General features: G+C 45.4%; 2 protein-coding genes and 1 pseudogene across 6 annotated transcripts in view; 1 reads left to right on the top strand and 2 right to left on the bottom strand.

Annotated features, from left to right (window-relative positions):
* CEP112 (centrosomal protein 112) overlaps positions 1-169,484 on the bottom strand; it is a 2,313,552-nt gene extending 2,144,068 nt beyond the window's left edge. For all 3 annotated transcript variants that reach the window (XM_078654309.1, XM_078654310.1, XM_078654308.1), the window contains exons 1-4: positions 169,331-169,484; positions 94,041-94,164; positions 91,329-91,519; positions 47,004-47,176 (exon numbers count right to left, since the gene is read on the bottom strand). In XM_078654309.1, coding sequence (XP_078510435.1) covers positions 47,004-47,176; positions 91,329-91,519; positions 94,041-94,143 — 467 coding nt within the window. In that variant the 5' untranslated portion in view covers positions 94,144-94,164; positions 169,331-169,484. The remainder of the gene's footprint in view (positions 1-47,003; positions 47,177-91,328; positions 91,520-94,040; positions 94,165-169,330) is intronic.
* Positions 106,000-106,539, top strand: LOC144769426 (putative RNA-binding protein 18 pseudogene; annotated as a pseudogene).
* Positions 169,485-396,444: 226,960 nt separating the features above from the next.
* On the bottom strand, positions 396,445-967,137 carry APOH (apolipoprotein H). Of its 3 annotated transcripts, XM_078654312.1 has the most exons (9): positions 966,747-967,129; positions 887,768-887,944; positions 809,721-809,817; positions 755,982-756,058; positions 675,701-675,889; positions 642,145-642,324; positions 611,289-611,486; positions 420,087-420,162; positions 396,445-397,060 (listed from the first exon to the last, which is right to left on the bottom strand). In XM_078654312.1, the coding sequence occupies exons 1-8, from the start codon at positions 966,799-966,801 to the stop codon at positions 420,098-420,100; spliced, it is 1,038 nt and encodes a 345-aa protein (XP_078510438.1). In that variant the 5' UTR covers positions 966,802-967,129; the 3' UTR covers positions 396,445-397,060; positions 420,087-420,097. The 3 variants fall into 3 exon arrangements, with proteins under 3 accessions (XP_078510438.1, XP_078510437.1, XP_078510439.1); XM_078654311.1 differs by lacking the exon at positions 396,445-397,060 and having other exon boundaries at positions 420,004-420,162; positions 966,747-967,128; XM_078654313.1 differs by lacking the exons at positions 396,445-397,060; positions 642,145-642,324 and having other exon boundaries at positions 420,004-420,162; positions 966,747-967,137.
* Positions 967,138-1,086,397: the final 119,260 nt, after the last annotated feature.

Raw genomic sequence — 1,086,397 nt, forward strand, 5'->3', positions numbered from 1 at the left:
CCTCCAGACATATGGTCCAGGTGGCATCTGCATACATTGGACGTTTTGAAATTGTGCAGTTCTATCACCTGAACTAATGACCCTGTAGAGACAAACAGCAGAGAAATATAATAGATCGATACTCGGGGTACATCACTAGATAACCTTATGACTGCCACTTGGTTGTCATGATTCTGGAGGAAAGAATGAAACCACAAGGTTTCCAGTGCGATTATAAGGTTTTCGCTGATGCGGGCCTCTGATGTTTTAGTCCATTTTCCAGTTCTGAATGCTGACTCATGGCTGTGGAACAAGTTCTGAGCTTGCAACGTTATGCTGAACGGTTCCTATTGGAGCAGGGTCAAGACTGATTTGATTATGATTATTTGCAAGGTGGGCAAAAGAATGATGGGTTAGAATGCTACCTGAGCGACTGCCAGTGGTTAGATTAATTGCAAGCATCCTCCCATTACCTTTTGTGTGCTTGATGTAGCGTCCTAATGGTATGCCCAGACGTTGGTCCCTTGCTCACTGATCAACTGGAACCAAGCTACACCCGACTGAAGAGCCCCAATCAGTGTGAAACTGGCCTTGGGTTACTTGTCTCCCGGTTCAACGAGGACCTGGCCTGGCAGTTTGGGCTGGAGTATTCCCACTGGAGCTTGACCACGACTGATAATCATATGGTTGGGACTATTCTGAGGTGGCATGGTGGGCAAAAGAATGATGAGTTGGAACACTACCCAAGCGATTGCCATTGGTTAAACGTATTGCATGCATCCTCCCATCACCTATTGTGTATTTTGTGGAACAACTTCTTCATGATTTGGATATCAGAAAAGGTCTGTTATCATCTGGACAGTTACAGAGTATGTTTTTGAACAACACTGAAATGTAGATGTTCATAAGATTGAAGTGAGATTCTCCGAGACTAGACCTCTGGCTTGACCACTGTACATTTTAAACCCGATGAAAAAGGGAGGTTTCTAGCATCAACAATAATTAACCAACAACTTTAACTGCCATTATATTATAAAGGTTATTGATGAAATTAAATCTGACGGTATTTGATACGGATACTAATATTGTACAAATGAGGCCGGCTGATGTTATACCAAGGATAGCTGAGGAAGCCCCCGTACTTGGAATAGAAACTTGCTGTAGTTGGTACAACCTAGTTAGTTGGAACATCGCTGGCTGGAACAGCAAATTGTTCTCCCTGGGATGGAGAGACTTTGTTAACAAGTATGATATATTATGTCTTCAAGAGACTTGGTGCGTGGAAGATATTAATTATGAGGTATTTGTTTCCTTTAATCTACCAGCACAGGGTTCAACTATGGGTAGAGCCAAGGGTGGTCTCCTTATTTTACTCTCTGTTAACTTCCCAGTGCAAGTTATTATGCATGAAAAGGTTGGCTGTCACTCCCAAGTGATATGGCTATGCCATAGGAATGGTCGTAATGTATTGTTGATTAACCATTATAATAACTTGTTTGACTCTTCGCGTTCATATGTAGTAAACGAATTAGAGAAGGCCCTTGACAAGATCTGCAAAGATAGTTGTGTTAACTTCACATTCATCTGGGGCGGAGACTTCAATATTTCAATGTGTCCCTTATCATTGACCAAGGTATGTGGGGTCAATGATGATAGAGGTGAGGGTCGCATTCATTTTATTCACAGTACCTACGGAAAGTCACTGAATTCTGTCTTGGCAAAGTACGATTTAACTGTATTACAGCCTGCCAAAGACAGAGAGGGAAATTCTGTCCCAACCTTTACCGGGAGGAACTCGGCCACCATTATCGACCATTTGTTGATTTCGGATGATATTAGTATAAATTGTGATATTCCGGTCGTACTGGATCTTGCGATCAGCGACCATAATTGTATCACGTTAACATTATTCATCTGGGGGTAATAAGCTACCGGTAGTTAAAACTTTTGTTAATGAAATTGTCCCATGTAGACCAAATGGCCACAGGATAAAATGGAGAGGAGACAATTCAGAAAAACTCCTGGTCAAAATCGTGGCGGCTTGTCTGCCCGATCTGCAAGACAGTTTGGATGGCAATACAGACCCCCTAGGCATTCTATCTAGTTTTAATAGGATTAACATTTTAATTGATAACATCCTGACTACCATTAAGCATAGTAATAAGAAACCAATGATAGGATGGTTTGACCCTGCTTGTACAGAGTCCTTGCAGAAGTTAAAGGCGGCTTTATCCAGTAGGCCCAGGGATAGGCCGATCAACATAAATCTCAGGGCTGCTTATAAAGAGCAGCTGAAGTGAAGGAAGCGTGAATTACAGGAGGAAGCATGGGATAATTTGACTAGGGCCGTAGAATCCTCAAACAGCAAACTTTTTTGGGATACAGTTAATTGCCCTTTCCTTAAGAGTGATGACACCCCTGTCCTTACCACCCAAGTTAGTGAGGAATGCTGGGTCTCACATTTTAAGAGTATTTTTGACCCGGAAGGTGTGGTTGATTCATCCCCCGGTGACTGTGAGTCATGGACAGCTATCCCCTTAGATATTACAGTATTGGAGGTAGAACAAGCGATCAGGTGCAGTAAGGGAGGGAAGGCCCCCGGCCCTGATGGGGTGCCAATTGACTTGTATAACGCAGATAGGATATTGTGGGGCCCAGTCTTGACCAAAGTTTTTTAATGCGGCAGTTATGGAAAGCACCCCGCATACATGGGGGGAATCTGTAATTATACCGATATATAAAAAGGGAGATAGGTCTGATGCGAAAAATTATCGACCTATTTCCCTTTTAGATTTATCCCTCAAGACAATGAGCCGGGTGTTGCTGGCCAGGTTAGAGGAATGGGCTGAGGATAGCGGAATACTTGCTCGTTCTCAATTTGGGTTCCGAAAGGGTCTAGGAACCATTGAACAATGCATAAACCTAGAGCTCATTATAGGGAAGTATATACGCGCTAAGCAAGGCTCGCTTTATCTCTGCTTTGCAGACTTAAGCAGCGCGTTTGATTTAGTCGACCATGCTTTGTTATGGTCGACCCTATTAGAACAAGGTGCCCCTACTGGGATCATTTATTTCCTGGCGAGACTATAGTCCAAATTATCTGCCCGCATAAGGTATGGCCAAGGTGGAGAATGCACGGATAGTATTAGAGTTAATCTAGTCATAAGACAAGGCTGTGTCCTTGCACCCCTTCTTTTCTCTCCCTTCATTAATGTAGTCGACGCAGAGCTTAAGTTGGTTAACTCTGACGCCCCACAAGTAGATGGTCAGGCTACTCCTGTTCTGCTTTATGCAGATGACTCCGTACTTTTATCGAGAACCCCATGCGGCCTGCAGAGATTAATGGACAGGTTTGCGGGATTTATTAAAGGAAAAAAGTTAAAGAATTATAATACCAAAACTTTTATTATGACATGCGGGAACAATATGAGGAAGTTGAGGTCCTTTTATATTGAGGGTCAAAAAATAGGAATTGTAAAAAAAAAATTGCTACTTGGGGATAACTTTTAGCTGTAATGGCATGTTGTCACAGGAAATAACTAATGGTAAAGCCAAGATATCTAAAAGTGCCTATGGAGTTTTTAAATTTGCGACTATGTTAGGGGATCGCTGTATACATGATATGTTGCAAATATATCGTCATAGAGGTGTTTCAATCGCACTTTACGGATCTGGTGTCTGGGGGTATAGTTGTCATGAGGTTTTGCAAGTTGAAGAAAATTGCTTCATGAAAAAATTGTTATGTCTACCCAAGTCAGCTTCCACCGAGATAACGCAGCAGGAAGTAGGGTTAGAATATTTGTCAGATCTAATTAGTTTAAGACCATTGATGGTATGGAGAGGAATATGGCAAAAGGAGGAAACTAGTTTTACTAGAAGTATTATTAGTGATTGCCTTCGTTTAGCTAAGAGATTATCGATCTCATGGATCAACTATGGTGTGTCAACTGTCAGGGATCTATTTCATATAAATATTTTGGCTGATCCCGACAGCCTATCTGATATCCCCAAGAATGAGCTTAAGTCTATTTACCTGAAGAAGAAGGCCCAAGCACGTAGAGATGCCAACATGTTGTTAACAATCCCTCAGTAATATTACTCCAACATGGTTACGACTGGCTTTCAGAACTATTTAAAGGTAGTCACCAGACCATCCCATCGGTTTGTCCTTACTAGATTAAGACTTGGAATCGTACATCATTTGGTGGCGTTTCCTCTGATAAAAAACTACCCTTCTATACCATGTCCCGACTCCCTGTGATGGGGTTACGAAACAGATTACTGTCCACTTTCTATTTATTTGTGATCTTTATCTGCACTCTCGCGTCGCCTATCTAAAACCCTTATTTTAAAAAAAGGCAGTAACGACGATAAAATCAGCCATGAGGTTGCTCTTTTCTTTAGACGAACCAGATATCTGTTTTTTCACAGCAACATACATTATTCTGAAATCTATAGCTGCTAGGAAAAGCATGTTTTTTTAATCCAATTTATTTTGTTGTTCCCCTGTCATATGGATTTGCACTGTGTCTGCTTTTTAACTTGTCCCATTTAGTGATAACTGTATCAGAGTTTATGGATGTATATTGTAAATATTATTGTGTGCTTTTATGATTGTTTTTTAAATAATCGAATAAAGCTTTTGAACGAACGAACGATACTGAGGATGAAAATCGCCTTTTATTTCTATAGTAACCTAAACACTGACACATCCCCACAGTTGTATAACACCAGGCATACAAATTACACAAGGTAGGTCTTCAGCAGTTTTTTTGCGGGCACTGCCAAGCTGCCAAAGTCTTGCAACTGTCCAGCATCTCGCCCGAAATTGCAAACAAAAGACTGACATTAGGCTCCATTTTACATTTGGCACTTTTGAAGAGTTACACCCATTTGCTTGATATTCGGCTACCTCTAGGAATCAAATCAATAACGTTGAAATGGAGTCAAGCAAACAGGGTATCCAGATAAAACAGGTGGGCCTGAGTGTGTCCTACCAGACCAGATTAAGAGTAAGAGTCCAACCACTGCACTTCACCTTGCACTTTATTGTTCTGGGTCTGAAGGCCAGTGTGACGTATGCGGGCACGATTTTTGAAATTTAATAAACAAAATAAAGAGGAGACATTAATCTTTTTATTTAAGGAGCATATAATAATTTAGCTTTTTTATTGTGACCTATTTTTAATGCATTGTTCAAAATGCTACTGACAAATACCTGACATCCATTTGCTATGCATTTGCTGTGAGCACTTTAATCTGTCACTTTATTTGACCCCATACACATGCCCGATCTACAACATTTCTGACATCTGTTTCGGGTAAGATGACTTTGATGAGTCTGTGGTGTGTTTATTCATAGGAGTTTACAATGATATTGTTGATCGATAGTGTCTTATTCCAGATTGGTTTGAAAATTATATTCTGACATGTTGGAATAGCGTTTCTTATATCAGTTCTGTAAAAATTAACTTAGGAAAGATTGTATTTATAACTGTAACGTTTGTAAGGAACTTACAATACAGAGCTACATTAAAACGTGACGATTGGTCAGTCAGCTACCTCAGAACTGTTGTCATTTCCTTATGTTGCAAAAAAACAAAACACCTAATGATGCTTGTTCCTGGAGGTAAAATATTTTCTTCCGTGGCTCTTAATTGCTTTTTACCCAAAACCCAAACAGGGTTAAGTTGGTGAACTAATAAATTCATAATTATTGGACATGTAATGTGTAATTATTTGTATGTGACACTTAATTTTTTTTTAATTTAAATTGTATTGCTGATCCAAACTGGAGATTAGCGTTATTGAAATTCCTACATTACACATGAAGTAGGATTTAGAGCACGTTTACCGCTAGCACACTGTTTGCTCTAATAATTGCAGGTACAATATTCAACAACAAAGACGATAGATGCTTTTAAGTGCCAATACTTAATGTCTTCACAAAGTGAATGAAGGTAACTATTTCCAAAATTACAAAAATGGAAGAAACGAGCCATAACTACTTAAGAAGTTTTTCGCTTTTTTCATGATGATTAAAAAAAGCATTAATTTCTATAAAAGGCATTTACGGGTGAAAAACTATATAGAAAATAAAGAACGTTTTGCAGCTCTACGTACAGTTCACATAGTCTTCCTAGAAAACCTTGAAAGGCGAGGTTGGTTTTCATCTTGTACAGAGGTGCAACACTACCACCTGGTGGCCCTTTTAGAGACATTCGCGTTCGGATAATTCCAGATCTGTATGTAAAATACAAAACGCTTGTCGCATATTTCTAGCAAACATATGCTCAAACATCTGCCAGCCATCCATTATGAAGGAGCTATTCATCTGTTGTCATCAAGAGTTTCTGAACCATTTAGCTAATTTCATTAAAGGATGTGAATTATAAGACTAGGTCCCTATGGTGTACATGTTGTGTAGGATTTGTTGCTTAAGGGAGTACACGAACAAGATGTGATCGAGGTCTAGCTAAAACGTTCTTCACGTACTGCGTTAACGCACGTACCCCAGGACCTTAGCTTTTGCAGCCACTGGGCAACAAGTACAGGGTAGAGAGAAGGCACTGGTCCAGTTCAATAGCCAATATATATATATAATAATATAAACGTCACTGCCAACTTTCGGCTTAAGGCCACATACATTATGATATGGAGCTGAGCTTCTTTGGGCGACCATTTGCTGCTGACAACTACCTCTTGCAAGTGTGCATCCCAACCTTCCAGGAAGGCATCCACTGTCATAACAAAGTGTGTGATCTCCTTGAGAAGAGACAATCCAATGGTATTTTTGTGCTGTGTCCACCAAGGTATGCGTTGTTTTATTCAACTCGCCACCTTTATGAGGTTGTCGAGTGGGGCTTCCGTTTGTAGCTACTACTTGTTGAGTTCTTACTGAAATGGTCTCATGTGTAAGCCCTCGCTGCCTTTTTAGAGCTCTCCCTAGTGAGAGACACTAGGGCTGCGAGTGATTTTACTGGTGTACTACTTCTGGCAATTTTATTGATGAATTTGGATGAGAAAACGGCAAAATAGCGTTTTTATGAGATTTTACATTGGGGGGCTCTAAATAATAATTTTAGTTGGGGAATTGATGTAGGCACACTGACACCTTCTTTCACGCTTTAATTCCTTTGTTCTGCCTCGCCCCAGCCGTTTTTTGGAACTTGCTGTTTGCGGCGGTGGGCGCCATCTTAGGTAGGGCTGGGGCTGCGCTCTAGTCGCGCTGCCCTCCCACCCTCCTCACACACTATAAAATGTGTATACCGGCCAGACGGCGCAGCGGGCTGGCGCAGCGGGCGCGCCGGATGCGCGCCGAAGCCGCGCCTAAGCCAAGCCCGTCTGCGCCCGTCCGCGGCCGGCCGGGACCAGGGGCCATGACCCCTGCCCAAATTATCAGTGTGGTCCCAGACACAAGTGGAAATATTACCTATACAAGCCGCGAACTGCTGGATGTAATTGGTAAGACGACCACAAACTCTCTTGAATGTGCTCACATGGGTCCGATGGATACTTATGGCCCATTTAGTTGTTACAACTGCAGATGGGAATGCACCCCAACACTGAACCCTGTGCCATTACATCTACATACATTCCCTCTTAAATGCATTTATATGAACGTAAGATCACTACCCAAACCTTCTTAACGAACACCAACCTGATTTAGTGTGTTTATCTGAAACATGGCTCGATGAGCATAATATCCCAGATATAGTTATAGCCCTTCCCCCAAACTATAAGATATTGAATGTTAACAGAGTTAAGAAAAAGGGTGGCGGTGTAGCTCTACTGTTCAGAGACCATCTTTCATGCAGACAAGAGAGTATTGCACCTGTTGGAAACTATGATGTTCTGGCATTTACGGTGTCCATAAACACCAGTGTGCTATTTGGAGGCATTTTAATCTATAATCCTCCGGGCTGCACATTAAATTTTAGTTCACAGTTACTCACACAGATTATGCCTGTCTGTTTGAAGAACAAGAACATCCTCCTCCTTGGGGATTTTAATATACATCTGGACAATAGTAGCAGCTCCTTGACGAATCTATTGGTGGAAGATATGGCTATCCTGCAGCTATCTCAGAGAGTCCATCAACCAACACACATTGCAGGACATACATTAGATTTGATATTTTCCAACATCGAATCTATTGACATTGACCCTCTAATTCCATTGGTATGGACCGATCATTATATGATCACCTTCCGTATTAATCTCCCCATCCCCCAGACCAAAAAACATAGTGCATTCATAGCAAATATGAGAAACTGGAAATCCTTTACATTGGAGAAATTCAGTAATCATTTCTCACACCCATCTTGTATAAGCACTAATATCCATGAGGAAATAGACCTGCTTCAGAACAATATTAAAAATGCACTGGAACATTGTTCGACCACCCAATCCCGTCACAAACCAGGCAATAAAAAATCAGAGAGATGGTACGGACCTGAGCTCAAACTTTTAAAAAGAAATTGTACCTCTCTTGAGCATAAATGGAGAGTATCCAAGACAGATGAAACTAAAGATAGTTTTAGAAAAGCTCAAGCACTCTATCATAGAGCAATTAGAAAGGCAAAAAAGGACTATTTCACACGCAGAGTATCTGAGAATAAAAATTCATCAAAAGAACTCTTTAAAATTGTTAGAGAATTATGCAGCCCTACTAATCTCTCCGTACATCTTACTCCCTCACAGGAGAACTGTAATAAACTTAATGATTTTTTCTGCGAAAAAGTTGATACCATCTATGCCTCCTTTTCAAAATCAGGGATGGAAAAAAACGAACAATATGCACCAAATGTTGCACATACCATCTGTCATACTTTTGGTCCTTTTTCAGAAGAAGAAGTAGAAAAAGTCATGCTTGAGGTCAAGTCTGGTTCACCACTCGACCCATGTCCACATCACATTTTCTCCCAGCTCACCCCTGTAATATGTCCAGTAGTCACCAGAGTATTTAATCTTTCCCTTAGCTCTGCCGAATTCCCAAAATCATGGAAACAGGCTCTAGTTACTCCTTTAGTAAAGAAGGCTGGGACAGATGTTAACAATCCAGCCAACTATAGACCAATATCCCAGTTACCTTACCTATCAAAGGTTCTGGAAAAGCTGGTCAATAGACAACTTTCCACATTTTTGGAAGTTAATGGTTTGCTGGATGCCTCACAGACGGGGTTTCGGGCAAATAACAGCACAGAAACTACACTCTTAGCGGTAACAGACAGTATTAGGACCAAGGTAGATCAAGGTAGTACAGTTGCTCTGATACTCCTTGATTTATCAGCGGCTTTTGATACCGTACCCCACCATCAATTATTGAATACTCTGGCAGAGAAAGGAATTCAAGATAAAGCACTTGGATGGTTAACATCGTTCCTAGCGGATCGAACCCAATCAGTTCGCCTGGGTGACTATACATCTCCTCCGCGACCTATAAAATACGGAGTTCCTCAGGGGGCGTCGTTGAGCCCAACTCTGTTCAACGTGTTCGTCTCCTCATTGGCAACCATCGGCAAAAAATGGGGTGTCGAAATGTGTTCCTATGCGGATGACACCCAGCTGATGGTCACCATTGATGAAAATGATGACTCTAAAACTAGACTGACAAACTGCCTGACCGAACTGGCAACATGGATGCAGGACCATTGTCTTAGACTTAATGCTGACAAATCCGAAATTCTATTGTTTGGCAGATGCACACAGGTCTGGGACAACAGTTGGTGGCCGAGCGATTTGGGCTTGCCTCCTAACCCGACTACAAAAGCTAAAAACTTAGGAATAACACTGGATAAGGACTTATCCATGAAATCCCATGTCTCCATAGTTTGCGGCAGAGGCTTTGGCCTTTTGAAGATGCTCAGACGATTATTTCCCTGGGTTCCGACAGATTGCAGGAGAACACTAGTCCAATCACTATTGCTGAGTAGGTTGGACTATGGTAATTCACTGTTTGTGGGAATGGCAGATTACCTATTTTCCAAATTGCAGTTGGTTCAGAATGCCGCTGCCAAAGCCATCTGTAATAAAAGAAAATATGACTCAGCCAAAAAATGTATGCGTGAGCTCCACTGGCTCCCAATGCGACAACGAGCCATTTTTAAACTGTTGTGTATTTCACACAAAGTACTCCACGATACAGGCCCCATCATCCTACATGATATGATCAGATTTCATAAACCCTCTAGAAACCTACGATCTATGACGTCCGGAAGAGCATCCATCACCCGAGCTCGGACTGTCAGGATGGGAGAGAGGGCTTTCTCTCACATTGCCGCAACAAAATGGAACGAGTTACCCCACAAACTCAGAACAACTGACTGCTTCCTTTCTTTTAGGAAACAACTAAAAACATTCCTTTTCCCCAGCCCAGATCAATAATTTCTAAAGTGTTGCCGTTAAATCACTTGTAATTCTTCTTTAGCGCCGTGATGTCCTTTTAGGATGAATGTTAGCGCTTTACAAATAAAATAAATACAAATACAAGGCGGCAATGAAGATTCAAAAGGATGCAGGAGGACATCTTCCCTAAAAGAACTACAAGAGTTGTAGGATGAATGACATTTCTTTCTCTGTTTGGCCAACATAGTTAGATGTGTTTGCTATTCTGTCCTTGGATGGAAAGGCCTCGTTTACATCCCTGTCTAGTATTGCTCCAAAAAACTGGATTTTTATGTGAGGTACTAAAGATGATTTGCCTTTGTTTAAATAAAGTCCTCACTTGTTGAAGAGCTATAGACAGTCTTTGATGGATGCTATTGTGGCCTTTGTAGAATTTCCTTTGACCAGTCAATTGTCTTAGTATGGAAACATTTGATGACCTTATTCTCTCAGATTTGCCGCAACTGGGGCCATTAATATTTTGAGAGCTGATTTCTCACATTCTGAATACCTGCAAGCACCAGACTGGATGAGCGTATTTGTCTAAGCAATTCAGTCTTGCACCAGTAGGTGTCATCGTGTGGCTCCACATCAGGTCTGTCGGGTCCCAAAAGTGATGTCAAAGCCACAATATAAATGCCATTTCCGCGGGTCAACGTGACTTTCCTTCTATTTGCCCGCCCTGCTGGACGCAGAAACTTCAATAATCAGATTGTGCTAGTGTGGAAATCTGTAGTTGGAATCTTTTTAATACAGGTCAAGGAAGTCCATGCCACAGAACGGGGAGGAAGGTGGGTCATGAGGCATCAGAAATAGCATTACAGAGGGTAGGTAACTTGTTATTCTGATGGATACTTCTAACTGCAGAGTCCTCACCTTGTGAATGGATACCAAAGCAGTACCTCCCCAAGTACTGGGTCTGTGAACTGAATCAGACCTGAAAATCCTTCAGCTTCAAATGGCCCAAATGCCCCTCATGCCAGATCAGACTGTGTGTAAACATGCAAACTGACACTCACATAGCAGCCAGGCAAATTTCCAAGATGGCACTCAACACAGCAACACAGTAGTAACAGCCTTGGCCCTGGGGGAAGGAGCCTACACAGCTTTTAGCGGCTGTTTTCGTAGCCAATCCATACCCGATCTTAATACAAAGAAAACCCCAGCTTGAGACGTTTTTTTCTGCAGTACCTTTCCCTTCTTTGTTCAAAAGAACTCAATGAAGAGCTTTTTGTCCGCACGATGGTCCCTGGTGAGATCGATGTAGAAGCTTAGAATTCTATTAGGGTCTAAGAGAATGAGTCTTTCTTCCTCTTTGGATAGATAAGGAAGGCCGAAGAACACTAGCAGGGTGATAGATTTTCTGATATGGAAGGGCACGACAACTTCAGGGACGAACTAAGTCCATACAACTAGATTGTTCTGAAAGAAGATAGGGTACAGTTGTTGGACAGAGAGTGCTTGTAGCTCACTCACACGATGAGTTGACATGATCACTGAGAGACACTGTCTTCCCAGCCAGTAGCTTGAGAGGACAACTGTTCATTGGTTCAAATGGGGTGCACATTAGAAATGTGAGAACCAAATCCAGATCCCATTGGAGGAACGCAAAACGTTTTGGCAGAAACATTTGGGTCAGCCTTTTTAAGAAATACATCACAACCGGTGATTTAAACAGAGATAGCTGATCAAGTAACCGGAGAAAGACCGATAAGGCTGACAAATTAACGTTAACTGTCTCAATAGCAAGACCTTGCAGAGCTAAGGAATGGTCGAAGAGATGGACGTCAGAAAACTGAGGTTGCAAGGGTTAGATGTGCCTTGAAAAAACATTCCACTGCATGCTTCTGAAGCCGGCGGGGCACGCGAGGAGAAAAGCCCCTCCTCCAATTCTCACGAATGACAGTGTGGAGTACGAAGTACGGAAGATACTAGACTCACAATTTCGCTGGGGGCGTTTATGGTTTCTGGTGTCATGGAAGGGGTATTCGGAGGAAGAGGATTCCTGGGAGCCCAGTAGTGGTGTGCATGCCCCGCTTGCGATTCAGTCCTTCTACAAAAGGTTTCCAGAGAAGCCGGGTTCTAGGAGGCGCATTGGAGGGGGGCCTACTGTCAGGAACGAAGCAGACAGCGCCTGCCGAGGTTTTAGGACTACAAGTCCCAGAAGGCTCAGCGGTGGGAGGCGCGGTTAAAAGGAACAAACGCACACTTCCGCACGTGCGTAATTCATTGTAATTCCGGGAATCACCTGCGGGACCTAGAAGCAGCAGGAGAAGACGTCGAGAGCTGGCGTGTTGCAGTTTCCTTCGTTTGGGCGAGGATGCACCCAAAGCGAAGCCTTCGATTCCGGATTCAAAAGACTAAGGTAGGGAGGGAAGAGTCGGGTCTCGGCTCTGTCTCTCGGGTCAATCGCCCTTATAGGAAAGTTCACGGAGCACTTCGGGGGAACTACCGTGCTGCTAACGGCTCCTCATCTTGCTCCGCTACTTACAAAGGCACCATTTTCTGCTGCGGTGATCACTCCGGATGGAGGGAAGCCGTGATTGCACGAAGTCCGTTTATTTTTGGGAAAACATAAGTGCTTGGACAGCGTGTTGATCCCCCCGTGAGGAGGAGCGCTGAGAGAGTAAACTATAGTAATAGGGCGGCGGTTTTTTAGACACTGTGGAAGCCATGCCTGTTACTATTCATAGACTTCATAAGTTTGGAAATTTTCGGGTAGAGTATTAACTACGAGACTTCCTTTGCACATGATTACTGGTATCAGTTACTCTCGCATGCCTGGTCTTTGTTGTTTGGTTTTGAGTCTGGATTCTGCAGTATAAAGAGACTGCGAGGTTACCGCCGGATGGCGAGAAGTTTTGGTTTCAAATGATTATTGGCACAAGGGTCTGCATTCAAGGTAACCAGGGTTTAGTGAGACTTAATGAGAGTAGACACTTTTCTTGTCTGTGGTATGTTCATGGTGCTTTGTATTACAGATCCTTTGTCCTTGCAGTCCCTACCCGTCCTTTTCCCCCTGTCTGATCTGACTTGAACTCAGTGTTGTTTATTCTGAGTTCGGAACGATCTGGAAGTGGAACCCTTATAACATCTTCCTGATCCTGAGGAGCGTCACAACCCTGACATAAACAGGTTGTGAAAATGATATATATAAAACTTAACCCCTCCAGCTGTTTGTCCACTATGAGTTGTGTGGGCCCAGGTAGTGACGTATCTGTTGTTGGTGAACCGCTGGATTCGTGGCACAACCCCACATTGTATGCAGAAGTCTTATCTTCCTCGCGGCCACATCACGGGCACACAGGGGAATCTATCAGCCCCGCCCTCCAAAGTCAGTATCTGGTAAAGTAGGAATGATGCAGATACTTAAATTGGATAAGACTGAGACGGGATGCAATGTGGTTTTATGATCACCTAATTCCTCCATAAATAGTCTGCATATCTTTAAAGTGAGATAATCAGAAGAAACGACTGTACATGAGCACGAGTTATATTACAGGTAATTCCGTGCAACTTACTGGTGTCCATTCCAAAAATGCAGTTTATAGTCCCGGGGATCCGTGTGTAAACTGCAGGTGCACATAGTCAGTTTGGGTAAAATAACTCATAACTGTGTGCACTGTAGGCATCTGTACGTCTAGAGAGGTCCGAGCAAAAAACCTCGCAAGCCTTGTCTTCATTACTTGTTCTTCTGTGATTAAGAAGATGCGTGCATTTCAATGGTGTATTAATTACATATTAAGTTTTAAAAGTGTGGACGGTTACCTGCCAGCTGTTGGTTTTATGACATACATTGATTGACTTGCATACCTTGAATATACACAGAGAGCTGAATAATGTAAACTCAGCTCTATCTCGGCTGTCTCAGTCAGCAGTTAAATGTAAAGCAGCGGCCATGTCATTATTTCTCCTTGATGCACCACTCCTCAGTGTGCAGAGAGGCCGGGCAGTGTCTGGCTTTGTTGCCAGTGACTCCATGCCTGCCCGGCCAGGACCATGCTATGATAAAAGGATTACTCAATGTTTTAGGGATTCGGGTGTTTGAGGGGAAGAGAGGGGGTGAGGAAGGAAGTGGCAGGATCCTGGAAGTGTTGCTAGAACCTAAGGCAAGGAAAGAGAAAGACAGTAAGAGAATGACATGTGTCACGACTTTCAACACTCCTAGCACAGAAATAAAGAAAACTATCAATAGCCACTGGCATTTGGTGGCAGAGGAAACTGGACTACCAGATCCACCAATGCACGCCTTCCGGAAGGGTAGGAGTGTAAGAGATTATGTGGTACATTCTTTGCTACATAAGAAAAATATTGATAACCAAACATCTCTGTGGAATCTTCCCCCCTTGTTAGGTCACTACAAATGTGGGGCCTGTAAGGCATGCTCTATGGCTGTGGAGACCAAACAGTGTACATATAATAATTACACTCATACTCTGCGACATCATACCAATTGTAATACCATGGGGGTGATTTATGCTAGGCCAAAACACGTATCCTGCAGCATTGCAGCAGAGTACGTTGTAAGGTACAGGGGGCACCACTGGTGGACCATTTTACGCGGTTCAACCATCACCCAGAAAGCCTGAAGTGGTGGATAATTGAGAAAGTGACGCAGAATTCACGGGAAGGTAATTTTACTAACATCATAAGCACCCGAGAATGTAGATGGATGCATTTTTCTGATACTGTCAATAGGGGACTGAATGAGCATGAAGAAGTTACTAGACAAATGGCATCCATCTATAATGGTTAATTTTACCATCTCTGAATATTGTATATACTGACTGGACGATTGATGTTAACATTGGATACCTCCCTTTTTCATTAGCATATAAATGTTAAAGGTTTTTGAAATAAGTTGATTGAACTATCCTGATGTGTAACATATCAATCACATTATTCTGTTTAATGACTTTGTGTATATTTGCACAACATCGTGTTTATTGACTTTGTGTGTCATTGTATATATATATGTATGTCTCTGAATAGTATTTATATGTAATGTTGTTTATGTTGCCTTTATCATTATAAAATATTCCCTATACAAAACACTTACTTTTTGAATAGATTTCTATTTCCATCATCATTATACTTTATTCGATATAAATATCATTAAAGTACAGACATACATTCATTGTGACAAAAGGAATATCATTTTGAAAAAGGGACGATTTGTAGCTATTTCATGCAATAAAAAAAACATTTAAAAAACAATAAAAAATACATATATACAAGTTAAAAACAAAGTATTTAGGCAATCTCTCAATTGTTAGCAGTAATACATATACTAAGATTCAGTTCCTGCAGGCTCTACACATTTTTATAATTTAGCGACTTGGAGCGGATATACCAAGCACTTGATAAATATTTAGCGACTCCACAAACAACAACTAGGGAACTTGTATCGGTTAAGAGGATGCGAAGAGCAATTCTAAAGTCTCTGACCCCTAACATCAAGCATACCGGTTTCAACCATTTTACTCTCGCGTTCTTGTATGCTTTACATCCGAACAAGAAATGCGGTAAAGATTCAATTTTACATGGGCAGCATGGACAGGAGCCATCTATGGCCCGCCTTCCTTTCCAGCCCTCCACAAATTTGTTGAGTGGAAGTGACCTGTATCTCATTTTTTTTTTAAAATGGCTCTATCATTAGGTTTTTGGATGAAATCTAAGAGAGGTTCAAACCTCATGATTGGCTTATGCTCTAAAAATTGAGCAGTTAGGGCTCCCCACTTTGTGTTCCTGAGTTCCTCAGTCTGGCACCACTCCCAGTAAATTTTCTTAATTACTTGTTTTGGGGGAGTGGACTGTGTAGTCCAAAATTCCGCCAATCCCAGCTTTGTGACCATCTGTTTGAGTTTGGTTAGCCACTGAATCTTGTTCGCACCATTTAGTGCGATAAGTTCGTCCATTGCCAAAGCGTAGTTTGCTAGTTCTGGGGTCCTCCGCAGGCGCACTCAGAACAGCAAAGGAAGGAGACGAACTATATCTGATATCGAGCATTTGCCCATATCGTGAAGAGGCTTCAAGGGGGTGGAAATGGGAAGAGAGACTAGGTTCCTTAAAAACGTATTTTCCGCTCTAGTCAGATCTATTATATTTTCACTGCCCCAAAGTTCGGATCCATAAACTGCAGAAGCCAGTGCTTTTCCTTCGTAAACTGCAAGCGCAGGGGCTATGGGCCTACTTGCGGACATGCGCTGGCTCCTCAGAATAGCACCAGACACTCTTCAGATTTATCAACATCTTGGAAATGTGGGAATCCCACTTCATTTTGTTGTTTAACCTAATTCCCAGGTAGTCAAAATTCTCCACCACGTCCAGGGGTATCCCATCAAGAGTAATATTAATTTTGTTTGCCTTCTTTGAAGGGGGCAGGACCATTAGCTTGGTTTTAGATGTATTGATGGTCAGCCCATGTTCCACACAGAACAAACTGAATCTGTTCAGCAGTTTCTGGAGTCCGGAAGGAGTTTTGGAAAGCAAGAGCGTATCGTCTGCGAAGAGGAGTGTGGGTGTTTTTTCTCCCGCCAGGACCGGGGCGTCGGCATTGTCCTCCCTCAAATGGTCTACCACCCCATTAACAAAGAGGGAGAACAATGTCTGGGCCATCACACAGCCCTGGCGTACTCCTCGATTCACAGGAACTTTCTCTGTTAGCTGACCCTGCCTACCCCATCTAATCTTGGCATAATTATCTTGATGGAGTTTAGCTGTAAACTCTAGTAGGTACCGCGGGAACCCCATGTCCAGAAGCACCCTCCAGAGTTTATCACGGGGCACCAGATCGAAAGCACTCTTTAAATCAATAAAGGCCAGGTATAGGTTCCCCTTCTTGATGGTTACAGTTTTCCAATATGTTGCCCAGAACCTAAATACATGGTCCATTGTGCCCACGTTCTTTCGAAACCCCGCCTGGAAGTGGGACAAGATATTCCCCCCTCTAACCACGTATTTACTCTATTTATAATGACCCTGCCAACTATTTTTGGACAGCATCAATTAAGCTGATTGGCCTATAATTTGCAGGGTCCTCCCTGTCGCCTTTTTTGTAGATTGTCACAACTTCAGCCCCCTTCCATGAATCTGGGACAGGGTAGCCATGGAGAATTAGATTCATTAGCGGGGCAATGTAGTTGGACCACAGTTTGGGATCATGCAAATAAAGGTCACCTGGTAGACCATCCGGGCCGGCGGCTTTAGAGGGGGCGATAGTCCTGATTGCCTCAGAAACTTCCTGTGCTATAAAGGGCTCTGTTAATGATAGCTCCTCAGTAGAGAGGGCATCCAATGGTTCTCTCCAAATTTGGCATTTCTCCTCTTCTACACAGTATAGACTAGAGAAGTGGCAGTGCCATTGGTGCTCAGTTATGTGGTTGGGGAGTGACTCTACACCTCTCCTATCATACTTGTTTATCAAAGACCAGAACTGGGTAGAATTCTCCTTAAGCTGCTGCCAATAATCTTCCTCCCATTCCTTCTTTGCGTTAGTGATGCAGACTTTATAATCCCTTTTGGCCATCCGCACGGCAGTGGGGTCATTACTCCTGATTGCATTTGCTATAGCCTGCCTCTTTATTCTGCATCTTGCAGTATAACAAGGAGTGCCTGCTTTTAACGTATTCTTCTTGTTGCCTACTTTGGTGTTTTCCATAACTAAGAATGAGCCAATTTTCTCTGTTAAGTCCTTATAGGCATCCATGAAGTTGGCACTCTTTCCATTGGTATGCAGCGGGTTACAGGATGCGAGTTCCATGGTTCCTGTTTCTACTAGCTCTTTGATGCAAATTAGGTTCTCTTCTTGATATGCCACCTTATTCCATTTTAATTTACACTTGCAATTAGACAGAGTCACCTCTTTTGTGGTCATTAGTGAACCTATTATCCCAGCCCTTTCATTACCCCAACTAAATTCCATACAGAGCGGGTTGTGGTCACTATCGTGTGTCTGCCTTACTTCCATGTCGATTAGTTTACTCCATGAACCTATGTCGAATAGAATATAGTCAATGCGGGATGGACAGCTGAGTTTGTTATATGTCATTGCACCGTTGGGATCTGATATTGTTCTACCATTAAGGGCACGTAAGTTATGTTCTTGTGTCAAAGCATTTAGTTGGGTTACTCTAGGTGTCCATTTTTTGATAGGCGGTAATGATAGGGACGGGATAGACTGATTAGAGTCCTCTTCATTAAATCCTGTCAAATCTTCCTCGCTAAGGGGTTCGTATGTACAATTAAAATCTCCCCCTACAATTACTCCAGATTTCGGGGCAATAGTCGCTAATTCCACATCCAATATCCCCAAAACAGGTGAGGTCTGGCCTCCCGGAGACCCTCTAGCATACACACCAAATAGCTCCATTGAGCTACCACATTGGGGGGCCTTAACAGTAATGTGAAGTATGTCCTGAGAAGATAAAGTGTGCACAGTCACTGTCCAGTTCAGGGCTACATTAATCCATACCAGCAAACCTCCTGATGGGCGGCCCCTTCCTGTGCTAGAGGCAGGAATGAAGTGAGTGGAGTAACCACACTTATACAAGGGAGATGTGCTCCAAGTTTCCTGGAACATGCAGATGTCGAAGCTATCTACAAAAGCATTCCAATCAGGGTTAATCATATTTTTTTGGAGCCCCGCTATGTTCCAGGAAAATAATTTGATGGTATTTGTATTTATATTAACGACCCTCTCAGTGTTGACCACTTCAGATGTTATTCTTTCTTCTGCTATTGAGTAATGATTCGGGGCTTTAGCCACTCCCTTGTTCTTCTCTTCCCCAAATGATGCAACCTCATCATTGGGCTCATCGTTAGGTTCCCTAGCCATCATGTCAGAGGGTCTTGTGGTGAGCTTGAACTGATGCTTATGTTTGTCCAGGGTATGTGTATGAGAAAAGTTATCCCAATTAATATCCTCTGGCAGTCAATCTATATTGTTGAGTCCTGACGCTTCATCGGGACTAGATCTAATCCATAAAGGATTGTGTCTAAACTGAATTTTAGAATACCTAGGGGGGCATGTCCTGAACTCCAGGGCTGTTGTTTTCTGCTATTTCATAGTTAGCAAAATTTAGTTCGATGCAGTCAGTTACTGAGTTAGGAGAAGAAAGTCTTTTGACATTAATTAGGTCCTCTCTAATCACTGATCTGCACCCTCTTACATTACGAAGCCAATGAATAGCCTTATTGCATATAGACTCACTATTTTCATACGAGTTGTTACCTCCAAGTTTGGGGACCCCGGTCATATAAACAGTAGCACTCGAGGGTCTATGTGGTGTGACTGTGGAGTTGGAACTCCACTTTGTTCTCCTAGTTATTTCATTTACCCCATGTGTATCCCTATGCTGTTGGATTGGTCTATTCCCTTTTGTCACATCAGCATATGAACTCTGCCTAACAGGTATTTCAGCTACAGTATGGTTAGCCAAGGTTTTAAGTCTTGACTCCCCTGAAGCTTTGAAGACGCCTAAGGTGGCCGATTGTATATTGTGTTTAATTATGGCCTCTCCTCCTAGGTGTTTAGGTGCAACTGTTCGCACAGACATAGGTGGGGTTTTTATGGGTGCTAATTGTGCTTGTGATGGGCTTTTTTTATGCAGTTCCTCCCGAAATAGGAGATCCACTGTAGCTTTCTTTATAAAAGCTATATCCCTTTCCAAGCTTTCTAGCTTTTTCATAAGTAAAACATTAAAATACGAACATCTACAAAAATCGCCCGTACTACTCTTCCCAATCTCTACAACCTCCCCCAGGCCTTGTGATAGGACCTCAGCTAATTCTCTTGTTTCCCCTTCCAATACAGAAAAGCGATTAGAGCAGATAATGCCAGTCTTGCATGCTGTCACATTAGAAGGCCCATCAGTATCCCCCATTGTTGTTGTCGACGAATAAACACTGGCATTTGTGTTTGCCCCCCTTTTGGCCTCTATGACATTAACTTCAATCGGAATTAAAGGGGTGGTGGAATCACGAAGGGTTTCATCCACTATAGGCTTTGATTTCCCTTTCTTAGCAAAAATTGCTGGAATCACTTTATCCCTGATCTTCTGACCATCTTCCCATGTGGAAAAGGGAATCAACATGTCACTTGGCGTTGGGGCCGACAATAAGATATGTTCACACTCGTTAACAATGTTTTCAATATTTGTCATTGTACAGTTAGTGGCGGCATGTAATGCCTTTTTCGACTTCCTCCTCTTTTTAGTAGTGATGGAGAGGGCTCCCCCGCCCTCCATTGCCTTCCTCTTACCCATATTCTGCTCGGGGTTTCCTGGTAAATGTATTGGGTCTGGCAGACCTGGGGAGTTCCGTATAATAGTCAAACCATGGGGTCTAAACTTAAGGGGATGCACAGTACCTTTGTAGTCGATGGTCAGTGTAGTCTCACGTTAGGGGGGTGGCCCAGCCCAGCCTTGTCCAGCCTTGTCCAGCCACGGACGGCCACAGATGGCCCGCCCTCTGCCCGGGCTCAGCCCAGCCCAGCGCCGCCCGCGCGCGTCCCGCGACGCGGAAGGAGCGTCCGGTGTTTGAGCGCCTCCGGGCGCGCAAAATGCGTGGCTGTGGGCGGGGCAGTCGCTGTGCTGCCTGGGAGCTGTGGTCTCCCCCTCTGCGGCCGCGGGATGTTGCTGGCGGCGGCAGGGAGACCAACAGCGTCAGGGACCCAGGGACGACTGGAGCGGCGTTGCGGGTAGGTCTTGTGGTCCCGCTAGAGTCTGGTTATCCTCTCCGATTTTCTATTTCCGAATGGGTGACGTCTTATGCACCACGTGATTTCACGTTGTGTGCAGACGTGCCCGATGTTCCTGGGAAGACGTTGTTTCTCCCGTGGCCGGTCGATTCAATTGCGGTCCCGTTAATCCATATTAGGATTGTCACATCATCTCATAAGGTAATTATATAAACGGAGTCAGTTAGATTAATCTATTGGGCGTATTCTGCCTACGGATTTTTAAAGGCACACGCATTTCTCATGAGGGCTCCATTCTTTCATGACAGGACGTTGGGGCTTATAACACAGCACTGCCTCATTTTGACTCCGCTCCGGTTTTGGATAATAGCTTGGGTAAGAGTTTTTGAACTTCGGCAATACTTTGCACTTACTCGCTGCTTTTTGCTGTTTTTTGAGATAACGTGTATTTAGTCCCTGCTTACTTTGCACTTACTCGCTGCTTTTTGAGATAACGTGTACTTAGTCCTCTTCCCCCTTCTTTTTATGTTTAGAGTAATATTGGAATTAGTTTCCCCTTTTAAATGGAATACTCATCCTGACCAAATTATTGGATGAACACTGGGCACACCATTGACGGGTGAGTGCTCATTTAGTGACCTGTCTAGAGGATGGACAGGGAATGTATCATTGTGCCATGTGGAGATGGGCACTTAGCCAGACAGACCCGTAGCAGAGGCGTTAAACTTCCCCTTATTGCGCCAGGGTCGAAACGTCGACTGTTGTATCCCGATGTTTTGAGGCCTACACCTTAATATCTATGTTCCCTCCCCCTTCCCTGTATAACCCATCAATGTGTATAAAATTTGTGTGGGTAGGCCTCTGTGTTTTGTTCAACTAGAAGAATTGTAATTGTAGTTCTGCATAAAATTTGGACTTTGCTCTTTGAACTTCCTTTTCCTCTTTTCAATTCACCTGAGCACCCCTTTCATTCTCACTGCAATGTGCAGTTTCTTCTTTTTCATTATCAATTTGTTTTTACGAATGTTGAAAATAAGTTTGAGATACATTGACTGACCAAGAAGATTGGTAGTTTTTTGGATTAACAGATGTTGGGTACGACACATTGATATGTAATTCTGGCTTTGAAAATAATTGTATCTCCTGTTTTTTGTTGTGGGTTAATGTCCTTAATATATGAATAATGAGTGATACATTCATTGATGCTTGAAGATATGTCTAGGACCACTGTTGTTTTATACTAATTGATACCCAGGTCCCTTGACTTATTTGGGTAACCCCATTGAATTATTGGCTGCAAATGCACAGGGCACATTTGAGGTGGTAGTATGCGTAGTGTGCCGGTTTCCACAGTGTCCCGGTGTCGCTGGGGTGGGTTCAGTCCTCCAGTGTCAGCTGAACAAATCGGACACGTTTCATTGAATAGATTATCTTTACTTAGATAAGCAATGTGCTTTCAATAGGCTTGTTTGTTTAAAGCAATGTCTCACGCAGCAGATTTAGGCAGAATTGCTTGTTAAAATATTTACTGCATCATACATTTTAATTGTTGTTCAGGTACAAATATGTAGATAAACTTGTTTGGCACCGGATGCGCTAAAGGACGCACGGCAAGATGGTGGTACGCTAGTGCTGCTCTGCCTGGCCGAGCCACAATCCGATGATACCCTGCCTCAAATCGTTTAATCAGCACCCCTACCTGGACTGGGCAGTGCTGTGTTGCCCTCCAGCAGGTGCTGGCGGTGATTAGTGAAGCTTTTGGCCGCTGCAGCGCTCCAGATCTGGCCTGCCGGGTGTATTGGCGTGCGCTCACAAAATGGCAACTGCCCAGCGCTCCGGAGACGCTGCACACTTGCTGGAGCCTTACCGAGTGAGCTGAATATCGCAGCAGTGCCCTGAACGACTGGGCTGTCTCTGAGGCGGCGGTACAGGTTCGAGGCGGAGGCGGGCGTGCCCTGACCAGAGCCAGCTGTGAGATTCCTGAGTGAGGAGCGGTGAACGGAGGGAATCGGCCACCCGACTATATCTCCTGCGCCCTGGGCTGGGCAGTGAGCGACTGGCTGCCGATCGGGAGGCTCCCGGAGCCGGCAGTGGTGAGTGGGGCGCGTGCGGCGCCTTCACGGCCCGTAGCTGCGGTGGCGGCTGGGGGACCTAGGTCGGTGCCTCACTCTGCGAGCTGCTGCGGGGACTGGTGGGAAAGTGCGCTCTGCAAGGTTGCTGGCCCTGTGTACTGCGTGGGTCTGAGCTGCCACGTTCCCAAATGCTGCCAAGCTGTTAGGAGCGTCGCTGGGACTTATATCTATGCTGGAGTGATGGATCCCCTTCGGGCCTGCTGTGTTCAGGAGCAGCCGTTCTAGATCACTGCCTGGCTGGCCATTGCCTTATTGTACATGCACCTGGCTGTCATTGTTGGGGGAGCTACACAACAAGCTCGATCTTCTCAGGCTGCCTGGCGGAGTGTTTGTGTCACTGTACTGACTGTGAAGATTGGCACTAGATTGCCTAATGTGCCTGGTACTCTATGCTGTTCCCCCGAGTGGCAGGATTATCTGGTGTCCCCCCTTCCACGTGTTGCTAGTAGTGTGCTGTGTGGTTCCTGGGACTGGGCATCTAAGTGCCTCTGGTCAGCGCTGAGCCTTCTCCTTCTGGCGCTTGTCGGTGTGTCCTCCCTGATCTCGGTGTGCTTGAAGCTCCTTCTGGGGACCCCCTGCCACACTAGCCTACGATAGGTTTTTAGACTGCTCAGTGTGCACTTCCTTATGTTTGTGCTTCGCCTCACCGAGATAGGAGGTGCACCTAATTGTGTCAGCAATGGGGAGAACTGACAAAACCCAGCTTCGCCTCACGTTTGAAGCTCGGAAACCTGCTAAATCATCACAAAAGGCAACCTCGGAGGCGGACAACCATGGTGAAGCCCTCCTCCCCCCCACACTGGAAACCACTCTATTGGCAATGCAGCGCATCCTTCAATCCATAGAGGGCATGATAGAGGCTGTGAACCATCGTCTAGATCACGTGTACTCATAGTACGGCCCGCGGGCGGCCCGGCAAGCCTTCCCTGGCGGCCCGCGGACCGTGCAGACATCGTACCTGTGTTTGTTTGTTTTTTTAAAGAATTTCAGCAAACACCCCTGCTGCAGCGCGATGCAGAGACTCTCTGTGAGGGCCGGGCGATTTCCGTCAGAGTGGGGCTGCAGGGGCCTAAGAGGTGAACAAAGCCTCATTAGCATGCGAATGGTCTTTTAAAGACCTGTTAAGTGCTCGGGTGCGGCTGGCTGGCTTGCTGAGTGTGTGTGTGCCCAGAATCTGTCTCACACAGGCAGGGTGAGATGAAGAGGGAGAGGAAGGGAAAGGGAAGGAGACAGAGATAGACAGACAGAGGGAGAGCGAGGGAGACAGAGGGAGAGCGAGGGAGGGAGACAGAGGCAGAGGCAGACGGAGGGAGAGTGATGGAGGCAGCGCGAGGGAGAGCGAGGGAGACTGAGGCAGACAGGGAGAGCGAGGGAGAGGGAGGGAGACAGGCAGACAGAGGGAGAGCAAGGGAGGGAGTCAGGCAGACAGAGGGAGAGCGAGGGAGGGAGACCGGCAGACAGGGAGAGTGAGGGAGGCAGAGCGAGGGAGATCGAGGGAGACAGGCAGACAGAGGGAGAGCGAGGGAGGGAGACAGGCAGACAGAGGGAGAGCAAGGGAGGGAGACAGGCAGACAGAGGGAGAGCGAGGGAGGGAGACAGGCAGACAGAGGGAGAGCGAAGGAGGGAGACAGGCAGACAGAGGGAGAGCGAGGGAGGCAAAGCGAGGGAGAGTGAGGGAGGGAGACAGGCAGACAGAGGGAGAGCGAGGGAGGGAGACAGGCAGACAGGGAGAGCGAGAGAGGGAGAGCGAGGGAGGCAGAGCGAGGGAGAGCGAGGGAGAGCGAGGGAGAGCGAGGGAGGGAGACAGGCAGACAGAGGGAGAGCAAGGGAGGGATACAGGCAGACAGAGGGAGAGCGAGGGAGACAGGCAGACGGAGGGAGAGCGAGGGAGGGAGACAGAGGCAGACGGAGGGAGAGTGAGGGAGACAGAGGCAGACTGACGGAGGGAGAGGGAGGGAGACAGCAGACAGAGGGAGAGTGAGGGAGGGAGACAGGCAGACAGAGGGAGAGCGAGGGAAAGACAGAGCGAGGGTGGGGAGACAGAGGGAGGGAGACCTCGGAGTGAGGGAGGGGGAAGGAGAGAGAGGGAGACAGAGGAAAGGAGGGAGGGAGAGGGAGGGAGAGGGAAGGAGGGAGAGGGAAGGAGAGAGAGGGAGACAGAGGGAAGGAGGGAGAAGGAAGGAGAGAGGGAGAGAGAAATAGAGGAAGGTAGAGGGAAACAGAGAGAGGGAGAGGGAAACAGAGATAGAGGGAGACAAAGAGAGAGTGATACAGTCAGAGTGAGTGAGACCGAGGGAGAGAGGGAGTGAGACAGTCAGAGTGAGTGAGACAGGGAGAGAGGGAGTGAGAGGGAGTGAGACAGTCAGAGTGAGTGAGACAGAGGGAGACAGAGAGAGGGAGGGAGAGAGGGAGGGAGGGAGAAAGAACGAGAGAGAGAGAGCGACAGAGAATGAACGAGAGAGAGAGAGCGAGAGAAATGTGTGTATGCCGGGTCTGGTGGCTCAGTGGACGAAGGCGTCCGCTGCAGGGACCTGTGATCAACCTCATGGTCAGTATTTTTTTCTAGCCCCACTCCTCACCCACTGACCCCGCCCCCACCGGTGCGGCCCTCGGACACAAACCACACTGTAAATTTGGCCCCCGAGAGAAAGTTTGTGAGTACCCATGGTCTAGATCACGTGTACTCATAGTACGGCCCGCGGGCCAGGGGCGGCCCGGCAAGCCTTCCCTGGCGGCCCGCGGACCGTGCAGACATCGTACCTGTGTTTGTTTGTTTTTTTAAAGAATTTCAGCAAACACCCCTGCTGCAGCGCGATGCAGAGACTCTCTGTGAGGGCCGGGCGATTTCCGTCAGAGTGGGGCTGCAGGGGCCTAAGAGGTGAACAAAGCCTCATTAGCATGCGAATGGTCTTTTAAAGACCTGTTAAGTGCTCGGGTGCGGCTGGCTGGCTTGCTGAGTGTGTGTGTGCCCAGAATCTGTCTCACACAGGCAGGGTGAGATGAAGAGGGAGAGGAAGGGAAAGGGAAGGAGACAGAGATAGACAGACAGAGGGAGAGCGAGGGAGACAGAGGGAGAGCGAGGGAGGGAGACAGAGGCAGAGGCAGACGGAGGGAGAGTGATGGAGGCAGCGCGAGGGAGAGCGAGGGAGACTGAGGCAGACAGGGAGAGCGAGGGAGAGGGAGGGAGACAGGCAGACAGAGGGAGAGCAAGGGAGGGAGTCAGGCAGACAGAGGGAGAACGAGGGAGGGAGACCGGCAGACAGGGAGAGTGAGGGAGGCAGAGCGAGGGAGATCGAGGGAGACAGGCAGACAGAGGGAGAGCGAGGGAGGGAGACAGGCAGACAGAGGGAGAGCAAGGGAGGGAGACAGGCAGACAGAGGGAGAGCGAGGGAGGGAGACAGGCAGACAGAGGGAGAGCGAGGGAGGGAGACAGGCAGACAGAGGGAGAGCGAAGGAGGGAGACAGGCAGACAGAGGGAGAGCGAGGGAGGCAAAGCGAGGGAGAGTGAGGGAGGGAGACAGGCAGACAGAGGGAGAGCGAGGGAGGGAGACAGGCAGACAGGGAGAGCGAGAGAGGGAGAGCGAGGGAGGCAGAGCGAGGGAGAGCGAGGGAGAGCGAGGGAGAGCGAGGGAGGGAGACAGGCAGACAGAGGGAGAGCAAGGGAGGGATACAGGCAGACAGAGGGAGAGCGAGGGAGGGAGACAGCAGACAGAGGGAGAGTGAGGGAGGGAGACAGGCAGACAGAGGGAGAGCGAGGGAAAGACAGAGCGAGGGTGGGGAGACAGAGGGAGGGAGACCTCGGAGTGAGGGAGGGGGAAGGAGAGAGAGGGAGACAGAGGAAAGGAGGGAGGGAGAGGGAGGGAGAGGGAGGGAGAGGGAAGGAGGGAGAGGGAAGGAGAGAGAGGGAGACAGAGGGAAGGAGGGAGAAGGAAGGAGAGAGGGAGAGAGAAATAGAGGAAGGTAGAGGGAAACAGAGAGAGGGAGAGGGAAACAGAGATAGAGGGAGACAAAGAGAGAGTGATACAGTCAGAGTGAGTGAGACCGAGGGAGAGAGGGAGTGAGACAGTCAGAGTGAGTGAGACAGGGAGAGAGGGAGTGAGAGGGAGTGAGACAGTCAGAGTGAGTGAGACAGAGGGAGACAGAGAGAGGGAGGGAGAGAGGGAGGGAGGGAGAAAGAACGAGAGAGAGAGAGCGACAGAGAATGAACGAGAGAGAGAGAGCGAGAGAAATGTGTGTATGCCGGGTCTGGTGGCTCAGTGGACGAAGGCGTCCGCTGCAGGGACCTGTGATCAACCTCATGGTCAGTATTTTTTTCTAGCCCCACTCCTCACCCACTGACCCCGCCCCCACCGGTGCGGCCCTCGGACACAAACCACACTGTAAATTTGGCCCCCGAGAGAAAGTTTGTGAGTACCCATGGTCTAGATCATCTGTCTGTGCAGTTGGAGAAGCAGAATGCCAGTATGGGGGAAGTTGAATAACTAGTCTCAGCGACGGAAGATGGGTTGAGTGAAGTTGCTGGAAAGGCGATCAACATGGAGAAGGTGTTGTCCCTCATTCAAGCCAAGAATGAGGATTTGGAAGCGCGGTTCCGGTGCAATAACATCAGGCTCACAGGGCTGCCGGAGTCGATGAATATGGGGAAAATGGAGACTTTCATTGAGAACCTCATTAAAGACTTCTGAGCACCTATCCAACATGTTTATCGTCGAGGGGGCTCATCGCTTTCTTGCGGCGAGAGCTGTCCCAGGTGCCCTTCCTCGTCCCATAATAGCAAGACTTTTAAAATTACAATGACCGTGAAACTATTTTGCAATTAGCCAGAGACAAGGAGACTAGTGAGCACCAGGGTAACACCTTGGCCTTCTTATATGTTATATCCTGCTCGTCTACGCATAGGTCCAGATGGTGACTCTCAAATCTTCTTCAACCCTAAAGCTGCTCTCGAGCATGCTAAACAATTGAAACGCAGGTGACGTGAGTCCATCAGAGGACTAATAGGGAGACGTGTTGATTATTACCTACCTTATAGCTTCACTCTTTAATTCATGGTTGTATTATGCACACAATTTTTCAAGTCATGTTAGTGTATGTTTACAGGTGGGGCAACCCACACTTCTGGTGACAGTGTGCTCAAATTACAGTGTGCGCTGTGGTCGATGAGGTTTGACCCTTTGGCACAATTACCAGACCTGCTCGGCCACCTCCTACTGGTTGGGAGGCTAGTAGCACTCTGCGCCCTCCAAATGGGTGTAAGCCAAATGCAAATTTCTCATGTTTGGTTTTCATGGGCGTAGGTTTTATTGAATTGGGATGGCTTTGGTGAGTTTGGTACGCTGAAGTGGGTGGGGGGTGTGCGATTGGGAAATGGCAGTCCGACTTTGCATTTATATTATGAATTTACTGTAAAGTCACATTACGGTACTTCGGACATACATGGTGTGCCATATAGTGCTGGTATCAATTTAATTATGGATGGACAGTATGAGTGGTAGGGTTAAGTTCCTCACCTGGAACGTGCGTGGACTCAACACCCCTAAAAAAATATGATCTGTTTCTGAAGTACTTGGGTAGAATGGAGGTGCAAGTAGCCTTACTCCAAGAGACGAACCTCACTAAAGAATCAGCATAAAGAGTGGGGTGGGAGGCCGTCTAAGCCACTCCTTGGCGCAGACACTAGCAGCGCCGCGTAGTCAGGAGTGTGTTAAGGAACTCTTCGATGAAGATTGTGTTGCACACTACTCGACTCCCGAAATTTGTGATATAGTCTTACAATTTTACACTAAACTTTATGCGGCTAGGGGTGTCCCACCAATTGAGGAGATAGATTCCTATCTTGAAGACGTTGCACTGGGGTGGCTCTCCAATGCACAACGGGACTATCTAATGCAGCCCTTGATATTGAGGACGTTAAATTAGCCATAATGTCAATACCTACCTGTAAGGCCACAGGGATGGACGAGCTCCCCAGCGAGTTTTATAAGGCCTATGTGGCTGATCTAGCCCCCTGAGTTCTATAATATTCAAGCCATAGCTAACAATGAGGATCTCACTATTCAACCAGCTGACAAAGGGGGTGCCATTGTTCTTATGGACACCTTCTTTTACAATCACAAAGTAAATGAACATGTGATGGACACAAATACATACTTACAACTGGATATAGAACCAACAGTTCAACTACAATGAATGAATTGTTGCAGAATGCCACTGATCAAACCTGGATAGATGATAACACCAAAGCATATTTAACAACAGCTCATCCCAGATGTCCCAAGTTGTATATGATCCCGAAGGTTCATAAAGATTTGAATAATCCTCCATTTAGACCTATCGTATCGGGGTGTGGGTCAATTTTTGACCTCCTCGGACGATTTCTTGATTACTTTCTCCAGAAGTTTGTACAAGGGTGGACTTCATATATAAAGGACACTACTGATTTTCTCACGAACCTAACAATCACCCAGGAGGATTTTCAGCCGAACTGGATTATGTGCACCATGGATGTGGTGGCCCTATACACGTCAATTCCACATTCAGCTGGATTAGAGTCAGTGGAGTGGCACTGTTGCAAATGGACTTATCCACTAACAAGATTCTACTATTGCAATTACTCAAATTCTGCCTCCAGAACAGTTATTTCACTTGGAATGACAATTATTACGCCCAATTAACCTGAACATCCATGGGTTTTTCGGGGGCACCCGCCTATGCTAACATTTTTATGGCCCAGTTTGAGGCAGATCATCTGATGAAAACACATTGGTGGACTAAAGTGAAAATGTATTGTCGTTTCATCGATGACATTTTTCTCATTTGGCAGGATTCAACAAGTAACTTAGAACAAATGATTGGGGAGTTAAACAAGGTGAACCCAAGAATACAATTCATGTACAAAATCTATGCAAAATCCATTGACTTTTTGGACGTAAGGATACTGAAAACACCAACAGGTTTACAAACTGAACTGTACTCAAAACCCACAGACCGAAACAATGCATTGGCCTATACAAGTTTTCACCCAAGAAGTCTTATCAAGAATTTGCCATTTTCTCAATTGATCCGAATTAAACGCATCTGTTCAGAATCTCAAACCTGTCTAAAAAAAATGGAACATTTGCAAAAGTACAAAGCTAGAGGATATCCTCAGGAAGAACTACAAGCGAGTTTAAACAAAGTTAATAATCTCGATCGACAAGATCTGTTGCAAATAAAACCCAGGGAGACTGACGCCAAATTGGTGTTTGTTTCTAAATACACCACTCAGTCCAAAGCAATCAAACAAATAATAAATAGGAGATGGGAACTTCTATCAACGGAACCAGACTTCAACAATTTATTTAAAGATCTGCCTGTACATGCCTACACCAGAGGGAAGAACCTCAGGCAACTTTTGAAACGAACCAACGTCAAACCCAAAATAATTACACATTGGGGAACCATGTGATGCCAGAATTGTATACATTGTAATAACGTCATGCCAGGTGATGCATTTGCCCATCCAACTACAGGAAAACAGATCAAACTACAACACACGAGCGATTGCAACACACAGAATGCTGTTTATGGAATAAAATGTCCTTGTGGCCAGATGTATGTGGGCAAAACGGAACGCAAGATTAAAATAAGAATTTCTGAACATAAGAGCAGGATTCGAAATCAAGCAATGTCATCACCTCTAGCTACTCATTGGAATGAAATTAAACACACTATTTCACAGTTACGATTTTTCATCATTGAAAAAGTTAACATTCAATCAGGGATTGATAATCATCAAAAATTGTTACAACGTGAAACATACTGGATAAAAATGTTAAATACCATGGTTCCCATAGGTCTCAACGATAGGTTTGATTTATCGTGTTATCTGTAGGCAGACACATTAGTCTCCGATTAGGTTGCAGGAATAAGAGTTTCAATTATCATTTCATAAACCATCAGGTCTATAATGTATAGTTTTGCATTATGAACATTAATATGTCAACACATAAATTGGTATGATGCTGGGAATATAATGAACCTTGTTCATGATGCTGATTGCTGATGCACATTAATCAGAAATATCATTTAAGTTGTATCACACCTGTTACACATGATTGACATGTAGGTATAAACATTACATGTTGCATTACCCTGTACATCACATATATGCCAGCAGTTCATTACTGGGACCTCCATAGCGCGTTTTTGCACTATCGTCATTCCCTCTTGTTGAGGGCTCCGTAGTAGTCGCATCAGGGGTAGAGTGGCATGTCCACTTTCCAGGATATGGAAAATTTATATTGGCAATTCCCGAGATGCTATCACCTTTTTACGGTAGTGTAACATGACCGAGTCATCGCAGTAGATGTAGCGGCACCTGGAGCATTTTTTTTACATGGTTCTCATTTTATCACACAATTGAGGTACATCATGTTAATCATAATAGTAATGTATCTTCATTGTCATTTGTATCTTTCTTGCCATTCAGCTCGTAATTCTTAACATATTTCAAGATGGTGGACATAGTATGAACGGAAGTTAAAGAGTCTTTTTTTGTTTAGTCCGTTGTCTATTGTTTACGTAAGTCACGTAGATCACGTTCTGGCTAATGGCGGCTTGTTTCGGCTTCGTTTATGTGAACGCTGTGAATTATTTGTGGAATATTTACTTCTCAAAACAGGTATGATAGGGTCCTTAGTACCGGGCCATTTTGGATTTTTATATCGCGAACCTTCAAGCAAGCAATTTACATATTTGTTTTTTGGGGTTTTGTGCATTTTAGGTTATCCACGAACATAGACCTCGTAAGGTATGTGGCTTATCTGGCAATTTGTTACTTTTAGCGAGCTTGTTGACGAACACACTGTATAGTAATTTTGGCATTTGTTTCCACACAGAGTGACAGTTTCGCGTACATTTGAACAGGTATGTCGTGATTCTTCAGTGAGATATCTCACTTCCATCTGTTTGGTTTGAGTAAGATTTCGGTATTGATTAAGGTATGCATTTAATTTTTTACAGCTTTATAGCTGCTTACACTGCGGATATTTTGGTAAGCCGGCAGCAATATATATCACTATATATATATATATGATCATGATAATTGAGATTTCTTCGTGCTTTCATACGTGGTATTTCATTTTAGCAATCTCTTGATTCCTTGTTTCCTTAGATTTCAGAGTGACATATCACTTCACACAGGTATGTCTATTGGAAATAGCTGGCACTAACAACTGATACATTCATTATAAACACAATAACACAGACAACCATGTGCACCTTAAAACATATCTCATTTGTATATTATTTTTTTCAGATTGGCCACTGAAGAAGGTACCAGACTGGTACCGAAATGCATTGGGCATGAACTGTAAATGTGATGAATTGATGTGGATTCCCATAACTGTCATAAAATATACAAAATGTACAATGATCATCATATTATGCAATGATTTGTGATTGATCAGCAAGGAAAAACTCAAATGTATTTTTTTTGATTGTCTTGATACACAGATAATGACGAACTAAAGATTACAAATTGAAAATTTGTGGTGAATTTTTTTGAATAAATTGGTTTAGGTGTTTATCACCGTGCGAACAGTGCGCGACTGCACAAGTATCATACTTGTTCTAACTGCAATTAAGTCTTTAAGGATTGACAACCCTGTTCAGCCGCTGCACCAATGTTTTAAACATTTTATAATTGGCATAAGAAATAAAAGAGGAGTGCTCCCCAAAAACTCATTACCCTGATCTTGCCCCCAGGCTTCTTGCTGGCTATGCAGAGGTCTATGAGGAGGGGAGACTTCTAACTACCCTCAAAGAAGCCTTGCTGGTGACCTTGTTGAAACCAGATAAGTCTGCCAAACGGTGCGAATCCTGTAGACCTCTCTCAATCATTAATATAGAAGCCAAGACCCTGGCAAAGATGATAGCCAACAGGTTTCACTCGCTGGTCCCTCTCCTGGTCTTACCAGACCAGTCGGGATTTCTTTCTGCACGCTCTACGACACATAACCTGCGCACCGTGTTCGCCACAATGCATTATTTTGATCCAGATTTTCCAGCAGTGGTGGTGCTGCGTGATGCCGCAAAAGCTTTGGAAAAGCTTTCGATTCCCTCCAATGGGATTTCATGTTCACGGTTTTAACTAGAATGGGCCTTCCCCCGTTTATTCTTTAATGGATTCAAAGTGCTATACACGGAACCGGTTGCTCGTGTACGGGTCAATGGATTGGTGTCTTTGGCGTTTCCCATAGAGAGAGGCATGCGGCTGGGATGTCCCCTGTCGCCGATGCTTTTTTCGCTGGTGCCTCTGGCCTGTAAACTTCGACAGAGGCATGCAGCAGCCGCACTACGCTTTCGGCAGAGACCACTTGTGGTCTCCTTGTATGCCGACGACATGCTATTATACGTTTGTGATCCTGCCACTTTCTTGCCACAATTGCTCCAGGAGTATGTTAAATTGGAGCGGTATTCGGGCCTCGGGTTTAACTGGGCAAAGTCAGTGGTGTTCCTGCTGACGGTTGATATGAGGGAGGTGGAGCTGGATTTTCCACTAATGTGGACTCATGATCCTGTGGGATATCTGGGGTATGGCTGCACAGAGATCCGGATAGCAGTTTAAAAAAATGTCATTCCTACCTAAGCTGCTCTATTTTTTTGTTAATATCCCAATCAAGTTGAATATCGCGCTCCACTCAGCAATACTCACATTTGTGTGGGGCGGAAAGAAGCCCAGATGCAGTTGGGATGTCCTGGTGCAGCCATTTGACCGGGGTGGGTTTGAGGCTCCTGGCCTCCGACTATACTATTTGTGCGCGCAGGTGCAGTTTGCGCACTACTGGCACTTTCTGCAACGGTTTCAACCTCATATTGCTATTGAATCAGACGCTGTCCTTCCAATGCCCCTGCAGGCAGCGAATCTTTCCTGGGGGTTCTGGAGGCCCTAGGGCTGAAATTAACCCAGTGCAATGCACTGCATGGGCTCGGAAAACGCTGGCTAAAAGGGCGCAGCTCCCGTATAAGCAGGGTTGGTTCAGGTCATTGCAAGATGTATAGGGGGGTAAAAATCGTGGATTCATGTTGAGTTTTACGTATGTCAGAGTCCGGCAAGCTGTTAGAACCATTTACCCGAACTATCCAGATGAACCTACGACTCTGCTGGCACTGCAGGAAATGCTGGCAGGGGAGGAGCGCAAAAGGCCTAATTACCAAACTATATAACGCCTCCCTGCGAGAGCGGGAATTGGGGGAACACCCCTCGTATCTTGGATGGCAAGCTGCGCTGGGGTCCGTCTCCACACCGGATCTTTGGAAGGAGTACTACGAGTTAACAGGTCGCCTCACGGTGAATTGTAATCTTCGCATTCTCCAATTTAAATACCTACACCAGCTATAATATACCCCTCTACAACTCTGTAGGTATAGTTTGCGCAAGTCTGCTAGCTGTGTGAGGTGAAGGCAGGCTGACACTGACTTCCTGCATGTGGCATGGATGTGTGCAGGTATATTTGCATTTTGGTCCAAGATGGTGAGTGTGCTCACTGATATCGTGCTGGAACCGGTGCATTGCACTCTGGAAATTTGCCTCCTTGGATATGTGAAAATCCTTAAGCCCTGCAATAGACGCATTGTTACAGTTTCCACTATGTTTGCCAAAAGGACTGTCGCGCAGTGTTGGGGAGCAAAATCCACTCCAACTGTGAAAAAATGGATCCATGATTTACTTTACTGTAGAGATCAGCTGAGGGTCTATGCGGAAGAATTACCCGAAGCTTCACGCCCCAAGGATTTCTGGGTCCCTCTTACTATTTACTTGCTGACCCACCCAGATTTGATATTACCTGTATTATATATACCTCTTTAATGTCTGTGTGATAGTTGCTTTACTACGAGAGTCCTACCATTGACTATGTTTATGCTACTCCACTCATGTTTGCCCATGATGTACAAGATTTCTCAAAATGTACAATGTATTGTCATCTGCTCTGCTGGTTGGTGAGAGGGGGGGTTTGTTCATTACTGGATATTGCTATTTGACTCACATTTATCTGTTTGTCACCATGCTTGTTGAAACTAATTTAAAAAAAATATATTAACTTGTTTGACGCAACAAAGCTAGAAAGTGTTTCCTATTTTTATCGGAGGCATACTTTAGACTCTGGAGTAAAAGTTGCTGCAATTACTTGTATACTTTTCTGAATTTAGAGCCGCTGTTTCAACTGCACCACCACCCCTTGGGTTCCTCACACCACTGGCGTGCCTTTTAACAGTGCTCAAACACCTCTTGCTCACAGCTGCCGCCCGCTCGTCTCCTCGAGTGCGTACTAGTAATTAGTCAGCCGCCATGCGCGAGGGGTGTGCACCAAATAAGACTCTCCAAAGCAGACCCCTCCCACCTCCCCGACATGCAAGTCATATGCCAGCACACTAGGTTGCTCCTCTATGCGAGACATACTGGGGGCAGGGGCGGATTGGCAAGGCGGGCATTCGGGCATGGGCCGAAGGGCCGGTCCCTCAGTGCCCTCTGTGGGCCGTTTTTTTCTCCCCTGTCCCAGTCCACAGAGAGTGGATTAGGAAAAGGGGAGAAAAAAAACGGCCCACAGAGTGCACGGAGACAGACAGAAAATGAAAGCAGCCTCGCTGTGCGGCCGGACAGCGATTGTCAGCTGTGTGGCCTCTCCTTCACCCCTGCAATGCCAAGCAATCAAGCTGAGGCTGGGCTGGGGAGGGGTGATTGTTTGCAAGAATCGGCCTCCCTGGGGGCCAGGTGTTTCTCAGGCCTTTGAGCCATTTTCACCTCGCCCCCCCTGGGGCCCATGCAGCCCAGAAGCGGTGTTAGTCTTAACACCTCGCTCACATCCCATCTCATTCAGGGCATAGTGGGCGAGGAAGAATGGGTCTTGCTGTGGGGGCCAGGTGATGTTTGGAATTTTTATTTTTTATTTATTTATTTATGCGATTTTATATAGCGCAGACTTTACCCAAAGGTGTCAGAGCGCTTCACACTAGGAACAGCAATAATACATGAGGAGAAAAATTACAAGTGGACAAATTACAAAAGCAAACGTTAAGTTACATGAATCAAAAGTGACAATAGTGAGCAACCAAAATACATGAGGTAGCAATCGGTACATTACAGGAGGAAAAAGTGATATGTGTGCAGGTTACAAAAGCGTACAAAGTACAAGTAGAGGTATAATACTGCAATAAATGGCAGACACTCCAGCACAAGAACAAACGTTACGTAGGCAATGGTGGCACTTGTGCAAGTATCTAAAGCAAACAAAAGTGAGAGGTAGCATACAGTGTGATACCAGAGAAAAGTGACTTGTGCAAGTTACAAAAGGGTACCATACACAGGTACAAGGGTAATACTACAGTAAATGTTAAACACTCAAACTGCCAGAACACACTGGGAAGGCACTTCCCATGCTCCAGCTTCACCTCAGCCTTCCCCCTGGCTACCTTGGATGACCCAGAAAGCTGTGTTTTGTGCTCCCCTGCCAGGACATTTTCCCGAGGCCTGGAGGGCTGATTAATTTACTAATTGCAGGGGCCTTACCTCTGTTCATGTGCTCCTGAGCTGAAGGTCTGGGGAGGGCTAAGTAGGTTAGTAATAGCAGGGGCTTTGCTGCTTTTCAGGTGCTCCTGTGCTGGAGGGCTGGAATAATTCTGTGACAGAAAGGGGCCTTGCTATTTTTTTTAGTTGCTCAGCATGTAGGCCATTGTCACCTTGGCCCTGTGTCCTGTGCAAGAACACTATCCTCCCACTTTCATTCCTTGTCTGTGCAAATGGTGTTTCATGAAAGGGCACGCCCCTTGAATGTGGGCCACGCCCCTTAAATATGGGCCACGCCTCTTGAATGTGGACCACTTTTTTCATCAGTGCCCGGGCCGAATTGTGATCCCAATCCGACCCTGACTGGGGGTGTAGAGAGGCACCTGAGGAAATGAGCCAGCGGCAGCTGTGTGCAAGCGCTGCTCAGGTGTTTTTAGAAGGCACATTATAGGTGTGATGTTTTCCAGTTAAAATGAATGAAATCTGGTATGCACGTAGGTTAAAAAGTGTGACGCCCTACGCCCGCACATGGACACTTAAAGCACTCGTGTGGAACACATTGTGCCCTACGAGTGCAGTCACAGGGGGAGGAGGAGGCATCCGAGGGAATCAGCATGTGGCAGCTGTGTGCAAGCGCTACTCAATCAGTGTCCTAAAACAAAATAGTGCTCAGTTACTAGATAAAGCAGACCGTGTAGCAAGCCACGTAAAAGATCCAATCCTTATGGGCGGCAACAAATGGAAACAAGGCGGGACTAACTACCCTATTTGCCAATCAGAAGCCAGTATTTAAGAAGAGTAATGACACAAAGCCAATGACAAATATGGGCAGAGAGTGGATGAGGCTTCCACAGCATACCTTACTACAGCATGCCATGTTATCCGTTCTTCATCTCACCATTTACAAACATTAAGATGGGCTTCATCTCACCATTTACAAACTCTACGGTATTTACAAATACTGATTAGGTATTAAAAAAAGGTTACACAGAAATATTGTGAAATCAATATTTTCCTGATTCCGTAAGTATTAACTTACATTACATGCAAAAGAGAGCAATATGTATTGAAGTGGATGAAGGGGAAATTACAAACAGAAGTGGACATTATATGCTGAAGGAGATACTACACTGACATTTGTATAGAATTGTGTAACTGGGCAAATCACGCCAGCTTTCTAAAACTGCAAAATATACGTCAAGTCAAAAAAAGCTTTATTCGGCTATACAGCCATAAAAGCACATACGAATATAGCAATACATTATTATACACCTTATAGTACACGAAAATTTGCACAGTTAAAAATAATTCAAAAGATCATTAAAATAGGGGTGCTATAATGCAAATTTACACATTATTTTCTGCCTCAACTACTACTCATCATCCTGTTGCATAACAGCCTTAGATTTTACTCACTAGCTGGTAGTCTATGGGCACATTTATTTTTAAAAAGACATTAAAAAGGAATTACAATAAATACATAGTAAAAACAAAATTAAATACTCATGAAGAATAAGTTTCAGGGATTTTTCCTTGTTTGGGAGAATGTGCAAACTTAGCTTAGCAGTATAATAAATGGGGACACAATGTGCAGAATTAGCTTAAAATCATTATTAGTGGGGGAGCACAGTTAGGTTGTTACCAAACTCGGTTTTCTTTATAATGCTCCTGCGTATACACCACATCGTCGATAAGAACCTAGAGGTAGCAAACACATATAAGGGGTCCGTTTCATATTTTAGTAACCTAAAGGCCTCAGTGTGGTGTCTAATTCCCACTTTTCTGCAAAGCTGGAGGACCCACTTGGACCTTGGCCTACTATAGGCAGGACAGAAGAGAAGAATGTGAAGTTCTGTTTCTTCGGTCGAGGTACACCAGGGGCAGTCTAGTTTAGTGGCTCCCTGCCATTTATTAGTAAGTCCTCGAAGCAGGAGCACCCCATGCCTAAATTGAAAATACAATTTCTTTGCAGTGAGAGGCTGGATACTATCCAGGACCAGCTCTAGGTTGTACTGCTGTTTGACTTCCAGAAACCTGGAGGTCAGACTGTATGAGTTAATACACTGTGATAGTTGGGTAAATTTATATTCTTTATAGGCAGAGAATAGGGACTTTTGGGGAATGTAGGGACAGGTCTCTTCTGGTGGCAGCCACATGTTCGTCCTCCCCATTGCTTGCCATGTGTTCCTAATGTGGGACAACCAAGGTATGTTCCCTGCTCCCAAGATGGTCATAACGTCCTTTAATTCCTCCCTATAATTTACCAACTCAGGCGTGCTCCAGAGACGGCGCCAAAACAGAAGTGGACGGGAGGCAATTAAGTCAGCAATGGAGCCAATACCCAAGTCCATCCTTAGTGGTGTCATAGGAGTACTCTTGGGAAGACACAACAGCTGCCTGAGGCAGGTGTTCTCAGTTAAGGATAGGAAATTAATTGGGCAGTGTCCCCAGAGCTCCGCTCCATATAATGACGCAGCCCTTGCCTGTACTTTGTATATTTCTGCCGGTCCCACTTCTGTGTGTAGCTTTTGTATACTTTTAAGATTCCCCTATGGACTGTGTTAATTGTAAATTAGCTTTCATACTTGGTTCCCTCAGTCCATCTTATCGTTAAGTGTAAGACCCAAATAGTCGAAGATGGACACCCTCTCTAGGGTCATACCTTCCATTTGGGAGTGGGGGCAGTTGATAGTGTTTGCACGGAAGACCATATATTTTGTTTTTGGGAGATTTATCTCCAGATCCCTCTTCCTGCAAAATGAGCAGAACTCTTCCAGAACCCGCTGCATACCTATAGGGGACTTGGACAGATGCAGCGTATCGTCCGCAAACATTAAAGCTGGTATCTTGCGGTTTGCTAACCTCGGTAAATCTATGTCTTTTACAGCCAGTAGAGTTTCAATAAGACCATTTAAAAAGAGGGAAAACAGGGTCAGGGCTAGAACACATCCCTGTCTCTCACCCCTTTCTCTACAGGGAAGGGAACTGTCAATTCCCCTTTCTTACCGTATCTTATTCTCGCATACGTATCATGGTTTAAGCGCTTAAACTGATGCCATAAGTGGGCTGGTACTCCCATTTCATGGAGTAGGCCCCATAGTTGATCCCGCTGCACCATGTCGAATGGGGTTTTGAGATCCAAGAAGGTTAGGTAGAGACTGCCACCATCCAAGATTACGGTTTTCCAATAGATCAATTGCAATTTGAAAATCTGATCAAAGGTTGAGGTTTTAATCCTAAAGCCACCTCGTAAAGGCGTTAGTACATTCTTTTCCTCCATGCATGATTGCAATCGACCAAGGAGAACCCGGGCAAATATCTTTTGAGTAACGTCAATGAGACTTATTGGACGATAATTTGCCGGGTTAAGCGGGGAGTCTTTTTTGTAAATAGGAATGATTTCTGCCCCTGCCCAAGTCGGGGGCATTGCCATACCTTGAAGGACGGCATTAAACAGCATCCATAGATAGGGTGTCCACACTGCTTGTTTGTTTCTGAAAAGGTCGCCAGGAATTCTGTACAGCCCCGGTGCCTTGGCTGGAAGCAATTTACCCAGTGCCGCAGTGACCCCTTTTTTGTTGTACAGGGTGGGGCAGTGCTATTTGGGAGGGTTTCATGTATTACTATTTCACTGGGAACGACAGCACCATCTACGGTCCTTGTGTATAGAGTTTTAAAGTGGGATCTCCAAACTTCTTCCCTCAAGTTTGGCTCGATTGCAGAGTTGCCTTCGGATTTTCCAGTTTTCACTAGATTCCAAAAGCCTCTCATGTCCCGATTATCTAGGGCTTTTCTAATTGCTTCCCATTTATCTATCTCCCAAGTTGCTTTCGCTTCAGCTAGGGTTTTTTTGTGGTGTGAAACAGCGTAATGCCCACTGCACACAACACAAAGAATAAAGCAAATTGGTGTCCCGGTGGACACTTCAGCATTCAGATAATAGCTGTCAGACAAGAACCAAAATAACTTTAGAAGTATAAAGCCTTCATTTAATTCTCTTGGAGAGCCAGCCGACACGTGTTTCGTCGCAAAGGAATGTCAATACCGCGACTCCTCAGGGCTGGAAAAGATACAAGGAAATGGCAATGGAATATACAACAAAGGGAAAAATGCAAAAGGTTACATGTTCGCAGTGCGACATCGTTTCAATGGTGCCAACAACACCATGCACACCGTGAACGTGTACTAGGGCCATGGAGTGTGGAAACAAAAAGGTGGACCTGATCATTTAAGAGAAAACAGAAGGTGGTAGGGAAAACACTGTGCTAAGGTGCTTGAGATAATCACGCCTGCAAAGAAGAGGGATACTGTGCAAATGACGAGGAAATCATCAGAAAGAGTGTTTCATAGAAGAGATTCTAAGAGGGCCTATAGATGGAGGCAGGTCTACTTAGTGAAGAAGAATTTTTCTACTTAAAAGTTTTTAGACCTGCATACCCATGGTTGTACACACTGCCTAAGGTGCATTAACATCTGCCCTTTCCCCCGGGTAGGCCGATCATATCAGGCATGGGTGGACCCACGGAGAGACTTGCAGAATACGTGGATCTCTTCCTGGGCCCCCTGGTTCGTAACCTTCCGTCATACATTCAAGATACGAAGCACATACTTAGCACACTTTCTGACCTACAATGGCAAACAGGGACCATTCTAGCCACATTGGATGTTGTAGCACTATATACCAGCATCAATCCCGAACTAGGCATGCGTCTGATCACCAAAATCCTACATAATAGACCGGCCACCATGTGGCATCACACGAATATGCTGCTAGCAATGATGGAAGTTATCCTGAACAGTAACTATTTCATGTTTGACAACACATGGTATAAGCAGACAAAGGGAGTCGCCATGGGTTCAAAATTCTCACCATCATTCGCGAATCTTTTTATGGGCGCATTGGAAGCTGATTTGATTTGGGGACCCAAGGGTGCTCTCTTTGTGGACTCTATAATTTTTTGGGGCAGGTATATTGACGATTGCATTCTCCTCTGGTCTGGCACCCAGGAACTTTTGCAGGATTTTTTCAACCACCTTAATACCAACACATGGGAAATGAAATTCACCAAGGAGGCTAGTACCACTAGGATAGAATTTATAGACTTCGAAATCTACGTAAAAGATGGGACTTTACAAACCACCTTAATACCAACACATGGGAAAGAAATTCACCATGGAGGCTAGTACCACTAGGATAGAATTTATAGACTTCGAAATCTACGTAAAAGATGGGACTTTACAAAGTAGACTTTTCAGGAAAAACACAGCTTGCAATGCAGTCTTACACGCCTCCAGCTCACACCCTCCACATCAGATAGAGCCCATACCATATGGCGAATTTCTGTGAGTAAGAAGAAATTGTAGCGAAGAGTCAGAATTTACTAGAGGCTTGCAAGAGATGAAGGACAGATTCTCAAGGAGAGGCTACTTGGATAACACACTACAAAAGGCTACCCGTAGACTTAAAAAAGTCAGGAGGTCAGACACACTCAAATCACATGTCAAAATACAACAGGAAGACAAAACAGTGCGGATGATTACTGACTTTAACAGTCTACATCATTCCATCCGTAAGAGCTTCATTAGACATTGGGGCATCTTACGAGCAGACAAGAGCATTCAAGAATACATTACAGAACACCCACAGATCACGTACGGGAGGGGGAGAACCTTGAGAAATAGACTCAGCCCCACCATTCCACACGGTGCCACGACCACTACCTGGCTTACACCAGGTAGGGGTCGTGGCACACAACTTGGGTTTCTACAAATGTGGTTTCTGCTCTATGTGCAGATGGGCTAAACATAGCACCAAACAATTCTATAGTGCCAAGGGGGACCTATACGTGATTAGAACTGACATTAACTGCACAACACGATTTGTAGTCTACATTATAGAATGCATTTGTGGCAAGTTCTACGTGGGTAGCACAATCCGGTTAATCAAGGATAGGATAGCGGAACACATGGGGGCCATCCATAAACAAGACCCCAAACATCCTGTTGCTTTGCATGCGGCTTCATGCCACGAACAGAATATGGATAAAAGGTTCGTTTTCTTTGGAATTGACACCGCACCACCTAATGTACGGGGTGGCAACAGGGAACTTAGGCTTAGACGTCTAGAAGCCATGTGGATAATGCGTCTCCGTACGGTGGAACAGGGTCTCAATTTTGATCAGGACCTTCAGTATTTTTTGGGAGATTAGACCCAGTATTAACTATGCACGGATCTCCCTCTCCTGTGTTTTCCAACAACCAGTGTCCACGTCAGAGATAATTCAGGCATTAGGGATGTGCGCTTACACAAACGCATATCACTTGCATGAGTGTGTTATCAGTTAAGACATTATTTTTCCTGAGATATAGGTAATGTCCAGTGTTTAATGCTTGTTTTCTGTATTACAATTTCTATGAACTTCACGAATTGTATCATTTCCCTACAATATACTTGGTGTTTAGAGCCTGAACAGTCGTTTGTATTGGGCTTCACAATTACTGATAGATTTGTTTAATGCATATCCTCGATATTACATGCTGGTTCCGCAAAAGGATCAATAGACACTTCCCTTTTATGCTCAACTTATGATTTTACTATCAATATGAGGATGTCCCCTATTCAGTTACCATGCTTTCTGGCCACATGGCAGTTGTTTCAAAGTTTGCTCAACGTTATGATCACTAACTACTGTTACGAGGATGCCTATTATTCTAGTCATCGTATCTCCTGGCGACATAACTATTGACTGCATAATTGTTTGTTGTACTCATGGTTATCCAAAGAATGTACCGCAAGTTTATGTTATATGTCTTAACATGCTACTATGAATCATAATATGGGTTTGCGACATTCACTGTTCTATACAATCTTATGAACGTTATTTCTTCACATCTTTTCATGCTTCTGTCCTCAATTCTGCATTTAATTCCTTTTCAAACACGCGTACGAGAGAAAGGTTCAGGTTAGTTTTACGTCCTCCATGATCGAGGACGTGTTCCACTAGCTGTATACACAGGCCGCGGAGTTTACCGTAACTTCACGCTGACATTGAGCATAGGCGCTCTAGTCTTTTCTTCCCCTTGCTCTTTCACATACTGGCAGCACTACTTAAGCGCTTCCGGGTCATGAGTCACGTGTCCACACTCGGAACACGGCTACCCGCAGGACGAACAAGACCACACACTCTTCAGACCTAGTAAGTTTCACCTACCACCACGATGCACTAGATGTAATTTTCATACGATCGAAATTGACACGGTCCTCTCTCTGATTTTATCGTAGGGATTTCGAGGATTGAGAGTTTACTCACTCTCCCCACATTTCGGTTCCAACCTGCGGGACTTCCTCTACCACAAGCTTACTGACTGGTAATTTCCTCAATTTTAATCACCTCTGTCACTCTCTCTAACGAGTGGGGGGCTGCATATCTGGTTCAATTTTCCTAAGAACCATGGCTTTGTCCTTTTTTAACTCCACAGCGTTGTATTTATACTGAAGGGCTACCTGGACCCCTGCGCTGATTCTGTCTACACAGATTGAGACTACCAGAAACTCTTACCCAGGTTTCTCCTTTTGGTGAGATTTCACTCACCCATTTACCTCCCTTTGCCCTCCCTGTTACACTTTTTTGTTTTCATTTCACTTACTAATCCCCCTCATCATCTACCACCCCTCCCACTTTTTGTCGATTTTGGATTCTTTTGAAACAGACGGGAGTGTCCCAACCACAGTCCACGGACACCCACCTTGGTCCCGAGCCCAGCAGGGTCGGAAGTATCACGGGCTAAGCGGTGAGCGCCTTTTTCCTTCCCTCCTTTCCTCGTTCTGGCTCGATACTTTTTATCCTTTTACCTTCTCTTTCTGATCCTTGTCCCGTTTTCCTCTCTATTTCCCTTTTCAATTTTTAGACCTCATTATCTTGTTTTTTAAACCATACAGGTATGACGTGTATTTTTCTTTTTCCACTCTGACAAATACCTGGAATATGTAGCACTAGCATGTTTTTGAATTTCAGTTCACGCCACACAGTGCATGGATTATGGACTGTTACATGTTGTCTGCACGAGACCATGGTTACCATCATGTTTAATCTCTTCTATGAAACACGCTTTCTGACGATTTCCTAGTCATTTGCACAGTATCCCTCTTCTTTGCAGGCGTGATTATCACAAGCACCTTAGCACAGTGTTTTCCCTACCACCTTCTGTTTGCTCTTAAATGATCAGGTCCACCTTTTTGTTTCCACACTCCATGGCCCTAGTACACGTACACGGTGTGCATGGTGTTGTTGGCACCATTGAAACGATGTCGCACTGCGAACATGTAACCTTTTGCATTTTTACCTTTGTAGTATATTGCATTGCCATTTCCTTGTATCTTTTACAGCCCTGAGGAGTCGCGGAATTGACATTCCTTTGCGACGTAACACGTGTCGGCTGGCTCTCCAAGAGAATAATTCTAAAGTCATTGTGGTTCTTGTCTGACAGCTATTATCTGAATGCTGAAGTGTCCACCGGGACACTAATTTGCTTTATTCTTTGTGTTGTGTGCAGTGGGCATTACGCGGTTTCATTTCCTCGTGTGTTGTTTATACGACATACAGTTTTTTGGGGGGTTATAGGGCTTATCCCCTCGCCCAGTTGCACCACTATCCAACAACTGTTCACCAATACTTTTGCGCTAAATATAGAGCAGAGCGCCCAGTTTCCCCTTGAATCTAAAAACCCTGACACAAGTAATTTTTTTTTGTGGTGTGCCCTGTTTACTTTAATACATTGGTTGTCATTTATTTTGATCCCCAGTAGTAGAGCGCCTTTGGCATCTCTACACATTTTATTATACCAGGGGTGTTTGGGTTTAGAGTCAGAACTATTGCTATATTCATTATTGTAAAAGTGTTCAGCACATTTTAAAAACATTTCCTGGTGATTCTTACTAAGTAGCGGCAGGAAATCTAAACCTTGACTATTTTCATATGCTCGAAATGCAGTTTCTAAAAAAAGGGGTGATTTGTTTGTACAGGGTAGCCACTTTTTCCGGCGACTGTACAAATGTTCCCGCGCGCACTCTTCTACCGCCTCCTATTACAGTTAGATTTGGCACTGATTGTGGAGATATGCCCTGTTGAGCCTTAAACTGGGGGGAAATCAATTCAAGCACCAACGGATTATGGTCACTTTCACACCTAGATTTGACCGAAAAGTCTGTAGTTTTGTGCCATAATTCTACATCTACCAAGATATAGTCAATTATAGAGACCTGCCCTATCTTGTTAAAAGTAGGATTGCCCGGACTATCAAAATATATGTGAAATATAATACAATTGCAAATTTTGAAATTTATTTGTATAATTCAAATGTGTAAAATCCCCACTCCATGCATATGGTAAACATCTCCTAACTACCGCCCCTTTACCTACTTTGCTTCCTAGCTAGGTTAGTGCAATATGAATATCAATACATCCTGACGGGGACATTACGAGCTGAATCTCACTTTACAAGCTCAACAGACAGTGCGTACTAAGAAGAACATCATGCGCTGATAGAGAGATTACAGGCTGGATTGGGCGTTATCTAATGAAAGGGGACATTACATGATGTGTGGGACCTTGCATACTGAAAAAGATATTGTACGCTCAAGGGGAAATGTTGCAATGAAGGGGATCCATTTTCTGAGCTAATGAGTTAAGTAGCTGATATATGTACCAGTGAATCAATTTACGTAAGACCCTGATTGAAAAATTCACACTTAAATATATTTATAGAGGAGGAATCACCACAAAGTTCCTCTTGAGAAGGTTTGACTATGTTAATTAGCTTGCCTGGTGAGTAAGAAAAGCACACAGATACACTGCTGGCAGACATTTTTTATCAGCTGTCTTTCTGTTCTACAGCACACGATTCCAAACACAACAACAACAACATAATACAATATATGCAAGACATGGGTTACTTGTTGTTAATATTAGAAATAAAGTTCATAAGTAGTTGTACACACCTCAATTTGCACCCCCCACCCATCTGACCCACGATTTGCCCTATCTAAAGCTACTTTAGGAGGGCATGTTACAAGAAAGAAAAATAAACACAAAAGTGCAGCTATTTTTATTTATTACAGTTAACAATGCTAAAATGATAAAAATACTAATTGTACATAATATGCAATTGAAGTGCTTTAATGGGCAAATCGTACATTTTACCAGTACCCCGCTGGATTGCAAATGTCAAAGGGCATGATGAAAGTATGTTGTTAAATTCCTACCTCCGTGATCGAATGGGTGAAGAAGCAAAGGCAGGGTCATCTTTGAGAGTTCGCCTCCAGGACTCGTCTGCTTTCTGTACTTGGGATCCCAATTCACTCATTACCCAATCTGGTACTTCTTCCTGGCTACTACTCCGTGCTCTCACTGAATTTGGTTCATCAAAATAGATGGACTATGGTAAAAAAAAAATACAATATATAGTCAATTACCAGGGCACGAGCATGTCAAATATTCTTAAAGTATGATTACCCAAACATATAAGACAAGTGAAATGAATGCTAGGCAAGACTGGCAAAAATAAGAAAATAATCTTATATTTAATGCCTATTTTATCTAGAGGCTTAAAAACAAAATTTGTGAATCAGGCCATTTAAGACTAAGGATTAAGGTTAGAACTGAGGTCCCAATAGAAAATGGGAACTATAAATTGACTACCTATTTTAGCAAAATTATTTGGAAACCATGGGCCCGATACACAAATGGACATACATGTAGTAAAGTTAAGGGTGTGCAGGCTCTACACTTGTGGTAGAGTTTCTGTACTTGTGGCGGGATGTTCATGCTCGGAGCTAAAATCCCCTTATGTGAAACTGGAGAGATTGTGCCGTACTGAAACTCCACACTCGTAATGTGACTACATGTATGTGTCTTTATGAATTGGGACCCATATCTTTAGTGTATTAAACATAACTGTGCCTTTTTCTGACAATTTTGCAGACATCATGTTCTGTAGCTGGATCGAACTAATTGGTAATAGGAAAAACATCTATTACCCCAAATAGCATACTCCCGTCTGCCCAAAGGAGCTAGGTTCTCCACCAACGCCCTTGAAAATTACCCAAAACTTAGGAGTCAAGATCAACGATAAACTGACCCCGATTCCATAGTTAAATGCAGTATTCCTTTCAGGGTTCCATCAGCTCCACAGTAAAAAAACATTTGCTTAATTTATTCTCTTTTTTACAAAAGGTCACAGTTATAAATGCCTTTGTGTTCTCTCAAGTGACTACTACAAAGTAGGTTGCTTAGAACTGCAATTGGTGTAAAATATGGCTACTAGGATATAATTAATCAGAGCTTTAAAAAAAAAAAAAATACATATTTTATTGAGTGAGAACAACACAGTACATTATTAAGCATTACACCATACATTTCCATATCTAGGCGACACACGCCCCAGCCCGTAAGTAGAAAACAACCAGGATATATCTGCCAGTAACAGCCACTGGGACATCCTGTGATGCAGGTGAAACATTGTTCATTCGAATAGTACTGTGTCCTTGGTCTTTGAAGCCATCATTTTTCAGGGCACAGAGAATAAAAAAAACATATACAAAACCAAGAACCTCCCAGCCCCCCCCCCCCCCCCTCGGCTCAGTAACCCAGACAGTATATAGCATTGTGCATCTTTGACCTCAGCATAACCTCTCTGGTGTCAACTACATAACTATATTTCACCCTCGGTCGAAACCACAGCCACCCAGCGCTGCCTGTCATATATGCTCTTATTAAAACAGACTTCCATCGCATAGGACTCCTGTAAGGAAGCACTTCATAGGTGCAGGGCTCTGCATTCCAGAGACCACTGCCGCAGCCCTATAACTAGCACAGATGGGCGCATAGCCGGTATAGATATATTCTAGGCCACCAGGGAGCTGAATCTATTGAGCCACTCACAAATAGTAACCCCCTCTCCCCTCCCCCCCTCCCCCAACGTGCGCAACATTCCACTGGGTTCAAGTCACAGAATAACTTAGGGTCATAAGGCAAGAATAGCAAACCAGCACATAGATAGATCCACAGAACTGCATTCACCCCGAGACCCCACCTACCCCCGGCCACCCCCTCCCGCCTGTTCCAAACCCCTGCATGTAGGTCCCTTCGGTCAACCCCCAGGGAGACCAGTAGGCGCAGCCGGAGCATCCAACCACAATCCCCTATAATCAGCCCACCTCTTCCATATTTTATAATGTTTACGTGGGCATCCACGGGCCAGGAAAATGGGTTGCTCCAGCATCATATTAAAGCTGAGGCCATTTTTCCAGGCCGATAGTGGTGGAGCCTGGGCGTCCCTCCATCTCCTCGCAATATCGCGCTACGCCAAGGTAAGCCCTAGGAGCAACAAATGGCACTTGTAGGCATTGCCCCCGACCCCCTCCATAACATGTAAGAGAGCAAGCTGGGGCGTACGCGGGAACGCCCACCTCAGGACCTCCGCCAGGCAAGAGAACACCCCCCGCCAGAATCGGTCTAACACAGAGCAGGACCACACCGTATGTAAGAACATGCCTTACTCCCGACCACACCGAAGGCATTCCGGGGAGGCCACCATACCTGCCCGCCACAGCCGGACCCTCGTAAAATAGACCCGATGTAAGTATTTAAACTGAATAAGTGAGAGACGCATGGCTATTGCAGCCCCCCGCGGAGCAGCCAGAGCCTCTCTCCAGTCTTCCTCTTCTAAAGTGCCTACGTTCTCCTCCTACGTCTTTCTCAACCCGTCCAAGGTCGGCGCACTGTGAGTGACAAGTGATTGATAGATCTTTGAGATCTTCTTGGTCTCCAGATCTCCCATGAAGACCTTGGCCTCCAGGGGGCTAAACTCCGGAAGTGTGGTAGTACCCTCCAGACAGGGGGACAACGCATGACGGAGCTGTAGGTAGCAGAATCAATCAATCAATCAATCAAAGACATTTATAGAGTGCACTACTCACCCGTAGGGTCTCAAGGCGCTAGGGGGGGGGGGCCGCTACTGCTCGAACAGCCAGGTCTTGAGCTTCTTCCTGAAGGAGAGGTGGTCTTGGGTCAGGCGCAGGTCGGTCGGGAGGGAGTTCCAGGTCTTGGCGGCCAGGTAGGAGAAGGACCTTCCTCCTGTTGTCGCTCTTCGGATGCGGGGGACGGCGGCGAGGGCGTGGCTGGTTGATCGGAGGTGGCGCTTGGGAGCGTAGAAGTTGATTCGGTTGTTGAGGTAGCTCGGGCCTTGATCGCGTAGGGCTTTGTGTGCGTGGGTGAGGAGACGGAAGGTTATTCTTTTGTTGACGGGGAGCCAGTGCAGGTCTCTCAGATGTCCGGAGATGTGGCTGTTTCGTGGGATGTCGAGGATGAGTCTGGCTGAGGCTAAGAACTGAGTCCTAGGCATGCCTAACTCCCTCTGGAGCTCCATGAAGGACTTAAGAGTCCCATGACTGACCACATCACCCAGGGTCGAGACCCCTATGGCATCCCATCCCTTAAAGCCCTGCAGGGCCGCCAGCCCTGGCAGGCGCCCATTGTGCCACAGCGGGGTCTCCCTCGTAAGGGTATTCCACCACCCCATACGCTTCAACGATTGTCTCCAAATGCGGAAGATCAGCCGTGTAGCCGGCGGTAACTCTTTTAGCAGAGGCGCCGAGTAGAGCGTGGTATGTAGGGTATGCGGATCCATCAGGTGGCGCTCCAGCGAGTACGCCGGGTCCCCTCTGTCCCCATACCACCAGTCATTCAGCACAAGGAGGTGGGAAGCATGGTAGTAGGACAGGATATCGGAAGTCGCCAGCCCTCCGCAATAAGTGGAGAGAAAGCATTTGCGTATTGCCACACATACCACTCCACCCCCCCAAAGGACCCGCCCCAGCGCAGAATTCACCTGCTGAAACCATTTAGGCACAATCGGATATGGGTGGTTCTGTAGCTGATACAGCATCCGGGGAAGTGTGACCATCTTAAAAATCGCCGATCGGCCATAGATGGTAAGGGGCATGCGCGACCAGAGCTTCATATCAGCCTGAGCTCGTTCCCACACCGGCGCCAGATTCCTCTCCCATGCAACCTTCGGCTTGTCCGAGAGGAACACCCCCAGATACTTAAGACCTCCATCGGCCAGCTGCAGCGCAGAGGCCCAGGACCCCACCATCCCGGGGTCTCCCAGTATCCATAGAGTGGACTTCCGGGGGTTCATATACAGTCCGGAGGATTCCCCGAAGATGCGCATAATCTCCAGGATCCTCGGACCCGACTTGTCCAGCTCAGTTAAAAAGAAGAGGACATCATCGGCGTATAGCGCGATCCTGTCGGAAATACCAGGTGCCCAATCCAGCCCCTTCAGTTGCGCATCCATTCGCACCCAGGCCGCCAGCGGCTCCATCGATAAAGCAAATAAATATAACGACAGAGAGCAGCCCTGTCTGGTTCCGCGCCTCACCGAGAAGCTAGGTGATGTAGCCCCGGCCACTCTGTCCGATGCCGTCAGATCGGTATATAAAAGCAGGATATACGACAGGAACCGGGGGCCAATATTGAGTCTGCGCGGTAGGGCGAACAGGTAGACCCAGCTGAGGGAGTCGAACGCCCGGTCCATGTCCGCGAGTAGGAAACCTGCAGGGACTCCAAACCTCCTGACCGTCGCCAGTGCCACATGCGCCCTCCGAATATTATGCCGTGTCGCCCGTTGGGGCATGAAGCCCGCCTGATCCGGGTGCACTAACTCTGATATATGCGGCAAGAGGCGATTTGCCAAGGCCTTAGCCAGCACTTTGGCCTACACATTTAACAGGGAAATAGGGCGATATGAGGCGTGCTGCTCGGGTGGCCTGCCCGGCTTTTGAAACACGACCACCTCCGCATGCCGCCAGTCCGGGGGAAGCCTGCCCACCTCCCTGGACTCCTCCACCACAGCCCGATAGTGTGGAGCTAGCTGGAGTAAGTACCTCCTAAAGAATTCGCTGGGGAACCTGTTCAGACCAGGCGTTTTCCCCGCATTAAGCTCCCCCAGAGCCCCGCCAAGCTCCTCATCCGACAGGGGAAGTTCCAATTGCTGTTGTGTCTCGTCAGAAACAGCCTTGGGTGGAAGGTCTGCGATAAATCTATCCACCCATTCCTCAGCTATGCACTCCTGGGGGGCATATAGGGCAGCATAATAACCGGCAAAACTGTCTGCTATGGCCTGGGGGCCCACTAGTGGCGCTCCGCTGTCATCAAGTACTCCCGGAAGGGCCTGGGGACTAAAGGTGCCTTGACAGAGCCTATGCAACATTTTGCCGGATTTGTCTCCCCACTGGCAAATTTTTCTACGCGTCGCCAGTCATACTTACCTCGCCTCCTCCAGGAGGAGGGCGGCGTAGGACTGCTGCGCCTGAAGCAGGCGTCTCACCCTTCTACCCCCGTCCGCCTCCTCACTCTGACGTTCCAGCTGTTCAATCTCCGCTTCTGCCCAGACCAGTTCCTCCCGGCGCTGCCGGCGAGCCGCCGCACACCAGGCTATATCCACACCCCGGAGGGTAGGCTTCATTGCTTCCCAGACCGTTGCCGCTCCAGACACCGAGCCCACGTTCGTGGCCAGGAAGTCCGCAATCGTCTCCCTCATGTGATTGTCATATCCTTCGTTCAGTAGATGCCACACCGAGAGGCGCCACCGGAAAGGCCACCGCCGCCCGTCCATTTGCAGCACCACATAAATTGAGGAGTGGTCGGACAACCCCCGCGGGTGAATACCAGCGGACACCACCCTCGAGGCCACCCCTCTAGAGACAAAGAGGTAATCCAACCTGGAAAAGGACGCTTGCACCGATGAAAGGTAAGTGAACCCTCTCTCATTGCCATGATGGAGCCGCCACGTGTCCACCCAAGCAAGGCTGGAGGCCAGTGCATGTAACTTCGTGGGTTGAGTGCCCCCCCGGCACTCACCTGTCCTACGTCTGTCTCAGGAGAGGTCCATGACATCATTCCAGTCCCCCCCTATGGCTGAAATCCCCTCAGACATGTCGGACCATAATGTCAGCAACCTCTCTACCAAATGCCACTGCAGAGGAGGTGTGGCGTAAACACAACCCAGTACTATCGGAACCTCCCCAATGGTTCCCCGGATAAAAAAAGACCGCCCCTACCCATTCACCCACTGTTGTACATGTACATAAGGGACCCTACGGTGTATAAGAATGGCAACTCCCCTGGACCCTTGCGTAAAGCCTGCATGAAAGATCTGTTGGTAGCCATAGCGCTGCAGACATAAAACCTTAGAGCCCATCAGGTGAGTCTCTTGCAAGAGGACAACGTCAGCCCCAACCCTCTTGGCCTGGCGCAACACCGCTCCCCGTTTAATTTTAACGAGAAGCCTTCGGACATTCCAACTGACAATGCAGAGTGTACCCACGGATCCCGGGACAGTCAGCAACACACTAGCCATCTAAGAGCATGCAATCCTTCGGCCCTATCCTGCAGACCAAATGAAGAGTGGACCTTCCAAATGAAACCCATCACGGAAGCGCAAATCAACCCCACAACCAAACCGCCCCAACCCCCCCACCCCATACCTCAAGAAACTCTGAAGTACCTGTCGCGGTAAGACAGGGACCAAGCCCCCAACGGGGGGCCCCAGGCACATCCCACCAATGGATCCCTAACTTACCACCCATGACAGTCCAACCTGCTGCCTACAGGTGTTGAGTCAGTCGGGTACGAGCCCACATTGGAGTCCCTCAAAAGATCTGGAAAAGGTGCTACACAAGGTCCAGCCATGAGGACTCTTCCGCAAGGTGACTGCCTGCCGGGGCGGATGCGCCAGTTTCTTTTAACTGTGACTCCGCGTCTCCCACCAGCACCGGACTACAGGACAGCGACCGCCTCTGGGAACGAGATCGTCTGTTGCCGTGCCTACGAGGTCTCTGTGAGCCTTTCCGCACCCCCTCGCTCAATGAAGAGTCTGAGTGCAGGCCAGGCGGCGTGTGGGCCCTCACTCGCACAGTTTGATCCGTCCACTTGAACACTTCCTCCGGGGAGTCGAAAACATGGTGCAGGACTGAAATACCACGCGAAGGCACACCGGGAAAAGCAGGGCATAGGGCAGTTTGAGCTCTCGCAGCCGGGCCTTGGCCGCTAGGAGGGATTGGCGCTGCTGTTATACAAGGCGCGTATAATCTGGGAATACCATGATGCGATTGTTTTCATAGAGCAGGGGTTCCTTGGCTCGAGCCTGTTTCAGGATTGTGTCCCGGTCCAAGCAGTTCAGAAGCCGCGCTAGGACCGGGCGTGGCCGGGCTCCCACTGGCGGCTTCTGAGCTAGCGCCTTGCGCGCCAGCTCGATCACAAAGCAGCGGGATGGGGCATCCGGAGGGAGCCAGCATTCCAACCACTGCGCAAGGAACCTCTCCATGTTACCAGATTCACATCCCTCCGGAAAACCCACGAAGCGCAGGTTATTACGCCGGGCCCTCCCTTCTGCATCCTCAATCTGCAGCGCCAGGCCCATCTGTGTACTTTCCAGCTTCGCCACCTTCTGCTTGAGGATGGTGACATCGTCCTCCACACCCGACACTCGCGCCTCCGCCTCCGTTATGCGGGACACTGCGTTGCGCAAATCCTGTCGCAGCAGCATCACATCTGACCCAACTGCGCCAATCTTCGCGTCCAGCATGTCTCACGATTGGGTGATTGCTGCCAGCAATGCTGCATTGTCCGGCGGGGCCACCTGCGTAGGGCCGGCCGCACCGCCCGGCGTACCCGGGCCAGTGAACTTGTCGTGGGTCCATGCGTGGCTGGGCCACTGCCTCCTTTGCCCCTCGTCATTGCAAGCGCCCGCTGGCAACCCGCCGGGGTCCTCCGGGGCGGATCGGCCACCAACTCGCTTGACCACTACAATCCGGGGCCACCGCCGGTCACAGCACCCCCACGTGCCAGCGGCCAGCTCCTCCAGTACCTGGTGCAGGGGCTTATCGTGGTCAGGGCCGCCTCCAGAGAGCAGGCGTCATCGTCCAGCAGGAGAGATGGGGAATCCACGCCACCAATGCCTCTTCCGCGGCCTCTTCTCAGCAGAGTCACCAGCAACCGATGGACGGCGTCCCCTCCAAGGCCTGCTTACCACCGCTCCGCCGCGTGGGTCCCACCGGATCAGATATCCCCAGCAGCTCCCCTCGTGTCGCCACCAGTAACTCCAAGGGGGGCCCGGCCCCTCGCGCCTAGGCCCCAGCGCAATTTCCAGGCTGCACCTCAAGGATTTAGGCCTCGCCGTCGCCCCCCACCGCCCCTCAGCGCACCAGCGCGGCCCGATCTAGCCTCCGAACACCAGACCAGCCACGGAGAAAGGATGGCTGAGGGGGAGGGAGCCCCCACTCTCCACTGCGCAGCCACCACCACCGCAGAAATTAAAATGGAGGCCGTGGCCCTCCGAGCCCCTGCATCCGCCGGCACTCCGTCAGGGCCAGTCCTGGCCCAAGGCGCTGGACGGGGCGCTCCCTCGTCGGCTCCACATCAGGGGGGCGCCAGCCAATGGCCGGCCGCCGTCACTCGTCCGCCGGCCGCTGCTTGCCGCGCCCTCCCGGGTCTCCAGTGCGGCACCTCCCGGCTTCACACGCGGCTACTAGGCCGCGACCCTCGGGAGCAGCCGCACCGGCTCACAGACTCGCCGACCGCCCAGAACGGGCATCAAGGTGTCGCCGCCGGTGTTGGCAGTCAAAGCACTCCCTCCAGGACCAAAATCACGTCCGAGGGAGCCAGGATAGCAGAAGGATCACTGAAGGGCTGGACGGAGCTCTTTAGCACACGTCCGCCATGTCGGCCCGGTAAGCCACGCCCCCTTAATCAGAGCTTCTAACATCACATCTCTCCATCGTTTGCATCTCTACCTATCTCACAATCATTTGCATCTGTACCCTGTCTTACAGTGGCAGAGCACATTAAATTCAGAATGCTAGTTTAGGTTATAGAAATAGACCATCTGCTATGTCTTGGCACCTTCAATGCATTTAGCCTACGCATGTCGATTATGGTCTAGCTTGAATGTCTATTCAACAAATAGAACCAATTAAGAAAGCACAATTCGGTTGTCGAGCAATCTTGGGGACAGCAGCTAAGATATGAGACACCCATTGCGAAGAAGTGGCTAATTAGTTGGGATGGATTGTAGTCCACCGCAAGTAACAAGGTCACTATTAGGCCCAGTAAGGATTTCATTAATTTAACCTTGAGATCATCCACTTGTAGTTGATGCACAGAGCAGATAGACTTCACTTAATAAAATATGTAAAGCATTTAGAAGTACCAAAACAGTTCAAAAGTGGAAACGATAACACAATTTAAATCCCGGAGATACGGATTTGTAAAGTTTTAAATAAAAAAGCAATTAAAAGTGTTAAGAGCCAACTGTGGTCATCTGTTTGCACCTGACGGGTACCTAGGTGCGAGTCAAGGTCTGCCACGATGGATTGCCAGTCAGGTACAGAGACCAGGTTTGCCCTAGTCAGATGCTTTACCTTCTAACTTAGTTTCTGAAATGGAAGCCAATAATCCTCGACGGGGCAAGGCAGTAGGCTGCAGCCAAAATGGGTGCTATGAGGCCAGATATCCATGAGGTGAAGTTCCATTCTTGGCGGGAAAGCTCAGAGCTAGAGATATGATACATTTGCAACCCAGCCGTCTGAAGCTCAACTCGGACAAGACGGAGGTCCTCATCCTAGGACAATCCCCATCTGCCTGGGACAACTCCTGGTGGTCCACGACGCTGGGCACCGCACCGACACCCACGGACCACGCACGCAACCTGGGATTCATCCTGGACTCCTCCCTCACGATGACCAAGCAAGTCAACGCAGTCTCGTCCTCATGCTTCAACACCCTGCGCATGCTCCGAAAGATCTTCCGGTGGATCCCCACTGAAACCAGAAAGACGGTCACCCAGGCCCTCGTCACCAGCCGACTGGACTACGGGAACGCCCTATACGCAGGAACCACAGCCAAATTTCAGAAACTGCTTCAGCGCATACAGAACGCCTCCGCATGACTCATCCTCGACATCCCTCGCCACAAACACATATCGGCCCACCTGAGAAACCTGCACTGGCTCCCCGTCAGCAAGAGGATCACGTCCAGGCAGCTCACCCACGCACACAAAGCACTCTACAACATGGGTCCCGAATACCTCAACACCCGCCTCTCGTTCAACACCCCCACCCGCCAGCTCCGCTCCGCCAGCCTCGCCCTCATCCCACGGATTCGCAGAGCCACAGCCGGAGGGAGATCGTTCTCCTACCTGGCAGCCAAGACATGGCACTCCCTCCCTGCACACCTACGACTGACCCAGGACCATCTCACCTTCAGGAGACACCTCAAGACCTGGTTATTCGAGCAGTAGCGGCACCCCCCCCCCCCCCCCCTCCCTTCAGCGCCTTGATACTCTCACGGGTGAGTAGCGCGCTCTACAAATGTATTGATTGATTGATTGATTGATCTGTCGGCCGGACACTTTGTCAGCTGTGCTCTTCCAGGAAAATGGACTTCTTGCAGCTTTTTAATCCCTGTAGCTCAACAGGCCAGCCAACTGATCCCTGAAGTCAACTTCCTAGTGCTGAGTACAAATGGGAAACATGTCCAGTCCTTAGAGTTCTACTCACAGGTCTCAACAACAAGTGCAAGCGTTCTTCTATCTTCCACAGGTTCAGTATAGTGCTCTGAAGAAGGTATCCAAGGGAGCCACATTTATACCTGGCACTAGACTATTGATAGGGGTTGTGGTAAAGACTCCATTTTGAGCTTGTTAAGTTAGCCTGTCTACCTTTGACCCCAATGATGCATGTTATTATCTTTTATGGAACTCATAAAAGTATCAAATCATCCAAGCAGTGACCTGGATAAACAACCTAAGGTCACATAAGGCTGATACCAATTCCCTGATGTCCACGTTTCAAAGTCAGAGAGTGAATGCACAAAGTAGACATGTAGCATGAATTGGCACATCATACTGGTTATGTCTTGTACTGTCATACTGGTTTATACCGGTTATGAAATGAACCTGGTGGAAAGTGCACAATGTAGAGTAAAGGTCAGTGGTCAATCCTACAAAAATCCCATGGAGTCACCAACAATTTGGAGAGGCCTTCACCCAAGGTTATCTTAAGAGGTCCTGCCAGACTGCCATACTGCAGTAGCATCCATTCTTAAGCTGAGAGCTGATACCAAGCCAATACCGAAAGGAGAGGAGAGGACAACTCTCTCCCAGCCAAAGTCTGATAACCACAGCTTCTCCGCTCTGAACAGGTATGCAGTGTGTTCAAGCCCAAGAAACTTTAGAAGCAAGTTAGCTACGCCAACTTCTCATTGTGTAGTACATATAAGTAGTCCATGTTATAAATGTTCATATTATTCTCACTGTTAGTGCATTTGTGCTGTTTTAATGATATTCTGTGTGGTTATTACTCATGCACTAAGCAACAGGATAAAACTATTGAAAGAAACACTTTTAAATATATAGTGTTGTTTCTTAGTGCCGCACTTGTGTGTGATATTCTAAAGAATGAAATTGGCTTTCAATTACCACTGCACCCCTGACTCCTTTATTGGACTGTTAGCAACCCAGAAATCATGTACATCACACCAACAAGTATGTCAAGTGGGGATGTGTGGGGCAAAAACAACCTGGACTTTTATGCTCAATCATTGGTGTACTGACCTAAGTTCAGGCACCTGTGAGAGGGAAAGCCAAACCTTGTAGAACTGGACCAGAGCCCTAGTTTACGCTACACTGTGACTCCTGGCCCCTTCCCAACCAATAATGAAAAAGTTCCCTAACCACTTTTGTAGCAGTTCCTGTGTGCTCTACTGCAGAAAATCGCAGATTGCCGCTTTCTACCTAAATCCAACATGGCAGAAACTTTCTTGCCCTGTGCAGAACTCCTGTGCCCATCTCAGAAGAGTGGCAAGGAAATGGGTAACCACTCCTATGTGGTCACTCAAAACCGGTTTTGGGGCAGCCCTTGTCCCACTGGGATCGATTAGTTAGACAAAAGGTAGGCAGGCCCAGGTGTGAGTTACATCTGCCAGTGATAGCATAGGCATTATTTGAAGATATGAAAGGGGCTAGGCACAACCCCAGGTCATCCTATTGAGGAAGGGCAACGTCTCCTCACCCCCAATACTTTTCTCTCAGCACTGGGAGCCGATTTACATCTAGTCAAGGAGCTACACAGCTTCTGGGTAACAGTTGAAAGCTCAGGCAGATTGGCTTCTAAAAAGTCTAGGCAGGCAAAAGTTAACTTAAAAAAAAAATACCTTTTGTAAAACATTTGTTACAAATACGACTTTACCAATGAATTGCATTCATAACACATATTTTATAAAAGTCCAAGCATTAACTCTTCGTCTGGTTCCCAGGCAAATATAACTTAATTAACTTTATTAAAGTCTCCCTGTGTTTTTCTATGGAACTGCTACCCTGCTACAGAGAAACAGCATTTAGGGCATTGTCACTGTAAGGAAACACATTAAGCCTCTACAAGTCTTACTTTTAAATACCATGCACCCTGCCTTATGGGCATCTAAGACATACCTATGTGTGACTTGTATTTAAAAGGAGGATTTAGGCCTGTCAAAAGGGGTTATTTTGAAAGGTTGAATTTGCAGTTTAAACCTGTTACTTGTGGCGTGCCTGCAGTCATTTTAATAATGGCACAATAAGTGCTGCAGTCTACCAACGCTGCAGTTCACTAGTGACTACCATATACTAAGGATGTATAGGTAAGTTCAATATGAAATGCAGGAGTACAGCTTTTTAGGGCTTTTAGAGGTCCGAGCACGGAGCACTGTACAACAGTGTCCTAGTGTGTACAGCTTAAAAAGAGCAACAAAATCTAGCATACAGTGTGGGTTCCCACACAAAAAAGGGACATTTTCCTACACCCATCTACTGGAGATTTGTTAGGAAGGCATAGAAATCCTGGTACATCCCTATTAGTGTCCTCTATTTAGAGCGATGGAAAGATTCTTGAGAGCTATGGAGCACTGGTGTGAAGCTGCACTTCAGAAAATAATAAAACACAAATGTTGTGCAAGTGAAATATTTTAAAAACAATAAAAACATTCAATTCACCATCTATCACCAGTGGGACCCACCATCGCATAAACCCACAACTTCAGACTTACGAAAAGACAAATCGCTATTTTCCCCACTATTAGTGGGCACTACATCACTGCTGCTAATGGATAGATTTTGTTTTCCCAACCCAGTTCAGAAATCCTGGACCAATTTAAATCTTTCATCTCTATTCAGCCCCAGTGTCAACTCGCAGACCAAAAAAGCAGAATACTACATGCAAAAAAACTTATGGGGACAATTAAACCACTTTGTGTTTATTAAACATTTCAGTTCACTACAAACCACCTATCAGGCAGGAACACATGTTTAGGTCGACAGCATTTACGCATCCCAAAGTGGTACAGAAAAATTACTTGCTCATTTAGGCACTCCAGCAATCCCTAAACTCACTCCTCTAGCAATGGTCATATGAGACAAAAGCTTCTTTTTGGTTCTTCAAATGCCTTTTCTTGTTCTTGCCGCCCCAAAAAATGCTGTTCCCTTTTTAATCAAATACCTCAAGTGCTCCATCTTTTCTGCAAAATGTTCAATGAATTTACTATAGTACTCACAGAAGCCAGCAAATGACAACTATTCTTTTGCATCTTGAGTGGGGACCTTTTGAATAGCTTCCAAAAGGGAGTGTTTTGGTTCAATCACACTGGCTGAAATAGTGTACCCTAAATAATCAACCTCACTGCAGAATAAATCACATTCCTCACTTTTCAAAGTCAGTCCATTCTGTTGCAAACTTTCACAAACTAGGAGAAGATGTAACTTTTATTCTACATTGTCCTTAGAATGTCATCCTGGAGACATTGGAATGAAGATAAATTGCACTCCAGATTTTTTCAAACAAAGGACAATTACTCAGTCCTGGGTGGACGTGCCACCATAATGTGCTGCCCAGTAGCACGCTAGTAGATCTGGAAACCTTTAACACAATTTATCATGTTTTAAATATAGAAATCATGGCTCTCTGAAATACAACAGCCTGTGTGTGTAATGTCTAGATGAGGGTTATTCTGCTGATGCTTCCATGTTTTTCATGGAATGCAGCAGCAGAATTTGGAATGTGATGGTCTGACCTAGTGCAAGTGTAGACTCTATAGACTCTGTTGGATCTGGGGAGGCTGTTGTGTTGAACTTTGTTCTGACATTTTCTATTGCACTTGACTATATCAGCCTCAAGATACTTTTGGGAAACTTGGAAGTTGGTGCTCAATGTGCTGAACTTACCTCCTGTTCCATCCATTTAAAGGAAGTTGATGGAGCGAGGTGGAGAAACAAAATTTTATATACCCCTCGTGAAATCATTTCCTCATAACTGTAACTTTTATTAATTGTGTGGTGTGGAAAATATTAATCAACATAGTATAGGATGCACACACAAATACACATGGGAATACTAATCTGCTTGTATGGCGAAAATATAACTAACTAAACAATGTTGTTGTCGTGATGTGAAATAATGCAAAAGCTTTGAAATAATCAAAAGCGGCATAAATGTGCTTTTTGTGGATGTATTTGTGGCAGGAATCGAAGGATAAGTGAGTATAAATCGCATATGTGTTGCTTGTTTGCTAGGTAATAACTAACAGGGAAACCTTAGTATGGGGGGAGGTAAACAGAAGGGCTATATTTCAATAATTAAAATGTAGTTGTGTTTGTTTCTATGATAGTTCCTGTTCTGGTCTAGCTACAAAATGGCTGCTGTGCCAAACCACGAATGAAAGACAGATTGTGCATGAGCACTTTGAACAGAACTGAATGCGAGCTGACTGTGCCTGCATGGGAGACAGTTCAAAGACGGACTGTCCTGAAACCCTGTTGACTGCCAAAAAGCTATGGACTTCTCCATTGTTGAACGTGAGAAAGAACATGAATATAACAAATTAAGGACATAACTGAGGAAACTTATACAATGACAAAGGACCATTTAATTTAGCTGACATGACGGAAGTGTAGGAATGAAATGAAGAGGTGATGCTCATCCACCCTCGAATTTGTCCAATCAGAATCTGAGTTCATATTGACAGTTACTTTTTAGATAGATAAAGTTAGTGAAATAGTGTATAAAACCCCCCGACTTTACTTAAGAAAAAACTCTCTTCCGATTTCCTCCTGAGATGCTGACGGTATGCTGTTTTCCTGAGATGTAAGAATGTTTGAATAAATGTTTTATTTCTTTGAGTGCGGACTGAGCTTTAGATGAGGTTATTAGTTAGGGAAGTTAGGAGAAAATGAGTCTTAGGAACTATCTGTCTTTTGCTAGTATTTGTGTTCTGAAATCTAAATAATAATGTCTATTTCTGAATCTCTGAAATAAATGAATATAACTATTTGAAATAAAACTTTTCTTCTTTATAATTAATTTTGAATAAAGAATTAAAATAAAGCGAATAAAGTCTGTTAGACATGCTAAACTATGCTTTTAATAAAAATTAGATAAATGGAGAATTAGGCTGGTCTTGTATTTTCCTACGCCTAATTTTTTACTAGCAGATCCGTTGACCAAAATGGTGGGGTGTCTAAATAAAATGTTTTGTTGATAAAAACCATGGTAAAACTTCTTAAAACTGCAGGTGTAATTAATATAAATATTTAGTTTAAATTTAGATACTCCGCTATGATACACCAGCACTCCTGTGAAAATTACCGATCTATGAAATAGGATAGAAGTGTTTTGAGTGTAACTCACAGTGTTATGGGCCCCACTGATGAGTATATGTATGATTTGGTATTTCAGGGAAAGGTGACATGGGTTTTAGAAAATATTTCCGAAGCAGCGCTGCATCAGTTATTAAGCTTGGTAGCAGAGCATTGGTTGCTATAGAATTAGCTAGGATTATGTATAGTGTTATATAAGGGTTTTTGATGTACAGAATTATGACTAACATCTGTTGAGTTCGTATAACGTTATATTTAGTCTTGAAAAGGCTTCAGAGGATTGCGTGAAGCTAGTCACTCTGTCTGCAGGCAGAGGAAGTGTGGCAAGTGAAGTCGCGCATCACATAGTCTGTTTCAAAAGTAGTATCGTCGTATACTACAGTGGTATTTGCGCATATCATAAGTTTAGGGACCTTTACGTGGGAAAGGATAAATGCATAGCGAGGGCAGTCTATAAAATCTTAGCCTTCAAGTACAGGGATCCTTGCGTATCCTGATTTAAAACTTACTTCTGGGAGAGTAATAGAGCTTAACCCGAGCTTGAGAGAAGGGACTAAAGTAGAGGAAGTGGTGCTACTTTATCGGCGAGTATAAAAATTCTGTGGTAGAGAAGAAGCAAGCGCTGTCTACTGGAAATACAGAATACTTGTGTGATTGAGAAAATTCTATCACTCTGTTTAGCGAAACAGACGAATGGAGTTGTTTTGTGTAAGTTACTAACCGATTCAGTTGTATATCTTGTAAATACGGCTTCTCGAAAAACCCTTGTAAAGGAGGGGTCAGTCGGTGCTGCAGAAGCTGGAGCGCTGGTGACGTCAAAAGTGTCGCACAGGGATTGGTCCTCGTGACCAAAACAGAGTAAGGGCTGATTAGTGCATCACGAAAAGCAGCTAAACTATTGGTTAAACACTAAAGAGACGTATCTTGTTCTAATTGGTACAATAATATACACCACGCTGTGATAGGTTGGTGTTACGGAACAGCAACAGAAAAGTACGCGATCTTTTGAAAAACAGGGAATTTACAGAAAAATGGATTACTATTACGAAGAGGAAAAGAAGAAACCTTCATGGTTTAAGAAATTGAAAAATGTGTTTGTAAAAGACAAGGCGATAGTAAAAAGAGAGGGAAAATTACTTCCTCTGCCGAAAACGCCTGCTTCCTATATGTTGTCAAAATATGGTTACCATACATGTGTTTGGTTAGAGTATTGGGCAAGGTATACCAAAAATGATGGTGCGTTAGCTTTTCCAGAGGTCGGATCTTTTAATCTGGCAGTTTTACGAATTTTGACAGAAAGGATGATGAAGCTTGAGCCAAGAACTAGACATACTCAGTTTGAAGCTTTAGTGGAATGGGAAGATGAGATGCACGAAATGGAACGAGAAAGGTCGGAAAAACATATCGGACCAAGAGGTAGATTGCGTGGTTTATGGGGAGAGACACATGAGAGTAGAATGCACAGATGGAGAAATGCTGACATGTGTGATGGCATGTATCCACTCAGATTAATGGATGAATATGATGGGCGGAAATGTACAGAAAAGAGGAGAAAAGAGGAAAAATGAGGAAACAGGGAAAGAAGGTTATGGTGATAGTGAATCAGAGGATGCTGTACTGGAATAAATATTAAATAGGAGACCGCCACCATATCAACCAGGTTCTTTATGGACTACACCACCTAATGCTCCACCAGTAGAAGATAGAATTAATGAAACCCCAAAACAATTTTCTAATTTTAGAGATATACCAGAGAGAGTAGAAATGAGATATAATCCAAACGCCTCAATGACAGAAACAAGATTTACCGGTACTCCCAAGCAGAATAACGAAAGAGGAAGTGTAAATACAGTAGAAAAACGAGTTGAGGAACAAACTAACACAGACTCCTGTAGGACCATCGGAACAAGAATTAAGTGATTGGCTTAAAACTTTGAAATTAAAAGAACATGAACCCAAAGTATTAGATGTAGATATGGAAGAAATAATTATTGGAACAATTGAACAGATAGATTAAAAACATACCAAGATGATGAACTTATGTTCATGTGCAAAAGAAAATGGCGAGCGAAGTCTGTACATGATCAATTAGAAGGATTAGCAAATTAATTTGAAGTAGAATTTGCAAAGAATAAAACATTGCAGAAATCCTACAGAGTAGGCTTTTCAGAAAAAGACATTGAAAATATGAATACTGCCGGAAGGTTAACCCAAATAAAAGAATTGATTGTGCTGTTACGGAGATGGGGGGATGTGAATAAGTGGAGAGTGAAATGGGCAAAGAAGAAAGAAGAGGATAGTGATAAATCTATATTAGCGTTCCCTGTGAGAGCAAAGGAAACAGTTGCATATGAATTTCCTATGAGAGAAATACAGGGAGGAGGATATGTGCATGTTCCTTGTAGTAGACAGGATATACTATCATTTACGAATGATTTCCCCAGAATGAGAGAAAAACCAGTAGAATGGTATCGACCGGTAGATCGATTTGTCAAAGTTTCAAAAGTACTATGGGTTGATCTGGATGGATTATTTGACATAGTCGTGCCAGCAGACTTGTGGACTGAGTGTAAAATATCTGTAAATTGGCCGAGAGAAGAATATCCCCGTGATAAAGTAACAGGTGCTCCGTCACCTGAAGTAATGCGCAAATACGAACAAGTGATAGTGTTTTTAAAGAATAAAATTCCGCCAAAATAGACAGATCGGGTCAAAATAGACAGAACTACACAGGAACCAAAAGGACCTGTACATGCATTCTATGAAAGATTGTTGTTGGTGTTTAAACAATACAGTGGATATGAAGAGTTGAGCGAAAAAGACACGAGTCATTTTGTATATCGATTTGTGTAGGGGTAAAAAACAGAAATTGAATATATGATTAGGCATAGTATGATAGGATGGCAATCGAGCACTGTAGATGATGTTTTAAGAAAAGCCAAAGATTGTAGTGAAGAAATTGATGCCAAATAAAAGAAGTTAAAAGAAAAGGCTATGTGGGCACAAGTGAAGGTAGCAGAACACCAAGTGGCACAATTGGAAAATAAAAACACTGATGCAAGTCAGGGAAAATTGAAAGGAAATTTCAACAAAACAAAATTGATAGGGAATATAGAAGAGCTCAAGAAAAAGTTCCCTTGTCATAATTCCGGCAGAATAGGGCATTGGAGAAAAGAGTGTAAGTATCCGCCAAGAGTTAATCCAGAAAATACATCATTGAATCCACAGGTGCAGCATGAGGTAATTCAACAGCAACCGCAACAGCAGCATGTATTTACTCAGCAAAGTCAGGTGCCACAACCACCACTTCCACACAGTGTAAACCTACAGAGATACAGTGCAGAGACAGGATTCAGCGGAGGAGAGCAGGTAAACAGATCGCCCAGAGTGAATGAGAGTCCCCAGTATTGGTTACAAGAGGAAGGCGGGAGTGAGTCGGATGAAAGTTTCTGACGGTGCCTCAGAGAGGGAGAAGAGTGTGTGCTTGGAGCCACTCTTGAGGTAGATCAGTCTGGTCCATTTGTGAACAGAAAGGTGAATGATGTAGAAATAACTTTCCTAGTGGACACTGGTGTTACCCGTTCTACTGTTAGATCAGTGGAAGTCCAAAATCTTCCTCTCTCGGGAGAGAGCATCCAAGTTGTAGGTGTAGCCAATAGACAGATTAAAACCTCCTTAACACAACCAGTTGAAATTGAATTTGGAAATTTCAAAGACATGCATCGATTTGTGGTGTGGTGTCGACTGCTGTGATAGTAGCCCCGTAATTCTGTTAGGACGAGACATTTTGTGTAAAAAGAACTGTGCCATATACTGTTCACCAGATGGCATAGAACTACAAACCCCAGATGAAGATAGCCTGTATAAAATGACCGTGCTCATGATTGAGGCAGAACAAAATAAGTTGTTTCCTGAGTTTGATCGAGAAAAGATACTTGATGAATTGAAAAAGGTAGTGAAAGAGAAGGTGGGGGATTTCACAGGTGAAGATATTGGATTAATGAAAGACGTAGATCCTGTAAAAGTCACTATAAAAGAAGGTGTTAGTTACCCAAACGTTCCCCAATACAAAATGACAGCAGAGATAATTGAAGGAATAACTCCAGTAAATAACAAAATGATTGATCAAGGTATTTTGAGAGAGATAGAAAGTAGTCCTTGTAATTCACCGATAATGGGATTGAAAAAGCCAAATGGAACATTTAGTATTGTGCAGGACCTTAGAAAGGTTAATAAGATTGCTGTCCCATGTTGTCCAATTGTACAAAATCCTGCAGTGATTTTATATCGAATTCCCCATGATGCAGAATGGTACACTGTGATCGATCTGCGTAATGCGTTCTTTACAGTTCCAATGCACCCAGAAAGCCAGCCAATATTTGCGATCCGGTTTGGAGATCATATTATGGCATGGTGCCGAATTCCTCAAGGGTATACTGAAAGTCCGTCTATCTTTAATCAGTTGCTAAAGAAATCACTAGAAAGTTTGAGCATGCCTGGAGAGTCTGCATTGGTTCAGAACATTGATGATCTCCTAGTGGCATCGAAGACAAAAGATGCATGTGTCACAGATACCGTTGCATTGCTGAATCATTTGGCAGAAGAGGGACATAAAGTGTCTTTATCAAAATTACAATTTTGTCAGAAAGAAGTGCAATACTTAGGTCATAAGATTGCCAAAGGAGTCAGACAAGTCACTGCAGAAAGAATCAAATTAATACAAGGAATGCAGCCACCAAAAACGCAAAGACAAGTAGGAATGTTCCTGGGAATGGTAGGTTACTGTAGACAGTGGATTAGCAGATTTTTAATGATAGCAAAACTATTACAGAGATTAACCAGAGCAGATATCCGAGACCCTATAGTATTGACCAAAACTGAGATGGAAGCATTTGAACTGCTAAAAGCGAGCTTATGTGAAGCTCCAGCTTTAGGGATGCCTGATTATGAAAAAGAGTTCGAACTGTACCTCAGTGAACGAGAAGGATGTGTATTGTCAGTACTAATTCAGAGACATGGAAAACTGAGAAAGCCAATTGCATACTTCTCAGCTGTTTTAGACCCAGTTGCAAAGGCATTGCCAGGTTGTTTGAAAGCAGTAGCAGCTACAAGCGTAAGTCTAGAACAAAGTGAAGGAATAGTGATGGGATTTCCTGTGAGGGTGTATGTACTTCATTCTGTGGAGATTCTAATCACTAGGACAAAAACGCAATATCTGACCAACAATAGGGTGACAAAGTATGAAAAGGTCATTCTGGGAGCAGAAAATGTGACAATCTCTAGATGCGTAAATGTAAACCCTTCTACACTATTGCCTGATACCATAATAATAATAATAATAATAAAACCACTTATAGAGCGCTTGGTTACACTAAAAACAGTGTGTCCCCACGCTAAGAAATGCTACAGCTCCCTGAAGAGGCTGAGGACCGGGGATAGTTTGGGTCCCAGGCTACAGAAACAGTTATTCCCTTGGAAAGAGGTAGGTTTTTAGTTTTAATCTGAATATTGTTTCTGAAGGCTCCATGCACAGGTCAAGGGGGAGATTGTTCCAGTGCTTGCTCACAAGAAAGCGAAAGGAGCTGCCTCCCATCCTGCTCCTGCGTACACGAGGGATTTGAAACAGCATTGCTCCAGCAGATCTAAGGTCCCGGGTAGGGCGATGTATGGTCAGAATGTTGCGCAGGTACCTTGGCCCTTTGCCCTGGGCAATGCGGTGAGCGAAACAGAGAGCTTTAAACTTAATGCACTCCTCGATGGGGAGCCAGTGAAGTTTTCGTAGTGCTGTTTTGCCTGATGCCCTGCGCGGGAGATTAAGTACCATGCGGGCGGCAGCATTTTGGACGCATTGTAATTGGTGTAAGCCTTTCCTGCTTAGTCCTAAGAGGAGGGCGTTGCCGTAGTCCAAATGTGGAGTCACTAGGGCATGAATAAGAGTCTTCCTAGCACTGATGGGAAGCAGATCAAGAACTTTACGGAGTGTTTTTAATATTCCAAAACATTTGCCCGTAATTTTGCTGATCTGCTGATTGAAGGACAGATCCGCATCCAACCATATTCCTAGGTTCTTAACAGAAAGTGCTGGGCGGGGAACTGCTCCGAGTTCTGATGCCCACCAGGCCTGCGACCAGGCAGAGGAGGACTTGCCCACCGTCAATAGTTCAGTTTTATCGCTATTGAGGCGGAGCCAGTTGTTATTCATCCAATCTGCTACCGATCGCATACAGTTGGAAAAATTGATGGCATCCTCAGTCTGATTGTGGGAGAGTTTGATTATTAGTTGGGTATCGTCGGCCTATGTGACGATATCCACACCAAAAGTTTCCACCAATTGGGTTAGGGGCTCCATATATAGATTAAATAGCGTAGGGCTCAGACTTGAGCCCTGTGGAACCCCGTGTCTCAGTTTGCGAAGAGACGATTTGTGAGGAGGGCAGTGCACCTGAAAACTCCTGTTTTCAAGAAAGGATCCTATCCACTCCAGGGCCGGTCCTACAACTCCCAGATCAGAGAGGCGAGACAGCAGCGTTGAGTGCAGCACGGTGTCAAATGCTGCACTAAGGTCTAATAGAACCAACGCTGCTGTCTGCCCCCCATCTGCAAGTTGTCTCAAACATTCTGTCGAGAAAAGAACCACCGACTCGGTAGAGTGTCCTGCTCTGAACCCTGACTGAGTGGAGTGGAGAAGAGAGTTTTCCTCGACGAATTTCATAAGTTGGCTATTCACTTTCTTCTCCACAACTTTCCCACAGAAGGGAAGGAGGGAGATAGTGCGGAGATTTTGTAGCTGGGAAATATGTATGTTCGCTTTTTTTTTTCAGGGTTATTACTTGTGCCATCTTCCATATGTCAGGCATGGAAACTGAAGTGAGAAATTAGGTTGATCACAAATGCCTAGATGTCCCTGAATACTGTACCAAACCAAGACCAGACATCAGAGAAGAGCCACTGCCTGAATCAGATTACGTAATGTTTGTTGATGGTTCGTGTCTGAGAACAAATGAAAGTGTGCCGAGTGCAGCATATGCAGTTTGTACAGTGGCAGATGTACTGGAAGCATCTTGTCTGAAGGAATTCGTTCTGCTCAAATAGCAGAATTGATTGCTTTGATTCGAGCATGCGAACTGGGAAAGGAAATTAAGGTTACCATAGTGACGGACAGTCAGTATGGATTTGGAGTTGTCCATGATTACGGACAGCTGTGGTCCCAAAGAGGTTATTTGACTTCTGCAGGATCACCAATACGTAATGCCGAATTTGTGAGAATGTTGATTGACGCAATTCAATTGCCTGACAAGATTGCTGTGGTAAAATGTGCAGCTCACAAGAAGGGGGATGATTATATCACCCGAGGTAACAGGTACGTAGACTCAATTGCAAAATATTGTGCCAAAAATTTCGCATCCATCAATCGGGATAGAGAAAAAGAGCATGTTTCAAGTTCTTTAATGATAACCACAGTAGTTGAAACTTGGCAGGAAGTGAGGCAAATGCAGGAAGAAGCTGATGAGGAAGAGAAAAATGTCTGGTTAAAAGCAGGATGCAGACAAAGAGAGGAAGATGAAATTTGGGTTAACAAAGTTGAAAGACCAGTAATGCTTGATAGCATGATTTCAAACATGGTCACAATGCATCATGGTCAAGCTCATGTTGGAAGAGATGCCATGCTTCGTCTATTCAGACAGACGTGGTACAATCCAGAGTTCAGGATGATCGCTGAAAGTCTGTGCCAGAGATGTCTGGTATGTTATCAATTTAATCCAAACAGAAAAACAATTGTGAGTTTGGGAACCATAGGACGGGAGGGAGGTCCATTCACACGAATGCAGTTGGATTTTATTGAACTTCCACCTTGTAACCGACTCAGATATGTTTTAGTGATCATTTGTTTGTTCTCTCGATGGGTAGAGGCCTTCCCCACGAGGAGAAATGATGGGTTAACTATTGCAAAATTGCTTTTATGTGAGATAATCCCGAGGTTCGGATTTCCAGTAACGATCGAAACTGTTCGAGACACGCACATTCAAAATGAACTCATACAGATGATATGTGAAGCACTGGACATTCGTCAGAAACTGCATTGTGCTTACAGACCTGAGGCTTCAGGAGTAGTTGAACATGTAAATGGAACCATTAAAAACAGGATTACAAAAATGTGTTTGGCAACAGGACTGAAGTGGCCAGATGCCTTGCCACTTGTTTTGATGACCTTAAGGAGTATCCCTGATAGAAAAACAGGATTGAGTCCACATGAGATTTTAATGGGCAGGGTAATGAGACAAGCAGTTGTGCCAGTTGATAAACTGCTAACTATTAATGATGACATCATACTGCACTACTGCAAAAACCTGTCTGACGTGGTGACTTCTGTGTTCCATCAGGTGGGAAGTGAATCAAACACGAAAGAGAAAAATCCAGCTCATGATCTAGTTCCTGGAGACTACCCCAACTCCACTGCTATCTCTAACACCCGATCCCCCCCTGCACCCCCTTCCACCTGCACAGAATCGCCCACTCCCACACCCAACACTACCGTCCCCGACCAGCCTCAATTAGCCTCCCTGGCCTCCGTCTCTACCTCTATCTTTTGTGCTGACTCTCAGCTCCCCCTCACCCCTTACTCCCCACTTGACTGTACCCTCCTCTCCCCCAATCCTGAGGACTATTGCCTATCACTACTCACATCCCTCGCGCCTAACGGTTTTATCTGTTACGAAACCAGTGTGTCCCAAGCCCCAAATGTTACTGCACCCCTCACATCCCCTGCACCCATCGACTTGCCCACCCCCTCTCGACTATTCTAAACTACCTAATGTCCCTGTCCCGATCACCCCTCATTCCATTAGCCCACTCTCCTCTATTCCCCTTTTGCCCTCTAACTCCCATTTCACCTCACTCTCTGATGCACTTTCTCCCCTCCCACCTCTCCAAATGTCCCACCCCTCCCCCTCATTATCACCCACACCTCCCCCTCTGACTACTCCTTGCACTGATGCTGTTACCAACACCAACACGTCTCCTTGCAATACCACCTACACCAGCACTTCACCTTGCCCTACCCTCCCTCGTAACCTCAATACCTCATCCATACCCACTGAACTCACCAAAATCACCCATGCCTTCAGTGCCAACACTGCCCCCTCTAACCTCCCAAACACTATTGATCCTCTTCACTCCTCACTTCTCACACAATCACTCCTTAATGTTGAACTACTCCTGATGTCCCTTGTCGTTGATCTCGCCTCTCTCAGAACTGATGTCTCACTCCTCACTAAAGCCCACCCCTCTGCCCAGGCTCACACATTGGTCCCTTCGCTAATCTCTATCCCCTTATCATCACACACCAACTCCTCTACTCTTAATCCCCCCCAAGAACTGCCCTCCTTGCACTGATGCTGTTACCAACAACAACACGTCTCCTTGCGATACCACCTACACCAGCACTCCACCTAGCCCTACCCTCCCTCGTAACCTCAATACATCATCCATACCCACTGAACTCCCCAAAATCGCCCATGCCTTCAGTGCCAACACTCCCGCCCCCTCTACCACATGACACATGCCCTCCATCTGTGGAAATCAACTCCCTTACTAGCTCTTTTGCATCTCCCCAGAATCCTACCCTTGTACTCCTCCTAGCCTTCAGTCCACTATCCCAGTTCTCCTGGGTACAAGCAGACTACCCCTTCTTCCGACATCACCTAGACTCCCACAACAACTAAAACCCGTACCCCCTGTCCCCCATCCCAATTACCCAACCCCACCCCCCTGTCGTGCATCCTGATTAACTGCTGATCCGCCTCCTGCCACGCAACTGAGATTGCGGAAACTATTCTCAGTGAAAACCGAGACATAGCATTCCTTACTGAAACCTGGCTTAACCCCCATTCCACTCCTTATCTAGACTTGCTGATCCCCCCTGGATATCTCATCATTAAAAAAGATAGAAGTGAACAAATAGGAGGGGGCCTTGCCATTATCTTCAAAGATAATCTTAATCTCTTGCTTGTCCAACTACAAGACCCATCCACATTTGAGTACCTCTGCGCAGATATCAATACCCCAGGCTTCTCCACCATTAGGCTTCACTCTATCTACCACCCCCCTGGAAACTCTATCTCCTTTACTGAAGAGATGTCCGATCCTATTACTCTAGCGCCACTCTCCCAATCTAAAAACATCTTTCTAGGGGACTACAACATTCACTGGAATAAAAATGACTACCCTGCTGTCTCCCGATTTAACGATATCATGGACATTACCGACCTGACCCAACTCTGCCAATCCCCAGCTCACACCAAAGGTGCCACCCTTGATGCCATCCTGACTAGCAAGGATGTCGCCTCCCTCTAAAAGATCCTTACAGTAGACTGGTCCGACCATCACCTTATCCTCTTCAACTTAATTGGCTCCATTATACACCCGACCCCCATAGGCAGTTTACATTTGAAACCTACTCGTAAACTTCACCTTATTCCGCCGGGCGAATTGGAATCCACTATTAAATCTCGCTTACTTCTCCCCCCTCTCTCCCATAGCACCAACGACCTTACCGAACATGACAACAATTCTATTCTTGAATCCCTTGATCAAATTGCCCCTATCAAATACAAGCAAGAAAAAAACATCCCACCAAAATCCTGGTTCAACTCGGACCTTTACAAGCAAAGACGGGCACTCAGGCAATCAGAACGTACCTGGAGGAATCATCCCACCACTGACAATTTGGTGCTTCTGAGAAATGCTAGGGCCCAATACAAAAAACACATCTTCAATGAAAAAGCCTCCTATCTTCGAACGCAGCTAGATCATGTCAGAAACCGCCCCACAGAACTCTTTAACATTGTTAAAAAACAAACCTCCTCTGGCCCTCCCAAAATACTAGCCACTATTGAAAGATGTGAAGAAATAGCCAGCTTCTTCTCCAAAAAAGTCAACTCAATCGAACTTTCCTTTGCCTCCACCCCCTCTCACCTCAACCTCCCCTCAAACATCACCCCCTCCCTAACATTCGTAGCACTAGCTCGTCCTCCTCACCCCCATTTCAAGACAACTCGCAACCACTCTTAGTCCCCCCCCTCCCAGTCTCCACTCTCATACACCACCAAACTAAAAATAATGCCTCCTGGAGCGAATTCTCCCCTGTCTCTGAAACAGCTATCATCATCAACATCATCTAGAAACTCAAACCATCCTCTCACACTAAAGACCCTCTTCCCTCTCACCTGGTCTCAAGCACATCATTGCCCCGCTTTGGACCAATATCATCAACTCCTCTCTTTCCACGGGCTGTGTTCTCGCCTCCCTTCAGATAGGTCAAATCTCCCCCATCCTCAAAAACTCCTCGGCCGACCCCAATGACCTCAACAACCTACGCTCCATCTCTAACCTTCCCTTCCTCTCAAAAGCTCTGGAAAAGTGTGTCCTTTCCCAAATAGATAACCATATTATCTCTTTCAATCTCCTTGACATGTTCCAATCGAGCTTCAGAAAAGGATGCAGTACTGAAACGGCCATGCTCAATATTACAGACGACATTCACCGCTCTCTAGACAGAGGTGAATCCTCTGTACTAATCCTCCTTGACCTTTCGGCGGCATTCAATACTGTCCACCATCCCACCCTTCTTAACACCCTTAAAGTTCGCATTGGTTTTGAGGGCACCATACTCAAATGGTTCTCCTCATTCCTTCAAAACAGATCCCAACAAATTAAGCTCAGTCAATGCCTCTCCAAACCCCAACCGGTCTCACTGGCATTCCCCAAGGCTCTATCCTCTCCCCCACCCTATTCAATCTATTCATGGAACCACTCACCCTCATTCTCAAACAAGCCAAAATATGCTACCACCTCTATGCCGACGACACCCAACTTTACTACAAGATCAAATCCCACAATGACATCCTTCACCTCAACGACACATTGAATAAAGTTCAAGCCTGGTTCCGCCTCAATCATCTCATCAACTGAAATCATCATATTTAGTCCCAAGAGCAACTCTCTCCCTATTCAACTCTGGGTCAACGATATCACAGCTCTCAACTGCCCCCTCTCCACCTCGAACTCTGTCAAATCCCTAGGCATAAGCATTGATCTAAACCTGAGTCTCATCCCACACATTAAAAATGCTGCCAAAAGTGCCCTTTTCACCCTTCATCACCTCAAAGAACTGAAAGCTTTTATTCCAGCCGATGACTTTAGAATCGTTGTCCAATCACTTGTCCTGTCTAAAATTGATTATGGAAACGCAACACTCGCTGGCACCCCTAAAATCCACCTGGCACCGATTAAATGTGTTCTCAACCTCGCCGCCAGACTTATCACCGATTGTAAAAAATTCGACCACATCTCTCCTGTCCTTAAAAACCTCAACTGGCTCCCAATCGAAGGAAGATCCACATACAAGATTGCATGTATCGCGTACAAAGCCCTCCACCTAAATACCCCCTCTTATCTTGCTGACAAATTACAAAAAGCTGGGTGCTCTAGGTCCCTTAGGAGCACTAACTCCCTTGTTCTAATCCTGCCCAAACTCAAATGCAAAAAAGCCCAATCCCGTGCATTCTCTGGTAATGCCCCTACGATTTGGAACTCTCTCCTCAAAGATCTTCGTTGCAACCCCTCCTACCCTCTCTTCAAAAAAAGGCTCAAATCACTTCTTCTCAACAAATATTGGGGCACCTAATGTCACTGATTCGAGTACTGTCCACTCCTGCTCCCCTGCTATCCCCTCACCCCACACCCTTTCCCACCTCTCTTACCTCCTCTCTTCCTGTTTTACACCCCCTATTTCTCTGATTCTCTACACTTTCCATCCTCTTTTTGATCTCCTTGTCTCTCCTCCCCACTCACTCATCTTAAAGCTATGTTTTTTTATCCTCCATGATTATTTGCACGTGGCTTATGTCGTCTTATACGGCTACCTCTTTTCCATGTGAATGTAATGTTTTGTATCTTTCATGATTAATGCACACGGTGAACTATTTCTTGTATGTATACCGACCTTGTAAAGCGCTCTGATACCCTCGGGTCCAGTAGCGCTATATAAAACTCTCTAAATGAAATAAATAAATAAAGGTATATCACAGAAGAAACTGTTTGGTGCCTCGCTGGCAGAGACCAAGACAGGTCATATTGGTCAGCACCACTGCAGTTAAATGTGCCGGAGTAAAGAGATGGGTACATGCAAGCCACACTATCCGTGTGCCTGAACCTAAGAATCCAAACGAGGAAGGTGAAAGCACAACTGATTCCGACTCTGAAAGTGAACCAGAGAGTAGTCCAGATAGTGAAGCTCGACAAGAACGTCGACATCTGGAAGTATCAGATGCTAGCTCTGCGTCTGAAGGTTTGGGAGGGTGGCAGACCGGGCAGAGTTCTAGCTAACCGATTACGGGAACGAGCAACCGCCCCTCCGATAGAGCACATAGTGGATGACTTGGGAGAGGACCATTTTACCCCCGATGACATTTTGGGCCAATTTCACAACTTGTATGAGCAATTGTACACATCTAGCAGGGATGTGCCGGAGCCTGAACCCCATGAGTACTTGAAGGACATAGCGTGCGCTTGGTTATCCGATGGGCACAGGAAATTCCTCAGCCTCCCTATTGAATAGTCAGATATAAAGGAGGCCATCCTCTCACTGCTCAACAAGAAAGCTCCAGGGCCGGATGGCCTGACGGCCGAATTTTACAAGAGGTACGCGGATCTTCTGACTCCACACATCCTTGCAATGTACGCGGAGGCGCACGAGGTGGGCCATCTCCCTCCGTCTTTACGACAAGCTCTCATCATCACCCTGCTGAAGAAGGACAAATCCCCCACTAGGTGTGACTCCTATCGACCCTTATCCCTGATAAATATTTTAGCCAAAATCTTAGCCAAAATTCTTGCTGCCAAACTCCACCCTCTGATGCCACTGTTGGTCCTGCCAGACCAATCTGGCTATATCCCTGATCGCTCCACATCCTGGAACCTACGGACGATATTTGCCATGTTCCACGTCCTCAATCCGGAATTACCAGCAGTGGCTGTGTTATTAGACGCAGCCAAAGCCTTCGATTCAATTGAATGGCAATATATGTTCTTCATCCTGCATAGGATGGGATTTCCACCTGTATTCATCCGCTGGGTTGAGATTCTGTACGCTGATGTATCGGCAAGGGTGAGAGTGGGAGGTTTCACCTTGGAGCCACTGTCCATCCAATGCGGCACTAGGCAAGGATTCCTATTTGCTATTATCTTGGAGCCCTTAGCGTGCAGGATACGACAGGCGCATAGAGTGGCTGCCCTAAACTTCAATAATAGGCCGGTGGGCATATCTGCGTATGCAAATGACATGGTTGTATATGTTCGCGAGCCACACACATACCTGTCGAGGGTCATCCGTGAATATGTTCGCTTCTGACTTTTCTCTGGGCTGACCATCAACTGGGAGAAATCCGTTGTTGTTCCCCTCACACCGGCGACGGTGGCGCCCACGATGGAATATCCCCTGGAGTGGACGTAAGACCCAGTAATATATCTGGGGGTTTGGATCCACCGGGACCTGGGTATTGTCATCCGCGAAAACTACGGACGAGCATACACTTCACTGGTACAGCAAGTCGACCGGTGGATGGGACTTCCTCTTTCACTGGCTGACAGCATAGAAGTGATTAAAATGGTAGTACTCCCCAAATTCCTGTATTTATTCTGTAATATCCCTATTCGTTTGAATAGACAGTTCTTCGCGACGATGCAGACACAACTGCTACGGTTAGTGTGGGGCTCGGGACCTCCCCGAATCAACTGGGCTACGCTAACGTTACCATTTGCTAAGGGTGGCTTCCGTGCACCGGACTTCCATTTATATTACCTATGCGGGCAGGCTCAATATGCTTTCTTTTGGTTCCGGCCGCATGGCTTTATTCTGCATGTGGCTGTAGAGGAGGGAGATGCGGGAGACACCCCTTTACATGGCATTATTTCGCACAACCGCAGACCCACACCTAGGTCTGAGATAAACACGATTGACGCTACAGTCACTGCCTGGCATGAGATCGGCAAGCGGACGGACAAACTCCCACTGTATGCATCACATCTGCCTATAGAAGGACACAGTGCCCTCTCGGTTGCACATGAGCGCGGTCCGATGCGGGCACTCAAAGAAGCCAGTATTTCTGTGCTGGGAGACCTATACAGGGATGGGACGTACGTGTCTGGGGAGGATCTGAGTTATATCTCGAACTCCTCACCGCTGTTTACACACACATGCTATCGACTACGCAGAGCTATGCGAGATCATTACACCAGTTTCCCACAGGAACCGGCCATATCTAAGTCCCTGCAACTGGTGATCACAGCGGCCACCAAAAAACATTTACTCACCAGACTGTATAAAATGGTCATGTCAGAGTCGGTACTCCCGGAAGATCGTAGTATGGGTCGCTGGAGTAGGGCCTTGGATACACACATTACAGAGGACATGTGGGAGCAAATATGCTAGGTTAGAGGGAAGCTATCCTCGAACAGCAACCTGCGAATTATACATTTGAAATTTGTACATCAGACATGCCACACCCCAGTAAAGCTTCACAGAATAGGCTTCAGGGACACAGATTGTTACAGGCGGTGTGGGCAGGAAGGAGCAGACTTCATACATCTAGTATGGAACTGTCCTGCTGTATTTTCCTATTGGGGGAATGTGCTACACATGCTCGTTGCTATGTCGGGTCACACTCTAGAGTGCACACCATTAGTATGTCTACTGGGGTACGTACCAGAGATTAAAGGAGTACTAAGTCGTTTTATCAGAGTTTCTCTGTTACTGGCTAAACGGAGGGTACTGTTCACATGGGATGGGAAGAAATTTCCTAAGGCTACCAAATGGCTATCTGATATGGTGTACTGTCAAGAACAATTGCTTTTGTATGCGGAGGAACTCCCGAAGAGCTCGAGGCCTAAAGATATATGGGCCCCACTACGAGAATATTTGCTTGCGCGTAGTGAACAGGAAGAGGATGATGGGGGTACTTTACATGACTACCTGTGCCTTTACTTTTTCTTTGACGCAATAACTCGTTCATCACTGGACACTTGTACTAGGTGCGTGCTGCCAACGTGTAGGATCCCAAGATCTGACATGGCCAACAAGTTGTTGATAATACAGTATGTGACTGTCTGAAGAGGGGGGTACCGGGGAGAGGGTATTCTGTTTGATGTTTGATCATTTCTGAAAATGTCACTGTATCATGTGCTGACTTTGTGCAACAGACTTTACTAATAAATAAAGTTTAAAAAAAAAAATAGCTCTGTGACTGAAGGAGAAGGAGAAATTGTCGAAATACCGAATTCTAAAGATCAATCTAAAGATCGAGATTTGGTAGAGCCCGACACCAGTAAGGACACTGAGCAATGTGGAAACAAGACTAGTGATCAAGAAAATACTGAAGAACAGTCTGAAAGCTCTGAAAGCAGGGACGAAAATCCTGACACTGGAAAAGAGGAAATAACTCACAATAAGGATGAGATTCCAAGTACCAGCTATGAAGATGTTCCTAACAGAGTGAAAGAACTGTCAAAAGAGAAAACTGATCTTGAAAAAGGAAAAGACAATATAAAGTTTGTCATAAATAAAACTGTCGAAGAGACTGAAAAGTGAAACTGTCGACAGTGCAGATGAAACTCCATTAAGAAAGAGTTCAAGAAAAAGGGCTTGGAGAGTGGAGCATTACACCACGGAGCCTAAGACAAAAAGAGTTTGTAAAGGAGATAATTGGCCAAAAGAGACTGATGGACAGATTTAAACTGGTTAACAAAGTGAGAAAACTAGAAGATCAAGTAAATGGAAAAAACAGTCAAAAGGAGTCGTTGGGAAAAACAATAGAAGTTGTTCAAAGGCCAAAAAGAGTGAGAAGACCAAATCAAAAATACAAATCACCTGAGTGGTCCTATATCGTTCTACCTCCTATTGAAGAAGTAAACAGTAGCCAAGAGAACTAATACTGCCCAAAGCAAAATGAGAAAAAAGTGAGTAATGGACTGGATCACAGAGAAAAGTGACAATTGGTCAAAGGTATAAGGTGAAAGACAAAAACCTGAAATCCTGATAAGAAGAACATTATAAGTTAAAGGTGAAAGACCTATAGATGATAAATGGTCTAAAAGAATTGTAAAAGCAGAAGTGAAAAAAAAAATGTCTAGCAATGATCACACAACGAAATGTTCTATCTTTAGAAAATGGTGTAAATCAGGTTTGATATGTAAAGGATTACTAATATTGATATGGATAATCTTAGCTATTGTCATTCCTTTTCAGGATAACTTAGTGAAGTTGAAACATAATGTGAGTTCAAGTGAACAAAATGTGGAATCAAAGTCTAACAAGCAGCATGTATATAGACCAGAAATGCATCAGGATAATTCCATTAGTGATTACACTAAGAACACGTTTTCAAGAATGTTATCTGAATATGTTAGGACAATGGATGCTAGTGACTGTTACGTTTGTGTAAAATTACCTGCATCTGTTTCAGAAGGGGTGACGTATCACCATCTTCCACTTACGTATGGTGTCACGTGTAGTGTGATTGCAAGCCTGTTTTACCAAACAGGAAAACTGGAATATTACTATTCAAATTCAGATGACGTTTTCGCAAAGTTAAAAATTGTTAATGCCAAGAATAAAATAAAGCCTGCTAGAGTAATGGGAGAATTCTTTTTGGAGATAGATGAATTGAGCCATGAGTATGCCTTCAAAAATAATTTGACATGTAAAATGAGAGCTGAGGAGAAAGCATTTTTAGATATAGTTGAAGAGAGAAGAATTGCTTCTGAGACCACTCTCCTCATGGTTACCGAGGAAGCTAGAAAAATCTTGGATCAGGGAGGATCAGTGGCAGTGATCCTCCTTGATCTAAGTGCGGCGTTTGACACGGTCAGCCATGACACCCTAATTGACCGTCTGTCCTGTGCTGGGATTAAGGATAAAGCCTGGGCATGGTTCAAATCTTTTTTGGAGAACAGATCCTTTAGGGTTTTTGATGGCGAGGCAGTGTCCTCTAGCAGACCTCTAAAGTGTGGAGTTCCTCAGGGCTCCTCTCTAAGCCCGGCTCTCTTCAATCTGTATATGAGACCGCTGGCTGATGTCGTCCGCCCATTTGGAGTTAAGATCATCTCCTATGCGGACGACACGCAGCTGGTGGTCTCACTGGCGCAGGAGGCAGACCGACCTCCGCCAGGCGGGCTTAGAGAATGCCTGGAGGAAGTGAAGACTTGGATGTCTTCATCATCCCTTAAGTTGAACGGGGCAAAACAGAGCTGATGCTCCTTGGCCTTTCAGATCGCGGCCTTCCTCCCACCCTGTGGCCCCCCTGTCTAGGCCCCCCACCACCCCCTAAAAATAACATCAAGAGCCTTGGAGTGTGGCTGGACAGATCTCTGTCCTTCAATGCTCAAGCCACAAAGCTTTCAGCCACCTGCTTCGGCATCATGAGGATGCTAAATAAAATATTCCCCCTCCTTCCCATGGAAGCAAAACAGTTGGCTATACAAGGTCTTATACACTCACGACTTGATTTCAATAAACGTACTCTACCTCGGCGCCCCAGAGTACACCCTACGTAGGCTGCAGATTGTGCAGAACTGCGCAGCGCGCCTACTGCTCAAAATTCCCCGTAGACACTCAGTGAGGGCCGGACTGACTAGCCTTCACTGGCTACCGGTTCGGCAGAGAGTTCGGTTTAAAGCACTATGCATAGCCCATCAAGCCTTCTGGGACACAGGCCCCAGCATCACCCGCGACCTGGTCACTCATTACACCCCTAACCGCAGTCTCCGTTCCGGCCAGACCTTCTTAGCAGTAGTACCAAGAATAAAAAGATCCAGATCTGGCGGAAGGACGTTTGCATACAACGCCTCCAAGATCTGGAATACTCTGCCATTCCATCTCAGAGCCAACCCGAACCTCAATGTGTTTCGTAAACAATTAAAGACCTTTTTGTTTACATCCCCCCACTAACTGCCGTTTTTCCACCCTCTGCTCATCAGTAGGTTCTGGTTATCCCAGCGCTTGGACGCCTCCGGGCAACAATCTGCGCTATATAAATCTGCACGTTTACAAGTTTACAAGTTTATAAACGTAGTGAAAAAGTAAAGCATGAGAAATCCAAATATTGGACATTTGAAGATGAAAACATTGATGATAGAAATGTGAACGTGGCTATATAGATACTCCACTGTTAGGCAAATTCTGTATAAGAAGAGACAACACTGTATATGACAATTATTTTGTGGGAGCGAGCCAATGTAAAGACACCTATAGAATCATAGGGGGTTGGGGATTTAAAGGTGGAAAAGATCCAGTTTTCCCAGGTATATACTTTATATGTGGAAACAGAGCTTATTATAGGTTACCTGACCACTGGTACGGGACATGTAACGTGGGCTTGGTCTTTCCGAAAATCTTTCATGTAGATAGGGGTACAAATGGAATACATGAGATAGGTAAACCTTTAAGTCGTAGAAAAAGAGAGAGTGTAATAGAAATAATAGGTGATATTTTAAGAGAACTGATATCAGCAGTGGAAATATCTTTTAATGCAAATCGAATCCGAAGATTGTCAACGATAGTAGATCGTTTGTCAACAGACACAGCCGGTGGACTTTTAATGGTAAACACCAAAATGGTTGCTATGAGAGCTATGGTAATGCAAAATCGTCTTGCTCTTGATATAATACTGGCAAAAGAAGGAGGAGTTTGTGGAATTTTGAAGGTACAGCACTGTTGTACCTACATTCCAGATAAAAGTCAAAATATTGAGAAGTACATTACAAACATTACAGAGTTGCATAAGGAAATTGAACCACTGGAGGTTGATGGTGTTCTTGAACGACTTGGTAAAAGTTTTTCAGCAGTTAAACAGTGGTTTCGGGAAATAGGTAGTTCTATTATAGGTAAGATACTAATTCCAGTAACAGTAATAGCATTAGTGTTTGTGATGTTAAGATTATGTTGCATATATAGAAAAAGAAGGAATGTAAGAATGTCGATAAAGAAAGCAATTCAAGAAAAACGAGAAAGAGAAAACTGCGATATAGAAATGGAGTAATTTCGAGAAAAGGTCTTTAAAGAAACTAGAGAAGAAGATACTAGAGTATAAACCGTACTAATCTGAAGAACTCGAAACATGTTTTGATAAAAATTTGCAACATTTTGGGAGATATTTGGTGATAAGACCCCAAAGGAGGGAGTTGATGGAGCGAGGTGGAGAAACAAAATTTTGTATACCTCTTGTGAAATCATTTCCTCATAACTGTAACTTTTATTAATTGTGTGGTGTGGAAAATATTGATCAACATAGTATAGAATGCACACACAAATACACGTGGGAATACTAATCTGCTTGCATAGGGAAAATATAACTAACTAATTAATGTTGTTGTCGTGATGTGAAATAATGAAAAAGCTTTGAAATAATTAAAAGCGGCATAAATGTGCTTATTGTGCATGTATTTGTGGCAGGAACCGAAGGCTGAGTGAGTATAAATCGCATATGTGTGGCTTGTTTGCTAGGTAATAACCAACAGGGAAACCTTAGTATGGGGGAGGTAAACAGAAGGGCTATATTTCAATAAAGAACATTTATTTTTGTTTGTTTCTATGATAGTTCCCGTTCTGGCCTGTGAGGTCTAGCTACAAAATGGCTGCTGTGCCAAACCACGAATGAAAGACAGAGTGCGCATGAGCACTTTGAACAGAACTGAATGCGAGCTGACTGTGCCTGTATGGGAGACAGTTCAAGGACGGACTGTCCTGAAACCCTGTTGACTGCCAAAAAGCTATGGACTTCTCCATTGTTGAACGTGAGAAAGAACGTGAATATAACAAATTAAGGACATAATTGAGGAAACTTATACAATGACGAAGGACCATTTAATTTCGCTGACATGATGGAAGTTTAGGAATGAAATGATGAGGTGATGCCCATCCACCCTCGAATTTGTCCAATCAGAATCTGAGTTCATATTGGCAGTTACTTTTTAGTTAGTGAAATAGTTTTTTCTTAAGTAAAGTCGTTTTTTTTTTACACTATCTTCCGATTTCCTCCTGAGATGCTGACGGTATGCTGTTTTCCTGAGATGTAAGAATTCTTTAATAAATGTTTCATTTCTTTGAGTGCGGACTGAGCTTTAGGTGAGGTTATTAGTTAGGGAAGTTAGGAGAAAATTAATTTTGGGAACTGTCTGTCTTTTGCTAATATTTGTGTTCTGAAATCTAAATAATAATGTCTATTTCTGAATCTCTGAACTAAATGAATATAACTATTTGAGATAAAACTTTTTTTATTTAAAGTTAATTTTGAATAAAGAATTCAAATAAAGTGAATAAAGTCTGTTAGACATGCTAAACTATGCTTTTAATAAAAATTAGATAAATGGAGAATTAAGCTGGTCTTCTATTTTCCTACGACTAATTTTTTACTAGCAGATCCGTTGACCAAAATGGTGGTGTGTCTAAATAAAAATTTTTGTTGATAAAAACCATGGTAAAACTTCTTAATACTGCAGGTGTAATTAGTACAAATATTTAGTCTAAATTTAGAAACTCCGCTATGATACAGCAGCTCTTCTTTGAAAATCACCGATCTATGAAATAGGATAGAAGTGTTTTGTGTGTAACTCACAGTGTTATGGGCCCCACTGATGAGTAGATGTATGATTTGGTATTTCAGGGAAAGGTGACATGGTTTTAGGAAATATTTCTGGAGTAGCACTGCATCAAAGGCGCCAAGGGTTCAAACACAGTGAGTGTTGGAACTGAAGTGCTGACTGGTGTAAGTCTTGAATTGCTGTTGCTGCATTTCATGTCCTCTACGGACTGGTTGGTACAGAGTGAGATTTCCTAGCAGTTCAAAAGTGGTGCATGACATGGAGATAAGGCACTTCAGGCAAGACAGGCTTACTTGTCGTCACCAAATCAGCACCTGCAGGACGCCAGGTCAGGCAATCAAAACCTACCTGTCTTCATCACGTCAGCATGCTAAACAGTAGTAAGCGCCAAGAGTAACAAGCCTGTCTACTGTCACTGTCTACTGTCACTGTGCCAGCAAGCGGAGTGGAAGTAAGCGTGTGTCGTCTGCGCATGCCCAAATCTTAGTTTCAGGTAACAACAAACCACATTTTGACAGTGTCTCATATAATACTGCTGTAGAGGTCGACAGCAGTGGTGCATCTGTGGTCGACTGACCAGCACGTGTGATGTGGAGAAGAAAAAAAACTTCTAGCTACTACATTAAGGTAGACCTCATAGTGTACATTAAATGCAAACTCATATGCTAGTTACAATATATTATTCAAACGTTTCTAATAGATTACTTGTCTACAATATCTTTTACTGTGATCAGTAGTGAGAACAGATTATGTCAATAAGTGATGCCTGTTTGGGTAAAATGCGCATGCTCAAAAAAGTGTTCCATTGGCTCCCTTTAAGATCAAGGAGCGCTCTCACTCAAGCTCTTATAATAGGCTGCCTTGACTACGGGATGCCTTGTTAACAGCTGCCAACGAGTCACTTCTCTCTAAGTGGTTCAAAGTTCTGCTGCACGTCTGGTCTGTACGCTTTCCTCTGGTTCTCCCTCGGTGCCCAAAATGAAAGTGCTTCACTGGCTTCCAGAGAGGAAACAATTCCTGTTTCAGCTTCTCTTTTTTTGTTATTGTTGCTGTTTTATAGAACAAACTCGACTTGGTGACGGAGCTCTTTACATGAGTACCAGTTACATTACACGAGGACACATTAATTTTTGGTAGGCACAGGGGGATAAAATAAATTGCCCAGAATCACAAGTTACTGAGCAGATAGATGCCTAGACGCGAACCTGGTTCCTCACTTCCAAAGTCAGCAGCTCTGGCCTTTACGCTATATTCTCTCCCCTGATTTTGTTCATAAATCTTTGACAGGCAAGGTTCCATTCTACCTTCAAGAGAAACTTTCTCCTTACTTAACTAGTAGCAATCACAGGATCAACTGTTGTACCGTCCCCGTTGTATCCCTACTGCGAGGTGCGGAGGAAGGTCGTTCTCCTACCTTGCTCCTCATCACTGGAACAAACTTCCCTTGCACATCTGTTCCTGCTCGGACTTCAATAGCTTTAAAAAACTATTAAAGACCTGGCTATTTTTAATGTATTTCTTGCATAGAACCGCAAAGAGCGCCGAGAAAAAGGAAATGATAAAAATTCAGAACACCCCAGTGTGAAATATCAAACAAATAAAAGTCATAAAACGTTAATAATCAAGAGCTGGGGGGCGCTAGGTTAAATAGTTTTTGAGTGTCTTTGGGGAATTTCACACGGCGGGCCGATAATTGCGGGCACTCACCAATGAGACATGCCATTATGGCCTTTTATTGCATTGTGTTATGCCAAGCTTACGAAAGATAGGTTTCAACCAGAAGGATCTAACATTTTTTCAAAATTGGGAAGACACATATTATGTGGGCAAGACTTTCCTTCTTAAAATTATATAAATGGCAATGCTGCCGGAGGAGAAATAAACTAAACCAAAAACAATGCTGTTGCGACAAATGGGGCCCTTGTTTTCAAGTGGCCAACACTTCGTATTGTCCTGCATGTTTTAAGTCCTGTACCAAATGTAGGAAGATTGGTCACTTAGAGGCTGTTGAAATAAAATTCAAGTTAACGGTTTAAAGGCAGGTTGAATCAGAACCGGATCAAATGTAAATTGGTTCTGGTTGTTCAAGTGCAGTGTGATGAAAAGATGAGGACAAGAATGATTCAGCTCCAGTTGCGATTATTTCTGAGAAGTAATACTTCTGAAAGTGGCCTGATATGGTCTTCAATCTCTCTGGTGTTATTCCCCCAGCATTTAGTGGAAGTTGATTGCAAGGTTGGGTTATTTTTGGGAGAAAGTTATGTTTAAGAATAGGAAAATCTTTAACAAGTTGTATGTAGGCAAACAATCGGTATAATATTCATGACTGGAGGGATCAAGGAACTTTTGCCATTGTTTTGAGGTTATTGTGCTGCAGCAACAGATGATGGACGGAATGGCGAATTATACAAACATTCACCCCTAGTCAAGATTTCTGGGTAAAATCCATTGTTCTTATGCTCACTACGCCACCCCAGTTTGGACCTCGCTAAATGCAAATCAGTCTTGGGAACATGTCAGGGAGGACCCGGCTTGGCAGTTTGGGTTGGACTGTTCCCTCATGGGAACAGTCCAACCCAAACTGCCAAGCCGGGTCCTCCCTGGACCAGAAACAAGCATCTTATAATCAGTTTCGGGGTAACACCCCTCATCAGCCAGGCTAGCTTGAATCCATTGGCACAGCGAGCAAGGGACCCACGTCTGGGCATACCCATCCCACTTAGGGCAATGAGTGCTGCAGCAACAAATGATGGACGGAGTGCTGATTTAATCAAACAAGTTATGTTATGTTATGTAATATGATCTTCTATAGCGCACGGCTGCCCCAGCAAAGGGGCGTCCCGGCGCTTTCACAGGAGGTAAAAGAGACGGCCACAGCAGATGGAGAAGCGGTAAACATATAACGTAGCAGTTTAACAGAAAAGATGGGTTTTAATGGCCTTTCTAAATGACAGAAAGTCATTTAGTCCACGAATCTGGAGAGGAGGGGCATTCCAGAGCTTTGATGCAAGATACCGGAAGGAGCGTCCTCCCATCGGCACTAGCTTGATACGTGGAACCATTGCCAAATTCTGGCCTTCCGAACGGAGTGTTCGTCGGGGCGTGTACACTGTCGAGAGGGGACATAACATGGGTGGTGAGGCAGTTTTCAAAATTTTGAATGTGAGGCACAAAGATTTGAATTGGATCCTCTTCTCTACCGGGAGCCAGTGGAGTTTGGTGAGAGTGCTGGCAACCGAGTGGCGGCGGGGGAGATCTGTCAAGGCTCTGGCCGCTGCATTCTGTACTCGTTGCAGCCTTATTCTCTCTGCCTGATTGAGCCCGAGAAGTAGAGAGCTCGCATAGTCCAGCCGCGAAAGAATGGCGAACTGTACCACGAGCTGACGCGTATGGGCATCAAAGAACTTTAGGATCGCTTGAGGTAAACCCCCAGTCAAGAGATCTGGGTTAAAACCATTGTTCTTTTGCTCACTACGCCACCTCAGCTTGGACCCAGCCATATGCAAATCAGTCTTGACCCTGTTCCTCATGGGTACAGACCAGCCCGAATGGGGGTCAAGACTGATTTGCATATGGCTGGGTCTAAACTGGGGTGGTATGGTGAGCAAAAGAACAATGTATTTAACCCAGTTCTCTTGACTGGGGGTGAATGTATGATTTATTCAGCAATCCGTCCATCATTTGTTTTCATTGCACTTTTCGCCCTAAGTGGGATGGGTATGCCCAAACGTGAGTCCCTTGCTCATTGTGCCACTGGATTCAAGCTAGCTTGGCTGATGAGGGGTAGTACTCCGAAACAAGTCCCAGGATGCTTGTTTCTGATCCAGGGAGGACCTTGCATTGGCAGATCGGACTGTTCCCATGAGGGTTGAGACTGATTTGCATATAGCTGGGTCTAAACTGGGGGTAGCATGGTGAGCAAATGAAAAAAGGATTTAATCCAGATCTTTTGACTGTGGGTGAATGTATGATTTATTCAGCATTCCGTCCATCATTTGTTTAAATTGCACTTTTCACCTTAAGTGGGATGGGTATGCCCAGACGTGGGTCCCTTGCTCACTGTGCAACTGGATTCACGCCAGCCTAGCTGATGAGGGGTGATACCTAGAAACCGTTCCCAGGATGCTCGTTTCCAGTCAAGGGAGGACCTGGCTTGGCAGTTTGGGCTTGACTGTTCCCATGAGGAACCGGATCAAGACTGGTTTTCATATAGCTGGGTCTAAACTGGGGTGGCATGGTGAACACCAACAACCTTTGGCAACTGCAACCAACGTGGAAAGCGAAGAAGGTGCAATGTCGGGACAAGCAAGTTCCAGGGGATTCACCACAAGCAGGGCCGAGCAGTCAGGGGAGCCCACAGAATTCAAAGATGACCCTCAAGAGGACCCCCAAGCCGGAGGCAAGGGATTTGCGAGAGGACCTCAAGCAGCTCACCAAAGATGCAGGCATAAAATGCAAGTGATGCAGTGAGGACGAAGATCTTGGTCACTGGAGGTGCTGGAGGTTGGGGCTACTTGGAGCCCAAAGATCTTGGTGGAAGAAGACAACAAGCCTTTGCCACTGCAAGTCAATGAGGTGCACAGGGGTTCGCTTCCTGCAGCTCCGAAGAGGGATACGGGCCTCCAACTTGGTAAGAGGACTGGGCAGGCCTCGAGGGATGAGAAGAACCACCACTTGTGTTGCAGAGCCTTTCGGAGTCTGTGGGAGCTCCAGATCAGCAGGCCAGTCAGCTTTGTTGCGGTGCCTGCAGGGAAGTGACTTATTCACTTCAAGGGAGATTCCTTCAGGTGTCTTGGATGCCCACAGGCCTTGGAAGGTCCTAGGATGGTGCACAGGCACGAACGTTGCAGCAGACGAGCAGGGCAAGGAGATCAGGAGCAGCAGGAGTCTTCCCAGTTGCAGCCTTGATGCCCAGAGCGAAGTCCGTAGTGCCCAGATGGTTGAAGAAGTGGTATCTTCAAATTAATCTTGTCCCACGACAAATCTAGGGATCCACCTTCAGGTAAGTCCTTAAGTACCCTAAGGAAAGGGTTGGGACGATTCAGGGTTCCCTCCCAGGGGAGGAGTCGGACAGTGGGGAGGATATTCCTATGTCCTTTGTCCAGTTTCGCTCCAGAGCGGGAGCCAACGGCTCCCTGAGCTGGTTTGATCTGGACTATGCAAGGAGGGCACCAAATGTGTCCTTCAAGCAGACTGAGTGGCGATAGCAATCGCTCCCACCCGGCCCCAATACACTAAACCCTGTCTGGGAGGTGGTCACACCTCCCTATGACAGGATACCATTTGTTCTGCCTTCCCCTGCTTGAGGTTGGCTCACCAGCAGAACGGCAGAATCGTGTCTTTGGTTGGCAGCAGCATGTTGTGCTGTCCGGGTCTAGAAGACTGGTACCAGGAGCACTGAGGGCTTCTCAGGGGTGCTACAGTGCGTGGAATCATACCTCCCACTCCGTTTACGGTTTGGGAAGTTTGATACCAAACATGACTGGATTTGTTACAGCCAGTTTAGAGATGGTCATTGTCTAATGACGTGGTGCCCTTCTATATGTTATATGGCTGTCTCACTTACAAGCCGGAGAAAGGACTCTGTAGGTTGTAGGGGTGTCCTGCTCATGCTGGGGCACCCTCACACTTAAAAATGAGGAGCCTGCCTTCAGGATTGAAATACCTGCTCTAGGGGTGACTTATACGTTTAAGTGTAGTGACCTTAGATATAGGAAAATCTATATATTTCGTAAGTGGTGCTAGCACCAGCTTACACAGGCTGCAAGGACAGGCCTGTAGTTACAAACTGAATGGTCTCCCCTGGTTGGCATAATACATGCTTCATCCTATGGTGGACCCCTGGTGTACCTTTGCCCAGGGTACCTTAGTACCATATACTAGGGAATGATAAAAATGCACCAATACGGGATGTATCGAAGTACTTACCATACCAATGTAAGGGAGAAAGCACAGAGACTGGGGTCTTGATTAGCAGGATCCCAGGCAGACTAGTCAGAAACCGCATTATATCAAACAAAGAGTGGGGATAACGATAAAAGCAGATCCTACTTTCCGACACCGACCTTTCTTAGCTCCCACAAACCCCACAAAGAGTTGGTCATCCACCCAAAATGCTCTTTTTGGGTCCAGACAGTGGAGACGCTCCTCTTTTTTAGAGGGTTGCGGAGAAGCAAATACAGTGGGCAGAGCAATAGATTGATCCAGATGGAATGGGATCACCACTTTTGGAAGGAAAGAAGCACAGGCGTGAAGCACCACTTTATCTGCAAAAGTCATCATGTACGGGGGCTTACGTGATAGTGCCTGTAACTCACTGACACTCTTGGCAGACGTTATCGCCACCAGAAAGGCTGTCTTGATGGTAAGCAGCCGGAGGGGACAGTTGTGCAAAGGCTCAAAGGGAGCACACAAGATAAGTGAGGACCAAATTAAGGTCCCACTGTGCATGACGAAGGGTGTGGGTGGAAAAAAGTGACCCAGCCCTTTCAAGAACCTATTTACAATTTGAGACTTAAAGAAAGAGGGTTGGTCTGGCAGCCGCAAAAAAGCAAATAGAGCAGAAAGATAACTCTTTAGAGTACCCTGAGTGCAATGGTTAGAATAAAAAGAAGCACAGTAGAAAGAGAAGCAGAAAGAGGGTCAATAGACCTTTCTGTACCAATATGATACAAACTTTTGCCAACTTCAAGCGTATACGGTCTTATTGGAGGGCCACCAGGCCGCCAAAATAACATTGTATAGTTAACAGGTTAAGAAGAAGAACCCTCACCTGCTGCAGCGCCAGAAGAGCCTCCCGAAGTGGCAGCCCGATCTGAGGATCAATGCTCATTTTCAGAAGCTCTGGATATTAGACTCTCCTTGCCCAGTCCGGAGCCACAAGAATGACTTGGGCCCAGTAATTTGTGATCTTTTTCAGAACTCTGAGTAAAAGTGGCATTGGAGGTAAGGCGTACAACAGGCCTGAGCTCCACTCGTGACTAAAAGTGTTGCAGAGCGTTTGACACCTTGGAAATTCCAACGCGCAAGACTTAACTTGTTTAAAAAACAATGAAGAACCCTTAATAGAAGAGCAATTGCATGATAGCTGGCTACCCTAAAGGCTAGAGTGCATATCAGCAATAAATGTTTTGCAACAGTTTTAAACAATATTGACCATTTTAAAACAAATAAAGCCAAAACTCACCATGTATGAAGGAAGTGTTTTAAGCACTCCTTCTTCTGGCCTATGAGTGAACGGACCTTCCAACAATCCACGTTTCAGCATGTGCAATAGTAACTTTGCATACATATTTCGTTTTTTTCTGCCCGTGAACCCTGAGCCTGCTCCAGAAGGTTCACAAAGCTTTTTAATCCAAATTGCACATCTCTGTCTTTCTATAACAAAATGTAATGAAAAAAGATTAATGCAATATTTACTACTTTGTGAATGATCAGATGAAACAAAGTCATCATTGTCAGACCCCGCCCCACAATTTAAAAAGGATGTACTAGAGTTTAATTCCAAGATTTGAAGCAAGTGTGATAATTATAGATTTACTAGTGTGACATCAAATAAACAGAAATATTCACATCTTATATAAATGAGAAAGAGGTACCACAACCACCAAAAGTACATATATATATATAAATATATACAAAGCCCTGCTTTGCAAAGAGTACAATAATAATTGTGAATAAAGGCTTAGTGTTTCAAATCTGACTGGTCTTCGCTACGTGACTTTTTTGGATTGAAAAGAGTTTTCCTACAAGAACATTGATTGGAGTAGAGTGCAGATTGCACAAAGGATAAAAGTTACCCATATGTGATGTGCTCTGTTCTTTTGATAAGGCAATGAAACATGTTGGCAACTACATAAAAGGATCTGCAACATGCAGTCATTTTAAAATTTTGAGTAAGCTCACAAATTGGAATAAAATTGAGCCTGGGTGGATGTGAGTCTTAAAATTTTTAATTGTTGAAATACTTTCACTTCACGAGGTATTTTCTTGGGCATACATAAGATCACCATTTACACCTTCTTTATTTCTTTCTACTGGACACAATTTTCTTTTCGAGGAGAAAGTCGCAGATGAGAAGACGTAGGCACACTGGTGAGAACCTACCAGAAGCCCCAATGGGGACGCGCAAGTGAGGTAATTTCTCCCATTCACTCCCATTTTTTTGCACATAACTTTTGCTTGTTTTCATACACCTTCTCAGTAGGGGGGTATATGTAGATGAAAATGACTGATAAACCTATTTTATTTTAATAGAAAGATTTGGGCATGTACGACTAGATAAGACTGGTAAAGGTTAAAAACCAGCAGTTGGGCTGAGGTAGTGGCCCCCCGGCTCTGGTCCTAGAAAGTAACTCACTGGAAGCCCCCTTTTCAGTCAGGTCTCTGTTGTTTATTCCACACAAACCTTACCTGCTGTTCATGGTGGGCCAAGATCACTTTCAGTTTGTTGTACTCTCCCTTAGCCTTACCAGTACCCCGTGGGTGTTCACCAAGGTGATGACAGTGGCTGCAGCACAGATGCAGAGGTCAGGGGTTCTAGTCTTTCCCTACCTCGACTATTGGTTTTTGAAGGCATGCTCGACACAGGTAGTCCTCAACCACTTACAGACTGCGGTGAACCTGCTTCACACGGTGGGGTTCACTATCAACATGGCAAAGTCACACCTCCCTTTTTAAAAGATGTGCATGTAGGCATTTTGCATGCTTACATGAGCCAGGACTGCCCCTTGGTCTTATGCCGACTATGTAACCCTAAGCATATATAAGGCCTCTGTTTTCTGTACTCTTCAGACTGCCTCATTCAGTTGCTAAGGCTTCTGTGTGACGTAGTCTCCCTCATCTGAGGTGAATAAATGTATTCTTTTTATATTTCAGCTTCTGTGCCAATTTCTTCTTTGTTGGTTTAAAAGGACCAGGTATCAGTGAGACCCCATGAGAAGGTTTCTATGTTCTTCACCAGTTCCCAAGATATATGCTCGCCCCCTCCCACTCTCCACCTCCCTAAAAAAGGTTTGACTATGTTTTTACAAATAGGTGAAGCAGCCACAGTTACATCCCATTACAAGGCAGAGGAAGACAGCCTTCTCACTCCCCTTTTTGAAAGATGTGCTTCTGTACACCAATCAAGAGACTAGTTTTGTGCAGCTCGGATAATTTCTAAAAAAAAGCATTTCAAAGCCTTTCTCTTGGTTTGAGCAACAATGAGCCCCTGGGTTTCAGGGAACATAAGCCAACATCCATAGCTGTTGGGTGATCACACTACTATGCTTTCTGTTACACAGCTGGGCATTCAACCTAGTTATACCCAGCAGGATCCTTACAGAGCTAATGAACTCTGCTCAGACCCGGCTGGTAGGATGTACCACAACTTGAGCTGGTTTCCACCTTCCGAACACTATCGAAACGTATCCAGCCCTTTGATTAAAAGGGTAAGAGACTAGTGAGGGGAGGGGCCAAGATGTGTGCTAGTTAGTATTCAACTAAGAACTCTTGCAGCTGCTTCTAGAAGGAATCGGATGGTTTCCCAATTCACAACTAAATGTGATACATTTCTTTTTTCTCAGGTGGAGTCTCCATATAGCTAACCTTTATCAGGCTACATCAAACTGTGGAGGTAGCAGCCAAACATCTGAAGCACATAGTAATTTGATAATACCCAAAATGGTGAAATGAGCAGATTAATACACTCGAGTATTTTAACCTTTAATTCATTTTTCCAGTGATAATCCATAGGCGTGAAGAGCGTCACTGGCCTTCGTCCCCAGCTGCTACCCCCATCAGCATAAAATATGACAGTGTTTTAAGAAACTTTTTTTTTAATGCGCATACTGTGTAAAGGCTAAGACTGTACAAACAATGTATGAGAGGTTTTTTGAGTCGAAAACAATTATTTTACCTGATTTATGTTGCAGTTTCAAAACAAATGGCTTCATGTCTACCAGATAGTGATCAAATTCTGCATCCAACTTTTCCCAGGTCTCTTCCTCTTGACTGTTCATATTGGCCTTTTAAATAAGCACCTGTAAAATAATTAAAACATGGATTCTAAAGTAAAACAATATCTTGATTGAGCATTTTTCTACAGTTGAAACCATCAGTTTTCAGGCACTGTCGAATTATGGGAAGAGTAAAGGAACAAAAAAGCATGAACATCGGAAAGATTGGTATCAAATGTATTGAGAAGAAGGAATGCACAGCGAGTTTGATGTAAGAAACAACAGAGTCGCAAACCACTAAGTAGGGTGTGTTTGATCTATGAGTCGCTAATGGCATATTTCTTAAAATTGGTGTATCACTAATTACCAAATAGTGAATCAATGTTTTCAATATGCAAAATATTCACAAATAGGAAATTTGTTAAAACACACCATTTTGCATATGCAAAATACCATCAATTGGAAGCAAGTGGTAACCAGGTGCAAGACCCGCCGTGACCACCCACTGGGGCACCTTAGGGTCGAAACGACGACGGTTGCCTTAGGTCCAGCATCACCAGGATTCCATCAAGAAAAATAGGGATCCTCGGCTATAAATCAGTAGCTGGCCGCTAACATGTGTATATATTTGTATATATGTAATTGAACCGACTGCATATATCTTGCACTTTTTGAGCACTACATACAAATGTCACTAAATTGCACTATAACACAAATTCAGACAGTCTTCTCATGTATTGTATAAAATCATTGAATGACTTAATTCAGATAAAGAAAAACAATACAACTACTTGACCGTATGACGGATTTGTTAAAGCATTGTTTTCTGTTAGTTGTGTATTCCAGAGAGCCTTCACCCTAGAGTGCATTAATAGCAAAGTCACAGCAATTTTGTCTTACCCAACAGAACCACCTTTTTATTTAACCATATATGGCACCTGGTTTGATCCTGTCAGGAGAAAGGTGATGTATATAATGGTCTAGGCACAGAAGGGTAGAGGGCATTGGATCATCGATTCGAGACATCCCCACCACCTCCTGTGCCTACTGCGTGGAATGCATAACAGAAGAAATAAAAAGACTGAAGAATCACTTTAAGGATGACTCGTGCATAGAATTGGAGAGGCATAGGTTCTTCATCCACAGTCAGCAAAAGCATGAGTCGATCAACAGAATTTAAAAACAAGCATTGGAAATGCAATAGGTCTCGGATTTATTTGAGTTAGAGCTAATGGCATTGTAAATGGCAATGTCTTTTAGCCATGTTATGGAGTGTATGCATGTGGTGTGTAGTGGAAATATGTGAGTTGGATTGGAATTGTTAGTTGTGGAATTGTGTGGTGTGAAATTGTGTGGTGTGGAGTGTATTTGTGTAGTGAAATGATGTGGCATGGTAGAATGTTGAAATGAAATGAAATGAAAATTATATTTATGTAGCGCATAAACTACCCTGAGGCCTCGCAGCGCTGGTGGCTAGAATCAGAGAAGCAACAGAGCAAGTGCTAGCAGATGGTTCCAAACAGATGAGTTTTTAAAAGCCTTCTAAATGCCAACAGATTACTATTCTTTCTGAGGGTGAGGGGAAGGGAATTCCAGATTTTTGCAGCATTGAAAGAGAACAAGCGGCCAACCCACGGGCCTTGTTTATCTTATTGGAGGTGGCCAAGTGTAATGAGCTGGAACGCAAGGCTCTGTGGGGAAGATAGGGAGTAACTAGAGGGTGCATTATAACTGGGCCAGTCCTCCATATAGCTTTCTGGGTCAAACACATAGCTTTAAACTGTATCCTGGCTGCAATAGGGAGCTAATGCAGTTTCTTCAGAGCAGGTTTGGCGGACCGCCGGCGTGGTATTTGGTAAAGCAATCGGGCTGCACAATTATGGGTAACCTGAAGCTTGTGAATTGCAGCCCGGGGGCTCCCAGATAGAGAGCATTACCATAGTCCAGGCGAGAGAGTATCAAGGCCTGAACCATGATTCTCCTCGCCTGAAACGGAAGTAAAGGGAGAATCTTCCGTAGCATTCTCATCAGACCATAACAGGTGGATGAAGTTCTGGTGACCTGAAAAGTAAAGTCAAGGGAACTGTCCAACCAAATTCCCAGGCTCTTTATCTGTGTCTTGGGGGAGGGGAGGGGTCCCAGACAAGTTGGCTATAAGGGGGCGAGAATGTTGGGCGATGGATTGCCTAGCAACATGATTTCTGTTTTTTCCCCATTTAGTCTGAGGCAGGAGAGCTCCATCCATCTGGCTACTGCCTCTAGACAGGGACCCAGAGTGCTAGACGACTCCTCAGCTTGGTTTAGTGAAACCACAAGCTGGGTGTCGTCTGCATAGGTGACACTTCTAATGACAAATGGATGGACTAACTCCACCAAAGGCCTCATATAAACATTGAAAAGTGTGGGGCTCAGGGCAGAGCCCTGAGGAACCCCACAGCTGAGTGGCTGCTTGGTGGAAACAGCCTCTCCCTCAAAGACCTGAAAGAAGCGCTCGTCAAGGAAGGAGACAAGCCATGTCAGCGCTGCGCCCGACACTCCCATGCCACTAAGTCGGTGTACTAAAATGGCATGATTAACCGTGTCGAACGCAGCACTGAGATCTAACAGAATAATGGCTGCCTTCCCTCCCCGGTCTAGCAAACTCCTTGTTTCCTCTGTCACTGCCAACAGGGCTGTCTCAGTCCCATGTTGGGGACCGAAACCCGTCTGAGAAGCACACAGCAGGTTATTAGACTCTAAATACTCAACTAAGATGTTATTGATGTGCTTCTCAGCCAATTTGCTCATCCAAGGTAAAAGGGAGATAGGGCGATAGGTGGATAAATTGCATTGATCCAAATTGGGTTTCTTTAAAAGGGCCCTGACCATTGCACATTTCCATGATGTAGGGACTACGCCCGAGGCAATCGAGGTGTTGAGGACATCAAGGATAGCTGGACGAATCGAGTCAATGACTGAAATGAGATACTGTGGAGGTGCTGGGTCCATAGGGGAGCCTGAAGTGACTTTGGGGATTATTTTGTCCAAAGAAACGGTATCTAAGGGGGTAAATTGTTCCAGCGTGCCGGTGGCCGGGAAACTAGGACTAGCTATTGCAGCTGCCACTAGCTCAGAATTATCGAGGGCAAACGAGGCATAAATAGTTTGAATCTTCTGGTAGAAGAAGGTTGCTAAGTTATTGCAGTGTGCAAGTGCTCCTTCTTATGGTACTGCTTCTTGGGGGGGGGGTGATCAGCAATTTAGCTATCTGAAAGTTTTCCTTTGGTGAGTTGGCGGCTGTATTAATTTTTGTTTCGTAGAAGAGAGCTTGTGCGGCCTTGATTTCGGTTTTGTATAGCCTAATTCTGCCTTCTTGCACTGGGAACGATCTTGTCTCCAGTTCCTCTCTAGCCTGCGACAAGATTGTTTTAAGTCCCTCAGTTTGGGTGTGAACCATGGGGCTACTTTTTGCCTCTTTATGCAATGCATGGGTTCCTTAGGAAGGACTAAATCAAGGGAATTTTGGATCCAGTTGTTAAAATTACCACTGGCCGTGTTGGGATTAGAAACCTTTAGGGGTTTAAGGTCAGAAAGAACAGATTCCCATTGAGTGGAGGAGAGTTTGGGCCACTTTCTACCCCACTGTTTTTTTAGGTTCTTGGACCGAAAAAGATCTCCCAGTTACCCAGGTCAAAGGTAGTAGGTAATGGTCTGTCCAGGGAAGGGGCAAGGGCGTTTCAGTGGTCAGGGTTTCGATGTTACTAAACACATGATCTAGGAGATGACCTTTATTGTGTTGGAGAAAACCCTTTTTGTACCAAGTCAATCGCTTGGAGGCTCAACCAAAGATTATTGGCTGAGAGATCAAGAGAGTTATCTAAGTGTAGATTTAGGTCGCCCAGCACAGTGAAGTTGCCGAAGTAAGCGCTAAATTAGCAGCTAGGTCAACAAGGTTCGAAATAAACTGACCTAAAGCTCCTGGCGGTCGGTAGATTAAAAGACCTGAAAGGGTGTTTATCGGGGAGAATTCTAGCGAAAAGGACATACTTTCACTGTCTAAGAGTGTGGTAGAGATAATACGACACTTATATAGATCTTTATAAATAATGGCTAGACCGCATCCTCTACCGGTAGTACGGTCGGCTCACTTTATTGTGTAGCCTTGGGGGACTGCCCACACAATAGCCGGGTCAGCTTCCAGTTGGAGCCAAGTCATGTTGTGTGTAGTAAATATGTGGTATTGAGTTTACTGAAATTGTGTGGAGTGGGATTGTGTGTTATTGAGTGTAATTATGTGTAATGGTATTTTGTGGAGCATGGTGGAGTTTAATTATGTGGTAGGCTGTAGAATGTATATGCATTTTTACCCCAATATTTCTTTGCGGCAATATGAGTAATTTTGGATGACACCTTTATCCTGTGCATGCAGCCTTCGTGCACAATAAAGATTGAAATCAACCTACCTGTTTATTGCCTCTTCCATAAGAGGGATCTCTTTAGTTTTGGATATATATATATACTGTTCGTCACATCGACTGCTGTGAAATTTAAAACATATACATATATATATATATATATATATATATATATATATATATATATCCAAAAATTACAGGAACACCATTTCGAGAAGACTCCAGGAAGTGTGTAACCACGCTTTATTTTCACTCGGCACCTTGCAGGCAGCCCCTTAACTCAGGAAACACATCAAAGTCTTTGAATGCGCAGGGACGCGTTTCGGGATAAGAATCCCTTCATCAGCAGCAGCATTCGTTGCAGAAAAGGCAGCGCCGTGAAAACACACTCTTTTACCCGCCCGCTGTGGGCGTGGCCGATATCTCTGGCATCATGGTAACTGTAGTGCTTCAAATAATCCCAAGTGGGTGCGCTCACCATCTTCTGCCTCAATGTTAAAATAAAGCCCAAGTGGGTTGGTGTGAGCCCAAGCATGGGACTGCCCATGCTTTGTAGATGTCGAGTTCGTGAAACCCTAGCACTTCCTGCAAAGCGCTAGCGATCTTCCTCCCAAGGTTACGACACTGTGTAGTGTCGGCACGGGATCCGTGTAACGGTGGGTCTTGACTCGCGACCTGGAGAGCCGCTACAAATCAATCCAAAAATTACAGGAACACCAATTCGAGAAGACTCCAGGAAGTGTGTAACCACGCTTTATTTTCACTCGGCACCTTGCAGGTAGCCCCTTAACTCAGGAAACACATCAAAGTCTTTGAATGCGCGGGGACGCGTTTCGGGATAAGAATCCCTTCATCAGCAGCAGCATTCGTTGCAGAAAAGGCAGCGCCGTGAAAACACACTCTTTTACCCGCCCGCTGTGGGCGTGGCCGATATCTCTGGCATCATGGTAACTGTAGTGCTTCAAATAATCCCAAGTGGGTGCGCTCACCATCTTCTGCCTCAATGTTAAAATAAAGCCCAAGTGGGTTGGTGTGAGCCCAAGCATGGGACTGCCCATGCTTTGTAGATGTCGAGTTCGTGAAACCCTAGCACTTCCTGCAAAGCGCTAGCGATCTTCCTCCCAAGGTTACGACACTGTGTAGTGTCGGCACGGGATCCGTGTAACGGTGGGTCTTGACTCGCGACCTGGAGAGCCGCTACAAATCCAAAAATTACAGGCACACCAATTCGAGAAGACTCCAGGAAGTGTGTAACCACGCTTTATTTTCACTCGGCACCTTGCAGGCAGCCCCTTAACTCAGGAAACACATCAAAGTCTTTGAATGCGCGGGGACGCGTTTCGGGATAAGAATCCCTTCATCAGCAGCAGCATTCGTTGCAGAAAAGGCAGCGCCGTGAAAACACACTCTTTTACCCGCCCGCTGTGGGCGTGGCCGATATCTCTGGCATCATGGTAACTGTAGTGCTTCAAATAATCCCAAGTGGGTGCGCTCACCATCTTCTGCCTCAATGTTAAAATAAAGCCCAAGTGGGTTGGTGTGAGCCCAAGCATGGGACTGCCCATGCTTTGTAGATGTCGAGTTCGTGAAACCCTAGCACTTCCTGCAAAGCGCTAGCGATCTTCCTCCCAAGGTTACGACACTGTGTAGTGTCGGCACGGGATCCGTGTAACGGTGGGTCTTGACTCGCGACCTGGAGAGCCGCTACAAATCAATCCAAAAATTACAGGAACACCAATTCGAAAAGACTCCAGGAAGTGTGTAACCACGCTTTATTTTCACTCGGCACCTTGCAGGCAGCCCCTTAACTCAGGAAACACATCAAAGTCTTTGAATGCGCGGGGACGCGTTTCGGGATAAGAATCCCTTCATCAGCAGCAGCATTCGTTGCAGAAAAGGCAGCGCCGTGAAAACACACTCTTTTACCCGCCCGCTGTGGGCGTGGCCGATATCTCTGGCATCATGGTAACTGTAGTGCTTCAAATAATCCCAAGTTGGTGCGCTCACCATCTTCTGCCTCAATGTTAAAATAAAGCCCAAGTGGGTTGGTGTGAGCCCAAGCATGGGACTGCCCATGCTTTGTAGATGTCGAGTTCGTGAAACCCTAGCACTTCCTGCAAAGCGCTAGCGATCTTCCTCCCAAGGTTACGACACTGTGTAGTGTCGGCACGGGATCCGTGTAACGGTGGGTCTTGACTCGCGACCTGGAAAGCCGCTACAAATCCAAAAATTACAGGAACACCAATTCGAAAAGACTCCAGGAAGTGTGTAACCACGCTTTATTTTCACTCTGCACCTTGCAGGCAGCCCCTTAACTCAGGAAACACATCAAAGTCTTTGAATGCGCGGGGACGCGTTTCGGGATAAGAATCCCTTCATCAGCAGCAGCATTCGTTGCAGAAAAGGCAGCGCCGTGAAAACACACTCTTTTACCCGCCCGCTGTGGGCGTGGCCGATATCTCTGGCATCATGGTAACTGTAGTGCTTCAAATAATCCCAAGTGGGTGCGCTCACCATCTTCTGCCTCAATGTTAAAATAAAGCCCAAGTGGGTTGGTGTGAGCCCAAGCATGGGACTGCCCATGCTTTGTAGATGTCGAGTTCGTGAAACCCTAGCACTTCCTGCAAAGCGCTAGCGATCCTCCTCCCAAGGTTACGACACTGTGTAGTGTCGGCACGGGATCCGGGTAACGGTGGGTCTTGACTCGCGACCTGGAGAGCCGCTACAAATCCAAAAATTACAGGAACACCAATTCGAGAAGACTCCAGGAAGTGTGTAACCATGCTTTATTTTCACTCGGCACCTTGCAGGCAGCCCCTTAACTCAGGAAACACATCAAAGTCTTTGAATGCGCGGGGACGCGTTTCGGGATAAGAATCCCTTCATCAGCAGCAGCATTCGTTGCAGAAAAGGCAGCGCCGTGAAAACACACTCTTTTACCCGCCCGCTGTGGGCGTGGCCGATATCTCTGGCATCATGGTAACTGTAGTGCTTCAAATAATCCCAAGTGGGTGCGCTCACCATCTTCTGCCTCAATGTTAAAATAAAGCCCAAGTGGGTTGGTGTGAGCCCAAGCATGGGACTGCCCATGCTTTGTAGATGTCGAGTTCGTGAAACCCTAGCACTTCCTGCAAAGCGCTAGCGATCTTCCTCCCAAGGTTACGACACTGTGTAGTGTCGGCACAGGATCCGTGTAACGGTGGGTCTTGACTCGCGACCTGGAGAGCCGCTACAAATCCAAAAATTACAGGAACACCAATTCGAGAAGACTCCAGGAAGTGTGTAACCACGCTTTATTTTCACTCGGCACCTTGCAGGCAGCCCCTTAACTCAGGAAACACATCAAAGTCTTTGAATGCGCGGGGACGCGTTTCGGGATAAGAATCCCTTCATCAGCAGCAGCATTCGTTGCAGAAAAGGCAGCGCCGTGAAACACACTCTTTTACCCGCCCGCTGTGGGCGTGGCCGATATCTCTGGCATCATGGTAACTGTAGTGCTTCAAATAATCCCAAGTGGGTGCGCTCACCATCTTCTGCCTCAATGTTAAAATAAAGCCCAAGTGGGTTGGTGTGAGCCCAAGCATGGGACTGCCCATGCTTTGTAGATGTCGAGTTCGTGAAACCCTAGCACTTCCTGCAAAGCGCTAGCGATCTTCCTCCCAAGGTTACGACACTGTGTAGTGTCGGCACGGGATCCGTGTAACGGTGGGTCTTGACTCGCGACCTGGAGAGCCGCTACAAATCCAAAAATTACAGGAACACCAATTCGAGAAGACTCCAGGAAGTGTGTAACCACGCTTTATTTTCACTCGGCACCTTGCAGGCAGCCCCTTAACTCAGGAAACACATCAAAGTCTTTGAATGCGCGGGGACGCGTTTCGGGATAAGAATCCCTTCATCAGCAGCAGCATTCGTTGCAGAAAAGGCAGCGCCGTGAAAACACACTCTTTTACCCGCCCGCTGTGGGCGTGGCCGATATCTCTGGCATCATGGTAACTGTAGTGCTTCAAATAATCCCAAGTGGGTGCGCTCACCATCTTCTGCCTCAATGTTAAAATAAAGCCCAAGTGGGTTGGTGTGAGCCCAAGCATGGGACTGCCCATGCTTTGTAGATGTCGAGTTCGTGAAACCCTAGCACTTCCTGCAAAGCGCTAGCGATCTTCCTCCCAAAAGACTTTGATGTGTTTCCTGAGTTAAGGGGCTGCCTGCAAGGTGCCGAGTGAAAATAAAGCGTGGTTACACACTTCCTGGAGTCTTCTCGAATTGGTGTTCCTGTAATTTTTGGATTTGTAGCGGCTCTCCAGGTCGCGAGTCAAGACCCACCGTTACACGGATCCCGTGCCGACACTACACAGTGTCGTAACCTTGGGAGGAAGACCGCTAGCGCTTTGCAGGAAGTGCTAGGGTTTCACGAACTCGACATCTACAAAGCATGGGCAGTCCCATGCTTGGGCTCACACCAACCCACTTGGGCTTTATTTTAACATTGAGGCAGAAGATAGTGAGCACACCCACTTGGGATTATTTGAAGCACTACAGTTACCATGATGCCAGAGATATCGGCCATGCCCACAGCGGGCGGGTAAAAGAGTGTGTTTTCACGGCGCTGCCTTTTCTGCAACGAATGCTGCTGCTGATGAAGGAATTCTTATCCCGAAACGCGTCCCCGCGCATTCAAAGACTTTGATGTGTTTCCTGAGTTAAGGGGCTGCCTGCAAGGTGCCGAGTGAAAATAAAGCGTGGTTACACACTTCCTGGAGTCTTCTCGAATTGGTGTTCCTGTAATTTTTGGATTTGTAGCGGCTCTCCAGGTTGCGAGTCAAGACCCACCGTTACACGGATCCAGTGCCGACACTACACAGTGTCGTAACCTTGGGAGGAAGATCGCTAGCGCTTTGCAGGAAGTGCTAGGGTTTCACGAACTCAACATCTACAAAGCATGGGCAGTCCCATGCTTGGGCTCACACCAACCCACTTGGGCTTTATTTTAACATTGAGGCAGAAGATGGTGAGCGCACCCACTTGGGATTATTTGAAGCACTACAGTTACCATGATGCCAGAGATATCGGCCACGCCCACAGCGGGCGGGTAAAAGAGTGTGTTTTCACGGCGCTGCCTTTTCTGCAACGAATGCTGCTGCTGATGAAGGGATTCTTATCCCGAAACGCGTCCCCGCGCATTCAAAGACTTTGATGTGTTTCCTGAGTTAAGGGGCTGCCTGCAAGGTGCCGAGTGAAAATAAAGCGTGGTTACACACTTCCTGGAGTCTTCTCGAATTGATGTTCCTGTAATTTTTGGATTTGTAGCGGCTCTCCAGGTCGCGAGTCAAGACCCACCGTTACACGGATCCTGTGCCGACACTACACAGTGTCGTAACCTTGGGAGGAAGATCGCTAGCGCTTTGCAGGAAGTGCTAGGGTTTCACGAACTCGACATCTACAAAGCATGGGCAGTCCCATGCTTGGGCTCACACCAACCCACTTGGGCTTTATTTTAACATTGAGGCAGAAGATGGTGAGCGCACCCACTTGGGATTATTTGAAGCACTACAGTTACCATGATGCCAGAGATATCGGCCACGCCCACAGCGGGCGGGTAAAAGAGTGTGTTTTCACGGCGCTGCCTTTTCTGCAACGAATGCTGCTGCTGATGAAGGGATTCTTATCCCGGAACGCGTCCCCGCGCATTCAAAGACTTTGATGTGTTTCCTGAGTTAAGGGGCTGCCTGCAAGGTGCCGAGTGAAAATAAAGCGTGGTTACACACTTTCTGGAGTCTTCTCGAATTGGTGTTCCTGTAATTTTTGGATATATATATATATATATATATATATATATATATATATATATATATATATATATATATATATATATATATATATATATATATATATATATATATATATATATATATATATATATATAGGACTTGGTTGTTTAGTTAAAAAAACTCAAAACTGGGGAGCAGTGTACCCCTTAAACTCCTTTGCACCGGTGTCCTTACAAGTGCTGCAAAATTGAGAACTACAATCCCGGTCTGCATCACGCCCTCCCACTATTACGGAGCTGGGAGCTGCCCGCGGAAGGTAAGCGCTCTCTGGGGTCGGCAGGGAAGAACGGGGCTGGGCGCTGCAGAATTATTCTAAGTGCAACGAAGAGAGCAGAGACTTTACACGGGAGAGGGTTGGGGATGAAAGTATTTACAACGGAAAAGAAATGGGTAGAGCATTGCCTGTGTGATCTGGTGGGTGAAATGCTTATTTTTGAACCCAGTGGCGCTAGTTCTAATACCGGGTGTTACACAGACGTGTGATCCTGGACACATCGCCTTCTCTCCATGTGCTTTAGTCCTCCTAAACTATGTATTGGGCACAGTGACAGCGATGTGCATTGCTGCACCCACTTCTGCCGAAAAGTTTAAGGACAGATGCGATCAAACTCTCCCACTGCCTCACGCGTTGTTCTCAAAGATGATCGATCACAAGAGCTCCGACTGTTGCTCTAACTCTTGTATATGACGTTGCACACATTTTTGCCACGAACCCCTCACACTGTCGGTGGGTTTGTTGTTTATCCAGAGCGTTCACGCCACGCCAGCTGTCGGGGACGCGTCCTAAAGAGGTCTTCATTTTAATTAGTATAGATTTAATTGCGTGCCGACCCTACGCACTCAGTTTCCGAGTGCCTCGACTTCCTGCTTTGCTGTGCTCCCATCAGATAGAACTGCCCCTGCAGAGAGGCGCGTGCCCGGCCCAGATGAAATTAGTTGCAGGCCCTTAATTACCATATTAAATTGGAGCACCATTAAATACAGAGCAAAGAGCACTTGCCAGGCATTATATGGTGACAGCAGCAATTAACCAAACCTGCTCCCGGGGGACAGTGGCACACTTACAGAGAGTGCATTGAGAGAGTGTTTAAAGCACAGTCAGCCCTCGTCACTTTAAAGGTTTTCACCTAAAAAGTACGGTATACTCCCCCCCAAAAAATAGAAAGTAAAGCACCATTTGTAAAAAATAATGCGTGTAATTAGGATTACTAGTTTCATGAAACTTGTTGCCAGTTTTACCTTAGCTGTACTGAAGCTGCACAAGTAAAGGTGCAAACACCTTTGGTCCCTCCTGGGTGCTCAAATGTAGCGCTGCACAGACAGCGGCAGATCAAAGCTCTTTAACATGGTATCCTACTCCACCAGGATTAGACGTCACATAACCGGTACAGCATCGATCAGCTCTCCCCATCCTACCCCTGCCTTCCCCATGCTCTGCTGCTACCCTTTACAGTACTTTTTACATACTGGTGATAAATGAAGCAAACCTGAGATGTTTATGGTCGTTTTTTCACTGTGAGCAAAAGAAAATCATTGATTTTAAATGTGCCCTGCCTTATCACTTTTGTCACTGGTGCATTATGGAATTGAGGGCAAGCTGGCCATATGTAAGACAAGCATTGGAAAGGGCATTAGATCTGCTCTCCTCAAAAAAATAAAAAAATAAAGCAGCAGGACAACCAACGGCAGGCTGAATTCATGGACGGTCCATAACTCGATGGAGGAAGAGACTAAAGCTTTGCCATTGGAGAACGCAACAATTCTTTCAGAAGGTTCTTTACAAGAGGGCCATCGATTATGAATTGGCAATTTGGATCCCAAAATAACTGAATACCTACCACCTTCTGAAACTCCTTCAAAAGTTTGGCAATGTAAAACAGTTTGACTTTCTGTTCCACAAGTCTGAACCATTAGAGGGGCAACCTCGAGGATACTGTTTTGTAAACTTTGAAACAAAGCAGGAAGCTGAACAAGCAATACACTGTTTGAATGGAAAGCTGACACTCTCCAAAAAGTTGGTAGTGCGATGGGCACATGCACAAATTAAGAGATACGATAACCACAAGAGTGAGAAGATTCGTCCAATCAGCCTTGAGCCCTCATCCAGTACTGAACCAACGCAGTCTAATTTAAGTGTCAGTGCAAAAATTAAAGCCATCGAGACAAAGCTGAAAATGATGGCAGAAAACCCGGACGTGGAGCAGCCAGTACCGCCTGTGATGATGTACACGTTCTAGTAGTTGGGATGGGAGGAGTCCAGGGGTTGGGGGAAGAGGAGGAGCAGTGACAGGAAGGGGCAGTTAGAGTAGGGACAGGGTCAGAGTAAGATGAGAGAAATAAAGCTCCCACAAACCTGAAGATTTGTCAGTCATTATTGCTGCTACGACATGACAACTGGCGACGAGGGTGGGATATAAGTGACCTGCTAGTCCTGCTGGAGAGCGAGAGGAAGAACTGACCTGTCCCGGTCACCAGCCAGACGCGATCGCCGTTTGCGACGTCTGCGCCCTGAGGATGCCGCCGCCTACAGCCTGAGGCCAGCGGTGGAGGAGTTGCCCCACGACCAGGAGATCGTGTGAGGCCACCCCCGAGCAGTGAGAAGTGAAGCACTGACCCTCTGGTGTCCGGCGCGATTTTCGTGCCAAAATCGGGAGTGTGTCCCGAAGACTGCATCAAGAAGGAAGGGACTGGGAGCCCACCCCAGCCTTCCTGAGGCGTCCTGCTCAAGTGAGGAGCGCAGTGAGAGGCAAGTGAAGCCTGCGGAGGCGCCAGAACGAAAGCGCCGATCTCGCCAACATCGGGTCTCACCCCCGATGCGTGAGAAACGGCACGCGGCGAGCGGAAGACGCTAGAGCCTGCCCCGGCCTACCGGAATGGTGGAAAGTGGCCCAGAAGTGGATGTGGAGCTGCCAAATCCCTGCTGCTGGAAGAAGGGACCCTCGGTGAGTGCAGAAAGAGCCCGAGTGTGACTGAGGCTGAAGAGGAGCTCAAACCTCGTGGATGACGGGGGCGGCCATTTTGAAATCAGGCAACAGTAAAGGACATCCCTATGAAGTGAATGGGCGGCCATTTTGAAGTCAGGCAGCATTGGAAACTGCAAAACAAGCACTGACAATTGTAAAAACAAGCATTGGTACATGCAAGATTGAAGTAGTGACAATAGCCAAACAAACATTGATAACTGCAAAACAAACAAACACGAGTGAAGGCAGAAAGGATACGAGAGAACGAGCCCAAACAAATGCAAGAGGCACGATATGGGAACGAGCATTGGTAAATGCAAGTGAATGGAAGGAACAAGCGTTGACATATGTAAAGGAACAATCAATGACAAGTGTAACGGCGCAAGCACTGTCAAATGTAAACAAACAAACCGTGGCAAACGTGACCGAACAAGGAGTGGCATTGGTGAAAACAATTAAACAAGCACAAGCAAAGGCAAGTGGGGTAAGAAAACAAGCACTGGCAAGTGCGAGAGGTACAAGAGACTACGCGAAAGTAAATGCAAGCGACAAGGAAAGACAACATTGGGCACAAACTGAAGAGGGCAGTCCTGCAGAAGACCCCGGAGGGGGCAGTCCTGTAGGAGACCCCAAAGAGGGCGGAATCACGGAAGGCCCAGACAAGAATATCATTCAGCACTACATGAAGACAGACAAGTAAAAGTAACAGAAGCGAAGAAAACAAACAATCCAGAAGTAGGAGTAAGAAAACATCAAAGAAGCCTTCCCTCATTGACCAAGTGCTGGGCAACCTGCACTAGTCTGGAACAACGCGCAAGATGAGGATGTCAATGGTGCCACATATCGTTGCGACAGCCCCACCGACCACTGCCGTTAGCACGCAGCACCAAAGAAAGCGGGAATTCGCAGAGAAACGAGTCGCGCATGGTGCAGCTGAATGGTGGCCATTTGACCTCAGGAGATTCCAAGCTTAACTCACTGAAGCATACCGAGACAGTCGTGCCAGGGGCGGACGACATACAATAGTCACCCGGGAGCGGCGAATCTTATCAAAATCAAAGGAAGCGACCAAACGAAGACTATCGGCCGAGGAGGGTCGGCAGAAAAAGACAGGAAGCAAAGGGAACAGTCCTGTGACATTGTCATGCCACCGCATTCCACCATCCTGGTGGGGAGAGAAGAAACACATACATCTAACCCCTGCATTGGAGTGCCACCCCCAGTGACACGGACCGACAACCAAAGTTTGGGTCCCAAATGGAACCGGTGGTTAGAATTACTGGATGCATTCCTTGATGTAACCGGCGATCGAAGAGATAGCAAACGTCTACTATTCCTACTTCAACTGGTGGGTCACGAAGGCCGACGCCTACTCAGAACCTTTCCAGCAAAGGACACAGGGATATATAGAAAACTCAAAAGAACGATACGTGCTCATTTCACCACAAAGGAAGATGTCGATCATGAACGCATCGTTTTCAATGCAGCACGGCGGGAACCAAGGGAATCGCTGTCAAACTTCATAACGAGGTTACAAAAGTTAGTACAATACTGTCAATTCAATACATTCACAAATGAGGAAGCGATCCGTCTCCGGGCGATTGAGAGCTGTTTAAAACCAGACGCACAGTGCAAGATACTTCGAAGGCAATTCTCGTTAAAGGAAATCATCAGGAGGGCTAAAGCTGGAGAGCGAGCCGAAACAAGAGAGCTGTCAAGAGAATTGCATGTCAATGCAAGAAAGGAAGACAAGCGAAAGGAGACATCCCTCGTGTCAGAGCATCAAATCCAAGAGGCAACCGAAACCAGAAAGAGGGAGGACGAAGGTAGACCAGCGACAAGACAGCGGGAAAGACAAAGTGACATGAAATACTCTGAGCCAACAACGCGAAGACAAAAGACTGAGATGATCCAGGATTATGACAGCCCCACCGACATATCCTCAGGGAGTTATTCAACTTCAAGGAGTCACTCAACAAATAGTACAAACTATTCTGAAGAAAAGTCAAGTGGGACGGATCACATGGACAGAACCGATGTCAGCCTGCTCACCAAGTATGAAGGAAAGACAAGCCACAGAACACCGGACCAGTCATGTCAACTCTGGGAGCCGGTACACAAGCACGGCCGAGCAACTTGCGGGTCACCAATCTTCACAGACAAGTTAGAAGAACCATGTAGCCGAAGAAAACACCACCCCCAGGACACAGACACCAGGGCCCCCAACAAGCGAGAAGAAGAAAGAGACCTCACAAAACTGGGTGATTCACTCCGACACCAGAAAGTAATAGGCAAGCACACTCATGATACCCGTGAAAATGAAGAAACTGAGAAGAGACAAATAACATCATACGAGAGGGGCAGTGACAAAAGGCCTTGGGATCGAACAAAAGAAATAAACGCTTGATTGTCAGACAATCTCTCCACGGAAACAGCGTGGAAGACATGTCGAGAGACATATCCCAAGAAATGTCCCAAAGACAGTTCTGACTCTAAAAGCAGTTTGTCACAGTCTACCGGTTCAAGAAGTGTATCAGTCAAAACACACTTGAAAGAAGGGTCCCGAAGGAAATCAGCAAGAGACTTCCCTGAGTCAAAAGACATGTCAGTACGATCACTCGGATCACCGGGATCAAGCTCACTACAGCCCCCATGGCATCGATCACCTGAGCGGACATTGGACTCAGAGACTGTTCCACCCATCCAAAGCAACACATCTCACGCCGATGGCTCGGAACAATCGATCACCTCGTCAAGCAACTTGTCCTGTCCGTTGCAGTCTTATCCGGACCTGAGGAGGGTACCGTCACCCCTGACGGGGTTTGCGAGGTTGACTCCAAGGGTTTTCAGAAGAAAGACAATCATATGGGACACTATACACTGGCGTGGGAAAAGACCATCTCCTCACTCCGTCAAGAAGACAAGGTATGTTGGCAAAGATGGATCCGCATCACGAAGACAAGAGGGGACGCGAACGGTACTCGCTCATGCCCCCATACTCAAAGAGTCTAACATTCACAAACACGAGTGGGAGCAGATAGGACAAATAGAGCCCGCCAACGAGTCTCAAAGCCGAACCAGGACACTCAGTTCAGACAAAGTCTTATCAGGCAATGCCCTATCGTCCAAAACGCAGGGCCGGGAACACGAGAGCATTGATGCCCCTGACCGAATGGGTAACAGAAGTGAAACCACAAGCGGATGCCTAGAAAAACAAGTGTCACAATGGAGAACAGATTGCCACTACCGCGCTGAGACATCAGTAGTCCCACAGCAAAAAGAAACCATGACAACTGTGGAATCTGAGAACAAGCAGTTCATGCACGACGTCTCACATTTTCAAGAATGCGCTCCTGTGGTCAAAGATGTTTGTGTTGAGATCACAGAAAGATCGACCAAAGACAGGTCCATCACAGATTCGACATTACTGATGCTTGAAGACCGGATTAAATCTGAGCTCATGCATGGAGACACTTTCCTGTGGCCCAAACAGGCTGTCTGCCGACTCATGGGGCTGAGTGGAAAAATACGAACTTTGTAGAAGTCAATCTACCCGGAAAATGAAAAGAGACATTTGATAGAGAGACAGCACAACGGGATATTGACGGACTGAGTCAACCGAATCCAACCCGAGACTCGACAGGCCAAAGGAAGATGCGCCTGCGAATGCTAGAACGCGTCTCCGACCACGAAGAGACATACTCAAGCCAAAGAGACTGATTGAAGAGATGGATTAGGAATGGTTAAAGTTATTTTGTTAACAAAGGGGGAGATGTGAAGATGTACACGTTCTAGTAGTTGGGATGGGAGGAGTCCAGGGGTTGGGGAAGAGGAGGAGCAGTGACAGGAAGGGGCAGTTAGAGTAGGGACAGGGTCAGAGTAAGATGAGAGAAATAAAGCTCCTATAAACCTGAAGATTTGTCAGCCGTTATTGCTGCTACGACATGACACCGCCTACCAATTCCTACTTCAAGCCTCCGGAGAAGAGGAGGAGGGGGGGGGGGGGGGATGGACGGCCGAGCGCCTGCAAGTCCCGGAGATGAGCACGAAGGCACCAACAACATAGTAATAACAAGCATTTACAATGCAACGGTTTCGCCTTTGCAAAAGTTAGAGCTATTGGCATTGTAAATGACAACATTTTTATTTATGTGTTGGTTTTGAAAACAGATAAATAAATGACATTGCCATTTACATTGCCAATAGCTTAATCTCTCTGGGAAAGTGATATCTTTCTCCAATTCACCTCTGTCTATTGCCTTATCAGAAACCCTCCATCTACCTCTTACTCTTCCTCCCTTTACACAGTGTCGTGCTAAGGATTGTGACCCAGGGCAAGAGGTACTTTAGCTATTTAAGTATGATTCCATTTCTGAAAGTATGATTCAGTAATGTTTGGCATAATGTGGGCTTGAATTAACATAAAATGTGTAGCAAAATTCAAAGAATGTTCTGAACAGTGGCCCCTAAAATAAATCTTTCCCTGGGCCACAAAATGTTTTAAGATAACACTGCTACCAGCGCTTGAAAGGTCGAGAAACATTGCACCAGGGAAGAGCGACTACTTTCACTTCTCCAACTCAAAGGAATAAATAATACACGAGAACTCTACTGGCCAGCCAAAGTGAGAACTCAGAGCACACACGCTTCCTGGGAACTCATTGCTCAACGCATACGGACCCGACCGTCACCCTTCACCGAGGCAGAGGGGCTGCCACTTACAATCCCTACCGGTGAACAGACCCGTCACGACAGCCTTCCCAGCTCCGGGCCTACCCACGAGCACCCCAGAGAGGCTGACAGGCGGACCCCTCACACCCTGGAAAGTACCCGAGCAAAGCTCACAGAGAGCCCAGCTCCAGGACCTGGCCGAGTGCTCCCCCTGCCGCAGCGGTTTATTTATTTTATTTTATTTATTTAAAAGGTTTTATATAGCGCTACTGGACCCAGGAGTATCAGAGCGCTTTACAGACAGATAATAAAAGTACATATCTAGAACAAATAATAGACAAAAGAACAAATAAGCATCTAAAACAAAATAGAACATCGTTACAAAGTGAATAAAAATTAGCATGGGATAAAGCATTTCAGTTAGAGGAGGAGATTGAGGAAAGGGAGTAATTTAGGGGTAGGTAGGGGGGATGAGGATGGGTTGAGAGATAGGAGAGAAAAGGGTACAAGGAGAAGGAGGGGAGGCAGTGGGAAAAGGAGAGACGGGGTGGGTTGAGGAGAATGAGATGAGGACTGAATCATTATAGGGACTTAGGTGCCCCAATATTTGTTTAAAAGAAGCACCTTGAGTCTTTTTTTGAAGAGAGGGTAGGAGGGGTTGCAGCGAAGATCTTTGGGGAGTGAGTTCCAAATCGTAGGGGCATTACCAGAGAATGCACGTGATTGTGTCTTTGTACAGTTGAGTTTCGGGGGGATGAGGACAAGGGCATTGGTGCTTCTCAAGGGCCTGGAGCACCCAGCTTTTTGTAGTTTGTTAGAGAGGTAAGAGGGGGTGTTCTGGTGAAGGGCTTTGTGAGTTATCCATGCCAACTTGAAGGTGGATCTACCTTCAATTGGGAGCCAGTTAAGGTTTTTGAGGATAGGAGAAATATGATCGAATCGTTTACAATCAGAGGTGAGTCTAGCAGCCAGGTTGAGGACAGATTTGATCGGGGTAAGGTGGACTTTAGGGGTGCCCGCAAGGGTGGCGTTACCATAATCAAGTCTGGAAAGTACAAGAGATTGGACAACAATTTTGAAGTCATCCGCTGGAATGAAAGGTTTTATTTTGTTAAGGTGGAGGAGGGAGAAGAGAGCACCTTTTGCAGCATTTTTATTGTGGGGGATGAGAGTAAGATTCTTATCAATGCTGATGCCCAAGGATTTAACAGAGTTAGAAGTGGAGAGGGAGCAGTTAGGTGCATTGATGTCATTGATCCAGAGTTGGATAGGCAGAGAGCAGTTTTTAGGGGTGAAAAGAATGACTTCAGTTTTTTGGGGATTTAGTTTGAGATGATTCAGATGGAACCAGGCTTGGACTTTATTCAAGGTATCATTGAGGAGAAGGATGTCATGGCGGGATTTGATCTTGTAGTAAAGTTGTGTGTCGTCCGCATAGAGGTGGTAGCTAATATTAGCTTGTTTAAGGATGAGGGTGAGTGGTTCCATGAATAGATTAAATAGGGTAGGAGAAAGGATAGAACCTTGAGGGACCCCAAGTGAAACAGGTTGAGGTTTGGAGAGGCAGTGACCGAGTTTAATTTGTTGGGATCTGTTTTGGAGATAGGAGGAGAACCATTGGTGAACAATGCCCTCAAACCCAAAGCGGTCTTTAAGAGTATTAAGAAGGGTGGGATGGTGGACAGTGTCGAAAGCCGCAGAGAGGTCGAGGAGGATAAGGAGGGAGGATTCACCTTTGTCAAGAGAGCGATGAATGTCATCAGTGATACTGAGCATGGCAGTTTCTGTGCTGCAACCTTTTCTAAAACCAGACTGAAAAAAGTTAAGGAGATTGAAGGAAGTGATATGTTTGTCTAATTGGGAAAGTACACATTTTTCAAGGGCTTTGGAGAGAAAGGGAAGATTAGAGATAGGGCGTAGGTTATTCAGGTCATTAGGATCAGCGGTGGGGTTTTTAAGGATGGGAGAGATTTGACCAAGTTGAAGGGATGGTGGGACACAACCCGTGGCAAGGGAGGAATTGATGATATTGGTCCAGATGGGGGCAATGATGTGTTTGAGTTCCTGGACCAATTGGGCGGGCAGAGGTCGTAGGTGTGTGAAGATGGTTTGAGTTTAGAGATGATATTGAGGACAGTAGATTCAGAAACTGGCCGAAAATCCTTCCAGGAGGCATTGTTTTTGGTAAAGGTGTCGTTAGAGATAGAATCAGGGTGGAGGTAGAGATGAGGGGGGTATAGAGAGGTCGTGGCTCGGAGGAGCATATGGGCATGGTGAAGTAGGAATGTTAGTGGGGTGTTGTTGGCTGATGGTGGATTGGGATGGGAGAGGTGGAGAAGAGAAGGATAATTCAATAGAGTTGACTTTGTTCGAAAAGAAGCTGGCGATTTCTTCACATCTTTCAATAGTGGCTGTTATTTTAGGGGGGCCAAAGGAGGTTTGTTTTTTAATAATGCTAAAGAGTTCTCTGGGACGGTTTTTAGCCTGGTCAAGTTGTGTGCGGAAGAAAGAGGCTTTTTCAGCGAAGATGTGCTTCTTGTATTTGGCTCTGGCATGTCTAAGGAGTGTCAGGTTATCGGGGGAGGGATGATTCCTCCAAGAGCGTTCCGACTGCCTGAGGGCCCGTCTTTCTTTACTAAGGTCAGAATTAAACCAGGATTTGGGAGGAATTTTTTTTGTTGTTTAATTTTGATTGGGGCAATAAGGTCAAGCACTTGAAGGACAGAATTATTGTAGTGTTCAGTTAGGGCATTGGTGCTGTGAGAGGGGGGGGGGCGGAGAAAACGGGATTTGATAGAGGATTCCAACTCGCCGGGGGGAATAAGGTGAAGATTACGAGTATGTTTCAAGGGTAGAGTGTCAGTAGGAGTGGGGAGAGGAATAGAGCAGTTCATGGTGAAGAGAATAAGATGGTGATCAGACCAGTCGACTGGAAGAATCGTTGAGAGAGAAGCTAGATCCTTGCTTGTCATAATGGCATCAAGGGTGGCGCCTTTAGAGTGAGTCGGGGATTGACAGAGTTGTGTCAGGTCAGTAATGTCCATGATATCTTTAAGGAGAATGACAGACGGATCATCATTATTATTCCAATGAATATTAAAGTCGCCAAGAAAGAGATTCTTGGAGTGAGTGAGCAAGGAGTGAGTGATAAGATCAGACAGCTCGTCGGTGAAGGGGATGGGATTACCGGGGGGTGATGGATAGTATGTAGACGAATGGTGGGGGAGTCCGTAGCCATAAGATCAACACAAAGGTATTCAAAGGAAGAAGGGTCCTGGAGATGAACTAGCGTGAGATTAAGTTCCTTTTTATGAATTAGTGCAAGGCCTCCTCCTATTTGCTTTAATCTGTCTTTCCTAATGATGGAATAACCAGGAGGAATGAGCAAGTCAAGGATAGGAGTCGAATGGGGGTTGAGCCAGGTTTCGGTAAGGAATGCAATATAAATGTTTTCGTTAAGAAGGGTTTCGGCAATATCAGTCGCATGGCAGGATGCGGATCGGCAGTTAATCAACATGCAGTAGAGGGGTGGGGTGTCGGGGGGTTGACTACGGGGATCAGGGAGGATAGAAGTTAGTTGTTGAGGGGGTCTAGGAGATGTCGGGTGAAGGGGAAGACGACTGGTTCCTAGGAGGACAGGGATAGTAGACTGAGGGAACGGGGGACTGGAGGGCGGGGACGGAAGGGGGGAGACGAGGGGGTTCGGGGATAAGTTAACCTCCAAGGATATTGGGTCTGTAACATGTTTAGGAGAGGAAATCAAGGCAGCCGTATAGGGATGGGGTGCATTGGCGGGTTCAATGGGTTTGGGTGAAGTCAGGGAGTTCGAAGGGAGGAGGGCGTCAAGAGAAGGGTGTTCGATGATGCCAATAATAGGGGAGCTGTTGCTGAGGGAAGTAGAAGTGGAGCTGATGAGTGATGATGCGCTGTTAAATGAAGGGACAGATGTGCGTGCGTGATCAGAAGAGTGGGCTTTAGTAAGGAGTGAGACTTCAGATCTGAGGGAGGAGAAATCTAAAACAAGGGACGAAAGGAGAAGTTCAATATTAAGGAGTGATAGTGTAAGGAGAGAGGAGTGGAGTGGATCAACCGTTTTTGGAAGGCGTGAAGTGTAGGTGTTGGGATTAGGGAGAGGAAGGGAGGGGTAACCAGGGGGGGAGGAGAAGGGGGTTATGTTGTGTGGGAGGTTTCATGGTGGGGAAGGGCGGGATCAAGGAGATAGGATTGGTTGAGGAATTGGGTTTAATAACATCATTAGTTAAAGGAGGGGGAGGGATAGAACAGGATGTGGGAGTAGGTGTATTGAGGGTAGCAGGAGAGATCAAGGGCGTGTGAGAGGGAGTGGTCGGCGGGGGAGATGTAAGAGTTGCTGTGGGAGTATGGGGGGCAATTATAAGAGGGGGGAAGGGATATAGAGCATCCAAGGGGTGGGAGATACTGGAGTCAGAGGTATAGCGGTGGTATTGGGGGATTGAGGGGTGGGGGAACGGGGAAGTATTGTCGGTAGTCAGGGATGAAAGAGGGATTGAGGGGTGAGGGGAAGTAGGGTTGAGGCTCAAGGATGGAAGAGGGAGGGGAGGGGACAGAGGGGGGTCGGGGGAGAGAGAACTAGTTGTGAAGGTGGGTGAGAGAGAGGCAGAGAAGTTGGGTGATTGCGAGATAAGGGGGTTGGTACAGTTTATACAGATTGGTGTAAGTAGTGGTTGAGAGAGAACCTCATGGATCGTGGAGGAGGTGGGGGAGACGGTAAGGAGAGATAAGGGGGAGATTGGGCGTAGGGAGTCAGAGTTGGTGATAGCGCAGTCATCTATGGGGGACAGTTGCGGTTGGGTGAGGGCGACAGGGCTGGATGGAAGGTTGGGTGAACCAGAGAGGAGGGAGCGTGAGGCTAGGGGGAGAAGGGTGGGGGAGACCGTAAGGAGAGATGTGGGGGAAGGGAGTCAGAGCTGGTGATAACGCAGTTAACTATGGGGGACAGTTGCGGTAGAGTGATGGCAACAGGGCTGGATGGACGATTGGGTGAACCAGAGAGGAGGGAACGTGATAGTGGGGGGAGTAGGGTGTCAGTGCTGGTACCAGTATTGGGAGTTCGAGTAGATAAGGTAGGTTGGGAGTAGACGTCACTGTTGAGAGAGGTTGTAGGAAGATCGGAGAGAAGAGTTAGGGAGGTAGGAGGCAAAGGGGGAGATAATGAGACTAGGGGGTGCGTGGGTGGGAGGTGGGGGTTCAAGGATTGATCAAGGGATTGGGATAAGATGTTAAAGTGTAGTTCGAAGATGAAGAGGTGATTTTCAGACGCTTGGATGAGAATCTTACCCGATTTGAAGATGGAATTGTCGATGTTTCCAGAAAAGGAAGAGGGGGGGAGGTGGAGAGTATAACACCATACGGAATATTACGAGAGTTAGTGTTCGGGAGGTGTTGAAGAAATAAGCTTTTCCATTTAGAGGGGCGTTTGGAGAAGAAAATGTAGTTGGTGATTAAGGAGGAGTTGAGTGTATTGTGGAAATCGGCAAATAAGGTTTCAGGGTGACGACAGAGGAGCTTGTGTTTAAAGTTTTTCTTGCCATGTTTTGTGAGGTGGGAAGCGTAGAGGATAGACCAGGAATTGGGACCAATTTTCGAGATAGGAGATAATGAGGAAGAAGGAGAAAGAGAGAGGGGAGGCATGATTGGGAGAGAATGTAGAGGGCGAGGAAGCACACAGATTAAACCAAAAAATTAATCACAACAGGAAAAGGAAAGGCGGAACAAGGAAGAGAAAAATTAAGCCTACGCAAGAATTACAGGGAAATGGAGGAGAGCACAATAATAGAACAACTAATGGGGGAACAGCATGGTCAGATCAAAACAACAATAAAAGAAAAATATAGTAATAAAAAGTATAACAAAATATACGTCAATAATAAAACACATCAGGAGAAAAGTGCAATCAAGGATAAATAATAGGACTGAGGAATATCTGCAATAGGCTAAAGATGGGAAGTATGTAAGTCAGCTAAAGAGGCTAGACAACCATGCAAATACAATAAAAGCTGCGCAAATATCGCCCAGAGGAAACGTTAATATGTAAGTCAGTGGTCATCCGCTACTGTGTTTAGCAGTGTGTCGTCCGCTACTGTGTTTAATACTGAACATGCAAAAGAAGTGGATCATCTGAGAGTCAGATGCAAAGAGGTGAATACCAGCGAAATACAGTCTAGGTTGTATAGATCTTGCAATAATGATACACTATTATAAGTTGACGGGAACCCCACCTTTGTGTTCAGACCCAGCACATGTAACCTGTGCGCATCCTGCTTACAAACCTTTGGTTGTATAGTGACGTCCCAGCAAAGCCCTCGACCCTAGGTCATAAGTTAATTCCAGACGTGATTCATCAGTCGTAGTTAAGAATATGATAAGAGAAGCCCATAGGGCGAGGTTGTAATTGTGCCCTAAATGTATACTAAGTTGAGAATCCTACTATGTACTATAGTCCCTAGACCTTGACCTCATAAGGAGTGCAGAGGGGCTTCACTATTAGAGTAAGTAAATAGATAAATAAATATATATGCAAATAAGATATAGGACTTGTGTGGTGTCTATTCATTTAGTAATTAAATGGAGTTTCGGGTCGGAGACTGTCAAAAGATGGCCGCCACCAAGACAGGCCTGGTTAAGGGAGCTGCAATGGACCCTTGTTTATTTTTATAGTACAGTCCTATTTCAATTACCATTGCCCGTTACCGCCATTTTCCTGGGGAGTATGTGAGGGGCAGGAAGGTATAGTCCTACTTCAGTTACCATTGCCAGTTGCTGCCATTTTCATGAGGAATATGCAAGAGGCAGAGTGGGGGGCAACTCAATCAAAATGGGTGGGGACAATAAACCAAAATAAATAAACTAAAAACTGTAAAAAAGTGTAAGGCCCCCAACAACCAGCTATATTTTAAAGTCAGGTAATCCGAGGTTAGACCACTGCTGGAGCATAAACGTCGAGGGGATCACTCTAATCCTCATTCACGATGAGGCACTGAAATAAAGCGCTGGAGAAAGGCAGCGTCACCCGAGGCCGACCTCAATCAAGTGGGAGGGGGCCACCAAATCAGTCATGACTCAGGTCGAGCTCCGTGCCAGAGAGACTCGTGGTGACTTCAACGTTGTTAAATGGTGCTGGAGAATTGTCAGAGATCGTCGCTCCAGATTCGTGAAAGGAGGCGGGGCGCTCAGGCCAGCCCCGTAAAAACCAGGGGTCCACTCCGTACGGGTCAAGAAAATGGAGAATCAGCTACCGGGCGAGCAGCTGCAGAATCACCCTCGAGAGGCTTACATAGATTTTGCGGCGTATGATAAAATCCTGTTATCAGAGCCTCACATCAAAAACAAAAGAAAAAGGAAACAGAAGAAAGCGAAGACGACTCTGTTACCATCAATCGGTGCAGCCTGCAGTCTCTCAGCACATGTCGCGGAGGATCGCTTTCCCCGGCGCCAGCAAGGGCTCATCACTCGATGTATCTCCGATGTCTGGAGGGAGAGGCAGGGGGGTCACCATTCGTCATCTAGGCAATGATAGGATCACATTCCAGATTGCCGGTCGGGACGCCTCTGCTCGTTAGAGCTTACTCCCCTTTGTGACCGAACGGGGGGGGGGGCGGGAGGGGGTGGTCTGCGTAGACCATGGGGGAAAATGCTCTCAATCAATCAATCAATCATGCATTTATATAGCGCACTACTCACCCAGAGGGTCTCAAGGCGCTTGGGGAGGGGGGGTCCGCTACTGCTCGAACAGCCAGGTCTTGAGCTGCTTCCTGAAGGCGAGGTCAGGCGGAGGCGGGTCGGGAGGGAGTTCCAGGTCTTGGCGGCCAGGTAGGAGAAGGACCTTCCTCCTGTGGTGGCTCTTCGGATGCGGGGGACGAGGGCGTGGCTGGTCGATCGAAGTTTGCGTGTGGGAGTGTAGAAGTTGAGGCGGCTGTTGAGGTATCTTGGGCCTCGGTAGTGTAGGGCTTTGTGTGCGTGGGTGAGGAGACGGAAGGTGATTCTCTTGTTGATCGGGAGCCAGTGCAGGTCTCTCAGGTGTCCGGAGATGTGGCTGTGTCGGGGGATGTCGAGGATGAGTCTTGCTGAGGCGTTCTGGATCCGCTGGAGACTCTTCTGGAGTTTGGCGGTGGTTCCGGTGTAGAGGGAGTTGCCGTAGTCCAGTCGGCTGGTGACGAGGGCCTGGGTGACCGTCTTCCTGGTCTCGGTGGGGATCCACCGGAAGATCTTACGTAGCATGCGCAGGATGTTGAAGCACGACGAGGAGACGGCGTTGACTTGTCTGGTCATGGAGAGGGAGGAGTCCAGGATGAAGCCCAGGTTGCGTGCGTGGTCTGTGGGTTTGGGTGCGCTGCCCAGGGCCGGGGGCCACCAGGAGTCGTCCCAGGCGGAGGGTGACGATCCCAGGATGAGGACTTCCGTCTTATCTGAGTTCAGTTTCAGGCGACTGTTCATCATCCACTCGGCTACGTCTTTCATCCCTTCGTGTAGGTTGGTTCTGGCGGTGGCGGGGTTGTTGGTGAGGGAGACGATCAGCTGGGTGTCGTCGGCGTAAGAGATGATGTTGAGGTTGTGTTGGCGTGCGATGGCCGCGAGGGGGCTCATGTAGACGTTGAAGAGGGTGGGGCTGAGTGATGATCCTTGTGGTACTCCGCAGATGACTTCGGTGGCCTCGGATCTGAACGGGGGGAGGCGGACTCTCTGTGTCCGACCGGCGAGGAAGGAGATGATCCATTCTAGTGCCTTCTCTTGGATTCCGACGTTGCTCTCAGTTGCTGAAGAAACCGCAGTGAATCTCAGCGGTGGGAGCCCTGTGGTCTCTTGATGGGAACCGGAGATCTAGCGTCTCATTCCGGTGCGTCCGACCCGACACCTCAGTCCGGCAAGTCTCCGGTGTACGACTCGTGGGGCCGGGCTGCGCAGACCCCGGGTGTTCCGGGCGCCCAATGTTAGCGCAGGCAGAGGTTCCAGTGGTTCCATGCACCACGTCCTGTGTTGACCTCGGGTAAGCCAAACTCGAGTAGCGGCCGGAGAATCGCTGGGGGCACGGTCCAGGGAAGGGTGATGTTGAGTGCCCAGCAGCAACTCGGCTGATCCAACGAGCGTCGCAGAACTCTGGTGTGGAGGGTCTGGGGAGCCGAAGTCGTGTTGAGTAGTAACGACTATCGTTGAAGTAAGTAGATTTCAGTTGTTTTGATTTTCTTGAATTCTCCGCTGGTAGTCTGGTGGAAGGAATGTACGGTTAAGCAGGGATTTAAACCGTAAGGTTATCCCGAACCAGGAGCTCTTTCATCGAGCTCCCTACTCGGCAGCCATCTTGGTCCCGGCCCCCACACTCACCTCGGTACCCTCAGCGGACCTTAGGATCCTTGCCAAGATTATTCAGCTCAGAGCAGAATGACTGATCGGAAAACTGCTTAGTAGGCGTGCAACGGGAGTGCGCACAGGGAGATGCAGCTAAAAAAGTAAAGCACATAGAGAGCAGTGCACTTTAATAAAGTATTAACATAATTTCCTGCATGTATTACATACTCTAGAGAAACCTAAATACCAGTAACGTGCTCAAATAAAAGTATAAAATCAAGTGTGTATTTTTATGCGAGTAGACAAATTGCTCGGTGGTCAACACAATTTGCTGTCAATGTAATCTATTTAGTACAAAAAACTTAGAACGTTTTAAAACATGGCATTAGCTAACAGCAAACAAGAAACGTTTGCTGCTTTTTTAAGTTTACACTTTTTTTCTTCAGTTTTCATATAGCAGGAATTCCAACGCAATTGGAGCGCTTTACAAAAGCACCAGTTACACTACACAAGGGCACATTAATTTTTGGTATGCACTGGGAGATTAAAGGATTTGCCCAGAATCACAGGATGACGAGCCGACGCCTAGACTCAAACCTGGGGCCTCATTTACGAGGCCCCTTGCGCCATTGGAACGTCACTTTTTCTGACGTTCCATGGCGCAGAAGCCTGCGTGATATTTATCAGGCAGCACTAAGCCACTTTTTTTGGCTTAATGCTGCCTGATAAATATCAGTCCCTTTAATGCAGTGTTCTGCGTTAAAGGGGCGTGCAATGGGTGTTGCGGGGGCGTTCCCAGCAACATCCATGGCCTTTTGACACTGCCCCAGATTTACAAGAAATCGTAAATCTGAGGCAGTGCCAAAAGCTTACGCCTCCTCAGGGGAGGCGTAAGGGAGGCGCAACGGGGAGAAATGTCGTTTTTCCTTTTTCTATGTGTACTGCATTCTGCAGCACACATAGAAAGAGGAAAAGCCTCTTGTGATTATTTTTGTACAGAAAGGTTTCCCTTCCTGTAAAAAAATAATCATCCCCATACAAGGCCGGCATCCTTGCACCATTACAGCCCATTGTGCGCCGGCGCAGGGGGAAAGGACAAGAATGCGCCGTATCTTATAGATACGGCGCATTCCTGCCCTTTTCTTTTGCCGTAGGGAAGCGCAGCAGGAAGGCCTGCTGCGCTTCCCTACGTCAAAATCTCATAAATGAGGCCCCTGGTTTCCCGGCTCCAAAGTCGTCAGCTCTGGCCGTTACGCCACCGGCCGGTGCCCCCTCTAGTGTTAGGATACCCGGCAGTGTGGGACAACAAGACAACAAACAACGGCGACTTCGTGTGTGTGTGAGGGTTGCAGGGGACTACCAAAACCTGCACAACTCTTGGCTTTTTTGTTAGCCCAAGGCCCAATTCCATGCTCGCGAAAAAATGTTAGTCAAATCTAGCGTAAAAACACCGTAGAAAGTGCTTGGAAAGGGGGTGGGGCTATAGTATACTACCAGTGAACAAAGTATGATCTGAAACAGGAAGACTGTAACTTTAGCACACACATGATCAAGCTTTAAAAGGGAACAACTGTCAGTCCTACAGCTAGTAATAGTCCAAAGCAGACGCATTTGAGCAGGCCTCGAGGTGCATTCCATGAAAGTTTTACGAAAGTTATGAGGACGTAGTAACGGACTGTCTTATTATAAATAAAAAGTGAGATAAGTAAATCCGTACTTTAGAGAGGTGTACAGAAATAAAGGCATACACTTGTTCATTAAATGCATTTTCAAGATTAGGCCAAAGGATGGCTAAACATAAAACAAGAAAATGTTTTACAATTTGGAATCGGATGTAAAGAAGTGCAGCTTAATTGCGAGATCAAACAGAAGTCATTCCTTTCAGGCAATGCCACAACTTCACACCAACAATTAGGATTACACTTTAAAGGTCATGATACTTCTTACTTTACATCATCTCGAAGAAAAATAAATCATATTTGTTATTTTACCAGCGCCATCATACAAACTACTAGACACACAAACGGATTATGCATGTGTGGAGGCTGCACCTTCACACTTCGAGCAAAAACATGTATATGAAACCGCATAATAGGTTTAATATCAATCTACTGAGTGATTAAAAAAAATCATTTGTGTGTGTACTAACGACGCGTCAGTGAAATGCGCCCAAAACCGATTGCCACTGTTAATCTGTATGTAACAGAAATGGCACATAGGGCCAGATGTAGGTAGGCAAATACCGGTCGGTAACGGCCGAAATTCGGTAATTTCGGCCGTTACCGACCAGTATTTGGAAAATGAGATGTAGGGGCCACCTAAATTACAGATTCTGTAATTTTACCGATTCGGTAAAATACCGACTCTGTAAAATTACCGAATCTGTATTTTGACATGTAGGTAGCACTTAAATCAGTGCTACAGGGGTTTAAGAATTCTTAATTTACCACCAATTAGAAGTTGGTGGTAAATTATGAAAACCCTTTAAAAAGCATTTTTTTTGCTTTCAAAACAGTGCCATGTTGCAGGCATGTATGTATGCAACATGTGCGCCCATGCACAATTGAGGGGTGCAACAGGGTGTCAAAGTGACACCCTGCCACCCTTCTATGTTTCCCCCAATTACCGAATCGGTATTTACCGATTCGGTAATTGACATTCATTCCTATGGGCCTCAAGGCCCATAGGAATCAATAGCAATTACAGAATCGGTAAATACCGATTCATTAATTACCGAATCATACCGATTCGGTAATTAAATCGGTAAAATTACCTACATCCTGATTGCCATTTCTTAAATACCGAATCGGTATGATTCGGTATTTAAGAATCGGTAATCTGGGATTACCTACATCAGGCCCCAAATGTATAATGCACACCCTGGGGCATGTGCTCCTCCTTCCATCCACTCCAAATTGTGTGTCTCCTAACATATCATGATGTGGGCCACATCAGACTCGTGCTCTGCCTGCATCAAGAGGCTCTGCACAGCTTGGAACAAAAGGATACATACAGCCTACAGGCCCCAAGGAGCATATTTCACTGGGGTTTCATAGGGCGATATGGCCAACTGACACAGCAGGCAACAGTTATATCTTAATTAATGAGCACTCTTTTCAAAACGGTCCCAATAATAGGTGTGTATGTGTAAGGAAGGCGCCCAGCCCCTCGCTGCTGCACAACATATACTTGAGCTCCAATTAATAAACAAAACATTTCCATAAACACAGGATCACGGCTGCTTACTATGCATCTGTTTAAGATAGCATCAGATGTCATAATCCTATTTATGACCAGACAATAGGTTGCTGTGGTAATCGCCGTGAATGTACATGGGAGGGGTTAGAGCTCCGAGGGAAGGTAAAATGCAGGCTTAGAAGAAAGCAACACAGCCGGCATGTTTGTGGACAACGAAGGGGTAATGTGCACGTTTACATTTAAAACGTATCAGAACAACCCCTTTATACTCTCTGTGGCAAATGCTTAACTTTGTACTCCAGTCTATCACACACAAGACTTATAAAAATATTTCTGTCACCAAGTGAGGCAAGCCTGGTAGTTGCAGCCTCTTGCAGACAGCACCACTGCTGATTAACTCTGTAGACGGACCAGTTAAGAAAGGAAATATTTTCAGGTTGACTGCCATCGTTTCTAAATAAAGACACAAAGAAAGTCTTCCCTCAACAAACTAGCATTGGCAGATTTTGCTAACTAAAAAGGTAGTTTGTTTATTCAAATGATAACATGCATGATTGCAGTAATTACCCCGTACACATGGTGAAAGGGTAGTTGAAAGACACGGTACAATGGATTCACGTTATGGTGAACCCGTTTATCTTTTTGCAGAGAAAACTTATCGGTTGTCTTTTGTCCCTAAAAATCAACTTGGACTACATAATTAGTTGAGACACTGGCAAAAGGGCACAGCTGCTCGGAGAACCCTAAAGCCCTGGAATGAAAGAAACACAAATGGCGTCATGAGCCGGTCAGTGCTCTCGGGTTGGTCTTCTTTTCCAGCCAACAGGTCGAACGCAGCCAAGAGGTACGGTTTATAGTGTCATGGGGGCAGGAAGAGGAACAAGAAACGGGACAGCGCTGATGGGAAGAGGCCAGGAAGAGATGCGAGAAGTCGACGGGCCCCGGCGCCATCTTCGGAGGAATGACCTAAAAAAACCTTTGAAGAAAAAAAATAAACAACCGCCCACCGCCGCATGACGTTCTAAAAGGGGCGGAATGAGAAAAAATCTACGGAACGCCCACTAATCTGGTCAGAGAATTATGGACAGATCTCTCTTCCAATGGCTAGCCTCCATTTATGGAGCTAGCCAATGGAAGAGACAGGCGGGACAAAGCCCCGTACTGCTAAACAAAAGATTTCGCCTGCGCGAACACTGATGCGCAGTGGACGCCAGGCGAAACCTAAAAACAGACTCATTGGACCTGCACCGGCAGCCCTGCTGCCGCCTTTGCACATTAGATGTGAAAGATTGGGCTAGGTTTCAAACAAAAAGTGTTTGTTCTAGTTTGTTTTATTTCAACAGAAAGCATGCTCAGATGGTTCCTCTGTACTTTTTTCCCACCAGTGTTTGCTGCTTTTAGTCCATTGCCCGTCACAGGTAAAACTTAAAGAATAGGAAATGGTTATACCCCTGTTCCCTTTTCGCACCAGCGCAGTTTACTGTTACTTTGGCCTCTGGACAGTTAACCCGACTGAAGCGTCTCTGCGTGCACTCTGCTCTCTGTGGCACGAGGGCTAATAATGAAAGGGATACCTCGTGGTACCAAACCTGCAGGACCTCTTTGTGGCAGAGCTTGCCTGACTGCCATTTTTATTATTATGTGTAATTGAAATAAACTCGGTTTTCTTTTCCAGCTAAATTGGAAAATGTATGCAGGCTTTTTCTTCGCAAGATTACCTTTTGCAAACTATAAGTGGGCAATTGAAAATCTATACCAAATTTTCGCTTGAGATTTAACTAGTGAGAAATAAAGTCTTTCAAATGTCTCGACTTACAGGCAAATGTCTCAATCGGAAGGCTTTGCGAATTTGAAACTTTCTCGAAGTTTCAAACCTTTCCAAAGAACTTCTTCGCCAATATCAGAAAAAAGTCCTTATCTACTAGAAAGGTGACAGGGTCTCACATAACAGGCAAGCACATGCAACCTTTGCGCAAGGTTCCTGTGTGTCTGCCTGGTGTTTAACACAGGCTCCTGCAGCCCAAGTGCTGCAGAGTTGGCCCTCAACACTCTGAGGACGACCTCTCAGGGGGTCCCCATTTGAGACCAAGGCCTATGAATATTTGTGAGAGCCAAGGGCTCTTCATCCCATTGTGCAGGGCGGTATTATCATTTTGCATTCCGCTGCTGGTGTGTGAGCCAGGCCTGGTGACTTAGTAGACTGTAGGGACCTGTGTGTGATCTCATGGTCACAGGTTAAAATCTCGGGGTCCAATCAGCCTTTCATCCTGCTGAGGTCGATAAAATTAGTACCGGTGGGTAACAATAAACATCTGTTTTTCATTGCCAAGAATCCCTTCTGGGTGAACGAACGTTTTACAAATCCGCATCATGAGGTAACAAACATTTACTACCCCGCTACATGAGCGACCTCTTCTGTGTATCGCTGACATTTGCAAACTTTTTTCCATTTTCAGTTGTTTGCTTTCATTGTGCAGTGATAGGCTGGCACATGAGTGGTATCAGTCCTTGCCCCCTCTCCATCCTTGCTGGGAGCGCCCCAGGATTTTTGCCCTGTTTAATACAAATCTGCTTGCAAGTCAGGTAAAAAGGTTTACAGACAGAGCAGGGTGTAGCGCCTGAGCGCCAGTTTATTAATGGTGGGGGCTTCCTCTTCCCTTATTGCGTTGCAGCTGACCTTTGATCCATACGAGAGCGCTCTTCATTACGGCTATCGACAGGCACTGCGCATTCTGTGCTGAGGTAGCGTGGCGGGCAGGCTCGGGACAGCCAGAATGCTGTCAATGAGGTGCATTGGGGAGGGGATGACGCGAGCTTGCTGGAGACTTGAAAAGTTAACCCCCTCCCCGCCCTCCAGACTAAACTGGACCCTGACAGTCCGTCAGGCGTGTTGCCTCTCCTGGAATGCCGCTCACTGCGAGCAAAAACCAACCAGCAGCTAATCTGTAACTTCGGCCGAGGGAGGGGCGGAAACCTGCTCGTCCAGGTGGTAAACCGAGCCCTTACACAGCACTAATTACGATCCCGCAGCCACGGTACAACAGCCTACTGCGCACAGAGAAATATCCATTATCTGACCCTAACGAGCTATCTTCGTGCTGATGAGGTGTGTACTGCTGCTTGCTGCTTTCGCCTGTATGCTGCTTTTTATCACACTGAGCACCGGAGCAGCCTACAGCAGCAGACAAAGGCGGCAGCGAGCGGAACAGACATGTCATGCTGGCAGTGGCGCGCGCGCCCTCCGTCCCTATGTCTTCAATTATCGGGGCCGCGTCTGGCCGCGATAATTTAAGACATTTGGCCTTTGGTGCGCGTAACAGACACCAATAGGCCATTGGAGGAGCTAAGCGATCGCCCATGGCCTATTGCGTGTTCTGTTTGAAAAGTACACGCACGCAAAGGCCAATGAAAATGGACCTAGGAAATAACACGCACCAGCTGCGTGGAATTCCTAGGTCCATTTTCAAAACCCCGAGAAAAGAACTCTGGCTGCGCGACACTGCTGCGCAGTGTACGCTAGGCCCGAGACCTAACAATTGAGGATTCTAGCATACACATGTGAATTTGAAACCACGCTGGAAACTGGTTAGTAATCAATTGTTATGACAGCAAAATACAAAAGGGACTGTTGAATTGTAGGAATGTGATGCTCAGATTAACATTAGAAATAGCCAGGGGATCAAGAGGTCTATGTTTGCATCAAAGTAACTAGCAAAAAACAAGTTTAATGGGAAATCAGAGTCTGTAGGTGCAGTCTCCGTCAAGGTTAAGAACACAGTCCACACCCCAAGTGACAGTAGGAGATGGGGAAAATTGGGAGGGCAACAACATTGGAACATGTTGCAGGTGTGGGCCAGTCAACCATGAGGCCAAGTCAAACTTCTGTCTAGAAGTGGGAAAGGCATGCATGAAGTGCAAAAAATATGCCACTTTGCAATAATGTATTGCAATGTGCAAAAAGAGGTTTTGGTTAAAGTACAACAAAGTAATAAGGCAGATGACAAGGATGAGTTGGATATAAGAAGGCACAAGGTGGCACTGTGGATCAAGATGGGGAGAAATCACAGTAGCAACAAAAGAAAAAGTGTTCCCGTTTGGGACATAAAAATTGGTGATGTAGATCCGCGAGTGACCGTTGTCTCTAGTTCCCCTATAGCTAATGTGGCGGGCAAACTGAATGAAGAGAAATTGGCTACATAACGAGTTATTACCACCAGACATTCAGAGCATAGCATTTAGAGACAAATATGATGGGTTATTTCGCTAAAAAGTTGCATAATAGGACAGGGAATTAATTATTAAATTATACATGGCCAATAAATGTTACAATATCTTGGAATTACATAATCAAGGAACTTCAGGTATGTTCATAAAGCCTGGCAGAGAACATTCTATTTCCTTGGTAGAAATGGGTGAAATGTAATTTAATTTTGCTGACGGACTTTTGGAAGCATCAACGCAATATCGGAGGGCAGATTAGGACTAGTAAAAGAATTTGAACAAAGAATTTTGCTTAACCCGGATCCTATCTCTATTGTGCACAAGATGCATGACGTCCCACTCAGGTTTAGAGGTCAGTTGCCGGAGTACTTGAAGAAACTTTATGTGGAAGGGATAATGGAGCAATTAAACTCATTGAAATGGGTATCTGAGTTTGCTGCGGCAAAAACAAACATACAGGTGGCCTAGGACTGTATGTGTGGGAATCTCAAATCTCTAAATAAAAACATTTCGGTATATTGTTTTCTACAGCTGAAAATTCAGAAAATGCTGACTCAGTTAGAGGAAGCACAAATATGTTCAACTTTAGTCCAAAGAGCAACCTTTAATGAGGCTGAACACACTGAATACTCCAGGTCACTTACTACCTTCAACACTTCCCTTGCGGCATTTAGATTCCTCAGAAAACCATTTGCCATAGAACAGGCATCACCTGTATTTCAAAGGATGGTGGGCCAACTGCAGTAATCCAAGGGGTCCTGGCTCATCAGGAGTTAGGAACAGAGAGCATTTGATAGGATGAATGACAGCTGCACTTCAGCCTTTCAGGGAGGAGGTCAAGTGCAAGGTCACATTTAATGCTTCTGTAATAGGAATAGCAGAGGCGTTGAGTCAAGACATACGTGGCAAGGAGACTACAGTGGCGTTTGCTTTCAGATGTTTGTCAGGAGCAGAGTGTAATTAAAGGGCAGCGGAAATGGAGGCACTACCTTGCATTCGGGAAGTTAATCAGTTTATGACTTATTTATGAGGAAGAATGTATATGTGTCACAGATCACAAACTACTTCTAAAGTGAAAAAGATGTAGGTAAAGCTAGCCTAAGACTTGTCAGGATACTGTCCAAAATGCAGAATGTTGGAAGCTGGCTGTTGATATAGTGGACCAAAACGAGGCACATCGTGTATAGAATCCAGGCCACCATTCTTGTTTTCAGAGTCAACAAGCATTTACAATGCAATGGTCTCGGCATTATTAAAGGTAGAGCTATTGGCATTGCTCATGAATTTTTTTTTTTTAATCATAAATAAATAGCATTGTCATTTACATTGCCAATAGCTTAATCGTTAAATAAATGGCATCGTCATTTACAATGCCAATAGCTTAATCGCTCGCATATGCATGACCTATTGCATTTACACCCACACAGAGCCACACACACATAGAGCCACACACATAGAGCCACCCACACAGAGTCATTCACACAGAGCCACCCACCCACACAGAGCCACCCACCCACACAGACGCAACCTACACAGAGCCACCCTCACACAGACAGAGCCACCTACACAGAGCCACCCTCACACAGACAGAGCCACCCACACAGAGCCACCTACAAATAAAGTTAACCACACAGAGCCCCACACACACAGAGCCCCCCCACACACACACAGAGCCCCCCCCACACACACACAGCCCCCCCACACACACAGAGCCCCCCACACACACACACAGAGCCCCCCCCACACACACAGAGCCCCCCCACACACACAGAGCCACACACACACACACAGAGCCACACACACAGAGCCACACACACAGAGCCACACACACACAGAGACAGAGCCACACACACAGAGACAGAGCCACACACAGACAGAGCCACACACACACAGAGCCACACACACACAGAGCCACACGCACACAGACAGAGCCGCGCACACACAGACAGAGCCGCGCACACACAGACAGAGCCGCGCACACACAGACAGAGCCGCGCACACACAGACAGAGCCGCGCACACACACACAGAGCCCCCCCACACACACACAGAGCCCCCACACACACACACAGAGCCCCCCACACACACACACAGAGCCCCCCACACACACAGAGCCACACACACAGAGCCACACACACAGAGCCCCCCCCACACACAGAGCCCCCCCACACACACACAGAGCCACACACACACACACAGAGCCACACACACAGAGCCACACACACAGAGCCACACACACAGAGCCACACACACACAGAGCCACACACACAGAGACAGAGCCACACACACAGAGACAGAGCCACACACAGACAGAGCCACACGCACACAGACAGAGCCACACGCACACAGACAGAGCCGCGCACACACAGACAGAACCGCGCACACACAGACAGAGCCGCGCACACACACAGACAGAGCCGCGCACACACAGACAGAGCCGCGCACACACACAGACAGAGCCGCGCACACACACACACAGCCAGAGCCAGGCACACACACACAGAGCCACGCACACACACACACAGACAGAGCCACTCACACACACAGACAGAGCCACACACACAGCCACGCACACACACAGCCACGCACACACACAGCCACGCACACACACAGCCACGCACACACAGCCACACACACAGAGCCCCCCCACACACACAGACACATACAGAGTCCCACACACACACACACACACACACACACACACACACACACGCACACACACACACACACAGAGTCCCACACACACACAGAGCACCTGCTTCCCATGACCATAAAACAAGCAGGTGTTCCACACCGCACCTTTTGTTTTTATTAAAATAAAAATCCGTTATTTGTGTAGCGCTTTCACAAAAGTGCTTTACGTCGAATGCGGAAAGGAACATGAGTGGTGCCAAGGCACTCACAACCATGGAACATATGCAACAGGGAGGCTAAGTCTAAGGGGGCGTGAAATGCAAGTTTGAGAGCAGCGTGATCTGCGTTACATAAATTACTCTCTTACAAGGGGGCTAGATAAACCCACAAGATAATCCTCTCCACGTGCTTAGTGAATTTGTTTTGAAAACACGGACATCTGTAGCCTATAATTACATAAAACATCCGAGGTTAAAAACCCGGACTGCCCCGGCTAATCGCAGACGCCTGGGCACCCTGCAGTGATAAAATTAACACAGCCCACCAGACTTTTAAAGCAGATTTGGGAAACCTTTTGTCTGCAGGACGACGCACACATCGTTGTCTCTTTGAGAGATTTAAGGAGGTAATAAAGTCGAAACTAACAGCAATTAACTTCAATTACCGAACTCTTTCTATAGAGTTTTGCTTTTTGGCAGTGCAGGATGTGAGATTCCCCAGGGGCAGAGGAAAATTGAGCTGAATTTTTTTGTGTTTCTGTCTTTTTTTGCCAAGCCCACTGCAGATGCCAACATGTGGCGAACGTTTGAATATGATGCAATGTGTTTTTACAGTAACAAAAAAACTCCACCCTCCCCAGTGCCCCCTCAAAAAGGCGCAAAGATCGGCGACAGCATCTGCTCAGTTTGAATTTTGTTCCAGATAAACAATGTTAAACTCTGAGTGCACGTGACGGGTTTCTGTAAAGAGGTGGGGGCGGGGTTGTTTTAAGTACAGCAGGTGTGCGCGCATGGAAAAGAACTTAGGGAAATTTGGAAAACTGCCATTTGTAAGCATAACGACGCCAAGTCATTAAAACCACAAATCAAAAATAGCTCTCGTGTGCCAAAGCTCCCTGGGCTGGGCTGACTCGAGGCCGGGCCTGTCTCGCTCTGTTTACCTTTCTGCTCGGTGAGTGTTTGGAGCCACATACAGTGCGCTGTGTGCTCCTCTGGTGACCTCATCACTGCGGGCCACCGAATGATGTCATGAGTGATGCAAATCACTCGCCCAGGCCACTTACTCGCCGTGTGTGAGGGTCAAATGTGGAAGGCGGCGATTCGGGTGAGGTTAGTGGAGGCCGCAAAAGGGATGATTGTGAACCCACTAAAAGTTGTACAGGCTCAAGAACTGTGGACGGTTCAGACTTCACATAAAAACATACAGGGTACAGTTTTATTTCCCTATTCTCTCAGAAAAATAAGCCATCAGAACAAATTAGTCATAACAGCACAAATTACAAAAACAACAAGGTGAACTTGCACATAGACTGCCCTAGAGGTATTCCCCCTTGCAGGTGAAAAAACATCGACTAGACGGATTTGAAACTGACACGTGTCACTATGGCCGAGCAACCCAGCGCCATGCCCCATCTACACCAATAGCGGAAGATTATACATGAAGGAATCTGCCTCGCATTATTAAGGTTTCTATGTTTTCAACCCTCTCGAGCGATCAGGCTTGGGCAGTGGACTCGACATCACTCAATAGTTCCGATTTAGGATTGCGAGGTCTCCAAATCTCACCGACGTGGCGGTCAGCTATATGTAGCCTTATTACACGATTTGGACGTTGCAGGCTATAGTGTTCGCACACGCTCACTGGGATACTTTATTAAATGGATTAGAATTAAACGAGCATGGTCAGCAAGTTAAGGCTGTGTGCTACCAGCCAAGAATCGCCACCAGACCGTACAAATGCATTACAAGCCTGGAACATTTCGCCTCCACTTCCTCCACTTTCCCCAGTCAAGGGCCCTACCCTTGATGAATCATGCGCCCCACACTTAGCTCTGCCTTACGGACTCACCTTGTGGGTAACTTTCGGTTCCTTCTTCTTCTCTTCGGACTCGGAGAAGCCGGAGAGAAAGAAAATAATGGACCTCACGACAAGCGCAGCAGCGACAAGCAGCTTCATGTTATTTGCCAAGGCCGGCCGCATCAACCAGGACTCACGGGTGCTGCCGGGAATAAAACGGACTGGTCATTCTTGGCCCCGCTGATGTAAGAGCGGGCGCGAGACCTACCAGACCGCTTCCTGGCGCTGTGCTAACCTGACGCGCGATTTGGCAGCGTGTTTTAAATACCTGTTCTGATATTTGCTTTCTTGTTTATTTTTGGTATCCCCTGTTTTTAATTCTTAGCGCCCTCACTTGCACCATAATTGTGTGACTCACCGCGTTTTGCGGGTCCCGGTCTCCTGTGGGCTGGCTGTAGGAGCCCAGTGCTTCGGTGGTGGCCATATTGGGTGAGGGGCGCGGGCGGTGCGGTCTAGTGGCGCAGGCGACGGACTGCTTATTAGGGAGTCATGCTTACGCGCAGCGGTCACGCGCAGCGGATGCGCCGGATTACCACCGGAGTCACGCCAGAGTCCAGCCCGTCTGCGCCCGTCAGCGTCCCGGAGGCGGGCGGGGCGGCGGGCTGGGCTCCACCATCGTCCGTTTCCGTTGTAGGGCCTTCCTGGCTCCGTTATACACCATGTGAGCTGCGCTCACTCCGCCCTTCCCCACCTCCTTTGGGGGATTGCCGTACCGTTTTCCCCGGTCGGTTTAGGGGTAAGTGTTGCTGCCCTGGATGCGGTTGGCGTCCGAGTTGTACCGTGTTCCTTTCCCCTAACAAACTGATTGAGCATGTTGGCCATCTCTGCATGCTGCTCAACACCAGATCTCTGGCGAGGCATGCGCAGGATATCCATGACCTCATAGATCTGGAAAAGCCCCTCTGTCTCATGTTAACTGAGACCTGGTTGGGGGAATTCTCCAACCCTGATGTGGCAGCGGCTATTCCTCCTGGCTACAATATCTATAGGCAGGACAGACTCAAGGGCAGGGGCGGAGGAGTGGCTTTGGTGGTGCAGGAAAGTGTGGCTTGTTCCATTCTGCCGGTTGACGACATCCGTAGCTCTGAGTCCCTTGCCTTTTCCATCACCCTGGCACCTCACCAATCCTTCAAGGGTCTGTTGGTTTACAGACCACCTGGCCCTTTGGGCACCTTTTTTGAAGATTTTGAGTCCGTCCTATCCGGGCTGGTTCTGAAAGCGGATCAGTGTATTGTCGCTGGAGACTTCAACTTCCACATGGATGACCCATCAGACTCAGATACCATCAAATTCTTGGAGGCCACCGCCCCCTTGGGCCTGACTCCGTTTCTTTTGGGACCCACCCATGTGAAGGGGCATACCCTGGACCAGGTTTTTTCGACCACTCCTCTTGAGGTTAAGGAGATAATTTCGGTGCTCTGGTCGGACCATAGGCTGGCCAAATTTTTGGTCAAAGGCACTATGAGACCTGTCAACACTGGGTCTCTGCAACAGCGTCGCGCCCACCGGGCTTATCATTCTGTAACTCCGGCAATGCTCGCGCAGGCGGCGCTAGATCATCCGTGCCCCCTTACAGGGGATCTTGAGAAGGACTTGGAAGCGCTGCAGGGCTGGTTACTGGACAGACTTAACGATCTTGCCCCAGTGATGGCCCCCCGTTCAACATCGAAACGGGCTTCGGCCCCGTGGTTCACGGCGACACTGGCGATCGCCCGACAGTCTTGCAGGGTGGCGGAAAGAGTTTGGCGTGCCCAATATGATCCTGAGGCAAAACTGCTTTACAAGACTGCGGTTAAGGCATATCAGCGGGACATTCGTCTTGGGAAAAGGGTTTACCTTGCTGGGAGAATAGAGGCTGCCTCTAACTCCTGCAAGGAAACCTTTTCCATTGTGAGAGAATTTACAGCTCCTCGCTCGAATGTTTCCCATGATATGCCCCTAAAGTCCTGGGCCGCGGATCTTGCTAAGTTTTTTACTGGCAAGATAAAGCTTATCCAGGACTCTTTCCATCTGGCGGTGCCTGCTGGTGTAACCTGTATAGAGGAGAACCCGCACCTGGCAGCTTCACCAGGCCCGTCGCTGGCAGTCTTCCCCCTTCTTTCAGCCGCTGCGTCGTTAGGACTCATGGGCGCGCTTAAATCCGGTTCGCCCCTGGACCCCTGCCAGGCGAAGTTTTTATCTAGAATGGCGGAAGTCTTAAATCCTCTGGTCAACCCTCTTTTAAATCTATCACTGAGCCAGGGTCTGGTCCCACCAGCGTGGAAACAGGCTATGGTGATCCCCCTGCTGAAGAAGCCTGGCCTCGATCCCGAGGCGTTGGTCAATTATAGACCAATTTCTCTCTTGCCTGCCCTGATGAAAATTTTGGAGAAGCACATTCATATGGTGCTCTCCAACTTCTTGGAATCGCATGAGCTTTTGCATGCCTCCCAATCGGGCTTCCGCCCCAATCTCAGCACTGAGACAGCACTCCTGGAGGTGTCGGAAGACATCAAAGGAGTTCTGGACTCGGGAGGCAAGGCCATGCTGGTCATGTTGGACCTGTCGGCGGCTTTTGACACCGTCCCCCATGATGGCCTTCTCTCGAGACTTCACGAGATAGGCCTCAGGGGGACGGTGCTCAGCTGGTTTTCATCATTTCTAGCCGACCGCCGACAAACGGTCTGGACCCCCCCGGACTCTGCTGTGATGCCGCCACTGGGTGTTGGGGTCCCTCAGGGCTCTATTCTGAGCCCGACCCTTTTTAACATCTTTATGACCCCTTTGGCGGCACTGGCGGAGTCTTTTGGGGCCCGGATCGTGTCCTATGCCGACGACACACAGCTCCTCTTCTCCTGTGAGAGGGGAGGAGACTGTCAAAAACAGCAATAATTAGGATTTAGCGGGCCCTGAGGCCCCTTAGCTCCCAAGGTCACTGCACCTACTGCACCAACGGAGGCTACCTCTCTACGCATTATAACAAGCGTGGGCGCCTCGTGCTGAAAGGAGGCATCAGGGGGAGGGGAGAGAGGAGGGGCCTGCGCTTCCCTTGCGGGAGCAAGAAAACATATGTTGCCAGCGGGAGCTAGCAAACATATGTTGCCAAAGCTCGCTCCCGCAAGGGAATCGCCAACGTACACGCGTTGCCATTGAAGGCAATGGAACACGTGCACGTTTTTGGCTGAAAAGCTGTGCCGATGACTAAAGGTCTTTTGCCTATGCAGCGCTGCGTAGGCGAGACCTAAAAAGTGCCTGGAACTTCTGAAGTACTGCTTCTCCTGTGAAGGCAACTGTTCTTGAGGACCTTGCTGGTCCTCCTGACTGACTCCCTGCTGGAGTTGGTCACCTCAAATACTTCTAATTGACTGCATTGACGCTTACCTATGTTTTAAAAAAAAACTTTCACACTTACGATTCTTTGACTTTGACAAGGCTTGTTCACTGTTGAGGAAATTGTTTTGATTTACTATTTCTTGTAAAATCTATATCTCCCGGAACCTTCCAGTAGATCTTTTTCATTCTAGTGTCAAAATGTTATAAGAATACAGTCTATTTTTATAAATTGGTGCTGAATGTCTTGAGTGTCGTGTTGATTTCTTCTTCAATTTTTTTGGTGCTATTTAAATGCTTACACTTATTCCTCCGTATAAGTCTTGCTGCTCACGGCCATAGCTACCCAGGGTTGAGCGGAGGGTTTTATAGATGAAACCTACAGATACCAAACGGGTTGGTAAGTGTTTTACACGGTGAGGTTTCACAACCACACCAAATACTACACCCCATTTCATCACAATTACTACAACAGTGAGAAGGCTTGCTATAGCTGTCACAGCCAACGGTGAATGCGAAATTCTGAATCCAGTTATTCACTGCTATTTGAGCTAAGCAGGGGAATAGTGGCTGGCAGTACGCCCAACTTTTCCCAGCTCAGATAGAGGAGTTTTATAGCTGTGCTGACACAGCTCTCAGTCAACAAGGCAACTGTTTTGCTCTCTGGGATAGAGCAGAGTGACTTCGAGGATGGTGGGGGTGAGTGGCAGGTCAGGTATATATATTTTTTAAATATTTGGCAGGGGAAAGGAATCAAGAGAGGGTAATGTGGGTGAAAGAGCAGGATGTCAGTTTCTTTCATTTTTTATTAGGTTTCGCCTGGCGATCCGCTGCGCAGCAGCGTTCGCGCAGGTCGAAATCTTATGATCCTACAGTGTGGGGCTTTGTCCCGCCTTCTCTTCCATTGGCTAGCTCCATAAATGGAGGCTAGCCATTGGAAGAGATTGGCTGTCAATCACTCTTTCCCCGTCGGAACGCGATTCGGGGGGTTTCCGTGTCTTTTTTTAAGTCCCGCCCTCTCCTCTTCCCATTGGCTGGAATTTTACCTTCCAGCTAATGGGAAGGGGAGAGCACGAAAAACACCCCCACAACCCCCGTCCCTCCCTCCCCCCATCGTCTTGTTTAGCGGCCATGCTGCCTCGACTCAACACACACAATGGAGGCACGCAGCGAGTTACTTGTCTTTCCCACGGCGCTCTGCCCCAGCACCACCAGGCTCACGGTGCGAGCAGCGAGCTGGGGCCAGGCTGACGGAGCGCCGCAGCGGCCGGGCAGAGGGAAGGGCGAGCTCATGGTGCCCGGGCTCAGTCAGCTGCTCCGTCCTCGGTGCCCCAACGTCTCCGCTGCTCCCTGGACCCGCTCCCTCGTCACTCCTCAGACTCCGATGCGCGAGCACGCTGGCTCTGGCGCAGCTCCATATCCCCAGTCTCGGCGCCTGCATCCTTCTTCTGCCAATGTCTCTACTCTTGGTGTGCAAGTGGGCATCTTGGCGGGGCTGTGGGACCAGAGACCACTTGTGCCCTCCTGCCCCGATCTGGTGCCGGGCCCACCTATGCCGCCGGCCATCGAGGTGAACACCGGAGAGCTGCGGAGACTCGAGATGGCAGGTCGGGCCTGTATGTGTGTGTGATGAGTGCCTGCGGCATGCAGCGGTGTCTGTCCTTGAGTGTGTGGCTCTGTGTGTGAGATAAGCGTGTGCGGCCGGCAGCGGTGTCTGCCCCCGATGTGTGTGTGTGATGAGTGCGTGCGGCCTGCAGCGGTGTCTGCCCCCGATGTTGAACTGCAAATTTAAGGATTGTAATCTGCTGTTCCCTGCAGACTGCCAAAATATTGCCAGAAATTAGCTACGGAATCCGTCATTAAAGCGCCAAGAGGCCTTTAAGCGTGCCCTGCGCTACCTGCCCACATCCACATGCGTCACATACAGGACAGAAAGGTTGGAAGGACGGACTCAGCCTCGGGTATACTGTAGAAAGGGCTGCCGGGCATCTCCCCTTGAGAGCTGGGTGCGTTCAGTATTATTTAAAATAATAATGCCTGAGTGTTTACAGAGAGTAACCAAAAGATATATAAAACAAGATCTGTGATTCTTAAGTTAGGAGTTTTCTCCAGAGCCTACGTGGTCCAGGTGCGCACTTTAGATTGTACGAATGGTCACTACTGTATTGTTTTTGACGTTATGAGGACGTTTCTACCACCCCTTATTAAGACAGCACTATATATCGCCTGTCTGTGTGTGGTTAAAGTGCACTTGGTGACCCTCTGGTCAGCGAGGCCGTTCCTCGAGTTCAGGAATGACGGACCACAGGTGTGCATTCAGTGTCCAGAGCAAGGGTCGGCTCATTCCGGTTCCTCCGGTCACACAGGACTGCAGGCTGGTTAACAGAACGCCGAGGGCCGCCGCACGGGGCGGGGAGGGTCCGTGGGAAGGACGAGGCGACAATGGGCGTTCCTGGGTGGGGCCACTACCTTGGGGTGGGTAACAATGGCATCTCGATGCGGGTGCCATCCGTCTGATTGAAAGCCATCCACCCAGAAACGCCCAGCCATTAGCAGCCCCTGTGGGTAGAGGAGCCCGCCCGGCACCCGGGGGTGCCCACTTAACTCCTGTTGATGAGTTTAACATTTAAAAGACGCAGCACTTTCAGAAGAACAGCCTCCCCTCTTTCCACAGGGACAAGATGTTATCCTTCTGTTTGCAGAGATAATTGTATTTAGCATTGGAATGAGCCCCCGACCCTCGCGCTGGGTTACCCCTTGAGATGTAAATTACCTCTGTGGAGGGGTTATTCAGTCCGTTTTGGAGAGCGCACCTTCGTAGCTTGTTACACTGCACGCCTTACGCTGTTTTTACACTACTCTTTTACTGCCCTGGTGTTTCAGTTGATTTATCACCGTTATCCTGTCTGCTGGCGCGTTTACCTTAGTCTGTAAAGCGAGAAAGGAAAGAACTGATGCTCCAGTTGTGTTGAGTCATGGAAGTGACGTTTCGTTAGCTTCGTTCATGTCCCACTGACTGAGCGCTGTGACGTGCGTAGCAGCACTCTAAAGCTACGACCGCAGGTGGAATATAAACCTATGGTAGGACTTCGGCGATGAAGACCGTTAGGTGGCCTTGGGATGTTTTTTAGTCAATATTTCAGTGGTTGTTCCCTGCCGACATCTGCTTTTGGGGGTTGGTCGGACAACAGGGATGACGCTCGTCATATCTACAGTCTTTGGACTGTCTCGGCCGGGGCAGGGGGTGCTGTTTAACAGAAAAGAGCGAACGGGGCACATCAGCGTGACCGGGGCCGGGGTGTTCATCCAAACGCACACTCTGTGGTTGCATCTGCGCAGGGCGCTCACTGAGGGGTCGCCACGCACAAGAGTGGTATTCACCACGTGGGTCAGTAGGGGGCAAAGCGGGGCCCTCACCCACCCCAAGCAAACAAAGGCGGCTTTCAGAGGCTGGCGAGGGCACAGGGACAGCCAGGAATATGGCTGGATGTGTCCGAGCGCATCAAGCGCCACTTTCAGAAAACACCCTCTATGCAGAACTTTAAACGGTGCCAGATTGATGTTCTGAAATTAGAAATTATATAGATTTTTAAAATATATATATATATATATATATATATACAGAGACGCAAGTCCCCACGAACTTTATCGAAGCACCAAAGCTCAGAAAAAGTAAGCCAACGTAAAGAGTATATTAAAGCCAATCCAGAAACGTTTAGGGTCAAGGCTTGAGGCCTTCTCTAGATGATTCTTTGCTGCCGCTGACCTTCTTCCTACAATTTGCACCTCTAAAGCAATCAATCGAAGGTGATGCTCAATATGTACTCTTCGAAGTGCCCGATTAAAGATACTGGCGCATGGTGCACCTCAACAGCATCGGATAAAAAGATATGGCCGCGCTGCATACCTCGAAAGCATCTGACCAAAGATAATGGTGTGTTGTGGCTTTTGCCCGCATTTGGTGGAAAGTCATGGCACAACGCACAACTTGACAGCATTTTATCAATGTTAATGGCATGGTGTCAGAGATTGTGAAGATGGTGTGCCCCACCACCACATCAACCACCACATCCACAACCACCACATCCACCACCACATCCACAACCACCACATCCACAACCACCACATCCACCACCACTACATCCACCACCACCACATCCACCAGCACCACATACACCACCACATCCAACACCACATCCAACACCATCACCACATCCAACACCACCACATCCAACACCACCACATCCAACACCACCACATCTATCAGATCCAACACCACCACATCTATGTGTGGGTGTGTGGGTGTAAATGTAATAGGTCTCGCATTTACGAGAGATTAAGCTATTGGCATTGTAAATGACAATGCCATTTATTTATCCGTTTTCAAAACCAACACATAAATAAAAAATGTGTCATTTACAATGCCAATAGCTCTAACTTTTGCAAAGGCGAGACGTTGCATTGTAAATGCTTGTTTGAGCTTTGGAGGGTAATATAGTGCATCATATAATCTGGCACTCCTAAAGAAAAATAAGGCTGCAATCAAATCATGTGAATAACCAGATCAATTTGTTTCTTGACAGACAAGTAATTGGAATCAGATCTTAAGAAAAGCAGGATAAAATTCTGGAGTTTTGAGGAATTTTAGTAGAAAGGCCATCTTTCTAATGTTTTTTTATTCTAGGAATAGTGATGAAAAATTCAAATGCTGATCATTGCATCTTAGTGTGAGAGTCAAAATTCCCTGCTAGAGTTAACTGTCACCACCCTGACCATTTTTTGTGCAGCCCACCTCCATCTGCTAATCTTCTATAGTGTCTTTCTGCAAATGATTACAGAAAGCCTCCCAAAGGTGTTCTTTGCCTCATAACCCCCAAAAGAATGCCTTTGGAAAGTAATGGAGTCCACGGATTTGGGTTCTATCTTTGTTGCTAGGGTACAGCGTTTGTACCAGGGCCTCAAAGCTAGGGTACATAGCACAGGATTTTTCTCCGATTCCATCTTTATTCTTTGTGGTACACGGTAGGACCGCCCGCTATCCCTCCAATTGTTTGCACTCTATATAGAGCTGTTCATTCAATCCCTCAAACAAAATAAGGGTACATTATCTTTGAGGTTAAATCAAATTGAGGTGAAAATGCTCGATTATGCAGATATCGCGATCTTGACATCCAATCCAATTGGGGAATTTAGGGCAGTGGTAGCTGCACCCAAATCATTTGGAGAGGTTTCTGGCTGTAAGCTGAACTCTGATAAGACTTATACAATGTGGCCTCGCCAGCTCTGGATCAGAGGTGGGTTGAAAATCTTTTATACCTTGTGGTCACTGTGGCGATTAGTATGCTGAATATTTTGGAGTATGACTATGGAAAGTTGCTTCAGTATTCTCTGGAGGTCTTTCTTATGTGGAATGAATTGCAATTGGCGGATTATCAGCCGATTTAAATCTTATAAAGATGATTATCCTCCCACGCGATCTTTAACTCTTTTGCTGCATTCCGCTTTTTCTTCAAGTGGCCTTCTTTAACCAAATTGGAGACATTATGGCAGAAGCTTATCTGGGCTTACCATAAACCTCGATGTAAGATTCAGTTTTTACAGCAGTCCAAGGAAGATGGGGGGTTTCACTTCCTATCCTTAGATTTTATTTTCTGGCATCTATTTTACAGTACTTCGGTTGGAACTGGGATAGTCGCCTTGGTCATTCATTGGCTGGCATGTTGTCAGAGTGTCTTCCGTTGGGTAAATCGATTGTCCCTCGGTCAGGTGTTATTGATACAATGTATTCCAAGCATATTTGCTTTAAGACCTTAAAAGGCTTTCATGTGGTTTGAAGTTCTTTTAGGAGATTGTTCCCGGACATTACTATGTTTAATCAGCTTATGTATTTGGGCTATAACCCTAATTTTCCTCTTGGCATTCATGAATGGTTTCGAGAGACAAGGGTCATGGTCGATCTACTGACCTTATGACACTTTTTTGAGGAGGATGTTTTTGTTTCATTCAGCAGTTGGCTGCCCTGACGTCCAAGTATTTGTTTACATATTTACATTATTATTTTGTGCCACAAGGAAGATAACTTGAATTGTACCGAAGATGTAGGGCTGGATCTTATTAGGCAAACTCCTTCTAGAAGAAATATTGGGCCGTTTATAAGGTTATCTAGACGGCTTCTCATTCTCTAGTTGAGGATGGGTTTCAACAGCGGGCTAATAAGTGGTGCTCTTGGCTTAGAACAGAAGTCAGCGGGGCGGATCTTCGGAGTAGGAATATAATGACCCATTAAGTATTGAACATCTCTCGAATTAAGGTTCATCATCTTAAATGTGTAAGAATTGGTATTTTACTCTGCATTGTATTTTTATTATTAAACTACAGCCAGATAATCAGCACTTTCAGTGTGGGACAATGGGGGCCAATGCAGTCCATGTTTTCGCACCTACCCTGCGCTTCGCCTTTTTTAGCAATTAATTTTTGGTAAATTGAGAAGTATTTCCAATAGGGCAGGGTCTATGGATTTTAAACTCATTATGTTAGGGTATTCTCCTAATATCCCCTTCTCCTCCCTTTTTCTGGGGTGTATTTGATTTTTTTCCATTACACTGGCAAGGCTTATTTTGGCTTGCCAGGGTTCCACCCGATCCTTGGAACTGGTGGCGGGAATTCTTATATACAAGTAGACTGGAGATGGTTCTAATTGATAATGATCCTCTGAGGAAAGGGTTAGGTCGGATCTGGGATCCTCTTCGGAGTTGGCAGACAGAGATTGCTGCATTCCAGGGCCGGTGTGCCCAGATTTGAGCCAGGGTTTATCCTGCTGTCCACTGGGTTTTTCTTCGCCTTGGTATTATCTCCATTCATGTTTGTTATCTTTTGCTTGTAATATTTGGATATTTATGTTCCTCCTGTGCTCAGACGCAAGTTGTCCTTAGTCGTTTAATAATAAACTTCGAAAAGGGAAACAAATTGATAAATATATTTATTAAAAAAAATAAAAATTCAAATGCCGATTGTCGGAGGGACGCTAGGGAGTAACACAAGACCATATGCTATGGGGCCCTTTTCAAATACCCATTACAGGCTCACAGTACTTGCGAAGACAGCACACTCCTGCACTGTGAACAATTAACCTTGGCCGAGATTAATTCAAGATTTTCTTCAATTACTTTTTAGTATACTTTAGGGAAAGAGCAATAAAGACACTAAAGATGGCCAATCTCTGAATTTAAGAAGGTGATGGAGTGTAATGATTCACCTGTGGTTGAAGATGCGTTTGCTCAGCACAATTGTGGCAAGGATATCGAATCTATGAATTCTGGCCAGGACGTGGTGTCACGTGATCTATGCGTGAGAAATCATGGGGAAAGCATTGGTAAGAATATTTTGCCAAGATGCTCTAGTTTAAAAACTTGCACTAGAAAGGCGAATTTAAAGACTTGTGCATTGAATATTTTTTAATTTTTGTTAAGAGGTAAATGTGTTGTAACGTTTTTTAAATGTGCAAATATCATGTTAAAATTATAGTTGATAATTAGTGTTTTTTATGATGGCTAGAGTCGTAACTAATGAGCTAATAATGTTGCACTTAGAATGAGTTTCCAGTGTCAATTAGAAATGAGACGAATGCTATGAATAGTTATTTTTAGGTCTCGCCTAGACGAAAGCAAAGCGAAGCTTTGCTGTCTAGGGCGAGACAACTAATGTTGTTACTTTTGGGGGAATGTGGACAGCAAAGTGCCACGCGCTTTTTCAGGCCGAGATTTGACCTCGTGAGCGCGCACGCCCAGCCGGCGCCGTGCACATCCCCTGCCTGGTGCGCGCTCTTCAATGAATGAAAGTGAAACTGGCTGCAGTGCCTCGCATCCATGCCGCGTTAGTGTCTTTCCCGTTTATTTCCCTCCGCTTCCCTCGTGTCCCCTTCCCTCCGCCTCTCTCGTGTCCCCTTCCCTCAGCGTCTCTCTCGCCTGCATCCTTCCCTCGGCGTCTCTCGCCTCCCCTTCTGTAGTTTACTGTCCTCCCTCTGCCTAAGGCTCTCTCCAGGTCCTTTCCCTACCTGCCTCTCCATGCTCCGCTCTCTGTCTCGTGGGCCGCGGTGCTCCTCTATCTCTTCGGTGTCGTTTCCCGTCCTAGCTGCTAACTTTCCTCTGCAGGAAGTCGCCGCTGCCCCGTCCTCGGCTCCAGCAGTGCCCCACCCTCTTAACTTCACGTCCCTCCCTTAGCTCCTCCCTGCGGTCTCCTCCCCTCTCCCTATCTCTCCCACCCCCTGGCGTCCCGGCTCCCAGGCTCTCCCAGCAGTGTCTCCACGGCTCTGCGACGTGGGGCAGTAGCTGCTGGTTGAAGCAGATCCCGGAGAGCCCCCCTGCTTCCTGGTGCCATGACCCCCCGACCCTCCCCGAGGCTCCCAGCCGGCGAAGGACGGCTGCTGCTGGGCTTCCTGGCGCTATCTCTGGCCCTGCACCTCGTCACCCTCGGGGGCTACCTCCAGCTGCGGGCAGAGCTGCGACGGGAGCTGAGCAGCGGGGCCCGCACACAGCAGCCCCCCAGCAGCGGGACCCCGGTGACAGCGAGCGGCGCCGCCGTCAGGTGAGTCCTCTGAAGTCCTGCCCGGAGCAGTGCAGGGCTGGTTGTTATTGTGAAATGCAGTTACATTTCGGGCATGTATGTTCAAAAACAATGTTGTTCGTTTTAGTGTAGGCATTAACACCCAAAAAGCCTGTCTGGTACCCTCCTGCAACTCACATACTACAGAAAATGCGGTAGTGCGAGGTCAGCTGAAGGACAACCTTGCGTTGGTCTTTTGGATATATTGATGTGTATTACAGGATCGTAAGTCCGTGCTGCTTCATAATAATAATTGGCATCTGTAAAGCGCGAACATATCAGCTCTCAAGGCGCTAGGGCCCGCCAGGGAGATTAAGTGAGCTATTGCCCACAGTCACATGTTGCCGAGCTGGGGGTCGAACCGGGAGCCCGGCGTTCCGGGATCAGCCGCTCTGGTTGCTGCGCCACACGCTGCCATAGAACGTGATCGGTGTAAGATGTTATCAGGTCACTAGGTGATGCTCCAGCAGGTAACAAAGAGTTAATAGCGACTTAAGGTTGCATGGCAGCATACGACGTTAGGGGAATGCTTTTCAATACGTTTGGAGGGGACAGGAGGCTGCTCAGGTCGCTGCGCCATACACGCTGCCTTAGAATTGTCCGGTGTAAGAAGTTGTCAGGTTACTAGGTGAAGCTCCAGTTGGTAAGAAATAGGGAATAGCCACTCGAGGTTGCACTGCAGCACATGAAGTTAGGGGAATGCTTTTCAATACGTTTGGCGGGTACCGGAGGCGGGGGGGGGCAGCCTGCAATTGTTATAGCTTTGATTACTTCAATTATTTTCTTTGGCTGCAACTATTCCAAAGAACAGATTTTAGGCTGTGTGGTCGAAGTGGCACAGTAGGGTGACGATGACAAGAGAATGACTTCATTGCCTTCGTTCTAGAGACTGCCTAAGTCCAAATTAATAGCTTTTCTGCTGAAATGTTCTGGGAAGGAGTTGTGGTGTTTCCAAAGCAGGTTGGTGCATTTCGAGACAATTTTGAGAGTTCTTTTGATGTTCTGCGTTTAAGATGTGGTGAGAATTGAGATCTTTTAGCTGCCCTGATGACTACTTTGTAAATTGTATACTGTTCTAAAGTCTATTTTCTCACTGATTTGGGGATTCCCCCCCCCCCCAATCTCTGTTGAGGTAAGTAGCTTCTGTTTTTCTTAGCCATACATCCATTTTGAAGCAGTCGGTCTTTAGTTGATAGCATCTTTCTTAAGAGGCTTTGAGGAGAGCCATTATGCTGAATGAAATAAATATGCAAATGAATGAAGGGAAAGAGAAGTAAAGTTAAAATTCTGGTTTATTCACCTTAAAGACAATCCATACACCATAAAGAAAACCAGGAGTGAGGAAGGAGTCAATTTTTCTGTGAGAGATTCCTTATTGTATTTCAGGAGGCTTCTTCGAGCCATCAATAGTTCCTGCCACTTTCAGTAACAAGCATTTTCAATGCAATAGAACTCGCAGTTGTGAGTTTGAGCTAATGGCATTGTAAATGGCAATGCCTTCTATTCACGTGTTGCTTTTTAAAACATAAATAAAAGGCATTGTCATTTACAATGCCAATAGCTTAAACTCTCGCAAATGCGAGACCTTTTGCATTGCAAATGCTTGTTTTTAATGGATGCCGTTTCTGGTGTTCTATTCAACTTGCTCCTTCCCCTCTTAATCAGTGTCCCGCTGCAAAGCCATCTGTCTCATTGTTTCCGCGGTGTATCAAGAGAATGACGTAAATGTAGTAGCAATATATAACATTTGTTAGAAAACGTGCATTGTGAATAAAGATTCCATCATGTATTCAAGTGATCATTTTCAAGGACTTAGGGAAGTTGGGCAATTCTATGAGCCATTGTTGAGAAATGTTTCATTTGTGTTGTACATCTAGGGAGTGCAGTTGCTGAGAAAGCAAGCAGATTTCATTAACGTTAAGAAATGGGTAAGTACTATAAACGTAGAAAATGATGTTGTTTCTGAATTGCCAATGCTAACCTAACCTTGATCGTACCATGCTGAATTTGCAGAATCTATCAATAGTTTGTGGGATGTGTCTATAAAACCTTTGAGTATCTGTCTTTAATGGGATTATTCTACTATTTTTCTCGTAGGCAACTTGCCATACTCTTCTACTGCGGTCAGTGCTTTTTATTAGTTTGACACTTAGAATTTTTGTTTACATTCTGCCTAACTAAGGATTATATAGTTTTATGATTTTAGAATTTATCTGTACTTCTGTAATTGGGCCTGCATGGCAATTCATGCATTTTTCTCTATACCGCATTTTGACTATTCTGTAATAAGTTTTCGCTCTATTATTGATCTAGAACTCAGTTCTTTATGTTTCCGATATTCTATTCTGTTTAACTCTGTTAAATTATGTTTCCCTGATAAGGAATGAAGTCTCTAACCTCTAGTTCAACTGGTGACACTAGAGCCAAATTACTTTGATAAATATTGGGGTGACCAAATATTGGGGTTTATGTGATTATTGTGGTTAGACTCCCACATGCAGTATGCTGGTGAGCCTGCCTTCAGACGCTCTTTGCATTTAATGTCAACGTATATTGTCTAAAATGTTATAATGTGTTATAGCAGTCACTATTTGAAATCTGGTAATGGTAGAATGTTTTTTTTGTTGGTTCTGCCGGGCTCGTACTGTTTCCCTGAAGCGAGCGCTTCTGTTGGTCATTTTCTAAGCGCGACGCTAAGGGAGTGCGCTCCTAGGACCCGGATCCCCCAGCATAGTCCCCGTCCCCCTCAGTGGTCATTGGGCGGTCGGATCGCCGGGAGGCCCCCGGCCACCCAAGTGCTTCCGGGTGAGGCTCTGACGCACTTCCGGTGGGGCGGAGACCGGGGCATATTTAGGGGCTGGTTGCTGTGGCCCCGGTCTCTTTGTCCCCCCTTCTTCACCGGACCGGCTGTGCTCGCTCTTAGCACGTCCCCCCCTTCCCATAGTATATTTACTCAAACTCTTTGTCCCGTGACTTTGGTCCCGTGCTTCGGAGAGTTCGAGAGGGAGTCCGGGTGGTCTGCGTGGGTCGAGCCAGCCGAGTCCGAGGAGCGTGGCGACAAGAAGAGCGGCGTCGTATCAAGGTCCGTCCAGCTCGCCAGGTAAGGGGGTGCGTGTGCCTGGGGGGGGGACCTGTGTGCAGCCGAAGGGAGCGGGAGGGGTGGTGCGGCACGGGCGCCTGTGCCGGGGTTGTCCTGATCCTCTGCGGCTGCGGGTGGGTGCCTCCGGGTGTACGGTTCTCCTTCCGGGTGACGTGGAGGGGCCGGGAAGGACCGAGGGCGGGTAGCTCTCGCAGCGCGAGATCGGGGAGTTGGGGGCAGGATTGGGGAGCAGCAGGCGGCACCTTTGTTGAACCAGGGGGGCCGGGTATATATGCTCCACACAGCCCGCATACTGTGATTAGCCTTGCAAATGCGCATGCGCTTTGGAGTTGTCGAGTAAGGGGGGGGGGGGGCACAATAGCGAGCCCCTGAACAGCCAGAACAGCGGAAGATATAGTTCGAAGGGAGGGCACTGTACGTCGGATGATTCGACTCTAGAGGTTCCTTACACCTCAACCAGCTGGCGCGTAGTCCTTGATACTGATTGAGCAGAATTACCTCGTGCTTCCTTTAACGCGGGGGGCAATATAGTACGACAGATTGGAGGCGCGATAAGCGGGGCCAGTGACATCGCCAGGAGAGCTAGGAGAGCAGTAGAGCATGCCGGCTAGGAAGATGAGCCACAAATGCAAGGATAAGGATCCTGAGATAGCCCAGCTCCTTAAATTAGTACTAGCGAAGCTGGGCAATAATAATGAGGAGAGTATCGATGAAGAGACATCAGCCCAGGATGAACCAGCGCCGGGGGGCATGGGGGATCGCCCACACAGAGAGGGAGTACCGCCCAAAACAGCCTTCCCCCCCGTTGGTGAAGAAGCCTAGGGTGCAAGGCAAGGCGAGGGGGGGGGGCAACCGCAAGAAAGACAGAGCTCAGGCTACGAGAGATCCAGCAGGCGAGAGAGCCAGCAGGAGTGGGCAAGAGACCAGTAGGTCCCGCCCTCCCTCCACCCCTAGAAGTAGCGCCCTCCCCTCCCCCTACACCACGGGCAGAACCGACAAATAGGGTGGAGAGCGCACCGGTCGATCCGGTGGGGTCCGTCCTAGCTTAGATTAGGGAAGCACCAAGGGCATTAGCGCCAGCGCAGACCCCGGTAGATCAACCAATAACGGGGGTTCCCCCCCCCCCCCCGGGCCTCAACAACAATCCGAGGTTCAGGCAGCAACCATTTTGGCATCAGTGGCCACCCTAGTGGGTCAGCTGGCGGCGCCAACCATTAGCCCCAAGCCCATTAGTGTAGCAGCGGCCCCTTGGGTTCCCCCGAGGTCAGCGGAGCAGGGTGCGCTAAGCGAGATCCAAAAACAGTTAGCCCTCTTGGTGGAAACCCGTGGCACTGCCACTTTGGCATCAGGACTGAATTCCCCCACGCCAGCGGTGGCTGCAGCACCTACGGGAGGTAAGACAGGTGAGGGTGCAACCGGGGGCCCTGAAGGAGGTACTATGGTAGAGGGAGTTCATGGTAATGTGTTGTCTCAGCCAGGGATGTTAGCTACACATGTGCCCATTGAGATGAAAGAAAAATTCTGGAAGGGGGAATATGTAGACATATTTGCGCTATTCAGACCCAAGAGGAGGGATGTTGAGTACAAAGAGAAGGAAGGGAAGGAGGGGTCCTTCAGGGATAGAAAGCCAAGGGTGGAGGAGTCCATAACAAATTGGTTATTTGGTTTTCATGTATTTACAACAGTGATGTTGGAAAAGAAGCCTGAGTTGGCGATCTCATTAGTGTTTTATACAAATAAAATCCAGAAAGCACATGCCACACATGGCGGGACCGCATGGTTGGACTATGATAGGGATTTCCGGTGGGCAAAGGTCGCAAACCCAAGCATAGGGTGGGATCAAGTTGAAATCAATGTATGTTTGGAGAGTGTCAACAGCAGGGAACATCACACCAAGCAGCCCTTTCGGACCTCACAGGGGGGCCCAGGGGAAAAGAAAGGAACATGCTGGGCATTCAATAAAAAGGTGTGCACCTGGCCCACGGGGCAGTGCAGATTTAGACACGCCTGTTCTTTCTGTGGCCACTCCTCCCATCCAGAGTTTAAATGCATCAAGAAATCCAAGGAGCTGGAGGCAGGGAGAACAAGCCCCCACAGCCTTAAGCTGCCCACACCTGTGGACATTGGGAAACTGATCTTTTGGCTCAATCAGTATCCGGACAGGGCAGCAGCCAAGGTACTCTATCAAGGTTTTTCAGAGGGGTTTCGCATCCCGGCCCAGGGCGTGTCTCCAGTTAATCAATGTAATAATCTGCTTTCAGCGCTCAGGCACCCCGCGGTATTGGCACAAAAAGTGGAGAAGGAGCGGGCTTTGAGCCGGGTGGCAGGCCCTTTCCCTGGCCCCCTATTGGAGGGATATGTATGTTCTCCTCTGGGGGTGGTACCTAAGAAAGAACCAGGACAGTTTAGGATGATCCACAATCTCTCAGCACCCAGGGGGGCGTCAGTAAATGATGCTATTGATCCCTCTGCGTGTTCAGTGACTTACTCTTCCTTTGATGCTGCTCTACAGAAGTTAAGGGACTTAGGACCTAGGGCTATCATGGCTAAGACAGATATTGAATCAGCTTTTCGCCTGTTACCAGTACACCCTGGGGATTACCATCTGTTGGGTTTTCAGCTGAACCACCAATTCTACTATGACATGTGTATGCCAATGGGGTGTGCAGTTTCTTGCAAGTACTTTGAGACTTTCAGTTCCATGCTGCAGTGGATGTATACACACAGGACTGGTTATAAGGAGGTGGTGCACTATCTGGATGACTTCATGGTTATGGGTCCGGCCGCCTCAGAGGCTTGCACACGGGCCTTCGGGAATTTAGTGGCCATGTCTCAAGAGTTTAGGGTGCCCCTGGCACCGGGCAAGACAGTGGGCCCAGATACATGCATGTCCTTTTTAGGCATTGAGATTGACACTGTGGCAGAGGAGTGTAGACTGCCACTCGACAAGGTTCAAGCTTTCTACCGGGCTATTGATGCAGCGCTGGGAGGACCTAAAGTTACTCTGCATCAGCTACAGGTACTAGTGGGGCAGCTCAACTTTGCTCTTAGGATCATTCCCGTGGGGCACCCATTTTCAAGGTCGATTACCAGGGCGATGGTCGGGCTGACTCAGAAGCATCACCACGTGCGCCTTAGGGCCGAGGTCAGGGAGGACCTCATGGTGTGGCGCAGGTTCTTGAGTGACTTCAATGGGAAAGTAGTGTGGCCTGCACCCCAAGCGTCTAGCGCAGATCTGGGCTTGTTTACGGACTCGGCCGGCAGCATCAGCTTTGGGGCCATTCTGGGACCAGCCCGGTGCGGGGCAAAGTGGCCAGCAGAGTGGCATGAGGTTGGCCTGACTAAGAATATAGCTAATTGGAACTCTTCCCAATTGTAGTAGCAGTATCGGTATGGGCGGACCGCTTCAGGAATAGGTCAGTGGTGTTCTGGTCTGACAACATGGCAGAAGTGGAGGCCATCAACAGGCAAGGGGCTACGTGCAGACATGTTTTGATATTGTTGAAGCACTTGGTGTTGGAATGCTTGAGGCTGAATTTAACGTACAAGGCTGCACACATACCTGGGGTTGACAATCACGCTGCTGATGCTCTGTCTCGTTCCAAAAGCGGTACAAAAGGGGGTGGTGATGGACAGAGCACCTGAACCGGTATCTGAACCAGTGTCTCCGGAAGTCCTGTCTCGTTCCAAGTTACAGGACTTCCGGAGATACCACCCACAAGCAGAGGAGCAGATGACAGAGTTCCCTTCATCACTGTGGACGATTGGAGCCCCGGTCTAGCTTTGGAGCTGGGCATCCTAATGTGTAAAGGCTGCAATGTGGGCTGCTACGTTATTTCTTCAATAAACGTGCATTTGATCCTGGACACTGGATTTGCATGTGCCATCTTTTGTCTTAGAACTAAAAGCACACCTTAATTTTAAGGTTAGTCCAGCACAGCACATGCGCTGTACTTGTGAAATCTACTGTTTTTAATATATCTTAAAAGGGACTTACATCCCACCATCACTTCTTATTGGTCTGTGTGCTTGCCAGTTTGATTTCCTCAGTTTCTATTGGTTGTAGTCTGTTCTCCCTTCTGTGTCTCTCTTATCAGTTTTCCGTGGCTTAATACTCATTCCCATCTGCGTTTGTGGTTCAAACTTTATTTTCTTTTGGTTAAGTTACATACCGTCGGCTGCATCAGAGTCCAAGGCAACGCCATAGCAGTGCCAGGACCACAAGTGGAGGGGTCGCATCTAAGCCCTGACGTTTTCAGAGCCCCCTGGTCTTACTATAACCCACCCACTCTATTATACCCTCTCTGGCACGGATACAGTAATATGGCATATTTGAGCAGCTGGTTGATGCGTCTTCTTTCTCTTGTTTTGGAAGGCACTTGTGTTCCGCGCCTCTATGGTTTGCACATCAAGCCTCGCACCCAGTGCCGCCATGTGTCTGCAGCCATTGACATAGTGACAATTACCAGCAGTGTGCAATTACACCCCAGTGTCCCCATAACGGAGGGTTTCTGAGGTTCCGTAGAGCACAGCGCTAGCTGTAAGAAGCCAGGCTGACACAATGAGGTTATTTGCAGGGAGCGTTAGCTCTTTGACTGGATTTCTTTCTCCCAGTATGGTAATGGCACACTTAACTGTGAATCTGCTGCCTTGCTCAGTCACCAGATTTCATATTTTATTAGAACAAGAATTCCACACACAGAGGTTGATAGGCTAGGGAGGAATTACAGAATGACAATGCAGAAGTATCAAGTAAACACACTCACGCCAAATGCTGATGTCATTGTTAGTACTCAAGGCTGTGCAAAAGTGCTCCCATGGCTCGCATCTAATTGATGTTATGAAGCAGGATGCACCACTCAGGCCAGTAATTAGGTGCTGCAAGCGCGAATCTTTGGTTTAACAGGAAGGGCGTACGAGGACCATCTCTTCTGCATGCAAATCACATACAGCAAGTGTTGGCCAATTATCAGTGATCAAGCAGCGGTAAACAGATTTTGTAACCATTCCGAAACTTGTTCCAATATCCTCACGTCCACCTGCCCACATAGAACAAAGCTGCTCACTTCTGTTCTCCCATCTACTTTTAAGATTAGTGCTTCGAAGATTCCATGCTATGATCTAGATTTAATAGAGGCATTGTGAGTCCCCGGGTGACTCCCTACAATTTTTAACTGCTCATGCTGGCCTTTTTAATGGTAAGTAAATCGAAGCAAAACATTACATCAATTTGTGCCAAGCAAGTACCTCCACAAATAACCCTTTATAAGGTAATGGAGTTGAGCTCTTACAGATTCATTTTTTTTCTTTAACACCAACATCACCCCTGTCTTTGCCGTCTACAAGAGGGCTCAGCCCTAACCTCCCAACCCCCCCACTCCTACTTCTCATCTACAATCAGCGTCACTGGAATTATGCGATTGTGCAGCTGCGGTGATTTTCACATAATAATAGATTTGCTGTGTTTAACACATAATCCATCATCTGCCACATAATCTGCAGATTCTTTTTTGTAATTGTTTCTAGTTCAAATGGTTCAAAAGTTACTAAAAATCCAGTGATGCGTGTTGCCGCTCAGTGGAAGGCCCTTTGCAAAGCGGGACTGGTCACCTCTCTGTTGCTTATTACTATATTTGGGTGTTAAACCGGTACTAATTAAGTGCAACCAATGCCCAGGCAGTTTCAACAAGTGTAAAAATGACAAAATAAGGGCGTACTACTATTACAAACTGTGCCGCACTATGTAGCTGGATTTGCCTTTCCTTTCCGCATAATTTACTCAGCCCTGCAGCATTATTTGGCTCTCTAATGACGCATAATTCCAGTGGCAGTCTATAATGAAGCTATGCCTTTCACTCCCTCCAACTTCCTATCTATAGCGATGCTGTGCTCCCCTGAACACTTAATATTGCTATATTTTACTACTATATAGGGAGTCACTATTGCAGTTACCATGCAGTTAAAAGGAGTTGGAGCAGCATGTGCCGTGACACTAGGGCCAAATGCTCTAGGAACCCCACAAAACACAGAATATTGCTAACTTTCACTACTAAACAGGGAGTCAAAATGCATTTATTTAGCAATTACTATGATCATGATGTCAATGGTGCTGCAAGTGCAGTGGCCCTGGGGACAAGAGTTGTCAGAACTCCTCTAAATGCCAAATATTGCTTATATATAGCTACTAAACAGGCAGAAACTAGGGTCAGGATTTTAATGGTGCACAGTGCCCTTACACAGGAGCCCAAAGCTCTAGGAACCCTCTTAACACCAAATATTGCAGTACTTTACTACTAGATAGTCACAAGTGCAGTTACCTTAGAGGTAATGGGTTCATGATTTGAATGGTGCAGCAGGTGCAGTTGCGATAGCTCCTCTAAACACCAAATATTACTATGTTTTACTACTAAACAGGCAGTGACAAATGAAATAATCTTGCAAGCACAAGGGATATATTTTGAATGGTGCAGAAGGTGCAGTGGACAGGGCCTAAACGTGGTCAGAACTCTTCTAAACACATAATATTGCATTTACATCAATTCTATTATTTCCTCCTTTTCCTTCTTTGCTTTTTCTTACCAGCACTATACCAATAGTAACATCATAATATATTGACTTTTGTATATAAACAAGTCATATTACTTATTCAGACTTTCTGTAACTTATATTGTACAACAACTCATCAAGATACAATTAAAAAAACAGCTAATTATTAATAATATACGCGAAACCTAACGCATTTACCAATTCTGTTTAAATACTTATCATAAGAAATCAATAAGGTACCAAGCAATAGTCAGTTTTATTACAGTACGTTTCAAAAACTGCCACAAGAGGGCAGTTCATGACCAATTTTCTTTTCCCATGTTCATTTACGTTGTCTTTCAAAATTCCTTTATATACGCATGCAAATGTAACAACAACGGGTGGATTTACATAATTTTACTTGCATAAAAAGGACAGGAATGGCGCTGTGCGTCTAGCTGATCTGACAGGGAATACTATAAAAATCAGGCTAATAGTATTCAGTCACAAAATGTAATTGGTTGCCAGTAACTGGGAACAGAAGGAATGCAACGTTACTTTAACAGGGTATGCTCCAGGAACAGTGGCGTCACTAGGGTTGGTGTCACCCGGTGCGGGTAACTCATGGTGTCACCCCCTCACGACTTACCGCATGGGGTAAGTGGGCATGTGGGCACTTGAAAGGCACAGCATGAATGCTCTATTTTCTAACTAGTAACCCCATAACGCCGATTTTACCTCCAACAGACCAGAAACCCAAAAGAGAAATGGCACAGCCAGTGTGTACCCAGAGAAGCAGGGCCCCTAACCGAGGGAATCACCAAAATAACAAATCACAAGTCAGCAGAAACACAAATCCACAGCCAAAAGCACAGGGACATAAAAGCTGCCACTGCCTGGATGGACAATAAGGCAGCAGGATGAAGACCGGCCAGCAAAGAAGGCATATTTCAGCCAAAGCAGTTCACTTCATAGTATACGTATGAAGTGAACTAACTGTGAAGTGAACCACCTGCAAGTGAAGTGACGAGTTCAAGGAAAGGCATGGCCTGCTACGTGCCTTGAGCAATGAATCATGCAGCCGGCCGTGAGCAACTCCAAGCACAATGCACCGCCTGGGTCAGGACTAGCTTAGGAGGCTGGAAGGGCGGGGCCGGACAGGGTCTTCCGGTCTTCTATTTATTTATGCGTTTTTATTTAGCGCAGACTTTACCCAAAGGCGTCAGAGTGCTTCACAATAGGAACATGTAACCAGGGCCAGCTGTCATGCCCCAAAAAGGGGTCCACTGTAATGATGTCCGACCCCCCCCTCTTCTCTCCACAGCCACAACAACCCCCCGGAGGGTCGGGACCCGAGATCTACTCCTGTGACGAGGAAGACGACGGCGACTGGGGGCCCTTTAAATGGACGAGCAGTCTGATGGAGGAGGAGGAGTCATGTAACCTGTATAAGGGAGGAACCGACGGTCACACGGGGTGTTACTACACCGGAGGAGCGGACAGTTTGGCAGAGAGCGGAGAGGCGGGAAGCAGCGAGGAGGACTGGAGGAGAGGAGTGAGGCGGAGAAGCGAAGAGAGCATAGCGGAAGTCGAGAGGACCAAGAGCAGAGGACGGAGACCGTCGGAGGTGTTTCAAGATCCAGCGGGACCCGAGACGAACCCAGGAAATCCGGAGAGCCGAGCTGCACGACCAGCTGAGCCCGGAGGCCAACCCCACGATCCGCCCAGCCGTACGCCAGGAGGGGTACGGCTAGCCGAGGTACGTGATCGCTTCCTGGGGTGGTGGAAGAAGAAAGGTAGAAGCCCCCAGCAACCCCCTTGAGTTTCTAAGTAGACTGGGTCCCCCCCCCCCTCACTTATAGAACCACGATTGTTGTTCCGGGCACTCCTTTGGTTGATACAGCGCACCCGTTGTCTCCCTCACATTCCTCTCACAAGCCCCCCCCCTCGATAGATAAGCCAAGCCTGTGTAAATCGTGAAAACACTTACGTGTCCTCTCTTTTCTGCTTGTTCCCTGGTTATCGGCGAGAGCGGTCAGATGGGAGCCTCCGGAGCAAAGCAGAAGGCGGAGTCCCGTCCGTAGAAGGGAGGAGGAAGTCCTACGAAAGACCCGAAGGGAGAGAAGCCGATCTCCACGTAGCGGAGTAACAAGGAAAACATGTACTGACAGTTTGTTTGCTAAAATAAAACTAGCTACAACCAAAACCCGCATATTGCCTCTGCCTGTCCCCGCTGTTACAGAACAGTAATGAAACATGAGGAGAAAATTACAAGTGAACAAATTACAAAAGCAAACGTTAAGTTACAAGAGGCAAAAGTGACAATTGTGAGCAAACAAAATACATGATGTTGCATTACAGGAGGAAAAAGTGACATGTGTGCAGGTTACAAGTGCTTAAAAGTCTGCTCGAGATAACAATTAGAAGAGGTATAATACTGCAATATATGGTAGACCGTAGTGACACTCAAGCACAAGAACAAACGTTACGTAGGCAATGGTGGCACACTTGTGCAAGTATGTAAAGCAAACAAAATGTAGGAGGTAGCAAACAGAGTGTTATAACAAGAGAAAAGTGACGAGTGCATGTTACAAAGGAGTACCAGACACAGGTAGAAGGAAGGATAATACTGCAATGGCAGACACACACTCAAACACAAGAACAAACGTTACGTTCGTAGGCAATGGTGGCACTTGTGCAATGATCATGTGCAAGTATTAGAGTGACCAGATGTCCCGGTTTTCCCCGGACGGTCCGGGGTTTTGGAGAAGTGTCCCGGTGTCCCGACACTTTTCTTCAACTTGGGGAAATGTCCGGGTTTTTGGGTAGTGCCTGGGTTATTAAAAGAAATGTCCCGGTTTTTAAGCAAGGGTCGGGTGAACCTGCAAGTTAATTATGTTATGCAGGCTCACATTTCGACCCGCCCTCCAGGAAACGGCCGCAGAAGTTCAGTTCTCTACCTCCCCTGCTGTGCTGCTTTGCCTCACTTGAGCAGCACAGCAGGATTTAATGAGGTGTGAATCAGGGCTGCAGAGGCCACAGGGCAAGGCCAGGCTCAGCAGTAGCTGGACAAGGGGAGGTAATGTGAAAATACATTTCTTTAAAAGAGCACAACTATATATGTTTGTGTTCATATATATATATATATATATATATATATATATATATATATATATATATATATATATATATATATATATATATATATATATATATATATATATATATATATATATATATATATATATATATATATATATATATATATATATATATATATATCTCCCCGGACTACTTGACATGTAGGCACTGTCTCTTAACACCACTACCAGACTCCTGACGTCTCCCCGGGGAGGGTGTGACTCGGTGTGACACCTTGACATGTAGACACTGTCTCTTAACACCATTGCCAGACTCCAGACATCTCCCCGGGGAGGGTGTGACACCTTGAGACAGACTCTCTGCTAGTCGCACAGTCTCTTTTCACTGCTGACTCTCTCTGCCAGTCACAGTGCTCTTTCCTTTTGACTCCAATGGAGTTTCACATGTCAATTTTCTTTTCGTTTTTCCCCAAACATTTCTCTTTTCATCATATCATATCATTTCTCTTTTCATCATATCTGTCAAATCTCTCCGTCTCACTTGACACAAAAGCCTCTGGCATGCACCTGAAGGCAGCCCCCACACTCTCAAACAACCCCTGTCTCTCTCCCACACCATCCGTGGTGTTTATTTACATAAGTGCAGTCAACGCTTGGAGCAGATGGCGGCCAGACTTTTTGATGGGCATACCCCGACCCCACACACACACAGGCACACATACACACATGCACTCCACCCCCTCCCACCTGAGAGGTTTGGTGACCTTGTCACACATGTACATGGAAAAGGGGCTAGCAGAGTAGTCGGGTGACCATTCCTTTAAGGGTGGGGGGAGACATGAATGCAGTCATTGACGCTGCCTCTGACAGAACGGAGATGCAAGGGACTGACCCCTGCCACAGTTTGCGGCAGCAATGGGACTCACAGACTATGGAGGGAACTTAACCCTCAACAGCGCCAATATACATATTTCTCTGCTCCACATGGCAGTTTCTCTAGGATAGACTTTATTTTGGTATTCCGGGCCCAGGTTCCCGGGTTGTGGGCAGCGACGCACCCTTGCAACGGGTATATCCCACCATTCCCTGGTGGGCATCCAACTTCTGGGACCAGCGCCAGACTTCCAGATGCCCCAGCGATTGAACATTTGGTATCTAAGGGACAGGGAAACGCGAAACAAAGTTCAAAGAAAATCAGCGGTCGATGGAGTCTGCCTGTGGGAGGCATTTAAGACTGTGTTCAGAGGAGGGTCTCAGGCATTGATTGAGTGAAAGAAGAAGGAAAAACAACTGAAGTGTACAGTCATCTATAAAGGACCTAGGCCTAGATGTATCAAGCCTTTTGCGATTCGTTAAGGCCGAAATTCGCAGAATTTCGGCCTTAACGAATCGCAAACGGACATTTTGCATCTCTTGGAATGTATGTGAAATTAGCAAAATAAGGAATCGCAAAAAATTGCGATTCCTTATTTTGCTTAAGCATTTAAGGAATCGCAATGTTGCGATTCCTTAAATGCCATGTATGAAGCTTTTTTAAATTGCAAATTCAGGTTAAGGAATCGCAAATTAACACCAACTTGAGGTTCGTGTTAATTTGCGAAATCCTTTCAAAAACCAAAATTTGGCAATTTTGAGGGTGGCATGTGACACACATACATGCCCATAGGGCATGTATGTGCGCCATATGCACACACATGTAAGTTTCAGGAGTGCAGCAGGGTGTCCATGAGACACCCCTGCACCCTGAAATAATTCTCAAATTGCGATTAGCAAATTGCGACTTCGCAATTTGAGAATTACTTCACAATCATTTCTATGGGCCTCCTGGCCCATAGGAATGCATGGGAAATTATTCCTTATTTGTGAATCCGCAAAATGCGAATTCGCAAATAAAGAATAATAAGGAATCGCTAAAAACAAGCGATTTTTTACATACATTCCATTATGCGAATTCTAAATAGCGATTTGCTAAAAATCGCTATTTAAGATTCGCAAAATGGAATCTTGATACATCTAGGCCTCAGAGAGTTGGGCATTGGAGGTGGGGGAGCACTGCCACCAATTACAACTTCCCAAACAAGACCTAAGATCCTTGGCAGAGGATCAGGCACAAAAACACGCACTGGTGATGAAGCGTCGCCTATAAGATGTAGGCGATAAGGCCAGCAAACTTTTTGCGCGGCTTGGCAAGCAAATTAGGGAGAGATCATGGGTACTCGAGGTACGAGATGAGCACTGAGACATGCGTACAGCAAATGAAGAGATAGGAGGGGGAGCTGGCAAAGGCATTGTGCAAGCTCAAATCAGGAAAGGCACCGGGCCCTAACAGCCTACCAGTTGAGCTGTTCAAGCGGCTTGCAGATGTCGGAACTAAGCTAATGTTCCTAGAGGTGAACAAGGAGGGTTTGCCTACCTGAGGACCAGAGAAAAGCGACCATAGTGGTAATTCACTAAGAGGGCAAGCTACCAGAGAATTGCGGGTCATATAGACGGATGTATGACATTACAACGCATGCTTTTACATCGCATGCTTTTACAACGCGGTTTTAACATCGCATACCATTACAACACATAGCGCTTTGGGGTGCTGGATAGTGAATAGTTTAATTTACTATTCCAACTCCACTCCCCGTGGACACTAGGGAAGGTGTTGGATAGTAAATTAAATCTATTCCCTATCCTAGAGCGCCCCCCAGCGCAATGCGTTGTAATGGTTTGCGTTGTAAAAGTTGCGTCGTAAAGGCACTGCGTGGTAAAAGTTGCGTTGTAAAGGATGTTTCCCCATATAGACTGATATCCCTGCTGAACATGGAAGCCAAAGTACTAGCTAAGGCCTTAGCGACTAGGCTGATAAATTAGCTATCTATTTCAAAGACAAAATAAATATAATCCATGAATCATTTCCCACAGAAACCGGCACAACTAGTGAAGTAGGCCATGCAGACCTCCCTACCATAAACCCCATAAAGCAAAACCTAGCTGACTTTGGAACAATCACTGAGGATGAGGTAACTGACATACTAAAAAAGGCTAAATCAGGATCTCCCAAAGACCCAGCGTCCGCCCAGATTTTAGCAAAACTAGCACCCGCCCTGGCTCCCACACTGACATCTATTTTTAAAGCGTCCCGAACACGTGCCACCTTCCCTACTCCCTGGAAAGAAGCCATTGTGAGGTCAATCCTGAAGAAAAATAACGCAGACCCTAAGCAACCGATGAATTACCGCCCTATATCTCTATTACCACTTTTTGGTAAATCAATGGAATCCATTATCAACGCGAAACTGGTCAAATACCTTGAAAGACACACGCTATTGGATTCCTCGCAGTCAGGATTCAGAGCTTCCCAGACTACACTGATAGAGGTGGTTGATAACATTCGGCTGGCACTGGACTCCAAACAATCGGCTATCCTCATCTTGCTAGACCTTTCGGCGGCCTTCGACACCATATCCCACAGAGTCCTATTAAAGCGACTAGCGGGGATAGGTGTCGAAGGCCAAGCCCTAGGTTGGATCCAGAGCTATCTTGCAGGGCGCAGCTCTAGGGTCAAATCAGGACCTTTTTCATCAGAGGCGATAGACAACGACAAGGGAGTGCCCCAGGGCTCAATTCTAAGCCCAACCTTATTCAACGTCTACGTATCACCTCTGGCCAAAATAATTAGGGACTTCGGCTTCGACACATTATTGTACGCCGACGATACTCAAATTCTCATAACCCTTGGCTCTGAGCCATCAGAGACAAAAGTGAGATTCAGGAATTGCATGTTAGAGATAAAGGCCTGGATGACTAATAATTTCCTGATGCTTAATGCAGGCAAATCCGAAATAATGCTTTTCGGCGCGGCGAAATCCATCTGGTCTCAAGAGTGGTGGCCACTGGAACTTGGACCCTGCCCATCTCCAAAAAGTACTGTTCGGAATTTGGGCTTCACCCTAGACGATAAGCTGACCATGGCCCCCCACATAGACAAAGTAGTACACACCTGCATAGGTCTCATGAGGAGCCTAAGGAAAATATTCAAATGGCTACCCCTGCTTTACCGTAAACCACTGATACAAGGCCTAATCACCAGCCGCCTTGATTATGGTAACGCACTTCTGGCTGATGCGAATGAAGGCACACTAACTAAACTGCAGACACTCCAAAATGCAGCAGCCAGACTGACTCTCGACCTGCCCCCACGCTCTCCATCTGCCCCGTGCCTGAAGAAACTGCACTGGCTTCCAGTCAGAAAGCGCATAAGGTTCAAGATCTGTTGCCTAGTGCATAAAGCATTAAACGGACAAGGCCCCAAATATCTAAAAAAACAAACTTCAGGGATACTGCCCGGAAAGAACACTGCGCTCTTCAAACAAAAATCTCCTAAAAATACCAAGAGTTCGTACTGTCAGAAATGGAGATAGGAGCTTCTCGAAGGTTGGCCCTATGGCATGGAACTCCCTGCCTACGGCTTTAAGATCAAACCAGAATCATAAAATCTTCCGGAGAGAACTCAAAACTTTACTATCCAAGGCAACGGCATAAGAACCCTTCTTTTTCGCATCCCCCATACCCTCTGTCAGCGCTATGAGACCTAATGGTGAAATGTGCGCTTTATAAAAATAAATACATACATACATAACAGGGATCCTCCCCTCGAACATTCACCCTGATCATTTGGCCTCATATCCAACAGAAACACACGACTTAATCTATGATGCCTGTACGGAGTGCTTTACCTGACCGAGTCGCAAACGGATGAACAGTTGGTCTCAATGGCCCTAGATGCCAGGATGGTATTTGACTCAATTGAGTGAAACTATGTTTGTGGCGCTGGAGAGGTTGCGCTCCGGGCCGAAGTTCTGTGCATGGATCAGGTTATTTTACAGAGCCCCGAAGGCCAGGGTGCGAGTAAATGCTGCCTGCTATACCCCTTGATGTTTGCCCTGGCGCTCAAGCCCCTAGCGGCGTGGATCCATCAGGACCCCTTGATATGGAATATCGATGCGCCAAGTGGATGGGAGGAACGGATTTACCTCTATGCAGACGACATCCTCCTATAGGTCCGCAGGTTACTGTGGTAAGGGGGAACCCCTAGAATATCACTGATCAAGTTATAGACAGGAGGTAATTGACTGGGGCTCACGATTCCCGATATCCTGAAATTCTACTGAGCCACACAATTCCTGCTCATTAACTAGTGGGTTTTTACGGACCACCGGGATTTGGCATATGAAGTAGATAGGGCGTTCATGGGCTGAGGAGGATATGAGAGACTCCTCTACGGAGAGGGTGGCGACAGGGACAAGCCGCAGCACACTAAGACAATAATTTGAGTCTGGAGAGAGGCCAAATGGTTTCTGGGATGGAGGGGGAGACTTACCGGGCTAATGCCACTCTGGCACAGCAGTCAGCTGCTGGAAGGATTCTCTAAATGGGAGCTCAGAGGCACAGAACACCTGGGAGATGTCTGAAGAAATCAAGACTTTATAAAATTCGAGGACCTCAGTAGGGAATACAACCTTGTAAAATCCAAGCGTTTTAGATACCTACACCTAGGGCACGCCCTTTATTGCCATCTGCGGGAGGGCGAGCAGATACCAGAGTCCTCCCCTCTAGAGGACCAGATATTGACGGAAGGGGGAGTGTTGATGATATATATGAAATTAGCACATAATTCCCCAGACCCACTGGGCCCCTTGAGGTAGTCATGGGTGGGAGTTCTAGGAGAGTTTGAGGACGAGGACTGGGAAGCGGCCCTCCAGAGCCCGCAGGAGATCGCTATCAAAGTAAGATTCAGACTGGTCCAATTTAAAATACTGCATAGTACTTACTACTCACAGACATTGCTTAACAAGATTGGCAGAGTAGTCTCTGCTGAATATCCCTCTTCACTCCGCATACCATTATCCCGCATGCTGTCACTAACCGGTCGTGACAACGACCGCGTTGTGACAATGCATACCATTATGGGTGGGCGCTGGATGTTGGAATAGTAAAATGTATAATTCCACCTCCAGTCTGTGCGGACTTTAGGGACCTTCTCCCCCCCCCCCCCCCCTCCGCAAGTCGTGACGACTTGCGGAGTAATGCTGTGCGCTGTCACAACGCGGTCGTTATAACGACCGCGCTGGGACAGCATGCGGGGTCACGGATGCGGGGTGAAGGTGCTTTACCGTCTCTGCTATGTGGGAGGAGATGTGGGAGCAAGGGAATGTTTTTCCACATCCTTTCGGAGTGCCCACTTGTGCAGAGCTACTGGGCCAGGGTGACGACTAAGATGGCCAGTCTTCAGGCGATGGAGCTACCTCTTGATACAAAGTGGCTCCACCTAGGGATTAAACGGGAAGAGAACTGGCCAAGGTTCACAGAGAACTGGCTAAGGATGGCAGATGGAGTTCCCAAACGTAACACTGCGAGATCATGGGGCTGCAGTCCTGCAGAGTTGGGGACCGACTTGGATTGGTGCCAGAGGGCAGAACAGGTGATATACAGGGCGAGAGGCTGTCCAAAACAAATGGGAGAAAGTATGAAGGACATGGTGTAAGTATAGGGGGTTAGGGGAATTGGATGCTGGGGACAAACTCCAGAGAGAGGGGGTCAATTGGGCCGATGGGTACATGTTGTAATTGTATTGGCCGTAACAGTGCAATTTTTGCAAGGTTGAGAAATACTGACTAGTCATATGATGCGCTATTGTTAGGTGTATGTGTAATGACTGTTAATCCTCTAGTCACCATGTGATGTACAAAGATGATGTTTTTCAATAAAAAGAACTAAAAAAAAGAATATATTTAACCACTTTTGCCACTCACTGTGGTTTATACCGCTATAAAAGACTCTGTTTTGGTGTCTCATCATCTTTGAAGAAGAGATAGGAAAATTCATGAATGGTATTCAAATTTGATTCAACTACATTCATAGGCCGGGAAAGAATCCCTATCTGTAGTGTGGGCCTGTGAGCACTTTCATCTTTTCCTGTATGGAAAATCCTTCACAGTTGTGACGGACCACCAATCTTTGTTTCAATATTTATCAACCCAAAGGCCATAATGCTGCCATGCATTGAGACATGGGGTTTACATTTGCAAAACTACCGATTTCAAATAATTCACAGACCTCACAAAGAAAATACTGCAGAGTTTATAGCATGTTTTCATATAGAAAGTTAAGCAACTGCTCCATCCTTAGCTGAGGATTAACTGACATAGGTCACTGTAAGCCCTGAAACTTAAAAAATACACGTATCCAAACAAGACCCCACTAAGTGTGTGGTAAAGCCTCTGATCGAGTCTCAAGGACATAATTAACTAAAGAATATTCATAAGTCCTACCCCCCAAAGTAAAATGAACATTATAAAATGTAAGGGGACTGCTAGCGTACCTTCAGAAAGGACTGCTCCTGGTGGGCACACGAATGGTCATTCTCGAGTCACTGCAAAGTCATATCATAGACCTTGTACATGAAGCACATTAAATAGGGGTGGTCACAAAACAACTCCTAAGGCAAAAGGAGTGGCTTCCGATCTAGATTGATGAATTGAGCAGAACTTCAACACATGTCATATCTTCCAAGCATCGAGAAAAGAAAGAGGTCTATAACCTGGACAGATGTCCAAGATCACCACACAATAGAAGAAAAACGTTTGAGCCCCTACCAAGCAGTCAACGTTTATTAGTGCAACACAAAAATAACTGTCTGAACTGGGGTGGCGTGGTGAGCAAAATAACGATGGATTAAAACCAGATCTGTGACTGGGGGTGAATCTTTCACAATGTTCAACATTCAGTCCATCATCTTTTTGTGTTGCAACATTTATTAGTGGTCATCAATGAATGTTCAAGGTTTCCTGAAGTAATGGCTGTACCCTGCACTTTGTACAATGTCACCATTCCTGCGTTAACAAAGTATTTTCATAATTTTGGCATTCCTGCTGTTTTGAAGTCTGATAACGGCTCCTCCTTTTCAAGAAAAGAATTCAAAGATTTTGCAAGAAAGTTAGGCTTTAAGTAACGAACTAGAGAGACATTCAGTACGACAGCTGTGTCTCCTGCTGAACTGATGTTTGGTTGGAAAATCCACACAACCCTTCCGCATCACAGGGAGGACCATAAATCCCAAGTACCACAAGAAATGTGACATTGAGATGCTTTTGCCAAAAATAAAACTAAGCAATATGTATATGGTTACCAGGCGTCCCCGTTTTGCCAGGACGGTCCCTGTTTTTAACCAGCTGTCCCAGCAAATTTCAAGAAATTTAGCTCATGTCTACGTTTTTGGAGAGGGTCGACTGAAAACGGTGGGGGGTGTTTTTTATGTTTTACAAAGCAGGGATAGTTAGCTGTTGTTTCAAGAAAGCAATTTAATTAACAGGCAAGCTACTGGGCTTAAAAATTGCAATTTATGTATGTTCTTACTGCCTGTTCTGTAATTCTCTGCTGAGGAGCGCTCTCTTCACTTGAAGTAAAATTGTAGTCCTTCTTCTATTTTTGTGAAATGTCCCTGTTTTTGGCTTTAAAATTCTGGTCACCCTAAATATGTAGACAAATGATGAGCGTCCCAGGTCTCCCACTTACAGCAAGGTGATCTAGTAATTGCAAAGTTACAGTCATCAAAAGGAAGATTAGAACTTTCACTTATGTGATTATTGACATAAAGGGTTCCATGATCACCATCTGGAGGCATGGGCACACTGTCTTTCAAAACTCTTTGTATTTCAAAACCGTGTAGGCATAAAGTGTGGCGAAGTTATGACTGATGAGGATCAGGAAGACGGTTATGACTCAATTTGTAAAAATGATTGGTGCAAAAGTTCTGGCAGTGACTTCCGGCCACCTGATGGATGGTTCAATAACAACTACTCTTGTTCCCCCAATAGGTCTTCTCAGATTTCGCTGCTTATGTATTGCAACAGTCTTTCAGTCATGATGCTTCTGTGGCAACACATGTGACCACTTCACAATGGTTGCGAGCAAGCACATAAAGGCAATACAGTACACTGGCAGGCCTCAACATTTTGAATGGGTGCAGCACTGAAACTGGAATTGCTCAGAGCCAGATACAAGCGTGTTCAACACCTTTTCAGATAGTTTGACAGCTGAGTGACAGAAGCAGTAGGAGTTTCAGGGTGGCAATGTATCTCAGTGAGTTGAGCACCCTCTTCAGAATTCTGTCTGTAACCTACATGTAACTCATGCCTTAGCTGTTCATGTTCTGTGAACGATGAAATCTGAACATCTCTACCCGATCTGTTCTGCAGGAAATTGAAGTTTGCACGTAATACCTTCATTGAGAGGGAATCTCACTTTGCTTCTACAATGCTGTCCCGATTTTGCCTGATTTGTATCTGCCCTGTGATGGGGAAAGATTCTGCTGGTGCTACCATAGCTGCATCTCTGAAGGAGGGAAGCTTGCACCGTTTCTCTCCATGGAGTAGTTGTTCTACGAAGAGAGGCATTTCAACTGGTATAGTACCATCTTACAAAAAAAAATACACCTTCCTAACATGCCCACAATGGTTTCGTCCTCAACAGACTAGTCGCCCCCAAAACATTTCATCACTGTTATGTATCGAAATAAATTTATAAGCACCTTGCCTCAAAATCCCAGCTTACAAGAAAAACAACTTGGGTGGTATATCTTTCTCTGTTCAAGCAGCCAAGCTATGGAATTCATTACCCCCAAACATAAGATCCACGGACTGCTATCTTACCTTCAGAAGACTACACAAGAGTTGGCTCTTTCCTACATTGCCACCATACTCAAAACACAAATGTACAGCATATACCTCTGTATGTTAAACATTTATAGTTTGATTATATGTATGTGTTTAGATATGCCCCTTTCTTAGTACAAAATATATACTATAGTTTAAAAATATATAGATATTCTTGTAGGACTACTTCACAAATGTATATATTGCTTATGGCTAGAATATATATATTATTAATGTATGGTTAACATGTGTATACATTACCGCATAATTTACATATAAGTTATTTGATTAAATGCTTATGGGTCTCTGTTTTATTATATTATCACAATGTGTAAATATGATCATAACAATTGTATCTATAAGTGCCTCACTATTGAAATATTGGGGAAAATATAAAATAATAAACAAATTTAAATAAATAAAAATGTTTTTAAAAAACTATTCATACAAATACACAACAAAATTAATTTATGTATAGCAACACTTGAAATTCTGAGTTTATATTTATCCATACATGCACATATGGAATTTTATACAATTCAACTGTCTGTCTTTTTATTATTTTCCATATACATGTATACCTTTCTATGCAGTTAAGTATCTGTATTAAATTGCTCCTACTGTAGGGAAAAAAAAGAAACTTCTAATCTGTCCAGTGCACTATTCTAGGTCTCATCTAAATGCTCAATATATCCTCTTCCTCCACTCTCTGACTCATCCCAAACATCATCGTACTACTATCTCCCAATAACCTTTTCCAGACTCTTACCTCCTCTATCCCACCTTTGACTCACCCCAAACATCACTTTACTGCTATGATCTCCTAAATAACACTTTCTAGACTCTTCCCTCCTCTATCGCTCCGCTGATGCTTCCCAAACCTCACTTTACTATGACATCTCTAATAACTCTTCTGGACTCTTCCCTTCCTTGACTCATCCCACCCCTCATTTTACTACTATGGTAAACCCAAGTAACACTTCCTATACTCTTCCCCTCCTTTATCCCATTAAATATTTCAGACTCACATGTCCATTGCTTGAATTAACAACTTATATTTCCCTATACTAATTCACCACTAATCCACTTTGGGTCCCAGAACTTAAAGGAAAATAAACTGGACAGGGAAACCAGAACACACGTGAACCTGGAAAACTTGGCAGCTATGATGAGGTGATTACAGGTCATTATAGATGGGCTGGCAAGCAAGCAGAAGATAAATGTCCTGAGTCAAGAAACTTTATAAAACCTAGAACGAGTTTTATGAACCCGTCACTCATAGGTTACTCTCAAATGGAGGCCCTTGTGGCTAAAAGTCTGACACTTGTTCCGAACGCTCCTTGAAAAACACAGCGATTAGGAGATGGATCGTTTGTGTGAAGACATTGATGAGTGTTTTACAATAAACATAGAAATTGCATACATCACTAATCCATTGCTTTAGTATTCAATGATTGAGTTTGAATGATCTGGCCACTTCTTTATCATTTGAATCATATTCGCCAGTAACTATTTTGGTGCTTTATATACACTTATGCAGTGGTTTGAAAAACGTGTACATGACAAGCATCCTAAATCATACGGGAGGCAACAGGGCGTGGATCTTACCTCCCGTTTTCGAACAGAAGAGCTTAAACACACGAATTACAGTACTTCGCTTCCGAATCTAAGCAACCAACTTCAACATGGGGAGGCAAGGAAAAGTAATCAGTGAAGCCGATTTTGAACTGATTGACAAGTTTAGGGGCGATATGTTCTACGATTGGTTAAGAAAAAAATGGCCCGCCCCAAAAAGGACGACCTATCCATCCCCAAAGAAACCGCCACTTCTTTTACACCGGAAGAGATTGCTATGCTGCTCCGGAAGACGTTGGCCTGCCCCCTGTGAGCCGGTCTTGTAAACTAAGCTCCCTGAACCGGTGCTGTTGTGCAGGCAGATAGCATGGCCCTGTGAGAAATAAGTTCTAGTATGGGCGAAGGAGCTTTGCCACCTAGATAAAGAGTGCTGCGTGACAGGGGCTCTGCGTGGCAACATGAGCGGGGAACGGGATATTTGATGAGGTTATTTAGGGCCGACAGTAACCGCTGAGCTGACAGGAGATGGCAGTGTTGTCGAGAAAAAGTGAGATTTAGTGGAGGAGACAATCGGAGCACTTTGACGGTGTCTTAAAAACGTCACGATCATGATGAGTTTGTGGGTGCGGAGGACTCCAACAGCACCCTAGGAGTTACATGAATACGCCTTTGCTAAGATTATAATTGTACTTTATATAGCGCTTACTACCCCTGACGAGGCGTCGAAATAGCGCTATGGGCTTAGAAGAAAGTGGCGCCCTTGCTGATGATAGTGAATGAAATGATGAAGCAGGGTGTCCCTTTTGTGTTCGCTGGTCAGTACCTGGATGAGCAGGGTCTGGTCCCTGAAACCAGTGGCCGAAGGGGAGGGGGGCATGGGCGTCCGCAGGGGGGTGCAAGGAGGGGCGCTTGCCCCTCCGCCCGAGCGCCCCTCCATGTCCCCCCTGCAGACGGCCTTGGATGAAGCCAGGCTAATGGCCCACGCTAGATAAAGGATCGCCCCCTGGGAGGGTACAGCTCACCACAATACCTCCTGTCCACTTACCCAAAGTCTTATTGTATGTCCAGACAGCGTCGTAAAAAAAGTGAAATTTGGAGGTTTCCTCGGGGACTTTTGCAACACTAGGGCTTTTTGTTTCTCTCGTTGTGGTTTTCCTTCTGTTTGTGCACTCTCTCTTACTTCGTACCTAAAAAAAAACCTTTTTGTCGCCGTCAGTCAGAGATTTCAGTTCCTTCCTCAAAAAATGTAGTTTATCTCAAACTGAAAGACACGTAATAGCGAGCTAGAGTGCTCTTTAGTTCGCTTGCAGTGCTACAATTTTACGGAGCCTTTTGTCTGTAATTCTGGGCCCTGCAGGGAGCTGAGCTGTTCTCTGCCAGAGGCCTCAACTCCCTGATGGGGCGCCTCGCGCTTCTCCTCGCAGCCCCTCCCGCCCATTGTCATTCTGTCTGTGGCTGATTGTCACATACAGAATGACAATGGCCAGTGTGAGCTGCTAAAGCATACATCCCACCCTGAACCTCTAAAGCGCCTTAGATCAAAATCACTGAGGAGCCCAGGGAATGGTTAAGTTCAAAGTTGAAGGTTAAATATGATACATGTAGGAGAAGCAGAAGAGCACTGCTGGTTAAAACATGTCTCCTCTTGCAGTTGGGGCGCACAGTAAAGGCAGTGGAGGTACCCGACGCTTTATCTCGGTATGAAACTGTTAAAGAAATGTACATCAATCTGTTGTTTTAATTGTCTGTAATGAAAGAGATAGAGAAATGTTTGTGCATGTCTGTATACAAGAATAAACACAAAAAAGCTCCAATAAAAGTACAAGGGCCATTTAGAAAAGTACCAGACTGACTGCAGGCAGCAGTAGAAAAGATTCTATTGTGCCAGTAAAGGTAAGCAGTAGGGGATGTGAATGAACGGTAGTGTGCACATGTGTGCACTGTCGTGAGGGTTCCCCTCCCCCCCCCCTTCACACCACCAATTATGAAAGATAGATCAGTAAAAGGATGGATTGATGAGTGAAAGGGTGGATGATGGGCGAGTGAATGGGTGGATGGATGAGAGTAATGATGGATCGATGAATCAATAAGTGAAAGGGTGAATGAATGGATGGATGACTGGATGGATGGATGAGTGGAAGAATGGATGGATGAGTGAAAGGGTGGCTTGGGTAAAAAGGTAAATGGTTGGATGGATGAGTGAATGGAATTCATGAGTGGAAGAGTGGGTGGATGAGTGAGAGGATGGATTGGGTGAAAGGGTGGGGGGATGATGGATGAGTGAAAGGATGGATTGGGTGAAAGGGTGGATGATTGATGGATAAGTCAGGGTGGCTGGATGGATGGGTGAAACGGTAAGTGGTTGGATGGAGGAGTGGATAGATGGGTGAAAGACTGGATGGGTGAGTGAAAGGATGCCTTGGGAAAGGGTAAATGGTTAGGTGGACGGATTGGTGGAAGAGTGGATGGATGAGTAAAAGGATGGATTCGGTGAAAGGGTGGATGGATGTATGGATTGGGTGAAAGGGTGGATAGAGGGATGGATGAGTGAGTGAAATGATGGATGAAGAATAGGCGTTGGATAGGTTTGCAAATGGTTGAAACGGTTTGGATATGGATGGGAACACAGATGGAAGGACAGAATCAATGGTGGATGAAAACATTAATAGATAACAGGAAGTACATTTGAAATGTTGGATGTCAGGGGTTTGATAGAGGGATGAATGGCTAGATCCTTGGACAAGAGAGCTCTTCTGGGAAGGGTTGTGATAACTTACTTTGCTTTCTTGGTGCCATAAGACCTTTAGTTCAAAGTGGGAGGTATTTCAATTTTCTTGCTACTCCCTTGCCTATGTATTACTATTCTGTATTTGCTGTGTGCTTATGTGTGGGATTCAGACATCATGCATACAACATTTTGAGTGACACCCAACTGCTACTTGAATGTTACACTAGTAATTGTAAATGTTTGCATGCTTTGTTTTAGGTGTAAGGTTTTAGGGAGAGCCTCATAGTGCCATAAGCTGTGCTTGAGAGGTATATTGTGTTTGTAACCAATAGGCAAGGTGTCAAAAATAAACAATGTAATGCTGTATTGGCTGTGCATTCTTTAATAAAGCTGCAGGGAAAAGCACCTTTGTGACTTTCGTCAGCTAGTGCCACTCTCTGCGAAGCCCCCCTAAGCAAAGTCAGATTCCATATTTTAAGTTCCACTTGCTGAAACACCCATAATGCGTTCCCTATAGTGGGTTCATCACAGCAATCCTCCCTTTAGTTCACCTATGCTTGCCGCGTTACATCTCACAATGGCACTCAGATATGAGATGCTAGTAACAAAGTCTATCTGAGCAGATCTTCCTGAACACTTCTCTCACCATACATATCTGCTCACGATCATGAGTTGTAAACAAAATATCAGACTGGACAACCCAGTGCAGTAACCATAGAAATAGATTATTATCATATGAAATACCTCAAAAAGACCTGCACAGTTGCTCAAAGCTGTGCACATACCGAAAAACAATGAAGTGCGCAATTGTCTCAACCTAATATAAATATATTTTGATTTGTACTTAAGTGGATGTCTATTTACTTACTTTTATACTATCGCGGAACTTCCTCTGATGTGTCTGTAAAACGTACCTTGTTCCGAAGATTTGTCCTGAATTTTGACCTTCTGTCCTGAATTTTCGTCCTGAATTTTGACTCTTTGTCCTGAATTTTTACACTTACCATCCTGAATTTGCAACCATGCCAGTTGGTCACCCTGCATTAACTGGTGAGTTCACTTCAGGGTGCTGCGTTCACACATGAAGTCACCAAAAGTACAGAGTTCACCCGAACAGGTCTGCAAAGCATTCACCAACACATCCATGGTACTTACAATGTGTAACACTCGGATGCAGGAACCATGAGCCTCCTCCTCAGCCACAAACGTCCTGCTCAGCCCCCATTCCAGAACAGGGATTTCTCAAGAAATCTTCTGCATGTGGGGGGCCCTTTAGATGCCGAGCTTCATCTCACATTGAAGTGACCCCTCAGCCAGGGTCACAGAGGACGTTGCAAGGGGTCCTTATCGGGATCTAACGCCATGCCCTTTATTCTGACATAACCATTGATCGATTTCTAAATAAAGAATGTAAAAAGGCAATCCATGTCAGCGTTTTAGTTCCTGTTTGTGTTTGACGTTTTACTTAATATTTCATTCCCTTAGAGTGTTAATGATTTCCCGGATGTTTTGTTCCTGTATTTTTTCTGTGTAGCATATTTCGCTTGTAAAGTGCCTACTTTGATCTGAGCCACCACTAGGTGCTAAGAACGAGCCATGGTTGAATGCTAAGCATCCTAGAATGTGATTTTTATGACTCATTCTGAGAGGCCCAGAACCAGCCCGAGCCAGCCCGCCTCTGAACGGTTTCAGCGACCCTCCCTGCCCCCACCCTTTGTTTTCTTTTAGACTGGTGCCACCGAGGTGATATCCTTGCCTGAAGGCAGGGATTTCACCTAAGCACTTGATGTGTTGTGAATGTGAGCATGGGGTGGAAGATGTGCACAGCAGGGGGAAAGGGATGGCCAGTGCAGGTGACGCTTTTCTTTTGTATAGGAATTTCTGCTGGCATCATAGCCCAGGGTTTGCTGTATGTGCACTTGTACAGATGTGTATACCATACAAGTGCACAGACAGCAAAGCCTGGGCTATGACGCTAGCAGGAATTACTTAACAAAGGAAAAGCGTCACCTGCATTGCCATCCCTTTCCCCCTGCTGTCTGTGTACTTGTATGGAATACACATCCATGGCGCTGCTCACCAGATGAATGGTGAACAGGGCCATGGATCTGTCTCTTTATGCATCCAAGGGCACCGACAAAGAAGTAGAGGAGGCCCAGGCAAGGAGAAACCAGGAGACATTTGACCCACATCTATCTACACAGTGAGACCTTCAGGAGGGACTGGATGCCAGGACGACAGTGCTGCTGATCAGCCTGACTCCACTGAATAGTATCAGAAGAGCAGACAGCAGTTTTTAAGTAAGTTCCAGTAACTTTAATGCATTCTACAGCATCACCAGCATTACCTACTGGCTGCATATCTTGGTTACTCTAAGTGAACGGTGTTCTAGACTTACATGCATGGAAACGTCAAGGAGGACAGTCCCCTCCGAATATGCAAATGTAGTGTAAGCTTGGAGTGTTCAGCTTTTGGGGTGCCAGAGGGTAACTTTAGGGTTCAGGTTGGGTGTGGGTATTAGGGTGCAGGGAATAATTTTAGGGTTCAGGGTGGGTTCGGGATTGGAGTGCCAGGGGGTAATTTTAGGGTTCCGGGTGGGTATAGGTTTTAGGGTGCCAGGGGGTAATTTTAGGGTTCAGGGTGGGTATGGGTTTTGGGGTGCCAGGGGATAATTTTAGGGTTCATGGTGGTTATGGGTTTTGGGGTACCAGGGGGTAATTTTAGAGTTCCGGGTGGGAATGGGTTTTGGGGTAGCGGGGGTAATTTTAGTGTTCCAGGTGGGTATGGGTGTTGGTGTGCCCGGGGTAATTTTAGGGTTCAGTGTGGGTATGGGTTTTGAAGTACCAAGGGGGTAACTTTAGGGTTCAGGGCGGGGATGGGTTTTAAGGGGCCAGGGGGTCATTTTAGGGTTCAGGGCAGGTATGACTTTTTGGGGGGCAGGGGTAATTTTAGGGCTCATGCTGGGTATGGGTTTTGGGGTGCCAGGGAGATCATTTTAGAGTTCATGGTGGGTATGGGTTTTGGGGTACCAGGGGGTAATTTTAGGGTTCAGGGTGGGTATGGGTTTGGGGTGCAAGGGGGGGACATTTTAGGGTTCAGGGCGGGTATGGGTTTTGGGGTGCCAGGGGGAGAATTTATGGGGTCAAGGTGGGTATGGGTTATGGCTTTTGGGGTGACGGGGCTAATTTTAGGGATCAGGGAATGTATGAGTTTCAAGGGGGGTAATTTTAGGGTTCATGTGTGCTCTAATTGTTTCCAGTTTCAAATGCAGAATTCACCACTTTTCAGCTTGGCCTGAGCATTACCCGTTCCTGATTGTCTGCCATTTTAGCCCCGCCCCTATTGATTAACATTAGCCACGCCCCTTCTTTTGCCAGGTTAGCCCCCCCCCCTGGAAAAATTTCTGCGGATGCCCATGGAGGGGGAGGGGAGGTTGTAGGGGAACTGTGGGCGGAGAATCAGAGGGCGGGAATAACCTGAGGATCGGGTCAGTGGTGGGGGTTAGAGGTGTGGCCAGAAAGATCAAATCATTCTAATTTTTAGTATTTGTTTGGCAGTTCAATTCATTGACAAAGTGGAAATCGTTTCCAATCACAGAATGTCCCAAATACGCTTAAAAGTGGAAGCACAAGCCATTTGTCTTCGAGCCATGGAGTTCCTGTCATCAGCACTTCTCCCTTTTTTCCACAAGAGCAGTTCAAACATGAATTGCAAAATATCCTAGTTTACAAATGTTTTCTATATAATTGTGGCTCCGCAACATTGGCCACATAATGCGCCATCTGCGACATAATTTGACGATTTTAACTAATAAATTACTTTTAGCTCAAATGGATCAACAGTTACTAAAAAATGTGACTTGCCTTTCCCGGAAGTGGACAGCCCTTTGCAAAGGTTGACTGATCACCTTTCTCACTGCAGCATTTGTATGTTTCACTGGTAATAATAGGCCAAAATCTTTCCAGAGACTGTTAGCATGTGTAAAAATGTCAAAATAATAAAGTATCAGAAAATGTACAGCATTACCCTGCAGCCTTTTTATGCCGCATAATTTAGTCAACACTGCTGCATAAGTTTGTCCTCCGTTGCTGCATCATTCCATTGACCCCAAAACAGGTAGCACATGTTACACATGCTTGTGCCTGAAGCAGAGAGACAGTGAAGTTTGTGAACTTAGTTTGCTGTGCCTGCAAATCCTGCATTGCCAATCCCTGGTGAGTTGCAGCTACTACTGCTGAAACAAGGCCAATGGAGGTACCATTGGGTGAGGCTGACTTGCCTCAATGGCAGGCCGGCTTTAGCGCTGTTGGAGCTCTGTGCAACAATGTTGTTGGTGCCACCCTCAATTACTCCTCCTGCCACGGATTCCCTCACTACCACCCTTTAGCTGTGCCCCTCAAGTCTCCATTACCACACTCGCACTCACATGCATTTAATTAGATTTACAGCACCACTGATACCAGTGAAGGGTGTGAGGGCACTTTACAACACACACATTACACAGAGAATCAATAATACATGTGTAAATCACTCATAGGAAATGTTACATAAGGCAAAGGACTACTAGATGTAGGAGTCACATGACAACCATACTGGTAGGCCGTATAGTTTAATAGTGATTGGTCTGGAGAAACACAAACCCTGAGTTTAGAATGTAATGCCATGGTTGGTGGTTCTCTTTAACTAGAATTGATTTCTATCCAAATGAACCCCATTTGCAACATTAAGATAATCAAATCTTGGGGGAAAAAACATAACGCTCTAATTTATACCTTACAGTTTGCCTGAAGCTCTCAATAGCTTAATAGCAGTTAATAGCTCACTGTTCTGTGTTAGGATTTTGACTTATAAACTGCAAGTAACAAAAAGATCTCTCTGACAAAAGCAGTAACCCACAGACCTATGTATATTATGTGCACTTTGTGATCTGCTTGGTACATGTTCTTTGTTGCAGGCACATTAACCCTCTGCACTACCTTTCCACAATCCAAAACTTTCACTTGACAAAACTCCATCTCTCTCTAGGAAGAACATTAATTACTGCAGTTATTGTGACATTTTTGTTGTTGCCGAAAATTACTGGAGGCCGAAATGGAAGCATCAAGTGCCTCTTAAGACCGTAATATAGAGGAGTTGGCCAAACGGCTAGGGCGCTCGACCTCGGATCTGGGTTCGAGTCCCGGTAACGATGCCAAAACCTCCTGTGATTCTGGGCAAATCACTTAATCTCCCCGTGCCTAAAATGAATGTGTGTCCTCATGTAACGTAACTGGTGATATGTAAAGCGCTCTGATACCTGATTCGGTTCGGGTCTAGTTCGCGCTATATAAAACTCTGCAAAAAAAATAAATATAAATATATATAACGAGCAAAACGCCAGGCGCTTCGGGAGGGCTGCCCACGGCACATCTGACTATCCAGTCTTCTTTTGCCCCACTCGTCCTCACAAACTTCCTCCACAGAATTTAAAAAGAGGTCCGACGCGTTTTAATCAAGATGACTAATAAAAGACATTGATGCACAGCCTACTGAAGGAATACTTTTACACTCACCATAATGACTACAACTACCAGTATCCCTGGCAGCATAGCGTGAAGAGCCACGCCCACTTAGGGCGGCCCTGATTTAAATAAACGGCATTTAAATCGCAATGTCGAGTGTCTTGTGCTCTTTGGAAATGTCCATGAAGAAGGGGCGTGTTTGCCCCGAAACGCGTCGGACCTCTTTTTAAATTCTGTGGAGGAAGTTTGTGAGGACGAGTGGGGCAAAAGAAGACTGGATAGTCAGATGTGCCGTGGGCAGCCCTCCCGAAGCGCCTGGCGTTTTGTGTGTGTGTGTATATATATATATATATATATATATATATATATATATACACATACATACATACACTTGAACCCCCCCCCCCCGCCACTCAAAGTCAGCACCAGTGCAATCGCACTGGTCGAATCACCCTAGAGCCGCCCTGCTCAAGGGTCCTGTGACCTCAGTGACAGAGTCAATGTCGCTCTAGGGAAGGGATACTCAAAGTATGGCCCATGGCTGAATGCGGCCCTCTTGACCTTTACAAGCGGCCCCCTGGGCAGCAGCAGCCCTGGTCTGCTGTTTACCTCACTCAGCACTAACATGAAAAAATATATGAAAGGCTAATTGCAGTTAGGGAAAGAGAGTACCTAGGCCCTTAACTTTAGGAACAACTTTATTTTTTAAGACAGCTACAAGATGTACATGCTTAGCTTCCCCTACTCCCACTTTACACCCCCGCTGGCATTAGTGCGGCCCTTGGTTATACCACAGACCAAACTTTGCTGCCCCCGGGAAATTGTTTGTGAGTACCCATGCTCTAGGGTGTGCTGCTTCATAGGCCTGCCCGCAAGACTGGAGGGTAGCTTCAGCATGGATTGTGGTGGTTAGGCCTTTAAGGTTATGCCACACTTTCCACTGCTAGGGTCCACCTGCTGGTGCTAATACACCAGGGCTTCTAAGGTCTTGCGGGCTTTCTAAGGTCTAGCACGGAATGTGCTCCCTCAGGAGAGTGGTCTGGTCATGAAGGCGGAACCTGGTTCCACAGTTCCAAATTCTGCAGTTCTGACCATAGTGCCACATCCTCTCCCCTACTGAACACCATACTGTCCCACTCAATCAATCAATGAGGGATTTTTGAAGTGCACTACTCACCCGTGAGGGTCTCAAGGCGCGGGGGGAGGTGTTTGTTCAGCTCCGTCTCCCCACTGAGACAAAACTCGCACTGCCTTCAGCTTCAACCCAATTGTTACCTGCTATAAACACCTCGATGTGAATGCACTAGACAAGAGCAATATGCCGCCAAAAAACCCCAACAACATCCTGGAAAAAGCAAACGCTCAAGGAAACGCAAGATTAAAGTAAAGCATGTGAAATGTAAGCAGGAACAACATGGTTACCTTAATGCTTTTGCACTTAATATTCAGAAAGCAGTGAGTGTTTTTCCGTAAAAGTTAAGGACATGACTACAGGGCCCGGAAGGGACCCGTTTCAATGTCCATTGCTTATATCCTTACAAACCTTAAGCAGTATGGTTTAAAAAGACCACATCCCTGCAAATAGACCCGCTGTACACAATTTGTTTTCCAATCCACCATCAAGCATGTATTGCAAAGTACCTCCAGGATTGGTGCATTTCCCCACCCAGAGAAAACAATGTTGTTTAAAGAAAGACGATAAAACTAAAGTAGTGCTTCACTGACAAACTTTGTGACGCGGCGCTAATGTGTTTGTGTGTGAATAAAATAAATCAGGCCACTTGCAACCACTTGGTCTTGCTTTATTTAGGTATTTTTCACATTTTTAACCTTTAATCTCTCTCTGTTCCAAGGCTGCACTTTGGAATAGAAAGATATCTGAAAAAGACTTCCCGAAAAAGTGTTTTTCGTTTCTGGATCCATTTCATGAAAGAACAAATAAACTAAAGGAGTCACGGTTTTCAGTAAGTGTGTAAGAGCTAGACAGAAAGCGAGGGAATAAGAGGAAGGAAGGGGGGGCAGCTGCCATCGCAGAGCAAGAGAATTCAACACTGTCCTTGTCTTATCTTGGCAAGAAGGAAAAGACACTCCTTTTCCTTCTCTGCCCTCCCCGCCCATCCCCGAGTCGCCACGAATGCCAGGCCATTATCTATGCACCTTAGCAAGTTCCGCCGTACTGGGACGTGTTAAAAATAAAGTAGGGGAACGGAATCTATTAAATTTAAGAAGTTGGGGCACGCCATGCCCTGCCGATCCCGTCCACTTCGACCACTGCTTGAAACAAACATCCCGGGACCTCTACCAGCTCACCTAATTCACCGATAGTTTAGCTGCCTCATGCAGATGATGGTTTTGTTGATGTGTGCCAGCAGGGATCTGAAGGTTAAGAGCGGGCAAGGAAGACGGCTAAAGGGGTGTTAAAAACAGTGCCCGCCCTATGATAAGGAACGACTAAAACCACGTTCTTTTTTTATTTCAAATAATTTTTTATTGAGTTTCAAGAAATAAACAAATAACTAATAAAATACGATACAGTAATGGAAACATAAGAGCAAAATGAGAAGTATTAATACATCGTAATGATAATAGTAATAATGATTATAACAATAGGTACAAATCATGAGAAGTACAAATAAATAAATAAAATGGAAAGCTATAAGTTACTCAAGTGCCTAGCCATGGTAGTCAGAGTGAGCCCACAGTGACGTACAGGTGGGCAAACAAGACTGGTTCACCTACCAGAGTTCAAAAGCAGATATGATACAATACAAAGTACAGGTGTGTCAATCAGGTATATTTTTCACAGTTGTGGAGGCATGAAATACAATGCAGTGCAGAAGTATCCCTGCAAATGTAGCACACAATACTCATTACATTCTGGGGACTTAGGTCGACTTTCATGGGGGATCATATGTGAAGGATGAGGCATCCAGGGAATTCCCCAATTTCCTGTGTGACTTTCGCCATGGAACGGAGTGAAGTGCAACATTATCTGCTCCTCTAAGGAAAGATAGCCATTCCTTCCACATTCTAAAAGAGACTTCTTTGGAGTTTTTCCATTTACACAGAATAACTTTACAGGCGAAAGTGGACATGAGATCTATCAAGTATCGATCATTCACATCTTCGATCTTAGGGTCCAACACATCTAGTATAATGTAGGAAAATTCCTTTTGAGGGGCTACGTTAAAAGTATTGCTTATACATTTGTAAACCTTATCCCAGTATGTTTGTAACAGCATGTGGGCGAGGTTGCCGATGTGAGATTTACAGTTCCAGCATGTCGGGTTCTTGCTGAGATTATGTTTAAAGATTCTCTCGGGTGTCCAGTATGTCCTGTTTTTTAGCATAAATTTAGTTAGCGACAATGTTGGAGATATCTTATTCAAGATTGGGGTGATATGTATTTTTTCCCAATCAAATGGGATATTGCAGGAGTTGGGTTCAGATTCCCATTTCACTTCACATTTCATGTGAGATTTGCAAGGCTTAGAAGAAAGAAGCTTATATATTTTAGAGCCGGTATGTCCTGACTTTAGTAGCTGTGACATCTTTGAGACTATCGACGGGTCGCAGGGTTTAAAGGAGCGTATCGAGAGGAGAGATTTTAGTCCGTTCCGAGCTTGGAGGACGGAAAAAGGTAATGGTAGGTTCCCTATAAAAAGGTTTTTGACTAGATTTATGCCATATTTAGACCAGTGTTCCCTATGAAGCGTCCCTCCATCAATCTTCAGGCTCGAGTTGCGCCAGAGAGAGGACAATTTGGACTTATTGATTTTTAGTGTGGATAAGTCTTCTAGACGCAGTAGAGCTCTCTTAGTATTAAGCAAAATGTATTTAGAGTGGGGGAGATAGGTTACATCCATGGTGAGGAGAGCAGGTAGAGGCATATCTTTGATGAATGAAATGAAAAATGAAATGAAAAATGAAATGAAAAAATTATATTTATATAGCGCGAAAACTACCCGGAGGCCTCGCAGCGCTTTGACTGATTACTGTGGCGAGGGCCGGGAAACGTTAACACGCTTTTGCAAACAGGTGTGTTTTCAGAGCTTTCCTGAATGCCATCCGGTTGTTATTCTCTCTAAGATTCAGCGGGAGGGAGTTCCACATTCTCGCAGCGATGTGCGAGAATGAACGGCCGCCCCAGCGGGCTTTATTGATTTTGGTTGTGGTGGCTAGATGCAGTGCAATGGAACGAAGGGTTCTGGAAGGAGTGTAGGGTACAACCAGGGGGAGCAGGATGGCAGGACCCGTGCGATGAAAGGATTTATGCACAATGCACATGGCCTTAAAATGTACCCTGGCAGCCACTGGGAGCCAGTGTAGTTCTTTTAGGGCCTTCTTGGCTGACTGCCAACGAGGAATGTTGAATAATAATCGGGCAGCGCAGTTTTGAGTGATTTGGAGTCTGTTGATCATTGCCGCCGGGGCTCCTAGGTATAAAGCATTTCCATAATCCAGGCGGGAGTGTATCAGGGCCTGAACCATGATTCTCCTCGCCTGGAATGGAAGCAAAGGGAGCACTTTCCGGAGCATTCTCATTAGCCCGATACAGGTAGATGCCGTTCTGGTGACCTGAACAGAGAAGTCTAATGCTTTATCGAGCCAAACTCCAAGACTCTTTATCTGGGGTTTAGGGGGAGGAGGAGAGCCAAGACAGGTGGGCCAGATGGAAGCCAGAGTGGTCGGTGCGGGGTTGCCCAGTAGCATAATCTCCGTCTTCTCCCCATTGAGTCTGAGACAAGAAGATTGCATCCACTCGGCTACAGCCTCTAGACAGAGACCCAGGGTGTTGGACGACCCCTCAGTGTGGTCCAAGGAGACCACTAGTTGGGTGTCGTCCGCGTAGGTGACAATACGCTCACCGAAGGGATGGACTATCCCTGCTAGAGGTCGCATGTAGACATTAAAAAGTGTGGGGCTTACGGCAGAGCCCTGGGGAACCCCACAGCTGAGTGGTTGCTTGGAGGAGACTGCCTCACCCTCGAACACCTGGAAGAAGCGCTCATCCAGGAAGGAAGTCAGCCATTCCAGGGCCGCGCCCGACACGCCCATGCCCTTGAGACGATTTAGTAGTATGGCATGGTTAACCGCGTCGAACGCAGCGCTGAGGTCTAATAATATGATGGCTGCTTTCCCTCCCCGGTCCAGCACAGATCTTGTTTCTTCCGTTTCTGCTAATAGAGCAGTTTCGGTCCCGTGTTGGGGGCGGAATCCCGTCTGAGAGGCACATAGCAGATTGTTCGATTCTAAATAATCTACTAAGATGTTATTAATGTGCCTCTCAAGCAGCTTGCTCATCCAAGGGAGCAAGGAGATTGGGCGAAAGTTGGCCAAGTTGTTCTGATCTAAGGTGGGCTTTTTCAAAAGGGCCTTAACCATCGCACATTTCCATGGGATTGGAACAGAACTGGAGGTGATGGAGGAATTAAGTACATCTAAAATGAATGACCTTTCTATATCTTTCCAGACTGGGGTGTAGTCAGTCTGAGGGATTAGCCAGTTAGATCCTTGTTTGCAAAGATACGCTGTTTGATAGTTCCTGAAGTTCGGAAGGCCCAGACCACCTTTCTCTTTCGGTAATTGGAGTTTTTTCATTGATATTCTGGGTTTCTTGTCTTGTCAAAGGAACGTGTTGAAAAGTTTTAGATTCTGTTCAGGAAGTCATTTGAAAATGTCATTGGTAGCATACTAGCTAGATAATTAACAAGTGGAGCAATCATAATTTTTAAAGCATCAGCTCTTCCCCACCAGGATAAAAATTTAGTTGACCAATCATCTAGCAATGAAGAGATTTTCTTGTGAAGGGCATTCTGATTAGTTTGGAGGATGGTAATCAAATCTCCTGTGAAGTCCAGGCCCATATATTTGAAGCACTTAGATTGCCACAGGAGACCCTTTCCCACCAAGGTAATTCAAGAGTTTTACCTCAGTTTTGTCTTTCTTTAATTTATACCTGGATACTGCAGCAAAATATTCTATTGAGGGCATGAGAGCAGGGATTGCAGCTTCCACATTCTCGGAGACAACTAATACATCATCGGCATAGGCAGTTATTTTGACCGTACCATTACTGAAGCATATCCCTGAGATCTGGTTATTATTCCTAAGTCATTGGGCTTACAGATTCTTTACAGACTCCGGAACACACTTATATCTGCAGAGGTGTATTTAGTAGAGTTGGGCTACGAGAAAATAATGTACTGAAATGTCCCATCCCTACGAATGTCTCTCGAGTGAGATTAAGGTACTGTTATATTTTATTGTTTGGGCTCATGAGAATATGAGAAGGTCTTGTAGCGTACTTTTTGGGCACTCTCCCCTCTATCGATCAATTCAAATTGACCCCGCATGCAAGTACCTGCATGTGACCGTGTTCGCCTCCTCATGTGAGCTGCAAGCCGTCATCTCTGCTTCCCGTACACTTCATGTTACAGAGTCATCACGTTCTGCGACGCAGGAAAAACAAAGCCAACTACAGCAGAAACGGACATCAAACCACGCACCAGCAGCCATTTTGTCCAGTTGGGATGCTTAGAGTGCTTTCCTATGTAACGCCTGTATTAGCCAGGTCTGACTTCACGGTGATTGGCACACCTTCGTGAAAAATGCCTATCTCTTCACACCACGGTACTTGCACAGTATATGATGAGTTTATGACTGGCAGCCCCACACTAACAGTCCCATTTATTCAATTTTGTTAAAAGAAAAAAACATTTTGACCGTCATTACATCTCTTCCTTCAGCATGACGTACACAGGTGTGTAGAGTCTTCGGCTCATTCTGCTTATAAATTTTTTGAGTGGCACAGTAAGTGAAGGAATTAGACAAACCTGTCGGAAGTGGTTACGGTTTTAGCTTCAGGGTGATAGGCACACATTATTAAAATGTGCTTATCACCACGTTGCAGCACCTATAATCTGCAAAGTGTTCTCCTGCGCTTTCTGCATGACTACGATTCTCCAAGTGCCTGATTAACGCTGTTTGGTGTTGGGCGCACTGTGTATTATAATTGATGCCGTATGATTTGATTGAATATACTCACATATAGTAATTTTATTATTGTGAATTTTAGGGTGTTAATTATTATACTAGAAGCTGTATGTGGAGTATGCATTTTTCTTTACAGTGTTTAGTGTCTGTTGACAATATGCAAAATATTATACCACCTCCTTTCTTTTTAACTTCCCCTGGAGAGCCCACTAATTGGTGGTCAGAAAAAGGTGTTTTTTCATTATGTCTGTGTTTGTGGCACCTTAAGTGCTGAAAGGAACACTGCTTTTCTGTTACGCTGTTTAGGCCCATAGGGTCAACAGGTGCTTGAACACCTGCAAGACATTGAGGTAAGCGAGCGGAAAAGTGAAGCGAGTTGGATATTTGTACAAAAAATTTGACAGGCATTACCTTCCAAAGGTGAGCGCTATTTTGGAGAGGTATAATTTCTTAAAGCGAATACAAAGATCTCAGGAGCCGGTAGAAGGATATGTCATAAGTTTACGTAAACTGGATGCCAATTGCAAGTTTGTGAGGAATGTGGAAGAGCGCAATCGTGATCAATTTATGCTTGGTTGCAATATAGAGAAAGAAAGGGATGAGTTATGGCAGAAAGAAGATGACCCTAAACTAGACGAAGTACTTTTGATTGCAAAGAAAATCGAACATTCACTGGCTAGTGGCATGTCATAAGGAAAGAGCTTAACCCACGTTAGAAACAGTTCAAGTTGTTCATAAGTCTGTGTTTAAATAGGATGATTCTGTTCCGGCAACTAAACCTGTTGGAGGAAAGTTTATTTGGTGCGCAACCTTTGGTCATTTGGCCAATGATAAAAACGGGCCTGCCGTTATACCTTCCGTTTATAGGCAGCACTTTAATGGGAAATTATTCAGATGTGGTGCGTCCAGTCATTTAACCAATAACAAGAGTTGTCCGGCACATTTGGTTAAGGGTCACTTATGTACCAAGGTTGAACACTTTGCTAAATGCTGCAGGTCACAAAACAAGAGCAAGATTAAGAAGGTAAAACAAGTCATGGGCTATGATTAAGATGAAAATGAGGAAGTTGAATAGGATGAGGTACACTGTGGGGTAGTGGTTTTACAAGTTGGACTACGGGCACAAAGGGTCCTGTTGATATGATAAAAGTGAATTGTAAATGTGTTGACGTGCTATTTGATTCTGGTGCAATGATTAGTGCCAAAAGACTTTTACACACGAGAGCTATCTAACAAGGTCAAACCTTTTGAACCGGACATACATCATTTAGCTTATTGTGGGTAACCCAGTAACTTAATATGTTATTTTCAGGAAGTTTTGGACAATAAAGGGTGTCTCACTGCTGGAAAAGTTTGTGTCATGCAGAGGAGACAGCATTATTAGTTGGTTACACCAGAAAGACATAGGAATCATGCCAGATCCCAGTAGTGAACAGAGTATAATCTAGAAACAAGTGCAGGAGTCAAAGAGAATGAGAATGGAGTACCTCCCAAGTTGTGTCAAGAATTTTGTGAGGTCTTCCAAGAAAAGGTGGGACGTTTACCTGGGTACACTCATAGAATTGTTCTGAAGAAGGGTGTTTCACCTGTGGCATGCAAAACACGTAGTGTAACTCTAGCATTGAAACAGAACATGCAGGAGGAACTTGGGGAGTTGGAAGAAGAGGGGATACTTGTCAGGACTGAGGCCACAAAATTTGTTTCCCCTGTAGTTCTGGCGCGCAAGGCCTCGGGGGACGTGCTTTTTTGTGTAGACCTAAGAGCCCTCAAAAGAGCTGTGGTGGTAGAAAAGTACCCCTTCCAAATATATATCAAAGATGCTTACATATTTGGAGGGAGCTAGTGTTTTTTCAACATTAGACCTTAAGGCAGCATATCACCAGGTTAGGCTAGATGATGATTCCATGGACTCGACTACATTTATCATACCATATGGGTTGTACAAATTCACTAGGCTACCCTTTGGGCTCAATTCTGCGGCTGCAGTTTTTCAGTGAATCATGGAAGACGTATTAGTTGGGGTTCCTGGAGTAAAACTATATCAGGACAATGTGTTCATTTATGGTTTGGACCAAGAAGAACATGATTGCAGGCTGCAATTAGTCCTAGGAAGTTATAGAACGAGAGGTTTGACTATAAGAGAGAATAAATGTAAGTTTAATAAAAATTAAATGAATTACTTGAGTCATAGGTTGACCAAAGACTGGGTGAAACCCAAAGAGCAATTGGTTAAGACCAGAGACAACTTGCATGTTCTCGAGGACAAAGAAGAACTATTGACTTTACTTAGTTTGACTGAATAGTATATCAGATTTGTCCCTTCCTTCTTTGCTAGCCGCACACAAAATCAGAGGTATTTTAAAAAAAAGGGAGTCAAGTTTGTTTGGTCTTCTCTATGTGGTCAAGAATTTAAAGATGTAAAATTGGCACTTAGTAATGCTTCATCTTTACGAAGTTTTGATATCAGGGATACCACAGTATTGATCACTGATGGCAGCTCTAAGGGGTTGGGTGCAGTATTGAAACAAACCAAAGCGGAAATAGAGAGAACTATTATATTCATTTCAAGCAGCTTGGTGGGGCCAAAGGAAAAGTATTCAGTCATCGAGCAGGAGGCCCTTTGTATTTATTGGGCCATAAAAAGAATTTTCTGGGTAATGGAGTTTGAAGTGAGAACAGACCACAAACCGCTCAAAGAGATATTTTATAAGATTAACTAAGGTGCTGTTTCAGGTTGTATCTGTAAATGGATGGTGGCTTTGCAAGACTTCAACTTTAAGGTGGTGTATATCCCTGGAGGGGAAAACAAGGTTGCAGATTGTTTGTCGCAATTGAGTCCTCAACGAGAAGAAATTGATCTGTGTATTGAAAATGAATCATGGGATTTCAATGGTCTTACCGTGTGTGAAGTCACTGATGGGGTGGTAAGTGAATACAAGTGGAGGTGTTTGGATGAAGATGAAGTCTTAAAAGAAGTATGAGATTGTGGTTGAGAAAGGATGGTACTCAAAAAAGGGTGTTAGTGCAAACATTTTGAAATCTGGATTGTAAAGAATGAGTTATTCGAGAATTATTGGGTGCTTTGGAGAGGTACTAAGTTGATACCCCCAAGCAAAGTCAGAGAGAAACTTATACAGTTGCATCACTAGGGGTTTTTAGGAATTTCGAAGACCAAGGAAAGGATAGGATTACATTTCTGATGGTCAGGGATAGGCACGCAAGTTGAGAGGCATGTTAGGGAATGCCTGGAGTGTTGATCTAGAGATGAAGGTTGTAAAACTAAGGGTACAACTAATTGTATTGTAATTGCATTATATAGCACTTACAACCCCTGACGAGGCATCAAAGCAATTTTTCGGGGAGAAGCACGCTACTTCAGAACCCATAAGCGATTAGTGGTGAATTAGTATAGTGAAAATATTACGAGTAATTTGAGTGGTGGATATTTTAGTCAGATTATTTGGATTTATAAGGATCATGGAGGGATAGATAAGGGAAAAAAGGTTTGCATTTATATAGCGTTTGATACTCCTGATGGGGGGGGTTGAAGTGTTTTTTTCTTTTGTCGGCGGTCTGGAACCCATACAGTGTTAGTGGTGTACTACTAATGGTTTCTTTTACTACAAAGTATATTACGACAACTCCTAGATTTGTGTTATATTATCATCTGAAAAACATCCCCTACTGCATCTTGTTTAGTTGCATTATCTACATCTCGTCTTATTATTCAATCCTCTTTGATCTTTACATACACTAAAACTTGGTACTCTATAAGACAACTGTTTTGGAAAATAAACGTGAATCCCATGTCAATCAGCAGAATCTCCCGGGACACTTGCCATTCAAATTATGAGAGCCTAATTAGTAATCTAATGAAACTCTGTCTAGAAAACCACAGTGATAACTGCACAACCTTATTATACACCGAATGTTGTCATTCAGTTTTACAGAAACCAACAACCACCTCCAACCAGTCTTTATTTCATAAACTGTAATCTGTATTTCCTGAGTGTGACACATAGAACATGTTAATCTCAAAGCAAAGGATTATCTTGCCAGGTAAGTAACAGTAGCATAGCTATAAAACAAGTTTCAAAGACAGCGGAGCCGTTGTGCCGCCCATGTGCATACTGGAACCGCTGTTCCCTTAAAAATACATTTCATGCCCATGGCCTGCAGTAGTGTTGTAAGAAAGGACCTCTTAAGAACAGAGAAGAAGTACTTGTATGATATTTGGAAAGCCATGGCGCCGGGGCAACAGTAATACTTTTAGAAATAAGCGGCATCGAAGCAGATGCTTTATAAATGTCAATCATAGCACATATACTAGAAACGGCTGTCAGCTAATAAGGTGGGCTCAGCAGGTAGGGCAAGATAGCATCACTTATTTATTTTTTCTCTGAGTTTTATATAGCGCGACCTTGACCTGAATCGGGTATCAGAGCAGTTTACATAGCACCAGTTGCATTACATGAGGAAACATTCACTGTAAACAACAGGGCAAAACCCATATGGACAGCGACGCTGTCAGATGGGAATAGGGGCTAACGCTCTTCACTCCTCTCCTGGATTTGATTTCGCACAGGGACAGACAGATCCTCTTACCGTAGGTCTCCGACATGATCTCTCTGAGTCGGTTCAACACAACGGATTCTCTCTTCACCCATGTCAATTCGGCCGCAGGGAGTGGAGGCAATCTAACTTGGCGGTCCCGGCCTTCCCACTGTAAGAGTATGGCAGGATGTAGCTCTGGACATACTGGTCCCAGTTACATGTAAAGCGGGTCGGTATTATGTGCTACTACTTATGGACATGTTCTCTCGATGGCCCGAAGTGTGCATCATGCAGAGTGTGTAGACTGGCAAGGTAATTGAATTCCTTAAGGGTATCTTCAGTAAAGAAGGATTCCCAGAGTGTGTATTTTGACGGATAATGGCATTCAGGTAGTCTAAGGACATGGAAGAATTTCTATCCTTGAGGGGAATAAGGCATAAAAAGTGTTCCCTCTATCATCCCAAGACAAATGGTATAATAGAGTAATTCAACAGGGTTTTGAAGGAGTCTATCCAGAGCTGCAAGGCACAAAATAAGGATTGGAAAGGTGATTTGTTATAATGGGTTGAAGTATATAGTTTCAGTCTGCACTCTGTTATGGGTTGAGTACTTTTTGAGTTGCTTCGCGAAGGAGAGTCAATACTGTGGTTAGCCTTGCGTAGATGAAGGATGACTAATTTAAGGGGGTGGAAGTTAAGTTTGGTGATTAGGGGAATGGCAAAGATGGTAATTGGCGAGAATTTCAACATGAAAAGGTGTGAAAGAGAAAACAGAAATTTGATGTGCTTAAGGCTGTACACTCTACTGTGGTGGCAGTTGGAGATGTGGTGAGAGTGAGACTTCCACAGAAGAATGAAATCTCAAAATTCGCAACACCTTTCCGGGTAGTGGACATAATTATTCCCAAATTTAAATGTAGTGACAACCGCATTTGGTAGAATTGTGGTGGTATGAAACAACTTGAAAAAACCCATAATCTGACTAAGAGTGTTGGAGCCAGCAGTGGTTTGAGACGCAGTGTGCACTGTCTCGTGCCTCCCAAGTTTTTGAAGGATTATGTTTGAACGTACATTTAAGTATTCAAAACGTAAATTTGAATATTGTGTTCTTGGGAAATAGGGGAAATGTATATAGGTTGAGGAAATATGTATCTAGATTAAAATGTATGTGTGTGTTGTTGGTATTCTATTTTAAAAGTTTGTTTAGATTTTGCAAAAGGGGGGAGGGAAATGTGTAGTAATCTATTGTATTGCATAAACCAGTGCTTGGTGAATAGAACCTGTTGGGGACTGTTAGAACACGGAACCGTGGTGTGGGGAAAATGTTAAAGGGTCTGTTTACCTCCTGCGTCTGAGGTGCCTGGGACGTTTCTCTTAATCTCACATTTAATTAAACGTTCCTTGGTTCAACTACGTTGTAGCAGTATTTAATTACTACAGATATTTTGAATACACTGAACTAACATACCCTGACCTGTCAGATGCCTTTATTGATCCTAGGGCGCAAAACTAGTTGCAGGACCATGACCCAGAAACCATAGTTTCAGTCACATCTCTAATAAAGTTGTCATCAGGGCAGAAGGCAACAAAATGCGACATCCACCCAGAATCTTAATTGCACAATAGTTAATAAGGACATTTGGTTTCAGTACCATAATCACATTTTTAACTAACAGTATGATCCTAGGCAATTAATTTTCATCTTTGTGCCTCTTTTTCCATCTCTCTTGGGTATGGCTTAATCAACCATATTGTTGCTTCCTCTATAAAAAAAAAAGGCTTATTTAGGAAAATCAAAACAACTGTCTTGCCTCTTGAGTAATTAGTAAATTTGTCACAGGAGAAAGAGTGTGGCTAACTAATTTTAATAAAGGCCGCTCCGTGCAGTATTATAATCTAAGGTGTTAAAGTGAAACAATACAAAATACAGTTTTTAATGTTAAGGTTTGGACCTCAGCTATAAAGTGATTCAAGCAGTAGGGCAGGAGGTCCAGTCTGAGCTAAGAACTGTTCTCAGTGTCCGTAGTCCAACACAGATGGGGCCATGGAGAATTATGGGATACGCACACCACTGCCTTACTTCTCCTGCCCAGTTGGCAGTGGTGGCAAGGCAGGAGATTTGGTATTGTGCGCATAGTTTGCCACCTCAAGGTCTTTGCACCAATTATTTCGACACCCAGCAACTGAGAGTGTGTCTTGCCCTGTGTCATAGTGAAGGCTATGAATACTGTGAAGCACTATGACTCGATATGTGAAACATGCTGGACGTGTTGACAGCCTCTCAAATAGCACATTACAAGGCCTCTTCAAGGAGTGGGGCCTAAGGAAATTTGCCCCATCGCACTCCTCCTTCTGAGGTTAGTTGATGAGCTAGGAAGCAGGTATTTTTCATAATATTTACTGTGACATACCTATATGATTGGGGGAAAATGCCTGAGCCCATGTGGCAATATATAAGCTAAGAAACCTATTGATGGAAAAGAGAAGCCTGGTCCTTTGCTCGGCCTTCCTATTTTAATATTGTGGTATGGAGACACCAGTAAATATAATTTTTAGCTTACCCACATACAATTTTAATATAGGTTTGACTCTTGAATAAAGGGACAACATAAACTTTGACATAAATCACAAGACTTCATCCAAACTAGGGAACCAAAAACAGGAGATTGTACAACCAATTAAGACTATTACTCTTGAATGATCCCCAGTGCTAGGTGTGGAACCCACTTATGAAGCATACAACCCTAGGTAAGTGCTCGTACATTATCCAATATGAGAACATGAATGTATGGTGATTCCATAAGATGTTTGGCTGTTTCTTCTAGTAGGTAAGTTAGCGTACATCATCCTATATGAGAACATGAATGTATGGTCATTCCATAAGATGTTTGGCTAGTTCTTCCAGTAGTGTTGTACTTCTTGGATGGATGTTTTTGTAAATCGTAGAACATCTCTTGCTTCCTTTTTAATGTGTTATCTATCTCTTTTGTACCTGTCTTGTATATGTCTTTGCCAACAAAATACACTTCGAGGAATATGCGAACTGAGCTCATGATGCAAACCCTAAACAAAAAGCCAATATGAATCCGCTAACACCTTATTTCTTAGGTTCTTCAACTCCACTATACTTCCTATAAATCTCCATGCACTGCTCTCAAGAGAAATTCTGACAAAGTCCCTGGTTCTGAATTACTAGCAATCCCCTCTGCCGCCTTTTCGATTTGTGTACCCTTCTTTAAGGTAGTACGTTTTTCCCCACTTTGTCTCTGGACCTCAAGTCTAATCTTCAGTTTGTTTTCTCACCTAAATCCTTAATGTGAGCTCATAAAATCACTAAACCTAATTATTTTATTCCCGCTTTTCTCAAATTCATCTTATAATTTCCTTGTAAAGTCCTCATTCTGCAAATAGCAACCTCTTATCCTTTAGCTAGTTCTTCAAGTTTGTCATGGAATTTAATTTGCACACCTTGCTGCTTTATCCTTTTCAGATCAACTGTTCCCTGCAAAAATTCTCCAAATTCAATCTTTAAAAGTCAAGTATTAATCTCCCTCTCTTCAGGAAGCTCAGCGAGAACAGAAACAGACATGTTATTAGAAACTCTTATTGGGACAGCAATAGTATTACCACTAATACATGACAAAGCAATTAATTTATTCTAAGGTGAGGCATGCGTACTCATGCCTACTAATGCAGCTATTGACACTCCCTGTGTCTAAACACTTGTGCCCTCTCCCGCTGCCCCCATATCGGGTACTGCATTGCACAGTCCCGTGCCTGTCTTCCTATGCCATCTGTTGGGATGGAAAAGTCCTCTGCATGGTAAAGACATGCACCCCTGCCCTGAGTCCCCAACTGTACTGTTGTCTGGATCCCCAATGCATATATTATTGGTCATAGGTGAACATGGATCATGTGTGTGCGCTATGACATAGGCCTGTCTCACAGATTGCAGTCTTGTTGTGCCAGGACGGGTGCCCAAAGCACTACCATCAAAGTGATGGAAGGCTACTTCCGTCGCCAGGAGGGAAGCAGCACTTATAACTGTGGCTGACATTCATGTGTGAACTCTGGTACCTCCCATGAATTGTGTTGTGATACAATCCACTTCGGAGTCTTTCCTGCTGTGACAGAAAGTTTTCATGAAGAAAGAAGAGAAGGTGAAGTGACCCCTTCAAAAGAAGCAGAACCCCAACTTAAAATCCCAAATACTCAGACCCTAAATCATATTTGGTGTCTGGAAAAGGACTAAAGGAAGGGGAGGCCAAGTCCCCAAAACTTTATGTGAGAAGGGGAAGTACTGCAAGACTACTGCCTGTGACCAGAACTGGGGGCCAAGGCCTGCTAGTCAGCCTGCTGGGTGGGAGAGGTGTGGAGCAGCTGACTACGGAGAACGGGGATCACAGTTCGATCCCCGTCCGGCTGCTCAGCTCAGCATCATGTGACTCTGGACAATTGCTCACTTAATCTCCCCCATGCCCCCCAGCGCCTTGAAACCCATAAGGGGGTGATATGTTTGCGCTTTACAAAAAATAGAAGGAGACATAATCTAGGGAAACCAAGCCCACCTGCCCTAGAGCATCAGCGCCTGCCTGCGTGCCAAGACCAGTGTGCCCTGTGAGGAAGAAGAGAGTATTGGAGGGAGCAAGGTCCAGTGGTAAGCACTACAGTGAGGACTCTGTGCTAGGTGTGATGATTCAGCTGTGCACCGATTGGGCTGTGGCCCGTGTGCAGAACCCACACATGCCAGGAAAGGGCTGCCGTAGGCTGTGCTGAGTATTGAGTGCTGTGCAGTCCATACTGCCTCGTTGCGGTGACCTTGAATGCCAGTGGGGGCTACTGGTGAGGAAGTTGTGTGGCTAGCATGGCAGGACTTCTGAACGCCTGAGCAGCGACCCCATATAAGAGGAGGGGCTGCCATGGTGTGGGCGATTGCATCTGAGGCCTCTGCATTGTGTTGTGTCTGGAAGGTACTGAGGCAACTTTGTGAGCCAGGAGGGGCTGCTGGGACCAAGTCACCAGACTTCGGCCCATCACTTGGGACGGGAGTGAGGCTGCGACAAGTGGGTCTTGCCGCACCAAGAGATCTGCCCTGACTGACTCCAGAGGGCCAGGAGGACACAGAGAAGGAAGACACGCCTTTGAGTGACTCCAGTTGCAATCCGAAGGACTGAATTGCCCCCCCTCTGGGGAGAACTTGACTTACCTCATCACTGTGAGCTGGAAGCTGCTCCAATCGCTGGGGAGAGCTGCTGTTCCACTCCGGAAAGTGAGGCTGCGCTCGCCTGGGACTAGTGCGTGTACTGTGAGCAGCCCATCTTCTCTGAGCAGGATCTGAACCCCCTAGTGCTTGCACTGAGGGCATCCGCTGTAAAGCTGATCGCTTCCGTGCTGCAGGAGCGAGTAAGACTAGGGCTTGTGTGTGCCCCAGGGAATTCACTACTGAAGGTGCGGCACCATCAAAGACGCTTTTGACTAAAATCCTGAGTATGGCCTAATAGTGTGTGGACGTGGCCACCATTGAATGGGGAATAACCCCAAACACTTTGCACGAAGGAGGGTAGACCAAGGTTTGCCTGACAACTTCTAGAGCCCAGCCCTCAAGGGGAAATATGTTGTTGCATTTGAATGTTGCTCTATGTGTAGAGTTCGAAATAAAATATTACCTTTTCTTATTAAAGCAAGTATTTGGCTAAACATTGATTTATTATTCGTACTGTGTGCATTTGGAGAAATTAGTCGTGTTCACTGACCTGTATGTATCCCCCCTCCCCCCCACCCAGGGCTCTGTGAATGTTCAACCACAGCTACCCATGAGAGTCAAGTGTAGAAGAGGTACTTGGCCCAGTTGAGCAGGATCCATAGTAGATTGGGACCTGGGACATCAGGAGTAAAGGGCTTTAACCAGCAAGGCTGAGCCCATTAACCCCCTTTGGGCCCAGTAACACCTGGGTTCCGACACTATTGGTGTATAGGGTGGGTCTGGAATTCACAGGGTCCTTTAAAAAGATATCCTCCTCTCAATCCTGTTCCTGTTTCTCTCTGTCACTTTCATCACCATTTTTTTCTTTTCATAAACTGTTGTTTCCTGAATAACTGGTCTAGTCAGACCATGTGTTTTTTCCTTTTAGGCTACATGTGGCTTTTAGTAGAGCCAATAAGAAGCATAAAGCTAATGACGGAAAAGGAGTTTGAAACTGGAGCAAAATACAAGATGCAAGTTACAGAGAACTCCTGTTTGATTCCCTCCCTGCGTTGACTGGGAAGTTTGAAGATAACTTGGAGAGCGTTAATCAAAGGCTCACTGCTGCTGTAGATAAGCATTGCTGAGATCCGGGGTCGCAAACATCAGGGCTTATCAGCCCCTTGGTTCTCACCAACTAGCTAGAGAGAAATCAGCTTGAAAGAAAATGAAAAACTCATTATCTGCTGGAGGATAAAGTTAATTAATAGTTAGTTCAGGAATAATCCCAATAGATTAAAAAGTGCAAGAATGATCCCGCTATTTAGATGATTAATTTTGGTAAACTTCCAGAATAGAGACCACAGGACCTGATCTAGACCTAATCCCCATCAACCTCCTGCGACCGAAGGTGGGGGTTCATGATTGGATAAGGAGGGATAAGACTCCAGGCTGTCCCCATGACTCTAATGGTCAATGGATGAATTAATGGGAGGTCCTGCTGTTGGATCGGAGTGGCATAAACATCAAAGCCTGACCGCCAAAGATCGTCCAGTGATTTCAGGACTTCTTCTGCCACTAACCTGGAGTAGAAGTAAACCTATATATGTGGCCAGGCCACAGATGACACATTAGTATTCTGCTGGACGACCAACAAAATATCTTTAGAGAAGATTTTCACCAGTTGTGGCATTGATTGAAAAAGAAATAATATATGTGATCTATTTAGCATTCGGCCCGTCTCTGAAAAAAGGGCCACAAATTGAAGAACCCAAACGGTGTCATCATGGGAATTGGTAGTGGGTTTTAGCCCCACCATGTGTCCTCCTCCAATCTAGCATGCCACACTCCTGCTTCCACTGATGGGGGCCCCCCTCTACCTGGGGAGCCAAGAGAACCACATGATCGGCCTGCTCAGGTCTAAGAACCACCCTTATATCCGACCCAGCGGGCTTCGATAGGATTGCTGCCACATCAGGAGAAGCCGGACCAATTGAAAGAAAAGCAGAATCAGTAATATAAGGGTACAGCACTGTAGGCTTCTTGGGTGTCATAGCCCCAGCCAGAAATGTAACCTTTTTTGGTCTTCTCTTGGTTATTCGTCTCACTTTCCTTTTTAACTTTTGTGTGGGTTTTATTAGTTTATTGTGAGTTATTCCTCATTCCCAGCTGATTGCTTGGCTCTTGGATAATGACTGCCGGCTTAATCCTGTTGACTTTGTTAAAGCTAGAAAAGACTTCACCTGATGCGCCTGGGTGGGGCCATGGGGGACTAGTCTGTTATTTGTAGCCTCCATGGCTGACATTCCTTTCTCCATAAAGAGGACTTCGAGATCACTTAGAGCCAAGGTTATTCACATCTTTTTTCCTCACCATACGAAATAACCCTAAGGACCCCCGTCTACTTGCAAAACTCTTTATATTGGGCCTATTCTCTTTGCTGTTTAAGTTGATAGGCAACTCTGTCAGTATAACTGATAGAATGTCTAAAATATGATCTGAGCTGTCAGTATACTTTTCCAAAATGGGCAAAATGGATGTCAAAATAACGTTCCAAACTCTACAATGATATGGAGAAGCATACATAATCTTCTGAGCTATTCCCTGGCTGGTTTAACATTAAGTACGATGTAGCAGAAAGACTGCCCTGACCCACGATCATAAGACTAGGTGAACTCGAGAACAGGTCCATAGAGTGTTTTTACCTTGGTTTTTCAGGTGGTAGCTCACCCATCCTGTCCAAGACCAGGGACACAGGTTTAAATGGTGAGATCTCAGGTAATGTATAGTCCAGACTTGGTGAGGGCTGAGAGGACAGGAGAACGGGCGATACCTCAATATCGTTTCCCCCTGACAATGAAGATAATTAGGTTGACTCCCGTAGAGAACGACGAACAGTACTGGCCAAAAGTGATGTTTGAGTGTGGGAAGATAGAAGCATCCAACAGATCTACCACCTGTACCACCTCTACCTTCGGGGGGTGGTGACCTCCCATTTCACACCCCTAATGGAGTTGACTGTGCAGCTTCTATCACAGTGAATTTATCATCTAGTAGTTTTTGAAAGAAAGCTGGTATTTTACCACCACCTTATACCTAAATGGGGAGCTCTATTCCTCAGCGGGTTTGTTTTAGTCTTTTGGCACAGTCTGGTGGTCACTTTACAACCCTATCTCAATTTTATAGCGGTCATCTTTTTCTTTTTGTTTGGCTCCAGATGATAAGGTCTGGTTGTTTGGGCTCCAAAAGATAAAGTCAGGGTTGAGTCGGCAGAGCAAGCCACTTAGGGAGAGCTTAAGCCTCCTCTTCCATGAGTAGGTAACCCTGGTAAATAACAGGACTAACCATGGCTGCCCCAACCGCAAGGAGACAACATTGGAAGGTCACGTTCAGCCCTATGCTTGGAGTTGGCTGGAGCAGAGGCTCCCTAGATATAACCTCTAAACACTCTCCCACCTTATGAGGTCTCCAAAGACTCTCCCAACTTGTAAGTCCTATTACCGTAGTATCACTGATAAAGCCCCGCTCTCCTGAGCGACTATGTCCCCACTTCGTCACCTCCAGATGTACTGGTGCCTGACTCACTCCCAAGTGGGGGCCAACTCCCTGCTCACAAGCTGCACCCAGGCCGCCAGTCATGGCGGAACCCAGCCCCCTCCCGCAGTGGTGAGCTGCCACAGCTGAGCCAGTTCAGCGCAGCTGACAGTACTCTTTTTGCCCCCACCCCCTCCACAATGACACCCCCAACTCAACTTGTCTACATGACGAGAGAGGAGAGTGCCCCCAGCGAACCATGTGGGAGGGGAGGAACGCAGTTTATGGTTGCACCTACTGCTGAAGGCAAGAGGCGACGACGCTGCGCTAATTGCGACGCACACCTGGGCCGCTTCTGTGCGATCAGCACATCGACGCCACTGGGCCCGCTGCGGCCTCCTACGGTTTGGCACCTGCTCCTTCCAGCTTCTGATAGCAGGGGCATGTGGCTGTAGGGCATGGGTCTTCGTGAATGCACAGTCTACCAGCCTTCTGAGACTTCAAAAAGCTGCCACCTTCTGCAGCTTTGCATTTCGTGGCTCACACACATGCTAGGCCCTCCTATCCTTACTTAACATGCTGCCCTGCGTACATGCGAATCACACCTTTATCTATCTTGCTTTCTAGCCACTATCTGAACAAACCCATAACCTGTTTCTTCAGTCTCTTTTTTCTGTGGCCATTTGATCCCATTGATTTAGTGCCTCAAACTGTGTCGGACTGGGTAGTGGTTTATTCTCATTCATTGTTTGTCTCAGGAATCCTAACTTTCTAATGTTAAAGGAACCATCTAAAGGACATTTCAAATCCTTTTTACAAGAAGTATATTCATGTCAATCATGCATCCAGGTACATATATAAAGCCCAAAATTGACATCATTTAGTACTTGGACAAGCCCTCAGAAGAAATCTTCTGTCTCTCCTAAGTGGGTACACTAGAAGTTTTGACCTTTTTCAACACACCACCCATTGTTTCTACTCAAAATAATCTAGAAACTGCATAAAAACAGCAAATGGTCAACCATCAATCCCAGCCCGGCTATGCCAAAGGTCACCCAAGGGCAACTTCGACAGCAGACACCCAATGACATCTCAATTTTGTGGTGCCATTTCACCAATCCCTGTGTAGGATAAACAGGAGGGAACCCATAGACCAAGTTGGGATGGGTGTAGACTGTAAGCATAGACAATTCCCAACAGGTATCAATAGGAAGACAATTCAATGGGTGTATGCAATATGCATTACAAAAGAAAGAACAAAGGAGTCACTGTAAATTTGAGAAAAAACGGGTATTATTCACCATTTAGAAAGCAAGGCAGGTCTTATGCAACATCATACAGTTAAACAGCACTGTATACAGTAAATGGGGTGACAACCCGGTGGCACTTGGTGCAAGTGATATATACATAAATATATACAGTGAATAGTGGTGGAGGTGCAAGTGCAGGGGTGAAGACAGCGTGGTCGGCGCGAAGTGACAATGGAAATAACAGAGTAATGGCTCCAGAGATTTAAGTAATAATCACTTAAAAACAAGATTCAATTTCAGGAGTACAAAACACGTAGGGCGCCATAAAATTAGGCTGTGTGGTCGACGGCGTTTCGATCCTCATCAAATCGGGATCATCATCAGGACGGGGGTTGTCGGGGAAACAGTGATATCCGCAACTGTCAAAATCGTGCGGTCGGAAGGGCTGGATACGTGGGTCCAGAGCTGAATCTTGCGGACGGGATGTTTAAGTCTGCGGGGGTGATCTACGTCTGAATAAATCAGCGGTATTAGTCTGGGATTAGTCCGTGATGAAGCTGCAACCCCCGTCCTGATGATGATCCCGATTTGATGAGGATCGAAACGCCGTCGACCACACAGCCTAATTTTATGGCGCCCTACGTGTTTTGTACTCCTGAAATTGAATCTTGTTTTTAAGTGATTATTACTTAAATCTCTGGAGCCATTACTCTGTTATTTCCATTGTCACTTCGCGCCGACCACGCTGTCTTCACCCCTGCACTTGCACCTCCACCACTATTCACTGTATATATTTATGTATATATCACTTGCACCAAGTGCCACCGGGTTGTCACCCCATTTACTGTATACAGTGCTGTTTAACTGTATGATGTTGCATAAGACCTGCCTTGCTTTCTAAATGGTGAATAATACCCGTTTTTTCTCAAATTTACAGTGACTCCTTTGTTCTTTCTTTTGTAATGCATATTGCATACACCCATTGAATTGTCTTCCTATTGATACCTGTTGGGAATTGTCTATGCTTACATTTCACCAATCCCAGCGCAACTCCCCGGGTCAGTCAACTATTCGCAGCACTGCTTTTTCCATTAATAGAAAAACAATGCACATCTTTTTTTGTGTTCAATAAATTTTATTGCCATTTAAATGACCAAGGTGCATAAGCCTTGTGTCAAACAGGATGTATATCATAGTACAACATAATTCATTGAATTGCAGTACCTAGAATAAACTATGCATATTAGTATATCATCTTACCAAAAGACAACACAATGCAGAAAACATGTAAGACAGATATAAGTGGCACAGAAAAATATATAAAGAATTCCCGTGAAGCAATAAGGTATAGGATTGTGTGCCTTTAATAATTCCTTATAATAGAGCTAATTGAAGTAAGACAAGAAAAAATCTGAGAATATGTCCAAGGATGGCAAGAATGTAGCAAGGTGTAGCATCCGCCCATTTAATGTCAAGAGAAGACTGTTGGGATGGGGGAGTTCGAGAGTGTCCTCTATATTTTAGAAGTGATGGGACCAGACCTAAGCCAACATAATAGGCAACCTGGTATGGAAGGAGGGTTTGGTTTGCTAAGTTTGGATAGTTGACTTTTAACTTTAAAAAACTGTAGAAGTCTAGTGCCGAAAGATTGTAAGTATGAGCGAAACTAGAGAAAGGTAAGGGAGAATTATTATCATCAAAAATATCTTTACATTGTAATATGCCCTTGGGTGCCCATGTTTCTGGAGAAAAATTAGGTGTATCAATCCTAGTTTTGTGATTATACCACAGTGCTGTAAGCATTGAGTTCTGTAATGGTATCTGCATCTACTTATCTAATCTTTGAAGAGCTCCTATAGTGTAAGAAAATATCATCTGTGATTGAGGAGGTTTAAATGTATGCATTGTAATTATGGCTGGTAGAGTAAATGGAGCACACAGGGCTGTCTCTATTTCTACCCATCGTGGATGGTCTAGCGAATGAGATGTGAACTAGAGAGCGCCTTGAGTAGCTGAAAAGATGACTGGTATAAACTCCAATTGGGAAGTTTGCAGCCACTAAAGAGATATTCTTCCGAATTACTTTGTATGAAATCCCAGCTCTCTTATCTCTCCAGAGAAATTTAGAGGTTAATCTATCAATGTTGTGGAAGAATGAGGGTGGCATATTAAAGGTGAGCATGCTTGAAACAGAGTATAGGTGTGACCATCATCTTGAGGGTGTGGATTCTCCCCCTCCACAAGATTAATTTAGGAGACCATGTAGTTATCAAATTCTTGATTTTGGAGATGGTCTTTGTTTCATTCAATGCAAGGGTGTTTGCTAAGTCTCTACCAAACCAGATTCCCAGATATTCAAGAGGATTGGTTGCCATTTAAGGCCGGAGTCACCTAAATAATAAAGAAGAAAAGTGGATTAAATGGGAAGACTTCAGTCTTGTTCTTGTTTAAGGAGTAACCTGAGACTCAAACGAACTATTGAATGATGCCAGAGATGCTAGGAATTGCCCTTTCAATATTGTCACTGATAATTAAAATATTGTCTGCATATGCTGCTGTTTTTTACAATTTGGACCCAAATTTTATCCCCTTTATCTCTTGGGATGAAAATGGCAAGAAGAAAGAAATAAGGAGAAAGAGGACAGCCCTGTTTCATGCCCTGATAGAGATTAAAAAATGAGGAGGTGACACCATTGATCCTAATATTAGCTTTGGGTTGGCGTATAGCGCCATAATCATAGTGATGAATAAACTACCAAGATGATGTGATTAGGGTACTGGATGAAGGAAAGGCCAGGATACTTTGTCAAAAGCCTTTTTGGCATCGAGTGCAATGGCAGCAGAAAGGGTAGCGGAGAAACAGGCTTTTTCAATTACATGGCAAAAGGTTTGTATATTATTCCTAGCAAGTCACCCCTTAACAAACCCCGTGATTCATGTATTAGGGATGGTATAATAGTCTCCAATCTCTTGGTAAGAATTTTTGTGAGGATGTTTGCCTCCATGTTCAGAAAATATTTTGGATGAGAGTGATCCTTACACTCCTTCCGGATGTCCACTATTGTAGGTTCAATTGGCATACCCAAGACTTCCCCAGTGATAGCAAAGTGATCCAGTACATTTTTAAAACGTACCACTAAAGGGTGCTGGAAGGTCTTATAAAAATCAAAAGAGAACCCGTCAGGACCCGGAGTTTGCCTGAATGAGTTAATTTGAATGCTCTAGTAATCTCATCTAAAGAGAAAGGATCATTCATGCGTTCTCTCTCCAGCTCAGAGACTGAACGCATAGGAATAGATTTAAGAAAGTCTAGACAGGCAGATTTATCCAAGGGATTTAGAGGCATATACAGAGTCTCATAACATTTCCTAAATATCTCTAAAATTTCAGTAGTCCTAAATTTGGGTGATCCATCAGTATCTTTAATTTAAGAGATCTGATTGCTACAAGATTTAAATTTAGTGTAGTAGCTAGTGTTCTCCCATCTCAGTTTCTGAAGAGGAGATTTCTAGATTTTTGTGCCTGAACCTGCTTATAAGACCTTTTGCTAACAATCGTATTAAACCTATATTTAAGTTGCTTAATTTCATCTAGTAAGGTTTTGTCTTTACAGTGTTTGCAATTGTTTTCTTTTGGACCCCAGGACAAGTAATTGATCCTTTTTATAAAGAGAGATCCAGAAATTCGGGGCATCTATATTAGAGGCATATATATTCATTACATATAGATCTTTCCCATTATTATTTAGCCTGAATAGAAACCAAAGCCCAATAGAATTGTGCTCCACTGTGACAATTGAGAGACCCAACTTTCTGGAAATAAGAGTGAGGATACCATTCTTCTTCCCTGTGCTTCCTAACATACAACATCAGAAACCCATCCCTTTCTCATAAGAAGGGCTTCTTAAAGCCAATGTTCATTTCCTGCAACAGTACAATGTCCCCACTGAGACGTTTACCATAATACAAAATGTTGGTTCTTTTCACTGGATGATTTAAACCCTTAGTATTAAGGGATATTATACTGTGAGAAGCCATTAGGAAGAGGCCTGAGAGACTGGTACCGTCCCAGATATTTCAGTCACGAGGAAACCGAGAAAGCCAAAGAGGAGTAGCACTATTGTTACTATGCACAGATCAAATAGGAGGGTAAAACAGTACAGCGCCGAGATGCCTGCGGGCAATTGTTCGCGCTTAATGAATGCTAAAAATAAATAAATAAATAAATATGCATAATAGTGCTGAGCAGCGGTGGAAGAGAGGGCCAAGGGAAGGAATATGGAAGAAGCAAAAAAACAAATTAAGATCTCGAGCGTCCCAAGAAAAACTGAGTGCCCCTTAAGACCGCTACCTCCCCGGAAAGTCTGTAGGAGACAGCAGGCATATGGGAAATCATGTATGAATACAGAGCAGACTGTGCAGGGGCCAGTAAGACCCACAGTGTAAAGATAAAAAATATGACCTAATATGTGCAGCCGGTCAAAATCAACCGGGTTATACCCAAATCACTCTTAGACCTAGGTATGAGACGTATTTTATACAATAGAAAATGGTATAAAAAGAAAAAATACAGCACAATTTATGAGTAGAGCACATTTAATTACCCTCTCCACAATTCTTATTATTTTGGGAAATATATCAAAACATTTTCATAACACACATACGCAGAGGCACCTGATCAATGAAGCAAGCTAAAAAATGACATATCACAACATTCCGTACAAAGACAGAAGCAAAAAAATATATATATATATTTATATACACAACATAACACAATAAACCTACAAAAATCGTTCTCACTAGTGTCCCCCTTACAGTTCAGGGTAAAACACTTGGAGGTAGTCAGGGTGACACACCTAAGGCAAATGGATTAGTAGACCTAGTTCTAGTGCGACACCCTACAATTATACAGATTATTCTAATTACAGCAACTCCTCCTTAGAAGTGTCAACGTGACCACGTTTCAGCCTTTTCTTCTTAGGCCTGCTCAGGACAGGGGTTATACATTACTAAACAAAACAGAGAGACAATATTACTCCAACCTACTAAGATGTGGCGAGCAAGCTGGTTAATAGTCATGACTGCCCATATCAACACCACGTGACCAGACACCAGTGCTACCGAAATGACGCACCCACACCTGATACCACACCGTGGTTTTTGTCTGAAAAATAATAGCAATGCCAAATATATGAATGAAAAGTAATAAGGACACGAAACACATCAATCAAATGCCAGAACCCTTGTGTCGCAATCCAATACACAGTGTGCAGGGGCAGGCCTAGGCATGCTAAAGGCCAGTTAATTACATGTAACAAGTGGTCAAAGGACAGGGGTACGGGGTTTAGAACACCATATAGGTGTCACAGTGCTCAGGATACAACAACCTAGGGGGAAACAATGTGATGGCAACAAGTGCCCTATCCTTCACAAACAACTAAAGGAAAAACTAAAAACTGACAGAACCCAATAGTCTTCGCAGGAGCAAATAGCCGCTGTTCCCTATGCCCGCCCACCGGTGCCGTCGCGCTTCTGACAGAGCAACGTCACCAATAGGGGGGAAAAGGGGAATGAGAAGAGAAGAGACACTCCTTAATCTGCTGTCATTCTCAGTGTGCTTCTGGGAATTCTTCTATGTTGAGGTTCCTTAGAGCCTTGGGGGTGCCTAATACACAGAGGGAGAGAAACTTAAATACCACAACAATTCTCTACTTTTATCACTCGTTAATTAACATTAGATCAGGTTACTCCCTACCAGAAATTATTGGAGTATAAGCCCCTCTTCTGTATTATTGAGTTAGATTCTGTAGCTGTACATGAGTAGTGTAGACTATCTGTAATAGAGAGAGTAGATTTAAATATTTGAATTCAGTTGGCTATCTCTCACATAGTAATTACTGTTCCAGAACTATACCTTCTAACTCTAATGAAATTCGTTGGTTTTATATTCCATCCTATGCTATAGAGACAGGTATAAATATGTACAAGTCTCTACAGATAATATCCTTGAAATATTTGCAGTCTTTTGCCAGTGCGATATGTCCTTTAACTGGAGCGTGCAATAAGGGACAAGGAAGGCAAGAAAGGGAGGAAAAGGTAAGGGAAAGCGAAAGAGGAAGGACAGAGCCAAAATGGATTGAAAGTAGTTGGCTAACTGACAGGGCGCTGCATTGCTTCCGTGGAATTGTCTTACTTGAAAAGTAGCTTCGATGAATTGGGTTATACCTCACCCGGAATTCTTACTCGACAAGAGGACACCGTCTCTGCTTCCAAGAGTGATACCTTCTCAACAACTTGAAGCAAAGAAGACTTTGGTAAAGTGGAAAAGTAAATTTTGCCATGTTCTGTGTCCCTACGTGTCCTCCATCTTATGTTATGTGTGCATGATTAAATATGCATATGTATCCCCCATGTTTGATTAAAGACGCAATTACAGTTGTGTCCATCTCTAGTATGCCAGTTTCCAGTTCTCGTGAAAGCTACGAGTATCAGGCCTATGTAAAGTTACGTTGCCACGTTTCTCAGTGTGCACGTTATTTCATTGTAAAGTCCCCGTTTCTAGGCCTCAAAAGGGCCCGGACACCAGATTCAGCTCCTGTCTTCTGAGTCCTCGCTGAGGAGCGATACAGCCCCCACCTGTATCCTCGACCCTTCACTTACTTCCTGCCTCACAGTGCCCGGCTCAGCCTGGCTCTGCCTACGAGTCTGCCAAGAGTATGTTATGATTCTAGTTATCAGTCCAGCCCTCCTTCTCTGCATTCCTAAGCTACTGAATCGCATCAATAGTTTCCGTCATTGTCTAGCCTTTACGTCTCCATGTAAGAGAAATACTGCATTTAATGGTCGTTAAATATTCTTCATCACGCACTACATGTGGAATAATGCATGCTCCAGTCTTAGAGTCCGTTAGCCTTTACCCCGATAACTTTTGGATTCTATCAACATGTTCTCTAAACATCAGATACTAGATATTGTTTAGGTACATGTCACCCTGACTCTCCAGACTTCAGTCTCTGCTCCTAGCACAGAGTTCATAGCCCCCAGCTTCTCCTAGTAACACGTTATTGTCAGTTTGCGCGCACCATTAGGTTAGAGGTCCCGGCTCCTTAGGTAGCCCCCTCCATGTTTCCGCCCCATTTATGACATATTCTGTTACGTTTACATCACATGTCTATGTATACGCCCTGTTACACCCATTTTCACCCTTATCTTTCGCGACTGCTATTGACCACACCCACTGCTCCGCCTACTGTAATTCATTGTAATGTAACTGTTTTAGTATATATATTTGTGCAATGTTATTAAAGGTTATGCCGATTCTGATCCTGCCCCCGGCAGCGCTGCCATCCTGTTCCCGTGCAGGTTGTCCTGTTCCTGTCCTTTATGCTGTATTAAACCTGCAAACTCCTACTACCTCGAATCTTGACTCTTATTTATTGAGCTATCTGTTATTGCTATGTCCAGTAAAACCTAGATCCGGTATTATTTATTTATATACCACAGAATGGCGCCCGAATAGGGACTTGCCCTTTCCCCACGCGCCGGTGAAGCCACGCCGGCCCCCTGACCCTCTGCAGCCGTGACGGAACCATACCGTGCACGTGCAGATATTTCTGCTCCAAGTATCCCTCAGGCCCACGGAGGAGACGGAGGTGGCGGTCCAGCATCCAGACGAGGCGGTGGAGGAACGCGACGAGTCCCGACCAGAGCCCAAGCCGAGAGTCCAAGGTCCGAGGTATCCGGAGGCCCACCCGTAACAGAAGTCCGAAGTTCGTCCGTCCGGCGTCGAAGCAGTCCAGTCCAGTCCGAGGCCTTCCGTTCTTGCTGCCCGGTGAGTACCATTGCTGGGGTAGTATCTAGACAGGGTCAATCTAATTGACTCTGGTCCGTGGGTTGGTGGTACACAGACCCAAAAACGAAGTGTCCACTTCGGTGGATGCGGGTCCTGACGTGTCTCTTTATGAGACCGGTAAGTTTCGTACTGTTTCAGCAGTGCATCTAGTTTCTGTTCTAGTCAGTTCTGTTCTCGAGAAAATTCATGTATTCTGTTTTCAGTATTCCAGGTAGTATTCTGTTCGAACTGTTATTTTAAATATTCTTCATGTATTTTAATGTCGTGGTATGAATGTGAAGTAATTATCGTGTTCATTGTGTATTGTATTGTGTCTAGATTACAGTTCAGTCATGCCCTTATTCTCGAAATTACGTCAGTTAATAACTAGAAAAGGTCTGCTAGAAGCAGCAGTTCCTGTCCCGCCTAGGGACAGTCCAGGTCATTTTATGTATCAGAAGCATGGCATAAGTGCCATATTATATCTAGATTTATGGGTAGAGTATACCAAAGAGTTAGAGGAAAAGTATAGATGGCCCGTATCAGGTACGTGGGATGCCGAGTGCATTATGAGAGTAGAAAAAGCATTATGGAAAAAGAAAGCCAGACAGTCACAGAAAGACGCCATCGAGTTATGGCGCAAAGAATCTCATAAAAGAACCGAAAAAGAAATCAGAAAGTCAGAACTAAGTAGAGAATCCTTGGAACGAGCCCAGGAAAGGGAACTAATTGAGATAGGTGAACGAGTTAAAACAGAACAGTCAGACAGACAGAGGCATGCCCTTATTAAGGGTATGTATCCTCTTCTTGCCGAGGGCTTGCCAAAAGCGACCCCGGAGGCATCCAGTAATTTTCCGCCACCATTAGTTCCGACCAAGCTACGTCACAAACCGACCGCAGCTGATATTTTCATCTCGTCCTATTTGGACGACACAGTCCCGGAATATGCTAATCCTGTTCCGCCAGTCCCTGTAAATCAGGCAATTCCTGCTCCCCCAGACACCGGGGCACCTCTTGCAGTACCTGCTACGGTACCCCCGGTCCAGCCTACATTACAATTTCCCGCCGCGCTGGTACGAAGAGTATCAGTCGACGATTCCAGTTTAGGGGCCGCAGGAGGAGGTCCTCCTGGTACCCCGCCACCGCACCAACGGAGAACGTTGGCCGAGTTACATGAATGTGCGTTACAGCGTACGCCCAAATTTAAGTCCGTTGCAGAAATCCGACGAGCTCTTACTGAATGCCGCTATGATCCAGTTGCAGGTGATGATAGTACAGTAATATATTCCATCCGTGTAAGACGGGTGACCGGGTATTTAGACACCCTACCAGATATGAAAGGAGATCTAGACAGAATATATCGTTTCATCCGTACAGGGGATGATCCAGAAAGTATTGGCGAAGCCATGTCTCAAAGGAAAGCTGAGATCCAGCTCATGATATTAAAGTTTCTGATTAATTGTCTAATAAGAGAACAAGATTACCCGACTAAAGATCCGGCCGAAATGAAAATCCTGACAAGGTGGAGTGATAATATAGCCGAGGGTAAACACAAGACTATCAGTAGTATAGAGAGTATGTACAAGAAAATTCGTAAGGAAATACTAAAGTTACACGAACAACGTAAAGCAGCACAAGTAAGCGAGAAAGAAAATGACTCTACTGAAGAGGTAGAGGACGAGAATCCCACTAGAATAGCGTATGTAGGAAAATCTAGATTTCCAGATCGCCATTTGCGCCTAGAACACAAGTCAGTTTTACATCATCCAGCACCAGAACAAGGTTCTCTGGAACAAGTATTTCAAGCTACCGATCACATTCTGAAATCACGAATCGGTTACAGTGAGTTAAGTACTATGCATGAACAAGAACTAGCCCGATCAGCAGTCCGATGGATTACTGATTCTACCACTTTTCCAGACGAAATAGTGGCACAAATGTTCCTGAAATTGCCCCCAGCCGAGCAGCGACTGGTGGGTATGTATATGATCCAACACCTCATTACATTGTATGAGGGTCAACATTCTGATCCAGGTCCGTTACACGATGTCCTGAACGAGTTACTCCAGTATAGATGGAAAGGTTTAGGTACCGATTTAATTAGTGTCATTCTAGAACAGCGCCACAAATATAGTATGTTTTTGAACCCGCATTTTGTTCATGTCTCACCTCCAGAAAGTAAACCGTTTTACATAGACAGACAGAATCCGTTACGAGAAGTACACCCAGTTAGGACAACAGATGGTGAAATGCAACGAGTGTTTGTTTACACTCCGATTACAAAGATGGAACTCTTAGAGATGAAAAAGTTAATTCCCTGTCATGATAAAGATCCAGCAGGGTTCCACCGAGAATTAAAAGACATGCTCCGTATGGGAGAATACACGTATCCAGATATTATTAAAATGTTAAAGGTCCTGTTGCCCGCAGGGGTATATGAGAAACTCAAGGAAAAAGAATGGGAGGTGGGAGAGAAAAAGATCGATTGGGCAGTTCTCGAAGCTGAAGATAAGATACGAGTACCAGGTACCGGTCTAGGAGAGAAATGTAAAGAATTACCAGAACTGTTAATACAAGTTTTGCCAAGATTATTAGCCACTAAAAAGGAAGACTGGGATGCACTCTCAGCCTGTAAACAGAAACAAGACGAAGACACTAGTGATTTTTATTCTAGATTCGAGAAATGTTTTAGTATAAACAGTGGCCTCAAGACAAGTAGCGAGTCATACCCTCATCTTTTTGTTACTAAATTAGTCGAGAATAAGGCGTCCACAAGTTAAGAATCGAGTTTTGAAAGTCGAAAGTACCTGGCAAGCTAATACCCCGTCCCAGATGTTACAGATGCTTCAATACCACCAGAATAGAATCAGAGAAGAACAAGATCATGAAAGGAAACGTATGAAAGACATGAAAATGAAAGTGCTGGTTGCACAATCTATTCCACAAGACAGTCAGAAGAGGGGTACGAATCAAGCCAGTCATCCTGCAGTTCCCGTTAAAGGGACATGCAATTATTGTAAACAGCCAGGTCATTTTATAAACGAGTGTGCAGTTCTGAAACATAATATAGCTACCGGTAAGACTAAAGAAAGACCACGTCCGCCTAGACAAGAACAAGTTTCACAGACTTCTCAGCCACAGAATGCACAACAGACAGTTCCAGTACCGCAGCCTATTGCTGCAACACAGCATGTTACACAACAGATGTACCAGTATGCACAGTCCGAGTATCCAGAGTATCAGCCATATTCATGAAACAGCCTAGAGAGGGAGGTAGGCTTGCCTCTCATCGAGATACCTGTAGATCAAGAGGGTCCCTATGTTCATAGTCAAGTATTAGGGAAAGACAGAAAGTTTTTGATTGATACAGGGGCAAGTAGGACCACCATTAGTCACGCCGAAGTTCCAGGGGCTCCGCTCTCAGGCTCTAGAAATGTTTCCCTTGGATTTTCAGGAAAGCCTATTGTAAACGAGATATCTAAGCCAGTTACTCTAGAAGTAGGTCCATTGTCCCGCACTACTGATCTGTTACTTACGAAGTCATGTCCAGAAAATCTGTTAGGCATTAAGACACTGAAAGAATTAGGTGCAGTCATATGCTGTTCCCCAGAGGGAATACGACTGTTCCTACGTGACTTCAAGGGTCACTATGTATTACGAGATTTTGATCCGAGATTGTCTAATGTTCCGCAGCATCTATGGGCACAAGGTCCAACTGATGTTGGCTATATGCAAATCACACCCCATCGTGTGACTCTCAAGCCAGGTGTAGTGTTACCACGAATCAGACAGTACAGACTGCCACCTGAGGCTGTAGCAGCCTTATCCAAAATTACTGACGAGCTCATCGCTCAAGGAGTAGTTGTAGAAACTGACTCCAATGTATGTAATTCTCCGATCATTCCAGTCATGAAACGTACTGATCCAAATGCACCCCCAGTATATCGATTAGTGATTGACCTTCGGGAACTCAACAAATGTATTATTCCCCAGTACCCAGTTGTCCCAGATATCTCTTCCCTATTGACAGCCATTGATTCTGAAGCCACATTTTTCACAGTCATAGACCTCAAGAACGCATTTTTTAGTGTCCCCATTCATCCAGACAGCCAGTTCCTTTTCGGTTTTTGTTTAAATGGAAGGGGCTATATGTTCACACGCGCTCCTCAAGGTTTCACAGAAAGTCCAAGTATTTACAGTCAAGCACTTAAGAGACAACTAGACAATATTCACATGCCAACTGACACTGCCCTGCTCCAGTATGTCGATGATCTACTGATCACAGCCCGTTCTGAACGTGCTTGCGAGCGAGCATCCCTTACAGTCTTGTATTTCCTTGCCGAGATGGGGCACAAGGTGTCCCCTTCTAAGCTTCAATTCTGTGTCCAGCAAGTGATCTATTTAGGCCACTTACTGTCCAAGAGGGGTAGGCAGTTGACACCAGACCGTATCCAGTTAATAGCGAGTCTTCCTCAGCCCAAGACCCAGAAGGAGGTACGTGCTTTTATCGGCCTCACTTCTTACTGCAGACAATGGATTCCTCAGTATGCATTTCTAGCTAAACCACTGATACAGTTAACGACACAGGAGGCAGCCGTATCGACTGTCCTCCCTTGGACATCTGAACATACACTTAGTTTTAATGAATTAAAGAAAGCTCTATGCCAAGCTCCAGTTCTAGCAACACCGAACTACAGTAAGCCTTTTACACTTTTTGTCACTGAACGCGAAGGTACAGCATTATCTGTTCTCACACAAGATCAAGCAGGACAATACAAGCCCTGTGCTTATTTTTCGAGCACATTAGATCCTGTAGCCCAGGCTCTGCCTGCGTGCCTCAAGTCAGTTGCAGCCACAGCACTAGCTATCAGACAAAGTGATTCCATAGTATTAGGACATTCCTTGACAGTACAAGTCCCACACTCCGTGGAAGTTCTTTTAAACCGAACACAGACTCAGCACTTGACAATTGCACGTTTAACAGGTTATGAATTGACACTGTTCCAGCCACACATAGAAATCAGACGCTGCAACGTTTTAAATCCTGCTACACTGTTACCGTCAGTTACTTCAAATCCTGCCACACATGACTGTGTGGAAGTAGTTAACATTATGACTAAGCCAAGACAAGACTTGTCAGATATTCCATTACCAGATCCCGACCTGACACTTTATGTGGATGGTTCATGTATGAGAACAAGTACAGGAGAACTAGTAGCCGCGTATGCAGTGACTACTGACACTGAAGTTATTGAAACACATCGTATTGACACCCTGTCTGCTCAAGCAGCAGAGCTAGTTGCTCTGACTCAAGCCTGCATACACGCCAAGAACCTGAAAGTTAATGTTTACACAGATTCACGTTACGCATTTGGAGTCGTACACGACTTCGGAGTGCTCTGGCAGGAGAGAGGTTTCATGACTTCTCATGGAACCAAGATTCAGCATGGTCTCCTTATTCAAGCTCTGTTAGATGCCATACACTTACCGACATCCATTGCTATCATGAAATGCAAAGCACATACGAAAGTTACTGACACTATTTCTCAAGGTAATGATCTAGCAGATCGCACAGCCAAGCTTACAGCACAGACACCAGACGTTCCAGTAAATAAGACACCGACATACACTCCAGATCCAACTACCTGTATGACAGTTAAGGACCCTACTCAAGATGTCATAGATATCCAGTTACATGCTACTCCCGAGGAAATCAAGAAATGGTCCGAACAAGGAGGGGTCCAGACAGGTCAGGGATGGGTAACGAAGGGTAAAGCCACATGGTTTCTCCCCGATTCTATGGTTCAAGTCATTATCAATACCGCACATAGTCCAGCACATTTAGGAGAAAAAGCTATGTTAGATAGTATCCAGAACATTTGGTTCAACAAGCATTTACGAGCTGCAGCCAAGCAGAAGGTCCGTACTTGTATGATATGTTGCCAGTTTAATCCAGGTAAAAGTGTCCCGGTGGAACAAGGTGGATTCCAGCCCCCTGACCACCCTTTTGAAGTCCTCCAGATGGATTATATTCAGATGGAGCGATGTCGAGGTTTCAAGTATGTCCTCGTAGTTGTATGCGCTTTGTCCAGGTGGACAGAAGCATATCCAGTCCCAGATTACACAGCCGCGACCACTGCCAAGCAGTTGGTTCGTGAATTCTTCCCCCGCTACGGACTCCCTAGAGTCGTATATTCTGATAACGGCCAGCCATTCTCATCTGAGCTCATGAAACATATTTCCCTGTTGTTAGGGTACCAGTGGAAGTTCCATTGTGTACGCCATCCAGAAGCAGCCGGTCTCGTAGAGAGACATAATCAGACCCTGAAAATCCGAATTGCAAAAGTATGTAAAGAGAAAGGTGTGGACTGGCTAGTAGCTCTGCCAGTTGCCTTATTTTATATGCGCATGGTCGCACATTCCAGATCAGGTCTGTCCCCTTATGAGGTCGTATTCGGCCGCCCCCCTAACATGTGGGGTACACCTAGACCTCGAAGTATTACCGATGTTTCAAGTAATATGCTGACAGATTACCTAGCTTCCTTGATGTCTGCCCTCAACTCTTGTCGTTCACAGGTTGCTGCCGCATTTCCAGACAATACCGAGGTGGCACCGCATGAAATCGTTCCCGGATCCATGGTTCTGGTCAGGAACTTTGATCGTTCAAGTCCGCTGGAGCCTCGCTGGAAGGAACCCCGACAGGTCCTCCTGGCCACCCGTACTGCCGTCAAGCTGGAAGGCAGGAAGGGCTGGGTCCATTTGTCACATGTGAAAAGATTTTTTGGATTGAAACCTGTTTCAAAGAACATTTCCGAGGATCTTAAAGACTGCCAAAGTACTATTCTTAAGGACTGTCCCGCAAAAGACATTGCTACGAACCCTTCCCTGTTAGAGAAAACTCCGCAACAGGAGTATAAGCTTAAACTAAGGTCTAGTAAAATAAGTCAGCCAGTTTGATTGTCTAAGTCCTCCCCTAGGTGAAACGGTTAGACCGGTTTCTGACATGTATATAATAGACCCCCACAGAGAGAGAGTTAGTGAGAACTCTAGAAGTTGCACTATTATTTTATGTTTTCTGCTATATTTCAGCATTATAATTTCCTGCACCAGTTATGCATTTTATTTGTATTTTTCAGTTTCTCATGTAAATAAGTCTGCTAATGTTACAGTAGAGCACACGTTTAGTGATCTGCCTCCTCATGAACTCTCATATCGTCTTGCTATGCGTAATAACTCCTTTATCCGCATGTTACATTATTCACACCAGACCAGCAATGCCACAAATTGTTGGGTGTGTGGTCGACTCCCCCCTTTCCAGACACCGAAGGGAGTTCTGCCACTCTTTCCTTATCCATTTTCACATAATGGTTCGTGTGGAGCATGGTCCACGTTACGGTCATCCTCAACAGATATGTCTTTTCTGAACAGTACATGTTTCCCAGACAAGCAAGGTCTTCCCCACAGAACAGGGTTAGATCTAGAGAATGAAGTTTATAATCTAGGTAATTATTCTTCGAATTTCATGGTCCTGAATGTTCAGTCTGATTCTACTCCAGACTTACCTGCTATTTCAGTACTACCAGTCAAAGGTGAATTATGTGTCCGAAATAATGGTTCCGTACATGTAGGCCATAGTGATTGTACTACTATTGTCAAGTATAGTGACAGTGGGAAATCTATTTTCAAAGCTTCACGTCATTCTTATTTTGTTTGTGGTCAGACCGCATATGTTCGTCTGCCCCTCGATTGGGAGGGAACATGTTACATTGCCTTCCTACTGCCACCAGTTTTCCTAGCCCCACCTGACTATCATAGGAATTCCCTCCTAGTACATACTAGACACAAGAGAAATTTCCCGATTGTCGATTATACTGAAACTGCTCTAGAACAATACATAGATATCAATAAAGGTGTCTTCCCCTACTTAGGTACTGTCGTGAATAGTAAACTGATACGTAGATTAACCAGAACACTTGAAGCAGTAGTGATTGAGACTACTTCTGCTCTAGGTAACTTAACCGAAGAACAATCCTTTATGAGAATTGTCGTGCTCCAGAATCGTCTCGTCCTTGACGTCATACTGGCCGATAGGGGCGGGGCATGTACAGTCATCGGATCTAGTTGCTGCATTTTTATTCCTAATAACGCACCGTCTGTTTATTCAGCTATTACCAGACTCCATAAAATTGCCCATATGTTACACCAAGATCCAGGCACCTGGACATGGTCCGGTTGGTTCTGGAATATAATTTCCGCCTGGGGATGGAAAGTATTGTCATTTCTGGGTATTGCAGTAGCGATCATATTCAGTTGCTGCCTCTGTTTACAATGTGGCCCTGCGATTTGCGGCATTTGTGCTACATCATGTGTTCCTAGTCCCAAGTCTCGTCCTAAATCCCGTTCCAAGAAAACTCGAGACGAGCAAATGATACTGTATGAAATGATAGATGGTATCATGAATATTGATGTTTCCTGATGGAAACGTAGTGACAAGGAGGGAATGTGGAAAAGTACATTTTGCCATGTTCTGTGTCCCTACGTGTCCTCCATCTTATGTTATGTGTGCATGATTAAATATGCATATGTATCCCCCATGTTTGATTAAAGACGCAATTACAGTTGTGTCCATCTCTAGTATGCCAGTTTCCAGTTCTCGTGAAAGCTACGAGTATCAGGCCTATGTAAAGTTACGTTGCCACGTTTCTCAGTGTGCACGTTATTTCATTGTAAAGTCCCGTTTCTAGGCCTCAAAAGGGCCCGGACACCAGATTCAGCTCCTGTCTTCTGAGTCCTCGCTGAGGAGCGATACAGCCCCCACCTGTATCCTCGACCCTTCACTTACTTCCTGCCTCACAGTGCCCGGCTCAGCCTGGCTCTGCCTACGAGTCTGCCAAGAGTATGTTATGATTCTAGTTATCAGTCCAGCCCTCCTTCTCTGCATTCCTAAGCTACTGAATCGCATCAATAGTTTCCGTCATTGTCTAGCCTTTACGTCTCCATGTAAGAGAAATACTGCATTTAATGGTCGTTAAATATTCTTCATCACGCACTACATGTGGAATAATGCATGCTCCAGTCTTAGAGTCCGTTAGCCTTTACCCCGATAACTTTTGGATTCTATCAACATGTTCTCTAAACATCAGATACTAGATATTGTTTAGGTACATGTCACCCTGACTCTCCAGACTTCAGTCTCTGCTCCTAGCACAGAGTTCATAGCCCCCAGCTTCTCCTAGTAACACGTTATTGTCAGTTTGCGCGCACCATTAGGTTAGAGGTCCCGGCTCCTTAGGTAGCCCCCTCCATGTTTCCGCCCCATTTATGACATATTCTGTTACGTTTACATCACATGTCTATGTATACGCCCTGTTACACCCATTTTCACCCTTATCTTTCGCGACTGCTATTGACCACACCCACTGCTCCGCCTACTGTAATTCATTGTAATGTAACTGTTTTAGTATATATATTTGTGCAATGTTATTAAAGGTTATGCCGATTCTGATCCTGCCCCCGGCAGCGCTGCCATCCTGTTCCCGTGCAGGTTGTCCTGTTCCTGTCCTTTATGCTGTATTAAACCTGCAAACTCCTACTACCTCGAATCTTGACTCTTATTTATTGAGCTATCTGTTATTGCTATGTCCAGTAAAACCTAGATCCGGTATTATTTATTTATATACCACAGCCCTCTCTGCAATTGTCGAACTTTCCAGAAATCTTCAGTCAAATTCTCTAACGGAAAATTGACTCTTTGAGGCTGAAATGATGCTTGGGTCTCTAAAGCTGTGAGGAAACCCTCACCACAGAAAGCGGAATCTCTCCTTACCGCTAACGTGAATCTCTAAGGAAAACCTAAGGATATAACAACACCTCGCCCCGCTGCCATGATCCTGGATTTGGGTCTGGTCTGAAGGTCGATCTGCCCCTGCGATGCTGTCTCTCGCCACCGCACGTTGGAGCTGAGTGCCCGAGCCTCATGAGTCGCGGTCGGAGGCGTCTATTGGCAGTGGTGACTCCCTGAGGGCGCTACGGTCCTGGCTCGAGGGCTTGAACCGCCCCTTTTCTGACTTCCTGACACTGCGCTAGGGTGCTGATTGCCAGAGTACACATACCGCCTGAGGTAACACGGAGGAGCTCACTGTCCTGGCGGCGAAATCCAAACTCCGCAGGAGGGCCTGAAGGAGCGGCGATAGTGAAGAGGTAAGCGGAGGTCCCCTTCCATGAGACACAATCACAGGGACCCGGCGAAGGGGGAGCTTTGGAGCAGGTCGGGGGTCACAAGAGGCACCAGGTGGACGGAGGGGGAGGATCGATTCCCACCAGGCCTCACCCCAAAATGGCTGCAAATCATGGCAGAGTTGCACAATGGTGGGCCGGGCAAGGGCTGTGCCTGTCCCTAAAACGGCGCGCCCGGAAGCGCGATTTCGTTGCTCACATCAGGATCTCCACAGCGCAAAAGAATAGCAATGGGACTGTTTTTTACACTTAGTCCTACGACAGCCTCACTCACACTGAGACAATTGCATGGGGCATCAGCTGAGTGACCTACAACACTGGTCCTACTCATTCTATATGCCTGACCTTAAGATGGCTGTCCTGACCTGTCCCCTGGAAGCATTGCTATTGAGCATATCAACCCTACAGTAAGTCTTTGGTCCTAATAACTCTGGGATGGGTGCTGCCAATTGATGTATGACGACGCCCCTCGGACTGAAACCTTGAACATTGTACTCACCTCGGAGCCGGATCAACATGGTCCATGCCCGGTGGAACTTTGATAGAACTTTGGATGTACCTTTGCCACCTGGGCGGATACTAAAACTGTTTGTACTTACCTCGGTGCACGAGCAACCTTGGCTGATGCCCGGTGGAGCTGTCATATTCAGCTATAGAGGAGTCTGGCCCTGGTTTCCCCCCCTCGGCTGTCACCTACCCAGCCGGTCATCTGACATTGTTTTCCTTGTTTCCCCGTTGTGTTTCCTCCCCTCTCTCTCCTCCTCCCTTCATGATTCATTAATTTAATTGATGTAACTATGTAACCTGTAACTCTGGGCGGATACCAATACTGTTTGTACTTACCTCGGTGCACAAGCAACCTTGGGCGATGCACGATGGAGCGGTCACATGCAGCTATAGAGGAGTCTGGCCCTGGTTTCACCCCCTCTGCCATCACCTACCCAGCCGGTCAACTGACATTGTTTTTCCTCGTTTCCCTGTTGTGTTTCCTTCCATCCCCCTCCTCCTCCCTCCGTGATTCTTTGACTTAATTGATGTAACTATGTAACCTGTAACTCATGTAAAGCGCTCTGATACCTCCGGGTCTAGCCAGCGCTATATAAAACTTTTCAAATAAAACTAAATTGAAGTGCACAGCTGAAGCCGCGCGCCTCGGCCTTGTACTGTTCAGGTGTTACAAAATGATGCAGAGTAACCTTGCCAAAGCGGCGGCCATTTTGTAATGGTAAATTTGTAATTCAATGTTATACCAGCAATTGACCATATTTGGTTTGACTATGACTCTGGTTCTTCTTTTTGGGGCACAATGTGAAGGCTTATTCCAAATTGTGGCAACGGAGAGTTTTCTAACAAAAACAAACAACACCAAACAAAACGGGGGACTCAAAATGATCTTGCGCTTACCTCCCACTCAGTGTGGTAGAGCACCCTCCAACGTGAGCTCATGGAAGAAATCACCATCCGCGTCAATATCGTCTTATCGAAATCAATCAGCCTACACAAGGGGAGTACGTAAAACTGCGAATATTCAAACCTAAAGTGGTGTGGCTATCGCGTTCCCCACGCATGCAACCCCCTCAACTGGCTGGGAATCCGGGAACTTATTTTTACTGTGAATGCGGGTAATGAAATCTCCTAAATCCACCTCTATTCTCCTCTATAAGCCACGGCCGCCAGAAATGCCTCCACATACAGAGGAACCGCGCCGAGTAATATCAGCAAACTCGCTGCACCGTACGTGGCGAAGTCACGCATGTTTGCCCATGAACATAGAAATGAGACTCAAACAATGATCCCTGAGCTCAAGAAACCACTGTCTTAGTCGTAATGTCGGCCATATTAAAGCTATCTGTAGTCATAACTTGTCGGTACTTCCCACTCATATACATGCCCAGGGGAGCCCAGCACACAGGTTCGCGATTATATGGAGAGTGTAACTATACAGCAAGTATAGGGGTATACCGAGAGAGTCCTCCCCATTATTACAGGCTACAACCCATAATCCACTCGTAACGATACACTAGTGAAAAACTGCCAAAGTCCACTAATCTACACATACACTCACTATGCTGATAGGGAACAATATATAATAGAGAATATGTAGGCTTGACCGAACCCCCCCCCCCCCGGCCCCCCCCCATTCCTATTACTACAGGAGACACATCAAAGTTACTATGATGCCTGAACGGCTTTACACACAAGAATAGGCAGTCAGATATAGGCAGTCAGAGTATAGAAGAATCTCCCACCAGCTTACTCAAACCACATATAGGGTTGACACATTAATTAAAACCCATCACCAATAAACATTATATTATATACAATATATACAACTGTACACATCATGGCAACATATTATACATGGTGACTGAAGCATTATCAGTAAGGATAATCAAAATCGATACAAAACACCTTATCGCAGGTTACATCCCCCGCTTCCTACTTTTCTTCATTCTAATAGCAATACTCCTGCAAATGTCCTGTCGTGAAATCGCAAGGAACCCTCAAAATATTAGATTAATGCCCAAATCTCATCTCGGTCATTGAGTCCTTGAGTTGACGTATGATATCTTGCTATCATGTGTGCCTCCAAACGATTCAGATTGCTTTGCAATGCTATTTTGTTGGACACTTTCACCCCCAACAAGACAGGCCATTCCAATTCATTTTCATCATGGCCCTTTTCAATATAATGTTGGACCATAGGGGCTCCTGCAGTCTTGCAGTGTATGCACGACTTATGCTGTAATATCCGCATCTTAACAGCTTGTGTCGTCTGCCCAATGTATGATTTACCAGATGGGCATGTTACTGAATACACTACATTTTTAGTGTTACAATTTGAAAAACACAATTCTTTATGTTGCTTATTATTTATCTCTACAAATTTAGAGTCTTTTGTCTGTGGACATACAGCGCAACTGTTACATCTATAGTGCCCGATTAATGCTGGTAAACCCAATAGACCTCTCAGGTCTGCTGGTGAAGATTGCTGGTGTGTTGCTTTAACCATGTGGTTTCTCAAATTCCTCCCCCGTCGAAATGCGAACAAGGGCTTAAGAATCTTCAGATGTTCTATTAGCCTCATATTCCTCAGAATGATTTGTTTCACTTTATTCGCCTTGGGGTTGAAGGTGAGTATGCATGTCAGTTCTGAGTCTTGTTTGATTTTCGGGATAAGTAGATTTTCCCGTGGAGTATACCACGCTCGTTTTAATGCTCCCCTGACCAATTTCTTAGGGTACACTCTTGTGGTAAGTTTCTCTTGCAAAGTATTTGCATTTTTAAAGTAATCATTTTTATCAGTGCAATTGCGACGCACTCTCAAAAACTGCCCTTAGGGCAAATTGTCCTTGAGATTACGTGGATGTCCAGACGTATACTCCAACAAAGTATTGTGGTCGGTGGACTTAGTATATAAGTCCACCTCCAGTCTACCATCTTTATCAATAATCCACACATCTAAGAAATAAATTTGTGTGTTACTGGATGTATTAGTGAATTTAAGGTCAGTTGTCCGGGGATTAAGCCACAGATGAAATTGTTCCAGTTGTTCTTTTGTACCCTTGCATAGGATGAACACATCATCAATGAAGCAAACCCATTCCAGATTGTGCTCTTTGAAGGAGGTTGCTTCATGGAAGATGTATCTCATTTCGAAATGGTCTATTACTAGGTTTGCTATTTCGGGAGCGAAACAGGAACTCATCCCTACATCTTTGACCTTCAAGAACAATTCCTTTTTAAAAGCAGACAAGTTATTTTTCAAACAAATACGTGCAAAAGAAAGCAAAAACTCAGACGGAACCTGATGCGGTCTTGGTCACCTGTCAAGCGCCATGGTCATGACTATCAAGGCTTCATCCTCAGGAATGTTCGTATATAGACTATCGATATCGAAAGAAACCAACAACTGTTGGCTTCCATCAAACATCGAGAGTTCTATCTTAGAAATAAGATCCATTGTGTCTCTAACATAGACCTTTGTCTCAGCTACAAATAGCTTCAGAAATACATCAATATATTTAGCCAATGGCTCCAGAATAGAATCACAGGCTGCAATAATTGGCCTGCCAGGGGGTTGGAATATATCTTTATGAACTTTAGGCAGGACATATATGTTGGGTACCTTCTGTTCAGTAAAATTCAAGTATTCATATTCTTTTTTACACAGGTATCCTAACTCCAAGGCCTCTGTAGTAAGATGTAATATCTGATCTCTCAATCTGGCTGTGGGGTTATCAGTAATAGGGCGGTAATGTTCCCTATTACTCAGTTTGCGCATAATCTCCTCGTCATACTTTTCATTGTCCCATAGGACTATACCCCCTCCCTTATCTGCTGGCTTAATAACCATAAGGGGATTAGAAGCCAGTTCTTTTAAAGCCAATTGTTCTTGTTTAGATTGGATGTAAATGAGATTTGTTTAGTGTTAATCTGGTCTATTTCACGTAAAATCTGGTCTTATAAAAACAGGACTTCGTCAGGCATTGCCATGCGGTGAGGACAACAAGAAGATTTTTTCTTTAAACCACTGTTGTTTATTTCTTTACACTCACTGTATTCAGAGAAAAAACCTTCAACCTGATTTTTCGTAAGAATTGTAGGACTTCAGTTTTAGTATCAACAGGATCTTGCACCACCATGGGCACAAAAGATAAGCCTTTTTGAAGTATTTTTATCTCCAGATCGGGTAAGGTGTGTTTAGATAGATTATACACCCGCATCAAATCCGTATTGGTCATTCTGCTCTAATGTCTGTACACTTTGTGTCTTGTTCTGCTCTAACGTCTGTACACTTTGTGTCTCGTTCTGAAATACCCCTGTTCCTGAGGATGTCGTACGGGTGCTCGCCATCCTCCTCTGAAGCCCCGTCCCCTGTTCTCACCTCTGTCCAAAAAAGGGGGGGATGGGCCCTTCGATATTGATAGTAGGGTTAGTATGTCGGGTATGGTTGAAAAAATGGTCCCTCTCCCTGATCTGAATCTGAAGAGGAGTCCGAAAAGGTCAAGAATTTGGTGCAGGGTCTCCCTCTTTATTGTAGATTTAAACTACTCGGAGTATTATTTTTGAAGAAATCCTCCTTCAAATACGGGTATACCCAATCCAATTTAAAGTTCTTAATATCTTTCAAAACTTTAGATGTCTTCAAGTTCTCTGTATGTGTCTTAACATCTACCAGTGTTTTCTCTATAGTCTCCAACAGAGATTTAGCATCTGCTATCGCGGTTTTGCCCCCATTTTCTTCCTCTAGTTTCTTAATTTCTTTAAGTTCCTCTTCACTCATTCTTAAAGCAGTTTGGATAGATAAAACAATCCAGCCGCGGGAACACTTTGTTCCGACACCTCTAAAATCAACCAAGTATGCTTTATCATTTATAAAGATCACTGGAATATTTTTAACCTGCAGGTATTGTGTTTGATTTAAGATATTCCAATAATACTTGGGCGTACAGCTGGGTTCTTGTATTCTTTTTTCTGAGTTGTATTAATCGTTCTCCCTTATCTGAGTTAAGATGACTCGCCCCTGGTGTATTCCCACCTAATAATTATGGAACTTGTTTCAATCTATTTATATCTTCTTCAGTGTAACTCACCATATAAGGTTCTGACATTCTCTATAACCAAATCTGTGTACATAAGACAAACATCAATAACTTTTCACACATAATATCCTTCAATGGCCAGGTGCCAAGGCCTGTGAAAAATAGTACAATACTTTCTGTAAATTATCAAGCAATGTACAATTTTATAGAAAAAACCGAGAAAGCCAAAGAGGAGTAGCACTATTGTTACTATGCATAATAGTGCTGAGCAGCAGTGGAAGAGAGGGCCAAGGGAAGGAATATGAAAGAAGCAAAAAAAAAATTAAGATCTAGAGAGTCCCAAGAAAAACTGAGTGCCCCTTAAGACCGCTACCTCCCCGGAAAGTCTGTAGGAGACAGCAGGCATATGGGAAATCATGTATGAATACAGAGCAGACTGTGCAGGGGCCAGTAAGACCCACAGTGTAAAGATAAAAAATATGACCTAATATGTGCAGCCGGTCAAAATCAACCTGGTTATACCCAAATCACTCTCTTACACCTAGGTATGAGACGTAGTTTATACAATAGAAAATGGTATAAAAAGAAAAAATACAGCACAATTTATGAGTAGAGCACATTTAATTACCCTCTCCACAATTCTTATTATTTTGGGAAATATATCAAAATATTTTCATAACACACATGCGCAGAAGCACCTAATCAATGAAGCGAACTCAAAAATGACAGATATCACAACATTACGTACAAAGACAGAAGCAAAAAATATATATATTTAATTTTTTGTGTCTTCCAACTTGGCAGCAATAAATCTTACCTGGAAAAGCCTCAATGCATGTGTCGGACCCTTCTTTTAGGAAGAGGCGGGGACTGGTGGTATATATATATATATATATATATATATATATATATCATAACACAATAACCCTACAAAAATAATTCTCACTAGTGTCCTCCTTACAGTTCAGGGTAAGCCACTTAGAGGTAGTCAGGGTGACTGCCACGAAAGAGAAACAATATGATACAATATATGACATATAAATCTTTGTAAAACAGAGACCAACTCCCAGTAACACAACCCCAACAAGAGCCTAATGTGACTCAGTGGTTAGGGTTGAAGGAGTCTCTTATTTTTGACAAAAAAGACTCATTCAAGAAGACCCTATGGGATAGTAAGATCCCAATTGGAATCTTATATATTTGTAATAGATTTTCAACTCTACTAGAGGGTTTGAATGGGAGGTATTCTGCGCCTATTGGTTCTTCATTGAAAAGAAAGACATATTAAGGAAGCAACCTAGAAGAAACGCCAAACGTGCCTAAAATTGATCCAACAGATTTAGAAACAAATTCGGTAGATCTAAGAGACAGCACCCATGAACACAAAGTATGTGCAACATCGAAGACATTCGAAACACACACTATAAACAGTTACATTGTTGCCCCATTAGATCACAAAATAACAATTCAACCATATAACAGTCGAATCTTAGTGTCGAGTAAAGAGAGAACATCAAACCTATACCCTGTTGTAAGGGCGAAGAAAGGTGTATCAGCAAAAATGAGTATAGAACAATATTGTGAATAAAACAAATTCAAATTCTATAATAAAGATGAATCAGAGGTACCAAGAGGATTAAGTAGAGGGCATACGTCCTCAGCATCTGGAACCTGGAAAAAACGGTATTTCATCCAAACAAATAAAGGTAAGAAACAACTTCCAAAAGTTCGCCTGCTTTACAAGCGGCCAGCAAACAGCTGACATATAATGTATAAATTCCGTATGCTAAACAGTAGGTGGAGGGCCGGAATCCATTAGAGTTTCCAAAAGAGTGGAAGGATCAGAAGGCTCTGAGAAGACATGCTGTTGACCCTTTAAGGTGATTCTGAATTTGGAGGGACCTGGAAAAGAAAAAGGATTCTGCATCTCTGTAAGTCTTTGCCGAAGTGCCAGAAAACCTTTACGATAAATTACAGTATCTCTTGCAAAGTCCTGTGAGATTGAAATTCTATGACCCCATCACATTATGAATCTGATCTTCCCCATTCGTGCCAGTATTTGTTCAGAATGTTGGTGGTGTAGATGTTTGAAAAGTAGAGGATAAGGAACGATAACGTTCTTGTTTCTGAAAGTTGGTATCCTATGAGCTCTCTCGATCTCAACATTTTTAACAAAAGTTATTTGAAGAACTTCTGGGATCCAGGATATTAGAAAGTCAGTGACCAAACTACTTTTCAGTGTCCTCAGGCAGAACAAAAATGTGTAGATTGCGTCATCTGTTGCGATCCTCCTGGTCATTGAGCTCTCTTCTTAACACGTTCTAGGTAGTGTATTCTCTTATCATGAGTGTTAGTTAAGTCCTCCACAGTACGAATCCTCATTGCGTATCCCGCCACTTCTACTTGAAGCATGTCCGGGTTCGTTTTGGCACTTTGCGCAATATCATGTACAGAATTTAGTTTCAGTAGTATTGCCTCTAAGGTGGAGTCTGGACTACCTTTTCTGGGGGGTTCCGGGATGGGAGGAGACTGTTTAGCCTGCTTCAAATTGACTTTAGTGTATTTTTCTTTTTTCAATAATTTCCTTGGTATCAGCCATTTTGAACCTTGCCGCGTCAAAAAACTATTTTGTTATCCAGGAACTTCAGACTCGGTGAAACTGCTTGCACCGAGCTACTGAAGATCTAATGAGGCCAGCTAGTATCTGAATACTGAGCAGTCATCAACAGCAGCTGAAAAAATACCATACAATAAGGGGGGTCCTAGAAAAAAGACACGAAAAGTCACACCTTCTTCTTCTGCCCCTCACACTCCCAAAGCAGCATAGGGGTATTTAAGCAAAGTGACTTAGATGTATATGAGATGTGCGCACCGCTTAGTTACCAGAAACAAGGGAGATACATTCCCTGGTCAGATGCTTCATCCAAAAGCTTCATTAGATGCGAAGACAATAAGGGCACCCAAAGCAGCCGCTTATATAAACAGTACCTCCTCTGCCACTCCATGATTTCACAACCACCAATCGAATTTAATCAGCACCTCCATACCTTCTAAGGCTCTGTCCGAAGATCTGGAACTCTCTTCCACCGTAAGTCAGTCGGACCTCTTCCACAGCGTATTTCAAAAAGGAAGTAAAAACAATTCTAATGAACAAGTTCTTGCCTTAATTGGCCATGACTTCACTCCTCACTCACTGACCCCAGATTGTTTATTAGTTGGTGTTCACCTTTTAATCCCAGCCTCGCCTGGTATGCACTTTTAAGTGATGTATGTTTTTCTCCCAGTACGGTATATGTCTTACTCTTAATTTGATGTACTCTGATACCCTCTTGGAACCTGCTTGTGTTTGTATTTCTAAGTAACGTTGGTTCTTTCCAACTAATATTTCCTACCCATCCAAATTCTGAAGTGCTCTGATACCCACCTGGGTCTTGTTCGCGATATACAAAACTTTATAAATAAATAAAACACCAGTAAGACCTCTTACAATGCAATGACCACATGTTATATTTCCAGCAATCAGTTTAATATACAGTAGAATCCTAGCAAAGAAGGGACACCCCGAAGGTGGTTATTATTATTAAAGCCAAGCCACTGGCTGAGGAGACAAAAGATGGCGACATTTTGAGGCCACTGAAGCACCAAATTGAGCAGGAAAACTGTGTAGAGGCATGCAAAGCGACAAACTTCTATATGCTTACCCAACATTTGGGAGACTGGATTAGTTCTCAGTGTCTGTCATCAACAACAGAACACTTAATGAGAGAACTCCACTTCCCGTACGGATCCTCTAAGGAGCGCAGACTTCGGGCGGTGCTATGTTGCAGTTTTACCACGTCAGGGAGTGAGGAAGACCAACTCGCTGCAGTGGCAGGTGAAAAGCCGCAACGAGCATTCTTCAGGCGCCTGCCATCATCCCCTCAGCTTCAGAGTTGCAGGAACCACCAACACTCAAGTACAAAGACTTACAGGCCGTGAAGACACCGCCGGGCCAAACGAAGCTCAACAAAAAGCTGCCGTCCTGCTCCTGCTCAAAGACACGCCCCTCCTAAACAATGCACAGCTTTGACAGAAAAAAGGCTGCACGACTATTAACAATTAACATCTTGTCTGCTCAACCTAACCATGAGAAAACCAGCAGGTTAAACAAAAAGAATCTCACTATCCATAGATATAATACCAGCATCTCTGCAAATACAATTCACACTAACGCAGACTCCCGTCCAGCTGCAATCTACCTCTGGCTAGTGTCCTTAGTCCTGTGCACCAAAGAATAAATAATATCAACTAGAATTAAAGACGCAAAAGCTGAAAAGAAAACTCAATAGAAACAAATTCCTATCTATGTGAAAGCCGTGCCTCAAAAAAGCACACTATCTTTTTGCAGACAAGTTCAACAATAATATCTCTCTCTTGAATTTTGACTAATCCGATCACGAAACCAACCAAAAGTTAACCAAAACCTTTCAGTGCAAATCACAAATAAGAAAAATATAATAAAAGCACAGTGATCAAACCACTAATTGGATCAAGAATAAGCATTATATGACCAAAAATGTAAAATGGGGCATAACTATCACTCAACAGAAACCACAATCTATTCAATGCTCAATAACACATCGGAACACTAAATCACAAGAATAATTTGGCTCTATTTATACTTACAATCATCTTTGCTTAGGAACATCAACACACATCAGGAGCTCAGTTTATAAGCCAGTAGGAAAATCCACACAGTAAAATCCACCTTATCAAGCAAAAGGGAATCTTTAAAAGAGATAGGAGGTACTCTTTTCTTGCAACCATCCTCTGCTACCAAAATATTATGGCCGCATGGAACCCCTAATTTCTTGCACCACAAAGGACACCTCAGTAAACACACCCACGGGTGAATATGAGGGAACGATATGAATCCTCAATTTAATGAGAAAATATGTCCCGAGATAAGGCATAAAACATGTTATCAAACATTCAGTTAATTAATAAGGACATATTCATTAAGTGAGTTGTAGGGCCATATTAGAAAATTTTGAAAAATGCTTGATTACAAAAATTCTAAAGATTACAATACATAAATTGTAAAGTCATTGCCATGAAGGCTGTCTTTAATAGGACAATACAGAATAATAAGCAAAATCAGAAAAGTCCCAAATGAGCACCAAAGTCATCAAGAAATTTCTTCAGATATTTCCGATGCTACTAGAGATGCTGTCCGATTTCTGAGTCCAAGCCCAAAATCAAGGGTTTAAATAGAGAATCTTCTCATTGAACATAACTAGCACACCAAAAGTATCATGGTGGTATTTCAGCAAATCAGAGCACAACCTAATTAAATGTCATGTTGCCTTCCCATTTAAGCATTATCCTACTATACAAATTTTGATTCAACCCTTCCATGCTAATGTCAGACAGAAATGGCAGGTCAAACTAGTTACAAAACAATACTGTACTATTGTGAATGAATGCAGTGCATTGAGCTAGTGGAAGGGACCTTGAAGGATACCAACATTACTGAGAACATGTTGAAAAGTTTTCTGCGAGAACAGCAAGAACAATATCAATGGAAATGAACAAACAAGGCTGCGCTTGACTGTGTGCTGCAAAAATATTTAACAGTGAATGTGCAGGGTGAGACATCTGTTTTGATCAAGATGGTATTGATGCCTAACTGAGGCCTAGTTAACATAAGCCACAAAAAGATATTTTTACTCGTCATAGTGAATTTGTTTCAAAAGAAATATACCCAAATTAGTGTACACATGTAAATGCGAGCGTAGCTCTACATTCTGCACATTGGTAATAATGCTCATTTTATAAATGCACAAAATCTCTCACAGTGGTCAACTCAAAAAAGAGATTGTTATGCCCTCTGATGGGTTAGTTGTGCCTGGCAGGCCCTGTGAGAGGGATTGCAAAGCATCACTGGAAAATATTTTAATATCCCATGATTGCACTGAGCTTGTTAACAACCTTCTGTAGACAATCTGAGGAGGGAGGGGAAGATTACCAAACACAGCAACATTTTGAAAAACATATTGCAGCAAACAATTTAATATGCAGCACATTTTATTACATGTTTTGGCTACAAAGCTGTAGTTTTTACAGCCTGTGCTGAAGAAAAACATTTGAAATAGTATCAGTCATGACAGGTTTGTCTGTCTCCACTACTTAAAGCATCATACCTCAGCCACTTTCCACAATTCCCTTGTAAGTAAAACTTAGTGCCTGGTCATTTTGTGCAATATTTCATATGTAAAGCACTGTATCAAGACTAGTTGCCACTTAATTTGCCACAATCTTCAAAGTGTAAAATAGTGAGCCAGTACCACAATGTCCTTGTGTATGTAAAGCACTATAGCCAAGTCAGTATTTCCCCAGTATGTAAAGCACAGTATTCAGTGTAGACAATTATAAAACTTCATCCCCATGCCAGCATCCAAGATGTCCCAATATGGAAAGAACCATAGCACTGCAAAATTCCACTGCACCTCATTGTGTAAAGAGCCATCGCCAAGCTTTTAATGGCTTCCGTTACCTCCTGAAAAGTAACCTCTGTTTCAAGTCATTAAAATTTATCAGGAAGCAGAGGTGGATTAGGGAGGCCCGAAAAATAGGTGTGTAAATTTTGAGCAGAGGGATTCGTATCATCAGTATATAATGATTGATAATAATCATGGAATGCAGTAGCAATATCTTCATCAGAGGATGCCAAATTATTAGTAGACTCATTTAGAATAGGACCTATACTTTTACGATCAGCTTTAATTTTGACGTAATTGGCCAACATCTTGCCAGCTTTATTTTGACCCCTCTGATACTCAGACTTAATTTTAAGAAGAACATTAAATGCATCAATTGTGGCAAGCTTGTGAAGAGCAGATTTGGCCTTAATCAATTCATGAAGAACAGAGGAAGATCTAGAAGTAAAGTAATTATGTTCCATGAGTTTAAGTTGTTGTAGTAAAGTTGCATACTTGGCTTTAGCAGTTTTCTTCTTTTTTGCTGAGCAAAGACAGTGGTACGAGTAAATAAGTAATGCTAAGCCTCAGAAATAAGTAAATGAGCAACAGTAATCCATAGTAATATAATGAAGAGAGAGCCCAAACCTTTGAGGCGGGTAATCTCAGGAACCACAGCACCAATCACAACACCCAATACAGCATTGGAAAGGACAGTTGCAGCAGATGGACATAGGCTATACAGCTGGCCACCATATACAATATAAGGGGGAAAGCACGTTAGGGGAAAAGTAGTCCGTTGTGGGTGTGGGCGTTCTGCTGTAAAGCCATGGGCGTGTGCATAGAGCGATGGGCGCGGCCTGCTGGTACTGCCGTCCCGATACGAGGGGGCGTTGCATTTACCATTTGGGCATGTGCATGGGCGTGTGCATAGAGCGATGGGTGCGGCCTGCTGGGACTACGAGGGGGTGTTGCATTTACCATTGTTGTGGGCGTTGGCCGTTGACGCGATGTGGGGCGTGTAATTGCCGTTGGATGGAGCAGAGCCGTCCCAATACGAGTTTGCGTCGTCCCAATACAAGTGGGTGTTGCATTTACCATTGTCGTGGGTATTGCATGTTGGCGCGATGTGGGGCGTCTAATTGCCGTCGGCTGGAGCAGAGCGTCAGGTGGAGCGCACAAACACGTTCGCGTCTGCAGCTGACACAAACGTTCCCATATTGCATTGAGGACACGGCTTCACAGTGGACGCATTCTTCTGCGGGGGCTGAGCCGGGTGATGAGGCGATTCTGAGTCGCAGGGCCTGAGTGGGGTGATGGGGCGATGCAGAGTAAGTTTTTTTTAAACGTGGGGCCTGAGCCGGGTGATAGGGCAATTCAGAGTAAGTTTTAAAAATAAATTGCATTGCAAATTGAAAGCATTGCAGACATTCTATTTCATCCCCGGACAACGTCGGGACGGGCTGCTAGTAGGAGATAAAGAGTGAAGAGAAAAAATTTGAGGAAATAAAAAAAATAGTCTAAAGCAAGAATGAGCAAGAAAAAGAAGGTAAATGTAATTATAGGAGCACCAACAACCAATTAACTAGTAAAAATAAGAGAATATTAAAACATTAGTTTTCCATATTTCGTGGAGAGATATTATTGAGAAAGAGTTTCAATTTAGCAGGATCACCAAAAGAACGTGACCTTCCTTCATGAGTACCTTTTGCAGAGACACAGGTAAAGAATACCTTATTGAATGTTCAAGTGTCTCATCTAGGGACGGAGAGCCAAAAATTCCTTACGGCGTGCATTTGTTGCATTTGAAACATCTTGTGAGATAAACATATTATGACCTCACCATGTGAGGCATTATTTGGATTTAACCGCTTTCAAGACATGCATCAATTCAGTAAATTCTAAGAAAAGCATGATGATACCACATTGTATGTTAGAGTTAGGTTGAAGACGACCCAAACGATGCGCCCCTTGTATGTTAAGAGGTGATGAAATTTGAAGATCTAAGAGGTCAGGCAGGAACTTTTTCGGAAAGGATAACATATCTGGACCTTCAATATTTTCCGGCAGGCCATAAAGGTGAAGATTGTTCCTTCGATTGCTATTTTCCAAGTCTTCGGTGTGAAGCTAAGTTTATGAATTTCTTGTTCGTACAAAGGAATTTTATTAGAGATATCTTGGAGATCCCCAACACGTTGTTCAAGTTCCATAACCTTGCCCTCCATGATTATCCTGCGGTCTTCAACTTGTTTTAACTTTAAATATATCCACTCGAAAATTGGGTTAATTCAAAGACTAGCAATGAGACCAATAGTTTGTACTTTAAAATCCCTAATTAAAATTACTGGGGTATTTTTGGACTATTTAGTTTAGTAACCGGTTCTATTACTTTGAAACAAATGATCACAACAAAATTAGTTGTCTAGGTTTTGCCATTCCAATGGGCTGTTTATGTGTTCAACTATTTGTAGAGCATCCTGCACCATTACATCCATTTCCCCTTCTTTTCTTCCTCTCCTTGTTTGCATTTCGATAAATTGGAACTGTTGTAATACAAAGTCCATTAGTCGAGGGTGTATATTCTGTAGATTGTTTATTTAAGCTTAGTTATAAGGTAAGTTTAGCATTCTATCACATCACCATGTATTCAGTATTCCATTCATCACCAAACACTCCAGCACTTATCCTGGCTGAGCAGTAGGGAAGATGTAGCTAAGGGAAAGGAATGGCAACAGTTAAGTCACAACAGGAACTATACCATAACTGGTCTTTAACTACCACAGTTTCTGTGGAGCTCAACTACTGCAGAAAATATTGGGGTTGGAGAGACCACCCTCAGCATAGTTGTTCCTCATACCTGTCTTCTGACTGTTTACACTCATTGGCATTTAGGGAGTATGTGTATGTGTTCTGAAACAGATCAGGGCCATGTTAAAATTGCTAAAAACTAAGCAGGCAGGGGGGCGTGGCCAAGATGGTGGACTAGACAGACGTGTCTCCGTGAGGCTCCCCGAGCCGTACTCCTTCACCTAGCCAAAATCCAGCTTAAGTGTCCCCACCGCTGCAGATTTTTTGGCCCCTGAAGGTGCGGAAACAGAGAGCTACATAGCGGTGAAACTGCAGAGGCACTGCGAGCCGGATCTCAACTGATCTCGACTGGGGTGCTCCTGGTGCCGGGAGCCGCTCTTGATGCCTGCTCAGTGGTGGCGGAAGATCAGACAGCTGGCGGCATGGAGGAGGCCCCCGGAGGTCAGGAGGGATCCCCCATCGGCTGAACTCCACGAGTAAGCAGGGATCGAAGCAAGGGGCGCGCGGCCGGCCCCACTAGTGCCCGACAGGAGGGCGGGGAGGATCGCCTGCTGCCAGTGCCGGACACCACGAAAATCGAGGCCGGGGCTGTGAGGCCGTGGCACGTGCATCTGGGGGCTAGCCTGCTGGGTCCCTGATGGGGGCTAACCCCGCCACTACTCGACTGACATGGTGAAGGTGAGGAGTGGGCGCGAGGCGTGACTTGGGCAGACGTCAACGCAGCAGCGGGGTGGCGCCGGCTCCTCAGCTGTCGGACGATGAGACCAGGGGAGCCAACCGCTGCCCAGGACAGGGCACGTGAAAATTGAGGCCGAGGCTGCAGGACCTAGCCTCAGGTGTTTGGCAGTAGTCCCCGGGGAGCTTAGACGGGGGCCCCGCTGCCAGTACACGAAGTGCGGCACAAGTGGATATACGGACAGCAGCAAGCACAAGCAGGGACCCCAGCTAGCTACTATGAGGGTGCAGCGCCGCTGACCAGGACAATCCGCCCCGCAAAATGGCGCCGAGGACGGGCACATGGGGTGGTGGCTAAGACCAGGTGTAAGATTACCCCAAACGGTCAGACTCAGCAAGAGCAGCGTTTTTCAGGAGGGAGAAGCGCAGACCACGATAGAGAGCCCGGTCTCCCGCCACCGGAGGGGATATTGAGGCCGGGGCTGCAGGCCGGGTGGAACAGGAGGAGCCGCTCCTGGGCCCTGTGATTTGTTCCATTGTTCCCACCCGGCAGTACCTCTGGCGCCACAGCAACTAATACTAGCCAGAGGGTGAACAACGTGAGGAGAAGCACCGAAGGTGGGCTCATTGTCCAGTGAGCTGCAGCCCGGATCGGCGGGCTCGAGGCCAGGCCCTGGCGGCAATGTCCAGGCGAGCTGCTGGGGGCCGAGTGTCCTCCGAACTGAACGGACTTTAAAGATTCATTGCTGGAGCAGGGGGGCTTCATTCTTGCTTAGGAAGAACCCTGGACATAGGGTCCCGGGGCAAGCGTGGCGCGAGGAGCTACCAGGAACCGCGGCCCCATGCACCAGCCGTTACTCCTGTTAGTACACCAGCACCTGGGGGGGCTCTCGGAGATCAGCGGTCCCCCCCAGTAAGGCTTCTCTCACAACTGTTAGCTGTCAGCAGCCAAGGAGGAGAGGGGGGGCCTAGTCACACACTTGTATACCTCGAGCAGATCAGTGCTCCCCCAATTGGAAACTGAGACTTCATCTGGAACTCCGGCCAGACATCAGGGGACCACGCACAAGATCAAATTGAGGACCGAAGATTGTAGGCAAAAATCATCGCATCCACCAGGGGCTTCCACAGCTGTACACCAGGGACTATGGTGTGGGCAGGACCAGGTAGACGGTCCACCATGGCATCCACACGCAAGAAAGGGGAGCGCACCCTCACATACATGCTCCTAAAAGGATCAAGTAGAGGGGACAGAGGCCCTTCTTCCCCTTCCCAATCCAAACAGTCGACGGACAACGCGGAGGGTGAGGTGCCTATCACTAAGGCGTCTCTAGAGTCGCTTTTCAACTCTCTCAGAGAGGATTCCACAAACTCAAACAAGAGGTGCAGGAGATACGTCATGACGTGGATGGCCTTGGGGAGCGCGTGGCCGTCATTGAGGACAATGACCACACCAGGAGCGAGGAAATAGACCGCCTCCAGCAAGAGTTCATTTGCCTCAAAGGGCAACAGGTGGACCTCCAAGCACATGCCGAAGATCTAGAAAATAGGTTGTGAAGAAACAACATGCGAGTCTAGGGGCTTCACCGTCCGCAGAGGGAGCGGATGTCGCGCAATACCTACAGGGACTCTTCAGGGACATCCTTGGTGTGGGTCCGGAGCAGGACATTCGGATTGACAGGGCGCACAGAATGGGCCCCCGCGGCGGGTCTCCGCCCCCCTCCCGACATCCTCGCTTTCCTTCCAGATTATCCTCTTAAGGAGAAGAAGCCCGACTGAAACAACCTTTACAGTATCAAGGACATTCTGTGGCACTCTTCCAAGACTTCTCCTCCATAACGCTCCAGAAACGAAAGGCATTCCAGGTGGTCACATCCTTCTTACGAGACAAGGGGGTGACATACTCCTGGGGCCACCCCTTTAGAGTGATCTTCAAGTGGAATGGAACGCTGCACCAAACGCGGTCCCTTTGGGATACTTGTGACCTCATGGGCCTCGCCCAGGCGGAAGTTGAAGACTCGCCACCTCGGTCCCAGCAACCTCGCAATGGCGGGTGGCAAAAAGTGCGCAGACGACGAACCTCAGCTGCGGTTAATCTGAAGCCAGACCAGACAATCCTGTTACAGGAACGGGCGGCGGCTTTGGAAGCAGTATCCAGGGATACCTCACCTGTAGCCTAACTAGTATTTCATCATATCGCTGGCTGGGGGGAGGCCAGGGGGGAGGAGGGCCAAACGGCGTCATGGCTGCACGCTCCTTCAGGTACCCTCACCAAATGCCTCACCAAATGCCTGTGCCATGGACAGACAGGCATTGGACTTTGACTGATCTCTGGGGATGTCTAGTTGGGGTTAGGGTGGGGGTAGGGGGTTTGTTTTGTTGGGGGATGGGGGAAGGGGAGGAGGGCTGTAGGGGGGGTTGGAGAGGGGGGACCAGGTTGGTGGGGTAGAGAGGGAGGATGGGGAGGGCACCGGTGTGTCGCACAATCGTGGGGACTCAGCGCGCTGCCAGGGAAAGGGTTCTTCGCACTGTCCAACCCAGTGGGAATCATGTCTGACACCATCCTTAGAGTCATCACCCTGAATGTAAAAGGACTCAATAACCCTATCAAGCGGCGTGCAGTGCTATCATACCTGGAGAACTCGGGCGCTTCGATTTGCTTGTTACAGGAAACACACCTTCTCTCTAAGGACTAGCCCAGAATGCACTCCAGAACTTTCCCCCGCCAACTATACTCTTCCACTAATGAGAAGAAAGCGGGGGTCGCCATTCTGTTCGCTAGTCACTTTAAAGGCCAGGTGGGGGATAAGGTAGCTGAAATTAAGGGCAGGCTCCTAGCTTACACTATGCGGATAGGGGGCTTGTCCATGGTCATCGGTTCAGTATATGTCCCCAATTCAGGGCTAGAGTCCTTCCTCAAAGGGACCCTGGCAGACACCCTTGCACACCCGACACGATACACACTTGTGGGTGGGGATCTTAACCTTGTAATGGACCAGTACAAAGATCGATCAGGTCGCCAATACGGCACCAGGGGGGCGAGATCCTTAGAGGGTAAGAGGTGGTTGGCTAGCAGAGGCCTTTCTGACCGTTGGTGGGAGGCACACCCCCAAGACACTCAGTACACTTTCTATTAACATGTGCACCGCACGTACACTAGGCTGGACCACTTTGTGGGGTCCTCTGATCTTATCGTGTCGTTCTCGGACATAGACATTGTCCCGGCTGCACTCTCCAACCATGATGCAGTCACACTCAAGATGACCGTCCCACACACGCAGGCACAGAGAGGCCATTGGCGCCTGAGGGAGTCCCTTCTACAGTGACAGGGGGTTACACAACAATTGCACAAACGCATCTCTGAATACCTTATGCTTAACGACACACCTGACAGCGGTATGGGGATCACTTAAGGCGGTGGTGCGTGGGGATCTCATAGCGATTTCAGAGGCTGAGGCCCAGGACCGTAGGGACAAAAGGGAGGCGTTTTCGGCGCAAGTGGCGGAGCTAGAGAGAGTACATAGCCGCACCGGGGCCCCCAGGATATGGCGACAGCTTAAAGCGTCCAGGGCGCAGCTCGCGGTTTGGATTTGGATTGTGCGGAGTTTGCAGCCTTACGGCTGAGACACTCCTACTACGTGGGAGGTGATAAAACTGGGCGTCTGTTATCGAGTAAGCTCAGGGCTCGGGTACAAAAATTTAAAGTTACCACTAATCAGGGCGATTACGGGCAAGTGCTCCAGGAAGACGATAAGATAGCGGAAGCCTTTCCGCCCTTCTATGCCTCACTTTACAATGCGGATCCTGTTCTAGATACTAAGGGGGAAGCTTACCTCAACGGGGCGGCGGTCACTGCACTTAACGCGGGGGTGCAGCTTCCCTGGATGCACCTATCCGAACGGAGGAGGTGATTTCCGCAATAGCCCACCTAAAGCCTCTGAAGGCACCAGGGCTTCTCCATCGGTTTTTATAAGACGTTTTGCCCCGATAGCGCCCACTCCTGACCAAGCTGTTTAATTCCTTTCACGGGCCAGGCTCAGTTCCTCCCGACATGCTCGCGGCCGACATCATAGTTTTACCTAAGCCGGGCAAGGATGCTACGCAGTGCGCCGCCTATAGGCCCATATCCTTGCTCAATCTTGACCTTAAGCCTTTTACAGGGATCCTGGCGGCAAGACTGGGACCGTGCTTACCGGGCATCATAGAGCCAGACCAGTCGGGTTTTATCCCCAACAGGCAGTGCAGCGACAATACTAAGCGACTCCTTCATATAATAGACAAAGCTCATTTTAATAACACTGACACTGTGCTGCTATCTGTCGACGCTAAGAAAGCGCTTGACAGGGTGGACTGGGGCTTTCTGGACAAGACGCTGGTGCGATTTGGGATAGGAGATCGCTTCAGGGCCTGGGTCGCCAGCCGCTATGATACACCCTGGGCAACGATCCGCGCCTACGGCATTGGCTCGCAATCCTTTGACATCCAACGGGGCACCTGACAGGGGTGCCCACTCTCGCCTTTACTCTTTGCGCTATACATAGAACTGCTCACACAAAGAATCAGGGATAATCGTGATATCACTGGTATCACTTTCGGTGGCGAGCCGCATGCCGTTAGCCTCTACGCGATGATATCTTGGCGGCTTTGGTTAACCCCAAGCAGTGCTAGCTTTTCTAAAGGAAATAGAGGGGATGTATTTATTTATTTATTTAAACTTGTAAGGCGCGCAGCTACCCGCAATGGGTTTCCCGGCGCTAAGGGAAAGACTGAAGAAGAAAAAACTACAAGACTTAAAAAAGGTACTGCTGTTCGGAGAATCAATGTTTCTGAGAAAAACTATTGCTGAAAAAGCCAAGTTTTTAATCCCTTGCGGAACTTAACAAAATCAGTTTCCAACTTCAGCCTCACAGGCAAGGCATTCCACATTTTGGTGGCCAGATGCGAAAAAGAGCGGCCGCCCATCTTCACCAGCCTAAATCTAGGAACGACAAAGTCTCCCTTACCTGCAGATCTAAGGGTAAGCTAGGAGTATAGGCATGAATAAGACTTTGAAGGTATTTGGGGGCAGAGCCCTGTTTAATCTTAAAAATATAACATAAAGCCTTAAACTTGATTCTATTTTTAATTTCTAGCCAATGCAAATCGCGAAGGGCTGGAAGTGCGGATGCTTTCCGGGGAACATTGCGCAGCAGCCGTGCGGCCGCGTTTTGAGCCACCTGAAGTTTTCTCAACGTAGTCAAATCAGCGCCAAGGTACAGGACATTCCTGTAGTCCAGGCGGGATGTTATCAAAGCCTGGACCACAGTCCTTTGGGTGGTGGTCGGAAGCATCCACAGGATTTTTTGGAGCCATTTGAGGGTGGTAAAACAAATGGCAGCCACTTTGACAGCCTGTTGTCGCATCGTAAGTTTCTCATCGATTAAAAATCCGAGATTGCGAGCCTGGGCCACCGGCTTGGGGGTAGGACCCATACTCTCGGGCCAATGTTGTGGGCCCCAGAGATCTTTGTCTTTACCCAGGATTACAATCTCGGTCTTATCACCGTTCAGTCTCAGGAAGTTTGCCTTCATCCAGTCAGCCACCTGAGACAGCCCTAATTTAAGAGCCGAGACATTGCTGCCATCCCCTCCAGATAGTGTAAAAATAATTTGTGTGTCATCGGCGTACGAGAATAACGTTAAGCCAGCTTCTTCCACAATAGTGGCCAGGGGTCTAATATAGATGTTAAAAAGTAATGGACTAAGGATAGACCGCTGGGGCACGCCGTACGCCGATGCACAAATTTTAGATGATGCTTTGGCCGAAAAGACCTGGAAGGTGTGCCCTCTTAGAAAAGAGGCTATCCAAGTAAGGGCCGAACCCCCTGCTCCCAAGGATTGGAGGGATGAGAGAAGAATGGAATGAGACACAGTGTCGAAAGCAGCGCTTAAATCCAACAGGATAGGCGCCGATGTCTCCCCGCGATCGACAAGTCCCAAGTCTCAAGTTCTCGGTAACCCCCAAGAGAGCTGTTTCGGTGGAGTAGTGGGCCCTGAAACCGGATTGTGATGGATGCAGGTAGCCCAAGCTCTCCACTAAATGGGATAGTTGGGAGTTAATGTGCCTCTCTAAAATTTTAGAGAAAATAGGCAGCAGTGAAATAGGCCTATAGTTGGATAGGTTTGAAGTATCCACGCCTGCTTTTTTCAGCAGGGGAACTACCATTGCGTGTTTCCACTTCTGTGGAACACATGATTCTATCAATGAGGTGTTCAGGAGTTTCATCAATACCCGGCGAGAGTTTAAATCAAGTTGTTTAAAAATTTTTGCCGGGAGGGGGTCACAGGGCGATCCAGATTTAATGCTCTTAAGACAATTGGCAAAAGAGGCATCATCAAAAGGCAGCCACTCAGAGAGTTTAATTGTCATGGGTAGTTGACAGTCTGGGGCAAGTCCAGGGGGCACCAGAGGAGAATGTATATCTGTGTTCAAAGGGCAAATACCCAGCGAGTCATAGATCCGTTCTACCTTGGTGATGAAATAGTCAGCTACTGAGTTGCACTGTTCCTCATTCAGAGCTGGAGGGGCAGGATTGGCCTCAGCTCCTGTCAGATTTTTTACCACTGAGAATAAGGTGCGAGGACAATTCTGGGCGTGTGAGATGGTATTAGTAATATGAGTAGCTCTTGCGATCTTACATTGTTTATGGTAGTCTCTAAGAGCTACCTTATATGCCATCTTACGAGAGGGCGAATAGGAACGCCTCCATTGTCTCTCAAGTACATTACATTTAAACTTAGTGGTTTTCAAACTATCTGAAAACCAAGCTGCAGGGTGACGATGTGGCAGGGCATGCAAGGGCGTAAGGGGAACAAGTTTATTCACAGCAGAAGTCAGCCAGTCAACGACTGCTGCCTCTGATGCCAGGAAACATGGATTGTCGGTTGGTAAGGTATTACATAGATGCTTATTAAATTCAGTAATATTAAGTTTACCCCAACAACGTGATTTATCACCAGGGTCAACATCAGATGTGATCTTCCTAAGACAAGGAAGTGAGAATTTAACAGCCATATGATCCGACCATTCCAAAGGACGGGCAGCCGGTTCGCAGTCAAACATAAGATTGGATAAGACAGGATCCAATAAATGCCCTGCCTGATGAGTAGGTCCAGAATTACGAAGCAGGATGTTGAGCGCTTCTAGGTCAGCCAAAAAAGTTTTACTAGTTGAACATAGGGGATCTTCCAGATGTAAATTCAGGTCTCCTAAAATAGTAAAGTTGGCGGCTTTCAAGATCAGTGGGGCAATTGTTTCTGAAAAGGTCGTTACCCAGGAGGTGGAATTCCCGGGAGGGTGATATATCAGTAAACCAGATAAAGTCATCTGGGCATTAATAGCTAATTTAAATAAAGCAGCCTCACATCCCTGAAGCGGGAAAGCCTCAAATTTACAGTTGTAAGTTGATTTAAATATTATGGCAATGCCGCCACCCCTGCCTATATCTCTATCTCTATGTACCATGACATAGCCAGAGGGAATAGCAAAGGCAATATCCGGTCCTGAGCTTGCCTGGAGCCATGTTTCCGTTAGGAAAATGGCATCGGGTTTCTCATCGACCAGGAAATCATAAATATGATTTTGATGCTTGGGAAGAGAGCGACAATTAATGCTCCAGAAATGCAATTTAGGTGGAGTGGAAGGGGTTTTAGTGGCAGCCGTTGAGCCCTGTGAAAGAGGGCCATTCCTCCTTTTACATCTGCGCATCCTTCCCAAGGAGAAACAACAGTTGTTACAGCGAAACCCCCGATGGGGAGGAGAACATATAGAACAATGCATATTCAACGCCTGTCTATGGGACAGCAGGTCCTCGGACGTGTAGGATATGAATGTACCTGGTAGGGCTGAGGTGAGGGCACCGGCAACAGAGGTAGTGGCCACGTGGCCCGGTCTGGCGCAGACGGGCGCAGACGGGCAGCACTTAGGCTTGACTTCGGCGCGACAGAGGCACGCCCGCTGATCGCGTTCGCTGCGCGGAGAACCGTCCATCTTGCTTTGTAGTCCCGAGTGCAGCGCGCAGGCGCTGGGACTTGTAGTTTTTGATCAGCAAAATCCTATTGCCGTGCAGAATGTCAAGCAAATGGCATCACAGCCACAGATCCCGATTCGGGTAAGTCAACACGGGAGGGAGGGGTAGTGCGGCCAGTGAGAGAACAGGTCAATGATTTAAAACATTCAAAACAGGCGCAAACAATTTCCTAAATAAAAATAATTTTATAAAATTACAAGCTATCTACCACCCGGCTTTCCGCCTCAGGTGGGCTCAATGCACTAGGTCCTAGTTAAAAACGAAGCTATTCCAGGGAGCAGCACACGTATTCTGAGTGCCCCCAAAACCAGGAGTTCTCGCGAGCGAACGCTCACCCTCGCTTTGTAGTCCCGAGTGCAGCGCGCAGGCGCTGGGACTTGTAGTTTTTGATCAGCAAAATCCTATTGCCGTGCAGAATGTCAAGCAAATGGCATCACAGCCACAGATCCCGATTCGGGTAAGTCAACATGGGAGGGAGGGGTAGTGCGGCCAGTGAGAGAATAGGTCAATGATTTAAAACATTCAAAACAGGCGCACACAATTTCCTAAATAAAAATAATTTTATAAAATTACAAGCTATCTACCACCCGGCTTTCCGCCTCAGGTGGGCTCAATGCACTAGGACCTAGTTAAAAACGAAGCTATTCCAGGGAGCAGCACACGTATTCTGAGTGCCCCCAAAGCCAGGAGTTCTCGCGAGCGAACGCTCACCCTCGCTTTGTAGTCCTGAGTGCAGCGCGCAGGCGCTGGGACTTGTAGTTTTTGATCAGCAAAATCCTATTGCCGTGCAGAATGTCAAGCACATGGCATCACAGCCACAGATCCCGATTCGGGTAAGTCAACACGGGAGGGAGGGGTAGTGCTGCCAGTGAGAGAATAGGTCAATGATTTAAAACATTCAAAACAGGCGCAAACAATTTCCTAAATAAAAATAATTTTATAAAATTACAAGCTATCTACCACCCGGCTTTCCGCCTCAGGTGGGCTCAATGCACTAGGTCCTAGTTAAAAACGAAGCTATTCCAGGGAGCAGTACACGTATTCTTAGTGCCCCCAAAGCCAGGAGTTCGTTACAATGCATACTTTTACAAGGCCTACCTTTACAACGCGGTTTTTACATCGCATACCATTACAACGCATAGTGCTTTTAGGCGCTGGATAGTGATTTATTTAATTTACTATTCCAACTCCAGTCCCCGTGGATAGTAGGGAAGGTGTTGGATAGTATATTAAATACATTCCCTATCTTAGAGCGCCCCCCAGCGCTATGCGTTGTAATGGTTTGCGTTGTAAAAGTTGCGTCGTAATGGTAGTGCGTTGTAAAAGTTTCGTTGTAAAGGATGTTTCCCAAATAGAGGCCTTTGGGAAAGTTTCGGAGTTTAAAATGAACACGGGGAAGTCAATGATCCTCCCGCTAGGCCGCAACACTCGCAAGTCTGCTGGCGGACCAATGACATATGGGGGACTATCCTCACGCACCACGATCCCATACTTGGGAATCAACCTGACACGGAGTTTGGCACAGACTGTCGATCGGAACTACTCAGATCTCTACACCCAAATTCAGGGAGACCTGAGGAGATGGCAACAACTGCCGTTATCCCACCTCTCTGCAGGCCAGAAAAGGTGGGAATCCGAGCTGGGGAGAAGCTTCACAGATAAAGAATGGCGGGATATATATCATAGAGCTCCTCCACACGGCCAGTAGAGAAGCGTCAGTTAAGATCGCGTCCTATTGGTACCTGACTCCAGCTAGACTCAACAAAGGTAACCCCCTTCATAGCCCAACTTGTTAGAGGGGCTGTAATGAGACCGGGACACTAACTCACCTGCTGTGGGACTGCTTAGAGGTGAGGGACTACTGGACGGCAGTTCTGGACGATATAGACGCTTACTTTGATACAGACATTCCTCGATTCCCAGCCTATACATTATTAGGGCTCCCAAATACACTCACATTCCCACTAAAATCGATTAGGGGAAAACAAATGGGGTTAGCAATGGGGGCTGCAGTTCAGCACATCCTTTCGCTTTGGGGCACTACGAGGATGGAAAGGATTCAGGAAACTCTCACACAATCCACAGCGTCTTTTGCTGAAGTCTGGCAGCCCTTTCAGACCCTGCTAGCCAAGGAATTCAATGCAATCACATGCCCTAAATACTTAAGGTTGCTACGGCTAACCGACATATTCCCTGTGCGGGACAACCCCGAATGACTGGAAAAGCGCAGATACCCAGTTTTGGCGCTCCTGCGAGGCATAGAAGTGACACACCGGGTGGAGGGGCAGGAGGGGGTTGGGGGGTTGGGGGTTAGGGGTAATGGGGGGCGTTATCAATTCATAGGGTGGTTGGGTACGCCGACTGTCGATGCTAGCCCTAAACATGATCTCATGGACACGGTACTTTCACATCTCTCCCTAGCCTATACAGGGAAGAGGTGTGGCGATGCGGCTAGGGCGACTGACTCCGGAATCTGGGGATCACGGTTTGATCCCTGGCACCGGCGGCAAATTAGCCCAACACCATGTGACTCTGGGCAATAGCTTGCTTAATCTTCCCGACAGCCCCCAGCGCCTAGAGACCCTTACGGGTGATTGTGCGCTTTACAAATGTGTATTATTATTATTTTTATACACCTTTTGTCGCGGGAGGGTGGGAGGGGGGTAAGGTATTTGAAGCCCGGGGACTAAAACAGGGCATGTGTTTATTGTAATGTTTCATACCTAATGCACTTGAAAATTAATAAAAACAAAGTTAAACAAAAAACTAAACAGGCATACCCTATCCCAACATACCTTAATGACACTCAACTCCTATTCTTATCAAATAATTGTCTTTCCAGCTCAGGGTTAAATCCTATAATTTTCAGGACTGGGTTAATTTAGTAGGTAAATCCTAAAGGAAGAAAAGCCATGGAGTTATTTTAGGACACCATGAAACCCTTTCAAGAATCCCTCCCACACTCACTGCCCTGACCTGATTTCAACTCAGGATGACTGTATCAGAATGAAATCATTTCAGAAGTTATATTCATTCTTAAAGTACTGTTGTAAATCATATCTTCAGAATTCAAAGAAAAAATTCAAAAATTGATTGATCGATTGAAAAACACAGATTCAATGAACAAAAAATTTGAGAACAGATAGTTTTAGTTGTCATGCAAAAAATAATAAAATTGTTTCTCAAAGTTTATTTAATAGTAGTTAGGTCGCTTTGTCAAAATTGTCAAAGGATTAGCTTATCTGTTATCTTATTCAGGAATTACAGGACCAAAAATAAAGAGGGTCAAGGGTTGCCATGATGGGAAGAAAACCCATTTAATATGTAGCACACGCCTGAATTACTGTGGTATGTTTGCAGTCGTCTGTTGGTAAGTTGTTCTTGTTACTTTTTTCCTTACAGGTTCCTTAGGAAGCAAGATGCAGCAAGACAGTTTCATGGATTGAGAGATCCTCACTGAAGGCAGGCATGAGGAGAAATATGCGGGCTGCGAGGAAGAAGCAAGAGGAACCTCCTCTAGACAAGATCAGGTGAGGACCATCAGGCAACTGTTTTTTTTGAGTGAAGAGAATTCTTGAAAATCAAGTTAGCAGGGAGGTTGAAATAACAGGAAACTTTTTCCAAACAGACGCAACTCTTGTATAGCTGTGTCTCAAAAGATGGTTGCTGTGTCTCTCAAGAGCTGAAGCTTGGCATCGTGACGCATTGGACACAGTCCGGCAAGAACACCTGGACCTACCTCCAATACATCAGGATCTGTTATGCCTGGCTGGTGTATAAGTGCACTGCGGTGTGGCAGCCATGACAATACAACCCTCCCAAAGCATTCCCCACAGGTTTAGGTTTGATTTGATGTTATGAATTACATTTTATTTTTCAGTAATTGTGGGGTGTGTAAATTACCCTATAGGTTCCCAAGATATACTTTCAGGTCCATACACATTCCAGTGAATGCGATTTTTTTAAAAGACGTCCCCTTATTCTTTTTGAATCTGAGAGAGCCTTGAATTCATATTCAGCACAATTTCCTATTTGGATAGGGGATGGTAAGTTAGTTTCTTCACTCACTAGTTTAAGTAATGAAATATGAAACACCTGTTGTACTGGTAGAGTAGCGGGTAATTTTAGTTTAATGGCTACTGAGCTGACTATCTTGTTAACCTTAAGCAGTCCAAAAAACTTGGGTTGAAATTTGCTACGACCTTTAAGACATAAATATTTTGTGGACAACCACACTTGTTCCCCAATGCTATATGTCTTTATTGTGATGTTCTATATGTGCTGACATCTGTCTTTTACCTAAGTTTAGAATGTGCTAAATTGTTTTGCGCTGTCTTCTGTCTGGTCATGAGATGTGCTGTGGGAACTAATTCAGGTGTATGGATTTCCCTGTTCATCACTGTAGGGTGAAGACCATATGTGCAATAAAAATTCCATAAAAATATTTCTCTGATTTGCCTCCTCTTGTATGGTCTGACAATGCAGGTATTGCTCAGATATTAATTTATTCTTTTTGACTGTCCATTAGTTTAAGAATGATGACTAGATGATAATCTAACTCCCAGTCTCATAAGGTTAATGTAGAGTTAATTGAAGTTAAATAATACTAAGTTACATTTCATATTGACTAGCATGTGAGCTGGAATGTCCAGACAGAATCTAGAGTGCCCTGCTCCATGTATTCTATATAGAGTCATTACTGTTTGACAGCGCTGAGGGCTGGACTGCTGTGCTGAAGATATCTACTTATCCAGAATAAACAACTTTAAATTATCTTTCTGGATGTGAAATTACTACAGTTACAGTAAGCCTTCCAGAAATGAGAGAACAACTGTGAGAAATGAGTACTTTGACCAGTGCCTAAACAAAAATGTCTGGAAATCCCTTTCGAAGTTTGAAATTTGCCATCTTGATTAGATGATCCACTCTTACTAAGATTGTGTTGCATCCTTCTGAAGTACGGGGCAATCCTATTTGTTACATCCTGTTAAGGAATTCCAGAAGACTTGGATAGGTTACAGATGATAAGTTTATTCTTCTTAGATGGTTAGATAGGTTTTCCAGTATATAAGTGATCAATGCCCCACCAGGAGCATCCTCTCTGCTGCTCAGCCCAGGATCCAACTGACAGTCCACTCACAGCATACCAAACATTCCAATGACATCACATTCACACTAACATTCCACTCACACTGGCTGAACAGCAGAGGCAGAGAAACAGGGAAGATGTAAGGTAAAAACTTTAGATATAACACACCTTCCCTCTTTATAAAATGAACAAAGAGAAAGCAAATGTAAATAGCAACATTGCAATAACATCACAGTATAATCAATAAAAATTACAGTAGAGTAGAAAGATTGCAAATGCACATAAGTATGAAAAACATACTGAAAATAAGCGAGGTGAAATGTGACGTAAAAATAAGCAATGAAGGAAAACATGTAATAAAGTACAAAGTGAGAACAATATGAGAAATAATACAGCATGAAAGTAATACAAAAATAGAACAGACGGAAAGCAAACTGAGAAAATTACATAAGAACTAACAAGAAGTAGTACACAAGTGTGACCACCACAACTACACCAACTGGCCAGGCTAGTGAGAAGTAAGGAACCACTGAACACATCAACAGGAAGAAGGAAAGAAAGAAAGAAATGAAAGTAATGAAAACAGGTGACGTACACCTAACACATCAACCAAAAAAAAGGAAGACATGTAGAAAAGGTCTGCGATCTGCGTAAACTGTACCACACCGAAGATAAGAGTACAGTCACACCTAAAATTAGACCACAAGTGAAAATTGCAGGAAAAGTGCGATCTGGGAAACTGAACTAGACAGCAAAGAAAATTCAGTAACACCTCAATTAGACCACATAAGTAAACCTGCGTATAATTTGCCAATAAACAATAAATATCAAGTACTCATGTAAGGAATCAGAGGACCAAAAATGCTCCAGGAAAATGTGATCTGGGTAAACTGAACTACACATCAAAGAAGTTCAGTCACGCCTCAAGTTAGACCACATATGAAACTGCAGGAAAATACGATCTGGGTAAACTGAACTACACTGCAAAGAAATTCAGTCACGCCTCAAGTTAGACCATGTATCAAAACCTGCGCACTAAATGGAAAATGCACTGTAAGTATCATCATGAAAACATCAGAGGTACAAGAAAAATATTGCTCCAGGAAAAGTGCGATCTGCGTGAACTGAACTACACAGCAAAGAAAAATCCAGTCACATCTCAAGTTAGACCGCATACAGAACCTGCGCACAATATAATAAAGGCACTGTAAGTGAAAATCATGTACAGAACCAAGGAAAAAGAAGAAATGCACCACATCAAAATACAGAGTAGAAAATGTAGAAGCCCTGCATGCCAAGCAAAATACATTAACAAATGCTTCAGAATAAAATTGGCAGTACTACAGTAAAATAAGAAGTGCATAAACACATTGTATAATTGTAATAGTGTAAAAACTTAACCTTAAGCAGTCCAAAAAACTTGGGTTGAAATTTGTTACGACCTTTAAGACATAAATATTTTGTGGACAACCACACTTGTTCCCCAATGCTATATGTCTTTTTTGTGATGTTCTATATGGGTTGACATCTGTCTTTTACCTAAGTTTAGAATGTGCTAAATTGTTTTGCGTTGTCTTCTGTCTGGTCATGAGATGTGCTGTGGGAACTAATTCAGGTGTATGGATTTCCCTGTTCATCACTGTAGGGTGAAGACCATATGTGCAATAAAAATTCCATAAAAATATTTATCTGATTTGCCTCCTCTTGTATGGTCTGACAATGCAGGTATTGCTCAGATATTAATTTATTCTTTTTGACTGTCCATTAGTTTAAGAATGATGACTAGATGATAATCTAACTCCCAGTCTCATAAGGTTAATGTAGAGTTAATTGAAGTTAAATAATACTAAGTTACATTTCATATTGACTAGCATGTGAGCTGGAATGTCCAGACAGAATCTAGAGTGCCCTGCTCCATGTATTCTATATAGAGTCATTACTGTTTGACAGCGCTGAGGGCTGGACTGCTGTGCTGAAGATATCTACTTATCCAGAATAAACAACTTTGAATTATCTTTCTGGATGTGAAATTACTACAGTTACAGTAAGCCTTCCAGAAATGAGAGAACAACTGTGAGAAATGAGTACTTTGACCAGTGCCTAAACAAAAATGTCTGGAAATCCCTTTCGAAGTTTGAAATGTGCCATCTTGATTAGATGATCCACTCTTACTAAGATTGTGTTGCATCCTTCTGAAGTACGGGGCAATCCTATTTGTTACATCCTGTTAAGGAATTCCAGAAGACTTGGATAGGTTACAGATGATAAGTTTATTCTTCTTAGATGGTTAGATAGGTTTTCCAGTACATAAGTAATCAATGCCCCACCAGGAGCATCCTCTCTGCTGCTCAGCCCAGGATCCAACTGACAGTCCACTCACAGCATACCAAACATTCCAATGACATCACATTCACACTAACATTCCACTCACACTGGCTGAACAGCAGAGGCAGAGAAACAGGGAAGATGTAAGGTAAAAACTTTAGATATAACACACCTTCCCTCTTTATAAAATGAACAAAGAGAAAGCAAATGTAAATAGCAACATTGCAATAACATCACAGTATAATCAATAAAAATTACAGTAGAGTAGAAAGATTGCAAATGCACATAAGTATGAAAAACATACTGAAAATAAGCGAGGTGAAATGTGACGTAAAAATAAGCAATGAAGGAAAACATGTAATAAAGTACAAAGTGAGAACAATATGAGAAATAATACAGCATGAAAGTAATACAAAAATAGAACAGACGGAAAGCAAACTGAGAAAATTACATAAGAACTAACAAGAAGTAGTACACAAGTGTGACCACCACAACTAAACCAACTGGCCAGGCAAGTGAGAAGTAAGGAACCACTGAACACATCAACAGGAAGAAGGAAAGAAAGAAAGAAATGAAAGTAATGAAAACAGGTGACGTACACCTAACACATCAACCAAAAAAAAGGAAGACATGTAGAAAAGGTCTGCGATCTGCGTAAACTGTACCACACCGAAGATAAGAGTACAGTCACACCTAAAATTAGACCACAAGTAAAAATTGCAGGGAAAGTGCGATCTGGGAAACTGAACTAGACAGCAAAGAAAATTCAGTAACACCTCAATTAGACCACATAAGTAAACCTGCGTATAATTTGACAATAAACAATAAATATCAAGTACTCATGTAAGGAATCAGAGGACCAAAAATGCTCCAGGAAAATGTGATCTGGGTAAACTGAACTACACATCAAAGAAGTTCAGTCACGCCTCAAGTTAGACCACATATGAAACTGCAGGAAAATACAATCTGGGTAAACAGAACTGCACTGCAAAGAAATTCAGTCACGCCTCAAGTTAGACCATGTATCAAAACCTGCGCACTAAATGGAAAATGCACTGTATGTATCATCATGAAAACATCAGAGGTACAAGAAAAATATTGCTCCAGGAAAAGTGCGATCTGCGTGAACTGAACTACACAGCAAAGAAAAATCCAGTCACATCTCAAGTTAGACCACATACAGAACCTGCGCACAATATAATAAAGGCACTGTAAGTGAAAATCATGTACAGAACCAAGGAAAAAGAAGAAATGCACCACATCAAAATACAGAGTAGAAAATGTAGAAACCCTGCATGCCAAGCAAAATACATTAACAAATGCTTCAGAATAAAAATGGCAGTACTACAGTAAAATAAGAAGTGCATAAACACATTGTATAATTGTAATAGTGTAAAAACATAACCTTAAGCAGTCCAAAAAACTTGGGTTGAAATTTGTTACGACCTTTAAGACATAAATATTTTGTGGACAACCACACTTGTTCCCCAATGCTATATGTCTTTTTTGTGATGTTCTATATGTGCTGACATCTGTCTTTTACCTAAGTTTAGAATGTGCTAAATTGTTTTGCGCTGTCTTCTGTCTGGTCATGAGATGTGCTGTGGGAACTAATTCAGGTGTATGGATTTCCCTGTTCATCACTGTAGGGTGAAGACCATATGTGCAATAAAAATTCCATAAAAATATTTCTCTGATTTGCCTCCTCTTGTATGGTCTGACAATGCAGGTATTGCTCAGATATAAATTTATTCTTTTTGACTGTCCATTAGTTTAAGAATGATGACTAGATGATAATCTAACTCCCAGTCTCATAAGGTTAATGTAGAGTTAATTGAAGTTAAATAATACTAAGTTACATTTCATATTGACTAGCATGTGAGCTTAAATGTCCAGACAGAATCTAGAGTGCCCTGCTCCATGTATTCTTTATAGAGTCATTACTGTTTGGCAGCGCTGAGGGCTGGACTGCTGTGCTGAAGATATCTACTTATCCAGAATAAACAACTTTAAATTATCTTTCTGGATGTGAAATTACTACAGTTACAGTAAGCCTTCCAGAAATGAGAGAACAACTGTGAGAAATGAGTACTTTGACCAGTGCCTAAACAAAAATGTCTGGAAATCCCTTTCGAAGTTTGAAATGTGCCATCTTGATTAGATGATCCACTCTTACTAAGATTGTGTTGCATCCTTCTGCAGTACGGGGCAATCCTATTTGTTACATCCTGTTAAGGAATTCCAGAAGACTTGGATAGGTTACAGATGATAAGTTTATTCTTCTTAGATGGTTAGATAGGTTTTCCAGTATATAAGTAATCAATGCCCCACCAGGAGCATCCTCTCTGCTGCTCAGCCCAGGATCCAACTGACAGTCCACTCACAGCATACCAAACATTCCAATGACATCACATTCACACTAACATTCCACTCACACTGGCTGAACAGCAGAGGCAGAGAAACAGGGAAGATGTAAGGTAAAAACCTTAGATATAACACACCTTCCCTCTTTATAAAATGAACAAAGAGAAAGCAAATGTAAATAGCAACATTGCAATAACATCACAGTATAATCAATAAAAATTACAGTAGAGTAGAAAGATTGCAAATGCACATAAGTATGAAAAACATACTGAAAATAAGCAAGGTGAAATGTGACGTAAAAATAAGCAATGAAGGAAAACATGTAATAAAGTACAAAGTGAGAACAATATGAGAAATAATACAGCATGAAAGTAATACAAAAATAGAACACACGGAAAGCAAACTGAGAAAATTACATAAGAACTAACAAGAAGTAGTACACAAGTGTGACCACCACAACTACACCAACTGGCCAGGCTAGTGAGAAGTAAGGAACCACTGAACACATCAACAGGAAGAAGGAAAGAAAGAAAGAAATGAAAGTAATGAAAACAGGTGACGTACACCTAACACATCAACCAAAAAAAAGGAAGACATGTAGAAAAGGTCTGCGATCTGCGTAAACTGTACCACACCGAAGATAAGAGTACAGTCACACCTAAAATTAGACCACAAGTGAAAATTGCAGGGAAAGTGCGATCTGGGAAACTGAACTAGACAGCAAAGAAAATTCAGTAACACCTCAATTAGACCACATAAGTAAACCTGCGTATAATTTGACAATAAACAATAAATATCAAGTACTCATGTAAGGAATCAGAGGACCAAAAATGCTCCAGGAAAATGTGCTCTGGGTAAACTGAACTACACATCAAAGAAGTTCAGTCACGCCTCAAGTTAGACCACATATGAAACTGCAGGAAAATACGATCTGGGTAAACTGAACTACACTGCAAAGAAATTCAGTCACGCCTCAAGTTAGACCATGTATCAAAACCTGCGCACTAAATGGAAAATGCACTGTAAGTATCATCATGAAAACATCAGAGGTACAAGAAAAATATTGCTCCAGGAAAAGTGCGATCTGCGTGAACTGAACTACACAGCAAAGAAAAATCCAGTCACATCTCAAGTTAGACCACTTACAGAACCTGCGCACAATATAATAAAGGCACTGTAAGTGAAAATCATGTACAGAACCAAGGAAAAAGAAGAAATGCACCACATCAAAATACAGAGTAGAAAATGTAGAAACCCTGCATGCCAAGCAAAATACATTAACAAATGCTTCAGAATAAAAATGGCAGTACTACAGTAAAATAAGAAGTGCATAAACACATTGTATAATTGTAATAGTGTAAAAACATAACAGAAAACGTAGTAAATATGGGAGCCAAAAAATAAAATTAATTTGGAATAGGCAAAATGGCAGTACAATAAGGAATTGTAGTAAGGTATCATTTCAGAAATAAAATTGCAAAGTTGGTATAAGCATCATATTAAAGTTGGAGTAAAGTTTAAAACAATGAATTAAAATTAATAAAGTAGTCACCGTGGTCCATCAGGAAAATATGCTGAGCTTGGAGAACTTGTAGCTATAAGAAAACAGTACCTTGAATTGAAGGTTACCCTATTCAGAACACAGGTAGTAAACGCTGTAAGGTAAAATGAAGAAGAGTGACACAACGCCTTGAAGTATGTCATGTCTAAGTAAATCCAATTGATCCGGCACATAGAATGTAAGGCAAAGTGACAGCTCCAAAAAGATGTTGGACGCCTTGAAATTCAGTTTCTCCGACGAGAAAAACGGAACTGAAGTGCACCACGGAAGTGCACAGGAGAGCAAAGCTGGGAAACTGTCAGCAAAGTTCAGGTGCTGCTTGACATCAACGCTAGAAAAACATAGTTGGGATGAAGCTGAAGTAAGTTGAATCCTGCGAGACACTTCAAATGCTGAAAAACAACTTAATGAGTCCAAACGCAAGATGGCGGCACGCCGATGACACCGCGCTGGAAGGCTCACGGCACGTTGCAGCTGGCCAGCGTCTCAAAGCCGATTGAGAACTGCTTAGCAGCAATGACAAAGGGAAGAAGGCTCCACGCGATCTGAAACTGAAGATACGGTCGCGTGTGGAGGACTTGAATATGGATTCCGTTAGAAAAGATTGCACGAGCTCCAAACTGCCCAAACTCCCAGCCGGTCCCAAATCAGAATTAAAGCAGTATACATGTGAGTAAAAACGAAATATAATCACAGCAAACACCGCATTAAATGTCAAAAAGGACAACTGCTTAAGTACACGATGTAAACGATGCCCACTTGTAAATATGGGTATGTTGCAAGACCCAACAGTTAATATACACCGCATTATAATACTCGCGTGAAGAAGCAGTAGATCTCTGTAATTCAGTTCAATTGATTTCCCGGAAAGAGGGTTAAACATAGTCTTAAACATAGTGGCAAAATGTATAAATGCTGCCAGGTCCACACATCAAAAACAGTAGGGTGTCAGGGCAGCAAGAACATGGCAGCAGGTAACAAAGTCCTGTCAGAAACAGGCAGCAGGAAACAGACTGTAGAGATGAAGCAGAAAATAGCAGGTAGCAGGAAGCATATGCCTAGTTTGAAGCAGGCAATAGGACTTAGGCAGGAAGAAGCAGGTAAAAGGAAATCTACGCCTTGTCCATGGGCTGTCCGGTGAAATATGGACACTGGTGGGGCGGGAGGGCGTAAAATCCTTAAGTAGTTTCTTTTGAGTAAAATCATGAACAAAAGTACCTTTAAGAAGCTTGAAGAATGTCCTCATGCGTAGTTTTGATTCCACCTCGTCGCCAAATTTATGTTACATCCTGTTAAGGAATTCCAGAAGACTTGGATAGGTTACAGATGATAAGTTTATTCTTCTTAGATGGTTAGATAGGTTTTCCAGTATATAAGTAATCAATGCCCCACCAGGAGCATCCTCTCTGCTGCTCAGCCTAGGATCCAACTGGCAGTCCACTCACAGCATACCGAACATTCCAATGACATCACATTCCACTCACACTGGCTGAACAGCACAGGCAGAGAAACAGGGAAGATGTAAGGTAAAAACTTTAGATATAACACTATTATAAAATCGAGAGAGACTGTATGCCATAGTTGTGGTGGAACTGGGATATGTTAAGGCAAAGCCGTTTTTACTAAATGGGATGCTTTCCCATGGGCCTAAACACCTCAACTATCCAACCCTCTTTGCATCATTAACTGTAACGGGCCACCAAAAATTACGCTTTAACAAGTCTACTGTTTTTCTTTCACCTGAATGCCCTGTATATTGACTTGAATGACTCCAGTATAATGCTTGGCCTTACAATGCACTTGTAGGAAGATATAAAGCCTCCGTTACATAGTATGAATCATTATTCTTATTCCTGCATGTTGATTTATTACTTTTTTACTTTCATCTGTGCTGACTGAGAAAGTCATGAATTCAGAGACAGATGTTGCTACCGCCAGATGATCTATAGGTGTTATTAGTGTGTTCTGTTAATAACCAAAATCTTGAAATATTTCTCACTGATGTTCTATGACATATTTTTCCCTTCTTCTTGTTCTAATCCTAGACAGCCCCTTTAACTGGATCAACTGTTGATAGTAAGAGGTTTTTTACCCGTAGCGCTAAATTGCACCAACAATACTAATGTAATACCTTCCTTATATTCCTGTATAATTGCTGACTACAACGCTGTACAGTGCTCTGATACCCCCTTGGGTCTTTTTCGCGCTCTATAAAACTTTCAAAATAAATAAATAAAAGGATCAGCGGGATCAGAGAAAGTTCTGATGATGTACAACCGTAACGAGACAAGACATCTGCCTTACCATTCTTTTTTCCTGGCTAGATGATCACAAAGTCCTAATCACTGAGGAATTGTGCCCAAAGTAATTGTTTGGCAGAAAGGGCACATCCTGATTTTAAGAATTGTCGGTTACAGTGGTCTGTCAAAACAGTTACAGTGTATTGGGCCCCCAGAAGATAGTGACACCACTCTTCAATTGCCACTTTAATGACTAACATCTATGTCAGCAACTGTGTCATTCATTTCTGCTTACCATAACTTATGTGAATACAGTTGCCTTGTAGTTTGGTTGTGTTGTGACTGGACTCCTTTGGTGTTTTAGTGATGTCCCTTCAACAATAAAAGGTCAAGTAGGATCTAGGTGACAAAGGACACTAGCAGTAATGAATCTTCACTCTAAGGTTTGAAACTTATTTTCGGGTTTGTTATCCAACTGAGGTTTTACCCCCTTTTTGAGTAGCCATGTGACAGGGGAAACTATTGCAGAAAATTGGTCTATAAAACACCTATGGAAATAAGCAAACCTATAAAGGTTTGCACTTCTTTTACTGATTGTGGGGTTTTTCAGCTTTCAATGACTTTTTATCTATTTGGATGCCTGTGGGTGAAATCACCTTAAGAATTCAACACTGATATTATGAACTATACACTTCTCTAGGTTTGCAAAGAGCTGATTGTCTCACAACTTTTGTGAGAAGGTCCTGACATGGCCTATGTGTTCTGTAATTGAATTTGAACAGTTCAGAATGTCATCAATTAATTCATGCAACACTTCATGATTGAAGTATTGAAAAATGGCTGAGGCATGAAACAATCCAAATGGAAGGACGAGGTATTAATATCAACGAAATTTGAACCTTAAGGTGGTCTACCACTCGTCACCAGCAGGAAGCGTATCAGGTGAAATGCCCTGCTTAAATCCACTTTACTATAGATGGTTGCCTTTTTAACATGATCCAGTAAAAAGGGGATTAAGAGTAAAGGGTTTCTGTTTTTTACTGTAACTCAATTAACGGCTCCATAATCAATACAAACATGAGCTTCCCTCTCTTTTTGGGAACAAAGAACAACAGAGATGAGACAGGGAATCAAGATCGATGAATAAAGACTATTTCCAAAAGTTTGTCTAGGTACTCTCCAACATTAGGTTTTCACGCTTGGTAGGTGGATAGATCCTCCTACAGGAGAATTGAGCTCCAGTTTGCAAGTCTATTCTGCAAATAAATGGACAATGCAGTGGCGGAAAAGTATCGATTCCTCTGTGCAAAGCCTCAGAAAAATGTTGAAAGACTTCTAGTAATAAAACTAAATTCCCTTCACCTAAGGTGCAAGTTCCTGTTGAAAACTAACTTCCTGTAAACAGTGCTTTTATCAATAGGTTTAGATTACTAGATATATGCAGCGTATACTAGGGTTATGTTGATATAAGCAAGGGATTCCGTGTATAGCTTGGAATTGAGGTGCAAGGATCAAATCAAATTCGGTCTGTTCTAATTGATCTTTAAAAATTGTCAGGACTGGGCTAAATCAGTAGACACGTGCTAAAGGAAGGAAGGCAGTGAAATTACTTTAGAATACTATTGAACACTTTCAAGAATCCCTCCCAAACTCATTGCTCTTTTGATTACTGACTTCAACGACTGTGTCAATGCATAAATTCTTCAGGAATTATGTTCATTCGTAAAAATCTGTTGCAAATCATATCTTCAAAAAACAAATATTCAATGAAAAAATAATGTGTATACAGATAGTTCTCATAGCCAGGGCAATAAAATTGTTTTTCAAAGTTCGTGAACATTGATCAGCAGTTCTTCTTAATAGTAGTTAAGCCTTTTTGTCAAAGGGATAACTAATCTGGTATCTTTTTCAGGTATCACAAGTCCAAAAATGGAGATGAGGGTCAAGGACACATTACCTAGATATATTTTCAACCATCTTTTGGTAGGTTGTACTTGTTATTTTCTTCTTAGGAATCAAGATGTCATTGCTGCAGCAATGCAGGTTTGTAGATTGAGAGATTGACTGGCAGGCAGGCATTGAGAAAAAACTCTGGGCGGCTATGACAAGGCAAGAAGAACCTCCTTGAGACATGATCAGATGAGGAAAATCATGTGGCTTTTGTTTTTGAGTGAAGAAATTCCTTGGAAATCAAGGTAGCATGTAAGTTGAAGTAAAAGGCATTGTTTTTTCAAATGGACACATCTTTTGTACATAGCTGCATTCCAAAAGATGGACACTATTTCTCGCAAGAGCTGAGAGTCACAAGCTCAGCGACATGACACATCAACCACGGCCTGGTGGGAATGGTTGTATCTCCCTCCAAGAAGCGCTATGCATTGTCAGCGCAGTCTATGCCCTGTGATGTGACATCTGTAACAAGGTCTGGAATTAGGACAGTTAAGAATTACCTATTCAGTGCTGTCCATTGGGTGGAAGTCTTTCTTACCCCAAGCCAGAAAGCTCCGGACTTAAGACAGTTAGTCAGTTATTTAGCAGGATATTTACCCATCACTTTTCCTGATAGCTGGCAACAGTGTGAGTAATCAATAGTTCTTCATAACATTTGAGTTGAGATTATGCTTCTGTGGGCATAATAACCCCTATGTTCCAAGGAAAGGGCACCTTTACGAGATGCATCAGAGATAGTGAGGATTTTGCAGATGTGCGTTCCTGTGGCTGGGGCTAAAAAAGGTAGGAACCCAAGCATGAATCATCTGGAGTCAGTCAAGTACAGACCTCCTTCATAGACATTGATGGTGAAGTACCAGTTTCCAGGAAGCTGCTTTTTACTGGGCCAGGCACCTGAAAAATTGGGTGACCCCCTAATTGAAGGTCATTATGCACACTGTCTAGAGTTTTGAACTCTAATTGTAGACACAATCGCAATGGACCGCACACCACTAGCCACTCCTCCGGATCGCCCCTAGGGACTCTGGTACATGGAGTTCTTGAGTGGTTCACCCCAGTGGGTGCAAGTAGGTACTTGTTGAACTGATGATCTCTAGACCCGATACATGTCCCGGGTTTTTGGATATCGCCCGAGACATGGCTCGGGTTTCGGGATAACTTCCCTCATCAGTAGAGAAAATAGTTTGGGGTGGAAGAGAAGGCCGCCAAGCAACCCTCAAAGGCCTCGATGCCCGAACCGACACGCAGGTGCGTCGTCCAGGAGCCCGTCGGCTCAAAGCTCAAGGGAGCCAATTTGTAGACACAATCACAATGGGCCGCACACCGCTAGCCCCTCCTCCGGATCGCCCCTAGGGACTCTGGTACATGGAGTTCTTGAGTGGTTCACCCCAGTGGGTGCAAGTAGGTACTTGTTGAACTGATGATCTCTAGACCCGATACATGTCCCGGGTTTTTGGATATCGCCCGAGACATGGCTCGGGTTTCGGGATAACTTCCCTCATCAGTAGAGAAAATAGTTTGGGGTGGAAGAGAAGGCCGCCAAGCAACCGTCAAAGGTCTCGATGCCCGAACCGGCATGCAGGTGCGTCGTCCAGGAGCCCGTCGGCTCAAAGCTCAAGGGAGCCAATTTGTAGACACAATCGCAATGGACCGCACACCGCTAGCCCCTCCTCCGGATCGCCCCTAGGGACTCTGGTACATGGAGTTCTTGAGTGGTTCACCCCAGTGCGTGCAAGTAGGTACTTGTTGAACTGATGATCTCTAGACCCGATACATGTCCCGGGTTTTTGGATATTGCCCGAGACATGGCTCGGGTTTCGGGATAACTTCCCTCATCAGTAGAGAAAATAGTTTGGGGTGGAAGAGAAGGCTGCCAAGCAACCGTCAAAGGCCTCGATGCCCGAACCGGCACGCAGGTGCGTCGTCCAGGAGCCCGTCGGCTCAAAGCTCAAGGGAGCCAAATTGTAGACACAATCGCAATGGACCGCACACCGCTAGCCCCTCCTCCGGATCGCCCCTAGGGACTCTGGTACATGGAGTTCTTGAGTGGTTCACCCCAGTGGGTGCAAGTAGGTACTTGTTGAACTGATGATCTCTAGACCCGATACATGTCCCGGGTTTTTGGATATCGCCCGAGACATGGCTCGGGTTTCGGGATAACTTCCCTCATCAGTAGAGAAAATAGTTTGGGGTGGAAGAGAAGGCCGCCAAGCAACCGTCAAAGGCCTCGATGCCTGAACCGGCACGCAGGTGCGTCGTCCAGGAGCCCGTCGGCTCAAAGCTCAAGGGAGCCAATATGTAGACACAATCGCAATGGACCGCACACCGCTAGCCCCTCCTCCGGATCGCCCCTAGGGACTCTGGTACATGGAGTTCTTGAGTGGTTCACCCCAGTGGGTGCAAGTAGGTACTTATTGAACTGATGATCTCTAGACCCGATACATGTCCCGGGTTTTTGGATATCGCCCGAGACATGGCTCGGGTTTCGGGATAACTTCCCTCATCAGTAGAGAAAATAGTTTGGGGTGGAAGAGAAGGCCGCCAAGCAACCGTCAAAGGCCTCGATGCCCGAACCGGCACGCAGGTGCGTCGTCCAGGAGCCCGTCGGCTCAAAGCTCAATGGAGCCAGTTTTTAGACACAATCGCAATGGACCGCACACCGCTAGCCCCTCCTCCGGATCGCCCCTAGGGACTCTGGGACATGGAGTTCTTGAGTGATTCACCCCAGTGGGTGCAAGTAGGTACTTGTTGAACTGATGATCTCTAGACCCGATACATGTCCCGGGTTTTTGGATATCGCCCGAGACATGGCTCGGGTTTCGGGATAACTTCCCTCATCAGTAGAGAAAATAGTTTGGGGTGGAAGAGAAGGCCGCCAAGCAACCGTCAAAGGCCTCGATGCCCGAACCGGCACGCAGGTGCGTCGTCCAGGAGCCCGTCGGCTCAAAGCTCAAGGGAGCCAATTTGTAGACACAATCGCAATGGACCGCACACCGCTAGCCCCTCCTCCGGATCGCCCCTAGGGACTCTGGTACATGGAGTTCTTGAGTGGTTCACCCCAGTGGGTGCAAGTAGGTAGTTGTTGAACTGATGATCTCTAGACCCGATACATGTTCCAGGTTTTTGGATATAGCCTGAGACATGGCTCGGGTTTCGGGATAACTTCCCTCATCAGTAGAGAAAATAGTTTTGTCAGACGAGGTCTTCCTCAGGATCTGTCGAGTTGATATAAGGGCCGACCTCTCGATACCTCCAATTCTGATTGTAATAAATACACAGAATATTGAAGTGATCAAGCGGGGGGAAAAGAGTGTTGGGAAGGGAACAGCAGGGAGGGAGATCTGAAAAGGAAAAGTTAATGCTGCAAGTTTTTCCTAATATTCTCGAAACTCTGCAACAACTTAAAGAACTAAAATTACTTCTCAAATAAAGGCTTTTGACTTTAAACTCAGCCTAAACTCCAAGTCAGAACATGTGACAAAGTTTTGAATTGTGCATTAAAAAACACATTTGAATCTCAGGATCAACACAGACTTAATGACACCTTCCTTGTAAATAACCTCTTTACAATGATAGCCATAAACGTCTCTTTGCCTTGTAAATATCTGCTTTACATGGATAACCTCTAATGTCTCTTTACTTGGTAAATATTCAGTTTACATCAATAATTTTCAAGTTCAAAACCTTCACATGAATATTTTTTCTTTTAGCAAAATAAATCTTTTTGTTGTAAATTGCAAAATGTATTACGACTGTTAAGAATTGCGACCAAAAACCATTTAAAGAAGAACCCAACAAGATAGAGTCTAAACTCTCAGAGAATTATTCCACAAGAAACAAAGAACGTTTTATTTGCGCAGAGAAACAGACTAAAAGCACATTTGCAATGATTGCGCCAAATGTTGGTCTTATAATTAACTTAAATGGTCCTACCTGTAGAGTACGACCTACTCTACTGAAAGAAGGGCGTGGCTGCAGAAACCAAAGCCTCAGAGAAATAACTTACAGGTTAAGCCAAGGTCTCCAAAGCACTCTTACATCAGGATTCGCCTTCTCCAAGGACCTTCAGCTGGATACCAATTACTTGCTGCAACAAGAAGTCAGAAAATGCTTCCCAAACTCTGATTCCCACTCAGAGCATCAGGAGGAAGCTGCCACACCTTCAAAACCCCAGGAATAGCGAGCAAAGGGGTTTGGGCGTGGTCGCACACGTTTACGTGGCTACGCCCGGTCTTTTTAGCGACCGCTTGCCGTTTCTAACGCATCTCGCGGACGCGTTAAAGCCGCTTGCCAAAACTTACGCATCTCGCGTGAGGCTACCAAACCTCACGCATCTCGCGGACGCGTTTAGGGTGCCAAATCTAACGCATTAGGCGGACAAGGGGGTACAATGAGCATATTTCAAGATATAAAAAGTACATTTCAGCGACTGATCTAGGTGGTGGCAGCACTCTGAGACCTCGCTGGGGAAAGACGGGCAGACTGCGAGGGTTCCTCTTCTGCCTACTCACTCTCCGCAGCACTGATTTACTAGCGCATTTTTTAAACAATTAATTTTAATCTACACTCAATTGAAAACGAATTGTGTTGTATGTTTTTTAAACTGTATTGTGTCTAAAAACCTTCTGTGCTGTTTCCCGGTTCCCCTGGGCCCCGGTCCACCGCGGCTTACCTGTGCCGTTTGTTGTGGAGGGCCAGGTCGGGCGGCGCCATCTTTGGTGAGTCCCGGTACCCGGCTGGTCGGAAGTTAGCGGTCCAGCTCGGGGAGGGGCTTGGGCGATAAATAGATCCTGAATGCTCTGATTCCTCGCGACTGATCTAGGTGGTGGCAGCACTCTGAGACCTCGCTGGGGAAAGACGGGCAGACTGCGAGGGTTCCTCTTCTGCCTACTCACTCTCCGCAGCACTGATTTACTAGCGCATTTTTTAAACAATTAATTTTAATCTACACTCAATTGAAAACGAATTGTGTTGTATGTTTTTTAAACTGTATTGTGTCTAAAAACCTTCTGTGCTGTTTCCCGGTTCCCCTGGGCCCCGGTCCACCGCGGCTTACCTGTGCCATTTGTTGTGGAGGGCCAGGTCGGGCGGCGCCAACTCTACTCCAGTCCTTGAAATCTGGCTCTCCTGCCGATCCGTGTCCAGCCCGGGTGCTCTCGGAGGTAGCAGAACTGGTCTGCATGGAGATCACGGAGATAGTGAACCTCTCCCTGGCTACGGGCGAGGTTCCTCTTGTTTGGAAGCAGGCCAAGCTTCTGCCGCTTCTGAAGAAGCCAGGACTGGACCCGACGGCACCTGGGAATTATCGACCAATTTCCCTCCTACCGGCACTCACGAAAATCTGTGAGAAGGTGGCATTTCAACAATTAGAGAGCTTTGTTGAAACCTCCAACGCCCTCCACCCTGCTCAATCGGGCTTTAGGGCTGCATATAGCACCGAGACGGCCCTGGTGGAGATGAGTGAGGCCATTCGGGACTGCTTGGACGGAGGCGGCAGAGCGGTCTTAATTTTATTGGACCTCTCTGCCGCGTTCGATACCGTCCCACATGAGCTTCTCCTTGGCCGGCTGGTTGACATAGGCATTGGGGGGGTTGTGCTAGACTGGCTGTCTTCCTTTCTTTCTGACAGGACTCAGCAGGTCTGGCTGCCTCCCCATGCCTCCGAGCCTAAACCTCTGCTTACAGGTGTCCCGCAGGGATCTACTCTCAGCCCCTTACTGTTCAATGTTTACATCACCCCCCTGGTTTATCTAGCGGAACAGTTCGGGGCTAAGACTATAGGGTATGCAGATGATACCCAACTGCTGTTCACTTGGCCAGATGATAACCTGGACACTTCTATAGTCCATCTGTGTTTGTCCTCTGTATTTCGCTGGCTAGCGAAGGCCCAGTTGAAGTGCAATGAGGACAAATCTGAAGTGCTTTTTTATGGTTCCTTTCCCCCCTCGTTCATGAGTACTCTTTGGCCTCCTGACATTCCCAGCCCGAAAGAGATGGGGAGACCTGCGAAAAATCTTGGCATCTGGTTCGCGGAGGACTTAAGATTCGAACACCATATTAAAAAACTCACTGCCTCCTGTTTTGCCACTTTAAAAATGCTCCGCAAATTCTTTCCCCTGCTCCCAAGAGATGCTAGGGAGTCTGTTGCTCGGGCGCTCATACTGGCCAGGCTGGACTATGCAAATGCATTGTTCAGTGGTATCCCTTCTTATCTAGTAAAACGCCTGCAAATTATCCAGAACGCGGCTGTCCGTCTACTATTTAATATTCCCAGATGGAAGAGCGTCCGTGCTGAGATGCGCACACTCCACTGGCTCCCCGTTGCACAGCGCATCCTGTTTAAATCTCTGGTACTGGCGTTTCGTGCTACCCATAATCAGGGTCCCCAGTATCTGAGAAAAAGATTTACCAGCTATGCCCCTGCACGTACCCTGAGATCTTCCACCTTGTTTAAACTGTCTCTTCCCCGCTTTAAACGTGCCAGACTTGGCGGCCAGTCAATCTCGGTGGTTGTGGCTTGCGCTTGGAACGTTCTCCCTCTCCATCTGCGCTCCACACCTACAGTAGCTGCTTTTAAAAAACATTTGAAAACACATTTGTTTAAAAGTGTAATCTAAGATTTTTTTCCTGTGTTCTGCTGTCTGCTTCTCTCTTTCTCCCGCGCCAGGATACTCTCCAGTAACGGAGCGCGCTACAAAATGGTTTATACTTATACTTATACTTATTTCACCACAATACATCATACACATCTTAGGGCTGCGCAAGTGAACCACCAACGCCCCTTGGAGGGAAAACAATGCACCTTTCCACACAAATGCCTAAGGCATGGTACATGACGTGGGGCGGGCCCTAGACCGCAAGCCACCCTAGTCCTGACAGTACTCCCCCCTCCCAAGAGCGGTCTAGGGCCCGGCTTAGTAGGATGGAGAAGGTGGAAGCTGTGTAGCAAACGAGGGGCATGTATGTTCTCAGCTGGTTCCCAAGAATCATTTTCAGATCCATAACCTTTCCAGGATACCAGATACCATAGCTTTGTACCCCTGCGCTTAGAGTCTAGTATTTTTCGTACTTCATACTCCCAATTGCCATGAACTAGGATCGGTGCTGGTTTGGGTGTTATATTTTGTCTAGCTGGTTTTAGCAAAGACGTATGAAATACAGGATGGATCCGTAAGGTCTTAGGAAGTTGTAGCTTATATGTTACTGGATTGACCTGACGAATCACTGGATATGGACCGATGAACTTGGGATGAAACACGTTTTTCTTCTTGAAATGTAAGTTCTTTGTGGATAACCACACTTTGTCTCCCGATTCATATGTTGGTCCTAATCGATGATGTTTATCATATTGTCTCTTGTACTCTTCTTTACTTTGCAACAATCTTTTGTGAATTTTCTGGTGCACTGCCTGCATAACTTGTACTGTGTCTTGTACTGCTGGAGCATTACTCTCCTCTTTAGGCATTGTTAATGGGATTGTCTTCGGTAAATATCCATAAAGAGCCTCAAAAGGGGATGATCCAGTGGATGAGTGAGGTGAAGAATTATAAGCTATTTCTGCAATCCACAACATTTCTAACCAAGATCGTTTGGAATCTGTTACATAGCATCTCAAATATTGTTTCAATGATTGATTCAAACGCTCGGTTTGACCATCCGTTTGTGGATGATAACTGGTAGACATATTTGAAGTAATCTGTAAACATTCACACCATTGTTGCCAAAATTTGGAAGAGAACTGTGAACCTCGATCTGATAACATCACTGTTGGCAAACCATGTAATCGTACCACATTTTCCAGAAAGATTTGCGCTAATTGTCCTGCGGTAGGCAGTCGTTTACAAGCTATGAAATGTGCATACTTAGTCAAACTGTCTACCACAACCAAGATAACTGAATGCTGATTGACTTGGGGGAGATTTGTAATAAAGTCTAGAGAAATGTGTTCCCAAGGCTTGGTTGGTGTAGGTAAGACTTGTAATAGTCCTTTGGGTTTACTGTGATCCGTTTTAAACCTTGCACAAGTCTCACAATTCTGAGCCAATTGAACTACATCCTTTTGAAGAGTTGGCCACCAGAATATCTTTTGTATATTTTCTATAGTTTTTTTAGGACCAGGATGCCCTGCCATTGGATGAGAATGTAACCAATTAAATACAGTTTTTTGTAGTTCTTTGGTAGGGAGATACACTTGTTTTCCATGGAATGGTATTCCTTCTTTGATTGTGTGATTCTCCCCTTTCTTTTCCCATGTTTTCCATTGAGAAAGAGGAAAGTTTTCATAAATATTTTCTAGGAATTAGTCTGCGGACAACACACAAAGTACTTTATCTGGATCTATGATCGCCTGTGGAGCTCCTTCTAATTTTTGCAAAGAAGAGTCTTTTCTGGAAAGAGCATCTGCCTTCTTATTATCTTGTCCTGGACGATAAGTTACAATAAAATCATATTCTGCAAAAAACATCATCCATCTTAACTGTCTTGGTGTTAACATTCTGGCTGAACTCATGAATTGCAGATTTCTGTGATCTGTATATACTGTTACGGTGAATTTTGCTCCCATTATATAGTGTCTCCATTCTTTGAATGCTTCTAAAATAGCAAGCAATTCTTTTTCTGCGATGACATAGTTTTGCTCTGCTGAGTTCAATTTCCGGGACATGTATGCTACTGGATGCATTTGCCCAGTTTTGGGATGTCTTTGAGAAAGAATGTCTGCTATAGCTATATCTGAGGCATCAGCTTCAATAATGAAAGGTTCATTTACATCTGGATGCATCAAGATTGGAGCTGCCGTGAAAGCCTTCTTTAAATTCTGGAATGCATCATTAGCTTCTGGAGTCCATTCAAATTTCACCTTTCTCCTCAGTAGACGAGTGATAGGAGCAACCACTGCTGAAAAGTGATCAATAAAACGGCGATAGAAATTTGCAAATCCCAAAAAACATTGTACATCTCGAACAGACTTTGGAATGGGCCATTCAGCTACTGCTTGAATTTTTCTATTAGTCATTTTCATACCAGTTGGTGTAAGGAGTACTCCTAAGAACTCTACTTCAAAAACATGAAAGTCACATTTAGTTAATTTACAATACAGATTATGTGCTTGCAGAGTTTTCAAAACTTGCTTAACATGACCTTCATGTTTTTCCACTGAGTCCGAATAGATTAAAATATCGTCTATATAAACGATTACAAACAGGTCCAAAAATTCTCTTAGAACATCATTGAGGAAAAACTGAAAGGCCGCTGGAGCGTTGCAAAGGCCAAATGGCATTACTAGATATTCAAATAAGCCATAACGAGTTTTAAAAGCGGTCTTCCACTCATCTCCTTGTCTTATTCGTACCAAATGATAGGCCCCTCTAAGATCTAATTTGGTGTAAATCACTGCTATCTTAACTTGATCAAGAAGGACAGGAATCAAAGGCAAGGGATATTTATTCTTAATCGTTATCTTGTTCAAGGCCCTATAGTCAATGCAAGTTCTTAATTCCCCATTGGCTTTTGGGATAAAAAACAAAGGAGAGGCTGCTGGAGATTTTGAGGGGCGGATAAAACCATTCTCCAAATATTGATCTAAGTAGTCTCTCGGATGTTGATTTTCCTTTTCTGATAAAGCATAGATTCTACAATTTGGTACACAAGATCCTGGTGTGAGGTCAATCTGGCAATCATAACTGCGATGTGGTGGGAGTTTTGCAGCCTTTTCTTCACTGAATACCTCTTGAAATTCCTTGTAGACTATGGGTAATATTGTCTCTTTTTCTTCCGCTGTTGCTATTTGACTCACAGTTGGTTCCAAAAATTTTAAACAAGATGACTGACAAAAATCAGAAAGAAATACAAGTTCTCTTTTTTGCCAATCAATCAACGGGTTATGTAAACAAAGCCAGGGTATTCCTAAAATAAATCCATATTGAGGAGCTTGTATTACATCAAATTGTACTTCTTCTCTATGTCTCTGTTTCTTTGAATCTTCACAAACCATTATGACCCTGGAAGTTTGCATCGTGACTGGCCCTCCAGACAGAATTTTTCCATCCACTGCTTGCACAATTTCTGGTGTTTCTTTTTTCTCACAGATGATACTAAGCCGTTGAGCAGTCTCCAGATCGACAAAATTTCCAGTGGCTCCAGAATCAATTAAAACTTCCATTTGCCAGATTTTTAGAGTTATTTGAATTTGAACTGCTAATCTAAAATGAGCTTTGTAGTTCGTTACACAAGAGTTTATGGAAGGGTAAGCGAAGGTACCCAAGAGATCCCCTTCTAAACATCTTGGGTAAGTTAGTTTTCCGTCGTTTGATCGGTTCTTTCAATGACTGCTGCTTTATTGTTATTAGGAGATTTATTCTTGGGTTTCATCATACAGTCTTTCACAAAATGCCCTTTTCGACCACAGTAAAGACACTGGCCATTTTTTCGTCTGTTATCTTTTTCTTCCTTTGATAAAGGTTGTCGAAGAGTTCCAATTTCCATTGGTTCTGAACTTGGTTCGGAATGAGCAAATGGGGTTCGAGATCTTGGTTCATTCTTCCAACTCGGTTTTTCACTTCTTTTTTTATCTGGTCTTCTCTCAGAGAGTCGATGGTCTAGACGTAAGGTTAGATTTATTAAATCTGAACAAGCTGTTGGTTGTGGGTCAATTTGGGCCAGGACATCCTTTAACTCGTCTTTCAGACCTTGATAAAAGAGAGCAGCCCTTTTTTCTTCAGGCCAAGAAGTTTCGGCTACTAGTCTATTAAAATGAGACAGATATGAAATGAGGTCTCTGCTTCCTTGTTTTAACTGCAGTAGTTCTCGATCAGCAGATAAAGTGACAGTTCGCCTATCAAAAACCTTTTCAAATTCCTCAACAAAGCGTCTCAAATTGTACAATAAGGCGCTATCTTGCCTAACTAATGGAACCACCCAATTAGCAGCATCTCCAGATAGATAAGAAATTAGAAACGCAATCCTAGATTGAGGGGTAGGAAAGGCGGCTGGTCTACAAGAATAATGTAACTCAATTTGTGTTAGAAATGTTTGCACTTTTGAAGGATCCCCCGAGAAACGTTCAGGAGAAGCTAAGGGAATTTGCGGTGGAACAGTGACTGAAATGTTAGTAGCAGCTCTAGGACCAGTATCCTAAATCTCATCAGGAAGTGGAGTACTCTGCAGTTGTATATTTTCCACCTTTTCGGCCAATAACGTGGTTGCATGCATGGTTTCATTTAAATCAGTCTGCATCTTTACAATAGCTGCCATTAAATCATCGATGGTGGCCATTATGGCAACTCAGACAGATCGGGAGGAAAAGAATTCGTGTGCTCACTATTCTGTCAGACGAGGTCTTCCTCAGGATCTGTCGAGTTGATATAAGGGCCCACCTCTCGATACCTCCAATTCTGATTGTAATAAATACACAGAATATTGAAGTGATCAAGCGGGGGGAAAAGGGTGTTGGGAAGGGAACAGCAGGGAGGGAGATCAGAAAAGGAAAAGTTAATGCTGCAAGTTTTTCCTAATATTCTCGAAACTCTGCAACAACTTAAAGAACTAAAATTACTTCTCAAATAAAGGCTTTTGACTTTAAACTCAGCCTAAACTCCAAGTCAGAACATGTGACAAAGTTTTGAATTGTGCATTAAAAAACACATTTGAATCTCAGGATCAACACAGACTTAATGACACCTTCCTTGTAAATAACCTCTTTACAATGATAGCCATAAACGTCTCTTTGCCTTGTAAATATCTGCTTTACATGGATAGCCTCTAATGTCTCTTTACTTGGTAAATATTCAGTTTACATCAATAATTTTCAAGTTCAAAACCTTCACATGAATATTTTTTCTTTTAGCAAAATAAATCTTTTTGTTGTAAATTGCAAAATGTATTACGACTGTTAAGAATTGCGACCAAAAACCATTTAAAGAAGAACCCAACAAGATAGAGTCTAAACTCTCAGAGAATTATTCCACAAGAAACAAACTCCCTTGAGCTGGTGGGGCTGACAAGCCCGGGTTACGTACCTGCGTGCCACGAGCGGTACCGGACCTGAGAATATTTTTTTGGCAGCCTACGCAGCACCCCTACATATATGCCTATTCCCTGCTGACGAGAGGTAACAACCTCGAAACACGTGTCCAGGGATGGCCAACGCGACAATGATTTTTTGCTCAAGACTTTGGCAGAGGCGCACCCACTGATGCTTACTTCATGGACCACAATGCTTTGGGCAACACGCTGGTAGGACAAGCAGTGTGCGACCAATTGGACTTTCTTTTATATTCAAGCTCCCTTGAGCTGGTGCGGCTGACGAGCCCGGGTTACGCACCTGCGTGCCACGAGCGGTACCGGACCTGAGAATATTTTTTTGGCAGCCTACGCAGCACCCCTACATATATGCCTATTCCCTGCTGACGAGAGGTAAAAACCTCGAAACACGTGTCCAGGGATGGCCAACGCGACAGTGATTTTTTGCTCAAGACTTTGGCAGAGGCGCACCCGCTGAAGCTTACTTCATGGACCACAATGCTTTGGGGCAACACGCTGGTAGGACAAGCAGTGTGCGACCAATTGGACTTTCTCTTATATTCAAGCTTCCTTGAGCTGGTGGGGCTGACGAGCCCGGGTTACGCACCTGCGTGCCACGAGCGGTACCGGACCTGAGAATATTTTTTGGGCAGCCTACGCAGCACCCCTACATATATGCCTATTCCCTGTTGACGAGAGGTAACAACCTCGAAACACGTGTCCAGGGATGGCCAACGCGACAGTGATTTTTTGCTCAAGACTTTGGCAGAGGCGCACCCGCTGATACTTACTTCATGGACCACAATGCTTTGGGGCAACACGCTGGTAGGACAAGCAGTGTGCGACCAATTGGACTTTCTTTTATATTCAAGCTCCCTTGAGCTGGTGGGGCTGACGAGCCTGGGTTACGCACCTGCGTGCCACGAGCGGTACCGGACCTGAGAATATTTTTTTGGCAGCCTAGGCAGCACCCCTACATATATGCCTATTCCCTGCTGACGAGAGGTAACAACCTCGAAACACGTGTCCAGAGATGGCCAACGCGACAGTGATTTTTTGCTCAAGACTTTGGCAGAGGCGCACCCGCTGATGCTTACTTCATGGACCACAATGCTTTGGGGCAACACGCTGGTAGGACAAGCAGTGTGCGACCAATTGGACTTTCTTTTATATTCAAGCTCCCTTGAGCTGGTGGGGCTGACGAGCCTGGGTTACGCACCTGCATGCCACGAGCGGTACCGGACCTGAGAATATTTTTTTGGCAGCCTAGGCAGCACCCCTACATATATGCCTATTCCCTGCTGACGAGAGGTAACAACCTCGAAACACGTGTCCAGGGATGGCCAACGCGACAGTGATTTTTTGCTCAAGACTTTGGCAGAGGCGCACCCGCTGATGCTTACTTCATGGACCACAATGCTTTGGGGCAACACGCTGGTAGGACAAGCAGTGTGCGACCAATTGAACTTTCTTTTATATTCAAGCTCCCTTGAGCTGGTGGGGCTGACGAGCCCGGGTTACGCACCTGCGTGCCACGAGCGGTACCGGACCTGAGAATATGTTTTTGGCAGCCTACGCAGCACCCCTACATATATGCCTATTCCCTGCTGACGAGAGGTAACAACCTCGAAACACGTGTCCAGGGATGGCCAACGCGACAGTGATTTTTTGCTCAAGACTTTGGCAGAGGCGCACCCGCTGATGCTTACTTCATGGACCACAATGCTTTGGGGCAACACGCTGGTAGGACAAACAGTGTGCGACCAATTGGACTTTGAACTCTAATTGGTTGACTGGCAGCAAAACAAGAGAATAGCACTCAAAATGCATTTGATTTTTCACATAAAATCCAGTGACTGTAAAAACAATTCCATAATGACCAGGAGCAAGGTTGTCACTCTACTAAAAAATCTGTTTCTAGTGAGACTTGATCTTCATCTGGAGATTCCTTTATTTTAAACTGTAGGTTTTCCACAAAACACCAGGGTGCCCAAGAATTCTTAGTTGTGTTTTGCACCTAAGATTATGTAAGGTCTGCAGTTTGATATTTATCCTCACAATGTTATCATCTGCACAATCTCTGAAGTAAACATCATCCTTCAGGGCCTTCACTACGAAGATCTGCCTTTTGTCAAACTTCACTTTCCCCTTGCCTGTCAACGCCACCTCTTCACCCACCCATATAAGCCTCTCACTAAAAAGCAACTTCACCTCCACAGCTTTACGTACTTTTTCTATAGCACTAGTGTAGGAAAGCTGCTTTTTTGTGTGATCACCCCAAATGTTTTGCCTTTTGCTGGGCCCTATATGTTTGTTGGTTTCAGATCCCCGTGCAATTCACCCCTTCTAACCACCAGCAAAGTGCCTGTGCTCCCCTGTAAACATGGTTGAATTGGTATATTCCTAATTGGCACATTTAACATGCCTATAAGTTCTTAGTTTATGGTACAAAGTGGACCCAGGTCCTGGAGGTTATATGCCACTAGGGGACTACAGCACCCATTATGCCATCCACTACAGTGGCAATGCAAACATAGCTTCAGGGCTACCACTGTATCCTGACACTGACAATACAAACCATGCACTGCAACCCGTCAAGATAAACCTTTTTTATATTAACAAGTGATCTCTACATCGGCCTTGTAGCCACAAAGTGGTACATGGTAGTTCATCATCATCAAAATCTTTATTTCGGTTAAAACAAACCATAAAAGAGTCATACGAATAAAAACTATACAATCTCTTAAAAACAACCACCAAGGTCAAACAATATCAATTTCCAGATAAAGATAGACCATAATAAAGCCATGGACATCAATACAATATCTTCCCTAAAAACAGAGAGTGGTACCAGACATTTTCAGTTACAAGCGCACTATTACAGTCGGTCCATCTTGGTTTATACAGTGCAAGCAAAAATGCAATATTAAAAGAATTTGGAACAATAAATAGTAATAAATAATAATAATAATAATAAATACCAGGTGCTATTATTAATTAATATTGCTAGCATTATAAAACCAATAAAATCATGTACAATTTAGAGGGTATTACATCCATTGCATATAACAAGCTAGAATATATAAATAATTCTTCGATATTGTGCCCGCCACTCAACACATAGCCTCTTTTCATCAGTATTATTTTAGTGACTAATATCGTGTCCTTACTGGACAGGCTATTACAATTACAATTTTAGACCTCGTCTTCTTCGTGCTATTGCCACAGCAAGGAGAAATTGACTTAAACTGAATACGATGGTCTGTGTTGTATCACCTTTAAACACTCTTTCTGCTTCCTTGATATGTCTGAAGCCTAAAAGTAGTCAAATAGGCCTTAGCCACTTTTTCCTGATATGATGATATGCCGGGCATAAGAATAGAACATGAGCCTCATCCTCCCTTGTGCCAATATCACACAATTCACAAGTTTCTAACAGGACATTCCCTGTGGAACCCTTATTACATGCCCATTTTGATATGTTGGCTTTGATTTGGAGAATGCCATAACGAAACTTTAAATACAATGATTTTGCTATGGTTGGTAAAATTTCCTCCATGAAACATTCAAATTTACTTTCTGCTTTCACATCAAAGAACTTAAGGGTAGGTGCTCCAATTTTTGGGTTGTGTATTGTGGAATTTAGGACAGATTCCCAGAACCTTTCCCGCAATAGTTTTTTACAAGATGGGGTCAGAGAACTGGGGTCTGTCCAGTAATGGTATAATCCCAACTTAAGGAACCAATTTTCAATATGGGCCAACCATACCAACCGAGTCGTGTTCCTTATTTCCATAATTTCTTTTAATGCTTCTCTATAGTCCACTAATTCGTCCGTTGACCACAGACGAATCCAATATAACAGTGGACGTAGAATAGCATGGTCATCGGAACGATGTATGTTCAAGTCCAGAAAGAAAGGGGTTAAGGGGGTGCAACGTGGTACTGCTAGTAATTGTCTAAAAAAACTATTTTATTTTCATGTACTGAAAAAGCATGTTTGGCAACATGGCCCCACAATTCCGCCCCATAAAGTGTGGCGGATTGAGCTTTATACTTGAACAGCTCAATTGCGGGCGATACGGCTCTGGTATAGCTATTCCTGTGCCTTCTGGCTATAGGTGCTAGGTTTTGTGTTAAAATTAATTTGGATTTTTCAATTTGTGGCTTCCAGTCCATTTTTGTATCAAGTGTAATACCCAGATATTTAAAACTATGCACATGCTCGATCATTTCATTGTTGACAGTAATTAATTTATTAAAACTCTTGTGGGGACTAATTGTCATATACTTTGTTTTAGACAAATTGATCTCCAGCTTCTTGTCCACACAATAGGATGGAAAATTGTTAAGCAGGTTCTGTAATCCTCTTGGGGTCTGGGAGATTAAAATAGTGTTGTCTGCAAATAGCCACCCAACTTGAGAGAGTCATGCTCGCAGCCCAAGAGGGAGTCCGGTATGTCATTTACATACAAAGAAAAAAGAGTCGGCGCCAACACACATCCTTGCCTGACGCCTCTCTTTATATCTATACACTCCGATAGTTCTCCGTTAGGACCCCACCTCACCCTTGCGTAATTATCCTCATGCAGCCTAATGATTTGTTCGAGAATTTCCCCGGGGACACCCTGATTCCTTAGTCTTATCCACAACTTTCCCCTGGGGACAAGATCGAAGGCCGCTCTGAGGTCCACAAAAGCCAAGTAAAGGAGAGAATTCCTGATATTGATATATTTCCATGTTAAGCATAAAAATCTAAAAACTTGATCGACAGTGCTAATTTTCCCTCTAAAACCAGCCTGGTATTTAGTTAAAATAGAATTTTCTACAATCCAAGCATTTAACTTGCTTAGCACTTGGCGAGCAAAGACCTTTTGAAGAACATCTATCAGACTGATAGGTCTGTAATGTGCTGGGTTGAGTCTGTCTCCCTTTTTAAAAATAGTCACAATTTCGGCGCCCCTCCAGGTCTCGGGAATTGGGGCACCTCTTGCAATTTCATTACTGAGAAGATTAATATACGGGGCCCACAACATGTTCTCATGCTTCCAAAGGTCCCCAGGTATTTTATCCGGACCTGGTGCTTTCCCCGATTTAATTGCATTGATGGCTGTTACAGTATCTGCCAAACTAAATGATAAAGGTGTCGTACTTAAATTTGGTCCTATATCTTCTTCAATACACCTTTGCTCATTTCCACCATATGAATATAATGTGGAGAAATGTTTGACCCAAACGTTTGCCTCTAGGAACAAGTCCCTGGACGGTGTCCCTTCTATCTTTCCTCTGGCTAAAAGACCCCAGAACGTGGACTGATCTTTTAGTTTGCATGCTTCCAATAGTTCTGACCAAACCTTTTCATCCCAACCCTTTTTTGCCATTACTATTGTTCTATTGTATTGCTTCCTTTTTTCTCTTACAGTTAGTATGTCTTTCCCTTTTACAGCTGTTATTAATTCCGCTTTAGCATGGCGGCATGCTTTATCATACCATATTCCATCCTTTGGGGGGATACTTTGCCCGGAGCATGCCCGTTTAATTGCTTTAGTAAGTATTTCACTGAGCCCCGGTATCAATTTTCCATGCACCTCTATTAAAGGAGTGCTATTAGTATTACCATCGACTAGAGGAGACATAAGCTTTACATAAAGCTCATAGATTTTCTTGGTAATACAGCCATTTCCCATGACTACGGGCCATTTCAATGCCCTACGGTTGTTAGACTCTAAAGGGTCAATACTCGTACTATGGGTGTGTGGTATCACCTCTGTAGGTAGCATAAATAGTGTTCTTGAAAGGGTCAAAGAGAGCGGATAGTGATCGCTCTCTATGCGATCTTCCACCACCAAATCTAGTGTCATTGGCCACAGGCTTATTGAGACCATTATATAGTCCAGGTGACTAGCACAACAACCCCGTCTGAAAGTAGGTTTACTCGGGCAGTCTGACGGCAATCGGCCATTACAAGGACGCAGGCCATGTCCCACTGTCAACCTTAGTAGTTGCAAAGCCCCTCTTGAACAGGATACTGTTGGGCTAGCCTCGACTCCTGGGATGTTATTGGCATTATCTTCCAGCTCGAAGGCATTTTCTAGGCCCATTATGTGTTCAAACTTCCAGTTGAAGTCGCCTCCTATAATCATCATGGTTTTCTAATAAAAACTAGAAATATTATTATCTAGTTTAACTATGGTCTCTGATTCCTTGTTTGATGATAAGGGTCTGTTATAAATGTTAAAAATACAGACTTCTCTACCCTTAGTGTCATTAAACTTTATGGCCATGATGTCAGGACTGTTACAGTCAATTTGCTTGTAGTCAGTTCCCAATGTGATCTTTGTCCAAATTATCAGACCACCAGAGGGTCTTCCTTTGTTTGGATTAATTGCCGAAATATGGAAGGATCTATAGCCTATTTTAAAATAGTTATCCATTCCCACTTTTCTTGGAACAAAATGATGTCCCCATTATCAATATAATCGTGCCATGCGGGGTCACTCAGATTTTTCCTTATACCTGCAATATTCCAAGACATTAATTTGACCTCAGCTTGGGGCCTACTGCCCAATATATTATATTTCGTATTTATAACACCTTCGGTCATCACTATTTTAGGGTCAACTGTGGAAAAAGGGCAAGCAGGTCAGATCGAATTACCCCTTTTCAAGGTTTGCCCGGCGATAGCCGCCTCTCACCCAACTCAAGGTTACCAAATGAAGAGGCAGGCGCTGGAGACTGGAAGGCAAGAAACAGGAGTTTATTCCGACGGAGCAGAACACGTCAAATCAGACAACAGGGTATCTTCTCGAGGTGCTCTAACCGCATCTCTGAGGCCTGGCCTCTTATACACAAGTTTATGGCTTTATTACATTTATGACATCCGTGGTATTGCTTTGAAGTACGAAAAAGGCATCTTTGGAATCCCTGGTTCAGGCCCGTTCTCACACATATCTACAGTAGGGGTCCCCACCCAAATCTCAGCATGATGGCTATCGCGCAGCTGGACATTCCGCTGGGAACAGGAATGCGGGCGATCGGTCGGATCTAGGGGTGTGAAGGCATTGATTAATCCCCGCTCCTTTGATGTGAGGCGAGGTCCTACTGTAGGGGGCAATAAACTGCATCTGTTGGGCTAGGTGATGGCCTGGGATCAGGCCGGACAATCGGGCAGGGAGGAAGAGGTTCTCAAAAGGGCCTGTTCTATGAATGAGATGAAAGAGTGAGGGGGTTCAGCACGGGATGTGGCTCGGAGGCAGGGTCGCGCTGGAGGTGCGTTTATGGCCCAGGCAGGAGAGACCGGGGGCTGTCGGGGCGCGGGGGATGCTTGCGAGGCCGGGGAGTGAGGGGGAGAGACGCGCTGGCTATTGGCAGTGGGCAGAGAGACCATGGTTTTCAAAAAATGGCCGCTGCTGCAACTGTGCGTGAGTCTGAAAGGGGACAAGATGGCGCCGATAATGTTGACATCGCAAACCAGATTTTAACAGTCCTCCCTTTTCAACATATCTAGCCATTTTGTCTAGTCGATATCGATCTTCATTAAATCCTTAACCTCGACATCGTACAATGCTCTCATGCGTTCCTTTTCAAAGTCCAGAGTCTTTGGGCAGATACAGTTTGCACATAGTGAGCACAAAGGCGGCAGGCATTGAATTCCTAGGCAGAACCCACATAACACAACAATGGGTATCAGTATAATTGTAAACAACCTCCACCCCCAGTTCTTTACAGTACTCCAGAACCATCCGCCAAGCGACCATTCTTCTTGTTCCTGGTGGACTTCTGAGGAAAGTCTGTGGAGATGTTCAATGGCTTTGTACACTGAGGGTGAATTTTCCGGTATATAGGTGCAGCAGCTGGACCCAATGATGCGGCATGCCCCTCCACGATCTGCTAGAACCACATCTAGAACAAGGCGGTTCTGAAGAGCCACCAAGCGGACCGCTTGAAGCTCGGCCGTGTTATTTGTGAGGATGCCAGCTGTAATGTTCATGGTTGTTTCAACTGCCTGGGTCAAATGTCGGATGGCACGGCTGTTTGCCATTGGACCCCAGAGTGGAACAAGTCCCTTCATTGCGTCCAGGAACTGTGCTCCGGCAGAGTCGGCTTGTTCAATGTCTCTCTCTCTCGTTTTTGTCGGTGGTGGTTTGCAGATGCCACATAGGTCGGAGGAAGGATGAAGGCAATGTAGCAGGTACCTCCCCAGCCTTTTGGGAGCCAGGTGTAGGCTTTCGTACCACAGACAAAGTACATGTTTGGAGAAGTGACAAAAGAGGGTGGGTCAGTTGTGTCCAAGGTTCTGGTGATGTTGCAGGCACTGTGACCTACAAATTGTGTCCCGAGGCCTTCGATGCATACAAGGCCCGAGACATTGACAACAGATAGGGCCACAGTCAGGGTGGCTGCTGTTCGTATCCGGAGGTAGGAGAAGGTAGGTCTGGCCGGGTTGTTGAACACCTGCATTTCGACACGCTCTTTGGCTGGGATGTCCAAGTGAACAGAGGTGTTGGTCAGTGGGCAAAAGGGTGCAGCCGCTTTTTTTGTTTAGTTCAGCCAGACCCCTTGATAAAAGTGTGACATGGTTTCGCTGGAGATTGTCTTATCTCTGTAGCTCTCTTGCAGGAGAACCAACCAGGCGAGGCAGGAGCCATGAACAGAGAATGGTGAGGGGATGAAAGGGATGGAATGTCCAGTGGCATGCGGAAGCAACCCGCAGATCCAGCAGTTGGTGGCATTGGCGGCAAGGTTGTGCTGGTGCAAAAGTTGCACGAAGGAGTTATTCCAGAACTCCTTACGTCTTTCTCGGAGTTGAGGTGAGAGAGAGATCAGGTGGTGTTCCTTCACGGTGACAGGTGTACAGTGGCTAGAAGTGTCTCATGTGCTGGTGAGATTTCTTCCAAGATCCAGAGGGTGGTCATGAGGAGGAGGCAGAAGAGAAGGGTAACAAAGAAGGCAATAGTCTTTGAACTGTGCATTTTGTCAGTCTTTGGGTTTCTGTAGTGGGTCTTTGGATATCCGATCGCTTACACCATCTTCAAGTCGGGTGCTTCCATCATCTTCGTATCGGGTGCTTCCATCATCGTCAAGGGGGCTCGGTAGTGGGCAGAACCACAAACTTCGTTTGGCTTCTCTCCTGGCGACCTTAGTAGCGTTAGGTCACCGCTCTGAGAATATAAACTTAGTCAGTGGTCTATTTAGCCGAAGCTCCCTCCTTTCGTCGCAGGTTGTACCCTTCTCTGGATGGCACAGTGGGGTCGGGATATGTTGCCAGTTCAAGCACGTCTGTTTCCGGGTAGCAGCTCAGGGATGGTCGATCTTTGTTCAGGAGCTCTTCTTGCGTGGTCACGCCTTCGGTTGTTGTCAGATTCGACGAGATCTTCTTGCAGTGGTGTGCGTGCAGCCAATTGCGCTTTCCCTCCACTCGAAGAGCTGTTCGGGTGGTGATCAAAACTTGCCAGGGGCCCGTCCAGCGGGGTTCCAGACTCTTCTCCCGCTGGAAGTTCCGAATTAGGACGAAATCTCCAGGCTGGATGGTATGCCCGGGGCCCCTGGAAGCATCGGGGATGGCCTGCAGCACCTGATGATGAATAACAGACAGCGTTTTAGTTAGGTTATACAGATAGTCAGACATTAGGACGTCCGGGACGTCGTGAATAGATGTCGGTTTGGGTGCAGACCAGATACTCATGGGTCGGCCAAAAATGACCTCGTAAGGGGTCAAGTGGTGTTTGGTGGGGGTAGAACGCATTGACACCAATGCCAGTTGAAAGAGCGTCTGGCCATTTTAGTCCTGTGGTAGCCACTATTTTTGCCAGTTTTAGTTTCAATGTGGCGTTGTGTCGCTCGACCAGTCCAGCAGATTGGGGGTGAAAAACTGCGTGGAATTTCTGTCGTACCCCCAGCCCCTTCAGGATAAGCTGGATAACCTCGGCTACGAAGTGGGGGCCATTGTCACTCCATAAAATACGACAAAGGCCGTAGCGAGGGAAGAACTCTTTCAGTAGTACTTTTGCAGTGGCAATGGCAGTGTTGTCACGCGTCGGGTAGGCTTCCACCCATTTACTAAAAGCGCATACAACAACAAGTACATACTTCAGTCCTTGACATCTCTCTAACTGGATATAGTCCATCTGTAGGACTTCAAATGGATGGTTGGGGACCCCAAACCCTCCCCGGGGTACGACAGTTCCTTTCCCAGGGTTGTGTTGCAGGCAGACTAGACATTGCTGGACTAATCGTTTGGCTGAGTCTGCAATTCTATCATTATGCCAAACTCGGGAGACAAGTTCGGTCATAGGGGCAGATCCTATGTGTGCAGGGGAATGAGCCATAGTCAGTATGGGGATCAGATACGAGTTGGGTAGCAACCATTTGTTCGTGTCTTTTGTCCGCCAGCAGCCTTCATCGTCTTTTAATCCCACCCGTGCCCATTCAGTCAATTTGTGTGGTGAGCTGGCCATTTGGATGGCCCTAATAGTTTCCCTAGCGTCCGTCCATTTTTCTGCTTGTGACCTAGTCACGTAGATGTGAGTCGTTGTCCTATTCTCAGCTGTGGTTCGGGCAGTGATGTCGGCCAGTGCATTTCCCTGTCCAATGATGTCTGTCACCTTTTTGTGTGCTTGGCATTTGATTACAGCAAGTCGTTTGGGGAGGAGAACCGCTTCAGTCAGAGCGGAGACTAGATCTCCGTGCAGGATGGGTGTGCCATGAGATGCCAGAAATCCCCTCTCCTTCCATAAGAGCCCAAAATGATGAACCACCCCGAAGGCATACTGGTTGTCCGTGTAAATGTTTGCTGTCGTCCCCTTTGCTAGGATACATGCTCGTGTGAGGGCAATCAGTTCTGCCGCCTGTGCGGATCGTTGCGTGATGCGGGCGGTTTCAACTACAGTTCGGGCTGTGGTAACTGCATAGGCGGCTGAGGTGGTGCCGTCGGGGAGTTTAATGCAAGAGCCGTCTACCCATAGCTCTCCGTCAGGGTTTGGGAAGGCAGTGTCTCAGAGGTCAACTCTACTCCTAGTCTGTTCGTCCGTGAGGGTCACACAGTCATGTATAGGGGGGACATTTGGGTCATTTTCAGGCAGAGGCAACAAGGTGGCTGGGTTCAGCGTGGTGCATCTTTTCAGCGTGATGTGGGGTGCAAGCAGAGTCAGTTCGTATCCAGTCAGTCGTGCGCTAGTCAGGTGTTGTGTCTTAGTCTGGTTCAGGAGGGTGTCAACAGCATGGGGCACTAATACCGTGAGGGAATTCGAGAGTACGATCCCCTCACTTTGTCGGATAGAGACAGCAGCGGCAGCTACGGCTCGAAGGCAGGCAGGCAAGGCTCTCGCTACGGGGTCAAGAGTGGCAGAAAAATAGGCACATGGTCGTTGCTTGGGGCCGATGGTTTGAGTCAGGACAGACAAAGCGCATCCCTCCCTTTCGTGAGTGTACAGAGAGAAGGGTTTGGTATAATCGGGGGTTCCTAGGACTGGTGCAGAACAAAGGGCGTCTCGAAGTTCTTTGAAGGAGGATTGGCATTCGGGGGTCCAAGGGAGCGGGAAGGGGACATCTTTAGCTAGTAGAGAAAGCAGTGGCTTTACAATGAGGCTGAAGTTTGGCAACCACTGCCGGCAGAAGGAGGTGAGGCCTACCAGAGAGCGGACTTGTTTCTGGGTCTTTGGGACAGGGGTTTCTAGAATGGCCTGAATTCGATCGGGTGTAAGCTTTCTCCCGTCTTTGGACAAGAGGTGGCCTAGGTAGGTGACCTGGGGTTGGCAGAATTGCAACTTCTTCTTGGAGACCTTGTGGCCATTTTCCACAAGGAAGTGCAGGAGTTGGACAGTGGTAGTGACTGCAAGTGGAGTGGTGTCGGCCGCCAAAAGGATATCATCGACGTATTGTATCAACACCACTCCATCCGGCAGCTGAACGGCGTCCAGCTGTCTCTTGAGGGCCTGGCTATAGATGCTGGGACTTTCTGTGTAACCTTGGGGAGCTCTACAAAATCTATATGAGCGGGATTTTAACGTGAAGCCGAAAAGGTAGCGGCTGTCTGGGTGGATGCGGATGGAGAAGAATGCATTCTTGAGATCGATTACAGTGAAGGTGGTGGCTGTGGAAGGAATCAGGGTCAGAATGGTGGTGATATCCGAGACTACGGGGTACTGAGGTACAACCACTTTGTTGACCTCTCGAAGGTCGATGATGAAGCGGTACGCTTTCTCATCTCCCTCACCCTGCTTCTTTACAATGGGTAGGATAGGGCTGTTGCAAATATTGCTGACTACTTCCTCTACCACTCCTGCCTCTACCAAGGACTGAATTATCTTTACCAATGCCTTCTCACCTTCGGGCGATATCCGATACTGTGGGAGTTTTGGGAGTATCGCATCTTGGCGAACAGTTATGTGCACAGGGTCAATCATCATGCGTCCTACGTCAGCGTCAGTTTTGGCCCACAGATACAGAGGTAGAGAGTCGAGTAAGGATGAGTCAGCGTCAGAGATGGAGAACATGTGTCGTAAGGGATAAGGTCTGAGCAGAGTCGGGTTATCGTACAGAATGACTCGAACTCCGTCCTGTGAACACCTAATAGTAGCTCGGAAATGCTTCAGTAAGTCAAGTCCCATAATGGCATCGGGGGTGTTGGAGGAAAGCAGAAACGTCGTGTCAGTGGGGTTACTGTCCAAGTCGAAGGAGATCGGCGCGGACAAGGGATTAGTGGAGGGCGTTCCATCAAAACCTATTGATGTTATGTGTGAGCCAGACAAGGGTGCCCTTGGAATCAGTCGTTTAGATAACGCACTACGTGTCGCGCCAGTGTCTACCAGAAATGGAGACTTCGTACCTAGGACCTTAGCGGTGACATAAGGACCTTGCTGGTCAACATAGAGCTCGACTGGATCCCTCCCTTGCCCTTGGCAGTCCTATGCGAAGTCGCGGGCATCGTCACAGTCAGCCTGCTGGCATTGGTTCTGTCGGGGGCGGTCAAAAGTGTTCGGTCTGCCTGGTCTGTCATTGCTAGCGTCGTTTGTGTACCCTCGTCCCTGTCCTCTATTTTTCAGCCCATCCGCTACGTCTTTTGTGTCTCTATTTTTGTACATTTCTAACAGGACCGGACACTGGGACTTCCAATGCCCAAATCCCTTGCAGAACGCACACTGGTTGTCGTCAAGGTCTGTCCGTCCAGCATAGGGCGCGGGGGTACGGTCTTTAGGGGGTGGATTTCTAGGGGCAGTTGACTGGTAGTGTCCTTTGTACGGTTCCCTACCTATCGTCGCTCCTTGCAATTGAGCGATCATTACTCGTTCTTTCAAGTCCTTTTTCTTTCTCTCAGTCGCTTTGTCGTTCTCATTCTTTTGTCGTTCGTAGTATTGAGCCATCTGAAGGATAGCCACGGGTTTGGAGGCAGCCCAACTACTTTCACTAGTCTGCAGTTTCTGCGAGACTTCTGGAGTCAGGCCCTTTACGTAATTCTGGACGAATAAGTGATGTCCGGTTGCAGAGGTCATGTCCTGGGCGCTGTAATCGGAGAACACCGTTTCGAACCTGGAAAAGTATTCTGATACGTCTTCCTGGGGTTTCTGGCAGCAGGCCGTTACTATCGACCAGTCCACTTTCTTTTCTGGGACTATGGTTTTGAGTTTTTGTACGATTTTGTCTGGCAGGTCTAGAATTGATTTCAAAGGTTTCTGTCCGGGCTCTCGTTGCTTGTCTATGCCATCGAGTTGTAACCAGGTATGCCCGAACAGCTCAAGGTGGTCGACTTTCCGGATTAGCTTCCACACATCAGCTGGTAGACATAGCCCGAAAAACAAGTCGATGTCCGCTAGGGTCATAATCGTCGACCCCAAGGCGGTACCTAATTCTGTGTAGAAGGCAGTGGGGTTCTTTCGTAGATCAGGCAAGGATTTTCGAAAAGTCAGGATGTCTTGCCGATCCCAGGGTTGGTAGACCCAGTTGTACATTACCCTCCCCCTCGCATCTTGGTGGTTAATATCGTCGTGTGTTCCCTGTCCTCGTGAGGGGACCCAATAAGGAGCTGCTTCTCTTATCGGCATCATGGTGTCAGTTCCCTCGGTTTGAGGTACAGTCGCTACAGGGGTCGTGGTGCTAGCTTCTAATCTTTGTTCAGTGAGGTGGCGGGAGACTTTAAGCGTGCGCATGAAGAGGTCCGTCACATCACACTCACCTTCGTCTCCAATGTCGACTTTTCTATACAGGGTCGTTAGGCTTTCAGGACCTTTGGCTTGGTACCGATCTTCATAAGCATTAAGGGTGTGGTAACAGAAACGTGTAACAAAGTGTCGTTTGTGGTTATTGGCATACGAATTGCATATATCTGTTACGTAATCTTCGCTTTCTTTCCGTTCCACTAGCGTCTTTACGATTTTATCAATCCCTGCTCGTTCATTCTAACTCAATCGATTTAATCTAGCGGAGTCTTTCTTCTCAGTGTCGGGGTCATCTACTGTTGCTGCTTGCGCTGCGCTGAGTACAAGGGGCTCGGCCGGCGCGGAGGCCGCGAGGACCGAGGCTCTGGTACCGCTCTCATCTGTGCTTGGGGGTTGCGTGCGTTGTACTAGGGGTTGGGAAGGGGCGTATGGAGGGGGCATGTAGATAATCGGGGGACCTAGCAGTAGATCATCGTTCGCTCGCTGCTTCGAAGGTAGCTCAGGGTAAAGCGTGGCGGGCGTTCTAACGGGACATTGGCTTGATGTTTCAGATTCTTGTTTTAGTTTAGCTTCCTCTCTTTCTTTTATTTCTTCTTTCAACTTGTTCGCGGCTAAATGAGCTGCTTTTCGTAATTCTTTTTCTAGTCTGACTTCATTTCTTTTCTTCCGTTGTTCTGTTTCTTTGCGCCACATGCCAAAACTATCAAGCATAGTGGGCGTTGTTTTATGGTTACGAAGGGCTGTTTCCAGCACGCTTATTTTAGTATCATCGAAGGATCCTATCAGTGGCCACTGACTTTCCTGATCCTTTTTAGTATATTTATGCCATAACTTACTATAAGCTACGGCGACTAGTCCATACTTTAAAAACATATCCTTATTAGGGGTGCCTTCCAGAGGAGCCGGATGATCCACCTCTAATAAGCGGTCCGGGCTGAACCAACTACTGAACAATGGGGAGAAGATAGGCATGACGGGTTACAATGGGGACAAAAGTCTGCACTACCTATCCTTCCCTACTTTGCGAAGACTAGGCAGAATATTTCTATTCTACAGTATTCGCAAATAGGGAATACCCAAAGAGAGAACGAATTCCAAACAGTCAATGTTCGGACAAACAATCAATCAATCAAATGAGGAATAAAATAGGCGCGACGGGTTACAACGGGGGCAAAAGCCTGCGCTACCTACCCTTCACTATCTGCAAAGAGAGAGGGAAATTCCTGTTCCTCCCCGTTTGTAGGCAGAGAAGATCCTTTCAGAGAACCAATTTCGAACAGTTAATGCTCGAACAAACAATCAATCAATGGAGAGGGAAGTAGGCGCGACGGGTTACAACGGGGGCAAAAGCCTGCGCTACCTACCCTTCACTATCTGCAAAGGGAGAATACTCCTATCCTTCCCTGTTTGTAGACAGAGAATCTCTCAGAACCAAACAATTAAATGCGTAATACTAGTATTTTCCAAGACAATCAAACAATAAATTCGCAATTCGTCGTGTTACACGACCTTACCCGGACCGCATGGACAGTTTCTCGTCTTCCGCTTCCAGCGCCTGATCGTCCTCTATTCTCCGTAATTGCTGTGGCACTCCTGATGGTTCCCAGTCAGGACCGTAGATCACTCGAGAGAGGTCTGTTCGGAACCGGTGAAGTTCGGATGATCGGCTGCCAGACGAGGGTCTATCGGGCAGGAGCTCTTTCCCGATCGTTGCAGTCGTTCACACTGTCGTTGGGACCTCTCCCACTGGATCCACGTGTCGCTGATGGGCCCCACGTTTGGGACGCCAATTGTGGAAAAAGGGCAAGCAGGTCAGATCGAATTACCCCTTTTCAAGGTTTGCCCGGCGATAGCCGCCTCTCACCCAACTCAAGGTTACCAAATGAAGAGGCAGGCGCTGGAGACTGGAAGGCAAGACACAGGAGTTTATTCTGACGGAGCAGAACACGTCAAATCAGACAACAGGGTATCTTCTCGAGGTGCTCTAACCGCATCTCTGAGGCCTGGCCTCCTATACACAAGTTTATGGCTTTATTACATTTATGACATCCGTGGTATTGCTTTGAAGTACGAAAAAGGCATCTTTGGAATCCCTGGTTCAGGCCCGTTCTCACACATATCTACAGTAGGGGTCCCCACCCAAATCTCAGCATGATGGCTATCGCACAGCTGGACATTCCGCTGGGAACAGGAATGCGGGCGATCGGTCGGATCTAGGGGTGTGAAGGCATTGATTAATCCCCGCTCCTTTGATGTGAGGCGAGGTCCTACTGTAGGGGGCAATAAACTGCATCTGTTGGGCTAGGTGATGGCCTGGGATCAGGCCGGACAATCGGGCAGGGAGGAAGAGGTTATCAAAAGGGCCTGTTCTATGAATGAGATGAAAGAGTGAGGGGGTTCAGCACGGGATGTGGCTCGGAGGCAGGGTCGCGCTGGAGGTGCGTTTATGGCCCAGGCAGGAGAGACCGGGGGCTGTCGGGGTGCGGGGGATGCTTGCGAGGCCGGGGAGTGAGGGGGAGAGACGCACTGGCTATTGGCAGTGGGCAGAGAGACCATGGTTTTCAAAGAAATGGCCGCTGCTGCAAATGTGCGTGAGTCTGAAAGGGGACAAGATGGCGCCGATAATGTTGACATCGCAAACCAGATTTTAACACAACGTTTCTTGGTTGTTCGTGATCAATCAAGCTGGGGTCTTCAGGAGTACTTCCCTTATTTTCCCCTTCGCACTGAAAGTTATTAAGCTTATCCCCCATCCCCTTTGAGGCAGCAACCCTTGTATCAGCTATGGTCCTTCCTTCTTTTTTTCCTGTCAGTCAACGCCCTCTAGCCCATATGGCCCAGCAAAGCGGTTTTTAGTGGCTAGTAAAAAGTTAGTATTTAAACCGCCCATCATCCCTTCCTGCGCCATGGAACGGTGGGCCAATGGTGGCATAGCCGCTAGATTGTAGAAGTAGGTAAGATCTTGTGTGCCAATTCCACTCCTATCCATATAGTGTTGTTCATTAAAAATGAACCTCACTACATGCCTATCCCTGATGTTTACAATAATTGCATCCCCAGGTATATCCTTAGGTCTTCTGCCTACCCAGTTGGCCCTTCTGACAAGCAGGACTATCTCTAGGAGGCGGCCTATTCCTGTTTAGCCAGAATGTCACTTTATTTTTTAATTCTTGGTGGGATTCGAGTTTTCCACTCTTCAGTTCGGGAACGCCAGTAAGTACTACTACATATGGTAATGACTCTGGCGGTAAGTCGACAGTAGCCAATGGGGATTTCGAGCTGCTATCATTACTATCTTTTGCTTTGGCTACACTTTTAGGGCTAGCTCCCTTCCCCATCTCACGTATGCTTGTGCTACTAGTGGGGCCTTGTGCACTTTTACCGAGAACTATATTTGCCTGTTTATTAGTTTTAGGACCATTTTGTGTCACGGTCTCTAATGATTGCACAGCGACTTCCCTAGTTACCGCCCCTGGTACCGCTACAGATTCCCTTGAAGGGACCATACCATTTTTCAATCTTTCTTTGGCCTCAGATTTTATCAAGTTTTTTAGAGAGAAGAAATTATCTAATGTTATTTTTTCGAATCTCTCCAGCCTTTTATTTACCACTTTTATCCTTTCAAGAAGGGGGAGAATCAAAGATCTTACAACTTTCTCTATGTGAGCAATTGGTCCTCCGGCTTCCTGAGAGGTAGAGATAGAATTTATTTAATTGATTGCCCCACTGTCATTTGGAATTGCTCGACTATCAGACAGTGGATCAACACCTGGCAGTGATGAGGTCCTGCTTACAGATGGTCCTTGCTTCAAATTTGTAGAGTCAGTGGTTTTCAGCGTTTTAGGATTTCTCCCCTTATGTGGGGGTCTTCAATCTTTTCCTTTTTATGTTACCTCCATTATTAGCCCTTGTCTGTGGGTAAGATGTTGCAGTTTTGCGTGGATCATTATTTGAAGGGACCCGCTTTGCTAAAGCAATTCCATCAGAGCTTAATTGGCTATCTTCCTCATTGATTGATAGGATGGAAGGCCTTTCTACCACGTTGGGGGAGGTAGCTTGCATTAGGGATGAACGTCTAATGTACATTGGGTCTAGTGAGAGACGCCGTTCAGTGACGGCAATTTCATGCTCGAGGACTGACGCTGCCCGGGTAATAAACTGATCCAGCGTACCACTCACTGACCCTCACACCCCTGTTTTCTTCCCCTTTGGCATTATGGCTAGACCCCCAGTAAAATCAGCAGTGCTCGCAACCCACAACAACAATTAGCAGTCAAAGAAAAATCAAAATAATATGCCTTACAGTTCTCTGAATGTTCGGGGGGTTGCCCAGCCCAGCCTTGTCCTGCCTTGGACGGCCTTAGACGGCCCGCCCTTTGCCCAGGCTTCTCCTGGCGCGTCCCGCGCGCGATCCCGCGATGCGGGGGCTAAGCGCTATTTGAAGTGCCTCCGGGCGCGTGAATGACGGGGGCGGCTTCCGCCGCTGAGGAGCCTGGGAAATGGAGTCCTCCTCTCGGTGGCCGCAGGAGTTGGCAAATGCGGCGGCGGGAGGACAGGCAGGACGACCAGCGTCAGGGATGTGGAGCCAGCAGGTAGGTAACAAATGCCCCCAAACAGTTAGCAGCAGACCCCGCTCCACCAGGGCTGAGCGCTATTTGAAGCGCCTCCGGGCAGATGAATGACGGGGGTGGCTTCTGCCGCTGAGGAGCCTGGGAAATGGAGTCCTCTTCTCGGCGGCCGCAGGAGTTGGCAAATGCGGCGGCAGCAGGACAGGCAGGATGACCAGCGTCAGGGATGTGGAGCCAGCAGGTAGGTAACAAATGCCCCCAAACATTTAGCAGCAGACCGGTAGTTAAAAGTAAGACATGTAGAAATGTTATGTTAACATGTCCTTACAGTGACTAGCACCCAAATGCTAATCTCACAGTGGCAGGTCTAGCTGTCAATTGTAGAAAACCAGAGTACAGATTAAAACACTTATACTGTATCTAATTAAAGGGACAGCTAGAAGAATTATTCAACAACAACTTTCAACCTTTATTAAAAATCCAATTCAATTGGGAAGTTTGATTTTTAATAAACATTAAGGGAAAGTACATTTTTGAAATGTACATTTTCCCTGCCTGAGGTCCTTTAGGCTAATTTGCATTGGCTCAAGGGCTTCTTACAGTCAGTAAATAGCCCTGAGTCGGGGTGAAAGGTCTCCATGGAGCTAAGAAAATAGGCTGACTTAAATAGGCATAGATGACTCCTGAACACCACCAAATATGTAGGGTGAGGTTGGTGGGCATCCTTTTTGCACTACAGGGTCAAATCTTGATTGTGTGTTAAATTCTGCTTGACAGGTCTGCGTGGTTCACATATAACACTTGGGATACACCTGAAAAAGGGAAAGCAAAACAAATAGATGTGACTCTCTTGCAAAGGATAATCTACAACTACACTCATACTGGTATACCTCACAATTTCATAGCAAAAATTACACCTAGACACAAGGAGTGGCAATATTGCTGAGGCAAACATTAATGTTTGAACTAGAGTCAAAATGTAAAGATTAGGTTCTAGATGTGTTGGAATCAGTAGCACTCTAGACCACATTGCAGCTACTATCTTCTTACAATATGCACCCAATGAGGAGAAGGAAATATTTGTAATGGACTTTTTCCTTAAGAGGGCAAACTTTTACTAAAGGCAGCTTAATCATAGGGGGAGACTTTAACATGGTACTAAATCCCGCGAAGGACAGGACTCCAATGATGGTCTCCTGCCCAAAGGTTCCTGCATCATTGTCACGGAGCATAATAAACATAACCCTCACATTCGGGTATAGCAGCATGTAGGGAAAACAATTTGACATTCTTCTCCAATGTACATATATTATATACAAGAATAGGCTTCTTCCTCATTTCAAGAGATTTGATGCCCCAAATATTAACCATCTAAATTAAAGATTAAAGATGTATCTGATCAGGCATAAATCCAGATAACCTTAGGCTCAATATCACCACAAGCACCTCCATGCTGGCGTTGGTGGGTCAACGAAATAGCCTTGCGTACCCTAACACTAAGAGACAAGACAAGGAAGGTAATAGAACACTGTTTTGAAGGAAGTGATAATGGAGAGATGAGTTGAAATATTCTTTGGGAACGCAGCAAAACTACAATAAGGGGAAACAGATCTCTCACACAGCAACCTTTAAACGAATAGTGAGACAAAAGAAGTTTGAAGCAATTAGAATCACAACATAAATTGGGCAATTCTTTGTGAGCAAACGGAGTTTAGAAAGGTTGGGGGAAAATGGAACAACTTATGGGATTAATGATACTGTTAAACTGCTAATTGCAAAGTTAATATTATGAGAAGGGAGACATGGTGGATAGACCATTGGATTACAAATTTAAACAATTGCAAACTAGAAATGATAAAGAGATAAAAGATGAAGCAGGAATGCCACTTACCAAAACTCTGAACATCCTCAAATCTTTCCCCACTTTCTATGCATCCATATTTGTAGTTCAAAACTAGGACCATTACATGCCTATGACTTACTTACCTAGAGGACTTTAAACCTCCAACAGGGCAGATCTAATGGGACTCCCTCAAGGCAGAATTTCAGAATTTTCTACAGAGGAGGTTCAGTGGCTTCCAGATATCGTTTTACAAATCTTTTCCTAGCCGAACCACTGACTAATGTCCTTAACCACATTTTTCTTACAACAGTCTTAGTGACAGACACCATGTTAGAACTGCACCTTTCTTTACTGTAATAGCCAGAGAAGGATCTACATCTGTCCCTCTAGAGACATAGCTCTCCTTAATTGTGAAAAAAATCCTTACAGCAATACTGGTTGCACAATAACTGGTCTCACGTGGTTTCCCTCTAAAAATCAGGGTGCATAAAAGATCTCCATGCCCATGATATTTTTCAAGAAAGCAGCAGAGAGGAATAAATAACCTATGGTCTTTTTCTTGCTTCATGTGGAGAAGGCCTTTGAAAGTGTTGACTGACAACATATTAAAAAAGCATTGGACAGGATGCCCAGGAGCCCCTTAATTAACTATCCTTTTTACAAATTGCATTTTTTAAAACTTGTTTTGCCTCTTGCTTTAAAACCTGAGCTTATTTCACTGTACCTGATTGCATTAGGCACTTGCTTCAGGCTCGTTTGCTCCGACCCCGGTCCACCACAGCTGACGCTGCTTGAGTGGAGGGTGGACACACACGACCTGAAACTCCCCCTGGCACAGGCGGAGTAGTACATAACCAGCATGAAACGAATGCGCAGCGGTGCGCCGAAGGTGCGCCAAAGGTAAGTCCGTCTGCGCCCGTCCGCGCCAGAACGGGCCCTGGGCCAGGAACCTCTGCCCCTACTCCCTTGGTGCCCTTATACTACTCTTGGGAAGCTCTTCTCCAATTCAGACAGGCCCCTCAACCTCAATGCGCTCAGTCAATCACCGTTGGGAAACAACAAAGCTACTGCCCCCATTGCTCTTACAAATTCTCACTATCAGATCCTTGTCTCCCAACACGTAATCAAATCGGGATGGCCCTGCTGAATTGCAGGTCCCTGCCTAAACATGCTGTGGAGATTTCCATGCTCCTACAGGACTCCCGCCTTGAGGTTCTCTTATTAACAGAAACCTGGCTCTCCCCAGATGCCGACTCAGATCATCTGACCTGCCGTATTCTTGATAGCCCCACCTCAGATTGTGAAAATGTTCTCTTCACTATTCAATTCTCCCCCCTGAAGTCACTATCTGGGCTCCTTATATACTGCCCCCCGGGAGCACTAGGGCAATTCTGTACAACACTCATGGAGTCCGCCCTCTCCCTGGCCAGCATCTTACCCAACGTCACAATCTTAGGAGACCTGAACCTCCACTTTGATAACCCCGGAGACAAAGTGGCGAGTGAACTAGCACTCGACCTCGCAATCTACCATCTTCATCTTATGAATTGCCAACCCACACATACGAAAGGACACCTCCTAGATCCGATCATTTCGACTCTCTCTGAACTAATAGTGTCAGAGCCGGTACCCGTGCCCTGGTCAGATCCCTTGTTAGTCCCATCCCCTCCACTCCTCTCCCCAGACCTGCTCCCAGCACCTTCGAACGACCTTGGTCGAAACTTGCGTTGGAAGAATGGAGACTACAACTGGAACTCGCCCCTCCTTCACCCGAACCCGATCCTTCAGTAAAAGACATGAAGTTCTCCGCTTGGATTGAGGACTCACTGGACATAGTTCTCCCAAGAAAAGCTGCCCCAAAACAAGTTAGAAAGACCAAACCCCCCTGGTTCACCCATGAACTTTGCCTCCTAAAAAAACAATGTAAAATCTCAGAAAGAACATGGAGAAAAGAATATGCTACCTCAAAAAAATAGAATACCGACAATCTATATTAGCCTATAAAACGGCCCTTAAAACAAGTCAGGCTGCCTTCTTTGAAGAAAACATTAGATCCTCCACCAGCTCTTCCATGGAAACTTTCCGTATCGTAAAAAAACTCTTGAAAATTCCTGACCCTCCCAGTCCTCTTGATCCCTCCAGTCATCGCTGCAATGAACTGGCTGAATTCTTCGCTAACAAAATTCAAAATATCCTCAAATTCCTCCCGTCCAGCAATTCCCATCCACCTCCAGAACCCTGTTCCTCTGCTCCTCAGCATAAATACCCTAGCCTAGAATCATTCTCTCCAATCTTGGAGGAATCTCTTCTTCCCATTCTTCAATCAATTAAAAGCGGCTCCCCGCTTGATCCAGCTCCGCTAAATATATTAAAATTAGTCTCACCCACCATCAACTCCTCTAGGATCAACCTTATTAACACCTCCTTAGCACAGGGCACTGTTCCCCTTAACTGGAAGAGGGCCATAATAAAAGCACTTCTAAAAAAGCCCCACCTGGATCCAACAGATCTAAGTAATTACCATCCCATCTCCCTACTGCCTGGGATCAGTAAGGTGGCAGAAACATTTGTCAACCGCCAGCTATCCGCCTTTCTTGAATCCAGTGACTCACTCCACTCCTCACAGACAGGCTTCCGCCCCAGCCAAAGCACAGAAACTGTGTTGCTTGCAGTCGTGGAAGAGGCAAGAAAGATCCTCGACTCAGAAGGATCCGTAGCTGTGATCCTCCTGGATCTGAGCGCAGCCTTTGACACAGTAAACCACAACACCTTGGTTCACCGGCTCAGGGGAGTGGGAGTCGCCGGTAGTGCCCTGTCCTGGCTGAAATCCTTCCTTCAGCACAAAACCTTCCAAGTTCTTGAGGGCAACATTAAATCCCAACCTACTCCGCTGCACTGTGGAGTTCCCCAGGGCTCCTCCCTGAGCCCTACACTTTTCAATGTTACATGTCCCCCCTGGAGAAAATAGTTACCCCCTACGGGATCAAACTAGTCACCTCCTCAGACGATGCCCAGCTGATCGTATCTCTGAATCATCTGGATCGTTCCCCTGAAAACCTATGTTCCTGTCTTAAAGACATCACCGTTTGGATGACCAATTCCCACCTCATACTGAACAGTGGAAAAACAGAGATTATGGTATTAGGCTACCAATCTAACTTCTCACCCGAAACCATGTGGCCACCCTGCATGGGACCAGCACCTATTCTTAGAGGAGACATAAAAAGTCTGGGAATATGGCTCGACCACGACCTCACGTTTAAGACCCAAGCTAGGAAAACGGAGGGTGTCTGTTTTGGTCTCCTCCGAACAACAAGCAAAATCCTCCCCTCCTACCTCCTGACTCCAGGAAACTTCTCATCCAGGGGCTTATCCTTTCCAGACTGGATTATGGCAATGCCTTATATTTGGGTGCTCCCAAAACAGTCATTGCCAAACTCCAGGTCATTCACAACTCGGCAGCCAGGCTTCTCACAGGCACAAAACACCGGTGCTCAGCTAAACCCGCCTTAAAATCACTCCACTGGCTACCTATACAGGAGAGAGTCTACTTTAAATTCTTGTGCACCTCTCACAAGATCCTTCACGGTAAGGGCCCCCTATTCTTAAAGACATGTTAAGACCATACAAAGCCAATAGAAACCTCCGGTCTGACCTCTTACATTTAGCCTTCACGACCAGAATTAAGAAGGCACGCACAGGGGGCCATCTCTTTTATTACATCGCTCCTAAGCTTTGGAACGCCCTGCCTCTTGCCATCCGCAGCAAAGCCAACCTTCTTTCCTTCCTAAAACTTTTGAAAACTTGGCTGTTCCCTTAAACCCCATCGTTCCCGCTAGCACATTCTCCAGCGCTGGGACGCCCCCAAGTGTAAGAAGCCAGTGACTAAGATAATGATGAGTACTCTAAAGCATGAGGGAAATTATGCAAGGTTGCCTCCTGTCACCTTTAATATTTGCCATCTGTGGATCGATTTATTCATAGAGTTCAAAATAATCCTAACATAAACGGTATAGCCAAGTAATCAGGTACATAATCTGGCAATATATACAGAAGATCCTGTGCTTCCTCATTAACCAAGAGGTATTATGGGGGCGTGGCTTAAAATGGCCGGCTAGTCGCATTTCTTGATTGTAATACTTTATTCGATGAACATACATCATAAAAGTACAAACGTACAAACATATAAAACAAATGATCCATCTTACTGCAATTACATCTCATGAAACAGGAAAAAACAGAAATTATTTTAAGAAATTAACTTCCCCTTTCCCGAAATTTACACATTGTTCACCAATCTAGAGCGTAATATCCACGCACCCCCCAAATATTTGGCCACCCCACAAACAATGTACAAAGAAACCGTGTTGGTTGTGATAATACGTAGGGCTGACATACAATCTTTAACCCCCAACTCCCTACATACAGGTTTCAGCCATTTAGTTCTAACAACTTTATACGTTTGGCAAGCAAATAGGAAATGGGGAAGGGTTTCCTCAGGACATTGGCACCCTGGACATTTTAATTCAGTTCCCCCCTTAGAATTCCATTTTCCCACAAAACCATTAAGGGGCAGGGTGCCATACCTTAATTTCAAATATAATGTTCTATGGCTGGCTATTTGGATGAAATCTAAGAACGGTTCTAGCTTCATGTGTGGTTTATGAGCAAGAAAGTTCGTTGTTAGCGTTCCCAAGTTTGAACTGTTATTAATTTTGGACTCAACCCAATCCCAGTACAATTTTTTTACACTTTCTTTTGGGGGTGGATCCTGTGACGCCCAAAACTCCCCCAGTCCTACTGACACTACTAGTTTTTTGAGGTTGTTAAGCCATTTTATTTGTTTGGAAACATTGAGAGTAATTAGCTCATCCAACACTCGAGCGTACCCCCTTAATTCCTCGGTTCTTCTAAGGCGGACCCAGAATAACAAAGGCCGAAGCCGAACTTTGTCCGCAATTGACTTTTTACCCATGTCAAAAAATAGGGGTAACAAGGGTGAGGAAATCGGAAGTGACACTAAATCTCTGATAAACTTATTTTCAGCAATTACCAGTGGCCTAGTGTTTTCTGCCCCCCAAAGTTCGGCGCCATAAACTGCCGAAGATAAAGCCTTCCCTTCGTAGACTATTAGGGCCGGGGCTACCGGACGGCTTATGGAAAGTCGCTGATTTTTTGTTATTGCACCGGACACCCTTTTTAAATTCAGTACCATCTTAGAAATATGGGAGTCCCAAGACATACGGTTAGACAGTCTCACCCCCAGGTAGTCAAACTCACTCACAACCTCCAAGGGTGAACCACACAGGGTAACATGTACCTTTCTCAACTTACTATTGGGGGTTAAGACCATTAGTTTAGTCTTCAAAGTGTTGACAGTTAACCCACGGTCCTCACAAAATAAAGAGAAACGGTCAAGAAGCGTTTGTAAACCTTTGGGGGTTTTAGACATCAAGAGGGTGTCGTCAGCAAAGAGGAGGGTCGGGGTTTTCTCCCCGGCAAGAATGGGGGCATCTGCCGGAACCTCCCTCAAATGGTCCACCACCCCATTTATAAAGAGGGAGAATAGTGTTGGCGCCATCACACATCCCTGCCGTACCCCCCTGCTGACTGGAACCCTCTCTGTCAGTTGGCCCTGCCTTCCCCAACGTATTCTTGCATAGGTGTTCTCATGCATTTTAATAACTAATTGGAGTAGAGGGCATGGAAACCCCATAGCTTCAAGAATTTCCCATAACTTAGCCCGAGGGATAACATCGAATGCCGTTTTTAGATCAATGAAAGCCAAGTACAGGCAACCCTTGGTGATTGATACTGACTTCCAGTATACGGCACAAAACCGGAAGACTTGGTCCATAGCACCAACATTCCGCCTAAAACCAGCCTGAAAATGCGTAAGGATGTCATTATCCATTAACCAGGTCTCTACTCGGTTTATGATGACCCTACCAACTACCTTCTGGATAGTGTCAATCAGACTAATGGGTCTGTAGTTAGCCGGGTCCTCTCTATCTCCTTTTTTAAAGATTGTAATCACCTCCGCACCTTTCCATGATGCAGGGATTGGGTGGCCTAGCTGAATAAGAGCCAATAAAGTAGCTATATAGTTAGCCCAGAGTGGGGGGTCATGTAGTATAAGATCTCCCGGCAGGCCGTCTGGGCCAGCTGCTTTCCCTGGATACATCTTTAAAATCGCCGCTTTAACTTCTAACTCGGAAAAAGGTAATCCATTAGTCAACATTTCCGAACCAGATGCAATTTTATTAAACTCCAACAAAGACGGGATGGGTGCCTGGACAACAGGATTACAGTATAATTTTAAAAAATGGGCATACCATTGCTGATCAGTAATATGATTTACAATTGGACTACCAGCCCTCCTGTCTAACTTGTTAATCAATTTCCAAAATATAATGGAATTTTTACCGCTGGCAGCAGTTTTAAGCTTCTGCCAGTGCTCTTCCTCCCAATTTTTTTTTGCCAAGGCAATGGCACCACGGTATTCTTTCCTTGCTAATCTAACTAACAGTGGGTCCTTTAATTTTATTGCTGTGCCAATAGCTTTCCTCTTGGCTTTGCATTCTGCAGTAAACCACGGATTCTCTTTAGACAATCCATTGGTCACTGCGGGTTTCCTTTGGGGTGTTTTAACAAAATTTGCTCCTACTTTGTCAATGAAAGTTTGGTATTGGTCCAAAAGTTTTTGGCCCATGGGGGGAGTATTACTTCTTACCACTTCAACAAGGTTGGAAGTTTCTATTCGGACCAGTTCCCTAATTTTATCGATTTTCCCCTCTTCAAGCTTAACCACCTCCCACCTCAGTTTCCGATTGCAATTGGATGGTTGAACATCCTTTGTGATCATCTCGGGGCCACCTTTGTTGTTAATCCCAATGCCCCAGTCAATTTCCATACAAAGTGGGTTGTGGTCACTGTCAGAGGACTGTTTGACTTCCATATCTTTTAGACTAGCCCAAGAAGGTACATCTAGGAAGATATAATCAATACGTGAAGGGCAGTTAATTCTGTTGAAGGTCATTGCAGAAGGGCAGTTAATTCTGTTGAAGGTCATCGCATTTCTGCACTGCTCTTGCCCTACTGACCAAAATCCTACAATATCCTGGTGGTAGATGTGACTCCATAACTAAAGCGGAGTAGCAGTGGACCCCTCTGACCCCAGCCTGCAGAGAAAAAAAACAGCCCCTGGCGAGGGGAATCAACTCACGGTCTCCGGAGCTCCTGGACTGCTGTGGCATAAGATGGTGACCATTGCCTGTCCTGAAGGGTAGAGATCGCCATGAGATGGCCGATCTGCGTGTGTGTTTAGTCCTGCAGGCGGCTATCGATGAAACCACCCCCCCCCGACTGCTGCGGTGCGGTCTGGGGACAGCTAGACAAGCGGAGGAGCTGATTGTGGGCCAACTGGCTGCGGTGCCGTGAGAGGAGAGTGAGTCACGCAGCCCGGTGATTAGGTCCTGCGGTGCTCGGCCCGGCCCGCTTCTTTGCCGGTCACGCCCCCCCGCTGTTGGCGGAAAAGACTCAAGGGGAGTGTGAGGGATCGTGCAGGTGGAGGTCTCCTCTGTCCTTGCGGACCCTTGAATAGGACCTCCAGAGCCCCATAAGACTGCTGTGCCCCTGAACTTGGGGATCACCGATTGCGCCCCCCGCTTCTCCGTGCGTTGCAAGCTTGGTGGTGGCGACCCCCCCTGCCATGTTTGAGACGGGGAAAACCGGAGGGGGTGCTGCGAGAGAGAGTGGAGCGCCTGTCGGTGGTGACTCTGGCACTGGCGTTGGTCACGTGAGCCCGGTGCTTGGGGCCTATGAAGATCGGAGGGCCCGGGTTGGCAGCTGTGGTGGTTGTGGAGCTGGCAAGGCCCTGGGGCCTGAAACAGGACAGTGCGGTTCCCCCTTTGGGGCAAACAAGTTAATAGTGCTGGGGGCTTTGGATTGCACAGCCTGGGGGCCTGAATTAATCTGGAACTGGGGCCACGGGTGCGCGCAAGAAGCCTAAGGGGGCAAGAAGCGAACCCCGACCATCTATTGGGGAAGCGAGGCGATCACTATGCAGGAAGCCCAGCGGGTATCCTTGCCTTCAGGTGGCACGGCAGGCCCTTCTTTGCGCCACTGGACCTTCAAAGGGCCAGCTGGGAGTTGCCCTGAGACGTGGGGGCCAGGCATGGGGAGAGATAGACCACTGAGGAATGCCCAATCTAACAAAATAATGCAGTACACGGTGCCAGGCCATACAGCTGCAGACCGCCTAAGGAAGGACCAGGAGCAGGGCACCCACCAGCATTCGGCGGCTAAAGACAAATCTGACATACTGGAAGCCATACGTGAATCACGGGTGGCGTTGGAATCCAAGATTGATGGTATGGCCATGGATATCAATCACCTGCGTTTGGGTCTAAGAAAGGTGGCGGACCGGGTCACTAGGACCAAAGGAGACCTGCACGTGTTGCAGACGGAGGTCCGACAGCTCCGGGAGACGGTATCGGCCCTACAGTAACACACAACCTGACTAGAGGATAGGGCGGAAGATGCGGAGGGGCGGTCCAGGAGGAACAACCTCCGCTTTTTGGGATTTCTGGAGAAAGCGGAGGGGCCGGCGGCGACCTCTTCCTGGAGGATTGGATCGGCTCTGCATTCCCTGCCCTCCGGCTCTCCAAAATGTTCGCCATGGAACGGGCCCACCGTTCCCTCAGCCCGCCGCCGAAACCGGGGGCCCCACCTAGAGCTTTGATTGCTAGAATGTTTAATTTTCGGGACCGGGACACTATCCTTCAGTATATCCGCACCGATGCTCCACCTAGGTTTAAGAACCACGATATTCACATTTACCCGGACTATACCAGAAAAGTACAGGACCTTCGCAATGACTTCTTGGGGGTCAAGTGCTGCCTGCGGAACCTCAGTGTCAAATACAGTTTAATGTTCCCGGCCAGACTTCGCGTGCAATATGGCGACAAGATCCACATCTTTGGTAATCCTGCGGAGGTAACCGATTGGATGGACGCAATGGGACTGGATGGCCGAGACCAGAACCAGGGCTGGCAGGAGCAGAGGAGGAGGAGTGGTTGTCAGCGTAATCCTCAGCGCCGTACAGAAGAGCAGAGACCTGGGGCACGAGATATGCTGGAAGGCGGTCGCATCAGGGTGGGCCCGGATGGCATCCTTTTCGCTGAATTGGATGCATTCCCGACGCAGAACCAGTTCTCGCCCCTATGTTTGGTACAGGAAACGCAGTGTGACCTGGGGGACACCGCCGGCCCGGTGGCGGGGTGTTCCTGAAATACACTTGTGAGACGGACACCGGCTTAAGACCCTGGGCTTCTGAGACATGGTAACTGTAAGTACAGGCTGGGCCCGATTGACAATTATTTTCACTACGGGGCTACCATATGGAGGCCCTGGGCCCAGAGGTACTGGGGGGAGGAGGGGTCGAAGTGCTCTGAATGGGGGGTCACTTTTCCGCCATTAAACCATTTTGATGTGCAGCTGTGGTGTGCTGTGGCGGCCCGGCTAGACTTTGGTTGGGCGGGGCCGCGTGCCGCCAGGCAGTTAGGCTGACTATCGGAGATCGGAAGGGTGACTGGATCTGAGAACGTTGTATATCTTATAGTGGTTACTTCAAGTTGGGGAGGGTAGTTTGGGGGAGGGCGGAACGCTGGGGCGGGGTTCTGAGTGCTCAGACCAGGGTTGGGTTATGGGGCTAAAGTACTACTGCCTGGGGGAGTGGTCTGAATTGTTGGGGTTTTCTTTGGTTTACTGCCGGGTCTGGTCTATGCTGTACTACTAGAGGTCAGGTGGGATTGTCACGCACTGGGACTCCATACCACTGGGGTGGAGCCCCTGCAGGCAGAAGTTGGGGGCTGCTGAGTCAACGGAGAATTATCTGTGACAGGTGACACGCAGAAATATAAATTTGTAACGTGGAAAGTCCGGGGGCTTAATAATGTGGTCAAAAGAATACGGGTGGCAACTTACCTCAGACGGTATGGGATCAGTATCGCCCTACTTCAGGAGACTGATTTGTGGGGAGACTGTCTTCAGTATGTCCAGCGCCGTTGGAGGGGCCAGTTTTTCGCGACCTCCTATTCGGGGTTTGCGAGGGAAGCACTTATTTGGGTGGCCCCGGGAGTGCCCTTCAAAGCTATACATGTTAGATTAGATCCAGAGGGGAGATACGTGATTGTTGTGGGGACATTGGATGGCCGCTGCATATTTGTGGTGAATGTATATGCCCCAAATAGTCATGATGGGGAGTTTTTGAGTCAGGTCCTGGGACAGTTGGATCTGGACCCAGACACAGAATTGATAGTGGCAGGGGATTTTAACTGTGATCTTGATGGGGAGATAGACAGATACCCCCCTAAACCGGATGCCAAACCTAGAGTGAGAGAGGCTATGGGTCGAATGCTTCAAAATTATCACCTACTAGATGGTAGTCTTGCATGTCTACAGAGGTGGGAGTGAACAAAACACTCAAGTGTGATCTACGGCAACAGGAAGAGCGGTTGACGGTGCTGGAAAGAGAGCTCCCCACGGATAGGGAAGGGCCGGCTAAGTGGGCAGAATTACGTCGCAAGATAGGGGACATCTGGGACTCGTTGGGCAAATTCAACAGAATGGCAAGCAGACGCTGCTGGTATACTGAGGGGGGTAGAGCCGGGCGTCTACTGGTGCGCTTGATTAGGCTGGAGACTCACCACACCCTACTTTAACCATCCAATCCGAACTGGGCCATATGGTTTACATGCAACATGAGATTAACGAGGTGTTTGTGACCCATCTGCGCAAAATATATTCTGAGCCCCAGCTCCCTGTTGCCCTATTGGTTATATCGGCCTTTCTGGCGGGAGTGGAACTGCCCTGCAGAGACCATGGGAGTCAGGAGTCCTAGGGAGCCCCGCTGAGGGGGGAAGAAGTACGGGCCGTGATTGCCCATCTGCGGACTGCTAAATCCCCGGGGATGGATGGCATAGCCGCCCAACTTTATAAAGAGTATGGGGGGGGTCCTTGTCCCCAAATTGCTGGAAATCTTGGAAGAGGCCGGTGAGAGCGGTATCCTCCCAGACTCCATGCGCGAGGCACTAATAGTGATGATTCCCAAGCCAGGGAAAGACCCCCTGCTCCCCGGCTCTTATAGGCCAATTTCAATGCTATATGTGGATCTTAAAATCATTAGCCAGGTGTTGGCGAGCAGGCTCTCCCATAGCTCCATCGACTGGTGCATGATGATCAGTCTGGTTTTATACCGGGCAGGAATGCACTACGGAATATCCGCCACCTCGCGCATGTTATGCAGGTCTTGGAGGGTAGTGCCCAGTAATGCACACTAGCTTTTCTCGATATTGAACAAGCATTCGACTCGTTCCGGTGGGACTATTTGTGGCAAGTGCTCCTCAAATTGGGTCTGGGGAGGGATTTGTTAACTGGGTTAAACTACTATATGCGCGGCCGGTGCGAGGGTTCGCACGGGGCGGTATGTATCAGACCTATTGCCTATCAAGAGAGGGACGAGATGGGGGTGTCCGCTTTCCCCCCTGCTCTTCGCCCTAGCGATGGATCCCCTGGCATGTTGCCTTCGGCAGACGCTCCAGGGTCAGGGAATCCGGGTGGGTGGTATAGAACACATCGTGTTTCTGTATGCTCATGATGCCCTGATATACCTGCGGCGGCCGGCTCGGTTGATACCATCGCTAATGGAGACGCTGACTCAATTTGCTGAAGCTTCTGGGCTATATATTAATAGGACAAAGTCACAATTGTACGCGATTGGGTCTGTGAAAGACTGGGACGGCGCCCAGCTCCCGGACTTGGGACTTCCGTGGGTGATGGATACGCTGCGTTACCTGGTGATATGGATAGGTAGGGATAAACCCACCTTTTACCACCACGATACGGGGCGAATACTGCGGGGTCTCCGGGGCAGTGTTGCCTTCTGGAACACACTCAAACTTTCTTTAATGGGGAAGATCGCCCTGATAAAGATGGTGGTCCTGCCGCGATGTCTATTCACGATGCAGGGTTCCTTCTTTGAGCTGCCACGTCGAGTGTTTAAGGAGTTGGATGCACTAATTACTCTATTGCCGGGGAACGGCAAGCAAAGTTGGGTTAGCCTGGAGGTAATGAAACGTAGATGGGGTATGGCAGGCTTGGAAATCCCAGATATGGAGCTCTACTACTTTGCCTCACAACTACAACACGCCATCGCCTAGCTTGATACGGACCCCTCCTGGGAGCGGTCCTTGATGGCGGACTCCTGTGGGGATCAGAAGCTGGGAACTCTTCTTTGGCGGGCGGGGGGGGAGACGGGAGAGCAGTCCCCCATTGGTGCGGCTATTGGCCAGGATATAGAATAGAGTAGTTCGCAGACTTATCCGGACCAAGCCGTTTGCACCTGAGGTTGATTTTTGGCTTATGCCGGCCTTCGCTCAAATCGAGAGGGTTATGTCCATCGATAAATGGAAGGAGGAGGTTTGTCTTCTGTTATCGGACCTCTATCCGGATAACAAACTCATTACCTATCAGGAGGCGGTGGCCACCTATGAGTTGGGATCAGGGCAATTCCTGCAGTATGCAAAAATAGCGGCAACAGCGCAGCAGTTGTGGCCTTCATTCCCAGAAGCACTGGAGCACACAAATACGCTGGTCACCATGATCACCATGGCTGGACGGCGGAAGTTTGTCACCCACCTCTTTAGGGCGTTAAGGGAGGATAAAAGGAATGGGCCCCTATAGGTAGAAGGGAAATGTCAGCAGGTGTGTCCGCAGGAGATCACGGAGCGGGACTGGGAAAAAATACATGAGTGAGCGGAAGGTGTCGGTATTTAATCGATTCAAACAAATCCAGTATAACATGGTACACATGACCTATCTCTCACCTAAGCGGCTCCATGTCATTGACAGCTCCAGGGATCCGCAATGCCCTAGATGACGCCACGCCCCGGCGGACTTCCCGCATATGGTGTGGACCTGTTCGATCATTCAGACGTACTGGGGGGAGGTCCTAGAACACCTGATTAGGATTACAGGGTGGCGGATTGACATGGACCCTCGCCCCTGTCTTTTGGGCTTGATCCCTCAAGATCCTAAACGTAAGACTAGTAGGAGGTTATTGGTCCTGGGGCTGGTTATCGCTAGACGGTGCATCGCGATCCACTGGTTAACACAACAGGGGCCCTCACTGGCGAAATAGAAAACTGATTTAAGGGAGTGGGCTATGGCCGAAGAGGAACATTTGCGGGACACTAGAAGGGATGATAAATTGCCGGAGGTATTGCTGGCGTGGGGGGTGATGATCCAGGAATTAGCAGGTCGGCCTCGCAATCCACACAGGGATCACAAGAGGGGGCAATTGCCAGTGGGGGACTAGGCCCAGCGGCGTGGAAAGGACTGTGGACACCCCGACCAAACATTGAGCTACATGGACCTCAATTTAGCCAGACCCGGTGAGTGGGGGGGTTCGTTTTTAAGGGAAAGTTTGGGGAGAGTTGGGGGGGGGGTTGAGGGTCAGGTTGTTTTGAGCTAAGAAAAGGTGAAACGATGCCAAGCAATAAAGTTGTTAGTGAAGGTTTGAACAACGCCCATAAAAAAAAAACAAGAGGTATTCCTTCCAGCATTTAGAGAAGAATTTACCCTCTTTGTCAAACTTTCTGGATCTAAAATATATGGAATCATATGGAAAGGGCATTTCGGATTTACAGCATGAGTGTAGCGAAACGTTTATAAACAACAACTTCAATTGGTCAAAAGCTGGCTAAGAGTGAAATTAAGTTGGAAAAGGGTGTAGTAGGAAGGTTGAAATCCAAGTCAAGTTTTTTTAAACGTGTGTGCTGCAAAGTGTGTAAATAATGCTGAAAATATCACCAAGTTGATGAGGAATGGCAGAAGAGTTGTAGAAATCTATTATCACTTAACCTGCAAAAGTCAGTATGTGATTTATGTGCTCATTTACCCATGTTCAAAAACGTTTATAGGCAGTACCACATTACCGGCCCACAAAAAATACTGCAACACTTGCGAGCAATAGAAAGATGTAAGTTTTCCAGTTGCCAGGCATTTTCATCAATAAAGGTGACTGAAGCAAATTAAAATACAATATTATTGACCAGGTCCCCAGTAGACTGAGGGGCAGTGACAGGGAAAGAGAACTAAGAAGATTATAGTTTCAATACATTCTCGCACTTAACACATGAGAGCTGGCGGGACTAAATATTCCTTTCTATGAAATGGGATGTGGAAAGTAATATTCAGTGATATTGCTTTTAATTAGTTTTTGTTTCCTTTTTTGATGAGCTGATGTTGTATGTATGTATGTATGTGTCTTGTAAAGCGCACTGCTGCCCTCAGGCGTCGTGGCGCTGTAGACCGCTGGGGAACCCGTCCTGGCTATCCCTGTGAGATGGTCCCTACTGGGTATCTCCAAGGTGAAACCAGGCATCCCCGGCGAATGTGGGGGGCCGTTGTAGAGATGAGGCAAGCTAATGCCCAGAGTTGCCGAGTGTGATCCCTGGTTAGAGTAGACACTGAGGCGAGAATTATCGAGCCCGCTGACCCTGGTCCACGACCCTGTTCACCATACATATTGAGTGGTTCTGGCAAGTTAGCCTACCGGGGCATAATAATAAAAGAGACAGAGTCCATGATTAGATTGCATATGATTACAATTGAGGTGGTTCACACATACAATGTTACTCTAGTCAAACGTCATGTATTTGTACATAATTGATTGCACAAGATGTTGGTCAAATAATCCAGACAAAGCCCACAGGGGCGATATGTTGAGAGCATAAAACAATATAGAGAATTATGCTATGTATTTGAATTAATGGTTTGACATTATTCAGGAATATTTAATAATGTTATCAGTTATATGAATGAGTTGATTCAATTAGAGCATTGTGGGACCACTGTTTTGTAAGTCTTCTTTAGCATAAAATCTTAAAACAGGAAGTCTGTTTTTTAATGTTTTCCAAGTTTTCAGAGCACGCACAATGTTTTGTTTGCATAATAACACATAATCAAATATGGCTTCCTCAAACATCAATAAGGCTGTCCACAGCTGTAACACGTTGTTTGTTTGGACCAAGACCGTAAAAATTATTGCATAAGCACGGCTCCCGGAGTGCCGGCATCTCTTTCGGGAATGAGCGTAGAAAGTTTTGGTATTTACAGGCGGTGACAGCGGCCAAACCCTTTTTTGAGCACCACAGGCAATCGGGCAACCACCAAGCACTATATATAACTATAACGTCCTTATAACCTTTGGCATTTTCAGTGAAAATTATTCATATATATATTCACTGAAAAAAACAAAGTTTATAAGGACGTTATAGTTAGGTTTTGAATTTAGATGCGAAAAACCATAGAAATTCAGCTGTTATAGTTAGAATTATTTCAAGTAACGATAACTTGTGCCCTAAGGTAACTATAACTTGCCCCCGCCATGCCATGCTACGCTATAGATTTGTAGAAAAGCGCATGGCTGCCCGACGTGCCTCCCAGCGCAGAAAGTCAAACCCGTCACATAATGGCTGGGCCAAAAGAAGGTCATTCAAAGAGGTGTGTTTTAAGTAATGTTCTGCATTTGTACTCTTTTTTTTGATCAGTCTCAGTGAATTCCAAAGCTTTGAAGCTTTTTGGTCTGTAGGGGGTAAGTATCCGCTGTATTAAAAAGGAACTTTTGCTTTGTATCACCTGATGGGCCAGACATAGAGTTTTAAATGCGATTCTTTTAAGGACTGGCAGCCAATGCAGCCCCCCTAAGGATGCAGAGACTGACTGAGACCTGAGAATCTTTAGGATAGTGAGAGGTACAGCATTATAGATGATATGTAAGTGCTTGATTACATACAAAGGGCTCCCCAGGTAAAATGAGTTTCCATAATCAAGCCGGGAGAGTATTAAGCCCTGGACTACTCTTCTTTGAGTGGCCTGAGGCAACCAACTCAGGACCTTCCTTAGTGTCTTAAGAAGGTCAAAGTAGGTAGCTGCTAGTTTCTTGACTTGCACTCCATGGTAAGGTGGCAATCGATCCAGAAGCCCAGACGTTTTAGTTCAGTTTTAGGGAGAGGTCTGTCACCTAGGTAGATGGGCCATTGTAGTTCGGCCTGTAAAGTGGAGTCGTTTACAACCATCAGGACCCTGGTTTTGTGCCATTGAGTTTCAGGCTGTTACTGGACATCCAGTCAGTGACATCTCTGTGGCAGGCACTAAGCTTGGTGGAGAGAGCTGCTGTGTCTTGTGTTACGGAGATGGTTATTTGTGTATCATCGGCATATCATACCAGTGAAAATCCATGCCCCAATATGAAGCCTGCCAGAGGCTGCACGTAAATGTTAAATAGGGTAGGACTTAGTGATGAGCCCTGTGGCACCCCGTGCTCTAAGGCCAATGTGGTTGAATAGAAGGATTCCTCCCAAACCTGAAAGCTGTTTAAAAAAAATGAAATTAGAACCTGATCCTCCAGAAATGTGAGTAGTTTTTGTTACCAAATTTGTCTGTGATTTTGCTAATAACTGGCAAAATAGTAATTGGTTTGTACCTTTCGGGGATAGAGTTATCCAGTTAGGATTTTTTTAGAAGTGGTTTCAGCATGGCATGTTTCCATGCCTAAGGTACTTCACCACTTTCTAGCGACTGAAAAATTATATTTGCTTGGACTGGACAGATGGCTTTTCCACCTTTCTGGAGAATATTTGGGGGTGCCAGATTCAGTGGGGATCCTGACTTGATAGATTTGAGAAGGTCTTCTACGTCTTACGAATTGATCTTGGAAAAGGAGGTCAGGTGCTCTTTAGCTTCCCCTTCCTGTAGTGTCAGATTGTCATTAGTGTTTAGAGGTACTACTCTAAGCTTGGTTACGCCGATTTTTTAGACTTCTTCCAGGACATAATTAGCAAACATCTAGCTTCAGAAGCTATGGGGACTGCTTGTGAAGCCGGTAGCTTCATGATTAAATTTACATTTTTAAAAATCTCCTTTGCTGGGTTCAAAGAGTTTTAAATCTGTGTACAAAAACAGCTGTTTTTCCTAATGGCGTAATGGTATTTTTTCACAATATCCTAATATACCTTTTTTCTGGGTGTGTCATAGTGTTTTCTCAACCAAGCACAGTTTTCTCATCAATAATTTTATTGTAAATGTTGCAGTGATAATATCAATGATTCCATAGAAGATGTCATCAATGATGTAAAATGTAGGGTAATTAGCCGTGCATGGCAAGGGCACACATTATAGTTACCTTAGGGCATTAGTCATTGTTACTTGAAATAACTCTGAGTATAACAGCTGAATTTCTATTATTTTGTGCATGTAAATTCAGAACTAAGTATACAGTCCCTGTAACCTTTGTTTTTTTCAGTGAATTTCTAAGGTTTTTTAAATGCTAATTCCTAACTGTAACGTCCCTTTAACCTTTATTTTTGTGTTTGAATTTCTATGGTTTTTGCAACGCAGCAGAGGTTTGTTCTGCGGCCAGGCCCTGCACCCAACTCCCTTGTGCTACCAACCACACTCTGCGCACGGGAGAGGTTTGACTGTGGTGCCTGGCCTGCTTGGCTGGTTTAGTAAGTATGTCTATTTTTTTCTTTCATTGGGCTCTGTATCTGTGGATGTGTTGAAAATGTACCCTTAGGTTGTGCTGAGCCCGCAATGGATCTGCGGATCGCACCCCCCCCCCCTAAAAAAAATTGAGGGCACGTTTTTACCCAATAGCGGTCCCTCAGGGAACCCTCTATCTGTCCTGTGGGTCTTGGATACCACTATCCTGACCCCTAATCTCACGGTTCACTTTTAGTTTCCCCCCCCCACCCCGAGCTGATAAACAAAATTGCAGCCGCTACTTTTCTCTCAGGTTGCAGCCAACCAATCTGGGCCTTTTCTTTGGCTTGTGTATTTGCAAATCCACTGCGGTGGATCCGCGTCCCTTGATATCTATATTTGTTTTTACTTTAATAACTCTAAAACTACTGAACAGATTTACACCAAATCACAAAAAGGCTTGTTCTGGATCAAGAACCAGCTTTTGAACAAATTTGGTGTAACTCCGTCCAACAGTTCGGACTGTAGTCGTGTTTAAAATCCCTATGAGAAATTGCATGGAAAAAACACATTTTGGGACCCCTCCTTTTTCTCGCCCCCCCGCTTGATAGATCACCCCGAAACTTTAAACACAGCAGGAGGACTGACTGTCATACTAGTTTTGAAAAATTTGTGAAGATTCATCAAAGATTGCAAAAGTTGTTGGCAAAACAAAAAACTCTTTCCCTAAGGAAACTAGCAGCCAGATTCATGAAGCCAAAATCGGCTCGCAAAGGGCCAGATTCTGCGAATCTGGCCCTTTGCGAGCGCTTTTTTTGCACTTGGGATTCATCATCCCAAATGCAAAAATCGCAATTTTCAGAATCGCTAAATTGTGAAGAATTGCATTTAAGGAATATCAATTAGAGATTCCTTAAATGCAATTCATGAACCATTTTAGAATTGCGAATTCGCAATCAGGGGCCGCTATTTACCGCGAAGTCTGACTTCGTGGTAAATAGCGAAAACTTAGAAAAATGCACTTTAGTGCATTTTTCTAAGTTGGATGTTACACACACACATGTCCTTTGGACATGTGTGGCGCAACACCGCTGTAAATCACAATTTCAGGGGTGCTACAGGGTGTCCTTTGGACACCCTGGCACCCTTGAAATCGCCTTTTATTTGCGATTTGCTAATTGCTAATCGCAAATAAGGAATGACTCCCCATTCAAAGGCCCATAGGAATGAATGGGGAGTCATTCCTTATTTGCGATTTGCAATTCACGAATCGCAAATAAGGAAGCAGTAGAAATCGCAATAAATTGTGCGATTTCTACATGCATCCCGTTTTGCGAGTCTTTAATAGCGATTCCTTAATAATCACTATTAAGGACTCGGAAAAGAGGAGCATGATGAATCTGGGGGTAGGTCCTAACTATAGGTGTTGTTTAAGGCACACATGAAAAGATTTTCGGCTGTGGCAGGGTCCTGATGATGACGTCTGAACTTTTGCTCAATTTTCTGTTATGTGTGTACTCATTTTGCAACAGTTCGGAGGAATACAGACATTATTGAGAGGCCTGACAACAAAGACTCACTAGTTGTACAATAAACAGTGGTTTATGACAAATCTAAGAGTTACTCTTTTGCAAATCTACTTTAACACGGAACACTTGATTTGTAATTATGATTTTGACTGTCATGCTTGTCTCCCTGTCGCTATGAAAGAAAATTAGAATAAAGTTGTTAACAAAAACACAACAAAATCTGCATGTTGTTCCCCAAAAACTCTGAATAGGTGCTGTCTATCTTCTTGATAAATTACAAACCCTGGCCATCAGATTTTATCTGGTGCAATAAATACCACCTACTCCTCCAAACATCTTAAGAAAATCAGAATGTAGAGAGGCTCAGGCCCCTTCTCCTGTAATAGCCACACTGTTTGACAAGGCCGGCGCTAGGCATGGCCAGTGTGGGCAGCTGCCCAGGGCCCCTTTGTTAGCCCTCCAACTTGGGGCCCTGCACCAATGCGACAGTCAGACCAGGTATGAATCAATCAATCAATCAAGAAATTGGTTTAGCGCGCTACTCACCCGTAGGGTCTCAAGGCGCTTGGGGTGGCGGGGGGGGGTCCGCTACTGCTCGAACAGCCAGGTCTTCAGTTGCTTCTTGAAGGAGAGGTGGTCTTGGGTCAGGCGGAGGTGTATGGGGAGGGAGTTCCAAGTCTTGGCTGCTAGGTAGGAGAAGGATCTTCCTCCCGTGGTGGCTCTTCGGATGCGTGGAACTGCGGCGAGGGCGTGGCTGGTTGACCGTAGCTGGCGGGTGGGAGTGTTGAAGGTCAGGTGGTTGTTGAGGTACCTGGGTCCCAGGTTGTGGAGGGCCTTGTGTGTGTGGGTGAGGAGTCGGAACGTGATTCGCTTGCTGACGGGGAGCCAGTGCAGGTGCGTTGGAGTCTTTTCTGTAGTTTGGCTGTGGTTCCGGGGTAGAGGGTGTTTCCGTAGTCCAGTCGGCTGGTGACGAGTGCCTGGGTGACCGTCTTCCTGGTTTCGGTGGGGATCCATCGGAAGATCTTTCGGAGCATGCGTAGGATGTTGAAACATGACGATGAGACAGCGTTGACTTGTGACACCTTGCAAGTGCGCCACCTTAGGAGGCCCTCCTCCCCTGGCCTCACTGCTATGGTGTAGCAAGGTGAACCAGAGGAGAGGGGGCCCCCATTCCCAATTGCAAGAAGACACATTACTCAGGTTTATCTGGCAATTAGGCCTCCACCCTCCACTCACACAGAGGGATGGCTATTGCCTCTCTGGAGATAAGCGACCCTCACAACTTCATCCCTTTGTGGGCTGTTACGAGGTGGCTAAGAGGGAGGGGCTGCAGCTTCAGGAGCAGGGGCATCTATTCAGATGCATATAGCCCTGAATGTGTCACGTCTAAGCATTATAGAGGGGTCTCGCACATCCCCTTTCTGGCCTGGGCTCCAGAAATCCTAGAACCGGCCCTGCTGTATGATCTAGTCTGCAGTTTGCATATGAAGGTTAAAATGGGAATTTGGACCCCTCACAGACATCCACCAGAGCAGTGTTGGTGTACAGCTGTCAGTAGCAGCCGGTATAGATCGGGAGTGGTTGGGCGGGCGGGGGGAGGAGGCTGGAGGGAGAATCGAGGAATATAATTTAAAAAAATTAAAACGTACCTGTTCCTCGCTCTCCCGCATCTCAGTCTCTTCAGGCCGGAACAGGAAGCAGCCAGGCTCTCTCACCTAAGCCAATCAAAACACTGCAATGCAGCGTTGTGATTGGTCTGAGCGCTGTGGATCAGTGCTCAGCTAGGGAATGGGGGCCTGGGCATGTTCTCCACACAGGCTTTAATGCATCCTGTGCGGAGAACATGCAAAGTGGACATGACTGTTTTGGACGGCCCCCGAGGGCTGGCCAAACAGTCATTGCGCACTTAGAGTGGGCAAACCACTCCTCCCATGCTCTGACAGCAGAGCAGCCCCGTCCGCCCCACAAAGCTGCGCAGCAGGAACAACTACAAGGATAATAACCTCGAAGTATTATCATTGTATTTGTTCTTTCTTTCACTGCTCTGCAGCAGTGGGGTGACACTCCTCCACCTTAGCAGAGGAGGCGCCACTGACAGCTGTTGTAAGTGTAAGTAGCAGCTGCTGCACATATCTGCACTTATTCCAAAATCTTCCTGCCTGCGTTTACTAAGACTAGTGCATTTCCTGAGAATGGGCTATGCATCATGTGTTCTGATGCCTCCTGCTTCAGCCTGCTCATCTGTTTCACGCTGGGGAAGTAGGCTGATGCTGCAGATATGAGCCCAAGGTGAAGGGATGGACTTAAATGTACCTTTTTCCATTTGACGGGGGAGAAAAAAACACCATGATCTAAGGCACTGCTCACAGTCCAGGGATGAGCTGAATTTCATGTGAACTGCCAAGGTACGACATTCCGAGCTGGTGTATGTGAATTGTTGATGCAGTAAGCACACAGTAACATCACATGCCTTAATAAGGAAGGGTGGACATCAATCCTTTTTTAGTGCACCAACGAATGTACGTATTTGGGCATTGGCTTACAGGCATCTCCTGATGCAATTAAATAAATCTGGTAAATCAAACAGTCTTGGACAGAATAGAGTGAGATATTTACCACATGTCGTGAATAACATTACCTCAGGGTGGGCTTTTTACCATGTGTGGTAGACAGCTCCTATTCTGAGTTTTTATTTTTAAAATGAGGCCTGACATGCAAAATCAGAGGCAAATGTGAGGATGTGATAGATGTAGAGAGCCACCCGGGCTCATCAATACTTTGTATCGTTTCCCAACAAGCATCCCCACACCCCCGGGGCGGGCTCGCTTCGGGGTATAAATAAAGAAGCGGAAGACCGCTCTGGGTCTTTCCGGCACTACCTAACACTGCGTACCTGTGTCTTTGTTTGCAGCCTATTGCCCACGTGCCAGGCCCAGTCCCGGCACTCCACATTGGCGACGAGGCTGGTGCGAATGCCCGCGTGCCTGCTGTCCTCCTGCCCTTTGAGCGGTGGTGTGCTGTAGGTGCATGGGAGCGGAAGTCGCGGAGCCCACCCGCATCGCTCCGGCGCCTGGCTGCACTGAGCTTTCTCCTCGCGCGCTCTGGCTAGAGGCCCGCCCACGCGTCTACTCCCTGGGAGCGCTTTCGGCTGGCGGGACTCGCCGAGCGCGGAACCGAGGGTGTGACATCCTCCTGCTGCCCCCCCGCCTGCGCATCACCCCGCGGCCTGCCCGACCCAGTGTGCGCCTCCTGTGGCGTGCCGGACTTTCACCGCGTGCGGCTCACACCCAGGGCCCTGAGGGGGATGGGCACAGTTAAGCAACGTGCAGGGCAGCCCCGCGGGGGCAGAAGAGAGGCACACTACACGCTCCGGCAAGCGCGAGGAGCAGCGAAGCACTGATTGAGAGGAGAAAGGCCCGATCACCCCTCACAAGGTCACCAAGCATTGGCAAATTCAAGAGGCTTATAAGGGACACCAGGCTAAAAGCACCCCCCTGTCAGTCGTGACAACTTTACTGGGGCGAGTGAAAGCACCACACAGCAGCTGCTACCCTGCCCGCCCGACAGACAAGCGCTGCTGCCCACGCACACCGCGGACCGGTGTGGAAGAGTGGCCAGAGCTGCCCCGCCGCAAGCGTAGCCGTTGAGAAACGCGCGCCCTCGACCACGCGGAAGGCCTAGAGACCGCACATAGCACGCGCTGCGCTCGAGGGGATCTTAGAGAAGGAACCAGGAAGGCAGAGACATGTCCAACCCCGCGACGGGGTCAGGCCAGGTGGGCGATGGCCAGAACCAGGGCGCAGCAGCCGCGCCACTGCCGACAGGCCCAGCCGGGGGTGCCCAGAACCAAGCAGCAGCGCCAGCCCCCCAACTGCCCAGCCACGCGCACACAGGCGTAGCGCCCCTCCCACCATTCAGCGAATCGGCTGACCCCGCGACGGCAGCGCCGAGATGGAAGGCATGGCTCGGGAGGCTGAACCTCTACTTTAAAGGTACACGAGAGACCGATGGGACGGTCAAGAGGTCCCTCCTCATCCTGTATGGAGGTCCCGAAATCTACGACCTCTTCGAAACGCTCCCCAACACTGGGACGGACGACGACTACGACGCAGCTGTCACCGCACTTAACACCCATTTCGACCCCCAACTCAACAATGACTTCGAGAAGTTCAAGTTTAAGAGGGCGTGGCAAACTGAGTCCGAATCGGTGGACATGTACTATGCAAGGCTGCGCTGGCTGGCCAGCACCTGCCCTTTCCTCAACCTAAGAGAGGAGATCAGAGATCAGATCATAGTGGGGTGTCGATCCAAACTACTAAGAAAGCTCATCCTCCGACAACCTGGAATATCGCTAGACGAGATTCTTATTCTGGCCGCTTGCACGAGCTGTCCGACGCACGAGCGGAAAAAATGGAGGTTGCCCTGCGCTCGCCAATGGCCTTGCCCGCAGCGGCCAAGACAGCGCCGATCAAGGAAGAAAGGATTGACGCAATCCAAAGGAGGCCCCAGTCCGGTCGACAGCGTCATGTGCCTCATCGAGGTACACAGTGCGCATACTGCGGAGAGGATCACCAGGCGAAAACGTGCCTGAAATGTGGCCGGCTGAATCACTTCGCAGCTGTGTGTCAAGGCGAAAGGTGCAGACCAAACACCTCAAGGCCCCGCGCAGCGTATGGACCCAGACAATTGTCACAGCGCGTCCGACAGTTTTCGCTAGAACAGGAGCTGCAGCCCCCCGACAGCCAAGCTCAGGAGCGGCGGCCTCGGTACGAAGACGACGATGATGAAGAGGTGTACGTCATCTCATACGTCAGCAGAGTATCCACGAAGAGGAGACCGCCGCCCATGTGCTCCGTCTCCATTGAAGGCACGGAAGTGAGAGCCCTCATAGACACCGGGGCATCCGTCAACGTGAAGGACTCAGAACAATATGAACAAATGTCACCCAAGCCTGCTCTTGCACCTTCCAGATCATGTATATATACTTATGGGGGCACGGACCCATTGCCACTGCGTGGAGTGATCAGCACCACCATCGTGAATGGAGAATACTCGACAGAAGCTCGTTTCCACATCACGGAAGGAAAGAAGGGCACTCTCCTCAGCTGCCACACAGCGGAGGATCTAGGGCTCGTATTCTTTGCGAATCAAGTACACCAGTCACATGCCGACAGCCTGCTGCAGGAGTTTCCCGCACTATTCAAAGGCCTGGGTAAACTAAAAGGAAAGAAATTTCGTCTACACGTAGACACCTCAGTGCGCCCCTTAGCTCTCAGGCACCGGAGAGTGCCGTTCAACCTCCGACCACAAGTAGAGGAGGAACTTAAAAAGCTAGAAGATCTGGGAGTCATAGAAAAGGTGTCAGGTCCGACACCCTGGGTGTCCCCACTGGTTGTGGCGCCCAAACCAAAACAATCAGGGGCGATCAGGCTGTACGCCGACATGAGACTCCCCAATGCAGCCGTGAAGAGAGAACGGCACATTACCCCTACCATGGATGACATCGTGGCCGACCTAAACGGGGCAAAGTAGTTTTCGAAGCTGGACCTCAACTTGGGGTACCACCAACTCGAACTAGAGCCAGAAAGCCGCTATATAACCACTTTCTCGACCCACTTAGGACTACGAAGATACCGGCGGTTGAGCTTCGGCGTGTCTTCAGCGGCGGAGGTGTTCCAGAACGCCATTCGTGAGGTATTGTCAGGACTGAGCGGGGTGATCAACCTCAGTGACGATATCCCCGTCTACTCTAACACACTTGAGGAGCATCATGCCCATTTGAGAGCGACGCTACAGAGGCTGGTGGAGAATGGGTTGACCCTGCATCGATCCAAATGTTCTTTTTACCAGGAATCCATTGACTTTTTCTGGTATACATTCACTCGCGATGGGCTGAAGGTTGACCCCAAGAAAGCGGAAGCAATCCGGACAGCGAGCACTACGCGGACTCCCACTGAAGTCCGGAGCTTCGCTTCATCCCCAACCTGGCGGCTCTGGCGGAACCCCTGAGAGCCCTCACCCGGCAAGATCATAAATGGGAGTGGACGGCAGCAACCAACAAGGCATTCCAAGACATTAAAGCAAGCCTTCTTGATAAAACAGTGATGGCCTACTTCCAACCACGCCAGAAAACAGAATTGATCGTGGATGCCAGCCCGGTGGGTCTCGGGCCGGTACTCTTACAGGAATACGGCATGGATGAGTGGAAGCGCATCAACTTACCTGAGAGACGCCACTATACTCCACAGCTTGCCAGGAGTCTCAGCCCACGCCGCCACCGCCGAGAGTCACCTTACCTGCAGTTTGTTCGCGCCGCCGCTCCGGGACTACGAATCCCGGCAGCCTACGCGGCGGCGCGCGTCAGTGACACCGCGAGGGCGCCAGGGGAGGCGCACATAAGCGCCGCAGGACCGGCGGAGCTCTGGGACACGCATCAACTTACCTGAGAGACGCCACTATACTCCACAGCTTGCCAGGAGTCTCAGCCCACGCCGCCACCGCCGAGAGTCACCTTACCTGCAGTTTGTTCGCGCCGCCGCTCCGGGACTACGAATCCCGGCAGCCTACGCGGCGGCGCGCGTCAGTGACACCGCGAGGGCGCCAGGGGAGGCGCACATAAGCGCCGCAGGACCGGCGGAGCTCTGGGACACGCATCAACTTACCTGAGAGACGCCACTATACTCCACAGCTTGCCAGGAGTCTCAGCCCACGCCGCCACCGCCGAGAGTCACCTTACCTGCAGTTTGTTCGCGCCGCCGCTCCGGGACTACGAATCCCGGCAGCCTACGCGGCGGCGCGCGTCAGTGACACCGCGAGGGCGCCAGGGGAGGCGCACATAAGCGCCGCAGGACCGGCGGAGCTCTGGGACACGCATCAACTTACCTGAGAGACGCCACTATACTCCACAGCTTGCCAGGAGTCTCAGCCCACGCCGCCACCGCCGAGAGTCACCTTACCTGCAGTTTGTTCGCGCCGCCGCTCCGGGACTACGAATCCCGGCAGCCTACGCGGCGGCGCGCGTCAGTGACACCGCGAGGGCGCCAGGGGAGGCGCACATAAGCGCCGCAGGACCAGCTTCGCGGGACGCCCGGGGCGAAGCCCGGGCAAAGGGCGGGCCGTCTGAGGCCGTCCGAGGTCGGACAAGGTTGGGTTGGGCCACGAATCCTTCCCAATTATCTACAGACGTTCATAGAGTTGCACATCCATCATCTGCCAGGTAAAACTTTGCTTTTCATTTTAAGCTTTACGCCTTGTTACTACCAAGCCATCTGCATACATGCCTGGGAAAAAGCTAACACCTGTAACTAACACCATGGAGAACTATTTAGTCCAGGTAGTGGCGAAAATAAACAGTGATAGAAGGTCCTCATTGGGTTTGGACTCACCCACACAATCTCCATTAGTTGACATAGAACCAGAGGACCCTTTTGACCTGACAAACACTAGCTTTTCTGGAGTGGCTCAAGCTTCTTCACAAGATACTGTCACTATTCAACCCAGTGGCATAGTGGCCAGCACTGAAGATATCGATGACATTGACGTAGTGCCTCTGAGTCCTATGATCTGTGAGCTTATCACCCCGCCCATTGTTCCAATCCCAGCACCAAGGGTTACAGGGGTCAAAAGAAAAGCTATACAAAAACGACCGGGGTTAAGGTCAGCTAAAAATAAAATTGCAACACCGCCAAGGAAAATCTCTTGTGTGGAGGAGGATGATCCCCCGGAGGAAACACATGTAACCTTCTCTAACATTCAATTTCAGAAATTTTGCAGTCTGATGGATATAAAAATCAAAGGAATAGTTAAACCTCTGATAAGCAAAATTGACAAGCTATCTGCTGAAGTGACTAAATTGGAAGGTCTCCTTGGTAAAACGCTGGGAGAAGTGGGGAAACTCCCAGAAGTCATCACATCCAATGTACAACCTCTGGTTAATGACATTCTAGCAATTAAATTGCCACTCACTGTTACTTCCAACCCCCCAGTGGCCCCTCTGATAAACCTATCGGAAACTAGCTCTGGGGTTGCACCCCCCACCCATTCTATTGGGGAACCTATTACCTCGAAAGGGTCATGTGAGCTGGTGGTGGAAGCCTCGCCATTAGTTCTTGTTTTAGCAAATGTGCCCCCTCTGGTTTCTGGTGAAGCTGAATCAACAGCATCGCTTTTAAATAAATCTTTATCTTGGCTAACCAACAACATGGCCATATCTCCGTGGGGGAAACAGCAACTGGCCGAGGAACTGGTAAATGCAAGAAGAGTGGAGTGGATTGGTAACAGCGAAAAAAGGTTTAAGGGCGATTGCGTTGTGCTTAACCTTTCTCACCCTGATGCATTACCAAATATTCTGCCTAACATTTTTCCACCGCAGAGACGCTCCGCTTCTATCGTACCATTGACCCTTGACTTCTTTTACCCCCGAAAAGGCAGAGGCCCCAATCCAAGCACCTTAAGAACAAAATGGAACGTCGTAACCAAAAGGGGTTGCAAGAATTTTTGTTCCGCTGAGTGGGGTTTGGGTTTAGAAAATAGATTCTCTGCTCTTTCCAATCTAGATGCTTGTGATTGACAAATAACTAATTGTACGCCTCAGCTGCTAACACCTTCATCCTTGTGTGCAACAGGGGGGCTTAATCAAGTTATGGGCTCTCCAAATGAGTTATGTACGCCAGATGCTTCAGTGGGATTAACAAATTTAACAGTAGAAGGCAATGTTAATGTGGATGTAAATACGAATAGGCCTGATCCCAGCCCTGAAATATGCAGGGAGCATGACTTTGGGAACCTTCTATCTTGGAATATAGCAGGACTATGTTCCAAGATGGACTGTGGAGAGTGGTTTGAATTCGTTAGCAAGTATGACGTCTGCATTTTCCAAGAAACATGGGCCTGCGATCCTGTTTATGCTTTGGGGTATTTGAATTATTATGTACCGGCAATCAAAGGTCCCAAAGGGAGACCAATGGGAGGTCTCACTATATGGGTCCGACAGTCCCTGAAGATCTTAGTAAAAAATCTAGAGCTAAATCACAAAGACATCCAGCTCATTAGACTTGAGAGGGACTTCTTTACTCCCATTGACATTTATAACTTATATGTTAGAGGGGGAAATGCTGGTAAATCAGTGGTTTTATCGTCTCTGTACAGTTACCTAGACACTTATTCTTCTGGGAATAACATCATACTGGCAGGAGACCTAAACCGTACTTTCGAACCCCTTGATACTGGTGAGGCTTTTTTAGGTGCGGAGGAAGACAATATGTGGGAAATCCCTGCACTTGATTTAACTCCAATAACTCGCTGGACCGAGGATATTCTAAGCCTGAATGCTATGTGCCTTGAATATGGTTTAAGGGCTTTGAATGGTCGTACTAAGTCAGACAGAGTATCAGCCATGACCTTCGATAATGGAAGATCTAAGAGTCGTATTGACTATGTTATATGCTGTATGGCCCTATGGTCATCCATAGTTGATATGGAGGTTAAGGAGAGGCCTGAGAGTGACCACAATCCTCTTTGCGTTCTCCACAAATGGTGGCTGTCTGATGTGATTGCTCCCAGTGCTTCTATTGGTCCCTTACCCCCGTTGATTGTTCCTACAAACGATTTACGCAGGCTTAGGTGGACTAATGTTAAATCAGATCTGCTGGCCATGGAAAAAATAAGCATGGCAACTGACAAGGCTATCACGGCCCTTGAGGGTGAAACTGGGTCTCTTCCTAGTAAAATTAATGCCATTAAGGTCCATGAAGCTCTTTTTGATGAAATTAGTGGCCATTTCCTGAAACCGGCAAATAAAAAGATGCATGCCAATAGACCAGCACGTTGGTATAATCACGAATGTAGGCTGGCAAGAACCTCCTTGGGTGATGCTATTAAAAACAAGAATCTAGAAGTAATTAGATCTGCCAGGAAGCATTACAAACAGTGTATAGTAACAGCGAAAAAAGATTGGGATGAGGCACATTGGAATAACCTAAAAAATGCAAGCGACCGTAAGGACACCAGGTTATTTTGGCATATAGTTAAATGGGGACACGATAGGATAGAAGAAGCAAGCGCTAATAATGTCCCCCAGGATGCTTGGGTTAAGTTTTTTAGCGAGCAGTATGCTTCTAGAGATCAGGCAGCGGATAGAAGGTGCACGCATGGTTCACCAACTGGGGATGATACCTTCTCTAAGAGCGAAATACTTGCGGCCCTAAAAACTGTCCGAAGTGGGCGGGCTCCTGGCATTGACGGGGTGCCGGCTGATGTTTTCCTGAATGATACTGATAGATGGTGCAGATACATCTATCTGTTGATAAATTTGATCACCAGGGGGGCTGATATCCCAGTGTCCTGGAGGGGCGCTGTAATTATCCCAATATACAAAAAAGGAGACCGGGCTCAGCCCGGTAACTATCGCCCCATTAGTTTAATAGATACCATTCAGAAAATAGTGGGACGAGTAGTTGTCAATAGGTTGCTCGATTGGGCTGAGGAACAAAACATATTATCCCCCTTTCAGGCTGGATTTCGCAGGGCAACCAGCACCATGGATCAAGTCTTCCGTTTCCAACTAATACAGTGGAAGACCGTGGTGCTAGGCGGAGGCAGCCTGTATGCAGCATTTGTTGATTTGCGGGCTGCCTTCGACCTGGTACCGAGGGCGAAACTGTGGGAAGTGCTTGAGACACTAGGTGTCCCAGGGGATCTGTTGATTTTAATTATGCGACTGCATGAGGGCAACTATGCCAAAATAAGATGGGGAGGATATGGGAACAACACTGCCGAATTTCCTGTTGAGCGCGGGGTTCGGCAGGGTTGTTCAATGGCTCCTACTTTGTTTACCCTCTTTGTCAATGGTGTCGTTTCCCGCATGCAATCCCGGGCTGTTGATGCCCCTTCTCTTGCTGGGGAGAAAGTCCCCATTTTAATGTTCGCCGATGACACTTTAATTTTATCAAAAACACCCAGTGGCTTACAAAAAGCTTTGGCAATATTTGACGGGTTCTGCACTGACCATGGACTTGAGGTGAACGCGACCAAGACAAAACTCATGGCTTTTAACCCGCATAGAAATTTTAAATCGAACATTACCATGAGTGGCCGCATTCTCGAAGTTGTAAAATCCTTCACCTATTTGGGGATTCTGATCTCCAATGACAATAAGTGGCAGCAACACCTTAATATTGCCACATTAAGGCACAAGCAGCTATATGGCACTATAATTAAGGAGTATAGGAAGTCAAAGACTAAACCTATTAAACCACCTCTGATAATATACGAGGCAAAAGTAATTGGGTCTGTCATGTATGGTGCAGAGTTATGGGGGTATGAAAACCTCCATGAACTCCAACTATCTGAAAATAAATTTCTGAGGTTGTTGACGGGTACCCCACAGAGTAGCCCACTATTGCCCCTGCGTTACGAATTAGGTAGAAGAGAACTTACGGAAAAGGCCAAACTGCGCCCGATTTTATTCTGGCGCAGACTTTGGACTACACCAGAACTCTCTCATTACGCGGAAGGGTTTTCTGATGTCATCAAAGCTGATCACTATAATAAAATCAGGTGGTTTAAAACACTAAAGACTGTACTGTTTAATCTAGGACTTCATGCCTTATGGACAGATCCTGCCGGGGCTTTATTTCCCTCCAAGACTGTTCTAAAAAACATATTCTGGGAACGCGTAGCTAATAGTAGCTTACTCAACACCAACAGTGGGACTATGACCACTGGCTACCTAGAAGCTAAAACGTTCCCCATTTATGAAAAGTATTGGGATTATATAATGAAACCCCTAGACAGGAAACTGTTATTTCAAATGAGAGTAGGTTCGCTCCCCCTCTGTAATTTAACAGCTAAATGGAAATCTGGGGGGGTAGCATTATGTCCAGCCTGTGGGGTGGGAAATGAAACCCTAGGCCATTTTCTGTTTTGTTGCCCAGTATATTCTGCCCCAAGGCAAGCCTGGTTGGCTCCTATGTGTAGGAATTTAGGTACAAAAAGTAGTATGGTGGCACTGCGTATAATAAAATCTACTACTGAAGAATGGATCAATATTGCAATTGCAAAGTACCTGGGATGGGCGTGGGTTTTAAGGATGAGACTGCTGGCAAACTAATTATTGCCATTAAGTCGTCCAGAGACTGCTAGACATCTGTCTATTCTCTGTAATTGCCTTGTGAATAGGCAGAGACTGCTAAACTAATGTTTATTCTCTGTAAAAAATTTTAACTGTTAAGAGACTGCTAGACATTTGTCTATTCTCTGTTTATGTAATGTGTCATTGGCTTGAACATGATTTTTACCGTAATGAAATCTTTTTTAATGTATGATCTCCTGGGGATATTTACATTGCTATTATGAATTTCACCCCTCTGGTCTCTACTTGTCGACGGTAATGATATTTGCACTTGTATATATGATGTGTCATCGTATTTTTATATTCTTAAAATATGTATGTGCTTGTTTGATTGACTATGTAAATTTAATTGATTTTTTAATTGTATGTTTGTTTGTCTTGCTTTTATGAGTAATACTCGAATAAAGCACTTTTTGAATTTGAATTTGAGTGGAAGCCAGTCGCCTACGCGAGCAAAGCCCTGTCCGACACCGAGACCCGATACGCCCAGATCGAACGCGAGGCACTGGCGATAAAATGGGCGTGTCAACATTTCCACCTATACTTGTGTGGTCAAGAATTCAGCGTGGTGACGGACCACAAAGCCCTGCTGCCTCTATTTACAGGTTCTTCCAGACTAGCGCCCCCACGGATAGAACGCTGGGCTGTCCAGCTACAAGGGTACAACTTCAAGATCCTGTTCAGACCAGGGGCACACAATCCCGCCGATTACCTCTCTCGACACCCGGATGTGACGAAGCCAGCCCGCCCCCTGGACGACGGACCAGGAGTGGAGGAGTTTGTTCACATGATCTCGCATGCCGCGTGTCCTGACACGATGACACTGAAGGAGATAGGAGAGGCCACCGCCAAGGACTAAACACTTTCCCGTGTCAGGCATGCCCTGGAGGGGAATCTCTGGGCTCATTTTCTGTATGGGGCTCAGAGCCTTCGATCGGAAGTTAGCCATGCGCGGCAGCAGCTGTGGCAAGTCAGGAGCGAACTGAGCGTGGGTGACGAAGGGGTCATCCTCAGAGGACATTTGATCGTGGTACCCGAGAATCTTCAGCGTCAGATGCTGGAGATAGCCCATACTGGTCATCAAGGGATGGCCAAAACCAAGGCCCGTCTAAGAAGCAAGGTCTGGTTCCCAGCCATGGACAGCATGGTAGATGAGATGGTATGCTCCTGTCACACCTGCACCATCACTGGTGGAGACCCTGCACCGGCACCGGTGATAACGGAAGAGGCCCCTCTGACACCATGGACACACCTGAGTATCGACTTTGGGAGCTTCCCGGATGGCCGACACATGCTCGTCCTCATTGATTCATTCTCCAAGTTCCCGGTGGTGGAAGTGATACCCTCAACTGCGTTCCCCCATGTCAAGAAAGCCTTAAACCGCATCTTCGCCACAATGGGACTTCCAGAGGAGATTAAGTCGGACAATGGGCCACCCTTCCAAGGGAGAGAATTTCAAAGCTACCTTCAAAATCTCTGGATCACACACTGTAAGATCACTCCACTCTGGCCCTAGGCGAATGGGGAGGTTGAAAGACTAATGAGGACACTCAACAGAGCTCTAAGAATCGCCGTGGACGGCGGGGAGGACCCTGAAGCTGCCCTGGACCAGTTCCTGGGTGCATATCGTCAGACTCCACACAGCACCACCAAGTGTGCACCCGCGCATGTGCTGTTCAAGAGAGCACCTCGGGATAACATTCCGACTGACCGCACCTGGACCCCGGAGGCAAGAGATGGAGAGGCTATTCAAGCTCGGAGACGAACCACCAACCAGAAAGCGAGTGTAGCGCGGCATGCCCAACAGCCGTCGCTACGAGAAGGGGACACGGTGGTAGTCCGAGACCGACACCCAGGATGGAAATTTCGAACACCCTTCGAGCCGGAGGTGTGGACAGTAGACAAAGTTCAAGGGACCCAGGTCACTGTCCGGCGAGGCAGTCAGGTGGTGACCCGAAACGTGTCATGTTTCAAGAAAACGGGAGGGCCGGCCGGACCCCCAGCAAGAGTCAACAATCAGGAGTGTGAGGAGGATTACGCTCAGGACTTCGGAGGGTCGTTCTCGAACTCACCCCCGCCTGGACAAGTCGGAGGAGGCTCACCCGGAGCAGCAAGGCAAGACACCGTACATGGCACCAACCAACTGTGGCCTGCGTCAAATGTCGAGGGTGAGGAGTGGAGTGGAGTGGAGTGGTGTGGCTCACTGGTTAGAGGCGGCAGACCCGGGAGCAGAAGTCGGCCTGGGACCAGGGTTCAATTCCCGGCGCGGCAGGGTCGTGGACTAGGGTCAGCGGACTCGACAATTCTCACCTCGGTGCCTACTCTAACCTGGGGTCCCACTCGGCAACTCTGGGCATTAGCTTGCCTAATCTCCACAACGGCCCCACCAACGCCGGGGATGCCTGGCTCCACCTTGGGGATTCCCAGTAGGGACCATCCCACAGGGAAAGCCAGGACGGGTTCCCCAGCGGTATACAGCGCCGGGACGCCCCTTTGCTGGGGCAGCTGTGCGCTTTACAAGTATACAACATTTAACCGCAGCCGGGGTTGCGATGTCCCCAGCTGTCCGGAGTAGGCGATACAACCTGCGACCCAATCCGGGTCCGAGCCAGAGACTGAGTGACTACGCATGGACCTCACCCTGATGGCACCCCGCCACAAGGAGCGGACTAAATTGAAGGAGGGATGTAGAGAGCCACCCGGGCTCATCAATACTTTGTATCGTTTCCCCACACCCCCAGGGCGGGCTCGCTCCGGGGTATAAATAAAGAAGCGGAAGACCGCTCGGGGTCTTTCCGGCACTACCTAACACTGCGTACCTGTGTCTTTGTTTGCAGCCTATTGCCCACGTGCCAGGCCCAGTCCCGGCACTCCACAATAAGTAACTCGTAATTGTGATCCTCGGCATGATTACAAGTGACGCGTATTAGATATGATTATCGCATTTTATAGAATCCAATACCAAGGTGTTTGGAATTTGTTAGACGAGAAATTATCTATCACCTGATTTTTTGGGGGGAATAGCATGCAGATGTTTAGTGCATACCACAACAACGTCCTTATGTCCCGATAAATAACAGGCCTTTTCCTCTTGTTAAACTCCATCAGGGTTGACCTGCTGAACTATAAAGAAGGGTGTGATAAACATTGTGTCTAGTAATTGTTGTGTGTGATAAATATCACAGCACTAAATGTGATGCCTACGCAAATACGTTTTTGCAGGGATCGCAATTTAACGGGTCAGTTTTACTCTCAGCCCCTAGAAGTTATGTATTAACACAAACCATGCATTGGTATGCAGAGAAATGGGTTGTACTCTCGCACAGCAATGCTTTAAAGAAATCTACCGTTAGTCTTCCATTACTCTCATTGAAGGCACGTGGAATAACCTATGGAAAGCTTTACGAGGTTTTGAATTTTGAAATCGCCAGGGATTTGAATCTAAGGCTCAGAGAAAATATTCAATTTTGATGGGTGAGCAGTTTTGTCATCTTCTTTTCCAAATTGAAGCCATTTTAGATAAGAAATAAGTCCCTGTGTCAGTGGAAAAACTACCAAATGGTGCTAAATTAAAACAAAAGGGTCTAAAGTTTCCAACTTCCTTTTTCCGAGTTAAATCGTGTGCATACACATATGCATGTTGCTCTTTCATGTAAAGCATTAACTCTGCCCTTAAAGGACATTAGTTAACTTCATAAAGTTTGCCGAGTTGGTAACACATTTTGACACATAAAAAAATAAAATGTATCGCAATATCTTGCAATCGTTAGGCATATTCCCTCAAGGAAACACATGGAAAAGGCCCAAAGGCCCATGGATCATTAATGAGGTCACGCATATTTAATCTGCATCTGGACGCAAAAAGCCTAAACAGATGAGTCCTCATAGCTCTTTGCAAACTGAAGCAAACCGATAATCAATCTGAGTGAAAAACTGGCAACCAGTTGCAGTGATAAGGCGCTAAATTGGAAAATGGCCTCCAAAGGATTTTCCGCATCTTAGAATTTGGTATGAAAAATACATTCAAATTAATTCCTAGCATTAATGTATTACATTCCATCTGTGCTATATGTCATGCCAAATGTTGGCTAATGATGGTGTATGTTACGTGCTGGATGAAATGTAATTTTGTATGTGTCTGCCTAGTTATACAATAACAAGGCCTTTAGACTTGCCATTCTTTGTGATGTTTAAAATTACAGATTTCCAATAATTGTTGATTTCCCAAAGTACAAATCTTATCCTATTTCGTCACTCCGAGCTGCTGAGATCCAATTTCTGTCACTTCTTCTACTTTGTTCCAGTTCCTTTAACATGTTGATTTGTGGTTCTAACCTACAAATAGTTTTCAGCTGTCTGTTGTCGAAGATTGTGAATAATACCAATGGAATAATACCAATGGTCACAGTGTATTTTGAGTCAGCCCACTGCTTCTCGAGATTGGCTTTCTTGTCGTTCTCATTTGCTTGCTTTTTATTAGATCGCTTTCCTTCCTCTTCTTGTGTTTCTGCCTCCTCTGGAGCATAGCTTTTCGACTTATATTTTTCTTTTGCTTTTCTTTTGCTTTCATCACACCATGGGAGTGCATGTTATCTTGCTCTCTTACGTGTGTGTCCTGATTTCCCACTCATATCCCTGCCCCAGCCCACACTTTCCATGTTGCTCCCCCAGCTCATCTGTTGCTCCACCACTGCTCCATGTCCAGCTCATCTATGTTTTTTTTTGCGTTCTGTGGCCCATCCCTCTGTCCCATCGCATGTTACTTCCTTCGCCCACCTCCCACCCACTGTGCTGTTGATCCACCTGTTTCATTGCATTTCACTTTATATTTTTTTATTTTCTTAAAGTACTCTTAGCTGGTGGTCTGTACTCTTCAGCTGGAGTGCAAGGCCTTCTTATGGTTGTTTTTAAGATTGCATATTGTGGGATGAAAATTGCTAAAAGAAAGGCTCAGACACATATTGGTTTTATTATTTTTTCATTTTTTTTAAAACAATATGTGTCTGACTATTTATTTTGGCATTTTTAACACATAAAATGTTATTATTAAAACTGTAAATAGAGTCACAAACATATTTTTTATTAAAATTGTATACATTTATTTTAATAATCAATATTAATAAGCATTGCATTGTGTAAATTATTAAAATATACATTGGATTTAAAAAGGTGATTTTGGAGAAAGTTGATAGATCTGCTTTATAAATATTGATATCCTCACCCTTTGATAAAGCTTTTTACTTTTTGGTGTTATGACTCTTTGTCAATGTCAGTAAGTGTGCCTGAGTAGGGGAGGTCTTGTGAGGCCAGCTAAACGCTAAGCATGCCAGATGCCCGTGCATGGCATAGGGTTAGGTGCTAGCTGGCCAGCCCTGTGGCCAACCTCACGCTGTGCAACACGGATTGGCTACGTGCAGGGGGTTGGCTGAACTCCGTGCATGATGGTGGTTGGCTGCCTGTTTTAGTTACTTTAGGGCATGAGTTATAGTTGCTAGAGATAACTTTAATGGGTGACTGTCAGTGTTTTTTGGGGTTTAAAACATTACTTTGGACTGGAATTTCCACCTAATTTTAATGTCACTTGATGCAGTAAAAAAACAAAAACACACACACACATATATATATATATATATATATATATATATATATATATATATATATATATATATATATATATATATATATATATATGTGTGAATATATATATATGTGAATATATATATATATGTGTGTGTATATACACTTGCGTTGGAAAGGCACAAAAATGTCATTGCCTGGTAAATGCCTGAGCGGTAAAGATATTGCGTGGAAAAGTTATAAAAGCTTCATTATGAAGGATGTTTCCCCTGGGTTCTTGGTCTCTGGCGACGTCCAGTCCTTCCTGATGGATAAGCCGTTCAATGAGACTCGCTTGTTTGGGGACAAGGCTGACTTTGAGCTTGAAAGTTTCAAGGAGAGTAAGACTACCTCTCGCTCTCTGGGCCTTTCTCCCCAGTATCGCCAGGAGCAATTTCAGCTCTCCTTTTTTGGCTTTGGATGAGGCACGCTTTACCACCAGCCTGTCTTACCCAGCAGAGAACTCCGGAGTTTTGTGGAAGAATTTGCGGTGTGCATGGTCCCCATGTCCAAGGTCAGCGTGCCGCTCAAACCCCTTTAGTGTACCCTTACAGGGTCACAACCACCCAGTGGGAGGCAGAATCCACCTATTCTATCCGGGTTGGCAAGCGATCACATCAGACTGGTGGTATTCCACATTGTTTGCAAGGACTATGCCTTACCTTTCCTTTCGTCCGTGCTTCACCTTCCACTGTCCACTCAATGACTGATGGAGGACCAGCTCTCAATTTTGCCTCAGGAAGTGGCCAAAGGGGCTATTGAGAGGGTGCCGGTGCCAGAAGTATGGTGTGGTTCTTATTACTGCTACTTTTTTGTGCCCAAGAAGGACAGAGGTATTTGGCCTGTTCTAGATCTGCACCCTATCAATCTCTTGTTCCAGAAGGAGAAATTCAAAATGCTTAACCTGCCCAGGTATTGTTTGCTCTCAACCCCGGAGACGGAATTTTGGTGTTGGAACTGCAGGACTCATTTTCATATTCCCTCCCGGCACATCAGAGCTACCTGCGGTTCATGGTGTACAAGAAGCATTTTCAAGTTCGCTTTTCTCCCCTTTGGTCTCACTAGCACCCCTCAAGTGTTCACAAAAGTGATGGTGTTGGTGGACCTTTGCAGATCAGGAGTGCCAGTCTTCCTCTGCCTCGATGACTGACAGTTGAAGGTGGACTCACCCAAAGCGATTGTCAACCACTTCCAGACTACTTCAAACCTCCTGTCAAATTTAGGGTTCACTTTAAACATGCCGAAGTCACACCTGACTCCTTCCCAGATAATTCCCTTCATCATGGCCCTTCCAGACACAGTTCTGTTTCATGCCTTTTCCCTGAGCAAAATAGTCCATGATTAACTCTATGATCCTGATCTTTCCGCCTTGTCCTTGATTTCAGTGAAGTAGATGCTGAGGCTGCTGGGCCTCCTGCATCCATATGGTGGAGCACACCGGGTGGCATATGCAGGCTCTGCAGTGGGGTCTGAATTCCCAGTGGTCCCAACATCAAGAGAACCTTTCCAACCACGTCCAGATTTTGGAAGTGACTGCAAAGGATATACAGCTGTGGCTACTGGACTGTGATTTAATCAGCGGCAGACCACTCTTCCTTCCCCACCCAGAGCTGACAGTGGTTATCAATGCACCACTTCTGGGCTTGGATATCAGTGGCATCTGGTCTCCCGCAGACTCCCAACTCCATATCAACCTTCTGGAGCTGAGGGCTATCCACTTGATGCTGAAAGCCTTACTGCCATGCATCAAGAGCAGGTTGGTACAGGTGCTCATGGACAACACCACCACCATATGGTACTGCTACAAACATGACGGGGTGGGGTCCCTGACCCAGGACCAGGGAGCCCCGCTCCTCTGGAGCTGACTGGACCAACAGGGAATCTTTCTGGTGGTGAACCGTCTGACAGGCTCACTGAACACCAGACCAGAAGAACTCCGCCATCGGCACCTAGCAGTTCACAAGTGTTGGTTACAAATGGAGGTAGTGCAAGGTCTCTTCTACAAATTGGTAGCACCTTGGGTAGAGAGACAGATTCAGAAAAGCTACAAAGTTGCTTTTGGGGCTTGGCATCTGGGGGTGCAAGCAGTCTCAAAAGCAACTGATGTCATTGTAAGGGCTGGAGCGGAACGGCATCAGGGTAGAGCTGCTAGGTGCACCTTCTGGTTCACTGAAGCATTGCTTAAACGTTTCCAGATCCAGTCTGAGGCCTGGGGGGAATATTCAAAATGAAGAATCTGCAACTAGATAGTGTCTCTACCAGAAAGAGCACTACCAAAGGTAAGTATTTGTTCATGGTGGTAGCCAGGAGTCCTTCCACAAAATCTGTGTATGCTGGACTCTGAGACAAGTTTGTGTGGTGCCCATCATTTGGAATAACACAATAAAACCTTGGGTCTAAATATTAGCACATAACGATATAAGAGGGAAGTGCAATGGATGTCTGTACTCTCTCAAAATTATAAGTGGATACAACCAAAAAGGGGGAATTATCCCTTTAGGACTAGAACCCTCACTCACCCAAGGGTGACATGCTTCATCATATGGGTTCCTCCTACCAGTAGGAAATCCTAGTCCTACTGGGAGCTACAACTTCCTCACTGTGAGGAAGGAGCTCAGAGATGTTTTCATGGATGTTCAATCATGGACCTAGGATGCTAAAATCCCATATGTGAAAATTATGGTGTAGTGAGAGTGCAGCGCAAAAAAGGAAAGGAAACCTAATAGTGACTTAAAACTGCTTAGGAAGATGCAAAAGACTATTTTTATTAGATTGCTCCCACTGGCAGGGTTGAAAAGCAGTGCAGAGAGTAGTATAGATTTAAAACTACTCTAAAATCTGGTCGACATGTTTCAGCCTATTGATCAGTATTCTGTATTGGTGGCTTTCTTCAGGACCAAAAAGAATATTACTATTGCTGCTGCTAATACAATGTGTAGTGGTAATAAAAAAGGAACAATACAACACCAGTAGTGGGAATATCTGTGAACATGAGAGAGAAAAACAGAAAAACATATCCCTATCGCATTGAATGATCAAAATTAGACAACCTGAGTGTAATCCTTTCTCTATCGGGGTTGTCACAGCATTATTGAATTTGGACACACTAGAGCAGAGGTCTTCAAACTTTTGGAAGTTGAGCCCCCCCAGCTGAATTTTTTTAGATATTGGGCCCCCTCAACACCTGACACAAATTTCTGGAATCTGGTACACTACATAATCGACCGCCACACGCATATCCCGGGCTATATCCGGCAAATAATGTTCAACCTTTTTAAACCTCTGCGCTGTGTGGGTGGCAGAAGGGCCCATGTGAGTGCATGGTGAGCCATGCAACAGTTTGAGAGTAGGGTAAGAGTACTGACTGCAGGGTGCGTGTGGTGACCATATGAATTTGGGTGCGGATGTAAGTGCAGAGTGGGACGAATTAATGGAAGGTTGGTGATGGTCTTATTTGAGTGAGACTGCAGATTAAGCAGTGAGGGGGACAGTTGAGTGAAGTACCACATGAGTGCAGGTTGAGTAGTGTGCTTGTATGACTGCAGGGTGAGGTACAGGGTGAACAGCGCAAGTGCATTGTGAGTGCAGAGTGATCACTGTGAGTGCAGGGTGAGCGGGTGAATGGTGTGAGTGCATGGGGATCAGTGTGAGTGCAATGTGATCACTGTGAGTGCAGGGTGAGCGTGAAAGTGAAGGGCAAGAATGAGGAGCGAGTTGTCTGAATGCAAGGTGCATTACCAGACACTTGAAGTAACTTAGCATGTTATTGATGGCAGCGTAGGGTTTCAGTACCTTCAGTGCATGAAATTAGAGAGTGCATTGTTGTTATTTCACTTTTACATAGCGGTTGCTACCTCACGTTTTGTCATTTCATGCTGCATGGGAAAACAGACCCATCTCTCGGTTTAATTCTGTCCTTCATTTGATCTCTATCACACTCTGCCTTGTAGTCCGTTCCTCTCTTTTCTGTTCTATCCCACTTAGTTGCTCTTTCCCTTTCTCTCTCATGCTGGCCTTCATCAGCGATCCTCACACTTGACACCTGATTTACGCTACTAATTTATACATGAATAAGCACTGGTGTGGGTTAAAAACATATGAGGATAGAAACCTACACCAGGTGCTTATGACCACCCCCCAAAAGTACAAGAAAGAAGAGTTTCTGTTCTGCTGGGAAGTGACATACTCTTCGTTTCATATATTGCTGCTGTCAGTGCTGTGCCACTAAAAGTAGTTATGTTTTGAAGTATCTGTTCCCACGTAGAGTAATGTACTTCTGCTGAACAGTGCCTGATATATTAAAAATCATTTAATTAAAAGTATTGCTTGCTTTTGAACAGGGCAGGCGCTTTGCACTTAAATATATAAGGTTTTATAGCGACTTACCAGTTCTGTCCCATTTAAAGTATTGCAGTCTTTATTTCAAGCCAGTGTTTGCCGGTAGGGCCCACCAACACTTATTTTAGGTACTAGCACTTATTTTTTCTGAACATAATTTGATCCCAAGTAAGAGAGAAAATACAACAAGCATTGGCATAGCCAATAGGTCTCGCTTTTGGGACCTTATAAGTATTTAGTTATGCAGCACAATATCCTTGTTGCAACAACATCAACTGCTGCATGGCTAAACACTTATAAGGTCCCAAAGGCAAGACCTACTGGCTATTCCAATGCTTGTTTTTTCTTTCCTCCCCGTCTTCTACTGTGTTTCAACATAGCTGCCAAGGTTTCAGATTGCTATATGTGACATTTTCATAATTTCAGTGTTATTATGAGTGACATTTCAATGACTATGAGTGACACTTTTTCGCGAACAAAATCAAGCAATGAAGACGATTGAAACATATAAATATTAGAAGTTAAACCCATGATAAGAACAAGAAACTCTAAAAAAAATCTTTAAACTGCTGCTATACACCCGAAATGGAAGTACACTAACCAATATGATACAGAGATCCCTGCCCCCAAACAGGCCACTTGTTTCTGCTAGGAAGTCACAGCTTCAATGCTCGCAACAATACCAGAGTGCACATTAGTGTTATTAAAAATGTTAACTGAAAGTACAGAGAAACGCCAATAAGAACAGGCCATTCTGCAGCCAGCCAGCACTTGACTGTAGCGCCTGTAACACTACACAACATTCGGAATGACATAATATTGCAGATGTAAAACAAAATAGATAACAGAAGATAATGCTAATTTTCTTTTAACTCTTCTATGTAGTATGATAGATGTGATGAAAACATTTCATAATGGAAGTTCGTAATGTAACAAAATATTCCTACTGATTATTTAAGTTTTACTTGTCTTTCATTTTAAAGTGTGTGCGCTATTATTTTATATGTAGTTTAAAGTGAACTGTGCCCATACCTTACACTTGGGCACTGGGAACACCGATGCTGACCAGACATGACAGCCAGAATCGGTTGACACAGGCGATAGCTGTAATCATTTCATTTAAAAAATCTTTATTTCGATCACTGATCATAAAAGATACATAACAATATATACAATTAAAAACTTATTAAACCAATGTGATCAAGTAGTTAAGATATATGAATTTAAATACATGTACAACAATAAATACAAATCGATTTGGTGGGGACCATTAAACCAGTCTTTTCATAGCTCGACTGCGGCAGAACCACAATGACGTTAAACATTTTGAAATTGCAAAAACCACAGTGGGAGAAAGGTCTGATTTTAAAACTCTATAGGCAGTTTGGTAAGATCTAAATCCCAAGTTCCTAAGTAGCGGGACTAGCCAGTATTTCCTGCTCCGCTCGTAGCCCTTGCAAAAGAAGACCGCGTGCACGTCATCCTCCTTCGGGTGTGCACACATTGGGCAAGATGATACGGTGGAGCAGGATTTCCAGGACGCTGTAAATGAAGCTAGTGGAAGGCAACCATATCGCCACTGTAAAAACAATTTCCTCGTTAATGGAGGAGCGATCTCGTCTAAAGTTTTTTCAAGGGAATAGGAGTCTTTCACTTGCAGAAATAGGTTTGTCAAGGACCCTTCTCGAGTGTCATTAATTGCTCTTGTGAGCATCAGGGCATAGTAAGCACTCACAATTACCTTTTTTGGAATCCTAATACATGAGTTCAAAGGGTCCGTCCATAATTCCGGGTAGCCCAATTCCTCAAACCTCCCCTTTACATACGTTAACCACGGAATCTTCTTTATGTTCCTTTGTTCCAGGAATTCCTGTAATTCCTCTCTATAATTTACGAGATCTGGGCTGCTCCACAAACGCCTCCAGAATGTTAAAGGTTTAAGTCCTAGCTCCTCTGTTATGGGTTTAATTCCTAGATCTAATCTAAGGGGTAGTAATGGAGTGCTCTGGGGGAGGGCAGCTACCTGTCTCAAAAACTTGTTTTCAGTGGACTGTAGCTTTGGATGTTGGATGTGGCCCCACAACTCACCCCCGTAAGTAACCCCCGCCCGGGCTTGTGTTTTGTATATATGAATAATTGGGGTAAATGGTCGATGGCGTGATTTGTTTGCCAGGCGCAAAGTGCCACCCGCCAACTGAGCCAGTTTGATGGTCACTTTGGCCTGGTGCGACGTCCAGGTGAACTGTTCGTTTATGGTGATCCCCAGATATTCGATGTTATGTACTCGTTCTAATTGGGCGGTGCCTAACATAGGAGGGGTTCGATTTCGAGATTTGGGATTTAAAATCATAAATTTTGTTTTTTGTGGGTTTATTTCCAATCCCCGATCAGAGCAGAAATCTAAAAAGCCATCCAAGATGCGTTGGATCCCCATCGGGGATTTAGACAGCAGCAGGGTGTCATCTGCAAACATAATTGCAGGCACCCTGTTGCCAGTCAGCTTTGGGGCGTCGGAGTTGGCAATCCTGTTTAGGTGGGCAACAACACCGTTCACAAAGATGCAAAACAGGGTGGGTGCGAGCACGCACCCCTGTCTCACACCTCTGTGAACGGGGAACCTTTCGGTTAGTTTGCCACCTTTGCCACACCTTACGCGGGCATAGTTGTTGTAATCATTTTCAAACTGGGGCCATACTGCGGGATCACAGGGGTGCAGACTGGGGAAGGTCTGCTCTTAGGCTTGGACGGACGGACAGTGTTCAGACACATGGCTTTGCCCAGGAGCACGACCACTTACAGGCCCCAAAGACCACAAAGCATAGGGTTTCTCTGTCACTGTGTCAGCTTCTCTGGGTGTGGAATTGACAGTCACGTCACACAGCAGAACATGTCCACAGGTTAAGGTTCAGTTACTTCACTTTAGTTTGCTCAGTATCAGACGTGCTAAAAATATTTGGAGATGAGCTTGTGACACAGAGACTTACTTGTACTCTGTAGCAGGCAGCGCCATCAGCGGAACGGGCCAGCCCGCTGCAACGAGTCGGATACATATAAACGCAGACATTTAACAGTACCAATGAATTCTTTATCTAAAAACAATATATGTCTCAATGAATTTCAATAATCCAATTAATTGTCCACAAGTGAGAATGGAAAATTCTCCATAAATGCATTATCTCACAAATTAGCACCGGCACTTTTTTATTTATTCTACAAATTAAGCACTGTCATAATTCGTAGAGCTGAAATGATTGAGCTGCAGTGGGAGGCAAGGAGTCTCCTCTGAAACAGAATGCAAAGAACAGGACTGTGTTCGTTTGCTTTCAGTTTTAGCAGAGGAGAGAGACTCCTTGCCTCCCACTGCAGCTGAAGCATTTCAGCTACTAATTAACCCCCTCCTGGGACGGTTAATGTGTCTGCTCTTTAACATAACAACAGCATGGGCACATAGTGCCTCGTCAATTTACCCTCCCTCCCTCCCTCCTCCAACCCTCTGTTACCGGAGCAGACTTGCAAAGCGTGACAGTGAGACGAACAAAGGTCAGGTTTTAGGATGGAGTGCGCGCCCCCCCTGAGATGGTGTTGATCAGGTGTTTCCTTTCCTGAGCTGTCTGCACGGTCGAGGTGAGGCACTTTATCCTACTATTGAGGGTAAGTTTGACAACATCAATTTTGATATGTATGGCTATTGACAATATGATGAACAGGAATATGTCAACAGCATAGCACTTCAACTGATTGTGTGCGATCTTTTTCTGTTTTTCTCTCTCATGTTCACAGATATTCACAGTAATACCAGAACTCGCTACGCAGGACTACTGGTGTTGTATCGTTCCTTTTTTATAACCACTACACATTGTATTAGCAGCAGCAATAGTAATATTCTTTTTTTCTCCTGAAGAAAGCCACCAATACAGAATACTGATCAATAGGCTGAAACATGTCGACCCGATTTTAGAGTAGTTTTAAATCTATACTACTCTCTGCACTGCTTTTTAACCCCAACAGTGAGAGCAATCCAATAAAAAATAGGCTTTTGCATCTTTCTAGGCAGTTTTAAGTCACTATTAGGTTTCCTTTCCTTTTTAGCACCACACTCTCACTACACCATACTTTTCACATATGGGATTTTAGCATCCTAGGTCCATGATTGAACATCCATGGAAACATCTCTGAGCTCCTTCCTCACAGTGAGGAAGTTGTAGCTCCGAGTAGGACTAGGATTTCCTACTGGTAGGAGGAACCCATATGATGAAGCATGTCACCCTTGGGTGAGTGAGGGTTCTAGTCCTAAAGGGATAATTCCCCCTTTTTGGTTTTATCCACTTATAATTTTGAGAGAGTCCAGACATCCATTGCACTTCCCTCTTAGGATATGGTTTATGTGCTAATATTTAGACCCGGGGTGTTATTGTGTTACTGATTATGTTTAGGGGAAGTACTCCTCGCTGGTCTTTAAATCAGATTCCCTGGGACCCCACCCCACCGATTTTGTTGTTACAGCCCATCATGTGGAGTCATTACTGGCAAACTGTTGGATATGTTGTGGTTTGCATGGTTTTAGCCCTGCAAAGTCTTGTTCTGGGCACAGGTAAAGGTTACTCGTCAGTACCTACAGCCTTTTTATGTTTGCCCTACCAATTATCTTTATTCAATTCATCTGGTTGTGATGCATTTTTGAAAAGGTTTATAACATGTTTCCATTTAGGCCAGTCATGATGCAACAGTGTGAGTTATGTTTGATCCTCATGTTTCTAATGTGTCCCGTTTAACTGATGCATAGTTGTCCTTTGTGCATACTCACACTCATAACAGTCTTCCTGGTTGCGATAACAACTGCACTGCGTGTGACTGAACTGCAGGCCTTTTTTTTTTGTCAGAGCGTCACTTTACCAGCATTTTCGCAAACAAACTGATGTTAAGGTTTGATCTGTGTTCCCTAACAAAGGTAGCAATGCTCTTTCGTGTTAGACACCCTGTGAGAAAGTGCCACCTTTCTTGCCTTGGTATGCCCCCACTTTTTTCTGAACTGCTGATGTACTTTGACTGCGTGTGCCCTGGGTCCCTGCCAATCAGGTACCCAGGGCCTGTGTTCCTTCCCTACAAAGAAAAGCTATGCTGAATCAAAATACCCAATTGGCATCTCTTGCCCCTGTAAGCCCCTAGTAAATGGTACCCTAGGTACCCAGGGAATGGTGACCAGAGAAGACCCCTGAGGGCTGCAGCACTTATTATGGCACTATCAGGGGCCCTGTACCCTGGCTCCCACACACTGCATTTGCAGGCTGAGGGCCTAAGTACAGAACTAAAGCAAGAGTCGACATGGCACACATCCCTGTGTGCCATGCCCACAGAACCCACTGCCCTGGCATACTTCAGTCACCCCTCTAGCTGGGTGCCCTATGCCAGAGGTGAGGGCCCAGGTGCATGAGCCATGTGCCCCTACAGTACCCAGGGCCATTCCTGGGCACTGTAAGTGCAGTGTTGCCATTTAAGAGTATATGGTGCTGGGAGGTTGTCATTCATGAACTCCACAGCACCATAATGGCTTCACTGAAGACTGACAAGTTTAGTACTAAACTTCTCAGCACCTTAAAACCGCACTGATGCCAGTGTGGGATTTAATGTAACATGCACGAGAGGGCATCTTAGAGATGCCCTCCAAAAACCCGAACCTACAATCCACGTCTGGGCTGAGTGGCTGCAGAGGCTGCCACCCGGCAGACATGTTGCTGGACCCCTGGATGGAGAGCCCCCGCTCTCCTGGGTCTGCAACAAAGCCCATCCTGGGCGAGGTGCTATGTCTCCTCCCCAGGATGGACATGGGGAAGCTTCAAAGGCATACCGCCTCTGAGAGCTTCCCCAGACCATTTGCTGTACCCAGTAACCAGCCCCCCACCAGTCCTACCCCCACTCTGGCGGGAAGACTGGCGGGAAAAACTATGTCAGGAAGGGGGGGTGCCAACCTGTGTCAACTCCACCCCTCAGGTGGAGGAGGCAAGGTGAAGCACGACCCCGGGCTCTGGCCATCCTGTAGATGGGGAGTCTTGCCCAATCCCAGCTAGGCTCCTGCCCCCCTCCCACAGGAGAGGAGCAGGCTAGGGGGTGTACTCACCCCAGGACAGGGCCCCATTGGTCCCTGCCCTTGCCCTTGCCCTACCTGTAACGCCCCTAAATGTAGTATTTAGGGGCTTCCTGAACTTTCCTTCCACAGATCCCGATATCAAAAAGAAGAAAGAAGATCAAGAAGAAGAAGACCCGCCGTGCAGCTGCTAACAACGGGATGACAACAACTGACTTGGCCCCAGCCCTACCGGCCTGTTGATCCTGGAACCTGCTCCTGCCTAAACCCGGCGACCTCCACGGACAGCAACCTTGGGATACCCAGAGGACCTGCCTGCCTTGACCCTCTCATCGATTGGGACTCCCATCAGCAGAGGCTCTGCTGCAACAACCCACCTGGTGCCCACCAGGAAGCTCTGGACCAGCCCACTCTGCACCAGCCGAACCCGGGCCAGGCCAACCCGAACCAAGACCACGAGGACGTCCCCCTGGCGACTGGGACCCGAAGTCCAGTGCCCAAAGACCCTCCTCGATGAACCAGCCGATGCCTGCAGACTCAGAACCAGGGGCCACCCCAACCACGACCAGCCGAGGGTAAGCTTTTCCGACACCCAAAGACACCCCTGCACCCGGCGCCCTAAGCCCCCTGTGCCTCCCTTTGGGGTACCTACCTGTGCTCCAACATCCCAACTTACCTCTCGAAGGGCTGGTCGCCCCTGGAGAGTCACCGTCAATCTCTCAATGGTTGGCAGTAGGGATGCATACAGCTTGGTGTTAGTGGCAGCCTATTAAACTTTTAATCCATGCATCTGATTGTTTAGTACCCAAATGTATAGCTATTTCTCTTTTGTCAAGGAGTATGGCAATGGCAACACAGCGATGTAGTGCTTTAGGTACGTTGTGTACGTATCCCAGTAGAGTGAATAAGGGAGAGGGCTCCATAGTGATCCAAGTCAAGTGTGTAAGCGTGGCAAACATTTCCACCCAGTAAGATGGTATATTCCCACAGGTCCATGTCATGTGAGCTAAATCCACAATCGATGCACTACATTTTGGGCACCCTGGGAATCTAGTTGGATCAATGTGAGATAGTTTAACCGGTGTGATATATGCTAGTTGCGGGAATTTCTAGGGTAGCAACTTGTTTTAATGATTACATGATACTAAAAATGTCTGTGTACAACAAGCATGCCACATTCCCTCAGTTAAAGGGTCTTCCGTGCGCTTCGAAGTTTAGAATCGTGAGTAGGTAGTAGGCCCAAGCTCTCACAATACAATTTTGAGAGTAGCCGGTGTCCATCAGTATCTATAATGACCAATGTCAGCGGCAGGAAATCATTACGCTCCATGGGAGATAGGATGGAACCTGGGATCTGAGTCCCCCTTGGAGAAACTGTAGTACAAAGTGGTCCATATATGGAGTTTACCAAAAAAGGTGACCCTCAGGGAAGATATTTCCAAATATATGTAACAAATACTTCAGGAGGGTGCATTGGAATAGCTTCTCTTGTGTAATGGGTGGCCAGGAATTGTCTGCAAGGGGGAGTGCTGGGGAGTATAGAAGCTGCCCACCCATAATCCGAATCAGTCTTTTCCAGGCCCAGCTAGTTGTAGATAGTGTTTGTATGTATAATGGATCCTGCGGTAGTCACGTTTGTAGGATGCTCTCACTAAGATCGGGTGACTAGATCCTTCTTTAGTCTGGCATACGATATTTGTGCGCCTGCATGGTACCAATGCCTGGCATAACTGCACTGTTCCACTAGATAGTATAGGTGGATATGGGAAACTCCAAAGCCCCAGCGGCTGTAGGTGATTGTGAAAGTGTTCCACCCAATTCAGGGTTGTTTACCTCCCCAAATAAGATGCATCAGAGTACAATGCAGAGTTGCAAAAAATGCATTTGCTAATGGATAAGAAATATTTTGAAAAAAATATAAAAATTAAGGCAGTACTACCATTTTAATGATGGCAATGTGGCCAGCCAGTGAGAGAGGGAGGCGGTTCCAATGCTCAAACTGGGCGGTCAATTTGTCCATTGTTTGGCCATAATTAAGGCGTACAACCTGTTCTTTATCCCTATGACTATGGATGGATGTAGTATGACGTTACAACGCATACTTTTACCACGCATGCTGTTCCAACGCAAGTATTACAACGCAAACCTTTACAACGCATAGCGCTTTGGGGTGCTGGATAGTGAATAGTTTAATTTACTATTCCAACTCCAGTCCCCGTGGACACTAGGGAAGGTGTTGGATAGTAAATTAAATCTATTCCCTATCCTAGAGCGCCCCCCAGCGCAGTGCGCTGTAATGGTTTTCGTTGTAAAATCTGCGTTGTAAAAGCACTGCGTTGTAAAAGTTTCGTTGTAAAGGATGTTTCCCCTATGGATCCCTAAATAGCGAGTGGAGGTGTGACACCACTCCAATGGAAACTCACAACTTATTGGTTTTGTAGCGACAGTCAGTGGAAATATCTCAGATTTATGCCAGTTTATATGTAGGCCTGATAAAGTTCTGTAGCGGATTATGTCTCGAAGTTTGGGCGCCCAATTTTCAGCTGGATAACGTTCATATAGTATAATATCGTCAGTTTAAAGTGTAACTATATGAGGGCTCTGCCCTGTCTCCAGTATTATTCCGCCATAATAATTTCCCCCACCCTGCTGACATATTTGACTCTTACAAAACTGGTTACCATATATATGCAGATGTTATATTGTTTCATCTCAAGCTTGATGATGTGTCTGGAAACCTTCACAACTTATCTCTCTGCCTTTCACATGTTCATTTTATGTTGCAGAATGATTGCCACTACCTAAATGTTGAAAAGCTGTAATCTTGTTTCTTGGCCCTGTCCATCCTACAGTTACCTTGGCCTGGGGAATAGCCTCTTCCCCAGTCTGTGCAGATAAAGCACACAACTTGTGATAGCTTTTCATAGTGAACTATCATTTACCTTCCCTAATTAAATGTCACCAACAACAGCTATCCCATAATATTGCTTTCACCTTGGGTAAATTAGTGTTTTAAATCATATTGTGACGTGATTGATGAGATGGGCCCTTTAAAGACTTTCCTCTTCTGTCTGGTATTTGGCTAACCCAGTCCTCCTTAAGACGTTCCTGTGTTGGTCTCCTGGTGCTGGCTAATCAGACACCTAAGAGCGGCATGTGTCCCTTAACCCTTTTGGTGCTTGCGTCGGCCAGTGACCGACGCAAGCACTACCTCCCTGGTGCGGCGCACATCCATTGGCCGTCACCAGGGAGAGCCCCATGTAATCCTCCGATGCAAAGCACCAGAGGATGCTTTTTAAAAAATTTCTCCAGGGGGAGTCCCGGAAGGCATTGTGATAGGCAATTTTGATGTCTTCTCAATACGTTTTTGGCCCTTGCCTGTCGTGGGTACTTGGGCCTCCCACATGAGTGAGGTACTATTTTTATCGGGAGACCTGGGGAAATGCTGGGTGGTAGGAAATTTGTGTCAGCCCAGTGATTCCACAACTTTCCCACACAAAAATGTGTGTAAAAAGTGATTTTTTCAGCTAAATTAGAGGTTTGCAGGGGATTCTGGGTAGGAAAAAGTTGGGGGATCCACGCAAGCCATACCTCCCTCGAATTCCCCAGGTGTATAGTTTTCAGAAATGTGTGGGTTTGGTAGGTTTTCCTAACTGGCCGCCAAGCACGGGCCAAATACCCAGGTGACCCTCCTTGCAAAACCAGGTTTTTTGTGATAGTCAATTTTGATGTCTCCTCAATACGTTTTGAGACCTTGCCTGTTGCGGGTACTTAGGCCTCCCACACCTGTGAGGAACCATTTTTATTGAGAGACCTGGGGGAATGCTGTGTGGTAGGAAATTTGTGTCAGTCCGATGATCCCACATCTTTCCCATACAAAAATGTGTGGAAAAGTGATTTTTTCCAGCTTAATATGAGGTTTGCAGGGGATTCTGGGTAAGAAAATGTTGGGGGATCCACACAAGCCATACCCCTCTGGAATCCTCTGGGTGTCTAGTTTTCAGAAATGTGTGGGTTTGGTAGGTTACTATAGATGGCCGCCGAGCACGGGGCCAAACACCCCGGTGATCCCCTTGCAAAACCAGGTTTTATTGGGACAGCCAATTTTGATGTCTCCTCAATATGTTTTGGGCCCTTGCCTGTCAGGGGTACTTGGACCTCCCACACATGGGAGGCACCATTTTTATTGGTAGACCTGGGGAACGCTGGGTGATAGGAAATTTGTGTCAGCCCGGTGATCCCACAACTTTCCTACACAAAAATGCGTGGAAAAAGGGATTTTTTCCAGCTAAATTTGAGGTTTGCAGGGGATTCTGGGTAAGAAACCTTTGGGGGATCCATGCAAGCTATACCTCCCTGGAATCCCCCGGGTGTCTAGTTTTTAGTAATGTGTGGGTTTGGTAGGTTTCCCTAGATGGCCACCAAGCACGGGGCCAAAAACTCAGGTGACCCCCTTGCAAAACCAGGTCGTTTTGTGATAGGAAATTTTGATGTCTCCTCAATACATTTTGGGCCCTTGCCTGTTGCGGGTACTTGACCCACTCACACAAGTGAGGTAGCATTTTTCTCAGAAGACTTTGGGGAATGCGGGGTGGGTAGGATTTTGTGGATCCACGCAGATTCCAGAACTTTCCACCACAGAAATGTGAGGAAAATGTGTTTTTTCCCCAGATTTTGAGGTTTGCAAGGGATTCTGGGTAATATAACCTGGTGAGAGCCAGTCAAGTCACCCCATCCAGGATTTCAATGGGTGTCTAGTTTTCAAAAATGTATAGGTTTGCTAGGTTTCCCTACGTGCCGGCAGAGCTAGGGTTCAAAATCTACAGCTAGGCACTTTGCAAAAAAAGGGTCAGTATTCACTGGGAAAATGAGGTGCCTCCACATTGTGTTTTGGGCCAGTACCTGTCGTGGGCACTAGGCCTACCCACACAAGTGAGGTACCATTGTTCTCGGAAGACTTTGGGGAATGCGGGGTGGGTGGAATTGTGTGGATCCACACAGATTCCAGTACTTTCCACCACATAAATATGAGGAATATGTAGTTATTTTGATAAGTTGTTAGGTTTGCAAGGGATTCTGGGTACCAGAACCTGGTGAGAGCCAATCAAGTCACCCCATCCTGGAGTCCCCCGGCGTTCTAGGTTTAAAAAATTTAAAGGTTTGCTAGGTTTCCATAGGTGCTGGCAGAGCTAGAGTTCAAAATCTACAGCTAGGCACTTTGCAAAAAAGGGTCCGTTTTCACTGTAAACATAAAGTGTGTCCACGTTGCTTTTTGATTCATTTCCTGTCGCAGGCACTAGGCCAACCCACACAAGTGAGGTACCATTTTTATTGGGAGACTTAGGGTAACACAGAATTGTAGAGCAACTGTTATTACCTAATGACTTATGATGCATTTCTGACTTCCAAATGAAAGATAATTTGTAAAAAAGAACTCCTTTTGAAAAATGACCTATAATTCTCAAACTTTTATGGGTACTCACAATTTCGGAAATGTGCAAATATATACTGTTTCTCAACTCTATATTTTTTTCCAATTTCAGAAATATATAGGTGTCTTTCATACCGATTTTTCCATGTATATATTTTCCCAAATTAATTGCTATATACCCGGTACATAATGAAAAACCTTTGCAAGACGCTGCTCAGTTATTGGCTCTGGGCTCGTCGAGTTCTTGGTGAACCTACAAGCCCAATATATACCCACAACCAGAAAGGTCCTGCAGATGTAACGGGACATGCTTTTAAACAGCTGTCACAATTAGAAGTTACAGGTGAAAGCGTTGGCACAAATGGCTGTTTTTTCAACTAATTTAAAATTTGTCCAATATTCAACTGTTAGTTTATTTAAAGAAACATTGAAGGATCTACACACATTACCCCTTGCTGAAGTCAGAATTTTGTCTACTTTTCTAAAATGTATAGCTTTCCAGGATCCATTATTGCTTTCATACCCATTTCTACCATTAACTGGAAGAAGGTTAAAAGCACAAAAAATAGCAAAATTAGGCTATATCTCAGTAAAATGCCAAAACTGTCTAAAACATTTTGGTTTTCTGACAAAAGTTTGTCAGTCCCTAAAATCTGGGAAAATTGTGATTTTATCTCCACAAACCCTTTGTTGATGTCATTTGCAGGGAAAAAAGAGACACTTTCATTTGCAGCACTTTTGTCCCATTTTTAACATAAAATAAATAATTTAGTTGTATTTTGGCTAATTTCTTGGTCCCCTCCAGGGGAATCCACAAACCCTCGGGTACCTTTAGAATCCTCATGATGTTGGATACAAATTTGGCATGGATACCTTATGTGGTCAAAAAGTTACAGAGGCCTAAGCGCAAACTGCCCCAAATAGCCAAAAAAGGGCTCAGCACCTGGGAGGGAATGGCCCAGCAGTTAAGGAGTTAACCTTTTTTTTAGGACTCTTGCTCTTCCACTAGTCTTTGTCATTCTTTGGCGACTTATTTGACTGCAACTGTCCTTGGCACACCGCATCAATGTTGCATGGTAAACCCTTTTACACCATCTGGTTTTTGCAAAGTACTATCTTGAATCCCACCAATTTATGTACCAATTCCAAAAGTAGTTGTAAACTCATGTGCCCAGTTGAAATACAATTCCAGATTACTTTCATGAATCTTCAGGTGTGATGTGGACAGTGACTCTGCTGCTCCTGACAATGTAGCCAATTTTATGCAATCAATTGGCTTTGTTGAGAGGAGTTTGGATTTTGCTATACCCACTGTACCACTTATTTTACAGTGGCTTGTGATAGAACCAGAATTGGATTACTGGTCTGTTCTGACGAGCCCTTATATTTTTCCCCTGATTAGACCCACTAGAGAATAACCACATGGGTTGAAACATCTACAGGTTTATCCCACATGACTCCGCCTACTATAAGAACGCATGGTAAAGCCTTTAACATATAAAAATCCTGTCTTTTTTACTTGCAAAATGTTTCAGCTTGGCCAATTCCTAAACAGATGCTATTCTTTGTCTATTCATTCACATACCTCCTATTTGTGAACATCGCTGTCAGCGCTTTGATTCCACTCATGAAATGGTTTAAGTAATATTGATTTCATACAAGGTACATCCTACAATACTAATGCAATCTGTTTATATAACAATACAATAATTGTTTCCCTTGAAAGGTTACACAGTAGTAAGGCACCTACTTTTGTTGTGTTTTTATATTTGATTATATTGTAACATTGAGGAGGTCTCCAAAGGTCTGTCTACTGCCAAATCTGGTTCGCCCCAAGATCTTTGTCCGCCAAAGACAATGACTCTCCTAGCCACTAGTTGTGCTCCTGCAATCCGAGATATCTATAACTATTCAATGCAATCAGGTACTATCCCAATGACATGGAAGGAAGCGTTGATACGCCCAATATATTGAAAAAACCAACAGCTGACCCTCTAACACTCAACAACTACGGCCCTATTTCCTTACTACCACTACTGGGCAAGCTGCTGGAAAGCATAATAAACAGACAGCTAAGATTATACCGGTTTTATCAGAATATATACCCTCTATAATTTCGGACTGAGTAGCTGCAGTTATTTTCATTTTATTAATAAAAAAGTCTCTCAGCTGGCGGTATCTATAATGCATATCGTTCGTTACGCCATTTAGTGTTTTCAAGGTTTCAAAGTCTAACATACCATTATTTCCAAATATATCGCCTAATGTGTTAATCCCACAGTTAATCCAGCGAGACCCAGTCCCATCCGAGAAAGTACCCGGAAGGCCCGGATTATCCCATAACCTAAGTTCAGTGTTGTAAAATGAAGTCTGACTGATGTACATGGTTTTCTTCCAAATATTTATGGCATGTTTAGCAGTCTTAAATTTAACCCGCTTGTAATAGTTTGGGTCCTGTGTGCGAAGCAGAAATTGGTTTGAGTCCGTACCCAACAAGTATTGATAAAAAAATAGGCAAGATTCTTTCTTTAATAAGCTCTGTATTCGAAAAAAAAAGGTTGCCAAAAAATATAGTTTAAAGTCCGGAAAAGCAAGTCCCCCCTTTGAAATTGGTAATGTCAAAAATGTTATGGCCCTGCGTGCCTTTTTATATCCCCAAATAAAACTGCTACAAACAGCGTCTAGTTTTTTAAAGAAACGTTGGTTCGGTTGAAGTGGTATAGCTCTAAACAGATAGAGTAGCTTGGGAAGTATTTTCATTTTGATCAAATTTAATCGGCCTAATAGACTAAGCGGGATTTTGTGCCATTTTTTAAGAGTTATGGTGGTTTCGTTTAGAAAAGTATCATAATTAGTTTCCAAGATTTTCCCTACTTTAGCCATTAGTTTAATACCTAAGTAGGTAGCTTCTCTGCAAGTGTCATAGATAAGAGTTTCCGGAGTATAGTTAGCTATAATTTGAGTTTTACTCACGTTCAATTTGTAACCGAGACTAAGCCATATTTCTGTGCTTCGTTGATAATTTCTGGCATAGCTTTATTAATATCACTTGTATAAATGGCTATGTCGTCAGCAAAAGCCGTTAATTTCAGAGCAGTACCTCCATGAATCACTGGAATAATGTGGGCTTGATCGTTTAGTGCATTTAAAAAAGGTTCTAAAGAAAGAGCAAAAAGTAAAGGGGAGAGGGGACAACCTTGTCTTGTGCCTCTTGATATTTTAAAATGCGCTGATTCTTTATCTCCATAGCTAATCAACGCCAAAGGATCATCATAAAGGGACATAACCCAATCCAAATAAGAACCGGAAAGCCCCAATTTCTTTAATACTTCCCACAGATATTCCCACCCCACTCGGTCGAAAGCCTTTTCTGCGTCTAACATAATCATACCGAGCGGGGTGTGTGTAACTTCGGCTACATCAAAGGCAATTATTGAAGTATTAACGTGTGTAGTAGTATCCCTTCCCATAACAAAACCATGCTGTTGTAAGTTAACAATAGAGGGCATACTAGGGGCAAGCCGATTTGCAAGTATCTTAGAAAAGATTTTAACATCTGTGTTAAGTAAAGAAATCGGTCGATAAGACCCACATTCTTTTTCCGGTTTCCCTTTTTTCAAAAAAAATATGATTTTCGCTATTTTCCATGAAGGAGGTGCTTGTTTGGAGACACTAATTGAATTTATCACTTTCTGTAATAGGGGTAATAATTCTAAAGCACAAAGTTTATAAAGTTCTCCTGGTAGACAGTCTTCTCCAACCGCTTTCCCTAGAGGTAAACTATCTATGGCCCGTTTTATTTCGTCTAATGTTATTACCGAATTGAGTTGCTGAACTGTTTCACAATTTAGTTTTTGAGATGCGGTTAAGTATTTATCTAGATATTGCGTTATATTTAATTTTACGGGTACTGTCTCTGGTGTGTACAATTGTTGATAAAATTTAGCAAACTGGCTTAGTATTTGATCAGTTCTGTCATATGTATTAGAATCATTCCCTACTATTTCTTTGATTTTTGTTTTAGCTTTCCTATCCGCGGTTTTAAAGGCCAGTAGTTTCCCAATGCGATCACCACCTTCATATTGTTCAAATTTATACTTTTGTAGTTGTAAAGTATATCTTTCTCTCAATGTTTTTATTAAGCCGGCTTGTAATTTCGCCAATTTTAGCCTAATAGCTTCAATGTTATTCTTTGCATATCTTGTTGCCTCTGCCAGGCATATTTCCATATTTCGTATCTCGTCAATTATTTGTTTCTTCCTATGGCGATTCTCAGTGTTTTGCCTAAATATATATTGCTGGGTGAAGCCTCTAATACTACACTTACATGAATCCCATACCATGTTTATATTGGCCGTGTTAATATTAAAAGAGATGAACTCTTGAATATGATGCTTAAGTAGGGAAGAAAATCTTGTATCAGTTAATAAATGTCTCGGGAAGGTGAATTTTCGTGTTTCATTAGTTTGATCTTTAAGCATAACTTCAAGTAATAAGGGATTGTGGTCGGAAGTAACTTTAGGGCAAATGTCAATCACACAATTATCTAATATTTGTTCAGAAGCCCAAATCATATCTATTCTTGAACAGGATCTGTGTGGTACAGAATAGTAAGTATAGCCTGCCTGAAGAGGATATTTTGTTCTCCATATGTCGCTGAAATTATTCAATCTGGCTAATTCTAGGATTGCTGTTCTAACTTTACACATTCTTTTGAGTTTACTTTGCCCGGTGGAGTCTATTTTATAGTCTATAGTGCAATTAAAATCACCTGCTATTACCAATTCTCCTTCCCATTCCAATAATTCTAAACTCAATTCTTCAAAAACTCTTGGGTCATCGATATTTGGTCCATATATTACACATAGTACTATTTTAAAATTATCCCATTGCATCTGCGCAATTGCCCACCTCCCCCGAACATCTGAGGCAGTTTTAGTTGTTTCAAATCGAGCTCCTCGTTGTTTTAGAATAGCTACCCCTCTTATAGTCTCATCTAAAGTAGAGCATACCACCAAATCATAGTTCAATTGTAAAAGCAGCTTGCGATCCTGATATTTAACATGTGTCTCTGATAACAAAACTATATTCGGATTATATATCTTAATCTCCTCCTTGACTAGATTTCTTTTGTTTTTACTGTTTAAGCCGTCCACGTTCCAACTTAGTATTCTTAGTTTAGACATTGTAATATCGTGATAGTAATCAGGTACAAATTTCTCCCAACTATCTCTGCCCTTTTCGTGTAAATAAAGTTTTCTTTACTGAATTTACAAAAACAATCGAATCCTGCAACCCATTTTTTACCCACGTTTTTTTCCCACCCCTGGCCTACAAGGTCAGACCCTCCCCCGCAAGGGCCCCAGCCTGGCCCTCGCCCCCACCCGTCCCTTAGGGGGGAGCACCCCACTATCTAGTGCTGCCGCTGAAGAGGCAGCAGAGTGAAAAAAGCTAACATGATAAACTGCTCATGCCACAATTTAAATTACTCCTTATTGACTCATAGTCTGTAGCAATCTTAGCCTATATAAAGCTATTTATTCTATTTAGTTATCATTCTGTTTTTCCCTAGAAAATTTTTCCAGGGCTTGTTCCGCATCTTCTAAATCTGTGAAAAAAACCACATGGCCGTTATGTATGACCTTTAGGCGAGCAGGCTCTTGGAGATAGGCCATGCAACCCAAATTTTTGAAAGGATCTATCAACTTCCTAAGCTCCCAGCGTTTGTCCATGGTACCCTTACTAAGATCCGACTTCACAAAGAACGTTAAATTGTCAACAGTTACAGGATTATTCGGCCTAGCTTTCAATGATACCGCTTGCCGCAAGAGAAAGTTACCAAAATAGATCAGGAGCGGTCGAGGAAATTTAGTGTTAGTATTTTTTTGTATTAAGGGCAGTCTATGGACTCTCTGCAGCTGTGAGTCCCAGTCCCAATCCGTGAGATCAGAAAAAGATCTCTGAAACAATTTCACCACAAATGTCCTAGGATCCGACCCCTCCATTCCTTCTGGTATACCAAACAATCTGAGATTTTGCCTTCGCGCACGGTTTTCCAGGTCCTCCACTTTGGCTTCTAGCTTAGAGACTCTTGATGTATTCTGTTTTAGAGTTGCAGAGGTCTTGTTAGCATCACATTCCACTTCTACAATACGTTGTTTGATATCTTCGATCTCTTTAGTCGCTCCTCCTAGGCCTTGGCAGATGATACTCATCGTTTCTTGCATCTTAGTATTGTCCTCTCTAAGTTGCAGATATTGTTGTTGGATCTCCGCTCTTTGCTCTAGGAGAGTCTGCATGATTGATTCCATGAACGTCGTTGTTGGATCTGGAACCATAAAAGTATTAGGAGGATTGGAAGGTTTAGTGGACTTAGTGGAGTTAGGGAATGCCTGTGGGACCATTGGGTGAAAACTTGTCGGTCCTGTTGGTGTGTCTTGGATATTGTTAACAGAGTCATCTGATCTCAGCTCTATTTCGTTATCTTCAAGGCTAATGCCTATATTTTCATTAAAGGTTTCTATGATCGGGGTCTGTGTTTTTTCCAGTCTTGACAATATAGACTCCTTCTTTTCTTTCGGTTGTTCAGGAGCAGGGATAACATCATCAGAATCTTGGTCTCCCAACTCATTCGTCTCATTATTGTGTACGGTAGGAATAGCAACAGCGTTGTCGATTTGAGTAGACGAGGGGAGTATTGAGGGTACCCCAGATGCAGGCTCTGTATCGGTCATAGCTGAGGCCAAATGTGGCGGAGTCGCTTGGTTAATAGAGGCACCATCTCGGATATGCTTGCCAGTAATGTCTATAGAATTATTTTTACAAGCCCCCTGGGTATTTTGCCCCTCTTCAGGGCTAGCACCGGACAATCTTAGAGCCGTGGTCTTGACCCCTCCCTTCGCTTCGATCCATCTTCTCAGAGGGCTGTCGTCAATTAGACGGCTTTTCTTATTACCAAGGACTTCCTTATTGACTGTCTTAAGTAGGGCATTTTTTGACTTGGTTCTAACTTTCATCTTGATTTTCTTGACGGTAGTTTTCCTACTTGCTAGAGTTTTGAGTGCTTCATCGATACCCTCGTCTTCTGTCAACTCTTCATACTCTAAGTTTGAGTCTTCATCGGCAGCAGCCAGGTTTACCTGCGTTAAGCCCTCGCCGTTTCCCTTCTCCATTATTTCAATTAGATCAGTATTGACACAACTGGTACCAGAAATAGACTCCTCCACCCTTTTTTTTTGATTTTCATGGAGTTGACCCGTAGTTTTTGTCCCCTCTGAATCTTCTAACGCTTCTGCACTTTGCATGGTCGAGACTCCACCATTAAGTATAATCACTCTGCTCGCTACCTGGGTCTCCAATGCAGTACTTAGCAGGTCGGAACATGAGATAGTAATTACAGAGGGCTCTTTGTCTGTATCTGTGCCTGGAGTTCCCGCCTCGGTTCTAACTAAAGACAAATGCGAAAATACTACTAAAATTGCAACTAAGTGGTCTCGCCGTTTAAACCGGGACATAAATTCAGAGCAGATTAGAAAAGCTTTAACGCACCTAAGTGATGTTGTGCACTCCTCCAGCTTAAGATTGCAATCGTATAGGACTACCACAGAACTATACTACACACCGCAGAGAATCTCTGCTTGGGCCCAAGGGAACCAAGTATCTGATAAAACGAAATGTGTGAAGTGTAACACCTATGCTGCTGATATAGAACATATGCTCTACTCCTGTCCTGCATATTCTAGTTACTGGATTGGAATAACAAAACATCTTCAGGACAGCCAGATTAAGTTACCGGATTTATCCCCTCAGTTGGTCTTACTTGATATCTATGAGACTAATTGTTCCAACCAAGATCTTATAACAATCCTGTTAGCTTGTGCAAGACTAATAATAGCAAGAGCTTGGATCTCTAAGAACACCCCAACTGTAGCCGAGTGGGTAGCATTGGTTATGGAAACCAGAACTATGGAACTTACACTCGCTAAATGTAGAGGACCAAAAACTTTAGCTAGAAAGGAAAAGATTTGGAAACAATTTTTTGTAGTATAAAAAATGGGTTCTGTTGAAGATGTATGTGGGCGTTAAAAAAATCACTACTACTTGCTTTTGTGAAAAAGCTCCCTTTTCTTATATGCAATTACCGCCCACATTTCTGCTCTTTACTATTATGGTCGCCTAGAGGTTGTATACATATTTTTTTCTTCTCGCTTTTTTTTGTATTTTTTTTTTCTCCCTCTTTTTCTTTTCTTTGCTCTCCTTTATTCTCTCCCTTTAATCACAATCAATGTAATTTTATGCTTTCTAAAGAGACTGGAAATTGTATCTTTGTATTATGTTTGGCTTCGTTCCGTTTCCTGCAACAATAAAAAAATTCAAAAAAAAAAAAAAAAAAAGATTGTACCGGGAATCAAACCAAATTTTGGATCCATCGCAATCTGGTTTCTGACCTGGCTTCAGTACTGAGACCGCCATCCTGGCTGTAACTGACTCCCTTAGGCAGACAATGGACGAGGGAGGATCACCCCCTCGGCCTGCAACCACTCTTGGGGGCCGACCACACTGGCAACAGCTCCAACACCCACCGACCACGCACGCAACCTAGGGGTCATCCTCGACTCCACCCTTTCCATGACTAAACAGGTCAACGCCGTCTCTTCCTCATGCTTCAACACCCTCCGCATGCTCCGCAAGATCTACAAGTGGATCCCCATCGAGACGAGGAGAACGGTCACTCAGGCCCTCGTCAGCAGTAGGTTGGACTACGGAAATGCCCCCTAAGCAGGAGCTTCGGCCAAACTCCTGACCCGTCTCCAATGCATTCAGAACACCTCTGCATGCCTGATCCTCGACATCCCTCGCCGGAGCCACATCCCACCCCACCTGAGAGACCTGCACTGGCTTCCCCTCAACAAGAGGATAACCTTCAAGCTCCTCACCCACGCACACAAGGCACTCCACAACACCGGACCAGCGTACCTCAACAGACCACTCAGCTTCTACACCCCCACCTGCCAGCTCCGCTCTGCCGACCTCGCCCTCGTCACAGTCCCCGCATCCGAAGAACGACCTCCGGCGGAAGATCGTTCTCCCACCTCGCCGCCAAGACCTGGTACATCCTCCCCACCCACATACGGCAGACCTAAGACCTGCTAACCTTCAGAAGACTCCTCAAAACCTGGCTCTTCGAGCAGTGGCAGCATTCCCCACCCCCCAGCCCCCAGCGCCTTGAGACCCTCACAGGTAAGTAGTGCGCTTTATAAATGCTATGATTGATTGATCGAAGTGGGTGAGACCCTGCTTGTTAAATTACAAGTGATACAGAACACTGCAGCCAGAATGATTCTAAATTGCCCTGCTGCACTAGTTACCGGTAAGGAAGAGATGATTTTTTAAAATCTGTTGTCTCATCTATAATGCCTTGAAAGGTAGTGGCCCTCATTATCTGCAAAAGAAACTCTTAAAATACTCACCGTGCAGAAATCTCAGATCCAGTACATTAGGCCTTCTTCGGGTACCCCGTATATGCTTGATTCGTACTTTGCTCTAAGATACTGGAATAAACTTACCTATGGCCCTGTGTAAAATCACCATTTACAGCACTTTCAGTAAACAACTATAAGGTTTTCTGTTCTAATCTTGCTTTTGATCAATTTTTCACCTTCAGGTACTATTTCTAGGCAGTGCCGGGATGCCCCAGAGTGAGTCTTACGCTATAGAAAATAAAGATAACAATACCAATAACAACATATGTGCATAACATACATGCAATGTTTACCTATAAATATAGACAGTTAGGTGAGATAACACTTCTATCCTTATACAACTGGCAAATATAGTGTATGCACTGTATCATATATCATTTGGCTCAATATTAATTAAATGGGGAACAGTCGGAATACTGCGATCTTAACCACGGGTCTTCCGAATACCCAAGCGCATCCACGCTTGCCTTAACCGCACGTACACGTGGTTAAGGTTGTGCGCGGTCTAGCTGTTGGCTACATGGAAGGCTTAGCTGCTGGCTAGATGGAAAGCGCTGAAGACAGAAGCAGGAAGATGCCGCTGTGAGGTGAGTGCGTGTGGGGGGGACGGGGTAGGTGTCGGGGCAGTGAAAGGGGTTGGGGTAGTTTAAGGGACAGCGTGCAGGTGGGGGGTCAGGGTAGTGCAAGTAAAGGGGCAGGGTTTTTGGCTTTAGGGCAGTGGGAGGGAAATTGGTATTCGGGTAGTTTTTAGGGCTGGGGGTCGGGGTAGGTTTCAGCGCAGTAGAAGAAGTTGGGGTAGTTTAAGGGGCAGCGTGGGAGGTGGGGGTAGTGTAAGTAAAGGGGCAGCGTTTTAGGCTTTAGGGCAGTGGGAGCAAAATGGGTAGTTGGGTAGTTTTTAGAGCTGGGGGTTGGGTAGGTGTCAGGGCAGTAGACGAGGTTGGGGTAGTGTAAGGGACAGTGCGGGTGGTGGGGGTAGTGTAAGTAAAGAGGCAGGGTTTTAGGCTATAGGGTAGTGGGAGGGGAATGGGTAGTGGTTTAGTTTTTAGGCTGGGGTCAGGTAGGTTCCAGGGAAGTGGAAGTGGTTTTGGTAGTTTAAGGGACAGCACTGGGAGGTGGGAGGGTGGTGTAAGTAAAGGGGCAAGGTTTTAGGCCTCAGGGCAGTGAAGGGGAATGGGTAGTCTAGATAGTTTTTAGGGCTGTGGGTGTTGCTGTAGGTTTCAGGGTTTCAGGGCCGTTTTTGCAGTTTAGCTGCAAAATCGGCCCTGTAACAAAATCGGCCGAAAACCGGCCCGGCAAAGAGCTCCGCGGCACCCACAACCCCGTGGGGGGCAGAGCACTTTGCCAGGGCCGGTTTTGGTTCCCATTCCGGCCCTGCTCAGACACTGTTGTTCATTTTCTCCTCCAGTGAGCCAACCGCTCGCTGGTGTGTTTAGATTATCCTGTCGTGGTGTAGCAGGCTGCACAAGCCTTCTTGTGCTCAGATTTGCTGTTGTCGAGCGTAGGTGGTTTTATGAACAGGGTAATCCGCATCTCACTAAGGAAATGAGTGAGGACAAATCTGGGCAAAAGACAATGTACAAAAATGAAAGAATTTCATGTTCCGCTTTGGGTAATTCATCCAGTTTTCTTTCTTTTGTTAGCTGGCAATTGGTGTGTTCACTTTTCTCATCATAAATACAGATCTGCATACACAACAAAGAAAAGAGAACAAGCATTATCAGAGTTTGACAACGGAGTCACTTTCCCAGGGTTTGAGCAGTAGCCCAGCAAGAGTGTAGCCTGCCCTGTCTCCCTCACCGTAACGCCAGCCATGAGCCTCACTCCTCAAATAGTGCATTTCCTGGGTTGCTACCTCTTCATATAGCACAAGTTTTCTACAGATGGAAGCTTAAGAGTTCTCCATTGTAGGACTCAAAATACTGGAGTTTCAAAGCGCAGATCTCTACCTCCAGCTGGGTCAGTTACTCCCATAATGTATTCAACACCCGGCCTGCTTGGTAATATAAACCCTGCAGATTACCACCTTAAAGGCCTCCCACAAGGTGGATGGGGAGGTGACAGATTGCAATTTATGTTCAAAATATTCTTTAATTGCTGTCCGCACCTCTTTCTGGAATGCCTAGGGCGAGTCGCCAAGAAAATGCGCACAAAATAGTTTCAGGAGGGATGAGCTCCAGAAGAACTGGGGTGAGGTCGGACAGAGTGCGTGGGAGATGCTGAATGCCAGGGGTTCAAAAGCAACATCTCTGAGGGCCAGTCAGAAGTCGATCCTGGACAAGGTGTTGTGTGAAGAGGTTATTTAAGTTCCCTCTGAGTTGTGTATGTGGTGGACACACCAAATATCTATAAGGCTATTGTCTTTTATGAGGGTGCACAGTTGTGCCACAGCCTGCGGATGTGGCTGGCGTGACTCACTTAATCGATCCACACTGGCGTCCAGTCTCATATTAAAGTCTCTACCTCAGAGCACCGCCCCCGGGCCCATCGTCTCTACCAGATGCCAGACCTACGCAAAAAAGAGTAGGTCATCAGTGTTGGAACCATACACCAATACCAATATCAATGGGCATCCCCATTAATTACTGGGCAGAATAACATTGCGCCCCTGATGATCGCAAAGTGCCCGGCGCATGCTCCAATGGAACCTTCAGTGGAGCAAAACAGCAAAACACCCCCATGCAATATTCGAATAGCAGGCTACATGACTCTATACAATCCAATTTGCCCATTAGCTTGTCTGTGTCACTTCCGTCAGTGCATCGTTGTAAGTACGCGAATGCATGTCACGCTTTACATCTGTCATTCATACACTTAACGTTCCAAGTGAGACATTTAACTGACACCATTTTAGACGCAGGGGTTAAAGAAGAGGTACGAATAGTCGATCAGGTGTTCAATTTAAGGGGTAAAGGACCCCAATGCTGAATGGCTATACTAGATGGAAAACAAACAAAAGTCACAAATCAAGAACATTGCCCCAACCAGCAACTCACCACCCCCTTTGGCTCCCTATTCGGACCAAACATTATCATCCCACCCACCAATTAGAACCCTGTAAGGGATCAAAAGAAAGCAAAAGGGAGTCCCAGGGGGCGGCCAAGAAGCCCAATACACTCCCAGCAGATGGGCGCTAGGTCACCAGAAAGGAAAGTCAAGGTGGCAGGGACAAGACCCAAATCAGCAGTCGGAGAAGGCCAGCGAGTCATCTCCATCAGGTAGTAAGCCGCTGAAGGTCCACTGGCCCAGAGTTCGGCAGGGAGTCATAGGATCGTCTACCACTCACAACAGTGCAGCAAGTCGTCATCACATATGTGTCAATTAGGAGACTGTCCTGTGGAACAAAGACGTTTACTAGGGAGCTCCAGGTGTGGCCTATTCTTTTGTATGCTCCCAGGCTAGGGAGGACGCTACAAATGGCTATGAGTAGGGGATATGTGCCCCAAAGAAACAAGACTGCTCTCCCTGAGAATTTGCAATGATACAGCAAACTGCTTGTGCGTGTAACATTGCGCCCAAGTCGATGAGAAGCAATTCGACATTGGCGTGTGTGGACTTGAAGCTCCACTCTGGCCCAAATACTGCCCTTAAAGAAGTTAGAGGCCAGGCAGTGGAGCCTACACGAAAGCCTGCCAGAAACCCACTGGTAAGGCTAAAGAAAGAGATATTGCACCACATCATAACACAGAGCTGTCATTGATACAAAGTGAAACGCTAAAAGGCAGCAACAACTGTTGCATTGCCATCTTTTAAGTTGCATAGAATTGGAACCCTGCTTGTTAGAATGGTGGGGAAATGATATGATTCAGACAAGGGAGTTGCTGCTGGTCATGGAGGCTGGAGGATACTCTTTAGATACATGAATAAAGAAGCTTCCAATTACCTTCATGTGTCTTGGAATTAATATTTGCAACAATTTGCTTATCCTCCAACACTCCTGTGGATCACGTGGAACAACTGGAAACTTCTTAACATGTCAAGGGGTGGGGAGCGCACCAGACACGCCCCAACGAAATTACCTCTTAGCATGATGGTACATGAAGTTCATTCTTTCTCGCTCAATTCAAAGTGTTCGTAGCCAGTGCTGTGTTATCAGTTTCAGTTTGTATCCCTAGACACGTGTTTCGTGATTCTTCACTCATCAGTAGGGAAAAAGCAAAGTTCATAGGTTGTAGTGCGTGCTGCCTTGTCTCTCAGGACCAGTTCCACTCACAGCATGAAGGTGCAGGCTCCCGAGCTCGTCAGCTCACAAAATTTAAACAGTTCAAGGGGTGGGGAGCGCACCAGACATGCCCCAACGAAATTACCTCTTAGCATGATGGTACATGAAGTTCATTCTTTCTCGCTCAATTCAAAGTGTTCGTAGCCAGTGCTGTGTTATCAGTTTCAGTTCGTATCCCTAGACACGTGTTTCGTGATTCTTCACTCATCAGTAGGGAAAAAGCAAAGTTCATAGGTTGTAGTGCGTGCTGCCTTGTCTCTCAGGACCAGTTCCACTCACAGCATGAAGGTGCAGGCTCCCGAGCTCGTCAGCTCACAAAATTTAAACAGTTCAAGGGGTGGGGAGCGCACCAGACACGCCCCAACGAAATTACCTCTTAGCATGATGGTACATGAAGTTCATTCTTTCTCGCTCAATTCAAAGTGTTCGTAGCCAGTGCTGTGTTATCAGTTTCAGTTCGTATCCCTAGACACGTGTTTCGTGATTCTTCACTCATCAGTAGGGAAAAAGCAAAGTTCATAGGTTGTAGTGCGTGCTGCCTTGTCTCTCAGGACCAGTTCCACTCACAGCATGAAGGTGCAGGCTCCCGAGCTCGTCAGCTCACAAAATTTAAACAGTTCAAGGGGTGGGGAGCGCACCAGACACGCCCCAACGAAATTACCTCTTAGCATGATGGTACATGAAGTTCATTCTCTCTCGCTCAATTCAAAGTGTTCGTAGCCAGTGCTGTGTTATCAGTTTCAGTTCGTATCCCTAGACACGTGTTTTGTGATTCTTCACTCATCAGTAGGGAAAAAGCAAAGTTCATAGGTTGTAGTGCGTGCTGCCTTGTCTCTCAGGACCAGTTCCACTCACAGCATGAAGGTGCAGGCTCCCGAGCTCGTCAGCTCACAAAATTTAAACAGTTCAAGGGGTGGGGAGCGCACCAGACACGCCCCAACGAAATTACCTCTTAGCATGATGGTACATGAAGTTCATTCTTTCTAGCTCAATTCAAAGTGTTCGTAGCCAGTGCTGTGTTATCAGTTTCAGTTCGTATCCCAAGACACGTGTTTCGTGATTCTTCACTCATCAGTAGGGAAAAAGCAAAGTTCATAGGTTGTAGTGCGTGCTGCCTTGTCTCTCAGGACCAGTTCCACTCACAGCATGAAGGTGCAGGCTCCCGAGCTCGTCAGCTCACAAAATTTAAACAGTTCAAGGGGTGGGGAGCGCACCAGACACGCCCCAACGAAATTACCTCTTAGCATGATGGTACATGAAGTTCATTCTTTCTCGCTCAATTCAAAGTGTTCGTAGCCAGTGCTGTGTTATCAGTTTCAGTTCGTATCCCTAGACACGTGTTTCGTGATTCTTCACTCATCAGTAGGGAAAAAGCAAAGTTCATAGGTTGTAGTGCATGCTGCCTTGTCTCTCAGGACCAGTTCCACTCACAGCATGAAGGTGCAGGCTCCCGAGCTCGTCAGCTCACAAAATGTAAACAGTTCAAGGGGTGGGGAGTGCACCAGACACGCCCCAACGAAATTACCTCTTAGCATGATGGTACATGAAGTTCATTCTTTCTCGCTCAATTCAAAGTGTTCGTAGCCAGTGCTGTGTTATCAGTTTCAGTTCGTATCCCTAGACACGTGTTTCGTGATTCTTCACTCATCAGTAGGGAAAAAGCAAAGTTCATAGGTTGTAGTGCGTGCTGCCTTGTCTCTCAGGACCAGTTCCACTCACAGCATGAAGGTGCAGGCTCCCGAGCTCGTCAGCTCACAAAATGTAAACAGTTCAAGGGGTGGGGAGCGCACCAGACACGCCCCAACAAAATTACCTCTTAGCATGATGGTACATGAAGTTTATTCTTTCTCGCTCAATTCAAAGTGTTCGTAGCCAGTGCTGTGTTATCAGTTTCAGTTTGTATCCCTAGACACGTGTTTCGTGATTCTTCACTCATCAGTAGGGAAAAAGCAAAGTTCATAGGTTGTAGTGCGTGCTGCCTTGTCTCTCAGGACCAGTTCCACTCACAGCATGAAGGTGCAGGCTCCCGAGCTCGTCAGCTCACAAAATTTAAACAGTTCAAGGGGTGGGGAGCGCACCAGACACGCCCCAACGAAATTACCTCTTAGCATGATGGTACATGAAGTTCATTCTTTCTCGCTCAATTCAAAGTGTTCGTAGCCAGTGCTGTGTTATCAGTTTCAGTTCGTATCCCTAGACACGTGTTTCGTGATTCTTCACTCATCACTAGGGAAAAAGCAAAGTTCATAGGTTGTAGTGCGTGCTGCCTTGTCTCTCAGGACCAGTTCCACTCACAGCATGAAGGTGCAGGCTCCCGAGCTCGTCAGCTCACAAAATTTAAACAGTTCAAGGGGTAGGGAGCGCACCAGACACGCCCCAACGAAATTACCTCTTAGCATGATGGTACATGAAGTTCATTCTTTCTCGCTCAATTCAAAGTGTTCGTAGCCAGTGCTGTGTTATCAGTTTCAGTTCATATCCCTAGACACGTGTTTCGTGATTCTTCACTCATCAGTAGGGAAAAAGCAAAGTTCATAGGTTGTAGTGCATGCTGCCTTGTCTCTCAGGACCAGTTCCACTCACAGCATGAAGGTGCAGGCTCCCGAGCTCGTCAGCTCACAAAATTTAAACAGTTCAAGGGGTGGGGAGCGCACCAGACACGCCCCAACGAAATTACCTCTTAGCATGATGGTACATGAAGTTCATTCTTTCTCGCTCAATTCAAAGGGTTTGTAGCCAGTGCTGTGTTATCAGTTTCAGTTCGTATCCCTAGACACGTGTTTCGTGATTCTTCACTCATCAGTAGGGAAAAAGCAAAGTTCATAGGTTGTAGTGCGTGCTGCCTTGTCTCTCAGGGCCAGTTCCACTCACAGCATGAAGGTACAGGCTCCCGAGCTCGTCAGCTCACAAAAGTTAAACAGTTCAAGGGGTGGGGAGCGCACCAGACACGCCCCAACGAAATTACCTCTTAGCATGATGGTACATGAAGTTCATTCGTTCTCGGTCAATTCAAAGTGTTCGTAGCCAGTGCTGTGTTATCAGTTTCAGTTCGTGTCCCTAGACACGTGTTTCGTGATTCTTCACTCATCAGTAGGGAAAAAGCAAAGTTCATAGGTTGTAGTGCGTGCTGCCTTGTCTCTCAGGACCAGTTCCACTCACAGCATGAAGGTGCAGGCTCCTGAGCTCGTCAGCTCACAAAATTTAAACAGTTCAAGGGGTGGGGAGCGCACCAGACACGCCCCAACGAAATGACCTCTTAGCATGATGGTACATGAAGTTCATTCTTTCTCGCTCAATTCAAAGTGTTCGTAGCCAGTGCTGTGTTATCAGTTTCAGTTCGTATCCCTAGACACGTGTTTCGTGATTCTTCACTCATCAGTAGGGAAAAAGCAAAGTTCATAGGTTGTAGTGCGTGCTGCCTTGTCTCTCAGGACCAGTTCCACTCACAGCATGAAGGTGCAGGCTCCCGAGCTCGTCAGCTCACAAAATGTAAACAGTTCAAGGGGTGGGGAGCGCACCAGACACGCCCCAACGAAATTACCTCTTAGCATGATGGTACATGAAGTTCATTCTTTCTCGCTCAATTCAAAGTGTTCGTAGCCAGTGCTGTGTTATCAGTTTCAGTTCGTATCCCTAGACACGTGTTTCGTGATTCTTCACTCATCAGTAGGGAAAAAGCAAAGTTCATAGGTTGTAGTGCGTGCTGCCTTGTCTCTCAGGACCAGTTCCACTCACAGCATGAAGGTGCAGGCTCCCGAGCTCGTCAGCTCACAAAATTTAAACAGTTCATGGGGTGGGGAGCGCACCAGACACGCCCCAACGAAATTACCTCTTAGCATGATGGTACATGAAGTTCATTCTTTCTCGCTCAATTCAAAGTGTTCGTAGCCAGTGCTGTGTTATCAGTTTCAGTTCGTATCCCTAGACACGTGTTTCGTGATTCTTCACTCATCAGTAGGGAAAAAGCAAAGTTCATAGGTTGTAGTGCGTGCTGCCTTGTCTCTCAGGACCAGTTCCACTCACAGCATGAAGGTGCAGGCTCCCGAGCTCGTCAGCTCACAATATTTAAACAGTTCAAGGGGTGGGGAGCGCACCAGACACGCCCCAACGAAATTACCTCTTAGCATGATGGTACATGAAGTTCATTCTTTCTCGCTCAATTCAAAGTGTTCGTAGCCAGTGCTGTGTTATCAGTTTCAGTTCGTATCCCTAGACACGTGTTTCGTGATTCTTCACTCATCAGTAGGGAAAAAGCAAAGTTCATAGGTTGTAGTGCGTGCTGCCTTGTCTCTCAGGACCAGTTCCACTCACAGCATGAAGGTGCAGGCTCCCGAGCTCGTCAGCTCACAAAATTTAAACAGTTCAAGGGGTGGGGAGCGCACCAGACACGCCCCAACGAAATTACCCCTTAGCATGATGTTACATGAAGTTCATTCTTTCTCGCTCAATTCAAAGTGTTCGTAGCCAGTGCTGTGTTATCAGTTTCAGTTCGTATCCCTAGACACGTGTTTCGTGATTCTTCACTCATCAGTAGGCAAAAAGCAAAGTTCATAGGTTGTAGTGCGTGCTGCCTTGTCTCTCAGGACCAGGTCCACTCACAGCATGAAGGTGCAGGCTCCCGAGCTCGTCAGCTCACAAAATTTAAACAGTTCAAGGGGTGGGGAGCGCACCAGACACGCCCCAATGAAATTACCTCTTAGCATGATGGTACATGAAGTTCATTCTTTCTCGCTCAATTCAAAGTGTTCGTAGCCAGTGCTGTGTTATCATTTTCAGTTCGTATCCCTAGACATGTGTTTCGTGATTCTTCACTCATCAGTAGGGAAAAAGCAAAGTTCATAGGTTGTAGTGCGTGCTGCCTTGTCTCTCAGGACCAGTTCCACTCACAGCATGAAGGTGCAGGCTCCCGAGCTCGTCAGCTCACAAAATTTAAACAGTTCAAGGGGTGGGGAGCGCACCAGACACGCCCCAACGAAATTACCTCTTAGCATGATGGTACATGAAGTTCATTCTTTCTCGCTCAATTCAAAGTGTTCATAGCCAGTGCTGTGTTATCAGTTTCAGTTCGTATCCCTAGACACGTGTTTCGTGATTCTTCACTCATCAGTAGGGAAAAAGCAAAGTTCATAGGTTGTAGTTTCGTGCTGCCTTGTCTCTCAGGACCAGTTCCACTCACAGCATGAAGGTGCAGGCTCCCGAGCTCGTCAGCTCACAAAATTTAAACAGATCAAGGGGTGGGGAGCGCACCAGACACGCCCCAACGAAATTACCTCTTAGCATGATGGTACATGAAGTTCATTCTTTCTCGCTCAATTCAAAGTGTTCGTAGCCAGTGCTGTGTTATCAGTTTCAGTTCGTATCCCTAGATACGTGTTTAGTGATTCTTCACTCATCAGTAGGGAAAAAGCAAAGTTCATAGGTTGTAGTGCGTGCTGCCTTGTCTCTCAGGACCAGTTCCACTCACAGCATGAAGGTGCAGGCTCCCGAGCTCGTCAGCTCACAAAATTTAAACAGTTCAAGGGGTGGGGAGTACACCAGACACGCCCCAACAAAATTACCTCTTAGCATGATGGTACATGAAGTTCATTCTTTCTCGCTCAATTCAAAGTGTTCGTAGCCAGTGCTGTGTTATCAGTTTCAGTTCGTATCCCTAGACACGTGTTTCGTGATTCTTCACTCATCAGTAGGGAAAAAGCAAAGTTCATAGGTTGTAGTGCGTGCTGCCTTGTCTCTCAGGACCAGTTCCACTCACAGCATGAAGGTGCAGGCTCCCGAGCTCGTCAGCTCACAAAATGTAAACAGTTCAACGGGTGGGGAGCGCAACAGACACGCCCCAACGAAATTACCTCTTTGCATGATGGTACATGAAGTTCATTCTTTCTCGCTCAATTCAAAGTGTTCGTAGCCAGTGCTGTGTTATCAGTTTCAGTTCGTATCCCTATACACGTGTTTCGTGATTCTTCACTCATTAGTAGGGAAAAAGCAAAGTTCATAGGTTGTAGTGCGTGCTGCCTTGTCTCTCAGGAGCAGTTCCACTCACAGCATGAAGGTGCAGGCTCCCGAGCTCGTCATCTCACAAAATGTAAACAGTTCAAGGGGTGGGGAGCGCACCAGACACGCCCCAACGAAATTACCTCTTAGCATGATGGTACATGAAGTTCATTCTTTCTCGCTCAATTCAAAGTGTTCGTAGCCAGTGCTGTGTTATCAGTTTCAGTTCGTATCCCTAGACACGTGTTTCGTGATTCTTCACTCATCAGTAGGGAAAAAGCAAAGTTCATAGGTTGTAGTGCGTGCTGCCTTGTCTCTCAGGACCAGTTCCACTCACAGCATGAAGGTGCAGGCTCCCGAGCTCGTCAGCTCACAAAATTTAAACAGTTCAAGGGGTGGGGAGCGCACCAGACACGCCCCAACGAAATTACCTCTTAGCATGATGGTATATGAAGTTCATTCTTTCTCGCTCAATTCAAAGTGTTCGTAGCCAGTGCTGTGTTATCAGTTTCAGTTCGTATCCCATGACACGTGTTTCGTGATTCTTCACTCATCAGTAGGGAAAAAGCAAAGTTCATAGGTTGTAGTGCGTGCTGCCTTGTCTCTCAGGACCAGTTCCACTCACAGCATGAAGATCCAGGATCCCGAGCTCGTCAGCTCACAAAATTTAAACAGTTCAAGGGGTGGGGAGCGCACCAGACACGCCCCAACGAAATTACCTCTTAGCATGATGGTACATGAAGTTCATTCTTTCTCGCTCAATTCAAAGTGTTCGTAGCCAGTGCTGTGTTATCAGTTTCAGTTCGTATCCCTAGACACGTGTTTCGTGATTCTTCACTCATCAGTAGGGAAAAAGCAAAGTTCATAGGTTGTAGTGCGTGCTGCCTTGTCTTTCAGGACCAGTTCCACTCACAGCATGAAGGTGCAGGCTCCCGAGCTTGTCAGCTCACAAAATGTAAACAGTTCAAGGGGTGGGGAGCGCACCAGACACGCCCCAACGAAATTACATCTTAGCATGATGGTACATGAAGTTCATTCTTTCTCGCTCAATTCAAAGTGTTCGTAGCCAGTGCTGTGTTATCAGTTTCAGTTCGTATCCCATGACACGTGTTTTGTGATTCTTCACTCATCAGTATGGAAAAAGCAAAGTTCATAGGTTGTAGTGCGTGCTGCCTTGTCTCTCAGGACCAGTTCCACTCACAGCATGAAGGTGCAGGCTCCCGAGCTCGTCAGCTCACAAAATTTAAACAGTTCAAGGGGTGGGGAGCGCACCAGACACGCCCCAACGAAATTACCTCTTAGCATGATGGTACATGAAGTTCATTCTTTCTCGCTCAATTCAAAGTGTTCGTAGCCAGTGCTGTGTTATCAGTTTCAGTTCGTATCCCTAGACACGTGTTTCGTGATTCTTCACTCATCAGTAGGGAAAAAGCAAAGTTCATAGGTTGTAGTGCGTGCTGCCTTGTCTCTCAGCACGTGTCTAGGGATACGAACTGAAACTGATAATACAGCACTGGCTACGAACACTTTGAATTGAGCGAGAAAGAATGAACTTCATATACCATCATGCTAAGAGGTAATTTCGTTTGGGCGTGTCTGGTGCGCTCCCCACCCCTTGAACTGTTTAAATTTTGTGAGCTGACGAGCTCGGGAGCCTGCACCTTCATGCTGTGAGTGGAACTGGTCCTGAGAGACAAGGCAGCACGCACTACAACCTATGAACTTTGCTTTTTCCCTACTGATGAGTGAAGAATCACGAAACACGTGTCTAGGGATACGAACTGAAACTGATAACACAGCACTGGCTACGAACACTTTGAATTGAGCGAGAAAGAATGAACTTCATGTACCATCATGCTAAGAGGTAATTTCATTTGGGCGTGTCTGGTGCGCTCCCCACCCCTTGAACTGTTTAAATTTTGTGAGCTGACGAGCTCGGGAGCCTGCACATTCATGCTGGGAGTGGAACTGGTCCTGAGGGACAAGGCAACACACTACAACCTATGAACTTTGCTTTTTCCCTACTGATGAGTGAAGAATCACGACACACGTGTCTAGGGATACGAACTGAAACTGATAACACAGCACTGGCTACGAACACTTTGAATTGAGCGAGAAAGAATGAACTTCATGTACCATCATGCTAAGAGGTAATTTCGTTTGGGCGTGTCTGGTGCGCTCCCCACCCCTTGAACTGTTTAAATTTTGTGAGCTGACGAGCTCGGGAGCCTGCACCTTCATGCTGTGAGTGGAACTGGTCCTGAGAGACAAGGCAGCACGCACTACAACCTATGAACTTTGCTTTTTCCCTACTGATGAGTGAAGAATCACGAAACACGTGTCTAGGGATACGAACTGAAACTGATAACACAGCACTGGCTACGAATACTTTGAATTGAGCGAGAAAGAATGAACTTCATGTACCATCATGCTAAGAGGTAATTTCGTTTGGGCGTGTCTGGTGCGCTCCCCACCCCTTGAACTGTTTAAATTTTGTGAGCTGACGAGCTCAGGAGCCTGCACCTTCATGCTGTGAGTGGATCTGGTCCTGAGAGACAAGGCAGCACGCACTACAACCTATGAACTTTGCTTTTTCCCTACTGATGAGTGAAGAATCACGAAACACGTGTCTAGGGATACGAACTGAAACTGATAACACAGCACTGGCTACGAACACTTTGAATTGAGCGAGAAAGAATGATCTTCATGTACCATCATGCTAAGAGGTAATTTTGTTTGGGCGTGTCTGGTGCGCTCCCCACCCCTTGAACTGTTTAAATTTTGTGAGCTGACGAGCTCGGGAGCCTTCACCTTCATGCTGTGAGTGGAACTGGTCCTGAGAGACAAGGTAGCACGCACTACAACCTATGAACTTTGCTTTTTCCCTACTGATGAGTGAAGAATCACGAAACGCGTGTCTAGGGATACGAACTGAAAGTGATAACACAGCACTGGCTACGAACACTTTGAATTGAGCGAGAAAGAATGAACTTCATGTACCATCATGCTAAGAGTTAATTTCGTTTGGGCGTGTCTGGTGCGCTCCCCACCCCTTGAACTGTTTAAATTTTGTGAGCTGACGAGCTCGGGAGCCTGCACCTTCATGCTGTGAGTGGAACTGGTCCTGAGAGACAAGGCAGCACGCACTACAACCTATGAACTTTGCTTTTTCCCTACTGATGAGTGAAGAATCACGAAACACGTGTCTAGGGATACGAACTGAAACTGATAACACAGCACTGGCTACGAACACTTTGAAGTGAGCGAGAAAGAATGAACTTCATGTACCATCATGCTAAGAGGTAATTTCGTTTGGGCGTGTCTGGTGCGCTCCCCACCCCTTGAACTGTTTAAACTTCTTAACATGCACTGTGTTTGCACCCGGCGCTCGATTCAGTTAATTGATCTTGTTGTAGCGTGACGTGGTTGAGCTGCCGATCATCGTGAGTTTCACCTGATCATTTCTTTGCGGCACCATACTTTTAAATTATTATTGTCTGTTGAAGACGGAAAGCATAGCAGGAGCCCATCACGAGCATCAGCACTGATTTGAAAGGAGCCGGTGGGGCGTGATTACGGCATCATGACGTTGCCTGATTTCAAAATGGCGGTGTAATGACGCTGATTACAAACGCAACACGGTATACAGATCAGATACCTGTTGCCAGCTGATCTGTTTTTGGAAACTCGTGGGACTTACGTGAAAAGATTATAAGGGATCAATTGGTAAATAAAACTGTTAATTTGAAAATTCAAGAAAAGCTACTTAACATGAAGGAACCGTCATTGGAAAAAGCTATTTTAGCAGTGAAAAGAGTAGTGAATACCACCATGTATGTAAAAGAATTGAAAGAACAATATGTTGACAAATGTGGTATGTTGAAAACAATAAATGTTGTGCTAAAATTACAAAAATTGAACATAAAACCTACTAGTGCACATGACGAGGAGATGTCACACAAACAGGGTTTCAAAAATAGCAAGAAATCTGCTACTAAATGTTATCTCTGTGGTAGTGAAAAACATGTTGCGTCCGTTACCAACTGTCCAGGGATTACTGTCAGATGTTATAAATGTGGACGCATAGGTCATTTTGCTTGTGCATGTAAGGACCAATAGTGGAAGGGTAGACAAAGCAGAAGTCTTGTTCACAAAGCCGAAGAAACGGAATCTGAGGATGATGAGGTGTTAGTCTTTGAGGAAGCATCTGTGAATGCTGTGGGTGATTTTTATCATCCACCTAAATGCAATGTGCTGATATGTGGGAGAGTTGTAGGTGTGTGGGCAGATTAATACTCCCCGCACACGATCATTGATCTTGCAACATACAAAAGCTTAGGACATTCTGGTTTAGCAGTTACAGAAGTTAACCCGGTGGGTTATTGTGGAAAAAGATCACCTATGTTGGGATGTTTTTCTACAGATATCTTTTTTTAAAGAGAAAACTGCACAATCTATTGTGTATGTTGTCACAGAAGGGAAGAATCTTTTGGGGTGGTCGGACCAACGGTTGCTGGGTGTCATTCTAGACCCAAATCACCCAGAACACGTTTTGTTCATTGATAGTGTTGAACACACGAGTAACTGTAAGTAGAAAGATGATTTTCCAAATGTTCTTTTTAAAAAACTGATTTGTTTAAAGGGGTTTTGCCATAACATTGTACTAAAGGAAGATGCCAAGCCAATTATCCACAAGGTAATAAGTGTACCTATTGCTATGAGGTCCTCTCTGAAGAATGAATTGAATCGGTTGCAAATGGAAGGTATTATAGATCAAATAGAATCTGCTGATTGGGTAAGTCTGATTGTGTTAGTTAAGAAATCGGATGGGGGGTCCGCATGTGTGTGGATCTTTGCGACATGAATAAATCCATTTGGGTAGATCAGTACCCCCTTCCTAATATTAATGAATTGTTAACGACCGTAGGCCATGCTAAAGTATTTTCTACTTTTGATTTATCACAGGCGTACCATCAAATCAAATTGCATCAATCCTCTAAGCACTTAACTGCTTTTATTACCCCAGAAGGCTTATTTATATTTGTACATATGCCATTTGGTTTAGCTTCTGCTTCGGCAGTTTTCCAAAGAGTTATGCAAAAATTATTTGGTGATGAAAGTAATATAAAAAAAAATTCAAGACTACATCTTGGTGTAGGGCAAGGATGAACAAGAACATGATGTTGTATTACGTAAAGTGTTAACAATATTATGCTCTGCCGGTTTGACTGTAAGTTTAAACAAATGTAAATTTGCAGAAACACAGGTGGAGTATTTGGGCCATTCTATTTCAGAGAATGATGTTAGCCCGAAAATAAAGTTAGTTGATGCTATAAAGAATACCACAGGACCGGTCAATAAGGATCAACTCAGATCGTTTTTGGGAACTTCAGAATATTACGCTAAATTCATTGATCATTTTTCTGACGTTGCCAAAGACTTGAGAGATTTGTTAAAAAAAGAATGCTAAACTTAATTGGTCATCTGCTTGTAAACATGCTTTTAAGAAAATTAAGAACAGTATTGTTGGAACATACTTTTCTCCCCCTAACCTCCCAGCCTCCTTCCCCTTCACTTATAACCATAACCCTTTTCAACAAAGGACACCATCTCTCTATCCTATCATCAGAACACCCAGCACTCAGGAAAGACTTCAATACCCTCCCAGCACTTACTATCCCCACCGTGTTTGGCCCAAGAACTCGGAGCAGACAACCACCATGGTCTCTCAACCTCTGTGCACCTCCCCCCCTCCCGACCCATCCCGCCTCCACCGACCTCCCTGGTCACAATACCTCATTCCCTCCTATCCCCCCAACTACATGCCCTCCTGCCCCCATTCAACCATCCCAGTGATCATTGGTACTAACAGAACCCCTGCCTGTCCAGTCTCACCCAGACCACCTTCAGAACTTACAATTATAAATTCTTGCCCTCCCCCCAGATGTAGCCCTAAACCCCTCGCATGCATGCTGGTTAACTGCCGATCTGCTGCAAGTCATGCAACTGAAATAGCCGAAACCATCCTGAGTGATGCCATCGACATCACCTTCTAAACTGAAACTTGGCTCAATGCCCACTCCTCCTCTACTCTGGACCTGCTCTCCCCTCCTGGCTACTCCATACTCAGGAAAGACAGGACGGACAGAATTGGAGGGGGGGCTAGCCATTATTTATAAAACTGATCTCCAACTCTCACTTATCAAGAACTCTGATCACTCTGCTTTCGAATACATTGGTGCTGAAATTAAAGTCCCAGGATCGCCTCCAATCCGCTTACACAATATTTACCACCCTCCAGGTGACCCTCTCCCGTTTGTAGAGGAACTGTCCATTCTCATTATTCATTCCTCGATTTCCAACACTAGAAACCTCTTCCCAGGAGACTTTAACCTCCAATGGAACAAAAAAGGTGACCCCTCTGTTAACCTCCTCTCTGATCTACTCGAGATTAACGACTTGACGCAACTTTGCCATTCTCTGACCCACCCCAAATGAGCCACCCTAGACGCTATCATTACTTGCAAAGACCTGGCCTCCCTTGCAAACATCGTCCCTATCGACTGGTCTGATCATCACCTCATCCTCTTCTCGATCACGAACGCAATGCCTCCCCCCACCACCAAAACCATTAAACAAAAGAAACTCACTAGAAACCTTTACCTTATCCCCCCCTGCTGAATTTGAGTCCAAAGTCAAAGAGAAACTGCAGCTCATCCCCTTCACCCAAAATGCTAATGACCTCACGGAGCATTTTAACAAATCTATAATTGAGGCCCTTGACCAAATTGCCCCAGAAAAATTTAAAACACAAAAAAGCACCCCCTGCAAATCTTGGTTCAATGCTGACCTCAACATTGACAGACGTTCTCTCAGAATGATTGAATGCACTTGGAGACAACGCCAGTCCCCCGCAAACCTGGCCCTCCTAAGATCCACTAGGTCCAAATATAAAAATCACATACTTGAAGAAAAGGCCTCCTTCTTCCGTTCACAACTGGATTGGGCCAAAAATAGGCCTCAAGAACTGTTCAGCATTGTCAAAAACCAAACAGCTTTGGCTCCCCCCAAATTACTGGCCTCCATCAAAAAATGTGAGGAAATTGCCAACTTCTTCAATGAAAAAGTCAAAAAAATTGACCAATCCTTCACCGTAACCCCTCTCCCCCTCTACCCCTTACCCCCCTCTGACCTTTCCCCCAAAGATTTCCTCGTCTCTCTTATTCCTCCTAATGCCTCTCCTCTCCCCCACGTCATCCCACACCTGATCTGCTAAAAACTAATGCCTCTTGGCATAATTTCCACCCTGTTACTGAACGTGATGTCCTTAACATCATTACTAGGCTCAAACCTTCCTCCCACACCAAAGACCCGCTCCCTGCTAACCTTGTTCACGATTTAAAACACATCATTGCGACCTATTGGACCAACATCATTAATTCTTCATTTACACTCCTAATTCTTCATTAGCCACGGGTTGTATCCCGATCTCCCTCCAACTTGGACAAATCACCCCCATCTTCAAAAATCCTCAGGCAGATCCTAACGACCATAACAATCTCCGTCCGATCTCAAACCTCCCACTGCTGTCTAAAGCCCTTGAAAAATGCGTCCTGCTTCAGTTGGACAAACATATCTCCTCATTTAATCTGTTGGACCCACTTCAATTCTCATCCTCCTTGACCTCTCTGCGGCGTTCGATACTGTCAACCACTCAGCCCTTCTCAGCTCTCTCAAAGACCGCTTTGGCCTTAAGGGTTCAGTCCTTTAGTGGTTTTCTTCCTTTTTCCAACACAGATCCCAACAAAAAAAAATTTTTGATTGCCTCTCTAAACCCACACCTATCTCCCTTGGAGTTCCCCAGGGATCTATACTCTTTCCCTCTCGGTTCAACCTCTTCTTGGAGCCCCTCACCCTCATTCTTAAGCAATCGGGAATCAACTACCACCTTTACGCCGATGACACCCAAATCTACTGCAAGATTAAATCACGTTCCGATATTTTACACCTGAATGACACCCTGATTAAGATGCAATCCTGGTTCCAATGCAACCGCCTTAAACTTAACCCTAAACAAATTTAAATCATCCTCTTCTCCCCAAAAGCAACCTGCTTTCCATCCAGTCCTGGATCTCGGACCTCAATGCTCTCAACTGTTCTGTCACCCTATCCAGCTCAGTCAAATCCCTCGGGATCAACATTGACCAGAACCTTAATCTCATTTTCCACATAAAAAATGCTGCTAAGGGTGCTCTCTTCACTCTACCTCACCTCAAGAAAATAAAACCCTTCATTCCTGCTGAGGGCTTTAAACATGTGGTCCAATCACTTGTCCTGTCAAAAACTGACTATGGCAACGCCATCCTCACGGGAACACCAAAATAAATCTACTTAGCCCCAATCAAATCTGTCCTTAACCTTGCTGCTAGGCTCATCAAGATTGCAAACAATTCAATCACATCTCTCCTGCCCTCAAATCCCTCAAATGGCTCCCTGTTGAAGGCAGATCCACCTACAAAACCGCTTGCATCACACATAAAGCCCTTCATCAAAACGCCTCAATACCTATCGGAAAAACTCCACATAGCTGGCAGCTCCAGAGATTTGAGGAGCACGACACTCTCGCTTTCATCCCCCCTCTGTTAAATAAGAAATTCAGACAATCACGCTCCATCTCTGGAAATGCACCATCCATCTGGAATTCACTCCTCATAGAACTAAGCTGCAACCACTCCTACTACTGTTTCAAAAAAGCCCTGAAATTGCACCTTCTCAACTTCTACTGGGGTCCTTAATCCTTGCACTCGACACATCTCCCTTTAAAGCGTCTCACTGTGTTGTTACACACACATCATTCCGCTGACTTCCACCTCCCCCTCCCTCACAATCTCCCTTATCCAACTTCCTTGCCCTCCTCTTTCACTAAGTCTTTTTTTCCTATGGTCTGTGACCTTGTCTCTTTGACCTGACCTCTCCTTACGTAACTCCTGTCTGCATCGCCCCCCTTATACCACAGCCACGACATTTATTCTTCCTTTCCCCTCTCATTCAACCGTAATCCCCTTTCTTTTTGCTCTAGTCCTCATTGACCTAGAGCTTCTTCACCCTTCCCCTTTCTATGTCTCCACCATCCAAGCTTCCTCCTCCCCTATTTAGCCCTTACAAACACACTTACTGTCTTTCACTCTTTACTTGAAATATTATAATATATTTCCTGATGTCATTAGTCTTCAGCACTCATGTTAGTCAATGTTTTCAATTGACCACTTGGTCTATATTGTTTCCTTTTTACTATTGTTTCCTCACCTATCTCGCATGTATTTTCTTGACGCGCTGTAACCTGATGCTTATATTAATGTTACCATGTAAAGCGCTGTGATACCCTAGGGTCCAGCCTGCGCTATATAAAACCTTTAAAATAAAATAAAATAAATAAATATTGTTAATGCTGTCAATTTGAAACCATTTGATGTGAATGATCAATCCATTTTGGTGACTGATGTAGTTTGTATGGACTAGATGCAGTTCTTATGCAGGGGAAAGATGGTAAAGAATGAGTTGTGGCTTTTGCTTCGCGCACGCTGAAGGGGGCAGGAGCAACCTACAGTGTCATTGAAAAAGAAGCCCTAACATGTTGGTGGGCGATCAAGCATTTCAAGAATTACATTTAAGGCCGTTCATTTGAGTTAAGAACAGATCATAAGCCCTTAATTGATTTGTTTTCTACCAAGGATGTGGGTAAAGCTACACCTACATTAGCTAAGTGGTTGTATTATTTGCAAGAATTTTCATTTCAGATAAAATATCTTCTAGGTCATACCAATGTCAATGCTAATTGTTTATCATGTTTACCGTTATGTTGTGATAATGAAGGAATACAAGAAAGTCATAAAGAGGATGAGGATATAGTGGCTGACACTTTGTCTGAGTGTGGAAAAGGTGCCATTCTAGAAGATGAGTGGTTAGCCAAGATTTCTTCCGATAGAGTTATGACGACCATTAAAGAATGTTTGTCTGTGGGTTGGTCCAGGGACAAGCAGTAGAGGGTTTTGTTGGATGATTATAAAAACATTTGCTATGAATTGACTTGGTTGGATGGTAAACTGTATAGGGATGAGAGATTAGTAATCCCTGAAGAGCTAAGGGATCGGGTGCTGAATTTGTTACACAATGGTCATGGTGGTATGTCTGGGATGAAAAGGAAGGCGAGAATGCATTTTTGGTGCCCAGGCATGGATCGTATGATTGAGAGGAGAGTGAGAAATTGGTTGCCTTGTGTTAGGACTGACAAAACCCATAAATCTCAAGAGACACAGATTACCCCAGTGAAGATTCCCGATGGCCTATGAAAGAAGCTTGGAATGGATATTTGTGGGCCGTATGTTATGAAATGATGTGTAGGTAAGTATGCTTTAGTTTTAATGGATTACTTTTCTAAATGGCCTGAGGTCAAGTTTGTTAGTTTTCGTGAACACCGATGCTGTGGTGAAGTTTTTAACTGATACTCTTTAGATACATGAATAAAGAAGCTTCCAATTACCTTCATGTGTCTTTGATTTAATAACAACCAGGTACGACGCAAAAGGCAAATGCAACTCTGATGACGTGCGAGAGACTGAACCGTTACCCTCCGTAAGGAAGGAAAATGACAGCAAAGACAACCAGGTCCGAGAAACAGAAAAGACATTCACCAAGAATGAAGGAAGTGCGATACAACCTCCGGGCGGGCATGGAGGTCCAAGCTCACGCCCAAGGCCGGTGCTTGCAGAAGGTACAGATTCAAATGCACAGCAAAAGCTGTCTGAACAGCATATGCTCTCAACTGCAGTAGAAAAGACCGCAAAGTAGGATGCAGCTGTGCTTCTGATACCACCACCGTCATTTGGCACTGCTAAGAAGCAGAATATTGACGCCAGGTGGACTGCATGGGTCGAGACATTTGATGGCTTCATAAATGCGCTGGAAGAAATAGATGATAAGAAAATCCTAAAATATTTGAAGAATCTTGTTTTTGACAGAATGAAAGAAGTGATGAAGAAAATCTCGCAGACTGGTACCGTCAGATCAAAAAAGCATTAGGAACCAAGTTCAATCCGACGCCGAATGTGAACTATGAAAGATACATTTTAGATCAAGCAAGACAACAAGCTGGTGAAGCTTCGGATTAATTTCTTGAGAGACTTAATGTGCTTATCAGACACTGCAAGTTTAGTGAATTTAATGATTAAGAAGTGATGCGCCTTAGAGTTATTAATGGCTGCATTTCAGACTCGTTCAAAAGATGCATGTTGAGAGAGACACTCAAATTAGAGAAAATACTAATGGCTGTGAGGGCGAATGAAAGAGCAGATCAACAAGCTGCTAAAATGGAAGCTGGAACAGCAAAAAATGAATCGGCTTGGATCATGAAAAGCAAGCACAAGCACAAGGTAGATGCATGCAAGTCAGCGCCTCCAAAAAAGAAAAAGCCCAGTTTCTGATGTGGGTTTTCATGTTTCCATGAAGGCAAATGTCCAGCTATGGAACAGACATGCAGAGGTTATGGGAAAGAAAAACACTTCATAACAGTTTGCAAAGCAAAAGAGAAACCAACTACGTCACAGCGGGAAGAGAAAATGGATGCCAAAAGGTTCCAGAAGTGGGGGAAGGATTCCTGACCCAGATAAAGTGCAAGTGCTATCAGCTACCTGCCCCGCCCAAAATGTCACCATGCTGCAATCCTTTTTAGGCATGGCCAGTTATTGCTCAAGGTATATTTGTGATGTTGCTTCTGTGAGTGCCCCATTAGGAGACTTGACAAAACGAGATGTTCCTTTCCAGTGATCTGGTGAATGTGATCAAAGCTTCAAAAGAATAAAACATGCGATTGAGAATGCAACTGAGATGGCTTATTTTAACCCCAAGTTACATACTGAGATCACAGTCGATGCAAGCCCAGTGGGGCTTGGGGCAATGCGTTCTTAACATATTGGTCACCTGAATGCTCAAAGACACTTTGTGACCCATGCCAGTCAAACCCTGTCTGACACAGAATGTGCCTATTCCGAGCCAAAGAAGGAGAGTCTGTCTGTAGTGTGGGCCTGCAAACATTTTCATGTGATTCTATATGGAAAACGTATCATCATCATTATAGACTACCAAGAGCTGCTCACTATTTTTAGAAACCTGAAAGCCAAGATGCCCCCTCACATTGAGAGGTGTGATTTGTGACTGCAAGAGTATGAATATGCAATTGTGCACAAGTCGGGTAAATATCAGAACCCTGATAATCTTTTCTCATGAGTCCTGTTAAATTGGCACAGTTCGACATCAAAAATGTCTGAGGAGAACATTAACTTCATTGTAAAGTGCAGCACTCTAGTAGCCCTTTCCATTGAACAAATTATTGCTTCTACCAATGCTGATAAGAACATGCATATCCTCAAAGACATAATTTCCACTCAATCGTGAAAGAAGACTGCTGAACTTTTGCTAACGAAGTTGAATTTCAAAAATTAATAAAAAAATTTACAGGATGAACTGTCTGTTACTAAGGAAGGTGTTTAATTGAGAGACCCTCAAGAATTGTCATACCTGAGAACCTAAGACAGCAAGTCATTGAATTAGCCCATGAAGGACATTGTGGCATTGCAGCCACCAAAAGAGCCCTAGGAAACCGAGTGTGGTTCCCACATTTAGATGCGTGAGTTGATAAGGAACTGAAAGAGTGTCATCTTTGAAACTGCCTTTCCCCCAAAGTGACACAGCACCCATTGACAATTTCTGACCTTCCTGCACATGCGTTGGAAAGGGTTGGAGTTGATTTCTCCGATCCTTGCCAACACCATGAATAGGAACCCCCCATTCCAGAGAGTCTAATGACTTGGCGATGTTCAAAAAAACAACTACAAAAAAACAACTACTGCCTCCAGTTCAAGATTTATCTGTTGGAGAACAGTGAAGAGAGTTTTCAAATTGTGTGCCTTGGAACAGGCCAGAATAAAGCCATCCTGATCTGGTAGGATTAAGGCAGGAGCAGTTGCAACCTATTTGCAAGGACTAATATCTTGATGCCATATCTGCGAGAGTGGCCTATAAAAGTCACATTGTGTGGGTGTCTTCTCTGGTTTGAGGTGTATGATCAGAATTGTTTCCCTTGTTGTGGGTGGTAGGACTCCAGTGGAGAGTGTTTCATTATGGACCTGCAATAGCCGGGATGCAAGAATCTTGGTGTAAGCCTTTAACATTTTGCTGGGGAGTCCACCCCAAAAGACACACAATTGATGGACGAAATGCTTTTATTTGATTCCAGTGGCACAGTGAGCCCAGGACCCACGACTGACAATACCTGGCGCACTTAGGGCGAGAAAGCAAAAGACACACAATTGATGGATGGAATGCCACCCCATCTGATTTCTTTGAGATAGGCATGCCAGCAATGGCTTCATGTACTTCATCTAGCATAATGGATGTGGCCAGAAATAATTGTGCTTTACTGAGCTATGCTAGTGATATTTGATCAACATAGGTTTGACAGTCGGGAGGGACGTGGCTAGACAGCAATAGAGTAGGATGCGGATTGCGGAGCTGCCGCATGTCGATCCCCCATCAACTACCATCCTGAACATCTATGTCCCTGCAAAATAATTGAAGGGGACCAAGAACACTGATCATCCCTGGGGATATACGGCGGGTCCCCGAGTTTGGTCACAGGGGGCAGTGCAGAGCAGAAAGACGAGCAGATCACGCTGAGACACACAAGATAGCAGACACCCGGAAAGGAGACAAGAAGCCCTGGCCACAGTGTGCCCCGAGAGTGAGGTAGCAGGTGTCCTCTAAGCTGCAACAAGGACAAATAAACAGCACTAACCTGCAATGGTGCTAGCCGATCTAAGACACTGGGTGCTATGAGGGAACCAGTCTGAGTTGTGCAGAGAGGCGGTAGTGGCGTGAGCCCAATACTGTTCAGTGCCATCACAGGCCCCTTCCAGCAGATACCCGCTGTGCCGCCAGACATCGCAGCGAGGCCGAATGCCCTAGTGGTGAAAGAAGAGGCATAAGGCAGCAGAGGCAACACCATCCTGACCAGGAGGAATAGCACCTTCCGGAGACCCCAGAAGGAATCGCAGGCTGTAGAGGCAGCACCAACACCACTGTGAGCCAGGGTGGATGCAGTTGAGATGGTCCTTAGGTGGACAAAAGGACAGCACTGAGGGCAAAGAGCATCCAAACCTGCTGCTGGAGCTGGATGCCTACTGGAAGGAGGGCGATTGATGAGGTGGCGAATGCAACGGCCCCTGTCCAGAGAGATGGAAGCAGATAAATATTGGAGGGCTCATCAAAGGATCGAGATGGCTGGTTGCCCTGGCAGCCACCCTCTGGAGCGCGGCGACATTAAGTGGCATTCTAGGGGAAGGAGCCCAGTAGACATGGAGAAAACCGCCAAGAAACGAGAACCAGAGGGCCCCGGTCCAATGACGCTATCTATCCAGAGAGATGAAACTGAGGATACGGAGCTGCTTCATCAGGAAGAATCTAGGAATTAACTGATGCTTTGTGACATTATGCAGGCGATAACGGCATCCTGAGAGCACTCAAGGCTAAGATGGACAGTATAGGTAAAGAGCTTAATCTCATGAAAGATGACCACCGACGGCTGGCTGAAAGAGTCACCTCCACTGAGCGAACACTGTCGAACATACAGCCGGAGCTGGCATTGTTGCAGAAAAGTATATCACTCATGGAGGGTAAAGTCAAGATGCTAGAAATTAGGTTAGAGGACAGTGAAAACAGATTCTGCCGGAACAATATACAAATTCTTGGTGTCCCTGAATTAGAGGAAGGACCAATATGGTGTCCTAAATAGAGGACTGGATCCGCAAAGAAGTAGCACCAGAGGGTCTCTCCTTGTTCTATGCCCTGGAAAGGGCTTATAGGGTCCCTGCCCGCTCCCCCAGGCAGGGGCGTCCCCACACCTAGTATTAGCCAAACTCCTCCCCTACAGAGATCGCAATCATATTCTGGCACAGGCTCGGGCACCAGGAGACCTTCAAATAAATAATAGCAGAGTGATGATATTCACGGATTTCACCAGGGAAGTACAGAGACAACGCGAAACCTTCCTGGAGGTGAAGAGCCGTCTCTGATAGATGAATGTTCGCTATGCTATGATATTCCTGGCCCGCCTATGGATGGCCACACCTACTAGAACACAATTTTTCCTGACCCCACAAGATGCGTGCAATTGGATCGAATCAAGATCAGATGCCAGCTCGGAGGGCAAATCCAGGCGCCTGCACCTCGCCAACCAAAGCCAAGATCCACAAAGAAAGGAGCACTTACATTAGCAGAAACCCAACGCAGATGAGGCAATTAATAACGCAGGCCACTCTAATCAAACAGTGAGCAAGGACACCAGAACTCTATGGCTGCCAGGGACACTAGCTCTGCAGAAGACACCGACATTAAACTGCCTAGGATCACCCCGAGAACAATGGACAAGATTATTTAGGGGCAGTTAAAACGCTGGGGAAGTCCGTCCAATAGTGATGGGAGCTTGATGCCTCCTACTGGGTATTACCCAGTAGGAGGCATGTACCCCCATGTAATTAATAGAGACCTGGAGTGGGGAGCTCCGTGCCAAGACTGTAACTCTAGCCCACCCTGATAGTAGATCTGCGAGTTCTCCAGCGAATGGACATCTGTTAGTGTCTGGTGTGGATGGGTTGGTCTTATACCTGTCCTGGGGTGTGGGAGTTGGTATTTTTGTTGATTGTTGGGGTTTACAAAGGGTTTGGGGCGTGCATGGTGGGCCGGGTGGGACACAAAAATGACAGGGAAGGAGGGAGAAATTAGATTAACAGCAACCCCTAATGGGAAGGGTAGACATTCTTGAAGCAACTTATGGCACCCCGTAGCATATAACGTCCTCACCTGGAATGTCAAAGGGATGAAATCCATGTCCAAATGTCACAAGGTATCCACCTATTTAGCCAGAGGGGGAGTACAGATTGCCCTGTTGCAGGAGACACACCTCACGGCTAAGGAGGGTCCTGCACTCTAGCATAGATGGTGGGAGCAAGCATATTACACAGACTACTTAGCGTTTGCTAGAGGGGTATTAGTGTGGATTAAACCGGGTGTGCCCTTTTAATGCACCGGGCAGCTATTTGACCCGGAGGGAAGGTATGTTGTGGTGTACGGCAATCTAGATGGATGTGATAGCACCATAGGAAGCTTATATGTCCCCAACGTGGACCAAGTGTAATTTTTGATGACCCTCTCCAAAACATAGGCACCACGCCTAGTAGGGTCAGTAATAATGGGAGGTGATTATAACTCTATAGCAGATGTAGAACTAGACTGTTTCCACCCACCACTGAGAGAAGCCCCAATAGTCAGGTCGGCAAAGCCTCTGAAAGAATGGCAGGTCCAGTGGGGCATAAATGATTCCTGGTGGGTATTCCACCCAGGGGAGAGAGACTTTTAATTTTTCTCTCACTTACATGACTTGCATGTACGCCTAGACACCATACTCTGTACTCCAGACATACATGAGCTAGGTGTAACCAGCGAATATCTAGCCAGGACGATATATGACCATAATCCCTTTTGGGACTGAACTGGGCAAGACCTAACCCATGAATCCCCTCATGGCGGCTGAATCTGGAGTCCCACGAAGACCCTGTCTTCCAAGTGGAGATAAAGACTGTCATTACCCAATATTTTGAGGAGAATGAAGGGAGGGATACAAGCCCACAGATATTATGGGATGCCTTTAAGGCAGTCATCATGGGCAGATGTATATCTGAGGCATCGAGGATTAGAGGTACCCTACTATGAGAGACGTTGGCTGCGGAACAACAGCTAAGAGACAAAGAGCAACTCGGACCCAAGCACGGTGAGGTACAGGTACAGTTGCTTGAAGCTAAAGAGAGAGTAGCGGAACAGGTCGAAAGGTTACGATGCTTTGATCACAGAAATTACATGATCAGAGCACATGAAGAGAGAGATCGTACGAGGACACTCCTGGCATGACTAGCCAACCCAGCAAAAAGAGGCTCAATAATTTTGGAACTCAGAGAGGGAGGCGCACCCGCTAAGTGTAGACAACAGGACACAAACCGTACATTCCATGATTACTATACTGGCTTATACCAGAGCAAGGCAGCGTGCACAGGAGTAGACATTGATAAATTCTTGCAGCCTATAAGACTCCAGACGGTGACGGCTGAAGAAGCAGACGCACTTCGGGGAGTCATTGAGCTTTCAGAGGTCAGAGCTGCCATTAAGGCTATGGTCAGAAACAAGACCCCTGGCACAGATGGCCTGCCGATGTAATTCTACTTGACATATATTGAGGAGTTGGGTCCCAAGCTGGTGAGCCTCTACAACAGGGCACGCGAAGAGGGTGGGCTTCACGCAACTACACGAGAGGCCCTGGCGGTGCCGCTCCTAAAACCAGGCAAATCTGCTGTTGATAAAACAGTCCGTAGACCACTGCCAATGCTCAACCTTGACTTTAAGGTCCTCTACAAGATTCTCGCCATGCGTCTCCTTCCACATATGAGGACCCTCATACCCTGGGACCAGGCAGTATTTATACCTGGGCGCAGCACGAACTTTATCATTCGTAGATTTTTAAGAGTGCTGGAGGCGAATGCCTATGATAGAGAGGAAGCTGCCATCTTTGCAGTGGATATCGAAAAAGTCTTGGATAGGCTGGAATAGCCCTATCTTTACTGCGTAATGAGGATGTTTGGCCTAGGACAGGGGTTTGTGGCATGGACTAAATTACTTTACACTGGGTCACTGGCTCGGGTGAGGACTGGGAAAACGATCTCAGACAGCTGTCAAGTGACCAGGGGCACCAGACAAGGTTGCCCCCTGTTGCCACTCCTGTTTGCTTTGGCCATAGAGCCACTAGTCTGTAACAACAGGCCTGGGAACCCATACAGAGGCCTAGAGATACTAGGCGAGTAACATCATATAGCATTATATGCCTATGACCTTTTGCTTTTCCTCTGGAATGCGAGGGGAGACCTTGCATGAGAAAGGGAGCTCCTCATGCATCTTGGGAGTGTCTCAGGCCTCCGTGTCAACTGGAGAAAGACCTGCCTGTTTTTGACTACTGGGAGTAGAGTTAGACCGGATATAGAACAGGATGTAATATGGCAGACTAGGTGCCTCTCTCACTTAGGGGCAAGAATCTATCACGACACCTCAGATAACCTAAAGGGTAATATAGGAAAGGCCATTCGGAGGTTGAAAGCAAATATGGTATTCTTGACCTCCTTGTCCCTATCAGTGATGGGCAGCATAGCCCTCCTAAAAATGGTGGCACTGCTAGGATTGTTGTATTTATTTCTAGTCCTCCCGATATGGATTCCGGTGAGCATCTTTCAAGACCTACGGTCATTAATCTGGCAGACATAGGGTGGCACTAACCATACTACAGAGACCCACGGCAGCGGTGGGCATAGCCCTCCCAGACTTTGAAAGTTACTATCTTACAGCCCAGCTTCAATGACTCAAACAATGGGTGGCTGGTCGGATTAAGAAAGCAGAGCACCTGGGCCACCATATACCTGATCTACAACTGTTTTCCCAAGCGATTAGCTATTCTGAGAACAGATACTAGTTCCGAGTTCCAAATGCTGCATAAATGCTGGATCCGAAACTTATGTGCCGGACATCACACTAGAAGGGCTTACTGAACTCCTGCATAGAGGTGAATGGCATGGACTGAGGGAATGGGTGGCGGCTGGAGTGAGCACAGGAGGGACCCTCTACGAGGATGGATCACTACTATCATTTGAAGACTCTAGAGCGAGATATGAGCTTCCGAGGGAACATTTCCTTTTACATAGAGCGCTAACAGTGGCAATTCAGAAACACTGGAATGTAGGGCTGACGGAACCGCCGTTATCAGTCGGGTGCCAATACATTGTATTATCCTCAAGAACATACAAAGCAGTTACTTGCCTGTACTGTCGACGCGCTGGGAGGAAGATCTAGGGACCCCCATTGAGGGAAAAGTAGAGGAAGGATTATTGGGCCGCATTCCTAAGGTTTCTAGAAATGTGCGCTTCATACTGATCAACTTTTACATGCTCCAAAATGCATACCTTACTCCGGAACAAATACATTGATACTTTGTGACAACAGACGCTAAATGCCCTTGCTGTTCAGACATAGGTGCAAAGTTCCTTCACATGTTTTGGAGTTGTCCATACCTGGGGGATTTTTGGAAAACGGTCACACATAGACTGACTGAGGTACAAGACAGGGAGGTTCACTGCACACCAAAACATTGCCTCCTTCACTGGTTCCTGCATACTCCCAAGACTAAAGTCACTAGTGGTTTCCAAGACTTGACACTTTTTCTGGCGAAGAGAGAGATAGCCCGGAACTGGAAAATACAAAGGGGGCCTAGTGCCGAAGGCTGGAAAAGGGAGGTACTATGCTGGCCGGATTATGAGGGAGCGGTTGGACTTAGGAAACTCAGGCGAGGCCAGGGTTCACTAGAGGTGGCCAGGGCATAGGGAACTCTAGTGGAGGAACTAAACATGTGAATTGCCCCCATACTGAAGATCCCGGGGGAACTCCTTGATTAGGTAAAATATCTCAGTTGGCCTTGGGAAGAATTTCTGGGTTTAGAGGGAACAGCTCTCCACCATAACTGGGGTTATGACACATATCAAAACTTGAATACTGAATATATAGGAGGAATCTGTTGTTACCCTTGTTACCCTGTTGATACCAGATCGCCACCTTCTAAATGATAGCAGGCCCAGCCATGGCATACCCAGGGGTGAGGAGGGAGGCTGGAGGGAATGTTGGTGAACATTGTAGACGGAACTGCAACTGGCAACTGAGAGCTGTAGTCCCATGCCAAGACGCTTTGTTGGGCATGATAGTATTACCACTTTGCCTGTTTCTTATTATGTATTGCAGGGGCCCAGAACCTGGAGTCCACAGCAATAGAAGGTCATAAACAAGAACAGTATTCTTTGAACTGTTGACACTGAGTGTATAGAAGTATTCAATGTTTCTAGCCACCTAGATGCTTGTAACAAAACAATAAAAAGTTTTGTAAAAAAGATAGGTTTGGCAGTCTGCTTTCGAGGGGGAGATCTTGGTGTTATACAGAGTAGCACAGTGTGTAGAGAATAATGCAAGGATTGAGTCAGAATCACACAGGGTCATTCCCTAAGTGATGTTTATCTGTATTTTACATTGGGATGCCCACAGGGGCAGTATGAGGGTGGCCACTATTATGCCTGACCTCTCACCCTCTCTGTAAAACCTTGCTGTGGCTTTCTTGTGAAGGTGCTAACTTCCTGTTCTGCTGTTTCATTTAAGTCATTGAGTATATCCCTTATGGTAGCTAGAGTTTGAGTGGAAGCCATTTGTGTATAGTGCCTCTCTAAATCTTTTATCTCACATTTTAACCTATTAAGTCGGTACACATTAAAAGCAGGATACTCAGTAATCGCACTGAATTATAGGTAAGGTGGAAGATGCTGGCTATCTCTCTTCTAATCTCTCCCCTGAACACCATGTCCAGGAGGAATGTAGGTGACAGTTGCCATGTGAACGCCTGATGACGGGGCACAGGGAGTTTGACAGCAGGCTTTACCAGTGAGTGGTCTGAAAATGTTTGTGGCAGGTTTTTCACTGAGGTACCAAAATTACAAATATCTAGAGTATCCAACCAATAGTCCAGTCATATCCACGACCAGTGTGCTGGTGTAATGTGAGTGCCCTCCGGTCTAAGGGGAGTCTTGTTCTCCAAGTATTGACCAGATTGTATATGTCAATAATGCTCTGTAGTGCATGTGCTGCAGTATTGTGTGAGCGAGAGGTCAGGTGGGAGCAATCTATCCCTCTATCCAGCACCACGTTAAAGTCTCCTCCATACAGTGCCTTTTGGGATTGCAGGGTGGTATTTAAGTGCCATATACGCTTTATGAAATCAGTGTCATCCACACGTGTCATACGTGTTAATTATAGTTAGGGGTTTCCCAATGGTTGGTAGTCAGTATCATATTATTTCGCTCTTGAGGGGCTTTGATGTCATGCATTAGCACAAATGGTATGCCCCATCTAACTAGCATGGCTATGCCTCAGGCATTTGAGGAGTGTGTGGACATGGATCTGTAACCACTTCATCTAGCCGCCTTAGTTGTCACACCAGCCTCCAGTTATGTTTCCGGCAGCAGTGTCACAACAATACCATGACGATCCAGATAGGTCCATACCTGCCTAGTTTTATGCAGGTTGTTAAGGCCTCATATATTCCAGGTTAATAGTTGTTTAGTAGTCATCGAAATGTGTATCTTTTATATGTTCTTTGACATATAGGTTGATGCCCTTCCCTAGAATGAGCCATTACCAGCCCCTTTGTGTCAGGACCTGTTTCGCTCTGGAGATCCTTAGAATTGTGGCCTGATCCCTAAAGTTCAGCATTCAGGCAATAATTTGTCACGGAGGGGTGCCCAATTTACTCTGGGCATCCCCCACTGCGAACATCGCAGAGAAACTGTCTTCCTCGATTAGTATTTTCAAGAGGCCTTCAACTTAGGTGATCCGGCGGCTTCCAGCAACAGGTACTCCAATACCATATACTCACCTGGGCCCATAAATACACCTTCACAACCTGGCAATAACTGCTGGAGTCAAAGTTTATGATTTACTACCATTTCGAGATTAGTCACTTCTTAATTTCAGCTAATCTTTCACTGATCAAAAAGTTATTTCCTCTGGTCAATGGACCATTAGTTGAACTAGTTGATGGTGAAATTACATAAAATAATCTTCTTACATTTATAAATGACCACAGACTCAGGAAATATTTTAAATCTTTATCTGAATCAATTTCATGTAAACCACTTACAAAGTACAGTACAGTCTCCGTCACTCACAGGAAGGAAGATTCAATTAATCAGTCATCAAACACATACTTATACCTTGCAATGACTTATGCTCAGAAAGGAGAGGATAGAGAGAAAAGAACATTGGCACTTACACAGAAATATAGTTATCTAGGATGGTGTGAAAACCAAACCCCTGGCCAAGGAGCTGGGAAGGGTCCCCCGGGAAAGATCAGGTGACAAAGTCTTCAGGACAGGAATCAGGACAGGATAGAGGACCTCTCTACCACCGATGCTTGCGTAGCACCCCTCTCTGACACTCTCTTCCTCCTCAAGATTCTTCCGCGATCTTCTTCTAAGTAATTAAAATGGTTTTGCATTCGATTCTTCATCGGCATCTCTCGTCACTCCGACAGCATCCCGAGCTCTGCAGCATTCTGCAAATCTCTGTCTAACTAACTAACTAATTAAAAATACCTCAATTATACTCGTCGAGATTCGTGTACCACCCATTAATGTTTCCATATCGTAAAAATACTAACTCTGATTGGACAGGCAAAGAGGGATGATCATCACACCATGCTTATTTTTCATCTTAGTCTATTAGTCTAACGTTTATAAATCCAACCCCTTAATTTGTATTCAAAAATCTTTATTCCCACCAGTATTCACATCTTATTAGAAACGAATGTTACATTTTCAATACATGTCTATTCATTCAGGAGTCTTCGATGCGGGTTCCCAAGGTATGTATCTTTTGTGTCCTTCTATGGCGTTCAAGAGTCTCTTCACTTTTCCGGCTCAATTTCACTAGGCATGCACGGAGGTCAGGTGGTTAACAGACTCTAGACTCATATGAAAAGCCCAAATTACAGACTAATAAAAGACTCAAAAAGACAAGTGTTAATTTAAAAAATAAATAGTTTCACTGTATATCACCTATCACTACTCTAATCCCATTTCATTTATTAATGCTTTCCCCGCATTAGCATTAGTAAAATAGCTTGTGTTAGTTTCAGCAAAGCAGATGCTAAGCATGTGAGCTTCAAAGCTGGCATCTTAATAGCATTTGCTCATGCGCAAGTAATTCCCTCCAAGCGACAACTCGTCATACTGCTTAGGGACAGCTGACGGATGTGCAATAAAGATTTCCCGTTAGCAGCCATTTTTGAATTTCACTCGAGTTACTTATTAGTAAACACGTAAGCAAGCCCCTCTGTCTTTTATGTTCAATGTGGTGCGTATTAGTTTACACAATACGCAATTAATACACTATTAGAAGTTAAATGAGAGGATTGCTTTCGAGTAAGTTTCTTTTCTACGAGTCCTTGCTCCATCAATCACCTCTCTGATGGCATTTTTGAGCCATCATACAAAATCACCCATCCCAATCAGATGCTAACTTTAACATGTCTCATTTTCTTTCCTTTTTTTATTCTTGTTTTCATCTTTCTTCTTCATGTCTTTCATTCTGTCATATAATTGTCCCTTCATTTCTTCCAGCTGTATCTCTTCATATTTTCATTTCTTTCCCTTTCACTTCACATGTTCTTCTCAATTTATTTGTGCAACACTTACACCATATTACTATTGGTAAAACTATTATTGTTATACCAACTAATGGAAAGAATATTTGGCCTATTATATATACCTTTCCCAAGATTAGCAAACCAAGTCCCTATTGAGGAAATAGTCTTTGTTAGTCTCTCCCATACATTGTCAACCTCCAGTGGTTTACATTTTTCTTGAAGTTTTGTAATATTCTAATATGTCCACTAATTTTGTACTTTTATCAGGTATGTAGGTGCAACAATGTTGCACTTTCAACATTTTACAGACTCTGCCTTCTTTTGCCAATAGTATATCAAGCGCAAGTCGATTTTGCAAAACCATAGACCTAATTGCAACCATTTCTGTATTAATCATCAAGAAATCTCCAGCAGTATCGGTCGAAAGACGATCAACTACCATTGACAATTGACAGATTCTGTGTGAACTTAGAACGACTCCCACTGAAGGTAGCAATGCATTAAATATGTCAACTATTATTTCTGAAAACCAGCTCTCTTTCTTCATGTTATTTCAGTAGTGTTTTCAATGCTTCCAGTGATTCTGTTTACATGATATATCTTTGGAAACACTATTCCGAAGTAGCATCTCCTGTACCACCGTGCAGGCAGCTTATAGTAAGCCTTATTCTCACACACGTAGTAAACTCCAGGAAATACTGGATCTGTTACCCCTTTTATTCCCCAATCTCCCCGAATGAGGAAGTTATGTTCACATTCACTGGAACCAATAAATACATTGTTATAGTCTGTCTTTCACCTATGGAGGCAGGGCTTCCCTGTCGTTACAAAGTCTAGGGACATCGCAGCATGAGCTTTGCCATCTGTATAAATTCCCTCTTTCTCAGCCCAGGGTGGTATATGGGTTTTCTATTCAGCAGCTTTTCTTTGGAAATACTGTCTCCTTTCTTCAGCTAAATTCAAAAACACTTTCTCTTCTTCACGTAATGAGCATGCTAGGTTATTCTTATGTGCCTTCACTATATCTAATGACTTCATTGTTAAGAAATATCCACCCATAAACTGTGTATCTAGACTGCTAAGCACTGGATTCATATTCTATCAAATAGGAATTTCTGTAAATACTACATCTAAATTTGAATAATAATATTGAAGTTTCCCTGTTCTATGAAATAAACTTGACAATATGCTACATGAAATACCATATGTTAAAGGCAAATGATGGTATGTGACTCCCTCTGCTACTGAAGCTGGTAATTTCATACAAACATAACAATCACTAATCTCCATTGTGTCTACGTACTGAAACAATAATTTTGTAAATACATTTAAAGATGTGTCATTATCTGTTACAGTGTGATGTAAGTCTACCTCATCTGTTGCTTCTAATTCTACTCTATCTCCTCTCATAGTAGCTGTCTTTTCATTAGTGTCTGTGTCATTCTTCTTGTCTGTTATCATTAGATAAGGTACTGCTATTGTTAGAAATAGCGATACTAAGATCACTTATAAAATACTACATATGCAAGCCCTCCCTACAGTATTTCTTTATACAGCTTTGTTTTGGCGTTTCAGCAACTCTGTCTTTAGTCCTTTTGACTTAAGAAGATTCCTCTTCTTTTCTTTAGTTATGAATCAGAATCTTTAGTACTTCAAGGAGGCCTCACTTCCCCTTCGTTAATCTGTTCTGCAATTACTTCTTCATCTGTCTCTTCATTTAAATCTACATTCTCAAATTCTTCTAGTATCACATACGTCCATTCAAGGCCCTTGAACTTATTGTTCAAAACTTTCAGTCTTGGACTTCCCAGAATGTTTTTAGCAATTGACTATTCAGACTAAGTTTGACTGGTAATCTCATTCACTTGTTCTGGGTTTTCATTTACTTTTCTCAAATAATATTTTAGCCTTTTGACTCCCGCTGGCCAATTATCACCTTTCCTGACCCTTTTAACTTGCACTGCACTTTCACCTTCTTTGTCTTTCTCGAGAGCTCTTTTATTTTCGTTATGTTGTGGTACAATCTGATTTTTCCTTTTCTCAGTATCACTCTCTATCTGTCCTTGTTCAGGTCTTGTTTTTGTGGCTTCTCCTGCCTGAACTTGTTCTTCTTCCTCTAACTGTTCCTGTTCGGGTATCCTATTAGACTGTTCTTCTTCAACCCGAACTTGTTCTTCTTCTCCTAACAGGTCCTGTTCCTGTCTTACTACAATTGGTTCTTATGCTGCCTGAACGTGTTCTTCTTTACCTGTCTGTCCCTGCTTAGGGTTTTCGGCTGATTCGTTTACCTGAGTATGTTCTTCTGTCCCGGCCTGGTTCTGCTCAGGGTCTCCAGTAACTTTGTTCTTTTTCTCCTGAGCGTGTTGTTCTACACCTATCTGATCTTCACTAGTTTCTTGTCTTTCTAATCTTGTTCTGCTTCTTGTTTTAATAACCTAGAACGACTCCCACTGAAGGTAGCAATGCACTAAATATGTCAACTATTATTTCTGAAAACCAGCTCTCTTTCTTCATGTTATTTCAGTAGTGTTTTCAATGCTTCCAGTGAATCTGTTTACATGATATATCTTTGGAAACACTATTCCGAAGTAGCATCTCCTGTACCACCGTGCAGGCAGCTTATAGTAAGCCTTATTCCCACACACGTAGTAAACTCCAGGAAATACTGGATCTGTTACCCCTTTTATTCCCCAATCTCCCCGAATGAGGAAGTTATGTTCACATTCACTGGAACCAATAAATACATTGTTATAGTCTGTCTTTCACCTATGGAGGCAGGGTTTCCCTGTCGTTACAAAGTCTAAGGACATCGCAGCATGAGCTTTGCCATCTGTATAAATTCCCTCTTTCTCAGCCCAGGGTGGTATATGGGTTTTCTATTCAGCAGCTTTTCTTTGGAAATCCTGTCTCCTTTCTTCAGCTAAATTCAAAAACACTTTCTCTTCTTCACGTAATGAGCATGCTAGGTTATTCTTATGTGCCTTCACTATATCTAATGACTTCATTGTTAAGAAATATCCACCCATAAACTGTGTATCTAGACTGCTAAGCACTGGATTCATATTCTATCAAATAGGAATTTCTGTAAATACTACATCTAAATTTGAATAATAATATTGAAGTTTCCCTGTTCTATGAAATAAACTTGACAATATGCTACATGAAATACCATATGTTAAAGGCAAATGATGGTATGTGACTCCCTCTGCTACTGAAGCTGGTAATTTCATACAAACATAACAATCACTAATCTCCATTGTGTCTACGTACTGAAACAATAATTTTGTAAATACATTTAAAGATGTGTCATTATCTGTTACAGTGTGATGCAAGTCTACCTCATCTGTTGCTTCTAATTCTACTCTATCTCCTCTCATAGTAGCTGTCTTTTCATTAGTGTCTGTGTCATTCTTCTTGTCTGTTATCATTAGATAAGGTACTGCTATTGTTAGAAATAGCCATACTAAGATCACTTATAAAATACTACATATGCAAGCCCTCCCTACAGTATTTCTTTATACAGCTTTGTTTTGGCGTTTCAGCAACTCTGTCTTTAGTCCTTTTGACTTAAGAAGATTCCTCTTCTTTTCTTTAGTTATGAATCAGAATCTTTAGTATTTCAAGGAGGCCTCACTTCCCCTTCGTTAATCTGTTCTGCAATTACTTCTTCATCTGTCTCTTCATTTAAATCTACATTCTCAAATTCTTCTAGTATCACATACGTCCATTCAAGGCCCTTGAACTTATTGTTCAAAACTTTCAGTCTTGGACTTCCCAGAATGTTTTTAGCAATTGACTATTCAGACTAAGTTTGACTGGTAATCTCATTCACTTGTTCTGGGTTTTCATTTACTTTTCTCAAATAATATTTTAGCCTTTTGACTCCCTCTGGCCAATTATCACCTTTCCTGACCCTTTTAACTTGCACTGCACTTTCACCTTCTCTGTCTTTCTCGAGAGCTCTTTTATTTTCGTTATGTTGTGGTACAATCTGATTTTTCCTTTTCTCAGTATCACTCTCTATCTGTCCTTGTTCAGGTCTTGTTTTTGTGGCTTCTCCTGCCTGAACTTGTCCTTCTTCCTCTAACTGTTCCTGTTCGGGTATCCTATTAGACTGTTCTTCTTCAACCCGAACTTGTTCTTCTTCTCCTAACGGGTCCTGTTCCTGTCTTACTACAATTGGTTCTTATGCTGCCTGAACGTGTTCTTCTTTACCTGTCTGTCCCTGCTTAGGGTTTTCGGCTGATTCGTTTACCTGAGTATGTTCTTCTGTCCCGGCCTGGTTCTGCTCAGGGTCTCCAGTAACTTTGTTCTTTTTCTCCTGAGCGTGTTGTTCTACACCTATCTGATCTTCACTAGTTTCTTGTCTTTCTAATCTTGTTCTGCTTCTTGTTTTAATAACCACCTCAGGTATGTCGACCACTGGTATCCAGTCCAACTGACTTCTGCTCGGTTGTCCTTTGTCAGTCCCTTCAGAATCTGTTCCTCTAGATTCTTCGACTGTTCAATCTTCAGCAGCCTCAACTGTCCTAGTCAGTTGTGGTCTCTTTTCAGCAGGGGCTGGAACCCTTTTCGTGTGGCTGGCATGGATGCACTTGCGCAAACCTGCACACTTCACTGATGTAGTAGTGACCAATATGACTTGCCGTGGATCATCCCACCTGTGTGTTAGACACGACTTTTTGGTGTGCTTCTTCACTACCACCTAGTCTACAGGGCTCAAATCATGCGCCTGAGCTGGCTGCCTGGCAACTGCGTATTTCCTGACCTGGTGAGAAAGATAACACACTTGGCCAGCCAATCCTTTGCAATAATCCAATACCATATCATCAATTATATTCAGTAATGAATGTCCTGGTATAAATGCTTGTCTCATTACCCTTCCCATAAGAATTTCATGGGGACTCAATCCAGTGTTTCTGTCAGGAATACTTCTGAGTCCCATTAATACAAGAGGCAATGCATCTGGCCAACTCAATGATGTGGATGCACACACCTTTGCCAGTCTTGACTTTATTGTGCCATTCAATTGCTCTACCACTCCAGAAGCAGATTGGCGGTATGCACAGTGCTATTTCTGTTCAATTTTGAATGCTTCACAGATTAATTGAATTACTTCATTATTAAAATGAGGTCCTCTATCTGATTCCGAAGTTATTTCAAAACGAAAACGTGGAATTAACTCTCTCAACATTAATTTGGCAACTGTTATGCTGTCATTTTTCTTAGTGGGGTATACCTCCATCCATTGTGAAAACAAACACACTATGACAAGGACGTACCTCCTTCCCCTGCATGGTGGTAACTCTATAAAGTCAAGCTGTAATCTTATGAAGAGTCCTTCTGCCATTATGATTTTTCCCCAACTGACCACTGTCTTCCTGCCTAGGTTTATTTGTTGGCATACTAAACATCTCTGGCAAAGACTCTCGACAACTACCCCAAACCTTGGGTTATACCAATCTTGGCTAAACAGTCTGATCATAGCGTCCCTGCCTACATGAGTGTCTCCATGATACATTCTTACAAATTGAGAGAGCAAGCAGTCTGGCATGACTGGTCTTCCATCAGGGTACACCCACACATCATCTTCTGCCCTTCTTTCACAATCCAATTTTCCTTTTCTCTCACTTCTACCTCATCCATCAACTGTCTCACCTCATCCCATGTTTCGAAAGCTGAGAATAAGATGGCAGCTGATTCCACTTGTCTCAATGTTCTTGTTTAATGACAAATTATTTCTTGCACAGTATTGAGCAACCTGGTCAGCGTATCGATTATCAGCCGCTACATAGTCATCTCCTGACTGGTGAGCAGCACAGTTGACCACTGCTATGTCCTTTGGCAATTGTATTGCTTCCAACAGTTCTTTCACAAATTTCCCGTTCCTTATGGGAGACCCTGCAGATGTAAAAAATCCCCTCTGCATCCAAAGATGGCGAAAGTCATGCACAACACTGCAACCATATTGACTATCAGTAAATATGGTCACTTTCTAATTTTTACCAATTTTGTATGCTTTTATTAAAGCTATAAATTCAGCTACTTGTGCAGACTTGACTCCGGGTAAAGAGGATACTTCAATGATCCCAGATATTTTGCAAACAGCATGAGGTGCACTTAGTCCTCCACTTTCAAGTCTCAAGCAATAGCCATCAACAAATAGTTCATAGTCTGGCACTTTCAGAGGTTCGTCCTGTATGTCGGGCAGGGCTTAGTACACATTTCAGTAACATCTAAGCAATCATGATCTACTTCATCTTTCACTTCCTTACAATGTGAGTCTGGCAAAAGAGCAGCAGGGTTCACCATAGTACACCTGATCACTGTCACATTTTCTGCTCCCAAAATTATTCTTTCATACTTAGTCATCCGACTAGGAGTAAGATGCTGTGTTCAAGTTCTTGTTACAGAATCTCGACTGAATGTGGAACATAAACTTTCACTGGATGATCCATCACAATAGATTCACTTTGTTCTAGGCTCATACAAGTAGCAGCTACTGCTTTTAAGCAGCCAGGTAATGCTGAAGCCACAGGATCCAAAGTAGCAGATAAATATGCAACTGGGCGTCGGCTTAATCCATGTCTTCGGGTTAGGACTGAAAGTGCACAACCTTCTCTTTCACAACAGAACAGTGCAAATTATTTTGAGTAATCAGGCATACCTAATGCAGGGGCCTCGCAATTTTACAAATGCTTCCACACTTTCATCATCCCAAACTATTGGATCCTTCACTCTTTTCTGTGTCATCTGAATCAATGGTTTTGCTAATAATGAAAAACCCACAATCCATTGTCGACAATACCCCACCACTCCGAAAAACATTCTCATTTCTCTTTGTGTCTGTGGTAACTGCATTTGCTTGATTATTCTAATTCTTTCAGTGGTAACTTTCCTCACTCTCCTTTCTATTTGGTGACCCAAGTATTTGACTCATGTGTGGCAAAATTGTCATTTTTCTGGGGACACTTTTTGTCCTCCTTCAGCCAAATGATTGGGTAATGCAATGGAATCAGTAACACAGTCTTCACTGGATTTCGATGACACAAGTAAATCATCGATATATTGAACTAAAACTGAATCTCTGGGCATAACTAACTTCTCTAAACACTTTTTCAGTATTTGATTAAAAATTGAGGGACTATCTGTATGCCCTTGAGGAACTCGATTCCATGCCAAGATACGATCTTCAAATTTAAACAAAAAAAGATACTGGCTGTCTGGATGTAAGGGAATTGAGAAAATGGCTTGACACAAATCAATTAAGGTAAACCAGCCTCCATTCCAAGGGATCTGATAAAGAATCACTGCTGGATTTGGCACTACAGGACAACAAGGTACTACAATTTTATAAATTGTTCTCAAATCCTGGACTATCCTTTACTTTCCACTTGGTTTTTTGAGTCCTATTATAGGCGAATTACAAGGACTACTCATTATTTCTTTTAAAATGCCCTGTTTAAGCATACGGTCAATTTCTGAAGCCACTCCTGCTTGTACTTCTGGACCCATTTTGTATTGTTTGGTGTTGGGGTAAACTGCACCTCCTTTCACTGTTACTTTTACTGGGTCTACGTTTGCCACTAGCCCTATTTCTTATCCTGTGAAATCCCATACTTCTGGATTCACAGTTGTTTTCAGCTCTTCTGGTAAGTCATCTTTTGTCATTAAAGAATGCATCTCATCTATTTCTGTGCCTTGTTTAGCTAACATTATCTTGTATACCATATCTTCATCAGGGGTTTGAAGAGCAACACCATCCAGTGTACAATAAATTGTGCAATTCATTTTGCACAGTATCTGGCACATACATCACGGTAGGCTTTTGCGAGTCCTTAATTGCGATTATTAAGGAATCGCAATTAAGGACTTGCAAAAGCCTATGCATGTAGGAATCACTATAACAATAGCGATTCCTACACATTTCTTATTTGCGAGTCGTAATTGCGATTTGCAAATAAGGAATGGGAAATTGCATGCACAATTTGCGAGTACCAATAGGTCCTCGCAAAGTGTGCATGCAATTTCAAGGGTGCAAGGGTGTCAAAAGGACACCCTGTTGCACCCCTGAAATTGATCTGTGCACAAATGTTGCGCACACGCATGTCCCAAGGACATGTGTGTGTGTAACCTACAACTTTGAAAAATGCACTTTAGTGCATTTTCCAAAGTTTTTGCTAATTACCAAGAAGTTTAACTTCACGGTAATTTGCGACCCCTAGTAGCGATATTGCTACTTCAAAGTGGTTCATGCATTGCATTTAAGGAATCGCAAAATGCTATTGCTTAAATGCAATCGCAATTTGAAAACTCGCAATTAATTGCGAATTCTCAAATTGTGAGGGCCTTGACCCTTGATGCATCGCAAAAGCTAATTTTGCGATCGTAAACGGATGATTTTTGCGAATCGCACCGTTTGCGATCGCAAAAAGCTTTGATGCATGTGTCAGTAAATCTCTTCCCAATAAATTCACTGAACTAGAATCGTAGACCACAAATCTATGCAGGTCTTTTAAATTTCCAATATGCACCTTCATATGTTCGGTAATTGGGGTTCTGTTGATTCGAAACTCCGACTACTTGGATTGCTTCTGCCGAGAGGGGTAGGTTCAGGATGTCTGCTGTTCTCACGGTAGAACGGGTAGCACCAGTATCCAACAGAAAAGTGATATAATTGCCTTCCACTTCCCATCAATAAATTGACCCGACTGATCTACCGGCAAGGATGCACCAAGTACGGACTCCTCTTTCTCCCCCCTCAGGCACCGTCATTGCTCCTCTTCACTTTCATTGTTACTCAGTAAAAGGTATTGTGAAATCACAGAATTTTCTTACCACTTCCTCCTTGAAATGCGGCAACCGCACTGTACTTTGGCTGATTCACAAAATTTGGCATAGAGGGCAGGTGGCACCTAACACTGCTCATTAACTACCTGCTGCAGCTGATTCATAAGCACCTCATTCTGTGTCTGTGGATTTAAATTTTGGGTTGTCCCATTATTATTCTGAATATTCTTACACTCGTTTTTCGAATGTCCAAGCTTTCCACACTCATGACACGGAAACATCTTCTTTGCATCTTCTCTATTCATTCATCCTTTTGTTTTACCACCATTCACCACATGATCACTCTGACTCTGTTCTTTTATCTGACCATCTGCCTATTTAATTTAATCTCCTGTTGTTCTGCCAATTTCACTTGTGCCCACATCATTTTCTCTATCAACTTTTTATGCCTTGCCTCGATATCGTCCCTACAATATTTCGCGTGTTTTAGAATGTCATCAATGGGCTTTCCCTGCCAACACAACATGTGCTGTTGAATCTTCTAATTTCTGGCTTCAAACCATACCAAACCGATACACAAAATGAACCATATCCGTATCTCCAATGTTCTCAAAACCACTGGACTGTATGAACACTTGCAGCAGTCGTTCATAATATGAATGAGCAGATTCATTTGGATCTTGAGTGTTTCTTTTTTTTTTTTTTTTTTTTTTTATTTATTGATATTTGCGTTGCAAGTTTACACAGATTATAACATAATTACTTCTTAAAAAGAAATTCGACTAGAAATTACACAATGTATAGAGAAAAGAAACATAATACAATCCAATACAAAATAAAGAAAAACTGGAACATACATAAGTACAGAATATATACAATTCACTATATCATTACTTCCTCAGTCCATTCCTGAATTGGTGACCAAATTTTTAACCCAAGTTGTTTCCTTTTTTTCCCCTTGGTGGCACATATTGCTGATTCAAGCTTATATCTAGCTAAGAGACGACCCCTCCATGCGAAAAAAGATGGTGGTTCTGGACTGATCCAATCCTGAGATATGCATGCACGAAATTCAGCCATCATAATAAATAATAGATTATTTTGATCAATCTCTTTTGAATCTTTGGAAACACCAAACAATATTAGTTCAGACGATATGGCTATATTTTTACCAAGAATGTATTCAATAAATTTCTTAACATCACAGATTAATCCTTCTAATTTTACACACGAATAAAACATATGTAACGTATCGGCCCCTCTTAAATTACACCGATTACATTTAATTCCAGTAATGCTCCCCCATTTCATAACTTTTGCCGGTGTATAGTATAAATCACACAAAATCATATAATGTTGAGTACGATTAAGCCCAGAAAATAAAATAGAGGAAGCCATTTTAATTGACTCTTCCAGAAATACATCCTTTGTGCCTAATTTCTCTTCCCATTTATCCCTCAGATTATTAAGGTCATCCACAAGATAAGTCATTAAGATATTATAATAGAACCCAATCCTTCTTTTATTATTTAAATTATCTAGAAGTAGAATTGGGCTTAAATCCAATCTTTCTATGTTGGAGGATGAATGTAGATAGCTGTTAATCTGTAGAAATTTGAAATAATCCTTTGAAGGAATATTAAAGTTACTTTGTAATTCATCAAAAGAAAGTAATATTTCCGAATTATTAATATACAAATCAGAGAGAAGGGTAATCCCTTTATCGTTCCAATTTTTCATCACCTGGTCCCTAAATATTGTGGGAAAGGATTGGCTTGAGTTTAGAGGCGTATATCTGGTGATTTTCTTAATTCCCACCAGTTTTTTAATAATTCTCCAGGCTTTATATGCTGCAGCCACTATCTTAAATTTTGTTTTTTTATAGTAGCTTGGCTCTATGAATTTTAACAAATGATAATCTGCATCAGTACCTATTATCATTTCATAAATATTTGGATAATGTGTCCAATTAATGGAGATCTTTTTACCTACGATTAAGGGAAACATATATTGGAGTGCGGCTGCTAAATAATAGAATAAAAAGTGTGGTGCGGCCCACCCCCCCCTATCTTTCGGTATAATCAGCTTCTTATATGCTCTTCTAATACCTTTATAGCCCCATAAAAATCTTATTGCAGTTCTTTCAATTTTTTGGAAAAAGTTTAAAGGAAATTCCAGGGGTATTGTTCTAAATAGGTAAAGAAATTTAGGCAATATAAGCATCTTTAAAACATTGTTTCTACCATGAAGGGATAAATGTAAATGATTTATTCTTTCCAGAGTCGTGTTAACCTTTTTTAGAATTGGAGTATAGTTAATACTAGGTATCTGTGAGATAGGAGTGGTTAATCTAATCCCTAAGTAGACTGCTTCCGAAACTATATTTATAATAGGAGGTGGATTTGATCTTGAGTGTTTCTAACTATATTTATTCAATCTGTTTCTTTAGACGGAATTTTCCCTTTCAGGAAAGTAATTACTTGGTGATATTTATTCATCAAATCATCTGAGGGGGCTCCTGTTTTCGCATCTCTTAGATACTCTTCACTTGGCCAATCAACTGTGATCTTACATTCTGTCCATAAATCAGCAGGTACCTCTGCAACCAGCACCAGCAACAGGTACTCCCATACTATATACTCACCTGGGCTTATAAACACAGCCACACAACCTGGCAATAACCGCTGGAGTCAAAGTTTATGATTTACTACCATTTTGAGATTAGTCACTTCTTGTTCTCAACTAATATTTTACTGATCAAAAAGTTCTTTCCTCTGGTAAATGGACCATTAGTTGAACTAGTTGATGGTGAAATGACATAAAATAATCTTCTTACATTCATAAATGACCACAGACTCGGGAAATAATTTAAATCTTTACCTGAATCAATTTCTTGTGAACCACTTACAAAGTACAGTACAGTCTCCATCACTCATAGGAAGGATGATTCAATTAATCAATATTCAAACAAATACTTATACCTTGCAATGACTTATGCTCAGAAAGGGGAGGATAGAGAGAAAAGAACATTGGCACTTACACAGAAATATAGTTACCTAGGATGGTGTCAAAACCAACCCCCTGGCCAAGGTGTTGGGAATGGTCCCCGAGAAAGATCAGGCGACAAAGGCTTCATGACAGGACCGATTACCTCTCTACCGCCAACGCTTGTGTAGCACCCCTCTCTGACACACTCTTCCCCTTCGAGATTCTTCCGCGATCTTCTTCTAAGTAAATTAATTTAGGATAAATGGTTCTGCATTCGATTCTTCTTCAGCATCTCTCGTCACTCCGACAGCATCCCGAGCTCTGCATTATTCAGCAAATCTCCGTCTAACTAACTAAGACTACCTCAATTACACTCTTTGAGATTCTTGTACCACCCATTAATGTTTCCATATCTTAAAAATACTAACTCTGATTGGACAGGCAAGGAGAGATGATCATTACACCATGATTATTTGTCATCTTAGTCTATTAGCCTATTGTTCAAAAATCCAACCCCTTAATTTTTATTCAAAAATCTTTATTCCCATCTGTATTCACATCTTATTAGAAACAAATTATACATTTTCCACGCATGTCTATTAATTCAGGAGTCTTCGATGCGGGTTCCCAAGTATGTATCTTTTTTGTCCTTGGATGGTGTTCATGAGTCTCGTCAGTCTTCCGGCTCAATTTCACTAGGCATGCGTGGAGGTCAGGTGGTTAACAGACTCTAGACTCATACGGAAGGCCCAAAATACGCACTAATAAAAGAGTTAAAAAGACAAGTGTTAATTTAAAAAATAAATGGTTTCACTGTATACCACCTATCTCTACTCTAATAACATTTAATTTATTAATGCTTTCCCAGCATTAGTAAAATAGCTTGTGTTAGTTTCAGCAAAGCAGATACTAAGCATGTGAGCTTCCACGCCGCCATCTTCATAGCGTTTGCTCATGCACAAGAAATTCCCTCCAAGCAACAGCTCGCCATACTGCGTAGGTACAGCTGACGCATGCATAATAAAGATTTCCCGTTGGCAGCCATTTTAGAATTTCACTCGAGTTACTTATTAGGAAACACGGAGGCAAGCTTCTCTGTCTTTTATGTTCAATGTGGTGCGTATTAGTTTACACAATATGTAATTAATACACTATTAGAAGTTAAATGAGAGAATTGCTTTCCAGCAAGTCTCTTTTCTATGAGTCCTTGCTCCATCATAGGCAGTCATGTTGCCTGAGTTTGTAGATTTCAGTATTCCTAGAATGTGTACATTGTTGCACCTAGAACCGGTATTCGGTCAAAATATCGAGTTGGAAATGCCGATTTACACTAATATTCCGTTTTTAATATCGTGACACAGTCATATCAACAGCAAAAATATTGTGGTCAAGAATATCGACTGTAAGGTAAAAAAATTAAATTTAAATATATGGAAGTCACTAATATCGTTTGCAAAAATATAGTTGTTTAAAATATTGATTTTTTAAATTAGTGTTTTGTACTTTAGTATATATTTTAAATGTATGTGATGTATTTATTGTATACATATTGGTTATGTAATTACATTTTGTGTTTTTTAGTTCTGTAGTGGGTTGTTTGTTTATAGGGGAATAGGGTGAAAAGTAATTTAATTATATTAAATTAATTCATATTTTTATTTATTCATATTTATTTAATTGGGATTTAATAATGTTAATTGTGTTTTACATTTTTGGGAATGCATTTTAGGTGCGGGTTTTGGGGTTTATAGATTAAAGGGTGGGAAGTAATTTATTGATAATTAGTTACTTAGAAATAACTTTATTTCGGCAATACAATATAGGCATAAAACTTATTCTACAAACACATGTACATCAATAGTTAAAAACTATCAACCAAAATGTAAATGAACATGAAAGATGAAAATAATAATCATAAGCTAAAAATATTAATTCATATGTATACACATAAATGTTACTCAGCCAAGCGTCTTGAATTACATTTTAAATGTCAAAGTAACAATTTGAGTTGCTCAAGGCCGATAAAAAGAACGAGGCTAGAGAAAAACGTAAAGAGATCAGACAGTAACTGAAGATGATGTAATGCTACACAAGGTTGTTTAAAATTCAATTTCCAGATAAGGGGGGGCAATAAATCTTTTACTTTCATCACTATAAAATGTACAATAGAATACAAAGTGAAGGTCATTCTGTGCAGATCGCTTCTCACAAGGGCAAAATGGGAGAGCAGTAATTGCATAGGTTTTGGGTGGGTGGCCACAATAAGGGGGATATCATTTAAACCAAATCTCATTAAAATATTTCTATGTTGCAGATTCGTAACAAACGATAACTTGGAGGAGTTCACATTAATTATACCTGGGGCATCGTGATATAGTCTAACTGTGGGAAGTTTAAAATTAGAGTCGAGCCCCCTCGCCTGTAGAGGGAACAATAAGCGAGTCTTCAGCTCCTTCTTAGGCATTGACAGGCTCATCTTCGGATCCTCATAAAGGTAATGTAGGCCAACCGCCTGGAGATTAGATTCAACATATCTTAACCATCTTATTTTACTTACACCATCTAATTTTAGTGCGTCATTTATTATATGTCTAGTCAGTGAAAGGGTTTCTTTACGCCAAACTGAATGCCACATCATAATGGGTGCAAATCGTATCAATAATATAGGGAACTCTCAACTCCATATGACAGTTATAATTAGAGCACGACGGGAATAGAAACCAGGTTTTTCAAAAAAGCATCCTCTATGCGCTGCAGTTTAGAGGCATCAGAGATGCCTAAACAGCTGCGCCATAAGAGGCAATTAATAATTAGTTGTTAATTAATATTAATTAATTGACAGTTAATTATGGTAATTGTGTAATTAATTTTAGGTGCAGGTTGTGGGATTTATAAGGGGAAAGGATGGGAAGTAATGCACAAGTTACTACTTGTGTAACGATATATCTGTAAGAGACATTAGTTAGTGATAGATTCCTTACCTTAGAATATCCCCAGGCGTCAGACTGGATCCGGAAAATTTTGTGTAGCAATACCCCTGCGCGCCGGCAGGCGTCGTCCGCGGCTCCGCGCCCGTCATCGGCGTCGTTAGCTCCGGAATGACGTAGTCGGAGTACTTAGACGCCGCCCATGCGCACTGACGTCAGTTCTGATACACAGCTTTTCCGCGCCAGATACGCAGAGCCATGATAGAACCAACACTGGTGCCATGAAACTAGGCCCCTGAAAGGGGATGACCTTAACCCTAGATATCGGTTCGCAGAACGGGGAGGATGGGTGGGTCGGTAAGGAATCTATCACTAACTAATGTCTCTTACAGATATATCGTTACACAAGTAGTAACTTGTGCATCTGAAAGAGACACGTTAGTGATAGATTCCTTACCTTAGAATAGATACCCGAGCAATACCAACCCCGGTGGTGGGTCTGCGAACCAATAATCTCACCAGAAAGTCCTGGAGGACGGAACGGCCAAAGAAGCCATCCCTCTGGACTTAGCTGTCCAGGCAATAGTGTCTTGCAAACGTGTGCAGCGAGGCCCACGTAGCTGCCTGGCAAATGTCCTGCAAGGGCACTCCTCGGCCCAGGGCAGTGGTAGTCGCCGTGGCCCGAGTGGAATGAGCCCTCAGTCCAACAGGGGGCTCCTTCTTAGCCAAGGAGTAACACGCCTGGATACACAAGATGATCCACCGAGAGATGGTCTGCTTGTGCACCGCCTTTCCCTTCTTAGCGCCCATGTAACCTACAAAGAGTTGGTCATCCACCCGGAACTGGCGTGTGCGATCCAGATAGTAAGAGAGCACACGTTTTGGGTCCAGACGATGGAGCCTCTCTTCCTCTTTCGAGGGATGCGGAGGCGGAAAGAAGGTGGGCAAGGTAATGGACTGCCCGATGTGGAAGGCCGTGACAACCTTGGGCAGGAAAGAGGGTCTCGTCCGCAACACAACCTTGTCTGGATGGACAGAGAGGAAAGGAGGTGTAGAAGAAAGAGCCTGGAGCTCACTCACTCTCCTGGCAGAGGGAATGGCAACCAGGAAAGCAGTCTTCAAGGCAAGAAGACGGAGAGGACAGTTATGGAGCGGCTCAAAGGGAGCACACATTAGGTAAGTAAGTACAAGGTTCAAGTCCCACTGGGGCATCACGAAAGGAACAGGAGGAAACATGTGTGTGATGCCCTTCAAAAACCTATTTACAATTGGGGACTTGAACAAGGAAGGCTGATCAGGTAGCCTTAAGAAGGTGGAAAGGGCAGAAAGGTACCCCTTGATAGTGCCCAGAGCAGAGCCCTGCTGGGCAAGAGAAAGAAGGAAGAGGAGAACCCTAGAAAGGGGGGCAGAGAGTGGATCCACAGCCTTTGCGGTGCACCATGCCACAAATCTGTTCCACCTGCAGGCGTATACCGACTTTGTGGAGGGACGCCTGGCAGCCAGAATGACATTACAGACTTCAGGAGGCAAGTCAAATGGCCTCAACTGTCGCCGCTCAATCTCCAAGCTTGTAGGTGGAGACTGGACAGGTTCGGGTGGAGGACCGTCCCCTGCTGTTGCGATAGAAGGTCCTCCCGAAGAGGCAGACGAATCGGGGGATCCAATGACATGCTGAGTAGCTCGGGATACCAGTATCTTCGTGCCCAGTCTGGAGCCACAAGGATAACCTGGGCCCGGTCGCGCCTGATCTTCTTCAGCACTCTGGGCAGAAGTGGTATAGGCGGAAAGGCGTACAATAGACCGCAACTCCACTCGCGACGAAAAGCGGCTCTGAGCGAGTGCCGCCTTGGAAATTCCAACGTGCAGAACTGATGACATTGCGCGTTCTCTTCTGTGGCGAATAGATCTAACCAAGGCTCTCCCCACTGCTGAAAGAGACCTTGCGCCACGTCCGAGTTCAGACACCATTCGTGATCCATCATGCACCGACGGCTGAGTTCGTCCGCCCTGGCGTTCAGAGAACCTGCCAGGTGTTGAACCACCAGGGTCACGCCCTGATGTTCCAGCCAATGCCAGAGGCGCAGAGCCTCCTGGCATAGGGTCCACGACCCCACCCCGCCCTCTTTGTTGCAGTACCACATGGCGGTGGTGTTGTCCGTGAACACCTGCACTACACTCCCCCTGACAGAGGGGAGGAATGCCTTCAGTGCAAGTCGGATCGCCCGCAGCTCCAGAAGGTTGATGTGGAGCTGGGACTCCGCCGGAGACCAGAGGCCTCTGATCTCCGCCTCTCCCATGTGGCCCCCCAGCCTTGGAGGGACGCGTCCGTCACAACTACGTGCTCCGGTTGGGGTAGGGAGAGGGATCTGCCACTGACCGAATCGCGGTCCGTGAGCCACCACTGCAACTGTCTTGCAGTGCCCTCCGAGATCAAGACATGGTCGGACAAGTTGCCGTGATGCTGGGCCCACTGAAACTTCAGGTCCCACTGCAGAGCCCGCATCCGCCACCGGCCGTGATGCACCAGAAGGATGCAGGAGGCCATCAGCCCCAGAAGCCGCAGCGTCAACCTGACCGAGACTCGGGATAAAGGCTGAAAGATCGGAATCAGAGCCTGAATATCCCGAACCCGCTGTTCGGGAGGATAAACCCAAAACTGCGCCGAGTCTAGAACCGCCCCGATGAAGAGGAGCTTCTGAGAGGGACACAGGTGTGACTTCGGCACGTTGATGGAGAACCCAAGCAAGTGCAGGAGGTCGGCGGTAGTCTGGAGGTGGCTGAGGACTGTCTGGGGCGAACCCGCCTTCAACAACCAGTCATCGAGGTAGGAGAAGACTGACACCCCTAACCTGCGCAGATGAGCTGCGACCACCGCCATCACTTTCGTGAACACCCGTGGGGCGCTGGTAAGGCCGAAGGGGAGCACGGTAAACTGAAAGTGCTCGTGGCCTACCGTGAACCGCAGGTAACGCCGGTGGGCCGGCAGGACGGGGATGTGTAAATTAGCGTCCTGCAAGTCCAACGCTACCATCCAGTCTCCGGGGTCCAGGGCAGCTAAGACCCGAGCCAAAGTCAGCATCTTGAACTTCTCCTTCCGGAGGAAGCCGTTGACGTTCTGTAGGTCCAAGATAGGGCGTAGGCCCCCTTTGCCCTTCTTGGGTACCAGAAAGTAGTGGGAGTAACAACCACACCCTACTTCTGGCCCAGGAACGTGCTTGATGGCCCCCTTGGCCAAGAGGGCCGTGACTTCCTCTTGCAGAAGTTGCAAGTGATCCCCCGACACGTGGTGGAATTGCGGTGGCATGGCTGGAGTGGTCGCCTCGAAGGGGAGGGAGTAGCCCCTTCGGACGCTTTGCAGCACCCACCTGTCCGACGTGACAGTGCGCCAGTGGAAGAGGTGATGGCGAACCCTGCCCCCCACTGGCGTCACATGGGCCTGAAAGCACGGACTAGGAGGGTTTTGAGGCAGGTGCTGCGGGGGAAGGTGTGTACTGGCCTTGCCGTTGTCCCCGACTGCCGCCACTGCGGTTTCCACGGCCGCCACCGCGCTGTTGAACATTCTGTGGTGCGTGGCTGGCAGCACGTGAGGGGGCACCCCCTTTCCGTGGCCACTAAATAAATGTAAACAATTCAGGCGATATTCATATAACTAATGTGGGAACTACATTTCCCAGATGACTTTGCGTGACGCACGTGACGCGCGCAGCGTCTCCAGGAGAAACGAGACAGATAAAGAATGCCTAGAAACGCCGCCGGCTACCTTCCCAGACAGCTCTGAGGAAAGCCAGGTTTACCGACGGACAGGTCAGTTTAAAAGCCTAAAAGAATGAATGTCAAGTCAAGTCAAGTCAAGTCAAGATTTGTATAGCGCACTACTCACCCAGAGGATCTCAAGGCGCTTGAGGGGGGGGGGGGTGTTCGCTACTTATCAAATAGCCAGGTTTTGAGTTGTTTTCTGAAGGAGAGGTGGTTCTGTGTAAGGCGGAGGTGGGTGGGGAGAGAGTTCCAGGTCTTGGCCGAAAGATCTTCCTCCCATGGTAGCTCTTCGGATGCGTGGAATCGCGGCGAGGGCTTGATTGGACGATCGGAGTTGGCGGGTGGGGGTGTAAAAGGTCAGGCGCGTGTTGAGGTATTTGGGTCCTAGGTCGTAGAGAGCTTTGTGTGCGTGGGTGAGGAGACGGAATGTTATTCTCTTGTTTACGGGGAGCCAGTGGAGGTCTCTTAGGTGATCGGATATGGGATTGTGGCGGGGTATGTCTAGGGTGAGTCGGGCGGAGGCGTTCTGAATTCGTTGGAGTTTTTTCTGTAATTTGGCTGTGGTTCCGGCGTAGAGGGTGTTTCCGTAGTCCAGTCGGCTTGTGACAAGTGCTTGGGTGACTGTCTCTCTTGTTTCGGTGGGGATCCAGCGGAAGATCTTTCTGAGCATACGTAATATGTTAAAGCATGATGATGAGACGGCATTGACTTGTTTGGTCATTGAGAGGGAGGAGTCTAGGATGAATCCCAGGTTACGAGCATGGTCCGTTGGTTTGGGTGCGCTGCCCAGTGCCAGTGGCCACCACGAGTCATCCCATGAGGAGGGGGATGATCCTAGGATGAGGACTTCCGTCTTGTCAGAATTCAGTTTTAAGCGGCTGTTCTTTATCCATTCGGCTACGTCTTTCATCCCTTCATGTAGGTTGCTTTTGGCGGTGTTTGGGTCTTTGGTGAGGGAGAGGATCAGCTGTGTGTCGTCAGCGTAGGAGATGATGTTGAGGTTGTGCTGGCGTGCGATGGGTGCGAGGGGGCTCATGTAGACGTTGAAGAGGGTGGGGCTGAGCGAAGATCCTTGTGGAATGCCGCATATGACTTCGGAGGCCTCTGATCTGAAAGGGGGGAGGCGGACTCTCTGGGTTCTTCCGGCGAGGAACGAGATGATCCAATCCAATGCTTTTCCTTGTATCCCGGCGTTGCTGAGGCGTTGTACTAGGGTGCTATGACAGACCGTGTCAAACGCTGCGGATAGGTCCAGGAGGATGAGGGCAGCTGTTTCCCCGTTGTCTAATAGTGTTCGGATGTCGTCTGTGGCTGCGATGAGGGCGGTCTCGGTGCTGTGTTTGGCTCGGAATCCGGACTGTGAGGGGTCAAGGGAGCCATTGGACTCGAGGAAGGCGGCGAGCTGACTGTTGACGGCCTTCTCTATGACTTTGGCAGGGAAAGGGAGGAGAGAGATGGGGCGGTAGTTCTTAAGTTCGGTGGGGTCTGCTGTAGGTTTCTTCAGGAGGGCACTAAGTTCGGCATGTTTCCAGCTTTCCGGGAAGGTAGCGGTGTTGAGAGAGCAGTTGATGATATCTCGGAGATGGGGTGCTATGATGGAGTCGGCCTTGTTGAAGATGTGGTGGGGGCATGGGTCGGTTGGTGATCCAGAGTGAATGGAGTTCATCAGGCGGATGGTGTCTTCGGTGCTGATCGGGTTCCAGGAGCAAAGGGTGGTGGTGGGGGGCTTTAGTTCGGTGGTAAGGGGGGTGGTCTGGTCGCCGAAGCTGTTATGTATGTCAGCGATTTTGCTGTGGAAGAATGAGGCTAAAGAGTCGCAGAGGTCTTGAGAGGGGGTGATGTCGTTGGAGACGGCGCAGGGATGGGTAAACTCTTTGAGGATGCTGAAGAGTTCCTTACTGTTGTGGGCATTGTTGTTATGTTATGTTAACTGTGTCTTTTATAGCGCTCGGCTACTCCGGAGAGTGTCCCGGCGCTTTTATTTATAACCTGTAACAGAAAACACAACGGGGCAAATGAAAAAGAGACCAGAAATCAAAAGAAAGAGAACATCTAGAGAACAAAAAGACAAGTTTTAAGGCCCTTCCTAAATGCTAGCAGGTTGGAAGTGCTGCGCAGTGACACAGGCAGAGTGTTCCACAACTGTGGAGCCAACAGCCTAAAAGACCGGCCTCCAATGCGTGCCTTTTTTAAGCGAGGAACCACGGCCAGGAACAGAGATTCGGATCTCAGGGATCGGGCAGGATGGTAGAAAGCTAACCTCTTTTGAAGATATTTCGCTCCAGAGGCATAGAGAGCCTTATGAGCCAGCGTCAAGGCCTTAAAAACTATCCGCTTCCGGATAGGTAGCCAGTGGAGTGACTGCAGGAGGTCAGATGTTCTGGCTCGCCCGCGTAGGCCAAAAATGGCCCGCGCCGCCGAGTTCTGGACCACCTGCAGCCGTTGCAAAAGATACTCCGGCAGGCCAAGATAAAGGACGTTGGAATAGTCCAATCTCAAGCCAATTAAGGCCTGAACCGTGATCTTCCTATGCAAAGGAAGAAACTTGCGGAGCATCCTGAGGAGGCCAAAGCATGTTCCCGTTAGGCCCAGAACCTGGGATCTTAACGTCAAGCCGTTATCGATCTTCACCCCCAGATTCTTGGCTGGAGGGAACATGTTAACAGGCCACCATTCCTGCCAATCTGGATCAGACCGACAACCGAAGAAGAGTACCTCAGATTTATCTGAGTTGCACTTGAGGCTGTTTAGCTGGAACCAATTAAAAACAGCCCCAAGGCACGCACGGATACTCTCTCCGCCAAAATCTGCTCCCTTCCCACACGTGAAGAGCAGCTGGGTATCATCGGCATAGGATACGATCTGGGCCCCAAAAGACTCCGCCAGTGCCGCCAAAGGGGTCATAAAGATGTTGTTGATTCGATCCTTGAATGCTGATTTCTTGGAGGATCGGATCAGCTGGTGGTGTTTGCGGGTGGCGTCCTTGAGGGCGGACATGTTGTCTGTGGTTGGGTTTTTTCGCCAGGTTTTCTCGAGGGTGCGGCAGTTCTTTTTGGAGTTCTTGAGGTCGTCATTGAACCAGGAGGCTTTTTTGCTACCTTTGTTGTTGTGATGGTTTTTCAGGGGTGCTAATTCGTCAGCGGAGTGGGTGATCCATTGTGCGAGATTGATGGATGCTTGATTAGGGTCCGATGATTTGGCAGGAGGGTTTTCGTTTAGAGATGTGGTGAGCTGGTCGGTGGTAATTTTGTTCCAGTTTCTGCGGGGGACTTGTTGTGGGTGGTGGTGGGTCAAGGTCCTTCTAAAGTTGAAGTGGACGCAGCTGTGGTCTGTCCAGTGGAGTCCAGTGGCGTGATTGAAGGAAACGTGCTTGCTGGAGGAGAAGATTGGGTCGAGCGTGTGTCCGGTGTGGTGGGTGGGGGTGTTTACCAGTTGTTTGAGTCCGAAATTAGCGAGGTTGTCCAGAAGGGTGGTGGTGTTGCTGTCGTTGTTCTTCTCCAGGTGGAAGTTGAGGTCCCCTAGAAGAATGTAGTCCTCAGAGGGGAGGGCGTGTGGACTGATAAAGTCGGTGATGTCTTCGCTGAATTGTGTGCGGGGTCCTGGTGGTCTGTATATGAGAGTGCCTCTAAGTGTGGTCTTGGGGTCGGTGTGTATCTGGAAGTGAAGGTGTTCGGCGACTGTGAGGGTGTCGTCTGAGCTGGTAGTGATGCGGATGGTGTTCTTGTGGACGATGGCGATGCCTCCTCCTGTTTGGTTGATGCGGTCCTTTCGGATGATCTTGTACCCGTTCGGGATGGCTATGGCGATATCGGGCGCTGATGAGGTGTTCATCCAGGTTTCTGTAAGAAAGGCGACGTCCGGTGATGTGGTGTCGAGTAGGTTCCATAGTTCAATGGCGTGTTTGTGGACCGAGCGCGTGTTGAGCAGGATGCACTTCAGGTGGTTGTTGTTTGGGCTCTGTTTGGTGGTAGTGGTTGCAGTGTGGGTCCTGATGCAGCAGAACTTGCAGGATTGGCAGGTGAAGGGTCCATGGGTGCGTCCTGGGGCGGCTTGGTGGCAGTTGGAGAGTCGGCCGGTGTTAAGTGCAGAGAGGGTTGCGGCGTCGTATGTTAGGCGGGTGGAGTGGATTTTACGGGGGCCAGGGGGTCTTGCGCTGGGCGCGGTCTAGGCACGGACGGGCGTAGATGGGCTTACCTTTGGCGCGCCTTCTGCGCGCATGGGGCGCGTCCGCGGCGTGTGAACACTGCGCGTAAGTGGCTCTGTCATAAGTAGAGAGTGGAGGGGGCGGAGCGAGGGAGGAGCAGCTGGGAGGCGGGAGCGGGGTGAAGAGTGGGGAGGGGATCTATAGAAGGTGCTGTAAGGAGCGGGGGTGGGGCCGCGAGGGAGCAGCGGCTGGGAGTGGGGAGGAGAAAGGGCAGGAAAACAACAAAATGGCAGCAAACAACAACAACAAGGTGATGCAGGGCGAGATCGGGCCACAGACACTGAATCAGGCAGCAAAATACGATTAGCAGCACAAATGTAGAGCAGAGGCTGGCACCCAAATTAATAATAGCAGCAAATGCACAGGCAGCAAATACGATGGCAGCAAATACCTGGACACAGGTACCTTCTTCATTGCAGCACTGAGCTAACCTGACACGCTTTCAGCGTTTTTAGTTCGCGGTAGCCGCGCTTTTTATAAAAATTGTTTATTGGCTTTTAAAATCGTTTTACATTGTTTACACAATTAGCGCTCACTCGCACTCTAATTTTGTTAAAGCACCGCTACTTGGGCGGGTCACTTACTGTTACTGACTTCCTCAGCCATCTTGGTGAGGCAGGGACACTTCACAGCGCCATTTTGGTGAGCGCTCCAGTCTTTAGGCGGGCTGAACACCAGCCCTATTTAAATCTGCCACTATTGACGCACAGCGGTTCGCGCAGCGGGCACGCCAGACTCACGCCGGAGTCCAGCTAGAGTCCTGCTCGTCTGCGCTTGAACGGGCTAGTACGGGATAGAGCCATGACTTTAACATCTGACTCCTGTGTCAGTTCCCTTTCATCAGTGGCCTACTCATATACTGGTGAGTTCTTAAAATCCTTGCGCCCCAATCTACATCTTGATTGTGCCCTCTGCTCGCTCCCGATTCATAATTTTAAATGTAAGGGATGTAATTTCCATACTGGCAAAATGTCTAAATGTAAGACAATTTTCTTATTGACGAGCAGCCTGACGCTTTGTTTCTCACTGAAACTTGGCTTCATGGAAGCTCTGGCCCTGACATTGTCATGGCAATTCCCGCCAATTACGCTATAGTTAGGTTGGACAGAACCTCCGGAAAAGGGGGAGACATTGCGATAATTTTTAAATCTACTTACATTTGTAGGTTCGAACCTTTCTCCCTGCCCGGAAGTGAATCTGCTTTATTCAAAATAACAATTAATCCTCAATTCACCCTATCGGGCCTTTTGATCTATCGCCCCCCTGGCAACTCTCCCACTTGGTTATCTTCATTTTCTGAGATCATAGCTCCCCTACTCCTGAGGGCAGCAAACTTTACTATTCTTGGTGATCCCAATTTGCATCTTGAAGATCCCTTGTGTACCACCAGCAAGCGTTTTCTAACGGATTTGGAGTCTCTCAACCTTTTGCTGTGTAATCATGGACCCACTCACTCTGCAGGACATCAATTGGATCCCATTCTTTCCAATCTTCAGTTTGATTGCTCACAGAGTGCTCGCCCGCTGGTATGGTCCGATCATTTTGCTGTTCACTTTTCTCTGCCCCACACTAAGAATTTGGCTATGAGTGGTTATGGTAAAGGCGAACTAATCCATCGGTGGGGCAAACTTGATATCACAAAGTTGAACCAACATCTGTTAACCACCTGTCCTGAAAATAATGTTACCTCTGTCACAGACTTGAATACGGTCGTGTCCCATTGGCTTAACAATGCTGTCACTGCCCTTCTTCCTTTAACCCCGAAACACTCTAGGTCACATCGCTCCCCAGCTCCCTGGTTTTATCCTGACTTGAAGGCCTTACGAACTGAATGTAAGTCACTAGAAAGGAAATGGAGGCACTCTTATTCAGACTCACAGAAGATTCTCTATAAAGAGGCCTTAAAGCGATATCACTCTCAATGTAGAAACCCAAAAGCAATCTACACTGTGAACACTGTGACGCAAGCCCAGAACTGCCCTCGGACTCTCTTCTCCGTCGGTAAAAAACTGTCAGGAGTGGATACTGTCCCGACACCCCCAGCTTTGAACGAAGTTCAATGCAATTCCATTGCGGAATTTTTTACTGCCAAGGTCGAGCGCATATACGATTCTATGAGCGCTCCCTCGACTGCTAATGAACATCAGTCGGTACAAACAGAAGGGATGGAACAATCACTCCCAACGGCGAAGGTTACAAATTGGCTATTATTTAATGATGTTTCGTTCCTCACTTGTCTGAATAGTATAAGATCGGGCTCTCCTCGCGATCCTGTACCTGTTAAAATCTTAAAATTACTGGATCTCGAACCCCGACGGGTCCTTATGAGACTCCTAAATGCATCCTTAACAGAGTCCATTATGCCCCAGGATTGGAAGCATGCAATGGTTGTTCCTCTCCAAAAAAATGCTGGAGTAGACACGTCCAACCTTGCAAATTTTCGCCCCATATCCTTGTTACCTGTTCTCTCAAAAGTGCTGGAAAGACATGTTAACACTCAGCTGAACCATCTTGTGGAAAGTTCTGGATTTTTACACTCCTCCCAGGATGGCTTTCGCGCGCACTATTCCACCGAGACGACCCTACTGGGGGTGACGGAGAGTTTGCGGCACGGTATCGACCGCGGGGAAACATCAGCACTCATCCTTTTGGATTTGAGCGCGGCCTTCGATACCGTGTCCCACTCCATTCTTTTGAGTTCTCTACGGTCCCTGGGAGTGGATGGTCCTGCGCTAGCTTGGATTGCCTCCTTTTTAAGTGAGCGCACTTTCCAGGTCTTTTCTACAAAAGCCACATCTGACATCTGTTCATCGGCGTATGGTGTCCCGCAGGGGTCCATACTCAGCCCCCTATTGTTCAACATTTATGTTAGACCCCTAGCTACCATCGCGGAGGATGCTGGGCTGACCATTTTTTCATACGCCGATGATACCCAAGTGGTTTTCTCCCATTCTAGTAATGAGAGTAACAATGTATCGACACTGAAGTCCTGATTGTCCCGTATGGCTGAGTGGATGCAGAGATATCTGCTCAAGCTAAACGGTGACAAAACCGAAGTCGTTATTTTGGGGTAGCATAAAGACCTTTGGGGCCCACAACACTGGCCCAGTGATATGGGACCCCTTCCCCAGCCAACATCTGTGGTTCGGAACCTCGGCTTCCTTTTGGATGAGAAACTCTCCATGAGGCAGCAGGCCACTAAGGTGGCCGCCATCTGCTTTGCCACCTTGCGGTGGCTCCAGAAAATTCTATGGATGCTGCCTCATGCCACTAGAAGAACCGTAGTCCAGGCGTTAGTAACCTCTCGCCTGGACTATGGAAATGTCCTCTATCTTGGTGCAGACGCAGCAACTATTAATAAGCTTCAGGTTGTACAGAACTCGTCGGCCAGACTTCTTCTTAATATTCCGAGGAAATCATCGACCTCTCAGGCTCTCCGAGATCTACACTGGCTCAGGATCTCCAGCCGTATAAAATTTAAAGCCCTATGCTATCTTTTTAAAATTAAACAGGGCACGGCTCCAAAATACTTGCAGAGTCTTGTTCAACCTTACAAGCCTAGTCGCACATTAAGATCCTCCACAAACTGCGACTTTGTTGTTCCAAGATACAAACTTGCAAGGATGGGGGGTCGAGCCTTTTATCATCTCGGCCCTAAATATTGGAACGCGCTTCCAATTACTCTGAAATCTGAAACCAATCTTTTTAGTTTCCGGAAAAAACTGAAAACCATGCTTTTTTAATAAAATATGAGCTGCTGTTATTTGTCCGATGGTACTGCTGCATGTCCTTTTCTTCTTCAGTCTTTCCCTTGCGCCGGGAAACCCACTGTGGGTAGCTGTTGCGCATTATAAATTTAAATAAATAAAATAATACGATACCAGCACAAATGTAAAGCACAGGCTGGCACCCCAAATTAATAATGCCAGCAAATGCGCCCAGCAGCCAATACGCTATGCACACAGATTAATAATAGCAGCAAATGCACAGGCAGCTAATACGATACCGCAGGCGAGTATGGTACAGAGCACACTATGGCACAGAGATTGTGGAAGCGATGGCCAGGAGCGGGTGGAGCGACCGTGTCTGACGAAGTCAGGACGCAGAATGATTGCTCGTTTTTGCCGGCTATAAGATCTTGCTTTTGAAGGTAAACAAAGCGTTCTAATGGAGCTAATGGTGGAAGTAGAATGTATGAGAGACTGCTACGACAAACAAAGTTGGCAGTAGAGTGGATTTGAGCTCTCTACGAGAGAGGAATATGACAGGGATAACTGCGACTTCAGAAGTTTGACATAATTGTCAGATAATGCAGGACTCAGCCACTGTCGATAATGTGCCCCTGCTATTATTATGATATGAACACAGCATAATTAACCAATGAGTGCCGAGGTCTGAATCGGCATGATTACTGCAGCATTGAGTCTCTTTACAAGCGGGCACGCTCTCTGTCTATATTTAAATATATATAATCCCGTGCGCCAATGCACCAAAACTTTACGTAAGCACTTTAATACATGCGCTTTTATATGTATGGCCTTCTGTGCGCTAGTAAACACTGATGGCCGTTTTTCTGGAAATTACAGTTAATACTATGCTGATATCATAACATTACCATCAGCCGAGGGTGATAGCAATTTTAGCACTCGTTTTCAACAGACCCAGGGTATGAGTCATTTGATCCACGCCTGATGGTTGTATGTTTGAGCAATTGTTCCTTTCCTTTTCTTTCCCTACCACTAGTGCGGTGAACCCACTACCTGAGCTGCAGCCAGGTGAGGTGACGCCCATCCTCCTACCTTAATAGGTAAGCAGGCTCTGTACCAACCATGGGAAATCTCCCGCCACAAGTAAGTTTGAGACATTGCCTAGCTACTATGAAATGTATTATATCATTTTTGACTTTCCTTTTTGTTTTTTCTGTCCTTTCCTGGTGTGATCCTCCCTTTTGGTCTGTTAGAAGCAACTTCTATGAGGAGGACTTTCCATGACCTGAATCAGGTGATATGGTTATTAGTTTTAATTGATTCTCACTTATTGCTGTAGCGAATGGTCCTGACGAAAGCCCTATTGTTCAACATTTATGTTAGACCCCTAGCTACCATCGCGGAGGATGCTGGGCTGACCATTTTTTCATACGCCGATGATACCCAACTGGTTTTCTCCCATTCTAGTAATGAGAGTAACAATGTATCGACACTGAAGTCCGGATTGTCCCGTATGGCTGAGTGGATGCAGAGACATCTGCTCAAGCTAAACGGTGACAAAACCGAAGTCGTTATTTTGGGGAAACATAAAGACCTTTGGGGCCCACAACACTGGCCCAGTGATATGGGACCCCTTCCCCAGCCAACATCTGTGGTTCGGAACCTCGGCTTCCTTTTGGATGAGAAACTCTCCATGAGGCAGCAGGCCACTAAGGTGGCCGCCATCTGCTTTGCCACCTTGCGGTGGCTCCAGAAAATTCTATGGATGCTGCCTCATGCCACTAGAAGAACCGTAGTCCAGGCGTTAGTAACCTCTCGCCTGGACTATGGAAATGTCCTCGATCTTGGTGCAGACGCAGCAACTATTAATAAGCTTCAGGTTGTACAGAACTCGTCGGCCAGACTTCTTCTTAATATTCCGAGGAAATCATCGACCTCTCAGGCTCTCCGAGATCTACACTGGCTCAGGATCTCCAGCCGTATAAAATTTAAAGCCCTATGCTATCTTTTTAAAATTAAACAGGGCACGGCTCCAAAATACTTGCAGAGTCTTGTTCAACCTTACAAGCCTAGTCGCACATTAAGATCCTCCACAAACTGCGACTTTGTTGTTCCAAGATACAAACTTGCAAGGATGGGGGTCGAGCCTTTTATCATCTCGGCCCTAAATATTGGAACGCGCTTCCAATTACTCTGAAATCTGAAACCAATCTTTTTAGTTTCCGGAAAAAACTGAAAACCATGCTTTTTTAATAAAATATGAGCTGCTGTTATTTGTCCGATGGTACTGCTGCATGTCCTTTTCTTCTTCAGTCTTTCCCTTGCGCCGGGAAACCCACTGTGGGTAGCTGTTGCGCATCATAAATTTAAATAAATAAAAAAATACGATACCAGCACAAATGTAAAGCACAGGCTGGCACCCCAAATTAATAATGGCAGCAAATGCGCCCAGCAGCCAATACGCTATGCACACAGATTAATAATAGCAGCAAATGCACAGGCAGCTAATACGATACCGCAGGCGAGTATGGTACAGAGCACACTATGGCACAGAGATTGTGGAAGCGATGGCCAGGAGCGGGTGGAGCGACCGTGTCTGACGAAGTCAGGACGCAGAATGATTGCTCTTTTTTGCCGGCTATAAGATCTTGCTTTTGAAGGTAAACAAAGCGTTCTAATGGAGCTAATGGTGGAAGTAGAATGTATGAGAGACTGCTACGACAAACAAAGTTGGCAGTAGAGTGGATTTGAGCTCTCTACGAGAGAGGAATATGACAGGGATAACTGCGACTTCAGAAGTTTGACATAATTGTCAGATAATGCAGGACTCAGCCACTGTTGATAATGTGCCCCTGCTATTATTATGATATGAACACAGCATAATTAACCAATGAGTGCCGAGGTCTGAATCGGCATGATTACTGCAGCGTTGAGTCTCTTTACAAGCGGGCACGCTCTCTGTCTATATTTAAATATATATAATCCCGTGCGCCAATGCACCAAAACTTTACGTAAGCACTTTAATACATGCGCTTTTATATGTATGGCCTTCTGTGCGCTAGTAAACACTGATGGCCGTTTTTCTGGAAATTACAGTTAATACTATGCTGATATCATAACATTACCATCAGCCGAGGGTGATAGCAATTTTAGCACTCGTTTTCAACAGACCCAGGGTATGAGTCATTTGATCCACGCCTGATGGTTGTATGTTTGAGCAATTGTTCCTTTCCTTTTCTTTCCCTACCACTAGTGCGGTGAACCCACTACCTGAGCTGCAGCCAGGTGAGGTGACGCCCATCCTCCTACCTTAATAGGTAAGCAGGCTCTGTACCAACCATGGGAAATCTCCCGCCACGAGTAAGTTTGAGACATTGCCTAGCTACTATGAAATGTATTATATCATTTTTGACTTTCCTTTTAGTTTTTTCTGTCCTTTCCTGGTGTGATCCTCCCTTTTGGTCTGTTAGAAGCAACTTCTATGAGGAGGACTTTCCATGACCTGAATCAGGTGATATGGTTATTAGTTTTAATTGATTCTCACTTATTGCTGTAGCGAATGGTCCTGACGAAAGCTGTGGTAACTTCCACATGAGCTGAAACATGTTGACCAATTTTTGAATAAGCAGCTATTTGGTAAACCTGTTTTATTCCATTTTGCACTGTTTTTAAATTTGGAAGTTTGGGAGACACTTAATAAAATATTTTCTCCCGACTCTCCAATTTTACATATGCACTTTCTCCTTTATTTCACGCACTGCACATTAACTACCCTATCAAACGGTGCCACTCCTAGTCATCGTACACTGTCTTTATTCTAAAAGATTGGCATTGAACACTGAATATTTACATTGATTGCCAACGTGCTCTCCCCGGTGTAGGGAGAACCCACATGATGACAAGGGCGGTACAGAACGAGCACTGATGGGTACTTTTCACACCCTGGTGATACCACGTTGTGTTTACTATACTCACAACACACACAGGTATGATTCCTTCTCCTCCTTGTAAATTGATCACACTATATCAGGCTTCTCAGAAAAAACATTTCTATAGACCCATAGACATTTTTTAATGTGTTATTTCATGATTTGCGAATCGGGGGCTGTGTCTACGATTTGGTCTTTAAATATGCCCTGAGACCCTCTACTAACTGTTGTTTTTTACGCCAGTCATTATCAACAGGGCAGGGAGACACACCACTGCTCCATCTCTCCCAGAGGCCACAGGGCCAGGATTGTCCCCACAATGGACTGCACACAGGCCTCCAAAGTACCAGGCCACCTTAACTCTTGTGTCACTCTGGGCTCAGCCGCCTGTGCACAAGAGCAAAACCACCTGTCATCTTTGGGTCTTGTGTAGCTCCCAAAGGACAATGACCCCAGAATCAACATAAACTAAGCCAAATCAAACTTACACCAGACAAGGTTGAAAGTCAAAAATATGATGATTTATTAAAATTTTTAGAATCATTACAAAAGGCAAAAATAGTTCGTTCAAATCAAAATGTAAATAAATGCAAATTAATGGAAATTAATATAGGGCTCAAACTCTATTCTAGTTAAACAAACGTAACCAAATGCGGTCTAGCACAAGGCAAAATAATGCATTGGCACAGGACAGACGTGTAGTGTAGTCTGCTGAGTTTAAAGTGAAGCAAAAAATCTGTGCAATCTCCTAAGCATTGTAAAGAGAAAATGTTTCTGGTAAGCATTCCAAAAACAGCTTTTTATATAGTTTTTCACAGAAATAACACTGTTAGCATGGTGTAAAACAAATGATACATTATAAAATCCAATAATCAAGTGATAAACACATCCCAAGTGAAACAAAAAACAAAAGCACATTAGACATTACATACACAACCTCGACTAGCCACTGGAAGTAGCCATTTAAAGATACAGCTGATCTCTGTTCCATCCTCCAGGAACATTAGAAACACAAAGAAGAATACATTTCAAGAAACAGGGAAAACAAGATTCTAAAACTGCTTGAATTAAGGGTATTTTATGAAATGATGAAGGATACATTTTAACTCAAGCGGCGCATACAGAGAAACGAGAAGCCATGCTCAGTTTAAAATGGAAAACATGCAACAAATGGAAGTGGATTTGCAACTTACTCATGTCAATTTATAAAGCTTTGTTACGCTTAATACAAGCCAATTATATAAGTTACGACCTACTAAACACACATTATTTGTTGATTCTAAATTCACACTAACAGTTGCTATCTGCTGTGTGTTTCTTGCTGTTGCTCACTTGCATACGGACATTGCTAGTTTTGAGAGTGGATAAGATATCACCTCCACTTATTTAGATAAAACATGGGAGTTGTATTGTCGGTCAGGATCTGTACTCTCTTTCCTTGAATTTGACTCTAGAAAGCTTCAGGGCTAGAAAGATGGAGTTTAACTATAAGTAATCTATGCACTTGATTGCCTCCTCGGTTGACCACGGAACTCTTATTTTGCGTTTTTCTTAGCCCATGTGATCGATGTGTTGTTATGTTGGGTTGGGGGAGTGGAGTGGAGAATGTACTTCCCTTTACCACGTTCTTCCTGCTCTACCACTTTAATTCCTTTCTGACTAGTAACAACCACTAGATCCTCTCATTTCCCTGAGAATTGTGACCACTGTTTGTGTAGCCTTTCTTGAGAGGGGCTCGTGTAGTCTTGTGTTTATAATTGATACAAGAAGCCATCATGCACAAAGGTTTCAGTATGCCCTCACTGTCAGAGATGAAGATGTCTGTAAAGGTAATCTTTCCCCAGTATTTCTTGCAACCCCCCATAATGTAGGGCATGCTTTTGCATACAAAGGGGCCTATTTACAAGCCATCTACACCGCTGGAGCGTCACTTTTTGTGATGCACAGCGACGCAATCTGCTGCCCCATATTTACAAGGACACGTAAAGCCATCCTGCATGGCTTTTCGTTTCCTGGCAAATATGGATCCTTTACATGCATCACTTTGCATAATAGGGGCATGCCATGGGTGTTCCCACGCAACATCCATGGCTTCTGCCACATTTTCTCATTTATGAGAAATTGTAAACCTGGAAATGCATCAGAATGTTACGCCTCCCCAAGGGAGGTGTAGGGAGGTGCGACGAGGAGAAATGTTTTCATTTCTCCTCATTTATTTCCTCTTTCTACACGTGCTCCATTCTGCAGCACGCATAGAACGAGGAAATCACCTCTTGTGATTGTTTATGTGCAGGAAGGTGTCCCTTCCAGCACATAAACAATCATTGAAAAAAATGCAGTTTTTCAACTTCTATGTGTACTGCATTAAGCAGTCCACATATAACTTTAAAAATGCTATTTCAGATTGTTTATGTGAAGGAAGGGACACCTTCCTGCAGATAAACAATCCTTAACCTCAACGCTGTGCAAGGGTGCCTGCATCGGTGCATGGCAGAAAATTGTGCACAAGCGCAGGGGAGAGCAAAGGGATCCGTCATATCGTAGATATGATGCATCCCAGTGCTTTGGGATTAAAACAGCACAGCACAGCCAAATTGCTAGCGGCACTGCGCTGCCTTAATTCCTTGTAAATGAGGCCCTAAATGCCCAGGCCTTCACCCAGAAAGATCTTTCTCGTTTCTGGAATGTGAAAGATTTTTCCAATTTATTGTGAGTCCCATTTGATTGAGAAGTGTCACTCCCTTCTGCATGTCTGTCTTGAAAAAATAGAAATAGCTTTCCTTTTCCAGCCAGTTATCCAGGCACGGATACACATGGATAGATTGCCTTCTGAGATGAAGTCCTATGATAGCGAAAGATTTTGAAAACAGATTTGGCACCACTTTTATGCCAAAAGGTCACACTTAGAACTGATACATATGAAAGCTGAAGAGGATAATGAGGTGTCACTCTCCGGCCTGTTTCACAGGAAGTAAACATGGCTCAGAAGAAGCAGGGAATCTCCCTTCTCACGTGGCATCAGAGAGGCAGAGGGACTTCTAAGAGTAACTGTAGCAGGTCTCACATGTTTTCTCTAAAGCCAGTATCGAGAGTTTGTTTGCCTTCATTCCCTTGACACTGGGACTGCATGCATGCTTTAAGATACATTGTATTGACCATAAAACAATGTGTGGTGCATTACTTAACTTCATAACTAAATAAACATGTAAAGGGCAGCATCAAATGTCCGGGAGCCCAGAAATATGCCCAGGTCCTGCTTAGTGGTTCTGGTTCTTTACAATGATGCCAAAGATCTGGGTTTAACTGTATTATAGAATGCAGAACAGAATAATACCATATACATAAATCAGAGAAACTGCCGAATAAGCGGGAGAATGACAACTGGAGATTTGCCTTTGAACTACTGGGAGATTGCCACAACAATGCCACAGAGGTCCACACTCCATAACTAATTGGATTAATGAAGTCGCTTGCCACCATTCAAATGCTAATGAATTAGGTCCAGGCTTGTGTAGATAACTTCATTGTTGTCGATATGGATGAAACTGCTGTCCACAATACCACGTAGGAGAACCACCTGGTACACATTAAAGACAAGCTTTAGGATGCTTAAACAGCCAACTTGATATTGCAGCCATTTGCGTGTAAGAACGTCTGAGTTGAAATATTTATTTTCCTTTAATTTACTAATTCAAATAAAAAGCTAGCAGCATCCCAAAACCCATGACATTCTCTCTATGTAAAGGAAGGCGTTTTGCATTCTTATTACATGACCTACCTCTTTTAGCATACCCCACTCGTCTCTCTCTTTCAATAATATTGAATTTCATCTCCCTCCATGATCAGCCCAAACTGGCTTCGTAGTACTCTTTTAAACTCGTACTGCTTCAATCCTATCTTTCCATTGCAGGATTTGACGGTAAATCTATCTAACTTGTGTTGCACAAATCACAAAAGGACAATCTATGATTGGCTGCCTTTCAATTAAATGCTATAACATGAGTTGCATTCCTTTCTTATCAGTCTCCCTTGCTCCATTCCATTATAGTTGCAGAGCATGTCACCAGTGGCTCACTCAGGAGCCAAATATATATACCTAAAGTATTCTCGTTACTACGTGGACATCAAACGCAATCTCAGAAGGGACCTACACCTTACAGCTACCTTCTTAACGAGAAAGAACTTCCTTATTGTCCTACAGAATAGCATTATATTAGAGATGAGGGCAGAGCAGCACTATTTTTGCTGCGACAGCCAACATCTGTTTCCTGTGGTCTTACTCCTTTCCTATTGCTCCTGTAACAACGCTAAACGGCAAATTCACTGAACCTCCAGAGAAGACTTCCCATTCGCTGTACGAGCCACACGGAAATACTTTCGCTCTCTACCCTTCAAAACATGTCTAAATATGTTGATACATTCTGAATTATGTTTGGTTAATTTAGCCTAGGAGATACACACAGAATCTCTGTGCCACTTAATTTGTTTAATTATGCTAAAGATAAAATATGGAGATTAACCATCACACATCTAACTAGTGACAACACTGTAGGAAGACACAAGTTTTGACTCATGCAAAGACTTTCATTAAGTCACCGAATACTAATGGGAAGAGATTTCCTAATATGTTTGCCAGTTCTGAAAATGCCCAGCCACCTCTATTTCACAAATTTACCATTTGCAGTGCAGCAGTGAGAGTGTAATGTGTCTTTTTGAGAGGTGTTCGGCCTGCCAAGTTGATACTCTCTGTGGTTTATGCAGATACCATTGACTCTCTTTGCCATTGGCAGTCAGGGTAGCATAATGCAATGTTGTGGAGTTATCCATCTTTTCTTCTGCCTGCCTCATGCCAAACTGAATGGCTTACCTGAGCATAGCTGTTAGGACTCTCAAGACTCAAAAATAGTTATCATAATGAGGCAAGTCTAACAATGACAGTACTACAGTAACAACACACTTGTTAACAATGTTTGTTAGTTTGTCCACGCATTCAGGATAGGCGACATTAATTCACCTGAATTGGCCAATGTTGCCTTTACTGAATGTGTGGACAAACATTGACGAACATTGTTCACTTGACAAGGGTGTCGTTACTGAAGTACTGTCGTTATGTCAAATTTAGTTCACCTGAAGTCAAGCAAAATAAAAATGGCAGAATTCTGCAAAATAACTGGTGCAAAGTGAAAAAAACACAAGTATTTTATCAGTAGCTTTTAGTACAGTTATATTTTTCAAACGTTCTTGTATGAAGAAGCAGTAATTACAAGTTGGTTTATTAAGCTCCGGTGCAAGGTTTCATGTCCGAAGGATGGGTGTAGAAGAAATTCAACCGTGAAGGCTCTGCAAAAGAACAACCAAAACACCGCTTTAAGAACTGGTTGTAGTTCATACCTATATACAGTACTGGCACATTATTATCTTCCATTACTCTTGATGAGACATATACAGTTTTCAATACAATACAATGGTGCTTCATAGACCTTGTAAGCAAATGTAAATGTTTTTAGTAAATCAGATGATCGTTTTTAACATGCAATATTCACAACCAATCAATATAAAACAAGCCTGGATGAGGCCAGCAAGCCTGGCGTGTTTTAGGTGTGTATCCTCTTTAAAGGTTGTATGTTGTGTTTAGATGTACTAACAGAAAACACCCATACAGAAATATACATTTAGACAGAACTCAGGTGCATGTGCACGTACACGCATGAAGAGGCAGATACTTATCCACACAGGCACATGCACAGCATACACATGAATACACATAAACATAATGTCTCACATTGAACACACTGTACTATTAAAAACATTTTTTGTAACTCACAATGTACTGGATTAAATATGTTACCAGTGGTAAGCAAGCCTCCTACAAAATACCCAGATTTTTTAAATAGATGTCATAGCTGTTGTTATGTGTCCCATTCCTGAGTAGACTATATAAAGTTGATTATCAGAAAATGGTTTAATTATAGCAGTGTCTCTTTGCTGTTTCTCGTGGGGTTTTTGATGATATGGTTGCCATGGATTTAGCCGTTTGTGGCGCTTCCGTAGAGTAAAAATGTCTCTATTGCTGCTGTACAGGTGCACAAAATGTCGTCAATGAAGCACTGTATTATGTATGCTACTTTGTAAAGTGCTGTAAATAAAGGATGATGTTGTTGTATTCCTGATGTATGAAGCCCTTATTTGCAGTGCCTGGAAGAGTGTTATTAAGGAAAAGAGCCTAGACAGTGCTGTGAACAGAGTGCTGCCTTAACTATTACAGAAAAGCAGACACTGGTATTTACTGTAAATAAAAAATGCAGTGATTTGTTAAAATGTATATCCTGAGATGTTGTTACATTTGGGATCTCAAAGGGAGAAGGCAAGTATTACAATGATAGGTTTGAGAGATTGATTGCTAAAATTTAAGATGAAAGCATCACCTTAAGGAGGCTAAGTGTAGTCAATAACATATTTCATTTGTTTCCAAACGTCTATTAATGTAGCATTGTTGATGGTAACGATTTACCAAGGGAAAACGTGCACCTTATACTAATCACTTTGTCCACATACTATTTATGGCAATCAGCATTTTACGAAGTATAACCATGCAAAGATTTTAAAAATAGTTCTATCAAAACCACTGTATCTCAAACAGCATATGTTAGGCATTAGACAACACGTTCTGCAACATTTAAGAAATACAGTGATTTATTCGAAACATTTCCATATCTCCCTATTTACTGCATTAATTATTTTTTTTAAATATTGGAGGGAAGAGTTTAGAAAGGATTATTTGTGAGTCCATAGTAGTAAAATAAGTTTAGGATGAGTCAGAGACCCTATTAGTTGTATGAATAGGATAAAGGATAATAGGATAAAGGATGGATAGAGGAGGGAAGAGTTTAGAAAGACTTGTTTGGGAGTTTGTGGTAGTAAAAGAGGTTTTGATTGAGTCAAAGAGTGGCGCTAGGGAATATTTTGAAAGAGGAATAGCATGAGTTGCAGAGGGGTGATTTATGAGGTTTGGGGATGATTAGTTATTTTCTTCTTTAATCTGCAGTGGACGGAAAATATTGAAATGCATAGATACATGACCACACATAAGAGGCATACATACACAGAGTTTTAACATGATACGCATATGGAAAAAATCAGGAGATATAAAATTGTACTACATAAGGTCCCATGTGTACATGCAAGGATAAATACTTACAAACTCCGGCTTTCCGTTTTTTCTGTAAATTAAGTTTCAATGTATTTGCTACTGGCAAAGGAGAGCAGCGGATGGGATTGTGAGCATTGTGCTCATATACAAACAAATATGTCAGTTGCAGAGGTAAAAGAAAGGGAAGAGGCCGCATTAAAGATTTTTGATGACACCACTGCCAGCACTAACATTTCGAGTTTCAAAATTAAAGGGCCAGTAATCGCAAATTGCCTGGATTCTAAGTTAAGACGATTGGAAAAGTTAAAGCGAACTGAACTTTCCAAGTGGTGGGAATCAAAATCTCTTCAACGCTACTTGGAAGTCAACAGAACTCCCTGTGGTTTAAGAATATGAGTGGCACGTACGAGGACCCAAATCCGGAAAGGCTCCGAGAATGGACCAATAACAAAAGTGAGTCTTCAAGAAGAATGTTGGCGATTCTTGTGAAGTATGCAGACATTGATAGACGTAAAAACCTTTGAGGAAATTGATACAATATATGGCACTTTGGCTAAGGAAACGATCAAGACAAGATCAGCAAGTTTTTTGATGACATGAAGGATCGGATTAAAACTCTGGAAACCACGATAAAAGCATGAAAGGCCCACAAGTTTGCAAGGGACAAACGCGAATATGATAACGGACAGATTTACACATTTGCAAAGAAATTTGACTTGTTGCGTCAGCAGAAATTAACAGTCAAGAAGACCAATGTGGAAACCCACTCAAAGCAAAGTAGCATCGTGAGCTCTGAAGCTCACACCAGCGCAGATGAGAATCCCAGTGGACAAACAAAAGGGCCAGTTCCGTCTGTAATTGTAGAGATGGGTTTTTTATGAGAAGAGAGACGCTTGAACCTGAAACCTCGACAACCGGAGCAAAACAACCCAAAGCCTCTAAAAGGATGAGGCAGAGGCGCAAGAGGAGGCAGGGGGCAAAGCGCAGAAATGCCATTAGAGAAGAAGAAATAGACCAAAAAGTGAGTGATGAGGGTAATACCAACGATAACACCACCGTTATAAATCTCGCCAATATTGTTATCTCAGAAAAAGAAACAAAAATCCTCTCTTTGGGATGATCATATTGCATTGAGTCAAAAATGAACTATGTGCAAACAAGAATTGATCTCTTTAAATTTATGAGTATGCTTAAATTAAAAAAGCATTATATGACACTACAAAGAAAGCCACAAATCTCCAGCCGTAGCACAGCAGCACAAGAGGATGGTCTCCAGGTGCAAGATATGAGGCTGATATTAGACCTAAGAGATCTAGAAAATGAAAGTGAGCAGAGAGGAACACTGTCCAGTGTATTGTATTGTATTGTATGAAGGTTTTATACCGCGCATACTGTCACCCTACGGGTACCCTGGCGCTTTAGATTTTACAATATCAGACTGAGATGAAGAAGAATCATGGGCGCAGAGAAGCATTAACAAGTCGGCGGGAAAAGCCAAGTTTTCAGGCTACGCCTGAAACTCATAAGGGACTGACTCTGTCTGATGCTCAGGGGAAGTTCATTCCACCGGTGCGCCGCAACCACCCGGAAGGCCCTGCCCCCCAGCCTAGCCCGCTTGACTCTTGGGACTTCCAGCAGACCTGCACCAACCGATCGGAGTTGTCTCTGTGGCGGGTACCAGGAGAAAAACCCCTGCAGCGGAGCTGGGCCTTGCTCATGTGTTGCTTTAAATACCATACACATAGACTTGAATAGTACCCTCTAATTGATCGGCAGCCAGTGCAGATCCCGTAGGGCTTGGTGTGATAAGGCACGGCGATTTCTTTTTAGTGCAAGCTTTGCCGCTGCCGATTGCACTCTCTGCAGCCTGTCAATGACAAACTGAGGCGCCCCCAGATATAACGAGTTGCAATAGTCCAGCCTGCTCTGGACAATGCTCCTCACCACCAGCGACCGTTTGTCGTCTGGCAGGATCGGGAGGAGCCGGCGCAGCATCCGTAGGAGACCGAAACACACGCCAGCTATCCTATTAGCCTGTGACTCCATTTGTAGATTTTTGTCAAGCAGGACCCCTAGATTTCTTAAAGTGTCAGACAGGGGCACTGGCTCCTCCTCCGGGGTAAGTCTGAATTCCCTCGGTAGGTGCTTGGTTAATCCTGCTGGGGCACAGTACAGCACCTCTGTTTTCTCCCCATTGAACTGTAGGAAGTTCTTCCTGAGCCACCTAGCTGTATGGCGCATACATTCCTGGAATGTGTCCATTGTGACTGCGTGCTTCCCTTCCAGGGACAACGCCAGCTGCATGTCATCTGCGTAGTTAACTACCTCCACCCCAAATGATTTGATGAGGGGGAGGAGCGGCTGTAGGTATACGTTAAATAGAGTGGGGCCGACCCCTGAGGGACCCCATGATCTATTGCCGTTTTATTAGCAGAGAAGGGTGTCAATGTGACCACCTGCTGTCGTCCTGAGAGGTAGGACCGCATCCATTGTAGTGCACATCCCCGCACCCCCATACTCTCGAGCCTTCCCAGCAGAATAGAGTGGTTAACCGTATCGAATGCGGCCGACATATCGAGAAGCACTAACACCGTGACATTCCCGCTGTCGGCCCGCATTCTCAGTTTGTCCAGCATCAGAGTCAGCGTGGACTCCGTCCCATGTGCTGGGCGGAAGCCAAACTGATCTCTGTCCAGCCTCTGGTTTTCCTCCAGGAAGCCGGAGAGTGACCTGCCCACTGCCCGCTCCAGTATTTTAAACGGGTAGGGGAGCAGGGAGATGGGTCTGTAACTCTCCAACTTCGCACGGTCCAGAGAAGGTTTTTTTAGCAGGGGTGTCACCACTGCCTGCTTCCAGCCATCCGGAACCACTCCCTCCTCGACGGATTGATTACAGATGCGTTGCAGCCATGGGAGGGTTAAAAGACCAAATGTTTTCCAGACTTTTACCGGCATAGGGTCGTCCGGAGAACCCGAGGATACACTATCTGCCATGCTGTTAAATGTACAGTCATTTAGGCTAGGAAATCTATCCAAAGTGGCTGACTGGAGAGGAGTTGGTTCCGCCTTGTATTCCGCGGGAACAGGGTCACCGGGATCTTGGCCTTGAAACCTGTCAACAATCTTTGACACTTTATCAGTAAAGTGGCAAGCTATATTGTTGCACAGGTCCTGCGACGCAGTTGTCTTATTACCAAGACAGGCCGGGGCGGAGAGCTCCCTAACTATTTTAAACAGAGCTTTCGTGCTGTTCGGGGCTTGTAGGATGGCATTGGCGTAGTACTCAGCTTTACACTCCAAAATCAGCTTCTTATATTTCCCCTGTAGCGCTTTTAATTCCTGTTTTTCCCCCTCTAGGTAATTCAGACGCCACTTTCTTTCAGCTTTCTTACATACCCGTCTCAGCATTCTCAACTCATCCGTGTACCAGGGAGAGGATGGTTTCTTCCTACTTTTTATTCTTTTAATCGGGATCATCCTATCCAGAGCTCCCGTAACAAATTCACAGTAGGCTTTATAGTTCCCTTCTACCGTAGCCTGGGGATCAAACATGTCAGCATTGGGGAGGGTCAAATGGACATCCATTCTATCCAATTTTTCCCACTCCCTGCCTGTTCGGCCTGCCGCTGAGTGACTGATGGGGCCAGCTATCCTTCCTACCAAGATTTTAAAGTGGATTAGGTAGTGGTCCGTCCAACTCTGCGGAGTGATATCTAGTACTTCGATCTCCTGCGGGTTGGCAAATAGGAGGTCAAGCATGTGACCACCCTGATGGGTCACGGAGTTTACCAGTTGTACCAGATTTAGATTTTTGCAAGTATCCAGTAAGTCTCTCAGATGGGGCCCCAACGCGCCATTATCCCACAGGCTAAAGTCTCCCAGAATCACCATTCTGGAATGGCTTAGAGCAAGGCTCACCACTACATCGAGGAAGGCCGTAAAGGATGTGGCACTCCCTGGCGGTCTATAGCAGACCAGGCCTGTGAGCAGGTTACCCCCCGTCCCTGGAACGTGAGGCCAATCATTTCCATCCCCACAACCTCCTCTACATGCAGGGCGGTGCAGTTCAGTTCCTCCTTAAAAATAACACCAACCCCCCTCCTCTGCCCTTCCCTCTTGGGATGTGACGGATATTGTACCCTGAGGGACAGGCCAACCCTAATTCTACCCCATTATCAGCGCTAGTCCATGTTTCGGTTAGGAACAGGGCGTCTAACCCCAGATCTTCTATGAGGGAGGCCACTTCCGAGTAATGTTTTACAAGCGAGCGTGTGTTTAGTAGCCCACATGTCAGTTCTGTGTTCCTGATGTGCCCTTGGGGATGCCGCGGGGCTTTCGATGGACTTCCCGTCTTGCCTACCTCCAGGAGTTCTTCTCTAGAGTATATTGTTCTCCCTGCCTCTACAGTATGATGGGCAGCGCGACTGGCCCTAGGCCCGTCCGAGGCGCAGACGGGCACAGACGGGCTCGCCACCAGTGATGAAGGAACTATGACAGCAGAACAAAGTGTGGATCTATACAGCACTGAAACAACCAATTTCAGACTGGTCTCTCGATATATGCCAATGACCAGCCGGGACTCTATTGATGTGTATAATGATCTAGAGACTAATGAACTCAAATGTCTATATGAGAGTACTAATAAACAATGTTGCAGCAATTCAATACAGCAAAAAGATTATTATGCATTAGTGAACAAATTGTCTAGTGATGGTAACTGCATAGTGAGAAACTCTGACAAGGGGCAATGTAGTCTTATGGCCGAGAGAGGACTACCTAAAAGAGGCATACCTACAATTGAACAACACTACATGCCAAAAACGTTTAACGAAAGAGATTATGATTGAGTCACATGTGCAATACAACATTGGGTTGCAGGGGTGGCAAATGCAAGGTTTTATCAGTCAGGAGGAATGTCTATATTTGAAAGTAGATGCACCAGTGATTCCAGTTATGTATCTAATACCAAAGGTTCATAATTCTAAATCCTTATGAACCTTTGGTATTAGATACCCTCTGGGTATCTAATACCCTAATACCCTAGAAAATCCTCTGGGGCGCCCCATAATATCAGCCATAGGTAGTGCTTTTGAGCACACCTCCAAATATGTTGACTAATTTTTGAGTACCTTTGTCAAAGCGTTACCGTCCTATATACAGGACACAGGGGACTTCCTAAAAAGAATCTATGATTTCCCTTGGGAAGACAATTTGTTATTGATGACAATTGATGTATCCACACTGTATACAAGCATTGCTCACACTGATAGTCTTAATGCAGTCAGGCATTTTTTAGGTGCTAGGCCGTTGACATTGTTACACCATACATCAATGTTACTTAGAATGGAGGAAATTTGTCTTAACAGCAATTTTTTCCTATTCAATAATGAATTGTTTAATCAGAGATGCAGTACAGCGATGGGCACCTGCTTCTCCCCCAGCTATGTGAACTTGCATTTGGGCTGGTGGGAGTAGCTGGTGATCCAATCGCAATACCAAGAAGTATGGGACAATAATGTTGTGCAATGGTATAGGTATATTGATGACGTTTTTATTATTTTGAGAGGCTCAAAAGTAGAGGCAGAATGTTTTCTAAAACAGATAAAGAACAATACTTTAAATCTGCACTTTACTAATATGCTCAGTGTACACATTGTCAATTTCTTGGACCTAACGGTGTTTGTAGCCAACAATCGATTACAAACTAAGTTGTATAGGAAGCCCACTGCGGGCAACACACTTTTGCGTGCAACCAGTTTCCATCCCAAACAATTAGTAAGACATATTCCCTATGGTGAAGGCTTAAGAGTGAAAAGGAATTGCAGTAAAAGGGACTATCCAGATGAATGGGTTAATACTGCACTCGCAAAGTAGAGAAACATCGAAAGGAGCAAGCACTCTTTAAGGAAAACAAGTGGGAGAAAGATAACTCGAAACATAAACAACGGACTCATTTCAGACTGTTAACTACATATAGCACACAACAAGCCACCAGAAGGAGGATCATAAACAAATACTGGTAACTGATATGCAATGATCCTGTGTTGGACAAATCAGCACCCCGTAATCCCACAATAACAGTTAGAAGGGCACCTTCCATGAGGCAGAGTCTAGTTAGTAACACACTTAAGGAAGTTAAGGCACAGAGTGGCACAGCTTTGTTAGTGAGGAAACAGGGCTTCCTGAAATGTTCAAAGTGTAAAGTGTGCCAGTATGGCAAGAACACGGAGACACACACAACGGAACTCAATCCCAGACCTAAAAAAATTAGAGGCAGATACACCTGTAAGACTGATCATGCAGTTTATGTTTTGCAATGTCCTTGCAAATTAAATATGTGGGTAACACAACATTAGAGTTGCATAAGCGTATCCTACAGCATATTTGTGCTATAAAGAATGGGGATAAAAACGACCCTGTAGCACGTCACTGTAAGGAACAGTATAACCAAGATGCAAAAGGGCTCACATATTTTGTGATTGATTCGGTGCCAAAAGAATAAGGGGCGGCAATCAGGAGAAAACCTTGAGAAGGCTTGAGTCACGATATATAATTGAATTAAACTCAAAGAGTCCTAGTGGTCTTAATATTGGAGAATATTTACACACAGATCTTTAAATTATGATAGATAGTTAGCGGAATTCCTCTTCCCTTTAGCAATCAGTAATATCATTGTATCAATATCATGTATACAAGGATTTTAATCAAGAGTTTTTAATTCACTGTCATTTAAGGTACTGGCATTTAGAATAGGATTTGCACTATTGATACCCGAAATAAGTAACCAACTGTGGCCACTGGGGCACATTAAAATTGTTTACTTTTTTATATACTCATGATATAATAAGACCCTGTGGTTGGCTGTTTGCCCACATGGGCGTACCAGTACAAAATTTGTCTCGCTATGTTGAGCGGTCAATGATAATACCCACTAGGGTAACGAACGTATGGTGTAAGGATATCATCACACGTTGCCGCATTGGTATTTGGCAGATACTTTCTATTGCTCATGATGACATTTTGCACAATAATGAAATGTGTTTTAACTAAGCAGATTTGCCTATCATATGTTAGACATTTTCTATTGTTTATGATGACGTTTTAAACAATAACGAAATGTGTTTTAAACGTAGTTGTTTTGCCTATCATGTTATTATATGCATAATTTAGCTACAATTTGAGTGGCAAACATGGGTATAACAGTAACATTTTGGCTACGAGATACAATATGTATTTATTCCCAGGAATTGTAAAAAACTACGGGTCTGTTGTTTATGTTCATTCACTTGTAGTTTCACTTTGAAATTGATGATGGTTAAAAGATTGCTGGAAATGCTGCCTCGCCATTGGCGAGCAAGGCTGGGTTCAGCCAAAACGCGTCCAATGGCGGTTTGACGAATAAAGCATAGTTGAAATCGCACATGGCGTCGTCTTCCTTGTTTCAGGACTGCAGTAAAAGAAAATATATATATATATATATATATATATATATATATATATATATATATATATATATATATATATATATATATATATATATATATGTGTATATATATATATATATACACATATATATATATATATATATATATATATATATATATATATATATATATATATATATATATATACATTTGTCCCCCAATTTTTCAATAGTGAAGCACTTATAAATACAATAGCTATAATCATATTTACACATTGTAACATATTTATGTTATTATAGGGGAGTAAACCAATCAACATACAGTGGCGTAACACAGGCCCCTGCAGCCCCCGTGGAGCAGAGGGGCCTCCAAGCTCCAGGGGGCCCCCTCAGCTCAGTGCTCTGGTTGGCAAGCTCCTGATCGAGTTCGGATGGGGCCCCTTCACGAACTTTGCAGGGGACCCCCCTCAAGTTTCGTTCCGCCAGTATAAGCATACACTCATCATCTTATATGTTACTGAAGTAGTGATCTACTAATATATGGATATAATGATAACGTTATACATATAAGTATGTATGTATATAATAGGTATCCAGTTAAAAAAAGCAAAGGTTAAAGTAACGTTATAATTAGGTGAGCTTCTCAGTGAGAACATTAGCGTTTTAAACTAAAAAATAACCACAGATATTCAGCAGATATAGTTAGTGGCACTAACTAAATATACATTTATTTTCTTCCCAGTAGTTAACCCTTAGAAATCTCTGCTCTCAGTCTGAGGGGGCAGGATGCCTTTTTGCTGCCCCTATATATAGCTTTTTTACTTAATTTCCACAATACCTCCGATTTTTCAAAGTAAACGCTAATGACGGGCATTTCATTGCTAACATTTCAACCACTAGCCAATTAGATAGCTCGCTCTCGTGGGGCTCGCGGGATCCTCTTACTCCCTCTTGAGCGTAAAGGCCCACAGGAATAATGGGCCTATCGACCAATCACAAGGCTCCATTTTTGATTTTGTGCTTTTGCATGAGCAGGTGGGACTCTTGCAAGCCCAACTGACAAAATATATAATTAGTTTTCACTCTTACAAAAAGCACAATCTGCGGACCAAGATCTACCTTCCTGCCGAATTTGGTGTAATTCTGTTCAGCAGTTTTTGCTATAGCCCTGCCTAATGACATATATTGAAAATGCATGGAGTTTTACGTTTTGGAACCCCCTTTTTTCTCAGCCCCCGCTTGACGTATCACCCTGAAATGTTCCAAGAAGGAGCTGAGGTAGATTAACTTGTTTTTTTTGGGAGGTTTTGTGAAGATTCATCAAACAAGGCAAAGGTTATTACTAGCAAACCCAAAAATGTTCAGTCTATGGAAAAACAGACCTACCTTTAACTAACTAGTGGCGGGGAAATGTTGGAAAAGCGTTGCTGCTGGTGGTTTTCTTTTGGTTTAAAGAGGAATCCAACCTATCTCCTTTGGTTGTGTAATTCTTTGACAATTTGTCAGTAAATTCTTACGAAGAAGGATGGTTTCCTTCATGGCATTTAGATTTACACAATTTGGCGATAATTTTTACTAAATTCTTCATTTGCACATTTTACATTCTGAATTTTCTTTCAATAGTAGCTTTTTAATTCCTTTTTTAATACAAGAATTGTATATTCTGTTGTGTTTGTGTAGGCAAAGTTTTTCTTGAGTGTTGTTTGTTTTGAGTCAGGTGCAATGCAGCTCTTTAATTTGTTGTTTTGCCTTTTTTAGCTCTGCATCCACCCAAGGTGTATGTTTTCTTTTGGCCTGTTTTGTTGTTATCAGTGGAATTAGGATATCAAAATATTGCAGGAGTTACTCATTGAGTTTTTTAACTGAATATATTGTGTCCAGGTCTGTGTTGGATGTTAGTAGTGTTTCGATGTCTTTAATATTCAGTTTGTTCCAAGGTCGATATGTGCTTGCTGGTAAGGTGGCCTTAGGTGTGGAGAGTTGTGGTGCATTGTGTTGGAAAGCTACCAGATGGTAGTCTGACCACATGACTGGCGTAAGTAATCCTTTGGGAAGTGACTAGTTCTGGATTGGAAAAAATGACATCTAGGATGTATCCAGCGATGAATGCAGATTTGGGATGATCGGATGTAGATTCAGTGTGTCTAGGTTAGTGATGATAGTTTTGGGATGGGTCATATTAGATTTACCAAATCTCATGTCTAGGTAACCTAGGATGCGTATTGTCAGAAGGTTAGAAATTGTGTGATGTGAATGCTGCTAGGGGGTGGTCTGTAAAGACGAGAAGTTATATGAGAAAGTTGGTGTAGGATTGCATCTGGTGATGAGGGCCTTACAACCTTGTATGAATACAGCCCCAGCAGTGGTGAGATTTAATGTTTCCTCAAATATAACAGCTAGCCTGCTTCCTCTTTTTCCTATGCGATTATGTGTGAGAGTTTGATAGCCTGGAGGAACAGCTTTGTGCAATACTGTTGCCAAGTCATCCTCCAATAATGTTTCGATTATGAAGAGCAAGTCAGGTTGTGTGTCTGTGAGTAGGTCGTAAATGTGATGCTTGTTTTTAGAACAGGATCATGCATTTATTAGTCTGCAGTTTAGGGATTGTGTTTTGGTCGCTTTGTGAGTTTATTTCCTGGAAGAGTAAGTAGTATCATTTTGGTTTGTAGTAGGTGAACTATTGGTGATGTTGTTAACTGTATTAGAATAACAATAGTGTTTGTATATATCGGTATTATCATCCAACAGGCTTAGAAGGAATTTTGTTGAGTCTGTGTGCGTGGGTGGTGGGGACAGTGGTTGAGAGTGAGATGGTGGGCTGTGCAGTTGTTTTTGTGGTGTAGTCTTGTTGTGTAATAGATAAGGAGATTCACAGTTTTGAACAGGGGTGTGTTGTTTGTCATTTATGTATGTTGAAGTTGGAAGGTGTGTGTGAGGGGTGGTGGTGGAGCATGTGGGTCATGTTTTAAAGCTCTGAATTGTGCAATGGATGAAAAGCACGTGGAACAGTATTGTGTATTTGAGGAGTTTGTGTTTGGTAATATAACTAATGAGTGTGTGGAGATGAATAGGGGTTATGAGTGTTTGTAGTTGTTTTGGTAGCATGAAAAGGTAGTATTTGGGGTGAAGTAGAGTGTAAGCAGTGATTGTTTATGAATTTTTGGTAAAAGGAGGAGGGGACTTGTAGGAGGATGATATGAGTAAAGGGTTGCTGAGGCTTGAGTGGGGTCTGTTAGAAGTCGTTAGAGAGTATAGCTGCCTATTTTTGGTATGAAAAGAGAGGGGGGTTTGATGGGATTATGGATATGTGTAATGTGGGTTAGTGTTGTGTTGTGTTACATGTCTCTGATAGTGGTATAGGGTATTGGGGAAACTTTTGTCAAAGTGACAGAATTTCGGTTGCATTTGTAAGAGAGTTTAATTGTGCACATGTCTTTGTAAACAATAGAACAATACACCCAACCTGTGATAATGATAGCTAAGAAAAACAAATGAACACATAAGAGCAATTAGTGAATAACACTAAATATTATTACCGGCTAAGGGATCCAAACAACAATCACTTTTTAAACAATGAAAGTAAAAAGCATTACTTAGAATGTCGTTGTCAAAGTAAATCTAACTAAGAACACATTCTCTCAATTACTCACAATACGTCAAGTTGCATCTGCAGTCTAAAACGTGATTATTTAATACCCCATACTTAAAAATGTACAAATGGCACAATGTAATCATCCATGACATGGCATATCCATGATGCCCATGCAAGCAATGGCAAATCATAAAAACACCTAGATCCCAATGGCTGAAGACAGCCTAAAGCCACTCTCTCTTTAATTGAATCTTCTTATTGTACCTTTGCCATACTTATAAGAAAATAAAGAAAAAACAGATCCAGTGACAATATCTGGGTCCAATAATCTTGCGATTTGAGAGTTTAGTGTTTCAGGGTACATATGTTGAAACCTAGGGGATTTTTCTGTATAAGAGACATGGACTTTTAAAATGCTGCAAATTATGCACTCAATTCAGAGAGCTACATTGCATATGCAGAGAGCATTTTGCATAATTGCTAAAGTTACAGATTTGAGTGTGAGGCGCCAAGTGTTCATAAAAACTACCACCTACAAGTTCCTCAGAGTTATCCTACTGCTTTTGGAGGAGCTGTGCATCTAACTAGTTAAGAGGGAAATTCAAGTCGCTGGGCAGGAAGAGAATTACCAACAAGTGTCTGGAGGCAATGAAATGTTCTCAAATGAGCTCCTCGAAGGCAGCAACTGGAGTCATTGCCAGCAGCAGCTGCTACTTAATGGCGGTGAGGGGGGGGGTCATGGGGGAAGGCAATGAATTAAAAAAAAATCCCTTACCCGTCTCTCAGCCACCACCTCTCAGTCCTCTTCGCCCGCTTCCAGGACTCTAAGGGCAGGAAATAAGAACAGGAAGCACCCAGGCTTCCAGACTTCCACAGCCAATCACAATGTTGCTTTTAGCAGTGTTGTGAATGGTCTGAGCACCGTGGTTCTCAGGGAGGTACTGGGAACCTGGGCATGTTCTCCACCCAGACTGTGCAACACAATCTGGTGGAGAACATGCTAAGTGCGCATGACTCTTTGGCCGGCCCAAAACGGCTGGCCAAATGATCATGAACACTTACAGAGTGCCACCACTAGTCCTTTGCTCCTCTGACACAGCCCAGCCCCACCCCGCCCATAACCATCTGAGCAAGCGTGGAAAAATAAAATGATAATCACAATGGCTTCTTATAATTTTATTTTTCCTTCTTCACTTGCTAAAGAGCAGTGGGCGATGCTGATCGATCTTAGAGGAGGAGCTGCCCCTGTTTACTGACTTACATCATTGCTGTGCACAGTTCTGTTTATTGATGAGTTAACAAGGGTAGAAATGGTCACAGCATATAAATGTCGCTAATTTATGTTTCACCTTTGCATTTAATGAAAATGAATTAGAAGTCACATTGTGCTTTCTTCGGATCTGGTTCACCTGGTCCATCATTAAACGAGCAGTTGTATGATGTCACCCTTAAGCTAACAGTTTTGAACCTGAAAATCATAACCCCTTTTAGTTACTGTTGTTAAATACTTTATTCTTGTATATAAATTATGCTATGTACCCATACATTAAACACTGTACTTAGATGCATATTGAGAGGTATTCCCACAGTGTCACTCATGTCAAGGGATATGCAGCTGCATGATAGGTATGCATGTGTAGGTCATATTCATATAGCACACACCCAATTCAAGAGCCAAGGGGGCACATGGGCATGATCCCATGGATACGACTGCGATTGTTGAAGATGACAATTGAATATTTAACAATGATGGTCCCCTTCATATTGTTCCCTGAACAGGTGAGGCTTCATTATCTTTTTGAATTGCAGAAGAGTTGAGGCAGTGTTGAAAATTAGTACGTTTTGGTGAACATTATCTGCGCCATCTTGCCTCTTCCCCTGATGCCACACTTTTGTCGTGCGCGCCCGCCATTTTCTAAGATGCCCCGATCAGAACGAACCCTTTTGCATGCCGCTGGCCCCTGACATAGCCCTTCGCCTGCACGCTATCCACCCCCTGCTTGCACCTGCCTTGAGTCATAAACCCCTCTTCGGCGCTGCTCTGCCCCAGGCCCTCATCCTGTTCCCAGCGCGACACCTCCCTGCTTTCCTTTCATGATCTCCGGCCCTTAGATGCAAAACCCTTTTTCCCCGTGTGCCCGTTTTGTCCTCCCCGTTCCCAAGCCGACACCCAGCTCTGCCGATACCATCCTTGCCCCTCCCCGTACAATAGAAAGCTTCCCCCATCAAAGAATCCCCGGGTTGATCAAAGCCCCCACCCCATGAGATCCGATCAAACCCCCCACATTCCGTGAATCGGCGGATTATCCAGCTGCGCGATGCTCATCACCTGTTGTGACTAGGGTGGGGACTTCAACTGTAAATGTGTGTGGGAACGGGCCCAAAGGGGAGTTCCGAGAATGTCTTTTCCGTACATCAAAGCTTTAACATGTATGTGTAATCTACAATAAAGTCATAAATGTGTGTATAAGAGGCCAGGCCTCAGGAATACAGTTAGAGCACCTCAGAACGATACCTTCTGTCCGTTTCGTTGTGTTCTCCTCCGGAGAGAATAAAAACCCTTGTTTCCTGCTTTCCAGTCTCCAGCGCCTGCCTCTTCATTGATTTAAATAACTAGAGGGTCACAGAGGCAATACTGCCGGGCAAATATCGATTGTCCCTGACCCGATTGAACTTTTTACAATTGGCGTCCCAAGCGTGGGGCCCATCAGCGACTCGTGGATCCAGTGGGAGAGGTCCCGACGACAGAGTGAACGACTGCAACGATCGGGAGAGCTCTTGCCCAATAGACCCTCGTCTGGCAGCCGATCATCCGAACTTCACTAGTTCCGAACAGACCTCTCTCGAGTGATCTACGGTCCTGACTGGGAACCATCAGGAGTGCCGTGAGAAATACGAGAAAAAGAGGACGATCGGGCGCTGGATTCGGAAGACAAGAAACTGTCCATGCGGTCCGGGTAAGGTCGTGTTACCACGACAAGTTGCGAAAAATTTGCTTGATTGTTTGTTTGTTCAAAAATACTAGTATTGCTCTGTTTATTTTTATTTGGAGATTCACTGTCTGCAAACGGAGAAACAACAGGCTCTCTCTCTCTTTGCAAACAGTGGAGGATAGGTAGGGTAGCAGCCGTGCTTATTTTTTTCTCCCCCACTCAATAATTGCTTGAAACTGAACTGTTGTTCGCAAACTATTGTTTCCTGGAGATTCCCTGTCTGCAAGCAGGGAAGAGACCACCCTTTTTGCAGATAGTGAAAAGGGTAGGTAACGCAGATCTTTGCGGACCTACTCATTCTCCCCATTGTTATTTATTGGTCGTTTGGTTTTATATTTTTTTTTGATCCATGAGGTATTCACTGCCTGCAAACAACGTTGAATAGAAATATTCTGTACGGTCTTTGCACCTAGTGATAAGATAGGCAGTGCTGACTTTTTAGTCCCTCGTTACGAGCCGTCATGTCTGTCTTCTCCCCACTGATAAATAGCCTGTTTAGTCCGGACCGCGTATTAGAGGTGGACCATATAGCTCCATTAGAAGGCACCCCTAATAAGGACATGTTCATAAACTATGGGTTAGTCACCATAGCCTATAATAAATTATGGCACAGGTATACCGAAGAGAGTCAAGACAAACAGTGGCCACTGGCAGGATCCTTTGACCTTGATAAAATAGAAACGTTAGAAATAGCCCTTCGAAATAATAAGACAACGCCGATTATGCTCGACAGTCTCGGTATGTGGCGCAGAGAGGCTACGAAACGACAGAGAAAAGACGAGGATAAACCAAGTAGGGAAATATACCGACAGGACAACCCCAGGACACCGCTACCCACAACTTATCCCCCGACACTATGCAAAGGACGACCAGACTTAGGGTCAGACCAATGCGCTTTTTGTAGGTATGTCGGACACTGGAAAGCCCAATGCCCGACTCTACTGAGCGTGAGTAAAGGCAAAGGGCCGACAAGAACGACAGACCGACAGTACGAGAAAAGGCGCGAGACAAAGAAGAACCCGACTTACATAGACAGACCAGACAGAACCACCACGTTTGATTATGCCCGATGGCACAGATTTCGCCAGGAAAATCTCAGCGGCATGCTCACGTTCTCCTAGGTCGGGCAATGTCAAGACGGGAACCCAGCCTCGTTTAAAAATTCACAAACGGAAAGAGATAATTATGACCAATAACTGTTTTTATATTTGTCTTGGGTCTTTGTATGTCGTACTTGTACTGTCCCCCGTCTGAGTTTGTGTGTATGTAATGTGCAAATCTGCGTCATCCCTCTACACGTGTTTCCGTGTTACTCGACCTCTGTTAGCAGAAACTTAGCATAAAAGCAACCTGGAAAGAAAGAAATGGTGAAACAAAATCCGTAGACCATTAATGAACTTGAACTTTTAATTTAACACAACAAACAAGGAATAATAACGATAAACTGTAGAAAATGAAAGTCAAACAGAACATTCGCCCCCCCCATTCTGGAACCTTCCAAAGTAGGGCAGGGTTACGGCTACGCCCAACCAACGGCAACCCATATAAGGCGAGCCCGGCCGCCAACTCTTGGTCAGGAAATCTTAACGTATGGGGGAGCCGGAGGAGAGGCAGGAGCCCGCAGCCTGGGCATTTGCAGGTAGTCCCGCCACATGTCTCCTTGGCCGGCCGCAACGGGCCTGGAAAGACTAAGGTAGTCCCGCCACATGTCCAGAGGAGAACGAGGCACCTCTTCCTTTTCTCTTCCGTCACAGCCGCAGCAGTCCTGGACGGCGGGATGTCCTGCACGTACCTCCACAACAATTTGTCCAAGTTGGGCTGGGAGGGAGAGGCGACGCGGACGGGCCTCTCCCACCTCCACCGGTAGGAGGTTTCCCAGCCCCCAGCCCGACGCCGAACACCCCCAGTCAGGCGATGGTGCCAATACTTCCACAGCACCGAACGTACAATGGTGGCACCCCAATACTTCCACAGCACCGAACGTACAATGGTGGCACCCCAGTACTTGCGCAGCACCGAACGTACAATGGTGGCACTTGGGGAACACCGGATGTGGAGAGGCCTTCATGCGGGGCGATGAAAAGGAGCGGCATGGAGTACACCGGGAGAAGGAGACGAGGCGAACGAGTCTCCCTTGCCCCCAGGTGGGGGCATCACAGCCGCACCCCAGCCGAACGTCCCGCTTTCACAAAACAGGGACCTCTTCCTTTCACTCCGAAGGGTCTCTTCCACTCTTGCAAACTCGACGAGAGTGGCCCCGGTAGGGCCTCAAAATGGCGTCTGGGTCCGCTGGAAGGTGGGCCCCGGCCACTAGAGTAACTTTGACCAGCAATATAACTCGAACATTTGCCCTCTGGAGCACGAGCCCCCATCTCCGACAGCATCTCCGCAGCCTTGAAGATCCTACAAGGGTCCCCGGCGGAACCTTCGGCCTTTGCAGGTTTCCGGTAAGGGACGGCTGCCTTGATCGCCAACGAAACAAACATGACATTGCCACACCTTCTGTTAGCGTGAATTCTAGAACTGCCGAAAGGGACTCTGGTCCAAACTGCCAGTAATGGAAACATTTCCCCCTGATGCTGCTTCCGGACTGAGCCGGCCCCGCCTAAAATGGCGCTGGTATCAATCGGAACTTACGAACACCTCGTGGTGTTCCTTCGCACTAATATAAACTTGATGTTCTGAGATTTTATATGATCCTTTGTACACTTGGCTAGAAAAGACAAGGAGAACTTACTCGACGAACAGTATGAAAAGATCCCCGTTACAAATGTTGATTACGAATGTACAATGTATTATATTTTTATAACTGATGTAAACCCCATTTACGACGCACACGTACGGTATGCATATAGGAAATCTGATTACAACTGTTATGATTATGCTTCTAAATTATGAAAATATATGCCCCCGAACCCCCAGCCAATTAATAGACGTTTTAGTCTCTTACAAATGAGTGAGTAAAACTTTCCGATGTTTTTATTGCTGCAAACGACACCCCCCACTGTACGCACTTTAGCCATTGCCACGACCGGCCAAATACGACCGCACCCTCATAATCCATGTGCTGAAATGATTTTGCAAAATAAAGTCTTTGAAACTATGGACGGGTATTGCATGCTTTATTTTAAAACAATATGGGATGGGTGGGAAAGTTCTTTTCTGTGCACCCTACTCTGCTCTCTCTTTAAGGTTAAAAGAAGATGGTTGCCCAGCCCTGGAGGACGGATCGGATCGACAACACGACACTCCGCCTTCAAGGGTACCGCTGTTGGAGGAGAAAAGGACCGGATGTGGGAGCACGAGGCCCGACTGCAGACTAAGGAACACCTGCGACATTAGCCAAGGCGAGACCACGACTGAAAAGAGCTGCAGGACGAGGCACTGTTTTCGACAACATGAGAAGAAAGGGTCGACCTGATGCCCCTGCTCGATGTCCAATGCCTGTCGACAAGTCCCCGCTCTCTGAATTCGGTCACACGCCCGCCTATTTGAAGTCTCTCGTTCCCCTAGTTTGTTCCTAATTTGGCCTTGCTCCATCCCCCTTTCCCTCTGACCTACCCTATGGACTGTTTTGTACGCTCTTCTTCCATCCGAACTTTCTGACAATCACCTCAAAGGACACAGGGCGAAAAGGACCTTTCCGACCAGAAACGCGAGGAAAGGGTCGTGCCCTGCAACGCAGAACTTAGAACAGAGCTGGACTTGTAGCTCCACCGCCGGTGCTCAACAGCGCCAACGAAAGACCACAAAGAACAATGAGAACTCGTAAAACTTCGAACATTTGACATCCTCAATCACCGTTTTTTTATGCCTCATTTCTCTCCCAGCCGCCATTGTATTGATCCTGCTCCAATCCGAATCTGAAATATGTATTAACCTGCCAGTTCACGTTATGATATGTACTTGCTGCTCGCCGTTTTTGTATTACATTCCTATGACTTTCCTGCTGAACAAGTTTATCAAAGTTTATCAAATAGGCCCGCCTCCTGAAAACTAGAAAAGTTAAAATGTATCGTTTACAACTCTTTTTATCTAGGGTGCCTACCATTTTCCTTCTCATGCCCACCACAATAGAACCGAGTAGAAAATGAACCAGCAAGATGTCTTGAATATGTTAAAGGGAGGACTGTTGAAAATTAGTACGTTTTGGTGAACATTATCTGCGCCATCTTGCCTCTTCCCCTGATGCCACACTTTTGTCGTGCGCGCCCGCCATTTTCTAAGATGCCCCGATCAGAACGAACCCTTTTGCATGCCGCTGGCCCCTGACATAGCCCTTCGCCTGCACGCTATCCACCCCCTGCTTGCACCTGCCTTGAGTCATAAACCCCTCTTCGGCGCTGCTCTGCCCCAGGCCCTCATCCTGTTCCCAGCGCGACACCTCCCTGCTTTCCTTTCATGATCTCCGGCCCTTAGATGCAAAACCCTTTTTCCCCGTGTGCCCGTTTTGTCCTCCCCGTTCCCAAGCCGACACCCAGCTCTGCCGATACCATCCTTGCCCCTCCCCGTACAATAGAAAGCTTCCCCCATCAAAGAATCCCCGGGTTGATCAAAGCCCCCACCCCATGAGATCCGATCAAACCCCCCACATTCCGTGAATCGGCGGATTATCCAGCTGCGCGATGCTCATCACCTGTTGTGACTAGGGTGGGGACTTCAACTGTAAATGTGTGTGGGAACGGGCCCAAAGGGGAGTTCCGAGAATGTCTTTTCCGTACATCAAAGCTTTAACATGTATGTGTAATCTACAATAAAGTCATAAATGTGTGTATAAGAGGCCAGGCCTCAGGAATACAGTTAGAGCACCTCAGAACGATACCTTCTGTCCGTTTCGTTGTGTTCTCCTCCGGAGAGAATAAAAACCCTTGTTTCCTGCTTTCCAGTCTCCAGCGCCTGCCTCTTCATTGATTTAAATAACTAGAGGGTCACAGAGGCAATACTGCCGGGCAAATATCGATTGTCCCTGACCCGATTGAACTTTTTACAGCAGTTCTTATTTTGATCAGATTATCATTTAAGATCTGGGGATTATTAATATAGAAGGCATGCGTTCTGGCATTCGCTGTCTTTTTTTTAGAGTTTTTAGTTTTTGCTTCTAGTGTGGCGCTGCCCTCCTGAGGACATTGTTTTTTCAACCAGGTAGGCATGGGTGCTATTTCTTGGGGCCTTGTATAGGATGCAGATGGTCTTGAAGATGATCAGGGTTTAAGAATGGGACTAGTGCATTTCTTTTACGGCTAAATGAGGTGGTAAAACGCCTTTAATCCTTTGATGAAATATGAAACATCATGTAGGATGCCCTTCAGTGGATCAGTGTGTTGTTAGGAAAACAGTGGAGCATGGCATTATGCACGGAGATATGGGGAAGAGAAACTTTGACATGGAGTCGGTTTCTTGAAGGGGAGCTAGTACATGCTGTCTTGGGACCTTAGAGTTTCATGTATACAGGACATCCAACAAAAATGTCCTGTCCAACCTATTTAGAATACATTCAGCACTCTATGCACTCTAGATAGGGCAGGTAGGACATCCACTTCTTATGCTAGATAGTTTGCATCTGCCAGACTCTAAATAATCCCTTGTACTTTGTGGTCGTTATTGAAAGAAAGTCAGTCAGTATCTTTCTTGAATCCTAATAGTTTTGCATTGGATGTCTGCTGGAGATGTAGCAATTGCAATTATTTCAAGCAGTCAAGGTTGGATGTATGGCTTTGTGATGCTAATGGTGAATAGAAGTAATTCTGGTTTGGTTGAGTAGTATGTAGAAGCTTACAGTTTTTGGCATGCTTGTGCATTAAAGTTTATATTGTTGTACAGGATTTGCAAGGCATGCATGCATACACATAAGTACCCTGTAAGTGAAGTAATATATTTTGGGAGAATAATTGAGATGATAGAATACATTTGATATGTTTCCCATTTCCTGGCCGAGAATGTTCATACTGTATGCAATGCACACATTCTGCATATCCATTGTTAACTGATATAAGCTGTTTATCTTTTGGCATATCATGCAGTTATGCAATTGAAATATCACACGAGCAATTTATGGTAGGTTTACAAGGAAACAACTGCGGATGCCAAATCAATTGTAGATGTGCACATGAGGAGACTTGAGGTATGCTTTCTGTAATTTAGACCCATTATTGAATCAGACCTTCGAGTTTGTAATACAGATATAGCTTTCCGCTCTTGACTGCTGCACTTGCGCTGCACTACAGTATATAGCACTAGCACTAACAAGCTACACAGAAACTGATCATGTGTGCTATGTTGATGATGTGCAGCAAAAGACACATGTATACAATGTGTTCTAATCTATTGCTTATGTGTTTATTGTTACTGCGTCAGTGCAAGGAACAGTGTTATGCACTATAGTGCTCAACCTGGAGAAGAGTTTCTGTACGTCAAACCATTTATTCTCTGCTCCCTTAACATGCAGAGGCAGTGCTGATATAAGAGAGGTTCTGGGGATGGGGGTGAGGAGATGTCTGTCAAGGACCGCATGCAAAGACAGTCTCTCTAATTTCCTTCTCAATTGCCTTCGGAAGGGGGGACTCTTCTCGGAAGCCATGGTGCTACCTTGCACTTTAATACACATGGGGATTGTGGAAAAGTAAATTTTGCCATGTTATATGTGCCTACGTGTTCCCCATGTTATGTTATATGTGCATGATTAATATGCACATGTGTTCCCTTATGATCGATTAAAGACGCAATTATAGTTGTGTCCATCTCTAGTATGCCAGTTCCCAGTTTTCGTGAATACAACGAATATCAGGCCTATGTAAAGTTATGTTGCCACGTTTCACAGTGTGCACGTTAATTCAGTAAAAGTCCCCGTTTCTAGGCCTCAAAAGGGCCCGGACTCAGATTCAGCTCCTGTCTCCTGAACCCTCTCCGAGGAGCGATACAGCCCCCACCTGTATCCCTGACCCTTAGCTTACTTTATGCCTCACAGTGCCCGGTTCGGCCTGGCTCTGCCTCCAGTCTGCCAAGAGTATGTTATGATTCTAGTTATCAGTCCAGCTCTCCTTCTCTGCATTCCTAAGCTACTGAATCGCATCAATAGTTTCAGTCATCGTCTAGCCTTTACGTCTCCATGTAAGAGAAATACTGTATTAATGGTCATTTAATATTCCTCAACACGCACTACATGTAGAATAATGCATGCACCAGTCTTAGAGTCTGTTAGCCTTTACCCTGATAACTTTTGGATTCTATCAACATGTTCTCTAAACATCAGATACTAGATAGTGTTTAGGTACATGTCGCTCTGACTCTCCAGACTTTAGTCTCTCCTTCTAGCGCAGAAGTCATAGCCCCCAGTTCCTCCTAGTAACACGTCATTGCCAGCTTGCGCGCACCACTAGGTCAGAGGTCCCGGCTCCTTAGGTAGCCCCCTCCATGTTTCCGCCCCATTTATGACATATTCTGTTACGTTTGCATCACATGTCTATGTATACGCCCTGTTCACGCCTCTTGTTACACCTACTTTATGCCTTATCTTTCGCGACTGCTACAAACCCCGCCCACTGCTACGCCTATTGTATTGAATACCATGTATTTTGTTTAAGTATATATATGCTTGTGCACTGTTATTAAGTGTGCTAGCTAGCCATCCCAGATCGTGCAGGTTGTCCTGTTCCTGTCCTTTATGCTGTATTAAAACCTGCAAACTCCAGCTACCTCGAATTTTGACTCTTATTTATTGAGCTATCTGTTAATTAATTATTCCGAAAAATAGATCAGGTATTTAATTATTTATTTACCACATAATGGCGCCCGAATAGGGACTTGCCCTTTCCCCACGCGCCGGAGAAGCCACGCAAGCCCCCTGACCCTCTGCAGCCGTGACGGAACCATACCGTGCACGTGCAGATATTTCTGCTTCAAGTATCCCTCAGGCCCACGGAGGAGACGGAGGTTGCGGTCCAGCATCCAGACGAGGCGGTGGAGGAACGCGGCGAGTCCCGACCAGAGCCCAAGCCGAGAGTCCAAGGTCCGAGGTATCCGGAGGCCCACCCGTAACTGAAGTCCGAAGTTCGTAGTCCGTCGTCGTAGCAGTCCAGTCCAGTCCGAGGCCTTCCGTTCTTGCTGCCCGGTGAGTACCGTTGCTGGGGTAGTATCTAGACAGGGTCAATTAATTTGTCTCTGGTCCGTGGGTTTGGGTACGCAAATCCAACACGAAGTGTCCACCTAGGTGGATGCGGGTCCTGACGTGTCTCTTTATGAGTCCGGTATGTTTCGTACTGTTTCAGCAGTGCATCTAGTAATTCTAGTAAGTTCAGTTCTCGAGAAATTCATGTGTTTCTGTTTTCAAGTATTCCAGGTAATGTTTCTGTTCGAACTGTTATTTTAAATGTCATTTCAATGTGTTTTCAATGTCGTGGTATGAGTGATCAGTCTCAAGTCATTATTGTGTTCATTGTGTATTGTATTGTGTCCAGATCCCAGTTCACGTCATGCCTCTGTTCTCCAAGTTACGTCAGTTAAAAACTAGAAAAGGTCTACTAGAAGAAGCAGTTCCTGTCCCGCCTAGGGACAGTCCAGGTCATTTTATGTATCATAAACATGGCATAAGTGCCATATTATATCTAGATTTATGGGTGGAGTACACCAAGGAATTAGAAGAAAAGTATAGATGGTCTGTATCAGGTACGTGGGATGCCGAGTGCATCATGCGAGTAGAAGAAGTATTATGGAAAAAGAAAGCCAGACAGTCACAGAAAGATGCCATCGAGTTATGGTGCAAAGAATCTCATAAAAGAACCGAAAAAGAAATCAGAAAGTCAGAATTAAGTAGAGAATCCTCAGAAAGAGCCCAAGAAAGGGAATTAATCGAAATAGGTGAACGAGTTAAAACCGAACAGTCAGACAGACAGAGGAATGTATGTACCCTCTTCTTGCCGAGGGCTTGCCAAAAGCAACCCCGGAGGCATCCAGTAATTTTCCGCCACCCTTAGTTCCGACCAAGCTACGTCACAAACCGACCGCAGCTGATATTTTTCTCTCGTCCTATTTGGACGACACAGTCCCAGAATATGCAAATCCTGTTCCGCCAGCTCCTGTAAATAATGTAAATCCTGCTCCTCCAGTCACCGGGGCACCTGTTACAGCACCTGTTACGGTACCCCCGGTCCAGCCTACATTACAAGTACCCGCTACACTGATCACTCTGCCAGCACGAAGAGTATCAGCCGACGATTCCAGTTTAGGGGCCGCGGGAGGAGGTCCTCCGGGAACCCCGCCGCCACACAAACGTGTAACGTCAGTCGAGTTACATGAACGTGCGTTACAGCGCACGCCCAAACATCAGTCCGTTGCAGATATCAGACGAGCTCTCACCGAATGCCGTTATGATCCAGTCCCAGGTGATGATAGTATGGTTATATATTCATTGCGTGTAAGACGGGTGACCGAGTATTTGGACACCCTACCAAATATGAAAGAAGATCTAGACAGAATATATCGTTTCATTCGTACAGGAACAGACCCAGAAAGTATTGGCGAAGTCATGTTTCTAAGAAAAGCTGAGATTCAGCTCATGCTATTAAAGTTTCTAATCAATTGTTTAATAAGGGAACAAGATTCCCCGACTAAAGATCCGACCGAAATGAAAGTTCTGACAAGGTGGAGTGATAATATAGCCGAGGGTAAACACAGGACCATCAGTAGTATAGAGAGTATGTACAAGAAAATACGTAAAGAAATAATAAGGTTACACGAACAACGCAAAGAAGCACTAGTAAGCGAGAAAGAAAGTAACTCTGATACTGAAGAGGTAGAAGACGAGAATACCGCCAGAATAGCGTATGTAGGTAAAGCTAGACTTCCCGACCGACATTCACGCCTAGAACACAAGAAAGTTTTCTCTCTTCCAGCACCAGAACAAGAGAATCTTGAGCAAGTATTTCAAGCTACCGATCACATTCTGAAATCACGAATCGGTTATAGTGAACTTAGTACTATGCATGAACAAGAACTAGTCCGATCAGCAGTCCGATGGGCTACTGATTCTACCACTTTTCCAGACGAAATAGTGGCACAAATGTTTCTGAAACTGCCCCCAGCCGAGCAGCGACTGGTGGGTATGTATATGATCCAGCACCTCATCACACTGTATGAGGGTCAGCATTCCGATCCAGGTCCGTTACATGATGTATTAAACGAGCTACTCCAGTATAGATGGAAAGGTCTAGGTACCGACTTAATTAGTATCATTCTAGAACAGCGCCACAAATATAGAACGTTTCTGAACCCGCATTTTGTTCACGTCTCACCCCCAGAAAGTAAACCCTTTTACATAGACAGACAGCATCCGTTACGAGAAGTACACCCAGTTAGGACAGCGGGTGGTGAAATGCAACGAGTATTTGTTTACACCCCGATTACAAAGATGGAACTCTTAGAGATGAAGAAGTTAATTCCCTGTCATGATAAAGATCCAGCAGGGTTCCACCGTGAATTAAAAGACATGCTCCGTATGGGAGAATACACGTATCCAGATATAATTAAAATGTTAAAGGTTCTGTTGCCTGCGGGCATATATGAAAAACTCAAGGAAAAAGAATGGGAGGTGGGAGAGAAAAAGATCGATTGGACAGCTCTAGAAGCTGAAGATAAGATACGAGTACCAGGTACCGGTCAAGGAGATAAATGTAAAGAATTGCCCGAACTGTTAATACAAGTTTTTCCAAGATTACTAGCCACGAAAAAGGAAGACTGGGATGCAATCTCAGCATGTAAACAGAAACCAGACGAAGACACTAGTGATTTTTATTCCAGATTCGAGAAATGTTTTAGCATCAACAGTGGTTTGAAGACAAGTAGCGAGTCATACCCTCATCTTTTTGTTACTAAACTAGTCGAGAATTCAAGTCCACAAGTTAAAAATCGAGTTTTGAAAGTCGAAAGTACCTGGCAAGCTAATTCTCCGTCTCAAATGCTTCAGATGCTCCAGTATCACCAGAATAGAATCAGAGAAGAGCAAGATCATGAAAGGAAACGTATGAAAGACACAAAAATGAAAGTATTAGTTGCACAATCTGTTCCTCAAGACAGTCGGAAGAGGGGTCCGAATCAAGCCAGTCATCCTGCAGTTCCTGTTAAAGGGACCTGCAATTATTGTAAACAGCCAGGTCATTTTATAAACGAGTGTGCAGTTCTGAAACACAACATAGCTACCGGTAAGACTAAAGAAAGACCACGTCCGCCTAGACAAGAACAAGTTTCACAGACTTCTCAGTCACCACAGAATGCACAACAGACAGTTACAGTACCGCAGCCTATAGCTGCAACACAGCATGTTACACAGCAAATGTACCAGTATGCCCAGTCAGAGTATCCAGAGTATCAAGCGTATTCATGAAACAGCCTAGAGAGGGAGGTAGGCTTGCCTCTCATCGAGATACCTGTAGATCAAGAGGGCCCCTATGTTCACAGTCAAGTATTAGGGAAAGACAGAAAGTTTCTGATTGATACAGGGGCAAGTAGGACTACTATCAGTCATGACGAGGTTCCAGGGGCTCCGCTCTCAGGCTCTAGAAATGTTTCCCTTGGATTTTCCGGAAAGCCAATAGTTAACGAGATTTCCAAACCAGTTACTCTAGAAGTAGGTCCATTGTCCCGAACTACTGACCTGTTACTTACGAAGTCATGTCCAGAAAATTTGTTAGGTATTAAGACATTAAAAGAATTAGGTGCAGTCATTTGTTGTTCCCCAGAGGGAATACGTTTGTTTTTACGTGACTTTAAGGGTCACTATGTATTACGTGATTTTGATCCAAGATTATTGAATGTCCCGCAGCATCTATGGGCGCAAGGTCCAACTGATGTTGGTTTTATGCAAATCACACCCCATCGTGTGACTCTGAAACCAGGTGTAGTGTTACCACGAATCAGACAGTACAGATTGCCACCCGAGGCTGTAGCAGCCTTGTCCAAAATTATTGACGAGCTTATTGCTCAAGGAGTGGTTGTAGAAACTAACTCCAATGTATGTAATTCTCCTATCATTCCAGTCATGAAACGTACTGATCCAAATGCACCCCCAGTATATCGATTAGTGATTGACCTTCGGGAACTCAATAAATGTATCATTCCCCAGTATCCAGTAGTCCCAGATATCTCATCTCTGTTGACAGCTATTGATTCTGAGGCAATATTTTTTACTGTTATCGACCTCAAGAATGCATTTTTCAGTGTTCCAATTCATCCAGATAGCCAGTACCTTTTCGGTTTTTGTTTAAATGGAAGGAGCTATAAATTCACACGAGCTCCTCAAGGTTTCACAGAAAGTCCTAGCATTTACAGTCAAGCACTTAAGAGACAACTAGACAATATTCACATGCCAGCTGACACTGCCCTGCTCCAGTATGTCGATGATCTACTGATCACGGCCCGTTCTGAACGTGCTTGCGAGCGAGCATCACTTACAGTCCTGTATTTCCTAGCCGAGATGGGGCACAAGGTGTCCCCTTCGAAGCTTCAATTCTGTGTCCAGCAAGTGATCTACTTAGGCCACTTACTGTCCAAGTGGGGTAGGCAGTTGACACCCGATCGCATCCAGTTAATAGCGAGTCTTCCACAGCCCAGGACACAGAAGGAGGTACGAGCTTTTATCGGCCTTACTTCTTACTGCAGACAATGGATTCCTCAGTATGCATTCCTAGCCAAGCCACTGATACAGTTAACGACACAGGAGGCAGCCGTATCGACTGTTCTCCCTTGGACATCTGAACATACACTTAGTTTTAATGAGTTGAAGAAAGCTTTATGCCAAGCACCTGTTCTAGCTACACCGAACTACAGTAAGCCTTTCACACTTTTTGTCACAGAACGCGAAGGTACAGCATTATCTGTTCTCACACAAGATCAAGCAGGACAATACAAGCCCTGTGCTTATTTTTCTAGCACACTAGATCCAGTAGCCCAGGCTCTGCCTGCGTGCCTCAAGTCAGTTGCAGCCACAGCACTAGCTATCAGACAAAGTGATTCCATAGTGTTAGGACATTCCCTGACAATACAAGTTCCACACTCCGTGGAAGTTCTTTTAAACCGAACACAGACTCAACACCTGACAATTGCACGTTTAACAGGTTATGAATTGACACTGTTCCAGCCACACATAGAAATCAGACGCTGCAACGTTCTAAATCCTGCTACACTGTTACCGTCAGTTACTTCAAATCCTGCCACACATGATTGTGTGGAAGTTGTTAACACCATGACAAAGCCAAGACAAGACCTGACAGATATTCCATTACCAGATCCTGACCTGACACTTTATGTGGATGGTTCATGTATGAGAACAAGTACAGGAGAACTAGTAGCCGCGTATGCAGTGACTACTGACACTGAAGTTATAGAGACACACCGTATTGACACCCTGTCTGCCCAAGCAGCAGAGCTAGTTGCTCTGACCCAAGCCTGCATACGTGCCAAGAACCTGAAAGTTAACATTTACACAGATTCACGTTACGCATTCGGAGTTGTACACGACTTCGGAGTGCTCTGGCAAGAAAGAGGTTTCATGACTTCTCATGGAACCAAGATTCAGCATGGTTTCCTTATTCAAGCTCTGTTAGATGCAATACATTTACCAACAGCTATCGCTATCATGAAATGCAAAGCACACACGAAAGTTACAGACATTATTTCTCAAGGCAATGATCTAGCAGATCGAACAGCCAAGCTTACTGCTCAGACACCAGACATACCAGTTAACAAGACACCGACATCCACTCCAGATCCGACTACATGTATGACAGTTAAAGACCCCACTCAAGATGTCATAGATATCCAGTCACATGCTACTCCCGAGGAAATCAAGAAATGGTCCGAACAAGGAGGGGTCCAGACAGATCAGGGATGGTTGACGAAGGGAAAAGCCACATGGTTTCTCCCCGACTCAATGGTTCAAGTCATTATTAATACCGCACATAGTCCTGCACATTTAGGGGGAAAAGCCATGTTAGACAGTATCCAGAACATTTGGTTCAACAAACACTTACGAGCTGCAGCCAAGCAGAAAGTCCGTACCTGTATGATATGTTGTCAGTTCAATCCAGGTAAAAGTGTCCCGGTGGAACAAGGGGGATTCCAGCCTCCTGACCACCCTTTTGAGGTCCTCCAAATGGATTATATTCAGATGGAGCGATGTCGAGGTTTCAAGTATGTCCTTGTAGTTGTATGCGCTTTGTCCAGGTGGACAGAGGCATATCCAGTCCCAGATTACACAGCCGCGACCACTGCCAAGCAGCTGGTTCGTGAATTTTTCCCTCGTTATGGACTCCCTAGGGTCGTGTATTCTGATAACGGCCAGCCATTCTCATCTGAACTCATGAAGCATGTTTCCCTTCTGTTAGGGTACCAGTGGAAGTTCCATTGTGTACGCCATCCTGAAGCAGCAGGTCTCGTAGAGAGACATAACCAGACCCTAAAAATCCGCATCGCCAAAGTCTGTAAAGAGAAAGGTGTGGACTGGCTAGTAGCTCTGCCAGTCGCCCTATTTTATATGCGCATGGTCGCACATTCCAGATCAGGTCTGTCCCCTTATGAGGTCGTATTCGGCCGCCCCCCAAATATGTGGGGTACACCTAGACCCCGCAGTATTACCGATGTTTCCAGTAATATGCTGACAGATTACCTAGCTTCCTTGATGTCTGCCCTACACTCTTGTCGTTCACAGGTTGCCGCTGCATTTCCCGACAACACTGAAGTCAAGCCACACGAGATCCTTCCTGGCAATCTGGTCTTAATAAGGAATTTTGATTGTTCAAGTCCGCTGGAGCCTCGCTGGAAGGAGCCGAAGTTAGTCCTTCTGACCACCCGTACGGCCGTGAAGTTGGAAGGCAGAAAAGGCTGGGTGCACCTGTCTCACGTCAAGAAATTTCATGGACTAAGAACTAAAACGTTCAATGACATTTCTACAGACATTTCCGATTCTAAAAATTGCCCTATTCTCAAGGACTGTCCCGCTATTGACTTTGATTCCAAGCCTCCCCTGTTAGAGAAAACTCCGCAGCAGGAGTATAAAAGTAAACTCCGGTCTAGTAAAATAAGTCAGCCAGTTTAATTGTCTAAGTCCCCCTCGGGTGAAACGGTTAGACAGGTTTCTGACATGTATGAGATAGACCCCCATAGTGAGAGAGTTAGTCAAAACTCTATCAGATGTATCGTTATTTTATGTTTTCTTCTATTTTTGAGTTTGATGGTTACCTGCACAAGTTATGCATTTCATTTATGTTTTCCAATTTCTCATGTAAATAAGTTTTCTAATGCTACAGTAGAACACACATTTAGTGATCTGCCTCCTCACGAACTATCCTATCGTCTTGCTATGCGCAACAATACATTTATCAGAATGCTACATTATTCACACCAGACCAGCAATGCCACTAATTGTTGGGTGTGTGGTCGACTCCCCCCTTTCCAGACACCGAAGGGAGTTCTGCCACTCTTTCCTTATCCGTTTTCACATAATGGTTCATGTGGAGCATGGTCCACGTTAACGTCATCCTCAACTGATATGTCCCTTCTGAACAATACATGTTTTCCAGACAAGCAAGGTCTTACCCATAGAACAGGGTTAGATCTAGAAAATGAAGTTTATAATTTGGGTAATTATTCTTCGAATTTTATGGTCCTGAATGTTCAGTCTGATCCTACTCCAGACTTACCTGCTATTTCAGTACTACCAGTCAAAGGTGAATTATGTGTCCGAAAGAATGGTTCCGCACATGTAGGACATAGTGATTGTACTACTATTGTCAAGTATAGTGACAGTGGGAAATCCATTTTCAAAGCCTCACGTCATTCTTATTTTGTTTGTGGTCAGACCGCATATGTTCGTCTGCCCCTCGATTGGGATGGAACCTGTTACATTGCCTTCCTACTGCCACCAGTTTTTCTAGCCCCATCCGATTATCATAGAAACACACATCTAGTACACATTAGACATAGAAGGGAGATCGAGTCCCCGATTGTCGATCAAACTGAAACTGCTCTAGAACAGTATACAGACTTTAATAAAGGATTCTTCTTCTTTATAGGACCTATCCAGAATAGTAAGTTAATCCGTAGGTTAACCAGAACCCTTGAAGCAGTAGTGAATGAGACTACTTCTGCTCTAGGTAACTTAACCGAAGAGCAATCTGCTATGAGATTTGTCGTGCTCCAAAATCGTCTCGTTCTTGACGTCATACTGGCCGATAGAGGAGGAGCATGTAGAGTCATCGGATCTAGTTGCTGCATTTTCATTCCTAATAACGCGCCGTCTGTTTATTCAGCTATAACCAGACTTCATAAAATTGCCCATCAGTTACACCAGAATCCAGGCACCTGGACATGGTCCGGTTGGTTTTGGAGTATCATATCTGCCTGGGGATGGAAAATATTGTCATTTCTAGGTATTGCAGTAGCGATCATATTCAGTTGCTGCCTCTGTATACAATGTGGCCCTGCGATTTGCGGCATTTGTGCTACCTCTTGTATTCCTAGTCCCAAGTCCCGTCCTAGATCCCGTTCCAAGAAAATTCGAGACGAGCAAATGATACTGTATGAAATGATAGACGGTATCATGAATATAGATGTTTCCTGATGGAAACGTAGGGCACAAGGAGGGAATGTGGAAAAGTAAATTTTGCCATGTTATATGTGCCTACGTGTTCCCCATGTTATGTTATATGTGCATGATTAATATGCACATGTGTTCCCTTATGATCGATTAAAGACGCAATTATAGTTGTGTCCATCTCTAGTATGCCAGTTCCCAGTTTTCGTGAATACAACGAATATCAGGCCTATGTAAAGTTATGTTGCCACGTTTCACAGTGTGCACGTTAATTCAGTAAAAGTCCCCGTTTCTAGGCCTCAAAAGGGCCCGGACTCAGATTCAGCTCCTGTCTCCTGAACCCTCTCCGAGGAGCGATACAGCCCCCACCTGTATCCCTGACCCTTAGCTTACTTTATGCCTCACAGTGCCCGGTTCGGCCTGGCTCTGCCTCCAGTCTGCCAAGAGTATGTTATGATTCTAGTTATCAGTCCAGCTCTCCTTCTCTGCATTCCTAAGCTACTGAATCGCATCAATAGTTTCAGTCATCGTCTAGCCTTTACGTCTCCATGTAAGAGAAATACTGTATTAATGGTCATTTAATATTCCTCAACACGCACTACATGTAGAATAATGCATGCACCAGTCTTAGAGTCTGTTAGCCTTTACCCTGATAACTTTTGGATTCTATCAACATGTTCTCTAAACATCAGATACTAGATAGTGTTTAGGTACATGTCGCTCTGACTCTCCAGACTTTAGTCTCTCCTTCTAGCGCAGAAGTCATAGCCCCCAGTTCCTCCTAGTAACACGTCATTGCCAGCTTGCGCGCACCACTAGGTCAGAGGTCCCGGCTCCTTAGGTAGCCCCCTCCATGTTTCCGCCCTATTTATGACATATTCTGTTACGTTTGCATCACATGTCTGTTCACGCCTCTTGTTACACCTACTTTATGCCTTATCTTTCGCGACTGCTACAAACCCCGCCCACTGCTACGCCTATTGTATTGAATACCATGTATTTTGTTTAAGTATATATATGCTTGTGCACTGTTATTAAGTGTGCTAGCTAGCCATCCCAGATCGTGCAGGTTGTCCTGTTCCTGTCCTTTATGCTGTATTAAAACCTGCAAACTCCAGCTACCTCGAATTTTGACTCTTATTTATTGAGCTATCTGTTAATTAATTATTCCGAAAAATAGATCAGGTATTTAATTATTTATTTACCACAGGATGGTGCAAAAGAGGGTTCCAATTAGGGTGCAAAAGCCACAATGGAAATAACGTCCTTGTAATTTTGATGGTTCTTGATGTGGAAAATGTCTTCCTGAAGAGACTCTTGATGGAAAAAAGGCAAAAACCTATGAGGTTAAGAATAGCAATTGGTGATTAACAAAATATTGTGGAACAAATGAATTGCCAGACATACTTCACAAGCCTAATACTGCTATGTTTAAGATAGTGTATTACAGCTGGAAGCTCAAAGTAGGCTATATGACCAAGAGGATAAAACTGGTAAATTGACGTATTGGCTGGCAAGCAGGGAGGAGGAGTCTACATATAGTCACTAGATTATGGGGGGTGACTGGAATTTTAACACCCAATCTGTTGAAATAGCAAACAAATGTCCACAATAGTATAGCTTGGTATATAGGCAATATAGCATGGGCCCGCTAGACTGTCTTCCATCCTACCTGGCCGCCATATCCATGCCGAGATAGTTGGCTACAGAATTGATAGAACATGATGAACTCATAACCTTACTAAAGATCATAGAAGTTGTCAAACAGATATTCACTTCGAAATTCCTGGGACCAAATGCATTCCCAATAGAATTTTTATAAATGCCTTGCTGCTCTGCTGGCACATACCCTCTTGGATGTGTTTGAAAGCACCAGAATCCAAGGGAGTCTCTCGCCACAATTACGGGAGGCATAAATCGGGAATATCCTGAATTCAGATCGCCTCCCAGACAGGCGAGATTCATACTGGCTGATCCCCCTAATTGATTTGGAGGCACAACTCCTGGCAAAGATATTGGTGGTGCATCCTGCCGCAGTAATAAACAATCTGATCCACCACAATCATGCTTCAATGGGAGACTAGGCACAACCTCTGCCATGCCTTTAACATGGCCACACTGGGCCACAGTTTGAATGAACCCCCTAACTCTACTATTTATCGATCCTTTAGAAGTGTTTGAAAAAATATCATGGGGCTATCTTTTCACACTGCTGGAATACGTGGGCTTCGGCCCATGTTTTGAAGTTTACATCTTCACACTGTAAACAGGATTCTGCGCCAAGTTAGAGTCGGAGGGATACAATTATCCTTCTTTACACTGGAGAGTGGATTGAGACAGGGATGCCCCCTCTCTCCACTGCTATTTACAACTGCCATTGAAGTTCTAGCCCATAGGATCTGGCAATATGTGGCAAGTTTGATCTCATGCTCAGAGACATTGGAGGATAAAGTATCACTTTACGGTGACAATATTTATAAATATTTAAATAACCCAGTGACCTCAGGCCCAACTGCATTGCAGATACTGGAGTCCTTTGGCAAATGTTCAATACTCCACTTCAATTGGTCTGAGACAGGACTTTACCCTCTATGTTGTTCAGCGGGAATCAGAGCCTGGGTAGCTGAACATGGGATCTGGGTAAGCACATGGAGTATAAGATATCTAGGGATACTCCTGTACATGTGGTAGGACACTTGAGGTTCTGGGCAGACTCCAAACAGGAATTATGTGATGTAATGGGAGGTGTAAAAGTGTGTTTATAACAGTTATAATGAAATGCGTGCAGTGTGTAGTTGTATGTTGAAGAATAAAGACGTATGCTGCAGAGCACCGTGTGCGGCTCACTTCATTTGCATACTCCTGGGCTGGGGAGGATGCTAAAACTGGTGACGAGTAGGGGATACAGGCTCCGAAGAAGCAAGGCTGTTCTCCCTCGGAATTTGCAATGGTACAACAAACTGCTTGTTTTTTGCCACATGTGCATGCATCGATGCACAGCAGTCTGCGTGTGGCGTATGTGGAGTCAAAGCCCTGCTGCAGCCTATACAGGGCCATTGAAGAATTCGAAGGCCCTGCAGTGGAGCACATTAGAAAAGCTTGCCAGAATCCGCTGGTAAGGCCGAAAGAAGAGATACTGTGCCACTCCATATCACAGAGCCATCATCCATAAAAGGCAAACGCTAAAGGCACAGACAACCAGGTTCAAAAGCAGAAACTTACTAACTGACAGGAGCAAGTGAAGTGGTATATGACCTCAAAATTCGGATGAGTTGACTAGGCCCAAACAACAAGGGTGTTGCGTGGAAAGGTTGCTGGTCCTACCGAAGAACGCGGCCTGAACAGCAAGTGCTCTTCATGGAGGCAGAAGGGAGTGCATGGTATGATGAGGCTACATTCCTGAAGCCACCACCTTTGTTTGACATGGCAAAGAAACAGAACACAGGCTCCAGGTGGGCTGCATGGATCGAGACGTTCGATGATTTCATACATGTGCTAGAAGAAAAAGACGGTAGGAAAAGGATTAAATATCTAAAAAACTTTACAGGTGATGGAGCGAGAGAAGTGCTAAAAAAAGTCTCCCAAACTGATGCAATTTCGTACCAAAAGATAAAAAAACGTTCAATCCGACGCTGAACGCTGACTATGAAAGGTACATCTTCAACCAAGCACGACAACAGGTTGGTGAAACGATGGATGCGTTTGTTGAGAGACGTGACACACCTATCAAATGCTGCAAGTTTTGCGATTTCAGTGACAAAGAAGACATGCTCCTCAGAGTAATCAATGGTTGTCTCTTAGACTCTTTCAAAAGACGCATGTTGAGAAAGACACTCACTTTAGAGAAAATGTTAATGGCCATGTGGGCAGAAGAACAAGCTGATCGACAGGCTACTGATATGGAAGTAGGAACAGTACACAATGAATCAGCATTGATCATGAAAAGTAAGCCTAAGAACAGAACAGATGCCCACAAATCAACATATCCATAGAAAGAAAAGTCATGCTTCCGATGTGGGTTTTCTTTTCCCTATGAAGGCAAATGTCCAGCCATGGGACAAACATGCAAAGGCGGTGGGAAAGAAAACCACTTTGTAATGGTCTGCAAAGCAAAAGAGAAACCAAATGTATCACAGCGAGAAGAGAAAATGAGTGCCAGAATGTTCAGAAACATTCTCCCCACGCCAACAAGGCGAAAGAACATCAGTTACGACAAGTCAAAATTAAGCAAAGTTGATCATCATCAAATTCATCATATAAAGGTTCTTCAACGTCACTATCAAATGCTAGTGCAGGAGACAGATGTGCGTTGATGATATCTGTTGGACCTGGCCTCGTGGCGTGGTTCCCCCCTGTTCCTCAGCACCCCGTTAGCCTAGCCCTGCACCCAGAATCCCCTGGTCGTCCTGTTCCTGTACGCCCAAAACCCCTGCCCGACCCCGCAACCGACGACCAGCCCCGCATGCCCCCGTCCTACTTCCCGGCTCCGAGGGCCAGCACCTGCATCACCCCACAGGGCCCGGCAGCCATTTTCCCTTCCCGAGGTCCCTGACTCCCTGGGCCTAGCGTGACCCCGGCCCCAGCGAAACTTAGGCTCCAGACGCACCAGTCCCGGCTGGGGGGTAAAGGGCTCCCCGAGTGAGATAAGACAGGGAGTTTCGATGGCACCTCCGGCCTCCCCCGAGAGACTGGTTTTCCTCACACCTCTGGCCTTCCCCTGGAGGCCGGTTTCGATCACACCTCTGGCCTCCCCGAGTGCTGGCTCCAGACCCTGCTGGGCGTCTGGGAATTCCCGGACGCATCTGCGAAAGGATCAAAGGGCCAACCGACTGACCTCTCCCACGACCAGCCCCCAAGGCATGAGACCTCCGCCTGCGAGGGTCCGGACATCAAAGGGCCACTGGACTATATCAAGGCCCGCCCGAGAACTAGCGGGCAGTTGTATCCTGGACAAGAAAGCCCTGCTGATCTGATCGCGGCTGACCCTTGGGGAAAACTGAACCTTCAAACTCTTCGAGCCCTGCTGACGTCGTCGCGGCTCTCCCTCGTAACTACGGAACTGAAACATCGGAGCCCTGCTGACGCTGTCGCGGCTCGTCCTCAGAAGAACGGAACTCGAACCTCGGAACCCTGCTGACCTCGTCGCGGCTCGATCTTGAACTCTGAAAAGACCTTCACGGAACATCCTGAGCTCTGCTGATGTGGTCGCGGCTCCTCAAGAACTATCCTCCGGACCGAGCCCTGCTGACCTCGTCGCAGCTCGAGGAGTACTCTGGTCCGGCTGGACCATTGACGCTACCAACAAGACCTGAGCTGACCTGAAGTGAGTGAAGCAGTCAGTACGACCAACACCTTTTCGTATCCCCCGGCTCGAGGATTGAGAGCTGTGCGCAGGGTACGCTTCGTACTGGCCTAAAGACTGAGACTGTCCTGCTTCCCCCTTCCTGAATCCTTGAGACTTTACGATCCCCCGATCGCTTGTAAATAAGAGTGCCAATTCCCTTTTTACTGTTCATAAAGAACTTGTTACTGAAAACCTACGGTGTGGTGTCCGTTCGTAAGTGTGGTGTGAGCTCAGTGTGTACGATCCTAGACTCGAAGTCCTCACCGGTGAGGACCTCACGTTAAGACTCGGCATTACTTGTGGGAGAGGTGGGTCACGGGGTGGTCGGGTGAGCATAACCTGGCCCTCTGGGATCACCCCTTCTAACATTGGTGGCAAGCGACGAGATAAGAGCCTACGTCTAGGGATCGTACAGTAAAACGACTGACACACTACCTGAACGAAGAACAACCATGAGTCTCACTGCAACAAGCGAAAAGACTACATTCCAGAAGGACCTTCTGGAAGAGTATACTCACCGAGAACTGAAGCAATTCTGCAAAGACTTCCATATCGCTACCACTGGTTTAAGCACCAAAGAAGACTACCAAAAAGCCCTGACAGCCTGGGTAGAGGCCGGGGCCCATCTTCCCCCGCCAGAAGGAGACGGTGGAGAGGAAGGGCCACAGACCGAAACCCGCGACCAAGAGGGTGAGGGAACCGATTCCCTGGCACGGAGTCCCAGCACGGAGAGAGGTCTGTCACCAGAAGAGATGACAGACCGAGAACGCAATTGAAGCCACGAGCTAGAGCTGGCACGCCTTAAAATAGAAGGAGAGCTCAAGTTAGCTGAAAAGAAACCATCGAGCAGTTACGGCTGCAAGGAGAACTGGAGGAGAAGAAGCTCCAGAGGGAACATGAAGGCAAGCTGGAGCACGAGTGCGGCCTGAAAGAGATCGAACTCAAGGCCCGGAGCAAAGACAACCGAACCTCGGAGAACCGAGAAGCCGTTCCCCCGGCAGAACCAAAAGTCCACATCCCCAAGGATGTGGTCAAAGAGTACTACAAGAACGACGATATCCAGCAATGGTTCAAGGCCTACGAAGTCGCCATGACCTCCCACCGCGTTCCGCAGAAGGATTGGGGAGCCGGGTTGTGGGGTCGATTCCTGAGCGAGAGGAGAGACACCCTACTCGATCTACCGTCCTCAGTGCAGACCTCCTACAGCCACATGAAAGAGGCCCTCCTCACGAGATACGGACTCACCCCCGAAATGTATCGCCAGCGGTTCCGAGAGTGCAAGAAGATCCCTGGCACCACGTGAGTGGAGTACGTGAACTTTTACAGTCGAGCTTTGGAAGGGTGGATCAACGGCAGCAAGGTGACCACTTTTGAAGGACTCATTGATCTCATCGCCTATGAACATTTATCCGCCAACTGCTTTGTGGAGCTGAGACAGCACCTTCTGGACAGCAAGTTGGCCGATCCCCGGAAGCTGGCTGTCGAAGCAGATCGCTGGGTGAGCACCAGAGTCCCCCGGGGGCCCATGGGAGACTATGGCCGAAACGAGCAAGGACATTCCCGCCAGAGGGGAGGGGGAGGTCAGGGTAGACAGAGGGGGTCCCAGGCAGGGCCCCAACGAAGCCCCCCCAGAAATCAGTCCGGGACCTCTCCTCCCGCAGCGAGAGCAGGATTCCCCCCAGCTAGACAAGGACCCAGAATCAGCACAGCCTGCTACAGGTGTCAGCAACCAGGGCATTATGCCGGTGACCCCCAGTGCCCCCTGCTCAAGAAAACAGCCGCTGCGAGCCCCCCTGCGCGCCAGCTAGCCACAGTAGCCCTGGAAGAGGTAGAGGACCCAGAGGGGTGGGAACCAGCAGCCATGACATTAGTCTCCCTGGGGGATAGAGAAATGGTCCCCGGAACCCCCATGCCAGACAATACTGAGAAGTACCGACAGCAGGTGACCGTCAACGGGCACCGCATAGGGGCCCTCCGAGATACAGGGGCCAGCATTACTGCAGTCAGGTGTCACCTAGTCACAGAAGACCAAATTATCCCCCACGCCTCTTGCAGGGTGATCTCAGCTGACAATTCCGTCCGCACCTGCCGAATAGCTCTGGTTCCATACGAGTGGGAGGGCGTCTCCGGGGAGTTACGAGTAGCGGTCCGCACCGACATGCCCGTGGACTGCCTACTGGGTAATGACCTGGAGAGCTCCCCGTGGAAGCAGGTCGAGCGAAGAACTCACCTGGAAATGGTGGGCCTGCCCGAGTGGGCCTGCGTGAGCACCCGATCCATGACCGCCCGACTGTCCACCCCCAGGGGGGTGGAGCCCGAGAACCCTCGCCCGGTCTCTGACGACCCGGAGGACAGCGGGCAATCCGAAGTCCCCGAGTTCCCACCCAGTGAGAGCATTGACCCCGACGCAGATCCCCTAGGCCTTGTCTTCGAACAGACCACGAACTTGGACGACCTTCTGAGCTAGCCCAGTGGCGCCAGGAAGGCGGACCTTCCCGAGAAGAATTCTGCCTGGAACAAACCTCCTGTCCTTCGCTGGTCGGGCCGCGGCAGCAGGCCGCCGCCCAGGCCGCGGGTGACCCGTCCGGCTCCCACCTTGTCTATTAGGAAAACGGCCTGTTGTATAGTGAACAGAAGTCCGCCGAGCTAGGGTCAGCCCGGGTGCTGGTGGTACCCCTACGCTTCCGCGGCTTCCTCCTGAACCTGGCCCATGATGTGCCCCTGGCGGGACACCTGGGACAAGACAAAACCTACCACCGCCTGGTCACTCACTTTTACTGGCCCGGCATGCGCTCCGATGTGGAGGCCCACTGCAAGTCCTGCCCCACGTGTCAGGCCAGCTGGAAGAGCGGAGGGAGGCGCAAGGCTCCTCTCCAACCCTTCCCCGTGGTCAGTACCCCCTTTGAACGGGTGGGAATAGATATTGTGGGACCCCTAGACCCCCGAACCTCCTTAGGCCACCGATTCATCCTCGTCCTGGTGGACCACGCTACCCGGTACCCCGAGGCCATTCCCCTCCGAACGGTGACGGCTCCCGTAGTGGGTCGGGCCCTCATGGGGATCTTCTCCCGGGTGAGATTCCCGCGAGAAGTGGTGAGCGACCGGGGAACCAACTTCATCTCCAAGTACATGAAGTCCCTCTGGCAACAGTGTGGGGTTACGTACAAGTTCACCACCCCATACCACCCACAAGGTAACGGCCTGGTTGAGCGATTCAACCGGACCCTCAAGGGAATGATCATGGGTCTCGAGGAGCCCCTGAGGCATAAGTAGGACGTTCTCCTTCCCTGTCTCCTGTTCGCGTACCGTGAAGTCCCCCAGAAATCCTTGGGGTTTAGCCCCTTCGAGCTGCTCTACGGGCACCCCGTCCGGGGACCCCTCAGCCTGGTCAAGGAAGGTTGGGATACGGCGGACCCGGCTCCCCCTCCAGATGTGTTTCGATACATCCTGGCCCTCCGAAACCAGACTCGGAAGTTCCGAGAGCTGGCCGAGGCAAACCTCGAGGCCAGTCAAGAAGAGATGAAACGTTGGTATGATCAGAATGGCACTCTGGTCGAGTTTCAACCCGGACAGCAGGTTTGGGTGATGGCCCCAGTGGAACCTTGTGCCCTTCAGGACAAGTGGACCGGGCCCTTCAAGGTGGTAGAACGTAAGAGCCAGGTGACCTATCTCATCGATGTGCAGTCCCCCCGGAACCCTTTACGGGTCCTCCCTGTGAACCGCCTCAAACCCCACTTCGTGCGGTCCGAGTTTAGTTTACTCCTCGCCACCGACGACGGAGCGGAAGAGGACACGGAGCCTCTCCCCGATCTCCTGTGTGCGAAGGAAAAAGATGGCTCCGTAGAGGGAGTGAGTCTCTCCTCCTCCCTCACCCCCGAGCAGCGTGAGGACTGTCGCCAGTTTACTGGGACAATTCTCGGACCTTTTCTCCCTCGTCCCCGGCGTCACCAGTTGGTGTGTCCACGACGTGGACACCGGGGATAGCCCTCCGGTACGGCACAGAGCCGACCGCGTCCCTGACAGAGTCCGGGCCTGCACAAGGCCGAAGTCTCCAAGATGCTAGCCCTGGGAGTGGTCGAAGTCTCTGACAGCCATGGGCCTGCCCCGTGGTCCTGGTTCCGAAGGCGGCTGCCCCCGGCGCTGTTCCCGAGCTGAGGTTCTGCGTAGACTACCGCGGGCTCAACGCAGTCACTAGAACCGACGCCCACCCCATTCCCCGAGCAGACAAGCTCATTGACCGCCTAGGGTCTGCTCGCTATCTCAGCACGTTCGACTTGACCAGCGGATACTGGCAGATCGCCCTCACAGAGGGGGCCAGAGAGAGATCCGCTTTCTCCACCCCGGATGGTCACTACCATTTCCGGGTGATGCCCTTCGGAATGAAAAATGCCCCCGCCACCTTCCAGAGGCTGGTTAACCAGGTACTGGCTGGGTTGGAAGAATTCAGCGCCGTGTATCTAGATGATATCGCGGTTTTCAGCTCCCACTGGACCGAGCACCTCCAGCACCTCTGGGAGGTGTTGAGGGCCCTGCAGAGGGCCGGTCTCACCATTAAGGCCAGCAAATGTCAAATCGGACAAGGGTCCGTGGTCTACCTAGGGCACCAGGTCGGGAGCGGCCTAGTAGCACCCCTTCAGCCCAAGATCGATGCGATCATGGCCTGGGAGGCCCCCACAACCCAGACGGAAGTACGGGTGTTCCTAGGGCTCACGGGGTACTACCGAAGATTCATAAAAGGGTATGGCAGCATCATAGTCCCCCTCACGGAGTTGACCTCCAAAAACCAGCCGAAGAAAGTTAGCTGGACCCCCGCCTGCCAAGAGGCGTTCGAAGCGTTGAAAGACGCCATGTGCACTGCCCCTGTACTACAGGCCCCCGACTACTCCCGAGAGTTCGTGGTCCAAACGGATGCGTCCGAGCATGGCATCGGAACGGTCCTGTCTCAGATGAATGAAAAGGGCCTGGACCAGCCAGTGGCATTCATTAGCCGGAGGTTACTCCCTCGAGAGCAAAGGTGGAGCACCATCGAGCGGGAGGCCTTCGCGGTGGTTTGGGCCCTGAAGAAGCTGAGGCCCTACCTGTTTGGTACTCACTTCCGGGTGGAAACCGACCACCGACCCCTCCGGTGGCTAATGCAAATGAGAGGGGAGAACCCCAAACTGTTGCGATGGTCCATCTCCCTCCAGGGGATGGATTTCACTGTGGAGCACCGGCCTGGTGTTGACCACGCCAACGCAGACGGCCTGTCCCGATTCTTCCGCCTCAGTGAAGAGAACCCCCAAGGGGATGGGTAGTTCCCTCCGCCTTTCAGCTGGGGGGGACACGTGTTGGACCTGGCCTCGTGGCGTGGTTCCCCCCCGTTCGTCAGCACCCCGTTAGCCTAGCCCTGCACCCAGAATCCCCTGGTCGTCCTGTTCCTGTACGCCCAAAACCCCTGCCCCACCCCGCAACCGACGACCAGCCCCGCATGCCCCCGTCCTACTTCCCGGCTCCGAGCGCCAGCACCTGCATCACCCCACAGGGCCCGGCAGCCATTTTCCCTTCCCGAGGTCCCTGACTCCCTGGGCCTAGCGTGACCCCAGCCCCAGCGAAACGTAGGCTCCAGACGCGCCAATCCCGGCTGTGGGGTAAAGGGCTCCCCGAGTGAGAGAAGACAGGGAGTTTCGATGGCACCTCCGGCCTCCCCCGAGAGACTGGTTTTCCTCACACCTCTGGCCTTCCCTTGGGGGCCGGTTTCGATCACACCTCTGGCCTCCCCGAGTGCTGGCTCCAGACCCTGCTGGGCGTCTGGGAATTCCCGGACGCATCTTCGAAAGGATCAAAGGGCCAACCGACGGACCTCTCCCACGACCAGCCGCCAAGGCATGAGACCTCCGCCTGCGAGGGTCCGGACATCAAAGGGCCACTGGACTATATCAAGGCCCGCCCGAGAACTAGCGGGCAGTTGTATCCTGGACAAGAAAGCCCTGCTGATCTGATTGCGGCTGACCCTTGGGGAAAATTGAACCTTCAAACTCTTCGAGCCCTGCTGACGTCGTCGCGGCTCTCCCTCGTAACTACGGAACTGAAACATCGGAGCCCTGCTGACGCTGTGGCGGCTCGTCCTCAGAAGAACGGAACTCGAACCTCGGAGCCCTGCTGACCTCCTCGCGGCTCGATCTTGAACTCTGAAAAGACCTTCACGGAACATCCTGAGCCCTGCTGACCTCGTCGCGGCTCGAGGAGTACTCTGGTCCGGCTGGACCATCGACGCTACCAACAAGACCTGAGCTGACCTGAAGTGAGTGAAGCAGTCAGTACGACCAATACCTTTTCGTATCCCCCGGCTCGAGGATTGAGAGCTGTGCGCAAGGTACGCTTCGTACTGGCCTAAAGACTGAGACTGCTTCCCCCTTCCCGAATCCTTGAGACTTTACGATCCCCCGATCGCTTGTAAATAAGAGTGCCAATTCCCTTGTTACTGTTCATAAAGAACTTGTTACTGAAAACCTACGGTGTGGTGTCCGTTCGTAAGTGTGGTGTGAGCTCAGTGTGTACGATCCTAGACTTGAAGTCCTCCCCGGTGAGGACCTCACGTTAAGACTCGGCATTACTTGTGGGAGAGGTGGGTCACGGGGTGGTCGGGTGAGCATAACCTGGCCCTATGGGATCACCCCTTCTAACAATATCTACCAAAGAATGACATGCACTTGTAGGACTAGCTGCTTGCAAAGATGCTCAAAAGTCAAAAGAGAAGCACCAGAGTGGAAAATTTAATTTGACCTCTGCCCTAAAATCACAATAAAGGTTAATGGTTGCCCCATAACCTTCATTATCGACAGTGGTGCGGTGATTAATATCATGCGTTAGACACATTTATCAGCTTATCTCCTGTGCCACAACTTAACCCGTCAAAGATGAAGGCATACAGATGGGCTGCATCCAAACTATTATTGTCATGGGTCATTTGCAACAACCAGGAGACATAGAACGACTTCAGTGAAAGTGCCAATTCATGTTCTTCAGGTAAAGTCATCCAGTGCATGTCTACTTAGATTTTCTATGGCTGCTGAGATGAGACTGATATCTCTTAACTACAACATCCATGCTCAATCTGAAATTGTGAATCAGTTCCCATTGTTGTTTCAAGGCCTAGGAAGGTTCAAGACAATGAAAGTGCAATTCATATTATTGAGGATATTCGCTCTGTTGCTCAACAGCACCGCAGTCGCATTCCACTTACAAGAAGCTGTTGAGAAAGAACTAGAAACATTGTTGAAACATGATATAATTGAATGCTCCACCAGTTCCAAGCCATGGGTTTCGCCCATAGTGTGGGGCCAAAAAAGGACAGTGGAGGTGCAGTGTGCCTTTGCGTTGACATGCAACAGGGTAACAAAGCAATTGAGAGAGAAAGACATACTGGTCCCCCACATCGCAGACATGATCATGCAGCTGAATGAAGCCAAAGTCTGCTTGTCTCGGCCTGAACAAAGGACGCCATCAACTTGAGCTGGAAGAAAACTGTAGGTACATTACTACTTTTTCGACTCATGTTGGTTTGTTCAGATAAAAAAACTGAATAACGAGGAGGTTCGTGCCACAGACACTTCTTGAAAGGGCAAGAAGAAAACATATGCTGATCAGCTTTGACACGCCCAGGAAACAGTCTTCGACAAAGGGGACTGGGTACTGGTCAAACAGAAAAGGAAGCGGAAAATGGAGACTTTGTTTGATGACAGCCCTTTGAGGGTTGTAACATGCAAAGGAAGCATGGGGACAGCACGTCGTCCTTAACAAACAGTGGATGGGCTGGAATGCTCACTATTAAAACCCTATGTAGAAATCAAGGAAACATTTTTGGATACTGCAGACTCAGTTAACAGACATTTCCAATGTAGGCATGTAAGTATGCCCTGCCTAATAGATCTTGAAGAAGTCCTTGAGTTGAGTTCCCTTGAGGCAAAACTGACTATAACTCCTCTTCTCACACTAGAGAAAACCGCCTGCCTATATTGAACCTTCATTTATAACTCCCCTGATACTTTCAACAAGCTAGGAGAAAACTGTGAGGCAGACATTGACCACCCCAAGGTTGAGAAAGGGACATTTTCACTCATGCCCCCATGGGAAATGGCAATCAAGAACAGACTTCGCCTGGTACAGTTCATGTAACTAGGTTATCTTGAGACTTGGAGTAATAATGGTTAAGAGAGACATCACACAAAACTGGAGAAAACTAACACCCCCAAATCTTGTAGTGCAGAGATATATCATGGACACATATCGCATTCTCGAGATCCCGATACCTGAATCCAGGGACTGTCCCCAAAAGCATAGTAAAATCTGGAGTGTCTGGGGAGAATACTATACAGATACGGCAGATCTTTGATGCCAACAAGGTTTCCATTAGGAAAGACACCACTTATAAGGTAATCATAAGACACAAAATCATGTTTGGTATTTCTCTATTTGCTTAGTTAACATGAATTAGGATCCTTATGTTATTTGTTAATAATGCTCTGTGATTTCACGTTAGGGCGGGTGATGCTTTCTACCTTGTTTTCTTGTAAAACTCAATACAGACATTTATTTAAAAAGACAGTTAATGACATCAAATGAAAAGAGGTAAAGGCCATATTGGTTTGGTATCCTCAGGCAGCAAACACTGTACAGACAACCATCTTGCGTAGGTGTAAATATAAGTTTCGATCCACCAACTCATCCCGGAAAAAGGCATTTATAAATAAAGGCTTATGAAGGAAGAAGAACCACATATTTGATATTCCTCATTTTGCTGCACCTTACTTACCTTGTCTCTTGCACTCAGATCTCTGAATGGCCCGTGAAGCAGCCGTGACCACAGAGACAATGGCACAAGCAACATGAAGAGAACCCTCCAACCGAGCGTGTGTACCACACCACAATGCAAGGCCAAAGGAACATGCTACTACAGATGACTTTTCCTCTGAATCCTGACCTAAGATTTTATAACTGCTAGTGCAATGAGAGAGCTGGCGGTGATAATTCTTCTGCGTGCCTGGGCGCGTAGCAGGTGTGCAGAAGGGAAGGGCTTCAGACTTTACAAGTAAATATAGGTCTTTACGTATGACAGTGTTTGTTTTCTGGTCTCTGGTCACTGGTCGTCATCAGTGTCATAAGCTAAATTCTTCTCACACTATATTCTGCTGCAGAACTATAACTATCCTAACAGAGAACGTTAGTGATTTTTTATTTTTTTTAAAAAGTTTTATATAGCGCTGGCTAGACCCCGAGGTATCAGAGCGCTTTACATGAGCATCAGATCATAGTTACAGGTTACATCGTTATAAAGTTTACACATGTTATGCATGTTGTACCACTGAAGCTCTGTCTGCATAAGACAAAAACAACATATATGGAAGAGGTACGAGTTGGCATATAAACATTTTGTAGATGTCAGGTTGCGTGCCATGCTTTATTGCAAAGAATTAGATTGCAGAAATATGCCAGTATAAGCTCAACCACAACCAATAGCTTTCTTCCTTGGCCTCCAGATCTTAACTGACTATACCCGGAAGTCACTACTGGACCAAGGAGAAGAAGAGCACCCAGGGCTCAAGTCCAAAAAAAAGAAGTGGGGGGACGCTCCAGGTTAAGTGGTGTCCCCGGAAGTGAGGACACGACAGGAAGTGACGTCACGAAAGGTAGTCCCCTTTTATTACAGGAAGTTGTGACGAGCAATAGCAAACCAGGCTATTTAAAAGAGAGCCAAATGACCTGACATTAACGCACCATGCGGATTTTGGTGTAGTAAGCAACAAAATCTACATGATATCACATTTTAGGGAAAGCAGTTTGAAATATCGGCTATTCATCTCTCCAGATAAATACATACTCCATTGTACCATTATTTATCAGGTGCGATCAACACTTCACCTAATACCGGGCCACGTAATGATGGCATAGTATTTAATGATAGCTCCCTCATAAACCTTGCAGATAGGAACCCTGTTCTTAAAACTCTTACAAACAAAAATGCCTCCATAAAACAGAGGGGACCGGCAGCCCAGAGCACTAGAGATGTCTCTACAAGGCCAAAAACAACCCAGGACAAAGTGGGAGGGGCACTGGATGGGGGCAAAGAGGTGAGTCTAGAAAAGGCCTCTCTAGCTCACGCAGAAGTCGTGACCTAAACCGGAAGGAGTGGTGGGGCCCACACAGAGACTAGAGACCGGGCTAAAGTGCCCTTTCCTACACCAGAAAGGCAGTTGTCAGAAAGGTGTCGGTGTTTGGGGACGACACAAAAGCCTTGAAGCAACAGGACAAGAAAGTTTGAAACTCGGACTTCAAGAAAGCAGAGTATTCACGAACTGCGAGCTAGCACGAGTACCGTGAGCTCAGTGCAGAGCTGATCTGTCGAGTAAAGAGCACGAAGAAGGACGTGGCTCTAATGTGGCACAGCCTGCAGCCTTTTTTTCCTGGCGTGAGAAATACTTCCTGTCCAGAGACGGGGACCGGCCGAGAAGCGCTGCTGGCTGAACCCCTGTACTTGGGAGATGAGGGGGGGGGCGTGCGGGCAAGTAACGGCGCCATCAGTGAAAGTCCAGCTTTGGGGCAGGGGGGATGGCGTCCACCCGGTAAAATAAGTGGGGGGACGCCGTCCACCCGCGTGGTACCCCGACTCGAGCCCTGGGAGCACCACCCACAGACACACACACACACGCACATGCAGACACACACACACACACACACACACACACACACACACACCCACACACACACACACACACACTGTACCATATAACCACACAGCGAAAGAGGAAGAAGCACATGAGTACCCTCATCAAACATGCTGTTTCTGCATTAAGTGTAGAGAGAAGGGAACCCAATATACCCTTGCCAAATAGAAATAATAAGAGGTGATTGGAAGATTGAATCCCTTTCTACGGACATTGATGCCATTGACTGGTTCATTAAATTATCGTCATTTATCTGACTATCTTGATCTCTTGATTAGTGTTATTTTCGCCGTTACTACATGTGGATTTGACTCCATACTCAGGATAAGGCGTTATCGTGGAACTATTGATTTTATAAGGGTCATACGTATATGCAATATCTACTGTCCTGAAGATGGTTTGACGGATTGACGCCCCCGAGACCAAAACATCGACTTTAACATCTATTTCTGAGATATTTGTTGATCTTTAGTGACCATTATTTTCACAAGGAAATATGTCATTATCAATCTCGTTGGAATAGATGTTCTTCATGAATTGTTGGATTAATTTGGTTTTAACTCATTTCATGATAATGAATTATTGATATATAAAAAAAAGTATTTTTCTAAACAAATAAGATACTCCAGTGTTTTTGTGCTCTTGACATGAGTATCACTACTGCATATTGTATCTTGCCATTTATCGTCCAGCTTACCTGATGACATTTATTTAGAGTACAGTGCAAATGGTAAATATGTATGGGAACCAGATTTCTGTAATTATTATATTTTGTGCTGCTTATAAGCTTAGTGCTAAACTGCTCTTGGAAAGCAGGTTTACTGAATAAGCACCATGGTAAATCCGGCACGCATTGCTATGGCTTTCCTGGAGCTTGGCAGTGTTAGCAAAAGGGCTGCCAGATTAATTTATATTCTGGACTTTCATTTAATAGATCAGTGCATTCTTTGAGTTGTATTCTTCAATGACTTTCAATGGGACCAAGTGGAAAAATTATGTTTGTTTTAGAAATTATTATCATCATAAAAAGTACAAGACATATGAGGCCAACCAACGTAGAGCGAACAGACATTAGTTAGAACATGAGATAGTAGAGGTCAAAACACTCCTCTTGATAGGAACTGGCACAATATTTTGTATGCATGGTTTCAATCCGATATTTCAAGAAGAACGGTGCCATAGAACATTACTTATACTGGGTACATTCTACTTCTGATGGCAGAATTTGTCTTGCACAAATTTCTGGTATTTTAGTAATACAATATTTTTGACGGCCATTACCAATGCTTTGACTTAGAATTCTTTTTTAATTGCACAATGTTTCTAAAGGGAATACAAGGTTTTGGAGGTCCTTTGCTGCTACAGATGACAAGTGCACCTTGGGCACTGGTAAATTGTGAAGTTGTACATGTTTTCCTGTTTATGGGTTTTGTGTGGGCACTTGAAAAGGACAAGATAGTGAGAGATGAGAACTATTACACATCTAACAAAAGAATTATGTAATCTATCTCCACAGACCGGGTATAAATCTCATATGAACCATACAAGGTTACAAGGTGGATGTGCAGGTCTGAATTTGTAGTGTGACCTGCCAAATTAAAAAATACGGAAAATACTCAAAGAACCAGTCAAGAATTCATGACCTGAAAAAGAGGTACTGCAAAAACAACAATGTGATGGAAGGAATGCTTCAACTAAGCTGAGCCACTGGCAATTGTTCTGGGCCACATTCTAGCCATTGTTTCTTTGCCCACTGTGCCATTCTAGACAGGAACCTGCCTTATGCTTCAATAGTAACAGTCCAGACAGAACTGCCAGTCCAAGTCCACTCGAGATAGGAGCACAGACAACCCGAGTCTGGTTTCGACCAACTTAGGTTGCATCAGTGAGGTACATCTTGGGTCCTATGGCACAGTGAGCACAGGACACACATCTGGGCATACCCATCCCAATTAGGGTGTCTACTGCAAAAACAACAAGGTGATGGAAGGAATGGTTGAATTAATCTCAGCCACTGGCGATTGCTCGGGCCTCATTCCAGACCTTCATTTTTTTGCCCACTGTGACATTCTGCCGTGGTTGCTGACTACAAGGAAGCTGCACATCGACTAGGATTATGCACAATGAAACCACAAACAATTCTATTAATACTAGATAGCACAACTTCCTTGGATTGACCCTAGCACCAAAACAATAGAATATTCCCAACCCATACGCAAACTGCTTACCTCACAGAAGGATCATATTCCTAAAGTGGATGTATGACGTTACAACGCATACTTTTACAACGCCTACCTTTACAACGCGGTTTTTACATTGCATACCATTACAACACATAGTGTTTTTAGGCGCTGGATAGTGATTTATTTAATTTACTATTCCAACTCCAGTCATAGTAGGGAAGGTGTTGGATAGTATATTAAATACATTCCCTATCCTAGAGCGCCCCCCCAGCGCTATGCGTTGTAATGGTTTGCATTGTAAAAGTTGCCTCGTAATGGTAGTGCGTTGTAAAAGTTTTGTTGTAAAGGATGTTTCCCTCCTAAAGCATACCTCAGAGAACACAGAATGTATTTATTTATTTATAGAGTTTTATATTGCGCTGGCTAGACACAAGGTATCAGAGCACTTTACAGGAGGTTCCACATAGTTACAAAATGACATCAGGTCACAGGTTACATCAGTTACTTGTAAAACATTTCAAGAGTATAGAAAATGAGATAAATGGAGAGTAGAAGGGTGAGGGGGTAGGGTGAAGGAGTAGGAGGGGGAAACGACGGCGATACGAAGGAAAGTCTGCCCTAAGTCCGGCTAGGTAGGTGATGGCCTAGGAAATCCACGGCCCATCTCCTCTTTAGCTATCAGGTAGCGCCACCGGGCATCGGCCATATAGCAAGGTCTCGGCTGAGAAACATTTAAAGAGCATAGGAAGGCGAGATAAATGGAGCGTAGAGGGGTAGGGTAAAGGGGTAGGGGGGAGATACGACAGAGAGATGATGGAAAGTCTGCCCAAAGTCCAGGTGGGTAGGTGAAGACTGAGGGGGAAGTCCACAACCCATCTCCTCTTTAGCTAATAGGTAGCTCCACCGGGCATCGGTCAGCTAGCTAGGTCTCCACTGTCTGAGGAAGATCACAAAGATTATGTCATGGTGGGAGAGCCTGGTGGGGGAAGATGGTGGGGGAGCACCCCTAGCCTCGCTGGTGTAAGCTTGATGAGCCAGTCCATGCAGTCTGGTGTGGTTGTAGGGGCTTCTCTATTTGCTGCAGACCGGTGGAGTGAGAAGGGTGTGAGTTGTGTAAGGGCTTCGAGAGTGAGGAATAGTAGGTAGGAGCCTAGTTGTTTGGTCCATTGTGTGGAGGCCATGACGAGGGCACCCTCGCAAGGCTCAAGCAGTGCAGCAGGGGGCACCACTCCTCCACCGCTCTTCCAATGCTGCCCATCACACACTGACTTTTGTCTGCCTCATGATTGGAGCCTCCTAACAGACAGTGGAGAGGAGGGCCGGCTCCCGACCCGCGTCTCCGTCCCAAGGAGCCGCCATCTTTTTGAGGAGTTATCTCTCGAATGTGCCTAGAGCAGTAAGGGATGAAGCACAAAGAATAGTCCCAAGGTCTGCAGGCTTGCTCCCATTCTGTGTTAACCTGCATGCGCTTCAGTCTCCCACAGTGAATCCCAATGGTGGAGCAACCCCAACACCTGAGGTATCGCAGAAGAGGATTCCCAGAAAATGCAAGCTTTATAGTCCCCGCTTTCAAAGGGGGGCATTTATTATGCATTTGAGCAGCGTGTGGTTAGCGGTAACGTCCGTTTGCCTCCCGGCGGGTGCGGTCCCTCAAGCGAATCCAGCCCTGTAGTAAGTCACGGGTCAGGATCGCGGCCCCTCCCAACTCAGGCGCACTCTTACCTCACAGTGGGTGCAAGCCGATAAAGTCCGTAGTTGGGCGTTTTGTCCCCCCCGGAGTGCAGCCAGCAATACTACTCGCCAGGGAGGGGGAATGGGGTGATGAGAGCAGCATCAGTTGCTGTGCTGTATATCGGCAACACCGCGGGTCGTAACACATTTATGCAAACCGAGGACAGCAATAAAGCATGGACGCCGATTCACCAAAATGCCAGGAGTAGCGAAAGTGACATCATATGCCCTTTGACTCACTATGATCCTAATGACATGTCAGGAAGTGACCTCAAATAATCTTTGACTCTGCTTTTGTGATAGAACCAGTGAAAGTGCATTGAAACATGGGACATTGCAGAAGCGATCATCATAGACTAAAAACTATGTTAAATAAAGTAAAATAGTTTAAAATGTCAGTTAATTAACACTATTAACTATAATTAACCCAATCTTATCCAATTGTTACCAAATTACTCCAGGATAAAAAGATAAAATTGCATATAGAACCAGACATTAATATGAAAAGATGTTGATAAATACTGCTGTCGTTTGCAAAATTGCTTGCCAGGTTGACAGTGGCGGTATGTATTCCCTCAGCCTGCAGTGGGCCACCACATTAGTAGAGTCAGAGACTCTGCCACTGCTGCTGGTGATCATATAAAGTGGTAATAGTGACAGTGTACATGTAGTAATCTAGTTCTATGTAGTGTACAGGCTGAATACACAGGTGAAACAGAGATAGGAGCAAAATGGGCCGTAACGTCTGGTGTCTCATGGCCAGTAATTAAGATTACCAACATATTTATTTAATTTCCATTCAGCCTTTCATGACAGATATACTTTAAGTAATACATGGAAGGATGCTGGGTGCAGACGTTAAACAATACAAATTTCTTGAAATGAAATAGAGATGTAGCTGCCTTTCTTATCCCATATCTTAACACAGACACTCCTCCATTACTGAGACCCATATGCAGCTTTGCCATGAACCTCCTGACCTGCAGGAGGGTCATAGTAAGGCAGATGCTGAAGTATACTTTTTGTAAATACTTTGCCCGCAGCGCCAGCAGCGCAATCTGTCTGAAGCTAGTAGGTAAACTTTTTGGACCATTTTTAAACAACGAGACTATGATACTTCCCTTCCAAGTGGAGGGAATACTAATCATTCGAAAACAGAAATTAAACAGTGGAGCCAAAAAGGCTCCCCATGCAGCTGGTTCCTTTTTAATTAACATAATCGGGATACCATCCGGTCCTTGTGTGCCGGACGCTCTGGCATTCTTTATATAACCTACTACTACTTCATCCCTTGATAGGGGACCATATTTGATAAAGACAGACTCCTCTATTACAGGCATCTGAAAAAGCACTGAGCTGTTGAGTTTATATAACAGTGAAATATAGTCCACCCACTCACTTTCTGGGATCGGAATGGGGAGTGCCCTCTGTCTAGAATCACAATATTCTGCAATCAAGTGCCAATACTCTTTTTAATCTTTGGCTCTCGCGGCTTCCCTCAACCCAATCCATTTAGCATCCATCTTGTTTCTCTGAGTTTATAATGGCTTCTAATTCGCTTAAGGCAATTAATTTCCTGTTGTATACCCGTGGAAAATAGTAGATGTTGTTTTCAAACTAAATGGTTAATTTCTTTATTTAGTGCCTTCAGCGAAGGGGTGCCCTGGTTTACCCTATCAGAACTTACATTTTTATCTCCCTCATTTGGGCCTCAAAGAACTGTATAATATTAGCAAAAACATAGCCCTGCTGTTCTGCAAAAGTTTTCTTCACTATTGCACCTAGTGCGGTGGTATTTTTTTGCGTCCAAAATGAACGTCCATTAGCTTTATTAAAAACCACTGAGCCCTGGCACAAGTGCCCTTGATTCAGTGCAGGTGGATTAAAGGCCAATGTCAAGCTTATTACACTGTGATCACTCCATACTAACGGAGAAACCTCTACGTTTTCACAGGCCCCAAACATTTGGTAGGAAACAACCACATAGTCCAATAGGCTTTGTGTATGGTGGGATTGAAAAGTAAATTGTGCTGTTTTATCGACTGGCACCCTCCCATTTAAAATGACCAAGTCTGCACTTCTAATGCTATCAAGCAGGAAGAATCCCCGTTTATCCGTTTTTATTTTATCCGGTAGAGAGGAATCAGGAATATGCCAGATTTCCCCTTTATCTGGGTTAGCATAAATTTCCGGTGCAGAATTGGAGATTTTTGCATTTAGATCTCCCACTAATACCACTAAATGACATTCTTCCATGGTAGCTATCTTATTAATATATAAAAAGAGTTGGCTCAGCAGATGGTCGACATTCTTCCCAGGGGGTATATAAAGATTTGCTACCAGGAAGAGGGTGGGCCTGCCAGACTCTCCCAAACATGCCAGGTTCAGGCAAATACAGAGATTTGTTGGATGGTAAAAAACCTTCTGATTCCAATTAATCGAATTCTTAAGCAGAATGAAGACCCCCCCCCCCACTAGCATGTCCCCTTTCGGACTGCTTAGCATAACAGGAGAAAGTAAAAAAAACATCACAATCAAAATCTTTGCACACCCAGGTTTCTTGTAAGCATATAATTAGAGGATTTAAGGATTTTAAGAAGTTCCATTTTTCCTCGTTATGACCCAAGCCAGCCATATTCCACGATAGAAGTATCCCCTCCTGGCTACCTCAGAGGAGCACTTCTTTATACCTCTGGACAGTTGATATTCAAGGCTTTTGCTACCCAACTCCACTGGCAAAATCATCTTCTATACCAGGGACCTGACGGGCAACTACGGAATCAGGCACCAGATTTATTAAGCAACCCCTTTTGTTTAATGAGACCATAATGTTTTTGGCGTTACCCAGAAGGTACTCAAGGTCGGGGCCCATAGTGTCTAACACCACAGAATTACCGGCCCTTAGAGCTTTTGGGTGCAAAATTGTACGGCACATGGTAGAGTATTCCTCAAAATTTGATACATGTATTATATCTAGCCCTCGTTTTAAAAAGTGCTCACAATTCTATATGCCCAAATTGGCCACTAACAAGAAGCAGCAGGTAACTCTGGAGAAGGAGAAAATCTCATGCTGAATAATATTCACATTTAAAGTATCCTTGCTTTCTAGCAGCTTCAATGCCTCTATTTCGGAAAAAAAGTTTGAGAATGAATCCTCTGTTTATTGGATAGGATTCATCCTCAAATAGCCAAATGAGGTCCACAATGGGCTAGAAAGCATTCTGCACCACATTGTCTTTCTTTACAGCATCTCTTTGGGGGATCCATAGAGGCACCCTATCACCACGATTAACCCACCTGAACCTACTCGTTGAACTTAATCTTCGATGCGGCATGTTAGAGATGGTTGGTACTTCTGACTTTCTATTATCCAATGCTATTGACCCTATGTGTGTTCTATTAGACCCAATCTGTAAGTTGCCCAGCATTTGAGGACCCACCTCAAGGTTGCCATCTGGTCTAGCCCCCAGATCTCTGGACCATGTCTGATAAATCGGAACCCCACTTTCCAATACTGTTCCTCTTCCCAAACAATCGCCCCCTCACTAAGCTGAAAAAAATGAGGTACTTGAGGAGACTGCAGCGGAAGACTTGATGGAGCTGCTGCTGTTCCAGTAGCCCCCACTCTCCCAACAGGAGACAGATGTGCTGTAATGGGCTTCCTGGGTGCACCTTCCCCAATTGGCGGTTTGGGACACCCTCCTCTATTATAGTCTCAACATCGCTCTGGCTATCTGAGATCTGTGGAAAATGCAATTTTGACACTTTTCATTTAGGGAATCATCTTGTCTTTTTTTATGTTTCTTTTTCCTATTTTCCCCTTTGCGGTTTGTTGCAGGACCTCCCCTCTTCCCTGCTTTTGATCCTATTTTCACTGATGAATTGGGGAGTTGGGCCTGTAATGCGGATGGGATTGGGGCCTCCCCCTCTGCCTCTCCTCTGCCTTTTCGCCCAACATAACCCTTACTTTTCTCTACTTCTTCAATGGCTCCACTTGCCCCCTTTTTTCCCTTAATTAACAAAGGATAAGGTTTTAGTATGACATTTCCCAAAGGTGGACCTACTGCAGCCTCCCCAAAGAGTGAGCTTAAACAGAGCTCTTCATTTTCAAGATTACAGAAAGGTTCAAAGGGGGACAATGGGAAGAGAGGTGTTCCTGCTTGTACAGACACAGCTCTTTGCTCTCCCTGGGAAGCGAGTAAAGGGGGCCTAACATCTGTCGGTCTTCCGGTTGCGCAGGTATATTAGAGAAGGGTGTAATGGTGTCCGATTTTTTTTACTTTTTGCACTTCAAACAACATTACGGAGATCATTTCCAGCATATGATCTGAATTTAAAACAGATTTCTCCAGTAAAGATAGAATGGAACTTAATAGTCATTCAATACAGACAAAATATTCTGAAGGCTAACCGCCTCTCTCGTTGTCCAGCTTCGGTTGTAAATAAGGCAGGAATACATCATGAACATCATCCGCATCGTAAGCGGACTCCAGAGAATTACCGTTCAAGTGACTTGTACTACAATATAGGAGAGGCAAATAGAGACGCCTTTGGGGAGGAGCTTACATTAGGAGTGTTCTTCTCCCTCAGACGACTCGTTGGATAACCATCCTTCACAGCATGATGGCAAGGGGCTCCCCAGCCCTTGTTTGAGCTTCAATATCAATGTCTGGGAGTGTGAAGTCTTCCTTTGGATTACATTTTCCACAAACTGATGCCTTAGCCACCATCACAGACATCCCTCCCGGCATCCTCCCGGAATCCTCTGGCACACCCTAGCGCACCCTCATCACTGGATCCCTTGTTGTCATCCCCCTCCTCCATAGGGGCAACGGATACAGCCACAGTCTTACTGTTTGGTTTTTCCCTATTCAAGGAGATGATTTGCTGACTCTACCGGTTAAGAAGATGATCTGGACCCAACTTTGCGTGCAAGGCAGCACCCGATGCAGCAAATGTACCAACAGCAGAGCGCTCTATTTTTAATTGGTTCAAGGAGATGTGTTGTAAACTCTGCTGGCTCTTTTGAGACTGTTGGAACTGTTGGGTTGGATGGTTAACACATAAACCAGGACCCAGATTTGCATGTAAAGAGGTATCAGGTGAGAAACCACTTGGGCCATCTTCCGCACCTGATCTTGTCTGGGCTCTGGCCCCGTCACAGGACATTATCTAGCTCCCCGCAGGACCACAAGAGTTTCCCCGAACTTTTCCAGAAGCCAGGAGGGGAGGTGTTACTACAACAGACTTGGAAAACAAACCTTCTTGCCCCAATGTTGCCTCCACAGGAGCATTCTGGGAAACGTCCCGAAAGAAACCTGTGATGGTTGGGTGAGATTTATAGCAAGGATGCTGTAGATGTCTGATTCCGCTATATGATCTCCTCAATTTACTTGTACAGCTAGGAGACGAGGTAAGTATGCTTCCAGAGCGAGATTTTATAGAGGTCATCTCATGCACAAGGGTAGAAACGTTCGCCTCTCACCCCCCCACCACCACCTCCACTCAATTATTTATTCAATGATTTTGTGCTCGTTAACACCACCTGCTGCGCCTCCCGGGTGAAGGGGCCCCCACTGTCTGGGCTGGGCAGGCGGACGGGCGGGAGAGGCGGCTGGCTAGGAGCCCGGGAGATATCAGTAGCAGTAGCGGTAGCGTGGGAGCCTGCGGGTCGGTGGCGTCCTCACACTCACTCACTCATCTATAGAGCGCGGTGGCAGCAGGCGCGAAACAGCAAAGTGGGACTCCCGCAGTCGACTCAATGTCTCCTCACAGTGTTCTGTCGAAAACTACAGGATGTGGGCAGAAAGCAGAAACCGGGCGTGAATCACCTCACGGTCGCAGCCTCCGGAGGGACTAGCAGCAACTCCGCGTCCCGCGATGCCGCAGCACCGCAGCAGCGTTGGCTCACTCGCGGTCTTCGGAGGGATTAGCAACAACTTCATGCCCTGTGACGGCGCAGCAGCGTTAGCTCACTCACTCTCGCCCTCTCCAGAGGGATTAGCAGCAACTCTGTGTCCCGCGACGTCACAGCAGCGATGGCTCACTTGCTTTCGGGGTCTCGCTCTTGCTCAAACCGAAGCCACAGCACCTAAGCCTGAAGTCACTGCGCTCCATTCGGCTATTCACAATCAATATCATTTCCCACATCTTCCACCCACCCACAGATACAGTTACTATCATGCATTTTAGAAGAGTGTATAGTTATTTTATTGTGACATTCACCAGAGAACATTTTCAAATCTGAAATTATTAGACAAGTATGATAACTGACCAAAATGATCAAATGTATTTTTTAAACAATTTCAAACATTTCTTACAGTACAGAATACCATTTGGTACCAAATTATACCAAATGAGACAAAGGGGCATATGTACAAGGAGTTAACACTGTATTAGTGGCACTTTTCCGATGGTTTTGCAGTTAGATTTTTATCGCCTTAGGTACAAGCTGCCACTAACCTCTGTTAGCTGCAGTTTTGCGGCAAAAACGTCCATTATAAAGATCGCCAATTTTGTTAGCGATAATGATAAGCAAGGGAGGCGTTACATTGCATAAATGGCTGCTAACCCCACTTAGTGATATTTACAAGGGGATTCCTTAGGTTTGGAGGAACAAAAAAACTGCCTCTAACTGCAGTTAGAGGCAGTTTTTTAGGACCAGAAAATAGCTGGTCTTAAAAATGAAGCTAACCCTTGGGGCCTCATTTTGGGGAAGCCGAGCCGGGGGTGTTCACGCTGGGTCCCACAACCACGGAGTCTGCCTTCTGCCCCCCCCCCCCTCTCTGCGGGAGCGGGGGAAGAAGTACACACAGCCCCCCCTGAAATACCCAGAGAGGGATCCGCAGTCTCTCCCACTGCAGAGTCTGTGCACAAAGTATATCTGAGGCCTCGTTATAACTGTGTGATCCTCACTCCAGATTCCTCGGAGCTACTCCTATGAAAGAGCTGGGAGGTCTTCATCTGGCTGCAGACTGGCGTGCAGACTTGGTGAGGTGCCCCGCGGTGAGCTACTGCCCAGCAGCTGCTGTATGAAAAGGAGCGCCAAGTATGCCATTCAACATCAACTAACAAGAGGTATGGCGGTGTGCCTCCGGTGGACTTTGCTGCCTTCTCTCTCCCCATCTGCTACGTGACCTCTGCTGTGGCTGCGCGGCAGGCCTGCACTGGGAGCTGCACTGCGGGCCTGAGTTTCCACTGGGGAGGAAGGAGTACAGGCAGGACACTGCTCTTGGGCTGCTCTGGGTGCTGTGTATTTGCAGCGGACTGACCGGCTGATCCCCCCCTCTTTCATTGTTTGATAAGGTGAGGGATTGAAAATAACAATAATACCTGTGCCCGCAGCACACAGCGTTCAGTGCAGAGAGTGGATAGAACCGCAAGCGATCCAATAACCAGCCCGGCGCTGCTGTAGAGTCCGCCACAATAGGAGCGGGTAGCAAGAAGGTTGGAAACACGGTAAGCCTACATGCCTACTTGCTGTACGCTTGACTGATGTTATGATTTTTGTAAATCGGTGCGTCTAATCGAGAGAGTAACTGTACTTACTACTGAGACACGGTCACATACGTGGAGGGCATTGGTGAGATCCTGTGTCCTCTTTTAGAACTATTAGGAGTTTGGCCCTTCCTTCCCTTTTAACCTTCGTTGTAGTGTGTTTATCTAGGTACCTGAATCAATATTCCTATTCTTTGCCTTTGTCTGGTTATAAATCAATAATATCCCTACAACGGCATAGAAACCCTTTTCATAATTCAGTCATAGCGCATGCTGTCACATTAAGCAAGCCTATTCCTCCAGCCCCCTAGAAAGCACACCGAGTTCTTAAACAAATCCAAGCCTCCAGCAACCTGGGAAATCCCCACTGCCTTTGTTTTGATTTCGTCCAAGAACTCCTGTAAAGCACTGTAAGAACGACCAGTTCTTAGTGACATCTTTATTGACGTCTTATGTCCATCCTTACGTCAAACCCGGCACCTTTCAGGTATAAATATACCAACGTTGCCTTAAGCAAACACACAGTGGTAATCCTGGAGCAGAGCAGCTATCTACTTCCGAAGAGCCCATCTGATGCGAGAGCCCACGTACGATGCCCCTCCCTTTTGACGCGCTGAGAAAGACGCTGTCTTTTCTCTTGCCGAGAAATCCAGCCTCCGGCGTTTCCAGCTTACCCTTGCGGGTGACTGGGATACCGAGTCCTGAGAGAGAGATACCAGCCCTCCTGCCTTCTAATACCCAGGTACTGAACTGACTAAACCCTTACAGAGAATTCTTGAGTCAGATTCTTGGCAAAACAAACTTAACTTAAACTGCTACTTACTTACTCCTTCCCACGTATTAGGCTTAGGTCAGGTACACCGGGGTAGGAGTAGTTAGAAGCACCAGTTGAGTACGATTAGTCAATGTATATATGTATGTATCTATTTTATCCATTTTAAAGTATCATATGGCTAAGAAACCATATCAATGCTTTTACAGTATTATTTCATAATCCTGCTTTTACTATATGCACTTTACTTAACTATAAGTATTGCAATTGTAGCAATTCATTTCTCTTGCATGAGAAAGAAGACTGCTCAATAAATAACACCTTTTATTGAAAACGCCCGTCTCTCTTTTTCTCTGCAATCTGGTGAAACTAAGTACGCACTTATTGACTGAGCGAAATAGCTGTCTTTTTTTTCACACGACTCTAGAGATACACTCTTATTCAGGGAGAGCAAAGTTGTCATGTTTTATGGTTGTCAGAAACTAAATCCCTTCTTGTCTATCCAGGGAGGTTAAACTCCTCCTCGCTTATTCGAGAAAATTTCTAGTGAACTCTGAGCTAGCTGGCAAAAAACTTAAGTCTAATATAGTCAGTAGAGACCTAGTTAACCTCAGTCCTACGTCTACACTACTGAAGATATTATTCCAATGCGCAGAGCCTATTGGGACTATAGGAACTACACTACATGGCGCCCAACGTTTGGTAAGGCGATAAATCTAACGCAAGACGTTAGAGTAACTCAGTCGTGCTTTTTCACACAGACCCTTTCTCCCGTAAATACTCCAAAGACGTCTGGAGTGGGTCAGAGGTTAAAATCCGCCGAAACTTAGTAGGAAGAGATTTCTATGTATAGTTTTTGGTTTATTCAACGTTGAAGGATACAGTGTTCCAAAATATTGTGCACCTAATCTTTGTTTCCTTGAAACTTGATCTGCAACAAAAAAACTTTCTGCCAGTAAAAATGACAGAAAGTGAAGAAGAAAGGGAGACAGCTAGAATAGCAGCTCGACTCCTAGAGGATGACACAAGTCTCCTACAGAATGACCCGGATGCAATACTCATTCCAGTCAACATAAGGAAAACTATAACTATTAAACTTATAGAAAATGGACTAACATCTAGAGGTGGTACAGTCATATTCGTAATTGAGGCACATGAATATCGGCAGACAGAGGTATTCTATTCATGGATAAACTTTCCAGCAGCAAACGCTGTCACACGTGAGTTCCAACAAAATAGAGGAACCTCCGGAAGAGTACACTCCTTTCGAGGAGGTGGAAATCCCATTAAAATACCAAGAGCACCTGCTCTGGTTTAAAGGCACCCTAAAACATAATAATCACATCACCAGGCTCGGTCCACTAGGTAGACCAGGAGCAACGTGGCCGGTTCTAGCCAGCTACACACCACATCCAGACATTGATAAAATGTCAAGCGAAGAACTCTTAGTTAAAATAAAAGAATTAACAAAGGCATATAGAGAATTAGTTCAATTGGCAACGGAGGACATAACATACCTCCAGAAATTGAAAGAAACAGATATAGCAGAACAACCATTTGAACTTGCCAGAATCATAGAAAAATCCTATGAAGAGCTAGGAAGAGATAGTTTGGGTGGGAAACCAGTAAAACCCCAACTAACTGAAAATCCTGAAAAGATGTTTATTAAAAATAATCTAAATACTCCAAAAAAAGAGTTGGTATGGAAATAAACAATCCGCTCCCAAAGAAAAAAGATTCCAGTCCAGAGGAAGGTCTCCTCGGCGGAGAGAAAGATCTCCGGACCAAGGACACAAGTCTCCCCAGAGGGAGCCCTCTGAAAAAAGACACAACCTTAGAAATAGGGATAATTTAAAGAAACCTGATAGATATCAAAATATTGATACACATCCCTCTCGATCTTTTCAGACTTCCTCGCAGAAATCGGAAAGAAGAGGACGGTCAAAACAAAGGGAAGAGCACGTCAAGTCCAAAGACAAGGAACCTGCTCATCAAAGTAAAAAATTACAATTTCCAAAAAAGAAGGTAGCCAGTATTAAAGTAATCAAACATGCCGAGGATCCTGAGGACACAGCTGAAAAACGGAGAGTGGGCTCAGACAATGCTAGACAGCGCAGCAGAAGTGAGCATAGCTCGCAAGATCCTGATGAATCATCTGGAGACAGTGGACACGAATGAATACATTCAGGTGGAAACTGCAATACCAGAGTTAGCAAACCTCATAAAATATACGAAATAACATTACGTATAGAGGGAGATAGGACTAGGAAAATAAGGGGTCTATTTTGGGATAACCTTTCCAAAGGCTATGACATCCTTTTAGCTGAAAACGACTGGCCACCAGAGTTTGTCAGGGAGTGCCCTCATGGCAAAGAAATGATTATGGCTGCCTTCTCAAATCACATTCCAATTCATAAAAAATATACACTTGCAAGAAAGTGGGCAGTAGCCCAAGCTCCTGCTTTGTATAAAAACCATGTTGGATGGGATGAGGACTCTCCTCCTCACAAAATCCAGTTAAAATGTCAACCAACTGCACAGAGGCAGTACCCAATTAAGCAAGAAGCTAAAAAAACAGGTCAGGGAGATCTTAGATCAACTTGAATACCAGGGGGTGATTGAAACTTGCACCTCACAAATGAACAATCCTTTGTTTCCTGTCTCCAAGCCAGACAATTCATATCGTCTAGTTTTGGATTACAGACATCTAAACTCATGTTGCAAAACCTTTGCAGTACAAAACACACATAGTGCAGCACTAATGAATAACATTGTACGCAAAAAATACAAAACAACATTAGACATCTATAATGGATTCTTTTGTCAAAACATAGCACCTGAAAGCAGGTATTTGACCGCTTTCTCAATAATGGGCTCGCAGAAAAAATTCTGTCGACTCCCACAGGGGTTCAAGAACAGCCCAGGATTATTCTCAGCATGAGTAACAGAGTTACTACAAATATATGATGATGAGGCATTATCTTATGTCGATGACATCTATCTAACAGATGATGACTTGGATACTCACTTGAAAAGAGTGAACACCATAATACTTGGGTTCGCAGCAGAGGGTTACAAATTCAACTTTAAAAAGTCACGAATTGCCCATCTAACTGTCCTGTTTTTAGGATATGAATTATCAAAGTGAAGGCAAAAGCCTGGCAGACAATTTCCTAGAGAAATGCGCTGTAATCCAAGCACCAAGAACGCTGAAAAACTTACAATCAATTCTAGGTTTCCTGAATTTAGGAAGAACTTACATTCTAAATTATGCAGAGAGGGTTAAACCTCTCTATGAACTAATAAAACCAGATTTTAAAACAATCATTGGACTCAAAAACACACAGAAATTTTGAGATCATTGCAAACAGACATGTTAGCTAAAACAAAATTGCAAACACGCGATAATACACGCAACCTTGTAATCCGAATCATCCCAGGAAGATGCGGATTCACATACCTAACCTCTCATGAGGGAGAAACGGTACAAATAGCATACAAATCACATTTGTACACAGAAGCTGAAAAAACATTCAGTATTGCGGAAAACATTGTACATGCGGTTCAAACTGCTGTAGCAAAAGAAAGAGCCCAGGCCCAAGGCAGACGGATTACTGTTTTAACAGCAGAATCAGCCTTTGAGGCATTAACAAGCCCATGTAATTTAACTACCATGGCATTAAATCCAAAATGGATACAATGGGAAAATTCTCTTGCTACAGATGAAGTGAAATACTATTTTGACCAGAACATGAAAAGATAAAAAAATCTAGAATATGAAAGAGAATATCCTCTGCCAATCGACATTCTGCCCATACGACAGTACGCCAGTGTAATATATACAGACGGATATGCACAACCCTCAGTTTGGGGAAAACAAGCCTATAACGCCACATGCGAGATTATTAAATACGTGTGGCACGGAGGTAAATTGAGACCTCTGGTAACAATATCACACTCTGTAAAAAACAATTCAGAACAACAAGCTGAAGTAATAGCGTTGAAAATGGCGCTAAATAATGCTGATCGCGAATTCCCGACATTAATAGTGTGCGATTCGCATTACTGCGTCAAATCATACAATAACGACTTGCAGAACTGGGTTCTAAACGGTTTCAAAGATGCAAAAGGTGGCACAATAAAGCATAAATCGCTTTGGGAACAAGTAGTTCTTTTACAGAAATAACTACCAAAGACTCACTGATACATTCATTGAGTCATGAACGTGATGGCGTTCACGTTACAGGGAATTCATTGGCTGAGACAGCCACAGTGGAAGCAACTAAACCAGCTTCCTTAGCTACAAAAAAGCGTTCAGAAAAATACACAGACGGGGAAACCATGCTGGCAGTAAAAACGTCCTCAAAAGGCGACTGTGCAGCGCTACCCGTCAACTATCCACTCAATTATACATACATAATCGATGCTAACTCCGTTCCTTTTGCTCGAATCCCTGGAGTGGGGGATAGAGTGATTCCAAACACGAACAGGAGAATCTTCTTAATACAAGAAGAACATATGGGATTAGGTCTAAGGCATCAGATGATCAAAGAATCTCTGACAGAATTACAATCAGTATACTGGTGGCCGGGAATGAGCCTGCATAATCACAAATTTGCAAAAAATTGTGAAAACTGCAACAGAGATCGCAGTGGCGAACCGGCCGAAGTAATGCCAGAACACATAATAGAAAGCATAAGGCGATCTATACGCATGATCAAACAGGAAAAATGCGTCCCATTGTATATCATTTAAGACTAGATTCACTTAAAATGTAGACCCCAGCTCTCGGCTGACGCTAGAACTGTTATAAAAAGATTTGCGAGTCTATATCAGCACATACGCAATTGGCATGCTACATTCTGACCAGGGTCCTGCCTTTTAGCTCTCGAGCTTACAGGGAGGCCATGACCAGAATGGGCATTGCATTGCGGTAATCTTGTCACTTCCTTCCTGAGGGAAACGGGATGGTGGAAAGAAAAAACTGAGACATATAGCAATCTATAACGGCAAAGGTATTAGGTTCGGGGGTTGGGTGGGTCAAACATTTAATAAGTGTCCAACGTAGTCTTAACAATCTGCCAAGAAATTCTCTAAAAGGTTTCAGTCCGTACGAACTATTGTTCGGGACTAGAATGCATATCCAGGACCTCGATAATCAGACTTCAGTGGTAGAAGGAAAATGCTTTGATATCAAAGATCGTTTGGCTATTTTACAGGACTTAAATGAAACAAGAAAAGACCTGAGCAACATAAAGTTGAAACAACAGCCAACAGCCACTGAAGAGAAACCACCTGTCCCAGCAAGGCCTGTCTGGATTCCAAAGATTGGGGATCTGGTCAGAGAGAAAATCGCGGTGAAGAAGGAATTTGGGCCTTCTTACAGAAAAGCAGTACCTGTCTTAGCTGTCAACGGAACAAGATCAGTAGTACTACTGCCCCTTGCTGGTAAAAAGGAGAACTGAGTTGTATCCATCGACCTGGTTAAACCACAATCATGTGGCCAATAATAAGTAGTAGGCCAAGTGGACTCCCAAGAAATAGCAGAACACCAAAGTTTGCTACAAATCAAGAGGTTCAAACTGAGAGACTAATCACATTTGATAAACCTACAGTGAATCAACAAGGACTATGCAACAAAGCCATGGAACTTATGCCTCTTAAAACCCAAATTGCAACAATTCATCAAGAAACACCTGTCTACAACGATGTAGCCTCAGACTATGCTAATGAAACAAAGAAAATTCCAAAAGCAAATAAAAATCCAGAAGCAATTCCAACAATTGACAGAACTGCATCAGGCTACTTCATCAATTTCGATGACTTTTCTGAGGATCCAAGCGAACCTGAGGAACGGCCAACAACAACAAAAACTTTTAAATACAAAGCTAAAGAACTCTTTCATCAACTACAAGAAACCTATCTGATTTTCCCATGGATTGAATTTTGGGTGGTGCTAGGTGTACTTTTCCTCCTGCTTTGGCTCATCATGGTGCTATGCTTGGGACACTTCATTAAGGGAAGATATATTACAATGGACACAGCAAGCCAGAATATCAACCTGGTCCTAAAGCCACACAAGTCTTCACACATCGAGAAAAGAGAACTTTCTTCAGTAAACTTCACAGCCAATCCGATACCCGGTGGGGTAGCCAGGGACAAAACAGATTATGAAATATATGGCCCGGTCGAGCTCTTGAAGTATCCTCATCAATTTAAGGTTTCATTAGGTGACTTTGTAAAACCGAGCACATTCTCTGATGATTGGGACTTTGAAAGTATTAATGATATGATGTCAGACTTAGTTATGTCAGCAAAATTTACAGAACATGATTATTTACAAGGTTCATCAAATTATGAACAGATGTACTGCTACAACCACTATGCTAACCATTATTTGCATAAATCTGCTCAACCTAGAAATGTTTTTAATTTTAATCAATGGGAACATTGTGCAACTCCACCAAAAGGCAGTTCTAAAACATTTTATGATAAATTCCCATACTTCTCAGGGTTTAACACAAGTGAAGCAGAAACGTTTTATTTCAAACTGTTAAATAAGACAGGAATGAAAACCATGCTGACAAATACAAAATTAATCTATTCAGAAACATTTTTTGAAAAAATGAATACATTTGGTTTTGATTTTTGGAAAAATAACATTGAAACAAAAACCATCTGGGGTACCAAAGATTGGCAAGTCCAAGATATAGAATCATTATTCAGAGCCTGCATGATCCCAGAACAAATTATATTTTTGAATGACACAATTCAACAAACAACCTGTTTTGGCCTAGCCAAAATTAAAGAATTAAACAAACCGTCTATTCCAAAGCCAACACCTGACAGTAATAGCACTACAGATGTTGAGATAGACGTATCCCATATTTTAAACCAAAACAGAACACATCCTGATTGGAAAAAATGGTTGATCTGGCCCACAGACACAAATAACTGTCAAGATAGATTCCTGAACAAAATACAGGGGTTCAAATTGACCAGGCCAGACCCTAGATACTCCCAGAGACAACATCCAGGGATAGTAACAACATACAGTGTAGGAAAACTCTGCCTCGAATGGCTACATACATCCACACTGGCAGAAATTAAGCAACACTTAACTTTACTTAAAGAAGGTGCTGACTTGCGTGATTTCATTATGGGACCACGCAAACAGCGTCAAAAACGTTTCATAGCGGCCTCTATATATGCAGCTTATAACGAAGCTTGGAATGAAACTGAAATTGAAACAGCAGAGAAAATACGGGAAATTGACCGTATTAATTTGGAAAAATCACTTTCTGTTGTGGACAATGGGTTAATGACTCTGTCTTCCAGAATATATTCACTGGACAGTATTGTATCATCTGCAATCGATATAATAGAGCAGGACGTACTAATGTTACACCATGGTCAGTCCCAATTGCGTTCTTTTGTACAGCTTGGCTGGACGTTACAAAATCTGCGTTCAGGCTACGTGCCTTGGCGTTTAATCAACACAACGTCATTATTCTCTATCTTTAACCTTACTGATACACAAATCAGCTTGGCACAAAAAGGAGCAGAATATACAATTCTGAGCATTGAAAAACCTGAGAGATTACCATTGACAATGTCAGAACGACCTGTCATCGAATGGATAATACAAGGAATCATAACTATTCCGATAACAACTTTCCAATTTCGATACTGCCAAAAGTATATACAGGCAGGCCAGTATGAAAGGTTGGGTAAAGGATACATTAAGTCATCATGGAAATTACCTTACACACACACATGTTATAGTCAAAAAGGACAGAATGTATTTCTTAGTGGTAATAATTGTGAAAAATCACTAAGTGGTATACTTCTGTGTCAGGGTATAAATCTACATGGGGCCTGTGAGGGGACTTCAAATAACCTTTCATGTCACCAGCTTGGCACACCTGCAACTTGAATAGAGCCATTTTTTAGACGGCTTTCGAACCGGAGCTACATTCTAATAGTGGACCACAGATGCTGTGGCTTGATGCCAGGAAAAGCTTATCTTGTAAGCGTTTCGTCCATGGTCACTTGTTGTATGCAAGTATTGTATCCGAACGACACTCCAGACAGGGAGGGAAACATTTGGCCCAGTTTGAAAATCTCTTCTATTCGAATTGATACTTTAAGCAGAATGAAGTCTGTTCTTCTACAGACGCCTGTGCCCTTGACGTCATCAAAAGAAACGTATGATCTCCAGGTTGCAAGGACAACAACAGAGATTCATGCACTATTATCAACAAATTGCCCCTTGCATTTCGCAGAAATGCTAAACCAAATCTTAACATTTCAGATACGAATGGTATCCCAAGGGTATTTAAGACAATTTTTTCGGGACTGTTAACACCCTTCAAAGCAGTCCTGGGCATTTTTCCTAATTTTGTCCATTCGATCTTTGGCGGCCTTCCACTCCTGTTGGGACTCATAGCAGGCATTTTATTTTTGATACTCCTGCTTCATTATGGCAAGCCATGTCACAGACAAGACTCCAGCAACAATGGAAGAAACGATCCTAGCTATACGCTATCGGGACCGCATAACTAAAGTCCTTGGATTAGCCCGGCTAAGAGATCTGAATATGACCTGGTTTCTTTCATTCAGACCCATCTGGCAGAATTGTATCTTACCTGTGTTAAGATGTATGCTGTGCGGAGAAGAATGCGTGTTAGACGTCTGTCTTACACTACAGTCAGAAGTACCAATGGATACAGATACTTTGCTAAGTCCAGTAACGGCTCATGCATCGTGTTGTCCCCAGCGGTTACCCATCCTGATGACGGCATTCGTGGAAACTTCACCACTGCGATTAAAGGGTAGTGAAGTGCAAGATGAGAGCAGCATCAACCAGGTACGACCTTCTGTGAGCACTGCTGATCAATACATCGATGATAGCAATCATTCTCACGACTGCACAGTTGCGGCATTTTCCAACTTGGTCGAACTTTCACCTGAAGCGGTAAACTGCTTTTTTGAAAGTCTGTCTGAAATGATGTTCTCCCCTGAACAAAAAGAATGACTTTTAAGCAAACGAGCACTCAGCGTTCCCTGAACTCTGAATTTGGCCTTCAGCTTTGAAAAACAAAAGCTTCTGGAAATATTTGGAACTGTTTTGGCTTCTTCCCCTGAAAAACGAAATTATTTTTTTTCCCCGATTCCAAAATATTTACTTTTTTTTGGCACTCATCCTCTGCTTAAAGTAGAACTATTCTTAGAGAACAGAGCTTCTATTTTTAGGAACTCTAGAGACAATATATTACCTCAGCCTCTAGCATATTTACAAATAACTGTATTTATATGTGATGGAATGGTCTCGCACTTTTCTTTTATGTATTAAGAGCCATTTCATGTGTAATTTTCGCAAAATCATTCCGCTGATATATATGCATCCTGTTTTATGAATGATTACTCTGCTTGAAATACTGTACCTATACTCGTTTTTCGTGTATTTCGCATATGCCATTTCAGATGCAAACAATGTATTTTGGGGTGGATCGGTATACAAATGCTCCTTTAGATATGTTTACTATTGCTTAGTTTAGTAATTATGGACATGAATTCGTGGAGTGGGTGTAGTGTGTTTATCTAGGTACCTGAATCAATATTCCTATTCTTTGCCTTTGTCTGGTTATAAATCAATAATATCCCTACAACGGCATAGAAACCCTTTTCATAATTCAGTCATAGCGCATGCTGTCACATTAAGCAAGCCTATTCCTCCAGCCCCCTAGAAAGCACACCGAGTTCTTAAACAAATCCAAGCCTCCAGCAACCTGGGAAATCCCCGCTGCCTTTGTTTTGATTTCGTCCAAGAACTCCTGTAAAGCACTGTAAGAACGACCAGTTCTTAGTGACATCTTTATTGACGTCTTATGTCCATCCTTACGTCAAACCCGGCACCTTTCAGGTATAAATATACCAACGTTGCCTTAAGCAAACACACAGTGGTAATCCTGGAGCAGAGCAGCTATCCACTTCCGAAGAGCCCAGCTGATGCGAGAGCCCACGGACGCTGCCCCTCCCTTTTGACGCGCTGAGAAAGACGCTGTCTTTTCTCTTGCCGAGAAATCCAGCCTCCGGCGTTTCCAGCTTACCCTTGCGGGTGACTGGGATACCGAGTCCTGAGAGAGAGATACCAGCCCTCCTGCCTTCTAATACCCAGGTACTGAACTGACTAAACCCTTACAGAGAATTCTTGAGTCAGATTCTTGGCAAAACAAACTTAACTTAAACTGCTACTTACTTACTCCTTCCCACGTATTAGGCTTAGGTCAGGTACACCGGGGTAGGCATAGTTAGAAGCACCAGTTGAGTACGATTAGTCAATGTATATATGTATGTATCTATTTTATCCATTTTAAAGTATCATATGGCTAAGAAACCATATCAATGCTTTACAGTATTATTTCATAATCCTGCTTTTACTATATGCACTTTACTTAACTATAAGTATTGCAATTGTAGCAATTCATTTCTCTTGTATGAGGAAAGAGACTGCTCAATAAATAACACCTTTTATTGAAAACGCCCGTCTCTCTTTCTCTCTGCAATCTGGTGGAACTAAGTACGCACTTATTGACTGAGTGAAATAGCTGTCTTTTGTTTTCACACGACTCTAGAGATACACTCTTATTCAGGGAGAGCAAAGTTGTCATGTTTTATGGTTGTCAGAAACTAAATCCCTTCTTGTCTATCCAGGGAGGTTAAACTCCTCCTCGCTTATTCGAGAAAGTTTCTAGTGAACTCTGAGCTAGCTGGCAAAAAACTTAAGTCTAAAATAGTCAGTAGAGACCTAGTTAACCTCAGTCCTACGTCTACACTACTGAAGATATTATTCCAATGCGCAGAGCCTATTGGGACTATAGGAACTACACTACACCGTCATTCTCGGAACACTCACGGTGTGGAAAAGGGTTCCAGGATGCCCGACCCCAACATGGCTGACAGTGGTGACTCCCCCCCCCCGCTGATTTTTTACTTTTATTTACAAAACCCTGCCAGGATTGTGCCTGACCTCAATAGGACGTCTGGAATTTTCTCGGACCATGGCTCCTACCCCCTTCCCCCCCCACCCGCACTATTCTGACATTTTCCTGAGTACACTTGACCCCTACCCGGACAGCGGAGTTCGAGCATTTTGTCCGACGCCCGGCGGAGCTGCTCTTTTCAGCTAATTGAGTAGATTGATCTTGGTTCATCCCCTGACCGTCACCTGCCCACACTGGACACAGTTTTCTCCCCTTCTCCCTGTCTCGCCCTTCCCCCCCTTTGGGTATTTCTGCCGTTCTGCCTTTTCCTTGTCTCCTTTCTTTCTATCTTTCTGACCGATGCCCGTTGGAGCTTCCTAAATAGCTATAGGGGAGACTGGCTTTAGATTTCCTCCCTGGCCGCCACCTACCCTTCCGGTCTTTGGGCCGACTTTCCCTTTTATCTCTTATTCCATCTCCCCCTCGTCCACTCACTTCTCACTCCCCCTCTCCTCCTTCCCCCTCTACTTGTCTCGCCCGGAGTACACATGATCTCTACCCTGACAGCAGAGTCCGAGCATTTTTTCAGACGCCCGGTGGAGCTGCTATGTTCAGCTAATGAGGAGATCGGCCTTGCTTCATCCCCTGACCGTCACCTGCCCAGCCAGACCTTGGGCACAGTTTCTCCCCTTCTCCCTGTCTCGCCTACCCCCCCTCATCGTATTTCTGTCTCTCTGCTTTCTCCTCGACGCCTTTCTTTCCAGCTGTCGGACCGATGCCCGTTGTAGCTTCCTAGAGAGCTATAGAGGAGACTGGCTTTGGATTATATCCCTGGCTGTCACCTACCCACTCGGTGTTTGGGCTGACTTTCCCTTAATCTCTTTTCCATCTTCCCCCTCGTCCGCTCCCTTCTCACTCCACCTCTCCCCTTTCCCTCTCTATTTGTCTCTCCGGACATTGGACACAGTTCTTCCTCGTCTCTCTGCTATGGCTCCTTCCTCCCCTCCTTTCCTATAAATTGTCTCAACCTCATTGTTTGTTTACTGTACCTTACTACGCTATTGTAACTGATGTAATTTGTAACGCTGAGACCTGTGCAATATGGCTGATGATGGGCGGAGCTGCTTGACAGCTAATGAGGAGATTGGCCTTGGTTTCCGCCTTGACCGTTACCTACCCAGCCGGACATTGGGCATTGTTCCTCCTTGTCTCCCCGCTATTACTCCTTCCTCCCTTTCCTCCTACGAAATATTGAAACATTGTTTATGTGTACTGTACCTTACTATGCTCTTGTATCTGGTGTAACTTGCAACGCAACAATCCTAAATGTAAAGCGCTCTGATACCCTCTTGGGTCAAGTTCGCGCTATATAAAACTTTATAAATAAAAAATAAATAAAAAAAACTGTGTTGCTGGACTGTGCTGCAAGCAATGTGGCTGTGCTGCCCTGCGACAAAACTACAGGTCAGGACTGCGCACCATCAATAAGATAGTGTGTATTTCTGGGCCTCACTCATGAAAAGTGATGCGACAAGACAGCTATTGCTACATTTTTCACTACCCCCTTCTTGCAACACCACAGATGCGCTGTATTTACTGGACAGCGCTCCATGACGCAAGCAATGACAGATACGTCTGGAATCCTGACGTATCTGTCTGCGCTAAAGTCACCCATTGCTGCAGTGGTGTCACAACCATGATGCAACTCCAGCAATGCAGGGGGCCAGCGTATCCCTGCAGCACTGCATCACCCTTACGCCTGCTAACATGAAGGCGTAAGGTACTGACGCAGTGCCGTTCTTGAGAGGTGTCCGGGTGCCGGTGCAGTTGGAAATCCATCGGTGGCGGTTGCGCACTGCGGTGTAATCGTCTGTAAGCGTAGGCGGAGTGGTGGTGATGAGGTTGTTGAAAAGACGTACTTCAGTGGCCTTGATCCAGCTGCGAGGGGGCAATGATGGTGGTTGTGTACGGTGGGCATGGTGAAGATGTGATGTATACAATGATGGTCAGTCCAGGAGAGTCCGGTGGTGTGGCTGTAGTTGACGGTCCAGATGGCGGAGGAGATGTGCTCGACCGTGTGTCCTGCTATGTGGCTTGCTGCGGTGTCTAGCTGCTCGAGTCTGATGTTGGGGAACTACCCCACGAGGAGGTAGTGTTCTGGTCACTGGGGTTGTCCGGACGGAACTTGAGTTCGCCGAGTTGGATGTGGTCGGTGGATGGGAGAGCCTGGTGTGCAATGAGGTTTACAATGGTGTCGGAGAATGGGTGTACATGGCCTGGGGGGGCCTGCAGAGGAGGGTGCCGCAGAGGATGGGTTTGAGATTGGTCCGGATCTGGAAGTTGAGGTGTTCCATGGACACTGTTGGGTCATTAGGGGGCGTGGTCAGTGGGAGTGTGCTTCTGTAGGTGATGGCAATGCCTCCTCCTGGATGGTCGGGGTGGTCCTTGCGCGTGATTTAGTAGCCGTCAGTGATGGCAATGTCCAGTCCGGAGCAGATGTTGGTCCTGGCAGGCGATGTGGCGTCCAGGGTTGATGGCGAAGAGGGTGCTGGTGCCATAGGGGTGGAGTGTCCAAAAGAAAGGGTCCTTGGTGTTGAGCACGGTCCAGGGCAGGCAGACGGACGCAGACGGGCTTGCCTATGGCTTACCTTTGGCACGGGAGACGTCCATTACAACACAAACGTAAACGTAATGTAACGTAATCGTAAATCCAAACACGCAGGTGCCTTTACATCGCATTCCATTACACTGCATTGTGAGGTCAGTAATGGGGTATTTTTCATTTTTAGGGTGGGTATGGGTTTCGGGTGTCGGAGATGAGATAGGGTGTATGATTTTTTTTTTATACCTCCCACCCCTTCTCACCGGCATGTCGGCTGTAACAGCAGAATCTAACATGACGATAAATTATAACAATGGTATCTATATATGGCACCATACATATAGCAGTAGTAATTATTACAACTTATTGTAGAAGGGGGGAAAACACACCCACGCACTCCCATGCCTTTGCTAGGGAAAGTCGCCTTACAAGTCCCCATCCCTGACAGGGATGCTCGGTTCGGAATCTGAGTCTGTATCTGTTGCCTTCAGCTCTGCAACCAGGGCTTCCTACGCTCGCGCTGCCTCTAATGCCTTGTCATCGTGGGACCGCTGGGCCTGTTGTAGGCGAACTATGCTCTCACTCCCCGCCCACGTAAGTAGCGCAGCCCTCCATCTGGTGAAACTGGGCCCTCCTACTGCCTTCCAGTGGGATGTAATTTCCCTTTTGGCAAGCACCAACCCTAAGTCTAGGAATTTACTCGTCAGTTTCGTCTTACTAGTATGGGGAAACCAATGTAGTAAGCATGTTCCCTTGTCTGGTGTAATCTGTCGCTCCGTTATACTACAAAGTAAAGTATTTATCTCTTCCCAGTATGTACCCAGTTGTGGACAGTCCCATAGCATATGTAAAAGGCCTGCGTCCCTCAACCTACAGCGGGGGCATTGTGCTGTATCTACATGGAAATATTGGTTTATTTTCGCCAGGGTAAGGTATGCCCTGTGCAGTATGAAGAAATGGACTAATTGGAATCTGGCATCTCTAGTGCCCTTCCATGCCCTCTTAAGTATTTACGACCAGGCCATGTCAGGTATTTCCTTATTCATGTCCGCCTCCCATTGGGTGCGTAGTCTCTGCAGTGGCGTCAGCCCCTCCCCAAGCATCCGTCTATATAAGCAGGTGACGGCCTTATAAGTGCCTGCCGCCATTACTACGTATTGGCACGCCGCGCTCACCGACTGCCCCAACAGGCCCATGCCCCAGTATTTTTGAACGGCAGCAACTAGGGCCGCATGAATTAAATAGTGTCCTCATGGGAGACCAAAGCTCTCCTGGAGAGCACTATAAGGCAATAAGACACCATCCCCGTATATGTCCCCAACCACCTGCAGCCCAGGAGTCTCCCATTCTGCAAAGGCCGACCAGTCTCCTCCATGCGGGAGGGCAGTACACATACCCAGTGGTATCTCTGGGGCGTACGGTCGCTTTATCCCCACTGTGTTGTGGTAACGTTTCCAGCAATGCTTTAGTGTACGTTCCTCAATGGACAACGCATCCGCATGTAACCTCTGTTGTAATACCACAAACGACAGCACATGCCTTGGTATATCCGGTTCGAAGTCTCGTTCCTGTCCCCTGAATTCCTGTGCTATCGCTTGGGTATGGCCCTGGAACTGTGCAGCCAGGTAATATAACTCGAAGTCAGGGACAGCGAGCCCCCCCCCCACTCAGCCCCTGGACGCATCAGTGAGTCCAGCACTACCCTTCGCTTCCCGCTCCCCCAGAGGAAACTGCCCACCATAGAACGGAGCTGCCGAAAGAGTGCCACCGGTATCCATATTGGCAATGTCCGGAAAAAATAAAGTAGCCGGGGGAGTGCCACCATTTTCAACAGAGCCACTCGGCCCGCTACCGACAATGGCAAAGTTCCCCAAAACTGCATGCTACTTTTAAGCCCTCTCATTGCCCTGCCAATATTACCATCAAGCAAGTCTTCCTGGGTATGATAGATATTCATCCCTAAATAAGGGAGACAACGGGGTTCCCACGTGATATCATGCATAATCGCGGGTGGATCACATGTCTGAGCCACTGGGAAGACGTACGTTTGCGCCCAGTTTACTTTTAAACCAGAGATGTCCCCGAACTTGCGAAGGAGAGCACGCGCTCCCTCCAGTGCTTCCCCAGCATCTTTCAAAAATATCGATAGGTCGTCCGCATACAATGAGATAAAATGCATCTGACCGCAGAGCTGCAGACCCCAAAACGCTCTCCCCAGCCTGGCACAGACCGCTAGCAGTTCTATGGCCAGGGCGAATAACAGTGGGGAAAACGGACAACCCTGCCGAGTGCCGCGCCCCACAGGATATGAGGAGGAAACAATCGTTCCCACCCTTACCCTGGCGCTCGCCGACGAGTATAATAGCTCAGTCCAACGGATATATCCTTCTCCAAGCCCAAAGGCTCTCATAACAAAGAACAAGTAGGGCCATTCCAGACTATCAAATGCTTTTGCAATGTCCACCGAAAGGACCGCCGCCTGAGATTCTTCACCGTGGTCCCCGCCCAATATACGTATGAGCTGACGTTTACTACCTGCGGTATTGCGAGTAGGAATGAAGCCAGCTTGATCAGGATGAGCCAGGCGTACCATGTGTGGGAGGAGTCGAGTAGCCAGAATACGACTCAGTATTTTATAGTCAGTAGTGAGCATGGATAAAGGTCGATACGCAGCCGGGTCCGTAGCGGCCTTCCCCGGCTTAAGTAGAGGGATGATGATGGCCTCCCTAGTCGAGAATGGCAGCACCCCCAGTCGCTTGGCTTCCCCATAAACCGATAGCAACCTAGGAGCCAGGATATCAACATAAGCCGAGTAAAACTCGATGGGTAGTCCATCAATGCCCGGGGTTTTGTTACGCGCCAACTGTTTAATAGCGCAACGGATTTCAGCAAGCATGATATCCTGACCGAGGGAGTCCGCCTGCTCCGCCTCCATGGTAGGCAGCTCTAAGTCTTTCAAAAAATCATGCATGTCTGCTTCCCCTGCTTGTAACTGACTATCATATAAGTCAGCGTAATAGTTACGAAATCTGATATTTATCTGAGGTTGGGTATATTCCAATTGCCCCGACGAGGAAGTCAGCGCCAAAACAGGAGAGCATTTAGGGAGGGGGTTGGCCAACCATGCCAATAAAGTTCCCACCTTGTCCCTTTCAGCATGCGCCCGGGCCAAATAGGCCCTATGGTCAAAGCACCTTGAGCGTTCCACAACCACTGCTACAGCCTCCTTCAAGTTCAGGACCATTTCCCGCACCTCAGGGTTGGTGGAGTTGGCCCGCTCGGCCTCCCTAAGGTTCCTCTCTGCAGTGTATATTTCCTGCAGTAACATCTTTCGCACTCCTACCCATTTAGTCATGGGATCACCACCTTGAAGGCATCCCACTCCAAGGCGGTCGTCGTAGCCCTGCCTTCGTTTTCATTAAAGTACCGCGATTTCCCTGTTTCCAGTTCAGCGCGCATGACCGGGCCCTCTAGCAACTCCGGGCGCAATCGCCAGTTCGGGACAGCTGGGGGCTCCAAAGCCCAGCAGAAATTCACTAGCAGCGGATTATGATCCGAGATGGTACGCGATAGATATTCGCTACTAGCTACCATAGTAGCAAGACCAGCGCTACACAAAACCGCATCGAGTCTCACGTGCAAATCATGCAAAGCCGAGAAGTAAGAGTAGTCTCGCTCATCGGGGTGCTGCGCGCGCCATACATCTATAAATCCCCAGCTATCCTACCACTGGGGATGAGATGGGGTAAAATTTGAAATTTGGGGTGTGTTTTGGGGTCAATGATGACAATTTGAGTGTGCATTTGGGTCAAATATGATTTTTAGGGTGTGTTTTGGGGGCTCAAAGATACATTTTAGGGTTCAAGATTTGCTTTGGTGTGCAAGGGTTAGTTTTAGGGTTGCACTCACTGAAGTGGGAATAGCAATGTTTTCGTCTCCACAATCCAACACCTTCCCTACTGTTGCAATATGCCTAGTATTAGTATGCATTGTAATGGAATGCAATATAATAGTATGAGTCGTATATACCTTTGGCACACCCGTGGTGCGCCCTCTACGCATGGCTGCACAGCGGCCGCCATTGGGAAGTGCTGTGGGGGGGACTAGACAGTTGTCAGGTGGGAAACAGTGAAAAAACACTGGATGGGGTGTAGATGCGGGTGTGTGTGTGAGCGGGTGTTGTAAATATTTAAATAGGAGAAATCTTACCTCAATGCCGGGTCCTGTGTCTTCATTGCTCCTGCTCTCCTGAGTCTGCTTCCAGGAACAGGAAGTAGGCAGCCAGGCTCCCTCCCCTAAGCCAATCACAACGCTACAATGTGGCGTTGGGATTATTCATTGGCTCTGGGACGAGGCGTTTAGCCAGGGGTTGGAGGAGTGGGCATCTTCTCCATGCAGGCTGTAATGCAGCCTGCACTGCGAACAGGACAGTGTGCATGACTGCTTTGTGCAGCCAGAGCGGGCCGACCAGTCACTGTGCACTTGAGTGGGCATGCCACTCCACCCCTGCCCTGCTCCATGAATGGAGCAGCCCTAGCCTCCCTCCCGCCCGCAAAGGAAACATCATCATGTGAAGATTGCTCCTCTTCTTGCACTGCTTGGAATCAGTGGGCCGATGCTCTTCCACTGGGGGTGCATCATCTACAGTTGCTAGGCCTGGGCGACTTGACCCCGGGCCTCCGTTCCTACGTGTCCTACCTTCTCCTTTCCTGGACTTAGACACTGTGGCACAATCCGCTAAACTCTCTCCAAATCTGTGACTCAGACAGCAGGAGCCTGAGCCAGGTGGGATTTCACAAGCGTGGGGAGGCATCCAGGCTCGAGAAGCAAGTCCAGTGAGGCATTCGGGCTCCAGCCGCAGGTCCAGCGACACATCCAGGCCACAAACGCAGGTCCAGCGAGGCATCCAAGCTCCAGACTCAGGTCCAGTGAGGCATCCAGGGTCCAGGCGCAGGTCCTGCGAGGCATCCAGGCTCTCATCCTGGTCATCCTGGATGTTGGGTGGCTTGAGCGGGCTGCACTTGGCCCTGGCTGCTCCATTCTGCATTTCATTGTCTTTTTTTGCCTATTTTCTATAGGAGGCCGACTGGTAGGCTATTTTTTCCAATAGAGGCAGAAAAAATCACGTTGGGCTGACTAACATGCGTTTTTTTGCTGCTAATGGCCCTTTCATTGGTTTTCGCCCGCTGACGCCGGAATTTCTATCGCCATAACGCTAATGTTAGCGACAGTTTTCACCACTGATACCTGAAGCTATCGTCATGTAGCGACGTCTTGTACATATGTCGCTAACAAAGCTATAGTTTTCAGTGGTACCCAGCGGTAAGAAAACTGCAGCTAACTAGTGTTAGCTGTAGTTTTCACCAGTCGGTGTACATATTACCCAAGGTTTTTTTCCCCCAAAAGCTGGAAGTACCTTCTAGGAATTATGATGCTGGCTGCGAGTGCAGCAGCTTCAAGTCATGACAAGGTGAACAAGCTATTGTCCATCAAAGCTGTCAAGTGACCTCATCATGTGTCACAGTCAGCCAGAACTGCTTTTTAGCCAATATATTGTTGCATTCTGGGTGATGTGGGTTTGCTTCTCATTACAAGTTTGGTGGGTTGGCTAAAATGCCACGAATGGCTGAAGGCATCACACATGACAGTCACAGCGCTGCACTTTACATAATTAGGTTGCTAAACTTTTCTAGGGTAGGGTGCTGTGGAAGGTGGTTCCATTATGTAATAAACTGTGCTTGAAAATCAAACAATGTAAAGAAAAGTGTACATGTGACTTTTGTAATCATTTGTAGTCATTTCTGAGTGGACAAACATATTGCGTTTTCAGAACATGAACTTGTGGAGCTTATTGTCCTTCTGGGCTGTACAGAGGTGGCAGGATTCAGATGAGTGGCTCACCCTAAACTGCTCTGTTGAGCCTATGCAGCACTTGTGTCATTACTCCTCCCTTACTCTCAATGTCTCAGTTCCTCACCTCTCCAGACTGTTCACTGACCCTTTCAACTAAAGCATGAGGCAATAATCTGTGCCAAAAATAAAACTATCACATATTATTGGCCCTGACTGGATGAATTTTCCTGGGTACATGAACACGGTTTACTGCATTTAGAGGCTAACAGCTGGCAGCCACTCACTTCCGAACCATTTCTCTGCAGGATGACAGCGGTCAGTCTTAAAGCTAGACTTTTTTTTAAAAGAACCAAACTTGCCTGGTACTCTGTAGATGGGGGACTAGCAGAGGTCTTGTTAGCGGACTGGACAGATTCGGTATTTGAAAGAAGCACCACAACTCTGTGAAGGAGTGGATCAGACTGAGAGAAGGACGAATGGAACAAAACTTTCTGAAATCCAGGGGCATAGCTATCAATAGTGCAACAGGCGCAGTGGCACAAGGATCCAGAGGCCTGAGGGGCCACATGTGACTGATTACCACTGTGCACATTGTTAGAGGGCTCACGTTCATTGCATGCACTGGGGCCTTTTACACCATTGCTACACCTTTGCTGAAATTTTGTATAAATAAAGGAACTGCAGACTGTCCATTGCTTAATTTGTAAAATAATATGTGCTGACACCCAAAGGGTTCTTCAGTAGCATGCATCCAGTGTTTTGAAATTTCAGACTTAAGGAATTGCAAGGCTGTCTCGTCTTGATTCCACATCATGCCTCTTTCATCTACAACCAGACATCTACTACCAGACAATCCCACTTTATCACAAGCTAGCAGATTGTTTGTATTCTTTACTTTAGCCCATCCTCACTGTTTCTTCCTCTTTTTCCTTCTTTCCCCCTTTTCTGCCCTTCTCTCCTTTATTCTGAACAAAAGTCTGATGATGAAAAATACGCCCTGGTCCCCAAAAGTGAGTAACGGTAGGCACCACCTGCAATCACCGGCACAAATTAAGGACTGACTGCGTACACAATAACCACAGTAATTGTGGAAGTTCAAAAAGTTTACATAAGGACAGCAATGGATACCTGAAATCTGAACTCCACCTATACAGACCAGTCTGGGGTAAACGTATCTGATAAGGATATGTCATTATTGAACTTACTTTTGAAGGTGGCAGTTAAAGTTATTTTGCTAGAATGGAAAGCACTTAATTGTGTCTCCTTTGACGTATATTGTAGGTGTTAGACCTGGCATTTCTTGCCGTGATTACCCCTGACTTTTTGCCTCTACCTTCTCTATTTTTGATACTGTGATGGTTTTCGTTTGACTGGCTTAGATGCTTTGGGCACTTTGCCACTGCTGATCAGTGTCAAAGTGCAAGTGCTCCCTGTGTAAAGAGTAATGGTAATTGGTTGTCCATAATTGGTATATTTGTTTTACTAGTAAAGTGCACTGTGTGTGCCGGGGCTAGAAATGCAAATGCTACTAGTGGGCCTGCAGCCCTAATTGTGTCACCCACACAAGTAGCCTTAAAGAGAGAACTCAGGCCTGCCACTGTAGTGCCTGCGCACAGTTTGTTAAACTGCCGTGTTGTCCTGACAAGTGCACCCACTTGCCAGGCCTTACTCTTTCCTTTATATGCACATCAGACACCCCTATGGTAGGTCCAAGGTACCCCCTGGGCAGGGTGCAGTGTATGTGAAAGGTAGGACATGTACTAAGTTGTGTACCATGTCCTGACAGTGAAATACTCTCCATTTCGTTTTTCACTGTTGAAAGGCCATCTTGCCCATAGGACAGAATGGGGAAGGCTGTGTAATATGTTTCCAGCCTATCTTCCCAAAGGCTTAAGATGGAGAGGTGAAGTTTAGTGTGCCTGAATTTAATAACACATCCTTTTGTGAAGGTGGTTTTTGAATTGCGTGTTTAGAAACCACTCTTTTAGAAGGGGCTGGGTTTTTGTGCTCTAACATTTCTGTGTGTGTCTGCCTGGTTGTGGATTGACTGTCTGGATTTGAAAGTGATAGGATCTGGAGGTGAGACAGCAACAGGCTGACCTGCATCTGGAGTGTAGGGGGGAGGAGTAGCCCTGGAGGTGAAGAGGCCTGGGCTGCCGCCATAAAACAATGGCTCCATCTCTTGCTGAGTGATTAAGGAACCAGACCCCCACTATCAAAGGAAGAAGGTGTCACTGACAGGGAGACACCCAGAACTGGTTTAGACAGGGGTCAGTGCACCCTGAACACAAAGACTTCAAAGACATTTAGGGGTATAACTATGAGAGCTAAAACCCCTGGACTTTGGAATGGACTGATAAGGAAGGGAATGGAACTGTTCAAGACTGGAAAGGACTGAAACTACTTCATGGTCAAGAGGAACCTCTGCCAAGGAAGAAACAGCTGAAAAGACTGAAGAAAGGACTGACCTTTGATGTGTGTTCTGGGGCTGGCCTGCAGTTTGCTGCTTTAACCAAGGAGAGGATAAAGGGACTTAGCTGTGTGCTGTGTTCCCCTGCTTGAAAGGACTTTGCTGTGCTGTGTCCTGAAGTAACTTAATACCAAGGGCCCGAGGGAGCTGGCTCTCTGTTGTGGAAACTCAGGAACACAAAAGTTTCCAGAAGTGTCTCAGCGGCGCTGTGTGCATGTGCTTCTTGCAGCCTGAGATCTTCGTGAGGATTGCCCTGTGATCCTGTGCACCCAGAACTCAAGTGAGTCTCAGCGACGCTGTGTGCATGGGCTTTTTGCAGCCTGAGACCTTCGTGAGGATTGCCCTGTGAGCGTGCCCACCAAAAGCTCAGTGGAGCCTCAGCGACGCTGTGTGGTGTGCCCTGTTGCAGCCTGAGCTCTTCGTTATCGTCATCTGCCCAGAAGCAACCAAGTTGCATCGGAGGCCCAAGTCGCGAGAGGCGGAGAGGAGAGTGAGGTTGCACCCCCCAGGTAACATGTGTTGGCGCCTGGTGCGGGCTCAGATAGAGACAATCTAGGCCTCTACCCTTCTTGCAGTGCAAGCCTCTGTTCCAGCTGATATCGTGGCCCGTACGTGCCTAGGCGTGGCAGTACGGGGGCCGGAGTTTAGAGCTACACTGTGGTTTCCAACAGACCCGTGTTTGGGGGCATATGTTGATGGAGACTGACCGCGAGTCAGTACGAGGGGCGGAGAGACCATCTAAAGCACCGTGATCGGTGCTGGAGTGTATTACACATTGCATTATTTCTGCATTACGAACTACCTGATTGTTGCATTACGCATTGCATTAGTGTGCAGAACAAACTACCTGATTGTTGCATTACGCATTGCATTATTTCTGCATAACGAACTGCCTGATTGTTGCATTACTCAGTGCATTAGTTTGCAGAACGAACTACATGATTGTTGCATTACGCATTGCATTATTTCTGCATAACAAACTGCATGATTTCTACATTACGCATTGCAATATTTATGCATAACAAACTGCCTGATTGTTGCATTACACATTGCATTAGTTTGCATAACGAACTACCTGAAGGTTGCATTACGCATTGCATTATTTTGGCACTACAAATTGCTTGATTGTTGCATAAGGAACTGCATTATTTTTACATTGCAAAGTGCCTGATTCTTGCATTACGAACTGCATAGCATTGCATTAGGACTGCATTGGATCATCTAGAATTGCTCATTAATACTGCCAGAACCTACAAGGGCTGGCTGGCATAATAACTGGCCAGGCGAAATATTACAGATACGCATATGTTGGATTTTTATCGTGTGGTCTCATCGTACATCTTTTTATATAAACGTATACCTGTTTTTATATGAAACTCATTTGGAGTCCTTTTGTGGTGTCACCATTGGGTCACTGAGAGCGTGGTTGCAAATACTTTACACATGTGCCTGGAGATAAGCCTGGCTGCTTTTGCCAAGCTACCAAGGGGGTGAGCAGGGGCTATCTGAGAAGGTGTTCTTCCTTTCCCTGATGTAGAAGTGTGGTTTCCTACTTGGCCTAAGGTACCTACCTCAGCCAACTAGGGAATCCCGGTTCTAACAGTAGGCATGAGTTACCTACCTTAGAAGTACACACAAAGTATGGCAATTTGCCCTGGACCTACTGTTTCTTCACAGTCACTTTGGCACACTCTTGATAAATTTATGTCCAGGGGCATAGTGACTCTTTCATAACGTATGTTTCTACTACATGTAAATGGAATATCCAGTCTTGTCATAATGACTTTTTTCCCATTGCGTTTTTATTTCTTTTTTCTCTTTCTAGATTTCCTTTTTTCTTTCTCTCCTTTTTCTTTTTTCCATTCCATTCTTTCCCCCAAAACACATTTTCCCCATGTTAATTTCCATAGGAATTTTGGATCAGTCTACAGCCTGAACTGCTGAACGGAATTACACCAAATTTGGCAAAAAGGTAGCTCTTGGTTCAGAAAGCGACCTTTTGTTAAATGGTGTAAATCAGTTCAGTAGTCCCTGAGAAATTAAAAAATTCTAAATATTGATATCTAAGCACCAAGTAGGGTTCACAAACCCTCCCGAGCATGTGTGTCATTCAAATTGGCTGCCAACACTCCAAACCAGGAAGTGTTGGCAGCCATCTTGTGACTCGGTTATACAGAGTCACAAGAAAACAGTAAAACTAAGATAAAAAACAAGAAACGGGCCTGCTCAGGGCCTAGGGGGTCAGGGAGCAGGGAAGTGGGGAGCCGGCAGGCCCCGTGGGGGCATTGGGGCTCCCCCCACGGTCCCCAACTTGAGGGCCAGCCCGGGAGATGGAGTCCCCAGGGCCAAAAGTAGCCCTGGGGAGAGGGGCCACATGGCCCCCCTCATGGGAAAATTATTTAAAAAAAACATAGGAAGGCCGGTCCCAAAATGCAGGCTAGCTAGGCCCCAGGGATGGGGTCCCTGGGGCCAGTAGGGGCCCTATGAGGGGGGCCATGCGGCCCCCTTTCCATTTTTTTCCCCTCAACATGGCAGGCCCTGGGGGATGGGGCCCCAGGATCCAAGAAACATTGAAAGAAGGGGGGCCACACAGCCCCCATTGTAACAAAAATGAGGCCATGAGGTCCTCTTGTGTCCTGAGGACCTCAGGACACAAATGGACCTCAGGACACAAGTGGACCTCCTGACACAAGTGGACTTCATCCCCCTAGCAGCAGTGCGTCAGGAGGCGCGTTTGTAGAGTGGTGTAAAAAGGGGGCATGGCCTCGGTCCACTCTCAGCAATCCAGCTGTATGGGGCTTACGGGAGGTACCTGGTGGGCTAGTTGGCCCACCAGGGACCCTCATGAGGAAAGGGGACTTCATCCCCCAACCAAGAGCGCGCCAGTAGGTGCGTTTGCAGAGTGGTGGAGAAAGGGGGTGTGGCCTGTGTCCAACTCTCAGCAATACCACTGTGTGGGGTCTACAGGAGGTAAGAGGTAGGCTAGTTGGCCCTTTACTACCCCCAGCAGTGAAGGGGACTTCAATCCCCATCCAAGAGTCCACCAGGGAGCCCGTTTGCAGAGTGGCGCGCAAAGGGGGCTTGGCCTGGTATGAGAACTTAACAATCCTGGTGTGTGTTGCTTCCTGGAGGTAATAGGAGGGGTAGTGGCCCCCAAAGGTGTCCTTGGGAGCCAACTACCCCTCTTGTTACCTCCAGTAAGTCCCACACAGTAGGATTGTTAAGACGTCTTCGTAGGCCATGCCCCCTTTCTCCACCACTCTGCAAACGTGCCTCCTGGCAGACTACGGGTTGAGGATAAAGTCCACTTTACTCCTGAGGGACTTTGGGGGCCAGGAAGCCCTCCTGGTACCTCCTGTGACTTACACGACTTCTAAGCAGCGCAATTCCTGAGCGTTGGTCGGAAGCCCAGCACCCTTTCTCTACCACTCTGTAAACGCCACTACTACTTAAAGAAGCATCTTTCTGCACCTCTGACTTAGAGGTATTTTAAATCCCCTGCCCTATTATGTACTAGGGCCTTACAGGGGAGGTCTTGCCAATCACAGGGGTACCCCAACCCATAGTGTACACTTGTTTATTTAGGTGTTTTCACTGTATTCTAAGTGTCTTTTAGCATAGCACTGGCTCTAGGCCTGGTTAGTCAAACTCAGTTACCACCCGTACCCGTCAGCAAAAAGTTGGCGGCACAGGATGACTTTGCAACAAGGTCTCTTTCTGCCCCACTGTTGGTTATTTGTGCGTATCTTTTACTTCTTTCTGCACCTTTCTTTGTCTTTCTGGACTTCTGTTCCCTCTTTCTGCACTTCTCTTGTTTCTTTCTGTGCCTTTTTTTCCTCTTCTGCATATGTCCTACCTATGTAGCCATAGTTTGAAATTCGTATTAAAAAACTTTTGAAACTTACTGAAAAATCCATAGGTTTTCAGGGTCGGTATAGTTAGAAATTAGCATTTTAAGAACCTAGGAAATTCACAGAAAAAAATCATAGGTTTCAGGGACGTTATAGTTAGTTGGACATTTCACTCGTACAAAACCAGAGAAATGTGGCCGTTATAGTTAATTGAGCTAACTATAACTCGCGCCCCCGGAATGCACTGCTGATGACGTCACATATTACATCACTCATAAAGAAATAAAAAGAGTAGACATCCGATCAATACATAATAACAATAAAATAGGAAAAATACAAATTACATATCGTGAACATCTGAAAAGGAAACAGTCTGAGCATAAACAAGATTGCCCTGTATATTGTTGCAGCAGTCCTACTATTAACAAAATAATAAATAAGAAGAGAACCAACTTCCCCCTCCCCCCCGTTCGCTGGTTCGTAAATACTGAGGAATAATCCAATCTCCTGTGGGACCACCTCTGGTATGTTAAAGATTGTGGTACATAGTGGTGCATAAAGACAGATATCGACAACCGTGGTGGGCAAAAAGTTCCCTATACTTGCATTACAATGAATAAATAACTGACATTTACCAAATAGAGATAATCAAGTCATTCAGGGGGATGCAGGAGTGGTGGAGTGAGTCCAAACTAGTGGTGACACTGGGGGTGTAAAGGATTCCATAGCTTTGAAAATTTCCAACATGTGATCCCATTCCAAAGAGATGGGAGTCTTACGCAGGCCCCGGAATTCCTCCTGTCAGATTATAGCACTTTCAGCCATGCCCCATCTTATCAATTCTGTGTGCCAGTATAGTGGCGTGGGGGAGAGGCAGACTTCCACCTCATTGTAATTGCTCGCTTAGCAATGAGTATTGCCAAATCTGCAAACTTGAGTTGTACCTTCTGCTTTTTGGGGCGTCCATGGAGGCCCAAGAGGCAAGCTTCTGGTGACAACCAGTCAGACGTGTTAGTGACTTGTCTTATGGCATAGGTAACAGCATGCCAATAGAAACGAAGTGGAGGACAGGCCCATAGCATATGAACAAGGTCTGCATCTGCCTCCTGGGTTCTAGGACAGGAGAGTTGGGCATCTGGATATATACTGTTAGGACGATGTGGTGTGAAGTAGGCTCTATGTAAGATCATGGATTGAATGTATTTAAAACAAGCATTTCGAGATACTTTCTTAGGGAATTCCAGTATCAAAGCCCATTCTTTGTCTGTAAATTCCTTACTTAGGTCTAAGAACCACTGGGTTCGGGGAAAAAGTAAGGGTGTTCTGGAGTGAGTCCTGATACCCCTATACAACCAACGGATAAGAGTGAATTTAAATTTTTTTTAAATGCTAATTCTTAACTATAACCACCCTGAAACCTATGTTTCTTTCAATGAAAAAAAAAAAAATATATATATATATATATATATGCATAACAGGAACCTCCTTCCCATAGCAAAAGGAGCAGAGACCCGGGGGGAACATTGGAGGCCTTTATTGTGATCTGTGGCGAATGCCTTTCTGGCTCGATGTTAGCCGTCATCAGCGCCCAAAAGCCTCCCAGGATTAAAACAACACAACGCCAGTGCGTCCCACCTTATTAAGCCACGATGTTGCAGGCCCGCTCCGCCCCCTCAGCACACCTGTGTGGCCTCCCTAGTGTGCCGAGAGACTACAAGTCCCAGAATCCCCAATGTTCGGATCCTCGGAATGGTGTTGCAGGGGGGGGGGTAATAACAGTACCCTGGTGGTTGTACTCCGGTGCAGGGAAGCACGGAATGTGCCTAAAATCCAAGTGTCATGGTTAGTGGCTTTAAGTTCACAAGCAAAGTGTCTCCTCCGGTCCCCTCATGACGCTTCAGCCGTGAAGAACACGGATCAATGTAGCAGGGGCTGCAATGACAGTTCATGCCGCCCTGTGTGTGGCCCCATGGCCCCACGTCTGCATACTCTCCTCCAAGCCTTCCCGGCGGACTCCGGACTTCCAATTAACATTGGGTACCCAGAGAACTGCAACAGCTCATGCCAGCTTAGTCCGGACCCTTTGGTGAAGCGGGGTACTCTGTAAAGCATCTCTGGCCGACGCGTGGACACATAACAGGAACCTCCTTCCCATAACAAAAGGAGCAGAGACCCGGGGGCAACGTTGGAGGCCTTTATTGTGATCTGTGGCGAATGCATTTCCGGCTCGATGTTAGCCGTCATCAGCGCCCAAAAGCCTCCCAGGATTAAACAACACAATGCCAGTGCGTCCCACCTTATTAAGCCTCGATGTTGCAGGCCCGCTCCGCCCCCTCAGCACACCTGTGTTGCCTCCCTAGTGTGCCGAGAGACTATAAGTCCCAGAATCCCCAATGTTCGGATCCTCGGAATGGTGTTGCAGGGGGGGGGGGGTAATAACAGTAGCCTGGTGGTTGTACTCCGGTGCAGGGAAGCACGGAATGTGCCTAAAATCCAAGTTTCATGGTTAGTGGCTTTAAGTTTACAAGCAAAGTGTCTCCTCCGGTCCCCTCATGACGCTTCAGCCGTGAAGAACAGGGATCAATGTAGCAGGGGCTGCAATGACAGTTCATGCCGCCCTGTGTGTTGCCCCATGGCCCCACGTCTGCATACTCTCCTCCAAGCCTTCCCGGCGGACTCCGGACTTCCAATTAACATTGGGTATGCAAAGAACTGCAACAGCTCATGCCAGCTTAGTCCGGACCCTTTGGTGAAGTGGGGTACTCTGTAAAGCGTCTCTGGCCGACGCGTGGATACATAACATATATATGCATATATATATATATATATATATATATATATATTTATATATATATATATATAACCTACTGGGGGTCGCCAGTAGGTAGTTATAGTTTGGACCTCGTTTCTATTCAAAAAGTGTATTTTGATTTCCGAATAACTCCAATAACTTTGGCACTGGTTGAAGAATCTTTGCGAAATTTTCAAAACTAGTGGGCTGCTCTGGTCAGCTCATGTCTTGAACGCTTCGGGGTGATTTGTCAAGTGGGGTCTGAGAAAAAAGGGGGGTCCCAAAATGTGTTTTCGCCATGTTAATTTCCGTAGGAAACTTTAGACAAAGCCACAGCCCGAACTGCAGAACGGAATTACACCAAATTTGGCAAAAAAGTAGCCCTTGGTTCAGAAAGAGACCTTTTTTTTTAAATGGTGTAAATCCATTCAGTAGTTCCTGAGAAATTAGAAAAAGAAAAAGTTTCGATATCTGTGGGCGCGGTGGGTTCGCGTACCCCCCTGGGCACGAGGTTCACTCTGATTGGCTGCCAACACTCCAAATAAGTAACTGTTGGCAGCCATCTTGTGACTCGGTAGAACTGAGTAACAAGAAAACAGTAAAACAAAGATAAAAAACAAGCAAAGGGGGCAGGGTAGAAACACCCTGACCCACTAGGCCTGCTCAGGGGGTCCCACAACGCCCCCAGGGCCACAAAAAGCATTTTTAATTTTTTTTTTCGGTGGAATTCGCTCTGGGGTCGTGAATCCAGACGAAAATAAAAAAAAAACATGATGCGGGGGCTCCTGCGCTTCAATTTAATGAGGCCCCATGGGGCAATGTGGTTTAAATGTGTGGGGGCCCATAGGGGCCCCGGCACCCTTGAGGACCGCCAACTCCCCGGGGATGTAGTAATTAAATGTGGGGGGCATGCCCCCCTGCAGCTTCGGGGATGCCACCTTCCTGGGGTTTTGAAAATAAAGGCGTGGGGGGTCCCAACCCACCCTACCCCACCCCACGCTGCCCTTGGGACACCCACCTCCCCGGGGCTAAATTAAATAAGGGCGGGAGGCCTTGCGACCCCCCAAGCCCCAGGAACTGCCACCACCCCGGGGCTGAAATCAATAATTAGTGTGGATGCTTCAACTCCCCCATACTGCCCCAGGGACCACCACCTCCACAGAGCACTTTGTAATGAAATGCAGGGGTCTGTTACAGACCCCCGGGCCCTGGGGACCACCACCTCCCGGGGCTTAAAACATTGGGAAGGGGGACCATGCGGTCCCCCTTCTGGAGTCCTTGATGGCCCTGGGGACCGCCAGGGCCGGCTCCTGCAGCGTCCTGGAGTACCCACCATAGGTTTCAGGGACGTTATAGTTAGTTGGACATTTCACTCGTACAAAACCAGAGAAATTCTGCCGTTTTAGTTAGTTGAGCTAACTATAACTCGTGCTCCTGCAATGCACTGCTGATGATGTCACATTACAGCATCCATGACATAGTCAGTGACATGACTGATGACATCTCAAATGACATCACTGATGACCTCATCCAAGTGAACATCTGATGCACCTCCTCACACCCTAACATATCCTTTGATACACCCACTATAAAATACAGACTACCATTTTCGAAAACATCGACACACCAATACCAGTTACTACATATGCATTCACTGATTCCTAGGCCTACACACACATCCACCCATTCACCCATACAATCACTCATACATGCAGTCACTTATCAGTACAGCCACTATCACATGCAGTCATACACTCATATGGACACTCGCACAAATCGCCACTCATCCATAAAGTTACTCACACACCTAGTCAATCATGCTAAGGACAATCACTCTTCTATTTACTCACCTATATAGTTATACGCACACCACATCACTTATTCATACAGAAACAAACGCATACGCTTTTTTGTACTCTCCTTATAAAACCTAATAAACATTTTTGGAACAGGAAAGCATACTCATACTTGGAGCAACCTGTGCCTGGAAGACCTGAGAAGTGTTGCTAGATAACACCTCTGCTGTTAGGGCTGAATTGTAATAGTTGCAATTTGTAACTGTTGTAGTGCGCTGCTGCCACAAAGATGTCCTGTTTTCTGAACTGAGGATCCTTTTTCTCATTAAAATATCCCTGTTCCTCTAATCCTGGTGCAGTCTTTTTCCCTCAGAGGCCAGGAATCACCAGGGCATTTCCAGGGGTCACACGGGAACTTCCAGTGCAGCTGCAACTCCTAGCAACCCCGAAATGATGCCCATGCAATTAAGTAGTAATTTTGTGTGCAGTGGCCCTGAAGCCTTCCCAACTTTTTTTCAAAAAGCAGTTGTAGATCCTACTTCCCTCACTGGACCAAAAATTATTCAAAGGAAAGGGAGAGGATGTGGTGCAGTGGCCAGAGCTGCCGACTCAAGAGTTGGGGATCTGGGTTAGAGTCTTGGCACTTGTTCAACATCCTGTGATTCTGAGCAATTCACTTAATCTCCCCGTGCCCATGGACAGTGCCTGGATACCCTCCAAGGTGATAAGCTGCACTATATAAATCTATAAATGTAATTTAATTTATTTTAATATCATGAATATTGTTTATTTTATCCTTTAAATCCTACTGCAATTAAGCTAACATGTAGTTTTCTAACATTATCAAAAGAATAATAAAGCACTACCAACTTCACATGGTGGTGAGCTTGAAAATTGAGAAACATGATATGAAGAGAAGCAATGGGATATAATATGTTTAAAATACTTACATTAAAATGCATATACAGAAGTCTCCACTAGAATTATAACTCAGTTAAAAAACAAAATGCAAAATTGATGTTTCAGTAAAGGACCCAGTTCACATGGTTTATTCTTGTTCTATGGTCATACATGAGCTAAAATGCCAGTCCCCGTACCTAACGTTTGAATCTCACATTTATTTTTTAAATAAGGTAAGTAAGGATGCCCCTATGCCAGAGCAAATGAGAGAGAGAGAGAATGAGTATGAGTGAGAGAGAATGAGTATGAGTGGGAGAGAAGGAACCCCTTTAATATTCACAGAGTTCCTTGGACTCTTTGAGGGACAATTAATTAATTTTCTGCATAAATGGTGAGGATGTTTTTGGGAGGGGCCACTCGAATACCTAAGCAGGTAAACCACACCAACTAGGACTCAGGCTAGGATTGACATACTCATTTTCTATTTTGATCTGGTCTAGTCACTGGAAGAGGTTGGAATACAACCTTGTTACATAGCCATGAAAGTTATACGTGTGAATTTGAGTTGAGATGCAACACTGGCCCTGTCTTCAAATTAGACAATTACCAAGTTGTGTAAAGAGGGTAAGAACTGATGCACATTTAAAAACCAAATTCATGCTTCTGGTTATTTTGACAGAGAATGTACTCTTGATAAATATCATTACTTGCCTCAACAGATGTAGCACAAAAGAACACCAAAATGAACTACACTAGTTTTTTCATAGCTAACTTTAAAGTGTGGTGACATCAGTAGACTGGGTGCTCACTCCAAAATTTGTTTCAGCACGCTGACTTGTAAATTCATCTACCATACTGAGTTTCAGTATTCATTGCTACTAAACCATCCCCTGTTGTTCCTATACAGATGGACAGTTCACTGACAAAATATTGAAACCACAAATATTGTGAGACATAAATATCGGGTAAAAATATTAAGCACAAAATATTGTTATCCTATATTTATAATGTAATTAACAAAAATATTGTTATACACTAATACTGTACACAAAAATACACTTTGTAATATAAACATAGTTAAACATATTAAACATTAAATATATTAACATTAAACAGTAATACAATGAAATTTAAATAATTTAAAGTAATAGATAAACGTTATACTTATTTTAAAAAACATATATATATAATATGTATGTATATATATATATATATATATATATTTTACCTACTGGCGGTCGCCAGTAGGTAGTTATAGTTAGGATCGTTTTCCATAGGAAATCCGCAACATTCTATTGGGAATAACTTTGGCGCCGAATGAGGGATCTGCCTGTAATTTTCCTTAACTTTGCCTCGCTGCGCTCCGCTCCTTCCCTGAAAGTTTCGGGGGGATCCGTCAAGCGGGGGCCGAGATAAAAGGGGGGTCCCAAAACGTGTTTTCCCCATGTTAATTTCCATAGGGCGGTTGGACTCACTTTTAGCCCGAACGGCTGAATGGATTTCCACCAAACTTGGCAAAATTGTAGGGACTGGTACCCCGATGTGCCTTTGCTATGTCTCAAGATATATGCTCCAGTGGTTTTTACGAAAATTAACTTTGAAAAATATATATTGGGCTACATTGGGCTATATATATGTTAAAGCCCAAATGTAGCCCAATGTAGCCCGATGTAGCCCAAAGATGGCCACCAGAGACAAAAAAAAACAAATGTAGCCCAAATATCAGCCAGATGTAGCCCAACTATAGCCCAATGACAGAATGTCCCGGAGTGTTCTTAAGAACAACTAGAACGCTAACAGTCTTACTTATGACAAAAGTATGGCACACCTGAAGTCATCTTGATTGGAATAAAGTGGTAACACTTAATACATTTAATTTGAAAAGGAACAAAATGAGGGGTTTCATTTTGCCATAGAAATGTTATATATATATATATATATATGTATATATATATATATATGCAAAAAAGAAGGAGAGAACTCTGGGTAGTTCTCAAGTTTAGGTGGAAAGCAGCCCCTGTTAGAGCACTCTCAACACCAGCGACACTCTAGATCTGCTCACCTCAAATGTCTGTTTTTCTATCAAAGTTTTTAAGCATAGGATTAGCACAGTGCTATCCACGCCGAGATAGAAAATGACAAAGTCTTTTGAAATTTATACAGCAAAGTCTTTAAGCATAGGACAAGTACAGTGCAGTCCTTGCCGAGCTGTAAAATTACAAAAGCCATTTATCACTCCAGGCACAATATTACAGCTTTGAATTAGTAAAATACCAACTCAAGCCAACCTGAAATGAGTAAAAGCAACCCCTGACACAGTGTTTCGCTCTAATTAGAGCTCTTCAGAGAGGTATAGCTTTGTCCAGACACAAGGGAGCACCCAGTATTAAGTCAAAACAAAACCCTTTCAGGCATAGAGTGACGGATTGTACAAAAGTCTTGGGGGCCCCCGACTCCTGCAGGCTTCCGGTGGGGAGCGGCTGCCATGATTGCTCGCGGAATGACCACGACGGAGCCACGAGATGGTGGTGCTTTCATGCTGACGCCAGCTTCAGTCTGAAACATCCAGAAACAAGGCGGGGCTTTCATCGTTTGGGAAAAAAAAAAGTTTTCATCCAATGAAAAGTGTTATTTTTAGGTCATATGATCAAGCCTTCCATCATTAGGAAACCAAAAGTAAAATGAACCAATGAAAAGTTTTATAAACAAGTCACATGACCTGTTATGCGGCATAGGGTATAAAAAGCGTAGAAAATCCGTTGGCAAGTGAGGCAGCGTCAGTAGCGGACCGATGTGCGAATAGGCCGAAGGCAGCACAACGCGCCAAGATCCGGATGGCACCGAGGTGGTGTCTAGCAAGTTGCCGCACTGGTGTGGCCATCGTACAATGCTGAAAGTGGGCGTGGGGCGCCCCGTTGGCCTGTGAGGTGGCGTCAGTAGCGGACCGATGTGCGAATGGGGCCAAAGGCAGCGCAACGCGCCAAGATCCGGATGGCACCGAGGTGGTGTCATAGTTGAGAGTTCTGAGCAGCGGTTGTAACACTGTCTGAAGCTTATTTGCAGCTGCTGCAGCTTCACTACGCGCCAAGATCCGGATGGCACCGAGGTGGTGTCTAGCAAGTTGCCGCACTGGTGTGGCCATCCTATAATGCTGAAAGTCGGCGTGGGGCGCCTCGTTGGCCTGTGAGTTCGCGTCAGTAGCGGACTGATGTGCGAATAGGCCGAAGGCAGCACAACGCGCCAAGATCCGGATGGCACCGAGGTGGTGTCTAGGAAGTTGCCGCACTGGTGTGGCCATCCTACAATGCTGAAAGTGGGCGTGGGGCGCCCCTTGGCCTGTGAGGTGGCGTCAGTAGCGGACCGATGTGCGAATGGGGCCAAAGGCAGCGCAACGCGCCAAGATCCGGATGGCACCGAGGTGGTGTCTAGCAAGCTATGCAGCTGAGTTGCGTGCGCACTTGCGGCGAATAGGTCGAAGGCAGCACAACAATGTTTTCTGAATAGAAGACACCACAAGGCGCTGAGATTCGGTTGGCACCGAGGTGGTGTCTAGCAAGTTGCCGCACTGGTGTGGCCATCCTACAATCCTGCTCCAAATAACGGCGTGGGGTGCCCGAAGGGGGGGGGGGGGGAGGCGGCGTGAACGGGCCTTCCCAGGTGGAGGCTCGTCTGCTGTAGTGGGGCGCCCCTTTACCGTTTCAGTTGCCATTCAGCTGAGTTTCGGCCGCTCTTGATGCTACAGCGACAGGCGGCTGCAACAGGACTCTGAAAATGGCGGCCTGTCCTTTGGATTTGGGCCTGGTCCACTAAAATGGCCCTGGGACACCTTAGAACTCGGACGCTCGGATTTTTTTTCCTTTCCTCTACATGCAAAAAAGGTAAATTCCCGGTACGTTACACGCTTCATCTGCCACGATGTACTCTCCAGAGGAACCGAAAACAAATATAGTTATGGTAACTATACCATGCATCATCATTTGGAGAGGTGGCACCGATTAATTATAGTGCTGCATAAAAGAGAGATTTGGAGGAGAACCCCCGACCTGCCAGTACATTCATCAAAGAACTGGCACTGACAGCATCAGAGGCAAGGGAAACGGTCCCAAATATTTAGAAGAACTTTGGAAAGATTAAAATGACATGTTTAGATTGTGGCAAATTAATTTCATGTGGACAGATGAGTGTTACTCTAATAAATACAGCATATGAACATCATCATAGTCGATGGTTGGTAGAGACATTTTGACTATATCCTGGACCTGCCCGTCCTCGCCCAAAATGGCGCCAGAATAAATGGGAGTCGTAACTCCTTGTTGTGTACTGGTTGCAGAACATTGAAATCACGAGATACGTATGCAGTTTTGAAGCACATGGCGGGCGGGGACGAGAATTGATTGAATATTTCGACATCCCAATTGATATTAAGTTCTGATGTGTTATTGATTACTGTACTATTGAAAGTTCGAATTAATGTCACCCATGGTACTTGCCCGCAAATGTATATCTAGATAATTTTATTGTAACTGGCCCTGTCGTATTTTAATTATAAAATGTACGTCCACCGATTCCGCAACTGTTAGACACCTTAGTTCTTGCAACCTAATGGCCCGCCCGTTACGTTCCTCTACAGTGTAAATGTCTACTCATCATATACGATTACAGTTTGCTCCGTGGCCAGCCCACGTGGTTATAGGCCCGTATTTGTATACTGACATTTTCACAATAAAGGTTTTTAAAAGAAAACATGGTAGTAGTATTTACATTGGTAAAGTTTTTAATAATAGTCACTGTTTTAGAATCAGTAAAAGGCAAGTGAAATAAAGCATTCGAATTACATGAAGGGTAAAAGGTATAATACGCAGGAACGCAGTACAGATAAATGGTCAAGGGTTGTTGTGTTTTCTACTCCTGCAACATAAAGTGATCGATAAGAATCTGATATTCTGGCGTATCGGCGACTAAGACAGCAGGCCGACCCTCTTTTGCTCAACGGCTCCGTCATGGGACGAAGAAACGCCCTTTTTCTCGAAAAAGGAATATATTTTACTTGCAGGACAGTTGTAAATTTTCCGGGAAAGTACATTAGCCTGGAACATTATAACATATGTTTAAGAAAAAATAATGTTCGAAAGTAATAAAAAGCGTAATTTTTAGGTCATATGACCAAGCCTTTCATCATTAGAATAAGAAAAGTAAAATGAACCAATGAAAAGTTTTATTAACAAGTTACATGATCTGTTATGCTTACATTACGCGCTGCGCGCCGCGCCCCGGATCACTTCCGGATGCGCTAACGCGGCGCGTCATATGGCGCATTACGCGACAACGCAGGTCCAGAATATAGTCAAAATGTCTCCACCAACCAGCGGTCGGAACACAACCCCTTTCAGCAGGCTAAATAGTTCTGTTAAATGACAACAGAAGGGACAGGCAACAAGAACCATCAGTCAAAGAGGGGAGGGCAAGTTCTTCTCTACCGGGTCACGTTGGGGCGCTACCGGAACTGATCGAATTGGTAGTCTACAGAGTTTCTGGATGTTTCAGACTGAAGCTGGCGTTAGCATGAGAGCACCACCATTTCGTAGCTCCGTCGTGGCCATTCCACGAGCAATCATGCTAGCCGCTCCCCACCAGAAGCCTGCGGGAGTCGGGGGCCCCCAAGACTTTTGTAGAATCTTCAAGGCTGAGGGGATGCTTTCGAGAATGGAGCCCAAGCTCTAGCAGACAAGCGTCCGAGTTCCAAGGTGTCGCAGGGCCATTTTAGGGGACCACGCCCAAATCTGAAGAGCCGGCCGCCATTTTGAGAGTCCTGTGGCAGCCGCCTATCGCTGCACCGCAAGAGCGGGAGCAACTCAACTACATGGTGAGCGAGATGTTGTAGTCGAAAGAGCGGGCGGTAAACAGCTGAATAGCGGAAGAGGCACAGTGTAGCAAAAGCGGGCGGAATGGCAACTGAAATGGTAAAGGGGCGCCCCACTACAGCGTGTCTTTAGGTGAAACGGATTGTGGGACAAGGTCAAGAATGGAAGAGTTACCAAAAGGCAAAAAGTTCCGCTTGATCCCGGGAGCCGGCCACCTATGTCGGGGGCGATCTCAGGCCACACCAGGAGAACACGACTTGGGGAGGGGGCCGGAGCCAAGCGCCCCCTCCGAGTCTGCGCCATCACACCGTCCCTCGGGGGCCTCCGTTAAGCGGTTCAGGGTGGCACCGCATCACATTGTTTACAAATGCAGTAATGTACTCAAACAGCCCCCACTTACTTTTAGAATAGTGAAGATGAAGCAAGTGCAAATAGGCTTCAGACAGTGTTACAAGCACTCTTCAAAACTTTGAATCATCAGAGTGCATGAGTTTCATGCTCGATCGATTGAGCTAGCCGGATCGGGCAACAAAAAGTTTAAAATAGTTATGTAAATAGTTGTTTAATAAAATGTTTTACCCTGTTACTTTGCTGGTGTGTTGTATATATTTGCATAGAGTTTATCGTTATTTTGGGCGGGGTGGGTGGCGGAGCCGAGCTGTCTTGCAGCCATCATGGTGTGGAGTTGAGTTCATCTCACTAGTTTCGTATTTGTCATGAGGGGTTGTTCCTAATGTTTCTATTTTAGCGAGGTCAAAAAGAGATCCCATTAGTGGCCTACTGATTTTGCTCGATTCCTTTTGTTTTTTTACACGATTTTTCGCTATCTGCAAAGACTAAACAGAGTATTGCGACTCTGTGCTTGTTTGTAAATAGAGAATGAACCAAAGAGAACCAATTCTAAAACAGTAAATGCTTGGATAACAATCAATCAAATGGAGAGAGAAGCAGGCACGACGGATTACAACGGGGGCAAAGGCCTGCGTTAACTACCCTTCACTATCTGCAAAGAGAGAGTACTCCTAATAGAAATGAGGGGGGGGGGGGCAGCATTCAAAGCAGATCAGTGTGCATAAACACGAAAATGTTTTTTCTTACCACGTACTTGACATTCGACAGCTTATGATATTTGCTATTAAAAAACCATTGAAATTCACTGAAAAAACCATAGGTTATAGACCATATATAGTTAGGAATTAGCATTTACAAAACCTTGAAAATTCACTGAAAAAACCATAGGTTATAGACCATATATAGTTAGGAATTAGCATTTAAAAAACCTTTTTTTACTCACACAAAACCATTGAAATTCCATATATAGTTAGTAGTACTAACTATATATCGCGCACCCGCAATCCACTGCTGATCATGTCACATATTGCATCATTCATGACATGGTCAGTGACATCACTGATGACATCTCAAATGACATCACTGATGACATCTCAAATGACATCACTGATGACATCACTGATGACATCACTGATGACATCACTGATGACATCTCATTTGACATTACTGATCACATCACTGATGACGTCATTCATGTGATAATACGATGAACCTCTTCAGACTCTAATATAACCTTAGATACACTCAGTGTAAACAGACACTCACAGACTGTCACTCATCCATGGAGTTACTTACACACCTAGTCAGTCATGCAAAGAATCAATCACACCTCCATTTCCTCAACTATACAGTTATACACACCTTACTTATTCAAACATATACTAACACATATTTACTCTTTTACAATCCCTGATACAAGTTCACAATCATCCATACAGCCACTCACACATTCACTGGCTCTTATGCACAGTTATTTATATATGCCAACTCTCACATGTACTGTTTTACATATGTACTTACTTTGACATGTAGCACTGAGATATCCATTCACTCACCAATGCACAGAGTCATACACCTCCCAGCCACCCACACACACACTCAGTCTCCCATACAAATACTTGAGCAACCAATCAATAACCCATATACTTACTCATATAGCTACTGATCAACACATGCAGCAGTTTCCAGAACAACAAACATAATGATGCACAAATTAACACAGTTCAGTCACTAACCCATGCACTCAGTGAGACACATTTAACCACTCACTCATACAGTCAGTCATGCACCTACTAAATCCTTCATCCAGACGCTTCTACATCCACTCATTCTTCAATATGTAAGACATATTTTAACTTTACAGAAATACACAGTCACTGGATGTTGTCATCAGTGATGTCATTTGAGATGTCATCAGTGGTGTCATCAGTGATGTCATTTGAGATGTCATCAGTGATGTCATCAGTGATGTCACTGACCATGTCATGAATGATGTAATATGTGACATGATCAGCAGTGGATTGCGGGTGCGCGATATATAGTTAGTACTACTAACTATATATGGAATTTCAATGGTTTTGTGTGAGTAAAAAAAGGTTTTTTAAATGCTAATTCCTAACTATATATGGTCTATAACCTATGGTTTTTTCAGTGAATATATATATATATATATATATTCACTGAAAAAACCATAGGTTTCACACCAGTTATAGTTAGGAATTAGCATTTAAAAAACCTATTAAATTCACTGAAAAAACCATAGGCTTCACACCAGTTATAATTAGGTGGAAATTTTACTCGCATAAAACCATTGATATTCCCACGTTATAGTTAGTTGGACTCACTATAACTTGCGCGTGCAATGCACTGCTGATGCCGTCACATATTACATCACTCATGACATGGTCAGTGACATTACTCATGACATCACTGATGACATCTCAGATGACATCACTGATGACATCATCCAGTGAATGTGTATCTTTCTGAAAAATAAATATTTTTTATATATGTATATCTAAAGGTTGATGGAAGAATAAATGGGTAAATAAATGTCTAAATGGATGTTTTTTTTGTGTAAAATTGATTGGTTAACTGACTTATTAAATGTATCCAGTGAATACATATATTAGCGAGTAATGTTTAAATATTTAAATATCTGTATCTGTGTCTCACTTTGTGTATAAGTGGCTGCATGGGTTGGTGAGTAGCTACATGAGTGTGTATATGGGTTATTAGTTGTTTTTTTGAGTATCAGTATCAGTGTCTGTATGGTTCGGTGGGGGATATTACTTAGAGCACAGATGCATGAATGAGTGACTCACTATTTGTATGTATTTTGAAGACAGCATGTGTGCAAGACTGTATGGGTGGATGATTGTGTGTATGGGTGGGTTAGTGAGTATGTGTTTTTATAATTGATTGTTTAAGAGAGTAAATATGTTTCCATTTCTGTAGAAGTATGTGTAGTGGTGTGTATATAGCAGTATAATCAAGTAAATGGTTTTTTGATAGTTTATTTGCATGTGTGAATTTGTGTGTGAGTAACTATATGGATGAGTATTAGTGTGTAACAGGATGTATAGGTGTATGAGTACATATGATGATTTTACTATTTTAAAAGAACTTCTTACGGTCCCAGGTCCCGCAGCAAAATTCCTCGACGCTAACACCGCGGAGGACAAATGCAACAAACTAGCAACATTTTTTGATGACAAAATTCTTAAAATCCTCGCTTCCCTTCCACCAATCGACATTAGTGTCACATGCGATGATAATTTTAACCTTGCCCCTCTCACTCCCTTGCACCCTGAGCCCCTCGTCCCCTACCTTGATACTTTCGGCCCGGTAACCACTGAGGAGGTCACAGCGGTACTTGCCACAATTAAGAGTGGCTCTCCCAGCGACCCGGTCCCATGCGCTTCCTGAAGAAAGTTGCCCACACCATTGTCCCCCCCTCACGGACCTCATTAACTCCTCTCTACTCCAAGGAAAGGTTCCTCCCAGCTGGAAGGCAGCTGTTGTCAAAGGCCTCCTCAAAAAACCCGCATTGGACCCTCAGGACCTAACCAATTACAGGCCAATTTCCCTTCTCCCAGGGAGTAGTAAAGTCACTGAGAAACTAGTGAATAAAAAACTATCACTATTCTTTGAGTCCAACAATCTACTCAAGCGTTCTCAAACGGGATTCCGCCCAGGTCAGGGCACTGACACCGCCCTCCTGGCGGCAGAGGAGGAGGCCAGAAGCATTTTGGATACAGGAGGATCAGTGGCAGTGATTCTCCTGGACCTCAGTGCGGCCTTCGACACTGTTAACCACCGGATTTTAATCCATCGGCTTGGAGACATCGGAGTGAGGGGCACGGCCCTGAAGTGGCTCGCGTCTTTTCTCAATCACCGTTCCTTCCAAGTTTGGGAGAATGACAGCCACTCCTCAGCAGTTCCCCTCCGGTGTGGAGTACCGCAGGGCTCGTCACTCAGCCCAACGTTATTTAACGTTTACATGTCCCCGCTGGAAGAGGTGGTCACCCAGTTTGGAGTGACAATCATCAATTACGCTGATGATACCCAGCTGATGGTGACCCTCTCCCACCCCCACCAGGAACCCTCCAACCTGAAGAGCTGCCTCGCTGAAATCCAGGAATGGATGAACAATTCGGCGTTAAAGCTCAACGGGTCCAAGACGGACATTCTGCTCCTGGGACAAAAAGGTCCTTCGCTTCCCCCCAATATCTGGCCCGCCTGCTTAGGTGAACCCCCTTCCCCCAAGACTGAGGTCAAAAGCCTGGGAATATGGCTCGAGAAAGACCTGTCCTTCAGAACCCAGGCAAAAAAAACGGCTGGTATCTGCTTTGGACTCCTAAGATCATGTAGGAAAGTTATTCACTTGCTCCCTCTCATCTCACGGAAACTACTGATCCAAGGCCTTATTTTGTCCAGGCTGGACTATAGTAACGCCATCTTTTTGGGAGCCCCCGAGGCTACTTTTAACACCCTCCAGAGAGTTCAGAACGCCGCGGCCCGGCTCCTTACTAATACCCCGGCCAGAACATCAGCAAAGCCAGCCCTGAGGCAGCTTCACTGGTTGCCAGTTAGAGAGAGAGTTAGGTTCAAGGCTCTCTGCTTGGCACATAAACTCCTTCATAACAAAGGCCCCCCATCCTCAGAAATCTTATCATGCCGTACAAAGCCGCTAGATCGCTCCGTTCGGACCACGAGAACTTCATTACTGTCCAGAGAGTGAGGAAAGCCCGGTCCGGGGGACGACGATTCTCTGTAAATACGGCTAAACACTGGAATGCTCTTCCCAGGAAACTGAGAATGGAATCGAATCTTCTCCTTTTTAGAAAATCATTGAAAACGTTTCTCTTCCCCTGATCTCTCCGTTTCATTGGCGGCCATCCCCCTCTGGATTTTCTGGGTTTCTAGCGCTGGGATGCTCACGGGTTACTATGCGCTCTACAAAACCTTAAATAATAATAATAATAATGATGAGTAAGTACATGCATGAGTGACTATATAGAACTGTTGGTGAATGAGTGGATGTGTATGTAGATGTTGGAATTACCTAATAAGTTATTGTAATTGGTATTGGTTTCTCCTTTTTTAAGAAAATGTTAGTTTCTATTTTTGAATGTGTGTGTCAAAGGTTATTTTATGCTGATAGGAGGTCTGCCACTTTGTCACAAGGATGTTGTCATCAGTGATGTCATTTGAGATGTCATCAGTGATGTCATGAGTGATGTCACGGACCATGTCATGAGTGATGTAATATGTGACGTCATCAGCAGTGCATTGCACGCGCAAGTTATAGTGTGTCCAACTAACTATAACGTGGGAATTTTAATGGTTTTATGCGAGTAAAATTTCCACCTAACTATAACTGGTGTGAAACCTATGTTTTTTTCAGTGAATATATATATATATATATATATATATATATATATATATATATATATATATATATATATATATATATATATATATATATATATATATATATACGACCAGCTGGAAATATTGATCTTCATATTGGACTTACACCAAAGTCTCAGCTGGAAAGGTGCTTTGGTATACCGCCACCCTGGGACCATTATCCAACAACATCATCACTCAGCTTATGGACTTCATTTCCCCGCATGTTATATCAGCCAGGAATTTTCTATTTCTTGGACACTTTAACGTGCACAGCGAAAACCCAGATAACACAGGGGCGACTTCCCTACTGACAGAACTATTCTCACTCAATCTAACTAGAATACATAAGGAACCGACTCACCAGGCAGGTCACACGCTGGATATAATGCTAACAAACTCCCCCAACATATCCTATGGAGCAACGTACCCCTTGACATGGTTAGATCATGCCATGATCGAGGTCTGTATCAATGGTACTAAGGCACAGACTGCACTCAAATATTACAATAAAAAAAGTTATAGACAATGGCATAAACTTACGCTCTCACATTTTCAAGCTGTTTTTATTCCACCTCAATACTTTGAAACTGACAATGTAGAGGAACGCCTAGCATCCTTCAATTCCAGCCTGCTATCCACTATGCACTGCTTAGCTCCTTTGAGACAGTGTCACATGAACATAAAACGCCGCCAGACACCGGGGTACTTGGCCACCCTTCGGTTCAAAATAAGTTAATGCAAAAAACTGGAATACTTTGGCGCCGATCACATGACCCCACAGTACCACAATCATTTGAAAAACACTCGTACATCTCACATCACTTCCCAGCTTGAGCAAGCAGGGAGCACACCGAGAATTCTCTACCAGATCCTAAAAACATTCACCATCCCCAAGGCCTGCGACATTGAATCCGCCCCATCTCAAACACTGTGCGACAATATAGCAACCCATCTAACTCAGAAAATTGATATGATTTATAGTAAAAGCACCTCGACCAAGGGCCCTCAGACTGACCCTAAGTCTGACCTCCCACCGGCCACTCCCTTTTCTCACATGCTGGATAACTTCCCGCTTCTTACTACAGAGGAGACTGAAGCTTTATTAAGAAGCGCCAAATCTGGGTCCCCACTGGATCTCATCCCGGCTAAAATAGCTGCCACTCTATCTAAACAACTGGCCGACCCCATCTGCCCTATCCTAAACTGCTCCATGAAGGAAGGCTTTCTCCCACTGGATTGGAAAGCTGCACAGATCCTCCCAGTTAGAAAAAAATCTAAAATCCCTACAGAAGACGTAACCAACTACCGCCCCATTTCCCTACTTCCCTTACACAGCAAAATCTTAGAAAACCACATTAATAAACACCTATCAAATTTCGTTGAATCCTCGAACTGCTTGGATCCCTCTCAAACCAGATTCCGGCCTAAATATAGCACAGAGTCTGCGCTGGTGGCTGTCGCCGCGGACAACATCAGGATGCAGCTGGATAACAGGCAAGACCTATTCGCTGCATTCAATACCATCTACTACCAGACTCTCCTTAGGAGACTGAGAGACATAGACCTCAAAAGGAATGCTTTGAAGTGGATGACTAACTTTCTGTCTGACAGAACGCAGATCATTAATCTAGGTCCATTTCACTCACTGACCACTAGGGTGATCAAGGGAGTACCACAGGGCTCATTTTTGAGCCCTACCTTGTTCAACATTTATGTTACTCCCTTGGCAAGACTATTGAGGAATTTAGTCTATCTCCCAATATTCTACGCTGATGACACCCTCTTCTGCTCCTATCCTTTGACAAAACCAATTCTAACAGACAGACCACCTTTGCAGAGGGTATGAAGACCATTGCGGAGTATGAAAGAAATTTTTCTCCAGCTCAATGCAGCTAAGTCAGAGATGATGCTGTTTGGGGAATCCACAGTGAAGTGGTCCCCTGGCTGGTGGCCAGAGAAATTAGGCCCTACCCCATGTCCTAAACAAGTGGTAAAAAACCTCGGAGTTCGTTTAGACCACAAACTCACATTGGGAGACCATACCACTTCCACTGTCGGAGCATGTTTCCATAGCCTTAGCCTACTCAGAAGAGTTTGCCTTTTCTGCCACTATCAACACGGAAAACCCTGATTCAAGCATTAGTCCTAAACTGTCTGGACTATTGTAATGCTCTGCTGATCTCAGCCAATGAAAGCTCCATAAACAAACTCCAGGTTGTCCAGAACACTGCAGCCAGCCTGGTGACCAATGCCCCCCCAAAACCGCCTCACTCCCTCTTCTTCAGAAACTAGACTGGTTACCAGTACGGAAGAGGATCAAATTCAAGATCTGTTGTATGGCATATAAAGCATTAAACAACCTAGGCCCTAGCTACCTAAATGACAAATTTGTTACCTATGTTCCTTCCAGACCCCTGCACTCTGGAGCAAAAGCACTGCTCCAAGTCCCGCGCTTTAAAAAAAACCCGCCTAGGTGGCAAAGCCTTCTACCATCTGGCCCCACAGTACTGGAATTAACTCCATTCACCTGTGTCAATGCACAGACTATCTGGCATTCAGAGAGCTGCTGAAAACCTCTCTATTCTGATTGTCCCTCCTTGGTTTATTGTTCTGGTCCTAGCATGTGGTGATTCGGGCGCTTTATAAGTTAAATAAATAGAAATAAATAGAAATAGAAAAATATCCTCCAATGCGGTTCCACTTCACCGGATTATGCAGTGCTGAGTGTGGGTGCAGTCCCCTGCAGCAGAGCCACAACGCTCAATATTTTCACACAGTCCTTCCAGCCAGAAGGAATAATGTGTCGCACTCCCATAGTTCTTTTTGCAACTTTTATTTATTTTCTTTACTCCTTCATTTGCAGGGATATAGGCAAAAAAATTATTATACATTTTAGTGTACCACCGCATACAAATATTCAAACAGTTGTTGCATCATTTCCTGTTGGTGATACAAGCGCCTCTTTGCATTATGGAGGATGTCATTTTTTAATGGATTCCACTCTCGTGAAAGTGAAGTTTAAAGCAGAAATGATACAACTATTTCCCCATTCTCCCAAGTGAACCATACTACCCAATATATTCTACAAAATATTATACGAAAAATTATTCATAAAATTATAGTGCGATTTATCTGAGGGGAACTAAATTAAAAAATCAATATTTTCATTTTGATCAAAGAGTCACTGTTTTCATTTATATCTTTTTCCTTTCTTTCATTTTTCTTTCGAATATCCCTCCAAAGGGAAGTGAATTATATCTCTCCAGTGGGAAATATGGGTGGCAAAGGTGTCTTCCAGGACTCAATTTGATCTCTAGTTACCCCTTGTGTTAGTGTTACTGTGTTTTTTTTCCCTTTCCTTCAGAGGCATAAACTTTTGCCTGACAAGGAAAATGGATCTGACACAGGTAAGGATAGATTTATACTCATACATCCGAAAAATCAAATTGGCAAAATTCTTCTCGGAAAATCAAGGCAAACAAAAAATGAAAACATCAGAAGAACCGACTACTGCCTCACAGGTCAAGGATTCTGAAGATTTCATTAACACTATTTAATCTAAATGCCGCAGAGGGTGAGGACACCTCCCTGCGGATGGCATGCACACAAATAGGAACAGGCTTGAATGGTAAAAAATCTAAATCTAAATTTTATCCTCAGCTGGGACCAGGGAATAAAGTGGACCTCTTTCAAGAAGCCGTTATTCAAGCTCTCTATAAACTGAAATGCCCTAAATATAGAGACGATCTAGCAAAACAAGAAAGGGAAGTGCTAACTAAATTAACTGCAGATGACCAGATTGAAATCAAAATAGCCAACAAGGGCGGAAACATAGTGATTTGGGAACGAACATCATATAATAATGGAGGCACATCACCAGTTAAGAGATACCAAATACTATGAGAAACAAAAAAAAAAATCCAACCTTGAAAATTAAAAAACCCAGAATGAAAAACTCCTAGAATGGACGTTGTGGGGTTTAATTGATGAGGATGAACAAAAATACCCACCCAGTGACAGCTACGATTTATTTTTTACTTGAACCTGGCAGACCAATCTTGTCCGCAAAGGGATCCTAATTGGAGCCAATCGCAAATTTAATTGATTATTTCTTGATGCCCTATGTGATTCAACTCAGCTCCTACATATAGGACACAAGTGACCTATTAAGGTTACTACAGAATACACCATGACAAGGAATATACCAACTGATAACAATGGATGTCATATCCCTTTATACTAACCTGGGAATGACATGGGCTTAGAAGCATGTAACTTCTTTTTAAATGAGAGAAACTTCAAATATAGTGACCACAAGAAGATGCTTTTAGATATGATCTCAATCTGTCTAAATAAAAATTATTTTGTCTTTGGGAAAGAGGTATATCACCAGAACAATGGGACCGCAATGGGATTTGCATTCAGTCCCAGCTATGCCTGCCTAGCAATGGGATGGTGGGAGAAGGAAGTGGCTTGGAGTGCAAGAAACGATCATGTAATGAATAAAATCATCAGCAGGAAACAATTAATTGATGATCTATTCATCATTTGGTGGCACCTCAACGGAATTCCAAGAATACTTTGAAATCATCAATAACTGTACTACGAATTTGAAATTTACTTACGAAATAAGTAATAAAAGAGTGGTATTCTTGGACACAGAAATGTATATCAAGGATAACCAAATCCACACGACGTTGCATAGAAAGAAGACAGCAACCAATGCCACCCTAGAAGCCACCAGTTTTCACCAAAGGTCACTGATTTCAAGCATCCCATATGGGGAATTCCTCAGAATTTGAAGAATCTGCAGTGAGGAAGAGGAATGGCGGAAGCAGAGTGTAAACACATCTGAAAGGTTCAAAGGAAGAAAATACAATACTGGTACAATCAAAAAATGTTGAGACAGAACAAACAAAAAATCACGAGAGGAATGTCTATCCTTCAAGCATAAAGAAGAAAAGGTGGATCCGGAACTGATTCTGTTGATTACAGATTATTCACAGGAAAACAATCAAATAGTGAAAATCTTGAAGAGAAACTGGATAATTTTACAACTAGACAGTTTTGTCAAAGGAATAGTGGGGAAATATCCCACGGTGACCTATAGGAGAGCAAAAAACCTAAAGGACCCCTTAATCCATAGTCACTTCAGAGGAAAGAAAAAGGAGGATTCATGGCTGAACACAAAAGGCTTCCTGAAATGCCATATGTGTAAAGTTTGTCAAATTGCAAAAGAAACAAAAGAAGTGAGAATTGCTAACAACAGAATGTGGGAAATTTGGCAACTAATCACATGCAAGACACAGTACACAGTATATGTGGTGGAATGTCCATGCCCATTAATGTATGTAGGAAGCACCATCTGTGAGTTGAAAAAAAGAATAATGGAGCACGTCAGGGCCACCACACATAAGGACAGAACCAAAGCTGTGGCCAAACATATGAAGCAATACCATCAAAGCGATTAGAAACCTCTTTAATTTAATGGAATTGAGACGGTCCCAATCAAGGAACGTGGTGTGGACAGAGAAAAACTGTTGCGTCAAAAGGAATCGCGTCACATTCTAAATCTGTGAACATTAAATCCACACAGTCTAAATCAATCGGAAGAACTATATATTCATTTGTGATTGTAAATAGCTTCTCTGGAATATACTGAATTGGTATCGGAAAGTGAAGGAAAGGAAAAGAAAAAAACAACACAGTAACACTAACACAAGGGGTAACTAGATGCCAAATTGAGTCCTGGAAGTCACCTTTGCCACCCATCTTTCCCACTGGAGGGATATAATTCACTTCCCACTGAAGGGATATTCGAAAGAAAAATGAAAGAAAGGAAAAAGATATAAATGAAAAAAGTGACTCTTTGATCAAAATAAAAATATTGATTTTTTAATCTAGTTCCCCTCAGATAAATCGCCCACTATAATTTTGTGAATAATTTTTCATATAATATTTTGTAGAATATATTGGGTAGTATGGTTCACTTGGGAGAATGGGGCAAAAGTGGTATCATTTCTGTTTTAAACTTCACTTTCACGAGAGTGGAAACCATAAAAAAACAACATCCTCCATAATGCAAAGGGGCGCTTGTATCACCAACAGGAAATGATGCAACAACTGTTTGAATACTTGTATGGGGTGGCGACAAGTGGTCAGTTGATCGTGAGCAAGGTATCTGGAGACACTAAAATGCATAATTTTTTTTTGCCTATATCCCTGCAAATGAAGAAGTAAAGAAAATAAATAAAAATTGCAAAAAGAACTACGTGAGTGCGACCCGTTTTCCCTTCTAGCTGGAAGGACTGGTAGCACTAAACTACGGGTATATAATCGCATCCTACAACATTTAAGGGCCATTGTCAACACTGATCACAGTTACCCAGTTGCAAGACACACTAACCTAGTACATCACAACAACCTAAATGATCTATCGTACTACGTTATCGATGCGGTGCCAAAATCAAAAAGAGGTGGCAATAGAGAGAGAACATTGCGTCAGCTTGAGTCTCACTACATCCTGACTCTTGACACTAAGATGCCTAATGGAATGAATACAGGTGAAGATTTGCACAATTACTTGTAACACAGTTTAAGCTCATTTTTGGTTTATTCATGATTGGATTTTACATGGATTTTAACCTGTTTTATGTAGGGCAGTCTTTTGTAAGTGGTGGTTTTAGCAATCCTTGTATTCCAGTATTTTAAGTCAAGATCCTTATCCTATTTTTACAGTCTTTTAACCTTTCTGGTTTTTAGCTGTTTATGTGGGAGATGGATGAATCGACTTTTTAACTGGTTTTATATAGGTACCGCGCTTCTTCCCCACTTTTAAAGATTTGAGAGATATTTATTTGTATATTTATACACACTTTTATACCAGTTCTTAGCCTTACTAGATTAATGGGTCCATACTTTCACATGTTTACATAAACACATTTCTTCAAATCCGTGTCCACATAGAAGTAACCATCTATTTGAGGATTACCTCATCACCCTTATAACTGTTATTGAGGAATTGTCTGTGTTACATGATAACTCTGAGACTCTGTATAGTTGCCTGATTTTGCAAATTTTTTGTACATTTTGCACATGTTGCACTTTTTGCATATTTTATATGTGGCACATTTGAGCGATGCGTTTATGCTGCTCCACAACTTTACAAATCCTGTGTTCCCTCTTCCTTTCGCCCTTAACTGGGATCACGTAACCAGGTGATTGTTCTACATATCATTCATGTAGCAGCCGCATGACATTGCACACCATTAGTATGAATTTTACTGACCTCAACCCAATAAGATTTATCTATTGATTTCTTTATCCTTGTATTTTGGCACTATGCCATCAAGTACCACCCAGACTGCACTAGCCCTTATTATTTTAACATATAGTCTGTGTCACGTTTTTGCACATTTTCAGCACTTGCACTTTCTTCAGCCAAGTTTCCCCCATCTTCTGACTCCATGATTAACTTGCTTATATATCTGCCCTGCAGCCACTCGTAACAGGTACAGAAACCCACTGTGGTATTGAATTTGATGGAGTGACGGCGGCCACAGGTACACACCTTGTCAATAGACTTCATATCCCAGCATGCACTAAGCTGACACGCCCAGCTGGGCGGGACTATTTAGGGATGTTTGAAGGCGTATTGCTGCTCACACCCATCGGCCAACACCTGTGAACAAGGGCGCATGGACGCTTGAAACGCGTTAGGAAATGCTGGCTTATTAATCTCTGAACTTGAAGTGAGTGACAGCGGGACTGCCTGGCATGAAATGAACATTAACACTTGGCGTAGGGCTCTCCAAGTCTGGTGCTTCTTCGTTTGTCATATAATTGCGGCCTGCCGGGGTCGCGGAGGTGCCCCACCGCTGACTAGCGGGTCCAGCGTGGTGATTACAGACGCAGATGGAGCCTTGTGTTTTCCTGCCGAAGGGATAATCACAGCCCTGCAGCCACTCGTAACAGGTACAGAAACCCACTGTGGTATTGAATTTGATGGAGTGACGGCGGCCACAGGTACATACCTTGTCAATAGACTTCATATCCCAGCATGCACTAAGCTGACACGCCCAGCTGGGCGGGACTATTTAGGGATGTTTGAAGGCGTATTGCTGCTCACACCCATCGGCCAACACCTGTGAACAAGGGCGCATGGACGCTTGAAACGCGTTAGGAAATGCTGGCTTATTAATCTCTGAACTTGAAGTGAGTGACAGCGGGACTGCCTGGCATGAAATGAACATTAACACTTGGCGTAGGGCTCTCCAAGTCTGGTGCTTCTTCGTTTGTCATATAATTGCGGCCTGCCGGGGTCGCGGAGGTGCCCCACCGCTGACTAGCGGGTCCAGCGTGGTGATTACAGACGCAGATGGAGCCTTGTGTTTTCCTGCCGAAGGGATAATCACAGCCCTGCAGCCACTCGTAACAGGTACAGAAACCCACTGTGGTATTGAATTTGATGGAGTGACGGCGGCCACAGGTACATACCTTGTCAATAGACTTCATATCCCAGCATGCACTAAGCTGACACGCCCAGCTGGGCGGGACTATTTAGGGATGTTTGAAGGCGTATTGCTGCTCACACCCATCGGCCAACACCTGTGAACAAGGGCGCATGGACGCTTGAAACGCGTTAGGAAATGCTGGCTTATTAATCTCTGAACTTGAAGTGAGTGACAGCGGGACTGCCTGGCATGAAATGAACATTAACACTTGGCGTAGGGCTCTCCAAGTCTGGTGCTTCTTCGTTTGTCATATAATTGCGGCCTGCCGGGGTCGCGGAGGTGCCCCACCGCTGACTAGCGGGTCCAGCGTGGTGATTACAGACGCAGATGGAGCCTTGTGTTTTCCTGCCGAAGGGATAATCACAGCCCTGCAGCCACTCGTAACAGGTACAGAAACCCACTGTGGTATTGAATTTGATGGAGTGACGGCGGCCACAGGTACATACCTTGTCAATAGACTTCATATCCCAGCATGCACTAAGCTGACACGCCCAGCTGGGCGGGACTATTTAGGGATGTTTGAAGGCGTATTGCTGCTCACACCCATCGGCCAACACCTGTGAACAAGGGCGCATGGACGCTTGAAACGCGTTAGGAAATGCTGGCTTATTAATCTCTGAACTTGAAGTGAGTGACAGCGGGACTGCCTGGCATGAAATGAACATTAACACTTGGCGTAGGGCTCTCCAAGTCTGGTGCTTCTTCGTTTGTCAAATAATTGCGGCCGGCCGGGGTCGCGGAGGTGCCCCACCGCTGACTAGCGGGTCCAGCGTGGTGATTACAGACGCAGATGGAGCCTTGTGTTTTCCTGCCGAAGGGATAATCACAGCCCTGCAGCCACTCGTAACAGGTACAGAAACCCACTGTGGTATTGAATTTGATGGAGTGACGGCGGCCACAGGTACATACCTTGTCAATAGACTTCATATCCCAGCATGCACTAAGCTGACACGCCCAGCTGGGCGGGACTATTTAGGGATGTTTGAAGGCGTATTGCTGCTCACACCCATCGGCCAACACCTGTGAACAAGGGCGCATGGACGCTTGAAACGCGTTAGGAAATGCTGGCTTATTAATCTCTGAACTTGAAGTGAGTGACAGCGGGACTGCCTGGCATGAAATGAACATTAACACTTGGCGTAGGGCTCTCCAAGTCTGGTGCTTCTTCGTTTGTCATATAATTGCGGCCTGCCGGGGTCGCGGAGGTGCCCCACCGCTGACTAGCGGGTCCAGCGTGGTGATTACAGACGCAGATGGAGCCTTGTGTTTTCCTGCCGAAGGGATAATCACAGCCCTGCAGCCACTCGTAACAGGTACAGAAACCCACTGTGGTATTGAATTTGATGGAGTGACGGCGGCCACAGGTACATACCTTGTCAATAGACTTCATATCCCAGCATGCACTAAGCTGACACGCCCAGCTGGGCGGGACTATTTAGGGATGTTTGAAGGCGTATTGCTGCTCACACCCATCGGCCAACACCTGTGAACAAGGGCGCATGGACGCTTGAAACGCGTTAGGAAATGCTGGCTTATTAATCTCTGAACTTGAAGTGAGTGACAGCGGGACTGCCTGGCATGAAATGAACATTAACACTTGGCGTAGGGCTCTCCAAGTCTGGTGCTTCTTCGTTTGTCATATATATATATATATATATACACACGCAGACATACACACACACATATATATATATATATATAAGGATATGCTTATCCAAACATATATAATTTAAAATAATTATTAAGCGAATAATTATTATTTAAGTTACAATTATTTTTTGGGGTAAACGTACTATTCCCACTCCAGTCAGTGCAACAGTAGGGTAAGCATTGGACTCAGGAGGAGTACAAGGTACAATTTACAATTTCCACTCCAGCCTGTGCAACAGTAGTGAAAGTGTTGGATTGGGGAGGGGTCAAATGAACTATTCCCACTCCAGTTGGTGCAACATTAGGGTAGGCATTGGACTCTGGAGGGGTACAAATTACTATTCCCACTCCAGTCGCTGCGACGGTAGGGAAAGCATTGGGTTGCGGAGGGGTAAAGTTTAATATTCCCACTCCAGTCTGTGCAACAGTAGGGAAAGTGTTGACCTCAGGAGGGGTAAATTTACTATTTCCACTCCGATCTGTGCAACAGAAGGGAAAGCGTTGAACTCAGGAGGAGTAAAACTTACTTATCCTGCTCCAGTCTGTGCAACATTAGGGAAACTGTTGAACTCAGGAGGGGTAAATTTACTATTCACACTCCAATCTGTGCAATGGCAGGGAAAGCGTTGAATTCAGGAGGGGTAAAACATACTATTCCAGCTCCAGTCTGTGCAACAGTATAGAATCTGTTGGATTGAAGTGGTGTAAAATGTAGTATTCCAACTCCAGTCGGTGCAACAGTAGGGAAAGCATTGGCCCCAGGCGGGGTAAAATGTACTGTTCCAACTCCACTCTGTGCAACAGTAGGTTGTTGAATGGGCGAGTGGTACAATTTACTATTCTCACTCTAGTCAGTGCAATAGTAGTAAAAGGCTTGGACTCAGGAGGGGTAACAGTTTACTATTCCAACTCCAGTCTGTGCAACAGTAGGGAAAGTGTTAGATTGCGAAGGGGTAAATTGTACTATTACCACTCCAGTCTGTGGAACATTCAGGAACGAGTTGGACTCATGAGGGGTAAAATATACTATTCCCACTCCAGTCTGTGCAACAGTAGAAAGAGAAAGTAGTACACTTCAAGCAAATAAAATACCAATAAATATAAATATTTACATCTAAAATATACATATACATTTTTATAATAAACAAAACATTTTTGTGACTATAGTTAATAAATATTTTAAATCAAAACAAATAATAATATAACTAAAATACCACACTACATTTTCACTATTATAACAGACAACAAATATAATGATATTTACAATTAAAAGGCATAACATATTTAACACATAACATAATAAATAACACATTTTGTAAACAATACATAACAATTTTTATGTTTATTATTACTTAAATAACTTCCTACCCTATACCTCTACAAAGTAACCAACACACACCTAAAATATATCTTATAATTATAATAATTACACATTTTACTAAATTAATAATCAATTACACAATTAATTGTAATTAACTAATAATAACATCATTATATTTAATTAACTTTCCACCCTTTATCCCTACAAACCCAACAACGTGCACCTATTATATATTGAAAAGAATCATAATTTACATAATTCATTATCAATTAAATGATTAATAACAATTAGCTAATAATAAATTAATTATATTTAATTACCTGCCCACCCTTTACCCCTAAAAAAACACAACCTGCCCCTCATACATAACTTAACAACATTTTTAATTACACAATTTACAAATTATCAATTAGAAAATTATTCATAATTAATTATTGTAATTGATTTCCTTCACACCATTTACCCCTACAAAAAACCACAGCCTCACCAAAAATAATAATAAACAAATACATATATATTACGAAATGTACATATACTCAAAATAATTAATACTAATTAAAAAATAATTCATAAATAAATATAATTAAATTACTTCATACCCCAACAAACCTCACAACCTGCACTACACCTTAACGTAATGAAAAATATTACACAATCATCAACATTAATGACACAATTAACATAAATAATTATCAATTAATTAATTATTATCAATTATAATTATTTACTTCCCATCCTGTACCCCTATAAACCCCACAAACTGCTACAGCACTAAATCTACAAATAAACAATTAAATTAAATTTAAAAACAACTAAAAATTAAAAAACATTATAAAACATTAACAAAAATGATACAATTTTTAATATATACAATTAAAATATATACTAAAGTACATACAAATAATAAATTAGTATAACAATTTTTTTTGACAATATTAACAACATAGATATTTCTAACATCGATATTAACAACATAGATATTTGTATCTCCTTGGCTCAAGTTGGATCTGGACATTTCAGTAAGCACGGGCGTAAAATCTGTTTCGCGGGCGAATTTGTAGATTTTTGACGATTTCGCGATCCGCGAATCGCGTGAATTTTCCCCATAATCCGCAAATTCGCAAGCTACGAATTATTTTGCTTGGTCGCGCTTGAAAAATACAATATCGCGCCTGCCGAGTTGTTTTTCTCCCGGTTTTGCGTGTGCTGCGCCATTTTCGATCTTGCTGTGTGATCGCGCGAGAGTTTTCGAACGTAATTACGTCATCGCGGCTTGCCATCTTGCACGGCGAGAGTTTGACAACGCGAGTACGTCATAAATGCCCGTGACGGCGCGCAGCTGACTTCCGGCGGGAGGTTTGAACAGCTCGCGTTCCTGAAATTGCAAAAATTGCTATTCTGCACAAGAAATCCACCGCAGGAAGCATAAACCTTGTGAAAATGATGATTTTGATCAGAATAACTCCTCAGATTGACATTTGGCTGCACTTTTTGGTGCAGGAGTCCATTTTTTGGGGTGGGGTGGAAGGAAGGAAGTGCCCCAGAGTCTCCAACTTCCTGTTCCTGTCCAGCAGGCTCCTCCCAGTGCTTTGTGCATGTCCTGGTCACTTTTCATTTGGCTGTGTAGCTGGAAGGATTACTTTTTCTTGCTGCTGGTGGATTTTTGTATTTGAGGACTTTTTGGACTTTGGAGTTTGGATCACTTTTGGACTTGATATTTTACAAGTAAGTTGGTGTTGTTTATTTGGGGCATTGCAGTTGAGGCAACTCCAGTTCTAAAACTTTTTTCACAACTTTAACAAAATATATATTGTGGTGGGTAGCTAGCCACAGTATCCAGTAGGCCCAGGGTTAGTCATGGGCGCATGATACAACTGTTTCTCTGATTTTTTTTAACTTAATTCTCATTTATGTCATGGAATTTTAGCTCAGTGTTATATGTTGTTTTCTTTTTATTTTGGGGTGCCTGTAAAGCCTCACTAGCCAGTAGGCCCAGGGGTAGCTAGTGAGTGGTGCATGGACCAAGTCTTTCTGTGGGGTGTCTTGAATGTAAACATCATTGAGGGCATAGATGGCATTGGATTGTGGTGATTTTTATGTGTTTTTCGATTTTTGGGGTGTTGATGGGGCATGGCCATGTGGGTGGGGGCCAAGGGGCCATTTTGAAGCCAGGCAGTGTGCTTTGTGCCATAGGCCTGCATCTAATGTGCCTTGCTTTCATCCATTATGCCCAGGGTTACTCAGTGGTGCATGGGCCTAGTCTTTCTGTGGGGTGTCTTGAATGTAAACATCATTGAGGGCATGGATGGCATTGGATTGTGGTGATTTTTGTGTGTTTTTCGTTTTTTTGGGGTGTTGATGGGGCATGGCCATGTGGTGGGGGTCAAGGGGCCATTTTGAAGCCAGGCAGTGTGCTTTGTGCCATAGGCCTGCATCCAATGTGCCTTGCTTTCATCCATTATGCCCAGGGTTACTCAGTGGTGCATGGGCCTAGTCTTTCTGTGGGGTGTCTTGAATGTAAACATCATTGAGGGCATGGATGACATTGTATTGTGGTGATTTTTGTGTGTTTTTCGATTTTTTGGGGTGTTGATGGGGCATGGCCATGTGGGTGGCGGCCATTTTGAGGGCTGATACAGGCAGGGGCTGGCCATGTGGTGGGGGTCAAGGGGCCATTTTGAAGCCAGGCAGTGTGCTTTGTGCCATAGGCCTGCATCCAATGTGCCTTGCTTTCATCCATTATGCCCAGGGTTACTCAGTGGTGCATGGGCCTAGTCTTTCTGTGGGGTGTCTTGAATGTAAACATCATTGAGGGCATGGATGGCATTGGATTGTGGTAATTTTTGTGTGTTTTTCGATTTTTTGGGGTGTTGATGGGGCATGGCCATGTGGGTGGGGGCCATTTTGAGGGCTGGTACAGGCAGGGCCTGGCCATGTGGTGGGGGTCAAGGGGCCATTTTGAAGCCAGGCAGTGTGCTTTGTGCCATAGGCCTGCATCTAATGTGCCTTGCTTTCATCCATTATGCCCAGGGTTACTCAGTGGTGCATGGGCCTAGTCCTTCTGTGGGGTGTCTTGAATGTAAACATCATTGAGGGCATGGATGGCATTGGATTGTGGTGATTTTTGTGTGTTTTTCGATTTTTTGGGGTGTTGATGGGGCATGGCCATGTGGGTGGGGGCCATTTTGAGGGCTGGTACAGGCAGGGCCTGGCCATGTGGTGGGGGTCAAGGGGCCATTTTGAAGCCAGGCAGTGTGCTTTGTGCCATTGGCCTGCATCCAATGTGCCTTCCTTTCATCCATTATGCCCAGGGTTACTAAGTGGTATATGGGCCTAGTCTTTCTGTGGGGTGTCTGGAATGTAAACATCATTGAGGGCATGGATGGCATTGGAATGTGGTAATTTTTATGTGTTTTTCGACTTTTTGGGGTGTTTAACTGATGTTCCTCTGGCTTCCATTGCTTTTAGGTGCACAAGAGAACCACCAGTGCCAGGAAGAAGTCCTGCAGCGGTGTGTGCAGCACAACGTCACGTGACGTCACGTGTGGCCACAGACAAGACAACTCTGCAACTCGTGCAACTGCGGCCTGCTGTTCTGACATCTGAAGAAGATGGGCCCAAAGAAAGGTGACCGCAGCGCCTCAGCGAAGAAAGTTGCCAGTGCCACTGCCAGTAAGAAGGAGCAGAAGAAGCAAGTGGCACCACCTACCAAGTTCAAGTTCAAGTTCAGAAATTTGTATAGCGCGCTAATCACCCAGAGGGTCTCAAGGCGCTTGAGGGAGGGGGGTGCTTTACTTATCGAATATCCAAGTTTTTAGTTGTTTTCTGAAGGAGAGGTGGTTCTGTGTTAGGCGGAGGTGGGTGGGGAGAGAGTTCCAGGTTTTGGCCGCTAAGTAGGAGAAGGATCTTCCCCCCATGGTGGATCTATGGATGCGCGGGATTGCGGCGAGGGCTTGATTGGTTGAGCGTAGTTGACGGGTGGGGGTGTAGTAGGACAATCGCGTGTTGAGGCATTCGGGTCCTGAGGTACTGGGTTTTTAAGAACCGGTACCGAACTTACAGAACCGGTAACCCAGCGGTGCCAGGGGATCAACACACCAGAGACCTCGGGTTCTCCTGAGTCAGACCTACAGAAACTTCAGAGTCTTCCAGGTGAAGTCAAAGATTCGTTTATTGGCTGCAACCAAGGTGACAGGGTCCTAGAAGTACGATACAAGTATATTCAGGAGACTGCACACTTTCACAAAGTCAGGCTTCTCTTCTTATACCTAATATTCAGCCTTGAGCAATACATTCCTTGGATTCGTGGTATTTCATTTATGGTTACTGATTACAAAAGAAAAGCAGAGTCATGATGACATGTACATATTTCACGTCGTGCTGTCCATAACAAATCATCCGGCCAGGCCCAACATTTCATCAGATATCGCTGGACCCCTAATAAAAACGGTCACCTCCCCATCATAAAGCAAGTGAAGGAAAGGAGTGGAGAGAGATGTGAGCGAGATATGGCAGGTGTGCGCGCTGAAATGGTTTTATGGCCGGTTGAGCCTAGATGCTATCTTGCTCGGCCACTGGGAGGGAACTGACCTAACGAGCTCGGCCTGGGGCAATGGTTCTAACTTGTACTGGGGTCAGGGAGAAGTCGATTAAGGAGTATGTGTCCTTGTGGAATCAAATTCAACTGGATTAAGGCCTATGGAAAGGGCAACATGCAGCTAAGGGTTCAGAAGGTAAATGACGATTTCGAGGTGAAATCGTCACTCGAATATGCCGAAAATACATGTACTTGACGTACTCGTCATTCTCGGTCTTTAGATACCAAATTCGTCCTATTTCGACGAAGTTTTTATTCTCGAGTCCAGTACTATTATATGAATCCAGATTTTTCAGAACCACAGACCCTCCTTTTGCCCTTACATAGGCAATTAATCTGTCCTTATGTTAATCTGAGTCCAGATCTATATTCCTAAAGTCATTGAGATGTTGCTGCAACATCATTCTAGTGCTGAGCTCATGTCTTGACACAGGCTTCCTTACACATGATGTAGCACAAAGGCCACATATTGCAGGAGCACACTGTATGCACAGACAGAACAGGAAAAGAATGGCTAAGACCATCCCAATGACCATCAGAATTCTCCATCCCCAGGCAGATATCAGTCCCCAGAACCATCCCATTAATGACCAATCTCCTTTATCCACATGAATAGATTCGGAAATCTTATGTAGTTTGGAGATGGCCCCGTACACTGTTGGAGCATTATCTGGAATAAAAATGCAACAACTGGACTGGATCAATTTGCATACTCCACCACGGTCCGCCAGTATTATATCCAAAGCGACCCGGTTCTGAAGGGTCATCAGTCGATCCGACTGGAGCTCAGCAGTCAGGTTACTAAGGGCACCAGCAGTTTCAATCACGGTGGATTCGACTACCCTTGTCAATTGCCTTATGTTTCTGCTGTTAATCATGGCTCCCCAGAACGGCAGAACACCCATTGCGAAGTCACCAAATTCTTGACCTGCAGTGTCTTCTTTACTCAAAACACCTCTAACTACCCTTGTACGATGGTAATCCGCCGCTGCTGTGTAGGTGGGAGGTAACAGGAATGAAACAAAACATGAGCCCGAGAAGTCAGGGGGCAACCATGTATAGGCTCTATCATGGCAGATGAAATAAGTACCCTTAGCGGCTAAAAAGGCAGGGGAAGTCTGAGATCCAAAAACGTACGTTTCTGTACAGACACTCTTCCCTAGCTGAGCTCTTGGATTCTTACCAATACCTTGCAGACACAGGTGACCTTGATGGGGTACGATCCAGATAGGGGACGGTCTCTTGGCTTGCTGTTTCTCACTTACTGTAGTGCCATATCCGGTCACATTCCAACCTACATATGCGAGTATCTCATCATCCGGGGTATCTTCGTAAGAAGTTACTTCCTTGATCATGTCAACTATACCCTTGACTAGGGCGCTAGTCTTGAGGTTGTCTTTTACAGAACGTAGGGGTTGGATTTCTCGTGCATATATGAACATTGTCCTATATGCCCATACTGACCCATTGCGACTAAATGGCAGGACCAAATAGGGGACACCTCTATCCGTGGTGTGGGGCATGAGACCACACACCCAACAGTTGGTTGTGTTCATTACAAGTTGGTGTTGGTGTAATAGCTGAACGAAGGAGTTATTAATGAACTCTAATCTCCTATTTGATTCGTGGTCAGGCAAAGAGTGGAAAGAATGAGAGGAAACAGTAGGGGGAGGTATGGGTGATGTAGTGGGCGTGAATGTCACATGAAAAGAGAATAAAACATAGCTTATCAAAAAGATCATTACGCTAAATAGCATAAAAATACACATTATTATAAAAATTCTCTTCCTCATTGTTTTCAAAAGTCTCTGCTTAAAGTTCATTTGTTTGGCAGTTCTCTCCACATCAGGAAACTCCATCCTCTCTAAGGTGCTGCCCGCGGCGGTAGGTTGTTTCTGCTAAAGGATGCTTCCGTCAGTCTAGGGTGGCTCCCTTGGACCAACTGGAACCAGCGACCTATCGTCGTCGGCTGCACCCAAAAGTCTTTAATCAACCGCGACCCTAGCAGCGGAACCCGGATGGCGGTTCGAAAAAACAAAAAAAAGCAAGTTACCTAGATGGGAGAATCTGCACTTTCAAAAAAATAGGATTTGGGGGAAAAACGAACTCTTTATTAGTCCACAGGCTTTTTCTCTCGGTTCATAAAATAAATCACTTTTACTTTAGTCTGTTTTTCTTGGTCGTAAATTATAGCGTCTTTTCCCGGGTACCGTCTGGTCCAGAAATAGTAGCTCAGGTTCCACAGAGTTCAGTTGTTCTGATGGCGGCGTAGTTTCTTGAAAAATGTTCCCACTTTTACAATCACGTTTAGCTTCTTTTACACGTTCATCAGTTGTGCGCTCTGAGTCAGTGCCTCCTTTTCGGACCCATTGGTCATGTGGCAGAGGGAAGGGTATCTTCTTACAATGGATCCCGTGGACCCAATTGGCCTTCCCCTCCACTTTAACAGTCGACCTTGTAGACAGGAGGACGAGGTGAGGCCCGGTCCATCTGGGCTGGTCGTTTCTTGTCCTCTGGAGATTGCGGACCAACACCCAGGAACCGGGGTCAATGGAGTGACCCGGTGTCTCAGAGACCGGAGGCAAGGTGTTGTGGACCTGTTGATATAAAACACACAATTTAGCCGTCAATTCATACAAATAGTCAAGCAAAATGGGGTGTTGCAGCTCGCTAAACTTCGTGGGCCTAGGCACTCCCCATATGTTGGCTGGCCGACCAAAGATTATTTCATAGGGGCTGAGTTTCATTCGCGAATGCACAGTCATTCTGGTGGATAGGAGTGCTAAGGGTAGAGCGTCAGGCCATTTAAGACCTGTGCTCGCTTGGATTTTGGCCAATTTAAGTTTAAGCGTGCCATTGTAACATTCCACTAATCCAGCTGATTGGGGGTGATTTGCAGCGTGGAACTTCTGCCTAATGCCTAGCCCTTCACACACTCTTTTCATCACACAACCCACAAATTCACTTCCGTTGTCCGACCAGACCATTCTAGGCATTCCGAACCTGGGGAAGAACTCTTTCACAAGGGCTTTCGCTGTGGACAAGGCAGTATTGTCCCTTAGGGGATAGGCTTCTACCCACCTTGAGAAGGCACAAACAACCACGAGCACATGTTTTAAGTTGTTGCACCTCTCCATGTGTATGAAATCTAGCTGCAAAACCTCGAACGGATACGTAGGAGGTGCAAAATGACCAGCTGGAGTTGGGGTTCCCCTATCAGGATTGTGCTTCAGACATACCATGCAATTCTTGACAACATTCTCTGCACACTTGGGAATCCCTGAATTCTTCCACACTGGGGCCAATGACTCGCAAATCCCTTTCGCGCTGATATGGGCCATCCCATGAGCCATTGTAACCACTGCAGGCACATATGCATCGGGTAACAACCATCTCTGTTGCTCTGTCGATTCAATCCAACAACCATTTGCATCCATTCTCCCTGTACTTTCTCTCCACATGCTTAACTCTTTCTCCGTGGCCTCAGCTTGGATGGACTTCACACTTTCTATCGTGTCTTCACATATTCCAACATCACCAGTCCATCTTTCTGGGCTCGCAACATACATTCGGCTCATCATATTCTTTGCCGTATCCTTAGCAGTTTCATCAGCAAATGCATTTCCACGACCAACATCATCAATCACTTTCTTGTGTGCACTACATTTTACGATCGCTACTTTCAGGGGCAACGTCAGTGATTCAAGAAGCTCATGCACCAACTGACCATGCTGAATCTTAGTTCCATGCGAAGTCAGGAACCCACGTTCTCTCCATAATCGTCCAAAACTGTGAGCCACTCCAAAAGCATACTGACTGTCGGTATAGACAGTCACTTTCATTCCTTTGGATAACACACACGCTCTCGTCAATGCCACAAGTTCAGCGGCTTGAGCTGAACCATGTGGTATTCGCGCAGTTTCAACGATTGTGTGCAAGGTTGTGACAGCATATGCTGTAGTCACGTTACCATTTGGGAGTTTAAAGCATGAACCATCCACCCATAGTGTACCATCACATTCAGCAAGAGGAGTGTCGAATAAATCAACTCTCCCTTTCGTCTCTTCCTCCGTTCTGAGGAAACAATCGTGCTGTTCTGAAGCATCCGATTCCTCTGTAATTGGTAACAATGTGGCTATGTTCAAGGTACTACACCTTTTGATGTGCACATGGCTCGCTAGTAGCGTCAATTCATAACTGGACAGTCGAGCACTAGTTAAATGCTGTGTCTTGGTCCTATTTAACAATGTGTCTACTGCATGCGGGACCATCACGATTAGTGTATTATTCATTACTAGACCTGCAGACTGTCGAATAGAAACGGCTGCTGCTGCTGTGGCCCTTAGACAACTTGGCAATGCTCGTGCTACCGGATCCAAAGTTGACGAAAAATAGGCGCATGGCCGCTGTCTATCTCCGTATAACTGAGTCAGCACGGACAATGCACAGCCCTCCTTCTCGTGGACATATAATGTGAAAGGTTTACTGTAGTTGGGGTTACCTAACACAGGGGCCGAACATAATGCTGTGCGTAATTCCAGAAAACTTTTCTGACACTCATCAGACCAAGGAATGGGATTGGGTGTATTCACACACGTTAGTGCCAATAAGGGTTTGGCTAATAACGAAAAATTTGGAATCCACTGTCTACAGTACGATGTAATGCCCAAGAAAGCGCGTACTTCTCTCTGCGTTCTTGGCACATTCAATTTAGCTATTGCCTGAATTCTTTCTGGGGTCAGTTTCCTTCCCTCCTTCGATAAGAGATGACCTAAGTAGGTCACTTCTTGTCGGCAATATTGGAGCTTGGAAAGTGACACCTTGTGATGTAGATCACATAGATGACGCAGTAATTCCAACGTGGCCATTTTACATATTTTCTCAGTATCCGCAGCTATGAACAAATCGTCCACGTACTGTACGAGAGTGGAACCTTTGGGCAAAACCATTGCGTCGAGCTGACTTTTCAGAGCTTGACTGTATATTGAGGGGCTTTCGCAGTAGCCTTGAGGGGCGCGTTTGAAGCGGAAGCTGCGACCACCTAAACTAAAGGAAAAAATATCCCTGCTTCCCTCAGCAATCGGGATACTGAAAAAAGCATTCTTCAGGTCAATCACCGAAAACCAGGATGCAGAGGCTGGAATCATAGTCAATAATGTTGTAATGTCAGGGACAACTGGGAATTGTGGCACCACTATCTTATTTACTTCCCTAAGATCAATCACGAATCTATACACAGGTGGCTGAGAAGGGTCATTTCGTTTTAAAACAGGCAGAACAGGACTATTGCAAACATTGCCTCGTGTTTCCTCAATTACGTCTTTTTCAATCAACTCGTAAACAATCGCTAGCAAAGCTCTTTCGCCCTCATTGGATATCCTGTATTGGGGAATTCGTGGCATTTTGACATTCGGTTTCAATGTTACAACATACGGTGGAATTTCTAAAAGACCTACATCATTCGGACCAGTAGCCCAAAGAATATCCGGAAGAAGTGCCAATTCTGCTGGAAGCGTATTTCTCGACAAATACATGGGAGAAACCACTTTCTTACCTAAAGTCAGTTGTACTCCTGAGGGAGAACAGTACAAAGTCGCATACAATCTTTTTAGCAAATCTAATCCTAGCAAATTTTCACCACAACCTGTTGTCAAAATAAGGGGTGCTTCGAATTCACAAGGACCAACAGAAAGAGATAAAGGGTCAGAAATCGGATTTCTAACCGGGGCGCCAGAAAAACCTACGGAAACGTTCATTTCGCCAGACAAAGGTGCGCCAGGGAGTTTGGAGTGCATAATAGAACTCTTTGTAGCACCAGTATCCAACAGAAAAGGTTCTGACACACCCGATGTAATCACCTCAACGTAAGGTCCACTCTGATCTACTGGAACTGAAACAACTCCCTCTCCTTGTCTAAGGCTGTCCTAGCAATCATTATTCTCCCACTGCTCATTTTCTGTGTAATACTCATCAACGTAGTATTGAGCTGTCCTGTCAGATACGCTATTTTGCTGATCAAACCTGTTCATAGAGTTTTGTGGTGGAAGGGGACGTGCGTCCTGAGGGGCGTTTCCACGCCCTCTACCTCTAGGCGCTTGCTGACTACCACGACCTCTTACGCCAGAAAATCCATTCGCACGTTGTGGCAGGGCAGGACAGTCATACTTGTAATGACCCTCTTGTTTGCAGTATAAACACTGGTTGGGACCTACGCGGTTTTGATTGTAATCGAATCTCTGCAAGTTTCTTTGAGGCTGCTGAAAAGTGTTCTGGTAGTTATTCTGACCATTATTATTTTTATTACCACCACCACGTGGAGGATAGGCTTGCTGTAGCAAAACCTTCGTTTTGAGTTCTCTAGTTTTCTTCTCTACTTTATCTTTCTCATCCTTGTCTCTATTCTCGTAGTACTGTGCGGTAGCTAATATCTGGGCCGAAGATGAGACTGCCCAAGAACTTTCCGAATCTTTTAATTTTCTACACAAGTCTGGAAGTAAATTGTGCACAAATTTATCGACAAACAATCTCTGACCACCTTCTGTGGTCATATCTTGACCGCTGTGGTCAATGAATGTTTCTTCAAATCTGGTGAAGAAATCTGAAACAGTTTCTTCTTTCTTTTGCTTGCATGCAGATAACTTATCCCAATTTACGCGTATTGCAGGCATTATCGTTTTCATGTAATCTACTATTCTACCAGGTAGTTCCGCTATCAGAGGCTCAGGCTTGGCACCACCAACTTGTCGTGCGTCTGCAGCAGTAATATTAGCCCACGTGTCACCTAATTCCTGGTCATGATCTACATGACGAATTTTTTCCCGTAAAGGCTGTGGAACAACGTTCCCGAATAACATATCGATATCGGCCAAATTCATTATACATGACCCAGCAGTTTGCGACAATTCTTTATAGTACCCTGCAGGATTTTTACGCGGATCTGGTAGTGTTTGTTTGAGTGCTAAAACTTCAGCTCGCTTCCATGGAACATGTACCCATACGCGGTGAAAGTGGGGCAGGACAGGGGGGACAGCTGTCGCGTCACCCTCTCTCCATTGTGGGGGAACTTCTCTCATAGGGTATTGTCGTGCCTTTTTCCTACTAGATGCACTAGATTCCGATGGTGACCCAGAACTACTTCCCTTACTTCGATATGATAATAGCATTTCAACTGCTTTTTCCACATCGGGACCTACAATTATACCTTGACTAAACTTAAACCTTATACGACACATCTCTTGTGGGAGGCAATCCTGATCATTGTCTTCTAAATCCTCGCAAAGAAAAACACACATCTGTTCGAACACATATCTCTGTGTCGCTGTTTCCCATTGATGGAAAACTTCCACGACAGACTGTAAATCATATTTTGCAGTGTCCAAGACCCATTTCCGAGCTAAACTATTCAGGGAATCTCTCTCTTGATAATCAGGCAGTTGACTTCGCAACTGTCTTCTTCCTATGTTAGGGGTCGTAGCAGGCGACCCGAAAAGGGGTAAAAGAAGATTAGTAACAGTGCTGGCCATTTTCTGCCGAAAGGAAGGTGAAACGGAAGAACAAACAGATGAAAAAACGGGGTGAGATAAGGCGGAGGTAGAGATGGCAGAAGAGGTATGAGGAATAATAGATGTGGTACTAGGCAAAATCATAGGAGGGGCATTAGGAGATGTAGGAAGTACAGTAGGCAAAATCGTAGAAAACACGGGAGAAACAGAAGTTGTCGGTGGGCCTGAAGGAGGCTGCACCGAAGAAGTAGGAGCCAGCTGAAGAACAGCTGGTGAGTGCTGTGGAAGAGCCAGAGGCGCAGCTTGTGCAACTAAAGGTTGCGGAGGTGCTGTAGCATTCTGCGCATAGGGGGGTGGCGAAGTTAATAATTGCGACATTAATTGGTCTTTTTCACGCTCTTTTGCTGTCCCTTGCTGAAGAGACGGCAAAACTGGATAACACTTATCTATTGTCATTTTACGTTGCCTGTGCAACTGCTCATTTATCTGCTCTTCCTCATTATCTTTAAACTGCACGGCAGCTTGCATTACTGAAAGTCCCCCTTCTCTCTTATTTTTCTTAGCTAATTTAATTTCTTTTTGTTTGGCTTCTTTGCGCCATAAGCGGAAAGAGTCAAACATCGCCGGCCGGGCTTTCTTTTTGAAGAGCTTAACTTCAAGGTTGTCTAAGATTTCAGAATCAAAGCTACCATATTGGGGCCATTTTAAAACACCGTCTTTCCTCGTGTATTTAATCCATACCTCGTTGTAAACGATGGGGCCTACCCCATGTTTAACGTACAGCTCGTAAGTCGGAGTTCCAACTGGAGGAACCGGACATGAGTCCTCCAATCGGGAGTCCCTATTATTACTACCAAGACAAAACCAATTCCCGAGTCTAAGACTAGGCATCCTTTCTCTCTAGTCTAGTTCCAAAACTTCAAAGGATTTATCGACTACGATATTTCTCGTGAAAACACGAGTCCTTCGGTTATGGTGCTTGCAAGAACCAATAAAAACCTTTATGTATCTCCAAGATACCACAAAGTAAGTCCAACTAAGGACTGGGAGACGCTCCACTTATACTTAACTGAAAAATATCGATGGCTTCACCAGAAGACTCGTCTCAGCGTTTCGCTCTACCGAAAATTTCAAGGGTCCAACATCAGGGCGATAACCAGGGCAGCAGTCCTTGTAGCCGTCGAGAAGCGGGGAACCTCGTAGTAAAGACCTTCGGACCACGTCGACATGCAGGGGTCGATGAGGTGGTGGGCCCTCCTCCGGAATTTTCACACGAAGCTCCTCACGATCTTCAGGCTGATTGGTACCACTGGAATCGCCCCAAACGCTGGGCGCCAAATGAGGTACTGGGTTTTTAAGAACCGGTACCGAACTTACAGAACCGGTAACCCAGCGGTGCCAGGGGATCAACACACCAGAGACCTCGGGTTCTCCTGAGTCAGACCTACAGAAACTTCAGAGTCTTCCAGGTGAAGTCAAAGATTCGTTTATTGGCTGCAACCAAGGTGACAGGGTCCTAGAAGTACGATACAAGTATATTCAGGAGACTGCACACTTTCACAAAGTCAGGCTTCTCTTCTTATACCTAATATTCAGCCTTGAGCAATACATTCCTTGGATTCGTGGTATTTCATTTATGGTTACTGATTACAAAAGAAAAGCAGAGTCATGATGACATGTACATATTTCACGTCGTGCTGTCCATAACAAATCATCAGGCCAGGCCCAACATTTCATCAGATATCGCTGGACCCCTAATAAAAACGGTCACCTCCCCATCATAAAGCAAGTGAAGGAAAGGAGTGGAGAGAGATGTGAGCGAGATATGGCAGGTGTGCGCGCTGAAATGGTTTTATGGCCGGTTGAGCCTAGAAGCTATCTTGCTCGGCCACTGGGAGGGAACTGACCTAACGAGCTCGGCCTGGGGCAATGGTTCTAACTTGTACTGGGGTCAGGGAGAAGTCGATTAAGGAGTATGTGTCCTTGTGGAATCAAATTCAACTGGATTAAGGCCTATGGAAAGGGCAACATGCAGCTAAGGGTTCAGAAGGTAAATGACGATTTCGAGGTGAAATCATCACTTGAATATGCCGAAAATACATGTACTTGACGTACTCGTCATTCTCGGTCTTTAGATACCAAATTCGTCCTATTTCGACGAAGTTTTTATTCTCGAGTCCAGTACTATTATATGAATCCAGATTTTTCAGAACCACAGTCCTAGGTCGTAGAGGGCTTTGTGTGCGTGGATGAGGAGACGGAACGTTATTTTCTTGTTGACGGGGAGCCAGTGGAGGTCTTTCAGGTGACCGGAAATGTGAGCTTGACGGGGGATGTCCAGTATGAGTCTGGCTGAGGCGTTTTGGATGCGTTGGAGTTTTTTCTGTAGTTTGGCTGTGGTTCCGACGTAAAGGGTGTTTCCGTAATCCAGTCGGCTTGTGACCAGTGCGTGGGTGACCGTTTTTCTTGTTTCGGTGGGGATCCATCGGAAGATTTTTTTGAGCATGCGTAGGATGTTGAAGCATGATGATGAGACGGCGTTGACTTGTCTGGTCATCGAGAGGGAGGAGTCCAGGATGAAGCCCAGGTTATGTGCGTGGTCCGTAGGTATGGGTGCGGTTCCCAGGGCCGGTGGCCACCATGAGTCGTCCCAGGCAGAGGGGGATGAACCTAAGATGAGGACTTCCGTTTTGTCCGAGTTTAGTTTTAAACGGCTGTTCTTCATCCACTCAGCTACCTCTTTCATTCCTTGGTGTAAGTTGGTTTTGGCGGTATTTGGGTCTTTGGTGAGGGAGAGGATCAGCTGGGTGTCGTCTGCGTAGGAGATGATGTTGAGGTTGTGTTGGCGCGCGATGGATGCGAGGGGACTCATGTATACGTTGAAGAGGGTGGGACTGAGTGATGATCCTTGTGGTACTCCGCAGATGACTTCGGGGGCCTCTGATCTAAAAGGGGGAGGCGGACTCTCTGGATTCTTCCGGCGACGAAAGAGATGATCCAGTCCAATGCTTTTCCTTGTATTCCGACGTTGCTGAGGCGTTGTATAAGGGTGCTATGACAGACTGTGTCGAAGGCTGCGGAGAGGTCAAGTAGGATGAGGGCAGCTGTTTCTCCGTTGTCCAGTAGAGTTCGAATGTCGTCTGTTGCTGCGATGAGGGCGGTCTCGGTGCTGTGTTTGGCTCGGAAGCCTGACTGTGAAGGGTCGAGGGATTTGTTGGATTCAAGGAAAGCGGCAAGCTGACTGTTGACGGCCTTCTCGATGACTTTGGCAGGGAATGGGAGGAGCGAGATGGGGCGGTAGTTCTTAAGTTCAGTGGGGTCTGCTGTGTGTTTCTTCAGAAGGGCGCTGAGTTCGGCGTGTTTCCAGCTTTCCGGGAAGGTAGCGGAGTTGAAGGAGCAGTTGATGACGTCACGGAGATGGGGTGCGATAATGGAGTCTGCTTTGTTGAAAATGTGGTGGGGACATGTGTCGGTTGGCGAACCTGAGTGGATGGAGTTCATCAGGCGGATGGTGTCTTCAGTGGTGATTGGGTTCCAGGCGCAGAGGTTGTTAGAGTGTGGTTTTGGTTCGGGGGTGGGTGGAGTGGACTGGTCTTCTGACTGGTTTTCAAAGCTGTTATGTATGTCGGCGATTTTGTTGTGGAAGAATGAGGATAGGGAGTCGCAGAGGTCTTGGGAGGGAGTGATGTCATTGGTGTCGGCGGTGGGGTTGGTAAATTCTTTGATGTTGAATAGTTCCTTGCTGTTTTGGGCGTTGTTGTCAAGTCGATCCTTGAATGCTGATTTCTTGGTGGATCGGATCAGTTGGTGGTGTTTGCGGGTGGCGTTCTTGAAGGTGGCCAGGTTGTCAGAGGTTGGGTCTTTTCTCCAGGCTTTCTCGAGGGTACGGCAGAACTTCTTGGATTTCTTAAGTTCATCGTTGAACCAGGGGGCTTTTTTGCTACCTTGCTTGATTTGATGGTTTTTTAAGGGTGCTAGTTCGTCGGCGCTGTGGGTGATCCATTGTGTGAGGTTGGTGGCTGCTTGGTTTGGGTCCGATGATTTGGCAGGAGGGTTTTGGTGAAGCGATGTGAAGAGCTGGTCGGTGGTAATTTTGTTTCAATTTCTTCGGGGAATAGGGTGTGGGGGGTTGTGGGTCGTGGTCTTTTTGTAGTTGAAGTGAACGCAGCTGTGGTCCGTCCAATGGAGAGCTGTGGTGTGATTGAAGGAGATGTGCTTGCTGGAGGTGAAGATTGGGTCGAGCGTGTGTCCGGCATAGTGTGTGGGGGTGTTGACAAGTTGTACGAGTCCGAGGTTGGCCAGGTTGTCCAGAAGGATGGTGGTGTTACTGTCGTTTTTTTTTTCCAGGTGGAAGTTGAGGTCTCCCAGTAGAATGTAGTCCTCGGAGGGGAGAGCATGTGGGCTGATGAAGTCAGTGATGTCTTCGCTGAATTGTGTGCGGGGTCCTGGTGGTCTGTAGATGAGAGTGCCTCTGAGTGTGGTCTTGGGGTAGGTGTGGATCTGGAAGTGAAGGTGTTCGGCGGTAGCGAGGTTATCGTCGGAACTGGTAGTGATGCGGATGGTGTTCTTATGGACGATGGCGATGCCTCCTCCTGTTTGGTTGGTGCGGTCCTTTCGGATGATCTTGTAGGCGTCCGGGATGGCTATGGCGATGTCGGGTGCTGATGAGGCGTTCATCCAGGTTTCTGTAAGGAAGGCGACATCCGGCGATGTAGTGTCGAGTAGGTTCCAGATTTCAATGGCGTGTCTGTGGACCGAGCGGGTGTTGAGCAGGATGCACTGTAGGTGGTTAGTGTCGTAGCTCTGTTTGGAGTTAGTGGAATTGGTGTGGGTCCTGATGCATTCGAACTTGCAGGAGTGGCAGGTGAAGGGTCCATGGGTGTGTACTGGGGCTGCTTGGTAGCATTTTGGTGGGCGGCCGGGGTTAAGGGCTGAGAGGGTTGCGGCGTCGTATGTTATGCGGGCGGAGTGGATTTTGCGGGGGCCAGGGGGTCTGGCCCTGGGCGCGGTCCAGGCGTGGACGGGCGTAGACGGGCTTACCTTTGACGCACCTTCGGCGCGCATGGGGCGCTTCCACTGCGCGTTAACGCTGCGCGCAAAGGCATCTGTCATAAGTGGATAGTGGAGGGGCGAGGGAGGAGCAGCTGGGAGGCGGGAGCGTGGTGGAGAGCCGGGAAGGGAGGCACAACAACAAACAACAAAATGGCAGCAAGCCAAAAGCGAAACAGGATTGGGGCACAACCTTAATAAACGCGATGAAATTGGCAGTGGCACCGGCACAATCAGGCACAAATGAATTAATCAGGCAAAGGCAGCACAGCACAATTGAATGATCGTGAATGCGCACTTTCGCTATATAGCGCTACAATATAAATATCATAAGCAATCAGGCACTAATAATTGTAGTAGCAATGCGAGGTAGCAAAGGGCAATCTGGCAGTATAGCGCTACGATACCACAAGCAGCAAGCAGAGCAGGGAGCAGCGTGAGGAGCGACCGCTTCTCAAGGGATAAGGACGGTCACAGCGCTAGTACGGGAGAGTGGAGCCTAAACTATCTGTGCGAGGGAGGAGCAGCTGGGAGGCGGGAGCGGGGTGGAGAGCCGGGCAAGGAGGCACAACAACAAACAACAAAATGGCAGCAAGCCAAAAGCGAAACAGGATTGGGGCACAACCTTAATAAACGCAATGAAATTAGCAGTGGCACTGGCACAATCAGGCACAAATGAATTAATCAGGCAAAGGCAGCACAGCACAATTGAATGATCGTGAATGCGCACTTTCGCTATATAGCGTTACGATATAAATATCATAAGCAATCAGGCACTAATAATTGTAGTAGCAATGCGAGGTAGCAAAGGGCAATCTGGCAGTATAGCGCTACGATACCACAAGCAGCAAGCAGAGCAGGGAGCAGCGTGAGGAGCGACCGCTTCTCAAGGGATCAGGACGGTCACCAAGGAGACTGGTGTGCCCACCGACACCTTTTTTGGGAAAAAAGAAGTATGCCTGCAACAGCAGCGGTGTCCGCCGGAAACCAAGCTGGAAGCTGCACCTCCGCTTCATTGGGCTCAGTGCCACCACGCCAAGGTAGGTCCAAGACCATGAGTGCTGCTGAGGCAGCCACTTTGGTTGTTCAATCACCATCGACCAGTGATGTTGGCTCATCACAAGAAAGTACCATCCAATCAATGCCGGGTGTAACTCAGCGGAAGAGTGTTCAACAACCACAGCCGCAACGACAACCACAAGTGCAACTAGTACAAGCGCAAGTACATGGGCAAGGAGAGGCGCAAGTACATGGGCAAGGAGAGGCGCAAGTACATGGGCAAGAAGAGGCGCAAGTACATGGGCAAGGAGAGGCGCAAGTACATGGGCAAGGAGAGGCGCAAGTACATGCACAAGGAGAGGCGCAAGTAGAGGTGCATGGAGAGGTGCCATTAGAGGTTCATGGAGCGGCACAACTGCCTACAACGCTTGTTCCTCCAGAAGTAGGGGCACATCAGGAAATTGATATTGAAGTGGAGGTATCATTCGAGGAGGCCACTCCTCCTGAGGATGATACATTGTCTTCCAGATCCCCAGCAAGAAAAATGTCAAGGAGGGCTGCTCCTACTACTACTACAAGTTCTTCTTCAAGCCCCCTTCATTCTGATGACCTTGATCATGATTGGAACCCAGCAATGCAGTCTGACAGTGAGGCACGCCATGAGCCGACAAAGGTAGCTAAGCCTAAAAGGAAGGTTCCCGCAAGGCTTCGACTTATGGGTGATGACGGCGAACAAGAAGTTGTGTCTTCTGCTGCTGATGAACAGTCTGATGACGAACCAGTCATCACAGACGTCACTCCAGCCACAGCGGGCATGCAGCAGACAAACATTTTAACCCTAGCCCGAATGGCTGCTGAGCGGGATGTGGGCGTCGTGGCACTGGTACCACCACCAACGCAGTTAACTACAACACCAACGCGACCTACAGCTTCCATATTTTCTCGTCAGAAGGGCCGGCAGGGACCTCCATCCAGCTCGACCTCCATTACCTCAAGTAGTGGTGCTGTAAGTGAACAACAGAAAAAAATTCAGCCATGCCCGTCCTCCACTTCATCTGGCATTGCAAGTCAAAGTAGCACCTCCACCAGCAGCAGACATTTCCAGTCCCCAGTTTGGGACTTCTTTACTGTTAGCAAAAAGGCGGAAAACATGGTCGTTTGTTCGATTTGTAAAGTATCAGTTAGTCGGGGTAAGCTTGGTACCAACTATGGTACCGGAGGCCAGAGAGGTCATCTCAAACAACACCACCCTATCCAGTGGTATAAGCACCTAAGTGAGATCGAGGAAGCCAAAACAAAAACAAATCCAAATGTATCCCTTGATATTGCATCTGATGATGACGAGACCCAGTACCCCTGGCAGCAGCACTGCAGTGGTAGCGCCCACACCCTCTACCCCTGCAACATGTATGAGGCACACTAAGAGTCTGGGACAGACACCAATGCAAAAAACTAAATCAATGAGCCTAACTGGTTTGAAGTCTGCATCATCATCATCATCATCACGTAAAACGGTCCAGCCCACCATTAACAGCATGTTTTGGTTTGTTGCGCCATTTGAACGCAACCACCCAACGGTACGTCTGTATAACGCAAAGCTGGCTAAAATGCTAGCGCTGGACCTTCTCCCTTTCTCTTACGTGGAAGGGGTGGGTTTTCGTGAATTGGTGGCAACAGTCTGCCCTAAATGGAAGATTCCTAGCCGGTCCTATTTTGCAAGGGTTGCTGTTCCAGCACTACATCAAGATGTGCTGGAGGTGATTGGCGCAGCTATTCTGAAGAGTGCTGTTCACACTATCCACATGACAACAGACATGTGGACCAGCTGCCAAGCCCTTGATTACATGTGCATCACTGCACACTGGGTCTCTTTTGCAGGGGTCGAAAAACAGTTAAAACACAATGATGTTGACACGGAGGAAGGTTTTCAAGCTACTCGCAAACATGCAACAGTAGGCATGTTTGCCATGGAGAAATCTCACACTGCACCTAACCTTTTGGAGGAGTTTAACAGGAAGGTCAATGAATGGCTGCATCCAAGAAATCGCACAGTTGGTTATGTTTCCACGGATAATGGCAGTAATATAGTTAAGGCCATGGAGAACGGTGGCTATTTCAGAGTGCCGTGTTTGGCGCACAGTATTAACATCGTGGTGCAAGCCTTCTTGAAAACAGAAGCGTCAGTCGTCAAATTACTGACCATCTGCCGAAGAATCTGCGCACATTTCAACCATTCTTTTAAGGCCCAGAAGCATCTGAGGAGCCTTCAATATGAACGTAAACTGCCAGTCAAAGGACTAATCCAGGAGGTGGCAACACGTTGGAACTCAACCTTTTACATGCTTGAGCGTCTGTCTGAGCAGTGAGAGGTAATAAATGAGTATGTCTATAAACTGGGTTCTACTCACAAAGAGATGAGGCTAGAGTTGGAGGAATGGAAGCTAATTGCAAGCCTGACAGACATGCTTCGTCCTTTTGAGCTCTTCACGCGTGAAGTCAGCAGGCAGGACTGTTCTTTGAGCAAAGCTATCCCATTGTTGCGCATGCTAGAGCACCAACTAAAGGAGGTGTCTTCAACGTTCCGAGATGATGGTGAAAAGCGAGAAGCATATGATTTGGCGGAGAAGTTATTAAGGAGCCTACTTCGCAATGAAAGGCTTACAAAGATACATACAGAACAACATTACATTTGTGCCACTATTATGGATCCACGGTACAAAAAGGCAGTGGCTAGCAAAGCATTCATTCCTTTTGATGAAGCAGATGTTTCAAAGTACAAACATTGGCTAGCTGTGTCAGCCACTCGGGTCGAAAAAGATCGGCAGAACCTTCAAGGAGGCAGCACAAGTACAACTGAATCAGCAGGCCATCCGGCGTCAAGTTCCACTTCTCAATCCGTGGCCGAAGGGAGTCACTTTCCCTCACAGCCGTTAACGACACCAGCAACCATATCATCATCCTCACCTGCACCAGGCCGCAAACAAATATTGTTGGAAGGGGATTGGCTAACTCAGCAAGGGCTTGCTCGGTCCACTGATGAAAAGGTTGCAGATGGTACGCAAAGTGGATCAACCCTGGAGAACCTTGAGTCGGTGGTGCAGGCCTATCTGGAAGACCCAACAGAGGTCTGTCATAATGAGAACCCATTGGGATATGGGTATACGAAAAGCTCTGTATGGCGACTGATCACCAAACTGGCTCTAAATTATTTGTCTTGCCCACTCGCAAGCGTGTCTTCTGAACGTGTTTTCAGTGCTGCTGGTGCCATTGTTAGTTCAAAAAGGACCCGCCTTTTGCCCAAAAATGTGGAGAGGATAACAATAATCAAGATGAATCAGCACTTCATACCACCCGATTACAGAATACGTGAATGCACGCAGGAAGAAGAGGACACCGACTTAGGTGACGCCGACGGAAGTTCTTCTCGGTCACCAGACCTACTCCTGTCTCAATTCATAGACTTGGAGGACGAGCTCTGCTTCCCTGACACCAAGGCCTGAAAATTACTTCCTTTTTTTCCATACTTATTCACTTTTATTCCTGTGTGTCTTTCTTTGTTTTGCTACTTTTACCACAACAAAACTCTAATCACCTAATCACAACAAGTCCATCATCAGCACTGTCTTCATCTTATTTTCCTTATTGATTTGAAGGTGCCGCAGTCTGCATTCAGATGTTCACAAGTTCACAACTCAATCATGCTCCTCTATCCTCCTCCTCCAGACTCCCCCTATCCATTACCCTCAAGGCAGATGGATGGATTATGGAGAAAAAACAAACTTTGTCTTCGTAGACGAGTCCCCTCAAGTGGGACTGAAATAACTGACTGACTACATGCTTGCTGATTGTTGACAGACCTACTTCTGAAATTTACAGGAGAGGCTGCCCTGTGGGCCCTCACTTTCCGAAGAAGATGCGGACAAAAAGTACAACAGGTAATGAATAATGAGAAGATGGCATGCAGTGGACAGTAATGGCTGTTTGTCTCTGTTGAAACCAATTGCTGTTTGTTTTTTGTGAACAGCTCAATTTGCCATGTTTTGAATATACCAGTATTGCAGGTTTTTGGGGGTTTCTTTGGGGGTGTTCTACATTTGCGGTGCTGGGTCGGGGGGTCTGGGAGCACTGCTGGCACAGTCTAATGTTGATTGCATTTGTTTTTCAGGAAATCCATGGTGGAAAAGGGGAGTTAGGGCCTAGCTGCACAGCGCATTTGGACTGAATTCCAGGTTGGCCCGAAATTTGCTAAGTCTCACTTTTTAAGGTTTTGCTTTTTGGCTGTTTGGGGGTGTTAAACTTGTTTCCACCTGGCTTGACAGGTCTGGGGGCATTGCTGTGAATGTCTAATACCGGATAAAAGTGTTTTGAATAAAATACATGGTGAAAAAGTTTTTCACTTTTTAGCGTTTTCGCTCACTTTCGTGTTTTAGGGGGCCTGTTTGGGGGGGTTCCTGGTGTTTGGGGGTGGGTTTTGGGGTCTTGGAGCAACGCTGGGTATGGATACTTTTGATTGCAAGAGGTTTGAAGAAAATCCATGGTGGCAAAGGGGAGTTAGGGCCTAGCTGCAGAGCGCGCACGGAGTGATTTTGGAAATTTGCCTAAAAATTTCTAAGTCCCCATTTTTGTATTTTTACTTTTTGGCTGTTTGGGGGTCTTCTACTTGTTTTCGCCTGGGTTGATGGGTCTGGGGGCATTGCTGGGAAGGTCTAATACCTGATAAAAGTGGTTTGGAGAAAATCGGAGGTGAAAAAGTTTTTGCGTTTTTGCTCACTCGATTGTCTTTGGGGTGCTATTTGGGGGAGTTCCTTGTGTTTGGGGGTGGGTTTTGGGGTCTGGGAGCACTGCTGGCACATTCTAATTTTGATTGCATTTGTTTTTCAGGAAATCCATGATGGAAAACGGGAGATATGGCCTAGCTGCAGAGCGCGCTTGGAGTGATTTTGGAATGAGTTTTGTGACGCAGCGGCAGCGCAAAAGAGGCGCCATGGTGCGGGGTATATTAACAACGTGACCGGCTGGGAGATGCATCATGTTGTAAAGCCCTGCGCCATCAGGGGGCGTTCCGGCGCAAGGGAGGGCGTTCCTGCGCAGGAACGTATCCTAAAAGTGGCTGAGTGAAATCTACAAGATTTCACTCAGTCACTTTTAGGCCAATGCTGCGTCACTCTAAACCCTGCGGCTGCTTGAAGCAGATGTACAGCTTGACGCAGCATTGGGGAGATAGGGCACCCAAGAGTATTGCTGGAGCTGCGTCGTGGTTGCGACGCAACTCCAGCAATGCGCTGACTTTAGGGCACAGATGCGTGATGCTTCTGTGTCGTTTTTGCCCCATGGTGCGCCGCATTATAAATGCGGCGCACCATGGGTGGTGGAGGCGTGGCGTACAATTACGAGCGCATCCCTGCTAATTTGCAGGGATGCGCCAGTAATTGTAAATCTGCCCCTTGGTGTCTAGCATTACGCAGTTCTGTAAAGTACACTCATACATAATTACTCAGGCCAATGAAATGAACACACAAAATCGAAAACAAATAAGCATAGTAGCACCGCCACTGAGCAGGGGAGCAGTGCACCTGAAATGCAATCACAGAACATTTTGAAACATAATTTACCTACAATGTAATCGGCAGCATTATTGCTCTTCGGAAAAAAAAAAAAATTGCAATATGATAACACATAGAGCAGGATAAAACAGAGTAGTGATTAAATAGCTACTACTACTCTACAAGCCCTGGATTCTCGACGCCTAGCAGGTCGAGCAGGCCGCGTTCACGGTCCAGGAGGTCGGACCACCGGTGCGTGGCCTGGTTGTAGGTGCGCTGGACGCGAGAGTGTTGGTACATGGCCTGGCACACCTTCTCCCACCGCTTCCGACGCTACCGGAGCCCGTACCCGCCAGCGATCCTGCCGCCTGCCGCGATGGTCTTGGGGAGGCGGCGCTGGACATAAAAAACCAGTGCGGCCACCTCCTCCGCGCTAAAGATCTCCCGGACTGCAACGTTCTCCCCCTGCAATCGCCCGCATGGGAGCCGGGTACGGGGTGCGGGACCCTTCCCCTTCTCCTTCCCGGCTCCCTTTGCCATGGTCCTGTGCAGCAGAAAGAAAAAAAAAAGGAAAGAATTGGGAAAAAGTAAAGAAAAAAAAAGTTTTACAAAGTAGCTTTAAAAGTAACGAAAAGTTGAAAAAAACACAAAATATAGATCGAGAAAAAAAAAGGGATAGATATAGAGTAGAAAAGATTAAAAAAAAGTCCAAAGAAACAAAGGATTGCACAGATGAAAGGAGGATTAGAAAGCATGCACAGAACCATAGCAATGAATGAAAAACAAGATGGCCGCGCCCATTGAGGACCGCGTGGGTAAGTTCGCGTGATTTTTCCCCCGCGAGTACGCAAAAACACGTGCGAACTTGTAATAGCGCGCCGCACACAACGCGACATTTCCAATAGCGCCCGGAAACGGAAATACGCAACGCGCACAAGATGGCTGCGCCCATGTACGACGGTATGGGCAACCTCGCGGTCGGTGCGCTGCAAGCAGTCCGCGAATATTGTATTATTATGTTCTTTTTATAGAATTCCGCGCCAAAGATATCTTGTGGACATTTTAAAGGAGTCAATAATGTATCATGCTAAAACTGCATTATTATTCTTGCAAAGAGCGTCTGACACCCGTACTCTGTGTGCCATTGTGAGTTTTTTTTAAATTGTGGTCAAATTACGAAATACTAGGGGTTGATGTAGGTTGAATTGAATTAAATTAAATGTATTTCTTCTTATTTTTAACTATCATTAACATGAATTTTTAAATTTTAACATGGTCAAAGTTCAGAGATTTTATGTAAATCGTCACTGTTGAATGGTATTATGTATTTTTATGATGGTTTTTAACCACCGAAATAAAGTATACTGAACTGAACTGAACGGTGCGCTGCAAGCGGTCCGCGAATAAGCAAAAAAACGCGCGAACACGCAAAAAAAAAGAAATCCGCAAATTCGCACGAATTTGCGGATTGCAAGTTCGATTTTGCACAAATTCGCGCCCCGCGAATCTCGCGAAATGGCAGAAAAACGAATTTTGGAAAACTGAAAGCACTTAGCAGGTGCAAAAGTTCAAGCTAATTTGTAACCATTCCCTGTAGTGCTTCCTGAGGGGCCCCTCCAGAGTTCAGTTGCCTACTTGTAACTATTCTCTGACCCTGCTCTAACCCTCAAAGCAGGATCAGAGAATAGTTACAATGGCACAATGCTCCTGTAAAAAAATTAAACTGCAACAGGAAGCACTTACAGCTAAGGAAGCAGGTGCCAGACTTGAAGCTCAAATTCAGTGACACATTAACCAGCCCCAAATTAATTAATCTCAGTTGAGGCTGGGAAGGTGTGCTTTCCCCACCATAATCTACAGTGGTGAATAAGAGGGTGGTAGTGGTGAACCTGCTGTGATGAACCAGAAGGTGGCAGTGATGAACCAGAGGGGGACAGTGATGATCCAGAGGGTGGCACTGGTGAACCAAAGGTTGCTGTATGAACCAGAAGGGGACAGTGATGATCCAGAGGGTGGCACTGGTGAACCAGAGGGTGCTGTGATGAACCAGAGGGTGGCACTGGTGAACCAGAGGGTGCTGTGATGAACCAGAGGGTGGCAGTGATGAACCAGAGGGGGACATTGATGATCCAGAGGGTGGCACTGGTGAACCAGAGGGTGCTGTGATGAACCAGAGGGGGACAGTGATGATCCAGGGGGTGGCCCTGGTGAACCAGAGGGTGCTGTGATGAACCAGAGGGTGGCAGTGATGAACCAGAGGGTGGCAGTGGTGAACCAGAGGGTGGCAGTGATGAACCAGAGGGTGACACTGGTGAACCTGAGGGTGCTGTGATGAACCAGAGGGTGGCAGTGGCGAGTGCTGAACCAGAGGGTGGCAGCAGGGGTGAACCAGAGGGTACTGTGATGAACCAGAGGGTGTCAGTGGTGAGTGCTGAACCTGAGGGTGGCAGGGGTGAACCAGAGGGTGGCAGTGGTGAACCAGAGGGTGGCAGTGATGAACCAGACAGTGGCACTGGAGAACCAGAGGGAGCTGTGATGAACCAGAGGGTGGCAGTGATGAGCCAGAGGGGGACAGTGATGATCCAGAGGGTGGCACTGGTGAACCAGAGGGTGCTGTGATGAACCAGAGGGTGGCAGTGATGAACCAGAGGGGGACAGTGATGATCCAGAGGATGGCACTGGTGAACCAGAGGGTGCTGTGATGAACCAGAGGGTGGCAGTGATGAACCAGAGGGTGGCAGTGGTGAACCAGAGGGTGGCAGTGATGAACCAGAGGGTAGCACTGGTGAACCAGAGAGTGCTGTGATGAACCAGAGGGTGACAGTAATAAACCAGAGGGTGGCAGTGATGATCCTGAGGGTGGCAGTGGCGAACCAGAGGGTGGCAGTAATGAACCAGAGGGTGGCAGTGATGATCCTGAGGGTGGCAGTGGCGAACCAGAGGGTGACAGTAATGAACCAGAGGGTGGCAGTGATGAACCAGAGGGTGGCAGTGGTGAACCAGAGGGTGCTGTGCCCATACACGACCGCATGGGTAACTTCGCCATGCAAGCGGCTCGCGAACACGCAAAAAGCCCCGCGAACACGCAAAAAGCCCCGCGAATACGCAAAAAAACAAAAATTCGCAATTACGCACAAATTCGCGAATTATGCAGATTGCGAATTCGCTTTCGCACGATTTCACGGACCGCGATTTCGCAGATTTCGCCCATACTTACATTTCAGGTCCTTTTAAAGTTCCTGGTGAAAGTCCAAAGTATGCTGTAGTAACTGTTGATTATGTGTCCAAGTGGTCTTTAGTTGCATTCATGAACACCACTGAAACCCTCACCATTATTAAAATGTTGCTAAATGTTTTCAGCCAGGAAGCATATCCCACTGAGTTGGTTACTGATCATTAGAACCAATTTGTTTCTGTGTAGATGAAGAAATTACTGGGTGAGTGCGCTATACGTCATACCTGTGCTTCCTTCTAGTAATGGATTAGTAAAACGATTTAATCGCTCACTAAAGGATCAAATGCAGTTAGCACTGGTCAATAAGCTAAATTGGAAACGTGTCATGAGGGAGATGTTATGGAGTATACGTTCTACACCTAGTGAGACTACTGGCATGTTAGCATTATTTCTTCTAAATTAGCAAGAGTAGTAGATGTCAGAGAGAAAATTATGAACAGCTATATAACAATGAGGTAAGAGTGAGTTGTTGGATGAGGATAAAGAAACCAGGCCATGTGTCCAAAGGTGATTTGTGGTATTTTCCTTCAATATACGTGGGACAGGTGTAAATGTAATGTAATGTAAATGTAATGTAAAATGTAATTCCAGTACTTGTATAGCGCACAAATCACCCCCATATGGGTATCTCGGCGCTGGGGGCCCTTGGGAAGATTAAGCGAGCTATTGCCCAGAGTCACATGGTGCTGGGCAGATCCCTGCCGCCAGAGCCAGGGATCGAACTGTGATCTCCAGCGTCCAGTGTCAGTCGCCCTGGCCGCGGCGCCACACCTCATGTGGCTACATGCAGTATATATAAGTGATGGTTGTGTGTGAAAGAAGGACAGACGCATATTAATTCCAAATGACAAAACTGATATGATACGCAAACTTTTGGATGAGGTTGATGATGAGGTATGTATTGATACATCAATTTCGCGTCCGCAACGTTCTTCTGATGCCAGGTACTTGCCTGGTTGATTTGATAATTGTATTACCAAGTAATTATCACACTCATTGATGGATACGTTGACTTGTAAAGTTATTTTAGTATATGTTATATTTTTCTTTTATATGATGTTAATCACCTAAATTTTCTGGTGATTCAGATATTTATGTAGGTTTACTGGTTCTTTTTTTATTTTTTTTTTATGTATTTTTATTGCAGTACTGATACACGGCCATTCAGCCCACAACCCGGAGGTCGGGCGGCAAACTGTATTCGTTGTATGTACGTGGGTCCAGTGGTGAACCCGAAACAGACAATCATCGTGCTACATCTCAGCTCTGCTTAGGTTTTTGTTGTAAATAAAGAAAACCTGGAAAGGAAAAGACAAAGAAACAGCCCCCCCCTCCCCCTCCCCCATTTCAACAAAACTCACCCAGCGGTCTAGTGGCTAAACAACTTATTCATAGAATCAAATGTTCGTGGGGCAACTTGTGTGCGTTGTCTATCCACCATCCCCTTCCCTCCCCCCCCCCCGCCATCAGTGCAGTGGTAGTTCATCTGTGAGCGTGTAGGAGGAAACTATCCATAGTGTGTAGGAGTATGTAAGAAACCTATCGCATTACAGGGACGCAGGCAGTTCAGCAGCATCGCTGTCCGTGTCGCTAGGGGAGTTGTGATCGCGCAGGGCTTGTACCAATGCTTCCCACGCCTGTGCAGAGTCCAGTGCCTTTTCATTTTGCTGCCGCCTCGCTAGTTGGTAGCGCAGGGTGCTCTCCCCCTCAGTCCATTTGAGGAATTCAGTGCGCCATTTAGCGCCCGTTGGACCAACCCGTGCCTTCCAGCGTCGCGTTATTTCCCGTTTCGCCAAAAGTAGTCCCATGTCGATAAATTTGCTAGTCACCCGTGTCTTGGGGGTGTGTGGGAACCAGCGCAGAAGCGCCACTGCGATGTCAAACTGGAGGGTTCGCTCTGTTACCTTGTTAAGGGTGTCCCCTACCATTGTCCAGTAAGAGGATAGGGCGGAGCAGGACCATAGCATGTGGGCTAGGTCCGCCCCAATTGTCCGGCATCTAGGGCAGGCCGCGGTGTCAGAGGCAAAGTACTTCTGTATCTTTCCCGGGGTTAGATATGCTCGGTGCAGAATATAAAAGTGGACCAATTGGAACCGAGCATTGCGCATGCTCTTCCAGGCCCGGCGCATCAGCTGGGTCCATGTGGCCTCTGGGATGATCCTCCCTATGTCCGTGTCCCATTTGACCCTAAGTGTCTCCAGCGGGGGTAACTGCTCCTGAGTCATCCTATTGTATAAACATGTTACAGCTTTAACCATACCGGCTGCCATCATCACATATTGGCAAGTCAAGGACAACGGCGGTTCCTCATGACCAGTCCGCCAATGCGTCTGCAGTGCTCTCGTGACCGCCGCGTGCAGCAGGAAGTTGCCTAGGGAGATGTCAAAGCGGTGCAATATTGTCTGGAAGGGCAAGAGCACTCCATCCTCATACAGGTCTCCGATGACCAGTATACCCGCTTCCTCCCAGGCTTGCAATTGCGACCAATCCCCACCATGGGGGAGCGCAGTGAGCATTCCCAATGGGATTTCAGGAGCGTATGGGTGGCCTATCCCCAGCTTGCGCTGAACGCGGTTCCAGCACGATCTAATGGTGCGTTCCTCCTGTGTGAGGTCCCTCATTGCTAGCCTCTGCCGTAACGCGATGTAAGAGAGAACGTGCCGGGGAATACCCAGCCCCCTCTCCACCTCCGGTCCCCGGAATTCCTGTGCCACCTCCTGAGTGTAGATTTGCAGTTGGGCAGCGAGATAGTATGTCTCAAAATCGGGAACTGCCAGCCCGCCCTCCGCCTTTGGTCTCATGAGGGTCTGAAGCGCCACTCTGCGGCGGCCCGATCCCCAGAGAAATGCCACTATGAGCGATTTCAAGTTTCTGAATTCAGCCGGTGGAATCCATATCGGCAGCGTTCTGAAATAATAAAGGAGCCGGGGAAGCGCCACCATCTTTAGCAGCGCTATTCGTCCCGCTACCGACAGCGGCAAAGTAGCCCAGAAGGATATGCTGTCCTTTAGTGCCCGGACGCAACGGGATATATTTCCCTCCAGGACGGCAGTGGGGGAGTGGTAAATGTAGACTCCCAGGTATTTAAAGCAACTGGGCGCCCATCTAATCGCCCTAGTTGTATCAGGCTGGGGCTCCCCTCTGCGAACCGGGAACAAACAAGTCTTCGACCAGTTCACTTTAAGGCCCGATATCGCACCAAAAGATGTGAGTACTGCATCGGCGGCGGCCAGTGCCTCCCCAGCATCCTCCAGGAACAACAGCAGGTCATCAGCATAGAGGGAGATGAACTGTTGCCCCAATAAGGTCCGCAACCCTCTGTAATAGGCCCGACAGCGCCAGGGGTTCCACCGCCAACGCAAAGAGTAGCGGAGACAGCGAGCAACCTTGTCTCGTACCGTGCTCCACTGAGTACTGCCGGGAGATCAACGGGCCCGATCTCACTCTCGCTACCGCCGAGGCATAGAGCACCGTGGTCCAGCACAAGAAACCTTCCCCCAACCCAAACGCACCAAGCACTCTAGAGAGGTACTCCCATTCCAAGCTATCAAAAGCCTTTTCCAGGTCAATCGATAGAATCATGGGTTGCGAAGCCTCCTCATGGTCATCTTCCAGCAGGCGAAGCAGGCGACGGATGTTCATTGTGGTGTTTCGCTTGGGAATAAACCCCGCTTGGTCTCAATGCAGCAAGGAACCTATATGTCCCAACAATCTCGACGCTAGAATGCTGCTCAATATCCTATAATCTACCGTGAGCATCGAAAGAAAGCGGCCTATAGGACGCCGGATCACTAGCCTCCCTATCCGGTTTGAGCAGGGGGACCACTAGGGCCTCACGCAGCGAGCCCGGGAGGCATCCCAGGTGCCTCGCCTCTTTGTAGATCAGCAGCAAGCGCGGGGCCAGGAGGTCCACATAGGTGGAGTAAAACTCTACCGGGAGCCCATCGAGACCCGGAGTTTTGTTGCTTGCCATGCGCTTGATGGCGCTGCGGATCTCCCCGAGCTCCACCTCTCTCCCCAACTCTTTGGCTTGCTCGGGCTCTAGGGTAGGGATAGGCAAGTCCTGTAGAAAGGTGTCAATGGGGATAGCATCCCCATCTGCCCTACTCTGATATAAATACTCATAGTAGGTTGTGAAGCATTCCAGGATTTCCGGCTGGGTATAGACCTCCACTCCCTCTGCGTCGCGCATGGCAACTGTGGGAGCGTTACGTCTCGTGGGGTTAGATAACCAGGCCAAGAGCGCCCCTGATTTGTCCCCCTCCACGAGCGATCTAGTTAGATAGGCTTTGTAATCAAAACTGCGCAATCTTTCAACCTCCACAGCTACCGCCTCCCTTGCGGCTGCAGTCTGCTGTTGGAGCTCCGGTCGGCCAGGACGCCGTAGTTCCAGCTCGCGAAGGGTCTGATCTGCTTTGCCTAGGTCTTCTAGAAGGACTCGCCGTATCCCCACTTTCTTAGCTATGCAATAGTCCCTCACTACTACCTTGAAGGCGTCCCATTCGGTGGCCCTAGCTCCAGTCGTGCCCTCATTCTCCGCGAAATAGGTGGTGATCCTGTCCTCCAGTTCAGTCCGAAACACCTGGTCCTCCAGCAGTTCGGGGCACAACCTCCAAGTTGGGACACAGGTGGTACCCGGGAACCACCTGAGGTCAGCCAGGAGAGGGTTGTGGTCAGAGACAGTCCTTGCCAAATACTCAGATCTCACAGCCGAGGACACCACATCCACCGACCCTAACAGAGCATCCAGCCGCACGTGCAGCTCATGCATTCCAGAGAAGTGGGAATAGTCCCGGGCGTACGGGTGTTGGGCCCGCCATATATCCGTCGGTCCCCATTTAGTCTGCCAGTCCAGTCTGCCCTTAGCTACTCGGCACATTGGCGAATTCGCTAGGGGAGGATGAGATCTATCGAGGTCCACATCCACCACCGAGTTGAAGTCTCCCCCGATCAAAAGCGGCCCCGCCAGGTAATGGGCCAGTGATCCCGAAAGCGCCGCGAAGAAGGCCAGCTGGTCCACATTGGGCGCGTAAATGCTACAAATATTCAGCTCTTTCCCCCCTAATTTACCTGCAATAGCAACAAACCTTCCTTCAGGGTCCACCGTGTGTTTCGTCACCTGTAGGGGAACCCCAGCCCGCACCCAAATTAGCGCGCCCCTAGCATAAGCCGAATATGTGGTGTTATAAATCTGTCTCCTCTATCTACGCTGTAGGGCCAAACCCTCCGCCTTCGTGAGGTGCGTTTCCTGCAATAGCACAATCTGTACTCCTCTACGCATCAGGTAAGCGTGTACTTTGTGACGCCTGGACATAGTGTGCAGCCCGCGCATGTTCCAAGTAATGCATTTCAAGTTAGACAGTTCAGCCATTGTCCCATTGCGTTTCGGTGTGTCTCTCCCCAGCTCGCTCAAATAGGATGATAAATAGTAATCGCTCTGCACCAATGACGTCCCTCCCCTCTAACCATAACAATTGAACCCCCAACCGTGATTTCCCCTCCCTCCCCCCCAGAACAGGACCCAGATATTGCCACCTAGTTCCTATCCAAACCGTGCCCATAAACTAGAAAACTATCCTGACGGTAGCCACCGCAGGTATGCCTTAGGGGCAAAGGAGGGGTCGAGCACCGATAGGGGGCCTTCCCTCGCTCAGGCCGCCTAGCAGCGACCGAGCCACAAGTTACATGAGCAAACCCTGGGCTTGTCCCCAACCCACGAAACATCCAAATGCCCATCAGCCTCTGCAGGGGTCTTCTCCCTTCACATCGCTCCCACCCCCGTCGGGAATGACTCACCCGAGATCACCCTCGGCCATCAAGCAGTTCTTCCGCCGTATTTGGGGTGACCACAGGGAGGGTCACACTATCAGCTTCAGATTCCTCCGTGTCTGTATGGCCCCACCACCTCCAGGCTCTGATTCTTCGGTTGCTGGTCCACCCTGAGAGCCCGATATACTGGACAGCATCTCCAACACACCTCGCCGCTCCGCCGTAGTCACCACATTCGAGGGACGGCCAAATCCGCCCCGGCGATTTCGGATCCTCCTAGACCTCCGCTGTAGCCCAACCTCCGAGACAGTCGGGAAAGAAGAGCCAGGTCCATCCTTGCCAGCTCTGTATAGTTCCAGCCAGCTACACGCATCGTCTGGGGTGTCAAAGAATTTAGTCGTGCCATCAAGTATGATGCGGAGCCTCGCTGGGAATAGCAATGAATATGGAATACTCTCACTCCGCAGTTCACGTTTAATTGCTAAGAAAGAGGCTCGCTGGCGCTGTGTCTCATAAGTGTAGTCCGGAAAAATATTCACCTTGCTGTTGTCCACCTGATATGGTCCATTCAGTCTGGCATTATTGAGGAGCAGGTCTCTGTCACGGAAGTGCAACAATCGCGCCACCACTGGGCGCGGAGGCCGGCCCTGCTGCGGCGGCCTGGATGGGACCCTGTGCGCACGCTCCAGAGTGTAGAAGGAAGCCACTTCCGTCTTGAGCCAGTTTTCCAGATAAGTCACCATGTCACCATCCTCAACTTTTTTCCGGTAGGCCCACTACGCGGATGTTATTCCTTCTGTTGCGCCCTTCTGCGTCTTCCGCCCTCCTCTCCAGTGCGTCTATCCGAGTCAAGGCATCCTTCATGGCGACGGCCAATGTCTTTTGCGCCGGTTCCAGGGTTCCAACCGAGTTCTTCACTTCCTTGACCCTGTCCGAGAGCTTGCCATGGTCAGCTCTGAGCAAGCCCAGGCCCGTCACCACCTGGGCAATGTCCTGTTGGAGTGCCGACCTTGTGTCCGTTATTGCTGCCAAGATCTTGTCCAATTGGCGCTGTAGGTGTGGGTCTTTCGGTATCTCCGGGTCGAGCTGGTCTCCCTTGTCCGATATTTCCGTGTCTGAGGTAGCCTGCGCATTTCCCTTAGCGCCCTTCGGTTTCCCCATGGCGGCCGCGGACACCAGCTGCAAAACAGGCAAGTACCTCGATGAGGGGCGTCAGCCGGTGCACCGCCGGCTCCCGTCTCAGCACCGACACCGGCGCGATCCGCCAACCAGCGCTCAGCGCAACAGCGGAGTGTGGCACGGTCGTTCTCTATCTCAAGGCATATAATCAGGGGCTTTCCTGTTCAGGACCCAGTGTCCAGGGTAGGTGACCCACCATCAGCGGGCCGCTGCAGGAGTGCCAAGAGTGCATCCACCGCTATGGCCACGTGGCGCAGGGCCCTCCGTGTATGTTCGATAATTGAACTCCGCTGTAGCGAGCCAAGCGGGGGGCGGAATCCCGCTCCCTCCGAGCCAAAAAGAAAGCCGGGAAGGGGAGACGGGCCCCTCTCAGGTCTCCACGCGCCGTCAGGCACCGCAGCCCCCTCAAGCTACCTCCGCCGCTCTCCTAGGCCGCAGGTCTCCGTCCTCAGCCACGCCGGTCCACGTTCATCGAGCGACCAGCCCGAACCCTCCGTGTTCTTTTCCTCGGTCCCCCAACGCGGGCCAGGTCTTCAGTACCTCAGCGGGCACAAGGTCCCGGGCGATGGGGCCGGAACTATCCCAGGTTCGGCGGGGCCATATCAGCACCTTCCCAGCTCCTCTGCCACACAGTGCCCCGGGGGTCCTGCCGGGCAGCCACCCCGACGGGTATCATCATGGAAATGAACGGGGCCGCCGGTAACTCAGACGGCCGGCCCCTGCTGTGTTCCGCCAGGAATGGGAAGTAGAGAGCAGGTCGTCTCGGAGTCTCCGATCTCCGAGGGCTGCCGAGCACTTTAGCAGCTCCGAATCGGAGCGGGCGCCATGTTGGATTCAGCGCCGTTCGATCCGCGACCGCCCGAGCGGTCTCCGTTCTCCCCTTTCACTCGTCTCCGCAGCCTTCCTGTGTCGACCCTCAGCTCAGCGCCCCCACTCTGTCAGTTGGTGGAGGATTGGGGAGCCCTCGGAGCTTCAAAAGCAGGATTAATTACGGCTCGATCGCCGACCGAGCGTTCAGGCGACCTCCGCCATCGGCGCCTTAACCACGCCCCCCGGTTTACTGGTTCTTATGATGTTATTAGGGTATATGCATAGTTATATGTTTGCTTAGCTGTCATTCAGTATAAAGTGCTGGGATATTTTTGATCTGTGAGTGCCATCGAATTTTAGATGGTGGATACCAAGGGACGTGCAGAAAGCTGTTGGGAAACATTGGATTGTTGTGGGGACCTGCGATCACTTGCTTGGGGCACAATAAAGAGAGTTTACTTAACAGAACCTACTGTGATGTATTCCTATAGGTTCTGTATCGATCCCCCTATTCCTGACCCTGTTCTGGTTAACAAGTTAACTAGCAGCCATCCCATGATGCAGAAATCGTTATCTGATTAAGCCACACCACGGCACAGGAACGTGTTATCTGATTAGGTCATAACGCTTGCCATCTAATTAGACAAGCAATATTCCTCCAGCCCCTGATAAGGCATACGGAGTTCTCAAAACAAATCAAACCTATGACAACCTGGGAAAAACTCTGCGGCCATTGTTTTGATTTCATCGAGAACTTCAGCAAAAGAATGTGCTAACGACCAGCTCGTATGACATCCTTATTGACGTATCTATGTCCATCCTTACGTCAATCTCGGCACCTTACAGGTATAAATATTACCGGTATTGCCTTAAGCAAACACACGTGGTGGTGACGAGATCGGAGCAGCCAGACTTGCCGAAGCCCAGAGCAGAGCAGACCCCGCTGGCGCAGCCCCGCCTTCCTGACGCGCTGAGAACGAGACGCTGCTTTCTCCTGCCGAGAAATCCAGCTCCGGAGCTTCCGAGCAGCCCTCGCAGGCAGCTTGGAATATCGAGACCAGAGACGAGAGATACCATCCCTCATTCATCCTAGATTCCAGGTACAGAACTGAATAACCCCTTGCAGAGAATTCTTGAGTCAGTCACTTGGCAAAACAAACTTAACTTAAACTGCTACTTTCTATTCCCGCCCACGTATTAGGCTTAGGTCAGGTACACTGGGGTAGGCGTAGTTAGAAACACCAGTTGAGTACGATTAGTCAAATGTATATATGTATGTATCTATTTTATCCATTTTAAAACACCTTATGGCTTAGAAACCATATAAATGTTTTTACAGTATTATTTTATACTTCTGCTTTTATTGTATGCATTTTACTTAACCATAAGTATTGCAATAATATCGATCCATTTCTCTTGTATGAGAAAAGAGACTGATCAATAAATACCATCTTTTATTGAACACGCCCGTCTCTTCCTTTTCTCTACAATCTGGTGAAACTAAGAATGCACGTACTGACTGAGTAAAATAAGTTGTCTTTTGTTTTCACACGACTCTAGAGATACACTCTTGATTAGGGGAGAGCAAAGTTGTCATGTTCTATGGTTGTCAGAAACTAAATCCCTTCTTGTCTATCCAGGGAGGTTCAACTCCTCCTTGCCTATTCGAGAAAGTTTCTAGTGAACTCTGAGCTAGCTGGCAAACCCAAAACTTTAAGTCTAATATCGACAGTAGAAGACCTAGTTAACGTCTGGTCTAGGCCTATACTATTGAAGGTATTATTCCAATGCGCAGAGCCTATTGGGATAATAGGAACTACACTACATGGCGCCCAAACGTTTGGAAAGGCGATAAAACTAACGCAAGACATTAGAGTAACTCAGTCGTGCTTTTTCACTCAGACCCCTTTTTTCCCATAATACTCCAAAGACGTCTGGAGTGGGTGAAAGGTCATATCCGCCAAACCTCGCAGGAGGAAACTCCTATGTATGGTTCTTGGTTTAGTCAACGTTGAAGGATACACTGTTCCAAAATATTGTGCATCTAATCTTTGTTTCCATAAGAAACCTGATCTGCAAACAAACGGTAAAACCTTCCTGTCGGTAAAATGGTAGACAGTGATGATGAAAGAGAAGCAGTTAGAATAGCAGCTGAACTCGTAGCAGCTGAAACTACTATGCAAGCAGCAGACCCGGAGATAATACTCATCCCGGTCAACATAAGAAAATCTATAACTTTAAAACTTATTGAAAATGGACTGACACCTAGAGGTGGCACAGTCATATTCGTAATTGAGGCACACGAATATCGGCAGACAGACGTATTCTATTCATGGATACACTTTCCAGCAGCAAACGCTGTAACAAAGCACTTCCACTATTACAAAACAGAGGAACCTCCTAATGAGTACACTCCTTTCGAGGAGGTGGAAGTACCACTTAAATTTCAAGAGCACCTGCTCTTGTTTAATGGCGCCCTAAAACATAATAATCATATCACCAGGCTCGGTCCATTAGGTAGACCAGGAGCAACGTGGCCGGTCCTAGCCGGATACACACCACATCCAGACATCGATGGGATGTCTGCAGCAAACCTTTTAATACAACTAAAACAATTAACAAAAGTACATAGACAATTAGTCCAATATGTAATGCGGACTTCAACAATCCAACCAGCAATTAAAATTCCACAACTGACCCCTCATCAGGGGAACACAAATAAAATTACACCACAGAACATACAGTCCTGCCTAGGTAAAGTACCAGCTAAAAGGGAACAAATACCATTCTGGTTAGCACAAAAAATCACCCAAATAGAGGCGGTGTTTCCAGACACCACCCCGTTGGAAAAACACAGGATTCTGACTATCTGTCTTCCAATGGGAATCGCACCACACGTGGAGGACTGTGACACTTGGGGTACAGTCTTTGCTTCCATTTACACAAAAACGCATGGTGTTCCATCCATCTCGGTAATACCAGATGTGCTAAAACAAATTCAAGATGAATACGGTCCAGAACCCGCTTTAACTCTTGGTATGAAATTACTGAAAGACTTCAAGCAGGTCTCGGCTATATTACTAGCCAACATAAAGGGAGAAGCAGCAAACGTGGCGATCCGCCAGAGGTTAAAAGAAACAGATATAGCAGACCAACCAGCTGAAATTGCCAGAATCATAGAAAAATCCTATGAGGAACTAGGTAGAGATAGTTTAGGTGGAATACCAGTAAAACCTCGACTGATTGAAAGTCCTGAAAAAGTATTTTTTAATAATAATTTAACATCACAAAAAAAGAGCTGGGATGGAAACAAACAATCCAATCCTAAAGAAAAGAAATTCCAGTCCAGAGGAAGGTCTCCTCGGTGGAGAGAAATATCTCCAAACCAAGGACACAGGTCTCCCCAAAGTGAGCCCTCTGGGAAAAAATACAACCTTAGAAATAGGGATAATATTAAGAAGCCTGATAGCTATCAAGAAATTGATACACGCCCCTCTCAATCTTTTCAGACTTCCTCGCAGAAATCGGAAAGAAGAGGACGATCAGAACAAAGAGAAGAGCACGTCAAGTCCAAAGAGAAGGAACCTGCTCATCTAAAAAAGAAATTACAATTTCCAAAAAAGAAGGTAGCCAGTATTAAAGTAGTTAACAATGCCGAGAATACTGAGGACACAACTGAAAAACGGAGAATGGGCTCAGACAATGCTAGACAGCGCAGCAGAAGTGAGCATAGCTCGCAAAGTCCTTATGAATCATCTGGAGACAGTGGACACGAATGAATATCTTCAAGTGGAAACTGCAGACACCAGAGTTAGCAAACCTCACAAAATATATGAAATAACTTTACGTATAGAAGGGGATAAGACTAGAAAAATAAGGGGACTATTTTGGGATAATCTCTCCAAGGGCTATGACATCCTTCTAGCTGAAAAAGACTGGCCACCAGAGTTTGTTAGGGACTGCCCTCATGGCGAAGAAATAATTATACAAAAGGGGATGATGGACGAAGCGTTTGAACAAATCAAACACTCACCCCCAGTCAACTGATCTGGGTTTAATCCATCACCATTCTTTAGTTCACTCAGCCACCCCAGTTCAGACATGGCTATATGCAAATCAGTCTGACCCTGTGCCTTATGGGAACAGTCCAGCCCGAACTGCCAAGCCATGTCTTCCCTGGACCGGAAACAAGCATCCTGGGACCGGTTTCGGATTCATAATCCTCATCAGCCAGGCTATCTTGAATCCAGTGGCCAAGTGAACAAGGGACTCACGTCTGAGTATACCCTGCCACACTTAGGGCGAACAAAGCGATACAAAAGGGGATGATGGACGGAGCGTTTGAACAAATCAAACACTCACCCCCAGTCAACTGATCTGGGTTTAATCCATCACCATTCTTTAGTTCACTCAGCCACCCCAGTTCAGACATGGCTATATGCAAATCAGTCTGACCCTGTGCCTTATGGGAGCAGTCCAGCCCGAACTGCCAAGCCATGTCTTCCCTGGACCGGAAACAAGCATCCTGGGACCGGTTTCGGATTCATAATCCTCATCAGCCAGGCTATCTTGAATCCAGTGGCCAAGTGAACAAGGGACTCACGTCTGAGTATACCCTGCCACACTTAGGGCGAACAAAGCGATACAAAAGGGGATGATGGACGGAGCGTTTGAACAAATCAAACACTCACCCCCAGTCAACTGATCTGGGTTTAATCCATCACCATTCTTTAGTTCACTCAGCCACCCCAGTTCAGACATGGCTATATGCAAATCAGTCTGACCCTGTGCCTTATGGGAACAGTCCAGCCCGAACTGCCAAGCCATGTCTTCCCTGGACCGGAAACAAGCATCCTGGGACCGGTTTCGGATTCATAATCCTCATCAGCCAGGCTATCTTGAATCCAGTGGCCAAGTGAACAAGGGACTCACGTCTGAGTATACCCTGCCACACTTAGGGCGAACAAAGCGATACAAAAGGGGATGATGGACGGAGCGTTTGAACAAATCAAACACTCACCCCCAGTCAACTGATCTGGGTTTAATCCATCACCATTCTTTAGTTCACTCAGCCACCCCAGTTCAGACATGGCTATATGCAAATCAGTCTGACCCTGTGCCTTATGGGAACAGTCCAGCCCGAACTGCCAAGCCATGTCTTCCCTGGACCGGAAACAAGCATCCTGGGACCGGTTTCGGATTCATAATCCTCATCAGCCAGGCTATCTTGAATCCAGTGGCCAAGTGAACAAGGGACTCACGTCTGAGTATACCCTGCCACACTTAGGGCGAACAAAGCGATACAAAAGGGGATGATGGACGGAGCGTTTGAACAAATCAAACACTCACCCCCAGTCAACTGATCTGGGTTTAATCCATCACCATTCTTTAGTTCACTCAGCCACCCCAGTTCAGACATGGCTATATGCAAATCAGTCTGACCCTGTGCCTTATGGGAACAGTCCAGCCCGAACTGCCAAGCCATGTCTTCCCTGGACCGGAAACAAGCATCCTGGGACCGGTTTCGGATTCATAATCCTCATCAGCCAGGCTATCTTGAATCCAGTGGCCAAGTGAACAAGGGACTCACGTCTGAGTATACCCTGCCACACTTAGGGCGAACAAAGCGATACAAAAGGGGATGATGGACGGAGCGTTTGAAAAAATCAAACACTCACCCCCAGTCAACTGATCTGGGTTTAATCCATCACCATTCTTTAGTTCACTCAGCCACCCCAGTTCAGACATGGCTATATGCAAATCAGTCTGACCCTGTGCCTTATGGGAACAGTCCAGCCCGAACTGCCAAGCCATGTCTTCCCTGGACCGGAAACAAGCATCCTGGGACCGGTTTCGGATTCATAATCCTCATCAGCCAGGCTATCTTGAATCCAGTGGCCAAGTGAACAAGGGACTCACGTCTGAGTATACCCTGCCACACTTAGGGCGAACAACGCGATACAAAAGGGGATGATGGACGGAGCGTTTGAACAAATCAAACACTCACCCCCAGTCAACTGATCTGGGTTTAATCCATCACCATTCTTTAGTTCACTCAGCCACCCCAGTTCAGACATGGCTATATGCAAATCAGTCTGACCCTGTGCCTTATGGGAACAGTCCAGCCCGAACTGCCAAGCCATGTCTTCCCTGGACCGGAAACAAGCATCCTGGGACCGGTTTCGGATTCATAATCCTCATCAGCCAGGCTATCTTGAATCCAGTGGCCAAGTGAACAAGGGACTCACGTCTGAGTATACCCTGCCACACTTAGGGCGAACAAAGCGATACAAAAGGGGATGATGGACGGAGCGTTTGAACAAATCAAACACTCACCCCCAGTCAACTGATCTGGGTTTAATCCATCACCATTCTTTAGTTCACTCAGCCACCCCAGTTCAGACATGGCTATATGCAAATCAGTCTGACCCTGTGCCTTATGGGAACAGTCCAGCCCGAACTGCCAAGCCATGTCTTCCCTGGACCGGAAACAAGCATCCTGGGACCGGTTTCGGATTCATAATCCTCATCAGCCAGGCTATCTTGAATCCAGTGGCCAAGTGAACAAGGGACTCACGTCTGAGTATACCCTGCCACACTTAGGGCGAACAAAGCGATACAAAAGGGGATGATGGACGGAGCGTTTGAACAAATCAAACACTCACCCCCAGTCAACTGATCTGGGTTTAATCCATCACCATTCTTTAGTTCACTCAGCCACCCCAGTTCAGACATGGCTATATGCAAATCAGTCTGACCCTGTGCCTTATGGGAACAGTCCAGCCCAAACTGCCAAGCCATGTCTTCCCTGGACCGGAAACAAGCATCCTGGGACCGGTTTCGGATTCATAATCCTCATCAGCCAGGCTATCTTGAATCCAGTGGCCAAGTGAACAAGGGACTCACGTCTGAGTATACCCTGCCACACTTAGGGCGAACAAAGCGATACAAAAGGGGATGATGGACGGAGCGTTTGAACAAATCAAACACTCACCCCCAGTCAACTGATCTGGGTTTAATCCATCACCATTCTTTAGTTCACTCAGCCACCCCAGTTCAGACATGGCTATATGCAAATCAGTCTGACCCTGTGCCTTATGGGAACAGTCCAGCCCGAACTGCCAAGCCATGTCTTCCCTGGACCGGAAACAAGCATCCTGGGACCGGTTTCGGATTCATAATCCTCATCAGCCAGGCTATCTTGAATCCAGTGGCCAAGTGAACAAGGGACTCACGTCTGAGTATACCCTGCCACACTTAGGGCGAACAAAGCGATACAAAAGGGGATGATGGACGGAGCGTTTGAACAAATCAAACACTCACCCCCAGTCAACTGATCTGGGTTTAATCCATCACCATTCTTTAGTTCACTCAGCCACCCCAGTTCAGACATGGCTATATGCAAATCAGTCTGACCCTGTGCCTTATGGGAACAGTCCAGCCCGAACTGCCAAGCCATGTCTTCCCTGGACCGGAAACAAGCATCCTGGGACCGGTTTCGGATTCATAATCCTCATCAGCCAGGCTATCTTGAATCCAGTGGCCAAGTGAACAAGGGACTCACGTCTGAGTATACCCTGCCACACTTAGGGCGAACAAAGCGATACAAAAGGGGATGATGGACGGAGCGTTTGAACAAATCAAACACTCACCCCCAGTCAACTGATCTGGGTTTAATCCATCACCATTCTTTAGTTCACTCAGCCACCCCAGTTCAGACATGGCTATATGCAAATCAGTCTGACCCTGTGCCTTATGGGAACAGTCCAGCCCGAACTGCCAAGCCATGTCTTCCCTGGACCGGAAACAAGCATCCTGGGACCGGTTTCGGATTCATAATCCTCATCAGCCAGGCTATCTTGAATCCAGTGGCCAAGTGAACAAGGGACTCACGTCTGAGTATACCCTGCCACACTTAGGGCGAACAAAGCGATACAAAAGGGGATGATGGACGGAGCGTTTGAACAAATCAAACACTCACCCCCAGTCAACTGATCTGGGTTTAATCCATCACCATTCTTTAGTTCACTCAGCCACCCCAGTTCAGACATGGCTATATGCAAATCAGTCTGACCCTGTGCCTTATGGGAACAGTCCAGCCCGAACTGCCAAGCCATGTCTTCCCTGGACCGGAAACAAGCATCCTGGGACCGGTTTCGGATTCATAATCCTCATCAGCCAGGCTATCTTGAATCCAGTGGCCAAGTGAACAAGGGACTCACGTCTGAGTATACCCTGCCACACTTAGGGCGAACAAAGCGATACAAAAGGGGATGATGGACGGAGCGTTTGAACAAATCAAACACTCACCCCCAGTCAACTGATCTGGGTTTAATCCATCACCATTCTTTAGTTCACTCAGCCACCCCAGTTCAGACATGGCTATATGCAAATCAGTCTGACCCTGTGCCTTATGGGAACAGTCCAGCCCGAACTGCCAAGCCATGTCTTCCCTGGACCGGAAACAAGCATCCTGGGACCGGTTTCGGATTCATAATCCTCATCAGCCAGGCTATCTTGAATCCAGTGGCCAAGTGAACAAGGGACTCACGTCTGAGTATACCCTGCCACACTTAGGGCGAACAAAGCGATACAAAAGGGGATGATGGACGGAGCGTTTGAACAAATCAAACACTCACCCCCAGTCAACTGATCTGGGTTTAATCCATCACCATTCTTTAGTTCACTCAGCCACCCCAGTTCAGACATGGCTATATGCAAATCAGTCTGACCCTGTGCCTTATGGGAACAGTCCAGCCCGAACTGCCAAGCCATGTCTTCCCTGGACCGGAAACAAGCATCCTGGGACCGGTTTCGGATTCATAATCCTCATCAGCCAGGCTATCTTGAATCCAGTGGCCAAGTGAACAAGGGACTCACGTCTGAGTATACCCTGCCACACTTAGGGCGAACAAAGCGATACAAAAGGGGATGATGGACGGAGCGTTTGAACAAATCAAACACTCACCCCCAGTCAACTGATCTGGGTTTAATCCATCACCATTCTTTAGTTCACTCAGCCACCCCAGTTCAGACATGGCTATATGCAAATCAGTCTGACCCTGTGCCTTATGGGAACAGTCCAGCCCGAACTGCCAAGCCATGTCTTCCCTGGACCGGAAACAAGCATCCTGGGACCGGTTTCGGATTCATAATCCTCATCAGCCAGGCTATCTTGAATCCAGTGGCCAAGTGAACAAGGGACTCACGTCTGAGTATACCCTGCCACACTTAGGGCGAACAAAGCGATACAAAAGGGGATGATGGACGGAGCGTTTGAACAAATCAAACACTCACCCCCAGTCAACTGATCTGGGTTTAATCCATCACCATTCTTTAGTTCACTCAGCCACCCCAGTTCAGACATGGCTATATGCAAATCAGTCTGACCCTGTGCCTTATGGGAACAGTCCAGCCCGAACTGCCAAGCCATGTCTTCCCTGGACCGGAAACAAGCATCCTGGGACCGGTTTCGGATTCATAATCCTCATCAGCCAGGCTATCTTGAATCCAGTGGCCAAGTGAACAAGGGACTCACGTCTGAGTATACCCTGCCACACTTAGGGCGAACAAAGCGATACAAAAGGGGATGATGGACGGAGCGTTTGAACAAATCAAACACTCACCCCCAGTCAACTGATCTGGGTTTAATCCATCACCATTCTTTAGTTCACTCAGCCACCCCAGTTCAGACATGGCTATATGCAAATCAGTCTGACCCTGTGCCTTATGGGAACAGTCCAGCCCGAACTGCCAAGCCATGTCTTCCCTGGACCGGAAACAAGCATCCTGGGACCGGTTTCGGATTCATAATCCTCATCAGCCAGGCTATCTTGAATCCAGTGGCCAAGTGAACAAGGGACTCACGTCTGAGTATACCCTGCCACACTTAGGGCGAACAAAGCGATACAAAAGGGGATGATGGACGGAGCGTTTGAACAAATCAAACACTCACCCCCAGTCAACTGATCTGGGTTTAATCCATCACCATTCTTTAGTTCACTCAGCCACCCCAGTTCAGACATGGCTATATGCAAATCAGTCTGACCCTGTGCCTTATGGGAACAGTCCAGCCCGAACTGCCAAGCCATGTCTTCCCTGGACCGGAAACAAGCATCCTGGGACCGGTTTCGGATTCATAATCCTCATCAGCCAGGCTATCTTGAATCCAGTGGCCAAGTGAACAAGGGACTCACGTCTGAGTATACCCTGCCACACTTAGGGCGAACAAAGCGATACAAAAGGGGATGATGGACGGAGCGTTTGAACAAATCAAACACTCACCCCCAGTCAACTGATCTGGGTTTAATCCATCACCATTCTTTAGTTCACTCAGCCACCCCAGTTCAGACATGGCTATATGCAAATCAGTCTGACCCTGTGCCTTATGGGAACAGTCCAGCCCGAACTGCCTGCCTTCTCAAATCATATCCCAATTCATAAAAAATACACACTTGCCAGAAAGTGGGCAGTAGCTCAAGCTCCTGCTTTATATAAAAATCACGTAGGATGGGATGAGGACTCTCCTCCTCACAAAATCCAGTTAAAATCACAACCTACTGCACAAAGACAGTACCCAATTAAGCAAGAAGCTAAAAACAGGTAAAAGAAATCCTAGATCAATTAGAATACCAGGGGGTGATTGAAACTTGCACCTCACAAATGAACAACCCTTTGTTTCCTGTCTCCAAACCAGACAATACATATCATCTAGTTTTGGATTACAGACACCTTAACTCATGTTGCAAAACTTTTGCAGTGCAAAACTCGCATAGTACTGCACTAATGAATAACATAGTGCGCAAAAAATACAAAACAGCATTAGACATCTCTAATGGATTCTTTTGTCAAAACATAGCACCAGAGAGCAGATATTTATCAGCATTCTCAATAAATGGCGCTCAAAAACAATTCTGTCGGTTACCTCAGGGGTTCAAGAACAGCCCAGGATTATTCTCAGCGAGAGTAACAGAGTTACTACAAACATATGATGACGAAGCATTATCTTATGTCGACGACATATACCTAACAGATGATGACTTGGATACTCACTTGAAGAGAGTGAACACCATAATACTTGGGTTCGCAGCAGAGGGTTACAAATTCAACTTTAAAAAATCTCGAATTGCCCATCTAACAGTCCTGTTCTTAGGATATGAATTATCAAGTGAAGGCAAAAGCCTGGCAGACAATTTCCTAGAGAAATGTGCCGTACTCCAAGCACCTAGAACACTAAAAAACCTACAGTCAATTCTAGGCTTCCTAAATTTCGGAAGAACATACATTGCAAATTACGCAGAAAGGGTCAAGCCCCTTTATGATCTAATAAAACCAGATTTTAAAAGAACCAATTGGACTCAAATACACACAGATATTCTGAGATCCTTACAAACTGACATGTTAATAAAAACAAAATTAGAAACACGTGATAACACACGCAATCTTGTGATTCGAGTCATCCCAGGAAGATGCGGATTCACATACCTGACCTCTAATGAGGGAGAAAAGGTACCAATTGCATTCAAATCACACTTGTACACAGAAGCTGAAAAGAAGTTCAGCATTAAAGAAAACATTGTTCATGCAGTTCAAACCACAATAGCTAGAGAAAAAGATAAAGCTGACGGTAGACGTATCACAGTCAGAACAGCAGAATCAGCCTTTGAGGCATTAACAACACCGTGTAATTTACCAACAACAGCATTGAATCCGGAATGGATACAATGGGTGAATTCCATTACAATGGACAAAGTAAACTACTACTTTGATCCAGAACTAGAGGAACTAAAAAATCTAGAATATGAAAGAACATTCCCTCTGCCAATCGACATTCTGCCCTTACGACAATACGCTTGTGTAATCTATACAGACGGACATGCTCAACCCTCCGTTTGGGGAGAACAAGCATACAACCCCACATGTGAGATTACAAAAGAAGTGTGGCGCGGAGGTAAACTAAGACCTCTATTAACAAAAACACACTCAGTAGAAACTAATTCAGAACAACAGACTGAAATAATAGCATTGAAAATGGCGCTAGATAATGCAGATCGCGAATTCCCGACACTTATAGTGTCCGATTCATATTACTGCGTCAAATCATATAACAACGATTTGCAGACATGGATTCGAAATGGTTACAAAGATGACACAGGTGCAACAATAAAGCAAAAACTGCTTTGGGAACAAATAGTTCTGTTACAAAAAGAACTACCAAAGACTCACGTGACACACTCACTGAGTCATCAGCGTGATGGCGTTCACGTTGCAGGGAATTCATTGGCTGAGACAGCCACAGCGGTAGCAACTAAATCGGCTTCCGTAGCTAGAAAAAAGCGTACAGTAAAATACATTGACGGTGAAACAGTGCTGGCGGTGAAAACGTCATCAAAAGGCGACTGCTCAGTGCTACCGATCAACTATCCACTCAATTATACATACATAATCGATGCAAACTCCGTCCCTTTTGCTCGAATCCCTGGAGTGGGGGATAGAGTAATTCCAAACACGGACAGGAGAGGCTTGTTAATCGCAGACGCACATATGGGCGAGGGTCTCAGACACCTCAAACTAAAAGATTCTCTGGAAGAATTACAATCAGTGTACTGGTGGCAAGGCATGAGCCTGCAGCATCACATTTTTGTAAAAAAATGCCCAGACTGCAACAGAGATCGCAGTGGCGAGAGAAACGGTATACTACCGTGGCGTTTCACTCCAGAAAGGATCAACAGTAAAAAGCAAAGCGTCCGATTAACATATACAGGCTAGTTTCCACTTATAATGTAGATCCCCAGCACTCGGCTGACGTCTGGACTGTTATACAAAGATTTGCGAGTCTAAATGGCATATACGCTAGGAGCATGCTACGTTTGACCAATGTTTTCACTTTAGCCCTCAAGCCTGTGGGGAAACATGGCCAAATGAGCATAGCACAGCGGGATTCTTCTCACTTCCTTCCTGAGGGATACGGGATGGCGTAACGAAAAAACCAAGGCATAAAGCTATCTATAACGGAAAGGATATTAGGTTCGGGAGTTGGGTGGGTCAAACATCTAATAAGTGTCCAACGTAGTCTAAATAACCTGCCAAGAAATTCTCTGAAGGGATTCAGTCCGTACGAATTATTGTTTGGAACTAGGATGTTAGTCTTAGATCTCGACAGTCAGACTTCAGTGGTGAAGGAAAAAAACTTTGATATCAAAGATCGTTTGGCTATTTTGCAGGACTTAAACGAAACAAGAAAAGACCTGAGCAACATAAAGTTGAAACAGCAGCCAACAACCACTGAAGAACCACCACCTGTCCCAGCAAGACCTGTCTGGATTCCAAAAGTCGGGGATCTAGTCAGAGAAAAGATTGCGGTAAAGAAGGAATTCGGGCCTTCTTACAGAAAAGCAGTTCCTGTCTTGTCTATCAACGGGACAAGATCAGTTGTACTACCGCCGCTTGCTGGTAAAAAAGGAGAACCGAGTTGTATCCATCGACCTGGTGAAACCACAATTATGTGGCCGATAACAAACAGTAGGCCAAGTGGACTCCCGATAAGTAGTAGAACACCAAGGTTTGCTACAAATACAGAGGTCCAAACTAAGAGGCTAATCACATTCGAAACGCCTACAGAAGAACAACAAGGACTGTGCAACAATGCAATGGAACTTAAACCTCTGAAAACCCAAATAAAAACATTTAGTAGAGACACACCAACATACAATGAAGTAACAAACGAATATGCAAGAAACAGTAATCCTGAAGCAATTGGAACAATTGACAGAACTGCATCCGGCTACTTCATAAACTTCGATGATTCCTCTGAAGACCTAAGTGAATCAAAAACACAGCCATCAACAAAAACCTTTAAAGATAAAGCTAAAAAACTTTTGAAACAACTGAAAGAAACAAATCTAATTTCTCCATGGATTGAATTTTGGGTGGGCTTTGGTGCATTTATCCTCATACTTTGGCTCATCATGGTACTAACTTTGGGACGCTTCATTGAGGGAAAATATGCTAAAATGGACACAGCAAGTCAGAAAATCAACTTGATCCTCAAGCCACACACATCTTCACACGTCGAGAAAAGAGAACTTTCTTCAGTCAACTTCACAGCCAATCCTATACCGGGTGGGGTAGCATGGGACAACACTGACTATGAAATTTATGGTCCGGTTGAAATCCTGAAATATCCACACCAAATCAAGATCTCATTGAGTGACTTTGTAAAACCAAGCTCATTTGCTGATGATTGGGACTTTGAAAGTATAAATAATATGATGTCTGACCTAGTGATGTCTGCTAAATTTACCAAACATGATTATTTGCAGGGTTCGTCTAATTATGATAGTATGTACTGTTACAACCACTATGGTAACCATTTTCTACATAAATCTGCACAACCTAGAAATGTTTTAAATTATAATCAATGGGAACATTGTGCAACCCCTCCAAAAGGAAGCTCAAGAACCTTTTATGACAAATATTCATACTTTTCAGGGTTCAACACAAGTAATGCTGAAACATTTTATTTCAAATTGTCAAATAAGACAGGGACAAAGATCATGATAAACACGAAATTGATATATTCAGACTCATTTTTTGAACAAATGAATACTTTTGGTTTTGATTATTGGGACAAAAATGTTGAAGTAAAAAGTGTTTGGGGTACAAAAGAATGGCAAGTACAAGGTATAGAATCATTGTTTAGAGCCTGCATGATCCCAGAACAAATTATATTTTTGAATGACACTGTTCAACAAACTACCTGTCTTGGCTTAGCCAAAATCAAAGACTTAAATAAACCGTCTATTCCAAAGCCAACTATGAACAGCAATAGCTCTACAGATGAAGAGATAGACGTAAACTATGTATTAAACCAAAACAGAACCCATCCTGATTGGAAACAATGGTTGATCTGGCCCACAGATACTAATAACTGTCAAGATAGATTCCTGAACAAAACACAGGGGTTCACATTGACCAGGCCAGACCCTAGATATTCCCAAAGACAACACCCAGGGATAATAACCACCTACAGTGTGGGCAAACTCTGCCTTCAATGGCTACAAGCTTCCACACTGACAGAAATTAAGCAACACCTAACTTTACTTACTGATGGTGCTGACTTGCGTGATTTCATTATGGGACCGCGCAAACAGCGTCAAAAACGCTTCATAGCAGCCTCTGTGTATGCAGCTTACAACGAGGCCTGGAAGGTTACTCAAATTGAGACAGCAGAAAGTATACGGGAAATTGACCGTATTAATTTGGAAAAATCACTTTCTGTAGTGGACAATGGGTTAATGACTCTGTCCTCCAGAATTTTTTCTTTGGACAGCATTGTGTCTTCAGCAATCGACATAATATCGCATGACTCACTGTTGTTACAACACGGTCAGTCTCAATTGCGTTCTATTGTACAGCTTGGCTGGATGCTACAAAATCTGCGTTCAGGCTATGTGCCTTGGCGTTTAATCAACACAACGTCACTATTCATTATCTTTAACCTTACTGATAAACAAATCAGTATGGCACAGAAGGGTGCTGATTATACAATCCTGAGCATTGAGAAACTCGAGAGATTACCAGTGACAATGTCAGAACGACCTGTCAGTGAATGGATAATACATGGGATAATTAATATTCCAATATCAACCTTCAGGTTTCAATACTGCCAAAAATATATACAGGCTGGCATGTACGAAAAATTGGGAAAAGGGTACATTAAGACAACATGGAACTTGCCCTATTCACATGCATGTGTCAGTAATAAAGGACAGAAAGTGTTTCTTAGTGGCAATAATTGTGCGATGTCATTAAGCGGTACACTTCTGTGTAATGGAATTAGTTTGCATGGAGCCTGTGAAGGGAACTCAAATAACCTTTCATGTCACCAGCTAGGCGCACCTGCAACAGGAATAGAACCATTTTTTCAAAGACTCTATAATGGGAGTTACATTCTAATTGTGGATCGCAGATGTTGTAGTCTTATGCCCGGGACTCCTTATCTCGTAACTACGACTGCGAAGGTCAAGTGCTGTGGACGCTTATTGTTCCCCAGCTCCTTTCCAGACAGGGAGGCAAGGGCATGGCCTAACTTGAAAATTACTTCTATTCAAATAGATACTTTAAGCAGAATGAAAACAGTGCTTCTTCAGACGCCGACCAGGCTCACGTCATCAAAAGAAACGTATGATCTCCTAGTCGCAAGGACGACTGCAGAGATTCACTCATTGTTATCAACTAACGCCCCCATACATTTCGCAGAAATCCTGAATGAAATCTTAAATATTTCTGATACCAGTGGAGTCTCAAAAGTATTTAAGACAGTATTTTCGATGGCATTAACACCATTCAAAGCCATACTGGGTATTTTTCCAGATTTCGTCCATTCGATTTTTGGCGGACTTCCCCTCATTTTAGGACTAATTGCAGGAATCCTATTCCTAGTCCTTATATTTCGTTATGGCAAACCGTGTCACAGACAAAACACCTGCGACAAGGGAAGAAACAATCCGAGCCATTGGATACCGGGACCGGATATCAAAAATCCTGGGACTATCCCGGCTTAGAGACCTGAACATGACTTGGTTTCTTTCATTTCGACCAATGTGGCATCGATGTGTTTTACCTGTATTAAGGTGCCTGCTGTGCGGAGAAGAATGTGTGTTGGACACCTGTCTGACGCTACAATCAGATGCGCCAATGGATGCAGAAACATTGTTGAGTCCAATAAAGGCTCATGCTTTGTGCTGCCCTCAACGGCTACCAATCCTGATGACGGCATTCGTGGAAACTTCACCACTACGATTAAGGGGTAGTGAAGTGCAAGATGAAAGCAGCATCGATCAGGTACGACCTTCTGTCAGCAATACTAATCAAAACGTCAATGGAGACAATCATGCGCACGAATGCATGGTTACACCTTTTTCCGAGTTAGTGGAACTCTCCCAGGAAGCTGTTGACAACTTTTTCGACAGTCTAAATGATATGATGTTCTCACCAGAGCAGAAATAACGACTTTTGAGCAAGCTAGCACACGGCGTTCCCAACACCATGAATTTGGCCTTCAACTAGAATAGCAAAATAACATGAACAATTTCCCCTCCAGTTCACGGACAGCGATTTTTTCAGCAGCCCCAAAATATTTTTACGATTTTTTCGGGACACTTATCTTCTGCTTAAAGTAAGAACTATTCTTAGATAACTAAAATTTCTATTTTTAGAAACTTTATAGACAATTAGCTGCCCGCTGGTATGTTCGTAATTATTTTTTTTTATTCTGTGATGAAGCGGTCTTGAACCTTTCTTCTGTATTAAGAGCCATTTCATGTGTAAATTCTCATATACCAATTAGCAATAATGTATACATATGCGTGATTACTTTAGCATTATTCTACAGCTTGAGTGCATATAATACATGTGACTGTTTTTTCCGTATATTAGATAATTTGAAATGCATTTTATGTATTTTGGGGTGGTAAGGTATACACAATACTCTACAGTATGTTTTCCTATGCCTAGATTCGTAAACATGGCCATAGTTAGCGTGGAGTGGGTGTGATGTATTCCTATAGGTTCTGTATCGATCCCCCTATTCCTGACCCTGTTCTGGTTAACAAGTTAACTAGCAGCCATCCCATGATGCAGAAACCGTTATCTGATTAAGCCACACCACGGCACAGGAACGTGTTATCTGATTAGGTCATAACGCTTGCCATCTAATTAGACAAGCAATATTCCTCCAGCCCCTGATAAGGCATACGGAGTTCTCAAAACAAATCAAACCTATGACAACCTGGGAAAAACCCTGCGGCCATTGTTTTGATTTCATCGAGAACTTCAGCAAAAGAATGTGCTAACGACCAGCTCGTATGACATCCTTATTGACGTATCTATGTCCATCCTTACGTCAATCTCGGCACCTTACAGGTATAAATATTACCGGTATTGCCTTAAGCAAACACACGCGGTGGTGACGAGATCGGAGCAGCCAGACTTGCCGAAGCCCAGAGCAGAGCAGACCCCGCTGGCGCAGCCCCGCCTTCCTGACGCGCTGAGAACGAGACGCTGCTTTCTCCTGCCGAGAAATCCAGCTCCGGCACTTCCGAGCAGCCCTCGCAGGCAGCTTGGAATATCGAGACCAGAGACGAGAGATACCATCCCTCATTCATCCTAGATTCCAGGTACAGAACTGAATAACCCCTTGCAGAGAATTCTTGAGTCAGTCACTTGGCAAAACAAACTTAACTTAAACTGCTACTTTCTATTCCCGCCCACGTATTAGGCTTAGGTCAGGTACACTGGGGTAGGCGTAGTTAGAAACACCAGTTGAGTACGATTAGTCAAATGTATATATGTATGTATCTATTTTATCCATTTTAAAACACCTTATGGCTTAGAAACCATATAAATGTTTTTACAGTATTATTTTATACTTCTGCTTTTATTGTATGCACTTTACTTAACCATAAGTATTGCAATAATATCGATCCATTTCTCTTGTATGAGAAAAGAGACTGATCAATAAATACCATCTTTTATTGAACACGCCCGTCTCTTCCTTTTCTCTACAATCTGGTGAAACTAAGAATGCACGTACTGACTGAGTAAAATAAGTTGTCTTTTGTTTTCACACGACTCTAGAGATACACTCTTGATTAGGGGAGAGCAAAGTTGTCATGTTCTATGGTTGTCAGAAACTAAATCCCTTCTTGTCTATCCAGGGAGGTTCAACTCCTCCTTGCCTATTCGAGAAAGTTTCTAGTGAACTCTGAGCTAGCTGGCAAACCCAAAACTTTAAGTCTAATATCGACAGTAGAAGACCTAGTTAACGTCTGGTCTAGGCCTATACTATTGAAGGTATTATTCCAATGCGCAGAGCCTATTGGGATAATAGGAACTACACTACACTACATTGGTGCCTCCTTTACATCTTCTGGTAGCTGCTATATGGTAGGAATGCCTGCATGGATTCTGTACCTTTATGCTGGTGTATGTTGTCTGTGTGGTTGTACTTTCTCTGTGTTTGCATGTGTGCATATTATATAATGGCAATATCTACATGTTTTGTCAGGGCCTGTTTTAAATATATATTGTAATGATACCACTGCAGTATCAAAGCACCACTCACATTATTTATAATTTAGTTTTTGGCATTCTGCTGTGAGTGGCTAAAAGGGAGGTTGAGCAAGCAGACTTCCAAAGCTGAAACATCAAAGCTTAGAAGAACAGGTGAGTTTTTAGGTGTTTTTGGAATTTTTTAAGTTATCCTTGGGGAAAAGAGGCAAAGTCAGAAAGTTCCAATCAATCACGCCTTATGTTATGAGTGTAGTAATATTTAACAGAGCTGATTATTTCTGTATGGAACCTATGCAGTGGTTTTAGGAAGACCATTATAGATGTTTGAGCAATTAGCAGCAATGCAGGGAAGTACTGTGGGTGCTGATGTGTACAATCCAGGAGGAGGGAAAGAAATTATATTTTACTGTTTGCTGAACTGGGACCCAGTGGAGTGACATTAGATAGATGTATAATGTAACCAGCTCTTCATGAGCCAACAATGAGGAGGGCGGATTAGTTTTAAGTTGTTATAAAAGAAGGCGGCAGCCTGGTGAGAGTAATTTCATTTGTATCGAGTGGCTCTCAAACACCTGCAAAAACAACGCACCCACTATAATGAGTGGAGAAAGAACAACACTATTTACTGAGATGAAAAATGGTGAGTAAATCAGGCAAGAGTGATTTTTTGTCTTCAATGTTCTAGGGTGTTTGATCTTCAGCTAACACCTTAGGGCAATGAGCTTGCAGATGAGACACACATGGGACTGCCCTTTGGTTTTTTAGCTTACCGAAGGCACTAAATGGCATATAAAACCCAAGATCTGTGTCTGGTAGGACCATTGGTATGGGTAGGGCCTCCACCTGTAGAATAGGCCAGATTCTCCAGGACATAAGGACGCAATAATCTGGCACACAGCCAGGTCGGTGTCATAGGGGTCTGATTCTGCGAAATTTTTAGGTTCACTGCCTGTCAATTGATGTGAGGCAAAGATGATGGCGTGGAATCTCATGATCCAGACCCTCTCACTTCTGTGCAGGTAATAAGAGTGCAACACAGTGTGGGTCACCACTGTTACGAATACCTATCCTGTTAGAAGAGAATAAGAACAAGCATTTGCAATGCAATAGGTCTCGCATGATTAAAGTTTGAGTTATTGGCATTGCTAAATAATGCAACACCAATAGCTCAAACTTTAATAATACGAGACCTAGTGCATTGCAAATGCTTGTTGTTTAAATCTACTTGAAATGAGGTAGTTCTGCTCACTGGTGGCATAATGCTATTGAATTTAAAGTTACCGGCCTCTGCAGACAGCAGGGGATCATCCACCATCATTCTCGTAAAACAATGCACACTGTCCCTAAGTTGAGTGTGCCATCTGCTACAATGTGTCATATAATAAAGAGTGCTGTCTGGTACAGCATGTCACCTAGTACTGTATTAACCAGTGTGCAGTCAGTGCGGGAGGGGGGCACACATGGAGCTATTACAGTTGCAGCAGTGCTGGTGTGGTGGAACGGGGAGAGACTATATAAGAGAGCATGTGACTCCCAGCAGGGGAGTACTAGAACTGTAGGGGGACATCAACAGACACTGTAGGGGGGGTTTGTGAGCGGGGGGTGGCGACATGCAAATAGAGGCCCAAGGAGCTCAGGCGCAGGTGCCAGTGCTTTCTCCCATCTAATACCTGCTGAGTGAGTGAAGATGAGAGCCAGGCTATACCATCTGTCGTGTTGCCCATTTTGGGAGCAACAGGCCCTAGAATTAATAGCAACAAACAATGCACTCGGACACTCAGCTCACTCGTGTGGGCCGGAAGTCCTGAGCAACCTCCGCCCATTTATTTCCTCTGGCCACGCCTGGCCAGAGGGTGATACAAAGTATGCAGGCCCTTCTGGGCTAGAGGTCTCGTGGTGGCACTCGAACAGCAACTAGACCGCTACACCATCATGAATGGAACTATATCCAATGCTCATGCCTGAGTGAACTGTGTAATCCGCTGCGGCATTGGGTGCTCTGAGCTTGTGTTCAGAGCCGTGGGATATTGTGTTCAGAGCCCTGGGATATGGCACATTGTGGAGTATAGGTTACATTTGATAACTATACCACTGCCCTTAAGCAGCCGGCAATAAGCGCAGCACGCCTCTTCATGAACTCCATGGGGCTGCAGTGGCTGCACTGTCATTTCTCCGTGTGAACAGAGGCGTCAGTCCCACTTACTCTCTGCCTCTGACGGGTGCGCCTCTTGACATATAGTACACCTAATTCAGATAGAGGAGACCAGTAATATTCACACACGGGCCTCATCGGCCCTGTTTTGACCACAGTCCTATAAAGGGAAAGCAATTTTATCAGGGCGGGCACTGGGCAAGGCTGAGGCACACACAGTGAGATAGGTGGGTCACAGCTGAGCTCGCTGTAGAGTAGTTATTTAAAAACTATCACTACTCTCAGGCCGAATGAAATCATGACCCGAAGCTGTCACAATCAGTGCGCCGCTACCTTCCTAGCCCCACAGGCACTGCAGCTAGAGGCACACAGCTTAGCTCCCAGCTGCTTAATTTATAGTACAGAATCAACACCCAACAGTCAGTACTAAACTCGCTGACTGGAGAGCAGCACTTCCGGGCATTGATTAAGCAAGCCTCAGACTGAGTGAGGCACTACAGCAGGCACTGTAATTATTTCAACTAGGCAAGACTTAAAAAGAATGTGATTCCAGGCAGAGCACGAAGAGCTAAATAAATGCAATCACAATACAACAATGTTGTGTTTACTCCATACATGACGATGTGGTCTGCTCTGCGGGTATCATGCAACTCCCTCGAAGAGCTTATATGGTTCCGAATCCAACATTCCCAGGAAGTCATCATTGAAGGACTCCGAAGCTTGTACTGAGAAACTTGGCATTGAGCCCCGGCTGATATGACACCGGATTCCTTTCAAAACATTCCCTGAACTTTAAAGAGAAGGGAGTGTGCCATTGATCTTACACTGAATTATGCAGTTAATTTATTGAATTCAGGCGCCGAAAACGCTTAGAACATATCAAACAAGTCAGCCAAGCCGCTTAGGAACCCTATAAACAAGCGGCACTGAAAGTGATTGCAAAAGCGATTGCTATTGTAAAAAAAAAATAACACACGCCCGCGAGTGGTGCGTGCCATATGTCTTCAATTATCCCGCCTGTGTCTGGGCACCATAATTGAAGATATATGGGCTTTGGTGCGCGTAACAGACACCCATAGGCCATAGGCGGAGCAATGCGCCCGCCTTTGGCCTATTGCGTGCTCTGTTTAAAAAAAACATGCACGAAAGCCCAATAGCGGAACCCAAAAGGAAAAGCACACGCACGAGCGTGTGAGATTCCAGGGTCCCTTTTCAAACCCCAGACAAAAGGGCTCGCCTGCGCGAGCACTGCTGCGCATTGCATCGCGAGGGGCGAGCCCTAAAAAGGGTGAGCAATTGCATGGAACTCTGTTGAAACCACTGTTATAGCTGGCACCATGTGTGTTCATTTGCTGCCATTTTGTTGACTGTGTTGTGAATAGCCTACACTTCTTAGTCATCTATGACATATTTAGCCTCACTCTCATGCTTGACACTGCTAATTGAAGATTAACAAATTACTAGCGCAGTGTCTGGAAGTTTACATTTCGTGTATCTTTTTCAAGGCCCTTTTCCTATGAGACAGAAGTGCACCTGTTATTTGACTATCAGTTTATGTTACATGTTTGCCTGCTTGAAACATGTATTGAGAAAATCTATAAACGGTCATGCTATTTGGGGAGTTATTAGAATTAGTATCTCACATCTAGTACAGGTGAAATGCAGCTACTCGGAATAATGATATTGTATTTGAGTACATTTTTGTGTAGACTTCACATAGGTGTACAAGTAGTTGGCCTTATGTTTGACAAGGTGGAATGTTGTCAGCAGTTATGTCTTGTTTTCTACCTAAGAACTCTAGGCTTAAACATTATTTTAAGTGGACCCTGAGAGGGCTCAGGTGGGTGAAACTCACACCAACTCACACATTTCAGTGCTTCCTGTGGTATGTCCTGCAGAGTCGGTTTAGGATACTCCTAATTTCAGTACTGCCAGGAAGGGAAGAGGTTTCTCTGTACTCTCAGTCTGGACACTACCCACCTGCTTCACCCATTCAATCCTTCATTTTTAGGTTTCGTAACCTGGCGAGGGGCGAAGCCACTCCCAGATCGAAATCTGTTGTTTCTAATAGTGAGGTTAGGACAGCCTCTGTTTCCAATTGGCTAGCTCCATAAATGGAGGCTAGCCATTGGGAGGCAGAGGCTGTCAATCGCGCTTTCTCTCGAAAACGCGATTCGGGGGCGTTTCTGGTGCTTTTTTTAAGCCCCGCCCCTTTGTCCCGGGCCGCGCTGCGATTGGCTGCCGGCCCGGGACACCCCCGTGACGTCATTCCCGGGCCGCGCTGTGATTGGCTGCCGGCCCGGGACACCCCCGTGACGTCAGCCAATCACAGCGCGGCCCGGGACCTGACTTGTTACTTTCTTGCTGTCTCCACTCCCACTCCCACCCTTCCTCTTTGTCCCTCCTCGCTTTATTCGCCTCTTTTGTTATTCTTCCCCCAATCCACAGGTTCAGTACCTCTTCATTTCATCTTTTTACCGTTCGCTTTATTTCGTTGTGTTCTTTAAAAAAAAAAATCATGCCACTCTCATACACACTTTCTTGCATCACTGGCAGTGCTTAATTTGTGCCGGTGCTCAGCACCGGCACTTAAATGTCAGGGCCGGGTCTACTGCGGGCACACCCACATAGAAGAAAGTTTTGTGAAAATAAATATATGTTATCGGTATTAACCTTTTTATTCTCTTGTACTTTACTATCTGCAGCCCCAGGCGTGCCTGCGGCCGCAGCGTGTTTTTTCAGGTCATCATAGCAGTGTGTGTGTGTGAGTCTGTCATCACCGGCGTCACGTCACTCTCTCACGGTGTTTATTACTTTCGGTTTTGCGAGTCGAGTGAGTGCCCCCCCCCCCCCCCCCAAACTCACATTTCTTCTGCACGTGAGCCGTGAGGCAGGTGGTGCCGGTGGTAGTACTAATATAACTGGCCCCTCCCTGCTGCCCAGACTAAGAGAGTCGAATAATAGTAGTATTTATTATTCAGTTAGGTGACATATAAAATATGTGCAGCAAGTTTCGTTTCATCATGGGGACCTATTGACAGTTTCTGTTTGAGTTCAGTTTGCCAGTGGGTGGGCGGGCGCGGAACTTTCGAACGTGCACAAATGTATTTGGGCGGGCTGGAGGTTCTGATGGGGCCCGGCCGGGGGTAGGCAGGGCCCAGCCAGGCAGATTTTTTTTCACTTTGGCTCAGACAGGCAGGCACCAGGTGCCACGCCCCAGCATAAACTGCGCACTGGCAGTTACATTCGGCAAACCGCCGGCAGCTTCCCACGTCACGGACAGACGGCCCATGCCACGAGTCATCCATCCACTGCAGTGCTGTGCACATTAAGTTAGCCCGGTGACTGACGCCCCGGCCGGACGCTACCAACAACGACGACGAGAGCAGCCTGGGCTGTCCTGGCTGTGGGTGTCTGGTGGTCACTGCCGGTGCAGTGGTGGCGCACTAGAGACTGCAGTGCGGCGGTGGCCTGTTAGTGGTAGCAACCGTAGCAGGCTGCTGGCAGCACAACTCCGACACGCAGACCACTGAGCGTGAGCAGCGCAGCAGTCAGTGTGCAGTGCACTGCAGTGAGCCAGAGAGACAGTGCAGCAGCGCTAGCTAGGCTAGCAGCAGTGTGTGTCCTGCCGATCGACCCACCGAGAATATAACGGTAAGAAAGAAGAACGAAGTGAAGATAGAAATTGAGTTAAGCAATGCACGGTCGTAAGCACCTAAAGTTTAGTTAAGCTCTACAGCAGCAGTAATTGAAATAATTGTTGTAATTTGTAGCATGTAAATTAACTAACTAGGTAAGCTAAGCGAAGCCAGCTGAGCTAACTAGGGATGCCACTACACAGCCCACAGCCAATTTATGCCGAAATAATGCGGCGTCACCATCCAGACACTGAACCGAGAGCATACCGTCTCACAACCCGCTACTGACAGAACAACACTTTAAACCTATTTCATTTATACAATGACCAGTCACACTGACTTATTTCCTATATTGTGGGTTGGCATATCCAGTCATTCTCCATCTGGCTGACATGATGATATAGGCCTGAGCCTGAATTTTCCAAACTTTCACTGCAGGCAGTCACTCTTTCTAGCCCAGGTCGGCCCTGCACTTTCTGTGTAGCACAAGCCATGCATCCTCACCAGGCAGTCACCGGCGGCACTACCTTCTGCGTGGCGCCCCCGCACGCGCGTCTCTTTGCTTTGCTGCTGTGTAATTTCGAACGCATTCCCATCGTTTTACAGTATCGTTGAATGAATGAAACAATTAGGGATAAAAACCAGGGGCTTCAAGGCTGCAGTGGGAGTTTTAAATCTTGTACACAGCAGCGAATCAGCTCCATACTGTGAGCCTGATGAGATGTTAACTTGAGATGGAATTAAAGCACTGTAAATGTACCCTGCTTTACTTTTTTGTCTGAGTGACTCACTGACTCAACATTAACGTAAAGGCACTGGCAGATGGATTTGCGACTAAGAGGCTTCCAAATGATGATAATTTCTCCCCATTTAAAATGCATCCGAATAAATGGATGCAAACGCCGGGACGCGAAGATGCGCTCAATGCTAATGAGCAGCCACGCAATGGGAAAATCAGACAGCAACGCGCTTTGTCTATGGCGGCCTTAAATTGTAATCAATTTAAGGTTAACCAGAAAAATAACGTCTACAAAGTCATTAACATTTTTCAGTTGATTTCACTGCTGTAACTGGTTTCTGTAGAGGTCACGGTGCGGCCGGGGAGTGAGAGTCAAGAGTGATTTTCCTAATGAGGAAGAAATAATACACACACACGTGGCGTTTATGGATCAATACACTATCAAAAAATACCCGGGCCAGCAGTAGCACAGACCGTGGCACTGAGGTGCCAGCGCCGCCCACAACGGAGAAGGGCGCTGTGTCATGTCATGTGTGATATCAGAGTCACACATGAAACTTTCGGCAGGAAAGCAGGGCACCGCACTGGCGGATGTCACTTAGAGGTTTAGCTCGGGCCCCTCGCCTCGGGCCTAATTAATCCCACAATAGTGGCTCGGGCTCGTTTCAGTTTCATGTCAGGGGGCTCTCTCTGTAATTCTAGGGCTTCGTGTCTGCTTCACACAGGCATCGTGGCACCCTAGTTTCTCATTTAACAGCCATCTGGATTTATCAAAGCGCACCAGTGTGGCGCAGCAGCCTGTCTTTCTTTGGCAAATCATGGCATCGCCTCGTACCTCCTGTGTTTTAGGGAATACGACCATGATTGTCAGCAATGTGCCTCTCACAAACCACCATCACCACAAGCACCATGGCACCCCTCATTTCAGCATGACACGCATTGTATCAATTCATATGTATCATTATCAATATCATTGCAATATTCTGAACAACAGAATTACGTTGATGTCAGTCAGTATATTTTCCGATCTTACTCCTGGAGTTTAGCTTGTCTCTCTGGCTCTGCACTCCAGCACCAGCAGCTTTTGGTTACAACTTAAAAGCAGAGAGAGGTGAAGTGACTTGCCAAGGATGATAAGGATCACTGGCTGTCACCTCCGTTCGGCGCTAAGATTGATTGCATGCAACTTATGCAAGCAAGGTTTAAAGGGGCACAGCCCCCATGTTGTCTTCAGCACATCTTGCGCGCTCATGTATGTGTTTACTCTGTCTTTGCCCTGATGTTGTCACCCGGGCGGACCACGTCACTTCGTTTATCTGCCATTTTGTGAACAGTCTTCCGTCCCCCCCAGTCCCTCTCCGTTTTTAATGCTCTCCCTGACCTGACCATGGACGAGTGAAATCCGAAGTATGCACAGTTCAAAGCAAAAGGTGACAACCCTGAAGGAAAATCCCACAGACCATTTTCAAATGTTGTATATTGCATCCCAATCCAATATTAGATTTTTGAACATCTTGTGTACAGAACAGGGACGTTGACAAGGCCAGTTCTATCATGGAACTTGACTTTTTTTTGCAGGTTTATATAACGTGAACTTGACCCAGAGGAGGTATTACAGGAGCACCAGTTACGTGACATGAGGATACATTCATTTTTGGGTAGGCACAGGCCAGGACATAAATTAATTAGCGGCTTGCCTCTGTCTACTCAAAAGCTGTAAAGTAAAATCAGAAAATAACATTAATTTATAGGGTTAAACGAGACGCTTGGCTAAAAGTTACCGAAGGAAACACACTGCAGCAACAAACGTTATGATTTTGAAGTTTATTAATATATGCTATAGCTATATTCTTGTAATCACATTCACAATTTGTCTCTGTCTAAAATATGTGTTAACATCTTTGTATACGATCTAGACTAGAAACAGTTATCGCTGTAACATCAGCAGCCTCAGTCAGCCAGCCTCCTGTATTAAAAAAAGGTATACTTAACAAATACATATACACAGAGACCTCTTCTCTTATCATCTGTTCCATTCTCATTCCCAAGTTGCTTCAGACCCCTTCAGTTATTGGCTCTTTCAGTGTGAGTGACGCCTTGGTCCTGATCGTATGTGCACATCCACCTCAAAAGTAGTGCACTTCAGTGCCAAGACTGGTGGGACAGTCACAATCCCTTACTTTGCCATTGATGTGTTTAATTTATTTTTTATGCTGTTAGTCATTCTTGTTCAGGTGAACAAAGAACCCTCCTTTCCAGTAATAAGAATTATATTTTCCTGTGACCTACTTTAAAGCTAAAAATGAATTCTATCATAGCGGATAGAGCAGGAAGTTGAGGCACTTGGGGTTGGTGGTGAGTTAAGGATTGTGGAAAGATTTGGGGGCATATTATCAAGGAACAGTGTTATAATTATCGCCGCTTAAGCAGCAGAAAACTGCCGCAAAAGCGGCGATAATGGGCTTGATAATATGCCCTTGTGAATTCCCATAGAAGCCCATGTTCTGGTGTGAACATGGGATTCTATGGGAATTCTCTAGGGCATATTATCAAGCCCATTATCACTGCTTTAGTGGCAGTTTTCAAAACCTTACGAAGGCTCCCTTTCTGAAATTCAGATCAGGTATTATATTTGACTTATAGCAGTGCCACTTGAAGATGTGGGTGGAGCTAATAGAGGAAGTGGGTGGATCCAGTGGAGGGAGTGGGTGGAGCCAGAAAAAAGTGGGTGTGGCCTCCGACAAACATTTCAGCACCTGCACTTCATATTTTACAAATTAAGCTTTAGGTCTCAGACTCGAAGGTGGAAGCATCATTCATCTTGTCGCATTAATTTGGGCATTTTTACTGTTTGGGTTCTGCGCATGTGTTGGGAATTAGCCCCCCCCCAGCCCCTTAAGGATATTGCAGTGTGCCTAGGTTTCGAGACTACGATCGATTTACCTTAATGTTCACTCCCTTTTCCTCCTCCTTCTCCTGGGTAGGTTCTGCGGGGTTTTCGTAGATATAAGGCACTGAGTTCTTGCAGCCAGCGCTTGGTTTCTCTCCCAGTCCTGTGACATGGAAGCAGGTAATTTCCTATTGTGGTTCAGCCGGAGGTCTCAGGTCTTCCTGTCGTGCATTGCCTGACTTCCGGTTTTCGAAGTCTTGGCGTTTTCTTGGATGAAGACATCGTTCGTCAGGATCAAGCATCTGCTGGACAATCCCTGTCTGGACTTGTTTTTGGGATATTTCCTCGCGTGGCAGGACAGTACAGGTAGTTGTTTCCCAGTTTTTCAGTTCATTCATTGTCCCGCTTTTTCGAGTGATTTTTTACTATCGGTTACCTCGGTAGGGGCTCCTACTGGAGGGTGGTATATCAGGCTACGCGGCTGCGTGCCTGTGGAAACCATAGTTATGTTCCCTGTATAAAGGTTTCCTTTGGCCACAGTAAAAATGATGGCTTTGAAATAAGTGCACTTATATAGTTTGAGAGCTGTATTCTGCTCTATTAGTTAGTGGGTTTTTTTCTTTACCGCTTGTAGTGTTTTTTTCCCCTTCCGGTGCCCGTTACTTCTTATTTCTTATTGCTCTTGTGATATCGGGTAAAAAAGGATTTGTTCCCAGGATATTACAATTAATGAAAGGATTACTGGACATTGTCACAGCTCCTGCAGTATTTGGGTATTGAGACTTGGAAACAGGACAGAATGCGCTCTTTATATGCCAAACTATGAGGACTGCTTGTGGGGGCATGGCATCACTCCTGCACATCTTCCTTCCCCCGTCCCTTGCTCCCCCATCTCTAGTTTCGCCCCAGGCCGTGTCTATCCCGTGGGGCCTAGCAACAGGCCGGGACCCCTTGGCCATGATTAATCACACTGCAAGGCGGACACCGGAAGCCCCTTCCTGAAGCAATAAACACCAGCATTTTATGGGGCCCTTCCCCTACTCGAGCCCAAACCCAGCATCATCCACTTATCTTTAGTGTAACCATGTTTCAAGCACTGCCATGCAGCAAGATGTTAAATACATGGGGGAGCTATTTACAACCTAACTGAACTTCAGTAAAATATTCTAATGGAGAACCCTGCAACATTTACCCACCCATAATGCCATACTCCCATCTTGCTATCATCAGTGCTGCCCTCCGGCTCACCACAGACCACAATTTGCGGCCCCTTCGAAAAAGTTTGAGAGTATCTATGGTCTAAAGGGTCAGATATACGCATGGTGTCGGGAGATGTTCCTCAAACACACAGAAGGTGATGGAAGTGTAAACAGTGGCTATAGCTTGGTTCCACTGATGTACCGCCCTCAGAGGCAAGGTACACCCAACTGACAAGCCCCAATCAGGTCGAAACTGCCCAAGGGTTGCTTGTGTTCCGGTTCAAGGAGGATGTGGTCGGTCGGTCGGTCAGACAGACAGACCGACAGACACACGCACACACACACACCCACACACACCCCACCCCGCATGATGCCACATAATTAACTTTTTCCTGCTGCATAATTCAGAGAGCCATGCTGCATAAATGTGTTAGATCACTGCCGTCTAATACTAGTGTCATTGATAATGGTAACGCGCTAAAGAGGGTTTAGGGGCTGTCAGTTTGGTGATGCAACCTATATTTCACAGGGATCTGTGAAAGATTGCCCATATTTCCCGAGCCACGTGGCAATACAACACATCCAACAAAGGGCCAGTTGGGGCTCGGGGAGGAATGTTTGCGCAGTTGCAGTGCCTGCGTGCATTCCATGTATATGGGACCTGTTGCTATTGCAATGCGCAGCGCACTGTATGCACATACATACATACAATTTCTCAGGTGATTTAACTATGTATAAATGAAAAATGAATTCACACATGTCGTGCTCTGTCACGCGTTTTTCATCGACTTCGTGTTTTCAGAAACAAACAAAGCTTTCCATACAGCTGCTGTGATGGCCGAGTGGTTAAGGCGATGGACTCGAAATCCAATGGGGTTCGAATCCTGCTTACAGCGTGTAATTTTATATAAAAATATTTCGGGTGACAGGGATTAGACACAGGGCAAACTGTATACAGTCCATCTCTATGCGTGTATATGAGAACTGCAATGGTTAATACATCACTCATGCATGTACTTATCCACCAATCCGTACGCTTCAAGGCATAGAATGTGACACCGAAGGGTTAATGCTGAAAGTATATATGTACACAAGCCCTTGGAGGCACGTACCATAGAAGTGCGTCTGGGCTGCTGGGCTTACCCATGTGCTGCGAGCACACATCGGAGTGGCAGGGGAGTACCTATCAATAGTGCGGCGTGTGGACACACAGCCACACACACAACCACACACACACCAACACATACACAACCACACACACACACACAAAACCACACATACAACCACACCGTCAGTGCACACTCACCAGGCACAGACACCATCAGTCGTCAGTGCACACTTTCATCGGGCACAAACACCACCAACCGTCAGTGCACGCTTTCACCGGGCACAAATACCACCAACCGTCAGTGCATGCTTCCACCAGGCACACACCACCAGACATCTGTCCACGTTTTCACCAGGCATACACACACCACTAGCCGTCAGTGCACGCTTTCATCAGGCACACACACACACCACCAGTTGTCAGTGCACAGTTTCATCAGACACACACCACCAGCCATCAGTGCACAATTTCTACAGGCACACACACCACCAGCCATCAGTGCACACATCAATTGTTAACGCATCCACAATTAACTATTGTAGCAATCGCAGTATGGCGCATTTTATTTGTAAACATATTCATCTGAAGCACAGCATGCCACCATTGCTACAAAAACATTTTTTGGGGCCTACAATTTATAGTCTTTTGTTGCAATTGGTGTTGCAATATTTAGCAATGCAAATAGCTCAAACTTAATTAATGCGAAACCTATTGCATTGTAAATGCTTGTTTAACTCTGGCTTTCTATTTAGCTCCTTTCCCAGTGGATATTTTTCCAAATTATTAATTAGTGGTGGTCAACGAAACAGGTCCTTTTTCGGCTCTTCATTCTGCTTGCTTCTTTTACAAATCAAAGATTTCTACTTTTATCCCGAAACCCCATCATCTCCAGCTTCAATGTTTTATCATCTGATCACCCAGGCTTTGCTTCGTGACCCTTTGTATTTTCTTACTTCACATTTTGTTTGCTTGTAAAATTAAATCCTTTATCAACTCTTCTGAAAATCTGTCCCGTCCAGCATCTCCTATAGTATACTATTTTTTCCTTCTCTTTCTCTTTGCCTTTCTCTTACTCAGAACAGCTTTGGTTTCCTATATTGGCCGACCCTATGGTGCCATCTTCAGATTCTGTCCCAAGGTCTCTTATTCCTAAACTGTGTCCACTTCTCATCCCTTTTCTTATAGCATTTCTCTTAACACTTGCAACTTCCATTTTTCCTTCAGCCATTCTTGTGCTACTCAAAAAAATACATTTGACCCCTTACTGTCCTCTTCCCATTTCCTTTTGAATTCCATGAACACACTATGCATTGACAATTTTCTGCCTTCTTTCCCCCTAATTCCGGGCTTTTGCCCTAGATCTCACTGCCTTCAGGGTACTTGTTGCACTAAGCTGTCTTTCCTACTCATTTTCTTGGACATGGTGGATGCCTTCAATATGCCGGCCACATATTCTGCTCTGCACTTGTCCATCTATTGGCATCTCTTGCTGCGCTCTTTCATGGCTTTTTCCCTCTTTAACCATACCTATTCTGTGTCTTGGGTTACTTCTTCATCTACTTCCTTTCTCTTTTTTATGCCGTACCTTGAGGGTCTACTGTTGACCCCCATTTGTTCTCTATCTTTACCTCAACTCTCCACTAGATCATTGCTTCTTTACATTTTTCCTACCATCTCAATGCTGATGCAGCCCAGTTTTTCCACTTCATAACTCCAACCCTTCATGTTTCTATATCTTGCTATGCGTTTCAGCGATGTATTCTTACATGTCCTCCCATTCACTTCACCTCATCAAAACTGAAATCTGTCAGCAGCTCCCTCTTACCACCCTGCTGCCCTCCACTTGAGCTTCTCACTGTCTTCAAATTTTTCTCTCTGGATTTTTAATTTCTAATTCATTGCTTTTCCTGCTTCCTGTCTTCCTTCTCACAGGCCTGTCTCTAACTCTGCTACCCATCCTCTCTTTAAACATCCCCTTACCACTCTACTATCCCTCCTCCTCATCAGGCGTTTCTGGCTTCCTTTTTTCTTCCCCCTCCAATCATGTTTCTTATGTAAACATGGCCTGCCCAAATGTATTTTGTTCCTTCTTTTAGTTCTACATTCCCTCAGTTTCATTTCCACCTTTCCCACTCCTCGATTTTGGCTGGCCTTCCAGTCCCCAGTGTGACCCTTCACGATTTAAAACCTTTTCTCTCCTCGCTCTGTAAATGTGGACTCCTTTCAAGTCAAGTCAAGTCAGGGATATTTGTATCGCGCACACATCACTCCAAGAGTCTCATGGGGTTTGCAGACGGCTCTGACAAAGATGTAAGAAAATGACTTAATTTTCGAAAAGCCAAGTTATCAGCTTTTTACGGAAACAACTGTGTTCGGGGTGGTGCGCAGGTGTAAAGGCATCTTATTCCAAGATGTCGGAGCAAGAAAAGAGAAAGATCAACCTCCTTTTCTGGCAGCATGAATTAAAAGGGGGGTAAGCAATGCTTCATTGCTGGATCTGAGCAATCTGCATGGTTCCTACCAGCGTAACTTCTGCAACCAGTATTTGGGACCATATCCATACATTTGATTATGGGTCAGGCACAATATTTTGAAAAGAATTTGTTTTTTCACTGGAAGCCAGTGGAGGGCTCTTAGACTGGGGGCAGAGGAGGATCTTTGCGGAAGGTCAAGGACCAACCTAGCTGCGGTGTTCTGCAGGACCTGAAGCCTGTTTAAAAGGTTTTCATTCATTGAGAGCAATAGGGCATTGCCATAATCCATTCGGTTTATGATAAGTCCTTGTATTAATGGTTTTCGGGCTTCAATAGGGATCCATTTAAAAACCTTCCGAAGACTGCGCATTATGCCAAAACAGGTGCCGGTTACATGATTTATTTGATTCTTCATGGACAGTTGGTTGTCCATGTATACTCCGAGATTGCGGACCATTTCCTTGGGTGTAGGCCAGGGGCCAAGATTGGATGGCCACCAATCATGAGTCCAATGCTCAGAGGCCTTACCAAAGAGCATGATCTCTGATTTGCTACCATTCAATTGGAGATGGTTAGTCCTCATCCACCTATCAACATGTGATGTACAGTGTTTAAAACTCTGCTTGGTTTCATTAGGGTCCGTGACCAAGGTGATCAGAATCTGGGTGTCATCAGCGTAAGATATGACACCAAAACCATAGGATCTGATCACCTTGGCCAATGGGGTCATATACAGATTAAACAGCATAGGGCTCAAAATAGAGCCCTGTGGTACCCCCATCTCGACCGGTCTTTCACAAGCATTGCAATTGTCGATTTGCACCGTGGTTACACGATCCGACAAGTAGCTGTGAAATCATTTCTGGGCATTTCCTCAGACACCTATCTCCCAAAGTCGCTGTTTTAAAATGCTATGGGAGATGGTGTCACAGGGGGCAAACAGATCAAGCAGGACGAGGATAACTGATTGGCGTTTGTCTAACGCCAATCTGATATTATCAGTAACCTCGATCAATGCTGACTCAGTACTGTGCGCCTGCCTAAACCCAGACTGTGAAGGGTCTAAGAGTTCATGGCTTTCAAGATGGGCAACAAGCTGTTTGTTGACAAGAGATTCTAGCGCCTTCCCGAAATAGGGGAGTAATGAGATGGGACGGTAATTAGCAAGGAGTTTGGGATCAACCGTGGGTTTTTTCAAAATTGGTTGCACTCTGGCTGTTTTACATATTATAGGAAAGTCCGCTCCCACAAGTGATTTGTTAAATAAGACAGTTATTCTTTCCAGTAATGCCGGGGCAATAATGGATAGCAATTTGGGCGGAATGGGGTCAGAGGAGGAGCCCGACTTTATCTTCTGCAAGACGGAGGCGACTGACTTGCAGTCACATTTCGCAAAATCATTAAAAGAAATTAGATGAGTTAAGTAGTGGGCCGAAGGAATCTTAATGATTGGAGCTATTATTTTGAGATGTAAGAGAGTAATGAATAGCTGTAATTTTTTCCTCAAAGAAATTAGAAAGGCGATCAGTCCAGTCTTGAGTATCAGGAATTAATGGCTGATTGCTAGGAGTAGTGAATTCCTTCAAAATTTGATATAGTTCTTTAGAGGAATTTTCTGCCTTATTTATCCGATCTACAAGGAATGTTTGTTTTTCTAGTTTCATTTTTTTTCATGTATTCATGATGCAAATTCTTATAAGTTTTACGATCAGCCCAATTTCTACTTTTGTGCCATTTTCTCTCCGCAGTTCTGCACGAGAGTTTCATAATTCTTAATCGATTGGTGAACTGGGTCAGTTCTCATCATGCTCTTAACCTTACTGAAAGGGGCAATTTTATCTAATGCAGACAGGATAGCGTTATCAAGATGTTTTGCCGCTTGGTATACGCTGGCTTCTGGGCCTAACTGGTCATGGCAGAAGTGCTTTAAAAAAAAGGGGCACGGTAATGTTGCGCCATGACCTACGCAGTTTATATTCACTTTCCTGACCATTTTTTTCTTGTGTTTGTAGGAATAGCGAATTTTAATAGATAATGGTCAGTCCATAGTAGGGGAGTTGGGGGCTCCACCATTATTTCAGGTGAGTTTGAAAAGAGAAGATCTAAAGTGTGACCTGCACAATGTGTAGGACCTAGGACCAGCTGGGCAAGACCAAGAGTATTCATATTAGAGATCAATTTTTCAGTATCCGAGTTTGATGGTATCTCTGCATGAAAATCAAAATCTCTGATTAGAAGAAAATTGTCTGAGACTAGTACATGTGGCGCGATGATCTCTAATAGTTTGTTGGAAAAGTCCACTTTTGCTCCTGGGGGGAACGATAAATTAGGGCCCCTCTCCAGGGGCTGCCAGAAATGCCATTGATCTTAAAGATACTTATTTCTGCATGATTGTATACAAGACTTTCTAGAATAGTGATATTTAAATCCTGTGTAGAGGCAATTAATAGACCGCCCCCCTGGCCTCTTTCCTGTCTATTCGGGTCACTTTATATTGTGGAGGAAAGGATATGCACATCAGGGGAAGCACTTTCGTGTAGCCAGGTCTCAGTAACAAAACAGATATCAGGAGTGATCATATCTAAAAGGCTCCATATTTCTAATGAATGTTTGGGGATGGAGCGGGCATTAAACTAAATTGCGCTAAACTTACTTGAGGCACTGAGCTGATTTGAGCACAAGGATGTAATGACATCCTTAGGATTAGGAAAACTAATTGGGCACGTGATTTCTGGAATGCAAAGTATTTCTGTTACTAGTGTATCAGAGAGTTCAATACAAGGGGAGCTTAAGTGCTTTAGTTCTTTAGTTGAGTACCTGAGGCGGGCCAGGATTACCTCTGTCCCTGGGCTATGGGTTTCTAGATGCAGAGATGATGAATGCAGGGGTCCTGGCGTCTGGCGGCGGTCAGGCGTGGACGGGCGCAGACGGGCTTACCTTTGGTGCACCGCTGCGCGCGTCCGCGCCCTTCTCCGGCTTAGCTAGGGAATGGCGTGAAAAGGCTAGAACGCCACCCTACAGCTTCCGGTGGTGCAACCGGAAGTGATTGAGATGCCCCAAAGCGACCCTCCGTTCAATCTGCACAAGCCGTGATGGACTGCGGTCATGGACAGCAGCGTGGAGTCAGGCGGTAGAATGAGGCACACCAACAAGTGAGTACAGCGAAAAGGATTGCTGACCGCGCGAGTGGATTCAAGTTAAAATTAAGGCTTACAAAGTTAAAAACAGTAAATTACCAGATTGGCACAGCGCCGCTGCCGCCTTTCACCTTGCTCTATATTCTGCACCCTTTTGGAGAATCTCTGGTCTCATGTTCTCCTTGAGGAATTCAATGGCAGTCTCAGGCTGTTTTCGGTATGAAAAGCATATGCTTGACTTTCGTAGGAAGGCATCAGCTTGTACACAGTTTTCAAACCTAGTTATTCACGGCTGTGACTTCAGGGTAGTGAAAAATCAAGTTTTGTCTTTTTTCACTACTCAAAACTTCAAAACATCGAAACACTGCACCTGAAGAATATGCTCTGACTGGATGTGATCCCCCAAGCCTTCAGAGATCAATGCGAGGTGGTGTTGGGGACTCGGTATTGCGATCATGAGGATATCAAGGCCAGTCACTCCCTCTCACATTAGACGCTGGTTCACTCCTTCATACTAATTCAAGGATGGTAAAAAAACACCCAGGATAAGGGGAAAAATGGGTGAAGAGTAAAATAGAAAGAGAGAGACATTTCTGAAGAGATGATAGTTGGTAAAGCCGAACTCGAGACTTTAAGCACAGAGTCTCAAGTCAGACTTAGCAAGGGCAGGTTTCCACTTGCAGGTGAGAGAACACAAATTACTAGGAGGTCAAAACACAGAAGGGAAGTAAGAGATACAAATACCACAGTATGGGATTTACTTGGTGCAACAAGATGATACACTGTGGTGTACCACAAAACCAAAACAGAAGTAAAACATGAGGACCACTGCAGCACCAGAAAGAAGGGGGACTGCATGGATAATACACACTGTACTAAAAGAATAAGGAGGCAAATAACAATGCACAACAGGAAAGGGTACAGGAGAACTGAGGTAACCGAACATTGTCACTATTGGCCGGAAAATGTGTCTGAATGTGCTGTTCCTATACTCGCTGGGGATGCAGCTCAGTCTCTGGAAAATGCAGTTTGACATGTCAGATGGTGTGCCATCTCTTCCATGTTTGCCTTCTTTGTGCCTCACTGTGTCCTGAGACCTTATAGTTGGTAGAATGGAGGCAGAGCTCTTGCACCACCACTTCTAGCTTCCCTATCAGCTGCAGATCTCTGCAGACAAGCTTTGTCAGGAATATGCTGTCCGCGGTGATGAGTGGCACTCACAGAGTTGCTGTTAATGCAGTGCGAGCTATCCACTGTCAATGTGAGAGTGTTAAGCCTTGCTTCGACTGGGCAGGAGGAGCGTATACACAGAAAGGGTGGGTGGCACAATTCCAGATGTTCCATTATTTTAATATTTGCCAATGATTCAGAAAGGCACTGGGGGGAGCTTGCAAGGAGGGTGGTTGGCAGGATGCTAGGTATATATATTAAGCTGAAGGTGGGCACTGCCACGGGTAGTGGGAGAGTATGACAGAATGCCAGGTATGTATTTTTTGATAATTGGGTTGTGGAGGGTGATAAAGACCAATTGGTTGGGGTGGGTGGCATGATACCAGGTGTATATAATGATTTAAAACACAGCTGGGATCATTTCAGCATGTTGTGTGTGCTTACTCAATAATTCTTCTACTCAGTGTAAGAGGGAAATATGGATTTGGGATTGTAAACAACATACAGTTGTACACAGATAGCTTTTAATAATGTGAGGTTTCTATTTCGGGGTTCCAAAAACATTAAAGGCAACTTGAGCTTCACTCCCATTATCTATTTGATATCACATGGACTCCCTAGGAGGGAAACAACCCTTTTATTGACAGCAACCATCTATAATTCTATATATTGTATCCCATTATATTTCTCGATTATTAACCATCTGCACTACCTGAATAAAATTAAATTAAATAGCTAATATATTTTTTTAAACAAATAACCAGGTGGTGACACTATGGGTATTTATTAGTACAATGTATTAACACCCACTATAGTGCACAGTTTTCAACTTTGTGCTTGCACTATGAATGGTAGAGAAGGAGCTGCATCTGCAGTGCCTTGTGTAATAATAAAGGAATCCCAGACTGCAAAAAAACAGGTTCAAATATCCAGTGCGCTCCTGGACCCCTTTTATAATGCAGCCCCTGTTGCTAACGGGTCCGAATCTAAAACATGACATGGATGCTCTGTGGCCAGAAACAGAAATACGAGGTATGGAACCTGGACCAGATCTCTGTAGAACATAGAGGCCCTCATTACAATGTCGGTCGGAGTTGCCTCCGACAGACAGCGTCTCGGTTTGAGAACCCCCCAACCATAGGTCCGAGGTTACAAACACCCTATTACAATGCGACTGCACGTGGTGCGGTCGCAAACTCCAATTTCCCTAAGGGAGATTGTGCGGTGGTCAGAAACTGGCTGCAGCACAAGCTCCCATAAAGAAATGGGAGTTTCTGTAAATCCCTGCACCACGGGGCAGACACCTCATGGTGCCTGCCATACGGTGCAGGGATTTACAGTGCCCCCCCCCCAGACCCATAACCGGAGGCCATGGAGGCATGGGGGCTCTGCTAGGGGCCTCCGAAGTTGCTTTCCTACAGGCTTTTCATGTCGGAAAGCCCAACATGAAAAGCCTGTCAGAAACCGACATCATAATCCTAACTGCGAAACACTGTGCATAGGGGATTATGGCCGGCCTCCGACTGGTCGACGGGCTCCTTGGGCCCGTCGGAAGGCAGTCCGTCCGACTGACCGGTTTAAACTGCAACTGACTACATTGCAATTAGGTGGTCGGAATTTTATCCATGGATGTTGGTAGAAAGCTTTCGACTGACATCCTAATGAGCCCCAGAATGTCTCATGTAATCTCTGCAATGGCACTATTTTAGCTATTCCTGTATTTGATATCGTTATGATGAAAGATAAAGAATAATATTAAAATCTCATAAATTCACACTGGCTAACAACAAAACTAATACTACAAAACTAATATAGTAGCCCGGAAAGTAACACATTATTTTCACGAGGTGGTTATGAAGTGTATTGATAAGCAGTGCCTTGTGTAATAATAAAGGAATCCCAGACTGCAAAAAAACAGGTTCAAATATCCAGTGCGCTCCTGGACCCCTTTTATAATGCAGCCCCTGTTGCTAACGGGTCCGAATCTAAAACATGACATGGATGCTCTGTGGTCAGAAACAGAAATACGAGGTATGGAACCTGGACCAGATCTCTGTAGAACATAGAGGCCCTCATTACAATGTCGGTCGGAGTTGCCTCCGACAGACAGCGTCTCGGTTTGAGAACCCCCCAACCATAGGTCCGAGGTTACAAACACCCTATTACAATGCGACTGCACGTGGTGCGGTCGCAAACTCCAATTTCCCTAAGGGAGATTGTGCGGTGGTCAGAAACTGGCCGCAGCACAAGCTCCCATAAAGAAATGGGAGTTTCTGTAAATCCCTGCACCACGGGGCAGACACCTCATGGTGCCTGCCATACGGTGCAGGGATTTACAGTGCCCCCCCCCAGACCCATAACCGGAGGCCATGGAGGCATGGGGGCTCTGCTAGGGGCCTCCGAAGTTGCTTTCCTACAGGCTTTTCATGTCGGAAAGCCCAACATGAAAAGCCTGTCAGAAACCGACATCATAATCCTAACTGCGAAACACTGTGCATAGGGGATTATGGCCGGCCTCCGACTGGTCGACGGGCTCCTTGGGCCCGTCGGAAGGCAGTCCGTCCGACTGACCGGTTTAAACTGCAACCGACTACATTGCAATTAGGTGGTCGGAATTTTATCCATGGATGTTGGTAGAAAGCTTTCGACTGACATCCTAATGAGCCCCAGAATGTCTCATGTAATCTCTGCAATGGCACTATTTTAGCTATTCCTGTATTTGATATTGTTATGATGAAAGATAAAGAATAATATTAAAATCTCATAAATTCACACTGGCTAACAACAAAACTAATACTACAAAACTAATATAGTAGCCCGGAAAGTAACACATTATTTTCACGAGGTGGTTATGAAGTGTATTGATAAGCATAAGCATAGCAAAGAGGATATATTTGACTGCCTGTTTATGGCACAGGGCACCCACGTATTATGGTCCTTGAGCTACCTTCCTCTTTCCAATCAGTGCATCTGCTTGTATATTTTGGAGGAGGGGACCTATTTACAATTGTTACTGCCCATCCTAGTATTCTGATTGGAGAAATGTAACTGGCAAACCTCTTTTCTTGAATAGATGTCCGGCGGAGATATGATGTCAGTGGCTGGACTGCAAACTGGTATTTTTCAGGCTGGACAGCTTGGTGAGAGGGAATGGTAGGTTTGGTAGTAGGGTATCTCCTTATATAGTCATAGGCGATGAAAAAGAAGAGAATCATCCTCTTTGGAGCGGCCTGAAAATGAGATTGTTGGTCTGACTCACAAACACATTGCTGTGAGTATATATTGATATGGTACTAGATCGTGTAGTCAGAATATTGTCTGACATAAAAATATAGTCTCACACAATTTTTCTTCAATTTTCCCACCCATTGCATCTACATCAAGCGGGACAACATTTTGGAAAATGATATTTAGGACGGATGTATGACATTACAACGCATGCTTTTACAACGCATGCCTTTACAACGCATAGTGCTTTTGGGCGCTGGGTAGTGAATTGTTTAATTTACTATTCCAACTCCAGTCCCCGTGGATAGTAGGGAAGCTGTTGGATAGTACATTAAACCTATTCCCTATCCTAGAGCGCCCCAGCGCAATGCGTTGTAATGGTTTCCGTTGTAAAAGTTGCGTCGTAAAGGCACTGCGTGGTAAAAGTTGCGTTGTAAAGGTTGTTCACCATTTAGGACACAATATTTATGTCAGACTACACTTTTTTACAAGATGTTCTGATATAGAACTGCAAGGATGACTTATACTTGGCTTTCGCCTAATTTACAACATAATTTTTGGGAGTAAGTCACATCTACTTGTGGAAGAAAACTATGGGACTCTGGCCCAATCTAAACTCTTTAAAAAACAAGTTTTAACTTTTTCTCACCGTGAAAACAAGACGGGACGGTCATAACTCCATCAATGCACTGAGTTGTGACTGTGTACGCACAATCGTTTTTCTTGTCTTTACAGTAAAACGTGAGTTGTTCTGTGTGACGAATCATCCGTGGTTTCATGTCCTGAAGTTTCACTTTCCTTCCAAAGTAGAGGACGACACCCCTCTTAGGTGATATCTGGCATGCAGCTAGAATACAAGAAAAAACAAACAGAGTCATTTTGTTAAAGGGAGCCACTGAATACTACCTCGCTAGAATCTTAGTAAATGCCATGCTGCTGTCTTTTAAAAAAAAATATTTGTATTCGTTGTTCATTCTTTAAACACTAACAGCTCAGGATGTGTTACATCATTTAGATTGTAAGCCAGTTAGCTGAGGCTCATGAACAAATATTTTATCTGTCAATTGTTGCATTTCAGCCGATTCTTATACATCAACGGAGGCAGAGAGAGTAGAAGAGGAGGGGAAAGGGAGAAACTCTTTATATTGAGCCAGTTCCATGATATTATTCCTGTTTCTCCCCAATGTTTTTATATTTCCTTGGGCTTCCTCTACGTTCATAGATACTCTTTTCAGCTGACATTCACCAATCCATTCTGGTCTTCCATTTTGTGAGAACTGGAACATCTTTGCTACTCAAATGATTTGTTATGTCTCTCTGGGAAACAATCATTCCCATATTAAAAATGTGTGGCTGTATTTGGTAGGATTCTCCTCCGGCCATGGTCCAGGTATAAAGAATCTGGGATCTGTTCCCATCAGGAGTTGTGCTACTTGCACCATGGGCTCTTGCACCCAGGAACAAAATCTTTCTTTTTTGGGGCAATCTTCCTTTCATACACAAACTCACAGATCATTTGTTCAAGGGCGGTGTGAAAAATCGTAGACGTCGAAATCACGGGTTGGATGTCGCTAAATGTCCAGTCAGGCAGAAAGTAGTCTCCTGACTACTTTCTGCCGGACTGGACGTTTAGCGACATCGTTCTTCCGAAGGAGACAACAAGTTTAATATATTGTCTTCACCATACAAACCGGTGTCTCTTGTTTTGTCTCGATCAACTAAATCACTTAAAGTTGTTTATACCTTACGTGTGCCCAGTACCTGCTGTACAGCTGTGTGAATGTCTGCCTTTTCTGACACCAAAATGAGGCAAGTTGATAATCTTTGGTGGCTTCTCCCCATCAGAGCTGCAGGCGGCACTGGTGTGTGTGGAAACTGCAGACTTGTACTAGCGGGAGATTTCAAGTGGAGAGTGGGACGGACTCAGACTGTTGGGTCCACAGGATGTTGTGGGATTGACCTTAGCGCCAAGTGTAGGCCCTCAAAAGCTATCCAATAACAATTGTAGAGTGCGAATTCTCATGCGTCACAAAGTTAGTGGTGAGGTACATTGTTCGATCTGTCAGCGTTCTTTCGAAATTTCACATAGTAGAAGACTGAATACACCTCCGACCCTCCCCATCTGGCCAGTTAACAAAACTATTAAGGCTGGACTAATCAACTCTCAGTCCTTAGTGAAACACAATACCGAAGTGGCAGAAATAACAGAAACTCAAAACCTAGATATCATCTTCATCACCTAGACCTGGGCTGATGAAGCCTCGGATGTTGATCTATCATTTGCCATTCCTGAGGGATATTCAATCACCAGAGCAGACAGGAAAGGGAAACGGGGGGGGAGGCTTGGCCATCATCTCTAGAAATTATCTAAAGGTGACGGGCTCGGACCAAGGCCGTAATCCGGACTGCGAGTTACTATTCTTCCAATTCAACATCACAAGTAATATACATTTAAAGGCCTTCTGATTTACAGGCCACCTAAAGCTAAAACACCTCTGACACAACTACTTAGCCCTTTTCTGGAATCCAGTGTGAAGAGCTCAGATTTTACTGTTTTGGGCGATTTCAACCTGCATCTAGAGAAGAGTTCAGATTTAGTCACGGTCACATGGATTGATGCATTTACCAATTTAGCCTTGGAACAGATTGTTAAGCAGGACACCCACAAAGCGTGGCACACTCTCGACGGGATTTTTACCTCCAATATGGGCATCGAGATAATTGAAATCCTGCCGGTTCCCTGGTCAGACCACAAGGTAATAACTTTCTCCATAAACGTGAAAAAGAATGTTGTTTCACCCACACCACCACCCAGGCTCACCACGTATCTTGACTGGTCAAGGATAGACTCCCCTAAATTAAAGGAACAACTTTCACTATCCATTCCGGAGCTGGAACCAGTTAGTAACATCGCCACTACTCAAATTTCAAGCTGGATAATTTCGGCCATTAAAGTAGCAGTCCCTCAAAAAAAAGTTTCCTTCAGGAAAAAAACTCCTTCCCAACTGTGGTTCCCTGACTCACTCAAGGCTCAAAAACAAAATTGCAGAAAGATGGAAAGGAGATGGAGATCTAATTATGACCAAGAGCGGAAAGCCGAATATAAAACCTCATTGGCCATTCATAAAAAGTTGATTTTAAAAGAAAAAAGTAAGTACTTCATTCGAAAAATAGACGAGGCAAAAAACTCTAGTAAAGAACTGTTTACTACTGTAAAAAAACGAACTAAAATTGATAGCGTGTGAGTGTTTGATTGGTTCAGATGCTCCGTCCATCACCACCCCCTTTGTACCGCTTTGTCACCATAAGTTGGCAGGGTATGCTCAGACGTGAGTCCCTTGCTCACTTTGCCACTGTATTCAAGCAACCCTGGCTGAAGACGGCTGGAATGCCAGAAACCGGTCCTAGGAAGCTTGATTCCGGTCCAGGGAAGGCATGGCTTGGCATTTCGGACTGGACTGTTCCGATGAGGCACAGGGTCAGACTAATTTGCATATGGCCATGTCTGAACTGGGGTGGCAGAGTGGGCTAAAGAACGGTGATGGATTAAACCCAGATCTGTTGACTGGGTGTGAGTGTTTGATTGGTTCAGATGTTCCGTCCATCACCACCCCCTTTTGTACCGCTTTGTCGCCATAAGTTGGCAGGGTATGCTCACACGTGAGTCCCTTGCTCACTTTGCCACTGTATTCAAGCAACCCTGGCTGAAGACGGCTAGAATGCCAGAAACCGGTCCCAGGAAGCTTGATTCCGGTCCAGGGAAGGCATGGCTTGGCAATTCGGACTGGACTGTTCCCATGAGGCACAGGGTCAGACTGATTTGCATATGGCCATGTCTGAACTGGGGTGGCAGAGTGGGCTAAAGAACGGTGATGGATTAAACCCTGATCTGTTGACTGGGTGTGAGTGTTTGATTGGTTCAGATGCTCCGTCCATCACCACCCCCTTTTGTACCGCGTTGTCGCCATAAGTTGGCAGGGTGTGCTCAGACATGAGTCCCTTGCTCACTTTGCCACTGGATTCAAGCAACCCTGGCTGAAGACGGCTGGAATGCCAGAAACCGGTCCTAGGAAGCTTGATTCCGGTCCAGGGAAGGCATGGCTTGGCAATTCGGACTGGACTGCTCCCATGAGGCACAGGGTCAGACTGATTTGCATATGGCCATGTCTGAACTGGGGTGGCAGAGTGGGCTAAAGAACGGTGATGGATTAAACCCAGATCTGTTGACTGGGTGTGGGTGTTTGATTGGTTCAGATGCTCTGTCCATCACCACCCCCCTTTTGTACCGCTTTGTTGCCATAAGTTGGCAGGGTATGCTTAGACGTGAGTCCCTTGCTCACTTTGCCACTGGATTCAAGCAACACTGGCTGAAGACGGCTGGAATGCCAGAAACCGGTCCTAGGAAGCTTGATTCTGGTCCAGGGAAGGCATGGCTTGGCAATTCGGACTGGACTGTTCCCATGAGGCACAGGGTCAGACTGATTTGCATATGGCCATGTCTGAACTGGGGTGGCAGAGTGGGCTAAAGAACGGTGATGGATTAAACCCAGATCTGTTGACTGGGTGTGAGTGTTTGATTGGTTCAGATGCTCCGTCCATCACCACCCCCTTTTGTACCGCTAAAACAAAACTGAGACAAAAGCGAGGTCATGCTGCTAGGGACAGATATGGAAATCTGGTCTCCGGAGTGGTGGCTAGTTAGTCTAGGCAACTGCCCATCCCCAGTCAATAAAGTGAAAAATCTGGGTATGATACTTGACAACAGAGTAACGTTTGACGCTCAGACTAACAAAATAACATCCACCATATGGTATATCCTGAAAATGATAAGGAAGCTCCTGCCATTCATTCCCCTTGATTCCCGTAAAAAGGTGGTAACGGCACTGGCCTTGTCAAGGCTAGACTACGGGAATGCTCTGTACGCTGGGATACAAGCCCAGCACATAGCTAAACTACAACGCCTGCAAAACGCAGCAGCGAGGCTGGTGCTGGACATTCCCAGGTCTGAGCTGATTGCACACTGCCTAGGTTTCCTCAACTGGCTCCCTATGGAAAAAGAATAACATTTAAGTCGGTATGTTTGGCCTACAAAGCCCTTCACGGATTCGGCTCTCAGTTTTTAAAAACTCATCTCAAACTGTATGAGCTTTCCAGGAAGCTAAGATCCAGTCATGCTAAACTGATTCAGGTACCCCGATACAAACAGGTTAGGTGGGGGGGAGAAGCTTCTTGTTACATGCAGCTAAAGACTGGAACCTGCTCCCATTCGCAATCAAAAACAGCCCCTCCCTGCTTTCATTCAGGAAGCAGGTAAAAACCTGGCTATTCACTTCTGGTTAGCCCTGATCCTTACTGAGTCCTAGTCTCCTTGCATTTACCCAGCGCCAAGACGCCCACGGGCGTTCGTGCGCATTACAAATCCATAATTGAAATCAAATCAAATCAAACACCGTGTCCTACCTTTCTTTAGTCTCTCTAGTCAGGTTGGCTCCAAACCCAGAGGGAGGGGAGGAACTGATTAGAACAGGTTTAGGTATTGGACAAGGGATTAGCCGCTACCCACAGGGTGCCACTGGGCATAAATGTGGACCCCACAGACCTCTTCCCATAACATTCCTGGACCTGTGAAGAATCAGAAGAAGGACTGCCCTGCTTTCTGAAGAACCTTAAGGAAGACTGGACCTGCCTGCCTTGGACCAAGGTTCCCAGAAGATTTTGGTCGTTATTCCGGATACCAAATAAATTGGAGCAAGTGCCTGCTTTTTGTGTTGGCAGAATAAGTGCCTATTTTATCGACCACTGGGAGTGCACTATCAATTAGGATCAAATTCAAATATCTGGGAATGGTGATCTTGCAAATAGAACACAAATTCAGGGACAGTAATTTGACTCCCCACCTGCACAAACTATGGAGGGAAGTGGCGCACTGGCGAAAGCTGCCACTCTCACTAATGGGACATGCAGCCATCTTTAAGATGATGGAACTGCCATGCTTAATATATGTCCTGCAAAACACACCATACAGAATACCAACTGGGTTCTTTCAAAAAATAGATTCAGAGATACGACAACTGCTATGGGTCGGGGGAAGCCTCGAATAGCACTCAGCAAGCTACAGAGAGGCCCATATAACGGCGGGATAGCGGTCCCAGCTATGCGTAAGTACTACTGGGTGACCCAGCAGGTCATGCTGAATGACTAGGTCTTTGCTGGAAGAGAGGAACCTGCATATCGAGTGGATCATTGGGCAATGGGATGGAGAGGTTACCTGGAAGCTTTATATAGTAAAGTAACTATGGGAAGACTACTGACACACACGCAAACAACAGTCAGAATATGGAGAGAGGCGACCAAATTTCTGGGCTGGGATGGCAAATTAACAGAGCGGACCCTCCTGTGGGACAGTGACCTTCTGAGGGAGGTGCGAGAGATAAAAAGATTTCGCGCATGGGCACTCCTGGGTATTCAATCTCTGGGAGACATTTGGAAGGGTAGATTTCCAGAGACTGCAGGCAGAATACAAAAAGTCAGACACCAAGAAATTTCGATACATCCAATTGAAACACGCCCTAAAAGCACATATAAAACTGGGAGAGCACATAACGGAATATGCACAGCTGGAAGACAGACTCCTAGCGGACCCAATAGCGGAAAAGGCAACCTCCCTAATATATAAAACAAGCATTGGCATAGCCAATAGGTCTCGCTTTTGGGACCTTATAAGTATTTAGTTATGCAGCACAATATCCATGGTGCAACATCAACTGTTGTATGGTTAAACACTAATAAGGTCCCAAAAGCGAGACCTATTCGCCATGCCAATGCTTGTTGATGCGTGGCATCTGACTTATTTAGAAGAGGCACTGGTCACATACCACATTTTAACCTCTTTCAGAATTGTACTGGTTCCAATGAGGTGCTGTAAAAAATCAAGGAGGTGCTTGAGGAACGAGAAGGCCTGTTTTACCGGCGGACGGTAATGGGTCATCATGGCTCAATAATTTGAGAGACGAGACAGAGTTATGAAGGTCTTTCAGTGGCAGTGGAGTTAAGTCCTATACCTTGATCTTGTGCGTGTGTTTTTGTAGAGAATTAACCAAGCTCTTGGATTTTCCATTTAACGAGTGGTGTTTTGAGAAGGATACTGCATTGGATGCCTGCCTGACAGCCTCAGTTCGCTTTGCAAGTTTGTTTTTGCCTCATCGATGTAGGCCTTCAGGGAGACGACGTTGGTAGAGTTGATGTTGCACTGTACTGTTTTGAAGTAGCTCGTACGTTTCCTAAAATATTGTCTACATGGCTGTTTCACCATCCTGTTCCCTAGCCCTGGATGGCTTTCCACTTCTCAGTTAGTTCAGCACATGACCCGAGGCTGAAAGGGTACAGCCCCTCCACCAGACTTCTACCTACAGGTAGGGCTTTCCCTGTGTGTGCACAGACAGCGGCCTCTCGGGACACATGACCAAACAGAGAGATTAATATGAAGACGCATGTAATCAATATAAGCGCATGTAGACGTTCACCTCAGTACCGCACAGTGACCTATTGATCTTGCAGCTCACAGGCCGTGGCTCGGAAGGCGGGAACAGGTACAGTGGCACTGTGACCCTGATTATTGCTACATTTTATGATTCAAATAGCAGCGAGGGTTCAATATCCTTCCTCGCACTAGGGCCCAAAACACACTCGCTTTGCTGCTATAGGGCGGCAGGGTTCTGACAACCATCAGCTCTGCTGTGAGCAGACATATCACGCACCTCACAATCCCTCCAGACCTCCTTGCACCCCCCTCTGGCCTACACTCTGAGCAGCGCAGCTCAGGTACGGGGTCAATAAGGGAAATACCCAGGAGCTGGGGAGGCCAATTTTGTCCATTGCCGAGAGGATGTGGCGAATGGGAAATAAAGCACAACAGGAGGTGCTTAAATAAACACTTTCTTACTTTGTGAGCCTCCTTGTCGTTTTCTATCAAAATGATATGCCGAGGGATCTACAAGCGCTCTTCCAGCTCTTATGAACCATGTGTTAAAACATACAACTAATGTCAATCTGGAAAGAAACCAACAAAGTACACGCAGATCTCAGTAGATCATTCTTGCAATGAGAAAGGATGCATCAGCAACCACAGGCACATTTCTTATTCTCTGGTCCAGGGCATTCCGTACTAGGGGATGAATGAATAAAACCAATTATTGGCATTATCTTGTGCCAAACGCCTCTAGCTGCAAAACCAAAACAAGACCCTTGGGATGGGAGCAGTGGAGCTCAGCAGGGATAGATGATGGGAAGACTATAGCAAACAAACAGTCCGAACGGAGCTCAGGCAACACCCGGACCTCGGAAGTGACGCAAGCACAAGAGGGGCCTGCACTTTGCCCTATGAGTTTTGGCTTCCATATCACCAGGGAGGCAGATCAAAACAAACCTAAAAATGCTCCTCTGCTCAATTTATAAACCATTCTAACCGTGCGTATCTGAACGAGTGTTTTACAAAACATGACTGTTGGATTATTTTCCCGCCCTTCACTGCCACTCGCCCCTCCCCCAGTACGATGGTTAGCCTGAACAGGGTTACAGAAAAGACGATGCAATCCGCTTCTAAACACGATCGAGTACACGCACTGTCTTGCTGCGCTAATTTCCACTCGTGTATAGAGGCGATTCCCCACGCTTCCGACCCCGCCAGCTCCCCGCTCTCTCCCCCACCTCCCACCGTGTTTCCAAACCCCTGTTCTCACCACGGGGGACGCGAGCATCTTGTGCCTGACGTATTTTGCCCGGATGCTGCTCGTGCCTCTGCCTTTGCAGGGCCTGTTCTGCCTGGAAACAGAAGTAAACCTCATTTCTCCCTGGAAACAGCTCTGATTATCAGAGGGAAGGGGACGGTGGGATTTATTTTTAATTAAAGATATAATGTGAGCTTCTCGACCATGGTTGGGTACACACCGTAGTGCAGCCCGTGCTCATGCCACAAAGTCTTTATTAGCAAATAAAATCTGTTTCCTTTCTACTGCCAATATTCAACAAGCAACGAACACTAGCGCCTCGCGCGGCAGCAGGGGGAAGGAGGGGGGCTGCGAGGTTCACTCGCGGGAGCGATAATTGCGACCAGATGGGCCGCGCGCTCCCGTGAGTGAATCTCCTAACATGCACGCGTTGCCATTGAAGGCAATGGAACACGTGCACGTGCTTGGCTGAAAAGCCAGAGCGATCGCAAGAGGTCTTTTTGCCTTTGCAAAGCATGAACGTTGCAAAGGCGAGACCTAAAAATTAATAATACCCAGACCCGCTAGTGGCCCTAAGGGGCAAGTGGCAGGGGGATGTTGGGATCCTACAGGAGGTTGACTGGTTCGAAGTCATACAGAGTCCAACAGAAGTAGCTATCAGGGCCTGCTTTAGGCTGATACAAATTAGAATAATAGTCAGATCATACACAACCAGATTGAGGCTTTTTCAAATGGGCAAATGCAGCTCAAATACATGTGCAAGAGGTTGTGGGGAGGAGGGTACCTTTTTCAATACACTATGGAGTTGTCCTGTGATACAGAGATCCTGGAGGGGACTATAAAATTGATGTCCAAGGTGGTGGGACAGACAGTCCAGATGATGGCTAAATGGCACCTGCTATCTGTAACGGGGGACATGAAATGGTCAAGGTATATTAGTATATTAAATTATGGCTAATGCTAGCTGACATGGTGGCCAAGAGGAATATTGGAATAATGCCAGAATGTGGGGGAGGTCGCAGCCACCTACAGTAAGAGACTGGGAGCACAACCTGGACTGGTGTTGTGCAGCAGAGAAAGTAATTTATCAAGGTCGGGGATGTCCTGGCAAATGAAACAAAGTCTGGGGGAATTGGGTAAAATACAGAGGGCTGTAGATACAAGGTACAAGACAAGGCTGCTGGGGAGGGGGAAAATACAAAACTTGATTGATCTTAAAGGGTGTTGGAATTACTAACCAGTCAAGAATTGAGGCATGTACAACCCATGATCGGAACAGAAGCTGCCTAATTAGAGAAGAGTAGGAAGAGACCACACTGATCTGTAATAAAAAGTTCCACAGGAACACAACAAGCTTCTAGAGGCTTTTTCCCCTGCACCTGCCCAGCATGCCTGTTCCAACTGGACCTGTTCAGGACCCTGCTGCTGACCTCAGTTGGAGTAAGTACTAACTCCCAAGTTGCACTTGGCTGGTGTTAGAGGTTACTTCTCCTGTCCCCAAACTGCAAGCAGTGGGACTTTTTACCCATTTTTAAGTCTGGAGAACTGATGGAGACCCGGGTCTCCGTTGAAGCCACAACTGTTGATGTTGAATCACAGGTCGGTCTCAACTTGTAGGTTTGACCCACTGAAGGAGATCCGACTACCAGAAACCTTTCTAAGTCTGGATGTAGAGAACTTAACCTGGACCAACACTTAGCAGCATCTGAGCGATGTCTAAACCTTTATGGGAATGGAGTTTGGGCTTCGACCGCTAGGAGCTTTCCCATCTTCGTTAATGACTCCACCAGGACCCCGCTCTCTTCAGTAGCCTACTGTCATTGAGCCCTGCTTCGGATCCAGCATTTTCTCCATTAAAAATTACAAGTCTGAAGGTAAACTTTCAACCAGGATGAACCTAGTCCCTGTATCAGACTGGTGATACATCAAGGCCAGCCTTACCTTTTGACTTTGACTCCGGTCTAGGTGACCAAATACTCGTCATTGGTGCTTCGTACTTTTTTCCGCTATTTTGTATTCAAATTTAAAAAATGCACATCTCCTGTTCTACGCATTTACTTTTTGCCTTTGAGTGTCATTTTATTTATTACAATATTTTCTATTTTTCTAAATTGGTTTGGGATTTTACTTGTACTGTGTTTTCAATTAAGCACTGTTTGAGTGTTGCATAAATACTTTAAACATTGCCTCTAAATTAGGCCTGACTGCTTTGTGCCAAGCTACCAGAAGGTAAGTGCAGGTTTATTTAGGGACTTCAGTGTGTCACCCTGACAAGGATTGTGATTACTCCAAGTTCTTACAGCTCCCTACTAAGGGAATGCATAGCACCTATTCATCTCCGTTAAAACAAAGGGGCTGATTTATATCTTGGTGGAATGTCTGTTCCATCGCAACAGCAGCAGAGTATATATACAGCCAAGATAAAGGTCCATCAACACGATTTTGATCCGGCCGGAACTTGAGTTTGGCTTCGGCAGTGACTACTCCATCACCTCCATTGCCAATCTTATCAGACAGCCAGATGGTCTAAGAGCCATCAGAGAAATGGCTATATTTCTGCACTCCCAATCAGGATAGGCAAACCAATGTTTTTTTTAATTATCTGTTACAGCCAGGCAAACCCTGGAGGTAAGATACAGTAAAATAGTCATAATGACCCCCTCGCCATTGAAGATGGTGCAGATGCCAAGGAGTGCAATTATTTTCACATTTTTAAAAAGAAAATTAAGTTTTGGGATTTTCTTTTTGAATAAAAAACTGTTTGGTGCAGGGCTGTGAGATGCTGATGCAGCCCTACACCAAACAGTAACATGCATTGGCAGGAACTGCTGTGACGCAGTTCCTGCCAATGCATTCCAAATTACCGCCTGCTTAGCGGTCATTTATAAATATGGCAGGAGTTCCCTCCACCAGGGGATGGTGTAATTTCCCCCATCCCCTGGCCGAACTATGAGCTGTCCGCCCATACAAGTGTTCAGTTTATTCAATAATTTTAATGTTCCAAACCACAATCAAAAAATAACAACTGATGGACAGAATGCAGAACAATGTCATACATTCACCCCAGTACAGAGATCAGGGTGAAAATCCATCGTGTTTTTGCTCTCCATGCCATTCGAGTTTGAACCCAGTCATAGGCAAATCAGCCTTGACCCTGCGCCCTATGGGAACAGTCAAGCCCGAACTGCCAGGTCTCTCTGGACTGGAAACAAGCATCCTAGGACCGGTTTCAGGGTTTCACCCCTCATCAGCCAGGATAGCTTGACTCTAGTGGCATGGAGAGCACAGGACCCACGTCTGGGCATACCCGTCCCACTCGGGGTGACAAATGCAAAAATAACAATTGATGGACAGAATGCAGAACAATGTTATACATTCACGCCAGTACAGAGTTCTGGGACTAAATCCATTGTTTGTTTGCCCACCATGCCATTCCAGTTTGAACCCAACCATATGCAAACCAGTCTTGACCCTGCACCCAATGGGAACAGTTCAGCCCGAACTGCTAGGCCAGGTCTTCCCTGAACTGTAAACACGCATCCTAGGACCAAGCATAATACCAATTATTTCCATTACATCTGCTCAATATTCTATGATGCTCCAAAACAAAATTTGGACTGCGATGACCTAGTGGAAATATGCGTATTGAAGGAAAAATATATTGCGCCATATTGAAACATGTGGCAGAAACAAACCATTTGCGCTTAACATCATATTCAAATTTCTAATAATTCAAAACTTTAATAGCATCATCCCATGTCTACCTCATATTCAGATATTCAAGTGACAACAATATTGAATTCTTCAATAATACCTGACCCGGCAAGAGGCTTCCCTGAACAAAATCAGCTGCAAGTATACGAGTTAAAGTAACACCATCTTGGGAGAGATACTTCTAAACAGAAATTGGTGTACCTTCAAACAACTTCTCTGTCAAATTTACTCCTACGTTTGGATAAACATAGGAATTTTAAGAATGCCCCCACCCCCCATAAAAATTATCTACAGTCTTTCTGCCTCCCCAGGAAGCAGATGGGGTCAATAGTCCCTAATCTGCCCCCAGGGGTGGCAGAAAGCCCACTAGGCACCAGGTATTTTTTTTTTGTTTATACGTAGGGGTGGGGGCTGCAGAGAATGGGCATGCTAATGCCCCACCACCACAAAAGTCTTTCTGCCCGGCCCGGAAGGCGGTTCAGGGCAATAGCCCCTTAAATGCCCCCGGTGGGTCGTGGGGGCAGTAAGCCGACTAGGCACCAAGGATATGTCTATGGGCATGCCAGTGAAAAGCCTCACTCCTTTTTATTAGGCACACATTTTGGCTGTTTCAGTGATGCGTTTATTCTCATTTGCACCCAAGCAGTGGCAGAAAACCACTAGAAACCAGGGAGAGTTTATGTGTATGTAAACTGGAATTTGGCTGACGATCTGCGTGTATTGACCTTTGGCTGGCATTTTGCTGCGGTGTGTGTGGACTGCACTTGTCTAATGGCGTGGGTGGACTTGCGCTTGATGACGGTGTGTGTATATTGTTAAATATTTTTTTATTTCAGACTTATATATTGTACCACCATTCCGTGAAAGATAACGGCTGGCAGCATTAGCAACCCATAGGTTTCAAAAGAAAGCATCACACGGCCATTTAGCCAACACCCCGGAGGTCGAGCGGCATCAGTCAGACAAGTGCTAGATGCTTAAAAACAAAGAAAAAACAGTTGTAACCGTTCAGCAGGAAGTCCTTATAGCTGCTTTTCTGTTTCTCCCGTCCACCCCCCCTACATACAAAAGAAAAATGTTTAACATGTAACAGCAAAACAGTTCCCCCCTACAATTGGCATCACCAATAAAACATGTGTATACAGTTCGTTCACCTCAGTCTCCTGAAAAAAATGATACCTCACTTGTGTAGGTGCCCATACCTCCCTGAACACCCCAGTGTGTCTAGTTTTCAGAACTGTGTTGGTTTGGTAGGTTTCCCTAGATGGTCCCCAAGCCCGGGGCCAAAAACCCAGGTGAGCCCCCTTGCAAAGCCAGGTCGTTTTGTGATAGGTAATTTTGATGTCTCCACAATACATTTTGGGCCCTTGCCTGTCGTGGGTACTTGGCCCATCCACACGTGTGAGGTACCATTTTTTTTTTGATAATCAACTTTTGTGAGGTACCATTTTAATCGAGAGACATGAGGGAATGCTGGGTGGTAGAAAATTTGTGTCAGCCCGAGATCTCACAACTTTCCCATGCAGAAATTTGAGAAATATTTGATTTCTTTTAGCTAAATTTGAGGTTTGCAGGGGATTCTGGGTAGGAAAACGTTGGGGGTTCCACACAAGCTATACCTCCCTGGACTCCCCTGGGTGTCTAGTTTTCAAAAGTGTCTGGGTTTGGTAGATTTCCCTAGATGGCCACCGAGTGCAGGGCCATAAACCCAGGTGAGCCCCTTTGCAAAAGAAGGTCATTTTGTGATAGGTAATTTTCATGTCTCCACAATGCGTTTTGGGCACTTCCCTACCGAGGGCACTTGGCCCGCCCACACAAGTGAGGTACATTTTTATCGGGAGACTTGGGAGAATGCGGGGTAGGTGGAAGTTTATGGATCCACGCAGATTCCAGAACTTTCCATCACAGAAATATGAGGAAAATTTGTTTTGTGTTACAAAGTTTGAGGTTTGCAAGGTATTCTTGTTAACAGAACCTGGTGAAAGCTGCATCTGTCACCCCTTCCTGGATTCCCCTGGATGTCTAGTTTTAAATAATGTTTAGGTCTGCTAGGTGTCCCTAGGTGTTGGCAGACCTAGGGTTCAAAATCCACAGCTAGGCACTTTGCAGAAAAAAGGGTCAGTTTTCACAATAAAAATGTGAAGTGTCCATGTTGTCTTTTGGCCTGTTTCCTGTCACGGGCACTAGGCCTACCCACACAAGTGAGGTACCTTTTTTATCAGAAGACTTTGGGGAATGCAGGGTGTGTAGAATGGTGTGGATCCACACAGATTCCAGAACTTTCCATCACAGAAATGTGAGGAAAATACCTACTATCCTTACACAATTTCAATTCCACAGAACACGGCATGCGCTGCTTAACATATTAGGAGATGACTTGCTGGAACCACCAGAGCTACCGGCTTTATCCTACGTCATTAAGGCAAAGTCGCCTTCCTAAATAGTGTCTAAAATCTACCCGCTATCCATGTCGGATAGGGAACATCACTATACTAAAGCACAATTAGCTTGGCAGCGTGACCTGACTCAGGATCTAAATGACCCCCATGGGACTCACCCTATGAGACCTTCGGACCTCGTAAAAATAGATGAATGAATAGTTTATGTGCTATAGATTGGGATGTAGTATATGTGTGGGTATCTAGGTTCCCCTTTCCCTGAGCTGTTGTTTTTAATGATTTTTCTAACTAATAATGGAATTTGTCTCTATTGGAGTGACCTTAGTAATCAGAGCCATAACACATATTGACAAATGATATAAGTAATGTAAAGTGAAAGTCTTTGTATATTGTTGCTGTTTTTTATACATGTATATTTTCTGTATTTTCATTAGGTTGTTCCCTTCTCCGTGGTACCTCTTCGCCCTGACGAAGGTGCGGCCTGACCAGGGCCTTACACCGAAACGCGCGTTGGCGTAGTTCCTGCTGGTGGCAGGATCTCATCTGTATCAGATGACCTCTTCCATTCTTTTCCTGCCCCACTTTTCACTTTTGTTAATGTAGTATTGTCCATCTTGATTGCATTTATAGGCATTGATGTACCATTGTGATTGTGGTGTATGGATGTGTGAAAGAATGTTTGAATGATAGATAGTGGGAATGATATAACTGTGAATTGAGTTCTGATGTGTGCGGTGTCTGTGGGACCTTAATTTTCATCGAATTTGTATATATTTTAATATATGTAATGTCATTTCATCCAAAACGAGTAATCTTGAAATCCAAAGAAACGTTTGATAAAAATGGTTGATAAATAAAGAAATCAAAAAAGTTCCTATGTGTATCTGGCTCTGAGACTATTTGTTGTCATCCGCTTTTGAATCCAAGGATCCTCTTGTAGGACCTTAGTATATAATACTGGCAGGGTTCTGTTGTTGATTCTTTGTGCTGACTCAGTACATAGACAACGTTATGTGGACTTACTGCTGCACTAGCACAAAATGCATCTTCTTGAATGGGAGACACAGACTGACCCACTTTAAGTTTCTCAACAGGGTTTACAACACCCCAGAATGACTACATAGATATGGATTACGAGAGGAACCGATGTGTGACCGATGTAAAGCGAGGTCAGCAGACTTCCTCCACCTTGCCTGGTCTTGCCCGGGGAGATCTACTTTCTGGGACTTCGTTTTTTGAGAACTAGGACGAGTGGTGGAACTGACACTCACTCCAGAGCCTGTTCTTGCATTGCTGGGCTACTCTAAACAGATACCTAAAGGAGTGAGATGGCTGGTCGACATGGGTCCGTTATTAGCCAAACGTAGGGTAGCGATCAGCTGGTCACGAGGTCCTCTACCCATAATGGCCCAATTGACACGAGACATGCTGTATTGTAGTACTCAAACAGAAAACTTTAGCGTCCTCCTCCCACCACGGAGCAGGCCTAAAACCTTTGGGAACTGTATAAAACTTACCTTGCAACCAAGGAGGAAAACACGAATACTGCTGGAGGGGACACAAAGGTACAGAAGGAACCTGACACTGACTTATACCTAATCAGAGCCCGCTCTGGCAGGTACACAGAGAAGGGTACACATTGGCTATACACTATATGTTCACATTGTATTGGAACCATACTGGGTGGATTACACGTAGGTAAGAACGGGGAATGAGGAATGGTAATCTGATGTCCTTGGAAAAACCTGTTAACCGACCGCTTGATACTTTGTAGTAGTATATTTGAATTCTGTGTGTTATTGCTACTGGCACAATGCTGCACTGAATTTCATGTTTGATTGGTATAAAACTTAATAAACAAATATAATTTAAAAAAAAAAGAAATGTGAGGAAAATGTGTTTTTTTCTTTACAAAGTTTGATGTTTGCAAAGAATTCTGGGTAACATAACCTGGTGAGAGTCACCCAAGTCACTTCCCTCCTGGATTCCCCTGGGTGTCTACTTTTCAAAAATGTGTGTCTGCTTTGCCTTTTGGGACGTTTCCTGTCACGGGCACTAGACCTATCCACACAAGTGAGGTACTATTTTTATCGGGAGACTTAGGGAAACATAGAATTGTAGAGCAATTGTATTACCTGTTGACTTTCTATACATTTCTGCTTTCCAAATGTAAGACAATGTGTAAAAAAGAAGTCGCTTTGAAAAATGCCCTATAATTCACATGTTAGTATGGGTACCCACAATTTCGGAGATGTGCAAATAACTACTGCTTCTAAACTCTATATTTTATTCCCATTTCAGAAATACATAGGTGTCCTTGATACCTATTTTTCACTTTTTATAATTTACCAAATAAATTGCTATATACCTTGGGGAAAGGAGTTGGCCTAATGGCTAAGGCGGTCAACCTCGAATCTGGAGAACTGGGTTTGAGTCTCGGCAATGACGCTGAACATCTTGTTATTCTGGGCAAATCACTTAATCTCCCCGTGCCTAACAAAAATGAATGTGCCCTCATGTAATGTAACTGGTGCTATGTAAAGTGCTATGATACCCTATACCTTCGGGTCAAGTTCGCAGTATATAAAACTCCGTGAAATAAAAAAAATATATACCTGGTACACAATGAAAAACCATTACAAGAGGCAGCTCAGTTATTGCCTCTGGGTTCCTCGGCTTCTTGATGAACCTACAAGACCCGTTTATCCCCACAACCAGAAGGGCCCAGCAAATGTAACAGTATATTGCCTTAAAATATCTGTCACATTTAGAAGAAGTTACAGGTGAAAACATTGGCACAAATGGCTGTTTTTTTCAACTCATTTTGAATATTTATTTTTAACTATTTTTTTCTATAAAAAAAACCTTGAAGAATCTACACAAATGACACCTTGCTGAATTCAGAATGTTGTATACGTTTCAGAAATGTATAGCTTTCCGGGATCCATTATTTATTTATTTATTTATTGGGCTTCTAAAGCGCGACAGCTAACCAAAAAGGGTTTCCCGGCGCTGAAAGACACTAAGCGAATGAGCAGATCATAAAACTCAGAGGAGAGGCAGGAGCAAATTACTGATTAAAAAGCCAAGTTTTTATGGCTCTGCGGAAGTGGATGTAACGGGTTTCCAAGCGTAAATTCAGAGGGAGAGAATTCCAAAGCTTGGGGCCCAGCAGGGAGAACGGTCTTCCCCCGATCCTAGCTCGACGCACTTTGGGCACACAGAAAAGGCCTTGAGATGCAGATCTTAGGCAGCGAGCCGGCGTGTAGGTGTGCACGAGGGCTTGTAAGTATCTAGGGGCATTGCCCCATTTGATTCTGTGCATAAGACTCAGTGTCTTAAATTTGACTCTGTTTTCAATTCTTAGCCAATGGAGTGCCTTAAGATGACCAGACATACGTTCCATTCTGTGACACTTACAAAGAAATCTTGCGGCGGCATTTTGCACAAGTTGAAGGCGTCTCATGACTGCCTGTGATGACCCCAAGTAGAGGACATTTCCGTAGTCTAAACGGGAGGTGATTAGAGCGTTGACCACAGACTTCTGTATGTCCCCTGGCAACATCCAAATGATTTTCCTGAGCCACCTCAGAATGGTGAAACAGGTTGATGTTAGGTTAGTAACTTGGGGCTCCATAGTTAGGCCATTATCGATGATAATGCCCAGATTGCGTACTTGGTGCGACGGAATGGGTAAGGAACCCATTTCTGAGGGCCAGTGTCTTGGGCTCCAGAGATTCTGATTAGGACCCAGTATTAAAACCTCCGTTTTACCACCATTCAGTTTGAGCAGATTGTCCCTCATCCATGTTGCAATTTTACTAAGGCCTAACTGCAAGGGGGAGGAGGAGTCCTCATCTCCATTAGAGAGTGAAAAAACAATCTGCGAGTCATCCGCATAGGTGAACATGTTTAGACCTGCCGCTTCAGCGATCTGGGCAAGAGGGGTAACGTATAGGTTGAAAAGCAAAGGACTCAACACCGAGCCCTGAGGGACTCCATAGGGGGATGGATGGACATTTGAGGCCGAGGTGTTGGAGGTGATCTGAAATGTCCTTAGAGTCTAAAATGATGCTATCCAGTGCAATGCTTTGCCCCTGATGCCCATGGCAGAGAGAGATTTTAGCAGAATGTTGTGGGAGATGGTGTCGAACGCTGCGCTGAGGTCAAGTAGAATCAGCGCAGCGGAATCCCCTCTGTCTACCAGAAGGCGGAGATTTTCCATCACCCCAAGCAACGTTGTCTCTGTCGAAAAGCCAGGGCGGAAACCCGATTGGGAGGGGTGAAGTATGTCATTCACCTCCGTATACCGAGCAAGATGACCGTGGACATGTTTCTCTAAAACTTTGGAGAAAGCAGGTAGGAGGGATATAGGACGAAAATTGGCCAGAATTTTAGGATCTGCCGATGGTTTCTTTAGTAGTGGAGAGACCATGGCATGTTTCCACATGGACGGGACCTTTGCCGTGGAGAGGGATAAATTTAACGTCTGGCAGATTATGGAAAGTTGTGGAGTGTCTAAGAGTCTGAGTACGGAAATTGGGAGGGGGTCGATTGCTTTCACACACATTTCTACCACTAACTGGAAGGAGGTTGAAAGCACAAAAAGTAGCAATAATAGGCTATGTTGCAGTAAAATGCCCAAACTGTGTAGAAGATGTTGGTTTTCTGTCCAAAGTCTGCCTGTCCCTGAAAGCTGAGAGGATGGGGATTTCAGCACCACAAATCTTGTGTTGATACCATTCATAGGGAAAAAAACAGATGCTTTCTTCATCAGCACTTTCCCCCCATTTTTCCAAAAGAAACCAAAATGTAGCTGTATTTTGGCTAATTTCTGGGTCACCTCCAGGGGAATCCACAAACCCTAGGTATCTCTATAATCCTCCTAATGTTGGAAGAAACGGATGCAAATTTGGTGTGGATACCTTATGTGGACAAAAAGTTACAGGGGCCTAAATGCAGACTACCCCAAATAGCCAAAAGCATGCAGATGTGCTAAAAACTGTACAATTCTGCAATAATCTTTAATTACAGTTCACATGAGCATTAGTATCATATTATAATTGTTAAGGGAAGAAGAGAAGGTTAAAGACCATCACCAGCATGAAAGAAAGAGTGTGGTAAATTATTTTGGGGAAAATTATTTGTTTCTTCTAAGTATCACTCCTTCTCATTTGAGTTACTTAGTGATATAGACAAAGGTTGTAACATCAGTCTGAAACTTTGATGGTTGAGAACAATTTGTTGTTCATAAATTGTCTTCAACGTGGCCCCGAAATTGAGTCAGGTTCCGGGGGGGGCGGGGGGGGGGTGGGAGGGATGATTTATGCCACTGTTTCTCACTTGATGGGTATTGGGTGCCACATTTAGCTAACCAAGGTTGTAGGAACTGAAAGAGTGGTGTTGACACGTTCTGACCCCTATGATTTATGAGATTTCTTCAGGACAGGGGCATGCTATCCTATCTCTTGGATAATTTGAGGTGTTATAGGTCATCTTCAGAGTTTGCATACAAACCTTGTGCTGGCAGCTTCACAACATCAATTTCAATACATGTAGGAATGAGTCTGATGTGTGCATGATGTCCCTTTATTTTATTTGAAAATAAAAAATACAACTGCTTGCTACGTTGTGTGGAGTTGGGTGACTAGTTTCTGTCCTTCGTCACCCCTACGCTGCATGGCTGGAGTAAAAGTTCTTTATGGGGGTGTTGCTACAGCTAATATGCCAATGTGGAGCAGCTGCAATGCACCATTTGTACAACTTAGGTAATTCCTGATGCCCAGTGTGCCATGTTTAAATAGATTGCCTCCATGACAACTATAATTCCATTATGAGCCCATTAGGATAAACCAACTCACCACTTTGCATGTAAGTAATAGCATCAACAATTTCTTCCTCTATTACCTCTGCCTCCCCCTGTCTCCTAAAATAATCATCAGGTGCAAATGTTTCTAATACATTCTTGTAGGCCCCAATAAGCATGTCTTACTAGATTTGTGTAGAGAAGTACAAGATATTTACCAAATATGTCTACTGTATCTGATTTTCCAGTAAATCTTACATCATTTGGGATATTTGTCTCACTCACTCCCTGCTCTCCCTCATCAGGTCTGCTTAGCTATGTGATTGGTTTTCCAGTTTTATTCCCTAAATTATAATTTTTCTTGCATTGTATAATGTACTGGTTACAAGCCACATTTGTTGTTAGGGTTTTATATTCTAATATCTTGTGATATAATTGATACTTTAGATCTGGGATTATAACTGATAGATGGGCCCTTTCTCATTAGGTAAGCGTATTTTCTTCTATTTTGACTCATTTTAGCCCCTCTTTCTTCTTCTCTGCTGTGTAGGAGAGTGTCCTACCTCTTATTACAGTTTTGTATGCTTCCCAGATCAAAATTTTAGATTCACCCAATCCTTTGTTGCCAGTAAATAAGTTTCTGTGATAGTCCTAAATTTATCAGTCACCTTTAATTCCTGTAGTATCCATCTGTCAAGCTGCCACTCTTGAGGGAGTATGACAGTCCCTCTGATGGACTGGACTGCTATTTTTGCTGCCGCCTTAAGTGTCAAGTTAGTGGTGGGGTACACCCCTAGCTGTAAAACGGGGAGTCATTTCAAGGCCTAACTATAATGAAACTGTTCTCACGTGGAGCCACTTCTCTGCCTGTATGTACAACTCTTACCTGCTGTTGCTTGAACAGTACAGATAAAGGAATATTTTTTCTTTTAGCTGGATTTGCAAACATTTACCTGTGGGTGTATAGGGTATTATCCCTCTGATCAGTATGCTCATCTGTTAAAATGTGCGATGTGCAGTGGGTGCAAAATGATCTTACATGTGCCTTGGTTGACCCTCCACACCCCTCTTATTGATCTGGAGAACCCCATATTGAATTTTTGCTTGTATTTTGCAATACAGGTTATAGTCAACCTAGTGCCACCAAAACAGAAACAATATCTAGAGCCACCCCCCACATGGTGGCAACAAAATTAGAGAAAGATACAACTTTTATTCCAGTGTACTGTGAATTTCTCGATGTTTTAGTGAATTTGGTGAAGAAACATTAACCTCCCCCATTGATAGATTTTGTTCATTCCAGGAGCAGAAATCCCAAACAGCCCGACATATGAGCTGACTGAGGTAAAAAAATATACATTTAAAGGATTACCTGGATAATTATTTGAAAAACTGATTCATTAGACCATCCAAGTCTTCACCTTTGTTTTTGATTCCGAAGGAGAATGGTAATCCGTGCTCTGTATTGACTTTAGGGCATTAAACAATGTTACAGTAAAAAATAGGCATCCTCTTCCACTCATTCCAGTTTTGTTGGATAAAATGGAATGCAGCTGATATTTACATCAAATTTGATATACGAAGGACCTGCCATTTTGTTAGGATTTGTCCTGGGGATGAGTACAAGTTGGTCTTTTGTACCTGTTTTGGACTATACAAATATGGTGTGATGCCCTTTGTTCTGCGTAATGTGCCAGCAGCCTTTCAGTTTATATGTTGTGCTTCGGGAATAGTTTGACCAATTTATTATCATTTATATCAACATTTTGATTTATTTGAGTCAGAGGAATAGTATATTAGTGATGTAATAACCATTCTTAAACCATTTCCAAAACATGGATTATACTGTAAGTTATCTAAATGTGAATTCTATGTAAGAGAAGTTGAGTTTTGGGCTTCCATTTGTCACCTAAAGAGGTAACGATGGCCAAACGAAAGACTGAAGCAGTTAAGGTTTGGGCGCAATCTTAAACTGTGACAGATGTGCAGCAGTTTCTGTGAATTTTAGACCCACCATTATTGCCCATATAGCAAGACTTTTGCAAAATAATGTATCATTCAGTTAGAATTCAGAAGCAGATGAGGCTTTTAAACAGCTTCAGCAGGCTTTTACAGCTGCACCAATTTTGGCACACCTCAATGTAGAATAATCATTTATTGTAGAAGCAGATGCTTCTGACAAATCCTAGGATCCATTCTATCTCACATGGATTGTGAAAATGGACATTTACATCCAGTTGGTTATCAATCTAAGGAATTACATTTTGCAGAGTGTGATTTTACAATTGCTGATTATTATTATTAGTGATCTGTTTAGTCTTTAAGGAACTAAGGCATTATCTGTTGAGGGCTCAGTTCCCAGTCACAGAGTTTACATACACTTTTCAATAAGACACTTCACATTCACAGGTGTTAAAGTCACTGCAATGGCTGTGTTTAAAGGAAACAAACATGGGAGCAGTGTAAAAACAAAACAAAATGAGAACATTTACTTTCGTACTATTCTTTTCTAGGATTCGTGGCAGATTATATGTGTGTCCATTACAATGACGTCTAGCGTGTCAGTGGTCACAGGGTCAATTGACAGATCTAGTGTTGATAGACCACCACACTCACTGTTATCTGCAATGGTGGAACACCACCTACCTGTTAAAAGGGCAACCTTTTTCCCACATTACTCTCACAACAAACGCATCAAAGACAGGATAGGGTGCTCATCTACAAGACCTCACAGTACAGGGACTATGGGATACCAAGCATCACTCTCTACTACCTGGAGCTTCAAGCTGTTCACCTAGCAGTGAAAGCATTCCTACCTCACCTGACTCCTATTCCGACCGGACAATATGACAGCCATGTATTATCTTCATAAAGAGGGTGCACACGGTCTACACAACTGTCACACTTCTCTCAGACCATCCGAAACTGGTCCTTACATCACCACATTCACGTGCTAGCCGAATACCTTCTGGGAACAGACAACAACTTTGCAGGCCTGCTCAGAAGGATGCAGCAACAAGTTCACAAATGGGAACTCCAATCACAAGTCCTCCAGCCCTACTTCTAAACATGGGACTTCCCTCAAAAATACCTTTTCGCCACAGATGGAAATGCAAAAATGCCAAGACTTCGCCTCCAAGTTTCCACGCTCACTATCCAAAGGCAATGCACTATGAATGAGTTGGTCAAAAATATTTGTCTGCTCTTTTCCTCCTTTCCCTCCTTCCATTTCTGGTTTGGAAACTCCGGCAGACATCTACAACAATGATCTCCCACTTGGGCTCATCAGCCTTGCTTCACAATAATACTAGACCTTTCAGTAGTTCCACATGAGAAGCTCCCTATCAGGCCAGACCTTCTCACTCAAAATCCCAGACAAATCAGACACCCAGATTCCAAATTCTCTCAACCTAGCGATCTGGCTCTGTTTCACTTACAGAAGGCAGGATTAGCAAATACTCTACAATACCAAAGGGGATGATGGACGGAGCGCTTGAGCAAATCAAACACTCACCCCCTGTCAACTGATCTGGGTTTAATCCATCATCATTCTTTAGCTAACTCCACCACCCCAGTTCATGGAAGGACTTAAATGTGTTGTTTCACCCAGGATTCCTCCTGCACCTTCATGGAACCTTAATAAAATATTCACAAGACTCATGGACCTCCCTGTGATCCTTCACATGCATGACTGTTTCAATTCCTTTCTTGGAAGGTGGCATTTTTAGTTACCATAACTTCACCTCAGACGTGTTAGTGAGCTCCAAGCATTAGCCTTAGAAGAACCATTCTTCCAAATACACAAAGACAAGGTGGTTATTCGAACCAACCCTAAATTCCTACCTAAGGCAGTTTTGCCATTTCATATCAATCAATCCATTGAATTGCCAGTTTTGTGCCCTCAACCTGATTCTGTTGCAGAAAGAGCTCTTCATTCATTAGATGTCTAAAGAGTGCTTATGTTCTAAAACTTTCAGAAAGTCTAAGCAACCTTTTGTCTCCTTATCACCACCACACAAGGGCAACCCTATATCCAAAGCAGGCATAGCCAGATGGATAGTTAAGATCATTCAGACTTGCTATGCGAAGGCAACTTTACCTGTTCATGCCAGACCACACTCTACTCGCTAAATGAAAGCAACCATGGCCTTTTTCGGAAATATTCCCATAGCTGACATATGTAAAGCAGCTACATGGTACATACCACACACTTTCGCCAAACATTACTGTGCAGATGTTTTAGCACGCCAACAAGCCAATGTAGGACAGGAAGTGCTACATATTATTTTTCAAACCACTGCAACAGCCACAGGTTAGCCACTGCTTATCAGGAGGGACTGCTTTACAGTTGATTTCCCTAAAATGTTTTGCTTTTTCTCCACCTGGTATTTGCTGATTCTATTTTCATGGCGCTTGCAGGGGCCACACTTCTTAGATGCGGGCAGTACTTTTGGGGCTCCGCACAAGGAAATCCAATAGTTAGTTCCATGCTCACACCATGCTACCAGTTGGAATCCAGCAAACAATGTGGGCGCTCTCCAGTTATCACAAGTAGATGGTGCAGGTCCGTCATGTGACGTTTTTGATGCCCCTGAGACCTCCTCAAGAGAACAGAGGGCTAGCACACACCATATAGAGGTGTTTTTGATGGTTTGTCCCTCTACTACCAACTGCTAAGCCCATTTCTTATGTTCTTCGAAGAGATACTAAAGTGATACTCTATCTCGTCCCAGTGAGCACTATCATACCGTGCCAAGAAAGCATGCAGATTTGTGATCCACCAGTGGTTAGCAGCCTCTGCTGCAATCCATTTTCATGCAGCATCTATTTTACTCACTGTCTATATCTGGAGGTGGTGCGTCTCCAGTGGTTTGGGAATTGGCTCATTTATGTGCAGTGGTGTCAACTAGAGAGTCTGGTGGCAGTGGACATTTGATAACGATAGGGTCATATGAGGCTGGTTTATATATTTTTTCCACTCTCACCGATATTGAGTGGCCCTGTGTGTAAAAAAGGAAGTCTCTTCTAATAGCTCCATGTGTAGCTCCAGATTGTGGAAGGCTGCTGCTCTGGCTAAGACCTCTTAATAAGAGGTTGTGTCCTCAGGATAAGTAAGGGCGAGCGGGGTAAAGGTCAGGATCATTATCTCCATTATCATACATGTCCCATGGATCGTCCGCTTGTAGCCCCCTGTACCCACCAGTTTCTGAAGGTGGTGACCCCTGAGGTGACATGTCTCAGGGGTCTTGAAGTGAAGAAAGTGGTGGAGGAGAATGAGGCAGTGGTGGAGTTGAAGGTGGTGATGGAGGTGTAAATGATGAGGAATGTGGAAGGAAAACAGGGCTGGTGGCCTTGTCCATAGTTTTCGTCTGAGGAGGAAGAGGTTCATCCAGTGCGTCTTCAAAAGTTGGCTTCCTCTTTAGTGGCGGAGGAGAGGAAGGCTTTGTAAGTATGTAGTCAGTCCCCAATTGTATGTGGATTTTCTTTTGTCGAATGTACAGTAAGTGGGTTTGACAGGTGAAATAGAGACCAGTAAATTCTTTACAGTTTTTAGGGCTGAGGGTTTCAATTCCGAATCTTTGGACTTTAAGGAGCCAGACACTGTGGCGTTGAGGCGGTTGAAGTCGATGGTCGGGCTGGCACTGAAAATCGACTCTGTGCCGAACGTGAGTCTTGGTCTGAAGAGGTCAATGCTGAAGGTTTTGGCTGCATGTACTTTTGCCGCCAGGCCTGAAATGTATATCCTTATCAGACCATGGCCAGAAGGTAGACGGGGACATCAGAGTCTATGGCCATGGAAGCTGAAGGTCTTTTGTCAGCTTGGGTTGGAAGGGGGGGGGGGTTCAGGGGCGGCAGTACTCACAGGTTGAACAGATGGAAGTTCATGCATTTCCATATCTACCACAAGGTCGGAGCCAGAGCTTTCACCGAGAGAGAAAGCTACCTTTTCTTCGACAACTGGTTGCTTCTGGGCATGCTCCTCACCAAAAAGTAAGGAGTGCTACCTCTAGCTCTGTGGGACATCTCTAGATGACAAACCCTCTGGTCCCGAACTGTTTTCTTTGACCTAAAGGATTTACATGTGTTACAGTCGGATTCCATGTGATCTGGAGACAGATACAAGTTGCACACCAAATATTGGTCCATGTGCAAGTACTTCGCATGGCCATGCAGACAAGACCAAAAGGCCTACGTTCCATTACCAGTGGAGAATTTTGGGGAAAATCGGTAATGAAGTCGAAGGTAGGCCTCAAAAGGTGGTGCACCGAAGGGGTTTCGTCTAATGGAGTCAAACCAGTAGAGTTTCTAATCGGAGTCTCAGATGGAAAAACCCAACCGATAACAATCCTATCAAAGACAAAGAAAACAACTTGATAAACCGAAACAGAGTCAAAACAAGGAGTGGAGGCACACACGTCTGAACCCAATGGAGGAGAAAAACAATCTAATAATGGAGTAGATGCCCGTGTGCATTACCACTGAGAGGAGGAGTAACTAGACCTCGTGACTCGAAAGACTTCTTTGAAGAAAAACAACTTGCACAACTCCGGACCCAACACTAGATGGCAGCAGTATGCAGAGCATGTGTATCTACAGTCACACATGCCATCAAATCAATATTCTCAACGTTATTTAAAGGAAGCTTCTTGGTCTTGGACGATATGCTTTGGCTTGTGGAATTCTCTTATAATAATGTGACACATTCTTCCACACATTTCCCGTAATTCTATGTCAATTATTGGTTTTATCCAAGCCACTTACCATTGGACTTGCCATCAACCTACATTGTAGTACCATCAGTACAAGTTAAAATTCAACACATTTCTCAGCTACTGCAACAAAGTAAGACAAACGTTATAACAATGAAAGGAATGTATACAAAACTTACAGACTGAACCAGAAGGATGAGCCCACAATAGCAGCCTTGGGGCAAGGTCTGGCTCTCCAAGAGAACCTTTATGTTGAAGCATAGGCATCAATTTCATCTTAGGTTCCTAGGTCCATTTTATGTGATTCAATGTGTTAGCCAAGTCAATTTTATACTTAAATTGCCTGCAACAATGAAAGTGCACCTCGTGTTTCATACGCCATTGTTGAAACTGGCCTCTAAAACGGCCAGGTCAATGCCTTCTTCTATCTTTGATAAGGGGCAGCCGGTTTATGAAGTACAAACTTTGCTAAGATCTATAACTATAATATCAAGTGTCATGGTTGGGCCATAGCCCTGAAAATGACTCATGGGAATCTGTAGAAATGGTGCATGCACTGAAACTGATTTGTCAGCTTTATACACCACCCATCCTGACAAGCAGGTCCATATGTTCAAGATGTGCTTAAAGGAGGGAGTGATGTGAGGTACCGCAGGTGATCACACGGTGCAAAGACCTGCACTGTGCCAGTGTTACCCCCAACCAGGACTACAATTTGAGTGACATGCCTCCAAAGAGCAGATTTGACTGCTCCACTGGGTTTGTGGAGGTGAATGGATTTCGGGTATGCATTGGAAACAATGTAGGGCTTATTTTAGAGTAAAATCCCATGAGATGTAGTCATGGAAGTGATATCTCCCATGACTAAGTTTACTCTCTGTAGCCATTTTGTTATAAATAGAGGCCATGCCCAGTAATTTTTACAGTTGTGTGCAGCTTTGAAATTGAATAGTTGAAGCTGCAGTAGAGCAGCAGTTTCCAGAAGATGTCTGTTGGATCATAAAGAAAGGAAGAAAGTAAATGTATGCAACAATTTTCAGATGAATGTGAGTACTGAAAGGCAAAAGAACCAATTAGGCTTTGAGAGGCATTTGGGTTTATTTGAATAAGGAACAGGAGTGAGCAACAGTAGCACATTAACACACAGTGCTTAAGTTAAACAATACCCAGCGCATTGGTACTTTTCTAATCAGAGAAGGGTTGAGCTATCCGCAAATATTTGAATTAGCACATTGTTTTGTTTGAAAAGTCAGGCCTTGTTTGAAAAAATTAGAAACGTGAGGAAATCTGCTGTTGGCATGAATAATTGACAATTTACAAGGGAGTGAAGAGAAACATTTCAAGTGGTTCCAATTTAGTCTATACAAGAATGTGACATGATCTAGAGAATAAACCTATTTCATAATGAGACTTTTAGGGAGCATTCGGATATTGTATAGCTAGATACTAAGCAAAGTGATATATTAATGTACTTCTATGTACATGAATATATAAATAATGTACTTTTATATCTTTCTAATCATCTCCTTCCCCGCAGTACCCTTCCCAGGCACCCAATCCTCTTGTAGAAACACTGACATTCTGTGTAAACACAACAGATTCAGGCCTGTCTGAAGGTGACTTCTGGAGGGTACTGTTCCTGAGCATCCAGATGCCATTACACAAGGACACTTGGCTTGATCTCATCTACCATGAACACGAACTATCAGAATGTGCTAGGATATCCCCCATTTCTTATTGAGACCTCGAAAAGTTTAACAACCCTTTCAACTGGGACATAAGAGATGTGACTTATCTTGCACTGTCTGAGTCAGGATTTATCTGTAACAAAAGGAAATGTGTCTAGAGTTTTTGCTGGAAACAGTAAATGTGACCTGGCAGTAGAGGACATTCCTTTTGAACTGCCCCCTTATAAATTCCATTTTCACCATTGACTATTATTTCATAAACACAAAAAATCAAATGGGGAATGGATCACTTGTCCTGCGTAACCAGGGTTCTGTAATGTTTTCATACTGTGTACCGATAAAAAACCCTCATTCATGTACAGAGGCTTGAAGTGGCGGTATATCTTGGTTCTCCGCCTTACCCTTTTAAAAAATGTGACCGCATCATCATTGGGTTAGTGCTCATGCTCCCTCCTCCCGGAGGCGTACCCCTGGTTAGAACAGTAGTGATGAGTAATAAGGGGGTGTTGTTGTGGTAGGGAAAAAAATATTTTCTTTATAAAATACCTTGTGTTACCAGATTTGAAAATGTAATAGTTCTGGGTTCGAGGTACACTTAAAATTAGTTCCGTGCGTAGGGAGATTTGCTTCCCGAACTTTAAATTGTCTGTAAAAAGGTCAAGATGTTTCAGCCCCAATATTTGCCCCTGCGGGTCAAGTGGGCTTTCTTCAGGACGTGGAGTGAAAAAAGAAAATGTGTCTCGCCTCAGTGCTGGTTCTTCCTGGTCACAGCAGACACTGGGACGACGTCACAGACTCCATGTATAATCCCCGCACTGCTCTCCTAGCCACGTGCTGCTCTGAGCGGGATTGAAAGACGATCCGCTCAGGTCAGGAAGTCTGTGGGGTTTCACCAGCCTGGCTTTTCAGTGCAGCCGAATTAGAGAAACCAAAGTGGGAATGCGTGTTAGACGGCGGCCAAACACACATGCTCACTTAGAGAGTGCACATAGCACTTCTCCTCACCCCTCTAAAGTCCCGGCGCTGCCCTTCCCTGCACATGCTGGCTGAGCCAGCTGCTTAAAAATAAAATTATAATGAAATATCGTTTTATGTTTTAGCTGCGGGCCGTGACCACTGTGGGGGAGCCACCCCTGCTCATCTGTCCTACACTTTACTCAGTATAGATGAGCAAATAGACCACATGAATGATAGCCATAGGAAGCTGCACAAGCTACAGAATGGCTACGTTTTTATCTCGGTGTCATCTGGACATGGTTGGGTGGCATATTCGGGCATTGGGGAATGACGATATTTGAAATATTCGTTGCAATAATTCTAATTGTGGTTACACTGTATGTAATATTACAATTAATAATTTGCATCAAATAAAGGGACTTGCTCAAATAAAGGGATTGCCAATATTTTTCTGCTGTATAGAAAGTTTGCCAGGAATCCTGACAAAGAAGAAAGGATTGTGAAAACATGATCTCGTATTCCTATATCTTCCATGTCTTTTGCACACGTATATCACAATGTGCATGGATTTCTTTTATAATCAAAATCAATGCACTTTCCTTATGAATCTGAAGTGCCCTTTAGCCTTATTATTCATGTTATGTTTCCTTAGTCTGGTCGACCTTATTCAAAATAGTATATTTGCACATTTCCTGCGTCTCAAGGTAAATCGTAACCTTACTTTCCATATTGGCAACCAGCAGAGGGGTTTTAAGAAAATCAAATAAGGTCAGCAATGTATTCATGTATTGTATCTGTGCTTCAAGGACGTCTTGCATTTTCTCATTGAGAAGTTCCAGCCTCCTACTCATTAGATATGTTCGGCAGAAAGTAACAAGTTTCTGCCACATGTTTGTGCTCCAAAAACGTATATAGGGGGAAAATGTATATATTTTGCTGCATTATATGCTCCTCAGGGCAATTTTTAATGAGAGCTCTGGTCGGTTGAAATGACAATTGTTTCTTGATTAGTTGCTGTGCTTGTCACTATTTTTGGATTAAATGTTAGTCTTTTGGCTTCCCGACGTTAGTCTTATAATTCCTGAGAGTAGACCATGTTGCTCATTAATGCTATTAAAGGCAATGTTAACTGACCTTTGGAAAGGTGGGCAGATGTTCTGATAGGGTGTTTCATCTGTAAGAGCCAGCTGGGCAGGAACAGTGTCACTTGAATGACAATGAGTTGAGAATGGTAAATATATACTAAGCCTTACTATGTAGTGGTAGGAGATGTAGTGGATGCGATATGTTGGGTGGCTGATATTGTTGACTCAGTATGGAGACGTACAACCTTATAGAGACACCACACTGACTGGAAATGATATTATAGAACAGTCTGGTGTCTATCTCTGAAAAGGATCAGGCACAATATTGTGTAAAAACCAACCCACTAAAGTACAGCAGCTATTGCGGATAGCTAAGGGTACGTGTATTATCTGTTACATACGTTCCACACAGTATCTTACATTTGCAGGTTGGTGTTAAAGACCACTTCCCATTTTTATCACATCTTGATATTCGTGGTCCATCAAGTGTATATGGAGGGTTACAGCCATACTGAATAGTTTCCAAGTAGTCATACTCTCTTTCAGTGGCAAAAGTCATGAACCCATTCTCAATGTCTGTTGGGCGATCACATTTAACATCTGTTAAGGAAATAAAGAACAATAGTGAGCCAGTCATTCATAGGATCAGGCAGGTATCAAGGTATTTATGATAAACTAGCGGTAAATTAAATTATCAAGTGTCTACATCTTGGTTAAGAGGCTTACATTTGTATTTCCTTCTCCATGTTGTTACCTCATACCCTAAAGATCTATGCTGTGTTTGTTTCATATTATAAAAAAGTAATTATGCTCAACACTGACAAAAAACGCCATACAGTTGTAAAGACAGTACTCATAGTTACTCATCCTACTTATCATAACTTTTAATGTTGCCGAATGCGGCCAGATTACTTACTTGTAATATTGATTGTTTCTCCCCTAAATCTTCAAATCAGCACCCACACTGTGGAGAAAGCCAACTTTCCTGCACCCTAAACAAAAGCTATTTCCTCTATTATTATCTTCGAAATTGTGGTTTCTTATTCTTTTTTTCATTTGTCTTTCCCTACTTTGAATAAAAAAAGAATCCCCTTTTCCTGGTATGACTTTTCAAAGAAGCGTGTATGTATTCATAATTTTTAGAAGTAAAACTCTTTAATAAACTGACTTTGGGCACTCATTGAATTGGACTCACATTCCTTCATTGGAACATGAGAGCCATGGTTCGGTTGTAGATTTGAAACCAGTTTGATAGATGCCACAAGACAGCTATGTAAACCTTATTGCTGCAACTGAGAATGAAAATCACCAGAGGTGATGACTAGCTTGTTAGGCTACTTTTATAGAGAGACATCGGCAATTATTTGGTCCATTTGCTTGTTGCATACATAGTGTGATGCCATCTCCCACTCTGCCTAGTCTGCATTAGCATTGCCATGGCCACAGCAGCCTGAAATGTTCTTACACGTCCTGTGCAGAGCCCCAGGTTGAGAAGTCATGCTGGCAAAATGCAGGAGGTTATAGGGAAAGAAGGATGTCACCAATAAGGTTCTTATACTTGCCGTTTCTGCAAAACACAATTCTACTGAAGAAGTAAGCATGGGCAACATTAAACCACTCCTGTCCAAAATGGTCAATTTCCAGTGTTTGTTGTCAGAGTTGTCCAGTCCGAGATGGTGCCAAGCTTTTACCTGTGATATCATTTCCTACCTGCACCATGTATAGGGAGGCATTGGGCAGAGAAGGGTGTGATACAACACTTTTGTATACCTATTTTTTGTTATCTTCATGATCCACCTAGATGCTTTCTGTTCCTGATTTGTGCTCTGTTTTTCTGCAGTTGTTCGCTTTAGTTGATTCTCGTGCCCGGGAGACTACATGGTGGTCTCTTTCTCAACATTGTCTCAGGACAGTGTTGGTGTCTTTATTATCAACTCCTGTATCAACCATCAATTACAAACAAGATCCACCAATATTGACAATTAGATTTGGTCTGCCCTCTATGACATTCACCTTTCACAAACATATATATTAGGCACAGGATGGCACTGTGGCTTTTGGGAGGAGTCACCTTTTCTTTAGGCAATCCAAAAGGAAATTAGAGAGACCTTCAGAGAGTTCAGTCCTTTGCAGATTGTGATGCCAATGACTGCTTTTTCCATGGATCCTTTTTAGCATCCGGCTCAATAGTTACAACTTCACCTTGAAAATGTGGCTCCTCAGCCATTAAGATCTACTGATATCCTAATAGTCCCTTGTAATGCCCCACATTTCTTAGAGAACCTATGAAGTAAAGAGGATTTAGCCTTCCACATTGCACAGATTATGCAACATCGAGCTAAGAAATGATATCTAATCAGCTCTTTTACTTGGCCTGCCTAAGATTGCACCACCACTGTATTTACCATCTCAGATCCTTGCCTGGTTAGTTATGCTACTTTTCTACTTGCTTAAAGAAGATGTTTAAACATCCTCATCTGGAGCATTCGGCTAAGGAATATGGTATGAATATATTGACCTATGTGACTTATTTCTATAATTGACAGCTAGGACTACTTTTGTTGAGAAGACCCAAATTACATTATTTGATTGTGAATTAAAAGAAGAGAGCAATGAGAAGGTAATCCACACACGTCATCCCATTTCATTTTCTGAGCTTACTGATATAGCCCTGTTAATTTAACACAAGCCTAAAGCGAGAGCTAATATACGAAAAGAGTCTTCAGTAGGGTAAACTGGTTCTACCAGAATCCATCTCTTTTGAAGACCCAAAATTAACATGGATTCTTCATCCAAGAGTAAGCTATGGAAATGGAGCAGCTAGGAGCATTTTAACAGAGGATAAAAAGCTGTCTTGTGCCTTTATTGTGGTGATTCTGGGCAGATAATCTGTGCCTGACCTATACATACTCAAAAGTATTATAGTAAACACCTGATCTCTGAAAAAAAGAAGAGAATGAGTGTGCGATTGTTCCCTTATATTGTATTCTCCATGAGTAGTTGTGACAATTAGTTGTTTCTCTTGCAAATTGCCATGAGACCTGAAGAATAGAGAACTACAAATATTCCATGCCATTGGAGCGGGGAGCATGTGGAATGTTTATTGATCATGATTGGGCTAACAATATATTTCAAAGAGAGCTAAAAAAGACACATGTGGTAGACTAAACTGTTCAGGGTAAGCCATTGGCCTCAAGGCCATTTAGGGCAGCTTCATTACCATTATAGATTTCTCTTCAGGACCATACAAAAGTACTTTCCCCAACTATGCTTTGATGTTTGGAATTCCATAGATAAAGAAGTGCAATAAATATGTCAATTGCGCTACCAGAACAATGTCATTCTCAGAGTTTATTGTGACCATTGTTATGCTTCAAAAGGCTACTGGTCACCCAATGAAGATGTAAAAGATTCTTTAATGGGTTATGGTCTAAGTTGGTGACCTTCACCGTAGTCAAGGAATGCACACAACCAGTGGTTGTTTTAGAAAACCCCACACCCACTTACCTAGTAGGTGGCAAGCTTCATCATCGGGGTCCAGCTGGTTTGCCGAGTGCAATCCAGCTGTGCTTCAACGCCTGGCATGCATGATGGCTGTCTAATAAATAACCATCCATGGCTACAAGATGCAGTGACCTTGTGACAGACTTTTGTAATATATAATGTGAATTACTTTTAGGGCAGGCCCTATGTGTCCCTAAGAGAATTGGACCTTAGCTTGATATAAATTATTGGATTTTCTTCTTTAAACTTTCCTGAATTCCTTTCCTTTTTCACGTGAGCAGCTACCTTTGCACCTTCCTCTTACTGCATCTGGCAGTAACCCCCAGCTTTTTACTGTTTCTATTTATACAATGTAAATAAATTGTTAATTAAGTTACTCCAGACTTATTTGTGTTTAGAATTATTGTTGGGTACTGTTAGAATTGTACATGCATCTGGATGTTTCCTTGTATTTATATCTCCTCTTCCTTTGCAGGATTGAACTTGATAAAAACAAAAAGTATTTTCATTTATTGATCTGATTTAGCTATGTCTAGGACCACTTTGTTTTTCTATACCAATTGAATACCCAGGTCCTTTTGACTTATACTGGGGTTGACCCCATTATTTCAATGAATCAAATCATCAGCAAACAAGAAGCATCTTTCCTTATTTCAGGTGGTACAAAGGTCCCATACTTTTATACAATCCCAAAGATTCACAAAAATAAAATCCCTCCACCCGGCCGCCCCATCCTGTGTGGTACAGGTTCACTACTAGAACCTCTCTCCCGATTTTGTAATTTCTTTCTGCAACCTTTGGTACAGGCAATCCGACTTATCTAAAAGACACAAAAGATCTATTCTGTCACATAAATAATTTACATTTCAATCCCGCAACCTCAATCCTTGTGAGTATGGATAAGGAAAGTTTGTATACAAGCCTGCCACAAGACGACACACTTGAGGTCCTTCGCTCCTCCTTGGACAATACTGTGTGGAACTACAGGACACCAAAATCTTTTGTTCTACAATGCGCAGAGATAGCCTTGAAATACAACTTTTTTTAATACAAAGGTACCTTTTTTTACAACAATAGGGCACTTCTATGGGCAGCACGTTCGTGCCGAGTGAAGCCGGACTCTATGTGTACAACTTCGAAAAATCACATAACTTACATCCCACTTCAACATTCTATAAAAGATACATAGATGATATCATCCTTATATGGGAAAGTACAGAGATCAGACTACAGGAATTTCTTAATTGGGTCAACACCTGGGACCCAAACCTGAAGTTCACGCATACAAGTCGGGAGAGTATTACCTTCCTAGTTCTAGATATGAGGCACACAGAGGTATCCTAACCACCAAGACACACTTCAAATCAACGGCAAAAAACTAATTGCTGCGGTTTGAAAGCTTTCACCCCAGACCATTAAGGGAAAACTTGCCCTGTGGCCAATACCTCAGATTGAGACGCAATTGTAGCAAGGTTAAGGACTTCAAATCCCAGTCAGATTCATTAACCAAAAACTGAAGAGGCTATCCTGACAAGGTTATCAACCAAGCCCAAAAAAGAGTCAGGAACCAGAACCAAGAGAGTCTACTAGAGAATGTCGACAAAACTGCATTTGCTATCCCACTCACCTGTGTAACTACTTATAACCCATTCTCAAACAAAGTAACCAAAATCATCCAGAGCAACTGGCGAATAGTAACATCTGTCAAATTGCAATGGGAGAAGCCCTTATTTTCCTACAAAAGAGCACAAAACCTACGAGACAGTCTGGTATCCACACGCCCCATGCAACAAACTACCACAAACAACACGGTTCTAAACGCATGGGGTCTACCAAATATCACTGGCCATTTTCCCTGTGGTAACTGCAGTGTGTGCCACCTCACCAAAGCCACAAAAATATTAAACCTTGAACAAGGAATAACATAGCACATCAGAAGACACACAAACTGCAATTCAGCCAATGTGTTATACCTTATCCTGTGCCCATGCAGTCTCCGATACGTAGGTATGACTCGCCGAAAGATAAAGACCAGGCTATGCGAACGTAGGAGCAATATCCGGTGCAAGTCAAACACCACAAAAATGACCAACCACTTTCTCACTGCAGGACACACGACCTACGACATGACCTGGGTGGTCATTGAACAACTAGATGCAAATACAAACAGTTTACGGAAACTTCTCTTAGAAAAAGAGCAACGTTGGGTATACAGACTTTCTACTCACATCACAGGACTCAATGACAACGTCCCATGGAATGCAATACAGACAGCATAACAATCTCCATGATATCCCCAATCATATGTGGATCCAACCGCATATCATGGCGCTGTCTGATACACAAATACAACCCACAACACAACATACCAACCAGGGTCACATTCTAACCATTAGCCTGTCCACCTGTGACCTACACATTATGGTTTAGTAGTCATTGATACCGCCCACATGTTGTGTTAATTACCCCCATTTTTAACACATTACGCTATCACTTGTGGTGCCATCTAGACTCTACATGCGTCACAGTACATATCATGGGCTTCTCACACTTGGGAAATCCCAGAGAGTTCATCCTACCATCCTCCTGTGAGGTAAACATAAGGATTCACAAAACATCTGACACCGCCACTACGAGGTGTTACACATTCCTAACACACCTGGATGTCAGTACTTAATATTGATTATCACTTGATACGCTATTTAGAAATCTCAGAGAGTCCTACCACTTTCCTGTGATGGAAATGTATTGAATCACAAGCCACCTGACACCGCCATCATGAAGTGTCATACATCTGGATGTCAGTAAAAGTTTTGAGAATAACTGATGATGGCTGATTAGCCAGAAACCGGTCCCAGGATGCTTGTTTCCGGTCCAGGGAAGGAATGGCTTGGCAGTTCGGGCTGGACTGTTCCCATGAGGCACAGGGTCAGACTGATTTGCATATGGCCATGTCTGAACTGGGGTGGTGGAGTGAGCTAAAGATTGATGATGGATTAAACCCAGATCAGTTGACTGGGGGGTGAGTGTTTGATTTGCTCCAACTCTCCGTCCATCATCCCCTTTGGTATCGCTTTGTTTGCCCTAAGTTGGCACGGTATGCCCAGACGTGGATCCCTTGCTCACTTTGCCACTGGATTCAAGCTAGCCTGGCTGATGATGGCTGATTAGCCAGAAACTGGTCCTAGGATGCTTGTTTCCGGTCCAGGGAAGACATGGCTTGGCAGTTCGGGCTGGACTGTTCCCATGAGGCACAGGGTCAGACTGATTTGCATATGGCCATGTCTGTACTGGGATGGTGGAGTGAGTTAAAGGATGATGATGGATTAAACCCAGATCAGTTGACTGGGGGTGAGTGTTTGATTTGCTCCAACGCTCCGTCCATCATCCCCTTTGGTATCGCTTTGTTGGCACTAAGTTGGCAGGGTATGCCCAGATGTGGGATCCTTCCTCACTTTGCCACTGGATTCAAGCTAGCCTGGCTGATGACGGCTGATTAGCCAGAAACCGGTCCCAGGAAGCTTGTTTCCGGTCCAGGGAAGACATGGCTTGGCAGTTCGGCCTGGACTGTTCCCATGTGGCATAGGGTCAGACTAATTTGCATATGGCCATGTCTGAACTGGGGTGGTGGAGTGAGCTAAATAATGATGATGGATTAATCCCAGATCAGTTGACTGGGGGTGAGTGTTTGATTTGCTCCAACGCTCTGTCCATCATCCCCTTTGGTATCGCTTTGTTGGCCCTAAGTGTGCAGGGTCTGCACAGACGTGGGTCTCTTGCTCACTTTGCCACTGGATTCAAGCTAGCCTAGTTGATGACGGCTGATTAGCCAGAACCGGTCCAGGATGCTTGTTTCCGGTCCAGGGAAGACATGGCTTGGCAGTTCGGGCTGGACTGTTCCCATGAAGCACAGGGTCAGACTGATTTGCCTATGGCCATGTCTGAACTGGGGTGGTGGAGTGAGCTAAAAAATGATGATGGATTAAACCCAGATACGTTGACTGGGGATGAGTGTTTGATTTGCTCCAACGCTCCGTCCATCATCCCCTTTGGTATCGCTTTGTTTGTCCTAAGTTGGCAGGGTATGCCCAGACGTGGGTCCCTTGCTCACTTTGCCACTGGATTCTAGCTAGCCTGGCTGATGATGGTTGATTATCCAGAAACCAGTCCCAGGATGCTTGTTTCTGGTCCAGGGAACACATGGCTTGGCAGTTTGGGCTGGACTGTTCCCATGAGGCACCGGGTCAGACTGATTTGCAAATGGCCATGTCTGACCTGGGGTGGTGGAGTGAGCTAAAGAATGATGATGGATTAAACCCAGATCAGTTGACTGGGGGTGAGTGTTTGATTTGCTCCAACCCTCCGTCAATCCACCCCTTTGGTTTCGCTTTGTTGGCCCTAAGTTGGCAGGGTATGCCCAGACGTGGGTCCCTTGCTCACTTTGCCACTGGATTCAAGCTAGCGTGGCTGATGACGGCTGATTAGCCAGAAACGGGTCCCAGGATGCTTGTTTCCGATCCAGGGAAGACATGGCTTGGCAGTTCGGGCTGGACTGTTCCCATGAGGCTCAGGGTCAGACTGATTTGCATGTGGCCATGTCTGAAAAGGGGTGGTGGAGTGAGCTCAAGACTGATGATGGATTAAACCGAGATCAGTTGACTGGGGGTGAGTGTTTGATTTGCTCCAACGCTACGTCCATCATCCCCTTTGGTATCAAATGAATTATCATGGCCCATACCCTCCAATCTTACCACAAACGACACCACAAATGATGTATGGCTGGAATCCCCCATTCGCACAAGAATACCCTGGAAAGGGACAAGTTCAAGTTCCATTTCCTTACTCTCTGGTTGTTTACTTGTTTGATGTAAAAGATTCCACAACTAATCAAGACGGATCATGCCTAATTTCTCTTCAGTGATACCTTAGCAGTATGCATTTTCTACAGTTTCTGCTAAGCTTGAAATATGCTCTATTCTTCCTCAGAGGGAATATGACTGTCCCAGATTAAATAAACCACACGTTGACATATGCTTTGGGTGGTATATTCCCTGTTGGAGAACGAGGAGGCGATACTTAAGGTCTATTTACAAGGAAACTTGACAAATTAATTTATTGCACGTTCATCTGAAGCTTTAGCACCCCTGTTTTTTGTTCTGAAGAACGATCAAGATCTAAGACCCAGTATCACTACTGAGGTTTAAGTCAGATACCAATCAAGGATCAGTATTTTTACCTCTTCTTAGAGGCATTGGAGAATCAGTAAAAGTAGCACAAATATTCATCAAACTCGATTTGCAAGATACATAGCATCTCCTGCATATAAGTGACAAGTAAAAAACGACTTTCCACACCCTGTTTGAGCACTTGATAAACTTCACTGTCATTTGGGTTGTGCTTCCAAAAAAGCAAAGAGAGCTGTCTTGTTAAAACCACAATAAAGTTATAGATACAAATAACATGTTTTCTATTTGTCCCCTGTTTTGTCAGAAGGTGAACACAACTATTCGGTTATAGAAAGAGAGTCGTTATCGTTAGAAAGCTTTATTCGAGTTATATACTCATAAAAGCACAACATGCATTTAGATACATCACAATTAAATATTTAAATCACATTTATACAATACATATTTATAAAACAGTTGTGCAAGCTTAATCAATAAAAATGAACACAGGTTTAAAACATTAATCAGATCACATTTGTGGAAAGAGCCCTCCGCCTAATGGACCAGGCCCACCCCAGATACTTGGCTATGCCCAAAGCAATAGACTCCTCAGTGGAGGTACAGATGATTCTCAGTGCCTCTACACTACTAGATGTCCCAAGGTTCTTACAAACTGGAGCTAACCATACCCTCCTTGGGGTGGCGTAGGCATTACAAACAAATAGGAAGTGACCCATACTTTCATTGGCTGCACCACACGCTGGGCAGCACACGGTGCTCGAACTCTTCCACCTGCCTGTTAAGTATCTCAGGGGGAGGGAGCCAGATCTCAATTGGAAGAATAACTTCCTGTCCATAGGGACAGTTATACTGTCCCAGTACTGTTCTAATATGGGACACATTTTGATTTCCAGAAAACGACCCCCCATCGAATCGGATTTTGTGCCCCGCCAGAGCCTGCCGTCTATCCACTCCCAATATAGAGTTTTAAGGGTATCTTTGCTTGGAAAGACTTCACCCGCGGGATTGTCCCAGAGGTTAGAGAGACCCAGTTCGCCTAAAATTGCTCTTAAATTCTTCAACCATTATATTTTATGGAAGATATCAATTTTAATTATTGCCAGGAACCCATATGCATAGTGCTTAATCTCGGGGGCAGACCAGAGGCGTCTCCAGTATAAAATGGGACGCAATCGAGCTCGATCACTAACAGATCTTTTCCCAAGATCAAGGCTAAGCGGGATTAGTGGGGTACTCTGTGGTAGTCCGGTAATTCCCCTGAAGAACCTGTTCTATGCTATCTGTAGGGAGGTAAGCTTTTCAAAACCCCACAACTCTGCCCCGTAAAGGGCCGACCCTATTGCCTTTGCATCATATACGGCAAGGACGGGTTTTATGGGTTTTGTTTTTGATCTTTTATGCTCCACCCGTAGTGCCCCCGAAATTTGCTGATATTTCAAGACCGCTTTTTCTAAGTGATGGGACCAGCCTTGGCTATTTGATATTTGTACCCCCAGGTAGGTAAACTCCCTAACTACCTCAAGCTCGATGTTATTCATATATATCCTAGGGCGAGGTTTGCATCCTCGGGAGAAAGCCATCAACTTGGTCTTGCCAACATTGACTTCGAGACCATGCTCCAGGCAGAACCCATCAAAGATATTTAAGGCACATTGTAGCCCAGAAGGGGTCTTAGAAATAATTAGCGTATCGTCAGCGAACATCAGGATGGGGACCCTGAGGCCCGCTAACGAAGGTGCATCTACACTAGCATCCAGCATCCTGCCAACAATCCCATTAATAAATAATGAAAAGAGCAAGGGTGCCATTGCACAACCTTGGCGAACCCCCCGTTCGACTGGAAAGTCGATGGAAGATTGACCATTCAGACCCGACTGGACTTTAGCGAAATTGCTCTTGTGCAACCTCATAATTAGGGTGAGCAATTCTGCTGGGATACCTATTTTGTTTAAAACTGTTCATAGCTTACTCCTCGGGACTAAATCAAAGGCAGCCCGCAAGTCGACGAATGCGACATACAGGCTGCCCTTGCCAAGAAGTACCGTCCCCCACCGCAACATAGTGAAACGAAACACCTGATCGACGGTGCTAGTAGCCCTCCGGAAGCCTGCCTGGTGAGAGGGAATTATTCTCATCCACCCAAACCATAAGTTTGTTTACCACCATCTTCCCTATTACTTTTTGGATAGTGGCAATCAAACTTATTGGCCTATAATTAGCCGGGAGGGACCGATCCCCTTTTTTGTAGATCGGTATAATAATTGCTCCCTTCCATTGATCTGGGACTAACACGCCTTTTGCGATGGCATTCCCCAGTAGGAACACATACCTAACCCACCTATTTTTGTCATTTTTAAAAACATCCGAGGGTATCCCATCTAAACCCGGGGCCCTTCCCCCTTGTAAAGAGCATATTGCGAGTTCGACTTCTTTGGCGGAAAACAAATTATCAGTGGGAAATACGGCTGGAATCACTTCCCCAGCCACCACCTCCTTTGACTCTGCATATTGTGGTCTAAAATAATTCACCCATGCAGCCTCTGCAACATTGTTATCAGGTTTATTTGGGATGCCACCTCTACCCCACTTCACTATCTTCCAGAAGAGCCTGGAATCCTTGGCTCCAGAGGCCTCCTTTAGTTCGGCCCAATACTTCTCATCCCACGTTTTTTTTGCCAGGGAAATGCTTGTGTTGTAATGCTTCCTTGCTGCACAAATCGCAGCCCTATCCCGATTTCTAATAGCACTACCCAAGGCTAATCTAGCTACCCTACACTGTTGGTTAAACCACCTAGCTGGTTTGGGAGGTATTATATGATTTGCCTTGCGTGCTCTTGTGAAATGAGGTCTTAGAAGGGAAAAGAGGTTGTTGTGGATGTCAGTAATTGCCCTGGACCCTGGAACTATGGACCCTACTAACTCCATAGAGGCAAGAGCATTATCCACCTCAGAGCCAATGAAGTCCATAGATTCCTCATTCGCCAACACACATGGCCATTTCAATCTACGCATATCATTGGCCATGTCAGGGAGTAAAACATCAGTTGCCTGCAAATTAGGCTGAGCAGACATCCACCAGGTATGAGTCACACAAAGGGGGTTATGATCACTTTCTATCCTGCCCTTGATTTCCATGTCACAAACCCCCTGCCATAGGTTAAGACTACATATTACGTAATCTATCCTGCTTCTATTGTGGCCATTATCAAATGTACAAACACCCTCCTTATCACCCTTTGTCCTCCCATTTAGGGCTCTTATCCCGTGTTCCAAACACATAGCATTTAGAAGAAGTATGTCCTTTGTCCAACGTTTAACAGGGGCTAAATTCAGAGAAGGGACTCCCCATAGATTATCCTCCTCCTGCCCCAGGAGATCATCAGTGCTATCTAGGGGTTCAAAGGTCCTATTTAAATCCCCTGCTACTATTACCCGATTTCCAAGGGACTTAGCTTGCAAAAAAGTAGACAGGGCCTCTAATGTGGGGGAACTCACGGTATTAGTGCCTCTAGCATAAACTTTGTACAAATCTGTCACACCCCACTTTTCTGAGGAAATTCGCAACATTAAAATGTCTCTACAGCCCAAATCCCACATTTTTATTGTAGTGTCCAAGGTCTGCTTGATCCAGACTGTGAGACCTCCCATAGGTCTACCTCTGGCGCCTCTGGTTGCTGGAATTGAGAAATTTAAGTAACCTTGAAGGAAGATGGGGTCACAAGCCCATGTCTCCTGAAGAAAGCACACTTCGAACTCATTAATGAAATCAATCCAGGATTGTGACATCAGCTTACTACCCAATCCTGCGATATTCCAAGATATAAAGCTCCCTACAATAGGACCATCGCTACATACTGTTCTTGTCGAAGGCAGAGTGGGGAGGTTCATTGGACTACCACCATGCCCACCCAAGTTTTGATCATTGCCCGTAATATTCTGTTCAACTCCTTGGGTACCAGTGATACTTAATGCGGGTAGTTCCCCACTCCCCTGATTTTGCGATAATTCCCCACTGGCTTCCTCCACATGTACAATCTTTTCACCAGCATTAGTTTCATTTATCTCATTTGACACACCATTAATGTTTAAAGGAAGAACATTAAGGTTCCCACATGGATTCCAACAAAATGTATCTCCCCTACTATTCTGATAATCAGTCTTTGGTCAACAACCCCAACCCAAACCTTGCATACCTCCCAAAAAGTTATAGTTTAAGCCATTGCTATGGGTTTGCCATTGTAGTGGGGTAGTAGATGGAACAACCCCTACCAAGAGGGGGTTATTATAGCAGCCTGAGTTCCTTGCCACACCTACTTTAGCACAAGTTTGCCTTGGGTAGAAAAAGGTAAGGTCCACAATACCGATTCCACCACTGCTTGTGCCCCAGCCCTGCCTCGTTATCCACTCTGCCACCCTAGAATCTTGAAAATTGATGACAATACAATCCCCCCCCAAGTTTTTGGGAGTATAACCAATCCAATCTGTCCTCCTTACCCCTATTATCAGCCCATCCACTTCCCCTGGTAGTGGTCTATTTACCCTTAACCAGTGCATTACCTTGTTTTTCAGCATCTGGAAGGTTTCTCTTTGTCCTGCCGAAAGAGATGGTACGTTGGTGAGGACCGCCACATAAGGATAGGAATCCGGAGTAAGATTCACAGGGGGTATCTTTTGAGGGGGCTTCATTGGAAAGGATGATGGTTGTCTAGTAGCTGGAACAACAGGACGGAGTATAGGGATATTTGATGGTTGCTGGGAATTAATGGATACAGCATTGGTTAATTTGGGACCATTATTACTCCCTGTTCCAACATTAGGGTAGGGTTTAGGAATGCTAAGTGGCGGGTGGGAATCATTCAGAACAGAGGTACTAATTTTTGGGCATTCTTTTTTCTTATCCTTAGACACCAGATCTGGGACCTTAGTTATTTTTTTCCCTGTACTAGTGCCAGGACAAGCTAGCCCTGCAGGGTTAGTCTGTTGACTTTGTCCCTTTTTCTGGGGCCCATTTGTGGTTCTGCCTATTGGAGATGGTATTTCGACAATAGGCAGATTTTTTACATTACCAGTAGGTTCCTGAGGCTTACTACTCTCGCCCACCCTAGGTTGTGCTTTGAGTAACAGTTTCGTGGAGAAAAAATTATCTAAGGTGGCCTGCTCAAAGTGATCCAATCGATTAATTAACCTTCTGACTTGATCCTCTATGGGTTTCAAGAGGGACCTTAATAACTGATCCAACTCAGGTATCAATAAATGTATAGGGGATGCATTCGCAGCCAACCCCGTCTCCTGGGGGTCATCGGTAGTAAGGCCTGGACTCACTAACACGTCAGTTCCCACCTCGTTTGATAGATCACCACTTTGGCTAACCCCAATATGTTCCTTTTGTGTGTTCAAAATTTTTACGACTTTCCTAACTTTATTTGGAGGTTTAGAGGAATAACATTTCCTCGGGGCGGTACTCCTCTTTCTCTTCGAGCATGGTTTTGATTGAGGCATACTAGTAGACCCACTATGTTCAGCTATACAGTTTGGGGAATCAATGAGATTTGTAGGTGGAATTATAGACATGGTAGAAATCTCGGATCCCAAGTTCGAAACACCCTCAATCTCCAAAATTAAAGGAGATACAAAAGGTACTTCATTCACAACGGGCAGTATTATGGAGGACAAAGGAGTAACCAATGCCGGAAAGGCTTGCGGTGGACGTTTTTCCACAGAGTTTTTAAGGAGCTCAATGGACAACCTACGTTCAGCACGCCTCTCTGCTAAGGAAATTTCATTGTCAATGTCTTGGGCAACACGATTAAAAAATTTGTCTAGTGGGCCAAAAATGGCTGGCCCAGCCTCGGCCGGTGGAGGGGCCAGTAGTGACATTGTTTAGAGTCCCCCTCAAACAAGACAATAAATACTTTATCACAGTAAGACACAAATTAACAGAGAGGGACAAATTCCTTTGCACTAAATGTCAGTGGGGTGGCCCAGCCCGGCCTCCTTCGGCCCCTGACGGCCACAGACGGTCCCGCCCTTGTCCCGGGCTTCTCCCGGGCACGCTCCCGCGCGCTCCCGCGCAGCGGCCTGTAGGCCTCCTTTTAGTGAAATGAGAAAAGATTATGGGCGGGGGGGGCAGGGCCAGCAGGGAGAGCAGCCCAGGTGTGGCGAATGGGGCTCGCAGGGACTCCTGGTAGCTTGAGTCCCTGCCTTCAAGCTCGCAGCCCTGCCGGCAGCTCCGCGCACTCCGAGGTCTTCCAAAGTCACAGCTCCGAGCAAATGTGGGACGCTGCAGAACCCGCAAAGCGGGTCCGGCGAGGTGTTGATTCCCCACAAGGTCGAGAGGTCAGTGGCAGCAACAAGTCAGGGTGGGCAGCAAAACAACAGCAATTCCGCTTTAGGAGGGTCCCACTAGCACAAAATCCTAACCCGCTTTTCACTCCGTGGGCGGGGGGGCGGTGCCAGCAGGGAGAGCAGCCCAGGTGTGGCGAATGGGGCTCGCAGGGACTCCTGGTAGCTTGAGTCCCTGCCTTCAAGCTCGCAGCCCTGCCGGCAGCTCCGCGCACTCCGAGGTCTTCCAAAGTCACAGCTCCGAGCAAATGTGGGACGCTGCGGGACCCGCGAAGCGGGTCCGGCGAGGTGTTGATTCCCCACAAGGTCGAGAGGTCAGTGGCAGCAACAAGTCAGGGTGGGCAGCAAAACAACAGCAATTCCGCTTTAGGAGGGTCCCACTAGCACAAACTCCTAACCCGCTTTTCACTCCGTGGGCGGGGGGGCGGGGCCAGCAGGGAGAGCAGCCCAGGTGTGGCGCATGGGGCTCGCAGGGACTCCTGGTAGCTTGAGTCCCTGCCTTCAAGCTCGCAGCCCTGCCGGCAGCTCCGCGCACTCCGAGGTCTTCCAAAGTCACAGCTTTGAGCAAATGTGGGACGCTGCGGGACCCGCGAAGCGGGTCCGGCGAGGTGTTGATTCCCCACAAGGTCGAGAGGTCAGTGGCAGCAACAAGTCAGGGTGGGCAGCAAAACAACAGCAATTCCGCTTTAGGAGGGTCCCACTAGCACAAACTCCTAACCCGCTTTTCACTCCGTGGGCGGGGGGGCGGGGCCAGCAGGGAGAGCAGCCCAGGTGTGGCGAATGGGGCTCGCAGGGACTCCTGGTAGCTTGAGTCCCTGCCGTCAAGCTCGCAGCCCTGCCGGCAGCTCCGCGCACTCCGAGGTCTTCCAAAGTCACAGCTCCGAGCAAATGTGGGACGCTGCGGGACCCGCGAAGCGGGTCCGGCGAGGTGTTGATTCCCCACAAGGTCGAGAGGTCAGTGGCAGCAACAAGTCAGGGTGGGCAGCAAAACAACAGCAATTCCGCTTTAGGAGAGTCACTATCTATGAAATTGGTAATTCCTAATGGAAACACCTTTTGAAGGGCACAGGGAACCCTTTGAAAATCATACTGAGCATAGGAATTTACAATGACTACAAAATCTCCAATGTAATAACAGTTATCTAACCAGATGAGGATTTTTCTTTACTCAATACGTCTACCATAACCTATATTTCTTTAAAAAAAATGTTTTATTTAAACTTTCCTCAATAAGATACAATCAGTACATCAGCATCTACAGTAAGAGTACAATTGCGGTATGAGCAGTATCAAGATACATTCATCGAATAGAGAGCTGTAATAATTGGAGCAAATGGATGTCAATGGGTACCAAAATACAATACAAACTTCTAGTAATACAGTATATAGCAATGTCAGGGTATCCTGTAGAGTTGTTACAGTAATCATATGCACACAGAGGGTGTCAGGAGGGGACCGGCCTGGAATATAGTGGACAAAAACGAGTGAGGGCACATACAGCAGATCTCCTTCCAGAGGGGGAGATGTTGTGTCTAAATGCACCAAGTGTGTAGGCCGCCCAGCTCATCGGTAGCAATGGTAGGGTGTTCTAGCAGGTATGACTGCACTGGGCCCCAAATGTCACACGGGCGTGAGGAATGGGGGAGTAATTCAGCTATGTACAGAGTTGATCTTTCCAAAGGATCATGTCGTCTAGCCATTCGTTAAACTTGGGTGCTCGGCCACAGCCCCATCTACAGGACACTTGACGCTTACCCAACACTAAACAAAAGGACAGGAATTTCCTATACGTGACCGGAATATGTATAGTATAACTTAGGAGTGTGATAAGTGGTGAGCTGGAGATGGGTGGGGAAGTCATAGAATCCAGGGCCGGGAGGATCTGGCGCCAATAGCGAAGCACCCCAGGACATTCCCAGGTATAAAAAATCTGTATGTTCTGCCTGACATCTGTTGCATCTATCAGAGTCGCGCAAGACGAAATTGTGAAGCCTGACCGGGGTGTAATAACTGCGGTGGAGGAATCTGTAGTGTATGACAGGGAGCCTGCTATTGGAGGAGACCTGCTCCATCTGCTTGCAGCAGTACGCCCACTGTTCATCGCTTAGGTCCTGGTCTAGTTCTGCCCCCCATTTAGCGTGAGAGGTGCATGGCGAGTAATCATTATCTACATACAAGGTGTGATAAAGTGTGGATACCAAGTGTGAAGCAGAGTCTGCGCGCAAGATTTGATGCAGTGGTGTCAAAGTGTTCGTTCAGAAGGGAATGTGGAGTGACATGCCTGTATGCCATGACGAAGACGAGCATAAAGAAAGGTGTCGATGGAGGGGGATCGCGACACATTTGCTGGAGAGTGCAGAACTTGCCTCTGACATAAAGGTCTCCCCAGCATTGAATATTCCGTGTGCGTGCCATCTTCCTAAATATGCCTCCCTGCAATAATGCCACATCTGGGTGATAGGTGAGTGGGAGAAGGGGGGAATAGAGGCAGGATTCAGACGTGCGTTCCACAATGCGAGCACAGGCTTTTTTCGTGCAGTCCAGAGAGATGGGGCTGGTGAGTAAAACGCCATCCAGTGGGATAGGGTCCGCAAGCCAATGTTCAGTGGCGTCATGAGGATGTATAATGAGATGAATGAAACTAGTAGTGAGCAAACTGTGCCTGCGCTCTTATATAGTATTATTCAAAATTCGGAATGTCAAGGCCTCCCTGCGCATAAGGCTGCACAAGCGTGTCCCATTGAATGCGTGTCTGTTTACCGCCCCATACCAATATAATCAGTTCAGATTGGAGAGTAGAAAAGAAGTGGCGACCAGGATCATAAGGAATATTGAGAAATAAATATAGAAATTTGGGAAGGATAGCCATTTTTATGAGGGATATGCGACCGGCCATAGTTAAGGATAGTGCTATCCATCGAGTAATACAGCCAGTGACGTGTTCCATCGCATAGCCATTGTTAAGACGCAGAAGCTCATCCCGGTCTGCTGTAACACGGATCCCCAAGTATTTAACCTCGTCCTTGCACCACACAATGGGATAATCTGTTTCAAAGGAGGTGGCAGCACTGGTCAGTGGAAATATTTGTGATTTAGTCCAGTTAATAATACAACCGGAGTGACCGCCAAATTTAACAAACTCGCACATGAGTGGATTACAATTTTGACGAGGGGTTTTTATGTAGAGGGTTACATCGTCTGCATAAAGGGAGATGAGAATAGAACGTAGGAGGCAATGAAGGTCTACGTGGTTGTAGAGTTGCCTAATCTTTGCTGCCAATGGTTCCATCACTAGGGCAAAGAGGATAGGGGAGAGGGTACATCCCTGGCGGGTGCCGCAGGATAGGGGGAAGGAGGGTGAGGTGTGCCGGTTGATCAAGACTCTTGCCCTTGGTGAGGTATACAACAATCAGACCCAAGAAAGGAAGCCAATGGGAAGTCCCATACATTGTGAGACAGTAAAGAGGTAATACCACTCCACCGAATCAAAAGCCTTGGAGGCGTCTAAAAAGACTGCCACCAGCGCCAGTTTAGGATCGACCCTTTGTAAAATGGAGAATAAGATTCTAAGGTTGTGGGATGTCGCTCTCCCAGGAATGAATTCCCCCTGGTCAGGAAGGACCAGTTTATCTAGTAGGAGGCTCAGGCAATTCGCCAATAATTTAGCAAGAATCCTAGTGTCTGCATTTATAAGGGAAAGGGGTCTGTAAGATTCACAGCGGTCTGCAGGTTTGCCTGGCTTTAATAAGGACGTGATGAAGGCCTCCCTCATTGAGGCAGGAAGAATTTGTGTCTTGTGAGCTTCAAGAAAAACCTCTTTCAGCACTGGGAGTAGCTGATCAATGTAGGATTTATAAAAATCAATGGGTAGTCCATCAGATCCTGGAGTTTTGCCAGATTTCATCTGCAAGATGGCTGGCCGCAGCTCATCATCCTCAAACGGGCGGCTAGGAATTGGCGCTGTGTGTCACCTAACCAGCCTAGAGTAATATCTCCAAAAAAGGGGGCAAAATCCTGGGGGGTAGTACGTTGTGATTTATACAGATTCGTGTAGAAAGTGGGGAATGTGTTTAGTATATCGTGACCATCCCTATGTCGCATGCCCTCATCATCAAACACATCAAGCACATAATTAGAAAAACGAGATTGCTTAATATCATTAGCCAAGGCGCGTCCAGGTCTTTCACCCTCCCCATAGCGGTGGGAAATAAAATACTTGCCCTGGAACTTCACTGCGCGGTCTGCAATGGTCGTGTAGTCTGTAAGTTATTCATAGAGCAAAGCCCGGTGTGTGCCAGAAGTTTTGTTCCACATGTCAGCTTCCAATCGTTTAATCTCGCCCTCTAAACGCTGAAAATTCCTTCTGAAGTCACGAAGTACTCCGAAACTCTTGGACATGCCTATTCCACGAACAGTGACCTTAAAGGCCTCCCAATGTGTGCCCATCTGATCTACAGAGCCTTTATTTCTGACGAAGAAATCTGTGATCTCCTCCCCCAGTTCAGCCTGAAAAACTGTGTCTAGTAGTGTCTCGGGCAGTAATCTCCAGCAACGAGGGGTGGCAACTGAGTTGGGGGAGCTATCCCAAAACACACAGGAGCTTGGTCTGAGTATGTACGGGCCCAATGAGAACCCGATCGAATCCAGGGGGTCGTTCCTCGCGAACAGAGCCAGTAATCTAACCGAGACCATGTGGTATGACCTGCTGTATAAAACGTTCCCTCTCTATCAGTAGGGTGTGTGTACCTCCAGTCTTTTTGAGATCTCCCCCCACAATACATGTGTGGAACCAATTTCCAATATGCGTCCCCAGAGAGAGGTGAACTAATTGGGATCATCTTGATTAGGGCCATAGCTACAAGAAATGGTAACCGATTGTGTGCCCAAAGTATCCCGCATTATGCAGCTGTGGCCAGACGTGTCGCTGTATGTGCCACCTAGTATAAATGGTATTTTGTTTTAAGTAATATGAGCGTACCTCGAGAGTACGTCGAATAGGATGAGAATGTACGTGCGAAGGCCCATCTACTGCCGTAGCACGAGGGGCAGCGGGTGTCCATGTGAGTCTCCTGAAGTAGGGCAATTTGTACGGTATGACAGTCCAAATATGCTAGGATTTTACGAGGTTCACGAAGTCCCCTGACATTCCACGTGAGTAACTTGATGCTTAGACTGAGGATCAGGTTGCGCTGTCATACTAAATAGGGGAAGTGTAGCTGATGTGGATGTGATTGTTTAAAGGCAGTACAGTTATTTATGCAAAATTTAGTGTGTTGAAAGACATGAACCTTACATGTGACGGAACAATAAGAAACATTCCCACCCTTTCCCACCCTCCAACAAGAAGAACCCCCAATCGAGCTGACAAAAAAAAACCATGCAAGTCTTGAAACCACCCCCTCCCACAACGGCACCCCAATTGTGCCGGTATACAGCCGCCCACCCAATGCTTCCCAGTATGTCAGTAATTGTCCACGAGCCCAGTAAGACTGGAAAAATAACAAGACGTGCCAGCAAACAACAACACAAAAAACTAAAATACAAGGGGGAGTTCCCGTAAGGGGGGGGCGCCAAATGGGCACTAGACCCTTCCCATGTCCTGACATTACTGCAATGTAGTCCACATGGCAGGGTAAGAAACCAGTCAGGTGAACTGAGTAACACAGGGGAGGGGTGCTCAGTAATGTATCAAAGATATCTACCAGTTTTCAAATAAACAACGATAACATTTACAGTATTCAAAGCCACTAGAGCACTTATCTGTCTAGAACCAGACAGCAGTAGCAATGGGCCCTCTAGCAGCGTATTAGCGAAGGGACCACTGTATAAGAAACAGAGTCCAACAGGAAGTTCACATCTCATGATGTCTTGTCGCGGTCAATTGAGGAATCAGAACAATCTCATCGTGGTGCTAGTTAGCTGCCAGGTGGTGAGGGAGATCTGGAATCATGGTCTCTTATCGACGAACGTTTCAAAGCCGTTTTCAGGAAGTCTTCTACTTGCTGTGGTTTTGTGCAGATGATGTGTTTGTCTTCATTAATAATCCAGAGCTTCCCAGGGTGTAGAAGAGCATAGTCTATGTTGGCCTTGCAGAGTTTTTGCTTTGCAGGGAAAAATTTCCAGCATGCCTCCTGAACTGCAAAGGTAAAATCAGGGTATATGGAGAATGTATTGCCCTCAAATTGCAGCAGTTTTACTTCACAGGCTGTTTGTAGCACAATGTCTCAGTCCCTGTAATTAAGAAGTCTGCCAATAATGGGTCTTGGGGTGGCTCCTGCTGGGGGACGTGGCCCCAGGGAGCGGTGTGTGTGCTCCACCACAAGATGAGGTGGAAAGGAGGCTGTACCAAATGATCATTTCAGGAGACGTTCAACGTAGTCCTCCATATGACCTGTATTGGTGCTTTCTGGTATGCCTAATAAGAGGATGTTGTTGTGGCGGCTTCAAACTTCAATGTCCTCATTTTTAGCTGCTATGACTTTTAACAGTTTGTCCATGTTTGTTACCTGGTCTTGCAACTGAGAGGTGGCATCTTCATTCTTAGAGATGCAGCTTTCGGCCTCCTTAAGCTGCCCATCGTGCTTGTCAACCTTGTGTACAAGGAAGTCAAGCCGATTGTTCATTGTATCCATCTACCCGGACAGGTCCAAAAGACTATGGTGGACAGCCAAAAGAAGTGTCTTGACGTCATCCCTAGGAGGTTGGGAGGATGTTTGGCTTTGATCCATGTCAGCTGATTCAGAGTCTACTGAAGTGGAACACGTCGCAGCTTTTTTGCCTTCAAACGTCAGTCTGGGCTGCCGGTTGTCAGGTTTTCCCATTGAGTTGGGTTACCCGTCAAGACAGTGGGGAAATATTGGCGTGGTCTAGGATCTCAGGCTTCCCAAGAAGTGTGTAATGTCACTGTGTGGAAAATTGCACATGCAGACAGCAGCGACCAGCAGGCCGTGAAAGGATGTAGAGTGCATACCTGCAGGTGTATCAGAGGTGGAGTGAGACGTGACTGGGCCAGGATGTGGTACAAAAGGCAAGAAAAGACAGCATCTGAGTTGACAGCCCACCAGTAGAAAGGATCCCAGGAGTCAGCCTCTTAATGGTACTTGCAGTGCGCGGCAGTCGTGTGAGAAAAACCTCGGGCCTCAGGCTAGTATCCGATGATGGATCTGAATAGGCCACGTGAAAGCAGGGAGCACTCCAGTACTATGCATAGGATTTCTTCAGTTGAGGTGCCAGGTAAGGGAAGGGGATCAATATCCGAGTGTACAGGCATGTGAGGACCAGTTCCCCCTTCAGGCATAAGGGGGCAGAATGCAGCTTACAGGTGATTTCGCACCCTGGTGCCCAATGGCATATTGGCGAGCTGCTCATGCGGACATCAGATGTTTACTGGTGGATGGGCACAGCACGGCCCATTCAGTACGTGGTAGAACGTCTCTGTAGATGGGATGGAAACGTGTAAGATTGCCGATCCACGTGTGTCCGGTGAGCCAAGCCCGTGCAGGGGATAGTTAAGGTTCAGGCCAGCTCCCAATTAGCGCGGCCTCAGCAAAGTAGGCATTACTGGTGGGTTGCCTGTGCAGAGACGTATGTTCGCCGCAGGGCCTCCCCAGCGTAATCGTAGTTTGCACACGCGGGTGTTAGGCACTCCACAATGAATAGGTGCAGTGTCGGCCAAAGGTAACGGGAGAGACTAGGAGCTCCGGTCCATATATACAAATTGTGCAGAGTCTGCAGGGGAAAATCAGTTGCCGCGCCCTCCCTCGGCGGTGCGGCCTCAATGAGTCAGACGTCGCTGTCTAGTCCGGTGTGCCAAGGAGCTGTGCCACCGGAGGGGGAGGCCCAGGGAGATAGCGCAGTCCCTGCCACCCCCGCCGATCCGGAACCCTGTAATAGGTACGTGGCTCACCTCGGTATCTGTTAGGCCGATGGTCCCAGGCATAGACAGTGAAGAGCAGGGCGGGCAGGAGAACGGCACCTCGCAGAAGGCCCCGACCAATCTCGGAAGTCTGCAGGAATAGGATCACGTGGGAACCAGGGGACTAGCGTAGAGGCGGCAGCTGATCAAGACACCAGCCTAAGCACCCACCTCTACTCCCGCAGCAGAAACAGTCCCGCGAGAGCACAGCCATGCACCCAGGAGCCGCGATCTTCCGCCCAGTGTGGCAGGAGGATATGATGTGTAGGCAGGTTACATCAGCAAATTGAAATTACTGGTAGATACACGGATATTTTGTGGATTTTTTTCACCGAGCCTCCGGAGCCTTACAGGTGTGCCGCCATCTTGGATGTGCGCCACCTAGCACCCCCACCATAACCTATATTTCTAGATTAAAGATTCTTCTGGCTGATGCATTATTTCATTGTCGTCAGTTAGTACCAACCTATTATCCCTTCTTACCATGTGGTTGTAATTGTTCATTCTTTCTTAGATTGAATCCAAAATAAATAGAGGATTTTCATCTTAAAACCCAATTTATACAATATAACAATCTGTATTTCAGATAGCCTACAAGCTATTTTTATTTCTCCCAAATAACTATAGCTTGATAAGATGCATGTGTGTGGTAGGATTCCACTCTTCCAGGCACAGGTGAGTTAAGATCATGTTAGATTTTGTTTTGCGTTCTCTTTGGCCACTTACAGATCAATCTGATGTTTAAAATATGTCCTCACTTGTCCCATTTATGTTCAAAACAATCACTGCATTCCTAAACGTTTAGATGTTTACACCCTCTATCGGTGGCACCTGAACTGTGGCATCAATCTCTATTGATTTCATAATGGAACTTCAGCAGGCCCTCTGAAGAGTTTCTAGTGATAATATTTACAATTGGCATGTTCACCTTTTCATAAGATACTTACAGCTGAAAATAATGGCTAAAGCTTTCTGCCAGACATTTTTTGTCTACATGGATTATGACCTACAATCATTTCTGAACCCAATATTGTTTTGAAAAGCTCTTTTCAAAGCACTAGGCATTAAACAAGATGTCTCTTCATTATCGCCCTCAGTCCAATTGGCAAACCAAGAGTGAACTGGTGCAAATTGTGGCTATCCTCCCACTTTTTTCCTGTTTACATCCTAATTGTCTTTGTTTAACCATTTGTTTTGTCCATTTATCATCACTCATCAAGTAAATGCTGTTGACTTTCCTCTGAAGTTTCCTCACACTTGAAGAATTAATTCTATCTTCCATACTTCACAATGATAACCATGTCTCTGATCCATATCATTGTATACCTTTCATGATGCAAGGTCAATTTGAATATGAGGTTCAAAAACTGTTTCCCAAACCTTTTAATGCAGTCTCCACTTTTTGATATATTTGAAAGGTTATCCATCCAGCAAATGTTCTTTGGAAAATGCTTCTTCAGTTCATGTCCTATTGTTGGTTCATGTTTTTTCAGGGGCTTACCTAGAAGCCCAGAGCTTCAGGGGTGCATACTGCTTAAAGGGAGCATGCCCTGGAATTAGACTCACCAGAGGCAGCAGCTTGGTTTTTTAGCCTCATGTCCAGAGAGGGGAAGGCAGCATGTATTTAGTCCTCGTGTTTGGTGTGTGATGAAGAGTCTACTTCAGCTCTGTAAAGCCTGCTTCGCCATCCCAGTAGCTGCAAGAGCATGCAAGATTCTTTTCGTTGGTGTCGATCCCCAGTCTGAAGAGTCGGTGAGCAAAATGCGGTAGCACAGAGGAAAAATTTCAAAAATGTTTTTTTTTCATGCCTGCTGTTTCTGGGAAATGCCATTCACCTGCAGAAGTGAGCATGACTAGCCTTACGCTGACTCCGTCCAAGATGGTTGACTTTCCAGTGTTTATTGTTGGAGATTCCCAGTCCAAGATGATGCTAACCTTTTTTTCAGGTTTCTTTCTTGCCTACATATTATATAAGAAGACTGTGGTCAGAAAAGGATGTGCAGTAAGGCTTTCACATCCTTATATTTCACCCACCTAAATGTTTTTGTCCATCAATTTTTGCTCTCATTATATGTAGCAGTTTTCATTACTAGATTTTCTCGCCTGCAAAACTGTATGCTGGATTCTTTATCAACCCTGTCTTGGGGTTGTATTGGCGACTTGCATTATCTTAACACCTGTACCATTTGTCATCTTAAATCAAGAACTGCCAGGATCACTGACAGAATATCGACAGTCACAATATCGAGATGACAAAATATCGAGGTAAAAATATTGACTGCCAAATATCGACTTCCTATCTTCAAACAGGTAAGTACAAAAATATCGAATCCAAAATATCGAGTGTAAAAAATATAGACTGTCAAAATATCGAATTTTTAAAATGTCTTACAAGTTATTTAAAAGTAATATAATAATAAATAAAACTATTTTTAACCTATTTAAAATACTTAAATAAATGTAACATTAAAAAAATTAATATAACTTTAAAAAAATGCATTTATTTTTAATACACATATATATATATATATATATATATATACATATTATTAACAAAACATATACAATATTTTTACCATAGGATAGCAAGAGGTTTACATTTACTGTAACGACTCCAGTGAGTGCAACAGAAGGGAAAGCGTTGGATAGCATAGGGGTAAAAATGACTATTCCCACTCCAGAGAGTGCAACAGTAGGGAAAGCGTTGGATAGCGTAGGGGTTAAAATTACTATTCCCACTCCAGAGAGTGCAACAGTAGGGAAAGAGTTGGATAGCGTAGGGGTAAAAATTACTAATCCCACTCCAGCGAGTGCAACAGTAGGGAAAACGTTGGATAGCGTAGGGGTCAAAATTACTATTCCCACTCCAGAGAGTGCAACAGTATAGAAAGCGTTGGATAGTGTAGGGGTAAAAATTACTATTCCCACTCCACAGAGTGCAACAGTAGGGAAAACGTTGGATAGTGTAGGGATAAAAATTACTATTCCCACTCCAGAGAGTGCAACAGTAGGGAAAGAGTTGGATAGCGTAGAGGTAAAAATTACTATTCCCACTCCAGCGAGTGCAACAGTAGGGAAAGCGTTGGATAACGCAGGGGTAAAAATTACTATTCCCACTCCAGAGAGTGCAACAGTATGGAAAGCGTTGGATAGCGTACGGGTAAAAATTAGTATACCCACTCCAGAGAGTGCAACAGTAGGGAAAACGTTGGATAGCGTGGGGTAAACATTACTATTCCCACTCCAGAGAGTGCAACAGTAGGGAAAGCGTATGATAGCGTAGGGGTAAAAATTACTATTCCCACTCCAGAGAGTGCAACAGTAGGGAAAGCGTTGGATAGCGTAGGGGTTAACATTACTATTCAAACTCCAGAGAGTGCAACAGTAGGGAAACATTTGGATAGCGTAGGGGTAAAAATTACTATTCCAACTCCAGTGAGTGCAATAGTAGGGAAAGTAAATACTTCATATATATATATAAATAACATAAATAGTAATTATTTAATTATAAAAATTAACTACTAATACTAATTAATTACCTACTGTGCCTTACCTAGGCAGGGTCGCCCCCACGCTCCTCCCGCTTGCTGCCTGACTCTGCCGCCACTCCTGCTGGACTCCTCTCACCGCTGCAGGTGACCCAGCCGCCGCTGAGCCGCCCGCACTCGTCTTCCCGCCGCTGCCCCCTGCGGCCCCGCCCCCCTGCCAGCCGATTGGCCCCCCCGCTCCCGCCACCGAGCGGACCCTCCCTACCGGCTCCCTCCTTAAAGGGGACCTCTCTCCACACTCGGGAGCGACCACTGTGCCTTACCTAGGCAGGGTCGCCCCCACGCTCCTCCCGCTTCCTGCCTGACTCTGCCGCCACTCCTGCTGGACTCCTCTCACCACTGCAGGCGACCGAGCCGCCACTGAGCCGCCCGCACTCGTCTTCCCGCCGCTGCCCCCTGTGGCCCCGCCCCCCGCCAGCCGATTGGCCCCCCGCTCCCGCCACCCAGCGGACTCTCCCTACCGGCTCCCTTCTTATGATGCCCCCACGCATGCGCATCGTTGACGCGCAGCCGATTGTGCGCCGAAGGCGCGCCAAAGGCAAGCCCGTCTGCGCCCGTCCGCGCCTGGACCGCGCCCAGCGCCTGGACCCCTGGCCCCCGCCGATGCAAGACGACCCGACAGACCTATGACGCCGCCGCCCTCAACGCACTCAATGCCGGCCGGAACCCCGCCTGCTGCCGGGCCACCTCGAAGCGCATCCACGGACCCTTCACCTGCAAGACCTGCAAGTTCTCCTGCCTCCGAACCTGCACCGCACCTGCCAAGCCAAGCACCAGCAGCAACCACCTCAAGTGCATCCTGCTCAACACCCGCTCCGTCCACAGACACGCCGTGGAACTCTGGAACCTCCTCGACACAACATCACCAGACATCGCCTTCCTCACGGAAACCTGGATGAACGCCTCCTCAGCCCCCGACATCGCCATCGCCATCCCGGACGGGTACAAGATCATCAGGAGGGACCGCATCAACCAGACCGGAGGAGGCATCGCCATCGTCCACAAGAACACCATCTGCATCACGACCGACTCCAACGACACCTTCGCCGCCGCCGAGCACCTCCACTTCCAGGTACACACCGACCCAAAGACGACCCTCAGAGGCACCCTCGTCTACAGACCCCCGGGACCACGCACACAATTCAGCGAAGACATCGCGGACTTCATCAGCCCACTCGCCCTCCCCTCCACCGACTACATCCTCCTAGGGGACCTCAACTTCCACCTGGAGAACAACAAGGACCGCAACACCGCCGCCCTGCTGGAAAACCTTGCCAACCTCGGATTCAAGCAACTGGTCAACACCCCCACCCACTACGCCGGCCACACGCTTGATCCCGTCTTCTCATCCAGCAAGCACATCACCTTCAGCCACTCCACCGAACTCCACTGGACCGACCACAGCTGCGTCCACTTCAGGTTCAGAAGAACCACGACCCACCACCACCCGCAACAGGTTCCACACAGGAGCTGGAGCAAGATCACCGCCGACCAGCTCACCAACTCCCTCAGCCAGAACCCACCCACCAGCACAACGGACCCCAACGAAGCAGCCCGCAACTTCACGCAGTGGCTGACCGCCTGCGCCGATGACCTCGCACCACTGAGGAACCCTCCCAGCAGACCCAGAAGCAAAAAGGCCCCCTGGTTCATCGACGAACCCAAGGACTCCAAGAAGACCTGCCGCACCCTCGAGAAGGCCTGGCTCCTCGACCAGACCACCGACAACATGACCGCCCTCAAACAAGCCACCCGCAAGCACCACCAGCTCATCCGCACCACCAAGAAGAAGTCACTGAAGGAACGACTGGACAGCAACGCCCACGACAGCAAGGAACTCTTCAACATCGTCAAGGAGTTCTCCAACTCCAGCACCAGCAACAACGACATCACTCCTTCACAAGACCTCTGCGACTCTCGCGCCTCGTTCTTCCACCGCAAGATCATCGACATCCACAACAGCTTCGGCGCACCACCCACGCACCCAACCATCGAACCATCGACCCCACCGCCACCCTCCGCACCTGGACCCCGGTCAGCACCGAAGACACAGCGCGCACGATGAACACAATCCATTCCGGATCTCCAACCGACCCCTGCCCCCACCACGTCTTCAACAAGGCCGACTCAACCATCGCACCCCAACTCCGGAACATCATCAATACCTCCTTCAACACCGCCACCTTCCCGGAGAGCTGGAAGCATGCCGAGCTCAGCGCCCTACTGAAGAAACCAACAGCGGACCCCACCGATCTCAAGAACTTCCGCCCCATCTCGCTCCTCCCTTTTCCTGTCAAAGTCATCGAGAAGATCGTCAACAGACAGCTTGCCGCCTTCCTTGAGACGAACGGATCCCTCGACCCCTCGCAGTCCGGTTTCAGAGCCAACCACAGCACCGAGACCGCCCTCATCGCAGCCACCGACGACATCCGAGCCCTGCTCGACAACGGGGAAACAGCGGCACTCATCCTCCTGGACCTCTCTGCTGCGTTTGACACTGTCTGCCACCGCACCCTAGTTCAACGCCTCAGCAACATCGGCATCCAAGAGAAGGCACTGGAGTGGATCTCCTCGTTCCTCGCCGGAAGAACACAGAGAGTCCGCCTCCCCCCGTTTCGATCTAAGGCCACCGAAGTCATCTGCGGAGTTCCGCAAGGATCATCACTCAGCGGCTTCATGAGACCTCTTGCAGCCATCGCACGCCAACACAACCTCAACATCATCACCTACGCCGACGACACCCAGCTGATCCTCTCCCTCACCAGAGACCCAGACACCGCCAGAACCTGCCTACACGAAGGGATGAAAGACGTCACCGAGTGGATGAAGAACAGCCGCCTGAAACGGAACTCAGACAAGACGGAAGTCCTCATCCTGGGACCATCGCCCTCCGCCTGGGACGACTCCTGGTGGCCCCCCGCCCTGGGCACCGCTCCCAAGCCAACAGACCATGCACGCAACCTGGGCTTCATCCTGGACTCCTCCCTCTCGATGACCAGACAAGTCAACGCCGTCTCGTCATCCTGCTTTCACACCCTTCGCATGCTCCGCAAGATCTTCTGACGGATCCCGACCGAAACCAGGAAGTCGGTCACCCAGGCACTCGTCACCAGCCGACTGGACTACGGGAACACCCTCTACGCCGGAACCACAGCCAGCTACAGAAAAGACTCCAACGCATCCAGAACGCCTCCGCCCGACTCATCCTGGACATCCCCCGATGCAGCCACATCTCCGGCCACCTGAGAGACCTGCACTGGCTCCCCGTCAACAAGAGGATCACATTCAGGCTCCTCACCCACGCACACAAGTCTCTCCACGACCTGGGCCCCAAGTACCTCAACGACCGCCTGACCTTCTACACGCCCACCCGCCAGCTACGTTCTACCAGCCTCGCCCTCGCCGCCGTACCACGCATCCGAAGAGCCACCACCGGAGGAAGATCCTTCTCCTACCTGGCGGCCAAGACATGGAACTCCCTCCCCATCCACCTTCGACTGACCCAGGACCATCTCGCCTTCAGGAAGCAACTCAAGACCTGGCTGTTCGAGCAATAGCGGACCCCTTCCCCCAAGCGCCTTGAGACCCTTCCGGGTGAGTAGTGCGCTATACAAGTGCTATGATTGATTGATTGATTGACCTATTATCAATAAATTAATTTACAATTTAAAATATAATCATTAATTTCAATTACCAATTATATTTTAATTAATTACCTATTAATAATTAATTAACAATTATTTCTAAATAAATACCAATAAATAAATTAACCTATTTAATTAAATATAATTAAATTACTTCCCACCCTATTCCCCTATAAACCCACAACCCACTACAGAAAATAATTTAATGAAATTAACATATTTATCAATTAATCAATTATAATTAATTACCAATTATATTTTAATTAATTACCAATTAATAGTTAATTAACAATTAATTCTAAAAAATATTAATAAATAATTTAACATATTTAATTAATTATAATTAAATTACTTCCCACCCTATTCCCCTATAAACCCACAACCCGCTACAGAAAATAAATTACTAAAATTAAAATATTTATCAATTAATCAATTATAATTAATTACCAATTATATTTTAATTAATTACCAATTAATAATTAATTAACAATTAATTCTAAATAAATATCAATAAATAAATTAACATATTTAATTAATTATAATTAAATTACTTCCCACCCTATTCCCCTATAAACCCACAACCCGCTACAGATTTATATGACACAAAAAATAAAAAATAATACTAACTTACCTTAAATTCGATATTTTTGTTGTCTATATTATGTCTAGTCGATATTATGTCCATTCTATATTTTTGATTCGATATATGTCCATTCTATATTTTTGATTCGATATTATGTCTATTCTATTCAATATTAATTTTTTTTAGTCGATAATTTTGTTGTGTATATTATGTCTAGTCGATATTAAGTCCATTCTATATTTTTTACTCGATATTGTGTCTAGTCAATATTAAAAACTCGATATTTTGACTCTATACCGAACTGCCAATATTGCTGAGGCTTTTACAGTCATTTGTATCTTTTTCCTCCTAACTAAGGCCCTCTCAATGAGACACTTGTCACCTTCCATGTGTATATTAAGTGCAGAGTCTGTAGCTACTAAGAGGACTAGTATTTTTCCTTTGACAATCAAGAAGGAAACTAGAGAGCTTCGGCACATCCAAGCTTTGACAGTCACACAGCTATACTGGTGACACACTGGTCATACAAAACAGGGCATACCGAAGGATCTAGTCTCCTCAGGACTTGACCTTTGCCTCTGAACCATCGATGAAAGCATCTCAACTGCAGAATTTGACCACTGTTTCAGAGGCATTTATGAACAGATGCAGAGAAACCACCTCAAATTTAACTTTTCCAGAATGGGTTACCAACCTGGGAAGGATGGAAGCAGTATTATTGTACAACCATCTGAAATCTCTACCTGTGACCACAGAGTCAAATCATTCTCTAGAATCTCAATTGAACTAAGCCAGAAACCCTGCCAAACCATTAACAGACCTTTCCCTGGCTAGGTGATACATGTTTTTGTAATCCCATTCAAAATAGGGCCTACAATTTATATTTTTAAAACTCTCTGGTAAAAGTTATGTTATGTTAATCTGATTTGTAAAGTGCAGTCTCGATACCAACTAGAGCCAGAAAACCTGGTGCACTGTAGCTCAAAAACGACCTAAGCATTACATGAGGATAATGCGCTCTGGGTAATTATCAGTCCTGTGAGACTTCACAGGAATATTTGTTTATAGTAGGTTCTGAATCTCTTTTCACCATAAATAGACACACTAAAGAATGCACAATAAGGATATTTTTATGATTTTATTAAAGTCAAAGTCGTATCTTAGTGCAGAAAATGCCTACAAGTATAACTATACAAATAAACAAAACAGCATCAACAAAATCGGATTAAAAGGAATTGCAGCTTTGTAATGGTGCTTTAGACTTCAAAATTCTCTTCTTCGAAAATATATAGTCTATCTGAATTCTCCAACCCCTCCCTTCTTGCAACTGGTAAAGCCATCTTGGCATCAAAATGGCTTGTGTCAGTTTATAAGGTGACCTCTGACCCACCTACCGCAGAACTGTGGTTCTGTGTAAAGGAGGTCATAATGTATCTCTTATCAGTAACTATCATGTCCCAGCAAGCCAATAAACCAGGGTTGGCTTCTAGATGCCTGTCTGTGACCTTCAAGAAGGGTGTTTATTGCTCCTGTCTGCTCGATCTGGTTATCCAAGGAAGTCAAAGATTTCCTCTTCACCTTCTCGTGTTCAGCTTAAATACAATGTTCTCATTATTTTTAAAAGGGCTGGCCCCTCATCGAAGTATGTCAAATGCAAGACTTAACTTATTAATCTTATTCACCTTCACTTAAATCTATCAGGCATTATAAATTATGTGAATACATATATGAATTATTGCTAAACTATCAAACTTTATTAAAGCAAATAGTATACATGTGCAATTAATACTATATATGAAATGTGTTTATAAATGAGAAATGTGCACTGAAATTAATATTCGAAATGCAACGGAGTACATGGGCAGGATGTGCGAAGATAACATCATAGGTGTTACTCAGAAATAACAGGTTACTATCACCTGCTTCATGTAGACCCTACAAATGTTGTGTATTTTAGGACCCTGCAATTCAACCTGTGAAAACTGCAAAGAAGGCAAAATGTGGGAGCAAGACAGCTTCAGCACCTGTGCCCATGAAAAATCATGAGTAGTGCTCCAAGAACACACGCCAGTGGCTCCCTTAGTCAGATTCTCCTCCTTCAAGGCACTTTGCATTTCCCACAGGACCATCCACAGCAAAGTCCTTCTTCCAAGTGAAGCTCAGAAATTATGACAGAATGGCTAATAATTACCCACTGCAAGAAGAACAGCATTGATGAAACATCACTCAATGTACAAACTTATGGGACGACCTCCAACGGACAGAAGAAATATTCAAGATCACTTGGAACTCACGAAGGAAGGAAAGACCTGGCTCATCCCAAACAAATAATACACTGAGTCTAGCACCCACATAAGGAACGAGGACATCAGACAGGGGACCACTGGGGTGGTCAATATATAAGGCGATGACTGACAGAAGTTACGCTGTCATGATGGTTGTGATTTATTAATTTAAGCCTCACTTATGTATTTCTACATGTTGACTTTTCGGTTCATTTATAAATACATAATAAAAAAGTGTTTCTTCCAAATAGAGAGCAATGCAATATTGGGTTATATCAAACGAAAGACTAATGGGTGATGCTAACAAAACACACATGGAATGTGTCGAAACTTATATGCCCAAAACAGATATGAGTTTGAAAGTTTTAAATGATGTAAGCTTAAAAAGTGTGTTTAACCGTTGAAGCTTAGATCATCTGCTTAGACACGGGCAACCACCTTTCGAAAGCAGGTCGCTTGATTCATTCTTGATACATAATTGATTTTAATTCACTGTTTCTGACGCAAGAATTTATGGAAATGTACTGTAAGTGGGAGTATAAGTATTTTTTGTTAGGCACGTCAGAACAAATATTCTTTGCTGGACTTCTTCTGTGACTTGTTTCGTCCTCTTTTTACAAATCGAGTTCTCTTTGGACCAAAGTGGTACAAAAAGTGCAACAATATAGAAAACCCACAACAGATGTCTCTTAAATTAGTTCCATAGTGGATGTGTTAAATACAGAACATAAAAATTAGCACCAGCAGCAGTTTAAAAATGTGGAACTTCAATAGAACTGCAGTTCATCTAATAACAAAGGGCAAGATAATGTTTTTTTCGTCCTTTTTTGCCCTCCTCCATGGACATTTCTGCGTTTGGCTAATGATATGCGCTGTCTCTGTAATATCCTTATATGCCAATAAAGTTACCTTAAAAAAGGACAAGGAAGTGTCTATTTGCATACAAAAGCAAATACATTTGTTTCTCACCTATGCATCTGGGAATGCTACTCCAATTTCCATCGGCACCACAGGTTGCAGAGTCATTTCCAAACAATGCATACTTTTCCAGGCATTCATAATGGACAGCATCTTGAAATTGATATATGTTTTTAGGCCGTGTATTAGAAATCTCTAACTTTCCAAACTCCGGAATGGGGGGAGGAGGACATATCACAGCTGGAAGAAAATAAACACACATAAGCTTCTTTGTGAATCTTTTTTGAATTCTGACAGAGCATGTGGTATGTAAAACAACGTTGGAAGTAAGCAATTATTAGGGATGACAACTGCAAATTGAAACACGCATCCGAAGATTAAATGTCTGTTGCTGTCTGCCAGCATTTTGGCTGTATAAACGCTTCTTTTGTCATGGTTTTGTAAAACTGTATTACTTGTAGGAACTGCCAGGCCCTCACTAATATATAACAAGCATTGTCATGGCCAATAAGTTTCGTATTGGGACCTTATAAGTGTTGAGCCAGAGCTATTAGCTATGCTAATGTCATAAGGCTATGTTTTGGAGCAGTGTGTGTGCTGTACAGCATGTAGAAAAGTTATTAAAAAAATGTTATAAGCAATTTTGTCACCTTATATGTGACCAATAAGACATCATGTACAACCGAACGACCCTATAAAAAAAGAATTAACATAAAAAAATGCCTTCTAGTTTTTTGTCCTTGTAATGCTGGCAAATTCTTCTTGCCTGTTCCAATGTTTGTTTGTTATAGCTTTCTTTTTTATGGGGATTTGGGGAGGGACATAAACAATGGAAGGGTGGAAGTTGAGAAATGGTACCTGAATTACAAAACGAGCAGCGGATGGTCACTAGGGGAGAATCAACAAATGCCAGATTCTGAGTGCAGAACGAAGTGGTGCTGAGTGATGCTGAGATGGTGGTGTGCTGGTGCAAAGGTGATACTTAAGAAATGCTGAATAATATTCAGGAGGTGGTGAGTGGTGCTGAGGTGGTGGTGTGCTGGTGCAGAGTTGATGCTCAAGTGATGCTGAGTGATACTGAGGTGGTGCTGAGTGATGCTGTGGTGGTGCTGAGTGATGCTGTGGTGGTGGTGCTGCTCTTGTCCTCAGATGGTGCGGAGTGATGCTGAGTTGGTGCTTTGCTGAGGTGATGCTGCGCTGATGCGGAGTTACGTACCCGGAAGTAGCTGGGGCAAGAAGCTGTTCAGACCGGGTGACGTATAAAAACGAATGCGAGCTATAGGCCAGCGCATTTGACAGCTGCTTCATTGGGAGATCTACGGGATGCTCCCAGGGATTGAAGAGCTATACAATTACTAAACACTGGGTCATTCAGTCTGGTTCAAGAATGCATACATGCTTGCCTCAGGAAACATTTATGGACACATTCCAAAGCTTTCTAACGCACAGAAAGACAAGGGCCTCGATGCACGTCAACAGTACTATAAAATTATGTGTGCGACAGCATCATTAGAGTATTGAACAGCCTGTAGCATCAGCATCTGGGGCAAGTTGTGCTTAAAACAATAGGATGACAGATTTAACACTCCTTCCGCTGTAACATAGGCACTGAATTTACAAAGGCCCAATTATTTGATCTGCGCATGAACCTAGTTATATGTGAGGTCAGGCTGTGCCCAAAGCTCCAGACCGGTAGAGTTCTGTTCATGTACGGTGACCATTCAATGTATTGTATTGCAGTCTGTTGGGGTTCTCTGGAGACGTTCTGTACGTGCTTGCAGTATAGAATGTGCTTGCTTCCAGCTGGACTAATAACTATATTTAATTGTTGGCCCGCCCCTAGACAGCGTGATTATATGGGACGGTTTCACATACTGGCCTATTTGTTATGTCCAAAGGGCAGATAATTCAATAATATGCGCTATATACACACACACATGTCTACAGGTAGGGACAGCTATTGGCAGTCAAATGTGCACAAAAGGCACTTTTCCTTTGAAAAGGTGAACATGTTCTCATATCAAGTAAAGGTTTGACTTTTATCGCCAATATACTGTTATAGCCCGGGTTCGAAAAAAATCACAAAAAGCCATAAGATGCCACACAGTTAAAACCCAGTCAATGTGTTCAACAGTGCTAATTGTTTTGCATCTTTTTTGCTGCCCCCTTATAGTAAATTGGTTACACGAGATCATGCCAGCATTTAATATGTTCAGAATAAGAGCGTGAATAAAAGTATGTTCACAGCATGTGGTCTCAGATCCAGTAAGTATCGGCTGCCTTCCTAACACAAATAGTTTTTAGAAACAGATTAAAATGTATGATTTGTCAGCATTTAATGAAGACGGACTGTGTAAAGCCAGCTTCCCACACCTCGCCAAAATCCAAAAGTTTTAATTTCAACCAAGCATCTTGTCGACGGTGTAGTTTTAACATTCCTCACTTTGTTTTGTTTCACTGAGTCACACATGTAAATTCCTTGCTATCCTTGTGCTGTCAAAGGAAAGGAAGAAGAGTTTAATTACATTGCTGTGGCTGCCATTTCCAGGAAAAAAGCAATTTCCATGTTGCACTGCAGGCTGCATGTATAAGATATATTCCTGCATTGCGGACACACAGAGGAAGTAGGGGATTCTAAGGCTGCAAGGAAGTTCAATGGAAGGGAGGGGGAATAGAGCAGGAATGCACTTTACAAGTATGTGCTCCTAGCCCGGTAGCGCTCGCATCCCACCACCCTGACTTACACATGGCCACTTGGTAAATTGTTATGGACCTATACTCCCAGTGGTTCCCCAAGTGCAGCAGACATCATCATATTCTGACCTTCCCTCACCTAGCAAAGTTCCAGTCACACAGGCAGCTCTCATTAATTTTATCGTAGCTGTTAACGATGTAAGCCGACACCACTGGCTGCACCCGCGCCACTGGCCCATTCAGTACCCTGGGCGCAGTTGCTGCTGAAACTGGTGCTGTAGTGCCGCGGATGCCATTTTGAAAGGAAAAGATATGTATATTCAATATTCAAAATAGCTTCATTCGACAGCATGTGTCATAAAAGTATTGAATAGCATATACACAATAAAATAGAATCTGTACATTAAAAAGAGAAAAGTTCATGTAATACAGAGGGTTATTTAAAAGTCTCATAATATAGAATTAATAGCAGCATATTTTGTTAAAAAAACATTATCAATCATAAAAGAGAATTCATTCTGGGGCACTATGTACATATAGGGGACAAGTCAGTTGTAGTGAGCAGTGTACAGCAATGTGTATGGTGCTAGTGCTATCTATATCATAATTAATATTTTTAGAGTTACATTGCAGACCAATATAGTATCTAGTTTAAACACATATAATACGTTGTGTATCTACATTAGGGTCACACCTTGTATGGCTCTATTTCTGACTAAAGCGTTACAAAAGGGGGTGGTGATGGACGGAGCATCTGAGCCAATCAAACACTCACACCCAGTCAAAAGATCTGGGTTCAATCCATCACCGTTCTTTAGCCCACTCTGCCACCCCAGTTCAGACATGGCCATATGCAAATCAGTCAGTGCATACCACATGTCTCGAAGACAGTGCATTCTGAATAATGCTGATGTCACAAGTGGGATTTGTCCGTCCACAAATTTCAAGGCGAATTCTTAAATACCTGTCAAAATTGTGAAGCCCCCTAACTCCTGCTCTGTAGTTAAGAGCAGGAGTTAGGGGGCACAAGACACAGGACACAGGACACAGGACACAGGTGTGAGTTGCTAGAGGAATGCGAGTCGCGCTCTCTTTTTAATACTGCACTTGTATTGTTGTCAATTTTAAAATATATTCCAATTTGCTCTATTATCCTTTTAAACTTATTTACGCCACATTTTTTGCTTCCAACTCCAGTAAATGGCTGCTGTCTTAGCCCCTTACCTAGATAAAAGCTCATCTGCACCTCGCACTTTATAAAAATTGTCACACCTGTCAGGGCTGCGTTTCCAGTCTGCCACAGCTTCCTAGTGCCGCTTGAGCAGAGAAACGCAGCTCCACCCACAAAGGCCATCCCCACACCCGGCAGCTCGCCGGCCCAGTGGCGGGAACCTCGAGGGCATTTAAACTGACTGCTGCACTGGAAGCGCAGCAGGACACAGGTCTGAGTTGCCAGAGGTACGCGAGTTGCGCTCTCTTTTTAATACTGCACTTGTATTGTTGTCATTTTAAAAATATATTCCAATTTGCTCTATTATCTTTTTAGGGCTCGCAAAGCGAAAAGCCCTGTTGTATTGGGTTTAAAAATGGACCTTGAAATTCCACACAGCTCCTGCGTGTGAGTTTCTAAGGTCCATTTTTATTGGACTTTGCGTGCATGCTGTATTTTAACAGAACACGTAATAGGCCATAGGCGGTCGCATAGCTCCGCCCATGGCCTATTAATGTCTGTTACGCGCACCAAAGCCCATATGTCTTCAATTATCCTGCCGACACGGGCTCGATAATTGAAGACATATGCCTGCAGTGGCGCGCGCGCACCAATCAATCAATCAATCAAGTCATTTATATAGCGCGCTACTCACCCGTAGGGTCTCAAGGCGCTCCTATTTTGGATCCATTTCACGGGGAAACAAGTGTCTCCTGCAACCTGCCACTGCGCACTGGGGAGTGCACATACAATGACAGCTTCGACTGTGTTTTCTTTCTGTTTTAGTCTCTCCTTGTTTAAAATGTGTATTTATTCATTTATTAGAGATGTTGTACAGCGAGGATCACATGAAGTCGAAGCGCTTTAGACTGGAGCAAGGGAATGAAGCCAGCCATTAATAGAACATGTGTACATAAACACATCAGTTGTTAAAGTCTGGAAGCGTGTTAGTTTCCATGTCTGCCTCTTCTGAATATATTTGTTCTAGGCTGTTTTTGTGCATTTAAAACGAGCCATCTTCACCGGGCAGGAACATTCTGCTGCATCCATCTCAGCAGGCCGTCCCACCCGCGCCTCGCTACTTGAGGTCACACGTGGATAACTAAAGCTACAAATGTAGCATTGCATCCTTGATATCATGTAATCTTCTGGTAACCTTACATGAGGGGGCCAGGCACTAGGAGTTCTAAGGCTGATTGTTGCATCTGAAGCAGTTCTACTCACAGGGCTGCTCAGGCCTCGCCCCTTCCTCCAAGACCTCACTGTAAAAGCTCCTTGGAAAGCACGCTTCCTTCAGTGCAATGGAAAACACACCTCGAGCAGAAGCGGGGTGGGCTCTTTGCTGCAGTTTTGTACATCCGCTGTCAGGCCTGCCTTTCTGCCAGATGTTTGCCAGCGCTGGTTCTGAAATCCAGCCCCTGCTTGTTCCAGAAGGCAACCTGGAACCACACCCCACTGTAGTTCCATGCTTTTTTTTTTTTTTTTTTTTTTTAATTATTTTTATTGAAGTTGTATTCAGATTATATACAGCATACATAAAAAATAAGAAAACACAGAAAAATAACAATTACATTTAGTTTCAACTTAACGTAATGTTAAACCAATTTACTCAAAATAACATCCCCAAATTTGATCGAATTTTCTAATACCCCCAACTCTTTGAGCATATAAAAGTTCGCTTTTCCTGACCCTTTTCATTTTTTCCAACCATTCCTGCAGCGTCGGGATATAGGTTGAAAGCCAATTCTGCAGTAATAAAGATCTAGCCACAGCCATTATAATATAAATCAATTTTGCCAGGTGACTGGAAAATATACAATCAGGGTCATATCCAAATAATAACATTGTTGCATTGCATGGGACAGATAACAAACAATAAGTCTTTAAAAAACCAATAATTTCTTCCCAGAAATGCTTAATTTTAGGACAAGACATAATAATGTGAGACCAATTGGCTTGTTCACAATTGCAATGTCTGAAACAAAAAGCAGACGCATTGTTATACATTTTAGCAATTATTACTGGTGTACGATATAATAGCCACTTGCTAAAATACAGCATTTGGCGCCAGTTGGCACCACGCAGTACGCAGAAATTAAATTGATTAATGGTTTTCCAGATTTCCGGTGACAATATAAAATTTTCTTGAGTGTACCATTTACGGATAACTTTAGCAGTCAACTCTACCTCCCGACTTTGTGTCAGACACTGTTTCCATACTCCTGGTTTCTTCTCCAAATTATTAATAAAAAGATCTAAAACAAGAGTAGAAGTATGATTCGCAATGGTACCGGGATCTAATTGCGCCAACATAGGATAAATTAAATTAGAGTAGGAACCAATTAGCAAAAAATTGCCACCAATTCGAGCTGACATCTCAGTAACTGAGAGCCAAGTCCCGCTTACCAAAAAGTCAGATAATGTTTTAAACCCAGCCCTAACCCAATTTTTTATTACAATGGGATTGATTTTAATCTTTAAAAAAGAAAACACTCCAATTAAGGGAGTTAGTAAATGAAAGTGTGGAAGTGAATATCTCTTAAGCATTGCATTACGTCGTTTAAAAAACCAATTTAGGATTTTATACCGCACAAATTTGGGGGATTTCAATACAAACAACGGCGATGGTATTTGTATTTCTGAGCATATCAAATCAAAAAAAAAATTTATAAAACAACTAGTTACTGCATTCCTGTTCTTAAATCTCTCTAAGTACTGTGCAAAGTAAGCAAAATAATAATCTTTCAAATTTGGTAAAGAAAGACCGCCATAGTTAGTTTCTGCAGTTAATGTCCGTATATCTAATCTAGGTGTTTTTTTTGCCCAAATAAATTTAGAGAACATAGATTCTATTTTGGAAAAAAAAGTACCCGATAAATTGACTGGAATTGATGCAAACAAAAAATTGAAAAGAGGAAGGATTGACATTTTAATTAAATTGATGCGTCCGAGAATAGTTAAAGGCAGAGGATCCCAGCGAGTGAACATTGATTGGACTTTTTTAATTAATGGAACAAAATTAAGTGTATATAAATCCAAAATATTTGAAGAGAACAAAATTCCTAGATATCTTTTAGGTTTTAAATTAATGCAGCCTTGTAAATCTTTGTGTAAAACTGGGTTCCCACCCCCACAAACCAATATTTCTGTCTTTTTTTTATTAATCCGATAACCTCCTAGAGATTCAAACTCTTCAAAAATTTGAAAAATATAGGTCTGTGATTCCAAATCAGGTTTAATAAGTAGCATAATATCATCTGCGTAAAGTTTAATTTTGGCCATTGAGGTAACTGGAGGTTTGATCTGAAAACAATTCCTGATAGCAATAGTTAATGGTTCGATAAAAAAGGCAAAAAGAATAGGTGATAAAGGGCAGCCTTGCCTAGTGCCACGTTGAACTAAAATTGAGCCTGCTAATGACTTGTTAACAATTATGTTTGCTCTAGCGCCTACATACAAATTCTTTATCAAATTAATGATACGTTGGGAAATGGCAAACTTAGATAAAATAATGAAAAGGGTGTCCCATACCACCAAATCAAAAGCTTTTTCTGCATCTAAAAGTAAGACCAAGGCCTGTATCCCACGTGCTTCAAAATAATCTAATGCTTCAACTAAAAAATGTGTGTTAGTAAATAATTGTCTGCCTCTTATAAAGCCATTTTGATCTGGATGGATCAAATCCACCGCCTGATCATTAAGACGTAATGATAACATCTTAGTAGTTATTTTATAATCGGAGTTTAATAAAGTAATCGGCCTGTATGAATTCGGATCTTTGGATTCTTTCCCTTTTTTTAAAAAGCTAATGACTGTACCTTCATGGAAGGATTCCGGGACTTGTCCTCCTTCCAGCATTGAATTCAACAGAAGCAGAAATAAGTCACTAAAGGAGCTAAAAAAAACTTTAAAGAATTCTGAAGGGAAGCCGTCAGGACCACAAGCCTTGCCTAATGGTAGATTTTTAACAACTTCTTCCAATTCTGCTTTAGAAAAAGGTCTCTGCATATGCCTCTGATCTTCGAGGGGTAGATTCGGAATCTCATATCGGTCTAAAAACTCTGATAGTTTTTGATGATTAAAATTATGTTTTACTGAGTAAATATGCTCATAATGTTTAAGCATAATATTATTTATTTCAACCTGATCAAATGTTTCGAAATGAGTAAGAGGGTCTTTTAAGGAATGAATCAAGTTTGAAGCCGCTTGTTCTCTTACTTGCCAGGCTAGGAATTTCCCTGAAAAATTACTCTCTTCGTACACTTTTTGTGATTGTTTCTGGAACACCAATTCACTTTGCTCATAATAATAAGCGCTGAGCGCTTGTTTAGCTTCCCTCAGTTGGATTGCAACTTCATAATTTGGTTGACATTGATAGCTAGATGTTATATCCTGAATTTTTTGAAGCAAGGAGTTCCTTTTACTTTTCACAGCGCTCCACTCAGCCGCATCCTTACTAATAAGAACCCCCTGTAAAAATGCCTTTAACGAGTCCCAGATAACATGAAGAGGGGCCGTGCCTATATTTCGGTTAATGTACTCTGCTATCTCCACCTTTAATGCTGATATCCAATTCAAATTCTGTAAATACATTTTATTAAACATCCATCTTTTCGAAACCTTTATAGTCTCTACATAGTCGAAATTAATCACTATCATAGCATGGTCTGAAAAGCCATTGTGGTAAAATCTCTGTGAACTAAATTTAAGCTGTCTGGATGTTAGAAAAAAATCTATACGAGATGAGGATTTAAACCTTCCTGACCAGCAGGTGTACTCCATTTTCAGAGGGTTTCTCACACGCCATGGGTCACATAAACCAAATAAAGATATATAATTTAGGATAGTCTTAAGAGATCTAGGCTTAGACTGCCTCTTAAGAGTTGATGTAGAATCTAAACTAGGGTTCATAAGTATATTAAAATCGCCACCTATAATGATATCTCCACCTACCAATAGAAGAGATTGAAACAGAGCGTCATAAATCTGGGGGTTATCCTCTATAGGTGCATAAAAACAAACAAAAGTAATCAAGGAGTGATGATTTTTGACTTTACATGAAACCCAACACCAACGACCTGAAGAATCATTTTCCGTCTGGACTATCTCAATCTCAAAATTTTTATTTATGAATAGAGCGACGCCTCGTTGTGAACCCATGGCGCACGAAAACCCCCGAAAAGAAGCCCACGTTTTAAACATCTTAAAATCCTCTTTCTTAGCAACCGCTATATGAGTCTCCTGTAACATGATCACTGTAGGATTTTCAGTTCTAATCCAGGACTCTATTGCACGCAATTTTCTGGCATTATTCAGACCATTCACATTAAAGGATATCAATTTCAACTCCATCCTAGACGACATGGGCCATCATTAATTTGCACAAAGAAATACAAAAGTTTTAAACTCAAAAATACTTAAATTACATATATGTATGCAAAAAAGCATACAAGAGTACCAAAAATGCAGAATCTTGCCACATTCAAATCCACTGAAAACAACCTCAATTTTTCCATTTTTTCCCCTCCCCCCTTTCACCCATGGCCCTCCTCCTACTGCTCTCCCCCACGCTCGCCACCGGGTCTCCCCCCCAACCATAGAGGTGTCTTGGAATAACACCCCGCTCCCTGCCCTCCCCCTCCCGCTCCCTCACCCCTCACCCCTCCACCAAATCCACCATATCTGTAACCATGGTATAGCCATCATTTAACATCATTTAACAAAAGAAGAAACCTGAGAAAAATACAAGAAAAGAAGAGAGTATGCTAAGAAATCATAAAGTTTGCCTTCAACCTCTATCCGGGTGACATTTGGCTAAGTAAAACATTGGCTTCATCAATATCTGTGAGCAAATGAAATTTGCCATTAATCAGCACCTTCAATTTTGACTGTTGTGCTGTTGTGTTGCCTTTCTGCCAGATGTTTGCCAGCGCTGGTTCTGAAATCCAGCCCCTGCTTGTTCCAGAAGGCAACCTGGAACCACACCCCACTGTAGTTCCATGCTGATGGGAAACACGCACCACCTCCGCACACGTGCGTTTGATCTTTAAAGCCAGGAGCTTCCAGGAAGTGAACTCGTGTTGTTCAGCAGAGGTCTCGAGTTTTCCAGTCCCATTCATGAGTAGCTCATTCAGTGCTTTGTATTCTGGGACTTTCTGTCTTGATTTTAGAATGGGACATACTGGACTTCAAATACCACAATGCAAAGCAAAAGCCTTGCCTGGGAGAGCTATCACCTTACAGACCCGGGAAAATTGAGAGCTCTGCTCCAGAGCTGGGGAAGACTGGTGAGATTGGAAGCAAATCGCCTCGCCATTCACCAGCAAGCCACAGCTGCTGTCCATGCCCACCCTAAAAGTAAGATTAGCCAATGACTGGGGCGATTAGGAGATTACATGTCATCATAACACCACTTTTCTATTCCTGGACTTTGCTTTGATTTATCATTAATATTAGTTATTTTGGTCCAATCGGCCCAATTAAAATGAGCCAAGTCTGCAATGCTAAGCTGTGATTTACAAACAAAAATAGATTTACGTTCTGGTGTCATGGAGTTGTCTGTTCACCATACAGATGACTCCATGTCACCAGGCATTCAGTGATCTAGTTCTCGGCTCTTCTTTTAGAAATTCTCTCAAATGTGTTAGTTTATTGGTGGTGAATAAAGACTACAACTTCCAGAACGCATCTCTCTTTTTAAACTAAAGCCTAGAAGAGGAACTGTGAGTCCTTGGTGACATGGAGGCTGGATAAGACTCGACATAGCTCATTGATCCCACAAACACTCCTCTTGGATTGGTAGGATCTGCCCAATATTCATAAACCTGTCTTGCAGCTGCAGGGAAACAATAAAAATTGAATAATGAAGCATTGGATAGCTCAGTAGTTGTGCCTTGCATTTTGAGTCCAGAATAAAAGATTTTAAAAAACCTACTTCACTGAAATGGCAAAGCAAAAAATGAATGCTTTCTGCATAGATTCATTCCTGTGATCTAGAATTGAATGTGCGGTGATTCACTGCACTTTTGTGATGTAAAATAGTCCCCCCTCCATTGCATTGCAAGGCAAGCACTCAATGTGAGGTGGAATGATACATTGAACTGCGAATACCATGAAGAAAATGAAAAAATACTCCTCTTGTGCCACCCTGTATGCATTTTAAAGAATTGGTCACAGTAGCTCTTGCTGACAGCTAAACCTAAAAATAAAAGCTCTCTATTACAGACATCGGTTTTCTTTTTACACATCATTATAGGAGGTGTTTTATTTCAACTGTTAAAATTGTATCAAAACAACAAGTGTCAGAATGTGCTGACCTGTTACACAGAGGTCCACGACTTAGCATGTAATGTCGTGTTAATCTGATATCTGACAGCCCTCGATTTGCATTAGACTCACACAACTGGTCCGGCTTTAAAACCAGGAATAGGTTACTTCCAAAGCATAAACTATGTAAAAAACTTACATGTGTAAATAACTATTGTATAACTCCCTAGGGCAGTGGTTCTCAACCTTTTGACTTTTGTGGATCCCCACTGAATCATTACTGGAAGCTGAGGGCCTCAGCCGAAACAATTTCTATCTTTGAATGACAAAACGATCCACAAAAATAATAAGCAAAAATAAATTAAAAAAATACACAAACTATGACTTTTTAATTAATTCAGAACCCATCTCTCGAGCCTGTTTCCACACTCCACGCATGCTTCGCAGAATCTTCAAATGGCTCCCCATCAGCACCAGGAAAACAGTGATGCAGGCTCTCATCACCATCCATTTCGACTTCGGCAACGCATTCTATGCGGGCACCTCCAAAGAATTTGTGAGAATACTCCAGACGATGAAGAACGCAGCAGCTAAGCTGATCCTGAATCTGCAGAAAAAAAGCCACATCACCCAGGGCCTGAATGACCTCGACTGGCTCCCCATCCAGGAGAGATGCCAATTCAAACTACTGACCCACGCCTACAAAGCCCTCCACGATCAAGGACCTGCCTAAATGAACCACCGCTTGATTTTCCACCTGCCACGAAGGAACCTCCACTACGCTCACCTCGCCTTCACACAGACACTGCACCTCTGCTGCTCCAGAGGACGCTCCTTCTCCCACCTCGCCGCCAAGTCCTGGAACTCCCTTCCCCTTCCCTTCCACCTCCGTCATTCACCCTCATTGACAGGCTTTAGGGAGGGAATCAAGACCTGGCTCTTCAACTGACATCCGTAGCACAGCGTCTGGATACCCTAACGGGTGACAAGCCGCACAATATAAGTATTGTTTGATTGAAAAATAAATATTAAAATTTAAATTTTAGTGGGAGTTTTCAGCTTTTAAAAGATTGTTTTTATTTCTAAAAGGTGAAGTAGCTCTAGCATTTCACTTTGTCTTTTTTGCTCCTAGTGCTTCGTCACTATTTGTCGATGCATGCCAGTGCTTCACCTTAGACTGACAATGGCCCATGCTAGATTCTATTTGCTGTACTTGCTCTCCAAGAATCAAGTTAAGGATACCGATTTCAAATTCCTTCACATTTATAGAGCATTTTTACATTTTCAATTTTGCCTTTTCATGGCTTGATACTTTATTAACAACAAGAAAACGGATAGGGTGAGGGTCCCTGGGGAGTTTAAAGACCAAGCACAATTACATACCCCTAAATACAGTTTCAAACAACAAAAGGTAATTGTGGGTCTATAGTCATCAGAAGTTGTGAAAAACCAGCCACCAGCCTATTCCTAGCTCTGTAGCAGGGTTTCTGTTCTCCCACAGAACTGTGCACAGAGGATTGGAACCTCAGCGAATTAGGGTGACCCAAAACTCACCTTAGTACCCAACAAACCCCTTACCGAGCTAGCTACAGTGTCTCATTGGTCATAACAAACTCCCAATGTTTAGACTAACCAGAACATGAGGTTACAATACCTCAGGTTACGTGGAACACATGAGCACTCTTTCGTTATATAATCATTTCAAACCAGAACGTGGAGTAAATGAGGACACGTGCACATTTGAAATATTTATTTACTAATGCCGTCTTCTCAGGCGCAGTATCTTAGATAATACAAGGAAACATATTATCAGAAGCAAAGTTATCAGCATAGTTACAAGTCCATAGAAAGCAAATGGTGACAGCATGTTAACATGCTGTAATGAATAAGAGTTAACAACACTTATTTCTCACCCTCCCAAACACACATATTATATTAATAGCTAAGAAGGTCTCTTTGGGTTTTAATAGGGCGGGCCCATACCTCAGGATCCTAGAATGAAGAGATCACATCAGCATACACCAGCTCTCTCTGCATGCGAACAGCATCAAGTGTGTTTGTGTGCCTCAAGCAAAGCAATATAAAACCCGCCTAAAGCCCAAAGTTGGCAGAAGCTGCACTTATGTTATGTCTATGAAGGCGCGAAGATCAGACCTCATAACAATTCTGTATCGTGTTGTTCCTGAAGCTTCAGCACTCTCTGTACAGACATAGTTTATTAAGCAAAGCTGATATCAGAGTAATAACATATTATTCTCATGTAAACCACAACGAACTACTAGGTTGAAAGCTAAATCAACAATTAAGTGTCGTGTGCAGAAGCAGCAAAAGGAAAAATGACGTTTAAACATGTAATGTGCCCATGCTAACTTAACGCATTATAAAGATATACAGTAGCTATATGACACCCCCCATGATCCGAGGACGGATAAGATAAGATAAGATAAGGGCAACTTCATGAAAGCAGAGTTCAAGAACCATGAACAACCTTATAATTATAAAAAACTACAGCAATCAATTCAAAATATAAAAAATTTCAATTTCAGAATTCAACAGCACTCAAGCCAATAGGACTGGGAGGTGAAAAAATGCAAAAAAGTGGGGCATCATCCCAAACCAATAAGGTTCATCAAGGCAAGACCGAATATGCAAAATATGCAGCAACAGCCTCCAACAGGAAATCACCGTCTTCATCCGAAAACAGTTCAGCCATCCAATCCAAAAGAGGAAAAGAACAAACGTGTTCTCCCAATACTGGAGCCTCTATTACCATCAGAGGACAACTCAGTGGGTTTTCAAGAAAGCTCAGTGCCAAGAAATCTTGCGCTGCTGTAAGAATGTTCCAAGGACCCATTAGTCCATGTATCGCTGCTAAGGCCATAATCCTGTCGCCAGTACAAACCAACTCGTGAGTAATGATGGGACTCATCAGCTGATTAAAGTCGACTTCAGGAGAGACCGGTCCGCAGAGACACAAATCAATGGCCCAGTCAAAATCACAGCTTAGGCAATGAAACACAGGCTGGGCACAGGTGAAGTAGGAAAATCGAAACAATAATCCATATGCCGTGCTCAAAATCGCAAGCGGCAGCGTGCCATAATATTCAAGCATCCGGTTGCGAAACAGCGCCAGGAGGGGCTGGGCGGCTCCTTCCACATGTGGGGCATCCATATTTAAGGAAGTAAACAACCACCAGAACGGCTGCCGCTAGTGCAAATAAAACCGGGAATCCACCAAACAAACTCGAAAAAATGGAATGGAAGAAAGCAGGGATGACTCCAAAGATTTTTTCAAATGAAGTTACAAGACCACTGCTAATAGTTTTAAAAAAATGCGCCAGCCCAGTTGTGGAGGACGCGTTAAAGATAGAATGTACCATCTCGCTGAAATGCAACGGTAAATCAGTATTTAAGAGGGCCTGAACCTCAGTCCGTGTATTTGCTATGTGAAGAACGAAAGTCTCCCTAGCCGAACTCAAGGCCACTTCTTTCTGGGACAATAGAGCCCTTATTCTGCTCATGCCGCTGAATTCTGCTTTCAAGGTTGGGATGCGTGGCCAATTGGAAACCTCCCTATTTTCATGTGTGGGTGGGTACAGGACATTTCTGCAGCAAACGACACGCTCATTTACAGTTACCACATAAGCTACACCTTTAATTAACCCGCAACAATCTTCATTATCTAAAAGTAAATAACTTCCGTTCCCCAGTAAGGTAAAAGTCGGGGTGATTGCAGGAACTGGAGTACCTTTCAAAACACAGGCTAAGTTAGGCCGGTCCTGGTTACAAGAACCGTGCAATTGTATATGCCTACACATTAGCGAATGGTGTGGTGTGTCTGTACACTCCTCCCCATTCAGATAAACCTCCTGTCCGTCTTTCAAACATCTATAAGTGAAAGGGAGGGACCAGACTTCATGAAGAAATGCACTACCCAAGGGTTCATAGCGACCTATGGCAACATATCTCATACAATTTGTAAACTTATACAAAGCAAAAGGTAATGTTATCAAACCGTGGATTAGCCACGTTGCATCGTTGGCCTCTGCCACAGAAAAAGGCAAGGACTCCAATCTCTCAATATGTAACATAGAAAAAGAAGCATCTCGCATGGAAAGCAAGCGCTGCTTGTCAGTCAAATTAAAAGGGGCAAAGAGAGAAGAAACGTTCATATAGGTCCATGGGACCTTGCCAGCTTTCAACGTTTGAAGGGTCCATGCAAATTGCATGATAGAACGTAATTGATTTTGACCATGGTATAACACAGACACCTCATCATGCACAATATCCACTACAGAAGACACAATATTATCTAAAGTGTAAATGCGGGAAGAAAGCATGTTAATACTATTATCTACCACAGCAAGCACTTTTTCTAAATTTGCTTGATCTATAGCTCTAAGGCGTGTCGCAGCCTCAATCTGCGATGTCTTCCAGATTTCATTGTAAACAGCATATATCCATCTTTTTGATCTACCACTAGCCGGGCTCTTTATGAAATCATTTAAATCTACATCATCATTCAGCTTCGCAAGATGTAATTTAACTGCAGACAATGTTGAATGTTTCAGCCAATTTTGACACAATTTGCCTACAGAGTAAGTTGTGACAGAATGCTCGGTTTCAAAACGTGGATCAGGTCTGACCTGTGTAAAGCCATCAGATAAACCCAGAAAACGGTGCTGGCATGAATCAGCACTTCTGTGCCACACCAGCCAACCTTTTGGATCCATACTAGATATGTTAAAGGATGAATTCAGCAAAAGGGTTTGCAAGTCCCTAATCGAAAACTGAGTATAATTACTCCAGCCAGAATATTCTTCTAACTCTGGGATGGTCGGAGAATTTAATTTTTTAGAAGTAGCCAATCCAAAGCACGTAGTTTGTGAAATAGAGGAATTCAAAAACTACAATTGATTCTGGATGAGACAAGCACGGTGCAAAGCCTCAGTGCCTTGTACCTGCCAGCTTTTAGAACCCCAAACTGATTTTAAGTCAATACTTTCCTTCCACAATTCATAGCCGCCAACAGCCAGCTGATCAAGAAAGGACTTCGAATACAACAATTTGGTATCGGTAAGTCTAACCTTGGACATAGGCTTCTGTGTCATTTTGAAATAAAAGGACTCGGGATTAGACTGATTGAAGTCAGTAAAATAAGTGTACTTTTTCAAAAAAGTACTTGAACTGCCCTGTTTAGGGGCCGGGCAATGCTCCCATTGTGTATAATTTACAGTATTCCTTTTGGATGCTGTTTTATGTAAGAAGTGATTGCCAAAATGTTGAAAGCAAAACAAATCACCATAATTAGCATGTTCTAAGTACAAATCTTCCGCATCAAAGGCAGCATAGTATTTCAAATCAGAAAACAAAGACTCTACGGCCTGAACATCCCAATCATCAGAACGTATGTTTTGTTTCACTACATCCCCCATGTTAACTCTAAGCACAGTGGGGACAGTAACAACCTTGGTAGGGCCATGAATCTGATACCGAACAGCATCCCACACTATCCCATCAAGGACAGGCCAAGCAGTGATGTTAACAAATGTCAAGTCTCTTTTCAATCTGTGTGCAGAATGCGATGAGGAAAGGGGGGCCAAAGTTCCATTTAGATGTCGAATGCATGTTCTTTCTTCGACATAGTGTCCATTCATAAGTCGGAAAAAATAAAACACAAACCCAATTGACATAAAAAGGTAAATTGAAAAAAGCAGCAGCCAAATATATGTCCAAGGGGGAATAAAAAAATATTTTTTAAATAAGCTGGCATAAACTGCAAAACGTGAGGGTTTCTTCGAGGCATTGGAAACGGTGTCAAATGAAAATCTGGATTCTGTGGCCAAACGGGCTTGCAGGTCAGGCATGGACAAGTCAGTGGGGTAAGTATAGTCTATTTCAGCAAGGTCCGTACCGGGCAAAGTACTTAATAAAGGACTGGAAATAGCAGGCAACTCGATTGCCACTTCAGTTTCATGATTAGAAGCAGTGGGCAAAACTGAATTTCTCACAATGGAAGGACAGGAAACAGCCGGTGTCATGCTAAGAAGAATTGGCCACTCTGTGTATCTTGACATTGTCAATTAAGATAAACCTGTTTTCCTTACGACCAGGAAGCGGTGGTAAAATGACTGTTCTCGTGCCCTTCACTCCAAGCACTGGAACCGGAGCTCGATAGGAAGGACCAAATTCTTTCTTGTTATCGATCTTCTCTCAAACTAGTTCACCAACTTGGGGTAGCCAGCCGACTACCGGGATCTGCAACGCAACATCCGATGTGGAGGGCAAATGTTCCTTTGCAAGACTGTCTCTGGTCTTTTGTAGATTCTGTAAAACATTGCAATGTTCATCTGCGTCAAAGGAAGTGGCGCGAACCACACAGTCTAGACCGTCAAGGTCAGGGACGTACATCTTGATGCCAAAGAGCATTTCGTATGGGGTCCGCCCACCCAGAGACCTTCTAGGGAGATTATTAAGAGCACGCTGCACGCCATAGAGGTGGGCTAGCCAGTTTCTGCCAGAGCCTATAACTCGAGCTGTCAAAGATTGCTTTAAATCACGGTTCATTCGCTCCACTACACTATTACCCTCAGGTCTGTAGGGAGACGAAAACTTGACTTGGACCCCCATCGAATTCATGGCATCCTTATACGCCTTAGAGGCGAAAGCCGGACCCTGATCCGAATGGAAGGTACCACAGGCAAAAATCCCTACAAAGATGCGCAAATCTCTAATGACAGTCCGTGAATCAGCGCTGCGATGGGGCCAGACCCACACAAAGCGTGTGCATGAATCAACTGCTACTAAGATGTACTTATACGCAGTATCAGATGAAAAAGGACCGCAGTGATCTAAATAAACACAACATAGCGGTTTATTAGAAATGTACAACTGTGTCTGTGGCGGACGCGCAGCAGTTGAAGGTTTAATCTGCTGGCAAACATCACAAAGAAGGACATAATCACGCGTCTGTTTGTACAGTCCCCGCCACCAGAAACGTTGTTGTAATTGAGTTACAGTGGCAGAGACGCCCGCATGCGCAGACGCCACACCTTCATGAGCCGCTGTAATCAAGTCAGCCCTGCGATCCGAGTTGGAAATCAAATGTTCCCCAACATCAGGAATTTTCACAAAAGGAACCTTTTCGGGACTTAAGTGGTATGTGTACTTCGAAGGGAACCCCGTAGGATGTTTACCTCCCTTCTCAGTGGCAGCAACAGCCGCCAAGATGTCACTATCAATCTTACTTTTGGACCGTGTAACTGCTGCAACTAAGAACGTAGACACTGCTGATTTCGCTGCTTCATCAGCAAGCGAGTTACCGACAGCGTGGACTCCAACACGCTGGTGGCCAAGAGTATGAATTACAAAAACGAGCGGCAACGTAGCCTTAAGCTCCGCCACTCGAACCCAGATCATCTTATGTTTTATTGTGCTACCCTTGGAATCACGAAAGTCATTCTGAATCCAAAAGAACAAGTTTTCATTGTAAGACTGAACACAGTAGAAAGAATCACTTACAATAAGAGTAGTAACACTAGGATCTGCGTACTCCAACGCTAGTAAGAGAGCACGAAGCTCTGCCAATTGTGCGGTACAATCTCCCAGTGGCAGCGTGTGCACTTCCCTGGATATGAACCCATCGTTCAACATAGCACCGACCACAATGGCGCATGCGGAAACGTAGGCATGTTTAGAGCCATGCGCAACCTGCGCCGAACCATCAGTGTAAATGATGCAATGGAAGTCCTCCAAAGGTCGCATAGCTAGAGGAGCAGGATGAACAAACTCATACTGCAAGTACTCCTGCGACCGCAACGAGGCGTCAAAAATAAAAGTGACATCCGTGGACGTCAAGGACGCAGCCCACTGAATCCACCGAGGGTGCAAAGCTTTTGAATTTGGTACACTGGCTTTCGTGACTGCCTCCAAATGAGGACAGGGTGTTACAACCAACATGCGTTTCCCCTGTGACAGAGCTCGTTCCTTAAGAATAGCCATCTGTACAGCTGTTAAAACCTTTTCCACAGTGGGAAACCGCATCTCAGCCGAAGTGTACAAGTGTGACTTGTAAGCAATAGGTACTGTGTCTCCTTCATTAAAAGTGAGGTACGTGAAACCCACCGTCCCGGAATTATTCTTATAACCAGGTTGGTATGGTTATCACGAGTCAGTAAGAACTTAGAAGCGAGCAGATCAGCCTGCAAGGACTGCAAGATGGCTGAGTGCTCAGGCAGCCAGCATGATTTAGAAAAGGTTGGTTGTATCAAAGCATACAAAGGCTTGATACGCTGGGCATATTCCGGAATGTATGTCCTCCCGAAATTTAAAAAGCCCAGTAAAGACTGTAATTTCTTCAGTGTTGTAGGAGCGCGCAACTGTGCGCATTTCTCCAAGAAGTGAGGTGCCAAACCTCTACCTTCATTGTTGAGCTCATAGCCCAGGAACAACACCGTGTACTCAGCAATGTGCGATTTTGCAAAGTTAAATTTGTAACCCATGTCTGCAAAGTTACAAATGATTTAATTTACACGACACAGATGCTCCCAAATTTCGTCGTCGTGAGATATATGTCATCCACATACGAACAAGCATCTGGGTCGATTCTCTCCAAAAGAGAGACTATGCGTGCGGTAAATATACCAGAACTATTCTTATAGCCCATTGGGAGACGCCGGAATTGTTTTTGGACCCCAGCGCATGTAAAACTGGTCCATTGGGAGCTAAAGCTGTCCAATCTGTGGGCATAGAAGCCGTTGGATATGTCAAGCGTTGTTTTAAAACGCTTACGCACTAGACTATCCACTAGGGCAGAGCCGTGAGTATTCTGTACTGCAGAGTTACGGCAATGCGAGTTCAAATGCCGGTAATCCAATACCAAACAATATGATCCGTCAGGCTTGGTCACAGTAAAAAGAGGATTATTCATCGGTGACACACACGTTTCAATTACTCCCTGATATTCTAATTGTTCAAAGATTTCCGCGACGGAAGCTTTTGCCTCACGCCGAATGGGATATTGAGGTTGAGGCTGTGGCTGAGACCGCAATGGAATTTCGTGGGAAGGGGACAATTTATCCCAACCACATTGGTTACGGTACAGAGCCGGTGCGAGAGCCCGAGCCCACTCTTCTGCAAAATGCTGCGCATGCTCTTTCGAGACAGTGTTCGCGAAACTGGGGAGAATTACCTCCTCCCCTCGCGGCGCCGCGAGCACAAAAGGCGGGGGCCAGTCAGCCTCTGAAAGCAAAATATCATACGTAGAAGAAAGATTTTCCCAAAATACCCCTTTGATGGTACGCTGTATGTCACCTTCAATTAACAGGACAATTTCATAAAGTCTTTCAGGGGGAGCAAGTCTCGTATCGGCTGTTTCAATTACAACATAGACATCAGTCGCTGTCACCCTCAGTAGTGGACGCAGCGCCTCTCTCACTATGGTAATCTCCGCCGCGCTGTCCAGCAAGGTCAGAGCCCACGTCAGATTCCGAAGCCGCGTTCTCACTATCTGTGGCATATCGATGCGCTGTTAAGGCTGCGACTTTCTTTTTCGCAAACTGCGGTCTCTTTGGCGTAGAATCCTCCTGCTTCGCTGCGCCGTCTGTCTGGCGGGACTGGCCACGTCCTTGTTGGCCACCACGTCCCCTACCGCCTCCTCCTCCACCGGTCTTCGGGGCCGATGAGTCCTGAAAGGAACGAGGAGAGCGTTGTTCCGAAACCTGAAATCGATGAGGTGATTTAATCATCGCGCGATCGCGCAAATCATAAACTCTCTCTGTCGGCGCAGGAATTTGTGGCGCAGGATAAGAATCCTGAGTCTGCTGTTGTTGCTTCCCCTGTTTCTGTTTTTGAGGCCAATTTTGTTTTTTGGACTTGGGCTGGACATCTGCTGTAGCAGGTTGCCCTTGCGGTCATTTTTTCTCCTTGAGAGGAAAATATTTCAGACCTTTACTTGTGCGACCTATAGTTTTATATGCGGCCACAACAATCTTCGCTAACTGTCGGGGTTTTTCGGCATCGGGCAGAGCAGCCAAAGCATTCGACACCTGAAAGTTCACCGCATCTCCCTTTATATTGGAGAGGATGAGATCGCTAACAATCTCAAAAGAACCACACAGGCGCATACCCAATTCAACCGCTGCCTCCGGTCCGTGATAATCCTGAACACGCTTAACGATCGTAGGCAGTACGGACATAGACGGGGTGCCGAAACACCTCGTATAAACGGCCGCAAAAGTTTTCCTCCAACTTTCACAGTCAATGAGTTCAGGAGTTAAATCCTTAGGCAAAGTAATCGTCAACATTCTATGTTTATCAGCAGGAGTAGAATTCGGAAACACAGCCTCCAGTTGGTCAAATTTCTCGGCAAGCCAGAAAGGGAAATCATCTTTATCATCGGGGCGCTTACCAAAAACCGAATTGACCATAACCGGATTCAGCCTTAAACCGCCATGTTCCGTTTGAACGGCCGGACCCCCCGGGGGACCTCCCGGGAGATGACGACCTATGTATTGCACTAATGCACGAATCACGGCAATCGAGACAACATGTAGCCTGCGAATATCCGCTAAGGGACAAGTGCCGTGATTCGGGTGCGGGGTGAATCCACCCAATGCAGGCCAATTTGTGCCTGGAATGGACAATGGACCCAACCTCGCAGCGGACAAAGGGTGGGGTAGGGCGCCATCAAACCAAACGCGATGCTGCCAATGATCAATAGGTATTTCCAGTGCCCTGTACGGTGTATATTCAGCCGGTACAGGTGAGGGTGTGTAAGTGTGGAACACACCAGAATTTGCGTCCACTCCCGGAAACGTTACCCACAAATAAAATAGTTCGAAAGGGTACGCCGGATCTGCACACACCACCAAAATCACAGCCAAGCCATCTAACGGGACTTGGTAAGCCTGTAAATGGTTGCGCACCGCAATGCGACTATGCTGTGGGATGGCCACAGCCTGCGCCATGATTGCACCGGAACTACTGAAAAAACAAAGGAAACTTTGTAGCACAACTGGGTAGTAATTCAAAGAAACCGTTTTAGATAGATTCAAGCTTGAAAAGACCTATTTCAAAAAATAGGTAGGTTTCACCGACACCACCGTTTTCCAGAAACGACAGTGAAGGGTTAAGGTTTGAACGATATACTACTCGAGTGTCATGATATAAGACCACCAACGTATGGGCGCCATGTAGCAGGGTTTCTGTTCTCCCACAGAACTGTGCACAGAGTATTGGAACCTCAGCGAATTAGGGTGACCCAAAACTCACCTTAGTACCCAACAAACCCCTTACCGAGCTAGCTACAGTGTCTCATTGGTCATAACAAACTCCCAATGTTTAGACTAACCAGAACATGAGGTTACAATACCTCAGGTTACGTGGAACACATGAGCACTCTTTCGTTATATAATCATTTCAAACCAGAACGTGGAGTAAATGAGGACACGTGCACATTTGAAATATTTATTTACTAATGCCGTCTTCTCAGGCGCAGTATCTTAGATAATACAAGGAAACATATTATCAGAAGCAAAGTTATCAGCATAGTTACAAGTCCATAGAAAGCAAATGGTGACGTGACAGCATGTTAACATGCTGTAATGAATAAGAGTTAACAACACTTATTTCTCACCCTCCCTAACACACATATTATATTAATAGCTAAGAAGGTCTCTTTGGGTTTTAGTAGGGCGGGCCCATACCTCAGGATCCTAGAATGAAGAGATCACATCAGCATATACCAGCTCTCTCTGCATGCGAACAGCATCAAGTGTGTTTGTGTGCCTCAAGCAAAGCAATATAAAACCCGCCTAAAGCCCAAAGTTGGCAGAAGCTGCACTTATGTTATGTCTATGAAGGCGCGAAGATCAGACCTCATAACAATTCTGTATCGTGTTGTTCCTGAAGCTTCAGCACTCTCTGTACAGACATAGTTTATTAAGCAAAGCTGATATCAGAGTAATAACATATTATTCTCATGTAAACCACAACGAACTACTAGGTTGAAAGCTAAATCAACAATTAAGTGTCGTGTGCAGAAGCAGCAAAAGGAAAAATGGCATTTAAACATGTAATGTGCCCATGCTAACTTAACGCATTATAAAGATATACAGTAGCTATATGACAGCTCGACAGAAGTCCTCATTGATAAGGGATACTTCTCAGGTATAAACAATTCCCTTCAGATATCGTTCGGTACCGCCCTTGTCATCATGTGGGACTCCTTACACCAAGGAGAGTATTATTGCATCCCTTGATGGAAAAACGGATGCCCCAATGTTATGTAGGGTGTGTAAGGGTAATCTGACAACGATACCTGAAAAGCAGTGCGTGTGGAAAATGAAAGTGATGGTGAGAAAACTAAAATTGGAGAGTATAGAGATGAAATAATTTATTAGGTATCTCTCATGCTTCCAAGGCTAGAAATCAGTGCGGAAATATAGTAGTTTTCAACAAATAGCTCCTATCTAATTTCAAAGGTCGACATGTTTCAGCAATAAGGGGACTTAGTGTCCGCTGCCTTCTTCAGGACCAATACTTCGCTACTGCATAAATGTGAATAACCAGATAGTCACCCAAGTGAATAAATTCCATAAATGTCACCTGGACGTTACGAATCCACCGTGATCTACCAGATACCTGAAATAGTGGTGTCCAGAAATAAGAATAGGTTAGTGATACCTAAAATCACAACTACGTCCCAGATAAAACACATTAGTATTAACACATGACATCTTAGTCAATGATGCCTATATGTTTGTTTGGAAACGTTTCCCATATCTATTCAAGTATACAGGAAGCCCGACACCATTTGTGTCGCCCACTCATCTTCTTGGTAGAATGTGGGTACTTCACCTCACCTGGCTGCGGCTCAGGTACGTAAAGCACCGCTCTATTGAAAGTAAACAGATGCAGTTCATAGGTACGTCATATTGGTCGTTAGCAAACGATCTACATAGTTCAAAAAGGGAGCAAACTAAGAGAGTTCTTAAACGTGCATCGTCGATGACAGTGCATGTATAGTATAGCTGTGTACAGCGCGGTCTTATGTGTGTCCCCAACTTAATCGTATGGATGGCGTTAGTTTTAGCGTTATGTTGGAGAAATAGGCTTGGCTGTAAACGTCGCTGTTCTTGTTCATAAGTTAGGGATCCTCGATATTTGAGTAGACGACAGAAGACATTTGATTCCCATGTTGTTATTATTTCATGTCCCCTTGAGTTAGCGATGCTCTCTTTGAGAAATGCCGTGTTAATATTTCTCACTGCTGATCGCTCAGGGTATACGGAAAGGGCTACAACCTCTGTTTCCCTTTTGTCTCTATGTGGGCTGGCGGTTACTATCAGAATAGCACCTCGCTTACATATTGCCACCCCAGGATTAGAAACAGATCCTTAACTGCCCGTCGGTACACCGGGCGTCCCTCTGGGCCGTCTCGGGGAGGTACCGGACGGGTCAGGTCTTCCGTTGTTATTGCTTCCGTGTTCGCGAGTGCGTGTGACGTCACGACGTGCTAGCGTCTCATCACGCTTTTGAAATGCCGGGATTTGTAGTTCGAACACGTCTCTGTCCTTAGTTCTTATCTCATTGTATTACTAAAGCGGACCTCACTGACCACTAACTCTTTCTCAGAGAAGCGGCTATTAATGTAATATTACGTGCTGCACATAAATAATAGAATCCGTAAATGTGATCTTTCCTAATTACGATAGGTGCCAAACTCGAAAAATGAGGAACGCCAGATGGGGGCTATAGGAACCAATAATACGAGAGGATATTGAACTCTATCTTTATTTTATCTAATACCTAGACAACTGGACATGTCTACCCAATTTATCAATGTTGGTTTTTATAGAAACTAAGACTCATAGTCCTGTCCTCTTTAATCCAATGAATAAAAGACAACAGTGTTCATGTTTAGATAGAACCTCTCTTCAGCAATAGAATAAACTATAGGTCCCTAGAGACTGCTGCAGCACTATACTAGTCCTCATATGCTGCATTGGCATTATACTGATCATCTATGGCATGAAGAAGTCACTCGTCAAAGACATAGCGACAACCAAGGTATTGCCTCATTAGATACTTAAAAGCACTATATTGGTCCTCAAAATACTGCATTAGCATTAACTTGGTCATCAGTGGCATGCAAGAGTCACTTATCAGGGTATAGATTATAGCGACATCCAAGGTATTGTCTCATTGAGGCTCTCTTTATCTGTATTTAATCTGTATACCCATTTTTGTTCTCGCTTGAAAAGGTATTTGCTGACATTTGTAATATGGGCTGGAATCATTGGTTGTTCTATCACTGTCCAAATGAAGTCCGTGTGTGTATGCCCCACCGTCAGGAAATGATTAGTGAGACGTGTGGCTTGCTTTCTACACCTAATGGTGCTTTTATGCTCCGAAATCCTGACTTTTATCTTTCTGGTGCTCATCCCCACGTACTTCAGATGACAAGGGCAGGTGATGAGATGAATTAAGTTCTGACTATTGCAGTTCGTAAACCGCCTTTGTTACCAAGGGCAGTTGGTTCCAATGTCAATAGTAATTGATCTTGATGTCTGGGGGCATGCTGCGCAGTTGCCACGGGGGTGATGTCCCTCAACCGCTGGCATATTCCAAAGTGTTCCTACTGCCCGTGCTATATTCATTTTTGGTCTTGTATGCACAAGCTTATCTTTAAGATTCGGACCTCTCTTAAATGCATAGAGTGGAGGCGGAACTCCATCAGACCCGGTGTTCAGGATAGTCCAGTGTTTCTTAATTATTTCTGGATCTCATTGGATTGAGTGCTGTAGGTATTCACGCATGTAATTCTTGTGTCCTTCTCTTTGGCGACCGAAGGTTCCAATAGAGCTTCGCGGTTGTTATTAGCTGCTCTTTTTAAGGATGGACGTACCAGCTGTTTCGGATATTTCCTGTCACGTAATTGTACCTCCAAAGTCCTAGCATGATCATGGAATGATTCTCGTGTTGAACAGTTCCGTTGGATCCTTAAAAACTGTCCATACGACAGATTATCTTTCAGAGCCTTGGGGTGACAGCTGTCAATGCAAAGGACAGAATTGCGCGCCATTGGCTTCTTATATAATTCAGACTTCAGGCCTGTCGGAGTAGCAGTAATTAGAAGATCTAAAAATGCTAATCGTTGTTGATGGTGCTCCACTGTGAAGCGTAGGTAGTTGTTCCTGGTATTCAATCACTGATGGAACTCTAAGAGTTCGTCAGTAGTACCTCCCCACACAACCAAGATATCATCAATATATCTTTTCCACGTCCGTATAGATGTTAGAAACGGGTTGGTTGATGTCAGTATATGGTCCTGCTCGAACTTGTGCACGTAGAGATTCGCCAAGCTCGGGGCAAAAACGCTGCCCATGCTGGTCCCTGAGACCTGAAGGAAAATGGTTTCCTCAAACCGGAAAAAGTTCTCTTTCATGGCCAGACTTGCTAGCTCCATTATCAGGGGAACAGGTGTGATTGAATTGAGATCTTTCTCCATTAATAGATTTTCTATTGCAGCCAATGTATCGTCCTGAGGTATCGACGTATATAACGACTCGACGTCGAACGACACCAATAGATCGATATCCATATTGAAGTCGATATCGGGCAGGATCCGTAATACATCTTTAGTGTCCTGTAGGAAAGTTGGTATTTCTCTTACCATAGGATGAAGAAAAATATCTACAAAAGTAGATAGTGGTTCCAGAAGAGAACAGATCCCAGATATTATTGGGCGACCAGGTGGCGGATGTTGGTTCTTATGTACTTTCGGGAGTACGTAAAAGTAGGGCATGGTAGGGTGTGAGGTAAAAGCACCCAGGTACTAAAACAATTTTTTAACCATACCCACGGCTCGAGTAATAAAAGGAAACAGGTGTTCCTAAGGTATTTCTAAGTAATCAGATCTTAAGAATGTTAGCACTCTAGTTGTTCATCAAAACACTGCGGGAGGCTGCAGTAGAGCATTGGAGAATGAACTGGGAGGCTCCTGCGTCTGTTGGAAGTACATGTTTTTCTCAGTGTGTCACGCTTTATTCTCACATGCCTGAGGAAGAAAGTGTAAATTCACCTCAAGTGCTCCCTGCAAGATGCATAATCACTTGGCAGCTGTCCTAATAGAGCACTCCATGTTAAGCTGTATACGGGTTACCACCATGTTGACATTTCTAGTGTGCACTGCCCTAAAATTGGCACTTTGCAGCAGCCTACGTAACAGATGTAGCCATTTCTCAACATAATGGTGGTCACTTAATGGACCCCGGGAAGATGAAAGGGTGAGTCTGCTCTACTTGGGTTTAAACGTGTGCCTTGCAGAGTGCACACATGTCTGCAAGATGTACATTACTTTGTAAATCTAGTTTATCAATATCACCAGCACTGCATAGTTGACTATAAAACCCGTGACTTTTGGATTGATAACACCCAGGCCAGGCTTTTCAGCCAGTAACAATAAGCATGCTGGGACTTGCAGGCCCATGTGTTTAGCGAGGGCATTAAACTGAAAGTCCCAGCATGCTTAGAGCTTTCGGGTAAAAACCAGGATTAGCTGCAGGTGCCCTTCATGCCACGGGACCGGCACCCAGTGAAAACAGACCTAGTGCATTAGAGCACACGAATATTTATCATTTTCTGGGCGTTCTGTTGCAACTTTTCAGCATGTATAACCAGAGGGAAAAGGAGGTACTAAAGAGCAGGTCGCCCTCATAGGACGTCTTATAAAAAGTGTGAGCCCACCTTCCTGGGTTCAGAGACCTGTCTTGTGGCTCTTCTCAAACAAATTATAAGTAGAGCCAAAAAATTACAGAAAGATTTTTTTTTTCTTTCTTGAGTCCCCTCACTCACCGGAGTTTCCTCATGGTGACATGCTTCATCATTGGGACCATCCCAGTTCTCTACGAAAAGGGGCGTGCTGCGACTTATGAACTACGTAGGAGCACTTAGTTGTGAAGGACTATGTGTGGTGCAAAAAAAGGGTGTAGTGAAGTGGAGTGGTGAAGGTAAATTAAAAATACCGTGCTAGTGGGCCTCAATAATTTATTCTGCTCCTAGGTTGGTATGCTTAAAAATGGGGTTCATACTGAAATCCGACCAACTATGAAGGTAGGGTAAGTATATGGTCAACATGTTTCATGCCACCCCTGGCGTTTCTTCAGGACCATACAGGGTCCAGCCCTGTATTTCCACTCCTAAAAACCTAAAATAAAGGTTAGGTAATTAATTAATGAAAAAAGAATTATGCACTTGTGACCGCTGCTCCGTTTGGACAATTCCTACGGTTGAGAAGAAACTGTACAAACAAATTGGATTATCACTCACAAGCTGAAGAGCTGAGTAAAAAACTAAAAGAAAGAAACTACCCCAAGAAATTGATAAAGGATGCTAACAAGAGGGCAGGTAACAACAACAGGGAAGCCCTCCTGGAACCTAAGGTGAGGAGCGCTCTGACAAACGATAGACCCATTTGCATCACCACCTTTGACAAGGCATCTGACCAAATCACAAAAATAGTGAAGAAGCATTGGCCCATACTGAACAGTGGCGACCTAAACATACCCACACCAATCTTTAGTCATCGCAGAGGAATGAATCTGAAAAACTACTTGGTGCATACTCGCCCAAAGCCTACGGAAACCATCAACAGGTTGCAGCCACTACCAAACGGTCATTACCCATGCAATAATTGCAGCGTCTGCCATTTAACATCAGTTACGAAGTCAGTAACTTTCAACAACACAACATGGCAATTAAGGCATTACTCAAACTGCAATACAAGCCGAGTAGTTTACCTTATCACCTGCACCTGTAACTTACACTACGTGGGCATGACCTCAAGAAAGGTCAGCACTCGCATTGTGGAGCACAGAAGCAACATCCGCTGCAAGAGGGCCACAACACGCATGACCAACCATTTCATCGAAAGAAACCACACACCAAATGATCTCAAATGGGTGGTTTTAGAATGCATCAAGAATAAAGAGAATCTCGAGAGAACCCTTCATGAACGTGAACAACGTTGGGTCTTCAAGCTCTGAACTGATGCACTTGGGCTAAACGATGACATACCCTGGGGTGCGTTTAACCACTAAGAGCTGAAGTCTGAATAGGCAACAAGTACTTTTGAGAATCACCGCCCTTACCCAGCGCAAAATAATTTATATGAATACCTTGGGTCTAGATCTACCCGTCTATACACCACTTGGACCCAAGTGACTACTTTATATTGAGATACCCTGCCAGAGAACCCCTGCTCCACGAGTCATTAATGATGTTCTGAAGGAAATGCCTAAAAAAACATTCGTTTCCACTGAATTTCAAGTGAAGTAAGATCTAATTATTTTTCCTCATTTTTCCTAATTTTTGTAAACATTTTTCTGCAAGAAAGCATTCCTTAACTAGTTTCACACTGGGACATAAGTGACTACTTTGTAGCTAGATAGCTTACGAAAGAATCACTGCTCGTTGAACCATTATGAGGTTTTTTATGAACTGCCCAAAAAAACTATTGTTTTCGCTCAAATATAAGAGAAACAATATCTAGTTTTTGTTGTTCATTCTCCGAGAATTACAAAACTTTATTGACAGGAGGAATCACATCCTCCTAAAATGTCCTCCGTGATCTAACGGTCTAGTGTTTCCCTGCCAACAAACCCGGAAGCGAAGGAAACTTAAACATCCCCCCGCCGAACGCACTCCGAGATGCGGTCCGACGGGGAAGCAGCTAGGTAATAACGCGCGGTGTGGCTGATCAGGAAGTAAGTCTACCATTTCGTTTCAGTGAGGAAGATAGAGCAAGACTTTAATAGTCTGCCCGCTTGTTACAAACACTTTGTTTCTTAAAAACTAACCGCATTTTTCACTAATCCCGATTTTTCAGCAATGCTTCCATAGAAGCGACACAGCCCCCATCTGAGACCATGAAGTGCTATTAGGCACCCGCAAATGTAAATATCGAGATTCTTTTTCTAATTTCGTGTTATCTGTAGTGTATGTTTATCGTCTTTGTCACAATAAGTCGTGTGTTAATTACGTGTGTGATTTCACGCCACAATCACTCTGTGTGTATTATATTGACTATGCACCGGACCTGAGAGCCTGCACGCACCAATATGGGGCAATCTGCACCATTATATATTTCTTAAATGTGCGGCATGAAGGACATATATGTCCCCGATCTCTTAAAGAAAGGGCAAGGTGCCTTAAACTCTGTCAATTTTTTTACAGGTTCATCAATGAGCTAAACATACGTCAGTAAGCAACAGCGTATGTATTTTGAACCAGGCATGTTTCTATATTGAGCAGCGGTCACAAGTGCATAATTCTTTTTTCATTAATTAATTACCTAACCTTTATTTTAGGTTGTTAGGAGTGGAAATACAGGGCTGGACCCTGTATGGTCCTGAAGAAATGCCAGGTGTGGCGTGAAACATGTTGACCATATACTGACCCTACCTTCATAGTTGGTCGGATTTCAGTATGAACCCCATTTTTAAGCATACCAACCTAGGAGCAGAATAAATTATTGAGGCCCACTAGCGCGGTATTTTGAATTTACCTTCACCACTCCACTTCACTACACCCTTTTTTTGCACCACACATAGTCCTTCACAACTAAGTGCTCCTACGTAGTTCGCAAGTCGCAGCACGCCCCTTTTCGTAGAGAACTGGGATGGCTCCAATGATGAAGCATGTCACCGTGAGGAAACTCCGGTGAGTGAGGGGACTCAAGAAAGAAACATTTTTTTCTTTCTGTAATTTTTTGTCTCTGCTTATAATTTGTTTGAGAAGAGCCACAACAGAAGACAGGTCTCTGAACCCAGGAAGGTGGGCTCACGCAACTTTTTCAGCAGCATGTTTAATTCACATGTTTGTGCTTTGTTTTATCTCGCCAACCAAGAAATGGTGCCATTTCCTACTGCGCTGGGCAACACACTTAAAATGTTTTAACCAAAATGACGCCCTATCTCTATACTACTCCGCAGAAGAGGACAGAGTTCTCCATGACTTGAATGCCTGGCGATACCCCAGTCCACAGTTCTGCTAATTAACTGTACATCGCTTTATGTAATTTCCAAATTGGCCTGAAAGCACTTGCGGTGTGGGGAGGGCGGGTCAGAAGGGATGAGAAAGATAACAGGCGGGAGGGAAGGAAGGAACGTTAGAGAAGGAATAATGGAGCCCTGTAGATAGAGGGGTCTTTTTAAAATGCTACCATCTCATCAAATTCAGTGATAAGATTCAATGATCATTGCTGCTTGCTGCAGCAACTGTAGTAAAACAAGGAACAGAAACTGTCACCTCATGTGCCTCTCAGTTCACTGGCTTGAGTCAGTCCCAACCTTACTGATAATTTAAAGGTGCCAGATGACACTAGGACACAGAGAACATATGTTACAGTTTATTATTGTGGTTTTTAAACAAATAATTGGTTTTAGGTCTGTTAATTTGACTCCACTGAAGTACACCAGGACTACAAATCCCAGAATGCACATGGCTGTTTAAAGAAAGCAGCCCAGGACTGGAGTAACACATCTTTGGTCACATTTAGAGGTCTTGTAATTTTACTGGAAATGAATAACACATGTGGCCCCAGACCTGTTGTCTTATATAGACCTTGTAACTCTTTGTTACAAATAAAGTGATGACAGATACAGGTGGGAAATTGGGGTTGTCACCTTTCTCATAGTAATATTGCAACCATTTGTTAAGGTTTTGAGATTCTGGAAGAGACAAGAGCTGCTACTTAATGGTTTTCGATAAAATCATTGGTGTTCTTTTTAGGTCTTGCCTACATAAAGCGTTGAGTTGTTCATTGTTGAAGACTACTTATGAGGAATACCAATAACTCCAGAGGGCTAAGGCTTAGCCAGTTGCTTACCATTTTTGGCTTTCTTATCCATCTCATTTGTTTGCTTCTCATGGAATAGCTTTCCATGTTCTTTTGCTTGTCCCAACCTTGGAGTATAGCTTTCTTTACTATCGTTTTGATTGGATGACTTGTATCTGAAGAACTACTTTTTAGGTCTACCAAGAAAGTGCATCTCTATGAGACATTTTGTTTACATACAGTGGGGTGCAACCTGCCCATGGTATACCATTTTTTAGCTTCAGCTTCCCTCTCATTTGCTTTGTTTCTTTTTGTCATGGCATGCCTTCATCATGTCCTCTTCTTTTGTTTGTTCATCGCCTGGAGAATGGACCAAGTACTTGTGTCCTTTCACTGTTTCAGTTTTTGGAGATACTCTTTTTTTGTGTTCAAGCAGTCCATATGCATGCTTATGTTTTTAGGCTTTTTCTTATATCGTCTCCATGTGCTTCTTCTCCCTCCTACCCACCCAGGTTGCTCCTTTTCCTGTTCCTGTAAATGTTGTTTCCTTTGACATCCCCCATCCCAGTTGTTTCTTTTACCACCCCCAAACCCCCATCAATATTGTTTCTTTTAATGTTTTCCTGCCCATGTTCTTTGTTCTTACTCCCACTTGCCCTGTCCATGTTGCTTATTTAGATAATTCCCCCGCTCATGTCTTTGTTGCTTCTTTTTCCCCACCTCTCTGCCCCATCCATTTCTTTTCCCCATCCGCCCCTTCTCTGTTTGAGCACCAGCGAATCCGCCCCAACACTGTTTTTAGGTCTCGCAACTAGCGTTGCAGTGTGCAGCGCAAGACCTAATGTAGGGGGTACTGAAAGCTGACCACACACTCGTGCGTGTGGTTTTGCTTTCGCCGGCTGCAATTTGCTTTAGAGTGCTTTAAAAAGAAAAATAGAGCAGGCAATTGGGCAAAGGCGGGTGCATGTCTCGCCTTTGCTCTGCCCATTCACATGCTCCCTCGGCCTCGCTCCTCTGTGGTGGGCGCGCACCACTGCTTTCGATTCCCTCCCCCGCTCCTCAATGGTGCGCTCGCACCACTGGATTCATTTCAGCACTGAAGGGGCTGGGGAGGTGCTGCTGGAGCCGTGTGACACCATACTTTTATAGAGACTTTAACTGCAGTGTGAGTAACCCATTCTTCTGCCCAATTTTCTATGGCCAGATTTAGCTTTGCTGTTGCTATGTTCAAATAATCGAGCAATGGATTGTTCCCAGTAGTGAAGATAGGTTTTAAGACTGCTTTCTTTGAGTTCTTGTTTGTGTTGGATTGTTTGCTGGAGGAAATGGCTGTGATTTGGCGCGATGCATTCACTGCGTGGTGGAGCCAGCGATCCTTGCCAAGCGTCGCTCTGCACAGCTATCTAATGCCTTTCCGACAACACGCACCCTCTGTGTTGTCTGTGATTCACAGCCGGGCCCTTACTTGACTACACACCAGGGACAATATGAATGAACATATGCGGCTCCCAATGAGGTAGTTTTACGTTTTCGTTGAAAATTGCTTCACTGGGTTTACTTTACGTTTCAGTTGAAAAAAACTTAGCAGGTTTACGTGCACTAACCCTGGACACGTTACCCGCTGAAGGTTCATGTGCTTACAGATGGGTGTGTAATGCTCTCTGGTCCTCCTTGCATGAGATTTGGCAGCAGAAATGCACAAATGCACATCTCAGCGGGTTGGAGTTCTTTTCAGTGGACACTCCCCTTTGAATAGGCCATCTCCTCGTTTGAGGCCCAAGATGGTAAGTTGTGGAAATGTGGGTGACTTTTTTTAATTTGTACTTTTTTCAATTCAGTTCCAAGCGTTTACAAATTGATATTGTAATCCTCAATAGAGTGACAAATATACATAAGTAATACAACTTAACAATTATTTGGTCAGAATAAACCGAGAGAAGCTTTAAAAATATTAAATCTTTGAAACATCTGTTGCTACAGTAGGCTGTCTATAAAAGACTTGATAAGACTTGATAAGCCAATCTTATATTGTGACATAGGAGCGGCTGCTGGAAATATAAATGTCTGGGCGCTAACAATATAAGAACAGGTATTAAGTTTCAGCATCCCTTTTTTCTATAAAATACCTATACATTGATCAGATCTCAAAACTTCCCACTTCCATATATGATTCCTATACTACTTTTTTTTTAATGGGAAGCCATCTTATGGGAACCTGAGATCGTCTCCGGCAAACTTAATATTAACACGCTGTTTCTGTAATTGCACTTTGGCATAAATCTATTGCCTGTGCGGAGCTAGTAAGCATGGCTTGAGAGTTCAAACTACTTTGTCTCCTTGGAGGTACCCATGTATATCGCAGTCTTGTCTCAATGTAAAAATATACTTACTGCATAGTTTGTTTTAAGAGTCACTGTCATGCCTACAGCTGCATACACACAGAAATAAGAAAGATAGAAAGTGCAAGGTATTATATCACTGTTCAGCTATTCAAGTAGTTCATTAGACTTTGTTCCACAGGCACCATAACAAAGCAATGGAGTCAGCTGAGCAGGACAGTATTTGCACATGGCTATGGAAAAGAACTAGTTTAGTGGAGGAAACCAAACATAGACTGAAGTGTGGTAAGTTATGAGTAGACCCAAACGTTCTATGGATGTGCAATACTCCACCAGCCATGAACAGTGGGCGACTACCAAATACAGAGTGGTAACAAAGATAATATGTACAAATAAAGCTCCTTCATCGCTGTGTGATGTTTACAGCTACTACCCAGTCCGTTCACTGGATGGAACAGCCAGGGGAGATCATATACTCAGGTCATCAAAGTGAAAGAACAAGGCAAAATACTTGCAGGAGAAAACAAATTTCTCCTGAAAAGAGGCTGGCACTCTAACACAGAACCACATGGAACTAGAAGTATATAGTGCCCATTAAGCACAAAAACAGCCGAAATAGGTGGTGCCCTCTTCCCACGGGGAAACTAGCAGTGAAGGCACAGAAACTGTGCCATTTCATAATTCTAGCTATAAAGGCATCTCATGATTGGTTAGCTGCAATGGGAATTGCTGGCTACTAAGGAGACGCAGGAGCAGGGGTTGGCTTTCTTGTAGGGGAGCACATGAATGGGGAAATGGAGTGGCAAGGGAACAACACCATGTTTGTTGACGGAAGAGCTTTGATTGTAAAGATCTTTTTTTGACATAATCAGAACATAGGTAGTGTTCAGAGTTCTTCCCTCAAGGTGTGAATAATGGGTCACGCCTGTCAATGATCTGAAAGTGAATGGCCAAAACCTGGCCCAGGGTGATTTCCAGTATTTGTATTTCTTCTCAGAACACTTTAGAAAAGATTGGTTCTGACATACTGACAAATTCAGTAGCAGTTTTAGAGCAAGCATTTGCAATGCAATAGGTCTCGCATTACTGAATGTTTGAGCTATTGGTGTTGCATTATTATTAGCAATGCCAATAGCTCAAACTTTAATAATGCAAGACCTATTGCATTGCAAATGCTTGTTTAACCTATTTACGCCACATTTGTTGCTTCTGAGAGAGCGCAAACTGACTTAAATGTATGAGTACATCACACTTACCTGTAGTAAGCACAAATCATGAGGAGAAATGCCATGAGTGCTAATAGTATCGGTAATTATATTCTGAATGTATAGCTAATGTAGAGATTTAAATAGAAGTGGAACTAATACAGAAATGTGTGACATTATATGATTTTAGTAGATGTGATTATTTCTGAATCCATGTCGTGTAGCTGTTAAAATGTAAGATGGTATGTGGTTAAACGCAGAATGTGGTAGGCCTCAGGGCCAGAGCTAAAAGGGAAGGTGTTTCTTTTCACGACATAGATTGTATTAATGGTTTGGTCATTGCATTAAATGGGCCATGATTTATAGAGATGTTTATTGAATAATAGAATAAGAATATTAACATGCTTTAATTAATGAAGAAGTTGAATGCTATAATCATGAGAAGTATTGTAGGCCTGAAATGTTTTAACATTTATTTGCACGTACATGTCTGGGCTGAGAAATGTTGCAGGCCTTTTTGGAGGTCTATGAGAGCTGGGTTCTTGGCTGCAGATATCTGTCTGCAAAGGGGGAATCCAATTATAAATGAATGAATAGAGGTCTGTTCAGTAGACGGCCCAGACATGGAGGAGGGTTCCGGAATGTTTAAGGGGTATCAGCGGGCCGGAGAAGAGTCTGAGAAGCAAGGTCAACTCTAACGTATGAGGCCCAATACAAAGCATCATGGAAAAAGCCAGAAGCTACACCACGTGAGAGGCGTCTTGCGAGGGGCGTCTCAAATGTTGTTGACTGTTTTGTATTAGGGACAGCACCCCTGGGTGGAGTTAGAGCAGATGCCTGAGGACCCTTTAGAGAGCTGATGGGTAGGCAGAGAGGGGTCATGACTGGAGAACTATAGGTTTTCACCAAGAGACTTAGAGTGAGTGACTTCCCTTGGGGGTCATTCACTGCTGACACCTTTATTAGGTTGGGGTTTGGTTAAGTAGGGATACCATCTAGAGCAGGGTAGGGACAGCCTAACCTGTGCTTTTCCTCCAACTTAAATGAAGGAGAGATATGCGTCTATGCTGATAGCTTTATTGTTCTTAGAACTTGTGTTAGTGATTTCCGTTGCTCGTCTGAGGGCTTTCCGAGAGCACATGTATGTAATTGGACCAGTGTATCTCGTGAATCTCATTCTGAGATGCTTGTATTTGCAGCTTATCATATCTTTACAATAAACTTTTGAAAGCTAGAAGTTGTTTGTGATCTTTGGGAGCAGAGTCCTTTATTGGGGTGAATTGATTTGGTACAGGGGCACTTACATCCTCCAAGACAGGCAACAAAGGTTCAGTCGACCAGATCGAGGTTTGGATCAATAGTGATGAGGTATCGATCAAAATCTCGCCCTTTCAGTTGGTAGCTATAGAGGATGGTTGCCTTCTTGAGGACGGTGACCTAGGCCAGGTTAGCTTACCCCAAGGCCCCTAGAGATCGATGATCGGAAGAACAGCCCGCCGAAGAAGATCCGGATGACGTGAGACAGAAAAAGCAGCAGTATCGGTCGAGAGTGAGTATAAAGGGTTATGCGTGTTAGATTGCGGTGTTTTGTATTGTATCCATGTTGTAATGTCTGGCGGAGTTGAATGTCTGTAGAGTGATTGTGGAACAGGTTGTGAGCGCGCGCAACCGGTGGAAATCTTAAGTTCAAGGAGAGCTTAAGTGGTTCGGGTGTATCGGACACCCAGAGTAATTGTCAACTAGTGTGAAGGGGGTCATGAGGTACCATTGATCACCCGAAAGACCGAGATAGGGGGAACGTAAGAGTGAGTGCGTGAGTAACGGACGCTGGTCGGAAGTTACTGTGTGTGTAAGCAACCTATCAGAGAGACGATAGACATTTCGTCAGTTGTGTTGACAATTACAGATAGACTGTGGACGTACAGTCGAGAGAAGTGACCGCTTGGTCGGAAGTAGTCATTTTTCGGTGTATGAATGGGACGCATGCATAACCGGGAGACGAGTTGAGAAAGGAGGGGTGCTGCTGCGAAGCGAAGAAAAGTGACGTCAGGAAGTGTCGCGCAGTGATTGGCCGACCGAAGAAAGACCGCGCTGTGATAGGCCAGCTAGAAGTGACGTCAGAAAGGGTCGCGACGGGATTGGCCGATCGGAGAAAGACCGCGCTGCGATAGGCCAAGCTAGCAAAGCCGCGACAGGATTGGTGGATTGTCATCAGGAAGTAAACAGAGTAGCGAGGCTGGATATTGTGCGCATAATTATGAAGTGTTTTAAATGGCTGAGAGCGATGTTTAAAAAAGAGAAGCGGGGATCGTATGAAGGGGAAGAAGCCCCGCCGGAGGGTACGCCAGCTCGTTATATGGCAGTGAATGTTGGGCTGCATACGATCCTTTGGATATCAGAGTGGAGTAAGATTACTGAAGGCAATGAGGAACTGACGTTCCCGAAGTACGGGACGTTTAGATTAGAGGTGTTACATCGATTAAAATCAGTCATGACCTCAATGAGACCCTTGCCTAGACCGACCCAGTTTGAAGCTCTTGAAGCATGGATCAGGGCAGCGCATGAAAAGAATATGAACAGACGACAAGAAAGGGTGAAACGATCGGTAAGGGCAGTGCAGGATGCCAGGTGGGATGCGGATGCTAAAAGATGGAGAGTGCATAACCTGGAAATAAATAAACTGTACCCAGTGTTAGAGGTGCCCGTAAATAAAAGCCCCCTAGAAGAAGATGATGAGAGCGAAACAGAGGACAGCCTGATAAACAGATTATTGACAGACAGGCCACCCCCGTATAATAGAGCAGGGGGAGAGGGCGAGCATACTGAAGGAGAAAAGGGGAGCAATGCAGGAGAGCATAGACCGCTTCCCAGTTCAGAGTGGGATCCTGAGGCAAAGAAAGAGCTGTCCCAGCCTAGTCAGGTGCAACAGGTAGTCGGGAGGTTTGTGGTACAAAGAGCGCCGGAAACGGAAAGCGCCACATCCTACGCATTACCAGATGCACTACAGGTACCTGTTACCATAGGTCCTATAATATCGATATATGACCAAGAGAGAGCAAAAGGGGAAGAACGGGTACGGAAGGAAAGAGAAAGAGCAGAGAAGGCAAGGAACGATACGATCAATTCCCCAAGTCAGATGCCGATACCGAGAGAGTGGAGCACCCCGATGCACACAGCAGGGGACCCAGGAGGAGATCCTGGGGGCCCTAGATGGCCAATGGATCTGAGGGGATCTGGACCAAAATCCTTTCAAGAGCTAAATGAGTACATGAAGCAGTGGGATGAGGCAGTGAAGGCTCAAAAGAGCATCATAGCTGCAGAAGCTGAAAGGGAAAGTCAGGACAGCCGAGCTCGGACTCACTGCGGGGCTGGGGAGAGCAGCCCGGAGTGGGACTGCAGAGAGAGAGATAGTAGGGGAGTCACCCAGCGGGCCCGGAGAGGAGATAGAACAGACCTGGAAAACGGGGGCCCCGGGAGTGGAGGGGTGGCGCGCCCAATACTCAGTGAAGGGGAGAGGAGAGCGCAAGAGTACAGAAACAGCTTTAAGTGTCCACACTGTGTGCCCGGCACCAGAGAACTGAATGGGAGTTGTGAGAGGTCGCACCATAGTCCCTGTGATGACGGAAATGAGCGCAGCCCAGGGAATATGGGGAACCAGGAAGGATCGTATCGGATACTGAGCGATACCAGGCAAAGGGAGAGTAGCGACCAGAGGGAAAATAACAGAGAGGTGTGCGGTGAGAGGAGAGAAGCAGGAGAGAGTGGGGGTAACAGGCCCGTGTTCCATCACCTTCCAAGATCGGATGGCCGAGCATGGGACCTGGAAAGATGGGAGCAAGGGAGGGCACCCATTAACTCTCCCGAGCCCAAACGTAGAGCTCGAAGTTGGGATGGTAGGGAGACCAGTGAGCCCCCTTCGAAAGACATATTGCGAGCTGAGATAAAAGCCAAGAGACTCGATGTTTCCAGTTTAAGGTCAGATCTGGATGATATGGTAGATGGTACCCTGCCTTTAGAAAGAATGGAAATGTATGAACAGGATGAAATACTGTATATGGCAAAGGACATTACTCGAAAAGCGAGAGCAGTCCATGAGAAGTTAGTCGAACTAGCAGGCAAATATATGGTGGACTTGTCAAGAACCAAAGCATTACAGGGTAACCACAGGCTACATTATACAGATCAAGACCTAGATGAGAGGAGAACGATTGGGCTGAAAACGCACATAAGGGAACTGATTACTGGAATAAGGACATGGAGAGCACTAGATAAGTGGGAAGAGAGGTGGTCCAAGAAAGGGACCGGCAGGAGAAGCATGCTTGGTATGACACCCGGAGGACAGCAGGGAATAGAAGCTTACCCTTTGCGTGAAGTCGCAAATGGGAACTATGTACATGTCCCTTGGAGTAGGGGAGATTTAGCTGCTTTTACCACCTCCTTCCCCAAATTACGGGAGAATCCAGTGGAGTGGTACAAGCAAGTGGAGAGATTTGTAAAAATCTCAAAAGTCCTATGGATAGATCTGAACACGCTGTTTGACATTGTAGTACCAGGAGATCTGTGGACCGCATGCAAGGTTAGCGCTGAGTGGCCCACAACGGAGCCAGAGAGAGATGCTAAGACTAATGGGCCGTCCGAGACTGTGATGGCAAAATTCGAGAGAGTGATGACTTGGCTGGAAGAGAAGGTGCCAATGCAAGACATAGATTGGGTCAGAATAGACCGAACAAGACAGGAACCCAAAGAGACAGTCCACGAATATTACGAGAGATTGCTGAAGGCGTTTAAACAGTATAGCGGCTTGGATGTAATGGATCCAAAAGACATAGGGCAATTTGTGTCCAAGTTCGTCCTGGGGCTGAGACCGGATATTAGTTTAATGATTCAGCAACACTCGATTTGTTGGCAAAGTAAGCCCCTAGACGAAATACTGAGATATGCCAGGTACTGCTGTGATGAGATAGACTCCAAGGCCAAGAAACTAAAAGAAAAGTTGATGGTGGTACAGATGCAGGCAGCAGGAAAGGGGGGACAGCAGCAACAGCAGCAAGGGACAGGTACAGGAGGAAAGAAGCAGTACAGTCAGAACAAGGGCAATGAGGAGAGTTCCACCTTTAGACCCAGAATAGATATAGCTGCCTTGAAGAAAACGACTAGGTGCCACCAGTGTAACGAGGTGGGGCATTGGAAACGCGAGTGCCCCTACAATGTAGAGATAGGAGAGCAAGAGATAGAGGAGGAAGAGGTCCAGAGCGCACCTACAAGAGGGGGGACGACATACCAAGGAAAGGTGCTCAAAGGGGGGGCTCCTCCCCGAGCCCAGTTCCCGCAACCTCCTCGAGTAGGGACAATGGGTAAGACCTATAGACAAATGCCCCTGTTTGTAGAAGGGGAAGAGTGCTATTATGTGGACCCATTAACCGGACAGAGAGTGGAAAGAGAAGACTGCACCCTCGGGGCAGCCTTGGAAGTGGACCAGAGGGGACCCTATGTGGAAGCAGAAGTAGCAGGGTGCCCTACGACATTTCTGGTGGACACAGGAGCCACTAGATCCACGATCAGATCAGCTGCAGTTCCAGACCTGCCTATGTCTGGAGAGACTATACAGGTGGTGGGGGTCGCAAACAGGAGAATAACCAGCCAATTGACAGAACCGGTACAGGTGAAAATAGGGAAGTACAGCGATGAGCACCAGTTTGTGGTTTGCGATTCAAGTCCTGTGTGTCTGCTAGGAAGAGACCTGTTGTGTAAATTGAATTGTACTATATATTGTACACCTCAGGGAGTGGAGGTATTGACCAATGATGATGATGCAGACTTTAAAGTTGCAAACTCAAGAATATGCGTGGAGCTGTACCCTACTTTGACAGTAGACGAGCTCCCCTGGGACTTGAGAGAGACAGTGGCACCAGAGGTATGGGATTTCACTGGGGAAGAGATAGGATTGGTCAAAGGGGTGGACCCAGTGAAAATTGTAGTGAAACCGCATGCTGAGTTCCCAAGAACACCCCAATATAAATTGACTCCAGAAACGATTGCAGGCATAAAACCCGTGATTGAGTCTATGATTAGACAGGGAATACTGAAAGAAATCGTGGGTAGTCCATGCAACTCCCCGATTATGGGTCTGCAGAAACCCAATGGGAAATTTCGGATAGTACAGGACCTTCGAAAGATTAATAACATAGTCGTTTCGTGTTGTCCAGTGGTACCGAATCCATCAGTGATACTGTTTCAGATTCCATTCCAAGCTGAGTGGTTCACTGTGATCGATCTTTGTCAGGCTTTCTTTTCGATCCCTTTGGACGAAGAAAGCCATTTTCTTTTCGCATTTAAGCTGGAAAATCGCGTCCTAACATGGTGTCGTATCCCTCAGGGGTATACAGAGAGCCCATCGATCTTTAACCAGCTTTTGAAGAAAAATCTTGAAAGTCTAGTGCTGCCCCAGAAGTCAGTTCTGGTCCAGTACATAGACGACCTCCTCGTGGCGTCAGAAACAGAAGAAGCCTGCAGGGAGGACTCCATTGCTTTGTTAAATCACCTAGCTGCCAATGGGCACAAGGTATCCCCGGGAAAATTGCAGTACTGCCTGACAGAAGTGCAGTACTTGGGACACAGAATAGAGAAAGGCAAACGAAAGGTGTCACCAGACCGAATAGAGGCGATCATGAAAATGAATGCGCCTAAGACACAGAGAGAGGTCAGGATGTTCCTAGGGATGGTGGGTTATTGCCGACAGTGGATCGCGAACTTTTCACTGAAAGCAAAGCCCTTGCAAAAACTGACGCACAAGGAGGTGAGCGATCCGGTACCATGGGACAAAGACTGTTTGATGGCATTCTTACAGCTGCGAGAGGACCTGTGTCGTGCTCCGGCATTGGGAATGCCTGATTACAATAAACAATTTTTTCTTTACTGTTGTGAGAGAGAAGGTTGCGCGTTGTCTGTGTTGGTCCAAATCCATGGGAATGCCCGTAGACCAGTTGCTTATTTCTCGGCTACTCTAGACCCAGTAGCCGCAGCGTTGCCCGGATGTCTCAAATCCGTTGCTGCAACAGGTGTCAGCATTGAGAGATGTGAAAATATCGTCATGGGACACCCGTTAGAGGTGTGTGTGCCCCATTCTGTTGAACTGTTGATGACCAGGACCAAAACACAGCATCTGACCAACAGCAGGCTCACGCGATATGAGCAAGTTATTCTTGCTGCAGAGAATGTAACACTCAAGAGATGCTCTGTTTTGAACCCTGCTACCTTGATGCCACTCCCAAATGATATTGATGATGATGATGAATGTACAGACCATGACTGCCTTGATGTGACTGAACTATGCACCAAACCCAGACCCGACATCGTAGATGAGCCACTGACTGACCCAGATGAAATTTTCTTTGTCGATGGCTCATGTGTAAGAGACGAAGTTGGGCAGTTGAGAGCAGCTTATGCTGTTTGTACAATTACTGGAGTTGTGGAAGCTGGGTGCCTGGAAGGAGTACACTCCGCTCAGGTAGCCGAGATTATTGCCCTGACACGTGCTTGTTTGGCAAGCAACCAAATTCGAGTCACCATATACACCGACAGCCAATATGGTTATGGTGTGGTTCATGATTACGGGCAGTTATGGTCTCAAAGAGGCTTCATGACCTCTTCAGGCTCTCCCATTCGCAATGGAGAGTTTGTGCGCCTGTTGTTAGAGGCGTTGCAATGCCCAGCAGGTATCGCAGTTGTAAAGTGCACCGCACATACCAGAAATGAGGACTTCGTTTCGAAAGGCAATAGATATGCTGATGAAGTTGCGCGGTATTGCGCAGAACAAGGGTACTCTTTCACAGAGGTGGAAGTGGGTGGAATAAATGTAAGAACTGAATTAGCCATGATACTGGAAACTGTTGATACTTGGGATGAACTGTCAATCATGCAAGAAAATGCTCCTGATTCTGAAAAAGAAACATGGGAAAAGGCAGGATGTGTAATGGGTGAGTCTCAGTTTTGGGTCTCAGCAGACGGCAGAGCAGTGTTGCCCAATGAGATGGTGAGTCCAATGGCTAGACTCATACATGGTCCCGTACACTTAGGGAGAGATGCTATGCTGAGAGTGTTTAGACAGACTTGGTACAATCCTAAGTTTAGAATAGCAGCAGAAGCAGTGTGCCAGCGTTGTGTAACCTGTCAGCAGCTGAATGTAGGAAAAAGAACACCAGTTGCACTGAGTCACATAGGAAGGTCTGGAGGTCCATTCAATAGAATGCAGATAGATTTCATTGAAATGCCGAGATGCAACCGTCTCCGCTATGTCCTGGTGATTGTTTGTGTGTTCTCCAGATGGGTTGAGGCATACCCTACACGTAGGTGCGACACCCTCACAGTGGCCAAGTTACTGCTCAGAGAACTCATTCCTCGCTTCGGGGTGCCGGCCTTTTTGGAATCAGATAGGGGAACACATTTTAACAGCGAGCTTGTGAAAATGATTTGCGCAGCTCTGAATATTGATCAAAAGCTGCATTGCAGTTACCGACCAGAAGCCTCAGGAATTGTGGAGCAGATCAATGGCACGATCAAGGCCAGAATAGCAAAAGTTTGTTCCTCAACGACCCTGAGTTGGCCTGACGCCCTGCCATTGGTTCTCATGAGCCTTCGTAGTACCCCAGACAGAAGAACGGGGTTATCACCACATGAGGTGTTAATGGGGAGAGCAATGAGGCTGCCATCTGTTCCAACTACTGCACTGTTAAATATCACAGATGATATGATCCTGGACTATTGTAAGGGGCTGTCTGACGCCATTCGTTCTGTGTCCCTTCAGGTGCAGGCTGCCGAGGTTCCAGCGTGCCAGGGCCCGTGCCATGACCTGTATCCTGGGGACTGGGTCCTGGTGAAAAAACATGTGAGAAGAAGCTGCTTGGATATTCGTTGGCGTGGGCCTTTCCAGGTCATCCTGATCACGAACACAGCTGTGAAGGTGGGAGGCCTGCCCAATTGGATCCACGCGTCACATACGCGAAGGGTTCCAGCACCTCGGGAAGAAACAGCTCCTCTCTCGGATAGACGTCCAGAAGAGGACCGAGAAGCCATAGAGGGGGCTAGCCAAGCTGTAGAGGTGCCAGCGGAAGCAGGGAACGAGTCTGACCAAGCTGAGGACGGTCAGTACAACAGCGAAACTGAAGACGCTACAGAAGGAGAAAGTAGCTGGGAGTACGAGTCAGACCCTGACAGGTCTGACAGAGAGCGAGAACAGACAAGAAGAAGAAGGAGTAGAAGGGCACGTGGAGAAGCTAATTGGCCGCAAAGAAGGAGTTCTAGCCTGAGGTCAACTCCAGAGGTAACCCTTCCTCCGATATCAGAAGACTCAGACCCAGAAGAAGGTGCTCAGGGCGCTGAAGCACCCGACCGGAGAAGGTCAAGAAGAGTGCGTGTGCCTAACAGAAGATACTCCTCACCTGAGTGGACATATCTGGCGACAAATGTCTGTGAAACCGGAGACAGGGAGGATCCGAGCGGTGGTGGTGTCCAGTTCTGAGCCCATTATCACCGTGGAAATACGACTGTTGGTACCCGGAGTCGAACAAGAAGGGTCACTAACATTCATGCTCCCCAGACCTCCCCGCCTCAGCAAGTTAAAACACATGTTCCTTTCAGAATTGCAATTCCCCGACTTTGGTACAACGATAACAGCACATGAAGAGCACAATCTTCGTTTGGAAATACTGAACTATGCTATCGAAGCTGCAGGAACAGGCTTGATAGTAGACTGTTAAAGGACTTTGTAAATAAAGTGAACAGAAAAAGAAGATTACCTAGCGCCCAGGAAGCAGAGAATTTTAGGGAACTTCCCTTGAGTTGATGGAGAAGGGCTAGGGTTGTCTTTATTGAACTGTTAAAAGACTTTTGCGAAGAAGGTTGTCAGCTTCCAGTTGTGTGGATTCTACAGACAAAAGGATTAAAAGAGACTGTAAAGGAACGAGAGGAAAAGAACTTTTTGCCAAGATAAGAGAGAGCCATATTGTCTGACGAAATGGAGGCCGGCACCCAGAACCGCAGAGCTAAATGTATAATAGGTACTCTAATAGTAGGAGTGATAATATTAATAGCTTTAGTGGTAACAATTTCTTATGTAAAGGGACATGAGGAAGAGGCAAAGGTAACTGATGTGAATTCTGTAGAAACGCTTACACCTACTGTTGCTGGTGAGAAAAGGGAAAACACTCAAGAGAAAGCGTTATTAGCTGCAGAAGCCCGCAGATTACACGTAGATGAGTCCCAAGGAGACTTTAGGTCAAATGCTTATGCTAAACTTTTATATGAATACGTGGATGCCATGGAGGTTAAGGATTGCTACGTCTGCATGCAGTTGCCGGCGTCTGTAGATGAGGGCATTCGATACCATCACCTCCCGCTGACATATGGCATTACATGTAGCTTATTGCTTAGTATATTTTATGAGAGGGATAGTTTTGAATACTATTTCTCCAATTATGATTCAGTGTTGCCAGAAGTCCCAAATTATAAGCAGATGAACAAATGGGATTACTGGAAGAGTGAAGACAGATTGGCCAAGTTCTTCATTCCTTGGATTACCTTAGATACTTCACATGCCCGTAGAAATAATTTGACATGCAAGGTGTCAGAAGTCGAGAAGAAGTTCATAGGGCAGGTGGATGATCGTTACAGGAGACAAAAGATTTTGAAAAAATCAGGACAATGGAAAACAGATTGGACCGAGGAAGAGAAGGCACACAAGAGAAAGGGTAGTAGTGGTCCAATAGCTTTAGATAAGACGCAGAGAGGAAAGCTATGTCTTCACAGAGCCAAAACGTATTATGAAAATGTATACGTGGGAGAAGTGGACTGTGAACATGCTTTCAATTTAGAGTACTATACTAAGGATTTCCTGAAGGGAATGCAAGTGATTCCAAATGTGTATTTTGTATGTGGAAGAAATGCTTACGTGAGACTACCTGACAACTGGTATGGATCATGTTACTTGGCAATTGTCTTCCCCAAAATATATCATGCACAAGACTTAGTGATCATTGAGGGCAAGACATCTTCGAGGGGAAGGAGAGATCTAGGAGATGCAGAAATGGTTGGAGATGTCTTTGGAGCTATGTTCCCTCTTTTGGGAGTAATCCTTAATGATGTTAAAATTAGACGACTGGCAACAGTTGTCGACAGGTTGTCTGCCAGCACTGCTCAGTCCTTAATGCTGGTAGAAGGAGAGATGCAATCGATAAGGGCTATGGTTCTTCAGAACCGTCTTGCGTTAGATGTCCTACTAGCAAAAGAGGGCGGAGTCTGTAAGGCTTTGAAGGTCCAGGAATGCTGCACTTACATTCCAGACAATTCGAAGCCCCTTGAGAAAGTTATTAGGAACATAACTAGTATTCACAAGGAGATCGAAGACTTGAGTAGAGAAAATGTCTGGGAAAAGGTGGGCCACGGAATGAGTGAAGTTGGAGGGTGGATTTCCACTTTAGGCAAAAGCTTTGTGTGGTATATACTAAAACCTATCATCATAATATTGATCTGTGGGATTATATTGTGGGGATTGGTGAGGGTATTCAAATGGTACAGAGCAAGAAAGTCAGAAAGGGCCCAAAGAGAACAGCTGCAGAGATTGGCTGCCATACAAGATAATCAGTACAGGAGCCTGAGGGCTCTGGAAGCGCAGAGACAAATAGCAATAACTGCAGTTTAAATGTTAGTGATGACCCCGAGAGGTCATCAAAGGGGGGAACTGAGAGAGCGCAAACTGACTTAAATGTATGAGTACATCACACTTACCTGTAGTAAGCACAAATCATGAGGAGAAATGCCATGAGTGCTAATAGTATCGGTAATTATATTCTGAATGTATAGCTAATGTAGAGATTTAAATAGAAGTGGAACTAATACAGAAATGTGTGACATTATATGATTTTAGTAGATGTGATTATTTCTGAATCCATGTCGTGTAGCTGTTAAAATGTAAGATGGTATGTGGTTAAACGCAGAATGTGGTAGGCCTCAGGGCCAGAGCTAAAAGGGAAGGTGTTTCTTTTCACGACATAGATTGTATTAATGGTTTGGTCATTGCATTAAATGGGCCATGATTTATAGAGATGTTTATTGAATAATAGAATAAGAATATTAACATGCTTTAATTAATGAAGAAGTTGAATGCTATAATCATGAGAAGTATTGTAGGCCTGAAATGTTTTAACATTTATTTGCACGTACATGTCTGGGCTGAGAAATGTTGCAGGCCTTTTTGGAGGTCTATGAGAGCTGGGTTCTTGGCTGCAGATATCTGTCTGCAAAGGGGGAATCCAATTATAAATGAATGAATAGAGGTCTGTTCAGTAGACGGCCCAGACATGGAGGAGGGTTCCGGAATGTTTAAGGGGTATCAGCGGGCCGGAGAAGAGTCTGAGAAGCAAGGTCAACTCTAACGTATGAGGCCCAATACAAAGCATCATGGAAAAAGCCAGAAGCTACACCACGTGAGAGGCGTCTTGCGAGGGGCGTCTCAAATGTTGTTGACTGTTTTGTATTAGGGACAGCACCCCTGGGTGGAGTTAGAGCAGATGCCTGAGGACCCTTTAGAGAGCTGATGGGTAGGCAGAGAGGGGTCATGACTGGAGAACTATAGGTTTTCACCAAGAGACTTAGAGTGAGTGACTTCCCTTGGGGGTCATTCACTGCTGACACCTTTATTAGGTTGGGGTTTGGTTAAGTAGGGATACCATCTAGAGCAGGGTAGGGACAGCCTAACCTGTGCTTTTCCTCCAACTTAAATGAAGGAGAGATATGCGTCTATGCTGATAGCTTTATTGTTCTTAGAACTTGTGTTAGTGATTTCCGTTGCTCGTCTGAGGGCTTTCCGAGAGCACATGTATGTAATTGGACCAGTGTATCTCGTGAATCTCATTCTGAGATGCTTGTATTTGCAGCTTATCATATCTTTACAATAAACTTTTGAAAGCTAGAAGTTGTTTGTGATCTTTGGGAGCAGAGTCCTTTATTGGGGTGAATTGATTTGGTACAGGGGCACTTACATCCTCCAAGACAGGCAACAAAGGTTCAGTCGACCAGATCGAGGTTTGGATCAATAGTGATGAGGTATCGATCAAAATCTCGCCCTTTCACTTCCAACTCCAGTAAACGGCTGCTGTCTTAGGCCCTTACCTGGATAGAAGCTCATCTTCACTGCGCACTTTGTAAAAATTGTCACAGCTGTCAGGGCTGCGTTTCCGGTCTGCCACGGCTTCCTATTGCCGCTTGAGCAGAGAAACGCAGCTCCGCCCACAAAGGCCACGCCCACCCCGACAGCTTGCCATCCCAGTGGCAGGAACATCGAGGGCATTTAAACTGACTGCTGCACAGGACGCGCAGCAGGACACAGGTCTGAGTTGCTAGAGGAATGCGAGTCGCGCTCTCTTTTTAATACTGCACTTGTATTGTTGTCATTTTTAAAATATATTCCAATTTGCACAATTATCTTTTTAAACTTATTTGCGCCACATTTGTTGCTTCCAACTCCAGTAAACAGCCGGTGTCTTAGGCCCTTACCTGGATAGAAGCTCATGTGCACTGCGCACTTTGTAAAAATTGTCACAGCTGTCAGGGCTGTGTTTCTGGTCTGCCACTGCTTCCTAGTGCCGCCTGAGCAGAGAAACACAGCTCAGCCCACAAAGGCCACGCCCACCCCCGGCAGCTCACCGGCTCAGTGGTGGGAACCTCAAGGGCATTTAAACTAAATGCTGCACCGGACGTGCAGCAGGGGCGCCGCTGGTGCGCCGAAGGCAAGACCGTCTGCGCCCGTCCGTGCCTGGATTGCGGCCAAGGCCAGAAATGCTGAATGCACAATCCCAATACTCCAATACACCAAGGAAGAATTACATGCTCTTAACCTAAAGGTTGGAACATGCCAAATCGTACTGCTTACGAAAATCAGTAAAGGCCCCCTCACTTGTGTCACATGCAAAGGCACTCTCAATCATGACTCTAGCACTAGGGTGGACCTTAGTATTCTGCTCAAGGTCAAAACCTCTCACAATATCTCTAATAAAAGAGAGGGACCCACTAACCAAAGGGATGGGGTACCAGTAAGACAATGTCAATAAAGAAGGATTCCCTTGGGGCAGATACACGCTAAAACATTCATTTATGCATATACATAATAACAAACAGTTAAAACAAACAATAATTAGCAAATACACAAGACAACCTATATAAAGGCAATGCAAAAAGACAGCCTATATAGAATTCATATCTCACAGTTTATTAACATAAATACAGTAAAAGTGGTCAAAACCAATATGGTTTATGCTCACTAGATCTTTCCATAGTGAGAGGATTAAAATGTAACTGTTTGTTATCATGTGTATGTATAAATGAATGTTTTAGCGTGTATCTGCCCAAAGGGAATCCTTCTTTATTGACAAACCCTCTCACAAACAACTTCATTTCGGTTTCATAAACGCAAGATCATTAGCAAAAAACGCCCTACAAGTTCAGGACTTGTTAACAGACCACAACTATGACTGTCTCTTTGTCACAGAAACATGGCTGACAGAATGCTCCAACCCAGACATAGTGCAGGCACTCTCCCAGGGGTATACCATCTCCTGACTAGATAGAAACGGTAAAAGGGAGGAGGTATAGCCATAATCTAGAGACCATCTAAAATGCTCCATTACTAATATCACTGATCTAAAGGACGCAGAAAGTCTCTGTTTTAACCTCAAATTAGACAACTGCACCACGCTCGCTGGGGCCCTTGTTTACAGGCCTCCAGTACCTATGGACAACTTCTTAGACACTCTGGGAGAACGTCTGAGCTCCCTTATGGTCCGATACGCAAATATTACCATCCTAGGTGATTTCAATCTCCACCTAGAAGCCAGCGATAGTCCCAATACTAAGACCTTTATAGAAATCATGAACTCTATGGGTCTAAAACAACAGACTCGGGGGCCCACTCACCAGACAGGACATACCCTGGACGGGATATGCACTAACGCCACTAATCTAATGGTTGCCCCTCCGGTACCATTAATTTGGTCAGACCATAAATTAACTCCCTTCAATTTTGTCTATGATAATGCTAAAAAAAATTAAATATCCAGCAAATTAGCCCCCACACGGAATTGGAACAACATGCTATCTAACCCCAACCTACAGAACATGGCGGAAGCCACCAGACCCATCCTCACTGGAAATCCAGAAACTGACAATAATCTATTTACTAAATTGATGCTGTCAATGGCCAACACTCTAGCCCCACTAAAGAAAACCACCATAAAGAAAATCAGCTCCTTGGTTCACTCCTCCCTTGAAAGCCTTGAAAGGTCTGTGTAGACAAACAGAAAAAAAATGGAGGAAACACTATGAGGCTGAAGATATGAAGCTCTTTAAATCAGCACTCAGAGCATACCAACAACAAATTAAAATAGAGAAAAAGAATCACTACAGTAATCTCATAAGCAGGGCAGACAACAATCAGAAAACCTTTTTCAATATAGTAAAATCTTTCACGAACCCTACTAATCTAGACCGTGAAATCCCTCCCTCACAGGAACTATGCAATGATATTGCCGAGTTCTTCAACAAAAAAATTAAAGACCTAAAGAAAGATTTTGCAGATATCCCACCCCAGCCAATCAAAGCCCAGGAAGTAGAAGCAAAAAATGAACTTACAGAATTCAAAGAAATTAACCTCAAACAATCCAGGCAGGCCATCCTTTCCTGTTAGTCAGGCTCTCCGTTCGACCCGTGCCCGCCAAAAATCCTACATGCATTGGTCGACACAGTAAATCCTGTTATCAACCAGATCATCAATACCACGTTTATGCTGGCTAAAATCCCTGACATCTGGAAAATTGCTGCTATCAAGCCACTCCATGAAAAGGAACTCCCGGAGCCCTCCACTATCTCCAATCTCAGACTCATTTCCCTACTACCTTGCCTTAGAAAAATTAATGAGAAATTAGTCAATTCCCAACTTAATGAGTTCCTAAAAGAAACTAACATCCTGCATCCCAAGCAATCAGGTTTCAGACCAGGCCACTCAATGGAATCAGTGCTGCTATACACCACCGATAACCTCAAGTTTGTCCTGGATCAGGGCAAGTAAGCAGTACTGATACTGTTGGATCTATCTGCGGCGTTCGACACTGTCTCTCATGATATTCTGAGAGACAGATTGAAACACAGCGGAATAAATAACAAAGCATTAGCCTGGATTACATCATATTTAGACAAAAGGAACCAGATTGTAACACTTGGTAGCTACAGATCAGAAGGAAAGTGGCTATCATCAGGGGTTCCTCAAGGCTCCTCCCTGAGCCATACCCTTTTTAATCTTTACATGTCACCACTTCTCTCGTTGATAGCAACTTTCGATATTGAATCAATTGCCTATGCGGATGACACACAACTGAGTCTTACCCTGGACAAAAACTCCACAGCAGTGGAAGAGACGTTCCACCACTGTCTCACTGCAGTGATGAACTGGATGAAACTAAATCACCTCATAGGTAATAGCTCCAAAACAGAAATCATGCTGTTTGGAAAGTCCAATGTTTTTAGACCCACCAAATGATGACCCTCTGATTCAGATGCCCCACCTACTACACTAGACACTGCAAAAAATTTGGGAATAAAATTCGACCCCTCACTATCCTGTCACAAACAAGCACTTACCATCACAGACATGTGCTTCCAAACTATAAAAACCCTCCGGAAATTTGCTGACTTACTCCCCCTGCACGCCAGGAAGACTGTTGCAGTGGCCCTGATCTTATCTCGTTTGGACTACTGCAACAGTCTCTATGCAGGAACAAAAAAGACAGTCGTGAAAAGACTACAGGTGGTCCACAATTCGGCGGCAAGGAGGGTACTCAGATTCCCCAGGCACTCTTCCTCAGCTGAAGCACTCAAAGTACTTCACTGGTTACCAGTCCACAAAAGGATTCTTTTCAAAATCCTGACCATCGCCTACAAAGCCATAAGTGAAATGGGTCCAGAATATTTAAGGTCCAAAATCAAGCCCTATAACACCAAACGAACTATGAGGTCCACATCAGAGAACCTGCTAACTGTCCCCAAGTTCAAATTGAAAACCCCGGGTGGAAAGTCCATGGCGGTTCTGGGAACAAAAGCATGGAACACACTACCCACTCAGCTGAACCACACTCATACAGAACTCACCTTCAGAAACTCCTCAAAACTTGGATCTTTGCCATCCCAGACCACCTAGCGCTATCACTGATTTAAATCATCCCCCTCGCAGTCTCCCTTTCATCTGGTAAACATCATCTCCAGACGCCTTCCTGTTCTTCCTTCTGTCCGCAAAAGCGCCAAGATGCTCCTTGGAGTAAACGTTGCGCTATACAAAAACTTTTTTCATTCATTCATTCAAGAAACTTTGAGTAAAGAAGTTGGAATAATGTATTAAACAAATTGTCTAGTTCTAGCTTTCAAAGGAAGCACTGCCAAGCCCAAAGACTGCCACTGGAAAGAATTTGTAGAGCATTTCCTCACATGGGTAAGGAGTGATGCACTGGTGCACCTAAAACTGAACGATGGATGTGATGGGCATGCTTTTTCTAAATTTAGTACAAAATGAGAAATCATAGTTAGTTTGCAGCAGTTTAGGAAACCTATTTTGTGTATGGAAAGGACTGGCACTCATGGTGATGTCGGTGGCACTGTTTTCATTTAATTGATTAGCCCATATTTTAAACCTAGAAGCACCTTTCCAGCTGATTTTTGACCCTTGGTGCACTTTGGACACTTTAAACGTATTTTCTTGCACTACCAGACTACTTAAATATGGATGAACCCTGTGTAGTCTCTCTTAATCAATAAGCACCCTCATTGAATCTGGCATGAACCGCCAAGACTATGAAATGTATATAATGGTGTTGAATGTATTTTAACAAGTATTCTGAGATCCATAACTCCTTCAAAGGGATACCGCCACCAAAGAAATACCCAATGATATGGCAACAATACCGAGGAGAAAATTAATATGGGCTTTCATAGACTATCTCAGGTGGGCTTCACCAATTTCCTGTCAGGAGCTCCCTGAAATATATGTTTTTCCAAACTCAGTGCAGTTCAGTAGCATTTCCATTTTTTTCAAAACGTTGTAGACGAATCACCCGTTTAACAGAAGCCCTGATTATATTTACCTTCTTCATGTGCAGTATTTATGCATTTTGTGAAAGGCATCCTCCAAGGGCTTCAGCGGTTCCTGGTGTGACAACAGTTCCCATGGATTTCTTTTTGGAAAGAATTCCACACACTTGCTAATTTTGCAGCTCCTGTCATCTTTGCGGGGATACCTTGGCTGATCCTCATGGGATTAATGCTTAAAGGTGGAGAGTCAAGCACTCATTAAATGTTTTTTTAAAGTCTTTTCCATGTTCTCATATAATCTATAGAGAATATGAATAGTATGCGAGTCATTTGTAATGGGATCAGCGTATTCTTGGGTATGCGTTGAACACCTGCGTACATCATTTTTGAATGAAAGAGCGAATGATTCAAGACATGAGTGCATGTACATAGTGCTTGGACACTCTTGTTGCTCCTCGCATGCAAAAGTAGATCCGTGCTCTCTGGGGTCAGCGTGTCTGGAGATATGCCGAGAGAGTGACTGAAATGCACCTAGTTATATCTAAACATTTACTGTCAGGCGCATCCCAGAATCTGCACAACTGCCCCGGGATGCCTGCTCCTCGTGCTCACACACAAACACACCTTTGCAAGATCGTTTGTGCCCATTCGGGGGACATTCATAAAAACGAGATAATAAACTTGGTGTAGTGTCCTGGCAATCAATCAGACAGACACTACAGGTGATATATGGTGGTGCTTTATTATTCACGTCTTGCTCCTTCAGGGTCCCTATTCTAACTGTCCTCATCCTGTTATGACTCCTCCTCTTCCCTTCAGCCCACCTAGCTCCGCCCACCCCAGCTACTAGACTGTCAACTATATTACATCTCCCCCTTTCTTAACAAAATTAGCTTAATGTCTTCAGTGTTCGCAATTCTTCAATTCACCACACGGGTCGGCGGACAGCCTGTTCTTCAAGCTTCAGTAGTGTCGAATCAGTGGTGGGCTTGGCTTTGGTCAATCTTTCCGTTGTCTTAATCAGGGCATTCTTGACTACGTTGCGTGTGAACTGTTTACTCTCACACTCCGCAGTCATCATGTTTCCTTCCTGTGGTGTAACTGTTGGTTTAGATGCTCGGTCCCTTTCATGAGTGGATAATGTTCTGGTCCTTTTCTGAGCACCTGCATTTACTTTTACTTCCTTTTGTCTTGTCCGGTCGAGGGCAACACTGTCCTCCAATTCAGGGTCATGCATACCAGACAGTACGGTACTATCTGACAAGACTGTCTTGGTTTGGTTCAATAACTCATTCGCGGCCTCGGGTTGTCTGGCGAACTCGTGGGCTATCTGTGCATGGGCATGTCTTTCTCTCATCCAGTGATGATCTCTCTCTACTGACACGTCCAGCTTTCCTTGCGGAGTGACTGGCTGGTCCCTTCCCATCCGGTGACTAGGGTCCACTGTCTCTGTCTTCCTTTTGTAGGTCCTTTGAGTCAGCCTCGCGGACCCCTTCAGGGGTGACGGTGTCTGATCTATGTCCGGATATACTTGTGACTGACATGACAGGTTGCCTTGTGGAGTGACTGAGTATTCAGAGACCTTAGTGTGTGACATGTTGCTCTTGACGGGAAGGATGTCCTCTGGTTCCATGATGCGTTCGGGTGGTTGACGCCATGGCTGCTGTCGGGACCATGACTCGGTCGACTCACGGGGTTGAACAGACGTGCTCTCTGGGTCAGAGAAGTCTTTTGTCGACTTCCAGGATCGGGCAGACGCGCTCTCTGAATCAGAGGAAGTCCTGGCCATACCCCTTTTAAAGGATCGGACAGACGCGCTCTCTGAACCATAGGAGTTCCTGGCCATAGACGTGCTTTCTGGGTCAGAGAAGTCTTTTGTCGACTTCCAGGATCGGATAGATGTGCACTCCGCTTCAGAGAGATCCTTCTTCCCATTCCTTCTCAAACGTTTCTTTGAAACTGTCTTGGGTAATGGATTTTTGAATTCCGTAGTCCGTGACAAATTGCTCTTTCCCTTTGAATTGTCTTTGAGATGCTTCTCCGTGTGCCTTTGTTGGAACATCTTCAATGCTGTCTCATTTGGGAGGTTGTTTGATGATCCCGTGCTTGTTCCTTGTGCTTGATTCCAAGCTTTTGCCTCTTTGTCCTTCTCGCCTGAAGTTAACAATTTCCTCTCCGTTTCTTCGTTGTCGTGGGAGCCATGGATGCATGGATCTTTTCTGGTTCGTTGCTGTGGAGGATCAGTCCGTCTTGTGCGACCTGTTTCTCCTTCACGCTTGTTTGATGCTCTAACACCTCTGATCTGGGGGTGATGTGTTCTCCTGCCAGATGTTTCCTTGGACTCGTCTTCACTGCTTGGCGACTGATGTTTCTGCGCCGACTTCCGGTGTTGACCAGTGCGACCCCTTCTTCTATGGTTTGTCTTTCTCTCCCACTTGTTGTGCAGGATGCCCTCTTGTCCAGGAGTGCGATCTGTCCCACTTGACGCTCTTTCCTCATCAGAGTACTGTGTGTCATACTTTGAATGACTCCTTGAGGAACTCCTGGGGGGTGAGTAACTCCTTGGAATTGTCTTTTGGATGGTTGACTCTGAGTCATCTGACTCTGAGTAATCCTTGGTTGACTTTGAGTAGTCGGACGCTGAGGAATCTGACTCTGAGTAATCCTTGTCACTTTCTTTGTCACTGTATCTTTCCCGTTGTCTTTTTGCTGGTCTGCCTTCCCTCTCTCTCCTTTCAGTTCTGTTTGTTTTCTGAGTTCTATCTTCCCAGGTATCTTGATGGTTTGCTCTCAGGTGCACGTCCTTCAATCCGTCTCTTGCTTTGATTTGCATTCCAATTTCGGCCTTCTTGATGATTTCCTTTAACGACCAATGCCCTTGCAGGATCTTGCGCTTTGTGTCAGGGTTTGTGCAACCTTCAACTATCCGAAGTCGAACCGCATCCTCATTTGTAAAAGTGTTGAAGTGGCAGCCTCGTACCAGACTTTGCAACTGAGTGATGAAATTTGGCAACGGTTCGCCTGGTTCCTGCCGTGCTGTATTGAAAACCATGCGATTATGATCCACATCTGTCTGTGCGTTGAGATGGGCACAGAGCTCCCTTTGGAGTCTTTTATAGATTTCTGTATCCTCTTTGGAAAATGTCCTGATTGGGCATCGGCCCTCAGGACCCACCAGATGGAGGAGTAGTATCAGACATTTTCTCTCTCTTTGCTCACCATTGGCTTTTAAGAAATCTTCCAAGGCTTTGAGCCACCAGTGTCGTTTGAGATCCAAGATCCAATCATCAGTCTGCACCGCTGGGGGCGGTACTTCAATGTATGGAGTGACCCGCTGTGCTACGTCTCTTCCCGCCATGAGAGAGGGAGATTCTGGTCAAGGTCTTTGGTCTGGTCGTTTGCTTAGAAATTGATAGTCTTTGTAACCATCACAGTATGCGCCGGTGAATGAACTTGGATGGTTCTACTCTCTCCGGGGTCCTCTGTAGGACTGCCCTCCTCTGGGTCTTCTGCAGTTCTGCCCAGCAGCTCTTCTCCCTTCGGCGCTCTTCGGTTTGTGCTCAGCGTCGTCTTTATCTGTCTCTTGCATTTGCTTATGCTTGTTCCATTGTGCTGTTGTCTTTGCTTGGTCCTTGTGTTCGCTTGTGCTTCTTTTATTTTACAGACACGTGTTACTTCATTACATTCGCCACTGCGCATTCGCTTGCGTTTCTCAATGTTCGCGTTTCCACCCGTGCTGACATTTGTTTTTGTCAATGCATGTTTGTTAAGTCACTCTTGTGGTTGCTCGTGCTTGTTAGTTGATTCACTTTCATGTTTGCATGTGCTTATTCTGTTTTGGTTGCCAAGACTTGTTCATTGTTGTTCACGCGCCGTTATCCACGCTTATTTATTTGCCTTACCAATGCCTATTTCTTGGCATTTACCAGTGCTTGTTTATTTGCACATACCAAGGCTTGTTGACTTGCATGTACCACTGCTTGTTTATTTGCATGCACCAATGCTTGTTTATTTGCATGTACCAATGCTTGCTTGCTTGTCTTTGCCAATGTTTGTTTGGTCTTCGCCAATGCTTGTTTTATTTGCATATACCAATGTTTGTTTATTTGCATGTACCAATGCTTGCTGTACCAATGCTTGTTTATTTGCATGCACCAATGCTTGTTTATTTGCATGTACCAATGCTTGCTTGCTTGTCTTTGCCAATGTTTGTTTGGTCTTCGCCAATGCTTGTTTTATTTGCATATACCAATGTTTGTTTATTTGCATGTACCACTGCTTGCTGTACCAATGCTTGTTTATTTGCATGCACCAATGCTTGTTTATTTGCATGTACCAATGCTTGCTTGCTTGTCTTTGCCAATGTTTGTTTGGTCTTCGCCAATGCTTCTTTTATTTACATATACCAATGTTTGTTTATTTGCATGCACCAATGCTTGTTTATTTGCATGTACCAATGCTTGCTTGCTTTTGCTAATGTTTGTTTGATCTTCGCCAATGCTTGTTTGTTTCCTTACAGTTATCAATGCTTGTTGACTTTCCTTTGCCAATGCTTGATGATGCACTGGGCCAGGGACAGACTAATTTGCATATAGCCAGGTTCTGAGCTGGGATGGGGCAGTGAGATAAATAACGGTGATGGATCAAGCCCTGATCTTTGGACTGGGTAAGAGTGGTCTGCTTAATTCAGACACTCTGTTCATCACCACCCCCTTTTCTGTATCGTTTTTGGCCACTATAGGTGTGGCAGGGTATACTCAGACATGAGTCCCTTTCTCACTGCTCCATCAGGATTCAAGCAAGCCGGGCCGAAGAGGCTGAAATGCCAGAAACCGGTCCCCGGTAGCTTGTCTCCTTTCTGGTGAAGAATTGGCTTGGTAGTTTGGTCTGCCCTGTTCCCATGATGCACTGGGCCAGGGACAGACTAATTTGCATATAGCCAGGTTCTGAGCTGGGATGGGGCAGTGAGATAAATAACGGTGATGGATCAAGCCCTGATCTTTGGACTGGGTAAGAGTGGTCTGCTTAATTCAGACACTCTGTTCATCACCACCCCCTTTTCTGTATCGTTTTTGGCCACTATAGGTGTGGCAGGGTATACTCAGACATGAGTCCCTTTCTCACTGCTCCATCAGGATTCAAGCAAGCCGGGCCGAAGAGGCTGAAATGCCAGAAACCGGTCCCCGGTAGCTTGTCTCCTTTCTGGTGAAGAATTGGCTTGGTAGTTTGGTCTGCCCTGTTCCCATGATGCACTGGGCCAGGGACAGACTAATTTGCATATAGCCAGGTTCTGAGCTGGGATGGGGCAGTGAGATAAATAATGGTGATGGATCAAGCCCTGATCTTTGGACTGGGTAAGAGTGGTCTGCTTAATTCAGACACTCTGTTCATCACCACCCCCTTTTCTGTATCGTTTTTGGCCACTATAGGTGTGGCAGGGTATACTCAGACATGAGTCCCTTTCTCACTGCTCCATCAGGATTCAAGCAAGCCGGGCCGAAGAGGCTGAAATGCCAGAAACCGGTCCCCGGTAGCTTGTCTCCTTTCTGGTGAAGAATTGGCTTGGTAGTTTGGTCTGCCCTGTTCCCATGATGCACTGGGCCAGGGACAGACTAATTTGCATATAGCCAGGTTCTGAGCTGGGATGGGGCAGTGAGATAAATAACGGTGATGGATCAAGCCCTGATCTTTGGACTGGGTAAGAGTGGTCTGCTTAATTCAGACACTCTGTTCATCACCACCCCCTTTTCTGTATCGTTTTTGGCCACTATAGGTGTGGCAGGGTATACTCAGACATGAGTCCCTTTCTCACTGCTCCATCAGGATTCAAGCAAGCCGGGCCGAAGAGGCTGAAATGCCAGAAACCGGTCCCCGGTAGCTTGTCTCCTTTCTGGTGAAGAATTGGCTTGGTAGTTTGGTCTGCCCTGTTCCCATGATGCACTGGGCCAGGGACAGACTAATTTGCATATAGCCAGGTTCTGAGCTGGGATGGGGCAGTGAGATAAATAACGGTGATGGATCAAGCCCTGATCTTTGGACTGGGTAAGAGTGGTCTGCTTAATTCAGACACTCTGTTCATCACCACCCCCTTTTCTGTATCGTTTTTGGCCACTATAGGTGTGGCAGGGTATACTCAGACATGAGTCCCTTTCTCACTGCTCCATCAGGATTCAAGCAAGCCGGGCCGAAGAGGCTGAAATGCCAGAAACCGGTCCCCGGTAGCTTGTCTCCTTTCTGGTGAAGAATTGGCTTGGTAGTTTGGTCTGCCCTGTTCCCATGATGCACTGGGCCAGGGACAGACTAATTTGCATATAGCCAGGTTCTGAGCTGGGATGGGGCAGTGAGATAAATAACGGTGATGGATCAAGCCCTGATCTTTGGACTGGGTAAGAGTGGTCTGCTTAATTCAGACACTCTGTTCATCACCACCCCCTTTTCTGTATCGTTTTTGGCCACTATAGGCGTGGCAGGGTATACTCAGACATGAGTCCCTTTCTCACTGCTCCATCAGGATTCAAGCAAGCCGGGCCGAAGAGGCTGAAATGCCAGAAACCGGTCCCCGGTAGCTTGTCTCCTTTCTGGTGAAGAATTGGCTTGGTAGTTTGGTCTGCCCTGTTCCCATGATGCACTGGGCCAGGGACAGACTAATTTGCATATAGCCAGGTTCTGAGCTGGGATGGGGCAGTGAGATAAATAACGGTGATGGATCAAGCCCTGATCTTTGGACTGGGTAAGAGTGGTCTGCTTAATTCAGACACTCTGTTCATCACCACCCCCTTTTCTGTATCGTTTTTGGCCACTATAGGTGTGGCAGGGTATACTCAGACATGAGTCCCTTTCTCACTGCTCCATCAGGATTCAAGCAAGCCGGGCCGAAGAGGCTGAAATGCCAGAAACCGGTCCCCGGCAGCTTGTCTCCTTTCTGGTGAAGAATTGGCTTGGTAGTTTGGTCTGCCCTGTTCCCATGATGCACTGGGCCAGGGACAGACTAATTTGCATATAGCCAGGTTCTGAGCTGGGATGGGGCAGTGAGATAAATAACGGTGATGGATCAAGCCCTGATCTTTGGACTGGGTAAGAGTGGTCTGCTTAATTCAGACACTCTGTTCATCACCACCCCCTTTTCTGTATCGTTTTTGGCCACTATAGGTGTGGCAGGGTATACTCAGACATGAGTCCCTTTCTCACTGCTCCATCAGGATTCAAGCAAGCCGGGCCGAAGAGGCTGAAATGCCAGAAACCGGTCCCCGGTAGCTTGTCTCCTTTCTGGTGAAGAATTGGCTTGGTAGTTTGGTCTGCCCTGTTCCCATGATGCACTGGGCCAGGGACAGACTAATTTGCATATAGCCAGGTTCTGAGCTGGGATGGGGCAGTGAGATAAATAACGGTGATGGATCAAGCCCTGATCTTTGGACTGGGTAAGAGTGGTCTGCTTAATTCAGACACTCTGTTCATCACCACCCCCTTTTCTGTATCGTTTTTGGCCACTATAGGTGTGGCAGGGTATACTCAGACATGAGTCCCTTTCTCACTGCTCCATCAGGATTCAAGCAAGCCGGGCCGAAGAGGCTGAAATGCCAGAAACCGGTCCCCGGTAGCTTGTCTCCTTTCTGGTGAAGAATTGGCTTGGTAGTTTGGTCTGCCCTGTTCCCATGATGCACTGGGCCAGGGACAGACTAATTTGCATATAGCCCGGTTCTGAGCTGGGATGGGGCAGTGAGATAAATAACGGTGATGGATCAAGCCCTGATCTTTGGACTGGGTAAGAGTGGTCTGCTTAATTCAGACACTCTGTTCATCACCACCCCCTTTTCTGTATCGTTTTTGGCCACTATAGGTGTGGCAGGGTATACTCAGACATGAGTCCCTTTCTCACTGCTCCATCAGGATTCAAGCAAGCCGGGCCGAAGAGGCTGAAATGCCAGAAACCGGTCCCCGGTAGCTTGTCTCCTTTCTGGTGAAGAATTGGCTTGGTAGTTTGGTCTGCCCTGTTCCCATGATGCACTGGGCCAGGGACAGACTAATTTGCATATAGCCAGGTTCTGAGCTGGGATGGGGCAGTGAGATAAATAACGGTGATGGATCAAGCCCTGATCTTTGGACTGGGTAAGAGTGGTCTGCTTAATTCAGACACTCTGTTCATCACCACCCCCTTTTCTGTATCGATTTCTTGACGTTGCCTGACCTCAAGATGGCCGCTCATGGATCACACAGGGTATGTCCTTAAAACCTGCCTGACTCAAAGATGGCCGCCGTAGTTGTCTGCAGGCACTACTTTCTCTCTCTGCACTCGACCCGATTCTTCACACAGGACTCACCGGCAGTTGCTCCCAGGGTCAGCATACTCCGGATTTGGCTCCCTCTGGTCAATGCTACAGTCAGGTGAGGTTGGGGTGGGCTCCCGCCTTACTTTGCAGTTCCTTCGGCGGCGGCGTGCCAAAACCCACGCATCCGGCGTGAGGTTTTCCGACGTCGGAGCTTACTCGGGCTCCAATTTCACCGCGCTCAGCAGCGCTTGGCAGGAGACCTTCGTGGGGGCAGTAGACCTTCGTGGGGGCGATGTCCTTCACCCTGAGGTACTTTCCTTTCACCTTTGGGGCTTGGCAGAGTCGGAGTGGGCTCCCGACTTCTGTTTCGTTGGGGCATGCCAAATTACACGCATCAAGCGTGAGTCTCGTTTTGGCGCGATTGAGCGTTTCTTTTTCCCGACGCTCTGGCGCTCGTTTCTCCGGTTCCTTCGGGCCCCTGTCAATCCCCTGGCTCTGGGGAGAGGGTCACTCACTGTTGGCCTTTCTTCTTTAGGCGGCAGTACGGCAGGGTCGGGGTTGGGCTCCCGATCCCTCGCTCAGTCCGTTTCAGCCCTCACCTCACTCTGGCACTTTCAGTTTCTTTTGGCGCGAACAGCGCTCGGTTCAAAATTTGCTCCGACACCCTGGCAGTAATTACCTCAGCTGCACCAGGGGAACTCCACACAATTCACTGATCGCGGAGCACACATTTCGATCGCTGATCTTCTGACGGCGATCATGCTGGGGCTCACGTGTCGCTTCGGCGACCTCTTCAACGCGACGCCCAGGGACCAGACAATGTTCCTTTCTGGGTTTCAGGATAGCAGGCTGCTAATCCCACCCTCGTCGCCAGTTGTAGTGTCCTGGCAATCAATCAGACAGACACTACAGGTGATATATGGTGGTGCTTTATTATTCACGTCTTGCTCCTTCAGGGTCCCTATTCTAACTGTCCTCATCCTGTTCGGACTCCTCCTCTTCCCTACAGCCCACCTAGCTCCGCCCACCCCAGCTACTAGACTGTCAACTATATTACACTTGGGTGTATTTTGCATAATTCCTGTAGATTTTACCAGATTCCTAGCACATTCTGATCTGACAAAAAATGTTCCATGTCTGTGTTGCGATTAGGAGAATGCTGTTAAAGAGCTGGGACTCCATCTGTCCCTTCCACTGGTGACATTATTAAGTGAGGAGTACTTTCATTTGTACCTTTCACCCATGATAATATCCAGCTAATATACGCTTAGGGTGGCCAGGCATTTAGGATTAGAATACGCTATGTTATAATAAAAAAAACAGTATGTGCATAGCGCCTTCTCCAATAGTATGACTGCACAGCGATGTGAATGTGAATGCCAGTGAATGCAAGCAGAGGGACCTACCTGTCGAGAATTGCTGGGGCGTTCTTTGGAGCCCGTTTGTTGAGCCCGCTTTGCCGCCACTGCCTGAACTGATGCCCGGAGTCTCCTCCCGCCGCCGCAGCTCCACAGCACTCGAGCGCGGTCGCAGTGAGGAGGAGACCTGCCAGGGGACTACAGGATCCAGTAACCTTTGCGGCCGGAAGCCGCCTTCATCCGCGCCAGGAGGCGCTTAAATTTCCGGCTACCGCCGGCAGAGCGTGGGACCTACCTGTCAGGAGTGTTGCGCCGAGAATTGCTGGGGCGTTCTTTGGAACCCGTTTGTTGAGCCCGCTTTGCTGCCACTGCCTGAACTGCTGCCCGGAGTCTCCTCCCGCCGCCGCAGCTCCACAGCACTCGAGCGCGGTCGCAGTGAGGAGGAGACCTACCAGGGGACTACAGGATCCAGTAACCCTTGCGGCCGGAAGCCGCCTTCATCCACGCCAGGAGACGCTTAAATTTCCGGCTACCCCCGGCATAGCTGGGGACCTACCTGTCAGGAGTGTTGCGCTGACAATTGCTGGGGCGTTCTTTGGAGCCCGTTTGTTGATCCCGCTTTGCCGCCACTGCCTGAACTGCTGCCCGGAGTCTCCTCCCGCCGCCGCAAGTCCACAGCACTCGAGCGCGGTCGCAGAGAGGAGGAGACCTGCCAGGGGACTACAGGATCCAGTAACCCTTGCGGCCGGAAGCTGCCTTCACCCGCGCCAGGAGGCGCTTAAATTTCCGGCTACCCCCCGTGTCGCGGGATCGCACGCGGGTCGCGCCGGGACAAGGGCGGGACCGTCTGTGGCCGTCCGGGGCCAGACGAGGCCGGGCTGGGCCACCCCCCTGACATCGGAATTCGACATAGCAGTGTCTATAATGTAAGACCCTTTCCTAATGACATTGACTTTTGGTTTATGAACTATTGTGTGGACCTATAGTATAACTAACATCGTATCCAGCCTTTGACACCTTATTAGATTCTATTGTGATTAGGGTAAAAACCCCAAGGGAAATGAATCATCGGCCAAGTACACGCAGAAAATCCCTTGGTGGGAGGGTCTGTACAATCTACCCTAAATCCGTTCATAACAAGGGCAGCTAATGTACTGGAACGGGAAATTGCCATCACTGAGAAACGCTTATCCTTATCCACTGAATTATCTCAAAATAAGTGCTCGTCTCTGGGACCTATCAAATATGTTATCACCCCTGAACCATTAGGCACGGAAAGGGTTGTTAGCGAAGAAATTGGGATCCCTTTGCTATTACAAGACAAGCACATACTGACTGACACAAGTAGGGAGTCCGAAAATGATTATTCCAACATAGAATCCCCAATTTTAATTAGCACTGGGGGGATAAACCATCCTAAACCCGCTTCCTCTAAGAGGGTGGATAACTTATTAAGACCAGGGCAGGTGATTAAAAGAAAGCGTAGGGGGAATTGTCAAGGGGGCAGGCGTGCAAAAATTAATAAAACCATTCCGAGCCCTAAAAAGGCTTCAAATCCAAATAAAGAGGATAAGGAAAAAACACCTCATTGCCCAACCACACCCCCTAACTCTCAACCAGATATAATTAGAGCCATGGAACACCGATTGAAATCTCTCTTACTACCTTTAGTGGAGAGAGTTAAACGGCTGAGTGACCAATTGGAGTCCCTAAAGGATGCAATTATAACCAAGACAAACTAACCCCATGATGACTCCCCACCCCCTAATTTAAACTCGACTTTACATGTGCCACAGAAAGAGGGTCAAACTACAAGATTACAAACCCATAAGGATAATACCAGTAGCAGCTCACAAACGACTAATCCGGCCCCTCTGGAAACAAGCAATGTACCTATTATAGACAAAGAAGGAAATGAGGGAGGTTCTAGAAGCGCACCGGTTCCCAAATCTGTACAGGGAGCTAGGAACTACCTTTCATCCAAGACTGCTTATGGTGCCTCGCAATGTATAGATCTCCCACCTGAAGCAGTTCCATATGTCATAGTCCTCACTAGGGTCCCAGAACTGGCAGCTGGGACGAAGGAGGGCTACCAAGAACTTTAAAATAAGGTGGTCTACTTGCTCCGGAATAATCGACCCCTACCACCCAACCTAGATGGAGAGATCCTGCATGTCAGACGCCTGGGCTGGGTGGGGCAAAGACCGAAGGATAAAGAGGGGTATGTTATTATAATAAACTTTAGGGACCGCAGGGTCATTGCACACATGAGGGATTGGTATCTGGAAAGTGGAGGGGGGGAATATCCACGTACGATCTTAGTTATTTCTACCCACTGGTGGCAAATCTACAAAGATCAAGGAACACGCACACAAGAAACTTAGCAGACTGTGGCTTTAATATCCCAACGTTTAATCGTTTTTCCATGCTGTCCGGCTTAGAAGGGGTTGAGTGACTTGCTAGAGGGCTGACCAGTAAGCCCTATGTCCTAAACCAGGTTAAAACCCTAATGGCTATCATGGGGGCAAGTGTAGGGGATAAGAGAGACGATAATAGTTCCCATCCCAAGCAGGATCATTCCACCCATACGCAAGACCCAGAGTTGGTTGGGGATTATAGGCATGATTTACGTGGCAATGATCAGTTTACTGTGTCCGTTGCTCCATTAGAGAATATAGAGCTGCTAGGTAATACTCCCCCTGGTAAATTCCTGCAGGCTACCAAGTGTACACGTAATGGTAAGCCATCACACTCTATAGTCTCCTGGAACATTGCAGGACTTAAGAGCAAATTAATGTCCCTAGACTGGTTAGCGTTTATAGACTTATACACGGTCATACTACTCCAGGAAACCTGGCAGGTGGACCCCCAGTTTAGGAAGGGATATGTGAATTTTTTTATTTCTGCAATTCAAACCACGAGAGGTAGACCAATGGGAGGTCTGATAACCTGGGTCAAACAGAACGACAGGTTTAAGGTCGCCCAAATAGATTCTGGCTGTAATGATATTCTTATCATAAGGATACAGTGCCCAAACGTTAGAGACCTGTACGTTTTTAACGTGTATGCAAGGGGCAAACCTGTAGGTAAACAGTCAGAGGTCATTTCCAAGCTGTCATCACACCTGGATTACTATAACGGCAAAGCAAACCTGCTCATTGCGGGAGATTTTAATTGTTGCTTTGAGCCCCTGGATCACAGTGACATTAATTTAGCAAAGGAGGGAGATCACATCTGGGACATCCCGCATTCGACCATCCCCCGATAAAGCGCTGGACTGAGGCTGCACTCCAGCTTAAAGCTTTATGCCTAGAGCAAGGAATATGTGCAGTAAATGGCAGGACCAGAACAGATAAAGAGGGAGAATCAACCTTCGATAACGGGGTGCGTAATAGTAGAATAGACTACATACTCGTTAACCTAGAGTTCTGGAAATCAACCCATGACATGTCTATTGTAAAAAGAGTAGAGAGCGATCATAACCCCTTAAGCTTAACACTGGACCTGTACGGAGTATCACAGGTGGACTCTAGTCCACTAACTATTGATATATTCCAGACAAATGACACACGGAGGGTGAAATGGTCCGAATGCCTTCTGAAGCAAGAACACATTCTAGTGATGGGGGAACTGGCTGGAAGGGCAACTATGGAGCTCCAGGAGTGTATATCCAAACCTGATTTTCTGTCCAAAGTTGTTCTGATTCATTTAACACTTTTTAATAATCTTACATTTTTTTTTACTAAGAAGGTAACGGCACACAAACATAGTAATACAAAGAAGCAGGCAGTCTCCTGGTACAACAAGAGCTGCAGGGATTCCTATAAATTACTCGCTGTAGCTGTAAAATTGAAAAGTAGGGATGCAATCCAAGAAGCAAGGTCCAAGTATAAATCTGTCCAGCGGGAAGCGAAAAAATCCTCGGACGAAAAATACTGGCAAGAACTATATGATGCCAGTAAATCTAAAAACATGGTAGGTTTTTGGGATTTGGTAAAATGGGGTAAGGGTTGTCCCAGAGCCCAACCAGAAAATAATGTTTCCCCTGAAACATGGGTGATGCATTTTAAGACGCAATTTGCATGCCCGGCCTTGGACACAGGGATAACTACCATTAGCTCCCTCGCAAATGTTTCTTTTATCCCATTACAATTTAGTCTAAAAGAAGTAGAATACGTTTTAAAAACAGTCCCGAAAGGTAGAGCGCCAGGACTGGATACCATACCAGCGGATCTTTTTATCCACGGAAAAGATGTATGGGCAAAGTACATAATGTCCCTTGCCAATGCAATTGCTAAAGGCTCCCCAATTCCAGATTCTTGGAAGGGAGCCGAAATAATTCCTATCTTTAGGAAAGGTGACCGCTCGGATCCCGCAAACTATAGGCCCATCATAAGGATGTGTCTTGGCCCCAACATTGTTTTCCCTGTACATCAACAGGGTTATCGACTACTACGGGGATTTTCCAACGGATGCTCCTAAGCTCTGTGGTGTGTCTATATCCCTGTTGATGTTCGCAGATGACACTCTTTTAATATCTAAGACCCAACAAGGGCTTCAAAGAGCAATTGGGCGCTCTAAGACCTTCTGTAGTGATTATGGCCTTACCATCAATGTGTATAAAACCAAATTCATGGTAATGCATAGGCACAAGCAAGTAAAAGGAAGAGCAATAATGAACGGGGAGTTGCTATAGCAAACCCATTCATTCTCATACTTAGGTATCACACTGGGTTCAAGGCTTGATTGGAAACCACATATTAACCAACTAGTTATTAGACATTCCCAGTTGGTGGGAGTACTTCTAAGAGAACTGCGCTCTTCGGCCACTCAACCCATAGCTTAAAATGTATTACACAAAAATTCGAGGCTCCATATTGTATGGGGCCGAACTATGGGGATCATGTAACATCTCTGAATTGTCAAATGCCCAAAACAAATTTGTAAGGGGAATAGTGAGGCTCCCACCATCCACCCCGCTCCTGCCCCTCTATTTTGACCTGGGCTGTCAGAAAATAGAGGACGTAGCGCGCTTTAGACCCATAGCATACTGGCGGAGGATCTGGGTTACCCCAGGACTCTCCCACTATGCTAAGGCACTACTCGAAGTCAGGAACACGGATACAGCTAATAGAATAAAATGGTTCAGTGAATCCAAGGCAATCTATTATGCCATGGGCTTGGCTGAGCTATGGGATAATCCAGTACAAAACAATTTTCCTTCACGCAAGATTCTTAAGGAACTATACTGGTCGATGGTCATAACACAAAAATTCCAAAGATATACTACTTCTTCACTTCAAAGGGAGTTTTTTTTTGCTTAAACACTTACCAGCTTACGAACCATATTGGGATTTTATTGCAATCCCTGAGGACCGGAAACGGTTCCACCAGTATAGGGTGGGTACCCTGCCAATTAATACCTTCACAAGTAAATGGGCAACAGGTAGGGATGTTATGTGTCCCTTCTGCATCTCACAACCGGAAAGTTTAGCTCATATACTATTGATATGTCCTGTGTATAAATTGCCGCGACATAGATGGATTAGGCCAGTATGCCTGCAAAAAGGCATCAAAAAAGGAACTGAGGCCCTACGGATTTTTAAAACGGACTGTTCGGAAAGTGTAATTATTGCTGTGTCGAAATTTCTTAACTGGATGTGGGCAATTCGAAGGACCAAGCTAAAATCACTAGTTGCCCCAAATGTTTAGATGCCTCCTTTTTTATTATGTAAAATGAACTGTCTTTTATAAGGATTTTAGATAAAATTTGTTATATTTATTACTTTTAACTGAACTTTTATCTTCTTAACTATTGATAAGGAATAACAGGAGGACAGATTTATTTAGAAAGTAGGTACTGTGAAATGCCCTTATCTATGTATAATTGTTAATGAACTAGCTGTATTTAATTTATTTCCAAGGTATTGATGATGTGTTTTTTCCTTCACTTTTAATAATATGTGTGTCTTTTATGACATGATGTCGAAATAAAGACTTATCTGAGCTGAATGCAAGCAGCATCCTGTGTTTGTTTGATCGGAAGGTTCTTTAGATCCTGACAGTTTAATTCTGACTTTCTTTGATGTTCTCTTAGAAAAGACTGCTAATTTGTTTTAAGAAATAAAAATCGCGAGTCTAGTCTGCAGATAGGTGGCTTCTTTTCACGTCAACCTTTAGAGTCGCTGGGTCCCCAAACATCAATTTGGCTGTGATGTAGCCGCTTCTAATCTGCGCTGTGTTACTAAATAGCAATATCATTAAGTTATTGAACCATACAAAGTACACACATCAGCTTTTTTGTTTTCCGATGTCACGCACAGCCATCTTTCTAAAGCGATGTTATGCAACTGGAAAGTCCTAAGGATCATTATCAGCTATTCATTTTAAATTAAGGGGGTAGTTTAACTCTAAGCACTCACCTTAAGAGAAGATAACCAAAGAACACCTTGAGATGAGATGTATAGAAAAGAGTGCAGTCGTCGAGTCAAAACATTTGAAGCAGAAACACTATATTGATCTGTTCGATCGCGGGCCGAAACTAAACATATGGCGACAGTGAAAGGATCGTTGTAGCAGAGGCAGTTTCCAGGGCGGGAACAACACATCCAAAAGGTGGGATAATGTAAACATTAGCGAACAACAGCAAAGGAATTTTGAAAGCCAGAGGAAGTAACCAATGAGAAGCGTTGGGCGTGTTCGAAGCCCATAGACTGTATACCACATATTTCTAAGACAGCGCAGGCACGCTGCCTGGGCTCGACCTAAAAAGTAATGGACTAGAAGCAAAAATATTTTTGTTGGTCCCAAAAAGCACACATTGCCATCGTAGTAACTGAAACTACTTTGAGTGTGGATGTGCTCCTTGTGAAAAAGCAGAATGCCGTCGCTCAGTGAAGTGAGCTAATTATTGTGGTGTCATTGCTTTCCTTTATCACAAAGGGTCGATCTGAAGGAGCAGTGAAATGCAAAGAAAAGTCAAAACTGAGGCAAAAATAGTTTACTAAAGGGCATTATCATTAGATTTATTCAGGAAATATGATTAAAGTAACATGGATGATGTAGTCAGCAAAAGCATAACAGAACATACAATCAACTGTATGCACATACATTGTCAGAAGAACTAATACATGTTTTATTTAAAAATGAAATAATCGGGTGACTTAGAATGAGTAACCAATGCTTGGCATGAGAAAACATAAAAACACATTGAGTGCCCACAGAAAAAAAACATAAATTGTGCTCTTGTCGAGAAGTTCGATAATAGGTTAAATAAAACAGACTTTAACTTAAAAGAGGTCTACGTGCAGGGATATAAGTAAATGCACAAAAATGAAATGCTTCTAGTAAAAAAAAATCAAAATAACAAATGAGTAGTGCAGAGCAGCAGCGTTCTGAACAAAAAGAAGAGAAATCTTGACAAAAACCTGAAGCCCTTTTAAAATGTTCTAAACAATAAACATTATACAGACAAATATCTGTTAGCAACGGATTTAGAAAATGCAATGTCACATGAAATTAAATACTTTTCACTTGCTTTCTCTCTGGGCACTTATTTAATTATATTAATTATTTTTTCGTCTGGACACCCATTTAATTATGTTAATCTTAGTTTCATTTTGAATATGGGTGTAAGCATTATTTTCGCCAAAATAAAATAACGACTTTAAAACGTATGGCATGGATTCATTTCCATGCACTTTGTTACATTAGTCTTCCTGCTGTAGCATCGTGCTACTAGTAAATACAGACACTGGTGAGGTTATAACTGGAGCTTTATTCAGTACATCCAGTGCCTTCCCTGTCCCTACACTAACTGCCCCTTCCTATTCTGTCCCCTCCTCTTCCCCTCTCCCCACCTAGCTCCGCCCACCCCAACTACTGAACTGCTAACTTCATTACATCTCCCCCTTTCTTAATAAAGCAACAAATGAAAGAAATAGAGATTAGTCCATCTCCGCAATCAGTCTCTTGGGAGGCCGCACGTGACGGCGGGGTCTCGCTGGTGTGGACACGACAACGTCAGGTGAGAGTTCTTCTGTAGGTGAATGTTCGGTGTCAGGTGCGACAGTCCCAGGGTTGTCCCTGCTTTCAGGTGTGGGGACCACGAGTGTGTTTTCAGGGATCTCAGGAGAGCACTTCTTGAAATGAGAAGCGTTGCGGGTGACTCTTCGTGTCTGTGATTCGGCTGTTACCATGGTACCCTTTTGTTGGGTGATTGTTAGGGGCTCGTCTTTAAAACGACAATCAGTCTTGTGGCCCTGCTTGACAACAACTCTGTCGCCTTCCTCCAGGGAGGGGGACCGGGCCCTTCGCCTGCGGTCCGCATACTCTTTCATCTTATCCTTGCGGTGTCGATCGGTTATGGCCATGTCTCTGTGTTGTTGGTCCGACGGAGGTTTTCTCAAGGCTCCGTCCCATGTGGGGATCCGATTCCTCATTGTCCTCCCCAGCATGAGGGTCGCGGGGCATTGGCCCGTTGTGGAATGGGGAGTGGTCCTGTAGGCACTAAGGACCTCGTTTAGTGCTGACTGAAGATCTTTCTTTTCGGCCGTGGCTTGCTGGAATGTTCTCTTGATGGTGGACATGAATCTTTCCACAGTGCCGTTGGCCTGAGGCCAGAGTGGCGTGACTTTGCGATGTTGAAAGTCCATGTGTTTCGCGAAATCACTGAACTCATGACTATTGAATGGGGTCCCGTTATCCGTCTTGATGACCCGGGGGACACCCCAAGTTGCGAATACTTCTTCGAGCACCTTGAGGGTGCAGGCGGCACTGGTGGATGGTATGAGCTGGGCCACTGGGAATCTGGAGTATTCGTCCAGGATGACGACTACATACTTCCCGGAGTGCAGAGGGCCATAAAAGTCCATGGCGACTTCTTGCCATACTCCATTAGGCAATGGGGTCATCTGTAGGGGTGCGGGTGGATTACTGCGGCTGGTCAGTTGACATGGGTGGCAGTCTTTCAATGTGTCCTCAACCATCTGGTCGAGGGCGGGGAACCAGACACGTTCTCTCAGTGCTCTCTTGGTGGAGACGACTCCTCGATGGCCTTCGTGAGCCAGATCAATTACTCCTTGTCTCAGTGTCGTTGGTATAACTAGTCTGTGATCTCTGAGGAGGAGATCGTCACTGGTTACGGAGAGTTCGTCGGAGACATGCCGGAAGGCTTGGAGTTCTTTCCTGACAGCAGGACTTTCCTCTGCCTCCTGCGGGTGATATCTCCACCTGTTGGTTCGGGTGCGCTCCATCACTGCTTGTAAGGTGCTGTCTTGTCTGGTCGCTTCCCAAATGGCGTGCATGGGGATGGCTGGTGGACGAGCATGATTGGTCACGAAATGAATGTATTCTTCTGCAATGGAAGGCACAGTCTCTGATGAGTCTCGGGGGTGGCGAGACATATAATCGGCCGGATTCTCATCCTTCCCCGGTTTGTGAATGATTGAGAATGTATACTCTTGCAGCCGCAAGCCCCATCTCTCGATCCTGGGGGGCATTTTGCACTTGGGATTGCCATAGATCGTGACAAGCGCCTGATGGTCAGTTATGAGCGTGAAATGCTTCCCATAAATGAAAATGTGGAAATGTTCGCATGCCCACACGACGGCCAGGCTCTCCTTTTCCGGCTGGGAGTATCGTTTCTCAGGGTCTGTTAAGCTCCTGCTGGCATAGGCGATGATCCTCCTTTGATCCGACTCATGGTCGTACTGTGCCAGGATGGCCCCCAAGCCCACCGGGCTTGCGTCCACGGTGATTTCCATTTTCCTCCTAGGATTGAAATAGGAGAGGCATTTGGCTGATTCCACAGCGTGTTTGATGGCTTTGAAGGCACGCTCGCACTCCGGAGTCCACACAAACTGCGCACCAGCTTTCGTGAGAAGCCTCAGGGGGTGGCTCACGGTGGCGTAGTCACGAATGTAGCGGGCGCAGTAGCTGGCCATCCCAAGAAAAGAACGCAAGTCGTTGACGTCTGCCGGACTCTTGGTGTTGTTGAGCGTGGCGATTTTGTCCGGGTCCGGTTTCATGCCACTCGCAGAGAAGATGTGTCCGAAAAACTTCAGGGTCGACTGATGAACTCACACTTCTCTTTGTTGAGAGTCAACCCAGCTTCCATCAGAGCGAGGCAGACACGATCAAGGGCGGTGTCATGCTCCTTCGTGTCCGAGCCGTAGACCAGGATGTCGTCGCTGTAATTAAGCGCGTTGGGGATGTGGTGGATGACAAGACGTATGGCCTCCTGGAAGATCTCTGCGGCTGATTAGACGCCAAAACTGAGGCGTTTGTAGCGGAAAAGACCAAGATGGGTGGCAAATGTTGTGATGGGGCGGGAGCTGACGTCAAGCTCGAGCTGATGGTAGCCCTTGTTCAGGTCCAGTTTTGAGAACACGGTCACCCCGTTGAGGGCTGTGATCATGTCGCTCAGGAGCGGGCCTGGGTGTCGCTCCCTCTCAATTGCTTGGTTCGGCAGGCGCATGTCCACACAGAGACGGACTTTGTTTTGGGAGCCTTTCTTGGGGACAATAACCACCGGGGACACCCATGGAGTGGGGCCCGCAGTGCGCTCAATGATATCTGCGTCCAAGAGTTCCTGCAGTTCACGTTCAACAGCGGATTGCAAGTGGAACGGCACTCTTCTCGGGTGTTGAGCCACTGGTTTGATCTGCTCATTAATATGCAGGTGGATCTGACGGCCCTTCAGCTTCCCCAGACCTCGGAAGAGGGAAGGGAACTTTCCGGCGCAGTCCGAGATGTCATGGACGTTGAAGAGGATGTGCACCAGTTGAAGACGTTCCGCCGTGGGGAGGCTCAGCAGACAGTCAGCCTCAGGACCTTTGATCACGTGGATAACCGCTGGGATGGAGAGCTTGCCATGTGTTAGGGTGGTGTCAAACTTGCCCAAGCATTGGAGAGGTTTCTTCGCCATCCAGGTGTAGACGCGGACAGGTGCAAAATGCAAACGTGGTTTGGGGTCCATACGGTCGTGTTCAGCAACAGATATGTAGTTAAGCGATGCTCCGCTGTCCATCATGAACTTAGCGGCATGGTTGCCCACTTTGATGTTGAGGCGTGGATAACGTTTGAACTGATCGTGGTCAGCAAAGTTGACATATTCGGTGGTGTAGGATGAGTGCCTGGATGAGGATGATCTTGAGTCTCTTGAGGGGGAACGACGGTCCCATCGGGAGCGCCGAGAGTCATGACTCGAATGTGAGGACGTGGGAGATCCAGGAGGCTCTTCCTGAACTGCTCTGATGTGATGACGTTTGGCCTCCGAACGTGAGGGCCGCTGCGATCCTTCCCGTCTGCCGCCATCATTGCGTTTTTCTTTGTGGTAATCCCCACACATGGCCTCAAAGTGGTTGGACCGTCCACATTTCCGGCACCGTTGGCCCATGGCAGGGCAGGAGTCAATGTGAGGATAGTCGTACCCGCACCTGAAACATCGCCTTGTGCGTTCAGGTCGGCGATCTCTCCTATCGGATTCCTTTCTTCTGTAGTCCGGGCGTCGCCTGGGTGAGTACTTGGAGCGCCTCGATCTGTCTCGCGGGTGACGCCGTCCACTGTCGCGCCGATCCTGACGTCCCTGCCGTCTCTCAGTGATGCGGTTGGCGTGCTCACGGCTGGTACTGGGCCCTGTCTCAATTTCCGCCGCATTTTCCTCGGCCTGGTCGTACAGTCGGGAGTTTTCTTCGATTTCTGCAAGTTCTTGAGGTTTTCTCAGCAGTCGCCGTCTCAGGGACTCCGAGTGGCACCCCGTGATTATCTGAGATTTGATGGCTGCATCCGGCGAGAAGTTGGTAAAGTCACAATGTAGGGACTGCCTCCGCAGCCGATGTATGAAGGAGCTCAGTGGTTCTTCTTTACCTTGGCGCTGCTGGTGGAATTTATGCCTCTCATAGTCGACGTTTCTTTTATGCAGAAAACGATTGTTCAGAACAGTTCTCACTTTATCATATGTGTCACCATCTGTGGCTGGAATCTCTCGTACGATCTTGCTTATTTCACGCCCCCCTAGATTGCGAAGGGCTATGATCTTGTCCTTGTCTGGTTAAATTTTGGACCCCTCGATGTAGTCCTCAAAGTCCTCGAGCCATTCTTGCCATTTTAGTCCCATGCTGCTTCCTGTTGTGACTGACAATGGCTCCGGGGCGCGCAGGTGGGTGCCTCCCGTGACATCCTTCTGCGCGGGAGGGTTAGACATCGTGGCACTGAGCTTTGACGCTTGCGTCTACCTCTTGCGTCAGCGACTGACGTGCGTTTCCAAGTTTTGTCACTTGCAGCTAGCAATGCTTGTTTGTTCCTTGCGACTGTCAATGCTTGTTTTCTCTCTCTTCTTCTTTTCACTGCTTCCAATGCTTGTTTTCCTTTATTCTATATATATTTTGTACGATGCCTGACTTCAAAATGGCCGCCTCCACTTTGCACAGGGAGGCTGTCCCAATGGTTGCCTGACTCCAAGATGGCCGCCGTGGTTGTCTGCAGGCACTACTTTCTCTCTCTGCATTCAACTCCTCTTCTACACACAGGACTCACCGGCGGTCGTTTTCAGGGGCAGCACCCTCCTGACTCAGCTCCCTCTGGTCACTGCTGCAGGCAGGTGAGGTTGGGGTGGGCTCCCTCCTTACTTTGCAGGGTCTTCGGCGTCAGCATGCCAAACCTCACGCATCCGGCGTGAGATTTTCAACGTCGGAACTCCCGCGGTCACTCAGCTCACCGCGCTCAGCAGCGCTTGATGGCAGACTCTCGTGGGGGTGATCCAGGCTGGAATTCACCACTCTCTGGCCACAGCAGGTGTCAGGTGAGGTTGGGGTAGGCTCCCAACTCACTTCCTCGGTTCCCGCTCTTCAGCGCCGATCGCGTGCTAAACCTCACGCATCGGGCAGGACTCGCGCTCTCGGCGCGAAAGGCTTCTTCCTCTCGAGCGTTGCAGCGCTCGCAGTAGCGGCTCCCTCTGGGCTCCCACACTCACGGGGGGGGACAGGGTCACCTGCTGCTGGTCTCCTCTTTCACCTAGCAGCACCACACAGCAGCGGATTCTTCTTTTCGACGCTGCAGGGGACAGGGTGCTCTGATGGGGTTCTGCAGGCTTCAGTTATGCAGATCCCACCCTCGTCGCCAGCTGTAGCATCGTGCTACTAGTAAATACAGACACTGGTGAGGTTATAACTGGAGCTTTATTCAGTACATCCAGTGCCTTCCCTGTCCCTACACTAACTGCCCCTTCCTATTCTGTCCCCTCCTCTTCCCCTCTCCCCACCTAGCTCCGCCCACCCCAACTACTGAACTGCTAACTTCATTACACCTGCACTGTCATTTCTGGACATAACATGACGAAAGAAGGTTTACAACAGACAATGAAACTTCTGCCAAGAGGCCACTGCCTTTCGCCTTGAAAAGATACATCTTCTTAGCTAAGGAATAATACACAGTCGAGCAAGACTATCATTTGAAAATCAATTCATACTATCTTTCTGTTTTACAGAGAGAGAAACTCTTGTACATATTTTTTGCACATTATTTAAAGGCCTGCAGCAGTGGTAATACAAATATAATGTCAAGAACATTTTTAACGTATTAATTAGCTTTCTCAGTGGGCTGACACTTTGCTCTGTGCTCAAGTGGAAAGAAGTAACAATGTGATTGACACCACAACCAACGAACGGATGAAGAAGGCTGGCTGAATGCCATTATTAGTAAGCAGATAATAAGCTTAAATTTAGTACACTTAAAACGTCTTGTCCAATGGCATTCCTAAAAATAAAGAAAGCTGGCGAGGCTGGTGTTGGTTCTTAATATCTCCTTATTCATCACCTGCTTTACCAATATTATTTGGCTCTGGTGGTGAAGGCTGAACAGAACCTTGGAGTGCTTCCTGATTTCCTGATTCTGATTTGTAAAGTCCTCTCAGACAAGGGCTGTGCTCTCATCTGCCTCTGACCAAATGTAACAATTATGCCACATTCTACCATATTTCACAATTAGGAAATTGCATAATGGTCAGGGTCGAAATTGAGTTAATGCTACACTTTTATATATGGGGTTGCCTGAGCAACGCCAACAGGATGTGGTGAACACAACTGGCAGATTAACATTAGGTTTAGAGACATTTAAGCTCATAACGTGCTTGTCACATCCATTCAGTGCTTCACTGTGAAATGACTGGCTGGGTAGGAACCACAATTCCTGGCTAATGCTGGGCTGCATTTTAGGGAGTCTTTGGTTCACATTTGTTTGGAAAGGAAACAGTTATTTCTTATGTGGTACCCCCAGCTTTAACATAGTTTACTGTTCTCCCTCTGTATAGCCCCTTCTCTTCTAGCGTTCGGAAAAGTCCTGAATTCCTATTTTTAGAAATAGATTCTTCTACCGCTTTAATGTGCTTGCAGCTTTGTTTATATCTTGTAGCACCTTATGACAATAAAATATCAGGGGTGTGTTGCATCCCATAGATAACATAGTTAAAATAGTTTGTCAAATGGTGAAATCATGATGTTGACTATTATAATAATCCTGTCAAAGGTGTCCCAGTGAACCTCAGTCTAAACAATTATGCTGGCCAAAAGGCTGTGTCTGATGCTGTCACAGAAACAGTTCAGTCCCTACTTGTCAAGTGGGACTGTCAAGTTATCAAGGAGTTCCTTAAAGATTCATAAAGATCCAATGTCCTTTAGAAGTAAATTAGCTTTCAACTCATGATGGGAAAATTATCTTAGGCTAGTTGATTGGTCACATCAGTACTGGTTTCAGAGGACCTTGAAAGGGCGGAGTGTTGTGGAAACATGAGGTCATCATCCTCCCTTCCAAGAATTTTTTTTGTACAATTACAGCCAGATAGTCCACATCACTAAATCCATTTGCTTAGGATCATGTGCCAAAGCTAGATAGATATCAGGGTCAATGCTGAAAGTAGTCATGGCATTTTTGGGCAGAATATATCCTAACGATGCATTAAAAAGAGTATTAGAATCAGAACACTCTGCCAGGAGAAATCATGCCAATTTAATACTAGGACTACACAATATGCCCAAAACTGTGACAATAGGAATGATGCAATCCAGACTACTGTGTCAACAGTGTATGCCAGAGAACTACTCTGGCTGAGAATATGCCTTTGAAGTCAACGTGCTTGCAGGATCCTCATAAACAACTGCTGTACCAGAGAAAAAACTAAATATTTCTATGCCAATTGGGCATGCCTAGAACACGTACGATGACATTTACATTTCTGTATAATATACTGTTCGGTTTAGTACTCACTTTATAATTACTATACTAATTAAAAAGGTTATAGGAATTTATGTGGGACTGTACATCCGAATTAGCTTGTAAGTAAATCTCCCACCAGCTGTATTATACTATTTAATTTTTCTATTAGAATTATTTTGGCAACCAAGTTTCTTTTTCTCATCAGAATTGCCAACTCATTTAGTTTACCTACTGTGCCAGTTGCTTACCATTAAAAACACTGTACAGCCTATTTTTCTATCACTGCTGCGGTCACATTTGCTGCTCTGCTCTAATTACTATGTGGTTTATTTTGCCTTTCTTCTTACAGTACTCCCAGAAACTTACCTGACCCCTGTATCTCCTACAGGTTTTCCCAACACCTATATCATAGCACTAAGACACTGTTGTCGGGAGATACTGCATTGGATTCTTCACTTCTCTTGCTTACGAAGCCCTTTCTACGTCATTGGCATTTGTATACCTCTGAGATGGCTAGCCCAACTGAAGTATTAGGAGGATTAAAAAAAACATATTGCCAGGCATTCTTTCATTTTGCAAGATCCATGTTCTTGAAGATGGGAAAAAGCAAAAATTGAGGAAAGTCCCCTGCTTTCATGCTTGCTAATTGTGCTGTCCTGTATATGCCAGCCTCTTCTTAATCTGAAAATGCAGCTGTTCCATTTCCTTTGCAATCATTTTACCTTCCTCAGAAATAATAGGTGGCTATTCACCAGCTTGTTAATAAATAAGGCTCCCTGTTTTCCAGTTTTACCGATGTTTACAGATAAATACAGACAGAAAACCATTTATTCTCTTGTCTGTATTTATTTTTAAATGTGGATAAATACGGAAATTGGCTTTTTTTGTGTGATTCTTAACAAATTTTGCCATGACTGCTTGGCCAATAACTGTGAGGATTGATAGGTAAGGGTGTTAAAGAAGAAAGGAATTTTAGTAAAGAGGCTTAAACAGCTTTAGATATGCACATGGTTGATACTGAGATTTGCATATTTCATATAAGTGCATTGATTTATCTTCTGCGGGAGTTCATATCACTGAAACCTGGCAGGCATTCAAACATGACTGCATATTTATTGGTGAAATAAATGTGGAAATATATCAGTTTCAGTTTTATTTTTTGACAAAACCCATAATAAATATGGATAAATATAGATAAAGTTGACAAAAAGAAATATGGCTAACTACAGACGTAAATGTAAAAAAAAAAAATACTATAAAACCGGGAGTCCTATTAATAAACGATGGCTGTTCTGGTTGATCTGGTTGTTCCTAAGATGTATTATGTTAATAATGATTGAATGAAGAGTGGTGTACTAATATCCATCACTACTTCTCTGCTTTTGAAATCCTTATATCACCGGGGTCTTCCATGAAATAAGGCATAACCGTCACTGTGTTTGAATTTTGTTCTCCCTTGGTTTAATACCTGAAGAGGGAACCACTGCATTTCCCAAACGTTAAAGGCTACTCAATCGTTAAGCTCCATTGGTTGTGTAGATATAGGATATAACAGCACCACTAAAGGGCAGTAGTCATTTTTTAACCTGCACTGTGATAAACAAGCTTTCTGGGCCACCCAGAAGATTATACATACTTTTCTGAAATGTCACTTCATCAATAGGTGTATCATTGTCCATCCCGCCACAGATTCCTGAAAACTTAAATCAGGGCAAATAATTTTAAACCAATTGGAGTGAATCATTCAGTAGTTATATATGTTATAGGAGAAAGTATGACAATACAAGACAGCATAGCTGGAGAATCTTTTCATATACTTACGGTCACACACAGGCAGCGTGTCACTCCACAATCCAGTTTCTGTGCATTGGCTGGCCTCTGAACCATTTAAATAGTACCTGAAAGCAATTTGGAGACATGTATAAGAATAACAGTCAAGCTGTGTGTATATATTTAGGAACTCTGTACCAATACATTCTAATTCCCAATATATTGTCCAACGTGTATTCCTGCACTGATACACTAAAGACCTTTGGGGATGAGGTGCCTAGAGCACTGCTAAACTAAAAAAAATATGAATTGAAACAGTAGACATTTATTCCAATGGAAGTAGTCCATTATTTTATAATAGCGGTCAGGGCGATTACATTGCACAACATACTTAGAATACATTGCAACACCATAGAATCTGGCAACATCATATTAAGCTCTTTGAAATCAAAACAGATAAGAGTACCACAAACCCCAGTAAGCAGAAAGCTCCACATCAAGCTAATTCTGCTCAATTACAATATACTGAACTGTGCAAAGTAGCCACTGTCACTAAGAGCTTAAATCTGTGAGGAGCAACCGGAACTGGTTGCTCCTCCTATGGCTTATAGCCATAGGCTGTTACTGCCCAGAGGGCTGCTACCCTTTCTACTATATGGTGACACAACCACACAGCTCAAAATGTATGTTGGAGGAGCAGTACCACAGTTCTGATTTCCAGAGCTGACCAGGAGAAGAGAAGAGTACCTTATAGAGAAAACAATTTGTTTGAATACTACTCTAACAACAATGAGGCACTAGGCCTGTTTGTACACAAAGTAACGTATTGCTTAGAAAAAGCAGGGGTTCCTGCTGGTTCCACTGCTGCTTAAACCTTTACCTCAGTGCCCCATTATCTTTCTAAAATATAATGTTGTATTATTATTTACATGTTTACGTGCCATGCCCATGCCCATGTCCGTGCCTATCTTATACTGCATAATCAACTCTGTGTAATATTCGTAGTATAAATATTTGTTTATTTAATTATGTATCAACGGTTTTCTATAGCAGGAACCCTAATCACTGGGTATGAGAGTTCTTAAAAAATGAACAAAAATACAGGAGGAAAAACATTGTTCAGAGGCATAAACAAATACATAAATAATTGATAGGTAAAGGTAGAATAGACAGACCCACCACAAATAAGGAGTACACACTTGTAAGGAGTACAATCATGCAAATTTGCTGTTTCATCAAGGCTTCTAAGAAATTTCAAATACAACTAGAATAAGGAGCTAGAGACAGGATACATATGTAGATGCCAAGGGAATAGTAGGTATTTGAATCCCAATGAGGGTTTTGGACTGTAGCTTCTGGTAGAAGGTCCCAGATAAAACAAAATAAAGAAAGTATAGAAAATGGTATGGAATTTAGGGAGATTGAAAGAGGTAACATATGAGATTGCTGGTGCAATACTATGGGTTTCAGTTTCAAGTGTGTTTTGAAGTTTCTGCATGAGGAATTCGTCTGTAGCTTAGTTCCAGATCTTAGAGACGCTTCCTGCGAAGGACTGTGAAAGTGTTGCTCATGTTATAGAAGAATGACATTTGTAGAAGAGGTGAGTAGAGCTACTGAAAAAACAAAAGGGCAGATTTACAAGCTCCTTGCGACATCCCTAAGCAGCCGTTGCGTCACTTCTGTGGCGCAGCGTCGTCGTAAACAATGCGCCCGCCACTATGCGACATATTTACAACGTGACACATCTAGAGAGATGCGTCACGTTGTAAATCCCTGCGCTACATTATACCTGCATCAGGTATAATGTATGCAGGGTGGGCGTTCCGTCGCAAGGAAGCCTCGTAAAAGTGACTCAGTAAAATCTGGCTATCCTTTCACGATGGTGCACCACATTGTAAAGGCGGCGCATCCATGTAGGCGCAATGGTTTATTTCCGACATGCAAGTTAACTGGCGCATCCCATCTAATATGCAGGGATGCACCAGTTCTTGTAAATCTGCTTCAAAGTGTTCCTGAGATCATACTTTTCCAGGTGGAGTGCCTTATGGACAAAATAGGTCAATTTGAATTCATTTGAATGAGATTCTGGCTTCAATTCCTAGTCAATATAGGGTGATCCGCTCATTTACCAATGTACAAACATAGATAAAAAGTTATTTAAAGTGGAGAACATTTCTTAGGACTCAGTGTAAATGCACATAGCCTCTGGATAGATAGATTTCGAAGGAGGTTACACAACATAACAATTTTGACACAATTCTAATAAAAATATTGAACTAAACATGATATATTTCAAATATTTCCAACAGATTATGGAAGACTGTAAGAAGTTAGATCCTCATATGGTGTGGACCTGCCCGGCCCTTGCTTCGTTTTGGTCCAGTATAGAAACTGAGCTTACCCAGACCCTAGGCTGTCAGGTTCCCCATGACCCCATGTGCCTGCTCCTTGGTGTCTTCGATGGCTTAGACGGCTCTAGAGCTGACAAGCTCTTTTTAGGCACAGCTCTCGCAGTTGCCAAACACGACATTGCAGCAGCATGGGCAAGCACCAGACCCCCTACCCTGCGGAAGTTGCGACGAGGGGTGTATTGGTGCACCACCCAAGAAGAACCCCTGTTCGAGGCCCGGGGGTGTCCGAGAAAGTTCCAGAGGATATGGGGCAAGTGGTTGAATTTGCTACCTTCTTAATGTTCATGTTGCCCTCTAAATGTATACGTACATGTTGCCTTATATATGGAAATAAGATGATGTACCATCATTCCTTAGAGCCGGATTACACTGTTTGTTGTACATGGCTGTTGTGTATTCATGCTGACATGCGCTGGATTTTGTTTTGTTGCTTATATAAAATGCAAATAATATTTCATTATAAAAAAAATAAGTTAGATCCTATTCAACTGGTTATCTGGGAGAGCATACAAACAAAAAACCTTTGACAGCATACAATTTTGAAATTCTTTCAATTCTGATATGTGGAGCATCACTTTAGTGCTATTGCAATTGCTATATTCATGATAGAATGGCAGCTTTAACTTATTAGCAAATTTTGATAATAGAAAATGTCAGCCCAGTTATACTGATGCACCTGGAGAAATTACTAGAGGTGCAATTTTTGTTTCCCACTACTACTTTATACTGAGAAACCTTCTGGAAGATTTTCATGAAACTACGCGGAGTAGCATGGCTGATTTTATGGGCCACTACCTCGCTGCTTTAAATCTTGTACCAACCTTGATCTCACAATTCGAAGATACACACAGGAACAAATATGAATAAGAATACTGAGAATCCAAAGTCTTCAATTGTGGACAGACTTCAAAGAAACTTTGTGACAGATTATGAAACAGATGGTTAAATGTTAACTGTCTTTCAATTTGAGCTCTATATTGCTCTTTCTGTTTGTATGCCATTTCAGTATATTATTCAAGAGCTGTGCAGTCAGTATTGGACCTCTATACATATCATGAAGGGGAAAAAAAGCTAGTAAGTGCCTCACTTTTCAAATTGAAATTGGCAATGTGATATTTGTGTTTAGTTTGAGGAACTGATGAGTATTCATTCATCTGGAAGTTTAGAATCTTTGTGCGGCCATGAATTTCAACCAGAAAGACATCAAATCTAAGACTATAGAGTTCTAAGACAATTTAGCTGGTACTAAGAAAGAAGAAACATCGCACAGAAATAAAATTGTTAAAGATGGTCATAGAAATACTAATTAACCTAGGAAATATACCTTGCTTGCAAAAGGACTTTCCCGAGGATTAGACTAAGGGATATAGCTTGCAGTGAGGCACAGCGCATTGGGATAATGCTCTACAAGCGGCGAGAACTTGTTGCATAACTTTGACCTTGTAGCTCTGTGTGAGGTAAGATGTACAAGGTTATAATAGTACTTAGTCATTATCTTCATTACACCGAGTACAAGTTTTCCTCACTAATCTTTCATTTTTTCTTCCTAATTGAGCTTTGAGGCTTGGTATAGTAGCGGACGCCTTGGTGAGTTTGAAAGTATTTTATGTCTGCAGTGGGTGAGGGGACTATTTTCAAAGAATGATATCTTTCAAGGGGCAAGTGATGGGTCAGCTTCAGGGATGAGGACTCCCCTCATTTAGTAAAGGATGTAAGGCCCTTGAAGCAGAGTCATTTTGATCACTGCTAAGCAATTGACTATCAGAAGTACAAAGCCAATGTGTGATTGCAATCCCAACGAAGTGTATAATCTCAGGGCTTGCAAGTACAAAATGGCATATTGGTATGTACTAAACACATTTTTCAAGTCAACAAAGCATTTCTAGCTGCAAAATGGGTTAAGTGACCCATACCAAATTGCAATTAGGAAGGGGCGTGAAAGTGGCATTCCCTCCTAATTGCAATTCGATGTGGTATGCTCTATGGTTTGCAAGTGAAACTGTCTGCAAGCCATTGGTCGCTTAGTGATACCTTAAAGAAGGAAGTAGCTGTTTTGGGACACCTTTCGCTTTGTGAATGGTGTTGGCAGCCTTGGAAGGGGTAGGCATTGTTCCAGGGGACAGCTTTCTGCTCACCATGATGATTTTCCAAGTGGAAACCTTTTATTTTTAAAGCAGCATTGCTTCATTTAAGGAATGCAGGTTACTTTAAATACAAAAAAAACTTTCCTGTTTGAGTATACAAACATAGAGATGGTGGTCTGCCGTTTCTTGCAGATCACCATCGGTTTACAGCCAATCACATGTTGTTCTGTGACCCACCCTCCCCCCCCACAACTGAAGATTTTGCCACGTGATCTATTTGTACATAAGTTGCATCACATGTTAAAAGACTAGTTGCAAAGAGTTAGTGCACAGTTTGCATCCACTCTTGGTGGCCTTTCTAGTAATAGTACACTACAAGTTTTCATCCAGCAAAACGCGCAAGTTACACTGCTGTAGTCACATATGTTGGGTTAGGCTGTTTTGAATCTCTTGCAATTGTTGAGAATTAATGGAACTGGAAGTGATTTGTTTTAACATTACACACTTGTCAAGTGTTGAAATACGGCTGTCAACAGCCAATACTGCATTTTCCCATAGTAGTTCTTGCCAGGCCCTAAAGAACAGCTCACATCAAAAGCAAATAAACAACATTTGATTTCCCTCTTGAGGACAGTTTTAAATGCCAACTATGTCTTGTTCCAAAGGACTGCTACCGAAGGGATATTTAATGAGACATAAACATATCTACACAGTTTGAATCGGTCGATGTAATACTTCGCCTTTTGTTTATTCCCAGCAGCACAAACATTTTCCAGGATGGAACCCACATCCGGTCACATCACAGGCCCAGGAATGTCCTCCAGCTGAAAGTCACAGAACATCCCTGAGCCTAGCAGCCTGCTGCTGACTTCTAACATCTGCCTCTTCTTTTCTGTCGCCAACTTTTGTCAGCTTGACCCAGAGCGCCATCATTAGCGGACATGGGGCTTTCCAGAATCCAGTGATCCGGCACAGTTGTCCTAGCGGCTTGGCAGAAGACGTGTGCTCCTGCAATATGGGCGAGCAGACCGGGAGCACTTAGAGATCACTCACCTAAACCCCGTGGCCAGAACGCAGGAGCTTTGCAATCTGTTGCTCAAAGTCATGCGAATATGCAGCTGATTTCGATGCCAACTGGAAGAGAAGCTGGACCAAAAAACAGCTAGGTCAATATCGTTAATTGCACTGAGGGGTTAAACCTTTCAAGCCAGGCTTAGCGAAGGTCACATCGGACAAGTAAAGGCCTTGGTTCGGATGACAAACAAAAATCGACAAAGCCAAAACTTGTATGGCTTGTATTGCTTTTGTCAAAACGTAAAGGTTAGGTTTTTTGAAGTGGGTTGCCAGGGCAACGAGCCAAGCAAGATGGAGCCTTGAAAACAGTAAGGAGAACAGAAGAAGCGATTCCCCAGACTGAGGACTGCAAAGTGTGGCTTGGGATGCTGAAAGTAGGACTCGCAGAGGCATCTAGCCAGGCAACTCCAACATGTGAGGTAGGAGGAAAGGTGTAGTTATGTAGGGCCAGCGCCATGCCCCGAGCACAGGAACTGGTAGGGGTGGTAGATAGCTGTAGGTTACTGGGACTTCATGCCCGATTATTCTCATAGGTTTTGTGTCAGAATACCGAGGTCAAGACTGTTGACCCTCACAAATATCAACTATATCCATATCGACTACCATCAATCTATTCTTTTTCAAAACAATACAGTACATGCATAAGATGTATTTGTTTTATTTATTTAGTGAGTTTTATAAAGCACAAATATTACCCAAAGGTATCAGAGAGCTGTACACTGGAAAAACAATTGCCATTTCACACACAAAGCAAATAAAGCAAATAACATTGTTATATGATGAACATTGTTCTATCACAAAAATGCTGCGCCTCTTGACTCCAATGTATTATGGCTATAAAGACCCCTTTATTCTTCCACGCAGTATAAGATGTACTTTATGTTGACTTTTGTCAGCTCTTTGCCTGCAAACTCTGTGCATGGGGCATCTCGTGATGTCACTACGGATTGTGGTGTCGTGAGAGTGTACCATGTGATGTGTGGGAACAGTGCCGAACCAGGGTTCAGGGAGGAATCTGTCAAATAAAATCATTTTGACTTCCCTTTTGAAAGTGGAGGTCGATGGGTTAATTTGAGTCGCCTGTGGTAGAGATTGCCATATTTTGCTGGCTGAGAGATAGAAAGCATGGGTTTGGGCCATTGATTTCCTGAATCTCACTGGCTCTAGTAGGAGGGAGCTTGCACTTTAATGAGAGCGACTACCCCCTTGACAGAGTTAGATTGTCGGCTAGGCACTCAGATGTACCATAGTGCAGGGTTTTGTGAGTCAAGCATGTTATGTTATGTTATAAAAGTCTCTTCTATAGCGCACGGCTACTCCGTGGAGTGTCCCGGCGCTTTGGCAAAGAGAACTGACAGAAGAAAAATACACAACACAGCTCCAGCCGTGGGTCGCCATAAAATCACTGGGAGAAAAGCCAGGTCTTCAGTTCCTTTCTAAAAGAGAGCAAACTATTAGCTGTTCTCAAGGAAAAGAGAAGCTCGTTCCAGCATCGAGGTGCCAGGTACCGAAAGGAACGACCTCCAATGCGAGCTCGTCTGATAGTAGGAACAACAGCTTTAGCCAGGAGAGCGGACCTCAGAGTCCTCCTGGGAGCGTAGAAGGCCATACGCTTCCCAAGGTATTTTGGGCCAATAGAGTGGAGGGCTTTAAAGGCCAGAGTCAGGACTTCAAAAGTGATTCTCTTAGAGACCGGGAGCCAATGCAGTCTCTCGAGTAGCTCTGAAGCTCGTGCCCTTCGCTGTAGTCCAAAGATGGCTCTGGCAGCCGAATCCTGCACGACCTGCAAACGTGCCAATAAATATTTGGGAAGGCCAAGGTATAAAGCATTCGCGTAATCAAGACGCGAGCCTACCAAGTCTTGGACAGTAATTTTTTTACGTTGCAGGGATAATAGAGGAAGAAACTTCCGAAGCATTTTCAGGATGCCAAAACATTTCCCCGTCAGTCCCAAAATCTGCATACTATCCTAGGTATCCTTGCTTTGATTGGAAGCCCTTGCAGGGACTTGAGTGAGGGTGTGATGTGGTCAAAATACCTAAATCCAGTATTCAGTCTAGCTGCGGCGTTGGGGGCGCCTTTAGGGGTACCAATTGTGTTTTGGGCAGACTCGTTAGAGTTGCACTTCTGAAATGAAGCCTGGAAATGACCAGAGACTGTACTCTGAGGTCAGTTGTCGGGATGAATGGTTTCACCTTCTTAGGAGTCTAAGTTGGAGTAGGGCACAACATGTGGATGCGCTAATGTTGTCTTGCATTTTGAGGTTTCTTTTGAATATTATACCAAGTGATTTTGTTGATTTTATAATTGTGAGTTTGCACTTAGGAGCATCTGAAGAGCACTAATTTAACACACTTACTGCGCTAATCCACACAGAAAAACACTTTCTACCAATCTGCTAGCTGTTTACCTTTAACCTTGGGTTCCATAGTACCATGGTACTCGCCGCAGAACACTTCAAGGCCACATCAGGGGTAGTAAGTGCTATATAAATACAATTTGCAATTAGAGTTACAATATTGTCAAGGTAAGGATCCATATGGAAGTATAGATTTATTATTTATAGCACCACATCTACTTACCTTGGTAATGTATTGGTAGTTGACATTGTAGAGTGGATAAGTGAAGGTCAATATTAAAACTTCAGTATTGTGATAGAGCAGCACCCGTTATGCTCTTTGGTGGAAAAAGGTTGAGAGCAAGTCTGGCAAACTCAATAGGCATCCCAACATTAGGAATTGGAGGCTTCAGTAGTGCAAGTTGGATCAATAGAATGTAAAACTCAATGAGCGGGGAACATGGCTCAGAATGGACAGGTAGGGATGAGCATATGAGGTGCTTCCATCCAATGGACATGGTAGTGGCTGTATGAGGTGTGCCCTGACTCACAGGCCAACTCCAAACGACAATTATAGGGAAATACCCTTATTTGGCCCGGACAACCGGTGGATGCAATGCTTTCATTCTTTAAAAGATTCAATGGATGTCCATTAACTTAATGCTGATCTACTGTGAACCTACCACTATAATTTATTACCCTGAATGTATGTTTTTAAGGGTCATCACAGGAAAAGGCCCTTTTGTGTAATGAGACTTTGATGGTATGTATGTACTGTCTCAGTTGATGTAATATTTTAGAATGTTTTGGGTTCCATTGTTTTCATTAAACCACGACCCAGCAGCTTGAAAATGCTGGTCCACCATTAATAAACACACTGAACGAATGTGGAGACCTGAAAACTGAGACATGGCAAACCAACACAAACTCAAAACTATACCTAGCACCCCTCTTTGCTTGCAAAGCCTTCACATATAACATTTATGATTGTTCATATTTTGAGGGACCTCTCCCAATTGTGGTAAATCATTTTGGAGAATAGCCGGAGTTCCTTAACTTTAGGACAGCTACCTCTTTGGACAGACTGTCTGGGTTTGTTGTCAATCAGTATAGGAAGCAGACTCACATTACTGGTTTACTGCTTTAGTGTAGTTCTGAGAAAAAGACTGTTAATATGTTATATTCGTGGTGCCGCCACCAGGGATCACAAAGTGCTTGCTTACTCAAAAGCTGTTTTCATTGCTATGGTATAGCATGTACACATCATTGGCTCCATCTGCAGCAAGGTATAAGCAATAATACTGTTTTACATTCTATGGCAATCCATAAAAGCCAGAAATATATACTTCGTATTCATACAGTGAAAAAACATGGACTCACATGCAAGCAAGCCATTGTGGCTCACATTCACGCAAGTGAGGTAACCTTAAGCAGCAGGTAGGAGCAGTGACTTCTGCTTGCTTCTGCCAGCTACGTCACATAACAAAGATAACAAAATACCCTACTAAGGTGGCTTTGATCCAAGTAATAATTGGTCTAGTCATATCTAGATTAGATTATGCTAACGCAATTTACTCGGGCCTTCCTAATATCCTCCAGCGCAGACTCCAGCTAATGCAAAATCAGGCTGCTCTGCTGATTTACACCCTGCCCAAACGTTGCCATATCTCCCAGGCAATGATGGACCTTCATTGGTTGCCCGTTGCACAGAGATTAATGTTTAAGGCATGTAGCATAATTTTTAAGTCCTTGTACCTGAACTACCCTGCTTTTGTGAAGTCTAGGATTGTTAAATACTGTTTAACCAGAGCTTTAAGATCTAGTAACTTGCACCTCTTGACAACTCTGTCTTGGAAAAAACTAAGGATCGACTGGCGTAGGTTTGCCGTTATCGCCCCGTGTATGGAATAGCCTGCCTTTGGACTTAAGGGGCTCATTGGACATTGCTATATTTAGGAAACTCCTGAAAACACTGCTTTTTAGACAGGCTTATTACTAATGGGAGGTTGAAGTTGACTGGTTACCTAGCGCCAAGAGACCGTCTGGTGGATGTGCGCTTTATAAATGATCAGTAACATAACATAACAACATAACATAACATTCCCAACCTTTCTCCTCACTACCAAAGGTAAGAGCACCTCCTCCCTTCCTGGGTGTACATAACTCAAAAGTGTGTTGTACCAGCTCTGTACTGTGCTTTGCTTAGATGTTCTTTCTGGAGAGAACAGGATATTATGACATGATCTGTGAGCCAATGGGTGGAGCAGGCCGTAAAACTTGGGCAGTCAATAAGGATCCCAAAGAACTCCTCCATGGATTGCTGACCTGCAACGCATGGCACATGGACTGCCTACATAGAAAAAACAGGTTGAATTACCAGTGACTCCACTTCTTCATTCTCCTCAGTGTGTTATGCCTATTTGTAACAATTGCATCCCACTGGTTGCCTGGATCTGGGCTAGTGTAAGAATATCCAGCTCTTATTCCATGAGAATCCAGTCCACCCTCTAGGAAGAGGATCAGGCGGTATCATGGGTTCTGTCAGAGAGACGCTTGATTCTTTCTTCTCACCTATCCCAGGCGTGATAGGGCCAAAAGCCCAAAGGCAGCTTGCCCGGGAGTTCCTCGCTCTGTCAGGAATAGAAAATAAATTTTACTCTTGAGCCTCCAGAAAACACATGCCTTCTCACAATAGCCTAGACTGTGCTGGAACACAGCAAGTACGTCACTGCAGTCATTGACAATAACTCTATATTTGGCTCGAAGCATTCCTGATTAACTAATTCTAATTTCCTCCATACAGTGTTATGCTTTGTCTTGGGCTTCCCAACTGTGACTTGCCCAGTGGTTTAAAAACAGTCGCCTGATGAAAATATCATCTGTGGCTCACATACACTTCGCATTCATGATAGGAAACAAATCTCCAGAAATGTGGCAGAATCTCCTGTGTGCTTTTACTCCTCTAGCTCATGGCCCTTCGGCTTTTGGTTCTCAAAACAGAAGCTGTGCATGCTGTCCTCATCTTTTCCTAAGTCAGCAAGATGAACTGCGTTACTTACCTGTAACAGCAGTTATCCAGTATTGGTGTCTTTCATAGATTCACATGCCTGAATCATTCCCCGTCGTCGAGACGGGAGCCTCCGGTACATAAAAAAGTAATGTCCTATAGACATACATAGAGAAAATAGGCCTAAGGGTCTCACCTTAGTAGCCTTTCTTTGTCCTTATGCAAAAAGGACCAAACTCTCACAGTCAGCCAATCAGCTCCGACCTCCCTCTAGAACCTTCCTGGGAGGAGCCTCAGTCCCTCAGATTTTCGTACGCACTCAGCTAGTTAGGCGTAATATTGTGAGAGAGGGATGTGAGACTTCCCAGGGGAGGCGGGAGGGTTGCATGTGAATCTATGAAAGACACCAATACTGGATAACTGCTGTTACAGGTAAGTAACGCAGTTCTTATCCAGTATTAGGGGTGTCTTTCATAGATTCACATGCCTGAATCAGAGTAGCTAGCAATTAGAAAGGCACATTCGTGATGGAAAGGTGCCCTGCAGGCATGTTAGACAATGCACACATTGTACTATAGCATGTAAAAAGACAGCAGAAGCAGAGCATCACAATAGCAGAGAATGTGCATACCTGGATGGCGGGATGAGGGAAGGCTCACCTCACTGAAAGAGATGGCGTAGCACCGCCTGTCCCACTGCTGCATCCTTCTGAAGTTCGAGATCCAGGCAGTAGTGTCTGGAGAAGGTGTGCGGTGACTTCCAGGTCGCCGCTCTGCATATGTCCAGGATCGGCACTCCAGCGAAAAGTGCTGCTGATGTGGACATCGCCCTGGTGGAATGTGCAGTGACACGATCAGTCAAAGGCCGTCCGGCCTTGTTATGACAGAATGCAATCGCTGAGGAAATCCATCTTGAGATGCTTTGCTTCGTGAGAGGCAGGCCCATTCTTGGATTGCTGTATGCCACGAATAGTTGTGAAGATTTTCTGAAGGCTTTGGTTTTATCCAGATAGAACTTTAGACATCTCTTGAGATCTAAAGAATGGAGTGCTCTTTCGGCTGCGGTGGAAGGGTTTGCAAAGAAAGACCTAAGGACCATTGGCTCATTGAGATGAAAGTCCGAAGGCACTTTCGGTATGAACTTTGGGTTCGGTCTTAACATCACTCTGTCCTGTCTGAATTGCAGGTATGGATCCTGAATGGACAGGGCTTGAAGTTCGCTCACTCTCCTGGCCGATGTTAGAGCGAGCAAGAGCGCAGTTTTCCATGAAACGTATTTGATGGATGCCCGATGAATGGGTTCAAAGGGATGCCTCATAAGTTGGTTGAGAACTAGGTTCAGATGCCACATTGGGGGGACTTTCCGAGGCCTCGGAAAGGATCTATAAAGCCCCTTCAGCAATTGTTTGACAAGTCTATTGGACCACAGGGAAGGTCCCGTGAAAGTTCTGGTGAACCTCGATATAGCTGCTAGGTGGACTTTTATGGATGCATGTGCCAGTCCTGATCGTGCCAAGTGCAGCAGGTATGGCAATAGCTGTTCAGGAGTGACGAACAGCGGTTGCAGGCCCTGGTCCGAACACCAAATGCAGAATCTTTTCCATTTGAGAGAGTAGGTTTTGTTGGTACTGTCTGCTCTCGCTTTTGCCAGTATATCTCTGCAGTCCTGCGGGATATTTAGGCCACCGAACTCTCTGTGCTCAGGAGCCAGGCCGATAAGCTGAGCGATTGCAGGTTCGGGTGTTGCACCTGCCCCTTGGACATCGTCAGGAGGTTCGGGTGCTGTCGCAGACGAATCGGTGTCTTGATAGAGAGCCGAAGTAGATCCGAGAACCAGTGTTGTCTCGGCCAGTACGGGGCAATCAGGATCAGGGTACAGGGCTCCGCCTTCATCTTCCTGAGGAGCCTTGGGATCATGGGAAACGGAGGAAAAGCGTACGCAAACACGCTGAACCAACCGATGGAAAAGGCATTCCCCAGTGATCCCTGTTGGGGATGCCAGCTTGCGTAGCTTGGGCATTTGGCGTTCCCCTTGGTGGCAAACAGGTCGATTCTTGGGACTCCCCATTGAGAGAAGATGTGAGTCAGCGCGCTGTCGCTCAGTTCCCACTCGTGGGAGAGTGATCGTTGCCTGCTTAGGGCGTCGGCGATGGTATTGTCCTTGCCCGGCACATAGTCGGCCTTGAGTGCGATTCCCTGCAGCACTAGCCAGTTCCAGATCTTCTGCGATTCGCGTGATAGAGAGAGCGAACGCGTTCCTCCCTGTTTGTTGAGATAGTGCATCGTCGTGGTGTTGTCCGTTTTGACGAGCACTGGGGAGTGCCGGATGCGTGGTAGAAAGGCCTGTAGTGCCAGATACACGGCTCTCAGCTCCAAAAGATTTATATGAAGCTGTTTTTCCTGAGTGTCCCATTTGCCGCTGATCCGAAGGTCCTGAAGGACAGCTCCCCATCCCTCCAGGGAAGCGTCCGTGGTGATCACCAGAGGTGTTGCCGGAAGGAGAAATGACAGTCCTACGGTCAGATTTTTGCGACGCCTCCACCAGGTTAGACTCTTGGTCATTTTGGGTGTTATCCAGACAGTGTCCTCGAAAGAGCCAGTACTTTGAGTCCATTGGCTCGCGAGCGCCTCCTGCAACGGGCGCATTCTGAGTCTGCAGTGAGGGACGAGGAGTATACAGGAGGACATCATGCCCAGGAGGGATGTATAGGTCCTGACCTTCAGGTGTGTCCTGTTCGCCACAGCCGTGGCCAGGGACAATATCTTGTCTGTCCTTTCCTTCGAGGGAAAGGCTCTTGCACACTCTGTGTCCAAGGTTGCTCCGAGGAAGGTAATTTTTGTCGTAGGGACGACACAGGATTTCTTGAGATTGAGGGTTAATCCCAGCCTCTGAAAAAGATTTGTGCAGGCGTTGGAGGATTTGGCTGCGTCTTCCTCCGAGGGTGCTTTCACCAGCCAGTCGTCTAGGTAGGGGAAGACCTGGTGACCCATTTGACGCAGGAAAGCTGCCACTGGTGCAAGGCACTTCGCCGAATGGTAGTACCTTGAATTGATAATGTTGCCCTGCCACCTCGAACCTCAGGAATTTTCTGTGACACTTGAGGATGGGAATGTGGTAGTAGGCATCCTGGAGATCCAAGGATGTCATGAAATCTCCTTTTTCTAGAATGCCTAGTATTTCTTGAATCGTCACCATCCTGAACGATTGGCTTCGTAGGAAGACGTTGAGCGCTCGGAGGTCCAGAATGGGCCGCCACTTGTCCTCTTTCTGGTGTACAAGAAAGAAGTGGGAGTAAAAGCCCTTCCCCTTCAGGGGTGCCGGAACGCGCTCGATAGCTCCTTTCTTCAGCATTACAGAAATTTCCTGGAGAAGCAGGCGTAAGTTTTTGTGCGCCCGCCTGCGAGGAGGAGTCCTGGGAGGGATGGTGGTGAATTCGAGGGAATGGCCAAAACGTATAATTTGGAGAACCCACCTGTCCGTGGTTATGAGTTGCCAATTGTTGAGGAAATGGGTCAATTTTCCTCCAATTTGTAAGGATGGATAGGGTGGCTGGACTGGCTGGAGTAGCTCGTCACTGGCGGCCTCCAGTGCCCCTCTTTGTATTCTTGCCTCTGAAGTTAGATCGTCCATAGGATAATTGACGGCCTTGAGGTTGCTTGTGTTGGTATTGACCTTTGTTAGTATAGGAGTACGAGGACCTATTCTGATAGGAACCTCGATACAAGGACTGTCCTCTGGATCTGTTGCCTCGAAAGGACTGGTTCCGGGACTGTAAGGTACCCAGAGCCCTTGCCGTATCCGTGTCCTTCTTCATGGTTTGCAATGCCTCATCGATTTTGGACCCAAAAAGGTGCTGGCCATCGAAGGGCATGTCCAAGACCTTGGACTGCACCTCCTGGCGGAACGACGTCGCTTTAAGCCATCCTTGACGGCGTAGGACCGCAGCTCCAGCAAGTTGACGAAAGCCAGTCATGGCTGCATCGATAGCACAGTCTATTATTTCGGCTGCTGAAGATTGACCCTCCACTAGTAGAGCCTGGACTTCCCCATGGACTGAGTCCGGCAGGTCTGACAAATATGGGGCTATGTCTTCCCAGAGTTGGCGATTATAACGCCCCAACAAGGCAATGGAGTTGGCTACTTTGACGGTCATGGCCGAAGTCGTGGTGAACCTTTTGCCGATCGTGTCCAGTTTTCTTCCTTCTTTGTCCGGAGGAGCGGACAGCGGGGAGGAAGGGTTGCGGGAGTGTTTCTGGGCCGCTTGTGTGACCACTGAATCCGGTTTAGGGTGCCCATTTAGGCAAACCGCTGCAGACAGTGGGGCTTTGTATTTTTTGTCTAGGCGCGGAACAACCGCAGACACAGAAGCGGGCGTCAGCATTATCTTCTTGCCTTGTTCCCATAGAAATTCTATTATTGGAATAGATTTAGTCGTCTTTTGAGTCTGCTCCTTAAAATCGTGCAGGAAGCATTCAGTTTCTGTGGATTCGATAGCCATATGGAATCTCTTCGCCGCTCTTTCCACAATTTTATGGAAGCCGCCTATGTCTACCGGCGGCGAGTCCGCATGGCGCGGTTGGGGCGATGCTGGTGAGGACGCCACATATTCATCCTCCTCATCATGGGAAGAGTGGGCCTCCTGGACCTCTCCTTCCTCCAATTCTTCCTCCTCCTCATCCTCGTCTGACGACACTACCTCCTGAGGTTGAATCTTCTCATGGTGGGCCTGAGGGGGAGGTCGAGACGGTTTTGGGGCAGCCGCTGGGTTAGGAACGATAGGCGGCTGATCTCTACTGTCAGCGTCCGGGAAGCGTTGTTTGTAATCCTGTACAAGGAATTTCAGGTCGTTCACCAGAGCAGCAGGTAGGCATATCATGGGGGTAACCTCCGTGCTGACTTTAGTGTGGACGGAGTGCTCCTGGTAAGAGAATTCCTCTACCTCCTCGTCAGTGCTTTGACATTTGACATGTAGGTCCGAGATGGAAGTAGCGGGGCCCAGGTGGTCATCCTCTTCTGAGTCTTCACTCTGGAAGATTTCGTTAGGCGGGTGCATCTCCACTTTGCTTGGAGACGTGGTCTCCGGCGTAATATGCGGCTTAGTAGACTTGTCCAACGCAGGACTGGAGGTGGAAGCCGCCGAAGGCGTCGTCGACGGTGGTAGCGTGAGGGATGACACCTCCACGAGCTTGGTTTTCTTCCATGTGTCCGGAAGCGTCTTCGTCGACGATGAGTCCTCCGTCGACGGCAGCTTTAACTTCGTCGACGACGACGACGAGTCCTCCGTCGACGGCGTCTTTAACTTCGTCGACGACGAGTCCTTTGTCGACGGTAGGGTCCTCGTCGACGGAATCTCCGTAGACGGCAATTTGGTCGTCGACGACCGTGACGTCGTCGGTGCACTCGTCGACGGCGAGCCCGTCGTCGATGTCGTTCTCGTCGACGTTTTCGTCGTCGACGTCTTCGTCGTCGATGCCCTCGTCGATGCTGTCGTCGTCGGGGCTGTCGGTGGTGGGTTCGTCGTCGACGTCGTCGTCGTTATCGTTGTCGACGGCGTAGTTTTCGTCGACGGAGTAGTTTTCGACGTCGACAGGGTCTTTGTCGTCGACGATTTCAGCAGTAAAACGGAGGAAATAGGTCTACCTGTCGATGACGATGATGGAGATGTTATCGTCGACGGTGAAAGAGACAACGCTGACGTCGTCGACACCGTGGTAGTTACTGAGGTAGTCCTCTGGGCAGGTCTGCTAGATGCCTGAGCAGGCTTTTTAAAAGTCTGAGTATCCTTAACAGACACAGAAGATGTCGTAGATCTTGCCTCTGAAGACTTCTTGGCTGTCTTCCTAGGAGGGGTGTCTGAGGGGCCAGGGGAAGTTACCCTTGGCCTCTTTTGAGAGACTGCTGAGGTTTTAGAGACACTACTTTCGGAAGATTCCAGAGTGTCTCTGTCCTTGAGTCTGTCGAGCCAGATGAGAAGGCGGCCTTCCCTGTCTCTCACGGTCTTTCTAGGGAAAGACCTACATATTTTGCAGTCTGCAGGGACGTGGTCCGGATAAAGGCAATATAAGCATAAGGTATGCTTATCATCCACATGGAGCCTTTTCTTCCCACATGAAGAGCAGGCCCTGAAAAGGGCTTTCTTCTGGGATTCAGACATCGAAGAAAGCAGTGGAAAGCAAACACTTACTGCCTCAAAGTGTTACTGAAGTAGTCCTTGAAGATTGTAGAATGAAGATTTACTTTTCAAAGGAAAGTAGATGATTTATAAGGAATCCTGAGAAGAGCTCAGGCTGGAGACTCCCTAGCACAACGTGCGGTAGAAAATCTGAGGGACTGAGGCTCCTCCCAGGAAGGTTCTAGAGGGAGGTCGGAGCTGATTGGCTGACTGTGAGAGTTTGGTCCTTTTTGCATAAGGACAAAGAAAGGCTACTAAGGTGAGACCCTTAGGCCTATTTTCTCTATGTATGTCTATAGGACATTACTTTTTTATGTACCGGAGGCTCCCGTCTCGACGACGGGGAATGATTCAGGCATGTGAATCTATGAAAGACACCCCTAATACTGGATAATCCAGCAATATCTATGTCCGCCAGTAATTTTTGCCATCCTTAGGGTACTTCGCTAGCCTTCCCTCCTCCATTCCATGGATGCCAGCTAGATATGCCTCCTGCTTCAGCCTCTCTAACTGTTCTTAGCCTTGACCTGAGCACATTCTTCTCTGGGCAACCAGCTTGAGCTGCTGCCTGCTTCTGTCCCTCTCCCCATTCTTGCCTGGACCGGTGCTGATTCAAACACAGTGGTTTATGGGAACTTCTGTATTCCCAAGAGGAAATTAAAGTCACACCTATCGGTTTTACCAATGCTGTTTTAGATCACTTGATTTTACCAATTATGTCTCCAGTAGCGGTTGGTATCAGGGAAATGTGGTAGGGCAGCGCTGGGGGGAGGGGGGTACCTGTAACAAAACAAACAATACAAAAATATACCTTCTGTTTGCCGCTCTTCTGCTCCTCTGGACACAGGCTGAAGCTCCCAGACGCCTCCAAGGGCCAATCCAGATGCTCCCCTCATCAGATCCCATCAGAGCAGTGTTGGGATTGGGCAGAGCGGGCTTGGTTTTCACTCCAATGGGAGCTGGAAACCTGAGTCTGCTTGTCTCTCCACCCAAAAACACAGCTGGGTTCGAGGGATGGTAGTGCGCATGAGAGTTTGTCCGTCCAAAGACGGCCAGCCGAACCGCCATGCGTACTGACAGCAGAGCCCACCATTCTTCCTCCCCCCTGCTGCAGTGCTATGGCCCCACACTCGGCTTCAGGACAAAAAATAAAACTATGATCATTTTATTGTTCGTTTGCTTCTGCGGGCAGGGAGGCGACGCTCCTTCACCATAGAGGAGGAGCTGCCACTGTTTGTCTCCGGTTTAGCATGGGCAGGGTTTGTTTAGTAGTAAGGTCAGGATTGTGAAACAAATGAAGTAGAGGTCTGACCAGTCTGATCTGAGAGGGTTAAAGGTTTGTATGTGGTGTTTCTTTATCAAAATATTGTCCAAGGCAGAGCCCTTATTGTGGGTAGGTAAAGTGCAATGTTGTAATAGGTTGTTATTCAAAAGAAAGGACTTGAAAAATGATGTGTGGGTGACTTTGTATTTTTTGTTGACATACAATGGACTTACAGCCCGCCCATAGCATAACATTGGTTAGCTTCAGCCTCACTCTCATTTGCTTTGTTTTCATTTTTCATGGCTTGCCTGTGTCATGGTCTCTTCTTGTGTTTGGGCCTTCCCTGGAGCATAGACAAAGTACTTGTGTCTTTTCCTTGCTCCCATGTTTGGAGCTACTTTTTTGTGTTCAAGCACTCCATTTGAGTGCTTGTGTTTTCACGTTGTCTCCTATATTGCCTTCTCAGTGCTTCTTTTCCTTGTTGTTTATTTTCCCTTCCACCTGCCTCCTGTTCATGCTGCTGCTTTTCCCTCCCACCCACCCCTGTCCATGTTGCTTGTTTCCCTTATTACCCACCCTTGTTCATGTTGCTTCGGTTTCCTCCTACCTGCCCAATCAATGTTGCTTGCATCCCATCCTCCTGCCCCATCCATTTTATCTTTCCCTACCCACCCTCGTCCATGTTTCTTCACATACCTGTTTCTTTCCCCCACCCTTCCTGTCCCAGTTTCAGTTACCCCCCACCCACCCTGTCTCAGGTTCAGTTCCCTGCCAACAGCCCCTCTCCCAAGAGACAAAAGGAAAAAGGAGCAATATGACATGGCCAGTGCTTGCAGCTTCATATCTCTTATTCTACCATCCTGCTGTTCACCCCACCCATCTTCCTATTCACCTCCCTCACCCACCCTTCCATTCACCACGCCCACCGGAATTGGCTTTGAAAATGCTTGCTTTGCTCTCCTGTATTGGAGGTTGTTGTATCTCAGTGGTAAGGTAGTGGTATGGAAGAGGGGAAGAACCAGATTCCCCTAAGTGCAAGAGTATCATGGTCACAATCTTAAAAGAAACAGTCACATTAGAGAACCTACAGTTCAGGAGAGCAGCTATGGTGTGATGTACAGCATATGTGTTACTGAGTTTGGAGTTTGGAGAAACTCGTTTGAGGTTGCTTGGGGCAGACTGATCTTTGATTGTGTTCAGAACATCCAGTACTGAAGATTGTGGTAATAGGATATGGTATGGTTTCCGTGATCATGGAGGATATGGTGTGCTAGAGGTAAAGTACTTATAGGAAGGTTCAGAAGCATTGGGGTTGGTGTGGCTGTTGGGTCGTTCAGGATGCGGTGTGTTGAGTGAGGTGTATGGCGGTCAGGAAACAGCTTCTGAATGGTGATCCATCTTTACTTTCTTGTCAAGTAGTTTATTTTGGGGAGTGGGTAAAAGAGGTATGCTATGGGCAAGATTAAGTGACTGTAATAAAGTGTGAGGTGAATAATCACATATTTTGCCTAAACAGTATCTTGGTCTGTTTTCAGTTAGTAGGTTTGTCCAGGTTACAGCACTGGTGTTCTTGATTTATGCTGACACTAGGCTGTATGATGTCATTCGCTGAAGAGCATGTGGGTGAACATAGGGAGATGGGCAAAATGGAGAAAAGTGAGTAAGTTTTTTTGTAGTCAGAAGAGATGGTAGACATAGCGTAAGGATTTTTATGTTCTTTGAGAGCGAGAAGAAAAATGCACAGTGCATCTGCTCAAGAGGGTATACCCATGGATAAAAGAGTAGGGGCCAGATGTACGACCTGCTAAATAGCGCCTCGCAAATTGCGTCGCATTTGCGACTCGCAATTTACGAGCCAATATTTGGCATGGACAACAGTGTGTTTAACACTGTTTGTGATTCCCAATGGGGTCTCAAATTGAGAGGCCCATGAATAGTAATGAGCCTCTTGCATTTTGCGAGCCCATTAGGAATGACAGGCCCTCCCAGGGATGGTGGCCTGCTGCACTCAGCAGACCACCATGTCTGGGACTGATTTCAAAGAAAGCATTTTTGCTTTTTTTTTAAAATGCAGCCCGTTTTCCTTAAAGGTAAACGAGATGCATTTGAAAAAGAAAAAAATCAAACATTTTCATTTAATTTTTCTACGAATCATGGACCCACAAAGGGGGCTGCTTTCTACCCAGGTATATTTTGGTGCACCTACCTCAGCTGTGAATTCTGGGGTGGGGGTAAACATGGGTATGACAAACACATTAGCAACCCAAGCTTGCCTACGAAGTGAAAGAAGCACTGTCACAGGAATGAAGACTCCTGTGAGAAATCAATATACTCTGAGAGCAACACTAGGGAGGGGGGCTGTATCAGTAGATGCCCAGGACAAGGAACAAGGACACTTCGGCAAGAAAGACCCAGCTAGTTGAGAAACACCCATGTACTCCCTCAAGAGCATGCACCAATCCGAAAAGCAGGAATGAGCGGTCTGGTGGCACCATAACTATTGAATAACCATCTCCCTCTTTGAACTTCCTTTTTCGGAACATGGACACAAGTAGGCAGGAGGTGCAAGGGGATAGGGAAAGGGGTGAAGCCAGGGTGGCCGAGTGAAGAAAGGACACATCAATAGTTATTGCTACTTCTACACAGTTGATTTAAACAAATGTGAATATTTCATTAACAAATAGGGTTGAGTGTCTCCAATCCCTAAACACATAAGAGGTAGAGGTAGTAGGTAGATGATCCTCAGATACAGAGTTAGGTTTAAAGTCAGATATCAGCACTTTGAAGAACACCAGGCCATCAAAAGGGGGCCAATTCAGTACTAAGAGATATTGTTCTGAGCCTTAGGACTTATATAATGGTGAGATTTGAAACCTCTGTTTAGAATCAGAAGGAGATTCAGGGGGTATGTCAGGAACTTAACGCTAAACTAGAGGATCTGGTTTAATCGACAACACATATAGAAAATAATATGGAGAGAGCAAACATGAGCAGAATGAGTCCATGAAACAAAAAAATATTCAGCTAATGGAGAACAAGGAGCAAATGGAGATAAATACAGAAGGAATCATTTAAGAATTCTGGGTGTCCCAGAGGGGGTGGAAGATAGTCATTTAAAGGAATCTGTAGTTAAAGTTTTGATGGCAGGGTTTCAGAAAGACAGACAAGACCTTGACTTGGATCTGGTTATAAAGAGGATACACAAAGACCCTCAAAGCATAGCAAAACCAGCAAACCTCCTTGGAGAATCTTGGCCAACTAGCAGACTTACTCAGTTAATGAATTAATTCTAAGTAGAGTACTAAAGGGAAGTTCACTTAAGTTTGACACATTGACAGATCTGATTTGCTCAGATCACTGCGCAAGGGCAACAGGAGCTAGGGAGCAAAATTGAGAAGCTGAAAAATTGGGGGCAAAGGTACAGATTCAATTCCCAGCCCTACCGAAAGTGATGTTGAAAAACAAAATGTACAATCTGAGAGATGGTAATGAGGAAGACACATTAATTTTAAAAGTGAAATCCCTGTCGGTGGTCAGGGAGGTTTTACCTTTTACAGCAAAAAGTATGGCCACCATTCTCGCATTGCCAATTGTTGATAAATATATGACAAGGATGGTCAAGTCAGTGATCCACATACCAGCGATACAATGAGTTCACTCAGCAGTTGTACTATCTCTAGAAATACCTGCAGCTCAATGGAGGACAAGGTAGAATCTTGATAAAACTTTACTTCAGGATGAGACCCACACAAGCTATCTGTATTGACAAAATAAAAGAATATATTGACATAAACGTAAGTATGCCTAACAATATTATAGTCTGAGATGCATACAAAGCATACATCAGAGGGATAATTTCGAATATATTGTATGAACGGATTGAATGGAGGAAAGTAGAAGAGGAAACACTGTTTAAGGGAATTGCCAAGAAGGATCGTGAGATTCAGAGTTGCTCTGTAGAAGCCCCTCTAATTATCTCACACTTAGATCTGAGTAGGAGGTGCTGCAGTGTCAATTTAAAATTGGCCTGGATAAGAGTATTCAGGAAAGGTGGAGAGCCAGTAAGCTACAGCATTTCTCGTATGGGGAAAGAGGGGGGCATTACTAGGGCTTTGGAAAACAAAATCTGATTATTCCAGGAACCATATTGATCTGGTAATTGATCTAGGTAGGAGGGAAATGGTCACATATTGCAGGATATACAAGAGGTTTTGCTAAGTTATCTAACCTCTATCTATACTGAGGAATTTAACCAGATCCATTAGACATCAGGGGATGGTTGTAGGACAAGAACCAACTGATTCTTGGGAGTCAATAAGTCCTAGGACAGGCAAAGAAAATTACAGATGATGAAATAATAGAACAAGTGGGTAAACTCAAAAATAGGAAAACAGCAGGCCCGATGGCATTCCAGGAGAGCTAAATAAAAAAAGAAAAACATATCTAGTCCCCAAGTGGAAAGTTCTTATATGAAATATATCTGGGTGGAGGAGAGATTCCCCCTCAAGGTATCAAGCTACGATAGTGTTGACTGTGAAGCCTAAGAAAGATTCAAGTAATCCCGATTCCTATAGATCCATCTCCTTGTGAAACCACGATTACAAGATATTTGTGGACAACATAACAAAAAGATTAGCAGGGTTATAAGGACAGTGATTCACCCCGATCAAAAAGCCTTTATACCAGGCACGCGGCTTAATGATCTGACAAATATTTTGATTAGGGCAATTGATGTAGCAGAAATGTTTAACAGCGCACTGACCATACCAACCCTAAATGGTCATTCGATAAACTGGGCAGATTTATGGGAGGCTTTAAAATTCTTTGGCATCAATTGCAAGTTGATTAATATAATTCAATCACTGTATAGATTGCCCATGGCCGGTGTTATAATAAATGGAGAGCTAAGATAGCCCTTTTCTTATCACTACAGGGACCAGGCAGGATGCCCTTTATGCCCACAATTGTTTGATTTCTACTTTGAGCCTTTTACTTAAACGATCCGGCTAGATAGTTCTATTTTTCTCTTTGCGGCTTTGTGTTTGGCCATAAAAATATCACTTTATGCAGATGACATCAGCTTATATACAGCTAATCCTGTATATTCAATCCCAACATTCGAAGGATATGATGAAATGTTTGGGAACATTTCTGGTTACCAAATGAATAAGGAAAAACTGAGGTCAATAGATGGACATACAAGTAGGGTACCCAGGGAACTCAGGAAACTAAGAATCAGATAGGGTACTTAGGAGTCTTGGTGCCACATAGCTTGAATAATCTTCCAAGTATCAATTTGAACAGTGTTTGCGAGGAAATAGAGACTCTTCTGAGGAGATGGGAAAATCTCTATTTAAATATCTACAGAAGAACAAATTTGATTAAGATGATGATTCTCCCAAAGATCATCTTACTCATTAACACCATAACCCTAATATTTTCAAGTGACTGAATTAAGACGATCCAAAGATATCAGATTGTCCTGGAAGAAACTCAGGAAGAAACAGAAGTGGGCTCTTGCTCTCCCAGATTTTCAGGCGTACTGTTATGCTTTTCAATTCAAGAACAGCGGAATGCTGATGATAAAGACTGATGAGACATATATTGGGTGACTCTACACGACAATATTGGGGAATTTTGGCCAAGGAAAATTTCTCTATAAAGTTGGGGACCCAAAATTCTTTTAAAAAGGGATGCTTAATGTTCAGATAGCAGCTTTAAAATTATGGTACCATTTCTTTTCCCGGGACCGCTGTCTGTCTAACAGACAAGTGTAGCTATCCTCTTAGACAAGTGAAATACAACACCTAGGGTGTCCTCAGAAATGGAACTACAATGGCCGAGTGGGAGGACATCCTAGCGGCAACAGAAGGAAAGTTGTCGAGATTTAAATACCTCCAGCTAAGATCCTGGTGGTCAGTTCAAGAGTGGACAGATGAGGACTCCTGGGAGCATGATGACATATTAACGAACAAAGTCAGACTGCAAACAAAAGTTGCTTCGGGTACTGGGAGTTCATAAATGCAGAGGAGAAGCACCTGATCAAACCATATTGAGTGTTGAGAGATGACTTGCCAGTGCTGACAGCGGAAGATTTATGGCAAGTATCTCTAAGTTTACTTTATTCTGCAGACTAGGCTGCTCCTTTAGAGAAGACCATTTTTTCACTATCCACAGGTTATATTGGACAGCCCAAAGACTTGCTAAATTTGCACAAGCGATACCATGACGCAAGATATGGAACCAGTCAGAGGAATGTTAGGTGCTGGCATTTGTTACGCAGTTGCCATTTTCAGGGCTCTAATTGGTGGACCAACCTGATTAAAATGATATTTAATCACCACTAGGGTGTCTTATTGGGTATCATCATCATTGGGTTTCACACCTGGGTACTGGCTTCCCCAGGTGAGTACTGCCTCCATCTATAGTAAGATTCTGGTGGGATCTGTGCAGTGGAATTTAAAATGATCCCCTATACCCTGAAAGTGATTTGCTTTTGTGGATAAAGAATATAGGAGTACGATTTAAAGGTGAAGTGGTGATGTTGTTTGGACATACTAACTGTCCTTAGCATCACACGGAAGTGGTCAACATGTTTCGGCGTTCACTTCTTCTTCATATGTTTGTCCCTAACCTGGATCATAGCCCAAGTACTGCTTCCTTTTACCCAATGTCCTTCCCTTGCTCGCCGCTTTCAGAGTTACTTTTTTTTCCCTTTTTACTTGCACCGTCTCCTCAAGAAGTGCTTTGCTCCCAGCTCTACATGGCCTTTTGGGAGCTGTCTTTATGCTGGGCCAACATGGAGAATTTCGGCTTGGATGTAAGTCAATTGAACATTTTTTTTGTGAAGGCAGATAATCATCTCATGGTAAGAAAACACATTTCATCCTCTTGCAGTCTGCACTAGTGGGTCATAATACTTTTGTATCATAACTTTCAGCCATGCTGAACAGCAGCCTTACTGATGTACAACAAGGCTAAAAGAAATTGACAAAGCGAACAGCTCTCCCATAGGTAAGACCTTTTTTCTTTGCCAATGTTTGTTTGTATTTATTTATAACATACAACCCAATTGAACAAACCGTATTTAGGAGCAGAATTTAACATACTACGGTCAATGCATGAACTGAAATCAATAGCAGCTCTTCTTTACCTTTCTGCAGGCGAAACAGATAAAGTGATTGAGAAAGGAAGACAACTGGACATTACTAACAGGAAAACCTGAGAACTGAGGATTTATCTTGGAAGCTGGAGAACTCGGTCTCTATTAATGACTGCAGATTTCCGGACCATATAAAGATCAGAGTCTAGAATCACTCCTGTGGCCTTGATGTGGGATTTACCACATCACAAGACAGGGCAGAACAAATTTGCTTAGCTGGAAAAACCTATAAAACATTTAACAATATATTTCACATGCCAATGCCCTTGTATATTTAAAAAAGGCATTGTACGTTTTACCGTATTTTAACAATGTTGGCATGAGTGATTTTGGTGTTTTTAAATATTCAGGGATATGATGCAGCTTCCACTGTGCTAGTAAATGGGACAAAATGCTCTGAAGTTCATCAGATTTTAAAGTCTTGACCAGAGACAGATTTAGCTGTGTCGCCAGCATCATGTTTTCCAAAACATTTGTAATACATACAGCTTTTAGACATCCCTCTTCCTCCATTGGTTTGTTAGAGTGTCAGTCACATTTTGTTTTGGATCACCAAATCATACAGCATGTGGCAATGGGTCACACACCACTTCAGCAATTGGCTCTTTCCATTGTGGGTAATGAAATTGATTATGCAAATGTTCACATTCACCTAAAATGTAGTCCACCACAATGACAGGGCTGGTACACCAACACATGCTTATATATTGCTTACATTTCACTTTTATTTAAATGGATTTTTGTAATGGGCTATTTTTTACTTATTTATTTGCAAATATTTGCGTTCCACCTTTAGATTTGTAATTTGTATTACACTAGGTCTGGAGTTACGTGGGGGGACTGTTTCAGGTCTTTGCCGCGATGTGGGAGAAGGAGCGTCTTTCACTTCTGCTTTGGTAGATGAGGGGAGTATGGGCAAGTGAAAAGGAGACAGAGAGTGATCTTCTTGACATTTGGTGGAAGTTCAGGTGGTGGTTACTCTAGGTGAGTCATTGTTTGTGTACAGCCTAGTGTGCATGGGTCAGTAGCTTGAATTGGCGTCTCCTCTGTACAAGGAGCCACTGGAGTTGCCTGAGGTGGGGCGTGTTGTAGGTTCGTCGGGGTAGGCCGAGGACGAGTCTGGTTGCAGTGTACTGTATGAGCTGAAGTCTCTGTAGGAGGAGTACAGCGATTCCTACATAGAGGGCGTTCCCGTAGTCCAGTTGCTGGTGATGAGGGCCTGTGTCACGGTGCATCTCATGTGTAAGGATAGGCACTTGAAGATCTTATGTAGCATGCACAGAGTGAGGAAGCGGACAAAGAAGACAGAGTTGATTTCAAAGTGAGCTTATTGTCAGTGATGATTCTGAGGTTTTCTGGAATGGTCGGAAGGAGTGGGTGCAGGTCCTAGGTCTGATTGCCACCAGGAGTCATTCCATGTGTTACTGCTATTGCAGAAGATCAGTACTTCCGTCTTCAGCTGCGGGAAGTTGTTCTTCATCCAGTCGACGACACTTGCCATGCATCTGTAGAAGTTAGTTCAGGTAGTGGTGGGGTTGGCAGTAGGCCTGGGTGGTAAATTCTGTTCCGCTCGCGGAATATGCACAATTTGGGTAACGCCAAATTACCCAAAATTCAGCGTTCCGCGACTTCGCGAAATGTTTTGCTTGTTCGTGTTCTCAAAATGCATGTTTGTGAGATATTCCTCCCCCCCGAGCACGCAAACAGCAATTGCGAATAGGAAAAAAGCATCCCGAACAAGCAATTCCGCGTGTTCGCGGAATTTCTGCATGTTCGCGGAGATTTTTTACTGTTTCACAGAGATTTGCGTACCACAATTATGAGTGAGAGGATGAGTTGGGTGCTGTCTGCATAGGATATTATGTTGAAACCATGTGATCTGACGTTAATTCAGAGTGGCTAATCAAGGAAACACCTAAGTTCCCCTTGCCTCACTGTCTGGGAACAATACACAAAGACCAACTGCCAGCTATGTCTAATCATGTGACCCAGGATCAGGCTGCAGGCACCAAATGGTTAGGACAAGAAAATGCCAACTTTCTAAAAGTGTAATGTTCAGAATTGTGATAAAAAATCCGACTTTACCATTAAAGAGAATTTTTAATTACAATTCTTTAGACACCAAATTCAACCTGCTACTGCTCCCAATTGGAAGTTACAGCCTATTAAATGTAATAAGGTAACTTCAATTTTATCCAATTGGGATAGGTAGGCCTTGCAGTAGTGAAAAACAAATGGAGGAGTTTTTTCACTACTAGGACATGTAAGACTTAAAAGTACATGTTCTACTTTTTAAATACACTGCAACCAGCCCTAAAGGCTGTTCAGGGCCTAGCCTAGGGGAGACATATTTATTAAAAAGAAAGGTTTAGATCTGCCAAAAGGTTTATTTTGCCAGGTCGAAATGCCAGTTAAAAAACTGCACATGCAGGCTGCAATGGCAGCCTGTGTCATGTTTGAAAGGCTGTGAGGTTCCAGAATAGATTAGTAAGGTGTAATAATGTAGATGTGAAATATTGCGGGGCATAGCAGAGAAGGTTGTTATCGCATTGGCTTCGCTTTGTTGTGTCTTCCTGTGGACCTGTTTTCATATGGAACAAAACAAGATATTTCAACTTTTTCTGGTCTGATGTAATCTCATCTCTACTACAGTGGCATAATCAGTACTGCATGCCCACTAGTACCATTTAATTTACTGGCCCTGGGTACATGTAGTACCACTTTACTAGGAATTTACAAGTAAATTAGATGTACCAAATGGGTGTAAGCCAGTTCTACCATGTTTTAATGAGAGAGCACAAGCACTTTAGCCCTGGTTAGCAGTGGTAAAGTGTGCAGAGTACTAAAGCCAGCAAAAATTAAGTCAGTAAAACAGGTGGGTTGAAGGCAAAATCTTTAAGAAGAACTATGCCAAGGATGCCAGGTTTTACATTCTGCGTGAGAGATAAGGCAAGGGTCTATCTGTCGAAGCTAATGGTCACAGTTCTACAATGGTAAACACTGGAGGGAAAGGGTCACCTTCGTGGTGCACAAACTTTAAAGAGCTCCATCTCAAAATGATCCAAGAATATGCTAATAGGCAGACTCCGAAATCTTGAGATAACAAAGGGCAGGACAGAGAGCTTTTGCTCAATAGAAGCTACTTGTATCTTCACCCTTGAGTTACTGAGTCAAAATCTGGACGCAGGCAGTCAACTTCTCTGGCTTTTCCAAATTGTTCTCCACTACTATATAGTACAGACAGTTATTGTGAATACCTATTTTGGCAGAGCATCCCTACAGCATTGCAAGGTCACAGGAAAATGAAGTGAAACTGCTTTTTTCACATTTGGGACCAGTATATACATATGGGGGAAAGTTGACCCAGGAAGCATATTCAGGCATGAAGCAGCATGGCTCACATATTTTCTATATAATGAATCCCCTGCATGAAGAGACCATGAAAAGGGTCTGGCCTTAGAGGTTTTGGGACCAGCTTGCCTATCAGCAGCTAGGCTTGCCTCAAGTTAATTTTCTGTCACCAGCTCGGAGGGGATATTCCAGTGCTTTTCTGTAGGCATGCAGCTTGTGAGGCAAGACCGGATGGGAGGGAAGGCGATTTTGGCTTCTTCTGAGAAGGTGTGTATCTGCACCCTAGTGTTTAAGCTTATGAGGCAAGACCGGAAGGGAGGGAAGGCGATTTTGGCTTCTTCTGACAAGGTGTGTATCTGCACCCTAGTGTTTAAGCTTATGAGGCAAGACCGGATGGGAGGGAAGGCGATTTTGGCTTCTTCTGACAAGGTGTGTATCTGCACCCTAGTGTTTAAGCTTATTTTATTTAAATTACAATTGCATCCTCATAAATGTTCCACTGAGGCCCTTGTGGGGAACATGATTTGGGTTCTAGGCAGCCTATTTGCTCTATTCGAGGGAGATGTTGCCCCCAGAAGGTGAAGGGACTGAAGAATCTAGCATCTGCTTAGCCCCTTGCTAGTTTTCGATGGTCCCTACCTTTGGGCTTCTACATACACACAGAGCCCTGCTCTTGTTATCCTGTCCTTTCAATCTTGCAGTTTTACTTACCTTTTAAGGGAAGTGAAAGATCCAGGCACTGAAAAACAGAATGAATCTCCAAGTGACAAACATTAGTTTCCTCACATTGGACTTAACATGTAAAAATCCCATGTACCAGCTATAAAATCCACTGTCACCAACCATTTGCTAAAAGAAAGCCAGTTTTGCGGGAGAGCGGACACCTCAGTGTGGAGGTAGTTTTACTTTGGAGGCATCTCATATTTGAATCCTAGGAGTGCCCAATCGTAAACTGATGTAGCGCTCTCCAACAGGCCAACAGTGATCGAGGTTCCCAATTTGCCTTTTACATTTTTAGAGTCAATCAATATTTCAAATTCAGTTTTCCTTCCACAGCCTAATGAATAAGAGGACAATAATTTAGTGGCGATCAGGAAATCAAGGGCACAAATATTGGCTAGGGCTGAACTTATTAGAAGGCGTACCTCTTGTTGGTTTAGATTTCACTATTGTATTATGTGCAGGTACACCTCCCAGGCTGTATCACTATCAGATTGCTGTGCGCTAAGGAAATTGAATTGGATTTTCAGCTGAATTATGGTGTCATGGGAAAGCATGTGTTTAAATCAAAAGAAGCGTCTTAGAAAAATGCAATTATAAAAAGATAACCAGTTCCCGATTTACACATTGGGGCTAAAGTGTGTCTGGTACATAATTCTGGGTCTCAAAAACAGATGTAATCTTAATATATGGATCATTAAAGGTCTATGAAAAGATGACATCAGTAGTCGTTGGTCTGTTATGGCCTAGTCATCCGTTGATACAAGAGTCATTATTGAACGTCACAGACCTAGAGTCGAAACTGTAAGCCTCGGACTTCTGAGATAGAGTATATTTTGAATGTAAAAAAATCAGTGGGGGAGCGTTTTATTACTTTGTGGCCTGCAAAGGTTATGACTCTAAGATCATTATTTGGAGCCTGCTGGAGGTCCATGCAAATGATCTGACTAGGCAATTCCATTTTAGCTTCTCTGCATTGGTGAGAGATGCTTAAGAGGGGGAACTGACAGTTGACTGGGTAATGTTTGCACAAGCCAGCTATCTCATCTCAAATTCGAAAACATATCTATCTATCTATCTATCTATCTATCTATCTATCTATCTATCTATCTATCTATCTATCTATCTATCTATCTATCTATCTATCTATCTATCTATCTATCTATCTATCTATCTATCTATCTATCTATATATATATATATATATATATATTTATAATATATATATATAATATATATATATATGTGTATATATATATATATATATATATAGAGAGAGAGAGAGAGAGATAGATATATCAGCTATATTGAGGCGCTTGCCTTAGCTTTTGGAAGATTGAGTATATATGCAACTTTCGGTCCATGAGAACACTTGTAGCTGTGATATGGCAGATGGGGCCAGCAGGGGAAGTTTAATGGCGAAGCAGGGCTGGAGTACAAAAGCAAGGCAATGAATGTATAATGCATCTGTAGCAGAAGTGTAGGCCTGCTCCGGGCCTTTAGAAAGAAGAGAGGCCTTCCCAGAACAGGAATCTATTCTTTGGTGGGTTCCAAGGCAGAGGTAGAACTTAGTCTGCCATTGGCAGCCTTTTGTGCTGCTAGCTTCGAACAGCATGTCCTAGTATATGAGAGTTAGTGGTCACTTGAGGGAAAAGAATAGAAACGTGTGAACAGCAGAGATGAGTTCAGTACTCTACAGGGAAAACATATGACGTGTTAACAGTTCCAAATTTGAAGGAACAGTCGAACAAGATGAAATATAGTTTCAAAATCATTGAATGGAACATTTAGTAAGGATGCCCGGCCCAGTATAGCCATATCACAACAACACTTACAGCACCATTTTAGATTATTCTTCTGCACGTTTACAAATGTGTAAAACGTTGAAAATAATCATCAGAACAGGAAGTGACCACCACCCACAGAATTTCTTGCTCCACGGGTCAATTCTAGCTCATGTTTTGGAGTTTATGGGCCTGGGTGGGATGCCAGTAGTTAATGGAGGGAGCTGTTTAAGATGGAATGTTAAACGGGGCAACTGTTGAGGCATATTGTAGGATCGTCATGGTGTAGATGAGGCCAACGAGAATGTGATTATGAACACTGACTCAAATCGCAGCTTCATGCAGAGGTTTGGTGTAAGTTTATATTAACTAGTTTACAGGCACTGACTGACCCCTCTCCCAAGGAATCCTTTGGATCCAGTTCGAAAAGTTATGCCCAAGTAACAACTTTAATCAACTAGTCTTCTTAAAATGAAATGTATGCAGGAAAGGCTTGACGGGCGTATTAAGGTTGCCCCAGATGGGAGAGATAACCAGATCACAGCTTCAAATAAGCAATACAATAATAAAATTAGCAACATGATTATTACACATTGACCAACATTTTGAGGCAATAACAAGTTTTGGCAATATGACATTTTGGCTGTTGACTGACTTTCGCTCTGGGCATAAAACAGGGTTTAGACTGCTACTTTCAATGCTTCATGGAAGGAGCTTGTTGAGACCCTACTCCCCCTATGAAAGCGGTATACGCTTCCCCACCATTGTAATCTGGGTATCTGAGATTGCAATGATTTTCAAATCTAATCGTACGGTGACACACTGGCACGGGATCCTGATCGACTTGTCAGGGAAGACATTGAAAATTGGACAGCAGAGCTAATCCCACTGGGGAAAGGTGCATTTGACGCTGTGTTATTTCATAATTGTGAAAATGTTCTATCATTCAAATGATTTACAATGGAGGATAGTGAGGGAATCCAGTTAATTATCCCTTGACATCACTGATGGATGATGAAACATTATTAGAAAGCTAAAGTCACTCTCCCGGGAGAAAAAACGAATAATACTGAGACAGAGGTTCTAAAGCAGAGTTTTACTTTTTACAAATGTCACTATGTCGCATGTAGCTACTCATAGCTACATGCATATAGCCAGGTCTGACTCGTTTGCCTGTTTTGTCGACTACATATCAGCCATCACGAAGTAGATTGAGGGTGGGCGGTGTCCTCACTATGGCTATGGGATTTAGATTAGCCTAATTTGTACCGGACTATACAACTACTTAAAACAATAAGGGAAAGGGTAAAATTGACAAATGGACAAAGGTCGTCTCACAAAATTAAGACAGAGAATGACCAAACATAAGGCTGACTTCTGGCTCACTTGTTTTGTTTTTGCCTGTATTTGGCCGGCCCAACAAGCACATTACAATCCATTGATAGTCACCCAGTAAGTAACACTGGTAACGTTGAAAACAATACGCATGGCATATAATGATGATTTAATGCTGCTTTCTGCAGCTCTGATAGTTTTCCAGGGGTTAATATACAAATTGAAGAGTTATAGCTTTGACAAATTGTTAACAGTTAATTTGAATAAAACCAAAGTTATGACTTCTACTCAAACCAAGGTTAAGTCAGCTTGTTTATTTATAACATAATAAGTGAACAAGTTAATGGATATGCTTATAGAGGAGTATTTTATCTCGAAAGGGATATCTACAGCGTTAAAAGAAAATCATGACACTATATGGGGGTCAGGGTGGACAGGGATTGTACAACTGAAATGGAATGAATGAAATTAAATTTGGATTTATAACATGCGCTAATACCCGGAGGTGTTTAGGCGCGGCATTCAACTGGAAATTAAACAAAACCTTCATTCCATTAGGAGCTTATTTGCTTTAAACTGACCTCTTTGCCAACACCAAATCAATTAACTGTCACTATGAGATTATTTTAACCAGCTTTTGACCAGTCGGGAAGGAAAGTTATATTTTTATGTGGATTTTAACCCTTTATTCTAGTGAAATTGCTGTGATTAACATGGGCATTCCCTGTATAATCATAGGTTCAGCTGAGAATGTCATAATGCTATTATGTGTTCACAAATATTGTAAATGGCATGTTTTACTTATACAAGCAATTATTTGTCTGCTGTCAGAGACTCCAAGCACCAGCTATGGGAAAAGTCCTCTAAAAGAGACTGAATTAAACAAAAAGGAGCAAGCTTCAGTTGTAGAACCTGAGATCATAAGGTTCAAGATAAGAGGAAATGAGATAAGACCTGAAACAGAATCTGATGAAAATGAAGATGAAACAAGCCTAAGGAGAAGTCCAATAAAAAGAGCTTGGAAAGTTGAACGAGAGGTAACAGAGATTGAAAATAAAAAACGAAGGAAAGGAGATAATTGGGCGAAAGAAATAAAAGGACTAAAATTCAAAATAATAAATGTGAATAAAAGTCAAGAGGAACAAGTGAATGAGATATCAAGCCAAGAAGATCAAAATAAAGAAATTAAAGAAAAATTGCAGAGGCCAAAAAGAATAAGGAGACCTAATATACAACATTTTTTTTCGTACCACATACAAAGTTGTCTCCTCATAACTTTAATAATATTAATTGTGTGAAGCATGCAAACTAATCAACAAAGTAAAATAATTCAGACACAACACGTGGGAAAACTAACTGCTATTTGCAAAAACCTTATTTACTAATGAAATATGAGTCTAACTAATATAGAACTGTAATGACAAGAATAAATGCATGTACTTGTGCTTATAGAAGAAATCTCATTGTGGCAAAAGAAAAGAAAATGGTGAGTAAAAATGCATATATGTTGCTTCGCTAGGTAACACTTAACAGGGAAAAATTAGAAGGTGGGAGGTAAACAGAAGGGCATGTTTGCTATATCTAATTTCTGTTATGTTTGTTTTCAAAACAGTTCCCTGTGGAGGGGTGGAAGGAAATGAGCGGAGACCAGGTTGAAGTAGATAAGGTTTTATTTTTGTAAACACCCTTTTGTGACGACTAGCCAGTCTTTCTGTTGTGAACTAGGCCGGATACGTGGTGGTGGCAGGACTTCACAACAACTTGGGCAACCAGGTCTTTTCTTCTTGTCACCCTTCAGCAGTCTCGCCGGAGCATGAGGAAGCAGAAGAGAAATAGGAGGTTGTCAAAGGGGTTGTCCTCCAAGGAACAACAAACACTGGGGTCGGGTGTGAGGGAACACCGTTCTCACTCGTGAGGCAGCACACAACAACTTGCAGAATAAAACAAGTATTACGAGTGGTGACAGTGAGGAGGGTAGAAGTGTGGGGATTTAGGGGAGGGGGCACACGTGTGAGATTCCAACTAAGAAAAACTCCGACTGGAATCTACGGGTGTCCCCGCCTCCCAACCCAGCCAGAGATACGGTCCCGTACCTGTAAAAGCCACGCTCCCCCAGGAACGTGGCTCGGGAATAAGCCGGAACGTTGGCCTCCTGGCACAGGATCAGATGTACTCGACCCTTCGTCTCTCCGGTTCTCTACTCTGTCTCTGGGGCTCTTCTCTCTGGAACCCGTTACTGCCGCTGCTTCTCCGTACTCCTCCTTCGCCTGGGTGACGACACACACCTTGCTCTGTTCTTCCTGTCTTTTAACCAATGGCATCCCGCTCAGGTCTACCGGGGGCGGGTCTTCGTCGAAGTAGAAGGCCCAGTGAAAAGCACCAGGCTCTTTTTCTTCAACCCGTGTGGATGCTGTTTCCCGAGTCCAGTCTTCCTGTTGGGGGCCAAAGAGAGAGGATGACGGGGGTAAAACCGACCACCAGTCCGTATTACATACTTCTGACATGTGCGGCGGACCCACCTGGTCACATTCCCATTTTGGCCTGAGAGGCTGTTGTAAGGCACAGGGTCACCAGGTAGGCTTAAGAAGTCTTTTAATATTAATTACAGCTGAGCCATAAGCAGAAGAGCCATCAGGAATCAGGGTAAGACACCAACTGACAGTCTTGGAATCCTAGACACAGAACTCCCATGCAGTGAGATTCTGGCTGAGACACATTCTACAAACAAGCATAGGATACTACATTGGACTTCCCCAAAGATAAAGGAAAAGGAAAAAAAGCAGGCAGAACAAAGAAGAAAAGCGGAAACAAGGAAGAAAACAAGAGGAGAGAAAAGAGAGAGTGAAGTAAGATGAAGAAGAAGAAGTCAAATTGAAGAGTACATGAACAGGAGCAAAGTATACAATAACTAAAAATAACTATTTCCTATATCCAAGAGGAACATTCTTAACTCAAGTGCTGCGCCTCAAGTACAGCAGGCCCGCACAATCTGGATGTGTAACATCACTTCCACTATTGTCACCACCACCAGCACTGAAACAAAAAGAGTGGTCTTTTGCAAACAAGCACTTGTTTCACCACTGTCCTTTAGCAAGTTTAACCAAATCTCCTCTGACATCTACAATCTTGACCGGTGAACTGAACTTTGAGGACCCCTTTCGCACATGGACAGGTTTCTTCACCCGGACCCACTCACCCAGGCATATCTCAACATCTTTGACCTTCTTTGAGGAATCAACGTAAGTTTTTTGTTTACTATGGTCAGCTCAACGCGACTCCTGACACTGACATCTGACCACAGTTTACCTTTGATCCACTTGCTCATCCAGCTAGGACAGAAAATGGTGGCCGCTTTCCGGCCACGTAATAATTCAAAGGGAGAAACACCAGTTATCGAATGTGGAGTGGTACGATAAAACCAGAGCATGCTTCTAACAGCATTTGCAACAATACATCTGTTAGCAAGACTCCACTGTATGCACTCCCCAAGCACCCGATTCATGCGTTCGACTAGACCATTGGTCTGGGGGTGATACAGTGAACTCTTGAGGTGTTTGACACCACAGGTGTGCAGAAAATCCTCTACCTCAGTGGCAATGAACTGTGTGCCGTTGTCTGTTACTAAGAACTCAGGAAAACCCTCTTCATAAAAAACATCATTGAGAAACTCAATCACAGATTTTGAAGTCACCTCTCTGACAAACCTAATCTCTGGCCACTTGGAATAGTAGTCCATGAGGACCAATGCAAACTTCGCTGAATAGTCAAGGGCATGGAAAGGACCAACAATGTCCAGCCCCAACTTCACCCACTGTGCAGATGGTAACTCAATGGGGGTTAGGGGAGGGTGCGTAACTTGGCAGCTTTGTTGCAGCTAACACAGATTACACAAGATCTTACAACTTTGTCAATCTCTCTGTCCATTGAGGGCCACCTGAAGGAGAGCCGCACTCTTTTTTTCATCATGGTGGCACCTAAATGTCCATCATGGGCATGTTTAACAAGGGCATTTCTCAAAGAAAGTGGAGGTACTAATTTGTCTCCCCTGAGCAACAACCCATCCTCAATAGTAAGTTCATCAGCAACTTGTAAGGTTGTAAACTCCAAACACAGATTCCTCTCTTTGGGCCACCCTTTCTCCACATACGTCATAACTTGTGTCATGGAAACATCACTACGGAGTGCCTGACGCCAATCATCTTAGAGATCGCACAGAATTGCGGAAGATCCACTGCTGCTACAATAAACTCTTCCTTGTCTTCTTCCCCAGTGTCTAACTCATTTTCCACAGTGTCAGAGGAGCGGGAAAGAAAATTCGCACACCCATTTTTATTGCCAGGGATATATTCAGTACAGAAATCGATTTGAAGAAGCTTAGAGGACAGGGTTGCAATCCTAGGAGTGAGACTTCTAACATTCTTCCCACTAAGGATAAAAACAAGTGGTTTGTGATCGGTTTGAATACAAAACTTCTTTCCCCAAATGAAATTCCTAAACTTCATTACTGCCCACCAGCACGCTAGTAACTCCTTTTCGATGACAGAGTACTTGCTTTCGGATGGGGATAACACCCTTGAGGCAAACCAAATTGTTCTAATGTTCTCCTCTTTCTTCTGGGACAGCACCGCACCTAAGCCAACGTTACTGCCATCAACTGTAAGAGTACATGCAAGAGATAGATCGTAATGTTTGAGAACCTCTGGTGAAGTTAGTTGTTGTTTGACCCACTCAAAAACACTCTGGCATTCATCATGCCACTGAAAAGCAACACCTTTCCTCAACATTCGTGACAACATTCTCAGCTTGCTTGCAAAATCTGGTACAAATCGCAAATAAAATTCGCAAAGCCCAAGAAAAGACTTGAGACTTACTTTGTCAGAGGGTGGTTTTGACTTGACAATGGAATCAACCAAGCTAGTTTTGGGAAGGATACCATTTTCCTTTACTACATGTCCTAAGTATTCAACCTCCTTGGTCCTGAATGCACATTTGTCCCTATGCAACACAACTCCATTGTTCTGGAATCTAGTCAAAACTTCTTTGATAATGGAATCATGACAAATATTTTCAGATGCAAAGACAAGCACATCATCTTGGAAAATGGATATTCCCTGAATTCGCTTCGGTATACCGAACATGAGTCCCTGAAAGACAGAAGCTGCTGACGAGAGTTCAAACGCATTTGGAGATACTGAAATGTCCCGAAAGGGGAGACGAATGCCGTAAGGTGTCCCGATTCAGGTGCTAGCTCGACCTGATGATAGGCAGACGGCAGGTCAAGTTTCGTGAACATTTTTGCATCCTTCAACTCTGCCAGCAGTTCACTAATATTAGGAAGTGGGTAGGAATCTACCCAGACTTCCTTGTCAACACAGACCCTAATTTCACCATTCTCTTTGTGAGCAACTACCAGTGGGGAAAACCATAGGGAGGACTCTACAGGTTCGAAAATACCCTTGGCACATAAGGAGTCCAATTCTTTTTCAAGATCCTGCCTGACATTGAAAGGGACGTTCCTAAGTTTGTGCTTGACAGGCTTGGCACTGTCCTTTACAATAATCCTGTGCTGGAACCCCTTGATCCTACCTAGCTCCCCTGAGAAAACATGAGGAAACTGGTTGATAAGACTCTCAAGATCAGGGTTGTCTCTTACCGCAAGAACCTATTCAGCAGAGCCAGGTCTGAGTACCATACCAAACAGCCTTTGGTGGAACCAATCCAAAATGTTCAACCCTTTTTGAGCTTCATTCAATTTTCCTGTTATTCTTCTCCCTTTAAATTCCAAAATCTCCTCAATAGACCCTGATAAGTTTATCTCTCTGCCTTCGGAAGAGACAGCTTTGTGAACAGGGGGAAGTAAAGGTCTATCTGGCCACGTCGCATTATAAAGTTCTGATGTAATCATGGAAATGCGAGCCCCAGAGTCTACTAGTAACCTCAGTGTACGATCACCCACTAAGATCTCAACATAAGGGTCTTTACACATTTCGGGATTACCCACAATTACCCCATCATCATGTACAGCAAGAACCATTTTACTGAGATACTTGGCGACAGATTCTTCATCCTCACCAGGTATTCCCCCATCAATTACACACTTGACAGAGGAGGGTTGTGAGACTGACCAACTTCTGCCAGCTTGACAAATTTTAGCAAAATGGCCGGTCTTGTTGCAAACATTGCAAGTCACAAATCTAGCAGGACACTTGTTGTCTTTCATATGGCTTTTGTACCCACACCTATGGCAGATGTTACTCTGAGAAAATAAAGCATTCTGTTTTTCCCAAAAATTCGCACGTGATTTATCAGAAGATTTGGTGTCCTTATCCTTACTGTTCTTCACTTTGGCAGCTGACACTATATCATAACTCTTATTTTCTAGTTCCTTAGCCGATAAGAGTAAAGTTTTAATACTCTTTGCCACCCTGATAGTTTCTTCCAGACTTGGATTCCCCATAGAAAGTAGTTTTTGTTTAATAGATTTGTCAGAACAGTGGCAAATAAATTGGTCACGTACAAGTTGGTTGGCAAAGGTTTAAAACTGGCCGTATGCTACCAGTCTTCTCAGAGCAGTAATATAGGTGTCAACATCTTCTCCCGTGTACTGTGTGCGTAAAAAGAATTTGTGACGTAAAACAACAATGCTGGGTTGAATATCGAATCTTGTTTGAAGCCTTTTAACTGTGTCTTGATATACATCTAGAACATTCTCGTCAGTAACCACTGGATGAGGAAGGTGTTTGAGGATCTCCCTTCCCTCAAAGCCTAATGAGTGCAAGAGAAGGTACTTTCTGCGTTCAGCCCTGAACCTGTTAGCACCAATGACACCAAAATAGGTTTCAAACCCATCAAACCATTGTTTCCAATTCATGGGTGGTTTGCCTGGTGTTTCAAGGAAAGGTGGAGGAGGACTGACAGTTTGCATATTAGTAAAAAATAAATAAACTGTGAGGTAAACTGTGAAATCCTTCCTCAGAGTACAGTTGGGTCTAGTGAAAAGGAAACTATGATGTCAAAGCGTTGTGCATTCACTGTCCAAACAAGAGGTGGGAATATGTACATCACACAGATAGCACGCAGTGATAACTGCACATCACTGTAAAATGCGCACAGTACACTTAACAGGAGAGGCATGCTGAAAGTATGGAACTCAAATACTATACAGTGCAATAAACGTGCACCAATAACAAGTTCTCTAAGGCTCAAGCACAGTCCTCTGTACAAGAGAAGCGTATGTCCTGGTGCACAGCAATAATAAACAAAAAAATAAAAGAACGCAGCAATGGCTGACAGCATGAATCTGTATGCTGTAATCAATATCACAGTGCCTGGAGTTTTAGAGTAAACCTTGCCTGACGCTCCCTTTGCTCTACTGTGACGCAAAGACAGCAAGCAAGGAGTGTCTTCCTTGAATCCTGATCGTAGGATCCACAATTGGGCACTGTGACGTCCTGTCACTGTTACGTCATCGTCACTTCCTTGCGTTTCACTGTTGGAACGCACTTTGATATCCGCCACTGTGAAGTCATCTGTACTTCCTTGCGTTTCACAAATGTAACGCACCAAATTGGCACACAATGTACTGATGTGGATGCGTCTCCTTGCGTACAGCACACACACAGCCACTCGTTGCTGGAGTGCACGCCTCAAAATGTGTGTTCCAGACATCACTGACCTTATCCCTGCGCTGCTCTGCTCACAGATGACTTTACTCACAAAAACAATGCGTTGAAGAGGATGTGGGACATCAGAATCCAGGATTCGGTGATCGACCACCAAATGAAGACTTTACGCTCGTCGTGGAATTGTAAATGTTGAATCTTGTCTTCTCGGCTGTGGGTTTATCAGCATGACTCAGCCCTTGTTGCCAAAAAAGATGTTGTAAGGCAAAGGAACACCAGGTAGGCCTAAGAAGTCTTTTAATATTAATTACAGCTGAGCTACAAGCAGAACAGCCATCAGGAATCAGGGCAAGATGCCAACTGACAGTGTTGGAATCCTAGACACAGAACTCCCACACAGTGAGGTTCTGGCCGGGACACATTCTACAAACAAGCATAGGATACTACAGAGGCCTAGTCTGAAAAGTGGCTGTTGAAACGCAAACAGTGGAGAGTGAAAAAAGTAAAAGATGGTCCCCACGCATGCGTAAAGAAAAATGAAGTCACGAGTGAGTGGCCTATGCTTGGAGCGAGAGATGTCAAGGACAGATTGGGTTGCAGACGAGAGTTGTGCCAAAGTTGCCCTGATTTAAAAGCCTGGGAAAGTATAAACATTGAAAAATTGAATGCGAGGAACTGACACAAAAAGAATATACAAGTACACATGAGAAATGTTGTTAGCTCATGGGAAACTGTGGAATGACATTGCATTTTTATGAACTGGTTTGAACAAGGAGGACATGAGGTGATCATCACCACCCCTCCAATGGACCAATCAGGAATGAGTGAAGCCCCTAAAAGTTTCAATTTTAGGAGTGAAAGGGTATAAAATGGCTTGTGAAAATGATCTTGGTGTGGCCTTCTTAATTTGCACCACAACATGCTGTCGGTCGGGACAATTTTTCTTATGGTGTAAGAGACTCTGAACATTTTTGGACTTTAAACTTTTGATGGGGAAGAGAAACGAGATTTGTTGCGGAGATTTTATGTCAGGAGGGAGACATCGAGGAGGTTAGAAAAGACAGTCAGCTTGGGAACCTGTTCTATATTCTGCTGTTCTATTCCCGCCCTATGGTCAAGGGGTAATGAGTTATTTTATTTTATTTGTTTAAAATGAATTACTAAATGCTTAAAAAATTTACTTGTTTAATAAATCCTTTGCAATATAAAATTTCTCTAAATGTTTTTGAGAAAAGTATATAAAATATAAACTCGAGTCTGTGATTATTAAAGTTAGATCATGATGATTAAATGTTAAGATGTTATAAGAATAATGTGATTGAGCGGAGTACCTTGATGTTATTCTCTATGACTACTGAGCAACTATACTCTAATGTATATAATGTATATAGTTAATGTCTAGAATAATAAGGTACCCCGCATGTCCTTCAGCTTGTCTACTTATCATTGATTCAGGGACAGTTGTAATGTGAGGGTGAGTGTGTGTATGTGAGACTCGCGGTGTTATGGGCCCCACCGATGAGTAGAATAAGTTTTGTTCCTGAATTGGTGATGTGGAAGAGAAGTAGGGTAAGCACTGCAACAATTATTAATTTTGAAGAGGACGTACCTGTAGTTTAAAAAACACACTTTTGTTAAGCCACAACACTGCTCTAAGAGGATCTTTTCTTTACCCCTACTAGCTGTGGCACAAGCTGCAGCCCATTCCCTAGAAAAATGTTTGCTCAATCCAAGAAGTACTAAACACATTAAGGTTAAGAACACAACACAAGAAAATCTCTAACCAATTTACAAAAATATCGTACAAAAATGATAAGCAAAAAGATTGAAAATGATTAAAATTGGATTAGGGAACTACTGATGTGGACTTTTGGAGTTTTAAGACACAATGATCAAAAATGCACATTGGAACAATAGAGATGTAAAAGTCACTGCCAGGCTATGGGTATTACCCCCAAATCATTCACCAGTGGCTGCTCTTGTTCCAGGAATGAAAACAATAAAAACTAACCAGCAGACTGTTCTACATCAGAGAGGCATGGTTGTCAGGTGCAGAGTCCGTAATCTTGCATGGTGATACCCGCCAATGCTTTCATTCTTCCTGTCACTTTTCTGAGGAACACCAGTCACAGCTAAGGTGAGATAGACTTCTCTGCTCCTGCCTCCTCCTACACACCACAGTCCCAATATTTCTTGATGCTGGGAAAGGCACTCCTTGCCCCTCTAACAGTTCTCTGGTTCTGGGACTAGACTTCTGGGCAGCAGGTCTTCCTTCATAGTCTACTACAATCCACTCTAAACTGAGCAGTTAAATCTTCTTAAAAAATGAAACACAATTGCCTCTTTTCTTTCTTTAAAATCCTGGCACCATGAATGAATGAATGAATGAATGAATTATTGTACTTATATAGTGCATGGCTACCCTGAGGCCTCCCAGCGCTATGTGATAGAAAAGCAGAAGCAGCAGAAAAACCGAGATGTTAAAGCGATGACTTAAAGAGGTGAGTTTTTAGGAGCTTCCGGAAGGGCAAGAGGTTATTTTTCTTCCATAAAGTAGGGGGGACAGAGTTCCAGATCTTTGCAGCATTAAACGAGAAAGAGTGTCCACCCCATCTAGATCTTCGTATTTTCTTAGGGGTGGCCAGGCACAAAGAGCTGGATTGAAGAGTTCTATGGGGGAGATAGGGGGTCACCAGGGCATGTGTAATAGCCGTACCAGTCTTCCAGATGGCTCCTCAGTGCTGGTTTTGCAGATTGCCACCGCAGAATCTGGAGAAGCTGGCAAGCTGCACAATTCTGAATTAGTTGCAATTTGTGGATGGTGAATTGAGGAGCTCCAAGATATAGGGCATTCCCATAATCCAGGCGGGAGACTATGAGGGCCTGTACCATAATTCTTCTCACCTGGAAGGGAAGGAGGGGGATGATTTTCCGCAGCATTCTCATTAGTCCGTAACAGGTGGCTGAGAGCTTGGTGGTTAAAATTGAGGAAGCTGTCAAGCCACATGCCAAGGCTCTTAATCTGTGCCTTTGGAGGTGGAGCAGGGCCAAGGCATACCAGCCACAGGAGGGCAGAGATGCAAGACGGGGGTTGCCCAGGAACATATTTTCAGTTTTATCCCCATTGAGCTTGAGGCAGGAGACTTCCATCCACTCGGCCACGGCCTATAGGCAAGGGCCTAGGATGCTAGACAACCCCTCAGAGTGATTTAATGCTACCACTAACTGAGTGTCGTCTGCGTAGGTGATGATTTTAATGCCGAATGGATGGACAAACTCCGCCAGGGGACTCATGTAGATATTGAAAAGCGTGGGGCTCAGGGCAGAGCCCTGAGGAACCCCACAGCTAAGAGGCAACTGGGAGGACACCAAATCTCCTTCAAAGACTTGGAAGAAGCGGTTACTGAGGAAGGGCTGAAACCAGGTCAGTGCCGTGCCTGAGACTCCCATGCTTTTAAGTCGGTGGGCCAAAATGTTATGATTAACAGTGTCAAAGGCGGCACTGAGGTCCAGGAGGATGATTGCCGCTGTTCCTCCCTGGTCAAGTAACCTCCTTGCCTCCTCCGTTACTGCTAATAGGGCCGTCTCCATCCCATGCTGGGGACTAAAGCCTGTTTGAGAATCATGCAACAAGTTGCTGGATTCCAGATAGTCAACCAGTATGGTGTTGATGAGTTTCTCAATCAGCTGACTCAGCCAAGGGAGGAGGGAAATTGGGTGATTGTTGGCCAGAATGGATTGGTCCAAATTGGGTTTCTTCAGCAGGGCCCTAACCATCGCACATTTCCATGCTGTGGGTACCATACTAGAGGTGATGGAAGAATTCGGAATATCAAGGATAACCGGGCAAATGGAATTAGTGACTAAGGTGAGGTGCTGCGGGGGAGCAGGGTCCGACGGAGAACCTGATGTTACTCTGGAGATGATCAGGTCCAGTGAATCACCATCTAAGAGGGGAAATTGCTCTAACGAGCATTTAGGGATAGAATTAGAGCTTCTTATTCCAGTCACTACAGGCTCGAGTGTTGTGGTAGGGAAGGACGTATAAATATTTTGGATTTTTTGATGGAAAAAAGCGACCAAATTATTACATTGTGTAAGTGCTCCTTCTGTTATCGCTAGTTTTTGGGGTAAGGTGATAAGTGATTTTGCAATACGGAAAATCTCCTTGGGAGAGTTTGCGGCAGTGCTTATTTTCTCTTCATAGAATGTGGTTTGGGCAATTTTAATTTCTAATTTATACAGCCTGATTGCTTTCCTATCTTCCACCTTCCTAGTCTCTAAGAAAATCTGTCTCCAACTTCTTTCTAGTCTTCGGCAAGATTGCTTTAAGTCCCTTAGCTTGGGGGAAAACCACATTGTGTAGGTTGCTAAACACATGGTCAAGAAGATGGCCCTTGACATGTGTAGAGGCAAATCCTTTTTATTTGAGTTAGATCGCCAGAAGACTCGATAATAGTTTGCTAATTACATGGTTGGAAGGATCGTCTAAATGAATATTAAAATCACCAAGCACCGTAAAATTAGCTGGAGCCAGTGCTAAACTGGCGACTGAGGTGGAGAGAATAGGAAGAAATTGCCCTAAGGCTCCCGGGGAGTGATAAATCAGCAAACCAGAGAAGGTGCTTGTTGGTGAGAACTCAAAGGAGAAGGCCATGCTCTCACAGTCTGATAGCGTATTCAATGTGGTTCGGCAATTGAAAGTATCTTTGAATATAATAGCCAGGCCTCCGCCTCTGCCGGTCTTGCGATCGAGTATTGAGTAACCCTGGGGGAGGGTTTGGATAATAGCAGGGCCGGCTCCAATCTGGAGCCAGGTCTCTGTGAGAAAGAGAGCATCAGGCTTAAGCTCATTTATTAGTATCGCTAATTCAACAGCATGTTTAGGGAGCGATCTACAATTTAAAAGAAACATCCTTAGTGGTGTGTTGGTTTGGGGCCTATGATTATTGTGAGGCATAAGCTTAAAATTACAATGAGGACAGTAGGAGGGGTTGATAGCAATGTTCAAAGAGTGTAAACAATTGAAATTAGTGCCGCCTCTCAGCTCATGCAGGGAATGGGAGCTATAAGTTGTACAATTTCCTGGAAAATTAACAGGGATTCTGGAACTTGGACCCGGTCGACCGCGGACGGGAGCAGACGGGCTTGCCTTTGGCGTGCCTGTAGCGCGCCCGCTGCGCGTGTCCGCTTCCCATTAGCGCCATTCTGTGCTGAAATAGATAGGACCAAGAGAAAAGCTGGAGCGTCACCCATGAAATACCTTCGTAAAACAACATTGTTGTCCAGAGATTTTCATTTTTGATTTGTGTTTTTGTATCATAAGAGAAGTAATTTAGCTTAGGTAGACATTGCTGATCAGGGCCGAGTTTTTCTGGATGACATTTTTAAAAATGGTGAATATGTTGCACTGATGATGTAATATTTCAGGAACCATGAGACCTATATACTTCATTTTGGTGTCAAACATAGGTTCAGGGGGTTCAAGTAGTCTTAAAGAGACAAAAAAAACTTCTAAGAGCAACCCTTCCGCCATTTCCCAAAATGTCGGTTATAATAGAGGCAGAAGAGACATATAAAGAAATGAAACAAGTAATAATGGTTTTTAATCCTTTTATGTATACACCAAAAAATGTATATGTTCTGAATATGAAAAAAATGTTTAGCACTCCTGTTTTAGAGACATATTCCATAGTTCACTTTCTTTTTTTGTTTCTCCAATTGCTCGTGGTACATTTGCAGAATGTTGTGCATTTGAGAAGATCATATCTACAGAGACATCTTTTTGTAGCACAGGTTTTTCAAGTACACGTACGTGTAAGTTCTGTGGGTAGAGGTGTTAAACGTTTCGTAGGTTTTAGCACCCCATCAATATCTTCCCAACCAAATGCACATGGATCTTTCTCTACATATGCATGATCCAAAACATTTACACAACTTCTGATCAAGTAGAACACTATTTTAATGTGTCCACATAAAAAATATGACGTTGGTGGAAGGTCACTTTGAGGGACTGATCTCTTGAACTCATTGTACAGAAAATCGTCAAAAATGTGATAGTTAGAACTCGTTTTCCACACACGAATAAGGTATTTTCCTACATCTTTAAATTCACATTATTCTTCTGTCTCAGCAAATCCTTTTAGAAACTTTACAGGTTCAGCAGTTAAAGCTCCAACCTTCGTTCCAAGTTTGCTCATAGTGTCATTACAAATAAGATAATGTGCCCTGAAAAGAACACTGGGCATTTCTGGGTCAAGTTTCTGGTACAGAATATGAAGCAGAATTAAGTGTTGTTTCTTGTACAGAATAGGAAGCAGAATTAAGTGTCTTTTCCCGCCTGTTCTGTAACGTATCCATAACTCTGACAATCCTTGACTTATGAACATTGCAACAAATCTAATACCACAATAATAACTTCTGTGCCATTTGACAGTATAATGACTCGATTGGAACCATTTTGGCACAACACAAAGTGCAGCTTCCTTCAATTTGTTTTTAAGTTCTTGAACAATATAGCCCATACCTCCTTTTGAATACATCTCTGTAGGTACCAACTCCTCATTGAAAACCATTCCACTTGCAATAATTAGAAATTCAGTGTTTACTGAAGCATCAGCAATGTTTTGGAGAGTTAACATCTACAAGTTCATGTTGTTCGAAGTTGAAACAGAATTTATCAATTTTCACAGGTATAAGTGTAGAATTTTTGATACAGGGAAGGTCAATTGTTCCACTTGTAGACCTTCCTCTGATTCTTTCACATTCTTTGACAGATAGTTCAAGATAACTGTCAAGACAATGTGAAGTTTTTGCAAGGTGCACACTGACTTTGATATCTGTAGAACAGTCTGAACGTCCTCTCTCATAAGTTGTGCACGGATGAAATCTTGACCATTCTCAATTGTGACATATAGTCCACAACAAAAGCAGTTTTTAATGAGGACACCTTTTTGAATTGACATTCTTCAGATGAAAGTTTTCGTTGCGAGCTCTTGTACAATTTTGTGCTTTACTGGTTTGGATGCAGCATCTCCATCAAATAAAGTGCTCGTTGGAAGAAGATCATGCAACCGAATGTCCTTGATAATTTCACCCCTTTCTTTGCTGCATCCAACTCTCTATGTGATTGCAAACGTTGTTATTTTGTAACCTCTTTTGTAGTGGCTGGTAGGATGAAACTCTATGGCATTTAAATCGTGGAAGTTTAGCTTTAGTGATTATGTCAAACAGCTGTTTTTTTCCCAATACAAATCAACCCTGCTTCAGTTTTGCGTATACTTTCGATCCATGTTCCAGGACATCTAGTAGATGTGTCTTTATATCGTTATTCACATATTATTTGGTTACGAAGTTGTGTAGTTGCACAGACTCTGTCATGAAATGAAGAAGGCTGTCAACATGTTTTTTTAAATGTTCCCCTCTCTTTTGCACAAGTTTGTGGTGAGGAAAAGTTTCACGATGGTCCACTAATTTTGAATTTGTAATCTCTCTGAAAACATTGCAATAAGAAAGGACTTCATGACAAACTAGCTGCCATTGAGCATCATATTGACTTTAACGTGTCTGACCAACAGGCTTTTGTGTGATCTCTGGATTGTCTGTTCCAATTTCATATTTGGAGCCACAGCAATGACCCTTTCCTCTCTGTCTTTCACCACAAAATGTCTTTGGATGAATCTTCTGTAGAGGTATGGTTTTTACACCTCTAATTTCTTCATTCTTTCCAAATAGTAGGATCCATATCTCAGGTAGTTTATGCAATCGAATTGGCAAAACACAATAATCAGTAACTCCACAGTTTTCAAGTGCAGCTCTCAATCACCTTCCTGATCAGCATGTACCAGGTTTTCACTAGAGAAGTCATGTGACACCCAACTGGCGCATCCCTGCTGATTTACAGGTATGCGCCAGGAAATGTAAATCTGCCCCCAGGAGTCAAATCAGCTGAGAATACCATAAGTGGCTCATTCTTTTTGTTAGACTGACGAAAACGAATTCTATCATTGACATTCTCACCAGAGACTCTTAATGTCATTTTTATGGATCAATACAGTTTCATCAATGTTGACCATTATTTTTCTGATCTCACTGAGTGCGAAGACATAGCCAGCACTCAAGAGTTGCTTTAAAATTTCACTTGTTTTTTTAAAGAGTGCAAACTTAACTGAAGGCTGGCGGTTATGTTGCAGCTGCGAGCTCATTGTACATTCATATTTTCAAATGTAAGCACACATGCAGAGTGGGTGGGCATATACTGCGAATACATGATTGTCGCTGTTTAGATCAGCTACTCAGCTGAAAACTTCATCTTTGAAGATACTAGCTGCAGATAAAAACATGTTTGGCCTTTGAGGCTCACATAATCTGTACTTTGTTGTTTCGTCAAACCCTTACGTCCTTGTTCTGGCTAAACCACAGATAACACATTGAAGATCCTCTGCTTCTGATCAGTTGTTGGAGGTGGACGACGGATAGCCATCATTCTTCTAAGCGGATGGGCATTGGGTTTGGTTGTTGTCACTTTCTCAGAAAACTCCGATTCTTGTTGTGATTCATGGGTGTCTGCTATTTTTTGACAATTTTTTTAGAGGCTTTGTTTCATTGTATATGACTTGTAGCACTTATTGTTCCAGAGATATAATATTTGATCCTCTTTACCCATCAGTTTTAATCTTTTGTAAACTGTGTCTTACAGTATTTTTGCAGCATCTTGAACTCTCTTCTGTCCAGCTGCAGTTGACGTTAGCTTCTCTTTCGGATTAGCTTGGCGTATGACACATTTTCTTTGTTGGAGGGGACCTCAGATTTTGTAGTTAGCAACACTCTAGCAGGAGGTAAAGATCCTCTGGTACCAACTGCTACGCTCATGTTTATGAATTTGAATCAACGAAAAACATGGAACAAAAACAATATTAAAATTAATTACTAATATGATGGCTAAAATACATCATTATAGAGCAGCCACTGTGGAAAATGGCAAAGGGTTGCTCTAAGGAGGTATTTTGTGTCTCTATAAGACTACTCTTCAAAGGAAGAGCTGTTGGGCATTTCTTTGGTTGCCATCTGTTTCTGTCCCTTCAGATAACTCAGTGGTCACTTGCTATCATTTCAGCCTTCATGCTCCAAGAGCCAGCACCATTGTCTTCCAGGATGACAGTTGTTATAACCTATTCTGAAATGTGTATTTTAATCTCTGGAGTAGGCTACTAGGAACACTGGTTTTATTGGTTTTATTCAGTTTGCTCTAAAGCAGCACACATTATTAAAAGTTGGTTTTATGCCACACCTTGATATTAAATTAGATTTTTTCATAGCAAGTAAAAATAAAAGTACTGAGTAATAAAACATTATTTTTATTCACAATCAGGCCAAGAAGTGAATGTGCTTTGGATTATGTTTTTATGAATAACTTGAAACAGAGGGATTTTTTCATTTTGACAGAATTGTAGCGATGTTGTGCTTATTTTTAATTGAATCCAGACAACAAAACAAAATCCCAAAAATAAAAACCTCTCATGTAAACCTTTACAATCAAAATTGTTGTCTTTAATCCCATAGGTGCGGGCATCTACCAGTAGCTGGCATTGCACTATCTCCCCAGTGCTGCTGCTGTCGGCCGATAGCTGACACTGGGTAAGATTTAAAAGGAACCTTCAGTATTTACACCAGAGGGCTTATTTTCTTTCTGCCAAAGGCAGGGCTGTGCAACAGAATCCTTTACCCTTCAACTACCACCCCTGCCCATATGTGACATAATCGCTGATGTCATAAACCCCATTGGAGTGACAAGGAAGGAGCAGGTGAGTTGCTCCCTCAGGTGTCCTGTGGGGATTGCATGCCCTAGACGGCATCTCTATATTTGAGAGGTGAATTGCTGGAAAGAGTAGAATCCCTGCTTTCCCGCGATGCATTCCTGAGACAAATTTATGCTCAGGGATCACAGACATGCTGCAAACCACCAGAAGAAATGCACAAGACTCAACAGATTGTTGTGTTTTGGGGGATCAACATCTCTAAAATATGGGCTGAGCCCCCTATAGGGCATATTTATATAGATGAATATTTTCCCCTTAGAGGTGTGATCGACCCACCATGGAGGACGCAATTGGTCCCCTAGGGGAAAACAAAAGTTGGGCAAAATGTGCGGGGCTCATCTGGCATAAAGGCATACCCCCAGAGGGCATAATTGTTTTTAGTAAGAATGTTTATTTTCCCATGAAAGGACCACCAGTGAATTTGTGGGACTGTTTTATAGTTGGATGAGCATATTTTTACCATTGATTTCCCTGACTTTAGCATATTGCATTCAGTCTTCCATACCTTGCAAAACACCTATGCAGCATGTCTTAACAATTTCAAAGCCTACTCACATTGCAAATGTGTGCTGTTTGTTAGGTCTGGCATTTGTCATTGCCTTTCAATTTTACTACAATTATATATATTTCACATATTTATATAGGGTTTCAGCCAACCCTCTTCATCCATTGGGCTGTTGTTGTCTCATTCACATGTTTCTTCCATCCACTACAGCATACTGCATGGGGCAGTAGGTCAGTCCAGTTCAGCCATTGGTTAACTTCACTCCGGTTGATGCCATTCTGCCTTTTCACAAAAAATACGTCTGCATACAAAGTAGGACTCTTCAGATCCAGGTGCTACTTTGAAAATGTGTGCTTCTTGAGACTAAATGACCAATAATTTTTCTGACACTAGGAAGAGCCGGGCAGCTCCCCCAACAATGATGTTGTGAAAATGCCATGACAAAACAAAATAAGCATTAACTAAGCCAAAAGGCTGCCAGCTAATGCCAGACCTATTAATTTGCAAATGCTTGTTTAGCTATCTGGTTTGCTGATAGGGGACATTTTGTATTGTGGTGCCCACACCTAGTTTCTGTTCTAGGCTACTCTGATATGGTTTTGTTTTAGTTGTCTCATGTCTAAAATTGTTTCTGCTGAATGTGAGTGCCATAATAAATTAACAGTGATTGGAGTGGGCTCACCCTTGGTTCCATGAAGTATGCCTAACTTGAGTAATAAAGGACAGCTCTGATACAAGATCTGACACTGAGACAGCATCAGAGGAAGAGAATAATGCAGCAGAATCTGAAAGCAATTTTACAGTTGGCAAAGCACCATTCATCTTCCAGTGATTCTGGGGAATACTGTCATGGCAGTCATCATGATATCCCTTCTCAAGCACAATCTGTACAAGGCGGTAGCAGGGTACCCCAATCCAGAGAGCAATCACATAGGGCCCCAAACACAGACAGAGTGCTCTCTTTGCAACGCCCCCACACCAAAGTGTACTGCAGTTTCAAATTCCCCCATTCACTGCACATGCTGGATGTAAAGTCAAGACCACAATTAGTTTGCCTATTGACTACATCTATTTCTTTCTGGATGTTAACTTCCTTAAGGATATTGTGCACCAAACTCACTCAATAAGAGGGAGCGGAGAAGCTATACTTGAGGGTTGATTCAGCTTCCTAGTGCCAGTAAGAAATCAAGAGAGAAAGTCAACCCATTTACTCTAGCAATGAGAACTCCCTAAATCCACCCAGGAAAAAGTTTTTCTTTATAAAAGAGCTTACACTGACTGGTAATTACAGGGTCATTGTAAGAAGCACGCCCTGATACAGTTGGTATCGGGGAGAACTCTGTGATGAAGCATGCCACTGTGATTAACAGTCGATGAGTGTTCTTTTATAAAAGAAACATTTTGCCTGGGTGGATTTAGGGAGTTCTCATTGTTACAGTTAATGGGGTTGACTTGCTCTTGACTTCTCACTGAATATGTTTTGTGGTAAGTGTGTATAAGTTGGTCAAAGACTTTTAGAAAGGTGGTGGGGTTGGTGGTTTGGTCCTGTGGTGTATGGATGTCGTGGGCCGTTGAATGTGTGGTGTATTGGGGTCATTGCTGGCAGTATGAATGGCACTGTATGTGGCATGTGAAAGTCATGTGAATGGCCCATAGAGTGGTTGTTGCCTTGACCAATAGTTATGGGTTTTAAACTCTGATTCTGTTATTAATATTTGATCTTAGCAATTCTGAGGTGCTTTGCTTAAACCAACTGGTATAAGTCTGCACTTCAGTAGTGGATGGACTCCGAAGGAACAATAACAATCCCTCTCATTTTGTACCTGGTGGTTTTACTTGCAATGATCCCACTCATTAACGCACAATTCTCTCCAAACTTCAAACTGCTTCAATGGCTAAAATAGCAATTATTTTTCACATTACTGTTTCACAAACTTAAAGAATCTGTGGGTGTCCGCACTTCTCTTGACAGATACATGAGGAATGCATGGTTTTAGGCATTAAAGGTTTTCAGGGTATTGTGGGTAAAACAACATTATCGATCCACACAAGGTACACCTGGGTCTAGGTTTTTTTTAAAGTGTGGGTTTGGTACGTTTCTCTGAGTGGTGGACGACGGGGCTCAAATACCACATCTACTCCCATTTCCAAGTTAAGTAAATTTTTTTGCAAGAAATGTTGATGTCTCCAAATTGCATTTTGGACCCTGTTGTATCTCAGCTGCTAGGCCTACCCACACATGTGGGATACCATTCTTAGTGTGAGATGTGTGGGAACACTAGATGGTAGGACATTTGTGGATATTTGGAGATTACAGAATTTCCCTCACAGTAATATAAGGAAAATTGATTTTTGTAGCCAAGGTTTGAGGCTTGTAAGGATGTCTAGCTAAAAAAAGGTTGTGAGATCCACACAAGCCACACCCCTGTGGACACCCGGGTGTCTAGTTTTCAGAAATGTCTAGGTTTTGTAGGCTTCCCTTGGTGGAGGTTGATCCCAGGTCCAAAATCCGCAGCTACCATAAGTGGTAGAAGATTTGTGGAACGCCACAGCTTCTGGAAATTTCACTCACCGAAATGTGAGGAAGATACATGCTTTTTACCAATGCTTGAGGTTTGAAGGGCACTGTGCATAGGGAAAAGTTGGAAGAATGGACTACCTCTTAGAAAAATGACAAACTTGTGGTTAAAACAATGTTTTTGTTACAGCTCTGCTTGTTTCTGAAAATTGGGAACATGGTGATCCTAGCACAGCAAACCTTTCATTGATGCCCTTTTTAAAAAAAGCAAAATTTTCCCATTTACTCTAAAAATGTAGCAATGTTTCGGCTATTTTCTCAGTTCTCTCTAGGGAATTTACAAACCCTGGATACTTTTACAATCTCCAGGATATTGGAGAAAAACAACACACATTTGGCACGGATATTTTATGAGGGAAAAAAGTTGTGATGGCGTAAATGCTAAACACCCCAAATAGCAATAAAAATGGCAAGCACTGGGGTGGAAAAGCCTCAGCAGAGTTAAGGGGTTAAGGTGCTTTAACATCTTAACAAACATGTTTACCATAGTTTTGTATTTGATAGAAGAGTTGTTGAGTTGTTGCAAACAGTGACTGACAAATTTTGTGTTTTGAAGCTTGTCTTACCCGATGTTGCATGAGAATTGAATCCAGTTCAGATACGTCAGTGATGTGTGTTCTATGAATCCGTTTTCCAAATTCCCAGGATAGGGGCATGATCTAGCTGTATTTCAAATAAACAAATGGGTGTACATTATATTTCAGAATGTATGAAATGGAAAACGAAATTATTTTTCAAACAGCGAAGACATGACTTGAAATATTTAAAAGCAGGCTTAGTAACCTCGCGAAAATGATCTACCATCCTAATTTCATTTAGATTGTCTTGCAGTTGAGGTGTCTGTCTCACACCCCAATCCAAACTAGTGTAGGATGCCAAATGTCCCTTATTCAGCTGGTCAGGAAGAACTGTCCAGGCTGTAATACAAGCAGGCTTCCTGGGAAGCCTGGGCGATCCCCAGCAATGTTCCAGCACTTGTACCATGAACAACAGGTCTACTGTAATGAGCGCAAGGGATCAGTGTATATTTACTAAGGGTGGGCGTAGTTGGCAGAGTACCACTACACGGAATTGAGCAAAATTGATCAAAAACTCAGTGAATTCCGCTCTTAACTCCATTCCGTCTCACCCCAATAAATAAAACAGAAACCTCACATACCCTTGATATAACGACAATAAACTCTATTATTACATGCTAAAATGCATATAATCATCTCACAAAAGTGAAAACGAAAATACAGCAAGCAGTGATGTCCTCACTAACCGAGGGAGAGAACCAAGCAGATGCCTTGAACACAAAGAGCACATCATGCTGAAGTGATTCGGTGGTGGTCCCATCCTCCTAGGACCACCCCAAGCACAGATACGGGCAAAAAAATACAATCCCAACCAAAGGCCCTGCAGAGCATTATGGGACAATATTCTAGGGTGCAGTGAATATTATAGTATGCAATATCAAAACATTCCTCAAGGGGCAGGGTCTCAGGCTCAGCTGAGAGCTAATACTATAATATTCACTAAACTCTAGAATCTTGCCCCATAATGCTTTGCTGGGCCTTTGGTTGGCATTGTATTTTTGCCCATAACTTAGCTTGGGGTGGTCCTAGGAGGATGGAACCACCCCAATCATTGAGCATGATATGCTCTTTGTGTTTAAGGCACCTGCTTGGTCCTCCACCTTGGTTGCGAGTTGTCCCAGCTGGGTTACCGCCATCTGGGCCCTCTGGATCTGCACCAGTGCCAACGCAGGTGCCTTCTTCCACCCCAGCTCCCTCCCATAAGTGCCATCCCCAGCACTGCTCAACAAGGATCCTATCCTCCTCTCTGACTCCTAGCTGGAGCCTTCCCGGCACCGTTTGATGCTTTTGCCACTGCCGTCCAGGCCTTACCAACCTCTGGACTTCCCACCATTAGATAATTCCTTACTCGCTGAAGGGTGAGATGGGTAGGAAGGGTATGGTACCATAGAGGAGAACTCAGATCAAGTTTAAAACTAGTACAAAGAGCTGGGTGACGCTAGTGGTTTGAACACTTCCTCACACTCTGGCATGCTTTCCCCTCCGGGCTATTGTTTCAGAGGTGGCACAACCTTTTCCACTGTGATGCGCAGGGCAGTGGAGTCCTTGACCTACAGCTGCTGGCGGTTGAGGTCAAGACCATTGCCCAGACTGAGGTGCTTCACCCAGGAGTGGGTTCAGCTGAGCCCTTGCTCCTCTTCAATGAAGACTTCACCGAAGTTCTCCTGGGGATCTGGGCCAAGCTTTGTACATGGGTCCTGTGCACCATATAATTACCTGACGCTATCATCCCAAGTCTTACTCTCCCAGCACCCTTCCCCTGAGAGCCTCAACATCTAAGGCCAACCTAAATGCGTTCCCTTCCACACCACCAGACAGAAAAATCCAAGAGAATGGGCCCCTTTGGAAAGCACATTTTTCTTTCACCAGTCTAGCCTTGCAGTCGGTAATCACCCCATGCCTCTTGGTACTATTATAGCGTGGTGTCAAATTTCTGAGGACCTTTGTCTGACCTTTTGACTGTGCTCTTGTCCTGGGGGTCGACAAGATATTCAAAATTATGCTTATTTGGTTTATTACATCTAAGGAAGGCAGCTGTGGACTCGTATTAGCAAAACATAACCGAGGTATGACTTGAAATGACTAAACTCTCACGGAAACACCTTGACTGGCAATTATGTGGAAACTGATTACGATTGAAAGGTTGACTACTGAGGGAAACCCAGATGATCATGTGAAACAAGGTCAGGACGTGTCAGATGAATACTTGGAGGTCAGGGGTTAGAGGAGTGGGACCTGAGGCCACTGGGGCAGTACTATGGTATCTTAAGCAGTAGCAGGTTACGCTTGCCCTTGCATCATGTCTGGTTGTTGTTCACCAGGTTATCGTGGGATATCCAGGCATCCCTGATCAAAATGCCCTTTGACGGCTCCTGCCTATTTGGTGACAAAGCTGACACAGCACTCAAGCACCTTCGAGAGAGTAAGGTCACCCCCACATATTTCGGGCTTTCTCTGTCTGCCCAATCTCAGCAGATTTCCTTTCGCCCCTAATGGAAACGTGGTTGGGGCCCCTATGGAAGTCCGCCATACCAGCTGTACATGCCAGTACAGTAGCCTACTGTAACGGGGTGCCCCAGGCTTGGGACCCTGTTCGGGGGTCCGTTACAACGCAAGCGCACGGGCCTCCCCACTTTGTCCCTAGTAATCACTCTTCTATCCCTCAGCAGACTGACTATCACGGATCTGGGGAAGACTTTGCTGTCCTACAGGAGGAAGACCGAGACTGGCCCTTTAAGCATCAAGCGGATGAGGAGTGGGCGGAGTCGTGGAGTGACTGGACCACGTCAAAAGAGGCTGACCAGAACAAGGGGGTGTGCTTGTACACCCAGGGCGAGTCCGAAGAGAGAGGTCGGAGAGACGGAAAGTCGGAGGAGACGGAAGACGCGCTGGGAGGAAGAGGAGCCGGACCGGGTGGAAAGACGCCAGGAGGCCAACGACCCCACGTGTCGCCCAGCCACTCACCCAGGGGAGGTGCGTGGCTCACGCAGGTGCGTAATCGCCTCAGGGGCTTAATGGGACGGCGGGGAGGTCCTCCGGTTGTCTGACGAGCCATCCTTGGGTCCCAGTTACCTTATCCCGAGCACTAAAACCCCCCCCCCACCGATCACGCCCCATCAGCAAGAGGAGCTGAGACTGGAGGAAGGGGAGCACGCGTGGTTTTGAGCCCTCACCCCCTTTTCCCTGTAACGGCTGATAACTGCCGGATATCGCTCTTACGAGTGCCTTGTGTTTGTTTTGTTTCCTACTGGTCCTTGGGAGGAGGAGAGGTCACGACGGACCTCGGAGACCCCAACGCCCGACGGAGCCTGGTCGACGATCGGAGGACGTCTCGCCTTGACTCGCGGAGGAGAAGACGATCCCGGAACAGATCACCCAGGCGAACCCCTATACCGAGAAGGACTTGTTCAGACCATTTGCTTAGCACAATAAAGCCCACTATCACTAAGACCCGCCTCTTGCCTTTCACTATCGACCCACTCGCTACCGAAAAGCTCACACCTACCCAATTCTTTCTTAGGTGGGGCTTCAAATCCACAGAGGACATGGTAGCTAGACCCAGCAAGCTGTCCAACCTCCACCCCTCCTGCAGCTCCAGTCTCTAAGTCCCTTTAGCATACCTTCCATCCAACGCAACCATCCTGTTAGTGGTAATATGAGTCACCACCTGGCCCAATGGGCTGCAATTACTTCTGACTTGTGGGTGCTTCCGATTGTGGAGAAGGGGTATGCCCTTCCGATTGAGGAAACTCCTCCGCCTTTGCCACCATCCAAAGAATAGCTGAAGGATGACTATGTCTCCTTGCTTTGCCAGGAAGTGCAGCCATCAAGAAGGTGCCTACGCCAGAAGTAGGTCATGGTTGCTATTCCCACTAATTCCTGGTGCCAAAAAGCAGTGGAGGACTTCGCCTTATCCTGTATATGCACCCTCTCAACACCGTTCTACTAAAAGAGAAATTCTAAATGCTCACCCTGACTCAGGTATAGGCTGCCCTAGAGACTGGATGGAAGTATTGGATTTGCAGGATGCTTATTTTCACATCCTCGTCCTGCAAGCCCTCAAGCATTTCCTGCAGTTCACGGTGGTCAACACGCATTTTTAGTTCACTACGCTCCTGTTTGGCATCACCAGCATCCCTCCGGTTTGCACAAAAGTGATGGCAGTCATTGCAGATTATCTTCGGTGGTCAGGGTTCGACGTCTTCCCCTACCTAGACAATTGACTTTTGAAGGCAGGCTTGCCCCAGGCAATCATCACCCACCTCAAGACTAATGTGAACCTTTTGTGCTTGCTGGGGTTCACTATCAACATGCCGAAATCGCACCTGACTGTTTCTCAGATGCTTCCTTTCATCTGAGCCATTCTGGATACAGTGTAGTTCCGCGCCTATCCGCTGGAGCAGAGTCCAAGATATATGGGCTACGATCCTGATTTTTCAGTCTTAATCCTATATTTAGGTGAGACTGATTCTGAGGCTGTGGGGTCTGATGGTCTCCTGCATCCTGCTGGTAAAGCATACCAGATGGCATATGGGGGTCTGCAGGGGGGTCTGAAGTCCAAGTGGGTGCAGCACCATGGGAACCTCTCTGACCTGGTCCACATTTCAAAGGAGACTGTAAAAGATATGCAGTGGTGGTTGATAAACTGTATTTGGGTCAACGCAGACCCCTCTCTCTCTCTAACACCCACAGCTGACAGTGGTGACTGATGCGTCACTTCTGGAGGCCATCTGGGAGAGGTGAAGTTTAAGGCACTGTAGTCTCTGGTGAAAATCCAACTTAATATCAGTATTTTGGAGCTGAGAGCAATCTGTCTGGAATTGAAAGCCTTCCTTCCATCCATCTAAGGAAGGCTGGTTCAGGTGTTCACGGAAAATACCGCCACCATGTGGTATTGCAAAAGACATGGTGGGGTGGGGTTGTGGGCTTTGTGCCAGGAGGCTCTGCTCCTCTGGACTCAGCTGGATCACCAGTAATTTTTCTGGTGGTACAGCACCTGGCAGGCTGCTTGAATGCCATGGTCGACTAACTCAGCCATGGATACCTTGCGAATCATGATGGTGGTTACACCCGGAGGTTATAGGAAGTCTCTTTCAAGAATAGGGAGAAACTTGGCTTGATCTCTTCACCACCGTTGATCAGGCTGTCACTTCGGGAGAATTTTCTGTCGCAGCAGCAGGGAAGGGTCCTGCACCAGAACCTTTGCATGCTCGACCTTCTTGCATGGAGATTGAGCAGCGACAGTTTAGCAGTTTCGGTATGCCTCCCAAGATCTGTCATGTAATCTTGGCAGCCAGGCATCTCTCCTCTAAAACTGTATATGTCTGCCATTGGGATACATTTGTTGCAGAGTGGTCCTCATGTCAGGTGGACCTCCCTTTCTGCACCACTGTGGGAGGGTTTGCTGTTTGTTTTATCTCTAGCAGGGCCGGCTTTAACACTGGGGGCGCCTTGTGCAAAAATGTTTGTTGGTGCCTCCCAATATTATGTTATCTTATATGTATTTTTTACGCACTCGGCTACTCGTGAGTGTCCCGGCGCGGAACCATAGGGTATGTCAGAGGGCTTCACATAAACAAATGGGTCTTCAGTTTTTTCTTAAATATACCTGGATCCTGGATGGTACGCAGGACCAGAGGAAGAGCATTCCAGAATGACCCCCTCTGCCATGAATTCCCTCACTAGCACCCTTTAACAGTGCCCCTCAAGTCTCCATAACCACGGTCTCTCAGATTCATTTAGTTTTATAGCACCTCTCTGTTGTAAATAGAAGCCTGGAGCCTGGTATCATTTAAGTTGCTTTATTCATTATAGTCAAGTCTTCAAGATGTTAATAATAAGATAAAGAGAAGACCCACCAGGAGTGACCAGCTTGCCACTCAGCCTGCCTGGTTCCAACTGCCAGTTGTCACCAGTCCAAGCCCCAAACACTCCATGATGTCACCAAAGGTTCTATTGGTGACATCATGTGAATAATAGTAAAATCCCACAGGCAGAAAAGAGACAGGCTAAATACAACACATCTCCTTTCTTTAGGGAAATCAAAAAGAGACAATATTAAAATAGGTAAAAGAAGCTTCGGTGTACTCCCCCATATAAAAGTACACAGTACATTCGAAAAGATAAAGTTACTAACACATACCAAACAGTTGCGAACACAAGTCAACCACAACTCGTCCCAAACACAACTAGTCCCAAGTCCCATCCCCTTTCCTTGGGAAACACAAACTGATTTAGTGCCAAATATTAATGGAGTCCACTTTGCTCCGTAACGGGGTATAACCCTCCCCATGAACTGCACCTTGGAGTAGCCATTGCTCCGCCCCCAATTACCTAAATGGGGTACACAACGGGGTACAACTCTCCCCATGAACTGCACCTTGGAGTAACCATTGCTCCGCCCCCTATTTCATAATGGGGTACTCACCACCCTTTAAACTAAAAACAATAAAAACAAACTCTGCACCATAACACCACACCTTGGAGTTGCCATTGCTCCGCCCCCCAATTTTCTAATGGGATACTCACCACCCTTAAAAACACTTAATTAGGACACATATGGTCCCAAACACTGGGACACATACAGTTCCAAACACCAGGACACATATAGCCCCAAACACCTCACTTCATGAACCAAAACAATTTGAAAATACAGCTTAGATGTCTAAAAAAACAAATGCCACTCACCACCCCAAAAACACAAAAATTGCGTCACCCGCCACTCCAAAAACACATAAATTGCGTCACTCGCCACTCACTTGTCACTCACTTGTCACTCACCACCCCTAAAGTATACTGCATGGGGCCACCTGCCACAAGAAACTCTTTAACCTCACACTAATCACCACTAACTTATGCCTTACCACTTACTCAACCACACAAAACACGAGACAAACATCAAAATGACCAGCATAACAATGTTAGAGAAAGTCTCGTGCTCCGGTGAGCGATCTCTCACCCGAGATCTCCTCAGAAGTAGGAATCGCTGTTTTGAATCGCTGAAATCCCAAAGTTCGCGACGTCTCCCAAAAGAAAAACTTTCATGTAGTAATGTATTGGTGACATGGTGAAAGTAAACTGAAAATAAAGCAAGTTCAAACATTCCCATGACTCCTTCTCAGGTCACATTAAACTTATGCCTTAAGCCAAATTCGCTGCAAAATGACTCAAAAAGGGACCTTTTCAGAATCGGTTTTATCCTGCTTCAAAAATTATTTCCAGACAGTTCTCTCCAATCTTACGATCGTGTGGCAAAAGTCTCGCAAATCCCCCAAGGATCGTTTCCATGGTGACGATACAAATGAAGGCTCGGTGTATTGCTCCTAAACAAAGCAGTGACAGGGTTAAAATGGTGGCACGCATACTGCGTAGCGCTGGGCGGCTCTGGGCACGTCTCTGTTGCCAAGCGTGTAAGCGCAGCACAATAGTCTCAACGTCACAAGGAGCTGAAAAGCGAAGGTAGGCCTCTCATGTTCCTCGCGCAGCTCTCTTTCAAAACTGAATATGACAGTTAAATATTTGTGGCGCACTAGGCATTGCGCAGTTGAAATTATATTTGGTGTCCTTAAAATAATGACGAGAGCAGTCACTTGCTCTCCGCATGTCTTTGCGAAGCTTTGAAACACATCTGCTGCGTACTGTTTATTTTCCACTCTCCAAAGTTCACGAACTTGACAGTTTTCAACAGATGCACTTGGATGCTTGTCTTCCAGCATACTCTGATGGTGTTCTCATCAAACTCTGTCTCAGCCACTCGATCACAGTCAGCGATCCCAGCCTTGAATAACAGTCAAAAACGCAAGCTGAGTTAACAGCACCACATCCTCTCAATTACTTTTGCACGCAGTTTTGATGTGTCAATTCAGTTAATCTTCCCTCTACTGCTGCATAACTTCACACAATGTTAAACTCATGTACATCAACACCCTGGGTTTGCAGGCCGTCCTGATTACATAGGACACTGGTGGGACTTACCAGGGTGCATCTCTTGTCTTCTCTTAAGTTCCAAACTTACTCTAATTTTCTTTAAAGTATCTTTTAACACACAGGCCCTTTTATTTTAATAAGTTCCTTAATACTTGCTTTTCCTTTGCGCTGTAGGTTCTTTACTTCTTATTCCCGTCGTCAGCTCGCTGTAAATTCGCTCCAAATTGTCCCAAAGTCGCCAAAAATGTTGTAAATAGAAGCCTGGAGCCTGGTATCATTTAAGTTGCTTTATTCATTATAGTCAAGTCTTCAAGATGTTAATAATAAGATAAAGAGAAGACCCACCAGGAGTGACCAGCTTGCCACTCAGCCTGCCTGGTTCCAACTGCCAGTTGTCACCAGGCCAAGCCCCAAACACTCCATGATGTCACCAAAGGTTCTATTGGTGACATCATGTGAATGACAGTAAAATCCCACAGGCAGAAAAGAGACAGGCTAAATACAACACTCTCATACCAGTGAAAGGTGTCAGAGCACTTTACATCACACACACATTACACAGAGACAATCATATGTGTATAAATCAGTGTATAGGAAATGTTACATCAGACAGGACTACAAGGTGTAGTGTAGGAGTGGCATGTCAAGGCAATATAGAATAAGAGTCCTTATTCTTGAAATGCAAAAATTCAGAATTTAAAACATCATTGTTAGGGGTTCTCTTTAATAATAAGAATTGTTTTCTACCCAAATGAACCCTGATGGCAAGATTAACATCATTCAAGACTGGGCAAAAAAAACATTTAGTGCTAACATATACCTTGCAGTTTGCATGCAGCTCTTTCATGACAGTTAATAGCTCAATGTTCTATATTAGGATTTTGACTTATAAATAAGGCTCCCTGTTTACCGTTTTTACGGATTTTTACAGATAAATACAGACAGAAAACCATATATTTTCTGTCTGCATTTATTTTTTAATGTGAATAAATACAGAAAATGGGCCTTCTTTAAGTGAACCTCCGTGCTGTCTTTCATGAATTATAGCCCAACAGCTGAACAGCTGACAGGATGGGAAATGAAAAAAACGGATAATATTTCTTTAAATAACGTCATATGTTACCATGCATTTGTGGTATAATGCTAATATTTATCAGTGGGTGTATTTTTATGAAAAATGTGGCAGCTTAAATAGCTAAAACATAACAGACATCAAAGTATGAGCGTGCGTCGATCAGTTAGGTAAAAATGGAAATATACAGTTTTACAACTTCATTTTTACGCAAAACACAAAATAAATATGGCTAAATACAGATAAAATGGCAAAAAAAATAATATGGCTAAATACAGACGGGAATGTTAAAAACATAAACACCATAAAACCAGGAGCCCTACAAACAACAAGTAACAAAAAGATCTCTCGTACAGACGCAGTAACCCACTGGCCTATTTCCATTATATGCACTTTGTTATCTGCATGGTACACATTCTTAGCAACAGGCATTTTAACACTCTGCACTACCTTAGGATGAGTCAAAACACCCACTAGACAAACCGTTCTCTTTCCAGGAAGAATGATTAATCACGGGTGTTCTCTTGACATTTTAATTGATGCCTGAAAATTGCTGAAGGTTGGGAACGCGGTAGCAGGTGCTTTAAAAATGAGAATATACTTCCAAAAATGACGCCCCAACCCCAAGTCAACGCCCGGTAAGGTGGCACTGATCGCACCGCCCTAGAGCCGGCCCTGATATCATGCACGGCAGGGCTTTACCCTAAGCACTGATAAGGGTTATTTGTTGTGACACAATTCCTGAAAGGTTTACAGCACTTGTTTCCTCCTACCATCTTTGTGATGTCCCAATGGAACCTCAATTTGCCCCTCACGTTTGTGATGTGTTCTCCTTCTGAGCCACGGCACAGCTGTCCTTTGAGGCTCTTGATTCTCAAAACGGTCTTTTTAGTGGCTATTACATCAGCCATGATGGTCAGTGAGCTTCAAGCTGTTAGTCCACCCTCCTTAGACTAGCTTTTTTTCTGACAAACTGGTCCTTCAGACCCATGACTCCTCCCGCCAAAGGTTGTCATCCCCTTTCATACTGGCCAGAGTATCACTCTGCCTACCTTTTTCACCCCAACTCACACCTCTAAGGAATAGGACCTGAAGAGAGTTATTTTGCTCTGCATAATAAAGACCATCAGGTGATTGATCAGCTCTTCAGCAAGTTCACTGAAGTGAAAATGGGTAAGGCTGTGCAGAAGCAGACCATCTCTTGATGGTTGTCCTCTGCATTAACATCTGTTACGCACTAGCTTAAAAGTTGTCTCTTGAGGGTTTGCGGGCCCATTCCACTAGGGCCAAGGCCGCTACTACTGTTTTGGCATGTGGTGTACCTATCCTGGATATCTGCCAAGCCGCTACGTGGGTGTCACTCCACACGTTCATGAAGTACTACTGCTTGGACAGTCAGGTCCATCGAGACCAGCTTCTTGACCATTCAGTCCTCCAGGACTTTTTGGTTTGAGGCAGTTCGCAGAACAACCTCCTGGGAGGTATTGCTTGGGTATCAATTCGTAGGTGAGGAATCTACGGTTAGAAGTCAATATCAGAAAAACAAGTAACTTCTGTAATGCTTTTTCTGGTAGAGACTCTATCTAAGTGCAGATTTCTCACGATCCTCCTGCCCTCCCTGCCACTGGCGTAATGAAACTTGAGGGGGCCCGCTGTAGTATGTCCTAAGGCCTGCTTTGCGCGCATGTTATGTTAGCATGGCTTATTAGAAGTTTAAACACCATTTTACCTTTTGCTGCTTTTGCACACGACACTGCATAGCTGTTTTTGTAAGTTAGCCTTCACGAAGGTCTACACATGAGAAAAGGTTTGTTTTTGACATCTCTAGACTTACATCGTGCCCCTAGTCTGCACAGTGAGTACTGAAGCCGTCAAGGTTATCAAAACATGTTAGCTGTTTTTCGACATGTTCAAGTAACGCTTTCTAGACACAACATTTTGGCAGCTGTGAGCCAAGTAGGATTCTGGCGCCTTTATTATTCCGCACTTGCCATGATTTCACACACTTGGAAGATTTCCCTTTCCAGGGATGCAGAGAATTTATGCTGATGCAGATGTGATTTACTCTTACTGAGCGGAAAGGTAATGGGGTCCCCCACACAAGCCTAAGAGACGTTCTATAGTTTATAATACATAGTTCCTATATAGGGAGGGTGTTAAAACTAGGCGCTATAAGACCTGTTTTCAACATCATTGTAATATGATTTCTCCTTTTGTATTTTATAGAATTGTAACCATGCTGACCATATTATTTTTAATTATATGTCTTCTTATGTTGGCTAAAATACTGTACATGAGATCACGTCGTTAAAATAAATATTTTAACCTTACCGTGTCTCTTATCTACTCCTGTTGTGGACTGGTATAAGAGTATAACAAAAGAGTGTTCTCACTTCCCACCATTCCTGAGATGGTCCTAAGTCGCATGTTCTAGGTTGTCTAATCATTGGTTACTTTGCTATAGGACGAAGAGCTAATGTGACACTGATGCTAGCTGGTTGGAGTTTTTCTAGGTACTGAGGTGAGTTTCTGGTACACCACAATTCACTGATGTCCTAGGTCGCTGTGCACCGTTCTGTGTATGAGCAGGATCCTTGCAACACCCCTGCAAGGTACATCGAGGGGCCCCCTCCGGACTCAATCAAGAGCTCTCCGACCAGAGAACTGTGCTGAGGGGGCTACCTGGAGCTTAGGGGCCTCTCGGCACCGCTGGGGCTGCAAGGGCATGTGTTACGCCACTGCTCCGTACTCCCTGCTCTGTGAACTGGGCTCTTCATCCTTAAGATCCCATTAGAATCTGCCCACTGGTCATGCATTGGTTTGTACATGGCTCTGCGTTCTATGTGTGGAAATAATCATGTCAGCGCACCGTAACAACACTTCTGGCGTAGACGATGCCAATGCGGAGCCAATCGACATAACCTACTGCCGTGCAGATGTACTGCTCAAGATATTCCAGATCCAGTCTCACGCCTGGAGAATATTCTAAGGTGAGGAATCTGTGGTTAGTGTCTCTACCAGAAAGAGTGTTACCAAATGTAAATAACTTGATCTTTAGAATGGAGTGGTGGGTATTATATAAAGGTAGTAAAGGTATTATAAGGTATAGATATTTGTCTTTTTAATGCAATAAATTATTTTAAACAGGTAAATATCAATATTCAAATTAAATAAGCAACTGTAATTCTAAAAACAAAAATAAATGTCATCTAATAAAATCCATTGAAATAATTACATCCATATGTCTCTATATGAAAATTATAGCTAGATATCAATACACGAAGTATACATATAGAAATATACATTAAGTTATATGTACATTATAAATGAATATTAATACATTTAAAGTGATACTGCAGATGTAAAGATACTTTTAAACCACAGTGTAATGACTCCTGATGTAAATAACTGCGAAGCAACAACTGACATTCCTATTGACCTGGTGACCAGTGTTTCCGCTATATTTAGAGTGGAGCAGCTGTCACTTGTTTTCCCTACCCAAATTCGACATATGAGGGTAAGGATCAGTGTCTTCAATGAAGTAACAAGAACAGCGCCTCCACTGAAGGGACAGAGATCGCTGCCTTCCTGGGAGGGATCCCTGAATATAGTGGGTTGTCCTTCACCGCGGGAGTGGAGACTATATTCAGGTCTAAGCCTTAATCTCCCATCTGCCTCTCCTGTCTCTCCTGCCAGTGCTCTGAATCTCTCCAGAAGCTGCCCAGGCCACTGTCCCTTAAATCCTCTCCAGATTAGTTCACTGAACTAGCAGAGGCAGATCTGGTGGTCAGGAGATTAAACACATTAATATATTTGGCCAATTTGCTATGTGCAAAAGCATGATTACAAGAGTCTTTGAATTCTATTTTCCAAAACTCCTGATGCACTGTGACTTTAATATTTCAACAAAACTTTATTATTGCAGTAATATAAGAGCAACGACATCAGTTGAAAGTAATAGTGTAATATGATGTTTCATTAATGAGGGACAGTGGCAGTGTGTTATCTATTCCCCTTTTAGCCATGAAGATATGATGAAAGTATCATCATGGATTAATGACATTTATACTCGGACCAACCCTGCAAATATGTCAATAGCAGTCTCCTGTGGTAAGCCTGTTTTAAAGTTCCCATATATATAAAATATCATTAGTCTAAGACCAAGCAATTTGGTGATGTAAAAGAACGAAGATTGTAAATTAGCACGGTTCGTTTCAAGACTCATAACTTCTCATTATATCATATTTTAGAACTCTGCCATGAAACAGGGCATTGACTCTGTGTGTTTGGGTACCAACCCAGTTTTCATATCAACCCATTCTAGCAGCATTTTAGCCTGATTTCTAATACTTCCAATCTTCATAAAAAATGCGAGAGCAATATATAGAAGAAGGATGTGTTTAACAGCACACAATGTTTTTGCATAGATGTCAGTGGTTTTGTTTTCAAAGCCCTGGGACTATCCATCCCATGAAATGCCCCTGTATAGGAAATATCATTTACCATGAAGTCTAAACCACGTACTACCTTTACAATGTGGGCTGTACAACGACCCTACTTTACCACAGCATTCCTTTACCATGTAAGTCTTTACCACTACTTGCCATTGGGCAAGCGACATTAGAATTCGACGTCCACCACTTTCCCTACTGTTGCACAGTCTGGAGTTAGAATAGTAATATATGCCTCTCCAAAGTCCAGGGCTTTCCCCTAAGGCAAAGTGGTTGTGCATTCTAAAGACTTGTCTGGTAAAGCGATGCAGTCGTAAAGATGAGTCGTTGTAAAGACCGCGCTGTAAAGCCCTGCGTTGGTATGGTTTGCGTGTTTCCATCATACATTCCACTGTATTGGATGTAAAGCCCAGATTTGTAATGTACTATTTACTACTAGCATATTTTGGTAAAGTGGTGAAGCTTGGGTTTTATATCAAGTCTCATATATTCATAGCTAAAACTTAACCCTTGCTGAGGGGTAGTGATTTCTGCCCAACCCAGTAAATTGCACATCTTGCTGGGGTCCTGTCAAAATGTTTAGAGTACTACCCACCTGATTTGAGCCTGTTTCAAAGTTTGCAGATAAGAAAAGAAAGACAGAGTGCGTTGTCACTGGATCATGGAACAGTATCAGTGATGGATACTGGTGTTTACCATGGTTGTCCCCGATTCTACTTCATTCCGAGTCCATAACCCTGTTACTCCCTTGTAGCTCTCCCACAGTAGCGATAGTGAGAAATGAACACCAACTTGAGAGGGTGATAGAGGGTCTGAAATTCACATACATCACAAAACAGTAGTTCAGTTGTTCAATGTTCTGGAAGAAATCTATTTTTAAAGAGACAATGGGCCTAATTAACATACATTCCCAAAAGTCTGGTTAGTGAGTTTGAGCCTGCTCCCCCCCAACTAAACAACTTCTCATGGATCAAAACATAAAAAGGGTTTTCCTGTGTCTAAAGTGTCTCTGCGTATGAAAGGTTTCTAGCGAAGTGATAATGAAACGTTGTCAAAGTACTGGACAGTTAACACAGCCAATGGGGAAAGGGGCTGGGCCCTGTAAGCCTATCCAATTCCCCCCCTGATGATCTGTGTTTCCCCTTGTCCTGGAATATCAAGCATGCAACCTAGGTGTGATATTTGATGGTGATCTCTCATTCTCCCCACAGATAAATGCTGTTTGAAAACCTAGTTTTTCCACCAGTGCCAGCTGAGAGGTATTGTTGCTGTTACACTTCTTACAGAAAAACCCTTAATCGTTCTGCCTAGATTCGTGCAATGGCCTCTATAAAGGCCTGCCCCACACATCCCAAGCCAGCATCAGAGTACAAAATGATACCTTGTATTTTCACTAAACCGCTATGATCATATTAGCCCTCACCTCGAGTGAGAAAAATGGCATTATCCAAAACACTCTGCGTTGTACACAGAGTACTAGGAGACCAACTTCTGAACAATATTGCTAGCCTGCTTGCTCCATATCAACTGCTCTGAGTCTCAGGTTAGCTATTAGATGGCTCCTGTCACACCAACAATTCAGATATAAAATATGCAATGGCAGCTCCCTTTATCATGGGGACTTCTCCCTCTGGAACATCCTTCTCATCCATCAAATAATACAATTCAATTCATAAGTCTTTATTTCGATCTTTAAATCATAAAAGACATTTACAGCAACTAGACATATTCAAATACTTAGAATTAAAATTACCCTCCGTTAACAGTTAATGACGACCACTGAACGCCGCATCAATTATTGGCCATCCAACAAAAATGTAACACATGAATTACATACATATAAGCAAATTAAATCTAGTTAAAATCATTATTATACAATTTTTATTTAAAACCATTTCTGTAATAAAATTTTTAAAAACTTATAAATTCATCGTTATACACAATCTATAATTTCAGGTGAGGTTAGCCCTTAAAAAGACATTAAGAAAAGGGAAATGCCACCTAAGTATCATTTTAGGCTCATTGCACGGGACCGGATGATCCACATCCAATGGATGAACTTAGCCACAGCTATAACCACAGCCTGGGAATTATCGGTTCGAAGGATCCTGACAGACTCACAACCTGTTTTGAGACCTAACTGAACACAAATGGGTTTTAGTCAGGATAATCTAGGGACCTTATATTCAGGGCAGGCAAATAGGATGTGCCCAAAGTCTTCCCGCTGGGTGGGGCAAAAGGGGCAGACAAAGCCTTGACCCCCGCGCCACCTCGCAGTGAAGGCATTTAGTGGTAGTGTCCCCACCCTGAACTGATGGTATTTCTTCCTGTCCCCCGGGAAGGTAATCCAATCCCAGTAACCCTCAAAGGCTGGAGAGTGTTTCAGACCTAGGAATTCCGCCATAAGTGATGGTTCAATACAACGGCCAAATCTTTTTACCTCAAGCATGTTCCAGTACAGATCTCTAAATGTTTTCCTAGGTGGGAAGGTATTTCCTGTTGGGTCATCCCACAATGGGGATAGGCCCATGGCCATATATATTGCTTTAACCTCTCTCAGCTATAATATTTTGTGAGCCCTATCGACATCTCTAACCTCGAGAAAGGCTCGAGCATACTGGGAGAGTTCCGGAGTAACCCATAATCTCCTCCAGTAGGCAGCTGATCTGTATCTGGCCATGTCTTCGAGGCAATAAATTCCCAGATCGTAGCGAAGAGGAATCAGCGGAGTAGAAGCCGGGAGGCCTGTAATATTTCGCAAAAATTTACTTTGCGCACCCGTCAACTTTTTTAAGTTACTAAGTCCCCACAGTTCCGCTCCATAGAGAACTGCCGCTCCCACTTTGGCATCATAAATCTTTAAAACCGGAGTAATTGGCCTGGTATGTGACAAATAAAATTCCTTTGTAAGTGCTCCCGATAGTTGTGCATGCTTCGTGACCAGCTGGTTAGTGTGGTGTCTCCAATCAAGTTTAGATGATAGGGTGATACCCAGGTAAATGAATACTTTGGTCTGTTCCAATTGAACCCCGTCCATAACCACTTTCCCTCTAACATGTCTGTTTTTATGTAAGACCATGAACTTAGTCTTAGTTGTATTAATAACAAGTCCATGGTCATTGCAGAAGACTTCAAAAACATCAATGGCCTTCTGAAGGCCTTGTTGTATTTTTGAAATTAATAACGTGTCGTCCGCAATCATCAACAGGGGGATCAGCTTACCATCCAACTTCGGTGCATCAGTTGGTTGCTGTTCATAGTAGCTGATCACCCTGTTGATGTACAGTGAAAAGAGGGTAGGGGCTAGGACGCACCCTTGGCGAACTCCCCTTGCGATGGGAAATTTGTCAGTTACACTCCCCTGCTGGTTCCAACGAACTCGGGCAAAATTGTCATCATGTAGTCTAATTAGGAGGGACAGGATATCCAAAGGGATACCCTGGTCTTTTAGGGCTGCCAATAATTTTGCGCGTGGCACCAGATCGAATGCTGATTTAAGATCAACGAAGGCTGCAAACAGCATACCTCCCCTAACAGCACTACTCGCCAATATATTAAAACAAATCTAAAAACTTGATCAACCCTACTGGTATGGCTACGAAACCCAGCCTGTAGAGGCGATAGGACATCATTGGTTTCTATCCAACCCTGAATACGCTGTAGTAAAAGCCTCGCCACCACCTTTTGTATGCATGCTATAAGGCTAATTGGCCTGTAATTTCCTGGGTCCGAGCACTTCCCCTTCTTAAAATTGGGATAATCGCGGCACCCTTCCAGGACTCCGGTATAGGTGAGCCCACAGCAATGCCATTTACTAACAAGTGGATATAGGAAGCCCAAAGATCCTTGTCATGGATGAAGAGATCTGCTGGGACTGAGTCTAAGCCTGGAGCTCTATCTTTTGGGATATTGTTCAGAATCTTAATAACATCTGTTCTGGTGAAGGAAAGATGATCTATACCCTGGGATATATTAGAACAAAAAACCACGTTCTTCACCATCTTTATCAGTAGACGCAAACTGGGATGCATAGTGAGAAACCCAGGCATTAGGCGAAACGTAATTAATAGGTTCGCCCCTTTTAACCCCCCTTCCCCATTTGACCATATCCCAAAAGGAGCACATGGATCTTTCACTACTGGCACTCAGCAATTCCCTCCAGTATTCTTCGTCCCAATCACGTTTTGCTTTATATTGTGTTTTTTTTATACATGACTCGGGCAGTCTTAATCCTAACTATGTCTTTGGTTTTAACTGCATCTGATAGTGCCTTATACACTACTCTACAAGTCTTGCCATACCATTGGTCTTCCTTCCTCTGTGGCCTACTCCGTTTTTTGGTCACCTTTTTAATGAAAAAACATCTTAACTGATTAAATTTTGTTTTCGTGGATTGGGCCAGTATTTGATACAATTTCCTCCACAGTGGAGTTGTTCTGAAGTTCCTCTATAGCCTGGAGTGTCAAATCACTCATAGCAGCAATACTTTCGTCTTTCATTGCACAATTAGCCCATCTTACTCATCTAGAGTCGTTTGAGAGGGCTATTTCCACACAATCATATTGGCCCTCGCTTTTAGATAATTCAAATAGCCTAAATGATAGGATTAGTGGATCGTGATCGCTCTCTGTGGGCATTCGTTCACTCGGCTGCTTACTACAGCTTACTACAGCACGGACATGCCCTTTTAAGCCTACCTCATGCTAAGTCTTATCCAAGTTTACTGCTGTGTGTGCAATACTTTTTTCTTAAGGTGATGTCGCCCATGCTGTACCTGTTCTGTGGATTTGAAGGGAGTTTGTGGTGTCAGTGCTTGCCTCTGCTGTGTGTAAGGTAAGCTAACTGTGTTGCTTGCTATACTGCACCTGTTCCTGTATGTTAGTAGAGCTTGAACTGCAAATTCAGGTCCAGGTTTTGATCTCATAGTTGTTCTTGGTCTCTCTTCATAAGCAGAACAGGCACTCTTTTTCCGTTCCTCCACAATTTACATGTTACTGATCCATGCTTCAACGCTAACTCGCGTGGTTGCGTATAAGCAAAAAGAGAAATACAGCAAAATTCAGTGGGCTTTTGCTGTAAAATGTTAAGTATGAGTTCTTCAAATGCGTGAGAGAAATTGAAATTGCTGAGCTGCTGTGCTCTCACACTGTTTTACCAAGTCTTGTATTTCAGCTCGTGTCCAAGTTCCCTTTTGCTTGAAAACAGGCAGCAATAGAGGAAAATGTGGGCCTGTTTTAGAATGTGGTGGACAGGTTACTCCGTCTCAAAGTGATGAATATCTCGTCTGCCTCCTAAAAGCCACACAGAATGAGGCAACGGAATACTCCTCCAAATAAACAGGCCCTTTGTGCTGTGCTAGCAAGCAACATTAAAGCAGTGACGTCCAAGCTGAGATATCAAGAGCCAATGGGTACATGATACATAAACTGTGTACAATTGATCTTGAAGGACCCAGAATTATTTCGGATTGTAAACTCTCTGCTTACCTTGTATTATGGAGTTGCCTGGTCTCTCTGAAGACTCTTACTTTTTAACTTGTTGTGTTAATTATAACGCTGAGTAAGCTTTGTTACTGTATTTCGTTTTCATTTTGATTTCGTTATGTTCTGGTTAATTTCTCAGTAGCTGCTTCTGAAGTAATGGAGGTCATTAGGCTCCATTTTTGATCTCTGGATTGAGCGGTATTACTGCAAGTTGCCCGCTTGATCAAGTGCCGGGATGTCCAGGAGACCTATAGTTCACTTCCTGGTTTGGGGCTTATGAGGCTGATACTGGTACAGATACACAGCTATGTCATTCTCTGACCTCACTTAACTGGAGAATGTCTGCACGTCTACTTTCTTTTCAACCCTTTTCTTTGTCTTTGTTTTTTTAGGTTTAGCCTAGAGCCAGCGCGCATATGCTGCTCTCCGAGACTTATTGTAGAGGAGTAGGGAATAGAAGCCCCGCCCACTCTCCGTCCATCTTTGCCATTGTGTCATTGTCTGTCCTATGCTGGCTTCTGATTGTCAATAGACTTGTTAGTCGCTCCTTGTCACCTTCTTTGGCGACTGACCCCTTTACTCCATCAGGATTTTCTGTCAGTCAGCGCCATGAAGCCCCTGGGTGTGCGTGTGCGTGTACGTGCGCATTACAAGAAACTGTTAACATAACATAACATAACAGACTCCAGTTGTTACACGGTACGTGTTATTTAGACTGTGAACACTATTTTCTTTAATAAGGTTCTCCTACTGCATGCACAACATGCTTTGGTGCCTTCTTTACTCCCCCCTCCCTCCCGTTGTCGTGCCTTGCCCCATCCTCCCTCCCTGTGTCTGTGCCTTCACCCCTCCCCGCCCGCCCTCTCGTTGTCCGCGCCGTCTCCCCCGCCCTCCCTCCCATTGTCTGTGCCATCTCCCCCTGCCCGCCCTCCTGTGGTCCGTGACTTCTCGCCTGCCCCGACGAGATTGACTTCCTCATCACTCTAGACGTGGAAGCTCTTTACACCAACATTCCACAAAGAGCCACACTAGACGTGATAGAGAAAGATCTCATGAGGATCGAATGGGATTCGCCTACACCTTCTAGTTACATCATAGAATGCACCACTCTGGCATTAACTGAGAATTTCTTCGAGTTTAAAGGCCAACTCTACCACCAGACCCAGGGTAATTCCATGGGGAGTACCTTTGCGCCTAGCATAGCCTGCCTCTACATGGCATCTTTTGAGGCACGCCACATTCATGATAAGTCCATTCCATACCGCGACAACATCCGGTTATGGAAATGCTTTATCAATGACATTCTGATATTTTGGCATGGGAACAGTGAAACTTACAACAATTTTTCCAACTGGGTTAATGACTTGAATCCCTACCTGAAATTCATGATCTCAGCCTCTGCTTTTGAAATACCATTCTTAAATTTGACTATCAAACTAGAGGTGGGCTGTTAACATCAACAATGTATAAAAACAGTACAGACCGCAACAGCCTTCTACACTTTAGCAGCCACCACCCAAAATCACTGAAGGACAACCTGCCATTCTGGCAATTTCTCAGAATACAGAGAAATTGTAGTTCATTAGATGACTGTAAGACTGAATCAGCAACCCTTGCACAAATCCTCTCTGACAAAGAGTATCCTATGAAAAACATCACCCTCTCAAGAAAAAGAGCAGTCTGCTAGAGGAGAAAAATAAGGTTGAAACAGAAACCTTGACTTGCGTGACGACTTACACGCCAATATCCAACCAACTAAGGTGTTGAAAAAACATTGGAATATACTGAACACTGGGTCACTACAACTTGAACAACCACGGTGTGCATTTAAGCGTTCGAGAAACCTTAAAGACATGCTAATCAATACTAGACCTAAACCTAAGGCCATCAACAAACAGGGAACACTATGGCAACTACCAGCAGTCACGGGCCACTATCCATGTGGTTGTTGTACTGCATGTGCGTTTACTTCCATCCAAAAAACATCACACTGAACAACAATTTTGTGTGGGAGATGCGCACCCACACTAACTGCAATACTGTCAATTGCATGTATCTGCTCACGTGCCCTTGCAACCTCTACTATATAGGGATGACCACACAACCCATTAAACAGCGGATCTCTGAACACCGAAGCAATATCCGCTGCCATAAAACAAATACCAAAATGTGTACCCACTACTTGGAAAAAATGCACACACCAGACTCCCTCAAGTGCGTCATTTTGGAAGCCTCCCCCAACATTTCAAAAATAAATCTCTTCATCAGAGAACAAAGATGGATACATCGCTTATCGACACATAATCATGTTCTAAATGAGGATATACCCTGGAGCTCCCTGTAAATTGGTAACCATCTACCATTTGCATCTCACTACGCTGTAGATGTATTCAGATGACCTCACTGCACATATGTCTATACCAACCAGACACCATTTGCCCCTTACAAGACCAGTGTTAACACTAGGTCAACATGAAGACTGCCAGTAACAGAGCCCACATAGACACAGCTCAACACATATGAAGCTGGACTGATGCATACACCCTCGTTTTCCAGACAACCATGAATAATGATAATTAAGGGAACACCAAACAACTCCCCAGGATTTAAGCAGGGCAGTAGATACATATTTTTCTAAGCCGGGTTAATAATAACTGGTTACACGATAATAAGAAGATCCTTTGCAAACATGGATGAGGGTATGTGGTGGTTAGCACTAGCTCGACTAACTTTATAACAAGCTAGTAATTTATCTTTGAACCACACGTACTAGCTCAGCACACTCCTTCACTTACCGCGTCTGATAGAGTCAAACCTATTTAGAAATGGCCACCACCATAACGTGGCGAGACCTCCTCCCCCTACTTGACGTCATGTGACTGATCACATGACCCTTGTGAGTTTGTCTTAACTGCATGTACGGCTCACAGGCACCTCCCGGACCCGGTGGATGAGGGTAGGTCTAAGGACAATTGCGCAACGCGGCAACTGTGAGTAACTTCCCCAGGCTCTTTATCTGTACCGCAGTTTTCATGGACTAGGCGATCTTTCTCCTTTTAATTTAAAAACCGCTCCCCATTACCAACTCAACACGACCATTTAGAGCTCTCGCAATGCCTCCTTTATTAGAACCGCTCCCCCTCCACGCGCTTTAAGTTTGAGGTAAACCCTTACAGAGGCGGTCCAATACCTACACGTCACAGTCATGACTGCGGTTTCTTTAAACTCCGATACAGTCATACCGAGGCACACTATTTAATGTTACACGGTGTGCATATGGTTACAAATGCTGAGGCAAGCTATTTTTATGTGACACAGCGAACGGATGGTTTTGGATTTGCCCCACACACTGTTTTCTTGAGACACGCAGGTGGCTTATTTAACTAACCACACGCTGTGCAACATCACTACTGCCGCATGTTAGCCAACTACTCCAGAAGGCTTCAAGGGGAACGACGTACATGTTCACATGGTGTACGCCCACATCAGCCCCTGTAACAAGCATCACAGGATACTAAAGACCAGCAAAAGAACGTTATAAATCTGGTGCCCCCAGCCTAGCACCTACTCTGAAGGCTATATAATTCAGTCATTCTTGTAAGTTGATACAAAGTATTATTCTTTACTAATGACACATAACGTATTCCAACAACGCAATAGTGTCACTACACTGCCATGTAGACAGCTCACTGTTTCTTGGTTTTTATGAGGCACAGTTCAGAGAGAGTGCCGGTTTTTAAATGTTTGTACATCTCATGTTTTTATCTTCCCATAACCAGTTCACTAACAGGAGCATTGCCGTGTGTGTGAATCCACCGGGCACTGTTGAAGCCTGGGGATCATGACTATTGTGTGAGTCCCTCCTGAGAATGTTTCCTCTGCTTTTGATTTCATTTTTATTGTTCTTCCACAGGGGCAATAGTCACCATAGCTCACTGCGGACAATCACCACTATCAGTTTTTTTAACCTTTGCCATTTTTAAGATTGTCCTTCATACGCCTGTTGGCGTTCACACACGTTTAAAATAAGTTTGCTCTGGAGTCACGATGTAACATGGATGGTACATATGATTAATCACAATCATTCCTTTAACGCTTTTTTCTCCCTTAACAGGTAGATCCAGGCGGGTTAAAGGTAATTTTAGGAAAATTTGTTACGTAAGTGTGCAGAAAAATATTGTATGCCTCTTAAACATGAATTGTAGATAGCTTCCTTCTAAGGTCCTGAAAAATCGCAGGGTTATTGCACCAATAGTGAGAAACATGTTGACCCACATACACTAGCAAGGACACCACCACGCGAGGAATCCTTCGGGCAAGTGCCTTGCACACAGCTTTTTAATTAGGACAGGAGACCCCCAGAATAAAATGTGTCCTTCTAGGTACTCCCAGTCCTATTTTATATCACTACACTGTGTCTACACAGGCCAGGCCCCATACCCGCACTTCATCACACGGCAGTTGGTTAGAAGATCTCCGACAAAGAGCCCCTTTTTAGGGAGCCCGTTGGGTATTGCACCGCCGACCCAACGAGGAGCAACCCAGATGATGAAGCATGACACCTGAAAGGGTGTGTGAGGGCATTAAGATACAACATGTGGAACCCCACCTTGGCCCTTTCTAGGGTTCAGTGGGACCAAGTCACTTTTTGACTCCTATCAACTCCTTCGTAGAGGAACAGCATAAACCCCCTGTTGAACTCCATTCTCGCCTGCCCTCCCGTTGTTTGTGCCTTCTACCCCCGAGTTGTCCGTGCCTTCTCCACCCGCCCTCCCTCCCGTAGTCCGTGCCTTCTCCCCTCCCCCACCCACCCTCCCATTATCCGTACCTATTCCCCTTCCCTCCAGTTGACCGTGCCTTCTCCCCCTCCCTCTCATTGTCGAGGCCTTCTTCCCCCGCAAGGCCTCCTGTTGTCCGTGCGTCCCCCCCCCGCCCTCCCATTGTCCGTACCTTCTCCCCCTGCCCTCCCTCCCGTTGTCCGTACCTTCTCCCCCCACCCTCCGTCCCATTGTCCGTGCCTTCTCACCCCCGCCCCCCTCCCTCCCGTGATGCCTACCATTTGCAATGCAATAGGTCTCGCGCATATGCGAGACCTATTGCAATGCTTGTCTATTTTGAGGTTGCCTACCCCCAACTGTCATTTTTACTTATTTTAACTTTTTATGTTAATTATTGCACTGAGAGCGCTTTCTTATTTTGATTTGTTTAATTTATTGGTTTCACTATTCTGTTTCATTCCACTTGATTTTCCAGTAGCTGTTTCTGCTTTGTGATCCTTCAATTGAGAGGTATCTCTACTATGAACCAGCACAATCTCGCATTTGGTTGCCTAGGACCTACACTGCTATGTGTCACTTATTGGTTCACAGCTTATGAGCCTAGGCATGTTTCCGAAGACATAAATGTATTATATCCATTCTCCTAAATTAGCTTCCCTTCCATCTTTGCTGCACTGCACTCCTTTCAATTGATATACTCCTTCCCACCTTTCCTAATATAGGCTCCAACACATATATAGGCTCCAACACAAAAGCCCACTGCAAACTGGTGTGTTCTTGAATGACTCTGAAATTGTGTGAACCGCACACCTATCGTAATCTGAAGTCATGAAAATTCTATGAATTTCTAAATGTTTAGGGAGTTCCCTGCTGAGGGTTGTGCCACAACCCTTATTGTGAAACTGCTCTGCCTAGACCTGGAGACATCCAGGCCTGCAGGGTGCTCAACCAAAAGTCCCTAGGGTTTCTAACAAGAATGCTTATATTTCGTACTTTGTTCTAAAATGTATCTTAACTTTTTATATGATAAAGCAAATCAACACTCATATTCAAAAAAGGTTCTCAAGCTTGTATTGGCAACTTAAGTTTACATTCGACTTAGTGTACATGAGGCATACATAACATTTCAAAACTAATAATCACATTACAATAGTGTTACATAATGACAACAAAATAAATAAAAGAAAAACCAATGCATTTCGGGTTCAAAGGGAACCCTTCGTCAGGGGTTAGTTTGTTGGTATCTTCTATGTTTCGGTTTCCTCAATCCTGGCACTGAAAATATGAAACGTAGACATCTAAGTCTAATGTTATATACATTGAAGTTCATCATACCATGCAAAAACTATAATTGCAGGCTACAAAAGTGAATTAGAATTGGTGCTTCCATTAAATCTGAGCGAATAATTGAGAATATCTGATGTTGTATGCATTAGAGTTCATCATGACATGCAAAAACCATAGTTGCCGATTACACAAATTAATTAGAATTGGCACTTCCATTAACTCTAAACACATATTGGGGACTATGTAAACAGAGGGGTAAACCACCAGAGTACTATGCTATGTGCATAAAGTGTATGATACGTGGGTCCTCATTAAATCTCGCCCCATGATAAAAACTCTGATGTTTCTTCCGTGTGTTTTAAGTCACATGATAACCATAAACGTTCATAGAAGTTACTCATTAAAAAAAGCCCTCCGATCTTTAAATTGTGCACGTGAACATAAAGAGAGCATTAGGACACGTGTTTGGAAATACAAACTTTATCTGTGTGATGATATGACGGTATGCGTCAGAAAGCCTAACCGCTTACCTAAATATCTCTAAATCGCCAGTGAAAAGGTATTCTGTTTAATCAATGAGATGCGACCTTTCAGGAAATGGAGGGGATGTTCATACACTCCCTAGGGAGTCTGCAATTATAGTTTTTGCATGGTATGATGAACTTCAATGTATATAACATTAGACTTAGATGTCTACGTTTCATATTTTCAGTGCCAGGATTGAGGAAACCGAAACATAGAAGATACCGACAAACTAAGCCCTGACAAAGGGTTCCCTTTGAACCCGAAATGCATTGGGTTTTCTTTTATTTATTTTGTTGTCATTATGTAACACAATTGTAATGTGATTATTAGTTTTGAAATGTTATGTATGCCTCATGTACACTAAGTCGAATGTAAACTTAAGTTGCCAATACAAGCTTGAGAACCTTTTTTGAATATGAGTGTTGATTTGCTTTATCATATAAAAAGTTAAGATACATTTTAGAACAAAGTACGAAATATAAGCATTCTTGTTAGAAACCCTAGGGACTTTTGGTTGAGCACCCTGCAGGCCTGGATGTCTCCAGGTCTAGGCAGAGCAGTGTTCTTGAATGAACCATAGAGCCATGGAACCCTGGAACTTCACAGGTTTATACTTGAACATTCACTCGATATAGCTTTTATGACAGAAACCTGGCTTAAAGTATTCTTTGGCTTGACATTTCCAGGGCAGTCCCAGCAGTCTACAAAATTCGAATTTCAATAGGGATATTTGAAGTGGGAGGGACTTTACTATTAATAGCAGAGAGAGCATGTTGAGTTCCACGGAGGGAGCGATTGTCAGCTATTCAGAGTGAGTGAAAAAAGCCCTGAAGGAACACACACAATTTTCATGTAAATGCATGTAGTTGTCGTTCCCCGCCTCCACCGCCGCCCCCTAAATCCTCATGGAAATGCTCAGACTCACTCACTAACTTACTTTGTACAATAAGGGGGTAATAATGAGCATGCTTTCCGGGGCTATTGTTTTAACTACCAGCCCACAACTGTCCAATGGCATTGAGGTGTGCCCAATACATGCATTCGGTGGCCAACATAGAACAGAGCAGATTGCCTAGCACTTTGACTCCTAAGTACTATCCTTGCTAATGGATATAGAAGCATCCATCGAGTAGGAGGCTTAGAAATGCTCTCACGTTCAGGACACAAGGCCCTCACCCACCTGTGCGGAGGCATGCTTCTTCATTGGGAGCCTCCTGGTTTCAGTCTCAAGAATCCAGGCGCAAGATGCTACCCAAGGCAAACTTTGGGGAGCTCCTGAGGTTTTTTTATTTGAAAAACTAGAGGCAAGTTGCAGGTTTTGATGAAGAATTGTCAGGTGAGAGACCTTATTTGAGGAGGGAAATAGTAAAAATATCCCAAGTTATAACTACCTGCTGGTGGACGATAAAAGTTCTTTTAGCGCTCCTAATATTGAAGTAAAAAATGTGGGGTTCATTTGACCCACTTGTGGAAGCCAACATATTTCTGCCATCAGTACACCACTAACAAGGTGTTAGGACAGATATTAGGACATATTTGCCCTCTCTACTTAATTTAAAAGAGAATACATTTGTTATTGTACAACACATGTATCAGAAGAGTCTGTCCTTGTGGAATGCCATCCCTTAAATTCAGGATCCTATGGGTTGTAAGGTACAAAACCAACATAGGTTAACATGACATCTAGTCAAGACAACATCACACAGGTGTAAACATCAGAAATGTCTCAAGTGGTGTTACACAACAAGTGAAATGGTGAAAGTAACACTTCTCACAAGACAAACCTAACATTAGGGTCCTTATTTAACCTAAAAGATATGGCCAACATGTCCCATCTCAGTAGTGGAAATCCAGAATAGGAGGTCACTCCTTTAAGTTTTTAGAAGCTGCCCACTGGAATAACTTGCCTTTGAATTTACGTTTGACGTCGGATTTGTTAGTCTTTCAGAGAAGGTTGAAGACTTGGCTGTTTCCACTATAATAACTTTTGTGATGGCTGGAGTTGGGTTAGTATGAGGTCTAGCGCCGGGAAATACCTCAGGGCATGAGGGTGCTCTTTATAATTACCTTAAATAAATAAATAAATAAATATAAAAATAGAGACCAGATCTCTAATGAAATGAGAACGCAGTGAAAATGTTTGAAGTTGATGATTCTCAATTCGCAGAAGTCTCAAAAAACACTTAGCACCTTTTCAGTGGATAACAACTAAGTGGGTGTGCCGTGGTGTAGTACAGTCAAAAGTGCTCATCCTGTATAACACTAGTAAGTGTGTCTTACATGTGGGTGCCGCCGGGGGGTCCCCATTGGAGGCCCAACGGTGGGGGTCGTCACGACTGCCAGAGTATTGAGGCCCTGAAGCAGGGACCAAGACCAACACATTGACTGAGTGAGTTGGGGGCTCTGAGCTGCCTCCTCACTGGCCTCTGCCTGTAGTGAGAGCGAACTGAGGCTTTGGGTGTCCCGGCTGACAGAGAGTCTTGGGCCCTAAGTCTGGGATTGTGGAGCCGGGCCCTAACTGGAAGGCCACTGAGCCCTGTAGTGGAGGAGGTGCCGCTCGAGCACGTGTTACTAGCGCTGCGACCGCAATAATTACTCGGGACACCTTACTATTGTTGCTGCGTGGTCCTGACCGATTTCCCCGTGCCACGCCCCTTTATTTATAGCTGGCGCGCGACGACACGCACCAGCGCTAGTGTAACATCTCCCACACGGGTAGACTGCACCACTACCCCACGTCGGAGAACACTCAATCAATCAGTCAATCAATCAGAGTACTTGTAAAGTGCGCTACTTACCCGTGAGGGTCCCAAGGCGCTGAGGGAAGGGGGGGACGCTGCTACTGCTCGAAGAGCCAGGTCTTGAGGAGTCTTCTGAAGGCGAGTAGGTCTTGGGTCTGCGGTATGTGGGTAGGGAGGGTGTTCCAGGTCTTGGCGGCGAGGTAGGAAAAGTATGCGGCAAGGAAGAGGCTGGCGGAGTGGAGCTGGCGGGTGGGGGTGTGGAAGCTGAGTCTGCTGTTCAGGTAGGCTGGTCCGGCATTGTGGGGTGCTTTGTGTGCGTGGGTGAGGAGCTTGAAGGTGATCCTCTTGTCGACGGGGAGCCAGTGTAGGTCTCTGAGGTGGGGGGTGATGTGGCTGCGGTGGGGGACATTGACGATCAGTCGGACGGAGGTGTTTTGGATGCGTTGTAGTAGTCATAGGTGTTTGGCTGGGATTCCTGCGTAGAGTGCGTTGCCGTAGTCCAGTCTGCTGCAGATGAGGGCCTGTGTCACCATTCTTCTTGTTTCGGTCGGGATCCACTTGTAGATCCTGCGGAGAATGCGGAGGGTGCTGTAGCAGGAGGAGGAGACGGCGTTGACCTGCTTAGACATGGAGAGGGAGGAGTCGAGGATGAATCCTAGATTGCGTGCATGGTCAGTGGGTGTTGGTGCTGTTCCCAGTGTGGTCAGCCACCAGGAGTCGTCCCAGGCTGAGGGGGTGGGTCCGAGGATGAGGACCTCCGTCTTGTCCGAGTTCAGCTTCAGACGGCTGCTCCTCATCCTATCGGCGACGGCCTTCATTCTCTCGTGGAGGTTGGTTTTGGCAGTGTGTGGGTCCTTGGAGAGGGAGAGGATGAGCTGGGTGTCGTCGGCGTAGGAGATGATGTTGAGGTCGTGATGGCGGGCCACTTGTGCGAGGGGGGCCATGTAGACATTGAACAGCGTTGGGCTGAGGGATGAGCCCTGGGGGATGTCGCAGATGATGTCGGTGGCTTCGGATCGGAAGGGTGGGAGGCAGACGCTCTGGGTTCTGCCGAAGAGTCTTCTCTTGGATTCCGGCTTCTAGGAGGCATGTCTTTAGAGTGCGATGGCAGACCGTGTCGAAGGCAGCCGACAGGTCAAGGAGGATGAGGGCTGACGTTTCGCCGTTGTCTAGTTGGCGCCTGATGTCGTCTGTGGCGGCGATGAAGGATGTCTCGGTTCTGTGGTTTCGTCTGAATCCGGACTGGGATGGGTCCAAGATGTTGTTGTCTTCCAGGTGGCGGGCCAGTTGCATGTTGACGATTTTCTCGATGACCTTTGCCGGGAACGGGAGCAGGGAGATTGGCCGGAAGTTCTTGAGATCCTTGGGGTCCGCTTTGGGCTTCTTGTGGAGGGCGTTGGTTTCGGCGTGCTTCCAGCTTTCCGAGAATGTCGCTGTTTCGAAGGAGTTATTGATGACCTTCCGTAGTTGGGGTCGATGGCTGCGTCTGCTTTGTTAAATACGTGGTGTGGGCACGGGTCAGACGGAGATCCTGAGTGGATGGAGTTCATGACCTTGCGTGTCTCGTGGTCGTTGACGTTGGACCAGGAGGTCAGGCGGTTTACGCTGGTGGTGTTCACAGGGGAGGTGGAGTCTGGCGTAGTCAGGGCGGTCGTGGTGTTGAAGCTGTCATGGATGCCAGGGATCTTGCGGTGGAAGAAGATGGCTCGTGAGTAGCACAGTTCTTGTGAGGGCGGGATGGCGTTGGCGTTGGCGCTGGGGTTGGAGAGTTCCTTTACGATGCTGAAGAGCTCTTTGCTGTCGTGTGCGTTGTTATCCAAGCGGTCTTTGAAGGAGGATCTCTTGGCTAATCTGATGAGGTGGAGGTGTCTGCGGCTGGCATCCATGTGGGCTGCGTGGTTGTCCGGTGTGCGTTCGTGGAGCCATGTCTTCTCCAGTTTCTGGCATGCGCGTTTAGTGGTCTGGAGCTCGTCGGTGAACCAGGTGGCTCTCTTGTTGGCGTGGCTGTTGGAGGGTTTCTTGAGTGGGGCGAGGGTGTTGGTGCAGTCGCCGATCCACTGTCTGAGGTTTCGGGCTACGGTGTCTGGGTTGGTGGGGTCAGTGGGTGGGTTCTTGGCGAGGGAGGTGATCAGCTGGTCTTCGGTGACTTTGCTCCAGAAGCGGCGAGGCAGCTGTTCGGTGAGGTGGTGCGTGGTTGGTTTCTTGAAGGTGAAATGGATGCAGCGGTGGTCCGTCCAGTGGAGTTTGGTTGTGTGGTCGAAGGCGACGTGGGAGCCTGTGGAGAAGACGGGACCCAACGTGTGGCCGGCTGCGTGGGTGGGTGGGTGCGGTGATGAGTTCTCTCAGGCCGAGGTTGTCGAGGTTGTCGATCAGGGTGGCGGAGTTGGCGTCGTTGTTGTTCTCGAGGTGGAAGCTCAGGTCCCCGAGGAGGATGTAGTCTGTGGAGGCGAGTGCGTGGGTGCTGGCGAGGTCGGCGATGGAGTCGCTGAACTGAGCTTGGGGTCCGGGGGGTCTGTAGATGAGAGGTCCTCTGAGGGTGGTGTTGGGGTCGGTGTGGAACTGGAAGTGCAGGTGTTCGGCGGTGTTGAGGGTGTCGTCTGCGTGGGTGGCGACCTTGAGGGTGGACTTGTGGACGATGGCTATTCCTCCTCCGATTCTGTTGGCGCGATCCCTGCGTGTGATCTTGTAGCCGTCTGGGATGGCTATGGCGATGTTGGGCGCCAAGGAGTCGTTCCACCAGGTCTCGGTCAGGAAGGCCACGTCTGGGGCAGAAGTGTCGAGCAGATCCCAGAGCTCGACAGTGTGTTTGCGTGCGGAGCGGATGTTGAGGAGTATGCAGCAGAGGTGGTTGGGTCCAGTCCTTGGAGGTTTGGTGGTTCTGTCGCAGGTGAAGCTGCAGGTGTGGCAGGAGAAGGGTCAGTGGGTCCGTTTCGGGGTGGCCTGGAAGCAGGTGTGGTTTCGGCTGGCCTTGAGTGCGTGGAGGGTGCTGGCGTCGTAGTGGATTCTGGTGTTGTGGCGTTCGCGGGGTCCAGGGGTTCTGGCGCTGGGTGCAGTCCAGGCGCGGACGGGCGTAGACGGGTTTGCCTCAGGGGCGCCTTTGGCGCGCCAGCGGCGTGGCTGCTTCTTGACCTGCTTATGAGGTGGCTTGGGAGGGAGGAGCAGCTGGGAGGCGGGAGTGGGGAGGTGAATGGGTCACAAAAAAGCACAGAAAGGTCACAAAAAATGGGGGGAAACGAGTGGCACAGAGGCAGAAAGGTCCCAAGAAAGGGCAGAAAAGGTCACAAAAAACGGGGGGAAACAAGTGGCACAGAGGCAGAAAGGTCCCAAAAGACGGGGGGACACAAGTGGCACAGGAGACAGAAGGGTCCCAAGAAAGGGCAGAAAGGTCACAAAAAAGGGGGGAAATGAGTGGCACAGAGGCAGAAGGCTCATAAGAAAGGGCAGAAATGTCACAAAAAAACAGGGGGAAACGAGTGGCACAGAGGCACAAAGGTCCCAAGAAAGGGCAGAAAGGTCACAGAAATGCAGGGGCAGCTAAGCAACAGAAGGCAAAACGGGCAGAGAGACACGGGGGCCGTGAGGGGAGCAGAAGGAAAAAATGGACAGAGAGGCACGGGGGCAGCGAGGGAGAGAACGGGCACAGGCGGTGATGTGCGGAGGGGGAGCGGAGGGGGAGCGACCTACCTGGAAGGGTCAAGGGGCACTACATTCCTTCTAACCTTTATTAAACAACAAACAAACAGTGATCATGTAGATCTATTACCAGTCACTAGAATTCCAGTCCTAGGTGCGTCACACCATGAAGTCGGCCAGCCGGGAGGATGGAGCCGTGTTTCTTCTCAGGCCGTATCTGGAGTGCTCTTCCCGTGATGGTGGAAATGATGAGGCCATCCCCTGCGAGGCTTCGCTCTCCGGAGATCTCGCAGGGAAACTTAGCAGACTTCCAACTGGTGTTCCCTGGTCGATCGGTTCTTATCTTCAGTGGGGGTCGCCCGTGATCTCCATCTGGGCCTTCCTCCAGTGCCGGTTGACATGGTCTGGCGTCCATGTTTTCTGACACTTGCAGGCCCGGAGTTCCGACGCGCACCTTCTTGAACAAAGAGATGTTGCGTGTGACTTCCTCCGTTCCTTTTCTGGCTGTTATCATAGTGCCGGTTCAGCGGATGACTGTCCGGGGCCTATGCTCGAATGCAAGCCGGAACTTGCTCCCGGGGTATCTGTCCTTGATATAGACTCTGTCTCTCACTTGAATGACAGACATACGGGCCCTTCTTTGGCACTGGCCTGGTCATTGGAGCTGGTCCTGTTGGCTAGGGCCTTTCCAGCGTCAGCTTGGGTGATGCGGGATGGTGTCTCGCACTACTCGGCCCATGCTTGCCGGTCCGGAGCTGCCTCGGTTGTGAGATGGGGTGTCGAACAGTATTCTCTCTGGAAACTGTATATGGCCCTCTCGAGCGGTGATCCATCTGCATGCGCAATGCTTATTACTTTCTTGAGAGTACGTATGAACGTCTCTACTTCCCCATTTGCTTGAGGCCAGCACGGGGTCACTTTCCGGTGCTGAATTCCCCAAGCCTTGAGATAGTCTGCAAACTCTTGTCCATGGAAGGGTGGACCGTTGTCTGTCTTCACCACTTCGAATATTCTGTGGGTAGCAATGGTCTTCTCAAATTTGGTAACGACCTCCATGGCTGTCTGACTTCCCACAATCTCAACTTCAGGGTAGTTTGTGTAGTCACCGATGATTACCAGTGCATAGCGTCCATTTGGGAGGTGTCAAAAGTCTACACTCACGCACTCCCATGGTCGTTGGGGGTTTCTTTCCGTGATGATGGGGTGAGGGCGGCCTGATGCTTGGCACCATGAGCATGTTCTGACTGTTTGTTCAACCAGTGGGTCCATCCCTGGGAACCACACCTTGGCTCTCAGCCGACTCTTGGTCTTTACCATGCCTTGATGTCCCCGGTGTGCGAGGTCCACTGCTTGTTGAGCAAGAGTTGATGGGATCACCAGTCACGGGCCTCGGAGCAGACAACCGAAAGTTCATCCTTGACCGGCACAATTGACTCCAGGACAGTCTTTTATTGCTGCGTCCGTCTGGTCATGGTGGACTGAATGGGACGCCAGTCATTGTACTGCACTTATGGCCAGTTGCAGGCATTCATCACTCCTGGTGGCTTCTACAATGGTCTCGAGACTCATGGTCAGTGGTCAGGATCTTTCTGATACAAGTTGGACATATTCTTCAGTGTCTTCGGCATCCTCTTCTCCTGCTTTGGTGGCTGCCCTGGGATGCCTCGAGAGGTAGTCCGCTGGACTGGATGAGCCCGGTTTGTATTCCACTCGATAGTCATATCCCTGCAGTTGAAGGATCCATTTTTCAATCCTCGGTGGAGGTTTGGACGCTGACCCTTGAAACATGAGGATAAGGGGTTTGTGGTCTGTGGACACTGTGAATGGATGGCCGTACACGTAAACGTGGAAGTGCCGACAGGCCTAGTGGATGGCGATTGCTTCTTGTTGTATATGTGAGTATCTCTGTTCTGTGTCTGTCAGGGAGCAGCTCGCGTATGCTATCGGGCCCACTCTCCATTCCCTTGCAACTGTGTGAGCATTGCTCCGAGCCCATATTGGCTGGCGACCACAGCGACGTTGGTGGATTGGGTCGGGTCGAAGTATGACAGTGTTGTGTCTGCCGACAGGGCGGCTTTAGTATCCTTGAAGGCTTGCTCCTGTTCGGGGCCCCACTGCCATGTGGTGGAGGATTTTGTCAGTTCTCCGAGGGGCTTCGCGAGGTTGGGTTATTCTGGGACAAAACGTCCGCAAAACTTCATCATTCCCAGGAAACTTCTTATTTCTGAGATGTTAGATGGTGCAGGGGGTTCTTGTACGTCTTGCACCTTGTCGGCGTCTGGGGCCACTCCTTGGTCCGAGAATGTGTAGCCAAAGAAACTGATCTTGTTCTTTAAAAATTGGCACTTTTCTCTGTGTAGGGTAAGTCCGGATTCTTTGATCCTCTGGAGAACCCCACGAAGTCTACGATGGTGATCTTCTATCAACGACACGTAGATGAGTAGGTCGTCGCTTACATTTAAGACCCCTGGTAGCCCGCTGAGGACCTCGTGGATGTCCGGGTGTAGTGGTAGTTGGTGATAGCCGGACCGGAGGTCCATCTTCAAGAACCACCTTGCGCCGTTCAGTTCTTCCAATATGTGCAATATGTGGTTGATGGTGGGGGTTAGGTGACGTTCCCTTTTCACCGCGGCGTTTGGGAGGCGCATGTCAACGCAGATGCGGACTTGGCCCGGCTCTTTCGGTTTCCGTGCCACTACGATCGGGGACCCCCACGGGGTGGGTCCGCTGACCTTTTCGATAAAACCTTGCTTCTCCAGTGCCTCCAGCTCTTCTTCCACCTTCTTTCACAGGTGGAACGCAATGCGCCTGTACCTCAGCGCCACCAGTTGGACTGACGGGTCGATATGGAGAGAGACTTATTTCCCTTTAAGGCATCCAATATCTTTGAAGACGTCTTCAAACTCCTCCGTGATGGCCTCTAGTTCCTCCTCTTGTAGCGCCATGGCGAATGATAATAGCCACAGTTCTTCTGCTGATTATCCACTTATCAGCATACCGCTTCCTTCCTTGGTCACGTACACTGTGGTGGGGGTCTTGACATCCTGGTGTTGCAGTTCAGTCTTGCAGCATCCCAGGAGCGGGATGGGTGTCTTCTGGCCGTACGCATATACTCTGATCCTTGTCTTGCATAGTGGTGGGCGTGGACTTAGTTGGTTATATACATTGGCAGCCATTAGTTCAATAGAGGCCCCAGTGTCAATAGTGGCTCTCACCTCATGGTAGTGGATATTAATTCTGCACCTTGGAAGTCGTGGTCTCTTCCGTCGTGGCTGATCAACTGCAAATACATAGTGTACCGGGTAGTCTCCCGCGTCGTCATCCATGTCCTCACTGTCCCGCTCTTCAGCTACTGTCTGTGCTGCTTCCTTCCGTGATTTCGCGGACCGGCATACAGCTGTGAAGTGGTTCATCCACCCGCACGGACTGCACTTTTTCCCTCTCGCTGTACAGTCTTGCATGCGATGGGGTGTGCCTCCGCAGTAGCTGCATTCCCTCTTCTTGCCTTGCTGTCTTCTCTGTGCGTTTTGGCGTGCTTTGGGCCTCAACACGTTCGCCTTTTCCACCACGTTGGTAGTTGGTGATAGCCGGACCGGAGGTCCATCTTCAAGAACCACCTTGCGCCGTTCAGTTCTTCCAATATGTTGTTGATGGTGGGGGTTAGGTGACGTTCCCTTTTCACCGCGGCGTTTGGGAGGCGCATGTCAACGCAGATGCGGACTTGGCCCGGCTCTTTCGGTTTCCGTGCCACTACGATCGGGGACCCCCACGGGGTGGGTCCGCTGACCTTTTCGATAAAACCTTGCTTCTCCAGTGCCTCCAGCTCTTCTTCCACCTTCTTTCACAGGTGGAACGCAATGCGCCTGTACCTCAGCGCCACCAGTTGGACTGACGGGTCGATATGGAGAGAGACTTATTTCCCTTTAAGGCATCCAATATCTTTGAAGACGTCTTCAAACTCCTCCGTGATGGCCTCTAGTTCCTCCTCTTGTAGCGCCATGGCGAATGATAATAGCCACAGTTCTTCTGCTGATTATCCACTTATCAGCATACCGCTTCCTTCCTTGGTCACGTACACTGTGGTGGGGGTCTTGACATCCTGGTGTTGCAGTTCAGTCTTGCAGCATCCCAGGAGCGGGATGGGTGTCTTCTGGCCGTACGCATATACTCTGATCCTTGTCTTGCATAGTGGTGGGCGTGGACTTAGTTGGTTATATACATTGGCAGCCATTAGTTCAATAGAGGCCCCAGTGTCAATAGTGGCTCTCACCTCATGGTAGTGGATATTAATTCTGCACCTTGGAAGTCGTCGTCTCTTCCGTCGTGGCTGATCAACTGCAAATACATAGTGTACCGGGTAGTCTCCCGCGTCGTCATCCATGTCCTCATTGTCCCGCTCTTCAGCTACTGTCTGTGCTGCTTCCTTCCGTGATTTCGCGGACCGGCATACAGCTGTGAAGTGGTTCATCCACCCGCACGGACTGCACTTTTTCCCTCTCGCTGTACAGTCTTGCATGCGATGGGGTGTGCCTCCGCAGTAGCTGCATTCCCTCTTCTTGTCTTGCTGTCTTCTCTGTGCGTTTTGGCGTGCTTTGGGCCTCAACACGTTCGCCTTTTCCACCACGTTGGTAGTTGGTGATAGCCGGACCGGAGGTCCATCTTCAAGAACCACCTTGCGCCGTTCAGTTCTTCCAATATGTTGTTGATGGTGGGGGTTAGGTGACGTTCCCTTTTCACCGCGGCGTTTGGGAGGCGCATGTCAACGCAGATGCGGACTTGGCCCGGCTCTTTCGGTTTCCGTGCCACTACGATCGGGGACCCCCACGGGGTGGGTCCGCTGACCTTTTCGATAAAACCTTGCTTCTCCAGTGCCTCCAGCTCTTCTTCCACCTTCTTTCCCAGGTGGAACGCAATGCGCCTGTGCCTCAGCGCCACCAGTTGGACTGACGGGTCGATATGGAGAGAGACTTATTTCCCTTTAAGGCATCCAATATCTTTGAAGACGTCTTCAAACTCCTCCGTGATGGCCTCTAGTTCCTCCTCTTGTAGCGCCATGGCGAATGATAAAAGCCACAGTTCTTCTGCTGATTATCCACTTATCAGCATACCGCTTCCTTCCTTGGTCACGTACACTGTGGTGGGGGTCTTGACATCCTGGTGTTGCAGTTCAGTCTTGCAGCATCCCAGGAGCGGGATGGGTGTCTTCTGGCCGTACGCATATACTCTGATCCTTGTCTTGCATAGTGGTGGGAGTGGGCTTAGTTGGTTATATACATTGGCAGCCATTAGTTCAATAGAGGCCCCAGTGTCAATAGTGGCTCTCACCTCATGGTAGTGGATATTAATTCTGCACCTTGGAAGTCGTCGTCTCTTCCGTCGTGGCTGATCAACTGCAAATACATAGTGTACCGGGTAGTCTCCCGCGTCGTCATCCATGTCCTCACTGTCCCGCTCTTCAGCTACTGTCTGTGCTGCTTCCTTCCGTGATTTCGCGGACCGGCATACAGCTGTGAAGTGGTTCATCCACCCGCACGGACTGCACTTTTTCCTTCTCGCTGTACAGTCTTGCATGCGATGGGGTGTGCCTCCGCAGTAGCTGTATTCCCTCTTCCTGTCTTGCTGTCTTCTCTGTGCGTTTTGGCGTGCTTTGGGCCTCAACATGTTCGCCTTTTCCACCACGTTGACTTGTTCCGTCTAAATGGGTCAGCGGAGGGCCGTTTCCATTTGGGATGCTCTGGCTTGCGACAGTTCCTTTGACCGGCCCAGGGTGAGGATGTCTGCTAGAGGCATGCAATCCTCCTGAAGAATGTTTACTCTGAGTTTGGACGAGTAGCACCCTTGTATTATCTGACCTCGGATTTCTTCCTGTTTGTTGCGGAATCCGCATGTGCTGGCCAGTTATTTTAAGCGCCCATGGAGCATGTTTAACGATTCCTCCGCTTCTTGCTTGGCCTATGGAAAAATGAATCTTTCGTAGTCCCTGTTCGCCATCGGCTCAAGGTGCGCATTTAGGGCGTTGAGAAGCATGACGTATGTTTTGGGTGTGGCTTCTACCAGGGTTTTGTAGATGCAGTGGATATCTTTGCCCCCGAGGTGGAGGAGTAGGGATCTGCGCCTGTCCCGAGCTATGCCCGCCCCTTCAAAGTATATCTGGAGGCGATCGGTCCAGTCTTTCTATCGCGGGGCAAGGGATGAGGGTGCCCCGTCCACCACAAAGGGCTCAATGGCGGGGATCAATGCCATCATGGTGCAGACGCAGTCACACCTCGCGGCACGTTCACTGCTTACTTCCTGGGCACACTAGCAGCCGCCTGGCCGAGGGCGATGATAATGCTGCCAGGGTCCCTCTTGTGGCGTGTATGTCCTAGGCCTCACCATAGTTTCCTCCCTTTCCAGGATGCTGGGGTACACTCATGCATTGGCTCCACCGGTTGTGCAGGAAGGGCATCCCTTTCATTCAGGCACTCTCAGGGGCGGCAGGGCTTTCTTTGGATGCAGCAGACTCACCTGGGGACACACAGCAGGCCAGCACCGGCCAGGTTGCACTCCGTGGGCCCAGGGCGATGATCAAAGGCTCACTAGTCACCAGCTAATCAGGCCCATCGACCTGCACAGCATAGGGTCGTTTCTGCCCCTCGTCGCCAGTGTAGTTGGAGGGGTGCCACTTGCGCACGTGTTTCCAGCGCTGCGGCCGCAATAATTAATCAGGACACCTTACTATTGTTGCTGCGTGGTCCCGACCGATTTCCCTGGGCAAAACACCTTTATTTGATAGCTGGCGCGTGACGACACACGCCAGCGCTAGGGTAACATTTCTGACGCGGGTAGACTGCACTGCTACCCGCGTCGGAGAACACTAAAAGCCCCTCCAACTGTGTGACTCTGAGGCCCTCTGAGTGTGCACTGGTCTATAATTGAATCCTAATGAGGTGTGTGGGGCCCTGGAGCCCTCCTCATTGGATTTCTTTGTCTCCAGAGTGGCCTGAGTGGGTGTTGGGCAGTGGGGGGCCTAGACCTGGGTTCATGGGGGGCACCACTCTTCCCCTTCAGGTGCCTGGACTTGCTATATTGCCCCGTCCACTTGCTACTGACTCTGCCTGTACAGGCCACCCCCTGCCTCCTTCAACTATCCACACCTCTATGCTTGGAGGTGCTCGGTGACACCCATGCTCAACTTGCCATTCAGCGGTGGCGGTTAGGGGCACGCACTATTGGACTGCCTCTGTTGGACCGGCCCGCAGTCAGTGTAGGTAACAGCGGTGGGGCCAGGTAAGGGGGGATTTTGAAGGATGATACAGAGGGAAAATTGATTATTTATTTAATTTTCTCTCTGCATCGTCCTGCGAAATCCCCCCTTACCCAGCCCCACCGCCCCACTGCTGTTACCTGGTTGGACCCCATGTTGACCTGCCTCTGCTGACATACCCTGAGAAGACTACACTTGGGACCAAACCTCTTGTCGCACCTGCCGGGGCCTTTTCTGCTTTTTGATCCAATTCTGCCCTTCTGTGGGGGCAACTCATGTCGGGGTGCTCTACACTGCTGTGAACGCCAACCAGGTTCTCACCCATCATTCCTTCTTTAATCTTCACATTGCAGATGATCCCCTCCATCATCGAGAGAGTGGCTGCTTGTGCTGCTGCGGTGTTGTGGCAAGTGGGCTGTGTCTTCACCGGGTAGAGCCCATCACCTTCATCATGGGTAAAGGCATGCCTACCCACCCGGCGACCTCAGATACATGGATCAAAGAATATACCACTAGTCCTGCGACTGGCTATTATGGAGGCACTGGGGGAGTGGACAGCAGCTACCCATTGGCTGGAGACCTTGCCATAATCCTGCAAGCAATCCACACTTCACAAGCGGTGGTGAAGTCTGAAATTGGAGAGGTATGCGTGGACATGGTGCTGCTCTGTCATGATCTCAGAAATGCCCTGGCACAAATCAATGAGGTTGAGTCCCGGATTTCCCCAGTAGAGGAGCATGTCATATCCCTCAAGACCTAGGTCTTCAGACTTCTCATGCATATATCAGTACTGCACTGCCACACTGAGGATGCAGAAAACCACTCCAGATGCAACAATGTATGCGCAATTGGAAGGAACTGAACCTCAACAGGTTGTGAACTTTCTGGAGACATGGCTTAAGTCATGGATGCCCACAGAACAATTGTCATCCTGGTTTGTCATAAAAAGGGCACACTGGGCTTTAAGCCCCAAACCTCCTCCAGGATCCTCCCCCAGACCAATGATCACACGTAGACTACATTTCAGAGACAGGGATGTGATCTTGAGGGAGGTCTTCACATGAATGTAGGTCCGCTGTAGAGACACAAGGGCCCTCCTCTTCCCTGACTACAATCAGGAGGTGCAGCAGCAACGCCGCACATACATTGAGGTTAAGCAGAAACTCAGGACCATGAGCCTACAATATCACCTCCAGTTGCCCACCAAGCTCTGCGTGATCCACGCTGTTAGACCTGGCACCATTGGCGTGGGTCTCCCTTCCATTTTTGCTGTTGCCTCATGCAGTTTTGCTGGTGTTAGAAGCTGTGGGCACTGTGCCACTGTGCCACTGCTGTCCAGTGCCACAGTGTGAGTGCTCCCTATTGTAAATGAATGTATTAATTAGTGATTCCATGATTGACTATTTGGTTTACTTGTCAGACCCTAGTACAGTGCACTGAGTTTGCCCAGGGTGTGTAAATCCAAATGCTGCTAGTGGGCTTGCAGCACTGGTTGTGCCATCCACAGAAGTGGCCTTGTAAAATATGTCTAAGTTTTGCCATTACAGAGCCTGCATGCAGTCTGGTACTGTCATGCTGACTGGGCAAGCGCACACACTTGCTAGTCCCTGAACCTTCCCTTTTCTTCATATCAGACACCCATATGGTAGGCCCAAGGGCAGGGTGCATTGTAAGTATAAGGTAGGACAAGCACTGATGTGTGTGGCATGTCCTAATAGTGAAATACAGCCATTTTCCTTTTTCACGATTGCAAGGCTACCTGTACTCTATAGGCCAGAATGGGCTGTTAGAGTTATTACATTTTATAATCCGAACTGACTCAGAGAACATGGTAGAAATTCAAGTTTAGTATGCCAGGACTCAAAATGATGAAAAATACATCTTTTAGTAAAGTGGGTTTTAACATTCTGTGTTTGCAAATACCACTTTTAGAAAGTAGGTATTTACTTGCCTAACCTTTCAAGCCTGCCTCTGCGAGGTTGTATATTCCTTTGTCTGGTTTTGTGAGTGACAGGGCTGGGGAATTCCAAGAGACAGGATGACTGAGCCCAGTGGTGAATAGAGAGATCTGCATCTAGGAAGAGTTGCACCTGAACCTTGAATAGGGCTGTGCCTGCCTTCCACAATACTGGCTCCACCTCCTGGGGTGCGGCAGATGTCTCTGCCCTGCACATTGAAAGAAATGAATGAAAAGAGATTTATAGAGCGCAAAACAATAACCCGCAGGTATCAAGGCGCCTAGCAAAAATGATCAGAGAATGATCAGGAAAAAGACATGAAGCCCTACACATATGCTTGCTGAAAGAGAAGGGTTTTTAAAGCAGTACGGAAGTTCTGTAAGGACGGGAGAGATCTCAGATCCGGAGGAAGTTCATTCCACCACTTAGGAGCAAGAGTGGAGAAGGCTCTGCCACCCCATTTGGCTCTTCGTACACGGGGTGCTGCCAGAAGCAGTTTCCCAGAGGAACGCAAGTTCCTTCGGGGGACATAGTGGGAGATGATGGATCCTATTCCAGTGTCGCTCTTTTTGGCGATGGCTCTGTAGGTCATACATAGAACTTTAAACCGGATTCGGTGTTCTACCGGCAGCCAGTGCAGCGTTTTCCTGGCTGCAGTGGCCGAGGAGCGTCTGGGAATGTCCAGGACAAATCTGGCTATGGCGTTTTGGACTACCTGTAAGCTGATGGAATACTGTAAACAAAGTGCTCCAGGACTTTACTTGCCTTCCACAATGCTGGCTCCACCTCCTGTGGGGCGTCTAATGTCTCTGCCCTGCGCTGTGAGAGGAAAGGAGAAGTCTGGTAAACAGAGTGATTCAGAACTGCTTTGGACTGGGCACAGGCCCCTCTCCCCTCAGAGAACAAAGGATTTGGGGATATAAATATTGGGACCCTGATCCCAAGAAATTAGATCACTTTTGGACTACAAGAAGAAACCTTTGCTGAGGAGAGGAACCTGAATAAACTGAGGAGAGACTATTCCCAAGCTGAAGTGCTGATTGGGGGATTGGCCTGCAGTGGTTGCCTGACTGCCAAAGAGAGGAGAAAGAACTTTGTGTACTTTACTTTCAACTTGTGAAAGATCTCCAAGGGCTTGGAAGAGAGCTTGCCCCTGACTGAAGTCCCAGGACCAGTAGACTTCACCAGCCTTTGTGGATTGCTGCTGAAAACGCTGTTTCAGTGGCTACAGAGGCAGGGACCTGTGACTGACTCTCACGACTGGCCCGGTGTCCTGTAGGCACCGTATCGAACAACCTCCGCCTCGAACAACGCAAGCTCTGTGCTCACCAACTCCATCCTGACGCCGTCACCGAGCCGCTGCCAGTAACGCGACTGGTGGACACCGCGACGTGTAACGCCTCGCTACACCGACTCGTACTGGTCTGACCGATGCGGTCACTGCTGCTGACTTCGAGTCCTGCGACGCACCGCCCGACTCGCATTGCTGTCCGGACTGATCGACGCCAGCTCCCGAACTCCGGCTCTGTTGTCGCACCGCCAGCTGCAAGCACCGCATCGAAGCACCATCTCACCCTGCAATGCATGCCTTGGATCCACCGACTCTGTCAACGGGCCGCTGCCTGCACCGCATCGAGGGACAACACGTCCTTTTTGCACTGCGACAAACACCGGATCAGGCTCGCACGTACGTGCCGGCCGCATCAAGTAAAAGGTACTGTGACTGAGTCTGTCGGCATTTGAGTGGGCCCGAACCAACGCGGTCTGCTGGATTTGTTAGACTCTGTGTTATTTCAACAACGCTGTAGCCAGACAGGACTACCGACTCACACAGAACGTTGATTTAAGCCTTTTTAACCAGAACTCTCGAATTCTAATAGTATTGTGGATTATTTTTGTTGTTTATTGGTCTTGTGGTAACGCTATATAAAATATACTTATTTTTATAACTATACAACCTGTGCGGTGTCCATTTGTAGTGTTGTCACTTGATTACTGTATGTGTTCACAAATGCTTTACACACTGCCTCTGAGATAAGCCTGTCTGCTCGTGCCAAGCTACCAAGGGGGTGAGCAGGGGTTATTCTAGGAGTGTACCCCCTTTACTCTGACTATAGGAGAGGGTCCCTATTTGTCACAAGTACCTACCTGTGCCAACTAGAGACCCCCAATTCTAACATTCTTGGTCAGGGGAAGGGATTCTGGAGTTGCATTTGTGACTCATGTACAGTGACTGGTGAACACTACTTAGTGAGTGCAGACCATAACGCAGCCACAAACGTCTGACACTTGTTTTTGCCAGAGATCTCCATTTTTTTAAAAGTCATGCCTGATTCAATCATTATTGAAAAGGCAGCATCCGTTGCATCTGTTGACTGTGATTGGGAGGAGGAGAAGATAGAATGCTACACCAGCAAGCAGCTCAAGAGCTTCTGTAAAACGTTTAACATTTCCGTGACCGGGCTCACCCGAAAGGAACAGTTCCAAAAGGCACTGAGGGCCTGGGTCGAGGCAAGGAATGCCCCTGGAGATTTAGTGGATTATGAGGATGCAGAGCAGCAGCTTTGTGGGCCACTGGGTCCTGAGAAAAGGGGTGCACCCTCCCCAGTGGGTAGCTTTTCTGCCCGAAGTCTGTCCCCAGAAGAGTTGGCAGACAGGAAAGAAAACAGGATTCATGAAAAGCTCAAATTGAATGTGCAACTGGAGCAAGAAAGCAAGACAATGGCTCTAGAGGAAAAGAGATTGCAGTTGGAGCATGACAAAGGTTTGAGGGAGTTGGATCTGAAAGCCAGGAGCCTAGAGATTACTCCCTCTGGTGGCAGCACACCGTCAGCACCTGTGGAAGGTAGAGTGGACATCCCCAAAGATGTGGTAAAGGAGTTTTTTTTTAAATGATGATATTGGGCAGTGGTTCAGAGCCTATGAGGTAGCCATGTCTTCCCACCGGGTCCCTGAGAGAGATTGGGGAGCGGGGTTGTGGGGAAGGTTCCTTAGTGAGGGGCGGGACACACTGTTGGACTTGCCTCCTGAAGTCCATAATTCCTATAGCCACATGAAGGATGCACTCATGACTAGGTATGGTTTGACCCCTGAACTCTATAGGCAGAGGTTAAGGAAGTGCAAGTAGATAGAAAATAGTACCTGGGTAGAATATGTCACTTTCTTTCGCAGAGCGTTGGATAGTTGGGTGACGGGCAGCAAAGTTAATGATTTTCAAGGTCTCTTGGATTTGATTGCATGGGAGCACTTGTCTGATAATTGCTTTCCAGCACCTGATTGATAGCAAGCGGACTAAACCTAGGAAGCTTGCTGAGGAGGCGGACCCCTGCGTCAGTACCAGGGTCCACAAGGGTCAAGTGGGAGACTCAGCCAAAGGTGGGTAGGGTCCCCAGCAGAAGAGTGGGGGGAACAGGGGTAAACAGAGGGAGTTCCGCAGAGGGCCCCAAAATAATTCCCAAGGGAACCAAAGGAAAAGTTCCCAGCCTCCCCCCGAGAGAAAGCCAGTGTTCCCGACAGGTAGTCCTGTTCCGCAGGGACCCCTGAGATGTTACAAATGTGGGGACTCGGGTCACAACGCGAGTGATCCCAGGTGCCGCCTATTTGGAAAAGCAGCACCCACTGGTGCTCCGCCCCGGCAGATGGCTAGTGTAGCCTTTGGGGAGGAGATGGAAGTCCAAGGTGGGTGGGGTCCCGCAGAGATGTCCCTTGTCTCTTTAGGAGACTGTGAGGTGGTCCAAGAGAACCAACTGCCCAGGAACACTAACAAATATGGGCAGTGGGTGACCATCAATGGCCAAAAGGTGGAGGCTCTTAGAGACACAGGAGCCAGTATGACAGCTGTCAGGTGTCACCTGGCGTCTCAAGAGCAGGTTGTCCCTCATGCATTTTGCCGAGTTGCTAACGCCGACAACACAGAGAGCCATTGTCCAATGGCTCAGATGCCCTTTAAGTGTGGGGGGTCTCTGGTACTCTTCAGGTAGCTGTGAGGCCCGCCATGTCTGTTGACTGTTTGTTGGGGAACGATTTGGAGAGCTCACCTAGGGAGAAGGTGGAGAAGAGTACTCACCTGAGGATGGTGGGTCTGCCTGACTGGGCGTGCATGACCACCCGGTCAATGGCATCCAGTAGGGGTGCTCAAGAGGACCTGGAGCCTGAGAGGGAGGCCCAGGAACCTGCCTTAGAGAGAAGAGGCAGGGGGTGCGGGAAACCGACCCCCGAAGTTCCCATGGCCCAGTAGGAGGTAGACCCCGAGGGGGATGCCCTGGAGTCTACCTGGGAACAAGTAGCTGAACTAGGTGACCTGCCTGAGCTGACCCATTGGCAGCAAGAAGGAGGCCCCTCCAGGGAAGAATTATGCAGGGAGCAGAGAGAATGCCCTTCTTTTGAGGGCTTGCAGCAACAGGCTGCAAACCAGGCATCAGGTGATCAGTCTGGGTCACATTGGATCTACTGGGAGAATGGTCTCCTGTATAGTGAGCCTAAGGTTGCTGAGCCTGGGTCAGCCCGTGTGCTGGTGGTACCCCAGAGCTTCAGAGCCTTCCTACTGGGGCTGGCTCATGATGTGCCATTGGCAGGACATTTGGGGCAGGACAAGACCTTTGAGAGGCTTGTCGCCCACTTTCATTGGCCCCAAATGCGCAAGAGTTCAGACACTCATCGCAGGACCTGTCAGACTTGCCAGGCATGTGGAAAGAGTGGGAGGAAGCAGAAGGCTCCAGCCCTTCCCTGTGGTCAGTACCCCCTTTGAGCGGGTGGGGATTGACATTGTGGGGCCACTGGACCCCAAGACAGCCATGGGCAACAGGTTCATCCTGGTCTTGGTGGGCCATGCTACCTGGTACCCAGAAGCCATACCTCTGAGCACAGTGACGGCCCCCGTGGTGGAACGAGCACTGATGGGAATTTTCTCACGAGTAGGATTCCCTCGAGAGGTAGTGTCTGACTGGGGGACCAACTTCATTTCCAAGTATATGAAGTCCCTGTGGCAGGAGTGTGGGGTAACTTACAAGTTCACCACTTCTTACCACCCCCAAGGAAATGGGTTGGTTGAAAGGTTCAACCGAACCCTAATGGGCATGATTATGGGGCTTGAGGAACCCATGAGGCGTAAGTGGGACGTTCTCTTACCATGCCTGTTGTTTGCATTCCGTGAGGTGCCACAGAAGTCTCTAGGGTTCAGTCCCTTTGAGCTTCTCTATGGGCACCCGGTCAGAGGACCTCTGAGTCTGGTCAAGGAAGGCTGGGAGAAATCTACCAGGAAACCTCCCCAGGATGTATATAGCTACATGCTGGCCTTCAGGAACCAGACTAGGCGTTTCAGGCAACTCGCTGAGACAAATCTGGAAGCCAGCCAGGAGAAGATGAAGCGGTGGTATGACCAGAATGCCACTCTGGTAGAGCTTGAACCTGGTCAGAAAGTGTCGGTCATGGCCCCAGTGGAGCCCTGTGCACTCCAGGATAATTGGACCGGACCATTTGAGGTTGTGGAATGCAAGAGTCCAGTTACCTACTTGGTGGACTTGCTGTCTCCCAGGAACCCCTTGAGAGTCCTGCATGTCAACCGCCTTAAGCCCCACTTAGAGAGGTCTGAAGTGGACATGCTCTTGGCGACAGATGCTGGAATGGAAGAGGAGACTGAGCCTCTTCCTGACCTCCTGTCTGCCACAGAGCAAGATGGATCAGTGGATGGTGTTAATCTCTCTTCCACCCTGACCCATGAGCAACAGAATGACTGCCGCCAGTTGCTGGGACAGTTTTCTGATCTGTTCTCCTTGGTTCCTAGTATCACAGATTGGTGCGTCCATGATGTGGATACAGGAGACAGCTTATCTGTAAAGCACACAACTTTCAGTGAAACTGACAGGGTGAGGGCTTGCATCAAAGAGGGGGTCTCAAAGATGCTTGCGCTAGGGGTGATTGAGTCCTCTAGCAGTCCTTGGGCCAGCCCAGTGGTCTTGGTCACAAAGGCTGCAACGTCGGGTGCCACACCCGAACTCCGGTTCTGTGTGGACTACTGAGGGTTCAATTCGGTCATGAAGACCGACGCGCACCCCATCCCCAGAGCTGATAAGCTCATTGATCAGTTAGGGGCTGCACAGTACCTCAGCACGTTTGACTTGACATCTGGGTACTGGCAGATCGCCTTGACTGATGGGGCAAAGGAGAGGTCCACATTCTCCACACCTGATGGGCATTTCCAGTTCTGTGTCATGCCCTTTGGGATGACGAATACCCCAGCCACCTTTCAGAGGTTGGTCAACCAGGTGTTGGTTGGACTGGATAAGTTCAGTGCCGCCTACCTTGATGACATCGCAGTGTTCAGTGCCAGTTGGGAGGAACATCTGCGCCACCTCTGGGAAGTGTTGTTGGCACTGCGAAAGGCAGGCCTCACAATCAAGGCGAGTAAGTGCCAGATTGGGCAGGGTTCCGTGGTGTATTTGGGACACCAAGTTGGGAGCGGCCAGGTGGCGCACCTCCAACCCAAGATTGAAACCATCCTGGCTTGGGAACCCCCCAAAACCCAGACAGAGGTGAGGGCCTTTTTAGGTCTCATAGGTACTACAGGAGGTTTGTCAAGGGGTATAGCAACATTGTTGCACCCTTGACAGAGCTGACTTCCAGGATGCAGCCCAGGAAAGTGATTTGGACTGACACCTGTAAGAAAGCTTTTGAGGCACTGAAAGCTGCCATGTGCACGGCGCCCGTGCTCCTGGCACTTAACTTCTCCAAAGAGTTCACCGTTCAAACAGATGCTTCAGAGCATGGTGTGGGGGCTGTTTGGTCACAGATGACGGAGGAGGGCCTAGATCAACCTGTAGCCTTCATCAGTAGGAGGTTACTTCCACGGTAACAGAGGTGGAGTGCTATTGAGAGTGAGGCATTTGCTATGGTCTGGGCTTCCGGGTTCAGGCAGACCACAGGCCCCTCAGATGGTTGATGCAGATGAGGGGTGAGAATTCAAAGCTGTTGAGGTGGTCCATTTCCCTACTGGGTATGGACTTTACGGTGGAACACCGCCCTGGTACAGAACACGACAACGCTGATGGTCTGTACAGATTTTTCCGCCTTAGTGATGAGAACTCCCAGGAGGTAGGGTAGTTCTCCCCACATTTCAGCTGGAGGGGACAAGTGTTAGACCTAGCACCAATGGCGTGGTTATCCCTTCCATTTTTGCTATTGCCTCATGTGTTTTTGCTGGTGTTAGATGATTTGGGTACTGTGCCACTGCTGTCCAGTGCCACAGTGCGAGTGCTCCCTATTGTAAATTCATGCATTAATTAGTGATTCCATGATTGACTATTTGGTTTACTTGTCAGACCCTAGTACAGTGCACTGAGTGTGTCCAGGGCGTGTAAATCCAAATGCTGCTAGTGGGCTTGCAGCACTGGTTGTGCCACCCACAGAAGCGGCCTTGTAAAATTGTAAAATATGTCTAAGGTCTGCGATTGAAGAGCCTGCGTGCAGTCTAGTACTGTCATGCTGACTGGGAAAGTGCACCCACTTGCCAGTCCCTGAACCTTCCCTTTTCTTCATATCAGACACCCCTATGGTAGGCCCAAGGGCAAGGTTCATTATAAGTATAAGGTAGGACAAGCCCTGGTGTGTGTGGCATGTCGTAATAGTGAATTACAGCCATTTTCGTTTTTCACTATTGCTGGTTACCTGTTCTCCATAGGCCAGAATGGGCTGTTAGAGTTATTACATTTTATAATCCTAACTGACTCAGAGAACATGGTAGCAATTCGAGTTTAGTATGCCTGGACTCAGAATGATAAAATAAATCTTTTAGTAAAGTGTGTTTTAACATTCTGTGTTTTGCAAATACCACTTTTAGAAAGTAGGTATTTGCTTGCCTAACCTTTCAAGCCTGCCTCTGCGAGGTTGTGTATTACTTTGTCTGGTTTTGTGAGTGGCAGGGCTGGGGAATTACAAGAGACAGGATGAGTCACCCCAGTGGTAAATAGAGAGATCTGCATCTAGATGGGAGGGAGGAGTTGCACCTGAACTTTGAATAGGGCTGTGCCTGCCTTCCACAATGCTGGCTCCACCTCCTGGGGTGCGGCTGATGTCTCTGCCCTGCACACTGAAAGAAGAGAAGGAATACTGTAAACAAAGTGCTCCAGGACTGTACTTGCCTTCCACAATGCTGGCTCCACCTCCTGTAGGGCGTCTGATGTGCCTGCCCTGCTCTGTGAAAGGAAAGGAGAAGTCTGGTAAATAGAGAGCTTCAGAACTGGTTTGGACTGGGTACAGGCCCCTCTCCCTCAGAGAACAAAGGATTTTGGGGTATAAATATTGGGACCCTGATCCCAAGAAATTAGATCACTTTTGGACTACAAGAAGAAACCTTTGCTGAGGAGAGGAACCTGAAGAAACTGAGGAGAGACTATTCCCAAGCTGAAGTGCTGCTTCGGGGATTGGCCTGCAGTGGTTGCCTGACTGCCAAAGAGAGGAGAAAGAACTTTGTGTACCTTACTTTCAACTTGTGAAGGATCTCCAAGGGCTTGGAAGAGAGCCTTCCCCCTCACCGAAGTCTCAGGACCAGTAGACTTCAACAGCCTTTGTAGATTGCTGCTGGAAATGGCGTTTTAGTGGCTCCAGCGGCAGGGAGCGACCCTCATGACCGACCCGGTGTCCTGTAGGCACCGCATCGAACAACATCCGCTTCGAACAACGCAAGATCTGAGCTCACCGACTCCGTCCTGACGCCGTCACCGAGCCGTTGCCTGCACTGCGACTGGTGGACACTGCGACGTGCAACACCTCGCTACACCGACTCGTACTGGTCCGACCGACGCGGTCACTGCTGCTGACTTCAAGTCCTGTGAACGCTCCGGAGTTGGGCACCGACTCGCACGCTTTGTGATGCTCCTCCCGACTCGCACTGCTGTCCGGACTGATCGACGCCAGCTCCCGAACTCCAGCTCTGTCGCCGCACCACAAGCTGCAAGCCCCGCATCGAAGCACCGTCTCACCCTGCAACGCACACCTTGGATCCACCGACTCTGTCAACGGGCCGGTGCCTGCACTGCATCGAGGGACAACGATTCCTGCAATGCTTCCTTTCTACACCGCGACAAGCACCGGAACCGGCTCGCACGTACATGCTGGCCGCATCAAGTAAAAGGTACTGTGACTGAGTCTGTCGACATTTGAGTGGGCCCGGACGGACGCAGTTCGCTGGATTTGTTAGTCTCTGTGATATTTCAACAACGCTGTTGCCAGACAGGACTACCGACTCACACAGAACTTTGATTTAAGCCTTTTTAACCAGAGCTCTCGAATTCTAATAGTATTGTGGATTATTTTTGTTGTTTATTGGTCTTGTGGTAACTCTATATAAAATATACTTATTTTTATAACTATACAACCTGTGTGTTGTCCATTTGTAGTGTTGTCACTTGATTACTGTATGTGTTCACAAATGCTTTACACACTGCCTCTGAGATAAGCCTGTCTGCTCGTGCCAAGCTTCCAAGGGGGTGAGCAGGGGTTATTCTAGGATTGTACCCCCCTTACTCTGACTAGAGGAGAGGGTCCCTATTTGTCACAAGTACCTACCTGTGCCAACTAGAGACCCCTAATTCTAACATGCGCCAACAAATCCCACTTCTTCGACACTTCAGAGTCGGACTGGCTGGGGCTCATGGAGGAGCAGCCCCTTCGATCCCCCGCTGCTACCTCACTGCAAAGATCTAGACCCACTAGATCTGCTGAGAACAAGCCGGCACCCAAGCCGCAATGAAATCACACTCACTCCCAGAGCAGGCGCCCGCTAATGGACCCAAAACACCTTACAGATCTCCTCCAAGACATGAACGCTCATCTTCACAAATGCACCATCCCTGGGTCTCCGATGAAGAGGGCCAAGAATCGGACCGGGAGACTCGCCTTCACACCAAGCCTTTATTGCCAACAGAAACCCAGGCAGACATAGACTTCTCTCAAAGTCCCGCAGTCTAACTCCTTTGTTACCTAAAACCCAACGGACATGATCGCCTTCTTGACTGTACGCTGTTCGTTCCGCTATTTCTATGGCAGTTACCTCTGCATCAGTTATTGAGGGGTTCAATACTCATGTTTTCCCCTCTGTATATGTTGTTTCCTCTCCAATTTTCCTTTTTAGGGTGACAGATGCTTCTGGGGTAGAAGTATGGGATGGGGAGGGAGTTGGGGAGTGGAGATTCAGTACAAAGCTATTGCTGTTTCTCTTAAAATTGTTTGTTTTGTGTTTCCTTTCCGACACTGACACACACCCGCACTATTTTCCAGGTAGCACTTACTGAGGCCTGATATCCAAACATACACCGTGATGACAGCCTTTCACATTATGTCCTGGAACATTCATGGCCTCCTGGACTGATAACACACCACAGTCCTTGCCTTTGCCCATACACACCTCCCCGAGGCTCTCCTACTCCAAGAAACCCACTTTATGGGTAATTACTGCTCTTTCCTGGCAGGTAAGAGATAGAACAGGGTCTTTCAGGCGGGCTATACTTGTGGATCCCGCGGAGTGGCTATTTTGCTACGTTGTTCCTTTCCCCTCTTGTATTTCCCGTGATGTCCATGACCCACAGGGCCGCTTCCTTATCCTTACTGGGATGCTTGAGGGCCACATCATCAACCTGGTGAGTATGTATGCTTCGAAAGCACTTTGTTTTGTGACCTATCCAAGACCCTACTGGATCTTCCACAGGGGCTGAAAATGATCAGTGGGTACTTCAACACAGTCCCTGCCCCAGAGATTGAGTATGAGCCGACAGCACGCCGATCTGCCAGGTTGTTATTGATTTTAACTCGCCTACTTTGCACTGCTGTTTTAAATAGGTTTCACTTGTTATCACTCACAACGAGGCTTACCTGCACACACGGCTTCTCTTTCCTGCCGCTCTCCATCTTTGCCGCATTTGGCTTTTCGCTGCAGTGGGTCGTGGCTCCACCTCACCCCTCACTTTCACTACAGGGGGTATCCTTAAAAACCAGCTGGTTGCCCGGCCGCGTGGTACGAGCTGACAGTGCACCGATCTGCCAGGCTGTTATTGATTTTAACTAAATAACTTGCCTACCTAGCACTGTTGTTTTAAATAGGTTTTACTTGTATTCACTCGCAACAAGGCTTACCTACACTCACTGCTTCTCTTTCCTGCCGCTCCCGGTCTTTGCCGCATTTTGCTTTTTGCTGCAGTGGGTCGTGGCTCCACCCCCTCCCCTCACTTCCGCTACCGGGGGCATTATTAAAAACCAGCTGGGTGCCCGGCTGCGCTGCTGGAGCGCAAAAGGAGCGCCAAAGGCATGTCTGTCTGCGCCTGGAATGTGACCAGCGCCAGCACCCCTGCATCTTTTATCAAAATGTATTTCCGGAATTAACTGTTTGGTTTCAACACTCGTGAGTGTTTCAACCCCACTTTACTGATAGCTAGAGATATCTATAACTTATCGCTCGCAGCAGTTATTGGATTGCTGATCTTCGTTTCCCTGCCTGGGGTCAAAGGAACAATTGTCGAGTTACCTGCATTTTGTCACGCTGTGCAAGGGAGAAGAAGTGGAAAGTTCCTGATTGAGAGGAGCAACTGCGGACGCCCGGGACTGCGAGGACCAGCATTCTCCCTTTCAACCACAGCTGGTGCCTCTTCCCGGGCGTGCTCCGCCCCCACTCTCTGCCTCATTACTGCTCGCGGCCCCCGCTTCGCGGGAGCCGCTCGCAGCAGTTATTGGATTGCTGATCTTTGTTTCCCTGCCTGGGGTCAAAGGAACAATTGTCGAGTTACCTCCATTTTGTCACGCTGTGCAAGGGAGAAAAAGTGGAAAGTTCCTGATTGAGAGGAGCAACTGCGGACACCCGGGACTGCGAGGACCAGCATTCTCCCTTTCAACCACAGCTGGTGCCTCTTCCCGGGCGTGCTCCGCCTCCACTCTCTGCCTCATTACTGCTCGCGGCCCCCGCTTCGCGGGCGCCGCTCGCAGCAGTTATTGGATTGCTGATCTTCGTTTCCCTGCCTGGGGTCAAAGGAACAATTGTCGAGTTACCTGCATTTTGTCACGCTGTGCAAAGGAGAAGAAGTGGAAAGTTCCTGATTGAGAGGAGCAACTGCGGACGCCCGGGACTGCGAGGACCAGCATTCTCCCTTTCAACCACAGCTGGTGCCTCTTCCCGGGCGTGCTCCGCCCCCACTCTCTGCCTCATTACTGCTCGCAGCCCCCGCTTTGCGGGCGCCTCTCGCAGCAGTTATTGGATTGCTGATCTTCGTTTCCCTGCCTGGGGTCAAAGGAACAATTGCCATGTTACCTGCATTTTGTCACGCTGTGCAAGGGAGAAGAAGTGGAAAGTTCCTGATTGAGAGGAGCAACTGCGGACACCCGGGACTGCGAGGACCAGCATTCTCCCTTTCAACCACAGCTGGTGCCTCTTCCCGGGCGTGCTCCGCCCCCACTCTCTGCCTCATTACTGCTCGCGGCCCCCGCTTCGCTGGAGCCTCTCGCAGCAGTTATTGGATTGCTGATCTTCGTTTCCCTGCCTGGGGTCAAAGGAACAATTGTCGAGTTACCTGCATTTTGTCACGCTGTGCAAGGGAGAAGAAGTGGAAAGTTCCTGATTGAGAGGAGCAACTGCGAACGCTCGGGACTGCGAGGACCAGCATTCTCCCTTTCAACCACAGCTGGTGCCTCTTCCCGGGCGTGCTCCGCCCCCACTCTCTGCCTCATTACTGCTCGCGGCCCCCGCTTCGCGGGAGCCGCTCGCAGCAGTTATTGGATTGCTGATCTTCGTTTCCCTGCCTGGGGTCAAAGGAACAATTGTCGAGTTACCTGCATTTTGTCACGCTGTGCAAGGGAGAAGAAGTGGAAAGTTCCTGGTTGAGAGGAGCAACTGCGGACGCCCGGGACTGCGAGGACCAGCATTCTCCCTTTCAACCACAGCTGGTGCCTCTTCCCGGGCGTGCTCCGCCCCCACTCTCTGCCTCATTACTGCTCGCGCCCCCCGCTTCGCGGGAGCCGCTCGCAGCACTTATTGGATTGCTGATCTTCGTTTCCCTGCCTGGGGTCAAAGGAACAATTGTCGAGTTACCTGCATTTTGTCACGCTGTGCAAGGGAGAAGAAGTGGAAAGTTCCTGATTGAGAGGAGCAACTGCGGACACCCGGGACTGCGAGGACCAGCATTCTCCCTTTCAACCACAGCTGGTGCCTCTTCCCGGGCGTGCTCCGCCCCCACTCTCCACCCTCTGCCGGTACTTAAGTGGAATACCGACGCGCGCGGGACGCGCGCGGGACACAGCCCGGGGCTAAGCCCGGGCAAAGGGCGGGCCGTTTGAGGCCGTTCGAGGACGGAAGAGACCGGACCGGGCTACCTCCCTATACCTCCATCTACCGGAATCCACATTGAAATCGCAAGTACTGTTTCATTACCGACTTTGCATTTGCGAGCTCTCAAAGATCCAGCTTTACTGACTTCCTGCTTATCCAAGATACTAACTTCCTGTACCGGTCTAACAGGAACAATGGTATTAACTAGAGGAAATAAAACCAAGGTACCGGGGGGTGGGGGCAAACTGCTAGGCCCTATGGATGACTTCATAACCAAGGCTAACCTATTTATTGACCAAAGCATCACTTTGATGGAAGGTAGGGTGTCCTTGGATTTAGCGCATGCTAAGAGATCCTCTATGGGTAACCTAGCGGACGCAAGAACCCCTGTAATAGAAAGCAATTCTGGGCAAAGGATCCTTTGTGAGGGTAGACATAGCCTACCAAACAATGTGGACCTGTCGGTTTCCCAGCTCTCGGACGCCCAGATAAGTTCAGATTTAGAAAGGACTCTAGAGCTGCTACCCCAAATCACACCGGATGAAATAAGGCAAGCAAGAGGGAGGAGGGAGGGCGCCATAAGGAAAAGAAAGAATGATCAGAAAAATTCAATCCCTAATGAGACTGGTGATACAGCTAGTATGACAGAGAATGCACCTCCTAGAGCTGAACAGGTAGTAGTCTCTGAGACTATACTCCAGTCAGTACGTGATTCTTCTGACCCTATTAGCTTGGAATCCCCTATCCATCTATCCTGTAGTAAAGAAATAACTGATAGCAATAACTCACAGCTGCTAAACAACATCGCAGATATACTGAAATCCTTCTTTGAGCCAGTAGAAATAAGACTTGCGCATATAGAGAACCAGCTATTAAATCTTACAAATCTCATAAAATCCACGCATGTCCCGGGTGCCCAAAAAACGGGGGGAAATAAACATAACAAACAGATCCTTCCCAAGCACTCAGTCATACAAAACAATACACCTGCATCGTCAAACGTAATATCTAAACCAACACCCCCTGACACACTAAATAATAATAGACTAGTGAAACCCTCCACTAATGCTGCCATAACCTTACCCCAGGGTAATGCCCCGTCAGTAACAACATCGGCGCCTAAGACGTCGGCGCCCAAAAAATCGGTGCCTAAAACTCCGGCGCCTAAAGCCCCGGCTTCTAAAACTCCGGTATTTAAAACCCCGGCTCAAAAAACCTCGGCCCCAGCATCCAACAGAGGTGACCCTAGAGGATCTCCCGAAGTTAGATTCCCTGTTAAGATGCCACCGGAAGCATCTCCCTTCTTGGTGGTAATGACAGGTGTCCCAGAGTTAGTGGACTACAATGCAGAACCTACATGGTCATTGAAAGACAAGGCCCAACATTGGCTAAACATCAATCGCCCCATCCCACCAACCTGGCCATCCAGGATCTTGATGGTACGTAGGACTCCCTGGGTGGGAAACGGTAGAAAAACAATTCCGGGAGATTGTATTGTGATCACATTCGAAGACCCCCGAGTAGTAGACTATATTTGCTCTTGGGAGTACTCGAGTGTAAATGGAGCTATAAGCACCAAGCCACTTTCCTTTTTCTACCCCGCAAGACAATGTAATGGTCCCTTCAACGATCATGACATTCCCTGGGAAGTAATCGCTCCCCGTCCTTTTGAATATGGCAACACAAGGCAAATTGCGGGCCCTCGTCGCCATGATTATGATAGCTCCTGGCACACAGTGGGCCCACGCCATCGGGGAGGTGGATGGGACGATTGGGGTCTGCACACGCAGAGGACGGATCATAGACAACCGCCTCGCTGGGACACTTGGTTCAGTATCCCAACGAGGAATAGATTTAGTGGCCTCGAAATGGTCGACTGACCACTAACGGCGACCGAATCTACTAATCCTAACCCACCCCATCTAACGTCAAAAACAAAAACAATTTGTCCAGTAAATGAAGCTGCGGCGGTTAATCTAGAACCACCGCCTCTACCTATACTCTTCTGGAATGTTGCGGGTCTCCGTCCTAAAATTGAGGATGGAACTGCCTTGTACTTTTTGGAGCAGGGTAAAATGATCTGCCTCCAGGAGACATGGTCCACGACGGAGCTTCATCTCCTGGGTTATAAAACATACTTCATTCCAGCTCTGGCCAGTAGTGCAGGCAGACCTAAGGGAGGGCTGACTACGTATATTGCAAACACTGTGAACCATCTAAAAGTGTTGATAGTCGATTCTGACCCAAACTTCCAATTATTTTCCCTTTCCTTTAAGAACAAGGAATCTATCTTTTTAATCAACCTTTATAACAACTTAGAAGAGGGCCAATTTCTGACCCTTCTCTCTAATATCCATAAGAAACGAACCCAGTTTCATCAATCTAAGGCAAGAAAAGGGGCGATTCATCTTCTATGGGGAGGGGATTTTAACCTGCATCCGTGCCCACACGCTGAGAAAAATCGATGTGGGATAGTGGATGAACACAATGCCCCACTCATGCATTTTGCACATACTAAGGTGGGGATTGCTATGAACAACATGTTATCGGACTTAGATCTCGTAATAGCCAATAGGTTAAGCTCAGGCTTAAACTTCCTGCAACCAACATATGTGGGAAGGGGATGCCAAACGACAGTCGACTACATCCTTCTGTCGCCTGGATTGCTACGTATAGCTAGATCTTTTGAGGTCCTGATTAACACACTAAGTGATCATTCTGCCCTGATGATGGATCTTTACTTAATTAATTCCAAACCCCTAACTACAGCTATAGCGAAAACTCTTGCCCAGAACAAACTGGAGATAGGCAAACAAAATGGATACACACTAAAATGGGGGAAGATAAATCCGGCCGAAATCACCGGAAATTTGGTAAAAGCGGCATACCCAAATATAATCAAATGTCTGGATCTACTAGAAATGGACGAAGAAGTCCTAAATAATTTTATCCAGATATTAGAGAAAATCAAGGGACTTCTTACAGTAAAACCAAGGAGCTTGAACCCAACCACCAAAGGATGGTTTAACCATAGTTGTACCGTGGCCCTAACTAATCTAAAGCTGGCCCTAAAAAAACCACCCAGAGATTTGGATCAGATCCAACTCTTTAGACAGCAATACGGAAGGGCACGTAAACTAAGAATACAAGAACTAAAACAGAAACTATGGGACGATCTCCATACTAGTGCTGTCTCCAAAAACAGTGAGGCTTTCTGGCGAACAGTCAGATCTCCCTACTTAATAAACGATAACAGTCCCAAGATAGAAGTGGCTATGGGGGAAGACACCTGGATGTCCCACTTTTCCAAAATCATTAAAAATACAGTAACATCAGTAGGGACAGAAAACACACTTCTAACAGTTGAATACCCAATATCCCTGCAATTTGACATCTCTGAGGTACTAGCTGCACTGCAAACAAGTAAAAATGGGAAAGCTCCAGGCCCAGACGGGGTCCCAGTGGATCTCTTTAAATACAATCCGGATCTCTGGGCCCCCATTCTTACTAGAGTGTGTACCGCAGCCGCAAATGGGAGTGGATCCCCCACTCTTAGATTTTTTGAGAGAGCTTTATTCCAAAGCCTCTGCGAGGGTGCGCTTCGGAGTGAGGGGGGAGTTGACAGCATCTTTTGGAGTGGAGCGTGGAGTCAGGCAGGGGTGTGTCCTGGCCCCCTTCCTATTCTCACTGTATACGAATGGCCTGGAGGAAGAGATGCTGAGGGGGGCCAGGATCTCCCATGGGTAAAAAAGCGCCTGATTTCCCGCTATGCTTTATGCAGACGATGCTGTCATTCTGGCGCGCACTCCGCGTGAATTACAGAAGTCCTTGAATAGGTATACGGACTTCATGGGTGGGCTGGACCTACATGTGAATGCCAAAAAAACGTTCGTCATGGTAGCAGGTAAGGGGAAAAAGCGAGCAAAGGATATCTACCTCAAAGATCAAAAACTTGAGGTAACTGCCCAGTACCCGTATTTGGGTATTATGATTGACAAAAGGCTGAACTGGAGACCAGCAGTAGAGGCAAGGTGTCATCTTTTTAAAAGAGCTATAGTGGCCCTGATGAGCTTCTCTCAGAGACTGGGGAGGAGGGCACCAGTGGAGCTACTAAAAATTTATAGTGCAAAGTGTCAGGCGCTTGCACTATATGGGGCGGGAGTCTGGGGTCACGTAGACGTTAGCCCCCTCCAGGTGGCAGAAAACTCTTTCCTCAGCTTTCTTCTAGCAACACCGAGATCCACCTCAATCTACGCATCCCATTTGGAACTTGGTATCCCCTATGTAGAGGATTTGTTAAAGATTCAACCATTACTGCTTTGGCGGCGCATTTGGACCTCTGAAAAAAACGCGCTGACACAGACAATCATGGCAAATGCAATGGCTCTTGATCAAACTTTAAAAATAACATGGCTTCGGTATATTAGAAACTTCCTCAAGGACCTTGGCATTGAGAAGTATTATCTCCAACCCGAAGGCATCATTGATCTATCAAAGAGAGCGCTGAAACAACTGGCTCTGAGCCACCTAGAGTCCTTAAGGCTGACCTCTGAGTCTACAAAACCCTCGGTCCTCCACGCCAATATGATCCAGGTTACATACCTTATCCAGCCTTATTTAACATTACAGATTAGTACGTACGATAGATTGTTACTGACAAGATTCAGGTTAAATTTTTTTCATAGACTAGTAGCTTTCCCCGACAGAAACAGGTGGGACTCAACTCTCCCTGTCTGCCCCTGTGATGAGGAATCAATACAGTCTAATCTACATACAATATTATTTTGTAAATTCCATCATCCACATCGGAAAATCTGGCTACTCCCACTATTAAGGCGATGGGGACTTAGACAATGCCGTCCCGCAATGCTACGTCTTCAATTGTTAGAATCTGAACCGGTTTGCTTTCATGTCTTGAACTTTCTAAAATACGTTATGAAGCACAGGAAAAACCTGTAAAACTCATGCTGGAGGTAGTTCTAGATGATGCAATGAAATAATTTGATCTTTTTTCCTTTGTCTGAATTTTAACCTGTAATATGATCTTTTTAATTCTCTTTTAATATGAAATTGTATTATTAAATGTCGCTTTTATGGTTTTCCAATGTGTAAAGCCGAATAAAGAAATTTATATATATATATATAACTTAAGAGGATGCAAGGCCTGTGGCTTGGGGATTCTTGATAAACCTGTAAAAAGTTGTCTGCACATAGACACTGGGAAACAGAGAGGTGCAGGTCCGGAATATGGTCAATAATATTCACTTTAGCAGGGGATCACAAGGGCAGGATATAGACAAGGATATGCCCTTTCAGGGTTCCCTGCACCAACACAGGAACATTCCACGCTCCAGCGCCGACTCAATCAGTGGTGTCCTACTAAATGCCAGATCAATGAGCAAGCACAAATATGGTCTGGAATGTTTGATCCATGTTGCAAAGCCGAATCTTGTGTTTCTTACGGAAACCTGGGCCAAGGAGACATCAGAACCAGATTGGAACGCAGCAGTTCCATCTGGCTACTTAGTTGCACATGTAGACAGGGTCGAATCGAAAGGGGGAGGGATAGCTATTATATATCGATCTTGCTTTACAGTTTGGATCCTGCCACATTCCTCTTTACAGGCTGAGGCACTGTCTTTTAGCATTAGAAACAATAATTTGGAATTCTTTCAGGGGCTACTAATTTATTGGCCACCAGGGGTGAGATCGCCTTTCTCTAGTTCGCTCCAGATGTTCTTGGAGTCTTGTTTGGACACTCCAACATTTACTGTTTTGGGGGATTTTAATTTCCATTTGGAAGCCAACAATAACCCTGATACATCTCATTTGATAGACAATCTTGCAAGCTTTGGTCTGAGGCAGATTGTAGCAGGTCACACGCTGGACGGTATCTTTACCAACAATGAACATCTCAAGATAGTTAGCATGCCACCTCTATCGTGGTCGGATCATTCTGCAATACACTTTCGCCTAAAGCTCCCTTAACGCACCACTCAAGCTACATCAGTGGCGTACTTAACCAGGCCGAACGAATTGTGTGCATTTCCACAGGAAATAAATGCTTTAATTGCCCGACGAAAACGTGGAACTCGGCAGCTTTATATCAGGGAGAAGAAATACAGCAATCCCTAAAAGATTTAAGACAACGAAATTTTGCAGTCTTGATAAAGATGGGTAGTATTGTTTGAAAACCATCGAAACGCATCGATGCTTTAGTTCAGGCACAATCAGAGTATTGATACGTGTATGATTAAATACTGATGCAAACAATGTATTAACTGACGTATCTAGAATTGACTATTTGATGTGCAAACTGTAATTGACAATTAGTTAGTTCATACATGTTGTGTTGTCCTCATTTATGCTGGTCATAAGTGATTGTTTGTAGGAACAAATTTCTGTATAAACTAGAGTTGTATTTTGAGTAGGTTCTTTTATCCTGGGTCATTTCTGTCTTTTTAAATAATTTGTATTGTGTATTGTATTTAAATCATGCAGCAATACGTATCATGAGCTCTAATAACCAATGTTTGTGAAAATAAAGTGTTTTTTTTAACCAAGTATCCATACAGTCTGATAGGTGTATTAATGCATGCTAGGACCATTTAAGAGTGTGTCAGGGGAAATTTCAGTTTTTTTTAGTTCAGCAGTAAACATGCTAGCCCAGGAAATTACTAAACACTCCCGTAATAAACGTGTTACCTCACCTTGGTATTCGACTGAGCTCTGGCAAAGTAACCTGTAGACATAGGGAGCGTATTTGAAGATTGGACTACAGTGCTGATCAAAAAAAAGACTACAATAGCGCCTTAGAAGAATATAAGGCAGCCATAAAACACGCTAAGTCTGTCTACTTCACTGCAAAAATCCTGGAGGCGAAAAACTCCTCCAAAGAGCTGTTCAAAATTGTGACGGCGCTATTAAAATGCCCGTGTGACAGAGTATTTTCACCGGACCAAAATTTGGTGGAACATATGGCCATTTTTTTTCAAAATAAAGTTCAAACGTTATACGATGGGCTAGCTACAGCAGCTTGTGCCCTGGAAAAGAACAGTGCAGATACTTTGGATAATCGGACATTACTGCATAGGTTGTCACGTTTTCCCCCTCTGGAAGCGGATAAAGTCGCCAACCTGTTGCTACATACCAAGTTGGGATCGCCTTTAGACCGGTGTCCCCCTCATATATTACACCTGGTATCCGAAGAGGTAAGTTCTTCCTTGACCCCCCACTAAATAAGATCACCAGTTCCAGGTAATTTCCATCTTCTTGGAAAAAGGCATGTATTAGGCTGTGAGAGGGATGGGCGGAAAATAAAGCTAGGAGGCTTTACGTGAGGGTGAATGGTGATCTCATTTATTGAAAATAACCAAAGAAGAAAAAAAAACAAAGGTCCACGGGTTCGGGAGGGTTAGGGCAAGGATTAGGGTGTCTTCAGCTCCTTTGCCGTTGCTGGTGGTTCCTCCTCTCCTTATGGGTGACGAGATGGTACAATCCCCGGAGTATGAAAAGAAAGAAGAGAGGGCGGTCACTAGAAATGTCTTTCACTGTTCTAAATGTGAGAGTCTCCCGTTCCACCACCATGAAGGGGGGGGTTGTGACAGAAGATTTGTGAGGGGTTTAGGCGTTTCCTCTAGATGAATAAGTAAAAATAAAAAATAGTGGCTAGTGAAGGTTCAGGGCAATGATGTTCCCTTCTTATGCTACCCGTGCCCCATGAGTCCCTCGGACTCAACTCCCGCCTCCATTCCCAATGCAACCTATGCCCAGTCCCACGTACCACGGTGGCCGCAGCTCTCCTGAGCTATGGTGGTGTGCTCGCGTCCTCCGAGGGTGTCCACCACTCTTCAGACCACTCCTCCCGTTCGGCGTTGCTTCTCTCAATGTCCGCCTGAGTTCCTCGTCGTCTGCTTCTCGTCCCGGTCTCCGGTGGTCCTCCCCGTCTGCTTCTCGTCCCGGTCTCCGGTGGTCCTCCTCGTCTGCTTCTTGTCCAGGTCTCCATGGGTCCTCGGTCGTCCCTTTGCTGCTCTTCACTTCCTCCTTGACTCTTCCTTTTCCGGGCGGGGACCCGTGGGCGTCTTCCGCCTTTTTAGTGAAAGTTCCCGCCTTCCGAAAACATCCGGCCTCACGGGATTGGTGAGCGTCCAAAAAGGGGCGATCCTGTAGACGAAAAGGGCTGGATGAATTTAACCCTTCCCAGGCCGCTTTCCTTGTCGTAAAAGGCAGCCTCATTACGTTAGAAGGCGATAAGGTAGGGAATAGCGGGGTGATTTCCTGTTCCCCCTCACATCCCCCTTCCCTAAGTTTCTTGCTAGCAAGATCACGGTCAAGAGGATATCTTGACAGATAGTCGGCGTTGGCTTGGTCATTGCCTTTTCGATGTTTGGTGGTAAACCGATAAGGCTGCAAGGCCAGAAACCACCGAAGTATTCTGTCGTTATGACCTTTATTCCTAGATAGCCATTCTAACAGGGCGTGATCAGTGAACAAGGTGAATTCCCTCCCTTCTAGATAATATCGTAGGGAGTCAACGGCCCATTTAATGGCGAGTGCCTCCTTTTCCCGGTGAAATAGTTTTCGACTAATATAGAGGACAGGTCTCTCTTGTCCCTGGGGATCTACTTGTGACAACACTGCCCCTATACCAGTATCGGATGCGTCTGTTTGCAATATGAATGTTTGAGAATAGTTGGGACTCAACAGAACCGGATGACATGTCAAGGCCTTTTTTAGTTGTTGGAAGGCCTGAACAAGACGGGAGGAGGTCTGTCTTAACTCCTTTTCGGTTGCTACGTTTTTCTGCAATAGGTCAGTCAATGGGGAGGCCGTCTGGGAAAAGTTGGGGATAAAACGGTGATAATAACCCAGGACCCCAAGGAACTCCTTTTTGGTTTTGGGGAATGGAATGTTGGAAATGGCAGCTACTTTTTCTGTTTGGGGTTTTATTAGACCTTCCCCTAAAACGTATCCCAGATACTTGACAGACTGAACAGCTAATCTGCTTTTAGCGGAATTTACAGTTAAACATGCGTCTTTCAATGCATGTAACACTGTTTTTAAGTGGGTGAGGTGTTCTAGCCAGTTGGAACTGTGAATGACTATATCGTCTAAATAAGCTGCTGAAAACTTAGAATAAGGACTTAATATGGTATTCATCAAGCGTTGAAAGGTGGTAGGGGCCCCATGGAGACCGAAAGGGAGAGTGGTAAAGTGGTTTAGCCCATTGGGTGTTGAAAATGCTGTTTTCTCTCGGTTCCCAAGCCGTAGGGGCACCTGCCAATATCCTTTGCAGAGGTCTAGAGTACTGATGTATCTGGCGGTTCCTAGGCGCTCTACCAACTCATCGACCCTCGGGAGCGGATAGGAGTCAAAACAGTAGATCTTATTCACCTCTCGAAAGTTGAAACAAAACCGGATGGACCCATCCGGCTTGGGGACCAAAACGATAGGTTAATTCCACTCACTTTAGGCGTGCCCAAGATGAATAAATAAAAACAAATAGTGGCTAATGAAGGTTCAGGGCAATGATGTGCCCTCTTATGCTACCCCTGCCCCAGGAGTCCCTCGGACTCGCCTTCCGCCTCCCTTCCCAATGCAACCTATGCCCAGTCCCACGTACCGCGGTGGCCGCAGCTCTCCTGAGATACGGCAGTGTGCTTGCGTCCTCCGGGGGTGTCCACCACTCTTCGGACCACTCTTCTCATTCGGCATTGCTTCTCTCAACGTCTGCTTCTCGGCCCGGTCGACTGAGCTCCTCCTCGTCTGCTTCTCGTCCCGATCTCCGGTGGTCCTCCTCGTCTGCTTCTCGTCCCGGTCTCCGTTGGTCCTCCTCATCTGCTTCTCGTCCCGGTCTCCGTTGGTCATCGGTCGTCCCTTTGCTGGTCTTCACTTCCTCCTTGACTCTTCCTGTTCCGGGCAGGGACCCGTGGGAGTCTTCCGCCTTTTTAGTGAAAGTTCCCACCTTCCGAAACCAACCGGCCTCACAGGATTGGTGAGCGTCCAAAAAGGGGCGTTCCTGTTCCTGTGGACGAAAAGGGCTGGATGAATTTAACCCTTCCCAGGCCGCTTTTTGTGTCGTAAAAGGCAGTCTCATTACGTTAGGAGGCGATTTAGGTGGGGAATAGCGGGGTGATATCCTGGTCCCCCTCACATCAGCCCATTCTAAAAAATGCCTCCCTAGACCCCTCAGAGGCAAAACAATATAGCCCAATCTCCTGTCTTTCACTACCATCAAAAATCTTGGAGAAAGCCATGAATCTACCTGGATAGCAATAACATTCTGGACTCCACTCAACATGGTTTCTGTTCCTTCCACTGAGTCAGCTTTAATCATGGCTACAGAAGGGATCCATAAAGTGATGGACGGGGGAGGCAGAGCTGCACTCATCCTGCACGATCTGACCGCAGCTTTTGATACCGTAAATCATGCGGTATTGCTGCGGCGATTGAGGGAAGCCAGTATTGAAGATGTGGCTCTGACCCTGCTTACATCATTTTTAACATCACAAGAACAACCGATTCACTGGAATGGCCTGCAGTCGGTAATCTTCCATCTTCCATGTGGAGTCCCACAGGGTCGGCCTTGTCCCCGACACTATTTAATCTATATGTCAGACCCCTGGCATGAGTAATTAAAGAACATGGCATTATGTTGGTGTTGTACGCTGACGACACCCAACTAGTGGTATCAGTGGCACAAAGTGTGGGGCTAACAGCGGACAGGTTTCGTAACTGCCTCACAGGTGTGATGGCATGGATGAACTCGAACTTTTTAAAGATTAATACAGAAAAAACCAAGGTCCTAGAGTTAGGTCAACTATCATCAGTATGGAGCCAGGCCTGGTGGCCTCCTGAGGCTGGCAATTGTCCAGTCCCTGTGCCTAAGGCCAGGAATCTTGGATTTGTGCTTGACAAGGACCTCAAACTTGCCTCGCAGATAAATCAAGTTTCCTCTGCTTGTTTTTTCACATTAAAAGTCCTGCGGAAAATCCTGCCATTTATTCCTTTGTCACTTAGGAAAACAGTGGTCGAAGCTCTGGTTTTGTCTAGAGTCGACTATTGAAATGCCCTGTATTTAGGGGTTGACAAGGGACAGATCACAAAACTTCGATCGCTTCAGAATGCAGCGGCTCAGGTTCTGCTTGTTTACCCAAACACCACCCCTCGTCAGCGGTGATTGAGCAGCTACATTGGCTTCCTGTCCATCAGAGAGTGAATTTTAAAGCCCTATGCTTATTGCACAAGGCTATTTACGGAGGTGGGGCTGTGGATATTAAAACCCTATTTTCTATATTCCAGCCCCAAAGCTGTCTCATGTCTGCCAACACAGGATTGGTATGTGTTCCTAGAATAAAAAGAACTAGATCTTGTGGAACTCCCTCCCGGTGGCAATTAGGTTAGAATCCAACAGGGCTTTATTCAGGAAACTGATAAAGACCTGGCTCTTTTCAAGGTCCTAAAGAGCCATTAGCTGCCTGAATCAAACTCACCCAGTGCCAAGACGCCTCGGCAAAAGTGCGCTTTATAAGCTCTTCAGTCAGTCAGTCAGTCAGATTGATGCCACAGTAACTCCCTCAATGTCCAGGCTTTCTGGAGCCCTTCGTCTCTCTGACTGGGATGCTGTTCTGGGTCTCTGCCCCACGTGGAGGATATGGAACCCAAGGCACCGACAAAATACACACTCTTTGGCTGCACATCATTCCCATTCATAAATTGATCATAACTTCATGCCTGCCCTCGATTGTTGAGCCATTTATCACACCCAGATTCTTTTTTGAGGTATATCTGATCATGCTTCTCTGCTCCTCCATTTGGGTTCCCCCAGTCCATGACGCATGTGGCATCTCAATACTTGGTATCTCCAAGAACCCACCTATGTACAAACCTTAAATGAAGCACTGCAAACGTGCTTCCACAGTAAGTAGTGCTCCGTGGGCAGCCAGTAATGGCACTATACAAGGGTTTGCCAAGGGTCATATTAGATGCAGGAGCACTCCCTTCATATCACTCAGTTAGAGGCAGGTGCCCTACGGTTAGAGAGGAATCTCAAGGCAGATTCCTGTGGCAATACTAGTAAACAGTTACATCTTCTATACGGAGAAATTTGCCTCAAATGAATGGAAGCTGAAAAGCATCTTTGGCGTGGCATGACCGCCTGGGTTTATGGATGGAGAGACAAGAATGGGAACAGGATTGTGCCAGAAATCATCGATGAACATGGTACCTCCTTTTGTACCCTACCTGATATCTCACAGCCATTTGCCTATTAATATCATCACTTATACACAGCTTCCCCCTGGAAGAGATGTGGCCTATGCCGCCCAGTTCCTCAGGGAGGTTCCACTCCCTCGCCTCACTCTGACTGAGGCCAAAGTATTGGACGTGCCTTTTTTGGCTGAGTAGATTGGGGCTGCTATATTGAAGGTGGCTCCCGGGAAAACTTGTTTGTGATGTCCTGACCCCACAACTTCTAGCCCACTATAAGATGTTGAAGAACTTCGTGCATTCCCTACAGATATAAATACTGCTACAATAGTGGTGATTCCTAAAACACAACCTCCCTCCCCAATATGTGCCGATTATCGATTGATAGCCCTCATCAACGGGGAGGTTACGATTTTTATGACCCTTCTGGCATCTTGACTCAGACAGGTTCCACGCACATTGATACATCCTGATCAGTGCGGCTTAATGCCAGCCCGCAGCACAAGACATTGCTTTTGACAGCTTCATGTAGCCCTAGTCCACCACCACCTATTGCCTCCTGACTTAGCCCTGTTTTTCATTGATTTTGAAAAGGCGTTTTACATGGTGGACTGGGGCTACCTTTGGTTGGTGCTAAAACGGGTTGGGATTGGATCTCGCTTTTGTCCCATTGGTCAGGGCTGTTCTCTGTCCCACTCCTCTCCGTGCTTGTCATCGAGCTATTTATGCAACTCATCCACATTTATGCACAAGTCTACGGATGGAAATAGAGTGATGGACACAAAGATCGTATAGCCTTATAGGCAGACAATGTTTTGCTTTACTTGGAGAACCCCGCGGTGGCTGGTCCTCGATGTCTCCACTTCCTCCATTGCTTTGGGGAAGCCTCGGGCCTTAGGGTGAATCCATCCAAATCAGTGCTGCTGCCGCTGACCTTCTCTTGGGACTGCTTTGACTGGCAAGACACCATACCCATCCATTGTCTTAGCTTTAAATACTTGGGCATCTCAGTGGTGCTGTACCTTGAACTCACCTGGTTCCTTACACAGAGTCCCTGGCACAAAAAGCTGAGCCTGACCTTGCGAAATGGCAATCCCTTCCGTTAAATGTCATGGGCCACATAGCTCTATTCAAAATGATGATACTGCCTTGCTTTCTTTATGCCTTTCAAAACTTGTCGCTATTCATACCGCAAATGTAGATTCAGGCCCTGGATAAAATGACAACCTCCTTTCTGTGGAACAGTTCAAAGGCCCAACTGGCATATGCACACTGCAAACTTTGCCCTTACAATGGTGGCCTGTGAATGGCTAACCTATACCTCTATTATTTAGCCTCACATCTGCTGGCCATCCATGGCTGGTTTAATGGGGGATGGTCAGACCCTGCCTACCGTTTGGAATTATCTCTTTTGGGATTCTCTTAGATTCTTTCCATGCTCTATGGCTCTCCCATTCCCAACTCCACCCCGTCAGTGACAAAAACTGCCTTTAGATCTGGAGGGCAGCTCTATGACACACTTATTGAGATACTAAACTCACACAACAGACACCTCTTTGGCAAGGTACTTGGTTAAGAGAGGTGGCATCACTGCATGGTTTTGGGCACTGAAACCTGATTGGAATCTCACAATTTGCCGGTGTGGCGGGGGACACACATGTGATTGGTTCAAGAACTGCAAATCACCTACGCACTGGCACCTGCACACTTCTATAAATATCTTCAAAAAGATGGTTTGTGGTTCTGTATTCAGACTCTAGTCCCTTCCCTTTGTAATTGGTTGGTCAATGGTGAGTACCCTAGGAGGTTTACAATGTGATGGTGGAATAAATACTGATTTATTCCTTAATCCAGTATCTAGTTTGATTGTGTCTGTTCCATCGGTGAGGCATTTCAGGGGTACTGTACTAAACATATCTGCAAGTTCTGTCCTAATGGTGAATATGTCACCTGGGTATGTTGGTATAAACCCCATTCCTTTATTGAGAACCTGCAGATCTTCACAATGAGTCTTTCCACATATACATACCAAACAAGGAAATTCAGTAACTAACTAATATGTGAATGTTGTGTAGTTCTGTATGCAATTCCAAAAGCTTGCTTTCATAATGATGCTGTCTTACCCTCCTCCTCTGTAGCCAAGCACAACCTCAAACAAGCATCGGCAAGCCAGTAGGTCTGGCTTTAAACTGTAAACATTTAGAAACAGAGACGGTCACAAATGCTGCTTTCATGTGTTGCATGAACAAATGTTGGTTAGCACTCTAAAGCCAGGCCTATTGGCTTTGCCAGTGCATAGAAAAAATGTAGCGAAAAACGTTTGCTTTTGCTATAGAATGCGTTCATAAGATTGGTAAAGGCAGGTCTTCGGTTTACGCAGTTGGATCTTTCTTGACTCATAGATAATGCTTACTACTTTCTACACTACATTCAGGCTCTAGAGCAGGGGTATCCAAACTTTTCTGTACCAAAATATACTTATGTTTAATGGAAATCATCCCAAGCTAGTAATATCAGTGACGTAGTTGTGGCCACCCCATCGAAGATTGTCAGCAGTCATCACATAATTGCATTAGGCAGGGTTACAAGCAGTAGTACCCTCTAATAGGGTAATACATACCATCCATAGCTGCACTCCCCGGCAGCAGCGCAATAATGGGAGTATGAAATCTCTCTAACTTAAATAATACCTTTAAACACATTTTGAAAATTCGAACTTTTTACTCCAAGCAACAGCTTATGAGTTCTGAAAGTACACACATTTTAATCATAATTATATACTTTTTATTCTGGCATGCAAATTGTAATTTAAAAAAAGCAAAAGCTTCTATTGTAGTAGGCAGGGCTGCACACAGGAGAGCTACTTTCGAGGAACTGGAGAGCCATTGGTAGCTCGCGAGCTACTCGTTAGAGTCGCCTGCTGTAGAGTGACAAACTAGAGTTTCAAAATTCAAGAGGGGCAAGTATTAATCGTAGAAGGAAAAATCTGAATAGCAGGAAAAACGCCCTTATATGGGAACAATCCAATCCAGCAGCTAAAGAGCAGGAGCAGGAAAAATGAAGAAGCTGAAGAGGAAATGAAAGTTCAAAAAGGGCAAGAATTCCCAAGTGAGCAAATAGCAGGAGCTAGCGTTGTTATATATGGAGTGCATAGAGCTCTCCCAAATGTTATCATGAGGTTGTGGGCCTAATCGCCTGGTCCGTCAGCACCAAAAATCTGCTCCACCCTGGAGGACCAAGGAATGGTGGAGGATTTTCAAGCTTTAGAAACCCTGAAATCTTCCCCTTCTGAAGGTAAAAAGATGCCAAATTAGTATAGTAGGAGAGGTGTGGAGCCGCGGCCAGGGCGACTGACGCTGGAATCTGGGGATCAGGGTTCGATCCCCGGCTCCGGCGGCAGGTTAGCCCAGCACCATGTGACTCTGGGCAATAGCTTGCTTAATCTTCCCGACGGCCCCCAGCGCCTAGAGACCCTTACGGGTGATTGTGCGCTTTACAAATGTGGATTATTATTATTATTATTATTATTATAGCACCGTCCCTGTTGTTTGTTTGTGTCTATACTTGTCTGATGGATTCCAAAATTTCTCCTGGGATATTTCCCCTGCTCATTTGTAAGTCCATTTACCAATATTGAGACCGGCATTGTTTCTGTCAAGCGTACAGTACATGAAAAGATTGCGTGTGTGAACATATTGCAGTCATGCCATTACCAATCATGATTTCGAGAAATGCTTTTGAGATGGGCATTCGTTCAGATTAAATGCAATACCTGTTTTCTGGCATTATCGAGAATATCTGGTGCAATCACATATGCTAAACTAGGAGTAACAAAAATAGGACCGAGCATGCTTCTTTTGCGTAAAGTCTATGCTGACATATGGCAATTTATCTGTTGATGTCAGGGCAGTGACGGTGCGTCCATTGGGGGCGTTGGGGCGTTGCCCCACTAGCCATGGACGACCCCACACGCCACAAATGCATTTAAAGGCTTTTTTAAAAATGCATCGATCGATGTCTGATAAATAAATCATCTAGCGCACTGCGCGCTACCTGCTGCCCGGAAAAGCCCGACAGAATCGGGCATCGTATAGGAAGTGGGCCGTGGGGGGCGGGGCTGAGGGAGAGAGTGACAGGAGGAGGCAGCGCACAACAGAGCAGTCGGGAGACTCCGAGTAGACAGCGCAACAATGCGCATGTGGAACCCAGGAGTCTTACAAATTTCTACTTGCCCGCGCATGCACGTTGTAGTAGACCTTCCCTCCCCCCCCCTCTATGCTACTCGAGACACAGGGACTGCCAGGCAGGGACCCGGGGCCCCCGGTCTCCTAATGGGCAGATAGTATCCTGCTCGTAGTCCAATCCTGGCGCAGTGTTGCTGTTAATGCTGCGCCAGGATTGGCTGCTGCAGCAGGATGGTGGCGCCCGTGGTTGTTGGCTGCTCTGCTTAGGGACCGCACTGTATGGCCAATCACCATATGGCTAATTCCAGCCATGTCGAGGTGATTGGCCATTTCTACGCTGTCCGTCACGTCACCGTGCGTGGTGCACTGATGCAGAAAGTGAAAGTGACAGACCATGACGCAGTCAGCGAGAGAGCACGGTGGCAGGACGTAATGGGCAGTGCCAGTGGGGGAAGGGGGGGGGAGGGAGGGAGGTTGGTGAAAGGGGACCGTGGGGGACACAGGCTGCAGGAGATATCGAGGCGCCCAGACGAGGGGCCTTGGAAGGATCCAGACAGCGGCAGAGACCTGCGCGCTGCTGGAAGAGCGCCAAGCAGGCCCTGTGACATGCCAAGGAGACACGAAGGTGAGAGGCAGCACGGTGAAGGTCTGAGACAGATATTCATAAACTTTGGTCTCGATGTCGATAATAAAGGAGGGAAGTCGCGCGTCATTACAGGGCAAAGCATTTCCTTGAAAACGTTGCCGTGCGCTTTTTAACTAAGAGCAGTAGAACAAGGTTTAAAATCCTAAAATGTCAACAGTTCCACAACTATCCCGCACGAAAACGACTGTTTAATAACGATGGTATCATCGCTGAGACTTTTTTTCTGCGTCTGTGTCAGTCTGATATAATTTTAACGTGGAGCGCGGACATGGGCGCCAAGTGACGTCATGCCATGTGTGACACCTTCGGTGAGTCTGGACTTTTTAGCCAGCAGCACTTAGAATGCTGGAATTTTTAGAATGATTTCTTCCTCTGTTAGCAGTGAAACTACAAGTTCCAGAATGCAACATGCTGTGGGTTAAAAAGTCGAAAGTATTGCTAATGACGTGTGAGCATTGGCAGTTAAGTAAGAGTCGAGAGATGTCTATTAAGATTTCCAGGTTAGTGGGGGTTGGGGGAGGGGCTGGAGCAGGACCTGCTGAGGAGAAGAGAGAAGGCACAAACTCCCTGACTCTGCCTCGGGGGGCAGCCGGGCACATGCAAGCTGATCTTAAGATGGATGCTTGTATGTCACGTGATGCACCGGACTCTACCAGCTGAGCGTGCTTTGGTTACCCAGGAATACCTGTCTAAGACTCTAATGAGACACCTGAGACACGGTGCGCCTGTGGCACGTGGAACTCTAAGAATGATGGTGGCAGGGGGAGGACAGTGAAAGAGAGCGTGGGAGCTGACTGAGGGCCGGCACAACGAGCGGGAGAGCAGGGAAACGCAGAGAGAGGAAGGGAGTAATGGAAGAGTGATGGAAGAAGAGAACAGGGATCGAAGAAAGGGGAGGGAAGAGGATGGAGCAAGGGGGTGTAGGGAGGGGGGTAGGAAGAAAGTGAGGGGGGAGACAGACGGGGTGAGAGTGGGAAAGGTGGAATGAATGGGATAGACTAGTGGTGATGGGAGGAGGGCTAAGGAAGATAGATAGGAGAGGGACACATGAACCACGAAAGGAAAGGACAGACAGAAAGGACAATGTTGTAATGTAAAAAAAAACGGCCCTGTAACCGATGTAGTATGCTGCTGGCCAAACGATTGGTAAGTGGTTGCAAAGCATTGGGGTGGAAGAACCGTGCCCAACTGTTGGCTTAAACTTTGTATCTGTCTTAGGGATCTATACTCACACAATATCCTCCTAGCAAAGCTCTGCCATGCACATCTTAATGGCTGAAATCCAAGAGCAGATCCAATGTCAGCCACATTCTGTGCCAGGCCACACTGGCCTTCCCTTGTCCATGCGGTCGACATGGCTTTGTGCTGTAGTTATCCCCTTGCACACACAACAAATGTGTTCTCTATGCTGCGTTAATTGAATAATGATTAAATCATCTGCACTTATGTGTACGCTGCCCTTAAGTCTGTGTTGCCATTAGGAACATTTTGCCATTAGCCAACAGTAGGCGGGACCTGAAATTAATTTAGTGCACTGTTATGTGAGCAGTTAATAGTCCGTGAAACATCTGTGCCCTGCTCACCCCGTTCACTTAAATGGTGAGTGTGGCAAAGCAGGTCTTTTGGAAATGAAATAATGATGGCTATTCGTCTGGGAAAAGTCAATCTGTCACACTGAAGCCTGACATGAAAGATGTACGAAGCCCTTGGCTGTGAACTGAGGGAAGAGACTAGACCAGCGGGTCTTTGAGTGATGCTGGTCTGGTGCTGCTACAGACAATGCAATGGCACAGTGTGGTTTGCTTGATATTGCTAATTATAAACCCCCTAGGTGTGCTTCTATTACATATTGATGCACTAAGACGTAGTACACATTAGAGAGCTTTACATAATAACATTCTTGAAGCATATATTGTGGAGGAGTTTAAATACTGGAGTATTTTAAAAGGGGAAGCAAATATTTCACATACTCTAGGGAAGGGTAGTACTAAGGCATTTTCACAGATTAGCTGTGTAAATCTGTGTAAGTGGCATTGCAACCAACTGAGTCTGAGTATGTTAATGTGCCACTGTCTGCCACACCGTGAAGCGCCGCAGCTGAAAGGCGAGCGCAACAGGCCATAACACAGTGTAGATACCAATCATCCAATATCATTGATGGGCTTCTCTCCCAACCATATTATAAGTATCCTGCTACTATCTCCCCAGAGGGCTCCATCAAGTGTGATGTAATGTTTACCCTTGTAAAATGGACCGATGGTTTTGAAATAAAGAGATTGTCCTCTTAGTAGAGCATAGAAGTATGTTGTAGAGTGCTCCTGTAACAAGCATTGGAAATGCAATAGGTCTTGCATTAGAAAAGTTGGAGCTATTGGTCTTGTAAATGACAATTTTTTAATTTTTGTTTTGGTTTTGAAAATAGCTAAATTAATATCTTTGTCATTTACAATGCCAATAGTTATAACTTTCGCAAATGTGACACCTATAGCATTTGTAATGCAACATGATTTGTAATTACGTGACTTAGATGTATTTATATTACAAATAACAATGGCTTTTAATTTTTTAAGTAATTAATACTTAAATAAAAGTGATTGTAATTTATAATGGCAATAGCTTAAACTTTTGTAAAAAACTTTTGTGAAGATTATGTTCAGTGTATTTTATTGTGACGAAAATCCAAGAACAGAAGTCAAATATTAACATCTTTTTGTGACATTTGTAATAAATCTTGAAACATTGAGAGAACATAATTGAACCAGTTGTTGTTGAATGGTTGCACAGATTGATGCTGTGATGGCGCAGTGGTGCTGAGTGATGCTGTGGTGGTGCTGAGTGATGCTGTGGTGGTGAAGAGTGATGCTGCGGTGGTGAAGAGTGATGCTGTGGTGGTGAAGAGTGATGCTGTGGTGTTGCTGAGTGATGCTGTGGTGGTGCAGACTGGTGCTGTGGTGATGCTGACTGGTGCTGTGGTGGTGCTGACTGATGCTGTGGTGGTGCTGAGTGATGCTGTGGTGGTGCTGAGTGATGCTGTGGTGGTGCTGAGTGATGCTGTGGTGGTGCTGAGTGGGAGATGGGGAGAGGGAGAAAAAGGAGAGCAGGGAGAGGGTAAAGAGAGAGAGGAGAGAGGGGGGAGAGATGAGAAAGAGGGGGGAGGAGACAGAGACGGGGAGAGAGGAGAGGGAAAGGGAGAGAGGGAGAGGGAAGTGAGGGAAAGGGAGAGGGGGAGAGAGGAGAGGGAAGAGAGGGAAAGGGAGAGAGGGAAAGGGAGAGAGGGAGAGGGAAGTGAGGGAAAGAGAGAGGGGGAGAGAGGAGAGGGAAGAGAGGGAAAGGGAGAGAGGGAAAGGGAGAGAGGGTAGAGGGAGAGAGGGAGGGTAAGAAGAGAGGGGGAGGACGAGAGCGAAGGACGGAGGGTAGAGAGAGGGGAGGGAGAGAGAGGAGAGCAGGCAGAGGGGGAGATGGGGAGAGGGAGAAAAAGGAGAGCAGGGGGAGGTAAAGAGGGAGAGAGGAGAGAGAGGGGCAGAGGAGAGAGAGAGGGAGAGGGTGAGAGAGGAGAGAGGGTGAGGGAAGTGAGGGAAAGGGAGAGAGGTAGACGGAGAGAGGGAGAGGGAGAGGGAGGACGAGAGGGAAGGAGGGAGAGGAGGGGAGATAGAAGGCAGAAACTGCCTGAGAAACAGACACAAAGAAGGAGTAAGAGAGAAAGGATGGCAGGCTTTGAGGAAGAAGAGTGCCGCAGACAGAGATCATGCGGTGAGAAACAGGAGGGGAAAGGCAGATATGGAAGACGACAATCCACCGAGCAGGTCAAGCCGCGGAGAGGCACAGGCATAGAACAGGCAGAGCACGGGGAGAGGAAGGGCACAGAGAGAATGAAGGGCAGTGGCAGCTAGATTGTAGGTGCTATGAAAGAAGGAGATAGTGAGTCTGAAAAAGGTACGAGTGGGCCAGAGAGATTGCGAGAGAGAAAGACAAGAGCAGACAATATGAATGAAAGGGAGAGAAACAGTAAGACAAACTGGAGGGAGACAACGAGAAGTTGGGAAAAAATGAATGCATGTGGCTAGCAAATGATGGACTGGGAAGTGCGTGGTACAGACGAGTGTACAATAGGATGCAGCCATACTAAGACATTGCCTGAGACTTATTTCCCACGGTCTGCAACTCTTTGGAGAAACTGCAGAAATCCAAGACGGGTGCAAAGACAGTGCATATGGCCACACGAGTACTGTAACATGTTAACATGAATTTGAATACACATTTATATGTGTCATCCATAAACATGTTGTCACATTGCAATCTATTCTGGTTTGGCCCTTAGCATCAGAGGTTTACTTCAATCCATCCCCCAGACAACGCACACTTATTGACAGCTTTATTAACCTTCCTGCTTTCTCAAATTTGCTTGGAAATGCTCCATTTTTCCACAATTTTTTCAAAATTTTCTCGGGGGGAAATCCCTCCGAACCCTCCTTGGGGGGTTCGGGCTCGCTCGCTCGCTACGGTGCAGTATGATTATCAGTCTCCGCCTCACCACTTTCAAATGTCACCAGCCGCCACTGTGTCAGGGTGGCACAAAAAACAAGGAAAACTAAAATTTTCAAGTAACAGAGCTGAGCTACAGGGCTGGTCTTAAGCTGTGGCAATATGTGGCAGCAGTCTAACTTGTCACTAGCTCAAATTGCTCCTCAAAGCAGTGTATTGGGTCTAGCTACCAGAGGAGGTGGTGTCAAAATGTAATTTTGTTAGGGTTGAAAAGTACCATAGCTCTAGGGGGTTGGAAAATACCAAGTTACAAATGTTGCTGCTTTCTTTTGTACTTTTGTTGGAGTGGAAACGTCCTGGATCCCTCCATGCTCTGCTACAGATATGTACATGAGGTGGAAACTGCTCATTGTCATGCAGGGGAGGCGTGTGAATGTGATGCAGGACACGGTAGAGCCCTTTAGCGCCATACTGCTGCTTTGTAGCAATTAGGCATTGCACATGGAGGTGATCAGGACCTTGAGACGTTTTGGTGGGATGGTTGAGGTAGCCTAAGGGGCTGAAGGTTCGAGAATAGTGTGGAATATGGCTGGTTTTGCAGGTACTCTGTGTCACTGACAGAGGAGCAGAGGTACATCTATAAAAGTAGTGGCTGGAGATACGTTAAAATCAGGTCTTGAGTGGTCCGCGAAGTGTGGTGTCTCAAATAGTGACTTGGCCTGGGAAGCTGGGCTGCCTAGAAAGGTGAGGTGTTCTAATAGTGTGCCTCGAGTGTCTAGTGCTTGTATGTGTGGGAGTTGGTACACTGGAGTTAGCAGGGATGGTGCCACTCTGCTAACTGTTAATAGCAAAGTTTATTCACATTCCCTTCCCATGCATGCCATCCCTCTGGATTCAGGCGAGAGACTACTGATTTGAAAGCTAATATCCCGCCTCCATAAATAAAATTTGTATCCCTAATACTCACACTAAAATGTACCCGTCTAAGAATTTCCTCTGACATCAAAGGTTAACGCTTTCCCTTAATTCTTGTAGAAGGATATCAGAGCAAGCGACAGGCCTCGACATTTTAATTTTTGTCAGTCTTACACAAGCACAAAGAAAAGCAGAATATAGAAGCCTGTTTTTGTTTGTGATAATTTAGAACTATGGGGCTGATTAGGAAGTCCGCCCGCCATCCTCGCAGTGCTGGGACCAGCTGCCAGACGTGGGGCAGTCCCGCACAGCTAATTAGGATGCGACTGCAACGCTGGCGGTCGCATTCCGCATTGTTGACATTGCGGCGGGTGCTGCTGTAAGCAATGCCAAAGTGATATGTCATGCATTCCCATGCACAACGTGGCAGGCACCAAGGTGTGCCTGCCACCTTGTTCTTGTGAATGTGGGGGGGGTTTCATGGGTACGCCCCAAGTGCAACCCTCCCCAGCCGAGGGGCCCGCAATGTGTCCCCATTGCAAACCTCGCCGGCCTTTCAATGGCGGCATTGCCGCCATGTAAAGGCCAGTTTCTGCACACATCCTAATATGGATGGCGGTGCCTGGTAGGCACCGCCACCATATTAGTGGCCAAGTCTGCCCGGCTGGCAATCGTAACGATTGCCGACCGGCGGAAAAGCGGCGGACGCACTTTGCGTCCGCTGCGATACCCCCACCATAATAATATGGCGGGGGGTAAATCAGGTTGGGATGGTGGGCGGATCGCCACCGCCGGGCGGGCAGTGGTGATCCGCCCACCATCCTAATGACCTTCTATGTTTTTGTTTGAGCTATGCTATTAAACTGCAGAAAATCAAATGCTGATTGTTTGTCACCATATATACCAATAGACCCGATTTAAAAAGATTGCATCTGCTTCAATACGACAGTGGCGAAAATACATTACCCCAACAATTTTTTTTTTAAAACCTTGCACTTGCCTGCTCCAAAATGTGGGCATGTATGACTTCCTGTACACTTCCACCGCAGATTTGCCATGTTTACGAAATCCCATTGAAATATTCATGGGTCAAGATTCTCCCCATTTCTAGTGATAGAAAGCAAGTCACTTCCATATTCCCTGTCCACAAAACCTGCAGACGTCAAGCCATCTTAGATAACGGTCATGCTTTTCATACCTGCGCATTTCAAGGTGGGTTTGTTCCATTCGCCGCTGATTGGACAGATCATGGTGCGCTGACCACTGCGCTGTACGTAGCCTGGCTGACAGGCGTATATGATCTGTTCTCCAGGTTCATAGACCCTTTTCTCTGGCTCAGCCGCAGCAAACTCCACCTTAGGAGGGTGTGGACATGCTGAAAGAGAGATGACAACACAATTTTGCAATCATTATTGAGATCAGGTGCTGGCATTCATGTCCTTTTCAGAGATTTGAATTAAAATGCTCCGCACTGCTCCGATTTAAGGTCTCAAGTTAGCGACGCGGCAAGCACAAGGTGTGGTTTAAAAACAAATTAATTTAACTTATCCCGTCGTATGTCGACTTACCTGACCCCCACCCCGCCTCACCACCTCGCCTCACTGCTCTTTACCTTTGCCGGCCACCAATGATTTATAATAATTTTCTTTACCCCTCATTGATAAAGCATGATAAAGCAACTTTGCAGCGGTGGTGCCCCTGTTAGAGAGGAGGAGCGTTGCCTCCCTGCAGGAGAGCAGGAAACAGGAAAAATAAAACAGATTGATTACCATTTTATTTTTTTGTGCTGGTAGCAGCCAAGTCTGAGGGTGGAGCAGAGTAATGTGCATTACAGTTTAATGTGCGCATGTCACTTTGGCCGGCTGTCTTGCAATGGCCAGCCTGACATGCGCACGTTAAACACTCTAACCTGAGCAGTCTTAGACAGCTGGGTGGAGAAAATGCACAGCCCCCAGTGATTCACGGAGCTTCAAACCAGACTGCTCCAGCCAATCCTGGTGCTTCTTTCATGCTGAGAGCAGCACCAGGAATTTGTACAGGGGAGTTGCTGGCTGGAGCTCTGTGAGCCTGTGGTGCAGAGATTAAGAGGAGCACCGAGTATGAGCCAACAGGTAAGTTCATCTTTTTTTGTTTAAATCCTTTTAACTCACTGACAAGCAATGTGAAAAACAAGCTCTGCTTTCAGTCTCAACTCCAGAGCGCTCAACTGTGGACTGTTATAAAAAGTTTAAAACGGACCACGATTGAGAGCTTTCATGCTGAGCCTAAGGGTACTGCTGTTTTTTTAGTGCCCGTCAGTGGGTTAATATTCATCCATCGCCCCCACCTGTTCTAATTGCCGCTGGCCACCACTGCTGCTTGTAGGGCAGTCCTGTTCGAGGAATACTGTCTGGTGATTAAATAACATAACATGTATTTGGAAAGCATAAATCCACCTTGAAAAGTATCATGGCACTTGGATAATGGATGTTTAGTGTTACTCAACTCAATGGTAATCATTTTCTTGACCCGGAAAAGATGAAAGACGGAGTGGACCAGTGAGATTACAACCTGTGGCCATGAGGTCAAATACAGGTCACTGGAATGGGTGCATTAGACCATGAAGCATTAGTCAAGACCCTGCATGAAGTAGTGTGTTGATCATACTTTGCTTTAGTAGTATATGTTGCCTATCTTTACTGAAAAATATTGGACTTTAAAATTATTAAAACCTATTTGAGCTTTTCATGCTACATTACTCATTCCTTCAGTTTAACAATTTTGGACTGAGAAACATTAAACACTACAGTATCAAAATGCTTTAGGAGGCTAGTAGCTTTGCCAAATGTGGGACAAGTGCTAATATGCTAAGGAGTGTGCAGCCTGAAGCTACAATATGCAAACATGTTGCGGTTGTCAACATCTTGTTTCCTCACTCGTATAGAGCAGCATATTTGCAGCCTTGCTCTGAGCAGGTATGAATACTGTCCTATGAGGCCAACCCTCTTCAACGCATACATGATCCCTGTAGCTATCATCACCCGCTCCCAAAACATAAATGTCCTCTCCTAAATGCAACTTATTTTCTCCCTCACACAAAACACCCCAGACTCGGATCAAGTTTAATGCCTGTATGACTGAAATCAGCCACTGGATGAAGATCAACTATCTGGAGCTGAACACCAGTGAGATCAAAATCATGAAGTTCAGGAAGAGCACTTCCCCAACAGAGCTCGGACCGACACCCACCCCACCACCCACACCTAGAACCTTGCGATCGTCATCAACAGCAAGCACAACATGACTGCTCAAGTCAACGCTGTCACTGTCTCATCCTTCCATACCCTGGAGATGCTGAGGAAGATTTTCAAATGGCTCCTAGTCAGCACCCGCAAAACCATCACGCATGTCCTTGTCAAAATTAAGCTGAACCATGGGAACACCTCTGCCCGAATCAACAAAAACTCACTAGATGGCTTTAGACCTTTCAGAACTTGGCGGCTGGAATCACTCTCAACCTCCCACACCACAATCACATTACACCACACCTAAAGGAGCTCCACTGGCTCCACAAACACAAACAAGCACAATTCAAACTCCTCACCCACACTTTCAAGACACTATACATAACACTGGCCCAGCACGCTAAAAAAATCGCATCTGCTTTCACTAACCTCTGCTCATCTGGACTCCTACTTGCACACATCCTGGAAAACCAGATCTAGCAGGCGAGCCTTCTACATTGCTCCTAAAGCTTGGAACGAGCTGCTGCAACGCTTAAGAGTGTCCTCCTCACTTCTTGAATTCCACAAGAAGCTGAAGATCTGGCTTTTTGAGTAGTCCCACTAGGCCCTAGGTTTAGCTAGGCTCATGCCTGCTTAGCACCAGGATACCCTCTCTGGGTATAGTGTGCTCTGCAAACCTATATAACATAACATAACTGATGATTGCCAAAAAGCATGAAATGAGCATAATGACATGTCCTGTATTTACTGAGCACTATTGCACTTCACAACTTCTTGAATATTACCTGAGAATGTCTCAAGACGTTTTTAATAAATGTTATGTTATGTTATGTTACATAGCATTTGGAAAGCTCAACATCCACCCAAGGGTATATTGGTGCTGGTGAGGTCATAGAGGGGTGAATAATTGAAAAGCCATGATCTAAGCTAGGTTTATCTAAAGGCTTGCCTAAAACGCCATGTCTTCAATGCTTTCCTGAAGGGGGCCAAATCCGTGATAGTTCAGATATCTATAGGAAAGGCATTTCACTCCTTGGGCTTATGTACTAAGAACCTTCGTCAACCTGCCCTTACTTCCTTAAATCTAGGCACTACCAAAATGTTGGCTGATGCTGAGCAAGAGTCCTTTAAGGGGAATATCGTGTTAGTCTGTCTTTCAGAAATGTAGGGGCCACTCCCATTAAATACTTGCAGACTAAACAGCAGACTTTAAATATAGCATGCTGCTTAATAGGGAGCCTGTGAAGATTTTAAAGATAGGTGGTGAAGTGTTTTCTGCGGAGTAGTCTGATCAACATGACTGCTGCATTCTGAATCAACAGTAATGTTTTTAGTGCACTATTGGGAAAGCCAAGATATCTGCAGTTCTCATAATCCAGCCTGGAGCCAATAACAGGTGCTATGAGAGACTTCATGGCATACTGAGTTTTTATTCATTTATTTTATTAGATTTTCATCATTGTAGGACTTGGCCTTTTTGGCTAAAGTTCCCTAAACGGTTTGCTTTCCCTTAGACCTTTTTCCTGACATAGAGTTGCCAATTTAGATGTTTTGGGTACTTTGCCACTGCTGATCAGTGTCAAAGTACAAGTGTTCCCTGTGTAAAGTGTAATGGTAATTGGCTGGCCATGATTGGTATGTTTGCCTTACTAGTGAAGTCCCTGGTGATGTGCACTCTGTGTGCCAGGGCTAGTAATGGAAAGGTGCGCGGAGAAAGGAACTCAGTCCTGCAGTGTTGGGCCTGCGCACAGTTTGCTAAGTTAGCAGGTTGTCCCGACAAGTGCAACCACTTGTCAGACCTTACTTTCCCTTTTGTGTACACAGTGGGCACCCCTGTGGTATGTCCTGGGTAACCCCTGGGCAGGGTGCCGTGTAGGTAAAAGGCAGGACATAGACTGAGATGTGTGCTATGTCCTGACAGCGAAAAACACTACATTTTGTTTTTCACTGGTGAAAGGCCATCCTGCCCAAAGGACAGAATGGGCGAGGCTGGGTATTGTGTTTGTTAGCCTAGTTTCCCATAAGTTTAAAATGGAGAGGTGAAGTTTAGTATGTATGAACTCACAGTGTCATAATACATCTTTCTATGAAAGTGGTTTAGTCACTGTTTGTTCAGAAACCACTGAGTTTTATACTTTAAGCATTTCTGTGTGTTTCTGCTGAATGTGGAGTGACTGTCTGGATCTGAGAGGGGAGAGGAGCTAGGGGATGGTTGAGATGGCACCAGACCAGGCTGACCTGCATCTAGAGAGTAGGCGGAGGAGAAGCCCCAGAAGGTGAAGGGGCCTGGGTTGCTGCCATAAAACAATTTACCCATCTCCTGCTGAGTGATTAATGATCCAGACCCCCAGTATCAAAGGGAGAAAGGTGACCCTGGGAGGGAGACACCCAGAACTGATTTAGGCAGGGGCAGGGGCACCTGAGAACAACGAATTTCAAAGACATTTAGGGGTATAACTATGAGAGGTGAGACCCCTGAACGTTGGAATAGAAATGGATTGAGACTGAAAAGGCTTGGACCCATTTCGTGGTCAAGAGGAACCTCTGCTAAGGAAGGAACAACTGAAGAGACTGCTGGGAAGGACCGACCCTTGCTTCTTGATCTGGGGCTAGTCTGCAGTTTCCTGTTTTAACCAAGGAAGAGGCTTTTGGGACTGTGCTTTGTGTGCTGGGTCCCCCTGCTTGAAGAAGACTGTGCTTTGTGCTGTGTCTTGTTACCCCAAGAGCCCGAGGTGAGCTGGTTCCTTGTTTGGAAACACAGGAACATTAAAGTTTCTGGAGAAGTTTCAAGCGATGCGGTAGGTGCATGTTGTGGCAGCGTGAGACCCTCGGAAGGTATGCCTTGTGATCCTGGACACACGGAGTAGAAGTGAGACTCAGATGCGCAGGGTGAGTGTTGTGGTGCGCAGGAGGCATTGGTGAGGAGCACCTGGTCAACGTGTGCATCAGAAGAGGAGTGAGTCTCGGACGCACAGGGTACGTGTCGGGATGCACCGGAGGCACTGGTGAAGAGCGTCTGGTCATCGAGTGCACCAGAGGAGAAGTAAGGCTCGGACACGGTGAGCGTGTCAGGGTGTGGCCGAAGGCGTTGGTGAAGAGCGCCTGGATATCGGGGCACAGGAGTTGGAGTAGGTCTCAGTGAAGCAGTGTGCGTGCTTTGGTGCAACCTGGTACTGTGGAGATGATCGGCTGATCATCGTGTGCACCGGAAGAAAGTGAGTCTCTGCAGCGCGGTGTGCGTGTCGTGGTGCCAACTGAGACAGCAAGAAGGAGTGCCTGGTGAACGTGCACTCGGAGTATACATGAAGTCCCATCAGCATTATGTGTGTGGCTTCATGCCAGAGGAGACCCGGAGGGCGCTCTGGTGAACGTGCACCCGGAGTAACGTAATCTCAGAGGCGTGGGGTATGTGTGCCCTGTGGCCGCCTGAGACCTTCCTGACAGTCGCAGCCTGACCACCAGTCTCGGAGGTGCTGAGCTGCCAGGCCGAGCCGCTGAGGCGCATTGAGAAAGTTCTGCACGAAGGAGAGTTGGGTTGCGACCCCAGGTAACGTGGATCACTGCCTGGGCGGGGTGCGGATGGACAGTCTCTTGGCCTCTGAGTCCTTCTGGCAATGTGAGCCTTTGCTTCGGCTCAGATTGGGGCCCCTACTGACCAAAGGAGTGGCAGTACTGGGGCCAGAGTGATACGTGTGGGGGGCAACTGTTATCGAAGAGGCAGACTGTTGTAATACACATTGCCAATATTGCTGCTATCGAACTGCCGGACTGTCTTATGACGCCTGACATTATTTCTGCATTACGAAGTAGACGATTGTAGCGCTACGCATTGCATTATTTCTCCATTGCAAAGTACAGGATTGTAGTGGCCTGCATTGCATTATTTCTTCATTGCAAAGTACATGATTGTAGCGACACATTGCATTATTCCTTAATTGCAAAGTACATGATTGTAATGGTCCGCATTGCATTATTTCTTCAATGCAAAGTACGTGATTGGGGTGTGATGCATTGCATTATTCCTTCAATGCGCAGTACATGATTGTAGCAGTACGCATTGCATTATTTCTCCCATTGCAAGGTACTGGACTGTATCGTTGCGCATTGTATTATTTCTCCTTTGCCCAGCACAGGATTGTATTGTTACGTAGCACACTATTGTTTGTTCATTGCAAAGTATGTGATTCTAGCATTGCAACCAGCATAACATTTTGAAAGCGGTGGTTGGGATTTGAACCTACCAGCCAGCCAAATCGAATCTTACCCTTTATTATATGTTTGTTTTTGTATCGTGTGATATGATCGTATATCTTTTTTTATAAAGTTTATACTCGTTTTATCAAACTCATGTGGAGTCCATTTGTGCTGTCACCAGTGGGTTGCTGTGAGTGTGGTTGCACATACTGTACAGTTGTGCCTTGGAGATAGGCCTGGCTGCTCGTGGCAAGCTACTAAGGGGGTGAGCAGGGCTATCTCAAACGGTGCCCTCACATGGCCTAACGTTGAGTGAGAAGTCCTGGGGTTTGCATTTGGTGACAGTGGTGCGGGACTGGGACTCCGGCTCCCAACAATCATATACCACAAAGTATAAACACTATGCCAACATATGCCACATGTATCAAGATAAATCACATTTGCACTAAAGTGTCAGTATCGCTTGTGCAAACATTTGAACCCCAGGAGTAGAGGATATACATAATCTCAGCAATCTAAATCATTAGGACTTATCTGGTCCTATCAGTAAGTGAGACGTAAGGGGCTCCAAATATCTTTTGGTCTTAAGGCCACTGACAATTCCTCGGCAAACTGTTCCTTACAATATACCATGTCAGTAAGCCACTGTTTAATTTTGTGTACAGCTCTTTTGCCTCCGTGTATGGCAACTCTCTGTTTTGCTAACAGTAATGCCATTGTTACGAACTTGCGGTGGGCTGGTTGTAGATATTTAACTAGGACAATCAAGCCCATCTCGGGAGTGCAATCCACCGGCTCCATTACCATGTTTGATGGAGCTTTCACTACTTGTGCACAGAACTGTAAATGGCTAAGAACTGGAACAAACTCCCCCCCACAGCATCAGACGAATGACCACACTGCAAGCATTCAGGAAGAGCCTCAAGACCTGGCTCTTTGGCTGAATCGGAGCTGCCCGAATTTCCTCCCTTCCCCCAGCACCTTGAGACCCTCACGGGTGAGTAGTGTGCTTTACAAATCCCTGATTGATTGAGTTAAGAAAGTTTGAATCTTCCTGATTGTTTTTAGTAAGAACACACACTTGGACGTCACTGCGCTAATGTGCAGCCTAAGTGAAAGATCTTGGTCTAAACTAATCCCAAGACTCTTCACCACTGGTTTTGGAGCTGGAAGAGTTCCCATATCCAGGGACCAGAAGGTGTTAGTCCACACATTGGGATTTTTGTCTATCACCACGATCTCAGTCTTTTCTGCATTTAGTTTCAGGTGGTTTTGTCTCATCTAGCTAGAGATAAAGAGCATCATGTTCCTTAACTGAACTTGTATTTCTTCCGTGGTGTGAAGCTGGACTAGGTTCAGCATAGTTGAATATCAGGTATCCTCTTTCATCAATTTCCTTGATAAGGAGCTGAGGGTATATATTGAAGCGGTGGGGAGTTAATGCAGACCCTTGTGGGACCTGCATTCAACCTTAAGGTCTGATGCTTTAAAAGGTTTTAGTTGGACTGCCTGGGTACTGTTTTCCTAAAACCAGCCCACCATGGTCGATGCAACAGTATATTGTGGTCGACCATATAAGGTCGCAGACAAATCCAACAATATCAAAAGAACACTGCATCCATCATCTAAATCCCCTCGCAGATCATTTATCACTAACATGTTTACGTGCTGTGGTGTGGTTGAAATGTAGGAACTGGATAAAAAAGAACTCATCGTTATTGGCAGTAATTTTTTGCGCAATATGATTAGCAAAGAGGTGGGTCGAAATTTGTTTAGGATTTCTGGGTCATCCCCAGGTTTCTTTAAAAGCGGGATCACAATTACTTTTTTTAAATAGTCGGGAACCTCTCCAGCTTGTCCACTCCCTCCTCTTCTACTGTTTGGTCTTTCTCCAGCTTGCCCACTCCCTCCTCTTCTTCTGTTTGGTCTCTCTCCAGCTTGCCCACTCCCTCCTCTTCTTCCGTTTTCTCTAACATTATTAGATTGATATTATCGGACACTAGAGGTACTAGAATTGCTGGGGGTGCTAGTAGATGTGCAATATAAATGACAAGAGCTCACATGCTGCTTAACCTATGAATTAATAAAATATGATTATTTAAAGCTGTTGCAAGTGCACCTTCATTCTTGGCTAATATTGGTCCAAATTGACTAAAGGAATAACTTTTTTCCAACCTTACCCTGTTGAAGTGTGAATACTATTTTAATGATTATTGTCAGAAGTATGAAATGTGAGTCAGGTGATTGATAGTGCTTATTGAACAGTATTGGACTGAAAAGATTATGGAAAATACTTTTGGATTTCACAATAAGCGTGAGCCACCATTTACCTCAACCAACAACAGAAATGTACTGAGATTATTCAGACCTGATAAGGATTTTGAAGAAGCCCAAACTGTTTCTATTCTGATTCCATGTCCTGCACCCCAGTTCCTGCATGGCATGGACTATATAGTCCATGCCATGCAGGAACTTTTTTTAGCATTCTCATTGCGGTGCCCATAAAAGCCCACCAGACATGAGGAAACTCATATTCTGGTGGGCAGTGCTACGGTGGGTTCGGAGGTGCAGGAGCAGGCTGCCGGCTTGGCGGTCCGCTCCTGCACCGCCAAACTCGTAATTGGGCCCTTAGAGTAGTTGAGCACACACAGCTTGACTGGGATGATATTGCTGAGTGGTGAAGAACAGGCCAAAGCAGCAAATATGTGCTCAGGGACTTTAGTGCATTGGGCAGAGAGGTTGAGTTAGGATCAACAAGTGTACTTTCTAAATGGATGAAGAACAAAGGCAATCACTTTGCAACGCCCATGCTGGGAAGCTGGGGCCATCGTGTTCTTGAAACCATCAATAACACTGACACAGAGGGCCTGCTTACGATGTCGGAGTTTGTGCTGCAGCTCTAAGCTGGCAGTAGCACAAACTCCCACGGAGAAACAGGCACCTGTGTAAATCCCTGCACCATGTGGCAGCCACCTCACGGTGTCTGCCACACGGTGCAGGGATTTACAGGAGGGCATAATAAGTGCCCCTCAGGTCTACAACTGGAGCCTGCAGAGACATGGGGGCCCTGCTAGAGAGCCCCAAAGTTGCTTTCCGACAAGCTTTTCATTTTGGAAAGTCTGACATTAAAAGCTTGTTGGAAACCAACATCAAAATCCCCACAGCGTAAATGCCGTACATAGGGGATTATGAGCAGACTCCGACTGGCGCCCGTTGGGAGCCAGTCGGTCAAACCGGCAGGTTTGAAATCTGAAAAGCCTTTATCATAATAAGACTGTCAGATTTGAAAACTATGACGTGGGTCAGAGGCTTTCCGACTCACATCATAATTTCCCCCAGAGTCTTTACAGGTATGCCAGCTGGCCCTACTTGTCCTCTATAGTGTTTGAAAGAAAAACAGGATCTTGTCAGGACCTTTTTTAATCCCATGAGCCTGTTGTCTCCTGGGAGGCAGGGAGGGCTTCCATCTTTCGATAAAGGGGACACAAGGATGCCAGGGCAGAACAGTGGGAATATATTTTGGACTTTTCCAAGGAAGGCAGGTTCTTCAGGCCTGGTGCTATGGGTATGAGAAGCAGCACCCAAGTTCTGACTGCACCACAAAAGTCCATAATGTGCATAATGCACAAGTAGGACAAAGGTCTTACCTTCAAAAAGGGCTTACAGTGGGATGAGATTAGGTCACAAGGATCAAAGTCTTGAAGAGATTCCTCGGATCTAGCCTTTCTGTGGCTAATCATGACCTGTGAGAATGAAAAATAGATGTCTGTGTTGCTTCCCCGAAGAGTAGGTCCCTGTGAGAGCCGATTAAAGTTGGTGTGGAATCTGGATGGATAGCTGCCTTATAAAATCAGAAGTGGTATTGTGTGATTAGTCTGTATGTTTTTCAGTTCTAACTATAGTGTTATCCAATTTACAACTTAAAGCTTTTCATCTAGGAGCCGTCATTCGGATTCTTTTCATCTTGACGTAATGCATGTGTTAGCAGGTGGTTGCAACTTTCTAGATGAGTTCTAATGAACTTGTGTTTTCCATTCACAGTCCAATAAGAATGACGGCAAAAAGAGGAATAGGCGACCCGCATTCAGACTGAATAAAAAGGTTCTGGTCATGTATGAGGCCAAAGTATATTAGTAAGTGTCCAGGGCTGCGGGAAGGATTTTTGTTCCCTAGGCAATGTCAGATCAGATCAGAACAAGCTTTATTCAATTTTATGCATATAAAATCACAAAAGCAGGCACAGACAAATAAAAGAATGAGGAATCGCAATTAAATCAATGCCTCAAGGAATTAAGTCCATCACAGAATATCAAAAACACATGTCCATGTGACGTTTAAATAGAAATGGTTTTCTGATTCTCAATATACTTTTAAAAAACAGGCAATTGCATTGGTAAAACATAAATTGTCTAAAAATTCCAAAAATAAAAACGCCGGTCGGCATTGGGTCCACCCCCTAATCTTAAAATTGGCTGAATCCACCTCAACCTTTGCTTTTTGTAAAATTTGCAGAATAAAACCACATGCATTGAAGATTGCAAAGACTGATTATCACATGGAGAACAGCATAGCTCTTTTGACCGGTTATTTATTTCGGGCAAACTTATCAAATGGTAAAAGTTCCCACAACTAAATCGGATCAAAACATATCTATCAGACCCACTTAGATTATACATTATATACGGCTGTATAGTGTGGGTCGTTAAAATCAATTGGTGCCGTTGTACTGTCGGTTTATTTGCTTTTAAAGTAAATCTGTTTGCCTCCAGGTGAGTCATGCAAATTCTTTTGAACTCCTTCCTGGAGACAGAGTTTATGGATTCAGGGGACTTATAGTAATCAGGGTGCCCAAGGGGATGTATGACGTTACTCCGCATACCGTTACAACTACCTACCATTACAACGCGACCATTACAACGCATACCATTACAACGCATAGCGCTTTGGGGTGCTGGATAGTGGTAAGTATAATTTACTATTCTAACTCCAGTCCCCGTGGACCCTAGGGAAGGTGTTGGATAGTAAATTATACCATTCCCTATCCTATAGCGCCCCCCAGCGCAATGCGTTGTAATGGTATGCGTTATAAAAGTCGCGTTGTAATGGTAGTGCGGAGTAAAAGATCCGTTGTAACGGGTGTATACCGCCCAAGGTCATACTTGAAGTTTTCTATGTATTTTAACCAGGCCATCTTAGTAGCCTGGACAAGCTTCACGCTGTCTTTAATAATTTCTTCGTTAAGACCAGTTCTGGTAGAAGTCCAGATTCTATGCCATAATAAAGCAGGCAGAGCTATAATGATGTCCGTAATATATGGAACGCCTAATTCACTATGGCAATTATAAACAGAAGTACTAGCTGGGACAGGCAGGAGCAACTTTTAAAATGCATTTTCATCTCTCTGAATGGGTAGGGAATCATGGAACCCCCACACGCCCGCCCCATAGGTAGCTATACTCACACATTTAGCTTGATAGATCTGCAGGAGCAGCGCTGGTTGCCTTCTACCCAACTTTTTTTGCGAAGTTGGTCACATCTGCTGTCGATTTCATGAAAAGTAAACTCCTACTTTTAACAGCCTAAAGCCAGGACCGATTAGAATCGAATAAAATACATAAGTAGTAAAATGTCTTGGTAGATTCTACCCTGCTACCCCCCATGGACATGCTCCTGCATTTCAGGCTACCCTTCCCACACGTCATTATGTAGGTTTTAGTGGTGTTCAATTTTAAGCCAAGATTGTCCATGTATGCAGTATAGGTGTAAAGTGTCTTTTGTAAGCCCATCTGTGTGTGGGCCATCAACACCCCGTCGTCCGCATACAGAAGGGTAGCTATAGGGCGTTTATTAATAGATGGCGTGTCCTGCACCTTTTCCACCATTACTTGTTTCAAGGCATTTGTGTATAAAGTGAACAAGAACGGTGACAGGACGCAGCCTTGTCTAACCCCCCTTTCCACCATAAACGGTACAGTGCATTCTCCCATGGTTCCATATTGGATCTTGGCTGTCGCCCCATAATACAGCTGCCTCAGAAACAGCACCAACGGGGGATCCACCCCCATGTCAGTTAAAATGTCCCAAAGTTTACTATGTATGACACAGTTGAAGAGGCTGTGAGGTCGACAAATGCTAGGTAAAGTCTCCCTGTTTTAGCCTGTGTGTATTTCCCTGTTAAAATACTAAGATTAAGAGCTTGCTCCATAGTGCCCAACCCCTGCCTAAAACCATATTGTACATCTGACAAAATATTTTAGTGTTCTGCCCAATCTTGGAGCCAGTTTAAAACAATCTGCCCTGCTATCTTCACCAAAGAGTCCAATAAAGATATTGGGCGATAGCAGGCTGGATTTTGCCGGTCGCCTTTCTTAACAAGCATTCAAAATGCAATAGGTCTCGCCTTTGATTACGTTAAAGCCATTTGCTTTGATAATGGTATTGTATAGCAAAGCAAATGGATTTAACTTAATAAAAGGCGAGACCTATTGCACGTCACTAGCAACCTTGTGAGGTCTCTTTGGTGCATTGTTCTTTTATAACTAGTGATAGTTGGGGAAAACACTTTGAAGGATTTAGGGTTGATGTTGCATCCACGCATAATTCTTGCTGTGGCTTTGCCTGATGCGTGTCCCTGGTGATTACACCGCCTTTTCTGGGGGAAGTGAATCTGTAGGCAGCAATATGCCTGATGGGCTAAGACACAGCTCTATGAGTGTGGGGTTGCAAGCAACGCTATGAATGGTAGGTTTAGCTTCTTTTGATTAGTAGTTTACTTTATGGGTTCTTTCTCGTCAGCTGCACCCTCAAAAGACCAGAAACTGCCAATTTACCATTCTAAATCAGCAATGCAGTATTCTAATCCAGTGCAAGAACATTTTCGAGAAATTGTAATGTAGTGTTTATATGTTGTAAGTTGGTATCTCAACGCATTTCCGGCGGCTACTGCCATGAGTACGCAGCTGAAGGCAAAAACACCTAGAAGTGTTGCAGTAGTGCGATTGTGGGCAGGGCCCGCCTTTAGTATGTGTGAGCTGGGCACACGCCCGGAGCGCATGTCAACAGAGGGATGCCTGAGCATCCTGCAACAGGCTTCTTCCAGTGTGCCTCCGACCATAAGGGCATTTAGACGCTGTTTTGGAGGCTGCTGTTGCCTGTTTCTTATTTTGACTGCTATTCTTATTGTGCTGTCTTTCCCATCCCCCCGTTTTGGTTTTGCCCAGGGCGCTCTCTAAGCAGAGGCCACCTCTGATCGTGGGGGTGGGAACAGCACGGTGGTGAGTTAGGAGGCAGGTGTGTGAGTGGGGAGTTTGGAGGCAGAACTGTGATTGGCGGGTTTGGAGGTAGAGTTGTGACTGGAGGGCCCAATGGCAGCACTGCAATTGATGATGTAAGAGGTAGTACCGCGAACAGTGGGTTAAAATATATATAAGGAATTTGAAGACAGCGCTGGGTTGAGGGAATCAATGTGATTGTAGCAAACACTGTTAGTAGCACTTAGTATTCAAAGTCAAAAAGGCTTTATTTCGATAAAAAATTATCATAAAAGCTTCACATAAAACGCAAATACATCAAGTTTAAAAGCAAAAGTATAAGCAAGCATAAACAACAAGAGTTTATATACAAAAGAAGAAAAATTTGTTAAAAAGTTGCAATATTTTAAGAAAGTTCATTTTGGTGATCAATTTAAAAAAGAATTAAACAGTTAATTTTAGCCTTTTAGTTCTAATGGACCAAGCCCATGATAGAAATTTAGCTAGGGCGCAAGCATAGGTGGCACGACTATCAGACATTAATATGCGAATTGCGTCCATGTGGCTCCTAGTGCCCAGCTGGCGGCATAAATTTTTAAGCCATACCCTCCTGGGTAGGGCATACTCTCCACATTCAAACATGAAGTGTGTCACTGTCTCTGGTCTAGCTATACATGCTGGGCAAAGCTCTGTAGTTTGTCCAGGAAATTTCCATCGTGAGGTAAAAGAATGTAAGGGAAGGGTTCCTGCTCTAAATTTAAAATACAGGGCTCTATCAAAAGGTTTTTCAATAGTGTCAAGGTACAGTTCCCGTTTTGGTAGGTCCTTGAACCTCAAAAAGTCTTCAGCAAGTCTGCCCAGGGAAGTACTGGTATTCCTTTGTAATGAAATCCAGTTCCAATAAAGTTTCTTGAGGATTGATTTTGGGGGTGAAGATCTAATTACCCACGCGTCTTTTAAGCCCAGGTTTAGTAACAATGTTTTCATATCTTTCAACCATTTGATTTTGTGCCACCCTGGTAATGACATGATTTCTGAAAGACCTTGCGTGTATTTCCCAAGTTCCTCCACTCGCCACAGGCGTGCCCATAACAAAAGAGGGCGGAATCTTGCAAGATCATCAATTGGGCAACAACCTAGGTCCAACATTAGCGGGACCATAGGAGTACCCTGTGGAAGTGACATAATCGCTCTAAAAAAAAAATTCTCTGATCTTGGTAGGTCGGTAGAAATAGATGAGCCCCAAAGTTCCGCTCCGTAGAGGGCTGAACTAACCCCTTTGGCTGAGTAGATTTCGAGGACAGCCGCTATCGGTCTGATTGAGCAGGAGCGTTGTTCTTTCAAAAGGGCTCCTGTTATCCTCTTATGGGTTAATAGCATTTTGTCCAGGTGTGGGGTCCATTGCATTTTGTGTGATAGGCGAATGCCAAGGTAGTCAAAAGCTTCCACCCTCTCCAAGGGTTCCATGTTCAGGGTAGGGGGCGGGCTGGTTTTTTTGGAGGATTCAACACAAGGTATTTTGTCTTGCTCGTGTTAATTACCAGGCCTCGTTTGGAACAGAAGGATTGAAAGTTGTTTAGGAGCCTTTGGAGGCCTATTGGGGTTTTTGATATTAAAAGCGTATCATCCGCGAAGAGGAGGGTAGGTATACGTTCGCCGGCCAGGGATGGTTCATCTGAAGGATGTTCCCGGAGATGCTCAACCACCCCATTGATGTAAAGGGAAAAAAGGGTGGGAGCTAACACACATCCCTGGCGGACCCCTCTCTCAACCGGGATACTACTTGTTTTCTCCCCTCCTGTGCCCCACCTAATCTGGGCAAAGCTATTTTCATGTAGCCTGACTAGTAGTGAGAGTAGGTAGTGAGGCATCCCCATATCGGCCAAAACACTCCGAGAAATTGTAATGTAGTGTTTATATGTTGTAAGTTGGTATCTCAACGCATTTCCGGCGGCTACTGCCATGAGTACGCAGCTGAAGGCAAAAACACCTAGAAGTGTTGCAGTAGTGCGATTGTGGGCAGGGCCCGCCTTTAGTATGTGTAAGCTGGGCACACGCCCGGAGCGCATGTCAACAGAGGGATGCCTGGGCATCCTGCAACAGGCTTCTTCCAGTGTGCCTCCGACCATAAGGGCATTTAGACGCTGTTTTGGAGGCTGCTGTTGCCTGTTTCTTATTTTGACTGCTATTCTTATTGTGCTGTCTTTCCCATCCCCCCGTTTTGCCCAGGGTGCTCTCTAAGCAGAGGCCACCTCTGATCGTGGGGGTGGGAACAGCACGGTGGTGAGTTAGGAGGCAGGTGTGTGAGTGGGGAGTTTGGAGGCAGAACTGTGATTGGCGGGTTTGGAGGTAGAGTTGTGACTGGAGGGCCCAATGGCAGCACTGCAATTGATGATGTAAGAGGTAGTACCGCGAACAGTGGGTTAAAATATATATAAGGAATTTGAAGACAGCGCTGGGTTGAGGGAATCAATGTGATTGTAGCAAACACTGTTAGTAGCACTTAGTATTCTGTGGAGAAACGTGAGTAGTGAGGACAGCAACACTGTGGTTATGACTCGAGTTTTAAATCCGAGGATAAGAATGTGGGGTTTTTGAGGCAGCTCAAAAAACGATGGGTTTAGGGCAGTAGTCGAAGTGGGGGGAAAAAAGGGGAACTGTTCACTTAAACTCATTAATGATATTACATTAAAAATGTTGTTACTTTGACCAAATGTAATGGAACTGATGACGTTATTCAAAAATTAGCGCAGGGAAAACACTGATATATTTTTTACTTAAAACCTCACTAAAATGAACATTAACATATTTCACTGTGGCACCACTGATGACATCACTAAAATGATAACCATTCTATCTGCTCCACTATGACATCACGTATCACAACACTACAGAGTTAATGTCCGTGTCTATGTGACATCACTGATGACTCACCAACTTGGAAGTACATGTCACGTGACTCACTGACGGTGTCAGTGAAAGCATCAAAACTTGTATTATCATTGTAGCCCCGATTAAAAAAAAATTATTTACATAACTAATAGCGATTCCATGATGACATGTTATAAGTGAAAATATTGCTGCACATTTCACCGAGGCATAACTAATTATCTCATCGTAGTGTAGTGAAAGCCTGGATACGTGTTGTATATATGTCCCTTTCTGTAACACTGGAGTGAGCCAATGAGACGACAAACGACATTGCTGCAAAAGCACGGACAGCTGGGGATAAAAAGGGCGCTGGTTTTTGACCAGCAACGGATCCAGAGTGGTGCAGACAGGTGCTGTGCAAGATCCTCTTCACCACACACACAACAGACACAGGACAGACCAGCTCCACCAATACACATAACTGAAACAGCTCTGGTGTCTGTAGTGCGTGTGGAGCATGCCTGCATGCACTTTAGATGCATTTCATGCAGCAGCAGCGCAAGCTCTATGTACACCGAAGTTCCAGCTTAGGTAGCTGCAGCACATGCAACATACACAGACACAGCAGATGCATGACATGCAACACCAGTGCAAGCTCTCTGCACCCAGAACAGTTACAGCTGAGGTATCTGCAGTACATGCAACATACACAGACACAGCAGAGGCATGACATGCAACACCAGTGCCAGCTCTCTGCACACAGAACAGTTACATCTGAGGTATCTGCAGTGCAAGCAACATACACAGACACAGCAGAGGCATGACATGCAACACCAGTGCAAGCTTTCTGCACACAGAACAGTTACAGCTTCAGTATCTACCGTACATGCAACATACACAGACACAGCCAATATATTATATGAAACACCGGTGCAAGCTTACTTCACACAGAATAGTTACGGCTTGGGTACCTGAAGTGCATACTGCGTGCAAACATTGCGTACATCAGATACATTATATATGCAACACAAGTGCAAGCTCTCTGCATACACAACAGTCACAGCTTAGGTATCTGTAGTACATGCAACACACAGACACATTCTGCACACACAAAGCTGAGGTAGCTTTTGAAACATCCAAGCCTGTAAAGTGTCGTTGACATAAAATCCAGGACTGACTAAAGGTGCAACAGGTAAGATGATGTGTTGAAGTGAGGTGTTATCGACCTCTGGTCGTGCCTCATACGCGGAGTGTGGTGTCTTTCACTTCTTAAGGGCAGTTGAGGATGACGAAAAGCTGGTAGGTTGGGGAGGAAGGGCGCAGACACATGAACCCGGAAGTAAGTTCCTCCCCTAATAATTCCAAGAGCGCATGCCCGAAGGCTATAGGGTTTCGCTCTTATCTGTGATGGATGCCATGTATTATTCTGTGACATCACGTGCGCTGCCGCCTCGGCCACAGTGGGCCCATCTGTTTAGTTATGAGCGATGGCCGTCCTTCTGCCATCCCCTCTGTGCTCACCAGGCCTGTCCCTCAAGTCGAGTGCAGGCTTCACTTCTCAGGCCAGGGGAGCCAAGGCCTGCTGATTATACTAAATAGGAGGGACCTGCTTTATCTGTGAGGAGAGGGCGGTGAGGTGAAGTAAAACCTCAGCTCGGCATGTGATGTATTCCTATAGGTTCTGTATCGATCCCCCTATTCCTGACCCTGTTCTGGTTAACAAGTTAACTAGCAGCCATCCCATGATGCAGAAACCGTTATCTGATTAAGCCACACTACGGCACAGGAACGTGTTATCTGATTAGGTCATAACGCTTGCCATCTAATTAGACAAGCGATATTCCTCCAGCCCCTGATAAGGCATACGGAGTTCTCAAAACAAATCAAACCTATGACAACCTGGGAAAAACCCTGCGGCCATTGTTTTGATTTCATCGAGAACTTCAGCAAAAGAATGTGCTAACGACCAAGTCGTATGACATCCTTATTGACGTATCTATGTCCATCCTTACGTCAATCTCGGCACCTTACAGGTATAAATATTACCGGTATTGCCTTAAGCAAACACACACGGTGGTGACGAGATCGGAGCAGCCAGACTTGCCGAAGCCCAGAGCAGAGCAGACCCCGCTGGCGCAGCCCCGCCTTCCTGACGCGCTGAGAACGAGACGCTGCTTTCTCCTGTCGAGAAATCCAGCTCCGGCGCTTCCGGGTAGCCCTCGCAGGCAGCCTGGAATATCGAGACCAGAGACGAGAGATACCATCCCTCATTCATCCTAGATTCCAGGTACAGAACTGAATAACCCCTTGCAGAGAATTCTTGAGTCAGTCACTTGGCAAAACAAACTTAACTTAAACTGCTACTTTCTATTCCCGCCCACGTATTAGGCTTAGGTCAGGTACACCGGGGTAGGCATAGTTAGAAACACCAGTTGAGTACGATTAGTCAAATATATATATGTATGTATCTATTTTATCCATTTTAAACCACCTTATGGCTTAGAAACCATATAAATGTTTTTACAGTATTATTTTATACTTCTGCTTTTATTGTATGCACTTTACTTAACCATAAGTATTGCAATAATATCGATCCATTTCTCTTGTACGAGAAAAGAGACTGATCAATAAATACCATCTTTTATTGAACACGCCCGTCTCTTCCTTTTCTCTACAATCTGGTGAGACTAAGAATGCAAGTACTGACTGAGTAAAATAAGTTGTCTTTTGTTTTCACACGACTCTAGAGATACACTCTTGATTAGGGGAGAGCAAAGTTGTCATGTTCTATGGTTGTCAGAAACTAAATCCCTTCTTGTCTATCCAGGGAGGTTCAACTCCTCCTTGCCTATTCGAGAAAGTTTCTAGTGAACTCTGAGCTAGCTGGCAAAGCCAAAACTTTAAGTCTAATATCGACAATAGAAGACCTAGTTAACGTCTGGTCTAGGCCTATACTATTGAAGGTATTATTCCAATGCGCAGAGCCTATTGGGATAATAGGAACTACACTACATGGCGCCCAAACGTTTGGAAAGCGATAAAACTAACGCAAGACATTAGAGTAACTCAGTCGTGCTTTTTCACTCAGACCCCTTTTTTCCCATAATACTCCAAAGACGTCTGGAGTGGGTGAAAGGTCATATCCGCCAAACCTCGCAGGAGGAAACTCCTATGTATGGTTCTTGGTTTAGTCAACGTTGAAGGATACACTGTTCCAAAATATTGTGCATCTAATCTTTGTTTCCATAAGAAACCTGATCTGCAAACAAACGGAATAACCTTCCTGACAGTAAAATGGTAGACAGTGATGAAGAAAGAGAAACAGTTAGAATAGCAGCTGAACTCGCAGCAGCTGAAACTACTATGCAAGAAGCAGACCCGGATATAATACTCATCCCGGTCAACATAAGAAAATCTATAACTTTAAAACTTATAGAAAATGGACTGACACCTAGAGGTGGCACAGTCATATTCGTAATAGAGGCACACGAATATCGGCAGACAGAGGTATTCTATTCATGGATACACTTTCCAGCAGCAAATGCTGTAACAAAGGTCTTCCACAATTACAAAACAGAGGAACCTCCTGAAGAGTACACTCCTTTCGAGGAGGTGGAAGTACCACTTAAATTCCAAGAGCATCTGCTCTTGTTTAATGGCGCCCTAAAACACAACAATCACATCACCAGGCTCGGTCCACTAGGTAGACCAGGAGCAACGTGGCCGGTCCTAGCCGGATACACACCACATCCAGACATCGAAAGAATGTCTGCAGCAGATCTTTTAATACAAATAAAACAATTAATAAAAGTACATAGACAATTAGTCCAATATGTAATGCGGACTTCAACAATCCAACCAGCAATTAAGCATTAACAACACCGTGTAATTTACCAACAACAACATTGAATCCGGAATGGATACAATGGGTGAATTCAATTACAACGGACAAAGTATACTACTACTTTGATCCAGAACTAGAGGAACTAAAAAATCTAGACTATGAAAGAACAATCCCTCTGCCAATCGACATTCTGCCCTTACGACAATACGCATGTGTAATCTATACAGACGGACAGGCTCAACCCTCCGTTTGGGGAGAACAAGCATACAACCCCACATGTGAGATTACAAAAGAAGTGTGGCGCGGAGGTAAACTAAGACCTCTATTAACAAAAACACACTCAGTAGAAACTAATTCAGAACAACAGACTGAAATAATAGCATTGAAAATGGCGCTAGATAATGCGGATCGCGAATTCCCGACACTAATAGTGTCCGATTCATACTACTGCGTCAAATCACATAATAACGATTTGGAGACATGGATTCAAAACGGTTACAAAGATGACCCAGGTGCAACAATAAAGCAAAAACTGCTTTGGGAACAAAAAGCTCTTTTACAAAAAGAACTACCAAAGACTCACGTGACACACTCACTGAGTCATCAGTGTGATGGCGTTCACGTTGCAGGGAATTCATTGGCTGAGACAGCCACAGCGGTAGCAACTAAATCGGCTTCCGTAGCTCGGAAAAAGCGTACAGTAAAGTACATTGACGGTGAAACAGTGCTGGCGGTGAAAACGTCATCAAAAGGCGACTGCTCAGCGCTACCGATCAACTATCCACTCAATTATACATACATAATCAATGCAAACTCCGTCCCTTTTGCTCGAATCCCTGGAGTGGGGGACAGAGTAATTCCAAACATGGACAGGAGAACCTTGTTAATTGCAGACGCATATATGGGTGAGGGTCTCGGACACCTCAAACTAAAAGATTCTCTGGAAGAATTACAATCAAGGTACTGGTGGCCAGGCATGAGCCTGCATCATACCATTTTTGTAAAAAACTGCCCAAACTGTAACAGAAATCGCAGTGGTGAGAGAAACGGTATAATACCGTGGCGTTTCACTCCAGGAAAGATCAACAGCAAAAAGCAAAGCGTCCGATTAACATATACAGGCTAGTTTCCACTTATAATGTGGATCACCAGCACTCGGCTGACGTCCGGACTGTTATACAAAGATAGGCGAGTCTAAATGGCATATACGCTAGGAGCATGCTACGTTTGACCATTGTTTTCACTTTAGCCTTAAGCCTGAGGGGAAACATGGCCAAATGAGCATAGCATAGCGGGACTCTTTTCACTTCCTTCCTGAGGGATACGGGACGGTGTAAAGAAAAAACCAGGGCATAAAGCTATCTATAACGGAAAGGATATTAGGTTCGGGAGCTGGGTGGGTCAAACATCTAATAAGTGTCCAACGTAGTCTAAATAACCTGCCAAGAAATTCTCTGAGGGGATTCAGTCCGTACGAATTATTATTTGGAACTAGGATGTTAGTCTTAGACCTCGACAGTCAGACTTCAGTGGTGAAGGAAAAAAGCTTTGATATCAAAGATCGTTTGGCTATTTTGCAGGACTTAAACGAAACAAGAAAAGACCTGAGCAACATAAAGTTGAAACAACAGCCAACAACCACTGAAGAACCACCACCTGTCCCAGCAAGACCTGTCTGGATTCCAAAAGTCGGGGATCTAGTCAGAGAAAAGATCGCGGTAAAGAAGGAATTTGGGCCTTCTTACAGAAAAGCAGTTCCTGTCTTGTCCATCAACGGGACAAGATCAGTTGTACTACCGCCGCTTGCTGGTAAAAAGGAGAACCGAGTTGTATCCATCGACCTGGTAAAACCACAATCATGTGGCCGATAACAAACAGTAGGCCAAGTGGGCTCCCGATAAGTAGTAGAACACCACGATTTGCTACCAGTACAGAGGTCCTAACTAAGAGGCTAATCACATTCGAAACGCCTACAGAAGAACAACAAGGACTGTGCAACAATGCAATGGAACTTAAACCTCTGAAAACCCAAATAAAAACATTTAGTAGAGACACACCAACCTACAATGAAGTAACAAACGAATATGCAAGAAACAGTAATCCTGAAGCAATTGGAACAATTGACAGAACTGCATCCGGCTACTTCATTAACTTCGATGATTCCTCTGAAGACCTAAGTGAATCAAAAACACAGCCATCAACAAAAACCTTTAAAGATAAAGCTAGAGAACTTTTGAAACAGCTGAAAGAAACATATCTGATTTCTCCATGGATTGATTTTTGGGTGGGCTTTGGTGCATTTATCCTCATACTTTGGCTCATCATGGTACTAACTTTGGGACGCTTCATTGAGGGAAAATATGCTAAAATGGACACAGCAAGTCAGAAAATCAACTTGATCCTCAAGCCACACACATCTTCACACGTCGAGAAAAGAGAACTTTCTTCAGTCAACTTCACAGCCAATCCTATACCGGGCGGGGTAGCATGGGACAATACTGACTACGAAATTTATGGTCCGGTTGAAATCCTGAAATATCCACACCAAATCAAGATCTCGTTGAGTGACTTTGTAAAAACAAGCTCATTTGCTGATGATTGGGACTTTGAAAGTATAAATAATATGATGTCTGACTTAGTGATGTCTGCTAAATTTACCAAACATGATTATTTGCAGGGTTCGACTAATTATGATAGTATGTACTGTTACAACCACTATGGTAACCATTTTCTACATAAATCTGCACAACCTAGAAATGTTTTAAATTATAATCAATGGGAACATTGTGCAACCCCTCCAAAAGGAAGCTCAAGAACCTTTTATGACAAATATTCATACTTTTCAGGGTTCAACAGAAGTAATGCTGAAACATTTTATTTCAGATTGTCAAATAAGACAGGGACAAAGACCATGCTAACAAACACGAAATTGATATATTCAGACTCGTTTTTTGAACAAATGAATACTTTTGGGTTTGATTATTGGGACAAAAATGTTGAAGTAAAAAGTGTTTGGGGTACAAAAGAATGGCAAGTACAAGGTATAGAATCATTGTTTAGAGCCTGCATGATCCCAGAACAAATTATATTTTTGAATGACACTGTTCAACAAACCACCTGTCTTGGCTTAGCCAAAATCAAAGACTTAAATAAACCGTCTATTCCAAAGCCAACAATGGAAAGCAATAGCTCTACAGATGAAGAGATAGACGTAAACTATATATTAAACCAAAACAGAACACATCCTGATTGGAAACAGTGGTTGATCTGGCCCACAGATACTAATAACTGTCAAGACAGATTCCTGAACAAAACACAGGGGTTCAAATTGACCAGGCCAGACCCTAGATATTCCCAAAGACAACACCCAGGGATAATAACCACCTACAGTGTGGGCAAATTATGCCTTCAATGGCTACAAACTTCCACACTGACAGAAATTAAGCAACACCTAACTTTACTTACTGATGGTGCTGACTTGCGTGATTTCATTATGGGACCACGCAAACAGCGTCAAAAAACGCTTCATAGCAGCCTCTATATATGCAGCTTACAACGAGGCCTGGAAGGTAACTCAAATTGAAACAGCAGAAAGTATACGGGAAATTGACCGTATTAATTTGGAAAAATCACTTTCTGTAGTGGACAATGGGTTAATGACTCTGTCCTCCAGAATTTTTTCTTTTGACAGCATTGTGTCTTCAGCAATCGACATAATATCGCAAGACTTACTGTTGTTACAACACGGTCAGTCTCAAATGCGTTCTATTGTACAGCTTGGCTGGACGTTACAAAATCTGCGTTCAGGCTATGTGCCTTGGCGTTTAATCAACACAACGTCACTATTCAATATCTTTAACCTTACTGATAAACAAATCAGTATGGCACAAAAGGGTGCTGATTATACAATCCTGAGCATTGAGAAACTCGAGAGATTACCAGTGACAATGTCAGAACGACCTGTCAGTGAATGGATAATACATGGGATAATTAATATTCCAATATCAACCTTCAGGTTTCAATACTGCCAAAAATATATACAGGCTGGCATGTACGAAAAATTGGGAAAAGGGTACATTAAGACAACATGGAATTTGCCCTATTCACATGCATGTGTCAGTAATATAGGACAGAAAGTGTTTCTTAGTGGCAATAATTGTGCGATGTCACTAAGCGGTACACTTCTGTGTAATGGAATTAGTTTGCATGGAGCCTGTGAAGGGAACTCAAATAACCTTTCATGTCACCAGCTAGGCACACCTGCTACAGAGATAGAACCATTCTTTCAAAGACTCTATAATGGAAGTTACATTCTGATTGTGGACCGCAGATGTTGTAGTCTTATGCCCGGGACTCCTTATCTCGTAACTACGACTGCGAAGGTCAAGTGCTGTGGACGCTTATTGTTCCCCAGCTCCTTTCCAGACAGGGAGGCAAGGGCATGGCCCAACTTGAAAATTACTTCTATTCGAATAGACACTTTAAGCAGAATGAAAACAGTGCTTCTTCAGACGCCGACCAGACTCACGTCATCAAAAGAAACATATGATCTCCTAGTCGCAAGGACGACTGCAGAGATTCACTCATTGTTATCAACTAATTCCCCCATACATTTCGCAGAAATCCTGAATGAAATCTTAAATATTTCTGATACCAGTGGAGTCTCAAAAGTATTTAAGACAGTATTTTCGATGGCATTAACACCATTCAAAGCCATACTGGGTATTTTTCCCGATTTCGTCCATTCGATTTTTGGCGGACTTCCCCTCATTTTAGGACTAATTGCAGGAATCCTATTCTTGGTCCTGATATTTCGTTATGGCAAACCGTGTCACAGACAAAACACCTGCGACAAGGAAAGAAACAATCCGAGCCATTGGATACCGGGACCGGATATCAAAAATCCTGGGACTATCCCGGCTTAGAGACCTGAACATGACTTGGTTTCTTTCATTTCGACCAATGTGGCATCGATGTGTTTTACCTGTATTAGGGTGCCTGCTGTGCGGAGAAGAATGCGTGTTGGACACCTGTCTGACGCTACAATCGGATGCGCCTATGGATGCAGAAACATTGTTGAGCCCAATAAAGGCTCATGCTTTGTGCTGCCCTCAACGGCTGCCAATCCTGATGACGGCATTCGTGGAGACTTCACCACTACGATTAAGGGGTAGTGAAGTTCAAGATGAAAGCAGCATTGATCAGGTACGACCTTCTGTCAGCAATACTAATCAAAACGTCAATGGAGACAATCATGCACATGAATGCATGGTTACATCCTTTTCCGAGTTAGTGGAACTCTCCCAGGAAGCTGTTGACAGCTTTTTCGACAGTCTAAATGATATGATGTTCTCACCAGAGCAGAAATAGAGACGTTTGAGCAAGCTAGCACACGGCGTTCCCTGAATTTGGCCTTCAACTTTAATAACAGAATACCATGAACAATTTTCCCTCCAGTTCACGTACAGCAATTTTTCAGCAGCCCCAAAATATTTTTACGATTTTTCGGGACACTTATCTTCTGCTTAAAGTAAGAACTATTCTTAAAGAACAAAAATTTCTATTTTTAGAAACTTTATAGACATTAGCTGCCCGCTGGTATGTTCATAATTATTTTTATTCTGTGATGAAATGGTCTCGAACCTTTTTTCTTCTGTATTAAGAGCCATTTCATGTGTAAATTCTCATATACCTATTAGCAATAATGTATACATATGCGTGATTACTTTAGCATTATTCTGCAGCTTGACTGCATATAATACATGTGACTGTTATTTCCGTATATTAGATAAATTCAAAATGCATTTTATGTATTTTGGGGTGGTAAGGTATACACGATACTCTACAGTATGTTTTACTATGCCTAGATTAGTAAACATGGCCATAGTTAGCGTGGAGTGGGTGTGATGTATTCCTATAGGTTCTGTATCGATCCCCCTATTCCTGACCCTGTTCTGGTTAACAAGTTAACTAGCAGCCATCCCATGATGCAGAAACCGTTATCTGATTAAGCCACACTACGGCACAGGAACGTGTTATCTGATTAGGTCATAACGCTTGCCATCTAATTAGACAAGCGATATTCCTCCAGCCCCTGATAAGGCATACGGAGTTCTCAAAACAAATCAAACCTATGACAACCTGGGAAAAACCCTGCGGCCATTGTTTTGATTTCATCGAGAACTTCAGCAAAAGAATGTGCTAACGACCAAGTCGTATGACATCCTTATTGACGTATCTATGTCCATCCTTACGTCAATCTCGGCACCTTACAGGTATAAATATTACCGGTATTGCCTTAAGCAAACACACGCGGTGGTGATGAGATCGGAGCAGCCAGACTTGCCGAAGCCCAGAGCAGAGCAGACCCCGCTGGCGCAGCCCCGCCTTCCTGACGCGCTGAGAACGAGACGCTGCTTTCTCCTGCCGAGAAATCCAGCTCCGGCGCTTCCGGGTAGCCCTCGCAGGCAGCCTGGAATATCGAGACCAGAGACGAGAGATACCATCCCTCATTCATCCTAGATTCCAGGTACAGAACTGAATAACCCCTTGCAGAGAATTCTTGAGTCAGTCACTTGGCAAAACAAACTTAACTTAAACTGCTACTTTCTATTCCCGCCCACGTATTAGGCTTAGGTCAGGTACACCGGGGTAGGCATAGTTAGAAACACCAGTTGAGTACGATTAGTCAAATATATATATGTATGTATCTATTTTATCCATTTTAAACCACCTTATGGCTTAGAAACCATATAAATGTTTTTACAGTATTATTTTATACTTCTGCTTTTATTGTATGCACTTTACTTAACCATAAGTATTGCAATAATATCGATCCATTTCTCTTGTACGAGAAAAGAGACTGATCAATAAATACCATCTTTTATTGAACACGCCCGTCTCTTCCTTTTCTCTACAATCTGGTGAGACTAAGAATGCACATACTGACTGAGTAAAATAAGTTGTCTTTTGTTTTCACACGACTCTAGAGATACACTCTTGATTAGGGGAGAGCAAAGTTGTCATGTTCTATGGTTGTCAGAAACTAAATCCCTTCTTGTCTATCCGGGGAGGTTCAACTCCTCCTTGCCTATTCGAGAAAGTTTCTAGTGAACTCTGAGCTAGCTGGCAAACCCAAAACTTTAAGTCTAATATCGACAATAGAAGACCTAGTTAACGTCTGGTCTAGGCCTATACTATTGAAGGTATTATTCCAATGCGCAGAGCCTATTGGGATAATAGGAACTACACTACAGGCAAGCCCAGCTGCCTCCTGCGTAAATGTACCGTCACCAGGTGATACGTCATTCAGCGAGGCGCATGAACCAAAATGAGACTCACGTCAGTTTTAGATACATGCCGGGAATCCAGATCCGTACCTACAGTCTTGCCCTCTGTTAAAATGCCTCTTTCTTACAAAATGGCACGGTAAGGTGCTTGGTGTGTGTATGCGCAGCAACTGTTTAGCATTGTGACGAAGAGGACACAGAGCATGCTTCATGTGTGCAGGTGGTGATGGGCAGTGCCACTCATTTTAGTGTCCGAATGCTGCAGCGAGAGCGAAAAAACAGAAAATCAGGAGAACAGCAACAACAGCTGTAAAGAAGCAGGGTCTGAAAGTGGTAGGCTTGGTGGGAAGCCTTGGCACAGGAAAGGCGGGGTGGCAGGGCCAGGCATCACCTGGTCCATGCCACGGCCACCATAGGTCTGGGAGAGGGAAGAGATCCAAGGGCGGCGGGCAGGACTGTGAGAGGAAGGAGGCAGGGCTCAGAAAGCAGGGAAGTGAGTGGCGTGGGGAAAGTCAGCAATGCTTCACAGCAAGTAAAGGGGGTAAAAAGAAAGAAAGAGAGGGAAAAAGATGAAAAGGTTGCAAAGGGTAATGGTGAAAAAAGAGATGGAAAACTTGCAGGAGAAAGAAAACGGGTAAAAAAAGAGACAAACTGGCAAAAAGGGAGCAAAAAGCAGGAAAGAATGCAAGAGTTTGTGTGAAATAGGCAGAGGCAGAAGCTGGAAATGGAATAGAAGTGTGCAGGAGGGAATAGAAAGCGGTCAAAATGGTAAAAGCTGAGGAAACAAGAGTGACAGGGCAAGAGTGATATGAGACAACAGCAAAAGGCAAGGAAACACAAAGCAAATGACAACAAGCATTGGCTGCGAAGCCGTAAAAGTAACGCCGCGCGGCCGCGAAAGTTATCGCGATCGCAAAAATGAAATAAAAAACCGTGAGTGGTGACACAAGTGGGGACGCGCGTTGTGTGCACGCGCGTCACCGCAAGTGCTACCTTGTCGGCCACCAGCTTGCTATTACCCGCACGCGCGTGCGCTCTTGAGCGCATAATAGCACGCAAGGTAGCACTTTTAAAAGCAGCTACTAAATGTCTTGGCCAGGCCAGTGCATGCGCTGGATCAGGCGAGACCTAAAAAGTAGGGGAACGGAATCCTTAGAATTAAAGAAGTAGTGTCCTGCCGATCCCGCCCACTTCAAACACCGGTTTAGGGTTAAAGGTAGAATGGCGGTAATTGTGTGTTTTTATGAGCTTTGTAGGAGCTTAGGCTTTGATCACAACATCTCAGATTTCAATCTTCCACGCAAGACTTTTTTTTATTACTGGGCAATCCCCGGAGTGGATACGAATGCAGTCATTCACCCTGGGGCTCGAAGCTGGCCTGGGAATGTGACGTGCGCGGGGCCCCTGGTGTCCATGACCGCATTGCCTCGTCACCTCAGGATATTCTCCTTGGTGACATGAAGAGAGCCGGGCCCTTTACTTTCCGGCAGCTGCAGTGAGTGCCATAAAACAAATCTTGTCCGGCCTGCCAACAGGGGCCACTCTTCCTACTCTGGCAGGCGTCTCTGCTCTGCCACGTGCCGGCGTGTTCCGGCTTCTGACAGGAATGTGATCCATGTATTGCGTGGCTGCACGACAAGCAACCCCTTTATTTGGTGACTGGCGTTATCCCACGTGACGCTTGACTACAGCCATGGTGCTGAAAGTTGTCAATGTTCTCTGGAAGTAAGGTATTTAGGAACAGAACTTTAAAATGAACTTGGCGCACGATGCAAACACGGGGGTGCGGCACAATTAAATACAAAAAAATCCCAAGTGTTCACCATGCTAGTATGTTTGACACACACACCTCAGGGCAGTGATTGTCCCGCTCTCAGTAGGAAAGTTGCACATCCCAAAGAGGATAGATAGGTGACTGAGTCTGTCTGTATCATTCTCCTCATAGATTCAGGTACGAGTTTGCATGCCATTTTACTGCGCAAGCTCCTGCAGCTTCAGGTCGGCAATGTCCTACAACAGACATTGGCTTTCATCAGGCTGCACCCTAGGAATGTTGCCCCAGCCCCCTATCGAGGGCCGGAGCAACACGGTACTTGACAGAGCAGTGCTTTAAATGAGCCGGTACAGAGTATCGGCACTTTCAGTGTTATTCCCTTAAGTACCGTAACTTTTCCCTGTGTCAGGAGAGTACGGGTACTTCAAGAAGCAATCTGAGGTTTGGGTATATGCAGGGCCTTAAGTGGAATGAAAAAACTGGAGGTCTCTCCAAGTGGTGTGACTGATGTAATTAAGGGCGATTCTTAAGAAACACTTAAGCTAAAAATCTGTGCTTAGCATAGTGTTCTGCCTGACTGTTATTTTGCTACTTCTGTCTTTGCATCCAGATATATAATACAACAAGTAACGTTCCACCTACAACAAGCCAGAACTAGTGGCTTTGTCAATGGTTGTTAGTTACCTAAAATAAAAAAGCAACAACTATGGCTACGTTGTATTTAACAATGCTTCGGTTTTGAAATGATGAGACTGAAAGAACTATAGCAAGTCTCTTTGAAGTTACCTCAAAGGCAGTGCACGGTGGTACTGTAGCAGACATAAGTTTTTTTTTCACCCTGAGGGTGAGAGCAAAAATGGAGAGCCGATAGGGACCTGTCTCAGAACCTGCTTTTCAGAACCGAGCAACAGCAAGACCCGGCCCACTTAAAGCCCTGGGTATATGGGTACATGCAGAGCAGGTGCTGCTAAATAGGACGCTTTCAGAGGGAGCCTAGACAGCAGTGTGTATTCCAGCGCTATGCTGCTGCTGCTGCCTTCACTCTCACGGACAGCGTGACAGCAATAAGGAAATCTGGCCTGGTGGCTAGAGCTCCCAACAATGGAACTGTTGCACTGTCAGTGTAAGGCTGTAGTGCTGGAATGCAACAAACTGAATGAGAGCTCAGAGCCCTAATGCTTTTCGGCCAAGTTAGGTTCTTGTCTACAGTGCACAATTGGTAATTTTTTGCAGTTATACATAGCGCACACTTGGCAAGAGGGAATTAAAGTGCTTTAAATGCTAAATTCTACATGAAAGCATACTTTAAAGTATGCTTTCATGTAAAAGTTCTGCTTCTTAGGTAAAACGCTTTAATGCCCTCTGGCCAGGTTTGCACTATATAAAACTGCAAAAACACCAATTAAGCCCTGCACATATGAGCTGATTTGTTAAATGTCTGACTCTAAGCCACGCCCCTACAAGACCATCAAGACCAATCCCAATCAATTTGGTGAGAAACAACACTTCTCTTTTTCCATTTAAAGCACTGGACAGAGGTACCCCTAAGCTTCCACGATTTAACAAGCCTAGGATGTCAAAACTGTGACCAACAACAGATATATCGATTGATGAAGTAACCACCGTGATCAAGGCCCATGGCAGCAATGTGCTGGTGTTACTGCTGTCAATAAATACACATTTAATGCACAGCGCCATTCCTCCCGAGGGATGCTGTGATGTTATAGCGGTGGGGGGACTCGAACTGAACATCCGTGCATCTGCAACGTTATCACGAGCTATGGGAGATTGATGAAGTCTGTGGACGCTACTGCAGAATTGATCCGTAGTGCGCATGGAACATCGCTGGATAAACATGACATGCATTTTTGAAGTGTGTAAGTACTACCAACACCGGCAGAAGGCCACATTTGTATGCAGAACTGGTGCTGGGCGGTGAGCATCTCTATCCTGTTACTGGCTGCCCAGATTCTGAGGGGTTGCCTGTATTTCACAGTTCACGAGGATGTAATTAGGATCCGGGTCACAGAAGAATGCTGTCTCTTATTCACTGAAATACACAGAAAAGTGATCAGTTGTGTACTTGAATGAATCTCAGGTGCTGGCAGCATCCCGGTTCATTGATATTTTACACCGTGTGCCACCTCGGTTTGCATCCCACTTCATTCATATGCATCCTTTTAGCAACAGCTTTCGAGCACTAGTCCTATCCCAAAAACTGAAGGTTAAACTCATGCTTTAGGGACGCAGAGCCTGCAAGCTGCTCCCATGGACTACAGAATGAGGTCCCAGGCTAACATATATTAGATTGCAGGAGACTTATACCAGTGACTGCTATGTTTTGAGTTATTTCACTGTTAGTTTAGACCGGCAGTGTAAACTGGAATCTGTTTTTACAATAGCAATACCAGCCCAGAAATAGTTTCAAATTGCACGACAAACACATCAATGTGAGAGAGCATACCTTTTACACAGAACATGGACAAAAATCACCTTGATGGGACAGGAGATGGTGGGCATCATATCTGATGTGCACTGAGACGTGTACATGTCTATGTTGTGAAACGTACGAAGTGACTGAACTAAACAAGCGCTCGCCATAGCGCTGTTTATATTTGCATCACACTTTCACTGAAAGCAAAAGCACGATGCAAAAATAAACATGCGGCACCATCTCTCCTTTTGGGAGGCCCATCAGGACTGGATGCAGCCTGAGCATGGGGATCTCTTGTCTTTATGGGGCCATGCGATTAAACACATGGCCACATAAAGATAAGAAATTGCTTACGACAGAATGAAAGCAGGTGAAGCAGTCCTGGTGGGCCATCCCAAAAAGCCAAAGGGAGGCAACACAGACAGCTCATTTCCAAGGACTGGCCACAGTTTAGCCTAAAAGGTTACGCCAGCCAATGGAAATGAGGTGCGGGGCTTAAAGCCCTTCTCTACAAGTACTCTTAGACAATAAATCTCTCAGAGCGAGCTGCGCATGTGCGCAGCCACGCTAGCTGAGACGTAAAAATGGGTACCAATGTAGACTCAGACCAGGTCTTAATGAAACCCTCCGAGCAACAAGCGTGCACTACCTGTGTCAATAAAGGAGCCCAAAGGGACAGATTTGATTTAAAAAGATCAATTGGCACGTCATCTGGGCCAGGAGTCATACCACCCTTGCTCTAAAATAAAGGTCAAGGGGACGTATTTCATAGGAAGTAGTTCCCCGTTGGCTACAACGGGACTTTAAACTTATATCATCTGGGTAATAATTATAGACATTAGAAAAGAAATCCACCCATTGCTTTTCATCAATCGCAACCTCTATCGATGGTTTATTAGAGGAAGTGCAAAAAGGAGCATTCACTGCCTACCAATAGGCAGCACTACCTTTATTCCGCGAGGCTTCATAAAGAGTGACCCATGCATTATCTTTTATCTCTTTTTTGAGTATTTTCAAGGCTTGGTTATAGTCCCTCCTGCACTCCCGAATTTCCTCACTATCCCTTTCAGATCCGTGGAGGGCTGCCTTTAGTTTGGTGTATGCTTTCGTGCATTTGGTTTCAAACCAACCCTGACTGCGTGAGAGTGCTCCTTTACGCTCCACCCTGAGAGTATTTTGTATTTCAAATGTAAGTTGAGCAAAAGATTCAAGCGTAATATCATGGGAACTGGATTCCTCCAGACAGGTTAAAATAGAATTATAGCACTTGGTCATGATTTGCTTGGTGAACTCTATTGGTTCACAACTGGACCAGTGCAAAGAATACCCATTAGTCCTCCCCAAAGATAAATTCTGAGCCCAAGGTACTTGACTAATATGTTGGTTCCACCTGCTGGTTTGGAGTGCTAAACTTACACTCAATGGGAGGTGGTCACTTATTGCGTTCTTATGGGTTTTATAACTTAAGAGACGTGAAGCATATTGACTATTTATTTATTTTTATTATATACAATTTATAAAGCACGCAAATACCCATGGGTGTCTCATCGCAACAGACGGTAAGCAAGAACCTGGATCTGATAACATGTTTTTACCATTTTCCTGAAGGCAAGCAAGGTCGGGCTGGTCTTGATATGAAGGGGGAGTGTATTCTACAATATGGCGGTGGCAACTGTAAATCGTGTATCACCCCATGAAACTTTCTGAGTACGAAGGACCCTCAGATGGTTTGCTGTTGATGAGCGCAAGGATCTTTTGGGGGTGTTAGCACCAAGAGCTTCCTTCAGGAACTTAGGTCCAGTGTTGCGCATGGCCTTGAAAGCGATGCAGAGGGCCTTGAATTTGATTCAGGTTCTTATACGTAGCCAGTAGAACTGTTGCAACACCTTTGGAATCGATTTGTACTTGGGGGTGCCTGATAGAATCCTGGCGGCTGAGTTCTGCACCAGCTGTAATTTGTTGAGGACCTTATTTTGTGCATTCATGAGGAGACCGTTGCAGTAGTCCATTTTTGACATTACTAAAGTACTAATGAGGGTTTTTCCAGCACTGAGTGGAAGGAATGGTAAAAGCTTTTTTATCATTCTTAATGTGTAAAAGGACGATGAGACAACAGTGTTGCCATGAGATGCAAAGGACAACTTCTGACCTTTTATACAGGGGATGGGGTGGTCCCAGTTTGGTAGGCCACCAAATGGGGGACCAACCCGGAGAGAGTTTGCCAAAAATCATCACCTCAGTTTTTTCCGAGTTTAATGTAAGGCAATTGTTAGCCGTCCACATACTGAGGGCCACCATTCCATCCTGAAAATTGGCCGCGACTGCTCCTCCATCATTATGTACTGCAAGCACCAGTTGTGTGTCATCGGCGTAAGATGTAAGACCCATCCTGTGGACTTTGATGACTCTGGCCAAGTCCGACACATAGATGTTAGATAATGTCGGACTTAGAGATGATCCTTGTGGCACACCACACAGGAGGGTACATGATGGGGAGATAAAAATGCTTAGACTCACAAGTTGGGTGTGATTGGAAAGGAAGGAGGCTAAGAGGGCTTTAGCCCTGTGTCTGATACCGATGGTTGAGACACGGTCGATCAAAGTAGTGTGATCGACTATGTCAAATGCTGCTGATAGATCCAGCAGCACCAGGACAGCAGCACCACCTTGGTCCAGTATCGTCTTAATTTTGTCTGATGCTTTAATAAGGGCTGTCTCAGTTCCGTGGCCCTTACGACAGCATGTCATCCAGTAAATTATTTTCTTCAATATATTGAGCCAACTGTGAGTTCATGATTCTTTCAAAGATTTTTGCTGGGAATGGAAGGCTTGTGATAGGCCTATAGTTTTTTGTATCTGCAGGATTGAGATTGTGCTTCTTAAGCACAGGCTTGATAATGGCCTTTTGCCATATGGACGGATAGTTGCCTGTTCTAAACATAGCATTGCAGATATTTAAAAGGTTGGAAGCTATTAGATCGGGGATCAGTTTCAAAACTGAAGGTGGACAAAGGTCAGTGGAGGATCCCGATTTAATGAGGGAGATTAGGTCTGTAATCTGATGTGGTGAAACTTGACTAAATTCTGAAAACAAGGGGGGAGTTTTTACCTTGTCATAAGCCGTAATCTGGTAGTCTGCCTTAGGTTGGGCTGTAAAGTTGACATAGATTTGGTTGACCTTTTCATGGAAGAAACTAGCTAGTGAGTTACATAGGGTTTATGAGGGAGCTATAGTGGGGTTCGCCGCATGCCCTGATAGCTTGGTCACTACCTGATACAGTTGTTTATTCGAATCTTGAGCAGATTCTATCTGTCTAAAGTAGTTCTTACTTTTCTCCTGGATAATGAGATGTTTATACTTGGTTCATTCTTCCTTGTAACAGATTTTTATGTTGTTGTTATAGTCTCTCCGCAAGTGCCTCTCGAGGTTTCTACATCGTTGTTTTTCAAGTCTATGAGCCTCTGAGAACCAAGGGGCAGAAGGGGCATGTCTGTTTTTCAAGGCTTCTTTAAGTGGTACTAGAGAGTTGAAGGCATTATGGAGCCATTCTAAATAGTTGGATGAGGCAAGTTCAGGGTCAGGTATGAGGTCATGTTGAGTGGAGAGCAGATATGTTTTAAGAAGATGCTGATCAATGCTACTCAAGGCTTTAAATGATGTAGATGGATATAGCCTAGGGTGTGGAGTATTTTTCCTTTATATCAAACAAAAATGCACAGTGGTCAGTCCAGACTAGAAGCAAGACGTGCTTTAGGGAGATTTGCTGATTGCTAGAGAACAGTCCATCAAGGGTATGGCCCGCTGAGTGTGTGGGGCTTGTTGTCACCAACTGGGTAAGGCCCACTGCCTTTAATTCTGTGATAAGAGAAGAGGTGTCCCTGTCATCGTGGGTCTCTAAATGAAAATTAAAGTCACCCAAGATGGCGAAGTTGGATTCTCCTGCTAAGGGTTCAAGAAGATTGCCCAAGGCAGAAAGAAATTCTGCCCGCGAGCCCGGTAGGCGGTAGAGAAGGATACCTTTGAAGGGTTGTGAATGGGTGAGCATGATGAAAAAGTAAAAGCTTCACAGACCAAGGAGGGAATAGTCTCCACCCTAACTAGGTATTTATCACGATAAATGATCGCCAGTTCACCTACCTTTTTAATAGGTCTATCGTGTCTTTAAGCAAGGTAACCATCAGGGGTTGCAGAGTAAAAATCAGGTCCAGACGATGGGTCCGCCCAGGTTTCTGTTATAAATAGTATGTTAAGATCATGATCTTTTAAGAAGTCTGATATTTCATATTTGTGCTTGGAGAGGGAACGTACATTTATGAGGGCTAAGCTAAGGACTTGGTAAAATAATAAAGTTGATTGTTGTTTTAAGACCCCCCCACCCGATAAAAGTGTGCTCAAAATCGACTGAGGGAGAGCACAAACGGTTGACAAAGCCCAAATAATGTGAGAATAAAATCTCATTTAATAGGTCCCCGCGATAATAGTGCAAAAAATGGGAATGAGGATTGTTTTCTTCTAGTAGTAAATCGAAGTTGCTATCACCACTAAGGGGGCATACCCCGGTCTTTAAAATCACCACACCAGATAACAATGACCTCTTGATCTTTATCTTTCTGTAATTTGGTCAGGTCGCTGTGCAATGTAAAAATGTGATGCAATGTTTTGCAGAGAGTTAGCTTATAATTGATGCTTCCAGAGTAGACTGCAAAAACAACAGTTGATGGCCAGAATGCAGACCAATGTCATACATTCACCCAGTACAGAGATCAGGGCCTAAATCCATTGTTTTTTTGCTCACCATGCAATTCCAATTTAAACCCAGCCATATGCAGATCAGTCTTGACCCTGTGCCCCATGGGAACAGTCTAGCCCGAACTGCCGAGCCAGGTCTTCCCTGGACTGGAAACAAACATCCTAGGACTGGTTTCAGGCTTTCAGCCGTCATCAGCCAGGATAGCTTGATTCCAGTGGCATGGAGAGCACGGGACTCACGTCTGAGCATACCTGTCCCACCCGGGGTGATAAATGCAAAAACAACAGTTGATGGAATACAGAACAATGTCATACATTCACCCCAGTACAGAGATCTGGGCCTAAATCCATTGTTTTTTTGCTCACCATGCCATTCCAGTTTGAACCCAGCCATATGCAAATCAGTCTTGACCCTGTGCCCCATGGGAAAGGTCCAGCCCGAACTGCCAAGCCAGGTCCTCCCTGGACTGGAAACAAGCATCCTAGGACCGGGTTCAGACTTTCAGCCTGATAGCCGTTCTGATTCGGTCTGCCCAACACGAAACAGCTGTTGGAAACTGACTTTGGGGGCCCGTAGCAGGGCCCCCTTCACCAGTAGGCCTCCGGTGATGGCACATCATTGCACATGGAAGCTTGGAAAGTATTACGACCCATAGCTACCACATCCTGCCGGAGATATGGGTTAGCAACTTCTCAATGTTAAACGCCATGGATGAGGATATTAGCTTCATAGCGACCACTAGTGCTAACTTTAATACTCCAGACATTCCTTCTCCTCCAAACACCATTATTGTACTGAGTTGGTCTTTAATCTGGATGACACTGTATCAGCAATCAACAGACCGAAAGCAGGAAAAGTCCCCGGGCCGGACCGGTTACTAGGCAATTTATATAAATTTGAATTTGTGATATGTGTTCCTTACATAAATCTTTTGTCAAATTGTATATTAGCTGGAGGGTATATTCCAACAACCTGGTAAGGGGCCGAGGTAATTATTATATATATAGGAAGGGAGATGCCTTAATCCCCTTCAACTATAGACCGATCAGCTTGATCGATAATTTGCAAAAGATTTTTGCGAGGCAAGTCCTAGATAAACTCCAAGCTTGGATAGATGACAATGCAATCTTGTTTTCCTATCAAGCAGGCTTTCAATCTAAGATAAGTATATGTGATTAAGCCTTCAAATACACTTTACTCATGTTGAAGTATGTGTTGTTAAAGAAACAAAAATGATATGAAGCATTCGTTGATCTGAGTGCTGCTTTTGATCTTGTGCCCATGCGAAATGTTATGGAGAGTTATGGTGCGCCAACTAATCTGGTAAACCTGATAGTAAGAGTGAACAAAAACAATTATGCCGGGTACGATGGGGAAAAAAGGGCAAACTTACAGGCAAGATTTCAATACATTGTGGGGTGTATCAGGGGTGCATACTCGCTCCTACTTTGTTTTCCTTGCTCAGTAACGAAGTGGCTTATAGGCTTATGGACCGCAGTAATGATTCTCCCATATTAAATGGTAAAAAAGTGCTGATCCTACACTTTGCAGATGATTCCCTACCACATCACCAATTGGCCTACAAAATTTAGTAGACACATTTTTGGGTTTCTGCAAGAAAAGGGGTTTGGAACTCAATCTTGCAAAAGCAAAATGTATGGTCTTTGGGAAGGGGAAGGGAAAAACATGAACGGTTGCAGCCGAACCTCTTAAGAGGGTAAACAGCGTTGACTATCTGGGGATAAGGTTAACTGATTCACTTGGATGGGAGCAACAATTAGAGAAAAGTTATCTTACCCTATGTCTTAGGTCAAATTCAATATTGAAGTTCTTAGTTCTTCAGACAGTCACAAATTCAGCCCCTGACCCCAGCATTAGAGGTCTACCGTGCAAAAGCCCAAAGTGGCGCATTGTATGGAGCTGAGTTGTGGGGTTACAGGAACATCCATACATTGATGGTATGTGAAAACATCTTTGTCAGGTCAACTGTTTCAGTACCTGTTACCACACCTCTGATCCCATTATTCCTCAATTTAGGGATGAAAAGAATTGGGAATGTGGCCTCGCTGAAACCCTTAATTTACTGGCTGAGCTTGTGGATGACGCCCCAGCTAATTGATTACTGCAATTCACCATGGGAGATCATGATGATTAGTGGTGAAAAACAATTACTGTGGTTCAAACAAATTGCAAATTGGTGTAGGCTATTGGAAATGCTAAATTTGCGGGATTATTCAGAGGGAGTGAGCAAAGATGAATTACCTAGAGTAAAGGCGAAGTACTGGGCATACGTGGCAGAGCATTATGCAGTGACAACAGACAATAGTCATTTAACAACACAGTTCTCAAGCTATAAGTTCTGCCTGAAGTTTAAATCCTATTTGGATTTCATTACTCCACCACTCGCCAAAAGTTTACTTGTAAGGTTTCGGATGGGTAGTTTGTTTTTAAAGGTTTTTAACAACCAGAGTTGTTGACCTAACATCAGAATTATGTCCTGCATGTGGTCGGGCACAAGAATTCAAGGAACACATTTTGTTTTTCTGTACTAAATATCACCAGATCCGCAGAAGGTGGATACGACCATTTTGCTTAAATTTAGGATTTAGACAATATTGGGTTGCTTATAGAATTCAGAAGAGTGATACGTCTGATCCAATAGTTTTTGCAATAAGTCGATTTTTACTTTACTTCTGGATCAGGCAACAGACGTTTGTAACCCAGGTTGTTTAGGCCGGTCATGTGCTACATGTACTAAACCCTGCCATCATAATTATGGAATCAAAGGATACTAGGAAAGTTATGTCCAGGCAAAAAAGGTGAATTGCGTTTTGTATTTTAGATTGTATTTCTTAATATTTTAATAAGATGTGAACGTCTTAATCGGAAGTTTGATTGTTTTATTGTTCATATTCTTTGATCTCATGTATATGTATGATGCTATTTACATGGATTTTATCTTTTTTTGTACATTTTGTAAGACTGCGCAAATAATGGATTTTGTATACTTTGATGATTCAAAGAAAAAAATGAATAAAGTTTATTATTATTATTATTAGTTAAAATTGTTTGTCCAAATGGGTCTGGAGCGGCCGATATTTGAGGCCAGAGGCTGCCCCACAAAACATTAAAAAATCTGGAAAAGATGGGCGGACTAAAGGGGTCTGTGGCTGGAACCTCCGGCACCGACTAGAGATGTTGAAGGGGCGGATGTGACGGGCACATGAGGTTGATGTTTAATACCTTACTGTCATGTATGTACACTTGATACAGTACGGGAGAGACGCCGTGCAGGGGATAAGTAGGGGAGGGGGTGGGTCAGGGAAGTTAGGGTAAGGGGCTGGGGGTTGGGGGTTTCTTTTCTATATTACTGTAAACTGAATCGATGATTATGCTGTACTGTATTTGCCGCAGTTCCTCCGGGGTACGGAGAGCTGTATCTTTTATGCGATTTGTCAATAAAAAGAGTTGTTAAAAAAAAAATTGTTTGTCCAAAACATCATAGGCTTATAACTACATTAAGTTGTGGTTGGGATTCCATTATGTTTTAATTCATTTATATCCTACTGGTGCCGACATTTATCTTATAGAGCAAATAAATCACAACTTTCTAGGACTCTCGAAGTTTAAGAGACTGAAAAGTGAAATGTAGGAAAAATGTCGGAGGTATTTAGAGTTCGGCGGATGTGGGTTATCAGCTAACAATGGTTCACAGACAAAATATCGCCTCCTAAAATATCGCGCTGAAAAAATATAAGGACATAAATATCGCAGTCTAAAATATCGTCATCCTATACTTATAATGGTAGGCACAAATATATTGGAAATAAATATCATTGTCACCAATATCGATGTATAAAACATCGTTTTTTAAATATATATACATTCAAATTATAAATATTAAATATATTAAATATTTAACATTAATATAATCAAAATTAAATATATTTAATGCTTATTTAAACAAATCTAACATTTATTCTTCTATTAAAAAAGTCAAACACATACATATTTATATATTTACATATATCTAAAAAAAAGTATTATCAAACTAATAATTTTAATTTATAGTATAACTTAATAATGTTTTAAATAATGAAATATATATATATATATATATATTACCTACTGGCGGTCGCCAGTAGGTAGTTATAGTTAGGATTGTTTTCCATAGGAAATCCGCAACATTCTATTGGGAATAACTTTGGAGCAGATTGAGGGATCTGGCTGTAATTTTCCTCAAATTTGCCTCGCTGCGCTCCGCTCCTTTCCTGAAAGTTTGGGGAGGATTTGTCAAGCGGGGGCCGAGATAAAAGGGGGGTCCCAAAACGTGTTTTCCCCATGTTAATTTCCATAGGGCGGTTGGACTCACTTTTAGCTCGAACGGCTGAATGGATTTTCATCAAACTTGGCAAAATTGTAGGGACTGGTAGCCCGATGTGCCTTTGCTATGTCTCAAGATATGTGCTCCAGAGGATTTTGAGTAATTTAGGTTAAAAAAAATATATATATCTGTAAGCGTGCCCCGGTACGCGCACCGGGGAGCGTACCATCGCGCAATGCAAGTTCGCGCGCGGAACGCTGATTGGCTCTTGGGTGTCTGTAAACATTCCAAACAGTCCGGAGCGGCCGCCATCTTGTGTCTCGGTAGGATCGAGACACAAGAGGTGGCAAAAACAAAGGGGGAAATTACCAAAAGGGGGCAGGGTACACCCCCCCTGACCCCCTAGGTTTGATGTGGGGGCCATAAAAGGGTCCCGCAGGACACATTTTTTTTTAATTTTTTTTCGATTTTTCACGGGGGGAGCGTCCGGTACGCGCACCGGAGAGCTTACCGGGGAGCGTACCCTGCAGAAAAAAGATTGACAGAGATTCTTTAAAAATATAGGTTTATTTTTATAAATTAAAGGTAGTTCTAAAAAGAACTGTTTTTTTTATTCTTTTTGTTGTTTTATATTTTTTTTATTGTTTTTTTGAATTTTGTTTACTTTTTTGGGGTTTTCTGAACAGTTTTATATTTTTTTTGTATTTTTTATGGGGAGAAACAAAAACCAGGGAATTGTAAATGGTTCAACTGGAGCAAAAAAAAACTGAAAAAATTTGGGTTTTTTCGGGCACTTATGGTTATCCCCAGCACAGATGATAAGTTTTATACTTTTCTCACCATAGCAAGGTAACTTTCCACAATATTTGCACATGATTTTAAAATCGTTAAATTTTGATTGTATGATAGGCATTGTCTCTGTTGCCTCTGAACCCGATGGAGTTGGTTCTTTCGATGTTGAGGGTCTAGATGTTGATGGGGGTAGCTTACTGCAGAGGTCCCTTACCTCTGCAGCAGAATAGTTGATTGGGTGCCAACGGATCATGTGCCGAATCATGGTATGATTCCCAAAGGAATATTTTTTGTTAGGGTTCCCCCTGGACAGCTCAGCATCACAAATCAGACAAGTCACCTTCGCAGCGTTGACTTTTTTGAAACCACTTGGGATTTTGTAGAACTGCCATACGAAGTGCTCTTTTGGTTTCTAGGGCTGATTATCTTCAGGCAGGAAATGCCTTGTCTGTCCCTCCTCTTCATCATCCTCCTCCTCTTCTTCTTGACCACCAATGTAATCTTCTGGTGGTCTTTTTGATGGTGGTGGTGGGGCAGATGCTCCAGCTGCTGCTGCTACTGTAGCCATTTTAAAGTAGAAAAGATTAGAGACAGATCTCCAAACAGGTCTTCCTCAGTCAAAGGACAAAGTCAGAATAAAGAAAAAAGGTGGGGGCTTTCATCATTTGGAAACCAAAAGTGTTGTGAACCAATGAAAAGTGTTATTTTCAAGTCACATGACCAGGGCTTTCATCATTTGGAAACCAAAAGTGTTGTGAACCAATGAAAAGTGTTATTTTGAAGTCACATGACCAGGGCTTTCATCATTTGGAAACCAAGTGTTGTGAACCAATAAAAAGTGTTATTTTCAGGTCACATGACCCGCGTGCTCTTACGCTGTGCCTCATATGACACATCACGCGGCTACGCGATACGTCACGATGTTGTTTTCGTTCGCGGGAATAGCGCTAACGGGACGCTCACCGGCACGCGCCCCGGGAGCGCTCCGGGGCAAAAATAAAAAAATAAAAATATTACATAATTATACAATATAAAATTCGTTATAAAAAATATTACATTTCATACCTATAGAGATTTGCTATTAAAAAACCTATGAAATTCACTGAAAAAACCATAGGTTTCACACCAGTTATAGTTAGGAATTAGCATTTAAAAAACCTATTAAATTCACTGAAAAAACCATAGGTTTCACACCAGTTATAGTTAGCTGGAAATTTTACTCGCATAAAACCATTGAAATTCCCACGTTATAGTTAGTTGGACTGACTATAACTTGTGCGTGCAATGCACTGCTGATGACGTCACATATTACATCACTCATGACATGGTCAGTGACATCACTCATGACATCACTGATGACACCATCCTTGTGATACAGTGACAGACCTCCTTTCACTGTAATGTAACCCTTAAAACACATATTCAAAAATAGAAACTAAAATTTTCAAAAAAATGGAGATACCCATACCAGTTACAACAACCAATTCAATAATTCCACCATCTATATACACATCCACTCATTCACCAACAGTTCTATATAATCACTCATACGTATACTCACTCATCAAATATAATGATACACATATACATCCTGTTACACACCGACAGTCATCCAAAAGATACTCTCACACATACTCACACATGCAAATAAACTATTGAACATCCATTTATTTGCATATACAGCTATACACACACTACCACCTTACTTCTAAGGAACCTTACACATACTTACTCTCTTAAACAATCACTTATAGAAACACATACTTATTTAAACAGGAACTCTTACAATCCCTTACTCTCACATATACTCACTTATATACATCAATATTCACATATACTACATTAAAACATATGTAGTTACTGATAAAGACACTAGTGAGACAGTAATTTAGTCAGTAACACACACATATACACAGTCATCCACCCATACAGTCCTGCACATATGCTGTCTTCAAAACACATACAGAGAGTAAGTTATTCATGCATCTATGTGCTAAGTAATACCCCCACCAAACCATACAAACACTCATACTGATACTAAATCAAACATCTAATAACCCATATACATACACATGTGGCTACTCACCAACCCATGCAGCCACTTATACAGAAAGTGAAACACTAATCCTTATATTTAAATATTTAAACATTACTCACTAATATATGTATTGCCTAAGATACACTTATTAAGCCAGTTAACCAATCAATTTTTTTTTTAAACATCTAAACACTAATTTATTCTTCCATCAACTTTTACATATACATATATAACACATATTTATTTCTCGGCTAGACACACATTCACTGGATGGTGTCATCAGTGATGTCATGAGTGATGTCACTGACCATGTCATGAGTGATGTAATATGTGACGTCATCAGCACTGCATTGCACGCGCAAGTTATAGTGAGTCCAACTAACTATAACGTGGGAATTTCTATGGTTTTATGCGAGTAAAATTTCCAGCTAACTATAACTGGTGTGAAACCTATGGTTTTTTCAGTGAATATATATATATACATATATATATATATCTTCACCAGTTCCGGTTACAGGATACGCCTGGCCGATTCGCGGGCGGTCCGAGTTGGGGCTAACGGAAGCCCAATAAATGATATGATTCTCTGCTACTCCAACAGAAATGCCCAGGCACCCATGTATGCTAGTGAAGTATTTTATTTGCAGAAAACAACGCGTTTCAGCTTGCGCCTTGAACACGTTTCAAAATGCATCAAACAGTGTCTTGAATTTATCCAATGCCTAACATCGACAAAGGACTAACCACCTCATCTGTGTAAGACAGCTTCCCGAACTTTGGCATCCATTTTGAGGGTACCTATTCAGCTATACTTATATACATATATTTCATCTCTTAGTATAGTAACCAAGGACGTAGTCACAAAAACGTAATGTTATTCTATATCTTGACAGTCAAAAGGAAATTCCTTCATGGTTCCCAAAGCAATTATTTTACAACATAATTATTGTTTTCTCGTCTCCTTTTCATGTCTGTATTCACATAATGGGCATATTTAATCATGCAAACCTTTAAACTTCTTCAGTATCAATTTGCAATATGTAAACATGTTTCACCAAACATATGATCATTTGTTGGATAAAAAAAACAGGGAATGCAATTACAACTAGCACAACGAAGCAAACAGTGGTTGAAGTAAGTGAAAGCGATGTATCAGATGGCAGTCTCCCAGATATTTCCACAGTGGGTTTGAATCAGGAAACAAATCTGGACCCACAAAAAAGAAAAAAATATTTTTTATTACAGTTTCAAATGATGAACCAAGGCCAGACAGAGTTTTATCAAGAGCAAGTGGCTCAGAGGGGATAGGGACGATGAGGAAGAGCAAGAGGAACAAGCAATCTAAGGAGAGGAGGAAGAAACAAAGAGAAATTGTCCGTGGGAATAGAGACGAGGGGAGGAAAGACAAAAGTATGACTGTGATTAATCTCTCCTGCCCATCTATAACATCCTTGGAGACTTAACCCTTCGACTCTTCACCTAGCACAACTTGGTTCAACCCGGTAGGCCTATAAAAAACAAAGTTTTAGAGAAAAGGTCTCTTTCTTCTGCACCCTACTAGACCAGGCGAAGAATAGACTTAGAGAACTCTTCAACATTGTCAAAAGTCAAACAAACAGCACACCCCACTAGAAATAAATGCCACCAAAGATCGATTCGAAGAAATCGCCTGCTTCTTAACTGATAGTCACAACAATAGAGCAATCCTTCACCCTAACCACAAATCCTCCCTCCCTGGCAACCTGCCCCCCGTTAACCATCCCGGACCACACAGATCTAAATCCTACCTCGGACAATCAAACCTGCCTCCAAGGCAACCGTCCCAGGCATCAATAACCGAGTTGACTCCCCGCTCACTTTGACCTTCAAGGATGGTGGCTCTCTGACTTTGTCAGCCACCTCAGTCCTTGTCCCCTCTCTGGATATATGAGTACTATGTCTTTGCTTTTGTCTTTATGCATCCTCATGTACAGCGATGTTTTGAAATTCCTTTTCTTTTCCTTTGTGTATGTAAATCGCTCTGATACCCACGGGTCTAGCTAGCGCTATATAAAACTTTATAAATAAAATAAAATAAAAATATATATATATATTGATGTATATATATATAAATACGAAGTATCATAAACCATTTTAATGATTAAAAGTAAACAACATAAAAATTACAATTTACTTAACCACTTGGATGCTAAGTCTATTTTTTCTCCTTCATGTAATTTCCATTGAAACCAATGGAAACTCCATGACGAGCTGGGCTCGTCATGAGCGTCGAAGGGGTTAAAATAGTTATCACATTAAAATCAATAATTATAAACATAATTTCAATAACCAAAAACAATAATAATATAAAGTATAACGATATAAAATAAATACAATTTATACAAAAGTAGGCAAAGTGTTGTACTGAGGAGAGATAAAACGTACCACTCCCACTTCACACAATGCAACTATAGGAACTATTACACAGGGTTAAAATGTAGTATTCACTCTCCACTCAGTATAACAGTACGGTAATTCTTAAATTGCACAGGGGTCCTTTTTACTTTTTCCACTATAGTCAGTGCAACAGTAGGGAAAGTGCTGGACTGTGGAGGGGTAAAATATACTATTCCCACTCCAGTCAATGCAACAGTAGAGTAAGTGTTAGATAGTGGAGTGGTAAAATTTACTATTCCCACTCCAGTCAGTGCAACAGTAAGGAAAGTGTTGGATTACGGAGGCGTAAAATTTACTATTACCGCACCAGTGAGTTTAACAGTAGGGAAAGTGTTGGATTGTGGAGGGGTTGAATGTACTATTTCCACTCCAGTCAGTGCAATATTAAAAACAAACTAATTCACTTCAACCTCATAAAATATTTTCAAAAACATAGTAAAATAATAAATAAATAAAATGATAAAAAAGAAATATAAATATATATATATTTTAAATACATAAAGTAAAGATGTATTAAACTATTAAATACTTATAATAAATGACTTCAAATATTATTAAAATTAAAATACAAAACTATATTCTCAAAAGAAAATATATTATTTACATATACAAACACAATTATCACATACAATGATAAATAATTCCATTTTTGAAAAATTACCTATGTTTTAATGTTTTAATTAAGTAACTTTCTACCTTATGCTTCAACAAAGTACACAACACAAATCTCAACGTCTCTAATAAAAGTCTGCCGGTGGCGGGTTCACTGCTAGCATAATGACCCCCCTAATTCTTAACTTAATAAAAAATTATTCCACGTTTAACATAATTAATAAATACTCCAATCATTTAAAATAATTTAAAATGAATTATTAATTATAATTGCATTTCTTGCCACCCTGTACCCCTATAAACCCACAACCCGCTAAGGTACTAAAAAAAAAAATCACAAAAATGTATTACATTTAATTAAATAACTACTACAAATTTAACAACTATATCAAAAAACAAACAATAATTATACAAAAAATTTACAACATATTCATTTAAATCATATACCATATATATTGGCCAAGACTTGGAACGATCTCCTGCTCTGCATACCAGACGAGGCCTGACACTGCACCAATTCCAAAAGGACCTCAAGACCTGGCTCTTCGAATGACCTACGGAGCTGCTCGTACCCCTGCCCCCCAGTGCCATGAGACCCTCACGGGTGAGTAGCACACTTTAAAAACCCTGATTGATTGATACTAAAATGCCTAAAAATGATTACAAAATTATATTATTAACAACTATATTTCAGTACAACCTCTGTATGCCATCTGCCTCCAGTCGTTTGACTCAGCAACGGTTCCGGAGTGTTGGAAACTGGCGGTGGTGTCCCCTCTCCTGAAGAAATCCACCTTGGACCGCGCCTGCCTGTCCAACTATAGACCGATTTCCCTGCTCCCGTATCCTATTAAGATCATGGAGAAGCTAGTGACCCGCTCTCTCTCTGGCTTCCTGGAAGAGAACACCTGGTTTGACGAGGCACAGTTTGGCTTCCGTCCAGCGCACGGGACGGAATCGGCGCTGGTGACCGTGCTTGACAACCTACGTTCGCGGGTCGACAGTGGGCGAGCAGCCTTTTTGGTGCTGCTCGACATGTCGGCCGCGTTCGACACGGTCTGCCATCATACCCTCGTTAGGAGACTGGAGGAGTGCGGGATCACGGCGGGTGCAAGGGACTGGCTGATTTCCTATCTGAACGATCGGCAGCAGGTGGTGGCGCTGCCTCCATTCAGCTCGGAGGCGCGGAGAGTGGGGCAGGGAGTACCACAGGGCTCGGCCATCAGCCCGATACTCTTTAATCTCTACCTCCGTCCTTTGGTCCAACTAATTAAATCTTTTGGTATCTCAGCATGCAACTATGCGGACGATACCCAGTTGGTCTTCTCGCTGGAAGGAAAGGACGCAATTCCGCTGGAGGTTTTTCACCGATGTATGTCGGCTACAGCTGAATGGCTCCGGTCTAACTCCTTGCAGTTCAACAGCACTAAGACCGAGGTGCTGTACTGCTCTACAGACCGGATTCCGCGGGCACTCCCGGAGCATTTCTGGCCCTCAACCTTCCCTGAGACGGTGGCTGCGGCTGAGTCGGCACGTAACCTAGGGGTGATCTTTGGCCCCAACTTGCAGCTAGATATGCACGTGAACAAGACCGTATCCACGTGCATGATGCTGCTCCGTATGCTGCGCAAAGTTCTGCCCCTCCTTCCCGAGCAGGCTAGGCCCGAAGTAGTGCGTGGTACCATCTTGAGTCGTCTTGACTATTGTAACGCACTACTTCTGGAGGCTCCAAAAACACTGCTGGGGAAGTTGCAGCGGGTACAGAACTTGGCTGCTAAGCTGGCTCTCTCCCGCCCTTCTTACAGTTCTTCATCAGCAGCTCTTCGTGACTTACACTGGCTGCCAGTGCACTTACGGGTATGCTACAAAGCAGCCTGTTTAGTATTCAGGGCAGTGCATGGTCAAGGACCGGTCCCTCTACAGAACATGTTTGTCTGGTATTCTCCGGCGCGCCCTCTACGTTCCTCTTCGGATCATCTGGTGGTGGTACCGAGATTCCAGAGAGTGCGGATGGGGGGGCCGCTCGTTCAGTGTCGCGGCGGCCAAACTCTGGAACTCGCTGCCACCATCTCTGAGAGGCCAAAGGGACTTTTTTTCCGTTTAGAAAAGCCCTGAAAACCCACCTCTTCCCCAGGGCTGCTTGAGCAGGGTATGTAGTGATTCTGTCGATTTCAAGCGCCAGGATGCCCTTGGGGTGACAGGTCTGCGCTATAAAAGTATACTTTAATAATAATAATAATAACATGTACTCAAAACTTAGTCAAAAATCAAAAAGAGGGAGTGAAGAGGTAGTGCTATAGAGCACTATGGTGGATGCACCCTCCTCCAGGCAATGGTATTAACAAACAAAAAGATCCACCTCTAGGAAGTTATCTGTGAGCCAGGGAATAAAAGGCATACACAGTATTTGTTAAAATACCCCTCACAGACCAAAAGGGCCCTTGGTGTCATGCTTCATCATCAGGGTCTTCCCGCCCGCTGCGGGACGGGGCGTGCTACGACTGGCGACTACGCTGGAGCACTTTTAATTTGTAAGTGCTATGTGTGGTGTATTTGAGTGAGTGAAGGTAGGGTCAGGGGTGAATGAAAAGTGAGGTTAAAAAATACCTGGCCTTCTGATTTCAACATTTTTTATTGATCTTAGGCTGGTATTGTTAAAAAGATGTGGCGGAGAAGACAAAGCTTTCAATGTGCTAGTTCTCCTGGTGATGTCAACAAGTTTCGAGACCTTGAATGCCTCTTTGTCAGGACTGAGTTAGATCCCTCTCACACCACGGAAGCTGCGAAAGAGGGAGGAAGCGAGGACGGCGTAGCCGCTAGAGGAGAGACCAGACCTTTGCCTTGCACTTTAAAACGCTCTTAAACATACAGGAACTAAACCTCCATCTACACCGTTTTTTTTTTACCTCTCTCCCATACCAACAGATGAGAGTTTAATTTACCCCTCATCTTGGATGGCTCATGGGGCAGTGACTCCTGATTTTTTCAGTATGTATAGAGTAAACAGACATCAATCATGTCTTTGAGATTACTACTATCTACTCAGCTTTTTACAAAATAGAGTGTGTGTTTTCTGTTTTATGTGTGCGTTATGTTATGTATCGTCTTCCTGTTTTTTTCCTCTCAACAGGTCACAGCACCTAGCTTAACAGTAGCATACTTTCTCATTCAAAAGCCACTATGCATCACCTTTTTCCTTCCTTAGGTGACAAGTATAGCGCATTGGGAAGCGCACGGAGAGTAACTGTGTTCTTTATTTTTACAGGCTCATTTCTCAGAAATACTGACAGGGCTAATACTAGACATACTTCCGTACCACATAGGTATTGTATTTTATTCTCACTTGTATATACACTTGGCACTTATTGATAGCAACTGTAGTGAGTGACAAAGGGATCTAACTCCGTCCTGATGAATAGGCATGCAAGACCTCGAAACATGTTGACATCACCAGGAGAACTAGCACATTGAAAGCTTTGTCTTCTCCACCACACCTTTTTAACAATACCAGCCTATGACCAATAGAAAATTTTGAAATCAGAAGGCCAGGTATTTTTTAACTTCACTTTTCATTCACCCCTGACCCTACCTTCACTCACTCAAATACACCACACATAGCACTTACAAATTAAAAGCGCTCCAGCATAGTCGCCTGTGGTAGCACGCCCCGTCCCGCGGCGGGCGGGAAGACCCCGATGATGAAGCATGACACCAAGGGCCCTTTTGGTGTGTGAGGGGTATTTTAACAAATACTGTGTATGCCTTGTATTCCCTGGCTCACAGATAACCTCTGAGGAAATGTATTTTTTGAAAAACAATCATTTTTACAGGACCCCATTGATTTTTACATTGCCATCTCGTGGCAAACACTTTCCACACGACCCACCTGGTAATTTTTCATGATGTACGAAGAAAATCTATCAAAACGACAAAAAACATTTTTGCAGGCCTGCATTTCTGATCGGGAACCTTCACCCGCCCAACCCCCTGTTCTCTGCAGAGACATCAGAAAGCCACAAGACCCTCACCCCGAGTAAATGAATCATTCTTCCTATCCTGCTCCCAGTCTGATAACACATCCTTGACATCTTGATCAGGTTATCTGGACAATGGTCTGACTGCTGAACTTTCATCAAGACAATCGGACAATGGCTCGTAAAGCCAGGGCTTTTTGATCAAGGCAGCTGGGCAGAGAAACCTGAGGAAACCATGCCCCGATCAAAGCAAAACTAACATTTGGCTGTGGTCACCAACTGCAAACACCACGTGGATCCGGCTAATCAACAACAAACACTATTCTGATTGGACAATGGTCTTGCAACCAAAAGACTGGAATTTGAAACATACAAAAAGGCTTGTTAGCTACGGATTTAAGTAGCAGCCTCCTCTGTCTTGTCTTTGACTGGCTTTGGACTCTGTTCCATAGCCCCGGCTATTGAAATAAATCTGGGTTTCTCCTGCAGACGAAGGCACCTGTGTCTCCTTTTACTACGTATGAAGGGTATGGAAGATTTGGGCGGTTCCCCGCCGCCGAGACCCTGTAAGTGGGTTAATCCGGTTCTTCACCTCCTAGAGGTGGATCTTTTTGTTTGTTAATACCATGTACACAAAACCACAGAACATACAGGAACACATGCACATGTGCACCCACACAGCAACAGGCCTTTATGTACACCTACAAACAAATTTACAAAGGCACACAGATGTAATCGAGACTAACCTAGGCATCCATGTTTACAAGCAGCACACACAGACATACATACCTTGCATGCAAACAAGTTGTGTACACAACTTGCGTGCAAAACCTCTATCATGACTAACAAAGCCACAAAGCCACAAATTTTGGCCAAGTGTGTGTCCTGTAATTGGATTGTTACTTAAGTATTGATCATCATTGTTATACAGATAAAATAAAAGTTACGAGTTCTGTTGCCTATAGACACAGAAGTAAGTGTCAGTACTGCCCCCCAAATATCGACCCAAAAATGTCATTTGACCACAATATTATTATCAAGATATAACGACTACAAAAGTATAGTGGACAAAAAAAATCGAAGGTAAGCATATCACACTTTTTTACTTTTTTACAATATCATCAAACTTTAAAATATAGTTTACGATAATATCATATTTGTTGTGTTTTTATTGTTTTGTATTATGTTTTTATTTAATTGGTTATGCTATTGTGAAACTTCTTTTTAATTATTTCTACATAATATTATAGTTCTGTATTATTTTTATTTCGGGTTGTTGGTTTATTTGGGTTGGGAGGGTAGTGTTTTTTTAAATTATATATTGATGAATTTTAAGTGGTTAACATGATATTTGTTTTATTAAAAATATCTGATCCCACCTCCCCCTCTCCAAGGTATGCCCTTCCCTCAGTGTTTGGTAAACTGGTGATGTATATAGTAAATCATACACTTCTGTTATATACATTTCTTCTAAGCTTGATAAAAATGACACAAGAAATATTAAATAGGACTTCACAAAAGTATGCACTTTCTGCTAGGTTTATTAGAATAGCAAACCTGCCCCATTGTCTCCCCTCTACCCCGAAGGTATGCACTTCCTCAGTGTTTGTTAGTCAGTAGTTAGAAATCCCTCAATGTATATATCCCCCCCCCCTATTACTGGGGTTTTAAAGGTTTTAGTTAGAATAGTGTCTTTTTAATTTTTTTATAATTTTGCATTGGTGTTGTTTCTAAGAACAACAAACAAGAAGAAATGGAAGGAGCCCAGAATTTAATAAGAACAAGAGTACACAGCAGAGACCCCTGGCAGCACTCCTCCACTTGACTCCAACCTCCCACTCTGGAATGCCACAACACCATAAAAAATGTAGAAAGACAAGGCTTTCATACAGTCAAACATAAGTAAATACAATAGTTATGTTACCACATCTTACTTTATCTTAGAATTATTTAAGGATCTTTCAAGCATATTCAAAATATTTTTATTTTTAAATATCTTTTTCCGTTGTGTTTTATATTTTAAAAATATTACTTTATGCAATATATTTTTTAACATTATTTATAATGGTCAAAAATATGTCAAAAGTGTTCATATGTTTTCAAAATGGATAAATAGTCATACATTATATGCTTATGTGATATTGATTTCTTTGATATAAATTATGAATAATATATATTTTCACATGTATAATAAATGTTTTTATAACATTAAATTGTTTTTGTAATAATATTAATTTAGTATAGGGCATCATTACGATGCCGGTCTGAATTTAAGAGGTCCCGCTGCCCTTATTACAATGCAACTGCCTTCATAGCGGTCACAAAGTGTTTATTTTCCATTGCAGCCTGAGCTGCAGGCTGCAGCACAAGCCACAATAAAAAATGTACACTTTAAAAACATCACTGCACCATGTGGCAGGCACCATGAGGTGACTGCCACACAGTGCAGGGATGTTTAATCGATGGTGCACAGTGCAGGGATGTTTCATGGCCCCATAGCGGAGGGTTAGGGGAGAAGAGGGCCCCATAGGGGTTTCCAAAATCACTTTTTGCCTGCCTTTTCATGCAGGCGAACCACCATGAAAGGGCAAATGTGCTAAGGGACACTGTAATACTGAGCAGGCACCGCTCTTATTGTAAGGATTACTGACCCTCGGCGATCCTTGAGCCTGTTGGACAGCATCAGACTGTCCCTCGGCCTGCTGCCTCCGACTGCACACATTGTAATGCATCATTTTGACTGCAGCAGCAGATGGCAGTTGGACCGCATCCAATGAGCCACTCGATGAAGTCCGACCGCCATCAGAATTTCCTCATTAATGTATATAGACATATGTATATACAGACACATATACTCATTAAAGTTAGTCATATCTCCATTGAGGCACTAACACTTACTGGATGATGTCATCAGTGATGTCACTGACCATGTCATGAGTGATGTAATATGTGAGGCCATAAGCAGTGCATTGAGGGGACATAAGCGATAGTTAGCTCAGATAACTATAACTGGTGAATTTCTATGGTTTTGTGTGTGTGAAATCTGAGCCTAACTATAACATCCCTGTAACATTTGTTTTTTTCAGGGAATTTCTAAGGTTTTTTAATTGTTATTTCCTAACTATAATGTCCCTGTAACCTTTTGGTTTTTCAGTGAATTTCTATATTTTTTAATGTTATTTCCTAACTATAACATCCCTGTAACCTTTAGGTTTTTCAGTGAATTTGAACGGTTTTAAAATGGTTGTTCCTAACTGTAATGACTCTGTGCCCTATGTTTTTTGGTGAATTTCATTTTGGTAAGTGCAACCTGTAACCTTAGACGATGTGTATATGTGTTGTAGAGTGGGTGTAAGTGGCAATGAGTGAGTATATGATTAGCTGTATGGGTGTATGTGTTGTGTGTATTGGTCAGATTGGTTATGAGTGACATGTTCCTGGTTTCAGTATACTTGTGAGTGGCATTCTACTAACAAATGTGTTAGACTTCGAGACCCACTTTCTTGTAAGTAAAACCAAAGAATGGTGTTTAAGTAAAGACCTAAAGTTTTGTTGATTTTGAACATGCACAGCATTGATACAGATATCTATCTTGGGAACACTCATAAGAGTGAGGTTAATAAATGTGAGACCTCTTGGTGAAAGGGCTGAGTTGGGTTGTTGGTGCTGCAGCAGGGTGAGCTCTCAGCAATGCCCCGAGAGGGTGCTTGTCTGTGTGCAGATTTGTTGTGCACAGTGGTGACACCCGGTGCACAGTCACCGCTGGGTAGAAGAGTAGTGATAGATAAGTGGCCCCTTGTTTTGTTATTTTTTTTGTAACGTTTTTGGGGGATTCACAGAGCTGTCGTGGCCTGTCTTTATATGTATATTCTGATGCCATGGGAGGTTTGCCAAATGGGGTAATTTTTTAACAACACTTAAAAACATATATTCTCAATATAAATTTTACATTTTACATTTGAGATAAGTAATTTACTAAAATAATGAAAAAGTTATATTTAAATAAGGAAACAACATTTTTAAGATATATTTTCCAGCTTCGCGATGGCGTTGCAGCATCACCGCGACGTCTCTGCAAATACTATGTGGCAGGCAAATAAAGGTGTTTGATTGGTAAACTACCTCTATAACTTATTTGGAGGTAGTCCCTCCTTTTTGTTTCTCTCATTGGGTGTGGTACTTCATCTTACAACTGTTTCATTGATGTGCATTGGGTGTGGTACCTTATCTTACACCTGTTGCATTGAACTGATTAGCTTTTTTTTTTACTTTGGTGATTTTTCTTGGATGATCATGGCATCTTCCAGCAGTCAGTAAATGGGCCTGCAACAATTGAACAGCTCCTCAGAAGAAGGCCATCCTGCCCCAAAAGATGAGAGCATTGCATCAAAATTTTCACCATGCCATCAGAGATAAAAATTGTCGCAAAGAAGGGGCAATGCACTCTGTGTGACCAAATTCTGTCATCGCAAAGAAGGGGCAATGCACTCTGTGTGACGGAATTCTGTCAAGGGGGACTAAGAAAAAGTACTCAAACAGCACAAGTTTGATGCTGAAACACTTTAAAACTATACACCCATGACAACTGACAATGGCACAAAGAGAGATGGATGGAGAGCAGGCTTCTACATCTGCTGTGGCTTCTCTAGCACCAGGAAATACTTGTCCATCAAATGCTGCAGCTCCATCTCTAATCCTGACAAGAGCTCCTGAGCTTCCTAATATTGGCACATTCTGTTTTTTCACTCTTTTTTTACAGTTCCCAGCTTTAGAAAAAACACCACAAACACCCAAATCAAAAACATCAAAACTAAAAAAAAAGGTTCTAATTAGAACCACCTCTTCTGGTTTAAAGACAGACAAAATATATGTTACATGTTTGTCAAGGAATATCTGAATGTCTATGTCTGTATGTCTATATACATATATTAGGTTGACTCGCTGTTTCGTTTTTTTGTATGCCTGTTTGTGGGGATGTGAAGGTATGTTTGTAAGTAGCTGTATGGCTGTGTCAGTGTTTTTATTGGTGTGTGGATGGAGCACGAGTAGGTGTGTTGGTGTGAGTGGGTGTGTGAGCGGCTGTATTGGTGAGTGCCTGGGTGTGTCAGTGGTTGCACTGGTGTGTGCCCGGGTGTGTCAGTGTTTGTACTGATCTGTGGCTGGGTTTGTCAATGATTGAGTGAATGAGTGTGTAAGTGTTTGTATCACTGTGTGAGTGGGTGTTTGATTGCCTGTATAGGTGTGTGGGTGTTAGTGGCCCTGTGTATGACTGTGAGGGAGTGCCTGGCTTTGTGAGTGGATGTATGGGTCAGTGAATGAGTATATGATTGACTTGAAGGCTAAGTGGTATGTATGAGTTTTTGTATGGATGAGTAAGAGGGTTTGTGAGTGCCTGTGTGGGTAACTGTATGGGTATGTGAGTGGGTATCTGAGTAGCTGTATGGCCCAGTGACTTGGTATGCGAGTGGCTGTATGGGTGACTGAGTGGCTGTCTGAGAAGCTGTATGGGAGAGTGAGTGGGTGTGTGAGTGGCTGTGTGCGTGAGAGGCTGAATAGGAGGGTGACTGGGTGTGTGAGTGTCTGTATGAGTGAGTGGGAGGGTATGTCAGTGCCTGTATCAGTGAGTGCCTTGATGTGTCAGTGTCTGTACCAGTGTGTGCTTAGGTGTGTCAGGGACTGTGTCAGTGTGTTCCTGGGTGTGTCAGTGCTTGTGTCAGGGTGTACCTGGCTGTGTTAGTGGCTGTATTAGCATGTGCCTGGTTGTGTCAGTGGTTGCATCAGTGTTTAGCTGGGTGTGTCAGTGGCTATATCCATGTGTGCCTGGGAATGTCAGTGCCTGCATCCGAGTGTCCCTTGGTGTGTCAGTGCCTGCATCAGTGTTTGACTGGATGCGTCAGTTCCTGTATTGATGTGTGCCTGGGCGTGTCAGTGGTTGTATCTGTGTGTAGATGGGTATGTGAGTGGCTGTAATGGTGTGTGCCTGGGTGTGTCAGTAGCTGTATTAGTGTGTGCTTGGGTGTGTATCCTAAAAATGTGAAGTTGTGGAACAACACTGCAAGAACTAATTAGTAAAGTACATTACTTCAATAAGTGGTGTCATTGATCTGTAAACAAAGAAAAAAACACAAATATTAATCAGTATTACAATTTATAGAATTACAAAATTAACTTACCATTTGAACAATGCATAAGAACATAATTGAAAGAAAATTACAAGACATGATGCATGCTGTAAAGGTATATTAAAGTATAATATGAATAAGGATTTCACTATTTCTTTTTTTACTGTTCTCAGTTTCTAAACTCGTACACCATAAATGACGTACTTTCAAAAGACTCATCATTGAACAGTGGGGAAAAAACAATCATAAAGACTTCCGAAAACAAAAGTGCACACTGTCATTGAAATTAATCAATACTGTGCATTGCACTCAATACACATTTTTCTAGATGATTATTTTAGCTATACTTGCGTTATGAATTTAAGAAACTTTATGCCAAACAAGAGATCCTCATTAACAGAACTACTAATAGATATGGAAAACACACCAGATTATGGTAAGCCTTACAAACACATTACTCCTTGTAGGCCTAATGATGTCATAAACACTGAGAAGGGATGTAGAACAAAATCACTACACCACTCCTCCTTAGAACGTTAGTAAGTCTTACAAAGACATTACCCCTGGTAGGCCAAATAATGTCATAAATACTGAGAATAGATGTAGAACAAATACACTATACCAATCCTCCTTAGAACTTGGGTTGAAGAAACGAAAGATAAGAATTTGTTAGTTTAAAAGTTGTTTTTGCTTGAATTTAAGTTTGCAGTCATTGTATTCTGTCGATCCGGTTTCCATTTTTAAATACACAGTGTAGTGTCCATATGTAACAGTAACAGAAACATTAAGTCTTTTGTGAACTGTGATAGCCATAGTAGTATAAGTTCCTCCAGATACAGATAAGTGTATTGCTTTGTAATCTCTGTTTCAAATTTATTGCTACATGGTCTGCATTGTTGTAGGATTCAAAAAAGATATTTTCCACTTCTCTGATCAACATTTAAGAAGGTATTGTTTTATGTAGGCTGTTTGAACAATCTGTCAAAAGACACAGTTTTGCAATCCGGTGGTGTTAAATAAAGAAATTGCTCCAAATCTTTTTGTGTGGTTGATGTGAAAGAGCAATCTTCACACTCATAGTTTCATGAATAAGTAAGTAAAAATAACTCATCAATTTGCATTTCAACTTGTTCTAAAACTCCAATGATCATCATTAAAAACGTATTTGCATCCTTTTGAGTCTTTTGAGTAAACTGCACAGATCTACTACATATGCATGAATGTGTGAAGCACAGTGTGTTACAGTCCTATCACTGTGTAAATGTTGCAAAAAAGAACACAATACAGAGCAAAATCTCTTCTGTGGTTTCTGTTCAATTACATATGCAAGATGAGATAATTGAACCAGTATGTTCAGAACAACATTTGCATAGCAGTTGACACCAGAGGAGTTTGACAACTAGTAACCAACAATATCTACCTCATTGTCACTTTTTGTTGTTGTCAACAGGTTCATTGTTCTCCTTCTTTTTCGTCTTTCAAAAACAGCACAACAGTCCTTTGTTACCTTTCGATTTGGACCTATAATGCATTATTCAGAAGCAAGATACAATCCTAAATGAGGAGCATAAACACTACCTAATCGACTGTACTCTTTAACACAACTTGGATCAGCACTTACTGTGCTGTGAGCGAATGAATTCAAATACAAACCGGGTAATGTTCTAACTTGAAATAAGGCTACAGATGACATTCATTTCTTAAACACTGTATTCCCAATATTAACCAATGCTGAATCTACACTTAAACCTTGAGATTTATAAATATTTGCAGCGTATACCAGAGAAATGGGAAACTATTTCCGTCACACTTATAAGTCTTTCACAAGCAAAAAATGTACAGTGGCCCTTCTAATCTGCTTTACACAATAAATCTGATCAAATGTAATTGCTAGGAACCCTATCTCACTTCTGTTAGGAAGCTAATGAAATCAAAATGTTTTTTTTACCCATAGCACTATTACCTAATCCGTCCTCAACATTTGAATTCTGGCACAAAGTTACTCTACAAATCTTGCAAATACAAACATTTCTCCAATCCTGCAGTTTTTTTTAAACAGAGTTTTCCAATGAATCCAATTTAGTTTATACTCTTTCATGTAGCAATGCTGTGACGTCCTGGTGTTCCATTTTGTCTATTGTGTGTATCTGAACAGATGACCGTGAGACATATGGATGCAAGTCTAGGCAACCAAGTCGCAGAGGTTTGTGTAAATCCCATCAGACCACCCCGTTGGTGGTATTTCATCATGTGGGGTTGGTAAATACTCAAAACCTCTCCTGACCAAGTAGTGCCAGGATAACATCACAACTCTATGTGTGTTGTTCCTCAACAGAAAAAATGTGAATCAGGTACAGTGCTCAAAATAATTGTGAAAAAGAGATAAAATTGACTACTAAGATTGTGGAAGGATCTTACCACAAGTGAATCTAGGTGTCAACATTTTTAAAAAACAAGCTCGGTAGTTAATCTTGAATACTACCTAGTAGCGCTAACATGGTGGTCGACATGTTACCTAGTAGCGCTAACATGGTGGTCGACATGTTTCAGCCGTCTGGGGAACTACCCCGGCTTTCTTCAGGACCTTACTAAGTGAAAATGCTACTACCAAAAGGGGGTAATAGTTTTGGTAGAGCTTGGTTTTTAAAAATTTTGACACCTAGATTCACTTGTGGTAAGATCCTTCCACAATCTTAGTAGTCAATTTTATCTCTTTTTCACAATTATTTTGAGCACTGTACCTGATTCACATTTTTTCTGTTGAGGAACAACACACATAGAGTTGTGATGTTATCCTGGCACTACTTGGTCAGGAGAGGTTTTGAGTATTTACCAACCCCACATGATGAAATACCACCAACGGGGTGGTCTGATGGGATTTACACAAACCTCTGCGACTTGGTTGCCTAGACTTGCATCCATATGTCTCACGGTCATCTGTTCAGATACACACTATATCATGGACCTGGTCTGTTTCTTTGGTGTTATGTATTATGAGTATGGGGATTAACAGACAGGTCATTAAACGTTCCCCTTGACCCTCCACACTTGTTGTTTATTCCATTTTGTCTATTGCCATAAGTTCCCCGAAAAATTCTTCCTCCAATTCCAGCAATTCCTCATTGAAAGAAGCACACTCCGCTAGTGTATGCATTAGGCACACAAATGCTTTTCCTTCTTGAATGAAAGTGAGCACTATCTCTGCTGTTGTCTTGTTCTTTGGGATTAGTTTTTAGAGACAACGACTTTCTTGGAGAATTTTCCCTTCTTTAGAAAGAATACCTACTCTAATATCCTTCACAATATTCCCATATTCAACATCAGATGCTTGCCTCATTCTTTGTATTCAAAGTTTAACCAAATATTGACATTTCCAATATTTACCAAGAATTTCGAGTTTCATCGTGGAGCAGTGTTTTGAACACAACCTGTCCTTTGCCTGGTGCAAGTTGTAGTTGATTGCCGAAAAAATTAAGTGTTTTCCTCCAAATAGATGGCCATAGTCTGTCCTTAGAATCTGTTGCATTCATAAGTGTACAAAGGCAAGCATTAAGTTTGAGACCATGCTCACCTCATCAATGATTAAACTTCTAAAGGTATTCTTGAGACTACATGACAAGCTTCACCGGATAACTTTGGTACTCCAGTTTGTTGTTATATTCTACATGCAGCTTGAGAAGTAGATGTAAAGTAATTCCTTAAATATTGTGGGCTACTAATCCAGTGGGTGATGGTATTATACACAACAAATTATACTGTGCAGTGTTCTGTAGAAAAGCAGTGAGAACTTGAATTATAAAGCTTTTACCGGTGGCTGCTTGACTGCTGACATACAGCAGTGTTGGCTTAGATGATGTGCACGTACACTCTTTCTTGTCAAGGAGGAATCCATGCTAAACTATGTCTTTACCTCCATATATATTTCTTTTTGCTTATCATTTAGCTGTGCAACTAACTATTCTAAAGCAATAGTTTCCTGTTTTGTTTGTTTTAATGCAGTGTCCACCGAATTTATAGCAATGGCAGTTTCATTGACAATTATTGGCTGCCCAAGAGGACTTTGACGTAGAGGACCTGAACTTTGGCTGCTTTGTTAACTGCTTTTGATATCTCAGCAGCAATTGTTTCTTCCTGTTCGATCTCATCACTTAACATTTGTAAATAGATATGAAATACCAAACACTCAATTGTATGCATTGCAGCATTGAAACAATCTTTGTAGCAGTCAAAGCCATTGAGTAATTCTGATTCAGAACACCAAGACTTAAACAGTTGTTAAAGTGGCAAATAGAAGAACTCTCTTTTTTCAGGGCCTTGATAACTCAGTTTTCTGTGATTAATTAAACTTCCTTTTGTGTGTCGTACCAAACAACTATCACAACCAACTACTACAAATTTACCTTTGTCTACATTTTCGGTCACATTGTTTCTATATCTGTAGTTTTGAAGTATTTCATAACAACATATATTCTCAAGCTGTGGACTCCGTTTTGGATAGTAGGTGTCCAGCATATTTATTTTGACAATACCTGTACTTTTTGGGTCCAATTCTGCAAAGTGCTGAATATCTGAGTGAGTGTACTATTTCCTCTGAATGTATCACTGAATATGTAATTAACTATATTGCTATATAACTAGCTCTCTTAGAAACTGTACGGGTCTCTAAATGTGTACGTAAGTGGCTGTATGGATTGCTTACTGGCTGTGTTATGACTGTTGGGGTATGTAACTGAGTGTGCATCTGGCTGAGTTACTGCCGGATGCATAAGTGTTTTAGGGGTGTATGAGTGAATGTGGGAAACATCCTTTACAACGCAACTTTTACCACGCAGTGCCTTTACGATGCAACTTTTACAACGCAAACCATTACAACGCATTGCGCTGGGGGGCGCTCTAGGATAGGGAATAGATTTAATTTACTATCCAACACCTTCCCTAGTGTCCACGGGGATTGGAGTTGGAATAGTAAATTAAACTATTCACTATCCAGCACCCCAAAGTGCTATGCGTTGTAAAGGCATGCGTTGTAAAAAACGGGTTGTAAAAACCGCGTTGTAAAGGTATGCGTGGTAAAAGCATGCGTTGTAATGTCATACATCCAGTGATTGTGCAAGTGCCTCTGTCTGTGTGTGACTGGATGTGTTAGTGGCTCCATCTTTTTGTACATAGGTATGTGAGTTGCAATATGGGTGGGAGACAGGATGTATAACTGGGCGTATGGGTCTGTAAGTGTGCGAATAACTCACTGAAACATCAAAGTACATGTATTACCTTTGATGCACATAGCGCTCTGGCCAATGGGCTACCTACGGCCTACCCCAGGGGTGACTTATATGTAGTAGAAGGGGAGCTTTAAGACTTGGTAAGGGTTTTAAATGTCAAGCCGACCTGGCCATAAAACTGCACACACAGATTCTGTAGTAGCAGGACCAAGACATGTTTAAAGGCCTACTTGTCTGAATCGGTACAGGTCAAGAGATGGCAGTGGTTGATATACAGGTCGCACATCAATGAATGAACACATTCAACTGGGCTATTAAGTAAATGGAGCAAGTAGACAAAGGAAACAGAAAAGTAAGAAGTGGTGCCACTCAGGGTAGGAAACAACCCACTACCTTAGGTACAAAAAAACACAGGTCACCAGTAAGGTGACCTGTGGAATTGATATATAACAAGATGTACCCTGGCACTCCTAAAGTTTAGAATTCAAATCTATTACATTATTTAGTCAGGACTACTGTAGCATAAGGTGTACCTTAGCACAGGAAAACACCAGAGACACTGCTTATCAGAAGAATGTTCATCAATTTATTCCATGTAAAACTCAAGTTTGGCTAAAAGTGTTTTTAACAATCCTTTACAGGACTGAGAACAGTGATGATTCCGACAGATGACTACAAAATAAGGTGTCTTATGTTTTAGTAGTGTGATCCAGTCCTTGTAGAAAAATGCGAGAACAGCCAACATGTGTTTCGTCACATCCGTGACTTCCTCAAGGCTGTGAAAACAATAATACGGACATGTACATACCATTACATTTGACCTTGCATCACATGATATATCTTGTATTTTTAAAACCGAAAGGTAGTTACGTAAGGATTTTAGAAAGAGAAGAAGAAGGTCCAGCATCCGAGCGCATAGATGGAAAGTGTTTCACCCAAGTGAAAGAAAACGGGACATATTGTGCCATAGACAAGCTTGTGTTTGCAGAGAAAGAAAAAGCCTCTCAGGTTTTGTAAATAGGCATCTCAGTGCCTGCACAGATATCTGATTGGATGTATAACTGAGTATATCAATATGTAAGTACATTTCTAACTCACTAAACCTTCAAACTACATGTTTTACCTTTTATGCACATACCATACTGCACTACTGGCTACTTAGAGCTTACCTTAGGGGTGATGTATATGTAATAAAAGGCAACCGTAGGTTTTTGCAAGTTGTTATAAGTGTCAATTCAACATAACAGTGGCATCTGTACACACAGACTCTGTGGTAGGAGGCCTAACACATATTTGAAGGGCTACACCTCTGGGTAGCACAATCAGAACTACAATTCCAGAAATACTATTTAATTTACAAACCCTGGGCACAGGTAGTGGATTTAACTACAGGCTTACAAATATATTAAATATACCAATTGGAGATATGTCAATGAAACCATAGTTAGGGGTCAAGAACGGTCAGTTAACCAATATCTACTACTAATAAACTTTTCAATCTCCCAATTCCAACTGATTGACTTGGGATGTAACTAGAGTTCTTAGTGATTGTTTCAACATCCAAATGGGTATATAACTGACTGTATCCAATCATATATCAATTACTGTACAAATGGGTAAATGCTTGTATCAGTACTTGACTGAGTACATGAGTGCCTCCTTGGATATGTCTCTGGATATGTAAGTAACCTTCACACTCTCTTTCACTTTACAAGAATGCATAACACAAAAATGACATATACTTTTTAAAAGTACACCATTATTAACATACCTGTGAAATCTCCTTGCTGCTCACCAATTTTTAAGTCAGTATCACATAAAAACGTTTTTTACACAAAATGTCAAAGTACAAGAATGGTATACCACTCACAGTGAACCAATAATGACAATCTTTCCAACTCTATTTTCAGTGATACTGTTGTACTTGGCATGTGTTGTTGACTGTTTTAAAATATAAGCATACCAAAATAGCATTACTTTTTTCCAGAGCCAATCCCAGATGTACAACATTTCTGCTCAAAATCACTCCCAAATGTTAGCTACCTGCATATTTACACCATCCAATTAAATATGCTATTTTTTAAATTACATACTGCCCTCCATTTTGCCTTCAATGGATTGTGGGTCATAGCTTTGTGTTTTGGGCCAGGGGCTGTGCTAGAAATAGTGGCATTGACAAGTACCTGGGTCTGCCTAATGTGGACAATACTTAGTTTGGCCAGAGAGGGTTACAGTGGTATCATGTGCTGCCTTTTGTTGAAAGCATTGTGGATTGCCAACATCCAGACCTCATGATTGTGCACTGTGGTGACAATGACTTATGCACACTTACTGGGTTGGACTGGAAATCCTATTGAAGGATTCCTTTGGTCAATTAATGGCACTTTTCCCTCACACTGCCTTGATATTCTCGAACATTTGCCAGAGGTACAAATGGAAGTACCAGTCGTTCCCCAGCACGACGCCACCCGTGATCCCCTTGAAGGTCTCCAGTGGCTGTCTGTCGCTGCACTCTCTTCCCACTCTTTCTGGGGATGAGTTTGCTAAGTGGGCGCAGCGAGTCAAGTCTGGTTCACCTGCAGACCCTCTAAGATCTGCCCTGTTCAGGGACCCTGCCTTTCAGGGGCGCACGACAGTGTGCTCACTGATTAATCTCTCCCTGACCTCAGGCATTGTTCCCGCCAAGTGGAAGCAAGCGGTGGTTTCCCCGATCCTGAAAAAACCATCTTTGGATCCTTTAAAACCAGAAAACTACCGCCCTATTTCTTTGCTTCCCTGGCCGGCAAAAGTTATGGAGGCTCACGTCAATCTGACCCTCGCAGAGCATATGACCCGGGCCAATGTCCTCGATCCTATGCAGCATGGGTTCCGTGCTGGTCACAGCACGGAGACGGCCCTTCTGGCAATGGTAGAACATCTGCGGATTGTGTTGGATGCAGGTCAAACGGCAGTGCTTATTCTATTAGATCTTAGCGCTGCCTTTGACACGGTGTCTCATCGCATCCTTCTACACCGCCTAGAGGACATTGGCATCTGTGGTTCTGCTCTGCAGTGGTTCCGCTCCTTCCTCAGTGATCGCTCCTTCTGCGTTGCCACCCCTCCTTTTCAGTCCAAGTACCATCCTGTGGACATGGGGGTTCCCCAGGGCTCCTCGCTGAGTCCCACGCTTTTCAATCTGTACGTGCGACCGCTGGCTGAGGTCGCTAGGCAGTGGGGCCTTACCATGGTCTCTTATGCCGATGACACTCAGCTAGCGGTTACGATCAGCGGGGATGCCGAGAAGGATGCCCCCATGTTCCGAAATGGGCTGAGAGAGGTGGCCAGCTGGATGAATAACAACTGTCTCCAGCTGAACGCGAAAAAAACTGAGGTGATGATCGTTGGAAGAGATGCGGACCGCTGGGGGGACAGTTGGTGGCCGCCTGAGCTGGGGCCGGCCCCTATTCCAGTCTTGGAACTTAGGAACCTGGGAGTGTGGCTTGATCATACACTCTGCTTTACGACCCATACCAAGAGAGTGGCGGCAAGCTGCTTTGGTGTCCTACGCGGGTTAAGACCGGTGCTCAAATTTTTTGATGCCCCAACAAGACAGCTGGTCATCCAAGCGATGATTATTTCCCGGTTGGACTACGCTAGCTCACTCCTTCTTAGAGCAAACCAAGCGGAGATCCTCCGCCTACAACGGGTACAGAATGCAGCGGCGAGGGCGGTGGTCGGTCTGCCTCGGACCTGTCCTACCTCTAATACTCTACGGGCCTTGCACTGGCTACCGATCCAAAGTAGAATCCATTTTAAAGCTCTCAGTCTGGCTTTTAAAATCCTAAAAAGGTCGGCACCAGAGCTGCTTAACAATCTTATATCTCCCTATGTTCCTTCTCGCCCACTCAGATCTCTTGGTCAATCTCTTGTGGTTGTCCCACGCTTCAGACTTAGCCGGATGGGCGGACGCTCTTTTCGAGTGAAAGCTGCGACTCTCTGGAACGCTCTTCCTTTGGAAATCCGCCTGTTAGATGACTTATTAACTTTTCGTAGGGCCCTGAAAACCTTTTTGTTTTAAATTCCTGCTTTTTTCCTTTTCTCTCCGTTTTTTAGTGTTGTGTTGTGTCCACCTTTCCCTGCGCCAGGACGCTCCTTCGTTGGAGCATCTGTGCGCATAAAAAATGCCAATAACATAACATAACATAACATAACAAGTGGTCAAACAAATTCTGTCCACAGATAGACAAATCCAGGATACATATCAATAAAACTGTTTCTGCATTCCTCACCGACCATAACATGTGCTCTCTATACCACAACAAGGTATGCTTTGACATGGACAATATCTATAGTAGTTACTGAGTTCATTTTACAGAGAAAGGCAACAGGGTGATCCTCAACAACTTGAAAGACTGCATCCTGTTTTATGTGTAGTTATCATCTACACACAAAAAACAAAAAGGTTTGTCTCAGAGCCCCCCCCTTTTCCCAAACACTGGTTCATTTTCTTGTTAAATCAGTTTATTACATTTCTTATTTGAATTCACAAATCCATTGTGAAGCCACAAAACAAAAGCACACATGCAATAAACAACAGCACATTTAGGATTTGCGATTCTGTCATCAACTCCCTTTATCTGGAAATGGCACTGGGAGTGGGTTTATAAGTGTCCGAGTGAGTCTGTGAGTGGATGTGTGAGTGTCTGAATAGGTTTGTGAGTGGGTGTATCAGTGCCTGAGTGGGTGTGTGAGTGTATGTATAGGTCTGTCAGTGGGTGTGAGAGTGTCTGACTGGGTATGTGAGTGGATGCATGTGTGTCTCAGTGTAATTGTGTGTGGGTGTGTGACTGTCTGTGTAGGTCTGTGAGTCAGTGTGATAATGTCAGAGTAAAGCTGAGTAGGAGTGCAAGTATCTGAGTCGTCTGTGAGTGGGTGCATCAGTGTCTGAGTGGGTGTGTGAGTGGCTGTGTGAGTGTCTGAGAGTAGTCAGGGATGGCGGTTGCGATTTCTGGTGCAGAGCTGCCGTTGGTCCAGGTCTCTTTGAGGGAGGCGACGTCGGGCAATAGGGTGTTGAGGAGGTCCCAGATTTCTACTGCATGTCTGTGTAGGGAGCATACGTTGAGGAGGATGCAGCTCATGGGTTTGGGCTCCCTGGTGTCCGGTAGGTTGGAGGTAGCAGTGGGGTTCCAGAGATGGGTGAAGGTGCGGTAGCAGTGTCAGCAGGAGAAGTGGCCTTGGGTGGTGTTTGGCATCAATTGCTGGCAGTTTGTGTTTCTTCCGGGGTTGAGTGCGTGGAGGGTTGCTGAGTCATAGTGGTGGGTGGTCGGAGGACCAGGGTCCTTGGCGCTGGTTGCGGTCGGGTCACGGACAGGCGCAGATAAACATGAGCCATGATATAGACCAGTAGCGTAATCTAGTTTTGTGCAAACAAGAGAGATTGTCGTTTGGACTCTGTGAGGGAATCCAAGCTGCGGGAAGATGTGTTGTAGTGTATTTATTGTAAGAGAGCTTGATCTCAATATCTTATCTACTTGGCATTCATGGACACCAAGGCTTTTACCTCTGTGAGTATTTTTGGTGGTGGTTCTAGATCCAACAAAGATATTATGCTGTTTCTCAGGGATGAGAGACAAGAGTACAGGGAGTTATGAACCAACCCGACCACTGAGGTTCAAAGTTGGGAATCCATTGTATTGTCCCTGAGGAACAGCATAATCACTTTGTTGAAACTATTGTCCCTGGGCCCTTATGCTGGACCAATCTAAAAGCCTATTGTCCCCTCTTTGATTATTGGTGGTTCTAGATCATCATGCCAGGCATAGAGAAGGCCATCATTTTCCGGTCACCATGGGTGAGTACCTCAGTTTCTAGTTGGCTCTGTGCCATTCACTAGCCGCCAGCCCGGAGGTATCGAAGATTTTGCAGTTTTCAGTGTCCAAGTGGCTTTCCAATTTAAGAAGAATCATTGATCACTTCTGGCAATGCTTTCATGTAGATGTTGAAGAGGAGGGGTGAGATGTGCTTGAGGGACTCCTGCTTTTACGCTGTAGTATTTAAATAAGAAAGGAGGACTATCTATCACATTTGTTCTCTTGTGTAGGTAAGATATGAACCAAGCAAGGCCGGTACCAGTCTATGCCATAATCATTGAGTCTTTGGTTTGGTTTGATTAGTGTGGTATGATCGACTGTGTCAAAGACAGCTGAAAAGTCTCATAGAGGTAGCACAGCAACCCAACTCGCGTGTTTTTAAGCTTGTCCCAGATGGAGATTAGTACTGATTCTGTTCCTCTTCCTACTATTGGAAGCTGCAGAGTAGGATATTTTCTTCAATGAATTGTAGCATCTGGGCGAAGGCTTCTGTTTCTATAGGTGTGTCTAGGAATGGTCCATTTGCTTTAAGTCTGTAATTGTCATGGTCTTGAGGGTCCAGTCTTCAGGAAATATTCCTCATGTTAAGTTGTTGATCAGTATTCTGACTTAAAGTTCTTTGAAGGTGTGCAGAGGCTGTGCTAACTTTTTATTGGATGGGTTTGTTGGAAAAGGGTTAGTTCTGTTGGTTTTTTGTGTGTCTGGTATGAATACAACATGTCTGCATTTGTTGTTTAAAGAGTTGCCAGTTTATGACAGAATTTCTGTGAAGTGGTGTATTTGAGATTGCAAAATTCTGTGATTATTTTATTACATTCTTTATTGGGGCATTTAGAGTTCTGGATTCTTCTTGAGTAGTATGCTTTTTTAGCATTTTTTATTGCTGACTTGTACAATCTGTTACATCTGTGTAGGTGTAATTTATTTTGAGTGTTGTTAGTTTTAAGTCAGGTGCATTGAAGCTTGCATTTTTTGTCTTTTTTAGGCATTCATCCAAGGAGCTGCATTTTCTTTTGTCATGCTTTAGTGTTTTTTGTAGGATTAAAATATCAAACGTTTCTTGAAGCCAACCATGGAATTTATTAACTAAGATTATGGTGTACAGATCAGTGTTGGAAGTAAACTGGGACTCTAGGCCCTCCAAAATCAGATTGTTCTATGGTCCTTATGCAGGTGCGCGTTAACTGTGCTTAGCTGGTGTGGGGTGTGCTGTCTTGTGTTGGAAGGAAACTAGGTGGTGGTCTGACCATATTGCCACAATAACCCTTTGGAATATGACTATGTCTGGGTTGCCAAAACTGACGTCAAATGTATGTTCCACAATGTGTGTCGGTTTGGGAATGAGCTGTTGCAGGTTGAACACCTACAGACCAGTGAGAATGGTTCTAGAGTGGGGCATATTAGGTTTGTCAAAGCATATGTTGAAGTCACCAAGGGTGTGAGCACTTGTTGATAAATGTATCTAGGAAGTTGTCTGGGAAATCTCCATTTCTCAGTGGTGGTCTGCAGAGGAAGAGAACATTGAGGAAAAAGATTGGAGTGGTATTGCATCTGGTAAGGAGGGCTTCACAACCTGGCAAGGGAACATCCTCACATTTGGTGAGAGTTGTTGTTTCCTTAAATAATTTTATGATGGTCTGGTGGAACAGCTTCATGCAATTGTGGAGCCATGTCTTGTCCCAGCCATAATGTAGTTATGAAGAGTAATCCACACTGTTTGTGTGTCAACAGATCGAAAATGTGGTACTTATTTTTAGACATAGAACTGGCATCTATTATTTGGCAGCTTAAGAAAGGTGTTTAGGATGTGGTGTGATTTTCTATTGAGGGACAGTAGGTATTGTCCTTAGAGGTTGAAGGATATGTGCTATAATCACCCAAATTTTCTGCAAGAATACAAAACAATCTATTAAAGTAGAACAATTCTGATATGCTAATAGTGCACTTAAGAGAAAAGCAGGGAGATTGGAATGGAAAGGGAAGAAATTAGTCAATCAACACTTGTGATACATCTCCAAAGGAGTAAGGCTCCCAGTCTATGTCTTATGTATAGCATGACTGACTGGTACTGCAAAATCCCTGATTAATGTAGCTAGCTGGAACAGTCCAGTCGAACCATGAGGGCCCAAGGGGTAAACCTGAACCCTAGAAAAACATAAACCAGTCTTATTATAGTACATTAAAAAGTCCTATGTCGCTATGTTTTAATGTCTAACTCTTCATGAGTTTACTAAAAGCTACACATCTGATGCCACATGTATATAGATGTATTTAAATGTATACGTAAACTTAAGTTAAAGAAGTTTTTTGCTCTAAAAGCTAAGAAGTCCATGAACACTAGTGAAACAGCACCAACACCATGCCAGAAAACGATTAGAAATATAGAGGATCTACAAATTATTCTATCTTTGGAGACTGAAGAAGTAACTACACCTTCCCTTGCACAAAACTTGTCTGACCTTAACATCTCTCCTGATCTCAGCCTAGACAGTAGACTCAAACCGAAATCCTCTTTTCTCCCAACATTACCAAATGACAATGCCATAGATACATTTTACAAATTGATTATCAATAATCTTTATACATGTGAGGATTCCAGTGAAGGACAGGTGCATCATAGGCATGACAACATGAGCGAGGAGGAGGACTAATACCACTTTCTAACATTATCATCAAGGAAGCGGATAAGGTAGGTAGTTTGGTAATGATGAATAAGGAAGACTATGTTTAGGAGATAGATAGTCAGTTACCTGATACTTCCACTTACAGCAAACTAACCAACATCCCAATGAAAAGTATCGCAGATCTACTGGAAAAGAAACTTAAGATTTGGCAGGATCAATGTCTTAGTGATGATTTGGAATACCAGTACATGTACAATCCTCAACCCAGAGCCCCTTTTATTTATATTTTACCTAAAATACACAAACTAGGTGCTTTTCCACCAGGAAGACCAATTATCTCAGGGATTGACTCACCCACTGAACATATTTAAGAGTACATTGATACATTTCTGCAACCGTTTGTACACAATCTCCCCTCATTTGACGGAAACATCAAAGATCTTCTTAACCAATTGGTGGATTTTAACTGGTCAAATGATTGTTGGTTTGTAATTTTGGACAAATGTTCTTTATATACATCCATTCCAAAAGCATTGGGTGTTAGGGCAATTCAAAATTTTCTCTCCTCTAGAGATGGCACCTTATGGGAACAAACCCAAATGTTGATTGAAAGGATAACACTAGTCTTGGACAATAATGTATTTTTGCACAATGGGACCTGGTTTCATCAATGTCAGTGTGTAGCAATGGGATCAAAATGTTACCGTTCGTTTGCCAATTTGTACATCAGGTGGCTGGAAAAATGTTATATTTGAAATGAATGCCCTTTGGAAATGATAAACCATGAGGTTTACTGGTGTCGATGCATCAGTGTCTTCATGATCTGGACAGGTAGTTTGGAACTGCTGTTAGAGTTTTGTACATTTCTCAATAACAGTTCACAAAAAATCACATTCACGTACCAGTACAGTCAAACATAAATTGTGCAACTTGACCTCAAACTTTATGATAAAGACTCTAAAATTCTGTCAACCTTTTTCAGAAAATCCACAGCGTGCACCTCCATTCTGCATGCATAGACTTCACACCCTAAGTCACGGATATATTCAATACCCTATGGGGGCGACAACAAGGGTAAGACTCGGTTACAGTGAGGAGATAGAATTCCTTGCTGAAATAGACAGGGCAGAAAGAAGGTTTATAGCCAGGAGCTATCATATTGAAGTAATTACTAAGACAAAGCAATACATTTTATGAACCAAAAGATATACTCTATTGAGATCCAATACTAGACTGCCCAAAAAGAGAAACCAAAGTGGCTATGATTACTCCGTACAACAACTCGAGTCATTTGTTCCATAACATCCTTCGCAAATATTGACATTGGAATGTACTGAACATTGAACCTACTCTTAACGTATTCTTTCTTATAAACCAACGGTTACATACAGCCTGGGCAAAACATTATGTAATATACTGTGTCCTAGCTTTTTGAACCCCAATAGAAATTAAAACAAATTGGGGTGGTTACCTCCACAATCAAAAGGCTTCTTTAAATGTGGACACTGTGCCCTTATACTTTAGACAAAATAAAAGGCTTTCAGTACAACACCACCATGAAATATACAATTGATGCTTTTATAAATTGTAACACCAAATTTTTAGTGTATTGTATTATTTGTATATATAATCATATATACATAGGAAGTACCATCGGACCACTTAAAGAAAGAATCCATGAGCATATTCGTGCCATCTAGAATCATAAAAGCAACTATCCATTTTTCAATCACTTTAGCACACAACATGGGATTGAAGAACTGACTCATCTAAGACTCTATGAATTGGGAATACCCAGGAACACCCAACAGGAGGGGACAGGACACACGCATTAAGGAAGCTTGAAATGTTCTATATTAACAAATTTACGGCAGTTGACCTTGAAATAAACATAGATCGGGAACTGTATGTATTTTTAGATGAATGAACATCCATCTTTGGGAAAAAGTTTGTTTGTGATTCTGCATTGTCAGAGAACTTAGGGGCATATTATCAAGGGGGTTTAGCTCCGCTTTTTTGGCTTTAAAAGCCAAGAAAGCGGAGATAAAATGATCTCCCTATTACCTAGCTGTCGCTAACACCAGTTAGCGACAGCTAGTAGGAGATAGCGACCATCTTGGGCCCCACTTTGCATGTCAGTGATATTTATCACTAATGACATGCAAAGTGGGCGTGCCAAGATGTTAGCGACTGGAAACAGTCGCTAACATCGCTATCTCCTATTACCAACTTTTGGAGATATTCGCGCTAAGCGCGAATATCTCCAAAAGCTAACACCTGCCCCTGAGCAGTTCTTAGCCATGTTATCCAATGGGAGGTGGATAACATGGCTAAGAGCATTAGCTCCATAATGCATGAATGTCGCTGACTTTTCAGCGATATTCATGCATTGTGGCCGTTTTTTATCGCATTTGCGATAAACCTTGGTAATACCAAGGTTTATCTGCGGTAAAAATCGCCGAAGCTTAGCGGTAAAATTTTCTCTCTAACCAAGCAATAGCGATAATTATCGCTATTGCTTGGTAATATGCCCCTAAATGATTTACTAAGAAATTGTTACTAAGATAACTCTTTAAATATTCGTGATAAGAAAACTATGATGGTTATTTTGTACACTTAAAAGTGTAAACCATACAACTGGATTGTTTCATATTCAATGTTTGCTTATCAACAGAGTAATTTGTGATTACATGTCTGTACACGTGTGCTTTGCCAATGGACATGGGATATGTCCTTCTCTCTTTTTTGTATATAACATTTATGTATGGGGAGACCTAAGATTAGTTTGTTTCAATTGTAAACATATGGAGCCCATATGTATATTCTTTAGTTTTCCATTTTTCACTTGGGGTACTTCTGTTTTTAAATACACTACATTACATATTTCGGCTCCCAGCCGTCCTCTGCATGACTCATCTACACCATTTAAGATGTTTGCTCCTTTTTTCTTATTGAACAGTGCCTTTAGGAGCTCCAGCCTTTATCATAATGACTTCTACAATAACAAGAGGTTGGGTATAATATGATGTACCAGAACTGGTCGATTCTCTTATTTACTCTGTGGCACTACGTTATATGACCTTATCACAATACTTTCTATTGACAATTTACCGTTTTGAACTTTTAACCTTTCTGAGTTATATTGGCTATGAATGTCCCTCTGCCCCCCCCCACACTTTTGGTCAGTTATTTAGCCGGCAGGGTAACAGTAAATCGACTTGTCACGCTATGGAGAACCTCTCCATTATGGCACTTGCATTTAGCCCGAACTTCCGTGCAGGTTGGCCCTTCTTTGTTTCTAGCACTCTCAGTTTTAAATAGATGCCGAGCTCAGCTGGGCGCCCATGCATCAGCACAAACACGCTAGCGAACACGTCTAGTAAATTTATATTGATGAGTAACTAATTTACGGGACACATTTGATCTTTTTCTTAATACTACATATCGGCTCTAATTTGTACAGTTTGTGACCTATCTCCCGCTCCCATATAGCACTGTTCTGACGAGAATCACAGGCTTATCATGGCCCCAATAAAACTGTCCCCATACCGTATTGTGACTTCAGCAGTTCGAAATTTTCCAGGTATGTGGCCGGTTACAATGTTACTTACATTTATTAATGTTGTCATGGTTATGGAATTGTTAAAACGGCCAACTAAGTGATGATGTTGGGTTTTCACGAAATAAAACCTGCTCAGATTGAACTCCCACAGTGTGAAATCATTAATCAAGTGGTGTGTGTTAAAACTGGGGGTCTCTTAGTTGGCAGAGGTAGGCACCACTGTCCAAATCGGGACCCTTGCTTCTAGTCAGGGTAAGGAGGAAACACTCTTTAGATAACCTCTGCTCACCCCCTTGGTAGCTTGGCACAAGCAGTCAGGCTTATCAAAAGGCAAAGTGTAAAGTATTTGTACCAACACTCACAGTAACACAGTGAAAACACCACAAACTGACTCCACAACAGTTTAGAAAAATAAAATCTAAAGTACACAAGACCAAAACAACAAAAATCCAACATATACAGTTCATGAATATGGTTGCGAAAGAGTTCTTAAAGTTGCAATAAAAATAATCCACAGTTGCGTGAAAAGTTCACAGCGTCACGTTTAGCCAACAGTACCTTTTAAATGCAACAAAATTCCAAAGCAGAAGCTGGTGCGGTGGAATACAAGCGATGCGTTGCTCCTGAGACCATGGGGAGGCGTCGGCGACAGCCCTGCTGCAGCAGCGGGCGTGTTGCGACGAATCCGGTCTTTATGGGGAGGAAGGCGATGACTTGTGTGGATTCCGGTGCGTAGGTTCCTTAGGAAGTTTGGTTCTCGAAAAGGCACCATGCGATGATCTAGAGGGGCTGCGACGATCTCCGGGGCGACGATGCGTGATCCAGCGGCGATCTTCCTCTCACGGCTCCTCAATGCGATGGCTCTGCGATGACACTCGCAGCGACGTGATGCGATCCGCAAGCAAGCGGTGCGGCCATCTCACCCAGCGATGACAGGCTCTGCGCCGATGCTCGCAGCGATGGTGATCTTCCCGCAAACGAAAGATGCGACGTCTCCGGCAGCGGCAACAGGCGCTGTGACGATCTCGGCCTGCAGTGGCAGGCCTGAGACACCATTTTAGGGCTACTTATGTGGGTGGCACAATCAGTGCTGCAGGCCCACTAATAGCATTTGATATCACCAGCCCTGGCACACTCAGTGCACTTTACTAGGGACTTCTTGGTGACACAAATATCTCAATCATGGATAACCAATCATAATAACAATATCCACAGGGAGCACTTGCACTTTGACACTGAACAGCAGTGGCAAAGTGCCCAAAGCATCTAAACCAGCAAAAACGAAATCCAGCACAGCATCAAAAATACAGGAGGTAGAGGCAAAAAGATAGGGGGAAACCACGCCAAAGATGCCAGGTCTAACAGTATGCAAACTGCATGCGAAATGAGCTAACATAAGAGTAAAATAAAACTGCACAAGCGCAAACTACAATGCTGGAGTAAGCTGCAAATGCTTATGACTAAATGAAAGGACTAAGGCTGCTTGATTGTTCTATACTAATATGTGTTGGAAATAACATTAATCTAGGATGCACATGGGTAGGTGTGTAGTGGTATAGCAATATAAGTGATTAATAATAAATGTGTTGGTTTTCTGCTCTGCAGAAAAGGTCCGAGAGTCATTTTAGAAAATAAATGCAAGTTTAATCTGAGCGAGAAAGGGAAGGTGGAAAACTGTTTTGTCCTTCCTGGGTTCATTGTGCCTGCCAAAGTTCACATGGAGAAACAAAATAATCTTCGGAAGCGGAACACTTCCTTAGAGAGCAGCGCAAATTAACCATGTCTCAAAGGTTGTTATATGACTGAGATGGAGGAAATGTGTTCTATGACGACAGCTCGAATTTTGTACTTCCTGGGCTGGAAGTTGATAAAATGAGTAAATAGGACAATCAGCAGTCTTACAGAAGTTTCATGATGAGAGTGATGTGATAGTACATCCCCTTCCTTAACCAATAGAATGAAGCGAAATTGTGTGATATGATACATTGTGGGTTGGTTTTTTTTGGGTTTTAGAGTATATTACTAGGTACCCGGTGGGAGGGGTTTAGGTGGTTGTGTGATTCCTTCTTTGCGAGAGGAGAGAGCTGCATTGCTGTCTCCTATTACTATTTGGGCTGGCTGTTCCTTTTTGCCAAATCCTGACTTAGGCTTGGCTCTTCAACTCTTCTTGAGGCGCCTTTCTGATAACATGGCCATAGAGTAGTTATCCTAATTTATTTTGTGGGTTAGCATAATATTCTGAATTTGCATAATCATTTTGCAAATGATATCGGGCCATTTTTTTTACATAAAAATCACCCATATTCGGTGCAGCGTGTTACAGTATTTCCTTTTCTCTTGTAACATGTACCATCAAGAAATACGGGCCTTCATGGCCCCATAGATACAGTTTCTATACGAAATTGTGACTCCAGCAGCACTTATCATGTCAATGACACTTGTACTTGGGGGTATACTTCAATAGGGTACACGTTGGTTGTGCACCTTTTGACTGTTGCAATATTTGACCATGTGGAATGTAAATGGACATTTCCCTTTTTTCTTTTTACATGATGGATTTCCCTTCTTCCCTGTCATCTAGTACTACATGGTCAAAACTCACAGGCTGACTTTTAGCCCAGCTCGCAGTGATACTGCTTTCATTAACTCATATGGCATCAGGTGTGTAGCTTTTAGAAAACTCATGATGGGTTAGATGTTAACACATGGCAACAAGGGACTTTTTAACATACTATAATAAAACTGGTCTACATTTTTCGAGGGTTCAGGTTTACCGCTTGGGCCCTCGTGGTTCGACTGGACCGGTCCACCTAGGTACATTAATCAGGTATTTTGAAATACAGGTCAGCCGTGCTCTACATAAGACATAGACTGTGAGCCTTTCTCCTTTGGAGATGTGTCATAAGTGGTGATTTTACTAATTTCTTCCCCCTCCAATCCAATCCCTCAACTTTCCTCTTAAGTGGACTATTAGCCTATGATGATTGTTCTACTTTAATAGATTCCTTTGTATTGTTGCACAAAATGTGGGTTATTCTTGCACTTTATGTTGGGCTTTACTATGATCTATCAATTGTAGCTTTGGTGTCTTCTTCGCTATATTGATCCGGATTGGTGAATTGATATAACCTTTACAGCATGCAAGCATGGGGTAGCACTTTGCGCACTTTTTTACTGAAAAATAATGCACTGACGTAAGTATTTGATGAACTTACAGCCTTAAAAAAGTCATCTAAGATGAAACACGTGTCGGCTGTCCTTGTATGTACAAACATTGCAAACACTGCTGGACCTTTGAATTCTTCAGCAATAGAATTGGACCTGCTTCATCAGCAGACCAACAAAAGACTTTGTGTAGTGTTCTGGTTTATTAATGTATTTGGGCTATTTGAAGGAGTTTTCACGTATATTTTACACTAGTTCGGTGGGATAGTTTTTCCGGCATATTGAGCACACGTTACTTAGTCGGTTGTTTACATAGCCGGTATCTTTGGATGTGCAGAATATTTTTATACCACTGCCACCATATTTGTCTGTTCACTTGAAGAAACAAGATGACTACCCCGCACATCAGCAAAATCAGGCAGGTTCTAAAGCAACTTTTGTGCAAGCTGAGCAGCACGGAATCAACATTGCATGGACTGACTGTAGCAAAGGCTGCTACATTTAGGCCCCGTTCAGTCAGTGATAGCAAGTTATCCATATATTGCAGAACATATAAGAACTGAAAGTCTGTGTGCTTAAATATAAGGTACTATTGTTTTCCAACTCATTAATACTCATTTTATGATCTCAGAAAGATGAACGGGTGTACCAATTTTCGGAAGGCAAATGCACCTGTGAATTAGTTACACACTTAGGTCTTGCGGAGGTGTTAAATCCACCGAGCTGGTGTGTTACGCACGGAAAACAAAGTAAAAGCATCGACCAGGGTGGGCCCATCTCATGATTAGAGGTGGGCGTGCTAACAAACATGGCGAGCCAAGTCAGAGCTAAGCCAAGGGTATGGCCTGCGCACGAGCCATGTAAATCATACAACAAACATCACATAATATTAGATAAAGTCTCTTGAAAATTCAAGAAAATGTATTTCTTCACACGCAATAGTACATTATACGACACATTATAGCAATTTAGAGTCATTCCAGGCCCCGCCCCCTTATTAGCGACAGTGTCATTAGTGAACTAAGAGACACGACAGTGGTCGTGTGAACTCTGATAATGGCCCACATTCTTATATATAGAGCAACATTAAAGTCTATTATATCAAACCTTATGGGTTTTACAGGGGGTATTCTGAGCTCATATATGGAAGGTGCTTACATGAGGGAGGTCGAGAAAAAAGGATGAGCGGTTAAATATTTGGCTAAAATCACACGATTTGGTTAAACGGGGAAGCCACGATTAACCCAGGTTTTCTGGTTTCACTTTGAGCCACTGAGCCGGTATCTACTTGTTACTCCTGTTTAACTAAAATAATAACGTTTTGTTGTTACCTCTTTGTGAAAGAAGGGTAGAGGGAGGGTGGCACTGGCAGGCAAACGCCATATGAAAATACGGCTCGTTATGGGCTCGAGGTTCCGAATAGACCTTGAGTTGATCCAGAACCAGGCCTTAGGCTCGAGCCAGGCTCGGGCTTTCAGTAGCTCAACCACCGTCCTCTACCCTCGATTCACACGTTTCGCTCGTCTATGCCTTTCAACATCACGTGATATTTTGGGCATCGCAGTTTCATCTTTGAGAATAAAAGCATAGACTTAATAATGCCAACAAGGACAGGGCTTTTGGCTGTTCGGTGACTTCTGGCTGAAGATGTCGCACAGGACAGGAGGCCAATTAGCAGCTAAAAGTATTAGAATATTACATTTAAAGCACTTTGAATAAAACAATTTCTTAAACTACAAGTTGCAATTACAACATCTGCCATGAAACCTTTAATGTCTGCATCTAAGCTGAGGACATGCTACTTTAATAAAACATCAGCCCCTTACCTGCATCAGTTCCTACGGAGGCTGCCCACACAAAAAGCCCCACGACCGACAACATGGCAAGCGTCTCCCGCGCACTCAGGAGTGACCCAAACTCAGCCCGATGATCACCGTCTTCTGAACCGAGGCTTCGAGCATTAACCAGTCCTGTTTACAAAAACCCACTTAAATAGGAACTAAGACTCGCGGGACATCTGGAAAGCATCAGGAAGCTCTCACCACGTGACTTTTGAGAAAGTAAGACACCGAGGCTTCTGCTTAAGACATTAACTTGGTGTTTTTGTAAGCCAAGGACAATCGAGACAGTGGCCCTTCCGCCCGCGTGCTACCGCTTCTCATATTACCCTCGAAGAAAGACAGGGTCTAGCTTGCTGGTCTTTGCTGACGTTTGCCTCCAGTCTTCCAAAAGCATTTGAACTGCCCTAGCTAGCCATTAGTCAATGCTTGGAAATTTCCTCATGGAAGTTCACTCCCTCGTTTTACATTTCGGGGCATTAAAAGCTTTTTAAGTACAGGCCCGGCCCCAGAAAAACAATGGGCCATATTATCAAGAAAGGGATGTACATTATCGCCACTTTTATCGGCAGGAAACTGAATTCCCATAGAAGCAGGAAACTGAATTCCCATAGAAGCCCATGTTCTGGTGTTAACCTGGGTTTCTATGGGAATTCACAAGGGCATATTATCAAGCCCATTATCGCTGCTTTAGCGGCAGTTTCCTGCCGATAAAAGTGGCCTTAATGTACCGCCCTTTCTTGAGAATATGGCCCAATGAGAGTTGGCACCGCTCATCTGGCATACTTTCGGATCAGCGAAAATGCGTCTTCATTGATTAGCAAGTTTCTGTGTGCCTTACTGCGGTTAATTGTATTGGGAGACCTGAAAATGAGTCCGTGTTGGACAAAAGGGTAAATGAATCAGGGGTGATTTCTTGGATGGATTAAGTGACTGTGACTGAGTGCATGGCTGGATGCATGAATAGATGAATGAATGGTTAGGTGAGTGGACAGATGGATGAGGAAGCCAGGGCAGTGTACAGTGCAGATGCTATGCGTGTGGTGAAAGTATACAGGGCATGAACAGTGTCTATTCTAGGGCTGCATGACAGGCAGTTTGTAACGGAGGGTCAGTGTGTGGAGCAGTATTTGGGAGTAGTGAGGGAGTGATGGTAGAGCAGTTTGAGCACACGGTCAGTTTTCTTGCCTTCTATTCCCCTTCACATTCGGAAGCCTGCCTCTCACCTTGACTCCATTCATAAATCCTGCAGAATTTAAGGAGTACTATGTGTAATCTTTTTTTTTTTTTTATATTATATTTAAGCTTTATTCGACATTTTGTCATAAAAGCATTCACCTAACCCTATACAATAAATACTACTTCTAAAAATACTTCTAAAAATACATATTAAACATTAAATGCCGGATAGTACATAATAAAAGTTCATAAAATTACAACACATTATTACAGTTTAAATAAACACATTCCATAGGTTAAAAAGTAAAGAACATGATCTATGACGCAAAAATACAATTTAAGGATATACATAATTTCATTATAATACAGTAGCCATTAGTGATCGGGTACGAATTAGCCACGACCACGCCAAATATTTTGCTACACCAACCACATATAATGTTGTACAGTCTGATGCAAGTATCCTAAGGGCTTCAGATTGGCTTCGGGTTCCTAACTTTAAGCACACCGGTTTTAACCACTTACGTCTGGGGGTCAAATACAGTGGACAACAAAACAGGAAATGGGAGATATGTTCAATTTCCTCATTACAATGGTGACAATGTTCATCCCATGTCTGGGACCAATGCTTCTTAAACGCATTTAAGGGTAATGTGCCAATGCGGAATTGAAAATAAAGTTTTCTATCATAAGGTTTTTCAATTAGGTCCCAAAAAGATTCATATGAGGGATACATTTTTAAATTTAAAAAACGAGATGTTAGATTTACGTTTATACTGTCACTAAACATTGCAAAATATATCATTTCCCAATATAAATCTTTTAGTTTTTCCTTAGAAGGGAAGCAAGTTGGGTCTTTGTTGTCCCATAAGTGGTCCAATTTCAATTTTGTAAGTAGTCCCCGCAACTCCCTTACCCATGGGATAGTATGGAAACGATCGAATTTGATGACATCCATCAATGCAGCTGCATAGTGGCCTAGTTCTGGGGTCACCATAATTCGCCTCCAATATAGGAGGGGCCGAAGCCTCGCTATATCCACAACCGATTTTCTACCCAGGTCTAGTTTTAACGGAATTGTTGGTGTGCTTTGGGGGACCATTACGACCCCTCTTAGGAACCTATTTTCAGCTCGGCCCAATTCGCTCAAGTTTGAGAAACCCCATAATTCAGAACCATATAAACAAGCCCCCAGTACTTTCATAGAATAGATTTCCATAACACAATTCACAGGTTTAGTCAGTGAGGTTCGGTGTTTTAGCGAGATGGCACCTGCTAGCTGTCTAAATTTCAGTAGGGTTGTGGTTATGTGATGCTTCCAGCTCATGTTTTCTTGCAGAGTGATACCTAGGTATGTAAAAGAGTCCACTCTTTCTAAGGTTGTTCCTTTGTATTTTATTACACCCTTGAAGGAGGACTGCTGATTGAGGCACATAAATTTCGTTTTGGTGGTGTTTAATTCTAGGCCCCTTTCATCACAATAAACACCAAAGGCATCAACTACTTTTTGTAACCCACTAGGGGTGCGGGAAAGTAATAATGTATCGTCCGCAAACATGAGAACTGGTACACGAGAGCCGGCTATTACAGGGGCGTCCCTAGCAATCTTCTCTAGATGTTTAACGATACCATTTATATAGATAGAGAAGAGAGTTGGCGCTAGGACACACCCTTGCCTCACCCCACGTTCTACCGGGAAGGAATCAGTTACATCTCCTTGATTGCCCCATCGTATCCTAGCAAAATTGTTTTCGTGTAGGCGAACAAGGAGTGTGAGCAATTCCTGTTTTATGCCAGCATCCATCAAAGTCTGCCAAAGTTTTTCCCTGGGGACCAGGTCGAAAGCGGCTTTTAAATCTACAAAAACTGCATACAATGTCCCCTTTTTCAAGGTGACATTTCTCCAATAAATTGTTAGAAAGTGGAGGACTTGGTCGACGCTGCTAGTTAAGGGCCTGAACCCAGCTTGATACGATGACAGGATGTTATTTTCGTCGATCCATTGCTGCAGTTTATTTTGCACTAATCGGCCCATTAGCTTTTGAGCTGTGTCGATCAAACTAATGGGTCTGTAGTTTTTAGCCAGGGATCTGTCGCCTTTTTTATATATGGGAATTATTTCGGCTCCCTTCCATGAGGCAGGCACTTTCCCTCCCATGGCCACTGCATTGGCCAACATTGTAAAGTAGGTGCACCAGGACTTCCGGTCAGATAAAAAAATATCAGCCGGAATTCCATCCATGCCTGGGGCTTTCCCCCCTGCTACACAGTCCAGTACAACGCTCACGTCCCTCTCAACAAATAATGGTGCTTTGTAGTAAACTTGTGGAGGAAGGCTAACATTATTAAACATAGGATTACGAGCATACTGTGGTTGTGTAATCAGAGCGTGCCTCTGTAATGCGTGGTATCTCAACGTCCACAGATAGGTTTGCGCTGCTCAGTCTCAATAAAGTCTTCCAGCACCGTCCCTTGAAAGCCAAGCCCATGGTCCGCACATCTTGCGATGAGTAAACCGGGGTATTGTAATAAATCCCTGCTGGGGCTGCGCCCATGCATTCTCTTTCATCGCAATCTAACCAACACTGCCAGGTGCCCTCCTAACATCTGGCCTAGATTATCACGTACTGCAACCTACCGGCACCAAACAGTCAGATTAGGGGCAGTATGAATGACGCACCTTAGTATGGAAAGGGACCGATGGTGCAGGGCCAACGCCCTCTCGTATAGACGTCAGTCACTCCTCCCCACTTGCTGCTCCCTTTCCTCCCCTGATACCGCCCTAGCTGTGTTGAAGCCCCCATGCCCTATGAGCATGTTGAAGGGAGTCCACTTCCGCACTCTTTCCCTAGTGCATAGTTGAGATACTCACATATTGCAGTGACAGTGCTAGGAACATTGTCAATAGGGAAACCCAGTGGTCGATGCATTGGATTGTAGCAGTCGTGTAATATTCGGTTTGTTTTGCTTGTCTTTCCCCCCTTATTGTCTCTTCTTTCCCTCCTCTGCTCATTATTCCCCGTGCCACCCTATTCACAAACGTACAGAGAGTGGACCTGTCTTTTGTGGTCATGTGACTTCCCTGTCGCTGCCTGCCTCTACCCCTTTTGTCTTCCCCTTGAAGTAAGACAGACCCAGGGCATGGGGAGGTGTGACTGTACTCACAAGGGCCTTTCATCTTTGGGAGTCCTGCTTGCTGTGCAACTTCTCTCTTTGACATTGTTGAAGCCTGCTGATGCCTGGATGAGCTAAACCCTTGCCGCTTCCATTTCTGTGCCATCACTTCTCTCTTGGACAGAGCTTGTATTCTTTAGTTTGCATCACTCTGCTAGGCTTGGCAAGATGTGACCTCCCCAGGCTCCACCTGCACCACATCATTCTCCAGCACTCTTACCACCCAGGTGTGTTTTCCTGCACATGTGTCCCATGTACTGAGTCTCCGGGCAGATGCTGCACTTGTTTTTGATGTTGCTCCGCAGCAGACTAGTCGCCTCGGACGTATAGGGCTTAGTTTGAGTTGGAACTCCTTTTAACATGGGTGACTACTGTTCTCATGTCCAGGTATCGACATGACTAATGCCTAGGAATAGTTGTAGTTCATAAAGCTAGTTGTCTCCCTTTCCTTTACGTCCCCCTACTGTCTTCTCTATTCCCTCCTAACTGCACCAACCACTGTAAAAAATGAAATATTTGGCTAGAGCGTGTATCAGGTAACATTCCAGTATACACAATTCAATTTGTAATAGTCTGTCCATCCTTTATTTAAGTGAACTGCTTGAAACAAATGACTGCAGACTAATCGTAATATTATAAAACATCGTTTTTTTTCTTCCAAGTGCCATTTGCTAGTTGTGGTCATAGCAGGTTAGGTAATTCTTATTTCTTCAAGATTATACATTTGCGTTCGAATTTCAGCTATCACATATTTGAAAGGGGAGGTCACGTTAAGGAGGTGGACTCTATAGAAAGGGTCACATCCTTAGTATAGTACTTGAAAGCAACTTGGCATACTTATTCAGGCACTTTTTTTAAGTTCAAGAAAATTTTATTTGATAATAACAAGGAAGAAATCAGGTGTCAAAGCAAAATACATTGGAATAGTAACTTAAAGACTATGAGCAAAATAAAACAAACATTGGAATGCAAATATGATAAGAAAATAGGTCTGGGTACTAGAGAAAGGGAAAGTGGAAGGGAAAGAAAAGGTATGTCAAACAGCAAACATCAGAAACATGAAAATAATTGTAAGGAATAAGAAAATGGTACATTGGAGAATAAAAAAAGGAAGTGTATGTAAACTAACACTCCCAGGCATAAAATACAACAGTAACACAATAGAGTGAACAAACAAACTACTAGGGTATCAAAAAATATACATTTTTAATTCGAATAAAAATACAGTTAATAACAATCAATACACTGATAAAAGTTAATAAAAATGCTAGACTGATATATAAGGATTCACAAAACAATCAATTTAAGAATCAAATTTAGAGATCAAAGGAGGTTAGGTGGTATCCGGTCGACGCGTTTCAACATGAAAATATGTCTTCATCAGGACATTTACCATCCAATTTCTGTAACAAAGGTAACAACAGAATTTCAATGGTATTACTCTAGTAGTTATAAGTATGTTACACATTTCTATCGGTTATACACATGTTTGCTATAAATCTTGATGTACCGCTCATTATATATATAGAAAACACCTATGCATATGCTAATTGATAGTGCATTCATGTCATTGACCAAATTCATATTTATGATAAATAGAACTTTATGCATATTCCTATTACATAAAACATTAGTATAATAGCGGGCGATTCACGCTCCCTTGGGATGCAATGATTGTAGCTTACTGAATTAGCTAGATGTCTATTCTCCATTTCATACATTGTATGTAATGCACATAAACAACTTAATTATTTTCTTTTATACATGTCTTTTTTAGCCCAACAAGAATCCCAATCAAATTAGATTTAAAAGGATAGAAAAATAGAAAGAAAGGAAAGAGAATAGGATAATAAAAAAGAGATGACCGCCACAATTTAACCATATATGCCTGTCCTATCCATGAATTATAACCAATATCCTGGTTCGGGTACTGTGCCTGGAGATATTTATAGCACTCACGGTGCACTGACTTAACTGAATGGATTATATACATCTTGGTATCTTACCTAAAATTAGAATCACGAACTCTGTGTACAGTTTCCTCTGTGTTTCTAGCTGTGCGCTTTATCAACAGAATCCAAAAAGGGATATTTACTCAGTGGGTATCTGAAGGAAAACAAATTAACATGCAGGTAAGCCCTGCCTCAACATGGAGGTTTCATTTTAAACTATTTGTGAACCTAAGCAAGGATTATTGCACTCATAAGGTACCAACTAGCTACTAACCTCAAAGGAAATCAGTAATTATTTTCAATAAGGGCATTCCGGTCCCAAAAGTCTAAATTTCATCGAATAAATTCGACCTATAGATAAGAGACCATATATTAAGGGTGTATCACAAGATCAGTGTGAACTTCTTTTTAATTCAAAAACATCTTTTAAATGTCTTACCACAAAGAGGATTCATTCAAGCCTTCTCACTTCGAAGTCCTTTATATCAATCATGTATCACAACTTTAAAATATTTTATTCAATAAAATCCTAATGTTAGGGAGAAAAGGGGACTTGTTAGCGCAAATTAGATTACCCTACTAATCCCAATACCGTACTGAGCTGTCAGTTTTAAATACCACTCACCAAGCTCTAACTAAGCCGATCATATCCGGTCGCTGTATACACCTTAAAACCAGCGAGAAATTATGATATTCTTCTGCTGTGCTCATAAGTTCCTATGAGGCAATGAGAAGCAACCCGTTAATCCCTAAAGTGACATACATTTAAACAGGTACACTAGTGCGCACTGAAACCAGCAGGTCTTTTAAATACATGTTATCATACCCCTAATGATGATATGACCCTCGCCTTGGGGGTAGACTACAGGATCCAGATAAGGCATCGTAAAGGGAGGCCGAACTCCATCCTCTCCAACACATCCCTAAGGTAACCCCAGTCTACCGTATCAAATGCTTTCCCAAAGTCTATGAAGAGCAGTGCCAGATACAGGGTGAGTAGATGGTGATGCACGGGGACAAGATGAAGACGGCGTATGCAGTGCCGGGTCCCCCGGGCTGGCATGAAGCCGCATTGATCTGGGTGTACCAGTTCTTGTAAATGGCGATGTAGCCGTTGGGCCACCACGGTGGCGAACATTTTAACTTCCGTATTGATAAGGGAGATGGGACGGTAGTCTGTACATGCGAGGGAGGGCCGCTGTGTCTTCTTGAGGACTATGATAGTGGCCAAATCAGTCTCTGGCGGGAAGGTCCCCACCTCGACTACGTGTTTAAACAGTTCCACTATGTGCGGGACCAAAGTGTCCGGGAAGTCCGCATAGTACTCTGGGGGATTCCCGTTGAGCCCGGGCGTTTTGCCGGAGCGCAACAGTAGGATAGCTCCATGTATCTCCTCTGGGGTGAACAGCCGATTCAGGGACTCCGAGTCCGCCTGGGAAAGGCAGGGCAGCTGAGTCCTGCTCTCAGCCAGCAAGACTGCCAGGGAAGTTTGAGGGGGTTGGGCTGTGTAAAGGGCTGAGTAGTAGCCCGCAAACGTCTGGGCAATGTCCTGGAAGGTAGTATGATTGGCCCCGGTCCCATCCTGAATCTCAGGAATGATGCGATTGGCTTTGGGATAGGACACCAGATTGTGGAGAAATTTGCCATTTTTATCCCCCCATCCGTACACACGGGCCACCGAGGAGCGCCAAAGCTATTTAGCGGACTCCAGCGAGATCTGGCAAATTTCTTCTCGGATCAGTGTAAGTTGTCGGGCGGAATCGTCGCTATCATAGGTAGCCTGGGCATCTTCCAGCCGTGCCGCCCGGACCTCCAGCTGTGTGTGCCGGATGGAGTTTTCAAGGCGTTTCGCGTGGACCAGACCTCTAGCCACCCCGCGCATAACGGCTTTGCTGGCCTCTCACAGCGTGCCGGGCGAGGGGACCAAGCCCGCATTAGTTGAGAAATAATGCTGCAGCTCCTGCCCAAGGGATTCCGCGCGGTCCACATCCTGCAGGAACCAGGCATTCATTCGCCATACCGGGCGGGCGCTGCTAGCGGAGTGTCCGAGACGAAGGGAGACGGGGGAGTGATCTGAGATACCCCTGGGTAAGACTGTGGACCTGGACATCAATTGACAGTCCACGGCAGATAGTAGGAACAGGTCGATACAAGAGTGGGTGCGGTGAGCCGCCGAAGTGTGAGTATACTGGACCTAACCGGGATTCCACACCCTCCAGGCATCACAGAGACCCGGGGCCGAAGACCAGTCAAATAGGGGTTTTGCAGAGGCAAGGCGGGCAGCCAAAGGGGTGCCTGTCGTGTTGCGTGATGGTTGTAGGACGGCGTTGAAATCACCCCCCACCACCGTCAGGCCTTGTGGGAAGGAGGAGAGCACAAGTGTGAGGCGGCTGAGGGCATGGGTCATATTGGCGGGGGGAATGTATGTACACAGGAGATTAAGGGGGTGTCCTTCGATCACACCCGTCAGGGCCACAAAGCGGCCTTGTGCGTCTGTTTCGGCACGTGACAGGGTGAAGGGCAACCTATTCCGGAGTTGTATGGCCACCCCCCCGGAGCCCCGCGTGAACCCAGAATGCCAGACCATGTCAAACCCATACCGGGCAAGGAAGTTACATTGCGAGCCCAGAAGGTGCGTTTCCTGCAGTAACAGGATATCTGGCGCTTGTCGGTGGGTGCTACGAAGGACAGCAGTGCGTTTTATATGGTCCAGTAGGCCGTTCACATTCCAGGAAGTATGTGGAGGGCCTTAGGTAAGGTGGACGCCATCATGATGGGTAGCGTGGGGAAAAAGGGATGCAAGCGCAGGCAGTGTCATGTCCCAATGGGGACAAGGGTGCCTGGTCGGGGCTTCCGGGCAGAGGGTGTGCAATTTGGTGAGTCATGTGTTGTCATCAGTGGAGTACATGCATGCATAGCTACCAGTAAGAACAAAGAACTGCGGCCCGTGGGCAGCTAAGAATAACAACTAACAGGAGACAACGGTCTCCCCCGCTCGCCCTCCAGTCCCCCAACCCTACACTTCCGAATATGAAGCATCTGTCGCCCTGAAAAGGAAAAACAATTCAAACAACAATGGGACTAATGGCTAAGCTAAAATGATTAGTGGAACAGGAACATGGCAGAGATGGACCCCCCTCCATGTGATCGGGTAAGAAAATCGTTAGCAGCTGCAACTACACAGGGGACAGGTAAAAAATGAGGAATGCAGTTGTGTCCAGGGAGTGAAGGAGGGAATAGTTCTTGGAACGTAAGGTTTCAAGGAAGTCGGATCACCCCCAACGTGGGGATTTTGAGTACAGTCGCACTGTGGCTGTCACCGGTAGTTGGGAGGAAGCGCTCCCTCTGTACACCATTGTTCAAGTAACCTCTGTTTCTCCAGATTCTCGGATCGCCAGGCTTGTAGACAAGTCAGAGTCAGAGATGGTGTGACGCAAGTTGTTCGATGGGTCTGGGAGATCACTCAAGTCAATCAGAGAAGTGGTCGGGCTGGGAGTGGTGGAGCCCCGGACCGAGGCTCGGCATGAAGGACGCTGGGACACTGCGCCCAGAGATCGGGATGCCTCCCCTCGACGGTCTATTTTGTTGCGGGACCTCATCTGACACCTCTGGGGTTTAGGGAGGGCCGGCTGTGGCTGTTGGGGGGCCCGCTGGGTGGGGAAGGGAGCTGGATGGGACAAGAGGGGCCTTTCCTCCGTGAGCCAGGTCCAGGCCGCCTGAGGGTTATCGAAGAAAAAAGTCTTGTTTTGAAAGATGACCTTAAGCCGGGCCGGGAAGAGGAGACCGTAACGGAGACGCATGTTGCGGAGATATTATTTGACCTCGTCGTAGGTCCGGCGTTGGGCCTGCACCTCCTTGGTATAGTCTGAGAAGACCATAATCTTGTATTTCTGATAATGTAGTGGCCCCTGTGCCCTGGCCGCCCCGAAGATGGCATCTCTGTCACAAAAGTTGAGAACCCTCAGGATTATGGGTCGGGCACGGGCCCCAGGCGGAGGTTTGGGCGCCAAGGAGTGGTGCGCTCGTTCAATGGCAAACCAGGGCGACAAGGCGTCCTTGGGCATCCATGAGCACACCCATGTTTCTACAAACGTGTCGGCATGACCTTGCTCCACTCCCTCGGGAAATCCTAGGAGGCGCAGGTTGTTTCTCTTCTATCTGTTTTCGGCATGCTCAGCCCCGCAGTGGAGCTCTGAGGTCTGGATCTGGAGGCGGGCCACCTGGGTCTTAAGTTGGTTGATGCCGCCTTCTGCCGTGGAGATACGGAATTCCGCCTCCGTGATTCGCGCTGTGGCATTGCGCAGATCTTGGCGGATAAGACCCACGTCCACCCTCACCTCGCCGATCTTGTTTTCCACTGAGGTCTGTGATGTGCTTATCGCCTGAAGAATAGTGGAGAGATCTCCCCCGGTGGCGCTCGGCGTGCTAGGCAGTCCGCCTCCCGGGTCCCGGTCCGACGTGGTGAACTGGTACATTTTTGTTTGGATTGGAGGGGCCGGGTTCTGTATGGGGCGGTTCCTGCCCATTTCCATCAGAAGTACACTTCGGCCCTATATGGCCCGGGCAAGCGGCGGATCTGCAGATGGACAGGTGGGGAACCCCCAGACACCTAGGCCATCAATGCTCGGGCCCAGGTGCCCAAGTCCATCCCCTCAGGTCCCCAGGGAGGGCAAGTATTGATTGTGCTGTGGCGCCATTCACAGGGCCAAGTGGAGCTCTCCAACGATGGGCGGCCAGGGCAGGCTAGGCCAGGGATTCACCACCGCGACAATCCTCCCGCCCGGCCTCCAGGTCCGACTTGATTGGCTTCGCCCCGGAGCAATGGGGGCCCCGAGAGGAGCTGACGTCCGCCTCACAAGGATTGTCCAAAGCGGACGGGGGGGGGGGGCAGAGTGAGGCTGAAATGAAGAAGGGCTCCGTGCCCCCCCACGCACCAGCTCCAGCTGGACCCAAGATCCCCTTGATGCGGGCAACAGCAGACAAGTGGCAGGCCCCCTCGTCGGCGGCATCCACGGGTCAGTATATGATGCCCAAGGCAACCACGGGAGACCAGGTGACCAAGGGGCCGGCGGGCCCAGCGGCAAGGAGGAGGCATTCGCCCCTGTGGCACTCCGGGGCAACAACGGGAGGTTGAAGGAGGCAGGTTAGGAAGGGGGGATATCAAACCAGGCCGATGTGATATCTGGCCGGTGGACTTAGGGAGGTGCCCCCAGATAAGAAGTGCGAAACGGGGGGGTGGGTCGGATCGCCACTGTCCGAACTCCACCCGACACGGTGGCCGATCCCCGCCCCCTGGCAAGCCAACCACCAGGGCCCCCACCGCGGGCCAGACACCCCCGGAACCCATCGCAGCCAGGAAGGGGCCGCCGCCCCCCACTGTTTCGATGTGGCTGGGTAGATGGAGCGGGGCAGAGAAAGTAAGAATTGTCCAGCCGGACCCACTGCGCAGCATCACAGGAGTCACCCTCAAGGGAGATGTAAGGGGGACGAGGAGGGGCCAAAGCACTGCCCTCACCACCCCGGCGCCCACCCGATTCAGTGGCCAATTCCTCCCCACTCACCATCAGTCCAGGGGCTCCCCATGAGATCCGGGTGATCCCGCAGGCTGCCACTTCCACCCACTAGTCCGGCGCTGTGGGGGAAGGTAAAGCGGGTCCTCAATCAATCAATCAATCAAAGCATTTATATAGCGCACTACTCACCCGGAGGGTCTCAAGGCGCTGGGGGGGAGAGGGTACGCTACTGCTCGAACAGCCAGGTCTTGAGCTGCTTCCTGAAGGCGAGGTGGTCCTGGGTCAGGCGGAGGTGGGTCGGAAGGGAGTTCCAAGTCTTGGCGGCTAGGTAGGAGAAGGACCTTCCTCCTGTGGTGGCTCTTCGGATGCGGGGGACGGTGGCGAGGGCGTGGCTGGTCGATCGAAGTTGGCGTTTGGGAGCGTAGAAGTTGAGGCGGCTGTTGAGGTATCCTGGGCCTTGGTTGTGTAGGGCTTTGTGTGCGTGGGTGAGGAGCCGGAAGGTGATTCTTTTGTTGACCGGGAGCCAGTGCAGGTCTCTCAGGTGTCCGGAGATGTGGCTGCGGCGGGGGATGTCCAGGATGAGTCGTGCTGAGGTGTTCTGGATCCGCTGGAGTTTCTTCTGGAGTTTGGCGGTGGTTCCGGCGTAGAGGGAGTTGCCGTAGTCCAGACGGCTGGTGACGAGGGCCTGGGTGACCGTCTTTCTGGTCTCGGTGGGGATCCATCGGAAGATCTTACGTAGCATGCGCAGGATGTTGAAGCACGATGAGGAGACGGCGTTGACCTGTCTGGTCATGGACAGGGAGGAGTCCAGGATGAAGCCCAGGTTGCGTGCGTGGTCTGTGGGTTTGGGTGCGCTGCCCAGGGCGGGGGGCCACCAGGAGTCGTCCCAGGCGGAGGGTGATGATCCCAGGATGAGGACTTCCGTCTTGTCCGAGTTCAGTTTCAGGCGGCTGTTCGACATCCATTTGGCTACGTCTGTCATCCCTTCGTGCAGGTTGGCTCTGGCTGTGTCCTCAGGAGTAGAGCCACAGTCCAGGCAGTCCCCTGGTGGCAGCAAGCGTCCCGCTCTAAATGTCCGATTCTGGCCGCGGACAGCAGCCCGGGCAAGCCCTGCCGGCCTGCCAGACAGCCCGACGGGCAGCAGGCATAGGCGGGGGCACCGGAGGCAGTCAGGAGCAGATACCACTGACCGAAGGCGACAGCCAAGACACTGCTTCCCCAACTCAGCCGCCGCACAGTCCAGCGGGGCACCAGTGCAGATCTTCACAAGCAACGACGCTGCCCCCTGCAGCTGCTGCACGCCGCCCCAGCACCAGAGGGGTTCCCCCAGAAGGAGGCCACCGCAGTGTGGCCCCGGCGGTGGACTGTAGGCAGGCACGGCCACTGGCGCAGTCAGGGAGAAGGGCCAGTCAGGGAAGCGCCCGTCCTTTGCGCAAAGAGTCTCTGGCGCCGCCATTTTGTAGAGCCAGGGCCGGCGGAGAGATGAAGGCGGCCCACTGCGTCGAGGAGTCCGATCTGGTCACAAGAGGGATTGGAGTGGAGCGGACGTTGCGGGGGAAGCCAGAAGCTTGTCCCAGAAGGTGAGTTGCAGCTGAGGACGGGCGGATGCCAGGTGGATGACGGAGGGTGTCCGGAGCACTCATAGAGTGCGTCCGTCATCTTGACGCCTCAGGCCTCGCCCCCTTGAGGTAATTTTTAGGTCAAAGCCATATAAGTTGCTTAATTTACAGATGTTATAAAAAAGTTGTTTTTAGTTAAAATGGATTAAATGATATTGTTGGAGAATGTGCCACTTAATTTGCATTATTTTGCTTCATCATTTAGATAACTTTGCTTCCTAATTTGGTCCTCTATCCCACATAATTCTAATATCCTGGGCAGTACAAAAGCTGTGTAAAGTGGTTTGGGGGCTGCCATGATGATGCAATTCATATTTCACAGGAAATCATGAAATTTGTTGCATATCTCACAGTTCACTGTAAAATATGGGTTTGTGCACCACTACATTTTGTGCAATAAAAGACGCCAACTATACTACTGTATGTATACAAATAGTTGAGTCTGGGCAGGGACCATGAATCACGAAAAGCCATGTGTGGGTCATAATGCCCCTCACCTTCCCTCTGCAGTGGTAATAAGGAGTAAGTTATACTATGCACATCAACATACTTGGTTTATTTGTTGCTGTTTTTCATGTGGCAATATTTATCTAAAATGCTCAGTATAGCGGATAGTCGAGTAAAGTGTCATACAGCGCAGTGGTGTCTCCTAGAGTAGTGTGGGGGGGAGTGCAGTAGAGTGGAGTAGCATAGCGTTGAGTCAAGTAAAATCTCATAAATTGTAGTGACGTATCATAGAGTACAGTGAGGTGCTGTGTCAGGAATTAAGTGGAGTAAAGCCTCAGAGAGTGGTATAGTGTAGTATAGTTTTGTACACTGGAGTTGCATAAAGTGGAGGAGAGTGTCATACAGTGGAGTGGTGTGGAGTGTGGAACAGTGGCGTAGAGTGGGATAAAGTATCATATGGGGAGTAGAGAGAAGTACAGCTGAGGGGAGTCACATAAAATAGAGTGGAGTAAAGTGTCATAGAGTGGAGTGATGTGTCGTACAGTGGAGTGATCTATCGTGTCCTAGAGTTATGGAAAGTGTCATAGAGTGAGTGCTAGAGTGGATTAGAATGTTGTACACAGGGGCATAACACTTGCCCTCGCGGTGCGGGAGGGGGGCAAGCTCCAGGGGGCCCCCTTAGCACCGCAGAGCTCCTGATTGAGCCTGGAGGGGGCCCCTTCGACGTGCATTGCAGGGAGGCCCACACAAGTTTCGGTACGCCAGTGGTTGTACAGTAGAGTGGTGTTGAGTAGAGTAGAATGCGGTACAGTGTGGTAGAGAAAAGTGGCATAGTGTAGAAGAGTTAAGATGGATATAGGAGCATAGAGTGGAGTGGTGTAGAGTGGAGCAGTGGAATATAGTAGAGTGCAGTAGTATAGAGTCGAGTGGAGTGCAGTAATGTGGAGCAGAGTGGCATCGATGGAGTTGCGTAGAGTGGCCTACAGTGGAGTAGAGTGTTGTGCAGTGCCGGAGAGTAAACTAGAGTGCTGTGTACTCGCATAGAATAGAGTATAATGTTGTACAGTTGAGTGCTATAGAGTGGAGAATTGAGTGGTAGAGTGGAAGGGCATAGTGTCGCTGAGTGGAGTAAAGTGTTGTATAGTGGTATATAGTGAAGTTGAGTGGTTTATAGTGGAGAAGTGGAGTATAGTGGAGTAAAGTGTGACAGACAGGGTCACTGGAATTATGCACCAGGAGTGGGCCAAATTATGTGATAGGGTTGAGTAAATTATGTGACAAGAAAATGCAAAATATGCGGCATAATGTGCATCATTTTGTTTCAGTATTACTTCATTATTTCATCATTTTGGTTTTTAAATATATTTTGTTTTTATACATGAACTAAAAAGAAAGGAATATAGTTATGCGCTATAGGCACCAATGTCCAAAGAAAGTCACAGGGAGTACACAATAATGCTTACTCTGTGTTGCACATATTGTAAAGCACCCAGACATAGCCAAAAACAAAATATGTGCTACGATGCGAGAACCGAGGGCAACACGTAACTTAATGAACGCTGCCACCTTGGTGAATTCCTGGCAATCCTGGAATGAGAGCTGGAAAAATGCGTAGGGTGGTGGTTAGCGCGAGAAAGGAACTGATTGGCAACTCTTGCCTGCCTTGAACTACACTTCCCATGAGGCTGAGGGTTTGTGTATGCGGCGCTTTGAGGAAACTCAGTCATGTTCTGTGCACCTGAAGGATAAAACAAATCAAAAAGGAGAGATCGGTGCAGATTATTCTCGGATTCTATTACAGGACTGGAGGTTTAGCATTATGCTTTTCCTTTTTTTACTGCAAAACAACAGCATCCAATAAAAAGTTTTTTTAAATATTGCAAATACATTCCCAGAATGCTTTGCACAACCATAACAATAACCATAGAGACTAGCCCTATATATAGTTTGTAACTCCTTAGCACTTCCTCTTTCTTTGCTACTCGCAGCCGAGTTAAGTGCCCCTATTCTTCTCTTATTATGTGTTTTTTGGTATTGCTGATGTTTAAGAGGATTTTTTAATCAGATATCGCAAAGTGTTTGTTGATTTGCTGTGTGTCCGGTATTTGAATTTCGCCATATGTTTAAAGCCGACCCACGTGCAGCCCTTACCGGCGTCTGTGGTGATCAGGTGGTGGCGAGCGCACCTCGACTTTGAGGGTGCCTTGCCCCCACCGGAGTGCCTTTTGTCTCCCGGCGTATATGCTGCTTGCTTCCACACGGTCTCCGAGCCTCTCACAGTGCCTTCGCTAGTACGGCCCCGCGTTATATGTAGAGCCTGATGTTGCGTAGCCCAATTGGGCTGATTTTGCTCCTTTTGGACTACGCGACGCCCAATGTGATTTTCTCCTCGCTCAGCGCTCTTTTTTCAAGCGTGTTTTTGGAGCTTTGGTTGTCTCTCTCTTGCCGTATCCTACGCCTGCCCTGGGCTGTATTATAAGGGAAGGTCCAAGCCGAGTGCAGGCTTTCTGGATTGATTTTGGCTCTTGACGCCCTCGTGTGGGCTGCTAAACTTGACTAGAGCTTTGCTGAGGAGCAGTACATACTTTATTTCTTGCACTAAGGGTTTGCTCCCCCTTGATCGATTCCTTTGGAATCTTTTGATTGACAAACAAGTGCCTAATTCGCAGTATACCACTTGCAATGGAGGACTGGACCTATTTTGAGGAGGACGAGTACGGCTATTATGTGGAAGAGCATGCACCCCTCCTTGAGGACAACCTTGTAGATGCCCTAGATGCGTCGGTGCAGCAATCTTTTAATAAAGCAATTGAGGTAGCGGTTCCACAAACATTGAACAAAGCGCTAGCTGCCGCCCTCAAATCCATCACGGTGCAACTGGAGAATTTTGTGAAGAGGCATGGCATGCTGCCTCAGGAACCGGCTCCGGGTCCCTGGGGGGTGAACACTCCGCCAAACCCCTCAGAGGCACCTTGGCCGCACTCCCAGGCTTTGTCTAAGCTTCCCCCTCAATCGGTCAGGGATCACCAATATTCAGGATCTGCTGCTCCTGTTCTGTCGTCCTCTAAGATGTATTCCAACATGGACACGGACACAAACTCCTCAGGGCATACTGCGTCCCCCAAGAAGAAAAAGGTCAGAAAAGTGTCTAGTGAGCCCCAATCTGCTCCCATGTACTCTACCCCCTTTTATTTCAATCCACAGGATATTTTCCATCAGAGGTCCTCGAATTTGGCCCCTCCATCGGAGGTGGCGGACTACTTACATCAGCACCTTCGGAGCGGTTTCGACAGGGACATGCGGAATCGGTTACGGTCGGAGTGTCCCCTCCCTGATGTTCCAGACAAGGTGGCGGAGATGCCCGAAATTGATCCTACCATGTTAGCCTTCCTTAAGAAATTCACAAAAGACCCCAAAAAGGGCATTGAGCATGCCTGGTGCGGTTGTCAGGATAAGCTCTTGGACACTGCTGGCCCCCTAGCGAAGATTAAAGAAATGGCCCTCCACGCAAAATCCACTGTGACCCCTGTGGACCCTGACAGTCTCGCGGGATGGACGCAGCGTGCTATTTGTTTCTTAGGAAACACAAACTATGCCATTTCCTCAGAGCGCAGGAAATCGCTCCTTATGGGTATGGACACCAATTTAACTGAGTTAGCCTCAACGGAACCAGGCCCGTTGGCGGATGGTCTCCTATTTTGGGATAAATTTGTGAAGGGTGTATCTAAGTACGTGGGGACCTTCACCTGTCTTGACAAAGAGTAAACCAATATTAAGAGAGTCTTCCAGGCTGGCCTTTTTGGATGGGCCGGGCGAGGCAGGGGCCCGCCAATACTATCAGCAATCTCCCAGAGGCGGTTTTGACCTGGGGAGAGGAGACTTCCAAGATCCCACCAGATGAAGCACATTTTACTCCACAAGATGCTTCAGCCATCGCAGATTCCACCGGGGAGGACAAAGAGGCAATTTGCAGCCTCAAATTACTGTAGGTCAGTCAAATACTTCTGTCTTTGTGTCCTCTGGGGGGTCGGATTCGTCATTTTCTTCACAATTGGTCTGTCCTTACACAGGACCCTTGGATCCTACAGATGGTGCAAGGGTTCCACATAGACTTTTTTCAGACATCTCTTCAGACTATCCTTCCTACCCCTCTGACTATTTGCCGACAAGATGAGCTTTTTATAGATTAATATGTAGAAGAGTTGCTGCAGAAGCACGATGTAGCCAATTGCGACGGCAAACCGGCGGGTTTCTGCAGCAACATCTTCTTAGTCCAGAAGAGGGGTGGAGGTTACCGATTTGTTCTCAACCTTAATGATTTCAACTCTTTCGTCCTTTACAGACACTTCAAGATGGAGGGAATCCATCTTCTGACAGATATTCTGAGACAAGGGGACTGGATGGTGAGACTCGATCTCAAAGACACGTACCTGACATCCCAATATTTCTCCCTCATCGTCGGTTCTTGCAGTTCCTGTGGTGCGGCAAGCACCTGGAATATTTGGTCCTGCCTTTCGGGCTTTCCTCGACTACTTGGTGTTTCACCAAGTTGATGAAGCTAGTGGTTGCTCACATCCGGGAACAGGGTGTTCGTCCGATTATTTACCTTGACGATATCCTGATTATGGCTCCTACAGCTCTCTTGGCGACTCATCTACAGATGGCGGTGTCACTGTTAGAATCTCTGGGATTTGTGATCAACAGAACCAAATCCATGTTGGTGCCCACTCAGTCTCTGAAATTCTTGGGGTTTGTGATAAACTCTCAAACAGCCCAACTACAGCTGCCCAAGCAGAAATTGAAAGATTTGAAGAGGGAGCTGCGGAGGACGTAAATACGCAGTTGATGTCCCTCTGGGCAATTGCACAACTAGTGGGTCTCTTAGCCTCATCCATTCAGGCTATATTTCCCCAACCGTTGCATTACTGGGCGCTTCAAAGCCTCAAGATTCAGCATCTCCAGAGGGGCCTCTCTTATTCAGATCAAGTGCCCCTCTCTGAGGAAGCCCAGGAAGAGATCAAGTGGTGGTTGGCCAACGTCGATGCGTGGAACGGGCGAGCGATTTTCAGATCTCGCCTGCAAGTGATCATAGAATCGGATGCCAGTCATTCGGGCTGGGGCGCTCGATGCGTGGAGATTACAACGGGAGGCAGATGGTCGCTTCTGGAGTTGGGACTACACATCAATTGTCTCGAGATCCTGGTGGGATCATTTGCGATCTGCACACTCTCACCCAGGAAGGTTTCCTGTTGCATTTTGCTACAGATGGAGAACATCTCCGCTGTGAGATATATAAACAAACTGGGGGGCACCAGATCCCCGATGTTGGCGGAGATCGCCAAAGCTCACCAACTAATGGTGATAGCAGAATACTTTCCGGGTCGAGACAATATGATAGCGGACTGAAACTCTCATCATTTGAAGGATTACAGCGACTGGAAACTTCATCCGTCGCTCTTCCAGTTGACTCAATCAATATGGAGTCCGTGTCAGATAGACCTCTTCGCATCCAGACTGAATCATCAGCTGGAAGTGTTTTTCAGTTGGACACCGGATCCGCTGGCGAGAGCTACAGATGCCTTCTCTCAGGATTGGTAGTTGAATTTCAAATATGCGTTTCCTCCCTTTGTCTTGATTCCCAGGTTGGCCAATCACATTCTCTTGCAGACAGCAGGGAAGATTCTGATCACTCCAGTCTGGAGGTCCCAGCCTTGGCTCCCAGTTCTTCCGGAATTGACGTGTGACTTTCCTCTCCTTCTTACGTCATTTCCAATGATGCTCCAGGGCCCTCAGGGAGAGTGGCATCCTCTTGTTCTGGAGGAGCAGCTATCCCTGATGGCCTGGAGGCTTTCAGGCAACAATCTTCGTTGCCAGGAATTTTGGAGGAAGCTTCAGGCTTCATCCAACTAGCATGGGATCCCTCGACCAGGAAGCAATCCGCATCAGCTTGGAGAGTGTGCTTGGGTTGGTGCCTGGCAGAACATCTGGATCCCGTAGAAGTGGAACTCTCCCACATTGTGAATTTCCTGTCCTAAAAAGCGACTGATGGATTATCATATAGATCAGTTAATAATTTCAGATCAGCCATATCAGCAGGTCATGCGCACATCGATGGACCAGTGGGTATGGATCCTGTGGCCTGTAAGCTGCTAAAAGGTATACGAGTAACGAATCCACCTAAGGCTAAGTATTCTTCTTAATGGGATGTGTCTAAAGTCTTGATCTTGTTTGAAAACTGGCCAAATAATGATTTATTGTCAAGAAAACAGTTGTCTGCGAAGTTGGCTATGCTCCTTTGTTTAGCAGCATGTAGGCGAGTCTCTGATATTAGGGTCTTAGATTTATCAGGCAGGATATATTCTCCTGAAGGAGTGTCTTTTGTAATTACAGCCAGAACTAAAACTTTTCCAAGTCTATTGATTACAATGCTTATCCTTCGAATGATAAACTGTGTGTGGTGAAATGCCTTAAGGTATATGAAGAATGTACTAGTGTGGTACTACCTGTGGGGTGTTCAAGGTTATTGATTACATTACAGAAACCTTTCAAGCCCGTTATCTCTGCTACACTCGCCAGGTGGCTCATGTCAGAGGTGGCCATTGCCACAGACTTGTTTGGTGCACATTCAGTCAGAGGTGCTATGGCCTAGAAATCCTTTATGTTGGGGACCGGCATTCCTGATATTAATAAAGCGGCTGACTGGTCATTTAGTTCTATATTAAAAAATGTTATTATAAACCTGTGGGCGATGTTGCTTATGTGTTTCTAGATAAGCGTTAAACTAGCATAATCCGAAGCCTACGGTCCTGTAATAGAATATAAAATTTGCTAGCATTCGCGCCAAGAATTTTCAATTCTATTAACGACACGGAGTCAAAGATTATCCTGCCCACATTACATTTATTGTTGATAACTGTCATGTTGTTACCCTCCCTGGTATACACGCTATGTCAGTTATTACGAGTCTGACGTTTCATTTCAGGTGCTGAACAAAAAGGCGAATGATCTGTCGCGTTGGACTTCGGAGAGGATCCTCCCTACGATCTTCAGCATCGGGACCGATGCCTGGGTTTCCATATTCATCTTTGCTGTTTCATGAACTTTCATTATGGTTTACCTTTGGACTTTTAATTTGAACACTGCTCGTTGGGCAAAGAAAGAGGAAGGGCTCAGGAGTTACGAAATATATATAGGGCTAGTCTCTATAGTTATTGTTATGGTTGTGCAAAGCATTCTGGGAATGTATTTATAATATGTATTAAAAGTTTTTATTGGCTGCTGTTGTTTTGCAGTAAAGAAAGGGAAAGCATAATCCTCGCCTCCATGCCCCTAATAGAATTGAAAATTCTTGGCGCGAATGCTAGCAAATTTTATATTCCTAGCACATCGTGGATTTGTGCAGTGAGGGTGCCGGTTGACTCCTCTCAGCATCTCCCGAATCTTCAGCTTTCTGTTTCACAGCTTTAATTGGGCTAAATCTGATTAGTGCTCCTCCTCGGATACTAGGTTTTAATACTGTTTCCTCTGTATTAAATGTTTATTGGGTTTAGCGGTTCTATGTGAATTGATGCCTCTTCATAAAACAATCACTAAAACCTTCCAAAGATTGCTCGAGACATTACCCTATTATTTTGAACTTCTCTAACTCTCGTTGTAATGAAATAAATAATGATCAGGACACAAACATTTCATAAGAAACGTATTTATTACAAACTGGGATATTGAGCTATACCTGAACTACTCTATGACATTAATATGCATATGAATTGTTGGAATTCTGCAAACTGATGTTATATCTTTTGGCCATTTCCTAACAGGGGTGTCCAGAGATTCCAGTGGTTAGATTCTTCACCCTGCGTTGCTAGGCTTGCAGAATAATAAGTGGGTATTACACCTCGTAAACCAGCTACACGAGTAAGTTGCAATGAATACTTTCTGGGTGGTAAATTCTTTGTTCTGTTTCTTTTAGCTCCTACATGTGTAAACTATCATACTGGAGCCAGGAATATAGAATGAGAAAGGCTTGATGAGTTGTAATAGTCCTCCTTGCCTAAACCATGTCCAGTTGCTTTCTTTTTGTTTATTACAAGTAGCAGAGACTAGAATTATAATACAATTTATTGATAGTGGTAGAGGTAAACGAAGATTTATTAATATATGTTTTATCCCTCTTTTCAGATCACCTTCCCCGCTGTACCCTCCCTTACCTTTCCTCACTTGATGATCACCTCAATCATCCGTGTTATAGCAATTTGTCGAGAGGTGGATCCACTCTGAGCAACGAACCGATCATGAGAGACGATCAATATGGTCATAACAGTTTGACCTTCAAGGTCCGGCCACACACCCCGCAAGTCATCTGTTCCAATCTGGCTTATTTTGTCATTTTTAAACTTGGTAATACTGTCTGGGTATTGGTTGCATCTCATTGTCAGATCAGCCACCAACATCCTCTGATCCTGTATGATTTGCATATTGCCTATTGCTGGGGCTGGATGGACCAATTCTACCTCACACCCATGCCGTCACCACAAGAAGGTCAAGATGGTGAGTAAGCACAAGGGGTTTGGAACACACAATACAGTAAAATAATAAATAATAAATCAAAATAACCAACCAAAATAATCAACTAAAATAACAATGTCTTGCGGGATGGTTGATGTGCAACCATATGAACCTCACAGGTTGCTGTCCTTGACACCAAGAGCGACCAGATAGCCTTTTACCTAATGTACCAGTAATGAAAAGCCGGCAGAAGACTGCTAGCACATAGAGCAATCAGAAGTCTCACACGCAATAGTCACAATGTTCAAGCTGTACTGCATCACACATTACCAGCGCTGACTTGAATGCTCCCAACCTCCTCCCTGAATGTACTTATGGGAATTTCAGGTGGCTGCTCCGGTTGGAATTTCGGAGGCATGTTGTTGTGATGCTTCTTCAGTGGGATCCTTTAATGCGAAGCACCGATGGTTCCAGAACAAGGGACTATATATCTTGATGGTCAAGATGGCCAAGAGAGTACGTCCTTGTGTCCTCATGTGAGAGTCCCATTGTATGCTTCACAAGATGGCGATTCTCCCATAGAGGAACTCGGCCCGGGTACCTAGAGTCTGATTGAGTGAGGCTGTACAACACACAACACATTGGTGTCACAAGTAAGGGGCATACAGGACACGTCCCAGTAGGGGCAAAACAGGCAGACCAGGGACACTGCGATCAGGGGAAGAAGCAGTCATCCCTCATGCTACATTGGCCTGGGTCAGTTTGGGGGGTCTTGTGTGATGGGTGCCGGGCCAGTATGGGGAGAGTGTGAGAAAAGTGTAGTAAATCAAGTGGCAGCTACAAAGCTGCCATGGAACAGAACCCACCATGAGAACTCAGAACACAACAGAGCATTCTAGAGGAATACAGAACAAGTAATAACATTATATAAAGACTACAGCTGAAACTCAAGAGACTTAAGTACTACAAAAAGCACTGCCAGAGACATCAAGATTACTATCTCTGGCCGCCCGGTGCCAGGGTCTCAGTGGTGTGACAAGGCATTCTTGGACAGGGGGTAGTGTGCAACAGGGCCACAACCTGGGGATTCCTGACACTCATTAGTACCAGTTTAACACACAAATATAGCAATAAGCAACACAAAAGTGACCAGTCCACCTTTCCAAAGGGCCTTCCACTGCCCGGCAACATGTGTTGCTGCATTTTTATTAACTTTTGAACGGTTTGAACTCGGGGCCAGACTGGGAACAGAAGCCGACCCTGGCAAACTGCTCAGCTCACCCCCTCTGGGGTGAGGGGGAGAGCAGCGAGCAGTTTGCGACGTCCGGGTTTTGGCCAATTTTGTTACAGGGGGCCGATATTGCTGACCCCCGGTAACAAAAACGGTTCCCCAGGGGCCCAAAACCAGCCCCCACCCTAGCGGCCTACCAGGAAAAACTCCTGGTGCCCGCTATGGCCAGTCTGGCCTTGTTTGAACTAGATACACATTTTTTGTTGACATCTGCAGATTATGCAGCAGATGATGAATAATGTGGCAAAAGTATCAAACCTATAATTAAGCTAAAATCGTCTCGGCCGCACAATCACATGATTCCAGTGGCCCTGGTCTCACTGGAATCATGTGATTGTGCAGCCGAGACGATTTTAGCTTAATTATAGATTATCCAGAACGCCTCAGATAAGGTAGCCCATTTCAAGCAACGAGAGGAAGGGAGTGAAAGCACCTTGGTTCTCATCAGAACTTTTACAACTTAGAAAACAAGCTAAAAAACAAGAGAGAACATGGAGGAAAAACTATGATACCACGGAAAAGTAAAATTACAAAGGAGCTATAAAAAATACCACCATGCTTGATACAAGCGGGTGAGGCTTTGGCCTTGCACTTCTGTGATAACAACCTTAATGAACAAGAGGCCGATCTCCTTGAGACCCCTATAACTTTGGAGGAGGTGGAGAGAGCCATTAATAGCTTGGCACTGGGAAAGGCCGCTGGGCCGGATAAGCTCCCACTCGAAATCTATCAAATTTTCTTTGATGGTTTGAAATTGGATATATTGGCTATGTTCAGGCTGGCACAGATGCGTTCCCCTCCTCGCTCATGGGACGAGGCAAGCATTATAGTGTTAAAAAAAAAGATAAGCCTGCGGATAATCCAGCCTCCTATCGTCCTATATCTTTACTAAACACAGACAGTAAGATCTATTCGAAAATCCTTGCGACCCTGTTAGCCGAGGTATCCCCGTTGGAATCTATATGAAAACATGGCTTTATTCCTCAATGAAGGATGATCAATCACATTAATAGGGTGGTGACACTAATGGATATTGCTAATACGACGGGGGTCCCTTTAGTCTTATACTATTAGATTCCGAAAAGGCTCTTGACTGGGTCGCATGGGGATTTTTGTGGGCAGTGCTACAACATCGGGGGTTCCGGCCTAATTTCATTCGAGCCATACAAACACTGTATCGACAACCTATAGCACAAATTTGCACCATGGGCTTAGATTCTAGCCCGGTGCATATTTTCCGTGGCACAAGGCAGGGATGCCCCTGCTCCCCTTTACTGTTTTTGTTATATATAGACCCACTCATCAAAATGCTTGAGGCTAGCTGTAGGATTGAACCTGTGATATGGCAACAAGAATATTATCGGGTTCTGGCATATGCAGATGATGTGGCCATCGTAAGTCAGAATCCCGATACTGCTATGCCAGAAATTGAGTTGGCATCGCAATTTGGAGCTGTTTCTGGCTATAAGCTTAACGCTACTAAGACTCAAATACTTTGTGTTAATATTACATCATGTACGGATCAACGGGTAGTGCAGAAAGTGAGTTATTTAGGGATTAAACTGCGGGCTTGTTTAAATACACTAGTCGAGGCCAATTGGTCATCTCTACTGAATGATGTAAAGAAGCACTGGACAGATTAGAATGCTTGCATCTATCTATGGTAGGGCGATGTAATGTTCTTAAAATGACCGTCCTGCCTAAAATTCTGTACTTCCTGAGAGCTGTCCCACTGGAGATACCTCGGGGTAATCTTGCGCGGTTACAATCTTTTAATTTTTAATTTTTTTTTTTTAAATTAAGCTTTTATTATAAATTGCCATACATAGTAACAGAAACGTTACACATCCACATTTGCAGTATAATAGAACACATGGTGTAAGTTGCATGTGAAAACACACAGCTGCAATCCGTTAAACCAAGAAATGATCACAGGCTAGACATTGCAAGAGAGGTGCGTCACTGCTACCATAAAGGACCTGGCATATGTGGACCAATACCTGAAGCAATGAAAACAAGCCCCCCATTGAACAATAAAAAAGAAAAGAAAAACATAAAACAAACCCCGTTCCAATCCTAGTGCAGTAATAATAGACAGATCAATCCAAATACTATCCAAGTGTCTGAACATAACTCAGGAACTGCTCCATTATCACTGAGAGGGCCCCACCCCCGACATCTCCCCCCCAGCGGCCATCCCTCCTTGATCAAGTTCAATCTGTGCTCCCCTCGGAGTGTGCAAGCAGATATAGGCACAGTGACTCCCAGATGTCTCTCGGTCTGGACCGCAGGGGTAGTTCCTCCGTATACACACTTAGGCTGTCTCTACAGTACACCAAGTCAGCCAGCCAGTCCTTCAAACCCTGGCGCCTACCCCTCCCCCACGCCATCGCCACCCTCCGCGCAGCCATAAGCAGCGCCAAGCGCACCAGCCTGCCATTCACACCCTTAATGTGTGGTACACAACATAGGAGACACACCAGTGGCGTACAGGGGATATCCGCAGCAACTATTTCACGCAAGCTACTCACTACTGCCCCCAAAAGTCAGCCACCGGTCGGCAGTTCCATGCCAGATGCATAAAATCTGCATCGTCCTGACCACACCTGTCACATCTCGCCGTGTCCCGCAGGCCATATTTATACAGATATGCCGGAGTATGATATACTTGATGTAAATACTTGAAATGGATAATTCTAAGGTTACCATTCATACTTAATGACCCAGTCAGTCCACACACGTGCCTACAATTGTCTTCCGAGATATCAGTGTCCAAACATGCATTCCACTTGGCCCCGCTTTTGTCGTCACCCACCACTGATTCATCTTTAATTAGCTTATACAATTTTGACAGTAGGCGTTTGTTATTAGGCACTGTAAGAACCGCCTGCAGCGACCTTAGAACCGAAGGCTCCTCTGGAAAGGTGACGTAGTGTTCCCTAGCCGCACCTCTCAGGCGATGAACCGCGAAGCGGAACAAGAGCGACTGATTCACTATGTGGCCAAGGTCCCCCTGCTCTAGGAAGGCGCCGTTTGGGTAGACATCTCTAAGATGAGTAATTCCCGCCTCTCTAAGTACTCTCACAGACGGGCCTTCGCTTGTGACCGACAACCCCCATGCCATTCCAACCGCAGGTACGGCATATACAGTGGTAACTTCTGCGCCAACCGCCCTATACGCTGCCATGCTGAGACCGTGGCATCGATGGAGTTAATCTCCGATTTAGTGGTGCCTCGCGAACTTTGAGTGACAACGCTGTGCAACGGAACCGGAGCCGCATCCCCTTCCTCCACCGCGACATGTGGCGTAAAAGCATGTGGCCTGTACCAGTAGTACAGGTACTGAGCCTGCGCGCTCAGATAATATACATAAAAATCCGGGGCCGCGAAACCACCGCCGTCATACCCCCGGGTATGGACCACTGAACTCTCGCCCCTTTGCTCCCCCATAACAGTCGGAGCAAATGTCCAAGAAGCGTCTTGAAGAAGGACAGATTAAGCACTATAGGCACGTTTACAAATAAATACAAAAACCGGGGCAGCACCACCATTTTAATGAGGACTATACGATATGCGAGCGACAGCGGCAACAACAACCAACTCTCAACCGTACTCTCCAGGTGTGCGCAGGCCCTACCGTAATTCTCCCGTACGACAACTGCCGGATCGCGGTGTACCCACACTCCTAGATATTTGACAAGGTACGCCGACCACACCAGTGGGTACTCAAGATCAGGGCATCTGGTCCCCGCTGTGAGCGGGATTATAAACGACTTATTCCAATTGATCTGGAGTCCAGAGAGTAGTCCAAATCGCACCAGCTCCCGCAACAGTTGCATCAGAAATCGAGACGGTTCGCGCGCAAACAGCACCATATCATCTGCATATAGGGAGATTGAGACCGGGCGGTGATTGAAGTTCAGCGCCGTCTCCCTATGACGTTGTCGAATAACACACGCGAGCTGTTCCAGAACAATCGTGAACAGCATGGGCGAGAGGGGGCAGCCCTTTCGAGTGCCCCGCTTTATACTCAGTGGTTCAGACGTCAAGCCGCCAACCCTCACCCTGGCCGATGGCGCCGTGTACAGCACTGTTATCCATTAAAGGAATAGAGGGGGGAATCCCATACGGTTCAGAACATAGTGCATGTATCGCCATTCCACAGAGACAAACGCTTTGGTAGCGTCCAGTAACACTACCGCGGCCTCCAGTGAGGGCTCCAGCACATGGAACATGGAGAAGAGCGTACGCAAATTGTGCGAGGTGGACCGCTCAGGCACAAAGCCCGATTGATCCGGCAGAACCAGGCCATGCATTAGGGGTTGCAATTTGGTGGCGATAATTTTCGCCAGGATCTTTGCGTCGATGTTGATCAGTGACAACGGGCGATAGGAGTCATAACGCTCCGGGGGTTTATCCTTTTTAAGCAATGTGACGATAAGTGCTTCTCGAAGGGACGGGGGAGCATCCCGACCTCATGTGCCTCTGCATAAACCTCCAGTAGGTGCGGCGCGAGCAGATCAACGTACTTTTTTATAAAACTCGACCAGGAGCCCGTCTGGGCCCGGCGCCTTACCATTAGCCAGCGCCGCTATCGCCAGCTTGACATCCTGCTCATCGATGGGGAGACATAAGTATTTGCGCTGCGCATCCGCCAGCCAAGCACACGCTATTCCATCCAGATACTCATCCAAGTCCTCAGTAGACGGCGTGCTCCGCATGCCATAGAGGTCCGAATAGAAGCCACGGAACTGTTCCGTTATGGCCTCCGGGGTGCAGTGCGCCTTGCCCATTTCGTCCACTATCCTGTCAACCCGGTGCTGTTCCAACCGCGCCTTAATCTTGAACACCAGCGTCCTACCCGGCCTGCCCGCTTCGCCATAACGATGAGCTGCGTGCCTACGAGATATATACTTAATCTCCGCCTCCACTTGATCATTATATTCCGCAACTAATTCCGTAATTTTGGCCAAGGTAGCTAGGTCTGACCGGTGAACATAATCGCCCTCCAAATCACGTAGATCAGACTCCAAGGTCTGCAGCTGCGACCGGATATCCCGAAGAATACCTGCCGCCGTACCGATACAGGTCCCCCTGATGGTGACCTTGAAGGCCTCCCATTACGTTGCTGCGTGATCAACCGTACCTTTATTTAGCGCGAAGTACTGTACTATGGCGTCATGCACGGTTTTGTCATAAATTGGGTCCAGAAGCACCTCGGCTCGCAGCCGCCAAGTGAAAGGGCGACGCACTCCAGCCGGATTCCTCACAAGCAGTCGCACCGGATTATGGTCCGACAGTGTGCGGGCCAGTGGCGCCACCTCACTCACCCACTCCAGCAACTCCTCCCCCACTAACCAATAGTCCAGTCTCGACCAGCTGCCATGCATGGGTGTTGCATGTGTGCCCTCTTGTCTGTCCGGGTTCCTCACTCTCCACACATCCTGCAATCCAAACTCCTCCATGACTCGCAGTATGCTCGCAGCGACCTTGGGGGTGCAGTGCGTTTCTGGATTAGACTTGTCTAACTGCGCATTTAGGTAAGTGTTTAAATCGCCGCCCCATACTATAGGCGCTTCAGGCCATTTCCGCAATTGTTCACAGATGCGGGTCACACACGTCGGATCATCCACTATAGGGCCGTACATGTTCACAAACACCATCAGCGTGCCACAAAGTTTCCCACACACCATCGCACATCATCCTTCATCATCTGCATACGTGTGTAACATTTGAAAATCAATCCCCCTTTTGATCAGAATCAGCACCCCCCGCGCATAAGAGGAATAAGATGCAGCGAATTGAAAGCCCGCCCATCGGCCCAGCGCCCCACATATCGTACTCGGGGCCAAATGCGTCTCCTGCAATAGAGCCACCTGTATGCCATGCCTGGTCAAGTACGCCGCTACCTGACGTCCTTTTTTGGGGGAGTTGAGACCGCGCACATTCCAAGTTAACATGGCACAATCAGTAGACATTGTACATGTAAAGTAACAGCAGTGCCGGATAGCGTCAGAGGGTCAGCAGGAGCGCACTCCATTGAAGCTTGAGCAGTTCAGGCGACGTGCGCCACAGACACCATCTTGTGTATTGTAGATTGATCATTATGTTAAAAAAGCAAAAAAAGAACAAGAACTTCAGAAACCCTCCCCACCTCCACCCACCACCCACTACAACCTCCCAATCAGGTCGAGACCATCCCCCCCGCCCCTCTCGGAGCAACAACTTTGCGGGTAATACCCATTGGGGGAAGAAGCACAGCTGCGCATACTCGCACCAGAGTGCGGTTGCCGGAATTGTTCCTATTTCAGTGCCCCTGAGGCTCCAGTATCAGTTACACAAAAAGACTACACAAACCCACCATGGATCCCAGGGAGAGCAACAAGTATACAGCAGTGCCATATCCCTCACCTCCAAATATCAACTAGAGCGACAACTTCCAAAACGGGCTATGACAAAGAGAAACTTCCAATATTACAAATTTGAGAGAAAGGTCCAGCATTGCAATTGACAATCGTTCAATCTGCATCATCCAGGCCCGACTCCTGCCTCTCAGGCGCTGTCCGTTGCTCACGTGGTTTGCCCCTGCAGATGTGTTTCGTGAATTTCAATGCCGATTTGGCATCAGTGAAGAAATGAGCCCGTTCTTCATGAGTCACCTTCAATTTCGCGGGGTACAGCATTGCGTAGGGCACCGCCGCCTCCAGGAGTAACTTTTTCACAGGGACAAACTCACGTCGCGCCGATTGGACCGCCGGGGTGTAATCAGGAAAGAAGGATAAAGTGTCACCCTCATATATCACTGGTGCCCCCGCTCTGGCCTCCCATAAAATCAAGTCTCGGTCCGCGTAGTTAAGAATCCTGGCAATGATCGGCCGCGGTGGCGCGCCAGGTTTCGGCCTGGGCCCCAATGACCTGTGAGCGCTCTCAACTATCATCACACTGGACAAGGCGGGCCCAAACATTTCACGAAGCATACCATATATAAAAGGCTCCATCTTAGAAATCAATGTAGTCTCCGATAGGCCAAGAATTCGCACGTTATTGCGCCTAGATCGCGCTTCTAAATCTTCGTTTTTCGCGCTGATCAACTCTAGGATCTACTCCATTTGAGGAAGTTGCGTGCGTGCCTCAGCCTGCGAATCATGATCATCCGACACTCTGTTTTCCAGGATATCGAGCCGCTTCTCATGCTTGTCCACCTTCTTTTTCACGACGTTCAATCCAGTCACCAGGGCATCTATTTTACTGTCGATGGTCTTCATCCCTGCGCGCAGTTCAAGAAGGATCATGCGAGTATCATCCTCAGCACCCTCCAGCTCGGATGAGGCACCTTCTGTCTCATTCTTCCCTTGTGTCTCCTCCGCAAGCCATGTCTGTCGCTTGGCCTCGAAGGCCAGTTTGGCCTGCCTGGGCTCCGTCTTGCCCATATCCCCTGTCAGCGTGAGCAAACTGAGGGCAAGCGCCTACACCCTCTAAGGGCCGCGGGCAGCACAGCGTCCCAGCCGGTCGTGCAATGGACCTCCTACAGCAGCCATGCAGACTGGGGCACCATCCTCACCACGCCATGGCCGCAAGGTCACCCAAGCCTTCACTGCCGCCCTCTCCGCATTAGCCAGCTGCCGGTCCCTGAGCACGCACGCCTCCAAGCGCTATTAGGTCCCTTCTATGCGATTCAGCCAATGGTGTGCACAGTGCTCCCCCCTGCCCCCCCGCTACCCGAGGCCCCCACAGGGCACCCGCCCCAGCCACCCACTCGCCCCCGGTCTATCGTAGCCCGGAGGCACCGTGTAGCAGCTAGTGAACAACGCCCCACAGAAGCCTCAGACAGCGCGGAGACCGGCAAGGCACCACGAGTGGCGCAGCTCCGGCCCCAGCCCCCTCAGGACACGCCGCACAGGCCCCACAGGACGCAACCATCACCCCGTGCGCCCCGCCAGGCCCGCACAGCCAGCCCCAGCAAGCCCGGTCCCGCACAGCGCCCCCACTCACCGGCGATCGCCTCGCAATGCTGCTCCTCCACTCCACACCAGCGATGGCCAAGCCACAGGCCCCTGATCGTCCGTCTCGCTGGTTGGTCGCCGCCGCCACCACAGGCCCTGAGGTCGGGTTTCGTCGGAGGGCTCCCCTCAGCCGATTCTGCCCACCAAAAGTCTCCTCTCTGCGCTGATTGACTCGCGGCCAACGTAGGGCAGCCCAGCTTCGCCGCCACCGCACTCCGATTCCGCTCTCCACACGGTCGAGTCTCGCCGCAGCCACAGCCTCCCCTCACTGCGCCAGGCGCGATGCCGCCATTTTGTCCTGCTCCACTCGGCTAACGATCACCAGGATTTCAGGGTGAAGATGTGGCGCACAACACCTCCACTGCTCAGCAACGTGTTCCAGGACTCTCCACGGTTCCGCAGGGGTAATTATGAGCCACAGACAGAGGCTAGAAGGATGGTAATTGCCCGGTGTAATATTCCGGCGCGCGGAGCTCCCTTACGAGGCAGTCATTCCACGTCGCGCCGTAGCCACGCCTCTGCGCGGTTACAATCTCTATGTTCTAGATTTTTGTGGGCACAGGGGAAATTGCGGAGAGCCCTGCGATTTATGACCTTACCGCGCAAACAAGGTGGTTGGGCTGTTCCGGATTTCACCCTTTATTATTTTGTTTGTATGTTACAGCACATGAACATTCTACTAACAGGGACAGAATTGTGTAATGCAGCAGAAGCTCCTTCTATTTTCCAAATGTTATTAGGTATTGAAGCCAACAATCGCCTATTTATTAATATAGACATGAACTATTACAAGAGGAGCCGGTTCAAGGTGCTGATAGCAGCTTTTAAGGTATGGAGGTCCATGAAACAATTTTACAATATGGGGAAGATAACTGGATATACTCCCCTAACAGCTTCGGCACTTCTCCCGTCGATATTTTGGGATCGAATAGTAGATCAGTGGTGAATCAAAGGGGTTCAAAGAATTGGAGATTTATAGTGTGACGGGGATTTGGTGTCTTTTGAAATGTTAATGGAGAAGTTTCAAATTCGCCGCTGTGATTTTTTAAAATATCTTCAAATCCGTGATTATTTGTATAAACATCATTGGAATATAGATAAAAACACAGTAATTGAAGCCGTGGGCAAGAATTCTCGTATTGGTGATCTGTACTTATTATTATTAAATACCAGGGGTAACAACTTAGATATTCACAGTTTAAAATGGGACACTTGGCTTGGCCGGGCTGGGACCCGGATAAAAACTTCTATTGACACGGCTGGAAGACTATTCTTGGCCGCTAATCTCCGTACACAACATTATAAGACCATCTTTAATTTATATTATACACCAGCTATGTTTAAGTGGGGAGATACTAATGACGGGAAATGCTTTCGATGTCAGTCCGATGAAGGCGATATACTACACATTTTTTATTCATGTATGCCTTTAAACAGTTTATTTGGGCATGTTGAGAAACTTTTGGAGGAGATATTGGGTGGGACGGTACGATTGTCTAATGCTCAGGTGTTATTGGGGATAGATGAGGAAACTGAGAGAGATTCAGTTATGTTTAAACATAAATATTTGATATTCTTGGTTACGTCTGTAATAAGGTTATGTATTGCCTCAATGTGGCTGTGGAAGGATGCACCATCTTTTGAAGGGGGGAGGGCCAGATTCCTGGCATCCTTCAATATTGAACATTCTTTATACGCTTTGAAAGGTAAACGGAAAAAGAAACTTGGTCTTGAAATTTGGGGACCAGTGGTGACCTACATGACCTTATAAACCCCAGTTGTGTTTTTCTTGTCTTCATCTCTCCTCTTCTTTGCTTTACTTATGCTTTAATTATGATCTGTATTAATGTAGGAAATTATCTACCGCTGACTGATGGACTATGTTATGAATATGTTTTTTCTTGATTGCTGCTTTTTTTTTCTGTACGATCATGGATTCACAATAAAAATCATTAAAAAAAAATACCACCATGCCATTCGGAATGCAAGAGTGAATTTTGTGCACCTAAGATAAATGATGCAGCCAATTCCTCCAATTAATATGTTAATGTAGTAAATAGCCTGATGAAATCAACAACTACAAAAATGGGCCCCCTCCATCAGAAACAAGATGCAATATGCTGACCAACTTTTTTGTAGAAAAGGTAAAAAACCTTTGCCTCACATTAGGAAAAGACACAACAAACTCTAATAGCCATAAGAATGGTTTGGGCGGCCAATGTAAGACATTTTAATGTATATTGAATGTATATTAAATTAATGAACAACCGCTGTGCTCATCTCTAAATTGGATATACTGTGCCACCATGGCGTTGGTTGTTCTAATTCATTGTCAATAGTTCTAATGGAGGATCTGGCTCAATGTATGTATAAATCTATAGCTATTTGTAGAACGTATCATTATCCAAATAGGAAAGAAACTCAGCATGTATGGAAGGAAGCTCTAAGATACGATTCAGGATTGCGCAAAATGACGCAGAATATTTGCGACGGTGTTTCCTACCGAGGAGTAACGAGGTGAGGCTTTAGATTCTTTCTGGATTGCATGCGGTAAGGCAGTTCCAGTGCTGACTGGGAATGTCGTTCCATATCCGGTGGACGACGATGGAGAACGTCCATCTAGTGTGACCAGGTGACTCCGGGTCACCAGAATTCCCAGCTCTAGTTTTGATTCAACATACCAGTGCAATCTGGGACTTGTAGTATTTGCTCATTTTAATTGGGCGAATTGGACCAAAACACCTAATATGTGAAATAAAAGTCCAGCAACGGAGAAGTGGTGTCCCGGTCAGTGACTTAGACCCATCAGGCGACCTTAGGGTCTATCTTTTAGTTGTCTCCCTTTTGTAGTTTTTTTTTTCCTCCAGACTATTGATGTCCTGGCTTTTCGGGTGTTATTCTTGTTTTCCTCTTCGGATTCTGCCCAAAAACCTGCGCCTGAATTTATATGCCGAATCGTTTGTTCTCATTTCATAGCCAGGGTTATTTTCCTAGTTGCAGTCTCAAACGCTTCCCTAGAACACTGAAAAGAGTAGGATCAAGAGGTGTTTTGAGATTTTCTCCAAAACTTATTTTGCGCTTTGGTTTTCTTTTTATTTTGCCTTCTTTTTCGAGTAGCACAACTCTCGAAAAATAAGACAAAACTAGCAAACTTCATAGATGATATATTTGAAAATGTAGTTCCCATGAAGCAATTCCCAATCGGTTCACCAGATGGCGCAACACACTACTTAAAGCCAGGAACTGTCTTTAAAGTTTTCTGAACAAAAGAAAATATTTACTTTGGCATTTCTCACTCATAACTGAGGTCACCACTTAATGCCAAACAACGTGAAACAGGGCAGATAACAGTCAGCAAGAACAAGACACATCTCTAATAGTGTACTCTGAATAACTTCTACCCCACATAACTTCATAACTAATCATCTCTAAACTCGTTAATAGATGATTCATTTCAGCATGAACGGGCCATGTTGAGATTTTTGTACGAGACGAGATTGCAGGTTAGTGAAATACACGAATTTGTCCAGCAGTGCACTAACCGGCTGAGTATCGCTCTCTTTTAGCGTGGTGTGGTGTTCTTTTATGTTCAGAATTGAACCTCAGCCATCTGGGCTGGACATAACCACCCCATGGGTGGGGTCAGAGAGGAGCTGGGGGGTGAGCTGAGCCCAAGAAGCACTGCGGGACCAGCATCAGACAACATAACTATCAGGCCCGGGGTCATAGGCGCTGCTTGGAACGGGACTGGCTGCAAACCAGTTCATGCAATATATCATGTCCTGGATGGACGTTTCTTTTAACCCTGGTCAGGCCTGCATACAACCCAGAAGAGCAGAAAGACACATCAGAGCCTAGCCAGCGCACTGTATTTATTTGTAAAAAAAAGCCTTAGCTCTGCTGAAGATGTAAATGGTGATTACCTCTCAGATTTCCCCAGTCCTTCCAGAAATCAGTCCTAAACAAAGACTTTCAGATGGCCATCTTTTTCATATGGTCTGGTACTTACCCAGGGCTAACCTTAATACAGTGTAATACAGAAGACACTCCTACCATAAATCTAACAATACATGTTATTTACTTTCTGCGTGTCCCAGCTAGAGCCTACGGTAAAATCAATGACTGGCAGCTCCCCCGGGTCCCAGTGTACCACCACTAATACTCGCGGAGTAAGGTTACGCAGGGGTAAGGCTTATCGGACGGATACTATCCCCCGGGCCCCCCTACGCATTAAACTCCATAACAGGGGCTGCAGACTTATGCATAATGGAGCTTTGATGCGCATGAGCGTACGGGGGTGGCCCCGAGCCCACTGAGAAGGATGACTCCCCCAACCCCCGCACCCCGACAGCCTACTTAGCAGCTGTCACTACCCCTGAAGTTAGATGGTGCTGACCGCTAAGGACCGAAGACTATGCTTACCAATAATAAGCTTACCGCCTGACCAGAGACACTACTAAAATACGACAATATTTACTGTATTGGGAATTCAAACTTTACTCTTTTATTTACACTTTACTGTAATGGAAATTCAAACTTTATGCTGTTATTTACACTTTAATACAAATCCACATTTACTACATTAGTTTACCTTAAAAGGAAGATGGTTCAGAGAAAGCAAACAAAATAACCGCAGCACACAATATGACACCCTGCAAAAAACTCTGCCTTAGGGGATGGTGGGTGGGCAAGAAAACAGGTAAAGGGCCCTCCGTGGCCCGAGTACATGCTCTTAGCGAGCGGGGAGCAAGAAAAAGGGACTGTTTTGCTCCCCGTCAAGTTCTTATAAAGGGGGTAATGCGCCCCCCCGGGCCGACCGGATCAGACCGGTCTGCCTGGGCGCTTGCTGCACGTTTTGACCCGAAAGCACAGAAGTGCTTCCTGTTCAAAAGGGGGCGTGTAGGGGGCAGCCCCGCGTCATTGCTGACGAGTCCTCCCCCCCTCTTCTTCACCCGGAGACTAGTGCGAACGCCATAGGGGCGGCGCGATCCATGTTTTCCCTTGCCTCTGCCATATGGTCTGGTACTTACCTAGGTCCCCTATCCCCACTAAGGACTCGGGGTTCAGGGATGTCCCCATCCCTCCCCTCAGTCTAACAGTACTGGAAACCACACTGAATTGGTTATATTTTTGGATTGGGGGGTGTTACCCCCCGGCCATATTTATTAAACATTTACCAAAACAATTTGTAAAACATTATATACACAATTTACGCAGAAAGTACAGTTACATTGTTAGACAGATGTTGTTCCAAAGGGCTAACCTTAACACAGTCTAATACAGAAGACACTCCTACCGTAAATCTAACAATACATGTTATTTACTTTCTGCGTGTCCCAGCTAGAGCCTACGGTAAAGTCAATGACTGGCAGCTCCTCCCCCAGTCCCAGTGTACCACCACTAATACTCGCGGAGTAAGGTTGCGCAGGGGGTACAGCTTATCGGACAGATACTTTCCCTTGGGCCCCCTCTACGCCCTTTGCCTTAAACTCCATAATGGGGGCTGCAGACTTCTGCATAAGGGCTTTTTGATGCGCATGCGCATGCGCGTGCGGGGGTGGCCCCAGGCCCACTGGGAAGGATGACTCCCCCGGCCCCGCACCCCGACAGCCTACTTACCAGCTGTCACTACCCCTGAAGTTGAATGGTGCTGACCGCTAAGGACCGAAGACTAGGCTTACCAATCATGACCTTACCGCCACAGTCCAGCGTAGTTGCCCGACAATCTGGCCTCCCCCTCACTTACTAGGAAGCTCATGTATTGCGCCCAGCCAAGCTAGGATGTCTTCCATGAAAGCCTGATTCCCTTTATGCGAGAGGTGCACCCGGTTCTGCAGAAAAAATTGTTCCCCCTTGATGATACGATGGCCTATGGACCGTAATTTAGGAGTCCTGAATAATTTATCAAACTTGTTGTTGATCCGCTTTACCGCATGATTCAACGCTCTAACCGATCCACCCCCCCTTCCACTGAAACCTGGGGATCATGTGAGACCATGCTATCGTTGACTGGGGACATTGCTTCGCTAACCACCCTACTTCTGTGATCAGATCCTCCACTAGTATCCTCCTACCTAATTTGGCCAAGCCATTACCCCCTAGGTGCAGGATCCAGATCGCTGGTGGTCCCTTATTTGTTTTCAAAGCGTGGTTTACCAGTTCCCTGAATTGACCTACGCACAAGCCACCCTGACCTAGAAATGATAATCTTACCCCCATCTGATGGGCCCTATTCCTGGCAACTCCTGAAAAGAAATTATTTAACCGGCGAACATATGAATGGCCTACCACCCAGATCTCCAGTTCTTCTTGGTGTGAAGAGTCAACTTGCACCACCCCTTCCGCTTTACGCCCGGTGTTCGTCATCCAACGCTCCTCCAGTTGCTCCTGCCGCTTGCGAGTGTGGATGTATGCAGGCTTCTCCCCTGAGTCGCAGGATGAAGAGACTGCGCGTAATGTGGAAACAAGAAAGCCAAGGTAAACGTTTTGCCAACGTGGCACATGAATACAACGTAAAATACACATAGCACTGCTTGCTAGTGAACTACGGCACCCACCTTTTCTGAATCACAGAAGGAAGGGGGAACACACAATTTGCACTTGACAAACCTATGAACACATCGTGTTAGAGCGGGAAACATCCATCACAACGCAACTTTTACGACGCACTACCATTACAACGCAGGATTTACAACGCAAGTCATTACAACAACTTGCACTGGAGGGCGCCGTAGGATAGGGAATAGTTTAATTTACTATCCAAACCCTTCCCTACTATCCACGGGGACTGGAGTTGGAATAGTAAACTAAACTATTCCACTATCCAGCGCCCCCCAACGCAAGTCGTTGTAACGACTTGCGTTGTAAAACCTGTGTTTTAAAGGCATGCGTAGTAAAAGCATGCGTAGTGATGACATACATCCGTTAGAGCATGTGCAGCTGCACATACCTCTTGTAACAGTTAGAGGACCACCTGCCAATCCTCTTGAGGCGCTCGCCCCCTAGCCCCCTTGCTGCTGCTTCGGTGGCTGCCCCTATCCTGAAAGAGTGAGTCCCGAAGTCGGCGGTGTCTATCCCGGCCTTCTCCAAAGCCAACAACATGACCCTCTTGAACTGGAATACCGTGAGCGGTGACCCGACCCCATGTACCAAGAGAGGCCCTCCCGTGACCTGCGCACGTTCGGCCATAAAGGCCTCCAGCCTATAGACGGGGCAGCATGAATTGTTCACTGCCCTATGTAGTACTACGCTCTCCCCTCTACCTTCCTGGTCCATTTTTGTTTTTTGGATGGAAATCATCACTGACTCCTTCTTAAGTTTCACGTGGCCTGTCTGCAGGCTGCCTAACCAGTCTGACTTATTCGTTGTGACTAGTTCGCCTACCCTAAAGGCGCCGTAGAATACCAGGCAGAATGCTGCCTGAAACAATACAACTTCACCCGGAGAGACACAGACCTGCGGCAGTGCCTCCACCAACCTCCCCAGTGCCTCCAAGCCAATGAGCCTCCTGACGTCTGGCTGTCTTCCTTGCAGACGTTGCCAGCCCTTCAGCGCCTGACGCACTACAAAGTTCCTCGTAGGATCCTCTCCCCCTCTCATCCTTGCAAAAAATGATATGGCTGAGATGTAAAAGTTCCAGGAATCTTATGTTACTTGTGAGCCTGGAGCTCTTCCACCAATCTGGCCAGCGCTGCGCCACCCAGTCGCGCCCCAGAATGGCCCCAAAACCTTCGCTGCCTACAGCGTCGGTCATCAGACCTAGTTCTGGGCTGGACACGGGTGGGCTGGGCTGGGCCACACAACTCTGCCATTAAAATTGCGCAGGAATGCTTTCCAAATCAGCATGTCCTGCCTGACTTCGCTGGACAGCCAGGTGTGATGATGCTTTTCCTTGAGACCTGACATGGCGTGTGCCGTGGTGCGAGAAAAAGGGCGCACCATTGGGATAATGCACAGTGCAAAGTTCAATTGCCCAACCACTTGCTGTAACTGGTGAAAAGTAAACTTTCCTCTGCGGAGGCAGAGTTGCAGCGCCATCCCAAAGTCCCTGACCTTGTCTGCTGGTAATCCAGACACCCCTTGAATGGAATCCAGTTCTATCCCCAGGAATTTGATTGTGGTGCTTGGACCTACTGTCTTCCCGGGAGCCAAAGGCACCCCAAATTCTTGCATGAGGGCACAACATTTTTTCAATGCCGCCCCGCATTCCCCTAAGCCTGGTGCCCCTAGAAAGAGGAAATCATCCAAGTAGTGAAGCACCCATTGATGCCACGAATCTCTTCTGAAAACCCACTCTAAAAAGGAGCTGAATTTTTCAAAATAGGCGCAGGACACTGAGCAACCCTTTGGCATACATTTGTCCACATAGTATTTGCCTTGGAATTGGAAACCTAGTAGGTGAAAATCTGAAGGATGGACCGGTAGTAGCCTGAAGGCAGACTCAAAGTCAGATTTAGCCAGCAGCGCCCCTGACCCAGCGTTCTAAGCATGTCAACGGCCTGGTCAAAAGATGCATATTTCACGCTACACAGTGTGTCTGCAATTGCATCGTTAACGGAACTGCCTCTAGGCGCTGACAGGTTGTGGATTAGTCTGAATTCACCTGGCGCCTTCTTAGGTACCACGCCCAGAGGTGAAAAAACAAAGCCCACCATTGGGACTTCCTCAAAGGGACCCGCCACCCTACCTAGACTTAATTCCTTCTGAATTTTTGCCATTGCTATGCTTATGTTGGACCTAGCTGACAACTGATTCTTGCAATGAGTCACCCCATTGTATCCCTGTGCTGGTATCCTGAACCCCTCAACAAACCACTCCCTGATCGTTCTGGCTGTTTCCGGGCAATGGTAAAGTTCCAACCAAGGTAGCATGGTGCTAACATTAACTGGGGATCTAGCTTTTCCTGAGTGTTGCTGGCTACTCGTGTTTCTTTCCCCCTATATCCCTGGATTTCTTGTTACACTTGGATTCTGGGTGGGATGCATTACCACAGTAACACAGGTATGTTTGATCTTGCATGTGCCTGGTGCCCTACTGCAGGATATTTTGTTAAAATCAAAACAGACCCCTTTTGTTCTATTGCCCCCTGTTTTGCCCGAAATCCCCCCATGCTACCGGTGGGGCCTGCTCTAAAGGGCTGAAAATGTGCATTGTCGGGTACCTGCACCCGCCCGTTGCCTGCTGGGCCCTCCACCAGATGTTTCAAGTGGATAAACATATCTGGCTCCATCCTAAAGTTGGGTCCTGCGCTTTTGCCCTCCTAAACGCTTTGTCCTAGTCCTTCCACCCATCGCCACCCTTAGTTGTGTGTGCAATGGTGATCCTACTCTGGTAACAGGCCATTTTGGACCCTACTTCAGGGAAGCGTTCTAACATGACAGCCATGTAAGCAGAGAAACCCTGTATCCAATTTGCCAAGCTCTCCTCTACCCTTTATTTGACAAGAATGTTGGACCATTCCTTGTGATGTGTTCATTCCTTGTTCTTTCTGGCCTCCTCCCTGTCTGCCTCATCCATCAGGAGGGAACACATGTTAACGTATCCCCCCTTCCAGATTTTTTCCTTAGTTTACTTGGTCAGATGTCACCCTAAATGTTCCCTCCCAGAACACAGCTCTCCCAAACCTAGTGGCGCCGATGTCGCACTCGTACCTGCTGGTGCCGCAGCATCTGCTGTCTTATGCACCTCTGGATTCTTCGTGTCACTGCTCGCTACCGGGATGACTTCGCCACTGGGGAACGGTACTGTGGCCAAGGGTGTTGCACCCGCCGGGCTGGATGCGCCACTGGGGACAGCTAATGCGGCCGCGGATGCAGCCGGCACCTCTTTTGGCCCCCCTTTACCTAAATTGGACATCAGTTTCTTCGCCCTCTCAATCGCGTCCCCCCCCCGCTGACGCCCCTACTGCATGTGACCAGTTCCCCCCGTCTCCAACCAAGGGAGTACTGCCGCCAAACTGGCCGCTATGTCGGGCACGAGTGGTGTGGGTTCAGGCTGTACTGGTGCTGTTCCACCTGCACCGGCCTCTTGGGGGCACACCGGAATGGTCGGGATGTCTTGATTACCTGCTGGCTCTGTACGCACAACGTCACCTGGAGCTGGCGGGGGGGCACCTGTGGTGTGACTCCTGTGTCCCCCCTGATCTACCCCAGCCCCCCTACTGCTGGGTCTATGCCTGTTCCGTTTTGGGGGGGCGGGGAATAATTCCTTGGTGGCACAATTGGCCGCCTGGGCCTCCCTTCCGGTGCCTCTTGACCTTCCACCTTATCCTGCAATCTGTTAAGGGTCTGCCCCATTGCCTGGACCTGCTGCATCAAAGTCTCTAGCATGACTTCTGTGTGTGACCGCTTCTCGTTCCGCCATGCCTTCGGGGCCATGGTGAAAGAGAATACTGTACCTGTGACCTGTCTGTGCCTAACCGGCACCGTGCGTGGACCGCAGCCAGGTGACTGTGTCACCTCTTACCTTGAGTAGTAGCAGCCCCCAACCAACCTTTGCACCCATGCAACCAGAGCCACGACCCACTGGCTAGCCCAGTAGGCTGAGGTGAGCCGCCCACTCAAACCCTATATGGCCCCCGGAAGCGATGAGGTGCTGGCTAGCTGGGGCTGCCCCTGTAATTCCTTCAGTGCTCCTCCTGATCCAGAAAACGGCTTTGTTCCCCCGGGACGCGTGATGTGTCTGCAAACAAGAAAACAATATTGATTGCGCTGCGCAGGGCCCTCCCTGCCTGCTGTGACCCTTGGGGCTCACAAAGTTCTCGCGCTCAATGCAAGCTAGCCAACATGGAGCCTTAACAGTGCAATTGCTGACTCAAGTTTCTTTTACCCTTCTTACACAGGAAAGCTGCACCGGTACGCTTGGGGTCTTGTGCGTGCTGGGATGAGTTACACCACAGCAGCACGAATTGTAAATTAAAAAACACCTGCTCCCCACCGAACTGTGCCAGGAGTGCTGATGTGTGGTGATACTTCCCTCAAACACAAGCAAAGCAGTGGTTTATCAAACTAATCCCCTCAGCCTCTTAATAAAAACAATTAGTTATTTACTTCTATGGAGCGAGTGTTATATGCCTGCCCCTGCCCTGCTCTCAGAGCTGGCTTCCTTCTCAGGGGAGTGCTGCCTCGCCCCCCCCTGAGCGCACCTCGCACTATGTTTAACCAAAAATATTCCTTTGCACGCTGCTTAAACCACAGCAAATAAACAGATTTCCCAGCACACTAAAAAGCAAAAGCACGCACACAGCTGCTCTTGCTCTCCCCACCACGTTCTGAGCACTGCAAACCCCCGCTGCCCCAGCCACGTCACATTCGGCGTACTTTCCCGCAACCGGGAACTGCTGCGCCCAGATACAAACCGGAGCGTCTTCAGGCGATCCTCCGTACCGGGCCTCAGCAAATTGCCCCCACACCACGCCGTTTCACTACCGGGGACCGCCGCTCTTCTCCAAGATGCTCCGGCAGCCGTCCAAACCGGTCCGGAAAAAACCCGCGTTGCCAAAGGTGGTTCTCGGCTCCACTCCATGCCGATTCCGCCTGCAGGGGAACGAAAAATAAGGCCACCGAGGTTCCAAATCAGATGGAAACAGAAAAACCTGATCCGCCGCGACGGTCCTTCCTGCCTCATTCTCCTGACCCCTGGCTCGACTCTCCAACGGCACAACGGAATAACCAGCAAAACAAAGCAAGAAAACATGTAAAGGGCCCTCCGTGGCCCGGGTAAATGCTCTTAGCAAGCGGGGAGCAAGAACAAGAGACTGTTCTGCTCCCCGTCAAGTTCTTAGAAAGGGGGTAATTCGCCCCCTGGGCAGACCGGATCAGACCGGTCTACCTGGGCGCTTGCTGCATGTTTTGAGCCGGAAGCACAGAAGTGCTTCCGGTTCAAAAGGGGGGCGTGTAGGGGGGCAGCCCGCGTCATTGCTGACGTGACCTCCCCCCCTCTTCTTCACCCAGGGACTAGTGCGACCGCCATAGGGGCGGCACGCTCAATGCTTTCCCTCGCCTCTGCCATTACTCTACTCTTGGATACCATTGCATGATGCGATAGACAATATAGCATGTTACAAAGAACTCTCTAATACGTGCACAGTGTGGCCACAAGGGGCCCCGTTTACTGGGACTTTTCTCACTGACTTTATTTTGAGGCACACCGGTGTTTGATTTCTATTCCTCCTATAAAAGGATTTTTTTTTCCACGATCTACCCATGATCTAACCATGCGGCTACGTTATAGGAGATCCTGTGTGATCAAGTAAATGTGTTAATACATACCTATTATCGAATATCACTAGCTTCACTTTCCCTTGCCACGCTTGCTTTCAATTCACTGGTTGGAGTCCCATACCTATTATCGGTGCAATGCCGGCGGGTCGACTCGCCATCAAAACATACAACACTCTTAACTCCGCATGGAGAGCATCAACCTCCTTTAGGGTGACCTCGGCGTGTGGGGACGGAGCACCCCACTTAAATAACAAACATTGGCATAGCCAATATGTCTCGCTTTTGGGACCTTATAAGTGTTTAGTTATCCAGCACAATATCCTTGGTGCAACAACATCAACTGTTGCATGGCCAAACACTTATAAGGTCCCAATGGTGAGACCTATTGGCTATGCCAATTCTTGTTTTGATCTTGGATGGATACAATGTCTGCCCCATGCATTTAGTAGGCCTGGGGCACAGATTGGCCCTGGATTGCATGCAGCCAAGGGTGGCATTCCCACTGCTGCTGGGGCAGCAGAACATGGACTTCCTCTTCGGCCTCAAGCAGGAATCGTATTTTGAAACGCTCTCAGCACTCCTCTTCTTGCTACCGTTTAGTTATTTATGTGACTGAAGGAGCTGTCAGTTTCTTTACGGCTTTTTAAAAATTTGCATTCATGCTGACAGGATCACCCACTCCTCACAAAATAATGACTTGTGGAGCTGTTTAACTGACTCCGGTTGAGAGTGAGATTGGGAGGCAGTAAGACACATGAGGCTCAGCGAAACTACATTTCCCAGAAAGATTTGAGTCATGGTGGTATATAATAATTAAACATAATGGAAACGGAGCAAGCGGTGTACCAGATAGAGGGCATGCCAATTCTCACAATGCATGGATATGCTGCATGCAATACTGCTTTAGCAACAAGGCGCACAACATTTATCCAGGTCAGGCAAAGCGCCCTATAGCCACAATATGGTCTGTGTGGTAGTGCATCACAGTGCCAGACACCCTAGGGCATGGACTAGCTAATTGTATGACTATGTACTTCAGTGCACTTTATGATTGCAGAGAAAGCCTCTGTAATGAATGTGTATTAGGTAAATAATGCACGTTGTTGTGGGGAAGGTACGTGGGTCCACAGTGTAAATATATGCTTCTGCTTGGGCACGTTCATAGATTAATGTGCAGGCATGACTAAGGTTTTGGTCGTTGACTACAACACCCCCCCATGTTGAATATTCCTTTCCAAACATTTGTGGCTCACACAACTTCCTGTAGCATTGCTTCTTTCATTCTTGTACACCACACTTTGCATTTTTCAGCCGACTGCATATATTAATTTTCCTCTTGTTGCGCGCCTTGCTTTCCTCTTGGAACACCTGTAAAATTATTTATTATGGAGAGGTGAGAGCCCGAGATTTTTCCACAAATTGTAATTAGTATCAGGGCAACTCAACTACCAGCAGGGCAATTTAGTCCGAGCATGACAACATGATAACTCATTGTCGACATAATCCTGCAATTTATGAGCTTTGCAGAAACAAATTACTGCGTGATACAAGATGAAACAAGTGAAAGTACATAGCGATACATTTAATTGCCGAAAGTGAAAATGATCGAGATGCACTTAATTGCAAGCGACGAAAAAAGACAGATGGTGGCTGCGTGTGTGCACGCGCGCGTTAACGCCAGCTTGAGGTCAGCAAAAGCCTCTGGTAGCACTTTGAAAATCCACTTACTAAAAGTCGAGCAATCAGCGCATTCGCTGCTCTAGGCTGGACCTAAAATGGGAAAGTGAAGAGACAGTGTCCTTCACAAGGACTTTCGCCTGTAGGATGGTAAGCGGAAATAGTTAAGTAGACAGCGAGCCTTGCGTTTTGTCAACAGCGCCTTGAGAAGTCCATGAATATTTAAAGCAGCTATGTGTGTAGTGTCCTATATAAAATTCATTAAAAAGGAAAACGAACTGCACATGATGCGAGTTCACTAAGACTATCAAGGTGCATTCTGGTGACTATAGTAATAAGGAGACCACATGGCGATTCTGTAGTCTCAAGAGGTGTTTAAAAGTAGGATATGACACCATAGTAATATGACAAGGATTTGAAATTTACCTGTGATCAAGGCAGAGTGGATGCTGAAACACGTCAGGAATTTAAACTTGATGTCCTTAGAGTTATGCAGAAATAAAGCACCTTGGGTTGAAAGTCTGGTGTGCGGACGTGCGCCTTTGAAGAAGCTGCAAAGGAGTAGTTGGTTGGATTTAAGTGGGGTGCTCTGTCCCCACACACGCCGAGGCCGCCCTAAAAGAGGTTGATGCTCTCCATGCGGAGTTCTGCGTGTTGGATGTTTAGATGGAGAGTCTATCACCCACATTGCACCAATAATAGGTATGGGACTCCAACCAGTGAATTGAAAGGAAGCGTGGCAAGCGAAAGTGAAGAGAGGGTGTCCTTTACTAGGACTTTCGCCCGTAGGATGGTAAGCGGAAAAAGCTAAGGAGACAGTGAGCTTTATGTCTTTTCAACAGTGCCATGTGAAGTCCATGAACATTAAAAGCAGCTATGTGTGCAGTGTCCTATGTAAAATTAATTAAAAAGGGAAACAAACTGCACATGATTCGAGTTTACTAAGAGACTATCAAGGTGCATTCTGATGACTGTAGTAATAAGAAGACCACATGGCGATTCTGTAGTCTCAAGGGGTGTTTAAAAGCAGGATATGACACTGCAGTCACATGACATGGATTTGAAATTTACCTGTGATCAAGGCAGAGTGTATGCCGAAACGAGTCAGGAATTGAAACTTGCTGTTCTCACAGCTATGCGGAAATAAAGCACCTTGGGTTGAAAGTCTGGTGTGCGGCGTGCTCCTTTGAAGAAGCTGCAAGGGAGTAGTTGGTTGGATTTAAGTAGGGTGCTCCGTTCCCACATGCCGAGGCCGCCCTAAAATAGGCTGATGCTTTCCATGCGGAGTTCTGAGTGTTGGATATATATATTTTATTACCAAGGCTCAGCATTCGGAAAAGCACACGACAGCAGGTGAGGAAAAATCTTCATTTTATTTGCATTTTGAAGGTTGCTTTAGTCCATCATTGTTCCTGATAGCCAACGCGTTTCAGAGCTGTCTGCTCTTTCTTCCTGGGCAATGGACTAGCGGTTTAATAAGGCTTTGCCCCATGCTTCAGCTGACTTTAGTAGTAGCCATTTCAGGTGTGCTTACTTAGTAGTCTCTGTGCACTTGCAGGGTATGCTGGGACATGAAGTTTTAATCTGCCACATTTTTCACCATTAGTGGGTTCTGCCAGTTCATAATATTAGTACAGGATCACAGTGATTAAGTACACATCACTGCGATGTTTAAAAGCACTCCAGTGTGCTCCGGATTTAAAGTTCACCTTCATTAATCTTGCAATCTGCTGTGCCGTTTCCAGCATGAAAGTTCCTGCCGGCGGCCCCTCACTCCAGCGGTTTCCTCCTCCTCTGTTCAATAGGTGGTGCTCTCCCCACGACGAAGCTGTCGTGCAGTATTCATTTTATTACCAAGGCTCAGCATTCGGAAAAGCACACGACAGCAAGTGAGAAAAAATCTTCATTTTATTTGCATTTTGAAGGTTGCTTTAGTCCGTCATTGTTCCTGATAGCCAACGCGTTTCAGAGCTGTCTGCTCTTTCTTCCTGGGCAATGGACTAGCGGTTTAATAAGGCTTTGCCCCATGCTTCAGCTGACTTTAGTAGTAGCCGTTTCAGGTGTGCTTACTTAGTAGTCTCTGCGCACTTGTAGGGTATGCTGGGACATGAAGTCAGCTGAAGCATGGGGCAAAACCTTGTTAAACCGCTAGTTCATTGCCCAGTTAGAAAGAGCAGACAGCTCTGAAACGCGTTGGCTATCAGGAACAATGACGGACTAAAGCAACCTTCAAAATGCAAATAAAATGAAGATTTTTCCTCACCTGCTGTCGTGTATAACATGTCTGAAACCTATGATTTTTCAGTTAAATATATTTATTCTGATATTTATTTTTTGATACTGATTTACGAATTTTTTTTAAACTATTTATTTTTAGATATTTTATTTTTGAATTACATTACATTGTGTGGCCCCCCTTCCTTTTACTTTTTTTGGGCCATGGGGACCCCATCCCCTAGGGTCTGACCCACAAATCTAAATGTATTCATTTTTTTTATAGGAAGGGTATTCCTACGGAAGGAAATACAGGTTACTTGTAAGTATACTTAGAACTACTTTTCAGGGTCAGTGCTGGGCTAAAAGATGCAGCACTGGGTTCTCTCCTGAAAACAGGTGAGTACATTGGAATTCGTTGTTCGGATGATTTTAGGTTAATATGTTAAAGTTCCAAAACTCCACACTTAGAAGAATTTCCAAGTGAAACCAGTCAATGTTAGCCTATGAAAGGAAATTCACTTAGCAGGTAAATAGTGTTATCTTTACCTTTTCTTACTCAATGGTGCATCCTGCATCCAGCATTGCTGCATCTTCTCTAAACAGTTGGAAGAATGCAAATTACCAAAGATGCGCGGAAGCCCATGTCTCTTTTTCTTTTTTTTTAATATCGCTAGAATGCGTGGATCATAGGCGCACCACGCGATTTTACCAACAAAAAAAAATGAGGGGCCCTGGGGGTCCTTTTGGGACCCCCTGAGTAGACCTAGAGGATCAGGGTGTGTCTACCCTCCCCCTTTTCACGTTTGAAACACACATTTCACACGCTTCTTCAGCCTCCCTTGTACCGAGGCATAAAATGGCTGCCAACAGTTCTAGTTTCAAATGTTGACAACCACTTGACAGCCAATTAGCCTTCAGCGCGTGATTGGAAGGGTGCGCTTATGGTACGATGACAATAAGCGGAGTATCCCTATTCAATTTTTTTATGGGAAGGGGGCCGTGTGGCCCCCCACCCGTCCCCAGCCCCCGGGGCATGGCTAATTATATATTATTATTTTATGGAGGAGGGCTGCATAGCCCCCTCCTGAAGCCACTTCAAGGCCCGGGGGCCCCATTCCCCGGGGACGGCCTTTTTTCTTTTATTTATTTTGGCCGTCACTGTTGGGGACCGTTGGAGGGTCTTTAATTCTCCCACTGTCCCGCCGGCTAGCCGCCTCCTGCGGGAGCCAATGTTCTAACGACATCCAAACTCAGCGTCGCATTGGTAACGCGGGCACTCAGGCAATTCCCGAGGGGCCGATGTCCAGTTCCAGCTGTGGGCTGCTTTTTTGAGCAGCCTTGGGATGATTTGGCGGTTTCTGTGTTATTCTTATGCCACCAGCGGCCCAGTGGGTGCCTGAGTGGTCTTTCTGGAGGCAGATGAGCCTCAATTACTTATCTTTTATCAATGGGCAGAGGTGTTATTCCCTTTCTCTCGCTGGGGCCGGCCCATTAACATATGCTTATTGAGCGGGGGCAGGGAGCCTAACCAATAGCAGCCTCACTTGTATACAGGTGTGTTTCACCAGTGCAAGCTAATCCGTGCATTTTTCTTAACCCCCCCTTTTTTTCTATAAAACTTCGCCGAAGCAGTGTTTTGCAATATGCAAATGTGGGCCACTTTTTTTTATCGTGCCCTGGCCGATTTTTTATCCCAATCCAACCCTGTCTGAACTCCATCTGTGTATGTACCCCCTAGGAGTTGCCTTCACTTTGCGCATGCATGTTTATGGTAGCGCATGCGTGTTAATGTTACGCATGCGCACAATACATCCCGTCTGGCTATGTACCCCTAACGTATTTAATTTTATTTGCGCATGCTCAATTACAACATGCCCAATCACAGCTCTCACACCCACTGACATGAAATGGAATGTGACATCATGCTCAACAAATCATGCTTCTGCAAAGCATTTATAACCTGCCAACCTTCTAACACTTTTCCTATTCCGCAGTCACAGCCATTGATAGTATTCGTATCCACTTCTTCGTAGGTGCGCTTTTTTTTTAAGAGTAATTAAATTAATCTGAATGATCTTTAAATACCGCGTAAATGCAAATTTTTGTTCGATTTGACAATGTTGTTTTTAAGCACGCTTTCCTGCTTTTTTATATCGTTAAAGTTGACTTCGTAACTTTTGTTTCTGGGCAAATCACTTAATCCTGCCGCCTTTAATTTTTTTAAGTAGTGCGCCACATGCTACTTTCTCCCCATGCACTGCACATGTAATCGATTGGCCAATGTTGTATTTTAGCACACTCTTTAAGTTTTTTAATAACCTTAAACTTGATGTATCCCCTTTTCTATCTCATTATAAAGATATCTCAACCATGGGACGTACTGGTCACCACACGCTGTTTATTCCTGCCCATGCACTATACCAAATGGTGGTCAACCACTCGACATACCAGATCCACTGACTGCTCTCCATATGCTATCAGCCGAAAATTGCAATGGACCTAATGGAGTTATCAGGTTTGACTTCAACATTTCATGATAGAAAAGCATTCTGAGATAAGCAGTTGTGAATTTCATGTGTTTGCAGACAGATAACTGTGCTGTTGTCATGTTTTGGTAGAATTAATTGGCATTCTGATATCGACAAAACAAAAAAATAAGAAAGTCCTGCCGATTTTATTGGCCAAATATGTAATTTCAGATTGAACAATGTATGAGTTATAATTTTTCTTGCTTCTACAAATATTTTTATTAAAATATAAATCTCCATTGTGATAGTCTTATAGACGTTTGTTTCTGAAACCCATATGTTTCTCATTTAAATATTTGTTATACGTTTTCAGCCTGCACTTCAAATACAAAGTGAAAATGTTTTGAATTTTTTTATTTGATGACGTGTCTTTCAATTTTTTCTAAATGTTTACTTCTCAATTTCTAGATCATGAAAGTCCAAAAAGGGTTCTATCAGATCAAGGCCAGGAGTTTGTAAATTAAGTGAGTGACCAATCTCGGCCTAACATTTGTATAATGTAATGCTATTTCATATTTTGCTTACCAAATATAACCTCTGATGATTGCTTTTCAACCCCAATCCTATTGAAAACAAATGTTTTTATGTACATTAAAATTAATCTTGGACATTTGTACAACATATACATTTTTAACTCTTTTTTCAGTTGGCAGAATGTTACATGTCAGCAGTAAATTGCAGAGGTTGAAGAAAGTATATACTCCTGTTCCAGCTGATTACACCGATGTCTCAAATATGGCATGAACTAGTTGTCTGAAGCCATAGAGATTCACACATTTTTAACAGATAACTTTAAGGTAAATACTCTCAATATGACTATTCGACGAAGTTAAAAAGTAACAGATATAAGTACTTGAGGGGTTTTTGGTGGCAGATAATGTCCAATTCACACTTGTACGGATGGGTCTGATACACGGTGGATCTCTGTATAACTAATGGATGATTAGGTATTAGGATGCAATACAAAGCTCCCAACCTTCTTACTTTTTCTCTTAAAGGGTTCCAAATTGGGGCCGAATATTAGGCTGTGCAGTAGAGGTTGACGGTGTTGCTCCACTGGTACTTGGGCCTTCTCATGAAGCAGAAGGAGCCTCTCTCAATCTCCTTAACTCTTCCCTTCCAAAGTTGACCGGATTCTTAGTCTGCAAGTCCTTCCGCATACTTGCAGTTCCACACCAGTACTCTTTATTGGGAACTCCTCTTGAAAGCAGTCTTGCGTATCCGGCAAGTAACCAACCAAAGCGGAGTTCAAGTTGTGAACTCTGTTGGCCACAGTGTTTACACAAGGTAAGCAGAGCGGCCTAGATATACAATACCTCCAATTAAATGCATTACAAATAAAAGAGCTTATTTACAAACCCCATGCACCACTTTTGCGTCACTTTCAACATGAGAAAAGAAACACAAAAGTGGCACAAGAGTTTTGTAAATAAGCCCTAAAAAATATTGTACTGCATAATGACTTCATCTCTCACCTAATTCTCTCTCATCTCTGAATCATTTTAAAGCCCTGTTCATCTGTAATATAAATATGACGCAGTAGGCACTTCTATACAGACACCGTTTGAATGCAAGCCTATAAGATAAGTGAAATCTATCAGGTACACTGCACACATTAAAAAAATTGTAAATGGAGGAGGGGCTTCGCGCGCAACCGAGATGGTCGCGTGAGCACAGGGCTCCCGGACCTTCGCCACCTCCGGTACTTATCCTGACTATAATCCTGGATATGACTACGGACCATCGCAGATGAAACCCAGCTGATACGATAGCTGCTTTCAAAATTTTATTTGGTCCAAGAGAACCGATTTTATGGTGATTTGAACTTTCCTGGCCTGCTCCGCGGTCCTGCCCCGGGCTCGAATTGATGAACTGCCTGGACGGTAATTGAACAACAGCGGCTTCCCTGGTCCCACTTTCGATCCTGGACTTGGGTTTCGGTTTCGCTTTTGGCCCGGACCCCTTTATGTGGCAGATCTGGCCCCGCCGCTCACGGATTGCTTCACTTCCCGGTCCCACTCTAGGACCGGGAATGTATATCACCGCTCGGTGTGTGACTTGGAACATGCCGTCCTTTGGTTGAGCATCTGTGGGTGATTTTGACGTAGCCATTTTCACCAGATCTCGGGGTCCCCTCGGGGGCGCAGCATCCAAGATGGCCAGCAGACCCGAGGTTGACAAGCGGAAGACCAAGGCTGTTCACCGTGGGGGCTCCATACAATCTAATCTCATGGACCGATACACTCATCCCAGGGGGTCCCCTTGTGGAACTGGCAAGCCTCCAGCGGACAAGGGAGATGACCTTACGGCGGACGAGGACCCGACTCTGCGCGATATCATGGGCGCCATTGCGAGTATGCAGGCCTCAATCGGTGGGCAGTATGAAACCCTGGCGCAAAAACTGGACACAGTGGCGAACGATGTCACCTTGATTAGGGCGGATTTGGCTAAAACGAACGAAAAAGTCAAATCCCTGGACTTGAAGACTTCTAGCCTCACGACGGATGTCTCCGATCTACAAACGGAGGTCCTCGATCTATGGTCCTCTAATGACTCCTTCTCCCGTCGCTTGGAAGATTTTGAAAGTCGTTCTAGGCGGAATTGTATTGTGGGTGTCCCTGAGAATTCAGACAACTTAAATGTCGATCTTATTGTAGAGGACCTCATCATCAACCATCTTGCACCCAACAGCCTGAGTAAATTCTTTGCAGTGTAGCATGCTCACAGAGTGCCGGGCAGTAAACCTAAGCTGGGTGCTACCCCGCGGCCCATCATCGCCAGGATATTTCATTTCCGTGATCGGGATGCTATCCTGCAGGCATCGCGTTTGGGTGGCCCCACGAAATTTGAGAACTCGACAGTGAGTTTCTATCCCGACTTCACTCAGTTGGTACAGAAGCAAAGAATGGGGTTTCAAGGAGTGAAGAGACGATTGAGAGACAGGGACATGAAATACGCAATGTTATTTCCAGCCCGACTGCGTGTGGAACATGGGGATCGGACGTTCTTCTTCGACCGCCCTGAGGCTGCAAGTGACTGGCTCGACACGCTGCCCAGGCAGCGGGAACACCCTGAACATTCTGGTTGAGCTGAGGGTGGACTGATGGACCAGGAATAGTAATGTGACTTGGTTCGCTGGACTGCACATAGATCTTTCGGCATGGTTTGCGAATCCTTTAACTTTCTTTAATAGCGGTGGTCCTCCAGGGGTGGCGGGGGGAATGAGTCTCTTCCTCCTCTGGGGTTTCTTTTCGTAGATTAGTTATTTGCTAGGGCGACAGGCACACTGCAAGTTGGGGGGGCTTTCGAGTCTAACGCAGGGGTGCAGGGTGGGGGTTTTTGTTTATTGGGTAGGTTTGGGGGTGGGGGGAGTTGTTCTTGTTTTGTTCCCTTCAAGGCACTATATTGATGGACGTTTAGACTTGGCTGCCGCGACTAATGTGGGGTGGATGCAGCGACTACGTTTGGGATGGGGGTAGGGGGCTAAAATTGCTGTGTTGGAATGTTAATGGGTTGGGGGACAGGATAAAACGTGGCGTGGTGTTACAACTCTTGAGACGTCTTTCCCCTGATGTTGTGCTGTTGCAGGAAACACATCTGATGGGCAACACATGCCAGGCTATGAACCGTAGGGGCTACCGTCTACTGGCACACTCCGGCTTTACCACTGGCTCTAGGGGGGTGGGTATCTTGGTTAGAGTTTCCCTCCCCCTTGAGATCGACGCTGTCATCCTTGACGACAGGGGGAGATATGCCGTCATTACGGGACGGTGGGAGGGGAAGGTCGTCACTTTGCTTTCCGTTTATGTCCCGCCTTGCCTTCAAACTACGACCTTTGCTGACCTGGGGAGGGTGAGACTCGGGCTCCCGGAAGGCATCCTTGTGGTGGGTGGCGATTTTAACTCTGTGGTCTCCGGACATGTCGATCGCTACCCACCCAGGGATCTTGGGAGGTCACAGTCCTGGCTGGGTGGCTTCCTTGACACTCTGGGTCTAATAGACTGCTGGCGGCTGCTACACCCTGGACAATTACAATACACCTTCCACTCTGGTACACACGGTAGTCTTTCCAGACTTGACTATATCCTGATGCCCGCAACACAGGCCCCACTTGTTAGTGAGATCAGACATTTGGCTAGGGGTATTTCAGATCACTCCCCCTTATGGCTTGTAATGGAAACAGGTCCGGGAACTGAGGGCCGGGTAGCCCCGATCAACCCTTGGTATCTCCGTGACCCTAAGATCCGTATGGAACTGATCAAATCGCTCGACCATTACTTTGTGGAGAATGTGGGGTCTGTGTCATCGTCTGTCTCGCTATGGGAAGCCTATAAGGCGGTTGTCCGCAGCCATGCCTTATCGTTAATTAATAACGCTAAGAAACGTAAATGCGAGGCAGTGGTCCGACTTGAAACTGAGATATCAGACATAGAAAGAGAGCTGGAATCTGATGTTACCCAGAACAGGTTGCACCTTCTTAGCCTCAAACAAACTTACTATAGAGCGTTGGTCACTGATGCCGCCAAGGTGATGAGTAGAGAGCAGCAAGGCCGCTTGTATGATGTGGGTGATAAGGCCGGAAAGTTGATAGCTTGGTTGGACAAAAAGGAGAGGGCTAGTCGTGTGGTTCCTTTGATTGTGAGGGCGGATGGAGTGAGAGTGACTGACCCGGTTGAGATTGTGGAGTGTTTTTCTGAGTATTTTCAAACCGTATACTCCCCAGTGTCGGACAGACTGGAACAGGGTTCACATCTGCTTCTGAGAGACATTGCTTTGCCCTGCTTGTCGGATCTGGATAGGGAACTGATGGACGCGACACTCTCTGTTGAGGAGGTCGCGACTGCAATCCGCTCTGTGAGATCGGGAAAGGCCACGGGTCCGAATGGTCTTCCCATTGAACTCCATAAGCTGCGCCCAGACAAAATAGCACCACATCTTCGCTCGATGTTTCTAGAATCGCTAGACGTGGGTACCCTTCCAGCCGATCAAAGGCTTGCGTCTATCGTCGTGATTCACAAGGAAGGGAAGCCGCGGGATTGCTGCGCGTCGTACAGGCCCATCTCGCTCTTAAACGCTGTGCCTAAGATCCTCGCAAAAGTGCTTGCGAATCGTTTAATTTATGTCGTCTGCGATCAGTCCGGGTTTATTCCGCACCGGAACATGGGGCTGAACCTTCGGCGTCTACATGGCGCCCTTGCAAGAGCGTCCTTGCTGCATGAATCGTCCATTTTGGCTTCTTTGGACGCCACGATGGCGTTTGATACGCTGGAATGGCCATATCTCTGGGCTGTCCTTGCCAAGTCTGGTTTTGGCCCAGTTTTCATCAGTTGGGTGAAACTATTATATCAAGACCCCTTGGCTCAGGTAGTTGTTAATGGTCGTGTTTCTGGCTCATTTTCTCTCGGAAGGGGTACTCGCCAGGGGTGCCCGTTGTCCCCGCTTTATTTTTGCTCTTGCTTTGGAACCTCTGGCGGCTTGGCTGCACTGGGAGCCGTCCATGAAGGGTATACGCTGGACCCCTGATTTCGAGGACCGGATATCACTCTACGCTGACGACATCCTGTTATATCTCACGTCGCCTCGGAAGTCGCTAGTAGTGCTATTTGATGTCTTGACTTCCTTCTGTAAAAATTCTGGCCTTGTGATCAATTGGTCCAAGTCCTGCGTGTACGTTCTCTCAGGAGATCCTCCTCTCTTGCCGCGTGGGTGCCCAATACAGGTGGTACACGCGGGTTTAAAATATTTGGGGGTGTTTATCACCTTAGATCCTGTGGTTTGCTATGAACGTAACCTGCTGCCCCCGCTTCAGCGCTTGCGATCCGATGTTGTGGCATGGCGTAGACTTCCGTTGGCCCCGCTCGGGCGTGCGGCTCTATTTAAGATGATGTCACTTCCCCGATTTTTATATGCCCTACAGAATACTTGCGATACCATCCCGGCCAGCTATTTTCGGGAGATTGAAAGCTTGCAGCGACAACTGATATGGGGCGGACGGTCTCGCATAGCACTTGCCAAGTTGACACTTCCTTGGTATGACAGTGGAATTGCTCTCCCGGATGTTAAGCGCTACTACTGGGCCTCCCAACTGGGGGCGATTAATCACGGCACGTACGATCCCGTCTCGAACCCCGCGTTCGAAATGGATAGATGGTTGCTGCCTGGTGGTGACTACAATAGGGCGCTTTATACGAAATCTGTAGGGAGACTGCTCACTGGCCCTACCAAGATAGCGGTGCAAGTATGGCATTGTGCGAATGATGCCATGGGATGGAAGAATAGACTTACACGCGCTACTCCGCTTTATGCTTCTGAGAGGCTTGGCTCCCTATGGAAGACGATAGGCTTTGATAGATGGGACGTGATTGGTATATGCAGGGTGAATGATGTGTGGACTAAGGGTAGGGTTAAAACCTTCGACGAGTTGAGATTGGAGTATGACCTGAGTGACAGGGAGTTTTTTAGATATGCTCAGATCCGACACGCGCTGATGGGGGTTTTCCCTCCGGGTACTACTGTTCCGGAGGCGTCACCGCTTGAGGAGCGGGTGCTGGATGGGCACGTTCCCGACAGTACGATTTCGCTTATCTATAAAAAGTTGATAAACGATAGGGCTGACCTTTTACAGCGACTCAGGGAAGCTTGGACTGGCGATGGTCTGGAGTTAGATGACGAAGACTGGCAGCTGGCCGTATCCTCGCCGAAAGAGGTCGCAATTTAGTTTGTGCAGCTTAAGACTCTCCACAGGATCTATGTTACCTGTCCGCGCTTGGTCAGTATGGGTTATGCTTCGGATGGGCTGTGCAGGCGTGGTTATGGCCTTCCGGGCACCTTTCTTCACATACTCTGGGAGTGCCCGCTGTGTGTTCGTTATTGGAATCGAGTGCATGCAGCAATGGAAGAGGTCACGGGTGTTGCGTTGTTGCCTGAAGCTAGACGATGTTTGTTGAATGTGTGGGAACCTAATCACTATCATTTGTCACAGACTCAGTGGGTGACCCTTGGCAATATGATCGCTAAGAGGGATATCGCCCAGTTGTGGGGCTCCCAGAGGCCACCCACAGTTCTGGCATGGAAGGAGAATATGGACTGGTGTATGTTCAGGGAGAAGACGGTGTATGTGGCCCGTGGCAGGCCCCGCAAGTGGAGTAAGATTTGGGGTCAATGGAACTCCTACCGGGGAGATATATGTATACCCCCCTTCACACAATTGGTGGCGGATCCTCCCTCCCCTTGACCCGACATTCCTTCTATCTTGTTGCTTTGATTGTCTCTGGACTTGCTGTATCCCTCAATCCTCCCATCCTGCAATGTCAATGATTGTATTATGATCTTATGTTTTCCTCCCCGCAGGACACACCGCCATTCGATTGATTGCACTGCCTTGATTATTTCTTTTTTATTTATGTTGTTAAAAGTTTCAATAAACAGAAATACAAAAAAAAAAAAAAAAATTGTAAATATCGTCAAGTGTTACTTTGACTTGTAATGTTTGACCTCATTTAGTCACATCGATCTAATTTTAAACGCAAATTTTCTTTTTTTGTTTTGCAAATTAACTACAGTACTTCTATTGGAGTCCATATTATATGTTTTTGTTATATTGTTTTGTTAAAGTTATGGTTCTAGTTATTTATTGTATTGTTATCATTCAGTTATATTTCCAGTTATTTATTGTTTTAGTAAAACTTAATTAAAAAAGTACATACGTCTTTTTTTTGTGGGGGTAGCACTCCTCAATAGAAATTATATTTATAATTTGAAGTATAATTCTGAGGCTAACTCTTCACCAGATCTTTACCAGAGTGAATAGCTACAACTTACGGTTCCAATTCAAAAGTACAACGCCATTAGCAACATAGTGTGGTGAACTTCTAACCTCTGAGCTCACGCAAGTGTTCCATGAACTGTTACTATGGTAACAGGCAGCCGTTTGGGGGTGGGGTTAAAAGTTACTGGCTGTACAGAAACCGTTATATTTACCCTGGATCCTCTACATGACAGAAAGGAAAGCAAAGTAAAACAAAACACTGTGTACCAGATTTACAACCCCCTTGCACCACTTTCGCATCCAACCCCCCTTCCAAAATTACAAGTATGTGGGCCTCAACGATCCCCCTCAAGCTCCCGGAATCACCCCCCTAGGAATTTGTGTATTACGGGAGGCAGACGGCGTGGCCCTCAGCCTGGTGCCCTTGAGGGCCCTGGAAACTACTACGACTGGCTCCTGCAGTGTCCTGGGGTGCCTACCCCTGGTATACTGCTGTTTGCTTTGACAGAGCGGGACTTTCACGAATCCCGCCCTACCATAGCAAACATAGGGGCATATTACGATCGCTGACGGACTTGCGTCGGTCCGAGAGCCCTGAGTAGGAGGGAACGTCCGCATGTGCTGCGGCGTTCCCTCCTGTGCAATTAGGATGTGACCGCCACCCTGGCGGTCACATCCTCTATTTTTAACATTGCGGCGGGTGCGGCTTCAAGGTATCCCCAATGTGCACCCCCCACCTCCCTTCACCCAGGGGGCCCGCAACGGGCCCCCAAATGAAGATCCATATGCTTTTGCACGGCGGAGAACCCACCGTGGAAAAGCATGTCTGGAAAGCCATCCTAATATGTCTGGCGGTGTCTGAGAGACACCGCCACCATATTAGAGCTTTTCTGCCGCGGTTGTAAGCCGACCGCGGCGGAAAAGCGGTGGACTGAAACCAAGACCCACCAGCCATCCTAATTTGGCGGTGGGTCTTTGGTGGGTCCGCAGCGGATTTTCCGCATCCTCCGGGCCGGCGGTGGCTTCCGCCGGCCCGGAGGATGCGGAAAATCCGCGATCCTAATCGACCCCAGAGTTTGCATTTTGAAAGACAGAGTAGTAAAATCTGTTCTCACTTTAAAAATCCAAAGCAGATTGCATTTCCATATACAAATTAGCATCTACCCATGCAAAAAAGCAATACTGGCTCCCAAAGAACACAAAAGTTCCTCACAAAATGTTGCTAAAAAAAACAGCAAGTGTGCTCGACTTCTCAATATCCTACCTTATCCTACGTAATGTTATTTTCAATCACGTTCTGATAACCAATAAGAATCAGGTTTTTTAAAAACAGAAACATGCACCCTAGTTTTTTGTGTAGAATGTTGTCAAACAACCAATCATTTCTTTTCTGTTTTAATTTCACTTTCCCCCCATACTCCCTTTGTCTATTCTAACATATGCCAAAGGCAGAAATGGAACTACTCCAATCTATTTTGTCCACAGATTGAGAAATCTAGGAAAAATGTGAATAAATCTGTTTCTACTTTTCTCTGAGACTATAGAATGGTGTCCATATACCACAAAAATCTGTGTTTCAATATGCATGGCATCTATAGGAGAGATGATGTACATTTTACAGATGAAGGGAACAGAGTCTTGCTCATGAACTTTAGACTCTGCATTGGTACTTACTTGTAAGTAATAAAATATCTCAATAAACACAAGGGCTCTTTTTAGAGCCACCCAACATCTATACACATAAGCTTCATATATATCTCAAAAATACATGCTTCGTTTTTTTCAGCGGCAAAATCTGCGGATCCTTCGAATGTTTACAACCGCTTGACAGCCAATTTGAATTGAGCGCGTGATCGGGACGGTGCACTTATGCTTATGCTATGAGGCCAATCCTCGCAAAATCTGCGGATCCATCGCGCCCATAGATATATAAATTACTTTAACCGTAATTTTCTCTGAAACTACTGAACACATTGACACCAGATATGAGAAAGGCTCAAGTCGGAACTAAGGACTACCTCTCTGCCAAATTTGGTGTAATTCCGTTCACCCGTTCGGGCTGTAGCCATGACTAAAGGTCCTATGGGAAATTGCATGGGGAAAACAGGTTTTGGGACCCCCTTTTTTCTCCCTTCACCAATCACCCCCAAACATTCAGGGAAAGAGCGGGACTGAGCTGGCCAAAAGTTTGGAAAATTTCAAGACGATTCATCAATCGACGCCAAAGTTATTCCAAATAGAATGTTGCGGTTTAACTATGGAGAATAGGTCCTAACTATAACTACCTACTGGCGACCGCCAGTAGGTTTTATATATATATATATATATATATATATATGTATATATATATATATATATATATATATATATATATATAAAAGGAAAAGAGTTGCCCCTAGTTGAAGCGCACTCGCAGGGGGTATGATAGGGATTGAGGAAAATTGAATTTTGCCTTGTCATATGTGCCTACGTGTTCCCCATCCTATGATATATATACATGATCGATATGCATATATCCCCCTATGATCGATTAAAGACGCAATTATAGTTGTGTCCAACGTTAGTATGCCAGTTTCCAGTTCTCGTGAAAGCAACGAGTATTAGGTTTATGTTGCCCACGTTTTACATTATGCACGTTAATTTATTGAATTGTCCCCGTTTCTAGGCCTCAAAAGGGCCCGGACACCAGATTCAAGCTCCAGTCTCCTGAACCCACTCCGAGGAGCGATGCAGCCCCCACCTGCATCCCTGACCCTTCACTTACTTCCTGCCACGCAGCGCGGTGCTCGGCCTGGCTCTGCCTGCCTGTCTGCCAAGAATATGTTATGCCTCTAGTTATCAGTTCAACTCCGTCTTCACATTCCTAAGCTAACGAACCGCATAAACAGCTTCAGCTATAGTCTAGTCTTTCTGTCTCCATGCAAGAGAATTACTGTATTTATATTCATGGAAGATTCATAACACACGCAATACATGTAGAATATATGCATGCACCAGCCTTAGTGTCAAGTAGCCTTTGCCCTGATAACTTTTAGATTCTATCAACATGTACTCCAAACACCAGATACCAGATATGCTATAGGTACATGTCGTCCTGACATCGCAGACTTTCGTCTCCTCTTCTAGTGCAGAAGTCATAGCCCCCAGTTCTCCCCGGTAACACGTCATGGCCCGTTTTCGCGCACCACTAGGTTAAAGGTTCCAGCTGCTCAGGTAGCCCCCTCTATGTATCCACCCACTTTATGACACTTCTGTGACGTTTTCATCACATGTCTACGTGCACGCCCTGTGCACGCCTTCTTTTCACGCCCATGTGTTCTTATCTTACGCTTGTCACTTGTTACGCCTACTGTATGCAATGTAATTCTAATGTTTTACTATATATACCTTGTACTGTTGATGAAACGTTGCAGCTGCCTCTCTATTTTATTTCAGGCTGTCCCGATCCTGTCCCTTCCCTTATGCCTGAATAAAGCCCGTTCGACTCAGATACATCGGATCTTGCCTCTTATTTATTGAGCTATCTGTTTTATTAATGTATTCAAAAATAGTACAGGTAATTAATTATTTATTTACCACATAATGGCGCCCGAATAGTGACGTGCCCTTTCCCCACGCGCCGGCGATGTAACGCAGGCCCCCTGACCCTTCTACAGCCGTGACGGAACTCTACCGTGCACGTGCAGATATTTCTGCTTCAAGTCTCCCTCAGGCCTACGGAGGAGACGGAGACTGCGGTCCGGCATCCAGACGAGGCGGTGTGGAATGCGGTTCGTCCCGACCAGAGCCCAAGCTGAGAGAGCAAGGTCCGAGGTATCCGGAGGCCCACCTGTTCCTGAAGTCCGAAGTTCGTAGTCCGACGTCGTAGCAGTCCAGTCCAGTCCGAGGCCTTCCAGTTTCTGCTTCCCGGTGAGTACCGTTGCGGGGGAAGTATCTAGACAGGATCATTAGTTTGTTCCTGGTCCGATGGGTTTGGGTACACAGATCCAGTCCGAAGTATTCACCTAGGTGGATACGGTATGACGTGTCTCTTTATGAGACCGGTATGTTCTGTACTGTTTTAGCAGTGCATCCAGTAATTCTAGTAAGTCCGTTCTCGAGAAATTCAAGTATTATGTTTTCAGTGTATCAGGTGGTATTCTGTTCGAACTGTTATTAATGTATTTTTCATGTCGTGGTATGAGTGATTTGTTTGCCATTTCATTACTGTGATTATTGTGTATTGTGTTCGCAAGTATAATTCAGCCATGCCTCTGTTCTCGAAATTACGTCAGATCAGAACGAGAAAGGGGTTACTCGAAGAATCAGTTCCTGTCCCTCCTAGGGACAGTCCTGGATATTTTATGTATCACAAGCATGGTTTAAATGCCATATTATATCTAGACTTATGGGTGGATTACACCAAACATCTTGAAGAGAAAAATAGATGGCCTGTATCAGGTACATGGGATGCCGAGTGCATCATGCGAATAGAAGAAGCATTATGGAAAAAGAAAGCCAGACAGTCCCAGAAAGATGCCATCGAGTTATGGCGCAAAGAATCTCATAGAAGAACCGAAAAAGAATTCAGAAAAGCAGAATTAAGTAGGGAATCCTCAGAAAAAGCCCAAGAAAGGGAATTAATTGAAGAAGGTGAACGAGTTAGAGCAGAACAGTCAGACAGACAGAGAAATGCCCTTATTAAAGGTATGTATCCTCTTCTTGCCGAGGGCTTGCCGAAGGCAACCCCGGAAGCACCCTGTAATCTACCGCCACCATTGGTCCCGATTAAGCTACGTCATAAACCGACTGCAGCTGAAATTTTTCTTTCGTCCTACTTAGACGATACAGTCCCAGCATATGCAAATCATATTCCGCCTGCTCACCCGCAGCATCCTGTAAATAATGTAATTCCTGTTCCTCCAGCCACTGGTCCCGGGGGTCAAGTTAATGTGCCAGTGCCCCCGGACCAGCCCACATTAGGTGTACCCGTTTTGCCAGCCACTCTACCAGCACGTACCGTATTAACTGACGATTCCAGTTCAGGAGGTGCGGGGGGAGGTGCTCCTATCACCCCGCCTCAAGTAAGACGACTGACGTCGCGAGACGCAGCATTACAGCGTACGCCAAAAGTGGCTACATACGCAGACCTCAAGCGACTTCTTACAGACTGTATATATGATCCAGTCCCAGGCGAAGATCACATGGTATTATATTCAGTACGTTTAAGACGGGTTGCCAACTTTTTGGTCACCCTGCCCGACATGAAGGATCATCTAGACAGAATATATCGTTTTGTCCGTACAGGAGAGAATCCAGGAAGTATTCACGAAGCTATGGCACACAGAAAAGCCGAGATTCAACATATGATTTTACAGTTCTTGATTAACTGTTTAATAAGAGAACAAGATTATCCTGATAAAGACAAAGACGAGATGAAAGGTCTGACTAAGTGGAGTGACAATATAGCCGAGGGAAAACACAAGACACTAGGTAGTATAGAAAGTATGTACAAGAAAATACGTAAGGAAATTATAAGTATATACCAGAAGGAGGAAGCAAAAAGAGCAACCGAGAAAGAGAATGACTCTTCCAGTGAAGAGGTAGACAGCGAGAATCCCTCCAGAATAGCGTATGTAGGTAGAACTAGACTTTCTGACAGACATTCACGCCTAGATTCCAAGAAAGTTTTTCCTCCTCCCGTACCAGAACAATGTTCTCTAGAACAAGTATTCCAGGCTACCGATAAAATTCTGAAATCACGAACAGGTTATAGTGAGCTTAGTACAATGCATGAACAAGAACTAGCCCGATCAGCAGTCCGATGGACTAGTGATTCTACCACGTTTCCAGACGAAATAGTGGCCCAAATGTTTCTGAAACTGCCCCCAGCCGAGCAGCGTCTGGTGGGTACGTATATGATCCAACACCTCATTACATTGTATGAGGGTCAGCATTCTGATCCAGGTCCTTTACATGATGTGCTGAACGAGTTACTCCAATACAGATGGAAAGGTCTAGGTACCGATTTAATTAGTGTCATACTAGAACAGCGCCACAAATACAGAACGTTCTTGAATTCACATTTTGTTCCTGTTCCACCCCCAGTAAGGAAATCATTCTACATAGATAGACAGAATCCGTTGCGAGAAGTACATCCAGTTAAGGGAGAGGGGGGTGATCTAGAACGAGTATTTGTTTACACCCCTATCACGAAAATAGAACTTCTGGAAATGAAAAAGTTAATACCCTGTCACGATAAAGATCCAGCAGGGTTCCACCGTGAATTAAAGGACATGCTCCGTATGGGAGAATACACGTATCCTGATATCATTAAAATGTTAAAGGTCCTGTTGCCTGCGGGCATATATGAAAAACTTAAAGAAAAAGAATGGGAGGTGGGAGAGAAAAAGATAGATTGGACCGCATTAGAGACTGAAGACAATACACGAGTTCCAGGTACCGGTCTTGGGGATAAAGCTAAAGCATTGCCCGAGTTGCTAATACAAGTTTTGCCAAGATTACTAGCCACGAAAAAGGAAGACTGGGATGCCATCTCAGCCTGTAAACAGAAACAAGATGAAGATACTAGTGATTTTTATTCTAGATTTGAGAAATGTTTCATTATTAATAGTGGTCTGAAAACAAGTAGTGAATCGTATCCACATCTTTTTGTTACCAAACTAGTAGAGAATTCAAGTCCACAAGTTAAAAATCGAGTACTGAAAGTCGAAAGTACCTGGCAAGCTAATACTCCGTCACAGATGCTCCAGATGTTACAGTATCACCAGAACAGAATTAGGGAGGAGCAGGAACATGAAAGGAGACGTATGAAAGACACGAAAATGAAAGTACTAGTTGCACAGTCTGTTCCACAAGACAGTCCGAAGAGGGGTACGAATCAAGCTAGTCATCCGGCAGCTCCCGTTAAAGGGACCTGCAATTACTGTAAACAGCCAGGTCATTATATAAACGAATGTGCAGTTCTGAAACACAACATAGCTACTGGTAAAACGAAAGAGAGACCACGTCCGCCTAGACAAGAACAGGTTCCGCAGAATTCTCAACTACCGCAGAACGCACAACAGACAGTTACAGTACCGCAGCCTATAGCTGCCACACAGCACGTTACACAGCAGATGTACCAGTATGCACAGTCAGAGTATCCAGATTATCAGCCGTATTCATGAAACAGCCTAGAGAGGGAGGTTGGCTTGCCTCTCATCGAGGTTCCTGTAGATCAAGAGGGTCCCTATGTACATAGTCAAGTATTAGGGAAAGACAGAAAGTTTCTGATTGATACAGGGGCAAGTAGGACTACCATCAGTCATGACGAGGTTCCAGGGGCTCCGCTCTCAGGCTCTAAAAATGTTTCCCTTGGATTTTCAGGAAAGCCTATTGTTAATGAAATATCGAAACCAGTTACTCTAGAAGTTGGTCCATTGTCCCGAACTACAGACTTGTTACTAACGAAATCCTGTCCAGAGAACTTACTGGGCATAAAGACTCTGAAAGAATTAGGAGCAGTTATATGCTGCTCCCCAGAAGGAGTACGATTGTTTCTGCGAGATTTTAAAGGTCATTATGTATTACGTGATTTTGATCCAAGATTATTGAATGTACCACAGCATTTATGGGCACAAGGTCCAACTGATGTAGGCTGTATGCACATCACACCCCATCGTGTTACTCTGAAGAAAGGTGTTGTATTACCACGAATCCGACAGTACAAATTGCCCTCTGAGGCTGTAGCAGCCTTATCCAAAATTATTGACGAGCTTATTGCTCAAGGAGTAGTTGTAGAAACTGACTCCAATGTATGTAATTCTCCTATCATTCCGATTCTGAAACGTACTGATCCAAATGCACCTCCAGTTTATCGATTAGTGATTGACCTTCGAGAACTTAATAAATGTATCATACCCCAGTACCCAGTGGTTCCAGATATTTCTTCCCTATTGACAGCCATTGATTCAGAAGCTACGTTCTTTACTGTTATTGATCTCAAGAACGCAGTCTTTAGTGTCCCCATTCATCCAGACAGCCAGTTTCTTTTCGGATTCTGTTTAAATGGAAGGAGCTATAAATTTACACGAGCTCCTCAAGGTTTCACAGAAAGCCCTAGCATTTATAGTCAAGCACTGAAAAGACAACTAGACAATATTCATATGCCAACTGACACTGCCCTGCTCCAGTATGTCGATGATCTATTGATCACAGCCCGTTCTGAACGTGACTGCGAGCGTGCGTCACTTACAGTCTTGTATTTCCTGGCCGAGATGGGGCACAAGGTGTCCCCGTCTAAATTGCAATTCTGTGTCCAGCAAGTGGTCTACCTAGGACACTTACTGTCCAAGAGGGGTAGGCAGTTGACACCTGACCGTATCCAGTTAATAGCACATCTTCCACAGCCCAAGACTCAGAAGGAGGTGCGAGCTTTTATCGGCCTCACTTCATACTGCAGACAATGGATTCCTCAGTATGCATTTCTAGCTAAGCCACTGATACAGTTAACGACACAGGAGGCAGCCGTATCGACTGTCCTCCCTTGGACCCAAGAACATACACTTGCTTTCAATGAGTTAAAGAAAGTTTTATGCCAAGCACCTGTTCTAGCAACACCAAACTATAGTAAGCCTTTTACACTTTTTGTCACTGAACGTGATGTTACTGCATTATCTGTTCTCACACAAGATCAAGCAGGACAATACAAGCCCTGTGCTTATTTTTCTAGCACATTAGATCAAGTGGCCCAGGCGCTGCCTGCGTGCCTCAAGTCAGTTGCAGCCACAGCTCTAGCTATCAGACAAAGTGATTCCATAGTGTTAGGACACTCCCTGACAGTACAAGTTCCACACTCCGTGGAAGTTCTTTTAAACCGAACACAGACTCAGCACTTGACAATTGCACGTTTAACAGGATATGAACTGACATTGTTTCAGCCACATATAGAAATCAGACGCTGCAACATTTTAAATCCAGCTACACTGTTACCGTCAGTTACCCCAAATCCTGCCACACATGACTGTGTGGAAGTTGTTAACACCATGACAAAGCCAAGACAAGACTTGACAGACATTGCATTACCTAATCCCGACCTGACACTTTATGTGGATGGTTCATGTATGAGAACAAGTACAGGAGAACTAGTAGCCGCGTATGCAGTGACTACTGAAACTGAAGTTATAGAAACACATCGTATTGACACCCTGTCTGCTCAAGCAGCAGAGTTCGTCGCTCTGACCCAAGCCTGCATACGAGCCAAGAACCTGAAAGTAAACATATACACAGATTCACGTTATGCATTCGGAGTCGTACACGACTTTGGAGTGCTCTGGCAAGAAAGAGGTTTTCTGACTTCTCATGGAACCAAGATTCAGCATGGCCCCCTCATTCAAGCTCTGTTAGAAGCAATACATTTACCGACAGCTATCGCTATCATGAAGTGCAAGGCACATACTAAAGTCACTGACATCATTTCCCAGGGTAACGACCTGGCAGATCGAACAGCCAAGCTTACAGCTCAGACTCCAGATATTCCAGTTAACACGACACCGACAGACATTCCAGATCAGACTACTTGTATGACAGTTAAGGACCCTACACAAGACGTACTAGATATACAGTCACATGCTACCCCAGAGGAAATCAACAAATGGTCTGAACAAGGAGGGGTCCAGACAGATCAAGGATGGTTGACGAAGGGAAAAGCCACATGGTTTCTCCCCGACTCTATGGTTCAAGTCATTATTAACACCGCACATAGTCCAGCACACTTAGGAGAAAAGGCCATGTTAGACAGTATTCAGAACCTTTGGTTTAACAAGCATTTAAGAGCAGCAGCCAAGCAGAAAGTGCGTACCTGTATGATATGTTGTCAGTTCAATCCAGGTAAAGGTGTCCCGGTGGAACAAGGTGGATTCCATCCTCCTGACCACCCTTTTGAAGTCCTCCAGATGGATTATATTCAGATGGAGCGATGTCGAGGTTTCAAGTATGTCCTCGTAGTTGTATGCGCTTTGTCCAGGTGGACAGAAGCATATCCAGTCCCAGATTACACAGCTGCGACCACTGCCAGGCAGTTGGTTCGTGAGTTTTTCCCCCGCTATGGATTGCCTAGGGTCGTGTATTCAGATAACGGCCAGCCATTCTCATCCGAACTCATGAAACAAGTATCCCTTCTGTTAGGGTACCAGTGGAAGTTCCATTGTGTACGACATCCTGAAGCAGCCGGTCTCGTAGAGAGACATAATCAGACTCTGAAAATCCGCATTGCCAAAGTATGCGCAGAGAAAGGCGTAGATTGGATAGTAGCACTGCCAGTCGCTCTTTTTTATATGAGAATGGTCGCTCACTCCCGTTCAGGTCTGTCTCCTTATGAGGTAGTGTTCGGTCGTCCCCCAAACATGTGGGGTACACCTAGACCACGTACAATAACTGATGTTGACAGTAATATGCTGACAGATTACCTGGCTTCCTTGATGTCTGCACTACACTCTTGTCGTTCACAGGTTGCCGCTGCTTTTCCAGACAACACTCAAGTAAAACCGCATGAGGTCATACCAGGCGACCTCGTTTTGATTCGTAATTTTGATCGTTCAAGCCCGCTGGAGCCCCGCTGGAAGGAGCCCCGACTTGTACTACTAACAACAAGGACCGCCGTGAAGATTGAAGGAAGAAAGGGGTGGTTACACTCCAGTCATGTAAAGAGATTTCATGGACTCAAACCAAAGACTGTTTTCAAGGACTGCCCCGTTCTCAAGGACTGCCCAGACACTGAATCTAAACTTCCCCTGTTAGAGAAAACTCCGCAGCAGGAGTATAAAGATAAGCTTCGGTCTAGTAAGTCAGCCAGTTTAATTGTCTAAGTCCCTCTCGGGTGAAACGGTTAGACAGGTTCCTGACATGTATGAGATAGACCCACACAGTGAGAGAGTTAGTCAAAACTCTAAGAGAATACGTTATCAAAAGAATCTTCGAAGTCGATGTATTATTACTCTATCATTAATGCTATTTCTGAGTCTTATGGTTACCTGCATAAGTTATGCCTTACATTTATGTTTTCCTATTTCACATGTACATATGTTTTCTAATGTTACAGTAGAGCACACTTTTAGTGACCTGCCTCCTCACGAGTTATCCTATCGTCTTGCCATGCGAAATAATACGTTTATCCGAATGTTACACTATTCACACCCGACCAGCAATGCCACTAATTGTTGGGTGTGTGGTCGACTCCCCCCTTTCCAGACACCGAAGGGAGTTCTGCCACTCTTTCCCTATCCATTTTCACATAATGGTTCGTGTGGAGCATGGTCCACGTTAACGTCATCCTCAAATGATATGTTTCTCCTGAATCAGACATGTTTCCCAGACAAGGAAGGTCTTTCCCATAGAACAGGGTTAGATCTAGAAAATGAAGTATATGATCTAGGTAATTATTCCTCGAATTTCATGGTTTTGAATGTTCAGTCCGAAACTACTCCAGATTTGCCTGCTCTTTCAGTTCTACCAGTGAAAGGCGAATTATGTGTCAGAAAGAATGGTTCCGCACATGTAGGTCATAGTGATTGTACTACTGTGGTCGAGTATAGTGACAGTGGGAAATCTATTTTCAAAGCCTCACGTCATTCATATTTTGTATGTGGCCAGACCGCATATGTTCGTCTGCCCCTCGATTGGGATGGAACATGTTACCTTGCCTTCCTACTGCCACCAGTTTTCCTAGCCCCATCCGATTATCACAGAAACACACATCTAGTACACGTTAGACATAGAAGGGAGGTCGAGTCCCCAATTGTCGATCAGACTGAAACTGCCTTAGAACAGTATACAGACTTCAATAAAGGTTTCTTTTTCTTCATAGGTCCTGTTCAGAATAGTAAGTTAATACGTCGGCTAACCAGAACCCTTGAAGCAGTAGTGAATGAGACTACTTCCGCTCTAGGTAACTTAACTGAAGAGCAATCTGCTATGAGATTTGTCGTGCTCCAAAATCGTCTCGTCCTTGACGTCATACTGGCCGATAGGGGAGGAGCTTGTAGAGTCATCGGATCTAGTTGCTGCATTTTCATTCCTAATAACGCACAGTCTGTTTATTCAGCTATAACCAGACTTCATAAAATAGCCCATCAGTTACACCAGAATCCAGGCACCTGGACATGGTCCGGTTGGCTCTGGAGTATAATATCTGCCTGGGGATGGAAAGTATTGTCATTCCTGGGTATAGCAGTAATGATCATGTTCAGTTGCTGCCTCTGTTTACAATGTGGCCCTGCGATTTGCGGCTTGTGTGCTACCTCTTGTATTCCTAGTCCTAAGTCCCGTTCCAAGACAATTCGAGACGAGCAAATGATGCTCTATGAACAGATAGATGGTATCATGAATATTGATGTTTCCTGATGGAAACGTAGGGCACAAGGAGGGAATGAGGAAAATTTAATTTTGCCTTGTCATATGCGCCTACGTGTTCCCCATCCTATGATATATATACATGATCGATATGCATATATCCCCCTATGATCGATTAAAGACGCAATTATAGTTGTGTCCAACGTTAGTATGCCAGTTTCCAGTTCTCGTGAAAGCAACGAGTATTAGGCTTATGTTGCCCACGTTTTACATTATGCACGTTAATTTATTGAATTGTCCCCGTTTCTAGGCCTCAAAAGGGCCCGGACACCAGATTCAAGCTCCAGTCTCCTGAACCCACTCCGAGGAGCGATGCAGCCCCCACCTGCATCCCTGACCCTTCACTTACTTCCTGCCGCGCAGCGCGGTGCTCGGCCTGGCTCTGCCTGCCTGTCTGCCAAGAATATGTTATGCCTCTAGTTATCAGTTCAACTCTCCGTCTTCACATTCCTAAGCTAACGAACCGCATAAACAGCTTCAGCTATAGTCTAGTCTTTCTGTCTCCATGCAAGAGAATTACTGTATTTATATTCATGGAAGATTCATAACACACGCAATACATGTAGAATATATGCATGCACCAGCCTTAGTGTCAAGTAGCCTTTGCCCTGATAACTTTTAGATTCTATCAACATGTACTCCAAACACCAGATACCAGATATGCTATAGGTACATGTCGTCCTGACATCGCAGACTTTCGTCTCCTCTTCTAGTGCAGAAGTCATAGCCCCCAGTTCTCCCCGGTAACACGTCATGGCCCGTTTTCGCGCACCACTAGGTTAAAGGTTCCAGCTGCTCAGGTAGCCCCCTCTATGTATCCACCCACTTTATGACACTTCTGTGACATTTTCATCACATGTCTACGTGCACGCCCTGTGCACGCCTTCTTTTCACGCCCATGTGTTCTTATCTTACGCTTGTCACTTGTTACGCCTACTGTATGCAATGTAATTCTAATGTTTTAGTATATATACCTTGTACTGTTGATGAAACGTTGCAGCTGCCTCTCTATTTTATTTCAGGCTGTCCCGATCCTGTCCCTTCCCTTATGCCTGAATAAAGCCCGTTCGACTCAGATACATCGGATCTTGCCTCTTATTTATTGAGCTATCTGTTTTATTAATGTATTCAAAAATAGTACCGGTAATTAATTATTTATTTACCACAGGATCAGGGAGGGTCTTGTGGTGAACACGCCTCATCTTCTCCTGACGCATTTCGGGTTGGCACCCTTTATCAAAGGCAAGCTGCGACTCGATAGCACCAAGCACAACTTCCGGTATTACCCTCTTTTTATTTGATGGTACTGACATGGGATCAAGTTACAAAGTAACAAGGCATCCTGGGACTAGAAGTTCAAATTCAAACCCATGCGGGCTGATGTTACCTCGAATTTCAATTCCTTCATGCAAAGTCCACCTCCAAGAGTCTCCCCCAGTGCACACCAGCTTGTGGGAACATCGGCAATCCTTTTAAAAACTTTTTTTGAATGTGAGTGGCGACGGCGACCCACTTGGGTTTTACTAAATCACCAGTCCCAGAAAGCATTGCTTCAGGTGGTACACCTGAGCATAATTATTGTAGGGATTTACTGGTGTTTGCCGCATGCCGTCATGTCACATGGTCTGCCACTGAAGAGAGCGTTGGCCCGAAACGCGTCTGGCAGGAAAACAGAAAAGGACTTTGTTCACGGCTCGTGCCCTTGCTTTGGCATAATTTCCTACCTGGAAGTGCATCCCACCTAGGGGCAACTCTTTCTTCTTTTAAAAAAAAAAATATATATATATATGTATGTATATATATATACATACATATATATATATATATATATATATATATATATATATATATATATATATATATATATATATATGCACCAAAACTTCTCCCGAAGAAAGAAGGCAGAGACCCAAGGGGAACCATCTGGAAGCTTTATTGATGTAGCGTTATGGCGAATGCATTTTGGCTTAGTGTAGCCTTCTTCAGCGCCCAAAGCATCCCGGAAGTGAGGGAACAAGCCAACGGTAAGTCCTGCCTCCTTTTACCTTGTTAATACAAGCCCGCTCCACCCCCTGCCGATTGATTGCACACCAGTGTAGCGTCGAATGCATGTCAGAACACTACAAGTCCCAGAATCCTCCTTGATGGATTCTCGACGGTGGTGCAAGGGGGAAACAAGAAATGTCAATCCCAATGGTAGTGCGGGTTGCAGGAATCAGCATGTGCCCAAAACGAATGTGAAATTCCGGCTTTGACGTCCACAGCAACAGCGCTTCCTCCAGTCCCCTGTACCACTCCAGCCCACAGAGTCCAGGCATATAATATATATATATATATATATATATATATATATATATATATATATATATATATATATATATATATATATATATATATATATATATATTCCACAACAAATTGCTCCTTCTGACAACCCCTCGCCTTCAACAGGGGTGGCTCTTATCCGGCGGAGCCACCGGCTTACAATATCCATCCACAAACGGCGTTCCTTAGAATAAGGAATCGTAAATTTTGCGATTCCTTAAATGCAATGTAAGAAGCACCAAAAAAGTGCAATTTGGCCTTAAGGAATCGCAAATTACCACCAACTTCAAGTTGGTGGTAATTTGCGATTTCTTTCAAAAATTCACTTTTTTGCATTTTTCAAAGTGCAATGTGAAGCACATACATGCCCCAAAGCGCCACATGTGCACCCATGCTTATTTCAAGGGTGCAACAGGGTGTCCTTTTGACACCCTTGCACCCTTGAAATTGCATTCTCAATTTGCGATTCGCTAATTGCTAATTGCAAATTTAGAATGTCTTCCCAATCCTACAATGAATGGGGAGGTATTCCTTAATTGCGAATCGTAATTTGAGATGCGCAATTGAGGAATATGTAGGTTTCGCAAAATCTGTTGCAATTCCTACATACATAGCATTTTGCGATTCTCAAATAGCGCAAAATGACTTTTTGATACATATGACCCTATATATCTTTATTTTGGGTCTTGTACCGGCCTTCCGTAAGTATTTTTGAAGACTGGGCTCAGCATGTTTATTGCTGAGTTCCTTCATGCAGGAAAGAGGCTGTTACTCTTTAAAATGCTTTATTTTCGTTCATGCAAGAGTCTGTCCGTTCTTAGGTGCTTTGGGGGACAGAAAAACGTGATGGGTAAACTGAAGATTAGGAAGATGTTGATGGTGGTGAAAAACACAGGCAGCAATTGATGAGAAGCTGGGTAAAGTGGAGCACCAGTGTTAGAGTTGGAAGTGGTAGTGGAATCAGTTGGGAAAAAAATCATTCTACAGAAGCGAGCCTGAAGGATGTGAGCCTGGAGCTCTGGGAAGTAGCATTTGTAACTTTGAGAAAATGCAATGAATGATCTGATTAGGAGTAGTAGCCATCCTCTTGTACCAACATTTGGTGAAAGATATAACATGGAATGGTTGTGACAAATACACACCTGGCCTGTGAAGTTGACAATTATTTGCCAAAAGACTTCTTGAACCTTCTGTATGTAAGATCTTCCAGATGCCTACTTGTATAAAATAGCATTTCCAACAGTATTTAATTTTGATCAATGCCAATGGACTAGCGAAAAGTTCCAAGTGCTACCAGCCATGTGTGACTCTTTTGTCTAGTGCTGGGTTTGTAGTGAAGGTTTTCTAAGGCCATACTTAACAACCTACAATTCCAGAATGCAGCTGTGTTGGCTAAATAGCTAGGATTGAATGAACATGCCTGACATAATGTGTCCACTTGAAAGAATGCCAATCTCTTTTAAATCGTACTTCTTACCGCTAATATTTTTCAAGAAAATTAGAGGAGAATGTGTAACCTTCCGACATACCCACTGTAAAGTGCTTTTTCAATTATATCTAGATTCGGCAGTGTAATGAGCCCAAAGTGATCCAAAATGTCCCATCTGTCAAATTGTTGGTGTGAGAGCTTTCATTCTTTCTGCAAAGTCTTGTAAGAATTTTTAACTCTTATTTTTTTTTATCCCAATGTGTTTTAAAATACACCCCTCAACACCAAAGTTCCCCTAACATACTTGGAGGAGACTCCCATGGCACCTCTGAATTTTTTTTAATTAAATTCTATGTAATGCAGACGAACTAATGTTGCTAGTACAATGTGTTTCAAAGTGACACAATTGCCACACATTTTCCGAAAATCATTAAACCAATGTAATCAATTGCTTTTAAATAATTTTCAGATTTGGATTTGACCACAGTTGCTGGCCTAATGTGCTTTCAAATATATACTTAATTTCAACTTTTCCTCAAAATGCTTTGGGGACCCCTCCCCCTTTGTAAAATTGTCTTTAGTACCTATCTATCCAGTATTACCAATGGGGCTGGTCAGCTGTGCCTAAAATGTTCTGTTAACCACTCGCTCTCTCAAAGCTATACTTCAGAAGGTTCCTCATGTCTTCCTGAAAACACAGCTGCCAAGTGGCTCCATGCCATGTGTTACACCTTCAACTAGTCAAGGTTTTTTAATTCAACCATACTTTCCATGCTGTGAGTTTAAAACTCAAATGGCTAATGGAAAACATTTAATAAATAAATCCAATAATGGATAGGACTGTTATTTAAAATGCCAGGAGAGGCTGGAAGTGTCACACGTAACTGTAGCATATTGGCGTTATATGTGCTAGGACCCTCGTGGTTCTGAGGCAGACTCTAGACAGGAACTGCGTAATATGCTGTGATGTATCAGGTTTGAGGTTATTTGAAAAGTATATGTAATGTGCAGTGTGTGAGTGTATTCTGAGGAATTAAGAAGTGTTTGACTATAGCTCCCCTGTGGGGTACTTCATCTGCATGCTCTGGGACTGGGGAAGATGCTACATCTGGCATCAAGCAGGCCATGTGTTCCTGAGATCGATACAAAGCAGTCTGCACCAGGCACAAGTGGAGTCAAGGCCCTGCTCCCGCCCATACATGGCCAAAGAAGAAGGTAAAGACCCTGCAGAGGAGCGCGTTCAAAACACCTGCCAAACCACAGGTGAAGCGGTCAAAGAAGACACTGTGCTACACCTCAAATAAAGAGCAATTACTCAAACAAAGCAGAAACATAATGGCAGCGACAACCAGGTATGAGAGACAGAGAATTTACCATCAAAGTCAAGTGAAGCATCCTACGACCTCGAATCGGGTATGGTGAACAAAGTGCAAGCACAAGGGTTGTTTTTGCAAAAGTTACAGGCAGTAGGGTATCACGTAATCTGTCAAACTGCACATGCTCTCAATGGCAGAAAATGAGAGCGCAAAATACAATGCAGTCATGTGCCTGAAGCCACCACTGCCTTTTGACAATTCAAAGAACAATGGCGCAGAACATTGGCGCAAGGTGGGCTGCGTGGATCAAAACATTCGATGACTTCACAGATGCACTAGAAGAAGAAGATGAAAGGAAGATAATCAAATACTTGAGAAATCTTGCTGGTGGCGGTGTGATAGAAGTGCTAAAGAAGGTTTCACAAACTGAACCAAACTCATAACAAAAGGTAAAAGAAGCGTTAGAAGCCAAGTTTAATCCAAAGCCGAAAGTCAACTATGAAAGGTATTTCTTCAGCCAAGCACGGCAACAGGTTGGTGAAACTATGGATGAGTTTGTCGTAAGACTCGATGCACTCATCAAACGTTTCAAATTCTGTGACTTCTCCAAACAAAGAAGCCATATGTCTCAGAATCATTGATGGCTGTCTTTCAGACTCCTTTAGAAGACACATGTTGAGAAAAATGTATGGGTTGGAGAAATTCTGATGGCTAAGAGTGCAGAAGAAAGAGCAAACTGACAAGCTGCTGAAGATGAATGTGCCATAATGGTATCAACCAACAAACAGGGAGCACATGTTGGATTAGCTGCATGCGGAGAAGATCACAATTCAAAGAAAACACACCAAACAGAACAACAGCCTTCTTTTGTCCCAAAATCACAGTGAAAGTGAACAATCACCCATTAACTTTCATCATAGAGAGTGGTGTGTTGATTAACATCATGCCCATGGAAAAGATTAACATCCTCACCCCATCTGGCATGAAGGTCTATATCTGGGCCATATCCGAGCCACTACAAAGCCAAGGGTCATTTACAGTGACAATGCGATACAAAAAGACATCGGTGCAAGCCACCATTCATGTTTTGCAAGGGTCATTGTTGAGTGCCTGTTTGCTCAGCTTTGCCACCGCTGCTGACATAGGGTTGATGCATCCCTCAACTACAATCTCTGTGCCCAATTTAAGATCAAAAGCCTATTCCCATCACCTGGGAAAACTCAAGAAAATGAAAGTACAGCTTCATATCAATGAAGATATTCACCATTACTCAACGAAATTGCAGAGTTGCTTTTCATCTAGAAGAAGCTGTGAAGAAAGAAATGGAAGCGCTCTTGAGAGATGAGATCATTGAACACTACACAGACCCCACACCATGGGTTTCACCCATAGTCCTAGTGCCCAAAAAAGACAGTAGCGGATCTGTGCACATTTGCGTTGACAAGTGGCAGGCGAAGAAAGCCATTGAGAGAGAGAGAAAGAGAGAGAGAGAGACACCCTAGTTCTCACATAGCCGACATGATGATGCAACTGAGCAGAGCCAAAGTATTTTCCCATCTTGACCTGAATAAAGGATACCATCAACTTAAACTAGAAGAGAACTGCAGGCACATTACTACCCTTTCAACTCGTATTGGTTTGTTCAGGTACAAGGGACTGAGCTTTGGAGTATCTTAAGCTGCTGAGCTAGCTCAGGATGTCATTTGACGAGTAATTCAACTTGTCTCACATGCTTTCAACTATAGTGATGACATCTTGTTAATGTTAATTGGAATTTATTGAGCGCTCGTACGCCCGAAGGCTTCATGGCGCTTCATGGCGCTTGTTTTTTGGATAAACACAAAAAGAACACGACAAAGCCCTTAACCAAGTGTGCCAATTACTCGGTTGTAGGCCTCAGACCCAGAGAAGGTGCAAGCACGGTCATCCACTTGCCCCCTCCAAAATGTCACCATGCTGCAATCCTTTCTAGTTATGGCCAGTTATTGCTCAAGATAAATTTGCAACTTTGCGACTGTGAGTGCCCCATTACTCGACTTGACAAAGCAAAATCTACCTTTTCATTGGTCTCCAGAGTGCGACAAATGATTCAGAGACATACAAATGTGATTGAGAATGCAACTGAAATGGCCTATTTTGACCCCAAGTTACACACCGAGGGGGTAGGAGCTTCGAGTGCATCCAAGATGGCCACGTGAGCTTGGGGCTCCCGAGACCCCCGTAGCCCCCCGAATATATCCTGTCGTTAATCCTGTCTGCTGTGGAGTGCTTCTTGCAGTGGAACCGAAGGAGTACTGAATGCTGAAAACCACATCCCAAAGGCGCCCCGGAAACTGGAGTTGTAGAGTCGGAAAGTTTGCGGCCTGTTTCTCTCGGATGCCCGGAGCTTGGGCTGCCGGAGTGCCCGTGGCGTAGTTTGACAACGGCGCTGGGTACCGGAAGTGGCCGGTCCGGTCTCACGGCCCCATTTGGTTTCACTTTTGATTTTGACGGGAACGCTTGGTGATCTGGCCGAGGTGCACTTCTGATTGTTGGACTCCCCAGTCGGTGTTAGTGGGCCATGCAATGTGGACATTTTATAAGTGTGGAGACCTACGGACCCAAAAACTAGGCTTTTGATCGCGAGCTGTGTCATGTGGCTACCGCAACCTGGTCTCTCAGCTGACTGTTGGGCGCCGCGGAACCGCGGATGGTTGGCGAACTATCCTGAAGGGTCGAAACAAGGGACTTGATATTGTCCACCAACAACGATTGCCAAGTGCCGCCTCCCCGAATCGGACGAATAGGACTGTCCCAAAATGGTGATCAAGCCGGAGGGGGACAAAAGGCAATCAAAGAACACTAGAGGGGGAAGGTATATGCAATCGAACATTATGGACCGATATGCACAAACTAAGGGATCGCCAAGTGGACTGGGAAAGTCACAAGAAGGGGTAAAAGACGCCTCTGCCCTGGAAGGGGAGCCGACATTCCACGACGTGATGGCCGCCATTGACGGGATCAAGTCCTCGCTTGGACAGAAGATAGAGACCCTTGCTCATAAATTGGACACTGTGTCCATTGAGGTTAACTTGATTCGGACGTACCTCACGAAGACGAGTGAGAAAGTGAAGTCTTTGGACATTAAGACGGCCAGTCTTACGAATGACGTCACTGAATTACAATCTGAAGTACGGATTCTGAGGGCCTCCTATGAACTTACTGTCCGTCGACTGGAGGATTTGAAGGGAGGGCCCGGAGGAATAACATTCGTCTCATTGGAGTGCCGGAAAAAGCAGAAGGGCAAGCGGCCAATCTCTTTGTTGAGGGTCTAATAATCAATCACCTTGGACCCAAAGGCCTGAGCAAGTTCTTCACCGTCGAACGGGCACAGAGAATTCCTGGAGGTCTTGGTGGCCCGCCCCGGCCCTTGATAGCCAAAATATATAATTTTAGAGACAAATCCTCCAGGCGTCCAGATCAGGGGGCCCCTTGAAGTATGAAAACTCGTCCATCAGTTTCTTTCCAGACTTTACGCAGGCAGTCCAGAAGCAGAGACTGAGTTTTATGGGGGTGAAAAGAAGGCTTCGTGATATGAGTCTCAAATACGCCATGCTGTACCCGGCTAAGCTGAGAATCGAACATGAAGAGAGAACTTATTTCTTTGATAAGCCGGAGATCGTTGCAGACTGGTTGGACACCTTAACTGCTCAGCAAGAGCCCCATAGACAGAGTGGAGGAGAAAACGGGGGTGCGCAGGAACAAGAATGAGAGCTGTTGTTCTGGGACCCGGGGATAGTAGGGGAATGGTTCACTGTTGTAATGTTTTGGATCACAGACTTAGCACAGTACATAAGGGCGGTCAACGGGCTATCGGTAGGTCTCTTTCCTCCTCGGACTTACTTTTTGTAGTTTAGTCCAGATGTGGGGGCGACAGGCACACTGCAAGTTGGAGAGGCTTGATAGTCGTAAGCAGGGGTGCAGGGAGGAGGGTACTGTAACGGGATGTTTGGGGGGAGGTGGGGGGAAATGTTGATTTGTTGTGTTTTGTTTGTGTTTTCGCAAGGCATTGTATTTCAAGATTGCTTCATTAAGGTGCGGTCTCAGAGAAGGGTTGGGTCTTCTTTCTGTTTCATGATGGGGGGTGGGGGGTTGAGGGTATTGAGTTGGAACGTTAATGGGTTGGGGGATAAAATCAAGCACAGTGTGGTTATACAATTCCTTAAAAGACATTCCCGGATGTGGTCCTACTTCAGGAAACTCATTTGGTTGGAAATGTATGTAAGGCGATGAACAGGAAAGGCTATCGGCTGGTGCCGCATGCAGGTTTTACTTCTGGGTCCCGGGGTGTTGGGATCCTTCTCAAGAATTCTCTCCCATTTGTAGTTGATTCGGTTGTCGCAGATGAGAGGGGACGATATGCTGCGGTCTCGGGGCGTTGGGAGGGGCACACTCTCTCCCTGGTTTCGATCTATGTCCCTCCGGGTCTGCAGAATATGACCTTTCTTGAGTTGGGGAAGATTGTGCTGGATCTTCCTAGTGGATTATTGATCTTGGGTGGAGATTTCAAAGCTGTAGTCTCTGGCACCTTGGACAGGTATCCGTCACAGGACGTGAGGCGGGCTCGAAGATGGCTGCCGAACTTTATGGAGACACTGGGCTTGGTTGATAGCTGGAGATTATTTCATCCTATTCAGCAGCAATATACCTACCACTCTGGCGCTCATGGTAGTCTCTCTCGGATTGACTATGGTCTGGTGCCTGCGGCCCAGGCTTCGTGTATAGTTGAAGTACAACATCTGGCCAGAGGTATTTCGGATCACTCGCCGTTACGGCTTAGATTTGATTTTGCTTCTGGCTCAAGGGGTAGAATCGCCCCCATTAATCCATGGTATCTGCGTAATCCTAAAATTCGCAAGTTATTATTATTTTTTTTTTTAAAGAAAAAAAAAAGTTACACACCGAGATGAAGATTGATGAAAGCCCGGTCGGGATAGGGGCAATTCTTGCTCAACCCAATGGTCATCTGAAAGTTCAAAGACATATTGTGGCCTATGCCAGTCAGAGCCTGTCTGAGACAGAAGGAGCCTACTGCCAGCCAGAGAAAGAGAGTCTAGCTTTGGTGTGGACCTGTGAACATTTTCATGCATGCATTCCTATATGGAAAATGGTCCGCGACCACCAGGCATACTGACAATTTTAGAAATCTGAAGGCAAAGATGCCCCCTCGCATTGAGAGGTGGGGGTTAAGACTTCAGGAGAATGACTATGAGATCATACACAAGCCGGGGAAAGTTGAAAACCCTGCTGATTACCAATTTTTAACAAGTGCCACTACTTCGTTACAGCTCTACATTCAAGACAGCTGAAGCATATCTCAATTTTATCATGAAATCCAGCACACCACCGGTTCTGCCAATGGAACAAATCACTGATGCCACCAATGCTGATAGGGACATGATCGTTATCAATGAAATCATTGATATACAATCATGGAGAAGAAATATCCATTACCTACAATGTTGAGTTTCAAAAGTTTAAAAATGTACAGGTGAGTTGTCAGTCACCCCAGAGGCATAATACTAAGAGGTCATGGAATGTTTCCTCATACCTGAAAGCCTAAGGCAGAGAGTCATTGAGCTTGCTCATGAAGGACACCGGGGTACCATAGCCATCAAAAGAGCGCTATGAGTTCAAGTGTGGTCACCTCAGTTAGATGAGCTTGTGAAGAAGGAGCTGAAAGCTTGTCACATTTGCTCAGGACACAACACATTTTAAAGACATACCTCAACTTTTGTCGAGTCTTGAAATCACATGTGAGGTGACCTCGCTATCAGGTCTGGCTCAAGGGCCTGAGCCTAGGTCACCATTGTCCGATAAAGGTGGACCCCGATCACCTCGGATCATCCGAGTTGGCAGACAAGTGCGAGAGTCTCGTGGACTAATTGAAGAGATGTGATTTTTAATGATGTCTGCCACTTTTTATGAGTGATCTCTGGTGGCCAACCAGTCTCGGTAAACCCCCTTCCCCCAAACAGGCAGTAAAAAACTTAGGGGTTTGGCTAGACTCTTCGTTAAACTAGCGAGTCCAAATGAAAAAAATGACTGGGGCCTGTTTTGGACTCCTTCGGGAGCTTAGACCCTTGTTGGGCTTTTTCGATGCTTCTACGTGGAGGGTCATTTTTCAGGCAACAGTGTTATCGAGACTCGACTATGCATGCTCCCTCTATCGAGGGTCCAATAAGGCAGAGGTCTTGAGGATGCAAAGGGCACAGAAAGCTTCTGCTAGAACGCTCCTAGGTCTTCGCAAATTCTGCTCTGTGTCTAATGCTATTTGCCATCTGCACTGGTTACCGGTGGCCAGATGCATTGAATTCAAAACCTTATGTATCGCTTGCTAGGTTTTGAAGCTGGCCACGCCTCCCATTCTGGCTGATCTCCTGTTGCCTTATGTCCCTACATGGTCACTTCGCTCACAGGGTCAGCATTTGGTGGCGGTTCCCCGGCCCCGCAGAGTCCGGGTTGGTGGCCGCTCTTTCCGCTACAGAGCCGCCACCCTCTAGAATTCACTCACGGTGCAGATTTGTGGCCTTGACAATTATTCTGCATTTAGAAATGCCATTAAGACCTACCTTTTCCCTGCACACTAATCTCCTGCTTGCCTTTTGCTGTGTTTGTCTTTCCTGCATCAGCACCAAGACACCCCTTTGCTGGGGCAGCTGCCCGCGCTTTAAAAGACAAGATAACATAACATAACATATTACTTTGCAAAGAAAAACCCAGTTTACTTGATCTAAGGCCTTTGCGGTGTCAAATAAGAGGATTGTAAGGGAAATATTCTCTTGCGTGGCTATATCAGTTGTTTCAAACAGTTTGTGTGTTAGATCATGCACCTTGATGAATCCTTTCTGATCTTCATGTACCAGATGATTTGTCGCATATCCTAATCTTGTTGTTAAGGTCTGTGAATAGATGTTATAGTTGTTGTTCAGAAGAGATATGGGTCTATACCATTCACATTTCAAAGGATCCTTTCCTGGTTTCAAGATTATAGTAATTGTAGCGTTGTTCCAGGACTTTGATAAAGTTAGCTCTTTAAAGAAAACCGCATTTAGCAGATTAACTAATATGGGGGCCAAGAGTTCTTTCAAGGACATATACAATTCATTTGGTAATGCGTCCGGACCGGGTGCCTTCCCTTTTTTTACTTTTGTCAAAACATTGGTTAATTCTTCAAGTGTTATTTCTGCAGTGAGTATTTCCCTATATTCTTCTTCTAGGCTAGGGACAGCTCATTTGCTCATCACACGTCTTCAGATCTTCCACGTACAAAGACTGAAAGAAATCAGTAAAGGCCTTCTCAATCCCCGCTTCGTCTGCCTCCTGCTCAACCTGGTTTTCTCTCTTTATTGCTGCTATTCTATTTCTATTATATTTAGTTTTAAGATTCCATGCAAGCAATTTGCCACTGCCTTCTCCATATTCATTGTTCGGTAACTCAATAGCTTCCCATTTTTTATTTATTCTGGTGTCTATATGTTAGTTAACTCAATGTTTTTGTTGTCTATTTCTTTTACGATTATTTCTTGGCCTGGTTTGAACTCAGCAACCTCTAGTTTTCTGTTCTGCTCTAAGATTCTGGCTTCTAGTTGGCTAATTCTAATTCTTGTGGCCTTATTCCTAAATGTGGACAAGTTGATTAGGGCCCCCCTGATTACTGCTTTGTAAGTTTCCCAGATTATCTGTTTTGAGGTTTCTTTGTTGCTATTAAACTCAAAATATTCCTCTGTCATTACTTTTAGCTTATCTACGATCTGCTGATCTAAGACAAGGATGCGATCTAAAGTCCATGTGGGTGTTGCATGGTGTTTCCCAGTTTTTATTATCAAGGAGATAGTGGAGGGATCTGACAGATGGGCTGGAATGTGATCTACCTGGTCCACGCTGTTATTTAGGGATTTGTCTATCAGAAAAAAATGATTCTAGATGCGTGGCCGTATTTTTTACCCCGACAGCAGGGAGTTTCTTCAGAGGACGCTGACTCTCCATGGTTATACCAAAGGGGATGGTGGACGGAGCACTTAAGCACATCAAACACTCACCCCCAGCCAACTGATCTGGGTTTAATCCATCAGCATTCTTTAGCTCACTCCACCACCCCAGTTCAAACATGGCCATATGGAAATCGGTCTGACACTGTGCCTCATGCGAACAGTCCAGCCCGAACTGCCAAGCCATGTCTTCCCTGGACCTGAAACAAGCATCCTGGGACCGGTTTTGGGTTCATAACCCTCATCAGCCAGGCTGTCTTAAATCTAGTGGCAGAGTGAGCAAGGGACCCACGTCTGGGCATACCCTGCCAACTCGGGGCGAACAAAGCGATACCAAAGGGAATGATGGACGGAGCGCTTGAGCAAATCAAACACTCACCCCCAGTCAACTGATCTGGGTTTATTCCATCATCATTCTTTAGCTCATTCCACCACCCCAGTTCAGACATGGCCATAAGCAAATTAGTCTGACCCTATGCCTCATGGGAACAGTCCAGCCCGAACTGCAAGCTATGTCTTTCCTGGACCGGAAAGAAGCATCCTGGGACCGGTTTCAAATGGTTCGGCTGGAGGCGAGGTTTTGGTGCCCGGAGCAGACCGTAGAAACATGTGCACATGGATCAGCATTGGGGCGGAGGCAGCTGAAGTGCTGCATTGGTCTTGGAAGGCCGCTGCCATAATCACGTTCAGAGGACTGGCAGGTCATGGGGAAAGCAGACCGAGAGACGCAGGGTGCCACAACAGGGGCAGTGAGAAATAGAAGGAGAAAGCCTGCATGGCACAGGTAAGAGGCATGGGAAGGGGTGAGAAAAGTGTCGGCCCCTAGAAACCCCACTGACCGCCCCATACGGACAAGCTCCACTATTGTGGAGAAGCGTGGCTCAATGGTTAGAGCGGCAGACCCTGATGCAGAGGTCTGGCCCGGGACCAGGGTTCAATTCCCGCCTCGGCGGCTCTTGGACACAATTTCCCTGGACCTGATAATTTTCGCCTTGGTGCCTAGTCTAATCATGGGTCCCACTCTGTGACTCTGGGCAATAGCTTGCTTAATCTCCACAACGGCCCCAGCAGCGCTTGGATGCCTGGCTTCACCTTGGGGGTGCCCAGGAGTGGACATTTCACAGGAAAACCAGGAAGGGTTCCACAGCGGTATGAATACAGCGCTACGAGACCTCAGGGTAGAAGGCGCTATATAAATACAAACACATTTACATTTACATTTACATTATTCCAACAGGGAGAAAGGAACAAAACATCTACCCTCTGTGGATTTAAACAATGGAAAGCCACGGGCTCATGGAACCAGCTACTGTCTAAGAAGTAGGCATTTTGACATAGAAAACACCGGCACCGGTCTTGGCATAACACGGAAGAGTCTGGTTACAACCCCTACAATTCTTAAAAGCAGCACCACGGAAGACAAGCAGGTGATAAATCAGAACCGGGGGGGTAGCACGACTTCTTCACTTCCCAAATCGGTGCAAAACAACCAAGGAGAGAAAATTAAAATTACTCCTTCCCTTCGCTCCTTTTTTAAAATCCAAGACACACAATCCCTTTCCAGTTAATCTCTCGGGGAGTCAAAAATGGAGGATGGAAATATGCGTTGCACTGCCACGAACACGCGAGGAGATGCCCAAACCCCCAAGAGTGGTGAGATTGTTACCAGTAATAGATTCCAAGCACTAGCCATGGAGGGGCCAGAAGCAGAAATGCTGCCTCCTCAAGCGACCTCTTGGAGGGGATCAAGGGAAGGCCCTTCAATAGATGAGATAGTAATCCATAGTACACCCCAAAACGAGAACATAGAGGACGGGCCAAAACAAACGCTATATCAAACTGCACTGTCGGAGGTGGGGAAACTTATGGGAACTCTAATTTGTTGAAATGAGAGCAAACGTCGCCAAAGCAGAGAAAAATCAAGAAAAGATTCAGGCAGCAAGTGAGGCCCTTGAATTAAAGATGAACTCTTTAATGGACCGCGTACAAGTGGTAGAAGCAACTGTATAAACATTCGGAAGAGACCTAAAGGAAAACCAAGGGGAAATCCTTACCCTGAAAGCAAATGAGACGGAGCCTAGAGATAAAATTGAGTCAGTCAGAACAACTCAAGACAAAACAATCTCCGAATCCTAAACATACCGGAGTGGATGGTAGGACAAAATGTAAAAAACTTTGTGATTAATCTTTTGAAAGGCTTTATCCCTGGGATGGATGACAGGACACTGGAAGATAACATTTAAAGAACTCACAGAGATCCCTTCAAAATAGGGAAGCTAAGGAAAAATCAGCGGAGAATTCTAGTTAACTTTAAAACTTACACACTGAAAGAAAAGATTTTGGATGAAGCTCTTTAAGCTGCTTCATTCACCAAAGGAAAATACAAGTTCAGAATTCGACCTGACATATCAAGAGCTACACAAGACAGGCAATGGGAGCATAGAAAACACATGCAGGATTTCAGGTCCCGGGGATCAACAGTTCAAATGAGATCCCGGCCTCACTGAAAATCATGTGAAGGAATCAAATGTACAACATCAGGGAGCCTAAGGAGGTAGTAAACTTCATAGAACATTGTAAATCAACACAGAAATAAATGAGAGTTTGGGAGAAATAGACACGAAAAATAGTTCGGCGTAGAGTGGGTGGATCTCGAAGAGGGCAAACCAGATCTGCCCAACAGAAATAGAGAGGGTTCTCCAGCATGGGTGGGAGCATATGGGGAAACCCCCCCAAAAAATAATTTTGTCCAGCAGGCAATATATAAGGAAAGACAAGGTCATAACTCACAAAATAGGGAAATAACATGAATTATATAGTGATTGTAAAGAAATGAAATGGCAAATACCACATTGACTATCATGTCTTGGAATGTGAATGGCCTTAGAGTAAAAAAGAGAGGAAGAAAATCCTGTAATATCAAAAAATTGTGAATAGCAAGGCTATAATTTTACAAGACACACATCTCTTGGAATCAGAATGGGACAGAATCATGAAGAACCAAAAGTGGGTGGATTGCTATGTCTGCTCAAATCAATCTTGTTGCATTAAAGGCGTGGCAATTATATTTAAAAAATCTGCGAAAGCAGCAATCATGGAAGAGTTAACCGATATAAAGGGAAGGTGGACAATAGGCAAAATAAAAATAGAGGTGAATCTATACACTATTGTGGGATACTATGATTCAAACTCAGATGATCCTGCCCCCCTCCAAGCACTTTGGGGCAGATTTATGAAGGTCTTGCGCCGCCGGTGCATCACTTTATTTGACGCAACGGCGCCCTATTTACAACGTGACGCATCTAGGAGATGCGTCATGTTGTAAAGCCCTGTGCCATAAGGAGGCGTTCCTGCGCAGGGGAGGCGTTCCTGCGCAGGAACGCCTCCTAAAAGTGGCTGAGTGAAATCTATGAGATTTCACTCAGTCACTTTCAGGACAATGCTGCGTCAAAACCTTGTGCCTGCTTGAAGCAGGCGTAGGTCTTGACGCAGCATTGTGGAGATGGGGCACCCCTGAGCCTTGCGGGAGCTGCGTCGCGCTTGCGACGCAGCTCCAACAATGCGCCACCTTTACAGCACAGATGCGTCACGCATCTGTGCCGTTTTTGCCCCATGGTGCGCCGCATTGTAAATGCGGCGCACCATGGGTGGCGGAGCAGCGGCGCAGGATGACTGGCGCATCCCTGGGGATGCGCCAGTCATCATAAATCTGCCCCTTTATTCCCAACTAATAAAAGTGTCAGCTCCAATCATACTGGGGGGAATTTCACTTATTTTTAGATCCTACACAAAATAGATCTTCCCGAGGTAAAGGCTTAAACCTACCAAAAATGAGGGCATGGTTAAAAAGGTACACAGATGACTTGGGGATTGTTGGGGTGTGGAAGACTAAAGGTAATCCAAGTAACAGGCTGTGTCTTTAAGCCGTTATGATAACAGATTGCTTTCAGAGAAGATTAAACCCAGCTTTAAAGGTTAAAAAAAAACTTGAAAATAAAACAAAAAGGTAAGTAAAAATCCAGGATATGCTGAGTGAAATGGCTGCTAATCAGAAGTATACTCTATCCTTAGCTGTGTATGAGTGTGCACTCACTAATTGATTTGTATAAAACACTGTAACAGACCTCCCAACTTTAAGATAAATCTTACCATGTGAGAGGAGGTGGAGAAAGGTTCAGGCTAGGGGGCCTGGCCTTGAGCTCATTACTTTTATGAGGCACAAGGGGGCGGGCCGTCAAGAGGGGGCAGGACTTTATGTGAAGACCTGACCACCCTCCCACAAAAAGGGCTGCCACTCATGTACTGTGGAAGTGCAAACACATCCCCCTCCATGAATATTAGCAGTGATCAACTTCCTAACACAAGATAAAAACCCACACTGTGCAGGGGTTTCCAGCTCATGGCCTCTCCACCTTGTGAAAGTGGCTTTAATTTCTTCCCCAGCCCAGTAGCATGCAAAGAACACGCCACACACAGAGCTCTGTAACAGACGTCTTTATTTTTCAACGTATAATCACACTCTGCACGCATTACATCATAACTTTCATAATCACACATTAACACCTCCCAACAGACAATGTAATTCCTGTTTAGAGTCTGCCTAGAACCGCGAGGGTCCTAGTGTTCATAATATCAAAGAAACTACATCGCCCCCTTTGTTAAATAAAAAGTATAGACGACATTAGCATCACATTTCCTCAATGAGTCATCGAGGCGCTCACACTGGTCTGCCAGATCGGGTGGTATGAGGTAGTTCAGATACACCTTAATCAGGAACTGAAGACAGGGGCTCAGATCTTTGATCTGGACAATCAGGCGGGACCACTACGCTCGTAATCTCAGAAGCTGTCGAACATTGAGGTAGGTGTTTAACTATTTGTCCTGCAATTTGCAAATCTGACCTGTATCAAGGGCTCTTATCACCTTTGACCTAATAGCGTTTCATGGATGTTTATGTCACACAATGATGTTGGCGTAAATTCAACTGACCTAGAATACAGATGCTCTCTCAAAGATAAGCTAATTGTTTTCCTAAGAAGTCTCAGAAAATGACCGTACTTCATCCACCGTTTCTATGCACAGTTGGCCTGATCTGCTTGGATTAGAGCATCCTTTATACCCATGCCCTGAAGAAGTCCATTTGTATGGATGAAATGGGTCGGCTGCTCTAAGCTATAGAGATTCATATTTTTATGCTGTTTGAATAAAAGAAGAACCTTGAAGAGAAAACTGTGGACACGGATTGAATATTTTTCCCTTTTCTTGTGGTGCATCTTTGTTTTTTGTTTTTAAGGCGTTTAAAGTGTAATAAGTCCCTTGTGATGGACTTTCCAGGAAGATGCGCAGTAACCATGTGTCCTTTGCACGTGATAACCCTCATTAGGTTGATAGCAAACGGAGTGTCCGATTTCCACTTCTGTTTTTGTTTGACCAGTACCCGGTCTCCTTTATGGAAGACTGTTTCCTGGGTGCGTTGCTGCTGATCAGCATATGCTTTCATTTTGCACTTTCGAGAAATGTCTGTAAATTAACCTTATCAGCATTCATCGATGGGCCCATTGTCCATTGTGGTAGTTTGGCTTCGATGGCTCCCCCAAATAGCAAGGTGACAGGACTCTCACCAGATGTGAAGTGAGAAGTTGATCTATAGGCACAAAGGGCTTGACACATTGCTTGGTTTAGATCAATTCCCTCCATCGATACTCGCTGAATGACCCTGTTGAGGGTGCTCATGAATCGTTCAACAACACCATTGGCCTGGGACCAGAGAGTTGGATGCTTGACATTAAGTCAAACAAGAAACTCCTATTCTTTGATATTGAAAGGCGGGCAATTATCAGATTTAAGAATATAGGGATTCCCCCAAGGGTAAACGTTGTTTACAACGCGGTGTTTACACCGCACGACCTTTACCACGCTGCCATTACAACGCAAGTCGTTACTACGACTTGCGCTGGATGGCGCTGTTGGTTAAGGAATATTGTAATTTTATATTCCAACACCTTCCCTACTGTTACGTGGGCTGGCGTTGGAATAGAAAATTATAATAATCCTCAATCCGCGCCCTCCAACGCAAGTCGTTGTAATGACTTGCATTGTAAAATCCGCAATGTAAAGTACCGCGATCAAAATTATCATGTTGTACTGTCATACATCCGCCCCAAGAGGTCACCAAGGCACTTGATGACTCTGTTGTGAGTTGTTGATGATGTCTTTCCAAAGACAGTGGGCAACACCTGGTGAGCTGTGATGATAGTGAAAGGAAAACACAAATATTCATCAATGACTACCATGAGATGATGTCCATTCCTAGAAGCCCGAAGAAACCAACTGCAACTCTCTCACACACATGCGCAGGAAAGGCAGACATTGTCAGCGGATGCTGCATCCCGTAGGTGGCACGCTTTCAGCTCTTTCTCAACTTGTTCATGTAGGCAAGGGAACCACACTCAGTCTCTTAAAGCAATTTTCGTGGCTACAATGCCACAATGTCCTTCATGGGCTAGCTCGATGACTTGCTGTCTTAGGCTCTCATGTATAACGATTCTTGAGGCTCTCAATATGATACCCTATCCGGTGACAGATAACTCATCCTGTACATTTTTCATTTTTGCTTTTCAACATCATCAGCAAAGGGTCGAATTTCTTCCAAAATTGCATTGTGATGAGGTCTTTCAGGATAAGAATATCTTTAGCTGTGTTGGTAGGAGCAATAATATGTTCAATGGATAGAGGTGCGGGCATGCGGGACCTCAGAATGAAGTTAAGATACTCTTCAGCTGCTTTGGATGTCGAACTGTGGCAAGGTAGCGGCATTCTTAAAAAGTAATATGCAGGGATTTGGTCTTTCTTCTGCTTGTGTACAATCGTATAGCCATACTCTTGCAGCCGCAACACCCACCACTCAGTGTGAGGAAGCATCTTAGATTTTGGGTTTCCATAGACAGTGGGCAACACCTGGTGAGCTGTGATGTTAGTGAAATGTTTCACATATAACAACACATGAAAATGTTCACAGGCCCACACTACAGGCAGACTCTCCTTCTCCAGCTGAGAGTAGGCACACTCAGCTTAAGACAGGCCACATTATGTTTCTGTATATAAAACAAATGGTTCTGTCAGGTAGGCCAAATGTTTTGTACAAGGTATTAAATACAAATCATTTAACCTAGCTGACAGAACCATTTGTTTTATATAGTGTACTTACCCAGGTTCTGAGGGCCACAGGGTTACCCCATTATTGTTAATGACATTATGTAAGCAGTAGTGGCAATGCTAAGTAGACATGAACTAGATAAAGTTCCCTGAAGGATGTGAGTTGACGCGTACACTAACGTCATTTATGCCACATGGTTGCTACAAATGACCTTTGACTCTGTAACAGTTTGGAAGCAGCCCACGTGTATTCCTTCATGTTTGACAGAGTAAGGAGTTACACTTTTCTACTGCCATGATGTTAATTGGTGCACCACTGTCTATAATTAAGGTTATGGGGCAGCCATTCACCTTTAATGTAAATTTGGTACATTGTCCAAATGAATTTTGTTGCCTCGTTTGGTAATTCTTCCTTGACATTTGATCTTCTTTGCAAGCAGCTAATACTACATGTGCGCGTAGTTCTGTAATCGATATCATCAACGCACATCCATATTCTTCACTAGTGCTTGATAATGACGTTGAAGAGCCTTTATATGATGAACATGACGATGATCGGCTGTGCTTGGTTTCCACTTTTCATAACTGATGTTGCCTTTTGGCCTTGTGAGCATGGCGAGAATATTTCTGGAATCTTCTGGCATCCATTTTCTTTTCTTGCTGTGACGCATTTGGTTTCTCTTTTGCTATTCAGATCGTTATGAAGTGGTTTTCTTTCACGCAGCCTTTGCATATTTGTTCTATGGCTGGACATTTACCTTCATGGGGAAATGAAAACCAACATCAGAAGCATAATTTTGTTCCTTTTCAGAGACGTCGATTCGTGAGTATCTATTTTGTGCTTTTGCTTGATTTTCATGATCAAAGCAGATTCGTTATGTGTTGTTCCTGCTTCCATATCAGCAGCTTGTCAATCTGCTCATTCGTCTGACCTTGTAGCCATTCACTTTTTCTCTAAACTGAGTATCTCTCTTAACATGCATCTCCTGAAGGAATCTGAAAGAAAGCCATCAATGACCCCTGGGGTGAATAGCTAGATTTTCCCGGGTGATTGTCATGCTTTAGAAATTCTATTTCATTCATTTATTCATTCATACTTCATATGTGCCAGATGCATCAATATTCCATTTTGCGAGTTCCTAATGGCAAATTATTGCGATTCGCAATTAGAAAATCGCAAAATGGAATGCATGAAAGTGTGTTTAACCACCATGTCCGTGATTGCTTTTAAATAAAGCAATCTTTTTTTTCTGTCAAGCAGCCCGTTTTCCTTAAAGGAAAATAGGATGCTTTACAAAAGAGAAAATTAAAACTTTTCCTTTCATTTTTTAAGAGCAGGCAGTGGTCCATTGGACCACTGCCTGCTCTTAGAAAATGCATTTACAGACATTCACAAAGGGGAAGGAGACCCCTTCCCATTTGGGAATTGGTTACCACCTACTTGAAGTAGGTGGTAAAATGTGAATGTTTTGCGACCTTAAATGAAAACTGGATGCTTTACAAAAGAGAAAATGAAAACTTTTCCTTTTATTTTTTAAGAGCAGGCAGTGGTCCATGGGACCCCTTCCCATTTGCAAATTGATTACCACCTACTAGAAGTAGGTGGTAAAATGCGAATGTTTTGCTACCGCATTTCGGTTGCAAAACATTCATGCATACCGATGCGATTCGGTATTAGGAAGGGACGCCCTAAACACGCCCCTTCCTAATAGCGAATTGCAGACCTATTTTGCGATCCGGTAACAGGTTACCAAATCGCAAAATAGGGTTTGCTGCTTCAGAATGGCATTTTTTGTGTTTGCAAACGGCCGATTCTGCGTATCGACCATTTGCGAAGGCAAAAAATGCTTGATGCATAGCTTTCCAGTAAATAATTGAAGCTCCTGTCGAAATTGGTTGCTCTCTATGGGCATTGTAAATGATGCCAACTTTTCTATCTTTGAGGCAGTGGTTAAAGGAGAACAAGTGTTGAAACATTCATTTTTATTGAAAGGTTAAACACGTCATCCTTGTGTACGTCCGTAATTGTGATTCAATGTTCTGTTTTACATATCTTGTTTTCCTTATCTTATGTGTTATGAAATCCAAAGTCACTGCATTTCCCATGGTTTAAAGAAAACGCAACAAGGGCCAAGTTATTTAGTAAATGAGAAGATTTTTTTTGAGAAAATCAACCCACTGCCTCCCATTCCAAATGGCCAAATATTTGGATTTTCTGTGTGGTGTTAAACAGTTAACTTACATGAAAATTCACTGCGCTGCTTTCATGTAATTAATCATAATATATTAATTAAAACATACTGTTAACAAGGCGCTTTAATTCCGATTTTTAATCTTGCCTTTCTCTCTACTAAAATAATTGTCACATTATTATAAAGTGAAGCGGGGAGGCTGCCAAGCATTCCTTTGCAGCGTTGTTCAAAGGCTGTTGTGATATATTTGAGAGGAGAAATCACGCTGTGAGAGCTTGCGTGCCTCGTCTCTGGTGCTCTATGCCCCTGTCACTCATCGCTCCCCCTCCTTGCGAGTGGCCTGTCCTGCTATGCTTTTATATCTCACACTGCAGAGCGTTTTCATGCATTTTTACTGCTGCTGCCAGGACTTGAAGCAGGAGGGCATAGAACAGGCTCAAGCCTCACAGGCACACCCTGGACCAGGTTCCTGCTCCTGTGTTATTTTTCTGTGTCTAATGGGGCTTTGGGGGACAGCCAACTGCCAGGTAGGCTTGCATCCCCAGGGTTTTTGGGCCGATGGTGTAGCCCGAGCCAAATGGGCTCTTTTTTGGTTATAGTTTTGATCTGACGGGCAGGGGGATATTTAGCTGCCCATTTTGTAGGCTGTGCCACCATTTTGGTAAAGTGACTCAGCAGCTGAGGGGGTTTTAGAGGGAGAGTATTTAATTTTTTTTCGAGTATTTACATTTTTTTTTGTAATTGTACCTAGTTCATTCAGGATGGCGAGCGGTGACCCCGGGTGCAAGAGGCCATGCGTCTGCTGGCAGAAGCCGAACGCATGGACCTCGTGCTGACAGAAGTAAGAGAGTCGACACGGCCTGCATAATTTGCCGCCAGTGGTGTGGCTGTGGTGGCCTGGGCGTGCTCACCGCCGCGGCCCCTCCAGAGTAGAAAGGCAGACCAGGTACGTGCCAGGGGCTGCTGGATAAGAGCGGCCCCAGGCAATAAGCAGGCGAAGAAGAGGGGTGGTGTGCAGTGCAGCAGTTCGCTCTGCAAGTTGAGGGCGAGAAGGGTGGGGCCGCATTGGGAAGCACAGTGGTGAGGTCACACGCAGCCGGGAGAGCCTTGTGACACAAGGGAAGAGCAAATGGAGGGGAGATTTCAAGCTATAGCATGAGGCGGAGGAGAGGCAAAGAAGACTCGATAAGGGACGGGTCTTAAGAGTATAAGCAAATCAGAGGCAGGCGACAAGGTGAAAAAGGATAATCAAGCAAGGCCCCCTGTAGAGCTGCAGCAGAGGAGGCAGTGGTCAGGAGAAGGGGCACGAGGGCCTCAGAAGAGGAGGAAGCCCAGTGGACAGGTGGGAGAGCGCATTCATCTCATGGAGAAGCAGCAAATAAAGAAAACAGCCACTGTGGACATTGAGGTGGGGAGTCACCAAGCTAAGTTCGTACTTGACGGTGGAGCCACATGCAATATCATGTGCATGTCAGAATACAATAAAATGAAAGTGAAACCAAAGCAATCGCCATTGACTGTGGAGGTGTTCACGTGGGGCTCCAAGAGGCCAGTGGAAAACTTTAGAAAATTCACGGAGACATTGACATACAAATGCAAGTCGCACCAAGAAGAAATACACGTACTCCAAGGCGACATCCCAGCACTGTGCCTGCTAAGCAATGTGACGGCGCAGGTGATGGAGCTACTAGCAGTGACCTACCACATGTCAGAAATGGAGAACATTCTACAAGAATAACCAGCCGTAATGAAGGGTCTCGGGAGGCTAAAAGGAAAGCAGATAACGCTACACATAGATGAATCAATTAAGCCAGTGGCCCAACATCATATACGAGTGCCGATCCACATGGAAGAAGAGATAACAAACTTAATGGCACAAGACATCATTGAACCTGCTGAAGGGCCAACGCCTTGGGTGTCTCAGATTGTGGCAGTTCCGAAGAAGAACACCTCAAAAATCCGCATCTGTGAGGACATGAGAATCCCAAACACTGCAATCACAAGGGAACGTCACCCGGGGCCACACCTCAATGACATGATCAGCTATCTCACTGGGGCCTGCCGATTTTTGAAGCTGGATCTGTGCAAAGGGTACCATCAATTGGAACTGGATCACCAGTCCCGGTACATCACGACATTCTCCACACACCTGGGTCTGTTCAGATACAAGGTGTTGAGTTTCGGAATATCATCGGCAGCGGAGATATTCCAGGAGACAAGGCAGGTGATAAGGCTGGTATAGAACAGTCTAAACTACAGCGATGACATTTTAATGTTTGGACAAACAGGTAAAGAACATGACGTCAAGTGTGCCCACTGCTGGAGCAAGCAGGTCTAACATTGAATGAAGACAAATGCGAGCTGGGGAAAAGGAAATTGGTGTTTTTCGGATACATTTTCTCCAAGAAAGGGATGCAGCCAAATCCCAGTAAAGTAGAAGCGCTGAAGAGCGCAAAACCTCCGATGGATGTTGCAGAAGTGAGATTATTTCTAGATCTTGCCAGCTACTGTGCTCGATATATACAGGATTTTGCCACGGTAAGCACACCGCTAAAAGAGCTGACCAAACAAGGACAGAAATTTGTCTGGTCTCAGGAATGCAACGAGTCATTCAAGGAAATCAGAAGAGCAGTGATGACGGTGGAACATCTTGCTTACTTACAGCTGTGCACTGAACTGACAGTAGACACCAGCCCTGTAGGGTTAGGGGCAATACTAGCGCAACACCTGCCAGGAAGAGACTAACCAAGGAGAGTCATCGCATATGCAAGTAAAAGTTTAACAGGCATTGAGAAGGCATACTCGCAACCAGAAAAAGAAAGCCTGGCATTGGTATGGGCGTGTGAACACTATCACATGTTCATATACGGGTAGTCATTCACCATCATAACTGACCACCAGGCTCTGGTAACGATCTATAGCAGCCTGGCAGCCAAAATGCCACCACGGATTGAGCGCTGGGGCATAAGGCTGATGGACTATGATTTCACGGTTGTACACAAGCCAGGGAAAGAGCACAACCCGGCGGATTACATGTCGAGACACCCGTTGCCGCAGTCACAAGAGACGACATCAAAGGCAGAAGAAAACCTACATTTCATACTGAAACAGAACACCCCATCACCGATAACACTGACGGAGATAGCAAAGGAAATTAAGGAAGATGCCACAATGCAACTGGCCATGGAGACAATGAGGAGGCAGAGATGGAGACACGTCAACAATAACTGCACATGGGGTGAAGGAGTATGCAAGGAAGAAGTATTGGCTCTAAAAAAGATACATGAAGAACTGTCTGAAACGTATACAGGAATACTGATGCGAGGGACAAGAATAGTGATACCAAGTGCACTCAGGTGGCACCTGATCAGTCTGGCTCATGAATCACACCGAGGGATAGTGGCAACAAAGAAACTGCTAAGGCAAAAGGTATGGTTCCCTGGTCTGGACCGCATGGTGGAAAGCACCATCGCAACATGCCACCTCTGCCAAGTGACCAGGTCACCAGCCAGGCATGAACCACTGCAGATGTCCGAACTGCCAAGAGCGGTGTGGACAACATTAGCAGCTGATTTCTTCGGGCCGCTAGACACAGGCACTTACCTGTTCGTAGTCGTGGATGAGTACTCGCGATTTCCTATAGTGCGACAGGTGTCATCAACATCAGCATCAGCATCAGCAACCCTACCAATACTAGATGAAATTTTTTCAGCTTGGGGCTCGCCGGACACACTGAAAACAGACAATCGTCCTCCATTCTCGGCAGAAGAATTCCGCAGATTCATGGCCTACCTAGGGATAAACCACAGGAGAATAACTCCGCTATGGCCTCGAGTGAACGGAATGGTGGAGAGGTTCATGGGGAACATCAAAAAGGTAGTTCAAAGTGTGAAGCTAACGCAGATATCACTTGATCAAGCTCTGTGTCAGATTTTAAGGGACTTCCGAAACAAACCCCACAGCACCACAGGAAGATGCCCGGCGGAGCTAGTACTGGGAAGAAGGTGCAGGACAAGAATACCGCAAGTAGAAGCAGCCATGGCACCAGAAGACAGCAGCATTGCAGGAAAAGATAGAGAGGAAATATGAAAAAGTATGCAGACGCCAGGCGACACGCCATCCCATCCCACCTGCAGGAAAGGGACAACAAAGGAAATCTGACAGCATGTTCTCCAAAGACCCGCTGATAGTAACGAAAGTAAAAGGTCCCAAATGATCACAGCAGAGTCAGAACATCAGAGGATAACACGGAACAGCTCACACTTCAAAGAATTGAAAGAGAGGTATGAAGAAGACCATGGTGAGGAAACAGTAGAACAAAAGGGGTCGGAGAGCGACGGATCGGAAACATACAAGAGTGGGGGACCAGCAGAAGAACGACAGATGGGGGCAGGCCCCAGAAAAGTCTGTCGATGGCCCAAAAGACTAATAGAGGAAATGTAATGGTCAGAATAACACCGGCATGTGCCCAGACAGATCTGCACCTAGTTACATCTCTGGATTTGTTTGGTTCATCATTTGTTGACGAAAGAGGGAGATGTAGTGACCGGGGGAAGGGCACTAGGACCCTGCCACGGACAAAAGGGGCAGGGGGGAACAGGACACCATATCCGGTCAGGAGGTTGTGGGGACGGGCATTCCAAGGCAGAGGGGATAGGAAGCAGATGAGCAGGGGACCATCTAGACATGGAGAAACAAGAATAAAGAAGCTATAAAACATCATACCGGTGTCCCGTTTCCTTTGTGGTTTCGAGGGATGCGACAGGGGGAAGCCGCAGCATCTCTGGAACTGGTGGGGTGGGTGACCAGGCTCCATGGGAGATCAGGTTGCGTTGGTCAGGAGATGGGGGTAGAAGCAGGAGGTGGGGCCAGAAAGGGGCCAACAGGAAGAGAGAAGTAATGGGTAGGGACAGAAGGGAAGAAAAGGAAAGGGGTCAGGGTCCAGCATCAGCCATAGGGGGGACAACGCTGGAATCGGGAGGATCTGGATGGGGGAGGGCAGAACGGCGCTAGATTAGCTACCGGTAAAGATATATACACGCAGGCGAACAGGGCAAGGTTGGGGCCCAGAGCGAATGGGGGGCACTCCGTGAGGCAGGAAGGAAAGGGTTGTAACAGTTTGGGTGGAGGGGTGAAAGAAGTTGAGGGTTTGCGGAGGGCACCCCCGGAAAGGGCAGGGTAGCAGGGGTTATTGGCAGTGGTGCCCGAGGACAGGCAGGGACACAAACCACAGTTTGCCGGAGTTTGCCTGTTCTTTGCAAGAGCAGCAACAGCAACAGTGGAATACAGGAGTCTCTGGTGAATCGCACGTGGCTCCGCAATGCTGAGGTGAAAAGATGGCATGGTCTAAGGCAGCCAGCCAGAGTACGTTGACGTTCGGTAGGAACAAAGATGGCCTTGGCGGTACAACAGCCCAGATGGATCAATGCAGCCTCTGAGGTAGCGGTAAGATGGTCAGGGCAAGAACACGAATATGGAGCTGATGGCCGTCAAGAGCACATTGACAGCAATGTTATTGATTTAGAGGAGCTCATTCGCATTAGGCAGTGGATTGCGGCGGCACGTATTGGAGAACAGATGAATCAGAGGGAGGGGGTGGTAGACATCACATAATTGGACTATGACAAGGATAGATTAGAGGAGGGTGAGATTCTGGAAGAGGAGGCAGGGCGGACACAGGAAGGATGGGGCTGGGGTCTCAGTAATGATGTGCCTAGTATGTTACAGATAAAAGACACAGGAGATGTTTCCAGACCCAGGTCAATGCTATTCGACTCTCTGCACTGGTAAGATGGCTGGATCTGGTGCGGACACCCACCTTGACAAGGGGTAAGGCCAAAGGGGATTATGGTCAGCATGTTCTTTCCAAGCGTAAGGTGTCCTTAGGGACTGATGTGGGCTGGGAGAAGGTGAACGGGGTGGTCCGTCTCCACAAAGGGCAGTCCGTGAGGGATAATGGGGTAAGCACGGAGGTGCAGAAGACTGAAGGGGAGGCAGCAAAAGTAGGGGCAATGGGGAACCAATGCGATGAATCATAGAGAATGGTAGCAGGCACGAATGACACAGTAGAGGGTGGGAAAGACGATGGTAAAGGGCAGGCAGAAGAGGCTAAAGTGAGGCACGAGATTAAGCTGCAGAAATTGCCCTACATGGGTGTGATGAAGCCATTGGGGGCACACCTCGCTGGCCACAAAGGAGACAATCTGGAAGGGAGAATATGTAGAAGATAGTACATAAGGAATCGAGGTCCAACGAAGGATTGAAAGAAGAAGAGATGGAGTTATCAAAGAGGCCTAAGGTGTCCATGGCCATAGAAAACTGGACAGCAGAGTTCCTGATATTTGCGAGCGTGTATTGTGAAAATTACCCAGAGAGGGCCCATGCCTTTGGAAGGTACAGCCGTCATTGGGAAGATACCTGTTGCACACCCGATGGTCAATTAGTAAGTGAAAGAACCTCTGTACCCAGCTCAATACCCACAGAGATTACGTGACTACAAGAGAGTGGATGGTGTTCCGTTAGATACTGAGAATCATGGTATATTGCAGGATTGGAATGAGTGTATAAGAGGGATGGATGCCAAGGATTTTCAGTCCCTTAACTAGTTGGTGGTGACAGAGCAACGGAATGAGGAGTGCTGTCCCCTTCTTAGGCAATACCTCTCTGATTTGACTGGGATTCAACAAAACGTGAAGTGTTAACTGATAAGTGATTGGTTAACAGGGTTCACAAAGGGCTGGAACAGCATGGTTCTAAGCCAAAGTGGGAGAAGAACTCTCCACAGACTGATTCCAAACCGGAGGGTAAGGGCCAGGGAAATTCTCCTAGGACTCAAGGAGGGCCCAGGAAACATAGGAATGGTAAAGGTGTATCCAGGAAGGACCATAATGAGAAGGGAAGGCAAGGAAGCCCTTCTAAGTCCAAGGTGGTGAATTATTTTAAGTGCCACTGGGTGGGATATTACAAGAGAAATTGTCAAGAGAAGGAACTTGACACAGCAACTTCCGTGATATCAAGCATGTTACATGTAGGGAAAGGTACACAAGAGGAACCGGTTGCACTCAACCTAGAAGCTATGGATATTTGGGAGAGGAACCCACTGGCACATTCATCCTAATATATTGGGAATTGTATAGGAAATTAGTATCACTGGGAGGAAAGCACCTGCCCTGGGGATACTGGAGCATTCCGCACTGTTGTTGAGACCCTTAAGCCTGATGAGAATCTCCATGGAACCAAGGATACAGGATTGGTGGCCAGTGGAGAAGGCTTAGAGTATCTGCTTGCCAGTGTCGGGATTCAGCTCAATGGCAAGGTAGCCATGATTGATTTCGGGGTAAGGAAAAAGCAAGGAGCTGGATGTCTCTTGGGTAATGATTTGAATGCCCCTAGCTTGCTGCCAGGACCAGAAGCCTTTATGGCTTGGACAACGTCAGTTGTGTTGACCTGAGTACAGGCTGCACACCAGTCTCAGAGTGAGGCTGGGATCATCTCTGATTTGCAGGGATCAGGGCAAGGTAGTTTGTAGGAAAGGGAAGACTCTGGGTAGGCAATGGCTGTAGAGGTCATCGGTACTGCTCCAGATGGAAAAGAGGATGACGCTCCCGAATCGGACCTCATAAAGGAATCAATTGTCCTCTAGAGCTGCAGGGGTTGTTAGCTGTTGGAGGGCCTAACTGGGAAGTTTTCCGCAAGGCACAGGAGGAGAGCCCTATGCTTCAGGGACCTTGGAAGGAAGCACAGGATCAGGTTAGCAAAGGGGTAATCGGGAAACACTATGTTGGCTGGTAGGATGGTCTACTATATAGTGAACCGCTAAATCCTGAGCTAGGTACTAGCAAGAGGCTAGTTCCCAGGTTTGACTTTCCAAGGACATCAATTTCCAACTGGTGAACTAACTTCATCTTTTCCTATATGAGACAGATGTTGGAGCAAGCTGGTGTGACGTACCACTTCTCTACAGCATACCACCCACAAACCCATGGTTTGGTGGAGTGGTTTAACAAGATAATATAGATTCAGGGGTGGTTCCTCTATAGGAGCGAAGGGAAGTGCCCTGCCCCCACTGAGATCCGTCACACACTATATGCATTTCGAGGAGAGAGCCACTTTGTAATATGGGACAGGCATGGCCTTTTTTAGTGCAGTGATGCCATCATCCTGGTGACTGGCAGGCTGGTTGGTTGCCTGCTGCTGTGAACTAAAATGTGCATGGCAGACTGCCCATTGCCTTCAATGGGGCCAGCCTGACATGCACACATTTGCCCTCGGAATCCATGCTGTGCCAGAGAACCATGGGTACAGAGGGCCAATCCTGTTGCTTTCTTTTTTCATGCTATGTGTTTTAATTCAGAGTATGAAAGCAGCGTTGATTTTGGCGGGGATTGATTCAAGACTCAATCCCCTCCAAAGCCCTTGTATGTGCAGGGGCATGAGGGGTAACTGAAAACGTGACAACTCACTTTGGCACTCTATTTTGAAGCTGGACAGTGATTGCTTTGTCTATGCTGCCTTTGCCTGCCTGCACTGTGCATGAGGTTGCAGAGAAGAGGTATATGTGTATCAGTACTGGATGAAGCAAGTGTAGTGACGGAGCCACCCGGCCCATTCACGTATGCTCTGCATGCACACACGCACCCCAAGGACGGGCTTGCCTGAGGGCTTAAATAAAGGGGCTCAGGACCGCTTGGGGACTTGGCCCAGTGACTGACTCTAGTGTGTGTGTGTTGTTATTTGATATAGCCCAAGCCTGCGGACTAGTTCAATTGTGGCTAGTGTCTTGACTCCCACGGGCACTACACTGGCAACGAGGTGAGTCTCTCCCACGCCTCGCCGTGTCCATACCTGAAGTGCTCCCTGGTGCCTGCAACTCACGGCCAGCTGCTACCACTGCGGTCCCTGTGCCCGTGCGGTCCACGCAGCCTGCGCCGTTTGTGTTGAAGCGGGTGCCCACCCCGTGAGGCTCTACCTCTCCGGAGCGGAGATACGCCGGCGTGTGTCTCCTTAGCGGGTGCACCCTGCCTCCTTTGTCGCTACTGGCTGTTGTCTTCGGCGCGTGGAGCAGCTCCACAAGGTGAGGCCTGCTCTGCTCGCGTGTGCGCGCACCGCCCAGGCCTGCTGCCGCATTGCTTGTGCCCTCGCACCCACGCCCCCACTGCATCTTGGCCCGGCCGCAATCCCACAGTCATGTGGTCGAGCCAGCTGGTGAAATCACATGCTGCTCAGGCCGTGTCCATCATCTGGCTACGTGTTTGCCCTGCGAGGGCGTGCTCCTCGCCCACAGTAGCTCTCATTCCAGTGGTCCTATCATTCTTGGACACCACAGCCTGGCAAAGCCCAAGGGGAGAAAGCCTGCACTGCAGTGCCACGCAAACGAAAAACATTCACTACAGGAAGCTAAGAAAGACATCCACACGCCACCCTACAGTTTGGTCCTTTGTGGAAGGGACTTACCCCAGTGTGGACACACACACACCTAGGCCAGTCAAGCCACCCAACCAGGCCGGCATCCGCTCAGAGGCTCCCCGGTTCCACTCCAGCGGCTGGAGCTTGTCTTCACGGCACGTGCGCCAAAGCCACACCCACATGTGCCTGCCCTACCTGCCACAGAGCGGTGAGGTATCCTCTCCCACACGTGCCCTACGCCAATCGGCATCACCAGTCACTACTGCCTCAGTACCTCACTAAGCAGACCTGCAGCAGAGGATGAGTGTTCAAGGTGCCGATGATGGGGGCGCTCCTCCGGTGGTGCCACCGCCACCCCCTCAGCGTGTAGACCCACCAGCTCATGCTCGGCCGGGCCAGGCCACAGGTGCCCCTTTACCACCCTTCAGCAAACTCTCGGACCCGTCCACAGCTGCGGCGTGCTGGAAATCCTGGTTTGGCGGCCTGGACCATTATTTTATTGGCGTGCAGGAAACCGATGGGAGGGTGAAGAGGTCACTCCTCATGTGCTACGGAGGAGGTGAGCTGTACGACCTCTTTGAGACTTTACCAGCTAGAGGGGTAGATGACAACTACAATGGGGCTGTCGCAGCCCTAAACCGCCATTTTGATCCCCAGATAAATCCAGATTTGCAGCGCTTCAAGCTCCGGCGGGCGCAGCTGGGCGAGACCATCGATATCTTCTACGCTCGCTTACGGAAACTTTCAAGCTCATGCACGCTGCCGGACCAGAGGGGGGGAGATCAGGGCGCAGCTCATCCAGGGATGTCGGTCAGTCATGCTGTGACGCCTGATACTGCGACAACCTGGTTTCAGTCTTGATGAAATACTTGTGCTCGCAAGCTCCCACGAGCTGTCCAAGCGCGGACGAAATAGAAGCGGCCCTCAACTGGCCTTTCTCGCAGCCTGCATCACAGCGGACACCCACGATCAAAGAGGAGAGAGTGGATGCGATTCAAAGACTTCCAACTCAATTGAAAGGATCCACAAGGCCTTCTCAGAGGAGCACGTGTGGAAACTGTGGCCTAGACCACCCGCCAGAGGGAAGGTGCTTCGCAAGAGGGAAGACGTGTTCACAATGCTGAAAACTCAACCATTGTGCAAAGGCCAGCAGGAGCGGAAGAGGATGGAGTAACTCCCCGGGTCCACGTGGGCTCTCGACGGTGGTGAGACAGCTGACGATGGACGACCCAATAGACCAAGTAGACAACACCCCACCAGGGTTTGGCCTAGGAACTGAGGAGGACGACGTATTCTTTGTGTCATTTGTCGGCCGGGAAGGAACAAAGCGCAGACCAACGCCCTTGTGCAACATCACCGTAGCAGGGTCCCCTGTCAGTGACCTCATAGACACCAGAGCATCAGTCAACGTGATGGACAGCGACCAATACGAAAAACTGTTGCCACGCCCACCACTCCTACCGTCCAAAGCAAGGATATACATGTATGACAGCGCCAATCCGCTTCCTCTACAAGGAGTCATGGAGGACAAAATTAGCAGCGAAGGCCATCGTCTCAGCACAAAATTCCAGGTCACGGAAGGAAAATGAGGCACACTCCTCAGTTGCCACACGGCGGAGGACCTGGAGCTTGTGTTCTTCGTGAACCAGGTGCATGATCTGCATGCTCGAGAGATACTCAGAGACTTTCCTATGCTGTTTGAAGGCCTTGGGTGCCTAAAGGGAAAAACTTTTAAGCTGAATGTTGATCCGACAGTCCGGCCCATGGCGTTGAGGCACCTGAGGGTGCCATTTCACTTGCTGCAACAAGTAGAGGAGGAGCTGAAGAAGCTGGAGGACTTAGGGGTGATAGAGAAGGTGTCGAGCCCCACACCGTGGGTGTCTCCTCTCGTCGTAGCCCCGAAACCAAAACAGCCGAGAGCCATTCGACTCTGCGTCCACATGCGCCTACCGAATAGGGCCGCGAAGAGGTAACGCCATTTCACACCCACGATGGACGACATTGTGGCCGACCTGAACGGCGCCAAATGGTTCACCAGACTCGACCTCAATGCTGGATATCATCAGCTGGAACTCCATCCCGACAGTAGGAACATCACGATGTTCTCCACTCACGTAGGATTCCGTTGCTATAAGAGGCTGAGTTTTGGCGTCTCTTCGGACGTGGAGATGTTCCAGATTGCAATAAGGGAGACCCTCACAGGACTCCAAGGCGTGATCAATTTAAGCAATGACATTCTCGTGTTCTCCAAGGCGCTAGAGGAGCACCATGTACACCTCCGGGCCACCCTTTAACGACTTGCGGACAATGGACTCACCCTGCACAGAGGAGCCAAGTGCTCGTTGTATCAGGAGTCGGTAGACTTCTTCGGGTACATTTTCTCCAGGGAAGGGCTGTGAGTAGACCCGATGAAAACAGCGGCCACAGGATCTGCCCCAAGCCCCATGTCAGCCACTGAAGTCCAAAGCTTCCTGGGAATGGCCACATACTGTGGCCGGTTCATTCCCAACCTGGTGTTCCTGTCCGAGCCGCTCTGTGCCCTGACAAAGTCCGGCCAACTGTGGGTCTGGTCCGCAAAGGAAGATCTGGCATTCCATACCGTCAAAGAAGCCCTCATCGATAACGGAGTCATGGCATACTTTCACCCACATCGGCGCGCAGAGGTAGTGGTGGATACCAACCCCGTAGGACATGGAGCAGTCCTGATGCAAGAGACTGAGTCCAAAGAATGGGTCCCTACCGCATATGCCAGCAGGGCGTTGACTGCTACAGAGATGCAGTATGCACAGATAGAGCTTAAGGCCCTGGCCATCAAAGGGGCGTGCCAGCACTTCCATCTGTACCTGTATGGACATGAGTTCAGAGTGGTCACCGATCACAAGCCTCTTGTCCCTCTCTTTGCCAGCACATTTTGACTAGCTCCTCCCCGGATCAAGAGGAGAGCAGTGCAGCTTCAGGCATACCATTTTGAGGTGATCTTCCGGGGGCCACAACCCTGCCGACTTCTTGTCGCGCCACCCCGGCCCGGACCTGCCTCTCCATGCACCAGCAGACGAAGACTACACAGAGGAGTTCGTCCGGATGGTCTCTCTCGAAGCATGTCCCGTTGCCCTCACGGTAGAAGACATCGGGAAAGCAACTGAATCGGATGAGTGCCTCATCAAAGTCAAGACCACATTAGCCAACAGAAACTGACGTCACTTCCTGGACGGTGTTAGCTCCCTTACTGCGGACAAAAGGCTATTCCGACAACAAGTTTGGAGAGTGCAAAGCAAGCTCAGCGAAGGCTTCCATGGAGTTGTGTTGCGTGGAACGACAATCGTGATTCTGAGGAGCTTGCAGAAGGAAGTGGTCCATCTAATGCACCAAGGCCATCAAGGGGTCTCAAAAACCAAGGCCAGACTCAGGAGCAAAGTCTGGTTCCCGGGAATGAACGCCATGGTCGAGGAAGCCGTATGCACATGTCACTCCTGCAGCAACATCACGAGTGGCGATCCTGTATCCCACCCGATGATCACTGAAGATCCATGTCTGGAGCTGTGGTCCAAAGTGAGCATTGACTTTGGGTCGTTCCCGGATAGGCGAAACAAGCTGGTGCTTGTTGACTCCCACTCAAAATTCCCGGTGATGAAGGTAGTGTTGTTGACAGCCTTCCACCACGTCAAGACAGCTCTGCAGAGTGCCTTTGTCAAGATGGGAGTGCCAGAAAATATCAAATCTGACAATGGGCGCCGTTCCAAGGTAGAGACTTCCAAGAATACCTGGCCTCCAGAGGGATTCGACACCAAAAGATCACCCTGCAGTGGGCCCAGGTGAATGGGGAGGTGGAGCGGATCATGCGTACAATAAACCAGGCCCTCAGGGTTGAGAGGGGAGAAGATGCGGAGCAGTGCCTCTCGCAGTTTCTCAGTGCCTATCGTCAAACCCCACACTGCTCCACCCAGTGTGCGCCAGTTCACCTAGTGTTTCGAAGAGCGCCACAAGACAGTGTTCCTGCGGATGCAAAGTGGAGTCCCCCAGCGCTGGATCAAGGTGCAGCCCAGGCCAGCTCCCTTACTGCGGACGAAAGGCTATTCCGACAACAAGTGTGGAGAGTGCAAAGCGAGCTCAGCGAAGGCCTCCATGGAGTTGTGTTGCGTGGAACTACACACGTGATTCTGAGGAGCTTGCAGAAGGAAGTGGTCCGTCTAGTGCACTGAGGACATCAAGGGGTCTCAAAAACTAAGGTCAGACTCAGGAGCAAAGTCTGGTTCCCGGGAGTGGACGCCATGGTCGCGGAAGCCGTATGCACTTGTCACTCTTGCAACATCATGAGTGGGGATCCTGTACCCCACCCGGTGATCACTGAATATCGTCTGGAGCCGTGGTCCACAGTGAGCATTGACTTTGGGTCTTTCCCGGATGGGCGAAACATGCTGGTGCTTATCGACTCCCACTCGAAGTTCCGGGTGGAGGTAGTGTTGTCGACAGCATTCCACCACGTCAAGACAGGTCTGTAGCATGCCTGTGCCATGATGGGACTGCTGGAAAAGATCAAATCTGACAATAGGCCACCGTTCCAAGATAAAAACTTCCAAGATTACCTGGCCTCCAGAGGAATTTGACACCGAAAGAACATGCCGCAGTGGCCCCAGGCGAATGGGCAGGTGGAGCGGTTCATGCATACAATGAACTGGGTCCTCAGGATCGTGGTTGAGAAGGGAGAAGATGCGCAGCAGTGCCTCTCGCAGTTTCTCAGTGCCTATCGTCAAACCCCACACTGCACCACCCAGTGTGCACCAGCTCACCTCGTGTTTCGAAGAGGGCCACGAGACAGTGTTCCTGCGGACGCATCGTGGAGTCCCCCGGTGCTGGATCAAGGTGCAGCCCAGGCCAGAAGAAAAGCATCTAATGACAAGGCGAGCCAAGCTCTAAGAGCCCAGTCAATGAACATCCATGTTGGGGACCGAGTTGTGGTGAAGGACCGTCACCCAAGCTGGAAGTATCGCACCCCATATGAGCCCGAAGTGTGGGAGGTTATCAATGTACACAGCACCATGGCCCATGTGGGGAAACGGTGTGGTCACAAGAAACACCTCCTGGTTCAAGAAGGTTGCAGATGGAACACCACCTACTGACCAAACTATGGAAGATCTGTAAGACGGAGAGGGGGCAGCCCCCAAGGATGCCCCTCCAGGCAGCCCTGAGCCTGTACAACATCAAGCTGGAAGAGAAGTGGGAACAGTGGAAGAATCGCAAAACTCTGGAACCGTATCCCCTGAGCTAGAGAAAGATAGGGAAGGGTCGGAAGCAAGGGAGAACTCCCTGAGCCAGAGGTATGGTCTCGGACAAACCCAACCCCCAGCCAGAGTCTGAGAGACTTTGCTCGGTGTGCCAAGAGAGACTGAACACCCACCCGAAAGGGTCTCTGTATCTAAAAGATTGGAGGGATGTAGTGACGGAACCACCCGGTCGGTTCACTTACGCTCTGCACACACCCACACACCCCGATGGTGGGCTCGCCCGAGAGTTTAAATAAAGGGGCTCAGGACTGCTCGGGGTCTTGGCCCAGTGACTGACTCTTGTGTGTGTGTGTTGTTATTTGATGTGGCCCAAGCCTGCGGCCTAGTTCAATCGTGGCTAGTGTCCCGACTCATACGGGCACTACAGCAAGCATGCTGGCCGCATCGTGCAGTTCTTCCTGCTCTGTATTTATCTTGCAGATTTCAAGTTACCGAAAAAGTAAGGAAATAACATTTTCTGAAATAATTACCTACACATGCCATTAGGCTTGGTTTTTTTTTAGGTAGCAATGAGTTGTTTGCCTACTAATTACTGGAAAACATTGTGTTTTGCAATGATTTACTTTTCTTTTCCCCTCGTTCTTGCTGCTGTAGTGCTGCTTTTTTTGGACAAAGCCCATGTTAATTTTTGTGAACTCTCTCATCACAGTGGCAAGCTGCAGAAAAAGTAAGCTCGAATAACGTTTAATTTTTACATGTGGATGTCAGTGTTCACAATTTCCAGAAAGCACTTCATGACTGATGTTTAGATTCATTCATAGGTGATACGTTTCTTCAAGGATTACATTTTTAACAGGTTAGTGTGTGCTTTGTGCGAAGGCTTTCAAGGGTTGTTTTTTGTCATATACGTAATTAGCAAACTAAAAAGTGTACTTAAGATTGAAGGACTTAAGGTTCAATTTGGGAAATGGTTACCCCCTTTAGCTTCGTCAAGCAGCCTTATGTTTGTCAGGCTTCCAAACTGCTTGCTGACTGTCATGAACACTATACAAGGGACCTTTGACTGCTCGACCACAGCTACAACTGAGAGTCAATTCAAGTGCAGATGGGGTAGATGGCCCAGTTGAGAGGGTTCCACAGAAGGTCGGGCTGCATGACATCAGGAGTAAAAAGACTCAAACACCACGGTTGGGCCCATGAGCCCCTGCGTGTCCTGTGACTTTCCGAAAGGGGTTCTAACAACATCTATCCATGAGGACATTTTATGCTTTTAAATAGAAAAGGCTCTATGGTGCATCCGGAAGAATATGGACTGGACTAGTTCTAAGGAGACAGTACTTCTATGTCCCCTATATTTGACAAAATCCGAGCTTCAATTTTCTTTCATAAGCATGCATCTTTCATCCATTATCGTTCACAGAAAATATCATTCACAAACGTATTTTATCAGTGTCTCTGTGCTAAAAGATTTTGCTGAGAAATCAAGAAGATTTTTCCTCCAATAAGGAAACAATCTCCTCCTTGGAAACTCAATATGGTGCTTTTAAAGCTAAAGTTCTTTTTGAACTAATTTATAAGTCTATCTTACAAAACAGCCTTTCCTGATAACCATCACCTCTTCCCATAGGATTAGTATGATTCAGGTATTGTGCTGTAAGGAACAGTATACCGTTTTCCATAAGGCTAAAGTCATTGTGTGAACTCATCTGAGTTTCATCCCTAAGGTAGTTTCAGACTTACATTTCAATCAAACTGTTTCCAACCTTTATTCAGTATCCCTCTTCTCAGCAGAGAGCTCTTTATTCTTTATACTCTCTTGATGTTAAGAGGGTCTGGAAAGTCTATTTGTATAAGGCTAATGGCATTAGAGATCATATTGTCTTTTTGTCATTTAAGGGCCTGTCTGCATGGGTTTAGCCACTTCATAGCAATCTATTCTTTTTCATATATTCTTCTATGTTACCATAATGCTAACAAAAATGTTTCTTTTAATGTTAGGATTCAGGCTCAGTGGGGCATGGAAATCAGGCATAGGGGTAGGTAGGTTGATGACTGTGGAGAGCGGGGCAGTGGAAATTAAAGAGAGTAAACATTAGATAACTACCTGACAGATACCATTATACAATCACTTCCTTGTGTATAGTACACTTCCTGGACAATTGGGTTAGTGATAGTAAACAAGGCTGCGGGCTTTGTGTACATTCTGCCCGTATTTGTTTGGCACTAAGTTTGTGGTGCAAACAGATCATAAGCTACTGAAATGGATGATGGCTATGAGGGAGGGAATGCCAAGTTGTTGAGATGGGCTATTTCTTTGCAAGAGTTGGACTTTGTAGTGGAGCACAGAACTAGATTGAGCTGCAGGAATGCTGACAGACTTTCCTGCTGTTTTACTGATCTGACCACCCAAGCTCTCCTGGTTAGGAGTCGGTTTGAGGTGTTGTGATCTTGGAGAGGCATTTATTGAAACATGTACCCATGCCCTGAATGCCCAACTGTACTGTTGTCTTGATCCCTAATTCTTATTTTTTGTCATAGACAAACATGGATCATGCAGTCCTGTCCCACAGATTACAGGAGAGGCGAGTGAGGAGCAGCAGGAGCGTGATGGTGGTAGCATAACGTGTAGTGGTCAGTGTTAGTGAACAGGACCTTTTTAACCTGTGTCACTGAATAGAGGCCTACTGGCTAACTCACCTTCTGGAAAGTTCTGCTTCTGTGTGCTTAACTCACATTTGGCCTAGATCTGATAGTTGTGGAGTGCTCGTAGCGCAGGAGTAGTAACCCTGCATTCATTTTATGTGTGCCTGGGAAGGCTACAGTACAAGGATGGAGCAGTACTGTGCAGTGCATGTGTGGTTAGTACATGCATGTACTGAGTGTATGTATGCCTGAGAGAAATACATTGCAGGGGAGAGGTAGTGCTGTAAAGTGCATGTTGCAGGGACCACATATCCTGGGTGTATGTGTGTTTGCGTGAAGTACAATACATGACCGGTGAAGAGTTGTGCAGAGGGCACATAGCATGTGTATGTGTTAGTAGTGTGTGTTTTTTAAAATCAGCACACCCTGATTGAATATAGAAAAGCTTCAGTACTGAACAGTGTGTGCAGACTGAGTGTGTTTGCTGAACATGTGTACATGTGAGGGTACAATACATAGAGGTATTAGTGCTGATTAGAAAGTATACTATGAATGTATTGACTGAGTGAGTGTGCCTGCAATGGTTTATTGTATCGAGGATCTTGGGTTTCATTTTGCTAAGCCCAGGTCTGCCTGAAAAAGACATGAGGAGCAGATGAATCCCACCAGGTTCCCTTCTTGGTTCACTCACATTAGATTCCCTCTAGCTCCTTAACCTTGTGCATTTGGTTCTGTGCAATACCCTCTGGTATTTTCTGTTTCTTACCTTTATCAACTCTCAGCTGGTTTGTGGCCATATCTTGCGGCTCCCATCAGGTATCCTGGTCTGCCAGGGGATCATCGTAGCCATACCCAGTGCAAAACCTGGTAAGTATACTTTGCTCATACATTTATCTAGTTTGAGCTAGGTTATACCATATGCCTACCTGCGGTCTCTTGTTTGCTCAACAGCCTGTGGAGTGAAGTACCATTACAGTCTTATTGAGGTTGTCCAATGCCCTACCAAGTCTGTGACGATCCATCCCAAGAGTGCGTTCCAATCCGGTGTTTCTCTCTTACTCCCCTTCTCTGTTTTCTCCAGAGTCCTAAGGCAGGTGCATTATTCCACTTTACACCCGTGTAGGTTTTCAGGGATGGCAGGGACTTCTAGTGGGTCTACTCAACAGGAATCTTACAGGTAAGCCTACAGCCCATTTTTCAGGGGGTTAAGTGGCTACTGCTGCATTAGTAAGAAATGTTTCCATCTCTGAAATATATGAAGCAGTCACTTGCAGGTCTGTACATACATTTACGAGACATTATTATATTAACTCAGTTCCCAAAACCAGTGCCCATAAATTTACAAGACAGTATTGTATTGACTCATATCACAAAACCAGTGCCCATATATTTACAAGACATTATTGTATTGACTAAGATCCCAAAGTCAGTGCCAAGGTTGGCCAAGCTTCCTTGGAGCATCTTTTTGGTAGCATATTTGTTCTCTTTTTTTCTCTTTCACTTTAGTTTAGAGTAATGGCCTTGCTGCTCTATTCAGTGTTTATGACTACAAATGTAGATCATCTGAAGAAGAAGGAATAGGTATTTACATATAATCATAGTTCTCTTCCAAGGGAATCTTCATTTTAACCATACGCAATCTCTCCAACGAGACCGCCAGAGAGGGGAAATGGAAATGAACTATTACTCTCTCAAGATCCTTAACTCCTGGAAATAGAGATCATGCTTAACTATCATTGGCAGGGTGTGATAAGATAGGGTTATTAAAGAGTTTTCATGTTAAATTTCTTTAAAAAGTGATGTTCTCTGATTTATTTTAAAATTCGTGTTTTTTAAAGAAAAAGTAGTGAAAATGGAGCAAAGTGGTCTAATATAGGTAATCAAAAACTTTGCTTTTATTTTTTTTTAAAAAAAAGCTAATCAGAAAGAAAAGGTCAATGTAAATATTTTGTGAAAAGTGCTTCAAGGTCCCACAAGTGGGAGGTTCAAGTCAGTGCTTATAATTCCAATTCCAAATAATCTTTATTTCGATCGTTAAGATCATAAAAGATATACAAATAACAAGCAGATCGTTAAAAAGAGAAAGTAGTATTTTGTTTTAAAAAATAGATTCATCAATTTTAAAATTCATAGAAATCATTTTCAAAGTTTCAATTTACATTTTTTGGCATAAATTAACAACTAATTGGTCGTGCCTCTTCGGAGTCCCTTATAATTCTTGCACGTAGTCTCCACATTGCCGTCAAAAATTTCGCCATTACAAACACAGTTGGAGATGTAAGGTCAGTTTTGAGCACTCTGTAGGCTGGGGCATAAGTACGAAAGCCCAAGTTCCTTAGGTAGGGGACCAGCCAATAGCTCCTGATTTTACTGTAGGCTTTGCAGAACAGGACCACGTGTAAGTCACTTTCCAGCTTGTAATTGCACGCAGGGCAGTTGCCTGAGTCTTGATTACCCTCCCAGGTTTTGGTGAATGACCTCAAGGGGAGAGAGCCGTATCTCCATTGAAGATAGATCTTTCTTACATACACTGGGGACATAACATCTAAGACATATTCAGGACTGTAAGAGTCTTTTACTTTAGTAAATATATCGGTTAGAGAACCCTCCCGGATTGAACTCATAGATCTTTGTAGCATAAAGGCATAGAACAATTTAGTAAGTTCTTTCCTCGAAAGCCTTACAGACGTTAGTTCAGGATTACACCATAGCTCTGGGACTCCGAGGGTCATACACATGTCCCTAATGTACTTAAGCCATGGAATTTTGGTCACTTGTATTAATCTAAGGAGCTCCTGTAATTCACTTCTGTAGTGGCCCAAATCCTGGCTACTCCACAAGCACCTCCAATAGGTCAAGGGTTTGAGGCTCAGTTCTTCGGTGATTGGGCACAGTGCCAAGTCCATTCTCAATGGGAGTAGGGGAGTGCTCAGAGGAAGGGTCGTCAATTGTCTGATAAAATTGTTCTCTGCCACCTGTATAGATTGTAGCGATGTGTGTCCCCATAGTTAGACCCCATAGGTAATACCTCCTCGTGCTTGGGCTTTATAAATGTGTATTGCGGGTGTCAATGGACGAAGGGAAGATTTTTTAGCAATTCTAGTAAAAGCACCGGCCCTCTGGATTAATTTTGTGGTTGCTTTTGTTTTGTGTGGCAACCAGGTTAAGTTTTGATTAAGTGTTATGCCCAAATACTCAATCACTTGGACTCTCTCTAGGGGTGTGGATCCCAAGCGGGGATTTGGGCAACTTTTGGGCTTGTGGCTCAGGATCATGAATTTAGTCTTCGCGGGGTTTATTTCTAGTCCCCTTTTGTTACAAAAATCCAAGAATCCGTCCAGAACCCTCTGTAGCCCCATTGGTGTTTTTGACAACAGCAGGGTGTCATCTGCGAACATGATCGCTGGCACCCTGCTGCTGTTCAATTGCGGCGCATCAATGTTGGGGATTCTACACAGGTGCTCTATCACCCCGTTCGTGAATAGACAAAACAGGGTCGGCGCCAACACACAGCCCTGTCTTACCCCGCGTTGGACAGGGAACCTATCTGTCAGCCTTCCGCCCTTTCCATATCTTACCCGGGCGTAGTTGTCTGTATGGAGCCTGATGAGAATCTGGAGAATATCACCAGGTACACCCATGTCCCCCAGTGCTTATAATTATAATGAAGCTTTAATAAGCAAGAGGGGGAGAGAGAGGTCTATCTCACATCTTCCTGAATATCATAACAAAACCAATCAATGTGATGTGATGAGTTGCAGGTAAGCACTTCTACCTACATCCTAAAAAGGTATTTTTTCTAGGGCTCATGGACCCTCACCCACCGAAGTGGTATGCTTAATCCTCTGGCCTTGCTCCTCATCAGTTGGGGTGTGCAATTCCTAACGGGCTCCACAGGAGGGAGCTCTTAGTGGGCATTTTGTTTCCTTCTCAGTACAACTAGCACGTGTTGAAGCCTGGATAGGATGGATATTGGACGTTAAAAAAGACAGCTAAAATTACCTGGTGGTGAACTCCTCCATTTTCACGTTGTTCCCTCCAGTAAAGTTAAAAACAAGATTACACTTTAATGGGTTCTTATTGTCCCATATTGTTCATTATCACATTATTGATGAACATGATTTCTGCCTAATCTTGGCTATACAGGTCAGTGGCATTCATCAGGACCAAGGAACGATGATGTAGGTGTCCTCATCCCATTCTAGCCCCTATACTAGATGTGTGCATGATGCCAAGGTTGGTAGAAAGTGCACAACAAAGAATAGAATACATGGTTATACTAAATAATCTGTGATATAGTTTCTTTTTACCTAGAAGGTACTGCCAAAGACACACATTGCATTTAATTCAATACCATGTATATCTCAATTGTAACAAACACATCCCAACAACTGTACCCAAAGTGCCTGTTCATGGTAGTCCACACATGAAAAGTGAAAGATGAGGATGTGTGAAATTATGTATAGATCAGTTTACCCAGATACTCTGTGAATAGGGCAACATGGGAGGCAAGGCCCTGGTGTAATTCTGTAAGTCAACCCCTTAATGGGAACCAAACAGTAGGATTAAGACTATCTCTCTTATTTAACAACAGAGGGGAACAGCCAGAACACTGTGGTATAAACCACGAGTGTTCCGACTCAGCAAGCTGAACCACGCTTGCCTTAATCACGCATATGCCTGGTCAAGGCAATGCGTGGTCCAGCTGCTGGCTCCATTGGACAAAAGCATAAAGAGCTCTTAGGAAGATATCTGCAGTGATGTAAGTGGGGCTGGGCTGTAGTTCTGGGGGGGGCGGTGGTAGTTTTGTGGGCTGGGGGGTGGGTTGAGGGTTGTTTTGTGGGCTGGGGGTGGGTTGGGGTAGTTTTGGTGGCTGGGGGTGGGTCAGGGTAGTTTTCTGGGCTGCGGGGTAGGTCAGGGTTAGTTTTCTGGGCTGGAGGGGTTTTGCGTTAGTTTTCAGGGTTGGGGGGTTGGAGGTAGTTTTCAGGGCTGAGGGTTCGGGCTAGTTTTTAGGGCTGGGGTGGGGGCAGTTGTCAGGGCTGAGGGGTCAGGGGTAGTTTTCAAGGCTGGGAGAGGGGGTCAGAGTAGTTTTTAGGGCTGGGGTAGGGTCGGGTCAATTTTTTAATTAGGGGTTAGGGTATTAGGCCTCAGGACAGGGGAAGGGGAATGGGTAGTCAAGGTATATTTAGGGCTTAAGAGAGGGTGGGGTAGTTTTTAGGACTGGGTCAGGGCTGGGCTGGGTCAGGTTAAGGGACAGGGATTTAGGACTCAGGGGAGGTGAATGGGTAGTCTGGTAGTTTTTATGGCTTAAGGGATGGAGGGGTAGTTTTTAGGACTGGGGGTCAGGGTAGTTTTTAAAAATTGTTTTTTGTCTAATGGCAGTGGAAGGGGTAAGGGTACTTGTAGGGACAGCGCAAGGGGGTGGGAGGAGGTCGAAGTAGTGTTTAAGGGTTAGGGACAGTGTGGGGGTTGGGAGGGGGTAGGGGTATTTGGGCCTCAGGGGTGGGGGCAGGGGGGTTGTGACCTTAGCCACACATATCCCTTTATCATTCATGCCAAAATTACGTGGTAAAGGCATGCGTGGTAAAGGAATGCGTGGTTAAGACGCATTTTTGGTTTAGGCTGCGTGGTAGAGGCACGGTTGGTTTATCCAGTTGTGCCTCTATAATACAACCAGCAACAGATGATAAGGTACCAATCTTTTAGCATACTTACACAGAAATAATCCAACCAGCTAAGAGCCTATGAATCAGGCGCTAACACTCCAGAGTAGGTGTTCAATAGAAGAAGGTTTGCGTGAACCCAGTCTACATTGGTCTGGAGCGTCCGATGTCATCACAGGAACATGCAGAGTGTAAGTATGTCAGTGTGCAAGCGTGAAGCTTTACACCATGGAAATCCAAATGCTGCATTGCCTTGCAAACAAGTTGATGCTCAGTTGCGTTGAGCGGTGTGTGAGATTGAGGCAGTCCGAAAGCTGGGGTCTCTAAATAGCAAAGAAATGCTACATGGACTGCAAAAGATGTTAAAAGAATAATGCCAAAACCAAAAGAGGGAACTCATCAAAAATTCCAGACTGGGGTAAATTAATCTAAAAGAGTCTATCTGTACCAACAAAATGGCGTTGGAGCGATTCCTATGTTAACAGATAGTATTAGAAATCCCGAAATAGTAAGAGGTAATATCCCTAAGAGAAAGCCTCTAGATAAGTAAAAGTTAGACAAGTGATAAAATATGTGTATTATGTTGACAGCACAGTGATGAACAAGGTTGTGTGCCCTCGAGGCGAAGCATTTGATCTCATATAAAAGAGATAATACACCAAATCAGAGTATGATTCATGGGAATAACATATTACTAGAGGAAAATACAAAAACAAATACAACAGCTATTGAAGGGTACTAGGGGTGACTGGTTCAATGAAGGACTAAGAACCAGGATATGATGTCATTAAGACCACCTTTGTGAATTTTCAGCCTATAAATCCATTGTTGTTCCATCTCAAATACAATGGCATTACTTTTGGGACCCAATGGAAACAGTTTCCAGCACCAATTAATGTATCTCATTTTCAGTGTGACCAAGTTATGTATATATGTGTATTTTGCTAGGATATTGTCTCGTGTATATAGCATTATCTCTATTACAGTTAGTCATTCAAGGCAGACCCCATTTAATAGTCTGATCGTTATTAACCAGGAATTAATTTAGACGGGTATATATAAACATGTTTCTAATAGTATGTCTTCTCTGAAAAGGAAACAATGACAGTTGTAAATGGGCACTTCCTGTATTCAAAATCCCTCAATGGTTTTGATAATTCTCTATAAAGGATTTGTAATTGTGGAAAATGTTGTGATGCATTTCATTCTGTCACTAGTATATTGAAGATTTCCCTGCAGGTGAACTAGGATTACATGCTAGTGACTATTCCTTATTCTTGTTTAGGCGTTCAATGTCAGCCTTATATTTATAAGGCAACTTGAAAACAAAAAATAAATTAAACCCCACAAACCAACAAAATCATCAAACCACTTACATCTTATGGTTATAGGGCTGAAAGTACCTCGAGCTCAGGTTTTATAGCAAACAGTGAACAAACACAAATGCCCTACGTCTTTGCTACATGATGTCTACATTTCTTTGTATTCCTTCAAGAAACTTCTCATAAGCCATTGTGACATTTCATATATCTCAACTATTTCTTTTTTTTTTATTTCAACAAGTTTTTATTGTTTTTACATACACATAAAACATACAGTCATCGTAAAGATCTCGTTACAGGATTTCAGGCCAAGGTTCGCTGTTTTTGTGGCGCCACTTTATCGATTTTTCGTGCTAGGCTGACCCCCTTATCCAATTGTCCCCCTTAGATGGTAGGTGGGGGGGGTGAGAAGGAACGAAGGAAAAAAGAAAAGAAAGGAGAAGAAAACTACAAGGAGTTTGCTATTCTTGCTGCTGGCTCGGCCTCTGGGTGGGGTTACGCTGTGCTGAGGCTTGTTGTTTTGTGCTGGTACAGTTTAGGGCGGGTCATATGCATCCAGGTATTTTTCTAGGGCCTCCCACATGCCCCTGCTTGGTTGTTTCTACGGTGATTGCTGGAGAGCGATTGTGTCAGCCCCCCTAAGGTATGTCACCCAGTTGAGCGAGCCCTTGAAGGTTGCCTTAGAGGTGTCTTTTCAATTGGTGAGGACTATATTTACTGTCGCTGTCAATAGCAGGTCCAATAGGTCTCTGTCTTGTTGTGAGTCTAGCTCTGTAGTTAGGAATGCAGTTGTGAGGGAGGCAAATTCTGGTTTGAGTGTACATCCTAGTGTTTTGCTAATGAACGTGAAGATCTTATCCCAGAATTTTATGACCCTGGCGCATTTGTATATTAGGTGTGCGAGGTCACCCTTCCCCTTGTCACAATTCCAGTAAAGGTCGTTTTCTCTGAGCCCTAAAGTCGCCAGTCGAGCTGGTGTCCAATAGATCTTGTGTAGTAGCCAGAATTTTATCTGTGCTAGTACAGGGGAGATTTTGTTCTGTGTGGGGGAAGACCATAAATGTTGTTGTTCTCTCCCGCATTTTTTTGTTATCTAGAGAGCGTTTCCAGCTAGAGCCTATGACTTTGTAGCATTAAGGCCTTTAACAGTGAACACATATGGCAATTCTAATGCACTGCCGAATGATATGCATTCGCTACATATACATGAAGGAGACACCTTCAGCATAAATGCTGCCAGTTAGTTTTGAAAAGCGTCGCCATCTTAGAGTATATATGGCATTATCCATGACATTAAATAATTATTATTGGAAGTTATAAAATGGAATTCATCATTTAGGTATTTATTAAAACAGAATATATCTATTCCGTATGTTTACTCAAAGCATGCATTTGTTACATATGCATGAAGCAAACACTTTCAGCATAGATGCTGCCAGTTTGATCTGGAAAGTATTGCCATCTTAAAGTGTATGTGGCATTACCGACAACATTAGATGATTATTATTACATCTTATAAAATAAAATGTATCATTTAAATATTTGTAATTTGTCCATGATATTAGCATGTAGACGGAATATGTTCATTCCGCATATTTTTAAAAGCATGCGTGCTACAGTAAAATGTATCTCTTTTGTCGAGGACATCTCTGTTCGTCTTGACACAAATAGAAGTTCCACCATATTAAAGTATTATCAGGATGTACACAACATGAGTAAACTACTTATTGTCCCCTTTTCTTTTGATTATATTAAGACTTTTCTGTTACTCAAATGACATGGTAGGAACAAAGATTATATTGCATTACATTACGTGCACACTAAGGAATCCTTTTCGAATGCGGATATTTGCTCATAGTAGACTCACCTGTGAGGAAGCGGTCAAGGCGACAACCCGCCCTCCTCCGACTGGTCTCTGTAAATGATATCAAACAGAGACCACTCCATTCTCTTGCTTTTAAACTTCACCGTGTCCCTCACGCATTCGCCATATAGAAAAGCAAACCACTTGTGTGGCGGCCATCTTTAGCTGATGTTTTTACGATGAAATCATGCTTTGTGAGATTGCGTTAGTGCAAACCAGTGTCTTCACCTAGTGGATTTACCCAAGGTCAAAGTCCTAGGAATATAACTCATCTAAGCTACATCGTGTTTAAATATGATCGATTCTATAACATGTTTGCGTAGTGCTTTTTTAAAAAAGAATTGCACTAACAATGGAACACAAAGCACTTCCCTGGCGGCCATCTAAGAACGGTGTTTCCACAAGAATGTCACATTGTGCAGACTCACGTTATTTTTTAATTACACTAACAATGTAACGCAGAACAGTTGTGTAGCGGCCATCTTTGAACTTTTTTTTCACAAGAATGTCCCATTTTGCAGACCTGTGTTATACCACGAATCAAGATAAAAATCCTAAAGGGTATTACATATTACTTCTCTGGGTGTAT

The sequence above is a fragment of the Lissotriton helveticus genome, chromosome 7 (genome assembly GCF_964261635.1).
Source record: "Lissotriton helveticus chromosome 7, aLisHel1.1, whole genome shotgun sequence".
In the NCBI taxonomy this organism is placed as follows: Eukaryota; Metazoa; Chordata; class Amphibia; order Caudata; family Salamandridae; genus Lissotriton; species Lissotriton helveticus.

What these genes read in the sequence shown, in the direction of transcription:
- APOH (XM_078654312.1), bottom strand. Translation starts at nt 966,801, where the DNA reads ATGTTGTCGGTCGTGGGGCTTTTTGTGTGGGCAGCCTCCGTAGGAACT. An exon ending in TAGCATTCCCAGATGCATAG is followed by an intron (nt 642,325 to 675,700) that starts GTGAGAAACAAA and finishes TTTCCTTAACAG; the next exon opens with ATGTTAAATGTGATCGCCCA. An exon ending in CGTCCCGTCTTGTTTTCACG is followed by an intron (nt 420,163 to 611,288) that starts GTGAGAAAAAGT and finishes GTTCTTTTGCAG; the next exon opens with AGCCTTCACGGTTGAATTTC.